The sequence below is a fragment of the Harpia harpyja genome, chromosome 2 (genome assembly GCF_026419915.1).
Source record: "Harpia harpyja isolate bHarHar1 chromosome 2, bHarHar1 primary haplotype, whole genome shotgun sequence".
Taxonomy (NCBI): domain Eukaryota; kingdom Metazoa; phylum Chordata; class Aves; order Accipitriformes; family Accipitridae; genus Harpia; species Harpia harpyja.
The window spans coordinates 57506807-58534744 of NC_068941.1; the positions used below are offsets into that span (position 1 = coordinate 57506807).

At 37.2% G+C, this 1027938-nt stretch overlaps 2 protein-coding genes across 4 annotated transcripts; both read left to right on the plus strand.

Moving 5' to 3' along the window:
• The first annotated feature begins 55311 nt into the window (after window positions 1-55311).
• SGCZ (sarcoglycan zeta) lies at window positions 55312-582907 on the plus strand. Its single transcript, XM_052779979.1, has 8 exons — window positions 55312-55405; window positions 348796-348990; window positions 454704-454805; window positions 508451-508538; window positions 532103-532225; window positions 558439-558511; window positions 571596-571719; window positions 582664-582907. Exons 1-8 carry the CDS (start codon window positions 55367-55369, stop codon window positions 582862-582864), a joined length of 945 nt encoding a protein of 314 aa, XP_052635939.1. The 5' UTR covers window positions 55312-55366; the 3' UTR covers window positions 582865-582907.
• A 212326-nt stretch (window positions 582908-795233) lies between these two features.
• DLC1 (DLC1 Rho GTPase activating protein) lies at window positions 795234-1013115 on the plus strand. 3 transcript variants are annotated; one of them, XM_052779980.1, is made up of 17 exons: window positions 795234-796400; window positions 839562-839711; window positions 842317-842457; window positions 880209-880242; window positions 986650-986721; window positions 989626-989707; window positions 996961-997024; window positions 999901-1001327; window positions 1002502-1002678; window positions 1004594-1004753; window positions 1004996-1005194; window positions 1007531-1007744; window positions 1008157-1008271; window positions 1009145-1009366; window positions 1010073-1010290; window positions 1010468-1010641; window positions 1011166-1013115. In XM_052779980.1, the coding sequence occupies exons 1-17, from the start codon at window positions 795345-795347 to the stop codon at window positions 1011284-1011286; spliced, it is 4626 nt and encodes a 1541-aa protein (XP_052635940.1). In that variant the 5' UTR covers window positions 795234-795344; the 3' UTR covers window positions 1011287-1013115. The 3 variants fall into 3 exon arrangements, with proteins under 3 accessions (XP_052635940.1, XP_052635941.1, XP_052635942.1); XM_052779981.1 differs by lacking the exons at window positions 795234-796400; window positions 839562-839711; window positions 842317-842457; window positions 880209-880242 and adding an exon at window positions 911563-911841; XM_052779982.1 differs by lacking the exons at window positions 795234-796400; window positions 839562-839711; window positions 842317-842457; window positions 880209-880242 and adding an exon at window positions 973647-973755.
• The last annotated feature ends 14823 nt before the right edge of the window (window positions 1013116-1027938 follow it).

Below are 1027938 nucleotides of genomic sequence, written 5' to 3' on the forward strand. Positions count from 1 at the left end.
TTCAGTTTCCAACTAATTCAGTTTAATAACAACTTCATTCAAAGCTTGAAAATCAAATAAAAGCAGAAAAAGGAGGGAAAGCTTTTTTTCTGTTTCAATCTGAGAATATAATAAGGTATGTAGTAGTGAGGTCTCAGAGACTTCTGAAACCTTGAAGGAACTGTCAGTGACATTTACTTTAAATTGTTTGAATCAGGGGTTTTGTGTGTGTCTGTGGTCAAAAAATAATTTGACATGGTGTTGGGAACCTATTCCTGTCAGATGTTATCTTCCTTGTGATTTTTCACTGGATGAACCGATGGTGTTTTGAGGTGCTTCAGGGCCTCTTGAACCATGCTCACCTTGTGACTGAGGGTTTGTGGGTCTGATTTTACACTTAGATGGCAACTCTTTGCCTGCATCTCTGATGAAAAAATGCATAGGAAGCAGCAGCAGCAGGGTTTCCTGGCCAAAAAAGGGCTGCCAGATTATCTCTTTCTTGGCTTCTAACCAGCACTGGCAGGCTGTTGAGTGGTATTTTATCAGGTAACAATTACTCACTGATATCACCTCAAGCCCGTGATGCCTTCTTCCATCTCATCTCTTTTACAAGTTGGAAAAGTGGAGATGAGAAGCAGTAGTTGCCTCAGGTTTAGAAAAGAAATCCATCCAGCACCACCACAGCAGCTTCTGAGAGCTCTTAGTTCATGTGAGAGATTAAAGCAGCAGGAGGATGGCTAATACTATTCTTGTGAAGTACTTAAAAGTAGCAAAAAAATGAAAGAAATCCCATCCTTCCTGAGGTCCGCTAAGTCAGAAAGATTACCAGGAAGTTTTGCAGCTGGAGTCCTGGTAGCAAAAGGAAAAGAAAGATCAGGACTGATTTTGTGTGAGGCAGTCAGTTTCTCTGATGACAAATTATAAATAGTTTTTACCATTTTGCATGGAAAAGGTGGTGATAATAAAGATGATATGGGAATGAGAGCTTCTCCATGTAGTGCAATACCATCTATTACTCTTCTAGAGCTACAACAACACTGTGTGTATGGAAGTGTGCATTCTCAGGCTGTACTCAGCTTTCTCCATACTGGAACGGGTGTTACTCTGTAACTCATGTGAGCAGTATGTGGCAAAAGATTTCCCCTAGACCAGACATGGCACAAGTGAGAAAATGAGACTGTCTCATCCTCACTGATCAACTTCGTAACTCTGTTCTGTAGGATGATCAGATTCTCCATATAACTTCCCAATATCTGCTCAGACTATTACCTGTGTGTGCCTGTGTGGACCCACTGATGTAAAATGCCTGTTATGACTGTTTGTATAGAAGACGCATCACACAAAAAATGGACTTATGCCTGATCACTACTTCCTGCTTCATTTAATTGTGAGGCTGTTTGCCCTGCAGGTTTGCAGTGCATGGGAGCTGGGATGACCAGGCATTTGTCAGCACTCCTTGTATCTCTGCAGCATGATGCTGCCTGATGAAAATTTCTTTTTATAGCATTATTTTAGAGTACTTTCTAATATCTTTAATAGTAATAGAGTGCCTAGATACCAGCCGTCTAAAAATACCTATGATGGTCTGATAGACTGATTAGGCACAAAAAGTGAAGTCATGAAGGAAGAACTGAAACACAAAGTAAAAGATTTGGAAAGTGCTAAAGCAAATCAAGTATTCCAGAAACTGCAGCTTGATATAAAAAGCTTGAGGAAAAATCCAGAAAGAACATGGAAAAATGAAGAAAACTTTTTAAAAGAACAAAATTATGTTAAATAATGAAGAGCTCAGAATGTAAGTAGGTAGATGTGGAAAAGTGGTAAAAAATTAAGCCGCTGGATATGCATTTTAAATGCAGTATGGAAAGACATGTAAAAACATAACAACTATAATTTTGTAGTTCTGTCTTCTCCAGTAATGTTTAACTATTTACTGAAATACAGGCCAGAACTGGTTGTTTTCTGGAATTTTTGCATTCCTGCATTTGACATGCTGATGCTTATGGTACTTATATTCTTCAAAGACTGAATAACATGTATTCTTTTTGCTCAGTAATAAAGTAACACCAAGAAACAGCAAAAAATTATGCATATCATTTAGATTATTTTCAGTCTTCTTTAAAGAGGAGACACTAGTAGATCAACTGGCAATTTTCATAAAATTTATGGTACCTTGCTGCTCTTTATATTAAATATAAGATTCCATTAGAACATAAAAGATACAGTTTACATACACACACACAGAGTCTTCTGATCTGTATTCAAAACAGATTTGCTAGTCTTCATGACATGATCATAACATGTGCTGTATCCACACTCTTCAGAGCTTGAAATGAATGACTTCATCATATTAATTTTTAAAATGCTCAGGAGCTTGCCAGTAAATAGACTGTCTGTGATCTCTACAGCTGGTGGAACATCCCTTCAGTCAATAGCTGACTGCTTCTTATTTGCTTGTGGTATACTTGGCAGATGCATCTCTATTAGCAGGCAAATCTCTAAAAGTTCCTTTGCTCATTTATTAGTTCTACATAGTGGTCTTTAAGACCACATTTATAACCTTTCTTTTTAACTCTGTATCTATCTGACTGAATGTCTGTTTTCATTGTACTGATGCCACCTGCAAACTCCATGTCCTAGTTTCAGCTGGGATAGAGTTAACTGTCTTCCTAGTAGCTGGTACAGTGCTATGTTTTGAGTTCAGTATGCGAAGAATGTTGATAACACACTGATGTTTTCAGTTGTTGCTCAGTAGTGTTTAGACTAATGTCAAGGATTTTTCAGCTTCTCATGCCCAGCCAGCGAGAAAGCTGGAGGGGCACAAGAAATTGGCACAGGACACAGCCAGGGCACCTGACCCAAACTGGCCAACGGGGTATTCCATACCATGTGACACCACATCTAGTATAGGAACGGGGAAGTGGGGGTGGGGAATCGCTGCTCGGGGACTGGCTGAGTGTCGGTCGGCGGGTGGTGAGCAATTGCACTGCACATCATTTGTACATTCCAATCCTTTCATTATCGCTGTTGTCATTTTATTAGTGTTATCATTATCATTATTAGTTTCTTCTTTTCTGTTCTATTAAACTGTTCTTATCTCAATCCACAGGTTTTGCTTCTTTTTCCCAATTTTCTCCCCCATCCCACTGGGTGCGGGGGGAGTGAGTGAGCGGCTGCGTGGTGTTTAGTTGCTGGCTGGGGTTAAACCACGACACTCCAGAAAAATCCCTGTCCCCTTCCACTCTTTCTTTTCCTCTGGGTTGTACAAAGTCCAAAACTTCCGCATAAAGGACACAAGCCATGATTTGACAGTCTAGCTGAGGGGAAAGAGAATGAGGAAGATAAATACATCATTTTGTCTTCTACTCAGGGTTGTTCACAGATACCAAGAAAAGAAAACAAGCAGCTCCTTGATGGAAGAAAATGTTGTGCACAATCACTGAAAATCCAGGTCATCTGCTGATGATAAGAAGCCTTTAGACAACTTTGCAGTAGTTAGCTAGAATTCCAACTTTACAGCATTTAACCAGAAATCTTTTCCTTTCTTAAAACCGTTGCAGATAAGAGACAACAAGGAGACTTCAGAATGTAATCAAATATGAGAAATATGCTTGTAGAAGATAAATAAAATAGGTAAGAGTAATTGCACCTATTTACATGAAGAAGCCTATAGGATGACTTTAAATCCCTATACATAGTGAACTTATTAGGGCTCTTGGAAGTTTCTAAAGCATTTGGGGACAGATTGTAAGGAAGTGTTTCTTTAAATCAGGATGCATTTGTTAGCTAACATGGGAAGCTCAACTCTGCTGGCAGCTGTTTAAAGAGAGACTTTGTTCACTGTACAGCTAGAGGTCTTCTAAGAAGAGTGAAAACCTGCACCTGTGATTTACCTTCTACAAGGCAGTACATGTTTCAGGATCCTCCACAGAAATTCAAGTTGGGAATGCGCTGTAAAGGTTTCTCCTAGGGGGATGCTGGTTGCCCACTGAACTTTAATGATTGCTCATGGGTTAAAACTAGAGAGGTATATGAACTGTTGGAAAAAATTGAATCGAATTATCAAGACTCCTGCAGATAAAAACCCTCCTACTTATCTCTGATAGAGATCGTGCCTTGTTGTTTCATAGCTTTAAATTTTTCCCTCTTTAATGATGAGCTAATTATCATTCCACCAACTCTGACAAAGCCACCATTTTTCAAAGTAAAATTCCATACAAGATGTGGAGGAAAGAAGAAAACATTTAAAAGAAGACTATTAATAAGATGAAATTGCACGTGAATTTTGAGAGCATGATTCTTACTCACTTTGAGTTTTAGTTTAATTTAGCATCACTACACTTCAACAGAAATTTAAGCGCATCTTAATCAGACCTGAAAAATACACAATTATTTTTTAAATACTATGTACAGGACATTATGCCTGATAAACTGGTGGACAAACTATAATGTGTGTAAGTATAAATATATGTATGTATACATGCATCTACACACAAATACGTGCATACCTGGCGGTATTTAAAAGACATGTAGATGTGGCACTTAGGGACATTGTTTAGTGGTGGACTTGGCAGTGTTAGGTTTACCATTGGATTCAATGATCTCAAAAGTCTTTTCCATTGTAAATGATTCCATGATTCTATGATTCTAAGAGATGCAGATGACACCACCCTGAGGACACCAGGTGATATGCTTATGTGCAGGACTGCCATCCAGATGGACCCAGACAGGCTGGAGCAATGAATGGGCCAACAGGACCCTTACAAAATTCAGCAAGGGCAAAGTTCTGCACCTGTAAAGAAACAAGCCCCTGCCACGATACAGCCTGGGGACTGCTGGGCTGGAGCAGCTCTGTGGAAGAGGCCGTGGGGGTGCTGGCGGGCAGTGAGCTGAACATGAGCCAGCAGCACCCGGGCAGCAGAGAGGACCACCAGCCTCCTGGGCTGCATTAGCAGGGGCATGGCCAGTCAGTCAAGAGAAGGGATTATCCCCCTCTATGCAACATTCAGATAACATCCAGAACATTGCCCCCAGCTTTGGGCCCCCCACTACAACAAAGATGCAAGTCTAGGGGAGAGCGACCAAGCTGGTAGGGACTGGATCACTAACCCTATGAGAAGAGGCTGCATGACCAGGGCTTGTTCATCCTGGAGAAGTTTTTACTCTGTGGGACTTAATAGCATCCCCCCAGGATCTTCAGGGAGTGCATCAAGAAGATGGAGCCAGGGTCTTCATGGTGGTGCGTGGATGAGAGACAATGGGTATAAACTGAGAGGTCCAGACTGGATGTAAAGAGGAATGTTTTCCCCATGAGGAAAGTCCATCAGGTCACCCAGAGAGGTTGGACAGGCTCCATTCTTGGAGGTTTTCAAGACCAGACTGGGTAAAGACCTGAGCAATCTGGACTGATCTCACAGCTACCTCTGCTTTCTTAGCAGGAGGTTGGACTTGAGACCTTCACAAGGCCCTTCCCACCTGAGTTATGCTATGATGCTATAACATACTATTTATTTATGCTATATATCTGTATGTATATTGATACTAGATATGTTAGAGAAACTAATAGACTAGACTAGATGGGCTGTACTAGTAGAATACGATAAATTATGTATAGAATTTAATTGCAGGGACAATGTAGGAAATGTTCTTAAGCTATGCTGCTTTCCCTAGATCACAGTTTCTATAGGTACTTGGGCTTGAGAGTAATTTTATATATTCAAATTGTTTACTGAAATCAATAGGACTTCTCAAAAAATGAAAATAGGCACTTGAGGGCATATTGCTAGGCTGGGATCCTTTCGTGTGCTTTGTTCCACAGAAACTATTTCTGAGAATAAGAACAGCAGGATGGAGTTCAATGTCTGCATACTGGAAAAATTGAAAAAAACCCCACCAAACTAATAAGGACTATGAAGAGTGCTTACTTCATCAAATGTTAAGATTTTAAGTATATGGAAACAGAATTTTTGTACTCTGACTGGAATGCTTATCAAGATGCACAAGACAAAGAGGGTCTTCTGGGTCACTTAATCTGTGGTGATAACTGTCTCATAATCCTTTTTTATAAACTCATAAAACACGTCTTAAGAGTATTGTATTTGAAATTTTACATGTGGAATTTTAAAATATCTCTGATAGAAAATCAAACCTGATTTGCTTTAGCTGCATAAGCAAAAGTGAATTTCCATTTTCTTCAAAGAACAATATCAATAAATAGGCAGCCAAGCAATACTTAGTAGGAAATGGCATAATTTTTTAAATATCCATGCAGATATAAATAGAATAAATTAAACATTCTCAGTTCTCATATTTCAGCAGTTCACTTAAACATTATTAACAGGTCCAATAATTTAAAAATCTACCTCAGGAAAAAAAACCCTCCAGGTGATTTTTTTGAGGCAGAATGCTGTTCTGTTCACCTCTGCATTTTACTTTTCATTGCTTTTCTATGATCTAGTTTATATTCCTTACAGTTTATGTCCAATGGCTGAGATACTGGAGCTAGCCAGAAGGTGGCTGCAAGAAGTATTTAAATTAACATATATAGCTATGTGTATAAAATCAATTACAAAATTTATTGATGGAAGGTATTTTTAAACAACAAAAAGCAGAGTACATAGTATAATCAGATTTAGCAGGGAAAAAAACCCTCTTGTCAAATATATATATAAAACTATGGATTCAGTCTTATGACAACAGGACAAAGCCTTACTCACGGGAATAGTGCTGCGTTATTTAATTGGGATTACTGACATGAGCAAGAACCTGATGGATTATGCTTTCACTTTGTGGAAAGAAAAAGGCTTCTTATACATCATATAGATTTTTGTAATGAAAATACAGAAAATATTTACTCAGAAATGCAATAAAGGTATTACAATCTAGCTTGTACCCATCTTATTGATTTAAAAATAATCTAATTTACACATTGTTACAGGCAAACAAAACTTTCTAGAAGGCATAGTCTATAATAGATGGTGCCTCATGAAGGCAATGCCGCCTTTGCTACAGAAACCTAAAATGACATTAAAGTAAATACTAAAACCATAGTTGGCCAGAAATCGATCTTAGAAGTCTGGTCCTACTCTGTGGTCTCTGTGATTCAGAAAACATGTTTAACCTTGGAAATATGAACATATAGATCACTTTCAGAAATTCTCATCTTTTTTAAAGACTTCTTCCTGCAAGCTTTTAGCTATAGCTTGGCACACTTCCCTCTTCCAAAAGAGACTATGCAATCCACTTACTTGAAACAAGAATTTAATCAAATTAAAGTTAGATTTGGAATGTCACCTAGACTTTTGTGTGTTATCCCCTTTAAAGTGTGTTAAACAGCACAAACTTTAAGGATTCTTGTGCTTGTTCTTTTTCATGTGGCTTGTCCCCTGGTATATTATACTTGGGTTATGTTCCACAAACACTTACACGTATTGTTTGTTCATTTAACTGATCTTGAACTGAAGAGTAGACCCAGTGTAGATAGTGTTTCTTCCACCCCACAGAACTTTGAAAAATCTAAACATTTTAAAAATAAAATTTAAATTAATCACTTTCTTCTTTGAGGTAAGCAAGAGGTCAGTCAGAGACTACACGTAAAAGCAGAAAAGGAAAAGCGTGAGGCAGAAAGGCAGGATCCAGCAAAGCCAGCTAAAGAAGACACCAAGGACAGGAAGAATCAATCCCCTTTACTGGGATGGCAAGCATGGATTGTCTGTCTTGGTATAATCAGTAGCTTAATTTCCCGTGACAGGAGTGAAATCTGCACTCCAAGGTTACCAAGGTGGAAGCACATCCCCTGCACTTTGAGTAAGGCACATGACAGGAGAAGAGCAGCTCCAGCTGGAGGTGCTGTGGGGGCTCCTGAGCCAGTACTTAATTAATAACACCAAGAAATTAAGTTCTATACTAAAAGCCTGTCAAAGCTGACACAAATGGGCATCCTGAACAAATAGTTTGTGATAGTTTTGCATAAGCATGTGCTTTCTGCTGGTTAATGGTAGTTAAAGATTTAAATCTGCTAAGTTACAGCACTAATCATGCTACTGGGAAAAAAAACATCCATGAGGTATGTTCACAACAGCATGAGTGTTCTTCGGAATTTTGTCACACTTATGGGGTTTTTGGCTGTCCAGCATCCTTTACTGTGATGTGCTTCTTTTATCTGTCTATAGACCATGTCAGAGAGAAATCAAGCTTGCGGTGACCACTGGCTGTGATGTGGCTACAATACATTAATGTAGCCAAATGTAATTGATAAATAAGCATCATGCCAGAACACTACTGATTTTCATCAGTGGTAGCCTTAATCTACTAATAGTCTCAGCACATCCGCTGAGCCATTGAATGTGTACAATATATCTTTTCAGTCAGAAGCAATGATGTCCCATTGATGCTCTCTATTCCTCTATTGAGAACAATGAGGAAAAGGCAATGTCAGTGTTTTAGGAGTTTCCCGTGGAGAATTTCTGTCTCAGGTTCTGCTGATGTAGAGATCCCATCCATTTCCCCATCATTCTTATTACAAAGTATTTCTTAGGTTGCCTACCTTTGAGGTTTTACTGGACACAAATGATGACCTTTCTGCCAGTGAAACCCAGCTACAAGTGGAATTTTAGAGTGTATGTAAAATAATGGATACTGGCACCTCCAAAATTCAGGTTTATTTGAAATAATATTCTTTTCCCCCAAGTCACTTAAGAGTACTACTAAGTGCTTGAAAACTGCAAGGTAATTATCTGTCACCTATCTGACATGCCATAGTATGCCGTAGAAGGCTAGAGACCACTCTCCCTCAACAGGTGTAAAACAGCTGCCTGTAGTCCAGTTGGTTAGCTAGTACTTAAGATCTGTTTCAAATCAGAGGAGAAACTGATTTGTACAGTCAGGAACACACTTTGGGTGACTACAACTTTTTTTCCTTTTTTTTCTTTTACACAATATTTCCTGTTATAGACGCTCGTGACAAATTGGAGGAGCCAATTTGTATTAAATGACAAGATCGAATTTATTAGCAAGCGATAAGAGAGCAAAACAGCGCTGGTCGGCCGGGGAGACAGTGCTCCGCCAAAGGCTCGCGCCGAAAATGGGGAAGAGTCCCTTTATTTATACAGTTTCTAGTTTCTGTCTACTGACGGCTGGTATCTTCTGCATTGTGTGTGCGTTTGTGCCGTCAGTTGCTAGGTGGTCGTAACCTGCCTTCAGGTGGCGGCTGGTATCTTCTGCATTGTGTGTGCGTTTGCGCCGTCATTTGTTTGTTAGGTGGAACGTCTTTCGTTAATCCTCGGTACTTAACTGGATACTGTGGTTTTAGATAAGCGAGGAATGTCTCTACCCCCACATGCGATTTCATGAACAAAGTTAACCAGTTCATTACATTTCCTATGCCCCTGGACAGAGATGGAATAAACAACGAAAGGCAGTTTTCATTCTTCAGAAGTTCATGCTGTTTTTCTAGCCAGATATCTGCCAAAAAGAAGCTTTTCTCATTGTTTCCTCCTTCAGCTAAACTCACTTTTTCTATCTTTTCAATCCTTTACCCTTGAGACTTTCCATAGAGCTTGGCAATTTCTTTGCCATAGCATTTGTTATCTGGTCCAGAAACAGCTTTACTTTTCCAGAGTTCTTGTTCCAGCCTCTTTATGAAGACCAGTGCCTCTATCAGTAGCTTCTGTTCTTTCAGCTATCTCCAAATAGGAAGACATTTAATTATTCCTTCATATAACCTGAAAGAGAGTGTGAGGGACTGAAAGAGTTAATGTCTCAAACACTGTGGTGGGGCAAGTTCTGCTTAACGACTAACTCTGCATAACAAGGAATTCTGCCTAGCAAGGAACCGCAGGTGAAAAGAAGCCCATCAGCACCCATCAGCAACAGAAGGGGGAAGCCAGTGCTGGAGCTCCATGTTCTGATGTGCTGTTCTGATATGCTGAACAGGGCAGCTCACCATGCAGGGAAGAGGAAGTTACTCCCCAAACAACCCCCAAGCCCAAAGGCTCACAAACTCCTCATGACTCCTAATTAGCCTAATGAGTTCGAGGGCCCACCCGAAGGAGGGGCAAGGACGATAAAAGGACACAAACTGAAGCCCCATGGGTGCAAGATCATTGGAACTGGACCTCTCGGCTGACTGAACCAATGCTGGACCCAGGACCGGTGACATCTTTCTCTTTTCCTTTTTCTCTCTATGTCTTGTTCTCTCTTTCGTTTTCCACAATCCCCACACCTTATCCCTTTAAGACATAAAACTGTTGACCAAGTCTGGGACTAGGTGATAGAGGGAACTAACACTTAAGTGTTAATAACAGAAGGATAGCAAATTGCTTAGCTTAGGCCATATATCTTCGAGAAAGCAATGGATTGCGCAAATAAGGGTTAACATTTCTAACAGATAACAAAAGGACAGGAGGTGTTACACTCCCTAGATAAGGGAAGTAAGCCTGTTACAACCGAACTTGTGGCCAATGACTCAGCTAAAGTGCTTTAGGTTAAAAGTTCACTATGAAGAAGATATACGGCCTTCATCCGTAAGACCCCAAACTATGACCACTAGGAGACACTGCGCATGTGCAACTGGGAGAAGGCAAAGGCGGAGAATATGGAGATGACTTCTCGGAACTCATTATAATAAAGACCACCTTTTCGGGGGAAAAGTCATGAATATGTATAGGCATTTTCCGAATTATGATGAATATGTAACACTTTGCTGCTTAAGAACAAGGCATCTGCCGCGGTCGGGCGCGCACGATTGTGGTGGGGCAACGCCCCGTGCTGCCCAGCGCTGAATAAACATACCTACTTTACAACTTTGCAAGTTATAGAGTTCTTATTCCGCGTGTCATAGGAGTGGATGCAGCCGCCCCTGGGCTCCTCTCTGAGAAGGAGTCTAGAAAGCGAGGGGGTCTGCTCCGAACCTCGTGACTCGATGGGAGGGATGTCATTACTGTCTTCTCTGAATTGATTCCCAAATAAGCAAGGCCTGTAGTATATGTTTGGTGATGTATGGTTAGCACATATTACACAGTTTACTGACATAATTTCATGCCAATTTTTGTTGTGAGCAAACAGAAGTTGAGTTTTGTGAGTTAAAGGATCCCTGGTGTTGTTTCACCTTAATCCTACCTGGGAATCAGCAAACCTGAGTCATCACTCTGAGAAATTGGGACAGGACAGAGAGTTGATCTAGCATGCTATCATCTTCAGTGAAGTGTGGTTGTTGATAGCTTGAATACGTTATTAGCAACCAAAAATACCACCAAATGTAGTGTGGGAACAGTACTGTCAGCTCCATTTTTTAACTAGAAAGCAGAATAAATACTTGGGGTTTTATTATTATTATTCTTTAGTCCTCATAACAGAAACTATGTAGGTAAGATACCGGCCTTTTGGTAAAATGGGTACTTATTTTATATTATAATAATGTTAATAAATAACAACATACGGTCCATACCTGAATTCTGTGATATCAGCAGCCACCTAATCACACTGGCCAAATATCACTTCAATTAAATAACTTATTTAATAACTAGGGGATTGATTACATTATCCAAGTGTGCTTTCACACCAGTAATAATTCAGCAATTTTAACAGGAAGAGAAAGGAGGAGAAGAGAGAAAAAACCATAAATAATCATTTTCTCCCAGGAAGCCTATTTTCTTTTCCTCTTGGGGTCACAGAGTAAGGTATGTCTGTTTCTGAATGAATGTTTGAGGATCTACTCTCATACGACAAGGTTATTACTGGTAGACACAGCTAGATGCGCCTTGTGTGTCAGATAGCTAGTTCACAGCAATTTCTTTGTGCTTAATAATAGGTGTCAATTCTTGAGAAATTAGTTTTCTTTCTTTCACATGAATGATGCCCACATATTTACTCTCAGCTTAATACCAATGGTTGGAAACTCAGACCGGGTGGCATCCATGGGCCACACAATACAGATTCACTCAGGAGAGCATCAGGGTTCTGGCTATCAGTGTTGGCATACAAAATATATTTCTGGGAAAAGTTTTTCAAAAAAGTTGGTGTAATTATGCATTGCAGAATAGCAGGACTTGAAGACCATGCTTATTAATATGCATAAACCTCCAGTACATACAATTCAGGCAATTTGATTGTCAGAGCCTGTGTCAACACAATGTATCGTTTACTTGGCTCTCCACAATGAGTGTGAAGTATTTAGAGCAGCTATATCTTCCATAGAATGCAACAATGGTCTTGGATTTTTCCAGCGTATGGATAATTCTCTATAGTTACTTTAAATTTTTTATCCTCATAATTTTTTCTTACAAAAATTTTTGCTTTCCTTTAAATCATTTTTTAATGTTAAGAATGTACTTTTCAGCTAAATATTTTGATATTCTATGTGAAAATTCATAACAAAATGGTACTATGAAATGTAAACACAGTGACATTTTGAAAATGTTTTATTGGAACCAATTTTTAGAAACAAAACATTTCGCTATCTTCAGTAAACTCTTTCTGGCATAATTTTTTTGGCATGTCAGCATTGTCGTATTTCAAGATAAACAAAGTCTTTCCGAAGACTAAGAGCACTTTATGGGGCATGAATCCTATTTTTCACACAGCTTTACCTTTTCTCGTTAGAGAACTTTGTGGCAATCAGTTCCTCCTGAAAGTTTTCCATCTTTTTCTTCCCTATCTCTGTGTTTCTCCATCAACCAGCAGTTTGTTACAGTTATGGCCAGAACTGTTGCTTTAGATTCTGATCATAAAACCTCTAACCTCTGTGAAAGTCTGAAAAATCAGTCTCTTACAGGGGTAAGAAGACTGAACATCCCCAAATCTACCATTTTATACATACAAGTAATTCTGTGCTTTTAGTGAGTTCCATCATAGTAGATTGGTTTACTTATCTCAGTAAAGTTGCATGTATATGTATTTCCAGGACTTCAGCTGTTGCACAGATAAAAAGTCCAAGCTTGTAACTGAGAAATGAGATGAATAGGAGATGTTTTGATGGTGTTTATAAAGTTTGTAATTTATTATTGCATTGTCTTAGTTTATATATTTTCTGCATTTTTATGTGTATAAGTTCTGTATTTTTATATTTTTGGTAATTGCATTTGCGTAGGAGTGTACTGGCAAAATGCTTAATGAAGACACAGGAAAAAATAAAAAACACCACCACCTCCACCAAAGATCTCACTAGCAAGTGAAAAAAATCTGTCCCTCTCAGGATTTACTTCCATGGGAGTTTAACAGTCTTTATCACTTAGCAAGGTGAATGAAAGGTTCTACGGTTCTATTTAGTCACTTCACAGGAAGTGAAGCTGTTATTTGAGTTAATATACTATATAATATAACTCTAACCTAGAAATGGTGAATGTTTAAGCTGTAAATTTGTCCTAGTCAGGATTTGACATTATTTGGAATAGAAGGAGGATATTATTTGAAGAACTACCAGGGCTCAATAAACACGAGGGTATATTATTTTTAAATTGATATGTAAGCCCAACCTGTTATTGAAAGCAACAGAAGTTAGAAATTTTACGATTATATTGTATGAAACTTATTATAAAACACAGTTTATCCTTTAGCTCAATCAGCAATAAGATATTGTTATTAAGCACCAAAAGAAATACACTGCTCTTATCAAAATAAGGGTTATAAAACATAAAAGATTCTTATTAGCAGAGCTTATAGGCATATTATTAGAACAGGGCATATTATCAAAGTAAAAGAGTATTTGGAAGAAAAATTGTGACAAAAGATGGTATTTACCACATATTTAGATCTCTTCAGTGTTGACTGTGCTGCTTTGGATGAATTACTGCAGAACTAATGTATTAATTTGGCTGGTCTGAATATGGTTTAAAGCCTTGTTTTTTGTCATATTTCTTTTATTATTTCTGGTATTCTAATAGACTTTATCATGTCATTCTAAGTTGTTTAAAAAAGCAAGAGCTTAGGAGCAAACCTAAGTTTTAAACTTAATCTTAATGAATTCTAGGCTGTTCATTTAAAAAACAAACAGCCAAAAAAAAAACAAAAGCGAAGTTTATTTCTGTTCCTCATCTGAAAAATATTGGGGTATTTCCTTTTCTATATAAACTGCAGGAAGTTATAGTTTCTTAGAAATATTGACTATTTACATAATGATTCACATGTTTGAACCCTTATGGTCACAAATGTCAAATAGAGGCCTCAACATCTTGAATTCCAGCCCAAACTCACCTCAATAAAACCATGCTGCCTGTTGCTCTAATTAGGGAAGGTAAGACAGAAATAAGTATTTTGCTGTTTACAATAATTTGCCTGAAAAAGTTCATTTCACTGAAGCAAGCAACAAGACAAGAGTCTTAAATTAATATACACTATTACTATGCTAAGATAAAGACTTTAGAGGCCTCCCCTAGCATTTAACACTGTAATATGTCTTTCTCAGAAAAAAAAAATAAAAAAAAAATTGAATGACAGTGAATTTTGAGCATATGCTATATGTCGAAGCCCAGGGAATTTACTTAAGTTCTCTGAAATACAGTGTTCACCTTATAGAGGAGTCACATGTGACTGTACTGATAGAACACTACTTCATCAGTATGTGCTGTCACTTGCTTCTTTTAAATCTGATGCTCCAGTCGAATGATGAGTGAAAAAAGCAAATGACCATTAAAAAAACAAAACAAAAAAATCCCCGCCCGTTACGGATGCATGACTAACCAAATCCAACAGGTGTTAAAACTCAGATTTATTCTTCAGCAAAAGTTAGTTAGAAGTCCGGTAACATTTTATAAAACCACAGGCTCAATGATGTGAAGAGAATTAATACTACACGGCCGACTTAAGAATCCCCAAGATTTAAAGTGATGGCTCAAAATGCACATATCACTCACCTAAAAGCTGAGGGCTCTCCTCCTCGAGGAGTTACCTCGGGTGGTGCCCCGACCCAAGGGGGAGTCCCCGACTGCAGACCCGCTGCTCCGAGGAGGACTGCCAATGTGTCCTCCGGCAGGACCCCGTTTATACCCCTGTCGAATCTGACCTGTGGTCATTTAATTCTATTGGCCAGGAGGGTCACCTCGGTGTACCTGGCGCATCTCGATTGGCCAGTTCAAATTTCAACCTGCAGCCTCCAGGGTTTCCTTCCCCTTCTCCCTTCCTGGAGAAGTTTTGTTTCCTGCTGGCAGGATGGCAGCGGGGGGAATGTACTGCCACCCCCCTCCAAAAAAAAAAAAATCCTGTGTGCTATTAGTGTGGAAGACAATCCCTGCCTCCAAACTTCTGCAAGTTTTCCCACCTGGGCTGAGTTAGGACTATGAGCAGATGCATCCTTCCAGAGTATCTGAGGTGATGTTGATATGAAGAGCTCTGTGAGCAAATGAAATAGATTAAAAAAGCATGCTTGTTTATTCTGTGTGTTCTCATTGTTTAAATTAATTCAACATTCTTGCAAATGAAAGAGCACTATCCTTGGATGTAAAGCAGATTCTATTTGCATTCCTTGCACTGCAATCTGGTTGACACATACTGGGTATCTGTTTCCAGAATGGGCAAAGTCAGTGACCCATACTCCTTAGTAAATGAAGTTCAAGCTTTCTATTGCATTCTTAAAAATGAATGTATTTCAGTCCTGACCTTCATCGCTTGCTCTGATCCCAGCCCTGAGCCTTTTCTAAACAGAGACTGCCAGTCGTAAATAATGTGCTACATTTTGTAATGGTTTTTCACTGTGAAAAGAATATCACATAGAAATTGAATGAGATCACTGGCTGTGTTTCTACTTGTGGTTGACAGAAACATAGCTCTCAAATCTGAAAGGTGCTTTACATGCTTTACACCCAAGACACCCAGGTCAAGCACTAACACAGCTATTACAAATACAGATTCTTCAAATAGATACAATGTTTTTTCAACTCATGTTAAGAAAGTGAGTAATGGAAAAGTTAAATAATACAACTGTTGTTAGTATAATTCGTAGAGAAAAGGTCAAAAGAAAGTACCTAGCTAAGCCCTAGATAGGATGATGCTTCTCTAGAGTAGTAAGTCTCAAAGAGACCTGTGTTATCTTTATGCCATAGTCTTAAGAAACTGGAATAGTATTCCCTGTTTCAATGACAACATAAAATGGTTTTGTAAGTTTGCGATCTTTCTCCTATTCAATCAAAGGCTTCAAAAGCTTTACTGTTGGGTTATCCCATGAATCACTTAACCTCGATCCAATAACTAGTGCAAAACAAGAATATCTGTATTCTTATACACATATGTGTAAGTGCAGGAATGTGTGCATGTTCATGTATGTATATGCATTTTATAAAGTTGAAATACTGAGTTAATGAGACACACAGCTGTTCAGCAAATGAGTTTGTATATGTTTCCCCAGTATCTAATTCTGCTTCAGATTTAGATATACACAGATACCTTTTAGAAGTTTAATAACTGTACAATTTGTTCTATTGAAGACATAGTAAGCATTTAAAATAATGAGATGAGATTCAAGACATTTGCAAATTTATTTTTATTTGATAAGGGCTCCTCTGGAAAAGACTCTGCTTTAACATCGGGCTAGTTAGAAGCTTAGGAAATACAAACACTCGTCAGATAACATTCTGACTTTTGTATCCATATTAAAAAAAAAAAGCTTCACATTTTTTGTAGCCATGGACATTATGGAATTTACGGTAACTAAGAGGTCTTATCTTAAGTGAACCAATGGTATTGGATCCACTGAATGGTGCAGAGGTATTGTGTTGAAACTGACTGGCTTCTACAAACTAACTGAATAGTTGAAATAATTAGAAAACCAGATAATTTAATTGTATGGATGATCCAGGTCAGAGCTTGCATACACTAGGACTAGAGCAGCTTTCATTACTGCTGACTTTATTGCGGCCTCAAATAGGCCTTATGTGAAACACAGGTGATACAATGGCTTTGAAATAGCTCTGTTCATGGAGCTGAGCTCTGCTCAGGAAAGAGCTGCTGTTAATCAGCAGCTTTGAAAGTACCTAAGTCATTATAAAAAGACAATAATAATTCTAAAACTTGACTAGATTCACAATATATAAAAAACATTGAAGTTTATCAACTCTTATTGATACCTGGCTCTATTTTAAGTTAGATTTATCTCCCTGGGAAATCTTACTTTCTGCCTCAATATTACTCCGAGCAAAAGCACAGAATCTTCTTTGATGTCACAAGCTCTAGTTTATGAAAACTTAAATACGTGAGAACTACAGGCATCTATGTAGTCACTTTTTTGATACTTTCTTTAAAGTGAATGTGATGGTCTTTCAAGAAACCCAAATTAACCAGAATTTGGGAGTGCAGTAACAAACCTGCTGAGTAAAGAGGAGTTTATTATTTATAACACTGAATTAAATATAAAAGAGAGCCCCAGCTGTATTGTATCAAGCTTAATCTGAGAATACAGCTGATAGGGATTCCTTAGTTTACAGCTAGTAACTAGTCCTTCAGCCTTCCACTGCAGTCTAGGTGGAATATATTAGAATGTGGAACTGTAATTTCATTATCCAAGATTCTCAAATACAGCCAAAATTGAGGGATACATGATACACAGTGAGAATTTTGATTAATCTGTGTTCAGACCTGATTAAAATTTCCCGATATTTCAGCAGTGTTGCTTCCAAACATTAGGGGCTTAAAGATTACAGGAATCAACTTGTCTAAGTAAAATAATGTCACCATAGAGTAAAAATACAAAAATAATCTCCTGCCTCTCCTTGATACTAACAACCATATTTAGAAGTCTTAAGTATTTTCAAATCCCTTTTTAAATGTTTTGTATTTTAAGACTTTTCATGACAACAACAGATTTAAATTTAGAAAATGCTTTAAAAGATATCAATTTTAAGCCTATATCAGGAAATGCATTTAATAGAAATAGCAAGTTAAAAACTTCCTAGAAGGTACTTGTGTTTAAAAGAAAATGAAACAATTCTTAAGGATAAAAAAATTCCCATTTCCACTGGTAGGTTATTCATCTTATACAACATATAAATTAAGTCAATAAAAAGTTGAAGCAGTATATGAAACTTATTTCCAAGACATGGTGCTTAATATCAACTATTAATGCAGGCTAAACACATACGGGTTGGCAAACTTGCATTTCTAATTCTCCTGTTTATAAATCACTGTCTGTCCTAGAGCTGCTGTTGTATCAGGAGACATGCTTTCTATCAAACCTATAAAATGCAATCCAGTTTTGCCTTCTCAACACTTTGTGGAGTGTGTTTCCTCCTCCTAGATTCTAAATCATCTTCCTCTGCTGCCATATTACCTTGCAAAACTTTGAGGGAAAGAAAAGATGGGTTAACTTTGTGTTTACACGATATAAATACACACACGTGTATAGTGTATTATAGCCTTAGGCACAAACAAGTGTTTATGATCGATTACACTGGACCAGACCCTTTTGTCCTCCCTTCTCTCCATTTTCCAGTTCTTGTTCTTCCCCCAAACACCTTGATTCCTCCATTTCTCTGCTTTTATCTCCATCCAGGTAAAAAGCCCAACCATAATTACTTTTTCCCCAGTGGCTTTGCCACATTTGTACCAAAATTTGGTATTTCTGTACTGTTCCCTAGGTAACATCAGCCCTGTGTAGTATGACTTACTGGTATTACTTACATAGTTATTTTGATAATACTGATTGGTATTACTGATACACTTACCTAGGTACTGCTGGCAACACCAGGTTGTACTCCCTAAAAGGTCCTCAATGCTCAACTCTAATTATCTGCAAAGACTGGCCATTTCTCACATAATTGCCCCTTAACAGTCTGTGAAAGCTGGTCATTCCTCACAGCGCTATGCATAACTTTTGTCAGCTTCTCACTTTGCTATTTGCTATGTCCAGTAACTTCTGCTTGGTAGTTTCCCATTTTCTGTTCAGTAAACCTCAGGCCAGGGTCCCCTGCCTGCATACTTTAACAATGTCCTCCCATGAAGGTGAAAAATTAGTAAGCCAAAGAACTGCCTGTGGAGCAGTCTGAGCTCCCGTAGAAATTTTCCAAACAGCAATTAAGTCTAGTATTCTGCTAAATTTAGCTTTAGGTAACAACATTCCACTTACGTAATAACATTTTGTACATGCTTTTTTTTCCTCCCTCAGAAGAAGGAAAAAAACCTCACTTCTCCCCTCAGTTCCTACCATTGTCACATCTACTGGTAGAAAGTCTGATCTCAAGAAATTCCCCAGCCCCTTCATGTTTTCAGCTGTCTGATGCACAGTCTCTCTACTAGCAAGTGAGTGGAGGGAAGTGATTGGAGGCTTCTTCACCGGAGCATATATTTTAACTTTCGCACCATACATATAGCTTTGTGTGAAAGCACTTTGTGCTAAAGCTTTCTTCAGTCATGACTCAAGATGAGGATATCTGCTTAAAAAGTGCAATAGTTCATTGTTTCCAGGGGCAGGAAGGGAGCAAGGTCAGCTCCCTAAGTTCCAGGACAGTCCCTCCTTCCACTGTCTATTTGCCACCATTAAGTAGAAGGGATCCAACTAACCTTAAATACAGCTTTAGACTCCTTCTCCCCTCATGACACAGCAGCTAATGGCAAATTGCAAGTGTACATAATTCCCCAAGATGAAGCCAAATGATAACAAGTGAGGACAGCTTCAGAGAATGATGGGGAAGATGAATATGGGAAAACAGTAAACAGGAAAAGGAGTGGAGTAAATCCAACCAGATATTAAAAATGTTTGAAACAAACAAAAACCCCAAAAGCCTAGAGTAGAGGAGGAAAAGACCAGAAACATTTCCCGGAAGAATAAGCCCATAATATGGGAAATTAAAAGAAAAATCTTGCCAAAATATGACAAAAATACAGGGTGATGGTTGATCAATGAAGAAGGAAAGATCTTGAGAGAAATTATTTTAGGTGAAAAAACAAGCAAAAAGTCCTATTTCTGTGAAGGAGAGATTATGATTTCCCTGTTAATCATAAAGATTTCAATAATGTCTGTTAAAAGCTTAATGGAAAATACAGCAGAAAATGAAGCCCTACTTGAGGTATGGAGGGCTGCTTTAATTTGCCAGGGTATATTTTTAATAAGCTTTCTTCTGAACTGAGAGGGTGCTCAGCAATTTTTAAATCCAGATTGTAAATTTAGTTGCTTGTGAAGAATTTTGAAACTGAACACTCATTACCCAATTTTTAGAAATCCTTTAAAAACTTTTAATCAACTGAATTTCAGAATCTTTTTCAGATGAGTCTACCAACCCTTTTCAAACTTTCCAGTCAAGTCTGAACTTAGGTGATATGGTGAAGAGCACAATAATAATAGTTATGCTTAAGCAATTCTGCTTCTCATAGGCAAAAGGAAAATTTGTCACACCATACAGCTCTAAAACTAAATAATAAAATATTAAGCTAGATTAAGCCTGAGGGATTTAAAATAAAATATTAATATTTGGTTTGAAGGACATGTTGGTTAATTCTATATAAAAGGTAACAGCAAAATCTATTTATCTTACTTTTATGTAAACTTTGTTTTACAAGAGAGGTTTGGTTTTTTTCTTAATGAGAAAATCAGGAATGTTTTGAATTTCTGTCTTAGGTCATATAACATCTTTTTGGCCTTGAAAGATCTCTTCTTCACTGTTACAGTTGCTGACTGTTTATGGACAAAATGCCTAAAAGCAACAGCCAGTTTGAACGGTTAGTTCTTGTAATAGGTATATCTAATGCAGCCAGAAGGAGGAAAGTCTGGTAGATGGGACTACCTGCAAGTAGCGTAGCTCCACAATAGTTTCCTTTACAAAAGGTCTTGTATACGTTAGGATGTGCATTGGAGGCAAGGATGTGTGGATGGATGAGGCTGAACAAGCTTGCGGCAGTACCTTTGGAGCCATGTTCAATGAGCGGGTGCGTGCCCCGGGCTGAAACTGCAGACCAAACCTGCTGAAGTGTGGTCATGATGGCAAAATAGTAGGCTGTAAGTGTGCATCAAAATTAATTTCCATCTCCCTTCCCATCAGGACCTTACATGTGAAGAGGGAAATAGGCCAAAGAGAGACTTTTTATGCTGTGCCATTTTAAAAGTTTATTTAAAGAGGTGTACAGGCCAAATTGTTGCACAGCTCATCTGAGCTGTCTCCCAGGGTGCTCAGCTGGAGGCATTTGCACTTTCATGTGTAATGTATTTGTTGACTAGAGAGCTAAATCATTAGCAGTATGTGTTTAAAATATTACTTGAAAACTAAGAATCTATGTGTATCTAGTCCATGATTTGAATTATAAACTGCACTTGGAACTCAGAAATATTCACTAAGTAAATATATTCTTTAAAAAATACTTTGGGTGTGTATGCACAGCTTTACACCATAGGAACAGAAACTGCATTTAATTGGCAAAATATCAGAGAAGATAGGGGGAGATTTTTTATTAGATGTGACCCACTATTATCAGTATCTGTGGCATGCTCAGGATATATTTTTTTATTGGACTCTCTGTTATCATCCTAGAAAACACTATGGACTTTTTCACAATTATTAGGTGCCCAGAGGTTTGATATTGAAATCTGAATATTCAAGAACATAAAGACACAACAGAGCTTCAGCTAAATTGCTAAAATTGCTTGAATTTGCAAATGACTAAGTAAACAGAAATACAGCACAGTTTATAAAATGTTAAAGCTTTTATGTATCTCATGAATATTATTTATAATAATAAAATAAATAGGCCCATTTTAAAACGAGGAAAGTGGAGAAATAAAGAAAGACTTCCAGCTGTGTTTGCACTACAAGATTAAAGGTAATAAAGCAATGTGGACATGGTTTACTGAGAAGAGAAGTCATATTTTATTTATATCAATTCTCCTTTAATAAACCATGATTTAAACACACACACACACACGCACACACACACACACCTTTATTTATATTTAAACCCAGCTTCCAGTCTAATTTCTCTGTCAGGGGTGCCAAATGAAATCTAAAAGCTATTCCGAAGAGTTAAAACACAACTGGAGGTAGGGACGCTCTTCTAGCTTAACTTGAACTCCTCCAGGTGGCAGTGAATCGCAGGCATCGCAGCTCCTCGGGGCATCATTGAAAACCTAGTCACAAATATATGGGTCATGTGTGAGAGTGCACAAAAACAACAGGTTTTTTGGCTTGGCAGACAGCCTGCTTGCCTGCCTCCCGAGCAAAGAAAGTTTAACATTCAAGGAGGGCGAGTCTTTAAGGCTGGGACTCTGGAAGGAAATTATGATGACCTGGCAGTGACCCCATTTTTATTGCACCAATTAACAAAATCGTCTATTGGCTTTTTGAGGCCTCTTGAACTGAAACGGAGACAAGTGCGGAAAGTCTTCCGCTGAAGAGTTAGAGGGGTATCCGAGCCTGTCGGCACGGCGGCAGCCCGCATCGGCATTGCTGCTGCATCGCAGCCCCAGCGTGCTGGCAGCACTGGCCCCGCAGCTGGCTGCTGAGCCTGCCAAGCAGCCAGCAGCTGCTGCTGCTGCTGCTGCTGGAGAAAATGTTTTCTACAGCTGAGCAGCTTGGGCCCGCGACTGCCATGCAAAGGCTTGAAATAATAGTTTGAAATGGTGAGGGATGTGGCACTGGGAATTGAGCATTAAAACTTTCTGTTACAAAACACAACGAAAATGTTTAATCAAAGACAAACGGCCTTGAAAACACTAAGTGGTGATTTGTTTGAAATAACAGAAGATAGGAAAAATGAAGCACATTAGGCGTTTTCTTTAGCTACTTGCAGCCTAAATGTTTGGGGGGCGGGGGGAGTTGCTCAGTTCAATACGTAATTTGTTTGGCTGTAATGTGCCGATAAACAAAAGGCATCTACAAATACTAAATCTTACGTAGTCTTTCGGTGATAACTTGAAGCACCTTCTATGATGCAGCGGAAGTCCCCAGAAAACATCTAAAGCAATTCACAGCTAAGCAAAGGTTTTGAGAAAGGATGCTCAGTGTTTGGTCTTGGGCCCAAATTTGGGTATCTGAAGGAATATTCCGAGTCACAAAAGTATAACACTTCCACCAACTCCAAGCTGCAGACAACCCCCACCAAATGGCTCTTTATTAGGCTCTTAAACATGGATTTAAGAACTGAACTCTAGACTTATTTTTACAGGCTTCCCGCTTTGGCTTGGAGGTGCAGCTGCACTCAGGAAATGAGGATGTAAAAATAGCATCTTCTTAGTTAAGGATTTGGCCCATGTAAGTATGTATCTCTTCCAGCTCATACCAGTGTATTTCGTTGATTAAAAAAAAAAAAGTCACACAAAAAGCTTCCCATTTATTTCTATCAATCACATGTATTTCAGGACAAATGTGCTAAAAGAACACACACTGGTTTCTATTCTGCTTGAATACATGTTAACTTAGAGCTTTCCGAGGTATTACCTCCAGACATGCTGGAGAGTACATTTTTATTTGTCTGGTTGGTTTTGGGGTTGTTGGTATTTTTTGCAACAAAGCTATGCCCTGACAGCTGCATTTCTTAGGAATGATGAAGCTGTCAATCATGAGAGTGAAGCCCATAAGAGCAGAAGACGGCTTGCTCAGCAGCAGCACCCGGGCTTGGGAACTCATTACCACAAATCTCCCTGGCTTCAGAGCAAAGTAAAAAACTCACTTCCTTGGCTTAGCTCTCCCTTTTTCACACCTCCAAATGAAGGTGAGAAAAAGGAAGAGGAGAGAAAAGAGGCAAAGGGAAAAGGAAAGCAAAGGAATAGATGGGGGGAAGGTAGAGAATAGCCCGCTGCTCTTTAAAAGTATCCTCACTTAACATGAGAAGTTAAGAACATGAAATATTACACACAAACCATTATCAGCTATGAGGTTTAAAACATGTTTTAGAACATTAGGTGTTCAGAAATCGTAATTTTAGGCAAACTAGGAAATCTAAACAGACAGATTCCTGCACTTTTCATTTTAAGTGTGACATGACAAAAGATTTGTGGGTTTCAGGACCAGAAGTGAACATTATAACCATTTAGTTCATCTGCAGTTTAAAACAGACCCATATCACCTGAGGGTCCGCCTTCACTGGGTCCATGATTTTGGTTTGCTTGGTAGTGTGACCTTTTGGAAGACCATGAGGAACGCATCTCGCACTGCAACTAGGTATGTGCAATCAGATATGCTCTCATCTTCTGAGCACTTGTTGTCTAAACCACTGTTTGTAGACTAGAGGTGTACTTTTATTTGCATGGTCTGAATTTGGGTCCCCATTGGTTTTCATTGGTTATGTGTAACTCAACGTCTCTTACATTCTAAGTAGTTCCACAGACTTAAGTCAAGCACTGCAGCTTATTAAGGGGAAGTATTTGCATTTTTTTGAAACATTCCATGTATTTCAAATTCTCCCTCACCTCAAGGGCATGGAGTAATTATCAAATTGGTGCATATGCAGAAAAACAGTACTACTAAGATTTACAAGTCAGCCTCAGTTCTATTTCTAATTAATGGATATTACACTTTACTCCATAAATGCTTTAACAGAGGATTTTTCTGGATGTAAGGTATGATATAATAATTAACTAAGTCCTGAAACTCTCCATCACTTAAAGTTCCCTGGTGTTACACAGACAAAAGTATAGTGCCTTCTGACTTCTCTTCTTTATATGCTTCAATTAACATAATGATAGAATAGCCAATGAAAATGTTACTACCTTGTTACATCATTTTTTAAACTGGCATTTAACTTAGAGGGTGTTTGGGGGGGGACAGGGAGGGTTCAGCTACAAGAAAAATTAGTACTTATAATCTACAGTACATCTGCATCTTCATTGAACTGTACAATTTCATGCAGAATCATTTGATCAATCACTTTTTTTTTGCCATGGTCTAAAATCTGGCTTTTCTTTGAAAATCCTAAATTCAATTGAAAGTCTTACATTTTCAGTTGTTTACTTCACTGGAGAAAGTGACAGTATGCCTCTCACTGACTTTTATAAAGATTAAATGTTTAATAATTTCATATACAAAACCATTAAATTAAACTCAGTTAATTTAATATTTTGTTTTAATAATGCATGTAATTTGAATATTTGCACATTCTGGAGATAAGAGGTCTTGTTTTACTGATAAGCAGATGTAGATATATATGTATAGATACCTATTTTTAAGGCTGGGACTGAAGTCTCTGATGGGATAAAAGCTTTTTCCTAAGGGATTGCAGCACTGAGAACGCTTCTACACATGTCAGACAGCAATCCCAGAAGTGACTTTTTTATTCTGTCAAGTAGACTGTAGCACAGAAGTTTACAGTATGCTGGATTGGTCAACCATGACGACTACGTACAAGTTGGATTTACATCACATCAGTCGATGTCAATTTACTTTCAGAAAGGAAAGCATCAAACAGGAACAGTGTTTCCAGAGTTCCTGCCATTTCTACTTCAGCTGGGTTACTTTTTTCAAGCCAGGCTCTGAGCTGACCCTCCTCCTTTCACAGCAGTGTCAGTAGAATGGTTTAACATGACATTTTAGTTATTAATACTCATTACTCTCTCCCGTTTACCGTATTTGTATGACTACGCAAGTAATAGTTGACCCAATGGTATGAAATGCACAGTGATTAGATGTTCCAATTACTGTATCAGAATGTCATTATTCCTATCACTGTAAAGATGCAAGAACAGTATGGACGAAATATTGATTCATCTATTAATCATTAGTTAATCCTAGGCAATAAGTCTCTGTACTGCAGAGAGTAACCATAGCAAAAGAACTTTTATACCTATAGCTGTGATTTTTCAGTCTATTTTTCACTGGTCTGACTGTAACTACATCAAAAAGCCATACTGAGTAATAGCATTTTCTTAATGTAGAAAGATGTTACAAGTCAAGTTTTTAATTTTTCCAGCAGTGAATAGATATATTTCTTGGATGCTAGGAGCTTACACAACAGCAAATAAGTTTAGCAGATTGACAATGTGTGTGTCTGTCCTACTTCTTACTCGTCACATTTTTTTTTCCAATTTGCTCTTTATGATTATCTATAACCTCTATTAAATTACTTTTTACTGCATATTTTATTTGAGTATCATTCACTGAAACAGGTCAGGGAAGATAAGTCCCATGTTGTAGACAGTGGTCTGAGAAGTTATTACCTCCTTAAAAGCCCAATATAGAGGTGATTATCCCGCTACATTCAGCGCTGGTGCGACCTTACCTTGAATACTGTGTGCAGTTCTGGGCCCCACAATTTAAGAAGGATGTGAAGGTCCTTGAATGCATCCAGAGGAAGGCAACAAAGCTGGTGAAAGGCCTGGAAGGCATGTCCTGTGAGGAACGGCTAAGGACTTTGGGCTTGTCTAGCTTGGAGAAAAGGCGGCTGAAGGGCAACCTCGTTGCTCCCTACAGCGTCCCGAGGAGGGGAAGCAGAGAGGGAGGTGCTGATCTCTTCTCCCTGGGATCCAGTGACAGGATGCGTGGGAATGGTTCAAAGCTGCACCAGGGGAGGTTTGGACTGGACATTAAGAAACATCTCTTTACCGAGAGGGTGGTCAAACACTGGAACAGCCTTCCTAGAGAGGTGGCCGAAACTTGTCAGTGTTTAAGAGGCATTTGGACAATGCCCTTAACAACATGCTTTAACTTTTTGTCAGCCCTGAACTGGTCAGGCAGTTGGACTAGATGATCACTGTAGGTCCCTTCCAACTGAAATATTCTATTCCGTTCTATTCTAAGAAATCACAAAGTCTTTTCTATTCTAAAATGAAGAACGGTCTTATTCATATTTTATATTTTGGCTGTCCTAATTATTTTTTACATTTAGAAAGGGAAACTCTGGCTTTCAAAGAAAATAAAATTTTAAGGAAATCCAAGCTATCCTTCTGGATTGGAAATTAACTACTATCTCTGCATGTTCCTGCAAATAGTCTGTAAATGCTTCTTATGATCACCCCTCACCTTATTACTGTTTTGTGCTTATCGTGGTTTAACCTCAGCCAGCAACTAAGTACCACACAGCAGCTCACTCACTTCCCCACCACCCAGTGGGATGGGTGAGAGAATCAGGAAAAAAAAAGGTAAAACTCGTGGGTTGTGATAAGAACAGTTTAATAGGACAGAAAGGAAGAAAATAATAATGATAAGAATAACAATAATAATATGGCAATAATAATAATAAAAGAAATGAAATATATAAAACAAGTGATGCACAATGCAATGGCTTACCACTCGGTGACCAATGCCCAGTTAGCTCCCAAGCAGCAATCCCCACCAGGCCAACTCGCCCCAGTTTATATACTAGGCATGACGTCACACAGTATGGAATATCCCTTTGGCCCGTTTGGGTCAGCTGCCCTGGCTGTGTCCTTTCCCAACTTCCTGTGCCCCTCCAGCCTTCCTGCTGGCTGGGCATGAGAAGCTGAAAAATCCCTGACTTAGTGTAAACACTACATAGCAACAACTGAAAACATCAGTGTGTTATCAACATTCTTCTCATATCGAATCTAAAACATAGCACTATACCTGCTACTAGGAAGAAAATTAACTCTATCCCAGTCGAAACCAGGACAGTGTTTTATCTCATGTCATAATTATATCTGACTTAAAGAGGCATGATTGGAGATACTAATTCTGCTGATGCTGTTTATCTGATGCAAAGGGAGCCCAGACAATGCAAAACAACAGTCTACATGAAAGTCCATGAGCATGGCAGTTTCCACTGGAAAAGAAAGTATTCAGAAGTTAACCTAGCAATTAAATTGACACTATAAAAATAGAGAGACAATTCTCATAGAAAGGAATGGGTACTCAGACCACAGCTTTATGTGAACTACACTAACCATTACGTTATAGTCTTGTGTGCGCACACTTGTGTGTCTCCAGTAAAATGAATTCTAAATTCTTCACAGGGACATTAAATCATGTGCAAGGAGGTGCCTGCTGACCTCTCAATCTATGGCTGCACTAAGCAGTTGTTTTGGGTTTGTGTGGCGCGGGTTTTTTTGGTAGCGGGGGAGGGGGCCACAGGGGTGGCTCCTGTGAGAAGCTGCTAGAAGCTTCCCTGGCTCCAAGTCGGACCCACATTTGGCCAAGGCCGAGACCATCAGTGACGGTGGTAGTGCCTCTGGGAGAACAGATTTGAGAAGGGGAACCTGCAGTGGGGAGGAGATTGGAATGTGAGGAGAACCCCTCTGCAGACACCGAGGTCAGTGAGGAAGGAGGAGGGGATGCCCCTGCAGCCCGTGGTGAGATGGCAGGCTGTCCCCCCCACCCCCAACAGCCCATGGAGGTGAGTGGAGGCCCCTGAAGATGGCCATGACTCCATGGGAAAGCCCACGCTGGAGCAGTGTGTGACTGAAGATCGGCCCGTGGAAAAGACGCATGCCAGGGAAGTTTGTGAGGAACTGCAGCCTGCAGAAAGGACCCATGTTGGAGAAGTTCGTGAAGGACTCTTTCCCGTGGGAGGGACCCCACGGTGGAGCAGGGGCCGAGTGAGGAGTCCTCCTGCCCCTGAGGAGGAAGGAGCGGCAGAGACAAGGTGTGGGGACCTGACCCCAACGCCCGTCCCCTGTTCCCCTGCTCCGCCGGGGGGAGGAGGGAGAGAGAACGGGGAGTGGAGCTGAGCCGGGAAGGAGGGAGGGGTGGGGGGAAGGTGTTCTAAGGTTTGGGTTTACTTCCTAATAACCCTGTTTCGATTTGATTGGTAGTAAATTAAATTGATTTTGTTTCTTCCCCAAGTTGAGCCTGTCTTTTGCCCATGACCATAAGTGGTGAGAGATCCCTCCCTGTCCTTATCTCGACCCATGAGCCTGCCTTTATATTTTCTCCTCCTCATCCCACCGGGGCTAGAGGGGGAGGAGTGAGCGAGCAGCTTTGTGGTGCTTTTTTACTGGCTGGGCTTAAACTGCAACAGCAGTACAGCCCAGTAGCAGTAGATGTGAACAGAGCAGACAGTGCTGAGGACTGACATGTACAGTACATGCTCTTCAGGATCTTATTTCAGGCTAGCTCTAGCCTGACCCTGAGGACCGAATGCTCATCAGTAATTGGAGGGCACAAGGGTGCTCCTGGAATATATTTTCTGGCTTCTCATAACTCTGGTTATGAGAAAACACGCTTCAGGACTTTCAGTGGAGACAACTGGAAAGACAGTGATAACCACAGGGCACTAAATGGAGACATGAGGAAGGGCTCTTCAGAAGTGCACCACCAATACAAAATAAAACACTAATGAAGAAGCACCTGCAGAAGAGGCATTAGGTGTGAATTTTAATCCCTCCTGACAGGTGAAGGGAATGAATTGTGGCCTTCCCAGCTTGAGTGAGTAATATAATTAGATAAAACAGTGGTAGTATCAGCAGTGCTCTGTCTGGCTGCCATTTTCTGAAAGAAAACCCACCGTGCACCTTAATGAAGTCTACTGTACAACCACTTTATGTGCTGTTTGGTGCCTGTTATGTTTGCGCTTGAGAATACCTGCCAAATCTGGCTGTTCACAGGATTTAGGCATATGTTTTGTGATCAAACCCTGAGAATTAGGCCCTGCAAATTCCCTGTGAAATTGGCTTTGGATGTTTTCCAGTTGGTGGGCAGGTTCTTTCTGTGGCCTTTAGCAAATCACCATGCCGAGCAGATGGCAGGTGCTGCGCCATCTCCTAATGTGTGGACACACAGCCATTTATATGGTGCATCTACACCCAAAACTGAACGGGAAAAGGAATTTGGTTTTTTTCTGAAAATATAATTTTCTTGAACTGTTGCAATGTGGGTTGGAATTAGGTCACTTAAACTTCATCAGGAATGCGCATTGAATCTCTCATATAGCTTCTTCAAGCGGTTCAAACCACTCCATTTCGTGACATCATCAAAATCTCCACCTAGATAGGTAGGTGTGTAAGGGGAACTTTTGGACCATTTGAGGCTAAGCGTTACTGACTGCAAATATAAAGAGACAAGCTGGAAAAAAATAAATAAAAATAGCATTGAAAGGGAAGTAAATCTTGTGTTGGCTTTAAGCCTGGAACTAATGAAGGTAAGCAGGGGTATGCTTGTGTGACCAATATTTCAAAAACCGAACATACACTTTCCTGATTTTTTTTTCATGCTAATCTGGAACCCTTTGCATCATCACTGTGTACCCAGGCAACCCAGAAATCTAATCTTTCATACTTAACATTGGAGAAATATACAATGCTGTATCAAAATACACAATGCAAATATTTTCTTACTATATCTATATTGAAACATTATAGCTTCAGCCAGCTTCTTACCTTTTGACTGCTTGCTGACATTGTAATTATAATTAATGAAAAGTTTTTTTTGTGGTTTCTTATCTTCAACAACCCATTAAGGTGTAAAGAAAATTATAATCCAATCATCATTATTATTATTAATGTTTACATTTATGTTTATATACTTATTCTGATATTGAGTGAATTTAATCTGTTGTGGAGATCCAGAACACCAAAGTCATTAGGTTCACTTTTTCAATTAATCAGGGAAGGCCTCAAAACCAGTCCTAGAAAATTCATGACACAAAGGGTCTGTCTTTAACTACTTTACTATGCTTGTAGCTTTGAAGTGCAAATATATGTTAGTAAACACTGAAGGTCTCAGAACGAGATCTTAGTTTGTTCTTAGAACTTAAAAATGTTTTAAGGAAATATATTCAACATAATGAGTAAAATATGATGAATTTCTAACCATAGAAAATGTGTAGTCGACTGATACGTTATTTATTCGGGAATTTCATTTTAATTAGTAAAAGCCATGAGAACAGAATAGTTATTGGGTAGATATAGATCAGCATACAGACCTCAGATACTGGTAGATCAACTTTTCCAAAGACCTAAAGAAAAATAACATGAGTAAGACTCGGTATCCTCTGTGGCTCCAGAGAAAGGTCTGGTAAAAATAAAGACGACTCTACTGATGCCGACTCAGCATTGCTGCCTTAGTGGGAAGCAGCAAGCAAAAATGCACATGATTCTATTTTGGTAAATAACATGTGGTAATACAAATTGGAGCTGAAGTGTTTTTACCATTTTTTCATCTCTTCATTTTCATCAAACCAAGAATGTATTTCATACAATAGCAGTTAAGCCTGTGACTGTTAACATATACTTAAAGACAGTAATGAACATATATTTTCCAGCACTACAGACAATTATCCTATGAATCCCTCTGTTGTGCATAGTATCTAGCTCTGCAGAATCAGCTCTCTTCAGAGCTTCAGCAAATAAAGTCTCAAATACACTGATCAGGTACACTTTAAGTAGCTATGATTTATGATATTCAGTTGCTAAATTCAAACACTGTACATTATATTGTCATTTTGTAGACTCAGGAGTCTACAGCGATACCAATAACTTAAAGAGTTCATTTTTTCTCACTTAACAACAATCGGAGATTTTACATCTGGAAGCTTTCATTATCCAAAGGCAATGAGGAGATGAGGCTGATTTAGAAGACTGCAGTCAAATTGGTTGAATTGCTAGTTTTGTTCTGGATAAAATTGAGATCTTTTCTGGTATGGTAAGAAAGCTGGTTTGAAGAGCAGTTGAGCTCAAGCAAAAAGCAAAATAAAGGAAACACGGCTATGTGATACTGCTGGGGTACTCACAGCATGCACTTCTGAATCAACAGCTGTCGCTGATGGGACTCCACCAGAGGAAAGTTCTCAGCAGTGTATTCACTTCATCACTACCAGTAAGTTTTAGTAATGACTGATGCTGAGAAGACTAAATGTGTAGACATGTAAGGCAGTGTAATAGCAAGACAATGAAAATTAGGAAAAATTGTGTTCATATGTTATTCAACTTATAAAGAATTCCTGACACTTCCTTTTAATAGCATAAATTTACTTTTTAAATATTCCCAGAAATATATATTTTTATATTTCAGTAATATTTTACCATTTCATAACATGATAGAAACAATCTATACAGGAAATACATATTATAAAAACAAGAGGAGATAATGTATTTTTTTAATTCTGCATAAATATCCATGTCAGTCTAACCTGTTTAGATAGGTTCTACACATATGATCTCTGTAAAAAGACAGTTCATATATAGATATATGTAAAGTATGAATTTAGCAAAAGAGAGAATTATTCCTGCCCATAAGTTGTTTCTGGCTGAGACAGCCCAATCCTGCACCATCCAGTTTCAGTAATTCTCTCCATGAAGATTAAAAAATGTGGAACTTTGTTTAACATTAAAGATGTTACTAAAATATACCATGGAATGGTTCCAACAATTGCTATACTAGTATAAAAATCTCTCTAGTTTTGAAACCCTATTTCTACATTCAAAGATTACATTGACCCTTTTGGGGAGCAGGAGCATGAATGGTTAGTTCATGTGTAAGTAATATTATTCCCCCTTCCTTCTTGCTACATCTGAAAATCTTTTGTTTCACTGCTTCCTAGGATACAGTCATTGCTCTGCAAAGAATTATTTTGCTCCTCTGTCCTTGATATGCAACCACAAGCTTGGTGGGATTAAAATACATTTTGTTTGCTTGTATCCAGCTTAACAAATGATCAAGTTGCTTTTAGCAATTTCTTGTCACTTTCAATGAAAGTTAATGTTCCCCAGTTTTTTTGCAAGACCTTTAAGTTGCATTAGTGATATTTTTATGTTTTTTTTGAAATTATTGATAATTTAAACATGGAGATACAAGAACAGATCTGATAAGAACCTCCCTTTCTTCCAGTATGCAGTTGTACATCTGTGCTTTGGAAGGCATGATCCAACTCAAAAATTCCCTGCTCATCACCAAAATAAAGCTATCTCTGGCAGTGTGTGACAGCCATTTAGTAACTCAATCTAATACAATACGAAAGGTCTGGGGAAAAAAATCATATACAAAAAATCCTTCCTCTCATTAACATAAAATTTTGCTTTATAAACACTAATAAAAATTTTTGTTAATGGATGGAATTTTTCCAGGTTAAATTGGTATTATTTCAATATGTTCTTTTTTATTTAATAAGTTCGATAGGACAAATGAAGGGTGTGCTTTTTCAGTGGGTCATTTCCCACCATATCTGAAACAAAATTCAGTGAGGAATAGCATAGGCTGCAGATAATGTGATCAGTAAATTATCTGTCAAAACAAATTCTCTTTCAGATTCTTCACAAAAGCCCTATTTAAACCAATTACAAAGCTCTCTTAAATGTTTATTTTTTAAAAAATGTGGTCCAAACTGGATGTTTGTACAGTAGGAAAACTTGCATCTCAGAGTCTTGTGACTGGTTATAGAAAAGACACTGATGATTCTTAAATTTTAAGGCAGGGAGAACCTTTGTGGTTAATTAGTACAACCCTTTTGAAAATTCCTGTCTATTGACACATCTTTAATATGATGAGTAGCATTTATTTACAGGAGGGGACTCACCAAAAAAAGAATGGTTTTGGACACAGGTCAGAAAAAGAGAATACAAATGCCAATAAGAATCTCTCTTGTATCAAACCCAGCAAACCTCTCACCAGGTCTCAGAAGTGACATGTAGTGGATAATTAAAAGAAAGGATAAAAACAGGGTGAGCATAAAAAAGTTGCACCTCTCCGGTATAGTCACTCAGTTGTTGGTAACCAGCAGTTTTAAGGACTTTTTGTTCTTGAGATTGCTTCTGGCCCTTTGCTTTTATTAATTCTTGGTAGACCTATCATACATTAATTTCTTAATTCCTCGTTTAGACATACTTTTGAGCTCTGTTGTTCCCTGGCAGTTGTGACTATATTGTATTTATTTACTATGAATAAGACCTTCTCTTTAATTTCTTTTAAGCCTGTTCCCTAACAATTTTGCTATGCAATGTAAAGGGTAAACTTTCCTTGGTTGTATTATCTGTGCTGTTTGAGATTTTACGTGATCCTATCATACACTCCTCCTATCAGTCATCTCTTTTCCAAAGTAAAGAGTATTTTTAATCTCCATATTTCTGATCTGACTTATCTTCCACCTCTGAAACTGCCCTAGTTCTGCTGCATCTTTTTAACTGGGATGATCAGAATTACACCCACAAGTCAAGACGTAGACTCACCAGATATTATATAGTGTCATAATTACAATTTCTGTTCTTTATTACTTTCCTAATATTTCCTACTGCCTCTCAACATTCAGCTGATGCTTTCAGAAATCTACTCATAATGACTACAAGATCTTTCAGAGCTCATTATTGTGCATCTATAGTAGGGTTATTGTGTTTTTCCCACCAAGCGCATTATTTTGCATTCATTGACATTGAATTTCATCTGCCATTTCATTCCCATTTACAGAGTTAATATCACAAGATATTCCTGTAGGTCTTCACAGTCAGCTGTAGATTTTAGCATACTATGCTAAACATATCTTTTACCCACACCACTGACTCCATCAAAGGACTCCAGCAGATCTGTGAAGCAAAAATTATGTTGTAAATCACATTCCCTTTGCATAAAGAACATTGACCTTTTCCAATGCAGTATAGTTACTTCACTATCTAATAAGTCTAACTTTCTCATAGTATTTATTAATAGCCTCAGTTTTGAAGTCGTGCTCCTATTTTGTCTAGAAATATCTGGATACCTCTTGCTGCCCTTCAGTGAAGCTCATTTGAGCTATAGATTGCTTACCATAGTCAGTATTTCAGCAATTTAATATCTGAATGTCCTTAGTTCTCTTAGTTGGCAAATGTATTGTATTGATGCTTTGCTACCATATATTCTATTGAATTATTCTGGCATCTGACACTTCAATATGAGACAGTTGCTCCCTCCTCCTCCTCCTCATTCTTTGTGTATTGGTGAATAGAATTCATTTAACTTTTGTACTGTGGCCTTATCTTTCTCAACATCAGTCAGCGTATTTCAGTTGTCTATTAAACTTTATTTCTGGTTGGATTCCTGCTTCTGATGCATTTGAAAAAAGTTTTTTCCTGAATAACTTTTATGCAATTAACAACTTGTTCCTTGAAATCTCTTTTGCCCTTTATTATTAGGGGTTTATATTTAGCAAAATAAATATGTATTAATGGATTAAAGTTTTTACGTTATTTCATGATTTTCTTCTCCTAGGACATGGCTTTAATTTTTTGTGAAAATTCTTTTTATTTCCAAGAGCTTCTTTTACTTTGCTGTTTTCATACAATAGGTTCCTTGCTTGATTGCTTACTTCAGTTTTTAAGAGGAATTTTGATAAGCAATGTGCAGGATAATACAGTCTTAAACAGTCTTCATTCTGTCATAAGGTTTTTACTCTTTTAGCTGTTCCTTCTCATACCTTTAGTTTCCAAATTGCCACATAGCCCAACTCTACATGTGTGGAGAAAAAAAAAACAACAAAAGAACGAGGACAACATGCAGTGATACTTCCCCTGACTCCAACAGTTTATGGATCTTGGATTTCCTGAGCAAAGGTCTTTGTATTTATCTTTTCAATGGATTTTTTCCATGTATTTGTCAGTAGATTTTTAACTCATGTGCTGCCTCCTTTTCTATGGTTCAGTTTCACGGATAACAGCTTTTACTTCCAAGCCCTTTCATTAACAAATATTCCAGATGTAAATACTGAGCAGACATACAGTTCCATTTTTTATGAACAGCAATTTTTGCAAACACCATCAGCAAGAGGAACCTTCTGAAGTTTCTACTAAGGCAATAAAGATGGATGATTTGGTAGGATTTCATTTCTATCTATTTGCATAATCCCGGGTAAATGATCAGTATTAAATGAAAGATATTTGATCTAGTGATTGTAGCATATTGGTTGAGACTGCAATTTACTCAATATGTGTAGATGAACAGAAAGCGTATGACCATGTAAAATGGGGATAGTTTAATAGGACTGCCACTGAAAGACCTATTAACATACCTTTTATTAACATCAAAATATGTGATTATTTTGAGTTTTACAATTATGGGGCCATTCAGAATGTGATAGAAAGATTACACTAATGAGGGCTGCTTTTTAAGCAGTTTGCTTCTGCCTAAGTCGGCTCATCAGATTTTGAGGCTAGAGATATTCAATCTCTTGGTCATACTAGGTACTTTATTTTGAGGAACTGAAGAAGGAAAAATGTAGGCCTGAGAATTCTGACTAATATAAGGGAGTACCTCAAAGGCAATTTAATGTATAGAAGAGTCTCTATAAACTACAGATAAATAACTTGGTTTGACAGTTACAAAATAAAATAAAAGGTACCATATTTCTATCAATTATGCTGGGCCATTTGCTAGAATTTCAAATGTACTCATAGTAAAAATTTAACTACATTAATGAAGCAACATATTTGCTCAATTTTCACAAAAACAAAGCATGTATGTAATATGGTTAAACACTTGTCATTAAATGTTTACAAGATGCTTGTAAATGAATGTATAAAGCAGGTGAAAAATTAATAAAATGTTAGATTAAGAGATAGTGCTTTGGATCTTTCTCCAAGGTTACGTTTCCTCAGGAGTGTGCCACAGCACTTCTCCTTGGACAAACTGAGTAACGCAAACAACTGCTTTCATCTACCAACCACAAAATCTACGCTGTAGTTTCCATGTCAGTATGCCTTTGACTTTTTAAAATAATTTGGGTGTGACCAGAAGCCAGAAACAAACCAAGTTAAGGATTTATGAAGTTAGGAACTGTTTAAACTCAGCCTTTCAGCTGCAATTGAGACTTACTGTCTGCTGCCTTAATATGGTGTAAGAGCACTTTTTCAAATCCAGAAGTTCATGAGCTTTGTTTTTCTCCCTGCAACGACAGATGGGTTAAAAGCGCTGGAGTTTTCAGGTTTGACACTGAGCTGTCTTAAATCTACATCCTGCCACCACCAGGCAGCCCGGGAAACAGCCGGGACTCATCTGACCCAAGAGACTTTGTGCATCCCCGTCTCTGGGAAGAAGAGGCCAGAAGGAAAAACCAGAAGCAATTCTGGAAATGTGTGTTGTTCCTGCTTCGTGTTTGGGTTGTTGGTCTTTGTTTTCACCTTGTTTTCCTCTTGGCTTGCAGTATTTGGGTTGCAAGCTGCCAAAGCAGAGTTGTTAGTAGAGCACTAGGAACTCAGACTTTCTTTTTCACCTTTGAGTTTAAAATCATGCATTCTGCTGCCGGGATTCAGCTTGCATCAGGAAAGGATGATGTAGAGTTTCACCACCAAAAGACAGTAAAAACCAGTTCTGTGGATGTTTAACAGAATACCTGAAATGTCTGAAGAGCTTTTGTGGGGATCCACAGGCAGAATTAGAGGCCCTCTGAGAGCCGGGTTTAAATATTTTATAATCAGAACTATGGTTTTCTCTAAGGATGATGTGCTCAAAAACCACACAGAGGTTGTTTTAACCGTAGCTTAAGCAAAAGGTTACCTCCATTCTGTCCATAATGAGACTGATCCCACAGCTGGGATTAATTCAGCACTTTTTCCAAGAAAAATCATCATAGCTGTTTCCTAATTGCAGCAAAGGCAGTGTGAGAACACAGGCACTGCTGCTCCCAGGCACAAGGAAGGGCCTGCCAGGGGAAGCATGGAGAGGGGACAGCCTGAGTTCCCACCTGTGAACTGAAAGTGACCAACTCCTTGCTTGAGCTTGGTTAGAATTAATCTGAAGAGGGGTGGGATATTTATTTTTTTACAAAGCTTCTGGGTTTATTCTCTTTTGTTTTGACTTTGCATCTTTACAAGACACTCTTTAGACTGTTGGGAGCTTGCTGGTTTTGTTTTGGGTTGGTTGGTTCGGGGTTTTTTTGCAGTGAAAATGCTTACTTCAAGCTATTTGACCATTGCCAAGGGCCTGTGGTTTATTTGCTCTCCAGTGTAGTGGCTTCTGTTTAGCTCGCTGGATGGCAGCCTGTTTCCTGGCAGCTACTTTAAATCTGCATTCCCAGGAAGGCTGGGAGGATGAGAGGGAGTGAACAGCCCCATGTGCTGTTCCAGAGGTAAAATCCATTCAAGTTTTAAAATGTTTTAGGCATGAATGCATTGGGAATGTGACTAATGAATCTTGTAACATATTTCTGCAACAAACCAAGAAGTGCTTATTTTCTACAAGCTACCAAAGCAGTTACTACTTGTGGTCTATTTTGCATATTAAAGAAAAAAAGTTACACTAAGAGTTTTTACAACTCTGCTTTTAACAGCTTTTAGATTTTTCTTTTCCTAGTTTAAATGAAAAAAAAGTGTTTAAATGAAAAAAAAGTGTTTAATTTTCATATAGTGTTTCATAGTTTAAATGAAGGAAAAAAGTTCTTGTTTTAAACTACAGAGCCTATACTTTGTGTTTAGATATCAATATAGGGGAAGATTAGTAAGTTGGTATGTCATTACAAAACTTAAGAAAATTGAAGTGAAGGACATTTTCTTTGGACTCTCTGTCTGAATTCTACAGGAGCTAGAAGCAGCACAGTCATTTTATTTTAAGAAACAAAATGTTTTAAAATACAATGGCATGTTGTTAACAATTGTCCTGCTCAAAATTGCCCTGCTCAAACCGAATCTCTCTCAGGGTGGCTTGGTTGTTTTACACCACGGGTGGTGTTTACAGTGTAACCAGAGAGAGAAGAAAAATGGTAGCAGGGATAGGGATATGGTGTCTTTTGTATGTGGAGCAACTAAGTCTTTCTTTTGATTTGCGTTATGATCAGAATAATAGCGAATATATATTGGTCAGGTTTTTGTTTTTAAAAGAATTTTCACAAGGTAATGTCCCTGAAGAAAATCTTCTGATAGACTGTCTTAAAATAACTGAGGTGAATGATTAGGGGGAAAGACTTTATTGTTTCAGTCCACTCAAAGAAGCTTGTGACATTTTGTGATGGAGTCACTTGCTCCTTGCATCAAGTCCTGTTGTACAAGGACCAAGTCCAGGACGCTGCACTAATTCCTAGAGCTCTGCTTTGAAAAGAAGATCCACTTCAGAGGAAGCATGGAAGAAATCCTGTGTGCTTTTGCCCAGAACAATGAATTTGAGCCCGTAATATAGGACATCCTGATGTCTGTTAGTCTGAGTCATCATGACAATTCCTCTCTTTGGCCTGGGTAAAGACCCTGATGATTTTGCTCTTTTGAACCGGGAAGCATAATAGGTGCCTAAATACCTATTAAGTACCTATTATGTCCCCATTAGGTACAATAATAGCCTATCTGAATATGGCCTTAATTGCTTCTATGTAAATGCTCCAGAAATTTGTGTGTTAACAACAATAAAGACTTCCACTGCTGGAAAAAAACTATGAACAAAGTCACAGCTTCTTGATTATGGGCCATTATCCATTAACTGTATGCACATAAAAAGACATCTCTTTCATAAAATGCCCTTACAGTGGGACTACAGCTGAGAGATATTTCCTATAACAAGTGTTGTTTAATCAAACAGAGGCAGCAATTTGCAAAGGCCGGAAGGGTGGCACAGAAAGGATTTTGAAGGGCCAAAAGGTGAGTCAGGTGCTGGGGAGATGCCTGGAAAATAAGCTAGGAAGATCTGAGGGGTTCCCTGGGCAGGGAAACCTGCAGGAGATGGCCAAGGTGGAGTAAAGGACTCATGAGAAAGTACAGTCAAAAGCCTCAAGAGGAAATTGAGAAAACAGTAGCTGTAACATAGGGGAGTGTCCATCTTCAGCCCTTTGCCTGCAATAGGGACTGCATATTGTCATTCTTCTCTGTTGTTCTCATCATTTTCCTGCTGAAGAAAAGGAAAACTGAGAGCAAAAGAAAGCCTTTTGACTGGATATGAAGGAAATCCATTTTCTTTTTATGTGGTCAACATTTTCAAGTCCAAGCCCGTCAAACTTTCTCTTTACAATATCCAAAATCATTTAGTAAAAAATTCAAATCTTTTGCATGCAGAAGTTGAACTCTGTCTTCATTACTGTAACAACAGAGCAATGAGCAGCCAGAAGATGCTGAGCAGGAGACTGAAGGTAAAGGCCAAGTTTCGCACGTATGTTCCTACACAAAGATGCTGCAGCATTTCTGTGTGTTTGACACGTACTGGAAGTAAAAGAGGTCTGGAGAGGTTTCCCTCCTCCTCATTTTTCTTCTCTCAGTGGTGTGGGGAAACAATGAAAAAGTGCTGTTACACATGAGGAACGCAGGAGTTATCACAGGCCCTGTGATACAGTATTCCAGCAAGTCTTCAGGCATTTCTATTGTTTGGAGTGAATATAAAGCCATAAGGGCATTTGAATGAGATAAAGGGTATTCTGAAACTTCCTGTGTTCAGGTGATAACCAGCTCTCTGTATCATCATACATGTATTCTCGAGCAGTTTACTTATCCTGGCAAATCCCAGTGCTGTATCTTGGCTTTGAACTATGAAATTGATTGTTTTGATCTTTCATCAAGGGACTCCAAACGACAAGAACTAATTAAACATACCTGTGATGCAAGATTGACAAGCATAACAATTTCTTTTTTGCTTTTGACCATTATCTAATGGGATTTTTTTCTCTTACTGAAAAATTAAAATAATCTTTAATTAAAAATGTCGCAATTTGAATGACTTCTGATGACAGTGAGGTTAAAGAACATTCTTTCTGGCTGCTTTAATCACAAAGTCATGAGACCAGCATGCACAAATAATACAGTCAAAATAACAGACTATATCCTAGTAATAATGATTTAATTTTGCCACTTGTTTGCTTAATTTTGTTTGTGTTTATGCAGAAAGAACTACTACATCTTTTGCTAACTGCATAAATAAATACATTGACTTCCAGCTCTTCTTCACATGGCATCTCTAGAATGTAATGGAGCCCTTAATGTATTGCAGTGCTGCTGTCCAACTCCTGGCATGCAGGTTGAATCTATCCCCCAAATGACTCATCACGTTATAAAGTTTGTTTGTTCTCTGGTCCATGAGCAACTCACTGTAATAAAATCTGGCTATAGTTGTCAAAAAAAGTTGAACAGTCCTGTTTTATATCACCCTTATGCTAGCTAAGTTACAGTGAGCTTCTGAATGAATGCGGTTACCTAGCCTTGGAGGGGTTAAGAAAAAATCCCTAAGGTACCTTAATCAGATGGTTTTCTGAGATCTTTTATTCAAGCTTTATTACATAACAATCCGAAACTGAAATTAAAAAAAAAAAATCATGTAAAGAAATACCTCCTTTTTGTTAATTTAGGGCAGCTGACTTGCACAGGAGCAGATAAGGAACCTGAACAGGAGCTTTTCTCTTGGCAGCATTCCCCTAAAAGGTGAGGAATGACCAGCCAGGGTAGGTAAAGGATGTATTATGTTGAGCCACCACCCCTGTTTTTCCTAGGGGAATAAAGTTTAGAAAAATAATAAGATATTAATGCATATCTTTTCATCATCAGGATCTCTTCTAAATTAATTTATTCCAGATGAGGAAAGTTTGCGTTACCTTTTTTTTTAAGTTTCTATTTTTATTTTAAAAATGTGACAATTGTATACATGCCTCTAATCTAGCATATCTTACTCCTGACTTTAAAAATAAAGGGGTGCAAAACTGAATTATTTTCTTTCTTCAATAGCTCATGTAATGAAGTGCCGTGCTGAAAATAAATTACATGGAATTGAATGCAGCACAGTTCTAAAATATTTTATGTATTTATACAGCTTGTCACCATAGTTTACATCTGATTGTTATCCTGTTGTCTTTCTACAAATATTCTACTGTAGTCTTAAGATAACAATTGTTATAGATCCTTTCTGATAAGATTTTGTAGCTTTTTTTTTCATAGATAACTGTTATGGCTCAGACTGAGTGAACGATGGGTGAAGCTGGTGAGTACACTAGTCATGGTGAGTTTAAGATTAATTTAAAAAACTGTTAAAGCCTCATTTCTGTTGGGTAATTCAAACCCAGTTCCTAGGTTGGATAACACAGTGAAAGGCTGGTCAGAGGCAAAGTGATGGGAGCGGCGGCTGATGGAAGATCTTGAGCGCAGCAGCAGTGCACACAGTTTGCATCGATAGGCCAAAAATACCACAAACTGAGAGGGGGGGCAGGCTTAGGAAAAGAGAGCCCTTTGGAAAGGAGACTTTGGAACTCCAAGCAGGCAAACTGCCCTAAGCTCTCTGTGTTCAGGGAAACAAAGAAATCGTATCTATCAGCTGATGCTCATGACAACAATGGGTAACAATATCTTAAACCCAAAGAAAATCAGTCATTTCTTTTCTTTGATACCAACAGATATTTTTGCATTACTTGGGAAAAAGACCTTGAGACTTTGCAATTCAGAAACAGAGGTCATCCCCCACATCCAGAGCTTTATCTGAACAAACACTTTTGAGTCCTGGAAGCCACGTAGCCTCCTAGCAAGATTGAAGTGGCCAGCACCTCCCACTTCCAAGAGCCACAGGGCTTCTGGTCACGCTGCCTGGGTGCCCCTGCTCCAGGCAGCACCGCAGGGCACTGAGGATACAGCCAGCGCACGCCTCTGCCGCTGCTGGCGCTTCCCGGGCCCATGGGGAATTTCCTTCACTGTCAACTGGTTTGGGAGCTGGAGGGGTATGAATAGGGGGCATCACCTCCCTGGCTTATCGGAGGTGATGGAAGAGGCTACGTTAATTGCACCGCGGGGGCAGTGGTAGGCGTTCGCCACGCTGCCCGGTGCTGTGCCGGTGCGGCAGGTTTGGGAGAGCGTGGCAGCTCTTGGCGCAGATCCAGCCAGCACTGGTTGTGTGAGGCAGAGACAGTGCCTGGGAGACTTGGAGATATTTTTCTTGAATAAAAGGGAAGGTTTCCATAGAAACTTCTCTTTTATTTTAAACAGATTTAAAAGAGAAATTTAGCAAACTATAAAATCAAGCTTCCAGAGCCCAATTTTAGCTATTCCTTATTGATTGCATTACAAATGAACATAAAAGCCTGCAGCCTGGAACTGACAGTGAGAGACAGGCTTCTGCCAGGTCCCTTGTTCCCGCTATCAGTGCATAACCTCTATTAGGTGATAGTGGCAGTGACACACACTTTCTAGCACCCTCCATTTTATAAGAGGAGCTTTCTTAAAGCATCGCATCTAAAGGCTCTTTGTTCGTTAATGAAAACACATCTCTTGGACTTAACATGCAATGCAGATATCACCCTTATTCTGAACATCCCTTACTTTAAATTCAGTTATTTACAAATAAGCAGAGCAGATGCAAAATGGCCACTTCACTGCTACACTACATTTCCCAGAATACCAAAATGCAGGAGTGAGGGCCCACTGCTCTCTACCAGCTGGAGGTGTGGGAGATGGTACCCCTCCCTTGCAAGGGTCTCCTGCAGGGGAGAGGGCATCCAGAGAAGGCAATTAAATCAGCATCTTGGACACAGGCAAACAGGTGGTTTACTTCAACAAAAGCATACTAAGGTATCCCTTTGACAATCATTCAATTTTGCACATGCTCATTTTAAAGCCACATCCTATTGCCCTCCCCCTCATAGTTCCTTTAGGAACTTCTTTAATATGCAACGTGTGGTGAAGTGGGGATCTTAAAAATATCCTTATTTTCTTAATACATTGTCAGGCTTTTAATCATTGTTTACTCCAATCAAAACAAAACAAGTTTGTTGATGAGGAGTAACTACAAAACCTTCCACGCTGTTTTACAGAAGCATTATACGCTGGCAGTACCCTGTGCGCTCCCCTAAGTGCATTGCTGCCATTCCGCTTCATCCCATTCAAGGCACTGTTCTCTTTACCCACTTCATATAAAGATGCTTAAATTTTCATTAAATAACAAGTATCTGTGATCCGAGATGATGGACTAATCCATTAGGCATGACAGCCGTGGTCACATAATCCTTCAGTGACACAGCATTGTTTTGCAATTGTTTTGCATTTCTTTTTTTCCAGTGGAAAATTAAACAAACACATGCTCCATAAAAGAGGGGCAGCTTTTGATGCTGGAATGCCCCAAACATTGGAGGTTAGCACGTTTGCCCATGTAGTGCTGGTTTGCATCTGCTCTGACAAAAGAGGACTCCAAATTTGAGTCCTTGCGAGCAGCACAGAACTCAATAGGCTGAAAGGGCAGATGGCACAACCTCTCAGCTGCAGAGAGGGAGTGAAGGATGGGCTCGCCTGTACAGCCAGTTCTTTGTAATTTGGCACCGCTATACTTCTGCTGCTCTCTTTCCTTCATCTTGTGAAAGGACCCTGAAAATTGGAAATATTCCCACTTTTAGCAAGAATAAAACAAGATACTGGTCTGAACATTTCTTTTTCTTCCACTTTATTTTAAAGCTGAACTTCCACCCTAAAAGTCTGCTGCCAAGTTTCTGATGTGAGAATAGCTAGAAATAACTGAAAGGTAGGGTAGCAGCAATGTAAAGGAGGTTCTGGTGGCACATGCTACCTGTGTATCCCCATTCAGGACAAATTACCTTACCTGTCTATTGTGAAAACAGCCAAATAGATTTAACATCTCAAAAGAACTGTGCAATTCAAACTGCTGTTCTTCTTGCTTTTGTCCTGTGTGAGCTTAAGTCTAGATTCCAAGTTATAAAATATAGAACAGGTTGGAAATCACATATGCTGACTCACTGTGAATTGTTATGAGTAACTTAATAGCTTAGTCACCTAACATAGAAATACATTTGCAAAAATATTGAAATCTGGGGAGAGGAATGAAATGTAACAGAACATAAATAAAATGCTCTTGTGTTTTTCTGAGATGAGTGTTTTGATTTTCATCTGATATCTGACAATTGTCAGAAAAGTATTGCCTCAAATATTGAAAAATAGTAATGATACAAAATAACCTTTTTTTTATTTCCACCTTGAAATGGAAAAAGACACTGTGAAAAAGAACCATTTTCTCACATTTCAGTTACATCTCACATAATTACAATTTAAGCTTATTGACGGAGATATCTTTTGCAAAGAGTAAAAATGAATTTTCATAATAATCAGAATCTTAATATTTTTAGCCATTTGTTTTACAGTTAAGAGTCAGTAGGAAGTGGACATAAAAAAGTTATGAGCAAATACCTCTTCATGGTCTCAGTGCCAATCAACATATATCTAAAGAAGTTGTTGGCTTCTGGTTTTGTTTCTTAAACTGCAACAATTAGCAGAATATTACTTTTTCTTGTTCCTGGTGGGCATCTATGTACTTTACTCATTTCTCACCAATTTAAGTACAAGCATGTTTTCATCCTCAGTTTGTGCCTAGGAGTCCTAGCTATGTGTGAGATCGCGTGTTCATAGGCATTGCTCCAGAAGACATATGCGTGTTATATACAAAAATAACTTCCTTCTACATTTTTGCTCCATCTGTAGTTACATGAAAAAAGAATAAGAAAATTATCTTCATATGGGTTATCTTTAGATGATTAACATTTATCTTCAACTGGACTTACTGAACAGCACGTTCTACTGGTGCAAACAGGAAAAATAAGAAGTTAGGCCACTCAGGCACTGCTGGCTGACCACCTGGTGGGATGCAGATAAAAAACAGGCTGGATGCTGCTCTTACAGCCGCCAAGAAGGCCAATGTATCAGAGAAAAACAGCTGGAACCGCTGACATCAGTAGAAATATTTAAAGTGGTTCCAGTAAGCTCCTTTAGTGTTTCAGACGGAGGAACTCCTGAAGGTGCCATGTATTTGTGTTGTATAAATATCAAAGAAGAGGATCATTTCACATTTGCTCATAACACATTTCAGTATGTAAACTTGCATAAAGTCAGAGAATATTTCAGAGCACTGATGTATTACTGCTATTATTATTATTAGTTTATTTAGTTGTTGTAAAAAATGGAAAAGTATATTCCTTGGATTTAGACCACTGAGTTTTAATATGATGCAACAAAAAGAAGTAGCAAAAAAAAGAGTGTAGAGAAGGATTTAAAAAATCTGTAAACAGGTCATTTGCATACATAGTTTAGACAAGTGCACATCTTGCATTGCAAAAGGGGTTTGTTTGGTTGTTGTTTTTCTGAAGTTTTGTCTCTTAGCACAAAACCTTCCTTTGGAAATGTCTCACAATTTTGTTTCCTGCAAATCCTAGCCCCTGCCAACATTCCTTACACAAAGAGGCAGGATTAATCCCTTGGAAAAGAAGTGAGAAAAAGTAGGCTAGGATTATGGAAAAATATTAGAAGCAGTAGAGAAGTTAGTAGCACAGTTAATATTCTGTCATTCCTGGATTTAACTTTCACTATCAAGCTTTGTACTGTTTTCTTTAAAAAATGAGCGACTACTACTATCAATCTTTGCTGTCAGAGATAACCCTATACACACACACACTATATATTAAGACCTGAATGAATGGCTCATAAAAAGCAGATAAAAGAACAGATGCTAATAATTTATTTAAACATAGCCTTCTTGAAAAGGTTAACTCATCACGTTGCATCTTCAGTCATAAACCCCCTATTTTTTTAATCAGCAATATTGACTATCAGCTTTTCCTTTTATTGGATGGGAAAGAACACACAATAAGTATTAAAAATACTTTCTCCATTTGTAGAAAGTGCTGCCTTGACAATTATGGAGAAAGTTCTTAACATGGACAAAGACATTGTAGTTTTGTTCTTTCTGCCACCTAAAATTCCTTTATTTCTGCCTCTTAGTTCAACCCATTCAAACCCTGACCCTCTAAAACTGATATGTGCTGCGAACAAATTTCAGACTGCTGTTAGAGTTGCTAATAAATTAAGTGCTCCTGAACTGTCCTGGCATCTTATTTGCCTTTAGTTTATCTTTAAGACAGATCTTTTGATCATTAAGATTTTATATCATTTGAGTACAAAAGGGGGAAAGTCTGAAAGGAACCGTGCTACTCAGTCATAACTTGTATATGTCACTTTTCTGGGAATGCATCCTCTTCTGTACAGTTAAATGTATGGTAGTAGTAGATGGTAATGCTCAGTTTTGTAGTTATGTCCTTATTAGTGCATGCCACGTACCTCTCTAAACAGTCATCAGTAGTCATTTATTAGGACTAGGTTGGATTTGAGCTAGTGGCCTGAGGAAACAGAGTCCACAGTGAACTAAAACCCTCAGAACAACCCAGTCGTTATTTGTTGCAGGTTTACTGAACATTAGTCAGAAATGGAGATGAGTATGGCAACCTTCATCTGTCTCAAGGTGTTCAAGAAATTCTCAGGGTGTGCATGAACCTGAGAGAAACCATGAAACTGCAGAGCATTTCCTTATGAAACTTGAGTAATGCCTCACAGAGATTAAATAAAATGGCTTCTTTCCAGACTTCATTTCTTAGAACAAAAAGTATATCTCCCTCCAGCACTGAGACTTGATTATGCCCTCAGATATGCACAGCACTGAAAAGAGGAATAATTTATGCATTGGAAGGGCTAGCAGCAGCATCCACGACGAACTGTTGTTCCTTAGGGATACCGTCTTCCAAAAAGTAGTGCATTGTGCCAGTTACACACAGTGCTTCTGCACTTAAATATTTCCCCAAATGCAGGGTAAGTTTGACCAGAAGTAATGTTGTGTTCCTACATTTAATCTTTTTTTAAATGCTCTCTGAGACATATGGAACGATTTTTGTTCTGTACCTTATTCTGTACATAAAGGAACAGAAAATGCCCAAGATTGCTGGATGTGATTCTGTGATTACACCATTTCAGCAAACCCAAAGTTCAAGTACTAAGTTCCAGCAGCATGCTGGAATACACATCCAGCAGTAACTTAGACCCATAACCTAATATATACAAAAATAAATGAGCTATGTGGTTTTTCTATTGTCCAAAAAGACATGTATGGGAACTCCAGGCTGTGTTTGCCATTTGACAGGACTACAGGATGTGGCCAGCTGCATTCAGTCCAGCAACAGAGATGCTTCTTTTTTTACTTTCTTTTTTTTTTTTTTTTTGGAGTAAGAAACAGAACAAGATTCATACATTCTCTGATACAATTGACATGCTATTGGTTACAAGCTGTATTGATACAAATAGGCCTGTTGAAAGTATTAAAATAGATATAATAGCATATATGTGTATATATTATATAATGGGAATTTAATATATAAATGTGGTAAGTATAGCAATGTCATATAAAAATTGTGTAGCAAGAAGTTGTCTGAGCACTGCACCTAACAAAGCCTGGTTTCCGTTAGATTCGTCTTATGGTTGATTGACATTTTAACTGAACTATACTAAGGTTGCGACATGAGCTCACCCCTAATTAGACAGCAGAGAATCCACTGAGGAGATAAACGTAACTGCAAAAAAAGGTTTTGTCAAAGGCTGTTCATTGGTAGACACGAGAGGATCAGCAAGAGGCACTAAGCTTGACTGAGGAGGGACTGCTCTTGTGTCTGATAAATACATATTTATGATTAAAGCTTTTTAAACTTACCGGTTTCCTGTAGATTTTTGCATACAAACTAGGGTACACTGACTTCACCCTGCAGTTGTCCCTTTAGTGAAGGTATTAGCGCGGTCTTTGTTGTCTCTTGTTTAAAGTTATTTACTTTCACAAATAGGTGGGGGGATCTATTTAAAACCTCTATTAATGCAGGTTGAAGTTGGTCATTAGGTTCAAAGGTTACTAATGGGGCTCAGAGACATGTCCATGCACACATATAAACACACACAATCTCAAATCACACAAATCCCATACGCTCAGAAATCTGACTTACAAATATGTACAGATTGCAAACACACAGGACTTAGGTCTTTCTTGGTATTACTTTGGAATAGCTCTAGTTACAATTGTAAGACTGTTATATTTACATTCAGAGCTGTAATCTAACATGATTTTGTGAGAAAGTATACTCCTCACTCAGAGGTATTATTAATATTTGTGTATTAAATATTAATGTATACATGTATCTTTGCATGGCACTTTCTAGATATTAAAAAGAAAAGGTCTCTGTCCTCAAGAGCTTACAGTCTAAATACCATTGTTGTAAAAAGCATTTACCTCCTGATGAAACTGAACATACCTTGAAAGTGTTTCTTTCCTATGGAAATAACCAGCTTCTCTAAGCAGTGCACCAGAAAATGAGTGGTTTTTCCTACATGAAGTGGGATTTTTTTTCCTGATTCATAACATTTATTTTAATTATAGCTAAAGTTTACAGATTATTCAACCTAATTATCTATTTGCATATTTAATCATTAAAATGCTCACATTACTTGCTAGAGATCAGTAAATAATTTTACTAGGAACCTTAGTTATTCAGGAATCCATATGCATTAAAAAGAATTATGCATATGGATTATGCATTATTAGAACACCTTAAATTGTTTGAGCTATAGAAATGTTGTACTTTATTGAGCTAGAAGTGTGAACAGTGTTTCTTTTTTGAATATCCAAACTGGTAGGCTGCAATTTGGATTACTATATGGTAATACTTTGCAGACTCTTTCATTCATAAACTTACACAGATGGGTAAGTGTAATTTCCTTCATCTTACAGTTGTGGAAACTGAAGCAATAAGGGAAGTGAGTTATTGAATTGCATGAGGTCACAGAGCAGGTCATTGGCAGAGCAAAAGTAGTTTTCCTAACTATGTCATCTCTCAGCTGGACTATTCTATGCGTAAATTCAATCTCTTGGAGCAATTTGGTAGAAAATGCATCTTTTCATGACAAATACTACCTTATTTTTGCCCTTACTAAAAAAATTAATTCCTTATTGTCATCAGCTTACATTTTCTATCTAAAATAGTTGTATTAGAAAGTTAAGAACTAATTCCCCTGTATTAGCTTTCAAAAAGGCCTTATACTGGAGTCTTCACATGTAACTTTGCAAGTAGTTAGTGGTAGACCCTTTGGAAAATGAGAAAGAAATGGCATAGACATGGAGAAAAGGGGAAGAGTTATTTGGATCGGGTTGAGTGATGAGAAAGGCAAGCCCCAAAGTTTTGGGAAGGCAGAACCTGAACTTTCCAGGTCTGATTCAAGTCGAACTACTTAATCTCTTAAGACTTTGTTATTATTAATTCAGTTTAAATGTTCCCTTTATTTCTCCAGCTTTCCTATTTGCCTTCAGATTTCATTTATACATTTCAAAGACCTGTAGCCTTTTCTAGGAGACATAGAAGGGTGGCCTAGAAAAAATTACATGACCCCCAAGTTAGAGACCAACTTACAGTATAGTGCTGCTACTATATTCATTTGTATTCATGATCATAGTAATTCCAAGTCTATGCAAACTGAGAGCATCATTCACATCATATCTTTAAATATCCCTTTTGTTGTTGTTGTTCAGTATAAAAGTACTTCTGCAGTGAATAGAAGAATGATTGGGATGAATCTTAGACATTTTCGTTGCCAACATATTTATTTGCTCGCATGATAAAGCTAAACTTAACAGCTCATGGGAAACATATTTATTTGCTCTCTGCTCTGTTTTTCTTATTATAGTGTTATGGTTCTTCCTTATTCTTAGCTCTCATAAGCCTCAGGGCACAACAAAGGTTTGTGGGCCCCTCTGCACCTTAGAAGCCTTTGCTAGGCCAAGGAAAATTATTCTTTCTGGCTTGTGATGGGTTCTGAAGCATGGAAGATGGATTGGTATTTTATTAACTTCAGCCCAAAGGTCTCCAATTTTATGTTACTCAGAATACTCTTACTAAGAGATAATTACAAGGTAACATACATATACCTACGTTAGCTTGACATCCACTATTTAGAAAAAAATAATTACACATCGTGGAGCAGTATAAAAAACATTTCCAGGTATATAGGTGTCCCTTACAAGTTGAGAAAAATGTAGCCATGCTGTTTAAGAACTATATTAGTACTCATATGTACTCATCGTCAGTGCTGAAGTCTGTATCCCTAGCCTTAAATGCTGCGTTTGTGGGGTTTTTTAGAATGGAAAATACCTATGAAATGTATCAAAAGAGCTGTGTTGGCTTTTGAATTATTCTCCCCTTCTTACTAACAGTATGTTAGGAAAATTGTCTTCTGTATTTTAAAAGGATGACAAACGAGAGAGTGTAACACCTGTGGCTTCACCATGAAAGATTCCACCATTTTCCATGGTTTCATTATGATTGACATCTTTTTTCAGATGCATATGTGTAACTTTGGCTTGAGTTCAATTGTGTCTGTATTAAGTTACTGAGCATGTGGTCCCAGATTCAGCCATCTAACTTCAGGAACTCCCTGTACAGTCAGAAGGAAACAGTCACTTCCAGAGATGATTCAGACCTTTATGAAATAACTCACCCTCTGGAAATGTTTATCTTCCAGCACGGGCTATACCAAGAGCCTAAAGCAACACAGTAAATTATCTGTGCCTAGAGAAGATAAACCCACTCAAGAAGGTCTTCTAGGCAACTCTGTCTTGGAAACTCCTCAGTCTGAGAAAAAGTCTCTTTCAAAGACGAGAGCAATGTGCTGACAAGAAGACAAAGCACTCCGAGCCACGTTGTTTGGGACGTAGGCCCATCTCTGCATCTCTGGAAAGATAAAGAAATCATGATAGCTATCTAGCACTGGAACTACTGTGCCTGTTTAAAAAGCTTGATTTGTTGCTGGAAAGCTGTACCTTCTCGCTGCTCCCAGCACAGGTTTGAACTGCACTTTCTCACTCTTTGGATGTAACACAGGGGGAGTTGGCTGCAATCCCTGCATTAGCTTGCTAATACCTTATGATTATCAAAATGTTTTTGCAGACTTTATTTAGGAAAATATGCTCCCCTGTTATTTGCCTGCAGTCTGGAATGACTGAAGAATTTAATTTTTTTTTATGACCAGGAGGCAACTTTTCCAGATTGGGTAAAATTGTGCTCTGACCTGGACGGCCATTGAAAAGTCCTGCATATGTTCTCTATCCTGCTCGTGTACTTCAGAGTCAACTCGGCTACAAAAACCTATACAAGGATCTGCAGAAAGCAAGTCTTTTTAGCCTTAATAAAAGGAAAAAAACCCCACAAACAGCGTAGAAGACTAAATACCAAAAAATAACCTAAACTTGACCTTAACCTAAGTCAAGTACTTCAAAGTTAAACACTCACTTTTTAAGGACACTTATTCTTCCAGGATTCTCCTCTCATACAGTCTTTAATTATATCCTGACAATACAATGTTTAATTATATCCTGTATATAATCCGTAATTATGCTTACCAGGAATGCTTGATATAGGAAGCCTGGGGTGCAGGAAAGACATAGGACTAGGCAGTGAATGACTTCTGCATAGTGGTTTGTTAGAGAAAAAAAAGCTGGAAGGCTTAGCAGATGAATGAAGCAGACGAACACATGAATAAAGGTGACACAGTAGCTAAGGCAGTTGTGTTTACACCACATAACAGAATTCTTTCATTGGTCTACCACATGTTGACCTGCTGAACAAAAGGCCTAAGGTCAAAGTCACTGCTTGGTGACAGCAGACTGCTGCTTGCTTCGTGTTCTTCATTTCCAGACGCTCATTTGCAAGCACTAGGCTCAGGGCTCATTTTCAGAGCTCAGACTCTGATTTGCTTAAAGATTTGCTAGTTCCTCTTTGGATCTAGCCTCTTGGCTTGGTTTCAGTTTTCCCCTGTATTAATGGTAATGATAATATTTGCCCTTATAGTAAAATTTTGTGTTGACACTTGTGCAGAATACAGTTGTTAACAGTGCTGAGTGAATCAAAAAGCCCTCTTTAAGGAAAATAATAATTCCAGACTGTATGCAACGACTAAGACATAGGGCCATACATGAATAATGAGGATGAAAATGTCAGCCCTGTCTTCTGAATTAGGGCCCTGCAATGAGAAAAGAGATGTCTTACAGATTATACACAAGATAAAAACCTAAGATATTTGAAGCCACTAGAAGTTTGGTATTAATTAACTTTGGAGTGCCTGCCTTAGCAACAAAAAACACTTTTAAAGTCACTTGTTAGGTTATATTATCTATGAAGAGTGAAACGTATTTTAAAGTATTGTTCGAGTGACTGTCAAAACCAATTAATTTTGCCTTGTTTTCTAGGGAAATTAGGCTTGTATGATTGCCCTGTCCATTTTCCTTGTCTCTTCCCTGAACTCTTGACCAATATAAACCAAATTCAGCACAGGATTCTCAAATGTGTCACATCCACACACATTTTGTGCCAATATAAAAACAAACTGAGGAGTGCCCCATCGAAGAAAGTCTGCAGTGTGGCAGCAACAAGACAGCAGAAGGTCACAGTGCTGCAGGCCCTCTGTTTTTATAAAGCTGCATTTTGTGCAGCTACTTGTTGGCCTGCTAAGCGCCATGCAAAGAGGTGTGGATGTATGGAAAGGCTCAGGGGTCTTCTGGTTATCCAGTGGCACGGGTCAGGGCACCAAGGAGCTCTCATGTTATGTCCCCTAGTTCGTGTCACACACTGGGGCAGTCCTCCTCCCAGCACTGCATAGTGACACATTTTGGGAGACTTACAAGTGCCTTCTGAGAGACGTTTTCCTTCAGCATGGTCTCTTACAGAAGTCTCTCCAGGTTTTTTATTTGGGGGGTGGGTGGGGTCGGGTGGTATTTTTCTGTCAGGGAAAAACAGTCCTTTAAATTTCTACAGGTCCTACAGCAGCTTGATTTAGTGTCCACTTTGGCAGTCTTTTATTTGGGCATAAGTCCGTTGGCTCACACGGGAACGCTTTAAGTCTTTAATCTTTACAAATTGCAGTTCTAGATTAATGATAATAATGATATTTACAGTGCATTCACAATGAACCTGGAAGTCATGTACGATTTGTGCGGAGAGGAGAAATGTCATTTGCCCATGTCTGCCTTGCATCTGTAGAATTTTCCAGAAGATGAGGGCTATATTCAGCCTTCAGAAATGGCTATCACTGGCCATCACCCAGGGCTTAAGCATATGTTAACCTTGAAGTGTTGGAAGCTGCAAACAAATCTATATTGAACTGGAAACGAGGTATGTACTTTGAGCCATTAGATCTGTCTACTTATGTCGAATTACCAGGAATACCAATTCTATTTAAAGTAGTGTAGATAGAAGGCGATAGTACTAGAAAGTGATAGTTCTGAATTTGCCATTCATGGAGTTAATAAATAAGGCCCCCAAAAGACTGATAGCAGGAAACCAAAAATCACAGCCTTGTTCTCCAAAACTGCAAGTGACAGATTTACAATAAAGTACTGTGATAAAATCAGGATCTCAGCGGGGAGGAATTTGAATTTTTAAATCTAATTTTGATTCTCTTTGGAGTGATGTGATAGCCTCAAGACGGTGAATCCTCTGGAAAAGGAGCTTAGGTAAAGTAACACCCTGAGAGAGACTCGGACTTAATCCATGTGCCATCAGAAATGCTGCTCCACCAAAGCTGCAGCACATTAATGATACACTCAACAGCTGCACAAAACCCGTGCACTTCAAGCCAAAGACTGAGAAGTTTCACATCACCTTACTAATTTAGACACACCTGCAGAGAGAGAGAGAGAGAGAGAGAGGGAGATTTATTTTTTGCAGGGAGCAACACATGAGGCGGTAATGGTTTTTAAATCGGTGAGTGCGGCTGTTATTCAAGACGCGTGGGGCTAGCGAGGGGAGCCATTTGGCGAGGGTGGCGAGGGCCGGGGTCCGTAACCGCCCCCCCCGCCCCGGGAGGGGGGGCCGCAGCGGGGCGGTGCTGGCGGCGCGGCGGCGTTAAGACCCGGGGGCTGCGCTGCTGGGAAAGGAAATGTTGGGTTTTGAGAGCCGGAGAAATCCCCCCCCTCGCCCCCCCCCCCCCCCGTGCGGGCCGTGAGGCGAGAGGAGGCAAGTCAGTCACCTGGCGGTGAAGGACAGTAAAACAGGAACGAAGGGGGAAATCTCTCCCTCTCTCCCTTCTCTCTTCTGCAAGAGATCCATCTCCTGTTTTCCTCCCAACTCTTTTAGCATAACCTTCAAAGAAGACCATCCCCTACAGACTTTCTTATCTTTTTTTTTTTTACTATTATTATTATTATTATTATTGAGAGAATACCTTTAGCTGCAAAACAATTTTTGAGTCTATGCAGGACTTGGGGGATTTTGTTATCTTGCCAGCGAAATTGTTCGTCGTTAATGTCTTGCGCTCACAGGGTGCTAAATTAGCTACCAGAGTAGGCATGACGGAGAAAGGCTTTTATCATGGACTATTCTCTTCAGTTTGAACACATTTGCTTGAAATTTGCTGCATGATGCTGTCCAGGGAAGCAGGATTTTTTCTCGGGATGCAGCGATTCGCCGGTTTCTGAGCTTATTGCAGAAGAAAAAAATAATCTTTAAACTGAGTGGATTTTTTTTATTTTATTTTTTTTGTGCCGTCTCCTCCTTTCATTGCCAGAGGACGCGAATCTCTTTCACCAGGGAAGGTTCACCTGTCGCTTTAATTCTTAAGGGAGTTCTTTTTTTTTTTAAAAAAAAAAGTGAAATATTTTATTTATTTATTTATTTATTTATTTATTTATTTTAACCGGTGGAGGCGTGATCGCGGAGAATGAGACTGAGGGGAGCTGCCAGGGTTTGGAGGACAAGGCTGAGTTTAGGCTGGAAACTGAGAGACTAGATTCCCCCCAATCCCTTTTTTCATCCATACCCCCCCCCGCCCCCCCTTTTATTATTTTTTTTTTTTTTGGCACAACTTCCCTAGTTTCCCCTCCGCTCCGCTCAGTTTCCCTCTATGGACAGATCGGCAAACCTGGACACGGAGGAGCTCAAGGTAGGCGACCCGCCGGGTGCCGTCATTACGATTTGGGTGGGATGCCGTCCTGCCCTCTCCCCGCCGCTGCCTGGCCGCGGGGGCGGGGGCTGCGCGGGGCGGCGCGCGGGGCGGCGCGCGGGGCTCCCGCAACCCCGGGCGGGGGGCGCGGGCGCGGAGCCGGGCGCAGCCGCCCCGCGGTGGGGGGGTGTGGGGGGGTGAAGCGCTGGAGGGCAGCTGCCAGAGCCGAGCGCGGCCGCGAGCATCGTCTTAATAGTGTTAATAATAATAATAACGATGATGATGGTGGTGATGGTCATGACGGTGGTGGTGATGGTGCTGCCCGTGTGCTCTCGGCGTTGCATCAGTGCTGGGGGCAGCGCCGGGCGCAGCAGGCATCTCGCCCCGGGAGGAGGCGGCAGCGGACCTGCGGGTTTCCCGGCAGAAGTTGGCTCTGAAGCCTTTCTCGCCTGGGCATCTCCTCCTCTTCTTCCTCCTCCTCCCCTCGCCGCCGGGAGCGAGGGGGAACTCCCCCCCCCCCCCCCCGCCCGCCCCCGGCGCGGCGCCCGGGTCCCCTCCCCGAGCCGAGGAAGCGGCGGCGGGATGCGGGGCAGGGGGCGCCGGGTCGGCCCCCGGCTCCGGGGCCGCTTGAACAATAAAACTTTGCATTAGGACGGTGCGAGTGCGAGGATTCCCCCCCTCCCCTCCGCCCCCCCGCCCCAGCTCTGGCTCCGTCCCCGCTGAAAGAGCATGCCTGAGAGCGCTGAGCATGCTCCTTTGCGGAGATGGCGAGCCTGCCCACACCTGCTGTTAGACCCCCCAGCCCTGAGCGGAATTTGCCTCAAATAATAATAATAATAACAACATAAATCTCTCTATCCATCTATACGGGGGTAAAGAGGGTGGGGCGGGGAAGGCAGCGGCGAAGGGGGCCAGCGCGGCGGGGCCGCCGGGCGGGAGGGGAGCGACGGCCGAGCGGGAGCCGGAGGGACCGCGGGGGGACACCACACACACACACACGCACACACACGCACACACACAGAGCTAGCCGCGGGGGTGGCGGAGGTATCGCTGCTCGGCTAAGGAAGCGATGGGAGAGGAAGGGGAAGACAGCCTTCCTCCTCCGCCGCACGCACAGCCATCCTCGGGACACCCACGCAGGGCGCCGGCTTCCCCGCGGCTGAGGAGGGCTCTCCGCTGGGGAGGTAAACTCCGGCGGGCACTGAAGTGCTGCCGTGGGCTCCTTCCCTTCTCTGGCGAGCCAGATCTGAAAGTACTTCAGCGTACTTGTCTGTAAGACGTCAAGGAATAAATAGATTCACCCCCCAGCCTGGCTCGCAACTCCCATAAATCCCCTCAGGAAAGGCACACCAGAACTGTAGCACGGCTCGGGTGTTTGACGTGACGGAAGCGCGGGACGGAGAAGGTAATAAAACAATCCCTTGCTTGAGAACCGCCGATCTTCCTGGCGCTTCAAGTACTGCCACGCCGCAAGCGCTGCCTGCCTCAGCTGGGAAGTCCTCTCCCTCCCCCCCTCCCTCCCCAGCCTTTCCAAGATTTACAGCTGGTGTGGGAAAAGACAGGAGCCGAGCCTTCCAATTGAGGGGGGAGGGGAAGTTTTATTTTAACTGTTTATTTTTAAAGGGTCTTTAAAGAAAATATGCTGATGTTAAAAGGGGACAGCACTTTGCAGGAATCGTCCTTAAAGCCCGAGAGGCACGTCTCGCTGTGAGCGGGGCAGCCGGCGCGGGGCTGGTGTAGGGGAAGGGGCTTCCATTAATCTCGTAGTTATCTGCGCTGCAGTTAAGACTAATGTTGCAGCGTGTACAGGCTGAGCGACCTTGAGCACAGCAGCATAGCTGAGAAGTGGCACTGCTCCTAAGCATCAGCATTTTCATCCCCCCCCCCCCCCCAAGAATGAGACGAGCTTCCAATGGAGGCATTTCAGTGGTTTCAGTGGATGCTCTTAGGACCTGGGCAGCTCTCTGGGACAAGCCACTCTGGCACAACGCTTTTCCTGGCTTCCCCGGGTGTTTTATTGATGCCTGGCTGCTGGGGAGTGATTTCAAACGCAAGCGGGGTGCCGCACGGAGCGGAACCGGGAGCGCTGCCCGGAGCGGGGCTGCCGGAGGGCTGCTCCCCCCCCCGCCACCGGCAGGGGGTGGTGCCGTCCCGGCCGCCAGCCCCGGCCGCTAGCCCCCCGCCGCCGGGAGGGATAGGGATGTGAGGGGGGCAAAGCTCTTGGGGACTAAAGCAGTTCCCAGCGGGTGACCTTGCTGTAGCTGGGCACAATAAAGAGCGGCTCCAAGTCGTGAAAAGCTTTCGTCAATTTCTGGCTAGTGCCGGGAGAGCTTAAGTCACGTCAGTGCTCGACGGAGTCGGGGCATACAGTTAGCGGGCAGCTGTAGGTCCTGAGGTGTCTGTCGGGTGAGCTCTATCCCACATCACGCTGCACGGAGGGCTTATATGAAGAACGTCAAATATGGTAGCAGTGAGTCATAGCGGAACTTGCCAGGAATTTTGGAAACGGGCTGGACGCTGTCTTTCGTGATACTGGGTTTCCTCTGTTATGACAAATGTATGCCAGTAAGCATCAAAAAGAATAGTGATAACGTCCCTACTACTACTACAAGTCGAATGTGCTGGCTCTAATGATCATATGTGATAATGATATTGGAAATATATACTCTGTGATAGTGAAGGCTTCTATACATCTCCGATCAGGCATTAAATAGAAATTTGAAGTCTGGGTGTTAGTTATTGCTCCGATTGTAATGAATTCTGAACTACATATATATATATATATATATATAAAATGATGTGTAATGAATATACATTTTGAAAGGTCATCTTGTGAAAAACTGAACAAGCATCATGTGTGCAACACCTGCTAATGAGGGTAGGTGTGCTTCCCCTTACTAGTCCGTGCACGAATTCCTGATGAAACAGATCAGTACTGAAAACAGAGACTACTCTTCCAGAGATTTTGAGCTGTTCTGGTTTTCCTTTGATCTGTCTCAGATGCATACAAGAACTTTCCTCTGACTTTTTAATTCACAAGCCTGTGGGGCTTTTGTTTTAAAGGAGTAGGACTGAAAACACAGACAAAATAACTCTGTCGTAGTTGCACCGTAGTCTTGGGTTTAGTGTTGTGAAGCACTTTCTGTTACCTAACAGTATGTGTGATTGTCTACACCTACATTTTGAACATACATGAAACTGTATGGCTGTGTGAGTATTATGTGTTTTATAGGGCTTTGTAATTTGTGTGTGTGTATAAAATATAATCAATTAACTTACACACTTTGCATTTAATGTATGGAAAACTTTTATGTTGAGGCATTTGTATTTAATTGCTTGAAATTGTCTGAATTTGGTTTGCAAAGAAGAGTGGAGAGGCATTTGTGTTTGCTGGACCGCTAATGACTTGTGATTTTCATTGACACTGGGTAGGTCATTACAGATTTTGCCCTTCATGTTTGTCCAGTTGTACATACAATTCCTTTAACATATATAGCAACCATTTCTCTTACATTTGTTTAGTAACCACTACTTGTGTACGGTCTTAGATAGTGGGTGATAGCATTCCTTGTAGTCTGTAAAACACTCTGATACTTTTCTGGAGGAAAGTTGTTTTGTAATCGAATGTATAACAGTGAGATTATTAGCATGATGGAATAAAAACCATCCTGGAAACCATTTCTTATTACTTGAAGATGCTGTTTCAGTAAGAATTTTTCATTACAATCCCAAGATGTTATTTTTAATAGTGTGTTTAAGTATCTTGAAATTATCACTTTTAATATGCTAAAAAAATTAAACACTGTACACTACTTGTGAATCATCTCGTAAACATTAGCTGAATTTCTTTATTCAGTTCATGAGAGACTATTTATAGTCTGTTTACAGTTTTACATTTCCTGGTGATATAAAACTACTTAACATCTGCATGAAACTGGTCACAGATGAGGTTCTGCAATAATAGTCTTCCAATGCTATTTATGTAATTTATGAAATATTTGATAAAGACATTCAAACAAGGAAACCACAAGAATTTAAACAAGAGGTTGATTCAGTAGTTTTGTGGTCTTAAACATGTAAATCACTTCACTATTTAAATTAACAGGAGAACTAATACCCAGAGGAATTCTGTAATTTTTTTTATTTATTTATTTTTTAAAAGAAGGAGCCAGAGAAACTCGTGTGCTTGGTGTGGTGTGGGAGGACTTTTGATGAGACTGGGTAGGTGGTTGTATTTCTGTTTTAAGTTAGTCATTCCATAATGAAAAGTATAGTACTCTATAACACTCAACATACTTTTATGAAAGTCCACTTCATTTATTCATGTCTCTGCTTGTGACATGGACATCTTAGTGTGGATACTAAGGGATCTGTCTTTTTAATGCAAAACCTGCTCACTCCTACCCTTCTCTACCTGTGTCCCTCCAAGAAACCGTCATGGTTTACTAGGGCCCTATCAGCAATACTCAATAAAGACAATTAACCTTTGCATTCACAGTCAGAGAATTCAGCCTGTAAACCATTCTTCATGAAAGGTCAAGCTGAAATGGTTTTAAAGTAAGTAATATACATGCAAATTCCTTTTCTCTCTGTTCCTATTGTGGGATTTCTTCTCCGTCTCCCAATATGTGTAAGGACTAGACATAGTCCAGGAGGCTGGAGAGAATTCTATGCATAAGATATAGTTGTTCAGCAGACATAGAAAAAAGGTCAAGACAACGTCTGTGCTCTCACTATACACTTTAGAAATCATTCCTGTACTATCACTACCAAGAAACAGGACTAACCTGTGGCCGAGCTTTTTGACATTGTACATTACAGCTTTGCTAAGCTCAACACTCTTTAAATGGAAAATACATCAAAATCTGAAGGCTTGATTAAAGGGAAAAAAGCACTTTATCCTCCTGTTCTCCATGGCTTTTGGGATAAATATTGCTGCGTGTTCCTCTTCCACTGTATTCTGCACTTTAAAAATATAGATGCAAGAGATTTACATAAAGGTTAGCAACACATTTCTTTCTTCCTGAAATGGAATAGGTTAGTGTGTGATGCTACTGTAAGCTGGGTTTTTTCTATAGGTCTGAATGTAAGACTTGGAGGCAACGTATAACTCATGCTAGAGCCTTTCAAAGATAGATCAGTCTAATGTGAAGACATATTTGGGAGTCCCAGTCATGCTTTCTTACTATGTCCCTTAACTATTTGGAGGTTGGTATTGCCTTCCCAGGTTCCTGATTAGGCCCTGATTGTTTGTAAGGTATGATGGCAGAAATGTCACAGGAGGCTTTTCCTGTGAAATCATTTCACCTTATGCTATTTTATATAAACTTCGTAAATCCATGTCCAACATAGTTGTTTCTACATCCTCTAAGGATCCAGGATTCCAAAGGACAAAGATAAGGATTCAAATATTTAAAAAAAAAGCACACTGAGTTACGAAAAGACTCTTTTCTCTCTTTGACATGGAAGTTGCAGGGGCCTCTCTGTAGGGAAAACACTCTAATTTTCTTCTCTCTTCCTTCAAAAGAAACCTGGAGAACACGGCTTGGAAGTTGTACCTTTGTCTTTATTTTGAAATACTCTGCACATTTAAAGAGCTTACAGAAACCTGCTTAACGCCCTGTTGTACTTTTGGCTGCAGCCATATGTAATGCCATTGTAAAGCCAAAATTACGTAACAGTCCAAGAAGGAAGATTGACACTTATCTACTAAGCCATCAGATCCTTTGCTAATTCTAAACTATTACATGTTAACTCTTTGTTCCACAACGAAACGCTTCTTTGTGAAGAAAGATGTTGTGACGTTGCTATTCCTCATCACAGGAAGGAATGCCTGTTGGCTAAGCCACAGCAGTGAGAGATGCAAAATGTGAGGCTTTATTCTTGGTTAGCAGTATTACTGCAGCTAATCACACAAGGCTGGATTTACAGAGGTACTGAGTAAGTCAAAGCAAGCTCGTGGTGTTCAACAACTTTAAGAAAAAAAAAGTGTTCTACCTGTACCACCCATCTTATACCTCTAGACAACACATTAAATAGGATTGTGTGATTTAACTCCTGTGTATTTGCACTGCTTGAAAAGTACTATAGGAGGATGGAGTATCTTTCTGCAATTTTAAATTAGCAGTACTTTGTTAAATCAGTGCAGTTACATCAGCAGAAGTACATCAGTGATGTGTTTAAAAATCAGTGCCACAGGCAGTAGAATGCCTCAGGCATAAAAATCTGGCCTTTAGCCATATTTCTCTGTTTTATCAGTCCTCTTCAGTTCATCTGGGCAGCATGGTCTGGAATTTATAGGTTCCACCTTCCTGCTCCTACAACTCTTGAACAGACAGAGTATGTTAGTGAACGGAGGCCGCCACTACTGAAAAATCACTTTCTTTCCAGTTTGTAATGAGGTAATTGTGTACATTTAATGGAAGCACATAAACTGAAAACACAGTTAATTTGAATTTGTGCTTTCTAAATGCGTTGTTCTTTGTACCATGATCAGGGTGGAAAGTGCAGATTGTTGAACCAGATCCACATAGGTATTTTTGCTATTTTCACTCTTCAAGATCAGAGTTGATGATACTTGTAATTCTCAGTTATGTAGGTCTTCTTCTACTCAAAATTATTCATAAGGTATTTTGAGTTGGATTCAAGAAAGGGGAAAAACTTGCTAACTTCATATTGAACACAAGCAATGCAATTGCCCTGGTTCAGTGGTTATATGGCACAACAGCTCTTTAAAATCAGTGTAGGTTTTAATTCAGAAACACCTTTATGGAAAATCAATTTAACTTAAAATAGCAAAATTATCCGACTGGTACATTGGTAGTTGATGTATTGTGGTATGTTGGGACCTGTAGCTGAGAAAAAATGCCATAAACTACTGAAATTACAGGTAGCATTCTTTCCAAGTGAAGTTATTCAGTAATACTAAATTATATTATTTCTAGTAAAAGCTAGTCCACATGCGCAAAGCACTCCATAAATGGCTCTGCCTTTTAACTAGTTGAAGACAAGTAAATTAATTGTGTTAGAGGAAGGTTTCACGTTTGCTTAACTGAGTTGCATTTAACAAATTGCCAACAGACATAAAACAATCAAAACTAAAAGTAAAAAATCAATAGAGCCTTTGCTGCTTTATAAACTAGTATGTTTCTGCACATAGATCAACCGAGATGACAGAAGTTGAAAGGCAATCTAGAATTTCAGGAGTTACCTGTAATAAAGAGGGAGAGAGCCAGCTGAATTGAGCCTCAGAATCTGGGTTTTACCTCGCATTCGATTTAAAGCCTTGTATTGGAAAGGGTGTTAAATCTGGACTCAGGTGCCTAGCCATCGCACATCCAGGCTGCACTCTGTGTGCTGGGAGAGGGTCAGGGCTGGGTAGCCCCCTCTCCACTCTCTGTCCCGATTGCACTTGTGGCTTGGGCATAAACATGGTTTGGCTATAAGTAACTTTGGAAGTAGTCAAGCCATTAACAGGCTCATTATGCGAGCTCAAAGTCCGGTGTTTTCCAGGAACATTCATTATTTCCTTTAGGAGCTGCTACAAGGAAGGTGCCTGCAGTGCAACAGAGGCTCAGTCCTGGAAAGCAATCTGCAAAGACCCCATGTCACCCACCAGGCACTGAGCGTCTGCAGATGCCTCAGTTTTCCCTAGTAATGCTGCTTAGGCACATCATGCTAATGAGTACACATTTGCTTGCATATTTCCCATCTGGACAGAGAGGAGTATTTTAGGATTTATGCTGCTTAAGGGCATTGAAATTCATCTACCAGATACGTCGAATTCTCCTGAGGACTGTGATCCAATGAGGGTGCTCAAACGATGAATTCTTTGCAAGCATGAGTTCAGTGCACAACAGTAGCCCCAATGGCTTTCACTTGATAAGTGGCCAAGAAGGGTAAAAATGCCCGGGTCTTCCCTTTAATGGGACTTTTTGCTATTAGCTTAAACTACATATATTTTTAACAATAAAAGGTGATTGTAACACAACTTGGAGGGGTTGTTTCTATTTTGAAGAAAACATTGAGCCAATTTTCTGTACTCAAAGTGATTGCTTGGTCATCATAGTCCAGTAAAACATATAAGAATGTGAATCTCAGTCCAGTAGAGAAACTCCTGTCAAGGTTGTAAGGCTTCAGGAGGTATGTAAGATTTCAGTGTGCATCTTTTTTTTTTCTTTTTTTTTTTGGTGGTAATTTGTCTTGGCTAATTCAGGAGTCTCCCTGCTGAGCAGACTGGCTGTTGTAAATCCTATTCACCAGGTAATATATGTGTGAGGAAGGAAGTTGAATGATCTATGCCCCAATAAATGGCAGAGAGCATTTCAGAATGCATTACAAAGAGACTGGAAGTTTTTCCAAGAAGACTACTTAACCTTAAAGCTGAAACTCATGGCATCATTTATTACTTTCAATAGTTTGAAAATTAGCTGTGAATAAGTACAGACTAGGAGCCACTCACTATAAAAATACACTCTTCCAAAATGACACAAAATCCTAATCCTCTCTGAAGTTTAGAAGAGTTCAGGCAAAAAAGAAAAAGACAAGAATTGGGACTAAGATCCATCTGTGCTTTGTTTTGCTTGAGTCATCACCAACAGATGGCAAATACTCTGTAGAAATCACTCAGCTGAGTTACTCCAGTTTGTGGCGTACCTAAGGCATCTACCCTTAGTTCTAACCTTATACTCTTTGTCAGAAACTCAGTTTCCTCTGGAGGTTCAGACAGGTACCAGCACGCAGGCTTTTGCATAATTATGCCTTCAGATGCAGTACCTGTTATGTAAATATTGGTAATAATTATCTTCCCTTTTATTTCTTCTGAAACAATAGGCTTGAGTCCTAACACAAGACTGCCTAGCTATGTCAAACTTTATAGGCAGTTGCAAAAATAGCTAGCAACAAGCTGGTATTGACTGTCACTTCCTGCAGGACTTAAGTTGACATACACTATTTCAGATATACTTCAGTTTAGAAATATTCTACATGCCATTTCCCAATGACTTCTGCAGTTGAGCAGACACGAGGTGAATGCAAAAACTGTCTGTCGTGTAGATTCATGTTCCCACTTCATCTTCATGCAGGGAAGATTATTATTCCATTTCATCAATGTTTTATTAGATTTTCCTGAAAAAGTTGGCAAAAGAATATCATTCCTCAGAGACCAACAACAAGTTAGTTAGTGTGTGCTGTTTCCCCACTACTAGCATTGACATTCTCATTTCTGTAAGTATATCTTGTTTTCAGGGGAGCGAGATACTATTTTTAGAATTGATCTCATACTTTCCTTCATTTCTCCCCCAACTTATTATGAGATGGAAGTGAGTATGTGATTGGAAAATGATCTATTTGCCCAGAAGAGACCTCTACCTAGTTAAGCTCCCTATTTTGTTCAGTATTAATTTAGATGAGGTAGATAATATTCACTGTTCATGTAAATATGTCATCTACCCAGTCTACCAAGACCACTAGTGCTATTGCTTAATAAAATTATGGGTATGTGAGTAGTGTCTCTGTGTCTCATGATAAAATTTCCATCGTAATGCTGACAGGCATAAACCAGAAGGCACCCTTTGCCAAGGTGCTGTCTGTCCTGTTGAACTTGGACTTTTGTAAGCCTTGATCAATGAATGAATGTATCTAGTAGGCAGCAAACTGCAGCATGATGAGTAGAGCAAAAAGGAAGTGCCTAGGAGAGCTGCACAGAAGCCTAGCACCTGATATGTCAAGAATTATAGATTATATTGAGTAAAATTCGTTTCAGTTTTGGGCATATGCTGCCGCATCAGACTACAATGCTATTATTTTGTAATAGACATACAGAGCTTGCCAACACAGTTTTAGAATAGCCAAGTGGAATGTAAAGATTTCAAGTCAAAAGGAAAGGCTGAGCAGTGCAATAACAAATGACAGCACAGTGATCATGTGCTGAGCTGGTGGCATGCTGAATCAAAATGGCTGTATGGCTGTCTGCGCTATTGTTTAAGCTGATGCCTCACTGACAGATCTTAATTATTCACAGATTTAGCACTATGTTTTGTAATTTTTAAAAAATAGGATAACCGAGTGTTTTGTGCTGATATTACCATTTGGTAAACAATGGTTGTATGGCATGTGCAACATTTAAATGCATGTGAAAAAAAAATTGGGTGAAATTTATTTCTCCAGGTGCTAGAAAACTCAGATGAGTACTCAGAAAATTTGTAGGAAGCACATCTCTGTGGACATGGGCTTGCACAGGAGGTGATAGAAGCAGAAAAATCCGAGAACCTATGAAAGCAGCTGATGTTGCTATTGTCAGTATGAGTTGGATGGTGTCAAGATAGATACTGTCTTACCATCCCAATGGAATGTTACCACTGAATTGGTATGCGATGTGTTTTATAGTTTTCTGATCTAAATATAGGATCAAACCTTGCACTCCTGGGCACTGCAAATTTCCCCTAAATATATCATTGGGACCCATTTCACTTAGCTTTCACTAGATATTATTTTAGGGAAAACCTGCCCCGTTGAACAGGTGTACTTTTCTGTTTCTCATAATGCCAAATATTTTTTTGCTACCTCATCCTTTAATAAAGAGCTACGGTACTAGCAGAGACTAGCAGTTACAGGTATCAATATTGTTTCCGTCTGTGGAGAAGACAGCTTAAGTCTGCTCTTAAAACTAATAAAATAAATAGACTTACATTTGTCTTATGATGCTGCTGCAATTTTTCTTTAAAACAGAAGTCTATTTAAGTTTCAATTTCTATGACTCTATCATCACATCTTTGTCTATGTGCATAAGAAGACTCATTTACATTTTAAATTATAGATTTTTTAATAATTTATCACAATGCCAAAATATTCTATAGCATTGATATGTAAATGCTTCCTGCATCTTCACATGACTCCCTGCCAGATACAGCCAGCAGCATGAACAGGAAGGGAACAGGAGAGGACGACAAGATAAAAGTCGACTGGAAGAAGCCAGTAGCACGTGAGCCAAATGAAGGTGCCTTCCACTGTCTGACCCAAGTCAGTTCAATACAGTTCTGTGCTGTTCACTCATCCTTATCTGACCTGCCAGCAAGTTGCACAGATTGAGTGTGCTTAACTTTTCTAGCAATGATAAAGTGCCATAATTTTTTATTTTAGGAGGCACGAATACTTTTAAACCAAGATCCAAAGTAAAATGCAGCTGAATCAGCGGTAGTGCAGAGGTAGTAAGCTCTGTTGGAGGGCTGGTGGTGGGCAGCTGGTGGTTGGAGCATCTTTCATTGGATCACCACTCACAAAACAGAAGTGGGCAACCACAGTGCTAAGCACCCCTTCTGCATATAACATTTTTCAGAGTGTGTATATGCCGTGAGTTGCCACTCTTCACATTATTCCAGAATTTGGCCCAAGAATCATGGCATAAGGGCAGATGTTTGGTACATATTTTACACAAATTGCCTGCTTTCTGCAGAACGTTATGACGGTGGGTTTGTTTCTTGCTTCTTTTATCATTATTGTTAGATGTCTGGTTTAAATAAAGGGGTCTAAAATTGCCTAAACATTTTTTTTTCTTCTGATCTTGTAGACAAACAAAAAAATTGTGAAGGTTTCACTATGAAAAGAATATTTTCTGCATAAGGAAGTTAAATACCTATTTCCACTTCAGATAAAAGCTCAGTTTCCCTTACCTTGCAATGATTTGGTGTTCACTCATATGTATTTTTCCCACAGTAATATAGAAAGAACTGTTCTTTACAAAAGAATTTATCTGAAACAGATTTAAATGTAACCTTAGAGCACAAAACATGAAACAAGAAAACATAGTTAAACTTTTAAAACAATCAGTTTTATTCTGCACACAGCAATTACTTCTGCTGTCAGCAGGAATAAAGTTTACTACTGTTGGAAACTTGTAAAAAGTCAAATGTGTTCCTGTAAAATGCCTTGTCAACTGCAAGTAAACAAGACCATACCTTTCAAGAACCAGGCATCTCCTTATTTTAGTATCAAGAAGGTTTGTGTCCTAAACACCTGCTCAGAAGTAGTTACAAAAATATGATTTGAACAAAGAGAAGGAAATGCTATATTCCTATGTGACAAAGAAATCCTGCTTATTGACTTTCTGAACTGCCTCAGCCAAAATACAGGACATTCAGCTGTTCACCTCATAGGGAGTTCAGAGATGCCTATATCCAAAAGTTGAACTGGGATTAATATGGATGTCTTTGTGATTGTTATTACACTTCAATAAAACTAATCCTTATATCAGTACAAGTTGTATCAAAATTAACTCTAATGACAGACACAATCCCTGTTTTTTATTATAAAAATACCTTCTGTGAACCTTTCAGGGGAAGAGGAGACAGGAGGAGGAATAATTACCTGTCTGCTCAATTTATTCTATTTTAATCTAGAGCCAATTAAAATAACTTTTTTTTTTTTTAAATATACCTTTAAAAAACCATACCTTTTAAAAGAGAGGTACAGTTGTAATGCATCACTCATATACATTCTGTATCAGGACCAGTTTGATGGGTAGCTTGCTTTTATTGGTACCTTATTCTGAAAAAACAAACAAACAGATGAAAACCTCAAAGCTGTAAATTTTCACAGGCTAGGGCTAAGAATGAGATGGCAATGCTGTTTACCGGGATAAATCAGGTGCTACTAACAGAATTTCAATACCAAAGGTTAATAATATCATCATCAGTAGCTCTTTAAAGAGACCTGACTGCCTAAAGACAACTTAATTTTAAACACTGAGACAAGTCAATCAGTATACACCTAAAAATATGCATTGAGGGATGCAGTTTGCATACATTACAGCCTTGTTTTTTCTTTCGAACTTGTGAGATCTTGAATTCTTTTGTTCACTTATCCAGGAATGTAGGCGCATGCGTATGGGTCTGCTTGTTGCTGGTCACTGGGCAGAGAAAGAGAGTTTCTAGGTGAAGGACAGGGCACAGAGAAATAGCCTTCCACTCAAAATTCTGCGCTTCCCATCCTACTCTTAAAATATCTCTCTCACCAGGCTGTTTGTCCGGTGATAGGGGAGTGTTGATGAGTTGAAAATGTAAATGTCAGCTCAGCCAATGTACATTGACTATGGCCTGAGAGGTTAGAAGGTGAGCCCATTTTCCCATTTTTACATTTTGCAGTATCAGAACTGATAGCCTGTAACATTTAAAGTGGCTAAGGGCACAGTGGAAAGCAAAATACAGAGATGCCAGTAAAGCCATCTCAGTGCTCTTGGGAGCACTATACTGGATCATGACTAAATGGATGTTTCTGACCAAGTGCCAACAATTTTGGCAAGGCTGTGTGAAGGAATAAATCTATGGAACTTTTTTTTTTTATTAAAATGCCTATTATGAGCTCCAAGTGTATTTTTATTTGTGTTTCATGGAATCCAGTGTCGATGGTGCAGGGACGAACCTGCTTTTACTTGACAGTCTTTGTTACAATTTTTGCTCTGAATATGCTATGATTAGATTTATGATGTGAGTAAATATCCAAACAGGCTGGTAGGGAAGGTATTTCTGTTCATGGTCATAAGGTAAATTAAGAGAAGTGTTATTTCCTAGACATCTACTTTGACTATCAGGCTCAGAAAGAAAATAGCTCTGGACCTGTTAAGTCACATGGAAGAATAAGATTTATGGAAGATAATATAGTTACACATTGGCTCCTGGAAAGCAGTACAGCAAACCCAATTTTAGGTGTGATTTAGAACATAATGAATTCAGGAAAGTTGTAGTTTTATCAAGGGCACTAGTCTTGAAGCATTTCTGAACAGTCATTTTGAGAGACTATCACTAACTAGGCCTAATAATTAACACTGCAGCAAAATACCAGTGAAGAACAACAGTCGGTGGCAAAATACCATATCATAGAATCATAGAATAGTTTAGGTTGGAAAGGACCTTTAAAGGTCATCTAGTCCAACCCCCCCTGCAATGAGCAGGGTCATCTTCAACTAGATCAGGTTGCTCAGAGCCCTATCCAACCTGACCTTGAACACTTCCAGGGATGGGGCATCTACCACCTCTCTGTTCCAGTGCCTCACCACCTTCATCATAAAAAATGTCCTCCTTGCATCTAGTCTAAATCTACCCTCTTTTAGTTTAAAGCCATTACTCCTTGTCCTATTGCAACAAGGCCTGCTAAAAAGTGTCTCCCCATCTTTCTTATAAGCCCCCTTTAAGTACAGAAAGGCCGCAATAAGGTCTCCCTGAGCCTTGTCTTCTCCAGGCTGAACAACCCCAACTCTCTCAGCCTTTCTTCAGAAGAGAGGTGTTCCAGCCCTCTGATCATTTTCATCGCCCTCCTCTGGACACATGCTTCTTCTGATGCAGCCCAAAGTATGGTTGGCTTTCTGGGCTGCGAGTGCATATTGCCAGCTCATATCCGCAAGGTATCTGATCTGGGTGTTCCTCCAGTTCTTCGTCTGTGGGATATACATACACCTGCCTGTACCTTTCCCTGAAGAAGCAGCATGGAAGAAGCAAACCCATCTGAAGTCATGCCCATCAGGTGGGTCATGCCTCTGTTGTGAACGAGGTTATGGTAAAGAGATGCACCTCTAAGTCAGTGGCTGCCTTGCCTGCTTTCTGCCCAAGTCTCTCCACCACTGAGGCTTCTTTGGCACAGAAATTGACATTAAAGCTAATACATTGCATCACATTTTTAGGAAATTTCAAATTTGCTTCTGGGAAAGACTTTTGTTTCCTATCTTCTCTAAAAAAGGCAAGATCTGCATGAGACATCTGCTTTATCTGCACAATTAGAAGGGAAGATCATGTGCTGTTTTACAAATACACAAGCAGAAAAAGACTTTCCTTCAATAGCTTACAGCTGATGTGGATAAAGAGAACTGAACATAATAAGGATAATACAAGATTTTTGATTCTGTTTGTTTTTGTTTTCCATTGCTTTTTTATCTTACCTCTTCTGAGTTAGCTTTGTGGCCTTTCAGTAGTTTTCTGAAAAACATCCCTAAGAAAAAGATTTTTGCTGGCCAGTTTGCTGATGTAGTGTACTATATTAGCTGAACCAAAGCCATCTTTCTCTTTGAATTCTGCTCTCCTTGAAGTATAATTCCTCAACCCTTTTCCAAGTAGTATGTGTATTAAAATGTGTATATATGGACATATAGAGCCATATGTGTGTACAGCATTTATAGGCCTGTATAATTTTTCATTTTTTCTTACTTTTAGTTTTTGAACTTCTTTTTGACAACAGTGCTTTAAAAGGTATGTTATTGTAGAATTAGTCTCTGTTGGTTTGTATTTGATTTTATAAACACTCATCAGAACAATCTCATTAATTTCAGTAAAAATTAGGAAAATTTTGATGAGATTTTTAGATAAATATTCCTGTTCAAGACTTGAAAATATGAGCCCTGTATTGCAACATGATTGCAACAGAAGAAATATTCACAGAAGCAGGTGGGAAAAATTTTCCTATGTCATGATCGGTGAGATAGGTACCAGATTTGTGCTTATTGACCTTGTTGCTGCCTAGTAGCTTTCTTTGCTACACACCTTCATTAATGGCAGCAGAAGTTCAATCAACACATAGAACCAGGGCAGCGTGTGGGTCTAATTACTGCAGCAGCGTGCGTGTGTGTGATAATGGGCATTTTGTAGCCGAGAGTGTAACAACAAAGACAACAGGTGTCAGAATTCGAGGGTCTCGACAGTAGCGGGCAAGGACACCTTAGTTTTTCATAACCGCCATAGCAATTAATCACAGTGAGGATCTTTTGATTGAATCTTTCCTCGGCCAATGTTTTCCTGAAGAGGCAGAGGGCTTGGTTTCCCACCCAACTCTACCTTGGCAGCAGTTTCAAGGGCAGACGTGCCAGGGGAGGTGTTGGAGGGCAGCTCCGGCTCGGCTGCAGCAATCTCCCCTGGCGGTGCAGCGCCCGTGTCTCTTCCGCCATCTCTGACTTGGAGACCATTCCCTTCTATGTTGTAAAAGCAGCTCTGCTGAAAAGACCACGAGGTCTCGGGCCACATTATTTTCCCTTTATGATATCTGTAAAGGCAGGCAGTCCCTGTTGCTGCCTTTCTCTGGCTCGGGTCCCTTGAAGCATCTTCCCTCTCTGCTTGGAGGTGGCTGAGTCTTCCTTAACAAGGTGATGGGGAATTGGCATACATGGAGAATGTATCCTCCCTTGCTGCTAGCTTCAAGTCAGAAGATTAAGCTTCGGCTCAGCTTCAACTCAGAAAAACAAGCATGGGCATATATTTTACAGCTCATCAGTACTTAGAGTGGATGGAAGAAAATGTAGGCTAGTCACAAAAATAAGGGGCAGTGTTACAGCTTTTGCAGCCATGTCATCAAAAATATTCTACCTTTCTTGCACTGAGCCACTTGCAATCTGTAATATGCTGAACAGAGATTTTGTGTCTCCTTTTTCCCTCAGTTTCCAGCAAGGAAAACAAGTGTTCTGCTTCAGCAAGTGAATCCACCCATGCTTGTGATACATATACAGGCTATGTGTGAGAATTATACCAACAATTACTGTTTAGGAGTGCTCTGCATGCAGATGCCACATAGAGCATTGAAAATGTATCACATAGTTATGGGAAAAACAATAGGAATCTTTTTGCAAGTGAAATAATTATATTTTAGCCACGTCGGAACCAAACAATCTAGCTAGCTCTAAGTCTTTATTCACATGTAAAAAGATCATTTATGCATTGTAATGCACCCTTGTCCAAATAATTGTGCTGGAATATTGTATGAAAGTTTTTGAACAGCTCTGTAATACCCATACTGTTGGATGACAGCAGTATCATTTGTAGCCTACATAAGTATTTCTAACCATGTGCAAATTCATCTTTTATTCCTTTGTAATTTATCACACAGTTTTCACCTTCTATATATTTCAAGAGAAATTAACTGTACTTGAAATGCTTCCCAGGCCCAATTAGCTCCATGCATAGGTTAGATAATCTCGTGTTTGGTGTAGGGTGGAAGTGACACCACGTGCTGTTCCAAGGCCCACATCTGCAGAAGGGCTGGAAGATGGGGTGGTTCAGAGGACAGCCACAACACAGGGAAGGTTGCCGTTCAGGGTCTGTATATCTGGTGAGGCGCAGTGCTGGGTAAGGCAACCAGAGGCATCTCTCAAAGATCTCTACTGTGAATCCGCCCATTTGAAATACTTTTGACGAAGTCCTTCAGCAAAGGTTCTTAAAACCTTTAAGTATAAAAATCCTCTCATGAACAGTGACTGAATAAAAGAGAGAACATATATAATCAGTGTCACTTCTCCAGGAATGGAAATTGAAGAATATATCCCTAAATACTTGTCCTGTCTTTATATGGTGTCCTCAAGCATGCTCCTATGATGACCCGTTACTTGTCTGATCTGCTGTGGCTGGTTTTGTGGTCCTAAATAACTGAACAGCATCGCTTCTAACGCCTGCACTAGATCAAATATCTTGAAACAGGAACATCTTAAAAAATACCCACAGTGAAGTCTGAATGAGCTTAGCTTGTTTAATTTAACAAACAAACAAACAAACAAAAAAAAAGAGACTTGACTTCACAGAATGCAGAGTAACTTTGGCATATTAAAGGACTTCATTGTAGTGGAGAAGGGCATAATAATATGTGCTCAGGGCATGAACGTAAACACATCCCCATCAGGCACATGAATTTATAAAAGGAAGCGTGATTAGCTGCTGGAGTAAACTTACCAGGAAAGAGATGAATTGTCAGTCCCTTGGTGTTTACAGGTTGAGACTGAATTCCTTTCAAGACGATATGCCTAAGGCAGTCATAAATTATGCTTTAGCCTAATTTATGTTACCAACTTAATATGAGTAAATAAGGTAAATGGGTGAAATAAACGCGTGACATTGAGAAGAATCCAATTGTTCCTTAAGACATTAAATATCTGGAAAAATGGAGTGATCTCAAAGTCTGTGACTGAAACATTAACAAAATGAAGCAATGTTTGCAAGTGTCATAAGCACTTTTACAAATGTAAATTTGCTGCAGATTTTTTAGTAGGTACGTGCACAGTGATTAATTTTCTCACTTTTTATTTTGGCCAAGGCTTTGTGGAAAAAATATATTGCATTTCTGAAAGTAGTGTAGCCATCCCAAAATCAGGTGAATGTATGTGCTATAGCACCTTTCACAGGTGCATGTGTATAGTATACGAATTGTATACATCAATACAATTCATGGCTTGAATTTGCTTGCATCTGTTGCGAAGCCCAACTTCTTGCTGACTTTTTCAGAAGAATTCAGTTGCACGAAGATTTAAAAAACAGATTTGTAGGACATTCCCTTCTCAAAAAGACATAGGATCATTCATTTGGAAAATCAAATCCCCTGTACTTCTAGAATCTAATAGAAAGTATTTTCAAATGGTAATAGTATTCTAGGCAGAAATCCAGAGCACTGCCTGAAAATATAATTTAGGAGTTGTAATATATTCCCTAATTAAAATTATCATGCACAGTAGTGATTTTATTATTCATTTATTATCTGGACCATTGAACTAATCTGAAGAAAAACAGCATTCTCAGGGTTACAAGTGAAGAGGTTCCCTTTCTATTTTTACAAACAAATCATTTGCTTTCCAGTAAAAGAGACAATATTTTTTTTGTTTGAAAAATAAACACTTACTATACCTTGCTATACAATTATTGTTAGACCTTAGCTAAATACAAGTTAAATTTCTTGTCTGAAGGAACATACACAATTACTTTCATCACCTTTTTGTTTCGTGGTATGTGAGTAATACTTCATAAAGGTAAATAAATGAGAGACTGAGAACCAAAATAAATGCTATGGATAAAATCTTATGATTTTTAAATGTAAGAGTAAAGCTAATTTTCAGTCATTTGAAAGAAATTAGAGTTCATAAAAATCAGAAGCAGTTGCTCTATAGTTATTTTCTGTTGCACCAAGCCTACAAGTATAAACTTTTGGTTCACGTGTATTACAAGTTTTTGTCCACGTCACTGAAGAGCAGAGTCAAGCTGTTACAGATTCAGGCTTCAGAGATTTGGCTCTGAAGCTCAGACTGTAGCAGTAGATCCACATGGGGTCTGCAGGTCCCCAGTTCAGTCCCTGTAGATGGCCCAAAGGCATAAACTGACACGTTCTTCTACATGGCAGAATATACTGGTGAATACTATATAATATAGAATATATAGTATATAAAACCTACTAAATACTTTCAAAAAATTTGTCCACTTTTTCAATTGTATTAGGCGGTTTGATGGAAGATGTCGGACTGTTCTATCCTTAAACATCTGTGCCTACAAATACTACTGCTTTTGCTCTTCTGAACATTCAGATACTACCTATATTTCATTAACACTAAATTGTAAAGGACAAGGGTTTATTTCTTCTAAATTGTATTAGACCTGCGTTACATTGTCCAGAAAAAAATAAGCCATCCAGATCATGTTTTTTGAAATTTCATTGCTTTTTCGCTACACATCTTTTAACTAAATCTTTATCATCTCTGCTCTCCAAAACCCTGAAATCAAGAACTCAGAAAGCTCTTTATGTAGTACAAACATGCAGTCCATTTTCAGTTTCTTAGTAAACTGATATAAGGTAAAAAACTGGAGATTCAGGACAAATCACTTGGAAAACTAAAGTCTGAACCCTAGAACTGAGCAATGCTGCAGTGGCACCTGAGTGTTCACCTTTCCTGTTTAGATTTCCAGATACTGAAGTTCCTTATGCTTTACTGGAATTAAAATAAAACATCACATATGTATATGTTCTCAAATCTCTTTCTTTTGGAAAATAGCATTATTTGTATTGTAAAAATTTCTGCTCAGTTCATTTTATTTTATGTTTTTGTTGTGCCATGAGTGATACTTTTTACAGTATGCTACTTCTGCCCTACACTACGAAAATAAAAATCATTATTTTTATAATATAACAAAATTTATAATGATGTTTATGCAGCTGAGTTCTAATTTTGACTCTGTCTAGCTGAAACCAATGCAAGTTCCAAACTAAGTCTTCCAGATTAATTGTTTGACTCATGGCAAGTCATTGTATTCAACAAATGCGGCATAAAATGTAAGGATTACGTAGACGAAGCTCAAAGCTAAACTCAGCATTCCACTCTGCTGACAAAACTTGCTTGTTTGTCTTAAAATTCTGAGCTGTTACACTTCAATAATTCTCTTTTACACCACAGAATGTATCTATCTGGAGTATTACACAGCATTTCTAAATTTTCTATCAATCAAACACAACACAGAAATTATATTGCCCTTTTATTTGCTGAGTGTTATCTCACAAAGAAGTAATAAGATACAGAGAGAAGATAGCCTGAAGCGCAGGATATGGTTATGGCCTATAAGCACTTTGGTTTTTCTCAACATGAGTTTGCTAATTCATATATTAATTGGTGTTAACATATCATCACTTTGTCATTAGGAGTCCAGTTACTACATTCAAGCACAATATTAGGAAGGCTATCTCATCGTATTTTCTGTTGGCACAGGGTACTTTTCCTTTCTGTAAAAAAGAAAAAAAAAGTAAGCCCATGCAATACTGGAGTGGAAACGCCAGTTATAAAAAGTTATAGATATACATGTGTACCAAAATTTTTCATAGTGTGTGTGCTAATAAAATTAAATAAGAACCTTCTGTACATATCTCTTAAAATCCATTACTAAATACAGCTTTACCTTCAGAGAAAACCAGATTAAGCCATTTAGTGTTGTCTAACACTAAGTCATAAACAGCAATTTTTTTCCTTCATGCTAAAGTAGCTTAATCCATGAATCCTTATGCAAAATGTAAATGTTTATATTAGACAATTAAAACAAGGTTTTGTTGTGCTCTTGTTCTCCTTGTCTTTCAATATACACCTCATTTATTGTTCAATAAATTTTGTCTTTCATATTTTTTCTTTCTGCACTGTAACTCTGCTTCTTGAAAATCCAGATGTATGTTCTAGATGATATTAGGTAAAACCAAGTTTTCTTCTGGCTGTGAATTTTAAGCAAGTGTTTATTACATTCAAATCTGAATTTCTATCTATTTCAGATTTTTCTAATGAAATAGCTAAATGTTATTGATTGAAGGTTTAATGTTATTCCTTACCCTAGCAGCCAAAATATGCAAAGTAATTGCAACGGTACCTGCATTAAGCCCCCCCAAAATGGAGAATTGTAGTGGAAACTAATACCTCGGTGTGGTGAAGTGACAAATTCTTGCATGATACTTATTAAACCAAAGGAAGCCAGGGAGAATCATCTCAGAATGGTGTAAGATGACGTGTTCTTTTACATAAAGTGAAAACGGATGGGGGCATATCTGCAAGTACTTTGGAGGAGAGATTTAAGATCTAAAACAATCTCATTAATTGGTGATTTGGTCTGAAAAGCAGGATGCAGTTCAAGCAAGACAAATGCAAATTACTGCACTTCAGTAAGAATAATCAGCTGAGCAATGAAAGACAGAAACTGGTTAGCTAGGCAAAAGTGGCAGAAAAAAAAAAACTTGAGAAGTTTTCTTGAAGGGAACACCAGTTGCCAAATTCATATTGTTGGGGGGGGGGGGAGAAAAAAGAAAAAAACCCAAACATCTGGTATCCTGGTTTGGTTATTGCACTTCAAACAAAATACTGGCCAGCTGAAGAGAGTGTAGAGAAAAGCATGGAGAGTGATGAGAGGTCTAGAAAACATGACCTGAGGAGGAAGGAAATAATCTGTTTCCTTCATCCAATGACAAAAAGGAATGAGCTAATGTTGCAACAAGGTATTTGTAGACATTAAGAAATATTTTCTAAGATCTGGGATAGACTGAGGAGAGCTATTGTGGAGTATTCATCACTGGAGTTTTTTTATGAATGGATTACACAAAGGTCTGTGAGGATGATTTTGGTGCAGTTGATACTGACTTAGGAGGAAGAAATAGATAAAGATCCTGTGAGATACTTCCAGTTCTATTTTGTACGGATAGTAAATATGGGTATTCCAGCATGGAATTACATAAAAGAAAGAGTAACCTTAAAAAAGAAGCAAACAAACACTACTAGTTCAAAATATTTACATGCTTTTTGTTTTAAGTATTTTTATTTTTTTTAAATTATGATCCTCCTTGAATAAATTCACTTCACCTTTCATACTATGTAATTCAGTTTATGCTTTGCCAGTCAAATCGACATCAAATGTCACCACAGGTTTTTCCTACACAGCCCCTTCTGCATGATAGGAACTGCCCAGAGAGATCTGTAAAGGCGTTACTTTATCTTCCCTTATATCTCTCCTTAAAACTTACCATGGCTCTGAGGCTTACCCAGTCTTCAGCAAGATACACCTTTGGAATACTGTAAGAAATTTTTTTTTTTTTTCATTTCCATGGGGAGAACCCTTTTTTTTCCTTTCCTCTTTCCACATTTATTACTTGCAGCACAATATGTCTTTGGATGTATGAAGAATCTGAGAAATCTCTCAAAATACTGTCTCCCAGGCCAAATGCCAATGTTGCGACAGGAATGCCCACTGCTTTTATCAATATTGCTATAAAATCCAAGTCTCAGCTCACCTGTGTTTGTTTCTGTCAGCTGATTTATGTTTCTAGTCAAAATGTATTGAAAGCAGAAAATGAAGCTGAATGGCCTTCAAAAAAAGTGGAGAACATATTGAAACTCTGAACATAGGAAAACCTTTCTAATCTTACAGTTTCCTTTGGACTGTATTACTTCAACATTTTTTTCTTCCTTGAACATGTTTTCAACCTTTGATTTTTTGCCACTTTAGAAAGAAGTCTCTGTCTTTCACAAGATTACCTTGGGAAATTACATTTTCATATACTCTACTGCAATGTACTCAAATGGTGCTTTGATCTAAGATTGCCTATAATTTACAATTGTGAAAATTCTACAGAAATGAAACAAATGAAGGGAATTTCCATTCTTCAACCTTTCAGATCCAGCACTGACATCTAAACCAACCCTTTCCAGTTCTTTATTTTACTCTGTTCTCCCAAGCTCACTGTAACTCTTCTATCCTTGTGCTGTACCCCTATACCTCTGAAACCAGAATTGCAGCCCAGTACTATGTCTGCCATTCAATGCACACCCACCTCACATTTTCCCTGTTTTCTAAATCCTCTCTGTCCTCATAGGCTCATGAAGGAGAAGAGGTCCTAGAACTAAGTCCCTGTAACTGGCTCCCACGCGTGTCAGCATCTCCCATCCTTGCTCTTCTCTTCACATATTTTGTACCAGGTACAACTTCTTCCACACAGCTGTGATAAATCCCTAGGCAGAGAAAATACACTTGTCCAGTAAGCCTATATAGAACACGAGTTTTAGAAGTGCATTTCTGAAAAAAAAAAAAAAAAAAAGTAGAGAGGAGTAACAAAAAAAGAATGGGTCACACGATTTGCTGATGCAGAGCAGGACTTCTGTGTTATATCACACTCTCTTGCTGTCTTTAGCAGGAAGCCAAATACATTTTGCTTCCTGAGGTAGTGGGAGTATAGTATCAAGGAAAGAAAGGGAGAAGAACCTTTTATAACACAGTTCCTCTTTTATGGAAGTCATGAATTAAAACACTCCACAAGACTGTATTTCTCATTCATGGCCTCTGTTCTGCACAGATGGATGAAAAGTGGGTAATTTTAAGTGAGGAAGTCAGAAGACCTGGTGTTGTAAGTACTATTGCTGTGAGCCATGAGCCTGGAGCAAATTTCTTTATGGCAACTTGGTTTATCTTACTCTGTCCATGAGGTTATTCATTCCACAGCAGTGATCAGCAGCACATTGGGTCAGTCTTGTTCCATATATATTCTCTCCTAGTACAGAAGAAGATGATGTCAGCATGGAGATACCTTTCTTTGACTTTGGAGACTGCTTTAACTGGTGATAACTATTGGACTTCCTTTTCAGACATACAGAAACTGAGAGATTGGAGAATGTCTCTGATAGAGCGTCAAGCTTGACTTACTCACCAAGAAGTTCTTTAAAGGGGAGTTGAGCAGCAGGCCCATTATCACAAGCAATCTGCCCCCTTTGGCTACTTAAGTGTAATTTGCCAGGTGGTTGAAAACTTGATCATCTGCTAGAAACTGATTTTTTTTTAATTTTTTTTTTTTATTTTTTGGAACAGACTGACAGATTTCTTTCCATAGTCACAGATATTAAACTAGAATTTTGTGGCATGTATCCAAGTTCAAAAACTACCTAATTCCTAGCCCATGAGAAATATTTTTCTCCTCTACTGGAGAAGGATTAACTGCTCTTCAGTTTGTAATTTCCTTAGATGTTTTGGGCTGTCTATAATTTTATCTCCAAGCTTGTCTGACTCAGAAGGATCACCCTGGCTTCTGGCCCCATGTATTTGGCTTGTGTGGCAAGGTTTTGGTAGTGGAGGGGGTTACAAGGGTGGCTTCTGTGACAAGCTGCTAGAAGCTTCCCCCATGTCTGACAGAGCCAATGCCAGCCAGCTCCAAGACAGACCTGCTGCTGTCCAAGGCCGAGCCCATCAGCAACAGTGCTGGCGCCTCTGAGATAACACATTTAAGAAGGAAAAGAAGTTGCAGGCCACACAGCAACGGCAGCTGGAGAGAGGAGTGAAAACATGTAAGAGAAACAACCCTGCAGACCCCAAGGTCAGTGAAGGAAGGGGAGGAGGTGCTCCTGGCGCCAGAGCAGAGATTCCCCTGCAGCCCGTGGGGAAGACCATGGTGAGGCAGGCTGTCCCCCTGCAGCCAATGGAGGTCCACGGTGGAGCAGATATCCCCTGCAGCCCATGGAGGACCCCACACCAGAGCAGGTGGGTGCCCAAAGGAGGCTGTGACCCCGTGGGAAACCCGGGCTGGAGCAGGCTCCTGGCAGGACCTGCGGATCTGTGGAAAGAGGAGCCCACGCTGGAGCAGGTTTTCTGGCAGGACTTGTGGTCCTGTGGGGGACCCACGCTGGAGCAGTCTGTGCCTGAAGGACTGCAGCCCGTGGAAGGGACCCACGCTGGAGCAGTTCATGAAGAACTGCAGCCCGTGGAAGGGACCCACGCTGGAGCAGTTCGTGAAGAACTGCAGCCCGTGGAAGGGACCCACGCTGGAGCAGTTCGTGAAGAACTGCAGCCCATGGGAGGGACCCATGCTGGAGCAGTTCATGGAGAACTGTCTCCTGTGGGAAGGACCCACGTTGGAGAAGTTCATGGAGAACTGTCTCCCATGGGAGGGACCCCACGCTGGAGCAGGGGAAGAGTGTGAGGAGTCCTCCCCCTGAGGAGGAAGGAGTGGCAGAGACAACTTGTGATGAACTAACCACAACCCTCATTTCCCCGTCCTCCTGTGCCACCGGGAGGGGAGGAGGTAGAGAAAATCGGGAGTAAAGTTAAGCCTGGGAAGAAGCGAGAGGTGGAGGTAAGGTGTTTTTAAGATTTGGTTTTATTTCTCATTACCCTACTCTGATTGGATTGGTAATAAATTGAGTTAATTTTTCCCAAGTCGACTCTTTTGCCTGTGATGGTAATTGCTGAGTGATGTCCCTGTCCTTACCTCAACCCACAAGCCTTTGTTATATTTTCTCTCCCCTGTCCAGTTGGGAAGGGGAGTGATAGAGCGGCTTTGGTGGGCACCTGGTGTCCAGCCAGGGTCAGCACACCACACCAAAACCCCATGAATTTCTTGCGTTTGATGGAAGTATCAGTGACTCTGTAGTGCTAATCAATAGAACTATTCACTTAAAGAGATAGCAAGATCCTTTCTTTCATTCTATTCAGTCTTTATAATTGAGTTGTAGATTAGAAAATAACTGAATTTTGCAAGACATAATTTTGGTATCATTTTTATTGAAACAATTAAAAAATCAGAGTATTTGATAATCTTGCCCTTTCTGGCAAGATTCTGGAACAAAATGAATCAAGAAAAAGCAAACTCTACAGTGCTAAGGTGCATTGCATTCGTCTACTGAGGATTTTTAAACCCAAGTGTAACTCCCCACATGCAACACACACATTTCTCATGATGCCCATATGTCAAAGTTTTTGAAATTATTCTCAGTTTACCATATTTTTGTGTTTCTCCTTGATTGTTTTCATGTAATTTGCTAACACTAGACATATGACAGTGACAAAGATTATTTCACAAATGGTACACCTTGCTTCTCTTGCTGTTTTCTGTTTTGCATAGTTCCCCTGCTTTTAGATTGTAGGCAGGTCATTGAGAAAGACAGAGCAAAAGAGCCACAATTTTGAAGCTCTTTTTCTCTGTATAACAATATATGCTTTTTTTTTTTTTTGCTAAGGCAGATCTTGACTGACATTCACTGTTGGCTTATTGGTATATCTGGAGCATCAGAAGCCCAACACGACCAGGCAGCTGCAGAGTAGGCACACTTGAGCAACAGTGAACAGTTTGACTTTTGTGTCAAACAGTTCATTGACTGCATAAGTCAAGAAAGCCAGTGCAACGTATGGCTGAATAACCATGGAGTCAAAACTTTGTAAAAGTGTAAAATTCACATTTATTGGGATAAATGTGAAAAGACAGCAAACTGTAGAATTAAAATAACTTCCAGAGATAAAATAATTCCTAGAGATTACTCTACACATTACAGTTGAAGAAATGTCTAACTTAAACCAACAGATTTTAGCTTTTGTTTAGTTGTGTAGTCAAATATTAATTCACCTAATGCATAATTTATAGGAAAAAGAAGAAAGAAAAGAGATAAAACTAAATAGGTTGGAATACGTTTCTCATGGAAAGAGATGAAAAAGGCTGTTTTTCCCACCATCGGTGATAGAATAAGATTATCTTAACCAGGAAGACAAATTTAGTCAATGATACTTGCACAAAAATTAGCAAAGAAAAAATTTTGCAATAAATAAAATGATTCAACCAACTTGCTCTAGTTTAGATTCTTCAATAATAAAATAAAATTAGGAAGCTGCAGAATAGCGTGAATTCCTTAGTATCCAGCTTTCCATGCTTAGATATAGTAAATGGCCAGTTAATCAAAAATTGTCTACTCTCCTATTCTTTAAAGAAGGTGTTTTTATTACATCAGCTTATTTTAAGCCAGTAAGTGTACTTGCAAAATGACTAGAAACCTTTTAGCTAGAATACTTGCATGTATTATTACATTACTTTGGATTTGGGAGTTGACTTCAATTATTATTCTTGTTACAATTTTCAGTGTAGAATATAATCTGTTAATGTTGTCTGCCTAATGTTACTGAAAGCTTGACTGTATTTTTTTTCAGTTTGTTCAGTCACTGGTGAGACATTTCATTATGGTGTCTTTTGTTAGATTCAGAACAGAAAATGAGTGACATTAAATGGCAGAAGTTTTTTATAAAAGTTGTTAAGAGTTTGCATTTCTGTTTTTGAATGTAACTGAGTCAAAAAGTCCTCAAAAAACTTGTTGGATGCTCACTTACAGCTAAAAATTCCAAGACTGCAATATGCCAAATCCTAAGAAGCTCAAAACTTCAGGCTTTAACTTGTTCTCAGTGAACTTCTTTCTATGGGAACACTGCTGATAAATTGGTTTACTCCTCTGAACTATTTTGTCTAGTGTAACTTATTTAAGTTTGCATTTTACCAAGTTGCTCGTTCTTCTGTCACAGGGAGGAAAAAATGGCATTCCTCCTCCCTGTCCCTTCTGTAGTAGATGGCCATTTGTTTTATATAATGAGTTCTTATATTTTAATCTGTAAGAGAAGCAGCAGGAAGTGTGATCAGAAGTTTGCATAAAATTGTGTCTTTTCAGATTAAAAAGGAGCTCTTCAAAAGGCGTCGATAGGAAAAGAACTTACAAATGTACTTGCTAATTGGTTGTGGTAGAAATGTGTGCCTAATTTCTAATTTTAATATGTCACTTTAGCTTCTAACCTTTGCTTCTTGTTTCATTTTCTCAGCTAGATTAAAGAGCTCTTTATTACCTAGTTTTTTCTTTTTGTGGAAATACTTTCATAGAGTAATCAAGTTGTTCCTCATACTTTTTGTTAAAAGAAACAGCTTGAGCTCTTTGAATCTTTAATTGTAAAACAGGTTCTTAGGTATTCAAATTTTATTTGTGGCTTTCTTTCAACATAGTTCGGTAAAGATGGAACCTGCAGTTCATAAAGACTGAGCCTGGAGTACTGTGTTCAGCTCTGGGGCCCCCAACATAAGAAGGACATGGACTTGTTGGAGCAAGTCCAGAGGAGGGCCACAAAGATGATCAGAGGGCTGGAGCACCTCTTCTATGAAGACAGGCTGAGAGAGTTGGGGTTGTTCAGCCTGGTGAAGGCTCTGGGGGAGACCTTAGAGCAGCCTTCCAGTAGCTAACAGGGGCCTACAAGAAAGCTAGAGAGGAACTTTTTACAAGGGCATGTAGTGATAGGACAAAGGGTAATGGCTTAAAACTGAAAGAGGGCAGATTTAGATTAGATGTAAGGAAGCAGTTCTTCACTAAGGGTGGTGAGGCACTGGAACAGGTTGCCCAAAGAAGCTGTGGGTGCCCCATCCCTGTGTTACAGAGGCACGCACAATCGAATCCAACAGGTGTTAAAAGTCAGATTTATTCTTCAGTAAAAAGTTAGTTAGAACTCCAGTAACATTAGTGAACTACAGGCTCAATGATGTAAGGGGAATTAGTACTACACAGCCGATGTAAGAATCCTTAAGATTTAAAAGTGATGACTCAAAATGCACATATCACTCACCTAAAAGCTGAGGGCTCTCTCCCTTGAGGAGTTACCTCGGGTGGTGCCCTGACCCAAGGGGGAGTCCCCGACTGCAGACCCGCTGCTCCGAGAAGGACTGATTCCAACATGTCCTCCGGCAGGACCCCGTTTATACCCTTGTGGAATCTGATCTGTGGTCATTTAATCCCTATTGGCCAAGAAGGTCGCCTCAGTGTACCTGGCACATCTCGATTGGTGTGTTCAATTTTCAACCTGCGGCCTCCAGGGTTTGGGTTTTTTTTTTCTCTTCTCGCTGCCTGGAGAAGTTTCGTCTCCTGCTGGGGGGGAGTGTACTGCCACACCCTGGAAGTGTTCCAGGCCAGGTTGGATGGAGCTTTGAGCAACCCGGTCTAGTGGAAGGTGTCCCTGCCCATGGCAGGGGGGTTGGAACTAGATGATCTTTAAGGTCCCTTCCAACCCAAACCATTCTATGATTCACAATGCTTCAGCATCTGTTTTGAGAAAGGAGCACCAGAACTATTGAGATCTTTCCGATGAACAGAAAAGTCAGATACACTGCAGGGTCTATCTCAAGTGTATATTAATATGCAAATATATTTTTATATATATTTGCATACATGAGTGGTTGTGTGTCTATGCAAAGGTTATATTAGTCCTTTTCATGATAAAATTTCATGGATGACTTGGGTTCATGAGCATCATTTCATTGCTGGCCAATGCTTTCCAGAGCACTAGTCCATTCTTTTCTCTATTTAGTCTGTATTTAATTTGTATCCTTTGTTCCCAGGTATGTATTGAATTCTGTGTTATTTAAATTCACACAGACCATAGAGGGTCTATTGTTGTAGCACCCAGCATCACAGCTCTTGAGGTGTGTCGTGGTTTAACCCCAGCCAGCAACTAAACACCACGCAGCCGCTCACTCACTCCCCCCCACTCAGTGGGATGGGGGAGAAAATCGGGAAAAGAAGCAAAACCCGTGGGTTGAGATAAGAACGGTTTAATAGAACAGAAAAGAAGAAACTAATAATGATAATGATAACACTAATAAAATGACAACAGCAATAACGAAAGGATTGGAATGTACAAATGATGCACAGTGCAATTGCTCACCACCCGCCGACCGACACCCAGCCAGTCCCCGAGCGGTGAATCCCTGCCCCCCCCCCCACTTCCCCGTTCCTAAACTGGATGGGACGTCACATGGTATGGAATACACCGTTGGCCAGTTTGGGTCAGGTGCCCTGCCTGTGTCCTGTGCCAACTTCTTGTGCCCCTCCAGCTTTCTCACTGGCTGGGCATGAGAAGCTGAAAAATCCTTGACATTAGTCTAAACACTACTGAGCAACAACTGAAAACATCAGTGTTATCAACATTCTTCACATACTGAACTCAAAACATAGCACTGTACCAGCTACTAGGAAGACAGTTAACTCTATCCCAGCTGAAACCAGGACAAGGTGGCATACTGTAGCTATGTGGTACAATGATGTGCACTGTTTTCCCCTCTGCGGGGTTTGTTTCCTTGTTCATGCAGACCAGAAGGCTGACATGGCATCCTTTAGTGTGAAACCAAGTCTTGACAACAAGGAAGATTGAAAGAAACAATGACTTGACTTCTCCAATACTTAATATAAACCTATGTTTTTTCAGTTTATAATTCCACAGTGAGCTTCTGCATAATTTCAGTAAACTGTCTCTTTGTGGATTGTTACTGGGCATCAGTGATATTCACGGTTACCCAGTGGCAGATGCTACAAAAGATCTCAGAGAATCCAAACGTTTATGGGTGCTTCAATAAAATGACAAAAGTGTGAACCTTGGCAGTAAGAAAATTGGAGTGCTACTGTCCTGCAATCTGGCCCTCAGCAAAATATAACATGAAAGCACATGAAAACACACAGTAAATATGTGTTTCAACTACTCAGTGATGCATGTATGTATCATTGATCTGATTTTTAAAGTGCCTTTATATTTTTCATAGTATTCCTAAAATGATGAATAAATTATGAAAATTGTCACTGTATATGATGTATTCACATCATGACTGTAAATGCTTGAACTGTAACACCACATTTATCATCTATCTTGTCACATTTACTGTAATATATTCAACTTGGGCTGTGATTATATGTAGGTTCTAGCTTTGGAGACCTTTTGGATTTATGAAGTGAAAATGTAGCTACTGAAATACATACAATTTTAAAGTTCAAATATTGAGGGTTCTTCGTTTTCTTGCTTTGTGCAGATTTCAGCAATAATATGACAAGTCTCATAATAGCATTTAATAACTGTACATTATGCTCCCTGCAGTACTGTGTAGCTCTTTGTGAGCCAAGAAAATATGTGAGGCATTTACTGAGTGAATCTTTCGTAGTTGAACACCATTGCTGTAAAGCTAACATGTTAAAACACATTAAACACATTGAAATTAATGAAATACTGTCTTTCCATGTCTGGTGGGTGCTGTATTAAGCTTTTGTTTAGGAAGATATAAAGGTAAATTTACAGAAACTATGAAAGAACAATCAACTTAGATTACACTGGATTCAGTACCAGATTGATAGCCACGGGCATAATTCCTGTGCTTTTTACCAGTCTTACCACTGTCAGAAGGACTCTATGTTCCTGCTAGTTTACTTTCAATATTACAGTCTGCCTCCTGATTTTTGGCATAAAGCAGATAAACAGATTTCCTTCAAAGAAATTGCTCTAACTTTGACAGTAAAATACAGGAACTGTAGAACATGTTGCGTACCCCAGTATCTGTGCTGCTAATATCGGTGGCTGAGCTGTAAGCAGTGTTTCCATTCACTCTTAAGTGTGCCGAAGAAAATAAGTATACAAACTTTATATTGAAATTTTGTGGTAATGGAACAGGTAAAAAAGATACTCAAAAGAAAGGTAGTATTTTCCTCCTTTTTTTGTGTTTGTTACTGTGTTTGTTACAGAGTATAGGGTAACTCGGGTTGGAAGGGACTTCAGGAGGTCTGCAGACCAAATTGATGAAGAGAGATCAGACGAGGTTGCTCAGGGCTTTACACAGTCGGGTTTAGCACAATCTCTCTGGGAAATGTGCTCCACTGCTGGACTGTGCTCACAGTGAAAAAGGGTTTTTTTATATCCAATTGGATGGGGTTTGGGTTTTGTGTTTTTTTTTTTTTTTCTCAGTGTGTGTTACTCAGTCCATATACTTAATACTGTATTATTTTTTTCAGGTAAGAGAAATGTTGCTTCCCAGGGAAAAGTAAGTAAATACACAGTTAGTGTCAGAATTAGGAGTCCTGGGACCTCAGTATACAGGACACTCTTCTGCAAATATTTGTGTTTAAATGACACAAGTCTGCTGAGGAATCATACTTCCCATTGCAGAAATGGCAGAAGTAAAGCCCTTCGTCTGTTGTAAATAAATTTTATTTTTGTTTAAACTTTGCCAGGATTTGGGAGTGGGTTTTGACACATATCAATACATTAAAGGAATTCTTCTTGTATGTTGCATGTAGAAAAACTTCAGGCAAAACCCCCACATCTTCTCTAAAGAGATTCTCCAAGTGCATTGGAGGTAGCATTGTGTGTTTGTTCTGAAAGGGTAATTGCATAGGTGAACTATGTTGATCATTGAACTTACAAATTATTACTGAAGCAGGGAAACACACAAAAGGAACTGGAACATGGAAATAAAATTAGTAATTACTAAGGATATACAAAGACAATTCATTACAATAAACAGCTCAGGACATTAAAAACATTAATAGGTAGCAGACAATTTGCACTAATTGGCTGTATTTTTGTAAACTTGGACTATCTATTTTATTCAAAAGGCTACTGGCCTGTTCACTGTGCTATGCTATCTTTTTGCAGTGCATTGCTACTATACTTGAAACACAGTAGGGAGTATTCTTAAGTCAGTGTAGGAGCTAATTAAGCATGGTTTCCTGCAAAGCGCCTGCACAGTATGTGTGAGCTGCAATTTGCCTATGTAGCTTTGACATCGTGTGCAAACAACTTAGTGAGTAGGTGCAGTGTCCATCTGATTTAAACATGACTGATTTAATGGTTTTGCCTGTTTCAGCTTTCATAGGCCTAATTATGGGCATTATGCATAGTTGCGTTCTTCATCCTAATTATATGTTGGCTCAATGATTTCTGATTTAATTGCTAATTGCTAACCAATGGCATAGGACTGTAGTAAACTGCGTTGTTCATTAAAGCGAGTATTCTCAAATGGCCTGGTTTTTTTCATTTTTCATTTGAAAATTTAGAAATGCCATAATCAAATAGTATAATACCTGTTTTTCTTGGTATCTCATGCTGTATGGATCTTATTTAAATCAAAATGAAGAAGCTAAAGAACATTTTCCTTAGTGTGGTATACTGGTGTGAAAGACTGCAATTTTCAGTGTTCAGCTCAGTGATAGATCCTGTTTTTCTAGAAACTTTCTGACCCAACCTAATTTCAGTTAGTACTTAACATCTGTTTTTATGTCTCTGACATAGTGCAGCTATTACATGTTAGAATTAATGATCTACAGAATTTCTCAGGATATCTGAGTGACTGAAGTAAAATCTCCTGTGTAAACACAACCAGAATTAGTGAATTTAAGGTCCCACCTTCATCTATGAATTAATGAATATTTAATGGGACTCTCTTATCGTTAATTTCATATCAAACCACAACATTTGGGCTTTGTCTTTTAGGCTTCTTGAAAGATGTAACATGAGGTGGCTTTTCTGACTTTAAAGCTCCCTCTTTGTGTATTCTGACTTGCCAAGGATCTGACTGCAAGAGGATTAGTTTCGCCATCTCTGGAGAGGCACTTGAACTTGAATAATTCTACCAGGGATCTGGACCTGAAACTTCTACCAGATTTAGTACTTAGAACTAAAAATAGTTTAATGAGTTTAAGTATGTATAGACCTGAGCAAAAGTGAATAAAACTGTTTGCAACAGAGAGCATTATATCAGCTAGCAATCTGCAGGATTGGTTGCTGACACAGAGCTTACTGTTTTCCATTTTTAACAATTTAAGGTGCAAACAGGTAAGAGAAAAGGGCATGAACAGTGGTCCTGTACTCTCTAGTTCCAGCAGTGACAAGCCAGTGGTGCTGAAGTGGTTTTGACCTAGTGTCTATAAGCAGAAATAATTTTTAAAAAATCGTATATCATATATAAGACAAAAGTTCACCATCAAATACCTAACTCTTTAGTATAGCTTTTTTTTTGTTTTTACCAGAGAGGAACCGAAAAAGAATATTGCTTGGCAAGAGGTTGGTGTTGGGAGAATTTCCATAGACCTGGGCAACAATCTGCCTTTCTGTGGTTAGAACTGCAGGGTTGCTGTTTTGTTTTAGCTAACCCTGTTCTCTACTTACACCATTTGTGTGTGGGACTTTCATACTATCACTGCAGACATAGAGCTAATGCGTGTTGAGGACTTTTCTGCAATATGCAGTGCAGAAACAATAAAGGACATATTTATGACCTGAAAAACTGGGAAATATTGTTAATCTGGACCAAATTTGATTGTTTCTGATTTTTTAGCCCAGATAAGAGGCCAGAGTTTTTATCTGAATATAATTTTTGTGTTTTGCTCTTCACTAGGCAGACGGTTGTTATCCCTTTGAAAATATTTATCTCTGAAAAAACACTGCAGTCCAATATCACAGGTATAGAGATTTAATTTCATTCTTTTAAGACAAAAACCTCACCAACTTTAGTTACTTCAGAATCCTTAATATGATGTCCCTAAAAGTCAGAAATAGCTGTGACTGATTTTTTTAAATGTATCGTCATGTCATAAACAGGTTGCACTCATTCCTACATTGCTTTCAGTTTATTCAGTGAAAAATGCTTTGGGAGATGGTGTGTTTTCTGTTAGATATCCCCTTTTTCACAGGCATAAAGCCCAATAACCCCATAAAGTGATACGCAAGGTGGAATTTAACAATTTTATGTTTTCCAAAGTCAGTGCAGAATCATGAAGTTTCATATATGGTACTTAAAGTATATAATGTTAATTAACAGTTGATAAAAAGAAGTGCCTTTGTGAAAATTGGCTTTTTCTGAAGAAATGCAAACATGATTCATATTCAAACCTAATACAATTACCTAATTTAAATGTAATATTTTTATTCCTTATAGTAAGTAAATTCTGCCATTTTGTTTCGAAGTACTATATATTACCTTAGCTGAGTTAACACACTGCCTCGTAAGCATGTGTTTGCTTTTATTAATAACTGCATTTTCATACTTGCAACAAAAGAGTAGAATTTCTCAGGGTAAAAGGTAAAGCAAATTAAGGCCTAAGAAGGCACAGCTGAGTCAGAGCAATGGGCCATCCAGCTTAGTATTCTCCAGCTGAGAGCATGGCAATGGGAAGTGCTATTTAGGGAATAGCACACTTTCTCCTCTTTTTCAGTGTCTGAGAACTGCTGTTTCAGGGGTGTTGGTAAGTAAGGTCTTGCTTGTGCCTTTTAATTTCCCTTTATGCACCCATTGACTCTGTGTGTGGGGGTTGTAGTCTATTTTTTAATTTACTAGTACTGTTTGCCTCCACAATCTGGAGGTGTAGCAACAAATTATAGACAGTACTGTTGTCTCTGTATTGGTATTTTATTTTACCTGCCTTAGAAGAGTCACTTCCTAGCTTTATCAAGTGGTTCTTAGTTTTAGTGCTATACATTTTAGTGAGTAATGGCACTCAGGATGATCTGCTCCATAACCTTCCCTGGCCCCAAGGTCAGACTGACAGGCCTGTAGTTCCCCAGATCCTGCTTCTGGCCCTTCTTGTAGATGGGTATCACATTTGCTAACTTCCAGCCAACTGAGACCTTTCCAGTTAGCCAGGACTGCTGATAAATGATTGAAAGCAGCTTGGTGAGCACTACCACCAGCTCCCTCAGTACCTTTGGGTGGATCCCATCCAGACCCATAGACTTGTGTGTGTTGAAGTGGTGTAGCAGGCTGCTAACCATTCCCCTTGGATTAGGGGAGCTTCATTCTGCTCCCCTTCCCTCTCTTCCAGCTCAAGGGGCTGGGTACCTGGAGGACAACTGGTCTTACTATTAAACATGGAGACAAAGAAGGCATTAAGTACCTCAGCCTCTTCCTCATCCTTTGTCACTATGTTTCTCCCAACATCCAGTAAAGGATGGACATTCTCCTTAGCCCTCCTTTTATTGCTAATGTATTTATAGAAACATTTTTTATTGTCTTTTACGACAGTAGCCAGATTAAGTTCTAGCTGGGCTTTGGTCCTTCTAATTTTCCCCCTGTATAACCTCACAACATTCTCGTAGTCCTCCCAAGTTGCTGAAGGGAGGTCCTGATGTCTTCCAAAGGTCATAAACTTTTTTTTTTTTTGCTGTGTTCCACCAAAGCTCTCTGTTCAGCCAGGCCAGTCTTCTTCCCCACCAGCTCGTCTTTTGGCACATGGGGACGGCCTGTTACTGTGCTCTTAAGATTTCCTTCTTGAAGAATGTCCAGCCTTCCTGGACTCCTTTGCCCTTCAGAGCTGCCTCCCAAGGGACTGCGTCAACCAGGCTCCTGAACAGGCCAAAGTCTGCCTTCTGGAGGTCTAAGATAGAAGTTCTGCTGACCCCCCCTCCTTCTCCAAGAATGGAAAACTCTATTTTTGTGATCACTATGCCCAAGACAGCCTCCATCCATCACCTTCTCTGTTTGTGAGCAACAGGTTCAGTGGGGCGCCTTCCCTAGTTGGCTCTGTCACCAGCTGTGTCAGACGGTTATCTTCCACACACTCTAGGAACCTCCCAGACTGTTTCCTCTCTGCTGTATTGTATTTCCAGCAGACATCTGGTAAGTTGAAGTCCCCCATGAGAACAAGAGCTAGTGATTGTTAGACTTCTCCCAGCTGCTTATAGAATATTTCATCTGCCTCTTCATCCTGGTTGGGTGGTCTATAACAAACTCCCACCATGATATCTGCCTTGTTGGCCTCCCCCCTGATTCTTACCCATAAACACTCAACCCTATCATCACTATCATTAAGCTCTAGAAAATTAAAATCCTCCCCAATATACAGGGCTACCCCACCACGTCTCCTTCCTTCTATATCTCTTCTGAAGCATTTATCACCATCCATTGCAGCACTCTAGTTGTGTAAGTCATCCCACCATGTTTCTGTGATGGCAACTATATTATAGTTTTCCTGCTGCACAGTGGCTTTGGGATCCTCCTGTTTGTTGCCCATGCTACGTGCATTGGTGTAGATGGACTTCAGTTGGGCTATTGATCCCACCACCTTTTTGGGAGGTGAAGCCCTAATTCCTACATGAACTTTCTCAAGTGCTTCTGTGGTTTCTAACACATCAATAAACCTTGCATCTTTGCTGCTGCATAGATCTTCCTCCCCTAGCTCCACTGAGACTGCAGAATGAAGGACCTCACTAGCACACCATCCCTCAGATGGGTGTGCTGCCCCCAGGGTTATCTCTAGAGATCCTGGTTTTATCCATCCCCCATTCCTTACTGCTAATATGAAGAGCTTAGTATCATCTGCCTACTGTGTGCTCACCCTGTAAACCACCTCCTACAAGTTATTGATGTTGAATAAAACCAGTCCCAGCAGTGATTCATGGTGGGCTGTCCTTCTGACTCATCTCCATGGTCGTGGAAAAGTGGCCATTAAGTCCTGCTGTTTGCTTCCTGCTTTTTAACTCATTTTATATCTCAAATGCTTTATTAAATCCAGTGGTAATGTTTTTCTGCTAATGTCTGATGTAAAAACTTATCAGAGGCTTCTTAAAAAAGCAAATAATTTTTTTCCCTCTTGATCCCCTTAAATATCTGCTTACTGGTACCTTATGAGATCCCCAGGAGGTTTGTAAGCAGGGGTTTTCTTTACAGTAGCTCTGCTGACTCTTTCTCAACAGACTTGGTCTTTCCATGTGTTAAGCTGAAGAGGTATGTCTTAGTCTGTTTTTCAGAAGATTTTTTTTTTGTTTTGCTAAAGATTGGTACCTGAAGAAGGCCTTGGTAAATGTTGATATTTGCATAACAGAATAGCATGAGTGTGAAACATGACCTAACATGGCAAAGGGCCGAAACTCACCCTGGGAATTTTACCGAAGTTTTGAGACTGTGGATTCTACCCTGACTGAATTGCTTCTGTTTTCACTGTCATGCCTTAAGGATGCTAGCTACTGGCACCTACTATGTTCTGCAGACAGGCTGAATTTGTGACTGGAATTTCTGTGTAAAAGATTTTTCTTTTTTTTCTTTTGAGAAAAAAATAAAAAGTCTCCATTGTAGCAATAGGCATGGATTCCTGATTCTGTGTGAGCATACCCATGGTCTTCTATTCTTGTACCTTGTTGTAGCCTTTTTAGTTTTGGGAACAATTATAAGAAATAAATGTTATATTGTTTGTGTAGCAACTTGGGCTTCTTATGCTCACATGCATGTATATTTCTATTAAACTCATGAAAAATATTCTTCTAACATAAGGAGTTTAAGGCTTTAGTGTCAAACACACAAAAAGACAGAACACTGCAATTGTAGTTGTCTGTGCCACTTCAGTTTGTAAGCAAAATAACTTTCTAATTTCATGATTACATATTCTTCTTCGCTATACTGGGCCTTTATCTAGTATTCAGGTACAACTGGTAGTAAATTATAAGATTAATAAAACTGAAAAGCTCTTCTAGTGCACTTTAAAAAAAAAAAAAAAAATTTCCTTGGGCACTGAGTCTCCAGTGTGGGTCTAAGTTTTTCTGTTTCTCTATTCAAGTACTCTATACAGTGAAGAATTATATTGCTTCACAATAATGTCTTGCACTCTGTGGCTGGTAATTCAAAAAAGTATCATTTTGGCTATTTTTTTTGGACATAGAGAGATTTCTGTCTCTTCCTAATGTTGCTTGTTATTGACTATGTTGAAAGTTTCAGGTCTTTTGATGCCGTCTCTTATTTGAAATCTTTTATCTGTGAATAAAGGTGACTGCTTTTATGTGATACTGATTTTCCTGGCCAAAACTTTATTGAGTGTGAGAAATGCTTTTAGGCTGATAATAATGCATATAATGAGGCTTCATGTCTGTGTATATGTAAAATGCACATAGGCAGCATACAGCTTGCTTTCCAGATTTTTAATACTTAAGTGTGTGCAGCCAAGACATGTTTGTCAATTTTTAAGTTAAATATTTTGGCAGCTCATTGGTGGATGTTAGTAAAGTGCTAATGTTAGATGGGTGAAGTGATTCTGAAGAGCAGATAAGAGAAAATAGCTCAGATTAAGTTATTACTCTTGTCACTATTAGTGTGTACTTTGGTAGCTTCCACAATACTCCTGGTGCTGCCTGGAAAGATAGGAATACTTGTTCCTTGCTCCAAAGAGATCACAAGAAGTGCAAGTAACAGATAACAGTTGGGGGTGAGATTATAAACAGCTTAAAATGAAAATCAGCTATTGCCAGCTGCATGTCAAATTGTGATCATAATGAAAGCAAAATTAGACACAAAGAATTTAATTAAAACGTAAGCAAAAGGAATTCAGAAATGTAAATAGATAAAATTTACATTCCATTAATCTAATGGTAGCTTCTCTACTCATGTGTAAGCTTCCCTAGAGAAAAGGTCCATTAATAAGAACTCCCATTCAAACACATAATTTCCTTTTAATAGTTTAAAATGATCACCAAATTCAAGCTAAGTTTCCAAAGCTAAACTGGGTTCAAAAGACTGGAGGAAATGTCTAGAATTAGACCAGAGGTTTAGCCAAGAGAGTTTGCACTATTTCAGTACTTTGAAGCATGTTGCCAGAGGGTAGTTTTTAGTCTACTCCTAGGCACCCTAAAACAAAACTTCTGTGGAACAATACCCTACGCTTTCTGCAAGTTTCCACACACCTTCACATTCAAAATTACATTCCAACTATTCCTGCATCTTTCTTCAAATTTGTGTTAGGTTCCTTTTCTGTTTTGCTTATATGAAGTAACATACATGGAATAAAATGACTTCCACCTATCTGTAGCCATCTAAAAGAAAGGCATCTAGTTTGAGTTCGCCCTCTACTATCTGCTTTTGATACACAAAGGTCTATTGCTGTTCTTAATGTCCTGGAGCTGCTTGTGTGGCTCCATCTATCACTCCAGGAGAGTGCAGACTTTCACATGGTCCCGTCATATGTGACAGCCTTGTACAGAGAGCTGAAATGACATGAGCTGCTTGCATTTGGGTACCTGCCATCATTGTCTCCCCCAGCCAGCTAAGAATGAATTTCTCTTGAGCAGAAAGTTAGCCAAATGACCATCTTGGACTAAACATCTAGATTTTAGGTAGTTAAAATAAAAATTACTGTTATTCACAGTATAAAAAATTATTTTGAAAATAATTCTTCTAGATTCAGGCTTTTCCTCTCTTTGGTTTTGGTGGTTTTGCTGTATATAGGAAACAAAATATGTTTGTGCTTTTTTGTCTTGTATAGTTATAACACACGGCATCAATGAATTTTCTTGTATGGACCTGCTTTAAATCCTATAGTTAGTAGCATTTTGTGAATTACTAAATGGTAACTATAGTCCATAGAAAGATCCACTGACTTAAGTTCTTTTTGACATGACATTTGCTGGATACCTGGATACATAAAAGATATACCTTTTTCCGGAGTTCTGCCTTTCAAAGGCATGCTTTCTACAGAATTGCTTGCATATTGTCTAATGGATCAGTTTTACAGTGTCAGGGACTTAATACTATTCCCCGAAAGCTCACAAATAAAAAATAGATCTAGCTGCAATTAATTTTTATTTAAGGATGTGTATGGTCTTTGCTGCACAAGAACTACTTTTTTTGCACACTGAAAAATTAATCACTGTGGCCAATTCCAAAATAACAAATAATGTCAGCTTGGTATCAAAGTATTGGTTATGTATAGTTGATATTTATTATATAGTTAAAGGAATATATTTTTCCTCAGATGTTTGATTAATGTTTCTTAAAGGATTTATAAAATAATTCTAGCCATTCAGAAACTTTTCTGAAAATGTAGTTGCTCTTTGTTTAAAAAAATGGGCCAGAAAAAAGCCTTCTCTTTAGAGTTGTGCTGCATGATTTGTGCTGCGTATCAGTGGATTTTTAAGTGATGTTTAAGCAACCATGTATAAAACCAGTAATTTTTTGTTTGTCTCCATAGAAAGGAAGGAAATGTATTACTATTGCTATTAACTGCAGCATAGAACCAGTGAAAGATAAGAAACAGAAATGAAAGGGCTTAGCGCATTCCACGATAAATAAAGGCTATTTCCAATACAGGTTTTTTTGTCTAAGGAAGGGTGTAGAAAGGAAGCAAATCAGAACTGGTAAGAAAATATTCCAGGGGGGAAAAGTACAGATTGGCTGTGCTAAGCACATGCATGCCAAGATCCAAAGGATGGTGACCACACCACCTGTAGTGATTTATGAAAAGCCATGGAGAACTGAGAAGCTGCCACTGAGGTAAGATAAATGTGCTGCTGATTGAAAGCATGATCCTGAAATTACAGCACTGTGCAAGAGTCCTAACTTTAGGTCTTAGTAATATACTGAAACAAATATTGCTTTTGCAAACACTTAAAGCTTACTGAGCAATAGAATAGGGAAAAACCAAAGATTATCAGGCACACGTTTTTAAATCATCTAATAAATAACTGACAAAAGGAATGTAGGAATACAGGAAGCTTAATGTATTTAGAATTTAACGAAGTATTTGTGATAGAAAGTTGCAATAGTGGTTTTCAAAGTCGCATTTAAAAATTAATGGAAATTGCCTTGAATTAACAGAGGGGGTGAGAACTGTCCAGAAGACTGCAAACAAAAGACAATGATAAGCAACAGCATATTGAGCTAAGATGTAAAGGGTGAGAAGTGTGTAGTGAGGTGTCACAGAGATCAATTTTATGTCTGATCTAATTTAACATTTTCATTAGTGATTAGCAAATGATGTAACCAGCATGTTAATGAGTTTCCTCAGATAAAGATGTACTAAGAAGGAATACAGACCAATAAAGTCAGTTCGGAGATCTAGAGAGGTTAAAAATATGAGCAAGCTATTTGATCTGAAAGGCTGCAAACTTGCATATGTGGTGAAAAATTATTATAGCATAGATAACTGTGGACTTCTTGTATTAAAAGAATGCCTAATGTTGGGATAACAAGAAAATCATTGTGTGCAAGTCCTGATCAGTAGATGTCAATACATGTGCAAGTAGGTTTGTGTGCTAGGCAAAGGAAGATGGCGAGTGCCTTGGTGTTCTCTCTAGTGTTCACACATGGACGCGGGCTGGCATTTCCACGTTTGCCATCATGTCCACAATGGCTAGTTCTTCTTTGCTTTCTGGCATCATCTGTACTTCGTATTTTCCACTCACCTACAGACAGCAACATAAACTGGTATTGCCAACACGAGCAGAGGAAAAGAAAAGAATGGTGTATTATTTGAGTCCATTTGCATGGAGTTTCAGGCTCAGACAGGAAATACTTCTCTAAGGAGTGAATCAGAAATTCACATTTATCAGCAAATTTTCATAGAAAAAAACTGCAGACCTGGGCCATAGACTCTGAATGCTGCTTTGAACTTTTTGCTCTAATATTTTGTTCCTTTGCAGGTCATCCAATTAATTTTGTTTAACGTTCCAAAACCAGCCTGCAACAAATAACCAGTATGTCTTTCATACCACCTCTGTTGCTACTTGTGTTTACTTTTTGCATGGCATGACTGTTTAATGCAATGTTTTGTGCTGGGGGCCAGCATTTTCTAGAACAATTTACAGTTCAAGCTGAAAGTTACCTCTCAGGTGGCTGGATCTTTCCTTTTCTCCTGACTCAGTTTCCTACCTACAAACCCATAGAGACTTGGATTAGCACTAGGTCTGAGAGCTACAAAAGCTGCTCTGTCTTCCAGAAAGTGAGAAAATAAATTCTAGGCAGAAGCACATAAAAATGTTTAAGTATAAGACTTTAAGTGTTTATCCTACTGTGCAATGGAGTTTCAAGACTTGAAATCTCAAGGCACCAAACTATGAGACAGAGCACAGTAAAGGTGGATGGCTTCCCCACATCACTTAGTAGTGATGATGGAAAAAACTTTTCTGTTTGTGTGTTGATTTCCAGACTCTCACCTTGAAGAAAGACATGCTGTTATCAACTGAGAAGAAAAATTGCAAAACACTTGAGAGTAATCACACTTCTCTGGGACACTGTCAAATTCAAAGTTTGATTTCCACCCTTTGCTTTTTGACTTTGAATGTTCCCTTCTTAAACCGAGAAGGTTAAAGTCTGCCTTTATTCTATAAATTGGAAACAGATGATGTTTTTTTCTAACAAGTGGTTCTCGGAAGGGTTGCTGCACTGCATGTGCTGGATCTGAATAATAGGTACTTAACGCTGAACAAAATAAAATGCAGAATTCCTGGGTCTTGTAACTTATTTTCCCCCCTATCATTTCATCTACTAAAAGACACAAGCTGCATGGAGTATGAGAGGTAACTTGGTCAGAGCTCACATGAACATCCTGGTTGTTCTCAGCTTATATGTCAAAACGGGAAGCTGACTGTTTCTTAGATAGCTGAAGTGGAATACGATCAATGCTTCAGGTTAAAACTTTCTCAATTTTGTTTCCATTTTGTGCATAACTTTCCATATGCCTCTGATTACAGCATAAAACCATGTCTACAATGTTCCTTCAGATAGCTGTGTAATCATTAACATGCAAATGCACAGCACTCATTTTAATCTTTAATGTATGTGAATGTATATGCCTGGATTGTCAAATGCAGATACCTAAATTTATAGTAAACATCTTAAATCCATATTTAGGCACATACTGATTTATAGATATGCTTTGACACATTTCAGAACTATGAACCCTCCCAGCACAGCTGGGAATCAGGAACCTTTATCTACCTCATTATGGATTGGTAGCTACATATAAGCTATACTAATGTTTGCGTTTTGACATTCTAATGGTTTCCTTCATGTATAGATTATCCTTATTGATATTATAAGACAAACAATTGGAAACCTCTTTTTCAGACTTTGAGGAAAAAGGAGGAGGTGTATTATAATCTGAATCCTGCTTGAAAATGATAGGATTAAAGATCAATTTTCTGTGCTCAGTTAGTTAAGAAACATATTCACAGAGAAATTATCTATAAATGACACTAAAGCTCTGCTAAATTACATGCTGGGTATTTTCTTAAATTATTTTGCTGATGCTCTTTAGTCTGTGTAGCTTGCACAAGAAAGCTTACAATTCAATAAATCTTTTCATTTTCACACAAGGGATATATAATGCAAAACACTCCAGCACAGGGTGTTTTAGACACCTAGTCACGAGTCAGTCATCTGTGCTATTCCTTGAAGAAACTGGAGTAGCATCAGATATCCAGAGGAGGGCACTTGTGGCCCTCCAGTCAGTCTGTTCAAATCAAAACACTGTAGTACAAAGTTCTTGTGACTGGGGGAAAAAGACTTCAGAGAGTCTTATCTGAATTGAGCCAAAGTACTATTAAGCAATTACAGGTTATGCGTGGCATCAGTTTGAAGATTTGCTTGCAGGTTTCTGCTATTAATTGGCATATTTATCACACAAGCTGCTATTAAAAAAGAACAACACCTTTCAAGTGCTTTCAGAACTGCACCTGGTGACTGCAGGAAGCCACCCTTGTACCATGAGGGCCAAAATCATTTTCTGCTCAAAATTCAGTCCAGCCTATTAGGCTTGATAAATATTTAGACAATGACACTGGGGTTTTGTGGGCAAGAAAAATTGGTTTTCTACATTTATTGGAGGGGAAAGAAAAGAACAAAAGGATCATGGAATGTCATACTTGATGCAATATGATTCAGTATTTGAGGTCCCATATGGAAAATAACTTAATATACAAACAATTTTATTTGACTATTAAAGTTTTTAGTCTCCAGCTAATTATGCTTGTGAAACCAAAGTAAATATTTGAGTATGATAGATGGACATGATGTTGTTTGATCACGTAGCATCAAAACCATGACACCTAAGTTCTAGTATATGAACACAGCAGTCAAACATGCTCTTCAAGAGTCTGTAGTCAAGTTAGGAAGACTAGCCTAAGACACTTTAACTTCTATGCCTAAGAGGTGAGACATAAAATGTAATAAGTTTGGGGGGGTTGTGTTAATGTGTGTGAGGGTTAGAGAAATAAAACTTGATCTCAGCTTTTTCCTCAAATAAGCAAGTTTGGTAGCAGAACAAACATTCTGTTGCAAAAAACCTTAGTATTCAGTAGACAAAATTAAATCGCTCTTACAAGTAATTTCCAGTTAAATAGATCTTTTTTTAGTAAGAAAGTCACTATGAAAAGTTACAGCTGAACTGACTGAGACCCTGTATTACTGTGCAAAAAACCCCTACCCCTAGTAAATCACTTTTCCAAGGGTCACTGAAGCTTTTTAACCATGTTTTCCTTCTCTGTTCTGTTGGAACTAACAGGAGTGACTTCTGAGATATGTTGAACTTGTATCATGTATCACATACAGCATTCTGAAGACTGGAATGTAATGCTTTCTTGGGCTAGAGAAAAACATTTTTTTAACTAATTGCAATGCCAAAAATGTGCTTTTGTTTTAAATACTTTGTTAAATTTTAGTGGAGACATTTTTAAAATTGAAAAATGCCTTATACCTACTGTATACAGGAGACTAGAAACAAATATTGATAAGGTAGAAGACAACCATTTCTACACTTATTGTTGCTGTTTAGTTTATATTAAATGAACGTCTTTTACAATTATTTCAGTTAAAATACCTCTCTTCTACTGATGGTTAAAGTGCCAGACAAGTGTGTGCACTCTCTATCTCTCTATGGGAGGATGTGGAGGGGTGTGTGGCAGTTGCTTTTTTTACTAACTACTTTCTGTGAATTAGTCTTACTGAATGAATGAATCAATTGTATATATTTTTAGCAACTCTCCCTTCAGTTGCTGCAGTGATGCTGTGGCTATCATGATGTAAGAGGAAGGGATTAGCTTTCAGGAAGAGTGCTAGACCAGCTGATGTGGTTTGGAGGAAAGGGAGAAGCTATCTGACATAGTCCTTCTGACCTGAAAGTTCGCTTGTGTATATTGAACAATGTTAGTTGAGAGATAAGTCTCTTCTCCCTATAAATCTTGCCTTGCTTAGTTTTTCCTCTGAGACTTCAACATATCAAACTAATTGAATAACACTAGATACAATTTGTAAAGTAGTATCATCAAATTCATTCCAGTTATCCCTCTATACCATATTTCTCACCACTGCCCTCTTGAGTTCTCATTAAGTGAAATTTGATGAGCTGTGGTGATAGCAGGGTGACCTTCCCTGATTCACAAAGAAGTTGCTGAGCAACAATATTCTACAAAGGATTACAGAACTAATCCCCTAATTTCTCTCCCTCCAAAGACTCTGTTGCTTATCTGTTCAGGCTAGTATGACAAAAAAGAAAAATGGCAATTTTTATTAACATAACTGTGCAGTACCTGTGGCTGAGATGATCCTAAATTTAGACTGTCATATTCTTAACACTGACTGAAAAACAGGTAATAAAAACACAATAGCTGTATGCATCCTCAGAAAATGAGAGACCTAGAAGATATTTGTCTGGTGTAAATGTCTGCTCCATTTAAGAGTGCAGAGCTGTGCTGTATTATGTCAACTGAGGTTTGTCTTTCCCAAATTCAAATTCTGTGTGTTGAAGAGTACACACCAAAGTTGCAAAAAAGGCTGTATGGAAAATCTTGAGTACACCTCTTCTATGAGATGATAGATATGAGGAATCAGTGGGATGTGAGGGGGTGGGGAGGATGTGCATGCATATTAGTAATGTGTTACAGTTGTAAAAACCCATGAAGGGCCAGTCTTGTATCTGCTCTTAAAAAAAATCCCATGCACTTAAAAGTGTCAGGCAGATGCCCATTATCATGAACTTAATTTTCTTGTGTTAAATCTAATAGGATTGTTCATGGTTAGCGTCTGTAACACCAGGGGCACTTTATGAAGAGCAGTCAAGACTATTACAATATCAATTATGCATTCTTTCTTGGTGTAGGCGGGAAGGTGTTAAATAGCTCCACTACATGGCAAATACAAAGACTACTGTTGTAATTGGTATCAATTTTTCCATTCCTTCTGTCATTAGCAGGAAGAAAACATGAAAAATAGAAACTGCTAGCAGCCCTTTCTGATAGAAAGTGTGGCTCTAAAGTGTGGCTCTAACCAAAGCTTCATTTATTTTTCTCAGTGTTTTCAGAGACATTCATTAGTGGCAGACTCATAACTAAATCTGGAATAAGTATGAGTCTGCCCTTGGTCTATAATGTATATGATGAACAGAGCTGGTACCAATTAATACATCCCACAGCAATATTTTCTTCATCTTGCTGAAGTATTTTTCTGCTGGAAAGTTGTCTGAATTTTATTCAGCACAGACATTTGTGCTGGTTGTTACTAAGGATAGAAAAATTAAGTATTTGAACTTTTTCTGACGTTCTGGAGAAGCATTTTTAAATATTAAAATAAAGACAACATAAAAAACTTTGTGGAAAGTCTAACTTGCAACACGTGACGTTAATTCAAAGTTACACATAGTGGTAAGGAACTCAGAAAACTAATTCAGGCCATAGAGGCCTGACGAGTGAGCAGATAGTTTCACTAATTAAACCCTACTATGGGTAGGAGTGAATAAGGAATGGTGAGGAAAAGGGAAGCATACCTTGTGATTATGAGGAGCCTGGACAGAGGCTGCTATAAGCTCTGATACATCTGGTTTCTGTCATCCAAAACATGCACACACAACATATTGCCTAGATCATTGCCAATTGCTCAAAAATCTAATTTATCATTTTTTGGTCTAATGACCTGCCTCATTCTCTAAAACTGTTTCCAATTCTTGTGTCAACTAATAGGCATTTCATTCTACTAGAGGGTGCTGGAAGGTATAGCTAGAAGAATTTTTGTAGCCAGTTGGGTCATTATCTATAAGGCATGCAAAAAACCCTTCAAGTGCAAAACAAGATATCAAGGTGCTCCAATATGCAATGAAACAACTTATTATACAGTTATTATAATGTACCATAACCTATTCAGTTAAGTAAATGTTTTCTTAACTGATGCAAATTGTATTCTCTCAACTAGTGGATTTTATTTATTCATTAGTATCACTTTGGCATATTGATTCAATGAATATGATCTACTTTAGCAGCAAAACTGATACGCATAAGGAGGTCTTTGGTTTAATTTCTTTTGCAGTCTGTCACTACTCACTGCCATCTCCAATAAATTTATTCTTCCATCACATATGCACCCCACACACTGACTGTATGTTTCCTTCTTCCGCCAGTTCACTATTGTGCCATACTGGTTCCTGTCTTAATTTAACTTCGGTTTCTTTCCACTAGCTTTGTTCCCGCTGCTTGTCTCTCTAATACAAAACGCATCATGATTTCATATAATCTGAGAAGAACTTTGAATCTTAACTACTCTGTATGTCTCTCCCTGTACTTCTTCCCCTTCGGTGCTTTCTGCTTTGCTTCTGTGAATTTCATTCTTTGCCTTTCAATCTCGCTTTAGACTGAATTCTACCAAGAACATAGTAGTAAATTCTCACTAGAAATACTACTGAATAAACAGCCTAATTTACTGTCTTTACTGTCAACACTTCTTATCTGGTGGTTCTGGTTCTGATAATAATTAAGCAATTACCTCTGAGCAACTAGTTCACTCCTCCTGTGCTTCTCTGCTCAGTTCTCCAATTATTTTGTCTTTCTTCTCTTAATGGAGTGATTTGGGGAAAATTACTTGCATAGAGTTAGTGGAAATAGAATCTATACAAGTGCAGAATATTTTAGGTTGCAAGGGGTCTCTGAAGCCCTTTTATTCCCACACCCTGCTCAAAGCAGGTCCAGCCATCTCAGTTTGTTCAACTGAGTTTTGAATATATCCAAGGACACAAATTGTGCAACCTCCCTGGGCAATGTGTCTCATTGTTTGACTGTTCTCTGAGATTTTTTTTTTTTTCCCTCTAAGGATTTGGTATTGTTGCTGAGAGTTTGCTCTCTCCTATTGTCCAGGGGTCTTCTACTTGGAATCTAATATGCTTCAATGTTAGAAAGAAACTAATATGTTTCAATGTTAGAAAGAAACTTTATACCTGAACTGAAGTTTGCCACTCTAGAAAATTCTGAAGGTAACTTTTCTTAGTACTACATTTGTCTGAGAAATTAAATAAAAGTTATTCTTCACTTAAAAAAAAAAAAGTTTGCATATGAAAATTTTCAACTAACCCCATAATTCCAAAATTAAAGGAAAAAGAACATAAAACTATCCTAATTGCATTGTCCAATGGATAACAACTCAATGGGGTTTTTTTTGGCAAATACAGTAGTGATATAATAGCAATAATTTCAATGTTGTTCATTTTTCTCTGTATGTGTATTGTTTGGGGAATTCAGTAATTGTTTTCATTGATACCAAAGTGAAGAACATGACAGCTGCATTTTCAAATATCGAAGAACAAATTCTCTGATTTCTAGATGCATGTTACAGGCAACTCTTGAAGTCAATATTGATTTAGGTGCCAAAGTACCTCTCAGAGTAAGAGTAAAATTGAGAACCCAGAGGAATATGGGAGACTACTGTATGATTGAATATGAGAGACTACTGTATGATTGAATATGACAGCATTTTATCATAGCTGATAAAACTGTCTGAAAATTAACCAGTCATAACTAAACATACGCAATCTACAACTGCAACCATTCACAGTGGGATATGCTCATTCCAAGTGCTTTTATAACTACTACTATGCAGCTCCCAGTTGTATAACCCTGGAAGGATAGATGGCTACTGCCTTTGCATTATTATTACTGTATGATTAAGATGCTGTTTCCTACATATGCTTGTTTAAATCCAGCCTTCAGAACTGAAAGCTAAACCCTAATCTAAGGTTTCCACAGGTTGGGTCTGTATACACATGGAGTTTAGAAATATTAAGGGGCAAAGATAACCTGCTTGGACAGACAAATGATATGGGCCAGGTTATCCCCGTATCTCCTTCCTTCAGCCTGAAATGGTGTTAGTTTATGACTCACTTTTAAACTCAGAAGACAATAAAGCTAGAAATTGCCGTTGGATTAATTGTCTTCTTTCCAGTATCTCTTAATTCTACTTATCATAGAATCATTTCGGTTGGAAAAGACCTTCAAGATCATCAAGTCCAACCATTAACCATGCCCCCTAAACCATGCCCTGGAGTACCCTGTCCACTCGCTTTTTGAATACCTCCAGGGATGGTGACTCAACCACTTCCCTGGGCAGCCTGTTCCAATGCCTGACAAGCCTCTCAGTAAAAAAATTTTTCCTAATATCTAACCTAAATCTCCCTTGCCTCAACTTGAGGCCATTTCCTCTTGTCCTATCTCCAGACACCTGACAGAAGAGACCAACACCCACCTCACTACAACCCCCTTTCAGGTAGTTGTAGAGAGCGATAAGGTCTCCCCTCAGCCTCCTCTTTTCTAGACTGAACAACCCCAGATCCCTCAGCCGCTCCTCATAAGACTTGTGCTCCAGGCCCCTCACCAACTTGGTTGCCCTTCTCTGGACACGCTCAAGCAGCTCAATGTCTTTCCTGTAGTGAGGGGCCCAAAACTGAACACAGTACTCGAGGTGCGGCCTCACCAGTGCCGAGTACAGGGGAACAACCACCTCCCTGTTCCTGCTGGCCACACTGTTCCTGATACAGGCCAGGATGCGATTGGCCTTCTTGGCCACCTGGGCACACTGCTGGCTCATATTCAGCCGGCTGTCAACCAGCACCCCCAGGTCTTTCTCTGCCGGGCAGCTTTCCAGCCACTCTTCCCCAAGCCTGTAGCGCTGCATGGGGTTGCCGTGACCGAAGTGCAGGACCCGGCACTTGGCCGTGTTAAACTTCATACAATTGGCCTCAGCCCATCGATCCAGCCTGTCCAGATCTCTTTGTAGAGCCTCCCTACCCTCAAGCAGATGGACCCTGCCTCCCAACTTGGTGTCGTCTGCAGACTTGCTGAGGGTGCACTCAATCCCCTCATCCAAATCATCAATAAAGATATTAAACAGAACAGGGCCCAACACCGAGCCCTGGGGAACACCACTTGTGACCTGCCGCCAGCTGGATTTCACCCCATTCACCACGACCCTTTGGGCTCGGCCATCCAGCCAGTTTTTCACCCAGTGAATAGTGCACTTATCCAGGCCACAAGACGCCAGCTTCTCAAGGAGTATGTTGTTCTCTCTGATCAGATTGTTTTCAAAGACTGAGTGATTAATCCTACATGTCCTGAGAATACAGCTAAGAAGTGAGACTTCATTTCTGATAGTTGCCAAGCACTTGCTAGAGTAGGCAAACCTGCATGAGAAACAAGATAATTTTGGAAGCAATTTGTGAAAAGAGAGTGGTTCTTCCCACTTCAATTTTGCTTGATTTTTATCTTGTAGCAGTTTTGAGCTTAAATAGAGTCACTTCTCTGCTTTCATTTGGCTATTCTGTGCTTCCCTTTTTGATTAGTGTGATGATCTTGGTGAATGTTCAGAGCATTCAGCTGTATTTCTGCCATCTGCTTCTTGCCAGAGAGTTGCTGGTCTGTGTCTGCCAGATAGGAAGGGCTTTTCCTCAAAATCTGTCACCTGATGCTGACATCTAGAGTTCAAAAGAAGGCTTAGCCCAATACGTTGGTCTTTCAACTTTGTCTCAGGTTTGTGTATGAACAGTTCAATGGGATTTACAAAGACTTACCCCCCCCCCAAACAAAACCCAACCAACCAAACAAAAATACCAAACCAAAAAACCCCAACAACAACCAAAACAAAACAAAAAAACACCAACCAACAAAAACCTCTATCCTTATTAGTTAGCTTTATCTCTACTCACTTTTAAAACTAGGAAAGATTAAGGTTACAACACAACAAGTTTCTAAAAAAGTAAAAAGTGCTTGATTACAGAGGTGGAAAACATGGTCACCAAAAAGAATCATAAAGCAGTATAACAATTCCAAATTATATTTAATAACAATTCATTTTCATTGTAGTGCTTCTCTTCCAAGAATCCCAAGGAAAGCTTTGGCCTTGAAGGCTAAGCAAAACCACATGCCCAATGCTCCTAGACTGTCTGACGCTGTTACCTCAAAGTAGCCTGAAGGTCTAGCGTGTTACTCCTCTGTTTCCCAGTTCTGAGTGTCTTTTTCCCTATTTGCTCCAGATAAAATGTAATCTGCCTTTTTCTTCTGAAGCCTAAGAAATGTAATTTCCTTCTTCTTATGAATGCTCTTGATTTATATACCTTTGTTAAAGTTGATGTGGTAACTGATGTTTTTGCCAGTTTTCTTTTGAGTTGCTTCCCTTGTATATAAACACCCTTTGCCTCTAGGAAATAGCCATGGAATCACTAAAATCCCCTGAGCTCTTTATAAAGAATAAGTTTGAAGATAGCACCTCAGTCAGTACTTTGGTTTTGTGTTGCCCCAGAGGAAATAATACATCTTAATAAATCATCTTCAGGCCAAACTCTAGGCTTTGGAGATCTTCCCATTTACTTTGACTGTCCCCACTTAATGTGCCAGGTCTGTTGAGATACCATGTTAGCATTGCTGCAGGCAGTTATTGCAGCAGTTGGGTAAAACTTGTCAGTAGATAAATTCTCTTGATGTGTTTACAGTAATGTTCATATTGATAAATGTATGTCAGTATGTCATACTATGGCCTGAGCTTTACTGTATGTTTCCTGTTTTGTACTTCTGTACTCCTACTCCTTTGGAAAACAAGGAAAATCATGTTGCTGATTAAATTGGTATCAAAGCTGAAAAATCTTGGCCTGTCAGTAAAGCATTTTGGTTTTAGTAGTCCATGCCTTTTTTTTCTGTATACAATATATAGGCATAAATATTCAGCATTTCTAACCTGATTGTGTCAAAGATACTTTAACCAACACATAAACAGCAAAATGATGAGATGCAAGTGAGTTAGGAGAAAACTCAACCCATAAAAAAAGCCATTAAAATGACATCTGCCTTCTGAAAATGGTCTTTTAAAATATTAACAGAAACTGTTCTACCTGCATGTCCACAGCAGATGGGATGGAAGTAAAGGTAGGTTTAACAGGGTTAGGACCCAAAATCTTGCACATTCCGTGCTCTGAACAAGTGGTGCAATAAGCAGTTGACAGTCTGGCTTATCACTGCAGAACAAAGAAGCAAAAAATAATTAATTGTTCTTATGCTTATCCTTGTGCAAGAAACAGAACTGGAAAAAAGGATCCCAAAAGAATATTCCTATAGATGTGAGCTGTGTCTATCATAAATTTGAAGTAGCATTTTTATGCCTTACCTAATTACTTACTTAAGTTATGCTTCAGTAACATTAGAACTGCTATTTAACTCTTTTCAGTTTAATTGCTGAGAGTTGCATTAAAATCTCACTCATTTCATAACCAATATTCATCATAGTCTATTTATGTAGGATTGTCATCTGTGAAAAAGCAAGAATCTTTATTACCCCACCCAGTTCCTTTAGGTACCTTGGATATCACCAATGACCTGGAGTTCCTTGGCAAACTGTTAATCTCGCAATTTTCTTAATCTATTAATTTAAAATTTAATATCTTAATTTTCATGTAAAAAGATTTTAAAACTACATAGATTTAGAAGTGGATAATTATTTCTGTGCCTTTAGTCAACTGGAAGGTATCAGTTCTGTTGTATCTGTATGGGACCACAAAGAGCAATGATGAGATAGCCACTACTATAAATCTAAAAGTTCAGCTTTCACTTTGATGTGCCTCCTTACTCTTGAGTGTGTAACCATATAACCTTTAAGTTATGCTCAAGTACTTTTCAATGGATTTGGGAAGTGGGGTTGTTTTGTTTTAAGAAATGTATGGGAAAAAGGTGGGAACAAAGGAGTGAGTGTGTGTATGTATATATGTATACGTGTGTGTGTACACACATGTATATAAAAATACAAAGTAACTGAGCAGCAGTAAAACACTCTCATTCAAAATCTTTTGGAGGTCTGAGTGATAAGTTTCACCACTGTTGAAACATAATTAGAGAAAGGTATGGATTTCGGACGCTGGTAAGCTCTCATCAAACATTCTTTTCACCTTTCTGCAGTGGTCTGTAGTGGGATAATGGGCTAAGCAATGCTTAGGTGACTGCATCTAAGTTTTTTTCCCACTTGAACTCATTTTACTTCGTTCTGGAAAATATTGTTGAAGTGATATTGACAAGTTGCCTAAGTGTCAAAATAGGACATGGATGTTTTTATCCTCTGGAAAATCCATAAATAAATGTGCTAACCTTTGCAAAATGTGCAAATAGTCTATGTTCATCATGATTTTCAATGAAAATTATCAGAATTATTAACTGAAAGTTATATGTACATGACACATAATGGAAGGGCCTCCTCTACATTATAGGTGTTGCAAGTTGGCATAAACATCTCTTCCACACTTCCAGCTTCCTGGGAATCAATATTGCAGTGTAGTGCATGATTTATTTAATTACACAGACATAAAGTAGGAAAAAAGCCACACGTGTTGGAGAAAATGAGTATTATTTTCAGATTTTCTACTTGAAAACACCATTTTGGGGTAATGTAACACAAGTATATAACCACTGAGTGTCTTAAGATATGATGGACAGATCATACAGATATGTATGTCCATCCATATATGTCTGCAGATGTGTAGTAAAGAAAATACAGCATCAATCTTATTTCACTCCTATTAGGTTTAGAAATCAAAACCTCTTGAACAATCAATACCGCTATTTAGAATATAAATAGTAAAGCCTTACAGCTATTTGAACATACCAAGCTTTAAATTATACACATATAAAATGATATATGAAAATTCTAACCCAGACTTTCTTAAGACTTTACATGTGAACCTCCCTCATGATATAGGGAGGTGAGATTTCTACTTTCTTTAGTATGTATTTTCTTAAACATAACTGTCAGAGATAACAGTGGTAACCTCCTTAATCTGTAATGTGCCTATTTTCCTTCACAATCTTTTGTTGGGGAACTTGCATAGGAAATGAAAGAGCAGGGTTGCTGTGGAGATATGAGGGCTACTAGAGAGTGAGCAAGAAGATGGAAGTAGACAGTGAGGAAAAAATGATTAAACTGAATTGAAGAGTGGGAAAAGAGGGATTTTTTTCTGATAAGGCTGGAATGGGAAAGATCTGACAGGGACACAAAAGGAGACACATTACCAATGACAGACATATCTAAGAATGAAATTGAGCTGAAATCATAAGCTAATACTGACCTACTTTTTCATGCATGTAAATATTCTATTAGAAAATAAAATGGCATTTTCCCTGTATGACACTTTAAAACCTTTACTGTTTTGTTGGGTTTTTTTTTTAAATCATTTGTCACCTTAGACGTGTTACCCACATAAAAACATAAAATAAAATCAAAGCTGGTGTTTTTCCCAGGCTGTTCTCAACTTTAGGAGTAGCAAATATCTTGCTGTGCTTTTAATAAAGCAAACAAACTAAAGGACAAATAGTAAAATGCATTTCCAAAAGATTCATCGGGACATAATTTATTTCAGTGTAACTTGCTAGTGGTGTGCTTTCTAGTCAAAAGCACATCATGGTAAAAGACTGCTTTATATTAAAGAAAACCCAAGTGAAGAGAAGATTACAGATTTCACATCAGGAAGTATATGACTTATTTGGAGTTGCATACTTGCTTCAATAGTGAAGCATAGATATAAAATGTGCATAGCGTGGACTTCAGGTCTGACTTACCCTACAGATCTCTTACTTCCTCATGTAGACATAGTCTCAGGGAGTTGAGGCAGGCAAGGGAAAAGAAAAGCCTTGTGGCACAAATTTGGATGACAGCCAAAAGGAAGAATATGATAGAACTGGAGACAGGTGAGGTGAGAGAGAGAAATGGTGGCAGTCTTGCTTAAAGGGGCTGGAGTACAGTGAGAGAGCTGTGCGGAGGTCTTGAGCACAGCCTGGGAAAAATGAGGATGAAATGGGGAGGCTGATTCTGACTGCTCTGGAGAGCACCACCAATATGCAGTATGAAAGCTAATGCTTTCTTGTGGTTTGCAGGCTATCTTTGAAGTCTATGGATGAGTGTTTCTTGTTCCACCTCCTGTGCTAGCACATGGTGATATCTTGTCATTGCTAGAGAATCCTCCCTATACTCATGCAACAGCTCTGAAATAGATTTTAATGCTTCAGTTCTGGTGCCAAGCTCTGCAGACATCTCAAAGATGCTATAGATGGAATATGATTTTAGTTTCTAAATCACAAATGGGGCAAGTTTTGCTCTGATGGTGTTGATTTATGGCATCTTTCACACCTTAAGCACCTGGTTTTGCAGCCTTACCCTTTTTCAAAGGTTTTTTGTTAGCCTATGTCAGTATACAATCAACATGTGAAAAAATTTTGCTTGGCTGGGGTGTCTGAATACCTCCAGACTCCACTGTTTAATAGAAGTTTGCTGGAATTTCATTTGGGTTCTGATGCTGCTCCAAATGTTTGGTGCCTTTTAAAAAATAAATAAATAAAAATCCAAAGTCCTTTAGGCTTCATATCCTCCCAGGAACTTACTCCAGCATTTGAGTTCATTCATTGTCATAGGCCCCACCAATATGATAAGACACAACAAGATTTTAGTCTAGTAGCTCAGTAAACAATTTTGCCACGGCACTAGGAGGAGTTAGTCATTAGGGACGCAAATATGCTACTCAATGGTTGAGACACCACATCAGCCACTAAAGGGCAGCTGCCAAGTGCTAAGGCTGCTGGTTATTGTTGGTAAAGGCTGAATGCCTTCTGTCAGGACCACGCTTTGGCCAGTGGCTGGGGAGTGGTACTGATGGAGGAGGAGGTGGGGAAAGCAATCACAAATTATATGTGGCTTGGGTTACAATGCTAGAGATAAGAGGGCTTTTCTGCTGCTGCTGAAGTCAATAGGGATTTGTCACTATCTTCCACATGAGGCCTCTGGCGCCGTAGGAACACTTCTGTGCATGGATCTGGCCAGCATGTCTCCACATTAGACATTAAACCCTCTAACTATTTAAAAGAGAAACAGAGCCACTTAATAGGGTTTTAGATGATCCCCACCTGTTACAGTGCAATAATTCTGCAATCATTGAAACTTTTTAGCCATCAGAAGGGGAAAATGTGGAATTTTCTGTTCCCTAGGGACCTCTCTATGACAGTAATTAAAGACTTTCTATTAACCACATGCTAAGTGTATCTGCTTTTCTCTCTAACTGATATTAGTGATGGATATTAGCCAGCAAGTTACACTAACAGCTCTGCAAAAATTTCAGTTTCAGGTCTCAAGTTGTTAGGTTAAACTTTCTGCAGTTCTACTTTTCAACTCCTTTTGTCTTATTTTTTGTTTGTTTCAATGAAAATGAAATCCAAATACAAAATTAATCACAAATTACCAACTTTATTTAGCTCTGGAGACTAAACAAGCAAACCTTGATTCCCACTCCCCAGGCTGCAAATCTAACCTAAGATGTTAAAAAAAAATCCAGAATTGTGAAAGCTTGTTTTGTTTAAGAATTCTTTCAGCAGTTTAGCATGGCTTTAATTGCAGACAAAATGCATCTGTATGTTGTATTTTCCATCTTAAATGTCAACTTTTTAGTTTACATTCAAATATATTCTCTCTGTGTATACATGTATGTATAGATGAATTTATAGGAATTCATCATTACAGCATCTTCTATTAAATTAAAAGAGATTTTTCTTCAGCTTTTAATTGCATAGAAGCTAGTTTTTGAGATCAATTAGGAGAGATCCACCTGGTAGCAGAAGAAACTGTATCCTCAGGTTCCTCCTGGCACCTGTCAGTTCCTATTTTCAGGTCCAAGTTTCCAATCCCAGAGACTGGAAGTTCAGTTTACTCTGGTGGCTGAAAAGCAGCCCTACTTTGTCCTGTGAGTAGAAAAGAAAGTGTGGTTCATCTTTTTGTTGGGCACTTTCATTATGGGAGAGAAGTTGTATCTTTTTAAAGAACTTTAGCAGTTATGAGGTGACTTGTTTTGTGAAGGTCATGCTCTCTCCTTTGGGTTGCAGTTGGTAGAAGCAGAGAAGGAAAAAGGAAATTTTACAGAGACTTAAGCTCTTATCAACTTCAGTAGCTCTTTATGTGGGTCCCCCCACCCATTTTTTTAGTCCTCTCAGTGTATGTGTTTGCACCATTTTTGCTGAGGGAAGAGAGATGAAACTATAAAGGTAACACTGACTTTATTTCCCACAGTTACTGCTTAAGATGAATGGCCTCCTTGTCACTTAAAGGTAACATCAATCAGGTAAAGAGGAAAACTTCATTACAGTCCTTCTTGAGAAAAGATGTTAATTTAGTCTACTTGAATACATTCATTTTTCACGCTTTCTAAGCTATATTGGTGATCTAGGCATAATCTGGACACACTAAAGACCTGAAAATATTTCTGCCACTGTCTGTCCATAATATCTTCACATTTTGACATAATTGTGTGCAGGCTTCTACATGCAGGGTGAATAAATGTGACAGTTTCTGATTCTTAAAAAAAAAAAATATCAGCTTTGTATAATTGCATTTTTCACAGCACTGTCAACTGGGAAGAGTCTTTGACAAATAAGTAGTGCTCAGATTAAACTCAAGATGCAGTACACCACTAAAACTGACAACTCTTATCTGAATAAGGAAAATAAACAGATTAAGCAAGAAGGTACTGTGGTGCTTTAATTCAATAATTAGTTATAAGTAAGCAAAGAAACACATTCTTTGCTTTTGCAGTGGCCAGCCTGACAGCATTGCAACAACTTTAGATTTTCAGCTTCTGCTTATTCCCCTGTTGTTATTGCTAAAAGACAGATACACAACTTGCATTTTGTTGGAGTAATATTTCTTTCTCTGTAAGCCTCAGAAAATGAAAATACAATTTCCATCTATAAATAGACTGTGAAAACTGGAAAAGCTCCCCTCCAATGTGTGTATGTAGGAGAGTGAAAGATTATTTTTTTGAGAAGCCAGCATTATATATGCCAAAAGAGAAATGTCTGATTAACATTTCTATATGGCTGCAACAACACATTGGGGTTTTTTTTTCTGTAATTAAACTTGCACAATAGACACTTCATGGAGGTTAAGGATGAAAATCTGTTTTTATGGGACAAATACTGATATGACTGAAGTCAGAGGCAAGTTCCCAGTAGTGTAAGGTCTGAATTTTTCTTTCCTATTTTATTTTTTTATCTTTAGGGGCATAATCCTAATGTCTTAAGGAGAGATGCCCTAGACAGTTTTAGATCACATACCAGTCTGCTTGTTGCTCTCTGAGTGACTGTTGCTATGATTTCTGGTCAAAGAGAGGCAAAATAATTGTTGGTGATGTGGCTACTGGTCACAGCCCACCTGCACAGAGGTCTGAGGAGGGGCAGCACTGGAATACCCAGATGATGTGAACATAGTAGAATCAAAGAAAATACCATGATTGCCTAAGGAAAGGTTGGCAAAGTAGACAATTATTTCAGAAGTAACAGCATTCTCTATAATAATTTCATTGAAGCTGAGCAGCCTCACATGTTGGGAAAACATGCATATCAAATCACATGTGCGTAGTCCTTTCATGTTTGACGAAATGATAGCACTACCACTGTTATCCTTGTCAGAGGTACACTTATCAAAGAGGAAAGGAGATGTGGAAGTGTGTGCTAACTGCCTCCTGTGTTAGTGACCAGCTTTAGCATGACCACAGATCATGTGATAAGGAGTTGTGCTTGCTTACAGCTGTTCTATCCTGATCGCAACTGCATCTTAGTCATGGCAAGCCCACTGCTGAACATAAATGGCAAAGGGCACTCTTCTGTAGTTGAGAGTACTCAAGATAATCCATGTGATACTTCCAGAATTAGCTACATAAAAAATAAACTTAGCTAGACTTTACTCAGAGAAAATAAAGCTCGAAAAGTTTTGATTGTGAGTAAAAAAGTACAATAGGAAGTTCAAATTCTTGTAATGTAGGTTGTAGACGAAGGACGGTTATTTATGGTAATGTGCAAATATTTTTTAACTTTAGCAAATGCTCTGAAGTGCTTGTTGAACATGTGCTCATGTCAGCTGATTTTAGGACTCGGAAGTTATTTTATGAAATCAGATCTCATGGGCTTAGAATATCATGTGCTGTAATGACTACTCCATGGACCACAAAAGCAAAAAATGCCTGGAGACTACCTTGCATGTTAAGATTTTAAGCAGACCTATGCTTTTCATCATATTAAGAAAATCATAAAACAGATTTTTTCTTTTTCAGAAATTTTTATCTTCCTAACATTTTGGCTACTTATTTCCAATATCTTGAATATGTTGGGATTTAAGTCTGTCATTTACCATAACCTGGTAGTGTGTACCTTCATCCTCAAGTAGTGCAGTAAGCCAGCAAGGGGAAGAGAGATGCTTGGACTTGTTTGAGAAAAGTAGAACATGTGTGTCTGCATACACTGGTCTCAGTTACCTAATACTCAGAAATATACCATATACTTCACAATTAAAATTATTTCATTAACTCTTTACTGAAATGCACTGGATTATGATTCTGAGAAATCTAGAAATGATGGCATGCATCATTTTGTGGGAAAGGTGGGGGAAGAAAGTTTAGTCACACAACAGGTAATGTTCATCTGTTGCTAAAAGTAATATCACATTGGATTTTGTGCTTTTACTGTAATAATGATCATGTCTTTCTCAGAGAAGCTTTATCAAAGACAGAGGAAAAGTAACGCCAAAGGTATGTATTTGTCATACATGACAGCTAGCAATTTGCAAGCCATTTCTGAAAGACATTTTACATGCTAAAGCTCTATTATGTCATTTCATTTTACTTTTGTAACAGGTACTATAACAAAAAGAGCTCCAAGCAGGTTGATTTGAAGTATTTTAGTTGTTTTATCCTTCTGTACAATTCATTTAAATACATACCATTAAAGAATCTTCTATTTAATTTCATCTAGGCAGTCTGTTGGAGTTGGTTTATTAAAATCATAGAACAATTTGGTTTGGAAGGGACCTTTAAAGATCACCTAGTCCAACTCCCCCTGCCATGGGCAGGGACATCTTCAACTAGATCAGGTTGCTCAGAGCCCCATCCAACCTGTCCTTGAATGTTTCCAGGGATGGGACACCTACCACCTCTCTGGGCAACCTGTTCCAGTATTTTACCACCCTCATCATAAAAAATTTCTTCCTTGCCTCTAGTCTGAATCTACCTTCTTCTAGTTTAAAACCATTACCCCTTGTCTTATTGCAACAGGCCCTGCTAAGAAGTCTGTCCCCATCTTATAAGTCCCCCTTACTGGAAGGCTGTTATAAGGTCTCCCCAGAGCCTTGTCTTCTCCAGGCTGAACAGCCCCAACTCTCTCAGCCCGTCTTCATAGGAGAGGTGCTCCAGCACCCTGATCATCTTTGTGGCCCTCCTCTGGACCCGCTCCAACAGGTCCATGTCCTTATGTTGGGGGCCCCAGAGCTGGACGCAGTACTGCAGATGAGGTCTCATGAGAGCAGAGTAGAGGGGGAGAATCACCTCCCTCGACCTGCTGGTCACGCTTCTTTTGATGCAGCCCAGGATACAGTTGGCTTTCTGGGCTGTGAGCACACATTGCTGGCTCATGTCCAGCTCTTCACCCACCAGTACCCCCAAGGCCTTCTCAGCAGGGCTGCTCTCAATCCCTTTGTCCCCCAGCCTTTATTGATACTCGGGGTTGCCCTGACCCGTGTTCAGGATCTTGCACTTGGCCTTGTTGAACCTCATGAGGTTCACATGGGCCCACTTCTTGAGCTTGTCCAGGTCCCTCTGAATGACATCCCGTCCCTCAGGCATGTCAACCGCACCACTTAGCTCAGAAACATCTACAGATAAAAATGGAAGTTGATTATTTTATAAACATCTTAGTGTTCAAATAGCTTCTTCTGTGGAACAGAACAGAAAACATTTCTTGCATTTATTTTCTTTGAAATGATTTTTCATTATTCCTTAATTCCACAGAGAAACTTTAAATGTAAAATGGTTATTCCACAGCTTTCCCATATACTTTATTGTAAATACTGAGATACCAGCATTAACAACACTTTAAAATGACAATTATCTTGCCATGTTAAAGTGCATAAATATTCATATCCTCTTTGTAAATATGCTTCTCTCCAGTCTTTCCAGGGTATGGAAAAATAATCCTATGTAAAATCATGCATGATTTTACATTTCTCCAAGTATTGCTTATACTGAATATAATGGATAATATGAAAATAATTAGAAAAATTATTAATAAGACTACATGTGTTTTGAACACTTGGAAACTGAAATGTGGTTGCTGTTTGAAGATGTTTACAAATTAGGATATGCTAAAGATACTGTACTTCTGACTATTTCCTGTCTAGTGGCTTTTTTCATCTATCTGCTCTATCCTCTATTGAGAGCAGAAACTGTTTTCTGTCTGATAATGCAGTACATGTACGAAAGAGATTCTAACATTTTTCAAAACTGCTGGGTATTAAAAATAAACTTAGTAACCCAAAATTTTGAGAATTTAAAAAATAATTGGTACTAGATTTTCTCAGAATTACTTTTCATTACCAAGCTGAAAGCTTCTGTTCAAAGTACAGTTTTGGGGTGGATAAAGGCACTGCTCATTTTTCTCTTTAATATTACGCAAACTGGAATGGCATACCTCTGCACTTGCAACATACTGAACATACCCTTTGAGGTGAAGTTGGTCTAAGAAAGCTTTTTCTAGAAGAGAATGTTTCTGTTTTAAACTGTACTACATAAAAATCAGGGCATATAATAAATTAATGCTAACATCAAATATATCTTGAAAATTTTTCCTACATTTTGGCAGCTAGTATTTCTACAGCATTGTTTTGTCACTGGTTTAGTCCAAAACACAACTAATAGATGTAAGTGGTGACTAAGAAGAATTTACTAGCTTTTTGTATTCATGTTTATGTTCTTTTGAATCTGCATCTGTAACAAGCAGTAAGAATGTGCACCCAAGAAAGAATAAACCCAATCTTTTGCAAGCCACAGATACTCTCTACATACTAGATATAAACAGAGATAGTGTTTTGTCATAAATTACAATTTCAATAACGCTTTCACCAGTGTGGCCACCAGAATTGCATTGCTTGACTGATTTATTTCTAAAGCACATTACTGCTTAAATAGCAGATAGATGCAACTTTTCCCTGTTAAGCTAGTGAATTTCAGCAAATCATTCCTTCAAGTGTATTTTTGCTTGGAAATGCTACAGATTCATTTGGGAAGACTGAGAAAAAAAAAATTGTTCTTTTCCTTTCAGCTCTTTCCCTGTGTGAGCTGTTTTTGCTCTCTTGCTGAGCCCAAATGATGGTTGAAAAAGGCACAGGAGCAGAGTAACTAAAAATAGTAGGAAATAATAAGGGCAGCAAGAAATAAGAGAAAAGACTGAGGGAGGAAAGAGAAAAGAAAGAAGAGCTATACTGAAAACATACATGTCAAGAGGAAAGGAGAAAGCAAACAACTAATACAGGAAAGAGTAAAATCAAAGTGATACTTGATATTAGATTTCTTCTACTTATGTTCCATTTTGTTTGAAGTATTTTCTTATAATGTTAATTCTCTTATAGCTCCTAATTTTGTGTAATACACAGTACAAACAAATGTAAAGCATTAAACAATCAGAAAATATTATTCAATGTTCATATAACATTCATGAAAAATATTGCACTTTTCAGGTAAAGTAATTTATTTCAACTTAATATCATATTGCTGGGAATGACTTAGATATGTACATTGGTTATGTATCCACAGCAAACCAAAGATTCTAATAATCTTGTTTTATCAATTGAATTATATTTCAAATCAAATGAAGGAAAAAGACCTTTTATTTTTAAAAGCAAGAGGATACATTTAATGTAGATACATGGGAGGAATAAATATGTACTTGCATTATGCATCATGTGACTGGGAGTGTCTTGTTTCCCAGACCCTGATAAATTTAGGTCTGCAAAATTAAACTGATGAGCTACTCTAGTTCTCACAAAACAGTAGGGGCTCAGGACCTTGTTCTTCTTGTTGGACTGAAAGCCACTTTCTGATTTCTGTTTCTGCTCTGTTCATCTTGTATGTTTGCTGGGAAAAACCATTTTCCACATCCGCATTTCTTTTGGCAGGCTGGCTCCCCATTACTTTCTGCTTCTGCCTTCTTATTCATTTCCTTTTCTTGGTTCCTGCTTATGGTTGCTCTCTTATTAATTCTGCAAATCTTTTCCATCATTATGAATTTTGTTATGATGTTGCCAGGGTTTAACCCTGGCCGGCAACTAAGCACCACCCAGCTGCTCTCTCACTCCCACCCAGTGGGATGGGAGAGAGAATCGGAAGGGTAAAAGTGAGAAAACTTGTGGGCTGAGCTAAAGACAGTTTGATAGGTAAAGCAAAAGCTGCACACGCAAGCAAAGCAAACCAAGCAATTCATTCACCACTTCCCAGTGACAGGCAGGTGTTCAGCCATCTCCAGGAAAGCAGGGCTCCATCACGCTTAACGGTGACTTGGGAAGAAAAACACCATCACTCTGAACGTCCCCCCTTCCTTCTCCTTCCCCCAGCGTTATATGCTGAGCATGACGTCATATGGTCTGGCATATCCCTTTGGTCAGTTGGGGTCAGCTGTCCCAGCTGTGTCCCCTCCCAACTTCTTGTGCTCCCCCAGTCTCTTCGCTGGTGAGGTGGTGGGAGAAGCAGACAAGGCCTTGGCTCTGTGTAAGCACTGCTCAGCAGTAATGAAAACATCCCTGTGTTAGCAACACTGCTTTCAGCACAAATCCAAAACATAGCCCCAAACCAGCTACTGTGAAGAAAATTAACTCTATCCCAGCTAAAACCAGCACGGATGTAGAACTTAAAATCAAGCTAGAAGAACAACATCAATTCAACAGCTTTCCCTGACTGTACTCCCTGCAATGGGCCAATGGTGTACTGAAGAGAAACAACGTGAAAGGTTATCAGCTGACATGGAAATATACAACTGTATTTTTGAAATCTTAATTTATGAAGATGAAATCTATGCTATGAATTCTGAAGTATCTAGTAACAGTGACAAGCTTATCAGTTAGAGAGGAAATCAGTCTGGTTGTCAGGTGCTTCAGTACACTTTCTTGTGAGCTGAGAGAGTTATGAGCATTTCTCCACGGATGTGAAAGGCAAGTTTACAAGTGGAAAAGTAGAGTGCTATAGTTAAACATTATGTAAAGTTGTAGATAAGTATTTAAAGGGTGAAAAGAAAGGTATCAGTCTCCTATTTCTACAACTCAAACTATTCATTTTTCCTCTGCAGAAAAAGAAAGAAACTGCTGTAGATTAAGAGCACTAGTTTCTAAAAAGCTGATTCACACAGCTTGCTTAAGGATGTGTAATCCAACACGTTTTATCTGATTTTTCTCAATCAGGTTTCCCATTTGCTAAATAAGTACATTGGGAGACAAGGATAGTCTACATACTGATCTGTTATTTTAGTTGTACTTAGATCATAAATATGTTTTAACATGCAATCTGGCTGCATCTGCCCTTTTGGAGCACGGTGCACCTAGTTGTAAGGATATAATTCAAATTCACTAGCTGTGCAATGAAGATACCAGACTTTCCATCCATACATGCTGCACCAAATGGGTAAAAGGTGAAATCTCATTCTGCATGTGAAGTTGTGAGGTGATTCCTGGGGCACAGATGAATCTGCTGCCTCTTCTTTTACAAGTCAGTTCCAAGCAATTCTGCCAACTGCCTCTGAAGGAACTGCTTTGGTCACAGGCCAACCTGACCCAAACCACCTTGCCTCCCTCTTTGATCAAATTGAAGAGGAAACAACCCAAAAGTGTTACACAATTCATCCTGCAGGTATTATTGAATTGCAAAGTTGTCTTTGTGAGAACAGGAGAAATGGAGGCTACAGAAGGAAGGGGAATTTTCAAAAAGAGTAAAAGTCCTTTTACATAGAGGTCTCATCTTTTGGGGGCATTGAGGCTCAGGAGAATTGTGGGAAGCCTGCTTGGAGGAAGGAGAAGAAAGGGAAGCAAATGTAGCCTTTTAGGCTAACAGCTGTAAGAGATGTACTGAACACAGAGCAGCACTGTGAGCTTGCTATAAACAGCTATAAGTCTTATTTAAAAACTAAAATGCTTCTCCTTTACTTCCATATTGTTGGCAGTTTTTTCTCCTCTGTTTTGTACACACCTGTTTACTGTTAAAGGGCTTCTTGCTCCTCTTCTCAGTGTTAATGGGGTGTACGTCAAGTAAGAAGCTGATGGAGAAGACTTAGCACAATGGTACACAGCATTGTGACCTTTGCAGGTATTAGAACTACTTAACACTTTGATGTGTAATTGGAAAATGCTTATACAACCACTTTGGTAGAGATGCTTAAGAGAAGCAAAGATTGCTAGAACTGCACAATTTGCAGAAAATAACTTTATGCCCTTGTTATTGCCTGAAAACATGGATTTTTCAAAGCAAAAGCTACTAGGATGAAAGAGAATAGAAAATGAAAGGAGCATGCATTCCTCTAGCAAAAATCATCTCTTAAATTTCTATAGTGATTATTTACATGCATTGGCATTTGAAAACTTGCATATTGTTTCCTTGTATAGGCCAAAAATGGATCTGTGCATTTAAACTAGGATAGATGGCAATGATCATGTTATAAGATGAAAGCAATAAAACAAAGAAAAACATAAAAAGTCAGCTATGCTTGGCATAAAATAATTGTCCCCAGTGGCAAGAGAAATAACATGTACAACTAGTAGAAGCCATAGAGACTATGGAGTATTATTGAAAAGACAGCAGGAATTACATACGAATCAGGCCATACCTTCTAAAAAGCAAAAATTACTATGCTAATGCTTAAATGCTAAGTGCATTATTTAGTGGTAGCGGTACAATTCTGTGTAACATATACAATAAATATTGTGCCTCCATGATTCCATATTTTTTGGTAGCAAAAAAGTAGGTGATTCTTAAAAAGCAGAAGGCTCAGTTTTAAAAGGAAGGTAACCTGAAGTTATATCTTGAGAGCTATGTTTATTACTTTTCAGAAAATATGATACATAGTTGTGACTGCCTTTCAAGATTTTAAACTAAGTACAATAACCTTGTCATAGCATACTTTGAAATAATTTATAGGAAAGAGTCATTGTTGGTGTATTTGAATATGAAATAAGGATTACTTCTGGTAAATTTTTGCTTGATCTCAAATTATAGAACCATAAGTGAACTGGTAGCTAGAAAAACTGTATTTTTGCAAATAAGTATTGATCAAGAAAGATTTTAGAAACACTTTTTCTTCCTATTCTTCTTTTACTTCAAGTCTTGAAACAAAGCTTATAAAACAATGAAAGAACTAAACAATTATGAGCTGAAATAATTCAACTATAATTTTATCCATTTAACTTTCTTATATTGCCAAAAGAGAGAGCTCATGGCTTTCTTAAGAAGCTTTAAGAAAATATATTTTTCAAGCGTGTTTTATAATAAAAAAATCACACAATAGAGGATCCAATTCTTCCTTAACATCTAATTTTTTCTTTTTTATCAGTCTGACTCTACTTGCTAATATTAATCTGGATTACAGCAGTGTAAATTAGGCCAAAATCTGAACCACAATGTTTTATTTTTAATTGCCTACAAATACTATGAAAAATGTGAATATATGTAGATTTTGGAGCTCACTTTATATTGCATTATATTGCAATTAAGAATGTGAATATGATAGTTTATTTTTATCATGTATTTAACTTTCATTTAATGTACATTACAATAACTTCTTTTTAGAATGTGACTTTGTTAATGTCCTGAGTAAATTTACAGTTATGACCCTCTCACATTTAATTCAGTAGCATGAGGAGTGCTTACTGCTTTATCACTTATTTGACAATATTGCAGAGACAGCAGCTGGTGCATAATTAATGTTGGCCTCAGAAATTAAAACTGTCCTTTAAAGTATGCAAGTTTCTGATCAGACCAAGCTGTAAGCAGTTGATTTAATTTTGATGAACTTGTGTTTGAAACTGTAAGCCCTAGGAATAGCGCTTATGTGCTCTTAAACTGGGTCCTTAACCCTTTTTGGCTTTTGCATCTAAGGGTTGTTTCAGTGAAGAGATAAGGAAAGAAGCAGTACTGGCTGCATTTTGCCACCTAACAAGTTACACTGAGCAAGTTTTCTGTGTGGGGTGGAGGACTGCTGATAACCAGAGAATGTTTTCTTTCCACTTTGGGGACATGCGTTTTTGATAGTTCTGCATGGTTATGTCTCCGTGCATACATGATGCACGTACCCTCTGCTCCGACCCACTGCCTGCCACGGGCACCCATTCAGAGGCTAGCAGTTTTTGTCTGAGTAGTTACAATAAACTTTCTATTCGCCTTGGCTTATGTGCTGAAACGAACACAGGCTGACTGAGTGGAGTAAACAGAGGAGTACAAACATCCTTCCATCCCTCAAGTCACTGTCCCTGCAGTAAGCCTTTAGGTGTTTGCAGAGCAGTGCCACAGCCTCTACAGGCTGTGCTCATCCCCACTCTCTCCAGAGAAACAAAGAAAAGGTACCTCATTGATGCGGAGCTTATGTTTATTCTCACTCACAGCTTCATACTACTAAAGAGTCACAGCTCTGTTTCCTAAAACCTGGGCTGGATGTTACCATCTTTTCTGCTGTGCCATATTTTCAAGACAATCCTAGGAAGACTGTTGAAAGATTAGGAAGGATCCAGGTAAGAGTCTAAGCATTTTTATAAAGAAATTGATTCCATCAAAGAATAAATAGGGTTTCAAAGTATGGCATAACATTTCTAAAAATGATGTGCTGAAATTCATTAGGTTTGTACATTAATGCACTCAAAGGATTTGAGTTATTTCAGTTGTAACAGAAGGGGGTCTAAAAGAATAGGTAAAGGTATTGTCAATATGTAATAAAGTCTTGGAGGTTATGGAGCAAATATGTTCCTCAACCACAGTGGCAGGGCAAAAGTAACAATATCTCCTATGCTTATATAGGAAATGTTCAGCAAGGGGGACCAGGTTTTGACTTCATTGCTCTTGCTGAACTCTCTGCAGTTCTCCATAGACCTTGCATGCCTCTCATGCAGAAGAGTAGGAATTCCTACCTTGGAGGACCCTGCAAATCTCTTTGCCCCTCACCTTGCATCCTCCTTATTTCCTCGCCCTTTAACAGGAATGTCCTGGTTTCAGCTGGGATAGAGTTAATTGTCTTCCTAGTAGCTGGTACACTGCTATGTTTTTGAGTTAGGTATGAGAGGAATGTTGATAGCACTGATGTTTTCAGTTGTTGCTAAGTAATGTTTAGTCTAAAGTCAAGGATTTTTCAGCTTCTCATGCCCAGCCAGCGAGAAAGCTGGAGGGGCACAAGAAGTTGGGAGAGGACATAGCTAGGGCAGCTGACCCAAACTGGCCAAAGGGGTATTCCATACCATGTGACGTCCCATCTAGTATGTAAACTGGGGGGAGTGGGGGCGGGGGGATTGCCACTCGGGGACTGACTGGGTGTTGATTGGCAGGTGGTGAGCAATTGCACTGCGCATCATTTGTACATTCCAATTCTTTCATTATTGCTGTTGTCATTTTATTAGTGTTATCACTGTCATTATTAGTTTCTTCTTTTCTGTTCTTTTAAACTGTTCTTATCTCAACCCACGAGTTTTACTTCTTTTCCTGATTTTCTTCCCCATCCCACTGGGTGGAGGGGGAGTGAGTGAGCGGCTGCGTGGTGCTTAATTGCTGGCTGGGGTTAAACCACGACAAGGAATAATGTGGTTGTTAACAGCAAACAACAGGTCTTAGCTATAGCGCATTATTTAGAAAAAAAAAAAAACCAAACTAGAAATATACTCTGGGCTGCAGAAATGTCTTAAGACCACTTCCATACTTGACTATTTTGTCATATTGAAATGAATCAGGAGTTAATTGAAAAAAGAAATTATTTTTGATACAATATTTATTCAAAAATGCCCTGTCTGTCTTTTAGGATATCCTATGAAAAGGCAGTGATGTTGATATTATTACTATGACTGGTATGTCTACTTCTGTTACAACTATTGTTGCTGTTTTCACAATAACAACAACAATAATAGCAATATAATGTGACCACCCATCATCTGTCATACCAAGTAACTGATTTCTATAGAGAAATCAATAGAGCAATGACATATATTATGATGTTATATGAGCACACTCAGCCAATTTTTTGGCTTTTGGGAAAAAAAGTGTGATTTTATTAATAATTTTTGAGCATATAATTTTTATTCTATTTTATTTGATTAATTTCAAAGGCTGTTCTCAAAGCAAAGAACTAGGCTGAGTGAGGAACAATAATGAAATATAGTTTTCAGTAATGGTTCAGTTTCCTAATAATTGTTTTTGCAACGCTCTTAAGGGATAACATTGGGCTAAATGTAATGTTATTTTTAGTTTGCCAGTTTCTGAAACTGGCCTTTGTGATAATTGTTGCTCAGATAAAGAGTAATCAAAAATAATTCAGACTGAGTAGCCAAATGAATAAAGGTGTTAGGTCCATGTTCACTTAAATTATGGGAAGGAATGCAATAGGCTTTTCATTACCGCTTCATATAAAACTGCAGAGCAGATAACTTCCTACAAATCTAATGCTCTATGGAACTTACAAGCAGAACTATATTTGTACAACACTGACAATTCTTTTTAGCAAAAAAGATATTTATTAACTCAAAATATTTAGCAAAATTGTGTCTATTTCAATAAGTTACTTGGTTTCAAATAGACTTCTCCAGAACTTCAGAAACAAAATATTTGGGCTTTTAGAGGTCTTGAAAATTTCCTTTGTTTGGAAAGACTGTTTTTCATATGAGCAGTTTTAAGGGGCAAAACGTAACCAAATATTTCAGCTTTTTAAAATATTTTTGGCTCAACTTAGTGAATCATTCCTTCAAACTTTCAGGATGGACTTAAAAATCTGTCCACCTGCGTCTCTGAACAGAACAAACTAAGAATTTTGAATAAGTAATGTTGAATGCTTTATCCAAATGGCAAGCTTTCGTCACTTTCGTTGGATTCTTTGGTTGTTCTGAGTTTTTGAAAGTTCTTGAGACACTGGAAAGCTTTTGGTCTACAGCCTCACTTACCTTGCTCAGGTCACAGACCAGCATATGTCCCCAGGCAGTGATATACTTTGGCAAGAGGGCTTCTGTACCTGAGACGTTGTCTGGATTAACAGTTTTAGGTGGGAACCTAAAGTGAACAGTTGAACTAAATCATTTGTATTTCCATGGGATATAACAGAAATGTAGACAAGTAGTTCAAATATACATCTACATGTGGACAGCCCTCACAGTCACATTTTTAGGTAAACAATTTCTCTAAAAGGTGCAGGTAGTGATTCTTTAGTTTTCCTTTCTCCTGGTGCAGATCATGATATGCCTTTCTAAGAGCACAGAATTCTTAAATCAGCACTCTGAGAGACATCACAAGATAACTGTATGTGGCTGTAGCTCTGATTTTAGAGTTGCAGGAGCACAAGCACCCAGTGACAGCTGCTTGATGTGGAAAGAGGAGTTTTACACCTGAAATTACTGATTGGGGAAAAAAATCTTCTGGTGTTTTCAAGTACACACTGAAGTCTACAAGCGGAAAAGAAATATCCAAGTATGAAAAACTAACCAAAAACATTGCTGGTGTGTGATGATTCTAGCTAGGCAATTGATTTCTCATGATTTATTTTATTTTTAAATTGAACCATTATTTCTAAATAACCTAATAACCCCCACCTCCTTTTCTTACAGCTACTTTCTATGTTTTGGGATTTTTTTTGTGGGGGGTGGGTGTTCTTTAATCTCTAATTTGCAGAGATGTCCTTGCTTGTACTCAAAGCTCTATGGGCACAATGTTTCCAACCAGGTCCAGTGAGGACAGTGACTCTTAAGTTCTATCACTTATCTATGAAAGGCTTGTTGCCACAATCTTGTGCTTAGCATAGCGGATAATATTACCTCAATATTTGCTTTCCTAGTGATAACACAGATAGTGAATACTCCAGAGCTAAGGTAAAAAGTTGTTATGTGACTGCTGGAAACTTGAGGAAAGCTGGACACAAATCCAGTGAATCCTACAAATGAAAGATTACCAATCACAGTGAAAAAATACATGTTCCAGTATTCCAGTGTGGCACTGCTTGATGTTGTTAATTATTGTCCTTTATCAAGCTAATCAGGCTGCAGACAAATATCTTATAACACAAATGATTATCACTCTCAATAGTAACAGACATTGAATAAACCTAGAGGTTCATTCAATAACCTCTAGGTTAATGTCTCCTAATATAACTTAGTGATTAATTATTAGAGAAACAGAGCACATGAGTGATGTGCAAAGGGCTACTGAGTGATTAAAAAGACTTTTAATCTTGGACTGAATATTTTCCTAATTGAATACTCTCCGTGGAGTAAAGCACAGACACATGGGTTTTGAATCACTTCATTCCATATAGGTTGCAATGAGTAGCAAGATAGTTATAACTTTTGTATGCTAATGGAGTCAGATTGAAGGAGGTCACCTATATTAGGAAAAGGTGTGAAAAACTTTATTAATCCTGTTAGCTATCAGCCTTCCAGCCTGAATTTTTCATTAATCAGTACTTAGGGTTTTTTTTTTTCTTTTAAAAGAACATTCTTTTACTTTCAGTTAACTTTTTTTTCAGTGAGTTTCAGTTAACAGTTCAATGATAGAATATTTCTTTTCCTATGATGTATCAGGATTTGTACCTTGTGCATTAAAAAAGGAAAATATCAGAGAGAGGAAAAAAAAAATTAAAACCTGCATTTTACATATGTATAGAAAATGCCTTCTAGAATTCTACAGACTAGTTTTATTTTTTTAACTTCCGAATTATGTTTTTTAAAATCTGCTTTTAATGTAGGCTTGTATGTGTAATTATTTGTAAAGCAATAGCATCATGGTCATCTGTGTTTGAGATGACAATAATATTGTCCCTCTTTGCAAGGATTTTACCTTCTAATAGCAACTCCATCTAATTTAATAAACTACATGAAACATTCAGTAACTCCCCCAAAAGGCTGCTGCTTATTCTTCATTCATTGTACTTTTGCTTTCTGTTTCTTGTATGGGCTTTACTTGATATAAATACATTCCCTAATGATACTAAGGGGAATTTTATTTTATTAGAAAAAGGGCTTAACAAAACACCTTATTTTATTGAAATGCACAAAGCCCCCCATGTGTATCACCATGGCCAATACAGCTATAATGGAAATCGGGTGTAGCTCTCTACTATTATTCTTCTGCATATTTTGAGCTGACTTAAGTTATCATATCCAGAGAGTTAAAGTGAACTCAAAACACGTTTCAACCTCTTCAACCTTAATTAATATGTGGTTAAAATTTATTTTCTGAAGTTAAACTTTTAAATCAATGCATTCATACATTGGATTTAAAAAATATATATATATATATTCAAGTGCTCTAATCACCCCACCCACACAGCAGAATTTTTTTCCAGCCATCTACACCAATGCACTCTCTAGAGAGGTGTGCTGCTTACTGGGAGCTCGTATCAAGGATGTCACCAAGAGGCTACCAAGCCTTGTAAAATTCACTGACTGTTATCTGCTGCTGCTGTTTCACATGGGCACCAGTGATACAGCTGGGAGCAATCTAAGGAGTATCAAGAAGGATTAGAGCCCTGGGACCAGCAGTAAGGGACTCGAGCGCAGGTAGTTTTTTCATCAATCCTCCTCGTCAAAGGGAAGGGATTTGAAAAGGCCAGTCAAATCTGGCAAATCAACAAACAGTTACGGAAAGGGGGCCACAGCCAGGGGTTCAGCTACTTAGACCATGGGACTCACTTCAAGAAACCTGGTCTACTGGGGGCTGATAGGATCCATCTGTCAGAGAAGGAGAACATCTTTGGTCATAGGCTTGCCAAGCTGATGAAGAGGGCTTTAAATGAGAGTTGCCATGGCAGGGAACCTCAATCCATCCCATTCCTACCAGTTCGATGCCAGTGCCAGCGACAGATGGCTGTAGTCTGGAGAGGGATCACAGGTCAGCAAAAGAGCACCTGAAGAGTAGCACAAAGGAATTCCAGCCACTCCAGCCAGTAAGTCAGCTTCACTGGGCACCCAATTTAAATGCCTCTATGTAAATGCATGTAGCATGGGGAATAAACAAGAGGAGTTAGAGATGTGCGCACACCTGTAGGGCTATGATCTTACTGGCATCACGGAGAGATGGTGGGATGGCTCCTATGACTAGAGTGTTGGAATGGAAAGATACAGGCTCTTAGGAAGGACAGGCAGGGGAGATGAGGAGGGTGTGTCACCCTCTATGTCAATGATCAGCTAGAGTGCATGGACCCCCACCTGGGGATGGATGAGGAGCCAACCAAAAGCTTATGGGTCAGGATTAAAGGGAGGGTAGGGACAGGTGATGTTGTAGTGGGGGTCTGCTACAGGCCACCCGACCAGGAAGACCAAGCAGATGAGGCTGCCTATAGACAGATAAAAGCAGCCTCACATTCACAAGTCCTTGTCCTCATGGGAGATGTCAACCACCCCGATATCTCTTGGAGGGACAACACAGCAGGGCATAAGCAATCCAGGAGGTTCCTGGAATGTGTTGATGACAACTTCCTTTTCCAAGTGATAGAGAAGCAATGAGGAGAGTGGCTATGCTGGACCTTGTTCTCACCAACAAGGAGGGGCTGGTGGGGAATGTGAAGCTCAAGGGCAGCCTAGGCTGAAGTGACCATGAAATGGTGGAGTTCAAGATCCTTAGGGCAGTGAAGAGGCACACAGCAAGCTCTCTATCCTGGACTTCAGGAGAGCAGACTTTGGCCTCTTCAGGGATCTGCTTGGTCGAGTACCATGGGACAAAGCCCTGGAGGGAAGAGGGGCCCAAGACAGCTGGTTAGTATTCAAGGGTCACCCCCTCCAAGCTCAGGAGCGATGAATCCCAACAAAGAGAAAGTCAGGCAAAAACGCCAGGAGGCCTGTGTGGATGAACAAGGAGCTTCTGGACAAACTCAAACACAAAAAGGAAGCCTACAGAGGGTGGAAACAAGGACAGGTAGCCTGGGAGGAATACAGAGAAATTGTCTGAGCAGCCAGGGGTCAGGTTAGGAAAGTTAAAGCCCTCATAGAATTAAATCTGGCCAGGGATGTCAAGGGCAACAAGAAAAGCTTCTGTAGGTATGTCAGTGATAAAAGGAAGACTAGGGAAAATGTGGGCCCTCTCTGGAAGGAAATGGGGGACCTGGTTACCTGGGACGTGGAGAAGGCTGAGGTACTCAATGACTTTTTTTGCCTCATTCTTCACTAGCAAGTGCTGCAGCCACACTGCCCAAGTCACTTAAGGCAAAGGCAGGGACTGGGAGAATGAAGAACCACCCACTCTAGGAGAAGATCAGGTTCAAGACCATCTAAGGAACCTGAAGGTGTACAGGTCCATGGTACCTGATGAGATACATCTGTGGGTCCTGAGGGAACTGCCAGATGAAGTGGCTAAGCCACTATCCATCATATTTGAGAAGTCGTAGCAGTCTGGGGAAGTTCCCACTGACTGGAAAAGGGGAAACATAACCACCATTTTTAAAAAGAGAAAAAAGGAAGACCTGGGGAACTACAGGCCAGTCAGTCTAACCTCTGCCCAGCACGATCATGGAGTGAATCCTCCTGGAAACTATGCTAAGGCACATGAAAACTAAGGAGGTGATTGGTGATAGCCAACATGGCTTCACTAAGGGCAAATTGTGCCTGACAAATTTGGTGGCCTTCTACAATGGGATTACAGCATTGGTGGATAAGGGAAGAGCAACAGATGTCATCTACCTGGACTTTAGCAAAGCATTTGACACTGTCCTGCACGACATCCTTGTCTCTAAATTGAAGAGACATGGATTTGACGGATGGACCACTCTGTGGATAAGGAATTGGATGGATGGTCGCACTCAAAGAGTTGCAGTAAACGGCTCGATGTCCAAGTGGAGACCAGTGATGAGTGGCGTTTCTCAGGGGTTGGTACTGGGACTGGTGCTGTTTAACATCTTTGTCAGTGACATGGACAGTGGGATTGAGTGCAACCTTAGCAAGTTTGCCGACAACACCAAACTGTGTGGTGCGGTCAACACGCTGGAGGGAAGGGATGCCATCCAGAGGAACGTTGACAGGCTTCAGAGATGGGCCCGTGCAAACCTCATGAAGTTCAATAAGGCCAAGTGCAAGGTCCTGCACATGGGTTGGGGCAATCCCAAGCACAAATACTGGCTGCGTGATGAGTGGATTGTGAGCAGCCCTGCAGAGAAGGACTTGAGGGTATTAGTGGATGAAAAGCTGAATATGAGTCAGCAATGTGCACTTGCAGCCCAGAAAGCCAATCACATTCTGGGCTGCATCAAAAGAAATGCGGCTAGCAGGTTGAGGGAGGTGATTCTCCCCCTCTACTCTGCTCTTGTGAGACCCCACCTGGAGTGAGTACTGCTTTAAACTCTGGGGAACCCAACATAAGAAGGACATGGACCTGTTGGAGCGAGTCCAGAGGAGGGCCACAAAGATGATCAGAGGGCTGGAGCACCTCTTCTATGAAGACAGGCTGAGAGAGTTGGGGTTGTTCAGCCTGATGAAGGCTCTGGGGGAGACCTTAGAGCAGCCTTCCAGTAGCTAACAGGGGCCTACAAGAAAGCCAGAGAGGGACTTTTTACAAGGGCATGTAGTGATAGGACAGGGGGTAATGGCTTAAAACTTGAAAAGGGTAGATTTAGATTAGATTAGTAAGAAATCCTTTACTGTGAGGGTGGTGAGGCACTGGAACAGGTTGCCCAGAGAAGCTGTGGATGCCCCATCCCTGGAAGTGTTCAAGGCCAGGTTGGATGGGGCTTTGAGCAACCTGGTCTAGTGGAAGGTGTCCCTGCCCATGGCAGGGGAGGTTGGAACTAGATGATTGTGGTAGGTTGACCCTGGCTGGTCACAAGGTGCCCACCAAAGCTGTTCTATCACTCCCCCCTCCTCAGCTGGACAGGGGAGAGAAAAATATAACAAAGGGCTTGTGGGTCGAGATAAGGACAGGAGAGATCACTCACCAATTACCATCATGGGCAAAACAGACTCAGCTTGGGGAAAATTAACTCAATTTATTACCAATCAACCAGAGTAGGGTAATGAGAAATAAAACCAAATCTCAGAACACCTTCCCTCCACCCCTCCCTTCTTCCCAGGCACAACTTCACTCCGGGATTCTCTACCTACCCCCACCAGCGGCGCAGAGGGACGGGGAATGGGGTTTTCGGTCAGTTCATCATGTTATTTCTGCCGCTTCATCCTTCTCAGGGGCAGGACTCATCACACTCTTCCCCTGCTCCAGCATGGGGTCCCTCCCACGGGAGACAGTTCTCCATGAACTTCTCCAATGTGGGTCCTTCCCATGGGTTGCAGTTCTTCACGAACTGCTCCAGCGTGGGTCCCTTCCACGGGCTGCAGTCCTTCAGGCACAGACTGCTCCAGCGTGGGTCCCCCACAGGACCACAAGTCCTGCCAGAAAACCTGCTCCAGCGTGGGCTCCTCTTTCCACAGATCCGCAGGTCCTGCCAGGAGCCTGCTCCAGCCCGGGTTTCCCACGGGGTCACAGCCTCCTTTGGACACCCACCTGCTCTGGCATGGGGTCCTCCATGGGCTGCAGGTGGATATCTGCTCCACTGTGGACCTCCCTGTGCTGCAGGGGGACAGCCTGCCTCACCATGGTCTTCCCCACGGGCTGCAGGGGAATCTCTGCTCTGGTGCCTGGAGCACCTCCTCCCCCTCCTTCTTCACTGACCTTGGTGTCTGCAGAGTTGTTTCTCTTACATGTTCTCACTCTCTCTCTGGCTGCTGTTTCTGTGTCCCAGCAACTTCTTTTCCCTTCTTAAATGTGTTATCCCAGAGGTGCTACCACTATCGCTGATGGGCTTGGCCTTGGCTGGCAGTGGGTCCGTCTTGGAGCCAGCTAGTATTGGCTCTGTCAGACACAGGGGAAGCTTCTAGCAGCTTCTCACAGAAGCCACCCCTGTAACCCCCCCCTGCTACCAAAACCTTGCCACACAAAGCCAATACAATGATCTTTAAGGTCCCTTCCAACCCAAACCACTCTATGATTATATGATCTAGCATGTAACTTTTCAGTATCTTTGGATGAAGAATCCCACCCCTCCAGCAATTTGGTATACATGAATGCTGGTTGTTCTTTGACAGAATAAAGTTACTAAAAAGACTCAAAATACTCTAAAATCCTCTTAAATAATAGTATTTAAAGAAGAAAAAATAAATCTATGATCAGGTGCTTTATACTGTAGGAGGAAAAACTGTCACATACAGCAGTTGTAATTAATTTGCCTTCCATCTGGCAGAGATTTTCATCAGCCTCAACATGTAGGTCAACACAGGACAACCTAGCTCATCAGATCAGACTAATGCATTGCTTCCTTTTATGGCAATAGTATATTAAAATTCTTGCAGTATTCTTGGACACTACAGCACAGCAGTAATTTGGTGCATGTTGTTGTGTCTAAGCATATTTTAAACTGTTCAATGGATAGGTTCCTAAATGTTATTTTCCATGTTCGCTTAAACCTCCTTCGTTACTCAGTTACTACACCCAAGTCCCTTGGAAGTTTTTCTTCCTCGTTAGCTACAAATAAGCCCATTAAACTTTGCCCAACATGGGAAAGAAAGAATCTAGGTGGTGAATGTTCAGTATATATATATACAGTGATTCTTAAACAGATTAAAACTACTGAGGCATTCAATAAATGACAATCTCATGCTAGAAGGTTAATATTTACTAGTTCATTACAGTTGTTGAAAATTATGCTAAATTAAATTGGAAATCATCTTAACATATTCCCTACCTTCAGAAGTATAACAAACATTTATCTATCTTTCTACACACAAATACTATGTTTTCAAAATACAATGACCATACTCTTGGATCTTTCAGTCAACAATTGTTTAAAATATTTTCTAAAGCCCCACCTAAGCCATAAGGTAGCATAATGCCCTCCTGCATATCTCTGTGAAATTAACTACATTTCTAATACTTTATCAGATAGTGAATAAGGGAGTATTTGGCACTTTAATTAAACAGAGATTCTTTTACATTTCAGATGCTGATGAATTGTTCAGAATGAAGGTAAATTTCATAAATTACAAGGAAACTAATAACAGCAACAACAAGAGTTCTGCAAGCTTAAATAAAATCTTTTGCCTTTTAATATTCTGAGAGTTGCCTGCATGAGCTTCAGTCTGTCGTGAGCATCTGCCAAAGATGAAACAAAGGTTGCTAAAAGGAAGAATGAAAGAAAGAGGGGGAAAAAAAGAAAGAAATTAAAACTCAGAAAATCATATCATGCCATAGTTTCACAGCATGATTTTTTAATTTTTTTTTAACAGCCTTGGAGGTATGATCCAAAGTCTTTAAACAAATATATGAACTTTGTGTGTGATGAGAATGTCTGACATTGCCATACTGAATGGACTGCTTGGTAGGACTAAGTCAGTATTATGTCTGATAAGAAGGTAATATCTGAAACCAGGTATTCTGAATTTGACTGAAACCAAATTCTTTTACAAATTGTCGGAATTCTACAGTCCTCAGAGAGTGTTACTGGACTTTCAGTATCTTTTCTGGGTGAAGGAGCCATTAGATGTGTGTACTTATTCCTAAATGCAGATTTCTATCTTCCTCATGAGCATAAAGTTTAAAAAAGTGGAGAGCTTATGCCTGCCAGTTTTCAGACAACTTGCATCCTTCCCTATCTTCTTTGTAGCTACAGAAGCTGTATGATTAGGAAGGAAACAGGAAATGTCATGGTCTTTCTCTAGACATCCTAATCTTTCTTGAAGCCATTTAGCAATAAAGAAATTAAATGAAGTAGTTTATCTAGCAGAAAAGGCATTCTTACTTTCCCTACACATATGCCTTTATACAACACTTCAGTGTTATGCTACAAGGACTGGCTTTTGATGGGTCTTCCTTAAACTGTGCAGTGTGTTTATCCACTGCGGAAATCCAAGTAGTGTGCCTGGACTGCTTTATAAGTAGATCTGCCCAATAGATCACTAGGGACTAAAGATAAGAAATTTTCATACAATGTATAGCAAGTACTAAGACTGCTTCTTTTTAGTTTATCTAGTACATCTGCATTTCTCATGTGTCCATCACCATAAGATGATTTAGTCTTTGTGGTATTTCAGCAGTCACTCAGAGCCAGAGTCTCGGACAGAAGTCTGCTTCATTTTAGAAAAACATTTCATTTAGAATGTACATTCTAAATATTTATCATTAATTTATTCAGCATTAATCTGGTCCTACTTTCTCTTAAATCTACAATTCCTCCACATCATCATTTCAGTCAAACAATGCTAACGATAATGATTAACAGTGTATGAAACCAAATGTAGACTGTAAATACCTGTAACTCATCTGCTTAAAACTGCTCAGTTCATCTCTTAGGTGTTTTGAACTGCTAAAGACATGCTGGCTCTCTATTTAAGGATCAGGAACTGCTGTTGCCAAAGAGTAAGAAATCTGCTATTTCTGGTTGTGCCTTAAAGGACCATTTGTGGACAATTCATATCACAGCATCTGCTATTTGCCATTTGAGTATGCAATCCAGTAGCTGAGTAAGAAGAAAAAAATATTTAGGGCACTTTACCATAAGGAAAAAGCTTTTTGAAAAATTGACCTCTAATTGTTTAGTGCGGGAAGCTTGTCTTAAAATTTAGCTTGGATTTTCTAACTTCAGGACGGAAGAAGTCCAAAATAAGGTAGCTGGAAAAAAAAAAAAAAAGCTTCTTCACATTCAGTTTTTGCACTAACAGATATAGTTACTATATCTATTTAATGTTAACTAATATTAATTGTATAAATACACCTGTAAGAATCCTGGCCCAGCGCTGTCCTCTACCAAGTATAAACTATGCTTACAATCATGCCAAATATAAACTGTAGTAAACACAAATAAACTATTTTCTGTTCAATTAACTGTCTCTTACTCATGTCCAGGACATCTACCCAAAGAAAATAACCAATTGTTCATTAAGTAAGTTTCACAGAACCTTAAGATAAATTAACAACTGGAATTGTAACAGGCCTCAAATTATTTTATTCTAATTAATTTTTTATATGGAACAGGAAAATTTGGAAGTAACTAACTGACCTTTAAGTGGTAAAACCATTTCTGCTATAGATGATATTGTAAATGAAATTCCATTATAATGAGGGTAATGTAGCAACTATAGTAATTCCATTACCATAAGGAAATTTTAGCCTTGAAAGATTTAAAAGCTAATTACTGAATGCCATAGTGAAACAAATGGAACTCTTTATTTCTATTGCAGTAATATCTGAATTGCTACTAAGCATTTCCTCAGTGAAGATACTTTCTAAATGATGGTAGGTCTAAATATTCCTATTTAAGCTCCAAAATAGTTTTTGCACAGCAGCCGCATTCAATCTTACTGGCACAGTTGCCTGCTGCACTCCAGTAGAAAAGCAGCCCTGAGGAAAAGGTGAAGTGTTTCTTCATCAGGTTGGGTGATGAAGAAATCATCCTGGTTTACAGCAGTGATGGGAATCAGCTGGAGTCCTGCCCTGACAGAGTGCTCTGAGTCATGCCTGCCTTGTTCAGGTACAGCTCTGGTTGTCCCTAGGGCATCAGCACAGATGTCTTGTAGGGTTCTCTCTTTGATGTGGTCATTCCTTTTTTCCCCCACTGAATACCCTTTAAAAAGCTTTCAGGAATAAAACCTTCACAGAATAACACTTTTGAAAGGCAATGGGAGAGCCCATGAGTAAATTGGGTTGTTGCTCTACAGCTACGTGAGAGGAGATTGTGATGGGGTGGGTGTCGGGCTCTTCTCCCAGGTGGCAAGTGATGGGACAGGAGGAAATGGCCTCGGCTTGCAGCAGGGAAGGTTTAGATTGGGTATTAGGAAAAAATTCTTCACCGAAAGGGCTGTCAAGCATTGGAACGGGCTGCCCAGGGAAGTGGTTGAGTCACCATCCCCGGAGGTATTTAAAAGACATGTAGATGTAGCACTTAGGGACATGGTTTAGTGGTGGACTTGGCAGTGTTAGGTTAACGGTTGGACTCGATCGTAAATGACTTTTCCAATGTAAATGATTCTATATGACACACAAAAGAACCTGCTATCCATGTGTAATTTTAAAACTTTTAGATTGGCCCTCCATACTTAAATTCTACATAAAAGAAAAATGGAAATAATTAGCATAGTCTGAATTTTGTTTATCCTTTAGTAATTTAAATTTTAAAATAACCTTAAATTATCTTTGGTGAGAGTAACTACTTTAAATTATATGTTATTCTCTCAAATCAAACAGGCAAACAGAAATGTTCCCAGTTAATGTATCTTGAGTTTATACCCTCCTTTAAAGAGTGAGTGTAAGTATTTACCAGGGTACTTTCAGAAGCTAGTATGTGCAGCCTAAATAGACACTGGCATTTCAACATAAACAATTGCTGTGAAAAGCAGTGAAAAACTCTAGAGTATGTGTGTCTGCTTCTGTTGTAAATGCCTTATAGAGGTTTAGGATGCTTGCATTGTATCAGGCTCCTGGAGTCTATGAAACTGTTGGGCCAGTGGCATTAGAAGGAAGCATTTTATCTTCCTGGATAGAAGCAAACATCAGGAATGTTAGTGGGACACAGACATGATTCACAGCTTTCCAAATGAACAAGGTGTACTGCCTCAGTAACTGTAAAACCAGGATTACAAGGAGTTGAGCCCCTGTCTGCTTTCTCACCACGCACAGCAATGTTTTGGGGGGTAGTTATGGGAGGGTAATCTACACAACATCACCGCAACAGGGTTCTTGTGCAGCGTGAATTTAATAAGAGGCCAGCATTGGAATATCTTCTCACATGGAAGTACTAATTATTTAGATATGGCTAATTTCTTTTGGAAGGGAAAGAAGACAGACATCAGACACCCCATTAAAATATTTGAATCTTGGATTATTTGCCTGTGAGGTGCCATTCTGGCAGACAGGCTTTGACTGACTTCCACAGAAAAGCAACACTGCACAACACAGGATTTCACAGAGAAATGAGCACCAAAGCGTCTCGCTGTGTGTTCTTGATACAACCTCTTTGGTCTTTTTCCACAGTGACCCACATTCCTTTATGGTAATGAATAACTCTCATCCTCAGAGACATACAGGGACTGTCCCTCCCTTCATTAAAGATAACGGGAAATTTGCCAGTAACTTCAATAGAGACAGGAATAAGTCATTTATTCTCTACCATTGAAACAGATAAAAGCTTGTCAAGTCTATGAATAGGTAGTTTCATCCTTTTCTTATTTTAGAGTCTATTTTCAAACATTCAGACTCTGGATCTTCAGTAAGAAAACTTAACTAGGCTGGGCTACTTATTTAGAGACTTGGACACTATGAATAACTCTCTCCTGAAGTAAACTAGTTATTTTTTCAGACACTAATATTCTACAGTGATAGTAATACAGGCTGCATTATTTATAGATTTCCTCAAAGACATAACTTCCTGAGATGGTTCTACTTCTTTTTTTAATGGACATCATCAAGTGAAAACCAGAATAACTTCAATCACATTCTGTAACCTTACAACTTAGCTGTAATGTTGAATGTGTTTATTTCTTCAAGTCTTTCCTGTTTGCTTAAACATGCAGCTGCCTTCTATTTTACACTCTCTGCAATTAATAGAATTGGGTTATGATACAGGAGAGATAATGGAACCCAACCACAGAAATGCCTTAAGAGAACCCTTCAGAGGAAGATTTGGGAATATTTGAATTGCAAGTTCAAATGCATTTTCGCATTGAATAATCCTTGCAGAGTTGAATTTCATGAAAGAGTGAACTTGGTTTGCAAGACTCAGGAGAGAAGATTATTAGCTGAACAGCTTTGTTTCATTATATGACTGCTAATTTAATATTCTCTTACAAGCTTAAAAATAGACATTTTCCTGTCATTTCCTTTAAAATCATGCTTGGTTGACTTCTCTATCTTAAAAGGTGCAAAAATACTTGAAAGAGCAGTTCTTTGTATGCAGAAACATTTTTTCTGGAAGCTATAGAGACTTGTTATATTTTAAATATTTCACATTTATTATATTTTTGCAGAAGGAGTTTTTTCAAAATTACCATACCACATTACACAGTTATCACAGAATGAACAAGGTTGACCAGGACATCATGAAATCATCTAATTCAACCACCCTGCTCAAAGCAGGGTCGGCTAGAGTAGATTAGGACCATGTCTAGTTAGGTTTTGAATATCTGCAAGGATCGAGACTCCACAAGCTCTCTGGGTAACCTATGCTGGTATTTGACCACCCTCACAAGAAAAATGTTTTATTACATTTAAACAGAATTTCCTGCATTTCAATTTGTGCCTACTGCCTCTTGTCCTGTCACTGTGCACCACTGAAAAGAGTCTGGCTCCATCTTCTTTACCTCTCCCCATCAGATTTTTATCTACATGATGAGATCCCCCTGAGCATTCTCTTCTCCAGGCTGAACTGTCCAAGCTCTCTCAACTTGAACCTCACGAGAGGTGCTCCGGTCCCTTAACCATCTTTGTGGCCCTTTGTTGGATTTGCTCCAGTACATCCAATTACTTCTTGTATTGGGGAGCCCAGCACTGGACCCAGCACTCCAGATGTGTCTCACCAGGGCTGACTAGAAGGGAAGGATCCCTACTTCGACCTGCTAGCAATGCTCAGCAGCCCAGGAGGCTGTTGGCCGCCTTTGCCAGAAGGGCATGTTGCTGGCTCATGGCCAACTTGTTATCTACCAGACTCTTTTCTTTCAAGCTGCTTTCCACAGTTTAGTTATATATGGCTAGAGGAAAACATTAGAGGAGTTATTGAAGAGACCAAATTTTCTTTCCAAACATGACTTCACTCTTACTTACATTCCTGTGATGACAGAAACGAGCCCAAAGTTGAAACTTAAGCATCTGATTCTAATTAACATCCTCGATTGTAATTAATCTCACCAGTTCCAAATGAAGGGGAAAGGGTAAGTTGGTGTGTTATTTAACAGCTCTTTAGGGGACAGGGGTTCCTAGAGAGCATTGGAGAGCAAAGCGAGGAGCTAATTTAGTAGGTGAGAGGAAGTTACTGTGTTTAAAGTAGCTAGGGTTTTTTTTTATGAAAGGTATGTCTAAATAGCTTGTAATTTAAGCCCTGAATTAAGGCTGGGGAGAAAGGAAGCACAAGGAAGTTCAAGGACTAACTTTGTCTGTCAATAGTTCCTCAAACTATGAAATACAAGCTTTTGGAAAGCAAGTTAAAGTACTTTTAATCTGTGGAGGAGGTCTGATTATGTTAAGTGACTAGAAGGACAGTTGAGTAACCTGTCGTCCTTAATCTAAATCTCCGCTATAGATGTGTCCCTGAAGTGAAAAGGTTCATTTTCCAATGTAACTCTGGGCTTTCTTGTATTTGAGATTTTTTTTTTTTTTTATTCAGTAATGTCTGAGAGTCTGTGTGCTCCCTTCCCCCAATCAGCTCTGTGGCGCTCAGGCACTCTGAAGCGAAAGGAGCACTTCTGAAGCAGGCTGGCTGTACAGTTCATGTGTGATTGAGCTATGGAGATGTAGCAGCTGAGTCTTAAAATCACTGCCTGTGTGATTGAGCTGAAATACTGGAGTTGTGGTGATTATGTGGATGAATTATGCTTGTTTATGCAGGACTCTCCAGCACAAGTAAGTTTGCAAGCATTCAAAAATCTCTTTACATCGCTATTGCCAGAAGCACGTCTGCTTTAGACTCCTGCCCAAAGCAGCTGCAGTGGTAGATACATCTTTCCTTCTAGTGATCTTCAGAGTATCTGACTGTGCCTTACAGCTGCCTTCAGCCTTTTATGGCTTAAACAGCTGGATAAGATATAGGCATTAGACTTCTATAGATAGCTGTGAAAGACTAATTCAGTGTTTGTAACTTCTAGTATTTTAACAGCACTTGAATGTGCTTAAAGGTAAAGCTTTAGTGTGTGCAGGGGAACATTAGGTTGCTGTTTGCTGTCAATACTAAAATGCACAAGCTTCTGTAAGAGCATCTGCTATGTACAGGCTATGTTTAGTAAACCATCAGCTACGGGTCTTCAAGCAAGTCAAAGCTCCTTACGAAGCCTTAGTTGTTGCTTTTGACTTTTCCACAGTTGTGTCAGCACTTGATGGTGAAGAAAATGCCAATTTTTACCTCTAGTGGAGGAGGTTTGGGTTTTCTCAGTTGTTTTAGTTGCTTTGTTTCTCTGAGAGTGACTTTTCTGTGTTACTCTGAATAATTTTGTGCTATTTTATGTTAGCAACATTTAGTTACTTCTGCATTTAGGCCTTAATATTTAGGGGGAAAATCAGTATATCAAAGTGCCTTGAATAACACAAGGAAATTGTACAATTCTATCTGTTGGTCTCTTTATGTAAATGCCTGTACATAAAGAAAGGCATGACCTGGCTTACCAGCGAAACTCATAAAGCCTCTCCCTGAGACCTTGTGTATCAAGATGTTGGAAAAAAAAAAATTAAAATTGTTTAATGTGATAAACTGCCTTTTTATTTTAGCTGAGGTATTGACAAAACACTGTCAGTTTTCTCTGACACTTCTTACCCACTTCTGGTTTTATTTAATGTCTTAAGAAAAAAGCAGTAGCCAGATGAAGTCATATGGTAATTACAGCAGTCAGTGGGATCTAAACTCAGCCTGTTTGGGTGGGTTTTCTTCCTGTTGTTTCTGGGTATGGTGTGGGGGGGGGGGAGGTGGGGTTGGTTTGTTTAAGATTTTACTTAAGTAGCCTTAAATGCAAGCAGCCATTCCATTAAAAGTCTCATTTTATCTTAAGGCTGTTGTAACATGTCTATGAAAAGCTGACATAACTGTCAAATCAGATTTTATTTTTATTAGGCTACTCAAGAGAAAGTATCTTCACTTATGAACTCCCTTCCATTTCACTGTGACCATGGGTGTTTTACTGTTACGTTGACTTGCTATACAACAGTGCAGATGGTTCTTAACACCATCTAGTCTTATTACTCCAGTTGTTGAAAAGTTGCCATTTATTTTTAAGTCTTGGATCTGAAAGAAAAGTATCAGCATATTTAAGGCAAGGAACAGCTTTGTTCTCACTTGAGTCATGAGGTTTTACTCATTTTCTTTGCCCACAGGTCTGCCATGGCTCTGCCTGAATGGGCTTTCTTGGAAAAGATATCAACAGAAGGGGGAAGGGGGGGAAGACGTGGAAGAAAAAGGAGTGGAAGGAAGCACCAATGGCCCCTTAGTGGTCAAGATAAAATAGCCTTAACCCTAAAGTGCTGAAGGCACTTGCCATTCATTCAGCAATGTGTGACAGAAACAAGTGGATTCTTATTTAATGTTCGTGTAAGCCTGTACCCTTTACAAAGAATTTAGTAAATTGAAACTATATGTGTGGTTTTGAAAGAAAAAAAAAGTTGGATTTTGTGTGAAGTACTAACAGGGGCTATCAAAAAAATGGAAGTGAGTATCTGTCTAACTTTCTTCCCTAGAATAGTAATTTCCAACATAAAGGGCTGTTGACATGACAGGAGGTGCTAAATGAAATCTAAGTGCTATATTTAGAGCCTGTTTTCTGAATCTAGCTAGCAGCAATACTTGACTCCTAGCCTTCTGACTTCATGCTTTTTTAGACAACCTTATCTGAAATGAAACATTAGAAACGCAGTTTGAAATACTAATCCAAGTAGTGTCTTTCTAAGGAAGGTTCTTTTTCATACTTAGTATAAGACTGCAACTTTCTGAAGTGTGGAGTACTTGGTTTTGAAATAACAAAATACTTAATTGCTTATTGCCAAGTGGTAGGGATGAGGAAGTTATCAAGAGATGGATTAGAATGGTTGGTCTGATACTTCATTTAAAATTTGTAATCTTTTGCTATAAACTTTGTGAGTTGTATGATGTTATTGATTTCAACCAAGAGGAAAAATTTGTAGAATGGCTAACCACTTTTCAAAGAGCTGTTCATGAACTGTTATATATATAAAAAAAAAAAAAGGTAGATTTTGAGAGAATGAGTTTTCACAACATGCTGGTAATTGTAACATGAACTGTTAGAGTTATTAAACTGTTCTTTCCACAATGATAACTTGATGCAAAGCTGCTAAATTCTGTGGTACTCATCGGTAAACCCAGAAGTAGATAGAAGTGACAAAATCTAGTGCACCAGGGCAAACCTACCTGTAATAGCAAGGTAACAAGGGAGTCTTAAAGGGATAGCTTTTTTGGGTACTTACCTGATATATTCCCCCCAGTTAGGCACAGGAAGAAATTTCAAGCACGCATTCGATTGATTCATGAAAATAGATAGCTACTTGTTTGCTTTGCCACAGTGATGGTATTGGACCTTGACAATAAGGGCAAACAGCTTAGCTGCTCTTTACTGAAATCTTAAAGAAAACAAAGGTTTGCAAGAAAGATTAACTTGTGGAAATCCTCTGTGCCATAGGACACTGGGATGGCAGCAGATGCTGAATGGTACTTGCAACAGGGCATGCTGCTAGCTTTGGTGCCCAGGATCATCAGCTGTTTGGAAGAAAAAAAAAAAAAAAAGACACCTGATACCACATTTGAATAGTAACAAACTATAATGACAGTGCTTTATGCCAAACACAATGAAAAGTTAAAGCAGTCTACTGAGTCTTGAATGATCAGTGTGCTGTGACATGACAAGATCATTTGGATCAAGTAGTAGCTGTCATATCCAGCCAGTAGGGAGTGTTTGACTACCAATTTGGCATACGAGCATATGGCTGGAGTCCATAATGGCTGATACAGTCAGTGGTAGACCCCTCTGCATTTGCAGCTGTACCTCATCTGATGATAAAGCAATCTGAGCATCACGAGAAAGATGTCCAAAATATTTCAAGTTGCCATGACAGACTGTGTAAGCATGTGAAAGTGATGCCTATAAGTATCTTCAATGTGTAAACTTCCAAATTGGTCTATTATAATTATTACATATATAGTTCCCACCTACATCCAGCCAACACAAGGTATGTGCTATATTTCTTTCAACTTTATAAAAAATGTCAATCCATTCAGCAAAATTAGATGGACTATGCTTGTTATTTCAGTAAGATTTGCACTCCCCTAAAATAAATCCTGGCCCATTTGAAGGCTAATTTCTGATTATCTACAAGAGAATATTTCTATACGTTACACTTATTGGTAATGGTATCAAAATATCCGTCCAGGCACCAATTCAGTAATTTATTTAATAACTTCTGGAATTTATTGGTTATTTCTTTTTTTTTTTTTTTTTAACAGAATTGCAGATAAGCTTAGTTTATTGTAGGAATAGTGCCTGAAGAGAGTGGATTAATATAGCATAAAGGCTTCTCTGTAAAAATATTCTGAACAATTTAACATGAAAACCATACCCCAGAATAAACTTTTACTGGTGGAAGATCCAGAGAAGAACCTCTGTGTGCCTAAACCTGGTGAAATTATTTGAGGGATAAAGAGGCTTTGCTGTCCATGGAAACAAGGCAATACTGACCCAGAATTTAGAGACTGACTAAACTGGACGGGTTCTACTATTTCAACTCACTCACTGTTACCAGAGGTAGAAGGAAGGGACAGATGAATGTCCAGGTGCAAAATGTCTACGTAAAGCATATATAAAGTTGCAAAATCAGACATGATTTTTGTGGTCTGGATACCGATGAAGGCCAGAAACATACCATTGTCCTACATTAAGGTGGTAGTTAGGAAAAACAATTCATTGCTGAGTTTCAAACTAAATCCTTACTGGGTAGGTCTGTTTACCAAAATGTGTAAATGGTACCTCTGTAAAGGGGAAAAAAAAATGTGATATATACACATCCTTTCACTGAAGCAATTTCTTCTTTGCTCAGTTAAATCAACAATTACCACCAATGTTAAATACAGCTGAGTGAAGATAACATGTGCAGCTTATTCTGGTGAGAATTTTACTTAAACACCTAGTATCTGGGATACTTGGTTAACTAACTCAATATCTGAGACAACAGGTATGACTCCTAAATGTTTTTGAATAATTCCTATGAAAGGCTTCATAACAAGGAACCTTGCTTTCTTTCATAAAAGTTATACCATCCAACTTTTAAAAAAAGTTAGGTCCACTGCTGAATTTGCAAAGATGCCACTTTCCTGAATTGCCTGTGTTAGTTTGAAATCACCTTGTGTCTTTCTGAGGCTAAGCCATGAAGGGCCTGCCTGGTTTAGCTCATATTTGGGATCATGTGTTGCCATTAATTCTCTTTCATTAAGCTTTGCCACCCGTTTTAGGAGTTCAGGTATCTCCATTTCAGTTGTGACAGATCTGCCTGCAGCCTGTTCATAATGCCAAATAGTTGTTTAATGGAACATATGGGAGTGCTGGGCAACCAATACTGTAATTATCCAAATAATTACCCCACTTATTGCCAGCATCCAAGATCAGATGGCCAGTGTGTGCTTGGATAATCAAGGCTCTCTTCTCATAGGGTCCTCCTTGCTGTAGTTAATTTTGTCTTCATTGGAGGGCAGGGGGTAGTGTCTATAGTTGATTTGTAGCTATTAATTTGCTGTTCTATTAATACTATTGTAAAATTTATTCTTAATCTTACATTCTTATTTAAAACCCAGCTATCTCACTGCAAGCCTCAAACATCATTATTATACATTGTTAGTTTACATTTTTTTGGCAAAAAGGCACACCTGTTCTACTTCCTTATTTTATGGATGAGGACATCTTATAACAGTAGCCTTTTTTTCATTCATTAAAATGGGATCTTTTTGCCGACAGGGCTAAACTCCTTTATCCTACAGCTACTAGTTTCATTGCCCACTTGAGCAAATAAACCATTCACTTCAGGGAAGAAACTTCTCGGCAGAATTTTAAGAAGGTACTTGAAAAATATTACCAAACCGCTCCAAAAATTGTTTCACTAGTACATAGGCAAATTGAAAATGTGAACAAAGGATCCAGGTGATCTAATCATCAAATACCTTCGTATCAGACTCATCAAGGAAAGACTGAGCCCAAAATGCTCTCGTAAATATTTTGTATCAAAGTATAAGCTTTAATGTGCTTTTATATACATATGCATACATTACACAATGTATACACAATATAAACCAAGTATTTTAAAGTAATATTGCTGTCTTAGACTCAAGTGATCTACAGTGAGGAAAATCTTCTAGCTGTCAGTATAACCTTAACTCTTCCACGAGTTGTGCATAGTACTACACATTGCATATAGAAGGGAATACTGCTGTTATGTTGCTATCTACTCTAGACCTGCTTTGTGCAGTGGTATAAATATGAAGGTTATAATGAAGCCAGATCTGTTTTGTTCCAGTGGCCTTGTTTACTTAGCTATATTCCTGGCTTTAACCCACTGCAATTCAATTTGGTCAGTGATTTCACCTGACTTTCTTCTTGGAGAAAGCATCTTATGCTACTAGTGAAAAATGACTTAATATATAGAAAGCGGTTGTTGAAGATGCTTTCTATGGGACTCTAGTAAAGTGGTGTTGAACCAATGGAGTTCTTGCCTGTGCAATGAATGAACAAGCAGCATGGACATGAGGCATAAAATGCATGTTGCAGAGTAGTTTTTGTTTTAACAAAACATAAGGTCTCCTTGTATGGCAGTGCATGCAGCTCAAAACAACAACAAGGCATCCAGCACTAGATCTCTAATGCAAACTGCTTTCAGAACCAGAAAGGAAGAATTTCATCCCAGCAACCACCTGGGAATTGCTTGTACTTATCCCTGTTATGTACTATAATCTTATAATAATATTATGAAATCTGGGAAGTTATTAACGATTGCTTTGATGCCCTAGGGCCTCATCAGAAAGAATCTCCTAATTGCATGTGTTAGAGCATCACGGTGTCATTGAAATGGACAGCTCATTGTCCCAGGTTCCTGGAACTCAAACTAAGCTAACAAAACTGAGCATATGCAGCTCAGAAAACACCTCCCATTTGGAAATACCTTATTTGGTGATGGGTATATGCACCAAAGCTGTGGACTGTATTTGATACAAGCAATTGAGGGTGACTATGTTATCAAGAAGAAATCTGTATTGGCAACCTCTGAAAAGTACTTGAACAGGCTTTCAAAACTGTAGTTTTGTTAAAAATCATGTGATAATGGATCTGTTAATGTGATCTTTGAAGCATCACTAAATTTTTCTTCTAGGAACAGAGAGAGAATAGAGAAGAAATATTTTTAGGCACTCTGGCTTAGAATACGGTTCTTTATCAAGAATCTAATTTCTTACTTGAAAGTAAACATCTTATTGAATGCACAAACCCCAGCATTTTAGACAGGAGCTATCAATATTGCAAAATAACTTGTAGGAGAGTGTTCCATTACACCTGCCAAAAAGGATTTGCCTGATTTTGTTGTCTGTTGCGGAAATAAGGAGCCAGATTCTCAGCTGGAGCATGCTAGTGAGCTTGCATTGACTCTCTGAGTGGAGGTACAAAGCATTGCTGCTATTGATTCATAGGATGGGTCATTCTTGAATGTCATCATGCAAATATTGCAGTGTAACTAAAACTAATAAGTTAGAGAATGCAAAAACTTAGAACCCTCTACAAGTGAAAGCACACTTTATCCTTTGTCAGGATACATAAATATGCATGTGTGTATATATGTAAATGTATTTATACATACATATTTATGTATATATTTATGTCTATACATATGCGCATCTGTACGGAAATATACCACTAGTGATTTAAAAAAGGAGGGGGCTATTTATGATGAAGATGCTAACCTGCTGGTTTTTCTAAGGATGTAATTTATAGCAGGTTATTGGAACAGATGCTAGTTTCTGTCAGAGACTGGAGGCTACAGTGACTTCATGGTCAAATGTATCCTCATGTTAATTGCCATAATTAACTTATGTCATAACTAACATAATTCTAAGACTTCTGCTTTTTTAGGGGTAGAGAGAGGAATAAAGGAGAATCTCATAAAGCTGACAGTCTTCTTAGCAATGACAGCTGGGGCTGATAGCACTGTGCTTCTTTCAGATGGGTGATTTATGTATTTCTATCAGTGCTTTAACATTAAAAATTCAGGCTCAGAAAACACAAAATGCCATCCCTAAACAAAGTACTGAAAATTCATATATTGTATCCAGCGCTAATGCCCTGTCCATGCTCGTTACTGATCTTCAATAACCTTCAAGCACATACTAGTAAATACAGCTAGTTATTGGGCTACCTGACTGCTCCTCTTTCTTTATATGCCTTCTACTGTCTCCTTCATTCAGAAAGAAAACACAATTTATTTTGCACTGAATTTTGAAATGTACATTTTACACATTCGTTCAAAGCCATTTAATTTTCATACATTCAAAGTAGTTTTATATTTTAAGTTAAAGCTTTGTTTTTCTTTGATCTTTGTTTCTCTGTTCTTATTTTGATTTCTTTTCCTTGTAATATTTACTATCATTATGTAGTAGCCTTATAAGGAGGATGTGAAGAAATACTCCTCTAAATGAGGTACACATTAATAATGTCTTCCCTTTAATTAGTTACTACAAAATTAGCTGTTGTTTGATACTGAACAATAATTGGCTTCACCTCTAGCTGCAGCTCTGGATCATCTCCAGGGAAGTCCTCTATCCCCTAGTCCTCCTGTTCCCCCTGCCCCCTGTGATGTCCCCCATATTCTGAGAGGTTAGTTGGTCAGGAGATTTGAATCCTTTTAGAAAGGAAGGAAATATCTGAAGCATAAAGGTTTGCCATAACATTCACACCCATTGAATATTTTGTCATTTAAGAAAGTGATTAAACCAAAGACGACTTCAAAATTATTTGAAGAAAATGTTTCAAATTTGTTTCCTCTGTGTTTTTTCCCACTAAGGGAAACTTTTGTTTTGTGTAACTTAGTAAAAGAATAGGGGAAGGTATCCTTTCAGATGAGACATCTTTTACAACAGATGTTGGTTGAAAGCAAATGCAAACCCTTCTTTTATTTGCAGTAGTGTTGCGGATGTTCTGGCTTCAGGTTTTTTTGTCTTATTAGTTAAGTACCTTTTATGCCACACCACTGACAGGACCATATGCACTCAGAAGTCATGGGTGTCATTAAATGTTCCTGTACTACTGGCTTTGCTCTGATTGATATAGTAGTCTATGGCACCACAAAATAATTAGCAAGGGAAACAAGGAAATGTTTTTTCTTTCCTAAGTTGTAAAATAGAAACGAAACCTTGTAACTCTTAAAAAGCAAGTAGTAAGGAGTTGTGTAAAGAAGGCAGCTTTAAAAATCCTTGTTTAAGACTTTATAGTACAAGCAGTGTTTCCTGAACATCTGGTTCATGAATCCTTTTTTCACGGAGGTAACACATTAGCAACCTCTGCCATGCACTGTAGATACTATTCTATCTCAAACCAGTAACTGGCTGTTAAGTCTTCTTGAATCAACTCATTTATAGGCAGTTCATCTATATGGAGTTAAGTGACATAAACAAAAGAACTTTTCTCTTTTCTGAGTAGGATCAATTTTTCAATAAAGAACAAGTAATTTTTCTTTGAAAATTTTTTTTGTGGGATAGCTTTTGCATATTCAAGTGATGTGAAGGTGAAAGAAAGGATAAGGACCAGCTTGTCTTGATATCTGTACCTTTAATCACATACTGTCATTTGGGTGAATCTTTCAGATTGAAAAACCTTTCTGCAGCAGCGGTTGAATGAAAGGGCCTGCTAAGATACATATTTATTTAAACAAATCTTTTTTTGTGGATGTCAGTAGTTTTGGATCAAACCTGAGGGTACCAAATAACGGCATATAAACATATATTGTTTTGTGGGCATTCTTGCCCTCCTCTGAGCTTCTGGAGAGCCTTACTATTGTGAGTGTACCGTTTCAGGATACCGACCCCACTGCCATTCATGCTGAAAAACCTACTATTGACCTTTCACATGCTGTCTGTACTGTCCAGAATAGGGTTGCTGTGACTGTAACTCTGTGTGATTGCCAAAACCAGCTTAAAAGCTACCTAATGGAACACAAACAATTTGAGTGTCTCAGCATGTGCAAACTGGTGGGAGCCTCAGTGGATGCCTCTGCCAAATTGCATTTAGTTAATAGCTGTGTTTTAAATCACAGGGATGTGTGCATCAGCTGTTCACCTGGTAGAAGACTGACTTTCACTCAGTCTTATAGGTACTAGCTGGTAGAGTAGCCCAAATTCAGTATTCAAGCACTTCTGCCTCCTTTGAGTATGTCTGTGTCCTGGTTTCAGCTGGGATAGAGTTAACTGTCTTCCTAGTAGCTGGTACAGTGCTATGTTTTGAGTTCAGTATGCGAAGAATGTTGATAACACTGATGTCTTCAGCTGTTGCTCAGTAGTGTTTAGACTAATGTCAAGGATTTTTCAGCTTCTCATGCCCAGCCAGTGAGAAAGCTGGAGGGGCACAAGAAGTTGGCACAGGACACAGGCAGGGCACCTGACCCAAACTGGCCAACGGGGTATTCCATACCATGTGACATCCCATCTAGTATAGGAACGGGGAAGTGGGGGACAGGGATTCGCCGCTCGGGGACTGGCTGGGTGTTGGTCGGCGGGTGGTGAGCAATTGCACTGTGCATCATTTGTACATTCCAATCCTTTCATTATTGCTGTTGTCATTTTATTAGTGTTATCATTATCATTATTAGTTTCTTCTTTTTCTGTTCTATTAAACCGTTCTTATCTCAACCCACGGGTTTTGCTTCTTTTCCTGATTTTCTCCCCCATCCCACTGGGTGGGGGGGAGTGAGTGAGCGGCTGCGTGGTGTTTAGTTGCTGGCTGGGGTTAAACCATGACAGTCTGCTTTCTACTTCTACTATAGCTGCTGCTGCTGAGTAATCTGCAAGCTAAAAATGTCTGTTTTATATCGGGCTGTTTTAATCCTCTTACCACTGCTATGGATTTGTGCCATACCCTGGGCTGTCTGGCAACTGAGAAACAGCTATGGTCTGGCCCAGGATCTTAAGTTACTGCTGTACTTCAGCATAGAGGTGACTTATTTTTCTGAATGTAGGATTTTACTTGGGTAGTAAAACATATCCAAATCACGTTTGGGGTTTTAACATAGCTTCAGATCAAAGAGGAAGTGAATTTGAACTAATCCACAATTATCATTAAAACTTGTTCTGATACATTAGTCATAAGGTACTAGCCGGAAAAACAAAAGCTGAAAATGACAGAGGAAATTAGATTCAGTCACTGAGACTTCCTTATGCCTTTCTTTTATTTTACAGAACAGAACTTGTTCAGTCTCCACTTTCCTGTTTGGAGAAAACAAAAAGAAATAGACATTCAAGGACAATTTCCTTAATATTAGCTGTGGAAAGTGAATGCTATCTAGTTGCTAAGAGATATTTGCCTCTCTAATGAGGGATCACTTTGGCTGCTTCAGGTAAAAGACCCTAGTTAGAGATCTCTGCTGTCACATTTTTACCTAAAGATAATAGGCTAGCACAAGCTTTTATACAGCAGTATAAAGTAGACTTAAGCTAAAAGCAATTCTACCAAAACAAGAACTCTGAGGAATGTTAGCTGCCCTTCAGGCTTGTGCATTGTTTTAGGAAAACAATGACTTGGAAATCTTGAAAGAAACAAAGGAGAAAGAAGGCTTCCAGTTGTTATAAACGTTAAATTTAGGTATGAACAGCCCCACATATCTGAAATTTGTGTATGCCATATGCTGTGGTGCAATTTTAGTGTCAAAAAGCAGTAAACTGTGCATGGCAAGTTCAGGAAAGGGGAACACACAGTTTTGGGGTGGGTAGAGGTGTTCATTCACTAACATTGTAGAGAGTAGTAAGTTCTTGAACAGGTAGGTATGCTGTTCGATATCTCTTCTGTTCAAAAACAACAGTTTTCTCCTGTGAGATTTCTCAGCATTGATGCTAAGAAACTGTGAGGGAGGAAGAACCTAAATTGCTTCTTTCAGTGTTCTGTCTGTGTACTGAACTCTGTATGTTCAAGGACAACACTGAATCAGCATTGATATGCTACATTAGAGTCCCAGAAAACCTACAAAATGAGTCAAAAGGAAGAAAATAAAAACTACATAAGGGCATGTCAGCAACTAAAACTCTATTTTTGGGTGCCCCTCACAACCCACTGTTAGCTCTGGTTCTTTTTCACTCTCCTTGCCTGAAAGCACAGCAAATCTAAAAGAGGACCATTTTATAGTGAATATTACACAACACAGACCTGGGTCTGGATATTATGGTCTTGGTGGAAATATAAGGTTCCTTCTTAGATTTGACTAAGTAAAAGCTGGCTGAATTGATCTTAAGCTCACAGTTATCCCATGTTATAGATGACTTAAAATTTGAAATTATTTATGTTGGTTTTGTGTAACTTAAGCCATCTTCCTTATGAGAATAGTCTCACTGACTTTAATTAGATATATTTTGGATTCTCTAACTTTACAGATACTCACTTCAGAAGATGGAGCACTAACTATTAATAAATCTGCAAAGACACTGCCATTGTCTGTGGGTCATCTGTACGTAAGCATCCCACTTGCAGTGAGTGACTGTGCACTATATGAAACTGAGCAAATGGTTACTTCTGAGAGCTCAAACAAGGTAATCAGACTAGCATGTTAGTCTAGTCCTTGCTCAGAATAATACTACCACCAGTTGGATGATAGACTTACTTCATTTTGGAAAAAAATTAAGGCATTTAAAAATTTCTATTTCCCTTCAGAGTATAGGGCTAGGAAGGATATCAAGAGGTCATTTGCTCAACTTTAGCAGAGCTGATCCTTTCAGAGTAATAGTTTTATTTCTGCAAGTTTCTGCTTCTGCAAGGTTGAGCTCCTGCATTCCAACGCATGTTAGAAGGCGATACGACTTTCCAGCTAAATGCACTCTTTGCTCTGAAGGGCTGATGCTCCCAGGCTGACAGCGTGGCTCCCAGCTGGCTCTTCTCCACTTCCCTCCCTCTAACCTTTTCAGGGTCCAGGTCTCTTCTCACCTGTCCCACTCAAATGACCACCTCATGCTTCTGCCAAATATACCAGCTGTGGGAGCCTGTTTATATGGTTATTCCCCATGTCATTTTGCTTTCTTCGATCTCAGCCTTTACGCAGGCACACCTCCTGCATTTTGCTGTGTTGCTACACAGTAGCCAGACAAATGGTGATAACTAAAGTACCTAACAAAATTGCTTCTCACCTGAGAAGTCTTAGATTTTGAATTGTCAAGTCCCCACAGCACATTGACCTTAAGTTTACCATCTTTACTAACTCTTTAGTGCCTTGTCTTGCAAACAAACAGTAGAATTATTTGTTGTCTGGGGGCTGTTTTGTTTCTGTGGAACTCTCTACCATAGCATTTCCATTCTAAGCAAGATCGTTGGTTGCCAAACTAATATTCATATGTGTGTGCATATATATGTGTGTGTATATATATGTATTAGTGTGGCAAAAAAGATTGTTTGTCAAACATAAATCCTGAATGCAACTGATGTGAGTTGCACATACTTAGTGTATCATGTTTCTGTATTGTTTTGCTGTTATGCTTTAAAAACATTGACGATCCAGAGGAAAAAAAACACAAAACAAAACAGTGGAGAGAACATCTTTCTTCATTTATTCAAATGGCATCTTCTGCTGCTGCTTACTTGACTCGAGGACTGATGTAAAAGTTAGTTTCTGTTTAAAAGAAGAAAAAAAAGTGTTCTCTTGTAACAGGCCTTTGTTTTTATTGAAGGGATGAAGGTAACAAAAAAAAAAAGTGTCTTCTTTGGAAGACAGGATGCTGAATTCATAATTCCCTCACCATTATTTTGCTCAGGAGCTAGAATATTGTTTTCAAGCAGTGTGCATCAGTTTTATGCCATGCTAATGTGTATGTTTGATGTTCTCCTGATGCTGTATATTGTACGATGGCTGCAGTTCACCTGTTTGACAAAGGACTGTATCCTGAAACCACAGTTTTAAGCTGATCTAGACAAAAACTAGAGTTGTACAGAGTACAAAAGTAAGTTTAGAAACCTCTTTTGAAAGACATTAGTATGATCATCGTTGTACCTAGTATAATACCTCTGTAGCTGAGAAAATAACATAGAGCTGATGTTGTTGACTAAACTTCCTCTATTAATGACACAAGTAATTCTAACTGGAAATCTTTCAACTGGCTTCTGTAATCTCTGTATAAATGTCTGCACTGTAGAATAGGGCCTGCATCTTAACATGCCCTTTACTTTGTCAGCAGTAGCACACTGGCTGAGATGCAGTGCTCATTTTCTATAATATGCTGCTAACATGATGAAAACAATGTTAACGGCTGTTTTAACAGTAAAATAGTTGGAGGTCAGTGCTGGAATACTTTGAGGCTATATGTTGGTGCAGGCCACAGCAATGTTCTAACTGTCTGAAGTAAATGGTTTTGTTCTTCCTTTATCTCACTTTGAATCTAAATTTTCTGAAAACAAGACTGAAAAAACTGGAATTCTGGACGATTTCATTCCATAGCACCCTCATCTAAATGACCCATCACATGCTGTCTCTTATTTAGTGGTCTCTTGTAAAACACTAATTTTAGCAGGACAACTCAGCTGTTCTTGGAGTTTAGCTGTAGATTTAGGAAACAATAATGACGGCATATGATTTCTGTTTCCTGCTACTTGGTACTTGAGAGCCATAAACAATCTTGTATTTAATATTTTTGTATTTTGTAATATCTTTTGAAGATGTTTCTGCCAGATGGTGCGTCTTATGAAATAACTGGGACACTGTACAGGTAAATGTGCTCTCTGAGTATTTGTGAGTTGTAGTTGTAATAGAAACTGCTACAGATAGAACTGCTAGCACAGTATATAGTGAGCCAACCTGTCAAACTACACCCTAAAGCTTCTTGATGTGTTAAAAATGGTGGGTTTGGAATTGGCTCTCATTTGTCTGGATGCAGGTAATCCCATTTTCTTCCATAATTTCAAGGTGGAGTTTAGCACAACCTTCTTCTAGGGACAAAATGAAAACCCTTATGCTGGCAAGAATAGGACTGTGCTGTTGAAGGAATATTTTAGGACACTTTGTTTTGTTCCTGTGATTTTTAATCCCCCCCCTCCCCCCCAAGGTTGTAAAGATGGTCAAATTGGTCATTGCAACATAGTGCTGTTTTGCTATAGTAACATGGTATTAAAGTTCTGTAGGCAGCATTTTAAAGATGGAGAGAAGCACAGATTAGAAGACAACAATGGCAAAAGAATAAGGCATACATAGAAAGGGTATGGGGAAAAAAGGTGATCACCCTATGGAAACAGTCTGAGGAAATAATGATAGTAAAAAATTATACAACTAATCTCAGACACTTTAATAATAAAACTATAAACTCTAATACTGATTTCATTTATTTGTCCCAAACTTTATTTCTGCTCCAGAATTTCTCATCTCATCTAAGTCATATTTTTAGAAAGTACTGGTAAAACATCATTGTTAAAGTTAACTTCAGGTCTCACTAAACCTCAGTAGCTAAACTTTTTGCAGAAGTTGTTGATACTTTTTTTTTAATTAGAAGCAGTATATCAGTACGTATGTAAACAGTCTTTCTGAATATAAAATGCCTATACAGTAAATGTTTGATCATACAAAGTAACTAACATGTGAAAATATTTGCAGATTGAATATTTTATAACCTTGAAATAAAAATAATTTTGTGACTCAGCAGTTTATGCTATAGTCAGATGTCATTAGAAATCTCAAATTATGATGGTACACCAACCATGAGCAACTTGCAATTGAGTACATGCTCTGAAAATTATTAGAGGTAATAGATTACTAAAATAATCTTCAATGCCCGCAGACTGGGCTTTAAAAGTGGCTTTACAGATCCTTCATTCTTAAATTCATGTACAAGATATTTATTAAGTGAAAGCTTTAATTAATGTTTGAACACAAAAATACGTTGTAGGTTTTATACCTCTGGCTATGGCAGAGAACCTGCCAACCCCCTTGCCAGAAGCGTTGTCTTTTTGGCTTCAAATCTTGCTCTAAAATAAATACCCAGATTTCCTTTTTTCTATGCAGTAGATGAAAATGAAAGGGGAAGGAATATCTTGTCTATCTACCACAATATGTGTTTTAACATTCAGTAACTACTCAGCCAGCCATTGCTGCTCTTATGTGGAATAAATATTCAAATACTGTTTCATGCATTTTTTTGTTTGTTTGGTTTTTTTTGCTATGTAGCAGGTTTGCCTGAAGGTTAGGTGGGTACTGGGACTGCTATTTTCTTAATATACATTAGAATTAGTTTTGCTGTTTGGAGCTGTACCAAGGAACCAGCACCCCTGAGGGGAAAAAAAAAACCCTAAATTTGTAGTTTTAACTGATAGCTAGTTCAATTGCAATAGTCTGCTAGATGACAAATACAGTGTTAGCCAGGCTCAGCTGTGAGTATTGTCTTTGGTACTGGAAACTTGAGTAGTAACTGGGAAAAGTAAATACTCCTTTAGTGGCCTGTACTTCAACAGATGCAGATCTCCTCTTAGCTGAGGTGGCACTTAGCTCAACCATCAATTAGAATTACGACTATTGGTATTTCTAACACCACATTAGAATACAAAGCTTTAATAAAATGGTAGGATAGTTTCTTACAGTTCTGTACTTATCAGTGTCACGGACTTCAGAGTCTTCCTAGAAGAAACCAGAGTTTCCATTGGTCATACACTTCAACAATATTGACTTCTGAGGACTTCACATTTTGTTGTCATGGCAAGGATTGATTTATGGTATATGTACATCCTCATTTTGCTCAGTAATTGTTTTTCAATACTAGGTTTGCTGATATCTCTTTTGTCTTTGCTACCTCTGTGTTTCCCCAGTCCCATCAGAGTTTGGACCTCAGAATCTGGAAGTAAGCTTCTCCTTGGGGGAGAAAAATGAAAGTAACTGCAGGCTAAAATGTCTGTCTTCAGAATACTTTCTTGCAGGATCAATCAGTGTTAGCATTTTCATCATATAATGGATTCCAGCCATTGCTGTAGTATCACAGCTTTCTCCTGATGCCGCCTGGTATGCCTGTCTTGATCCACAGAACTTGTGGCAAAATAGCATATTTATAAAATTCATTATTGAAAACACACATCAACATATTTACATTTCTGAAGTTCTGACTAATATGTGATAATGGATATAACTATAGTAACTGCAGTAATTTTTCAGTTGCACTGGCTTTATCAAGTGTAAATTGTCCTTGAGATGTAACTGATTCTTAACAAAGCACTTCTGAATACAAACATGGGAAAGTACTATAGCACTATCCATATTTTATGAAAGTGTTAATCCATGCTCTATACTTAATTTATTTTACCTGATAACTCAATCCTTTAATAGTTCATTTAATTTAATTAAACTGAGATTCTGTGCAAGTGAAGTAATTCTAATTCTCAATACGAAAATGTAATTAGGAATCAAAATTAATATTTTCTTTCATAATTATCTATGAACATAGGCTATTAAACAAAATAATCCATGGGTATTCTGGATTCATTGATATCTTCATTCACTGCAACACCTTCCCTTCATTATGTTTCACTTGGAAATTTCAATGGATAAGTACAAGAAGCTGAGGCACCAGGAGATACATTTAAGTATGCTCAAAAAGAGCACTTTAATAACGTTCATCCTTGAGAAGCCATTAAAACTATTGATATTGTACAAGCAGTTACACAGGCATACATACGACTGGGTAACCACTAGTGGGTAGCACCAGGAATTTTGTGTGTAACCAAAGGTAGAGGAAAGCTTTCAAGATCAGGGTAAATGTGGATACTATAAAACAATGTAGGGGGAGTGTTATTTATTTATATACATCTGCACACTTAGTTTTACTAATTTTGTGTTGAATTCACATCCATATAAATTTCTTTGAGGGGAGGACACTTTTTTTAGTTTCTGTGCACCACATAGAATATTAACATATAGTAACTGGACATATTTAGGTACAGAAAAATATTTAACAGATAGTAATGTTCAGTAATATATTTGATATCAAAGAAATTTCTATGAACTATTTCTCGAGTCTTAAAAAAAGCCCTAAATGATTTAAAATGTGATGTTTTTGAGATTTTTTTTTTTTTTTTTTTAGATAAGGTCTCTGATTTTGTGTTATTCTGAAGTGATCACTGCAGCAAATATTTAGATGCTTTTTGCCAGACTTGTTAACAACCTTAAGCTTAAATGATCAGCTGAGGTTAATGAAACTGCTGATTTTGTCAGTGAAGTGGCTTCTTAACTGGTATATCTTTATGGAGACATGACTGAGTTTGATTTACTAAACAAAATAAAAGGATCAGTTATACTCTTCTCCCCATATAATGAGTTTCTGTAAAATAAAGTAGTTATGCTGATTGGTACTCTTGCTGGAAAATGATTTGTTTCCTGTGGCTTTGTGTAAAAGTGTGACAAAGGGGAACTCAAGTTCTGCTAATGCTCCAAAATGTGCTAAAAATCTTCCTTTTGCTCTTTAGTCATCTTAAATTGAAAAAAGAAAAAAAAAAACGCTAATTCTTAGTCGTTAGAAGGACTTATAAAATCAGGTATGTTAGGATTGGAACTTTGGGTTTATGCATAAACTGGTGTTAAGTTAGTAATATCAGTATTCTTGTTGTATCTTTATTTGACTCTTACTTAATTTATTTCCTAAAATTGTCTCTCAGTAATCTCAAAATCAGAATGTTTTAAAGGCTTGAAAAATACTAAACTAGCTGAAGTACTTCCAACATATAATGGAAGCACTGATCAGTTTCATTAGTAGCTGTCACAATATTTCATCTGTGATTCTTTTAGACTGTGAGTTGTACACATAGAGTACTCTAATCAATGGACACATTGAATTCTATTTCAATGTTCATATGTCTTGTGCAAGTTGAGGAGTAAAAATGTTTTCAATGCTTATAATTGAAAGAGAACTAATGAGCAGAAAGGAAAGATAGCAAGTGCCACTTTTTAAAATGGGAGTGCTAGAGAATCAATTTACTACAGACAATTGTACGTACACTTTGAACTTGTTGCTTTAATTTCACAAATACAATAAATAACAAAAGCAGTTTCTACATCTCCCTGTGGAATGTAAATAGCAACTGTTGTTTACACACTTATTGCCTGGAGCCTCAACATGGAGCTACAGAAAGAAAAAATATTCCTGAATAATATCCATCCCATGGTGAGAGTTCTCCTTTCTAATGTAAGCTTTATGCAAAGAGTATTTATGTCTCCCAGGTTCAGAGTGAATGAAAAATATTACTGTTACAGAAAGGTTGAACCACTTGCTTTGAATACTTTCCAGAATAAACATTAGACAAAACAAATCTGGAAGTGTAGATCTGCTTATCAATGAAAATGGCAACATCTTTGCTGGTTTTTTTACTGCATGCCTGTTTGATCCTGGTTGCACAAACCTAAATGACTTATTTCCACCACCACCTCCACACACACACAGGCTTCCCCCTCTGATTTTCTATAGTGTTGTATTATGAATATTATGCATCCAGAGCTAAATTTGATTTATTTAACAAACATATTATCCACTAGGGTGCTATATTATCTGAGTTATCCGAGTTTGCACAACTATATTGGCATTGGTAGGTAGCCTGCAGGTAGAGAGCCTGGGGGATTCATGTCCTAAATATTGGTATGCTGGTGTTTTATTTGAGTAAAATAAGAAAAAAGGGTTGGGGTGAGGAGCAGCAGTTTGGAATTCTATTCTGGGACAAACATTGAATATGACCCTCCTGTTTTTCATCAAAAAGGCTTTCCAGTTTGGTTTTAACTGAATGAATTCCACCTGTACTGTAAAAAAAACCCCCCACCTCAAAACAACACACCCCAACCACCCAACCAAAAACCAACCCAAAACTTTAAAAAAAATAAACAAAAAACCTTTTAGTCTATCCATTAGATTAGGTATAAGTTAAGTACTCAGTGTTCTAAACTTGAAATATTGAATTGTGTATAAATTCTGTTGGTGTAAGACTTTTCTCTTGAATTGACACATGTATGTATTCGTTTTTAAACAAACACACCCCCCCCAAATAATTTTTCCAATTAATTTTCAAGGATTGTTTGTAAATATCAAGATGATGGATTTATGTGAATGAACTCATGAATATTCCAAGTATGAAGCAGTCTATCCTCTACAGCATTTGAACTTGTTTGACTTGTAGATATCTATGTAGTCTATTGGGAAGCCACTCTTCTGTGACATGTTTTTATAACTAGCTTTCATTGGAAACTCTTTTCACACTTTTCCTTGTGTGACTATTTAAATACAGTTACAGAGAGGCAGCCAATAAAGCATTCAAACAATAGTGCATAAATCTTTGTCAGCATTCATTAGCATTTTAGAGAATGCAAAATACCTAAACTGGAATTAAGTCAGATCTTTATCTAAATTCTCATTGCTATCTAGTAGTAAAGACCCACTGCGCTTTCAGTAGGCATATTAATGATGGGTGATGGACTTTTCCTTCAATGTTTGTGTCCTCCTAAGTGCATTGTATGTAATGCTTTAGCACAGGCTGGATTTTCGTTAGGCTTTCACTTCTAAACAGCTTTCTCTGTGCATACTTCTGTGATGCTCCAAAAACACCTCAATAAATACACCTTTTTTGATGTGTGCACACTAAAAATTGTATCTGCTATGAAAGATATTTCCTGCTTGTAATTAAAAAGGGACATCTCAGTTCTGGGTGTGACCGGTATAATTGAACAAGACCTTATCTTTGTATGCTCTTAACTCATAGAGGAAAATATAGCTATAGGGAGTTGTAGAAAAATACCTGTTACACCATGTCATGGCTATATATTTAGTATTCTTGCCATATGCAAGTAAAATGCATCTTTAAAAATGGATGCTTTAAGAATCAGATGGATTGGAAACAAGACAATCCTCATCAACAGACATCTCCTGCTGTGTGAGGAGATAAGTAGAAAAGAGATCAACCGCAGTTGGAAAGGCAGCCAGCTGAATCTTAGTACAAGCAAACTGTCAAGGGAAGGAGTTGATCTCTGCAACATTGTCTGAACGAGAGGCACGAACCGAAAACTGGTGAAAACCAGAAAATCTAAACTAGGCTTAGGAAAAACTTAGAAATATGAAGACCATGTTGACTTAAGATATGATCTTAGGAGCTGGTGGGCTGAGGGAACAACTGTTACTTGAAAGCTAGAGTTTGATGTACAGAATAAATAAATAAATAAATCATGTTTCTTCCATGTTGTGACCTAGTGGCTATTGGAATGGAAGAAGATCAATGCAGTGATCTAGCAATTGAAATAGCAGAGATTTTTCATTTAATTTTGACTTTGCTTTGACTCCTACCAGGATTGGGAGGCCTATTTGATTTGATTGCAATACTAGACTGCATAGTTACTGTTGTGTTAAAGTGAAAAATAATGCTGGGAGGGGATGGGAAGGGAAACTGAAGAAATAGTGAACTTATGCATTATCAATTGTGTGTTACTCGTAGCTATTTAACAAAAAACAAACAACAAAACAAAGCAGAGCAGTAGGAAGAGTGAAGGGTAGGAGGATTGTAAATGCAAAGCAAAATAGAAATGACAGATATCTGTACAATTATATTGCATGCGTCAGTGAGAACACTGGTTAGATAAAAGATCTTTCTCAGTTTTGTTGTGCTAAACATGAAATAGAATTTTTCATTGCTGATACTGTGTACTCATCAATTCTACATTCCATCTGCAGTGTACTTCACTAAAAAAGAGCTCGTTTACTGCTTGTGTGTTTACTTTTATCTCTATTTGGTGGTAAGTGGAAATCAAAGCTTTGACATGTTCCATATATAACACTGAATAGAAAGCTTCAAAATGCAAATCCAATCATAGCACATTAAAATAAAAATCAACCACAAAAAATCCTTAAAGAAATTGAAGGATGTTTGAGAGGATGAGGTGAATGGGACTGGTGAAAGCTTGTCAAAAGATGAAAGAAAGTGTATTCTGGGCACCTGAACTATAAAAATAGAAAACAGGACCTAGATGCAAATGTTTTTTCTGAATACCCATGGCCTTACGTGCACTGGTCTCCCTTGGTATGAATAGTAACTAACTTCTGCTCAGAGCAGAAGAGGTGCAGAGGGAGCCTTAACTCCCTATAGTAGATCTAGACAAGTAGCAGCTTCCCCATGCCTTAATTTTTTTGCAGCTTTGTAAAACTTTGGTTTCTTTCTGATGTGAAGCGCTTTGAATTTATTGTGTATAAGACACCTTAGATTGCATTTTGGTCCATATCTCAGTGACAGTAGACACATATCTAAGACTGAGGAGAAAAAAAGAAAAAAAATTCCTTGCTCTCTTATTGAAGTCAAGGTTTGTGACTCAGTCTCCCATATGCTCTGAAAGTTTTATAATAACAGGCAATCTTTACTGAATGTCTGCTCATGACTTTGTGGAATTTGGTCAGTATAGAAGAGCAAATATGGTGTGCTCCATATTACTTGAACATTAACAGGGGATGGAGGTGATGTGGGATGATTTAGACATGAATATGATTCTTCTAGAATTCCCACAGTCTAGACCAAGTGGCTGCAGAGGGATATGAATGTGAGCAGAAATCCACTATGAAAAGAAGCAACCTTCTCCAGTAGGATCTTCACTGGACACGGTACGTTTTCCTGGAAAAGCATTAGAATGATGAATGGCTATTCTCTAAGATTTTTCTAGAAATTTGCTAACAAACTTATGACAGAGAATGTGACACTCTTGTCCATGACTGTCTCTAAATCCACTGGAAGGCTGGCATAATGAACCAGTCTAAGACATTATCTTTCCTTGTCTCCGATCATTATTTTTTTATTTCATTTAATGTCTGGGTTTTTTATTTAATTTAATGTCTTTTGCTAGAGAGTTCAACTAGATAGTAAAGATATATGAGTAGAGTCTAAAGAACAGCCAATTAATACTTAATCAAAGGAATATTCAGTAAAAGGGGTAAAATATGTCAAATAATCAAACTACTGAAAGATAAATAGGTCTATTAGGACTCCAGTAAATTGTATGCCTGAAATTTTCTACATTCTGAACTAAGCTGATACTCATATTCTTTTCCATTTGGGGGCTTCAGAAAATTTAAGATATTTTTAATGCTACAGAAAGAGTTACTTTAGGTGAAATAATCAAGGTGACTCAATAGGCATGTGCAACAGAACTTTTTGTTTGTTGAAGATTTATTTGACCTTTGTGATCACATACGGTAATAATTGTGAGCCTGGTTTTCCTCTTGGGTACAAAAGGCAGTATGAAAAATTTGTTTAAAATTGAATGAATTTATATTCTGTCATGTTTTGACCACCATGTATCACTGTGAAAAATAATTGCTTTCTGTATCTATTATTTTATAAGTTAAGTACAATTTTACAAATCGTATATTATTTAAAAATATTATTTCTGTGCTTTCTGAACTTATTGTGATCTTGTCCAAAAATATCTGGAAAGTAACTTAGCAACTGGAGGTCACTGTGCTGGATTACTACCTTCATATTACCCTGTCTGCCTGACCATAGGAAGGAAGTTCATGAGAGCGCTGTTCATGTACTGCAAACAACTATATACTGAAGCACACACAGGTACATGATGTGAGTGTGTGGAAAATAACACTAACTGAAAAATTTATGCAATTACCATTTCGCAAGCTGCTTGGCAAAGCACAGATTTTAGTTTAACTAATGTATTTTCTTTTGGAGATAAGTGTTCTCCTGACAGTCCTTGTTTAGCACTCTTACTGCCACATTGATGAAGTATTTTGAAGCAAAGATCAGTGACCAGATTTCTGGAAATCAAGACTTTTTGTCATATGACCCAGCTGGGAGATGCTGAAATCATCAAATTGATGGCAAATAAATACAAAAACCTATTAACTTCTAAGTAAAATACCAAAAGGATAACTTTACCATTGACACCCCCCCCCAAACCTTATGCTACATTTATGTAGCATGATACGAAAAAAAGTATGCCAAATGTGTCACCCTGGGAAGACTCAACTTCTCACTGTCACTTTAGTCAGCAAGTAATGTTTCTGTCCAACTACACATAGTGGCTGTAACTGTCTTGTAGTTCATGGTTAACTTGACTGTTAGTCTAGAAATTAACTTTTGCCTTTGATAGCAGCAGAGAAGTCTGTTCACTTGTATGTCTGGCCACCAGCTGGTAAACATGGCCTATGAAAGGAATGATGGAAATATCACTGCTGTTCCCACGTGCTTTATTTTGGAATGAATCTGAACTTGAGCCTATTGACTTTCTGCATTATCTGCAATTATCCATGGGCTGTGCCAGTTGTGAGACTATCCCCCATAGGGCCCCTCATCCCTCTGCTGAGGCAGCCGTGCTAGGACAGGCTATGTCCATTTCTAGTGCTGAGAGGCTGAGGGATGACTTAGTGAAGTGCACAAGAAAATTGCTTGCTGACAGCAAGAGACCAAATTCTCCTTTTGTTGAAGTTGGGTAGATTTTTTTAACCTGTTTTCCTGTTGTGTCCTGGTCTCAGAGCACTTAAAACATTCCTCTTCCTATGACCTTGTTTTTAACAATCCAGAGAGACTTGTACAATTTCTACTTGAGGAACTCAATAACTAAGAACATTTCTAATGTAAGTCAAAGCACACAGTGACCGAGTTGTTTGATAATCACTGGTCATTGTGATGGTACAACACAAAATTGTTTAATTAGAATGTAGGACTTCATGAGGGACAATTATTTCTTGTCTCTGTGTCTCTTGCCTATAAATTCCCAAAGGATTTAATATGTTGAAGATAAATAAGACCAAGAATAAGATACTGTGGTGTACAAAGCTGATTATGAAACGATGCCACTCATTATAAAACAAATTTTCTTCCACTGAGTTCAATATCTGCTCTATGGTGTTTAAATGGTTGCTAATTGAGATAAATATGGAAGAAAAGTGCTGAGATTCTGCAAAGAGATAAGCAGCTGGTGGGCGTCCTGAAGCTTTTTTTTTTTTTTTCCCCTTGAAGTAGCATACTTTCACCTGAAGTCAGAAGATAAGACAAATCGCTCCATTTTACTTGTAATTCCACACTGAATCACTGCATGACCTTTGAGTTGATCACTCAGAGCCTCATTTCTCCTAGCCTATAAAACAAAATAGCATTCCTGTGAAGTCCTTCAGGAAAAAGTTTTAGTAACACAAGCTTTCTTCAGCTTGTCTCCATACATATGAGACAGTGGTTTGGCAGCTCAGAATATAACTTCGGAGTGGTTCTGCATATTAAGTCAAGCTTAATGCTGATGCTATAAGGAACATAAATGAGCCAATAGCTTTTGCCCCACCATGCCTAGAATGCTACAGATATTTTTCTGCCTAGCAAATAGAACTGCAAACATACTCTAGTATGCATTTCAGGACAGTTTGTTGGCTCAGTAGCATATTTTGTTTGAGTATTTCGATATCATTTGAAGTCTTCCTGTGCTGCTGGGGAACATGTCATACAAGGCAACCTAAACTGGGAGAAGCTGCCATGTAAATGCCCAGTACCACATATGACTGAATTTATAGCTGCATGTAGCTTATTCAAAACAAAGCTCCATAACCCAAGTTATTCAGAGGCAGATGTCGCTGGGCAGATACAAATAGAAATGAGTACTGCAAGTGGCTGTGACTCAGCATGTTACTCTTAAACAACTGCTCAAATTTATTATTTGAATAGTTCTAATGTACATATAGTGTCATCCAGAAATTTTGCAGGTGGATATCCTTGGATCTGAATCAGCATACCTAAGGAAAATTATTTTAACCTGGACTGTTGCTTAGCTGATCTTCCTTACTCTTTTTTTTTTTTTTTTTTTTTTTTTTTTTTACTTCTCTGGCAGAAAAATTAGAATATGTTTCTCTCTGTAAGCCTTGGTGCCTCCAAAAATTATCAGATAGTGAACATAATTACGTTAGCATATTTATAGGAGCAAAAGAAAAGCCATTCTGGTAGTATGAATGCCAACAACAAACCACTTGAGGAATTATTGATGGAACTTGCCGTAAGGAAAGCAACATATGAGTGTAATTGAATACTTTAGTGTGAGCATAGACACTATCTTTATAGTGAAGAAGTATACAGAACATCATATTTCTGTGTCAGCTTGCTGAAAATAAATGAGAAATCATCCTCTTGAGATTCATGGCTTCTTAGATGGAATAGTATGCTTTTGCACATGAGGTGCACTTAATATTGCTGAGCACCTTGGAAGATGGAGAACTCTGACCTGCCAGCATTTTTCACTGTTCTCGCCTGATCTAGTTATGGATCTGCACATCAGCCATATTAGCCAAATATCCACTGGTCTTTCTCTTAAGGTCAAAAGTCTGTGTACTCTGTTACCAAAATCAATGTTCTGGTGTGGGTAACAAAGTAAATCTTAACACCAAAACGACAACTCTTTGTGCTCCCCTCCTCTCACATGGAGAGGAACACGTGGAAGCTAACAGCAGTGTGCTCCTACATTATAGGATTGGCTTTGGAGAAGTCTCAAGAATATGCACGGCTTCTGAGCACCACTATTCTTGACACTAAGTGAAATTAGAGGTTGGTTTGCAGCCAGGGTAAACTGATGTAGCTGTGTTGACACAGCTTCAATGGAAAGCAAGGGGCAATAAAATATCTGGTGCTGTGAAAGCCCTTAAGATTTCTTTTCAAGCATTGAAGCAGGACATGTGATGTGTTGTCCTTAGACTGGAAAAATGAAAAGGACTCCTGGCTGCATTTGTATTCATCCTGTCTGAGTAGAGTCCCTCTTATTTAATTATGAGAGGAAGCAATTCTACTCAGTTTTAGAATGCTTTTGCAAGAGTTTTCTAGTATGGCTGACATCAAAGATTGCGGTCCAAAAGAACTACACTAAAAGGGGTAGGCTAAATATGAAGGTTGTGATCTTATTTGCTAAAGGATAAATCACAGTAGTGATTTGAAAGTTAATGGTTCCTTAATATTTGTACCTGAAGTACTGCATATAAACAGGCAGTAGAGGGATGGGAAACAGGAAAAGAGGGAAATCACTCAACCACTAAAGGGGAACCGTTATTTCTCAAGGCAGAACGTGCACAGGAATTCTGGTAAGAAAATAAATTCTGTAGTAAAAAGAATTTGTTAAATAGCTTATCTGCATATAAGAAAATTATTTTTAAAAATGCAGAAGTGATCATGTGCTAATTAGAGCATTTATTAATGTAATACATAAAACTATAATGTATCTCTAGCAGACAATACTGCAGGGTCCAAACATGAGGAATGTCATTATATTAAGAAGCTTCAGACAAGATCAGAAACATTTTACAGCTTGGTAACAAACTCAGTAGTTTGCTGTATGATTTGTTGAGTTTATAGGACCCATATTTGAACTGAGGCCTAACTTTTAATAAAATAAGGTACTCAAACTGTCACGTGTCTGTGATGTAGAATCACTGTTTGTAAACAGCATGGAAGTACACAATCATTTTCAACAATCATTTGAACCAATAACTGCATTGGATTTCTCCCTTTCTGTGTCCAGACTTGAAAGAGTTGGACCTCCTGTAACATGTTGGTTTTGAGAAAGGCTAATTTTGAAACTCTTTGCCAGGGCAGTTCTCTGGTGCATCTCTCTGTCTTGGGCTTGGAGACAAGTTCTGTCTTCAACAATCAGCACAGAATGAAAGACAGCACCTGGAATCAGTCAAATATCCTTAATGGTTGTCCAAACATGTTCACCTGGAGAGGTGAACTGGCGAACTACATCTCAAAGAAACCTGTGAATGTTAGCTTGGAGCAGGTTGTTTGGAGATTGATGTTAATCAATGCATGTAGCTGTTGATGGAAGCTGACCTCCAGTGGACTCCTTTGCTCTCAGGGGTAGTACAATGATCAGGATTTGCTACCGCTGATGGCTAATCTTGGGGGGGCAGGGGAAACTGGGCTGTAAATAGAGGACTTTTCTTCCACACATCTGGGGCTAGACTGACAAGGAGCCCTACTAAGAGTTTTAACTTAAATTCTAGGTTTTCTAACCATATGCTTATCTCTTGGGCCTTTAGCAGCTACTCAATAGCTATTTGTCAGAGACTTTGAGTAGTAGTTGTTTTTTTCACTTTCTTCTTCATGCTGTAATCTACCACTTATTTGTAATCTCCTAATAAGACAGTTTCACAACTTGAGCTATGTATTAATTTGCTAAACAGACAAGGAGTAGTCAAACAAATTTGTATGTGAAAAATAGTCAAGAGTCTGCTGTAGAAGAAGAAAACTTTCCAGAAGCCTGAAAACTTGCTTACAGTTCTACAGTGGGATTCTTAGAACTTGCAAGCCTGTAACTTCTGATCTTTGTAACAAATAAAAATTAAAAATATTTGCATTTGGCAACATATGAAATGAAAATAAACCAAATTAGTGACATAAGCTCTGCAACTGCCAGGCTGGGTTGTCTCACGGCTACAACTTTGTTAATCAACAGGTTGGTTATGCACAATGTTTCCTTGAAGGAATATGGGACAATTAATTGCTGCCTTGCTATGAGCTCCTTTTCTTCCTGCCCAAAACCATTATACAATGCAGTGTTGTGACAGAAGAAAACTTCAAAGTCCTGCTGCTAATGGAAGGGGGGAGAAGGGAGCAAGGGAGAATTGTGTTTTAAAGTGTTCTATGGCTGTGAAATGACAGCCTGTGTCTGGCGTGAGAATGACAAGGAGCAATGGGTGTGTACATAGTCCTTCTAATATGAGTCAGAGTGCCCTCATGGACATGTGGTTGTGAACCCTGTGATATTTCAGAAATTTTTGCATGTCTATACTTTGAAAAGTGATATCTTACACTAGCTCCAGAGATTCCTTAAAGAAGAAAGGTGTCTTGTTAAACGTTACTGCATGTGCCTAATTTTGATGCTACTGCATTTGAAGATCTGCTTTATCATTATCCAGACCTTGTGCATAAGTATTCAAAGTAATCAAAGGTGGGTGTTAAACACAACCATTCTCATTTGATCATACTTTGTTTTGCATTTCCTTTAAGTTTATATCAGAAAAATGGGGGAAATGACAAACTAGGCTTTAAATTCTTGTGTTTGCTAAAGGGAAGTGCTGGAATTATGGTTGTCCTCTATCACTCAAAATACTCTATAGCCATTTTCTCCCTTTGGAGAATAAGCACATGTATTTATTCTTACTTATTAGTAAATATTTGATAAAATGCTAATAGTGATTCCTACAGCTGTAATACAAAAAAACATACACCTCCACCCCACTCTTAAAAAAAATAATCAGATACCATCACCATTAAACCAAGGAAATAAAAATAATACCCTGTCCTAAGAAAGAGACATATAACTTCACCTTTTCCTTTTTAAAAGCTAGCTTCTTATTTCCTGGAGGAGGGAGTGAAAAACAAAGACCCTCATAGCTTGTTAACTTCTAAACTTAAAACCAGCATAACATGAATGAATAACAAATGTCTTTTGTTGTTGATCCAGAAAGGGGGGGGACGGGACTCAGAAGAAACTACAAGCCTTGTAGCTGTCCTCAGTTTAAATGTAGATAGTGCCTTTAATGAGTATTCTAATCATTAGAGGGTTTTTTTGTTTTCATGAATATGCTATTTCTTCTAGGACAAAAAGTTTGCGTTACTGTATTTGAGTTTCTACAGTCTTTATTTTTAGTGAAGACGATGAAATTGTTTATCACAGGGGAAATATTGGAAATTTTTTCTTTTTATCAAATCCTTCTCACACAGCATATACACATTCATTATTTTTTGGATGATATTTGTTTCAGTCTGGTACCATGATGTACTTAGCTGGCAACATGACTCTTGAGAAAGTCACCAACATTTGAGACAAATCAGTCCTCTGGGAATTCTAGATTGCAGTCCTGAGTCATTTGTGATTTAAGACCTGCACTTTAGATCACTCAGATCTTTTAGCTGGGATAACTCTGGAGTAGCTAACTTCTCTAGGCAGGCCTCACAGCTGCTGTATCCTCTGTGTATCCCTCAGTGCTGTAAGAACGGGGAGAGGAAATCCATTTAGCATGCTCTTTTCCTTCTGTTTATGGTCTTCCAGCAGGAAAAGGAGTGGAAGACAAGACAATGATGCAAAGTGTATTATTCATCATGTTACTCAAATTCTTCTCTGTTCTCTGTGAAGTGTATTCTTCTCACTCTAGACCTCATTGAATTCCTATATGGAAAAAAGTACCATATATTTTGTGTAAAAGGATTTCTGTCTCAAAGCCTTAATCTTAATACTCTGGACAAAGTTGATGTACCATAGGTGTCTGATGCCATTTTAGGTCCCTGCAATGTGTGCAATATCCTCGTGGAATTGCAGATATGACATATCAGATACCTATCCCCTTCCAGTGTGGGAAGTGGGCACCCAGTGATATTTAAAATGTCAGGTACCTGTTTCCCACCATTTAGGATCTTGGAACAGGGTACTCGAGCCCTTCCAAGGAAGATGAGGCCCAGTTCAAGCTACTGCCTTCCCTTCCTGGAGAAGCGTGCGCTGTGCCTCCCTGCTTGGGAAGTCCGGCTCATGACTGAAAAGGTTACTGTCCACCTCACCTGCATTTTCTTGCCATTTATGAGGAGGTGGAGTATGTTGGGACTGACAAAAGTTAGTGTGCACATTCTTTAACTCAAGTACTTCTCTAGGTTCAGTCCATATATGAAAATGAATTAACCACCATTGCTGTATTTAAGTTTTCTCTAGGCTTTTGAAAAATGACCATCTTAACTACTTGATACAGGCAAAACTGGCCACTTTTAGTATCCCATAATATTCTATGGAATTCCTACTGTATCAAGTACTGCAAAAAAGGAAAATAAAATTGCCTATCAAACTATGCAGAGTATAAAAATGATGCCTGCATATATTGAGAGAAGGAAAAGATGTTTCTAAGGAAGCTGCTGTTCTAAGCAGAAAAAAGGGACATATACAAATTGGTAATCCATCTTGCAGCTTGGCAGATTTATAAGACATTTTCCTTTTCAACTGAAAATATAGCAATAAAGCACTAAGGTTTAAATTATTCAAAATCAAGCACCAAACTGGACATTAATCTCTTAAACGTTGAAGTTTCAAATACATTTTCCATCCTAAGGAGCCATGATACATTTTTATACCTACTAAAATATATTTCTGCCAAAATGTGCAATGATTTTGACAGAAGTTGAAGAAACAGTATGTAAATTTTTTCATATAAAGTTTGTGCAGACCCTTTAACTAGATAGATTCTCATTAGAAGATGGATGCTTAAAGTTTAAGATTATTGTAATCTTCATTTCCTAACAGGAATTATATGAAATGGCATTCATGTATTTTACCTGAAATTACTTGAAGATCAAAGAGGTATGTAAAAGATTTTCCCATTAAGGACAAGCAACTCATTAAAGAGCTATAAGCAGATCTGGAATGGAATATAGTAATGGAATATAGTATCACCTTGTGAGAAGGCTAATAAATAATTCTCAAGGACATTTTACAAAATAGTCTTTTTTCTTGACATTTATCAGCTTAATATATGCTTCTAGATCAGAAGATTTCTAGATACAGAAGAATAGTGTTTACCTGATTTTTCTAAGGTTTTGAGTCTCACATGGGGATCTGACAGTAAATATATTTGGGAAAGTTAATGCAGAGTAAAATCATATACCTTTTTCTGCATCTTACTATTGCTAGCAACAGCAGCAGTGCTTGAGCAGATAAGAGGAGCTAATTAGCTGCTCAGGCAGTGTTCACTTACCAAAGTTTAGAATCTCTCTCCCTATTTTTTTACATGAAAGATGATTTTTTTATAATGTCCTCCTAGTATAATCAGTAGAAACTCCATCACTCTAAGCAGTAAATGTATACCAGAGTACCCCCAGAAAACCTTAGAGCCCTAAAAACCTACCTTTGCTTGACAGTGCCAGATGTATTCTAAGTCTGGATTCAGGAATTGCTTTGTGGGTCCTAATGTGAACTGGGGATATGTTCCCAGCGTGCAAACTCTTACTGAAGTTTTGGGGGATGATTAGCTGCCCTAGCAAGCTCTGATCTGTGTGTTTCAGTGCTGAGGGGACCAGAAACCCGGCAAACAGAACAGCCCACATCTCCAGACCACATCCCCACTATTGACTTGGGTTCAGGTTGGTGGGGTTTTTTTTGCAGAGCCACTAGTGAACCAGCCAGTGCTGTACTGTTGCACAGGCTAATCTGTCACAGGTAAAGGGCTTTCTGCCTTTGAACTCGATGAAGTTCCTGTTGGCCCATTCTCTGCCTTGTTGCTCTGTTCTCGATCGCATCAGTCATGCGCTCAATAAGTTAGATAAGGCAAAGAGATGGAGGAGGCATTACTGACAGCCCTGATGTTTTCCCCCTCTCTCTGGCAATAGTAGGAATATCAGTAATGAAAGCCGACTAAACTTAAACCCTGTCTCTGTACCTACCCTGGTAGAAGCTTTTCATTTATTTGTGCTCTCTTGTTCCTTTAAAATATACCCTACTTTCTCCTTACCCTTCTGATGAACAACACTGATCTCCTTGTGTTGCCTCCTAATCTCTACCACAAAGCACCCTGGATCTCTTCTGAGGCTGAGAGAATGACTGGTAGGTATACAACTCATTTAAGAATGGCAGTGTGGTTTAATTTCTCAGATAAATGGCTGTATTTGCAAAACCAAGTCAGTCTAGAACTTAGATTTTTCAATAATGACTGATATTTGATGGAAATTACTCTAATTCAGATTCTGACAAAAAAGTTTAAAATTCCTGAATTTGCACACCAGCTTTAATATCTGATCTCAGTTTAAGAGTATGAAATGATGCCTGATTTCTTTTAAGATATGTATTATCTTTCATACTAATCTGTTTCTGCTGGTCATATTTTTTTTCTTTTCAATTGCTATTACACAACCCTATTTTCTATTTGCTACCGTTCAGTATCTTGCACTCTTATACTGCTGAACAAGCTTCTCTCCTTTGTCCTGGTGTAGGGTTCTAAGACTTTATTCTGCTCCATTTCTCAGATAACTGTATTTTGGTAGCAAAGAAAGCAATGCAGATAGCACATGCCACAAGAATAATAAATTCAGATTCTCAGCAAACTTAGCTTCAGTCTCTGTCACATCAATGTTCTTTATGTTCCCAGCCTGAGAATTTTCCTTGATGAAAACCAGTGTGTTGATTTCTCTGGTTGGAAACATAATCAAGAAGAGGCTGTGATCTCTATACACCTTATACGTAGGTTGATTTCATATTCAGTAACAACCACTGAGTTTCTGTCACCAGCCAGTATCTCCACCTTTACTATGTAAGCATTATTTCAGTCCACAGCTGTGCAAGCAGAATTCATCAACTGTTGTTTTTCTGCTAAAGATCAAACCAAACGTCTGAAGCTGCTATCTGCTTTCCACCTTTGTCATAATCTTTGGGTGATGCCATACTGCTTCAGCTTATTGTCCCGTGTTACTTCCAAAGGTTTTTTTCTTGTTTCTAGTGATAATGCAGTTGGTTTTATTCCTCCTATATACTTAAGCATTTCTCTCCTCATGTGTTCCTTCCATGTAAGATGATGCAAACATTCAACAATTTTTCCAATCACTATACGAATCTGGTAGTTGGCTTTTCAGAGGTGTTTGCTTCTTTATGAATGTGTGTTATTTTACATCTTGTCTCTTTTCTGTAACAATCTGAGGTTGTTTCACCTTTAGTAATATCACAAAACTATTTTGTTTGGGAATGTGATCTTCCGTTAGTGATTATTCATCTCTTGCTATTTTAAAGTAAAATGTAAACTTTTGGTTTGACTTATTTTGGAGTGCATGTTAGAGAGTTTTGAAGAAAATGTAACAGTTTTTATTACCTGTCATCTTTTTATTTTCCAGTTAAGTCTCTTCCCTGTGTCACATTCAAGTATAACCTTAGATGTCATTTCTGTGATGAAGAGATCAAATTTTATATTCACTGATTCTTTTCAATTATTGTTTTCTCCCTTGTTCACATCCCTTTATTCAGTATTGTCCTTTTTAGAGTTGCAAGGAAGCTATTCTTTTGCTAATTACAATTTTTGAACACATTTGTTTTGTCAGACTTCTCAGGTCTCAGACAATATAGAAATCTAGGTGTTTGATGCCTTTCATTTGTTTTCAAATGATTGCTATTATTGTAATCAGCTGAACGACTAATCTTCATTCCATTTCAGGAGAAATCCAAACAATCCACCTAATTGCTCCAATTCTAACTTTGATTTCTAAGCAGCGTATTAACGATACATGTTTTGTGGACAAGCACTTATTGAGTAAAGTAATCCAGATCATAATACCTAAACAACTTATTAAGTTCACTAAAATATCAGAGTTGTTATTATTAACTTCTTGTATTTCCTTGTTTCTTGCTAACTAGAATGATGAGAAACAAGAATTAAAAAACCTTCACGGACCTTTTTAATTCTTCATTAGTTGTAGATTGACGGAAATAATTTAAGTTAATCACGCCTACTTAGACACCACCTACTTAGACAACATGAGTAGTTCTCATGTTATTCTTCAAAATAATGTAAAGGAATTCATAGTGGAGAGATTTTCCTGCAGATGAAACTGTATCCAAGTGATCATCTTGTATTAGTTGCAAGTGCATTGCTCCCTGTTTCTTTCATACTGCAAAACTGAGATTACTGAGCAAAATATCCATCCACAGCTCCACATATACCCTGTAACTGTAAATGTGTAAATGTATTAATTTTGGTGCAGAAGGAATTAATAAGTAATATAAGTGTTGGGTCAACTTGATAATTATCTTGTGTCTATTTTGAGATGTGTTAAATGAGCTTGAAAATTACATTAAAAAATTCAGTGAACACTGATACCTATACCAACAGGGATAAATTGAATTCCTAAGGAAACTGTCATCCCATCATCACTTCTCCCTTAATTTATGAGATATTCTTATATGGACATCACTTCTCCCTTAATTTATGAGATATTCTTATATGGAATCAGCAACTGCACACACATAATGGCAGTAACTGGTGGTTATTACAGCAGTATTACCTAAATATGAGGTGTGTTGTTTTGTGATTTAGTAAAATCCTAACTTCTCTGGAAAACGGATGTGTGCAAAGAATAAGACTATTCTGCAAATTTGTAAAATGATCACTTTGCACACCTATACTTCATGCTAGGTGTTTTCACGTACTCCAAAAATACTTTGGGGGATGACATTTCATATACTTTGTTCTACTGCAGAAGAAACAAATAAAATACAGACTTTGTGTCATTTAAAAGATGTCACCTTGAGTTAAAGGTGGAAGGAGATTTGTTGGTAGTGTAGATTATTCATTTTATTTCCCTATTTGCTAACTGATGAGAAAATTCTTCTTTTTTTTAAAGCAAGCAGTCTTTCAATAATAATTTTCATCAAATGTTTCAAAAGGATTTTAAAGTGTTGAAATGGTGCATAGTGGCAGGTCTTTTTTATGACAAATGCTGTATATTGACAGGCGCTATATATTACTGTCATAGGTAGGGCTGTGTAAATAATGCCAATTTTGATACTAATGGAAGGTGGGGGAAGGAGACTTACTATTTTTCTTGTCGGACATGAAATATTGTTACTCAGGAAAACAAACAAAAAGTCTATTCAACTTTTCTACTCCAAACAAAATGGGACAGCCTTAATTAGATGGAAAATATGTCCTCAGGTTTAGTTGTTGATATTTCACTCTTCAAAAATTGTCTGCACAACAACCTGTCACTTACAAATTATTATTATTTTCATGTATTATTATTGTTATTACTGCTACTCACAAAAACCTAAATCAGAAGTCTTGATTTTAACATTATCTTCCCTTAGTTTTGGTTGAAAAGTTTTGCCAAATTTAGTCATTCTGAAATTGCTAACCTTTTTTACTAATTTGTCTGTCCAAAAGAAATAATCATTACTAGCAGGTAGTCCAAGGAAGGGCTTCCATGCATTCATCAATTTTTTCTCCTGAGTCAGTCAGTCTTTTTTTTTTCCTGCTTTGTTTTTGGAGGGCTAATGGAAAGAATTTATCATAAGTGGTGACCAGGTCCTGGTTCTTGAAAAATCCCACAAGAGGTGCAGTTGGGTGACACTTGGGAGAAGCAAGCAGTGAACTCGGTGTGGCTGTTGCATCAGCTGGGAACAAAGCGAGGAATGTCTTTCATATATTGAGGTTTGTGCTAGGAAAAATGTGGGTGAACCTGGCTACCTCTTTCTGCAGATACTGACTGCGATCATCACCTTGTTTCCATGACTGGTCCTCAAGCACCTTCTCTCCCCACCTGACCCCTATGCAGTGCAGTTCTCCCTCTTCTTCTCTGTTTTGCTATCAGAAAAACAATTACTGTAGATCTGAGATGAGCTTGGTTTATCCTGACTCTCTTGTGGTAAAGAAATTATGGATGGTAATAAGCCCCATGGTACCTTATTTTTCTTGGAGTGCTTCATTTAATAAATGTATGGTACTTCTGTTAATGAATGCATGTCATTCTGGTGAACTAGTTATCACTCAGGAAAACACTCACAAATTTGAAGGTGTCTCTTGATTTAATGTTGTCTCCCTGCTCCTTCTTTCTTCTGGGAGGAGACAGCTCCATCTGGGGGATGCCTGGAAAGAGAGAAGCTGGAAGTGGAGGTACTGGACATTCCTGGGGACCAGCAGCCATCAAAAATGAGGGTTGCAGGTGACAGGTGTGCCCCAAACCCCACCCTGTGGCTTTTTTTCTAAATAGGAAATGTTTTATTTAGGGCAGGGGCTCAGAAAGGCTTTTTTTTTTTTTTTCTAGATTACTTTAATGAACGAAGGCCTTAAATCTTGTTCCTCTACACTCAGGTTTACTTTTTAAAAACTCCATCTCCTCCTCCAAGTGAGGTATTAGAAAATACCTCAATTTAAAATCTTTAAAAACACCTCAGTTATATATGTTTACATTTATGAATTAATTTGTATTTATTGATTGATAGCTTAGACTAATATTTATTAATCTTAGACATGTAACTGAATTTAAATATATCTTTCGGGTTAATATCAAAATGCCTTGGCACTGTACACAGATTAGTCATTAGTAGTCAACTTTTTCTTTCATGTGGAAAAACTAAATAAAAGCAAAAAACTCATCTATTTTTAGAAATAAACATTGTAAATTAATTAGAGGATGGAGGAATATAAACACTAGTTTAAAACCTCAAAGGGATGTCCTGATTTTCACTGCCATTAAAAAGTTTGGGTTTTTATGAACATGTTTGTGAGGATCTATGATGCATCTTCATACCAAGCAGTGTTATAGCTAAAATATTCTAACTGATTGTCTAATTCTGCCCTTACATTCCCTTCTACTTGAAGAGTAGGTCAACACAGTGAGGAGATTTTTATTCTTTCTTTAGCTTTTAGTGATTATGTTTGATTTTTTATCATTAACTATATTTCATGCTGATCAGATAAGAGCTGACTTGAGAAGCAAGCCCAGTGATGTGTGGAGTCCAATATGCAATTCCTGACAGTAGAAGATGTACAAAAAGAAGGTACAAGGACCTTGCAGAGATTGTTATAGAATGACTTGATGACAGGGAAAATTTCTTAATACACAATATTATGAGTTTTACTCATTCCATCTAGGTTTCTAGAGCCTCTATAACTAATATACTCAGTTATTTAGTTTTTGTGTGCTTGCTTTTTTAATCTCTGAAGGTATTGCCATCTGATAGATTTCTTCCTTGCAAGATATTGCATTTCGCAGCTTTAATATTACTATTAAGCCAGCTACTGTATACTACATATTCTACGCCATCCTAAACTTTCCTGTTGAAACCTATGCATATAGCTTTTTGCTCACTTTTGAAATCCTGGTCTGTGACATTACAGTATTTAGTTTGTGATAGCTGATATATGTGATTATTATTATTTTATTATAGATTGTACATATAATATATATTTATATAAAATGTTATAGGTATATAACATATACAATATTATATGAGTCTATAATTGTTGCCTTTTAATTAATGTTTTACATTGAATTGTAAATAGGAGGCTTGTACTATAATGCCCTATATTGCTCTCATGCAGTTTAGTATTTTTGTCAGAGTCCCAGTTTGGCAGATATGTGGAAATAGCGAAGACTAGGTTTACGTTATTACACAGACTTGGCATTTCCCTGCTCATCCCTTCCTCCCTCCTGCTTCATCTCCATCCTGGACCCCCTTCCCTAATCTTTTCTGTGCCCAGAGGAGGATTTCAGTGTGCTTACTTGGCAATTTGTAAAGCGATATTGAGATAAGTGAGTGCTAGAAGAGTACAGCTTGATGGTATGTTTGTTTGGACCTATGAAGTGGCTAAAAGCCTTCAGCCGTGACTTCCTACCTCCATTGTTGCCATTATCCAACTGTGTTGGATCCATTCACAGCCTCCCAGAGTGATGTTGTTTTCATATAATCGTACAGCTGTTGGCTGGAAGTTACCTCTGGGGATCCCTAGTCTCAAAACCTAACTACTGCAGAGAACTGGGATAGTTTTCTCTGTTTGCAACTTTTTTAAATGCCAAATGGAAAGTTAATGTGGTAAGTCCCATACCTTATTCACATGTATCCGTCTGCATTAATAAACTGGAACTGGCAAATTATCCAAACCCCAGGATCGTAGTAATGCTAGAGGTGGGCTGAAGGGTGAGAGGCAAGGTTTCCTTTTTGAGGAGAATATAACTGCGGATTAGGTGACTCCATTTTCATTTGGAGCTCTTACTGCATACAGCTTAGCTGCATGTTAGAGTGCAAAAATTACAATTAATCTAACTGGACACTAATATATTCCTAGGAACTTGCTTAAGATGTATCCAGTTGCATCTGTTATTTCTGAAAATATCATACATGATCTACAGATCCATATTAGATGTTGCTTTTGATTTATTCTGTTTTTCTTTGTTCAGGAGAGCATGGTTTAGGATAATTATATAAGTAATTTCTTACTGTTTTCTGGAAGGTTCTATTCTCCATTACCTGTATTTCAGGCTTAATAACTCTAAACTCAGGGTAAGGGACAAAGAGGAAGAACCTAAGGAGAGCAAACAACAATAGCTAATCAAGCATAGTAATGATGCAAAACTTATTTCTTGTTTATCTAATCTGTCTGTGCCAAACCATGGCCTGTTTCAACACCTCTGTAAGTTAGTGACTGGCAGTTTGATGTCAGTTTGAAGTATCCAGCTCAAAATTTTCTTACACAACCAAACTGAAGAGTTACTTAGCTTTTACTAAAAATTTGGAGACAGAATTATTAAGTGGTTCACAACTTTTTGCTCTGCTCCATTCTCATATCTGTGCTTGATTATTTTGATCCTTTTAATCAAACAGCCTCCCCTCAAATAATTAGTCCTTACCAGATCTGCCAGATAAGAATCTGCATAAATATGATAGGCAATCATGAGAAAATTATATCCTTTTCTCTTAAGTAGCATTATATGCTTGCAATAAATTCAGGCAAAATATTGCATTGTTAAGATGTAAAAATGCATGGAATGGTTATTTCTATAGCTGTAAGACATAAACATAAAAAGTATCATTAGGGAAGTAATAGAATTCCTGTCAACAGTTATAAATATTAAATTTTATCTAAGAGCTTGATAGTTTCCTCTCACAGAATATTTCTAAAAAAGAAGTTTAGTGAGAGAAGAAAGCTTTTCCCCCATCCCACTCTCCTGTGTGGGAAACAAATCCCTGCAGGGACACTCAGATTTGCAGTTTTGATGGATTTCTAGGTACTGTGTTGTGTCCCCCTCCTTCCCCACTAGTCTCTTCTGCCCCTCATCTTGATGCTTTCATTGCTCTTGCCTTATGCTAGTCTGTACCTTTCCTAATAAACTCTCTGCAAATGTCTGTGGCCTTTGGAAGTTATTCATCTGTTTTTGCATTCTGTGTCTGTTTCCCATATCCATAATCAGAATTATCTACTCTGACTGTAAACTTGTGGAGATAAGCGCTGTTTCTCCTCAGGGCACTATCACAGTCTTGGTTGGGTCCGCAGCACTACTGCAGGGCTGTGCGATAACGATGATTAATGACTCTACAAAAATCCTATTACTACAGCTGGCTTGAAATGTCCCAGTGAATGTTTCATCTGTAGATGCTGATTCAGAAAGCTCAAAATGTGTCACCTGAAACATCTTCAAACCGAACCCCTGAGCTGCTGTCTGGACTCTGCCAGTCTGCTCCATCTCTGTCCCTGACAGCTGCCTGAAGCCTTGTCCTCCTTTCCCCACTGGCGTGATACTGCCGTGCACTCAGCTGTTCAGCTCCTACGGTGGCACATGTCACCTCAGATACCTCACTGGCCAACCACTGAATCGTTGCAGTTTTTCTCAGGAGAGGTAGTGCATTTTTTATCTCTCCTTGCAGTGGCTGAGATGCGGTGCATCTTTCAGTGTAAAATACCTTCTCTGCTAAGCTTTCTGCTTCGTACTGACCTGTACACAACAAACATATAGGATCCAGGCTTCTGCCCAGGATAAATAGGCAATGCTCGTTACCAAAGTGACACTGGGTTTGTGCTGATTTCTGACATCATCCAGGATGCTATAAAATATGGTGCTGGATCAGTCATCGACACTCAGGTACCCATGTCAAGAACCAGCTTAGGAGAGACTCCAGAGCTTTCCCAGGAGCCTGGGCTGGAGGTTGAATTAATCCAGACCCAAGCTCCCAGCAATTTATTTGGGCCAGGTGGAGTGGGGAAGGTGAGGATGCAGAATTTCAGACTGTGATGCAGTGTGGTCCATCAAAAGATAGTGTATACTCCACTCTACCTATGTGCAGTGTGAACACTTTGATCCTAAGCAAAAACCAGTGGTACAGATGTAAGACATGGAAATCACAGGGCTTTTGTGTGTAAATTTGCTTTTGGACATCTTCACCATAAAACAGTGCACGTAGCCTGAGGAGCTCTAGCAGACCCTAACTGACATGCTTTGGGACCCCTGGCAGCAGCCCCAAACTGATAGGTAACAAATATATAAAAAACATGGGAAGAATTTCTGTGCCTTCCCAACTTTACTTCAGAATGAAAGTTTTGAATTCTTCCAGAAGGACTGACCTTCCTTTTTCTTGAAAGGCAATAGTCCACAAGAATTCTTTTCTGATGACACTTTATGGTGCACCTGACATCTAAATACTGAAAAATGCTCCACAGTCATTTGCCTTCAAAATTAAATTTGGGCATGAAATGTCTGCAGTGAGTAGTGAGTTGAGCAATAAGGAGTTTCTATTGGTACAAGTGTTCTGAGAGGTGAAATACACTTTTTGGTCCTACTACTTAAAATTCTCTGAGTTAGCACTAGGAATCAGATTTCAAAGTTAACTTCTGCTGTGAATACTTGTGCAAGTAAATTTTAAATGTATGTTTGCTCATGTGGATTTGCTCATTCATTCAATTACAAAGGAGAAATATTATCAAAGCTTTCAGATGAATAAAATATTCCTCTAAAATCTCCAGTAGGGAATAACTAGAAGAGAAAAACTGCCTGCTGTATCACAAATCAATCCTGAAATAGAAAAATGAATCTAACATATTGAATCATTTCAGTTTTATATGTTAAACAAAATATCTTTGAAATTTAATGAGTAGGAGAAACACTGAATATGCTAAGTTTTTCTTATTATTTTTCCATTGTAATTATGTTTTAACATAAATTCATTCAGAAATCAGTGCCTCTTTGTTCCAAAGGAAAGAATCTATATAGACAGAATTACGCCAAAAATAAAAAAGGAAATTAAGAAGTTACAAAAACTACACTAAGAACTGCAGTAACTGCACCCACAAGTTTAGCTTCTTGTTGACGTCTGGTCAGGAAGGCACGGATATATTAAGATACTTACTTTATATATACCTTGTAACATGATGTTAACTGATTAATTAAAGCTAGCTACTCTTTAGATGCTGAAGGAAACCTCTGGGAGAGTGAGAACTTTTTAGAGAGTGATCAGCCTGATGACTTGTTAGGTTCTGCTTGCTAAGAGAGTGTCCTCTCTGACGAGTAAACCTTCAGAGTAATGGAATAAGAGATTTTCAAAGAAAGTTTAGATCCACAGGAAACTTTTATCAATACTAAGATCAATGAGGCTGTGCAACACTTCTTTGGAAAACCTTGTTCAAGCTGTCCCATAAAGAACAGTAAATCAGATAAAAGAAATGATATGAAAATGTACATGAGAGGAGAAAAGATACTGCTTCAGGTAAGGCATTGTTGTGTTTAACCCAGCAGGCAGCTAAACACCACACAGCCGTTCACTCTCTCCCTGCCAGTGGGATGGGAGAGATAATAAAAAAAAAAGATAAAATTTATGGGTTGAATAAAGACAGTTTAATAGGACAGAAAAAGAAGGAAAAATAATAATAATGATAAAAGAATGTGCAAAAGAAGTGATGTACAATGCAATTGCTCACCACCTGCTGACCGATGCCCAGCCAGTCCCCAAGAAGTGGGCCCCCCCCCGGCTAACTCCCCCCATGTTTTTTATTCATGCGGTGGGTTGACCCTGGCTGGATGCCAGGTGCCCACCAAAGCTGCACTATCAGTCCCCTCCTCAGCTGGGCAGGGGAGAGAAAATATAACAAAAGGCTTGTGGGTTGAGATAGGGACAGGGAGATCACTCAGCAATTACCATCACAGGCAAAACAGACTTGACTTGGGGAAATTAATTTAATTTATTACGAATCAAAATCAGAGTAGGATAATGAAAAACCAAAATCTTAAAAACACCTTCCCCCCCCCCCCCCCCCGAACAACTCCATTCCTGATTTTCTCTCCCTCCTCCCCACCAGTGGCGCAGAGGGACTGGTGATGGGAGTTGGGGTCAGTTTATCACACGTTGTCTCTGCTGCTCCTTCCTCCTCAGGGGGAGGACTCCTCACTCATCCCCTGCTCCAGTGTGGGGTCCATCCTACAGGAGACAGTCCTTCACAAACTTCTCCAATGTAGGTCCTTCCCAGAGGCTGCAGTTCTTCACGAACTGCTCTAGCATGGGTCCCTTCCATGGGCTGCAGTCCTTCAGGCACAGACTGCTCCAGCGTGGGTCCCCCACAGGACCACAAGTCCTGCCAGAAAACCTGCTCCAGCATGGGCTCCTCTCTCCATGGGGCCACGGATCCACAGGTCCTGCCAGGAGCCTGCTCCAGCATAGGCTTTCCGCAGGGTGACAGCCTCCTTCGGGCATCCACCTGCTCTGGCGTGGGGTCCTCCACAGGCTGCAGGTGGATATCTGCTCCACCGTGGACCTCCCTGGGCTGCAGGGGGACAGCCTGCCTCACCATGGTCTTCCCCACGGGCTGCAGGGGAATCTCTGCTCTGGTGCCTGGAGCACCTCCTCCCCCTCCTGCTTCACTGACCTTGGTGTCTGCAGGGTTGTTTCCCTCACAGGTTCTCACTCCTCTCTCCAGCTGCACTTTTCTTGTTGCGCAGCAGCTTTTTCCCCTTCTGAAATCTGCTATACCAAAGGTGCTACCACCATCACTGATGGGCTTGGCCTTGGCCAGCAGCAGGTCTGTCTTGGAGTTGGTTGGCATTGGCTCTGTCAGACATAGGGGAAGCTTCTAGCAGCTTCTCACAGAAGCCACCCCTGTAGCCCCCTGTTGTGATTTAACCCCAGCTGGCAACTAAGCACCACGCAGCCACTCACTCACCTCCCTCACAGTGGGATGGGGGAGAGAATCAGAAGGGTGAAAGTGAGAAAACTCATGGGCTGAGATAAAGACAGTTTAATAGGTAAAGCAAAAGCCATGCATGCAAGCAAAGCAAAACAAGGAGTTAATTCACCACTTCCCATCGACAGGCAGGTGTTCAGCCATCTCCAGGAAAGCAGGGCTCCATCACGCTTAATGGTTACTTGGGAAGGCAAACGCCATCACTCTGAACATCCCCTCTTCCTTCTCCTTCCCCCAGCTTTATATGCTGAGCATGACGTCATATGGTCTGGCATATCCCTTTGGTCAGTTGGGGTCAGCTGTCCCAGCTGTGTCCCCTCCCAACTTCTTGTGCCGCCCCAGCTTCCTCGCTGGTGGGGTGGTGGGAGAAGCAGAAAAGGCCTTGGCTCTGTGTAAGCACTGCTCAGCAGTAATGAAAACATCCCTGTGTTACTAGCACTGTTTTCAGCAGAAATCCAAAACAGAGCCCCATACCAGCTACTATGAAGAAAATTAACTCTATCCCAGCCAAAACCAGGACAGGCATCTAAGGTTGGTTGTTCTCAGCACTTCTGAATCTAATATTTGAGGAATGAAAGTCAAAGTAATATTTTGAGTTCAGGAAAAATCCAAACTTTTTTCTAATCTGCAATGTTAGTGAATATACCATCTGTGGCAGTACATCCCGCCCCCCCCCATCCTGCCAGCAGGAAACAAAACTTCTCCAGGAAGGGAGAAGGGGAAGGAAACCCTGGAGGCTGCAGGTTGAAATTTGAACTGGCCAATCGAGATGCGCCAGGTACACCGAGGTGACCCTCCTAGCCAATAGAATTAAATGACCACAGGTCAGATTCGACAGGGGTATAAACGGGGTCCTGCCAGAGGACACATTGGCAGTCCTCCTCGGAGCAGCGGGTCTGCAGTCGGGGACTCCCCCTCGGGTCGGGGCACCGCCCGAGGTAACTCCTCGAGGGAGAGAGCCCTCAGCTTTTAGGTGAGTGATACGCGCGTTTTGAGCCATCACTTTAAATCTTGGGAATACTTAAGTCAGCCGTGTAGTATGAATTCTCTTCACATCATTGAGCCTGTGGTTTTATAAAATGTTACCGGACTTCTGACTAATTTTTGCTGAAGAATAAATCTGAGTTTTAACACCTGTTGGATTTGGTTAGTCGTGCATCCGTAACACCATCTCTTACTAGTGCTGTTCATCTGAAACTTGTATGATATATTCAGAAACGGTACCAAAACATATCAAAACTTCCTGGATAAAAGACAAGAAGCTTTTTATTGCTCTGGCTTAGGTATTTTATTTTTCAACTAATGCACAGTTTTAGTTTTACTCCTCTCATATTTTCTATAGCAAACTTTTCTTTAGTTTTTACTCTTTATAGCAATGCTGATTTAACACCAGTTTTGTTTTCTTTGATATAAATGCATTCTGCTGGAAAGCACTCTTGCTATTGAAGTACAAGAATTACAACATGACAGTTGTTCAATTAAAAAAATCTCCTTCTTAAATGATTTAAAAAATCTGGCCATACTAGGAAAAAAAAAAATAGAATGGCATTTTAAGCTAAAAATCTGTTGATTCAGGTGAGGACCTTGCCAGTTTTCTAGATCATACAGCATTAATTAATGTGAAGTGGGTCCAATTTACTGAATATTGTCACATTTCTTTAAAAAATGCTACACAAAACTCATGCACATACACGTCTCTGGACTGGAAATGTCAGTCTTTATGCAGTAGGCAGATCTTATTTTAATTCTCCAAGAGGTTATTTGTTCCTCATTTACTAATTAATGTGATATCCTCTGGCACATATAGTTTTAACGTACTAACAAAAACTAGATATATTTGTCATATAATTGCATTTTCATTTTTGTATGGATCTCTAAGACTCAGTTACCTCTTTTGGTTTGAATGCAAATGTCTTTGAGAAGGTACAACTTAATATTCAGGAAGCATCCCTAACTGTATCAAAAGAGGAAACAGATGACTACAGTATATTGCAACAAGGTGGCCTTTATTTGCAGCAGTTAGCTAGAAGCCCTTTATGAAGTGAGAATTGTGCAGCAATACTGAATAGGGAATTAAGAATCATTGGAGGCCTAAGGACTCTGTCCTCAGCAATTGGTTAATGTAGCTTAAATTGCATAATGGGAAAAAATCTATTTTGTGTTATAAAAATGAAACAAATGTTTATTTTCTTGCTAATGTTTACTGCAGTGCTAGTATGATTTTGGTGTAAAACATTTATTTAATGATTAATGTAAGCATCTGTTCAGCTGCCTGTAAGAAAAGTTATATCAGGCAATAAGAAGCTAAACAGTTTTCTTCTCTTACTTCGAATCTGTTTTCTCTGTGATGTATGCATACACAGACATGCCCAACAGAAAAAGTTGGAAGACAGATAAAGGAGAAGGGGCTTCTGGGGTTGAAAGTGAGTCTTATGGATTTGCTGCGATGTGAACTAGATTAAGTGATTGTACAATATGACATTTGGAAAAGCAAATAAATTGGGACTAATTAAGATGAAAATTTCATGAAGAAGAAGAAAAATCTCTTCCCCTGGGTTCCACTATGGCATAGAGTTAAGGACCTTGCCCTTGTCCAGAATTTTACCATGTTTAATTTAGTATTGTTTGGCATGCTCTACTTCTGGCTTCAAGACAAAGAATGTATTTTAAGCATACTTCTTAGGAATATAGAAGACAGGTCTAAAGTGAAGGCCTTATTAACCTGCTAATTAATGGACTTGACAGCTGAAAACCGCAAAGTTTATGAGATATTTGCATATAAACCATAGATGTAGTACTGGTGAAAAGTAGAGGGAGAGAGGTCTTTTCACCATCCACAGTAGTATTATGAAAATAGTTGTTCCCGTGTTTCTCTGGAATTATTAATCATGATAGAAATAAAATGTAGCTGTGAACATTTTAGTGTTAGCTATAACCAGCAAAAAGAATACTCCTGGGAAAAGGTTTGGAACAATTTACCAATTTTAAATGCTTCAAATTATGAACAAGAAGTACATTAGCTTTCAATTGTACAAATTATCATTGTATTTTCCTCTGCCTTAGGGGACAGAATATCATAGTCACGCTTGATTGTAGTAACTAGCCTCCTGCTACTTGGTCCTCTCTCTATGGAACTCTTCCTGATGTTTTTATATTGTTTCTTTGGTGGCTATGTAATTCTGTTTTTTATGAGAGTTGGCCTGAAACAGGAAATGTCTTCTCTGTGACTAAGGTTGTACGATACCAACTTTACTGTACAGTATTTGCTACATACTGAACTTTTCTTCTTTTTGCAAGACATGCAGAAAAAAGGCTGTAGTTAATGATGGTCTTGTCATTTTGCTGCCCAGCTGTGACAGCCAGGGTTAGCTGTAGGCTAAATCAGAGCCCAGAGAAACACAAGCTCTGTGGCTTTAGAAATTCTTCAATCTTGCAGTGCCTCTTACTCGTATTATGGTTGTTTCAGCAATTTCTGGGTTCTGTCAAATCCCCAGCAAGTTGTTGAAATTTTGAAGGTGTCATATTGTTGATAAAAGGCAAAAGGTCTGCTGCAGCATGTGTTGCCTGCTGGCATGTCAAACTAGCTGCTTGTCCAAGCCTGTGAGGCTTTGCTTGTTGAATCATAGTATGAAAAAGAAAAAAACCCTGGCTGCTAAAGACTTTTCCCTTTGTTTTATTCTTAGAAATGTGAAGGACTTACAAGAATTTTACATAGCTTAGATATTACTTTCCACCATGATCCCTGCCACACAGTTTTTGCAATTACTAAATTTATGTCCACATTACAACAGTAAAGTCTGCTGGAAAAAAAGGCAGCTGAATCACAGCATCAGATTCAAACTTTTTTGGGGCTGAATATATGGCTAGACTAGTTAATGGAGTGTATGAAGATCTAGCTATAACCATGGTTCCTAAGAAAGATTAAAAGATGTTAGAAAAACTGCAGACATGTTGAAATGTTTAACATCAATATGACAGAGAGTTAAAGAAAACAGGGATGAAAAAGCCTCAGGAAGTAGCCTGGTTCATCTTTCTATCTATGATTAAGCCATACTAAAGGAAACATAAAACCAGTGCTACTGTTGGACGTATCCATAGCTCAAAGAAAATGATACCATACATCCGACTCCAATTCCTCCAAGTGTTGTCCTCAATTTGAAGGGCATATGTCGGTTTCAAGAAAGGAGTCACACAACTACTGCAAACCAATCCATGGACCTCTTGGGGACAATGGTAACCAAGTAAGTGGTAACACCTTCTCTCAGGTCTAGGTTTAGAGCCTGAATGGTAATCAGTTAGTAATTATGGTATGTATATATACACCTGTTGAGGACTGAGCCATATACCCCGTATAATCTTTTTAGTAATGGATATGAATCCTAAGAATAAAAAGTCCAAATCTCACCTTTCTGGGCTTAAATGAGTAGGAAACTGTGTTCCACTGCATGAATGAAGACTAAAAAAAACCCAAAACAATGCCAAACACACTACATAATTATTTGGTTGTGAACAGATACTACTTTTTTTTTTTTTTAAATAAGTGAAAGTGTAACCAGTCAATATCAGTCTTACATTATTGTACTGGACAGCAAAAAATGTCATTTGAGAACTCCATAATAATTAACTGTATGACTAAAAGTACTCTTCTGATAAATGATATAGTAGTCTTATTTCTTTATAATACATAGGCTGAGTATTCATTCCAACAGTTTCACCTAGACAAAGATATGTGTTATAAAGGTATACAATTAAGATTTACAAGTGCTCCACAGATCTTGTCCCTTTTTGCATTTTCCATGGCAAATTTCAAATGCAGCATATCTTCTGATTTTGTAAACAGGTAATATTTGCACTTGAATAAAATAATTTAGCAAATTCATGCTAGGAAGAGAATGAGTATCTAGTGTTCAGTGTAAGCCACTGGATGGCATAGACCTGTTAGACTAGTTTCTGCTGCTGAATTTGCAAAAAGACTGGATTGCTCATGCTCTCCTGTCTGCTAATGTACTTGGTAGATCAATTCACCCACCTAAACTTCATACAGGGATCACTGCTGAAATGCCCTGTAAATTAAATCTCCAGATTTGCTAGTTCTCAGCAAGCCATCAATTTTGGCTGGCTTTTTTTTCAGTTGAGAAGGTCAATTAGGTTCGAAAGCACAATATTGCTTTCAAAGTTTAAAATATGAAAACATCCGTTTTAATGGTAACAGTAGGTGGGACCAGTGCATGTCCTATGAACTACATATACAAAATTAATACTATAAGTTCATTCTGCTAACAGGGAGTGTATCGAAGGAGCAGCAGCCTTTTAATTCCATTGGTGTTCCCTGGTGGGGATCTGCTTATCTGTAGCTCAGCCAGTTCCCAAAAGATTGAAGCTGAGCAAAGTTCTATTTGGATGAAAGCTGGAAAAAGAGAGATTAAGAGGACTGAAGTATTTTTCTTTTTAGCTTGGTTTCATGTTGCAATGACAAGCTGGCTGGTAAAAAGAGTCAGAAAATACAAGCCTATAGATAAGTACAAACAACAGTTCAGTAAATCCAAGTGTAAATGTTAGAAAGTCACACTGACTTGCAGCATCAAGCAAAATGTGTGTTTCTGGGGTGTTACTGGGTAGATTTATACACTGTAGCAAGCACACTCTGTCGGGCTGTTTATACATCTTTATAAATAGTGCTGCAAATGTCCTGGTTCAGGAGGGAATGGTCTAATTACACCTTGCAGGACATAGAGAAGGCAAATGGACAAACGTAATCTTGGAAAGGCAGACATATTTGGTGATGGGAGAGTCTACTTTACACAAGGAGTTGCGATTCTTCTGCTTTTGCCTCTGATTAATCTTCCACATCTTCTAAGACCTCTATATCCAGGATATATACAACTCTGTACCTTTCCACTGACAAAGAGTTTGTGTATCTCTGCAGATCAAGTTTTTGTACTTTGGGAGAGCACAGAAAATGGTACTTAGTAAGAAAATGAATGATTTGGAGAAAAGCTAACTTTCTGAGATACTGGCCTTTAACTCTACAATGGTTTCTCTAGAGGAAAAAAAGATAAAACCAGAGTGTACTATAAAACCAGACTATATCTTTCACACTATTTCCCTGTTGTCTAATCCTGACCATGAACTCAGAGAACCAGAATTGTGCGATATTGCTCATCAGATTTAGGAAATTAGATGGCCCTATCTTATATGTTCAAACAGATATTTCCCAATTTGCTACTAGCACCTTCTTGAAAAACTTCTTGAGATCCCAATAGTTCTAAGTACAAACATTAACTACGAAGACAAGGATGTGATTGTTTGTAGTGTAACACAGATTATTTTCAAGTGAAATTTGTTTTGGTCTGAAATGTTATTGTATCTAGGCTAGTTTTAGGCTTTATTCAACCACATCGTGGTCTATTACAAGCTACCAGATGTTGTTTTTATCTACTCTGACCTTTCTGTGCTTTCTCAAGGTGTCTGCCTGTATGCTAACCTTGCTTCTAAACTACCAAGATCTCCTGTCTCTACTTTTCACCTACTGATCATGAAGGAAACTGATAAGCTGACAGTGGCCACTTGTAAGAGGACTGACAGAGAGAAAGAAATTAACTACTAATATAAAAAAGGTGTTTGCTGTTTCCTGTTTATCTCAGTGAAGTGATATCTATCAGCAAGAATTTCTCCAGAGAATAAAACCCTCTGCCATGGCCTGGCGGCTTGTTTCTTGGCTGTTGTATTTCCTGTAATTCTAAGCTGATAGCTGGAAAATGAAACAAATTCTATTTTCTGCCTAATCTGAGAGAAAACTGATCTCCAAGATGATGCTGTGGAAAGCAGAAGAATATGGTACGTTCCTGTGAAGCCATTACCTTATTGCTAATCTGCATTTAATGTCTTTGGTCTTTTATCTGACTGTAGTATAAGCTGTTGGTTTTCTTACCAGAGGATCATGGTGTGCACCATGCTGAGGGAGCCCACGTACTGCTCATTGACCATTCCTTTCCCTTTTGATGCGCTTTGATTTCCAGAAACAAACCAAGTATCTGTCAAGCTATTCTTTGATTTTATGCTGTCTCCCAGGTTGGCTTGCTGTTCCTCAGAGTGTATTTCAAGACAGATGGGTTTGGGAAAAGCATTGGTGTGGAAAGCAGGGCATCAGACACTGCTGTATTTTAATTTATAGTGATTTTTTTAATCTAGATTTGTAAATTTAAAGAGCTTTTTTCCATCACATAATTAGATTATGGAAGCTGAAGACTCTAGTTGATTTTTGTGGTTGTTACCCAAGCTTCACAGAATTGTATAGAAAGAATTGTGTGTAGTGATGGAGGTTCCTTAAAGTCACCAACTCTTTGAGGGTCTCTCTCCTGTTTCTGTAGTGACAGCGCAGTGCTTGGCCAACACTCCAAGAACACCTAGGTAGACCTGTAGCTTACTGGCTATTATTCCTGTTGCTTAAGCCTGAGAACCTGTATGCTTATTGGTTTTGAGTATTTCTGTCTTGGAAATCAGTTGGATGCTTCTGGGTTTTTTATTTGTTTGTTTTGGTTTTTAAGTTAAAATATTGGGAGGTAAAGCTTCTTTTAAGATGAACCCAGTAAAACCAGGTATGTTTAGAAAGCAAAACAATATGTTTACATATTATAACATTCAGTTTCCTGGAGAAGCCTCCTGACAGTCCGACCAATGTCAAACTTCATATTTTAATTTCTTAATAATAGTAATCTACTCATGGACTGAGGAATAATAGATGAAAGACTACTTGTGCTCTTAACAATATATTAGTGTAAGCAGTTCAGAATGAGAAAATATTAAACAGTGGTCCTAGAGATATGTGTTAACCTCATTTTAAGCAGCTGGTATCAGCACTGAAGAAACTGAACCAGTGTCAGTTACTTGCTTTCAGACTGGAAAGGGAAAAAGACAACAGTGACTCTGTGGAGAGGGTGTTTGTACAGAAGAACTACCTTTTTATTTATTTATTTATTTCCTCTTTCCAAGATAATTTCTTCATATTGTTCTTTTAATATACTCCTTTCATTCTTCATCTCTTGCCCTGATATAATGGTTATTAGTTACAAGCAATCATATTGTCATATTTGCAACTGATTTTATTAGATCAGTTACTTCAGTGATGCTAACCATCACTATTTATGGTAAATCTGTCAACTATTAAAGGTAAAAGAATGCTTCTGGTATTCTTAGTGATAAAGGTAATGAGTTTCAGAGGAAGAAGTTATAAATATTTATTCACATGCAATGGTTAGCCCTCGAATTTTCTTCCTGAGTTAGAGAAGTTTAATTAATCCTTATCAGTTGCACATCATGTTAGTGAATACACTTTGTCTTGTGGTGATGCACAAATTCAGTCTCTGAAAAGCACCACCCTAAGTAGTCCCAGAGTTAAGTCTTGTAAATCAAAACAGGTAATATGTTTGTTGGGATGAAATCACAATGACCAAAATTCAGTTTTGGCACATGGCAACACTGCTGTTGAATCATAATTGTGGCCACATTGGTCCACAGCGTGTGGCCAGATGATGGTGACATGGTATGCAATAAAGAACTGCAAGACTGCACTACTGTCATAAGCAAAAGTTTGGTTTCAAAGCTGTATAGATTTAATGAAGGGAATGTTGAACTGCTTGCTTGATAGTGATACAAAGGCAGTCCATTAAGAAGAAAAAAAAACTGGGGGAGTGGGGTGGGGTGGCGAGCAGCAAGTTAGTGTAATTGAGACTCTAGTGACAAAAACCAACCCACAGCGTGGAAGATCAAATTGGAGACGTCAATACCTCGCATAAGTTGATGATAACCAGTACCTCCTAACAGTAACATTGCAGACAGTTTCAAACTAAATTTGTGTTCTAGTTTGCCTACACATCTTTTTATTCTTCCCATGAAGCTGATGAATGATGATTTAGAAGAAGGGAGATTTGCTTGGTAGCATTCTTGATTGGCCAAATTTTTCTGCTGTCTAAGCCAGTACATCTCTTAACTAATGGATCTGCTACAGATTCTGACAGTCCAATCAAGAAAGATCAAGTGCTGAGAAGAATCCACAATTTAACTAAATAAATACTGGTTCAAATATTAAACTTGACAGAGAATGCTTTTTATTTGAACTAAAGTAAAACTAGCTAATAACTGTGAACTTATGTATGAAATAATAATACAGAAACTTGGTAACTCACATATTTAAGTGACATGCTGTTCCTTCTTTGAACTGTCCTAACTTGTGTAACTCAAGTTACTCAACCACCAGCTTGTACTACTGTATCTGTGGATGCTCCTGCACCAATGTAATCTTGGTCAGGCCATGAAACTTCATTACACTATAAATGACAAAAAGAGTTTCTTTTCAGAATATAGGCTAATGAGCTGGTACAGGTTTGTAGCACTCCTTCCAGAGGATAGCGGCTTGGAAGAGAAGGCTTGTAGCAGTCAGGCTGCCCGTGCAGTCTTGGATACCTTCAGTGTTTCCTGTATGTTTTATCGCTCATACCTTTGTCTTTCTCATGCTTCTTTCAACAGCTGTAACTACCTTTCTCTTCTTCTCACTTTCCTTTTCAACCTGTTCATTTTTGCTGTCTGACTTGCATTGGTCTTCAGTCTGATCCTATCCGTTCCTTCTCTCCAACCCAGCTTGATACATTAGCATTACTATTTTCGAGGATAGAGACAGATATTCTCGTAAGGGTTTTAACACCTACAAGTCTGACCTTTCAAAGTCCATATTATGTTCTGGTTTTTGCCTCTGCACACTTGTGCTGCAGAATTCAAGAGTTACAACCTTTCTGTATTCTCTCTGCTGGAAATACAGCAGTGTGCAAAAATAGAACGATGGTCATGTATAGCTCTAAGTGGCTTATCTGTATTTGTGTATAAAACCAAAACTGCAATATATGTACATTATTTGAACAATATATTATTTGCCTATGTGCAAACTTTTTTTAGGCAGGTATAAGCGTTACAAGTTCACTTGATAAATATACCTTTCTATGGGATTTTCACTGGTAGAATAAAAGAGTTTAATTATGGTATAGTGTGAACTGCTTGCACAGAAATAGAGGAAATGTTTCACTGACACTGCAACAAAGATGACTAGAAAGAAGAATAGAGGAGTTGTACATACAAGTGCACACAAAGATTTTTGTTTGCATTTAAAGCTTTTGATTTTTTTTTTTTCATTTAGAAATGTGCTTTTAGTACTTTGCATTAGAAAATGCCCAAACAATACAATACCTCATTCAGTGATTGTGTCTGTAAATGCTTGTAAGGACTTGAAGACTTATTAATATATGAGCATAGATATACCTCCTATTGCAAGCATTTTGTAAAGCTTTTCCTTATCTTTGACTTTAAGTACTTCTCTTTGGACTGCTTTATAACAGAAACTTGTTAACTAGGTTTTTTATCGTTCTATTGCTAGAGATAGATGCTAGTAAGTTTTAAGAAAATACAATTTGTTTTTTTCAGGATATGAAACTGTCCATCTTTAAAGATATGTATACTTATGGTTCTTTATATTCCCTCATAAATAGTTATGGAAAAGTGCAGTGGAAAAAGTGGAGAAGTATTAAAAATGTCCTACTTTACTGAAGATAAATATCTCATTAGTGAAGAACAATGTTTTTAGCTGTCAAGCCATGTTCTCGGCTGATGCAATATGTACAATTTTAGTCTCTATCTTCAGTTTTCTCTCTAGAGTTTATTCATTTCAGTTTTAGGCCTTTACAATGTTATCTTTTTGTATTATGGCCAGGGAAATGTGTATTTCAGTCCCATGCCACTTAGACCCTCTTCTGCGGGAATTTAGATACCTCTGTGCAATAAGTTAGATAGGATGATGTTGGTTCTTGAACTCTCAGTGACATTATCAGAAGTGAACACTGTTTCTTTTGTAGTGTTTCTCTCGGCCTCTCCTCAAAATATTGCTAATAGGTTAGTAGAAACGAAGCCTAGTAGTACCAATTTAAAGACGAATGGTTTTGTTTCCTCTCTAACGTGTTCTAGTTAAGAAAAATCATGACCCTTTGTATATAGAGTTCATTTAGGACCTCCAGCCCATCTTTTCTCACAATGTATAGTATTTTTCTAGCTTTTTTTTTTTTTTTTTTAGCTTGTGTTCATTGCATAGATCTTTTCTTGTTTTCTTTTCTTTCCTACTGGAAACTTGATCTTGCAGCTGACACAGTTTATAGTGAATCAAAACACAGTGTGTGAACTTGTGAATCCTAAATTCATAGATTGGTATCACTGTATTCTAGTTTGTATAACTGTAAATTCCTGAGTAGCCAAGATATGCCACTAGGACTTGCGTAGGTTCTAACATCCCCATGGTGGGTGTTGCTGTTCAGGTTTACAGGTAGTGAAGTTGGCTTTATCTTCTTCATAGTCTGAAGTCAATGTAAATAAAATAAATAAAAAAAAAACAAACCAGAAAAAACCCACTTGAATCTGAATACTTTTGTATTTTGGGTAAGAACTGGATGCACAGCACAGGTTTTCACCTAGTTCTTATCTCAGTAATGATTGATAAGAAACAGCTTTCACATTGCAAAATATTTACAAACAGAAAAGGAACTTGAGTAAAACATATTAAAAAAAAAAAAAAAGTCTGCCATGTAATCCAAACAAGACAAAAGACAAGAAACAAACCACTTTAAATAACTTCTGCAATAATAAAATAAGCTTGTGTGGAAAGGGCCATTCTGAAATACTTGCTACTTACTGCCTTTTTTTGTGGTCACAAGATTTAAAATCAATTTTCCTTATTATCCTATTTTGAAAAGCTCATAGCAGGTAAATTTGCTTGATGAATTAAAATACAGATGTATTAGCAAGTGAACAAGTTCACTTGTTTTCACGCTAAGTGGGAGTGACAGTGTTTTGTGGTTTTTTTTTAGAGACAATATACATTGTATTTATTGATGTGTGGCTCTCCTGATTTTTTCAGTTCAGTTTCTCACAACTTAATGTGTCCAGTATTCATGGAATTAGCTAAAAAATATTAACTTTAAAACTAGGGAAACTTAAGACCATAAAGTTTATAACTGTGTATGCAAATTGGGCTAAAACACCATGATAAAAACTTCTGCAATGGTCCTAGCTTCTGAAGAGGCAAAACTAAAATGTGAGAATAGATTTTTTTTTTTTTTTTTTATGCTTGTTTGGTCTCTAGGTGAGATGAAAGAAATGAAATAACTAAAAATGGAGGAGCAAGTTAACCAGTTTTCAATGTTAGTTTGCCCTTTTATTTTAAACTTTATTCTGAAAGGCTAGGAATGGATTTTTGACTGTTTCTAAACACATTTCTACTAATTAAAGGTAATTTTACTCTTTCAAAACAGAAAGATCCACTCAGATCCCCTAAGATCCTAAATAACTTATTTCATCAAAGTAAATATGAAGTCCATGTGCAAAATTTTTACACAGTAATTATAAATATTCTTACTTCTTTTTTTCCCCAGTGCATTCACTTGGTTGTCTTGTGTGTTCAACTTTCCTTTTTATTGTTATACTGATGCTTGGTTTAATCTTGCAGACATTTCAATAAAATATAGAATTTGAAAAAAGACTTAGCATTGAAGCAAATGCCTTGCCCACTTCCATTGTCATCTCCATGGCAAATCTGCTGAACAAGTTTCAGCAAAGTATGAGTTTACTCCACAGCTAGACAGTAATGATAAGAATCTGAATAAGAAACAATAGCACTTAAAATACTGAGTTATTAAATTAATTTCCTTTATTGCAGCTGCTCCCCAACATGGTAATGGGATTTTTTTTTTTAAATATTAATTGGATTACAAAAAGAATATGCATGCTGACACTAGCTTTTTTAATTTCTTCTGGCACTCTGCATGGTCTTGGTTTCTCTTTGGAAAGATGCAGTTTGAAACTCCCTATGAAACAGAGCTGCCTATCTGAGACATCTTATATCCATTAAAATTATTCAAGCAGAGAACTGTTTTTGTTCAGCAGGATTTGAAGGGCATTGCTAGGAAAATAGAAATTTCTAAATTTATCTCATTTTATGTTGAACTGAAGCCATATGTCACAAAGATGAAAACATGCCAGTTACTGATATCAGAGCTTTTCCTTTTGCCCTGATTGAGTTAGTTTAAGTACAGAGAAATTTACTTAATGAATCTACAGAGACAATGATTCACTTGTTTTCCTTTATTTAGATTCAGAGCAGGATGGTTTCCAAAGGCACTAGATATCCACTAATCCTAATAAAGTCAACACAAGCTGCAGGTGTTTCATACTGCTGGAAATAGGGCCATAATGTTTTAGTGAAAAACATATAGCAAGCCTGTTTAAACAAATAAGCATAGGACAGTGTTTATCAGATTCTGACAGAGACACAGCTAGCCAAAAGTCTTATGCAGACTAGCACCACATTTTAATCAGTGATATTAATCTATCACAATTCTGTGAGCTTCAGAGAAATTACTACATTGATTACTTTTGTTTGCATCCTTTGCAAAAGTATAAAAATTCCAGGAGAAAAATATGTTCCACAGCTAAGAATTTAGAAATAAATGGCTTAAGAAATTCTGCTGGCTTCTTGCCAAGAAAAATCTTTGAGCCTTCCTATTCCATGTCTGTATTTAGCAGATGAGGTTCACTTCTTCACAGTTCTTATTTGAATTGTGTTTTCTGCTCTGAAGTGCTTGGCACTTCAAAAAATAGTATTTCCTCGTCTCTCGGTGTTTCTGTCCATGGCATGTGTTGAGTTGCATCTGTAGACATTCAAGCCAAAATAAGCTTTTCCTTTTCAGTTTACTTTGCTGTATTGATTTGGCAATGCTAAGAAGAGGAAGCACATTCTTTGTGTACATTAACAGTACGGTTTTCTAATTTTCTCTGGAACAGAGTGAAGGGATTTAAGTTGCATAATGGTCTCTGCGGATAAAATAAAGACCCTCAGGTCTCAGCTGTGAATCCTCTCTTGCCTGCAATTCTGATGATGCACTTCCCTCTTGCATATTGCAGTGACTGTGAAAAGTTGATGATCCCTTTTAAGGTGAAAGCACCTCTGGTTACACACAAAGTAAGTAAATACTTTTGCTGGGCATGGGCAAAAGCAAAGTTATATTACATTTATCTTCTATCTCTGTATTCAACTGAAGGCAGGAATTCTTTTCTTTGTAAGATTTGGCAGAAAGAAGCAAACAGAGCTTCATCTTGGGCCCTCTTTCAAAGAGATAATACCATTTCATAGAGTTGCATGATACCATACGTGTCCAGAGAAATAATCAATACCGTTAAACACTGACAAATATTTTTACAGTACTTTTTACAGTTAGAATTTTTAGTTCAAAAAATGTAATGAAGCATTTCTAAGCTTTCATTATAAGCTTGCTCTCTTGCTGTTACTATACATTTTAAAAATTCAGTATTGACATAGTAACTGCATATGTGGATTGAGATGTATGTTCAACACTTGAAAATAAGACCATAAGGAATTTAATAATATTTTCTAGTTGAATACCCGTCCAAGTAAGGATGAGCTTTGTATTTCCTGAGATAGCTACCCTTTATTTAAAACAAAACAAAACATACCAACAACCAAAACAAAACCACCAAAAAACCCAATGAAAACCAAACTGTGCAATGATAGTGATTCCACAATCAGTCTGTGCAATCTATTCTCTTACTTCATTGTTCTCTCTTTTAGAAATATTTTCCTAATGCCTAACCTAAGCTCAAGTATGATCCCTTTCTTTTGCTGTCTAATGCAAGCATTGACAAGAGTTTAATTCGGTTTCTTCTTGTAGCTTTCTCTGTATTTGAAGACTCTTGTGAGGTCCCTTGTCAGACTTCTCTTCAACTCTAACCTGTCCAGATAGGGACTTTCATCTTAGTGCCTGTCAGCATAGCACAGTCAGTTCTTGATTCCTGTGAGCTATAACAGTATACAAAAGAAACTATCAATATACCATTTTTTCAGCATCCTATTGTACTATTCCTACCGCCCTACTAGGTAGCATCTGAGTTAAATATATTAGTTCTGCTCTTAGTTTAAAGAGCAATGGAGTGAAAAATGAAGATAAGAGTCTTGCTTTCTCTCCTAAATATCAACAACTTCTTTTATTCCATGTATTTATTGAACCAAAAAGTTTGCACAGAAGTTCTGAGTTAGTTACAACCTGATGGCAAGCTGTTATGGTGCATTTCTTCTACAGCCTGATTCTCAGATTGTTACCTAGAGACATTTTGAAAATCCGTTGTGGTCCTGCCTTAAGACGGTACAAAAATATCTTCAGGTTCCTGGCATAATTCAATCTGATGGGAACGTTATCACAAATAACCATATCATAACAGAACATGTGTTGATGTTTCTATGGAACTTGTAGCTTTCCATCAAGCACAACCTCCTTAGTCTTTTGCAAGATAAAAATGATATTAACATCCTTATGTATGCTGGTCTGAGTCCGGTAATAGTAATATTTGTGAATTTGCCCCAGGAGGGAATTTACTAATTTCATGGAAATATATTGTTCTTATCATGGTGGAAAGACTTGCTTTTAGTGGAGGAGGGGCTGAAGGGAAAAAGGAAAAAAGGAAAAATATCATAGAATTTTCTGTCCTGTCATACTAATAGGCTTTTCTCTAATTTTTATTTGTAGTTAGTGTTTTGCAGAACTTGAATAGAAATTTAAGGCTCCTTTTTCTTCTTAAATGGGTAGAAACTTCTTAAATTGGTAGCACTTCTCTGGAAATCTAATTCTGTGTGCATTTTTAATTTGACTTAATACTGTTCACTTATTTGAAAAGGCCACAGCTCCAGAACATCGGTTGGATTTCAGTGCATGGTTAACAAAAACCCAACCAACCAACCAAAAAAACCCAAGTGACAAAGATGAGCTTGTGTTTGACCAGGTTATTCTGTTCCTTGCTAACTATTTAAAAGCATATTGATAATTGCTGTGCAACTCTCTAGCAAATGCAACCACTATTTGGTTTATCAGTTGAAAGCAAATAAAGAAGGAAAACTGATATTTGCCATTTTTCAGAATGGACAATATATCTCTTCCTAAATATGTCTGACTTCTTAGCAACAGTTCTCAACATGCTTGTTTGTAGGAAAAACAAGGTGTGTGCCTCATGAGGATACAACTTCCCCAGTGGCTTCAGCCTTCTCCTGGGAGGCTTTTGTTGTGCTCTTTAGTATCCCATTAATCTTAAACATTCTGGTCGCTTCTATCTTCTGATTTACTTATTTTTAAATAAAAATTGCACTTCTACCTCAGTAGTTGAAAGTAAAAAAGATACCCCAGGCAAGTGGCAGTCACAGCAGCACTTGCAGTTTACTGCTTCCAGTGACCTGACTACTGTTTGGTATGAAAAGGAAATACTGTTTGCTCTGTCTCATTTTCTGTTTCCTAAACTGCATTTTCTATGTTGTATCCTCTCTGCTCTGCCATGATAATCTGTTGGGCTGCTGAGGAGAGCCATATATTAAGCAAACAATGATCTGAAGGGGGGAAAAAAAAAAAAAGGGAAAAAGAGGCAAGTGCTGCTTTGATGTTCTTTTCCACCAGGTTTGCTGAGATAGCTGCTTCCACAGCACAGTGCTCACAGAAGTACTCTTTGCTTATCATGGTGAAAGTAGATGTGTGCCCTGGTTATCCTGTGCCTGGGCTCTCTGTGGCCCCTGCAGCTGTGAGACTGGAGGAGGGTAAGCTAGCTGCCTGGGGTGGCAGCTGTGCTAATGCCAAAATAGAACCAAATGCTATTATCTCCTTCTGTGTTGTTACTGGGGGCATTGGTAGAGTCCCTAAGCTTTTTGAAATGAAATTGAGTAGAGGCTTCTTGTTTAGGAGCTATGGCATTTCTTCCATCTCCATGCAACAAATTTCCCTTTTGACTGGAACAAATTATGTAGCTCTCACCGGAAAGAGAAATGAAAGAAATGTCAGGCCTATCATCCAAGGTGGAATTCAATTCTTACTTTTTCTATTATGTAAATGTGAAACAGAGCTATTATCTTTTTGATGGAGGCAGTACTTACAGAACATAAAGTAATACAGTTCAAGTGAAATGGCTAATGATTTTATATAGAATTACTGGTAGGGAAAATAACCTTTTTGGGAAAATATGACTTACTAAAAGATGATTCTCACCTTTAGACAGAAGTATAGTGACTCTTAGTACATACTGAAATAAATAGCTTTATATCCATTTTGCTGAGAGTATTCAGTTTTAAACCAAATTGTTCACATTATCTAGCAGGTATCTTCTTATTTTTCCAGCATCTTTGCCTTTCCACTTCACGTCATGATTATTTGGATTTGCTGTGCTCCTAACTACAGCAATGTAAGTATGTCATATACTTGAAAACATTCACTATATGCATTTAGATACTATCAAGCAGAAAAAAACAGACTAAATCTGTACCAGGGAGTATCTACCCATTCATATTTGTCAGGCATTCTATGCAATTTTCCAAAACTTCTGATAAAATAAGTATAAGTCAGTTGGACAAATTTTGAATGCTCTCACCATTTTCATTCTTGGGGGCGGGGTGGGGTGGGGTGTGTGTGGAGATATTATCTAATAATAAACTATTTTCCAATACTTTCTCTGTATTTTGGCATAATCCTTGCATTGACCCAGCAGGATTATTCTGTTCTGAACTTGACTAGCAGTTTATTCTGTTTAATCAACTGTCACAAGTTAGGCATCTCATTTTCTATAAACCTGAGTCATTTTCAGATTTGTCAATAAGCTCTTGTCATCTTTTTCATATATATATTTTTATATCTTGCTCTAAGAAGGTTAAAAAACACACTAATACAAAAGAAGGTGATGGGCCTCAACTAATCCTGGAAGGGGAAGGAATTAGTTTAGTTTGGGGCAGATCCTTGACATGGAAAGCACTTAAGAGAAGAAATTTATGCACTCTTCCTGAAACTACCTATTCTGCTAAGTACATTACTTTCAAAATACTGGATTATCATTAATCTTCCTGTACACATAAATAATCAAGAAACTATGCACTTCATCCACAACCTAAACCACATTAACAGTAAATATATCAGGGCACAACCAGCACTGAAGATTAGATAACACTGAAGTACCTCAGATCTTCTGCTTTATCCTTCTCCAAATCTGCTCATCCATTCATCCCCTTCCAGCCATGGTCCTCCAGTCTAACCTGAAGCCAAGGCTCTGGGTGAATATACCTTCACACATCACTGCCCATTTCTTTCTGAAGCTAACTAGAGGGACAAGATTTTTTTTTTTTTTTTTTTAATCTGTAATGAAAAATGAGAATCTGATTCCTCCTTTAAGGCTATAGCATTGTCAGTCAATTATCTTTTCAAGAATAGGAATTAATTTTCAGAAAATGAATGCGTATACTTAAAAGCGTGCTTCAAAAGATGTCTAAGGAAAGTGATGAGAGGAATTGACTTCATTGTAGTGGCCAATACTTTTTTAATAAATATACTTCACTTTCAAAGGGAAATAACTGCAGGAGTTTATCTGAACTTTTTGAGGAGCAGCAGAAGGTTGAAACAAAATCATGTGTATATGATGAACAGTGTGAATTTCTCACATCTCCTTTTTGTAAGCATGAATGGCTCCTTTCTTCTAATAACTTTGATTCTATTCATTTAGGAAATGTACAGTACCTCAAAGCAAACTTTGTTCCTTTCCAAAATACTACTTTTTTTTTTTTTTTTTAAAGCTGATATCTCCCTAATTTTATTCGTTTCCCCACTCAACCCTGGTTGCAAAGATTTATTTTTCTAAAATACCATATACATAATAAAAAACAAACTCCTGTCGTCTCTACCTCATGCACAGAGGTCCACACTTGTCCCAAGCCTGCTATGGCTCCCTGTTTTTGATGAAGCCATGCATGATGTTACAGTTTTCGCAAGTACAGCACCTTAGAGATATAACAGTGTTATAGACTGAAAGGTGGGTGGGGGCACAAAATCAAATACCAATGTCTGACCACCAACATAAAAACACAGCCTGCCATCATGGACAGATATATAAGCTAGTCATTTTTTATGATTACTCAGAAGAAATCCAGTATTGCAAGTCTGGATGGTTTATCATATTTTTCTTGTATGAAACGCTTTTGCTAAACATGCTAGGGGTGAAAACAGATCTCTAGTTGTATATAATGTGACCAAATACATTCCTAACCATGGTAGGTACTTTTTTTTCTTTAGAAAGAATTATTTTCCATCCTCATAATTTGTTATATGCTAGCTGCCAGCATTTTTTTTTCCAAATCATGGGTAAAGACAGTATTGGTGAGCCAAATCCCCAACAAGGGCAGTCAAAAAAGGCTGTGTAACAATATCCTTATGCTGTAGTATTGCACAGGACCAATTTAAATCTGTATGCACTGAAGTATGTGATTGTTTATTAGGTATTGTTGGAGAGAGTATAGCTTATCCTCCACTTTAAAGTTGAGCGGCAAAACTATGTGCTTCCATTTGCCCACAGCAGAGTGTAAAATTTTAGTGTTGTTCCATATCTCTGTGATGCACGTAACAGAAAAACAACTAAACTGCATCTGGCTTTAGGTTGTCACACAGACTACAGCTTACAAAGGAGGCCTGGCGTTTCAGCTTAGTTAATGTCTCTAAGCACGGATTTCTTCCTTACTTTGGTGGATACAAGGTAACATGCCTTTCAGAGTCACCTAGCATGACTGAAAAATGCATGATCCTGTGCATATCCTATTTCATATCCTATGCATAATAATTAATGTCAGTTCATGTTAAGTAGGTAGGCCATTTATGAAGTATGTGCATCAGATAATTGCAGTTTGAGTAATTAGATCAGGTTTGGAATTTCTGCGCTCTGTTTGCAGTGTAAGGATTAATTCAAGTACATGACATACTGTACTGTCAAGTACTGTCATAGGAATTAACACCTTATGTGATTCTGTAAAAACAGTTGAGAGAGTTGTAAATCTAATCAGCATACCTGCTGCAAGAATATTATCTTATTAGCCCTCTGTAACATCTTTCTGTCTGTATGTCCATACAGGAGATTGGACGTGCTGTAAAGAAATATCCATTTATGCTCACGTGTATGATCAGAAATTCTGGTAGTGTTGGTATAATGGTAAAGTTCTGGATTTATCCTTGTTTTATATTTTTGAAAATATAATATTTAAACATGAAATGGAAATCAATGATGGCATTATTCAGTGTCTTTCTAACGAAAAAGCAGGACCTGCAAACAAATCACGGAATATATTTTATGATTTTGTTTAGTTCCTATAACTTCATGTTGCACTGATTTCTTATGTAGGATTCTGCTTTAGGAAAAGTATTCTAGAAAAAAAAAGCATATTTTGGCAGGCTGGTTTAACTTTTTTTTTTATGGAAAAGCCAGTTTTTGTAAATGAGCTATTGCTGGGTTTGTGAATAGTCACACAGTTTTCTCTCTTGTGTAGATAGAATGGGGATTGCAGTCTGACAACCACATCCTAGGGGAACTCCTTATGACTTGATTGTGGTTTTCCTCTAAGTAAACCTAGACAGATATGATCTCTTGATTCCTTTGTACGCTTCATCTAAGTGAGCAAGCAGAAGCTTGCTATCGTATGTTTTACATGCATCAGAAGATTTGCTTAGGTTGTTCACATCACTTCTTTTACTTCAGACTTTGAAATTTCCTATGTTTTCTGCCATCATTTAATTTCAAGTGACATTAAATTTAATTCCATCTCTGAATTAAAAGGGCATACTGAAAATATCTTCTACTATATTAGATGTACAAGAGAGCAAGAAGTCTAAAAAGTATTTTCTTTTTAGCACCAAGATCATAGAAAGACTAGAGGAACACCAAACGTAAAAAGAACAGCGTATTTTTTCCAGAGATCGTTTTCTTTTTAAAGCATCTATGTATGGCTGTCCATATAAATAGGAGTTCACGTCTGTGATGAGATCACAGAAATGATCTCATTTCAAAATTTTAGTAACTCTCAAGCAAGTATTTTCAATCTATTTCCACCTAGTTTTCAAAAATGTGCCCTTGGTAGCTCAGGTAACGAGGTGTCCTACAGTTTGACAGGCACTACTCCTTTACAGCCCGCCAGGCCAGCCAGCAAAGAGATCCCAGAGGCCTTGCACATAAATGTTTTAAGAATTGAGGAAGCCATGGGCATTGGCATTGCATGCACAATGAATTTGACTCTCTATGTGATATAGAATATATATTTTTTCTGCATATGCAGTACACAGACATTGTGCATATGTACATTGGCAGCTACCTAAGGGGACTATGGCAAAATAGCAAAGCAAATGAAGATTTGTTTTGATTATGTGACAAGTTTCAATAAAATATTTCATTTCCAATTTGCGTATCTCTAACCAAAACCATAAAATGAAATGCTAAACTTAGATACTTCTGTAAAAAATGTGATTTATAATGAAATTCTTAGCAGATATTCCACTGATCACAGAAAAATCTAGTAAGAGGTTGGATGAGACCAGGATTTATTTCCTCCTTGTCTTTGGGATGAGCTTGCTTCTCTCAACTCCTAACAGTGTGTTTTAACCAGCTAGGAATATTGGGTACCTGCATGGGCACATGATTTAAAAAAAAAAAAAAAAAAAAAAAAAAAAAAAAAAAAAAAAAAAAGGCAACAAAACCCTCTTATTTTGACGGGTTTCAAGGACTGGTAGCCAGATACCTAATTCTGAATGATCAGCTACCAGCCTCCTATGTCCCTCTTAATTTTTTCAAATTTGTTTTTGTTTTTCCCTTTCAAATGGATCAGCAATGATAGGATGAAAGAGATATTCTCTGCAATATCCACTAGAGTCCTTGCCAAAATGTCTGTGGGAGAACTGGAAGACCTAAGCTCAAGTCCTCTTTCTTTCTGGTTCAGAGCAAGGATGTCAGTTAGGTTTTCTCATCATAAAGGGTTAACTGTTGGGTAAAGGTCAGTGAGAACATTGGCTTTATCCATCCAGCTAGCCTTTCAGAAACTTACTCCAAGTTAATAAATAGAAATCAAATCCATAAATAGTTTTAGTATAAGAAGGAAATACAGATTTCCTTTTTTTTTTTCATGAATGAAGCTAATATAGTTAGAATTATAGGCTGTCATAATATTTTTATAGACCCTTCACAAGAGTAAAACAACATTTTGAAATTTCACTAAATTTGCTCTTGATGCCTTTTGTTAATTTTGACCATTTTCTTTTAATCATAAGAGGTATCCATGTTGTAATTGACCTTTTAGTCTTGTCGTGGTTTGACTCCAGCCGGCAACCAAGCACCATGCAGCTGCTCACTCACCTCCCTCACAGTGGGATGGGGGAGAGAATCAGAAGGGTAAAAGTGAGAAAACTTGTGGGCTGAGATAAAGACAGTTTAATAGGTAAAGCAAAAGCCAAGCGTGCAAGCAAAGCAAACCAAACCAAGGAATTCATTCACCACTTCCCATCAGCAGGCAGGAGTTCAGCCATCTCCAGGAAAGCAGGGCTCCATCATGCGTAACCATTACTTGGGAAGACAAACGTCATCACTCTGGATGTCCCCCATGCTTCCTTCTTCTTCCCCCAGCTTTATATGCCGAGCATGACGTCACATGGTCTGGAATATCCCTTTGGTCAGTTGGGGTCAGCTGTCCCAGCTGTGTCCCCTCCCAGCTTCTTGTGCCCCCCCAGCCTACTCGCTGGTGGGGTGGTAGGAGAAGCAGAAAAGGCCTTAGCTCGTGTAAGCAGTAACGAAAACATCCCTGTGTTACCAATGCTGTTTTCAGCACAAATCCAAAACAGAGCCCCATACTAGCTAGTATGAAGAAAATTAACTCTATCCCAGCCAAAACCAGCACAAATCTGAAATGGACAGTAAGTAAGAAAATTCAGGAAAAAAACCCAATCTGGAGCAAAAGATAATGTCAGAATTGGTTAAAAATAAGTGACCAGTATCAGGAAAAAAAACCAACTGTGAAGGGAGGTGATCATCATGGGTTCCATGTTTCCATATGCACACTTTTGGGTCTAAGAACAAAAATACTGGATTGTACAGTAAAGACAAAAAAAAAGTTTGACATATTCTATCCTTAAAATTGCCATGGCTTTTCAAGAACCTTTTAATTCAAACTCTTCAGTGATCCTCAATACCTTTAGTTTAAGTGAATCAGACTGCTCTATATAGGCTACACAAGAATATGAAACACTAAATTGTTCATGCCTTAAAGGTAATGCCTTGCCCTTCATTTCTTAGTGTTATAAAAGTCATGCTACATCAGTTCCATACCCTTCTGCAACAAGGACATGCAGTGAGAAAATTCTGCTAATAAATTGCCATGCAGAGAGCTAGAATTAATTTGAATATCCAAATTTGAAAGAATTTTTGTTTGCTTTTTAAGGTTCTTGTATACTATATTTATTCATAAGTTAAATACATCACACCTTAAGCTTACCATTAAAGGATATCCCATGTTTACCTCTATAAATTTAATGTGATTTTTTAAGAGTCCAATTTTCTATTCAAAATCATAATCTAACATATATAAAATGAACTATAATATACACACCCACACATATAGATAATATAGAGGTATCCAGTACCAGTTGTATGAAATGATCTCTCTTTCATAGACAGATTTGCAGGTGTTTTCATAATCTACTTCTCAAATAGTCAACTACTGTTGTGCCTATATATTGACTCTTACTAAAGGAAAAAAGATTTTTTGTTACTGGGTTTTTTTTTCATATTATTGTTGTGTGATGCGAATGAAATTGTTCTGGATGAAGTGAAATAAGCCATTTAGTTTGGGTTTGTGTACTTTTTGTTTTTACTCTACTTAAATGTAGAAATTCTAACTTTATAATGAAAAATTGGGTTAGTCTAGAAAATGTGTGCTAATAAAACTTTCAAGCTCTATTATTATCATCTGTTATTTTGTTTTGATTGGTACAAAGCACATTTTCAGCAAGGAATTACTTGAAAATGGTATTATATTTGTAAACATTAAAGCTAAAACTTTTGCGACTTAGCTAATTAACACACCACACTTCAGTGGTGAGCTAGTTAAATAGCAAAAGGGCTTAATATTGGCTTCGGTGTTCACTCTTTCTGTATCAAATTGCACCTAGAACTGATGTGGGCATAGCTTGTGTTCTCTTCCTGATCTTCAACTTTTCATTGAACATTGGTGGTTTTAATCTTGGGGGTTTTGGTTTAGTTTGGTTATAAGGGAGATTATTGCAGTCATGATCTATGAGGTTGTTCTAAAACCACTTCTTTAATATTAATAACTTAGCTTATACTGTGCTAAGTATGCTATATTGCTGAGCAGAGACTCTGAATCTCTTTCATCAGAATTGCGTTAATCTCTTTCCCTGAATTTCACTCTCTTGCAGACTGTTTCCTTTCTTGCTGAATGCATACAATCATAATTTCATTATTGATCTGTCCTTTGGAGAAATAAATTCTAATAAGTGGAAGAGAAAGATAGTGGGGATAGAAAATGAAGAATATGAACATGAACACTTGTTTTTGCTAACCGTTTAATGCAACTTTTGTCTATAAGTTAAATGAGCTTACTTCATTGAAATTGTAATAAGCGCCCCAACTCATACAAAAATGTGAAAAAGGCCACAGGCACTTTTATGACACCTTTCTGTTATAAGGCAAAATATATGTAGTGCAGTAGCTTCTGGACTTACAGGACCAAGTAAATCTTGGTATTCAGTTAAACAATAAGATATGGCAACAGGGTTACTGCTTCAAGACTGTCTTCACAGCTAGGGGTGCAGAGCTATGCATGTAAGCATTTCTATAGCAACTGACTAAAAATTCTATGGAAATCTCTGATTTCGGTAACTAAAGAAAATTAACTTGTAAGTTTGAAGCGCCAGATTACATATTTCAAATAAACTTTATAGTTTTCACGCTAAATAACCTACCGATCACCTTTCAGAAAGCTTAGTCAGATTACTGCCTCCTCATTTTTACCAAGTTGTTCTCCACAGCAATTTTGTTGGAACATGGTCATGCAGTTGTCTGATGTATCTACGTCCAAGCACAGAAATTTGAAGCTCTCTTGTCTCTCTACTAGAGGTCTTTTTCCTTGCCATGGATTTATAGAGAATTAAACAATTGATATTTCTGACCTTTTCATGACCTGCAGCCTTCAAAGAGTCAGAGGTGTTAGGGAGAGGGGCTATTCCGGAGAGCAGGGAAAAGAACCAGAACCTGGTTTCCCTGTTCCCCAAAACAGTGAGCTAATGGCTAGGCTGCAATCACTTTTCTCTCTTGTTTAGAGAGAGGCTAGCTTCTCTTTTTCCTCAAAGTAGCCTACAGCCCTATGATTAGGGTTGTTTGAGGTAAAGGAAAGGTAGACTGGAGTTCCTTCTGAAGAGCAGGGAGAACTGGTCTCCCACTTACTGAATAATTTAAACCATTTGGTTTCAGTGCAAAAGGTAGCTTTTCATTCACCCTGTGTCTTCAAAAGTAACAGTTGGTTGTGCTGGAATTAAGATACAGTTAGAAATATAGATGATTAATTCATTTTATCATAGGTGTCTAACTTACTCTTGAGTTAGGTGCTTAAGCTTGGGTGAATTTCAGAAATGGCGGTGGTTATTCCCAAACAGTAGGTGCACGCACTGCTTGTGAGAGGCTTCCCCTGAAAGGCTTGTATTTTGCTGTTCAGTAACAGTGTTATCAAGGGCCTGACTTTGCATTTAGTTAACTCCAGCAGCTAACTTCTAGGCACTGCAATGCTGTTTGTGTCAGCAACCATGTACTTTTTTGAAACAGCAGCATGTTACTACCAGTCAAATACTTAACATTTTATAACTCAGCAGAAATGTAAGTTATATGCTACAAAAGTGATCATGGTGTAAATTCAAAGTGCCCAGTTCTGTATTCATTATCAGCTTGTATTTGAAAAAATTACTGCTGAGTAAATGGGCATTTTTGCCTTGACAAAGGTGCCTCTAATTGTAGTAGCACAGTAACAGTGGTGCTAAAATACTTTCATCAGATTTCTATTCAAGTTATTTTCTTTTTTGCTGATGCAGGTTTTATTTATTTATTTAGATAGTAATATATAAATTAATGGTGGATTACTTCTTGACACAGATGGTCATTTGTGCCTCTTTCCTTGCCCCAGCCCCAGTGAAGACATAGTGTGATATCATGCACTGAATCTTATTCATTTGAATTGTTGCATTATGAGTAACGTAGCAAAAGTTTGCATTAAAGTTCATAATTCAACCTAAAAAAAAATTGCTAGATTTTAAAGGAAAATTTAAAAATCTGCTTAACAAAAGGTAAAAAAAGTCCTAATAACTATAAAAAAAAAATAGAATGACATATTTTGGATTTTTAGTATTTTTTTAAGCTTTTCTGCATCTTTCTTTGTTTTGATGGCTTGCTGCTACTTCAAGTTGTTCTTTATGTAAAATCTGAATACTTTTTAGCAGTTTTTTTTCAGTAGACTTTGAGGACTCTTAATAGTACCTTAGAAACACTTTTTTTTTTTTTTTTTTTCCCCACAAATCCTCTGTTACAGTGATTATTTTCTCATTTGGTAATTGTCCAGCACATTAAATTGATATGGAGAGATGTATTGCAATCATACTTTTAACCTGATTGCATGCATTTCCGCATTTCTAATTGCTACCCCTGAGAAACTGGCCTCCTTGTAATGTATATCAAGAACTTCTTTAATTTTGCAGTGACTCTCACAGCCTCTTTATCTGATTATTTAATTTCTTATTTGGTGTTATATTACTGGGTATATATATACTGCTTTTCAGAGCCCAAAAGGCTGAGAAAAGTTCCTGAGCTGATGCCTCAGGAGCTCCTGTGAGAATGCCACTACAACCTCAGCCATGCATTTCCTTTTAGTATTTTTGATAACTTTTCAGCATCAGGTAGTTTGTCTGCAGTGATAAAAAAGACTCTTAGTTACCAGGGTTATCTTGAGACTGAGAGGCCAGGAGATAACTTTCCTGTGAGGGTTTATTTTAATCTGAGTCATGAGTATAAAATGTTTGTACTCCTAGGAGGAAAGTAACCAAAGAAAAGAACAAAACAAAACAAAACCCAACCAAACAAAAAAAGGAACTAACTGTATAGTGATTATTAAGTCTCAGAAGAAGCTGGTTATTCTCTAGTTTGATCATATCTGGAATATGATCTTACAGTGTAGACTCTTATCAAAAATCAAATCAATTTATTCTGTATTTTCTTCAAGATTTTTACAGCAGATGTTTAACAGAGTATGGTACTTGCTCTCTAATGATATTTATTCTTTTTTTTTTTAAAGAATGTGTAAGCCAGTGTCTTGTGTCTTAGATTGGAAACATTATTGAAATGCTTTGCTATTTTAGTCTAATGTTATTAGAAACATCCTAACTTTATGGTTCAGTTTAATCATTATGTCATAATGTATTGGCTATTGTAAAACAAAAAAGTTGTTTTAATAAAAATATGCAAATGTAAGATTGTACATTATTAATTTATAAACATACACTGAAATGACTGACCAAATCATGGATTTTGGTCTGTTAACTTTATTATAGCAGCACGCAATGGCTATATATTTGAAACAGAAACTTGCACAATATCTCTTTGTTGATCTGTTCTTGGTAACTAAGAAAGGTTGCTCCATACTCTGAGCCACAGGATTAATTTGAATTGTTGGACTTTAAGGCTTGGATGCCTATTGGGAAAGGAAACCAGCCCTTTACCGCTGACTAGAATTACTCTGAGCTCTTCAGATTTATCTTTCTCATTTAGCACTGGAGCATAGATAACCTTAAGGATCCAGCCCTGTCATATTATAAGCCTTTTATGATAGATGATGATGCATTGGACCAATTCTCAAAAGGGCAAAGTAAACTGTCTGGGTGACTAGAATACTACTTAATCTTTTATACTCTACCTTTTCATGACTGTCTGTGCATAGCAATCAGAATGGAAGAGAATTGCCAAGTCACCTGCTCCTCAGATCAGAAGGTGATTGTGGCTTTGAGCAGATATTAAGCAGCCACAGCACTGCCTGGTCAGAAAGAGCAAGTGTACTAGCCTTTTACTTCTTGAAGATCTTGGTCCTCATCAAGTGCTAAAGGTTTGAAACCTGCAAGAGAATACTGTCACTTTCCTGCGGACACCACATCACAAACTGCCTTGCCACATAGTCTGGTATCATTCATCATCACATCTCTTCAGAAGAATCCGGGAGTGGAATATCTAGACAATACAGGTGAGTGATAGAGTGCCAGCCTCAGTGACAAAAAGCATTTCTTGTACTCTGCCCTAGGAAAGGAAATTAATTTCTTCATTTTCTTCAAGTTATACCTGTAATCACTTTTGCAATTAAAACCAAAGACATGCTCAGTCAGGAATACTGTAATGTAAAGTTTCTCCCTAAATGTGAAAAAATGCAAACTTTTATGGAGCTGTTAACTATTTAATTTCTCTTACAAAAATAAAGAATTATGTGGGTGCTTTGAAATGCTAAGAATGAACATAGAGCTTTGGAAGAGCAATACTGTAGTTTCTGTGGAATAAAAACACATACCGTGTTCGCTTCAGACTGTAATTGTATCCTAAAGATTATGGCTACTTCAGTGTGATTGTCTTGCATAAATAGACTCTCTTCTTCAAGAGTATCTGAGGGCAGCAAGACCAGAAGATGAACTGACTAAAAAAATTATGAAATTCTTATGGCCTAGGCAGGCCATATACTTTTGCCTGGATCATCAGCCAACAACTGTTCAGAAAAGGTAGTCTTAATGAAATCTCTCACCAAATTCTGGGACTGCCTAGTCCATTGACTCACTTTCTTTTGTGAAGCAGATTTGTCACTCAAATATTTGAGTGGCAGTAAAGCAGAATACTTTTTATAAAGGAAGCAAGTAATCAAATGTTCTGTAATTCTTTGAATTATATAGTGGATTTCTGGACATTTCACAATGTGTTCATTGCCCAGTTAGAAACTTTGCCCTACTATAAATTCTAAAATCTATTAGTTTGGGGTTTATTGCAAGTGAAGTTTATAAATGACATGCACTAGCACTAAACAGGAAAGATGACAGCAAGTATTAGGCCTTGGAGCTGCTGTCTATGCTACAAAACAGCCATAATCCAGAACCTGGACTGGATCTAATTCTGTTTCTTTAGTGTTAAATACTTTGCCACACTCGCCATCCAAACTCTCCTCAGATCTACACAGTTAAACTCTTTAATACTTGTATAATGTCTTTTGATACTTAAGTGTTTTTTGCCAAAATAGCTATCTTACCAAGGTATCTTCCCCAAATTAATTCTTCATGAGTATAGCATAATCCAGCTAAATTTTATTCACTAACAGATTTCCAGATTCAAGCATAGCTCATATTTAATACCATGAACGATACTACGACCTCCTTCCTCTTTCTTTCTAGTGATTAAACACGAGTGATTTTGAAGCCTGGCACGTTCAGGCTTTTTCTATTCCCCAACTTCAACCCATGCCCCCCCCCCCCCCCCATCTTCTATCTCCTTGAGTGAGCTCAAGAGACCAAGAACTGAGTGAGAAATTTTCTAATCTGAATGGGACAGCCTGCTTGGCAAACTTGATTTCTTTGGGAATGGGGTGCACATTGTGAAATAAGAGTTTATTATGTGAAATACTGTTATAGGCTTTCAAGTAGGCTTCAGTGGTTGCTCTCTTCCAGGCAATAAAAATGTTTATCTTATGTTTACAATTTCCTGAGTTGTTTAAGGGGTAATAAAAAAATGAATGGAAAATCTTAAAATAAGGTGTCTCATCTCACCTACTTAACAAGCTTTCTAAAGAAAGATACAGATCAGAAGTTATACATGTCATAAAACAATAAAATCTATTTTATATCTAAAATGAAGGGCATTCAACAAATCCTATTTCTGCAATATAAATTATATGATCAATTAGTTACCTTGGCAAGTATGTGATTTGAACTAATATGTTTATTGACTTATTGAATTAAAAGGAAATTCTGAAGGTGAGTTTGGACCTTGCAAAATGCCAAGATTTCAGTACATCAGTAACACTGTAGATGTTCTGAGCTGTTCAAATGCTTAACTATCTTACTTGATGAAACTACATTTCTCAACATTGTGAAGCTCAGACATTCTGGAGAAAACGGAGCTCCCTCTGAAAAAGTAAACTGAAAAAAGAGGTGTTGGAGACCCTATTGCAGTTAACATATTGGCTCTTGTCTTCGTGAATGATCTGGTGTCCAGGAACTGTTCTCTATGCTTTAGCTGTTCCTTCAGTGGGGGCAATAAGAGGGTTTCTCTAATCTTTGTGTCTAGAGCTTCTTACCAATGTCAAATTTGGTTGAAGCTGGACAATGACTTTAAAAATTGTAGGGTTGTTTTGGTTGGTTGTTTGGGTTTTGTTTTGGTTTTTTTTTTTTTTTGAAAGCAGCTAGAGTACAGCTAGAGAAAGGACTTGGCACATCGTTTACTATCACTTCCTTAGGAAACCAAGCTAAGAAACATCCTTGTACATTCTAAATATAAGCAGTAGCAAGCTACAGGAAAAGGTGAAGACAGCTTTTTCATCAGTATTTCCTCACTAGTATTTCTTGGAGAAAATACAGCATACGTGTGCAGCAATAGCCATGTCAGAGAGAATTATTTTCAATTAACTAATAAAAGGGCTTCAGAAGTCTGAATTAATAAAATGCAGCCCTAAGTATGTATGTATTGTGTCTGGTCACTTTGATTATGCACCTATGCTTTATTTTTTTAACACTGGCAAATTAGTCTTATGCACTAATTCCAAACGTAGCAAATAGCTGAATTCTTAAATACTTTATTTCTTTTTAGATAAGCATTTTGGAAGAGTTGTTCATTACGATGCATGGTATGAATGCTGTGAAGCATTTTGTTTAACTGAAAATACTATAACTGTTTGAGTGTGCCTCAAAACACAATGCAAGTGAAGAAGAGTTCTATTGTTTCTACATTCTATTGCATCCATTTTCACTTGCTAATTAATATTGATTTGTATTTATGTTTGCATTTTCTACAGTAGCAGTGCATAATTTATACTAGCTTTCTGTATGTATGATAGCAATGTAGAGATAATCTTACAAGTTTGACTTGTTTTACAGTACTAACTTCAATATGCATACTTTTAAGTCAAAGATTGTTTTGCATGAAGCTGCATGTGGAAATGAGAGTAAAAGCAATATATGACAAAAACCTGATTTCAAAGTCTGTAAGTGGACAACACAGGTTTAAAAGAAAAACCTATGGTTTTGATTTTGAACAATTTTCTAATTATTACATGCTACATTTATAACTTTGGGGATTTCTATGGGTCTTATGAAGTCTTAGAACTCCCATAAAAATAATTATAAATAGTAGGTAAGGTAATATTGAAAAGATGAGGAGTATCTTGTTAACATAACAATTCAAAATTTTGGATAATGTGCATGGGGAATTTAGCTCATATGGCTATCAAGATACTTAAAATGTATTTTAATATTTGATTAAAAGTATTTTGTTTAGTTGCTTAGAATTATGTTTTAAGTACCCTTTTCACTAATATAAACAGATGACCTAGATGCATCTGTACCTGTGACAATTACCTTCTGCTTGGTCATATAAATATTTAAAAGAAACTTAAGAGAAATTTAAAAGAATAGAGAAATAGGAAAGTCACAAAAATATTTCCCAAACATGCACTTTATTATTTGAAAGTACTTTATATGTATCTAGAAAGATGGGTAGGTGTGTTACTTTCATAGAAATAAAGCAAGCTAAAAAGTAGATACCGATCTGTACAAAATTGTTCATGCAGTGTTTTCAGCTTGTAAATGTTAGAACTGAAAAACTGGGAACTATTCATCACAGCATATAATTTTGCTTTAGTTTCCATCAATATTGCTTTCACCCAAGGAAGCTATGACAGAACTTTAACCTCAGACTTCTAGTCCCCCAAAAGCTTTTTATTAAAACTGAGAGTAATCTCAAACTTCTGAAGCTGCATTTGTTATAATTTGTCCAGATAATTTCCTGGTAAGATTTGTTCCAATGTGACTCAAACTGACTTGTGCTCACATCTAATTTCTCTTCCAAAGTCAAGTAGGAATTTGCAATGCTTTACACAGATTACAAAATATGTATTGTGATTAACAGAAATCTCTACTTCAATCTTCATTTGGAAATGCATTTGCATTCAAGACATTACTCATGCATGCTTATTTGAGTAACTAAAACTGGTCTTGAAGTGGCAATGATGCTTCTACTTCTTTGTAATTTTATTCTGAAGAATGTGGGTATGTCGCTGTACTTCTGCAGACCTACCTTACTTAGCTTAGATTCCACCAATCTGAAGTAATGCTAATGTCACAGAGCTCTGTGCGTGCTGAGAACTACCTTAAGTTTTACAACCCATGTTAGAATTACTGTTGTTGCTACAAGGTTCCGAGTCAGGTAGTTAGAGCTAGCCTGAATATGTCTGTAGGATTCACCCCATTAATTTATCTTTTCTTTGTCATAGGATAGCCTTGGTATCCAAGATGATTAATTTTTATTGGTTGTATGTTTTTGATATCAGAAGTCTTCAGTATAGATATCATCCTTGCTAATGACAGACTTTGCTTCTGCTCTTTTCCTATTGTTTACCGTAAATGCACTCCTCTTGTCTTATCTAGAATGATCAAACATATATATTTGATTTCTGAACAAGGAAAGGGAAAGAATAGTTCTGATGCCAATCAGTGTTTTTAAAGAAAAATAATGCTTTGGAAAAAAGCTTAACTTCCTTTATGTTCTTATGCTTCAATTTAAGTAACTTGTTTTTCATTGTTTCTTACAGTTTCTTACTCACTTTTCAAAGTACACTTTTCTATTATGCTCTATATAAAATATTAGCATATTTTCTCATTTGTAGGGCTTTCAAATACTTTTGTATGTCATGTTACTAGTTCTCAGCATTTGCCAGTGCCAAGAATGAATTCTCTGAGACATAATATCATACAGATTTAAGGAGGTCCAGAATGTATGTATTCAGTGACCATCTGTCACTATGTGCACAGCAAGCTTGACTTCTGCCCAGTTGAGGTTCTTCCCAGGAGGACTGGGAATTGTGGCCTGGCAGTAAAATTAAACTGTCTGGCTGGTGCAGAAGACGAGAAAGGGAATGGGCACCAAACCGTTCAAAGCTCAGGGACTTTGATGACTTGTGGTGGAGCTAGTAGGTGTTTTGTGCATGACTGACAAAATAAAAGTGGGGTTTGTTTGTCTTCTCTTTTTTCTCTGACCTGTTGATATGACAGGCTATATGAAATGAAGGAAGTCTCCGATCATTTCTACAGTTCTCTTCCACTAACCTTTTCATGGTTCTGTGTCCAACCTGTAAGCTTCTTCATTAGTAGAACTGTAACAGGGTACATATACCAATTGAGACTATTATAAGATTCAAATATAAACTTCATCTCAAATTAAAATCAAATGCATGAATGTTCCATGTGTGGTTTATATGAAAAAAAGCTAAAGCACCCGAATACCATTTTCATGAAAATTAGTAATTTCCAGCCAACAGGTGAAAAAAAAAAAAAAAAAGCAAGTCTGACACCTTTTTTTCTTTAAAAAAAACACCAAACACCTGCCCAATTATCCAAAATTTAAATTAAAGGTTGCTGGAATGTGTATTCATTATATTGCTAGTATGTTTTAAGCAGCATAGTAAGGACAATTTGAGGTAAGCTTGTTTATGGTGTGCAACATTTAACTCTTCTTGAGCATTCCATGCTGAGGAAATAATTAAAAAAAAAAAAAAGACAATACTATAAGTTCAGTCATTAGGACAAGTAAGGGAACTGTTCTTATTTTACTCAGGTCAGCTCTTCATAATAAATAATTCACCGCATATACTTGCCAGTTATTTGATTTCATAGTTCAGTTACTAGAGTTTTATGAAAACATCAGTCTTTCTCAGTTTGTGTGAAATGAGAACTTCAGTATAGGATGTTAAAGCAGAATTTCATCTTTATTCAGTCCAAACAACAATTTGGAAATAAGGAACATTTCCTGTATTGTCTGAGACAGAGAGAGATACAGAAACCAATGTCACTAATATCGTGATGGATGCATGTAGCCCTGGAGATTTTATGTTGGTAACCTTCTTCCTAGCTGGTCATAACAGTAATACTGTAAGACTAGTGATGTGGCAAACTATGGGGTGCATATGAAAAAATATGTAAAAAGTTGTGCATCAGCTCTTGGAACACAAGAGTTTGCATGTATTGTTCATAGCTGTGATTGTAAGAGATTGTGCAAATTGTGCGCTCATTTACAGTCTTAGCCATTTGCATTCAGCTGAACTGCACTTGAACAGAGTTTAAAACCAAGAATGGAACTGAAAGTTTAGGAAGCAAGTATGAGTCAAATAAAGGATCCTCTTTATTCCCTTCCACTCGTCTGTTAGAACTGGCTATATATATTTCATTGCACAGGGGTCAACTGTTGTATATGATGTTATTTCAGCAGTGAAAACAATCATACTAATGGCAGCACTACTCTCCAGGGTCATTAGTCTGCTGCTATCATGTCTGTCTGAAGACCTCTGCTATCAAGTTAAAAAGCACAATTTTTAAATTTTTTTTTTCTTCTTATTAGCTAGTAGGTGTATTGTTTTAAATATTGCTGCCTTGTTTCCAGTTCTCTGCACACACAGTAATTGCAGGTGCAAGGGAAACACAGAAGGACACTACTGAATGTTTTAAAAAAAACCAACAAGTTTAGCTTGATTTCATTTTGTTCTGATTTTCTAGATAGCTGGGTCCCAAGTTTAAATTTAACACTGCTCAATAGATTGTTCCTTAGGCTTAAAAAATATTCTCTATTGCAGAGCTGAAGAACATACTTTCCAAGTATTAGGAGTGTATTTTCCCCTATAATCAGCAAAAAATATATATAGAAAATGAGAGCTTACCAGTGGTGATAAATGAAATGGAGAAAAAAACATGACTGTTATGTCTTTCCAAGCTTCAGAATTGTTTCACCAAAAGTTTAGAAGAATATGTACTTCAGAGCATGACATACTGACTAAAAGGTAGCTAAAAGGACCATCTTTTGTATGCCAGGGCCATTTTTCCCTGATGACTACAGACTACTCACAGGCTATTACACAGAGGTAAACAGACAGTTGAAATGAATAAATCTAAGCCATACACTGCCTGAATTGGGAAACTGGGGAGAAAACCCAATGCCTTGAATTCCCACAGTACATACCAGTGTAGATCACAGGATTAATTCTAACATTAAAGGTAATATTTCAGTGGGTTTCTTAGAAGAAAATAGAAAGTCTGTACATAATTGAACTGTGCATTTTTGGAAATGGAAACACTTAGCCACATCCAAGCATCTGGCATCAGCATCTCCTTGAAGAGAGAAGAAGCTGAATATGTCTATTAAATGTGAGAACAAAATATCTTTTTTGCCAAAAGCAGTACAAATCATCAGCGCCAAGGCAAAGTGCTTTCAAAAGTTTGGCAGGCGTACACTAAGACTCATTTTAACCAGCTATAAGGAGAAAGGAAAAATGTCAACCTGTTATTTCATGTTAATATTTGCTCACACTAGCTAAAAAGACCCCACCAAACAAAACCCCCACATGCTTAAAAAAAGTTTAGTTGATTAAACTGTGTTGTAATTTGTCACAAAGCTGTTTCCTTTTATTCTAATTTTGATAGCAATTCTTGGAAAGCAATGTTGATATTGGCTACCAACAGATAATGCTTTGCACTCCTATCACTCCTAGTACCTGATGAAGTCCTTCACCTCTAACTCCATTTACAGTGGTTTGTAAGGTAAGCATCTTCAGGAACTAACTGTTCTAAGAGCTACTAAAGTTTATTATGGCTGAAATGCACAGCACATTATCCATGCCTCAACAAATACACTAAGATATAGATAAGTGCATATGTTTCTAACTGGAATGGGACATTTTAATACTCTTTCTGTATGTTTGAACTTACAAAGATAAACAGCTGCTACAGAATAGACCAAAAGAACCAAGTTGTGGGACACAGTGACATTTCTATGTGAGAGTCTGAGGCTCAGTGGCTCATCAGAGTATTGGTAAGAAAGGGGGAGAGGGAATAGGTCAGTGCTCACAAAATAAAATATTACTATACCAGGAAAAAGTATCTGAATCTTGTCTCCTGTTTCTAAACAAGCTGAGAAAGACATGCTCAGGAAAACAACTATTGCACCCCACTGAAAATCATAAATTATTGTATGCACGTGACACGTTCAGCTTTCCAGTGCCTTCCTCTGACAAAAACCCAACATTGATAATGAAATTTTCTTCATTTTTACACTTAACTGTTTACTCTGATGATATATGAATATTCAATTATATCACTTCACTAACAGGTTTAATATAGCCTAAACACCCAATATAACTTCACAATTTATATTGTTTCTGACAAAGTTTCATTTCTCACATTCCAAAACAGTTCTAGAAATATCACTGGGTCTGCACTGAAGTAGTTCAATTACTCCCAGGTAAGGACTGAGGAAACCTATTTAAAAAAAAACCACAAAAAAACAAAAAAACCAAAAAACCAAAAAAACCCCCCCAAAAAACCACAACAACCAAAAAACCAAAACCAAAAAAACCCCAGCCCACTCCCCTGCACCACCACCCCCCCCCCCCCCAACAGTTGTGTTACTTCACAGCTTCAGTATAAAAATTCTAAGGAGCTATTTAGGTAAAGAGATAGTAATGTCTTCATCCCACAGCTTGAAAAGTAAAACAGATGAAATTATTTTTTTGCTGTACTGCTTTGGAGAACTGAAAAAAATGTATCTGAATTTCAGTAATGCACTCAGGCTTTTAACCACTAATTCTCATGATATCTGACTATTTTATTCTTTTCATATATCTTCTCTTTTACTAAGTCTAGAATACTTCTAATTTGCTCTAGAATTTCACATTATTTTAAAGACAGTCTTGAATATTTTGCTAATCTGTGCACTCCTATGGGATACACTGATGCTTCAGAATGAATAATATTTTACTATTAAAAGAAAGGGGAAATATGTTTCATAAGAAAAATTAATTCCAGCTGTAAATGAAATTTGCATGTTTGTTGGTCTTATTCGTCCTAATTTAGAAATTGTAGATTTTTATTTTGGGCTATTTATTTTTGGTTAGCATGTTTTCACTTTATCATTGTTTTCACCGATTCCTTTATTAACTGTTTTTATCATTTGTTTTCATTGCTTAGATTGTACGCAACTGTATGCCATGAAAGGTCTCATGTCATCTTCCCATTTATACAACAGTCTCCACACTATCTTTGATGAATAATATAGTTCGTGTCTGAAGCTACCGAGGATAATGGGAATATTTATCTTGCACTCCTTTAATTAAAGTATGAAGTAGTAGCCTTATGGAAAGTATTCATAGTAGTTCCAGTATTTAAGGTGAGGCTATTTTCCAGTTTTAGTGAATAGGCCTAATCATTGTGGGACTTCAATATGCTAAATACTGCTGACTTGTTTTTTAGTTTAATGGTAAAAGCTACTGCATAGTTAAATCATTGAATTCATGAATCCTGAGAAGTCCTAGTCTGCTGCAGAGGTTCACTGTTTCTGTCTTTTTGATTTTAATCACTCATACTAATGCTTATTAATTGCATGTTACTTTCTCAAGCCTTTACTTACGTCTTAAACAACAGTTACCATACATGTTTCACAAACCTGAATTTTATAACTTTAAAACTTGATGCTTCATACATTGATAAAACCAGAATTCTGAAATGGCTGCAAGCCTGGAAGTAAAATAGAAATATGAGAGAATTGTCTCATTTCATTTGCAGTTCAGATTTGGTGAGGCTTTTATTTGAATAAACTCTAGTGTGTTTAACCAGACAACATGGGATCAGCTTGTATATTACACTTGATTGCACGTAAAAGCCTCTAAAATATCAGATGGAAATATATTATGTTACTATCAATCACTGCCTGTTCTTTCTGTTAACAATACAGTATTAAATGGGACAAGACGTGAGCCTATTGTGTACATTGGATTAACTGATAAAAGCATGTTTGAGGACTGCTACTGCATAAGTTAACAATGCTTTGTGATGAAAAATGTTGAGGCTGCTCCTTCCATTTGCACTCCCACTGCCAAATTTCAAACTATTTTTACCATATATTAACAAACTATTTCTTCACAAAATTCTCCCTTTGAATTATTTTTCTTTTCATTTCAAGGTGGTCTTCCGCTCACTTAATAGGATTTTCTTTCTCTGTCCCATCCCTGTAGGAAAATACAGTTTTATTTTGGCCTGTCTCTCTCAACCCTTCTTGGCCTTAAATGATGTTGGTAGTTCCACAGGCCATATCTCTCTTGTGGTGCTTCCCTACTATCAATTTGCTTTTTGTTTTGTCTAGTAGAACATGGTGGCTTTGCTGTCTTTTTCATTATAAAAGTCATCTCATCCATGAAGTATCTTTTTCTTTAAAGAATCATCTTTATTGCTTTGTCTATGATCCATTTCTGTTCAGTCTTTGTTAATGTATCTATAGCCTCTGAAAGTATTCTAGCCTCTCTCTGATGGTATTCTCTCATCCCCTTCTCCTTTCAGGCATGCTAAAAGGAATAAAGGATGCAATCAGAATTAGTGGGACTTGAACAAAATGTTGAGATTTCTGTGACGATGAGAAGCCTGGGGCTATTCTCCAAAGGCTCATCTTGCTCTCCTCTGGGTGTTTTACATTCGCATACAGAGACACCAGTACTCCTCATCGGAGTTGTCAAAAAACCCACCTGCTCCTTAATGTAGCTCTAGGAGGAAAGAGCCATTAGAGCTGAGACTGCTAGCAGGCAGCATATCGGGCTTCTGCAAGCAGCACCACTGCATCCCACTTAGTCAAGTGTCTGACTCATTGGGTAGTCTGAAGGCTTTGCAGCATGCATTCAATGGTATGACTGATGGCGTGGTTTGCATGTTTTTTTGTTCCATCCTTTGCCTAAAAAGAGAACCATGTGCATAGCAAGGTGCTTTCCCCTGCAATGTATTTTTCTAACATTTTATTTTGCCGCTGCCTTCTTCTCTCCTCCACTCCACAAAATCACTTCTACATCAAATTGGGAGATTTGCGACACTCCTTAATCGCTGCGAACATTCATACTATTGTATCAAACTGAGTAGTTTAGAGATTACATTAGAAATCTTTCATTATATTACTGATTGCCTTGAAAGTAAGAACAGATATGCTGAACTAGGCTTAATATGTTAAGAAACCCAGCGTTATATTAAATTGCATTTCAGTTTTACCCTGACCATTGTACACAATTTGAAGGCTTACTACAACATACAGAGTAATATGCTTAGTCCATGGTTCTAAAGTGCAGATCACAATGATTTCTGTTCACCATCATGAAAGGATGCAAAATATCCAAAGGTGCCAAAGATGGCAATCTGATGGGATTATGACACATCTCAGATAGGGACACATGCCTGGCCTTGCACCGCTGCAGTTACATGATGTAGTAAACCTTTCACTGTCATCAGCTAACAGCTGCCTTGCAGCATGGGAAAAATGGCAGAATAGTCCTCCTATCTTTGTACGTTCACCAGGGAGAGTGAGGAGATTTTCTGTTCATGTAACCAGCCCTATGCATACATAACAAATTTTCTCCTGAGTCCTCCAAAGCTGCAGAGAAGTCGAGGTGCTGCTGAGCAGCCAGAAGTGTAGCTTCTCTTTACTTCTTCCCATTTCAGCTCCAGAGGATAGATTTTTCCCCCAGACTTGACATTATCTGGGGAGTATGATGCAGTGCAGGACTCGGGAGAAAAAGGCTCATGCCCTACCATTCAAACCGAGTTTGTATTCATGCTGGGTGGTCTCTGTAAAGTAAGGCGACAGCCTATAGCAATAAACAGCGGACTTTCTAATCCACCAGTTCCAAACACTTTCAACTGAACCATCTGCTACAAAAACAATAGTGTTTGCTACAAATATTTGCACATATTTGATACTGCAAAATTACACATGGTTGAAAGACTATTGATTTTCTTTTTTCTATGCTTGTTTTGATTCCCTAGAACAATACACTGTACATAATGTTTTGGGGTTGGTCTCTTCTGGGAGTCCACGCTTCTTCAGATCAGACTGAGTAATTTTGAAAGTTGCTGCTGCTTTATTGATTTTCTGCCCAAATCCATTTTGCTAAGTAAACTGATATAGGAAGTAGGGCTTGAGATCATCTCGCAGGCACAATAACCAAGCCCTACCCCTTTCCAAAACACCAAAGCTTTATAATCTTTAAAACTGATTTTTATTAGACCTAGGTGACCTGTAAAATAAAAAAACCTCAGATCTGCTGGGTAAGATGGAATAAAAAAATAAACAAGTTCACAAACCCATTTTCCCTTGCTTGCTGTGTCCTTGCAGGGGCGAGTCCTTTTCTGTGGGCTTACTCTCAGTCACCTCAGACACTCACCAAACACAAAATTCCTTCAGTCCCCTCACGGTTGCTGAGGAAAGGCCTTCCTCTCCATTCCCAGAGAGACCCGGCCTGCCCACACCTCTTCCCACAGTGAGCAAGCCAGGCCTCCGTCCCCTCCTTGGGCAGGGCCTGCTGCCTCTCCAGCGCTAGAAGGTTCCGCTAGGCCAGGGCCCCCGTGCTCCCTCCTGGTTGGGGCACAGATGCTGCTGCCCGCCCTCCTCTCCCCTGCCACCCCTGTCTGCTTCAGTAAAACCCTTCCTATGGCTCTGGCTGCTCTCCCTCGCTCTCTAAGGATGGAGCCTTTCTGTGGCAGGATGGTGAGTCAGGGAAATGAAGCGGGGGAGCTATACTTTTCCCAGGCAGTGAATTAGGGTGGTCTGGCAACTGGCTGCCAGAATGGCTGCCAGGGCTGCAAAATGGCTGCCAGGGCATGTGAGGCACCTGCTCTCCTAGGCCTGTTCATACTCCTGTAATGCCTTCTCTATTTTTTCCTGCTCCTACGCTTCCTGCCATGTTTGCTGGCAGTGGTGGAGCTGGTAGCGCTTCAGTGCATAGGTGGAAAGGGGCACTAGGCTGCACAGCCCTCTGTGGACACCAAGCAAGGCATCAGTGTAAGCAGGGCAGCTACTGAGCCCAAGACTCAGTAAGTGGCAGGCTTTAGACTCTTTTTGTTTTTTTTTTTTTTCCCTTTAATAAGAGTGAGAGAAAGAGCAATTACCATTCAATTGGCAGTAACTAAGGTCACATTGTTCTTTAGACTGGACTTCCCTGACTTCTGTGCCTTTCAGGAGAGAAGTAGCTCGCAGAGTTAAATTAACTTCTTTCAGGTTTGCTTTTCTAGGGGGTGCCCCATTGCAGCACCTTTACAGACAAGTAATACTCTGTTACCAAGTTATTGTGTAGTGTTGATTGAGTCTCTTTTCGTTCTCACGTGGAACAGTTCAGAAAGAAATAAACCATTCATAGAGTCTGGGGGATAAATACACCCCCTCCCAAGTGGCGTTAGCTCAGATGAGATTGTATGGTTTATTCGCTTAGGTTTACAAGGATATGCTATATTGCATTTTTGTTCATACGAAGCCAGATGCAAGTTCAATACTTTAAATGCACTGGCTCATTTTAATGATAAACTTTGTAAAACTTTTGTGTGAAAGTTTCATAATAATGCTGGGTATTGATTTCTACATTTTACATGGTCAGTATAAACACCTGTCTATGTTGCAATGCCACCCCCCACCCCGTTGATGAATAGTGTTTTGCATAGTTATGGTATTTTCCTGGCATATTTCTGTGGGTAATCTTTCTAACTACTGAAAAGATGTTTGTTTGCATTCTGTGAATAGTAGGTTAGGATCTTCATGGCATTTAATTCATTTTTGTTTTACCTACAAGAAGGTTGAATTAGTTTTGTGAGCCTTCACTCATTTCAGATCTCCTGGATTTGGGGACAATACTGCTGTTTTAAAATTCAAGTCATATTGGGACCATATTCACCCTTGCTTTGATGAAAGTCTACTTTATAAAAACTGGTTTTAGGGAGAAGGAAGGTGGACTTGAGGTGGCCAAGGTCCAGCATCAGGTAGGGTTTTCCTTAGTGGTTAGGAAAGAGAAACTTACTGTGAAGCAGGTGACTAGCTGGGACCTACTGCTTGACCACAAGACTGTGACATTTATTTTGACAGTCCATAGTATGATTTATGAGTAGTAGGTGAACTGTGGTCATTTTAATATTTAAACATTTTGATTTGTGGATTTCATAAGCCATTCACTCTTCTAATTATTAAAAAAATGTTTGGCCCCTAACTTCTTTTAATATGATTAATTAACAGGAGGTATAATGCCATGACATATTTAAGTACTTGCGCTGCTTTTAAGTGTAATTCTTTATGTGAAAAATGCAAACTTTTGATTTTTCTATGAATAAAACAACTTTTTGTCATTTCATTTGCTTATGTATAGGACACAGATTTTTATTAGTCAGCTTCATACTTCTTTGTGCCCTGGCTGCCTAGCAAACATAACATTTCTATCTTCCTCTTCCTCGTCTCTCATCTTACATGCAGTGACAAAACTATTCCTCCAAACACAGGAGTTATGTAGAATAACCATCTGCCCATCCAGAACAGCTTTCTTTTCTATTGATTGACAACTGCATTCTTTTATAGCACGAAGCACACAGTAGCATTTCCTTTTCCAGACTGAAATTACATCATTATTTACGTTTTGTAATTTTTCTATTTTCTCAAAAAGTAATGAGTACAAAGTTGTGTTGTACATTGTAATACTGTTGGTAGAACTGACTTAGGCAACCCATTTGCATTACTGAAAGAAAAAACCCATGTTTTTGTATTCATTATTACTTAATTTTCATAGAGAATATCCCAGAGAGCTAATTTTCTGGTAGTTCAGAACTGTTCATTGGAACTTACCACTGCAGCTTCACAGGAATTAACAAAGGTTGGACCTCAAAACCAGAGTGAGTAGTATACATAATATTCTGCTGTGCTGCAGTGAACTGCAAACAATATCGTATGTGTTGACTTTTAATAAGAATTAGTGTGTTTGCCTGGAGCTTTTTGAGGATTGTCAGTATAGTATGTTAAAAGGGGGAAGTTATAATATAAAAGGCACTTTATGTCACTTCTACATTTGTTTTGGCAACAGAAACTGTAAAAGAAGTCTGAAAATTATGTAACAGCCTTTAATGAGAACTACCATTAACAGCTGAATTTCCCCACTTCTTAGTGACTTCTTGTCTGTATTCTGTTGCAACTCTGTGTAAAGGAGAAACTAGTTGGTATCTTAATCTCAGGGCACCAGGTTGTGCCAGTGCAGCCCCTGTGAATGAAATGCTTGTCTCTAGGCCAGGAGCACAAAACCAAGCCAGGGTTAGGTATAACCAGCTGGTTTGGCCTGGTACAGGTTCAGGTAGAAGCTTTAAAATTCTGTCATGACCATTGTCTGCCCCTATTGCCAACACCATGCCTTAGCACTGATGGTATTTTTGTGCTGCAGCTCCCCTGAAACCCAAACGCTGCTAGTGCTCTGGGAGTCAGAGAATAGTGGAGAAGGCAGTAAGCTGGTGCTGTGAGATGCTCTAGTGTGTCAGCTAAACCTGTGGTCAGCATGTCTGTTGTCAGGCAATGCCTGAGAAACAAACACCACTTGGCCATGAAGTTGACATAAAAATATTAAACATCATAAAAAGAAAAATCCTGTTTCTTTTATCTAAAAAGCAGAGTATATATTTAGGAAAAGTTGAAGTCCCTTGGTATACTTTTAATTAACATTTTTATAGAGGCAATGGATAAACTCAGGAATCCTTAAATATACAAACTGGTTTTTAATTACCAGTTCAGATTTTCTGAGAAATATCTTTATGAAAGTTGCAAATCAAAACAATCTTGCCACCTGGGAGCTGAATTCTAGTAGTTTATATGTAACAACCAAGCTGTACCAAGGCAGCGTTTGGCCAGATAGCTTTTATGCTTCTTAAAGATTATTTGAAATTATTTCTCATAGAAATCACAAAAGCCTTAAATAAAATTATATTATTAAATAAATGTTGAATAGCTTGCTAACATTTGTGTTTGAACATTGTTAGCTTGCTTTGGGAATAGCATGGCCAGAGCATTCTTTGTGTTTTGGACACTTGTGGCCACCACAACTATGTTTAGGAGATAACTTGTACGGTTTTATATTAAAGCAGGTGTTCTTCTGGTGTTTATTCTCAGTTGCTCAAACTTACGTGTGACAGTGGAAATGGCTGCTAATCACCAGGACTGAGGAAACATAAAAAGCAGCATAAAACTATGATTTCAATTGAATGGATCCATCAAATATCACTTTGAATTTGCAGTGAGTGGGAGGATTTGTACGTTCCTGCATAAGCTTCAGGAATAAGTTTTGTGCAGGAAATCTAATTATGGATATTTATATCAAGAGTTGCCATTCTGAAAATTCCACTGCTTTTTTACAAATTCTTTTTTTTACAGGAACGCAGTCTAATCCTTACATACCAGTATAAAATTGCACTATTAAGGAGAAGAAAACTAAAAAAAAAATCCATAAACCACCAGCAAATCAAAGTTCTAGGATTATGTTAATGAATTAAACATTAAGCACAACACTGTGTTTTTAAATGCCTATGATTAGACTGAGATTAATTGGGAAGAGAAAATAGCATAACAATGTTGATCTCTTGAGAAAACAAGGCTGACATTTAATATATCTTTTAAGTAAGACAAATCAGTTTTACTGTATCTCATGCATGTTTTATAACCATTAATACACTTGAAAAATGGAAAATCCTTGTGGCTGTAAGAATTTTAAGCTTCTTTTTACATTTACCTGTATTCAGTTATAAGACCTGTCTTTTCTTCTTTTGTCCACACCATCTCTCTCCTTCCATCCTCAGCAGTTTTATCAATTCCTTGTTCTATTCATCTTCACCATACCTTTTCTAGTCCAGGAAGAATGTTATTTTTGCTTGTGAATTGAGATTAAGAAAAAGTAGATGATGAATTCTGTGGGTAGCTCTAGCCAACAAACAAAGGTATGTGATACATTTTAGCAGTTAGTAGTAATAGTGAGATAAAGTGGTATGTAATTAAAAACATGCTAACAATTCAAACATGGCACAACATACTATTGGACACTTTTTAGCCAGCTAGCAAGCTCAAGACCATATCACCACGGTATCCTTCCCACTGTTATTTCTGTTAATAATATTACTCATGCTATAGATGAACGTTATGTTATAGATGTATGTTTTGAAAAGCTATAATCAGTCTCTGGATTTCTTGCACCTAAGTCTGGGGCCTTGATCATTGGACAATATTCCTTTCTTACTAACACATAGTCTATGCTGTTTTATTTCTAAAATGCAATATCCTTCATTATCTTGTGTTACTTGCAACAGCTTTTGCCAAAGACTTATTTCTCCCTAGCTGATGAAGTCACTATGAAATTGCAAATGATTAAAAAAAAAAAAAAAAAAAAGAAAGGGAGTCCAGAATAAATGGGGTAGGGAAAAAAACACCCCTGCAACCCATCTAGTGTATTCAGTTCTTAAATTTAGGATCTCGTAACACTAGACTGTGGTCTCTGCTTTAGTTTGAATTCTTTCTATGACTTATTTGTATACTTCTTGATTAGAATTTAGTTCACCAAAAATTGTAATTTATGTCCAGAATGAATTTTATGTAAATGATTTTTGTATTGTTTATCAACTTTTAATATTGAACTGAATATTTCAGTAATTTAATATCATTATGAGTCATTATTGTCTAAGGAACATAATTGAAATATATCCTAAGGCTGAGCAACTGTGAATAATAGAGATCAAAAAAAAATAGAAACTTAGTGGCATTTTGCACAGGCATCTTTTGCCACAGATGTTGAAGTATCTATGCATCTTGTGTAAGTCTTATCTGGATCAATGTTCTCTGCTTCATAAAAGAAACTTTAAGCATTTCTGTGTAAGCCTTCATGAGTCTGCTCTTTTTTTACTCTGTACCTTCCTTTGCTGCAGAGGCTATGCGTGGCACTGTTACAGATGAATGTACATCAGACTTGCACGCAAACTTTGTTTTGTTTTTTCATGTTTCTTCTTTCATAGTTCTACTAGAAAAGTGAACATGTATACCTAATACTACTCCTCAAAGAATTTTTTCTAGCTTTCTTTCAATGTCCATAGGAACTGAGTCAACTCAACTATTCATGCTTTATCAGTTTTCTACTAACGTGCAAATTTACGTATTTATTGGGGAAAACCAAGAAATCCAGCTGTGTGTGTGCATGCTTATGCACACATCTCTAGTTTACAATGACATACACATTTGTGTGTACTATAATAATTATATATGGATATACATATTTGTATGTATTTATGTATGCAGTCATAACCTTCACCACCACCTTTTCGTCTGTACTGCTCCACTCTGTAAAATCATGCTAAATTTCTATACTCTTTGATCATATTTTACCTCATGGCTCTAATAATAGTTCGTAGTTCAGCAGGTACATATGCCTTTTTATTGATTAAAAACTTAAAGTGCACATAAGGCAGGATCTTTGTCCTAACCTGTATTGAATAGAATGGAGCATAATAATAATGCGATGGTCTTGCTCAGAACTTTACAGTGTGGTCACATAAACATAACAAAATGCATGCGGCTTTACAAATTTGTTTGGATTTTTTTTCTACTAAGTGTATTTCAAATATTTATGAATTATTTCATATTTGTGCAGATTATAACTGCATTTTGCTATTACTTTCACATAACAGTGAAAAGAATTTCAGTTAATTTCATCAAGTAAAGCCATCAATTTCCAACAAATGTCAAAATTTAGGCATTTCAGATTCAGGTAGTCTTGATTCTTTGTCTCTGAATATGTGTATGTATGTGTATATATACACACACATAAAAAGACCAAACCTGTTTAATGACAACATTGAAGGCAATTGGTAGAGTGTTTAATTTCATTTGGATGTGAATAGCTTGAGTCTAAAAAAATGAAACAAAGTTAATGGTATTAGATATGATATTAGTTGTGGTATGATGATATTAGAGTAGTGAACAACTCTCCAATCTGCAGAATACCGTCTCACCTTACAACATGCAGTATGCCGATATTGTTATTCCTGGAAAAGGAATTAAATGCAAACATTTTGCTTAGGTATTGACTGTCTGTTACCATCACTTTTATCTTGTTAGACTATAAACTCTGAGATGGTTTGTTTATTGTTGTATACATATAGTAAGCCCAACTGTGATATGGCTTTCTGGGCATAACTATCTGTAAGCAGTAAAGTTTTTCAGTTTGTTAAGTTAAGAATAGTCCAGTATACACTCTTCTGGCTGCTGACTGACTTTTTCACTTTGCAGGGTTTTTTAAATCTTTTAAAATATATAGTTTGCGGTATATACATATTTATTACAGATCAGAAACAGTTTTCTATGCCAAAAATATTGTCAATTTACAATTCATTTTGACTAACGTGTTCTGTTTAAAACAGACATTAAGAACGTAGTAGTAGAACCTCAAAAATGCTAGAAAACAATTTGACAACATTAATGAAAAAACATCATTAAATTAAAGAAATATACTCTGCGGCTTAGAATGTGTTTTATTGTATCCAAGTGCAAAGCCTACATGGGAAGGTAGGTGTCCTGGTTTCAGCTGGGATAGAGTTAACTGTCTTCCTAGTAGCTGGTACAGTGCTATGTTTTGAGTTCAGTATGCGAAGAATGTTGATAACACTGATGTCTTCAGTTGTTGCTCAGTAGTGTTTAGACTAATGTCAAGGATTTTTCAGCTTCTCATGCCCAGCCAGCGAGAAAGCTGGAGGGGCACAAGAAGTTGGCACAGGACACAGGCAGGGCACCTGACCCAAACTGGCCAACGGTGTATTCCATACCATGTGACGTCCCATCTAGTATAGGAACGGGGAAGTGGGGGGCAGGGATTCGCCGCTCAGGGGACTGGCTGGGTGTTGGTCGGCGGGTGGTGAGCAATTGCACTGCGCATCATTTGTACATTCCAATCCTTTCATTATTGCTGTTGTCATTTTATTAGTGTTATCATTATCATTATTAGTTTCTTCTTTTCTGTTCTATTAAACCGTTCTTATCTCAACCCATGGGTTTTGCTTCTTTTTCCCGATTTTCTCCCCCATCCCACTGGGTGCGGGGGGAGTGAGTGAGCGGCTGCGTGGTGTTTAGTTGCTGGCTGGGGTTAAACCACGACAGTAGGGAAGGACATAATCATGTTTCTACTAAAGGACTCAGTGATACTGAAACATGCAGATAGCCCTTGAAATGAGGTAAGAATTTCAATTATGATGCTGTAGCTCAGATGGTATTTTAGAGTACAGTATTTAAAGAGAAGCGTAAGAACGAGTTCAGAGGTTGTGCAATTTTTTTCATGATATCAGTGAAGTAACTTCTAACAACTACTTTCTATTCACTTATCTGCAAGTTGAAAAGATGTTGGAATACTGGTAACAGCTCAGGAAACACAAACAATTATATGAGCTCACAAAAGTATGTGTAATACAGAGATTTTGAAAGTTGTTGTCCTGGTTTCAGCTGGGATAGTTAATTGTCTTCCTAGTAGCTGGTACACTGCTATGGTTTGAGTTCAGTATGAGAAGAATGTTGATAACACACTGATGTTTTCAGTGGTTGCTAAGTAACGTTTAGTCTAAAGTCAAGGATTTTTCAGCTTCTGATGCCCAGCCAACAAGAAGGTTGGAGGGGCACGAGAAGTTGGGAGGGGACACAGCCAGGACAGCTGACCCAAAGTGGCCAACAGGGTATTCCATACCATGGGATGTCACGTCTAGTATATAAACTGAGGGGGGGGGGGGGGGGGGGGGGAGGCGGGGGGTCGCCACTCAGGGTCTAATGGGGCATCAGTCAGCGGGTGGTGAGCAATTGCATTGTGCATCATTTGTATATTCCAATCCTTTTAGTATTACTATTGTCATTTTATTAGTGTTATCATTATCATTGTTAGTTTCTTCTTTTCTGTTCTATTAAACTGTTCTTATCTCAACCCATGAGTTTTACTTCTTTTCCTGATTCTCTCCCCCATCCCAGTGGGGGTGGGGGGGAAGTGAGTGAGCAGCTGTGTGGTGCTTAGTTGCTGGCTGGGGTTAAACCATGACAGTTGTCTTGATTTATGAAACAAGATTAAATTTCTAGGGAGAAAGGTATATGGCAGAAGATGGTTCTTGAATCTAGGATAAAAAGTTGGAAAGAGATTTAAGGTTCAAAAGCTTAGGATAAACTGATCTAAATCAGAAATAAGTTGATTATTTTAAATTGAAAATAGCGTGCCTGCAAGTATGAGGGAAATTCCATTACTTTTCAAATCACAGTGAATTTTGCAAAAAGATATTGTATATGGGACACAGAAATTAAGGCAAATGATTTTCTATGGCATACGTTTTCCAGAAGGTCAGACCAAGTGATCTTGGCACAGCCTTTTAATGTAAAATATAACCTATCTAATGAGATGCTTGTTGTGATACTACATATTCATTTAGGATGTACCTCTCCTGCATCTTAGAAAAAGAAATTATAAAGTATGTTTCTCTTGATTATTCTATGCTTGACACAGATAATAAATTATTGTAATTTGTATTTTGGTGTTTCTTACTCATAGATAATTTAGCCAACAGATAATTCAGGAGGGCAGATTGATGTTGGTAATATATGCAGAGCTGATGCAGATATCTTAAGGAAATAACTGTGAAAAAACAAATGGAAAATAAAAAATTCTGTATACTTTTTATTGTTGGTTTTCATTAAAAATCAACTATCTCCAAAATATTGAGTGGAGAGTCATTTGGTAGAAAGGAAGGCATATTAATTGGATCATATCAAAACTTATATAATCTTAGAGGTATAAAAACTATTGTGTGTGTATGTTTTTGATAAAATCAATTAATATGCCCTGAGTCAGATATTTAGTAAATATGACTCTTTTTCTCTTTCTCTGGTTGGTTTATTAAGAACTGGAATTCCTTTTCATCAGCTGATCTACCTTCCCACCTATGTTCAGAGAATTAGAAGGGTAGATAAAGTTTATATACATGGTAGAATTATTGATACAAGTTACAGATTAATGGTGGACTCAGTAAACAGCACTAGTTCTCTTCATAGAGAAAATGAAAATGTTTGTTCAGCAATGAATACCTACATACTGTATGCAGTTCAACTCTCCAAGAAAATTAGAGTAGTTTTGTGGTTGTCAAGTATATTGACAACAACTTCAAATTCAATATCTTGGTCTAAGGATGCTGCTAAATGATACAGCGAACACTTTAATGCTGTATTGAAGATCTGATTAAGGTCATGCATTGACCTGTATTCTAGGACTGAAAGCAGTTTCTTTTGAGCTGTATTTGAAGGTGAGATAGATTGACCCTATAATGCTGATACTTGGCCTACTATTATGGCTATTGGATTACTGTATATTTCATGGACAGCAGTGAACAGAATGCTTTAAGTTAGGGCACAATTTCATTTTTATGTGGACTTCTTAATTTTTTAAATATTTGGTGTCAATGGTGGAACAAGCATACCTGGTATTAAATTGTTTCCAGCCTGTGAAGAGAGAGCAAATCAACGGGAGTACATTTAATGTTGTCAGCAATAGGTAAAGGTTGGTTTGTAGTAGACCTTTTCTAAAAAGTGGCAAAAATCTACCCCAATTGCAAACTTCATATAGTAATTTTATATTGGTTAATATATAATAATTACATGATTTATATAGTAATTTCATAATAACTGTTCATGTCTGAAACAAAACCCTGCAAATATATATAATCATGTAACATGTTGGCAGTGTCAGCTGATTCCAAATGTCTGCGGCTCTTTAGATACTTTCTTACATGGTAGGACAATATTAGTTTGTGAAAAAGTCTAAGATTGCAGTGGTATACTATGAAATCTAGAGACATCATAGAAAGAAAGTTGCTTCAAATGGCAGTAAATCAAGTGAAAGAAGGAAGCTGGTAACATGGATGCTTTGAATCACCTGCTGGAATAGCATGTTTGGTTTTTTTTAAATGAAGATATAGAAGTAATTTACATGCTTGAATTAGGCTTGTAAAATTGCCAGCTAAGGTTAAAAGACAGAATAGAAATGTGTTTAAAACAAACAAAATCCAAAGCAACTGCAGTATCTAGTGACATCAATAAACATAAGGAAAAATCAGGATGAGAAATTTTGGGAGATGAAGTAGTGTTTGGAAAGTGAATGAATACCTGGAAAAATGGAAACACTGTGGGAGCTAGATATGAGTATAAAAGAAGCTGGATACATTTTTGAGTTATAGGGAAATTAAGGAGGAGTAGAATGTATCAAAAACTATTAAAAAAAATCACATTGAAATATCATGTGAAGTTGTATGACAGTGCTGAGTATTTCCAGAAGTTCTAGAGAAATGGGAGAGGTTCAGGGGTGCATTATCAGGTTTAACATGAATTATAAGCAGCTTTTTTTTCAGAGGGGAGTTGGGGAGAGAGGAACCAGGAGGCATGACAATTTGGAGTGAATTAAGTCAGTCTTGGCTGTGTTTGGATAGGAACACCCATTCCTTCACTGAAACATCATTTCTAGTTAGACATGTTAATGATGGGATGGAGCTTTTCTGAGGAGGAACAATGAGCCCAGTCTCAGCAAGACAGAGACATTCCGTGGCACTGTATAAAGAAAACATGGTAGGCAGAAGAAAAGAGAGGGATCAGATGCTAAGCAAAACAAATTGTCAAGTGATAGAGTGAGAGTGGTGAGCAGGTGGGGTCCTAATCCTACCCAATCATTTGGTCTACAGTACTGGGAAGTTCTGCTCTAGTCTGTAGGAAAGTAAGTAGAGATGTGAATTTGAAGTAAAGATAAGGCCAGGAAGTAACAGACAGCTTTTGCAAGGCAGGACATCACAGAAAAGGCAATGTCCAACTGTTTTTGTAGGAGTTATAAAAAGCAGCAAAAGCTGTATTTGTGACTTTTTTTAAAAACTTTTTTTCCTCAAGGTTTTTCAGAGAATCTCCAATTGCTTACTGTGTGTAATACTGTGATAGTTTTTCATAATCTGATATTTTAATGTTTTATTAAACTCCTGAGCTGAGACATTTTTCAGGTTTTTGACTGTGGTGTTAACAATAACCAGAAAAATGTATTGTCAAGAGCTTTTTGTTGAACTGAACTGAATAAATTAATAACAAATTATTTGGTATAAGGGACCTAAATTTAGGTATAGTCAATTTCTGCTTAAATTAAGAAGAAAACTTGGTTTCTCTATAATACTGACTGTTCATTTATTCCTGAGAACATGCAGTTTTATATGTCAATTCTTTCTTCAAATTCAAGCTGACAATGTATAATCTTGTCATGAAGAGTTTGAAAGAGTGGAATATGACTATATCGTGTTACTGAAGTAAAACTACTCAGTATTAATCTAAATGTGGGGAAACTGTACTGTTCATCCCAATATTACCTTCTAGTTTTTTTCTTTCAGAATTATTGAACTGTAGGTAACTGTACATACAACTAAACTTAAATGGTACAATGGAAGGAGAATTAGTTCTTTGGTTCTTCTGGAGAAGAATGGATTATACAAAACCATTAGGAAACAGTGAAGTTGTTTGCCTCCAGGTCATTATTGTGAATTCATCTTGATTTAGGACTGACTGAAAAGTATTATAATTTGATGGCTGATATTTGACACAGTCACAAAATCAAGAACAGGGAAAGGGATTGAGTGGAGTTGTAAACAGTGTAAGCAGAAGAAAAATAATATTGAGTTATAGGTAAAAGTTTAAAAAGAAAAAAATGTGATTGATTTTAAGTCTAGCAAGCAAAGTAGTTAGCTATGTAATTGTTTTGAAATCTTTTCAAAGCTTTTTTCCTGATTATATACATAAATTGGATAGAAATGTAATGGAGTAATACCTCAAAGTATGTTAGCTGTGGTTGCATGTGAATAAAAGTAAGTTTGATAACACCTTTTTAAAATATAAAATGTATCTTAGTTTATCTGGAACTCTTCTGCTCAGAGGTTACAAGCCTAAGATTTTTGACCTTTAATTCTCAGTTTCAATAAATTGCTAGATTATTATTGGAAAGAATTTTGCATTTGCTATCTTGTATTATCAAAGGAAAAAATCCCCAAAGTATTTTAAGTATTATATGCTTTTAGAAGGTAGGCTATTCTAATCATCATAAAAGGCTTGTTTCGTAACGTGGAAAGAAAAATCCATGGCACTGCATACCATACTTAGTCAGTCAACCTTACATGAGCTAATCTTAAATCAGAGAAATTTGTGTCATGATAAGTAACAGCAACAAAATATATGTATGTGAAATCTGATCTTCCACTGATTTATTTTTATCTTTTAGAAGGGCTCTACATAACAGAAATGAAGCACTGTGACTTAATGTTCAGAAATATGACTTGATTCTTCAGAAATGTTTAAGACTGAGTCTATAGGGATTGCTGCACTCAAATTTCTCTTGAGATTCAAAACCCACAGTGAATAACATGTGCCTACAGATTACTGTTCTTCAGTTCTTACTTTATACTTTAACAGATGAAAACACAACTTCTCAAACTATCCAGATATTATGTTCTCATGTAGAAGAGCTCTATGGCAATTTTTAATCAGATATATATTTTAAAATATTTTTAGAAGGTATAAAAATTCATGCTTCTTTTTTAATTCCACAGCTGTGACTGAGCATGAAAAACTGAAGTGGACAGGAAACTGTTTTTGGAAGAGTGGAGAGGAACAGATGTTATGAAGGAGCAATGATAAAGTTTATAATGGAATATGCCTTAGACATACGGGGTTCTTGTTCCTCATTCAATTTATTTAGGATTTTATAGAGCTATTAAAAAAAAAAACAAACCTGTGTAGGTATTCTATTTCACAGAAGTCTATAAAGACAGTGGAGAGAAAGATGTCCATATCTTCTGCCTTGTACATCTTCGTAACTTTCTTCTAGTTCTATTGCAGAAATCCAGTTCCTTTCTACATCTTCACTACTGCACTACTACTTCACTACTACCCTATTTTCAGACTTCCTAGTTTCAGAAAAAGCATGTTGTCAGATGTGTTGCTGAAGCTGTTTCTCATCTAGAGTCTGTCATGCTTTGCAGCTAAATAAATCATAGGTAATTAAATATTCTCATTTAGTTGCTACTTGAATTCACACTGATTATGTAATTAGATGTAATGACACAAACCATTGTGCAAAAATGGTCAATAATCTAAGGATGAGGAAAAAAACACAACAATTTACAAGACATAAGACTGTGGGATGAACGGTTCCTGATTGCTCTATTTTGCACTTTCTTGGCATTGTGTACTTCAGTTTGAACACTTAACCTTCTGTTTAAAAACCTGCATGTAAGATGTCATAGAAATATTCAGAAAGGCATAAATGCTCTTGAGAAAGATATATAAGATTGTCCCAGTGATATTCCCCATTAGGAAAAACGGCAGGAAAATTGCTCTTATGGTTTCTAATTGCAAGTTTGAATCTTGACCATATAATAGACTTGTGAACTCTGGCTCCTGGGTCACTCTTTCTCAAATTGCAGGTTAAATGACCACACTTGATCTCGTGCAAAGAGCTATAGAGGATCAAAATGCCCCCATATTCATAGCCTCTTCCATATATTCTTGCATGTAATTGTTACAGTTTTGGCTTCAATAACAGCTTCTTATTTCATCTTCAATCTACAAATTCGGTCTTTTACAACTGAGTGTAAATGAGGGATGATGATCTGTTATGTGCTGGTTTCATTTGCTAAAACAAAATTTAATTTAAAAATTTATGAAATGTAAACCTCTATAGTCAACAAGCATTATTCATAACTTATTCTATCAACTGTATTTACTGAAGGATTAAAACATTTGTGGAGTCCTTTGGTAACTTTGCATTGAAGTTGTAATGTTTTCCAATGTGTGCTGTATGTATAATGTCTGTCACTGTGTGTGCAGTCTGTCCTGCATAAAAGATTTTGTGCGTGATGATATTTTACAGAGTTTTTTAAACGATCAAATGTTTGAAAGATAGCTAGTAGAAGATGCTGCTTTAGCTGGAAGAATAACCATAAAAGATAATGTTTTTTTCCCTTTGCTCAAGAAGGAGAGCCTTTTATTGTTGCTAGCAATAATGTCTAGAAGAATGGATATTTAAACGCCGTGTATCTCTTTCAGACACCCATCCTTGTGTTATCACACTGTTTACTGACAATAGGTCATGAATTATTTACTATATAGTGCCATCTAATGTTTTCCTGTTTTATCTACTTTCACTGTATTAGGTGAATTTGTTCCCAATTCAATTCTTCTTGCACTGCTCTGGCTTTTGAATGAAGCCTAGAAAACAAATTTTGCAGGTGTTTTTATTTAAAAGGTCCTGTATGTTGCTGACAATTACTTCTGCATGGCAAGATGAAGTGATTTGTTTCTCTTACATAGTATGTTAAATCTATACTATAGGTTATACCCAGAGTTAACTTTAGTCAGTCTCCCAGTTTAAAATAAATGGTAGCCTTCAACATTCAGATTAGCCGAATAACAAGAGTTCAAGAGTCCAGAGCTCCTTCAGGAGCTTCAAACTCACAAACTGTATCTTATGCTGATCTGCTTCTCAGGATCAGTGTTTTCCAGGGCACCTGCCATAGTGTCCTTTTATTTTAAGCATGTCCCTACTATCATGACAGGAATGTTGGAGAGTAGAATCAAAGACTGTGCTAGTAGCAAGATCCTTAGGGCACTCAGTTCATCCGCTTTTGAGTAGCTTTAAAGATGTTTGAAACACAGTGTTCATAAATGCAAGTTCATTATATCAAGGAACCTCATCCCTATAAAAGATGAGTTTATTTTGTATGGTGTTAGGAATTTCCAATTAATTTGGAATTACTAACTTTTTTATTAATGAAGTAATGATGAGGTCAAGAATATGAACAGGTTATTAAAAAGGAGAAAGGTGTCATCATAGGAAGAACATAAGAAGGGCTGTTGGGCATGAGATGTAGATTTATTCTCCAGTTGGGGTATTTCTTATTAGCACAAATTACTGAAGTTGAGAAGAATTTACTGGTGAGAGTACTGCTCTGTATTTTCCCTGTTCTTATGCCCTTTTTCTGCTCATTGTCATCTGGATGTTAACAGAGACACAGGACAGTAGGTTAGATGGACTTTCCTTCTGATACAGTATTGGTAGAATCATAGAATTGTAGAATCTTTTAAGTTGGAATAGACCTTTAAGGCCATTGAGTCCAACCATTAATTTAACACTGCCAAGTCTGCCACTAAACTGTCTCCCTAAGTGCCGCATCTACACGTCTTTTAAATACCTCCAGGGATGGTGACTGAACCACATCCCTGGGCAGCCTGTTCCAGTGCTTGATAACCCTTTCAGTGGGTATTCTAACATAATTTTATATTTTGCCTGAATTACAGATCACTCCTTGAAAGGATCTTGCAGTGGCACACTAATATGATGTCATTTGCTACCATTTTTTGGGGGGGGGGGGGGGCTTTATTCTTTCATACCAGAAAAGGAAAAAAGAGAGATTCTGGTTTCCCAGGAGAAATACTATGACACTCTTTATGTAAATAAGAGCACATTGCAATAGAATAGATTACCTCTGCTGGAAGTTTTAAAATGCCACTGAGAAATTAACTATTTTGAGACAGTGTTCACAGTCTTAACTTGCACTTAAACCAGTTTATATTCCGATGTCACTTTGTGTACACAGCAATGTGTTTTACACCAGTGTAATGGGTCTATTCAAGACAGATTGACACATTTCGATGACCTGTCTTGATCTGCTAATGCCAATCTGATTCATAGAATCATAGAATCATTTATGTTGGAAAAGACCCTTAAGATAATTGGGTCCAACTATTAACCTAACACGGCCAAGTCCACCCCTAAACCATGTCCCTAAGTGCCACATCTACACGTCTTTCAAATACCTCCAGGGATGGTGACTCAACCACTTCCCTGGGCAGCCTGTTCCAATGCTTGACAACCCTTCTAGTGAAGAAGTTTTTCCTAATGTCCAGTCTAAACTTCCCCTGGTGCAACTTGAGGCCATAAGGGGATAGTTAGTGCTCACTGCTTGTGAGCTGTAGTACTGTAGTATAGTGGCCATAAATACATCACTCTGATACCCAAGGTAATCAAGTTCTGCAAAAGACTCCCCAGAAAAATTAACAACCTGGTAATTTTAAACAAATAAAACAAATTTTCCCCCTCAAGTGTATTGCTGAATAATGGGGGTCAGAGCTTTTAGAAATACCACAGAAATACCATAGCAAGTCTGTACGTATTTTAGAAACTTGCCTTTAATACCCTATTGTTCATGTCTTTCACACTGGAGAGTAAGAGAGGAATGAATTTAGGATACTCATGCCTAAATATAGGTATTCTGTTGTGAGTTTGATTCAGGCCTCGTATACTTTAAAAAAAAAAAATTAAAAGGACATTTATATTTGAAAATTTAAAGAAGAAATTCACTGCATCTTTATTTTACAGTTGCTGCTAATTGGCAGAAATGTTAGTCAAAAACTATACATTCAGGCTCCAAAATAATTCTGGATCAAAATCAGCTGTGTTGAGGTGTATATCAGATGCAGACTCAAATTTCTAGATAACTCCTTATTAGGAGTAAAAATAATGTTCCATTTCTACTTCTTTTTTGTAAAATTTCACACCTCTACTATGATTAAATGAAAGAAATATAGGTCTGTGGTTCTTCTGTTGTGACTTCATGTGGAAATCATTTTACATGTGAAGGAAAAAATGTTATTGAGGATTTGAATGGGAAGAAAATAGATTCAAGTACTCAGACTTATTTGTATGACGTCTTCTGATCCAAATTTGCATAATTCTTAAATTATTAAAGCACTGTTCCAAGTATGCTTTTATATTGCAAACTCAACCCTGACTTACCTATCTACCTATCTGAAGAATCTACTAGTTAATAAAATCTTTTCCATAATACTGCATGCCAATGTATTATCTATATTTTAATATAGCTGTAGTTCTATTAAAATCAGTATAGAAAAAAATTAGGCTTAACAATTCCAAGGTTATGACTTTGACAGTGGTTCTAATAGTACATGGATGATCCATACTTACCATATGGGCATGTATATTTTTGGTTAATTGGATGATGAGGAAATAAACCTTGTGTGTTGAGTTCTTAGGATTTACAAGACTTTACGCTAAATAGTAAGTTTGCTTGCATGCTTAGCTCTGTTGTGAAAATACAGTTCCCTACCATAATGGGGATTTAACAGGATGACTATAACAAACTAACAAACTTTCTTACTTAGAAGTTAAAGAACTACAACGTTATTCATGCTGTGATGCACTAAACTCACCAGATTTCTGTGGAGAATATTTACCCAGCAGGTTGTTTTCCCATCCCACTTTCGTACCTTTTATTATTTTAAGGACCTAAACAAATCCCTCATGGAAGTGTAAATAATTGTGGCAGAAATCTTGATGGCTGACCTTGAGCTTGTGGCCAGATCAGTTTTAAGTTACACAGGTAAAGGGAAAGTATTATTTTGGAAAAAAATAAGTGGAATGTATAGAATTGGCTTCTTAAAAGTTAATAGACCAAGTCCAGTAGTATGGGTGGCTAAGTGTAATAGTATAGAATAGTATTATTTTTGCAAAGAAAGCTTTTGTTAATCAGTTAGTGAAGAGTACAAGTGCCAAGGGATTTTGATGTAAAACCCACAGACAATATGAAAAAAAGTGTTTTGAGCTCTCCTAGTTAGCAGCAACGGTATTTGAAAATGATCCAAAGCTATATTATAAATAAAAGCATACTGAAGATCTGAACATTTCCTTGAGAAAATGCTTTCAAAAATGTAATGAGATGTATCCGTCTTTTATTCAGACATGAAGTTCTTTTCTAGATCTTAGCAACCAGATAAGTTACTCTTCCTTTGCAATGGTCTAAATAAAGGAGTTGACAAATAACAAAAACAATTAGCACAGATACTTAATTGTCCATTTGGATTAATTTCTCTGTAGCTCAATTTGTTTGCTGCTGGTTTCATTAGCAACAAATAGTAACTGTGGTTTTATGGAGAAGTCAATACTGAACACAGCTGAAAACAAACAGCAGGATAAAAAAGACATTGAAGAGATAAGTAATTGTTTTGAAAAAAATCACATTAGACAGAATGCTTGGAAACAAGGAGGTGATGTACTAAACTCAGGTGTCAGTTTTCCTTTAAGATTTTGCAGCAATTTTAAGGTCATATCATTTCCATATATATAGAATTATGTGAAATTGAGAACTTAACCTTGTAGCTTGCAAGGCTATAAATAGGTATTCTTAACATAGAAAATTAATTTAAATTGTGGTTTTTACTCTTAAAACCTGTAGGGAAATAGCTTCAGAAGTAGCCACAAAAGACTTACAGAAAGAAGAGACTCTTGAGGACATCTGAGTATCAGCATAGTGAGAACTGTGAATTGTAGTATCTCCATTTTAAAGGTTAATGTAGAGTGGACGTCAGTACCTTAACATGATAAGGTTCAATGTGGTCATGTATGTAGCTTTTAATTATAACTTGTTTTACAGTAATTATATAATGGAAGTCTAGTCTAAATTAAAAAATTAGTCATTCCATTACTGTGCATAATCACCTTGATAGAAACGTTACACAATAACTTTGATTTTCTTTTGTCTGAGGACATAGACTAAAATGCTATTTTTATCAAAAATGCCATTCTTTCTGTAGAAAAATTCCCCATTAATTTAGACAAAGTATATCCAGTAGTTTTTGCATGTGGCCTCTGTAATTCAGCCACTTTTTTCCAGCCTGATATTCTTTCATCATTAGGATGGTGGTTTCTTAAAGCATTCACTGTTTTTCTCTTGGGGGATTAAGGGGGAAAAGAGAGAGCACAAGGCAGTCCTGGCCCAGAATCCAAAGTCTGAAGAAGGACGAAGAAAACAGTATCTGATGGCAGTCTTGTAACAGGCTATAACAGGAGAAGAGTGAAAACAGTTAAATAACTTTTTTAGAACTGCTATGATTTCTTGGCACTTATTTCTAAAATTGTCTGTTTTTTTTTTACTTTAACCCTTGTAAATGATAAAATGGATGATATATCAATATGATACAACTTTAGTCCAATGTCCTGTTTTATCTGCAGTGAGGCCTGGAGAGTACCAGTGATAATAAGGTGGCCACTAAAAGCCATGTTTGAAATATTGCTCTTCCACAAATGCTTTTAATGACTAATATTTTCTTTTCTCTCCATGGTAGGGTTCAAAGCCCTGTGTTTGGTTTGTAAGTATTTAAGTATAGAGAACTTGAACCTCTCCACAGCAGCCTCAGAGAGTGAGAGGACACATTTTGATGCTTGGAGTGTCAGGCGCTAGAAATAAAACAGCACTGATGATAATGATGAAACTGTGGAGCTTTTTACTGGGGTATACCAAATTGAACGTAACAACAGAACATTCAGACTTAGTTAAAACAATTATATAGTTAAATTTCTAGCTTAAACAATTTTACGTAGGAAAAAAATAAATACACTTTTGGAGCCAATTTTTTTTGCATATAATATTTCAGGATTCTTTCTTGGTTTTATGTAGAATTTAGTCAGAATTTAATGTAATGAAATATGATGCTGAAATCCTTTGTTTTGGATTTAAGTGCTGGGGTGGTAGGAAATTCTGAAAACTTGCAATATATGTGACAGAATATTGTCACATAATATTTTAGATGTGTATCTCATCCTGAGATGTTTGCTTGTCCTAAATATGGCAAATAGTAATATCTCTATTTCAGCTTGTTTTCATCTTTGACTAATATGAAATGAACACTGAGTGTAATTTTTATTTTTGTGGGAAAGTGAGCTTTTTACATGATGCTTGTACAAAGAAGCTTAGGCTCAATGATCTAACCTTAAAATCAATACAAACTCACTCATTAAAATGGTTGCTATCAGCTGCCCCTCAATGAAGATACACTTCCAGAGAGTAGAGAAACCCCATTTAGTACTGTTTTGTCTCAGGTTTGTATTCATGATTTAATGAGGGAAATAAAAGGTATAACAATAATAGATCTGAAATGTATGCATTGATGTGATATCTATGTGCCCAGATGCATGCAAAAAACCACATACAAGCTGAGTTTTATCTCTTTTTCTTAAACCAAATTGAGAAACAGCTCACATGGAGTAACAATGGCAGATTTCATATTTAAGAAAAATGCAATTGCAATTTAGTCTATAATGATGCTTTAGGAGAAGCTCCTGTTATTAACCATGTCAGTCTGATTGCTTTTCTGACTGCAGTTTTCAGTTAGGCATAATGTGTTCTATTCATGTGTGAAAGAAGAGGTAGGAGAAGATTTTTTTGTTAGCAAATCATGAATTTGAGTAAGCACTTATAAGAAAACAGTATATTGTAGCTGTATGCAAGTTATTTTCTAGATTGAAATAAATGTAGCTACCTTGATTAAAGGTGCACTTCCTGAAATGCCATCTATCGCAAAAAGTTGAGAGTTCTGTTTTTGTTAGATAGTTTGAAGGTGATCGTATGATAAGCCAGTAAAAAACTAAGAAGTGTTTGACTTCAGTAAAGAACTTGTACATTTTATACAGAATAACCTGTCTATACACATTGAGTCTTATTTTTCAGAAGGATGTTTTCCTACTTTTGAATGTTTTGGTTTATTTGATGGGTTATAAAATAAAAATTCATTCTAATATTAAAAAGTTAAGTTGCACTGTATCTGTCACAGCATCTGTCCCTTTCCCATACCTCTCCTGTGCCTTGATAGATAGATAGAAATATTGTAATGTGGAGAAGTAAGGAACATACCGTGTTTAAATTTCCATTATAAAACCTAACCAGTAAGCTGTGAATACTCCCTAAGTTCTTATAACTGAGAACTGAAATGATTACTCAGTAATGCATTGCTGCTGAATGAGGAGTAGTAGGATTCCTTTGAATAAGAGTGGAGGCCTGGGAAGAAAAAAAAACCGCACATAATTTGTAAAAGAGCCTTTGGAAAATAAAGTTAAACTAGCCTAATTAGTAGAAAAGTACTTAAAATTCCATAATATGTGGTCTTACCCCTTTTTAGAAATTGTTTTTTTTATGATGGATCTTCTATTTCCTTCCTACGAAGAAGTGTTTCATGGCCTTGCATCAGGTAGATGCACTCTGCCTGTCTCTCCAACCATCACGATATTCTGCTCAAACCTCCTTCACAAACTGCAGTGACCCATTGTTCACTGTATGGCTTCCTGCTCCTGGGAGGAGTAGGTTAGAGATGATCACACAAGAATGTTCTGCTAAAGTGTTAACATTGATTTAGATAATTGCAATTTATTGCTTTTAAGAGTACAGTTCTGTCTTTTTTGCATCCTACTAGATCAGAAATAACTACAGTGGGAGAGGCTGTACATTTTCTTCTGACTGTAGTGCACAAAAGCTGTTGCTCTTCAGTTTTTGTGGAGAAGTCCTGTGACCTTCCAGAGGGGCTTTGCTACAACAGTGGGTAAAACTTGAAGGGGTCCATTACACAGAGCAGAACCTCCATTGTCTTTATTGTAGTCCAGTTCAAGTGAAACATGCTAGCTAAAATAGAAGGAAGGACAAATTGGTAAGACTAGGGACCATTTACAAAAAATCATAATATCTGGAGATGGGACTTTCAGTTCAACAAAACCCCATCCATTTAATTACTGGCTGGTAGTTAACTAAATGTTCCTTTTTATTAAGCACCTTTCCTTGTCTGCGTCTGCTTTGGGAACTTCTTGCATCATGACAAGTAACTTAAGTTAGTATTACTTGCAGGCTTCAGCTTCATTTCTTGTTGGTGTTTCAGATTCATGCTTCTTGCTTTCACTTATGTTTCCTGATCCATATAGCCTTATGTCATACTCCTAACCTTTGTCAGCCATGAGTAACATTGTAGTTATATTTTGACATGAACTGCACTCATCCTGTTACTTTGGAGTGTCAGTTAAGACTTTCTTTTCTGGTCTGAGATCTAGTTATTACTTTCTGGGACAGGGAACAACAGACACAGAACCTATCTTAGTGCACCTGTCTGCTAAAGGCTGATAGAGTAACTAAAGCCCATCTCTGCTTCAGGCTCCTGGCAGAGACCATATGCAGAGCAGCTGATGTTAGTTTGCCTTGAGCTTTCAACATTGCTCCAGTGTCGTGAAATGGAGCAATTTTCTAGTTTGTCCTCCCAATTTGTATTTGGTCTTTAATCTGTCCTTACTCATAGATGACTTTTTAATATACAAACTCTGTATTTTGCTATAGGATTAGGATTAACGTGTACAATAGATAATTGATTTTTCAGCTCTGTGATAACTGACAAATAGGGCCACTTGAAAGTGAAGGCACAATCTTAAACTGAGCATTCAATTTTGATTCCTTAGGTCAATTTTAGGAAAATGAGCAATTCAAGTGAAAAAGTGTTTTATTTATATTGTTAACATTAATCATTTTTAACTCAAGTACTTTGAATGGAACCTGTGCATGTTGGAAGATTTCTGTTTTCCCGTTTATACTTAGAAACTTGCAAGGGAGCTGCAAGTTACTGTCCTGTGATTTCCATTTGGCCTTCAGTGACAGAAGATTAGAGCTGTCCTCTATTGAAAGAAACACATTAGAGGTGGAACGATCCTACAGCTGAACTCTGGAACAGCTTAGATTTTCGACAAAATTAATTCCAAAACCTCTTTGAGTTTGAGTAACTTTTTGTAGTAAAGCTTCTGTCTTTAATGCTTGCAACACCCTTCTACGGAACACTGATACCGCATTAAAAAAAAAGTCTAGGTCAGTATTTTACTTTATGAAGGATGGCCATCTGGTATGGTATACTATTTATTCAGAATTTGTTTTATCTGAGAAAGAGGTATACCTATCATGGTACTGTCGTTGCAGGAGCAGGAATTAAAGAATTGATCTCTGGTTTTAGCCTTTCTGTAACTTTCCATGGATGACAGGCATTCTTAAAAAGACACTTTTTGTTTTGTTTTGTTTTGTTTTGTTTTCTGAAGAACGGTAATCCTTATGTCTTACTGTCAATGTGCTGATGGCCAAAGCACTTATTTTCACAACCAAAAATACTAGTAATTAGACATTTCTTTAATGGATGGTCACTGCTGTTGGCCTAAGAATTTGAAGCGGCCTGTCAGTCTTTTCTTCAAGGTAAAGAACTTTTTGTTACTGGACACATTTTTTGAAGGGGTTTAAAAAACAAACAAAAAACCCAAACAACCCAGACAGTTTTAAGTGGGAGACCACTGCAAAATTAATTGAACATGTTGCATGTTAACATGTTCAGATGGCAGCAACAAGTTTCACTGTACAAGTATTCCTTTTTAGATAATAAATGTCACAGAAACTGTTGTTGGCTCATATCTATATGAGCTTCTTGCAATCCTAAGTCATATTCTCCAGACATAGACATCACTGAATTATTTCAGCATTGCCCTGAAAGTCACATGTATGAACTTGGAGTCAGAAGATTTGAGCAGTGCTGAAAAAGAAATAAATCTACATCCTATTTTTTTTTCAACGTTTGGTTTACAAACTAATTCTGAAAGATAAAAGCAGTACAGGAACAGACTGCAGAGATTTATCTTCCTCAACTACCTCATTACAGTTCTATTTGGCTGACTTGAAAATATTATTTAGCAAATACTTTCTTGGTCAGGAAATCTTAAAAATTAATCAAAAGTTGTTTTATAAAAACATTTTAAAAATACTGGGTTCATTTTGTGTCCATTTTTCCTGAACTGATATACTCAGAAATTATGACTGTATCTTCCCACTATATATGTAAAAATTGGAACCTGTTTCATGAATGAATTTAAGAAATGTTATTATGCTTCAGTGGATAGAATAGTTAAAGGTGGTTTTTTTACATTCATAAATAGGAATTATAAGAATAAGCTGTACATTTTTTATTTGTTTACAAGTAGAATCTATTTTAAGGATTTTCTATTTGATCTAAAAGTAAGTTGTCATGAATAGCAAACACCACATGCTTTATCATGTGCAGGAACTGGAATCCAGCTAGTTCATTATTTTTTGACAAGATTTTCTTTTAATTTTGAAGCTCTGTGATAGCCTCTTTCTCCAGAGAAAGCATGCTAAATATTACTCTGCAAGATTTATGTAAATAGCAGAAAATCTTGTTAAGGCACCTGAAATGATAGGTTTCATTCAGTGGTTAATAAATTAACTAATAAACTAATTGTCTTTGGTTTTATAGAATTCTGTGTATTTTTGGCAAAACAAATGATCTTTTAGGAAGAATTTAGTTAACTTACTAAAGGTTTTAGATCCTTTTAAAGAAAACACACTTCTGAGGAGAGGGTGTCTAAAAATTTGAATAAGGCTAAATTCTAAAATCTGTACCTTGCCTGTGAAATGTAATTTTCATTCCCCACTCAGCTCTGGGCAAAAAGGCTGTCTTTTTGGAACCTTAATATTGGAAACTAAAGTGATTGTTTGGAATAGCTGTGCAAATTCTAGAATTAATTATTTTAGATGATCATAAGTGAACTAAATGTAATTCTTGAAAAATTGCTGTGAATTTGTAACTTCTAAATGTACTCTTCAGACAAATGTTTTATGTGTGTAGTCCCTGTCTAATATTCCCACATGGGGATCACATATTAGAATTCAGATAGCTTATTACATCAGTGTACACATTACTAGTTATCATGCATGATCTTTTGTTTCATGCTCCACAACCTCTGAAATATCAATAAAGAGGCAGCATTTTCCAGCCAGCCCCTCATAGCACTTTGGATATTATTTAATATTTTGTTGAATAAACAGATATTTTAAACTATATTTATTTTCCACATGATATTGTATGAACTGCAAGAGAATTTTCAGCTTCAGAATCTAAAATGGTGATTTGCAAACTTTACTGGGTTTGACTACCACTTGTTTCAGGTTTGCAACTACAAGTTCAGGCCATTTATTTTTCTGTAAAGGTATATTCCCTTTCTCTCTCCACCTTCTTTTCCCCTTCTCCCCGCACCGCTGACCCCAGAGTTTTGGAACTGAGATTTGAGTGGTAGAAGTACAGTTTCACATTAAACAATTCCAGATCCTTTTTGCTAGAACTTGGAAAGATTAATTAAAATTTGAAAAGGAAAAACTCTGAAAATAATTGGGATTACATAAAATAACCTTTGGTGTTTTGGTAATTGTACTGTTAATCTGAAGCTTACATTCGTGAGTGAATATTCGTGGTTTTGCATATGCTTGAAATATTAACTGTATGAGAAGAAAAGATGGGTTGATATGGTATTAGCATTATAGGATAAAGAGGTTTTAGAGAGATGTCAAGATAAGTATTAAAGAAAATTAAATGTTATGATTAAATATGACATTTGAATATATGTAGATGAAGGCATCACTAAGACAGTCAAATAACCTTAATTCTGGTCTTTTTTAGTACTATTCATTAACACTATAATTACGGTTGTGGTATTTCAGTATTTCTGCAGATTAGATTAAAACAATTTAAAAAAATATATCTTTGTTTCCTTTTCTACCTCCTCCCTATTTTGGCAGATATTTCCTGTAAGATATTTTATTACTTTTCTATATCTACTGTAGAGATGCTTTTGAAGCTCACAGCCTTGTTTTGCTCAGTCAAGCTCCTGTTGTTTCTAAATGTTTAGAAAAAAAAATTATATGCCAGGTCTACAATATGCTTTAAAAGAATTAGATTTTTTTCATTAATTAAGTTGTCCATAATAAAGAATTTATTTTAAGTTATAACTGTCTGTCGTAAATATATAGATTAGGAGGATCATTCGTTAAAGTATTATTGAAGGATATATTTTCTTATATAAACAGTTTGTATTCTAATGCAGGTTATGGCTTTTAGTTTAGAGAAAATAGTTTAGAATTAGAAATATATTCTAGAATTAGTTTACAGAAATAATTTCCTTTGAATCTAAAGTTATTTTAAAGAAAATATAAATATCTTGATTAATTGAAAAGTTTTAACAAGTTCAGTTAGAAAGTAAAGCCATCTTTTAAAGACATCAGCATTTAAATCAAATTTTAAATGCTTAATTGAATGCCCTCTAGATTATTCCTCAAATAATTTAATTTATAAGAAAACAATATAGGAAATAGTAAAGGAGACAGTCTACTGCTTGTAGGATTGTAGAAGATATTGCAGAGAAGTACTGAAATTTTAATCTGTGAGATTTCAAAGCATTTGATCTGAGTCCTTAAATAATGGTGAATAAAGCATGTGCCAGTTTTTAATTAGTATTACTTTAAACTGTGAAGATTTAAAAGCAGTAGGATAGTATTAGTCAGCAATTGTAAAAAAATGAGAGTCAGTATTAATGTACGTTCTGCCCACTGTCTGCATCTTAATTATTTTGGGGTTCTCACAATAAAAACAGGTCCCAGGTAGTAGAGAATCGGTGCTAAAAGTTAAGCAAAGTAGCTGTTGTTGAAGTGTTATGTTATGGAAGGTATTTTGCTAGATAAATGGTATTAGTGAAATAAAATAGTATAATAGAACATTCTTAACCACCCTGATAACAAAATGATATAATTATGGATTTCAGAGTTAAGAAATATCAGAAATAAGACTAACTGTGCTCCCTTATATCACATCTCATCCCCTTGTATTTACGTATAATCTGTAATTCTGTATGTATACAGTGTTTCCATGGAAACTTTTTTCATTCATTTTATAAGATGGACAAAGTTCAAAGAGTAAGTGCTAATTAATTTTATTTTTCTTTTCATCAGTCTGTGCATGACCCTATTCCTCATTCATTAGTAAGTATTAAGTCGTGCTCTAAAGACAGAATTCTTATTTTACCCTACCTTTTTTCTATAACAGTTATCTTTATGGTACCCAAAAGCTTCAAAATCCTTAATTAATTTATTTTTTATAGTACCATGGAAAGTAATATCCCCGTTTTCATCCTTACTTTCATAGTAAGTGACAAAGTATGAGTGGTGGGATTTTAAGTCTGAAGTATCCACTAATGTTAAATATTCCATCTGGAACAGTGAATATTTACAAATGGGTATCAGTATGTAGGCTCAGTATGTTCAAGCACAGCTCCTTTGGCTTCAGTTGCACGCAGAAGCTCCGAGCATTTCTGCACATTAGATCCCACAGTCTAATTCAAACCTCCCTTGTTTTGTTTGTGGAAAGATACCAGTGTTAGTGCCTGACATCCCAAATATTTTTATTTGTAGATTCATTAAGGTACTTTGGACTGTTTCTTCTGTTGCATTGCAGAAGTAAAAGAAAGTATAGTAACAAAAAATTAAATACTTACTGCAGTACAGAAACTGTTTTAAACTGCTTGTGTGGTAACTAAGGTAACCAGTTCTTCCAAGAAATTGAATTTATGTTTATCAGTTTTCAGTATGTGGTTTTATGTGTGTATATTTTTTAATGGAATCTTTCAAATTATCTCAAAGTAGGCTAATGAAGAGACTTGAGCTTTTTCAGTGCTTGATGTAGGTGATATGATATACATATATCAGTCATAGATGAGTCATTTGACTTGGAAGAAATTAACCCGACACTGGAAAAGAAACAGTCACTGAACTGCTTAGTACTCCTTGATCTTTGTTTTGAAGATTTGCTTTGATGTCTATTCAGGCCTGTGAGAAACGTTGCCAGCTTATGTTTGTACTAACTTTTCCTGTAATTTGCGTCACACATTGGATCATAGACTTACTTAGGGTGGGAGGGAGGTCCTCTTGTCCAACTTCTTGCTCATAGCAGGTGCGGTTAGATCAAACTCTGCAGGTCGTGCCCCATCAAGTTTCAAGTATTTCTAAGGACTGAAATTCTGCAATCTTCCCATATTTGACCACTCTCATGGTATTTTTTCTTCCTTATACCTGGTCAGAATTTCCTGTGTTGCATTTTAGATCTGTAGTCCCTTGTCTTAACTCTGTGAACCTCTGAGAAAAGTCTGTCAGTGTCTTCTGTATCTCCTGCCATTAAAGAGGGCAGTAAGGTCTTTCCAAGTCTTCTGTTCTTAAGGGTGGGGGAAACAGTTCCCATTCTTTCCTCGAGCATCATGCACTCGGGGCACCTAACCATACTGTACTTGGCCCAGTATATCAATGTTTTCCTTGTACTGAGGAGGCCAATGCTGCACCCAGTACTCAAGGCGTGATCTCACATGTGCTGAGCAGAGGGGAATAATCACGTCCTTCCATCTCCTGGCTGCAGTCTTGCTACAACAGTACATTGTGTGGCTGAACATCTTTGCCACAAGGGTGCACTGCTAATTCAACTTGTTATCCACTAAGACCTGGTTTTGGGCCTGCTGGTGCAAGAAAGAGACTCTGACATGCTGGAGAAGCAATTGAAAGGCTTCCAAGATGGTTAGGGATAGGAGTGCATGCTGGAAGAGGAGAGGTCGAGGGATCAGGGTTTTGTTCAGACTGGAGAAAGGAGGGCTGGGCATCTAGTTGCTGTATTTCCATTTAAAGGTATTTAGAGAGAAGACAGAGCCACACTTCCTTAAAGATGCACAATGAAAGAGCAAGTGGAAACAGTCACTAGCTATAACAGGGAAAGCCTTAATTGGACATAAGGAGGAGATTCTTCGCCATGATAGTGTTAGCAATTGGAACAAGCTACCTGGAGACTGACAGGACTGGGCCAGACATAGCTCTGAGGAGCCTGGTCCAAGGTGGGAGGTAATCCTGCTTTAAGCAGCCTTTGACTAGATGACTTCTAAGAGTCCCTACCAACTTCAATCTATTTATGATTCATTATTATGACATTTCTCAGGCTAAAAGTCCCCTAGTTATGGTAGCTCATTATCTTTACGACATCTGTCCTCTCCTTCAATATACCTCTGGTGGAGAAGTCTATGAAAATTATCTGACATACCTTTTTATATGATGAAAAATACTGCTGTCCCTTTATGACAACAGCAAGGTACTGTAGGGGTTTTTTTTATTTTTTTATTGCTTCTTTGTGCTTTTTATTAGCTGTTCTTTCTTTTTTCTTTCTGGCAAATGCGATGTACTTAGAAAGGTACAAAATAATCATTTGGTGGTAGGAAAGGTCATTGGAAAGGTGAGAGTAGTACAGTTCATTGCTAAATCCATAGCCCAGGATAGTTCAACTTGTAACTAATTTAAGTTGTATTACTGGAATACTGGTCCAGCAAGCTCAGGCATTTTTGTGTGTGTGTGTGTCTGTGTTTTGAGAGACAAGTAGTAGCAGAATACTACTACTAGCTTGAGAGTGACTGCTTTAGGAATATTATAACTTTTGGGTAAAGTAGGAGAATCTTATGATAGGGAACAGCATCATAAGAAAAGAAAATGTATGAATAAAGTATGCCCAATACTAGTAGGCAGCTGAAAGGAAATGTAGTATTTAAGATCATCTGATTTTTAGGAAGTTTGCTTTAAAAGATTTTACATCCTCTGTATATTTCTAAAATAAAAGCTGAAATGTGTATGTTTACCATTTTCATATTAAGGTAATTAAATACTTAGCATTGTATTTAATGTTCAAATAAGTTTGCGTTTTGTATGTATGGTATTTAGAGTTGCTATTTGAGGATGAAGTTGCTTGTGCACACTAAATGCTTGGTTTGCCATTAAAATCAGTCAAGTCTTTGGACATATCTGATTTGGATTTGGGATAACTGTGCCATTCCAGAAATTTTCTTTCTCACATATACTCATGAGATTTCTCATGCTTAAACATGGTTCCCTCATCACCCCTTCATGCAAATTTTTTTTAACTCTAGATTAGTTTTTTAGATCATGGATGGTTTTTAGATCATTGATGGTAGTATTTATTCTTTATTTCCAACAATGTATTGTTTTTATTCTTTGTAGCATGCTCTTATAACTATTTTAGTAGTTTACTATGTATACGTGAATGCAGTGAGAATCTCGTTCACAAAGTCTGTGCAATCATTTATCTGATACAAGTGGTTTGGACATTGTCTGAGATGGCTGAAACATTACAAGATTTTTACCATTTAGTGCCTGAGATTTTTTTTAGGAGAGTTTAATGACTAGATATCAAAATCCTACAGACCTTGTTGGAGAAAGCAGTGCATGGATTTAGCAAACTTGGAAGATAAGCAATCAGGCTTTACCTGCAATTATGAAAGAAAATAGAAATTCTAAGTTAGTGATTTTTCAGTGTATGGACAGTATTTCTACTTAATTGTTATTTGTGGAATTTTTAAGGTATATAATAAATCAAGAACTCTATGCATTTGAATGTCAAACACAAATAGTAATCTAAATAGTGATATACTAGTCTAAATCCAAATTTATACCAGTCTGACTTGGTCTAAGTTGCATCAGGTCTCAAAATACCTGTCTAGTTTGTGCTCTTTTAGATTAAAAAAAAAAAAAAAAAGTTATTTCCTGAGCGTAGCATCTCAGTTCATGAATATGTCATCTTGGACAATTAATGGAACAGCAATAATAGTCTAATTTATTCAGAATTCTGTTTTGTTGTGAACCTTATGCTTTCATTTACTAAGGTAACACCTTCCACAAATTCATTACTGATTCCTGATATTTGTTCCTTCTCTTGTGTAAAGAACTATTTTGGTTTTGCTGATGTTATTTTTACTCTTTTTTTAAATTTAGGCTTAAGGAAGTAAGTTGGTTTTGTCACAGTATTTTCTGCCTGGTTTTGAAATTCATAATGCATTTTAGTTGCTTTCCTACTATAGATTTCTCCACATCTTACAGTACTTTGGTCTGAGTTCTTGGTGTTTTATTCATATGATTGCAGCCTTATTCATTATATATTCATCATATTTCATGCTTCGTAACTGCTGAGCATTGTGTCCACTGTCCATCCTGTGTCTGGCATCTGTCGAAGGTGGGGATTTGTGGGATTTTTTGCTGGGATTTTTTGTGTGGATTTTTTTTTTTTAATTACTGTGATCTTTAGCTTGATTAGAACTTCAGATCAGTCCCTGAGGGAGAAGGAATGCTTTATATTGATTAATTACAAAAGTATTGCTTGCTTACAGCTTTCATCATCTCTTTTGGTGTTTTTGTTGTCCATGTGTACAAGAATGCTGCAGTTACAACACTCTTTTTTTTTTTTTTTTTTTTGTCTAAGTGTAGGTCTTCCTGTTAGTAAGAGGCAGAAAAAAATTAATAAAATAATAGAAAAGCACAATATACAAATTCTAATTTACGTCCAGTTATAATACTGCCCGTGGATTTTTTCATATTCCAAAGTTTTAAATTATGTTTCATTTTACACTAATCTTTACAGCAATTTATATATATATATATTTAATAATTTGCAGTTATATAGAATTGCTACAGGTAATACTATTGAAGGAATTTTGCTTCTGATTCATGAGACAGATCTTCTAAGATCTCATATGTGGAACTAATGAAAAATGCTACATTAGTGTAAAGGAATGAAAAAAGGAGTCATGCTTGAACTGGAAGGTTTTTCTGCCTGTCTAAATACCTGAGAAAACTTACCTAAAAAGTGAAGATAGTTTACTGTAATCTTGAAAAGAAAAAAGTACAATTTAAATGCAAAACATACAGGGAAAAACCCCAGTGTTTAGCAATATTACTGAGACATGGCAATACTGCTTCCCAGTTAATTAGAGTGACAAGACAAAATATTAATGTAGGTAGCTTTCTACAAAAAAAAGTAAGTTATTTGAAGCTAAGTTCACTTTTCTTGAAGAATCAGTATTAGCTGAGAAATAACTGAGTTAAAAAAGACTTTTATGGCTAAGTTGTTGATATCTAGATAAAATATATGTGGAATGTAATTATATATTAGTATCTATATAGCACATAAAATACAGGTAACAGTATGAAATAGGTAATCATTGGTTAGAAATTGTCAAAACTATGGGCAATTTTTTTTCTTTGTGAAAGAATATAAACTCTGGGATTCTGAATACTGTAATAGAGCAGTTAGCTTAACACAAAGCCTGTGACCTGTTCTCATAAGAGCAGCCTTTTTTTTTTTTTTTTACTGGGATATAAGACTACAGTTGCTACTACACTATTTTCTACTAATGTTTTGAATGCTGAGAAAAATAGTCCTACTCCTATATATTTTCTCTGTGTCTTCCCTTATCAAGAAATAGTTATGTTTTCAGTTAAGGGCTGAATATTTCTGTCCATTTCTATCTCTGTTGGTTGAGACATTTTAAACCTGTATTATTTTTCTGTAAACTTCTGATGAAGAGACAGAGCTTTGGTGACAGAAATAACACTGTGTCTTACTTATCAATGCCAAGAGTTAAAGCAGGAACAGACTGTGAACTAGAAAACCATTTCTAATTAGATAGTTAGAAAGTCCAAAATACAGTACAGAGAATCAAAAGTGAAGGAGGTTTGGGATGATCATAGAATCATAGAATCATTTAGGTTGGAAAAGACCTTCAAGACCATCGAGTCCAACCATCATCCATGATATTCTTAACTGGACTTTACGTCAAACATTGTGTTTGTCTGGAAGAGGGTTATTGAACAGATTTTATAGGAGCTTTGAGCAACTAATATTTATAATTATGAAAGGGATTAGAGCAGCACTTTTCTAAGTCTTTTTTTATGTTTGGAATATCACTGAAACTTGTAGGTATTTTTCTTTCAGGTTTGTTGTTGCATTTCAGGTGAATCCTAACAGCTTATCTTCTGAAATTTTACTTACAAATCCTACTGTGTAATGGACACACTTGCTGCTCCCTATTAGTTATTACTTGCATTTCTGTTACTCTTGGTTTTAAAGCCTTTTAAATACATGTCTAGGCATTAGCAATCTTTTAACAAAACACCCTGAAGAAAAATATGTTAACATATCTTTAACATTTTCTTTCATATTTTAACAGACAAACCCCAAGATATCACTCTCCTATTTTATAAAATTGAACTCATTTTTACAAGCATTCACAATATCAATTGTTATGCCAGTGAGACAAATGTTTGGGGCAATAGGTAAAGTATTTCAGAAATGGAGATGTTTCCTGAAGGACACTATTATATGCTTTTTTTTTGAGGAAGACAAAAATTTTCAAAGAATGTTAAATTAATTCTGTCTTTGTCCTTTTTAACATAGAACTTTTCTCTCTTAAAGTAGTAAGATGAGACAGGTTGACACTTGATATATTTCAAAGGAGGTTTTAGATAAATAAAATAAGACTAAATCAGATAAATAAAAGACAGACAGACACTCGCAACAGAGTGTGTGTGTCTCTATAAATACACACATATATATAAAACTTCTGAAAATTGTAAATTAATTAATTAACTAAATAATTAATTGAATGCAGGATGAGGATTAGGAATGTCACTTTCTCACAAATTGGTTCCCACATCGCTATTTAGGAAGGTCCAGGGGAAATAATTGATTTGGAGCATGAATGGCAAAACATGGGGGTTAGAGGATCTCTAAACCACTGATTATTGTGCAGTTGCTGCTCTGCACTTCACACAGTGGTCACACCTTATGTCTGACTTTGATATGTTTCAGCTTGCCTTTAAAATTCCTCTTAAGTGACTGACATTTTTTATCTGTATGTCCAAATTAAACAACAAATGAAGTAAGAATGCCTACTAAAAATCAGATGTAATGTAAAGGATCATAGATGTTGTAGGTATGTACATAAAGAAGGAATCTGTAATATTCTTTGAAACACAGACCTGATAGGTAGAATTTATTTAGTTAACTTTAAATGTCTAAAATGCAGACATGTAGAATTGAGCCAGTGAGCTCCAGACTTACTTGAATTCCGTAAAGGGACACAGGAAATTCTAGAATCATAGGATCATTTAGGTTGGAAAAGACCCTTAAGATCATCGAGTCCAACCGTAAACCTAACACTGCCAAATCCACCACTAAACCATGTCCCTAAATGCCACGTCTACATGGTTGATCTGAACTGTTTCATGTAGCTACTATAGATGAGGTGAACTCTACATCCTCTTTAGCAACTTGACTTTCTTTTGCTTACTGTAAGGTTAGCTTAGAGTAGCTCAGATGTACATGTTCATACTGTAGGTCACGTTTCATCAGACTAAGTTTAAATATATCTCTCGCTCCAAGGAAGATGACTTCAAGCAGTAATAACAAGTTAAAATCCATGGTGAAAGTGTCATTATAGAGAAAAACAGATCAGTTCAACAAGATTGGTTCATATTATCATCATGTGAGTGATAGCTAAAAGATAGCCAGCTTAAGGTGGATAAAACTTAGGTCAAAAACAATTAACAGTTCAGAGGGCTGGAACACCTCTCCTGTGAGGCTGAGAGAGTTGTAGTTTTTCAGCCTGTAGAAGAGAAGGCTCCAGGGAGACCTAATTGCAGCTTTTCAATACTAAAGGAGGCTTATAAGAAAGATGGAGAGAGACTTTTTACCAGACCCTGTAGTGATAAGACAAGGGGTAATGGTTTTGAACTAAAGGAGGGTAGATTTAGATTGGACATAAGGAAGAAATTTTTGACAGTAAGGGTGGTGAGACACTGGAACAGGTTGCCCAGAGAAGTTGTGGATGCCGCATCATTGGAAATGTTCAAGGTCAGGTTGAATGGGTCTTTGAGCAACCTCGTCTAGTAAAAGATGTCCCAGACTATGGCAGGGGAAGTTGGACTAGGTGATCATTAAAGGTCCCTTCCAACCAAAACCATTCTATGATTCTATGTTGCACTTTGTAGTGGTCTTTCTATTGGAGGCACCTGGTAGTGCCTAAGGGTTTCTTATTTGGATTGAAAGCTGGAAGACCTCTTTTTGGCACAGGATATAATTCATCACTTCAGTATCACTCCAGTCAGAAGAGAATCTTAAGATCAGAGCTTATCTGCTATCCTCGGAAAAAAAAGATGGAAGTATAATTCTTATGAAATACCATGTACTGGATTATTTTCAATTATAACCAGATAAATGAAATGGAAACCATTCTAAAGGACATGGACAGACTTTGTCAGTTTTATATAATACAAATATGTAATTTTTTTATGCTTGTACTTGAAATCTTAAGTTTATTGTTGAAATAGTAGCCAGTCATTGGCATAGATCAGTGAGAAGATGCTATTGGTTCACTGTTGCTGCAGTTATGTTTTTTTGTTTTGGTTTGGTTTTGTTTAAAAAAGTGGAGTGGGAAGGGAGAGAGAGGTTCTATTTTCTACTTTATTTTGACTGGAATACTAGTTGGTCCCCAAAAATGAGCTTATGCTGGATTTTTTTTTTTTCCTCCTTTAGGCATCCCCTGTACCGTTTCCTCTAAAGTGACTATTGCTGAGGTTGAAAAAGTTACCCATATCAGTCATAAAATACCTCCCAAGCGATAACAGAATGAGGAAAGATTAAGCACAACCTTGACTCCATTGCTCAAGACTTCATCTTTCTGCATAGTGAAACAAGAACTGAATAGAAGAGCAAAGATGATACCACAGTAATTTAGAAGTAGAGCATTGGTTGAATTCTTTGCCAAATATGCCAAACCCTTAGCTTTTATATAATTCCCTGTGATTGATATTAGATCCTTTTGTGCATTATCTGCCAGCTGGAATGAAGTCTGGCATCCAAAAAGTGGCGGTTTTGACATTAATGCAGCTTCAGAGAAATTAGATTTTCTGTAAAGCTTTAGCAGCACTGAAGATAAATACAAAGGGTAATAAGCAGTGTAATGATCTTTGAATCTGCAGCTTCATCCTATCCAGTATCCCAGAAGGCTAATGTAATTTCACAGGAAAAGGTACTAAGATATATCACTTATCTTTCTTTTCCATGCCTATGCTACCAACTCAGATGTAATACATTAACATTTGAATGAAAAAAATTTGTCAGTCAAGAAACAGATAGAGGCATACGTTTGCAGGCAGAAAGGAAGGAAGAGAAGGGGAAGTACAAGCATGTTGATGCAGAGTTTTGTTACAAATTCTGACACATTTAATGTATTAAGATCTGCTTTGAAGTATAAATAAAAAGCACATATTCTCTCACTGATGTTATCATACTGATTTTGATAGACTTTTATTTATGTGGGAGTAACGTGAAGACTGTTCTGTAAAGTAATTGTGGAATTCTGAGTTAATCAAGGTATTTCAATACAAAATATAAAAGGAAAAAAGCTTCAATGGTTTTAGAAGCTATGAATAGATTACAACACAGGTATGAATTAATTGAAATGTAAATTTTTACTATGACAGAAATGAGGTCAAAGTAGCATCAATTCTTCTCATTCTCTATTCTACCAACTTTACTGGCTGTGTTTAGGTTTTTTAAGGAAATTCGTAGAGATTCTAACTGGCTAAAATATCATAATTAACAAAAATTTTCTCATTATTTTATATTTTCAGGTAACATGCATTTGGAACAGGAATGAATACAGTTCAGGAAAAAAAATCTTTAATACCCCATCTAGGCAGTCTTATGTAACTGAAAGTCTAATATCAATATGCAGAAATTCCTATTTTCTCAACCACATCTCTGATCCAGAATCTGTTTCTTTAGTTTCACAGTTACTGTTATTCATATTCAGTGTTTCTTTCACTCTTTAGTCACTTTATGATTTTTTTTTTTTACCCAAGTGGCCAAGGAAAGCAAAATCCTTATTTTTAGCCCTAATAGTAGAAGTCAGAAGAGCATGATCTTACAACTTTTTTTCTTGAGTATTGTTTATGGATTCCTGTCTCTAATTGTATTCTGGATTGTTTGAACTTTTAGTCTTCCAGTGAGCACTGGCTGAGTGAAACCCAGAAAGTACTGCTTATTCTGAGGTTGCAAAAATCATAAAACCATTAAGGTTTCTTTGGTATAACTTCTACCTTAAATCCATAATTTCATATGAGCTCTCAGAAACAGGTAAATTCTAGGAAAATGTTAGCTTGAATTTGGGCTATGCAAGTTCTGCCCTGCATCACCTGCATCCTAAAACTTGTTTTCTCTATAGAACTAATTTTGAGAAAGCACTGAGAATCTGTAGCTTCTTGGTGAGCGTTAGAAATATTCAGTGTCTCAGAGTTATTTGCTTCTGATCTACTGAAAATACACTGATAAAAGAAGTCTTTAAAATTGTGAAAAAAATTTATACAGTATCATCACTTGGAAGAAAGTAACTGAATGAATTCAGTTCTGCTTGTTAGGTAGATTTTTAGTTCCATTTTAATGTGAAGCTAGGATAAAAAAGATAAACCAGTTTGATTTACAAACTTAAAAGGAAAAGAAGTATTTTAAGTAGTAAATTTGTTTTTACATAATGGTAGTATAAGCGTTCGTATCATGCTTTGATACTAGCCACTTTGATGGCCTCTGTGTATTCCAGTTATTTTTCTGCTGCTGAAATGGGAGTTCTGCCATAAGCATTTTTCTTTCATTTATGGAATTATGTATACTGAAGCCTAATTTAACTGTGAGAATTTATTATTATTATTATTATTATTATTATTATTAATTACTTGGAGACTCTTTGGAAGCTAAAGAAAGACCAAAGAGTTCTATGATGTCAGTATTTAGAGTAAGAAAGCATTTAATTAAGTCTAGTTGCTTTGATGTATGTAAAATACAGTCAGTGCTTATAGACTGTGACGTTTAAGTCAGACTGTATTTTCAGAATAAGAAATATTCAGAATCTTTCAGAATAAGATCTGTGAGTTGTAGGATATGAGATCAATGAGAAACTGCAATGATTTTTGTTGCCCTTGGGTCAGGCCACCTAACTTCTGGAAATCAATGGATCTACTCCAAATGCATTTCTGAATAGTTGAAAGCTGTATCTGGACCTAGATCTACATAAACTTTGCATAAACATAAACCTTTAACTTTGGAATTTTCCAGTTACGATGATTAATGAATTGCAAAAATGCCTTCAGGGGAATGTTGTCCTACATTATTGGAGAGAGAGTCAGACAAGACATCTATTTAGCTTAAAGCGCTACCTGGCTTGAAAGGCAAGACTTACTTTTCAAGTACTATTCTATGTGTCTAAGACCTTTGAACTCATTGTCTAGTAACTAACTGTAACAGAGTGAGGCTCTTAATTGGTTTCTGAAGTTATAGTTTAAGTAAAATTCCATTGAATTGTGTACATGGAAATCTGTGAAACTTCAACTTTTTGAAGTGATAACTGATTCTTATTTCTGATAATTAATTATAGGGGCTTTTTTCCATCAGTCTATGAACATGGTGTTCATAATTTTCTTTGATTCATTTTCATACAGGTACAGTTCTATAAATAATAGAAAATATATAACAAAAATAATCCTCTACAGAAGATGCTTGCCACTTACCATATTTTTGTTGTGTTTCTAGATTGATAGGCCTGTATTTACTTATCCTTGAAATTACACAAATAACTTTGTGTGTTATTTATAAATTATTTGGATTAAAGTGTTTGTTTAGCATGTATTACAGAATGGCTGAGGCCCATTGGACTGCTTGGGAATGTGTCAATATAAATAAATATCTTTTAAGTAAAACCTCTATAAGTTAATGAGATGAACTGCCCTCCCTTAAGAAATATTCTTCGTCCTGAATTCAGTAATATCTTTCACAGGTCCCAGTTTCAAGGCAATGAATTTTGGAAATGCTACAGGTTATTTTATTTAATAAAACATAGTGTTGAACCTAAGAGAATAATTTTTGTCTTAGATATGCTTCTTAAATACCAACTAGTCATCTCTAGCTTAAATATTTTGGAAAGCAGAGCATTCTATCTGGTGTGGAAACTGTCTAAGTGTTTAGTTCATGAACTGGTAGATTTTAACTAATCCATTGTTTTAAAATACAGCTTTCATTTCAAATTCATATCCTAATAAATGTATTTGCAAATTAATCCCAATGTGGAAATAAAGATACTCATTACATAAGCCTTATACTAGGTTTATTGTTTTAAATAAGTTTGCTCCTAGCAATTATTTTTCCAATTCGGTGTTCTCAGAAGCATTTAACCATTTGTTTCCTAACACAGGAGAGTATTTCTGTACTATTCATTAGATGGATTATACCTTTAGTTTTGCAAGTACAGAATGTTTAAGAATGCAGAAGAAATGAGATTTAATGCTGTATTTGTTGATATCATTATCCAAAGAGCTGTTGTGCGAGATTCTCCTACCTATTTTTGTAGGTGCACTAAAAGATAAACTATTTTTTTATCTGTTGATAACTGAGCAAATGAGAAGTATTTCAGCATAACCTATACATTATAGAAGGCTGACCAAGTAAATTGACTTTAACCAATATCATAATTCAGACAAAGACACAATCATCATAATTGCCATGCAAACATTAATGATTATCTAGACAATATTTCTTTTACTGGGTTGTTGACCATATGATTATAATGTGAAATGAAAGATTTGGTATCTATCTTACTGCTTTTTCACTGGACAGTGATGGTTTTCATTGGGCAGTGATCATGTCCAAGCACTGTTTTTAACTGTGTGTTCTGTGAAGTTAGATTTTGCAATTGTTCATTTTAGCTACTTGGGACATTTTAAAGGGTGTGGGTTTGTTAATAGTAATGTAACTTATTGATAGCTAGGAATCCTTGATTATCCTTGTAGAGCCTTTGTGTCCTAGTTTCAGCTGGGATAGAGTTAATTGTCTTCCTAGTAGCAGTTATAGTGCTATGTTTTTGAGTTAGGTATGAGAAGAATTTTGATAACACACTGATGTTTTAAGTTGTTGCTAAGTAATTGCTATTAATTAAGTTGCTAAACATTGCTAAGTAATGTTTAGTCTAAAGTCAAGGATTTTTCAGCTTCTGATGCCCAGCCAACAAGAAGGCTGGAGGGGCACGAGAAGTTGGGAAGGGACACAGCCAGGACAGCTAGCCCAAAGTGGCCAACGGAGTATTCCATACCATGGGACGTCACGTCTAGTATATAAACTGGGGGAAGTGGGGGGGGGGGCCACTTGGGGACTAACGGGGCATCAGTCAGCGGGTGGTGAGCAATTGCATTGTGCATCATTTGTATATTCCAATCCTTTTAGTATTACTATTGTCATTTTATTAGTGTTGTCATTATCATTATTAGTTTCTTCTTTTCCGTTCTGTTAAACCATTCTTAACCCATGAGTTTTACTTCTTTTCCCGATTCTCTCCCCCATCCCAGTGGGGGTGGGGGGGAAGTGAGTGAGTGGCCGTGTGGTGCTTAGTTGCTGGCTGGGGTTAAACCACAATACTTTGTTTGTATGTTTTCATGTTGGTGTTCTGAAAATAAAAATGGTACTGTGACTCTTCTAATATTTGAGGACCATAAATGAAAATAGTCTTCCTGCTGTTTAGTTAGACTGATTCATTGGCTACAACATTAACCACAGCTCTTGAGCAAGACCTTCTGCATGAACTGCCGTAATATTGTTTGTTGGTCCTTTCTTAATTCATTGTAGTTGAAACCAAACAAGCAACTACAAAATTACCAAAATAAATTATTTTGTTCTTAGAACTTCAGCGATTAGGAATTACCATGTTTCCTTTAACTACCAGCATTATTGTCACATCTCTGCATATGAAAACAGTGACTTAATATTGCTGCTTTGAAATTTTTGCTTTTGGGACTATGAAACCCTTAGAGCTTTCTACAGACTGTTAAACTATAGTGGTTCTCTGAAAATGTTTTACATCATTTCATGGAATATAAAATGTGTATTTAGTCCATGTTGTCTAGAGTAGTTACCTCTCTGTTTTGGCATAGGATACTGTTTTCTGTCACTGATGAATGACAGTTTATGTAGGATCTCCTTTTTACAGCGGTTGTAAAATATAACGTCTGTCCCTGAATTTATATAGGTGAAAATTTTCAGGGAAAAGGGGAGTGAATGTCAGCTCATGTAACAAAGAAATGATTGCAAAATGTGAAGATTTTTTTCTTTCTGTTAATTCTCTTTTGCTAAATTATGTATGCTAGCAAGTACTGAAAGGATAAGATTTCATTAGACTGGATCCCTTTCCTTCTGAAAGAGACTTAGAAACTATATGAATTAGGTGATCTATTGGTAATTGATTTGCAGGTACTCAGTACACCTTGGTTTTATGTGCAGCTACTTGGACTCTGTTTGTTTTTAATTGTCTATTTTATTATGGCGTTTTTTTTGTCAACTAAAGAGCATTGTGGAATTAGGAGCATGAGGTCAATGACGTATTTCTCCTCAACCTTGGGTGCAATTGTAATTATTTTCCTACATTTTCTTGAAACACTTTGCTTTCTTTTCATTGCTTCCCAGCTGAAGTTTGAAAGATGCCCCTCAGTATCCTCCAGCCTGTTACCCCAGGGGGTTGTTGTTTGTTGTACAGTTCTTCCCTGGGGCTGTCAAGCCTTACCACATTAGTTTCCCATTGATTAGGGGCTATCAGATTGCTTAAGATATCAGCTGAAGTTTTAGTAACCTCTAACATAAGTATGGGTGAACAGATTGCTGGGCTTTGCATGCCACAGTTCTTTTTTTCTCATTTTGCTCACAGTATGTATTTGCTCCCTCTCTTCTACAACTACTTCCACAGGCAAACTTAAAAGTTTCTCCTATTGCTTTGAAAGGATTGTATTGCAATTTGGAAATCTAATTTTGTGATTAAATCATTGAGGAACCAAAATATAAGCTTCAGTTGAAGAAACTTAAGTGCATCTGGGAGTCTTTAAAGATGCTGTTTAATTCTCCTTTTTCATTGTATGCTTTTCTCATGTTTTTGGTTTGCCTATAATATTTATATCAAAATCACTATTAATCTTAAGATAATCTAATTAAGCCTTTTTTAGTACTGACTGGTATCCTGGAGAGGATTGATAATTACAGATTAGACTTTGTATACTCTTTAAAAATGCTGCATAAAAAAAGACTTGTGGGGATTTGAACCAGCTATCACTTAGTGAGTAGATGGAACCATTGAGTAAGAATGTAAAAGAATTTAAGTGAAGAAAAAAAGCCATCCTAATGTTCCTGAACTCTTGGCATTTATTTTCAAGTGTCCATTTATATTTTTTTTTTCTTAAAGGCATTTATTGATTTTTTTTTTCTTCCTCCTGCTACTTTTCTTAATCATGTGATAACTACTGAGCAAATTCTGAAATAATCTTTGTAAATACAAGAGGCACTCTGACCAGAAGACACTGATGATTCTATAGAGAACCTATACAATTGTGCTGCAGAAATTATTTTCATAATATATGAAAAAACACAGAATAAAATTTCTTGGCTCTATTCGCTTCTAACCCCTCTTCTCCAACTTACATCTTTCTTGGTCTTGAAGCTACAGAAAGACAATCCTCCTTTATTAACGTTATGGTCCCTCTTAATGTTTTTAAACCTAGTCTGTCCAGGGTCCTCCTCTAGTCAGTGAAAAACAGATCCTTCATAATGGTCAAGGTAAACATCTATTTTGAATCACCTAGTATTTGTGATCCATGAAGGGTTCCACCCAGTGGATGCCAAAGACTGATTGGGGTAAGCAGCCACCTTGCCTCACTGCAACAGCACCTTCTTCAACTTTTCCTATTATATTTTACACCTGAAAACATGCTGTGGTATTCTGGCAAATTAAAATGGTCCTTTTTAGTGCTAAAAATCGTATGTGAGGAACATGATGGGGTGGATAAAATCTGTTGACAACATCTGACTCTGCATAAAATAATGAAGTGAAATTTCTTATAAGCAAAATAGTTTTCAAAATATTCAGCATAGGTATGCTGATCCTCAATGTATTCAGTGGTCTGAAACCTTTTGCGACAAAGGTAATTGAGGACCTTGCCTGTTTGTAATATAACAAAGCAGTGACTCCTTGATATATTTAAATAGCCTTTCCAGTGGGGGAGGCTTTCTCATTTGGGAGAGACTGTAGATGAGAATGCTAACAGGAAGACTGTTTTAGTAATGTTTAAAACAGTACCAGAAGGTAAGTGGTCTTTCCAGAAGGGAAAAAATAGTGAACTTAGGCTTACAACCATTTCCTAAGAGTTGACTGTGCTAATCATTCAATGGATGTACTCAGCTGAGGTAATAACACACATGGCCCTGAATAGCAGTAGCGATAATGAAGGGAGCATAAATGGTAAGAAAGTGATAGGATTCAGTCATAAGATGAGCAGTATCTACTCAGGAAATATAATAACAGTGAAACTTGTCCAAAACTGAAATTTGTCTTCAAATTTTCTCAGGCTAAATCTGGGGCCTGAATGGTTAATAAGCCATCAATAATGCAATCTTTATGGATTGCTGGATTTACCTGGAAAGAGGTGAATTCCGGGAAGAGGCTACAGACTATCTGAGGCAGCACTTATTGTACTTCTGTTGTTTGAACATCTGAGCAGGAGAAAGAATTGTGGATATTTGGTAAGAAAAGAAGGAACTGTGAAATGAGAAAAAGAAGAGGAAGAGAAAAAAGGAGAAAGAATAAAGGGCAGAAAATGATAAAAACTAAGAAGAAAGCCCCAGTACATAAGACAAACAAAACAGAAGGAAGGAAGGTAAGGAATTAAGAACTGCAGAATTAAAGAAAAGGCTTTATGTGCTTATGTGCCTGTATTTCGTTACTACTACAATAAATAGTAACTGCAGTCATGAAGAGGTTTGTTATTTTTCTAGGAGCTCTAGAATCTTTTAAGAGATGGTCTTGGCATTTTGTGCTCTCTTTTGAGACAGGGATAGAATAAGGAGTTTTTATTTTAAACATTACCTTCATTTTGTTGACTTGCTCTTTTGTCTTTTTGGTGATGTTCTCTTTGTCTAAAATTCTGATCGTTTTCTGGTTTGTTTTTTTTTTTGCTTAATGCAATCAAAGTTTGTAATTCATTTCCACATTTGTTGTATATAAAGTTAGTACTGAACCCCTTAGAAGTGTTACAAAAATCTGTTGACTTAACGTTCCAGCCTCTGTAGGGGAGTCTAAGTTAACTACTACTTTCTTAAATCTATTTTCCTCTTTCCTTTTCTCCAATAATTAATATTGCAATCCTTCTTGTCTCTTTATTTTGTACTTTGTTTTGATTTTTTGTTACTCATGTTCTAATACTATGTGAGAACAATGGAATGTAAGAGGAGAAAAACATTGAACTTTCTTTTAGAACTTGATTTTGAGTGCTCGCATATAAAGGATGTTTTGAATGTATTCTGATACTGTAGTAAATAGGAGTCACAGGCAATAGAATAATTTCTGCAATTGAACCCAACACTTTTAGCGATCTCATTAGGTCTAATTATAACTAATTTATTTAAATTCCCATGAAAATAACTTAATAGGCTGGAAACCATTCTATTGTACTTAGTTAATTACTTTTTTAGTAGAAATGAGCAACCGGAGGCCTGCAAAGAAGAATAGCAAACGAATACATCAGTCATTGAGGCTTTCTAAAATCATTAGTTTAAATCTTGGCTTGACTTGTCCAGTTATGAATTAGTTCTTTTAGCATGTTTTGGACCTGTATCTGTGCTATTTCCCCTCAGAAAGTGAGCTCATATACCAATCAAGGTTATCTGTGTTTAGCAAAGCCATACTGATGGTGTTCTGGGAAGAGGTGGGATCAGATTTTTCATTCTCATATTAGCAAAGTCAGTGAAGCTGCTCAACTTGAAAACTGCCAAGGTTATCCTTACTATTTCCACAACAGCCATGCATATGACTTTTGTGGCAAAAAATTTGTAAAACATTTCTTTTTCAACAGCATTGCTGTGCTAGAGAAAGGCTAATAGACCTATTGGTGTAACAGTTCCTTGTTCACAGGGAGGAGTTGTTTCATATTTGTTTAATGACACCCCTGCCTGTCCCACCTCCCATGCCCTCTGAAAATAACAACCAAAAAAAAAAAAAAAAAGGAAAAGGAATTGGAGTGACTTTTTCATACAGTGAAAGATAGCTTTCTAGAGAGTCTTGAATGTATTACTTAAGAGGTCTTTCAACCTTTCCATACTCTAAAGAACAGTTAGCTATTTTTATGTGGTCGTTTTAACTATGTCGAAGAACACCGCATTTAACTTTTTTTTTTTGCTTTAATTTGCTTGAGAAAAAGGCTAGAATGAATTGTTCTCCCTGATTCTATGTACTTGCCACATAGATGAGTCGATAAGACTGAGAAAAGATTATTTACAGGATGCTATACAGACTTGATCAGGAAAAATACAAATAAAAGATAACTTGTAGTCCACTCCACATTTCTTCCTTGTGCAGTCTCTTTTCAGAACAAAACTCAAAACTATTATGAATCTGTTCAAACTTTTGGATGTAGTGAGACTTTGTCAGCTGCACTTAGTCAAAAGCAAGGGTCTTAATCTACAAAGTACTAACTCTATAAATACCTTCTTGGTGTTTCCTTTTGTCCAGATGACCTGTGACCCTAATGAAGAATATTTTTCACAAAGCATCTGGGCAGTATTCCTAAGAACACATCTCTGTTTCTGCTTTCTTTTTACAAAAATGAGGAGGAAAAAAACCTTGAAAATATCCCCAAGAAAGATGCAAATATGCCTGAGGTTTTTTAAGAACTAAAAAAAGAAAGAAAAAGGGCTGAAGTTCCTCACACTTCACACTTAGGAGGATGCTTCATATCTTTAGGGTACAGAAACTTGACATACAGTGTTTAACTGCTTTCAGATTGAGAGAATGATGTTATATGAAGACAAGGAAAATTCAAACTGGCAAATTTGGAGTTAAACTACCTGATAAGGCAGCTAAAATTACAATACAGTTTCTTTTGAGCAAAGAGATTGAATAGATGGTGAGAACTAGAACTCTAATTTATGCTGTGCATTCAAATTCAAGACCAATTTTATTAAGTATAGTACAGTTGTGCAGATGAGAAAAGGAAGATGGAAATTGCATCTAAATTACTATGGTCAGATTCTATTGAATTCTGCCTGTCTGTCTCTGAATAGGAAATAATATTTTTCAGCTTATGAAATGGGAAACCGTGTTAGTTACTTTAGTTCACTTTACACTCCTTTAAAAAGAAATATGGGAATTGCCCTTGTCCTGGTTTCAGCTGGGATAGAGTTAACTGTCTTCCTAGTAGCTGGTACAGTGCTATGTTTTGAGTTCAGAGCGAAGAATGTTGATAACACTGATGTTTTCAGTTGTTGCTCAGTAGTGTTTAGACTAATGTCAAGGATTTTTCAGCTTCTCATGCCCAGCCAGTGAGAAAGCTGGAGGGGCACAAGAAGTTGGCACAGGACACAGGCAGGGCACCTGACCCAAACTGGCCAACGGGGTATTCCATACCATGTGACGTCCCATCCAGTATAGGAACGGGGAAGTGGGGGGCAGGGATTTGCCGCTCGGGGACTGGCTGGGTGTTGGTCGGCGGGTGGTGAGCAATTGCACTGCGCATCATTTGTACATTCCAATCCTTTCATTATTGCTGTTGTCATTTTATTAGTGTTATCATTATCATTATTAGTTTCTTCTTTTCTGTTCTATTAAACCGTTCTTATCTCAACCCACGGGTTTTGCTTCTTTTCCCGATTTTCTCCCCCATCCCACTGGGTGGGGGGGAGTGAGTGAGCGGCTGCGTGGTGTTTAGTTGCTGGCTGGGGTTAAACCACGACAGCCCTATATCAGGACAGCAGTAGAACACCATGACTTTTTTTTTAATGTCAAATGCTGTATCAGGGGCCGAACACTTCAAAAATGGCTGCAATATCCAGTAGTAGATTGTTCAGACAGGCATTTCTTTTATCCTTTTTGCTTCATAATATTCGAGAGTAAGAAAGTTAACAGTGAGATATCTAGGATTCCTTTCCTTCTCCACTTTATTCAGCTGATAGAGGTGGATGTGTTTGCTGCCTCTAAAGCTGTCAATTTTGTCTCTGTGTGTGTACATGTGTGTGATTTCTAGCTTCCTGAAGAGAAGTTAGGAATGCCTTTTTTCCAGGCCAGTTGTGGTCTGAGCTTAGGGCTATTTCTTGAAAGGTTTGGATCCTGCTTTAGCATAGGAAGGAACCACACCCATCATTCTGGAATGAGTGCTTTAGCCATAGTTCTCCTAAAACAAAGGACTTGGCCCTTGTTTTGTTTTTGTACATCACAGGAAAAGGCTCTTAACTCTTGAGAAGTGTTTTAAAAGGCAGATCCAGGGCAGAGCAAGGGCTCTTCCAGCAGCCTAGCAAGAGACAATGTTTAAGAGGGGTGGGGGATCGCTTTAATATTTTCTATCAGCTACTTAGATTTCTTAGCAGGAGCAAAGCATCTTTTTTATTTTAAAGTCAAATATATAAAAGCATTTCAGTGTTGATCATATGCCCATAATATAGATTTTTGGAGACCTAACAGCATGAGACATCCATCCCATGTGCTCTTTAAATGGTCCTGTTATTTAATGAAGGCTTATGTGTCCATTACATTGTGCCCTCATGCATATTGGAAGCATGATAGGAAGGACCTGTGGTACCTTGTAATACTCTGAATGTGTCTTCTAATAGCACATTTTCTCAGCAACACATTCCATAGTGATACTTCTATGCCAAGGACAACAGTTAAATTTATTGACCAGCTATGGCTATTCTGTAGGACTACACCAGGCAAAGAGAGGCAGATGCCCTGAAGAAGTATCAGATGTCATTGCAGGGATTCTGGGGTCAAAGGAAAGGGAAGTAAAATAGCAACTGCTATCTTAGATGTAATAAATACCCTGTATGAATCGAAGTCCTAAGAGTGGCTGCTCTTTGGGTGGTTTTGGTTTGATTTTGGTTTGTTTGGTTGTTTGGTTGGTTTTTTTGTCACGTTAGCAATTCCAACAGTTCAGATGTCATATCATACTACTTGCAATGCTGTTCTGTCTGCATTCTATTTTTGCTGATATGAGAACTAAAAATAAACCCACTGACAGTTATTTGCTTTTCCTACTTTTATGATTTGTATATCATAGGCTGGTGGTAGATGTTCTTTTGGGGTGACAGACATACTTTCTTCATGCTTCCGAGTTGTGCTATCATTCCTCTTTGTGTTGTTTTCAGTTGCAGAGGCAGAGCATCATTTTCATGAAGTAATAGCACTTCCCCAAGTCTCAGATTGATTTCATCTCATCTGTCTTGTCATATTTCTGAAAGTCCCCAGTGTCACTGGTGTCAGCTTTTAACATCACAGGCATTTTTTTCAGGTTTTATGTTGAAGAAAATGTCAGTAGGTGAAAACCAGGTGCTTCACTGATGCTATTCCATGTGAACTGCTGAATACAATTCAGAGCATTGCTCTGCCATCTCCTTTCAAGAGACATTATTTGACAAAATTTTATAATGTGAGTTCAACTGTGGCTAAGTGATCAGTTGAAACATGTACCAACATGAATGTCTGTATACAATAATAGCTGATTCTAGCTAATTTGTGATAAGACTTCTTAAGGGTATGTATAACTACTGTGGAGCAGCTAACCACTGAAGGACCTCCTTTCCTAGGTGGTCAACATTTTTACATAGTTGCAGTTTCATCCCTTATGGAAAATGTGTTGATCCTAGTATACAACTGGTCTGTCACACAAGTATTTATGGAAGATTATGAATTAAGCATTACTCTGTTTTAGACAAAATGAATCTGAACTGTAGGGTGACTGAGACCACTTTTAGAAGTAGCTACATCTGTCCATGAAACTGAAGTTACAGAGACCAGAAAAACAGTTTGCAGCATCCAGTCCCATGCCCTAACTACGTTCAGGTAGTCCTCACCATTCTACCTCCACAGGACATGGGTGGGGTTCAAAAAAAGCTGGAGGTAGGGACTTATAATGATAAAGGCATAAAAATCTCTTTGATGTTTTCAGCTAGCTTGCCTCTCCAGAATCCGCTGCATTTTGGGACTGATAGTCAGGATACAAGAAAAGGATGATTTTAGGTTCCCGTCATCTTGGGATTGTTTATGCCATTTAGTTCAAGAGTTTTCAGATAAAATAAGGAAGCAGCACAGATTTCAAGCTGGGATTTAGACAAAGAAAAAGTAGCTATGATGATAGTGGTGTTTGTTTTGGTTTGGTTTTATTATGTTTTTAATTTGAGCGGTTAACAGAGTTCCAGTAATCTAAGTATGTGGGCTTCTTTAATGTTTCAATCAGTAGAATAAATCTTTAGTGTGTCAAATGGTAGATCACTCAGGAGTCTTAGAATGTCCCTTGGGGGAATCAAGACCTCTATCCCTGTTACAGAGTTCAGAATACAAGTAAATAATAATCTATCTTTAACCGCATTTCAAAGAGTGGTCACTTCGATAGAAAATTAATTCTTCAAAGGGTGTTTATGGTCAAGTAGATTGTGACGTTTGTTTCCTCATAGTTAATATAAAATATTCTCCTAATAGAGATTTTTGCTTAATTAAATAGGTGGGATTTTTACATAATCTGAGAGATTCTTAAGTTTCTGTTTAGTGTCAGGGGAGGTTCAGGCTTGACATTAGAAAACATTTCTTTACAGAGAGGGTGGTCAAACACTGGAACAGGCTTCCTAGGGATGTGGTCAATGCCCCAAGCCTGTCAGTGTTTAAAAGGCATTTGAACAATGCCCTTAATAACGTTCTTTAACTTTTGGATACCCCTGAAGTGTCAGGCAGTTGGACTAGATAATTGTTGCAGGTCCCTTCCAACTGAGATTCTCTATTCCTATTCCTATTTCTATTCCTATTCTATTCATGCAGTACTTGGGCGATTCTCACTTTCAAAAGGAGATTACAGTTAGATTTTTAGATCTAGCCTTCTTTTCATTATCAACCATTGCCTTTTTCAGCTTTCGTACTCAAAAATCCACCACCAGGTATATTCATGAAACACTGTCATATATGGTAGGAGTTTCAGGAGTATAAGTATTGACTAGAACCACTGTTTTAGGCTTTAAAGATTCTTATGATCTTAGTGGATCTAATTTATGCTATGTGCTTTACTTCTCATTTGGTCTGGTCATGATGCTTTTGATTCCATCCTTGGAAGTTTCATTCTGATGCATTCTTAAGGCATTGTTCATTCCTAGTTGGTCTGTTTATTCTGAAAAAAAGCACTAGGAAAGAGCACCTGGCTCTGTAAATTATGATGCAAGCCATAAATTTATAGCAAGTGAAAAGAAAAAAAAAACCAAAACAAAACAAAGCCCAAGCCTTTCATTTATCATGCATGATCCAGTAAGTGCATCAAAGAAAAATGAGGAGGTTTTGTGTTCCTTTTCTTCAAATAGGTGACTCACGGAAACCCAGGGACTCAGTTTGGATGAGGTTTGTTTATGGGGTAGCACAAACATAATTTTGGAGAAAACCTTGTACCAGTAGGTATTTATGAGAGAATAAATGTGTTTTGCCACTTAACAGGTTACTATCTTGTAACGATAGGAGGAAATAAAAGGGACAGTTGCTGCAAGAGACATGGGTTACCTTCTCTTTTCTTCTAGCTGCTTACTCTCAAGGGATGCTAATGAGCCGGAAGCTGAGGTGTGTCCCCCCACTGCCACACTGCAGTTTGCTGGCAGTGCAGGTGGAAGGGCAGGGGCTTGTTTAACCCACATTCTTATTCATGAGGGCAAATTCTGGTAGTAGGATACATGTATGGTATAAGTATTGGGGTGGCAGGTAAGTAATAATAATGCTTATTTCCTTTAGGGGAGTGTATACAACCAAAAATATCCTGTTTGTCACAAAATGAAGGGAATTGTCTTGTTACCTTCATCTGTGTAAACTGTCAGTCTCCCTGAAATAGGGTCTTGTAGTGCCAACTGTGCATATATAACCATTCGTAACATTTATCAGAGATATCATAGTGGTTATAAGAGATGTTGTAAGACTTTATTTCTAGGTCTTTGTTTTAGGGGTTTTTTTGTTTATTCTTTGGAGAGACTGATTTTTATCCATGGAGCAGATTTCCTATGCCTGCAAAAAGAAAGCAGAATGTGCTAAGAAAGCTGTCAGCACTTCTGTCTTCATTGGGTTCCATGGCAAATTGTAATATTTTTAGTATTTGTAATGAAAATATGGACTGTTGATGTGCTTGGAAGTGAACTCTGAAGGTCAAAATTCATCCTCTATTCTGATAAGTTACAAGTGGAGGTGCTGGAGTGTTGCCTCTTACATTAGAGATGAAATTTGGCCCACAACATGATGGAAGATAATTTTAAATATCATTTACCCAACAGCTGGGACTCAGCATTTTCTGATTAAAATATAAAAACATAGGTTTGATTTTCACCAAAGCCTACTGCAGTATATTTCACTCCTGATCAATTCAGAATGGCAAGTAAGAATGCCAAATGAAAATAGCCACAAAATATCTGTCAAGAAGAGTGACTAATGAAGAATATAGAATCTGTTTGTTCTTCAAAATGGCAAAAGTTTATTGACTATGGATATGGTATCTGAATAAAAGCATATAAATGCTTATTTGGGAGCTCATTTCGCCAAGGTTCTGTCTTACATCCTTTGCATGATGTGTGCTTGCACAGAGAAACTGTATTTAAGCCTGTGTTTATTTTGCTCCTTCTGCACCTACTGCAGCCAACCCTTGTATTCTGACTAGGATTTCTAAGTGCTATGACAGTAGAATAGGTAACAGTGTTCAGGCAATACCTGAAATTCTAAAAATAAATTTTAGTTATCCAAAACCAAAGCTCTACCTAAATATTTTATATAAACCACATGTATTTTCCCTAATGCCACATTGAAAAGCAAAGAAGCAACAGTTAAAAACTCAACTGAGTAGGGATCTGTAAATAAAGCCAAAGAACGCTTAGTCTTGGTAGTGTGTAATTCTACGTAGGTAGATGAGAACTCACACAGTTACAATTTGGCAAGTGGTCAGGAGACAAGAAAGACTAACACAAGAGCAAATACCATTGCTCCTGTTTCAGTCATAGGGTATTAAGCTCCAGATGTAAGCAAATGTGCATCAATTATTGAATCAGGTCAAAATGAGTATGTTCCTAGCACTCTTTCCCTTTCCTGTCTGATGTTGTTTCTAATTTTTCTAGTTTTACTTTTGTTACTTTAAACATGGTAAAGGGACTATTTCTTATTCACTATGATCTAAAATATTTAAAGACTATTACTTTATTCATGCATATGTCTGCATTTTAAGTATGCTTTCCTGTACACATTTGGCCTCAGAAGACATTACTGTCTCATAGTGATTATTTTGTGTGTCATTTGTGTAGACATTTTATATAGGTCCTGCTTAATACACACTACCGAGGAAATTACATACAGTGATCCAAAAGAAATTTGTATTTTTATATTTTTTTATAGATAAACAGAAATGAATTGGTCATTAAACCATATACCTTTGTCCTTATAAAATGCCAGGTTAGAAGTTGCTCCGTAAACCTCACTTTATGGAATACAGGTACTTACTACCTCATTTTAGATGACAGGTCTAGGTTATTTGAGAAGCTTGTCTCTAGTGCTTAGCATATGAGCACTGAATTTATGAGTAATTGAGGAAACAGAGAAAGAAATGTCTTTAAATGCAAAAATTAGAAAATACTCTGATTATCATATTGAATACAACCAAATAAAAGCAGTAGTGAAAAAAAACCAGTCACGTTTTCAGAGAGGCATATTGGTGATACCACATGCAATGCATTGCACACTGCAAATGCAAGGCAGGCTTTCATTTGTATCCTCATTTAAGGTGTGAATAACGTACATTTTCATTTTCTTGGGTTGAGGGCAGTAATGTGCATCTTGTTATCAAGCAGTATTCGTTTTGCCTTAACTCGGTATTCCCAGTCCCTTCAACCAGCTGAGAATCTTTTTATTATTAATAAAGCAATCTTTCTGTGCATCTTTGAAGTTCCCAGCTTTGCTATTTAATTATCTTCTAATTAAAATACCAATTTAAAAAGTTTATTAGATTAAGCAGAGACAGTTAGTAAAAGGCGTATGTTGTAGATTAAAAAAGTGAGTCAGCTGTAAGTAGAGTTTAACCTGATCTTTTTTGGAAGTCACTAATCAAAAGGAGAGACTGTGAAGTGTGGCATAACTTCAATAATGACAACCCAAATATGTATCAGACTTACAATGCAATCGATATATTGAAGGCTTCCCTCTAAGATTGCTTCAGGAATAGGAAAACTTAATTAGCAGTCCATAGTCCTTCAAAATTCCAGTGATGGACTGTCACTAGGGAATACAGGCTTATTTTTCATCAAAAGGTATATGAACACATTTTCCGGTTGGTTGTGCCCCCAACGCCTGTGCCCCCCTATTCATCCTGTTGCAACTGAACTTCTGTCAGGACCTGGGGATACAAGAAGATATGTTTCTATAATTTTTTTTTTTTTTAATCTGTGCCGCTTCTTGTTGAATCCATGAATCAGTAGAAAGACACATGTCAAAATACACCCTTTAGCTCAGAGAATGCTGCAGCTGCATTACTAGTGAGATTAATCTTTTCCATAATAATTAAAGATTGGTACTTCCTAGTACATTTGGTATAGAAAATAAATAAAATGCAATGTTGGATCTTTTCAGTACAGATTTGGTTTATCTTTTTTATTGTGGAGGCACCCTCCCTTCCTTGCTGTCTATGTCTATGTTGAGGAGCTGATCTACATCTGGGTACTTATCAGGGAGCATTCATTATTTGTGAACATGATGGAGTTGATTGCCAGGTTTTACCAGATACTATTACAATCTTTCACATCCTGATGAGCCCAAAAGACTAATAAATAAGGCAGGAAAGAAGCTAAAATAAAATTCAAATTTTAATCTAGTCGATGTCGTTAATGTGCAAAACAGTTTTTATTCAGTAATGGGGAGTAAGTAGGGTGCCTGTGTCCTGGTAGAGTAACTGCAATAATCTAAGAATGCATATTGAAAACTCTTGAAACATAAAAGACTTGACTGTGACATGAGATCAAGTGACAAGTAATCCTGCTTGCGCTTGTGGGTGGAATTGATAGTATGGATAGTGCTCTTTACCAGCACTAAAGAGAGTAAAATGAATCTTCATTTGTGACTTCAGTGATACACAAAGAGGGCTGATCTCTGAAGAGGAGGCATATAAAGTTTAGTAGTGTTTTATGAAGACATCTTTTTCCCAACTGATACACTGGCAGATGGCATGAAACCTCTTTTATCTGAAAGCATCATTTTTTTAATCTGGCATGACTATCAATGGATGTAATAATACTTTCTATTGAATAAAAGGCACATTTCATTTAGATAGAATGTAAGTTGGAGGTCTCTTTCTGTGTAATGGTGATATACCACAAAAATAAGATACTGTTTTCTCTGCAGAATAGCACATCTTGAAGAAACGTAGCCCATCTATGCACGGAAAAAACAGAACTGAAAAAGATCAATGAGATGAACTTATTTTAAGACGTATATTAGAGCTGGAAGTAAGGAGAAAATCTGGCTGTGTAACAGCACACTGCTACAATGTGTGCATAAGGCTTTTTTTAGTCAGTTCATTAATAAGAAGCAGCCTAGTTATCGAAGCCCAAAATATAAGTTTACCCAAGAAGCAGGCCTAAAATAGTTGTGCAGTTTGTATTGATCTGAGCTATTTGGTGGCATAGAGAGAATGCTAGCAGCTATTTGAGATTTATCTATAGTCTAGTCCAGTCACAATGTGATGATGACAGGCACATGCTATCTTAGATTACTACCTATTAACAGGGTGCAAATGAAGAAATAGATATCCATAACAGATTGTTTCATCTTTAACTTACCAAAAGATAAAATCTCTTCTACTAGGATTTTGGATCTCTGTACTGGGGTTGGACTGAATTAAAAGGAAACAAATAAGTAAAATGAAAGCCTTTTATGTGCTTTTTTTTCTTTTTCATTTTTCCCTCTTCTTTCTTTCAAAAGTGCTTTTTCTCAGTGCTTTTTTGATCTGCCTCTACTTGCATCCTAGTGAAAATTTCTGTTGTGTTTTAGTCATCTATGTGTTTACTTTTCTTTCAGTCTGAAATTGTAAATTGCCAATAAAATTATTGTAAGCCAATTTTAAATAGGATTAATGTGGCAATTGGTAGTTGGAGATGCCAAATAAAATTGAGCTGTAATCTTAGAGGAGACAGTGGAACGTGAAGAGAATTATGTTTACCTGGATCACAAGGGGAGGGCTGACTGTGGTAATTGCAGCAGAGGTATAGTATGTCTACTCAGGTCTGCTGGAAAGAGTGCGAGAACCAAATCTAAGGTACTTCCCTCCAAATAAACTAGAAAAACAAATACATTTTCGTGATGTGGCACTCCTATGAATTACCTGCAGATTAGAATAGTTACCAGTAGGCTTTGAAATACCATATTTTATGAAATGATAGCACAGAAGACTTGTGAGCACAGTTTCTTGGAGGAAGACTTCCCAAAGGAAATTCTGGCTGCACTGAAATGGAAAAAGTGCCTCATTTGGGACTGATTTCTGGAAAACTAATGTCTTTTAAAAATATTTATTACTGGCGATACTGTTGGAGGAGTAGAAACTCAGGGAAACGTGAGTTAATTTCTATATAGACATTTTCTTTCTCAGTCTGGTATAGTTTCTGATCTCCTGTTATACAAGACTATTTGTTTCATTGTTCCCAATAATTTATTTTCATTTTGTTTGCTTTGGTTCTCTCCTAAATAATCTTCTAACAATGTATTGTCCCCAACTTTGGCATTGATCCAACCTGCTACTGCATAACAGGTAATGATAACAATGTTACTCTTAATAAATTACAAAGCCTTTTTTTGTATTTACATTTGCATTTTCCATGGGGTTACAATAACAGGCCATTCTACAACACGGCAGTCAGCTTCAGTGTCACGTTTGGTACCCTTAATAGAATTTGGTGAAGTGATTGTAAAACACACTCAAATACTTTGCAGTATGCAGGCTATTCAAAGAAATACTGATTTTTGATCTACATGAAATCTTAGTAAAGGAGTGGAAACATCATTAATAAGCATGATAGGAAGATTTCCTAAGTAGTGCAAAACATGCCAATTAGCAACTCCTGTTATCCAAGAAAACTAGGAATTTTGGAATGCACTGCTTCTAATTAGAAATTAGCCTAATCTTCCAGGCTAAATTAATTATTTTTCCTATGGAAAAGCTGTGGCATTCCTTATTTTGACTTTTTTGCTCAGGAGTCTTTAATTCAGCTGAAATCTTGAGTTTAATGGTTGGTTTAAATAATTCAAGTATGAGACATTTGCTATGTGTAATTTCAATCAAACTCATGAATCTCATGTTGCATTGTGGTTTCAGTGTCTAAAGTCTCTGAATCAAAACTGTCAAAATTTTTCTTATAGGGTCTGGAAAACCAAATTCCAATTTATTTTTGTACTTTATATTTGAATTTTTAAGTAAATGAAGTAAAGACATTATCATAATATAATTGAGTTTTACAAGAAATATTCAGAGAACTTTGTCCACTAAAAATTGCACCAATCTTTAGTCAGTCCTTCTTCAGAGAAAATCAACAATTGATTTGGCAGCTTTTCTGAAGGCTAATGGGATCATATGTTAGAAGACGAAAGAAAGAAGGGAATTTAAAAGTGAACAGAAAGTTTACAAATGGATTGCTTCCAGGAAAAGTGGATTACTGCTTAATATCTTGTATGCATTTGTGTTTTGTGTATATGTTTATGCGCACTTATGCTTGCAGTGTTGTCTTAAACTTGTGATCACTTGCAGATTCCTATTTTGCTAAATCTTCTTTCTCTTGTTTTGCTTCAGTTTTTTCTCTGGTTGGAGGGAGTATTTTTCCATGACTAGACAATATTACCTGAGTGCTCCTCTGATGAAATGTACATTCTTAAACCATTTTGAAATTTTAGCTTCATCTTAGACCATAGGTGCTAGAGGGAAAGCAGAAAGATGTACTTGTCAGTGTAAGTTAGGATCATTCCTGCTTAGGATAGGCAAAATAATTTCAAGAGAAGGGAAATTAGAATAGTCAGATATGATTCAGAAATGACACACAATTAAAAAATACTATTTTTATCTGATAACTTCTGATACATTGCCCTGTATAATGTGACTTGCTTTCAATGCCTTTTCTTTCAGCTATCTCCCAACATTTTTACATGTCATCTGTTTCCACAGGGAGATGAGATGGACAAAGAATTTTTTTAAATCTCTAGCTTTTTTTTTTTTAATAAAAAGTAATTGCTGATATGTGTTTTGAAGTATTGCAGTCTAGGAAAATCTACGGTTAAGCCTGTATCATCTACTCCTTGTTTGTGACCTTTTGAAGAGCAGCAAAGTGGCCTCACACAACCTGCCTGCCTTCTCATTTCATCACCTTCTGTCTTGGCATTCATCCTAATGTCATTAATCTTAAAAACTTTGTAAGTTTCTATTTCTAGAGAAGTGTAAATCATTGTGACTTAATATGAATCTTATTTAAGGTATTGGAGGATCAGGAAACTTCTAAGAGGTAGTGCATAGATTGGACTAATTCAAGGCAATTTATAAACAAAATGCCACTCTGAAATTACAAGCATGATTTGAATGAAATGACCACTCTAATGCATGAAATTCAGAGCAGGAACGTAAATTATTTAAATTATTAATTGTCTTTGAGAGACATGAATTTTCTTACTTTTTTTGTTCTAAATTAGTAACTTAAATTTTAGTAGGAAACTTGTCATGGAAGACCAGGGAAAGAGTATTGGAAATGTAAATTAGGATGGCCATAAGATATTAATAAGTAGTATTGAATGTCAAAAGATGTGGCTCTAATAATACATTTGATTTGCCTTTCCTAGGTTCATGCCACTGCTTTGAATATGACACCCAGGGTACTGGCAACTGAAAGTGATTTTATAAATACATTTATAAACTTAAAATGGCTTGCAGGTATCAGCCAACCTCAGATGTCAGTGGACATGGATAAAACATCCATCAGTTAGGAAGCAACCTAGATTAAATGTAACATATTTTGACAATTTTTGTGATTCTTAAGTTATCAAACTTGCACAGATAAATGAACTGTGAAACACCTTAAATCTTCGCTGTATACATAGAAGCCCTTTCTATCAAAAAAAAGTTGCATATGCTTTGAACACAAATGTTATCTGAGATGCCTATGACTGAAAGTTGAGAAGAAATTAGAACTGTTCTCTTTTCCAAGTCACTTGTCTCTTTCGTTTGACAACTCTTTGTGTATAATGTTTTACTTTTTTTTTGTATACTCATTATTAGCATTTTTTCTCATTGAAAATTGCCTTCTTTTATTCATGTAATGCATACATGATCACCATTATCCTAGTATCTTAGAATCGTAGTCTGTATTTATCTTTGTTAGAGTCCTCTTCTGTAAGAAAATACTATAATTTCCATTAGCAGTACGTCTGGATTTTTAATACAATCTATATATTTTCCACATTTGTGTTTCTTTAAATATTTATATAACTTATAGAGAGAATTCCCTATATATAGGGAAATGAAAAGGCTGAAATGAAACCTCAAAATCTGGTCTTAACAGTGTCCTTGGTTTCTTTTTTCTCCCCTCTCATAAATATATAAAATACTATAAATATGTCTTGATGTGCTGATCTAAAGTAATGTTAGAACATACAGAAAACAGGTGTTCTTTCAGACAAGTGTGTATTTATCATCAGCCACTTCAGACATATCTTGTAAGTTACCTGACACTGGATTTGAAATAGTCTGTACCCTTCAATCTTTTCAGGTGACATGCTCATTAAAAGAAGCAAGTGATGCATCTTTCCTTGGGTCCTGTTTGTCCAAACATCCCAATTCTTTTGTTGACCATGAAGCACAAATAGTTTATACAATAGGTGAAATGTGCTATTCATCTGCTATGACTATAAATATGATAAAAAAAGAAGGAAATTTTAAATAATTAGTACTGTTAATGTATTTATCTCAAGTAGCTTTCTTAATTGGGAAGAAAAATGGTAACTAAAGCAAGGGGAATAGATATATGACGAACATAAATACCAATCAAATGTAGTATTTGCAATTTTGCAAAATAAATTAAATAAATAGAATCAATCAACTGAGTCCTCCTGCTTCTTGGCCCATGAATTAAGTGCTAATTTGTTTCTTGTATTTTCTTAGGATCCATATGTGAGGTCATCTTCTGTTATGTTGGTTCTATAATCATGTAGACAAACTTCCTTTGGAATTGCTGTGGCCAGGATAAAGTAGATCTTGTCTGAACTGAAAACTATACTATTTACAATTACTTTTAAGTGACATTATTGTAGTTCAAGGCTCACTACATTAACATTCTCTCTGCAGTTAAAGAATTCATTAAATATGGCTTATGAAACAGCACGTATCCTAAGGATCACTGCACTTTTATACTTCCATGCTGAGCTCTAGAGTGGAGAGCTAAGTAATGTAAACATCAAATTGAATCAAAGCTTCTTGGATTAGATTAAAACTGAAAAGATAATTTCAAAACAGGTATACTGACTGCTAGGTTGTATTTTGAGTTTGAGTCTAAACCTGTGCTCCAATCCAAACTCCCATCTGAACTCCCAGTCTCCCATCAAACATTTTGGTCATAAATTCGTGTCGTGACTAGGTCAGGAGTCTTAATAGCTTGTTTGAAGTAAAATAAAACTATGTAGTAGATTAAACATTAAGTTCAAAATCCATAAATTTTAAAGCCTCTAAGTTGTTGGGCATAAGTGTTGGGTTTGTTTAGCTTTGTGGGTTTCTAAATGTTTGGGAATAAATTATCAGATTTCTGATTTCTAAACAGCAGTAAAAAATCAAATATTTGCTTTAACTTAGAAATGCGTTCTTAGAAGCTCTTTATATAAAAATTTATTGGTTCATTATTTTACAAAGAATATCAGCTAGGAAAGATGTAACAAGATTATTTTATTTTATGAAATTTTTTAAAATTTTATGTTGAATTATCTGATAAGCTGTGATAGTGAAATAATATTGAGATGCCCTATTTTTAGGGTCATATTTGTAATCTTCATAGAAAGAGCTTGTCTTACATGTGAACATGTATATTTCAAATAAATAACTAATCAGGGAGATGTCTGGACCCAGCCTGAGTTGTGTAGTGAAAATACAAAGTAATAACTGGTAAGAAAGAAAGGTGTAGAAACTGATGATGCAATACCATTGGTACTGGTTTCTGGAAGTGGGTGAGGTCTGTATCAAATTGTTTTTTGAAAATGGATCTTTGATAGCAAAACATCAACCCTGCTCAGATGGCTGTTGTTTGGCATACTGTAGTTAAAAATCTGTATAGCAGCAGAACAAGAAGCTTATTGAAATCATGGGAGCATTGAAGTCAATAAGGAGTGTGCCACTGACTGTATGATATAATTGGATTTAGCATTTCTAGATCATAGAATCATAGAATCACTTAGTTTGGAAAAGTCCCTTAAGATCATCGAGTCAAACTGTAAATTTAGAGATCTCTCTTTATTTGTTTCTATTCTTTTTTTTTTTTTTTTAATATCCCCAAAATGGTCACAGAGAAATGAATAATTCCACATAAATGTGTTGATTATAGAGGAAACACCAGATTTATTCTGTGCTGGTACGCTCAGAAGCTGTAAGATAAAATCACTACTATTTTACTTTCCCAAATACAACTGCCTTCTCACCCAAAACTAGAATTTTGACAGCCTATGAAAAGTGACTGAAGACAGGGAGAGAGGAGCTGATACTACAGGACAAAAGGCAGGTTTTTTTCTTCCTCTTGTATTGTAAAATCTCTTTCAGTGATCTGTTCTAGTTTGTGAGAGCTTTACTAAGTTGTTTTTTTTTTTTAATGAAATACGCTTATATTTGCACATTTCAATACATTTAAGATTTCAACTAAGTCACTATTACTTCTTCTTTCCTAAAAATGTTCTTTCTTAGTTTTCTGCATTTATGCAGAAAACACCTGAGTCAGGAAAAAGTGTCAGTGATTACACAGTTTAATGCTACAGATAATAGCAGGTGCAGCTGTAAATAGTCCCTCATTAACAATTTATTTAAATATTATAACAAATTTCTGTAGGGCAAACTAGTGCAACTGGAAAGGAGAAGATATTTGGAAAAAAAAAAATCAATACACCTGGAATTTAATTTTATCAGCAATATCAAAGACCCTTACTGTACCAGAAAAAATAGAATATATTGGCCTTTTCTGTAAGAATAACTACAATGAGACAAATTAATTGCTATTAGAAATGTTTTGATGGATCATAAACATAAAATATATGTTTCAACAATATTCCCTTTGTCATGAAGAAATTAAATAGGGAGAGTTACAATGATGGACCAAAGATCATTTTTAAATATAAACACACAGACTAAAACCATGCAAGTCTAAATGTGAAAGAATGCTTCTTACTAGGAAATGGGTATGTAATAAAAAAGATGCAGTTATTTTGGAAAACTCTTCTGAAGGACTCTGGGTTTTCTTAGTATTAGAAAATGAAGGTGGTTGTGGGTTTTCTACTGTTTGTTAGAAAGTATTGTAATTTAATGCTTGGAATTAGAGATGACTAGGTATGCAGAAAAAGGAAATATTTCCTTATTTTTTTAGTAAGGTTCATTTTATATGATTTCCTTTTGCAGATATTAAAAAACTAGGCAGGTACTGGAATGTCCTCTTGTTGAGGAATAATAGTAGGTAAGTCTTTAGAATCTTACTACTGAAAATAAAGCTCAGTGCAGATGAGTGATATAGTTACCAAAGCAGAGTTTTGTTTTGTTTTTTCAAAAGATGACTAAGGAAAGTTGTGAAGAATGAAAACCATTGGAAGGACTGATTAGAGAACTGGTGCAGGTAAAAATAAGAGGTAGAAGAGAAATAAAGTTGAAGAAGATCCTGTGAAGATTGAAACCCTACTTTCTTTTTACTTTCAAAATCAAAATGAAATCTTCAGGGCCTCAAAAGGAAAAAAAAACCAAAACTTTTGCAGGTTCTGTGAAGATGAAATTGAGGCAAGGACAGCTTTTAAATAAAGGGACAAGTAATTGTAAAAATGGAAGCTTTATCTTTAAATGGAAGCGGTTAGTTTAACTGAATTGATTTTGAATAACTCTAAATTTAGAGGCACTGAAGTTCTTAGTATGACCAACCTTCAATTGCTCATGTTAATGAGTGTTAGTAAAGGTGATCCTTGCAACTAAAGTTTCTTAAACCTCTTTGGAAAAAATCTACTTGGATATAGTAACTGGCTGCTGCAGCTTTCGGTAGGATATTAATGTCTTGTTCAGGTGAAATTTTGGGAAAGTCATCTGTCCCAGCAATAGATGCTGTGTAAGTAAGAGATCTTTTTTTTAAGTGTAGGAGTCATATAAGTAGTGTGGAGAGCAACAAGAAACTACATTAATAAAGCTATACAAAATGTCACCATGTGTCTCTGCCCTGCAGACAAAACACTTATAAATCCGGCTACATTTAATGTTCTTTCTCCCATCTCTTCTCCCCCAAAATGTTTAACAAAAATTCCATCTTGTATTTTATTGCTTTAGTAGCCTCATTAACAGCCATGATTTTCACCTGTGTGTTATGTTGTCCCTTCCACTCTGTAGCAACAGGCTGCTACCTTTCTCTTCAAAGTAAATAATTAATTTTTAATCATTCCACAGATTTCCCTACCCTCCACCCTTTTCTGCTGTGTCTCATTTAATCATGCAATACATGCATTCAAGGTGAAATATTGTTTAGTTTCATCTAATCATCAATCTGTATACTTGTTCTTACTGTTAAGATTGTCTTCCACCTTCACATTCCACTAATACCAGTTGGGTGCCTCAAATTTAGTTTTCAAGGGTTTTGTTTCGGTTGTTGGCTTTTTTATTTTTCTGCCATACAGAATGCTCTTTTGGTTCATTCCAATCCTAGTTCTAGATTCAAAAGTTCATTTATTTCATTTTTCTGAAATTGGTGAAATTACAGGTAATTAAATACCTTGTGTGTTCCAGTACTTTGTCTCTTTTTTAGTGTTGTCCGTTTGCAAGTTCTTCAGAATATACAGATTTTGTTTTACAATGCTTTAAGTGTACTTTCAGTCAGTTGTAGTGAAGACAATAATGGACATCAATTTTCTACCACTAAGATTAGAATAGAAATAGTTTCATCTTCTAAAGAGCAGGGAGAAGTAGTAGATGGTTGGCAACACATGTAAGATAGAGTTCTGTGACAGTGAAAGCCATGTCCTTCTTTGAAAATCTAGTAATTGCCTTAATGGGTAGATGGGAAATTAAGGCTGACTCAGTGGGGAAGAAAAGGTACTCCAGTGGGTAAGAAGATATAAATAATGTAGTAGAACAGATATGGAATTGCTTTTTGATGGGAAAAGATCAGAAATTCTGTGGAAATGTTTCTATATGTGTTTTTTTTTTTTCTTCTTTACTCCAAGATATAACCCTTTTGCATATAAAACTACTTTTTACAATGCTGTAATGGGTGGATACATTGCCATCCAGTGCAAGTGCTTTGTCAGTGCTAGTCACAAGTTTGTGACTGGTAAAATATAGTGCTGCTTCACCCTATTGCTATTTCTACTGGTTTTGTGGAACAAGGAACTAAACTCTTGTTGCACTATGAATCCCCTTCAGGTGGCTGAAAATAGCTGAATTTGATAGAAGTGTGTTCCTGCTCACAGCAAAAGAAGAAAATACAATATTTCTGTCATTGACTAAGACCATGTTTCCCAACATTGAAATTACAGTAGGTGCAAAGTGGCTAAGATGTAGAAAATATGAATAAAAATGGCTTCGTCTTTAAACAATGCACTGAGTGAAATATATTGTTGGAATCTGTACATATTATGAAATACCAAACATAGAAACTGAAACTAGCTTCATAAATTTGAAATAGAATTTAAGTCTCCTAAGCAATATGTATCGCTTCATATAAGCGATGGAGGTTGTCATGGTTTAACCCCAGCCAGCAACTAAGCATCATGCAGCCACTCACTCACTTCCCCTCCACCCAGTGGGATGAGGGAGAGAATCAGGGCAAAAAGTAAAACTCGTGGGTTGAGATAAGAACAGTTTAATAGAACAGAAAAGAAGAAACTAATAATGATAATGATAACACTAATAAAATGACAATAGTAATACTAAAAGGATTGGAACATACAAATGATGCACAATGCAATTGCTCACCATCTGCTGACTGATGCCCAGTTAGTTCCCGAGCAGTGAACCCCCACCCTCACTCCCTCCAGTTTATATACTGGGCATGACATCACATGGTATGGAATACCCTGTTGGCCACTTTGGGTCAGCTGTCCTGGCTGTGTCCCCTCCCAACTTCTCGTGCCCCTCCAGCCTGCTTGCTGGCTGGGCATGAGAAGCTGAAAAATCCTTGACTTCGTCTAAACACGACTTAGCAACCACTGAAAACATCAGTGTGTTATCAACATTCTTCTCACACCTAACTCAAAAACATAGCACTGTACCAGCTACTAGGAACACAATTAACTCCATCCCAGCTGAAACCAGAACAGAGGTGTATGTGTGGGAGACATACCTTGAGCATCAGTCAGTGTGTTATTCCAGGTCTGTACTAAATGGAAACATTATTTAATATGTACTTTAAGGTTTTAGTTGTTCATTGTGGGAATGGAATAAACTTTAAATTTTATAGTTAGGACAGAAGACAAATACCAAACAGACAATGAGAGGTCCTGATAATCTTGGGTTGGGGGTGTACGGGGAGGTTGGAGGGGTATGTGGGGGTGTTGTGCCCCTCCCCATGCTGGTTTTGGCTGGGACAGAGTTAATTTTCTTCACAGTAGCTAATATGGGGCTATGTTTTGGATTTGTGCTGAAAACAGTGCTGGTAGCACAGGGATGTTTTCATTACTGCTGAGCAGTGCTTACACAGAGCCAAGGCCTTTTCTGCTTCTCCCACCACCCCACCAGCGAGGAGGCTGGGGCGGCACAAGAAGCTGGGAGGGGACACAGCTGGGACAGCTGACCCCAACTGACCAAAGGGATATGCCAGACCATATGACATCATGCTCAGCATATAAAGCTGGGGGAAGAAGAAGGAAGGGGGGACATTCAGACTGATGGTGTTTGTCTTCCCATGTAACTGTTATGTGTGATGGAGCCCTGCTTTCCTGGAGATGGCTGAACACCTGCCTGTCAATGGGAAGTGGTAAATTAACTCCTTGGTTTGCTTTGCTTGCATGCATGGCTTTTGCTTTACCTATTAAACTGGCTTTATCTCAACCCACGAGTTTTCTCACTTTTATCCTTCTGATTCTCTCCCCCATCCCACTGTGAGGGAGGTGAGTGAGTGGCTGCGTGGTGCTTAGTTGCCAGCTGGGTTTAAAGCACGACACCCCCCCACATTGGCATACTAGTAATATGGTGACATAAACACACATATTTTTGCTAAATTTCACAGAATGAGAATTTCTAAGGAAATAAAAAATCAGCTTTTCACTTATTCGATTTAATAGGCATATTTACTGTTTTCACACCCAATAGTTTCACTGAATGCAGTTTGCTTTTCTGAATACTTTTTGTAGGCAGACTGCAAGTCAATTGGTGAAAGTAAATGCTGTAAGTTTTGTCTCTATTCCTAAATTTGCATCAAATAGTAGCTTCCTTATGGAAATCTATGAAAAGACTATGAAAATGCCAAATAATCTTTAATTACTTTGTAATTTGAGATTTGCAGGCTGCCATATACATTATTTATCTATGTTTAGATGCCATTCATTTTATGCCGTTCATTGAAAATCAGCATAAAAGTTTTCTATGGTTTATATAATTTTAAGTTGTCATACATTTATGCAATATTGTTATTCCAGTTTCTGTTGGAAACAGATATGGGATCACTATAAAATGGTATCTTTTATCCAGATGAAAGCACATTTCAGTCTATGAATAACACTGCAGATCCTAGCTAGCAGTTCTCAGTAGATTTTCTGGCATTTTATGAAGGAGGTAAATATTTTCTAGATGGAAAAATTGAAAGATTGAAGTGAAGGTATGTTTAAGATTTTTCAGCTAACCACTGCATTTTTAATTGTGTAAATATATGCCTGATTCTTAAAATATTTTGCAATTAGATGTTATTTATTGTTACGGACTTTGCTGGAAGAATTTTTAATAATATTAAAAGTAATAACTTCAGTGCTATGATCTAAAATTTCTAAAAAGTACTTAAGCAATTAACTTGCATTAATATTCAGCTCAGCAGCAGAAAGGGTGAGGTTTTCAGAATGCCAGTAAATTTGAAGAAAGCTGATGTTTTTCAGGTGCTTCAAGTGCTGTTTTGTTGAAATAGATTAGTGATACAATGAAACACAGAAAAAGGAATATATTTGACACTGTTAGTCCTGTCAGAATAAAGACCCATCTCTCCAACTGTGCAAGTCTTTGCATGAGCGGTGCTGAAGCTATGAACGGGAAGGATATCCAAAAAAAGCGCTTTCCAAAAGGAAAAAAGAAAACAGGTGCAAGCATGTTTTATGTCCTCAAGCTCATTTATATAACCTTACCTTATTACCTTTTTGCTCATTAGCACCAATCTGGCAGATTCTGATAGCCTTTTCATTTAAACAATCACAGATTTTATAGCTCAAATAAAGCCAGCAGTAGGTGATGATACCTAACTGTTACTGTTGCTAAATTTAAAATGTTCACTTAACTACACTGGCAAGGATTTCTTTTTTAAATCTGCTATCTCCAAAATACATCTTATTGTATTTTTTTTTTTTTCACCTTAGTAACTTGGAGTCTCCAAGGAAATGTTGTCAAACTTTTTTCTTTTTCTTTTTTTCAGGAAGTAGAATTAATAGATCTTTTTAAGCAAAGGTTTTATTTTATTTAGCTATCACTTTGTAACTAGATTGTTGAAAAAAGGCTCTTGAAAATTGTGAGCAAAACTTCCTGACCCGTACTCTGTCACCAAAACCAGTTTATTTAAGTCATATAACTTACTTCTACAAATCTGGAATAAATTTGGAGTTTCTTCTATTTCATATTTAGAAAGAAAGTTTGAATTTTTTTTTTTTTTACTTCCTCAGTTTCTCCTTTTTTGTCACTTATGCAATACAGTACTTTTTTCAGGGTTTTTTTTATAGTTCATTGTGATACTCTAAGGATTCTGAAACTTTTGTGTTTGGAAGTGTTGTTGACAAAATATATTTCTATAAATGAACTATTAATAATAAAAGAAAAAATTCAAAATATATTGAAGAATTAATGCATGAGAGAAATAATACCAGGAATTGGACATTCCAGCATGGAGCTTTTTTGTTGTTTGGTTTTTTGGTTTTTTTTTTCTTTTTTTAGCAAATAGAAAAAAACTTAAAGATTTGTGGAATCGAAAAGAAAATTTCAGAATTTACAATGAAAATGTCATGCACTTCATTCAAGAACAGTATCTGGGCTTTTCAGAGAAGTCTTATGATTGTGAAATTGCAGGTGATAAGAAGGAAAAATATGGACCCAAAGTCTGGAAAAGTTGTTGAAGAAATAATGTGTTTGTTATGTCATACTTCTACCTTATCTCTCTGAAGGAGCCTTCCAAAAATCAGCAGGGAAGCAGGAAAAACTTCATGCATAAGATTAAGGTTTTTCTCATGATTTTGGGTTGTGGTTTGGTTTTGGTTTTTTTTTTTTTTTCTTTTCTTGTAAACCTTTGGAGGAAAATTATAGCTGAGTGCCTGGAGGATTGTTTTCTTGTTATGGTTCATATTTGTTCTGGTTTCAGCTGGGATAGAGTGAATTTTCTTTCTAGTAGCTGGTACAGTGCTATGTTTTTGAGTTAGGTGTGAGAAGAATGTTGATAACACACTGATGTTTTCAGTGGTTGCTAAGTCGTGTTTAGACAAAGTCAAGGATTTTTCAGCTTCTCATGCCCAGCCAGCAAGCAGGCTGGAGGGGCACAAGAAGTTGGGAGGGGACACAGCCAGGACAGCTGACCCAAAGTGGCCAACGGGGTATTCCATACTATGTGACGTCATGCCCAGTATATAAACTGGGGGGGGTGGCTGGGGGGGTGTGGATCGCTGCTGGGGAACTAACTGGGCATCAGTCAGTGAGTGGTGAGCAATTACATTCTGCATCACTTGTTTTGCATATTCCAATTCTTTTATTATTACTGTAATTTTATTGCTATGATTATTATTTATTTTTGTTTTCTTCCTTTCTGTTCTATTAAACTTTCTGTTCTTATCTCAATGCACGAGTTTTACTTTTCCCCCTGATTCTCTCCCCCGTCCCACTGGGTGTTGGGGGTATGAGCGAATGAACGTCTGCGTGGTGCTTAGTTGCTGCCTGGGGTTAAACCATGACAATATTTTTACCATTTCTTAAGAGCACGTAGGAAGGCAAATCCCAGCTATTTCAAGGACTTCGGGTATAACTAAACATAAATAAATATGTATAAAATGTATATGAAGTTAATAGCTGTGAATGATTTCTGTTTGGCTAACATTAATCTACAACACAATAGTATCACCTGCTAAATCCTTCACTTGTTTTATAATGGGGTAAAAATGCATTATTTAAAAAAATACTTGGAGGAAGAGACTTAATTTTCCCAATCAGTTAGGCTAGTAAATACATTACAGTGTAATATATAGATTATCATTAGAAGCCTTACGTGTTAATGCCCTGTTGAAATATGTGGAATGATTTATTCAAAAATTAGGGGTAGTAATGAGGCTAAATTCTTGATTATATCACTGCCTAATTTTCTGTAGCTTAGGCATGTTTAATTCATTTTGTGTATTTATATAATTTCAGGTGTATGGTACTACTGCCATTTATCCTAAGTCACATCAAGTATTTTAGCATCCTTAGAGCATTTGTAACCTACTGGGTAGGAGCATGCGCTTTTTTTTTTTTTTTTTTTTTTTAAAAAAGCTCGCATAGATGTGTTTTATAGTAGATTAGTTGAAATCAATTGTTTTATAAAATAGTGGCAGGAATATTGCGATTGTAACTGAGTATGTTAGGCAATGCAAACTGGAACAAGGATATAGAACGTCACATTTGTAAGCAAAACACCATATGATGTTTACAGAATTTAATGTCAGAATAAATGTAAAAATCCCTCTACTTGAAAACAGTCAATGTCATCATTCACTTCATTTATGTACTAACATGAATATTTACTCAGGATAATTTCCAGTTGGTGTTTACTATTTAGTTGTATGCCAAGTGATCAGCAAAAATGTTTAATCTAATATTCTTAGGTATGTTTTATAATATTTGCACAATTACTTGTATAGATTCAATAGACACACAGCAACTTGGAGAAATTAAGACTTTGTTTACCTCCTGGAGAGTGATCTTCATCATAAGAAGGAATGGATGATACATCCTTAAAAGTCAAAAGCCTGAACAATTCTGTTGTGCTTAACATATGAATGGCCATTCACAACCTTTCAAGACAGTGCAACTGCTCTCCCTTCATGTGGCTGCCAAAAATTAGCATGCAAGACAATTATATTTTGTCGATACATGCTTCTCTATTATGTTGAAAAAGACAGTGCAAGAGTTGATTTTACTGTAAAATAAGGGAATACAGAAATGTGATAGTGAGTGGATGAGAAGGTGAATCCTTCAGCACTTGTGCTCTTCTGAGATTCTTTTTTTGTTGGATTTTTTACTTGAGAGTTGCCCAACCCAGGATGCCAAGCTAAGTATTTCTGGCTGGTTTGCCACAGAATCTATGAATTCATAGTTTTCTGGTTTTGCAGAAATTACTTATTGGTACAGAGCTTTCTTTGATTTGCTTATTGTTGCAAGAGAATTTAGTGTGGTCCCAGAACATCTAAGTGTTTATAACAATGTATAGTACTAGAATTTTAACAAGAATGATAATTTATTTACCTTTGTAGGTTTGTTCTTGCACATAATATAACTGCAATCCTAGTCTTTCTGGCAGTGTTGTAGAATTAGTAGGCAGGTAGTGGCTAAGAAAATGCTCATAATGGAAACATTGAATTTTCTTTTAGTCTTACAAACTGTCAGTCCTGTTTGTTTTCTTATGTAAAACAATTGTGGAGAATATATGTTTCATTTAAAACCAACCAACCTTTGAACTTTACAATGGCTGTAGAAATCTGTGGAGATCTTCAACACCTGAAAAGCAGAAAGCAAATAGAATACCTGGCTGTCTTGGAAAATGTTCACCAGGACAGTATTTTACCATGGATTTCTATATGGAATTTGGGAGTTTTCCATTTTTCCTACTTAATATGATATTCTAGGAACCTACAAATTCTTCTGACAGCAGAAATTTAGTAAAGGAAATACAGGCCTAACCTTTGTTTTGTGCACTGAAAGAAATTCATTCAGTTTCTACACTGTGGCATACCCTTTTTGTTGCTGTGTGACCTGAGCCTGAACATAAGCCTGACACTGAAACTAATTTCCACGATGTCTTCTTGAATCTTTTTTTATTTTTTTAAAGATCCAGTCAATGAATATCAATTTATTTTTAGGAAAATATAATTTTTGTGATTTTGCTAGTTATTTCCTAAATTTGAGATTGGCAATACAATGAAAAGTTTGAAATTGTTAGGATCCAGTAGATTTTTTTTTTTCCACTTCTAAACCATTCACAATAGAAAATTATTCTAATGTTTATTTGTGCCAGCTGCTGTGTGAATAGCTGTTTTCTGACATAAGTGATAACAGTTGAAAACAGTAGCCATATAAATTAGACTAAGAACTAATCTCTTTTATGCTAATGTATTTTAAATGAGAAATAATTATACAATTTAAGTCTCAAAATAGTAATGCTTCTGAAGGCCTGGGTATCATTATCAACAGTACTAAAATCCCTAATTTATTAGAATAGTAAGGGGGGGTATACTTATGGCACACATACATAGGTGAGCGGGGAAAAATAATTTGTCTTTTGCTGTCTTAGAGTTGTGTAAAAGTTTTATTTACTGAAACCAAACAGTGGAAGTAAAAGTTCTTTGTTCTCTGCTGAATTAAAAAGTTTATTTCATGTGTCTAATTCTGGGTAAAATGGAATCGAAAACAACATTTATATTCTTTCCACACACTGTCTTTTTGAACCAGTTATTGCACCTCTCTCTAACTGCTGGATTAAAAAAATATACTCTGCATTAAAATAAAACTGATTCTATATTTTTGGATGGCACTTTCTTTAACTGTCATTGTGGTGGGGTTTTTTACCTGTTGTGGTATAGGTTGAGGTTACCTTTTTTGTTGCCTGTTCTAGATTTACACAGGGCTTTTGGAAAAGGTGTGAATTGCAATTGAATAAGAAAGGACATTTTTAAATATCAATGAAACAAAATACATGTTAACTTTTCCAAATTATTTAAATGGTAGTTTGGGTACATGGCTTTGATTAATTGTAAATGAAATATTTCTCTGCTCTTAGTAAATTCTATATAATTTATCTAGGTTTTTTATTATTCTTATTTTTATATATTGGATTTCAGAACAGTAGAGCTTGACAGAGAATGTCACTTCAGTTTCAAAAGTAGGAGAGCATTTAATTTTCACATTAGAATTAAGATCTTTAAAAGGTAAGCACTCTCACCTTAGAACTGTTGTTAAGAATTTTGAAGTATACTGTAGTAAAGACGCAAAGCTTGTGTTACCGGAACAAAACAGAGAACTAATGTCACTGGAAACCTTATAGTATTACCGAGATGGTGCTTGATTTCAGCCAATTTGTGTGTAATGAAAAATTAAACATTGTCCTTTTTTAGCTTTAAAGTAGAAGTTGATACCATTCAGGTCTGTCAGCAGAGAGCTTTGAAAGTAACAGTTACGACCCTCAGCAATGATTGTTTTTCATTTTTGTTTCTCTAGAATGCATACTGTTAAGTGTCTTTTGATATATGTAACAAACAAAAATTCAACAGGCAAGCAAAATAGTTGTGCTTTGTTGTTTGTGACGATGGAAAGGATTTGAGGCAAGATAACTGGTTCATTTGTGATCTGTAATTCTGCCTCAACATGGGAGAATGTATATGGAAATGATTGATGGGCAATTCTGTCTTCTGGATTCCTGCATAAACAGTCACAAGTAATTCTTGCTGTATATCATGACAAAAACCATAAATTGTGGTGTGTTGACCCTGGCTGGATGCCAGGTGCCCACTAAAGCTGCTCTATCACTCCCCTCCTCAGCTGGACACGATAGAGATAACGACAGGGAGAGATCACTCAACCAATTACTGTCACAGGCAAAGCAGACTCGACTTAGGGAGTATTAACTTAATTTATCACCAATCAACCAGAGTAGGGTAATGAGAAATAAAATCAAATCTTAAAACACCTTCCCCCCCACCCCTCCCTTCTTCCCAGGCACAGCTTCACTCCTGATTTTCTCTACCTGCTCCCCACCTGGTGGCACAGGGGGATGGGCAATGGGGTTTGCGGTCAGTTCATCACAAGTTGTCTCTGCTGCTCCTTCCTCCTCAGGGAGAGGACTCCTCACATTCTTCCCCTGCTCCAATGTGGGGTCCCTCCCACAGGAGACAGTTCTGCATGAACTTCTCCAACACAAGCCCTTCCCATGGGCTGCAGTTCTTCACAAACTGCTCCACCGTGGGCCCTTTCCGTAGGGTGCAGTTCTTCAGAAGCACACTGCTCCAGCGTAGATCCCCCACGGGGTCACAAGTCCTGCCAGAAAACCTGCTCCAGCGTGGGCTCCTCTCTTCACGGATCCGCAGGTCCTGCCAGGAGCCTGCTCCAGCGCTGGCTTCTCACGGGGTCACAGCCTCCTTCGGGCATCCACCTGCTCCGGCATGGGGTCCTCCACGGGCCGCAGGTAGATATCTGCTCCACTGTGGACCTCCCTGGGCTGCAGGGGGACAGCCTGCCTCACCATGGTCTTCCCCACGGGCTGCAGGGGAATCTCTGCTCTGGTGCCTGGAGCAACTCCTCCCCTTCCTTCTTCACTGACCTTGGAGTCTGCAGGGTAGTTTCTCCCACAGGTTCTCACTCCTCTCTCTGACTGCAGTTTCTGTGCTGCAACAACTTTTTTCCCTTCTTAAATATGTTATCCCAGAGGCACTACCACCGTCGCTGATGGGCTCGGCCTTGGCCAGCGGCAGGTCTGTCTTGGAGCTGGCTGGCATTGGCTCTGTTGGACACAAGGGAAGCTTCTAGCAGCTTCTTTCAGAAGCCACCCCTGTAACCCCCCTCCACTACCAAAACCTTGCCACACAAACCCAATACAAATGTATTTCCTGAAGAAATGTCCTCTCTAGCTACACAAACTCAACTTTGGAGTTGCATTTATTATGTATTGTGTTTTAAAGTGATCAAAGCCTTTTTGCCTCTGTAAATTCTGCATAAAGATTAGGAGCTACAGATTGTGGTTGTACAAAAACAGCTGGAAGGACTAGCATACTGCGATAGACCTGTGCTACTGCTGTCGAGGTATGAACCTCTATTGACCAGCTCAGTGTCATGAAGAGAGGCTTAGGAAAGTTGCTATGTATGTAACTTAGACTTGGTTTTTGTTATAGGTGTTTCTTTTTGTAACGGTTTTGGTCTGTGTTTTTGATATGGTGTGCCTGACAGCCAGAGAATTATCCTTGCCAGTGCCCACAGTGGGGATCTAGTATGTCAAATGGTGGTTTTGCCTGTAACGTGAATTTTTCAGTATAGTTTACTCATCTGGATTAAGAGATGTCAACAAGAGAAGGCAAACTATATTTAGTTTAAAACCTGTTTTCTAGTTTAGTACATCAGTATGGCTCTGGCTTGTGTCAGGTCTCTGTAAAACAGGTAAATGAGTGGATGTAGTTGTCACAACCTGGGCTTGACACACCAAGGTGGGGCGGGGGGGGGGGGGGTTGTGGTGAATTCGGAATTCCGTCGGGCTAAATTAAGGTGAAACAACACCAAATGATCAGTTAAACATTTTATTCATGACAGAAGCAAACTGAACTTGGGAGGCGTTAACAATAGGTGGCAGGGTTTCTCACAACAGGAGTTGGCATGAAACTACCCCAGTAAACCATGTAACCTGTGGTAACCATATACATCAATTCAGGGAAGACAAAAAGGACATCCCTCCCATTGGGTCACAAGGTTCAGAGCAGACCCACTTGCTTTCTAGACTCCTCCTCAGAGAAGGTCCTAGGGGTGGCTGGATCCACTCCTAGTCCAAGACTTGGTCAACAGTTTATGTTTAAAGGGATGAGGTGTAGGGATTATGAACAAAGAGGGAGAAAGAGAGAGCAAGACAGGAAGAGGAAAAGAAAAGAAAAAGATTTCACCGGTCCTGGGTCCAGTGTTGATCCAGTCAGCTGAGGGGTCCAGTTCCGGTGGGCATGCACGTGTCGGGCTTCCATTTGTGTCCTTTTATCATCCTTGCCCCTCCTTGGGGCGGGCACTTGAATTCATTAGGCTAATTAGGTGTCATGCGCGGTTTGTGCTTTCGGAACCTTCGGGAAATGGGTCAGTGGGCTTGGGGGTCATTTGGTGAGTAACTTTTCCTTCCCTGCAGACATGACCACTGTCTGATCTTTAGCCATGCATGGTGAGCTGCCCTGCTCAGCATATCAGAACACAGAACACGGAGCTGCGCACCCTCCGGCACACCCTCCCTGTCCTGTTGCTGATGTCCTGTGCTGATCTGTGCTGATTGGCTTCTTTTCACCTGTGGTTCCTTGCTATGCAGTATTCATAGTTATGTAGAACTTGCCCCACTACAATGTTTGAGACATTAACTCTTTGAGTCTCTCACAGTAGTTTCAGGCAATATAAATATTCACTTACCCAGTTCAGGCGGGTGGGTTACTATTACACAAATACAAATGTTTTATATTTTCAGTGCACATATTCATTGTATAGCTGAAGTTCTAGCAGATACTGCGAACAGTGGGAGGTAGGTGGCAGCTGAAAGCTGGTAACAGCCCAGTTTCCACATAAACCATGATCAGAGTGGTGGAAGAAGTGTATGTAAACAGAGGTCACGCCTTAGATCCACGTAATCTGTGCAGAGGACTTCTGAAAATCTCTTGGCTCTCAGTTGTATTGTTGATTGTTTCTGTGATTGTTTCTTGTTCTGCCGATATAATACCTGGTTTGGCTCTTTCAAGTGAAACGTGTAGTTGACATTCATTTTGGCCTGTGACTTACGGTTCTTTTTTCTGAGGTTTTAGTATGAATTAGAAAACATGCCCTGTCTGATGATGGCTGTAACGATGCATTCAGAAAAAAAATACAGAAGAGATATGAGAAATGCTGGTTTTTTTGTGCAGTCAGGATATGAGTTCTGATTCATTTTGCCACTCTAAGGCAAACCAGAACTGAGTAGCAGGCTTGAAAAGTGTATCACAAGAAAAATGTATTGCTTTAGAAAACTTTTCAGGGGGAATATTTGCTACATACTGCTATTGACAATAGCAGTTTAATAAAAAAATTATTTGATTCATTATTGATAAATGGCATATATTGCAGTTTCAAGCCAGTGGAAGAAATTTATCTCTTAGTAGCATCTGCATGAGTCAGATACACAGGTATCACAGGGTAGCTTACATACACAGGCTATTTCTCCAGAAGGTGCTAGCAACACTGAACAACATATAAAATTCCATGATTAAAGACAAAGATGATGAATTCTCTAATGAGGAATACTTGCATAGGGTAAGGAATAAATACTGATTATAGGAAGTGTTCTACTTTTCCAGTTGATTGCATGTTGAAAGCTACCTCCAACAAAAGATACATCCTCCACCAAGTTGTGGAAAGCTGTTGGACTTGCTTTCTTCACAATTTTCGGCAATTGCATTAGTGTTGTCTTAAATGGAATTTATTACAGACACAAAACCAAAGCAATTTTGTTTGAATGATTTTGAAAACGTTATTAAAAGTTGAGCGTACAGTACACCCATTCACAGAGAATTGTACACTATACCTGGCTTCTTTCCTGTAATACCAGCATTTGTCTGGAGGTTTTTCCTGTCAGAGTGGGTTTTTGAGTTGGTTGGGTTTTTTTGTTTGTTTGGGTTTTTTTTAGCTACACTGGCTTATCATAGGCTTCAGAAGCTTTTTTACTAGAAGTGTTGCCATATACTTATTGCAGAGGTTAAGTTGAAGCTCTTTGCTGTACTGGACCCTGCACAAGTAGTGAAGTCTTCTGGTAGAAAGTTCTTCTATGGTCAAGGACTAGTGCTATTAACTGTGAGGTTTAAGCCAGGCTATAATGAAATCTGAGAGGAGATGGAACTGAGCATTTTAAAAAGCCTAACACTCTAACATAGAGGCACTTGTAGAAGTCTGGGAGAAGCTATAACATTGAGCAGTTTCTTAAACAGCTGATGGCTTCATGTTATGCTACAAAACCAGATGTGAGGCAGGAGAAGTGTGGCCGGCTTCAATCTTTCATCATAAGATGATATTTCCTGGCTGGAAGCTCTAGGAAGTGTTACTGAGGCTGCAGTGGAAGAGCTTCAAATCAATGAAGAGTTCATGAAGAAACTGAACTGAACTTTAATAGCAAACTCTCACCATGAAGGTCCCAAAGTACTGAAGTTCAAATTAATGGTACTGAGGTTCAAGTCACTGAGTTCAAGTTAAATCTGGGAGACAGAACTCAACTATGATATGGGAAATTAGTCAGAGAAGGAGTTAGACGGAATTGCTTGGAAGAGCCCAAGTGGGGAAATTAATGATCAGTGAAAGCATGCACATTCCTGAGAATAAATTCAGTATGATGCACAAATGTGCATAGAAAAAGCAAAAAATCAAGACCTGAAATTATACAGTGAATATTAACATATCTGAACTGTTTTGTTTTTTTTTTTGTAATTCTGATTTACCTGGTGTTATGGGTTTGTGTGGCGTGGGGGTTTTTTTTGGTAGCGGGGGAGGGGCTGCAGGGGTGGCTCCTGTAAGAAGCTGCTAGAAACTCCCCTGGCTACAAGTTGGACCTGCCTCTGGCCCAGGCTGAGCCCATCAGTGACGGTGGTAGCGCCTCTGGGAGAACAGATTTGAGAAGGGGAACCTGCAGTGGGTGGGGAGAGTGGAATGTGAGAGGAACACCTGTGCAAATACCGAGATCGGTGAGGAAGGAGGGGGAGGAGGTGTGCCAGAGGAGGTGGATGCCCCTGCAGCCCGTGGCGAGATAGCAGGCTGTCCCCCCCCAGCCCACGGAGGGGAGCAGAGGCCCCTGAAGATGGCCATGACTCCATGGGAAAGCCCATGCTGGAGCAGTTTGTGACTGAAGGACTGCAGCCCATGGGAAGGACTCACGTTGCAGAAGTTCGTGAAGCACTGTCTCCTGTGGGAGGGACCCCACGGTGGAGCAGGGGAGAAGTGAGGAGTCCTCCCCCTGAGGAGGAAGGAGCTGCAGAGACAAGGTGTGGGGAGCTGACCCCAACCCCCACCCCCTGTTCCCCTGCGCCGCCGGGGGGAGGAGGGAGAGCGAACGGGGAGTGGAGCTGAGCCGGGAAGGAGGGAGGGGTGGGGGGAAGGTGTTCTAAGGTTTGGGTTTACTTCCTAATATCCCTGTTTTGATTTGATTGGTAGTAAACTAAATTGATTTTTTTTCTTCTCCAAGTTGAGCCTGTCTTTTGCCCGTGACCATAACTGGTGAGTGATCCCTCCCTGTCCTTGTCTTGACCCATGAGCCTGCCTTCATATTTTCTCCTCATCCCACTGTGGCCGGGGTTGGGGGAGTGAGCAAGTGGCTGTGTGGTGCTTTGTTACTGGCTGGGCTTAAACCATGACACCTGCTGAATGTCTTCCACAGATTTTTCCATTGAATAATGAATTATTAGCCATACTGTGAATGTCATGTTATTCTTATTCAAAACACAGGAGCTAACAGCAAGCAATTTCTGACACAATTGCTATCATATGGTCAATTTTAAGTTCGGGCAGCATTGTCGTGGTTTAACCCCAGCCAGCAACTGAGCACCACACAGCCGCTCATTCACTTCCACCCCACCCAGTGGGATGGGGGAGAAAATCGGGAAAAGAAGCAAAACCCGTGGGTTGAGATAAGAACAGTTTAAAAGAACAGAAAAGAAGAAACTAATAATGATAATGATAACACTAATAAAATGACAACAGCAATAATGAAGGGATTGGAATGTACAAATGATGCGCAGTGCAATTGCTCACCACCTGCTGACCAACACCCAGCTAGTCCCCGAGTGGCGATTCCCCGCCCCCACTTCCCCCAGTTCCTATACTAGATGGGACGTCCCATGGTATGGAATACCCCGTTGGCCAGTTTGGGTCAGGTGCCCTGGCTGTGTCCTGTGCCAACTTCTTGTGCCCCTCCAGCTTTCTCGCTGGCTGGGCATGAGAAGCTGAAAAATCCTTGACATTAGTCTAAACACTACTTAGCAAAAACTGAAAACATCAGTGTTATCAACTTTCTTCACATACTGAACTCAAACCATAGCAGTGTACCAGCTACTAGGAAGACAATTAACTCTATCCAAGCTGAAACCAGGAGAAGCATGTATGCCGAAGTTTGAAGAATGTTCCTAGTTTATATCCTGTATACCAATTTTAAAATTACTTAGGCTGCTGAAACTTACTACTGATTAGTTCCGGTTTTATGATTAACCATCTCAGTTGTGAAAATTTTAAAACCTTCATTCTCATGATTTACTATTTAATTCTACTCGTGAACTTTCACACTGATGTAACTCATTTGAGTGAAGAAAAAATTAGTCCAGGATTTGACTTCTAATCCTCTGTATAGGATTTAATGTGTTACAAAGAGTTTTTAGAGGTTAATTACTGGTCAGCTCTTTGCAAGTGTGACTCGTAGTAATATCTAGAGCTGGATTCTGTAATCAAAAAAACCTAAGACTTGGGGAGCTAGGTAAGGACAAAGAGAAGTAGGGGCATTGTGGTCAAAAAATGGCAGTCATCTTCTGCCTTAATTACGGTTTTGTAGTTTTACTTTTTTATGATTAAATTTCAGAGGTAGCCTATGTTATTCATTATTTAAGTTTAAAAGTGTTTTTGTTAGGGAGGAAGAATATGCAAACACTCATATGCATGGGTATGATTAATAGAGGCTGCTGTGTTTTGCATGGAAGTAAATCTCTGGTAATTGTATTCTTAATTATACTTTATACTTGCCCCAGTAACTAATGATTAATGTTAAATAATCTATTGTAATACAATTTCATGAATCTTAAGCTTTCCTTTCAGTTGCGTCAGCTGTGACACCTATTTCTGTCTGTATATTTATATTTTTTCTTCAAAGTTTTAAATGAGGCTTCAGAGCAAATAGTTTTGTGCAATTCAGTGTTTTGTTAGTCTAGTCCAAAGACTAGTGTCTGCCACTTTTATTTCCTAACATCCAATATAGTTTATAACGTGGTTTTTCAGTGTTCCCTATCTGTACTTTATATGAACTTCCATTTAATAAAGGAGTGTAGCCTAATCAGACTGAATAAAACAGATAAAATTATGTTGCTGAGTGCCACTTCAGTAATTCAGTGTTCTTGATGGATGGCTATGTATAATAAACAGAAAAAGCGGGTCAATGCGATTGCTAATGCACTCTTACATTAGTTTGAATAGAGAATTTTATCATCAAAACATTGGAAATAAAAGGAATAAGTCTTACACAGAAAGAGGATACTTCATATCCTCTCTGCATTACCCATAGAAATTCTTTACTGATAAGTCAGAGAAATATATTTAAATTATAACACTTATTTGGTAATTTTTTTCTGTGGTTCTCAATTTATTTCTGGGGTTGCTAGAATAGCCTGTCTGTAAACATAGCTGAAAGGAGTTTTGCTCATCAGAGTATAAATTCAGACCAGTGTTTGCTCATTCTTTAGCAAATGAACATGAAAACCAGAAGGGAAACTTGTGCTCAACTAGAGGTGCTGTAAGTCTGATAAGTACTAGTTTTGAAATCATGGATCAACTACTGGAATCTACTGGCTTTTCTTTTAATTACAATGTCATAAGTGACACAATTGCCCTGCAGTTAGGTGCTGTAATACTAATAGTTTTGCCATTGACATTGGAAATCAAAGCCAGGGTTTACCTGCTATGTCCCCTGTAGTGAGAAGGAGAGGAAAGCACCTTGGGCTGGAACCCAAACATACACAATGGGTGATCTGGGGCTGTCCACTGCCAGGCACTGAAAATGACATGGGATGGTTGTACAAGCTACGTTTGTAAGTTTTTTCTGGGAGGGCAGGGTTTCCTTTCAACCTGCTGCTTAATATGTAGCTGTAGGAGAGCCTAAATATATTTAATGTTAGTTCAATTTATATATGATGAATTAAATCTCATCAGAATAAAGTATCAGCTGTTTGTTGTAAGAAATTATGTGTTTATGTTTTATTACAATTTAATGATTTCATTACTCTGATAGCTGCTTTCCCACAATTTTGTCTCGTTAATGTCAATGTAATCTGTTCATCTCATTTGCCCTTTTAATTTTGCAAACTTTAGGCTTTTTTGCCCCTCTTCTTTCAGAATTCCTGTCTTTCACATCTGCATTATATCATGTCTGCATCATATCTTCAGAATGTGTATTAATGTTTTGAAGTGTTTCTTTACAGAGTTTTCTTAGCAGCATGAATACCCAGTAAACTTTTAAATTTCACTTAACAGTGAAGTGTTAAACACTTTTGCAATAACTCCTGAGATTCATATCCTTTTACCATTTTAATAGTTATGTCATGCTGCTATTTCTTAAATACTTTGTCCTTCTATATCATAATTAATGATTTTATGGTTCCAGTCTAGTTTCAGACAAGTTATGATTTTTTGAGTTGTGTTCATAAAGATTTTAAGTTACATAATTGAGGTTTTTTAATTGAGTGGGTGTGTAGTTCTGTCTATGTTAACATATATAAAAATGTTAATTTCCTGGACTACAAAAAATATCTGTTTGCTTGTGCTTAAGCAAGAGATATAGGACATGATTCCTTGCACCTAGAAAGCAGGTTGCAGTTTATATTTCATGGATCAGATCACCTTTATCCGATTGGGGAAATTATAAAATAGTTACAAACTTTGTAAAATATATCATATTCTGAATTCAGTTCTGGGTCATGAAATCATCTACAGGAGGGCAGAATCATGAAACGCCTGTATAAAAAGGTTATAGAAAATGTAGTAGATATTATAACAACATTCAGTCTGACTCCTATGAATCATATTTCTTTTTATGATTCTCATTCTTTTATTTGAACAGTATATATGTAGCTTACAATGAAGGGTATGTGGTTTTGATTTAGTTTTCTATTTAGTTTTCTTAGGTTGAGACATTATTCTTCAGTTCTACAAAGATGAGACAGGAAGACTCCACAACAGCAGAGTAACAAATTACAGCTCACCCCTGCTTTTTTCAACTGTGGTAATATAATTCTGTTCTTATTGCTCAAAGTCAAGAACCAAGTATTTATCACCTTATCAGGAAAAGCTCAGCGGTTTAGCTTCTATTCAGATGTCTAATGAAAATCTTGTGGAAGTTAATAGTAAGTCTTTTGGATAAGCCTCTTTTTTTAATAGCTTCATCTGCTGATGCAGTTTCAGATGCTTTTACTAGTAAAAAGCTACAGCTAGAATTGCTTTCTTTTTTTGCCTTTTTTTTTTTTTCCCCTTTAAGCTGCAACAGGTGACACATTTCTGTTGGTGAATTGCAGGGCTGCATTTCTGTGGGCTTTCACCTGGTTTTGGAAAGTAAAATTCCTGACCTGCTAAAGGAATCTCAGTTCCCACTAAATACATGTTTGCTAGAACTTGGCAAGACTTACTGGTTTTAATCATGCTGCCATTGTTAAGAACTCAGTAAGGTCGTGGCACTTGAAGCAGGAAAACTGATCATGTACTCTGGATGCCAAAAGCTGCCTCAGTCAAGCCTGTGCTGGTTTGCTTTCCTTCTGCATTCCTGTTTGTCAGTGTAGTTAGACAGCTTTTATGCAGATATGCAACCACTCTGCTAGTATATCTGTAGCCTATATCTGTGCCCTATCTATAACCCAGTGACTGAGACATTGATCCTAGAAGCATGAATTTAAACACAAGCTCTGAATTAGACAACAAAAAGTTTTAAACCAGTTTCCTATATTCCTAATGTCTGTTACTGAGTGAAAGCTAATAGATGAAAACCAGGGTGTTCAAAGGTGTAGTGGGTTGACCCTGGCTGGATGCCAGGTGCCCACCAAAGCCGCTCTATCGCTCCCCCTTCTCAGCTGGACAGGGGGTAGAAAATATAACAAAAGGCTCGTGGGTCAAGATAAGGACAGTTTAATAAACTGAAAGCCAAGGTCGCGTGCGAAAGCAAAGAAAAACAAATGATATTATTCTCTACTTCCCATCAGCAGGCGATGTCTAGCCACTTCCTGGGAAGCAGGGCTTCAGTACGTGTAGTGGTTGCTCCGGAAGACAAAAATGCCCCCCTTCCGTCTCCCTTTACTTAGCTTTTATATCTGAGCTGACGTCATATGGTATGGAATATCTGTTTGGTTAGTTTAGGTCAGCTGTCCTGGTTATGTCCCCTCCCGAGATCTCGCCCTGCCCCAGCCTGCCGTTGGGGGGGGGGCAAAAATGTTGGAGAGACAGCCTTGATGCTGTGCCAGCACTGCTCAGCAGTAGCCAAAACACTGGTGTGTTATCAACACCTTTCTAGCTACTGATGCAGAGCACAGTGCTATGAGGGCTGCTATGGGGAGTATTAACTCCATCTCAGCCAGACCCAATACAAAAGGCTATTCCAGTAAGCCGTGTAATCCATACTCGTGGGTCCAGCTACGGTCTTTTTAGCATATTCTATTCTAGCTGCATCATTCCTTATTTCTTCTGTTTCTCAGTTCAGCAAAGCAGCATTAGCTGGTGAAATTGTCCTCAGGTCCTTCCTTCCTCAAAATGGAGCTGGAGGGGGGTGAGGAGAAGGAAGTCTCAAGTTGCATTCACACAAACTTAGGAGATTCATGGAACAATTTGTATTGTGAAGACCTAAACAGAATTTGCATTGTAACATATCAGGTAATAAAAATATGTATTTCTGCATTGCATCTTGCAATGCAGTTTCAGTGTTGAATTATTACTGGCTTGATTGACAGGTGATTCAAAATGAGTGTGTTGTCAAAAAATGTTTGAATAAGGAGTAACTGCAAGACAACTTCAGTCAGTGAGAGTTGCAAATAATAAAAATGGAAGCTTAAAGCAGGAGTTGAAAAGTTTGTGTGGAGTAGAGAAAATGAAATGTACAGAAAGAGGACTATTCAGAATACAATACAGTTGAAGGGAAAGCAAAAGATAATCCTGGTAGAAAAGTATCAGTTACAAAGATCTGAGAAAGACTGTTTGATAAAGTCTTAAAGAATCATGACAGCCTGTACTTTAGAGATTCCCAGCAAAGTGCGAAAATAAATCGGTTTGGATAGATCTAGAAAAAAATCAAGAAAATACCCAAACTTGTAAGATCATATGGGAACCTGTTCTGGTGTTGCTGTCACTCAGCCTGCATTATAATGTCTGCAAAGAAGTGGGACAGTCGTGAGAAAGCTACCCTCCTTTTTCACTTGACCTTAAGTTATTTTATCCACCTATAAAAGGTCTGTAAACGATGGGAATGTGAAGATCTCAGATATGATTAAAATGAAAAGCAGCTGGTAAATTTCTAAATGAGAATTCAAAGTTATAGCCAAACTGCAGTGTTTCATATTAATTTATTCCTATATTCTATATGCTGTTCCTATACATTTACTATGTACCGTATATTGTGCATACAGTATATATGTAAATATATGTTTTTATGTAAACTATATTTTTATGTGTTTTCAGTACTCAGGAAACTTTCATTTACTAAACATATTTTGAGGTATATTAGGGCTAATAATGTCTTTTTCTGCTGTTTTGGTTTATTCGAGTGTTCAGATTCATTAGTATAATTTCAGGCATTTGCCACAGGATGCTGGTGCTGAGAGAAGCTTAGTTTCTCTGGATGGTTCATATTTTGTTGCTGGACAGTGAATGATACTTCCAGAGGGCAGTTCATCCGAACTTAGAGCTGATTTACCATGTCAAGGTGCTTGTCATTTGCTACTATAATAGAGAAAGCTTTAGATAATAGGCTACCAATCTGAGAACTCATTTAAATGACTGAATAGCACTGCTGAGTTAGATGTGAGTACAGTTGGTGTGTGTGTATGTGTGGGTCAGGGGTGGTTTTTGTTTGTTTGTGGAGTTGGTTTTTTTTTCCCCCAGGAGATATACTGAAAAGTTCTGGGTAATCATGTGGTTACCTGCTTATTGTATATTGTACATATTGTTTAGTATACTTACATGGCTTGTTGATTAGCACAAATCAGGAGCAGAACAGCATTGCACTTGTGTCTTGGATAACAGGAAAAAATACACGCTTCACCTCTTAAATTCCCCTGAGAACTAAGCTTGGCTCTTCTGTATTGATGGGGATGCAGCTAACTGCAATACAAAGCAACAGAAAATTCAGTAGTAATTGATATATTTTAAAATAGGTAGTTGGTGATTAGTATTATTTATTTATAAGTTGTAAATTTGCCTTTTACTTATGTACGCTGAGAAAACTGAATAATATTACAAGTAGGTAAAGGAAATGAACACTGAATGAAGAGTTGCCAGCTTTTAATTATGCAAATGAGCACCACTGCAGAAGAATTATTTAGTAATCTTTTTGTGCTTAGAATTGCAAATCTGTCTTCACGATTGTGTTTAGAACAAACAAAACTGGATTTGTGTAACCTCTTTTCTCTAGATCTTTGCAGTTAATGAGATTGAGCAGAAGTATCAGTAGTCTTAAGGGACTGTATGTAATGTGCAGTGGGTCAGGGTAGTAGAACTAAAATATTACTGCCAATATTCTTCTTGTACAGGATCTTGTTATATTGTACTACGTTACTCCAGAAACAATAATTACCTATTTTTCCTCATTTGTTTATATTATGTTTTTATTAAATGTTTTATTAACTTTTTAGAGCTGTATGTTTTTATGTTCTCTTTCTGCTGTGGAGCCCAGTTGGATATCTAAGCTATGGCTTTTCCCAAGTGGCCTACTTTGTCATAGTCTCTCCCACTCTTGCAATACCCTAGATTTTCAAAATTCATTGGGAAAAAAAGAAGTAATTAAAAGCCCTGCAAAGCAGTATTATGACTGAGGGATACATGATGAGTAAAGTGCATTTAGGAGATTGTACACTAAACAGTGGATATCCTTTCCTAACCAGAGAAAGAGCTGAAAGTTAGATGAGAGAGCATTGTCCGTCACTGTCCAGCTTGACTGAGCTTTCCTCTTCTAAGTGAGAGAGAATTCTTGACTTTCCAAGTATAAAAGTCATACTATGCTATACAAAACACTACACAGGGGCACATGTCTTCCCCAACACTGAAGAACAGGCATACATAGATGAGTAATGGAGATAATCTGCCAGCTACCTATACTCAGAAATATTATTTCTTATGTTTCAGTGATTTATCTATGCTACACAAAAAGGACTGATATGAGACATTGCATAACATTTTATAGTATTAACATTTTGTAAATCTTTTTTTCCCTTTTTTTTCTTCTTTTTTTCTTCGTGCGGGACTGGGACTGTGGCATGGAAAAGAAAAAAATATATTTTTACAGGTGGGAAACCTGAAATTCAGAATGTGACCAGAACTGATGCTTGCCCACAGGCATTTTGGATGAGATCTCCCAAAATCTAGAAATACCACCTCTGAAAGCCAGTGTTCTCCAGAATGTCATTAAAATACCACCCTTTGATGTCTTTTGCTTTTGCAGTATTTTTTTGGCAATGCCACTTTATGAACAGTGACAGAAAGCACCACATGACAAGCCAGCCTCAGAAGGTCTTATTTTTACGTCTTGAGCATCCAAGAAGTCTAGTTACTTAGTTTAAGGAAATAAATGAACCTAGATATGAATAAGATTCTAAAAGCATAGCTGGTAGTATTTTGTTTCATGTCTTTTTTTTTTTTATATAAGATTATGGCTAAACAAGGATTCCAAAGTTAATACTCTCTTAAATTTTAAGGAATTGTATATCATTTCCTATGGAGTTCAGCTGTAAAGTTTAGCTGATACTTAATTTATGTTAATGATTTATATTCAATTAACATGGATATGAAATTTGAAATTCTAGTGAGAGGACAAGTAGTTAAAAGGGGGAAATTATTTTTATAGAAAAATAAAAATTCCAAGAAATGAACAAGTCTGATATCCAAACAAGCCCTTTCTCAAGATAGGAAGGAGAATTTGCTGTAAAAATTATGTGGAAGTCTGCATCCAACATACACTGTGAGTGAAACACAACAAAAGGAACCTTATACTTTGATTCACCAGATGAACTCTCGTAATGAAGTGTGGCTCAGTCTATGTTCTTTGCTCTGAATAGGGAAGTTGTGGTATGAAAATGTTCCAAATTTTACAACTTTTAGAAAGTCTTGCAATTCTCAGGTAGTTTGTTTAATTTTTAGTTAAATATTCTACTCAATACAAAATCATAAGACAGATTTCATTATGTCAGTTATTCATGAGCACTGCTCATTTGTTTGATAAACATGAACAAGACAGTACAAACGACCAAAATGTTTGTCTAAATGGAAAAAAACATAGAAGCATTTGTTTGTATTTGATTGCATGTTCTTCTCAGGCCTTTGAGGCACTCATTTGGTTTGGAGAACAATAAGATTCTCTACATTATGTTTATTATCTTAATAAATCTCTCCTGTTCAGAATAATGTTTTGGTCTTGTTTCCCTGTCCTTTATTTCTCCTATCATCTCCTCCATACATAAAATTTATCCTTTTAGAACTTTATCCCTTTAATTATTAGTCTTTCAATCTGATATATTTATTTATACAGTCAAGTATGTTTACTACCTTTCTCTTACTAGTGGGTTTTGCTGCATGTTTTTTGCTATTATCAAAGTAGTCTGAAAGTATTGCAAGCTTCTTTTCTACACAAGTCAAAAGTTTAAATAAAGAAGAAAGATCGTGATGACTCCACTGAATTCTGGAAGTTTTGCAGGGATCAGCTTCATTTTACAGTTGCGCTACATACAGAAACTGTTCTTCCAAATGACCACTGTAACCTTGGTCTTCCTTTCTTTTTTTTTTTGCCATAAACTACTATGGCTATTTTAAGTCTGCCATATAGGAATGGCTAGTATAAATCTGAGGTCCTGGCACCACAAACACTCACCAAAAAAACCCTCACCCCAAGCATGTTAAAATTCATATATATATTTCTAGTTGGTGCATACATAATACAAAATTGTTCCTTATAGGAATTATTAAACATTATAATGTTTGGGAGAAGTAAAAGATAGGGAAACAGACCAAAACATTATTCTGAACAGGAAAGATTTATTGTGATAGCAAACATAATATAGAAAAGTTTATTGTTGTCCACCATTAATTTGGCATAGTTCTGCTGAGATTATTATTAGCATAGAAATAAACATTGCCACTCAGTCATTCAGGAAATTGTCTATGAACAGGTTCTATTTGCTGAACAAGTTCATTGTAATGTCTTACAGGAGATTGTAACTGCTTGGTATTTTGTTCACCTTTTTGACAAGTCCAAAAACATAAATTGCAGGTTTGTGTTTGCTTTTCCTGTAAGGGCTCTAAAACCTGTCCCTATTTATTTACATATGTAGCCATCAACATAATGCAATAGCCAAAGTCATGCTTGCATGTAGCTCTGGACAGGGAAATTGAGTCTAGTGATTGGAAAAAGGAATTTACCATGCTGCTAGCTCTTGCATCCATGAAGAAATAAACATTCTTCTTCACTGTCCCAAATACTGATAAATTTTCAGCTTCAGCGTTGATTGTCATTACCATTTATTCTCATGAATTCCAAGAAATGAAATGTTCAAGGCTGGAAAAATCTCATTGTAATATTAGTGCTGCTATATTCCGATTTAAAAAACAGTAAGGGCATTTTCACAGCAACTATTGTGAGATTTTACTTCATTCTTGCTATAAGATTAGTCAGCAGTAGCATGCTTTTTTCTCCTTATGCTTTTGCAACACAGGCATTGCTGTTACTTAGAGGAAGGCTGGCATAGCATTGATATATTCTGCTCATTAAGTGTTGATGTATAGGATAAAGAAACTTATATGGAAAAAGGGTGAAAAAGTAATGGTTATTTGCTCTACTGAATTGAGAAAATAATTCAGTCATTAGAAATTTAGGCCTATGGGTGAGTATCATTCTGTCTCTTTGTTTCATTCACTTCTAGTTGGAGATGTACTAATTTGGACTCTGGGCAATGAGTGACTGTCATGGTTTAACCCCAGGCAGCAACTAAGCACCACGCAGCCACTCGCTTACACCCCCAACACCCAGTGGGATGGGGGAGAGAATCAAAAAAAAGTAAAAGTCATGGGTTGAGATAAATACAGTTTAATAGGACAGAAAGGAAGAAAATAATAATAATGATTAATTATTAATAATAATAATCATAGAAAGAGAATGACAGTAACAATAATAATAAAAGAATTGGAATATGCAAAACAAGTGATGCACAATGTAATTGCTCACCACTCGCTGACTGATGCCCAGTTAGATCCCCAGCAGTGATCCGCACCCTGCAGCCAACTCCCCCCAGTTTATATACTGGGCATGACATCACATGGTATGGAATACCCCGTTGGTCGCTTTGGGTCAGCTGTCCTGGCTGTGTCCCCTCCCAACTTCTTGTGCCCCTCCAGCCTGCTTGCTGGCTGGGCATGAGAAGCTGAAAAATCCTTGACTTTGTCTAAACACGACTTAGCAACCACTGAAAACATCAGTGTGTTATCAACATTCTTCTCACACCTAACTCAAAAACATAGCACTGTACCAGCTACTAGAAAGAAAATTCACTCTATCCCAGCTGAAACCAGGACAGTGACTTTGGTCATTCCTTGCAATTTAGAAAGGCTTTGGGACGATGGAAAATGCTTCTTCTAGAAGTTGTGTGTTTTATAACGGAGAAGTTAAAATACGAAACTAGGATAGTTAGTGGTATTAGTGCTAATAATGCTAGGGAAAAAGAAAGAGTTTCTAGGTTCAAAGGGATAGCTCATCTTTTTTTATGTACAATATAAGAAATATATGTAATTATTTTCCAGTTGATGAAGGGTATTATTACAGGATACTTGGTGTGCTGCCTGTCAAAGCTGTGGGTGGTTCAAGATAGTTTAAAGAGTTTGTTTGCCTTTCTTCATTTAGGATTCATGAATTTCTCATCTAAGCAGAAATGTATGCTTTTTATGAAAAGGAAGAGAAATATTTCATTTTTAGAAGCTCCTTAGCTCGAAGACCAAAACCCAAATTAAAAGTATCAGTGAATGAGATAAAAAAAAAAGTAAACATAGAATACAGTGGAAAAACACGTTTCCCACAGGACTTTCAATTATACATAATCTTATCATCACAACTTTAGTGTTTCTGTCAATGCCTATGCAGCTTGGCTTTAGGGAATATTTTTCAAATATGCAAAATAAGTCACAACTGCCTCTTATTGAATTTTTTTTTTTTTTTTACAAAATTAATTTAAGTAGCATTCCAAAAGGGATGTTGTTTACGTAAGGTTAACTGTTCCTTTAAAAGACTTATGGTGGTGAAATATAACAACTCTAGAAAATTCTAAATAAATGCTAGCTGTTGTAGTTGGTTGGTGAAAAGATTGAAAAAACAGAATAGATCCCTTTTCTCCTCTGTCAGATTTCTATGCCTAATTTTTATTAATTATTTGTCAGTATGGTAAAATCTCATGTTAATTACCAGCTCCAGATATAAATACGTGAGCATAAAAATAAGTGAGCAGAATTCCTTAATTTAAAAAGTTAAGTAGCTTGTATAAGTTTTGCTGTGTTTGGGTTGGGGTTTTTTGGTGTGTGTTTTGTTGGGTTTTTTGCTTGTATGTTTGTTTGGTTGGGTTTTTTTGTAGTTCCTGAAACTAGTCTGAAGTGTCTTGATATTTCAATAAGACCTAGACCCCAGAATTCAAGCAATCCTCCTATTTAATTGATGTTTCTCCTGGAAAAATCCAAGGTTACAAATAATGCTCAGAAGTATGACTATAGGATCAGAACTGAATACATGGTTCATTAATATGTCCCGGCATGCTGCTGAATTTCTCTTGAATTTCTCTTGAATTTCTCTTGAATTTCTCTCGAATTTCTCTCAAATTCATTGTCGGAGTAGAGCTTTATTTCATGGCTGTAGATGAGTTATTTGTCACTGTTTTATAGCTAATGTATTTCTGAAATTTCCCAGCATCCCATTTTATAGTTTCATATTCAACTCTTCACCAGGTATTTGAAGACCTTTACATGAATCGTAATTTGAATAAAACTTGAATTTTCTAGAAAATGTTACTATTTCTGAGATTGTAATAAACTAGTCACTGACTCAGTTGAGTAAAAATATTTACATACTGCATATGTGAACTTTTTATTGTAAAAAATAAACATGAACATTTGTATTTGTTATAAGCACTTATGCTTGTATAACTACGTGGTCACCTCAAAAAATTAGTACTGTCATAGCTGAATCCTGTGTTCTTTATTTAGTCAGACAAGATTGATTCATGACTATAAAGACCTTCTTAAAGTGGTTGTGCTGTGTTGAAAAATTCAGAAATATATGTATTATATTGTATATTGTCTTCTGAAATGGCTAAACAACTTATATGGGGAAACAAAATGCATGCAGGTTTCCTTTCTTGAATTTCATGTAAATTGTTGGTTTCTTTTTTCTGTATTATTTGCTTTTTGTTCTTATTATTGCAGCAGTACTTATGTAATGAAATGTCATGTAAGATTATTTTTGTTCATTTCATGTTTGAATTTTGAAGGGTTAATAACTCCAGATATAGTGTGCATTGAGGCCAAACTTGACACTGAAGAACCTTCTGCAAGCATTTTTTTTTTTATTTCTTGTGATTTGTAGGGTTGTGAGTATTCTTAATTAACAAAACAAATATCTATATTTTAGAATTTTTTTTCTCCTGCAAAGCAAACGTGTCTGAAAGATATTAACAGATTAACAGATACTTTCTTTGTTACCTGTCTACATTGTGTCCAAGAAAGGGGGGGAATAAAAATATAAAAAATAAATAAATAAAAATGTTTGATACAGAATATAATGTCTGCTGGTGCAGGAGAGAAGCCCAGGATCAGCCTATGCATCAATTTAATCCTATAAAAGTTTAAAAAGATTGCTGCACAGGCCATTTCATCTCAGGCAGATGTGAAAAGTTGCGTTGAAGCTGGGAGATATATTGCTATTCCACTATAAGTATCTACATAGTGATGTGTTATTTCAAAAATAGACATTTATTAGGGTAGGATTCTACCTACATCTTGAGGTTTGCATTTTATTATTTGGAGTATCATAAGCCTGCAAGAAAAATGCTCTGGAGGTCCTACTGATAATAATAAATGAATAATACAAAAGTTCTTTTTGTAAAGGAAACAGACCTAAAGGTTAATTCTGGAATCTAAGGTGTTCCCAAATTATGTTAATTCTGGGGAGACTTTACTAACCTCTTGAGAAGATATGTTTTTTCAAGGTGTTTAATTTGTCATTATATTTTATGGTGTTATTTTAGTATACGTTGACTTTACAAATGTATTGTACATATTATACTAGGTTAAAATATTAATTTTATTGCTAATCTAAACTGTAATACTTTTATAGCATTTATTTTGGTCATTTTGACTTTGCTAAACAGTTCAGAGAAATATCGCTACATGTGGAATGGGATGCAACTGTTTACGCTGTGTATGTGGCAGGCTTCATGAGATTTCTTAAGAGGTAACCTGTTACAAAATGATGTGGAGTATCAAAGGGCCCTGTATTGTCTGGACACAGGAAAGGATGAAGAGCAGTTCTAGAGGAATAATTTGGACAGGAGGTAGGCAGCTGAAGACAGACTTTGGTGGTGGTTGTCTGTTTGTAATACTGGATGGAGGGACAAAGTCTTAGTGCATGGCTGGCAGGATAGTGCAGGACAAAGTATTTCACATCCAGTGGGCACTGTCGTAATTTCTGAGGCTGTGGGAGCTCCTGAAGTGTTAAGAAGCATCATCAAAAGCCAAAGGAAGGTGGTTTAATACTTAGGTAAATTGAACTAAATTACATTCAAGTTAATTTAAATAGTTATTTATAGGGCTTTTTAACGAAAGCAGTAGGAAATAATATATGTGAAACAGCAAGAGGTTGAGTATATCATGTTTTAGAAATGAACTCCTATGAGTTCTGTTTCTTCAACAAAACGATAAGTAGTGGCAAAATTAAAGTGTGAAATGGCAAGGAACAGCCAAGAGAGTGAGAGTCCCAAACAGGCTGGTGACAGAGAGAACAGAAAAAGACAAAACTCTTTCGGGTGCAAGTGTTGACAAAATCTATGAGGGAAGAGGAATAGTGTCTTTTTGTGAGGATAATGACCTAACTGGCACAAATTTGGTGGAATAAAAATAGATGGGGAGAACTGTAATGCAAAAGTACAGGGTATATAGGAAGGTTTAGGGAAGGGAGATTGGTGGTGATGATACATATTTTAAAATGAGAAATTATAAAAGCTAATTATAAATCCTGTTGTTTTTCTGATGGTATCAGAAAATCTTTCAGACACTGTAGGAGCAACGCATGATCAAGAAGGCAAAGTGTCTGAAAGATAAGGCTATGGAAGAAAGATTAAGTTATATTTTTTCATCCAGCTTCTCTGGATCCACCTTTACTCACAGCATGCTAGAAAATCTGTTTCAAATCAAACTGTCGATAGAAGACAAAACTGACAAAATCAACTATAGCAATCTAGTTACTCTTCCCTTAAGAATTCTTCAGCAACACAGCAATGGGATAGAGGAGCTACTAACCATGACGCATAGCCTCTTGTTTGAAGATGCCTTTGTATCAGGGGATGAGAAAGTGGCAAATATGCTGCAGATTTTTAAAAAGGGCCATAGAGTGCTGACCCCCACCAAGAACTGAGGTAGGAAACAACAAAGCTTAGGGAATCTGCTTACAGAAATCAATGACTATTAGAGTAACAGATTTTAAATCATTTTCTTTAGAACGTTAAATACATTAGTAGAAATTATAATAAAGAATAGAATTAGTGGCATAATGAAAAACAAAATCAGGAAAGTATAGTATTTGTAAAAGGAGCTGATGGATACAATCCATTATAATTTTTGAAGAATTTGCTGAGTATGTGAATAGGGAGAATTTCTTGGTAGTTTTTAGTCAACCTGGATTGCCAAAAGTCATGCAGCAGTAACTCTTGCCAGATGAAGAAACTGAAGTAAATTATTACCCATAGGTTGAAAAAACAGAATTTACCTATCCTATTTAGAAAACAGAAAACAAAGGGATGTAATAGATTAATGATAAAGTTTAAAATTGAGTTAATTCTGCTGATTTGTGCCCTGGTTCTCTACACATGTATTGATATTAAAGTAGAGAAAATTAATGCAATTTAAGCATGTATACAGATCTTTTCAGGAGTCTGTATATCTAGATGCTGTTGTGTTCTTTAACTAGTGTGGGACTGTTACATAAGTGATGTGCCAGAATACAATAAAAGTAATGTCAGTGTCAGGTTGAGGTTATATTAAATGATGTAAGCAATTTTTAGTTTTGTGGGGAAGGGGTCTTCACTTCTGTATACCAATCTAAAACAATTTTCCCATAAAATATTTCAGTATTAATGTGATATATGTGTGTGTATATATATCTTGCACCTTTTTCCTCTTCAAATTTGTCTCCCCATCATCAATTTTGTACAATATCTTTAACACTGATCTCTAGAGATCTCTGTAAAACTAAACAGTAACAAGATGACTCTAAAGAAAATTAATTAATATTAATGATTCTTATATTGATTGTTAGTGAAAGTACCTTTTTCACTTGTTTCATCTGGCAATAACTTTTCCACTATTTTAGATGGTTTTATTCCACGTGCACAGGGTTTTATCTCTTTCATTGGTTACTGTCCTTGTAATATTACCACTCATGTCACTTATCACAGTAGTTCTGTTCCTCTAAATGTCATCTTAGGTATTTCAGAAAACTGGATAGCAGTTATGATATTTGACTTCATCTTTTTACTAATGAAAATTATTTCTTTCGGCATGTTAAATCATGTCACAGTTTTTTTCCTGTGAAGGCATCTGACACTGTAACTCTTGCAATTTTATATTAGCTAAATTATCCATTACCAAATATTGGACAATTTGCCTTTTTTTGGTAAAAAAGTAAAATTGAATAGTATTAATAACAAGAAGAAAGTTACTTTAAGGAAGCGGTAGATATATTCTTCAGACTAGCTAAATGTTTGAAAGTTGACATTTGTTTTACTGCTGTGATGAATATGGTTTTTTGAACATACTGTTCCATCTGTGGAGTATACTTCCATACTTCATGTGGAAGTATCTCATGATTTACTTTAAAACAGCCATTGTTTTATATTTACATAGCAAATCCTAGGCAAACAGCAAGCTGTGGAGAAACATTAATGAAGGTTTTCTACAGTGTCAAAATGACACTGCATTCTCAATATCCTTCCTAAAGCATTCCCAGCATTTTATGGGATTATTTTGGCTGCTGTTGTACATTGAGCTGATAATTTCAGAGAAACATTGCTAATGAACCCTAGATCCCTTTCCTTCATTTTAGCTTAGATCTGAGTTCACGGTTATGTAGGTATGGCTTAGATTAATTTCCCTAGGTACATTACCTTACAATTATCAACTCCAAAGATCATCTGCCAACATGTTGCCCACTCTCTTAATTTGGCAAAGTCTTCAGGAGTTGCACCACTACTCAGAAGATCTTAAAATCATCTGCAAATCCAGACTGCACAGCTTACTGCCTTCTGCAAAGCCCTAATGAAGTCACTGAATGAAAAAAGTACCAGTCTTAACCAAAAGCTTTGCTTCCATCCAACAGCTGCTTAGCTTTTCTAACTCACTTTGCAGAGGAAGCTTGTTAGCGCCTTTCTGAAATTCTAAATAATTTTTGCCCACTGGCTCCCCTTGGCCATGTGCTTACTGATACCTTCCTAGCCATTCAGCAGGTTTCTGAGCCAGGATTTACCTCACAGAAATTGTGCTGGCCCTTTCCAACAGACCATGTTTGTCAAGGTACCCAGTGACATTATTCTGTATTACAGAGTCTGAAGTGATTGCCAGGAATGGAAGTCAGGCTTGGTGGTCTGTAGTTCCTTGAACTGCTTCTTTGGAAAGAAATTAGCCTCCTTTACAGATGGAGGTTGCACTGACAACCTGACACTGGCCTGCTGCCTCGGCTTTTTGCGGTGACATTGCAGAGCTTTGCTGGCTCTTCTGCAGCTTCCAGTTGGTACTCTGGGGTGCATGCTACTCAGTCCAGGTGACTTACACCTAACTTACCTATTGATCTAATAGTCTGCATGGACACTTAAACCATTAAACACATTTTTTGGGGGGGTGAGGTGATAGGAAACTGACTGTTTCACTGTTCTCCCTATTTATTTTTTTTATTTGTCCAGTTATTTATTGTTTTTGTCAAAATGCCAATTGCACCCTTAGATGTTTTCACAAAGAGTAATTAAGAAAAATCAAATAAAATTGAAGACATAACCTTATCCTAAGGCTATTGGTATTACCAAAATACAGGGATATCAGTGTGTGTACATATGTATAATAGGTGGAATAGTTAAAGGAAAAATAGTAGCAATAGTTAGATGCAAGACCCAATCTTAAATATATAAAATATAAGATCCGGAAAATAGAAAAAGCTGAACTGGGAAGACTTTCATAAGAGTGTGTCCTTTGAATCTCTGATAGTCTCCTTTTTTTTTTTTTTTTTTTTTTCCCCCTCCTCCACCAAAATTTGCCTCAATGTTTGGACTATTGTCCTGGTTTCAGCTGGGATAGAGTTAACTGTCTTCCTAGTAGCTGGTACAGTGCTATGTTTTGAGTTCAGTATGCGAAGAATGTTGATAACACTGATGTCTTCAGTTGTTGCTCAGTAGTGTTTAGACTAATGTCAAGGATTTTTCAGCTTCTCATGCCCAGCCAGCGAGAAAGCTGGAGGGGCACAAGAACTTGGCACAGGACACAGCCAGGGCAGCTGACCCAAAGTGGCCAACAGGGTATTCCATACCATGGGACGTCCCATCCAGGAAGTGGGGGGAGTGGGGGCAGGGGGATCGCCGCTTGGGGGACTGGCTGGGTGTCGGTCGGCGGGTGGTGAGCAATTGCACTGCGCATCATTTGTACATTCCAATCCTTTCATTATTACTGTTGTCATTTTATTAGTGTTATCATTATCATTATTAGTTTCTTCTTTTCTGTTCTATTAAACTGTTCTTATCTCAACCCACGGGTTTTGCTTCTTTTCCCGATTTTCTCCCCCATCCCACTGGGGGGGGGGGGAGTGAGTGAGCGGCTGCGTGGTGTTTAGTTGCTGGCTGGGGTTAAACCACGACAACTATATGTACTGCTTGGTTATCTTCCAGGCCATTGATTAAGCAGCATTAATCTGAAAACAACTCCATATGAGGTATGTTAGGATAAAAGATGTGTGATTCTGCACAAATACTAACCATCTTTGAACGTGCTGGAGGTGGATTTTCTATCTACAATTTTTATGATAAGCGAAGAATTTTCCTTTAGTTAATGATGCTCCTACCTTATTAGTCTTTTCAGCATTTGTTAGATATGACGATTATCTGTAATCTCTATAATTTGTGAAAGCATCAGATGGCATCTAGTCACGGTGATCATCAAAACCAGTCTTGTTTCTCAAATCATATAATGCTTATCAGGATAAAGTTCCTCCATGTATATAGGTTTAAATATGTTTTAAAACAGTTAAAAGCTATTTTTCTCTTGTATCCCAGTTGATAAAAGATGTGAATCTCCAGAATTTTTTTTTAATATCAAGTTCATAGGTGTAGTTGTGAATATAGTTAGCATAGCTAGGATTCTTAATTAAGCAATTCTTTGCTGCCAGGTATTTCATCATGAGTAAGAAAATGCTGTGCACATCAATTTTCTTTTGGGGGGGTGTGTATAAATGTCATAATAGATTGTGTCTGGGTTTCAGACTCACATATTCATGGTTCAGTATCAAGTTTTTCACTTCACAGTGGATGTAATGTTTTTGCATTTTTTAGCTTTCTTGATGAATGTTTGATAATCAGAGGAATCTAGATTTGAAAACAATCCTGCTGTACCTTTATAACTCCTGGATTGGTCATCGTAAAAATAAGTTGACTGGCGTGTGCTGGCCAGTTTTGATCTCTCTAGACTGGTTCTACTTTGCACGTACCTTAACAGGTGATACTCTGAAGTATAGATATAGAAATACCTTTTGTTTTGTTTTGTTTTCCAGTGATGTTAATGATCTTGAACTCCATTTCTGGGTACGCATGGGCTTAGCTGGCTTCCAAACACACATGGCCATTCAGAACTTCTGTTAAGACACAAATCACATTATAGGGCACTGCCAGATATTTTTCTATCTATTGCATGTGGCCACATTTGTGAGAGAGAGTCTAGAAGGATAATTTTAATAGAAAACAAGTTCTGTCATTGGGGAATAAGCTCAAATATACAGTTCCAAGAGTTCTTTTTGAAGGGTTAAACTCACTCTTGTCAGATGGACAATTTAGGTTAGATTGGTGAAGCTGGTTATTTTGAGTGGCACTCCAGTACTGATTAGCTTCAAATTGAACTACTGCTGAGGGAAATTTTTTTTGTCATATTGCACATTTTAAAGTTGGAGATACAGCTGTGTTATGTACTTTCCTTTTGCCTGAATGTGTCAGTCTACACATAGCTTCCTGCTTGCCTTTATTTCATAGGTAAAAGGTTTGTATGTTAACCCATTTCACTCAGTTTTTTTCTGTTGTCATTCTAATTCATCCAGTGAATTTCAGTGAGTATTGGTAATTTTGGAAAGTTTAAGGAAATGACTGATTTGTTAATAGAAAGTGCCAAGCAACTTCGGTGATTTTAGGTGGAAGTTGAACTGCAGATGTTAAATTTCAAACTTTTTTTTTCTTAAAGTAGTCATTTAATGAAGGAAAAAAATGCAGAGAACATGGTTTTTCCTTGTAGTGATTAATTCATTGTAATTCTATATTGCATTTAAGTTTCAAAGCTTTTTAAGATTAGTGATTAGTAATTAAATAATGGTAATTCTCAAATTAATAATGGCAAAATTAATAGGTGTTTAATAAAGATGATTTTAATCTTTGATAGGTTTCAGAAGCTCTTTGGATAAATGCTGTTCTTTCAGATATTTTAAAACATCTCATGTAAGCTTAATCTTCAAGGGGATATGAGCTGTGGTTCTGCCCATGGCAAGCTTTTGATGTTGCAAGGAGGAGTAATATGTCCCTGTTTAAAACTTTAGTATGTTGATATATGTGCTAACTAGCTAGATACTTCCATTGACAAATTTTGTAGGACAGTAGAGAGCTGTTAAGTGGAAAACCAGAGCCATGTGCTGGTTATTTTTTTTTTTTTTTTTAAATTGTGATCATATTAGGGAGAAAGTAAGTACAGGGCATAGTGGGGTAAAATGCTTGTAAATACCATTTCATATTTCTATTTAAAGCTACAAATTGTACAAAAGATGAGGTGGAAGAAATAATAAATTATTCCATTTTCCTTTATGCAGCACCTAGTTTATAGCTTCATAAAATCTTGTATATCTGTCTGATATATTAGCAGAATGAAAATACAGCATAAATTAAAGGAGTTTGTCATAACTAATGACAAGAGGTAATTTGGCTGTCAAATACAATGCAACACAATAATTCAAGCAAACAAATACTAATTTGGCTAGAAAGAAATGCATTACCTTTCAAGTGTCTTTTTGAATTTAACTTGAGAAGACTTAGATGGGAAGAAGAAACATTTGGAATGCGTTGAGTACTGCATAACAGGAAAATGGATACAGCCCTTCCTAAAAATACTGCTTGAAATTCTGAAGTCACTTAATCAGACCATCACATGACAAACAACATCATTCTGAATAAAGTTTCATTTGAAAATAAGGACCTATTTCCCAGTCAACTTTATTAGGTTTCCTAGTAATTATTAAAAAAACCCCACCAACAACAACAAAAAAACCCCATGGCATCAGCAATCTGTATAGCTAAGAGTAACTCTGCATTCTTTTATGACTTCAGGCACTAGGTCCCTGTTCACACATTTATCTAAGAAAATTACTTCACAATGCAGTTTAATTTAGAAATAAACAAAGCTCCCACTTTAGAATCTTCCTGCAAGAAATAAAAAGGGACAGACATTAACATCAGCTTCCAAAAGAGCTAGAACCTTAGTTCATAAAGAAAATAATGAAATCAAGATGTGGTTAAAAATAAACATAAGAATAAATTAGCTCCAGAAAAAAAATCATTCTACTGATTGAAAAGAGAGGAATATTTTCAAAAAAGATGGATTTTAACATGCTTACAAAACAAACAGAAAACAAAACAAACCAAAACCATTCATCTTAAAGCCTTGAAGAAAATGCCATCACACAGTGATTCTGGATGTCCCTATAAGGAACTCCAAACTGAAATTTTGAAGTCCTGTTCATGTTCAGTTTTGCCAAATTGTGTGCTAGAAACTGATTATTGTCTTTGTTTTTTAAGAAGCAGTGCTTTGAGTTTCTGGTAAAATGGGACATTATTAATTTCTTCCAGTGATGTCTCTGTGGGTAACCTCTTATACAAGAGTAAATCTTTACCTTCAAATACAAATATTTGAAAGCCTTGTATCAGGATTGAAGAAAATGAGTGCAGTAACGCTGCATCACATCTCATCACTGTCTTTTTTGGACAAATTCTACATACTTCATTTAGCAAGCGTATTTTTGATGTGGTGTTTCCGGATGTTCCAGAAGGAAAAAAACTTTTAAAACATGGGACACTCTCTTGCACTGAACTTTATAGGGAAGGTTGTGCTGCTGTTGAAGGGTTTACCCAAAGAATGAAAAGCTGTCTGCAGTTTCCTCCTTTGAAATAAGGAGCAGAGGCTACTATTGCAAAAGCGTGTACAGAATTAGGGTCAAATTCCTTTTGTTCCCCCCCCACACACACACCTTATTTTAGACAGTATCGAGCACTTTTGTTCCTTTGTCAGGAAGGCGATACCAAAGTCCCTGTAGACTAAAATACTATGTGAACAAAGATCAGTTTAATGAATTGCTTTTTAAAAACTTCATCGACTGCTGTTCAAGTTTCTATCCATTTTTTCTCCAATGGATTGGTGTTGTATCTTTTAATATGGAAGAGCAGATAATTTAAAGTGAAGATTAACATAACGTTATTGTGCTATTTTTTAAATGACAAATTTATATTCAGAATAATTCTGACATACTGCGTATTTCAGAAAAAATCAATTAATAAGGGAACTTTTTAGTATATATTACAGCTGGTAGTTTCAAAATTAATTGTTAATAAAATTCTACCATTTCCTCAATTCAGTTTGGCTTAGTAGAGATTTTATCAGGTTTTCTTTCCCCATAGGAAGGTAAATGTATTCTCTGGTGAGTACAGTCCTTTATGACAAAAGAAAAAAATAGTTTTATTTCACTACTTGTACTTATTTCTGAAACAATATTTTTGTGGTTTTGTGTTTGGTTTTTTTTTTAATAAATAGTATTTGTTAAAACATGTACATGTACTTTGGAGAAGCCTGATCACCAAATTTGGAAGTTTTCATGCAAAATCTGATTTTTTGAAAAAACAGAGATTCTGATGTCTCTGAAATAGGGCTACAGTTGGAGATTGGATTTTCACTTCCAGACCGTTTTAAACTATATTCGTGCTTGGCAGACCTTATTAGGGTTAGATGTATCCTAAATAAGATGTGACAACTAATTAATTAATTTGGGACACATTGTTCTCTCCTATTCTTCTCCTTGCCTCCTTGTTTTTACTGCTTCCTTGTTTTTTCTGGAAATAAGTAGGAAATTTTTGTCCAAATGACAACAGTGATCAGAATAATTATATGACAGAGAAGGGATGGAGTGTCCTCCTGCCAGTAATATGTATTGAGCCTGATCTTGTGCTTGCCCAACTTAATTATCTAAATATCCCTGGATCAGAAGGACATTTTTAGTCTTACCTGGCAGTTGTTGCATCAAAATTGGACGGTGTGGAGACTTGCAGTTTTTATAAATGTAAGCTATACTTTCTGATGGAGTATTTAAAAACTTTTTAAATTCTATTTTAAGATCATATGTATTAAAAGACAAAAATAAATACTTCTTGCAACTGTGATAATATTTTAAGGTGTTATAACAATTATTGTATAAAAATATTTATAATGTATCTACTTTTCAAACAGCAACAACTCATCAGTTATAAGCTCAGAAGAAATGCCTACAAGGAGCAGTTTTTAAATAGCGTAAGATGGTGACTTATCCGCAGTAATACCATTATAGTCATGCTTTTGAGAGATACTTGTGTCAATTCAGAATTTATATGAAGAAGATAGGAATGCATAGGTTGTTAGCTAATTAACCTCAGAAATTTTGATTTGGATGTGCTTTTTGTTTAAAACAACTAATCAAATATGAAAACTGAGTTTTATGCTAATTAATACTATGATAGGTCTTAATAGCTCCCTTGTGAATCCATCTATTCATATTATCCCCCTGAATCATGAACACACTATGAATATCTACAAAAGCTTTATTTTTTAGTGAAGCATTGCTATTAGAGGCTTCTGAATTTACACCATAATTGTGCTTCCTACATGTTTTATACAGACATGTATATGTAATTATATTTTACTAAAACATACTGTCTAACACAGAAACTTCAACAGCACACAAACAGGTCAAAAATCAATTGCCAGTGTGTTGTAAGTACACTATTGACTGTAGAGAATGATACCAAAACACTACTGAATATTGATTTTAAGTTCAGGCATCTCTTCAACAGTCAGTAGAGATATGTTCTTTCAGTCTTGCAGTAGAAACAGCTTGCTTCTTTTCTTACCTATGACGTTTCCTAATTGTCATAAATAAGCTCCTAGATATGCTGCTTTTATGTACACCCCCCCCCCTTTTTGTTCAGTGTTGTTACTTTTATAGCATACATAACTTGTTTTATGGCACAGTAATTGAAGTACAGCTAAAATATATTTTACTTTTTTTACATTGTGGAGTGTAGAAAATACACAGTGGAGGGTTTCCCTGTGTGAGATGCTATAGGTAGAATTAGGCAGGCTAAGCAAGTTGTGGTTTCTTTCTTTTCTACACAGAAGCATGTACTTTTTTTTGTCTCTCTCTCTCATTTGGACTGGCAAGGCGCACATAAGTAGCATACAAGGATTGCATCCATAGCAATGTCTGGCCATTTTATTTCAGTCTCTTGATCGTCCTTTCTGCTGCATGTTGCTGGAACTCGCAACTTGGATGACTAATTGAAATATGCCATTTGTGTAGGACTCTACAATGGCTTGTTGCTTTCAGTATTAACTGAGTATGTGTGTTTATTTAGGCATATATCCTCAATACCTGTTGGCATGTACATTTTTTTCCCACTGGTTTTGAAATAACAGTGTTTTAGAAAAGGGTGGAGACAGGACACACAGATCTTTGTTTAGCTGAAATAGTGGTACAATAGGGGACTTGATTCCTCTGTTTATTCCAAATTGTCATAAGCTGTAGATGCCTTAATTTGCCTTTCAGTTCTTTTCTATTGTGAGGATCTATCACCACTCGAGTGGATAATATGATAAATGATTCAAATGAACAAACAGCACAGTGAATAAAGTTGCAGCAGGAAATCTTTACCGACAAATTTAAGGCAAATATACGTATATTTTTGCAGATAGTAATTCTTACACCTTGAAGAATCTGCTTCATCACGAAAAAAGTAGAAAGGAAATTTCCTGTTCAAAAAAAAAAAAAGTCTTAGATAACAATATGTTATCTTATCTTTACACAGAACTAGGCTTCCAAGGAGTCAGATAATCAGAGTATGCTGATATACCTGACCTAGAAATTTAAACTGCAATATTAAATTCATTCCCTCTCTAGGACAGAGGCCCCACTTTTAGTTGTATGCATGCCAGATTGCCTTGAAAACATTTCCCACAGATGTCATGAGATGATGTCTCAGAAATGTGACTTTTAAGGCAAGAATGACTCACTGTCTATAGACTGAATGCATAACAGACAAAGTAGGGGTAAAAGTTAATTTTGTCAGTGTTTCAGAGACTGGAGTATTTCAGTGGTATTTTCTAATATGGTAAAGTAGAACTTAATTTCGTTTTCTTTTGGCAATAGATGCTTTGTAATTGAAGCTAATTGTAGTTGAAGGATGCAATAAATGTCTCCTTGAAGCATAAATATTTTTAAACTTTTTTTCTTTTTAACTTGTATCCATATTAAATCAGGCCATTTAGCCTTTCTCAGGAACAGTGCTGCTCATCATTAAATGGATATAAGCTTAAATTGCACTACTTCACATTCTCCTATACTAAGTGTAATACAGACAATGAAGAAAAATTTTTGTATTCACTAGGTGAAATATCTTCCTGTACAGAGGACTCAGGGAAAAGCTTAGCAGTTTCATTTTTTTGGTCTGTCTGAAATTTAAGAGACTGTATGATAAAATGAGATGCTTCTTACATAAACAAGAAGATCAGTCTAAGCTCTCTGAGGGAAACGTATTATGAATGATAGTGGTTACTCTGCTTTTTTTGGTCTGCTACATTGATTTATGCACTATAAATGTTTGATTTCAGTCTAGATCTGTGAAAATGGGACTACTGTAACATAGTACATATACATTTTATTTAATTTAGCAGGCCATAACATCACTAAAATTTTGGGTTGAAATATTTACTGACTGCAAAAGCCAGGCATATTGTTCTGAAACAAAGCAGTAAGCCTATCTCTGGAGTTAAAAAAAAACCCAAAACCTTGTAAGCAAATTAATTGCCTTTTAGGCCTTATAATTCCAAAAGGGGTTGATTACTGACTCTATTCCATTGTTTCAAATAAATAAATAAAAACTTGTATCCAGTCATAAAGTCCTGAAGGAGGTGGGCATTACTTTTCCAGCCTAGTTGTACATATTATTAGTTTACACATGAACAGCACGATATTGCCTTTCTGATAATGAATGGCATTGTAGGCTCAGGGAAAAACAGTGCTTTGGATCTGACATTTCTCTTTGTCACACGTGCATTTGTAGTACTTATTGTCAATATTTTATTATGTTTTCCTAAGATGGCTTAGTGAAAAAAAATGAAGTCACTGAGAGTTGAACGTGTGCTTGGTGTATGAATGTGAAGAGGTTGGAGTTAACTGAAGACCTTGTACCTGGTTACAGGGGTAGAGGCTTCAGATGGGAAGAAGTCTACACTATTTTGGCAAAGCTCAAAGCAAGCTTTACATACACTAAGAAGGTTTGAGAAGGACTTGTGCTTCATCAGACAGCCCAACAAGTAGCTGTGCAATGCTTCACTACTCCAGTAGCAGTTTCCAGTGATGAGCATGTAAGGTGAAGCCCTTCTAGAGAATTTAGAAACAGAGTATGGTAATCACTGTACTTCCACTAGTTATAATCTGTGTGCAGAAATTGAGTGATTGACTCTTAATACTCACTTTAGAAGCCAAAGATAATTCACAACTCTCTTTTTTTTGTCAGTCCAGTCATTTTTCTTCTTTTTTCCTTTTCTTTGTGAAGTATCAGAAATGCAGTATTTGAAGTTTTGTTTTCTCTGAGGTGTAGAAATAGTGTTATTACCCTCCTCTATGATAGGATACTTTTGACTATGAATTCTGAAAGTGATTTCTATTCTTGTCTGCGCCAAACCGTCTTGGCTCCAATTACCTTTTTCCTGTTCACCACCAGCCTCCCTTTTCCCAGTTCCTTTGATTTCTAAAATTGTTTTTCCCAATTAATAACTGACTTTTTATTCTCAGTTTATTTCTGAGAACCAGCTTGTATTTTGAAACAGAAAATTGCTGTATGATTATTTTAGCATTCGTAATAGTAGGATTTTTAAAGTTCTGTGAACACAATTTCTTTACCTTCACTGGCATTTGTGTGAATAAGTGATGCTGTGTACCCATTCTCTGAAGTTTTTAATGTTTCCCAATTGCTGCATCCAATCAGGTAGTTCATTAATCAGTTCAGCAAAATATCCTTACATGATGTCATAGCTAATCTACTGGAAATTAGTTTTGCAAAACATTTATGAGCACTAGTGTAAATGTTTCATGAAACCATGTTTGCATATTGTTCTTAGTTCTATTGTTAATTTTTAGGTTGTTATTTTCCATTTTGCATTTCATTAGAAAGTGTATTATTCTTTGAAACAGAGTTGAAACAGGTATGTGAAGTGTTTACGTTTTAACTCTTTTTCCTCAGTTAATAAATACTTTCTGAAAGGATCATGATTTGTAGACCAACATTTCTGCTAAACAACCCCCCCTAAATTAATCATGTATGTAGTAGTTTACTTTTGTAGGCCTACTCCACTGTTCTTCATGGAAAGCTCAGTATATATGTTAATATATAATTAATTCCCATAATTCCCTGAGATGTATATTTCCTATGCTTGATTTGTATTTCTTCAGCCTCTCTTAACTATTCTTTTACCTGACTTCATAGGAACCATTTTTCATAATCTCTCATGAGTTATAAATTGAAAAAAACACAAGCAAAACCAGGAATTCAGAATCATAGTGGTACTGTGCTGATTATTCATTTGGAGGCTTACTGTTGTGTAAGATTGCACAATAGGTTGATGTTCACCAAATAGATTCCTGTCGCCAATGATGTATTTATATCATACATCAAAAAAATCCCAACCAAATAAAATCAAAGCTTCAAGAAAATATTATCTCATTGATTAGTCAGTGAGATTTTGCTAGGCTACTTCTTTTCTGTATATATATAGTACTAACCTTTAAAATGATCTGTTCTAATTTTTAAAAACACAATCTACCTGCTTATTCACTCTGATTCTAAAACTGTAGCACCATTTTAAGTATTTGTTCAGGTAATATGAGTTTCCTGATGTAACTGCTATATAAAAGCTATGTCTATTAATTATTAGTAGTTAACTATTGTACAAAGGACAGCAATTTTCCCAGCATCAGCAGAGTGATAAGATTAGAGTGATGCTTCTGCATATTCCAGATTCCTCTTTGTGTTAACTACTGTCTCAGTTCAGGAAATTAAATTAGTTTATTAAGAACTTTGATACATATAGAATACTATAGTGCGTATTTAAAAGTTTTGGACTGTATTTTTCAGTTATCAGTATACCTTCCAGTAATGCATTTTTAGGCTAATGTTTTTTATTTCTATCTTGCTACAAAGAGGATGATGAAATGTCATGGAGTTTGTTATTAAATACTACATTTTTGTTATTTAATTGTGCTAGAAAAGCCAAGATTGAAGAGATGTGACTTTTAAGTTTTGCAGTATGGTATGGTTTGTGATAGCCTCCAGTAGTTTTTGCAATTAGATAGTGAGGATGCTGATTCTTTAGTTGTGTGTAATCCTGCTTGACAAAATGCTGATTATGTCTCCAGCAAATTAGTCTTTTTAAATCTGAATGCTAAATAAAGACCAAAATGGCTTTTAAGCCTGATCATGGGTTACTTGAAGAGATGGGAAGCTGAAAAAAGGAAGCAATTTCAGTAGCCATTTTAGAAATAAAGCAGAAGGAGATTGTTTTTGGAAACAGTGTTGCTTTAAGTCATGTTGCATGGGACTCAGACCCAGGCCATGAATTAGAAATGGTGGTCATAATCCAACAGCAAATTATAGGGTCACCAAATATTATAATGAGATTTCTCACATTAACGGTTAAATCCCTAATATTTTACAGAACTATAAAGAAGACAGATTTTTGTACTTCTTCAGCTCCAAAGTACCATTGCAGGTGTCCAAGAAAGCAGTTCTCTTAACAACATAGATATACATGGGCTGGATGCATGGCATTTGTCAAACATCCTATTCAGTTAATCTGAACAAATGTACAGTGGAGAATCAGTCTGTTTTATTAAGTCTCTGTGTTGTGAATGTCACATAGTATGTCATGTAGTCTGTCATATGGTACATAGAGATTTAGGAAGACACAGAGATTCATTTTGTCACACTGTAAAATACTTACCCAGTGCTTGTTCCAGTAGAAAAATATTGTTTCTGTGTGACTCACTTGCCTGAGGAATTCTGTGTCTGCAACTGGTGTTGCCTATAAAATCCTTAAATCCATACCAAAGAAAAAGATGCCTTGCTCTGAAGGGGAAGACACAGTTTGGAGAGGAGGGACAAGAAGTGGCATATTTAATTTCTAAGAGAACTCTGATCAGAATCCCTAAAATATTTCAGATAACTAAGGAAGCTGAGTCAAGAAAATTATAACCATTTAGTGTTTTCAGTGTGTTTATTTATTATGTTGTTGCAAAGAATGGAAAGCTTTGGAACCCTAAAAATGCTACGTTCCTTGTTGCTTTAGTAGATAGTGGAGAGCTTGGGAGAGGAAGGAATGGCTAGTGTTAGGGCAATGATGAGCTCCTTTTCTATAAAGGGATAACTGCCTCAATAATATGCTGACGTTAGCAGGGATTTAGCTTTCCATAGCGCTGGGGTTTACTGTGGAATGGCCCTAGCACCTTAAATCAAGATCCTAAGTCCATTAATGTCTGGAAGCAGGAAGTCTTCAAAGGCTGCATCACCACAAGTTTGCATAAAGAGGAGATAATAGACGAAGAAATAGGATGCGTCCACCAAAAATGAGTGTTGCTGAGGAAAAATGCATCAATGCAGTAGGAATTTTCTTAAGTGTTAGAGCTCTATTTTCAGACTTTAATATCAACTATCAGTAAGTGTGTTGATCAGAAATATAAAATCTAGGAATTCATTGTAGAGAATATTCTTTATCAGAAATACAATATAGAGAAAGAATTTCAGTATGCTGAATCGGATTTTTGCAAACTCTGCTTTTATACATCGTTAATCTCTACAAATAAGAGAGGAACTATTATGAATGTCTCTGATCAGAAGGCTTGATTCATTGATACAAACATCGGTGAAATATAGGAATTTGATCAAATGGAAGATTCTTTTCTGGTTCCACTGTGCTTCCAGCATCTTGTCTCTGCCACGCTTACAAAGTTTATCATTCATGTTGAGATGCTGGTGAAAGTGTTCATGAATGACTCTTAATTACTAGTGAGCTTACACTAGCCAAATTAACTCTGAAGAATAGCATATGTTGTTTATTAATCTGACAGACTGTTAGATAAAGCAAACTGCAGAGGCTTTTGCTTATTGATAAGACGTGTGATAGAGTGGTAAAGGCAAACTGTTGAAGAAATATCTCTTCCCTTTTTGTTGTTGTTGTGTTGCTGAGGATTTTTGCTGACTGGAAGTTTCATGAATTTCCTAGATTGTGCTCAGTAAGAGTTTATTCTTGCTTCTTGACAGTCACAGCCAATTTCTAGGGTATGCAAAGGTGTTTTCTGCTGATGCGCTAGCTGCCTTCCCAAAATACACAGAGAATTAGCTTACTTTTGTCAATTTTAACAGTGAATGTTTGGCTTCTCTCCCAGTTCTTTTTTTTTATGGCAAAATTTGTTGCTTTTTGAACCACAATTCTGTCCCTTCTCCTTTTTTTTGGTGTTTTTCTTCTTTTCTTCCCATACATTCTTCCTTTGCATAGCTGTACTGATTGGGTCATGCCAATCTTTCTCACAGCTCATTAAGTAGGCTTTTCCCCTTTGTCCATGGATATCTAATTAGTTATAAATTTCAGTCTGAATCATTTGTAGGGCTAAAATGGACTTCTGGAGGACATCTGCTCATTGTTCTGTCTTTTTATAGTTGTCTCCACACTAGCATCTTCAAAAATCTTTGTTTTCCATTCTTTTTCTTCTTCCAGATCATTAAGGAGTTTGTCTCTCTTTGCTGTACCTAATCTCCCTTGAATATCCAGTTCACAAGAATCATATTGAGTAATGACATCCGAGTACACAGTCTCCAACAAACCAAGTGTTTCATGTTTGTCAATTTTCCATTTTGCTGACCCTAGCTTCTTGCAGGGACAGGCAGCTGCACACTGGCTATTCATAAACCTGGCTCAGTATAGTTCCAGAGAAGAACAGTTATTATTAATTCCATTCTTCCAACAGTGCTTACAAGTATCTTAGAAGACAAAATGGCATAGGCACTGGATCCTCCTTCAGTCTCTTCTTCCTATAAAAAGAAGGCTTTGTTCAATTCCAATCAGTTATCTCTTCATCAAGCTATACTGATTCTTTTTTTCTTTTCATAGCAAGGAGAACACATTATGTGTATGGTGAGTCTCATTTAATTTGCATTACTCATTTCAGGAAAGTGGGGAAAAACCTTCACCTGCATTAGACTGTCAAAGGATTTAGCCCAATTTCCTTCAGTAAAGAACTAAAGGTAGTTGAATGCAGTAAAGATGAGATATAGATGACCACCTAAATCTCTCTAGATTTCCCACAGTGATTTGAAAGGATTTGAGATTTTCCCCCAGAAATTTTTTGAGTTCAGTTCTATCATTTAACCCATGATGTTGGCACCATCCTTGTGACTGCTTAAAAAAAAAAAAAAAAAAGAAAAAAAGAAAAGGCAAAAGATTGGCTCAGTACTGCCAACTTAGCTAGTTAATGTGTAAATGTGCCTGGCAGAAATGTGACATTTAATCATTACATATTAACTGTCTTCATTATTAGCAAGTTCTTGGAACCCCTGTTCAATAAAGAAACAACTCTTGTGTGGCTGAGCTTCCATCATCAGTGCATTGTATCCTGCTAAATATGAACAGGTTGACTGTTAGGGAATGAATGTACATCTGCATGCATTTTCTGGAAGAAGAAAATGCAAACAGAAATAGCATGGAGAAAGTGAAAATGTGGAGATAATTATAAGAATAAAATAAAGCATGTGCTTCCATTTTTGATGAAAAAAATTTCCAGGGTGAAAATTTTGCCACAGTGATTTAGGAGTTTAGATCTTTTTTTCCAAAGGAATATTATGCCTTTAACACTGTCAACCACATTTAAAATAAGTTTTGAAAATATTGTGAAAATGTTTTTAACCTTGGGATCTTAAGTCATTTAGGAGCTTTCAAATATACCTGTTATGTTTCTTTCCAAAATATCAACCAAAATCTGAAAAGAAAATCAAAGTTCTTTCACTTCTCTAAAACATAGAACTGAATTGTTTAGTTATTAAAGAAAGTTTTAAAAGTGCAGCAAACCATAATTCCAAATTTCATGTAATAAAAAAGCTGATGTTACTCCACTGTTGTATTTGTAATGCTATTTTCAGATCATTGAGGAAGGTGATTCTGAAGGTTACTCTTACTTGAAAGTTTTACAAATTGCAGTTCACATTCAGCATCTGTTGGTATGGGATTTTTTGTGTGAGATGTAGTAGGAGATGACTTGTAACTCCTTGAAGCAAAGATTGAGAGAAGCAGCCTGAGGGAAGCATGAAAAATGGCTAGAGGTGAAACCTCATAAAGATAAGGGGGGAGGAGGGGGAAGGTCCTCAGAGGGAATCTAATAAACGTTTGTATACGGACCTTGAGAGTTGTCTCACCTTAGTCCACACCCCTGGGGATTTGCAAATCTGAGTCACTCACCCTCCTCTTCTGAGTGGGTCATGACAGATGTCATTGGTCATGTGGGTGTTGGAAAAATGAGACGACTTTTTTTACAATATTAAAATGTCATGCGGGTTGTTTATAAAGAGGCAGGCACAGGTACAGGCCATCACTGTGAAACCACATTTATAAATTATGAGACTACTAATCACAGGGAACAGTTACATCCATTAGTAACAAGGAAGGTGAAGGACCTTAATGTAAGGGAGGAAATGCTGAAAACAAAAAAGGAAACAAATTAGGGACTTGGTCCAATATATCATATTAAATTAAAAACATGTAAACTTAAGCAATGGAGCTGTAATTTCATCTGAGATTCCTGGTGTCTGCACAAACAGCTTGGGTGTTCTCCATTGTTTTACGGTATCATCTGAAATACATGGTCAAATTACAGATTAATAACTGAAATCTGTATTTATTTTGTTTGTTTCTCCATCCATTTCAATCAGTGCAATTTCATTAAAATACTGTCAGAGTATTTTAAGTATTAGGTTCGTGAGTGTTATCTCAGCACAATGGTGGTAATGAAAATGTAAATATTTGTCCCATGGTAAAACGCACCTGCTGTTATAATTTTTAAATTTTGTTCTTTTAGACTGGAGCAGGACCCCATGTTGGTAGGTGCTATAAAATGAGAGATTTTTATATATATATATATATATATATATATAAAAGTATGTATTTTTTAAATCTAATTCTGGCAGTATGATCTATCTTCTTCTATTAAGATAAATTCTGCTATTTTCTGACTGTACTCTATCAGGCAGACAGGATAAATATGGTTTATATTTTTAGAGCTGTGGATAGCAGTAAGATTTGATCCATGCTTATGTTCTTGTAAGACCAAGACTTTGTTTGCATATTGATATCATTATAATTATTATCGATTAAGAAATCTTATGAAAGGATGGGGAATCTGATTCATATTCAATATGAGGTCATCAGAGTCACGTTAAGATTAAACTGGGGAAGTAAAATCTCAATGTCACTTTGGGACATGGTCTTGTTGCCTACTTAAATCACAGAAGCAGCTCAACAAGTACAAGTCAAACCCAAAATGTAATCATTGTCTTTTTAAGGCATACTCCTGTCCTTCATATCATAGCACTTACCCAGTGCGGCTCGTTCTGTACTCTTTAATATCTGGTCCATGTATTTTTAATTTGAATTAACAGAGATGTACTTGTTAGGCCAGAAAAGACATGCTTGTGACTTTAGATCTACAAGCATTTGTTTCCTTGCCATACAGCAGAGTTGCACTACATATGTATGCAAATAAGGAGAAAAGGAACAGTACTTAGAAGCTTGTTCTTCATCTTTCTAGCAATCCATTATTTGGTTCACATTTCCCATCTCTTTCCTGTTCTTTGATGGTGGACTACACGATTACCCCAACAGATGAATTTTAGACTTCAACCTACAGGTAGGAAAGAGGACATTTCCTCTCATAATTCAGGTGTTCATTCCACCTGTTTCTTTCAGTCCAGCTGAGTTTGTTTCCCTTGGTGAATCTGCCACTCTTAAAACTTCTTTCCTGGCTCTTGAAGATTACACTTTTCTATGCCATCATCTGCTAGAACCAATTTAACAAAACATATCACTTACAGAGGAAGCTAGTGCCAGTTTGTGTGAAGCTACTGAAATATTGTTCCTGCCATCTTCCATTGATGTGGTTGCCAGGTTTTCTCCTCATGGAATATTTTTAACAAAGACGTTGTCCATCTTATCTTCTCAGAGGCCTTAAGAGAGGGAGCTGAGCAGATGATGTAATGTGCTGGTCACAGTGCTCGTGGACATGCCCTGCCTTGAGATATGTAAAGCGACAGGGATGGAGACCCACCAGGATTAAAAGAAAAGTGCTGGTTTTTAAACTGAAATCTAATTATTTACTGTGTTTTTCCTGATTTTGTTGCTATTTTAATAGACTTTTAGAATCTCTTCAGTAAGACAAATTTAATTGGTTTATCTAGTAGTAGGAATATTTAAGATAAAGTCTAGAGATCTATAACAAGTGCTAGGGCTGTATGCTGCTGTATCTTTCAGCAGTCTACTCATCATCTGCTTGTCTCCTCAGGTATCTGTTTTTCTCTAAGGCAACTCAGCTATGAGCTGCTATAAGCTAATCTTATGTTGCTACTACTATACTGCTTCCGCGATCCCACCTAGTTTAATTAAGGTTAACCTTGTAATATACTATGTTGGCAGTGTAGCTAGACAGAACACCTCAAAAGTTATTCTAAAACACAACATGCAAGTTTAGATGATTATAAAGCTGACTAAAGTGAAGTAATGAGTAAGCTTTTGAAACTAAAGCTTCTTTTAAAAAAATACACTGAAAGTATACTGGAATTGTTCTGGTTATTGAAAATGTAACTTAAAAAGCATGTTACTAGGAAACATCATAGCCTGAGATGTATTTGAATCCAGCTTCCTGAAGAATTCAGTGTAGAACATTACAATTTAAAAACATTTCAAGTCACAGAATAGTGGGAAAAATATGATTCTATTCATTACCTGATTGATTATTCTTGTTAACGTGCTGTGAACTTCATTGTGCCATGAACATTACAATTAAATACATTAAACACAGAAGAGCCATAAATGTTCTCACTAAGTAATAATGGTAATAGTATCAGCTCACTGGTATCCATTTTTATGAAGTGATAATTTTATTGGAGAACAGTATTCAAGATGCAAACATTTATTGTCCTTTTATAGACAATTGTTTCAATAACTGTCTAGTGAGTACTGGCATCATAGGGAGAAAATTGTGTACCTCAGCTGCTGTCCTGCCTGTGGCTGTAATGAAGTCTCTGTAGTAATCTAATTGTATTGATTTAGCAAAAAAATGGAATTCTAATTGACAACGTAAAGCCAAGCAAATTGTCAGTAAAGACATGCTGACTTAAGCCTTGTTGACACTGATGTCAAAACTGTTCTTTGTGGCCAAGAAGGAAAAACAGATTCTTCTGAATTACTAAACTTCAAAACACGTAAATTATGTAATCAACTGACTTTACGTACAGCTTGATGGTGAAGTTATTTGCACATTCTTTCCTTTAGATTGTCAGGGATGCAAAGGTGTTTCAAAATGTGTTGCTTAAGAAACATGATTTTGGAGTTTTGAGTACAGTTGCACCTCTGTTTCTGAAAGTGGCCAGGGAAAAAATCCATGGCTGAACCAAAACGACATCAGACTCTCAGATTAGAATCTTGAAGTCCCTCGGATCTGGCACCTCTTCCAGGCAAAAGTAGTTGGGTCACCCTATGTAGTCAGTCTGGAAGTAAGTTTTTCAAGTTGGAGACGGAAGACTGAACGAGTAAAGCCTCCCCTGAACGAGCTTTCACTGTAATGTGGTACTGACTAGGTTGTTGCCTAGCCATAACCAGTATAAAATATGAAGCATAAAGTTTTTCCAAAATCTTAGTGGACCCTAGAGCTTGACTGAGGGCCTACTTAATGTAAGTACTTTCTACTCAGTAATCAGTACCTGAAGAGATTAATTTTAGGATTAAGTGCTTTTTAAAAAGAAGTGGTCTGTGTCTGTAGCCTAACTAGGAGTATTTTTCAGTAGAAGATAGGACATAAGCCAGCAATGTACCCTTGCCAAAAAGAAGACTAACAGTATCCTGGGCTGCATCAGGAGTATTGTTTCCAGCAGGTTGAGAAAGGTGATCCTTCCCCTCTATTCAGCACCAGTGAGGCCACAACTGGAGTACTGTGTCCAGTTCTGGGATCCCCAGTACAAGAGAGACATGCACATACTGGAGAGTCCAGTGAAGGGCCATGAAAATTATTAAGGGACTGAAGCATCTCTCCTATGAGGAAAGACTGAGAAAGCTGGGACTGTTTAACCTGGAGAAAAGAAGATTCAAGGGGGGGATCTTATCTATGCATACAGATACCTGAAGGGAAGCTGCAAAGAGGATGGAGGCAGACTCTTTTCAGTGGTGCCTGATGACAGGACAAGAGTCAGTAAGCACAAACTGAAACACAGGAGGTTCTGTCTGAACATCAGAAAACACTTTTTTACTGCGAGTGGGACTGAGCACTAGCACAGGTTGCCCAGAGAGGTTGTGGAGTCTCTATTATTGGAGATATTAAAAAGCTGTCTGGACATGGTCCTGAGCAACCTACTCTAGGTGGCCCTGCTTGAGTAGGGGGTTGGACTAGATGACCTCTAGAGATGCTTTCCAACCTCAAGCATTCTGTGATTCTGTGACATACCCTAGTGCAGGTCTCAGAAGGACTACACTCTTCAAATGCTTTTGAGTTACTGTAGCAGTTTTAATAGTGATTGATCCTAATTGTACTAAACAGAAAAAAAAAAAAATCTGACAAATGTAAAATTGTCCATCAGGGCAATAAGGATTTACACTGATTTCTGTTGCCAGTAAAGTACAATAAAGTGATGTGCTTTTATCATATCTGGCCAACAATTTGTGGCCCAATGACCATTTATACCAAGGTCAGTTGCTGACATGCTTTTGGCTGCCTTTAGAAAGGCTTGAATGGCTAATACTGTGAAGAGAAGACTTTGCAGGTGGCAGGTGTATCCCAGATAAAGATGTTTTCAGAGGAAGCTGCTCTCTTCCTCCAATATTTAATTCTCTAAGAATGTAGCTGTACTACCTTGTCAGTCTATTCACAGTAGTTAATATGATCCCCACTAACTCAGGATGATAACATCTTTTTCTATTGTTTTTGGAAATCAATTGTAGAGTACCAAACCCTTGCAGAAGAGAAGAAACAATTTAGCTCTCAACACATGCAGGAAGTGACAGCAAGAGCTTTGTATATAGCTTTCCAAGAAAATCCATCCTTTTATTCATAAGGCCTTTTCAAGAGATACAAGCCACTTGCGTGCCATCTTCGTATTTATTTTTGTAATGAACTCATTGATTTCATCCCAACTCTTGATTTTAGCATTGGGGTTGGGGTGTAATGTACTAAGTATTTGTGTATTTGCTGTATAAGAAATCTTACGGTTCTTATAGCACTTCCTGCTTTGTGTGATAACATTTTTCACTATGTATGGTGAACTTCCAGCTAAAATCTATAAAGAAAACAGTAAAATAATATTTCAACCGTAAGCTTAATTAATGCCACATACTGCGTAGAGTGGAAGCAAAATGAATGACTTGCTGTAGTGTTATATAAAAAGAGAGCTGTCCACAGCATGAGCTGCTGGCCAGAGGCCATGTTACTGTCAGGGTGAGTGGAGAGAGCCAGCTGGTTCTGGTAAATCATCTATATGATGACCTGAGCTATGGCTAGTTATGAGCAGATTGCTTTTTTTTTTTTTCCCCTCTAAATGCTGATATGAAGAATTTTCCCTGCTAGCTATAGTTTTGTTGCTATCTCTTTACCTCTACAGCTCATCTGATTGTTAATATGTTCCTTACCAACCCAAACCATTATTGGTCTAGATGCTGTCATACTGTATTTTTATATTTTAAAATTCCTTTGTTTTTCATTCTGTCTATGAATTAAGAAAATAATGCACAGAGAATCAATCAGTAATAATAACGTCTAGAAGCAGTGTCATGTGCCGGGCTACAGTTACAATACATGAGGTGACAAAAATCATATTGGTTTTTGGCTTATCTGTTTCATGATGTGAGTAGTAAACAGTTTCAGATTTGTATCTGTCAAATTAGATGTTGATTTCTTAGTTTTTGTGAATATAGCTAAGTATTTGCTGTGGTAATGTCTTGTCAGACTTGAAAATTGCTTGTATCTTTAAATAAAAATTTTCCATTTATAATATAACACTTATCAAATCATTCCCAGAGATATATTTCTACAACCATTAAGGTTATTTTCTTACTTAAGTCCTGATATACGTATGTCGTAATTCTTTTTTATTAAGAAATATCACAAAAAAAATTGAAGTCTCAAAAGAATAGTCATGGAAAGAAGTAATGCCTTTATTTTTGTTTCATATATAAATATAGCAAATAAAATAATTGTGTTGCAGTTCTAAATGTTGAATGTTCTAAAAGATGCTGGAAGTTCCTAAAAAAAAAAATAAAAATTAGTTTTTCTGCCACCCCAAGTTATGGGTGAATGTCTGATGGCATCCATCTCCATTTTATTGGGAGTTTGTTCAAATGGATAAACTTCAATGAATTGACATGCTCACAATAACAGCACTCTTCATTGAAAATTTCAAATCACTTTTAATCATTGTGTTGATGTTTCATACATACTCAGTCTGGTTTTTCTCTTCTACACCCTTGGGAATGCAGGCAGGCTTTATTAAACACTTTAAAAAAAATGTTAATAATATTTTTCTCAAAGGTAGGAGTATGAAAGCTTGGTTAATAGCAAGGACTGTCGAGTGAAATCTATTAACTGAAGCTAGCAGAAAATCTGGGTAAGATTAGAGACCGCTGTGGGTCTCTGAGCAATCTGAGTTATAGCATTTGCTGCAGGGATTGTGGAACTCTTGAGACCTTCAACTTGATCTTCTTAGAAAGCTAAAATGAAATTGGGAGAGAACATGAACTAGAAAAACTAACTTTTGACCAGTGCTTATTGTAATTCCCCCAAACTTGAATTGCCTCTAAAACAGTAAAAAACCCTGAAAGCAATGCCAAATGGAAGGCAGTGGAATGAGACTCAAGCGGTTCAGTTCTTCAGTTTTTCACTAGCTTGCTCGTTGTCTGTGGAGAAGTTTCTTTCTTTCCCTCCCTGAGCTTCCATTCTTTGTATATACAAAGCTGACACAAATGTTGTTTGTTGTAAAGAGCTTTGCTTGCTTGAGACATAGATTTGGGATAGGAAAACCACTGGAGTCCCAGCCTTAATTATGAGAAGAATGCTTGGTTTAGATCTGAAGAAAATTGTAGTTATCCTGGCAAATCATTTATAAAGTTTCTTTCTTCTGTCCTACCTTCCCTCATCCCCACTGAGATACCAGTTTTTTATTAGACCACCTGATTTTCAAACATGTAGAAGCCATAGCAACCTCTGTAAAAGACCTCTGATAACTTCTGCTGTTTCTGTTAAGTATAATCATACTTTTCTGTAGTCATCTTCATTTCTTAAAGCATCTTGTGCTTTGATCAAAGGTATTGTGCCCAGTTTAGCCTTCCACCTGTTTTAGCAGCTGGATGCACATGCAAGAGAGGTGATCTTCCTAAGAGCTCCTCAGTGTGTCATGGAGAAGCTACTGCATTAATCTTGGTTTGTATTCAGTCAACCATACAGAATTTTTGAATTGCCTTACTGGGATGGCAATACTGCATGGCACCCCACCCCTACCATTTAAGATTATTGCATGTAAATGTGTCTTCCACCACTTTTTTTTTTTTTTTTTTTGGTGCAGAATGGTAAAAACACTACCCTTTAACACATTTACTTGTGTTTCTGGGTGACTTTTTAAAAAATTTAAGATGGATGGAATCAGTATAAGTTTAGAGCATATGTAGAGCTGATCCAGAACTAAAAATCCTATTTTGTCTTCAAAATACACAAAATAATATAATTTTGTTTCAGAAAAATCAGTAAGCTGGAAGTCACATTGCCTGCCCAGATGTTAACAGCAAATATTGGATTGTTTCTTCTGTTTGACTAACCATTTTTAATTAAGAACAATGATCCTTTTATTTCATTCCTTAGTTTTGAATCTGATTCTTCTTTTGTGGCACTTAGAAAAGAGCCATTAGCCATTAAGACAATTTTATATTTGTCTAGAGAATGATATGCAAAGCATAATCATGTTCTAAACAGTTTTTGTTAACACTTGTTTAAGTAGATTTTTACCCTAACTTCAGGAATTATACCAAAAATCTCACCCTCTAGATTTAGTTCATTTGCTCTTTCATTTTTCCATTTTGAAAATTTACCTCTGTAAGAGATTTTCCTGAAGCCTAAATTAAACTTTGAAAATGTAAAATGTCTCTGCTCCATTCTTGAATTACTTTAATAAGTCTAAGATACCTGTTCCAATTGTACATTATAGCCCTAAAATATCAATAGTTTAAAGGTCATTGGCTTGATTGTGATCTAGATTTCATGCTGTGTGCTTACTAGGATTCCCCTATCCCTAGTGAATATGCATAATCATATTTTTTATGGTACAGAAAAAAATCAAAAAGTATAGAAGTAACCAAAAATGAAAATTAAAAATTGCAAAATATTTTCACGTACAGTTGTGACACGACTAAATAGTTTGCAGTGCTATGATAGTTTCCATTATCTTGTTTATGATACTTGTTCAGTGCAGTGTAAGAACTGATTTAATGTCTTTGTAGTTACTGAATAGTGTATCCCATATTACTTTGGTTTTGAATTAGAAATGTCATTAATTATCAGAACACAGGAGTTATTTTTAATTTCTTTAGCACGTGTCTCTGGATTGCTTATGACTTTTTGTATATATGCATATGTGCACCATGGAGTTTACCAGTTTAAGATGCTAACATTGAAACCCTTGAATTATTTAACAGAGCACTTCAGTAATTTAATTATTTTTGGTTTGAGACCTTCAAGCATCCTAACGTCAGAAACCCAGGTAAACTTTCAAACCATAGCTCTTGTCTCACCTTGAAATGTTGTCACCAGTCATTTCATATTTACAAGACCTGAATAACGGAATAGCATTAAGCTTATACCGCAGTCAGATTTTTTTAAATGTCCATTTAATAATTCCTCATCAATAAGATCTGTCAGTCACTTAGTTTAGAATGTGTATTTTTATAATGGATTTTGAAAGTTCAGTAGGATGAAATAGCAATTCAGTCATCAAAAGTTTGTGTGTATATTTGTATGAATTTCTGACCTACGTGTATATATATATTTATTCATAAATACCTGTCTGTATGTATTTTTATATATAAAGTATATGTGCACTTTATCAGTCAGAATTCTTGGCAAAAACTTTTTTTTAGGTGTGACCTTTTTTTGAAAGAAGTTGTGTTATATTGCACAGTTTAGCAAAGCTCATGCAAGTCACTTTAAAAAAATATTTTAATAACTTGTCCTTCTAGTGTTCTGAAATTTATTTGCCTTTTCATGATTTACAAAAATACAGAGCTCACAGCAGTTCCTACTCAGTTAAAAATACTTATCTGAAGTAGATATAGTCTAGTAACTTTTCAGTTACTGGTGATAAAAACATAATACTAAATGGAGATATTTATCAAACATTTCTGTGGTTTTTGTCTTAATAGTTTTAACATCTCCAGGTACTAATTACCAGACCAACTAGGTTTTGTTTTGGTTTTCAATAGTTTAAAAATCAGTTGATATATTTTTTTTTACATGTCTATACAAATCAGTAGTGAGAGTGCTGCCAATAACTGTAACTGGCCAGATTAATAACTCTAAAAAATAAAGCCAAAATCATCATAATATTTTTATATTCATAGCAAATAGCAAATTCTTTGGGCTTCCTTATTATGTATATATATGCAGTTCTTAGAAAACTGAGGCCTTGATCCTTGTGGGTGGTTGGGAAGAATTGATGTTATGTGACTTGGGTCTGACCAACTTGCCTGAGGTCCAAAGGCAGCTGGTGTTGTTTGGTTTTATATTGAACAGTTTCAGAATTAAAATGTTTATTTTGGTTTTTGATTGGAAAAATATTCAACAGATTTAAGAAAAAAATTGCTTGTAGATGATTGTGCTGGGTTGACCTTGGCTAGCCACTAGATGCCCACCAAGCTGTTCTATCACTCCCCTCCTCAACTGGACAGGGGGAGAGAAAGTATGACAAAAGGCTCATGGGTTGAGATAAGGACAGGGAGATCACTCAGCACTTACCATCATGGGCAAAATAGACTCGACTTGGGGAAATAAATTTAACTTATTGCCAGTTAATAAAAGAGTATCATATAATAGAATCATAGAATAGGAGGTTGGAAGGGACCTCTAAGATCAACCTTTCTTGGCAAAAGCACAGTCTAGACAAGATGGCCCAGCACCCTGTCCAACTGAATCTTGAAAGTGTCCAGTGTTGGGGAATACACCATTTCCCTGGGGAGATTATTCCAATGGCTGATTGTTCTCATTGTGAAAAATTTTCCTCTTGTGTGCAATCAGAATGTCTCCAGAAGTAACCTGTACCCATTACCCCTTGTCTTTTCCATGTCACTCCTTGTAAAAAGGGAGTATCCATCTTCTTTGTAGCCACCCTTTAAGTACTGGAACATGGTGGTAAGGTCTCCCCTAAGCCTTCTTTTCTCAAGGCTGAACAAACCCAGTTCTCTCAGCCTTTCCTCATATGGCAGGCTTCCCAGGCCTTTGATCATCTTTGTGGCCCTTCTCTGGACCCTCTCCAGCCTGTCCACATCTTTCTTGTATAGCAGGGACCAAAACCGAACACAGTATTCTAGGTGTGGCCTGACCAGCACTGAGTGGGATAATGACTTCTTTATCTCTGCTGGTGATGCTTTTGTTGATGCAACCCAGCATCCTGTTGGCTTTCTTTACTGAAGCAGCACACTGTTCAGTCATATGGAGCTTGTTGTCGTCCAGGATGCCCAGACCCCTTTCCACAGAGCTGGTCCCCAGCTGGGTAGATGCCAGCCTGTGCTGCACTCCTGGATTATGTTTTCCCAGGTGCAAGACCTTACATTTGTCTTTGTTGAACTTCATAAGGTTCTTGTTAGCCCACTCTTCCAGTCTACCCAGGTCTTCCTGCAGGGTGGCTCTCTCTTCCAAAGTGTCCACTTCCCCACTCAGTTTGGTATCATTTGCAAACTTCATCAGGGTACACTCGATCCCATCATCCAGATCACTTATGAAGATATTAAACAGTGCTGGGCCCAATAACGATCCCTGGGGGACCCAGGGATAGGATGAGGGTAGGAAAATGAGAAATAAGAACAAATCTAAGAACACCTTCCCCCCACCCCTCCCTTCTTCCCTATTTTCTCTACCTCCTCCTCCTGAGTAGTGCAGGGGGATGGGGAATGGGGGTTGTGGTCAGTTCATCATACGTTGTCTCTGCTACTCCTTTCTCCTCATGCTCTTCCCCTGCTCCAGCGTGGGGTCCCACCCACGGGAGACAGTCCTTCACAAACTTTTCCAATGTGGGTCCTTTCCACGGGCTGCAGTCCTTTAGGAACAGACTGTTCCAACTTGGGTCCCCTGTGGGGCCACAAGTCCTGCCAGAAAACCTGCTCCTCCAGTGTGGCCTCCTCTCCACAGGGTCACAGGTCCTGCCAGGAACCTACTCCAGCATGGGCTTCCCACAGGGTCACAGACTCTGGCACATCCACCTGCTCCAGTGTGGGGTCCTCCATGGGCTGCAGGGTGGATATCTGCTCCACTGTGGACCTCCATGGGCTGCAGGGGGAGAACTTGCATCACCAGGCCTCACTCTGTTGAACAGTATACACTGAGGGAACTGACTAACGCCTGCCTGTGGTGATGGAATAAAATATCATTGTATTTAATGATTGTGTTGTAAAGGGTGTATTTCATGGGGCCACATTAATAGTTTCAGGGGCAGTGCTACTTCTGGCATTCTCACAATCTAGAAGTTGACTTTTCAACTATTTTTAATAGTAATAATTGTTTCATAAGTAATATATAAACTAAGGTCACAAGACAATGGAAATGGTTGAAAAAATACTAATTACCTTAAATCTCAAAATGTAATCATGCATTACATTTTTGTTACAATAGCTAGCTAAATAAATATGTAGAAACTCATTATAAGGAGCAAAATGATTAACCCTTTCGTGAATTCAGTTTCTGAATTCTTAAGGAATTCAGACAAAGCTAGGATGAATACTGCCAGAATATGATAAGGGGGTGATCTAAGGTCTTGAAGCCTACTGACACTTTGCTCTGGGAGGACTGAGAGACATCTGTGAGGAAAGTTCTGTTTGTAAAGGTTTACTACATAAATAACCTGCTAAATGTTACATTTAATTGAAATTATGGGCAAAGAGAAGCAATTCTGATTGAAAAGAATAAAAATGACAAAATGCCTGTTTACTAGCTTATTTAAAACCTGCTTTATAAATTCATTATTTCTGTTTTGACTTATTTCAGTGATATATGTATTGTTGTAATATGGATGTGTATTCTATGACTTATAGCTGTAATTATTCACAGTGAGTTAATTTATGCCATTAATGTCACATTCACTAACAAGTGCATGGTAAAACCTCAAGAGTTTTGATTTGGATAAATATCTAGTAATACAGATGTTTACCTAAACATGTTTGAGCTTTACATTTTAAAAATGTTATAAAATCAACATTTGTTTGATCCTTCAAATTGATTTAATCTGGTTTTTATTTATAATTGAATCAACTGGCCCATTTTTGCACATTTTTTACTTTCTTTTAGTGACAATAAAGGCAGTTTTCAAGCATAAGACTGATCATTCTATCTGGTTTACAAGTTTGTTTATTTGTTTTGGGTATTTCTTTGTTTTGTGTTTTGGGTTTTTTTCCTCCTCCTGAGCACAAAGCCTATTAAACCAATCTTTTTAATGGGTATGTTTCAGGAAGTAGTTTTACATAAACAGAATGAGATTGCTTTAATTAATTTTTAAGTCATGGAGAAAAGTTAACAGCTTCCAGTCTAAAGGCAATGTGACAGCTGAATATGAATGTAAATATCTGTAAAAGAAAGTTAAGGATATAAAAATTGTTAAATGGTTTCTTATTAGATGACAAATATTTTTGCTCTAAAGGAGAATTAATGATAACTTCTTTAAGCAGTTTGCAAACAGTTACTGCTTGCTTGCGTGCTAGAACTTAAACTGGTTCAGGAAAACAACAGATGATGGCAGTATCCATATCTCCTAAAGGGCAAAATTAAAGCTTTGAAGGGTTTTAATGTTTCTTTTTGTGTAAAATATGGTATAAACAATGGCATACTTTTGTGTAAAATATGGGTGTATGTATAATGGCATAAATTATTAATTTAATTTACTAAGTGCAATAAAAGAGTGATAACTTCATTTATGACATGCATTTTTAGAAAGAATAGATTTTTCTTCTATTTGTATGAAAGAGTGTACTGGTTTTGGCTACGAGCTATTATGAAGAAAATTACCTTTAGCTCAGCCAAAACCAGTACAAAAAAAAGTTACACGACTTTTTTCTCCAAAACCAAATTTTCCTCATAAAAGACAATAAAACAGTCTTCAGAAATAGAATATAAGATACATACATGGATTACATTAATATTTTTTACAGTTTCTTGCTGATAAATTTGAATTGCAAATCCAATTTGAAATATCAAACCAAAGGTTTTCTTTAAATTAATAAAAACCACCAAATTCTTACTAAATGCCTAGTAAAAATAACATTGATATGGTTTATGCTGAATGAATGCATCCCTTCTGTACCCATAGAAACTGATTATCTATACGTTCTCAGATAATCTTCATGGAATAAAATCTATGAAAAACAGACCTCTCATTTGCTTACTTGTACTTACATCTTTCTTTTCCAGATGACTCGAGAGCAGTATATATTAGCAACACAACACAACAGCCTTCCAAGGACTGAACATCCTCAGTTTTACCCAGTAGGGATTTATGGATGGCGAAAGAGGTGCTTATACTTCTTTGTCCTTCTGCTGTTGGTTACCATGATTGTTAACTTAGCAATGACAGTATGGATTTTGAAGGTTATGAATTTCACAGTGGTAAGTATCACAGTAACTCTATGTAACCTGTTTCTTCAATTAATAACTTGTAGTTTTAGTTCTCTTTCCTTTACCATGTTATATACAAATCTTGTAATTTTAAATTAAACATCATATATACTTCGAGTGTTACTTCAGATATTTATACCTTTTGTGTATATACTGCAGTGAGTGGACCTGTGCCCTATCTATTCAGATATTTTTGGTTAATCATATCTGCTGAAAATATATTGGGATCTTAGATTTTTTTTTTTGTTTGCCCAACCAAAAGCATCATGGTGACTGCCCCAATTATCTCTTTGTTGCTTGTCATCACTGACAGCAATCAGTAGGAGTTTATTATGCCTGTTCTGTGTGGTATCTCTCTTATAAGGAAACTGGGTTAGTTAGGTCAACTTAGGGTGGCTTTTTAAGTTTATGTTGTTCTTAGTATTTTTTTAGAGTTTACTGACCATTTGGACTGTGTTTCACCTAGAACTTAGAGTAGCTGTTTTGATGTTGATAAGAGGGGGTAGGTGGGTGTAAGAGCCATGGGCTTCTATGAGACAGCCTCCATCTGGAATCTTTAATAGCAGCAAAGTGTTACCGAGCCTGTATTTCAGATTTACACCTGAAAGAACATCTGCATTCAGTGAAAACTGTTATCTGCCCAGCTGTTCCCAAAGCTTTGTTTGGATAAAGGTGGTGGAAGTGCTCACTAGTTGACAGTGGAGTAGTGTCTTTCTGTATATAAAAAGAAAAGATAGAACACTCCACAGTTTAAAACAGCAGTGCTGCTGCTAGGATCAGTGTAGTCTCTCTCTCTGGATTTTGATCTTCATAAGCCATATTTTGATGTAGCTAGTAATACATTTCTAATTCCTAGGGTCATAGCACATTTCTATTCTCCATGAGTTCCTCAGAAATAAAAAAAAAACACAAAACCCCAGCATTAAACATACAGCTGAGTTTGTTCTATATCTGCTAATGCTCTGTAATGCATAGGGTTATCTGAGATTTTCCTGGTGAGACGTATTGTGCAAATATATTGCTACTTTTGAGTTGCCACTAGTGGATGAGTATGTTGGATTCATAAATTGACAACTGTATGACTTTAATATTCATGTACTGAAAAGTTTGTTAGAATTTTGGGGAGGGAGGGTTGCTTGGTTTTTGGGGGGGGGGGGGGGTTGGCTTGTTTTGTTGTTTTTTTTTGTTGTTGTTTTTTTTAGCATAATGTGCTTGCAGAACAGGACATCCACATATGTTTTTGTTATTTGTAGTAGAAGCACATTTAGCCGTACCTGTTGACTTCAGTAAAATGGTCTGCTCTTATTCCGGAGGAGAATTAAGCATGGAAATTTAAAGAGGTTAAGAAGATGTTTTAAAAAGCACGGAATTTTTCTCTGTGCAGGAGGTAGCATTCCAATACAATATTTGAAACTACTGCTTCCATATCTAGGCAATGTTTGACCATCCACACTACAAGCTACTATAGCACTATCCAGTTTAGAACTCTTACAGTTTGAACATACAATCTTTTTAAAACAAAACCAAAAAAGATATTCTGAAATATTTTTCTTTCCTGTATGTCAAAGCTTTGTTAGAAAGTTAAAGGTTTATGATGAATCACTAAATCAGTGCAGGAATCTAGTGCAGGAAACAACTGGATTGTTTCAGCAGTTCTGTCTACTAGTTAGTGGATTGAAGACCTTGCTTCAATAGCTTGAGAGATGTATGTATCTCAAATAATTATGCAAACACTGGCTTAATAATTGCACGACAATAGTGTTTGAAATGTTATGCTCTTGATTTATAAACTCGTTATTTCATTATTACAATTCAGAAATCACAAAGCTCATGTGCATCTTTAATAATCCTGAATTTGTTATAAATTCAGATAAATGGTATGCCACTGACTAGGGTGAGTTACTCTTTAATGCTTCTGTTACAGAATTAAAACTAATTTTGTATATTCACATTTACCATAGTCATATATACCAGTAAGCGATTTGGAAAACAAAAGTGGAACATATCACTCCTCTTTCATATGAAAAGCCCCCAAAAATATTTCATATGCTTGGGAACACTATTCATTTTGGAATATCATATACCCCTTAACTACCTCAGAAATGAAAGTTCCTACTTAGAGTTTGTTATGAACAATCTGCAAAAATTACTGTTTCCAAAGGATTTTGTACTTAAAAAGAATAACAGAAGCATTTTATGATCATACCACCACCAGATCATTCTTACTCAAATTTATATGTAGTATATCCCTGCTGACATAAAATTATTAACCATTATTCTTTTAATGGCAAAATATTTCTTGCTTTTTTTTAATGAAATCTACTGCTTCAGGACTGATTTGCTTTTGTCTTCCAGCTTTTATATAAATTTATGGAATGATCTTTGGTTAAACTGTTGCAGAAAACAGAATCAATAGGCATAAAACTTTGGTTTATGACCTGAAATTGTATATCTTAAAGTGCACGCATTTGTTTTACAAAGAGACTGTTAAAACATGTAGTAATTAAATGACAGTACAATAGCTTATATTATAAAGCTACATGTAATAGCTGTAGGCGTATCATATAACTTAAAGCTGAAAGAACGAAAAAAGTCTGTCAGTAGTTGCTTCTGCTTTTATAAGCACAGTTACTTTGGATCATGTTCGAATCCATTTTGTTAATTATACACTGAAGAACACAAGTTTTCTTCTGGAGATTCATGGAATGGTAGTCTTCTCCTTGTACTAGTTAGTATTCACATTAGAGTCTCTGTATAGGTTCAAAAAGTGGTTGCTAGATGGTTGTCTTTTAAAAGGTTCAGTAAAATCTTCACACTTATGTCCATACATGCACATTTGAGCACCAGTGGAAAATTTATATCAAGTCTGAAGGAGTCACATTCTTAGCAACAGAAATCTGAGAGTAAAATAATTTAGTTTATAAAGCTAAACTTCATGTATTTAAAGAATGCAGTAGCTTTGAAATATACATATATTTCTTCCATGCACACACATATATGTATAGATAGATAGAAACTAAGAAATTGTATTTGTATATCTGGTAGTGATCGAAAATCAGAACTGCAGTTCGAAAACTTTTGAAAAGGAAAATACGTGTGCTAAACTGGTTTAAAGAGTATTTGCACAAAAGAGGAATCTAGTCATGATAAAATAATTGTTGATATAGAACTGCTTTGACATTTTGACATTATTGCTGTTTTAGCATAAACCAATGTCGAGCTTTTTATAAAAACAATAGTAATTGCACCACTTCAAGGGGTCGTGAAGAGCCAGGGCATGGGTTTGTCATTGCTGGGTGACAATTGCATCATTGTTAATTTGTATTAGCTGTTGACTTTCTATTTTTAACTGTACAGCTGCAGCCACTGGTCACTTGGCACAATAAAAGCCTTTCTGAGTTAAATTTATAGATTCTTCAGTTGAATAGGTTTTCTGTACATACTGGCCTTGCATGTAAAAGTTGCATTCTGAACCTGAGCTAGTTATCCCATGCTCTTTTTATACACAGAGAAGAGAAATAGGGTCTACTGTAAGGCCATTCATCTCATAGTAAGACAGGTAACTGAAGTGAATTGTCCTTAGGGATTGATTTTTAATAACTCATCAAAATTAAAAAGGAAATACGGTTTATTTGCAATTGTGTAAAAACAGTACAGGCAAATTGTGTAATTCTCCTTTTATCAGATGAAGTAGTATAGCTGGGAAAGGTAGAGAAACTTTAGGGTATGCAATCTCTTCTTCCAGTGTACAATGTAAGAAAGAAACTTGAAAGGTAAAAACAAGCTACAAATAATTGCCCCCATATAAAATGTATCACATGAACAAAACTGAAGGTAATTAGTATCTGTGTAGCAGAAGGAATATTAATTAGATAGAGGAATCAGAGATGTAGTCATTTTTTGAAAGATATTCCACCACCGATAGCTTAGTGTTACTGTCATTTAATGTCTAGTCGAGATCTGTTACCTCACTGTTTGATCATCTGTTTAGAAAGATACATGTGAAAGCATGTAAGAACTTCAGGACAAAGTCCCTAAACAATTCCACTGATAGATGCATGTAGCTGTAACACACCATACCATCCTGGGTTTACGTGGAAAGTAATCATTCAGGATTCGGTTACATTAGAAGAAGATCTGACCTTGAACAAACGGTCTGCCAATAACTTAGCCCTGAAATAATCCCCAGGCTAAACTCGTCACTAGAATAAAGCTCTTTGTTGTCTTATGTGCATCAAGTGGATCTACTCTATGCTGAGTGGTAAGGATAAAATAATTTGACAGCCTCTACAATATATTGTCCCCTAATGGAACCATCAAAATCTCTGTATCACATGCTTGAACTTCAGAGTTCATCTATTGTATTAAATGCTTTCCTGAAAAGTAAACAACTGTTGTCTTCAAGAATGAACTCAACTTTCCTCATCTCTCTTAAGCCTGATCTTCAAAGGAGATGTGCCTCTTTCCAAAGGATATTGGAAAAATCAAGCCGGGAACTAAAATCCATAGCTTTTGTCAAAATCAAAATAATACTTAGGAGACTTGAGTTTTATGAAACATTTATAATTTCCTTTACTTGTACTGGCCTTGCCACAGTCCACAGGCTCCCCCATGGAAACATCTGTCTTTCACTTTCCCTGAGGATGTAATTGTGTCTCACTTAGTCTAGGTTATATGTGTCTAATCAAGCTCAAAGCTGTTAGTTACTTTTTTGTGTCTGTACAATTAGCATACTAGTTATTTCAAGAAGGGTGGGACACTCACGTCATAACTTGGTGACATAACCACGCGGTAAAGTATGGATATGTTGTGTATTTATAATATCCTGGTTATTTCACTTATGTAATACATATGAATTTTAAAGGATAGCAAGGAAGGAAATATTTTTTACTGTGCCTGCATTCTTGTTGTCATGTATTTGTATGGTCCATAGCATAGGTAATTAGCTTACTTTTTTCTTTAAAGATTTAATCACTTGAACATTATTCTCTGATATAATTTTTATCTTGTATCATCTTTAAGTTATTCTAACCTCAATAGAACTATAATTTTATATAATTTATTTTTCATATAGCTGTTAACAAATAAAGTATATTGACAATCTGTTAATCTGATTACTTCTCTGTAAAAGAGATTTATCTTACATTTTTATCACTAAACAAATACCAGTGTAGAAATATGCAACTGAAAGTTTTCTGCAGGTATTTCAAATTACAGTTTTAAAAAAGAAATTGAAAGTATTCCTCTTCCTGCTGTGAAGTGACATAGAGCAATCAGCATAGAAACCTAAGTCCCCCTCTTGGTGGGGGAGGTGTTTAATATCAGTGCCTTTACACATTTTCTAATACGTACACAACTGGCACTGATACTGGCATTTACTTGATATTACATTATTCTGTTGTTTATTACATTACATTGAAGTTCAGAATTTACTAAAGCTGAAAAAATTGTAATGGTAAGAAAAATACAAATGTGAACCCCTTTAGTTCTTAGGATCTCTTTTGGGTTAGCCTGTGACTCAGCCATGCATCCTAGGAAGCATCAGCACTAAATTATAGAATCATAGAATCATTTAGGTTGGAAAAGACCTTCAAGATCATCCAGTCTGACCATCAACGATGCCCACTAAACCATGTTCTGAAGTGCCTTGTCTATGCACTTTTTGAATACCTTCAGGGATGCTGACTCCACCACTTCCCTGGGCAGCCTGTTCTGACGCCTGACAACCCTCTCAGTAAAAACATTTTTCCTAATATCCAACCTAAACCTCCCCTGCCGCAACTTGAAGCTGTTTCCTCTCGTCCTATCTCCAGCCACCTGACAGAAGAGACCAGCACCCATCTCACTACAGCCTCCTGTCAGGTGGTTGTAGAGAGCAATAAGGTCTCCCCTCAGCCTCCTCTTCTCCAGACTAAACAACCCCAGTTCCCCCAGCCACTCTTCATAAGACTTGTACCCCAGGCCCCTCATCAACTTGGTTTGTCCTTCTCTGAACACGCTCCAGCAACTCAATGTCTTTCCTGTAGTGAGGGACCCAAAACTGAACACAGTACTTGAGGTGCAGCCTCACCAATGCTGAGTACAGGGGAACAATCACTTCCCTGCTCCTGCTGGCCACACTATTTCTGATACAGGCCAGGATGCGATTGGCCTTCTTGGCCACCTGGGCACACTGCTGGCTCATGTTCAGGCAGCTGTCAACCAGCACGCCCAGGTCTTTCTCTGCCGGGCAGCTTTCCAGCCACTCTTCCCCAAGCCTGTAGTGCTACATGGGGTTGCTGTGACCGAAGTGCAGGACCCGGCACTTGGCCTTGTTGAACCTCATACAGTTGGCCTCAGCCCATCGATCCAGCCTGTCCAGATCCCTCTGTAGAGCCTTCCTTCCCTCGAGCAGATCAACCCACCCTCCCAACTTGGTGTCACCTGCAAACTTGCTGAGGGTGCACTCGATCGCCTCATCTAGATCATTGATAAAGATATTAAACAGAACTGACCCCAATACTGAGCCCTGGGGAACACCACTTGTGATCCGCCACCAACTGGATTTCACCCCATTCACCACAACCCTCTGGGCTCAGCCATCCAGCCAGTTTTTCACCCAGCGAAGAGTACACTTGTCCAAGCCATGAGACGCCAGCTTCTCAAGGAGTATGCCGTGAGAGACAGTGTCAAAGGCCTTGCTGAAGTCGAGGTAGATAACATCCACAACCTTTCCTTCATCCACTAGGCGGGTCATAGAAGGAGATCAGGTTGGTCAAGCAGGACCTGCTTTTCATGAACCCATGCTGGCTGGGCCTGATCCCCTGCTTGTCCTGCATATGCCATGTGAGTGCACTCAAGATGAACCGTTCCATAATCTTCCCTGGTACCGAGGTCAGGCTGACAGGCCTGTAGTTCCCCGAATCCTCCCTCTGACCCTTCTTGTAAATGGGCATCACGTTGGTAAGCCTCCAGTCCTCTGGGACCTCTCCTGTTGACCAGGACTGCTGGTAAATGGTGGAGAGTGGCTTGGCAAGCTCCTCTGCCAGCTCCCTGAGTACTCTTGGATGGATCCCATCTGGTCCCATAGATTTGTGAGTGTCCAGATGGCGTATCAGGTCATTAACTATTTCCTCCTGGATTATGGGAGGTATATTCTGCTCTCCATCCCTGTCTTCCAGCTCGGGGGGCTGAGTACCCTGAGGATAATTGTTTTACTGGTTTTGGTAGTACCTCTGGTTTTGTCTTCTCCATATTTTGCTTTCCCCATAGGAATCAATGCATGAAAAGACTTTGTTACCTCTCTAAGAATGCAGTCACCCAATTCAGATATTTGTTCTTGCTGTAGTTACTGGCAGTGTTGTAGTCGCTTTTCACTGCTGTCATGGCATGATGTTTTCTGTATTGATACATGTTAAACTCCTCTTGCCTGTAGTACCATGGGAATTACTTTTAAGATCAGGAATGAGATAACTTATCATCTGGGATGAGACAGTTATTTCTCAAGGGAACTTGAACTTCAATTTAGCTTTAAACATAAGCAGAGCATAAACAGCACTTTGAATTTCCTGGCTAGAATTCATGCACTTCATGCTCACAATTGAACATACTCTGGTTGCTGGCTGCCTAGCTCCAACTTCATGTTGTTTGGACAGCAGGTAGTTTGCAAAATAGTTGAATGTCTGCTGGAAGATACACGTGCCAGCTAAGCATGATTTCTTTTTATGTGATAGCATATGTAACAACGCAGATATATGCAACTGTTAACTCCTTTCTTTTTCCATCTTTATGGATTGTCCCTATATTCCTTTAGGAGTTTGACTTTTAGAGTTAGAATTTTTCAGATCTGCAAAAATCTAAATCTGAATGATAATATTTTATTAACATTACTTATAGAGACCAGTAAACACAAATATTTTTTCCTGGGTTTTGATTGTCATGCAAGAATGAGGAAATCTTTCAAATTTTTAACATTCTGTGGTGATGGGACACACACACGCATGCATGCACACGCTTCTGATCTTAATAACCAATATGGAAAAAACACTTATGATTTCTTTAAAAGTACAATTTGTCCATTAAAGCTATAATTTGATACTTAAGGTTTTAGTGGTACAGAACTAAAGCAGCTGTGTTCAATGCTTTTATCTAGACTTATAGCAAACTGTCCTGGCACACTCTAGAATAAGAAAATAATTTATTTGCGAAATTATACTGTAACACTTATTATCAGTTTCTCAACAAGCATGACAGTGATACGAGCTGTCAGCTTTCTAAGATTCTTTGACCACCTAGATCGCTTTATTTGATGTTTAAAACAGTATTTGTTCTGTTCTGCCGTTGGTTCTGCTGATCTATGCAATGAAGATAGTATTTGCCCATGGCAGCTACACAATTTCAAGTAGAACTAAAACCAAACTTTTTTTTTATTTCTTAGCTAATTTTTGTGGAGGCATGTCCAATTTGTAGCAGATTGGCATTTGAAATTTATGAAGTTGTGTAACAGCTGTACTTATCTCTACTCAAAAATATTTTGGTTGTTTGGCAAACAGACAACTTCTTTCATTTTACAAAGGCAGCAGTTTGTTATTAGGTTTTGAATAAATATTATTATGATTTAATAGCAGTTGCTGGATATTTAAAAAATATGTTCTGTCACATCTGCAGATTTCATTTATTTCAATGGCAATAATTTATTGTCAATATTTTATTTTAAACTGTAAATGATCTCATTTTCAAAACTTGTTATCTCTTAACTAGATAGAAAACTATTTCTCTACATCCCTCAATATTTTAAAGAACCTTATGTCCCATTTTGGGATGAATGCAAGAAAGCTTTTGTTTCCTTTTTGTTTGTTTTTTGTAGTGAGAAAGAGCCAGTCCAGAGCAGGCAATATCATTAATTATTAACGATTAAAAGACTTAGACAAGATATCGGAGACCAAGGTTCAAATTCATGCAGTCTCCAATATAGACCATGTCCCAGGTAAGTGTCCTACTCATAGGCTATTAGTCCTGACTTCTGATGTTCCTTTTTAATAGATACATGACCTCTATCTTACTATCTTTTAGTCTCAAACATTAGATATCATCCTTATAACAAATTTTATTGAAAATTCCTGTGAAATAGCTGCATATTCCTCAAGAATATTTTCTGCTCAGATTTATAATTCCTTTGGAAAAAAGTTTAGAAAATCGTCAGCCAGCTAAAATGAATATTAGAAAACCATACACATGGGTGCACGTGCACATGCCTACACATACACGCTCAGGGTCTTATTTATATAATTGGCTATGTTCTCATCTCCTTTTTATGTTGCACTGGAAAACAGAAACTTAAGCTTCTTGAATGAACCTGTCAGCTCCATGCATGATTCAAACACTTGCTCATAGCATGTCAGCTAAAGAATCTTGCTATGAGTTAATTTTACTTGTACTTTTTTATCCCATTTGTTAACATTCATGTGAAAACACAGCTTTATGGAGCTGGAAGGTATTTTGTAAAACTTATGTCCCCTTTCTTTTGGAGTGCATTGGGTAGGAATTAACTGATTTATTCTTGCTCTCTTTTGAGCGCTTCACATAGTTGCTGTCCTGAGTACAAAGAAGAACTCATTTTAAGTATTTCTAATACCATTTTTGTAAATCAATTTTTATCTCATTTTGTATATGTACCTCCTGTATTGTATACCTCCTTTCCTAGCACTTATGGGGAAAAAAATCCAAATCAATCTGTCAGTGCAAGTATGGTGTAGGTTTACTTGACTGTATAGTAAATAATGTGCACAATCCTAATTAACTTCTGTAAATGTCTGTTATCTCCTTTTTTTTTTTTTTTTCCCCAATGAAAGGGAAAAAGTTAAAATCTGTCGTGTCATAGTGGAAAGGCAACTAACCTGGAATCAAATTTGCCATCTCCTATTTGTTTCGTATATGCATGGCAACAGTTTGCATGAAAAGTCAAGCCACTCTTTCACATATTTGGTTAGCTATTTTATAGTACTAAGCATCTCATGCAAACGCAGCTTCCTGTAAAAAGTAGGAAGGTATTGTTTAAAACAGTGCTATTCAATAGCACTTTTTAGCAAATATGAATTGCCTTGATTTGATGTGCAGTTTGAGTTCTTTATTCTCGGTGGCTGAATGCAGATTTTAAATACTTTATTTTATTCCTGAGATATAAATCTGTACATTTTGATGTTTATTGTTACAAATTATCTCTGATGAAGAAAAATGCAATAAAATTAATTTCTCATTTTTATATTTGTTTTGTCATGCAGACTTAATGGCAGAATACTAGTAAAGTTCCTGACAGAAAAAGGGAATAAATACTTTGCACCCTACTTAACCTTGAAAAGATGTGATTTAATGCACTGTAGAAAAAAAAAAAATCTATTTATATGATAGTTTAAGCAATTTCAACCTGACCTTGCAGTGCCATTGGAAAATTGTACTGGAGTATCCAGAACCTGAATGCTTAGGGAAAACTGCCTATAAACAATGTTACTTTATAGAGATGCATTGAGAACATAGAGGTATTTGCCTGTACAAGGTCACTGTTTGCTCATTTGTCTCATTGCTTCAGATTTGTTTCATGAAGTGTCAGGACTGATTTAGAATCAGCTTAAGGGACACAGATTCATAACTTGTACTTTTATCCCATGTCAGCAGTCCAGCATGCCACAGGTAGCTTGCCCCATGTTTCAGAAAAAGTGTGGATGGCTATATCTTCTTCCACCATTCACTGCAGTGATTCTGATGTGCATTAAAGTATGACTCGTGCAACCTCTTGTAAGAGTTTTAATATTCAAAAGAATGCTGAGTGTGGCTATAGAAAGTATAGAAGAGGACAACAACTTCAATTCATGCAATAAGTTAGATGACAATGAATATATATATTTTCTTTCAGTTTTTGGACGTTTACCTTCTATTAAATAATAATAATGTGTTTGAGCTGAGTGAACAATGTTTACTAGACAGCTTATTCTTAATCATTCACTGTGTAAATAGGCTGGAACAAGTATCTCAGAAAAATTTTTCAAATATTTGCTTTCATAAAAATTGAATTAACTTAATTTCCATTATTGGTTTTTAGCTGTGTTCCCTTTCCATGCGTATTCTAGCATGACATTAGTGTTTGTGGAAAGTGAGATTTTCAAGAGAATATTATACAAAGATAATTTTGAATTTTTAAAGGTTTATCCAATAAGCCAGTACTGACACTTAGATTTGTCCAATTGCATAGCTTGAATAGCAGATGTTTGAAGACAGCTGTTGATGTGCAATCATTTTTAATGGGGGGGAAACTTAATTTTGTATATTAGGGTTCAAGAAAATAATCAACAGAAAGTGATTACATGAAAAGAAAAGGCTAATGCATCAGCATGTTTGTCTCCAATAGGGACAACTAAAGAAGACCAAGTTAATTTTATAGTTCAGGCCAAGCAGTAACATTTTGTAATGTCATTTAGCAGTAATTAGAAAGATCTCAAACCACTTGAACAACCTTTAGTTAAAGGCACCAACAATCTGTATGAATAACAAAATGTGTCATGGTTTCTTCCTTCCCTCCTATTATTCAGATGATCTTTGTGGGTATAGAGTACAATAAAAAATTACAGTCTGTGCTTGGAATCCTGCTTTTATTTGTACAAATCTTCCATCTTGAAATCAATACAAGTCTGTGTACAGGACCACAATGCACTCATGCAATCTAGCCTAAATTAGACCTAGTACATCTAGAAATTATAATAAAAAAGAAATAGGAAGATGAGATAGAATATGTAGTGATAGGTATCTTATGTGGCAGAGTATTTCCCTTTCTTTCTTATAAGTCAGGTTATTAGATGTGTCTTTGGAATCCCAGGCAGGATTAAATGATGAAATCAAATGTTTTAAGAAGGAATAATAGAGCAGCAAGAACTTTTTGAAATAAAAAATGTGAATAAGATATTTGTGTGGCCTGCAGGGGATAAGGAGAAAAAATTTTAAGACCTTTCCCCAAAAGTTGCAACACTGATGGTATATCTTGTTTACATCTGACAGTCATATTTTACTATACTGCTAGATACAATCAAGGAATAAAAATCAAGAAATCCAATAAAGGCACAATATAAATGATATTGCCAGAGGCAACGTAGAAATAGTGGAACCACCACACAACAGAAGTCAATGTTATTACACAATCCTAAAGTTCTTGATTGTAATATAAATTTGGCTGCCTTTTCTGGAAAAGCCTGGTCCAATGGAGCTTGTCTAATGATTTGTTATTGCAGGCAACACAGTGCATACCCTTTCTGTCACATCAGTGTCCCTCATGCCAATAACGTATTCAGTCGAGCGTCAACCCTCAGAGACTCAGTGCAAATTTTTTTATTGTGCCATTCAGTTAAATAAAACAATTTGTGGAGGGCCTCCTGTAAAATCTTGAGAGTTTCAAGTCTATTTATTGCATCTTACAAAAAAAAGGAAAAAAAATTAGATACATATTTTAACATCTCTAATAATGAAATGTGCATTTTTATGGTGCACGGAATTGGTTTTAATTACACATCTTCCTTTCCTCTGACCCCCTTGAAATCTGTCTACACTGTAGAACAATACCAAGAAATGGTTTCCCAAGCAAAATTTTCTAGTTACTGTGTTTGCTTTTCATATTATCTTTAAAGCTCAGGTTTGTAAAAGCAAGGATGTGCAAGAGGGTAACAAATTTCTGTCTACTTCAAAAAAGCCTAACTGAAATAAGTATAATAAAAATACAGTATGAATTAATATATATGAATTTTGATTGACTAATCCAACTTTTAAGCAGTCATTTTGTTTCTGTATATTCTGATGGCACAAGTCAAAAAAGGAAAAGTTCTTTTCATAGAATGAAAATCAGAATTACTATCCTGCTCTGCTCTGCTCAGTACAGATGATATTTTAATACTGAAGGTAGATGCACATGGATGTATAGATAGAGAGAAATTAAAAAAAAAGATATACTTGGTCATCTTCAAATCATCCTTTTATGACATTTTTTATAGAGATGGAGGCCCTTCTCATTTCCTTCATTGTCTTCAGGAATATACAACTCATTTAAGCCATCTTTCTGCGTCTGGGCATGCTACCTAGAAGTGGTAGAGGAGATAAAAATCTCTGTTAACTCTATTGGATGAACATGCAACCCAAAAGATACTTTTCTTTGAAATAATAATTTTTGTCATGTTATATGTTAAGGCACATGCTTCTAACTTTTTAATTTGTTTACCAAACGATGATAATAACTATTAAAGAACTTGTTCATTTTTACAGTAGTTAATTTAAAAGAAAAATGTATGATGCAATCAGTTAATAATAAAAAGAAATTGGCCTGTGGATTTGTTTTCAGGGCTCATTGATATAAGCTTATGTGTATATATAAATATAAAACTTATTTTTTCTCAAGAGGGATGTAAACTGTTTACATTTTAATTTCCTGATGGTTTCATGTTGGTTTTGGCTCTTCCATAATTAAAATGCTAATTATAAAGGGAGAGGGTTGATTTTTATGCTTACTTCTACATTATCTTGCTCTCAGCTTTAAACTTCATAAATGATTTGCAAAGTGATTTAAATCACTTTATGACTTAAGAACTAGTTTTAGAATTATTTTATTGATTATTATCATTATCTAGAGTGTAGTTTTTAATATGGATACATTGGAGTCTTTAAGGAGAAACAAATTTATTAATCAGAGGCATAAAATTTTTAAATTAAAATATAGTATAGAATTACTCAAGCTAGAATATAGTGTGACTTAACAACCACATCTTTATGGCATTTCTGAAGTTTTAATGGAAAGAACCTAAAAGATACATAACCCTTGCTTTGCTGTTTTCCATTTCAATCACTGGGCTCAGAGATCATGTTACTGTTATGTGTTTTGGAAAGATTACTTACGTAAAAATATATTTTAGTGGGTATTGTCATTATTTCAGTTATGAAGACTATATTGCTACTCCATAAAATTTTAAATTAATTGTTTCCATTTCTGCCATTTTGTAAAACAGTTCTGTTGAAGTGATTAACAGGGGCTAGAGATGTTTAGAATTAAAGCCTAAAAGAAAAGACTGGGGCAGAGATCAAGCTTGCATCCTGAGCCTTTCTTACTGCATTTGGATATGAAGACAATAATACCATGGAAACATACGGACAATAAAACCTGACAGTATCTTTTCCTTTTTCCTGGCTGTACTGAAAAATCCTAATAAGAGGAAATAGAATGATTCTGTAGAGTGTCTTAAAAAGGATGCAGTTGGGTCTTTTTGTAGGTGTAGATCTGTTTTCCTTCTTGAGAAATAAGTTATAATACTCTTCATTTTGTTTTTTTTATTGGGCCCATCAGGGAAGACCCTTGCAGGAAAGATCTGAATGGGAGAACTATCCATGTCCAAGTAATCTCTGATCAGGATTTTGGGGTTTTGTTTGGTTTTGGGTTTTGTTTTTTTTTTGGGGGGGGGGGGGGGCAGCAGTGGGACTTGCATTAATGATGTAAGTAAGCAAATTTGGTATTTAAGTCAAACAGATGAAGTAGGTAAACTATTATAAATTAGGTAAATAAAGTTTAGCTCTTTCTATAATTGCCCTCAACTTAAACCATTGCCACAGCTCTTTAAAGTGAAGAGTCTCCCCTTTCTCTAAAAGTTCGATAGCTTTCTCTAAAGAAACCATATCTACAGGATGCTACTGGGGAAATCCCTTTGTCATGGTTACAAAAGGATCACGCTGTTTTGTGGTACCTAAACAGGATCAGTTGGACAGCAAAAAAGGACAAAGAGTATGGCAACATGGAGTCTGTGGCAGATATGAAAGTTTTGGAGAATATGCTTTCTATAAACTCTTAGCTCCCTTCTGATTTTTAACAGGAGTGTTCTGATCTAAAGTTCTTAATATGAGCTGTGGAAAAATAAATATCCTGTTATGAATTGTTATCTGAGCTTTGGCCTAACTGTCAAAGGACTGTTATACTCCTCTTTTAAGATTTAATAAAGCTGTAATCTATAGCTCACTGAAGGTTAACAAAGCATTTACCTTCAAGAAAATAAAATTCAATGGCAGATGAAGGTTTTTATTACTGTACAAATTAAAAAATAATTTTTGTAGTCTGAAAGGTATTATTTATGGATTTTGGATTCATGGTGCGTGTGAATAAAATTACTTCAGATACCCTAAGGTTCAGGTGAAACCTGAGTCACTTACTTATGTAAAGCAAGAGTACAACAAAACACTTGATAAGAACTTTTGATTGAATAAGCTTGTAAAGGGGAAGCTGTTTTAAGAATTTAAAACATTCTTAAACCATTGCTTCAATGCAAATGAAAATAAGTATAGATTATACAATAAGATACAGATTCTCAAAGGTACAAGCTCAGCTGAAATATTCTGGCAGGCTACTAGTATTCATTGACAGAAGATCCAAGGAGTCCATCCAAGTAATCCAGTCATATAAATATTTCACAATACTCTGTCCTACTTAACTGAAATTATTAGAGTATTGCTCAACATTTAACAAGCTCATGATGTACAAATCATTTATTGACACAAAAAAGACATCCCTAAATAATAACTTTACATCAAGTAATCTGTCTGTATTACAAAGAAATTTTCCAAAATTCTTGTTTGATAGCTTTGTAGCTTACCAGGTGTTAAAACCTCTCACTACCTGTAGCGCACTTTGTTGAAAGTAATTAGAATTATTTCTAGAAACTTTTTCACACTTCTTTGTGGTATTTTGTATGGTATAGCACTTGGTGTTTTTCTTATACACACAATCTAAAAAAGTCAAGTTTCAGGTTAGCAGTTAATGGCTTGGTTTTCAAAAGTAGTTGTAAGTCAATCTTGATGATATGTATGTTGTTTTAAAAACACCATCCTGCACAGCTTTTTGCCTGTTGCTCTTGTAAAAACACTCTTCTGGAGTCATTATATGTGAAATATTTCCTTTTTGAGCATTAGGATCCTCACAGTATTTTTTGTGTGTAATTTGCACAGTATGCTGGGTGGACTCTGGAAAATAACAGATGTAGGATAAACAAATACTATGTTATAAAGGACAACAAAGAACAGTATGTGATGACTTGTGCAGGCTCTGAAGCCTCAAAGCGTGATGCTGAAAGTACTGATTCTTGTGGAGGAATTTCTGTGCCTGGGCAGGATAGTGAAGATCAGTAACTGTACATTAAAGGTGTACATGAGTGACACAAATCTTCCAGCTTCCTTTTCACTTAGAGACAATGCAACAATTATAGGTACTAATTCCAGGCAGAGTCCAGGGAACTAAGGCAGTTAGGAGAAGGTGGAGAAGCAGGCTGAACATCAGCTACAGAGAAGAGACAGCCATTTAGCCCGCACAAGGAGCATGCTGTGGTGGTTAGTTACTTGGCTGGAGAGAAGTTGTGAATAATTGGGGAAAAGAAAAATGTTACTCTGGCAGCATCACCTGTAGTTAATCTGTGGAGCACTTCACCACATGATGTAGATGCTAAAAATTTATAGATGTTTAAGAATTGATTGGGCAAATACATAGAAGAAAAAATGTACCAAAGGCTATCAAAATTGCTTAAGGGCAAGAGATTTACCAAAAAACTGCCTTTATCTGAATATCCTATTCCTATGTTTGGATGCCTTCTGTTTGCTGCTGCTGGAAACGAGATATTGGACTAGGTTGACTTTTTATCTCACCCAGAATGGCCATCCTTATGTTTTTATGAAAACAGTGCTGAGGATGTGGTTCTCAGTTTATACATTATATTGATAAACCCACTGTTTGTATTGTGTATTACAGTACATCACAGTGTGCAGTAAAATTAAGAATTTAAAGATCACATTTTGGCAAGAGAAATAAGTGTTTTAGTCTCAATCCCTGGTTCCAGATGAAATATTACAAACTATTTAGGATCTTTACTTTCTTCCATAAATAGGAAAGAAAATTAAGTGGTATGCTGAGTAGCAGTGTTGTAGCACAGCAGAACAAAACTAAACTGAGGTATCTTGGTAAAATAAATACTGGATTTAGATCCCTAAATTAATGCTCTCTGCCATAAAAGTGTGACTTAATAAACTGAATTATTTCCAGGCAATGCCTGCCTTCATATAATTTTACAAACAGATGAAGATAAACTCTGAAGAGATGTTAAAAAGAACAATGCAAGTTATTGAATAACAGTATATGAATCTGTTTAGGGTATTTCCTTAGTTAGAATTTTGAAGAGGTTTAGTTTTTCCTGCACATTTACAAATGTAATTATGTTTGTATTGGTTGTATAACTTCTGAAAAAAACTTCAAAATCTCTAATGTACTGTCTCAACTAGAAAACATCGGTCAGTTGATTCACAGTTTCTGCCCTTGGCTTCAGATAATACCATAGGCGACACATATTTACACTTGTGTAAATTTGTCAAGCAAAATTTTATAGATGTTCTTTTATAAATAATTTGTTTTCAGTTTACTAAAATGGATTAAACCCACTTCAAATTACTAAAAAACCCCAAACATATATCTAGATTAATTTCTGTGCTTATTCTCAGCTCACTCTCTCCATCCCTCTGTAAAATCTACAAGGAAGAGGCCACTGTATGGGCAGCTCAGATCACTTTGATTTACTTTTTTTCTTTCTTAATTGCTGCTTATTACAAGTTAGAGACACAAAAGTGTGATTCAGCTATCTCTATCTTTTTAGAATTCATTATGGGTCTATTACATTCTGGTGTATAACTTGTGTGTGTGTGCATGCATGCCCTTTGCGTTTTCATATGTGTATATGAAACATACATATGTGTACTTACACAGGTACCCATGTGAATCATAGGCAGTCTTTCTTGTTCCAGCTGCATTTTAATATGAATCTGTTGTTTGCCCTGTGATCTTGATTGAGTCAACATACAAGCCAGGATTTCCAGAAGCTTGTCCATACATTCAGTTTTGAGTATACTTTAAAATTTAGCTGTAGAAACATGATATCATGAGAATTTTAATTGACTTTGCCTATGTGGTTGGAGTTGATTAATCTCTTTGAAATAAAGCATCATCACATAATACTAGAATATTTTCCATAGTTCATTTTGAAACTACCAATACTTGAAAAAAAATCCTCTGTTAATTTTTTTTTTTTTTAGAATGGCAGTTTTTATTCAGCTATCAACCAAAGGAAATGACAAATGCAATCACTTTTGATCCAGATACAGCAGGTTGAAGGTATGGTGTCAGTATTACTGAGATATGAGGTGGTCATTTTCCAAAACTACCTAGAAACTATATACTCAGTATAAGAGGCAAAACGAGCTTTCCAATCTAAAATTGATGTAAAGTGAAAGCAGAAAAGATTTGCATATTTTCAATATGTTTGGTTTTTTTTTTTTATTTGACAAAAAAGCTCTTTATATAAAGTGCTTCAACTTTCTTCTGTTATTTATTAGATTAATTTCCTTGGAAAGCAAAACAAATCTATATGCCAGTGCAGCAGCAGCCTTCTAAGGTCTATCAAATTCTTAAAAGTACACAAGTCAGCAAAACTTCTTGAATCTTCAAGTAATGACATAATAATATTAACTATTTTTCCTTTTTTTCCACTTTTATAAGTATTGACTGTTTTTATATTTTTCCCCAATCCATGGTCTTAAACAATATGACCCATTGCCATGTGGTTATCAGCATGAAGGACATGTGCTGATATTATTTTTCATGTTACTTGAATGTGTACTCATAAGGTAGTGATGAGCACGAGGACAGAAACTTGAAGGAATAAAATAGTTTAACTACTCTGATTTTATGTGAGTGGATCTATTCATATAGCTAAACTTCAGAATCAGTTGTATACATTTGTGTTCCTACATGCTACAAAATGAAAGTAAAAGGGTATGTAGGAAAAGCATGTATTGTAGAGGGAAGAAGAAACGCAAGATAAAAGAAAGGACTAACATAATGTGGTAAAAATTATGAGATTGAAAAAGAATTGAGAGATTGAAAAAAAAGTCATTTATGTTTCATATAAAAAGGTTACTTAGCTAATAGATGTAATAGCTTCAGGCAGCAGTATGTTTCAAAATGAAAAACAAGACATACTTTTTAGAGCACTAAAATTAAAAGGGTGACAACCCTAGCAGATATGATATACTGCACAGAAGTATACTAGTCTTCTAAGTAGATCATTGGACAAGGACTATGAAAATCGGAGTTTGATTTTTAGCACTCTTAGCAGTTGCCTAGCTGTGAATATTAATGATTTATTACTTCAAAACTGAAGTTATTGGAAAACCCACTTGAATATTTAAAAACTACATAATGAAATCAACATGATTATATAAGTCACTAGAATTTTACAACTGAAGGAATATATGACCCAATGGATCAATTAAAGTACCTGTGGTTTCTGGCAGCTAGTATATTCCTCTCAGTATTAGAGGGAATAAATGTAAGATGGCTTGATTACAGTGTAGTGACGGAGTATGTTTTGATCTGGGGGGGTGTTAATTTAATTCTTATGTATGTTATGTCTTTGTCTGCTCTTTCATGCTGTTTGAGTAAAAAGAGAATGTCCTTTGGTGAGGTAGATAAGCATTTTTGTTTATTAAGAAGGTTGATTTTTGAATGATTAAGTGCTTAACTTGAATATTGGTAAGAAGCAGCCTTGGTGGCTTTCAAAAAGTACTTGATTCTTGATTTTATTTCATGGATTTTGTCATGCTCTTTAGTTATACACTGTCTTTAAATAAATGAACATTGTAATTAAAAAAGCTTTTCTGATAGTAATCAAATTAATTATGGAAACAAGCTTTTTTAATATATAGTTTTGGAAAGGAAAGAAAAAGGAAATGAGAGTCAAGACAAAAATTATGGGAGAGAAAAAGCAATAGAAAAGTTAAAAAAAAAGAGAAAAGAAGACATTAAAAGCAGGACAAAACCAATAACTGTACTCCTTATTCTTTCAAAGCGTTTAATGTAGGACTATGCCAAGTTTTACTAGCACAGAGAGGTACTCTGAAATATACCTAAAACTGGGTTCTTGAAATGGTTCTGGCATTATTCACACAGAACTATACTGAGTATGCTTTATTATCTTTCATTGGAAATAGGCACTTGGTTCAACTTTCTCTGAAAATCTCTGCTAGAGGAAATACAAGTCTATTCTTATCAGTTATGATTACCTTTCATGTCACTGTAAGACAAATTCTAGCATACTTAGCAATACCAGTAATGTGTTATTTATGTAGGTGTGAGTTTTCACAGTGCTACTATAGATGCCTGCATGTGTGTGTTAGCAGAGAAGCATGAAGTTCGTGGCACATTCATTTTTATATGATTTATAGGTTTAAATGTATCTTGAAATATTTAAGTATGCTAAAAGTACTTGAAATATCTAGAAGCTATTAATTAGTTGTTCCTTTATTACTTTGCCCAATTAATGAAGGGTTATAAATTTTATATTAATTTAGAAATGCATTTGGCCTCTAACCATTATAATCTTTCATGATGTGATGGTGACATAAAATAAACACAATTGCTGGATGCCTGAATGATTTTAGAAATATTTATTACTTACGATAAAACTGTCTCTAAACTCTATAATGATACTGTAAAAATTACAGTATCAGGAGAGAAAGGTCTTTAGTGAGAAGTGGTTTCAGGCTGATGGTAAGGGAGAACAAAAAGGAGGAGAATACAGGCTGAGTCTTGAAAATGAGAGAAGATTTTAAAAGAAGAAAAGGAAGAAAAAGGAGGAAAAGAGAAAAAAAGAAAAGACCATCTCTCAATACAAATTAAGTTGACAGTTTCGAGGTGTTGATCTGAGGTTCATTAGCCACATACAGATAGCTAAACAAGCTCTAAGGAGAATAATTGATGAAACAAAACAAAGGTAAAGGTTGATGGATTAGCATAGAATTATCGATGCTGACAGCCCCATGTTTTCTGGGGAAACATTGTGTGAAGTTAGGAACAGATGCTGAACAATATGGCACATCTGATTTCATGCTGCTCATGCAAGCTGACCCCTGGCATTCTGTGTGAGGTCAAAAGATTTCTGAAATTTCAGTCAGCAGGAACAGTAGATGTGTAGGTTGATGGCTCAGATCGGGTGTGTGTCTTGCCTTTCAGCAAGTATCTGATGATTGTGGGTTTAAAATAAAATCTAAGGCTCAGTAGAGAACACCTGAAATGTTAGTTGTTGTATAATTTTGCTGCTTTTAAGATGTTTTATATAATCTGTAGTAATTTATTCCTCTCTTCGTTTGATTATTCAGGGTAGAAACTATTATTGCAAGTTATCCTTAACATTGAGAATTAATTTCAACAAAACAACTTGTAATGCATGGTTTAGGAAAGGATATACAGAAATAAACTGGTAGAGATAGCTAGAATTGCATTTATTACCTGAAGCACTATACATCTTTTTTTTAATTGCACAGGAGAAATAATGATTCATCCAAATAATAATCCAAATAATAAAATAAATAATTTTCATTTAAAACTTAAATAAGTGTTCTCTGTATCCCAATAATTTACATGCTGATTTTTAATATTTAAATACTGTTACTTAACCAAACCTAGTGTGTTTTAAGATCTAGCAGTTAAGAGACATTTGTCTCTAGCTGCTTTCTTACGTGCACTTTTGCTACAGATCTGGAGAAAGGCTTTTAAGATAGTCAGCAAAAAAATGTTCAAAACCTGTGTTCCTCTATGGTCTTCACTTAAACTAACATTTTTGGGATAAATTACTTGATGTCATATTTATCACATATCAGACCCAAGTTTGTATCTTATCTCTGACAATAGCAAATACTGCATGCATAGGAAAGAATGTAGACCAGAGCAAGTGTATAGCAGTGCTTCCTCAGTGCTCTCCCATGTTACAGATACAAGGTTTGGAGATTTTGAGTGCTAGGTTATAGTGTTGTGTTAAGTGGCAGTAGATGGAGGTGGGGAAGAAGGACAAAGGTTTAACACCATCATCCGTAGTGGAATAGAAGGCAGACAAAATTGGCTCTAACCCCTTTCTTCACAAAATTTAGCTTTCTTGCATCCTGAAATGTCAGGAAAAATACATGAGGAAAAGGGAAAAATAATATGCCTTGAAAAGTGGTGTAATTTGTGTACTGGCAGACAAATAATACCAAGAGGGTAAACCATCCTTCAGTGTTTCTCGATCACCCCCACTCCTCCTTCCAGATAATGCTACAAGTCATTTATAAATAGGATATGAATACCAAAGTTCATGCTTCAGTGAACCAAAGTTCAGCTGGCTCATAAATATGACTGTGGCTTTCTTCTGTAAAGCGCCGTGCTGCTTTTTGTGATAAGGTACAATATTACAAACAATATCAAAATGAAAATTTGGGTTTTCAAAGAGTCAAATCAAATAATCCAAATCATCAAAGTCCAAATTCTATCTGCATTTATAAAATTACAAATTATGAGATTAAGGCTTTATCCATCTCTGTAGGAATTAGAACTCAACTCAGAATCTGGATCAGAAAACTACTTTTGATATTGAGAATTTAAAGAAAAGAGGAAACAATTGCCTAAGTTGCTGTGTTTCATTTCTATTTTTCTCAAACTGTGACTGAGATCTTCAAGGTAGTGTTGGTCATCCCAGACTACCATACTCATAAAAGGAGACAAAGTGTTCATGGGAAAGATCTGTTGTTTTGGACCACCTTCTTAATATGAACAACATGATTATATTTCATGGCAGTATTCTAGAATAGCATTTTTGCTTTCTAATAGCAATGGAATGCAACAGGTTTTTAATACTCAGGTACATATTATGAATCCTGTTATTGTTTGATTCTTTTGGCATAAATTCTAGAACGTATTCACCTTCAATTGATTTAAACAGCTTGCTTTTATTTTTTGAAGTGGTAATCTTTTACATATAGATGCCATTATAATGCCATAGAAATATTCACTGCCTGAAAAAGCTAGATAGAAAATGTTATTAATTTTCTAACAAGATCAGAAAAACCTAATAAAGATATAATCTGGAACAACATATCAAATAGCACAGGATATAATAAAAAACATAAGCAAATAAAACAATTTTTCTGAACAGTTATTGGCAAAAACAAACCAATGTAACGAACACCTAGTGCTGGACAATTTTATAGAAAATTTCATTATTTATTATTTTTAAAAAGTCTTTCAGAATATTCTTAGTACTGTCATGGGAAAAACCTGTGTGTGATGGTAGATGATGATAAAACTGGGGAAGGCATTAGCAGTGTTGTAGAATGACTGCTTTGATCCTAGCCTTTCCTTACAAAAGTGATTTATTCATACAGTTCTCTATGGCACTCAAGGACATACAGTATTTATTACACTATAAAGCAGCACAGAGAGGAAACAGCAGGAGTTGCCTACCAAACAGATTGTTGTTAATATTGTGATATTACAGTTAACCCCATGAGCTAGGTGAAAAGACCTCTTGGGTTGTCAATCCAGTTATCCAGAGCAACAACCTAGGATGGAAGACAAGAGCCAGAAAGCAGGCCACCAGGGGAATGGAAACTCTTGAGAAGCAAAGAAGGTAGTAGATGAAGAGTTAGACCAGTGGGTGTTAGCTTTCAATTTTTTTATTTTCCAATTTTAATAACATTTTTTGTTGTTGTTTGTAAATAGACTAAAACAACATTATTGCTGTGGGCAATGTTTTGTTCAGACTTTCTGAGCTAATCATTAAGCAAGCAAGAAAAGCCTGTCAAATAGTAAAAGTCTTTAACCTGTAAAGTGAATGAAATATCTGATGTTTTTCCACATTCAGTGTGTGCTCATTAAGTCCATATTTGCAGTACTGATTCCTAGGAAACAAAGATACTGATAATATATTATAGGGAATATATTTCTGTGTTTATAACTGTGGAACTGGTTGGCCAATTCCAAGGAATATTGACAAAAACCTGTAAGTTCATAAAGATTGTGTGAAAATAAGGAGCTTTACAGATAAAAGAGACCCTATAAATATCTCAAGTAAAGGGAAGGCTTTTCCTGACAGACCTTACTTTAAGAGATGAGAAAGAATTCACTTTGGAGAGAGTCCTTCTACATGTTCGAACAACGTCGTAGAACTCCAGTCACAGCTCGTGCCTCCCTTAATACCAAAATCAATCATTGGTGAGACACAGGCTTCAGGATACCTGGAATTACTACGCCAATACTTAAAGAATTATTTGGTTTTATGTCTTCTTCATTAACGTTGCTCCATCATCACTGTGTATATCAGATTTCTGGACTTCCCCTTTCTCGCAGAACCCCTTGTCATTTCTCTGAAGCAGTAATACAGCTGGGACTCATGGGTAAACTCTTTCAAGAACAGAAAAAAAAAAGGGGGGGGGCACTGATCCTGCTAGTGTCAGTGAATTCAAATAAATGGGGATACGCTGCAGGTTTCCAGAGAGGAGGGGAAGAAAATCAAAATAGCCCCCTTCCCCATTGTTAACAGCTTCAGAGAAGGAGTTACTTACCTTAATGAACATTCGTTCTAAAAATCTGTAGCTTGACTGCCCTTCAAATATAATTTGTTTGTGTACATAGAACTCATACAAATGAGGAGACTTCTGACACTTCCATTTCTGAGGTGAAAGATAGAGAAAGGTTCAGTGCCACAGGTCACCAAAATAAAATTTGTAGTCAGATAGGGATTAATTGATCAACTGTCTCCCATAGTTCTTGGTAGACTTTCAGTGGGTTACCCATCTTCTGAAAATTAGGTTCAGGTTCAAATATATGTAGCCTTTCTCATTTTTATTTTAAGTAATCCTCAAGCTAAGATTTTAAGTAGAAAAATACTTTAAATTATTTCCCATTTCTTAAGACTTTATTTATTGGGATGTTTGTAGATATTTGAGAATCTCTCTCCCAACCCCTAAATGCAATGCAAGTTAACGAGTTAAACTCTGGGCAAGCCTGAAAAGGAAATCTAAGAATTCGTACCTATTTGGGATGGGGTGTTGGTTTTGGGGTTTTTTTGTTTGTTTGTTTGTTTGTTTTCATTTCTATCTTGAAATACTATTATGATGCAGTCTTTATTAAGTAGGGAGAAATGAAGGGTTGCAATATCATAAAGATACTGAGATACTGCAGATTGGCCAAATTAAATTTGCATTGATCGTTAAACATATGTTGACAGGAGGATATGTCTGAGAATGAGAGAAAAAGAGACATGCTCAGATATAGGTCCTCCAGACATTTTCCCTAGGAGAGTGATGGAACTGAAAGTAACCGTAGTTATCTGCCCCAGAATCGGAAGGTTAGGTTGGAAAGGTGAGCTGGAATCATGGTTCTGTGCCTTGGCCAGGAAGAGATCTGTGGCAGTGCTGCTGGAATTGGGAGAGATTGTTATTGCTTGATTTGATTTTTCTGAAAAGCAGATTGACAGAATTTCAACATGTTTGAGGAAGAAAATTCAGGGAGTGATTTATCAGATGAGGATTTTGTTTGTTTGTTTACAACAATACTTCGTATGCTTCTCCTTTCTCCCATAGCTTTTTTGGCTTTTTGCACTGTCTTACTAAGTATTTTCTTCAAGATAATAGACCCAAATATTTATGAATCTTAAATTGAAATGTAAGAGTGGGAAGTAAAACTCTGTTATCTTTCCTGAAGTTGAAAGTTAATTTTCACTGAGGTAGTCTGAGAGAAATTGTTAGTCAATACTCACTGAAGTGTTACTACTCTGCATGTTCTATGTTAACTATATTGAACAGTAATCAGTGAGTAGATTATGGTTTCAGTTTCATGTCAGTAAGAACTAAAGGGGATTATGAGAAACCGCAGGTGAATTAAACACACTAGAGTGTGGAATATCACAACTGTAGATATAATTTCATGTGGATAAATGTGTAACAAGCATGTACTGACAGAGCTGCTCAGACTCAGTAATAGGGTTTTTCTTGATTCTTTGAGAAAGAATCTGTTGAACATATATTACAGTTGAGTCAGTAAATATGTCTGCTGAATGTATTTTCAGTATAAGTAAAATGTACTAAATAATAAAGATAAATAGATTATACAATAGTTTAATGTAATCTGAATAGATCTGACAGATTATTTGATCACTTTTCTTGAAACAAGCTATAGGATTGACTGACATGACAGGAGCAAAAACGTTTGTTCTGGACTAGGAAAGCTTGTATTTAGAAAGTGACTGTTACCTTTTGCAAAGGATTCAGTCAGCTTCTCTGTCTCAAGAAGGGTAAAAAACTCAGATGTGGTGACAAACATTAATTTTTAAACATCTTTATACAGAGATTTATAAATGAAAAAGCTAATTAGGTAATAAAAAAGGACATGCATAAGACAACAAAAATTTTTGTATTTTGTATAAAATCCAAGGTGGTAAATATAATGGAATGACACAAAAAGCTAACTCCTATTTAGTATTAATTTTTTATCATAAATGTCTGATTTTATGCCTGTTGATTTAATTTATGATAATAATTTTTAAAAGTGTGATGCAGTATTATTGTTTTGGATGTACAGTGAATATTTGCTGGAAAGGGTAAAACTATTTTCTCTCCTTAGCTCTTGAGCTACTGTAGTGTATAGTTTCTATTGAAGTCTTTATTTTGCCAAGTAAAGATTACCATGACATTGCTCTGGTACCTAATTGTGCCAAAATTATAATTTTATTGCAAACACAAGGAAAAAGAATCATGAGTAAGGCTTATGTATTTGTAACAACAATATAGCCAGGGGGGATTTTAGGTGTTAGGTACCATTTTGCCATTCTAGATTAACCTTGGTGGCCTTTTGTAACTTGGATGTTGCTTACCATTCTAGGTTATTGTTGACGACTTTTTATTTTTTGAAGGTGACACATATCTTGCATATCATGTATCAGTGATGATGTCTTGTATATTCCTGGGCATTTTACACGGTGATGAATGCCTACCCACAGCACCTTAGGTTTTTTAATTAGTTTTCTGTTTTATGTGTCTTAATATAAGTGGTTTCAAGATCTTTTCTGTAACATTTTTGTATTTTACTGAAAACTGGAGGAATCAAGTAATTCCAGGTGTTGAGGCACTTGGAAGAAAAAGTCCTCATGTAGTAGGATTTTATAGTCATAGGAGCTGGCAGGCCTTGGTTGCTGACAAAAGATGTATCTGATATATAAACCTGTTATATTACTACTATCAACATGATGAAGGCAAATTCATTTACATCTTTTATAAAATTGAGCAGAAGAGCTGCACACTAAGTCATGGATTCACACAGTCTCATAGCTTTGGAATAATTTAGATTGGAAGGGACCTCGAGGTGTTATTTGATCTGACTCCAGTTCAAAACTGGGCCAAGTTTTAGAGACTTCTGCAGTCTGGCTGGTGTGTTGCGTTCCTCAGGGGGAGATGCATTGCTGCAGCCCTACGGGAGGCAGCGCATCTCTCCTTTTTGAAACTCACTAATCCTTTTAGCCTGCGATACATCCACAGAACATGACCTGATTGATCCCTTCTGCCCTTTATAGACTCTTTCTGCATGTGAGAAGGTAATTGCTGCCTTCAAGGAAACATTGAAATTACTACTAAGTAGTTACAGCCTGGTCTCTTCCTAACCCTGTTCTGCTGTACTTGCCCCTGGGAAGCAGCTGGGCAAAACTGACTCTAAATGTATAGACAGATTCCTACCTGCAAGAACAAAGTCTGCAATACTCATTTCAACAGACTTCGCAATGAACTTAATAGTATGCATCCTCAAGGAAGGACAATAGCCTTTCTCTTTGTGAAGTTTCTAATAGCTTAGGTGAGCTTTTCATTAACAGAAGTAGTTTGGCACTTTTGACCGTGTACTTTAATAACACATCATGGGGATGGATGAGCATGGCGATGAAAAAATCCTTTCTAGTAATGGGAAAACTGATGCATATTAAGCATGTTACACAGGCTATTTTTCTTATTTTTTGCCTAAATATTTATACCTGGGATTTGAAGACATTGAAAATCAGGTGATTTGAGGCACTCTGTTCTCATAGTGCCCTTTAACACTGTGATCAAATAAATTCTCACCCACTAGAGGAGCGCAAGTATTCTTCTTAGTACAAAAAAATTAGGTGTACTCAGGTGATTTTAAAATTTACTAGACCGTGCTCTTGTGGAATAGTCGTTCTTAGCAATAAAAAAGTGTTAAGATGAAGAAAAGTTATCAATCAGGCAAAACTGTTCTATTCTTAATTCAAATCACTCAGTATTTGCTGTTTATATGCTCCACTTTCTATAAGTTGAAGTGAGGCAATGACAGGTACTTTTGGTGGCTCAATCTCAAATTCATTTTTTAGACTATGGATTCTGACATACCTTGTCCTTAAACTGTCAGTTGGCTAAAGATACATTGCAAAATATTTGTTAATTTTCCTAATGGAAGAAAGGAAAATTTTCAATAAGGAAAATATATTTTCCCATTGTACAGGGAGAATATGGTATAATTAACGCCATTCTTACACATGCACTATAGAATGTAAAATACATTGTACAGTTATCACAAGAAAGGTTTATCAAATCAGATCAGATAATCTCCATGTTTCAAAATAAATTCATATAGACAATAAAGAACAGAAAATCTCAGTGAGCAGTGGGAAAACATTTGTCCCAGAATAGTTGTTTCATTTCTGACCTGATTTCTGATCCCTATTTCTAAAGGGAAACTTGCAAAACATCTTCAACAAATTAATCTGGGAACTAAAACTAGCAGCACCAGAAGATACAGCAAGAATGAACTCAGTGGAAATACTGGGTTTATGACACATTGTAATTTTCCTCACACCTCTCTCTCAGATCACCCTTAATTTTCCATAGGTAATAACTACCTTTCTCTGTCTTGCTGTTCCTCCAAAGCTAATGACTTACTCCCTTGCTAATATCTCTTCCGCTCCATGGATGCTAACCATACTTGTCTCTCACATTATCTAGCTGATTAACATAATTAAGTTAGAGTCAAAGCAATTGTACTCAATTTGTATTTGTTTCTGTTTCAGTGTGAGTTCAGTTCAGTGTGTGAGTTTATCCCTTTAACTATACTAGTTGGGCTAATAAGTGATACTACTTTTTCCTGTATCTTTGCCTTCTGCTTTCCAGTAAGTTACTTCTGATATTTTTTACATGTCATGGGGGAAAGGTGGTAAGAAGATGATCTACACTTGCACATGATCTACATACATCTTCATTGATCGTGCCAAATTATTGGAGTGTAAACACAGGAGTGTGACAAGACAAGAGATTTGGTAGCAATATTGGCTTGTGAAATTCCTGTCCAAACTTTGTAGTCATCACCTTTTTAGCCATTGCAGTTGAATTTTTGTATCACTAGATGACTGAAATAACCCATTAAAAAAAAAAAGAAAAAGCATCCTAGCCAGTGATACAGTTTACAGGAGAGCATGGCTGATGGAAGTGAACTGTGGCTGGGGAGTGCAGATGAACAGCCAGGAAAGTTACCTCTTCAGGATGCCTGTATTACTTTGAACCTGGTTCTTGCTGAACTGCAACCAACCAGTTGTCCTCTGAGGGTTACTTACAGTAAGACCAGATTTGTAAAAAGCAGCATCACTTTTATAAGAACAGATTTATGCTTTGGTTTTCACATCAAGTTGGTCATCGAAGTCCCTCTCTGTCATTACTACTTTGTCTCACTAGATGAAAAAAATCAGTCTTATGTTCCAGCACATAAACAAATGGTATTTAATTCACAGCCTTCTTATAGTAACAATATAGTTAAATGAATAAGTTTGGGTTTATATTTTTCTAGGTTTGTGTATTGTTTTTCACACTATACCGTAACTTGACATGCTCTTTTCTGATTTTGTTGTGAACAAGACTATCCAACTTTATTTACCCCAAGATTAATGAGATTACAGTAAAAGAATGGAAAGTTGAGGCTGTCAGAAGCCCAGAAGAGCATTTAGAAGGTGTCAGCAAGGAATGCAGGAATGAAGATCTATTACATAATCATATTAAACAGAAACCTCACCAAGTTGTGGGCTCATCTCTGCTGCTATGGAAACTGTTTTCTGGGTAGTCATAGAATCAGTGCACTGAAGTGATTACAAGCAGGGAAGCACGTGAAATACAATGTGAAACTTCTTTTTGAAATACTGATAGATGTCTAGACAGATAAAAATGGGTTTCAATAAATGAGGAATACATAGTAAAATGTTTTGAGATTTTTATAAACTTTTCTTGTTCCTCAATGAAATGAAAATAAACTTTTCATTATTTTTAAGAACTATCCAGTAGTCTGGCACTGACAATGCAATTATGGGATGTAGGAGACAAAGTTCAAAGGAGGTAATATAACAGCTTGAATGTGTTTGATCATACATTCCAGTATGTCTGAAGAAATCTTTCTAAATTAGAAGTCAGCACAGCTGATACATTTTCTGGTAATCATGGGGAGGTATCTTGTGAATTAGTATTTTCATTGGAAAGGTTTACTACTTGAAAATTTTGCAGTTACCTGAATAATGACAAATAATGTATCTGAGTTAATGGGATGCACTTCTTGGAATTACATCAATGGAACATGTAATTCAATTTCACAATTTTCTTTGTGAGAATTTGTCATTGTTTTCTTTAGTTTCAACCACAGAAAAACACCCCATAGTGAATCCTCAGCTTTGAAATGATCTCTGATTTATTTCATTTTGTTTTTTTTTAAATGAGATATCCTGCATGTAAAATTGCTTACAATCTTTAGTTGCTGCTTTGTGAATTACTGATATGTAGTCTATTCTGGTAGTGGCAATGACTCTCAGTTCATGACCTGGTAATGGCTGTATGCACTCAAACAAAAAGACAGTCCCCAAATATATCTTAAAAAATGAACCAACCTACCTTTTCTTTCACCATAGCAAACTACAGGCAAGGTTAAAATACTTAGTCTGTTCACTGGGAAGTCATATGCCCAAAATTAAACATTTTTAAACTGGCATATAGGTGAAGAGAGTGCCTTGATCAAAATTATTTACCCATCAAGTGTTCACTTAGATATGTGAACAGAGTCCCACAAAAATGACCACTCCAGCTCTTCTTTCATGTTCTCTTACCAGCGTAATGAATTTGGGCTTGTCACGGCATCTGAGGAGCACTGGTGGTTGGGATGGGGGAGGCAGTGTCAGAACTCCTTTTCAGCTGTCATGGGTTATTATATCAGGTCACTTTTCTCTCAGGACTGGAGCCTGAGGCTGGATGGAGTCATATCTTCTTAGGCGCTTGTAAACCTCTGTCATTCTCTTGATTTTAAAACAAGGAATAACGTAGTGTCTGCATTGTACCCCAGTGCCAGGACAGGAAATTTTCAGCAGCAATACCATTTTCACATATTCTCTCCTCTCTCCCTACACATTTCTGTCCCTTCAACATAATAGATTAGCTGTGCAGTTCTTCTGATGTCAGTATTTTGGGGTTATTTTTTGCATTGGGGCACAAAATCAGGAACTATAAGGAACTGTAAGGAAAATTAAATATTTTAATTTTTGTATGTGTATAATGTTATGTATATATTTTGGTTTTTTTTTCTTCTGCCAGTTCATTTTCCCTATGGTAAAGGGCTGGGAGAGAAAAATAGAAGGAACTGGAACAGCAGGTGCTGCTGCTGCAGATTTCATGTTGTGAGACCACATCTTGGGCAGTGTAAGTCAGTGCTGTATGCAGCTATGGTTGCCCAGGCTGTCTGCTACTACGGGTGTCTCCCAGCTCTCATGAATTCCTCTTCCACTCTCTTTCATTTGATGTTGTAGAGTCTGACAGAGACTTTGATGGGTGATTTTTGTGCTCCCTTGATTCAAGTAATGATACGGAATTGTGGATAGATGACAGGGTTTTTCTGAGGCTGTCACACCTACATGAAAAGATCTCATGATTACAATCAGTGCTTGTATGGTAGGCAATTTATGCCTTTGTTCAGAGTACATATATTTTAAAAGTTGGGGGTAAAATAAGCTATTACAAACTTAATAGAAGCTTTACAGAAAGGCCTCAGCCTCAGCTTTTATTCATGCCTTCTGTCAGTTTTACAAAACCGAGAACCTTCATTTTGGCAAGATTGAATAGCCAGTTCACATCTCCTATAATTGGTATTAAGTAAGTTATATCATTTGCAAGTTAATAAGGATAGAGTGCACATTTAGGACAGAATTTAGCACCATGTATTTCATTAGGCATCTTGCCTTCTGTACAGTGTGTTAAGATGTTCTCATTTATATGAAATTCCCACAAGAGTCTACCACAGGAACCTATTGGCAACACAGTTGTGAACTCAGGAACACTTGCCAAAGAAGCAATAACTTTACTGTAGACAAATAAGGGAAAAATCAAATGCACCAACTCTCCAATTATGTCACTTCTGGGTATGAGAAGACATTAATAAAATAGTGGGTTTATTACCTGCTTTAGAACTGCAGTGGTAGAGATTGCAACAAATCTTGAGATAACTGCATAGCAGTTGGAACTAGACAGGACAGGCCTATTGCAATGAATTCTAAGATATTTTGAAAAACAATGATATATTATTAGATCTATTTGGTACTAGCATATGAGAAGATAATTACAAATGATGAAAAATACCAGTAACATAAACTATTACTTAGATACAGTATGGTTGTTTGAGTGGTGGATAGATAAAAAAAATTTCTGAAACAAAGTCAGTTCTAATTGTGCCAAAACCTTCAGCAGTTAAATAGGTATCATATAGGTAGTGTATAACTTAGTTTTGCCAAATACTATTTCTGTAAAAGCACATATGAATTATGCTGCTTGAAAAAGAAATGCGTTTAATGTATGGACTGAACATTCATGTCACTTAACACACAGGTTCTAAAAATGAAATAGAGTAGTTTCTGATGTGTTGAATTCTTAGCTACTTGTGCCACAGCTACTTGGTAGGTAAAAAACCACTGGGAAAAACAAATAGCTTGTTCTCTGCTAGCAGTAAGGTTTCAAAGCCACCATGTTACTACACTGTAGTTTCCTTTTTTCAGTCTATTGTGTGAAATTAAACTGCTCGTTTGCAACTCTGAAAACTGTTTTGGGACACTAATTCTGCTTTAGAAGAAGCAATATTCTCTTTTATGGGATTTAGTATGAAGAATCCTCTTCAAAAGATTCTGCTCTATCTGCATACTTCTATCTACCCAGGCCTGCTCATTCACTTGAAATTAACCCTTTATGAAAAGATAAAGGGTGCTCTGTTTCCCTACAAACAGCAAAGGCTTTTGTGTCTGCAAAGGGAGTAAGTGGGGTGGGTCTGTGTGTCTCTTCAAATGTCTTCAGAGCAAAGGGAGTGGGGTGGGTATGGGTCTCTCCTCAGAGACCTGCCTTCAGTTTGGCACTACCCTGAAATGGAATCTCTGAAGTGGGATCAGTAACTTCATATAAAAGAACATGCTTGTATTCAAAAGTCTGTATAGGTTCAGTAGAATAAGGAATAGGAATCTGTGCAAAGCAATGGAACACTTGTTTTTCAGTCAATAATTGATAGAGACAGAACACAATCAGGAAATTGCTTCAGAAGCTAAAAACAATTCAATGATATAGCATGGGTTGAAAATTATTTACTTCAGATTTTTTGATATAATATTGCATTTCCATACACCAAAAGAAATGTTTCCCTACAGACATTTGTAATGTTATCTTGAATAACAGATTAGTGACTTTTTTATACATGGTGGTAATAGGATCTATTTCTTTGAGTGCTGCAATGTTACCTTCATGTAGATTTATGGAACTGTGCTTTTGTGCCTTCTGGAAGCTCTGCAAAAATCTATACTGAATTAAAGAATGTATTCTGAAACTTTCTGTGGTATTTGTAATTTACTCCAATGTCTTTCATGGAATTTTTTAGCTTTTGTAATATTAGAATTCAGTACTGTAACTAAGCTCTAAATGTAAGTGAAGCTGTAATATCAAAAGGAAGGGACTTTAGCCTAAATGTTTTAGTTGAAATTCTTTTATTAAGTCCAGTGGGAACTTTGTTTCCTTCAGTAAACAGTAAAAAGGATGTTAAGATCTGATCCTACATTTTTTGAATACCTGGATATAAGGAAATAGGATATATCTGAGGATACCCTAAGATTCAAGAGTTTCATTTTTTTTAATGATTTTGCTGTAACAGCGTATGCAATTTATGCAGCAATTATCTAATAATGTTGGAGAATTAACTCCTAATTAAACAATCATAAATAGCGATGCAAGACATGGTAAAATAATAAGTGTCTTACAGAGAAGTAATACCATCCTTTCTTTCACAATGCTGTGTGGTTACTTCTTTTGATGCAGAAATATCTGACACTTTCAGTGCTTCTTGACAGTTTGACAAGCTGTGTCCATGTCCACCTAGAAGTGTTTATTGTGATTCATTGAAAACTCTACACCTAAAATCCCTAAAACTTAACAGCTTATATGAATGAAAAGAATTTGTAATTTGAGTCGTATGATGTGCCTAAAAAGCAAGTGATTCAAAAATGTTAGATATCATTTGCTCAGTGACTATATGCTGTGTATTTGAGTATTACTCAATTGAGGATCATTTTTCTTTACTCTGGTTGAACCTTTCTCTGCTTACATTTAAACCATAACATGAAAGTAAGGATTAAATTTAAGAAGTAGGAAGTGTTTGCTGTAACTTACAGGCCATTGCAATTTTTCAAGTGTATTAACCTCTGTGTGAGCTCTTTGCAAACTTCCTTTGTCAACATCCTTGATGACCTATTGATTAATTTTTCTGAACATTCACAAAATGCTCAAGAATATTAATCAAAATTTAGCAGGATGTAAAATCCAACTGGATAAGATGGGCTTTTTTATCCCATTAAAATCCAACTATTATTTTTATTTTTCTGTACGTTTGAAAAAGTTCTTGTTTGTCAATGACAATTTTCATTTGTATTTTCATTTCAGAAGGATTAAATTTCCACTAAATAGATTAAAAATTATGTACAGGTCATAAATTGCACATACTAACAAGCATATGACAATTTATGAATCTCTTTGTATATGCCACTACTTTATATACTCTCAAACACTTATTTACATATATCTAAACTAATAAAGTAGAAGGCTTGATTATGCTGTCCAAATTAATAGTCACCCTGAACAACTCCAAAGGTACATTAGCACAGTCTAGACCTAAGGAAAGAGCAAGTACAGAACCTCCTCACATGTCTGTTCAGGCAGTGTTTATTATGGGAATCTGATACATCATTCTGTTTATGTGAATAACAGAAGAATATTAGATTTTCAGTGTAATGGCTACTAGACAAAAAGTTTGGGATTGGTTGATTTTAATGAAGTGTGAAGCAATGTGCAACTTAGTCATATGGTGTTGCTTATCAGTGTTGCTCTGTTGCTCCTCCTAAGTTTTCCCATTGACTGTTCCTGTGCTACTGATGGTTTGGCCAATTTTCCGCCAATTTTACAATTCACTCATCCAGTCCACATGTCCTTTGTTTGGCTACCAGGATACAAGGGGAGGCTGTATCCAAAAGCTTTGCTAAGATCAAGATAAATTACATCATCTGCTCTCCCTTCCATCTACAGAACCAGTCATTTGATTATAGAAACAGTTACTTTAATCAGGTGAGATTTGCTAAAAATCACCTTTTTGTCCTCTTTGTCCTTTAGTTGGAATATTAAATACTGTCAGCTACAAATGAGTTTAACACAATATATTTAGAATATTCTGACACAAATTTAATATTAAAACTTTCAACAGAGAAAACATTGTTTGCTTTGCAATGGAATAAATTGTGCTTACTCTTAGCTTTTGTCAGTTTAATGAGCTACATTTAAATTTCCCCTCCACAGGAGCTAGAATTGGAGGAATAGATTACAAATAAATGAGAAGTAAAGTAATATGTTAATTATTAATGCCTCTATGCTGCTTAGTAATTATTCGATTAATAAAGTAGCCTCATGGAAGCCCCTGGTTATTAAGATTTAAACTCAGTTTGGGGAGAATAACTGATTGGACCATGGAATATCTGCACTTGAATTGAAATTAATTACCAGAAATACAGCAGATGAACAGACACATTTTCCTATATTTTTTCTAATTATTTTTTAGGCAATAAGTACAACAAAACTTCAGATCAATTGATATATTACATGTTATAGTCCATATACTAGGAAAGTATATAGGAAGTCAAAGCATTCATATCTTGTATTCAAAATAAAAAAATGAAGAAACAACAGGAACAGGAAGAATCAATTACAGTCTAAAAATGTTCTAACTCTGGAAACACTTCAGCAATAATTTTTACAGCACTTTGGATTTCTCTGGAATCATTGTACTTTGGATACATTAAAGGTTAGTCAACCATTCACAAAAAACCTCAAACAAATGACTGGTCATTGTCTTTTTACTTTGGAAGTATCAGCATTAATGGTTACACTGAGAGACAGAAGTCTACCAAGAGGTCATTCTAGTAAAAAACAAAAGGGATCCTTATCTGCTTGCTTTTTTTTTTTTTTTTGCAATAGCCATGTATTTGATGTTAACGGCAAAGGAAAATTCTTTTCAACTCTGGTCATAAAGATTTCCACCACCAATACGAAAAAATATGTATTTTCTTTAAATTTAATTGAATACATTTAGATGCAAAAAGAACATAAAACTTACATAAAACAAATTTGGGAGAAGAACTGTTTTATGGTCAGAAGGTGAAAAAAAGGACAGTAAATGCAACTGATATACTGTTCGTATTTATTATGAGTTGAAATTGAAGCCTGTGGTCACTGATTTTGATAATATCTTAGTGTGAAATTTAGCCCTAAAAGATACAGGACATTAGTTATGATTAGATCATAGAAGAAAGCATACCACATGAAATAACTTTATATCTTAAGAATATTAGTCTCTGTAACTGCCTTACCTATCTAAGAGTCCTGCAGTGGGCAACATAAATAACTGTCTGTGCCTTGTTTCTGTAACTATTTCTTTGCAGATGATTTTAATTTCAGACAAAGGTTTGTTTCCATGCAATATTAACTGTGTTGGTTTATTGCTAGTGTTTTAATAAGGTACATCATAAAACCAAAATTAGAAAAGGTCTTTCTTGTTTTAAAAGGAGTCACCTATACTTAACTGCTTGTGCAGCACAAAAGCTTGATGATATAAGCCAAACTTGTCGCATATGAAGCTGCAAACTTATTTTAAAATTTGATCATTATCTGCTAAGATATTAACACACTTTAAAAATAATGTAGCAGATGATAACAATCCTGTTTCAGGATACTCTTACAGTGATGCAGAACTCTTACTGGAGATGCAGTGACCTGGTAAGATATAGTGTCACATTCAATAACACTTCTAGAGATATCAATTTGTATTTCATGGGCCAAATTTCAAAAACTCATAGCATAAACTTTGTGTTATTTAAGTGTCATATTAGCTGTATAGCTTTATGGTTTATGTAGCAATCGTTATCTTTACAGAATACGGAGTATGGGATAGTAGTAACACAGAGGTAAATTCACTGGGAGAAGGGATAACTAAAGCTCTAATAACATTGCCAGATGCAGTGCACACTTTCAGAGTTACATGACTGGGAGCTCTGCCATGCTGCTGCATGCTGCTTCTCCACTCTCATTCCCAATGGCAGCTGTGTCTGCCACAGATTATTTTCAGACTAGTCTACACTTGTGCATGTCTTGTGTTGTTCATTAGAAGCATCTCAAAAATAGAATGTAAGTGGTGATAGAATAATTTAGAACAGTTTGGGGGGAGGGAGGAAATAGCAGAATGGATTCATCCCTAGGAGAGATGAGGAAAGTTCACAGAAAGATTTGGAATAGATTCTGGTGATGCTCCAAACTGTAAATCTTACCCTTATGGAAAATCATTATGGTGGTGTTTTCTTATAAATAGAAAAAATTTTGTTAATCAGCATGGTGTCTTTGTCATCAGAGTAAATCATCTCTTTCCTCCACTTTCTCTTACCTCTCCTGCTGCTGGGGTGTGGAAGGGATGCTTGAGTGTCTGTATCTGTGTCTTTGTGGGAGATCTAACTTTGCTGTAACCTCTTTCACCTGGTGGCAGCAAGAGCAACTTGTCCTAGATCTTCAGTCAGTCTTAGGGACAACCTACCTGTCTCCTTGTCTCTCCAGGACTTTGTCCTTCTTGGAATGAATAACTTACCTCTTTCCCCTCCATATTTGAGGGAAACAGTCTGAGAGGAGCAAGACAGACTACAAGGAGAGAGAACAAAGTGTAACTGCTAAGCAGGAGAGCAAAGGCATCTTTGGAGACTTCTCTCGTCACCCCGCAAAATCCCCACTAGACCTCACAGTTCCCGTGTTCCCACAGACTCTATTTCTTCTCCATTGGTCTCACCACCCTGGAGTAACTCATATATCCTCTTTTCTCTGATAACAACTGCATTTCAAAGCCATGAAACTGATACTGCTTTAGTCCTTACTATATTTTCTAACAGGAGTTGTTATTGAGGTTTATTATAAGTATTTTAAAGGTTATTAAAATGTTAAAATAATTCTTCCTATTATATTTTATGCCACAGAAGTTTATTAGAATGGAACAGTCTTTTCCCCTGTTTTCAGAGCAATAAGTTCATTATTTTCTGACTTTAAAGAAAAATACCTCATATTTGGTAACGTGTACAAAGCCACCAAGACCACAAATATCTATAAGTATTTGGACCTTGAAAAGAGAAGCGACCATAGTCTTTGTCAGTGAGTTGTGGAAAATATCACTGACTGTTTTAATCATGACCAAAATAAATAAATAAATAATATGCCATGTTAGTGAGATTGAAACTTAATCGTACCAAAAAGTAAAAATGATAGACTGTGATCTGAGAATGCTAAGTATATTATAATCAATTATATCAGTAAAATTCTAGTATGTATCTTCCTTTTCCAGCTAGAATTGGAAAAGGAAGTAGCATTTCCAGCTAGTATTGTTAAAAGAAAAAACATGAGTCTGTAAAGGTATATTAAAAGAAAAAAAAAAATTGAAGGCTAGAAATGAATGATATTTCCAGGCTTGATTGTTCCTTATTGTTATAGAAATATAAAAAAGCCATCCTGTCCCTTCTTTACCGTGGCAAATGCTACACTGGCACACAATTCTAGTGCAAATGCTAGGTGAAAAAAAAAACAAAAAACAGACACTTGCGGACTGTCTGGAAGTATCAAATCCTGCCCTAATAAGAACCTTTTCTCTTCCTTAGGTTTCTCTGTTGCTAATCCCAACAGTGAAACTCATTAGTTTAAACTGCAGTGCTATTTTAATGCCAAGTCAATCGTGCAGTAAGTCCTAGTCACCCTGAGCAGAAGACAGAAAGTGTGATCCACCACTAGAAACCAACTTAACATTTAATCTATCTATTATAGAAGTTTTTTGATAGTTACTCAGATGACATCAGTACAAACAGGTTAAATGGGAATTGCAGGGTTATAAACCAGTGGTTTAGCTGTAGCGTGTAGGTTATTGTCATCCAGATTACCAGTCAAAGAACTGAGTAAAGATTGTGCAATAAGTCCATGAGCAATAAGAAAATGTTCATATTGTTAAAGTTGCTTTAGCATGAAACAGATGGCCCAGGTTTTTATCAGCTCTGCAATTTCGATCATTAGTTTAACTGCAGTAATACCATGCTGTCTTTGCAATGTCAGTGCAATTCACCTCATTACTCCTGGGTAAGCCACTCTTGTTAAAATCATGAAAAAACTAATGTTTGTGTGTGGTTTTTTATATGGCAGACTATATTTGTGGCTAATGCAATTACCACATCAAGCACCTGAGAGAAATATTAAAAACAAATTGCAGGAAAAGATCTGGTTTGGATTTTAGGCAGAACAAAAGCACCTTTTGCTCAGACCAGAGGAGAACAAATGAACAGAAAAAATACTCAGTCTTGAATGAATGACCCTAACTTAATTTTTTTTTGCCACCAAACAAATGTTGAATACAGTAAACAATTTGCAGTATCCCCCTACAGAGATTCATGTGGCTACTAAAGGATCATAAAAGATAAGACAAAGTATTTGGTACCTGTATAATATTAGTCGTTGAACTGAACAAATCCAGCAAGATAACAGCACATACAAGTTATGACACAAACTAGGTTCTGTGGTGTTTTATAGAAATGAATGGAAGCAATATAAATATTTCAGTCTCTACGTGTACTTGCACTGCACAAGATTGATGTAGGAGGAATGTTTGCTATATCATTACAAAAGAAATACATCTTAAATTAGATAGTTTTAGATATTAAAGTCATGCAAATGTATCAATTAGAAATTCTCTTTAAATGCTGACTATTCAGTATTCTTAAGGGAGAATATACATTGTAGTGTTGCTTTAAGCAGAAATTTTCTATAATATTTCAAGGCAACACTGGTGTTATTTGACTGGTTGAAAAATTCTAAATGAGACCTTCTTAGAATATTAATTTTCTCTATCATCTAGACGTCTTAAAATTTTTTTATGTGTGTGTGAAAAATGTTTTTGAAGAAACGCATGAATTCTGACAATTTCATCATGTTAAGGGTTGAATTTCTAAATTCTAAATTTCCAAACTAGATGGAATCAAATGGTCCTAAGTGCCCATTAGAGAGGCTACCAGAGAACTCACCTGGGATGTGCTAGACAATAGTTCTAATGCTTTCTTATGTAGGATGCGGGGCGTGGATCTATGCGGCCCACCACTAGCCTTGGTACCATGGTATACAGCTAAAAAGCAGTGTGCAGAGATTCCTAACTATGTTGGTGGCATACAGATGGTGCAGCTCAATAGTTTTTACTGAACGCCTGGAAAAACTATGTATCTTTGACCTATATTTCACCTGAGTCTGTAACAAATTTGGTTGTTGCTTGTGAATCACTATTTTCAATGTTGAATAGAAAAGGTTTCTAAAAGTTAGGTTTCCATTTAGGCTGATTCACAACACCTGTAGATAATTCAATTTTATTCTCACATAGAAAGTTTACACAACCTGTTTTCTGGTAGTTTATTACATACTGAGCTGGAAATAAAATTAATTTGGTGGAAGTCTTTCATATTTGGTCATTTTAATATTGTGAATTGGAAATGTGCTGCATGCTGGAATTATTTATGACTAGTATTATATTTCTCATCAAAACTGATGCCATAGAACCATAAAAATTCTAGGAAGAAAGATGTATTTAACCTAGTCTATAAATTGCAAGGATAAGATTACACTGGAAGAATTAATACAAAATTGTTCTTTTATTTGTCATTAACATTTTCTTTACACTCTACAGTCAGATTTGGTATTCTAAATAAGTGAATAAAAATCTTACCTCATTAAGCCCTGGCTATTATCTTTAAAGGGGACATACTTTCAAGGTAACTTGAAATTATTTCAGGTAATGTCTGGGGAGGGGAAGGTAATAGAAAAAAACCCTCAAAGACAGTTTCCTACACCTATAACTAGATCCTCTGTTTAGCAGATTTCATTGCTTGGATTTTTTTTTCTTTTTTTTTTTTTTTTTCATTTCTGGCACTAATCAGTTCACAGTATAACTGACTAATTTTAATTATAGTTTAGTTGCTTTCCTTTTATGTAGCTGTTGAAGAATTTGGATGCTTACTGGACTTAGTATTTTAAATTAATTTTTGAATTCCTGATGTTTGCAGTGACATTATTAAAATAGAGGAACACAAGAAAAAAAAGGAAAAATATGGCCAATTCCTTTCAAATAATTTTGTATGACCTGTGCATTTCTGAGACTTCCACTTCCTTTTATGGGAGTTCCCTCACTGCAGGAAAAGTTCCTTTGCTTTGAACTTCATTGTGTGAGAGAGAGAAATCTATTAAGAGTTTATGAAATGTGACATAGGATGGAGTTCCAATCAAAAGAATAAGTTGCACAGAGCTACCACTGGCAGGGAAATTGCATTTTCATACTTTAGAGCTTCCTTTGGCTGTCAGATTATGTTTTACTCTATTGGTAAATCCCAACAGTAAAACAATGCTGAACCAATGAAAAATGTGGATCTTGAATTATATTCCTGAAAAAGATACAGGTAAGAGATTAGTAACAAAATAAACAGTGGACAAAATAAAATGGGCCAGCATATTTATAAATATTGTTTTTCTAGATGTCTCAAAGATATCATTGTCAACTGTAACACAGCAGAACTCTAGATCTGACTGATCAATCGTTTCATCTCCGAGTGTAGCAGAGAAGGAAAAAGGAGACTGTCTCCTTTTCTGTCTTTCTCCTAATCTGTCTCCCTAGAGACTGATAATCTGTCTCCCTAGAGACTCTATCTTCGTATGATAGGTAGAAATATCCATCAATCATGGCAAAAGGAAGGACTGACTGAAAGAGCTAAGGTTGGGTTTTTTTTTGGTTTTAAATGCAAAGGCATCACACTTTAATTAAGTGCAAAGAAGTTTTCAAAGCTGCAATTTTTCTTCCATTTCCAAAAATTGCTTGAGTTTTCAAAAAATTGAATTTTTGAAACAAAGTCAGAATATTTCAGAGGGGAAATGTAAAGTTCATTTCTACTGACCTTGATGACACTTCTGTTCTCTGTTTCTATAAAATATCACAGCAGTAGTAGCTGGGAGAAGAATTTGGGGTGTGACAAAATTTGAGGGACTTTAAGCAGAGATTTCATGACTTGTTTTAAGTTTACAACATGAAGGAATTGTGTTTTCTCAGATTTTGCGTGTATGTCTTGGACTAGAAAGAAAAATTGCTGCACATATATAATGGAATCATGCAGAGCAATTAACCAAGTTTAGAGATAGATTTGTTGTGTTCAGTTTAGAATCTAAAATATGTTTATTCCTGAACAATGCCTTACCTGCTTTACTAAGCGGATACATAGGTCCACGGAAACCAAAATCCTGTAGTCGTGCTTCAGTCGGTTACATTAAGATCATCTTATTTCAAACAGTTCAATCTTACCTTGCTTTTCTTCCTTATATGGAAATGAAGACCAAGAAAGCCAGCTCTGACAGTGCTAAAAGAATACACCACTATCTCCTCAAATCAGAGAGTACAGAGCAAGAAAATATGAAGTATGACTCAGTAACCCATAGGTGGGATTTGAATCCCAAATGTTTAAGCTCAGTGCTGCTCTCCATGTTGTTTCCTGCCACACCGCTGTCATGCAAGCATGGAGAGCACTCAGCACAGGTTAGATAAACATTTCTTCTGTGAAATCCTCCCTTGTATTTCTTAGATCATCTCCCTATTCATTTTGGTATTATCTATGGTCTAAGTATTTTCCAGAATATTTTTCAGGAATGTGTCATGAGATTACTTTAGGATTAATTTTCCTGATGTTGATAGTACTAACACATATCAACAGGAATTCATTTGATATTCCTCTGATCAACACTGTTCTCAAAGGGATGGCATTTTAATTCAGCAGCAGGAAGTAGATGTTACACATTAGTATGTTTTCTGATATCTGGTACCTTTACAGTTCCTTCCTAATTCTTGATCATTGTGAATAGCTTTGAAATTCCATGGGTTTACAGAAGAATTAGATGTAATTCAGACATGTAACTAAAGCAAATATGTTTATTTATAACTATCATCTTATTTGTTTTGCTTTTGCTTTAATTAATCCTTTGTTGTTGTTTTCCCAATATCTCATTTCTTTTTCTCCAGCCCCTGATATTGAATGGTTAGAAACTGTGTGTTTTGTTACTTTTAAAAATATAGATAACTTAAGGTATACATGTGTGAGTGGTTTCTGTACTTGCTGTGATTATGGAAATTGTTTGCATATGTATTTGCTGAACTTAGAATTAAAAAATATATGAATACAGACGGGTAGGAAAGAAAGATGATTATAATTTTAAAATAGTTTGTTTTTTTTAAAAAGCAAAAGTCTTGGCATTTACTCCAGTAAAGGATATAATAAATTATAAGTTAATATAATTTTATTTCATGAATATTTTCCTGGATCATGTTAACATATATTTGAAACAATAAAAAACTCACATATCTTGCAGAGTGATTATTGAAGAAAACTAGAGAAAGCATGCAGTGTATGAGGGATTTTCATTAACATTCCTAGTTCATTCTGTTCTATTTAACTCTAACTAGGTTCTTGATCCTGCTGATTAGCACTGAAGATGTACAGTGTAAAACTGTTATGATAATGCACTTGTTAATGTCAGTATTTCTGCCTCATATTTCTCAGTTTGGTCACCTAAGATCTTTGCATGCCATGGTGTACTGTGTCCATGGGAATAGGAAGAGTATGACTAAAAGAAATATAATCAAATCTTCCAAGGGTTATTTAAGTAACAGTGTTCTTGTTCACTTCCCAATTGGACCTTAATTTAACTTCTTTTCAGCCTTCCATTTTGTAGAAGAAAATGAAATCTAAGAAATTTAGTCACGTGGACCTAATTTATATTTGTGCCTGAGGTATTCATGAAGGAATTTAGCGTAGGTTTAAGAAAATCAGCTGGACTGTTTCCATACTTGGATTGCTGATATTAGAGAAAAGTTCTGTAACTTAAAGTCTCAATAACCATCAACAAATTTATCTGAGTCAGGAAGTCCCAATCTGGGAAGTTCAGTAATCACCTCTCAACAAGGGAATGATTAAGTTGGGACATAGTATTTTGAAAATGTGATAAAACCTATTAGTGCCATGCCTTCTGTGACATAGCAAGGACTTCATGAATAGATGCACAGTATCTTAATACAAATGATTGCAGAAGTCTATCATAAAAGCCATCTCTGAAACATTTCAATATCAAAGGCAACAAATACCTTTATGTATCTCAAAATAACTTCGATCAGGATTTGCTGCCACACAGTTCCTTGCTGAAACAAAATCTCAAACATAATGTATTGCCGAATGATGCAGTCTGCATGTGGAAGTGAGGTTGCCTCATATACTCTTGGTCCCACAGCTGCTTGGTCATGGCCCTGTTCTTACACTTCCCAGTATGAAAGCTCCTGAAACATCTGGATTTACTAATATTCCCCTAAGAGAAGTCTGAACACCATACTTCCAAGCTGTTGTCTTGAGCCATTATCTGTCCATTGCGGTTTTTTTGTCTGCAAGACTTTTCTTTATTTGTCCTGAATGGTCTGGCAGTGTCTTGATGAATTTATAGCTTATGATATACACTTCAAGCTGTTTCATAGGGACAGAATTATGCTGCGTTCTATCTCACTTTCCTCCATAAGGGAATCCCAGAAGTCCACCTGAGTCAGCCAATGCATCTACTGTCTTTCAAATTATACATGACAGGATACATATGAAGAATGGATACGATCAGTCCTATTCTGTTACTATAATGAAATGGAAGTTGAACAGGTTCTATGGCTGGGCTTAATATAATGATCTCAGGGGTCCCAAAATACTTATATTAGCTGAATGTGAATCTTTAATGTGAACTCACCTCAATACACCATGGCATAGATCCTGCTCCCTACTCCTACCAGGCCATTCCTTAATTTTATCAAAAGAAGAAAGCCAAATCTAGTGTGTGTGCCTGCCTATGGCCATATGTGGCCCTTTGGAAAAGGGCCTATTTAATAACAAAGAATCTATAATTAACTGAGCAGTCTATTTGTTTTAAATGTCTATTACTTGCCCCTAAATTTCTAAGCTTATTGCAACAGAATGCAGGCAACATCTTCTGCCCCTTTTAATAACAGGCTGATAACTCAGTCTGCAAGGTAGCAGTGTGTCCAATAATATGTCTTGGCTCTGTGGTTAAATTAGATCTTTCCATCTGACTACTGATTTGAAACCTGCCTCCCACCAAGAATATTTCTCAGCTGTCACCTAAATGGGAATTAACAATGACATATCAGGAAAAAAAGTAGATATCCTGCAAGACATAATTTCTGAGTATCTTAGAGTAAAGCTTATGACTCATTTTCTGAATTCTTCCTCTTCCAAATCCTCACCATCAATGTGCTTATAACTATGAAGCCATGAAGGCTAAAAAACTTTTTATGCCTTCTTGTAGGGTGCTCACACAACCCCAGCAAATTCTGGTATTCAGTGACTCAGAGCATGGATTCACAAATACAGCTAGGCTTTCCTATATTTTCTTTCTAAAAGTCACATCAGTAGAAAACAGCCTAAACAATGACCTATCAAAAAATAATTTTTTCCCCAACTTGCAGCATACAGATGTGTTGTGATGAGCTCTGTAGTGTTCATTAGAAGATCTTTTCATGAAGGGATACAATGAAGTTTCCTACAGCTAGGTAGAAATCTGTTTGGATGAAGTAAAGCTCTCATTTTTACATTCTTTGAAATGAATAATGATGCTTATTTTAAGAGGTCTGGAAAATGGCAGAAAAATTTCTCAGGTTCTAGTCTAATAACCTTAGTACAATGCTGTGTTCTTTCTTTCCTGAATGGCACTGGTGATTGACACAGTCATACAAGAAAGAAAACTAAGCTCCATCCTTCCTAGCACAGTCAAACTGTATCAAGGAGTTTAATGAGCTTTAACTTCATAGCTTTATTTGCAACAAAGCAATGACAACCCCCAGCTCTATTGTTATTGAGATAAAGCAGCATGTTCAAATCATTGGAGGTTAATCTAGTGTAAAGCTATCTTTGACAAAAAGGTAGCGCATGTGAATATTCTAAGTCTATTTTGAAAATGATGTTATGATAGTAGAGTATGAAATACACATTTTCATTTAATGTGGGAGTACAGAAAGCCTTAGAAAATGTTGATTATGTTTTCTAAATTCACTATGGCAAGTTTTGCATAATATATTAATTCTCTAGTAGGTTACGCCAGTAACAATATCTTACCAAGTTTTTCTCAGTTGAACCATGCTCTAGGGTCACTGCTGATGGTGCTGACCTCTCCTCCTCTGACGATACATCAAAGCATAAATAACATTCTGAATTATGTGTAGAGTGATGATAAATATACACACTGAATTCAGAAAAAAAAATCCTAACCTGAAATAAAAAGCTTTGCTCAGATTCAAAATACAAGAAATAGAGGTTGATGTTATTTTTCATTAATGTATAGCTGATGAATTTCTTTGGTCTATAAGAATTTTTGGAAACTTTTCAAACCTATCCCCTGCCTTCCTCTCCTTCAAGCATCTAAAGTTAAAAAGACAGTTATTTGGGTTTTTTTTAGACAGAAGTTTCTTTCCATTTCTTTTTCTTTAAATTCTGGAGGTTTATACTTCTTTGCTGGATAAGATTAATACTGCTACAACTTAGAGGGAAATATTTTCTTAAAAACATTCTACAACCTACTATGCTATACCACTAATGATTTACAGACAAAATATGCCGAGAAGGTTCAGTGAAGCACTGTAACTGGGACCTACTTAAAGGATAAACCTCATCAGTTATTCAGATCAGGTATATATATATATATTAGAAAGGGGGAGAGGGGAAGCTGCAGAGCTTTAGCTGAAGGATGATCTCAACCTTCAAGAAATCTTAGAAACCACATTCAAATATCAGAATGAAGGAAATGTGATGAACTTCTTATCAATGAAAACCACCATTATTTTTAGAATGGCAAAATAATATTGGTAGCCAGAACCATGGATTATCATTCTGGAAGTTATACTTCAGAAATTATTCCAGTATTACATGAAATAACACACCAAAAATATTTGAAGTGACTTAGTAGTGGTAATACTAATATATTGAATTAAGATTTAAATACAGACTTTCCAGTGCCTTATATTCAGATCATTATTTTCATCAGTGAAATAAATGGTTTTGAATTACTTGTGAAATGAATACAGCCCAGATTATATATTCAAGTACTGTGGAACTCAAAATTATGTATGTAGAAATAAAAGACTACTGGCAGTATCAAAAGGAGAGGAAACTTGGAAACCTAGCAAGAAGTTGCCATGCATAAGCTCCTTTTGCTGTGCTTTTGTAGATAAAGCCAGTACATTGTGACATGCCATGTAAAAATATTGTATAAGTTCTGGGCTGTGGTCTTTGCTATGCAAGCTATCAGAACTAGATGTGATCATGTAAATCTGATACAGGTTTAGTATATATAAAATGCAGGAAATGTGTTTTGACCCTATTAGTGGCACATTTCCCAACTACCACCACCACCACCTTAATTTTCAGAACTTGTACTGAAGAACGAATCATATCTGAAAAAGAAAAGTTAAAGAGAACATTGCTATTTTGGGGGTAGTTGGTGTTGTGATGAATTAAAAGGTTCTATAGTCTAGCAAGTAAAAAGCAATTTGAAATCCAAATAACTTTTGGTGATAGAGATGTAGTTAATTTATATCACTGTTTCAGTGTGTATTCTGGACTGCTACATTTTTTTGTGGACATATTTAACTGCATTCACACTTTGAAATCCACTACAGAAAAAACCTATTTAAATGCATTAGCCATATCACACCAATGCACAGACCTGCACTGTTTGAAAGACTTCGATGTTTAGCTAGGGCTTAACTACAAATCATCTTACATGACGAGGTAATACAGCAATCTGAGGCTGGAGACTCATAAGATTACCTGTATCTGTTTCTTTCATGTCATCAGACAGGAATGAGGGAAGAGGGTGAGTGGAGTCTTGGCATTCACCCACTGATATTGTAACACAAGGCATGGTGATGCAACCGGGAAGCATCCAGGACCAGCAGAACATGGACCAACTGCAGTGTATGAATAGGTTGTGCCTATTCCATCCCATAACCTGTGCATTGCAGTCTAAGATTACACTGGAGAAGTAATCTTGATTCTTAATAGAAACTAACAATCAATTAGTGTCTAAATCAAAGTCCGTCTGCCCTTGGAAGGAGTAAACACACACTGCCCCTTATGACAAGGGTGTAGTCATTTACAATTTAGAAAAATAATAACTCTTTTCTGCTGCCAAGAACACTAGTTATTTATTTATTTACTTACTTACTTGCTAACTGCACTCTAGTGTAGATATGATTTTCCACATTGCCTTTCCATCAATATACCCACAGCATGTGTGTGAATATTCATGATGTTACACTTTTCTGGCTGTTCTCCGATAAACCAGTGTCTGGCATTGGAAGGACGATAAAATCAGAGCCCTTATTGAGTGAATAATGATACTGCTCAGTGAAAGTCAAGGGATTGGACTTTATGAGTAGGGATATCTCTTCTAGTCATATAACCCTGTTTTAAGTCACAGCTCGTGTTCATGTCTCAGCAAGTTAAAAAGTATTCAGTTTAAGAAGAATAAAATAGGATTGAAACAGAATCCTACTGTTTGCACATGTCTCTCCTCAGATAATGTTTTAAGGGTTAAAAATCAGGCTTTTACAGTCCTGTCTGATTGTGGCATCTAATTTATTTTCATAATGATTATGCGTGAGAAATTTAAGATTTTTATGAATATGATCTTTAGCTTAGTAGAATTACGACTAATGGAATAGTCTGATGACTGCATGAGTTATATTTTAGTTGCTTTTGATGATTGACTCAATTCGTACAGATTAGTGCTCATGTAAACTAGAAATAGAGCAGCAAAAGAGAACAGAATATAGACACTGTGGTATAATTTGCCTGTTTTTCTGTTTGCATCCCTTTATAGCCTAAAACATTAGCATCTGGTATGTGACCACATACCAAAGCTGTGAATTGATAAGGTAAATAGGTCATACTTGAAAAGAAAACAAAAAATACAAAGCAACACCAATAAAAATATTCCATCATTCACCCAAGTATTATTGTTGCATTTTTTAAAAACGTAGCCCAAACTTTAAAGCATAGGCTGCACTTTTGTATATGGAAAGGTCTTTTCTAACTGACTTCTCCAGATTGGATTGACACCTGATAATTTCAGTTAGTCTTTCTTGCTGGTACTAGAGAAGTGGCTTTGTATAATCCTTTGCCATCTTAGGTAATGTGCCTCAGCAATGGATTCAGTACCATTGACTACTCGAGATGTGCTTGGCAGCAGTAGACTCCAGATGGTGAACTAAAAAATCTGCTTTTCTGCAGCAGCAGTAGCATCTGGGTATGTGGCTGCCTTTCTTGTTGATTTCTGCTCAACGTACTGGGCTCATTTTCTTGTTTTATATCATCATAGATATACTGCTCATGAGAAAGGCTCCTTTTAGGATGCATTTTCTTATTAATGAAAAGTGATTAACTCTTTTGATGTGCTTCATAAAGTTAAAAGTTTTGGGCTGGAAGTGGTAAAATATGAAGCATGCTTTTATTGCCATGAATTATATTTCCCATGGACTGAATACCCATTAGTGGTTAGAGCACATTAGTAGTTTCACTAGAAAAGACTCTGGTTTTCGTGTGCTTTGAGAATTAAGCAGCATAAGTAGGAATGATCTGGAGATAATCTTCAGCAGATTCACACCTGAACAAAAACTATAAATTTAAATTCATCCCTAGAGTTGTTCCCAAGGCTTATGCAGGCCTGCAAGAAGTTCAGAAAATTAGTATCAAGCTAGGTAAGGAATATAAAGCACAACTGTTTTTCAGTGAAATTTGAGGTGCAGGAATTTAAGATGAAGAACACTTACCAAATATGTCCTGCTGTATCAAGAGCTTGATCTAGATGAAAACAAATCATCTTTTTCTGTGATAATAAAATGAAGCTGTGCAACTAGTCATCTTTCCACATCAGAGTGAAAACTAGATCTGTCATTACTTTTCTTTTTGTAGGGAAAAAACACAGACTCTATTTGTTGGTGTTTGACAGTGTAAAAAATTATGGAAAACCAATATTGGTCAGTACTTGAACTTTGGTAAAGACACTTCAAGGATGCTAAGGGAATCTACACTAGCAATCCAAGCAGAGGCTGCCTACAGTTGTCTGTATGCACCACATCAGATCTCTTTGAAGATAAATCATGTAACTGATGCTGTTTAGATATAACTGTAGGGTGAGAACAGGCGGGATAAAGCCTGATGGGTGGGTCATACAGCATGTAGATGTGTATACAAACCTGTGGAAAGAGGCAATGAAGATCCGTATCTTCCATTTCTGAACACTTTCATTGGTAGGTTAGATTCGTTCACACTTTAAGAAAACACTGTCACAGGCAAAAGAGATTATGTGCATTCAGGAAATTCAAACTTCTTTATTTATTAAAGCAAACTTGATACCTTATTATCAAGTTAAGCAATAATCTACTCTTGAGGTTTGGGGATGAAATTCTTAAATCATAGATTCATACAATGAGATGAGAGTCTTGCTGTTAGCCTTACTGGAACCACAGTTTTACTTATGATTTTTTCTGACTATTAAAAATCCCCAAAGGATCTTGACAAATCAAGGTACTTGGATCCCAATTTTAGAAATCTCAAGTTAAAGCCAAAATTCAACTTCAAAGTAGGATTTCTCATGCCTCCGTTTCACAGAAAGGACTGTTTGGTTTAAATAGGTAGTTGATGTGCTGCTCTATAATAACTCATGGAAAAAGTCCAAGCATAAATGTCATTATTTGTAATACTTACAAAGTGATAGCAACTTTTACAGATTCATTTTTCAGGTAAAATCTTATACTTATTATGTGTGACTGGTTTGAAAATCCTGTCTTTGATAATGGCTCTCTGAAAAACTGCAAACCTCTTCTATTAATAAACATGCTAGATTGCCTTGGTCTTATCCAAATGTTTGCTTATTGTACGTTTATGTAATTGTACATCTCAGAAGCAATACAAAAATAATTCATGTAGGTATTTGACTTCACAGTACATTTCTCTGTCTCTCATTTATGCAGCGTGTGGCACTGGCTCAAATGTTTCTTTTTTCAAAAAAGTTTGGTTTTTTATTTTTCTGTGAGTTTATATGTTACACTCTAATATAGAGGACCAGGAGTTTCCCAAATGTATTGAAAATTAATACATACAGCTTACATAAATTGATACTGAAATAATACTAAATGTTTCATAGGCTCTGAAACCCAGAATATAATTAGTTATTTAAAACTAAACAAGATTGTGCTTTATGGCTACTAGTAATTTAAAATACTCACTTGCATTAAAGAACTGTTTATATAGTAATAACTTCATGGTTTTGAATAATGAAGGCAAGATTATTTAAGATATTGTTCTCCTCCATGTGAACACGTTTATACTAACATATTTGCACCATGTAACATGGATGGCACTCTCTCTATGCTGTCTTTATGTTTTTTCTTAATGTTTTTCAATTGTTTTCTTAAATTCTTCATTGTTTCTTTATTTAATTGTTTCTTAATTTAATTCTTAAATTCTTAAATGTTTTCTTAATGTTTTTTCAATACTTAGTGGGGGCATGTAAGAAAGCTGGCGAGAGGCTTTTTACCAGTGCCTGTAGTGATAGGACAAGGGGCAATGGTTTTAAAATAAAAGAGGGTAGATTTAGATTGGGTATGAGGAAGAAATTCTTTGCTATGAGGGTGGTGAGACAGTGGAAGAGGTAGCCCAGAGAAGTTGTGGATGCCCCATCATTGGAAGTGTTCAAAGTCAGGTTGGACGGGGCATTGAGCAATCTGATCTAGTGAAATATGTCCCTGCCCATGGCAGGAGGTTGGACTTAGATGATTTTTAAAGGTTCCTTCCAACCCAAACCATTCTATGTTTCTGTGATTATTCTTCAGCATTTCTTCAGTGTAAAAGGGAATAATGCACAATTTGCATACTTGTTCTATTGGATAATGCTGCTAGAAACTACAAAAAAGGTAAAATAGAAAATGAATAGTGTTGCACTATTCTGTTTATAGTGGGACATGACCTTCAAGAAATTTAAGTATCTCCCATATGTACTGATATAAAGGGGATAAGTCCTGCTATTCTAATCAGACAAAACAAATTGGCAACAATAAAATAGCCCAATTTAGGACTGGAAAATGGGAGTCTAATAAAGAAACAGAAGTGATGTGTATGCATTTCAAGCTTTTTTATGGATTTCCATACTGGGGCTGCAGAGAAGATAGGAAAGACTGGGGCGCTAAGAGGAGAGTATGTGTCTCTATCTGTATACCTTCATTTGTTTTGCCCTTACAGGATTTTTCAGTGTAGCACAGATGAACATACTTATTGTAAATAAACATTAACATGTTTAGCACAAAAATACTGTGTAGAAATGCCTCACTTTTTATCCCTTCAACAAAAAAAAAAAAAAAAAAAGCTGGGGTGATTACAAACAAGGACAGGATGACTTTTGGTATAATATGTATAATGAAATACAAGCTGTGTGTTTTCAGTTGCTGTTACTGTTGTGTAGAGAAGGCCCCCACATCTCTCCGGCGAGCTAGACTTCTTTCTCAAAAACACTATCTGGTTCATAACAAAAAAAAAGATGATGGGAGAAATACAAAAAGATTATCCTCATTTTACATATGAAATGAGGCACAAGATCTTGATCTACTCAATCTCACAGTGGCAGCCTGAGGCATAGCTGGGAAAAGCAGTTTGAGACTTTGTCCTATGTTACTCATTTGCCTCATCAGCTAAAGCATCAGGGTTCCCCAAAGGGAACCTGAAATTATCAGTAGCACCATGAAACCTCTGTGAATAATTCTGAGATACATGCAAGCCAATTGGCAGCATTAACTCAGTTAAAGTCATTTTCTACTTGATAATTTTCCCCGATATAATATACAAGCTATCTGTGTGTACTTGATTGCACCAATTAATGCTAGTGCATACTTTTTTATTGCACGGCTGAAACCTATCAAACTATGTAATATGTACAGACCTCTTGAAACTCCTAGCTCAGTGGTCACACAGAAAGAATGTTTTACATTCAACCAGAATAGTTCTCAAGTCTAGCTAAAAGCAGCACAATCTGTGAAAGTGCTAATGTTGGCACAGCGAAGAGGCCAGGTACACTTGGCCAACAGCAAGGTTGAACAGGTGCCCCAGAACTAGCACCAGCCTACACTTAAATTGGCTTAAACTGGTTTTATTTCAACTCAATTTCCCAAAAAGAGAAAGAAATAGCAACAACAAGTAAAATATCAAGAATGGAAATAAAATGCTCATTTTAACCCTCCATCCAAAGGAAGCAGGGGCCTCTTGTATCACTCATAAGAAAAAGGAGATAGACTTTCACTTCAGCTCTGATACCATTCATATCCCATTCCTTTAATGCAGCAGGTACTCGTCATTGTTCTGGCCTTGAAGGAATTGGGGTTAAACTGAGGAGATCAGAACTGCACCCAAATATGCTCACTTACTCAGAGGATTTGACAAGCAATAAGGAGCAGACAAACTCTATCGGCTGTAGAAGAATGCAAGAACTAACAGTCTATGACTCTGCACTCCTTGACCTTCTACCCCTACTTTAGGAAGGCTCTTCTTCACAAATAAAGTTGTTTTCTCTCATTTCATCCATATTGATTTGCTTTGCTTAATGCTTCCTTGTACAGCTTTTGTAAACTGATCATTCAATTTGCATTCCAATTGTCCAGTTTAACTGTGGTAAGGGGAGATTTGGCAAAAAGCACCGAGTAGTGCAACAACTCAATTAGTCATGAGGTTGGTCTTAGTGCTTCATTTTTCTGGATAATGAGTAGATTATCATAAGTACCATGTTACTATTGATTTTGTTTTTCAATTGATGTTTGTAGTTTTTTTTTTTTAATTAATTTTTTTGGATAGTTGAATAGTGCATATCTAAACAGAACTCCACTGTTCAAAATTCTTGGATGTTCACTGAATCAATTTAAAAGGAGTAGCCACATCCACTGGTACTTAAAAATCCCTTCCAATGGACTCGTCTTTGTTAACTATAATAGGATTCATCTAGTACTGCTTAAATTAAATTCAAGTACAATAAGCTGTCATACTGGTTTCTGAAAACATAGACTTTTCTCTTAGGAACATCAGCTGCCTTTTTTGTGGGGGGATACTGTATTTGCAAGTATAGGATCAGAGTATCTCATGTTTTATACAATATCAGCGATTTGCAAAAGTGTCACATGTAAAATAACGAGAACATATTAGCATATGTATATTGGATGGATATTTTGAACTTCTATTTTATGAGCTTAGGTGCTGCTTGTTAAAGAGGCCCTGAACTTAGGGGAAAGTAATTCTACCTATTTCCTAAAGCTACACTGAAGCTTTCATTCTGAGATACTGTTTGCATCTCTAATAAATGTTCTCAGAGAACCTTTTTTATTGTCTGGGGAAAATAATGGAAAAAGAACTGCTGTCATAACTTCATATTGTCCATGATTGTTCATGGTTGGGGTTTGGGTTTTTTTTTTTGTTTTTTTTTTTGTTTGGTGGTTTGGGTTCTTTTGGGGGGTGGTGGGGTGGTGGTTTTTTTTTAATGACAGAGACCACCAGAAAACTATGTTAATTGAACCTGATTTTGTGTATTGAAAGGGAGTCAAACTCCTGTGACTATGCCTTGGCAGAAATAATCATAAAAAAAGGTGGTGGTTGCTTTGAGACACTTTTCCCAGAGCATCATTACTAAAGTAATGATGTTCATTGAATAAATGTGCAGATCAAGGAGGTTCAGCTTAAGCTGTAAGTGTACGGAAGGAGTTACATGTATTCTTCTTTATAAGTGACAGAATGAAGTTATATTTTGCCATTGTTTCAAGGCATTAGTGATGGGTTGGTGTCTTAAAATTATACAAATAATAAAACATTATTTTTTTGCCTGAACATCTTACTATTACAACATCGTATAGTAATAAGTGTTACTACTATTCTGTCATTGTTGGCTATGTGTTTATTGCTAAACTGAAGAGGATTGAAGAATGACCACTGTCCTAAAGGCCAAGTAGCATAGATTAGTATACTACCTAGCATTTGGCTTGTCTCCCCAGGTGGTGCTTTCTTGTTCAAAAAGACAATTACTATTTTTAGGTTTCAGTTTATGTTGTCTAAAATAATGTACGTACTTTTTGTGTAGTATGAAAGTGAGGCAGTTGCATACACTAAAACACAATGCAGTCATTTTGAGTTTGAGGGTGCAGAGTTTCCTTGACTGCTGAAGCTGAGTGCATAACAGGAGGATGCAAATCTGATTCAGGCTTGTACATGCTACCTGCAGCAGTGGTCCACGGGTTGGATGTGTGCTCTCCCCAGTCACCCTGCTTGTGTGCTTGAGTGGAAAACTTGGACAAAAACTGTGCCAGGAGGTGTGCTAACAGTCACTCAATGTGGAGAATTGGTGGTCCAGCTCTTCAGCTAACTCCCTAGCCCTATTTAGCACTATAGATGTAGACATTTCCCCATTTTTTTTCTTTTATAGTATATCTGTCTTTACATTTCACAGTTTTACTGCAATTACCAGGAGCACCTGAGATACTCATTAAAGACCTTTTGGTTCAAGATTTTAGTTCAAGATACAGTTAAAAGTTTTTAAATGCTACTTTTTCATATACAAAATATGTATATGGGTGGGGTCCATCTAATTTGGAATCTAAGCTTTGCTTATGAGTTACATAGATTTGTTGGTTTTAATTAGAAATCTGTATTTTATAGTACAAACATCTTATTTTCCTCCTATTTCTTCCTTTATGTATTGTGATCAATCTCTAAACCCAACAAGTGATTAAAGAATTATTCAGTAATTCTTTAAGGTAAGGTAGGCAGTGAGCATTCTGGATTGATTTTAGTTAAGCAGTTTGTAGGCTATTCATTGGTTTAGCATCATATAGATCAGAAAGTAGTGGCAAACAATGTATTTAATATGCATGTATTTTTTATGTACAGAGCAGATGTAGGTCCTGTTTGTCAAATTGCACCCAGTCAATAATATTCTTTGCAATTTGTTGCCAGGAAACCACACTTTTGTTCTCACTGTATTTCTTTTACAATGTCTTATCTGTGTTCTGCATGCTAAATTCTGACCACATACAGCTTCCATTTTGGTCAGCAAGATCCAATCAACAGTGCCTCTTTTGTTGACCTACTCTTCAACATATCCTTCAGAGAGGTTTAATTATACACAATATTCTGTGAATTTGGCTATTTTATAACAGTCTCTCCATAAATGAACCTACACAAAAATGGGGTTATTGTGTAGAAATGTATGGTTGTTCTCAGCTCCCTGAAGTGGCCATCAGCCAAGATATCTCTGTTTGACTGGTCAGTAAAGAGGTTTTTCACTGCTACCTCTTTGTACTCTTTTTTTCCTGTTGCGTTAATTTGCAAACATCAAAAATAGTGTTGTTTTGTATGTATGTGTAGCAGCTATCATAATCACTGTAATGTGATTAGCTTCTCTAAGAAGTAGTGTAATTTTTAAAAAAAAAAAGAAGAAAGGAGGAGGGGGAATTAATTCTTCACACAGCTGGTAAAACATCTACTGTGGTTATTTAGTCTAACTTCCTAAGTAATACATAGCAAGAAAGTACATCCATTGTATCTGTATTGTACCTTGCTTTTATATTTAGTTCCTAGATACCGGAACAACATCATTACAGAATTTTTCTTCCACATAATAAGTGTTTTCTTTCAGATTGTACCCCCTTAACTTTGACTCCTATCTGTAACTTTAAAGACGGAGCTCCTTGAATCTTTCAAAATAACGTATAAGGTTTTGCAGTATTTTTCCTAGGCCTTTAATAGTTTGTCACTTCTCTAAACTTTCTCTTCAATTTATCAATGTATTTCTTCTTGAGTTTCTGTTGACCTTTACACTTGAGTTTCATATAAAGAAGAGTGAGCCAATATTTTATCTCCCAAAACTGGGCAGGTGCCTATCTCTCTGTTCCACCATAAAGATTCAGAAGACAGTTTTCACTTTTGACATGAATATTTTGCAGAAACTAGTTTCCCATCTTAAAGTGTTTTTACTTCTGTATTGCTTTTGTGTGGCAAGGTTTTGGTAGTGGGGGGGGTTACAGGGGTGGCTTCTGTAGGAAGCTGCTAGAAATTTCCCCTATGTCCAACAGAGCCAATACCAGCCAGCTCCAAGATGGACCTGTGGCTAGCCAAGGCCGAGACAATTGGCAACAGTGGTAGCACCCCTGGGATAACAGATTTAAGAAGGGAAAAACGTTGCAGTGGGCACAGAAACTGCAGCTGCAGAGAAGAGTGAGAACCTGTGAGGGAAACAACCCTGCAGACCCCAAGGTCAGTGAAGAAGGAGGGGGAGGAGGTGCTCCAGGTGCCGGAGCAGAGATTCCCCTGCAGCCTGTGGGGAAGACCATGGTGAGGCAGGCTGTCCCCCTGCAGCCCAGGAAGGTCCACGGTGGAGCAGATATCCACCTGCAGCCCGTGGTGGACCCCACGCCGGAGCAGGTGGATGCCCGAAGGAGGCCGTGACCCCATGAGAAGCTGGCGCTGGAGCAGGCTCCTGGCAGGACCTGTGGCCCCATGGAGAGAGGAGCCCACGCTGGAGCAGGTTTTCTGGCAGGACTTGTGACCCTGCGGGGGACCCACACTGGAGCAGTGTGCTCCTGAAGGACTGTATCTTGTGGAAAGGACCCACGCTGGAGCAGTTCATAACAAACTGCAGCCCGCAGGAAGGACCCACATTGGAGAAGATCATGGAGGACTGTCTCCCTTGGGAGGGACCCCATGCTGGAGCAGGGGAAGAGTGTGAGGAGTTCTCCCCCTGAGGAGGATGGAGCGGCAGAGACTTGTGATGAACTGACTGCAATCCCCATTCCCCATCCCCCTGTGCCACCAGGTGGGGAGCAGGTAGAGAAAATCAGGAGTAAAGTTAAGCCTGGGAAGAAGGGAGGGGTGGGGTGAAGGTGTTTTTAAGATTTGGTTTTATTTCTCATTACCCTACTCTGGTTGATTTGTAATAAATTAAGTTAATTTTTCCCAAGTCGAGTCTGTTTTGCCTGTGATAGTAATTGTTGAGTGATCTCCCTGTCCTTATCTTGACCCATGAACCTTTTGTTATATTTTCTCTCCCCTGTCCAGTTGAGGAGGGGAGTGATAGAGTGGTTTTGGTGGGCACCTGGCATCCAGAGTCAACCCACCACTGCTTCACTATAAAGACATATTTTGTTGGCAGCAATACCAATTATGAATAATTCTCTAATTTCATTTCTTTCCCTAACAATGCCTCAGTAGTGAAATACTATCAATTTGAAACCTGTGGTGAAATATTTGAGTCTAAAAAGTGCTTTGTGTAATCAAAATAGTGAAAGCCTAACATGCAGTGACTTATTCTGAGAAATTAATTTTTTCACTTCTAATGAAACAAGAAATGGTAGATTTGTTATCAGCTGTGTTACCAAACTTTACAAAAGTCATAAACTAAATGGTCTAAGATCATACCTACTCTTCTTGTGGTTGCATTTGGTGTCACAGAAAAATAAAAACTTAAAAATAAAGTAGTTTAGTTAGGTTATTTCTTCACCTGCTGCTGTAGGGAAATAATTTTGTCAAACAGCTTCTGGGTAAGGGCTTACAAAAATTATGTCTGTCATTGATTTATTTATTTACTTCTTGGCCTCTTATTTCATGCAGGAGAATAATGTGCCTAATTCACCCGCGCTTTTTAAAGGGTAATGGTTGTAATTAAAGGTGGACACAGAGCATAGGTGGCCATCTGATAGTGTACATATTTTGTATAAAGTATACATATTTTTACAAAGTGAAGCTAGGAGAATTATTTCCAGAAAAACACTTTATAATCTTAACTCTTTTTTATTTCACTATTTATGAATGGATAAATTTTCAGAAGTATTTTAATTCTGTATCATTCATCTTGTATTATGCTTATTTAACGTTCAAGGTGTTGTAATGACTATAGAAATTTATACCTAGTATACAGATGTAGCTGTTCAAAATAATGCATTCTGTGGTTAAGGATGTGAACAAGTAAGATTCCTTTTATATTTCCTGTGTTTATAAGCTACTAATTGAAATATTTACATTTTACATTAAAACTTAATTTATTAGTACTGACCAACCAGAAAAGCCACATAAGACATTTCTGTTCACTAAGTGAATGGTTCCTGCAGTTAATGTAGGTAGAGCTTGGAGGAGTAGAATAGAGTATGATTCATAACAACAAAAATGGAAAGGAAGAGTACTATACAGCAATGTTCATATATGACCTGTAGAAGTGTACAAGAACTTCTATACAAAAAACTTCAATAAATACCTTTTAATGATTTTAATCCTTTTTTGTAACAACAAAGTGTAATATTCCACAGTTTTATGGGTTTTTTTAAGAGTTATATAGAAGGAAAAAGAACTTTGTTAATTTTTCAGCTCCTCAGTAGGAGGCTTAGAAGTCTAATGTTGTTTCATCATAGCTGAATTCAACATGATTAAACTTTTCATTGGGTAATTTGTTCTTGGGGTAGCTACTGTAAGAGAACACATGAAAGACATTAATTTGAAATAATTAGTGTTCTAGGTGAGTATGTACACATAAAGGCACACACATATATATCCACATACAAATTATAGACACAGAATTTCAGAACTTGTCCAGTTTTAAGACCGGATCAGATTAATTTTATCTTAGTAAAATGTCTTGAAAGCCCATCTTTATTGCTACTTCCAAGTCATTGATAAAGATACTAAACACAAGAGGCCCCTGTGGTATTCGACTTGTCACCAGTCTCCAGAGAGGGGATGACAATTAACCACTACCCTGTGAATCTAATTATCCAGCCCACTTTTACTCATGTCTCTTCTGTCAGGTGTCTGGAGATAGGACAAGAGGAAATGGCCTCAAGTTGAGGCAAGGGAGATTTAGGTCAGATATTAGGAAAAATTTTTTTACTGAGAGGGTTGTCAAACATTGGAATGGGCTGCCCAGGGAAGTGGTTGAGTCGCCATCCCTGGAGGTATTCAAAAAGCGAGTGGACAGGGTACTCCAGGGCATGGTTTAGGGGGCATGGTTAATGGTTGGACTTGATGATCTTGAAGGTCTTTTCCAACCAAAATGATTCTATGATTCTATGATTCTATGTAGTTATCCACCCATCCACAACATTGGATTGTCCTTTTGGCCTCTTTTGAAGATGGGTGCAACATTTGTCTTTCTCCAGTTGTTGGGGACCTTCCCCGATCTACATGACTTTTCAAAGATGATAGACGGGTGCCTTGCAGGTACATCAGCCAGTTTCCTCAGCACCCTCAGATTCAGCCCATGGGGTCCCATTGACTTGTATGAGTTGAGTTCTCTCAATTAGTCCTTGATCAGTCCTCATCCACTGCTGGTAGCTCTCCTCTTTGAACTGTTTCTCTAAGCAGAGAGGCCTGGGACAGCTAGCTGGTGAGGATCAGGTCCCCACTTTGTATAACAGTTACTTGATGTTTACAAGGACTATGCAACATCACAATATATGTAGCAATTATTATCTCATATGTAACATTTAATATATCTTTATGTTTTCAGGTAAAATGAATTGTCTCCTGTGATTTTTTTTTCCTGTTTTTTTTTTCTCTGTCTCTGTATTATCAGTATTTGTAAAACAACATAAATCTGTTGTTTAAAATTTAACATTTACTGTTAAAATTCAGCATTTTGCAGCTATGAGAAATCCGTTTTGATGGCTGGGTTCTTTGAATTTTTCATGTAACTGACTGATAGAATAACTTGCCTAGTAGGACCTAAGCTAAATTGGAATTCATTACCATTGTTTGTAGGATTAGGCTTAGAGAAATAAAAGAAGAAAACAGATTTCTGGTTTTGGTTTGTTGGGTTTTTTTGGTTTTTTTTTTCCTGCTTTAAAAAAGTAAATCCTCATCAGAACCCTGCTGTTAGTGATTGCCAATTACCTGCAACTGCAGAACTAGTAAAGCATTGCCTTAATTAGGGAGGCCTAAAAATGCCCTTGGGAACTCAGCAAGCATAAATGTAGTTGAAAGGTTTTGTTTCTCCTTGACAGGCATCAAATTTTGTGCAGAGACCACTGATAGGCATTCTTGGAAACATCTTCACTGAGCTGCTATGAATGTACTGTTATTCAAATTAGGTAAATTCACCATCTTGATATTAAGATTTTTTTTTTATGGTACTTTCTTAAAATACTGTTTTTGTAATCATAGGCATATATGCAATGCTCCTTCATTCAGAATTATTTGCTATAATGTGTTTGCTAACTTTCATAAATGAGCAAAGGCTATTTCACCTGATACATAGTTTCATTCTTTTGAACTTGAAGTTGAGTGTTCTTGCTTTTCTCTTTTACTACTTTGGGCAGTATACAAAACTGAAACTACTAGCATTGTAGATATAGCTGGTTTTAATGTCCACATTTCACTGTGTTATAAATCTTGTAATGACTCTGATGTTTCTTTTTGCTTTTTACTTCTTCTTTATACAATGGTTGAGCTTTGAGTGTGAAGTTACCATTACATATGACTTCCAATCAAGTCTTTTTTAATGTTATGTTTGCAATATTATAATTGTGTTGCAAAATTAGCATTAAGGAAGGTTTTAGCGTAGTTGCATTTATAGACAGGAAACGTAGTTTGTTCTAGTTTATACAGGGATTAAATTATGAAACTTGTTTGTTTCCCAAATTGAAAACAGCTTTCAAATGCACCTTTTATTGTACTGTAAGATATACACTGAAGGCCCATTTAATAGTGTTGATAAAAGATACTGTCTGATGCTTTGATGGGCATTTACAATAGTAATTCATTTAGCTGTTCCTCAGTTATTCTCTAAACTTACTTATTTTCTGGCTGATAGAACATTTATACTAGGATGTTTCTTGCAATCAAGATGTAAAATGTATCCTCCTATACTCTCCATTATATTATACAGCTCTGCTTGCTGTTCTTCCCTTGGTAGAACAGTGGTTAAGGCATAGATGGCTTAAAAGCAACAAGAGTATGGGATTTTTTTTTTTTTTTCCCACTTGGTTTGGTTTTGATTTCTTGTTTGTTTGGAGGGATTTTTTGCTTATTTTTCTTAACTTTCAAGACTTTATTTTCATTCAAAACTTGATCAAGTGTTCACAAAGTACAAAAGATTATCTTTTCAATATACAGTTATCTGGATACCGTGCAGTGTTCAGGCATTAATTTTTAATTTGTGACAACAAAATTATTTTGGAAATGATGTTTGTTTCTACATGTGTAAGCATCCTGCAGCTCTAGGAGGAGTGGAGTGACTTGGATTTGGAGGAAGGGTGGTGAAGGTGGAGGATGCCAGCCTGATTCTAGAGAAAGCAATGCCCTACTTGCTAGGTCCTAAAATATAAGTGTCTTTGACTCTAAAGCCAGAACCTAAAAAAGGTGTCCAAGAAAAAAATCATCAGACAAGAAATATCTGCACAAATTCCATTTCATTAAAACAGCACATATTGTCATAATCTCATTGGTTTAGAATTAACTCTAACAAAAAAAGCTACCTGGGTCCTTTTCTCAATACTTCTGTGGCTTTTCTGTACGAGCTGTGATAAATAACTACAGACTAGATTACTCCTGCTGCTTTTCAAGGAGGAAGGAAGAATTACATGCTTTTTGTTCTGTCACACAGTATAATATAGGTTAATTTTGTATTGGTAAGTCATCTGAGCAACCAGGGTTTAACTCTTGTACTAGTCATATCTGAAAAAAGAAATACAGATAAGAACAGCAGTGTCTGGATGCCTTTTCTTTGTTTCCAGTGGAGACAAGGAGTATTTTCCTTGTGAGCATTTCTTAATTCATAGTTCTGGATTTTTTTTCTTTTGAAATTAATTTGTAAGTAGACATTCCTTATTGAAATAATGAATTTTTTTTTTTTTTTTAATGTCAGCTGAATGACGGAAAAGCAATTTTATTTAGAAGTGAGGATACCAGGGACTATTTCCACAATAAAAATTTTGAACTGGCTGTTTTGATGACGTTTCACATTTAAACAAACCTTTTAATATCAGTAATAGTTGTATATTTTTACTGTTTGTAGACTGTATGACTTTTTTTTTTCTTTTTTAACCCTTATAGTTGGTCTTGCTTACCTTGTATGAATCTAAAACTTTCTTGAAGTTGAGCACTATGATAAAAAAATAATAGACCCAAGGGCTTTCTAGTCTTTATTTTTCTTCTTGTTTTAGGTCTTTTTTTCTCTACAGTATCCTTTCATTTTTCAAAGCATCTTAACTGCGGATTTGACGTGGACATTGTTGTGAAAAATTCACTAGGGCAGTATCCCTGAATTTCAAATGTTCTTGCTTTCTGAAGAAGAAATCTGATTTTACTACGCTTTTTGGAAAAAGAAGAGGAAAACTAAATTCTTGAATTCTGGATTTAGTGGTAATTTTATGGCTTCATGGCCACTGTGAGCAGCGATGCTGTGAAGGGATAGAAAAATCAGTGTGGGGGTTGTTTGGGTTCTTTTCCTTTATATGAATTAAATTGCGTGGAGTATTGATTTATGCACTAATCTGTGCTTTGCAATTAGCTGAGGAGTGACAGAGTGGTGACCCTCTGAATAAGAGGGAAATTTGCTAGTGATCCTCCTAAGGCTCACTGATTTTGGAGGAGGGTGTGTTCTCATGTGCAGCCATTGTTCTCCCTTATTTGTTATTTTATTCCACAAAAGGATTGCATTTGAATATTTAAAGTATCAGAATTATGAAAAATAGTAAACTCTTTATAATAACAAACTTTGGAAAGTGAAGCTAGGATGAAACAAAGCTATAAAAGAGAGGACTGCAGGTACAAATTGCTCAAGTGAAGAATAGGTGTATGGGCTTGGCATTAGTTTTGCATAATGCAGTTGAATGTAATCAGGAAATGTTCACACTGAGTATTCAATTAGAGTCTAGGAGATCAATCTTGGTAGGGACTTCGCTAATTATCAAGTGGCTGAGTCACTGAGAAAGTCAAAGTAATGTTTCAGAGAACTGTACTTCGCTGAGGAGTTTGGATATGTGAGAAGTGTTTGAGATGATAAATGTTAAAGAAGGTGGATAGAATAGGAAAAGGTTTAATAAATTGTTTAAAGTTAATAATGATCCCTTCCCTGGTAGCAGGAATAATGGATGGAGGTACAGATGTATGAGAGACTGGAGCTGTAGCCTACAGTAATCTGTATAAACTATAATTGATCATCTAACTGTGAGGGCAAGTATGCAGAGGTTAAAAATAAATATACAACTTAATACAAGAGGGTCTTGCAGTGATCAGAAGTAGTTAGGAGAAAAGCCCTACCTCTCCTGAAGAGGCTATGTTAGCTCTGAATAACAATGGTAGAAATAATTCTGTTTTTCTCCTACTCTTCCTTCCTTTCTTCTCCTCCTGTGCACATCTCCCTGATACATTAAGCCTGAATTTTATAGACCTACATATACTCATGCAGAGCAAGCAAAGTGCGTGTAGACTTTCTCACAAAAAGAAATAACAGTTCCACTGACTGCAAGAAGGGGCGGAAGAGAGGCTGCAAAATCAGCACCCCTGTGTGTCATCCCTCTCTATCCAAAGATTTGTGGCATTCCTTTAAATTATGCTCTATTTCTATATGGCTTCTGTTAATGCCTTGCATTTCCCCACCATTCCAGCATTTTCTGGAATTCATTATTTATAGCATCTAAAACACGTGTAAAATGCTGAATCGGGCCACATCTCATTTCTCAAACATTGGAGCCACATGTGTGACTCTACCAAAATACTTCATATCCATTGAAATTGGATCCATCTTGTAAAGGGGTATCAGGTTATCACCTTGCTTCCAGTTACTGTGCCTGGCTGTGAACCTAGAAATAGTGGTAACTTGATTTCAGTAGCAGTGACATTAGCTTTAAGGTAATGAATTATGAGTTTATTTGGCACATAATCACATTTTAAATGAAGTTGTGTATGAATAACTGCCAGTTTTTCAGCAGCTAACAACAGTCTATGTGTTTTCTGCCCCCTCTGTGGGATTCTCTTCCTGCAAGTACACTGTCCTGTGGTTCAGTAGTAAAGCCCTTACCCTGCAGTAGGGCCTGCTTTCTGCTACAGTGCATAGAAAACAACTGGCTGATGCTGAATAATGTAGAAACTTCAGGGACTGGTGTTAAAGTATGCTTAGTAATTAGGTTTGTTTATTTGAATATATCTAAATTAATGTACTTAAAACATCTATGTGTGAATAATTCTTCTGTATACGTAAATTCAAGTTCTTACTAATGCTTCTGTATTTTTCTATTACTTGTTTCTTGCCATCACATTCATTATTCAATGCCTATGATTTATTAGATTATGAGCTTTATGTTATAGATAGCAGTTGTTTTTATTTTCTCTTTGTACAACACTAAGCACAGTTGGATTTTTACCAGGTAAACTGTTAGACACTGTTGCAACACAAGTAATAAATCAAATGTTGTATATTAATGCAGTCATGGAAGAAATAAAATTAATTTTGAAGCATTTATGCAGTTAACTTGTTTTTAACTGTCCGTGTTTAGACATACATTCTTCTACCCTCAGAATACTATTATTCAAAGTATTTTAATAGGTATTTAAAGACATATATATGTATTTATTTTTAAAGGCACAAATACTAAACATTTGCTTGAGAAATAAAGACAACAATTTCATCAAGAACAGCAAAAACTAATGCAATGATAGTTTATGTGGAATGTGTAGTTTAACTTCAGTGGCTCCTTTCAGAAGATGGGGTTCACACTTCTACGTCTACTCAGAATAAACAGTTAGGTACTCTGCAGAGCGAAAATAAATCAGGGTGTTCATAATCCATAGGCATGATGAACCTATACTGTCTACTTTGTGTTTGAAATAAAAATATTTTCGTAAAGCCACAAGTGGGATGCTAGTTTTTAAAAAGTTTTTCTTTCTTTGAATGATTTCTGCATGATTTAATCTCCTTACTGTCTTGCCTCATCAGTTATTATTTTACAAGGATTAGTCTAATCCTTAGTTGCGTTAGTAGTCACAGTGCAATAGAGAAAACACCCCCAGGAATGTTTTACTGAGATTTATAAAGTTCTGGTGGGGATGGACTTCACAATTCCCAAGCCAAGAACTGCCTATGAGTGGAGTGTGGTGCATTTTAGCCAACAACATAGACAGATAGCTTGTGTGGCTTTGGTTTTGTGGTCAGGATTTTTGGGGGTTAATTTGGTTTTTTGGTATTTGTTTGGGTTTGGTGTTTTTGGTTTTGTTTTTTTTTTTTTTTTTTTTTTTACTTTATAATAGCTCAGGTATGTCAGACAGATTTGAAAAAACTACAAGAAATTCATAGGAGAAAACTCTGTCAAGGGTCATTTAACAGAACAATAACTTCTGTAGCTCAGAAAGTACCATTATCCAGTTTTCTGCTGTTTCACTTTCTGCCATCCTAACCACTCTAGTGGTCAGCCAAATTATTCTCCTGTTTGGGTATATTTTTTTTTGTTTTCTGTGAAGGTAATGTGAAATAGTTGCTAAGAGTCATTTGGTCAAAGCTCCAATCGTGTTTTCTGGTGTTGTGTTGGATAATGAGAAAGAAATGGATAATGAGGCAAAGGTAGCAGCCACTATGTCCAACTGACTTGTCTCTATCTGTGACATCCAGGGGTTCAAGGATATTAGGTGGTAGTCAGCTATTTTGGGGGGATAATTTCCTCTCTCTATTGAAAATTAAAAGTAGTAATAGATCAGCTAAACAACATAACTCAATTTTAAATAATGAGAAAGCAGAGGTAACTTATTTTAAGTGTTACCATCACTCAATAGTATACAACCACCTGTCAAAGTCATACTTTATTTCATTTTTTTTTTTAGATACATACATATACAACCCACAGTTCTCCTGAAAAAAGGAATTTGTGCATTTCCTCTGATCAGACCCTTACCCTGAACATTTAATTAACCTCAACTTCTGTCTTGGACACAGGGCTTAGGGGTTGTTTGCAGAGTGTAAGTGCCTCCTCTTGGATGAGTAGCAGTACAGGCACACAGAATATTTGCTTCTCAAACATTTTGCTTGTCACTAATATTTAATGTTCCAGCAGTCTGGATCACTCTTCTCTCCCAGTAATGTTTAAGGTTTGGGAGGGGAAAAAACACCCAAACAAACAGAAAGCAGATGGTAAGTTCTCAGTTAAATATGTGTAAAGTTGCTTGTTCTGTGGCAATACTTTTCAAGCTTTCACTGGTCTTCCCAGCCCAGGAGTTGGTGCTCACTGGAAACAGGTGAGTGTGTTACACAGAGGGAGTGTGAAGCTTGTTGCAGTGGGAGACAGAACTTAAAAGTCCCAGCAAAGGAGTGCATATATAGCAGAAATTTTCTAACTGTTGCAGAAAAACAGAATCTGTGGGGCAAAGTAGTTTGAAATGTAACCAATATAAAACAAACTAATAATTAAAATGATTTCCCACATCAAAATCATTATGAGACTGTAGTGATGAAAACTTATTTACATGCAAAGCAAAATGCTTCCAATAACTTTTGTGGTGTGCAACTTACATATTTTCTGCGAGAACTTGATTTTCCCAGGCCTTGAAGGATTGTGTTAGGAAATCTTGTGCAGAACTGTGACCTTGTCTGTCCTTGAGGGTTCTGTGTGTTGGGTAATACTGGATCTGTTTGGGCTGGAATAGGCATTGCAGATGGTCCATGAAAACTAATAGGGGGCTGCTTTTCTAAAGGAATATAGGTAACTTTAGCAATGTTTTGGTTTGTTTTGTTTTCTGAAAATGTGCACATGCTTGCAACAAGGTATATTCCATAATCATCCTTCATTTAGATCTAGAATGTTAAAACAAAATATGCCATGCTTTTTTTAAATGAATGCAGTAGGTTTTAATTTAGTTGTCTACAAGCTTCTTCAGACTTAATGTAGCATTATATATGGCTACTGTAAAAAGAAATAGTTCAGTACTAACATGCATTTGCTTCTCAGTGTCTCTTTTTCCTTCTTCCCTTCTTGATGTCCTGGGTAATTCATTCCCTCTGAATTTTGGAATGGCTGCAAAATCTAATTTTATAAAGTTTTAATTATGAAAAAGCTAAGCATTGAGATTATTTTCCTAGCTCTTTCAGTTTCACAGTGACTAATATTTTCCTGAAAATTGTCAGGTGGACTCAGGAATAGAAAATATTTTCCCTTTGAAGTATTTTACTACATAGGAGTATCATTCTTTGTCACTGTCTGCAAAAACAATTCAGCTGTAGTCTGCAGATATCTGTCCCCTGCTAAGGACAGTGTAGTTTTTAATTATATTTAATAAGTTATTTAATGAGAAATTTAAACAGAGTAGGATGAATTTGTTTTGTAATTGTAAGCACACTTATTGAGGTGACATTTATTTTAATTCCTTGACTAATTTAACTTTTTTCCTGTTTTTATGAAGTGTCCCCGATGTCATGAACTCATATTTGAAAGCTAAATGCAGTATTCATGGGATGAGAATGTTTATTTACAGGACAGAGGATATTATATAGGTACACTTAAAGCTTCAAACCTGTATATGCCCCTTCATTGTGTGAGGGGCAAGTTACCTTGCTGAACTCTTCAACATCAGATAAAGGAAAAAACATTCCCAAGCTCCACACATGCGGAAAAACAAGGAAGGTATTTGAGTCCTTCAGAGCTTTAAATGTTTCTGTACTATATGAAGGAAGTGGAAAAGATCCAAAGGCGTCTTTACATGTCCTAAAGTTTTGCATTACCTAACTGCGAAAATTAACAGTAATTCATAAAATAATGCTCCAGACACTACTTCCATTATCTGAGTAAAGTTATTCCTGTTAAGAAAAACAAGCCGTTTTCTCCTATGATGGAAGGTCTTTAGTTTTCCACTCACTGTTATTTTGGTGAAGGTAGTATTCTTCAAGTATACTATCCATATTTATAACAAGTTACATGTTTAGAACCTCTGAACACTTGAGGCCAGTGCTTAGTCAGACAAGAAACGATGGTTTTGCAATTTGTCAGGGAAGTCCTGAAAACCTGGAGACTGCTATTATCCTACTCCATCTGTCTGTACCCAAATTCCTACTGCAAATATGCCATGAAGCTCTTCTCATTGCATCTTAAGAATGAAATACTGGAGAAATGGATCACAGCATGGAATAACTTCCTTATGAAGAATGCCTCTCAAATGTGGAAGAGATAAGGAGCTATAAAATTAGGAGTGAAAATATTAAATGCATTACTTTGAATTATTTTTAATCACATTTGAACTGTGAAGATCGCAGCTGGGCAAATGTATAAATAGATTAAAGAACATCTAGACCAACTAATAAAAGATATATCCGTCAGAGATCATTAAACACAGTGATCAAGGTCTCATCTCAGAATCTTTAGAGCTGGGAAAGTGTCATTCTGTACTGGTCCTATTTTACTCTTTTCCTAATCAAATACTACTGACAGCTGGCAGGACAGGGTATGCTTCTGGACAGACCTTGGGTCTGACTCAGTACAGCAGTTCTTGAGTTCTTGAAACTTCTTCGAAGAATATTATAATGTTAATCCTATCATTCTGGATTGGGTTTTTCAGAACAGTTTCAGAACTTTTAGAGGGTTTTTTTTTTACTTTGTTTTGATAACTCTGTATTTTTAAACAAAACCCTTTTCCACCCATAACTGAATGTGTCGGGTTTGATGTTATTATTCAGAAATGTTTCAGGCTTTTGGGTTGTGTGTACATTTGTTTTACTTTTTCTGATTGAAGCTTTTTGACTCTATGACATACTAAGAGTTGATCAGAGCAATACATCCAGCTTGCAATGCTTGCTAGTGACCACCTTCTTCATGGGCATTTCAGAAGGAAGTGGTGAGCTGAACAAATTACTCTGGTCACATTACTCCACTCATAACATACACATTTTCTGGGGATTGCCAGAAAACAGTGTCTAAGCAATTTCTACAACTTGCACCTCTCTGTGTCTCTAAGGGAAGGATTGGATCTCCTGTTCATTTTGAATCTACTGTACTGTGTATGTACAGTAGTCCTATGATGTGAGCAGAGGAGTCCTTGTGTTCAGCCCTTTTCTGTACTTGTAACAAGCTGTATGGGCTATTCAGGTGGAAGTATTGGAGATCACTGGGCCACACAGAGATTGCATCTTTAGCTTAGCTGTTATAACACATTATTTTTATCTATTGGGGTGTGAGATAATGTCAGAACAGGATTCTACCCTCCAGGGTATCTCACATCACACATTACTGACAAGCCCTTCACCTACAGAAATATCAGCTACCTGAGAGTGATGTGATCTTCCACTTTAGTCCCTGGTATGAGAAAGTAAAACTAACATTTATAATAAGTGCCAAAAGTGTTGACAGGGACATTTAAAAGCTCCTAAATTTTTTTTCATAAAAGGGAACATTCCGAAATGTCACCTTTCCATTAGGTATGGATGCCTAGTTTCCATCCATCTTTTTATATATATATTAATTTATGTGTTTATATATATATCATACTGTTGTTTGGAGGTATTGCTTCTTCATTTTGTCATGAATTAACATAGACATTTAACATAAAAAAGAAAACATTGGAAACTAGTAAGTGATCAGTGCTCATGTTTTCCATGCTTCAGGCAAGTTACAGTGTTATAATACAAACAGAACATAATGTAACTGCTTTCCAGCTCAAAAATAATTCATCTACCGTTTTACAGTATAAAATTTTCCTCAAAGTACTGGAAGAACACTGCAAAATTTTTATCTGAAAATTTCCTGTAATGAAAATTTTACAAAATATTATTGAACCTTTTTTTTTCCTTCTTTTGAGAAGACAGAATAAAAGTAGAAATGCTGTTAGTCTCTTAAAGTAGCTTCGGTACAGAAAGAGAGACTTTTATTTCGATTTTACATGAGAGTTATGCTATGCGCATACTCAGATATGTGTTAGAAAGTTGATGCTCTCTTCTCTCTTGTTTGGGTCACCCTAATTATCCCTGCACTCAGTCAAGCACAGGATCTTCTCCTTCTCCATGTTCATGGTGGGTCTGGTGCTGTAAGGAAAACCCAAAAGAGGCTTGACAAAAGCATTACTGCAGTTATTCTCTGGCCAGGCATTTAGCATTCATAACAGAGACTATGTAAATGCTAGGGCTCTACCTCTGCCTGCCTGAACACTTACATTCTGCAAAAGAATACTCTTTAAAGCTTTATGTTGCATCTTTGCTGCATCCACAGACCTAAGGTACCTTCTGCCCATAGGTTCTAAGAATATTGTCTCTCTATTGGAATTAGTATTTAAGACAAAATTTTACCTACACGTGGATGCGTTTTACAGCATTTATCAATTAGATTACATACTCTTTGATAAAGTAGTAGTGATGATCAATGTATTTTAAGGCTTTTGACATATTTTTATATTACCCTTTCTTATTCAATATAAAATGAAATAGTAAGAGATGCATTTACAAGTTTAAAAACCGGCTTGTCAGTCTAGAAGCATAAATGGATGTCATAATCTCTCAGGTTATTTCACAATCAGTATTTTGCTAGTGACCTGGAGTTGATGCAGGAGATTATTATTGAAAGGCTATAGCCACACGTAGGGCATAACATAAACATTGGATGTATGAAAATTATTGAGGATGACAAATTGCTAACAGTACATTATAACTCTATATAGATCAAACATTCATATAAATGCCATGTTAAACAAACAAAATCCCAAAACCAAACCAACCTTAAATGAAAGTTATTTTACTAGGGACAAAAGCCATTGACCGTGCAAAAGGTTGAGGGATGTTATCTTGAAGGAAAGTCTTTAGAAAAGAGTTGAAAGTCATAATGAATAACCTGATGTAGCAGGTCAAGAGACTTGGTGCTACCATGTAACATACTTAAAAGCAAGCAAACAAACAAAAAAACAAAACAAACCACAGAAAAACCCGAACACCCCAACTCTCCAAAACCCAACAGCAAAAAAAAAAACCAACAAAACAAACAAAAAATCTTACCCCTCATACACACACAACTGACTTTGAGTTTAATTTGGGGTTGATGCCCCAAGAGGAATACTGGGGCATTTCTTGTATTTTTGCTCCCAAAAGAAGGAAAATAAACTGAAAAGGACTTCAAGGCACAACTATGTACATGTGCAGTGGTTTGAAAATGAGTTTTAAAATTAAATACTTAAGGAGCTCAATTTATTCCTCATATTAAGGGGGACACTTATTTGTTCTTTAGATGTACTGTGTCACTTATTGAAGGCTCTGAGATAACTCTTCATCTCATCAAGAAAGTGAATGCCATTAGAGATCTTTATGCAAGTGTGGTGAGTTCTTTTGGCAAGGAAAAAACCTACCTATACTTCTGTAAATATACTGACTATGCCATCCCTGAAATTTTTACTTTTTCATTGAGAAATTAACAATTTGAATTCCCTGAGCTCTCAATACTGTGTTGAAATCCTTTACAGTGAAAACTTTTATTGTCTTTAATTGTTTTTTTATTGCCTCAATATTTTCATAACCATGGCCCCATTAAAAAAATCTGTAGTGCCAGTTTGGGAAAATTTTATCCCTTCCTTCAGGTAGAAAGGAGTAAATTTCTCCAAATCCCAACTGCTGATGCCACTCTTCAGCTGAAATCATAGCTACAAACTCCTTACATTGCTGTTGTCATCTGCTTTGCATAACATGACTCCTTAAAATGCCTAATACTGAAGAATCAGACATGTCACGTGAAGAGAACGTGCAGCCATCATGTTGTAATGACTGTACGATTGGAGTCCCACACTACTCTTTCTGCCTCCAACTAAATCTCTGAAATAACATTCTTTTCCTATGAAGATAGTTCATGATCAACTTGTTTGCTGATTTCTTTCCCCCTTCCTGTGAAACCTGCTGGGTTATATTATGCAGTACTACCATTAGATTTTATAGGATGCTTGGGTGTATTTATTCACCCCTGATTCAGAATCTGTTTGCATATTTTTGGCTCCATAGTTATTTCCAACCAGGAAATAAAAGGGCATTTAGAAGCTAATTTTAGAAAAAAGATGAACATGTATGCTTACAGAAGTATAATGTAATAATATATGTTATATTTATATAAGATAATAATGTAATAATTTTAATAGTCTTTGAATAAATTTGGGTTCCTTTTTTTCCCTAGGATTTCTTGTTTTAAAAAGATGATATTCTAGATTATAATTGATGCTAAAGATAAATGTTAATTACTAGATAGAATTTTTTTGCTTGATTATACTTCTGCTTATTTAAAGAGAAGAACATCCTCTAGAATTATTTAAACTTTAACCTGACACCTGGCCTAATGTACCAGCCAGACTGATTTTCATTTTTTGCAGTCTCTATCTATCATGGTTTGGAATGTCAAATAGTTTATGAAACCAATCATTTTTAATTAAAGCAATGTCATTCTTATATCTATGAAAAGAATTTTGATGCCTTGTCATCTTGCTAGAAAACACTTTTTTTTTTTTCCTTGACTATACTTGCAAGCGTAGTGTGCTGTTCACTGCAAAAGCTTCCACCACAGTTGGTGGTTATTCTTATTAGCTGCAAAGTGAACGCCAAAACTAGGTTTATAATGTTGCTTATAGAAGATGCTCTCTGTAAATTGCAAATATCTAATCTTGATGCAAAACACGTTGAATTACCTAGTGAACGGCTTACTTAAACTGAACAGCACAAAGCATTTCTGATAAGTTCATATAATTTGATGGGTTTAAACTGGAAAGATACTCAACTGGAAGATTTATGACACTTTTAAATTTCAAAGGATATCCATCAAAGGAGACTTTGTATCCTTATTTTACATTTTAAGAGTTGAGTTGGCTTTGCCCTATAAATAATTAATACCACTAAGAATTTAACATCCGAAATGATAAATAGTACTTGGCAGTAATAATGTATTGTTTTGGAGCTAAGCGCATAATTCTAACAGCTGGATTTCAAAAGGCATAGCAGAATAAATTGTATCGCCACTTGATTTATTATTATGGAAAAAATGAAAGCTCAATCTCCAGGGTATCGTTACATAGGTACTTCAGTGCTGTCAACCTTTTAAAAGGTAGAAGCTGCTTCAAACCTATCTTTTGTGTGTGTGAGCATTTCTACCGTTCAAAGCCTTCTCCAGGTACACCAGTGAACTGTCTTGACCTACATACCGGCAGTGGCCAGTACTGGTCACAGTAAGCATTTCATAAAGTCTGTTAGTGAATGCTCAGTTACTGAAATCCTAACTGTTTTTTTTTCCCCCTGCAAATTTCTATTACTTAATGATGGATTTATATTTTGAATCACAGGGATTTAATGTTGAATTGTGGCATGGAGTTATATAATTTAGTTGTGTGGATAGACTTTATTTTTTTTCCCAAGTTTTAATTTTACTTTTGCTGCTCTCTTTCATTTTCATACAAGACAGCACTCACTTTTTTTTCTGCTCTACTTCTAGCTGTGTTTTATCTTTCTGCCATGTTCCACCTTATTCATACCATCCCTAAATTAAATAATTTACTTTTTTCAACCTTGTTTTTATATGTAAGGCTTTCATTTCCTTAGTCGGTTTTTGTTCCATTTCTACATTATTTTATCTTACAGGAAGCAACACTTTTCAAAAGCTTATACCTCTTCTGTAGTAGTAAAAATGTACAGATACTTCCAATGGAATTTTTTTAGTTAAGACGACTCACAGGAATATTGGTAGAAGGGACCTCTGGAGGTCCTCTATCCCAGCCTCCTCTGTGGAGTGTCACAAATATCAGAGCAGGTTCAGCTGGCATCCTGACATCTTCCAAGGATGGAGCTTCTACAGTGTTTCTCAGCATCATGCTCACACACTGTCCTCCTCTCCTAGGAAAACATATTTTCCTAATGTTCAGCCTGAGGCTCACAGGCTGCAATTTGTGGTGATGAATCTTTGTTATATTGCCATTACTGAGGCTCCACATCTTTGTAACTGCTTCCCACATAGTTAAAATCCGTGTTATATCTCCCCTCAGCCACCTCTTCACCAGACTAAACAGCTCTAGCTCCCTCGATATCATCTTGTAAATTCTGTGCTCTGGGATCCTGACCATCTTAGCAGCCTTGCACAGGACTTTCTTTGGTTTTAAACATCACTCTCAAGCTGGGGTGGGGCTGGATGCAGAACTGGCCATGTATTCCAGATGTGGCTTCATCAGGACCAAGTAGAGGGAGCTAGAAATTTCCTTGAGTCTGGTGGTGCACCTCTGCCTATTACTGCACCATGTGCAATTTACTTTAGTCTCACTGAGAGCATGCTGTTGTCTTGTATTCAAGTGGCATCTGCTGTAACCCGCAGATGCTTTTCAGCAGGGTTGATACTCAGCTAGTTGTTTACCAGCCTGTACACATGCATGATGTTATTCTCCCCAAATGCATAACTATGCATGTCTCAGTGTAAACTGAGATTTTTGTTGCCCCTGTCCTCACATTTCCTAATGTCCTTCAGGATTGAAGCTCTGCTGTTCAGCATTGTCAGCACCTCACTTATTCTTCCCACTTAGCATCATCTGCACATTTGCAGATTTCTGGGTGTGTTCTGTCTCCTCATCCAGGTCTTGAAAAAAATTTTAAATACTGTAGGACTTGATATAGAATCATAGTACGGTTTGGGTTGGAATGGACCTTTAAAGGTCATCTAGTCCAACCCCCTGCAATGAGCAGGGACATCTTCAACTAGATAAGGTTGCTCAAAACCCCATCCAGCCTGACCTTGAATGTTTCCAGGCATGGGGTATCTACCACTTCTCTGGGCAACCTGTTCTGGTGCCTCACCACCCTCATCAAAAAATTTCTTCCTTATGTCTAACCATTACCCCTTGTCCTATCGCTACAGGCCCTACTAAAAAGTCTCTCCCCATCTTTCTTATAAGCCCCCTTTAAGTACTGAAAGGCCACAATAAGGTCTCCCTGGAGCCTTCTCTTCTCCAGGCTGAACAATTCCAACTCTCAGCCTGTCTTCATAGGAGAGGTGTTCCAGCCCTCTGATCATCTTAGTGACCCTCCTCTGGACTCAATTCAACATGTCCATGTCCTTCTTATGTTGGGGACCCCAGAGCTGAATGCAGTACTCCAGGTGGGTTCTCATGAGAGAGGAGGAGAGAGAGAGAATCACCTCCCTTGTATGTTCAAGTTCCTTGGGTGGTCACAAACCTGATCTTCTCTTACAGTGGGAGGGACTTTGCTCCCCCAGTCCCTGTCTTGCAGTTTATCCCTTCAAGAGGTGTGGGAAGAGAGGTTGCCAGTGAAGACTGAGGCAAAAAAGTCGTTGAGTACCTCAGACTTCTCCTTGTCTGTTGTTACCAATTTGTCAGTTGTGTTCATCGGGGGCTATGCTTTTTGACCTTCCTTTTCTGTCTGACATACCTATAGAAGCCCTTATTACTCTTTGCGTCCCTTGCCAAGTTCATCTTCAGCTGTGCCTTGGCCTTCCTGGCCCCATCTCTACACAACCAGGCAGTGTTCCTATATTCTTCCCAGGATACCTGTCCCTGCTTCCACTGCCTGTCCATTTCCTTCTTGCCCTTTAGTTTGACCAGCAGGTCTGCTCCCTCGTTTTGCTCCCTTGTCCCTGAGGGCAGTTTCCCAGGGGGTCCTATTGACTAACTTATTGATGCCTGGGGCACTCTGCTTGGAACTGGCTACCATCTGTATAGCCTTTGACTACTGCCCTATGTATCTAGTGGCCCAGCCTTTTTCTACCCATCTAGCAGTTTGTTCTTACAGTTCACGCTTGCTCAGGTTCCATGGGAGAAAGTAGCAGGAGGTAGCGTCAAAAGCCTTTTCTAAAGTAATGTTTGTTGTTGTCTGCATACATACGCATTTCCATACAGAAGTCTCTTGCTGACTACGTAGAGTGTAGGGACTTTTTACATGCAGGCTGTTGAATGTACTGAGCCATTTCTTCCAGCACATATGACTCAGAAGTATTATTAGGCATGCTGAAATTATTTTCTGCTCTTATTGTCTGCATAAAGTGACTTAAGTGTTTTCCTAAGGACATTGGAAATTGAATATAGCTCAGTGATCATGTTAATTGTTATAGAATGCTCTATGAGTTATATAATTGTTATACAATGCTCTATATTTTAAGCTGCTATTAAACATCAATCAAAAATAATATACCTCTAACAGGATTTTCAAAACATGCAATAATATAGAAGAAAACATTATGATGGAGTTAATAGAGAACTACTGTGGAATGTGTAGGGGGGTTAATTGTTGTTTTTGAAGGGAACATAGCATGACTCTCATTTCTGGTACAGGTAGAAATAAAGGCTATTTCACAACAAAAAAACCCACCCATTGCTTATCTCCAAACATAGTAAGGAGAAGCATGAGTACAAAGCTTTACTGAGACCCTTACATGTAAGAGGCCTCGAATATAGCCAGAGTCAATCCACTCGGAGTTTCTGAAACCACTGTTTAATTTATATCAAGGTCATTGTTAAATAAGAACGAAGAATGACAAGCAGGTCAGCTATGCAGTGACAAGTAACAAACAATGGGTCTCCTAAGTTACAAATCAATGCAAAGAGAGTTACAGGAATGAAATGACAGGATTGAGCGGGCATGCACTAGCAGCAGAGGATCATGCAGAGGTAAATAAGGGTGAGAAATGGAGGCTTAATGCATCAAAATCCATCTTTTATAGTAGTTTTTCAGATCTAAGGAGTTCTGTGGTTTTTTTGGGGGGGTTGGTTTTGGTTTGTTTGGGTGGTTTTTTTTTTTGTATCAGCCATTTCGTAATCACATCTATTATAGGGCTGTGGAAAAATATTTTATTTCAGTTGATGAAACTAAGTATCATGACTACATGACATTAAATATTTGTATATAAGTAAAATATATATTACTCATTTTAGGCATTGGCAGAGGTTTGGGAAAACTCCTTTTAATCCCATTGCTCTAAGTATCTTTAAGAATACCATCATTTTTTCCCCTAAATGGTTTTATCTCGATACATTTTCAATCAAATTAGTTTTTTTTAACTTCTGATGCAAATGGCTTAGGGATTTTCCCTTTTTAATGCAGTATTTTAAAAACAAAATATAAGAAAATATTTTTATCATTTTTTAAAAATTCTTTTTAACTCATATTCTTTGGTTTTTTGAAATTGGGGTCAGTGCAGGGGAATGTAATGTGCTTCTGTCCTGCTTTTCAGCTAGAATTTAGCAAAGAGTGTCCCAAGTTAAAAAACTTGGATTGGGATGAAAATTGTTTTGTGTGTGTTTTATGTTTGTAGATATAATACCGTAGTGATGTGGTATTCACTTTTTTTTTTAAGCTTTTGGCTCATTTTCAGCGAAATATATTTTGAGAACAATGGGGTTATGCAGAGTACTTACAGAGTTGACAAAATATAAGCAAATATTATTTCTGCACTTTACTGTTCTCCTTTTATTCCCAGGATGGAAGCAAGGGGGAGACAAAGCTAGTTTCATTCTTTTTTTTTTTTTTTTGTGTGTGTGTGTGTGTCAGTTTTGTGTATAGTAATATTTAAAAACTTGTCATATTAATAATTTCGAAGGCCATGCCTTCACCCTTTCTCAGTACTTCTAGTTAATCATTAGCGTGTACTGTCATTAAAAACCCATTAAATTTGACGTATACTGATGCCAATAGACTATATGTTGTTTTATTAGATTAATTTAATTGTGTATTTCAGACCTATGTGATAAATTTAACCTGTGCCAGGGCGAATAATAAAACAGATGGACCTGCCAACAATTTTTAGTTAGTTAAAGCTGGAAGCTGTATGATATACCAATGTAGAAGAAAAAAATGTTTGACCTATAATATATACCTATTAAAATTCTTTTTTATTACTGTTGCTTTGATCTAATTTCTTACACATGTAAACATAGACTCTAACCTCAGAATGGTAATGCATATGTTTTGTCTCAGAATCTGTAGACATAAGACAACATCAGACTTTTTTTGAGAAATGTGGTAAAACAGAGTGCATTTTAGAGATTAAAAGGCAAAAGAGCAGTCAGGATTCTGGTAGTTTGTTCCTTGTTTTAATGTAGTCTTCTTTACTACGTGTTAATATTTGTTTTATTGGCTAGTTTGGATTTTTTTTTTTTCTCCTTCTACTATGGTTCAGTGGCAGCATTAATTCATCACATAATTCTTAAATACATTCTTGAAATACACTGTGCATTCTTAGATAACAAGAAAACTTTCTGTAATGTACAACACTCCAGCTGATGCAGTCTGTCTTCCTAGAGTGGGTGCTGTATTATACTGCAGATACTTGGCATTCTGTGCCTGTATCTGTCAGAGTTATGCTAATGAGACTAGCTAATGAAAAATGCAATTAAAATCTGAAAATACATTCTGGAAATCGTGAATTGGATTTGCCTTTTTAAAACTGTTGAAGTTTTTGATATAACAGAGTTCTTTAAGCTCTTTATGGCATTGAAAATCAGGAGCTTGGAGATAGAGTACTTTGGTTGTTAGATTTGGGGTTAACATATTTTTCTTCCTCCTCTCATTATTACATAAGTTGTTTATGCTGAAGATAGGGACTAACACGGTTCTGAATTTTTGCAAACTTTGGATTTATAAAGATAGGGTTAGGAATGTAGGGTTAGGATGCTTTTAAGTCTGCATATAGTATTTATCAGACCAGTTAAGAAATACTGTGTACCGACTTTGCATAGATATTTTTAGAAAAGAAGAGTGCATGATGCAGTGGAAGATATTACCAACAGAAATGATGACTTATCTATTTCTTGGTGTCATGGCATCAACAGTCAATACCTATCTGGAAGAAAAACTTCAAACAAAGTTTCAGACAAACTCAGTGTAAGGATAGCTAAATAAAATTGAATTGCTGAAGGAATCAGATCAGGTGCTTTATGGTCTCCATTTCTATGTGAGAATTATAACTGCTGGGCTTCTATTATATCAATATGAAATTTGAAACTTATTTCAAATTTGACCAGGTTGTCATTATATGGTTAATATTCACCGGGGGGGCAGGGAGGGGGGAAGGCAAAGCACTAGATCTCATCCTTTGCCACGTTTATTCACCTGTATTGTAAAACAACGACTTTATTAGGATATTAAAACTCAGATATTGAAAATTATATTGCATATGTATGCTGAAATACTGACTAGAGTAAAATTGGTGGCAGAAATCTCAGTGCCTTCACCTGACCCAAGATTTCCCTCACTGTAGGTACTAGGAGCCTTTCCACTTCTCTGTATGTGCTTCATGTTAGTTCTGTATATTCCAGGTTTGAGTCTGAGTCCTTGACAATATGTTCTGTTCTCTTACTGTTTTTCGAACATAAAAAATTGAGACAAACACCTTAGCTTTTAAACTTATGTAAAGCACACCTAAAAAACCTGTTTTTCCTCTAAGATTGATCAGGCACAGAAAGACGTTGCGAAGGAGGTTGTGGAGTCCCCATCCTTGGAGGCAGTCAAAGCCTGACTGGACAGTGTCCCAAGTAAACTGCTCTAGCTGATGCTCCTCTTAGCCCCTGGGTGACTGGACTAGGCAAAGCCCAGAGGTGCCATCCAGCTGCAATAATTCTGTGTTTCTATTGATTTCTTAGAAGAAATGTATGCATCACTACTGATACTGCATGAAAATGTGTTCTGTAATCCAAGATATACTTCTAAGTTTCCATGTTCTCTAGACCTAATTTTCAAGTGTATATGAGATTAGTTGATATGTATGCATACCAGGCAGATCAAATGCTATACACTATGTCTTTGAAAGCTTGGTGCCCTTTCCTGCATTTGAGTAATTCTTGTTGTTACTTGACAGCTGCATTATGTCTGACTATGGCATAATCTTAATACAATTTTATCACACTTTTATTTCCACCTGACATCGGGTAAAGTCAGCTTATAAAGAGGTTGAGCTGGAGACCCAGCTGGCAAACTAAAGAAATGCTGTTCTTCCAGGGGTTTAAAAAAACTGTTGCTCAGGTTTGTCTAGATACAGTCTTTTGCCTGCTCAAGATAATTTTATAAGCCTAAGCATGAAGTGTGTACTGAGTACGGTTTTCCTCAGCTAATAGAGGGATCTAGATTGGAGCATTGCACTATGATTAATGGGATGAAATTTAACAAGTCCCAATGCCAGATCCTGCACCTAGGATGGAGTAATGCCAGGCACAAGTATGAGCTGGGAGAAGAGTGGCTGGACAGCAGCCCTGCAGAAAGGGATCTGGGGTGCTGGTCGACAGCAGGCTCAACAGGAGTCAGTAGTGTGCCCTGGCAGCCAAGGGGGCAACCTGTATCCTGAGTGCATCAAATGCAGCATAACCAGCTGGTCAAAAGAGGTGATTATCCCTCTGTGTTCAGTGTTGGTGAGGCCTCACCTTGAGTACTGTGTGCAGTTCTGGACCCCACAATTTAAGAAGGTTGTGGAGGTCCTTCAATGCATCCAGAGGAAGGCAACAAAGCTGGTGAAAGGCCTGGAAGGCATGTCCTGTGAGGAGCGGCTAAGGACTTTGGGCTTGTCTAGCTTGGAGAAAAGGCAGCTGAGGGGCAACCTCGTTGCTCTCTACAGCATCCCGAGGAGCGGAAGTGGAGAGGGAGGTGCTGATCTCTTCTCCCTGGGATCCAGCAACAGGATCTGTGGGAACGGTTCAAAGCTGCGCCAGGGGAGGTTTGGACTGGACATTAAGAAACATCTCTTTACCGAGAGGGTGGTCAAACACTGGAACAGGCTTCCTAGAGAGGTCATTGATGCCCCAAGCCTGTCAGTGTTTAAGAGGCATTTGGGCAATGCCCTTAGCTACATGCTTTAACTTTTGGTCAGCCCTGAGTTGGTCAGGCAGTTGGACTAGATGATCATTGTATGTCCCTTCCAACTGAAATAGTCTATTCTATTCTACTTAGAAAGAATGGAATGAATGAGGGAACTACAAAGAAAAGTGTCAGCTAATATACACTTTTAGACTACATCTGTAGACTGTACTTAAAAATGTAAGTTAATTTTCTTCTTTAGAAGAGTGTATGTTTCTTAGGACTGCCTGAATGACCAGTGCTATCTGAGATTTGTCTGGAGTAAAAATTCTGGCTAGCTGATCCATTGCTAGAAATTAAGAAAGTCTGAATCAGTGAAGAATATAATCTTTTCTGTCAAATTGACCAACTAAATCATGAAGTTTTGTCTTACATATGAACAAAGCAATAGGTATAAGACGATGTTGCTCAGTTAAATTACACTGACCAAACTTAGAGCAGAAATGCAGTTTTCCAGTTCTTCAGAGGTAACCTTTGTGTAACCCGATTCTGCTCTCCAGATAACATGGATGAGTCTTCTGCTGATGTACGAAAGCATTAGCCATAATCCCACCCATCTCACTTTGTCAGCTGTGAAACAGTGCAATCATATAAACTGCCACAAATTATAAAAATGGTCAGCTTTATAAGAAGGAGTATTGTTTTTAATGAGACAAATACCTGGAAAAACAGAAGAACTTTCAGAAATTGAAGTTCTTCACACCTAAAACAGAAACAACAAATTTCAAAAAAACACAGCTGTAATATCACTGCTGTAAATTATAAAATCAGTTTAAAGACTGATTTAAAAATGCTGCCTGAAGTATAGTAGAAGTATACTGATGTTTAGGCAGTTAACATGCTCTATCAAGACAATGATGTTTTGGGGTTTTTCTATCAATTTTATGTAAATAAAATTTGAGGAAACAACTGGAAAAACGCTTAGCCTCAAGGAAAACACCGTTTATATATACTATAAATGCCATATTAGCATTTAATTAAGTTCTGCCTTGTAGGTATAAATTAGTCATTTTTTTTAGATGTTAATGGATTGACTGGTAATTGTGCAATTTTATGTGTGTTTTTCCACCAGTATTTTGAAGGATTAGCAGTAAACATGTTTTGAAAACATTTGAAGGCAGAAGAGACAGCTTAGACTGAGTACCGCATTTGAAAGTGATTGTAGTACACAAGATGTCCAGCATTCTGCAGAAGTATTTTTGTCCATGACAAGGCCATTTATTTGAACATCTGGGCTGTTAGCTGAAGTGTTGTAATGTCACCAACAGCACTTTTTTTGTTATGAACATCTTGGTTCTGATTTATATGGAATCATATTTGTTATGTGGCTTAAGTTCCCAGATTGGCCTACTTGGATACAATTTTCAAGGTGGACTTCAAACAAATACGATAGAGGTAGATTAGAAATAAAATTTAATATTTAGAGCTTAAATAAAAGTGATGCTTTAAAAAAAAATTTGATCTCTTTTGATCTAAATTGGACCTCAGTTAAAAGATCGTAACTTCTAGTTTAGGTTAGACTTGTTCTACAGGAATATTTTTACTATTTTAATAATGAATCTCACGGTATTCACTGTGTCACAATAGTGCACGGGAGAGTTATTTTATCACTGGTGAAGATTCAAACCACTGGCGCTGTTTTTCAAAACACCAGGTAGGGAAAATAAGAAAGCAGAGGGAAGTAGAAATACCCAGTAGATTGTCTATACTGCTTACAAGACAGCAGTAGAGATCCTAAATTTCTGTACTTGCACTATGCTCTTTTTTACTTTTGGAAAAAAAGTGAATTATTTGCTGTAGTCAAACATGCAATTTTTGATACAAAGCACATAACATGCAGTTAGGGCAGAATGGTGTTTGCATGCAGATGACTCACATAACACCCCCCCCCCTTTCTACTGACTCTTAATTTTGAGAAAGTGTTTATTACTCATTATTTAATGTTCCTGGAAAATTAATTCTCTCTCAATGAACTTAATTTGGAAGTAATGCTACCAAAAGAGAAAGCCTGTATTGAAATTTACTTTTTTTTTTTTTGCCTCCCTTTTCTTCCTTTTTCCTTTTCCATCATCATGTTGCTGATGACCTATTATGCAAGTGTACTTTCATATGCATTGCAAATGCATCAGTCCAAAAACTTGCATGTCCCAACAGATGGATTGTTTCATCTTCACTGAAAACTGAAATTTTTGATCCTCTGCGTACTTGCAAATAGCTTCTGAACTATAAATATAATCAAAAGAATGATTCCAATTGACTTCATAAGACATCAGATACAATTCCTGCTTCTGATGTGTGTTTGGGGATAATTTATGATTTGTTCTGTTCTTAAACACATGATGAAGTTAAGAACCTTTTCTTTTAGTATTTTTAATCTACTATTTTATTTGTTTTTCTCATACTGCATCTTCCTTAGTTTTGGGTTCCTCACTACAGGAAAGACATTGAGGTGCTAGAGCATGTCCAGAGAAGGGCAACAAAGCTGGTGAAGGGCCTGGAGCAAAAGGCTTATGAGGCGCAGCTGAGGGAACTGGAGTTATTTAGTCCAGAGAAAAGGAGGCTGAGGGGAGACCTTATTGCTCTCTACAACTACCTGAAAGGAGGTTGTAGCGAGGTGGGTACTGGTTTCTTCTACCAAGTAACTAGTGATAGGATGAGAGGAAATGGCCTCAAGTTGTGGCAGGGGAGATTTAGATTGGATATTAGAAGAAATTTCTTTGCTGAAAGGGTTGTCAGACATTGGAACAGGCTGCCTAAGGAAGTGGTTGAGTCACCATCCCTGGAGGTGTTCAAAAAAACCGCGTAGACATGGCACTTCAGGACATGGTTTATTGGGCATGGTGGTGTTGGGTTGATGGTTGGACTCAATGATCTTAGAGGTCTTTTCCAAACTTAATGAACTGATTTTATTTGATTCCTTCACTACCAAAAATACAGTCAAAATTACATTACCAAAACGAGGCTATTAAAGCTCAGATGAGTCTCTCTTACTGGTGGTCATAAAGAATGCTACTAGTAGTGAACTTCAGCAATTTCATGACACTTGTAAGTGAAAGGAAACAACCCAATGAATGATTTTTTTTTTTTTAACATTTCAAAGCTGTAAAGTTTGTAGGCTCTTAAGGATCTTTTCTTTCTAGTTAAGTCTGTGCACATTATACTGAAGAAGTATAATGTCCACCCCAGACTTCTTTCTTTGTTCCTAAGCCTCTCTCAGTGTATGGAATAAGATACCTGTCTCTTAAGGTGAAGAGAGAAATACCTCTGCTATTTTCCTTCTTCAGATGCTATAGCATGTCCTGTCTGCTAGCAGGAGTGGTCTACCTGTAAAATCTCCTCCTTTAAATCTCTCCTGTTTTCTTTGATCTCTCTAAGGGTCTGTGCTCGTAGACATATTTCTGTACCTTTCTTTTTATCATTATAGAAGCCAATTTTCTTGCTAAAACTGACACTTATCCTGAATCCACATTCTCTGGATAGGCTGTGCTGTATCTGCTGAACTGAATTAATCAGTCAAAGCATGTCACTACTGTCTGGACAGTCGCCACGTCCCAACTCATCTTTATTGTGTTCAGTCTGTTGTCAGCCCAGTTTTCAGGACCTTCTTTCATAGAATCATTTTGGTTGGAAAAGACCTTCAAGATCATCAAGTCCAACCATTAACCATGCCCCCTAAACCATGCCCTGGAGTACCCTGTCCACTCGCTTTTTGAATACCTCCAGGGATGGTGACTCAACCACTTCCCTGGGCAGCCCATTCCAATGTTTGACAACCCTCTCAGTAAAAAAATTTTTCCTAATATCTGACCTAAATCTCCCTTGCCTCAACTTGAGGCCATTTCCTCTTGTCCTATCTCCAGACACCTGACAGAAGAGACCAACACCCACCTCACTACAACCCCCTTTCAGGTAGTTGTAGAGAGCGATAAGGTCTCCCCTCAGCCTCCTCTTTTCTAGACTGAACAACCCCAGATCCCTCAGCCGCTCCTCATAAGACTTGTGCTCCAGGCCCCTCACCAACTTGGTTGCCCTTCTCTGGACATGCTCAAGCACCTCAATGTCTTTCCTGTAGTGAGGGACCCAAAACTGAACACAGTACTTGAGGTGCGGCCTCACCAGTGCCGAGTACAGGGGAACAACCACCTCCCTGTTCCTGCTGGCCACACTGTTCCTGATACAGGCCAGGATGCGATTGGCCTTCTTGGCCACCTGGGCACACTGCTGGCTCATATTCAGCCGGCTGTCAACCAGCACCCCCAGGTCTTTCTCTGCCGGGCAGCTTTCCAGCCACTCTTCCCCAAGCCTGTAGCGCTGCATGGGGTTGCCGTGACCCAAGTGCAGGACCCGGCACTTGCCCGTGTTAAACCTCATACAATTGGCCTCAGCCCATTGATCCAGCCTGTCCAGATCTCTTTGTAGAGCCTTCCTCTACAAGGTCCACAAGCAGATCGACCCTGCCTCCCAACTTGGTGTCGTCTGCAGACTTGCTGAGGGTGCACTCAATCCCCTCATCCAAATCATCAATAAAGATATTAAACAGAACAGGGCCCAACACCGAGCCCTGGGGAACACCACTTGTGACTTGCCGCCAGCTGGATTTCACCCCATTCACCACGACCCTTTGGGCTCGGCCATCCAGCCAGTTTTTCACCCAGTGAATAGTGCACTTATCCAGGCCACAAGACGCCAGCTTCTCAAGGAGTATACCATGAGAGACAGTGTCAAAGGCCTTGCTGAAGTTTAGGAAAATAACATCGACAGCCTTTCCCTCATCCACTAGGCGGGTCACCTGGTCATAGAAGGAGATCAGGTTGGTCAAGCAGGACCTGCCTTTTGTAAACCCATGCTGACTGGGCCTGATCCCCCTCTTATCCTGGAGCTGCCGTGTGAGTGTTCTCAAGACAAACCGTTCCATAATCTTTCCCGGTACCGAGGTCAGGCTGACAGGCCTGTAGTTCCCCGGATCCTCCCTCCGACCCTTCTTATAAATGGGAGTCACATTGGCAAGCCTCCAGTAGTCTGAGACCTCCCCTGTTGACCAGGAACGCTGATAGATGATAGAGAGTGGCTTGGCAAGGACCTCAGCCAGTTCCCTCAGTACTCTTGGATGGATCCCATCAGGTCCCATAGATTTGTGAGTGTCCAGATGGCGTAACAGGTCCCTAACTAATTCCTCCTGGATTAAGGGTGGTATGTTATGCTCTTCATCCTTACCTTCCAGCTCATGAGGTGGAGTACCCTGAGGATGATTGGACTCACTATTAAAGACTGAGGCAAAGAAGGCATTAAGTACCTTGGCCTTTTCCTCATCACTGGTTGCTACGTTCCCTTCTGTATCCATTAAAGGATAGATATTCTCCTTGGGATTCTTTTTACTGTTAACATATTTGTAAAAACATTTTTTGTTGTCCCTTACGGTAGTGGCCAGATTTAGTTCTAGCTGAGCTTTTGCCTTTCTAATTTTCTCTCTGTATGATCTAACAAGATCCCTGTACTCCTCCCAAGTTGCCCGCCCTTTCCTCCAGAGATTATAAACTCTCCTTTTTTTCTTAAGTCCTAGCAAAAGCTCCCCATTCAGCCAGGCCGGTCGTTTTCCTCGGAGGTTTGACTTGCGGCACATGGGAATAGCCTGGTCCTGAGCCATTAAGATTTCCTTTTTAAAGAATGTCCATCCCTCCTGGACCCCTTTGCCCTTCAGGACCGTCTCCCAAGGGACTCTCTCAACCAGTGCCTTGAAGAGGCCAAAGTTAGCCCTCCGGAAGTCCACAGTGGTGGTTTTGCTGACCACCTTCTTTGCCTCACCAAGAATTGAAAATTCTACCATTTCATGGTCACTAAGCCCAAGACAGCCTCCAACCATCACACCTCCCACCAGTCCTTCCCTGTTCGTAAACAACAGGTCTAGCAAGGCTCCTCCCCTGGTTGGCTCACCCACCAGCTGTGTCAAGAAGTTATCTTCCACACACTCCAGGAACCTCCTAGATTGTTTACTCACTGCTGTGTTGTATTTCCAGCAGATGTCTGGAAAGTTAAAGTCCCCCACAAGGACAAGGGTACACGATTCTGAGACTACTGCCAGCCGCTTGTAGAATGATTCATCCGTCTCTTCAACCTGGTCAGGCGGTCTATAACAGACTCCCAGCACAATATCTGTCTTATTGGCTTTCCCTCTCACCCTCACCCATAAGCACTCCACCTTGTCATCAGAATCGTGTAGCTCTGAACAGTCAAAACATTCCCTAACATAAAGAGCCACCCCACCACCTCTTCTACCTTGCCTATCCCTTCTGAAGAGCTTGTAGCCATCCATTGCAACACTCCAGTCATGGGAGTCATCCCACCATGTTTCCGTGATGGCGATTAAGTCATATCTATCCTGCTGCACAATGGCTTCCAGCTCCTCCTTTATCTTCCATCCTGTATCGAAACAAGGACCCTGCTCACCCTCCTCCTGTGACTGATAAGGAATATGAGTACATGAATGTATGAAAGTGTTGATGTGAATAATTTACTGCATGCTTAATTGTACTACAGAACACCTTACGTAGGTATTCTCAAAACTGCCTTAGTGTCTTCACAATAAGAAATTATGCTTGTTCCATTACTCTAGTACTTCTGCCACAAAAAGGCCCCCCCCCCCCCCCCAATATAGATTATGTTAGTTAAGACTGTTTTCTTGGAATCCAATAAAACTTTGTCAGTATTTACTGCTGATCAAGACAGTAGTTTCCTCATAACCCTGAAACAGTCAAGGCAAAACACTTGCATAGGTCATAAACCAACTAAGGGTACATACATTTTGCTGATTAATGCAATCAGCAATAAGCGTTGAAATTGAGATCATATGTTAAATATAATGATTTTGTTTGGATTCAAGGGCAATGTTAGGACAAATTATGATGCTTACAACAGCTAAAAGGGCAATCACTGAAAATTTAAGTTATACTTCATTCTTCATCCCTTAAAATCTTTCTTCCTTCATATTACTTTTAATTTTATCTTATATTTTTGATTAAAAGCTCTCTGGGAAAATGGGCAGATATGCCGCACTTGCACTTCTGTAAGATATTTGAAAACAGCATTCTTATTTCCATTTGTCTAGAAATATATTCAGTAAAATACAGTAAATACTGTAAACATGGGAAAAAATGTATTCTGTAAAAAATAATAAGAGTATAAATTCCAATGTATTCTACTGTGTCTTTTGATTTTTTTCTTTAATTGTGTGGCTTAGATGTTTGCAGTGTTATAAAGTAGGCTTAAAAGAGCTTTAAATGTTTTTTGTACAAGGACTTCTTCAACAAAGGCGAGGCAAAAATCCAATTCTGCACCTTGTGAAGACACATACTGTGTTTAATAGTCTCTGCATGGAACACTAAAAATAATTATAGGCAGAATGACAGGAAGAGATTTCCAAAAGCCACCTCTTCCACCCTCTGCCAAAACATAGCTTAAACTGTGCATCATTCTTGAGACATGTGTGTCCAAAAAGTTCTTAAAAATCTTTACAGATGGATATTGCACAACCATGTAAAGTCTTTCTGGTCCAGTTCTTAGAGTCAAAATGTTCTACTAATACCCACTTGATTATCAGTTTCTTCATTTTAGGTTCACTGTATATTGTTTAATTATCAGTGGGCACGAAGACAGTGTTTTCATACTCTAAGATGATTATTGTGTGCCTCCTTAATTTTTCTTCTCTAGTCTGAACAATGTCATCAAGTTTAGCCCTTCCTTGTAGGTGTCTTTTTAAAAAATTATTATTTAATGCTTATTTGCATTGCCCATTGTTTCATTCTTATGCTGTTATTGGCTTTTTCATTGCTTTACATCTCATTGATCTCGTGGGCATCTTCCAGCTTCCTTCAAACAGCTTGTTTGATTATCTATTCTGGTATAGATCTCATGGTATTTTTGAAAGAGTTCAAGGTAAGTTGATCTTTACTGCCACTGTTTTGCCTTTTAAAAGATAAATACCAATTCTGCCTCTCTAGTCTTCATCTTTACAGTTTGCCCTCATCCATCCATTATGGGCTTTTACAGACTTTGTGCTCATAGGCTGTGTAATTGTGAGCCACACAGCAAAAACTAATGTGCTGCAATATGAATGGATCACTAGACAAAAGCAATTTGTACCAAGAACCCAAAAGTTAGACTATAGGCATGCATATTTATTTGCTTTATGATTAATCTGGTCCCCTGGACTGAACATCCCTGTTACACATGTTGCTCAAAGATAGCCAAAAGAAAACTATCCTACAAAATCTTGCTTTCAGGTGTGTAGGCTTCTCAACGTTGCTTCGGCAAGTGGCAGAGCATCCTTTCATCCATTTAGTGGAGATGACAGAAGCACACGGGTGTTCTCATGCCCTTTTTCATGGAAGCAAGTCTTATTTTTATTCTTGTGCACTTAGATGTAACACACAGTGCCTGCTGCTTCCTGACTCTGAATTTGGGTATTGGCCGGACAGCGGCTCAGAATGGAAGAAACGGTGTCTTAAATCTTGTGGCAGGAGCAAATGGTCAAGTGGACACCATGACAGTAATGACTTCCACCCTCTCAGTTGTTCATTTGTATGAGGAAAGGCAGGGTAAATGATAGAGTATATGCAGAGGTCAGAGTTTGGACAGATGGAAGTGCAAAGTCCTGGGGATGACTGGCAGTAGATGCAGAACTTAGAGATGCAAGGGGGCATAGCTGAGACCCTTGACCATGACCTCGCACTATGACTGCAATATACTGAATCTTCTATGAGACCAAAGAAGTTGATTGGGAAAGAAAGATGGAAAAGGGGAATCATTAGTAATTAAAAAAAAAAAAAAAAAAAAAAGGCAGGTGAGACAAGCAATTCAAAAAAGCACTGAAAAGGGATACAGCAGCTGAAGGAAGAAAAAGTATATTGAACCATAGGAGGTCTTGGTGTAATATAAAGGAATGCCCTTGGCTAGGATCTGAGGGTATCTGTATGAGCTGGTTACTGACCTTGAGACCTGTAGCCTTTTAAGTGGCACAAGAAGCAGAAGAACACAGGAGGTCTCTGTGGTTTGAGAGCATTCTGTTGGTGCATGTGCACTTGCTGTGGGACGTGCTTGTGCTGCAGATCACACATTGATTGAGACCTTTCTGTTCCTTTTAGAGACTGTTGCTGCACTTTGAACAGATCTTCTGATTTAATTTCATCCAAAAGGAATCCCCTTCACATGCAGAAAAACTGCCCCACAGTCTGAGCCAACATGGAGTAAGTGGGGAAATGAGGGATTGCTGCACTCTACTGCTCTGAGCTATGTCACTGCTGTAGACACATTTTAGTTAATAATTTATGGCTTGCAGATTTTGGGTACCTCAGAATGAAGTTCATTTTACTCAGCTGGCTTGAAAATACCTAGCTTATACAAGTATTCATAAATGTATTCATCCTTTCCCTGTAGGATCTTAATCCTTTATCACTGATGCACCAATTAAAACAGAGAACCAATTTATGTTGACCTTTTAACTAAAGGAGACATTTAAAAAGGAAAAAAAGCATAAAAAATGCCAATATTCTTCAGTATCTATCAGAAGCCTTTCTTCTCCTTTGGGTAAATTGGTTCATTAAGGAGCTACCATTTCACTATAATTCCTTTTTCACCTTAGGCAGGTCTCCCAGGAAATCTTCTCTAAGAGTCAATTTACTGAAGTTTGCCTTCTTGAAATACATTGCTTTTAGTTTGAGTTATTTTCCTTCTAATCTAACTTTTGAGAATTCTGACTACATTACCAGGTAATCTTCGCATTCTTAGCTGTTTCTTCTCTGTTAATTAGAGGTAAATGTGAAGCAACCCCTACCCTCATTACTCCTTTCATGAAAGCATTTCAGGAGCTTCCTTTTCAGCCTGTCTCCTGCCGCATTCACAAAGGATGTTAGTCAGTAACCTATGTTATCACTGAGGTCTGTGCTCTGGTTTACTCTTCACAAATACATCATCTACTTGATCCTTCTGGTCTGGGAGGGAAATCCCAAAGTGGCAATGTTTGGGGGTTTTTGTTTGTTTGTTTGTTTTTTATATTTATAAGCTTCCTTTGCAGTCACTTAGCAGTTCTTTCTCCTCAGAACAAATGTATTCATCCATGCTCCCTTACTGCTCTTTCTCAGCAAGATGTACTATGTGAATTTGAATTCTTCTATCTCCTTCTCTGCCTAGTTTGTTATATTATTACTGTAATTACAAATGAGTGGAATGAAGTAATAACCAGATGGCTGGTGAGTCTCAAATCTACTCAGACTCACAATTCTTAGTGTTAAGGATGTACAGCTTCTTTTTTGCTAGCACTGGGATGGGTTCTTCATTTGCTATTGGGGACTGGACCATTAGCTGCTTGCCTAATCAGCTGCTTCTCTGGAGAGTGTCCAATTCATCCTCCATGTTTGGTACTCCTGCATTCCTTTCCAACTACTTTTTCACTGGAGGTCCTCAGGCCTAGCATGTTATTGATATCCTTTTGGACCATATGGCCTTCTCTGCTTCACTACTTTTCTTATGGGTCTTCTACCAGTTTCCTAAAGAATATTTGCAGGGATTCTTTAATTCCTGGTTTCTGCTTTTAGAAGTGTGTAGGTCTGTGTTCTCTGGTTTGAGCACAGAACCTGGATTGAAGAATTCCCCTCCAGGATTCCTGTGTGGACACAATTGCAGGTAGCCACCCTGTATCCACCCTGCATCCTCAGAGCTGTAGACTGAGAAAGATTTGATGACAGAGATAATCCTGATGCTGTGCTTTTAAAGGGCTGAATTGTGATACTAAACTGTGCTTTCTAAAACTCCCTTCTCCAATCAGTCTCTTAAATTGCCCTGTTACAAAAGTCAGTGAGATACTGAACTGTTGATTCACAAATACACAGCTTTCACTGTCCTTCAGTGATCAGGATTTTAGCCATACCACAGGAAGTTTGTGATATGTGGGAGCACACCATCATCCCTCAAAATGATGCAGTAAATTTGTTTTTAAGATTTCTCTTGAAATTATTCCCTTTACAAGACTTCTCCCATTTACCAACATAATGGATAACTTCTCAAAATCTTTTGCTATGCTGAGCTATCTGCAAGGAGATTAGGTAGGTCCCTTGATCATTGTCATTATAACACTCCTCAAAAAAGTGAAAGTTATGATTTTTCATCCCTTTGGACTCCAGAGAAGGAACTCAAAGCTATCAGTTAGGAGATGAGTGTTCTATTGAGCAGACTGTTAGATAAAAGAGGAGTTATTTTCAAGCAACTTTGTGGCATTTCTTACACTTTCATTTCCTTTGCCCTGATAGCAAGAGATGGATCTCTGCAGCAAGTTACTTCGCTCTTAGTCCTATTTATTTTGAGTGTATCAATAGAGCAAGGTGTTGCTTATTGAGAGATGTGTGGTAGCTGTTTTGAGAAACATGCAGTGTTTGTACTGGAATCCTAAGTAACGTGTATAAACTTAGATACTATAAAGACTGAAATGTTAGATAGTCACACGTCTTGAAAAGTAAAATTCTGCAACTACCAAGTTTGATGCAACAATTTTTCCTCACATTAAAATAATCACTTTTAGTTTTGACAGTAGTAGGTTCCTTTAGACTGTCTTGAAATTGATTTCTTTAATGCTTTTTGCTACAGTGTGATCAAGGAAGCAGTGTAATAGCTCCCACTTAATGATATTTGTTTTGTTATATGAAAAGCGCACTTTACTGAATATAAGTGCCAATCCAGGGAGTTACTGAAGAACGTGCTTGACTGTAGGTACTTCAGTACCTCTGTGGTATGGCTCATGAGGTTATTGTAAGTTAAGCCTTCCTCTGTAACAAATACAGAGTCATGCTATGAGAAAACATTTAGGAAGTTACATGTGCCTTAATACACAAGTGTAAAACATTAAGAAAACACAGGGTAAGAAAGGACCTTCTGGGTCATTTTGCCTAGTTGTTATCATAAGCAACCCTGAGATGAACGAATCCTCACAAAATTGATAAATTGTATCTTAAAACTTTTTAGGTGGCTTCCCTAGCTATTCACCTGCTGTTCCAGAATCCTATTTCTTTGGATTCTGCAATCTAAATCAGGGAATATTTTAAATCCAGGACTCAAATCTGCAGATGAGAGTCCTAACTTGCAAGCATTATCTTAAAATGGTCCTCAGTCTTTTCTGATGGAGCAGCATGGATTTTCTGGTAATATTAAAAGATCTCTTGAGACTAAGAATCTTGGTGTTAAGGGTACTGGTGGGGAATGACTTTACTTTTTTTTTTTCAATAAAATTTTAATTATTTATACAAACTGGATTGTTACTGAGAAGAGAGCAATCATTAGAGCAATGTGGTTATAACAGTCATCAATAGATTCTAGTTGTCTCAGGCCAAGGAGGAAAAAAAAAAGTTGGTCCTATCAGATACAGGGTAAGTCCCCTAATGAGTACATAAAGGAGGAGCTATTTTCCAGCCAGTTTGTGGAATCCAATCTTTAAATTCATTTGTTCTGATAAAAGTATCTGATCGTAAGCATATCATAAATCAGTAACAGAACAATATTGCAAAAAACAGATCTGCTGGAATAAACAAGTGAGATAATTTTTCTCTGCTTTGCTACGGTAAGTGTTCACAAGCTGTGCTCGTTCTGTTGTTTTTTGGTTTTGTTTTTTTTTTTTTTATTCTATTTCTTAGTGAGATGTGGATGAACTAAAGGCAGACTAGGAGCAACGGGAAGCATTAAGATGAAAAGTGACATACAAGGAAAGACAATGAACTGTGATAATTTAGTCTAAGCAATAATATATCTGAAGGATAAACAGAAGTAAAACAGTTGCATTATAGCCTTGGAGGTTCAGGTTATGTATGAAGAAAATATTTCTAACCATAAAGATAGTTTAGGCAATAGAGTAAATTGCCTAAAGAAGATATGGAATCTGCCTTTAAGGAAAAGAACAAGGGAAAACCAAACCATTATGTCAGGAGTAGCTAAGGTATAGCTGATTTTGCTGTGCAAGACAATAGTAGTCTTTTGCAGAACCTCTCAACTAAGCCCACCACTCAATTCAAGACATGCTTTATCATTTTTTAATTGGAATAAATGCTGCTGGAAAGGTTACTAATGTTTGTTTAGCACTTTCTTTCTTTGCTGCCCTGAGTTTTCCAGTCTTGTAATGCCCAGTCCTGAATTGCTTAGAAACCATAGTAGAAATGTGAGATGAAACTTGAGTTAAATATGTACTAGGGATGGATGAATATTTTATTGCAGCTTTTTTCATGGAGAATAGGGTTGAAATACTTAGTAAAAATCTTATTTTCTGTAATAAACTTCATTGTTTACTTATAAATGAAAATATATGGATTTTGAGGAACCGCCTCATTGTGTAAGTTTAGTTATCTAACATGATTATTCTCTCCTTCTGATTAGCTAGTTTCTTTTGAAATGGTTTTGAAGTATTTGTAAGCAGAAATTGGCATGAACATATATTAGAGTTTAGCACCACAAGAGTTGAAATTTGGTTATGTCAAGCTCATTGAAAGGGCAAGGTGCAAAACACGACAAGGACCAAACACATAATTGCACCAACACAACCTGTTTTGTGAATGTCACTGAATGAATTACAAGGGTTCTCCACCCAAATAATCTTTTTACTTCTCAAAATCTAGGTAATCTAGCATTAGTTCAGTGTAAGGACTGGAATACATGAGAAGAGTAGGTCCTAAAAATTGTAGAGATTCCTAGAGAGACAGCAGAGCCTCTGCTCTAACATTTTGATTACACTTTATGCATACACAACAAACAGTGGGACTGTACAAATTTCTTATTGTTTCTCATAAGTAAATATTTCTTACAGATACATCAACAGAGGTGACTGCTTTTGTATGTAACATATTTGCTTATTGTCCTCCAATATCAGTGTGCTAGCAATCTGCAGTATTTCATCGTTCTTTCTGAAGTCAGGCAACCACTTATTTGAAAAATACAATACAAGGATAATGTGTGATTAAAATTTCAGCATGACTAAATTATCTTCAAGATGTTGTGTCAAAATTACAACCAAGCCTCAAAGGCAGGGAAGTAGATGAAATAACCTGTGCAATTTATGTAGAATAAACAAACACACCCACACCCAATAATTTATTATTAGTCTAATTAAAAAATTAGCAGTCTTACCAAAATAGTGTTGTTAGTCCAGTTACAGTGATACTAACACCATCCAGAACATGCAATTATTACATTCTTTCTCCCAATAATGATAGAATTAAAAGCAATACACACAAACTTCTGCTATCCAGTCCTTTCTCTGGTGTTATGTTCATCCTTTCTCTGGCGTTAGGTTTGCCCTTTCTGTATATAACATGAGTCATTATCATGCTTTGCCAGGAGCAGTATGGAGTTGGTGGGGGATTCTTCCACCTTGCTCTTGGGTCCCCCTTCAGTTATTTTTACACTTGCTGACATAATTGGATTCCTTGATTTTTATTTTTTTATTTTTTCAGTGTTTAATAAACTCCATGTTATAGCCAAGTGGCGAAATACTCAGCTTATACTGAATTAGTTACTTTTAAAATTTGTTTTCCAGACTGACAACCTATTGAAAAAATGATTTGATCACCTTCTGTAATCAGTTTGATTTCATATATGGAAAGAAAGGGGGGAAAGATGATGAGTAAAGGAATAACACTTCTGGATTTACCACTTCTCAGTGTTTACCTTCGGATGAGGGTCAGACCTTCTTTGCCTCATCTCTCTGTGTTTTCTCTTTCCAGCCTGTTTGCCTACCTTTACCTAGTTCCTAGTGTCCTGTAACTGACTGTACATGGACCAGAAACCCTTCACTAACTCTTACTTAATAATTTTGTTGGCAATTACAGAGAAGAAAATTTACCATTCCCTGACTGTTTTATACTTCCATTCCACCTGCATGAAGTATGGAGTTGTAAGGAGTTTTCTGCATTTTCTGACTGACTCATTAAATATTGATTTTAAGAGGCTGTATTGGGATAGAAATTATTTTTGTTATTTTTGACATTAACTAAGTCACATAATTTTAATTTAAACAGAATATTGAATAAAATGGTAGAGCAGAGAACATGCATCCAAATAAAGAAAAGAATATTTCCTGTCCAAAAGTTTGAGATGTTGGGTATAAGGTTGTTCATTTCTATACTATTTGGTCTAGAGTTCATATCCTTCTCACCACATAGTTTCTGTAGGAATTGCAGGTGTTCAATGGGTCTGAAAATCTTGTCTTTATTGTTTAAATTCCTGAATGTCAGATATTTAGAGGGAGATGAATTGCATAGTTAGGTTCTATATTTTTCCTATTTTATTAATTATGTTTGTTTTAAGAACATACAAATAAATTTATTGTAAAAAACCCCAACAACAACAGCAACAACAAAAAAAAAACCAAGAAAAAAAACCAAAAAAACCCCAGTAATACTAAACATAAGAGTTCGAGGAAGATTGTACCTTAATCTGGAATAGTTTATGAGTAGAGATCACATAGAATTCTGCCTTTTTCACTTGACATTAAAGGACACATTTATGTATGAATGGAAAATAACATAACTAGCCAGACCTGGGAATAAAATCAAACTTTAAAGTGTGTATGATGCATTTGATCTTATTGTCTGTTCTGGATAAGTATATATTTTCTATTAATATATGCACATATAGACTCTTATTTTCATTTCAAGATTACTTTTATGATTGAAGAAGCCAGGCCATGCTCCACACATTCAAAAATCATTCTAAAGGACAGAATATGTTCAGGGTATTCTAATTCCACTTAGTTTGGGTAGTAGTCTGACTTTTCTTTCTTTATAACAGCTTTTCTGCTTAAAATCTCATTGTTGGTACTGAATTTCCACAGATTGTATTTTTCCTTAGAGTGTATCCCTTTAAACATTGCTGCACTGTACTATAGTAACTTCTTCCCCAGCTTTTCCCTGATATCTACACAGTGTCAGCTATTATTTTCAGCAGATGGATGAAGGCAGATGTTTCCATCAATCCAGATTTTTGCCATTCCAATGTGTTTTTCTGGATATCTTTCTATCATTTTACCTTTATTTTTGGCTACTGAAATTCTTTCCTGGTAATCCAGGAAAATACATTCTGTTTTCATTGCTGATACCACTACCATTTTTGTTTATGCAGGACTGTAGCTACCTACAGTTTTTCTTTCGATTGTACATCAATAACCATGTCCAAGCACCATTTTTCTCCAGCTGGAATTATGCTCCAACTCTGTTTATGAAATCTAGCTTTTTGTGTGTGTGAACACAATACAAATAATTTCCCCTGTCATATTCCTCCCAACCTTTTGTGTATTTCTTTCATTTTATCAATAATGTAGCTGCTAATGTCTTTCATCTTCCTAATCATCCCCATCACTGTCCCTCTACATTATCTGCTTTTTGTGCCATCATATCAAATTCAGTATTCTTTTGCCATCTTCAGTATAATTCAACACTGCTTCATTGCTTCAACCACCTTTCTTCTGATGTCTTACCCTCTTTTTTATTTTCCTTTTACATAGCATCTTTGTACACCTACAGAGGTACCATCTGTGCTCTTTCATAGCACTGCAATCACATCATCTGGCTTCCTTTTCATGTTTAGCCTCTGCTATGATGCCTACAAGGCAACAGGCAGTAAATGCTTATTAATTTATAGAACACTGTGTTTAGGCACTTTGTTTAAATGCTACTTTCCCCCCCCCCCCCCCCCCCCGCCTCCATGTTTTGTGCAGTGCTTCCCTCTTCGGACTGTGAGCTTTTGGAGACAGGATCTCGGTTTAAGTATATACTCAGAAAACAAGCGGAATATCACATCTAACAACAAAACTTTTGAAAAACTTGAATATTATTGATAATAATGGATTTCCTGGCCCACCAACTACTTTGTTGTTCCTGCTTTAAAGTACTGAAACAGATATTTGGTGTATTTTATTATTGAGGAAAACAGGAAAAACACCATGCAAAACTGAAATACAAAATGCTATTTGTTCTTGTTTTAGCCAATTCAGATTAACCAACACTTCAGTTTACTTTTTGCTCTGCTCGTGGATGTAAGTTCAAGTATTTGATCCTAACGAAAAAGCTTGCATTTTAGTTAGCAGTGTCCTTTGCTGACTTATAACTGCCCACTTCGTGAGATGCATGACTAATTATTGGAGGACCTAGCAGAACTCTGTTCTCAACTCACTCAATGAGATTTTTAATTCCTGAACTGCAGTATCACACTCTCCTACTTCGTCTCTCCAGACAAAGGAATTTTGAATTCTGTGATCTTAAGTAGGAATTGTAGGTGTGTTCTCCATTTTCACGTCTTTCACATAGCAGTACTACCCATAGATTTGCAGGCTTTTGTAATAGTAAAGGTATGGATTTGATCCAAGTCTCATGCAAAGAGGTTTTATTTCATCTAGGCTGAGTGAGTTGTAAGATTTAGTTACTGTCCTCCAGATGAAATGTTATTTCCAATTGAAATAGTCCACGGCTTAGCTTCAAACCTGCTCTTTCTGTAGCTTAAAGATCTTCCAAACCAGTATTGTGGATCCTGTCCTAAGTCCTCAGTTCTTGTTGTTTATGGCACAGAGATCTGGCTATCATGCAGATTGCTAACCTTGTTCTTGCACGCTTCTTGTTTATCAGCAATTTGTATAGAATTTCTTATCTACTTGTTCCTTAGAATGCCTTAGTGTTTAAATAATTAAAAAAAAAAAAAGAGAGAGAGAAAGGAAAGCACAACGCAGCATGTTTCATTATATAGCAATATGTGTGGTCCAGGATTAGTTAGGATAGACTGTAGTTTTAGACAACCTCCTGGCTTGCTGAGAAGTAGTCTTAGTTCTGTCATATGCTTTTCTGCTTGTAGTTATCATAAAACATGCTGCTTTAATAGTTTATTGGGCAGAAATAGAACATACGAAGTAGTACACCCTTGTAGAATTTTCAGCACATTGTGTGAATTAACTTCGGACTTTCTTATACACCATTTACAGGACCATCTGAGAACATTAATCTCTGCCTATCTATACACAGGTCAAAGCTTGAAAAAGTTGTGAACATCAGTATTGGTTGCTTGACTCACAGAACTTTTTTTTTTTTTTTAAAATATACTCTGATTCAAGGTTATAATCTCTTTATCAGAGATTTATTATAAGTATAGCTTGAGTCTTCATCAACTTTAATGTAGTGTTCAAATTCAATAAAACTATTCCTAGATTGCTGCAGTTATAAGACAAGCAACACCACAAAATAAATGTTTAATTTTCCTATTTTACGGTTTTAATAGCTGTTTGTTTGAATTTCTAGTGTTCATAAATGAAATGTAATGTAATCTAAAAATGCCATAAAATATTGATAGTGATGATTTTATTATTATTTTTTAATAATATCTGTACAGTAGGCATATTTATGGGTGTAAACATGAGGGGGTTGGTTTTTCTTAATGTCATAGGTAGGGAAAAGAATAAAATAAGTGAGGCAGGGTCGCTGTTAGTTTGTTTCATCTTCTTACATGGGAAAAAGGGAAAGTTATACATGGAATAACAATCTGAAAATAATCATAAATTTTAAATAATAATGAAAAGGAAATAAAGGGATGCAAAGACAATCACTCACCACCTACCACAAACAGACTGATGCCCAGTCAGTCTCCAAGCAGTGGCCACCTTGAAAGACAATCCCATTCTCCCCCTGACTTCTTCCTCTACCACCACTTTTTATTGCTGAGCATAATGTTACAGGTATGGAATATCCCTTTGGCCAGGTTGAGTCAGTTGTCTTGGCTGTGTCCTCTCCCAACTCCTTGCCCATCCCCACTCTACTTACTGTGGGGCAGAGAGGGGAAAAGAGAGAACGGCTTGACACTGTGCAAGCACAGTTCAGCAATAGCGAAATCATTGGTGTGTTATGAGCACTGTTTTAGCCAAAACTCCAAAGCACAGCACCATATAGGCTGCGATGAAGAGAGCTAACTCTGTCCCAGACAGACCTAGTAGGTGAACTTAGCATTTACTTACTGTAAGAAAGTACTGGTATAGTTCATTGAAGTGTATTTTTGCACTTGAATAAAATCAAATCACACCAAAATGATAATCTGTGTATTTATTGCCTGGAAAGCCTAACGTAATCTAGGCAGTTTATTTGGAAGATTAGCAGAAGGAATGCCTAAAATGAATTATGCTAACAATATTACATCAAAATCATATCTGCAGGAAGATGCAAGTATGTTTTAAGACAGAATTCTTCTGTGGTTCTGTTTTAAGTTCTTTTATATTAATTTTCATCTTTCTGGCAGAGCTCCAAAGTTGAAGTGATCTTCATGGTCATAAGTGCATTAGATGAGCCAAGAAGACTGGACCTTCCTCTGATTAACTTTTTCAATCCTAATAACTTTTTAACCATGTTATGTTACTTCTGAAAACCCTTGAATTTTTCTCTACAACAGCATAGTTCTAACTCAATGAAACAGGAAACTCTTCTTATTCCCACCCCTCTTTAAACTGAATGGCAAGTTATTGATGAAGAAAATGTTCTGGGCAGTGATTCTTTGAATAAAGAGAGCCTCATTAAGCACGTCGTAGTACATGTCTGACTATTTTCTTTATTTTACAATTCAGTCTTATTTCATGTCAGTCATTACACACTTCAGGAAATTACTTTCTGGGAGATTATTGCATTTATCAAACAATTAAGGTCACAGTCACCCTATTTCAGTTTTATATCTTATAACACCATTTGTGGCTTATGCGCCAGAATGTAGTGTCTGTCTTCTTGTATTGAATATGTAATTTTACTGAAACTAGAGTGCTCTTGTCTGTCCAGAGTCTGTCTGCATTCAAACTGTTGGACACTGGTAGGTGGGTAGCTCACTATTGAAAAACTAAAGAATGAAGTCTTAGAAACATCACTCAGAAAAGGGGAAGCCCTTATGGATGCAGTAGGCTCTATCGTTAGTTTGTTTCTGAGAGGCAGCTTAAACTTGCTATACAAATTAACTTCCCAGTGCTGAAAATAAACAGAAAAAATATGGTAAGTACCAAAAATTAGTGAACAAATTAATTTCTGTGCTTCAGTTCCCTTTCAGTAACATAAGAACAGTATCACTTCATATAAAGCCACTGAAAGTATTTTGAAAATTAATTAGCAGTTGTGAAGAACTGTGTAACTTCAGTAATAAACACTTATGAGAACAGAAGCCAAGAGGGAAACTGACAGTACTGTCTTCAAAGCAGGGGTTTAACAGAGTATAATGAATGCAAAGCAAAGAAAATAATGAGGCAAAAACAAAATAGTGAGTAGCTGCTGATGAAGAGTAGTGCCAACCTTGTATGGAATTAGCTGGGATTCAGGAGGGTAAATATTATGTACAATTATAGACTTTATCATACACATACATGCAAGATGGAACAGATGCAATTTTCCTAGGCAACCTTAATTTCAGCATTTCCAGTTTTCTGGAAGTTTGACTTTGTGTTTTTTCACTGTGGTGTTTTTTGTTTTGGTTTTTTTTTCAGTTTTATTGTGAATATTATTTTGTGCCTGTCAGTGAAAAACATTACACAGAAGCAGGTAAATTAACATATTGAATTTGCCTTTTCAGTTAGAAAATGTGTTTATATCCAAATCAATAAATTGGTACCCAGTTCTTGTTGAGTATTTATTCACTGCCAAAAATATAGCATGGTTGTTGTCTTTGCTCAGGTTATTCTTTCCTATTATGATTTTATATGCTATTACTACAGCTTATATAGAAAAATAAGATTGCTGAAATTCAGAATTAATGGGTATTAATGCAGATTGCACATTCAAAAGCACAGTGTAATTTCTTTTACTTCCTTTTCAAAAATAGGCACTACTGTCTCATACTGCACTCTGTTAGAAAGCCTATAAATGCCTGAGATTTTATATGTGAAATGATTTGTATAGAAAACTCATCTTGATTTAAAAAAATATTTTAAAATAAAACATCACCTCTTTAAGAACATTATTTGATAATTCAGCTGTCATAGTATGCTGGTTTTGGCTGGGATACAGTTAATTTTCTTCATAGTAGCTAGTATGGGGCTCTGTTTTGGATTTGTGCTGAAAACAGTGTTGGTAACACAGGGATGTTTTTGTAATTGCTGAGCAGCACTTACACAGAGCCAAGGCCTTTTCTGCTTCTCCCACCACCCCACCAGCGAGGAGGCTGGGGGGGCACAAGAAGTTGGGAGGGGACACAGCTGGGACAGCTGACCCCAACTGACCAAAGGGATATTCCAGACCATATGATGTCATGCTCAGTATATAAAGCTGGGGGAAGGAGAAGGAAGGGGGGACGTTCGGAGTGATGGCGTTTGTCTTCCCAAGTCACCGTTAGGTGTGATGGAGCCCTGCTTTCTTGGAGATGGCTGAACACCTGCCTACCGATGGGAAGCAGTGAATGAATTCCCTGGTTTGCTTTGGTTGCATGTGTGGCTTTTGCTTTACCTATCAAACTGTCTTTATCTCAGCCCATGAGTTTTCTCACTTTTACCCTTCTGATTCTCTCCTGCATCCCACTGTGAGGGAGTGACCGGGTGGCTGCGTGGTGCTTAGTTGCCAGCTGCGGTTAAACCACGACACATAGTTTGAATACAAATAGCACTTTTTCTAGCAAAAAGGTGGTTCTTGGCTTTATGTAATCAGTTACAACTTTTGCTAAACATTATATGGACTATTACAGAGTCTGTAAATTTCTCTTGGTGACATATTACTTTAACAAGTATATTCTATATTATAGATAGCCTTAGCAGTAGCTTTTGTTATTCCATATTTTCTCTGCTTTAGAAAGGAGTTATATTTATTTTCTGACTCTGGTAGTTTCTGGTTTTGTAGTCATAGGAATCTAGGCTTCTAGTCCTATAACTGACATTTGATGGCATGATTCCCAACAGTATGTTCTTTGCCAATCTGTCATAGTGTGGAAAGCCATCTATCACTATATCCTTGTTGTGTTTGGGAAATGATACCAGCTGAATTGCATTGTATAAAATGTAATTCTTTTTGTTGTCGTAAAGAATTAACATTTTCACAGTCTTGCCTCAGATGTGGATGTAGTTTTGTCAATCAAATATCTGTCGTATTGGTATCATTGTTTGCTTTAGAAAGGGAATAACTATAGTTATATAGCGGCTACAGAATCCGTAGATAAGTATAGTGTTGTTTAATTCAGTGTGCTCTTCCAGCTTCAGCTATAGCAGTTGGGGACACTGTTCTCCAGCTGTTTACGACTGCCCAGCAAGTGGAAGTTACTTGTTTCACAATTCAGCCAAGAGTGCAGAAATGCAAGTTCTCACTGTTCTGCTACACTAGAGTCAGCAATGGCTTCAAAACTTTTAATCAGCAATTAGGTTAAATTTGCCAGTTTTGCACTTAAGTGGATCAAGTTGAATTCCACTGGCTGTACAGTGAAGAATTATCTTCTGTCAGGAATATAGTAATAAACATCCAGGGATAAAATGTCTTGAATTTCTATCAGTGTGCAAAAATGACCTTGTCTCTTACGTATCAAGAGGTTTCATTGTTTTTCCTGTAAGAATACAGCTGAAGCCTTATTATACCACTTTTCTATGCTTATATTTTATTTAACATTGAATCATTTTGTTTGCTTGTTTCATCCACACTTTCCTATTTCTATTCAGATAAATTAAAACAAACAAAAAAACCCTCAGCATTTTTTAAGTTCTTCTTTTCACCATCAACATGCTTTTAGGAGTGATGAGCAACTATTAATAAAAACCCCTTTTTCTTTCTTCCTAGAGGATATTTTCCTATCTTAATTGCTGGAAAAAGCAAAAACAGTTGAGTCAAGACATAACAATGACATAACGTTTTTTCTAATATTTCACTACATAAAAGTAATAGATTGCTTTACCAAATGTTATATGTATTTTTAGAGATAATTAACTAATTGTTTTACTTAGCAGTTGTAATTCAAGATCTAGCTTCACCTCTACAGTAAAGGAAAACTTATGATCTACATTTGGACCCTTGCATTAGGTGCATCCAAGGAATAACGTATGCAGTTCGCCATCAGGCTGAACAGTTAAATACCTCAATCCTAGGTGAAGCTTTGCCTATAAAGCCCCCCATCTAGCTCATCAGGAGAGCTGGGGACAGTGGGACAGCACTCATTATTTTTAGGTATTAGGTCAGCCACTGTGTTCTTTTTAGCTTATTCTGGATAAGGTTATTTCCTAAAGTGAATATATATATATGTATTATTGATTGTAGGATGGAATGGGGAATTTGAGAGTCACTAAAAAAGGAATACGACTTGAAGGAATATCTGAATTTCTACTTCCACTATATGTGAAAGAAATCCATTCCCGAAAGGTAGGTGGTTTTTGTCATTTTTTTTTAATTTACAGCTAATATAAATTAATCTCTTCAGTCTCAAACTACAAAGTTTAATTCTTACACCTTCTAAATTAGCAATCAGTAGAGGTTTGCTTTGAGAATACCTTAACAGTGAAAGCTTCCTTCATGTCAAAAATGATTTCTTTTTTTTTCTGAAACCTTATTTGTCTCTTAAAAGAAATGTCTTATCCTAAAGAAAGGAGATTCAAAGCATGTATGTTTTATACTTCAAATGACCTCAGCACTGGGAATGGAACATTTGACTCTTCATTTGATGTGAACTCCAGAAAAACAAGATTGGTGATATGCGCAAAATGCAGTGAAATAAGGAATGGTTTTGTATATGCTTCAGTTCTTTCTGGTATTAGCTAGTGTGATTTCTTTTTTTCTTCCTTCCTTTCTTTTTTTTTTTTTTCTCATTATGCTAAACTGTATAATGTCTCTAGGATTTAATTTTTCAAAGCAAACCATTTTTAATGTTGCTTAAATGTAATTGTTTTATCATATAGCAGCCGGTTGTTGCAAAGGAAGAAAGAAAATCAAGATATTATGTAGTCAGAAATTCAGTGTAGCTCATTTTAACTCATTCATTTTGATTCACTCATGCTATTTGTATTAACATTGTCAATTAATTAAAAAAAAAAAACCCAAATGCTGGAAATCTCTTAAGTTCTTTTTACCATGCCAGTGATAACCTGTGATCAGAGAGGACTGTTACAATGGTTTTCAGTCTATCATCTGCAAAGAATTTTAATATGCATACTGCAAAAGTTGACAGGAGTGAAAAGTGTGTTTACCCTAAATGCCTTTGTGGAAAATTCTTTCTGTTGAAGTCTTCTATGTATATAGAAAAAAGTCTCAAGCACATTCATAAATGAGATCACAACAGTTTCCTGTTTCTCTTAATTAGTTTACTCGTGTTAATAAATGTGTGAGGTAGTCTCTTTGTCCTCTTTTTTCTGTAAAAATAAGATCTTTCCATGTTTAACAGAGTAGCAATATTGTCCTAGGTAATGAAAAATTCTATAATATTTAAGTAACCGTATATTCCCCAACAATGTTGAATTTTGATCGCTTTATTGAACAAGTATTCTTTTACTTTTCAACTCGCCATACATACAATTTGTTACAAAATCTTGTTCATAATGTTTCTTTTATAATAGTAGCTAAAAAATATTAATACCTAACTAAGATAAATCTATAATCAAACATTTGGTAATGACTTATTTCTAAATAAATGCAAATATCATAGCTTTGATATTGATCAGAATTTTGAGGGGGGGGAACACACAATGGAACAGTCAATGCATAAGTACACAAATGACCATTTAAGTACTAAACACTGCTACCAAGAGTAAATCAATAGGGCCAGATTCTGCCTTCTAAAATTGGAAAAGCATCCACAAAAGGGCATTTTGGCTGTGGGTTTATTTTTTCCTATATCACCTTGCCATGGAAAGTTGTGAGAACCTCTAAAGTAGTTTCTGTAATCTTCTATTTTCTTTACAATTTTGAAACTCTAACATTCATTAAATTAACTAGAACACTTTGTCTTTTATCTATATCTAAATATTTTAAGGGTTCTGTTAGACCTTAATATCTAGTACAACAAATCCATTTAAAATCATGCCTAAAGCATGAACCTCTTTAGTATGAATATTCCAATATGTAAACTTTAAGAAATTGGTGTAAAATTTCCAGGCTGTATAACCTTTCAGGGAGCATACTTCTTCTTAGAAGTTGCAGAACATTAGTCATGGTCTGTGCATTTTTCCCAGTTCCTTTATGATTTGGGATATTTTTCTTGCATGGGGCTTCATATTGCAGAACATTGGTTCTATTGAAGTAAACGTGGAAACCTTTGTTTCAAGTGAGAGTAATGAGACACTAAAGTAGGGTCTTAATTTCACTCAGCTGCTAACAAATTTCAGAAAAAAATGCTCACAAATCTAACTACTGTAAAGGAACAGGATGCAAAGTCTACTAGTAGCCTAACACAAGGTCTCATTAGTCCTGTGAGGCTCATGAAAAACAGATAGGCCTGTCCATAAGTGCCCTCAAACCAGCAGAACAAAAGAGATAGAGTTGATAATTAACTGGACAAAGTATTTCAACTGAAATATTTCTGGTGTTTCAGGTCTACTTATATCTATTAACATTAAAACACTTGTTACCTAGATTAAAAAAGTGGTATGTATATAGACTTGGTTCTCATCTTGCAGCGCTTGTGAACTAGGTTCACGTTCCAGTCTTTTGCCAACTTGCTCAGTAGTTGTTGTCTAAAGTTTCAGTAAGTTGTGGTGTATGCAAATGTGAAAGTCATGAGGGAATGATGAAAAAACCCTCTGGAGCTATATTAAGCTTTACGGTAGGGATTGGTGATGTCTCTGCATGGTGTTTCCCCAGGTGTGTGGCATCTGCACGTGCCATTAGCTGTTTTGTTACTTACAGAATTGACCTCAGTGCTGTAGAAATCCAAGAGTAAGCCAGATTTTCTGAGCTCTCATTATAGTCAGTAGAGACCTAGTCAATACGGACAGTGGATTCTGAAGAGCTATCCTGCTCACCAGCCATTAGTGTTTACTTTGGGTGATAGAGAGGGGAAAGCTTTTCTCAGCCTTTTCCATGGAAGCAGTAATGATTTAAGTTTGATGTATACGGGAGTTAAAATGTACTGTGGAATCAAAAACTCATTTGAAGCTGATGTCTTTGCAGTTTTTTACATGCATATGTTGCTTATTTATTTTCTAAAAAGACAGTTTGCTCTTTAAGCAAATTTACTCATTCCCCTCTAAAAGAACACAGACATTAAAGTGACATCGTTCGATTAACTCTTGAGGTGACTTGTAACATATTCGATAATAACTTTGTGGAACAGGTGTATTTCCTCTGCACTGGCAACATGGTTTGTAGAATGGCCCCTGGGGGACCTCCATGTAGGGTGCTCAGCCCTGCAGGTCAGGGCATCACTGCTTTCCCATTACTCCGCACAAAGCGGAGTTAGGTGGGAAGACCAATGCTATTAGCAGCAGGGTACAGCAGCAGGTGTGCTATATTATGGCTAAGAGGCATGAGTGGAATTCTTGCACATATGCTGGAGCTATGTCTTAGCTAGATGTGGAGCTGATAAAATGTGCTTATTGATAGCGCAGGGTTCACCTCTGATTCTGATAGTGAACTACTTCTGATAAGAGTCCCGAGCAGTCTGTTGAGTAGCTAGGCTGAACTGAGCTCTCCGCTGCTGGAATTTAAATGTGAAGAGTGGCTAGGTTTGCTAGTGTAAATTTCACATATGCTTACAGATGCTGAAATCACTACTTTTGCCTGCAGCATACCTGGATCCCCAAATCAGATCATTTATGCAGGGTTAAATGCAGACCTTAAACTGCCTTTATCAGAAGGGATGTACTGAATTTGGTATATAGGTTGAAAAATTGCTTTTTATCTTGTGATTGCTTTATTAAAACCCTGAATATTAAAAGTAAATGCTGAAATACTTTGCATTAAGTCAGTTGGAGAACAAATATGCATGAATTCTTAAAAACAAAACAAAACTTCCAGTGATATTTTCTCCTGCCAGTATACAATTTTCTATTAAAAAGTAGTAATTAAAAATCCAGGTCTTGGGTAAAATAAATATTCATTCCCGTTTTGTCTGTAGAAGCTGTGTAAATGAGAAGGCTGCTCAGAGGGTGCTGTTTCCCTAACCTTGCTCCCCTTGCTTTGCTCTTTCTACTCTATTCAGTTAGTGGTGTCCACAGAACTGTAGGTTCCTACCCAAAATCTCATGTTTACATGAAAAAGATACTTCTGTGTTTTCATCAATGACCTAACTGCATATCAGAACTTGAACTGATACATCAGAACCCAAGTAGATGAAGGCTTATTTGATCCTGAATTGATATCTTTATATCCCTAAAACAAGGGTATATATACTCAATGAGCTGAATTCTACTGAGATATTAATTTCACTATGGCTGGTCTAGTTGTATACTTTTTATAAAATTACTAACCTGAAACCAGTAAGTTTAATCTAAATAATGTCATGTTTTCCATGTTTATATCATTTGCATTGATATGATGCAAAGAAACAGTGCAAACTACTTTTTGTAGTGTGTCATTAATGAGATGTGTGAAATCAAATAACACATAATGCAATAACCTGAATTATTACAATTATTTCAGTTCTTCTGAGTTAAATTTCTTTATCATCCTACTACTGCATCCATACTACTGCATTTGTGAATGGAAACAATCAAGGTACAGTTTTATTAGTTTGTTATATAACAATAAAAGCATTTCATGGTGTTTTCTTGAGAATGTATTCTTGACTTTATTGATCTTTTTCATTTGCACATACAGTACTTAAGGGCTGAAGAAAATCAAATTTTCTCTTTGTTAAATTGTTTCCATTGTAGATAAAATAAGTAACTCATTGTCCCTTAAACTAGGGGGGATTGCTTTGGTTTTTTCTGTACAATTAACAAGATTAAAAATGTATTCTCTGAGCTTAGAGAGAATGTGTTTTCCAGAGATATCCTTAGAGAACACAGAATTTAATGATTTAGTTAAAAGTCATTAGAAAAAGGTCTAGAAAACAAGAAACACTGAATACATATAAACTTCTAACTGAACATAGGAAACTCTGAAAACTCTCTGTATATCTTGTATTTTTAAAGGTGTGATTGTATGAGAACTAAGAAATTGTAGGTAGGTTTCAAAGCAGAACTTCTTTCAGGTATTTGATCTCACCAGACTCACTCTGGAGACTGAATATCCTTATAAATATTTAGGGAGCTTTATTTTACTTTGTTTTATTTCCAAACATGAATCAGTCTTGGCAAAAGCAATTCTACAGTATATTTCTTTCTTCACTGTCTCTCTAAGTGTATATAATCATCAACAGAGAATTAATCTTTGTCAATTCCAGCCAGAACATTGCACATATTTAGGTTTGTGTTTGGGTCTTAGATGCCTTTGTGAGAAGCCCAAATACTTTTTCTGAGAGAATGCTTTTGTTGAGCTTCTCTCTCCAGTACGGTTATAAAGCAGCAGCATAGGAGATCACATCAAAAACCTTTCTGAAGTTGAGGAAGGACATCCGCTGCTCTTGTCCATTGAGCCAGTCTTCTCATTATACAAGACCACCAAGTCAGGTGCTGTTTGCCCTTACTAAACCCATGCTCGTTTTTCCCAGTTGCCTTCTTTTTCTTTGTCTACTTTGCAGTGATTTTCAGGGGGATCTCTTTCATAATCTTGCTAGGAACTGAAGTGAGACTGACTGGGCTGTAGTTTCCAAAGTCCTCCCTTCTAGGAAGACGTTCATAATCTCTTGTAAGGTCCTGCAAGTATGTTGTATTTATTGATTTTGGGGTTGGGGAGGAGGAACATGTTCCACCACCCTCCCCTGAAACATATTATTCTAAAAATTCAAGGCCAGGTTCTTTGCTATATCCATTCTCTTTTCTGCTCTGTAAGATACCCCATTGCTATGCAGTAAAACTAGTTTGAGTCCTGCAGTCCTACCACTACTGAGGTACAGAGGTATCACAGAAACTTCAATTAGGAGATGTCATTGCTCACCATTTTTGTACTATCAAAAAAATCACAAAGGCACCTAAGAATCTGCCATCTTTATTGCTCTAGTGTGAAGTGCAATGGTTGTTTCTGCAGCTACATGTCACAGTCCTCTCAGATAAAATCTGAAATGCTCCCCAGTTCATTTTTCTGGTACCTACTCTTCAGCCTTGCCCTTGGGATCACTCACCTGTCACTGAGAATAAAGTCATTATTATGGCATAAAGGACTCCTTAAGTCATTTTGGCTTTCAACATGATGTAGTTCCAATGTACTGAAAACCCAGTGTCACTTTATTGGCTATGAACAAGATATAAGGTTTTCTTAATCGCAAGCTTTGCCAAGGGACAAGTCACTCTTATATTTGTTGGTGGTCTCTGAAGGGACTGCCACTCTGAAATTGAGTTGGCTGTGCTTGCTCTTCACTGACAGCTGATAAGAACTTTCATGATTCATGATTTTGTCCTTGATTTGCTATACTTCACTGAAACCTGTCTGGGGGTCATCCAATTGAACAACTCTATCTTTTGAACACATCATTTTTTCATGTCAGCCTGTACTCCTCTTATTATTACTGTGACTTTTTGTTCAGTCAAGGAGGATCTCTGCTTTTTATACTGAAAATTCTGAGTTAATATTACCCAAGCCTTTTGCTTTGGTTGATTACAGCTCATGAATAAAGTCATGAGTGGCCTATATCCACCCAATTTTATACCAGCCTGAGGAACTGAATTTGATTTGGGAACACTTCTTCAGAAGGATGCGGGAAAGTTAATGAAGTAGCAACTGTTTTTCTGGTGTTTGTTGTTGTTGTTTTCGGTAGCAATTGCATTTTCAGTTTTCCAAGTACTTCCTTCATGTAATAAATCTGTGTTCCACTGGGGCAAATTTCAATGAAACCATGTGATATTTCAGTTTGATGTTCATCATGTCTTGTGTCTGATCATAATACTCATTCAAAATGAATTTGGTTTGACTGTTTTAACTGTATGGGCATCTTAAGCTGAGGAATCACATTTTTGTCCCTGAACAACTTTAAAATAATTTAGTTGCAATTTACAGAGGCTAAGCAATTACTTAAAGAAATCCTGTATATTTAAAATGAAGAAAAATTGTTATTAGTATTTCCCTAGAAAAGCTGATCCAAAGCAGGAATGTAAAGGCAGATGACAGGCAGGAGACTTGAAAAGAAGAAAAATCTATGTCTTCCTTTATCTCTTCATGCAGGAACTTACTTATGTTTTTTTATGGAGAACAACATTTATCTTTTGCATCCCATTTTATAAACTTATGGTAGACCTTAATTTTTGCTCTTCTGTAGAAAACTTAGAACTGTGGATGCACAGAAAAAAACGGGGTGGAAAAATGGGAGTCATTGAGGGGGGAGGAAATATCCATGTAAGCCATTAAGCACAAAGTACATAAAATACTTTTATCTTTCCCAAATACTGATAGTCTGTATAGCTCTGGCTTGAGGGCTGCTGAGATAATTTGAAATGTATTTCTTACAAGTTGGGCTGTGCAATGCCCTTACTTGTAGGACTTTGGTAGGCAAAGACAAATTTTCCCCAAAAACATTGTAAACAGTGTGTTTGTTAAGTTAGGAGGAGATCTACTTCATATCCAAAGACTCAGTGTATTAACAGCAGAGAATATTCATGTAATAAAATTATACATCTAATGCTGTTGGAACTGAGTTTTCTCAACCTGCTGCACGTGAGCAGCATCGATTTCTGAAGGAGAGATCATGCCTGACCAAACTGACAGCCTTCTACAACAAAGTGTCTAGCTTGGTGCATGAGGACAGCTAATATTGTTAATCTTGCCTTTATCAAGGCTTTTAACCTCCACATACTCTTAGACAAACTGATGATATGCACTCTAAAAGGACAGTGAAGTGGGCTGAAAACCAGCTAAACTGCTGGGCTTACAGGGTTGTGACCAGTGGCATGAAGCTCAGCTGGAGGATAGTCACTGCTGTTCTACTCATGGGGTCAGCACTGAGGCCAACATTGTTTAATTTCTTCATTAATGACCTGGACCTGCGCAGTGCACTCTCAGCAAGTTTGCGTATAATGCAAAACTAGGAGGAGGAATGTACGAACAATTAATTTCTAGAAGCAAAAGAGAACAAAAAAAAATAATGAAATCATCAGTTTTAAGTGTTCAGAGCTTTAATTATTTCCAACTCATTAATAATAATGCACTTTTTTCTTTTCCTGTTTCATATCAGACAAATCTCAAAAGTATCAGGGGTAATGATCAAATCAGAAGTTCAGATAACACTTTGAAAATGAATATAAGAAAGATTCTCAAGGAATTCATTCTGAAACAGAAATTTGTGTCCTAAAGTTTGAATGTATAATTTCCAGAAGTGTAAGTTGACTTACAAAATTAGTTTTACCCATTAAATATAGAAAAAATTATTTCTTATCTTGAAATGAAATGGAATTATTACAGTCCTCTTTTACTTGGTCAGCTTTGCTTTCAGTATACTTTGTGTCTTGTATGATATTTCTCACTTTATATAATTTAATTACAAATGTTTTTTAAAGTAGATAAACCATTCATAATTTGCAAAAATAAATACCAATAAAATACAAACCCAAAATCTATTTGTTACTCTAAAGGAGATGTGAGAGGTCAACTAGAAGTTCTGAAGCAATTTTTCTTTTAATGACATCATCAGTAAAGTTATAGAAGCTTACTTCCAGAATTTGATGAGACAGTTTAGAAAAAATAATTCTTATATTTATGCAATGTATCAGACCTATATTGTATTAGACTGAGGATTGTGGGTTTTTTTCTTCCTCTCTATTATTATTCTCAGCATTTCTGTATTCTATCAGGAAGAAAAAAATTCTAAGCAAGGAAAGAAAATTGCATTGTAACTGTTGAGAAATGCCATGGGTTTTGGGACACGGCACACAATTTGGTGTCTTACATGATAATATAGAAAACTAATGAATATTCTGAAGTTTAAAATGAAAAAAATAAGAATGAATCTTACCTTAACTATCTGGAGTGAAATTCACAGGATAAGATATAATGTAAACATCACATCTGTTTTGACAGTCCCTGATTAGGACACCATTGCTTTCTTAAAGGGACAAATTGCTTGTTCCTTCGCAGCTTCTGATAGCTGATTACCACAAGCAAATATCATAAGGATTGCATTTATAATACTGTCCATTTCCTGTTTGAAATGAGCTTTTTATTTTCTTGCTATTCAGTAAGAACCAAATTGGATTTTACTGCTGCATAATCAACAACATTTGTTTTTCATTTTTTTTGCATATGAACACACATATATAACTTGCATATTGATGCACAACACTTTAAAATTACTGGTCAGTGTTAAGAATTGGAGCCTTTTATTCCAGATAGCAAGCATGCTTTTTGAGTTTATACTATACAGCCTTTGTTGTCGTAAGAAATATATCATGCTATAAGAAACAACTTGTCACCAGCAATGAAATTTTCTGCTTTGCAAATGCTTTTACAGAGTATTTTTTGTGTATTTTTTTTACTATTCCCTGAAGGAATTTCCCATCCATCTAGTACTGTGACTTAAACTTCAATCTCCTTTGTATAGTTTTGAAATCCCTCCCTCAATGACTTTAAAATTTCTTTTTTTTTGTGCTGTGAGATCAATTTCTCAGGAAACCTGCTGAACTTCCATCAGTTTTAGGAAGCAATGTGGCTGCAACATTACCTGTAATGAGGAATTATCAAGTTAAAATAAGGTAGAGAAGGTAGATAGATACAAGAAGCGCTACAAGCATTTTAATAAAGTAGTACAAATTACTAAAATGTTTGTAGGCACAACAAGTAATGTATTTTAGAATAAAAACTATCCTTTTTCCTTTTTTAGGCAGTGCAAGAAACACATCAGTTGTATTTTTTGCTTATAGCTCTTCAATATGTGGTTAATTCAATCCCTTTTTAAAAACAGGTGGAGTAATAATTCTCTTTAGATGCAAAATAAATAAGGACCACATTTCATTCTCTTATGGATTATGCTCTTGAATCTTTGCTAACATTGTTACTCCAAAGCAGTTTCAAATTTATTATTTGAAGAAATAAAATGGAAGCATTGATTGTTCCATAACAAGGACCATGTTTTGACACTGGCCTGCATCCAAGAGTGATAAATAATACTAACATTAGTTGAAAGCCTTGCTGACTTGAAGAGCATCCTCATGAAAGAGTTGCACAAAGCCAAGTGTATGATTGGTGACTTCCTTTGAACTCATTTTATTAAAAGATATTAAAATTTCAAATAAAAAAGTTACCTGAAAATTGTAACTTCTCATCTTTAACAAGTAACCTGAAAAAACGTGCATTCTACAGCAAAAATAAAAAAATAGATCAGAGTTCAACCAAATTCATGTATTCTATACTTTCTTCCTGTTTCTAACTTTGGATCTAATTATGCTGTCCTTTCTCAAGTGTAATTTCCTGTGGATTTTGTAGATAAACATGAAAATTTTCCATGTTCCAATTTTCCATGGAACATTTCTATGAAATGTGAAACATTATTTTCCCATTAAGAATCTTCTCCCTTTATGTGAAGCTGAGGAAATGAGAAACTGACAGAAGACAGTAAAAGTTTATTTTTCAAATCTCTAGGGTTTTTTATATCAACATACTCTGCAGATTTGCAGGTGACCAAAAAAGTTCAATCGTAGCTATTTGTTACATCATAAGATATTATCAAAAGCTCTTTCAAAAAAGCTTTATGGTCTGCTTGAAAGTTTCCAGAACTTCCTCTATGTAAGGATCTATCCAACTAAATTCTAGTTAATATCTTTATGGGTTACCTCCTCTTGTCAAATAAATACATAATGTAAATTAGTTTGAGTGAATCAAAGAGCCAGTGTCTCTTGTCTTCTTGAAAAAAATAGTTCCTAAATTTTTTAAGTGGTGACGAAGTTGATTTATCTTTTTTTCTGTTGTTGTTTTTGTATCTCTTCTTTGTTATAGCTATGCAATGCCACTTACTTAACATCTTGGGTAAACAGCATTCTATGCAATCCTTTTGGTATTAACCTTGGGCCTACTTCTGCTCTAGAAATGTGAGCATAGTGTTGTCTATGTTACATTTTAAAACTCAGCTATAGCAGCAATATGTACTCTAGCCTGTAGAAATGTGAACTGTTTCTATTAAGTTAGACTTTAAAAGCTCAGTGTTGATCAGACTGCTAATTTGTTATGAGATTTTTTTTTTTTTTAAAAAAAAGCTTAGAATTAAACTTCAAGAAAAATTTTAAGGTGGTAACTAAGGGTGTAAGTTTTTCAAGGATAAATCTCCAAGCTATATAAGATCTCAAATTAAAAAAGAAAACCTTAAAACAGTAAACTAGTGCATTGCTGAGCGATGTATTATTTGTGTCTCATAGACGCAAATTAAGGGTAAGATTTTTTTTTTTTTTTTTTTTTTAAATTCAGTTAGAAATAAACACTGGCCAGAACTTCAGACTCTAGAAGTTGGAATTCATGGGTGGGATTGGGATAAAGAAAACTCACAAGGAAAGCAGAAGTCTTATAAAGGAAGTAGCTGAACAAGTTAGCATCCTGTACTGGAACTGGTAATTATGGTTTCAGCATTATGATTTTACAACAACAGCTGGGGATTTACAGTGAAGTTGGTTCTTGAGCTTCAGCCAGAGGCTCATTTGTATCTTTAGCTGTATTCAAATCAGTTCTGCAAAGAAAGTAACTACAGTTCACAACGTTTGTTAATTTAGGGTGCCAATCTGTCATGCACAATTCTCCAACAGCTACTACAGTATATACTTTTGCTAAAGTCTTTGCAAATATAAGTGGTAGTTGCCATAACATGGGTGTAGGTTGGTGGTGGTGAATTTTCTTTTGGTTTGGAGCCTAAATAATTTTTAAAAATACAAAGTTATTGTATGCAATTCTTATTAGTGGAAGTGAAATCTGTGTTGATACTAAGCTTGGCACTCCAGTGGTGATTTACATGAAAGATGCCACAATCATTATTAGTAGAAAGGAAAATTGAAGTTTACACTAAGAGTATAGAATGACTAGAAAGATAATTTTTTTTCTCTTGCTAGACCAATGTATAAATACAAGATTTGGGCAAAGTTTATTGTTGTCTCTGAGTTTCTTCATTGGTATCCCCCAGATCAGAATCTTCCTATAAATCTGTGGTCTCTCTTTCTGAGTAAACTAAGTAACTGCAAAATCCCAGAAGGAAAATGCTTCATACTTGTGTTGTTATTTTAATAAAGTGTAGGCATTTTGGAATGTCAATCAACTCTCCTGACAAGCTGAGCCAAAACGCTGGCACAGAAAATGCAGAAAGTGGATCAGCTTTTTACAGGAGCAACTATTGTACATTCTACAAGCAGAAAATCTGTGTTTAAAAATATTTTAGTAAAAATATCATTATGACTATTGAGATCTGTGGTACTACAGTGTGTTAAGATGCAGGTGCTACTTCTCTTACAAGATATACTCTACTAGCATGCAGTAGATTTTTGAAACACTGTGGTTCATATTTAATAGTATATTAAATTTTTGGAGTAGCTTTGCAGATCGTTTAGCATGAATAAGGGCAATATAATTTTGTTCTTACAAAAGTGAGGAAAATTATATGTTAGCATATGAATTGGTAAAACTCCTATACTGCAGAGATAAGGTGCTGGGATTACCTGAAAGCAGGTGATGCAAGAATGAAGTGGTGCTTCTTTATCTTATATTAAATGGTGGTGATTGAATACTAGGGAAAAAATCAGATAAGTATATGGAAAAGACAAGTATGTTGGGGCGCAGGGGGGTGTGGAAATAGTGTTTATACTTATGTGCGGCACTTACTGTTCCTTTTTATTTCATCAAAGTTTTTCTCCCATTAGTTGAAAAAGAATAGCTTGAAATGCTTCAGAAGTTTCCACACACAAAACACAGAAAATTGATATGGATATCTGAAATATTGTCAGTAGAGTTTGCAAGAGGCTGTGTTTATATTCTCCCAATTGAAGACTACATTTTTTCTTAACTTCATACTTTGGTCTTAGCATTTTAAGGCATTTATCAATTTCTCTTCACAGAGTCAGAGGAGCATTAAGAAAAATGTTCTTACCTACAAATACAGTTGGTGTTAGGATTTGTGTATTTCTGGCTATTTGTTCTGTACCTTTCTAAGGATTGCAGTTGTTTATTGGTCTGGGGTTTTATCTGTGGATTTCAGCAGTTTGGTGTAATTGCCAATCAAAATATTGGAAAAGGCACCTGGTGAGCATGGCACAGATGCTTTATGTGTGAATTCAAATAGTATAAATCAGTATCTAATGAGGCATTCTACAAAGAACATTTTGCATGTGTGTATTTCTGTAACAGTAACAGGCATAAATCTGTTGTTGACCTTGAGTTTAGCACTCAGAATATGGTGTCTGTGTACATCCATGCTACTTAATATCTCCACCCAGTTTTCACTTCAGGGACTGTGTATTTTGCATATGTCCCTGTCTCTTAGTGCAATGAAAACCAGGTGGGTACCAACCACCTCCTTATCTCCCATGTAGCTCAGTTTCTACATAGGAACCGTGTAAGGACATACAGACTACAGATATCTGGTATGCATGGCAGTTGGGCCAGGATCACAAGGTGTGCCACATAATTGAAAAGGAGTTGCAGATGCATCCAACATCATATAGCCTTGCTGCTAAATTCCCTTCCATTGAATAAACCAAGTTCAAACTTGGAACACAGCAAGTAGAGTAAATAAACATAAACCAAGCCTTAACTGTGGATGAGTCCAAGCTAGAATCTAACACATGCTTCAGCTTTAGACTGAAAAGAACCTCCTGCCCAGGCAAAAGAGTCCAAAGCCCTTCAGTTGTCCTAACACAGTAATGAAATTATCCTTTATGAGGTACTTAGAGACACTTGCTTCAGACTGTCTGAGATTTCACACAGAAATCCACATAGAAGAAATTGGTAGTGATGAGACACATTTAATTGTACACTTGGGTCAAATTCCACTTCATGTACAAGAAGTTTGCTGTTGCATCACTTATCCCTTAAAGCAAACGACTCTTAACATCAAATAGCTAAAAATATTAAGCATATGAATGTTTCCCTTAATTGTATGAAGGTCAATAGGCACTTTTACCATTATTTTGATGTTCTGCAGATTTGTGATTTTTAATAGTTTTGCTATAATAATTTAATAATAATTTTAAAATTAAACCAAACATTTGAATGACTTTTTCATATATTTCTTTTTAATAGACCAATTTAACATTTGTTCTTGAAGATAAATTGCAGATGAATGACTCACTTCCCAGTAGCTAGGCATAGTCTCTCAGAATTTCATCTTTATCTTGCAGTCCTTTTCAAATGTGATTCTAGCTCTTTAAAACAGAATCTCCTCTGATCCATATCATCACATTTAGCATTTCAGTTTCCATGTAGAGTGTGCTTTTGAAGTGCCTCTCCTGATCCTCTCCAAATACTATCCTTTGGTACACATTATAACATGGTCTTGCAGCATGCAAACCAGATTCCTTTTCTGCAAAACTAAGCTGAAACATGCTGAAGTGTAACCTCAAAAAACACAAATAGTATTAATGTTAGGTCCTCAGCACCACAAGTTTCATTGTAAAGGTCTGTTCTAATTGGATCATGTTGTAGGTATAACCAATTTCTCACTTCTGCTAATCAAGCTATTCCACTTCATTTGCTTCCCTTTCTTTAAAAAGAAGCCCAAGGCCCTAGTAGTTTGTCAGCCCACCTGGAGGTTTAAGCAGAAGGCTTAATTAATGTCTTCAGCTGTGATCTGGAAAATGCACTCTCTCACAGACACTTTGGATAGATCTCTATGATTAAAATAAAGTAAAACTGATAAATCTCTAAAGACTGAAATTTTCAAACCAGAAATGTAACTGAGAAATTATCCTGAGAATAAACAAGAAGCCTTTTTTTACTGTTGTTTTGACCTCTAAAAGTTCATTAGTTTCTTAAAGCTCTTAACAATATCAGACTTCGAATATCTCTTCTTCTTGCTTATAATCTTATTTTGCTTTCCTGTACAGGTAAGAAACTATTTTAAGTAAGTTTCAGTGGGCAGGGAATCTCTATAGAATTAGAATCCATAGTTCTCTGTGTCCTGGTTTCAGCTGGGATAGAGTTAACTGTCTTCCTAGTAGCTGGTACAGTGCTATGTTTTGAGTTCAGTATGAGAAGAATGTTGATAACACACTGATGTTTTCAGTTGTTGCTAAGTAATGTTTAGTCTAAAGTCAAGGATTTTTCAGCTTCTCATGCCCAGCCAGCAAGAAGGCTGGAGGGGCACAAGAAGCTGGCACAGGACACAGCCAGGGCAGCTGACCCAAACTGGCCAACAGGGTATTCCATACCGTGGGACGTCACATCTGGTATATAAACTGTGGGGAATAGGGGTGGGGGGATTGCCACTCGGGGACTAATGGGGCATCAGTCAGCAGGTGGTGAACAATTGCATTGTACATCACTTGCATATTCCAATCCTTTTATTATTATTAGTGTTACCATTATCATTATTAGTTTTTTTATTTTCTGTTCTATTAAACTGTTCTTATCTCAACCCACAAGTTTTACTTTTTTTTCCCAATTTCTTCCCCCATCCCACTGGGTGAGGGGGGAAGTGAGTGAGTGGCTGCATGGTGCTCAGTTGCTGGCTGGGGTTAAACCATGACACTCCGTATGCATATAGTTTTTGACAATTTTTCACAGATACCTTTCCTTTGCAGTTCAGCTCTTCCCAGCTAAAGGATTTCACCCTTTTTTGTTTGGTTTCTTTTTTATTCAGCCTCTTTTGTATCCTCAGGTATCTAGTGTGTGTTTAAGAAACACATTTTAGAAATTATTTTACAAATCACTTGAATGTCTCAGGATCATAATGTTTTGAGAAATAAATATATTTTTTTTATTTTCATTGTCCTCGTGAGATAACCCTTTTGATTCATTTAATTTTTGGTGGGAAATCTGCTTTTTTGATGGACATAGTGGTTTTATTAGAGCATTTTTTTTTTTTACATGGCTACTCCTAAACAGTAGACCTTACATATGCTATATGTGCTGACTTACATGTGCTAGACCTCTAGCTTAGCAAGCTTTTATCAGTCTTCTTTCAGTATCTTAGAAGAATCTTTGCTAATTCAGTGGTTTACTTCTTTTGGTTTTTTAACAAACAGAAATGCCATTCTAAACTGTGTGTGATTTTGTCATAAATTGTGAATAAAAAAGTGTGAATAAAAATAAATTATTATTGTACAAAGCTGGGAAACTCAACAAGTATCTGCCTAACCTTTTGTATGTTTTGGTCTTCCGCCTTAAGGCAAGAATGAAGGGTAAAGTTGGTAAGACACTTTGACAGTAAACAAATCTGCCTTATTTAGACTGAGATAAGCCTTTAAAGGTAGAAGATTGCTCTGAAGAATATCTTGCCCACCCCCAGTGCCTTCATGTTTCATACTGCTTTTGAGACCAGAAGGTACCATTTCTAGGAATTATGTGAAAGCTTAGAATTTAGACTTATATTATCTTTATGCCATTTGCTTTTGTACTACGATGTGTACAAAGGTTAGGAGAAGCAGAACTAGGATCATTCTTTATTTCTAAAGGTCAATAGTTTTTTCCAGTATTTCAGACAAGATGGCCTCTGCGCCACAATTTCTGATCTGCAAAACAGGGCTAATAGCACTTTCCTACCTCACAGAAGGTTATACAGCTAGATACCTTAAAAGACTGTGTGTGCTGTTAGACAATGTAAACAAATAAGAACATTAGGGCATGGTGGTATTAATACAAAGTACAGAAGTATTGTATTTGTATGGAGTATTCTATATCAAGCATACTGAGATCATCCATTAATGTTCAGTGCCCTCAGTTACTATTATGGTTATTGTTTCCTGTCTTGAAAAATCAAGTTTATAGGCATTATTCTAAGCTCATCCTTCTCTTATAATTTATTTCCTGTGTGTTTTGAGACTGATAAGCTATAAATTGCTCATGAGATGTGATGCTTTTTCTAATCAGAAGCTATAAAGAATAGAACCTGGCATTATTTTATTGCTTTACTAAACAGTTTTGCTAATGAGGCTACCAATACAATGTCCCCATTAAAAGATGAAACTGATAATGGTGTTACTCCTGATTGGGAAAGAAGGATAAGCAGTTTTATTATGAATTGTTTCTAGCAAATGTCTTCATCCTTTGAGATGCTTTGGGGGCAGGAGCACTAACACTAGAAATAGAACATATGAAAGTAAGCAGCAGCTCTGTCAAAGTAAGATAGAAAAATAAGAAGATTCAGTTCATCCTGCTTGTCTCAAATGTTTCCTTCCGCAATAGTGCAAGTAAGCTCTGTCTCTCAGCAAATGTATTTATAGCATCATAATACCATATTTCTTACAAAAATGCATTAGAAATACAACATCACATCCTATAACATTTTCACAGGCCTGATGTCTCCTACAGCTTCTTTTGCTTGCTCCCTTTCAAAAGTGAATAAAGTTTGATCATAAAAACAGTATGCAAAGTGTACCATGTTCTGAGCAACCAAAGGTGTCATTGACTTACTGGAGCCAGACAACTTACGAATTGCCTTCCCCTCTCTATGAAATGTTATTTTTTCTCTATCCTCCATGAGAATTAATCTTTATCCTCTGCAAGAATTAATCTAAAACTTTCTCACTCTCTGTGTGCATGTACTTCTGTGCGTAAGAGGGAGAAAGTGATCCTCATCCCAGACATAGAGCTGTGGGAGATTAATGTTCAAGTCTCTGATCTTAGTCAGGATGATTTGAGTCAAGAGGACTGTGGTCAGTAAGCTGATGTGTTTTTTTTCTGGAAAGGATTTTTTTTTTCTGATTTTGATTTTAAAAATTCTTTCTCTTTCAAATTTTCATCTGATTTTATGTAACAGGTCCTAACTAGTTTGTTTCCAGGCACCTCTTGGATTTCCACAATAAGTGAGGAGGCCCTACCTGGTTCTCATGTTTTTACAGCATGACAAGAAATGAAAGGCACTTTCTAACTCTCTTAGAGTTGGACAACTTGGAAATGCTGATTACAGAAAATGTTAGAACTTTGACCAGTTTGCCTAGCAGTAAATGCACAGTGGCAGGCTCAGGAAGAACTTCTATACAGTGAAAAAGTATTTGTTCTTTTGAGTCTTATTTTGCATTTTGGAATTGTAGAAGTTGGCAAATAGTGCTTTCTGATGTAGGTGCAAGTTTTGGTTTGAAAGATAAAGGACTGTGTTAGATGAGTTAGTCTCTGTTCCTCTCACCCTTTACTGGAGGAAGCTACAGCTGTTTCTTGTCTGGCCTTTGGATCCACACTTACCTTGAGGCTGGCCATGTTCTCCTGACTCTAAGAACCTGTGTCTGCAATTTTAGATGTGGCTTTATGTTTAATGTGGACCACCAGCATTGCAATTTTTTTTAATTGCTGGAAAATTTTCATGTTTTTTGAAAATGATCCAATTTGTACTGCAGGTATACATATTATTCCTTAGCTGGAGGAGGATGCAGGGTCTGGGAAATTTTCCCTTCCCATTATTGTGCTCAACAAAAAGCATAACGTATTAGCATACAGGCCAATGTGACAGTGAAAAAACACCCATGCCATTTCAAGCAGATACAATGTTGGACACAAAGCATCCAATAGAATTTGTATTTTAAAATGTGAAGGCTCATTCAGAGCCAGAAGCTTCTTAAGTGTGATTCCCCAGTATGCATACAGTGTAAGTGAAACAAAATGATCAATCTAAATTTATTTATATATCTGTGAGTGACTTCTGTGGTTCAGGTTAGGAAAGTAAGTGGTTACTTGGCAGGAATCTGTAAAGATGAATTTTCCATAAAGGTTCATATGATCAGTTGAGATATTTAATTACAATACCAGCATGTTGTTTTTTTCATGAAAAATTAATTATTTGTGCCCCATGTCTTGTCTCTTGCAAGAGCCACAGTACTGAGTGGTCACCTCTCAAACTTCAGGTATCTCTCACTCCTACTCTCCTCTTGTATAAATTTTACATTATTCTAAGAAGCTCCTGCCTTTCAGTCTTACAGGAAATTCTAGTCATCAGTCGTAGTGATTTCCTCCCTTACCCACCCCATTAGGACACACTGAAAAGGCAATTTAAAAAAAAAAAAGGAAATCATGTGCCAACCTTGAGCTATTAGTTTTACACCAGCTGAAAGCCATTAATTGAATTGAAATAGCCCAGCAAATGGACCAAATATAAATAGTGTGATTTAGAAAAAGCATACCAAACCTGAAGGGTTACTATCAGTGGGACAGATAAATATGTTGAAAACCTTGTCAAATAAAGACCTTGCTTTTTTCTGTATCAACTACATAAAATAGCTAATCATACTTTTGTTAAAACTCTGGGAGCTTGATTTTACTTGAACAAAGTAAGGATTCAGTTTGAAATATTTTCAGTTTATGTATTTAATGTTGTTCAGTCCCAATACAAATCCTGACAGATCTAAATACTTTTAGATTAATAATTATCAGAGAAATACATTTATTGCTTGTAAATGTATCATGTTGCTAGTAAGATCGGCTAGATTATAACTTGTAAAGACTTGCAGAAGTTAACTATGCTTATGTTTGCATGCCCAGGTAGGAAGGAATTGGAAAAGATTCTTATTTAGTGTTTATCTTCTAAGAATTTGATATTTATTGAGTCATATCTGGTTTTCAGTTTGCAACTAAAACCAGCGAAATATTGAAAAAAAAACCCAAACCAAACAACCCCTGGTATTAGGGGAGGAATCTGGGCGGGGGGGGGGGATTGTTTGTTTGTGGGAGTTTTTTTTGCTTTTGGTAAGTAATAGTATATACCTACACCATTCTTTTTCAGTAGATTTGCTAACTCTGTAGTTTATTATGGATTTTAGAATAAGGAGGCCTCTGTGGAGAAAGCAAGAAATAATGGATAAGGCTTAGATTTTCATTGAAATACAACTGCTGTTAAGTACTAAGGTTTCGAGCTAACTCCATAATATATTAGGTTTGCTTCCTCCTTTGTAAATGAAAATTAATAATTTTCCATAGATGTAAGGTAGATGTAAGTCTAGGGTAAATTAATTTTTTTAGACTGAACTTAAAATACCAAATGGAAGATGCCAAAAAAAGTTAATTATTGTAATATTCACTGGCAATGCCTTTGAGCACAATAGTTACCATTGTAGTTAATGCTAATAACTAATTTGCTGTTCTAGTTTTCTTTCTTCAGAATTGTCCAATACAGAAACCTTGAGAGTGAATCACAGAAGTTTGTATGATGTTTAATTATTATGCTTCTTCAGTCTTCCCAATTTCTGACACTTAACGACTGATTCAGAACCTGCAATATGAAGATTTAGATAGCTTGTTTTCTTTTTTTTATATCTATTATCTATTGTAGCAGTAGGTGTTCTGTTTCCTTGTGATAATCTCTAATCCTTTCTTAAACTATGTAGACTGCTGTGTATCCCTAGTAATTCTCTTAGGTCAATTATTTGTTTTGTAAAAAAACCCCAAACACTCCCCTTACTCAACCCCCCAAAAAATCTTAATATTTTAAATTTGTTGACATTGTGCTTTATTACCTATCTCTTGTTAATGTATTAGAACAGAAGGGAAAGAGAGGCCCTAAGTTTCTTTCAATGTATTCTGCATTATAGTCTTGATTCTGTTTCCACTTAAACCAACAACAAAACTCTCAACGGTCTATCTAATTTAGCTCCTGTCAGAAGTAGGCACTTTCAAATCACTAGTTTAATTTTAAAATGTTTTTAGTTAATATCATTATTTTAAAATCTTTAAAATGAGATTCCTATATAAGCTGGGTTTTTATCAGAGCTTTGAAACAGTGCAACTAAAACAGAAGCCAAAGTATTAACTCTAAACTCTACAGACAGTAATACCAACACTTTAAATTGTTAGTTATTTTTTTCTGTTGATGGCTTATTTTGAATAAATGCTTCTCTTGAAGCATTTCATCTCCATCAGTGGAAATGAAAAAGTCAGCTATCAGTTAGCCAACAGCTCCAATCTCCAGCTTTTTGACAACTTCTATAATGTAACTGAATTATTGAAAAAAACTTTATAAATTGAAAAGCTGGAAGTCCACTGATACCCTAAAATACTTTGTATTCATCAGCCTAATAATTCAAAAGAGCAGTTGTTCTGATTTTAATTTATCTTTTCATATTTAATTCAACAAAGGTCATTCTTAATTATAAAATATGCTGCAGTGAGATTTCACCTGCTGCACCAAAGTGCAATTGTAACCAGGAGCCTTTACCTAATAATATAGGTTTATCTGATTGTGCTGGGCTCTATCAAGTCCTTAGTAATTTAATGTTGAATGTTATCTGAAACAATATCAATAGCAGCTAGCAGCTTTTAAATATTTATTGAACTATAGAAGCAGTGCACTTTAAACATGCTAGCCTTGTTGGAACACCATTTGTTCATCCTCTGCTTAAATCATAGACCAACTTTGATCTCAAGTACATTTAAGCTGATATTTTGAGAATGGTTGAAATATGTGTTCAAACCTGTCTCTGATTTGCATCACTTAAACCCACTGCCCCTGTTACTTTATTCAATTACTCTGCGTTTATGCAAATATACTTTATTATAGCATGAGCAAATTTCAGAGACTCGCTGTTTCCACAGCAGAGTGTGCACATTGCATACCTAGACTTTAGAGCTGCTTCTTGCATTATTTTTTAATTTATATTTATGAAGGATGGGGGAGGCAATCAAAACAGCAGTGAAAATAAATTAGTCTTTTGTTGATATAGAAGCAATGCTCTGAAATATTTTGTCATGTTTCATAGCCGGCACAAATAGTGTTTTTAGTAGATAACTAGCTGATCATCAACATCTTATCTCTGGTTGGCTTAAATGCAATCAGAAAACACCACATTCTGTTTTAAAAACTGTAGTCAATTAACATTAACCTGTAGGTAACTAAAGGCATATGTCTTTGGTTCCCTTCCCGGAGTTTGTAAAAGTTTTTATAGAATTTTATTAATATGACTGACATTAGTGGAGTCTGGATTTTTGTATTCTAAGAGCATATTTTTGTCAGGGAAAGTTTCCCTGACATTTTAGCTTCAATTTATGTTTTTAGGTATTTTCAGCTTTTAGTATCTGTAAACAACATACAGTACTGTACAACATGAGAACTTCTGTTTTCTTACCCATCTGCTAATGCTACTGTCTTACTTGTCCAATAACTAATAATGATTTGAGTCTACATAATTTATGCTTTATGCAATAACTTTTTTCTTAGCTAGTTTTTATATATAATAACTAGTGTGGAACACATAGTAGTCTTGTAGAACCGCTGTGACTTTGTAGTGTTTTTCTGATATATCTCAGCTTGTCCTTTTGAGTTCAGTCCTACCCCATAAATCTTGCTCTTTTTAGGTTCTCCTATGTATTTATTTTAAGGAATGAAAAGAAATGAAAGAAAATGAAACTTTGATGGTTAAGATATTACACAGCATTAGTGAGAGTGACAGAATTAGTTGCTTGTTGACTTTCTGCATCTCATCTTTGAGTTGTTCACTTGTTTTGAAGTTCCTCTAAAACTTATAGTTGAAACACATTTTTCTTCACGTTGGATCCCAATTTCTCTTTGGTTAAAATACCCTTGCTCTGAAGAGCAGATGAAACCTTGCTTGCATTTTCAATCTTTCTGATTGGGAAGGTGACTGTGAAATCAGAATAACAAGATATTTAATTAGTTATGAGGCATTTTGCAGTGGCTTTCTGTTGCACTTCCCCTCTCCCTCTTCCACTTTTTATCACACTCTCTCCCCCCCGCCCCTCTTTCTCTCTTATTTGCTCCTTTCCCCCTCTCTCTTATTCCGTGTTTCTCTCTTTTTCTTTTTTTTTAAATTTTTCTTGCTGAGTCTGTTTCATTTTGCATAAATAATTAAATATTCCTGAGGATTAGGAGGAATCATGATTAAGAGCTCATTAATGTGATACTATGACCAGGTGAGTGTTTGGAGCATTCACCTGGAGAAGTAGCACCTCAGTTCCAATTCATGATCCAAGTAAAGTTTTGGAGATTTAACATGAACTTTGAAACGTTTTCAGCCACCTCTAAAATTTCCTAAGATGAGTTTGCTCAACTCATTAGTGTAAATGCCTTTCTATAAATTTCATTCATCAAAATTCGATTCTTAATCCCTAGAATATGAAGGGTGTATAGGGCTGACTCAACTTCGCTCCAAACACAGTTCCCAGATGATTAAAAGTGCTTCCTCGCACCATTGAAAAGTATTTCCATTTTCTCATCTGCATGGTGTACTCTCTTTGTATAACACATGTCCCACAGTGATGCTAATCCTTTCCTGTCTCAGAAATTCCTACTAACCATAAACTGCTTCTGTGTTTTGGACTGGAGGGATTTAGTTTATGTTTGCTCTTCCTGACTACAGAAAGCAGTATTTTATCTAGCTGAGTTAGATGGTATCTCTCCATTTTTCCCAAATATGTGGTGGGAAGAGGGGGTGAATATAGAGTGGGAAAAGGCTTAAAGGAATAATTGTCCTTTTTCTCTAACAGTTCATACAAACCCTTCCATTGCTATTGGACTTATCAAGTACAGTTTCCAGTCTTTGATAAAAAGTAAGCAAGTACGTCTAATCATGATCCTAAACTAACATGATAGAAGCCCCCAAATGGGATATTCTTACCACAGGAAAATGTTGCCTCCTTTTGATATCCTGCAAAGAGAGTCAGTCTGTCTCAAGCAGAATAGCACTGTAATGGTGTCCTGTGAGGTAAAGGAATTACACTGAGAAATTTTCAACAGACTTTAAATAATCAACACATTATCTTTAGGACTAGAATTTTGCAGAGCAGTCACAGATATCAACGCATGTAAGGAAAAGCACAATTTTTTCACCTGACATTAACTAAACAAGAAAATCAAGACTAGGTATAAACAGAAATATAACTGGCAGGTTTTATTTGAGGGAGTGGGAACAGAAAGAAGGATATAGATACTTGGATACAAAAAACTTTACTATATATGACCTTCTTATTCTTTTGGCAAATATATTTAGAATCCAGGCAGACTTTTCTGGTACATCAATTTAAGTGTGTCCAAAACACATTGTTTAACACCAAAATGTAAACAGAAAACTCTGGCAGATGCATGTAGTGAATCTGGAGTTCTAAGGGTATTTTATCCTCATCTGGTCACCACTACTATTCTTTGTACCTTCCAACAATTACAAGAAATTAAGCATGGTCCCTAAGTGTAGCAGTCTTCTAGTGCACGGTTTTCATATATTATAGATAGACTTCATAAGAATGACACCTGTAGGAGAAAACGCGTGAAATCATGTAATGAATGATTGTTGTAGTAGAGTGCAAAAATAAAAAAGATGATGGTTTAGACTTGCACAAGCCATGATAATTTGGCAATTTCATGATTTTTTGACTTTGCTGTGTTAACACTATTTCACTTCTTTAGTTTGATTTCCAAGTTAAAAAAAGCAAAATGAAAAAAGAGTTCTGTACATTTTATTACACAAAATCATACCTACTTTAGCAAGGTCATTGTCAGGGATAGAGCTCAGATTCTCCATTCAATTTCTGCCACTTGAGCAAAAGGATTAAATGATACATATAATAAGCTTTTGACCTTTGTATAGACCTGCCAGTAGACACAGATAGCAAGAGCTGTATGTCAGTGTGTTTTTTGGTAATTTCATGACAGCAGTAGCACCACTGCTATATAGATTCTAGAATATTGGGTTCTATTTCACATTTCAAAGTGAATGTGTTTTAGAGGTCCTCTGTCTTCTGTCATCTCACGTCTTCTAGTACCGTACATCCTTATGCCAGAATTCATCCCCAGCCAGCGCAAACTGTCAATGATAGTTTTGGATTCTAATTCTGTCTTTCTATATCTAGTTCTTACTGATTTTAGAAGAAACTGTATGTCTTAAGCTTCAGATACTTTCTCTCATTAAACAACTAAATAAGAATGCTATTTTTGTAATCTCGATTCTAGCAGCTGCTTCTTCCTTTCCATTGGACAATTTTTACAAAGCCAAACATGTTCAGAGTGCTCCCTCTGTTTTTTCTCAACATTTTCAAAAGATGAAAGACTGAAGTTGCCTATCCTTTCCCGACTGCCTGCTAATACCACTAAAATATATGCTTAACTCGCAGGTGATTTGCACACCTTGTGTTCACATCCTTCATGGAAGAACATCTGCTAATGGGAGTGCTTCCCAGGGATTTTAGAGTATTATCTAGTCAACACTGGCTAGATGTCTTGATGTTTTGAGCTCACAATAAAGATAGTACACGTTTAACAAACATTGCTAAGCTCATAAGCTTATTTGGATGCGTGTGCACACCCTCCTTCCCCCTGAACTGGAAATGCATGCGTGTTTTGCTGCAATTTTAATTATGACTCTTTCATCTGTCTGCTTCTCAAAAAGAGAGGATATGGTATGATGACCAAGAACAGTAGGGATGATACTGTTATGTCACTTATATGTTGATCAAAGTTTTAAATATTGTCTGGGTAAAACATACAGTAAACTGTGATTCTCAGACACCTGTGGACATTTACAGCGAGTCACTATAGTTTGGAACATGCGCACTGATTCAGATAGAAATCTGCTGAGAACTGAAATATGCTTTCCTAGATACAGTAACTAAGAAGAAATGATTATGTAGATTAAGGCTGCAGCCTATAAATAAATATAATTCTTTTATAAAAAGAGAAAAACTATGATGTTAATCATTTGAAGCTTGACCTAGGGGGAGATAATGATGCAATGTCCATAGCAGTCTTCATTTCAGTTCCTCTTCTTTCTCCTCAGTTTTCTTTTTCCCACTCTCCTCTGTGCTTGCAAAGTATAGACTTAGAAGTCTACTAAACTGACTTCTTCTGGGGAGTTGCAGTGACCTCTGTGAGGCAAGCTTTTGTACCCTGTGGTGCTCCATCATCATTCACCACTTCAGCAGCTTTCAAGAGATCTGCTTTATTCTATAGACATGTTCCATCAGGCTGCACATAAAAAAAATCTTCAGGGGAGTCCTCCAAGGTAATTTTTCTGAGTATCCCAGCCCTTAAAGGATTGGACTCATCAGTATTTCAATCTATGTTATTCCTAATCCATATTTTAAGCACTGTCACAGTGGTTATTTGAGCTTGTCTTGGAAGTAAAGATAAAGACTGAACAGGCATCACAATAACATATTTTGCAAAACACTGTCCCTCCAGGTCAATGCACACATCCACTGGATCAGATCCCAAGCCATAGAGCAAACCCACAAATGCCCTCAATGGGACATTAATTCTTTTTGAATAGATGGTAAGAAAGAATAACATGAAAGCAACACATCTGTGCTTTCCCCATTTTTAGCCATTTATTTGATTAAATAAATAGAAAGGGTAATTTGCCTCTACTGGACTGATCACCACAGTATCCGAAGATTATTGGATACTTGCAGCGTAAGCACATTTACTTTGTCTTATATATCCATGCCAGCACATATTTAGAACTGCAGTGCTTCTACTAAAGGAGGCAGTTCATTCAGTCCATGGCCATGAAAGTCCTTCCTGGTTTCTTCCTAAGAGCATTCACTCATGATCGCTCTGATTTTGCAATGCAGCAAGGCAGTAAACTTATAGTGGACCATACTGCTTCATTTCCAGGGCCTTTGCCAAGTAATACTTCTCAGTTTTCTCCAACAGAAGGTTAGTGAGTACAACTGATAACTGGATTCATTATTTCTCCAAAATATTAGAAATGTGGAATTGAATAAATAAATAATAGTAATAAATAAATAAATTATTAATAAAGATAATAAACCTTGAACAAAATAAATGCGTTTTTTTCCAGTTTTGTGTTGCAAAGGTATTGAAATGGATGAGAACGTACTTCTGCATTCCTAGAATTTCCTGCGTTTCAGATTAATAAATTCAATTGCTGGTTTTGCAGTCCACTATTCTGAAAATTATAAAATTGTAGTTGAGATTTCTGGGTTTGCTAGTTTGTACTAATGTAATCATGTTTTTTCCATTGGCTTTTGTTTTGTTAACTTTTTCTTTACTCAAATCAGATTTTTTTTAAAGGTGTTTATCCATTAACATTACCAGGCAAAGTAATAGGAGCAGAAATCCAAATGCTCTGAATCTGCATTATATATTATTTTATAATCTGAGCTCCAATTTTTTTCTTTCCTGAAGAGCAGAACTTGAAGTGGTAGTTCACTATTGATGTTTGTAGTAACAGCCTTTAAATCGTACAGCTACTATGCAAACCGAGTTTATGGTTGGTGACAACATGTGGCCGTGACTTTCAAAGAGACTTTTCAGTCTTTGCTGTTGTCAAATCAGTATTAGCATTGCAGTTAATAGGCATACTAATTGATATTTAAGGCTGGGAGAGTTGAGGTTGTTCAGCCTGGAGAAGAGAAGGCACAGGGGAGACCTTATTGTGGCTTTTCACTACTTAAAGGGGGATTATAAGAAAGACTGGGACAGACTTTTTAGTAGGGCCTGTAGCAATAGGACAAGGGGTAATGGTTTTAAACTAAAAAAGGGTAGATTCAGACTAGATATAAGGAAAAAAATTTTTATGATGAGGGTGGTGAGGCACCAGAACAGGTTGCCCGGAGAGGTGGTAGATACCCCATCCCTGGAAATATTCAAGGTCAGGCTGGATGAGATTTTGAGCAACCTTATCTAGTTGAAGATGTCCCTGCTCGTTGCAGGGAGTTGGACTAGATGACCTTTAAAGGTCCCTTCCAACCCAAACCATTCTATGACATTACCAATTATAAGTCTAATTTTGTAGGCATGCATTAGAACATCTAAATTAAATAACAGAGTGGTTAGGTATAAACAGCAACAAAAAAAAGGACTCCTCTGAATGTTAGGCCTTAAATAGTTATTGTTAGGTATATATCAATTAACTAAAGAATTGACTGGTAAAAATGTAAACATTCATTCATTCTTTGTGATTATTTAAGATGAAATAAGAAAATCTTTAAATAAATTAGTGAACCTTTTAAAATCTTGCTTCAGGTTTTTTTTCAGGCTAGAAGACCAGTCTTAACCATATGCAGCAACCATGTCTCTAATGCAAGTCAAAAGTCATCAGTACTGCACAGCAGGGTTGGGTTTGGAAGGAGAAAGGAGTTTGGTGTTTTCTGAAGTGTCTAGTGTTTAAATATGGTTTGTCTGCATAGTATCTTTATGAGATTGCGTTGGACTTATCATAGATGTTTCCAGCTGGAGGCTTGAGGACATGGCACAATGGAACTTAGAAATCACTCTAATTATTAGGTTATAAAATTACAATTCCTATCCTTCCACAATGAAGCATTATTTTATTTTATTTTACAGTGGCACACACAGCACCATCATTATCTTCTTGCTCATAGTCTGGTTGGCACAGTTGATGGGAAATTGAGAAAGAGAGATGTTTGAATTCCTTCAGGCTAAAAAGGGAATTATACCATATCTCCTACTTCTTGGGCAAATGCTGTAGATATTAAACAACTATAAAAAAACTGGGTGACAGTACTGGCAAAATGAACACATCTAGTCTCAATGCTGCATTTGTGGGTTGGTGTTAAGAGTCACCACAAGTAGTTAACAAATCCCGAATTGTTTTTGTCAGGACACAGGCACCTAGATAATTCAGTTCAAACAAGACAGTGTTACTTTTGTATATGGACAGGACCAAAAATTTTAACACCTAAGTAATTTTAAAAAAAGGAAAACACTGAAGGTACCTGAGGTACCAGAGTGGATTAAATAGATTTTTATGGGATAGGTTTGATTTCAAATTAGCCTTCATATAAGACATTTGGTGCTTTTTTTGCACCTCACCTTTAAATCCTTAGATGAATTTGAACACAGATTGTCAAGGATTGTATGACTTTTTTTTTTTTAATGTGTTTGGTACCAGTTTAAGAACAGAACTGTATCTTATTCCCTAAACATTCCTATAGAAACCACACTTGGCTCCGTTAGAACAAGTGATTTTTCCTCATTTTCTTTTATTTCTTGCTTTCATGGTAATTCTTGGTGGTTTATCACTGCTTATAAATCAGCAGCATATGAATAAATTAATTAAAAACAAACAATTTCCTTGCCAGATGTAGGATAGTTGATTTGCCTTTAAAAAAAAAAAAAAAATCAAAAAATCTGAACATAGCTAATCTTTCAGACCCTGTCATCTTTCCTAACTCTCCATGATGTCAGTTTTGGTTCCAGTCTTTCTGCCTCCGTTCCGTTTCTCTTCTCTAAAAATTGTAGAGATTTCTCAGGAAGAGCCCATATAAATCTCTGTTGCTGATTCCCTGCTGGAAACATAGTAACATCAAATCCCTGTATAAGCTTTTTTGCAATAATGACTCACAGTTTATATGATATAGCTTGGGTTTCATATGTTGTAATAATATGTTTAAATAAGAACAGTGCATTTTTTATATTTTAATCAATGCTTTGAAAAAGATATATAAACCAAAACTGTGCTATGTATCTGCACTGAAAATATATGGTAGGTACAAATATGTCCTGGAGGTACCTTAGTACCCCAGTGATTCTGGTAACAGCCTGTAGAGATCTGGTCTCTTAGTACTGACTTAAAGATGCTCTTATTTATGCAATTTGCTGTAGGTGACGCTGGTTCAGATTTGGTATCAGGACTAATTTGGCATGGATTTATCCATGGATTTTTACTTCAAAAATAGCTCTCTTTTTATGCCATATTGAAAGCAAGAAATTACTTTGTAGTTGGCCTCAGTGTGTAAAAGTTTCCATGCCAATGGATGACTGTTCATTGAAGTGTTCCTTTGCTCCTTGGTGACACACCTAGTGAGTGCAGTAAGGCACCTCCTTAGTCTGTCAGTCTGCAGAGCTAAAGCATATCTGATTTGAAGCAAGACTGGGAAAGTTTCATGTAGCCTGCAGAATGAAAGGAACTAAGAGACAAAGGTATTTTGAAAATCAAATAATTGATTTCCACTTCAGGTTAGTCTCACTTTTTCCCTGTCCTTCAATGGGGAATACCTTTTGAATATTTGCTACTGGTGCCAAGATATGAATATTAGTTATTTCAGAGGAGTCTTTGGTAAATAAATCTACTTAAACTTCTTCAGGAAGAGCCAGATATAGCATTAAGGTACTGGTATTTAAAACCAGAAAATTTAGAACAAATGGATAAGTTGCACTAAATTAATATATTTAATATTAGTTAATTTATTAGTATTGATAAATAATGTACTCTTGTCAATTGATTTAGATGACAGCATGACGATATAGGTGATACAATTCTAAATTACCAGGCTGTTGTATTCTTCAGAAAAGGAGAGATAAGTTTTGTCAAAGTACTTTTTTACCCTACAACTTTTATAAGTAAAATATCTGTGTAACTAGACCAAATAAGATACTGCCTGATTCTGTGAAGGTTATCAAGTTTAAGAACACCCTGAATGTTCTTTTTGGGTGCAGTTGTAAATGTCAGTCTAATCCATGGGGTTTTTTGCACTGATGAATACTGTCTGAGAGTCTCTAATGCAGTTCTGGAGGAAAACTTATCTCCATGTTTGCCACTTGAAGATCACATAAAGTTCTAAGGGATGTGCTTTTGAAGAGCTTCTCACTGAGGTACGGTGACATAGCAGGTTTCAAGTAAAGATAGGTCTTTATGCATGAACAAATACATGAATTCTTCTTGATCCAGATTGATTTTTATCGTAATACTTATTAATTTACTTCTGAGGAAAGAAAATGCTGTCAGCTTTATTGAGGGTCATGTGAGGACCTAAGGAATAAAACTTACTATCACTCTGTATTTGGTTACGTTCATAGAATCATATAATCGCTGCAGTTGGATTGCACTTCTGGTGGTCATCTGGTCCAACTCCCCTGCTCAAAACAGGGTCAGCTAGAGCAGGCTGTCCAGGATTGAGTCCAGTCAGGTTTTGAATTTCCAAGGATGGAAACTCCAAAAGCTCTTTGGGCAACCTGTTGCAGTGCTTCATCACATTCAGACTATATTTTTTTTTCTTATATCTAAATGGTATTTGTTCTATCTCAGTTTGCACCAGTTGTCTCTTTTCCTGTCACTAGGCACCACCAAGAAGACTGACTCAGTCTTCTTACTCCTTCTCATCAGTTATTTATAGACATTACTAAGATCCTCTGCCCCAAGCCTTCTCTTCTCCAGGATGAACAGTCCCAGCTCTCTCAGCATCCTTTCTTATGACAGATGGTGTAATTCTTTCGTCATCTTTGTGGCTCTTTGCTGGACTTGCTCTAGTATGTTGATGTCTTTCTTGTACTGAGGAGTCCAGAACCGGTCCTAGCACTCTGGATGGTTCTTACAAGGGCTAGGTAGAAAGGAAAGCTCCCTCCTTTGACCTGCTGGTGATGCTGTTCCTAATGGAGCACAGGAGGCTATTGACCTCCTTTGCCTGTTGAGGTGCCTCTGAATGGCAGCACGACCATTAACCACTCCTCCCAGTTTTGTGCCATATGCAAAGTTTCTGAGGATGTACTCTGTGATGTTGTCCAGGTCATTCATGAAGGGATTAAACACTCTTAGCACCAGTATACATCCCTGAGGTATACCCCTAGTGGACTGGCCTGCAGCTGGGCTTTGTGCCACTGATCACAACTTTTTGAACCCAGCTGTTTAGCTAGTTTTTAGTCCGCCTAATTGTCACTTTATATAGGCCATCAGTTTGTTTATGACGATGATGTCATGGGAGACAGGGCCAAAAGCCTTAGGATAAACAACATCCATTGCTCTTTCCTCATCCATCAAGTTAGTCATTTCATTGTAGAGGGCTGTCAGATTGGTCAGACGTTGCTTCTTCATAAATCCATGCTGACTACTCCCGATCACCTTCATCAACTTGGGGTTGCTAAAACTGTTTTGAGAGTGCAGTCCTTCAATACCATCTAAGTATTTTGCGGGGGTGGGTGGTGGTGGTGGTGTTTATTCTAAGTGAACTAAATCGAAGAAAATAGATTAAGAAATGTTGATAAAAGTACTGTTCCTCTGAAGTTTTTACTTTGGTAGATTGTTGCATACTTTGTTTTCCCTGCAGAAAGATCGAGAAATGCAGAACATTCTTTATCAATCAAATAAGATTACATTGAACACTGATATAAAACATATTAATGAACTTTACCACATTAGATAATATTTCAAAATAAATAAGGCAAAAATATGACTCAAGAGATGTTGACAGAATTTTCCTCCAAGCACATTTCTAATGTAACATCAGCAGGAAAGAAGGCCATCTGTCCATGTGTTTTTCTGTAAGGATATTCAGGCTTGTTTGGAAAACAACCAGACCCTGTCCTTGTAGAAGTTGGCAAATCTGTGATATAAAATGAAGTAATTTAACAGATTGAAAGGTTTTATGTAATTCAAGAGACTAGAATAACAGGGAAGACAACTGCACTAGCAGTAAAATTGACTCTATACCCTGTCCTCATCAAATAATAATGATGGTAATATTTAGTGCTTGATAGCTCTTTAAATGTTAATATGTACAGTAAACCCTAAGATAAGGCAATATCAGCTGCTGCACCTACTTTTAAAGTTCTTAATAAGTATATTCTGAAATGCCAGAGAAGGATACAGATTGGTTTTCTTCTCTGCATTACTTTGGTATGTTCAGTCCTTCTATATTTCCTGAAATGTGTTCTCTTCCTAAAGATATTGAAAATGATGTGCATATGTGGTACCTGTAGTTAGTATACTGAAAGTTGAAGTTACATCAAGAAATAATTAGAACTGTAAAACTAATCTAGAGATCTTACACAGTTTTTCTGAATACAGGGATCTTGTTAAATGCAAGGGGAAGTTTTCCTCATTTGAGAATTTTACATCAAGCTATTTATGTTAGAGGTATTCAACTTAACAGCTGTAGATTCTCTCACCTGATAGCCTCTTAGATTTTATCGCTAACTTACAAATCCTTGAAGGCGTACAAAAATGTTACATGTTGTTACTCATATAACTAAGGTTGCTCTTCATAAAGAAAACTTCCGGATTTCAACTCTGCCTATATTTTGTTTTCTTATATTTGAAATTAGTTCTTTCAGAAGTCTTGGCCTGTATTGATATTTTAATACGTAAAGCATGTATACATGCTTTAATACAGTAAAGCATGGTGGTTTGCCTAAGGGATGCAAGAGAGAAACCAATGCAGAAGTTACTGGCTTAAGGCTCTGTCATCTACATTATACTGAAAGCCAGATTAATTAATTGTTCTGATTTGAAAATCTATGTATATAGCAATTTAACCTTTTTGCCTCTTGCCAAAGAGGCAAGACATTAATTTCATAAATATCATTGGACTCAGGCATGCCTCAGACTGTTGAAAGAAATTACTTTCCCTCCTTAATACCTTTTGGCTTATAGATGCACTGTTCTTCTTGGATATCCTTGGTGATACATGCTGTTGTTGTGACATACAGGAAGAGAGACTACACTATGTAACATTTAATTTCGGTCTCAAGATTATATAGAACTTCATAGTTTTACAACAATACCACGTATTGTGCTCAGAAGATGAGAGTAAACCAATTTAAAATTAATGCAATATGTTCCTTGAGGATAAAAGGAAGGGAAGCTGCAATCTGTTGTTGTGGTTTCAGCTTCAGGACCCTATAGAACAAATTTAATTCAGCAATGATATCATAAATGCCAAAATTGTTTTGGAAAGGTCTGGGCCTAACAGGAGATCTTACAAATAATGTTAGGAGCAAATGAAAAATCTACCTTTAGCTAGTTATTCTTTAGAGGTTTGAGCACCAAGCACAAGTCCAAGAATACCTCTTAAAAAGGAACAATCCTAGATGAAAAATGAACAAGATTTTTCAGGGACTGAAATTTTAAGAAAAGGAGATTTTTCAGATTTTCTTTTTTTTCTTTTTATATCTCTCTGGAACAGTCTCACATCTGAATTAAAAAAAAATAAAAAAATGTCTGTGAACTACAAATTAGGAATTCTTAACATTTCAGTTTATATATTTATTGCATAACCCAGAGAGAATCCAAAGAACTATTCACATTATGATATATACAAGATACACGAGCATTAAACCCCCTTGAAATGTTTTTGACATATTAGGCAATAATAACTCATAAGCTCAGTCGAAAATTAAATAACAGGACAGCCAGTGTGGATTCAATGTACTTGTTAGTGCAACAGAAAATAACAGTTTGTTTACTTTAGGGGTTTTATGGTCTTTTTTTAAGGGAAGAGAAGTGAGGCCGGAGGATCAGGAGACAGCATTTAAAATAAATTTCTGAACAGATCAGCCATAGAGAAAATTACTTCCATTCTTTAGCTGATAAAAAGAAATTGAATTGCCACATAATCTGTTGTTTCTGGTAATACTTCATGATGTAAAAATATCAATTTTGAGTCCCAAATTAGACAGTCCTGTGTGTTACAGATGTGAAATATATGTATTGTTTCATTTCAGTAGGTATAGAATGAAACAAGTTCTTGAAAGTGAAAACAGATATGAATCATAGGAGTTGAAGCATTCAGTATTATTATTGTGTTTCCTTTGTTGGACAGATCAACTCATCTTACTCTTCTAAAAGACTCTTACAGTGACAATGACATTTGGGTTTTTATATATCCAAAGTTTGTAACTTTAAAGAACAAACAATCCCTGACAGCTGGCCTTGTGATAGAGCCTGGCTTTGTCTTGAGAAAGAATGGTTGAAAGTGATTTATTGGCGAAAGTAATTTTCTACTAAATTGTGGCAATTAGAATAAATATGAATTGTCGTTATGCCATACAGTTTTGTCTTAACCTTTTGAAATCTGTGTACAAGTGGGCATACAGAACAGCTGGATCAATGGCAGCTCAGGGACACTGCTCTGAAATATGATTCTTTATTATCTCATTCTCAGTAGTGAAATTATTTTAATAATTCAGAGACATTTCTGCAAGCCCTGACACTTAGCAAAATGAAAACAATTTTCAGTACTCCAGGAGTGAGGCAGAGTTCCTTATACTTGACTGTTATGTTTTAGATGTATCCTACATTAGTCAGTGGCTGGACAAAGGGAAGATGATCTTGCTTCAGAATGGTCCAAAGGGTTCCTATGCACTGTGCTGCCTAGGGGAACTGTAAGAGCCTCAAGCACTGCCAGAATAGATGGACACTTTTATGTGTCCTTGTTGGAATGATTCTTAAAGGCAGCATAGATCTGGCCAAAAAGGCTATGGGAGAAGTTGCCAGAAATTGTGGGATTTGTCTTGATTTCCTTTAAGTCCATGTATCTGTGTCTACAGCCTTATCCACCCTGCCCTTTTTCTGAAATGCAAGAGGCCTGTGCTTTTAAACACAAATATGTGTTCTCTCCATATTGTTGCCAGAAAATTCTAAATGACCTAAAATATGGTCATTTGTTAATTTGCTAAAGTATCCGTCATTCACTGAGTTAATATTTGGCTGCAGTTTTAATTCTTTAGTTGTTTAAAATGGGTATGAATCCAGGTTTCTGCCCCCAAATCAGTGTTTCACAGATTGGTTCCTAATGCTACACCGGTATTCCCTGCTGATTTTTATTTATTATTATTTAAAACAAACTTGTTTTTTTTAATCTCAGTAATGAACTAAAAATGAAACTGCCACTTTTCTGAATTAGTGAATGAAGAAATTTAAGCTAATTTAATGTTTTCAGGCAACAATAAGCATAAAACACATATTTGTGTTGAAAATCCCAGCCTTTTCCAAAAATCAGCTAGTGGTACAGAAGATGAGCCACACAGGACCAGCACCCAGCTCAACTAGACAAGTTCATTATCAGCAGCATCAGAGCAGTAGGCTTCGGTTCTTTGATGCCACAGTGACAAAATGGAAAAGATTGCTTCTGAAAATACTGGGTTTTTTCTGTTCTGCTTTACTTTGTTCCTGAAAGTTCAGAAGATTCAGATTTTCCCATCTACCTTGCAATTACAGTTTTATATCCGAAATATGTCCTCATGTTAGATGTCAGTGAAGTGTAGATAGTACAGATAGATCTTTGCTGCATACAGATACTGAAAGGCCGGTTTGTAGTAAGCAGAGACCATCAGAAATATCTTGCATAGTGATCCCTGCGTACACACAAGACCACTGTACCTGAATCGGTATAAAGAAATCTATGTCAGCTCTAGCACCAGTCTTTCTACAATGGTTATTAGCTATTTACACCTATCAGAATTGCTGTGTGATACTTGAGCACAAAATAATCTCTGGTTAGTAAAGCATCTTTATGAGATTTTTCTAAGTCAGTTAGTGACAGACTAATGTGTGTTTCTTTATCCCTAACATCAGCAAAGCAAAGCCAGTGCTTTTTCTTCCACTTTCAGAGGTGATAAAATATACCGTGATCTAATCTATGTCAAGGGACTGAATGAAAGACTTAAGAAAACATTTTAAGTTATTAGCAGTCTATCACTTGGTGAATGGACTTCTCATTCAAGCAATCTAAAATTGAAAATTAATTTAACTTTTAGTAATCCATTGTAATTAACACTATGAAACTGATTACTTAATTTTCTGAAGGGGAACCTCAAAATTCATCTCATTGTGCAGAACTTGATTTTACTTTTAAATTCTGTGAAATTTCCATCGTATTTATCATTCTACTACAACACTTGAAGAAAGTTTACCCCTAATTCAATCAGTCCTCTGAGTTATGGCTTTAGAAGAGCCTCCAGATATCAGGAATCACTAGTAATATGGTAGAACTGAATGACTCCAAATAAATCTATATTAATAAAAGAGTACTGGTAGACATATTATACAATCCATTAGGGAAAAGAGGATATGAGACAGTAAAAGACAGAGATATTTCAACCTTAAAAGGAGGCTGGCATTTATGGCATCTTCTTACAAAGTTAAAGCAAAGGCTGAAACTCTTGATTCAAGACAGTTCTGCAGAAGAAGGTAAACTGCCTACATGGGTTAGATTTCAATCCTCTTCTCCCATGGAAATCTGTTTTAAAATCATCTCAGATTAAGCCTCTTGCATTAATATCTAATAAAATCTGTGTTAGGTCCTGGAAAAAATGGGAGTGAATTCTTTAGAGTGTAGCACCTGAGTTAGTGAAAAAACCATGAAAGCAATGTCTGAAGTGGGTAAGGCACGGGGAAGCAAAAACCTTCAATCTTCTGCGTAACCAAAAACAAAAAAAAAAGTTACAACCTTGTGTTGTGGATAGCATCTGAGATTCGGTACTCTGTTCTGTCTCTCTTCCAGCAAACTTCATCTGGAGCATGAATTTGGTTTTTGCTTCTTTACTCTTACTTTACGATAACATTTCCTAAGTGTTGATACTGACCTGGCAGTAGAGAACATTGATTTAAATGCTGAATGAACTAGAGAAAATCACCTGAGATAATGCATTTTTGGCTAAGGAGAAGGGGACTTCCGTGACCATGAAGAACTTCACCCTTGGCAAGATGTCCATCCACCTTGTGGGAATTGGTAGCTTAGTCACCTGAAAGGGTGATTAAGAGGGTAAGGATGGACAGAGTATTTGACGTATTTAGCCTTTTTTAGAAGGCCTGTGCAAAAGGTGCCTAGTTGAATAAAACATATACTTCCTTTAGAGTCAAACTGGGAAGAAATTCCATGGGAGCCTGGAAGAAATTTGGGAACCTGCTTTTGAAACGTGCAGTGGAACTTCGCTGCTCAGCTTGTCAGGAGAAAAAGCTGACAGAGAAATATGTTGTGGAACTCTGAGTACTTCCCAGGTCTTGAGTTTTGGTCTTCGCTATTCTTGACTTCAGATTGGCATGAAAGCCAGATGAACTACATCTGTCCCTCTTTTCTCACCTTTCAGAAGTAGGAAATCCAGATGTGTGGGCCAGGGAAGAAGTGGCTGCTTTTGATGATTCCTTGGAAAGGCAGCTAGGGCTATGAGGCTTGCCATGTAGAGCACCTGCCTTATTATGTACACATGACATAAAAAGGGTTTGTACTCCCAAAGGGATGCTGAGAGATGGTAAGATTAAAAGCTGTAACTCTGTCCCTAATTCTTTGTTCAGGAATTACATGGGGCATTTAAAAGGGCCATATCAAAGCAACTGGAGAGAGAATTGTGTGGGAGAGTGTTTAATTTGTTTTTAGTTTGACTGCTGGGAATTTTGTATTTGGGCAGCCTTTTGTTGGCAGGATGCTGGTTTGAAAATACAGCCTTCCTGGTTTTGAAATGAGATATTATCTTCTATCAATATAGCATATAAAAAGAAATCTAGATAAAGATAATGAAACTGAATGTCTCCTTCCTGATATTGTGTCAAAATGAAACCAGTATGGAACTCTGTCTCATATGACACAATGGGAATATCGTAGGTTTTTACAATCTCCATTTCCCTCTACATAAACTTTGACTAGTGTTCTTGTACTTCTACTGCTAGAATTCATTTTGTATAATTTATGAGACATGAAAATATGGATAATGTAGGTTATGGTTACATTTTTTCCTTGCCTTTTGCATTCTCTTTTAAAAATTTTGCCTGAGCTTTTTTCACAATAAGCTACATGAACACTGACTCAAGGTAGAATTGTTCCCAACTAGAAATCTTTCTTTCCCCTCAGTATGTTTGACACTTCCGAAGTGCTGACCTAGAAGGAGGACACTGTTAAAATACAATTTTATGATAGACACTCAAAAAAGAAACTGATAGATGACTAGCATTCAAAGCCTTTGGCTGAGGGAGGAGTATTTGCTGATGGCTGTGCAGGAAACAAACTAGATGAAATTCAAGCTCAGGAAATTGGCTTTTGTAATTGTATTGGTTGAGAAAAACAATCCACTAGCTAAGATTAGCAAGATGAAGCAAAACTAATTCTGGTGTGGTTTTCCCACTTCTGATGCATAGTTCTACCTTTTTTTAATTAATTTTTTATTATATATAGATCAAAGCATTGCATTTCATAACTGTTAGCACAGTTACTGAAGGTATCAAATAAGAGGTATGAAGAGAACATAATTTTCTCAAGGTATCAAGATCATATTGGACTATATCGTGTAGATTTGTTGCCAGGCTATTAGAGGAACCAAAATAATTTTCAAGATATATGCATGATTACATATGTTTTCATTCAAAGTTCTCCTGGTGCAAGCTGATCCATCCATTATATCATCTCTATATAGAAGGATATCTTCTATCATTCACTGAAATGTTACCACCCTGGGTAAAAGATTAATAAATTCAAAATATAATATAAATATAACATTTCCAGAGGATGAAAATTGAACAATTCAGATTTTCTTATGGTAAAGGTTATAAGTTAGCAGAAATACAGATAAAATCAGCTGAAATTTATTTTTAGATTGAGATTTAAGCAGAGAACTTTTTCTTGTATTCTTGAAATAATGCACTTAACCTTTCTCCCCCACCCCCACAGCATTGACACAATATGACAGCAAGGATGATTAAAAGAAAAAATTGAAATACTATATATGTGTCAGCTAGGATTCTCTTTAAAAGAGTTAAGCTTTGCCAGTGATGGGAAACCAGTTGTTCCAAAGAGATGTTTCATAATTTTTTTACAAGAAAGAATATTTAACTGTAGAGTGTGAATCAGTTACAAAACTTGACTTTAAATGGCTTTTCATTTTATTGCCTGCCAATCTCGTACTCAGGGCGCTAACCATCTGCATAATCCCCCATGGCAAAATGGATAAAGTAAAAACAAAAGAAATGTGCTCTTCAGGGGAGGAATTATCACACAGCCGGTTACCAATTAAGAGGCAGTTACAAACATATTAGAGTCCAACAGGCCTGAGTTTGACTGACAGGACAATTTGCCTTGTAAAGAATGTGCTGCAGTTTAGACAGCCCAAAAGTCTTTGCAGTTCACTAGTTAAAATTTATTTTTGCACAAAATTGTATTTTATAGGGTCTAAAAGGACTTAACTATAAATGTCAACCTGATATAAAACCACAGAATTATCGCTGGTTTAAATTGACATTGTACGTTGCTATCTGAAGGAAAACTGGAAAGCTGTAAACCAATTCTTGTCAGTCTCTGCTACTTTGAATACTTACTACCTGAAGTTGTTTTAAATCCTTAATGAATGTGACGAATGCACAGTCACGTTCTGAACAAAGAAAAGTTCTGATCTAGTTTCCCCCACTTTGTCATAAATAATTTGGAGAGAAATGATGAAAATATTGGAAGACTTACAGTGAGGTTTCATGTTGGATCCTTTGGCAGAGAAATATTTCTCTGTTCTCAAACATAGTTTAAGAAGTGTCTGCACTTTGCTACTCCTAGTTGGTCAACCCTATCCTCTACTGCATGACTTCCCTCTTACTTCTATCGGTTCAATGGTTTTAGTCAAGCTGTATTTTAGAAAACAATGAAATTATCTAAGTAAACAATTTAAACTATTTTTTTGTTATTGTCAGGGTTTTTTTCCCTTTGGTAAGGTGGATCATTTGAGTGATGGGATGAAGGCTACAGGTAGAACCAATGTAAGCTTTTTCTTTGCTGAGAAGGAAAAGATAATGCAAAACTGCATCCTGAAAGAAGATAAACCACTATTTCTTTCATTGTTGTTATTCAGGCTTGGAGAAGCTGAAAATGCAGTCTTATGTCATTGAAACCAATGTCAGGAGATGTTCAGTATATGGCTCTTCTTTCAGTTCTGAGGTCATGTCTTTCTGGTTTTGTTTCCTTTATTATTTTTATTTTTGCATCTGAATAAACAAAAAACGTGAAACATTTTCAGTACATTTTTTAATGTTTTTAATTATCTTTAAGCTTCTGAGGACTACTTCAATCTTTATTATTATCTCTATAGCACCTTCCTTTGAGCATGTCTTGTCCTTAAAATTCTTGAGACTTGTCATTCCCATCAGTAATTGTTGTTAAAAAGAGTCACTAAGCCCCTTCCCTACACCAAATATTCTATGAAAATCTGTTACTGGGAGGAAAGATTTTTGTCTGAGGAGGCTTGATGTAATTAGCTCTGAGAATGTAGATCAGCTGATAGAGTTTTTGTTTCTTTTAGTGTTAAAAGCAGCTTAACAAGACTAAAACTGAATATATGACAAACTAGTAAATTCTTTTCATTGCCTTTTAGAATCAAATAGGAAGATACATTGATTGAATTACAATACCAAGAGTAGGAATTTTATTAATTTTAATGTTTATTAAAATGGGAATTACTAGACTGAACAATATCTTTCCTTAGTTCAATATCAGGTAAATTCTCATGACAAATTTTCTTGATTTTATTTCACTTGTAGGATTAAGTTTAAGAATAAAATGTTTAAAGTCACATTGGTTTTTAATGAGCATAAAGCTCCAGAATTCTGGAAGGGCTGACAAGATTCAAGGAAGAAAGAAGTTATTAGACAGGCTTCTTAGGGTCCTGAAGAACTTTGTGAAAAAGTTCACTGTTAAATATTTTAATTTATTATAAAGTTGCAAATACAACTTTTAGAGTATATTTGGACAACTTTGGCATAATTTTCATATATTCAAACACTTTGACAGTTCTAAACCAAAGACTTTATTCTTTAGAGGAAGCATTCTGTGAGAAGCACAAACCAAGTCTAAATTTTTTTAATTACCTTTGCTCAAAAGTCAGAGCTCAAAACACAAACCAGAACTTTTTTTCACTGCCCTTTAGGATAAACGTGACAAAAAATAATAATTAAAAAAAAAAAAATAGAGTCTAAAGTTCCACTGAAAACAACTAAGGTGCACTGGAAATATTCTACAGAGATTTGAATAAGGTTATAGAAGAATACTAATAAGATTAGAATGGAAACTTAAGTATAATGGTTTGTACTGAGAATTACTGTAATATTCCAACACAGAATTATCTGGAAGTGTTTGATCATCCCTTTACATTTAGGAGAGCTTGACTAGTTGCCAGAAACACAACATAAAATATTAAAACCACTACCGTGCCAGTAATGAAGAAAAAAATGCAGAAAGAATTCTTAATTTTTTGGTGTGCCATATGTATTGTTTACCTTATGCAGAAGTACAAGTAGTACTCAAACACTAATGCAAGCCTGAATGAGATCTTTTTGGCAGTTTAACACTGTTGTTAAGGAAGTACAACTATTTTTAATTTCCTATATTGCTCTATAATCTTGAATTTAAAATAAATTCAGTCTTTAGAACATTACTGGTTAATTCTGCAGGTTGCACAAATGATCCAGGTCTATGGCATTTCTTGTGCTGTTTTAATCTAAATGTCATCTGTGAAAAACTGCAAAGTCACAGAACTATATTTGTTGTAGTCTCTGTCAGTGGAGGCAAGTTTTCTTCAATATTTTAATATCTGCAGTGGAAAATTGTTTGGTATGGAAAAGTTAGCCAGTTACTGAAACAGAAATAAATTCTGAATAGCTAGAGAGTAGAAAAGAAAGACAAATTGTTAATTATCCTTTAGAAAAGATCTGTGTTATTGAAAGATGGCAATTATCTATAACTGCAAAGTTGACACTAGCGCAGTTCCCACTGGAAAATAATATGCTTCCCTGAAGGGTCATGTGTTGTCTCTCCCTGAACCATAATCCTCTCTACAGAATTCTATTTCCTCAATTTTGACCTTCAGAACAGGGCTGGTGATTTGTTTTAGTCTGTGATTGGCAAGTCTCAAAGCAAATTTTCTAACAGAAGGGCAATTTATTGAACCACCAAGTCATGTCCTACAATAAAGGTGGGGATGAATATCTCCTTTCCAGAGATGACAAGTTTTAGAGGAGACATGAAACAAATTCTGAGCTCAGATATTGGCCAAGTTTGTGTCATACTAATGGCAAAGCTTCTTATTAAATGTTTTGCAAGGTTAAAGAACGTACAACAGCAAAACCTGAGATAATACTTTTCAACGTCACTTTCTAGCTGTTGGTATGTCAAAATTAAAGGTGAATGCATGATGTGTAGAGGATGTTTGTTTTTCCAGTCTTGAAATACTGTCTTCTACCTGTTGTGTTCAAGATAATGTAGGGGTTTTTAATTGATTCTTCATAACTTATGGTGATTAAAGGTACATACTTTATTGAAAAATAATAATTCAGATGAAGATCTTGTAGTGGATCTGCCTGGAGAACTGGAAAGCAAAGACTGTTCTGTCTTACTTATTAGCTGTTTGCATACCTATTAAAAAATTAAGGAGACTGTGCCAACCAAATAGGTATGAGGCATCTTAATTCCTTTTTATGTGACCAGTCTTTGTTAATAGAGGATTTTATTGTTGTCTCAATATGAGATAGCCACACTCCCTTCCCTTGGGTGGGAAGAAAAGTTGCCAGCAGATGTCATTTCCTCTGCAGTCCTAATCATAGAATCAGGAATGGTGTGTAGTAGAGAAAGGAGGAGAAAGAGGTTTTAGAGGTGCAATATCACCTGGGGAAGCTTAATGACCAAGAAGAGAAAAGGGTAAGAAATATTGAGACTGATCCTTTCTTACAAGAAGATAGGAGACTTCTTGGACCCAAATAGTTTTGGTCCTGAAAAGAAGACTGGGACTGACTGCGAGGAGTATGGAAAGGTGTAAGTCATGGTTCCATAATTAAAACAGAAGAGTTAAAAATTAGCTTCTCGTGGTCTCTTAAAGCCAGACTATGTGGAAAGTTATCTGACTTTTCTAGCTAGATAGCCAAAAGTGAATTTTCTCAATAACACAAGAGATGTTACTTTCATGAAAGAAATGCTGCAAAGACATTTTTTGACTGAATTCCTGTGCTTAGCAGCTGATAACATACATGCTGAGACCTTTGCCATAAATGTTGAAGTCCTCAGCCCTGGGCTATCATGATCAAGATGTTTTCTGAAAATTTAAAGCATACTTTTCATGACAGGCATTACTGTCCACTAATCAGTGGATTATCTATAATTCCTGTAATTGCCATTCTTATTCTCATTCTTTTTGATATCTTAATCAAAGCCTCATTATACCTCATGCTAAACATCCATGGAATTGATAGTGCTTGCATCAAGCAAGTGCAGTAACGAAGCCTGAAAGCATCTAACAATTGATATAATAAGCAGTGGGTACATGCAGGGGAAGGCTCAGTAAAGTAACAATAATAATATCCCTTCTTTTCGGTAGGGTTTTTCAGAGTTCATTTGAGATGTGGGTTTCTGCTTATTTAATACAGGAACAGTGGAGAGAACTAGCAATGAGGAAAGCATTGCCAAGGTAATTAGGATCCAGCAGTGAGTGATTCTGCTTGAAGGAAGGCTTATCAGGAAAAATCAGCATTGTAGAAACTAAGATAGCTACGTAAAGAAACAAAAAATACACATAACCATTTCTGACTTTTGCTGTTGAAGCTACAGCTAATACTAGTGGCATCATTTATACATATAGGTTGCCGCCACCTTAACTTTCTATAAAAGAATATGTTTAATATTCACCTAAAATAAACCTTCTAACTAAATGTTTAAAATTAATCACTAGTCTTGCCTTACTTTTGTGTCTTATATATTTCTTCAACATATTCATTTTAATATGCACTAAACTTTTAAATATTTTTATTAATATTATTATTAAAGATAATAATTATTATTAATATTAATTATTCTTTGCTGCTTTGTCTGAGCTATACAATTCATTCCAGATTTCTGCTGCAATTTATGTATTTCTGAAATGGTTTTGTACCTTAACCTTCCTTCAGAATTTGTTCATCCTTCACCCTTAGAATTTGAAAAGTTGTCATAGAAATCATAGTGAAATAAAAACTGGTGGTGGAAATATTATTTCCATATAGTCCTTTGCTGGATGTCTGCAAGGCACCATAAAAGTGGAACCCAGAACCTATTGACACACTGGAGAGTGCACATTTTTCAGAACTTTTATGTCAGAGTTTCCTTAGGGTTAGGTAGATATAATGGAATAAGTTTATTTTGGCTATTTTTTCATTTTATCATTTTTTCATTTATCAACATGTAAAACGGATGTATATTTCCTTATATGCATCAACTGAACAGGGGTTGACACACTTTTCTCTGTCATAGGCATCTCAGGAACTAGGAATCTGGTCAAAGATTTACATATATGCACATTTTCAGATCACTGACTACAGCATGTTGGTTTGTGTTTGGGTTTTTTTTTTTCTATCAGCGAGTGAGTCTGAAATAAATGCAATTCAAATTCTGTAGAGAAATGCTCCCTCAAAAGGGAATGGTGGGAGATTACTTTTAAATGTGTGAATATACTTTGATTTGTATAAATTTTCCTGTAATGTCTTCAACTTCTTCCTGGAGTTAATTGCTGCTATATTTCAAGTTTTAACACTTTAAGTTAGAAAGGCACAAGAAACACAGTCTTGTTTCACTCTAATGGTATATCATGGTTGACACCTGCACACAAACAGGGACTGAAAGACTGCTTTCCAAGATTTAAAATAGCATAATGGACTGTTAGATTACTGTTGGGCTTAATCTTAATGGCAAAAATCCATTTGATAACTGATATACCCACACAGCAAGAAATGACAGTTTGAAAGAAACAAAGTACAGTGATTCCACCCTTAATGTTTTGGCTTCAGATTTTAAGACTTGCATTGGTTTTCTACATTTGTCCTAATTAAAGTTTTCTAGGGTCTTTGCAGCTCAGTAACATACAATTTTACTTGCTGTGTCACAAGCTTAATGACCAAGGAGTGAGCTTTGGGCGTTTAACAAGCTTTCTCCAAGTACATTTGTAGTCTTGTTTTATTTTTAGTTGGGATGTTTATATCTAAAGTCCATTTGAAATTTTGTTTGATTTTTAAATCAATTCCAGAAAAGTCACATCTTTTGTCTGCTATTTAAATATCTGTTTCTGCTTTATCACTAAGTTTTTCTATGCATGACTGAATTCTGCCATAATAAAAATTTCATGGTGCGTTATATGAGGAAGTAAAACAAGGAGGTTGTTTCTATCTGGGGGTTATAGCCATGATCACTATGCAGCTTTACCAGTTCATGCGGCTCTCCAGAGTGCAGTGTATGATTGTCGTTGGCTACACCTGTATTACTTTGGTAAGTATAACCATGTTTGTGTTCAGATTTGCTGTGTTGTGAAGCTGGGTGATATCTGTGATTGCCTTTAACATATAAGGTGGCTAACATGGAAACAGAGCAGAGATTGGGAACTGAGATAACATTCTTTGATGAATAAGAATTATCTAGAAAGTATGCTGCTTGGAACCTTGTCAATACCCTCAAATATGATATTTCATTCAGTATCGACTAGGGCGTATTTTTTTTCAAACTGTTTGCTTGTGCTTTGTTTACCTGTCTTCTACAGCTTTTCATTTTTTTGGTGAGTCAATTAAGTGAGGTATATTTCCCTTCTTGATTTGTAAAAACAGAGTTTGTATCTCACTGAAAATGTGGCTCTACATAAACATTTGGGGTATTTTTACCAAATCACTTTTGACATAAAGTCAATTCTGCTACTCATTTTACCAGTGTGTTATATAAGAAAGTTGATTAATTTTTTTTTTCTGCTTGCATTTGATGATAATTATATGTAAGTCAGTCAGTCTTGCCATGGATGAATGAAATGCATTGACTTAATAGGTTACTTGAATACTTTTCCAAACCTCCCTAATGTGCAAAACTAGTGTGAAAAAAAAAAATACTGATTTTCAATAACATTTGGTCAAACTTTTAAGATATCTGGAATGTTTCCTTAAAGCAAAAGTCTGAAGATGTTTATTGTGATTTTGCAATCATCTTCCTGATTCTGAGTGTAATTATTAGGGATTAAATTGTGACTCTCAGGTTAGAAAGGACAATTGGGCAGGAACAAAGAACACTAAAATCTAATGTGAAACTTTATTTTGGCAATGCAGGAATGTAGAAAATAGGTAAAGCACCTCATTTAATTGGATCAATACTTATAATAACTCTTCTCATCTCAGAATTGTCCAGGAATAACTTGGACAATAAATTATTTGCTTCTCCCTATTTGAAGTACCCCTATGTTGGGGATCCTACTGTCCTGACACCTTGGGAAGATTTTTGGGAATATTCTTGAGAATATTCTTGGAAATACTGAATATTGGAAAATATTGATAAATAAGAACATTAGAAATATTCTTGGAAAGAGTATATTGGGAATATTCTGATGAAGAATATTTTTCTTTAATTTCTATTTTGACTGTCCCAAGCTCTTACAAGCTTCCAATAGTTTTAACAGAGACTTCAGTCTTTTTAAGTACTCAAAAGCTCAGCAACTGCTGGCATTTGTAGGTCTGTTTTTTCCAAATCTTTCCTTATTCAAGTTCCTTCATGTTTGTTTAGTGCTAATCATAAAGTTAATGATAGAAAGTTTGGCTCTGAAACTCCTAGCCTTACAGATGTGTGGGGTTTTTTAGTCCCTGGAGCTTTTTCTTCTATGTCCATTATTACCTCCCTATTTGCAAGGAAGGTTGCTAAGAAACATGCTGATGTTCTGGTTCTGAACAATGGGTAAACAGCTAAGGAATGCTCTCTCTATCCCCTCACAGCCTCTTTGCTCTGCTTTCTACCCTTCTTGACTGTGTCCTTCATATTCTCCTTCCAAACTTCTTGCACTTAATTCCTCCAAGGCAGTCTTCACGCTTGTTATCCCTCATTTGCCTGAGCTGCAGTCATCCATGTAGTTATTGCAAAATTACTCAGTCGCTCTTTGACTCCCTTGGGCTGCTGGACGGACCAGAGGACTGAGTATTTTCTATTTCTTTCAGTTCCCATTTTGTTGCTATGATGTGGTCAAATAGCTCATGCACTGTTGGTGCTTCTGTCTGGGTCATTGACCAGACACAGTTGATCAACTTGTTCACTGTCACCCACAGTATGAGCCTCTAAAGCAGTAGACAGACTGTGGTGCTATGCAGCAGTGGGGAAACATGTTCCCTGTCTTTGTTAAAGTCTTGCAATACACAGCCACTGTGTGGTTGGATATGGGGAATGCCGTGGTGAGTTTCTCAGCAAATGGAAGTTTAATACAGATTTTTTTTTTTACTTTTTAAATATTTTTTTTTAATGCAAAAGTATCGTGGTCATTCTGAGTCACTAGTTTATCAGGGTAAGTTGGTTAAAAGAGCCCTGTAAGGAAATGTCCTGCTGTAACTAAGTTAGCTGCCCATGCTGGGGATGGGCTCAAATAACAGAGAAGTATATAACCTTACATCCTCTCACAAATGGCCAACAGATGGAGTTGGCAGATCTAGAATACTGCCTGCTTCTTGCATTACTTTTTACATCTATATGACACTGTGTAGAGGTCCAGAAACCTGAAGTGGTGTGCTTGCCCAAGCACAGGAATCAAATCATTAAAGAGCTAGTGCTTGCGCTATAAGCTATGGTATACATATTGCTACTATTCCTAAGAGTGTCAAAGTGGGTGGTGTTATCATAATTAACTGTGTTCTGAGCATAAGTCTGGGATTATATTTAATTATACAGTGTACTATCTTACCTAGAGTAAACTAATGTCATATTAAACTAACTGGAATTAAATTGCTCCATTTAAACTCTTTCTAATTTAAAGGGTGCATTTTGGAAATACTCGTCAAAACTGAGCTAATTAGCTGGGATTGCCTATTTGAATGGTGTACAAAAGGCATGATATTTGTCCAAAATATGTTAAAAATAATTGAACCATCTGTAAAAAATGAAAGTTTTGCTATGATTGCTCATGCAGAATGTTTTTTTAGTAAAATGACTTTATAAAGCAATCTATTGGTCTTTCATAAACTTACAGTAATCTGCTCATCTAATTCTAAAAATAAAAGTTGGTATTTATTAGTACTGCATTGTGATCCTCACTCAAAAAAAAAAAACCCTGACCTTTTTTCCCCCAAAAATTTCCATTGTATTTATAACTGTATTCAGATTCAAGAAAGCCTTTTGAAAATGTCCCCTAAATTCATTTGTTTATTTTTCTCTTTATGAATCCCAGCTACAAGCCTGTTTCAGATAACAAGTGACTATAGTAACATCATGTTCATCTGGTTTGCCTTTAATACAACTCTGAAAATCTGAAGATGTAACATTTCAGGGCTTCAAACAGGAGTCTTCTCATACAGTATCATAAACATCAGCTAGTTCTTGAGGTCCTCATATTGGTGGTGGAGCAGCGAGGGCTGACTGTTCCCTAGGGGCAGGACAACCCTGCCAGGAGGGATTCAAATGGGACTGGACTGAAATGGGCTCCCCCAGGGGTGGGGAAGGCCCTGGGGAGTTTGGGCAGGGCCAGTAAGGGCTGGTGGTGCCCTCACGGCCCTGAGAGCATCCCTCTACAATATTTTAGTTATTAGCATATTGTTATTATTAAAAGTTCTATGTAACTGTAAGAATGTTGTTACTGTGTTGCTTTTAGTTATCTACAGTATAATTTTTGAAATGGCATCACAAATAATTTACTACGTCTTTTCTGAAGACCAAGTTTACATAGCAGTGCAGAAATAGAAAGTTCAAGTGTTCTGTTAGTAAGGTGGTGTATATATAGCCTACTATGTTTCATATAAAGTTATATCTTTTTTTAAGAAATTATTAAGGAACTAGTAAAATCAAAGACATTTCTTTGTCAATGTCTCATGCATCAGATATAAAGGATTATACTTCAGCACAGAATTTAAATCAGGAGAAATTGTATTTGAGGTGAAAAGTTCTTACTCTGATATATTTGATTCATTAAGGATGGGGGAAAACCACAGAAAGTTGTGTTCCCCAAATAAAATCTTTTGCCTCAGATGTTTTCTTTTAAAAAGTTTACCTTAGAAAAAATAGACCTTTTCAAGACATGAGATTCAGTACTTTATGTTGCACAGCTGAAAAATGTTCCCTACTAAGATAAATGAGTTCAGAAATCATTTCCAGAAAAAATAAAACTGACATAATCTCACTATCTGAAATTCTTTCTTCTTTTTGTTTTTTCACATGTTTGCAAAGCAAGCTTTTCATTGTCCTGTAAATGGGCAGTACAGCTGAAGGAAAGCAGCTTTCCACTAAGGAACTGGCTGCCATTGGTGCATGAAGAATACTTAAAAAATCATCACATGAACAGTATGAATTGTTCCACTTAAAGATTTTTCACTGGCTTTGCACCATATGTGAAACTATTCCTCTAAATGCTTAAAAAATACAGGTAATCTCACAGTAAATTCATATAGAACACTAACTGTTATGCTAAATTCGTCACACATTCTTGCAGTTCAAGTTAGAATTATAAGGAGTGGGAAAGAGGCCACGGTTGTATATATGTTATGCAAAAAGAAGAAACAGGAGAGCAAGATCTAAATTTCCATGAGAAAAAGGGGGAGGAGAAAGGTCAACTCTCCACTTACAATTTTTTTGCATGTGCTTTTTATGGAGGAAGATTTCATAATTTAGATTTCATATTGTAGTATCAGATTTTAGGGACTACTTTGCTCCAAGACCAAATAATACTGGTAATCCAGAAGTGGTCTAAGTTTCCTGTACCTTAGGAAACTCCCTGTTCAAGCGTCCCGTACTGCAAGTTCAGACAGCAAGAACAGCTTCTGAACTCAGGGGTCTGGGGCTGCAAGTCTTGGCATGGCCTTTTCCAGGGGTAGAAAGTTTGCGATGGGCAAGAGACACCTGCTTTTTTATTTCTTTTTCTCATGCATTCAAATTAACTCAGTGTCGAGAAATATGAGGTGATTAAGAACTTCTTCAAGGATGTTCCTTGGAGTTGCTCGTGACAACTTTTACACTGCATGTATATGATTATATTCTAAATATGGAGCATATCTGTTCCTGATATTCATAACACTGAGCTACAGAAATACATGGAGCTGATTTTATAGCACTACATTACTTTATTACATGTAAGGGAAAATGTTCTTTATGTTCACCTGTTGATGGAAAATCTGATATACAGCTGTATAACATCAGCAACAGAAGTAATAGATCTTTGCCCCTTTTTTCATGTGTGGATTTTTGTCAGGTATAACCTAAAGCCTTTTTCATTATGTAAATGAACAAAAATTATTTACTAATTACCAATCTGGGTTTTTTCCCTGCTTTATCAGCTGTTGGGTGACATCAGCCTAGAAAATGATATCAAGAAAGTAACCATGCCTATTCCTAGGCTTATCTGACTTCAGAACAAATCTTTACTTCCAAATAGTTCTGCAGTATTTGGAGAGCTTAATCAGCCAGTTTATTTTTTTTTTCTATTCTTTGTGTTTATATATTCATCAAAATATTTTTTAAACTTCCAATTTCCAGGAAAACAATGTGATGACATATTTCTATCTCCCTTCTGACATCTGAATGTAAAGTATTTTATTATCAAGTCTATTAAATTGGAAGCTGAAGTTCACATCAAAAGAGTAGCAGATCTGGTGATCCAGGGAGAAAATCATCCAACATTTTTGTGCTGTAGATATATTTGTATTCATATGACTGACACTCATCTCACTTCATACTTGTCTTACAGATCTGTAATTCCACTGATTTCAGCTAAGTCTTCTCTGAGTTGCTAGCTCCTCTGAGTAGACTCCCTTTGAATACCTTGAACCTCTGTCTTTAGGCACTTCCTGTGGAAAACAGAAGTGCAGGTAAACAGTGCAGATAAAATGCTGGACTACTTAAATTGTCAGGAGTTTTGCTGCTCGGTTTTCTTTGGTCTGGAATTTAAGCTTGCAGCTCTATATTTGACATCCAGGAACTAAGGAATACAGATTTAAGTTCTTAACTTCTTCATTCCTCTTTTTATCTTTTAAATAAGACAAGGAAAGGAGAAGAAAGAAGGCTTGGCTCACCTAACCTTTTATCATCCTGTACTTGAGAATTTGATACCCAAGGTCTTCATTTACAAGTAGAGCCTGAGCACAAGAAACCTGAGAGGCAGATTTTAGCCTGAGAATCTTGTTAACTATAAGTATTTTCCTAAGGTGAAAGAAACCTTCAGATCAGACTATGAACAGTTTGGAACTGTAAGTTACCAAACCCTTAGCTGAGCAGCAAAAATAGGCATGGCAGTACCCTCCCTTGCTAAGGGTGAGATTATTCTAACTTGGAAGACTGTTCTCCAAATATTGACTAAGCAAAAGTGAAAAGGGCTCCTTAAAAATATACTTTGGCCATGCAGCTGTCTATCAGGACAACCTCCTCTCCCAGAGCAGCAGTTGCCTGGACTAATGATCTTCAAAGGACCATAAGGAAAGTGGAAATCAAATCAAGTGTTGAGAAAAAGGTCCTTAGCAGCTGCTTTTGTTGCCAGAAGCTCCCTTGATTGCATCACATGTTTAGCTCAAACCAGTCACATTGAACACAGTGTCTCACTGATAATTATGGCTTTTTATATAGAAAGATGGACAAGCCAAACGGTGACTTTCATCTGCCAGATTCCGTGATGCAGAGCTAATTGGCAGGATGTTAGAGAGGTCATAGCATGGTCCAGTGAGAGATGAAACACACCTGAACTATTAAATATTAGCTCAGAATAATTTCAGACTTTCCAGGGAACTGAGTATCATTTCAAGTTAATAATCATGGTGAAAACAACCGGGAAGAGTGTTTCTTGCAGAGGAAAGCCCTGGATTCAAAGGAAAGGATTGTAAGGTATAGAAAATTTATGTGCAAACCTAGTGCATCCTTCAGGTAAAAATAAATCTTTATATATGGCTCCTTAACTCCTTTCTTTCTCTTCTTAAAAAACTTTCAAGAACAGGAAGAACCAATATATTAAGTGACACACACATACACAAGAAGTCTATCTAACCTAATATGGTCAATCCAGGAATGACCAATAATGGATGCCCAGGGAAGAATCTAAGAATAAAACTGGTATATAATAATTCTCAGAAATATTTTCCTAGCCCTTAGTCATTCCTACCTAAAGCACTTCCCCAGCTGTTTCTGTCAGGTGTTTTACTGGTGTTGGATAAACTTACCTAAGCATAGGTAAGTGCTGGCAGACTGCCGGAAACAGCAATGTACCCATGGTCTCACTGCAAGCTTCAGGGGAATAACAGTGTGGTATCAGGTGATTCCAGGGAGGAATGTGCCTCTCTGCAACAACAGCCACCATCCTAATTTTCCCTCCTCTCATGCACTCACCCCCTGCCAATGAGATCAGGATCAGTAAGCTCTTTTTTTTTTTTTTTTTTTTTTTTTTTTTGTGGTGGGTTTCTCTTGGCTCTCTGTTGAAGCTCTTCCCCTTTCCTGTGCATCTGTCCTTCTCCTGGAGGAGTGGGCCTGGCTCCTCATTCTTCAAGAAGCAAAATTCAATTCTGTCTTGATTTCTGAGATTCCTTAAGCTGGCTTTGGACACAGGATATGCCTACACATATATATGTAAACATTTTTGAAAAGCTTAAACGTAGTAGGATGCTGACAGCAATGTAGTCATGCTGCAGACTGACTCCAAAAATGTTAAGATCATACTTAATATCATACAGCGTTTGTCTTTGTGCTCCATCAGCTTGATCACTAATACTACCTGTCAGGTACTATTGGTGGTGGGGCAGGGTTGTCTGTTATATGACCTCACTATCCAGTGCTCTCTTTCTTTGCTTTTTGAGAATAATGATATCATTTACCCTCAAAGAAATGCATGGCTGTGTTTGTAAGGTTTTAGTAAGTGCAATCCAAATACTATAGGTTGTACAGGCTAATAGAATAATGTATAGTGTTGGTTAGGTAGCTCAAAAAGTATATGTTAGCAATACATGGAAAAGGCTAACAGAACAGGTTTGTGTTAAGGCTTTTTGGATTTGTAACTTTGTAATATCCTCAGGAAATAAGGCCCAATTTATATAAATTAAGTTCAACTGATTTCTAAAGCAGGGATTCTATGCACAAAGGTTTTAAGCTTAAAATATTATTCTTACTGTCTTCTTATATAAAAATTTGACTTGTAAAATACTTTATGAAATTATTAAAAAGGCTATTATGTTTGACACAACTCCCCTCTCAGCATGCATGTTTATATTTAGTTCTAACTTAATTCTACCTCAACTTTTTGTTCTCTCATTTATTGTCTTATACATGTTTCCCAGGATAGCCCACTGGTCTTACAGTCTGACAGAAATGTAACAGTGAATGCAAGAAATTACATGGGACAGTTAACTGGACAACTGACAGTAGGTGAGTGTTCTTTATTGACTGTTATGTATATCAGTTTAGCTTTATGAATAGGTTTCATTAATTAACATCGAAGATAAAATATTGCTGAATAGTCAGGAAAAAAATCTCATCACCATACTCAAACAAAAACCAATGCATATAAGGGATCACAAGGGCATGATGCAGCATTAACTGAAGGCAGAGAAAGTAGAAATGCCTCAAAATAGTAAAAACAGCTTAATGGAAAATGATTATTGTTAGACAGCTGTAACAAAACAAACTAAAAAAAAATCCTCAGCAAAACATGTTTCAATAACAATTTCTGTTGGAGAATAACCATCATTTTCTTACAAGTTCTGTCAGTCTTCCATTACTTCAGTGGGAAATGGCTTGTCCCCATTACTCTTGCAATGTATTTTTAACAGCATATATTGAAAACAGTTGGAGTAACAGAATGAAAAAAAAAAAAGCAGAACAAAGCGAAAATCCAAATGCTTTCCTAGTCACTACAAAATTTAAATGGAAAGTGATCATACTGCTAGTCATTCATTAAAATGGCATTTGATATTTTGCAAAGTATAAAATATAGCACATCGAAGTTTCAAATGAAATGGAAGTAAAAATCCTCTACTTATCTGTTCCACTTTTCATGTATTTTTCTTTGCTTTTATTAATGTTACCATGTTATACTGTGTTTTTAGCACAAATCATACTTGCTGTGCTAGTAAATATGAAGTAATATTTTTTATATTTTCAGTACTAGAACAGTACTGAAGATATTCATTGCTTTTTAAGAATATTGGTCAAAAAATTCAGTACAAAGTAATGTTCTAGATCTGTTAGAAAACAATATATATTGACTGGGAATGGCGTGAAAAATATACAAATATAGATGTATAAGATACCCCTTAGACTCCGTGACTTTTCATTTTTTTTTACTTTACTTCTGGATTAAGCTGTGTTTTGTCCACTCTTTTTCCTCATGTGCTGAGGATATGCTCACAAATAATTTTAAATTAAACTCTGGTTGTAATCCACACTGAGCTTTCATACTGGTTGGAGACAGTGGCTTCAAGCTGTAAAAAATCTTTGGCAAGTGCATACAGTGACACACAATCTGCACTGATTTCCCTGAATGACCACATCAAATGAGTGTGCAAAGGTAACCAGACTTGCTAGCAGATACAGATGAGGAAAATTAAGCCAACACCTGTTCTAGCCATATTGTACTTGCCCAGTGTGTTTATGGAAAGCAGTTCCGTTTCATCTAGTAGCCGTATTATTAAAACCTTCTACTTCAGCTGGTAATTGCTAAAAGGTGAGTTGCCCATGGCAAACATTCCCATTGGCTGAAATAGATATGATATTTTGACTGCCAACACCATTCTTGCTAAGTGAATCCAGCACTGAAAATGTATGAGTGTATTGAGATAGACCTACTTAAAGGCATCACACTAGAGGTTAAAATTGTAAAAACATAAAGGCCTGAAGAAAACATGTGTTCTTACCTTACCATCATTAGAGTGAACACCTGTAAGCTCCTTGGTGTGCAGCTGGGGCAGAGTGTCTGCAGAGTGTCTATTGTATTTACATTATTTCTTATTCTTTATCTTCCTCTTCTTTTTCATGGCTACATGGCCTTCATTCTTTCTTATTCTTTCTTACATTATTCTATTAATATATAAATCTGTTTATTTTTTTATTAATTCCTCATATGGTATTGAATGCATATTCCTTATTGTTTATTTATTATTTAATATTTCTTACTTAGTACAGGTACTCATAACTACCAGTACAATCAGTAAAAGCCTGAAGATTCTACTATTGGAAATCAAAGAAATTAACAGGCACCTAAAATTCAGGAGGTATTATTCCTGCCTTCTCTTCTAAAAATGTTTGTTGTGTAAGATAGAGCAGAGAAAGACAATTTTTGTATTTTTGCCTTGGAATAAAAAGGAATAAAAAGCATGGAAACATCTGCTGAGAGCAGGGGAGGGGACTTTTCTATACCAGGTTTGCTGACATCAGAAAATATTTTTTTCTATTAGCTGTAAATATGCTCCGGAAGGTCCCTGACTTCTTCAAAAATGTTCTTTGTACCTTCACTGGTGCTGCATGCTGAAGCAGCTGTGAGTGTGGCTGCCCAGTGAAAGGGATGAAAATAAACAGTGGAGGAAGCAGTGAGGAGAAATATTTTTAAACTACAAAAAAAGTAAATTATTATGCTTCAGGGAAAAAAATTATTTAGTTTACAACTTTGAAATGTTCTTATCTGTTAACTTCCTAAAAAAGTTAAATTATAATAATTAAAAAAAAAAAAGACTACAAATTTATATGCACGGCAGGAACATTCTGAAAAGAAAGAAGGATGCCTGTGCATTCAGGTGTATGATAATGCACTTCTTAGACATGTGATATTATTGGCGTTTCATCTGTATTTCACAGGACATAAGTGATGTTACAAGGCAATAAATAGGCTGGTGTCTTGTCTTTGACTTTCAAATTACTGGTCATGTCAAATTTTAGGACAACTAAAAATTCTTTCTGTGGTATTTGGAATTGTGCCATGCAAAACTAAGACAGCCTTAAGAGCATCTAATTAAAACTGTAAGTGGAAGATAGATTAATGTGAAGAAGTAAGGGTGGGGCTGGGAGGAATAAGGCTATATGATCACCCAGGAAGATGGAAAAACTCCAGGGAAACTCTTGCTAACAGGTATTCAATTCTTTGAGTGACTATGGAAGACAAAATATTTCCATAAAGTGCATCATTAAGACATCTTGGAACACATTCTAATCTAGGAGGAGAAAAGAAAAAGTATATTAAAAAAAAAAAAAAAGATAGCTAAGAGTGCTGGATGATTCAGTGGTTACATGTTTAAATGGTGTAAAGTCAAGTCATGGCTCCAGGTCTTACAATACCAAGGGCGCATCCATTATTACAGTAGAATGTATTTACACTGACACTGAAAACTGTACAGAGAGAAAGTCACAGGTGTAGCAATGCTTTCTGTTGGGATCCATACCAACTGAGCTAAAAATGTTGGTTTGTGCTCTGGTCTTTTCATGACATATGGTCAGGAAACTGCGAAGTTTGTATCTGAATCTCCAAAAGGACTTCACAGCCTTCAGTTTTTAGACATGCCATTTAAGACCAACAAGAACAGATGAGCAGAGACATGAAGTATATCTACAGAATAAAGGTGTGAAGATGACCATCCATTGATTTTTGTATCTAAGCTGGATAAAGACAAGTAATCACACCTCTGCCCTCCCAACCCTTACTTAGAAATACCCTTTACATTATGCATTCTACTGAATTACCTTGACACAACCTTTTCTCTCTGCTTAGCCAATGTTTGTATACTTTAAAGCTATATAGAAAAAAGATTTACTTCTTTTCTGCCAATCTTAGAAATGCACAATAGTTGCTCACCTCAAACCAGAAGTCTTTTGTCTCTGTGCTGTCTGCACAGATCATATATACCTCTGCCTGGTTTTGAGTGGAGGACATTAGGGTGACAAGTGCTAAAGGGATCAAAATTAAATATGGCTGAAGGGAGACATTTAAAACCCACATGTATACTTACCATAACTTCATCTTCAGATCTGATTATTACTTCACCAACTTTCTCATTTTTTCATAAGGTTTTTTTTTTTCTTTTTTTTTCTTGCTGCAATAATTTCTTCTGACAGGTATTTCTGCTATTGCTTGACCCTTTTCTATTCATAAAGATCCCTGGGGATATCTGAAATGTGCAAAAATGTGCACTTCATTTTTGCTAAGCTTTGGGCTCTTTAAGACAGAATCATAACTCTCATAAAAGTCCGGAGCTGTATAAGTCACAGCTTTAGAGAGCTCCTGAACCTGTAGCTCTACTCACTGAGATCTCTAGAGCCATGCAAATTGAGAAAAATTACTCGAATAGCAATGAAAGTTATATCACACTTTTGCAATTACTTTTTGAAAACAGCAGGCAGATGTATAATTTTCAATTACAGCACTGGTAAAGACTGATAACAGTACTAAAAAATATAGCTAGTCAAATAACTTGTCAAACTTGATGACACTTTCCATCCATTTACCACAAAATTTGTGTTGTGTATTTGAGATTTTTTTTCTTAGAAATGTGCTTGCTTACTTGCTGTGTTCCACCAAGAGTGCATGGGGTATTGTGCAGAAACTATTGGACATTATGTAACCTTGTGGGAGTGGAAATAGTCCCCTTCATCGTTCTTACCTATATTACATATGCCAGTTGCTTGTGCCTATATCTACCGACACCTTACCAGGTAACACAGCTTACTACCCCTTCAATTTGGAGGTGATCAAAGTAACTCATTACCTAAATACTGCCTGTGGTGTTCCCTTTGCAACATCTAGACATCAAAGAAGATCTGAAGCAAGAGAAAGCATTTCAAGCATTCTTGCTTTCGGACTTACCTGTGGTAGAACTTGTAATAATATGTGTGCACATATTGCTCTAAATCTTTGATATCTATTGTCAAACATTGACTTATTTAGGATTATTATGAACTTGAACTAAGTATCCATTAAGGCAATGGCAGTAATAACATGCGTAAGTAACAATGGATGAGAAACATTTCTGTATTTTTTAATCTTGTTTGCATACATAGTAGTTCCAAACGTAAGGTCTTTTCTCCTAAGTGTCACAGGACAAGGGTAGTTTCAGAGTGCTCATACACATATAGCCTTTCCTCACAGTAGGAAAAAGGAATCAAAGGGCTCAACTCCTCTCTCTCTTATCTGTATGGTTGTTCTGGTATTGTCAGTAGGGTGCTGGGGAAAGAAAGGATGATGATGTTTTACAATCCCTCATCAGCTGCTTCTACCCTTCAACTGGGCAAATATGGATCAGAACTTAGTTGTCAGGAACACATAAAATAAAGCCTTTCTTCTTTCCCTTAGAGGGAGGTTTGCCTACCTGTAGTCCCAAACTACAGTGAAATTTCAAAAATCTAAAATATATTAAATATTCTGCTAGTCTAATTTTCATATTAAAGTAATTGCACTTATAACCGCTGTGGTGCAATAGGATTATGAATATCATTAAGAAGACATGTTGCAAAACCCAAGTCAAAAAATGAGTTATCCGTTTCTCAGCATTCTCTGAATTTGTATTACTTAACTAAAATACAGACTGAAAAAAAAACCTATTTGGGTCCTTAAAACCACTTTAATGTGTGGAAATCAGAAATGCAGGCAATTCACTTCTACCATACCTAGGTGAGTTAGTAGCCCAGCTTTTGCGGTGATGTGCAAACAGGAGTACTTCATATTGAACTTCAGACTGAATATATAATAGCTTAAAATATTCTTTTGAGGCATTTTATCATTAATCAGGCTCTTCTTATTGTAGCAAAGGTTTTTAACGTAAAGTTAATTCACTCCCTCTTCCTTTTCTAATCCAAAATAAATGAACACAGAATCTGTAATTTCTGTGCTAAGTTACTTGCATCACTTACATTCTTTCAGATGTTTTTGCATCTTAAATGGAATTTTCTGTTGAAAATTACTCTGTTGTCTAATGTTTTCCCTTGGTTTAAGTCAGTTACTTGTCAATTCAGAGAATATTTAGATAACTTACACAGCAAAATATTATACACTCTGAGTATACAAATTTGATAGTATGTTTCTTACTGAAGTTTTATAGCCAGCTAAACACTCTTTCCAAGTATAGGAATATAAACAATTTATCGGGAGGTGAAAATACAGCTCATCTGCTAGCCTGCGGTACAAATCCATTGTCAGATCTTTTAAACGGAGGTAAATGTGAGATGACTTGCCCTTTTTTAGTACAGGTTAGCTACCTTGTACTTAAATGCAGAGTTAAAGGTTCTCTTTCAGCTTCAGGAATCACTGCAGAAGGTATGACGGAGCGGTGCCTGAGAAGCCATATGGCTTTATGTCTCCGCCTGGCAAAGCATGCAAGATGAGCCAAGAGGCAGTCAGAAAGCGAGCCATGTTGCTTATAACAGTTGAAATGTCCAGCTGGAATATGAGTCTCATCCCTTCTCATAATTTACAGTGCAATCTGACGTCGCCTCTGTTTCTGTCTGTCTAGTCCCTGGAAAAGTCTTTTTACAAACCGTCTGCGCTGTAACAGGTTTGTAATAGGAGCTCATATAAAATATATTCAGATATACTCTTAATGACTTTGGCTAAGCTATCAAGAGAACCTACCCCCATTAATTAATTATCTTGAAGTGCAGTATTAGGAAAATTGTGAAAACTGGTCAAGACTTCAACCTCTTTGCCAGCACTTCAATGGGTCTGCCAAAGTAGCCTTTTAAAAATTAACATGTTATTTATTTGAAATTCATCCATATTTCTCCTGCAATTCTCTGTTTAAGTCACCTTCCAATAATAGAAAGCCTCTCGACTTGTTTGTTTTGATTCAGCATCAAGAGGCAGTAATAGTTAATGGACTAGTAAAAACAGTTGCAAACAACTCTTCTAGTTTTTACTTCTGTTTCACTTGTAAATTAGTTGTATCATTCTCTGTGTTAATCTACATATATACATTTGACATTCAGCAGTGGTGAAATTAGGGTCTTGTGACTAGCCCTTGCATTAACTGGATTGAAAAATAATACTTTTTTATACATCCATTACATAATCAACTCATAAAACTATTAAATATACTTGGTATCACCAACCATTTGCAATCCACTTTGTGCCTGGGTAACAAGAACTCTTTGAAAGAGAGAAATACTTCACACAGTACTTCAGATTGCTTTTATTCATTTAGGTACATTTTCAATTTTTAAGCAATATTTTTCATATCTTTATGATACTCTTATTATATGTTATGTGCAGACGTAACACTACATTGCTGTTTAATATTTGAAATACCCTATGGTGTAAAACATATCTTACATCTCCCTTATGAATTGCCACATGAAAACTGTGCTATAAAAATAAAGAGTGACAGAGCTATTCTCTGTCACTTATTAGGACCAAGTGGTAATTCTTTCTGGTCGGTATGGCCCATTATTTAAGCTGAAACCTCCTTTCTGAAATACAAGAGCTTATTGTGTCAGTTGATATGTCAAAATTTAAAATTCCCCTGTGAATAAACACAAATGCATGCAGCAGTAGGACAACAATTAAATGCTGTGCAATTTCTGCGTGGTTATTTCAGGGATGAGAGTGCTTGGGCATTGCTGGTTCTAAACAGCATAGCAAGGAAGGTGTATGCTGTGGATATAAGATTCCTTGCTTTAAGTTTTATCATCCTACTAGCGTGTTATACATAATCGCCTTTGAATCTTAAAAAGAATCAATTTTTATTAAATTATTTAATACTACATCAGTACTTCCAGAGCTGGGGTCTTGAGACCTTCCTCTTCCTCTTATTTCTGCATTCAGGATATTTTTTTTCTTCTTTCTACCTACTTCAGACTCTAAAAGTTTTCGACATTTACTTTTTGATCCAACTTTTCTTCTTTTCTTTTTCTTTCCCTCAGTCTGAGCTCAGGAAGACTATTTCTACCTTGGATACAAGGTACAGCTCATGTTAGTTCATATATGAAGTTGTACTGATCTGACATGGAGAGCACCTTTTGCTGTCTTTAACGGACAGAGAAAAAGAAAAACATACTTTGTACTTTTATAACTAGTCTGATACTTCTCTCTATAATATTTGTAGCATAGACAAAATACATGCAGGTTATTTTCTCTATGTCTATTCATCATCTATGTTTGGAAGGAGTTTTGAGGTCCAGTACCTGGTTTTCAATGTGTTTTTCTTTCCATAATCTTGAGCTGGTTTGGAAAGGACAAAAACATGGAGGAAAGGATACCTTTTCAAAGTCAGAATATGCAATCTTAAGTTTGGACTTCAGAAATCCTCCAAGACATATGCAGCTACCAGGCAGCGTGCTTTCTTTTTTCTTCTGCAGCTGCTCCAATTTTCTTGTATATATTCACTATAAATCTTAATTTTCATTGAGCTACTGCTATGAAATTGGACATTTTTTCTATTACACATGGAAAAGGTATGAAGCCATGTCAGAGGAAGTTCAGATTGGACTTTAGGAAAAGGTTCTTCACTGAGGGAGTTGTTGGTCCCTGGAACATGCTTCCCCAGGAAGTGTTCACAGCACCAAGCCTCTGAGAGTTCAAGGAGTGTCTGGACAATGCTCTCAGTCATATGGTTTAGTCTTAGGCAGTCCTGTGAGGAGCAGGGAGTTGGGCTCAGTGATCCTTATGGGTCCCTTCCAACTTGAGATATTCTATGATTCTTTCGAAGGGGTACAGAAAAAATTGGCGGGGGGGATGAAGAGGGACAAGTAGCAGGCCTTCCTCAGGCCCCAGATGCTGACAGGTGGTGCTGGCAGAGCAGAGAACTGGCTGTGTGCTGGCTTCCTGCAGGACAACCTTGGGAAAAGTGGTAGCCACAGGCCTCTTTTCTCATGAGAGGGCAATAGTTAGTGTTCTATACCCACTGTCACTTTAGATATGATGGGAAAAGAATGAAAGGGAACACTAAATCAGTGTTTTCCAGGCAGCGATTGTGGAGGAGGAGAAAGAGCGCAGCAGTGACCCTATGCAGAGGGATGTCCGATACACTAGGTGTGAGCCTCAGCTCGATGCCTTGGTGTTTCATCTCAATGCTAGTTTTGACTCCAGAACACCTGTAGTGAGACTGGACATATGCTGAAGTAGATTTCAATTATCAACAGCTATTTTGCCAGTGGTACAGCAGCCCTCCACTTACTCTTCTGCTTTATAGACTTTTTATTTTACCTCATTGTATTTTAAATGCAAGTTTGGACATTCCCACTTTTTCTAGAAAATTGGCACTGAAAACTAGGAAGAAGGATATTCTCTTTCAGTTCTCCAATATTTTATCCTCAATATTATTTTTTTTTCCCTGTATCATACCAGAGGACATGGATCTGCAAGCAGTGGTTGGATTTAATTGTAGAAGTAGGGTCTGAGTGGGAAGAGGTCATTAGTGGTTTGCATGGTGGTACAGAAGTGTTAGTGTTCAAACATTAATCCATTGCCATCTGTCCTGCTGTTGTTAGCCACACGCTGTTGGCCAATACAGACAGCATAACTACTACCCAAATGTTCAGAGCAGGGAAGGAGGAGTGATTTCCTTTCGTGGGAGAGAGATCCCAAAAGTCAAAGAAAGAGATATTATTCGGAGGTATTTAAGTAGGTTTTGAAGGATACAGCACACATCTTCAAAAGATGGTTCTAATTCTTTCTCTCTAGGTTTATCAACAACTAATACTTCATTTCACTGCAAAAACAGGTGCTGTGCATGCATTGTGACATTCACAAGGCTGCTGCTGGGTGCTAAGCATTATTAAATTACTCTACAGCATCTGGACCTTTAGCAAGTCCCTGACAGGACATTAAGATTCCATTTTTACTCCTTTTTTTTTTTCCTGATGTTCAGACAGCTCATTAATATTGGTAAGAATATGTTATTCTAATAGGAGTGGCTTAGGTGAAGGACAAAATAAGGACAAATAAATGAGAAGCCATTTTTTAACTTAATTACAAAAACATAATTTAAAAAAAAATAATGAGAAAAAGAAGAGCAGTGAGATTGTTCTGATGTTCTCCTTTACTTCAGAGCCACAGAGAACACTTGGAAGGAGAAACTCAACAGCATGCTGCTGCTGTTAAAGTTGTTGAAGTGACAGCAAAGAGATTTATCAAAAATACGGATGAGAAGTAATTTGATTGTAGACTTAAAGTCTTTATTCAGCTAAGTTATCTTTAAAAAGTCTGAGTTCTATCAGTTATCTTACTGAGCGAGCTATGGGAAATTAGCCTGTTCCTATATGTGAAAGAGATTTTTGCAAGTGGATAGTCTGGCTTGGAAACATTTGTCTGTTTGTCCATGAAAATTATTTGTCCATACAAGATCATGAGCCTCTTAGATCACAAGTTCTAGTTCATATCTATTAGATGAGTAGTATTAAAAAATAAATAAAAACCCTTCTGTTTTCTAGAATTTCCTCTTACGTCTTTAGACTATCAGAATTACATCTGACTCCTATCTTGCAATTATTGTGTGGTTTTTAAAAACACTAATGTCGAAGTTTACTTTCCATTTATTGCACTGCTTTGTCTGAGTCCTATAAAAATATGCAGTTCCAAAACCAACTTCAATCTATAACACTGAAACTTTAATAACACATCGGAAAAGACCAGTTAATATCCATAACTAGAACATAGCTGGTTTGTTGTGCCTATTTATCAAGATAATTATGTTTATTTGCCTTTTAATTATTCTGCCTCCATTCAGAACAATATGGAGTTTCAAATTCCATATTATGCCAATACCAGAGATGTTTAATTGTGCCATTTGTAGATGGGCAGGTCTGTCTTGATGTAATTTGTCTCAAGCATGTACAGGGCATTTAAAGGCATATTTAATATGGATTTTTTAAATTTCTATAATATATAAATATATCTCTGAAAATACCTTCTTTTTCCTTAGATTATTCTTAGGGTGATAAATATTGCAGTTGCAGCTGAATTATGAACAGATGGCACTAAATTAATGATTAGCTGAATATTTTAAAATTTCAACTAGATTTCTTCCTGTGAAGAAAAGCATTCCATAAATCTGAAAATACTTAGTCACTGAGAATAGTTATCACTCACTGAATCTCTAACATCAGTTATAGATCAAAATAATACAGAATAAGCATTTTTTCTAAATCAAAATTAAGGACTACATTGCCTTTAAAATGAGTTATTCCAATATTAGAGTCCCAAAACTTCTGAGTTTCATTTTGTGATGCTTTGGACAGATGTTTTGTATAGAGAAGCTATTTTGTTGCTCTTCTTTCACATGTATTACCGAGGCACCTGGACTCTTTACCAGCATAAAGTTGTCAGACACTAAAAGCTTTCTACCCATTTTGCTTCTGAAATGGAGAAAGTGGTTTTCTGTTATGGAAGAGGATGATGGAATGGTTCTGACACTTACCTGTCTTTTAAGAAGGAAAGGGAACTTTGCTAATCTTCTGTCTCTAGTTTCATCTTTTCTGGGTCTTCATTAGCTTGTTTTGTTTTGGTTGGGTTTTTTTGGTCTTTTTGGTTTGTGGGGTTTTTTTGTTGTTGTTGGTTTTAACTGCTTTTCTCTTTGGAACTTATCTATGAAACCAAATGCTAATTTACCACATCTATTTTTTCTGTGGTGGAGCAATTCTAGTTGGCTTGCCATATTGCCAAAGCAAAAGCTTTCAACAAGTCCAGACAAAAATTCCACCTATGCTGCAGGTCTTGCATCTGAATTTATACATCCGTCTGCCTCTAGGTTAGATTTCTTTCCAGATACAAAATCATACGTTCCTTTGAGGACACTTCAGACTTCCCCATGATACTAAACTTGCTCTGTTACCATAAGATCCTACTCCCAAAGGTATCAATATAACCTTTCCAAGTGGTGTATTTGAAAGGCTTACAATCTGGAGTGATTCAGATAAAGATGCAGAATTTAAGTGTCAGCAGGGTAGGAATCTGAGGTAGATGTCTTCATCTGTGAATTGAATTGCATCTTCTATGTTACAAGTCAACAATGAACTCCATTGAGAACCTTAATCAGAAGAGACACTTACAGAAGCTGAGACCAAATCTGCTTTTATCCTGCTTCTGCAGCTTTCCTGGCCCTTGTCCCACTGTCAAGGGCAAGGAGACAAGTCATTCCCTAAATGGATAATACAAAAATCCTGAGAGCTGGGCTAAGCCATCATCATCTTGTGCTATCATCATAGTGGATGCTAGTTGTTCGGAAATCTGCAAATGCAGTTCACTGATCTACCAGGTAGCAGAAGGGTTTAAAATTATCATTTTCTGGACATCAGGTTATAATTTTTTACTCTTGTTTTACTACCCAGTAGTGCCCAGCGGTAGCCTTTTTGTAGATGAATCCTGTGTATCTTTTAATATTTTGTACATTCTTTCATTAACACTTTCTCAGATAAAGTGTGATTATATGAAATGCTAATACTTTTTGCATAGATAATTTCGGCATATTTGTACTCTCTAGTTAAAGCAGACAATCCGAGAAACAGTCACTTTGGAAAAAATAGATTTTCCAGTCCTCCCTATGCTATAGCTATCAGTGTTGAATTCATTTTATAAAAATGTAAACCAGGGGTTTTAACACTCCTTTTCCAAGAAAGCTGCTAAGTACTCTGGTAGCTTGTATCCTTTGTTTCAGTTTTCTCTCAAAATGTGATGAATTCAATTATTTATCTCAAAAAGTTTAATTTGCATTCAGAAGCCTTTTAATAGTCTAATTCAGTACATTGTGAATAATGTTATGCAATACTTTCTAGTCAGAACAGGTTATATTTGAAGTCCATGGAAAACTGCCAAAAGCATCTGGAAAAACAGCTTGTACCTTTCTCATAAAATTGGGGGGGTTGTGAAGAAGAAAAAAAATGATTGAAAACTAACCTCTGAATAATAGGTGTATATAGAGAACACAAGTAGAAATATTTAAGTTAGCTTTTAATTTATATTAATAATCCACAAAAAATGTTCAAAATACCTACAGAGTAGAAACAAATTTCAGAATGACTGTGTCTAATGCCTACAGAGAATACTACTACTAAGAAAGACAAAGCTGAAACGCTTTTCTTTTTAGATCTTCACAAAGCAAGATACATAACAGTTAGTAAAAAAGGTCACAGGGTAAAATCAGGAAGAGAAAAGGTAAGGAACCATTAAGTGACATGAATGTATTTCACTTTATTCAGTTTCAGTTCCAGTCCAGTTCACCTCAGAATGATAAAGCAGGCAGCAGATAGGTGCTTACACTATTAACAATTATTTTAGCAAGTACACGGATGAGAGATAAGGTCTTAAATGATGCAGACAGGTCAAACACCAGATCTGGTTTTAAGAAAAGAAAAAAGCAAGGTTGTAAAGATGTACAGATAAGTGATTTTCAGTAGAATTTCTAGTAAATTTTTAGAAGATTCAATAGAAAAAATCAGATTAAAAGTCTGACCTAAAGGAAATATATAATGATAAATAGAAACAGTTTTAGAGAGGAATGAATGACCTTATGATCTGCAAGTTGATATATTTCCCAAGGAGAAATGCAACACTCTTGGTTTGTCTTTGAGTTTCATCTATGTAATGAAGAAATTTCATACTCCCCTTACTGTCTTGTGCATGCTCTTGCTATTTAATTTGAATGTGCTGTTCATTAAGCACAGCATGTAGTCAGGTATCTCATACTATGTATTGTTCTTTTTTTAACTCTTGTTTCTTTTCAGTGGAATACACTGTAAATAATATACTTCAGTTACTTAGTAGGCAACTTTGAATTTTCATAAAACATGTAGTGGCCAAACAACGTAACAGTAATGTTATAACCTAACTCACCTAACAAAGACAGTGGAAACTTTCCCACTGATTTTGTATGGGAATGTAATGAACAGACTGCTTCAGTAAGCCTCAGCTTCTGAAAGGTATATGATCATCTTTGTAAATTATTTCAGTTATAAAAACCAATTGCATCACAGAAAGCTAAAAATTCCAGGGTTGAGGATAATGCTGAAAACTTGGAAAACTCTCTTAGGATTCAGTGCTATTCAGGTTGCATTCATCATGAGGAAGAAAAATTGATAAACTTTGTATTCCCATTCACAGTCTGGAGTACTCAAAAATACATTAGTTATAATTAATTCATTTGCATGAGCTGGACATTTGAACTTGTCAGTGAAAGCTAAGTTGATAAAGGCAGCTATAAGAAGAATTTAACACAGTGTAGCTATTTACTGATGTCACAAAGAAAGATTCCTGGACAATACAGGAAAACATCTGTAAGAAAGATAATGCAATAAGGCTGGTAATAAAAAATAATATATATTTATTTATAATTTACTCTCTTTATTATTTACTTTATATTTAAATATATTTCATTTAATAATTTAATTTTAAATGTAGCCATTTCTCTATATTGTTATTTATATATTTATATTATATATTATTTATATATGTTTATATTTATAGTATTATGAGAAAAATCAGTCAGCTGAAGCCACAAGCTTCAGTTCAACTATCTAGCTCATGTTTTGAATAAACTAGACTTAATGAGATTATAAATAGAGCAAAACATACAGTCTGAAGGCTTACACACACAATTGGGTGCCTGGCATATCTTCCTTTGGCTTGCTTAGCTCTCTTATCTAAGGACCCATATAAGTGATTAAGATACTATAGCTAAAGCTACAACCTGTCAGCTGAGCCACAGGAGCAGACAATGCACATGCTTTTAGCCGTTACAGAAGCAAAATAAATGTGTTAACTTAAAGCCCAAGCAACCTTCAAGAAGCACATTTTACTTTCATTCATCCATGTGTATTGCTCATAGCTGATGAAACCTATGGACAGCTCTATCAGATCAGACTAAAGGTCTCTTTAGCCATGTAATTTCTAGAAGTCTCCAACAGAAAATACCACGTGATAGGGATAGTAGGAGGAAAAGCACAGGTTTGCTCTTGTGCAGTTGTGGCCTTGTATAGAAGTACCATGGAGACTGTTGTCTGCTGCAACTTTTTTACAACTTTCATACATATTTTCATACTTGGGTTCCACCATCAAGATGCACCAGGAAGGCAGACTGAGGGAAAAATGTATTCTATCCATTGCAAAGATGACAGACAATATTTTAGGTGTGTCTTTTCATGAAGTTCCTGGAAGTAAAATCTGTCTGGGATGGCAGAATTTTCCTGTGAGCTTCCATTTGACAAAAGTCCTAAACCTGTAATATCACTAATCTTTTATGGATACCAGTGGGTCTGTAGATCATGAAGAAAGAAGAGACATACTACCACCATACCTGTTGTCTGATTCAGATGGTTCTACTTCATTTTTTTTTTTTATATATGTATTTCTCTTATATAAATGTGTGGCTTATCCCTATGCTAATAATTTATGTTGACAGTTGGCATTATTCACTGTAGTCTGATGCTACAAAAGGTAACAAAAATGTGCACTGCTTCTTCTGGCCCAGCACTTGCTCCAGTTTCCCTTGTCTGAATATGTAATCATTCAGACCAGGAAACCTCGAAGCTGACCCTCCCCTAAAAGTAGTACCTTTCTGAGATCTCTATAGCATGGCCATCAACTACTGACAGACCCACCTGGGGGGGGTGTTAACTGCTACTTTCACCCTTTTTTGGCATAACAAAGACGGTCCCTTCCCCTCCTCAGCAAACAGAACACAGAATATGTTCTGATTGCTGTGAATGTTTGCTTGTGTAGATGTCTTGCTCTCAGCTGAAAGCTCTCTTTATTCAAATTCCTCAATGCTTCTATTCAGCTGGTGTGAGTCCTTCATTTGCATTATTGCATTTGCATTCACTGAAAAATTTGAGACCTCTGGTGGCCAAAATAATATCTAACATTCCTATGAATATTAACAAAATTTTATCTAGGTGTATATTTCACAAATATTGATTATAGACCCAGCTGGGGGTTGAAAGTTTATTAAAAATGCTTTATCTCTTTTATCTCCAATCTCAGAAGCATCAACACATTCTCATAAAAGTAACTTTCTTTGTCATCCAAAAATACCCTGCATTTAATGAATGTTTAAATAACCCATTTTTCATTGAAGAATCAGAAGACAGTACATTGAATTTCACTGTGTTTTGCATTTACAAAGATCACAAATTCATGGTAATTCTCTTTGAATTCTAGGCCCTATATTTAATTTAAAGTGGTTGATTTCTTATCTATCTGTGTCTGAATTTGTTGTCTGCCAGGTGGACATGGAAGGTGATTTAGAAACCAGACGCAAGTGCTAGTGTTCATCTACATCTGATATAAGCACACAAAAGAGAAAAAATATAACTACTTGTGTCTTCAGTATTGTTGATAGTTACTATTCCTTCTGCATTGTAGTTTCAACATATGTTTCAGTAAGTTGAGAATGAATGGAAATGCATTGTAGATGGCTGGAAACAGACCAGAAGACAAATCAAAGCAAATGTTAGCTTCACCCTGGTTTTAATGTTTGTGTTACTTTCATTGTTGTTGATAGGAGTGGGAGCAGAGCGCTTTACTGCCAAGAGAGAAAGAACATATGATCTTCTTAATACACAGGGTTAAAGTCCCACACATATTTTGAGTGCTAAATGAGTAATGAGCAGTATTAGATATTCTTAAAAATCTAAAAACTAAGTCTAAAGTAATGTTTGGGTGGAAACTGTTGCAGTTAGGGAAATTATGACTTCTAGTTTGTCTATCTGGTCTCCACAGTAATGACTTTCTACATCACTTCTTATGTTCACAAGTATCATACAAGCATTATTAACTATTATATCGTTTTATGGAAAATTGGAAGGGAGAAGAACATTGTGGAAAATACTCAGGAAAAAAAAAGGACCTCAAACCTGAATATCCTTTCCCACAGCAAAAACCATGACACAGTGTATTATAAAGTGAAATATGCATAACCACAGAATTAGTTGAGAAGAGGTTCAATCTGCTGGTAGGGTAAACCTGAACTGGCCAGCAAGCTGTAATGACTGTACATGTTCTCCAAACAGTGAAAAAACCCACTATACGCTACCCAGGATGAGCAGCAATTTCCACAGCAATAAGCTTTGTAGTAAGGCCAAAAAAACCCCCACCCAAACTACCTGTGCACTCTTATCACATACAGAAAATTTGATCTCATCTCTTAATAACAACCATCAACAGTTTATCATCAACACTTGTATCATGTGATTACGGTATCAAGATTTTTACCTGATCAGCATTAAATTGTATTTGGTAAATGGAGCGTTTACCCTTCCATCCTTAAAATTGTATCTTTATAATCATATCTAAACCTTGGAAGACTGGTGAGTTCTTGGTGGTATTTATTTTAATTCCAAGTAGTGGTTATAGTTTGTTTTCCTGAATAATGTCGTGGTTTAACCCCAGCCAGCAACTAAACACCACGCAGCCGCTCACTCACTCCCCCCCACCCAGTGGGATGGGGGAGAAAATCGGGAAAAGAAGCAAAACCCGTGGGTTGAGATAAGAACGGTTTAATAGAACAGAAAAGAAGAAACTAATAATGATAATGATAACACTAATAAAATGACAACAGCAATAATGAAAGGATTGGAATGTACAAATGATACGCAGTGCAATTGCTCACCACCCGCCGACCGACACCCAGCCAGTCCCCCGAGCGGCGAATCCCTGCCCCCCACTCCCCGTTTCTGTACTGGATGGGACGTCACATGGTATGGAATACCCCGTTGGCCAGTTTGGGTCAGGTGCCCTGCCTGTGTCCTGTGCCAACTTCTTGTGCCCCTCCAGCTTTCTCACTGGCTGGGCATGAGAAGCTGAAAAATCCTTGACATTAGTCTAAACACTACTGAGCAACAACTGAAAACATCAGTGTTATCAACATTCTTCGCTCTGAACTCAAAACATAGCACTGTACCAGCTACTAGGAAGACAGTTAACTCTATCCCAGCTGAAACCAGGACAAATAATAATAAAGTAATATAAGGCATCATTGACTTTAAAAAGTAAAATGTTAAAAGCATACATTTTTCATGGTTGTTATTTTGGTATTAATAAGTAAGTCAAGCTAGACACTGTACAAATTCAAAATAGACACAGTTCTTGTCTTGAAATTTAATCTCTGTTAGTATTAATCTGGGTTACAGTACTATAATTTTCTGTATCCATATTGTATGTACTGCCCAACATTTTCATTTAACACATATTCACTATAGATAAAATGAATAATTTTATGCTTTGTACCATTTTTAAAATAGCTGGTTTAATGATAGTTTTGATTATGCAACTGCTGTGCAACAAGCATGCGTTATAAACCATCATGTACGAGGTATGGGTGAATATGAATTGTACATTTTTCATCTATATACTTTAAATTAATGGAATTTCAAAGAAACTTAGTAATTTAATTCAGTATTATACAACTGAATTTATAAGTAAATAATTTTCCTGGACACAAGATGACAAGAGAGTTTGCCGTGGACATCCCTTGATCCTGATTAAAGCTATTAAGAAGCTGACTGCATCTCTAGGATGAAGTAGGTTAGGAGTATAGGATAAAGTAGCACAGCTAGAAAGCTTTTCAGATAGCCATGTGTTTGGTAGAAATTACCTTTCCAAACAGAATTTGGAAGATAGATTTTCTTGCATGTTTCTCTGGACTGAAGGACGCAGTATTCAAGTGGATATGATTTGCTGAAAATAAGCATAGTGGATAGTGTGATTGCTCTACAACTTTGAGCTAAAAATTTCCAAAGATTTGCTTTGTTCATGCATGATATTCTAAAAGGTGATTCTGTCATCATTTTTGTTAGTAGTACTATTAAAGATTCAGACATTTTATGAGACATGTATGTTTGTAGAGTGTTTTTGGAACACAGCAATTTGCATTACACTAAGAAGATAATTCACTAATACATTGCACATGCAACTGCTTACTCTTATTTCAACTGGGAAATGAAAATGTAATGAAACAGAATTCCATTTTGATAGCGTTGATTACTCTGTAGGCAGTTTAACTTTTCAAAACCATTTTCATAACATTCACATCTGATTCTATGTCAAAGAGACAAACTTAACATGTATTATGTTTTGTGAGTAATCTCTCAAGTGGCTTGAATACACTAACCACTGTTTCAGCAATAAGTGAGTAATACCAAGTGATGCAGTGTTAAGTACCAAGTGCAACAGAAAGTAAAAGCCCATTTCTTTTAGCAGAAAAAAGTAGTGTTGTATTCTGTAATGATATTTTGGACTAGGTGAATTCTAGGTGTATTTTATACAATGCAATGCTGAAGAAGCACAAATGCTGAGCATCTAAAATATATGCATTTCTTTGTAGAAGCTCCAGATCATTGTTCTGTAAGTCATTCTTCATGAAAAGCTAAAAGGCAGTTATTGAAACATGGGCTGTCACTTGCAGTGATAGATAATGAGTAAGAATGTGGCAGGTCTTTTTTCTCTTTGATTTCTCTCACTTTTTCTGTTAATCCCTTTTCTTTACAGAACTAACAACTTTCATGTGTGTAAATTAACAGCATCACAGTACTTATAAAGCCACGTACTTTTAGGTAGCTAAGCAATCACAAGCTCTTAAAAAAAGATGAAACTAGTTAGTATTAAGTTATTAAGTTTCCTGACCTGTAACTATGGTTGCAGGACAAGGACAGGTCCAACTTTCCATCCTTTTTCAGCTTTGCTTTCCTGTCCCTCTCGGATGCTGCTGCTGTTGTCAGGCAGGGAGCACACTGTGGTGGACTCCTTGCTTTGCAACCCATCAATGTTAAAAAGCAAGTCTCCTGGACCATGACAATAAATGCTGGTTGTATTGTATTATTTTTTTTTTCTAATCAGTTGAGTGGAGTGTTTTGTTTTTCATAGAATCATAGAATAATTTGGGTTGGAAGGGACCTTTAAGGGTCATCTAGTCCACACACACACACACACACACCTGCCATAAGCAGGGACATCTTCAAGTAGATCAGGTTGCTCAGAGCCCTGTCCAACCTGACCTTGAAGGCTTCCAGGGATGGGGCATCTACCACCTCTCTGGGAAACCTGTTCCAGTGTTTCACTACCATCATCATAAAAAATTTCTTCCTTATATCTAGTCTAAATCTACCTTCTATTAGTTTAAAACTATTACCCCTTGTCCTATCACAACAAGCCCGTTGTTATGTTCTCATTACCTGTCTCCATAAATGAGTACGGTATTTTTACAAACAGCTCTTCAGACAGTGCTTCACATAAAGCAGAATGTGCTAAGTCTACCTGGGTTTATTACCTGTTATAGCACAAATATCCTGACTGACCTTTTTCTAGATGTTGTAGGAGGGATTTTCAGCTTTTTGTCCTCAGATTGTTTCCCCAAAACTTGGCAGAAGTAGCTCTCTGACTGTTGAAGTGAGACTCAAGGGCTCTCCCTCCTCCTCCTTGCTGCGATTTCCCTCCAAAGGAAATGCAGGCACTCAGGCAGGGTGCCTGACAGGCACACCAGTCCAGGTGATGCCACACCAGTCCAGCATGTGCAGGAGGACCAGATGCTAAGCACCACGAATGCACTTACTGGTAGGAACTGTTGTCATTTTAGGGACTGGTGGTACCCTTGACTTGTGCAACATCTTTTCCTTCTGCAAAATCAGGGAAATAAGAATACCGTGCTTTGTATATAGTGGTGTTTAAAGACTTTAAACTGTGTGATCTTCTTGATTAATGTGATAGTCTATCAAGTGCTATATTTGATAATATGTTCTGGTATGCAAGAGTTTCACATAGAATATTATGGTAGTTTTTAAGCAACCTGAAACCATGAGCTGATTGTTTTAAAATACAATTCGTATTTCTTGTTAACTGAAATTTACTTCTGCAACAGAATTCTTACCTATGCTTTCCAATAATGATTCCAAATGTAGCCCTCATGAAGTGTAATATATTCTATTCTAAGAGCTATCTTAGAAAAGAATGAAATTTACAAAATGATTGAAAACTAAACCTGTGCAGAAAAATTAATATACAATTCCAGAAGGGCTTTGAGATTTTGAAATCAAACTTGTGACTAAAACAGGAAAAATGCTTCCAATTTTTGCTCAAAGGAATATATTTTAGGTCAATTTTAATATGGTTTTCATAAATTTAGCATTAAATTAATGCCTTTTAATTGTATGCCTTTAAGTATTTCAAAATTAAGAACAAACATTTCCAAGCCAAAAGTAAACACTATTCCAAAAGTGTATCAAAATGGAATGTTTTGATAGCATCAGAAGTTTTTTCAATTCTCAAAAAAAATTTCAACACAAGCAGTAAGAAAATATATGTCAATGAATAAAAGATAGACATTATAAAAAGCTTATGTCAAATGTAAATGGTTTCTCTGTTTAGCATAGTAAGGCTATTTGATTTTGAACCTTTCGGTGTACAATCTTAGTAGGGCAACCCAAACACCTGTTTTTTTTCCCCTCCAGAGAACACAGTGGCAAAATATCAATGGCATGATTGTTCTTCCAACTATAATGAAATGGTTAAATAGCAGCATGCATCCTTATTTCAAATATGAAGCTACCACTTATTTTGTCATCAATAATTTTACCAATGACTTTGATGTTATCTCTGACATCTTCCTTCAAACCACAAAGTTTCTGGAAGCACTCATATTCAACAAGCAAACGTTGATCTCTTTAGCCTCTACAGGTCTTCCTATTCGGAACCATGAGAAGCAGGATTACACCTTGGTTTTGCTATTGTGAACAGTGTTTGCTCATGACTATCATATATCATTTTGAGCATTGAATCATGGCTGTGTGTAAATTATCAGTGGGTCATATAATCTTCAAAAGTAATCTATAAAAGGTCATCTATAATTTCTGCAAGTATTTTAAACTAGTCTACAATTTATTATATTTTCTCCCTCTTCCAAATGAATTAAATAGTAATATTATCTGGTTTATTACAGTTCTTACAATAATCTGAGTTATGTGGTCATCCCAATTTCATAGAGTAACTGGATATAGTCAACAACAGTATGATTTATTTTGCAATGGAACTGTTTTGCAAAACAACATAGAAGCTTAACATATTTGCAAACTAAGAAGTAAAATTGAAAAACAATGATAAATTGACCTTCTAATTTCCTTTTATGTTTCTGCCTCTGGACAGATACACAACAGTCTGTTGAACTCACCAGAGGCCTGATAATGCCTAGATCTCACTGGGTTTCGTAAAACAAGCATTCATATAACAAATAAATATAAATAAGTATTTAACAGCTTTTAAAAAAGATATCTTTACCTATGGTGGTGCAAAAGAATGGAGTATCCTTCCCAACTGTATTCCTAGCATGCATTGCTAGCTAAATGCGAGCATTTTAAACAAATAATTCAGATGTGCCTGGGGCAACACTGTCAGGGACACCACCACTGACCTTTAGAGAGTATTTAAGAGTAATGGATAAATTCAGTAAGACAGTATGTGTGAATATATATTGTGATTACATCTATCCTGATGGACAATTAGACTTTGTTGTACTTTTTATTAGTGCATCCTGGAATGTTTTTGAGATGTAGCATTTATCCCATGGCTAACATTAGGTTATCTGAAATCTGTCCTGTCTGTCTTTACAAAAATTTAGTATTTTTCAAAACAAAGCCAACAACCTGATTATCACCTTTAAAATAAAGTTCAATTTTACAGAGAGAGGGAGAAAATACCATTTTACACTTTTACAACAGAATAAACATGTCTAACTTCAAGAAAATGAGGCATCACAAGTATTTTTATAATTCCTTTTCATTTTCTTTTTACATTAATGAATTAAAAATAACCAGAAATTTTTCACGGTACAATTGTAAATTCATCTGAAAGTAAGAGGAACTGTTGTTTTGATTTTATAGCTGCTTCTGCAAATTAAGGCCTGCTATGGCAATTCCTCATCCAAAATTAGTTATCACAGCTTTTATATTTCTTCTTATATATTTTCATAATGTGCATTTGCATATTAAACTGAAAACTTCCACATTATGGAAGCAGGTGTTTTTTTACAAACATGTGAGCCAGATTGATAAACTGAAACGTCATACATGGATTTCTTTGCCTATAAAGCCTTCCCCATAATTTTTATCCATACAGAATTATGTGTCATTCCAGGTGTATATTAGAAATCTAATTAGAGATCAATGATAAAATTGTGAGATAATTATTCCCTGAAATCTTGTAATTTGCCTTCCAGCTGGTTGTGCTATATGCATTTCATTGTTTTTCAACAGCATTTTCAGAACTAAAGTTTTGCTTTCATTTATTAATAAAATAAAATAAACATTTTCAGAAACAATTTAGCAGACAAAAAACTGAAGAATAAAGATAAGACCTGTAAATTGAAAAGCATAGTAAATTTAACAGAGTTTTGGTATCTGCAAACTTTTTTTATTGCACTGTTAGATGCAATTCCATAGGTCTGTTTGATTTCAGAATTATTTTAGGGTTTTGGAGCTTTGAGACATTTGGGAGCTTTGTTTCACAGAATATAAGATAAATTGTGATAGCTCAGCTCATCTCTTTTGTTTGTTTTGTTAGGTGGGGTTTTTTTGTTATTCCACTGTTCAGGTTTGCAGTAGAACTGAATGAAAAATACCTTCTTCTGCTGTGTTGATTTGTTGGTCTTTATGGAATAGGCTCATATGTTATCTTTTTTCCCATTGGCAAGAAACTGCAATTTAAGCTGAGCAAACCCGAGAAAGCTCTGTCTGAACTGGCGTTGCAAGATCGCAGTTTAAGTACATTATAAATTCTTGTGTTGACTTCCACACATGGCACTGAAATAGATGTTTTTCATAGTTACTTTAAATTCTGTCCTGATAAGCAATAGTGAACTAGTTACTCTGTAAATTAATTTGACAATATTTTATAATACAAATTACCTACCAGGCTTACCAAAAGCCAAGTATTTTATAAAATCCTCATGTATTCAATATGTTTTGGATATTCCACATATGCTGATGACTACTTTTATTCTTACAAAATATCTTAGCTGAAACATTCACTACCTTGATTTCAGGAGCTGATGCTGTGGAGGCCCTGTGTAAGAGATTTGAAGTGAGGGCAAGTGAAGGTGGAAAAGTATTGTTTTCTGCAGATGAAGATGAGATTGTCATTGGAGCCGACAGACTGAAAGTAACAGGTAAGGTAATAATAAGGTTTCGAAATGCATGTAAACTTTTGGAGGTTTTGGTTGGTTGGTTGGTTTGTTTGTTTGTTTGTTTGTTTGTTTTTTAATACCTGTAGTAATAATTAATCTGTCAGTCTTCTACAAAATTTTCATCCACTGGAGAGGAATAAGTCTTATCATCATCAGTGATTGCTTGACCAACCAAAAGACATTGCACACAATTCCTCTAAAGGCAGATTTGACTTTAAACTCTGCAGGACCAACTATGGTACAAATCACCCTTACCACAGTGATTTGGCTTTTATATGTTACCATTAAGCATTGTTTTGTGGTACCTATGTCATTTGTTTAGGTAATGCCTCTTCACAATGATAAAAACTATTGTTATATGCTATGACCTCTGTTTTTTCTGTATCCAAAGTACCAAGTCTAACTTCCATGTGAGTTAAGGGTATGTACGCTGCTTTACTTTAGGAGGCTCAGCTGAAGTGTAGTAAGTAGAAACTTTGTCTTGAACATTTGTTCAATAAAATAAGAAAAATAATTTTAACTGGCATTTACTATCATAATTAGATATTTGTATATATTAGTAACTCATTTAATATTAGAAATGTGTGAGCTTATTAAAAAAAAAAAAAAACAAAACCAAAAAAACGGATACCTAAGTTTGTTTTAGATGAATGCTTTAACTTGGACTGCTTAATAAAATCTTACCTGAACTTAGGTTGCACTTGAGCTATCCACTCATAATCGAGAATAAGATACAAAACTTGAATTGCTTCACCAGTCAGGGGTGTTTAGCTTTAGATCAGTCTATATCTGGGGACGCGTGCTTTACAGAGTTTGAAATCAACCTACTAGTTTGAAAGTTCAATTGTGTAGAAAGTATAAGATGGTTCTGGTTTATGATTATTGTGATAAGATATCCCTTTCTGGTCTGTAAAATGTAAGAAATGCATTATCAGCAACTTTAAACCTTTTAAAAAGAAATATTATGTGGTTCTATTTCTGTGTAATGCCAGATATAACATTAACATAGATCCAGGAAGTCCAGAGTCAACCTATGACTGAACTTTCTTCATAAGCCTCAAGATGGTTGCTTGGCAGTATATGTGGGATAACTTTTCTTCCTCTTTCATTCCTATCTGACCTCTGTCTATCTTCTCTAGGCAAGCAATCTTTTTTAATACTGCTAAGCCAAAAGAAAAGGCTTTTACAAGCAGGCAGTTTAGTGATGTTGAGGTATCCAATATAATCCACTAAATTGTATTGGTTTACCACATGTGGGGTTAGGAGAGGGAGACATCAGTGTTTTGTTGAGTCAGCAGCAAATCTTCATAGATAGTAGTTGTACAAGAGTTTTACCATAGTAAAACCTAAGACGATAACTGGAATAACACATGAAGAAAAAAGACAATGATACTGAATCCTGCTAAGGTTCAAACTTGTTCAGAATATTAAATACTGAGAAAGTTAATCTTAAACATACAATCCACACAGGAGATTTCAAAGTATCTATCATAAGCTAAAAAATAAACCATCTTACAAATGGCACTGAGGATTATATTTCCTGTCATTAAGAAATGCAATCATAAGTTGTAGTTGTCATGGTAATTTTTTTTAATCAGACTTCAAAAACAAAGCACTGCTCAACTGTCTTCAGCTTCAAAGTGGCTTGAGTTCCCACAGCACCTGTTGACATCAGTGGCATAGAAAGTAGAACAACTAATGAAAAATTTATTCAGTGATGCTTAGCATGGGATATGAGATTGTTCCTTGTGAAAAGAACAGGTTTTCCTCCTTAATTCGAGAAATACACTTGACTGCGTGTGTATTTATATTAAGTTCCCCTGCCCAAATTAAAAAAAAAGAATAAAAAAAAAAAAGAATAAAGGCTGGGAAAACCTAAGTTAATGCTGAGTTTCAGGGATTACTGTATACCTGTTGAGTCCTACCAGAGAATCTTACTACCAGAGTTGTTTGTACAGGTATCTGATTTTCCTTCTGTGGCTAAAGTGAAAAATAAACAAGAGTTAGGTTTGAATTTTCAAAGAAATTCTTTTACTGAACTAGCAAAATAATTTTAGGGTTAAAACAATAAAAACATTGACTTTACTTGCGCACACACACACAAAAAGAAAGCTCTAAGCAGCATTTAAATATCATAAAAGAGAAAATATGCATATTGGAAGATTTATCAGGTTCTAAGTGTTGCCATTTACATCATGAAGTTAAATACAAATTGTGTTCCATTAAACAGCCTAATGTCCAACATTTGGGGCAATTTCTTCAGAAAAATTTTTTAAGGTGTTTTGTAATTGTAAGTTGAAAAAATAATTTACTTTTAAAAAACACTTGAAAAATATTTTCTTCTTTTGTGTTTATTCAAAAGTAATTTAATGAATTTGGGATCATTCTTTCTAATCTCTGGATAATCATCTTGTCTTGAAATCAGGTTTCATTAGTAAACTATCTTATAACGAGGCTATAAAAGGCTAGTTTCAAAATTTTATGCTTTAAATCCCTAGGGCCCACTTTAGATTAACCCTTCCGTCATCTTGTTAGAGAAGAAAAATATTATCCCACAGAATTAAGAGAAGGGTATTATATTTCTAAATGAATGAGCATTTCTGAAAGGCTTAGACAGAATAACCTCATATACTAATTTCTGTATCCCTAAAAGGCTTTTTGCAGCTAAGTACTAATCTGCAGCCAAATAATAAAGCTATAATGAAACATCTCTGCTTTACTGTTGACTTCAGTCTAAAGCTGAAATTATTTAGCATAGATTTCCCAATGGAGACTAAAAGTTGTATGATCCATGCAAACTCAAGAAAAGTATTTAAAAAAAAAATCTCCAGAAGGGCAAGAAAAAAAAAATTCTATCTTCATGGAAAAATAAAATAACAAAATCTTTCTTTCATATAGTAGCTCTTTGAATTCTGTCCAAAGATTGTGTGATACCTTTAAATTCTTCAGCAAACACATGAAAAGTGATGAGTCCCTGTGAGTTGCATCAATCAGATTGCATTACTCTATATGGCATGATATGACTGATGAAACTTGGCAAGGCATCATAATGTCAAACTTCAACCAGAAATTTTTTTTAGTGTATTTTCTCAAGCCTGTGTTTTGATAATCATGGTGCCTTGGGGTGAATAGAGGAAAGGAGTTACGGAAAAACAGAGAAAACAAAAAATGAATATCAAAAAGCAAAAATAAACTGCGCTTATTTGGAGATGAAACTCTCACATGTAGTTATTTAAGTGGGGTACTACAATGAAAACCTGATTTTATTTTCTTGCTTAGCTGTCAACAGTCTCTCTTTGGAAACACTTCACTGTGAGTGGGTCCAATAAATGATGCATTTTGGTAATTAATTTTCTAAAGCATGCCCATTTCATGGGCAGTTATAAACCACTATGACAATGTGGGATTTATTTTATATGATTTTTTCTCAGTTCAGAAGAATGCTTTTGTAATGCACAGCTTTAAAAAGCAATCTATCATAAGGCAGTATAAGAAATTCTTGATTAATAAAAACTTGAAAGATTAAGTTTCCAGCTTCTCATTGATTATTTTTGTAGCATTTTCATTTGTAAATTTTTATATAGGCAGCCTATTCCCGGGAGAAAGGTATAGTAGAAACATGCTAGTAATCCAGATATCAATATATTTTGCAGATAAGAAAATATGGAGGCAGAAGTAGTACTTTTTCTTTTAGAGATATTGCAGCTATATTTCCCTTTTAAGGGTCTCTCACTTTAAAATTAGGCAGTTGGCTGATTTAATTTAGACTTCTTACTCTTTCTTCCATCGTTACGTTTGCTTTTTCTTTTAACTGTGTTAGCTCTTTTCTACTGTATCATTCAAGGAAAGAATAAAAAAGATTCAACCTTTGCTTTATGCCCCTTTGCACAGGGATGTCTCTTACCACCAAGTTTAACATGTATCATAGAGCTTTGTAGGGAGGGAAGAGAAAGGCATGATGAAGTAAACACATTGCTGAAGAGCTGGGAAAGAAGCAGGAATAAGGAGCTGAGCTTCTGGTGGGCTCACAGGTTCCTTTCTGCACATGGTTAAACCTTTCTCCATCCCTTATATTCACCCTGTCCCAATGAATGGACCACATCTATAGCATCGTGGAGTCTTCTTCACTCCTCCTGCAGTTACAGAGCAAGAGTATCTGTTTGACTTTTACTTCTGTTATTTAAACCTTAATACAAAGTTTTCTGCCCTATGCTTTTACTTCATATCTCTTTTAATTGCAATACCATGTCTCTAAGATATTCTTGTAGCAGAACTTGAAAACACTGTATTGGTCACACTTGGTGAGAGTACAGGCATATATCGTGACTCTGCTTTATCCTGCCAGAGTACTTTTGAGAAAACAGATTAAGAAGGCCTAGCTTAATATACATTTTTCTGAGAGACAGCTACGAAAGATGGTTGTAATTCTTTCTATAAAACTTGCTCTTTTTTCTTAATCCAAACTTGTAGTTAGCAGCTGTATAAGAAGTACTAAGCAAAGTGGAGGCCGTCTAGTTATATTCAAAGGAAAACTACTTTTTTTGGACAATGTAACAGGTTTTTTTCTCCTCTGACTTTTGAGGTGGTTTGCTCAGTTAAGGGTAAAAACACATTATCAGAAACTTCTCTTTTCCATTAAACTTACAATGTTTTACTCAAATTATACAAACATTTTGCTTTTTTGAAAAGTATTTCTTTCTCTCTGATTTTTGAAGGAGAAGAGACTGCAATTTAATTCTTGTATTGTCTCCTACATGTTCTTCTGATCTATATAATTCTTTCAGACTTAGCTATAGTGTTCTTTATTTAACCATGGTTTTGTCTCTAACCCTTCTTCCAGGACCCACAAAAACAATAGCATAACTTGATTTGTTACAGGTTTAGGTACCACCTTCTAAAGCAGTTGTACTTGCACATGTGAGTTTTTTATTAATCATGTTTATAAAAGGCAAGGCAAAAATGGATTTGCAAATTAAACCACATAGGCCTTCCATCAGAAGCCATTGCTGTTCTGCAGTCAAATCCAATTATGTTTTCTAGATGCAGCAAATAAGCTGAATCACTCTTTCTAAAAAACCCAGTCTAGATTGTTTGGAAAATATTACTCACCTTTATGGAGAACTAATTTATTTTGTTTCCTATTACTTTCTTAACTGCTGGCTTATTTTCTTTCATCCCTTATTGCTGCATGTCTGAGTGGTATCTGTTTTAGCACAGGACCTGAACTCCTTTCTGGATAAAACAGAATTTTGTTATAATGATAAATAATATGTTAACAGTAATATTTTTGCTCTAAAAATAAGTAAGAAGCTAATTAAAAGCTTGTCAGTTAATGTTTTACCAAGATTTTAGTAATAGCTCTATAGAGTTCGACTGCTTGCATAATTTATTGAAACACTAAACTTTTCAGATATATGGAGCTCCATGTCTGTATTGTGTGAGCTGATATAATTAGTTGAAGATCACTTTGTTTCCATATTTCAAACTTAATAATAGATATCATCGTGGGAATTGCAATTGTAATAAGGCTTGCATATAGTTGCTAGCAGTAGTAGGAGAAAAAAAAAAAGAAGAGACATAAAAACTTTGCAGACCGTTACGACTTGCGATGAGCCTTCTTCCTTGTCGAACAGCAAAGTTATGTAGAAAGACAGACGTCGGAGAAGGACAGGAGTTAGCATACTTCAGTTTTAACGGAAACTTTCTCACGTTAGTAGCAGGACATGTGTACGTCAAATCTACTTTGACACCAGAACAGTGTTAGGGAAAAATCTGTGAAGGGCTGCAAGTATCTTTTTCGTTACACTAAAGTATATGCTTATAGTGGGTTCAGTATAGGTTTGATCAGAGCCATTTACTTCACTAGATGAAAGATGAGAGCCTTGATGTATCAAGGAAACTTCAGAAGATACCTACATACTTATTTCTAATTATATTCTAACAATATCCAGAATTAACATGCAGAGGAGTGCATCAGTACCTAGGTTTGATTTTAAGATTAATCTGTAGGACTGTGAGTCTGCAGGTCATTGAAATATAGAAAGGTCTTCCAGAGTAGTTAAAAGGAAATGATAAAGTACAAATATGGCTTATGGCTATAAAAAGAAAATATGACAGAAATATGAGGAAATATATGTGAATTGCAAATTAGGTTGGAAAAGTAGAAATAAAATATTTATAACAAGTACTGAAGTGTAGAAAAATAAATGATTATTTGATGTATGTTTTTATTACAGTAGGCGTATATCTAGTGCCTTCAGAAGCTGAATAGGAATTACAGTATGAATGGGAAAGAAGATCTTGGATTTGCCACATTCAGTTGGTGGATTGTCATTCAGGACAGATGGAGTTTGGAGACTGGAGTGGCACAAGATGAAGGGAAGCACTTAATCACTCTAAGCTGGCTTACGCAGCCAAATTATGTGACCACAGTAAAACTACTGTATCTGATGTTATAATAAAAAGATAAACCTTTAAGTAGATAATGCCAGACTCTCAGTACTCTGAACACTGAATGAACCAGAATTCTTTTATCATCATCTGTCAGTAACAAAAATGCATTATATATATAGAATTTCTGTGTTTCCTCAGTAACGACTACATTAATATGTACCCTAAAATGTACTGGAATAATAAGGTTTCTGATAAGCTTATTTAGATCTCAAGGAAACACTTAATGTCCAGATTTGTCCATATGAGAACTCTGATTGAAAGATAATATTATTGCAGAAGTCTAACCTCTTGGCAACAGAGCAACCTGTCAGAGCATTACTCTTGAGGTACAACTATAGAGCTGATTACAAGCAGATATACGTGAGCTCCAAGCTGTCTATGAACTGGAAGTTTTATAGGCAGGCTAAAAGTGGTGAGACTAAATAAATAAATTTCTTATCCAGGAGATTGCACAAATAGATTTATATCTTCTAGTTAAGGCTAGAATGCATCCAGCTAGCTCAGATTACAACTGTATATACTTACATCAGCCTGCAGGTGACTATGTAGATTGTTGGGGGATGACATTGACCTAAGGATAATAACAGTTTGTTTGCAAAAGAAAGATTTTGATTTTTGGCACTTAAACAAAAACATGCCAAGGAACAGAATGATTGGTCTCAGGAATGTATGTAAAGAGAAAGAAGCTTGATAAAAGAAGTTTCTCTGAAAAAGCAGACAAACATGCAAGCAGTTCTGCCAGCCTGGGAAAATATGTTCAATTTCTTACAGCCTTTCCACTGAAAAATACTCAACAAGGCTGTTTATAGACAGAGACATAGAAGTAGTGAGCATATAGTCAGGCAGGAGAAAGGAAAAGGAAGGAAAAAAAACCCCAGCAAAATGACACTCTTTTGATGTTTAGGTAGAGGAAAATCATCCTCTACCTACAGGGTCAACCTTTCTGTAATCCATGCTTTCTGAATGCCTCTCCTTCCATATTCAGCTTTTTATTTCTTCTTTTTTCAGTTATAAGAGCAGACGGATTTCAATCCTTTCCTCTCCTTCTGGGCTGTAATCTATTTAATTCTATTAAATAGGGCTTATGTTTTTGAGCTGATTCTGTACTTGTCTGAGCTCTTCCTTTGCAGAACACAACCAGTAGCTTCCAAAGTTAGTGAAAAGACTATTCGCTCTGTTCTGGTACAGGGTAGTATTGATCCAGAGACTGATTCTAACTTCCAGATTGAATCTGTTTTTTGGGTTAAACCTTTGACACCAAGATTAAGATATTGGATATTTGTGACCATTGTTAGAATGAATATTTTGGGGGAAAACTGCCAATATCTACATCATATTCCCAACCATATTCCACATTCCCTGTTGAAGGACTGTGCAGAGTCCAGAGATGCAATTTAAAGTAGTTCTAGTTTTGAAGAGTCTGAATTGCGTGATACCAGGCAAATCCACATGGCCTTTGTAAGGGTCAAAGCCCGGTGGAAAATTGCCCCATTATTAGTAAGCTGAGATAACTCTTAAATCAAACCAAACCAGCTTGTTTGGAAAACACACACTAAACATTCAGAAGGTTTTGATGCAGGAAGTGGATATGAATTGGGTTCAGATTTTGTAGTAAAATTCTAATTCTTAAAACCTGAGCTAAGCCTGTGACTCACATGCCCTCAGGCTTTGGTAGTTTCGAAAATGCACATTTAAATTACAGTAGTCAGACCCATCTCTATTTTTAAGATATAGCTACTCACAGGAGGGAAAGGTGAATCATAAAGGCATTCCCATTTTCTTTTTTTTGCCTTAAAGTACTTGCTTGTGAGTTATTTCTGCCTGGAAACAAAATTCTGTTGTTGGAGATAAGGGTCAGGCTGCAAAGCACGGTAGGATTTAGGTTCAATGAAAAGCGTATTTGGCTCCAAATACTCATCCTATAATGATGACACTACAGGCCAAAAATATCTTGCTTTGTCCTGGAAGAGTATTCTCATTAGATGCTAGAAAATGAGATCATTTGGATTTGAATTTGTAAAGCCTTCAGAATAGGAGGAATACTATTAAATTTATAGGAACTATTGCAGGCATCTGACTTTTCCCAAACAATATACAGACGTACCTCTTAGTGTGAGCCATGTAATACATGTCAGAACTGCACTTTGTTTTCTCTGAATCCTATCTGAAACCACTACAAAGTGGCTTTTTTATTTTTATCCAATCTTAAGGCAAATTTTTCACCCAAATTTCAGTACAAGCTAATGTATTTAGTAGCCGTAAACTGCATGGTGAAATTATACAAGAGTACGTCATGACATACATCATACTTTCAGAACTTATGTGAATGAATGGGAAGATATTGACTCTAAATTTAGGTAGGAATCAGCAGAAAGAATAAATACAGATATCTTCACAGGGAGGTACTGTTTGAGTCCATGGCAGTCACAGTTTGAAACAAAGCTTTACTCAGAGGAAAAGTTAGCAGATTTCTACCAGTAACATCTCGGACTTCACTGTTATCTGTAGATCTGTTTGTAAAGCAGGTATGCAGTCAAAGCTGTGAAGAACTTCCTATTCAAATAATTTCTGCTCTGCAATACATCTCAAAGCTTATTCACAGCAGACTCCTATAAGCTAGGAATAATTTCACCCACAGGAAGCAACCCTAGAAAAAAAATTGTATCACCCATGAAAATATGGCCTTTGGCCTTCAATCTACGTTGTGAATTTAAATTCCTATCCTCATTGTGGCTAATGACGAGTTTACATTTCACAGTGTCTGACAGCATTAAATTCACCACACCGAGACACAAACATAATAAGTCATCATTTGGCTCCAGAAAAATATCATCAATGTATATAGGCCTTTGTATTTGAATTAAAAGTATATAACAATGCGGCTTTGCTCAAGGTTCAGAAAGTACAGAAGTGTGTACATGTGTATGAAGATTAAGAAGTGTAGATAGAAATCTATAACAATTCAGAATGGGTAATGTAAATTCCAGAAGGAAGAGTGGCAAAAATCAACATATATTCTATAAAAGAAATTAATTATATGTGGTAAGAATCATCTCATAAAAAGAGAAGGAAGTAAAAAACCTCAACATCCAGGCAGAAATGGATGCATCTGAAGAATGTACAACTGCTCTGAGATTCAAAATGTAAATGGATTTATACTTCATGGGTACTGATGAAAGGGCAAAGAACCTGTGTGGTAATGTTGACCACCAAACCAAAAAGATTATACAGATGAAGCTTTTTATAAACAAAAAGAATCATCTAATGCACAGGGCCTGGTGACAGCATTTTGGAATGTTTGGGGGCTTCTTGTTTCCTTTAACTACAGAAACAGACTTCTGTTAGGAAAAAAAGTGATCAAGACACAGATTGTACAAAAGATTTATAGATTATAAGGATGGCACAGTGTTGAAAAAGTAATATAAGGAGTGTTGCTGATCAGTGGGGAGGAATTGAGAATGTGAAGGTGGAATGAAATCTGAGAGAGGGCAACCACCATGTAATGATAACATACCCTGTTTGAAAGTTACAGGGAAAGACAACAGCAAAACAAAAAATCAAATTGACTTCCAGAGGTCAATTTTAAAACCTCTGGGGATTCCTAAGGTGCACCGGAGTCCTCAGAAAAAGAGTTAGGAAACATTTTGGATCAGAAGCTGAAGAGCATTATGTGATGCAAGAAAGTCAAATATGAAGCTAGAATGTGTAAACAGGAGTAGAGCCTGCAGATCTTCTAGCCTGTTCAACATTGCAAGGTCCTCTCCAAAGTGCTTAGTCCAGCTTGGTGTACCATTGTTCAGTAAACAACCCGATAGAATCCAGAGCCATAGAATCCATAGCTGTCTAGAAGCATGATCTCAGGGAAGAGAGAAAGAGATAGTGCTGTTCAGCTTGAAGAAAAAATTATCAAAGGGAATATGATATCAGTCTTGAGGCCTTGAGAAACAGCCTGTTGAAAAACAAGGGATGCTCTCTGTAAGTTAAAAAAGAAAACCAAGACTTTTTAAATGGAAAGAATAGTGAAACACTGGAATAGTTTGGCTGTAGAGCATGTAGAATCACCTTTTCTTCTGCAGAACAAATTATACCAACATCTGTTGAAGATGAGCTAGTTGATCCTGATTTGGTTTTGAACTTAATGATCACAGCAAGGAATGAGCCTTAGAGGAGATCAGATATTTTTTCTTTTTATCTCTAGTCACAAGCAAAATAATATAAATTCAATAAAATTTGTTCTTTCTAACCTTAGGAGTAATGTCCTACTCTTTGAAGCTGTCACTATTATAGGCAGGCACACTCCTTATAAGTTTGTGCTTGTTTAAAAGAAGACTTCTCTATATTACTTTTATTTTAAAGGTTGCAGGTAGCTGTATTATTCACATATAATTGTTTATTATGTTAAATAATTTTAAGTGTTTCATATTTTTTATTATTGCATTTTAATACTTTATGACTAACTAATATTTGGGGCTTTTTTGAGCTTTTATTTATCAGAACAATCAGTCACTACAGGAACCATGCCTCACACTTGAACTTATACCAAAAATTATAAAAAGATTCTTTACATAAAACCCAAAAATATTTTTGTGGGAGAATCATTTAAAGTTGATAAATGTAATTAATGTGCATATTATTTACTAAGACCTTATAGAAAATGTGAAATTAGAAGATTATATGAGGTTTTTCTGTAAAACACTTAGCAAGATTAGATGGAGACTGCAGACAATTTAACAAGGTCAATTATGTTTCAGTAATGTCTAGAAGGTTCCAGTATAACAATACGCTGTTGTTGTTCTACATGCAACACTGATAGAAGAATCAGAATTCTGGCAGAAATTTACAGCAGAAGATTCTTACTAACGTGTTAGATACAGTCCTCTTCATTGTAGTTTTATTTATATTCTTTAAGGGTTTTTTTAGCTATAATACAGTGTTTAGTATTAAAAAAAAACAGTTGGGTAGCATGACCAAAAAAGACATCAGCATATGCATTTGCACCTAGCTCTCCACTTGTATCTCTAACTAACCACTCACGAAACCTACCAATTACAAAACTCTCATTTTGACTTTTGCATAAAAGTGTTTCTGTTCAAGCTAAGTGTAAACTTCTTTTTTTCTCTTTTACAAAGTAAAACAACAGCAAATAATTGTATTCATTTCTTAAGATTTTCCTTTTCATTAAACCGAGAAACACTGAAGTCTCTCTGTGAATCCCTAGCAAGTCCTAGCACAATGGGGCATTACAAGAGAGGTGGAATATCCTTCTGCTATAGAAGGAAGGGCATGCATCCCCAGTCAAGGTCCAGCAAGTAGTGTTTGTACTGCCATAGAACCAGCACCTATTTTCTTGGCTTTCTCTGCTGCCTTTCAGCATGTGCTTTCAGAGACAGGCAAGCTATTTACCAGCTCTACTGTCTGCACTTCATGTAAGCTTAACACCTTTGCTCTGACTTGTTCCAGGGAAGTCCTTCACAGTTCTCATCCCTTCTACATGGCTGTTGGCCTGTCACAGGTTGACCATTTCTGTCAACCCGTGACTGGTCAACAGCTTTATTTCTTTACCCCATGAATAGTTTTGTTTCTTGGGAGACCTGTCACTAAGATGAGCACAAGTCTTTCGGATAGAGCAGAACTTCATTGTGTACTACCACTCCTATTCAAAATTCTTCCATCTACCAGCCAAATCAGTTTTTCCCAGCAGGCACTTCTCCAAGGGGAAGCCTCCTTTTTCTGAGACCCGATCATCAGACAAGAATCTCAAGGTAAGTCTAAATAGTGTATGGGGATGCAAACAAGTTTTCCCCTTACTTGAAATCTAACTAAACACAATCTAGCCTGAATGGTCTTGAAACTGCTAATTGCATTGGTGTAGACCCGAGTCTGACTGAATTTCCCTTTATTCTCAGCAGCTATGTGATACTGTCTTTATGCCTAGTCAGGTATTCCTGGTGTAGAAACACATCCTCCATAGACCTTCTTCTCCTACTTTGTCCTCTCTTGTAATCAATCCTTGAAGCTTTTCAAATGGGCTTCCCAGATCACAACGAGCATCCTTCTTTGTGAGCCCCTCTCAATTTCTTCAGACCTCAGCTAGTCTCTTTCTTTAAGGAATTAATTTCTTTCTTCCTCTTACCTCTTTCTTAGACTTTAATTCCTAAATTTGGGTGTCACCTGGTCATTTAGGTCCAGATAAATTGAACGCAACAGGGACAGTAATATTATAGTCATAGGACTGATCTAAGGGCCCCTGATAGCCTAGCCTCTCCAAATGCACAAATATCACCAGACTCAGACAAGCTTCTAAGAATAGAACTAATACATTTTTTAAAAAATTGTGTTAAGCAGTTCCACTGTAGAAATGGGTGACTTTCCAGCTGTGAAACATCTGTGAACAAATTGCATTTCTCTTGTATTTAATTGTTTGAATTTCAGTAAATAATTTGTGATGATGATTTGATCATGATTACTTTTTTGTGACTTGTTAGGATTTGAAATCCAAGCTCTTTTGACATAAGAACTATGTTTGTTTCATTATTGGATAAACTTAATCCTTGGAATTTAGTTGCCTGTGCAAAACTTGTAATTAAAATGCCAAGATTTATTTTGCCATTCTCATTTTCAAAGCATTATGATAGCAAACATACTTGTCAGTAAATACATTCTATAGAAAATTTACTGAAAGCAAATATAAAGCAGATCATGATGCTTCTCCATCCTTGCCAGCCCCCATCAACTGGAACTAGTACCCTGGAGCTTGAAATCAGTGTAAGGTTTGCCTTTTAATTGTGCAGGAGCAAGAATGAGCCCTGAATGAATAAACTAAATTGTTGCTTAAGTTCTCCAAAGTTTTTTAAAAGCAGCTATGAATTATATAGATTGTTATAATATACATATTTCTCACCTATGGTTTGTCATTTTAGTTGCCTCATTGGTTTGAGCACTTTTACATTTTTCAGAGCTACATTGCCCATCCTTTGGGTTTGAATTTGCAAGACCAATAGCTAAGCTATCTGACAGTAGTCTTACATTTAAATGTGTGCTTGAATTTTGGTCCTCTGAGTTGTACCACTGAAGCTAAAGCATACAATGAGGAACTTTGCAAGACTGGAGTAATAAATAGTTCTGAGGATCTTGGACAATGGCTGAGATTTTATTGAATCACTTTGTTTTCCTTCTGCACTAATTAGTATCCCCATTTATTAATTTATAAATAATTTAGCAAGGACCTCTTCCTATTTCGTGTTTAAATTCCTCAGGGAAAAATTATCTTTTCACTTTGCTTCTCTGCTTTTCAATTAATCTACTTTCACTAGCGTATACTTTATGCTTGATACATTTCTAAAAGTCATTCTCATTAGTTTCATTGACTGTCATTTCTAATTTTTATTATTTTTTCCAAAAGTGTTAAATCTTTACTCTTTTTTTACATTATTATTTCATACTTTGCATTTGTGCATAGGACAGTGTGCAATTACTATTATATATTTTTTTCTTTGAGTGATCTCCTGTCAGGTCTTATTAACTATTTTCGGTTTACTTGAACTGAGGTACAGAGTTTTGGGATATTCCATTCCAAACCTAGGAGATCAGAACTAATCTAGGAATGCAGACTTTTTGGTTCCTGTTTGAATAAATGCTGTTACAGTCAAGTACACTGGTCCAAACTGTATGCTTTGATGAGGTGGGCGTTCCTAGGTATGATACTGAGCAAAGTTAGTGCCAAACTGCAGTGTTTTGAAACAAAGAGCAACACTACAAAACACTGTCGTTTCACAGGATTAATTCACAAAATGGCATTAGAACTGTATGAATGGAAGAACACACAACAAATGTGGCTGGTTTTGATCATATCTTAGCAAAGTAAAGCATCCATGATTAACCACGCTGACATTCTAAAGTAACACTATACAGCTACCTTTTCATCTTACTGGAGAGAAAATGAAAATAATTTGGTTTGGGCCATAAAAAGGGACCATTCTGTTGTCCTTTATTTCCTTCTGTGTACAGTTCCTCTTTGCATAGGGGATTTTCCCATACTTCTATTTTAGAAGTTAGTTACTTTTGGTGTGTATTTTCAACTTCACTTTTGAGTAAGATTCTGTACAGTGAGGGGAAGATGAGAAAGCTACATGAATAAGTACACTTCACTACAAGAAGGGATAGGATGAATGAGCTTAGCAAGGCAAAGCAATTAGAGACCTCTCCTTTCAGAAATCATCATACTGTAGTTGGTAGCCCACACTAAAACCTCCATGTCAATGTTTCCTGATGGTGTATGTCACATTCATAGATAAACTGAAGTGCACATGCGTACCATAAATTTTACTGTTTTGATATATGAAGAACACTTGTATTGATCCTGTCAATGGTAATATCAGTAATAGGTATAGTGGGGTATGTTTTTCTAGCTGTTCTTAGAAAGCATTAGAATTCAGCATTATGGTAACTGTACTTTAGCAAATATCCTGGTTTTCATTGAAGTTATTAGATAGCAGGTTTGTAAAACATTTGAAACATATTTTGCGAGCATGCTAGAAAAAGACTGTTAGAGCATAGATCTAAGCCCACACGTATACACACACACAAAATCATGCACACACAAATGCCTTTCAGTTCTTCCTGGCAGCCTTATTCCTTTACAAATGCCAAAATGTCATTTAGCTCAAGTGGAGACTTTGCCCTTAAGTCATCATCACTCTAAACCAATCTGATACATAAAGTGTGATAGAAGTGACAGCAAGTACTATAGGTTACACCACTTACAGTGTCACTTGGAATAGTGCTTTTTCATGTCCTTTTTCTGCATCATTTTCTGCAAAGCAAGTATGTTATGGTGGTCAAAGGTCTAGGTATAGCAGCACGTAAAGCTTTCAAAGTACCTAGATATCACACTAAGACACAAGATCAACAAAGCAAAACATTGGCGGTATCCGAATGCTAAGTTCGTTTGAAAAAGTCCTTTCCCAATTTATGGTCGAATGCAGGAGGTGGGATTGGTAGTTACATCTGAAAGTCTTTTCTCATTACACATCCAAGGGAAATACCTTTTTTAAAAATACTCATTTTCATATCAAGCAAACCAGTTGTATTATTTCTGCTATTTTTATCTTAGCAGCATTACCAAATGATGGACTACTTTTTTAATCTGTTTTTACACTCTCAGTGTGGAGCAGAGAAAACGCAATAGATAAAGCATACTGTGCAGAAAGAGTATTTATCAACAAGTTTGTTTCATGTTTTAGCTGTCAGGACTGTTTTCAGGCTTTTTATAGTTGCAATTTGTTTTCTTCTCACTGTCATTCTTGACCTTGCCTCCCTGGTTTATATTTAGATTTAGGATGAAAGCAAAAGACCAATTAGAGTTTCTGAATTTGAAGTTTTAATGAAAATGCTCTTTTTTTTCTTCATGAAAGCAAAACTAACAGTAGTAAACCAATTTCATTTTGGCAAAGCATTAATGTGAAAAACTAGTATAGATATTAAAAGGAACCTTTAATGCAAAGCAAGGAAAGGAGCAGAGGGAGTATCCTGCTGAAAAAAGCAGAACATATTACTTACAGTGCTAAGAGGCCAGAGGGAGACTAAAGGACAAGGAAGATTGAATCTAGAAGAAATAAATTCCTTTGGAAAGTTTAAGAATATAAGAATAGAGATCTTTCCAAGTAAGGTTCTCTTCAGTGAAAGCTGAAAGGCTGGACTGGTAAGCATCATAACAGTTTGTTAACTAGATAATATAGGGAAATACTTCTTAGAGTTGATCTGAAGATAATGCAAAGTAAGGTTGGTTTTCCTTTTTGTCTCTCAACCTATCTCTGAACCTGGTAAGGTCTTTTGTTGATAGCTGGATGTATGAAACATATTCTTTCTGTAATTTTAACTTAAAAATGGTAAAGCAAAAGAATTGGTTTCACGATGACTGTCAAATTGTAGGACATTCTGTTCCCTAGACATGACAATCCTGGTACCCAGTGTTCAGTATTCTGTTCTGAAACTGCCTGAACATAATGTAGTTTAATGTCTAAGAGGATGTGAACAACAGGTTTCTCTGGCAGCTGACCCCACCGAATTTTCATGCAGAAGTAAAGCCTGCTTTGCTAATTTTAGCTAGACATGCCTTGGTATGTAGTAAGGCAATGAAAAGTGCTTAAAACTTAAAAGTCTTATGGTGAATTTATGTTAGGTGTATTGCAACAGTGACGAGAGTCTGATTTTTGAGTCTCTCCTGACTCACAAACAGTAAAAGAGCAAAAACTAGACTAGGGCTATGCCACAAGACTCACAGCAGAGCTGGGCTGTTACGAGGTTTGCCAGGTAATCTGAATTGTGGTTGTAATCTGAGTCCTGATACTGCTCCTTGGTGACACAGAAGGGAGTACTGAGACCAGCACTGATAAATTACTCTGTGACCAGCTCAGTCCCATCTTGAAAATGGAGTGGTAGGTCTAGCAGTAAATTACTGCCATAAACCCTCTTCCCACAGCCTCTGCAAGGTATGTGGCAACTCTCTTGTGGTTCTTGCCTGCAAAAACATCCGAGTCTTTGGCAAAAGATGTGTATTTCGGCCAACTTTAGCATATTGCAGTATGCTTTAGTATCTTGTCCTTTCCTGCAGAAAATATGGTGTCTTTCCTGTGATTAATACAGATCACACATAGGCACGCGTTTGCTAACATGACCATTGGTGCTTTACAATCATTGCAGTTTATTGATTTGAAATACACCTGCTTCCATTTTGTTGCTAAATTAAAAGGCTTGCTTCACTGCTATGCTGACTTGAAGGTGAGAATATTAAGTGACAAAATTACTGTTGCACATTCACCCTCTCTCTCACAGCTGCAGAGTTTCCATTTAAAACTGCAGTAAAGACTTACCGAAGTTAAGTCATTTGCCCTTTTGCATTGCAGTAATGCCAGGTTTGAATGTGCTGTATTCATCTGTGTAATTTACTTCTAGAGAGAAACCAGAATATTAATAAAGAGCAGGAATAAAAAGACAGTCATAATAGGTGATAATCAAGATAACTAGTGGTAATATCAAATAGAAAGTTTTTAACAACCTTGTGAGGGACTGATATAGCTTCATTTTTTTTCTCTTATCTGCAAAAAAATTTATGACTTTCAATAATTGGAGATACTAATATTTTTGTTTCATTTTAGTCTAATAGGCACCAAAATGTATTCTATCAACATATCTCCATTTCAGTGTTGTAGAAATACATGTGAGGATTCTTCTCATATTTTCACTTTTTCATGAATTCAAACATATTTGAAGGCATTTTTACAGTGACTTTTTAAATACGTACTATATACTTTCATATGATGGACTTTTTATATGTGTATTAGTGCCCTCTACAGGGTGCACAAATGCACTTATCTAAATATTTGTTTATAATTCATCCATGGCATGCTAATTCCTATACAGTAAAAATGCTATAGTAGAACTATTTCAGAAATCTGGATAATAGTCCTGCTGCTTTGTGGCTTCCTTTTGCGTAAATAAAACAATTTACTAAATTGTAAGAATGCAGCAGTATTTATAACATAATCATAACAACTTTTCAGTATGCTACAGTAATGGCAAAGTACAGAACAGAAATAAATGCACATTTACATATGGCATAAAGAACTGGCCACTAAAACCTATATAAGGCACCCTATGAATCAGTTTTAATGCTAAGGGTAACTTAGATGACTTCTGATATAGTTAAAGTGAGATTTCTAAACAAGCTTTCCCAATTTAGATAAAATTCAGATATGTCAACTGCTGACCAGATGTTGAATGCAAAAGTTTCAAAGTGGTTAGGTTGCGTGCATTGTTGCTGTAGTCTCAGTCCAGTATCGGTAGTTAACTAACCTCTAGAGATGCTAATTTCTCTTTTTTTGGCTATAGATAAAATATAAATAATCTGTACTCCTAATTTAGGCAACTAATGAGATGTCTAGACTTAATGGAGAAGATCCTGATAAATTCCTCTGAGCTTTTGACTTTTCAAAATGAAACCATTTATTTATGGATTATCTTAACTGAAGGGCAAATGTCTTTTCTTTTATCAAAAGCTAATCATTAGTTCTTTTGTTTTAGAGCTTTTTGAAGCAAATTGGATAGATATTCCTGACTAGGTTTTGTAGGTAGGCAGCAGTACATTCTAGAATTTTCAGAAAGCTTCAAAATGGGAAATTATCGTTGATTGTTCTTGGAACTAGGTGAGAAACAATTTTCTCATTCTCACATTTTTCGCCCTTAAGATTCTAATATTTTTCCATAGTGTTTTGTACAAATACATGACACTTTGCTTTTAGTAAAAATCAAGATAAAATTATAAGGTAATTTAATTAGCCTTGAAGTTAAAGGCTTCATTTTGTACTCGGGATATCCAAGTTCATGTCCCATTCTTTTACATCCCAGGTGAGACTCCTGATTATGAAGCTATTGACTGTTGTTTGATAGTCCTCTCATTCATTGATTCATTCATTTTTCATCAAGGAAACATCAATTCTGTTTGTAACTGATTAATTATTCAATAGAGCATAAGCCTGAGTGTTCCAAATCCTAGGGTTATCTTCTACAAAAAGTGAAAATACAGTCCTTTTGATCTATTAAATACAAAAATAATCCCATTAAAATTCAATTTTTTGAATGTAGACAAGGACATTTTTTGTTCTGTGTTCCATTATTGTGAACCCAGAATCATTTACAACATTTTAAGAAAAATGCAAATCCAGACTATCATATACATCTAGGAAAAGAAACTGATTTTTTGGTTTTTAGGAATTATTTACTGTGAAATCTAAATGTAACCTTTAAATCTATTCATATATCTAGCTATTGTAACTTTTCAAGGAGATGGTATCAATCCAAGCAGAAAGTGGTTGTAGTTAATAATTTTTATTGTCATGTGTATCTCCGTATGTCATGCATCACAGGGGAAAAAGGTAAAAGACGTTATGAAAATTATTATTTAAAACTTGTTCTTTGTAAATCCCTTAGATATTTTTCAATTTCTTTCATGTTTTGAAAAAATATTCGATTTTAATATGATTTCTCAGAAGTTTCATTTAAATCTATAGACTTCTTTCATCCCAGAATTAGCATTTAGAATAGCTATTTCCAATTATTAATTGAATTAGGTTACTACTATGCTCAGTCCAAATTTTATTCAAATAGATTCACTTTTTCAGCAGAGCAAACCAAGTGGCCAAACAGAGATTTTGGATGTGAACTTTCAAACAAGTATGTGGGTGAGCAGCTGAACACATAGGCATAATCCAGTTTCATTTGCATTGCAAGACAAGAGGTGTCTTAACTGCCCACCATTAGGAAGCAATGTTTCAAATGTTTGTACTCAACAGAAGTTAAGGTGATATTTAAGAAAATAAATACTGACTGTTGCAATTTTGCAAGTATTTCCTGGAGTTGCATTTTGCTTTGATCAAAATTTATCACACTGAAGATGCTGAATTTTAATTTATTGGGGAACTCATCCTTCTTATCTAAATGAAAGGCTTAGTAGAAGTCTTGCTTTAGAAAGGTTGCCATACAGAAAATATGCATCAAACGTTAGTCATGTTCAAGGGCCTGGAGTAATGAATCCAAATAATTCATTTTAGAATTTACTTTTATTAGCAGCTTACCTCTGAAGACTTCAATGCTCATGCTTTAGTTTAGAAGAGAAGAGCTGCATCTAGTCAGGCCATACTACAGCTTCGTACCTATAATATACCTCCAGTATGGTCACGTCAGTATCAAACCTTCATTATTTAACATTATTCAGTTTTGCTGCTGAGGGACTCTGCAAGATTGAAATCCCAGCGATCATGCCAATCCTACTTACTTTCATTTTAGTTACGTGCACCTCCATAGCAAAAATCCAGTTGCATTGTCCTCTTTTAATACAAGTACTTAGCTAAACTACATTTCAAGCCATTTATTAAAATTGAAAGTCTTGAAGAGCTGCGCAATCAACATGTGGTCCAGAAGCTGCATTCTCATGCCTTTGGGTTTCTAATGAGCCCGAGATAAATTATAATAACTGGGCTTTTAAAAAAGAAGCAACAAGCATTTTCTGTAGTCTTTTTATGATCATTGATCTGCCTAGTTGAATATTTCTGTTTTTTTCAGTCTGGCAGTGATCAGCTCTTCAAAGGTCTTAGTGTTGAACAACAGCTAGCTAATCTCACAAAGGCACTTTTAAATTTTAGCTATGTACACATGGTAAAAGAATTAAGAATTGATATTTTTTATTGCAATTAAACTTTTAGAACATAAAATCTATGTTTTAAAGGTCTCTTCAATGGTAAAGCAATCTTGATTAATTACTCATATTTCTCTGTGAAACCTGTGGATGCTTTAACTTAATAATGAGTTTGCAACGAGTAAAATTGCAAGCTTCAAAAATGATAAATATTTTACAAACTCTTCTTTAAACTCTCTAACTCAGAGGACAAATTGACATTAAAGTCTAATACTTGCATAATCTTAGTACTTCATCATATCGCTACTTGATGTTTCTGAAAAACCTAGAGAAAGATCAAGGCAGTAAGATTCAGCTGTGCCTGTGATGCTGCAATGCCATGTAATTTGTCCACATCAAAATGCTAGACAATTGCATTATCAGTACAGTTGAGGTGATTTGCTTACAAGAATGGATGTGAAAGGTGAGATAATGCTAATATATGGTTCATTTTTCACAACAAAATAATTTATTGGTTTTTGATTCTTGGCTCATCAACTCTTTAGCTGGCATTCTTTTCACAAAAAAAATTAGCTCTGCTAATCAGTATGCTCAGGTGCTGGTCTTTTCATGCTAGTCGGTTATTAAGTCACTGAAAGGTGTCAGTGTTGTTGTGTGAGCTAAGTCATAAATTATGAAAAGATTATTTGCTGGTTAAATAAATGACAAAATTTCCTCAGCATGCACATACATAAGCAAATATAATCCAGCACCAAATACCAACATTGCACTTCCATTGTTTTTATGAAACTTGCCATTTCCCAAAGGCTGAATTTCAGGAACCATTAAATTGAGTAGAAATTAGTAGTTTACAGTGGTGTCTCTGAATTCTCAATATTCAGTTTCATCAGGAACGTGTGACTAGTTTTGCCTGTAGCGAAAGGGGTTTGATTTGCTCTGTGTCAAAAAAGTGTGTTTTAAAGGTCTGGCGTTTATAAAACTGCTATTCATAAAGAGGTTTCTCTATAAATACAGAATTGGACTTTTGGCTTTTTTGCCTGACTCATGCTATTTACTGAGTTTTCTCCAGCAACTTCTATAGCAAATGGTATTCTTTGACCAGTAGTTTGCCTTCACAGATGCTTCTTTCTTAGTGAAGTCTTTACTTAACTCATTCTCTTCCACTGGAAGCTAGAGGTGGGAGTAATTTTATTCAGTTACACTTAGAGTTTTGATTTTACATCCTTTGCACATACTCCGTGCCCTTGCTATTTTATTTCCTCTGAAAGGTTCACTTTTTATAGCTATCCATTCTGACTCATGTTCCTTTGAATACAGTTCCCTAACTACTTCCTTTTGAGTTGTATTTGAAAGGGCTTGAAGGTTCAAGTCTTTTCTTTCTATTCTTTTTTTGTATTCATTCATCTCTCTTTAGAATTTCACTCATCTCAAAGTAGGTCTTGGTTATGAATCTGTAAGTGAGGGATTACAATCAATAGATCCTTCTTATTTCTGTAAAAAATAAGTGTTTTAACATTGTTGATTATTGAATACCTAAAGTATATTTCTTTCATTAAAAAAAAAACATGCTATTCACTTTAAATCCTGATTTATACTGTTATATTTATTATTCATCGAAAGGTATGTTTGTAGCACCATTTCCTAAGCAGTACTGAACTACATGATCTAACTTCCCATCAAAGCACTACAGATTTACATATAGTAAATTAAAAAATAAAGAATACCTTCCTATAGTTTTTCTTCTATTCTGTATTTTTAAGTAATGCTGATCTATGTATTTTATTTGCTGTACAATCCCTTTCCATTTTTCTTGATCCTGCTGTTTAACTGCTGGAAACACATCAGTAAATTCTGGCAGGCTGATCATTTTCACCTTTCTTACTAAACCCAAGATAATTATAAGTGCCTGCTTTCCTTCCAGTATAAAATAAAAGAAATCTGAGATATTCTTAAACTTGTTGATAGCATATTTTTTGAGGATAAAGCATTTACCACAAGAACTGTTATACTTTCACTTTTGCGGCTGAAAGAGAAGGAAAAAAAGCATGTGGGATTGTATCTTGAAATAGCAAAAGGAGCACATTTGGTTTGTTTTGAGTTTTAATTATATTTTAATTATATCAGTTTATCCTTAATTCTACCTGCCTGGATTTTCAGTCTGCTTGGACAAACTTGGTCTTTCTTTCCAAATTTGTATTTTGTAAGGGGAGAGATGCCTTCTCATCTTTTATACAAATGCTGCTGAAAGTGAGGAAATACTAATGCTGGCTTAGTACCAGCTGTCATTTATCTTTTGTTATCAGTCTTTGCCTAATATTATCTTTGGCACTTCTGATTGATTTCGTGTCTGACCCACACCACAGTGACGTTTTATAGATCTTTGCATTAATTCTGCTCTTTCAAACATTACAGCTGTGGTCTTCTCATAAGTAAAGACTGGCAATTCTGCATCCTGCTCATTTATTTACATCTTCATATCCCATTGCCACCTTCAAAAATACAAAAAGCCCTTGTCCTTGAAAATATTTAATATTGCTGATTAAAAAGGTGAATGGGATCCAGAAGCACACTCTTTGATTTCTGATATTCTGCTCCCATAGAATTTCCTGTGTGCCATTATAGATGGGGGTGAGATTTATTTTGAGTGACAGAAAGCCTGGCTATACAGACATGTTATTCCTGTCACTTAACGGTAGCTGAATTGCAAGGCAACATCAGGTTTAAAAAACAGATTCTGCACAGCACCTCTGTGAATACCTTTAGGTAAAAAGATATGCTGTTTTTTCCCTCCTGTGGTTCTTCATAACACGCAGCAAAGTTTGGTTGTAGAAAGTGGATTTGGTTGTTTTCTTGAGAGATCTTCAAAGCAGCAGTCATAATGAAATTGTCTTCAGTATGCTTTGCCAAGATATTTGTAAAGCTTTTACATTGCTGGAGATAAAAACCTAGGACTTTACCTCATGGATACTCCATACTAATAGAGTATTTTACAATGAAGGGGGTGGTTTTTTCTGTTGTGGTTTGTTTGGGGGTTTTGGGTTTTGTTTTTTTTTTTTTAAGAAAGTGGTGCTTAGAAGATGACTAACAATGATGATTTTCTGACAATAATTTAGTTTAATATTTAATTAGATTTTTTTTGGCTTGTTGCTCAGGACTTTTTAACACTGTAAAATGGTATCAATTAAACATTCTATAGCCTCATTCTGCTTTCAGATCCTGGTAAGATCTGTTTACTAAATGTTATTGGTTAACTGTCCTGGTTTCAGCTGGGATAGAGTTAACTGTCTTCCTAGTAGCTGGTACAGTGCTATGTTTTGAGTTCAGAGCGAAGAATGTTGATAACACTGATGTTTTCAGTTGTTGCTCAGTAGTGTTTAGACTAATGTCAAGGATTTTTCAGCTTCTCATGCCCAGCCAGTGAGAAAGCTGGAGGGGCACAAGAAGTTGGCACAGGACACAGGCAGGGCACCTGACCCAAACTGGCCAACGGGGTATTCCATACCATGTGACGTCCCATCCAGTATAGGAACGGGGAAGTGGGGGGCAGGGATTTGCGGCTCGGGGACTGGCGGGGTGTCGGTCAGTGGGTGGTGAGCAATTGCACTGCGCATCATTTGTACATTCCAATCCTTTCATTATTGCTGTTGTCATTTTATTAGTGTTATCATTATCATTATTAGTTTCTTCTTTTCTGTTCTATTAAACCGTTCTTATCTCAACCCACGTGTTTTGCTTCTTTTCCCAATTTTCTCCCCCATCCCACTGGGTGGGGGGGAGTGAGTGAGCGGCTGCGTCGTGTTTAGTTGCTGGCTGGGGTTAAACCACGACATTAACTGTAAAAATATCTAAATATCTATCTCCATTAACAGCCAAAATTTCTGAAAATACTTGTGCAATATTTAAATAAAATATTTAAATAATTGAAAATACTTTATTGTATTTAAAATATTGTAACAATTATAGTGGTGCCTCTGTTGCGTTTAGCACCTCTTATACAGCTACTGTGAGATACTGTTGGTATGTTTTTAAGTTTAGTTAGAAATCAAGGCTCAGAACACAAGCAAACTTCTGTCGTTGAAATATGGCAATTAATCTCAGAATATTTAGTAATCAACTATAATTATGCCAGGCAGTTTCCTTGATCTTATTTCTAGTGACAGAAGGTAAATACATTACCTGTTTTACATGTGCTTTTATTCAGTTCTTTCATCTTTACTGGACGTTCTCTGTTGGAAAGTCTTTCACACAGTAGTTCTAGGCTATTTTCATTGCACAGTGCCCAGTAGACCATCTTCAGACAAGAAAAATAAAAGCTTATAGCCACATGGATATTATTTAAAAAAAAAAAACAAAAAACAAAAACAACTAAAGTTTATATAAGTGGAAGACAAAAATAATGGCATTGGACAAATCAGTAAACAAAAATAGACATGATGATAGCGTGCAGGGAAAAAAAAAAGATATAAACTTCTGAATGCCTAAGAACATAGATAGGCTATTGCTATCTATTAAATGTAAATTGAGTCGTATAAATGACTGTTACGTGTGCAATCCTTGTGTCTTAAAGTTAAGAGAAATACTTATTTTATAGTGCTGTTCAATACGTGTCAGTTTCTTGAGTTTTCTATTATTTTAACAAAGAACTTACTGTAATCAGATCTTTATTAATTTTTTTGTCCTTTTTCATTCTCCTTAAAAAATAATTTCATTTAAAATAATGGATTGTGTTAATATTTGTCTTTTTTTCAAATAACTTCAGTGAACATTTATCAGAACCCTAATTTTTTCATTGAAAAGGAGTTTTTCAATGAAAAATCTTGGTCATGTAATTCAAAATGTGGAACTATCATATGCAACTTGGACCTAGTTATAGAAATTAAAATTCAATAGAGAACCAATTCAGTTTTAGGAAATAGTTACCCATTTTCTTTGCCTTGATTTTGAGTGCCCAGTAGGAGATACATGAGCATCCACTACCAACACTAAAACCAAAGGGCATTCCAGATAAGTCTCTTTAATTTCTTTGAGAACAAAAGTTTTCAATGAGGAAGGTCTGATGGAAGGAAACTCTGAAGCTGTCAGATATTGAGATTCAGGCTAGCAAGTTCAGGTGGTAGACTGTTATTTCAAAACTTTTGAAAGCTTAGCATCTCAAGTTAAGTAATCAAAATGAGCATCATTAGTAGACACTTCTAAAATGTGTTTTTGTCAAACAAATCTATTATATTCTTCTCCTTATCTGTAAAACAATCAGTTCCCGAAGTGTTGAGATGAGCATTCAGGCAAGTCAGTGCTGAAAAGTTTGGATCTATAAATGTTTTCAGATTTGTATATGAAATTCATCTATCGATAAGCAGAAGTCTATAGTTTTACATGATGTCAGTCCAGATTTTGATACAGAAATGCAAACATAAATATGAAGAAACATTGATAGTCATTAATAAAGGATTCAGTTAAATATTTTGTCCTAAAAATGTCAATTTGTGGTCATACATTTCAATGTGTATTGTTTTCCAAAGTAATTGTACTGTATTTTATTTATGTATTTTAGGCACGGAAGGGGCAGTGTTTGGGCACTCTGTGGAGACACCCCATATCAGAGCAGAACCTTCCCAAGACCTCAAGTAGGTGGTGTTCAAAAAGTTGTTTTAAAATCAAGTATTCTCAAAAATAATTAAGTCTTGATTAAAAGCAAATATCTGTCTAGTAATATATACTGCCTACGTAATGATTCATACATATCCAAAACACTGGTAGACTCCAATTTATTCTAACTAGCCAAAAAACCCACAAACTTTTACCACACAAAATGTGAAATACATTACTTTTTATAAATTACTTGCCTCCCGTAGTAGAATCATTGACAAGTATATTTTCCCTAGAGATTGGAATAGTCAGGTGTTTTTAAGGTCAAATGAGTACACTACTGTTTAATAGCCTCAGACCCAGATTTTGATTTTTTTATGAGCTGTTACAGAATATGTAAGTCAAGTTAAAGTAAACAGTCCCAGATTTTTTCTTCAAGTGCTGTTTCTGGACTGTTGGGTTTTTTGAATACTACAAACACACACACTTCAAAAATTCATTACCAAGTGAGGCTACATTTGTAAATGTAAAAAATCCAAAGTTTTCTGTACATAGTCACAGAAGTGGAGAAATCGGTAAATAGTAAAAGATCAAGTCTAAAACTTGCTAAAGCATCTATAGACAAAGAGAAAATTTAGAAAGGTTCATAGTGAAAGCTTTTTCTTGAAGTGAACATATGCGCACCGCTAAATATTAATATGTAATTTATATGGATAACTAATGAGAATATATGACAATCACAGAAAATCAAAGGTCTTTCCTTGTGTTTCTCTCAGCAGAACTGTTGAGAAACAGTATAGAATTTGATTCAATTCTACTATGATTCCTAAACATTATATATCTATCCCTTTACCTGCCCAGCAGAGTTTACAATGAATTGCTACAGAAAAGCATTGTTAAATGCCCTTCCCTATACTTGCAAAGGCATTTAGGATCACCGACCAGTAATGATGTTGCAGATATCATGTGCAGAAAGCTGCCCGTGTGGACAATTTTAACCACTGTGTGGGGTGTAAGAAGTAAATGGTTGTGTTTGATTATTTACGCTAAAAGTTTTAAGGTAATGTAATGGTTTGGGGTCTTCCAGAGGACCCTACTCATCAGATTTTTACCTTGTAAATCCCTATCCCCTACCAAGAGTCCTGTCAGTCCTTTGTTGAGAGTAGTTGTAAAGACATTTATTAGTGATGACCACCAAAGTAGTATGGTCTCTAATCAAAGGGAGTTCAGCAGAAATCAAAGTGGAAACATAACAAGGTTTTCTTTTATCAGGGGCCCAAAAATTTGAGTAAAAGGGTGGAACTTGTCCCACTCGAAAGAATGTGGAGACACTGCTTTGTCTACTTCTTTCTAATAATTAAATAATAAAAACAGAGTGCAAATGTATGGTAACCCTGTGTCTTCAGGATTAATTTCACTAGGGTTAAAATCACCTCATGTTGCTTGTGAAACATACATATCGGGCATTCACCTCTCCTGTCTTTTGGCTTTATTCATTGCCATGATGCCCGTTGTTGCTTACTGTTTTCCAACTCCACTGTTCCTTCAGCTCATTTTTCCAAGGTAGACTGAAATTAGTGAGAATGTTCCATTCAACTTTCTGCCCTCTCATTAATAATGAACTTAACTCAAAGTTTTTATTAAAAAAAATGGTGAAATGGAAACCCTTGCTATTTGGTCAAGCAGCATTAGCTTATGTGTAAGTGATTTTATTCTTAATAAATACTGTATTGTGTTCTGGAAGTTTTTGTACACAAGTGCTACTATATATCAGTCAGGATTCAGTGATATTCCTTTTTTAAAACTCTCAAGTAATTTTAATCTTTTAAAAATTATCACAACTACTATTAGGATAGAGATTTCTTGGCTATTGGTATGAAACTTTCTAGAAGGTAACCTGCAGACCCTTTTTAACCTTGTAACTTGAAAGTACTATAAATAATTGTGGGTTTGTGTGGTATTTTCTGACAGCAAAATACAGTTAGACCTTCAGATCATATATATCCCTTTGAAAATTGAAATTACCATATGCCTTTTAATCTTATTTCAAATGATTTTTTAAAAAAAAAGCAACCAAAAACTGGGGGGGGGGATAAGTTCAAGCCCTGCATTCATTTTCCCAAGAAATAAATTGGCTTTTTTTTTTTTTGCTAATTTAAAAAATATTGTCAGAAAGCAGTCATTTATCGTTTAGATTATTATTTGCCAAATACGCCCAAACAAATAGGTCACCAACCCTGATATGACATTTCCCCATGGCCTCAGAAGCTACCTCTGTCACAGAAATGAAAAAATACCAGAACACATTTTCTGGCCTCAGGCCCAACTGATACAACTACATTGATATTGTAAAATCATTTTATCCTCTAAAACGGAATAGTTGCATCCTAAATGTTGAGTGGAAATGGTCTTTGAATCATGTTCCCCTCCAACTAGTGCCTGCAAATTGTTTGGGAGAGTCGTAACTGACTTTCACTTGACTCTCAAATATGCCAGCAACTATTTAGCTGCATAGATGGTTGAGTTCCAGTGATCTGGCCTGGGTCCTAGCACTTTTTAATGTTTTAGTATAAACTTAGCCAAAGTCTCCAGTAGACCATAATGGCAGTCCTAAAACAATGTATTTTTCCAAATGCGGCATCCCTGCACCTTGGGACTTTTGAAATTAACAGTAACATGGGAGAGTAGAAAGTTTTCTGAGTTGACGTTAAAGTTCATTTTTTCAGTGGACGCAGGTGATTGCAGTTTGACAGCAAGTTGCAATGCATCAAGGCAAATATATTAGGCTATGAGAATACTTGTATACAGGTCTGAAAGATAAAAGCATTTACAATAGATTGTTAATTAAAATATAAATGATCCCATATTTTTCATGTTGGAACATGTATTTGTGGTCAAGTAATAAATGTCAGACATCAAGATATGAGTATATTTAAATAATACCCCTTTTTTTTTCCCCTCAAAAAAAGATGCAGGAAAACTATTCATAACCTTGGATATGCAAAAAAATTCACTACTGAATTTAAAAAGTGGAATTCTGACCACCTTGATTACTGGGAATAAAACTAAACTATAAAATTTGGACTAAGGTTTTGATACCCACAAGGCTCACAGTGTTTACCCCAAAATTCCTGGGATTTTGGCTCAATCTATTCTGGGAAGGGAGGCAAAAAGAAAAAGCCAGATTCATAATAGCTTCACATATCTAAACTTTGCCTCAGCCACTCTTTTTTCTATATCCAGATTATGAGGTCTTCAGGCAGAGAAACATCTGTAATATTTGCTATTAAAAATGTGTTTTGTAAAAATAAAATTCAGTTGAAATTTAAAGTAATTCCTTCCTATTTGCCCAACCACTTTGGTCACATCTTTCTCCTGTCTTACATTTTCAAATAATAGCTAGCGAGGGTTTGCTTTCAGAAAACGTTTTTCTACAATCCTTTGTGGAAGCTGGTAAGCCCTTTTGTGTCAAATCCCAAAACCTAATTAAATCTGACTTTCATTAGCTGGGATAAGCAGCATAAAAGAATCATGCCTTAGAATCAGGAAAATGAATTATATCTTAATAATTTAATCTTCATATTTCACTACTTTTTATCACAGGAACACAGTTAGGAAAACCAAATTGCCAATATAATAGGTCCCCAAATATTGGGTTTAGGCTAATAGTGCATTAAAACATGGTGCACTAATAGGTAATATCCATGCACAAAAGAGGCAGACAGTAGTTAAATGCAGATAGCTTTGCCCTCAATAACCTCCTTAATAAGGGGGTAAATTAATTTGTTGTTGTTCTCTGGGGATCAAATTTAATAGTTTTTTTTCTCTTCTATGTCAAACCTCACATACCACTATCAGCTAATCCTGCAAGCTAATGCTGGGCATAATGAGATGAAAATTGATCAAGCAGCAAGGAACCACCCAAGCTAGTAGGATCCCACTTTACCTCTGATAAGAATTAAAAATACCCAGATCTTGCACAAGGGGTCTGTTTCACTCAGAGTTGCCTGATAGTTTGTAGGAGCCATCTTTTGCGGCATTTAAGGCGTGGTTTACTAGTAGGGCAAAGTATCTATTCTATAAAAGCCTGGAGCCAGAGAAAGCATCAGAAAGGAATTTTGACATTAATTTGTTAGTTGTCTGAGCAGGCTGAGAGTAACAAAAGCACCGGGATTCTGTTCATCTGTTTTACCCAGAAATTAAATAATAAACCAAACCTCACCAAAAGGGAGAAGATGCAGTAGAGTAAGAAAACCCAGCTTCCTTCCTATGCTGTTTTAATGATGTCAGGTTCTTAGTTACTTTCTCAGTATTCTTTTTTAGTACAGTGGAAATACTTACTATTTATGTTTTCAGAATTTGTGTTTGGTGTTTAAATAGTTATTTCAGTGTTTGGGCATGTGTATTGACAGAACCTTGTTTGCTTAGTCTTATCCCTAGCTGTTGAAAATATGATTTATTTTTTTTAACATACATGTTCATACAAAAATAGAGATGGGTGTAGTAAAAATTTGAAAAATTGCCAAAGTCAAGCTACTTTTTTTACATATATATATATGCTTTTATATATATATAATTAAAAAAAAATTAAAAAGACATTGAAATAAATAGCGAAGAAAGCCAGTAATAAAAGTTATAATTACTATGCAGATAGAACACAGCAGGATCAAAAGTTAACTAGGTATGGCTCTTAAACTGAAAGAATAATTTGCCTTAGTGTTCAGTGACAATGATTATATTTGACGTTGGAGAAGGGCAAAGGCTCTAATAGGAACTGAGATATGAAGGAAAAAAGTATTGCTATCAGAATTGGTAGCAAAATTCATTGAGTTTCATGTGGTTAATTTAGGGTACTGGATAATCTTTATCCCTGCTCTGTGACTGAACTAAATGTGAAAATAAGGTCAAATAGCAAAATTTATAATAAAGCTTTCAAACTGGAAAACAGACACTGTGGGATTGATGGTTTGGTAAAGGTAGCACTTCTAGTGAAATGGATGGAAAAAATGGTCATCTAGTATGTTATACGCTTTAGTCTGAACTCATTAGTATGCAATGCTTTACAATATTATTTTAAAAGATTCATTAACAAAAAGAATTATTAAGGGCTTGAAAATAAGTAAAAATTAGGATGAAATAGAAGGTGGATAGATTGTGGCAATCCAAAGAAATATTTTCCCTTTGTAAGATACCTGATCTTCTAGAAAACAGAAAAGAGGTAGATCTCCCATGTGGGGTTTAAGTAAAGTATTTGATATAGTGTTATATCTAATGAGAAATAAAAAGGCAAGACAGAGAAGAGTGTATTTAAATAAATTTTAAGTGGTTTATAATAAGCATGTATTGTTCAGCCTGGAGGGAGATTGCAAGGAGAGTTTCTTCAGGATTGATCTTATTTCCAGTTTTGATAACTCTCTTTGTGCTAGAAGGAGGTACACAGGTTTGGAAGCACTGGCAATCAAAGATCTTGAGCACTGGAATAAGAATATTGTGAAACTCAAAAGTATGATGGTGAATATTGGATGAAATATTAGATAGAAATTAGCATTCTGCCTCTCAGATGCGAGAAGTTCTGGAATAGCCTTTCAAAAGGAACAACAAGGACAAGTAAAATTCTTTATTATCAGTGACTGGTTTATGCTTGCTTTATGATTATTCCATGCCATGGTTTCAGGAACACATGGATGGGCTCCAAGCATAGCTGTCTCAGGCTCACAGGATTCTGAATGTAAAAATAATGCCCTAAGCCTGGAGCAATAGAAAGCATTTGCACTGTGCTGAGTTAATGAAAGACAAGGCAACTTTCTGCTCTGCAGATCACTGTGAAGGCAGCTGAGGATCTTTCTTTACCTGAAGCCCGCTCAGGTCTAACAGCAGCTGTGAAGAGCAGAGGTGCTCGGAGTCCCAGGGGGAGATGCTCAGGGTCTCAATAGCACCCTGCTGCGTGCTCCCACCTCCAGCAAGGCTTGTTGCATCTGAGGTTGCTGCAGGGCTGTTACACTGCTTCCAGACCCAAGCTCCTCTCTGCTATGCTTAATCTGCAGACCTGTCAAAGGAATTTCAGCAGAATAATTTTCCACATGAGATGAAGTTTCCTCAAGATGTGGATCAAAACCATGTCGCAGTTTCTCTCAGCTAAACTAGATCCGTTTATATCATCTTAAGGCCTTTTAGGGAAACAATATTGCAAATATCATTAGAAGATTACAGATCAACTGGACTGTCACTTCCTAATCACAGGAAGCTAATGGTTTTCAAAGCTGAGAAGATTTTGTGTCAACCAGTTCTCATGTGTTTCCCTCCAGTTGTTCAAAGAGCCCCATTTGGCTTTTCAGCTGCCCCCAGGCACTTTATGTTCCGATCTTACTGGACAGCCACTTGAGCATTATCTGTGGGCACGTTGCTTCAATCTCTTTCTGACAAGATAGATTTCTATTTTAAGAAAATAAATTCTGAAAGATAGCTCAGGTAATGGAGCTATTTCTGGAAAGAAAATAAACTTTAAGTAAGGACTTTTAGCAGAGAGGCAGGGCATGTGTAGAAGGCATTTCAGGTCAGAACAAAAGTAAGGGAGATTATGGGAAGGAGAATGTTTCATAGCTCTAAAACGTCAGGGTTATGAGGAATCCTTTTCCCATACCTCTCCTTAAGGGACTATTTTGGATTGTCTCGTATGCAGATCTTTGTCTCACAGCCTGAAAGTTTAGACTTTTGTAGTGGGTTGACCCTGGCTGGATGCCAGGTGCCCACCAAAGCTGCTCTATCACTCCCCCTTCTTGGCTGGACAGGGGGGAGAAAATATAACAAAAGGCTCGTGGCTCAAGATAAGGACAGTTTAATAAAGTGAAAGCCAATGTCGCGAGCGAAAGCAAAGAAAAACAAATTATATTATTCTCTACTTCCCATGAGCAGGCGATGTCTGGCCACTTCCTGGGAAGCAGGGCTCCAGTACGTGTAGTGGTTGCTCCGGAAGACAAAAATGCCCCCACTCCGTCTCCCTTTACTTAGCTTTTATATCTGAGCTGACGTCATATGGTATGAAATATCTGTTTGGTTAGTTTAGGTCAGCTGTCCTGGTTATGTCCCCTCCCAAGATCTTGCCCTGCCCCAGCCTGCCATTGAGGGGGGGGCAAAAATGTTGGAGAGACAGCCTTGATGCTGTGCCAGCACTGCTCAGCAGTAGCCAAAACACTGGTGTGTTATCAACACCTTTCTAGCTACTGATGCAGAGCACAGTGCTATGAGGGCTGCTATGGGGAGTATTAACTCCATCTCAGCCAGACCCAATACAACTTTCAAGCATGTTGTGATATTTCTCTAAGAAATGAAAGCTCCCATTCTAAACCTTACATTTCTTCTAATTGTCTTGATTTTCAAAGGTTTGAGTTTTAGTGGACTTGACATTCTAGAATGCATGGGTTTTTATCACCTGAGATTCCAGTTAGGTTTTTGGTTTGTTACGTTCTTAATATTATTTCTAATTTTGATAGTTTCCCTGTCTTTAACTATCCTGGCTATGCCCTCACCCACTCTAAGAAATGACCATGCATTAAGTTCTCTTTAACCTTCCTCACATCACCTGCTTATTTTGTCAAGCTCTTGCTTTAAACTTTTTCTCTTTCCAGGACTCCTTACCTTTCCTTGATGCTTCTTCACTGTTTCTGAAAAACTCTTCAATGACATTTTATTCCTTACTTTTCCTCCTCGGTAACTAATATTTTTTATATTCTCGGAAGAGATCCTTTATTTCCCTATGTGGGAAAATTGTTTCTCTGATTTATCATCTATGTCAAATAACATTAAAATATTCAGTTGTTTCAAGTGTCGCTATGATAATGCAGACCCACTGAACTGAAACCAGTGGCATGTACAGGGCAATTAGAACTCAGATTTGAGCCTGATGAGGTGATTTCTGGGTTAATGAGAATTTCAGGAGTTATAATAAGGGCATGCTGATACATGCCAAAGTCAGTGACATACCGAGCATGGACATAACATGAAATGCTATATTGAATGCCATTCTACTGTTCTGATTTAAGTCAAGAAAGTTTCCTCCTTATTTAAGTTCATTGTCCATCAGTTGCAAAATTGGATATTGGAAAAAAAAAGTCACGTTAATGTTTACTTGTTTAGGCTATTACCTATTCCATAAAACATTTATTTCTTTTTCTCTTACTTAAGACTCGTGTTGTGAAGTCACTAAATAGAGAAACAAATTGTGCCCTTAAAGGTTAGGTTCCCACATAAATCAAAGATAGCTTCACGTGAACTTATGAGAATTTTGCTTTCTGATAAAGGATAGCTGATGATCAGTGAACAGTATTAGGGATTCATGAGGCCTGCACATTTACCCTTGAATTTCAGTTAGAAAAATTATTTCATCCTGAAAATATAAGTATTTGGTTAAAAACATGAGAATACAACAAACTTCAGGAAAAATAACTATTCTGGCAATAAGTCATATGCATCTTGCAGAGGTGCACATTTTGATACATGTAAATGTATCAAAAAGATTTTTTTGTCACTTTTATATATATGTTAAAAGGTGCATGTATAATCTTGTAAATAGTATAAGTAATGAAACTGAAATGAGTGAATAGTAATTTTATTTTCATAGCGTTCCCACTACAATGTCAAAGGTAGATAATCAAGAATCCTCTGTTTGAATAGTCAACAATATCTTAAAAAAAGGCTTCCAGGTTTTTTGTCACCATGATCATAAAAGTCCCTGGTTACTCTTTATGGATACTACTGGAGTTTTCAGCCTGACTTCCAGGAAATGGAATAGAACTGGAAAACTGAATGGAAACCCTAATTTTATCTAGCACCATCAGTGTTCAGTGGACTCCTTTAAGGACTCTTGGTCTCACTGGAGGACTCTTGAAATCAGTTTCTGTGAGCGTCAGGGCAGCCAGCTGTTCTTTTCATAATAAGAGAATTTGAAATAATATATATTTAAAATTGAGGTTTCTGGAAAACAACATTTTCAAAATTATTTTTTAAGAAAATTCTTAATTCTAATTTGGAACAAAATGGTTTCACTGGTGGAAGAGAAGGCCCTGTGTCCTATGGGTTTTGGCGGTTGGGAGTGCTTGTTTACAAGCAAGAAGTAGGAAGAGGGATAGAGAGAGGCTTGGCACATCCATTTGCCTTCCCTTCTCCTCTTTGTGTATCTTACCTCTCTGCAGCCCCAGTCCACCACAACTCTACCTACAGGCAGCAAGATCGATGTCACAATTATTTTAATCTATAGAAATCTACAAAAAGGTTACCAAGTCAATGTGTAGATTTTCCATTGGTTTTATATTTGCAAAACATTTGGTTTTTGTTTTTTTTTAATAACAGGATTCCTATGCTAACTGAAAAAAGCCACAAAAACCTAAGTTGGCAACACCATCATATATAAAAGTTAAATTCTTAGAAGTATTGAAGTCTTTCTGACCCCCAGGTGTAAAGGTGCCAATAAAGGGGAAACAAGTACCTTCTTTACATGTGAAATCTGTAGCTGACAGCATGGTTTTTAATCCCCTGTTTTGAATACAAATTCCAAATTGGTAGAGGTTCATATCAGTTGTTTTACTAAGTAGCATGGGTTGGATCCACTGCTTAAATAGACACAAAGCAACTAAATTATTCACATCTGCACAGGGGAATCTTCTATTTCCTTCTATTTTAAGAAATACCTTCTGCTAGCCAACAGAGCAAAATTAACATAGACAAATTATATCCCATGTGAGTATGAGGGTTATGCAAGAGGTAAATCTAAACTATTTCTTAAAACCCAAAATGAAACCTTTTGGTTCATTTTAAAAATTATTTTTCTCTAATACAATCTAGGTCAGCTTGTAAACAGAAAATACCAAATGAAAAATAAATGTTTCTGCATTTCTAATGAGAAATATTTTAGTACCTTCAAAGGAACATATTCAAGATATTTGAAAAGTTTCCTTTTTTAGCAATAATTCTTTAATGAATTCAACTCAAATTCATATAGCTTTGATCCTCTGAAATTTATCTTTCTTCACAAATTAAGCATTGATAATTAAAAAGAAAAAAGCCTTTCTCTGCTCTGGATAGCTCATCTGTCTGCATCACATATAACGAATTGACAGATTACATTATTTAAAAACCTCTTTTTAAAAGCCTCTTTGTCTTTCCTATAGAGTTGTAGTTTCTGTCTAATAATAGCAGTAGTTAACCTTCTCCATCATAGCTGTTTGTTGTTTGGGAAAGAAAAATTAAATTATATGAATAGGATTCACTCATAGGTGTAAATATCAGTGTGGCAGGCCATCACTAAATCTGAAAGGAAAGCAAATTCTTGATATTCTATTGTAATAATGCACTTTTGCTTGGAGGGATGAGTATTACAATGTGGAGTGTTACAATAAGTTTATAGTAGCGATTAAAGCTTTCAGAAATATGACAAAGAAAAATATTATAGAGCAGCTGCATATCAAACATAATTTATCTCAAAACATTGAGGAAATAATTTATGTGTATAGACTTTTGTGTTCCTGGTAGCATGCTGCAGATTGTGCAGCTAAATCACTTTTTAGATGTAGATCATCTGAAGAATAATAATAAGAAAAGTAAATTAGTAACTGTAAAACAGATTTAGGCATTCAATTTTACTAATAGATGGGTGGTGTTTTAAAAACTACGCTGCTGATCATCAGCCATTCATTGACATTTCTACCACATTATTTGATTTCCGGAAACTGCTAAAAAAAAAATCTATTGTCTGAAAAAGAAATTTCTTCTCTTCTTCACAGTGTGTAGAAGGCTGATATTAACAACTTCTTTTCACGTTCAGAAATTAATTGCCCAAATGTCTTCATTTTAGACAAACTGGAAGTCATTTATGTTAATGTAGTTCATGAAAAACCATGATGAAACTAGACAAAACAACTCTGAGATATACACTGTCGTGTGTTTTGGGGGAAAAAAAAGTTTATTCTTCAAACAAAATCATAATGTCTCAAAAGATATTCCTAAATAGATTTTTATTGTCCACCTGCTGAAAAATTTCAGTCAGGTCTGAGAGTGGTTTTGATGTTATGAAGCTAGAAATATTTGTGACTTTGCTAATACCCATCAATTCAATGCAATAAATGTAGTTAAGAGCACTTTTGTCTTCATGATTACGAAACGGCAGCTGAAACCACTGAGAAATGTTAATATTCCTGAAAAGTAGGTTATAAATCACAAAAATATGCTGCTGAAAAATGTGGAATGGAAGTATCCAATCATTTAACTTTTATAGAGTTCAGTTTCCTTTTAAATTCAAGGTAAAACCTCATTAAGGCAACAGAGTACTTTCAAAAACCTAATTTCTAAACTTTATAGTTTATATGGTTGCTAAAAGGTTTTTGTAGCTCTTTTTTTGTAGCCATCAGAAGTTCACAAACCCCCACCTGAAAAACACTGATGTACGTGATTAAATAATTCATTATATTTAGATTCTTCCCTGGTATGAAGAACTGCAGAACCTTCTATTAACTTCTCCTTACAGAGTGTCAAGAAAATGAAAGAAAATGGCTTAGCACTAACAGAAATATAGATTTTTCTACTGCTCCTACCTATATGTAACCCATGTATGGTTTTTTTTTATATAGGTAGCTACAAATAGTGTTTTCCTCTATCTGGACACCTGCTTTTAATACTTTCATTTTTTGTTGCCAAATAATTGCTTTCCTTTTTTTTTTATTTTTCCTTTCCCTATTGAGTGTCAGTGACATGTTACAAACAGAAATATTTCACAGACATCATCTCAGTGACTTACTTTGCATGCAAATGTGACATTTTGGTTTCAAAATTATAATCCATCACTATTCTGTACATTTAAAAAATTCAATAGGTGAAATACAATGAAATTCTCTTGTTCCATTTCTTGATAGATTTTTAATTTGGCTTTTCTGTACCAAATTCTTTGTCATACTATTCTTTCCTTTATACATCTAGTACCTCATTATATTTTTGGATGGATGTGACCTAACACTCAAAATACAATTTGTCGAAGAGGGAAATACAATGTTTTCTTCAAGCTACTCATTCTAGACCTTTCTATCATTAATATATTTCATCTTACAAAAAGCCTTTGTTCAGGTAAAGTGGAACTGTGTTCTGTCATTATGTTATTGGGATATAAATAGATTAAAAGTTTTGTCTCCCTCTTAATGGGGCTATGCAATAAGTCTACAGCTGAACACAACTGGAATCCAAATGTTTATTTCCTAGTTCAATACAGTTTTCATCCCATCATCTTTCCTATTCAGTGTGTGAGCACAACTTTTCTGAAATCCTTGAATTAGTATTTCCCTTTCAAGAGAAACCTGTACAATACTGTGAGGTAACATAGCGAAGTATCACGGTTCTGCATTAAGGTTGACAGAGGATCTTGAATATAGGGTAGAGAGAAATGGAAAGACCGACAGTAGGACAACAATAGTTGCTTTGAGGAAAGATACCAAAACCCAGTGATATGTGTCTTAGCTATATTATAACAGGGTTAAAGAGCATAATGAGTATTTTGCAGAACAGAAAAAGCATGCAAAAAACCCACAATAATAGAGACATAACAGATTTTCTTTTCCTCTCTTCTTCATACAAAATGCTGCTACACCTACCCAAAATATGAATGAGCCTGTGAAGGCAAAGTCATTCTAATCAGTTTTACATCATTATTACAAACTTTTTAAGTGTTCTGTTTTCTTTTTATGTAGTTGAGCATTTGTCATTGGTCACTAAGCAGACTTTTGTTATTAACTTGTCATTACAGAAGCACTTACAGAGACATGTGGATTCTTAAGTACCTATATTTCGGTATTACTACAGTCAAGTAAATTAGGTACTGATGCCAGAAAGCATCACTAAGCAGACAAGCTTATATCAGTATATGCTTAAATGCTGTCTTAAATAGGAATAGACTTAAACACATACTTAATTTTTTTCTTTCTCCGGGCCATAAAGAGTGGTGAGAGAATCACACATATAACTCATTTTTACTTCTTTACCTTTCAAAATACATTTATGTCTACATGCATTGTGGGTTTTGGGCTGGGTGCTTTTTGGTGGTTTGATTCAGTGCATTTTTTCTCAGTGATTGTTTTTGTCTTTCAGACTTGAATCTCCTACTAGATCTTTGGTGATGGAAGCACCCAGGGGAGTGCAAGTCAATGCAGCTGCAGGAGACTTAAAGGCTACCTGTAGGAAAGAACTGCACTTACAGTCCACAGAAGGGGAGGTAAGTTCAGATGGTAGAGAAATGTTCTACAGGTCTGCCCACTGTAACGCAATGTGAGGATAGTTTATTCAGCAGCAAGGTAAATATCACAAGAAGTGTTCTGCATTTGCCTACATTAAAGTAATTTTGGTTTAGCTTGCTCAATTATTAATACTTATTTGCTTTTTGCAAATATTTGAATCACTAAGTTTCATTCACACTGAAAAAAAGTTAGTTAAATGAATATAAATAAGAATTATTTTTAATCTAAGAGTCAAGGAAAAAGCTACCAAGTCCTTCAGCATATCTTGGAACAGAGACAGCTAAGTGATAGTGGTAAAAAATTACTTTGGATGAATCTGACAAACAAAGAGAGAGAAGTTTGGGTTAATTTGGGTTAATACTTCATTAAACCATGATGAAGAGGTTTAACAAATTTTCTCTACATGTGGTTTATCTCCTTGAACTGTTACTATCTCGGTAAGAGAGGCAGAGTACTTCAATAGTACGTTCACTATACTGTTTCGTCAGTGTCTTGTTTCAGTGATCAGCTTGACACAAAAAAAATTTGGTTTAGATTCTTCATGTGTAAACCTTTGCAAACTCATGAAAACGATTTTAAATTAGGTCACTGGTCTGGTTGGCAATCCATGTATTGCAGAAAAGCATGAAAGATTACTGGTATGAAAGTCCTTTCATCTTCAATCCTTAAAATGATATAACATTAAAAAAACTTGTGCAAGGGTATCAAAGGCTCTCGGATTTCTATTAGGCACTTTGGAGAAATGGATAGATTTTCAAATTGTTCTCAGTAGGACTTGCCAGGTTACAGCATTTTTGGAAAAAACGGTTGCTTAATATAAATATCTAATTGGGAATGGAGCTCTTTAGAAATTTTTTGCCTTTTGGGTTTGTATTTTGTATTTTCTACCAAATGTTCCCAGATACTTTACAAACTATTCAAATAAGCAACAACAAACAAAACCAGCATTCACATCTGTGACAGATAATCCCCTGCAATGCACACTCTTTGCATTACAATGCAGACAGGAACATTTTTGGCCAATATACTGCATCAAAGGCTTAATTTGACAACATTTTTCTGTCGATGCAAGTATCTATCCAACATAATTAAAGCACAATGTTTTCCTAATTCAGAGCCTCAAATACTTATATACCACATGCCCCATTTATTTCTGAGTTTTTCTGAAAGCCAGCTCTTCCCACAATCTTTCATCTTCACTTACCACCTCTCTAAATATGAAGTCTTTGTTACTGTTTCCTAAAGCTGTTGAGATAGCAGTAAGGACAATCTAATCCTCTTTTAATAGTAAATATCATCCTCCCTCACCCTTGTCCTTTCTACAGGTATTTTCATTGCAAGGGGCTACAGCTTCCTGTAACCTTTCCTGTTTCCCCTCCCTAAATCCCTACCTGGCCCAATCTAGTATGTTTCCTATATTTATTAACATAAATTTTTCATCTGGAATGTATTTGTTCTTTCCCTTCATGACATTGCCAGAGGGAAAATATAATACTCAAATGAAAATGAAAAAGAAAAGAAAAAAAACCAACCAAACCAACAGACAAACTGTTACCTTTCATCAATCCCTCATGACCCCTGAAGCAATGGTTGTATCTATAATGTCTTTGTTTAGTATCGTGCATCTCTGTGCTGCTTTGTACAAGTATTTAATCTGTAGATTCATCAGGCAGTTTTGTCTATACCAACACTGTGAGTTTATTGCGTGACTTCTTAAGTATTTACTACAACTTATTGAAAAGGTAGTTTTGGAAATAATGTCCTATGACCTCAGTTGGATTTTGAGAATGGGAACCCAACAAAAGTTAGGATGACTATATTAGGTATTATTCAGAATTGGAATTCAATTCAGTATTAAATGCTTTGTAGGAAAAAAATGCCAGTGTAAAGCAGACTTTGCTGAACTTCATATTAAAAATCATTATATTCCTCTATGTGGTAAGTAAGACTTTGCACATCTGTGATTTCCCACATAAATTTTAGATTGGTGGTTATCAGAAAACAAGCTACCAACTTTTCCCCACTGTTTCCCAAGGAGCTGTTCTGTAAACATACATCTGACAAAGTTCAAAGTGTCTAATTATCTCTCGAATACTTGTAATTCCAGTAAAATCTGTAAAGAACTGTACCCTAAATCCACAGAGGAATTCCATCCTGAGGTCTGACCAATGCCTTTATAGTCTGCTATTTTATCTCTCACACTGGAGAGGATCAGAGGAAAATGCAAAAACACTTTGGAAGGCATACGATGAGCTTCCACAGCATCATCAGTTGTGCAAAGTTACCGTGGCCACATTAGGGAATTGCTGGACTAATTACAGCCTGGTGTGAGAAACCAGGGTAAACATCTGATAGATAAAATGTCTACATAACAAACTATTGATTGGTGTCCTTTCTTACAGCCCAACAGATACACCAGAGATTAGCAGACAGTATGGAAAAAAGTGTAAAGGATTTGTCATTACTTATTTTTAACAAAACACATTCTAAACCAAAACAAAGTGTCTATGTAAAAAATAATCTTCATTTTAGCGTAAAAATGTTTGCTTTATCAGTCAGGTTTCTTTCATGAATAAAAGAATGTTGTCTTTGTGAATTGGATCTCTGAACCATTTTTGTGATACAACATTTTTTGTACTAGAAAAAATACAAGATTTTTGTATTATTCTTACACTGGTTAACTAAATTTAACATTTTAATGTTTGTAAGCTTATTCAAAAAATCATCAAAGATATGTGAATTAATATTTTCCTTCTATAGCATAATTATTGCCTTATTATGCCAGAAAATAGCTATGTGGCATCTGGAATCAACCAGTTATAACCATGTAGCAGAACATTATGAAGTTACTGTGGATTAAACTATGAAACATATATTTTCCTTTTATTTAAGAATAACTTCAGAATATTTTTTTAAGAACATAAACGTGTTTATGAAATACTTTTCCTTTAGCCTTATTTCTCATGCAGTATAATCTCTAGCCTCCCACATCATAAACTGAAAGCCTCTGCAAGCATTCAGAATTCTGCTGTTTGATACATTTTCTTTTTATTTATTGGAGTATTATAATAATCCTTTTAGCCCTATTACGCATTATAATGCATGATCCCAGACTGAATACTGGGGGCTGTAATTTAGACTCAGATTCTGCTGTTCTTTATAAAGCTCTTGAGCTGCACCCTTGTGAGTCGAGGCATCAGCAGAATCCTTTGATTCAATTATAGCTTGGCATTTAATTGTGAACTATGTATTATTCTATAAATAAACCATAACCAATGGTTTAAAGCAGCAATCATTTACAAGGAAAATGAAATGTGAAGCTCCAGGCTCCAGCTGAATCTGTTGGTTGACATAAGAAGAAAAAGAACATCTCTTGTCTTGAAATTGAGCACAATGACTGCTAGTTGACTTCTGCTTCTTTCAAAAGTACAGATCACTTTTGAATTCTGTAGATACTGGATTTTGCTAGGCGTAAAAATATGTTAGAATTGAACCTGAAACACATTATCATATAATGATAACAAGCTTAAAGGATTATTTGATGTTGTCCACTCATTGGTCTAACAACTAATTTTAATGGTTCTGACAATATATCACCCTTTGAAGGAGAAGGCTGCTAACTAGCTTCAGCCCTGAGTCGTGCAGCTGCTATGTATTTTTGCAAGCAGCTTCTAAGTTAGGCTCTGCACTTTCATTGCGTCCCATTGACTATAAAAGACCATGTGAATAAAAGGAGAAAGACACACAGAGGCTTCTCATTTTTACAAACATATTCATACTAGTCACCCTGTCTGTGACCTTTTTCCTGTTTACTTCTTTATGCCCTTGTATTTCCTTGTCAAATTACACTCCTTCATAGCATCGCTTGTAGACTATATTTGGTTGTTTCTGGCATAATGAGGCTGATCCCTTGGTGAGGCTTATAGCTGTCACATAAAAATAAGCAATACTCTTTAACAAACAAGTTTACTCAAAATCAGTGTAGCAGACAAGAGGCCAAGTTTATATTTACCATTTTAGCACAATACAGTTTATGAAGCATACACCCAAGATTGTTTTGTAGAGACTAACAAATGCATATAGTACTAACATTTGATCTATAATCCTAGCTGGTTTTCCCTCTACATCTAGGAGATGTATTTAACATAGAGATTGATACTTAATAAAACTGGAGAAATCTTCACTTGTAAACCCAAGCAATGGTACCATTTTAAAACTTTGGTTTTGATGGGGTTTTTGTGGATGGTTTTTACATTCTGAAACAGTGGGGAAAAAAAGGATTTTTAAAATTATCTAAATACACTGAAATGGAAATACCTTGTTCTGCAAGATGCTTGCCATGACTACAGAGGAATGGCTGATCAAAGGCAACAACATTTCCCAGCTTAGTTCAATTCAGCCAAGTTATGTTTGTCTGAGATGAAATGTTTGGGGGGAAAAAAAAAAAAAGTTTGATATGGATGAAGTGAGTTCAATAAAAAATAAACAATGGCAGTCCCTACACCTCAAAGATCCACTGTTTAATCACCAAAAATTGTCTAACAAATGTGTGGTGCATTTTGTTTTCACAGCCTTTTTTCATGGTATTAAGCAGTTGACTTGTCACTGTTGTCTGGGAGGAAAGAGATTAGTGGAAATAAAGGGAAATTTTTCTGTATTTTTTTAATTACTGGTTTTAAGAATTCTATTAAGATGTTTTAACAGATGTTTAAAATTATTAAAATGCCATGTTACTTTTAAACAAAACCTTTCATATTCAACTTAAAACAATTATCAATGTGTAAGTTAATTTGTAATAAAGAACACTTTTATGTAGAAGTCTACAACTAAAATACAGTGTTCCCAAACCACAAAAGCAAAGTGTTTTAACTGACATCACCCATTTTTGAATTGTTTATTCATGGGCTGAAGACCAACACCATAAGCCATTTTATTAGAAAGAGAAAAAGAAGTGACAATGAATAATTTGTTATATAAATAAAATATTTTTCCATTAATATCACATTTTAATCTAGTTCTGATATGAATGGTAATTGATTAATTAGTTTTTGTACTCGGTAGACTAAGCACAAATATTCCAAATACATTTCTCTTTCTGGGTTGGGTACATAAATCACAAAGAAGTCACATCTGTCCCCTGATTGAATTAATTTGCAGAGACTTTTAATATCACGTGGCATTTGATTCTGGGAATTCTTATGTACGAGACTACCATTGGCATTCCATAAACATTGAAGCTTGAAAACTTCTACTGGTCAACATTCACAGCAACCCCATTTGATCATCCCTGAAAATTACTTCCTTAATAGAAAGAATAAATACGCCAGAAAGTTTTTGCTTCAGTAGTCACCCATATAAACTGCACTGGGGTTATAAATCAGCAGTTACGATATATGCTTGTGTTTGTTTAACATAAATTTACAAAAATGTGTACTTAAAATGAAACATGACTCTCATAAACACTTCAGTCCTGAAGAGTCAAAACATAAATTCTTCCATTCGAGCAGGAACTGTACATGTCACTAAGGTACAATGTTATATTTAACATATATCTATATATATGTTAGTTTTCAAATCTCTTTCAGCTGTCAGTAGTTCCAGACATAACATAGAGGTGGTAATGGGAGCAATGTTAACAAAAGAAGAAACTTGCCAGGGTGACTCTGTCCAGGTATATCAGGTATAATCTTTAGAAAGAGAACATTCACCACACCAGACCACGCTTTGGCCTAAAGGTCAATTAATCCTGCTCCTATAGAGAATACATTTTCAATACACAGGTTGTACTAGATCTTTTAGTCTTCTCTGAATATTTATTCTGTTCAGTTTCAACCTAGTCATCACATTCATTTCACTGTTTAACTGTTCCTCAATACTATTAATCATTATGACAGATATGGTTCCAGATATTGTGCCAGCATATGTTTAGATTTTACAGTATATATGCTATCAAGTTAATATTTTAATTTTCCATTATTATTTTTTTCTTTTTTCAGAACTCTCTTTCAGATTTAATGCAAGCTACTTTAGGTGAAAGGTTTTAAAATAAATGTCAAAACCACAGATAAGTGTTAGAACAAATGGCCCACGTGAACTAAAGCACTGCAGTTTATCTTATAGTTCATCTTCACTTTGAATGTTAAAGTATACCAGCATATGAAAATTATGTAGTTGAGTCTAGTGACCCAATCTATATAATCGTCTTTGTATGTATGCTTCTGACAGCATATACAGAAGAGCAAAAAACTAGACCAAATCTTGCATTGTTATAATTCAGATTAATTCTGAAGAGCCTAGGGGAATCCAAAAGGTTTATTTAGTGAGACGTCATTGCACTGTCTCCTCATACTGGTTGATGAACACCAGCCTTTCAGCTTTCCTTCTTTTCTTCCACATTTCCTTCCTCCAGTTTCCTGCAATTTCTTATTTACTTTAGCCCTGAAATATGCCTTTGCAGCTCTGTAGAATTATGTGTCTAATCAAGCCGCACATGAATACAGAAAATTCTTCAATGTTTATAAATCCTAATTCATTCATTTGGCTTTATCAGCTTAACCTATCATCTCCTCTCTTGAGAGAACTTAGTCAAGGACCCAGTGGAGAACTTTTATGAATGGCAGGTTCATATCTCTATATGAAATGGCTTGTAGGAATATTTGATTTTTTTACCTCATGCCTACATCTTGCCCACTAAAAGTTCTCTACTTCAATTTAGTTCTTTGGTTTGTAGATAATCTGTATTTTCTGGCTTGCCTTCCTCTCCCTTTCCCTCTCACTGTTCAGATTAACGACACAGTCGGATGAGCAGATGACTTGCAGATCTCATCAGCAAAAAATGTATTTAAAAAGAGTGCAATTTTTCCATTCCTATCACATGCCCTACAGGCTGATTCAGTTTGCTACTTTAATTAGTCAGAAATCAGGTCTACTTTTAAATATTATATGGCTAATGTATTTTTCTCAGCACTAAGATGCACAAGACAAAGCAGTGATCTAGGATTTCTAAACCTTAAGTATTTAGAGGGAACGATGCTGCTCAGTGCTCTGCTCTCTGTGAAATAGCATTTCTTTGAGTAGCTGCTGCTTTTTCCATTTTGTAATCTCTCAATCAGTCTCCTACAGTGTTTCAAGAATGGTTAAAAGTTTTGGTTTTATCCTTGCCTTTTTATCTGCTGAGGTGTGAGACTCTCAGAAAGAGCATGACTGGCTTGCATGGCCTTGATGCATATGAAGTATTAAATGGCTTATATTGTGCCTCTCACAACACAAAAGATTAGAGAAAGACCGTGTATACAAGCACTTCCATTAACTACTATCATTTAGCAACAGTGTTCCCTGGGAACATAATAGTGTTCAGTTTTTTGTCTTGCCACTTCTTCCCTTCTCTTTAAACACCTCATAACATCAGGCATAAAACGGTAAGTAGTTTAAGTTTTACTGATGTTGGAGGACTTTTTGGCCATGAATTTCAGTTTTTAGCAGATGATAGGTGGGGAGAGGGTATATCCTCAAACATGGACTGCGTTCCTCTGAAATTCCTTACATATTGGACTACTGTGATGATATATTTGGACTGCAGCTTAACTAATAGATAGCAATGTTGCATCTGTAAATTTAGCCTTTTATTTATAACCTTGACAGCATATGTACAGAGTAGATTTTAACACTGGCTTTAAGCCATCTTTATTAATCCTCTTCATCTCGGGCTTCCCCCGGGATTAGCTATAGGAGTCTGTTTTAATTGCACAGCCTTCCCAGCTTTCTGCAAACGCATAGAGCTTGTTAGACTCATCGCAGCAGATACACGCTCACGAGAAGCCACTTCTTTTTTTCTCAGACACTGTTCCCGGGTATCCACATTGCTCACCAGATGTTCTGGCATGCATGCTTGGACAGGATCTGATAGCTACGGCTCAAGATTATGACACCAGCAAAACCTGGATTGATCTACATCACAGTGTGAAATTTGTAAGCACCAGTGGAAAAACATGCACAGCTATGCTTAAAAAGATCATTTAATTTAATGAGCAAGACAACTGAGCTACATTGTATTGTAATGCACACTGGAGTAAGGTCCACTGGAGTAAAGTCTTAGAGCAGTACACTGCAGAAGCATAGCTGTGCTGATGTAAACAAACAAATAAAAATATTGAGCTCCCAGAAGAAAAGATAATAAAGTTCAAGAGATTTTAATCTAGCCTGGTCTCTGACACATATGCCTCTGATTTTTTCTGAGTTAATTCTTGTTTGAATCAAGACATGTCTTTTAGAACCCATTTAACTTGGATGGACAGATTACTCATGATCCTTCCCCATCACCAAATTGCTAAAATGGCTGGTCACATGCTCTGTCAAAAGTACAAATAGCTAATCTTGTATTGTTGTTGGATTTTCTTACATGTATGTCTTCTACACTGAAATGCCTTTTATTATCACATATATAATATTCTAATATCTTCTGCTTCCATTTTTTTTAAACAAAAGCATAGAAATAGTCTTTTTCTTTTCTTCTTTCATATTCCAAGTATATCAGGGCTTACCGAAAATCAGTATTAAAAGTCCAAAAGGCTACTCAGATTTGTTTTGAGATGTATTTGTTAAAAGTTATCAATAGCTGCTGATTAAAAGTATATGACATCACTAGCTCCTGTTTAATATCCGGCTGAGTTACTGTTGAAATTGAAAGTATTTTATCACAGTCATGTTCTGACATCGATACTTGACTGCTTTCCAAGTACAGAACTATGCTGAGCACTATTCAGTATAAAAGATACACTTATACTTACATAGAGCTTACACTGCTGAATGCTACTGGATTTTTATGCAATACAGTTGATAACTCCACCACTGCTACCATTTGCTAACTTTCCTTGCTAACTTGCTAACATTTCTTTTATTCTTGATATGAGAAGTGAAAGAGTACTTTTTATTACCTGTCACTCCACTGACTGATGATTATGTCCTTTGTTTCCTTCCTATATTTTACCAATTCCTAGCTTCTAGTTTGCTATCAAATCCTTTTTTTCCCCATCTGTTATTTTGTTTTCTTACTATGCTTGCTATAGTTAATTTCACATTTACTCCTAGCTGAGCTGAACGTTTTACATTTGTAATCTTTTTTTTTTTCAGTTGTAATTCTAGCAGAACATTATTAAATTGTTCCCAACACCATCCACATTTCTTCCATCTAAATTATTTCTGCAGGTGTTTTGACTCCTAATTATTTCAGGTCTATGATACTGGACTTTTAAAGGAGCAATGCATGTATGTGTGTGTAAATACATCATTCCTTTGTCATATAAATTACAGAACAAAGATAATAATTTGCTGCATTTTAGTTTTGTAATCAATTTCTCTGGCAGTCAGGATGTGAATTAAAACATGCATCATGTCGTGCAGTTGTCACTTGTGCCTCTGAGATTGGCCCTTTACGTCCCTCCTGGTGTAAATTCCCACCGATGACAGCATCTTACTCTAGGAGCTAGAGAACTCTCAGTGATGGGGGGTTATATTGTTTGGGGCTACTTTCAGCCTGTATTTCCTTTGATGACCCCGGTCATTTACAATGCTTCTGCTGTGAATGGTAACATGACTGTGCATCAGTCCTTGTATGGGATTTTATCCAGCCTTCTTAATTTTTTTCCCAGCCTGCGCTCCTTCACTTCTCTCCAGCCGGGGCTTAGCAGTGCTTCTGCGCTGCTTTTTTGCCATATGCCGCTGATTTTATCATAAAATAATACTTGTCTCCTGTAGAAAAAAACAATACAGGCCATATTTCCCCAGGTTCTTCACAGGTACTGCCAACATTGTGATATAATGGTGTTAAGATGGCTTAGTTGATTTTCAATACCTTATAAAACACACTAGCCAGTATTTAAGGAGCTCACCTTTTCCTAAGCTTCATACTGTTACCTGCAGGGCTTAAAGCCATTTTGATTTGTTACCTGTTTTCTAGAAGTTCCTAGTCTGCACGTGAGGTGATGACTGATCTCACTTTGGCTCTCATTTACTCCTTCCGTAAATAAAAAAGAAATTCTAAGCAGCTGGAGATTCATCTGTTTGTGCCAGTGGAAGTCATGGGTTTTTCCTGCTTTAGTTACCTAATTTCATGACATTGTTTATTCAACACCCTGAAAATGTAGCATAAGTGCAAATATTGCAGAACTCGATACAGATTCATGAACATTACTGGTATCTACAGTTTCATACTGACTCGTATTATTTCCAATGGAAGGAGATTAAAAAAAAACAGTATTTTTTTAATCATATTCGATGTTCAGAAACAAATGGGAATAGCTTGATGACCTTCTTAATAAGACTTTAACCTGAAATCTTTTCTCCTCTTAATTTAGGTCAAATAAGCTCTTTATTTTGTTCATATGACTCTGTACCCTTATTTAATTATTCTCTGGATGTAGCTATTGTTAAGCCCCTACAGTTTAGCAGAGTTCAGCACATATTTCCAGCTGCTTACAGGAACACACTGGGGAATGTGCTTTAATATCACTTCACACTTATTAAAATACAAATTCTCCCAGAGCAAGGATATGCTACTGCCATGAATGAATAAATTTTAATCATAAAATGTATAAGTGAAAATTCATCCAATTCAAGAATATTGTTAAAATGTTTTTGTATGACACTGCTTGTATCTGAATAAACATGTTGGGTGAAGTATTTGCATATACTGTAGTAATTAGTATTAATGGGTATACAACTACAGAGAGTTGAAAACCAAGAAATGTTGAGGGTTTTTATTTCTAAAAATAATTATTTCTAATATATATTTCTAACAATCCATCTAATACTTCTCATAAAATATTTCTAAATTTTTTTATATTTCTGAAGAAATTAATGACTTCTTTAAAATATGTTACAATGCTGAAAGATATTTACTTACGCCTTTCCCCCCCCTCTTGTAGATATTTTTAAATGCAGATACAATCCGCCTGGGAAATCTACCAGTGGGTTCCTTTTCCTCCTCCTCCTCCTCACCCAGCTCTTCAGCTCCTCGCCAGACTATCTATGAGCTCTGCGTCTGTCCCAATGGTAAACTTTACCTGTCCCCAGCAGGAGCAGGCTCCACATGTCAATCCAGTAGCAACATCTGCTTGTGGAGCTAGAATGACTCCAATTTATCCTCACACCAGAATAGCCTTTTGTTACTATCCCTCTGCTTCACAGTTCTGCTCGGTTTCCCTTGTGACAAGTTCGACGCTTCAAACGGCCTGCAGAGCAACTTCTTCCAGTGTAAGCAGGAATACAGCGCTGCCTTCTCTTGTGGTTTGTGTTGCCACTCAACATAGAGATGGGAGTGAGATATTCAGAAATCAATGTATTCTTCATCAGGAAACCTGGAACAAAATACCACCTTTTGTCCAAAAGGGAGAATAACACAGGTGCCTTTGCTACATGAAGTGAAGCACATAGTTTTAGATTTTTGCAGGACCTGGATATGAACTGCACATATATATATATATACACACAGTACATAAACAAATTTGCCCAGAATCTGATGGTGAGATGAATTGGTTCCCCCTGTATGATAAATAACTTCACTGTCTGAAAGCACAATTTTCCATTCATCTTTTTGGATGTAAACTTTTATCCCTGAATTTTAAAATTTCGAAGCATTGTGTGATGCTTGCTTTACTAAACAATTAAATTCAGTAAATGGTTTTTAACACAAAAAGAGACAGAATCCCTCCCTGAGTTTGGTTTCTTTAAAAGTGTGTTGTTACTCTTTGTCTACTAAGTCTAGGGTTTTGTACACTAGGTAAATTTTGGAAGTGCTCAGCAATATTACTTTTCAAAGTTAAAAAGATGTCTGCTCTTGTTTGTCACATCTGAATGGCCTTATATAGTATTTTTATGGCTACTGCATGTGAAGCAATTGCTTTAAGTAGAACACACAGTTTCTGGAAAAGAACAGGGTAAAGAGGGAACTACTGATGATATGTTTGTTGATCAGTGTATTGCTCTTCACAAGGTATTTATGATTGGCAAATGCAAAAACAAGAGAAAATCTTCAAAGGTACATCTTGTCCATTTTCTAGCTACGTCTAACTGCTGCCATTTGAACACAGTACAAACGTTAGTACTAACGTAATGTGTAACGCTGAGAAGCAATGCACTAACAACTGGTATGACATTCACATTTATTATTCTCTTTTGTTTACCATCTGCTGCTAAGGTTTTCAAAGTAATAGTATTATATATAAAAACACAAATTACATTCAATATTAAAAAGTACATTGATATTACATCGACTTTATCAGGTCTATGTTTAAATTATGCAGCCCCATTTGCACCCAGATCTCACTAACCGACTTCCTTTTTTGATGAGTTTGATGTGGGATTTCTTTCTTGTATCAATGTTCTTACTTGTTTGGCTTGGTTGGTAATTGAAATCTTGCAAAAAAATGCTTTGGTATGCTGCTAGTAAATTTATCGCAACTTTGATTAACAAGAATATCTTGAAACTTGCAGAACCCAGGAATGTAAAACAGTATAAAAATGTTTCCTATTGTGGAAGATGGCTTGATTACATGAGGTAAGTGTGTTTTTTAATTCTATCCTTTAAATTACATCACCTAGCATGTAGCTTTAGAGGCTTCTGAATGTAACATCACCAAGACAATGACGGCTTTTGCAAGGTAACTTTAAAGTCAGGGCAGACAGTGCAAGGTGGGTATTTCTACGCAATGTTTTTCTTTCTCAGAGAAAAAAAATGAAAATGAGCAAACTAATACTGTGATTACCTTTGTATTTTATTACCACCTTTTAAGGCTGATTTTGTTTTTACTTCAGGTGAAATTCACTCCTATGCAGAAGACCAGCACAAGACGTGTCCACGGCTTGACTGGTGCTTGCCTTTCCATTGGCCCTCTTCAGAGGTGTGAATTTCACCCCATAGCAAGAATTCTATATTTCTACCAGTTAAATGAAGATTTTAAATTGATTATTTTCTCTCTTCAAAAGAAGGCTGTTAACAGCTGATTTGTTATTTCTTTGAGAATTTTATTCTTTCACTTAGAAAGAAAGTATATTAGAAAATATTGCAAGAAAATGTATTAGAAGCTTGAGGATTTTTGGTAGGAGGGACAGAAAGAGAAAAAAATGACAAAGAAGGTGATAATAAAACATTAGCAAGTGTAGCCGTACAATATACCCTTAAAACTGTAGGGAAATAGATGTCTTTTTCTTATGCACACAAGTAATTGAATGGTAGTGTGAAAGTCATGTGGATAAATAGTATTTCAGGAGGAAAAGTATATAGATCTGTATGAGGACACATCTATACATATTCATTATCTGTGCACACCTACATACACTTGTTGCTTAAAAGATGAACAAATAGATTATAGTGACTAATCTATTTGGTGAATTAAATTGTGGCTTCTTACAAATTCCACACAAGTAGACTAAGATCTTTTTTTTCTCTTCAAATAAACCCACAGGATGGCTTGTAGATACTTTGTCATGAATCTTCCATTGAGAATTTCTTATTTGTTTGCTCTTCACCTTATGTGATTACTTACCTGTAATACATACGAAAAATGTTTCTGCCCACTGGATGGAAGGACCCAACCTTTATGAATTTTACACAAACTTGGGTGGGAATGGGCAGGTAGAAAAAAAAAAAAATCTTTCGTTACTAGCTTCATTTTAAAGGCAAGGCTGGAATAATTTATCACTTTGTATGAAGAAAACTCAGGGCAGAGGTGTGGATGGCACATTGGACTCAAAAAAACCAAGCCAGTTAGTCCACATATCTCTGCACTGTCAGGATTTTCTTGCTTGGAGTCCCTTCAGTCTGAAGTAGAGTGTATTTGAGAGCAACCTATGCTCTCTATAGGTTCTCTTCAGCAACCTATGAGATAGCATAACGAGTTCTCATAATGTCTTAATATTCTGGTGAGTTTCATAATACTGATGTTTTACTTTAAATCCATTGAAAACTGAAAGAAGGGGAAAATCTCAGTTTCCATTTTAAAGAACGTTTCTAGCCCACATGATTTCAGAGAGTATTAGAAAAGTGATTTCAACGCATTTAGAAAGCTAAAAAATTAAAACACCAATAACCTGTAAGCAGAGTCATTATTACTGAGTGGAAGGAGAAAGAGACCCAGTGGTTTTGAAAGTTTGGAGCTGGCATTATCAAAAACCTCAATAGTGGAGTGCTTCCGCTTATAGTACACCCCAAAAATACCAGAAAAATGGCATAATCCCACAATGTCATTTCAGTTGGAAGGAAAATAGAATATCTCAGCACAAATATCATATTAAAACATGGAGCTATAGCTGTGCTATTGCAGTGCTGGTTTATAATGCTGAGGTCATTGTGTGCAAAGCCATAGGAAACTTCCAGATTCTTTTTGTCACCTTCCTCATAGATTCCTGGCTCTGTCTCCAAGTCATTTCAGTCTTTGTTGGCCATTTATAATACCTAACATTCAGGTTATCATTAAGCCCCAGCTAATGTTTCTCTAGGTAGAATGCTTATCTGACTGAATATTTTGATTGTGTATTTTAGAAATGAGAGGTCACTTCTTATTCTGGTTAAGGCAAGAGCTTCCCATTAACAAATCACTCTGTTGTGACAATTGTAGGGAAAGATTGAAGACCTTAGGATATTTTTAAGCGTTAATATTAGTGCAATTTATAAAAAAACCCAACAGTGGCTAAAATGTTCATCGGAGGTTTTTTACAGTATATGAATACATGTATCAAATAAAGCTTCTTTTTGTACTAGAATGTTTGTATGGGAGCCACTAAGATGGTATTGCAGCTGTTTGACTTCTTCAGGGCTATCCTTATGACAGCAATGAAATATATGAAAAGACCTTATTAGCTACATGTATTTAATATATATGATAGATTTATCTTCTGTAAAAATATCTGTGTCATGATATCATAGGATACTGTCTCTTTCTTGTTTAAAAAAAGAAAAATAAAAGCATCAGCCAACCTCTCTGAGCACTGTTAGCTGTATGGTTTTGTACTGCAGTTCATTCATTGGTTAAGTGATAAGACCAAAGACTGACACTTCTATTATATCTAACACTATGACACTGCTGCTTCTACTAATTCTGTTGGAATGAAGAGATGACAAGTTGTAATTACAACATGAAATTGTAACATAGTTTAGAATTGTGCAGCATTTTGAGCTGTAGATTGTTCACTTTTTTCCAGGGTTTAAATATTTTGTCAGTGTGGTGCAATTACATTACTGTTCACGCATACGAGGATTTTTCGGTGTTCATAAGAAAATGAAAGAGTATGTATTCCACCATGTGCCAAGACATTTCTTGTTTCAACTGAAGTTATACTGTTTTGCTTGCAAAACAGTGGCTTGACTGGATAACAGAATTGACTTCAAACCATTTTAGATGCAGAGGACTAAGTCTGGATTGAAGATACAGCCATAAATGTCTAGAAGGATTTAATGAAGGATGTTTAAGATATTCAGTTGTTAACACTATGGTTTGTTTAATGTTTGGGGTTTTTTTTAAGATTCTAAATCATTGTCTAAATAAAAAAAAAAATCAAAAAAACCCAAACATTAGACTATGGAATTGTTATCAGCTGATTCACTGTAATGCATATGTAAGTTGGATTGAAGTTTGAGTGTCATATTGTTTCAGTCAGTACTCAGTAAAGGTCTGCCTACCATTTTTGTTTTGTAACAACCTTCATGTTAAAGATTTTCTTGTGTATGTAAATATATAAACAAGATGGGAACTATTTTCTTACACATACTATGCAATATGTTTGTAAAACTGCAATATTACCAAAATTACAAAAGCTGTGCTTTTGTACTCTCTTGCTTTATGTAAAACAAATCTTTTTTCTATTTAATGGACTGTCTTATAATTGTAGATAACATTAGTCAAAATCAGTACACTGAAACTTTAAGCTTTTTTTATTTTATTTTCCTTGGATTTTTTGTTTTATGAAAATAATAGCAAGGTTTTGGAAGTTGGAAATTGCTTTTTCTTGGAAAGCTAGATCTTTTACAGCATGTAATTAACACAGTCAGTTTGAAATCTCTCCTGTACTTCTTTCATTTGGTCTCAGCCTTTTCATCTGGTGTTACTATATAACCACAAATAAATGTGATACATAAAATAGGAAACATATCAGAACTTATTTCAAGAATAATCAAGTGGGAAACTTTCTAAGGGTGAGAGGAAGATGTAAGATAACTGATGAGAAATTTTTAGTTTTTCTGTATATTTTTATTTGATAGATTTTTTGTTAGTATGCATTTCCTTACTTCTGTCTACGTTAGCAGCGTGGTAATAGCTTTAATTTGTTTTTCAATTTTTTGTCCTCATACACAGTATACCAGAGTTTTATTTCAAAAATGTTTTTGAAAACAACAGACGCTGCATTTAAATGCAGTACTTAAGAAAATCCAATTTTAAAGAAGTATAGGTTTTATTTCTACATCAGCATTAGTAAAGTTAAAATTACAGTGCTGCATCTCATCTACTGTAAAAGCATATTACACAACTCAAGTTCCTTTGTACCTTGCCAGAATAAGCATAAACTGTATGTTTATGTTTAAACTGCACCAGTTTACAAGCCACCTGACAATTACACAGTCGTGTAAAAGGTCTTGTGGTGATGTCATCAATGCAAACAAATCCTCTCTACGTTTAAATTGGGTAGCATCAGTTCTGCTGACAGCACAGGCTTGCAGAGAGCTCTGGCAAAAAGCAGGGTGAGCATTTGGGTGGTTTGTTTGCACTGAGCTCCTTGACGCCATGCTACGATTTCAGCAATATCCACAGTAGCCAGAGAGCAACTAGCTGCATAATGCCTAAAAAAATCAAAATTTCTGTACAAGAGCAACAGTTGTATAGGACTACCAGGAATGTAGGTCCTGCTGAGTCTCAAGTGACTAAAACATGATAGCTGATACAGCAAGAAAAATTACTTGTAGCCATTTTATTGAGGCTTGGACTAGTCCCGTCTGGGGAAACCTAATGACACCAAGAGATAAAGAGAAGTTATAGTGCAGACAAATCCACCATAAACATTGTGTTGATTCAACACAGTCCATACTGAGACTAAAATTTAATACAAGCTCTCTGCATAAAACAGGGTCTCCTCTGAAACTTTGAACTGACCTTCAGATTAAGTTGTTTGAATTTGAAGGTGTTATTTGATCTTTAACCAATACATCTCTTATATAGGCCAGGACCAGGAAAGGTTTCAGAATAGCCAAGGTAAAAGTATATATTGTTTGTCTGGTCTGATCAGAGTCAATTAACCACAATTAAGCCTAGCCTACTTACCTAAGAAAAAAATAAATAAATTGAAATTAGAAAGTTCCCCTCAATTTGGGGAAAATTTAAATCTTTAAGGGCAGTTGACCTTTTTAAGGAGTGTCCAGCTCTTCCAGTGTCTCGAATTCTGACATGTTTAAGCACTGAGAGTAATTTATGTTAAAAAACTTGGCCTTTGGCTTAATCAAGTTCATTTAATGCATGACTTGACCTGAGAAATAAAGGTGCCTTTTAATCACATGTATACCTCCTTGTTTGTGAGACCTGTGAGGGAGAAGTTCAGCTTCCAGCATCATCTAGAGCACAGTGAAGAATAGGACTTAGGCATTAGAGGAGCATTCTTGAAGGCAAGACATTTTGTTTTCTGTGCTTTATGGTGTTTTGCAAGCTTGCGTACAGTCATTCTTCACCACTGAGAGATCTGCGTTCTAGCACAATAACCTATTTCTAACTATATTTTTCAGAACTATTCTGAAAAAAAAGCATCATTGTTTTTTTTCTAGATGATTTTCACTCAGTTTTCTTGTCCCAAACACTACAGCAGTTAGTGAAATAAAATCCCCCCCCTTAACTCCCACCCACTCTTACCTCTTCAGCTGAGCTTCAGTTGTCCCCCTTAGCCTCCTCCTTTCTTCCCAAATAACAAAAGAATAGACAATGGAAAGGATTTAGCTGTCTCTTTATCAGACTCCTTCCTGTGTAACTTACTGGAACTGTATCAAAGGGGAAGTTTCTACCAAAGAGGAAGATTATTTGCTTTGTGAAAACAGAAGTTATGTAAGAAGGAAAACACACACAGGTAAATATCAATTTTAGTGTGACTTACTAGAACGAGCAGTGAAAGGTTTTGAACTATAAACTTCTTAGTAACTTTTAATTTCTCCTAAGTTTTATCATTCAATGGATGTATTTAAAATACCGTAAAATGAATATGCAAACTATCCTATCCTGTTACATTTTTCATATTTTGAAAATAGAAAAGTAATTACCGAGCTCATTATTTGTCCCTCTCTACTAATGTATTTATTCACATTTACAAATTTGAAAGAAAGAAAAAGAACTAAAATGTTAAATATTATAAATCTAACTATCAGAAAACCCTACAAATAACAGAATATTGTTCCTATAGCTCATGGGTGACATTCTCATTCATCCTAGGTTAATTAAGAATCTGATATATTTTACAATGGCATGCCTTTCTGTTGTTTTGTGTGATCTTTGGGAAATTGGGAGCCCCTGGTGATACGGGAAATAAAATACCTATATCGTAGTAGAAGAAGAAACTGCGATAGTATCTCCCACGCTACAGTGGAACTGAACAAGATGTGGGGGCATGTACTCATGTGAGCAAAGAGGGTCTCCTACAGCAGTTTGATGTTGTGAAGACAACAGTCAGGATGCTTTCCAGCTCCATGCTCCCCGGGGTGAATAAGACACGACATTACAATAACCTTGGACAGACAGACAGAAAGGCAGTGGGTTTTTTGATCTGCATGAGAATGGGTAGGACAGTGGTGCATAGGCAGTAAATCCAAATCAGCCATCTTGCAACAGTACACAGTAGAAATATAGTTGAAAGATGATTTTTTTTTTTTTTTAAGTGAAAAACAGTCACTAGAACTTCTCCCTAGGCCTAATAGTAACTCAGAGAAATGGACAGAAAGTCAGGTGGAGAGGAATCATTTTTATGTCTTTATATCCATGGAACTTTCTTTTTCCCTTCTTTTCCTGACTCTTAACACCATTGGAAAGGAGAAAGGCGGTAACCTAGGTATAAAATTTGTGCTTCTCAAATAGAAGGTGACAGTGAACTCTCTGCACGTGTACCTCTGTTTATGGCAGAAAGAGCTGAAAACAGGCCAGCACACTAAGGTGGATTCAAATACTGGTAAAGACAATAGGAAACACTGACAAATTCCATGTCTTTGGATTAGGCTTTAAACGTTCATTAAAAGTTTGTACAAAAATCATGTCATGGTCTGTAACTTTTTACACTGTATTTCTAAAATGCATCATTAACATTAGTATAATTTTCCCTCTCAAAATTGTTCCTAGTTCTAACTACAGGTTCTACTTTGACTCCCACACAAGGAGAGCTCTAAATGATCATGCAGTCTTCACTTACTTGTCAAAACCGAATTAACAAATTGTGAGATGTCCAAAATGAGTCATAAAAGGAAATGGTAAAAAAGTCTACTGCCACTGCCTTTTCATATTTCAGCCCAGTGTTCTCCTCGCAGTGGAGGAGTTGCACTGTTTCTGGAAGCAATAGATTTGATATTCCTGATCTTCCCAGTCACTTCTAAAGAGACTCTGCAGACCATGCTGCTTCCCTTCCCTCCTCCACAGGGGAGTTAAATTAGGGAAATGAATCCTTGCCATTGGGGTTTGGGCTTGATTTTTGTTGCATGGTCTATCTTTAGACTTACTGTAATCCCTATTTTTAAGTGTAAAGGGGAGAGAAAAATCTGATGGCAGCTACTAAAGCTGAGGTTATTCATTGCTGCAGGGAGTGAGTTATTGCTCAAGATAATCGTTACTGCTATGGTAGAGCAAGATGCAGGGGGAGAAAGGGAGCATACAACCAAAACATTAAACAGAGAAAGAGCATGGAAAGAGAATAAAGACATGGGAAAAAGAGACAGAGAGTGGTATTAGAAGAGGTTTACAGTTTAAAGGGGAAGACAATAATTTTGTGTTCAAATTTCTCTTTACCTCTCTGGCCTTGTCAAATATATCATGCCAAAAGTGCAGGAAGCAGAGGAAAAGCTTCAGGATACCATTGATTCAGAAATCATTTCCAAGACCAGAAATGTACTATGCATAAGCAAGAGACAGTACAGACAATATCAGAAAACCTCTGTTGCTACTCTGGCCATGATGAGAGGCACAGCTGTGGAACCTATAAGCTATGGAAGCTATATAAGACAGAATATTTTATGTACAAAAGGACAGTCCTGGAAGAAAAAGGGAGTCAGTGAGGCTTACATTGGCCTACAGCAGTGTAAATGGAAAATAGCAGGAACAAGAGTTAGGAAAAGGAGAGTAGTCTATAGGTTGGTGGGTTTTTTTGTTTTGAGGGGAGGGGTTTTGAGGTAAGAGTCTGGACTGTAAGGTATTTTCTTATTTCTCTCTTTTTTTTGTTTTTTTTTCCTTCAAACAGCATCTGGGAGCAAGCATTGACTTCTACTGTGATTTGTTTCACAGCACTCAAGAAACGTATATACATACATAAAAATACATAAGAAAACAGGCCTACTTACAAGCATTTCAGAAACAACAGCAGCTTTCTTGTGTTATGAAGGGTAGATCCACCAGCTAAAGAACTGGACTGGTGAAAACTTCTGTTTGTGTTGAGTTTTTTTAAGCATATAATACATTTATGTCTACCCAGATCACATTTCAGTTTTAGAGCCCAGATGAGTCCTGTTCTTATATCACCTTGTAAAGAAATAGTTTATATCTCTACTTATGAATTACATCATATGCAGTGCAAATTTTACATAAGGGTATTTATTCTCTATGATGATTATTGCCACTTCATCTTCAAGTTTCCTAGCATAAACTGCTGGACTACAGTAGACCTACTAAAATTCTGATACTAAACTATTGATACTTCTGTTTTTCTTTGGAACAGTCTAGGACACCATACCAGTCCTTTCTACAGTGCTGTGATAATAAATGTCTCTTCTCATGCATGTTAGCATACATTTGTGAGCAAGTCACCACATGATTAACCAGATTCCTGGAGCTTCTTCCTAAAACGAGTTGTTTATTTACCTCCAGTTTCCAAAATCTTGCATGGCTTTACTACAATGTGGGTTTTATCTTTTTGTTTAACTATAGTACATTATGTACTTTTAAAGAGATTTAAATTATATATTTAAACCACAAAGCTTTATTAATGGCCATATATTTCTGAGAACTGAAAGGGAAAAATACATTGAAATCACATTGTCTCACATTTTACAGAACAGTATAATTTCAGTTGATTTAGGCAATTTTCCTATCTATTTTTAGGAAACCTAACAATCAAACATTTAATTAAATTTGACGCTGTACAGTTTGCCTAACAAATATCACTACAGTTAGACTATTGTAATGTCAAAAAATCTACATTCCAAAGAAAAATTTCTAAATGGTGTATTATTCCCTTTTAGAAGTAAATAATGTATTATCATGTTGTGAAGTATAAGTTAAGTTATATCAATTTTTAAATAAATGTAAATAAAATTCTTTAGTAAAATGTAAATAAAATTCTTTAGTATAAACTTCTGTGAAATGTGCACCTTCAATTTCTTGAACTTTTCTGTTAACATAATTAATCTCAAAAATAAGTTAAGCTACATGCTAATCCTTTTCATATTTTGTGTTGTTTTCCATTGTCTCGCATATCCTTTGTATGAGTGGGATATACTTTTTAATGTTTGGAACATTTTTTTTGTGCAGAGTTCATATATTTTTGCTCTATTATTTAATGTGTATCAGCTTATCCTTTGGATTTATTTATCTTGAACACAGTTTTGTCACTATACTTAACATTTAGATTAAGCTCCTTCAAAGCTCTGAATATGTGTTTAACTACAAGTATGTGAGTCATTCCAGTAAAGTTAATGGAACTTCTGAAGTTTGAAGTTAAGAGCATGGTAAATATTTTGCTGGATGGGTCTTCATAAATCAAGCAAAGTAAGTTAATACACTGCAGGTCTAAAAATTACTTACTGTAAAATAATGAAGGTGAAAGACTATTTTGAGTATTCCATAGTTCTTCACTTTTGCTTAGTTTAGTTGAGTAAAGCTACTCTTGAGAAGATACATTAATCAATATTTCCCTTTTCAGATCTGTGTGTGACTTCTATGCACCACTGTCTGTCTGCATCATACTCATTTTTACTTCTGATTTGAATTATATCAGCATCTATTATGTTGAAAGTGTTTTGTGCAAGTCCAAAAAAGCCCTTCTGATTTTGTATAAGCATAGTCTGTTGTGTCTTCAAGGATAAGTGCCGTCAATCAGCAAAACGAATCGGTGGCGTTGGGCTATTTCACATATACAGCTCTAGAAATGATCTGTATTTGAAGCCTTGAAACACTGATAAAACCTTTACCCCGCGCATAAGGGGCAAAAGCAGCTTGATGCCACAGTTCATCTGCCACATTGCAGTTTGTTTATCCTCCTGGTCTCGTACTAAAATTGTCTTCCCAGATACATAGGATGGTGTGAATGCACATCATCAGGCAATGAGCACCCCTTAACTCCACATGCTAGGCTGAAGAAAATCAGTTTGAATTCTCTAAAGATGAAGGTAGTGCAGATGGCCACTGCATCTTGCCAGCTGTTCCACAACACTGGAGTCTTGGAGAGGGATTTAAAAAACAAACAAGAAATTAGTTTGTAAATTGTAACAAGCTACTGAGCTGCATGACTGCCCTATTTATTATCATGGGACACAGAAGATCTCCGACAAATGGAGGACGGTGTTTTCTTCACACCTGCAATAATCAGTAATCATGGTATGGTAGAAGGGAGAAGAGGTAGTAAATAACAGGTTTCACAGTCTTGCCCCCATGAAAATGTCAGCTCTGTAATATAAGATTTTGTACGGGAAGATCTGGCTATCAGCTGTGTAAGAATTGACTACTCTATCTGTCAGCTGTACTCTGGGGAGAATAATTTTCTGAAAAAAATTTTTAGTTGTGTGTTTTCAATCATGATCATTACTCTGCTCATGCCTTCTCTTCTTCTGCCCATTAGTCTTAAAACTCCTTAGGACTCTTTCTGTAACAGTCTGTGGCAGATACTAATATTGTGAAAGTTGTCCAGGTTAATGGCTTTGTCTTCTCAAGTTTAATAAAATAACACGTGGAAGTAATGCTTCATTTTATCAGCCAAGTTTAAAAATCTTGTCATAATTCCAAATCAAATTATCCTAATCACCCTCTGAATAAAACACCTTAGATATCACTCTGCATAGTTTTCCTGTTAGCATTCCCATTGGACTTCTGTGGACTCTGGAGAAAACATCCAATCAATGTACTTAGCCCAGCCAATGTCCAAGTCTAGGTCAGACCAATTTCTAGCAGTGGCAGAAGGGAATGGTATTTAGGGACAGCATGGGAGTCTGGTCAATTTACAGAGCCCCTTCGCCACAGACTCCCCTAGTACCCACAGTTGTATTCCCCACCTTGTACCTTTGGTATCCGTTTATGGATCTGTTGTTCCTGAGTTTCTGTAATCCCTTTTCAAAGCTGCTGACACAGCTGTTTCTTGTGGCAGCAAGTTCCAAATGGTCATCACCTGCTGCTCAAATAAGAGCTTTCTTTCATCTGTGTTAAACTGATCTTCAAATAATTTCACCGAGTGCCCCTAGTTCTGACATTGTGGGATTTAGAATAGAATAGACTAGCCTATTTCAGTTGGAAGGGAACTACAACAATCATCTAGTCCGACTGCCTGACCACTTCAGAGTTGACCAAAAGTTAAAACATGTTATTAAGGGCATTGTCCAAATGCCTCTTAAACACTGACAGACTTGGGGCATCGACCACCTCTCTAGGAAGTCCCTTCTAGTGTTTGATTAACCTCTCAGTAAAGAAATGTTTCCTAATGTCAAGCCTGAACTTCTCCTGATGCAACTATTTGATGAATAATAGCTTTGCAACCACTTATCCACCACTGTAAATGTTAAACACACCCCCTTCAGCCTTTTCCAATGGCTCTTCAAACTGAAAAGTCCCAGTCTTCTCTTCAGTTTCTTCTTACAAAGCTCCAGAACTCTAAGATAAATCCCATCCAGTCCTGGTCGCTTACTAACACCTTATTTATTTGGTCTAGTACTTCTTCTACATGTATTCTCCAGTGATCTAGCCCCTTCAACCTATCTGCTACAGAGAATGCATTGAGTGTGGAAATATCCCCAATGCCATCAGCGTCCTCTGCATTAGGCTTGTAGTCCTGGCACAGAAGCACTTGTAAATTTTGCCCTAGCTCCACTGTTTGACATTGCACATGTCAGTCAGCTGGCCTGGCTAGCAGTCTGGTTTGTCTAGTCTATTTGTTGTGATTGTGATGTTTATTCCCTCCTGGCCTTTCAGAGACACATTGAACATTAACCACATCCTCTCAGGGGTCACATCAGTCTGAACCAGGTGCTCTTATGTTCCTGTTGGCTTTCACCCAGCTCCTAGCATAAATACTCCTCTACAACCTTTTTAATTTTCAGTGCCAGCAAACTGGCTCCATTTCGATTAAAGTGCAGTCTTAATAGGACTGCTGAGGGTTTTTTAAATCTATTACTCTCAAAGTGTTGCTGCAAAGGGTACACTTGTTCCTCTGGCATTGTTCATCTCTCCTGACAACAAGGGTCACACACGCTCCGAGGTCCCAGAGGTTCTACAGATGCATGTAACCACCCTTCCCAAGGAATACGAATCAAGTTTTGCTAGAAAGCTAGACAAATGGTCTTAGACCATTGTTTAGACCTTTTGCTCTCCTTTTTCAAACCTGTATTAAAAACGCACTGCTGAAGCATTTTTAGTTTTGTTTGACTATTTTATTGTTCAGCAAAATCTGGCTCTAAGTAACTTCTGGTCATAGTTCCTCCTTTCCTAGTAATTATTTTTATACTTTTAGTTTGCTTATCCTCATATTCCTAAAGTGTTTATTGCAATAAGAGTTGTCACATGTATTCAGCTGACATATAAATTATATTGCTCTTTGAACATTCAGTAAGTTAAGGCACAAAAGATTTTTTTTGTTGTAAGGGAAATGGGAGTTTAAAAAAAAAATTACATTTGGAGAATATTGAGGGACACTTAGGAAATATTAGAGGAAATTTTGTATTTTGGGCAGCTCGCTGAATTTTTCACTTTCCAAGTGCCTGACAAAATATTCATATTCTGGTTGATGCAGCATGGTTTCCAGCCCTATCAATCTTGTGGAAGGTTTCTCTCCCTGACTAACCCAGCATCTCACCAACAAAGGTTTCCAACTCTTATCAGTCCAGCCTATCTTCTTCTCCAACCAATCCTATAAAGGTCAAAAGGTACTTAAAGGGCTATATAAGACCCTAGGAGGTCTTGCTGGCTGCTTGTTTGGTAATCAGTGCTTGGAGTTGCAGCAGCTGGTGACTTCTTCCTCCTGCTAGGCTTCTGCCTTCCTGACTAGATTTGGCTCTAGTTCCTGATCAAATCCCCAGTCCTAGCTCTGTGCTGGCTTTTACTGCTGACTTCTGAGGCTGTTGTCGTGCTCTGCATCATAGCATGCTTCATGCCATCCGTGTTGCTTGTGGAGCAGTGTGGTAAGTATCATTAGAGGGAAGGGAATTGTCTAACAGCAGGTGCCTTGTGACTGGTGCTCTCTCAAGATGAGAGCTCTCCAGAGAGCTGAATAATACCTGTGTGCAGCAGTCTACAGTGTTACATATTCTAGTTGAGGAAAAAAAAAACTCTGCCCATTTTTCTTCAAAAAATGTATTTTTTTGTAAAGTTGAATTTCTGTTGGAAGTCTAGTCTTCGTAAATCATTGCAATATATTGTTTAGTGTTTTCTGCATGGAAAAAACTAAGCTATTTTCAAAAGTTTGTTTTTCCATTACTGGGGACCATCATAAGTACTTTGCCCTCTCTTAGCATTTTTTTAAGGTTCAAGTCTTATGAACAAATACGTAAGCCTTTAACTGCTGGTAGGTGACAATCTTCAGTAAGTCTTATGAGACTGCTTACAAGGTTAACAGATAAGTGACCAATATAAACACCAGTAAATGACTTTGTACTACCTATACTATGAGCTTTACCCGATTTCAGAGAACTAAAATAACATGCAGTGCTTAAGACCAGCTTTCTTTTTAATGCCTTAGATTCAGTTTTAAGAGCTATTCTGCATTATCTTTTAAAAAACTCAAGAAAACTAGATGAAGCTAAAAAAAAACTCTTCAGAAGTATCACAAGCTTTAAAGGGAAGAACATTGTTTTTCTAGGGGTGTCAACTAATACCTCACATTGTGCTTGAAAAATAGAAAAACAAGGGATAGTGAATTTTCAATTAGCAAATTAACAGCTCTTACAGTTAAGTAAGGCATTACATGTTTATAGTACCTTGGGAGCCATGTTTTTAATATCCTATGTGACTAGATTTTATGCAAAAGATCTTCTTTCTTTTTCATGCTTGGCAAGAATAGTTGTCAAAAAGAGGGGGGGCGGGAGGGAGGGACTGGTCAGAAATTTTTTGTCATGATTTTTAAGAGTACTTATGTTCTTTATCCATGTCTTCCTTATCACTTTATATGAGAACTAATGTCATTGTTTTCAGTCAATGATGAACAAACCTCAAGAGTTTAAGAATTTGAGTATGATATGCAAGGCCCTAGCATTCAGATATGCTTTCATAATTTATCCTGACTTGTTTTGGCATGTTATTTTTCTAGATTGAGGAAGACTTTATTAAGGAAGACTTTTTTAATAACTTCTTGTTATTGGTGTTTTTAAAGGACATCTGCAGTAGTCCATTTTTCTTTTATATATATATAAAAATAATTTGATAAACCCCTAGGTTATTTCCTCACTACTTGTTGCTCAGAGAAAATCAGGAGGGTAGTAATCCAATCAAAACTATCACCAGATCTAGTGATATGAAGCAAAATCCAGAGCCAGTCAAATAAAGCAAAATCCAATAATAAACTCACTGCATGCATAAGTATTTATGCCAAAGGCAAAGATTTATGCTCAATTTCTTTGTAACCTTACACGCAGGTTTTTTTCTCTGATTCTCTGTTCACATAGTTGATATTTCTTCTCCACAAAATGTATGTGCCCTTATTTGCAATATTACTGATTCCTACTTCAGTAATTAGATATAAAAATTTACACTGTAGCACATAGTTCATTACATGTAAATACATTTGGTACTTGGCATTTATGACTTTGGTAAGAGGCTTATAATTTTATTTAGCCTGACTGTGAACTAGTTAAAGAGCTTCTCCTAAAATGAAGTTCAGAAATACATGTGGTATTGCTGTTATGCTCACCATTATTTCTGAAATCTCATGTCTTTAGATATCTTAAGTTGTATTTTCAATAATTATGATGGGCAGGTATCAAAAATATAGGGATTACAGCTTAACAGGTGTCAGCTAATACCATGCTTGATTGAGTGCTGCAAATAGCCCAAGGAGTATATTCATGTCTAATTGTCTACACTCCAGAGCACAACAGCTGCCACTTGTAGCAGATGCATCATCTGACTGACAATATTCTCCAATGTGTCGACAAGCTTTTCTGGTGCAGCTGATTATATATGATTGTATTTGGCATAGCTGCATACCCTTAATAGACACTTTTATCATTGTTCACTGAACATTGGAATACTTTAGTCAGCTGTTTATTATGCCAGCTATAATGGACTATCAGCCAAAAATTTTCATTAAGATGGCTGTTTACTGAACTATGTAAAATGAATCATTGACCTTAATGAACTAGTGTCCACATGTCAAAAATACACTACAGTGGGTGGAAATAGCAGCCTTGTCAAGAAGTCTTTATACAGAGAATGGAGTCTCTTCTAATCTTTATGGGTAATTCCACTAGTATTGGGCTGGCACATAATTAGGTGATTGTTCTAGGAAACTGCACTGCTGCTACCTGTGTGGGTTTGTATATAAAGGTCTTATTCCTACAAAGTTCTTTGCAGCATGACCATGTTTGACAGGCACTCATTTCCCAGGTCCTTTGTATGGCATTATTCAGAGAGAGGGAGAGAAGAAGAAAACAAGAAAATAAAAAAAGAAAAAACTATATTTTTAGTATCAAGTCTAACTTCGTTATTTCTTAAAGTGTATCTTGTGCTCAAGGAAACAAAGACCCCATGAAGGTATATGAAGCATTGACTGATTTAATGCATAAAGAGCACTAGAATGCAAAGTTTTCCAGAGGATGAGTCTGAATGAGGCTTGAGAACAGCGGGGGGGGGAATTGCCAACAGCTTTGAGATTTGTAAGAATGAATATTCTTGTGAAGTTCATATCTTTTTCTCATATGGCTTGGCCCATATTCTTGATTTTCCTGAAAAGTTAATCACCCATCACATCCTGGAGGAATGATTAGAAAACATAATGACTTACCTAACATTAGTCTGACTTCCCCCTTACTTGTCTATTTTTCTTTCAAAGCAGAGGTTTCACTTTTATTAACTACTGTAAATAGTTCATACAGCTACTCAGACTAGGTTTTCTTGATTTCTTCTTGTTTTCATGCCAGAACTCCATCTTTAAAAGCAATCTAAAAGAAAGGGTCTATAATATTAACCCCTAGTAGCCTAATAAGGAAGGAGTTCCATTCATGGAAGCTGCTACAAAACAAAATCCCAGTAGTGGACTGGGAAGCTAGATGAACCACTCTCACTATCCAATACCTCTCTTACAGTTTTCAGCATCCAGGAAGGAGATTTCAGGGATTAATATTCTTCACCAGGTGTGAACCGTATGGGTTGGTTTAGTTCTATTGACTTAATGAGTGGAAGAAAAAAAATAAAATAGATCCAGGACAATTTTTTTTGTCTCTAAAATACTGCAGTGAAATTTTTAGAAGGAAAAAGATCAAATCACTTTGAATTAACAAGGTCAAAACAGTCTGAATTAAGAAATAATTGAATGATTATATTTGATACAAGAGTAATTTGGGAAAAATTGATTTTGGAACCCATGGTAGATAAAAGTAAGGTAATTGTTTGCAGCTGTTTCTGATAGCTGTCCAGGATAGATCTCATGCTATGTAGAGTCTGGTTTCCTGATTCCCAGAGACAGATTAAGGCATTCCCTTAAATAAAAAATATGGGACAGAGATGGGACTTGTAATATCAGCTACTTAAGAGATAACAAAGCAGTGGTGTTTTGGAAGTAACCTACTGAAGACTGATAAAGGTCTTCCAAATGGAGAGAGTGATTAGTTATAGGATCATGGCCTGCACTGTGTGAATTCTCAGATGATTTAAGTTAATAAAGTTGAAGTCTTATTAAGTCACAGGTCTTTACATCTTGTTCATAATAAAGGGCAGAGAGTCCTCTGTAGAACAGATGTAATAGCAAAGCATCAAGATTATGTGGGCATCTGGAGCACACAGTAGTTATGTTAGACCACGGTGATTTATTAGAATTAGTTAGGGAAAGCTACCTTCTACACAAATAAGTTTGATTAGTGAAAGCAAGATCTCATAAAAAAGGACACCTTTTGCATTTTTTGAGGTTAGTGTTGTGATCTGAGTATGTGCAGTACTTCAGATTTCAGTAGTCCAGCCTTGTGGCGGTATGAAAAAACTTTCAAAATACTGCAAGATGCATTTCTTTTTTTTTTTACAAGGAATGTCAATTTTTTAATAGGGCTAGGAGGAAGGCCTTGGAGGCGTCATTGAGAAAGCCTTTATTCTGTATGAGTTTTGCTTAGATTCTGAATAGAAGACAAGTTTAGGTGTGGAAGATGAGTTTCTCATCCTGGAATGACTGGCTAGTAATTTAAGGGGAATTCCACATTTTAGGTGGAACAACGCAAACCAAAATTTTGTCTGTAAGGATGAATTAAATTATGTTGCCTTTTTAAAATTTTCCCATATTATAATAAGCATCATAATACTGAATTAATACTGGGGGAAAAGGAGTGCTAAACACGCATGTTTATATTACAATGCATAGATACTGCACCAACACATGAAATATATGTGTGTGTGTATATATATGTATTTGTGTGTCTGTACATATATATACATGAAATGCAAAGAATCTGTCAGTGGGATATCAGATTCTAAGTAGTCAAAAAGGTGAATTGTCAGTTCCTTGTCTTAAACCTGTTGTTACCATTGTTTCCAACTCAGGTGAAATTTTGCAGATTGTTCTTTATGCTTAATATAAGTTTCCTAAGTGTACAGGAAGTCTTCAGTTGGGACTGCATTGTTCTCAGTCACTCAGTTTTCTTTGCTCTCATTGTGTTTTATCTTAACAATGACAAGCATGTGAAGTATTCAGATTCTACATACTAATTATTATGTCATAGAAAATCTCAAAACTTCAGTTTTAACTCTCTTTATTCAGTTCTGTTAAGATATCAGCTATGTACAGAGTTGGTTGCAACTTGTCATTCTTACCTGTAATGGGAATTCAAGCCATATCAGTCAAATAAAGCTGTCACTCAGGGCGTTAGGCAAAAGAGTGTCTGATACCTGACATGACTGAGTATCTTCAATTCCCATATCTAGGGACTGTATACTCATAAAACTCTATTACTTTGCAAAAGCCTTAGTGTCCTGTTGTGGCAGAAATACTATTGTACTAAGCTTTTAATATTATGGAGAGACAAAAAAATATGCTTACTGCTGTGTTCTGTACATCAGGCAACCTGTCTCCTTGTAAAAATGTCTACCCTTTACTTCTGAAATGGCTTACATCTAGGCCTGAACTGATAACTCTGAACAGGATCATCCGTTTAATAGATTAGTTGTTTGTTGATGTCAGACTCAACTACTGTCAAAATATGTTAGATACAATGCCAATCACAGTCAAAGTTTGTCTGCCTTATGCAATGTCATTTGCACTGGCAGGAAGGCATCACAATGGTGCGTCTAAAACTGTAGAGACACACAGCGGATAGTACAGAGTCTGAGCAGTATTTGATCTTGCCCTTTATGACTATGTATTTGACTTTCCTTCACAGTCAATACCGTGTAAATAATCTGTGCAAATAAGAATTAGCTCTGCATCCAAATGTGTGGGTTTTAAGCTCTGCATCAATATACACATTTTGATGTTATAAATCTATCATGGGCATTGCCTGATGATGAGTAGCACTGAAACTCTCTCTATATTTTTTTTTTCATGGGCCAGTGGTTTTTCCCTACTGTTTGCACTATCTTCTGTAAAAGCTTTGATTATAACCTCTGTACTAGTGACTTCTCAAACTCCAGCTTTGCCTCAGGCCTTTCCTAACTCTTTATAGAGTTAAAGCATATATCTATCCATCTCTTTGCTAATGTATAGTTGGTAACTCAAATTGGTTATTACCAATTATATCAACTTATATAGAGATAATGCGACCTTTAGATTTTTCAGTTGACGAAGATAAATTTAACATTTGTCACTTACATAGGCAGAAGAAATAGTCATTGTCTACAGAATGGTGTCAGACTAGGTTTTGCCCAAGTTGATTTCTATTCCAGTAGGCCGTATCTTTTTGGGGGGAAAAACCACCCTGATTTCAAATCTCCATTGCCATCGCAGTGCCTAGCAAATTTTACCAGTGCTTAATGACTGTTTTACTCAATGTAGCTTATTTCTAGTCTGAATTTTAGTTCTACAAATTTTGTTTAAATCTTGACTGTTAGTAAAAAGCATTCTTTTAATCAATTTTCATTTTCAATATGTTGTTACATTATCGTTAGTCATTGTTCCACCTTCTCTTTTGGTCCAAACAACCTAAGTTCATTGAGACTTTTCTGTTTTGTCCACCAGTCCTGTATTCATTCCTGTTTTTCTTTAAAGATTCTTCTGTCATACTTTTAATTTTGGAAAGTTGATGTTCTGTCACCAACTAAAAAGGTGATGTAAGATTTCAGGTTTTTACTCGGCATGGGCAAGATATTTCTAGAAGGTCTAGGATGGCTTTAGGTCTGACTTCAGGAGATTCTTGACACAACAGCACACCAGTGTCTTGGCTGTATTTGGCACTTACTCTCTGATTTTTACAGTTAAGGATATTCACCATTCAGGATTATAAATCCTAATCTCCTTGTCCTGTTCAGATTCACTACTTTTTTTCCCCCTTTTTGGCCTTAAAGGTATTACTTTGCAGTTTCTGTATAAAACATATATAGTGTTTGCCTGTCTCCAAGTTACCAAATGATTCAGATAGCAGTGTAATTGACTCCTGAGGTCTGAGAGAAAGCTTTGGATGGAAGAGCTGTGCCGTCATATGTTCAGAGAACAATTTGTTCTTCTGCTCTTAGGCATGTCCCCATAAGGGAGAATTTTAGAATCACTTGCACAGAATAGCTGTTGAAGACAAATGATTCCACCTCATTCCTTTGTGGGTCGTCTTATTTTGTACTGCAAATACCTTTGCTTTATTTACTTTACAGTAGAAGGAAAGATTTAAAACTGTATTATAGCAAAGAAAAAATATGGTCTATACTCTACAAAAATACTTATTGTCTCTTTTATTTGTTGCCTCTGCACACCACATTCCACGCTCATGCTTGGCTTCTCACAAAACTTTCTCTCGATGTAGGAACAAGAATTCTTTCAAGCCTGTTTTGTATAGTTGTGATTGTTCTGGTTTCTGGCTTATACTCATTCTGGGCCTGTATAATGAAAAGGCTCAGCCATATTTCTCTCAGCCAATGGTTCTGACTTTGTCCTTTAATAGTTGATAAATTATTTTTTTTGCATCCCACCTGTTTCACAGACAGCTGAGGTATCTTAATTTATTTACACTGTAAACATCCTAAAGTATTTGCCAATGTGCAGTATTCATAACTCAATTCAGAACAGCTCAGATCTGTCACAGCATGATAGATAAACCTTTTGTCTGAGGGAGATGCACTTACCAGCATGATATCCTTTTGAGATAAGCAGGTCAGGCTACAGGCATGCTTGTGAAGAACCATCATTATTAATTTACTTTTTACTCTTAGTCCATTTCTTATGTTAGCTTCCAGTCTTCATACCCAGCCTTCATAGTTGGATTTCTATATTTATAAAAAATAATGTCCAATTTGAATGTATGCTTTCAAAGACAAGAGATTATCTTTTAATTTATGTTTAAAGCCTCATGCCTGCCTCTAATATTGTATAAATAATAAAGGGGTGTAAGACTTGCCTGAAATTATTAGTTCACAGGGTAATGTTTTCCTCTTTGCTTGAGATATGCCAAGCTGTAAGGGCAAATATAGAGGAAATAAAGGCTTTTCTATGGCAGCAGGCAAGTTTCATTTTATGGAAGCTTTTTAGCTAAACTGCCAATCCCCTCTAACATGGAGAGCAAAACAAGGAAAATGTCTCCTGAAAATTATTAGGGGAGAATTCCCTGGGGCATTCAAAAGGTCTATTTTCAGTGAACTGGGACACTGGGAAGAAAATAATCAGTCTCTATTACCCCATGTTTGCCTTTCACAGCATGGTGACAATGAGAGAGAGAGCAGCCTGGGGGACAGAGCAATTGATAGAACTGCTTAAGTATCAGCAAAGGTGGAAAACTTCTGGTTCTAGCAAACTTTGTGAAGAGTGCATACATTGAATAAACTTTTGAAGGAAACCAAAATAAATGAGACCGTTCACAGAAGGATTTTTGATGAGGACAGATTGTTTGAAATATGAAGAGGGCTGCATGCAGCTCTTTGTGGGAATGCTGAAGTCCAAGAGCTACAACATGCACTGACAGAATGTGCCAAGTAGGTCATTTGAATAGTTTGGATATTTTTTTAAGGGAAAGCACAGTAATGTAAGACAACCTTTGGCATTTGAGGCAGGCATTTTTTTTAGATGGAAGTCTTTGAGATTCTCAGCATTCTACGCACAAAACAAAAATCCACAGTAAGCAGTGCTTATGGATATTTTTATTCTACACTTCTGCACTTCAGCTTTTTGGAAAACATAGTCTGTTGTTCTTGTGTGCATGTGATAATCTCTCTACTTTCAATACCAACTCCACATGCAACCATCCCTGCAGCGCTTTGTGAATACTTTGGTCAAGTATGCGGGAGCTCAGGGATCACTAGAATTGGAAATCAATCTGGTTTAAAATTCTGTTTTCACCTGTACAGGCAAGACTTAAGCAAGATAAAGATAGTCCTGAAGCTGTGGTATTATTCAGGGAGAAAGTTCTAGTTTTCCTTGAAATAGCCTATTATGTGTGGAGGATGGAGAAGTCTCTGAAGATGTGCATCATGCTTCCAAAGATCAGGAAAGATCCAAGGTTGACAAGACTAGCACTTGTGTGAAGCAGAAGGGGTTGCAGCAGGCTTAGCAGAAGAGGAAATAGAGCAAACTCTAACCCCAAGTCTCTTGCTAGGTTTAACTCTAAGCCATGGTGAATTAGGTTCCCATCACTGTCTGGAAAGCAACAGAGGACACTTCTTAAAAACAAGGACTGGTCATCACTGATTATAGAGATCCTGGTATTAGTGAACCATGAAAAAGCAAAGGCGGGACAGACCTACATAGTTAGAGTATCAGTGGACAAAGGAATGCTGTAATTAAATGGATGCTATAAAAAGGGGAAGAGCTTTTAATATACTTCCTTTGAACCATCTTCTGTCACGTGCATAAAAAGAGTACAGTTTGTGGGCTCAGCTATTGCAGAGTAGAGGCCAAAAAGAAAGATACTGGTGTAATATGTTTATGTATTTATAGAAGCCTATTTAAGTGTTATAAAGAAAAATGTTAGACTTATGCAGAAGTCCAAGATTAATTGATGTGAAAGCTTGTGCATGTGATTTCAGATCTTAGACTAGAATAAGTGACTAAGCATTTTGTTGGAAGTCAGAAAAACTGAATAGTGATCAGGGACTGTTTTGGCTATCTGAAATAATAGACCAAGAAATTATGGATTGAAGCACCACATAAAAAAACAATTCTTCTGCCTGGAAATACTCAATATAATTCTAAATGATATGTACCATGGGCTCATATATTTGCATCAAAGAATTTCTTTACTATTCTTAATTATGCTTGGCAATCTGCACTTAAAAACAAGTGTATTCATCATATGGCAAAACAACAGTGCAGATCCCCAGAGCAGTAGCACCTCTTCACAGAAGTTATTAACTGGAGATGGCTTGCTGCTTAATGGTGACTTTTAAAATTTTCATTAGTGCTGTGCTGCCTGCACTAGTTTTGTGCAGGATATTCAAAAACACCCCATCCATCTTATCCAGGCAACAGCATATCCCTTTCAGCAGAGTTTTCATTGTGCAATCTGTTGCCTGTAGTAGCATCCACAAAAATATTTCCCCTGCTGAGATCATTCACTACACTCTGTTCAACCAACCAATTCTCTGCTGTTGGACCAGCTTACATCTCAGGGGGTACCTGCTGAGGAACTAAAGGGAGTATGTCATGCAACTCCAGGAAAATGCTTTTTTTTTTTTTTCTTTAAGGTTCTGAAGTGATGGCTGCATGTCACAGATTGACATCACAGATCTGTGCACATAAGGCAATAAGCTGCTGGCTCACTCTGACGAGTTTCCTGGAAATCATTTACAGGACTGTTGATCTTCACACACTGTCATCCTGTTCCTTGCTGTCCCCAGTTATTTGTCTTGCTATTAGAGTGGGCCTTCAAAACTCAAAGTATTTTGTCTGAGCATGCTGAGGAGCACTGAAGCCATATTTTTCCAGAGTCCAGGGTTTCAAAAGCAAACTCAGGACACCAAAAAAAAAACCCACAAGAGATTGGGGTAGAGGAAAAGGAATATGACACCCCATTTCTGCTGTCAAAGAGATGTCACACATATGGTGAGACAGTCACTTTACACTGACTGGTACAGATGGACCACAGGGCCTTCACTGAGCCCAAGACCCCCGTACCTCACATTGCATTGAAATTGTCAGGAGAGCTGTTCAGGAACAGGCAGACCGATGTGGATGTAGACTGCTTGGCAATGTGCCCTCAGGGCACTTTGCTGGCAGGGTATTTCCCTGTAGAGCTTTATGGTTCATGTAAGGTTTTAAACTTGTGCCTTCCAGTCTCATATTCCTTGCCTTGGTTTATCCACACTTTGTGGATGGTTTTAGCTGTGTAGAATTCCAATAATATTTGCAGGTCAGGGACCTCCTTTTTTGACGTTGCCAAACAATTTGCAAAAAGATCAGTTTTCCTCTGTTGACCACTGATGTGAGGGAGTTCCTACCCATCTCCCTGCCAAAGTGGACACTGGTGGTGTCATCAGCCTGAATGAGTGTCTCTGGGCTGCCTGGCTTCTCAGCCAGTAGGATGGTTGAATAGTCAGCTCTTTGGACCACTGAAAGAACCTGGTCCCTGTGTGGCCTACCTGATGGGCCACAGGTCGGGCTGCTTACTTCTCAGCTCTCTCTGGTGTTGCCTATTGCAAGTTCCCCATTGCCTCGGGTAGCTGGCTCTGCCGCTGGCTGGCTCCCTCAGTTGTGTGAAGAAGGTTGGGGTGGTTTCTCAGCTCGCAGATCTGCCTGCTGGGAGGTTATTGATGCCCTGCATTTGCTGGCTCCATCAGTGGCAACTTCCTTGGGGCTACCCAGGAAGCCAGGCAGCCCAGCTGGTGGCCACCCAGCTGGTGGGCTTGATGCCCAAACTGCCGATTGCCAAGGACCTGGCTGAAGAGCTTGAGTTTAAATAATGAACGTGGTGTATGCTTAGTGCACAAGCCCTCTGGGCATGCCACTTTCTGGTTTCAAAGATGCTTTTCTGGGCTTATTCTCTTGCATGTCATAAGTAAAGATTCAAATGACTTCTGCTCTCTGTTGATCTGATAAAATGGTAATTGTTTTGCTGAGGTACCTCATTAAGTTCTGTATGTTTTGTATTTCAACGGTTGTACAAATAACGTTGGAAGTGACGCTGAAAGCTGTATTTTAACTTTGACCTTCCATGCTGGTTGCAAATGAAGGAAAGGACCACAGTGCAGGTGGAAAACAGGTCTTTTCGTGTTGTGCTTATGGCAAGACTACGTGAGCTGACCATACTGCTCCAGATAAAAGGAGCATTTTTTTTTTCTAGTAGGCAAATGATACAAAGGCTTATTATTTTACTTGTTTTGCTCTTTCATGATGCAGGTTTTTTTGAATATTATTATTCCTCTGTGTTTATGATGACCAAGTAAAAAAGTGATTATAAAAATGTGCACACTTGATAGATATTAGTGATGGATCCAAAAATATTTGAAGAAAATGCACTTTCTATTCATCTATAGTTTCAGCCGTAAAGTTACTTTGTCTCTAATGTCATATTCAGAAAAAAAATTAAGAAGTTGTTATAATTTTGAGTTCCTAAGTATCTCGATATAGATAATATGGAGGTATACAAATGTAAAGGTACACAAATAATCAGGCTTTCAGCTGTTACAAATCATATAGCATATGATGTTTAAAATTGAAAAGATGTCTAGTGTACATGGAGATATATATTAACTAAGTAGAATAGAAAGTCATGTTTTTCTTTTTTTCTAATATTTTCTTCATTATTTTCTAACCTGATATTTTAATCTACAATATATTGAATAACATAAGCTTAAAGGAGAAAACTATGAACACATGGCTACCAAATATTCTCATGCTATGACTGTAGGTGCAGTAAATAGTAGATGATGGCATTTTGTTTCTAATTATTAGCTTTTAACTTGTTTTGTTTTTCTTTTTCTCTAACTGTATGTAAAATTACAAAATTCGAGAATATTCACAACCATAATGTTGTGAATAGAAAGCATGCTGATGCACACTAAAAGATCACAGTTGTAATATACTCTGGATGGAAATTAAAAAAAAAAAAAGACTGATGACATGTCTCACCAATATTTTGTAGCCGCTTCTGTTCAGAGTTAGGCAGCAGGAATGTGGAGGCTCAAAAGCCCTAAAAAGCAGATTTGTGCAGCACTGACACAGAAGTGTTTTAGTGCTTCAGTACCAGCAGTTTTGTTTTAACTGTTTGTCTTTTAAACTATTGCCTTGTATCTTCCTTTTCCCAGTTTTACAATTCATTTAAGAGGGTCGGAGGCTGCTCAGTGACTGCCTATAGTTAGGACTAAAAGATTTCTTTTTTTTTATGGATTCTCATGCTTCTCCATTCATTCTTAACTGAACAATACATTACAATATGACTTACTTTCACTTTTTATTAATTACTTGCAGGGTTAGCTAAGAATCTTGATTGTGACTGGAACCTCTTTTATTGTCAAAATAACGAGCTGTTATGAGAGAGATGGGTCAACAACTGCAGAGCTCCTAAATCATGGGCTCTGAGACTTGCTTATGTCCCACTAATAGCGATGTGTGATGTTTCTTGTTTCTATGACTGAGGTGGAAATTAATGAAATAGGTAGAGCAAAAATGTAACTAACTAATAACAGCAATATTTCTTCAAAGGACCTAATTTTCTGCTTTCCACATTTGCCAAATAACTTTTCTGCCCTGAATAAGGGAAATGCATCTAAACACCTGACCTTAAACTTACTTTTACCTTTAAGATTCATCTGACTGCCAAACAAATGCTTTACCCACAAAGTCATTCCTTTCCCATGCTAAATATTTACAATATATGTAAACTTGCAAATTACTTTTAAATCTCTTGCACTGAGATTTGTTTTTAATCAGGACATGTAGATTTTTGCATTTTGCGTATTCCTGAGAGATTTTCTTGAAGTTATGGAGGAGATTCTTTACTGAAGGTAAACCAGTTAATAAAACCAAAATATTTTAAACATTCAGTGAATTTTTGGTTAGATGTTTCAGTTTAAATATATTTGCCTTTGTAAAAGCACATAATAAAAGATACTAGATCTTAATTTCATTCATACCAACCTATATCTGAGAATTCAATTTCAGCAGAATCATTTCAGATATGCTTGGACACATCTGAGTTTAGTATGCAGCCTGTAATGCATAGTCCTTAAACTATATGTTTCACAAAGGAGAAACAAGCAAGTTAAACTATCAAAATACTACCATAATACAGAATTTGACAATACTCCATGATTATCAAATACTTTAATTACATACTACATCTACCCATGAGGTGGTTGCTTCATTTACCCTCAGAATCAACTAACTGTATTGCATGTTTGTAAATGGTAACTGTTCAGGTCACATGCAAATCAAACTAAGTGATTTATTAAATACTTTAAATTAAATTACAAATGCTCAAATTTTTTCAATACTTTCTTGCCTCTTATTTGTTGGGCTGTTTTTATACATATGCCCAGCACTGACAAAACATCCGTTGTAATTCTGTATTCAGTTTTGGGTGCTGCATTTAACAAAAAAAATATCCATTTGGAATGAGTCAACAAGAGTGTAACAAAAATGGGTGATCTACAATATAGCACTTATGAGGAAATTATGGGAACTCTTAAGTGTGTGACCTGAGCAGGTTATGGAATCTTCATAGCTGGTGGTGTTTCAAAACAACTTAATGACCAGGGGTTAGACTAGATAACTTCTTTTGTTCTCCTTCAGCTCAATGATCCTTTATAAAGTGTTAGAAAATTAAAATGTCATTGCTCTCATAGCTACCAATAAAAAAATATGCAATAAACCAGGCAATTTTAAGTCCTATAAATAGTATTATTGAAAGATTCCTCAGAGACACAAGTGATTCTTTGGAATTGCTCCTCGACAAGCTCTCACCTGTGAATTTTCCCTTATCTGGTTAGAACACTTCGGCATACTTTGCCATTAAGCATCCAATTTATGAGTATTTGTCTAGAGAGCTATTACCAGTGTTGGTGATTTGTTTCCTAGAGGAAAATGGCACTACACTATCTAATCATTTTGAAGAATGTTCCGGTTTTGAGGCAGGAATGGGGGAGACTCACAGGCATGAAGCCATCTGAGCAGCTCCTGTGAAGGGCTTGCCTTCCTGCTGCTAGCTGAAGGAACGCAATACAAAGTATTGTGATAGGATGTTAGATGTGGCACTTCACACACTCGGTATGGAGCTGTCAGGAGATTGGGCATTGAGATGCTGAGGATGAAGGAAAAGAAAAGTAACATTTACACACACCTTCCGAGTTGTCTCATTCTCCTCAGCCACAGCTGAGAATCTGAGATGGCAGTTAAAGTACAATGGAAGCGGATAAATGCTTTTGGCTCGCTGCCTGGACTCCCCAGGCTCTGGGATATAAAGCCTTGGTCTTGGCCTCGCTGGTACGTGCAAGCATAATGGCTCCAAATTTCCTAAGCAAAGAATGTAACATGGAAGTACATGTATGCAAACTATGTGGGGGCTAGCTTTGGTGTGTATCTTGCAGAATGATTAGGGATCAGTGACACTAACAAAAATCCCTACAACCTTTCCTTTATGGGTGTGTTCAGATCAGTGTCTTTGATTGTTGTGTTAATACATACGTAAACATGTTCTGCACCTCATGCTGTATCCAGTCCTTTTTCTATAGATCTTCTATATTGTAATATCTTCAGAGAGAATCTTGAGGGTTAATCCTAGCACAGGTGAGCAGTTATTTACTCCTGACAAATAATAATAAAGAGGTGGTGTTAACAGAATTCTGTATGGAGCCTAGAGAAACTAAAAGTGAGGGGAAAATTGTACAAAATAACTCTGGAAAACTGTAAAGCATTCAGGGAATGTTAGCTATCCTCAGGGAAGTAGATTTTTGTGTGCAAATCTTGCTTTACTAGGCTTTTTCAAATTAGACAGCTTAGCTCTGTGCAGTGAACCTAGCACAGTAATATAAGACAGTTCATCTTTTCAGGTACATTAGCCCTTTAGAAGCCTACCATAATACTTCTGGTCCCTTTGGATTAATGAAGAAATATTCAGAATAAGAGACCTCTATCTTTTTATTTGCACTGTCCTTTTGCAAACTAAAGTTGTTAAAACTTTGGAAAAAAAAAAAATAGGTTAGGGTTGGTTCAGCATTTCCAATTAATTCACTGTTTCATCAACTGCTTAATAATTAAAGGTGACACAGAAATAGCTTCAGCTGTTCTTAAATACTTGCTTTCCTACTTTTTCTGCAGGGTCCAAAAGACTATGCTTGAAACGGGTAAATCTTCTGTATTGGGTTTGTGTGGCAAGGTTTTGGTAGTGTGGGGAGCTACAGGGGTGGCTTCCGTGAGAAGCTGTTAGAAGATTCCCCCATGTTGGACAGAGCCAATGCCAGCCGGCTCCAAGACGGACTTGCCGCTGGCCAAGGCTGAGCCCATCAATGACAGTGGTAGCACCTCTGGGAAAATGTATTTAGGAAGGGGGGGAAAAACCCCTTTACAACAGCAATTGCAGCGGGGAGAGAGGAGTGAGAACCTGAGAGCAACAACCCTGCAGACCCCAAGGTCAGTGAAGCAGGAGGGGGAAGAGGTGCTCCAGGGGCCGGAGCAGAGATTTCCCTGCAGCCCATGGTGAAGACCATGGTGAGGCAGGCTGTCCCTCTGCAGCCCAGGGAGGTCCACGGTGGAGCAGATATCCACCTGCAGCCCGTGGAGGACCCCACGCCAGAGCAGGTGGATGCCTGAAGGAGGCTGTGACCCCGTGGGAAGCCCACACTGGAGCAGGCTCCTGGCAGGACCTGTGGCCCTGTCATGGAGAGAGGAGCCCATGCTGGAGCAGGTTTGCTGGCAGGACTTGTGACCCCGTGGGGGATCCACACTGGAGCAGTCTGTGCCTGAAGGACTGCAGCCCATGGAAGGGCCCCATGCTGGAGCAGTTCGTGAAGAACTACAGCCTGTGGCCAGGACTCATGTTGGAGAAGTTTGTGGAGGACTGTCTCCTGTGGGAGGGACCCCATGCTGGAGCAGGGGAAGAGTGTGAGGAGTCCTGCCCCTGAGGAGGAAGGAGCGGCAGAGACAATGTGTGATGAACTGACCAAAACCCTCATTCCCTGTCCCCCTGCACTGTTGGTGCGGAGGAGATAGAGAAAAATGAGAGTGAAGTTAATCCTGGGAAGAAGAGAGGGGTAGGGGGAAAGTGTTTTAAGATTTGGTTTTATTTCTCATTACCCTACTTTGATTTGATTGGTAATAAATTAATTTTTTTCCCCAAGTTGAGTCTGTTTTGGCCATGATGGTAATTGCTGAGTAATGTCCCTGTCCTTATCTTGACCCATGAGCCTTTTATTTTTTCTCTCCCCTGTCCAGTTGAGGAGGGGAGTGATAGAGCAGCTTTGGTGGGCACCTGGCATCCAGCCAGGGTCAGCACACCACAGTCTTCATTAATTTCTTACATTGAATAATAAGTTCACATATCTTGAACTTTCCTGCTACATTTTGAAATCATTTTTTCATTAAGAATATAATAGTAATCACACCTTCATTAGATGTGTTTTGCTACACAGATTAAAATGGATGCTCAAGTCCTTTGTATCTAATTTAAATGAATTTTGTCATTGAGATTGAGTCACTTGCAGCTATCTTTTGGGCATTTGTTGGATAACCCCAAAAAGGTGGCTATACTGTGGAGGTAAAAAAAAAAAAAAAAAAAGCCACCCAACCTGATGGTTCTAAAAGCAACTGGTGCAGTTTGTTACTGGTTGCTTACAAGAGCCGGGGTGCTTTTACATGGCTGTTTCTGTTACTACTGCAAAGACAAATATACTGTGATACTACTTATTTTAAATGTGCATTATTTCTTAGTTTTATAGGTACTAACCTGTAAGTAAAGCACAAACACAGGTAGTACCTCTAAGCATCTTTTTTTTTTTCCTTCAGCTGCCTACAGGCTCTCTACTTTGAAAATGTAAAATGTTTCTGATACAGGCCTTCTCTACAAAAAGAGCCAATATGGAAATTCATATATTAGACAACAAGCATTGTGGAAAATCTTTGGCAAGAAGAGGTATTGATCTTAACCTTAAGGGTTAATTTTAATATATTGGGATGAAATCCAACCAAAATTAATATTTATTTCATTTGACTTACATTATACCTTCACAAATTATACTTATGGTTAAATTTATTTAAATGGAATTTTGTTTATAACCCTTTTACTTAAGGGATAAGGGGGAAAAAAAGTCACCTGAGAAGGAAGACTGTATGTCCTCCAATGTCCTAAAATGCCCTTCAATTCAGCGGGTCTCCAGAGATTATAAACTGAATCAGCAAAATCTGAGTTTTAGTCAGAGTATCTCCAATATTTCTCTTCCATTCTTTTCTTTGTTCTCACAGATAAAATGACAGAATGAAAACAATATATATTATATTATCTTCAGTGTTTGCCTTTCATCAATGCACCTGTAATTGGTGAATGCAGTCAGTTTATAAACTCCTGGAAGAAAGTCGGGGGGCTTAAAAGAACTTGAACTCTTGTACGAAGCTTAATATTGCTCTGCCTTTAACATTGCCAAGGGAAATGTCATGTCTTTATCCATGCTTACACAAGTAGACAGTTAAAAGGCTCCTTAACAATAGAATTGCTCTTATTTACGGCATCTTTTACACTCTATTGTAGTTGGTAATATCTGATTCATATCTCGGTGGGATTTTTTTTTCTTCCTTTTCACCATTCAGAAGGAATATATTCGGAAATTTTTTATAGAAAATGAGGATGTATTCTGGAAATATTTCAAAGTTAATTCATTCTATTTTTCTATTCTCATCAGAAGGAACAGGATCCCTGGGAATAGTTTTTCTGAGTGTTCAGAATGTGGCAATAATTTTCTGTCTCGTGTGTGTGTATACACCATTAAAGTAGTTTATATAAAATACAATATTTATTTGAGTACAAAAGCTAGGTCATATATGGGTGTCTAGCATAGGTGATATTTGACACGTCAACTGTGTTGACCATATATGATTGAAAACATGTTGTATTTCATGTGCTGTGATATCTCAGTTGCTTAGGAGGGACAAATGAGTGGCTGGGCGAGAACACAACTTTCCCTACACTGTTCTACCCTCTACATCATCTTCCATGTGACAAAGGCAATCTTAGTTTCCATCTTTCAGTAAGACTATGAAGCTGGTAGTATTAATCACCTTAGCAGAAGTAAAGGAAAAAGGTTATATCCTCAACTATTCAGTATTGGCCACATATCAAGAGTATTATATTGCAACTTTTTTAATGGTCAGAGCTGCAGTGAGGGTTTTTTCCTGGATAAGAATTCAGTAGGCAATACCTGTAAAAGGCTGACTGAGGTTTCCTTGCCTCCACCTTCAACCCGAGGTGGTATCTTTAATAAGGATTGTCTCTACCTATCTCGGTAGACTCATTAATCTACCTGTGTAGAGCCAGCTATGCTCCATCACTGCACAGCGCCTTGGCCTTTCTCCAGCTTTTCGTCCTCCTCAGCTGTTCAGCTGTCAAAACACGGGTGGGTAGTGCTGCCTGATAAACCAGGGCTCAGATTGATTGCGAATGCAAACAAGAAACAAATGAGCAAAGTCCTTGGCCTTTGAAACAAGTGCATATTGTCTGCCAAGAGGATCAGGTTCCCATTATACTGTCCTGCCTTCTGTCCATTTCCACTTGGCTCCACAGAAGTAACTAGGTCTGGACTAAGGCTTGCTTACAATTTTGGATGGCAATAAATTCTCTACGTGTGCCCTATTTTTTGAGGTGCTACTATATAAACACACAAGTTCCCAGTACGTGACAGCTTTTTGTCTCTGCAGTGTGACTAAGGAGTATTCTTCTATGGCCTTGACACTATTTAGAGCAGGGGTACTTTCACAGTAGACTGTTGTCAGATGGTAAATTTTATTTGAACCAAATGTGATATCGCATGCTTTCCTTTAATGATTTTATATTTTTGTATGTCTGCCACAGCTCATAGAAATGAAGGGAGCATGTAACATCTGGTAGGCCCAGGACCACTGAAGCTAAATACTGCTTCTGGGTTATTCAATTTTGGTCAAAATTGTCTGACTTCAAAAAAATTTACCAGATGAAGTAGTTGAGTAACCTTATTTTGAAGGCTATAATCCATGAGAGTGAATAAGGTACTTAGAAACATATAGTGAAAAGAAATTCTTGGCTCTGGTTATTTTATTCAAGCAGAGCTGAACTCCTTTAATCTAACTTAAGAAAAAAAAAAAAAAGAAAATTAAGCAAGCTTTAGTAAGGTCTTTTGCTAAAAAAAGGAAGAAGAAAGCCAAACCTCTTTTCTCTGTAACAGTAAAGAGAGAGACAGGAACAGAAGGCATCGCTAGTCATTTCACACTCTTGTGTAGAATTATACTGAAGGGAAAATATCACTGAACAGTAGGGAAAATATAGAATTAATAAGCAAAGGAATATTAGTTATAATCTTTTCTTCCTAGTGAAATTTTCAAAGCAGAAATCATGAGTGCTGCATTATGATTGTAGAGACTTCTACTAGAAAATATCTGAAGTGCATTAACACTTTCTAGTCTCCTCCATTTCATTTCAATTCCTATACAAGCATCAGTTCTTTCTCTGACAGAGAACTAGCCCTTTTCTGACACTGCAGCATCTCATGGGATTGCAATGGAAAGTCAAAACTGGTTTAAGGTGGCCCTGCTGTTGTTCAGGTATGTTTTCCTTATACCTACAGGTATCCAAGTTACATGCTTCTGAAAATTAACTTCTTGCATGGAATCAGTATGGCTTGTTAGAGAGTCGCTGCTAAATCACCTCGTATATAGTAATATTAGCTCTGGCCTGACAGGAATTATTGTGATTACAAATTAAACGAGCTCCCTGGAAATAGTTTCTTCAGGCTTCCCTTAGCCCATATACTGCTTCTTATTTTGCTGGTTAATGAAAACCTTTCTTCACCTCTCTTTATTTTGTTCAAGAAGCAAAGACAGGGAGCGTTCTGTACCTCTTCCCACTGCCCCACAGTGCAGTCCCTTCCTGAGCAGTCCTGCTTCACTTCTACAAAAGTGAACGTGAATTCTACAAAGGGCTGTTGATCTGACTTTGATTTTCAAATTATTCATTATTTTACAAAGCTAGATCATTGTTCTCTACGTGAACAATGGTAGACTTTTTTTTTTGTACCATTGTATGTCATGTGCTGGATCAGCAGAGCAGAGCTACAATTTTTCCCACTTTACAGAACTCAAGTCCATGGTTTTTATTAATGATCACCTTTTGAATGAGAAATTATACTGTTCTTTAAGTGTTTTTTTCATTAACTAGTTATCTTTAACTTCTTGCTGAGCAGAGGGTTTTTTGTTTTGCAAAATAAGTTTTATTCATCTGTGGCACTGTACTGGAAAATATGGGCTTCCTACATTTAAAGCTTGTCTCGGATGCCTTCTTGTGTGCATAAAACACTTAACGGTATTTCCTAAAGTTTGGTCATACCCGTGCAGTTTTAAAATACACATGCATATATATAGTATACGTCAGAGCTTTTTGTATGTGAGAATAGATACTGGATTTCCCCTTCCCTTCAGTGTCTAAACTCTTGAAGGCAAATGTTAGCCTAGCAAAAAAAGATGGAAAAATCCTTTGCAGAAACTCATGCATCTATCTTCAAGAATAAGATCATCAGGTGACCTAAATTCTCCAGCCTACATGGCCTGAACTCTAAAATTATTCTGAACCTGAGAAGTCCATAGGACAGATATTCCTATAATACAAAAAGAAAGACTGTTCTGTAAGTACTAGTGTTTATAGGGAGGAAAAAAGTAGGGCATGCTGATGTGGCTGTTTTGCACACTCTCATTTCACAGGAAATAGCTATGAAAAATAACAGCCACATTAGGGAGTTAGGGTGATAATAGATGGCAGGAAGATGAGACTCCAGTGGGAGATAAACAACCATAACAAAAATGTGTGCAAATGGGAAATAACAAAGTCTGTTGCCATTGATGCAGAGTAGATAGCTTGAGATGATCTTAATTCTATGCTGCCTATGAAATACACACAGCATGCCAACCTGCTCAGGTTTATTCCCTATTCAATATTGTAGATTTCAAAGAGATTGCATGTGGTGTAATGCTGTGCCAAATATGGCTAATACACTCTATTTTTTCAAGTGTATAAGTCAATATTCAGTGCTGTTCAGGTAATGTGTATCTACATAGTTGTGAAAATGCTTAGGGACAGGAACTGTCCTTCTAGATTTTCCTTGCCTGTAATTAGAGTGAAGTAGAGCTCTGATCAACATTGGAACTGAAAAACATAAGCAAATCAAATAAAATTCAGAATAATTTGGGGATATGTGGTGAAGAAGGCAGAGGGTAAAAAATAGTTGATCATTCTTGGTAACATTGTATTGTAAACAAGCATTATGTGACATGACCTTGAAGCATTACAGGAATCTCTTCTTATCTTTACTAATATGTCAACTATATGCACCATAAACAGTTTCCATGGTTTGACCTAATCTACAGAAGTTTGATCTGTTCTTATTAAGGGGAAAAAAAAAAAATATATATATAAAAGAACTCAGTTTAATTTCATGGCAATAGAGGTGTAAGCACCGGCTGAACATGTTTTTTTTCTGTACTGCTTTTTTTTATAGTGTTTTCCTTTGTTTTATTTATGTAAGAATGATCATGGTGTGGAAATTACTATAAATAATGCATTGCCTTTCTGTGTATAGACAGGAGCAGACCGAATCTGCCAGGTGAGGTGTTTGAAGCAGTATATTTACTAAGTTGTTCTGGCTGCTTGTATTTCATCTCATTTTATCTCCCTTGCCACTCAACAATGTGGATGGATAAACAGAGTCTGACACACAAAAAAAGGGAACTAAAAAGAGAAATAAAGTGTCAAGAATAATCAGTAAGAATATTGGACTAATGTGTTGTCAGCTGAGAAACTGAGAAGGTTATATCACTACTTCTAGTGTTATTATTAATAGTATATGTGACAAATTCATCTGACTCGGATAAGATTAACTTGATCAGCAGGTGATTTTAAAAAAGTACTGTAATTCATTACTCATTTCATAAAAAGTTGTCTTGATCCAGTACAGTGGAAAATAGTATAAAAGCCAGTGCATATAAGTAATCTATCACTCCAGAGTATCACTTTTTGCTACTGATAAGATTATTCTGAAGAAGTATGACTGACATAAACTAAAAAGCTACAAAGTAGGTAACTCTTAACAGAAAACTATTGCCATGGTTAAATTTAGTATTCTTTTGGGACAGAAACTCTTCTAGGGTGCTAGTCATGCTAGTATAAAACATAAGGGAAACACTTCTTTAATTAGGCACATGTACTAAAAAAGGGAAACACAGAGATCTCGTATAATTGAGCCATTGAGCAGCTCTGCCTTTCAATCAGAAATGTATATTCATTCTAGCACAGGTCAGCAATTGCCTGTCAAACCTTTTAACACTTCTCTGCAGGAATGGTCTGTGTCTTTCTAATTCTGGGAAGATTCAATTTGGTCATTGGCAGAAGTTTCCAGTATTACTTAAAATTCATCCAATTAAATGAATTCCACATTTCTGAGTGTGAATGCAGACAACCAAGAGCAGTGCCAACATTAATTTATCCTTATACATAAGCACAATGTCATGGAAGGCCAATTTACCCAGTCTGTCTCCCAGACAGCACACAATTGTTACCATATTTCTGGCGGGATCTCTTCCTAGTCTAGTTTAAGAGATTATATTGTACTTTATCATTGAGTATGTGATAGGAAGGGATGGCTGGTGCATATCTAAGACTTTCCTTAATTTGCTTTATTTTACATCAGCAGCCACAAGACAGGTAATTGCTGCCTTATTTGCATAGAACTCCTCTATTACTACTGAAGAAACTGAATGTAAATCCCAGATCTGAAAAGAAACTTGGCTAAAACTGTACCCTCTAAATCATCCAGAAGAAACTGACTGTAAACTAAAAATCCTTGTTTGCCATCACTGTTTCTGTGCTCTTGAGGTCTTATCAACATCCTTTCAAAGAGAATAGAAAAAGAAGATTTAAGAGTTCTAAAGTAAAACAAACTCAAAGTTATTCAACTGAGTCCAGCATGTAGGAGCATTAAATGGATTCCCCCTCTGCCACATCCCACCCCCACCTCCCCTCTGCCCCCCCACAAATTTTCATTCCTCTTTTAGTCAGAACTCTACTATGTTGCCTGGAAAACACCCAAATCCCACTATTTGGAATTTTGCCTCTCAATGAATTGGGTTTTTATATTTAGCCAATTTTTCACTCCCTGTATTATCTTAGTCAGACTGCACGTACCCATTTTTTTTAAATGAATTTGCTGTGTAGTTGAATATGCAGTAACATAGTCTTAGAAATACAATTACCATAGCAATAGCAAGAGTTGCTATATAAGTAGCCTTAAAAGGGCCAAGCACCAGTAATTTCAGGCAGGGAAACACATTCTTAAAATGTATTGCTGTGTATCTACATCTACTGCTGATTGTACTTTCATCAGTAAAGAATTTAAATTACTATAACAAGTCACCTACTCCCAATAAATACCTCAATGAGAAATTATGTCTTCGCCCTAGTTATCCTTTTTACAGAAGTGGATAGGGAGGGAGATGTGCCATATTTAAAAAAAAAAAAATGCAAACAATGTCATTTACATGTTAAAATAACCTCTTATGAAAAAAGGACTTGGTGTTTTTATATGGAATCATGTTAGAAAGATTTTGTTGTTAAAATTAGATTTTTAAAGATAATTTTGGTGTTGTGATGTAAGAATTTAATTATATTGTTGTAGCACTCTGTGTGGATATTTCTATCTGGAGAATACTCAAACTGAGATTAGGAACATCCTGGTGAAGTTTACAGGCCTCAGTAGAGAACACCTCAGATAAAAGATGACCTGTATCTACTTTGTCAGTGTAAAGAGTGCCAATAAGATGACATAGCTGAACATTAAATATTATTCTATATGATATTAAGAAAGCTACACAAGTTGCCAAAAGCAAAATGTGACAAAAACATATTAGATCAACATAAACCCTAGTGTGTTCCTGTTACCAAAGGGCAGGAAATGATACCATGATAATGTAGTGGTTGTAAGCGCTGGTTGATATTGAACACACTGGGTGTCAGTATTGTCACCAGGGACCTTATGTCTGGCTTTCTCTTGCTCTCCTGTGCTGCCCAGGCTCATGTGCCTTTGTTCCTTCCCTGCCTATGTCCTCTGCCGGTCCTCTGCCCTCCTCCAGTGCTCACTTTTGTAGAACTGGGGTGGTGCTCTTCCATGGCTTCTCACCTCAGGAGTGAAGACAGACTGAGCACCCCTTTCTTTCTGCCTACACTTTGCCTTCCTCACCTTAGTCTGCAAAGTGCAGAATAGGCTGCCTCACATATTAAGTCAGTAGGGGTGGGATTCAGCTCCTAATTAAAGCACTTAAACTTCTGTGTCTACAGATCAGGATCTAGATGGTTCCCACTACTCTCAGTAGCAACCTACAGTCAATGGAGGTTGGAGTGCTTGCGGCTTAGCTTTCCCTAAAGCATGTGCCTTTGCTGCCGAGGAAAATTGACCAATATTGAATTCTGGACTCAATTGACTGCACTGTCTATATCGCCATTGCCTATGCTGACTACAGTTTCCTTGACTATTACAGGAGTTTAGATATGCTCAAATGTGGATACTCTATAATCTCAAACTAAATCTTGCTCTAGGAGTCTTTGATCCCAGAACAATGGTTAAGGAACAAGATTGTGGAACAAGGAGGTAGAGAGCAAGGGGTTTGATATCAAAAGACTGAGAAACACAGCGGGGATGCCAGTGCTGTCTTGAGCTGCTGCCTCTGCCATGGAATAAGTTTCCCAAAGAAAGATCTCATCCAAGCAGCTGCATTAGATTGGGTGAGAATCTGGGAGACTCTTCCCCTGTTATGCATGAAATCCTAATGACTCAAATAAGCCTAACAGCAGTAAAGCATGTAATGATATCACAACTTAGCCACAATGACATTGTGAGACATGGAACATGGTAGATTCAAAGAACACGTCTTGCAAATAACTGTCCAGTGCTTCCATGGGTTCCATTGCATTGTTGGATTAGAACATAGGGGATTTTGTTTATTTTAAACCAGTGCTTCATAGGTTTGCTCTGTGATCATTTAGGCTGGAAAAGATGTCTGGAGGTCCAACCTCTCAGAGCAAAACCAACTTCAAAGACCACAGTGATCTGTAAACCATATCAACAGTAAAATCAGGTTTGCAGGGTTGTATTTACTGTATTTGGCCCAAGCTAACCCAAATTGTACTGCTAGCAGGCAGCTAAAAGGAAAGTCAGGAAGAGAGGAGTACTAACTGGGAGTCTGGGATGACTTCTTGCTGAGTTCCTTTCAGAAATCCCACAAGGAAGCAAAGCTCTGCTATTAGACAAATTCCTGCTCTGCTTTGCACCTGCATCCTGGGGCTATGAGATTCAGTTTATGAAACAAGTGTAATCTGAACCATTTCTTGAAAATTAAGGAAAGAACGAACACCTGTTTCTTTATGACTAAATACTGTGTAGCTTTTTCCAACAATTACTGACAGAGTTTTCTTTGAAGGAATGGCAGACTTAGCTCAAAACATTTAGGATATTTATATCTACATTGAACTGAAATTGGTATAGATACAGTTATTGGGTAATATAGATTGCTGGTACCAGCGACCCCAGCTACTAATTTAGGCTTTATCTTTGTCAAATCCTCCTTGTAATACACACTATATTTTATTTCTTTTTTTTTTTTACAGGATCTCTTTTATATAAATTGTCTTGTTTCCAGAGGAAAAAATCTAAGTGCTCAAAACAATGATGATGAATATATATGTGGTGTATATACATACCATAGACATGTGGTATAAATAAAAGACCTGAGTATTTATCATAGTAGCTATTACAATTTTTCACAGAATCCTTGGATAAATACATTTTAAAGGAAATAATGTTTCAAAGTCATAAATGAGAAACTTGATTGAACTTTTTTCCTTTTATTTATGCTTTGATGTATTTTGGCGTTCTAGTACAGAAAGTTTGATGTCCTGTTTCCTGTCTTTCCTCCAGCGCTCTCATTCATGACCTACTTCCATGCCATTTTAGACACTAAATGGTAATAATCTGAAAAATACTTATATATAAGCATAAGACTATCAAAAATCTCAAAAGAATAAAAGTTAATCTGAGGGCAAGAATGGTGATATAGTTTTGGTCCATGTCATAATAAATATAGAGAAGCAATACCAATTTTGGCCATATTGTTCTAACACAATCCACATTAGATAGCTTTAATTTTTTTAGAAGAAATTTATACTTCTTAATTCCTGTAGTAGAAGAATCAAAGTCTTTCTTTATAGCTAACGAAAAACTATTCACCTTTGCTGTGCAATTAGTCTAATTCATTTAAATTTGGCAATTTTGATAAGCATTATTTGGCATGACAAAATATTGTCTGTGTTGCTCCATTCTTACAGTTCCCTATCACTTTGCTATATGATCTTAGTTTTTTAAATTGTTGTCAGTTCTGATTAGTTTCAGCAGACCATTTTGAGTGGTTTTCTAAGAAGTAAATGTTGACTGCTTTATAATATCACTTACATATCACCTCTCAATTAAGTGTCACTCCACTGCATCTTTTCTTTCATATTGCACATAAAGGTTTTATATGGTCTATAATGCAGTATATGCTGTTTTAGCAGGCTGTAGTATTGTTCAAAGCTGTGTGCCTTTTTTGTTGTTAATTTGTTGACCTTTTTAATTTGTTTAAAAATATGCTCAGTTTTTTGTTCTATTATTCTCTCAGTAGGAATAGAATCATTTTATTACAGGCCTTTGACCTAAAACAGTTAAGAGGAAGCTAGTATTGCAATCCTGTCCATAAATGTTTAGAGCTATCATTATAATATTTTGAGAACTCTCCTTTCTTTCTAAATGGAGTGCCAGCACATTATATACTGCCACATTATTGACACGTGCAACCTGCTATTGTTATCCACCACCGCTGTATCTGGAATCTGTGCTTTTGAACAGCTTTGTTAATCTATTTTCCCATAGAAAGTATTAGTGTGAACTTGTAGAAAATACATAAATTCCATCCTGGGCCTGAGAAATGACTGTTAATAAAAAAAGGTATATTATAAAGGAACATGTGTTCAGAAAAGATTTTTTTATTATTATTTTTATTTTTAAGCAATCCAATCTTTTGTTTCCTTTTCCTCCTGCCCGCTCCTTCCCTTCCTTTAGAAATGGCACAGCAAACAGTGCTGCCCACAGTAAACAAAACCAGACAAACAAAACAAAAAAGAAAAAAAGGTTGAATTAATTCTGGCTTGAAACAGATTTTGATGCAAATTGTGGCCCAGTTAACTGATCATGTACAAGTTTCAGTCTGCTCTAATATTTTTTTCCTTGGTAGATTTGTCATGAGTATATTCAACTGTCAGCTATATATATTTTCGGATCCCGGCAAAGGCAAAGCTACTTCATTACTGATGGACAAATTACTTTCTTGGTTATGAACAGGGAGGAAACAGTTTGCTAAGCAGAGTCTGCATTTCTTCTGTTGGTCATGAAGCTGTTGCTAAGAAACAATGGTGATTTTACTTTCATGAATATATTTTTCATGAAGTCTGAGCAAGAAGCCTAATCACTTTGGATCTAGCTAATGTTTTGAAACTGAATTTAAAATGTTGTTCCTTCATGGTGGTATTCTGCTCATTTCAGAATCATGATGGATTAAAAAATAAAGATTATTTTAGTGAAATGGTATTCCTATGTCCCATAGTTAGGGGGTGATGGGATAAAATGAATGCCTCAATATGCTGGAAAAAACAACAGGAGGTATGCTTAAAGCATGCACATGACTCTTATTAAATGGTATTGTATCTTTTATTCCCATCAGACTCAATTAGAAACCAACTGATAAGTCCTTTCAGTTATTCTTGTTGTATGGGAGACCTCTGACATAGCTGATTTGTCCTTTCTTTTATTGCTTTTGAAAGCCTAATTTCCCCTGATAACAATCGGTTTTGTCAAGTGACAGAAAAATTAAAGATGTTCATAACTAACTCCTCTCTCTGCCAACAAACTAAATAGCTAAACAACTGTTTAAGAATGACAACAATAACTAGACTTTATGAATAATGGAAAATTGGTCTCATATTATTTGTCCCAGTAGACGTGGTGGTGGTGGTATTGATTTCCATGCCACCAAACTGCAATGATTCAGAATTATAGCTATTGCCCTATTGCATACTGATGAAAGCATAAATAGTCATCTGCATTACAAGACAACACCATGTTCCTCAAACTGCACTGGTTTGCGGCACTGAAAGTAAAAAATTCAGACAATCATGAGGTATGTTAACATGAAAAACCTACCTTATTTTTTTTTTCTTTTAAGTAATTGAGTACTGATTTCTTTCTTGTGAAAAGAAGAGCTGGATATTGTGACCTTTTAAAGAACACTGAGTAATTGGTCTATACATTTTTCTTCATTCTTCTAGATGGATGTACAAGGCTAAGAAAACTGACTTCTTGGTCTCAAAGCTTAATCATTGAACCAACCTCTGTTTTTAATATCTTCATTACTGTGTTTCAGAGATGATACTTAGCAAAAATTATTATGAGAAAATTTTAGCTGTGTTTTTTAATATCATTAGGGAATGCAGTACAGACTAAGCCAAAAACCTTAGTCATCCTCAAGACTGGTGGAGAAGAGGTACATTAAAGAAACAATGATTCTTTACATTGTAGACAATATCAGTAGAAATATTTTAGATTTGCAACGATCATACCAAACAGAACTGTTGGGTGTCTTACTGAGACAAATACATATCTTATATACGTGTTATGCAAACAAATGGTAAGTGTACTGCTTAAAATCTTAACATGTACCAATGTGATTGCACTTACCATGTTACCTGAAATTGGAGCTTGCATCAACTACTTTTCCCAGAACTCTCAAAATACTTGCAGTTGCAGTTGGCAACCCTATTTTTTTCTACCATGCTATGAGAATTTATGTCTGTACAACACTAAACAATATACCTTCAATTTGTTGGTTTCTAAAAAAAGTCAGAAATGTATCAGTAAGCACCTGTTATTCTGTCTCAAAATTGAGCTGCTTGTCCTCACAAAATGTTTATTTGATTTTTGGTTTGTCTACAGCTTCAGATTATTTTCTTAGGACTCGTAGTTTCTGCCTGAACTCACTGATGTTACCTACATATGTACTTATAGATATATATATTCATGCTGGTTATATATATATGCTGGAAATGCTTATGGCCACTGGGGTGGAATAGATATACTATGCACTTGTTAAGCAAGTCAAGTAAAAGGTTCTCTAACCCCAAAATCTGAAGGAAATGACATAATCTAGCCAAAAAAAAAAAAAAGAGGCGTGTGAAAAAAATAAGTTATTTTCTTAGTAACTGCTATACCTACTACAAACCAGCTTTTATTCTGCCTGAAGACAGGAACTTGAGGAAAGCTGATTAGTCACAGAGAGATGTTAATTTTTTAATTTTACTTTATGAGTTTCCAAAGCCATATATTTTTTGAAAGCCTTCCATGCAATCGGTTTTTCAAGTATGTGTTGAAAACTTCTATAATAATAAATAAAAAAAATATTAAAAGAGAAAACCTCTGCAAGAGCACCATACTTTGTAGGAGATTAGACGAGGGCCAAAGCTTAGTGCCTTCTGTGTGAAGACAGGTTGTTTGTAACAACACAGGAAGAAGCAGCCAGGGAAATTTGGAAAGAGCGAGCTGTAGTAAGAAAAAACGTCATTGTAAATAAATTTTTCTTCTAATTTCCCCTTTCTTCTCTCCCCCACCTCTTGAATTTCAAACTTCACTCAGCACAGACTATTTTTGTTAGCTAGTAGCACATGTCCCATCAGTCAATTTTACTTTTGACCGTTTCCATCCTGGTTTGTAGATATCTTAATCTTTGCAGATACTGTACCTATTTAAATTAGCACTACTGAAGGATTAGCATTTAGAGGCTTTCTCAAGTCAAAGCTCTGGACTACAGCAGGGGTTAGATAGAAGTTCTTTACATTTCCTGGATGCTCTGTTGCTAAAGACTATAGAAGGTGCATATAAAAGAATAGAAACACTGAAAAAGGTAAAGGTACAGGGTGTTAAACTGAAGATCTGCCTTGAATGGAGAAGTTCATTATACCAGATTGTCTGTAAATAAAAAAAAATTTAAACAACAACAAAACCCTCAGCAGAATTTGTGTGCGATTGTAATTGTCCTAATTGTTCTAATTCTCAAATAGCCACTCTTGTTTTGGTTCCAGGTTTTACTTCCCCATCTCTGGATAGTCAGTGCTATGGCTGGCAAACCCCAGGAGCTCTGAACTTCCTCACTCCTCCTTCTGATGGTTTCAGCCACTGGATGAGAGGCACCTGCATGTGGGAGCCATTCACCCTTTTCTAGTGCATTTTGATGATACACTTGAGCAGCTTTAGTAAATGTAACTGCAACACTTTAAGTGAGTAAATCTTGGTCCACCTACATCAGGAAAATCGCACCCAAGCCACAAATACCAATTTGCAGTCCTTATCACTGTAAGGGAAAAGACATGCTCTTCTTCATGTTAGGAAGATTTCTGGAAGACTTTGTTTTCCATTGAAAGAATTGTAGTGAATTCCACAACAAAGCAGCAGGTCACAGATGAAGCTTTTTATACCAGGAAATTGTGTGACAGAACAGCTTGTGTGGGGAAAGAAGCAGATCTCACTGAGGGAAATCTCTAGCCAGGAATCAAATTTTTTTTTTTTTTTTTAAATGATAAATCTGATGTATCTGTTGGGACAGGTTTCAGGAGTTCTAATAATTAAAAAAAAAAATGAAAGGGAGAAATTTCATAAAAGTTGAACAGGCAGTGGTGGGAATAGGAGGGTGGCAAAAGGAGCCAGACACCAGAGTCCTATCCAAGTAACTCCCTGCTCCCATAAATTGCCAAGTAAGTCCTTGTTTGCCACACAATTAAGTGCATCTCCATAGAGGAAATCAGGGTTTGTAATAAATAATGTATTTTTAGCATGTTAAATAGTAGACAAGGGTGTAAGTTATCCCATATCATCTTTTCCATGTTTTCTAAAGCCTTATTAATATTTCTAAATATTTCATAGCCTCTGGTATCATCTGGAGTCCCACTTAATAACATTTTACTGCAACAACACTGAAAGAAGCTGTCTCCCTATTTCTTTGGCAATGTTATAAGCTAGAGGTGCTATTAATGTAATACAACAAATGTAGGCATCAGTTTCTGTTAACACTAAGAATATTACCTCCTTTACCAGGTGCTGGGCAGCACACTCTGCTTTGCAGATTTCTCAGACTGCTCTGAATTTCTTCTTGAAAGTAGTGTTGATCAAGTCTTGTCTCACAGTATTGTGCTGTGTAACATTTCTTCTGCTTCATTCCCCCCCTGCAAATTTGTGGTAAGACAAGGATCAGCAAAGTGCTGGGATTCTAATGGAAGAAGGGCACAAAAAAAAAAAGCTCCAGTATTATTATTCAATATTTGACAAGAGAAAGAGAAGTTACAGGGCACATCAAGCAGGATAAGGCTAAAAGCACAGAAGAGGACAGAACTAGAACTGAAAATAATTGAGTTGTAAAAAAAATGGACATCACTTCAACAATGGGGAGTGCAATTCACATAGGACTATGGCAATTAGATTTCTAGAACACAACCTGTAAGAAAAGACTTAAAGAAATAAGGTTGTTTGGTCTAGAGGTCTTTGTCTAGGAATGAGGGGAGAGAAGATAATGGTGTCCATGAAAAACATCTTAAAAAAAAAAAAAAAAAGGATAAATATTCTCTGTGCCCTTTGTGGAAAAATTCAGCAAGGATAGGTTAGACATTATGACAATCCAGTTAGAAAGGTTGCTAAGTCTGAAAATAGATTGAGTGGCTATATTGTCAACCTAGTTACTGGAACTGCTTAAAAAGAAGTTAGGCAAACGAATTAGAAGACAAAGTAATCTATGCATGCAATTGTTTATATGTGACAGATTTCCTTTAAAAAACACATGGTGAGGAGGATAAATTTACTCTGTGGAGCAGGCTGCAACCAATTTTCTTTGTGTGTTTGACCCTTCTTATTGTTGTCAGTCCGAGTTTGCCTGCTGTTAATGTTGAAGTATTGTGATACAAATAAAACAGATGCTCTGACCTTCCAGTGTGCTACACAATGTTCAAACAAGGTGGGTTTTTTACTGCTATGTAAGTAGAAAAGAAACTATGCTACAGTCAGTAAAGCAGACTGAAAATCAGTTTTGTGTAGTGCCCAAAGGGCTTAGCCTTTGACAGTATAGTATATTAAAGCCACCTGAAAAAATTTTGTCTAGTTCTTTTCTGTTATTTCATAACATAGAGAGAAATTATTTCTTTTTCAGTGGAGCACAAGTAAAATAATATCAGCTGGCAATATCCAACTTTTTCACCTTTCTTGCTCTACATAATGTTGAACTTTGAGGAAAAAAAAAAAAAACCAAACAAACAAAACCGGCAAAGCTCCTGAAATTTTATTTCTTTAGTCTATTTAAAGAGCATGTTAGTCACAGCAGCAGGTCAAATGATATAAGAGCTTGAATGTTGCAGCTAGAGAACAGGTTGTGCTGTAGTCACCCACTGTTGTGCTATTTATGAATAGTTTGTAATTTAAACATAGCAGGAAAAGTTCACTGGAACAAAACGTGCACAAAACCAATAATGAACAATTTTTACAGTTCTTTTTCTTTAAGAACATAAAATACTGTCTCCCTACCACTAGTCCAACTGGTCCTTATCTGCTGATAACTTTATAAGGAGAAGGACAGGAACTTCCCTACAGGAAGTATCTGTATCCAAATAATTAGCCCTTCATGCTGTTACATAAACTAACGTACAACCTTTTAAGAAATAGCCTAGAAATCATTCTTCTCTCCCTTTGCACTCCACCCAAACTGCCCTTACACCATGAATCCACCTTGGTGTAGCACTGGGAAATGGTCTCTGTTGGTTCTTTAAATTCTCCTTGCTCTTGGTATGCAACACTTCATTGGCATGTAGCAAAGATTTTTATGATCTAAAGGAATAAATGATTCTGCATGATGCTCAAAAATGTGGAGAAAAGATCTTTTCTGTTTTTTCAAGCAGAATTATTGAGATTTCACAGAGGGCACCATGGAGATTTTCAATTTCATAGAGCTTATGAATAATTTATGAACAAACAGTGGAAGGAGTTGACTATGTTTTAAGACAAACCTTAATCATTGAGTTTTATTTAAGTTTTGCCTGATTTATCTTTCAGAAAATGGAATTTTCGAAATAGCATACTGGCACGTGCATCTTTTTTATATTAATCTGCAGATACAAAAAAAATAAAAGCCTTAGCGATATTACTTATAAGTAATGTGTGTCGTCCCCCTTTTTTTTTTTTTTTTTTTCAAATAATTCTGACTCCTTCAGGGTTTTTTCAGTATACATTGAAAAATATAGCTTTATTCAGATTTTATTGCACACACATTACTTAATCATCCAGTGGACTCCTCATCTTTGTAATCATAGAGAGAGGTAACTTCTACATTTTAGAATCATAGAATGGCTTGGGTTGGAAAGGACCATAACAATCATCTAGTTCCAACACCCCTGCCATGGGCAGGGACACCTTCCACTAGACCAGGTTGCTCAAAGCCCTGTCCAACCTGGCCTTGAATAATTCCAGGGATGGGGCATCCACAACCTCTCTAGGCAACCTGTTCCAGTTCCTCACCACCCTCACAGTAAAGAATTTCTTCCTTACATCTATTCTAAACCTATTCTCTCTCAGTTTAAAACTGTTACCCATTGTCCTATCATTGTACTCCCTGTTAAAGAGTCCCCCCCATCTTTCCTGTAGGCCCCCTTTAAGTACTGGAAGGCTGCTATAAGGTCTTCCTGGAGCTTTCTCTTCTCCAGGCTAAACAACCCCAACTCTTTCAGCCTGTCCTCATAGGGGAGGTGTTCCAGCCCTATGATCATCTTTTTGGCCCTCCTCTGGACCCACTCAAGCAGGTCCATGTCTGTCTTATACTGGGGGCCCCAGAGCTGAACACAGTACTCCAGGTGGGGTCTCAAAAGAGTGGAGAGGAGGGGGAGAATCACCTCCCTCAACCTGCTAGACATAATTCTTTTGATACAGCCTGGAATGTGATTGGCTTTCTGGGCTGCAAGTCCATATTGCTGGCTCATATTCAGCTTTTCATCCACTAATACTCCCATGTCCTTCTCTGCAGGGCTGCTCATAATCCGCTCATCGCCCAGTGTGTATTTGTGCTTGGGATTGCCCCAACCCATGTGCAGGACCTTGCACTTGGCCTCGTTGAACTTCATGAGGTTCACATGGGCCCGCCTGTCAAGGTCCCTCTGGATGGCATCCCTTCTCTCCAGAGTGTCGACCGCACCACGCAGCTTGGTGTCATTGGCAAACTTGCTGAGGTTGCACTCAATCCCACTGCCCATGTCGTCAACAAAAGCGTTAAAAAGCGCCAGTCCCAATACCAACCCCTGAGGAACACCGTTGTCACTGGTCTCCACTTGGACATCAAACTGTTTACCACAACAATTTGAGTGTGACCATCCAGCCAATTCCTTATCCACCAGGTGGTCCATCTGTCAAATCCATGTGTCTCCAATTTAGGACAAGGATGTTGTGTGGGACAGTGTTAAATGCTTCGCACAAGTCCAGGTGGATGACGTCTGTTGCTCTTCCCTTATCCGCCAATGTTGCAACCCTGTTGAGGAAGGCCACCAAATTTGTCAGGCATGATTTTCCCTTATTGAAGCCATGTTGGCTGTCACCAATCACCTCCTTAGTTTCCATGTGCCTTAGCATAGTTTCCAGGAGGATCCACTCCATGACCTTGCTGGGCACAGAGGTGGGACTGACTGGCCTGTAGTTCCCTAAGTCTTCCTTTTTTCTCTTTTTAAAAATGGTGGTTATGTTTCCCCTTTTCCAGTCAGTGGGAACTGCCCAACTTTCACAACTTCTCAAATATGATGGATAGTGGCTTAGCCACTTCATCTGCCATTTCCCTCGGGAACTGCAGATGCATTTCATCAGGTCCCATGGACTTGTGCACCTTCAGGTTCCTTAGATGGTCTCAAACCTGATTTTCTCCTACGGTAGGTGGTTCTTCATTGTCCCAGTCCTTGCCTTTGCCTTCTGCGACTTGGGCAGTGTGGCTCAAGCAGACGGTTGCCTGTGAAGACTGAGGCAAAAAAGTAATTGAGTAGCTCAGCTTTCCCTATGTCCCACGTAACCAGGTCTCCTGTTTCCTTCTGGAGAGGGCTCACGTTTTCCCTAGTCTTCCTTTTATCACTGACATACCTACAGAAGCTTGTTGCCCTTGACAACCCTGGCCAGATTTAATTTTATGAGGGCTTTAGCTTCCCTAACCTGATCCCTGGCTGCTCGGACAATTTCTCTGTATTCCTCCCAGGCTACCTGTCCTTGTTTCCACCCTCTGTTGGCTTCCTTTTTGTGTTTGAGTTTGTCCAGAAGCTCCTTGTTCATCCAAACAGGTCTCCTGGCGCTTTTGCCTGACTTCGTCTTTGTTGAGATGCATCGCTCCTGAGCTTGGAGGAGGTGATCCATGAATATTAACCAGCTTTCTTGGTCCCTTCTTCCCTCCATGGCTTCATCCCGTGGTACTCTAACATTTTCTTTTAAAGTCAATCCATACATGATCCGTAACTGTGACTGACTCAGTCAATTCATTAGTTGTGTTGGACTAGCTTTGGAGACTAGAAAATTAGCCAGTCTATCATACACCTGATATGGTTGTGAACAGAAAGTAAATTTTCTCTCAGTAAGTATTGATATTAGGCTTTGTGAAATCTGCTTTGAGAACCCAAATATATATCCTGGCTTCCTTGGATCCACACTGTTCAAGATTGATCAGATTAACGAGTTGTGCGAATCACAAAATATGCTGTGTACATTATAAGATAATGAGTTTTATCATTCCCTTTATCTCAACTAATCCTTGTTCTACTCTGTTCCTGGTGGGAGCAGCTTCCTCTGCTTCCTATGTCAGAGGAAACTTCCGTGGACAGTAGGGGAGAGGTTTTTACAAATCCTACCGAGAGCTGAGCTGTGCAGCATGGGTGTCCCTGAAACTTGTGTGAGAAATCTTCTTTGTGTTTTGGCTTGATTCAGGATTAATTTGGGATACATAATTGTTAAAAGCCTCCCAGAGGCAGACAGCATCAGGTCTTTAATTAAGAGGTATTGTGAAGATTCAGAAATCTGAATAGGGAATAACTAATAGCTTGCATTCTGTAAAAATATTGCTTGAAGAGGATATTATAATCTCCTTCTATTAACAGATCACATTGTCTTATGTTTGAAAGAGAACCTGTTCAGAAGGAGAAATATTTTGTGTCTCCTGCCTGTGAATGAGTCCTGTGTTCAAGGCCAGAGGAGACTGAAGAGCATTCTTACGAAGTCTAAAATTGCAGCCTCATTCTCAAGTTAAGCTATATATACATATATATAAAAAAAATGTTTTGGTAGGTTGTCATAAGGGTGGGACTGCAAAATTCAGTTATCTGCATTTTTTTGATTTTTCAATCCTCTCATAGTCTAGGTTACTGCTTTGTTGCAGTTCAACTACAGTAACTTCAGTCTTTCTCTAAATGAAAGGAGCATTTTTAGGATCTGAGAAAGGAGGGGGCCTATAAGTTTATTAATTAATTAAACTATTTGTGGGAGTGTTGACCAAGCCCTTTTTTATTTGGTCTTTGTGGAACGGGCTCAGCTTTTCCTCTTTCCCAAGGCAGTCTTGCTGTTTGCTTTCTGGTTCGTTGTGGTTTTGAGGTGTGTTATTTTTTTTGTCTGTACTGATGTGCAATGACTTTTTTTGGTGGACAGCACTTATTCATGAGGGAAAGGGCTGAGAGGTAGCACTCTCAAAATATTTGTCCTTCACTCCTTCCCTGGAAATGGCTTTTGGATGAGCTTATCAGGTGTACCTGGCAGGGCCTGGGCAGCAGGGCCGCAGGGTGCCCGGTGTGAGAAGAGGCCATGGCTTGCCTAGTGCTGGTCATGGACAGCTCTGAAATGGAGGCTGCGTGTGATGTGCCAGGGCAGGGACACCCTTGGGGACTGCAGGTGACCCCAGCCAGGGCAAGGACACTGAGAATCATGGAGTGGAAAAGCTGCAAGAAACACAGTGGAGTGGCAGAAAGTGCCAGGCAGTGCATACACGACCCCAACCTCCTGCGTGCCTCAACCTCCCTCCTCACCACACTGGAGGGATTGGGACGGGCTGAGTGTCACCGAGGCAAAAACAGGGCAAGCTGAGACTAGGAAAGGGGGAGGTGACACTAGGAATGTGCTTGAGCCCGGAGAAGGGGGAGGAAGAAGGCTTATTTATATGTTTGTTTAATTATTTATGTTCGCTTTTTGCCAATACCTGATTCAGCGATTAAATGCTTTGGGGTTTCTTTTTGCTTTTTAATGGGCGATAAATGAAGTAAATCTATTCCAAGTCAATATCGTATTGCCTGTGACGATGGGTGAAGAACTTTTTGTTTCACTTCAGTGTACATTGCTGAGGGCATCCATGTCACTTTTTTGCTTATCATGTTTCCTTCTGCCAATCCTCACTTGAATCCATATGGATCTAAGCTTTCCCTTGGTTTGCTTTCAGAAGATGTTTCTCCTTTTTTAGATGATGTGCTGTATATAAAAACACTCAGTGTGCACTTTGATTTGCTGCTGCTTATGTGAGGATCAATCATCAGACCAGTATTTTTATGATTAAAGTTATAATACAAAAATATATATAAATGTAATAACTTATAAATTTGAAAACATGTTATCTAAAATTATTATATAGAACAAGACACTGTTCATAAGTTAGAGATTTTAAGCATAACTTACTTAAGTAGCAAATCTGACAGTAGTTTTCTAAATTCTGTTACATTTTCTTCTGAGCCAGTTCTAATAGCTTTATGGATTATGTTACTGTAATGCAAAAATTCCAGTTAAGCCAGAAATCTCACAAGCATTTGGACTATCCTGTCTTATAATGTTATACTACAGCAGCTAAAGGAAGTTTGAGTTGCCTGAATATTGAAAAATTCTATATTTTTAATCAAGAAATCCCCACATTTGGGAAACCTACAGAAAAAAAATGCTTATGTTATTGCCATTAGTAGTAGCAGCATTCTGATAATGTCTATTTGCTCAGGTTTGTTTCCTTCTTAACGCTTTTTCTATTTCAGCAAAAGAGGCACACACTCACAGCATAGTTTCACAGGATCCCACCTTGGGGATTTGCATTTAATTATTATTTTAGCAGGTTTTGTTCTTGAAAATAATAGATCTGTTTGAGCTTTCTAGCTGCACAGTGCTTCTCAGAACTTTATTTGCCATTTGTTTCAAAGGACTTTTTTTTTTCTAGCTGATAAGCTTTATTTGTGGTTGACTTTTAACACTTGATTATACAGTGAGCAAAGTCTGAACACTTCTTACCTAATGAAGTAGTCAGGCTGGCATCCATCTCATGAGGAGCATAAGAAGTGCATCTGATTTGCATGAAATAGCTGATTGTTTCTGCCCTAATATTTAATACTCAGGTGCTATTCATATAAATTACAAGTGGAAACACACACCATGCTGTTTTGATGTCAGTGCCAATGCTATTTAGAACAATCAATCAGAAGCCTCTTTTCGCTAGAACTGCTTATTTTAAAAGAAAGCTTTACAGATTAAGTAGGGCATGCAGTGAATGATAGACATAAGGGAGGACTGAGCTGGGAGGATGCAACTTCATTGGTTTCACGGTGATAAAAGGCCTCTGTTTACTTAACGCTTCCCACATACAAGAGTGAAGAAGTCTCCATGTTGATTTACAGCCTCCCACTATATAGCCAGTACCTTGGGCGAGCTTCCCTTCAGCCTAATCCTCAGAGCTTTGTCTGGGGAAGTTCTTGTGAGCTTGCTCCCCTTCCCCACTGTCTGCAAGGCAGCATGCTGCCAGTAGGCAAGCTGAGCAAGGCAGAATGTTACCAGCCCCATTACCAAGGCAGGTAATTACCTCTCAGGGATGGTGCACTTATCTCTACTGTGCTTCAGCTGAAAGCTGCCAAAAGTTTGCAACTTCTTGCTAGCACTGAAATTCCTGATTTTATTTTTTTTATCTATGCATCAGCAGTAAAGTCAGGAAGATGAACACCCATCCTTACTCCAAAATGCACTCTAAGTATCTGAAATCATTTGACAGTGAGTTGCAGTGCTGCTATTTCTGGAGTAGATCGTCTTCATGTGATATTTACCATATGAAACATTTAAACATCCTGAACTTGTAATTGTTACATTAGCAGGATGAATTTGGTTAAAAATGGAATGTGTTAGAGCAAGTAGTGAAACCTAGGAATGACAGAGAAATGACATAGTCCCTTAGATTACAGCACAGACATATGAGTTGGAATGTGTCTGAGCATTGCTAAACGAACCATGCCTGTCAAAGCACCTAATGCTGATTGAGGATATGAGTAAATAATAGCTTGAATAAGAATCTTTACCCTAATATTAGCACAAGGGACATGGAAGAATGCCCTGGTGCTGTTCCAGTCAGTGGCGGAGTTGATGACATCTGCTTAGGAAGAACCCATTTATTCCCTCCTCTTCTCCAACTCTCTGATTCCCAATGTTTGCATGATCTGACAAGCTGAGCTAAGTCCTGTCCCTCTGATCCTCAGACACAGCCATGCATCCCAGCTCATGTGACAGTAACTTTACTTTTTCAGGAGTTAAATTCCAACCCACAATCAACAAAATATATATTGTTCTTTCATGGTTGTTCATAATGTTACCATTTTTCTTCACATTCTCTGTTATATCAATTAAAACCTAGAGTACCCTGTGTACTGGGACACTGTACTGCATGATTGTTCCTCACAGGCTGTCATTTCTGGCACTAGGATCCTTCCAGTTAGCTATTACACATAGTATGGATTAATTTTTCTTGGCCTGGGGAGGGAGACCTTACTGTATGTTGCCTTACTAGAGAAGAGGTAACATGTGCTCATCATCATACGTCAGGTATGTGTCAGATTTTCTGCCTTAAAATATAGAAATAAATTTAAAGTCTGCTCAAAAGGAAATTGGAATTTTCCAGGCCATACAGCCTGCTTCTTTGACTGGCCTGACCGCTGACAGAGCTTTTATAGTCTTCAGGGGATGGTAATCTCCAGCCAGGAAATGTTCATTTGCAGGTATTAAAATCCAGTTCATTTTAATTACAGGAGATTTCTGTCCATCTTCAGTGCTTTTTTTTTTTTTTTTTAAAGATCTCCTTGCCCTGTTATCCTTCACCAGCTAGATATTTCTTTTTATCCCACAAGTTTTGTTACGTAGAAAGCTCTGTGAAAGTCCCTCTTGCTATGCACATGCCAAAGCCTGACAAAAAAATAAGCCAGTAAAATATTAAATGGGCATAAAAGGTACTTTTATCTTAATCCCAATTATTTTGCACCAATAACAAACCTCAAATTTAATTCTTCCCCTGGAGAAGTAAGCCTGCACCATCCCTTGTAATCAAGTCCAAATTCATTAGACTTTTTCAATAAATGTTTTCCATGGGATCCCTTGCATACCAATGGTTGCTCTGGCAACCATAGTTTGCCCATTCAGGTTATTTTCCCAAAGCACATAACAAAATTATCTCTTTTGCCTCCAAAATTCCACAATATGTTCAGCTCTGAAACATGGTATATCTCCTTAATCTTAGCCTTTTTTCTTTCTTTTTGCTCTGCTTTGCCTCTGATGTCCTATAACCCTGCCAGACGTGCCAGGTTTTACACATACCTAATCCAGTTCTACAGCTCTCTTTGATAGTCAATTCACTACAGGTAGTGCGCTTTGCTAAAAATTTTCCTTTCCTAACTTTGGATGTGATTAATTTCACCAGTTCCAGGAGAGCAGAAGCACCCAGACTACCTGGAAACCATGCTTGTTTCTTTGTCCCATTATTCCTTTAGAAAGTAGTAGAATTTAATTTGGCCCATTTAATTTCTCCCTCTATAATTCAAAAAATATTTCAGGATCAGATGAATTGTCTCCCATTAGGTCTGTTGTTTGACATCAGAATTGATTTGATAGTTTTCATTTGAACATGAAAATAGCACTACATTATCATAATAGACGGTTTTCCAGAAAAGTGTAAATTTTGGCATATTTCTCTGCCTTAATTGTTTTTCACATTTCAAACATGCTTAAGTAAGATATGTCAGCAATTTCTAGGCTAAAATAAATGTATTCCATACTATTTTGCTTTTAAATACAGGGTACATAGCCTTCATAAACAAAGCTTCTAATAAAATTTGAAATTTCGATATCCTTCATGTAAAAAGTTTTCTGCTGTGCTGAGTGTACAAACATTGTCAGTTTAGGTAATTTACATTTTTGAGCCTCTGACTTTTTTTCCTCCAAAAATTAACACTGAAATTCAAAACCTCAGGTTTGTATAGGTTTCCTGTCCAGATGAACTTAATACAAATCACCTATCCCCACTTGTCTTTCACTATTAGGGAATACAAGCTGCATTCTGTGGTGGTAACAGCATTTTCCCGTGCTGTCTGAGGGGGTCAAGTACATCTTTTGCTTTTGACCACCCAGTCAATGTACTTGTTGTTTCAAATTCTATCAAATAGATTTCTTTCCTAATCGTTCTTGCCACTACATGCGAGTCTATATTCTCTCAACATCCTCTAGCGGTGCCCATTAATCTTCCTACCATTCAAGGGGTAAGGACTCTTTCCTGTCCAGGATTCCCCACAGCTCTTGGGACGGAGCTGGCGGGAGATGACAACTCTCTCTATTTGCTTGTCACTTCCAATTGCACATCCCTGCATGCTGCCTTTCTCTGCACCTCCTCCAGCTTGCTCCCCCCACAGCTCTCCTTCTCTTTGATCTACATGCGTAGTATACCTGTGGCAGCTGTTTGGTGTAATCTGCCACGCACGGGTTTAGTTCAGCGCTGTCCCATAAGTCTAGCTCAAGAGTACCATTATTAGCAGGGGGTTGGATGAGTCAGCTGAGAGAGAAATAAACTAACAGATGTTACTGAAAGCAGGACCTTTTCAAATGAACTGCCCATCCCTACACAGTTGTACAAAGAAAGCCTTGCATAAAACACTTCTACTTCCCACATTGTTTTTACTCTTGCCTTTGAGCAAACCAAAGACATGCCATGCAGAAGCTAATTTCTTTTTTTTTTTCTTGTTGCATGGTGAATAACATAACTTGGATATTTTCAGGTTGATGATTTTGGATTTTTTTTTTAATTATTTTGAAATGCCTGCTTTATAAAATAACATCAAATGATTATGGAACCTTCTGTTCATGTTCTGTATATAGATTGCAATAGGAAAAAAAAATCTTTTAAATATTTTACCACCTTTGTGTATACGTAATCATCCCTTCTTGTTGGCATGGAAATAATTTTTTTTTCCTCTGAATGTGACTTAGAGCTTTTTCTGTGAGCCCTCTCTTCTATTCATCTATATATGTTTCTACGTTTTAGAAATGCAGCTTTCTTATTTGGGGTTGGGCTAGATGACCTTTAAAGACCCCTTCCAACCCAAACTATTCTATGATTTATTCTTATTACTTTATTTGTTTTCACATTAGCTAAGCTGCTAAGAGTTTCTGTTAGCTTTTAATATCAGCTTTATATCCTGGAACATCTTTATCATAATTAGAAAGTTATTTTGCATTCTTTCCTCACCTAGTACCTCACAATAGCATAATCTTCCATTTTCTTTCTGGTTAGTAAAAGCTGGCCATTAACTAGGACAGCATGCCTCTGACTTCCCTGCTCTAATACCTAGAAAACCTCTCATCTGAGATGTAACCTTTTTCCTATCTATTTTTTATTCTGTCAAGTTCATTTTTATCTTTATAAATTGCAACATTTAACACATTTTTCTCACCGAATCAGAGTTATTACACTGTAGAGCTCCCAATGTGACAACCATTATAGATTTTGCATCAAATCCTACTGCAGTTACTATGGCTGTAATACTACTGTTGTGTATCTCTTGCTGTTAGCAGGTATTTTGAGAAAAACTGTGCAAGGTTTTTCAGCATTTGTTAATAAATAAATAAAAAGTATTTTTCAAACATGCAAGTATATACAGATACATGTGTGGTGTGGTACACATTACAGATTGTATTCTTTATTATCTAATCCTGATCCATGTTGTATATTGCAAATCATACTCACAGGGAGCTGCAGTTTAAGCTGTGCTGTACCACATAGGAGAAAAAGATTGAAAAATCAGCTAACAAACAGCTATTTACTAATTTCTGTATAGTTAAACTACAAAGAGCTGGAGTCCCTTGCTGAAGCTCTTTTAAAAAGTGAGCATTCTGCTAGTTTGAATCCAGTTAACTATCCTCTAATGAACAATCACAGGCAGATGAGTTCTTCCTCAACTGGATTCCCAGATAATCAGAGTTAATTGTGTTTTCCTGTCCCAGACTTCTACTTTCCGTTTCTTTCTTCTCACTGCTATTGGCAAAGAAGTTGGAAAGACTCCCAGAATATTTTCATCTTTTAGATTTTCAGGTTAGTAAAGTTTGCCATTCATTTTTAAATTATAATGTATCACTCACCTTTTTGCTTACTTGTGTCTGGCATGCTTCTCCACAAACCGGACACTTTGCAAAGAGAACAGATGAAACAACTCTTTCTTCAAGAAGCTGAGGTCTTGAAATGAGATATTAAAAAAAAAAACCCAAACCCAAACATGTACGTGTATTCTAAATGTATATTGTAATACACAGTGTAGTTAATTACCTTGATGCATTGTCTGTATTCTCATGCAATAGTGTGCTGAACTTTTATTGATTGCAGGCTATCTCCTCACTTCAAAATCCAAGACAAAATGAAGAGTTTAGTAGACAAGTTAGAGTACATGCACGTAGTATGGGAAGTCTACTCTGGAATCTCAAACTTAAGTCCTAAAGAAAGAAGTGGCTGAACCCATCAAATCTGTTACTTTTGAAACCCAGAGGACCCTCTGAAGTCAGCATGGGTAAGTAAATTTAACCTTGAATTTATTTGTGCTGCAGTGTGCTTGATTGGACTAGCTTAAGGTTAGACTCTTTCAAATATCCTACCTATCAAATTATTTTCTTCTAATTTTCTGCTGCTGCACACTTCCATTAAGATGACTGATCAGCCTCCTTAGTACTCAGCTGTCAGTTCACAAAATATAACATAATCATTAAAAAAAATAGTTTCTTTACAGAATTATATTATATAGTTTTTAAGTATTTGAAAATTAGCCTACTTGTAGCTGTACAAATACTACAAACTACTTATTGGTAAAATAGATTTGCAACATTATACAGAAAATTGTCAATAGTAACAATTTTTTTTAAATAAATAAAATGTATTTTATAAATATCATTAGCATTCTTTGAATATGGAGACCCTGAGCTTCTAGTTCTATTTTAGATCAAATTACCATACCCACAGACTCTAGTTCTGACCCTGATCAAACAAGTTATATGATAGTATTCTAAATAGTGAAGCTATTGGTGTACCTGAATATGTGCATTAATAGAACTGTTTAAAGTTGATCCCAGAATGTTTTTTGGTTGCTATTTAGGCTAATGTATGTAGATGTCATCCGAAGGGATTGTGATGTTCCTTAGGAATTTCCAATTTCTTGGCCTTTCTGTGTTTGTAGACAGAATACTCTCATTCCTATTACTTCATTTCCAAATCATTGTTTTTGCTATACATTTTGAAATTCGTTCCATACAGTCTGGTAATTATTTATTTATTTATAGGGCTGATTGAATTTTTCCTCCAAAGCAAAATCTTAATGAAAAGTACCAGCTTTCTAGAGAAACTTTAAACATGTATCTTCTTTTTCAGTCAAAAAGCAAAATCTTGAAATACTAGGAAATACTGCCATGTTATCCTACAAAAATTATAGTCCCACTAATCTGAGAAAAATGAACGCATTTATTTATTTTTTTCAAAAGATGTGCAACCCATTCCTTTTTCTAACGTAAGGAAATAAATAAAAATACAGTATCACATTTTTAAGAAGATCTATTGAAGTATCTTCAGTATAAAAATGAGGATGTAGGTTGCACAAATTTACAGGTTTTTATATGCTTTTGTGCTTTACAAAACAAAAAAAACCCCAACCAAACAAAAGTTATGTGGTTGACCAGTTACCATGTCTGGGTTCAGGACGCAAGTATCTGTTGATTCACAGAGTATGCGTGCAAAACCCCAACCCTATCCTGACTAAAGTCCAGAGTGAGTTTCCATTAATGTCAGGGGTTTCATGTCTCAAATATGGGAGACTAATTTCTTTGCACAGAAATACATGTCATTACAAGTGGTGAGACTGAGTTGTTTAATCAAATGCACCTGATGTAGAACTACAGTGCCAGTTTTGACTAATTATGAAGTCACTTGATCATATTTTGTAGTAAGCTCAAAAGGCAATAACTTGACCAATGTTACTGTATTTGCAAAATTGTTTGTAGTTCTGACCAACATCTGAGATGCAAAAAAGAGCTAGTGCATAAGACAATTGCACTGATCAAGGGTGGATTTTTTACATATAGTCTTACTTTATTTTATACTAAACAGGTGGATGAAGGAACTGTGTACACTGGGCGGGAAGTTACGCAAGGCTTGGGACACAGTAATTCTGGAGAGGAACAGTATTTGGTGACAGGATAGCTACAGTCATCTGTCCCTGACCATCAGACTCACCCAGGCACCAGTTAGAAACCTGAAATAGAGTGCTGTGTCTTGTCTGGGGTGGTCAAGGCTAGTTTGTATATGGTAGCATGAGAGATTTCATTGGAGTAATAGTAGATCAACAAGAGGAACTTCCCCACTGATTTTAGGAGTCACGGGATCAAGAACAGCACCTGTATTTTTCTGATGAAAGTCTGCCAGATTTACTCATGACTTCTCAACTTCTTTCCACTAATTTATTCTTAAAATCTAGTATTGAAATATTCTTGTTTATTGTATCAACAATCTGACTGACCATGATCACATGAAGTTCACATTTTTAACCTCTTTTTGTAGTATTTAAATATTTAATTGTCTAAACCACTTTGAATTACAGGAGATACTCCACTGACCACATTGATGAAGAACTAGAAGTGTAGCATGAAATATCACACTTCGTTGGCTACTGTTGACTCTGCAATGTAATTTGACAGGAAAGGCAGGTGAATGATCTCCTCTGAAATTTGTGCCACTACATAAGGCAGCCTCACTGAAAAGAAATGTGAAAAGAAAAAAAAAACAAAAAGGCTTGCTTTAAGAATGTTAAAGCTGTGTGAAATGTGGTGGGTTGGTTTGAAAGTCATTAAACAGAAACCTTTTGTTTCAGTTTATATCATCTTACTCTATTACTATTCATTTTCATTTTCAATTTTAATGTAGACAAAAAAACCTTCACCCCAAACAAGTATTTGCAATGTTTTCAGAGTGAAATCTTGCATCTATGAATAGAACTAGAGGTTAAAAGTGGCCATTATGACTATCTTTGTGCTTTCTGCTAATAATTTCAATTTTTGGATTATATTTAATCTTGATTTAAAGAGTTCTAATGATTAAAAAAGTTACTATAAGCTTAGGTATTTTTCTTTTAAGTATTACCTCACTTTAAAAAATTTTTATTTATTTATTTTAAACTAGTTTGACTTTGGCTTGCAATGTTCACTCTTGCCATAGTTCTAAGCTAAAATTCTGACTAATCTCTATTGTATTGCCTATAAATTACCTGTAAGTAAGAAGTAAATTACTTTTTTGCTTTCCTCTCAGTAGACTAAGTTGGTTTAGTCCTTCATTTTTACTTTGACTTTTTTCCCACTATTTTAGATTGTGAGTAGTTTTAATGACTTATTTCTGAGTTCTGTTCACTACCACAAAGAAAGTGATTATGAAAACCTGACTTCGGAACTAGTGTTTCTTCACTAACTGTAGAGTAAACATGGGGTCCTAAAGTATGTGTTTAAAATGTTTTAAGCTGATGCTGTCAGTGTTCCTTACATCCTTCCACCTGCAATCTGAAATGTAGTCTGAAATGACCTCTTTATGGAAACTTGGAACAAAAGCAAGCATTATAGACAAGATTTCTTGGAGTATTATCAAAACGAACAGGATCCTGGAAGCTTTCAGGGTAGGAAAGCACAGTGATGTTGGGTAAGCCTCTGGGATCTACCAAGTTTTGTGAAAACCACATATTTAAGGGACTAATGCAGTCTTCACAGAATCACCTGGAACATTTAAAAAACAAACCAAACAAACAAAAACCAGTGATCTCCAGAAACATATAAGAGGGCAAAAGGATTACATTAAGACTTTTCAGCTAGTGTATAGCAGTGAAATTACAGGAGCAAGAGAACCTGAGGGAGTTTGGATAGTTTCCATTCTTCCTAGAGGATTTTGCAGCAGTGAAGTTGCTGTAAATAATGATCTGTGCTTTATGGGAGCTTGATCTTTATGGGAGGCTGCTCAGGGAATTCATTAAATATTTGATTCTTTTTCCTGCTGCTCAGGTTCCCTTCCTTCCTGGCCAAATAAGTTAACCTTTGCTATGGCATTGAACCTCTTGTGAGGAGTTTGCTAAGAAAGGGATTGTAGCTGCTTTTGCTTGCCAATTAGAGGGCATATATGAGTACACATGGAACCTGGCAAAGGTCCAGAACCAAATTTGATCCACTGATTTAGCTTCCTTTCCCAGTAAAAAATAAAATATAGTTTATTGGCTTGAAAGTTGGGAAGAATATCTATTGATGATAGGTTACTGAATTGTTTTCCCAGTGTATTTTTTCAGACTTTAAATGCCTAGATATGAAGGTGAAAATCAGTTAAAGAAATTATCTCCCATTAAGAAATGTTTATTTTTGATAGTGTAAAAAAAGGCAGAATGGCAAGTTCAAATGCTACAAACTGCACAAATATATGGTATCTTCAAATTTTTGAAAGATACAAATTTTTAAAAAAACTTGCATTTGTATGCATTCGTTAATATGGCTTTGTCTATGGATATTTTATACTTGTTTTGAAAAAAAGATATTTTAAATAAAAATGTTAGAAACTATTGAAAACTAATGGCTGCGACTCACTTGGAAAGGTTCAGTGATAAGGGAGGTTTATCTGAAAAAAACTTTTAACATTTAAAAAAAGCTATGTGTGTGTATGTTGAGTGGGGTTTTTCCTGCCTATCTACCTATCTATCTATATTGTCAGACTTTCATCCTTCTAAGCCACTAATAAGATGACAATTCTTTATTTATAACAATGATTTCCATGTAGAGATAGTTGACTAAAAGGAAGCTTTCAGTTATTGGAGATAACTGGATATATAGAAGACCAGATGTGGATTTAAAATTAAAAACCCCAAACATTTCCTGCAGCATTGTCTACCTGCTGAACCAAGTTCAAAAGTAACTTCAGTTTTGGAATAATTCATAAAAACTCCCTATTCTTACAGCAACACTCAATATCTGATTCTGCTTGCAGTTGGAATTAGGTTAGGATAGTGTTTCTGTGATGAAACAAGCTCTACTTTGGGGGCAGATTTCAAGACATGGGTATTTTTCAGGCCTTGGGATTCAAAATTTGAGATGAGAAGAAGTAAACCTGATTTCACAAATTATTTCTTTGTAGCTTATGAGGTCAAAGAAATTGAAAAGCTTAAAAAAAAAGAAAGGATTACAGTGGGACTTCAAACCACAGCTCTTGTATTTCAGAGCACAAGTGACTCCTGTCCCAATCTCACTGCTTCCTTCAGAGTTGACTTTTGCCTCAGGGGGGAAAAATAAAAAAAAGAACAATATGCAGTACATGAGCTATGACCATCTCACAGACCTCTTCACGGCAAAGTTACCTGCACAGTATAGTCATATAAGGAGCTGGGATTTTTAGCTGCAGATTCTTGGAACTTTTCAATTTATGACAGGGAGGGGAAAAAACCTCTGCTACTCAACTCTATATGTGTCACCTGGGAATAACCTCAATACATAGCTATATTACCTTCTGCCTCAAAGGCAAAATCCATTTTGGCTTCATTTGCATTTTTATCTAAAGCCAGACCAAAAAAAATCCCAGGCTCATCTCTACTAATGTATATTTATTAAAAAAAAAAAAAAAAGAAAAAAAGAAAAGTCACAATACTTATCTAGGAATAGAAAAATATTTATACATACAACCAATATCAAAATCAGAATAGCACTAGTTTACCTTTTCAGAAAATCTTCCCCTCTTTCTTTTTCTCTCTCCCAAGTATGACCTGGCAATATAATTTCTGCAAGCGTTTCCATAAAATGTGTAATTCATACACAGATTTCCAGGCAAGCTCTTCTTGTCCTATGTATTGTTAGAGAAGAATTTCTTTTTTCTTCGAAAAGAAATAAGAGATAAATGGTACCACATGGGGAGAAAAGGAAAGCACAAAATAGATCTACAGCGATAGCTTCTGTCTGGTATCAAACTGCACACGAACAATCTGCTAACAAGCTGGAAAAAGAAGAAGAGACCTAGAGGTCACATCCAAGTTCAGCTTTTTACTCATCAGTGAATGGTCCTGTGGGAACCCACTGGATCTCGAAAGGTTCAAGGTGTCAGGTTAAAAATGAGTACAAATATGAAAGCTGGATAAAAGCTCTAAGATTCTGCAGGAGATGTTGCAGTTGCACAGACAAGATAGAGGAAAAAAGACAAGTCTTTGAGATTCTAAATAAAAAGGAAATCTTAGACCACACACAACTGCAGAAATTCAAGGTATTCACTAATTGTACCTGTAACAATGACATTTTTCATCCAGAAGTAATATTATTTATACTATGGTACTGCATTTTGTACAGTAAAGTCTCCAGTGTGAGACTGTATACTCCATGGTATAAATTATACAGATTTATAGATATTTTGTGATGAGTGAATTGAGGCAGGCATTTCTAAGACTGAGTGGGGTGGGGAAGGAAGATGTGTTTCAAATAGAGATTTTAAAAACTGTCTATTTTACAGAACAAAGAGATTCTAAAAAGCTGTGCCAGGAGGCAGCATCTTCTTGGGAAAAAGCTTTGCACTTCACTTTCCAGCCCTCTCTCTTCTCTGTGAAAAATGGAGGATGGGTTGCAGAAGTTGGTGAAAACTGTGATAATGTTTTTGAAAGGATTTTTAACTTGATTAGTTAATGAAATTTGAATGCATCTGACAAACAGCAGAAGGTGATGCAGCTGTGACCAAAGCAAGGACTATATTGTGCAAGGTGTACCACAAGGGCCAAAAGCACTGTATTATGGGGCTAGAGCTGCATCAGTTATAACGTGCATTGCATCTTGGCTAAGTCTTGAAGAAAGCTGGTACACACCCTAGTAGCACTGAAATTCTATAATCCTTTATTTTGGTGAGTCAGTAGTGATGCAGTTTTCTGTTCTGGGAAAACTAGTTGCAAATAGTATGTTTAGCCTTTCAAAGACAGGCGTGGTACTCATTCTGAACAAAGGCTGGAATGCAGTTTATGGCTTTACAATTTCTTGCCCATGCTAATGATATTGCTTTTCAGGAAAAGGATCTGAAACAACCAATCTGAGTAAGAAATAAAGAGGTAGAACCTAGCCTTCTTAGAAACGTTCCAGAAATGTGTGATGATCAAAATCAGTTGGGAGAATGAAATACTACTTTCAAGGCTGTAAGGTTTTCAGTAGTTCAGAGGTACTGCACTACAAACAGCAGCATGACCACAGAGCTGTTTGCTGCAGAGTGAAAGAATTTTGACTATATATTTGCATAAAATATTTTCAGTATCCCATATGGATTCTGCATATTACTTTTGAATTGCAGTGATTTTCTCCCTTCTGAAGTTTTTTTTTTCTTTTTCCTCCACAACATACAAATACAGAAAAATACTGATATTTACATTAAAATATTATTTAAGTATATGTATGCTCTATACATTTAGAAACCAGATCTTTTTTGTATTCCTGGCATTCATGTATCATTCTCTGGTCCACAGTAAAATAAATGTTGGTATTCTGGTTTGTTCTGTTATACCTGATTTCTCTTTCCAACAGATGACCAAGTAGCTGGTGCCTCAGCTACCTCAGGTGTGCTACAGTTACATCTCATGTAGGTAACAAGGTCAGACACCAGCCCTGCAAGAAAGAATCCATATTGCCTAAAGAAGTCATACTGCTGATTTACTAGATATAGTTCAGCCTGTCAGGAGAGCTCCACTACATTAACGTGAATGTGGCAAGACACAGGTTTTACTGCGATTGTTTTTAAGATGGGACATAAATGTATAGTTTTTTGCTGAAGTAAAGTGTAAGGTCACCTGTCTTGGTCATATTTTAACTTAAAATTTCTCTGGTGAGCTTCAGTTACTTATTTTTCGTTCTTTCTGTGTGGCCCTGTTTTAGCACTACATAGTCCTCTTTTCTGTGCCACTCATCACTATATCATAAAGATGGGTAGAAATATTATTGTATTTGGCCTGAAGGTCTTCAAAATTCCCTCTGAAGAAATCCAGTACATAAGCATAACAACAAAGAGTGGCCTTGACCACTGTCCTCACAACTGCTGGTTTTTGGAGGTGCGCTGCTTCCCTACTACTTCCTCAGTCTAGCTATAAATTTAAGCTTCATTGTTGATGCAAGAGTACAGATACACCTTAATAACTTATATGTGTTCAATTATAGTCATCTTTGCTGTAACCTGCCTGATTAGGCTAGTTAACTGTCACAGAAATGAGAAAAAGTTTCCTTCCCTCCTCAACCTGTGAGATTAGCAGTGTTTAAAAAAAAAAAAAAAAAAAAAGATCTGAGAAGGAAAAATGGAGAAAGTGTCATCAGTTTCTTTGAATTTTTTTTGCCTTTCCAGAGCAATGCTCAGAGTGTCTCTTCCTCCCAAAGGTACCAGGAGTTGGCAAGCGAGGAGAGAAAACACTAGGAGCAATCCCAGCAACAACAGTACTAGGTCTGAAAGATCTTCCCATCATTGACTGGAACAAGACACTTCTCAGCTTCTCATCGTAACTAGAGAGAGATGAGGAGCCCAGGCTTGGTCTGCCCTGTGGCTGCAGTTCTGGAGAAGGCAAGCAGAGCCGTACAAACTTTACTGATCTCTAATTAAAATAGGTAGATAAGGAAATAAAAATACTAAATGCTTTGTTCTGTAGGGAGATGGTGTCTAAACAAGCATGCAGGTGTATTTAGGTTTTCAAGAGTTTTTTTGTTGTTGTTGTTTGGTTGCTTTGGGATCTTTTAATTTTTTTTTAATTCCCCCTTGCCAGGTGACTGACATTGCCTCCAAATATACTCTCCAGTGAATCAAAATGTTGTGCTGGTTTTAGATATCATGGAAAGTTATGCACGTGGCCTATTCAACAAAGCCCAGTAAAACAAATTATGAGCCTTTCTTTTGGTGTCTGCAGTGTTCAAAAATCCTGCTTAGATAAATGAAATTATGGTTCCATGTTCTTTGGAAACAGTTACTTTGAAGATTTTATTTAGTCTAAATGATAAAAATCTCTGTTTGGTGATTTTGGGGTTTTTTTTAAGGATATTGGCCTTTGACCCTCACAGAGTAGACTTTAATCAGATTGAGATAAGGTAGCTGTAATGGACAGAGTTATTTATTTAGTGCCAGGTTTGGAAAGCATAGTGATCTCTGCTCAGCATTTTAGACTGCTGCGGGACAGAGCTCTCACACGGTTGGGATGAGCAGCACAGCCGTTCCGGAGAACAGCTACAACCTGTATCGCGGACTGACTTTTATTAAACTTCCATTTAGTGTCCTAATCAAAATACTTATTCCTTGACATTTTAATATGATAACACTATCTTTTTCTTTTAGTTTTTAGAATGAATCTGTTACTTTTTAAGACAACTAGACTTGGTAGCATTATAAAGCAAGCAGTTACTGTAAAGCCAGGGCAGGCATGGCAACTACAGCAATACCAATAGCACTAGTTTTCCTACAATTGTCCGGTTTTTGACAGCTGAGAATTAATCTCAACTTAAGCTACAGTAACTGAACAGAGATTCAGGACATCTCTTTCTCTATGAAGTGATTACAAGGTTAGTGGCTTCTTGATATCCATCAAACGGGAGAAACATATCATCTCAAAGTCATTTGCAGCAAAGAAAAACAGATTGAACCTACTGATGCTGTTCAAATGAAAATTTTAATTAACATTCTTTCTAGAGGTCACTAAGAGCATCTAACTCAGTTTTAGACACTGGTTTGATTTTTAATCTTTGTTGCCTGTCTGACAAACCCTTATGTTGGTTAGAGCTTTGAAGAGGCTGCACCATGTTCTTAAAAGTGAGTACACCAAAGACTCCAGTTTTTCAAGCTAGGCTTTACTAAAAAAAAACCAAACAAAAATGAAGCAGAAAGCAGAGAAGAAAAAACAGATCTGCTAAAAGACAATGCAATTCTAGATGCTTTGTAAACAAATTTTCTCTCTGTCCAGTGTGCCCTGGATGTTTCAGTGTGTTCCTGGAACCGATCTCCTGTTTCATTCCCTCTGGGTCCTCAGGAAATTTTCCTCACTGCTGTGGCTGGGTTAGGGATCTGTTCTCTGCTACAGGGAAGCTGCCTGCTCACTCGCAGTCACTCTCCACCTTGCACTCATCCCTCCACCTCTGACCAGTTTTTAAAAAGAAGTTTTCTCCAACCTCCAGGCATGGACTCTCCCTCTTTTCCTGCCTTGTTGCAGTCAAGCCTGCAAGCAGGAAACTTTCTCCTCCACTGCTCAGAAACATCCTTTTTAAACAGAACACAACTTTCACCAATATATAATAAACCATGAACAAACCAAGCAATTATAGCATATCTCAGACCCTGGAAAGTACTAATGCAGGATGTCAGCTTACTGAACTCTATCACTGTTGTTTGTGGATGCCTGTCTGCATTTTTCTTTTGGATGCACTGAGTATCCTTGCTAAACTGTGACAATTACAGTGAACAAACCATTTTGGGGTAAGTCCCACATACAAATATTGGTGTCACTTTAAATGGTGTTCTGTATCTCGGCTTCATCTGATTATCACATTCCCAAACTTAAGATTCTTACAGATTTTTTATAGGGTCAACAGAATTAGAGGTTTGTAGTTTAGTTACAAAATAGAACTAAAATAGCTCTTTTGTCACAATTAAGAACTACATAAAGATTGCATAAAAAGGTATCTACAGAAGTTCTCCTATAGGATTTTGATATTACCACTTCCAGCTGATTACAGCAGAGTATTTTGTAGGATTCTTTTTTTTCCGTTTGTCCTGGTTTCAGCTGGGATAGAGTTAATTGTCTTCCTAGTAGCTGGTACACTGCTATGGTTTGAGTTCAGTATGCGAAGAATGTTGATAACACTGATGTCTTCAGTTGTTGCTCAGTAGTGTTTAGTCTAAAGTCAAGGATTTTTCAGCTTCTCATGCCCAGCCAGTGAGAAAGCTGGAGGGGCACAAGAAGTTGGCACAGGACACAGCCAGGGCACCTGACCCAAACTGGCCAACGGGGTATTCCATACCATGGGACGCCATATCTAGTGTACAAACTGGGGGGAGTGGGGGCGGGGGATCGCCGCTCGGGGACTAGCTGGGTGTCGATCGGCGGGTGGTGAGCAATTGCACTGCACATTATTTGTACATTCCAATCCTTTCATTATTACTGTTGTCATTTTATTAGTGTTATCATTATCATTATTAGTTTCTTCTTTTCTGTTCTATTAAACCATTCTTATCTCAACCCACGGGTTTTGCTTCTTTTCCCGTTTTTCTCCCCCATCCCACTGGGTGGGGGGGGAGTGAGTGAGCGGCTGCGTGGTGCTTAGTTGCTGGCTGGGGTTAAACCACGACATGTTCTAAAAATAGAATCAACTTTGTACTTACTCCTTGCTTTTCTTACTAAGCTGACCCTGTATAACTTCCCTGATATTGATTAGGAGATTAGATAAGTGCAGGTCCTTTCTGTTGAGATTTAACTACAAAGGAACGTGAGAGATAATACTACATTATCTCAGTTTAAGAGTCCCCTGTAGAATGCCAATTATGTGCACATTGAAATCCTTTAGATTTATAAGACCTTAAATTGCTACGACTATATTACCATGACCTGTGAGCTCATGAGCACACAGGAATGAAATAATAGTCAACCATTTTAGGTATTTAAATGGGACACATCCATGGAAAAAACATGTTGAAGTATTAGAGTGTGTCTCAACAGAATGCTGAGTTACATGATTTTATTGGGATGAAGGCGGCAGCAGGTAAATTTAGATCATACAGTTATGAATGCTGTTTCCTATGGAAGAAATTTCGTTTTCTTAAAACAACTATCAAAGCAGTTGAACAACTCTAACTGATGAACACAAAGCAGCCTTTAGCCCCACTTTGACATTGGAAAAGTCTATACTTCTCATATGCTACAGAGCTGAGGAACAGGCTCAATGAAATCACATGGTTATTATATACGTTAACCCTGAGGATGCATACAAGATCTCAGCTCATCTCAGACAGCTTTTGTAACTTGTATGAATAGATGCAGTCTCTGGATGCCTCATGGTACCAGCTATGCACAGGGTTATATTTATAGCCAATACCTTAATGTGCATGTAGAAGCCAGCTAGAAGAGCCATATGCTCCAAAGCATTTGTGCTATATATTTCTATTAATGTAAATGGAAAATGGTGACAAGAAAATGGCTATTGCACTGGATGCAGTAACTGCATCTACATGAGCTAGTGCATGCCAGGAACATTTTAGTAGACCAGAGACAAGCTGGCAATATTTTGTCACATCCATCCTACCCAAGTCTCTCACCTTCCAAAACTGTTTGTTGAGAAGGATCACCCTGGTCCATGCTAATTCCTAAATTGTGATCAGGAATTGTCTGAGAAAGCAGTAGTTGGCCTAGGAAAAAAAATGTTTCCTCAGTCCTGTGCATCTAATTAACAGAAGATGCTGTCTTAATAGAAGTTATGGGTTGGTTTTAATTTTTTTATAATAATTTTCCTTATTTTTTAATTAATTTCAACCTCTCACCCAGGTATTACCCAATTTGTGACTTAGGGTTCGCAGTGATCAAGATGGAAAAATTGTTTCATAGAGTGTGATACTTATTTAATGGCTTGCACTCTGGTCTGTTATAGAAATAAATTCAAATATGGATAATATTATGAATAAGCTATAAGACAACAAAAAATATGCAGTTTTCTTTTACATGACAGCTCAAGATTTTTTTCTGAAAATTGTTGAATATATTTTCTCCAGACATATGATTTGAGAAATGCATGAATCAAACATGTAAATGTAAAATAGCATATGTTCACCCATCAATGCATCTTAGTAATTATGTGAAGGATTTTTGTATTGAATCATGTTTTTCAGGCAAGCTTCCAAAAAACAGAACATTGATAATAATGTCATGTGAAGTCAGGGTTACCTTTGTGGATCCCAGTGATATGCATTTTTCAGTAGCTAATAATTCATCACTGCCATTTCATGACTAAAATTCAGAATGGTATCTGACCTTCTGCTCTATGACTTAGTGTCATTACAGGCACACTAGCTTTATTTGGCCAGGGCATAGTTGTATACATTTAGCAGCTTGTCAGTGGAAACCAGGCAATGAAAGAATTAAATGTCAGACTTCTGAGAACAACAAGAAAGGCTTTCTTGCTGCAGGTCAGAGACTAGAATAAGGTGTCATTCAGACTGAAAGCTTCTTACAAGGTAAAAAAAAAAAAAAAATCCATTTAATCCATTTTATACTGAGGGTTGTAAGGAAAGAAAGGGTTCACACAGCTTAGATGTGATTTTACAATGAGTCTGAACAAACTTTACAAAGGAATGAGAATATTTGTCAGGAAACCCTTTTTATAAATCACAGGTTATTTAAAAAATGCAGAAGCTGAAGAATTTGGGGTGAGGTCAGCCTGATCAATGCAAGGTGAAAAAGAAAAAGGTAGTCTCGTATTTTCAAAGACAAACTTCGTATATTTGACTTGCAAACACTGGGAAGAAATAAGAAAAGCCTACCCATATGTTACATTCTGCTAAAGTTTGATATTGAAGCACAGCACAAAGTTGAATTGCTTATATAGCATAAGTTGCAATTGAGTTGGAAAGCTCATCTGTTATTATGCGACAAGGCTGTTGGGAAATTGTCTTGCTTATAACACGTCACCAACCAACTGAGGTAGGCATGCAAAATGGTGAGTCAGGATGTAAGGAGGTAGGAGGTGTAAACAGCAATTTATCAACGTATGCAAAGAAATAAACATGGTTTATGGTTTCGCAAAGCTCAGATGCACTGAGGCAGTCTGGGACAAATTCGTTAATGAAGGAAGCAAAAATAGTTCTGAAATCAGTGAAGGTGCACACGCTTACACAGCAAAATCCCATAGGCCTGTGACTTCAGTGCCTGAAACTTGAATCCCATGTGTCCACCATTTACAGCAGCAGTTCCTGCTTTTGTGCACTCATGACTCCTTAAATTAGCTACAGCTGGCCTAGCTTGGGGCCCAATAGCTTCCAATTTTCAGGAAATAGCTGACACATTTAGTCCCTTTTTCTAAATCAAGCTGTTTAAGGGGACAATTGATTGTCCTTTTCCTCTATCAGATGTGAGGGTCCTTACCAGCAAAAGCTGGCAAAAAGGGAGGGGAAAAATTAAGCAGAGGTTTTCTCGTGTTTAGGAGATACTAGCCCTTTCTTGCTGTGTTCATCCTTAATTTTGCTGAGCTATGACCTTACAGCAACTATCCACTTCTGTCTTGAAAAAGGTAAGTGAAGCATAAAAGTTAATTTTTTTTTTTTTTTTTTTGTACTATGAAGGAAGCTTTACAGAAAATGGAGCTTTACAGAGGTCATACAGCAAACAAACACTTTTGCATATATGATGGTATGGTTTAAAGCCTGCCACTGAAATCAGGTATGATTTGCAAGGCCAGTTTGAACAAAAATTTGAAACGTTGTGAGGAAAGATTGTATGGTTTGGTGAAAGCAAACTGAATTTAACCTAGGTACGTTGAATTCCAATTTAAAGCTGTATCTACTAGTCTACACAACTTTTCAATTAACATTTATATCACTTGCTTAGCAAGTAAGTGAACTGAAAGGCTTATTGTACGGGAAAGCTCTGGTAATTTAATTTGTTGACTGGGCTGGAAAGCAAAGATACAGTACTTCTGTTGAATAAGTCTCTCTGATTAGTAAATCACATACAAAGTTAATGTTGCAATAGTAACATAGTTGTGGTAATACGATAAGTGCTCGTGTACATTTGATAAAACTGTAAGCAAGTGATCGTGTACCTGGTAAGATAATGTATTACTCTGAGATTTTGAGGAATATTTAAAGTGTGCTTTAAACTTTAAAATACATTAGCAGAGATTAGGTTTTGGAGCTTTCTCTTAATTATGTTTTGCTGATACCAGGCCATCCTACTAGCCAGTTTTTGTGGACAAAATTGCAAGTGTGAAGTCCCATAACAAATACCTGGCAGGAAGAGTAATTTATGTTCATCTAAAATCAGTCAAATATGAGATTAAATAATTTTAATCTGTGTCTGACATGGAATAGCAGTAAGAAACTGTGAAACTGTTGGTTTTCTTGGGAGCTTGAAATATTCCATATCACTAGTTTACTACTGGCTTTCATTTGGGTAAAAGCCAGCCATTGTGTTGTTTTGGCTGTAACTGATCTCTAAGTGTTTCTCTTCCTTCCAGGTTCTGGCAGATAGAGTCATAGATTTATAGAAAAATAGTAAAGAAATATTGTTTTCAAATGTATTAGTTGGGTCCTACTGGATGAGGATAAGTGACCTAACCACAGGAGAGCTCAACCCTAGCAGTCTAGACCCCTAATTTCACGCTGGGCTCCATAACCCACAACTCTACTGGGGTAGAATTGATTCAATTTTCTTGGGTTTTGTTAACATCATGTTGAGCCGTAGATACAAATATGGGAAATAAATACAAATATTCTGCTTATCATTTTAAATATCACAGAACTTATCTTAATATCAGAATATTGCAGGTTTGTTTGCAGCTTGATTCTTCAATGGTAAAGTCATTACTGACACAAGAAGTATGACACTGTCTACTTAGGTATGAAAAAAAGCTGATTTCTTTATTGAGCTGTTCAAGCTTCTCTATTGGAACGAAAATATGCTATTTAAATGTGTAAAATTTTTTTAAAGGTAACAGGAGAAAAAGTAAACAAATTAACATCCTCCAAAAATTTTAAATTCCAGAAAGTAACATGATTATGCTTACCTACTCCAATTTTAATAGTTATGGTAAATGAACCAGGCAGTATTCAAAATTGTCACGCAGCAGCTGAAGAAAAGCAAGAGACCTTGTAGCTTTCCATTTGTCACCAAACTTCATTGGCTCTTCCCTGAAGAAGGATCGTTTGAAGAAAGAGATGCGTGCTATAAGAAGCAGCATAAACCTTTCTTTTAAACTAGTACCGTCTCAGAGGGAGTTACCAAAAAACAGAAATTAGTTTTGTTCTCTGCTAAAATTCACAGAAAACTATTGCTTTTTAAAGTAAATCTTCATTACCTCTGATTTCCCATTTTCTTTCTAAACAAGTTCATTTTGGTATTATTAGGGTTATTTTTTCATTAGAGGCTCTTATCTGAAAAGTAAACTATTGCATATATTCAAAGCTAAAGTGTATCTTGTGGATCTATTGGTTTTCTATGAAAAACCTCCCTGTAATACCTTTTCCAGTTAGAACTGGTAAAACACAAATTACTGCTAATCTTATTTCTACTTAATGATTTTTTTTGTCTAAATACCAACTATTTCACATGAATACACCTGTTTTAATAAAATATAGGCCAGGAAGGTTCATAACATCGAGGCAGACATTTCTCTGTCAGTGAGTTTTCCTTGGGCTTCATTATCATCTTGCATTGGGATAAAAGGATTCTGCAAACTTGAAAATTATTGTATTTTTTCACTGGCCAAAACTTACTATCTACTGGAAGAAACTTGTCAGGAAAAGCTTGGTTTCTGGAGAAAAGAAGCAGAAAAGACAGGTGCATAGAAATAGCATACCTTAACTGGAAATAGTCTCATATCTCTTCTTAAAATGTGTCTCAAATATATTTATTTTTTGTAGTATGTGGCAAGAGAAAGGCACCGAAAGTCCATTATGTTTGTCTATAATTCAAGTGCATGATTCCTCAAAGATATGAAGATTTGCATAAGTCATTATAAATGAACATTTTATGTGAGGTCGTGTTATAAGATCATCCTGTCCATATTTGAAAAGTACATATTAGAGAAGATTGTGGGTATACTAGCAGTGGATTGGCAGAAACACTTCATAAGCAATGCACTTTTGCACTCAGATGCCCAGAAGATTAATGGGGAAAGAAGGACAAATATAGTAACTTATACAAGCCCTCTTAAGATGTGAATTTCAGTAACTGTTAATGTCTTCTTAAGCTTGGAGTATCCCCATGTCAAAATGAGTTCAGTTTCTGAAACACTTACCATTAAACATCTTGGCTAAACAGAAGTTCCATGAATTGCTCATAAAATGCTTTACTTATTTAATTCAGATTAGTACATTAAATCTTTATCTACAGTATCATAATGACTTTCACTCCTGATAAAGCTACATAATCTCTGTAGTATGATGTTAAAAACTCGGTAGTTGTTCCATCAAATAAAAAAAGTAACAAGATCATATCTTTAAAATTACTAAAATGATTGCTGTTTCTAAAATATGCATTAAAATCTACATTGTGAGCACCAGTAATTTTCAGAGTAATGCAATTCAATTTAAATTGTAGGACTCAGCCATACTTTATAGGATGTTTTTTATAGTTCTTGCAGAACATCCTAATATCTGGTTGACCAGGCTGTAGAGCATAAAATTCACTTTTAACTTTACGCGTTCCATGAACTTAACTGGTTTCTGTCACAAAAAGATTAAAAAGACAAAGCAAAATACACACATGTATACCACATCTTACTATATTATTTTTTTGCTTAGAAACGTGATCAAGCTATAGTAATTTAAAAATGAGATGAATACATGGTAAGGTAATTTATAATTAATGCTTCTTAGTAAATTAGTGCTTCCTTTTTTTACCTTCTCTTTTAATGATATTCTAGCTCTGTTGTTAATGGCCTGGTTAATCATTAACTGCATCTGAAAGAATACTCTAAAGTGAGTTATAACCCTATAAAGCCTTATAGCCTATAGCATATTCAGTAAAATCATGCTAGAGGCTACAACCTGATTCCTTACCATCATTGCCAATATTTCTGATAAAAGGTGTTCAAAAGAAGTGTCCAGAAATTGAGCTTTTTAATTTAAAGTGTAAAAGAATTATAAGTTCTACCGTGAAATGTTCTCTGTCTTGATTGTTTGACATCTAAATGTTACTGCAGAACATCCATTCCCGTACTGCACTTAATTGGAAGCTGGAAAATATCAGTTCCAACACCAAGATGCACAGAGGTAAACAAACATGTTGAATTATTTTTCCTCCACTCTTAGAATCCATTTTCAATAAAGGCAAAGATGGCAAGTGATAATAAGTCTCCTTTTGTCTCAGCAGGGCACCATATAACAGTTGAGCATGACTCGTCAGGGTTGCCCAAAACATAAAGCTTACTCAGCAATTAGTAATATGACTGTTTACCTCCCTAAAGAAAAATATTGTTACCTATTTATTTTCAAAAGCACATTCCTTGAAAGCTGAAAATATTCCAGAGGGAAAAAAAAAAAAAATCCAGTCAAACATGTTTGGTAAGTACTTTCACACAAAAATTAAAAAGTGGACTCGTCTTAACAGATATTGAAACAAGTGTTTGTGAAGCCAGCAAAACAGACACACATGGTGCTCTAATGGGGCCAGGATCATTCAGTCTGAATTTACCCTTCTTTAATTCCTAGCAATATTCCCTAGCTGTTCTATAATGGGAACTGTCTTGCTGTTGTGCATTAATTAAATAAAATTTGGCGAGGAAAAAGAACTTTTGAGTCAACAAAATATTATGAGATCTAGTTGTCTCTTATTTCTTTGCAGTATTTTTTAGTCTTGTGTGTCAAAGTCCCTCAAGGCTGTCAAAGTTCAGACATGCTTCTGACTGCCCTATGCATGTCAGAGTTTTCCTAACTATCCCAAATCACCAAAACAAAATTTTTCTCTCTGCAAATCCTTGTGATCCAAGCTCACAAACTAGCAATGCACAGCTTCCACGGAGGCTGCTGGAACTCCTGGGTGCTTTAACAAGGTTCATAGATCTGCCTTACCTTTGGGTAAGGGAAATCTCACTGCTAATCACTCTGAAATTGTGCTTACGTCAAGTCATGTTAAGAGTATATATTATCTTCGATTTTTGCAGTAGCAGAGTGAGATGGCCCAGTTCCAAATCTTCAAAGAAGTTAAAAAAGAAAGAAAACTGTGCTTACCTACTTTTCCCCAAGATCAGATCCAAAAGGTGTCTTGCGCTACATTCATCTGACTTGTTGTAGACATTTGGATCATTCACTTCATCAGACCTCCTGATGTCTGAATGTATCTCATCTCAGGTTGTAGTCATAAGGCAGACTCCACTCCTGCTAAAACACACTAGCATTTGTAGCAAAACCATTTCCTTGAGTCCTGCAGGGTTTCCACTTAAACTGATTTTTTTTTTTCATGCAGTCCTAGCTTATCAACACCTTACCTAACAAATTCTTCTGTTCTCCTGTCAAAAATTGCTGACTTCTAGAGCTGCAGGTTTTATCAGCACTAACATCCAATAGCAGACAAAACCTGCCTAATATTTGACTAGCCTAGAAACAGCTCCTCCACTCAGGCAACACCACTACTTCTATCTCTTACCCATGCCTCAGTGAGTAGCATGTTCATACCAGTGTAAAGTGAAATTCAGTCTCATCTTTTACACCATGCCTTATTTTGACAAATATATTTGATACAATCATCTAAATGGAATTAATGCATTTATCTCTTTATCCAGTCAAGACTGATTTAAAAATCACACACACTTTTTGGACAGATAACAAGTATGTAGGCCAATAGACACTTGCTATCCATTTCTCTTATGGCATTTCTGTACCCTTGCCAGTCTCCAGGATCCAGTGAGCTGTTTGATCCCTGTAAGATATTTATGGTAACGGATATTTTACTTGTCCCTCCAAATCTATGTGGATGTCCCATATTTGTCCCCCAGCCCAAATTGTATTCACACTCTTGAATAACTCCCACTTTAATAGTCAGAACTGCAGATGGATAATCATCTTCCCTTGTGTATTCTCTTTCCATGTCATTAAGGAATAAGCCAAAATACACATTACTGTTCCATTACAGCTTTATAAAATAAAGGTTGGGACTGAGATAAGTTTGAATGAAATATTAGGCAAGGTTGGGGGTTTTTTTTAATTTTTTTTTCAACTTATTAAAATAGTTTCCCTTTTTCATAGACATCTAAGGCAGTAATAAAAAATTGGTTTTCTTTTAAGCAATTAAATCCAATAATGTTAGATTCAAAAGTGCTTATTTCACCTATGTTCCCTAGAATTTAATTACCCTTATGAAGACTGCTTGTCAGTAGTATAGATTTAGAAGTCCAATTAATCTAAAATCTTGCAAAACAATTCATACCAGAAATGGTCATTGCTATAAAATTAAAAGACAAACAAAAACATTATGGGGAGCATAATATGAAGGGTTTTCTAACAGATTTCCAATTATCCTGTCTGAAAGCCTTAAAAATGTCACCTCTTAAGATGTTGTAAAATTGTACTCCCAACAAAAAGAATTAGATCTCAGCATAACAATTGCTGTAGTTATCATCAACATGAGTAGAAATTCATTAACTTTAACAGAGCTGTTTCTACTTAGAGCAGGACTGAACTTGTGCCTAGAACATTAAAAGTGGATCACCGACACTGAAGCTTGACTTTGTTACTGCTCAACTTAGCCATAAGGGACTGAGAAAGTGTTGAAAATTGAAAAGGTTTCATATGGCTTTCAGAGAATGGAGTTTTAGATTTCACTTAAATCTAAATCCTGAAAGTTCACTTTGTGAGCTACCTTGAATAATTGCTTAAATGATAACCTGCCACAATATGTAGTGTGATTTATCATAAAACTCTACATCACACTTGAAGAAAAACTTCAGAATAAACTATGCCTTCAGGAAGGGAAGGTCTACTGAAAATACAATTTTTATAATGAACATCAGGAAAAGCCACATTAGAGAAGTAAGTGTATAATTATCTTGTTAAAGAGAACTCAAGCATTACCATCACTTTTTATTTGTGGAAACAGAATGCACATTTTGGTAACAAATGGAAAATTTTAGTAACAAAATTTTATTTTATAGAAAAACCTACGTTCATACTTAGAAGTAAAGACAGATGAGAGGAAGACAAGTATTAGAAGCTGAGAAACCAAGACCATCTGTACTATGCTAATGTATAATGTGGAAAAATAGTAAGAATTCTTTATTTGCTGGCATTATTCATAGCCAGATTTTTTTCTGACACCCTGTCTCTTGATCACTGGAAACAAAATTTCAGTTATAAACATTTTATAACATCTAGCAGCTACGTAAACCTATATAATTTATTAAAGCAGTAATACTTTTTTTTTTTTTTTTTGCCTGGCTCTTTAGTGTTGAACTGGCAGTAAAATACATGGATAACCAACATGAAAGATTATCTCGATCAAAGATGCCCTGAACTTGATTTATTTTTTTCAATAACTGGAAAGTTCATAATGGACACTTAAGGGTAATTTCACAATAGAAGCAAAGTAAAATGATGTTCTACAAAGAAGTGTTTGAAGTTAGATACATGACAGCCTGACAAGGTTTGTTGTGAGAAGTATAACTCCGTAAATTGTTTTATTTCTTTTATCAGCATGATGCTCTAGCTGTCGACAGTCTTGATTTATTTGTAGTCGTGACCTTTCAGACTGAGGAAAGTTGCTCTACAGGGATCTGAGAAATAGCTCTAAAACATGAGAAATATTATTTTCAAATCTATTTTTTTAAATTCACACTTCATTATTTGTTTCAAATATTGCAGCAAATGTTGCAAAAATTGTTTCTTCTAAAAATTAAAGAAATTATTGTCATTTTTAAATATCATCTCTGTATTTAAAACTTTATGAAAGAAAGTGAAGTAGTTACAGGTGCATCTACGATGACATTACTAGAGACAGAAAAGAACATTCTCCTTTCGGTACATAAGTTGGTCCCATCACAGTAATATATAGGCACTAGAAATTTACATTGTTCTTCCAGATCCTGTGATTTACCTAGACCTTATCATTAAGTTTCTTATTATGTTTCATTTCTTTGTGGTTGGCATGACTAGTTTAGACAGTGAGGTAGCATTAATTCCTATAATTCTGAAGTTAACTGACTGAAATCCCTAATTGCTGCTCTTTTGATGAGAAGAACGTCCCTTCCTTTCTTTGTCAGTAAGAATGTCATTTTAGTTTAGGTTTTGGGGGGATTGGGGTTTTTTATTTTGTTGTTGTGGGTTTTGGGGGTTTTTGACAGTTAGTAAACCTGTGTGGTAAGTCTTTTACTAGCTTGGCAGATAATACTTTCCTTAGCAAACATTTTGTCTAATAGTGATTTTTCTACTGTTTTCTCTTTATTTTTAGATATTTTTTTTTTAACCTTACAAGAAAATTTCAATTATCTGAATTCGATTCTATTCCTTACCTATTTATGGACACTGCTGAACTGTACATACCATGATAGACAGCTGAGATTATCAAATAAATGCCAACCCTTAACATATAATGTTAAATATAATGGGATAGGTTTCTGCCATTTTTGCAAAGGGAAATCACTGCTATATGTGTTCTACAGATTGCTCTTTGTGTTTAACATTTTCATTGAAATATCAAGTACTGTATGCTGCTCAGTATGCGGTCTGCCATGCTACCATCCTTGTAACGGATTTTAAAAATCTGTGATGAACAGAACAACGCTGTGATGTATAATTGTAGCGTATCATTTATTTATTCTTAGTAGGTAATTTTGAAGTACATTGGTTACTTCTATCTTACTTAGCTAAGTGGCTCGAGTTCTTTCCTGTTCCTCATGAACACTGAAAATGTTGCCTGTTTTTTTGACTTTGTTATTAAATACATAGGCAGTCATTTTTAAGAGAGGATGGGACAGGGGAGGAAAGTAGTGGAAGCACAGCATCCTTCCTACACTTTACACAGGTTTACCATATGCTCCTTGCCTACAAGGTACTGAGCATCTTCCAGTGTTGACAGAACATACTCAGCAGCTCCTGCAAGGTGCTTGGTCTCTCACAGGAATGTACCCTCTGCTGTTTGAAATAGGCAGCTTTCTTTTGTGTTTTAGTGAAAGAATAGGAAACAGTGCTACAGATTGTGTCTGTTTTTCTCTCTTCGTTATGTTTACAATTTGGTATAAGCTGGTGAAAAGAAAAGTAATGCTGTTACTCTAGCCCCACAGTAATAAGGTGTTGTGGTTTAACCCCAGCCAGGTACTAAGCACCATGCAGCCACTCACTCACTTCCCCCCCCAGTGGGATGGAAGAAGGAATTGGGGGTGTGGGGGAGTAAAACTCATGGATTTAGATAAGAACAGTTTAATAGGACAGAAAAGAAGAAAATAATAATGATAATAATAATGATAGTAATAAAATACTAAAATGACAATAATAAGAGGATTGGAATATACAAAACAAGTGATGCACAGTGCAATTGCTCATCACTTGCCAACTGACACCCAGTTAGTTCCCAAGCAGCAATCCACCCCCCAGGCCAACTCCCCTCAGTTTATATACTGGGCATGATGTCACATGGTATGGAATATCCCTTTGGCCAGTTTGGGTCAGCTGTCCTGGCTGTGTCCCCTCCCAACATCTTGTGCCCCTCCAGCCTTCTTGCTGGTTGGGCATCAGAAGCTGAAAAATCCTTGTCTTAGTCTAAACATGACTTAGCAAAAACTGAAAACATCAGTGTGTTATCAACATTCTTCTCATACTGAACCCAAAACATAACGCTATACCAGCTACTAGGAAGAAAATTAACTCTATCCCAGCTGAAATCAGAACATAAGGAATTGTCAAGCAGCTAAACTGGCTCCACCACATTGAGCTGTGAGTGAATTTAGGCTACTGGCTCTTTTGATGACTTCTTAATGTGATGGTGCCACTAATGCTTCATATTCCGTTATTCTCAGTTTTGAGGTATTAATTTCATCATACCTTACTTTCTCCCCTGTCTTCTTCCCCAAGGGAGACCTAGGTTACTCACAGAGATTAGCTAGGTTGTTTCTTCTGTAGCTTGTTACTCTTGATTGCCTGTTTTACCTGTCAAATCACTTAACAGAGGCCAATAGTTATTTAGTTGGAACAGAGACTGACGTGTTGGGTATAGTGGTAGAAGGATTATTTTTGTTGAACAGAGATTAAAAAGTAATCTTTGAAAGTCTGAAACATTGTACAGTCTTCAGGAGAAAATTTAAAAGGTTTATTTAAGGAGATTATCCAAAAACTTCCAGGCAATTACATAGAACTTTTCCATAAATCTTCAAGTTTTGAAGTAGATTTTGGTGTTAACCAATTTTCATGTTACTACTGTGAAACTTCAAAACATAAATGCTGCATTTTTCATCTACCTTTCCAAGACAAATTAACCTTTGGCTGTATTAGCATTTATTAATACACAGCACAGGCAGTGAGTGAGTGAACGTGAATGTGGGATAAATTCCATGCAAATTAAATTCTCTGACTTCCATGTTAATACAAAGGCTGGCTGATGGGTGTTTTAGTATTGTAAAATCATAGTACAGTGAAAGTAAAATATTTTGATTTCTTGAATTAGAACTGTTTATGTCTTCATTTCTTGCTACAGGGGAACTTGTAGCACAGATTGACCTGTAAACCATGTATACAAGAAATTTCACACGTTCTGGATGTTCTCAATCACTGCTACATTTTTGCTCACCTTAGTAACATCTGTTTAAAATTGAAAAAGATCTTTTGTGTGTAATTTATGTTCTTATGTCATTACTTTCTTAAAAGAAAGTTAGAATTGCTTTGTTGGTTATGATTCAAGTTCTGAAAATTTTTCCAAGTTTTTTTGAGTCAGAAATACTGTAAAATATGTCAGGCTATCACTGAAGCTCAATTATAAGATACATCAACAATTAAATGATATCGCAATGAAGTTTGACAAGATACAGTCAAGCTATTAACCATGTACAACTGAGATCTGTTAACTGCAATATAATGATTTTTATTCACATAAAATTTCTATATACAGTTCAGATGAATTTTTAATATGTTATAGAAAAGAAAAGTATGAAATATTCATGAAATTTGTGCTCACACAGATTTTGAGAATGGATGAAAGAAACGTTGCTTACAGAAGAGGTGGCTGGCTACAGAATCATTACTCTAGATAGATAGAGATAATAGATAGAGGATAGAGATATTCATTACCTGTCTTCACTGGCATTAGAATTCAGGCTTTTACCTGGTGTGAGACAGTCTTTTTCATGTATTCCTATTAAAAAGCAAACACAACAACAACAACAACAAAACCCAAAACAACCAAACCAAACAAAATCTAACTGGTTTTTAGTGATACCTTGTCCACCTGAAGGATGGGCTGGATCAATACAACTCTTCCCTTTAGAGTTTTGGTTAGGTCATTGGGTGCTCTGTTTCTGAATCAGAGAGTTGTGTTTGGGAGAAGCTCTTTGTACACTAGGGGAAAACACAGGAAGAATTAGAAATCCCAGGGATCATAAAACCCCATAGCTACGAACAGCTATGGGATATGGGGCGTTTCCCCAAACACACATCAGTGTTCTGGAAACATGGTGAGAGGGTTCATCTGAAGGATGGCAGTAAATTTTGGTACTCATGCAGGTACAGGTTATCCCAACCAATGGGCCAGTCAGTGATAATTTGTGAAAGCTGAAAAAGAAAAGCATACGTTCAGAGCTCATGGAGGTTTAAAAATGTTAGAATTCCTTTTTTTTATTCCATTTCTGTTTTCCAAAAATAATCCAACTCAGTAATGTAACACATCACAGTGTTTAGGAGTACTATTTGCTTTAGAGGGTGTTCAGATTTTTTGAAAAGAAAATCATGAGGCCTGGATGGAGTCACCTTTAAGGACTGAGCAATTGGACAGCCTCAAGTTCTTATCAAAGATTAGTAGGGGCTAAGCAAAGTTATCATAAACTGGAAGTACATACAGACACTCAAACTTTATACACATCACCTAACAATGTAAGTACTTCAATGAGTTGGATTGTTGTTCTTGGGAATGAAAAAAATGTACCTATGTGAGTTTAGTTGATAATATTTGTATGGCAGTGTTGCTTTTTCATAAAACTTTTTTTTGTTTAGTAGATTTCTAAGTGTTTTGGAAAAATATACATGCTTCAATTAACTTAATATCTCAGATGGCAAGACTGAGGCAGTGACAGTTTCAGTGACCAGCAAAGGGATTTTTTTCATGCTGAAAGCAGACATTCAGGACACATTTTGCCTACAGTTGAATTTAATTCTAAAATACTGTAAAGGTCTTAAAACACCTGATGATTTCGGAGGAAAAAAAAATTAAACCTCCATTTTGATGGCTTTGAGATCCCACATTAACTGTTCTTTGACACAGCAACAATGCCAACATCATGGGAATGCAGTAACTTCCATATCAGTACAATTTCCTGCTGTCTTTTTTTTTCATACTTTTCTTTTTTTCTTTCAGTTCCCAAGGCACCTTTCTTCAACAAACCATTACTTTTCAAAGTATCTTGCAAGGCTTTGCTGTTGGCTTGCTTCTGCCTCTTATAATTTGCAGAAACAATAAACTGAATCTGAAAGAATCTTTGTGTGCTACCCTTCATAAAAGAGCAAAGCTGTATTTATATTCAAAAAGAAAATATTGAAAATGTAGGTCAAAAGACATATTGTCAAAGGAGACATTGTTCTTTTTCCTCTTTCCCAATAGTGTCAACACTTTGAGCTTAGCTCTTGCCAATATGGTAAATTAACTGCTGTCAACTATATCACCAAAATGACTGAAGACAACATGGCGTGATACACGAGCTTTACAAGAATAAGGAACTTTGCAGAACTTCACATAATATCAGCTAGACTTCATAATATCTATCCATAATTTTTGTTGCTTTGTGTATATCCGTAACAAGTCTTTAATTAATTTTAAAATATAATTGGATTTGATTCTGACTAAGTAGGCATAGCAGAGTAAAAAGAGACTCTGTTTTTAGTACCATTAAATTGAAGGGATAGAATAGATCCTTCCACAGTTGAGGGATAGAATTCAGCTTTGTGTTTCTCTGGAAAACTTATTGCCATGGTTTAAGCCCAGCCAGCACCAAAGTACCATGAAGCTGCTCGCTCACTCCTCCCCCTCTAGCCCCGGTGGGATGAGGAGGAGAAAATATAAAGGCAGGCTCGTGGGTCGAGATAAGGACAGGGAGGGATCACTCACAACTTATGGTCATGGGCAAAAGACAGGCTCAACTTGGGGAAGAAACAAAATCAATTTAATTTACTACCAATCAAATCGAAACAGGGATATTAGGAAGTAAACCCAAACCTTAGAACACCTTCCCCCCACCCCTCCCTCCTTCCCGGCTCAGCTCCACTCCCCGTTCTCTCTCCCTCCTCCCCCCGGCAGCGCAGGGGAACAGGGGACGGGGGTTGGGGTCAGCTCCCCACACCTTGTCTCTGCCGCTCCTTCCTCCTCAGGGTGAGGAGGACTCCTCACTCGGCCCCTGCTCCATCGTGGGGTCCCTCCCACGGGAGGCAGTCCTTCACGAACTTCTCCAACATGGGTCCTTTCTGCAGGCTGCAGTTCCTCACAAGCTTCCCTGGCATGGGTCCTTTCCGCAGGCTTCAGTTCTTCCTGAACTTCTCTGGCGTGGGTCCTTTCCAACGGGCTGATCTTCAGTCACAAACTGCTCCAGCACAGGCTTTCCCATGGAGTTACGGCCATCTTCCGGGGCCTCTGCTCCCCCGCTCCCCTCCATGGACTGGTGGGGGACAGCCTGCCGTCTCACCACGGGCCGCAGGGGCATCCCCTCCTCCGGCGCACCTCCTCCCCCTTCTTCACTGACCTCGGTGTCTGCAGAGGGGTTCCTCTCACATTCCAATATTCCCACTCACTACCGGTTCCCTTTCTTAAATCTGTTCTCCCAGAGGTGCTACCATTGTTGCTGATGGGCTTGGCCTTGGTCAGAGGCGGGTCTGGCTTGGAGCCAGGGAAGCTTCTAGCAGCTTCTCACAGGAGCCACCCCTGCGGCCCCCTTCCCTGCTACCAAAACCCCGTCACACAAACCCAAAACACTTATTTTTAAAGAAAGAAAAAAAGAAAACAAATAAACAAAGACCAATAGAAAATTAGCTTCCAATACTTGTTTGGTTTGGGTTTGTTTTATTTTTCCTGCAATAAAATGCCATTTTTGCAGAGTTTGGTTTGGTAAAATTTGATTCAGTAATTTGGTTTGAAAGAGAATGGATTGGATTAGGTTGGATTTTATGACCTTTTTTTGAGTTTGTCTCCAAATCCATATTAAGACTAGGTAAGGTAATAGAAGATTGAATGAAGTTATATATGAAGAAGAAAAAAAAAAAAAAAACAAACAAAAAAACCAAAACCACAACAACAAAAAGCCCTGCAATCAGTGTACTGGGATAGAATAGATAAAGTAGATCAGAGCTATTGCAAGCTATATCAAATAATCCTTTCTGTTCCCTTACCACTTGTGAGGCTTCTGCTAGCATACTCTGTCCAGGGCAGTGCACTTCCAGTAGAGAAATGAACCAGCTGGAGAATTTCTAGGAGAAAGAATAATCAAATTTCTTGCATTTTAGACTATCTGAGAAAAGACTGAAAGAAATGGAAATCCTAAAAATCTATATAAAATAAAAATGAAGGCAAAGTATGTAAGTCTCAAAATACATCAAAAGAATGTTAGCAGTTCTGAACTTGGTGTCTATGCTCTGTATGGATGTTTTGTGTCAATATGCTTTAGTAAAAAAATAGAAATAGAAGCAAAGAAGTAGGATTTCTTATGTTATAGAAATTATGTTTAAATCTATGGAAAAAAGTGGATAAAAACTGGCCCATTCACGTGGAAGGGGAAGGGGACAGGTTTCTTTGTGGGTTCTGTTTTTGCAGTAATGTGGATTTATTGTGAGCAGTAACTGTTGCGTTATATATTTCTGATATGCCAGAGCTATGCTGCACATCTGCACTGTGCACAGCCCTTTTGAGTTTATTCCGTCACTTGGCCATATATGTTATTAGAACTTGTGTCCATAAACTCTCTCATAACTGGATCTCTATAGGATACCATTATTTTCCTCCATCCTATCTGTGATCTGCTCCCTTTAACTATCCTGCATTTTAACTTTGATCCTTTGTTAGATGTACAGTCCTACTCAAAAAAAAAAAGCTTTATTCAAAATAGGACCATTAATAATTGTATTGCTGACCAGTATCAAATTTGTGAATCAGAAGATTGAGTTAATCTAGCAGAATAATTTAGCTTTCTCTTTTACTTCTGACAGACCAGGCTCTCTGAGGAGGTATGCCCTTAGTTTATACCTCTTACCTTCAAGTTCTGTTCTCAGTAAAGCGTGTAAAAACCTATTAATTTTCAGAGTTTGCTTCATCATTCCCTCCATCCAATTTAAATTAATGCTGTGTTCAGATCATCAGTCCTTCATCAAGCTCATAAAGGGGAGAGAATAGACATTTAAAATTATTATGAGCCAGACTTTTCATAGTTCTAACATCTTTTTAAGTCCTCTTGTATAATTACATGGGAAGTATGGACACTTAGGAGAAGCCAGATCACTTAATGTGACATAGGCTACTCATTGCATGTTGGTTTTATAGGAAACCCATTACCTAGAAATTTGCTTTACATCACTGGTTTTAATGTCTATTTCAGTAAATAAGTTTTTAAAATACTGGTATTTTGATGCATAACATGATACATTAAAAATTTCTGTCCATCAGTATTTTTGAATCAAATACTATCAAAATCTCATCTGCCAGAGTGCTTCTATGAGTCTTGTGATGAAAAATGGAAAAAAATCCTCACTTGCATTCTTTTTATCTGTATATAAGACACTTTTAATTTAATTTCACTGCAGAAATTCACAAATATAACTGATTGACAGCACTAATATTAAATCCAGATTATTACAATGTGTTTACTGTATTTGCTGAAGTACATGCTGTCGGGAAAAATACTTGAGCAGTGATCAGTAGGTGGATATAAATGGGATGATAACAGACAAAAGTTAATGGGCCAGTGTGAAGAAAATAATGTTTTTGCCAGCAAATTGTTGTATTGTAATTTAAACTACATTGTGATTAGGAAGTAATAAAAAAATACAGTATAACTTGTAAACTATGATTTTCCCCAAATAAATGTCTTCAAAGCAGGCTAGACAAGAACAGTGGTATTCCACATAAGAATTTGAGTCAGTTTAACTCATCCATGCATTAGTCTACTAAAACTTTCAAAACAGCAGTGAATAACACTTGAGTATCTCTGGTGTCCATGTGCTAGCCTTACCAACATTTCAGATTCACTAGCAGCCAAGCCTTTGGTCAAGTTCTAAGATGTTATTTATTTCAACGCAGTTGGTCAATCAAGTCAATGTCATCCATCGCCATACTTACCGACAGGGAGAAACAAAGCAAAAGGAGTTGTCATTAATTTCTCTCTTGAGGATAAATCTCTTCCCCTGGCAAATTGTGCATATCAACAGAACCTCCTCAGGTGAAGGGAATTTATGAAGGGGAAATCATATGTGACCAACATGATAGCCATTTACATTGAGGTCTGGTGAATGTGGTGAAAAGTTTTTGGAAACCAATAAATACTCTGATTTAAGATTACAAATTGATATGAAAAATACTTTGCTGATTAGGAAGTTAGAACATTAAAAAGTCCATGAACATTTTCTTTGTGACAATTCAATGCTCTGAAGCTCTCTAAGCATCTGCAGTGCCTGATAGAGCTGTGCTATGGCTGGGGGTATCAACCCCAGAGGAGAGTGGGATTGCAGAACTTCAGTGTTTCTTTCCCAGAATCTATCAAATTCTCTTATGTAGTTGTTGCCATTGAATTTACCTTGGGGAAAAAAAAAAAAGAAAGAAAAAAATATTTAAATTTAATTAAAGTAAACTAAAATAATTCCAACCAGATTGCTATGAAGTATAATTAAACCAATTGTTTATATTTTCCTGAAAGAAGTTTTATAAATTGCTGCAAAATTGTCAAGTCCCTCTGAAATTTACAGGCACTGCAAATCCCCTGGGGAGAAAACTACTTGAAGAGACACTTGGCTTACAATAAAAACTTACATAAATCTACAACTTGTTGAACTCCTGCATTCTGCTGAATTGATTTCAAATAATTAAAAATAAGATACTAAAAAAATAATTTATAACCATCTAAAAAAGAGAATAGAAGGTTACAGTGATGCAGCTAGAGGTCTGACAAGTGGTCTAACTAGCAGCTCATGAATTTTGTGTAGATTTCTGCTAAAACGTAAACTGAAATAAAGTCATAGGAAGCTGTGTTTACCTGCAAAAGCAAAAGGGTACGATGCCAGTCACTTTTGTGGGCTGTGACCACCACTTTAGCATTACTTTCTCTTGAGGTATAAATATTTGTCATACTCCTCCTTGTGAGGCATGAATATTCCAGTTCTGAATGTCATAGTAGTCATTGTTACCAAGTTGTAGATCTTGCCAACTAGATTTATTCCTGTTTTGTCATTGTTTCACAGAGATATTAGAATATGTCACCTATCATCAAATGTAAATTATTATTTGGATATATAAACTTATTTTCCCGTAGGTATACAAATTCCTTTGAAAAGTTAGATGTAGCTGGAAAATAGTATTCATTTATGGACCAAACTATAGCTATTAGGTAGACACATACACTGCTGGTGCTGTGTCAGCAGACAAAATGCATCCTAGAAAAGAAATGAAACTATTATGCTGTCAGAGCAAGGACTGCTGACAGAGCACATGCTCTTCCGTTCTTTGGGCTTCTGGCAAAGAAGCCATAACTTTTCTGTTCTCTTGCGCTCCTTCTAAAGAAGCCACGGTGATGTGTGAGGAGATCATTAGGGCCCATAGAGCTTGGAAGGAAAGTTAAGGAGACTTAAGTATTTTTATCCTTTCACATCAGAGCAAAGACCAAGACTTTTGCATTGATTCTGTGGATAACAGAAAACAAATAGCTCCATTGAATATAATTACTACCACTAAGCTATGGTATTCATCTGGAATATAGCTGACCTCAAATGAAGTTCTTTTTCTGTCTGGTTTAGACAAGAGTCTGTAATTTATGTCTCCATTTCCCAGATGAGCATTTGCATTCCTAGGTTAGCAGCTGAAGGACTGCAGATAACTTTTGAAGCTTCTACTTTGACTGTATTTAAATAAATGACTGATCATATTGACACTGCTGGAAAGAAGCTTTCTACAGACCAGAAAATTATCAGTCTGAAAAACAGAATTTCACTGAAATCAATGTTGTTCTGTGGAAAACTTTGGTGTGAAGATGTTTCTTGAAGAAAGAGCTGGTACAAAAAAAAGTTGTAATAGACTCTAATGTGTAAGCCATACATTAAAAGTAGAAAATTCAGACAAAGCTTTCAAAGCAGCTAGATATATGTGTGTGTATATATATATATACACACACACACGTAAGTATATATACATCAAGCTAAACGGTGTAGTGTACAAGCTTGTTGGGAGGGGAAGATAAAATGGATAAGCAAGATGAACCATATATAAACAATAAAATGATGCTCATTTCTACTCTTTTGACCTTATTCTAATTGCTAATTCCTTCTTTCTCTTTATCTGTGATAGTCTGTATCTATTTTTTTATTCATACTGATAGGATCCTGATTTTGTACTCGCACAATTTATTACTGAAATTGTTATAGAGTAAGTCTCCCTCAGTAGCAGATAATGTATGTGAGTAGGTGAAAGACTGAATGTCTTCATTTTATAAGTGTAAATTACTCTGTCTGGAAGCTAGGTAATCCACCTTTATTCTTGGGTCTGATTAGAGCTGTCACTCAAGTGCTTTGCCATTTGAAATCAAACATCTTGGAAAGGAAGAAACTGAATTGTGTCATAATCCCGGTCTAAGAGAATTAAAACTCACATATCAACATCAAAGGGAAGAAGGAAGGAGTAACAGGAACTAGAATTGCTAAGGGATTAGCTAAAGTGTCTGTCCATATAACCACTTGTGTTTGTATTCCTGAGTTCCAGAATACAAAAGTATTCAATTAAATGTAGAGAATTTCAGACACATCTACAAAACTCATCTAAGATATGTTTACACCTCTCCTTCCTTCCAATAGATTTAGGGTTTAGAAACTCTTGTTCTTCCGTATTATTGACTTCTTGAATGCTGTTCTCTGTTAGAAAGAAGGTTATGTTTCTATTGAAGGGTGTTTCAAAAAAGAGGTTGACATGATGTAAGTGTACCTTGTGACTCTGGATTATACTGAAGGTGGTTTTGTTATGCTCTAGTTCTCCAAGTTTGAGCCATGTGTGGTGTTGAAGCAAACAAAAACATATAATGTATATTTGCTATCCCAAAGTGAAGCACAGCAGTTCATTAAAAAAAAAGCTTTTAGACTTCAAATAAAAGCATACGCAAGCACAGGCTTAATCATTTATAGTGAAATGTTTCCCTTTCCTACACCTACAAGAGCAAATATATGACACTGTTTGCAATATTTTATTCAATATATTACCAAACAATTCTTTCCCAAACATCAGGTGTACACTTACCACACTATATACAGAAAAAAAAAAGTCAATCTAACAACATAGTAAATCCTTGTGATTGCTTCAATAGTGGTGATGAAGCACTTTCTACAACATCTTGAGGTAGATGCGTAAAAAAATATTTGTTTCAGAGTATGTAATTTTAATTCTCTTGTTAATTTCAAAAAATGTACAAGTCTTCCAGGAAAATACTTTTTCAGAAAAACATAGGCATACTAGTTTACAAATATAAAGATTTCTTTTCAAAAATCTGCTCTTAGAATTTTTCAGAAATTGAAATAACTTCAGGAGTAGCAAACTGAAAAAATATCTTGACAATCTTTTAAACTCCAAAAGTATTATAATGCGTGTGGTCACCGGGTAAACACTTTTCTTTCCACCCTGGAAATAGAGAAATTACTGTATTCTTAAATATGGAAGTTTCTGTAATTACAGGAATTGGACAGTTATCACTAACTGACGTAGTCTGTGTTTTTGATTATAACGCAGCTCATATGCCTTTGTAGTAGTTGATAAAGACAGGGTATGAATCAGCAAAAGATCCCAGGAGATCCATGTTTAAGTCCCAAGCCATGATGTCTGCAATATAATCAACATGAACTGACTCCTTCCTGAAGATTTGCCTATGTGGATGTCAGCAGCATAACCTTGAACTAAATCTAAACCCAGTGATTGTACAAGTGGTTCTGCATGTTTCTGCTGGCTTTATTCCCAATTTCAACACAGATCTTCATAAACACATGAACTGAGTTATATCATGTTCTTGTCAAATAGAAGGGGTAAACTTAGTGGTCCAAGAGTTTCTTAAGACTTGAAAGGGACCCCTTGAATAGTCAGATTTAGTTTTTTATGCCTTTAGACTGTATAATGCTAGTACTTCATGAAAATAATGACTTAGCTCAGTCCAGTTCAGGTGTTTGACAATATTTATAATATTTAAAGCTGTCTTAGAAATTTCCTGACTGCTTTGTGGCAGCTAATATCTTCTTTCCGTATATACTCTTTGCCAAAATATAATCATTTTTTCTATGTTAAGATTATCTCTGAATTTAAATAATACTTCCCCTACTCTAGTGCTTAACACTGTATTTTTAAAGACGACATATCTTTAGATTGTCATCTTCTCCCTTGGTCTTAATTTTGCCGATATGACCAAAATAAGTGTATTTTAGTCTTCTGTTCTGAGACAGAGGACCTATTCCAAATATGTTTTTTATCTTTTTCCAAATCCCCATCACATAGTTCTGCTATCTGAAACTGTATGCTTTATTGTATGCATCTATTTTGCCTTATCCAATCATATCTTTCTCATCTGACTCCTGTAAGTGTCTCAAAGATGCTCTTTGATTGACTAAGATATACATACCTTAATCTTTCTGTTAGAGTAGCTCCATTCATAGCAGAAATTCTAGTTGTTCTTGAGTGCTTGACTTGCGCACTTTTGACTTCATGTTAATACTTATTTCCTTAGATAAGTAATACACAATGAAAATTCACCATTCTTGCTCTCACAGCTAGCAGTCCTGACCTGCAATACCCATGTTTCACTATGGTTACTGTTCCAAGTTTTCTACTATTCTTGACTTGAAACCAGACTAATCCAACTCCCACACTTTGAAACCGTGACTTCAATTAGTATACAAACTTTGCAGCTAATTCTTTCTTATTTCAGTAGTACTCTAGATGGTTTGGGTCAAATCCTTTCATTAATCAGACCATGTTATATGAATTCTTTTGCTACCAGTTTTGGAATATATTTTCCTCTTGCAAGGGGATAAAATACCACTAAAGTAAATTTTACTTCCCAGTGTCAGTAAGCTCCATAAGGTGAAGTCTTACTATGTTCATAGCTCATGTTATGTGTCTTTGCCATCAGAGAAACAATGCCTTTGCCACACTGATAACATATCACTAAAAAAAAAAAAAAACCCCAAACAAAAAAAAACCCAACAAAACCCTTTAAGGCTGCAAATATTGCCAAGTGAAAAGAGGAAGATAAATATTTCAAGCAAAAAGACACTAAAGATGAAAGGTTATTAACATCCTAACAGTAAAAAGCTCAGACAACTCAATATTTCACTTGTTTACGACTTTCATCTTGCACCTTGATTTACATTAGGAGCTGTCATAGTCTTGGAGGCATTTATTGCTGAGACTTATTTGTATTTGAAAATATGTAAGTATAGCAAAGAGCAGTCTACATCTATAATTGCCAAATTCTGAAATGGATCTTTCTTTAACTTAAATCAACATAACAGAGTATGTGTCTATCCACAAAAAAATAATGAGGGGATATATATGGCAATAGATATATATGTTTCAAGAAAAATAATGCAAGATTATTAATTTTTAACATATCCTAGAACTCGTAGTTAGCTGATTTATGCAACATATGAGAAGCTTGTTATAATCATTTTACATACAGCAACGAAATTTTTCATTCTTCAAGACAGCTGCTAGAGTTTTTAGAATGTAATAAAAAATAATATGAGGTAGGACCTGTATTTTACCTACCCTCTTCTCCTCCTACATCAAAGCTCTATATGCATAAACACCTTGTTTTGTGGGTCCCGAGATGAACAATTTCGTTCTGTCTTCCACAATTTGCATATTAAACTAGAGTTTGGGATATAAAAGTCTACTTACAGCCAAGACTATATATTTTAAAAATTAAGATCTCTCCACATGTCTCCTTTTTCCCCACCCCCCCCAAAAAATCAAGTTTCCTTATTCCTGATAAGAAAGAGACAGATTAATTCTAGCAGTTAGGGGTTTTACTCAAGAGAGAAGAGTCCTGGATGCTTTTTATCTGCATGTTCCGGAATATTTGTAAATTTATCCCAAAATGACTTAATCTAAAACAAAAATGGAACATCACACTGACAACAATAATGTTTTCATTTTCGGGGGGCTCGGGGTGGGTGTGTCTGTTTTTTTAATGAATCTGCTGCTGCTGAGGTGTCCCATTATTTCAGTTCTTTAAATATATTCAGAGTGCATCTACTAGAATGAGACATGGGGCATCCTAAATGGCAGCTAGTTGAAGAGTGTAAGTACTTCAATCCTATAGACAGTTGTTGCATCATCTTCCCGGGCAACAATACATCTACATGAAGATTCTGTTGTTTTCATTACTGAAAAGGTAAAAGACTAGTCTGGGCTGACTATCTTAGGTAGTTAAGTCCTACCATAATTCTAATTTTTTTTTTTTTTAATACCTAAACCTTAACAGTTTTCTCTAAGATGTTTTATATTTAGTTTTAGAATTTTAATGAAATCATGTTTTCATAAACATTCAGAAAGCTGAAGAACTGTGTAGTCAAAAGGCACAAAGTTATTCAAAAAACCTTCTGTTAATGAAAACATGACATGCAAATACACTATGATGATGTTGAAAACTTCTGCTTGATAGACATCATATGATGTGTCTCACACATGCACCAAAGTATTGTCTTAGGACATGGTGCTTTGGTGTATTAATTTTCATCTCTGCATTCCAGAAGATATCTTAACTCTAGCAGTCATGAGAATACTCTATAGGCACTGCAAAACAAGACAAAAGATAACAGGCACTACACAGTAAATTGATACATTACTGTGAAATCATGAAAACTTACTCATGAAGTGGCATTACTTGTCTGAATCCTTGCCCAGATACTCAATTTTGCAAAGTTGCCCACATATGTTCAACAATAATGCTAGAAAATGTTGGTCTTCACTTTGGGCTTAAATCTTAAGCCAGCCATGAGAATAAACAAAATTTTTTACTACTTTTTTATTTTTTTTTAGTCTTGACAATATCTGTCTGCTCAAGACGGTATAAAATAGGTTGGAAACAGAACATTTGTAACCATCACAGCAGAGAAATTGATTAACCAGCCCTGAATATGATTAACATCACCAAAGATATTAAACAATTTTTAAATGGAACTTGAACACTTTTTGTATCATATTAAAAATGCTATGCTAATGAGCTGGGAATTACCTTCCAACCCTATGTTTCTAATCACACTACTATCCACCCAAAATATATTTTATGTATTTACATGAAATTTGAGAAAAATTACTAGAAAATACAGATAGAAAAATTCTCTGAAAAAGGAAGAAGCATTAATAACTTCTTAGAGGAAAACCAAGTATGAAGTCTCTCAGTGGTATTAAATTTAATGCATAACCAGATACATTTTTCTTGATGAACATTCACAAGAAATTTGAAAGCTGCAAATCATAATCTCAGACTTGACAGAGTATAGAAGACTGACACAGCAGTCTTCAATTAGTACTACAGAAAAATTACGGAGCTGTATCCCCTCTGAAACAACACTAATAATCAAAACCTTTCTGTAGGTAACAAATGTTCCTTTGTACTTTACTGTCACAACATTGAAACTGTCTGTTCTTTGCCTGTACACAGTTGCTTTGTAGTGAAACCAAAGCCAAAGACCAAATAAATGTCACAGCTCAAATTAACTCACAGAAATAATATACGTATCTCTTTCTCCTTTGCCGTTTTCAGCTGATGAAACAGTGTCTGCTGGCAGAATTCCTTTGCATATTATTTCTTAAACACATTATTTCAAAGTTACTGAATTTTATCTTATTTCTATTTCTTTGTTATTCAAAGCAATCCAGTGTTCTCTGCATATTTTATTCGTTCCCTGTGATCATAAAGACTCCCAAATATTACGCTATCACCAATAGCACAGTATCACTGTGGTGTGTTGACCTTGGCTGGACACCAGGTGCCCAGCAAAGCTGGTCTATTACTCCCCTCCTCAGCTGAACAGGGGAGAGAAAATATAACAAAAGGCTCATGGGTTGAGATAAGGACAGGGAGATCACTACCATCATGGGCAAAACAGACTCGACTTGGGGAAATTAATTTATTTTATGACCAGTCAAATCAGAGTAGGGTAATGAGAAATAAAAACTAAATCTTAAAACACCTTCTCCCCACCACTCCCTTCTTCCTGGGCTTAACTTTACTCCTGAATTTTCTACCTTCTCCCCACCAGTGGCACAGGGGTACAGGGAATGGCAGTTGCGGTCAGTTCATCACACGTTGTCGCTGCTGTTCCTTCCTCCTCAGGGGGAGGACTCCTCACACTCTTCCCCTGCTCCAGCATGGGTCCCTTCCACGGCATGCAGTCCTTCAGGCACACGCTGCTCCAGCATGGGTCCCCCGCAGGGTCACAAGTCCTGCCAGAAAACCTGCTCCAGCGTGGGCTCCTCTCTCCACGGGTCCACAGGTCCTGCCAGGAGACTGCTGCAGCGTGGGCTTCCCACGGGGTCACAGCCTCCTTCAGGCATCCACCTGCTCTGGCGTGGGGTCCTCCGCGGGCTGCAGGTGGATATCCGCTCCACCGTGGACCTCCCTGGGCTGCAGGGGGACAGCCTGCCTCACCATGGTCTTCCCCACGGGCTGCAGGGGAATCTCTGCTCCGGTGCCTGGAGCATCTCTGGAGCACCTCCTCCCCCTCCTGCTTCACTGACCTTGGTGTCTGCAGGGTTGTTTCTCTCACATGTTCTCACTCCTCTCTCCTGGCTGCAATTGCTGTTGTGCAGGGGTTTTTTTTTTCTCACTTTTTAAATCTGTTATCCCAGAGGCGCTACTACTGTCTCTGATGGGCTCGGCCTTGGCCAGCAGAGGGTCCATCTTGGAGCCGGCTGGCATTGGCTCTGTTGGGCACAGGGAATCTTCTAGCAGCTTCTTACTGAAGCCACCCCTGTAGCTTACCCCCCTGCTACCAAAACCTTGCCACACAAACCAAATACAATCACTGATTTGGTGTTCAAAATTTTTTTGTTAGAAGTCATCAATCAAATTATGTCTTGTTCCCTATTTAGGCCCTTGGGTATGCCTCCTAATAAACTGCCTCCAGTCTTGTATTTCCTCTTTCAACACTAATGCCTTGGTTTTTACTAGTTTTTCTCACCTTACAAACTTTGTGCTGATACTCTTAAGTTTTAGGCAAAACTGGAGTAGCTAGACAGTAGCAACAATGATGATAATAATAATAACTGAATTTTATATCTTTTGTGATGGAACCAAGAGATAGTAGCCATGAGAACCATCTATTAAAAGTCTGCAGAAAGAACCTGAGAAAATTTATGTGAAAACTAAAGTAAAAGTGGAAAGAAAATATCTTGTCAGTGTTGTTCAAGATTCATGAGAGCAATCTTTGATGTCCAAGGGTTAGGTACCTTTCCCATCTGAAAAATTCATATGGCATATGCTTTTCTTTACATCTTAAAATTGGCTCTAGAAATTAGTTTAATCTTCTGTGTGCCTGGAAAAATAATTTATGAATTTAAAAATATTTGCTGCTTAGGAGAGATTAAGATCCTAAGTTTTAGAGGAAGTCCATGGATTTGCATAGTGATCTATGCAGGCCTAAAATAAATTTCCTGGTTTTAACCTCAATTTATTATCCTGAAAATTAGAAGATATGTATTATTCATATATTTAAAGCCATTTAATAGGTAGATGTTAAATAAGTAGATAGACATTTGTAAAGTAAATCCATACCTGAGCATCTAAATAAGAAGCCTTATTTTTCAGAACGCCACTCAAAATTGTCATTTCAGTCAAAACCGACAACTGTTCAGGACACCTGGATATAATCAACTAAAAATAGCTTTGAAATTCAGCTTTTTGCAGCTCTAGATAATCTGGATTTTGCCAAAGCAGACTTGTATGGGGTAAAAAAATGTCAAAACACTGTCTTCATGTATATCTTCCACTTCCAATGTACAGTTTGTACATTGAATTAAAAAAAAAAAAAAGCTAAAATGGTACTTGGTGAGCTTTAAACAGATGTTAGTATTTTCTGTATGTTGGCATATCAATATACTTAGTGAATTGAGCAGCTAATATTTATGTCCAAATGTCAAAGTGCTACCTACAACACAATAAGTTTTTAATTGATATTTAGGACACTTTTGTTTATATATTTCCTTTGAATTTGCATCTGAGTTGCATTATGCTTAAACTTAATTGCATCACAATGCAGGTAAATAATCAATGATCAAAAAACATATCATTATGTTCTGCAGCAGAGGTTCTCCTGTGTTCATACATGCAGAGAGCTAGTTGCTTATCACCGCACTGCTTTCAGATTGTATGAATATGCACCAAGTACTTCTTTTTTTTCCCCCCAGTAATTGCCCCAGTTGCCACAAAACAACCTAGTATCACAGACAGTGGACAAGATAACTCATGTGACTGAAAACAATGGGTGCTTTTACTCCTCATCAAGGAATTTATTCAGGACAAGGTGTTTCATCTGAAAGTATCTGGAGATTCAGCATACACTTTTATAACCAGAAAAAGTGAATCTCTCTACTACATCAAGATAGATTTTGGCTAAATGTTACTGTCCTTTACCAGATGTAAAATTCACAAATAAATTTGCAAATACAAAATTGAAGTTCAGATTATAGGAACAGAACAGGAAACGACAACTTGGTGACAGAATCCAATCTCCTGGGTATACAGGTAGCCATGTTACATTATCCTTCTCACTAAAAAAGCAAGGTTAGCTTAAAACCTTTGTTTAAAAATGCCATTATTTTGGGTTGGTGTTCTCATTACCTCTGTTGAGTAGCTGTACCAGAAACCAACTCACTTTTCTATTTTCCAGTGTCTTTTATTCATTTTTATTTTACTTCCATTTTCTATTGTGTTCATGCTGTTGGCTAAGCATGAGTATTTCTTCTGACTTGCTTCTTTAATTCCCCTCATTTTGCATTCTACTAGGTTAAACAAGACACTGTTATAGGCCCTGCTTTTAGTTAATTTCCAATATTGTATAACAAACCCTTCTCCATATAGCTCTAGTGTAAATTCATGTTTCTCACAGATGGACGTCAGGTATTATACATGATTATACATATATACGCATTTTTTAAATTGAGTGTTAACATACTTTATGCATTGGTAGTCCCAGCTGAACTGAATTTCATACGTCAATTGCTGCAACTGCACTCAGGCAAATTCATAGTTGAATCAACTGTAGGTTTGAGTTTTTTTCTTAAGGAGAGTAAATTCAGCTCCAAAGCTATAAAATTTTTGTTAGTGAAGTTTATTTTCTCAGAGTTATTGTGTTAAGGTAGCAAAAGTAATACTTTATCACCTTCAAACACTGAGTTATACTAAAGCTGATAACATGGTGTATAAAGCATCAAGCAACTGCAGTTTCTAAAATGTAGCACTTTTTCTCTCTGGAAATGACAGAGTGCAGTAACGGCAATCTTTTTTTTTTTTTTTTTTATCAGTAGGAAGCACTGAGTGTTGCTCCATATTCTTACAAGAATGAGAGCGCCAACTTATTTTGTTAGTTATAGCACAATAATTGCATGTCAAGAATATAATGCTTCACATGTAGATTGTCTTGAGATTTGAAGGGTAATAATATGAAACACTGCCAAAAAGCAGGATAGTGAAAATGAAGCTGTGTTCTGGTTTTCAAAGTAGGTAATGTTAAATTAGACACTTGCATACAGTACCTAACACACCTACAAGTGCTATATGTGAGAATTTTATCCTCTTGAGCAGCTGGTTTTATACCTGTTGCTTCATTGCTTATGTACTGGATAACCCGTCAGAGTTTTCCAGATCTTCTTTGCAGTGAAGTAGGTAAGTAATGTTTATTTTTAAGGTTACTGAAGCATTGTGGTATCTACAAGGGCAAACAGAAATGGAAAAACAGCTCAATTTCAGTAATTTACTGCCTCTTTCTAAAAATGATTTAGTCCATTTTTAAAATACAGTTGGATTTAAATTCTTTATAAAAAGAAAATAATAAAAATTCCACAAACAGAAAAGCGCTTGCTTTCTGTAATGGTACTTGCATTCTTTTCCTTGAACACAAAAACCCGTTTCATATGTTCCAAATATGTAAAATGTCTGAAACCTTTATGTACTTATACTAAATATAAAGCTCCCCTGTGCCTTTTATAAAAGCACTGTAAATCCCACAGGTAATTGTATCTCTCTAACGATCGATGCATGGCTGGTGTTTCCAGTTGCCCAATAGATATATCAACAATATGCTGTTGCTGCAACCTCCTAGTACGGGGTAAGAGCGATTGGTCCTGTATTCAGGGTGGGAAATGCCTTCATGCCACCCACTTCAGGTGCTCAGCTCTTGGAGTAACAAAAATTTATGGAGCTGGCAGGTTCAGTGTTTTCTCAGTAAGTTGCCATTTAACTTGTTCATTTCTGCCCCAGGCTGACATACCGGCTGACATCCCTTTGTGCCATGTGGGGAGGCTACTCAACTAAGAGACCTCTTTTCCAGAGGACAGATGCCAAAGTTTCTTTACCTTATATCTCATTTTCTAAGTGGTTTTCTTCCTGCAGTTTCTTTCTCCTGAGTACTTTATCCAGCGTGGTGGTGCAGCTGTCTCAGAAATAAGCTTAATTACCTTTTTAAACATGAAATGTGTAATTAGAGTAAGACCAAAGTTAAACAAAGTATCAGTAAGTTGAATGTTCCAGTTTTCCTTTTGTTTCCAACCTTCTAAAGTGCCACTTTGTTAAACAAAACAAGGACAGCTTGAAGTAAAAAAAAAAACCCGTAAACTGTTTTTCCAGCGTGCAACATACAATTTCTTTTTAAGGGGCAAATAAACATTTGATGACTAAAAGCCTTAGATTGTTTTGCTACATGTTAAAACTGACCTTGGTTATAGATTATTTAAATGATCAGTGCTGAGATGTAAATAATTACAGGAGGATCATTTATGGATGCTGTAAATTATAGTGCAGCTTTTTTTTAAAAGGAAAGGAAAAGAAAAAAATAAAACAATTTTGCTTATTTATTTTCCTCTTTGTCTATTCCCCTTGCTTCCACTAGCTTTTCACTTTATTTTATTTTTTGCCATTTGACTGCATCCAAGGTCAGGCTGAATGAGAGATAGTCTTAAAACAGATAAGAGATGACAGAGAATGCATTCAAAACCAAATAATGCAATAATCTGATAGTGGCAGTAAAGGAGATGTTACCAAACCAGAAATTATGCTGTAAGTAATCGTTTTTCTCTGTAATTTCAACCTCTACTAAATACCTAATAAATATTAAGAGGATATGAATTGGAAGAAAAGACAAAAAATAAAATAATTCTAGGGTTTGACAAATTGTTTAAATTGAAATGATGTGCCAATCCATCAGTTAGGTCCCTGATTTAATTCACTGGCTAAACTGCTCCATTATAAGACATATCACTAAATTGAGTATTACTTTCATGGCCATATGTGCTTACTTTTAATGAAGAAATTGTACAAACCAATATGTGATCCTAAGTCAAAAAATAATGATGTCTTCAGAAATTTTGACTGGGAAAAAAACCCACTTTTCTTGATACAACTCCCATTTCTCCCCCCGAAAAAAATTTAAAAGTAATTTAAAAAAAACACTAATGGAGTTGCATAACAGTTTGACAGACTGTAAGGGGTTGCTAGAAAGTTATTTGTGAGTTAGCATTGTTTCAACATGGTTTCATTTACATGATCTATTTTATTCCAGTGCACAGAACAGTCATGCAATAAGGCAGAATTGTGTTGCATATGGGTATCATAATACTGATGTTTTCTAACTTATCAATATTTGCCTTTGCTGCCTAATGTTTCTCTTTATTTAGAGTGAGTAGCAAATAATTTAGTGTAAGCAAGGCATAAATAGAGGCTGAGCATAAAGTCTCTCTGACAGTGTAAAGCCTTTTTAAAACTGAACATAGATGGAACAAGGTGACCCAACAGGTATTACTTCCCAGGAGATCCACACTACTGTGGCCTCAGAGAGAACCGCACTGGCTTACTTTGGAGGTAAAAGAACAGGGACTAATTAGCCGTGCTGGAAAAACTTTGAAAAGCAAAGCTAATTAGTAGGTAAAGCATGGAGCTAATGTATCTATATTGCTTCAAGTTTTGCAGACTACCTTGTTCACAGCTAGCTTGGTAGTAGTGGACTGTACTATGCAGTCGTTATGCTAAGGAACAGTGAAAGTAGGTTCTGTGGAGCCATTTCTTTTTTTACTTTCAATTGTCTGTTACAAATGTCACACAATACACTCGTACTGTCAGAGACACTGACTTTACTATCAGTAATACCACAAGTCATCTTTTTAAAGATAGGGGTTTAACTTAATGAGCTTCAAATGGACAAGGGGGAGGACAGAACATACATGCCCTCTAGTTTTGTTTAAATGGGAGTTAGATTGGCTTTTTACAGTTGCAGATGCTAATAATTCATAAAATTATGATTAGTTTCCACTTCAAGCATAAGCACATGTAAGAGTCATATGTACATCTGTATCTGAAACTGATGGAGGGAGCAAACCATTTTAACAGATAACCATTACATCCATTCAGCATTTGTGTTCCAGCAAATATGCCACACCATAAACTGATCATAAAGTCTTTCTTTTATTTCAGTCTATTGTGGAACAGATTTGAATGTGGCTTTCTTTTTTCATTTTAGTATGTTTTTGCGGTTTTTTCTTCGTCTTAATGACTATTATAAAATAAAGAAAGCAGATCTTTTTTTAACACGAGACACAACTATATGTGTAATTTTATTAAAGATACTCATTTTGGCAAGGAAATACTATGCATTCACTATTATTTGTTTTAATTATTCAGTCATAACTGACAACAGAATACACCAGTCTATGTGTTGAGTGAAGGTTAAGGTCTGTCCTGCGTGAATACTGTGGGTTAGATTTCACTTCTGTCTTTCTTGGATTTTACACAGTTATAACTTGATTGAAAATAAAAGCAGTGGTGTTACATGGGTGTAATACAAATATAATAAAATAGCAAAATAGTCTTGTAAGTATTAGATATTCCCAGAAAGCTTTTTAACAGATGCTGTGGCGTTGCTTTTAAAGAGGTTCTTGATGACATCTACTAAACACTATTATTTATAACACTTCTTAAGTACAGTTTGGTGGTCCCCTCAGGGATGCATCTTTACTAGTGAAGTGCAACGATATAGGTTGCAGCAGGTACTTCTAAACATCATGCCTGACAGCTTGACAATAAAACTAGCACAATATTTAAGTGTTTCATATTCCAGAGGAACAGGATGAGCTGCTTTCAAAACTCAATGTTCATGTTCCATTGCCAAGTATGTACATGCATCCATGCATAAGCAAAGGCAGACAATAGGTACTCAGTCTCAACTGAGCACTGTTATCCTCAGAATTTTTCTCTTTCAATTTTCTCTTTCTCTTCCAGACTGAGAGTATGGTCCTTTGCAGAGGCTTACATCTTCCTGCAGCTTAGAGTGTATCTGCATGGTCTTTGGAGACTGACCTACGTTTGATCCTCCTGGACTTTACGGTAAGTGGATGAATGCCAGCACTGATCTGAAGGCAGTATGCCTGAGCTATACCATAATCTCTGCTGGGAGCACAGTGGGTTTGGACTGGAGCTGGTGGGCGCCCAGCCAGCTGGAAGGAAAGATGTAGCAAGGGCAGGTCTGTCTGCCAAAGACAGCAATGGCAAACCTGTAGGCTAAAAATTGGTTGGTCCACATAGACACCTCAGGATTTAAAAATATCTGAGTGTATTTGGAGCCCAAAATTAGGACTGCAGCCCTTGTTCAAGCAATATTTAAGCGCAAGCTTTAGGTCTGGCATTAGTCAGGAGCATGTAAATTTTACAGACTGATGTTAGGCAAGAAGACTTGCTAATTTAATCAGTGTTATTTGGGGAAGTTTACATTTTCAAATCTAAGTTGGTATGATTTATTTATATATCCCCAAGAAGAGAAAACAGCTTTACTCTGGCTTGTCCATTGTCCAAAATGAGAAGCAATTTATTATATCCCCTTTGCAGTAGGCTTGATGACTACATAGGGGGCAAACCAAAGTGAAATTATGATGCTTTATTTTATAATCTGATTTTTGAAAAAAGAATAAAAGGAATCCTTTAAGATCAAGTCAAGGTTACCCAGGAAACTGAATCTTACTAACACAGGTGTTGTTTTCAGTGGGGTTATTTAAACAAAACAAAACAAAAAAGTGAGAAGATATCAGCGGAGGTAAGAAACTGGAATATTGTCTTGACCTAGGAACATGACTAGGGATGGGTAAATTGAGAGACTCAGTCTCTTTTTAAAGCAGATAAACAACTGTTGTCCAACACAATAAAAAATTAAATACCTCTTTTTTCTGTTTAATTAGCTATGATAACTTGAACCATCCCTTGTTAGCTTATAAAGACAATTTAATACACTTATTTGCATTAAATGGTCAAGTGAAAAATGTGTGTAAAAACATTTTAAGGATTCTAACAGTTAGTCTTGATTAGGCTGCTGCAAATTAAGAGTATTCACATAAAATCAACAGTACTATATTTTTGTTTTTTCTTTGTTGAAACAAGTTACTGTACTGTCATGGTTTAAACCAGCAGGCAACTAAACAGCACACACAGCTGTTTCCTCACTCCCCCCCACACAGTGGGATGGGGAAGGGTTGAGATAAAGACAGATTAATAGGACAAAAAAGGAAGGGAAAATAATAATAATAATAATAATACAAGAACTACAATATACAAAACAAGTGATGCACAATGCAATCGCTCACCACCCACCGACCGATGCCCAGCTAGTTCCCGAGCAGCGGCCCCCAGCCAGCTTTCCCCCTAGTTTATATACCGAGCATGACGTCATATGGTGCAGAATATCCCTTTGGGCAGTTTGGGTCAGCTGTCCTGGCTGTGTCCCCTCCCAACTTCTTGTGCCCCTCTCCCCCAACTTCTTGCCGGTAGGGCATTATGAGAAGCTGAAAAGTCCTTGGCTTAGTGTAAGCACTGCTCTGCAACAACTAAAACATTAGTGTGTTATCAACATTATTCTCATCCTAAATCCAAAACACAGCACTATACCAGCTACTAGGAAGAAAATTAGCTCTATCATCCCAGCCAAAACCAGGACATGTATTTTAATAAAACTGTCTGGAAGTTAGATCAGATCAAACCTAGCATTACACATCATCTGAGTTTGCAACAGTCAAACTATCTATTCAATATAATAGCTGCAACTCCAAGGAAAATACTGAATATTTTTAGATGTGCAGTACATTTTAACATTTTATCTGAAAGATTTTTCTTAAAATTACACTGCCTTTAACGTAAGCTTTAGTTTATGCATAAAAGAGCCTCCTACATGTTCACGTGCACGTACATACATGCTTGCGCACAATTGTATTTCTTCAAAAACTTTTCTCCCGAGTAAGTCAATGACAGCATGCAGAATACTGACAGATAATGACAGAGGATACGGTATATCGACTTCTCTGTCAGTACAATGAAGAGCTGTGCTATAGACCGATTGCAGTAATGTAACTAATTAGTTTGTGGTGTGTAGTGGTGTAGGTTTGCAGTGGAAAGAAGTATTCGGTAGAAGTGAATAATATATGCATCGAATGCAAGAGGTATATATGGAAGCAAAAGCATAGTAAAATTCCCCCCATAAAAGATTAAAATAATTTCAAAAAAACTCAGAAAGCAAGTGCAATAAGCTTTCAAAGAACTCGGGGTACAGGGGTAAATGCTGGTTTTGGATAAATCAGACTGAAATATTCTGAAGTTTTTCTAGCTTGGGTGCATCTTTAATGTCTCTGTTGCCAAGATCTTGGTTTTAAGGGGGAAGGAATATTTTACAGAAGGAATGTGACACCAAAAATTTAAATAAGGATGGGAAACCTGTTTTCTTACAATCAAAAATAGATCAAAAATCAAGAACAGATTTTTAATGGAGGTCATCTTACCTTTTAGTATTCAGACTAATGACAGTGTAATGACAGTGGTATATCTCATGGGTACCTTTAAAAGACATACTACTGTTAAGGCTTTAGAACATAACTTTGAGTCATCTGCATATAAATCAGAAAAACGTGTTCAAGTCACTACAATTTCAGTCACAGAATACTGAACTAAACTGCATGTTTTATACAAAAAGGATTTCCTAATTCCTTTTTTCACTTCATACCTATGTAAAATTAAAGCTTTAGATAGCTTTTCTGCCTTGCCCTAAAAAGAGATACAGGGCTGAAAGCCACATTCTGATTTTGACATTATAAGAGTAATTATATCAACAAATAAAAAGTTATAAAGATCTGATATTTTTAAATATAAAGCTTAGCTTTTGTTCTGGATCAAGGATGGATACTGTGCCCATTTTTAGAGGTATGTAGTTTCAAATGGTTGGACTTCATTAAGGACAAATACCAGTGTACATAGTTATGATGAGGTGTAAATCTTGTAGAGCATTTTTACTGCTACTTTTAGCTTAAATCTTACTTAACTTGTTCCTTAATGATCTGGGAAAAAAAGCAGAAATAATCATGATATTTCATTCTTGGATCTTAAAAAACAAACAAACAAACAAACAAAAACAACAAAAAACCATGGTATACAGAAATGCCAAATTAACATGTAAGTTTGGGAGAGATTCTTTTTTATTTGCAAATTGTGACTATTATTTTACTACTCTGGGAGCACCCTTAAATAAATAATAATAATGTCTCCGTCTTTAGGCAATAAAATAAAATAAAAGGAATGTAGCGCATTTAAAGCTCATACATAATTTAAACATTGGAGAGTGGTCCCCATGAATGGGGGCTAAAATGGGGCACAATAACATTTGGCACCCATTTGTTGTGAGAAATAGCCTATGAAAGAATAACTTAAAGTAAAGGCAATGCTCAAATAAGGAGATGTGAGCTTGTGATAGGACATAAAATGTGATCTAGGGACAAAGCATGCCTGGGTGAGTAAAATGTCTTGGGGGAGAACAGCCCTTCTCTAACTGGTCCCACACAGATATGGCACACAGTTTTGGACATATTTACTATCTTAAAAATGCTGACATACATTTGAAACAGCAGAAGTTCACACAGGGCTAAAATTGTGGTTCTATCAAGAAAAATCTGCAGATCTGAATATTCCCTAGTCAGATAGATCAGCAGCATTTAACACTTCTGCAAGTATTGTACTTACAGTGCTGGAGTCCCAAAGGAAATGCAACAGAAATTTATCAGCAGATCTCACAAGGTGAGTCTACAAAAAAAATTACAGTGATTTAAAGTTGTATTTCACAATGGTGGTATCCACTTGTTTAAAGGCAAGCAAATGCTGGAAGCTTCTTATTTTGAGATTTTGAAAACTAGGAGTTCAGTCTTCTGAAGAGATGAGAAGTCATCACTGTCTGCATCATCTGTGGGGCTCTTTTTAGTCAGTCCAAAATTGAAAAACATATCCAGAAATTGTGTGGAAGTGAAATCAAGTCAAATTACAATTTGATTCACATGCTGTTGAATCAAACCTTAAATGTCAAAATAAAATTAAGAGGCAACCTGACAATGGTCTCATGTATCTGAAAAGACTAATAAGAGGGAACAAGAGTCTTTAAGCATTGATCAGCACTCACTGCCTTTTTGAAGATCTGTATCAGCCAACAGTTTATTACTGATGCTACTTCAGCCCACTGCCAGACTCAGGTGAAGTGCTATATGACCATTGATATGAAATAAGACAGGTAAGAGCGTTCCCCTTTCTTTCAAGTAATGTTAATCATTCAAATAGATGACATATCTGTTGACAATTAAATCAGATGTTTTGAATATGGTGAACACCTATGACCAAGATACCCACATTGTAACACCCATAGAAACATACACAACTTGAGTATAAGTACCCATACCCATCTGCAAACCAAACCGAAAATTTGGAAGCAGACTACATTTGTACATAGAGCAGTGAAATCCATTTGATGATTTGTTCTCTACAGTGGATTCTCTGTATTGTAGAAATACGTTAGTCTGTAGAATTATTTCCCCTTTATAAGACTGTAAATGCTGCATGGCAGTATTCAGAACAGAATATTAAAAGTGCAGTTACATATTTCTGTGTACCAAAGAGTAGTCATGTAACCTTGCAATCATGCAATCACATCATAACAGGCTTTTGTATTCCCACAGAACATCTGTGATAACTTCTGTGCTATATTTGGGAGTGCCTTCCAAGAAGAAGTTTTACGAAGATTTCTATGGAAGCTTTGCATCCTTCTGCTGTCCTGCACTATGAGACAGGTCTCATTTGTAGTGAGAGATGGAATTTTGTGTAACACACAAAAGGACTGAGGTCAGAGCAACCTCATTATGTGGTATCTTCCTCATCCTTTTATTTCCATACCGTTCTTTCTTTTCATGTATGTATAAGACAGTCTGATTTTAATTCAAAGAGAAACTCTTCAGTAAACTTGGGGCATACTGGGCATAGTCCAAGATAAAATAATATTTGATATTGTAACCATTGAGAAATATAGGCATTTCAAAAATTATAGATAACAAGGAGTTACAGACTGTCTAACCTCAGGTGCAGGCAGCAAACAATTTCCTGGGGGGGGGGGGGGGGGGGGGATTAAATGATCAATATGGAAATAGATTTTATGGTATATAAAAATGGTATGCAAAAAGGATCAAAGAATTTCTTTGAAATTCTGTTATGCAGAGAGATTTGAAGAAGGGGATGGACTAGGGAAAAAACCTAACTCTAAAAGCTACGCTACACTAAATATTTGGTAAAATCAATGTATGAACAAAAGGAATACATTTTAAACTAAAAACTATTATGATTCACCTAGTCATATGAAAAACAAACCTCATGTCTAAAATGACAATAAAGGGATTACAATTTTTATGCTTGCTAAATTTCTTCTGGAATTTCTGGCAATGGCTTTTGAATGTTACTACAAAGAGGCTTTCTGTATGATACAGGAGATGATAGCAAAACTACGAATCGGTTCAAAAGGTTTTTAGTAATAGCAAAAGTGGTTCAAGGTGATAAAACAGGATAGAAAGAAGGAGTCATGACTCAAACTCTGAGTTGATGCTATCAGAGAACCTTCTCTCACATATTAGAGAGGTGGACTCGGAATGCTATTTTTCTATTTTTGCTTCAAATGCACTCAGCGTGAGAGGCTGTTACCCTAGTTTGTATTAGAGCACTTACTTTAGATTTTGTAGAATATAGCTAGGTTAATATGCTTTTCGATTTCTGCTGTGAATGGAGTAGCTCCTGAGAGTTACTTTTGTGCTGATAGGCAATTTTAAGTTCACATTTGTAAGTTTTATTATGTAAAGTAGTAGTGCTGGTTCCCACATAATACCTGGGAGACTTAAACTAAAGTACTTATTTCTACTGCAACCAGATGAGTGTCTGGGTGGTTGCAGTTTTGACATGCTCTGTGTCATGTGTCACACAACTCAGTGCCAAAATTGGTTTAATCCCACATGTAGGAAGAGGAGGGAAGAAAAGGGAGAGAAACTGATCTGCTGGGAAGGAGAGGAAGGAAAGCTTGTTTTATCTCATTTGTCTCATCAAGCAGGGCTGACTTGGCAAAGGAAGGACAGTGCAGTACAAGGTCGTTAAGGAAACCTTGCTTGAAGCGTAAGCAGTTCTAAAATTCATCAGGGAAACAAAGCAATTACACTAGAAAGCAGAATGTCAGCTCCAAAACTGGGAATCCAATGCCAGGAGGTGGGAAGCAGATCAGGTGCTGTGTAACTGAGAGGGGAAGAGTGGGCAAGACTTTCCATAACCTCCCCTGTGCCAAATCATTTCTCTTTCATGGTGTGCCCACGACAACCACACCCTGAATACATTCTTACATGAGTCCAGGGAGCCAGCAGGATTTTCCCCATGGTTAAGCTTCAAGGCCAGCTAAGTAGGAAGGCAGGCTTGTTTTACATTTTCCCTCTTTCCTGCCATATTCTAGTTCCAATATTACAATCACAGGTGCAGAGATATTAAGACTGGAAGTGTTCATTATATCAACCGGTCTGGATTTGTGTATCTTAGACTGTTTAAATTTCACAAGGTATTTTAGAGCCCAAGAATTTGTTTGTACTTGACTGAAATGATCTTTCAGAAGAGCAGCCAAGCTGAAGAGATGAAGAAACCAAATTTATTGGAAGCTTGTTCTAATAGTAGAAGCTTTCCTACTTTTTCCTGAAAAAAAGTCCCTGAATTTCTCCAGCTTCAGATTTCAACAATTTGTTCTTGTTGTTCCTTAGAAACAGAAGCCAGACAGTACTTAATTTAGGCTGTTCTTTCTTCCTCTGAAGTGCTACACTGTAAGTAGATCTCCTTTCAGTCTTCTCTTCAGAAGTTAAATGCATTTCTCCCTTTAAATATTTGTCTTTGAGCCATGGACCTTAATTGGAGAGCCAATCCTCTGTACTTCATAACTCCTATATTCTATATCTTGCTGCCTATTAAAACTGTTTCCTTCATTTTTTCTGAATTCTAAATGACATGTACCTTTACTGTACTAGGTTAGGTCTTGAGGTCAAAGTATTCCCCTCTACTGAATATGAAAACTTCAGTTTGGGCAGGTAAAATCATTCTTAAAATATTGCTGATTTTCAGTTTTCATTTCTGTCTAGTCCTTTCACTTGACTGATTGCAGATAGAAAGGTAAAAAGTAACAAAACAATCAAAATACAAAGCAGACACACCCCTCCCTTTTCAAATAAAAGGAAGCAGTCATAGTAAAGTTAAATCAAAGAATCAGGCTATATAAATACATGTAGCATTAAACAGAGAAAAAAGAACAGAATGTTAAGAAGTACACAGTTTGAACATGGATTGTAAATTTTCTCCCAGCAGGTTTGCTTAGGTTCTCATGTCTTCCATAGAAAAGATAATTATGTTCTAGGTTTTAAGTCAGGTTAAAAATGGATAAAAATAAAAAATTGATAACAATTAAAAATTGATTACAAAATGGTTACAATATGAGAAAAAGAATTCTGATAGGAAAAAGATGTAAAAGTTGATATACTGAGTCTCATGGTACTCCAACAAGTGCTAATATTTTCACTTAATTTCCAAGTCATTAACACAAGCCTCAGTCCCAGCACATCCCACAGCCTTTTCCTGCTTCTACTTGAATTACAACATAACAGTTCTCCTATGTGTGGAAAACAACCTCATGGCCTAAGAGCAGAGGCTGTAGCTGAGGTGGGATCTCAGTCAAAGGCAGACATGAGAAGGAAGCCCCAGAGATGTTACCAGCTGTCACCGTTAGGAGGCACGAGAGGGCTGTGGGCACAAGGACGGGCAGAAAATGGGAGATTTCCCTGAACAGAAACCTTTGGGTTCAAAGATTTTCATCAAGAGAAACAAGTCATGAAGAAAGGGTTGACCATAGCCTGACCTCATCAAAGAGGGAGTTATTGTCTTTCCAACCGGAAAAGTGGGAAGGGAGGAATAAGACACTGAATCAAAAAGAAGACAGCACAGACAGAGCAGAGCTAGAAGTTATTCTGAACGACTTTGAAAGAAATGCCATGTCCTAAGAAACATGCTAGGTTTTTTTTCTTTAAAGAAATTGAAAATAGAGCTGACGAGAGAGAATTTATAATACCTAGGTTCTGAAAGTGTTTGAAATACATCACAACATCAAAGATGAATCCACAGGGTCAGCAGTAAGTTGTCATCCAAGGGAGTTCAACCAAAGACAAATGGCACTTCTGAAAGAAAACATTTTGAGATTGAGAGGACAAGCACTATGCAACAAGCCTCAGTATTATGACCAGCTTGTTCACTGAAGTAGAGACATAGAGTAAAATAAAGACAACTGCATGTTGTTGTAAAACTTGCATATAAAGTTGAAATAAGATTGGAAAAAGAAGTAGAAAATAAATTATGATAGTAAAATATTTGGCTAAAGAGTTGAAATTTACTCCCTGATGGAAGTTCTCAAAAAATACTTTTACATTCCAGAATAAAAAGGGCACACTCTGATTTTTTCCATGAAAGAAAACCCCATATATTTAAGATTTAAGTCAAGATGATAACCAAATACAGAAAAAAACGCACCGAAAATATTTTCTTTTGCAAATGTTTCAATTTTATTGCCCTCAGGAGCCAGGGACCACTGAACCTTGGCTTAAGCTGATGAATTTTACTTTACATTATGAGCACAGCTTCATTTGATCTGCATTTTCATGTGATAACTACATAGTGACCTTCTCAAATGGATGAAAGTAAATTATGTGATAACATCCCTTCTGACTGTTTAAATTTCTCTTATCCTCTACATTTGTAATTTGCTCACAGTAGCAAAAAACTAGGAAAATTCCAATGCTGAAACTTATTTTTTTGAGGGACTTATTGAAGGATTTATCTGAAATTAAAGCAAATGTAGAACAGGTTATGTAACTTATTGACAAAATGAACAATTAGAAATAACCAGGAACATATGGAATTCATACAGTAAATTAACTGAGGGATGAAATAGCAAAGTTGCTATATGAGGTTTGTAACATCTCTTTTGAAAGTCTTTTTGTTAACTAAAAATTGAAAGATGGTATGAAAGGCACAAATATAAGAGTTTCAAGGGGGACCTGGAGACCTGCAAAACTTAAGACCTTACCATCCCTGCCAGGCTAAAGAGTAAAAATCATCTTTAAAAATAGGCTTTTGAGATGGTCTCTTTCCCATGACTTCTGAGAAATTAAGCAGTCATAGTATAAAAGAAAAGGACGTTGTTAGTATGCTAGTCCTACTTTTATTCATTTTTAGCCATTTACAGCTAGCTACTGTTGGTGACATGATCCTGGGCTACATGTAGAAATGACAGTGTCTTTATTCTCATGTGTTTTTCTGCCACTACTTGCTTTGTTAACTTCATCATGTCTCTTAACCTCCCTATGCCTGCCCTGCTAAGTTGCACAACATAAATAAATGATTTAGGTTTTTTTTCTATTGATTTCAAAGAAACAGCAAGTGCTTAAGTGAGGTGAATGTATAATATCTGGGCCATATTAAGCTTTCCTCCCACGCTATCCCAATTTAAATTTACAAATCTGAACATGGATGCCTGAAGACTAAAACTTGCAAAATCTTTTTTTTAGTTGGAAGTGTATATAACTTCTCACTAAAACTGGAGGTGGTACAGGGAAGTTGTTTAAAAAAATTAGGCTATTCTTGGGGAAATTCTTCTGAAAAGTTCTGCAGTTATGTGATTTTCAAGGTAGAGACAAACTTCTAAATTATCATTACAACTTGTAGATAAGAAAGATTAGTTTTGCCCTCCAGTCACCCATTCATATTCATCCAATGTGCATAATACTGAATGAGCTCCAGAAGACTAGAAAAAAAATTCTTAATTAGCATCACATACTAACTAAGAATCAGATTTTGGTTCAGTATTAGTAAATTAAATTACATGGGATTTTTTGTTGTTGTACTTACTTTTATACACTTTAAGGAATGTGCTTTTTCTATTCATCATAGCTCCTTGTACCCCATTATTTTGCCTTCTAGTATATTTTCCTGTCCACATCAGATGTCTTAAGAGTTTCCTATTCTCTGTCACACACTTTTTTTTACCTCCTTTTCTTGCCTCTGTTTCCTGTCCCATCAGTCTTCCAGATGGACCCTACCTCACCTGCACTCCCAGTGAAGTCTTTGCATGGGAAGAGCTACCGACGGCTGCCAGGAAAGTTCAGGGAGCCGGATACTGACCTCAACTTGAGGATCTCACACCCATTTAGAGAAGTAGCTGTTGGCTGTTTGGAGATTCCTTCACACTCTTCCCACAAACCTGAGCAGTTCAGCATTTCAGTCCAAGCAAAAGGAGAACAAATGGCAAAGTATCTTTCTCCCCTCAACCCCAAACAAAAATTTCTGTTTCCAGCTGGTCGTCGTATGAACAAATCTGCCGCTGCAGCATCTGGAGGCATCCATGGTTATTACTCTTGAATGGGAAAGAGATTCTAAAAGCTTGGGTGCTCTGGGGTATGTACATGTGGAAAGTGCAGGTGCTCCATAAATGATGTTATGAACATGAAAACCCCTCACAGACAGTAATACCCAGCTGGGTGCACATGGCCAGGTTTCTGTTGGTAAATGGTTAAAAGGTGTTAAATTACTCTACAGCCAGGAACCTCTTCATGAACTTTAAATGAATAATTTAGCGCCAATAGTAGATGTACTGTAAACAACATATAAATAGAAATTGGAAAAACATCGTAACCTTCCTAAGGTTCCTTTTTCTGACAATGCAAAAGGCTTGTAGAATCAGCTGTTAAAGCTACAGTAAATACTAATTCACCATACTTAAATAAATATATTTTCATATATTTATGATTTGCATATATTTATACTTCTTACTTTATATATTTAATGCAAATTAATAAATTTGCACATTAATATATTTTATATTAGTATATTTTATATATAAATAATATTGTATGAAATATATTTTTATATTTATCTATATACTTAATCTGCTGTTGAACGTTAATGTCAAGTCAAATGATTTTCTAGATACTTTGAGTAGAATATAAAAATTCAGCTGTTTCCCCAGCATTCCTTCCTCCTATTTTTGGCCCTCATTCCCTATTTCTGCCATTCACCACTACAACTTTACTGTCTCACACATCCAAAGTTCTCCAGTTTTCCATCTCTTTCTTTGCTTGCTTTTCCCTGTCACCTTGTTTGCAGGGTTCTCATCTTCAAAGTTCCTTCGTTCAGTTCAGTCTCTCAAAATTTGCTACATTGCTCTCTCCTTTTATAAGTGTAAACTCATTCTTCTCCATACCACAGCCAGGTTCTTCATTAAGCTCATCATGAGGGAACCAAGAAGTATCAATCTCTTTTCTTTCAATCTGCTTCTTGATCAGTTTGTTTATTTTGAATTATATTTTTTGAAGTGTCTTAATTTTTTGTGTAAATGTGTTCATATTTTCCTTTTTCTTACACTTTGTTTTCCATTCTTAAAACCTTGTTTTACCCTTCTTTTCCTTTTCCTTTAAAATTTTCTCTCTATTTTTGTTTTCTTTATTTTAAATCTGTAAATCTTCAAATCATTTGTAAGGACATCCAACAGAGAGGGACACAGCTTCCCAGCCCAGCCCTACAAGTATCATTTCCTTCGTATTTCTTCTGCCAAGAGTATATATAGTGTGTGTATATATACACAGACACCCCTAAATATACACTATATATATATATAAAAAAATATTTAAGCATTAAAATAAATTAGCATAAACATTTCTATAGTTATATAGTGCACATATACATATAGTATATACTATAAATACTATTTATAAATAAAATATTAAGGGTATATATAAATAAATAATATCTAGATACAAAAAACAAATATCAAAAGTGGGATAACAGACTTTCTTTTGGGGGTTTTTTTTTGCATTCAATATGGTAGAGTTCAGTGAAGACTTAATAGCTAGGGAATAGAATGCAGTTCTTAATGGACTCAGTAACAATAACTCCATCCATTTTTTTATTCAACAAATAAAATAAAAAAACCTCTAGCTGCAAGTCACCACTGTGATAACTTCTTATCACTAATACGGTATTTGTGAGATCCCACCATTAACTTGACTAGTCTGTGATATCCAACTATGGATGATAGCTACTGTATACAGAATCTGACATTTTAATTCCCAATGTTTTTTAATTCCTTGTTGTATACAGAAATCAACCATTCCTATCTATTTATTAAAATCTGTTTTGCACACACTTAGTCAACAATATCCTTAATCTTTTCATTTAATTGTTTAAATTTCCCAGGATAGGCAGGGGATCAGACAAGGCAAACATAAAACTTGCCATCCTCTTTTGCTAAGACTTTTTCAGATTTGAAGGCAGACATGCCTGCTGCTGAGTATCACTCTTTCATATTTCCTATTTCATAAGTTTGAAATACGATTTGGTCTGTCGCAGCTTTTGCTTTACATAACCTTTTATTTGAAACTCCTATTTGCTGTGCCTTTAAGGACTCTCTTGCTCTCTCAAGTTCTTAAAATAATTTTGTGGTTTTTCCAAAATCATTCTTTTCGAGGAGATAAAGAAGTCTCGGTAACTTTAACATTAATTGTAGTACTAATTCTAACAATTACATTAACGCTTTTGACCAGAGATAGTTAATAATATTACAAAGAGCTGTAAAGAAGGTACCTTATGCTACTCTTAAATATTGCATTTTTATTAACACATTCATATACTCGAAATGTGTCATAAATCAGCTCCCTCTAATGGCTACAGTTAGTATGTCTATTACAGATCCCTCTTCAAAGCTCCCCAACAAAACTCCCAATAAAATGAAGGTCTTTGTCAGAGATTTCAATAGTGCATTCACAAGCATAGCTAGTTGGCTTTGCCAGCTTAGATGAGTAGTGTATCCGTAGAAGCCTAGGGAATTTTGTCTTTATCAGCTACAGATTAGATAGAAACGTATGTCCTTTGAATGTCCTATAATTCTACAAAATGCACTGACTGTGTAACAATGATTGAGAAGACAATTTTCCCTTAGCATTAATCATGTGGTTTACTGAAATGCTCTCATGTCTGGTAAGACTAGATCAGTACTTTAAGACAGCCTGTCAAAAGCTGGCTGCTTAATGTTCTTTACAATCCACTGCTAGACTCCAAGGCTGCCTATGAGTATTAAGTTCACAGTTCTCCTTTGCATTTCCTTCACTTTTTCTTAGATTAACTTCGTATATCTGTTCTTCTGGTTTAATCATTCAGACAAGTAAATATCCCTACCTGATTTCAAAATCAGAAAAAAGCTGATAAAGTCTGATATAGTTAGGGCACTGGTAGGAAATAACCACTAACATAAAATACAAAGCATACATTGCTTGTTGCAGGTAGTTAATAATATGTTGTCAGATCAATATGATTGTCTATTCCTTTTGCCATGCCCCTGAGAAAGACAAAATCTTATGACTTAATATTTTCAGACCTCATACAGGGATTCTGATTTGTCTAAGGCAGTAGTGCTCTTTGTCAGAATATTTTGATGCTAACTTTTTTTTGGAGCCTTGTTTTGCATGGATTTTAAATATCCGGTATTTTTAGGACTATCAGGTCTGGCATGCCTTCTCAAATGCCAGTAAAATCTAGCAAAGGGTTATTTTCGTACTATTATTCCAGTCAACATTATCTGCATCTACCTTATCATTTTACTTCAGAGAAGTAGTCCAGGTTTGGCATCCTCAGTTACTGTGCACTGGCTGTATTGACAGAATGGTTTTGGTACGAACTAGTTAGGCTCCTTTCTGAGGAAACTAGATCTTAGCTCCACAACAGGCACACACCAAATGTGATCCCCAAGAGACTGCATGAAGTGTTGAACTGCTGACTAGTCAGCTTCACACCATGTGTATGGGGAGGATATTTGGCTCAGAGGACCCAACTAAAGCTAATCCCAAGTCCTGAAACTACATACAGATTGGCTGCAAGTCTTCCAACCCCAGCTGCTCCAATCTAGTTATCTTCTCCAGCTGTGCTAAATTACATGCTGGTATGGATGTAGACATACATATTCTTTCAACAATACTAGGTTGTTCTCCATTTTGTCTTGGCCTGCTGAAGAGTGAAAGTATTATAGAAAAAGGATACTGAAGAAAGTGTTCTGCTTTAAGATCCCTAAAAAACTCATAGGAGTTATGAGTGATTTCCACACTTCATAAAGATGTAATAATGCTCCTATTAAAATAGCATACAAAAGTTCCTCAATAGCTTCAAATAGAGATCATCTATATATTTCAATGAATATTTTAGTTCTTTAAATAAAGTGAAGATTGGTGTCTCCAAAATAATGTCTGGAAAGAGATGAGTGACTGATACTTTATGTTTCAATAACTGAGCTTGGAAGCCTCAGGACAAAATCCAGGCTTCAGTCTTCACAAAAGCAGAGTTGTAAGATGCTGTCACTTTATTGTTTCTTTGAATTACTTTAGGCAGTTCTTTGTTCGTTATTAAGACCATTCTGATGCCTTGAACCTCTTTAGATATTGCATAACAGAGCTGTGATATTTCAACCTAGGCTGTGGAGACTACTATGACAAAAGGACATCTTAGGTTCCACACTGCTGCACTGAAGTTCTTTTCTGGAGGTGCTTTTTCAGAAAATTGCAACTCCAGTCATGATGCGGTGTGGCTAATCTTTGTTAGGGAAGCAGCCACCAAAGAGACTACATGAAAAGTGAGATGAACGTGGGGATAGGGAAAAAAAAACAGTTAATGGAGTGAGCAGGAGCCCATGGAGTCCATGCCATACACCTTTTAGTTGTCAACACCAAATGTAGAAATAGGAGGGAAAGAAGTGTAAATTGTCCACCTATGACTCCACAAACTAGAAGTTACGGACTACCCAGTACACGCTGCATGTCAAATTCATACTCCTCTCTAACAAGGTGCATAGGAGAGCTTTTCAGTGACTATTCTCTGAAGGTGCTATTAAGTCTGTACTCCAGCATGGTTAACAACTCTCAGAGAGGAAAACTTTTGTGGGGATTATTACAACCACACAGCTGTAACTTGGCAGATAGATAAAGGTCACTCAGAAAACATAAATAATCCCCCTGCTCCAGTGTAGAACTAAATCACAGAAGTATCATGCTGGTTTCTGATGTAAAAACATGGGTTTTATTAGGTATAGTACCATGGGACCACTTTAAAAATCCCTTCTGGAAATCACAGGCAAAGCACGTGCACATATTTTATAAACTAAATTTGAAGACTGGAGTAGTATTGCCCAAAATATTTTTTTGTTGTTGTTCTTTTCTGTGGGTTTTTTTCCCCACTTCCAAATTTCTTAGTCTTCTTAAAAATGATAATAAAATAGAGGCATAATTATTTGGTGCAAGTAATTTTGGCATTCCAAAAAGACTAAGAAATCTGTAATGTAGTAATTATGTCCATCATTATAATCAAAATGTAATAAACCAAAATACCATAATATCTGTAGCTTGATTTACATATTCATAATCACATGGTTTAAAAAGAACAACCCAGATCTCTTGTTTTAAGTCTCTTACCTGGATTTTTTTTTTCCTTCCTCCCTCTGCTTTTTATAGAGATTGGCATTTTCTTTTGAATCTTCCCTGCTTTATTGTGTCTGACTTTAACTCCTTGCTGTATCATTTTGCTGTATCATCTAGCCTCTTCACAAAGCCTAGAAGAAGCAAGGTATAATCCTTTATAAACTTTTCCTATGAGCAATGTGGCTGCATTAGTAACATCTACATTCTGATTCAATATTTTTTTTTTTTTTAATATAAATCCATGCACATTGTGCAATTAAAGTCTGGACTGGAATTTGTGGGAAGGAATAAGTGGAAGAAAATTCCATTGTGTCTATGAAAGAATAAAAGAGAAAAGGATAACATGGTAGGGATTTACTGTAGGCCTCCTGCTATAAAGAGAATGTAGATGAGGAATTTAGCAACTAAAACTTCCAGAGGGTTTCACATGGTAATAATAGTTATTTGTTCTGAAAGTTATACAGAGTGATAGAACAGAGCAGTCCAAAACTTCTTGAAATATTCCTGGCACATTGGAAAGGAATCAGAAATTTTATTTTAAAAAATATTAAAGAGGAAGGTAACAATTTGAAGTTAGTAAGCAGTCTGTGCGAATTATTAAGAAATAAGTTTTACAAAAAGAGAAGCATTATGAAAAAAACAGACTTCAAAAACCAGTTCATCAGACTCAGGAACCTGCTGGCTTCTAAAGGAGACACTACATATGAAATGCCAAAATGCACAACATGCAGGAAAAGTTCAGAAATAGACAAACACATCTATATTATAAGGCCTTTAATGACCTCCAAGTAGGGAACCCAACAACAGGAATAGCACAAAAAATACAGAGAGAAAAGTCAGAAAGGTGAGGATGCAAGATGACTTACCATTAGCAAAGAACATAGAAAGAAATGAGAAATCTTACCTGTGTTTCCACACACAAATGTAGATAACTACATTGGAAGAGAAAGAAAAGAAATGCATCAATCCTGTACTTAGGCAGATAGAAGTGTAAATGATAGATTTAAGAAATAGAGAAGAGTGAAACAGTCAATATCTTTTCCTCTTTTCATGAAAATTATTAATCATTAAAATGACAGATTTTCAAAATGGAGTTTTAAAACAGAATGTTTCAAAACAGAAGTGTGGTTCAAAAAAAGAAAACAGGAGTGTGGAGAATATTTAGATGAATTAGGGATGCTTCACTTCAGAAGGCCTGATGGATTCATTTGATATTACCAAGGAAACTAGTTACAACTGTTTAGCTGTGCTGTGCTTAGAGATATTTACTATTAGCAGTACAGGAAGAAAGGGAAGAGGGCAGGTAAATACAGCAGTGCTCTCTAAAGAACAGCAAGGGTAAGAGGAGGACATTCTGCACAAATCTGTTCCAGCCAGCCTAGCTTCATTTTTGGAAGAACGCTACACAGGATCATAAAATAGCCCATTTGTAAGTATCTAGCAAACAGTGAGACAACATTAAAAAAGTGGTGTGGATCTGTCAAGAACAAATCATGTCAAACTACTCTAATTTCTTTCTTTGACAAGAAAACTGACCTAGCGGATAAAAGGGACTCTGAGGTTATGTTATACCTTGACATCAATAAAGCTTTTGACACTGTTCCACATGACATGTTCATAAGATTAGTGTTAACAACCTGGATCACAGAATGGAGAGTCCACTTATAAAATTTAATGATGATATCAAGCTAGGAATATTTGCAAGCTCTTTGGAGGACAGAATAAGAAATCAAAATGATCTTGACAAAATGAACAAGTTTTGTAAAAATTGCAAAGATCATAGTCAGTACCAGGAAGAGCAATTCTCTCAATCGACTGTTTTTAGTAGAAAATAGAATCCTAAGAAAGGACATGGAGTATCTAGACTCCAATATGTAAAATGACTGCAATGACTTCCAATACTGTAAAATGATACGAACAATTGTTCTCCTTGGTCCTAAGTGGTAATTACAAGGGGGGAAAAAAGGCCTATTTTGAAGTAAGGAAAACATATACTAAATAATAATTTAGATTTTTAAGGAAAGCTTTCCAACTGCAACAGTCCTCTTCCTCTGATGTGAGATTCCCTTCAGTGGTGCTTTTAGGAAGTACAGTAGATAAATATCTAGCGGTGATGATGTAGGTACATTTTATCATGCACCAAAGAATGATCATGGACTGGATATTCTTGAGAGATCCTTCCCTGTTGTTCTATCATTTCTACTGTAAAACATGAATTTAAGTATCTTGCTAGATGAGAGAACTGCTGAAAAGAGCCTGAGTGGAATCAAAACCTCTTAATCTCTATCACATTTTGTTCTTCAGGTAGAAATACCATGACAGCATCTTTGCTTGCAATTTTTTTCATATTTGCCCTTCAGACCAGAACCAGTGAATGCAGAAAAGAGGTTTAAAACACTTTTTTTTTAAATATGCCTTTGAATGTTTTAAAACTTGCAAAGTTTCCCTCCTATTTCAGTTTTGCGTTATTTACGTTTTAGCAGCATTGCTTCCTCCTAGTGATAACTTCTCATTTAAATAGGTTCTCTGATGTTCTCCCTAATTTACTGCAACAGAGAAGAGATTATTTCACTGAAAAACTAAGACTGCAAGATTTGTATCTGGAAACGCATCCAGGTATTTTGGGGAGGATTTTCCAGCACATTATTAAGCTGTCTGTATGTTTCCATTCTACTCTTCCTTTTGTTGTGAATAGGAATGGGAGAGATGGGGAGAATTAAGGTAGAATTTGGAACAAAATGATTCAGATGTGTTTAATAAAATTTTCCTGTGGTCACTCTAGTCATAGGAATATAGAACAAACGCAACTAGAAAAGCACAGGAAATTCATTTCCTTTGGGAATTTTTGAACGAGCAGACTTCTTTCTGATTTCATCCCAATAGTTTTGTAAAACCAAGCAACTCCTCCAAACAGGAAAGCTAGGATTAAAATTAATAAGAGTAACATAATTTTCTAAAGCAAAAAGTGCAAGCATTTGTTTGGGGAAATAAGAGATTTGTTATGAACCAAATCTATATGTTACCTAGATAAGTAACACTTTAATTAAACATAATAAAAATAGCAATCTGCTTATGCATATAAATGATAAATGGAATTTAGCACTTCTATCATAGTTATTACAATAACAGTTTCCAAGAATTCTGCAGTTGAAGTCCTTTTCCATTTAAAAACAAGGAAATGCATTTTAAAAGATTGTAATAAAAATCATGAATTTTCAAAAATGCCAGCATGCAAATGCACTTTCGAAATTCAATAAACAGATGTAAATAATATTAATAACTTACTTGTCACTGACAGTTGTGGACCTTTGCCAAATATATATCTCTGGCTATGCTACAAAATGAAACCAAGTGCCCCACAGGTTATAGCAAGCACCTCACTACTAGACCCCGAAGTTTTTGTTTGGGGCCAGGTGAGAAGGTTAACCGACGGTCCTGTGCTAACACAGTCATTGTGGTTTTGAAATCTAGGCTAGTGTTTTATTCATTGCACAACATACAGAGAGGGCTGTGGATACATACAAGTTTTATCAGCACTAGTTCACTATTCTCTGTACTGGACTGTGCTGGGTGATTTAGATGTGTCCTTAAAAGATACCGGGTAATTAGTGATTGTCACCATAGCAAAACTGGGAACTGAAGGAACTATTTTGGGCCTTGCCACAAATGAGAAGGAAATTCAGAGATGATGGTTACCTGATATCAGTTAGGAATCAGTTTGTCTGTGATTAAATTCAGTACATATAACTGATTCAGGATGATCTCTTAACAAAGTGGAAAAACTCTGAAGTGAATGCAATATTTTATAAAAACTTTGCTAGCTCTTGTAGAGATGAGAAGTTGCACCAGCCAAGCAGGTTTAGCTGCAGAGACTGCAACTCTGCAGGTAGGTTTCTTGGGGCATAGTTCTCTTCTGGCTGATTTTTTAACATCTATACTCTGAAATGCAAGGTCTGAATTACAGAGAAACTCCTCACAGCCACCTAAGCCTGCACTGCCACCCAAAAAAGTAGCCAGGCCACTTGCTACTCCCAGACTGATATTCCCACTTCTGTATGGCCTTTTCCAGGTCTATGTGTCTTAATTTGGAAATACCAATACTGTGACCAATATTTTAAGGAATGTGTCCATTGGTATCAATTACATATTTTTCAAAAAATCTGAATGCACGCTGTGACCTAACATTGAACTAGAAAATTTCCTATTAGTTTTAGAGTGTGATACTGTATTTTACCCACAGAAAGATAAACATTTTAATGAGGTATTTATTCCTTATATTTATATATTTTGAAATATTTTATTCAAGCAGAAGCACTAATCCTTGGAGTTATATTCTTCTGCCTTCAGTTTCATAACTTTTTGTAGTTTTTCACCTGAATATCATTTCACTTTTTAATTTCTTTTGACATTGATAAAGTTTTTCTTTGCCTATGTCAATGGCATAATAGGGAAATAGGATCAGCTCCAAAGGATGAATGATTTTGGATGCACTTAAATTTGAGAACTGGGAGTCACACAGAGGCTTTTGGGGGGGGAGGAGGCAAAAAAACCAAAATCAGACTAAATGACACAATGCACATACATGATTGAAACGAATAAATTAATTTATATTGTTACAGTCTGTTCAACATTATAGTGTTTGCACTATCTATGTACTGAAGCAGATATATCACACATAGCTATGCATGTGCGAGTTTGTGAAAAGCAAACTAAATGAAAGATAAATTAGTTTCTTCAAAATTTTAAAGATTTTCTCCCAATGTCTTTGCAACAACAGGACAATGTAGTTCCTAATTCAGGTCTGTCTAGAGGAATCCTATTTATATATAGTCATATATTTGAAAAAAAAATATTGTCTTCAATGCAAGTGTCTACTCACAGACGTCAGAAGCTCTGATTGACTTCACATGTGGTGGCCTAACTGTTAATTTTAAGAAAAACTTAAATCACATGAATGATTCAATATTGAATTAATCAAAAGACACAGGCAAAGAAACTCCACTGAAATGCATTCCTCATTTGCCATTTCTCTTAGATGAGTGCAGCTTTTAGGGGTTTTTTTTAAGTACATGAGAAAACCTTCTATGTTTCTGTAATGATTTTTTAAAAGCAGATAATTAAATATTTACTTTACAACTCAGTTTGTAGTTTCAACAATCACACAGTCTTTCCTTACTAAATTCCTTGGAAGTTCTGACATTTTAGTTAGATGGTCTTGCTGTCATACTAATACTTCTGTCACGTCCCTCTATTTCCCATGCACACTTTTGCCTCGCACTCTTTATTTGTCATCTCTCATGTGATTAATATTCAAATATAACCGTACTAGTTGCTGTGAATCTGTTTCTCACCAAAGACATAGAGTTCAATTGACTTCCTGGGGCTTGTGATCTCTCAGCAATTTGGAAAATTAGTTCATGTATTTTCAGTGACCATTGTTTCCAAAGTCAATAGTTACCAAAAAGTAGTATCTGCAATAGTGAGGATATTTTTTCTTATAGAAAAAAACCCCAAACCAACAAGATAACATTTGAAAAATCAACATCTAAATGTAATGTGATGCTTTATATGTCAAAATGCTTCCTAGTCCCTTTTATATAATTTCATACAGCGTTTCCAAAGGAGGAAACTGATTTGGAGAGTTTGAGTGCCCTAAATCATAGAAAAATAACTAGTTTGTTATTCAAAGGGAAAAAAACCTGATTCAACTATATTACAGAAAAGCTGCACACCATGAAGCTTCACAGGTACAGAAAGGCAAGCTCATTAATAAACCTCATGGGACTTTGAATTATTTCAATTAGTTGAAGAGCACCAAAATATTTTGATACTTCTCAGTTTTAAAGGTGAGCTGTAATGCTGAGAAGTGATAGGATCCCAAATCATTTAAAGAACATGAGAAAATTTTTAAATTATGCTTGTTTTAAAGGTGCAGCTAGCGTGTTCCATTTTCACAACTACCTAGGTGCAGCAGTCTGCACAGGAACTATTGTTTTATGCTGTAGTGTTGTCAACTACTACCAAATTTAAAAAAGGGGGGGAGGGGAGGATTTTTAAGTAGTTCTTGGCAAATAAGCCAAAGAGTAACATTAACAATATTGCATATTAAATTTAATTGCTAACAAAACCCTCACATTTATTTTTTCAGATTTTAAATTTTTTAAGTAATTTGAGTCACCTTTGAGCATTCATGTAAGAAAGCCATGTGCCTTATCAGGAGTTCACAGCTTCCTTCTCCTTTGCTCTTATGTGGTTGCTCTTACTGTGTTGCCTTAAGATCTTGTGACATTTTAAGTAGGAGTATGTAAAAGCAGGGCAAAATGAGCGAAGCAGATTGTAATTGCTGTGGCATACATTCTTATCTCAGATCAGGTAAACCACCCCCATCTCCAAAAGCATCTTCTGAAAAGGTTAGACTTGTATGTCCTAAGAACTGCCAGAAAATATGGAAAGATGTTCAGTTCGGTTGTCTTTCTAAAGCAAACTGAAAAGGTTTGGTGCAGAATATGTAAGATAACTCACTCACTGGTGCAAGCACAAAGATTCAGCAAAACTGCAGTGACCAAAAAGTTTTTAAGTCTTGGTAAAATCAATGCATTCTAAAAGATAAAAATCTAAAACAACTTTTCCTTCGAAACAGAAATTCTGATTGTTCATGTGCACAGCCTGAGTTGCCCTTCTTCTTTATAAGATACATAGGTTGTAAAGCCCCAAAACTGGTAGTCGTTAGCACTAACCAAACAGGAGACCCACAACCATAACAGTCTTTCAGCTCTTTCCTTTGGTCCACTTTCAGATTTAATTCTGGATTAAATTAAATTTATTAGATTAAATCTAGCATCTAGTTTTAGTTCTGCTTGCAAACCTGAGATTAGCATGCTCCCCTCTTTAAACTCCCCCTTGTGAAGAACGAGAAGTGATTCAATTTTATATAATAATATTTTTGAAGATCTAGAACGGGAATAAAGCCCAAAGATCTGGGTATGAATATGCACTGGGGAATCTTTGAACTCTGGAGTTAAGCACTGCAGGGAGTCTGGTAACAGGCACTACGTACAATGCACTTTACTAGCTAAGCAGTGGCATTCACACCCTGATATACCAACAGCACTCTAGCTGGAGGACAAACAGTGAGTCTCCTAAAGAAATCAATTAGAATTTTGCAATCAAAGCCTGCTCAAGCATATGGTTTTTCACTCATCAAGTATACCCAAATCATGCTTTTGCATAACTGGTTCTTATTAAATGCTATCTTTTGACTCAGTCTATCTCTGAGTGCCCTGCCTAGCAGGCTGATGTTGGAATACAGACAAGGATAAGAAGTAGTGAAGGTTGAAAGCCACTTTTTGACCAGACCCAAAAGAAGTCTTTCCAGAGTAGGCTGGAAAATATGCTCCTCCCCAGCCACCAGGAATCTCTTCTCTTGCCCATGACAACAGCCCTATAGGGGGTAAACTTAACTGGGCAATCAGCATCATATATGAGGGCAAATTGCTGCCCTTCTGATGACAGAGTGGTTATATCTTGGCCACCAAAATAGAATTTTTTGCTAGCTTTCAATAATGGATTTACCAAATGGATATATTTTGACATGGATTGTCTTTTTATGTAATATAATGCTTGTGATTTGTAGTACTAACTACAGAACTGAACAATTAGTTTATTTTTGTTCTATGATAATGCCACTGAAAAACAGCAAAATAGACATTAGTCATTGTACTATAGGTTGCACAGCAAAAAGCATCTTCCCTTAGACTGGACCTGCTACTAGTGCTCATTCTGTATCTGTATAAGGATACTTGTTCATGCTTTAAAATATTTTTTTTCAAAAGTACTTATATACAGATTGCTTTCAGAGATATATGTAAAATAATGTTTGTTAATTATTTCAGTGCCGTTTTGGAAAAGTAAGCAGTTTTTATGTTTGTGTCTGATCTACATATTCAATAATAAGTTGAGAAATATTAATTTGAACTTATAACATTAGCATTTTTCAGGGGAAATACCAGTTATCAGAGATGATAGGTCTTCTGGTAATACAAAAATATTAAACTGTCATAGGTTAAAGAAGAGCAATTTTCTCACCAAAACCCAAGGCAATTTTCCATCTTTTATGAAGAAATTCTAAAGGTTATAAGATTTAGAACCTAAAGGTAGGACAATAAGCGTGTGAAATTGCCTCTTTAAGGACTGCTTGCTTATTTCTGCATCATCTGTGCTGTAGATCTTTTTATTCATACACTGAAGTGGGCTAATTTCGACTTATTTTAGAGTTGGCTGCCACCTGCTGGGGGTCTGGCCTTGTTTCTTTTTTAAGACGGTTTGGAGGAGCTAAGGGAGGTTGGGTTTGTGTTTTAACTTTATAAAGGTGGTAATATAAACTGTGGATGCCTAAATGTATGAATTTAGGCATAACTGACTTGAAAACAGAAAGTACGTGTCCCTGCCTGGTGAAATACTTTTAAGGGGAAATAAAAGGCATCCTCTCTGTTGCTTGTCACATGTAGGGCTATTATTCCTTAAATCAGCAAAAAAATAAAAATTAAAACAAAGCTGAATCTACTGAATAACGTCCCCCTAAGGCAATGCAAAACAGCCCAAACCTTTCCTTTTACCAGCATGAAGAAACTATATATAAAATCATCTATTATTCAATACAATTTACTTTAACATCTACAAAAGCTCTGCATTATAATGACAATGCAAGAACTTTACCCAAGAGAATCTACCAGCAGTTAATGAAGACAGGATACACTATGTATTATAAAGAGCTACCATTTTGTGGACAGTGGTACCCAAAGAATCAGGGAAACTGTCACATGCTTGGCCCCTTACAGAATCATGGCTGTAATTACTGAGAAGTAATATGAAGCCAATTGCCTAATATCCCTGCAGTTTGCAATGCCAGTGTGAGATCCAACATGCCCTACTCCTGTGGGACCTTTTTTGCAGTCTGCTGTACAGTAGGAGGAGCAGAAATCTTAAACCATTTCCAAACCTATGTAATTATTATTGGCTTTTAATGCTAAGCCCAGCTATCCCAGCCAACCAACCCTATCTCACCATTGGCTGTTTCCATTCTTCAGTATATAATAGACACACTGTCCCTGTCACTGCCAGGAAAGCTACACTTTGTGTATTAAAGTTGATTGCAGCCAACTGTTTTAGTCAGCCTGTTTTGAGTAACCCTTCACAGGATGACAGAACGCCATCCTCAACAAAGAGGCAAGAATCAAGCTCTCAAACTCTAGGCTTGGATTAACCCCAGGTGCCCTTCACACACTTTTAGTGTGTGAAGATAGGCCTTAAAAAATGAAATAAATCTCAGATCAATTAATTAATGATCTGCTCAATGAAGAGAAAGGCAGGACTTGAGAATTTCCAATACATGATTTTGCAATAGGCATTTTCAGGGATCTGCTTGGTCGAGTACCATGGGATAGAGCCCTGGAGTGAAGAGGGGCCCAAGAGAGCTGGTTAGTATTCAAGGATCACCCCCTCCAAGCTCTGAAGGGGTGCCTCCCAACAAAGTGGAAGTCAGGCAAAAACGCCAGGAGGCCTGCATGGATGAACAAGGAGCTTCTGGACAAACTCAAACACAAAAAGGAACCCTACAGAGGGTAGAAAAAAGGACAAGTAACCTGGGAGGAATACAGAGAAATTGTCCAAGCAGCCAGGGATCAGGTTAGCGAAGCCAAAGCCCTCATAGAATTAAATCTGGCCAGGGATGTCAAGGGCAACATGAAAAGGTTCTATAGGTACGTTAGTGATAAAAGGAAGACTCGGGGAAAATGTGGGTCCTCTCCAGAAGGAAATAGGAGACCTGGTTACCCGGGACGTGGAGAAAAAAAATGGTTTCCAGGTGCCTAGATTACCTGAGCTAAGCTTCCAAGTGTAGGACTTCACTCCAGCAGCAGCCTGGCTCCACTGTAGGGTAAGACCCTTCTATGTAGGAGCTTTGCCTAATCCTCCTTTTCCACAGCGTGGTGGGTTGACCCTGGCTGGACACCGGGTGCCCAGCAAAGCCACTCTATTACTCCGCTCCTCAGCTGAACAAGGGAGAGAAAATATAACAAAAGCCTCGTGGGTCGAGATAAGGACAGGGACATCACTCAGCAATTACCATCACAGGCAAAACAGACGACTTAGGGGAATTAATTTAATTACCAGTCAAATCAGAGTAGAGTAATGAGAAATAAAAACTAAATCTTAAAACAACTTCTCCCCACCACTCCTTTCTTCCCGGGCTTAACTTTACTCCTGAATTCTCTACCTACTCCCCACCAGTGGCGCAGGGGTACAGGGAATGGGGGTTGCGGTCAGTTCATCACACATTGTCTCTGCCGCTCCTTCCTCCTCAGGGGGAGGACTCCTCACACGCTTCCCCTGCTCCAGCATGGGTCCCTTCCACGGCGTGCAGTCCTTCAGGCACACACTGCTTCAGCATGGGTCCCCCGCAGGGTCACAAGTCCTGCCAGAAAACCTGCTCCAGCGTGGGCTCCTCTCTCCACGGGTCCACAGGTCCTGCCAGGAGACTGCTGCAGCGTGGGCTTCCCACGGGGTCACAGCTTCCTTCGGGCACCCACCTGCTCCGGCGTGGGGTCCTTCATGGGCTGCAGGTGGATATCTGCTCCATCGTGGACCTCCATTGCCTGCAGTGGGACAGCCTGCCTCACCATGGTCTTCCCCATGGGCCGCAGGGGAATCTCTGCTCCAGCCCCTGGAGCATCTCCTCCCCTCCTGCTTCACTGACCTTGGTGTCTGCAGGGTTGTTTCTCTCACAGGTTCTCAGTCCTCTCTCTGGCTGCAGTTGTGCAGGTTTGGGGTTTTTTTCCCCCTTTTTAAATCTGTTATACCAGAGGTGCTACCACCATCACTGACAGGCTTGGCCTTGACCAACAGAGGGTCTGTCTTGGAGCCGGCTGGCATTGGCTCTATCGGACATAGGAGAATCTTCTAGCAGCTTCTTCACAAAAGCCACCCCTTTAGCCCCCCTACTACCAAAACCCTGCCGCACAAATCCAATACATACAGTCTGCCTGGTAATCGCAACAAGTCCGGAAGATATGTTTGGGTTCAATTTAGAACTGCTTTTTATTAGATTTAGTAAACACAGTTCTTCTCAAGTAATGCTGATAGTTAAGCTGTAACTAGTGATTAACATGCAACTGTTACATACCTCCTTTAACTAGATTTACACAAAGAGTGAGAAGAGATTTTTGCAGTTCCTTAGGAGCAGGAGTTATCTGAGTGTGTTTGGCTCAAAAGACAGATGAGACTTGATGCTATCAAGCATTATTTTGGCATACAGCTGACAAGGTCCTGTAAAATTCTGATGACTTGTATTAGCAGGAACGTGAAACAATTTAGTAGAATCATGAACAGATGATCCCTGTATTTGTGTCAGTGAAAGTTAGGTAATAATTTTACCTAGTGGTTGTGTGTTTAAGCTCCGTATCTCCAGTACAGACCACCACTGCAGAATGTTTTCTGAGTACTAAAACAAATGTTATGAATCTGTTGAAATTAGTTAGTCTTACTGACATTAAAAAAAAAAAAAGAAAGAAAGAAAGAAAGAAAGAAAGAAAGAAAATATTTCCTTACACTACTGCTAGAAGATAACAGTTCAGTTCAGAATTAAGGACAGTGAACATTAGACAGCTCATGTTGGAGCAAAACCTAGAGTTGAACACACTAATTGCCCCTCCTACTGTTTGGTTCAAATCTAACAAGCCTCAAGCTGTTAGTACATACTTTGTGAACAGATGAACACATCAGTCTGTGTCCTACCCTATAAGCAGACAGAGTGTATTATCATATGTAACTGAGGAAGTATGTTGAGACTGTCACCAGCACGTCTTGCAACTCATACTGCAGGTAGTGACCCACCAGGCAGAAATCTCCTCGTTGGCACTGCACAGCCACAGTCTGGACAGAAAGCAGGATAGTTGTCTTGTCAAGGTGTGGGCTATTAAGTAAAGCTGTCCTGAAGAAACCAAACTTGTACTCCTGCCCTGTGCAGTGCAGATGTACCAGGTTACTGAGAGCCAGCTCCTTCTCCATCTTGCCAAGGGCAGTGGGCCATGCAGAAGTGCAGGTTTTTTACTCTGTAGTTCCAGTTCTTCCTGTCCTTATTTTCACTTTTGTCCTCTCCCTCCATCTATCTTCTTTCCTAACATTCACTTCAGAAACAGTAGTCCTGGGACCAAAGTGAATATTCATGACTTCAGCCATCAGTCTTTGCAGCATGTTACTAGGACTCCCCTTCCAAGGTTACTGTAACACCGTATCAGCTCCCTTCAGCAGCCTTCCTCTATAGTCTTTGTCATGTATCCTAAGATACATTTTTATCTGCTAGGCAAGGATGATATACATTAACTACATCTCCGTAGTGCAATGTCACATAACAGGGTTGTATTATGGTGCCAAGTAATTCTTACCAAAAAAAAAAAAGAAAAAGAAAAAAAGGTAGCAGTAAGAGTTGTCAGCTTAGTGAGAAGTTTTTATTACTTCTTTTTGCACTCAGAAGGTACAGATGCAGCTTTAGTCCAGAGACAGATGATGTATCATCCCATTTTGTCTTATCATTGAATTTATAATTGTAATAATATTTAAGTAAATGTCCTCTATCGCATCCCTGCTTTGTTGGGGGTTTTTTTTGTTAAATATGCCTGTATTAAAATTTAAAGTTTACTCATCTATAAAACTGCTGATATTTTTAAAAAAGATTGGTTACAGGGAAAATGCTTATATGTAAAATAGCACCAGCAATATCATTAGAACTGCCATTAATAATCTATGTTCTTCACTTAGTGGGTCATTTATGTGTTAAATTTGTATTAAAAAGACTTTTTTTTCTTTGACATTCTTTGCAAATAGTATTTTCTGTACTAAAGGCATGTCCACACTGCAGTTTCAAGCAGAAACTCCCACACTAGTTTCAGACAACCTAGCAGAAGTAACACAGAGTAACTCCTAAGATAATCTACCTTTCAGGCTATTATTAAAATAGCCTGATATTCTAACTGCATTTAAAAGCCTGCTACAGAGAGACATGCCTTGTGAGTTGTGATGGTAGTCACATTCAGGGACATAGCTGTGCTTGCTACAAATTAAAGCAGCTAGCAATCTAGGAGTGTAAACAAACATTAATTCTATGAATTTCTTACTTTATGAGCTCTTTTTTATATTTGAGGAAACATTATCTGAAATTACCATAGACCTCCTCTTCCAGTGTGAGTTTGTGGTTCTTCTCTGCCTACCCATTGTGTGCACAGTAAATTATCTTGTAGTCAGTCAGCTAACCCGTCTGAGAAATGAGGATATTTTTAGTAGAAGTAGGCAGAAAGTAATTGATTATTTTCACCTCTGCAGTCTTTGATTAAAGACAATGTGTTTAAGGGGGAAAGTCAACAATCATTCCTAAACATATACAAGCATTTAATTGTAGTAATTAATTTATCTATACAACTCAGTGTACTTTTAAAAAGCTTCTTGACTGAGAATGAATGCCTCATCAGTCTTAAATATAACAGCCTGAAAGAACGAGTGAAGTCGGTAGAATAACAAACAGTACTGCAGAAACCTCAGGCACTTGGAGGAAACAAAAAGACATTTCCAGCTCTGTGCAGAGCAAAATTATGAAGAATTTGACAAATAAAGGCAGCGGAAGGAACACTAACTGATAGAGCTACAAAATTGAAGTACATCATTGTATACATTGCCATGTAAAAGAAATGAAAAAGCAGAGAAGCCTTGAGTTGTAATTATGGAAACAATTTTGTAGGAGAGGTTGAAGAATGCAGTAGTTATGGATCCCATTTTTATAAATGTCATGTTCCCCATCAGTTTATCTGTTTGCTACAAATGAATATGGCTGTCAGAATGTGAGTCAAAGGTGGCAGCTAATGGAAAACAAACATCCAGAGAAAGGCAGTAAAGACAGATAAGCAGCAAAGACAGATAAACAGCTTCAAAAGAATCAATGTTACAGTGGCTGTGCCATTAGTTGGGAAGGGTAGACAAGCCTTTGCTCTCTCCAAGCTTGCAAGGTTCACCCTTCCCAAAGATGACAGTCTAAATACTGGAGGGAAGAAAACTTAAAGTGTACTAGTCTCAGGAAAGAGGAAGAGTGATCAGGTTATGGGTTATCGCTAGGTGACCCCAAACTGGAAATGTCACATAGAGAAGGCACTCTACCAGCAAGAGGGTTTATTTTTTTACAAGACAATGTGGAAAGAAAACAAGGTATTGAACAGACAGAGGTCTTGGACAGACTCTTTGGGAGAGGCTGAGAGAACAAACTTGTACAGAAAGGACTGTCTTGAGTAGAAACAGGTTTCTGCCCATTTAAAAGAGGTCTCTTTTGAGTGATTTTAATCAACAGCCTTATCACAGCCTTCTTAACACATTTGGCAGATGGGTACAAATATCCTGTGAATGTGGATCAGCACAGAAAGGGGCTACATTTCTGATGTCTCACATTCCAGTTGTTGAACTACAGAGTTTCACCTAGAAACTAATGTAACCGCCTATGAAGTACACCCACGAGAGACCAAAAAGGTCTAAGACATAGCTCAGTGGTAAAGGTACTCTCTCACAAACAACTCTATTTCAGCAGGATTTACTGCACAGCTTACAACTTTTCTTTTTCCTCACAGGAAGAAAAGAGAATTATGGGGAACAAAAGACAATGGAAATGAGCTAAAAAATATAAAATGAGTGCTTTATTACCTAGTTGTGTGCTTTGTCTCACTCCTCAATGCCACCAAACTCCTTGATATTCACTTTTAGTCAAGAGTGACAGGTAACGCCTGTGACATTACTCAGATAACTGTATCAAATTTCCTCACATAATCAGAAATGCAATGATATAGAGACAATATATCAAGGACCATAACTTAGATGTCAATCACTTATGTGGTGTGGCCATTTTTATCTTTTACAGTTGTATGAAGTAGTATGCATTTCTGAGAGAGCCAGTAGCATTCAAGTTCATGTAGAAGAGAATTCCAGGTTTCTTCAAGGTTTTTTTCAAAAATTAAATCTAAAACATTTAGGAACATCTAAATAAGACCTTACAACTTTGTTTGTTTGTTTCTTTCCATAAATAAGAATTTCAGAAAAGTGAATTGTAGGATATTTTCTTAAAGTTTTTCTATGAAAGAAAATGCTTGAGCGATTTTAGTTTGCAGTACTTTAGGTACTTGTGTATATTTGTAGGTTTTTTTCTTTCTGTTGATATGAGAGTTGTTAATATTTATAACATCTGTTGTAAATACCTAGGGAAATTCTTAGGATTCCCTGAGAAGAAAGAGAAAAAGGGAAATAAATTTTCTCCTGCAAGAGGCAGAACTGCTGCTGCAAACAGCTGGCTGAAACTATTCCCAACAGTCTTCTGAAGAACAGCCAGTCCCAAGATGAATCCCATCACCTGATCCACACATGACATAGTTCCAGATTGAGTGGATTGTTTCAGATTTCCTTAAAACAATGCAGAAATTCTGGATTCCTGAGTGTGAAGTCTAGACTTCATTGATAATAAGTCAGCCCTTTTTTTATTTTTTGATCCTATAGTCTTTCCCAGTACAGTGAAAAGATTAATATGTTGAGGTTTTCATTCTTTTATGTCATCAAAGTTTAAGTGCAGACGTAATGATCCCTGTCATTGCAGGCTACATTTGCTGGAACAGTATGCCAGAAGGTAATAAATGTGCTTGACAAGAACAAAGAAGGTCTCCCTAGTGCACAAACTCACCTTCATGTGAAGCTGCAGAGCTAACACAGTTGAAGGAGGAGCTCAGTATAATAGTGCTGATGTGGATGTAGCACATTTACCTAAGCGAAGAGAAGCATTACAGAGGTCTGAACATACCTTTGAAGAGGATTGAGAACTACTAGGCTTATATAAATCAGACCAGGTTTAGCAGGACTTTTATCTGCTTTTGGTATACATAGCAGGAGGAAAGATGTGGCAGTTAGTTAAAAAAAAAAAAATCAATGCAAGAAGCAGTAGCCTTGTTTGTTATATTTCAGGCAGGTTGGTGGATGATGACGAATGACAGAATAGATTAAATGTTTTCAGTTATTTCACTGTGCCTAAGGGCAGGTATCTAGAGCTTTCATTTTATTTGTTCTACTGGACCTAGGTTGTACATAAGCCATAATACTAAAGCTGATACTGAGGCAATTAACCATTAATGAAACTGTTAGCCAAAGGAAAAAAAAAAAATACAATAAGGGCACACAATTTAGCTTGGCCTGCTACCAAAACTTCATATAAGTATTGCATTAATAATGGAGTACTGAAATTCAGTGATGAATAGAGAAAATATACAAAAGAAAAGTAAGCAGAAAAGAATAACCACTCCCTTTCTTATATCAGGAAAGATGCAGATATAGCACTTCTTATTAAATTGCCAATGAGGAAACCAATCACCAAACAGTTGTTTTTCTTTTTTATGAGTAAGAATAGATGTCTGATCTAATGGGCTGAGAACTAGAAAACAGGAAAAGACGTGTAAAACTGAGTGAAAGAAAAGAGCATGATTCTGCTTACATTTAGAATAGGGCAAAACAAAATAGCTCTTCCGAAACCTATAAAATTATGCAGTATGACACAGGTTGTAAAGAAGATGTTACCCAGTAGCCAAAGCAAAGCAAAACAAATATTAACACAGCAACATATTTCATGTAATTAACCTGCAATTATTAATTTTATGGTATCTTTAAAAATGTGACCTTACTTTCTGAAAAAATTTCCATAATTTGAAATACTTTCCATATATATTATTTATATATTGTTTCATAAAGTTTTTTTATTATTTGCTTCTTTTGGATTTTAAACCATGCTTGAATTTCTGGAACACATTGATATAGATTATGAACTAGTCTTTCAACACAGTTAATATTACAACATTGGGGACTTCCCCCCCTCCCCCACTTATATTCTGCAAAATAGTTGGTCCTTAATACTTTCTGGTTTAAGTTTCTGTAATTATACTGTGAAATTGTTGCAAATATATTCTCTGCACAGAAATTTTTGTCTATCCAGGCTGAAAGCAACACAAGAGAATTTGCTATAAAGCCTTGGGAGAAGAGGATGCAAGCAACCCTGACCTTGGAAGAGTTAACCAGACCCCAAAACAATTAAACAATTAGTGAGCTCCTTGCACCTGGAGAGCTGCCAGGTCCAATTAAAGATGGGTGCCAGCTGTGAGTAGTCACTAATAAAGGGTTCTGGGAGTAAGCAAAGCTCTGAGTCCCCTTAGAAGATGAAAGTGTTGAGGAAAGATGAGAGGGTTTGTTATTTATTTATCTTTATTGTTGTTATTAACAAAAATGTTACAGTAGGTTGCAGGAATGGTAAGAATGTTTGTTGTACTGGTAAGATTGTATAAAGAGGTGTTTCTGGGAAGGTGTATTTCCTGGATGCAGTTCAGACAAACTAAGGCCCATGGGAGGATACACCTTGCCTGTGAGAGCACCTCTGAGTTTGAACACAAATGTGGATTTTCCCTGTATTAAATACTGGGAAAATTGCCTAAAAGTCTTTTGGAGGGCTCTGAGAGGAGTAAACTGAAGTTATTAAACTCCAAATCTAAGGTTGAAGACCTGGTGTCAAACTTCAGACTTTCTACGTGTGAAAAACCACAGTGTCAGAATTCAGCTATGGCTCAACCAGCTTCAAGGGGAAGAAGAGTAGCTGCTAAGGAAAATGCTTGGCTTTGTGGTGTCCAGCTATCACGAGATGTACCTTACGGTGAGCTGTCTTTCCACAATTCTAGATGCACTAGCTGTGAAAATTACTGCAGTTTATATGCTGGGTTTTTTTAATATTACAATAATTATAATGAAGGTTGCCAAGACACTTATTCACTCCAGGATGGTGAAATAACGAACCCAAATTATGATCTTGAGCCTTCAGAGAAGCATGTTTGTTTAAATACATTGCCCCATACTTTCAGCAATAAGACTAGAAGTTCTGCTCTGTGGATGCTTCCTTTCATGGCACCCGTTAATTATCAATCTTCTGGGCAATGCTAAGACAAGATTAAACTACAGCTGAACTGTTACCTTTACGGGCAAGGCGGCATCCACCTGATTCCATTGCCTGCCAAATACTAGGGAATACCAATTTTTATTCCTGAAGACTAGTGAAATTATCGACCTGTAAGAAATTTGAGGGACTGTAAATACCCTACATGGGGGAGGCAGGGGGGGAACACAAATTCAAGTTTCCTTCTCTTTCACTCTCAAACTGCTGCTCAGCTAGGTAGTAAGCAGTAAGTACTTGGCTGAAGCAGCACCCAATTTTTGGCAGCTGTAAAGGAGATGAAGCCAGAAGAGAAAGGCTGCTCTTGAGGTGAGAAGCAGCAGCTGATAATATAAGTTCCTGGCATGATATTGGGATATGAGTAATCTGAGTAGACAGAAGCAACTCCTGTTGGAGAGCTCTAATCCTAGAAAGAAGGAAGCAATCCACCAAAAATTTGTGATGAGTGCCTGAAAGACTAGAAATAAGCTCATGTTATACAATCCTTATACTCCATATTCTGTACATGTTTTTCATATAGCAAAAGGATAAAACAAAACGAAAAGCTAACTACTTATTGGAGATGTTTGTGAGGGTTTTTTAATTTGCAAGATCAGTCTTCCTAGTTTTTGAGAACAACATATTGCTCTTAATGTAAATAAATGAAATTCAAGATAATATTGCTGTACTATGAGAGGTAAATTAACGTATTCCATGTGTGAAATGCACTTCTTTTCATGCAACACTTTACTAAAAAGGAGTTGTGTTCATAAAAATCGAATTTTAATGCCTGTAGTTTGGGGCTGAATTCTGCTTGAGCTTTGGATTTTGCCATACTAAAAAACTGCCACGCTCCTGAACTACATCTAGTCCCTTTTGACCTCTCTATACTACTTCTGACTGTTGTAAGAAATAAGGGAAGTTACTTGATAAATGATATTGTAAAAGCAGATGCCAGTATTTTTTAAGTATTTTAGCTGCTATTGGAGGTTTTAAAGGTATCTGATTGTAAGAGGTTATCCGTTCCCAAAAGGAAGATATTGAATATGTTTCTATCAGCTCTTTATTATTGACTATCTGTGATCCATATTCCAGTGCTGTATTGTTGACAGTTGTCCAAAAGTGATGCTGGTTTGTGTAAAGGAAGAAAATTTTAGTATAGCAGAAAAGTCATGGGAAATCTGTAAGGGGCTGGGAGGTCAAACTTAATTCTGGCCGCTTCCAGCTGGCTTCCCACTGTGTATCCTGCTGTGAGAAAAGTTCCAAGAAGGATGTAGTTTGGGACAAAATAGAACACTATGCGTAGTACACACAAGTCTTGCCATGCATATACAATGCTTCAGATTGGAATACAGATAGGAAACAGCTGGCCCATATGGCACAACTAACATTTGGTATCTGCTTTGCAAAAACTAATGGACCAAAAAAGTCAGTGTAAAATGACTGTCCTATCCTGTACACAGACCTGATTTCTTAATAACAAAATACTCAAAGTTTTTATGGTATGGATTTTGGAGGTGAGTGAATTGTACCTTTAGGGACTGAAGCCCCTAAGAAGAAATAGAAAAAAATAAAACGGTTTAGTTTTGTGAAGAACAGTTACCCTGGAAGCTTTAACCTTGTTATTTGGAAAAGCTTCTATAAAAAAAAGGTTAAGAAAGTCTCCAGTGTTTTTTCATTTCTTTTTTGAAGATATAATTTGCTTTATGTACACAAGACTGCTTAAATTTCTTGCATACAGAGCATGTCTAGCTCATTTTAGATTGTTAACTAGTTAGAATTGCTAGCTTCTTTGAATATTTTATCAGAAATACTATGCAAACCAATCTGTTTAACCGCTGTCTTGAAAAGACTATTGCTAACACAAGCATCTAATGTTAATTTTCAAGTAGGCACTAATTTGAAAGCCAAAGGATTTATGTGCAAAGTGTATTACATGTGTAAAAGACAAATAACTCTGGAGTGGAGAAGCAGTAAATATTCCTTTACCAAGTTCATTTTAGCAACAAGTTGTTAAAATACACTTTATTCTCAGAGACTTTCTTCATTTCTGAACAAGAGTATTGTCCCTTCTGTGTGTGGTATCTGCCCTGGCATCTCCCTAGCATGACAAGATGATATAACAAGAGAAAATGAAATACAGGATGTTTTGCATGAATTGGTTTAGTTTTTTCTTCTGCAGGTTTCTTGGGCTACAGAAACCTAGGAGGAGAAGGATGAAGTAAGATTCTTTTATTTGTCTATCTTCTGATTAATTTGACAGAATAATTTGGAACTTAAATGAAGCTTCTTGTTGTCTCAGACCTAGGAGCCCTCATTGCTCAGCAGCAAGCTAGGGGAAGGAAGTACTAACTAGCACTTCCATGGAAAATTGTAGGGGTGTGAGATACACAGGCAACTATGCAATAAATGGCTTTCTGATTCTTAGGAGGAAATAGCACTGTAGAGAAGAAATAACTCTATATTATATATACACATACAGTATAGCTGGTTGGGATGCAGGAATATTCTATTTGTTTCATGCTGTATGTGAATTCTCTAAAGGTAATTCTTTGTCTTGGATTATACTGACAAATAGCAAAGGCATGACATGCCATAATGCAATGAATGAAATAAGCTTTCTAGCATGAAGCCAAAGACATGTCATGTGTCTCTTAATGTCACATTCTCATTAATCTATTACACTTTTCTCTCCTGTCCCCATTGCTGTTCAGAAAGGTATTAGTGAAGTACTCCTTTATTTTATTTTTTAAAGTCCCCTTTTTTTTTTCCTTTCCTTAAAATGGTTTGTGTACATGCCCTCCAGAAAGCACAGGTTAAATTTTAAAGTTTGCAGCTAGTAAGTGTGGTGATACTGGGGAGAGCAAAGACGATTCCTCACTAGCAAATATGGTTTTCTCAGCACTCAAAATCCAGCTGTGTGCATGCTGTGAACTACCCAGAAAACATCTTACCCAGGACCTGTGAACTTAATGAATAAACTGCTTTCATCTCCTGTGCTGTCAAATAATGGAAGTCCCTTATGCATTACCATTCCTTGGGCACAGTATGATGCTGCAGTCCTAGGAAGTATAAGCCATCTTTCTTCTGTCACTAACTACCCACTTGGGTATTAACTGAATATTATGATGTCCTAGGAGATTTCAAGCCATAAATATGGCTCTTGTCAAACTGGCTACGTATCTGACAGAAGACTAGAAGCTGTTAACTCTATGGAATATTTCCTAGAAAAAAAACCAGACCGAAAATAGTAAACCTGTATCTTATTTTATAGACAAAACTGTTTAAAGAACAGCAAAGTCTTTGTAAAATAGTTCAGTGCATGCATGTGTTTTAAGACCAAGCTTACAGCAGTGCTAAACATCATTCACAAACTTGAGAGTTCTATTAATAGTGATATGTGTCACTCAAAGATGACTCTTCTCCAGGACTGAAAGACACTTAAATAGAATAATTAAACTCTCCTGAACTTCAACTCATTGTTAGCTTCCTAAGAGGGAAGAAGGATTTGGTAGATTATACAAGTGGCTTACATGTACTTTTTTACCATTGCACATGAGTTTTCTACAACTTCAGAGGTGTTATGATGTGTTCAGAAGAGAAGGCTTTATAAATGCTTCAAAAACTGGCTAGGTTCTGGTCTTGGTCTTTTTTAAGTTGTTAGTTAAGCCTGTTCCTAGTCTGAACTGTGGTTATGTGGTTTTTTTTGGTTTTTTTCTTCTTTTTTTTGGTCTTAACTTCATTTAAGAATACTTTCTAATGAAACATTGAAGGTGCAAACACAAATAAGACAAAGTAGTGTTTCCACTTTATGCATTCTGCTTTAAACATTAATAGGTTAGAGTTAAGAATTAAAAGTTTCACAGGCCTTAAAAATGGGTTGCTGAAGTTTCTAAAAGGGACTTGCAGAAGTGTATTGCAGGAATCTTGCCACTCGATGTCAGTGTTCTACTTTCTTGTTCGAGGCTCTTAACGCTATTGTCAACTCCGCTCTTGAAATGCTTCCATGCCAGTAACAATACACGGGTTACTTCAAAGTGGTCTGCAAAATATAAGAAAGGTGGGGACAGGTAAATCTGTTTGGGAGGGGAGAAAAGGGGTTTCCTTTTCGTTCCTCCCCCCCTGCCTGCCATGTGAAGAGTCAGGAGCTGTTTACTCATTCACCCTGTGGTATGAAACAATTCTGTCCCTGCTCCTAGCTGAAGCAAAAGTATAGGCGTCCCTTCTGAAATTCATAACTTCTCTTTTCTTTTTGCCTGTGACTGACTGACTGCTGCCAGCTAGAGAAAGTGAGACTGGCACACATGTTCTGCTGTTTCTTAGGTTTTAAATATAGTTTAAGTGACTTGTCTTCAGAGTACTGTTAGAGCAAATGCTTAAGCTTTAAAACAAACATGAATTTGTAACTAAAACATGTCTACTTCTGTAGAAATTTAAGCATCTATTTCTTAAATAGTAGTGCTTGTAAACGAACATGCTCTTAGCGTTTGGCCTATTTAATCCAATCTCATCTAGAAGGGAGAGCTATGCAGAGAAACGGGGGGGGGGGGGGGGGGCATGATGACAAAGGAATAAGAGCTCCCAGCTGGGTTGGGTTTTTTTAAGCTTTCATACTTCAATGCTGTATCTAGTAATTCAATACAAACCTTGAGCCTTCATTAAGGAATCATAACCCAGAGCTTCATAACTCTCTATGTTGATATTTTCTTTATAGCTGATACAAATTTATTTCTTTCTGGCCACGTCTGTATTTTATGAATGACTATACTCTTGTCAGTCAAGAAATATTGACTCTTTGGATGTTTCATTTTCCAGCATCTTAGTGGAATATAATGTACATAATATCATTTGATCAGAGTAATGTCTGATGTAAGTTGGTGTGATTTGCCAAACTAAATGGAGTTATGTTATTTTGCTTCTGAAGCTTTTTAAGTTAGTGACCAAAATGCTGTTTTGCAAGAAAATGGTTTTTAAGGCCCTTCTACAATGAATCTCAACAGCAAGTTCCATGAGCCCCAATATGCAGGAGCATCTTGGAAGTATTTTATTTCCTTCTAATACATTCAAGTCATATGTTTGTACCTGTATCTGCTGGAAGAGCTGTTGAAACAGACTTCAGTAGAAATGATCCTTTTTATTGATCTCTTGTATGCATCAAACTTACCAGCTGCTTTGTTCTAGGCATTTAGTTACATGTGAAATTTCCTGAGGGTAAGGTTTGTAGTAATAAATGCAAATATTTCTTATTTGTAAAAAGACCTACATACCTGGTGGACAATATGAAAAATATAAATTGAAAGAGTCACTGTCATAAAGAACTATGTTCTTTCTGACAGCTTGGATATGGTCATACAGTCTTACAGAAGTGCATTAATGCAGCTTAGTAAGTGCCTACCAGCTGAGCTGTGGTAACTCACTCTGGATGCTCCTAGACCACCCAGCCTGCAAAATGTGACACATTAGCTTAGTGTCCTACTACTGTATTTAAGAGTAGGAGGTGGCAAAAAGCATGCCTGTAACTAGTTACTGGAGCTTAGAAGGTTACCTCCTCACTATCACAATTTGTGCAGCTTGAACTGAAAGGCTTTCAGTTCTGTGTTCATGTCTGAATCACAGAGAATTTTCTGCATTATTTGATGGTTAAATCTGAGCCTTGAGACTTTTGGTAACTTCAAAAACTGATTTATTTTGACTGAGGAAAGATTATGAAGTTAGAAGTTTAACTTGAGGACAAGAGGACAAGAAGAATGTTGATTTCTCATATTGTCAGCATGATAAGATGGCAATGATGACAGATGATTCCCAGACATCATCTGGTACAGCTTCACAAGAATACCTTTTCAACACAATTATCTCTTTTTAACTAGAGCTGGGGGAATACATGTACAAACATCACTTAAAATTCAGCTGAACCTTAACTGACAGAGCTGCTCTGCAAAAGCTTTGGTGTGGGACCATCAGTGTTTTGCCCCTTTGACAAAGAATTGCTGTGCTAGAATTCTTTGAGGAAGAAGGAATACCAGCATTTGGTAGATCATTTAACACCACTCATCTCAACATTATAGAGTCAATCTCAGGATGATTTTAAGAATTTAAGATTTTAATAATCAGGTAGTACTGGGAGAAACAGTCGTGAGCACTGTTGCTCACAGATTATTGCACTCGGGATAGAAATCTTGACTCTGAGAGCAATGGACACTTCTTATAGGCATGGCTTGACTGGGAACACAAATTTCCCTTTGGATATTTAATTTCTGCTCAAACTACTTTCTTCCTTTTTCCTGATCAAGAGCACTTAGTTTCCAATTTACGAGTTAGACAAAAATATTTCTCATGTTTTTGTTTTGTTTTGTTTTTTTCTAATCCAGTACCTCATATGAGTGGGAATACCTCAGGCTGCCACTGTGTAATGGACAGTGTATAACAGGCATGTGCTCTGACACTGAAGGGGAGTGAGCCTAGAAAGATTTGAAAGATGATAGTTAACCTTTTAACCACAACAGATGAGAAAATATACTCCAGTTTAGTTATAACTTTTATTTCCAGGGTGACTTACTGAAAGAGTAGGAAGAAGGTCAGCAAGGAAAGAAATGCAATAAAAACCGGGTTTCCAGCTACCTGCCCACCTATGTAGGTATGTAATGATCAGAGCTCTAGGAGAGAAGGAGAAATGCAGTTCCAGTTTAAGATTAATATATCTTGAATCACAAAACTGTGTCACCATAACAGCCAACCTGGTTTTACACAGAGGAACTAATCTTTACCTGCTGCTCTAGCAGGGACATCTGTCATCTCCATATTATGAGATGATTAATCACTACAGGAACAGTGTCTTGTATCATGAAAACATTAGGGCTAACCAAACTGTAAGTTCGTACTGGTAAGTTATGAGCAACTTTGCATGTTACATAATGTCTTACTTTAAAAAGGAAAAGTATGTTTAGTTCAACAGCAAAAATTTTGAATTCAAGCAGTAAACAAACATGATTTTGTTACACCCTTTGGCAGCTGAGACAAAGTGATATAGTCAGTTCTGCCTTACATGCCCCAAGTCACGTGTTGTTGGTGACTCATTTAATTTCTACAACTGGCTCTATTGTTCTGCAGAGCACAACAGTATGAAGGGATGTCAATTGAAAGGCAAGAAACAAGTATTACATTGTTAGAAGGAAAAAAATCCATTTTTAAGTCATTCATGACTTTGTCTTTTATCATCTTTCTCTAAAGACTATGAAACTGTTATTGGTAAGAGCTACTTCACTTGTTTCTGGTGTAGATGGAAAATAAAAACCTATATTTTGACTTTGGTTATAACCATTCCCATTTTAACTTGATCTTCAGGTAATGGCAACTGCAGGTGGAGCAGTTCTTAATGGAAGGGAGGTGGGCTGTGATGACATCGGTGTGATTAGCAGCTTCTGTCTTCCCATGAAAGCACTACTAATGGAATGAAATAATAAAGTCACTATATGAAAGAGGACTTTCTTGCCTAGTAGTTACGGTATGTCAGTGTGGTGCTGGAGAGGAAGAATCACATCTCTGCTTTGACTGTTACTGTGTTCTACAGTGTTGGCCAGAAAGAAGAAGCTTGCAGGGGTGGGGCAGATGCTGAGGACAACTTGGTTTAGATATTCCTTCAGAATTTATCAAATATGTATTTTTTTAAAGAATTTGCCAGAACAGTAGTAGTTGCTTACTTACCTGTTACTTATCACTTGCAGAATTGCAGATTTTGGTTGAATGTAACTGGTGGTAGTTGGCTGGCAAAGGATGGTTAGGTTGGTGTTCAAATAACAAACCTGCCTACCCAATATCAAAAGGTTAACAGGATCAGAGCATGTTGTGTGTTGTTATTGTATGAGAGATGCTAAGCTGCCATAGCTTTTGCAATGGTGATTGTTTTCAATAGCCATAGGTAAATGTTTTAAAAAGGGAAGTTGTAAAAATGACCACTGTGTGATTAAAAGTAACGCTATTCATACAAGAGTTACAGCAGTCAGGATCTATATCTGGGAGCTGGAGTGTCAGGTACTGTCTAACATTTACTGCAGTTATTGTTATCTGTCAGGTGTCAGTGGGTGTCTTGGAAATGCTCTTTGTGTCCTGACACAACAAACAGTGATTGCAGAGTGCTGGCTAAGCACTGGGTATCACTTTTGTTTTCCATTACACACAGGACTGGAGGATTTAAGCTGTTCTATGGAAATGCAGATAAGGAACCACAGTAGGGCTGGGCATAAGGATAAAGGCATCTTGGTTTGATTCTTAAACCTTGTCTTAACATTGTAAGAGGGCATTTTAATGTCTCAGCATAATTTCTTTTTTTTTTTTTTTTTATGCTGCTGGAGCTTTTCCCAGTGTGTTTGCTTGTTGTTAAGGCTTGTATAGATGACTTTTTTTTATCCAATTTTCTTGTGTGACTTTCCAAGGTGTTTAATAACTTTATCTTAAAGTGGTTAAAGTTTTGATTGCCTTCTCATAACATACTGGTAGATATACTTAAAACTCCACTGGAACATAGCGCTATCCAACTGGAATTTAACAGATATGAGTAAAACAACAGGCTACTTCTTGTATCTTGCATGACTGACACTTGAGAAGGAAGCTGATTGGATGAAAGAAGTGCTAACATCAAGACAAAGTATAAACATATTTTATGTTGGAATATTCTGTTTTACTAAGACCTGAAGATCTGGGCCCTATTAAATTGCACTCCAATATGCATGTTTTTAATATCCAATGTAGCTATAAATTTATATCCTTGAATTGCTACATGAAAGTAATGCAAGATAGATATTTGGCAGGATATGTATAACAAGGTTTAAGACTAATAAAAAACAAATAAATACCAACAGCTGGATCTTCTCAAAAATTATTGCTGAAAATGCTTTTTGCATTTTTCTTCTGAACAAGTTCCTCTCCTTCTCTAGGGTTACACTTTTGTTGCAGTTGTATACTTGGAAGGACTCAGAATAGCTATCTTAAAAATATTTACCTTAAATCTTGCTGGCAAGGAACCTAAACTTTAAGACCTGTTAACAGCACTAATTAGTATTCTTCAAATCTGTTGTGACTTTTCTAAAGCTTTAGAAAAATACAGATTCTTTCAGGCTTGTGGCAAGGTGTTTAGTCTCAAAAGAAACATCATATGCTTGATGACCTCTTTAGTCTTGGGATCACAGCAGGTATATTCTGATTAGACTGCAAGATCTTTTCTAGCAAGAAGAGATAGAATACAATGTCCTGGGATAGAAGCTAAAAACACCTGAAAGTGTCATCACAAGGGACATATGAAACATCAGAAAATTTCTCTCCACTCCAGCATGTAATCACAGTGCATTTTTCTTATTTGAAAACTGTAGTAACTTTGCTTTTCCCCTTCTACTTCAGAATCCTGTAATGTGAATGTAACTGTGTGTGGTGGTATATTTAAACTTTGTTTCTGACACTTGAAAATAGAGTTGTGGAGAAACTACTGAAATCTAGGCATGAGGTGGACATGTAAATACCATCTGTTAGGAACAAATCCCTTGGGAAGAGGAAGCACTCTACAGAGCTATGTGAAAATAAATTTGGAATAAACAGCAGAGCAAGTAACAATGCAGCTGAATGGACAAAGTCCAGATGTGGATTTCCAACACAAATCCCTGAGTAAATTATGATTAGAATATGCAAACCAAATACATGCAGAATAAAACTTATTACAGTCCTTGTCACTAAATAAAAAATGTCTTCTCTTCTTTCTATACATCCACTTATGTTCTTTATCTTGCTTGCTTCATCTATTATCTTGGTCTTGCAAGCTCTGAAGTTACAAGATGTCACATTACCATGGAGTTCAGCATAGGACACCTGAAATTGTACCTTTTAAAAATTAAATAGATAATAATGCTTCTGTGCACTGTTGTGAAATGACTGAATTCTGGGGTCAATAAATAATTAGGGAGGGTAGACGGAGGGGGAGAGGTAGAAAACACCAGACCTGCTATTTCTAGTCCCAAGCCTGGTTTCTTAGCATATGAAAGAAATCTAAACTTTGGTTTGGTGTTCTTTTTTTATTTAAATCCTTACTTAACTATTTAAACAACAATGAGAATAATATGGATAACATCTGAGTCCTATGTGGGTATCTACTTGTGATAAGCTGTAGCTAATGTGGGATCATGGCCTTGTACTTTGGCACCCCATTATAACCCTGATTATTTCCTCCCATTGATAAAGTTGGCTGTGAATATCAAAGGAAGAAACCCTGTGATGTTTCCTTTCTGCGAGGTGCTACTCGCACGTGTTCTGCCTGATGTGCACTTTGCAGCTCTGGCACTGGAGCAATCTGCCGGGATCTTTCATATCCCTCCACGCAGAGGCACAGAGCCTCTCTTCGGCCTCTCGCCACAGCTTCCCTAGCAGTGGGTTTATGTAGATTAATGGTTTGAACTTCAGGGTTTGATAATTTCCCCTTAGTGCTGTGCTCCCATAATTGTGAGACTTCAGGACTTCCCTGCTTAAAAACAGACAAACAAAAAACCACCTACCCAAGCTCAAAACCTCAACACAAGCAGCTACTTTGATACTTTGTTGAAAAAAGATAGGAAGTATAAGAGCAAAAGACCTGATCCCAAATGTAAGCCTAGTGGTTAATTTTTTTTCTTCATTGTTTGTGTATTTTGGTATTAAAAAAAAAAAAGTAATATTGATTTCAGATCAACTCTATTACAAAAAATAGGTCAAGGAGATAATTTTGAAACAATAAATAACAAAATAAAATTCCCATGCCTGCGAGGAAGTGGGTGTAGAGGGGAGAGTAGGGGAAAATAAAAACAATAAATGAATGTTCCGTTTAACGTAGTTCTTGTTGTTTGAAATGCAAACTTTCATCATGTAACTTTTCTCTTTGTGAGTGTATTCCCCACCCTCTGCATTTTTTTTTTTTCTCAGAAAGGCCAAGTTGATATTTTAGTTCAAAAATAAATAGAAATTTTTGCTGAGATTGGACCTAAATGTATTATAAACTTCTCCCATTTTTCCCTCCCCCAAAATCAGAGAGAGAGAGAGAGGTGATAGCTTGTCACATGTCTTTATCACAGTAATATGGTCTCTCGCTACTTATTGAGGTAACTGCCTTCTGGAATATTTGTTTGTTTTAACTTTAAAAGAAAATGAGATGAAAACCCATTGACATGTTCTGTCTTGACTTGTGAGAGTCTGTGTTGTGTGAAGAAATTTTAAGGCTTGATCTTCAGTCTTATAATCTATGTAGTGAATAAATTAGGTCCCAGTCTTTTATTTTTTTTCTTGTAAGGGTAAATTGTAAATTCTACCAACCGCATGTTAATTTCAGAATAGTTATACCAATGCTAGCCTTGAACCCCTATATAGCTTTGATGTCAATACCTTAAAAGGAAAACTTGGTGTTGTGATAGCTTAACAAAGTAGTATTTTGCATCTTCAAAACTTCTGTACAGTGTCTATTTCAATCATTTTTCAATCATCCCTCCCTTCTGGAGAAGGGAGTGTTATTCCATTTTTACCACAGAAGCTGCTGGGAGTGATCTGCCCATGTCAACCAATACCATGTTGTTTCCTAAACCTCACCTTTATTTTTAAGTAATTACTGGAATTTTTTTGTTCTACCACACCCACTTCAAAATAGATATGAAACTTACATCTTAAGGATACTTTTCTCTGCTCACTGGTTCTATCAACAGGATAGGGTTTTTTCCAGTCTTGCATCAGGTGCCATTAAGAACACTATCTTGGCATGCTTCTAAGAAATAATGAATGTTCTGCAGAAGCAATTGTCGAGTGACCTATAACTCTCCTTAATCTACGCTAAATTTTTTTTAAAGGTAGTTAGTCTTCCTGAAAAACTTCAACCTACTAACTCCTGTTATTTTGGCATACGTTCTACCCCTTAACATAGTAGATGGGAAAGTATGTAGTGAAAACCTATTTTGCAAAAACTGTAAGACAGCTTTTGAACATGTGGTGGAAGTTATGGAGACAGGCCTCCTTAATGTAGGTTATATACCTAGAAGCAGTGTTCATTGGCACAGCCACAGTATTTAGGTTGCACTTTGGGTCTAACACAGATAATGTCTGCTAATAAATGGTAAACCTGACACAATTTTTTTTGTGAATCTTCTATAGTTATATTAGCAACATGGAGCAGGGGGGAAACTTGTCCACTTCAGTGAAACCCTAAGTGTCCTCTGTGCTGTGGTGGTAAAGCAGTTCTGAAGTATGGTCTTGGAATCTTAGGAAAAGTTACTTTGGAAATTACTTCTGGAGATATCAGCTACAAGCTCCTTCTCAAAGAAAGGCTAATTCTAAAGGTAGATGAGGTTTTTCCACTTGTCTTGCAAATCTTCAGGGATGGAGCATCCACAGGTTCCCTGGACCCTTGCTTTCATGCTTAACTGCTTTCATTATTTAGATGTTTTTTCTCTATATCCAACATAATTTCTCTTGCTGCTACTCATGACTCTCACCTCAACCTTTTGCTCTACTTGTCTGAGCAGAGTCTTGCAATATCCTCTGTCCTCTTAGGTAGACCGTAACCAGTTTCTCCTTAGCCATCTCTTTTCTAGTCTAAACAAGCTCAGTTCCCTCAGCCTCTCTTCATACATCGTGTGCTCCAATCCCCACCTTGGTGACCCATCACAGGACTCTCCTGTTTGCCAGTATTTCTACTGAGAAACTATTTCTCCTATGGGCAGGCCAAAAACCATCAGTGTGCATTTCAGATGCAGCCTCACCAGTGCCACGTGGAGAGGAATGACCCATTCCCTTAGTCCATTGCAGTGCTCGCTCTTTGCAGCCCAGTAAGCACACAGTCCTCGTTGCAGCAAAACCTCGCTACTGATTCTTGTTCAGCTTGCTTTCTGCCAGGACTCTTGGGTTCTCTTTGAATACCAAATCAGTCTGTGCCTGGCCTTTACTTTGCAATGCATGGGGTTGCTCTTTGGCAGGGGCCAGGCTCCTCATTTGTCTATCTCGTGATGTTGCTGTTGGTCTGGTATTCCACTGTGCTTTTGTCCCTCTAAGCAGCATCTCTGCTCTCCTCCCGTGTATCAACAACCTCCCCACACTGAACTTGATGAGAGTGCACCTTCTGCCTTGTCTAGTTTTATGACAAAAACACTTCTAAGCCCAGTACCATCTCCAGTGAGTGCCACTTGTAAGCAGCTAGTAATCCAAACTGCTGGCTGCTTGTGCAAGTCATTCAAGCTATTTCCAAGAGGCAGATAAAATCTAAAGGTGAGTTTGTTTCTGCAGAGTGTCATGCCAGCAAGTCATACTTCTGAAAAGTCTGCTTTCACTATAGTCATTATACTGAACAACCCCATTCAGTTACTCTGTGATCCCTGGTTCTTTTTCCAGTCTACTTCTTTACATGTTGCCTCTTAGATAAGGTCCACACATGTGTATTTAAAAATAAATAAATAAATAAAAATTTAAAAAAATAAAACAAAAAACCCAAAACACACCATCATCTGTTACAACTTTGTTAGTCTTTGCATTGTCTGCATATTGTGTAAATTTGTTTATTTTCTCCTTATTTTACTGCTGTTTGGAAGATTGATATAGCATACTAGAAAAATATTGGTTTACTAATTAAAATAAGTTTTAATCTATCATTTAACTTATTTTAAGGATTTAATGTTCTGTATTAACCTTCTGTGGCTTAATTCAGTTGGTTCCACCAGGCCTCAAAATAACCGGAATGAATGTTTTCAAGATATTATATGTATTTAAAAAAAAAAAAAATGCACTCAAAACAAAACTTATCATCATAATGGATGAAGAGATGACAACTTAAAAGCAAATAAACTGGGTCATAATAATTTACAAGTATTTGAAGACCTTTATACAAAGATGGTAAAACCTGGACTTCTAAACAAGGCAAAAAAGTGCATCAGAATATGAATGAAAGAAGAAAGATAATTCCCAAATAAGCATGGGAAGAAAAGAAAAAAAATATTGGAAGAACAACAAAATAGTCTCTAAATATTGGTCTTAATTCTGGTTTTGGCTACATTCATTTTCACAGAAACTAGGAGAGAAAAAAAATCCCCTTCTCAAAGTTCACTAAGAAAGATTTCAGATGGAAGTCATGGGAAACAGGAAACTCGGAATGTTATAGTATTTTGGTATCAGTCTATGAATATCAAAGTGAAAGTATTTATAATCTGTTTAGTTATTCATGAGAAATGCAATAACTTCTGCACTATCAAGAGTTACGAGGAACACTTCCCAGTGTTTTTGAAACAAGAGAGCAAAACTCTAGTCCATTCTTACTTCTGCCATGTGGACATGGGTTTAGATTTATTCCATGAGATAATTATTCAATTTACCTGTGTCTCAGGGTTGTTTTATTTGTTAGAGTTCGGGGGGGGGGGGGGGGGGTCGGGTGCAGGTGGATGGGGATTGCTTGTGGGCTTTGGTGGGTTTCTTTAAGAACAAGTACTCTAACACAGCATGATGGCTGAAATCCTGGACCTGTTCAAATTGGTGATAAAGCCCTCCTCAATATCATGGGGTCATGATTTTATCCAATAATTACAGAGTTCTTCATCCTTAGTTATACTGCCTATAGGCATATGAAAACCAGAGCTTGATTTCAGGATGATGGGTTCTCCTGACTTTAATCTCAGGCTGTCTGTCTCTCCATAAAATGTCAGAAGTCTCTTTCTTTCTACTCCTGTGTGAGGTTTCACCTCAACAGATGACCTGGACTTCAATCTGTATTCTGCGACATGATGTATGTCTAAAAACTTTGCCAGTCTAGCTAGGTTTCCAGTGCTCATCACCTAGGAAATGTAAACTGGGAAAACAATAGCCTGAGGACAATCATTTTTTTCCTCCACAAAAGTGCTCTAACAGCTGGACAAACTCAATAGCTCTGTCTGGGCAGGAATAATCTTTAAAATGTACATCTTAAACCCATTTGAGTTAGGAGCTTCTCTCACCTTCTTAGTAAAGAATGATCAGACAGCAAAAGCATAAAAAAAAAATTTTGAACATGCTGCTTGAAATTCAGCTCTTTTTTCCAGCAGTCTTGAACACTTCAAGAACGGACACTGTGCAGTGTTCTTGGGTAATTTGCTCCAGTGTTTCATCACCCTCTTGAATGACCAAGTTGTTTCTAAATTCCAGCTTGAACCTCCCAAGCCTCAATTTTTGGCTGTGACAAGATTGTTCTTACTACATTGTGTCTCTTGCCTGCAAAAATTCTTAATGCCTGTGCTGGTCAGCACTGATGAGGGAAAAACAAGAAACCTAGCTTCTGATACCTATCCAAACTAGATCTTTTGAGCTGGGGTCTCCACTACTAAATGTTTTAATATCCAGACTTGTAAACATTCTGAAATAAGTTTGTTCTTTCTAATAACATTGAGGAGTTTGTGTAAAATAATTACATAATAATGTAATATGTAGAAATTATTTCTTCTTATGTGAACCTGGCAGTTTTCAGCTGGGTTCTGGTTCATGTCCAAATGAAGAAATAACTTAAAGAAAAAAATCAATACAAGAGATTTAGAATTCCCCTGTATTTTTTCCTTTACTACCTTATTCACCAGCATATACTGCGTAGGACAGGGTAGTGAGGATGCTTTAGCAGCATTTTGGGCATGATGGTTGTCCTCCTTAGTGCCATAAGAAGTGAAGCAGTTCTCTGTGTTAAAATGTTAAGTTACATAATCAGAGGAAACACATCTGGTATAACTAAATGTCACTTTTGTGCAAATAACATAGGTAACTTAGCCAGCTGGATTCAGAGTTCTGAATGAATAAGTGAAGACATTTTCACTTTTCAATATTTGATCTAATTCATTATTGCTTAGTGGCACTTAAGATATAGCAGTGTTTCCCTTATTTCTCTACCGGTCTGAAACCTAACATGCTTTCCTTTTGGTTCGTAAGAAAGGAAAATTTCCAAGGCAATTGATGCTTAAAAGAAGAAAAGCTGTCCTCTTCATTTTAATAACTGCTAAACCGTATTACACCTTTTAATTGAACATAGGGAAAGCTGTTTTGAATTTCCTGTAATGACACAGAAGGCTAAACTCCTTTGTAAAAAGAAATCTCATTAAAGTGTATTGGGTTGCTTCCATTTCAGTGCCTAGTTTTCAGAAGAGACAAGACATAATTATTTTTGCTTGCAGTATAAATAGGACGCCAGTGCAAAGCTCTTGGCACTGGCAAGAACTGATGCTGCCATTGAAGTACCACACATGATCCGAGGAGAGGAAGCACTGCCCACGCATAAAGGGCAAGGAGGTTAGATGTAACTATTTAGTCAATTTAAAAACAGGGGATCCTCAGAAAAATGTATGAGAATTACTTCCTCCGCAAGCTGTAAACAAACTTATCCTAGCAACAGGAATGTATTAAGAATTGTATTTACATAAACACTGTAACACTTGGGTTTAAAAATCGTATGCTTAGTAAAAGTTTGGAAAGCAGTTTGTTCAATGTGCGAAGTTGTACTCTAGTGCAGTGATGCATCTCCAGAAAAACTGTAGAAAGCAAAACAGGTCTTCTCCTTGAAGTTTCTAAGAACCTTAGGCTGGTATTAACTAATAATCACTAATAATCAGAAAGTCAGTTATGTAAGTCAACTGGAAAATGCATAAGCTTTTGCTAGCCTTCTCTGTAGTAGCTTATAGAACTTTTTCTCACTGCAGCCTTTTATTTTGTAAGTTAAGCTCATCACAGCAGCAGAGAGCCATATAGTTTAAAAAAATAAATTTTCAAAAGATTGCAACCCCTTAATGGAGCAAATACACATAGGGGTATTTATTAACTGTTTCCCAGTATAATACCATTTGATGTGTTCCAGTCTACTTGTAGAATATAGATCCATCTTGTACTTTTTTCATTATCTTCTTCCCTACAATTATATGACTTTTGAAATTATTGTTTTTGTGGAAAGTATGTTTATGATAAATGTCTTAATCTAGCCTCTCCAGACTTTATTAGTTAGGCTAGGCATCCTGTATAGCCAAACCTCTGCAATGAAAGTATTTTTTCAAGGTATTTATGCGATGGTACAGGATGCATTTTTTTTATAGGCTTTCTCAAAAATACCTTTAAGTACAGTTCTCTTTAGTTAGATACACCAAGATGGCTCTGCAGAGGGCTGTCCCCAATTCTCTTTTACAGCCCTTGTTACAAGAAAATCTGAAGTAGGTTTCTGACAAATACTAGTGGTGGTACTTCTTACCCTGGAGAGGTGGTGAGAGCTTTGCTCTTTTCCTACTGATCAGAACTGACTCCACACAGAAGCCTATACATCACCAGAGCAGAAGGTGACAGACACCACATATCATCAATATTTTATCAAAATGCAGAATCCATGGGAGTTCCATGCACGTTGTCCACATGATCTGCACTTCAGCATGGAAAAGTACGGAAAATTATCAGAGACCTTGTACGTTTTCTAGAGATGCATATTGAACTTTTCTGACTGGAAGGGGAAAAGAATAGAAAACACTGATGTGAGATTTATATGTTAAATGCCACTGAACTATGATTCTGCTCAGATTTGTTTCTGACAGCTGAATTCTCTGTTTACAGCCTGTAGATGAAATGCACTTTCTAATAACCAAAGTGCTTTGTGTCTTTCACTGAAGCATTAATCGGTTTGATGATGTGCAGGTATTGCTAAACACTGGTTACAGTTCTCCAGCACAATACCAGTAAATCAAATCAGTGTTTGCAGAAAGATGGCATTTTACGGAATTTAATTTCCTTTATCAAAGGACACTTTCCACTTACAAAACACTACGGTTTAATTTGATTGAAGAATAGCTGTATAGAGGACTTGTAGCCATTACTGACTGGTAACAGCTATCAAATACCAGAAGTGTAATTGCAAGTTTGGGTATCTAACAGTGGCAAAGGGGGCTGCATGTAATTTATTTACTTAAAAGACCACACCTTTGCTGGCTGGCATCACTTTTCCACAAAGTAATCTTTAAAGTAGATGAAAACTAGTTAGACAGTAATTTAATACAAGCAACGCACAAGCCAGAAGGTGAAATAGCATTTCAACTGTATATTAGATCAATGAAAGAAGGTCTTAAGTAAAATTATTCTGTTAGGTCAGAATAATTAAGTTCTAAGGCCTACGAGGGTGCAATTACTTCCTACAAAGGGCAGAACCAAAGTACTTGTGAAGTCTAGTACACCTGACACATAGGTTCTGTTCCTACAGCTATGAAAAGCAGTCTTAAATGCTCCAAATTTCTGTATCAAATTGAGAAAGGAACAAAGTTAATTTAGAAAAATAGCCTGTATTCTTTTAGTTGTTCTAAAGAGAAGGTAAAGGTTTTTGAATGAATGAAGCAAGCATGTATTTAAAATTAAATTGAAATGATAAATTAGTGTTATATTGCTTTTAAGCTTCTCATTAGCAGGATGGCATTTGTACTTCTATTGGTATAAATAATTCCTATCAAAATAATTCTTTTGAACTTTTTTACAAGTTAAAAAAAATGTATACTTGTGCTTTGGATAAAAGTATTTCTGACAGCAACATGCTTCACTTCTGCATGCTCAATATGCAGAACTTGCACTGAAAACCTTGTGTAGACATGTACAGATCACCTCACTCAGCCAATACAAAATCAACTTTCCTTAGATTATTTATGATACTTTTCTTTAACCTGTTCTTAAGGCCTCCCAGGCAAGCTGCAAGACTGCAGAGTCTCCCTCTTTACTAGTAGATCCATGTTATGCATTGGAAAACCTTTCTTCCTACAATTTAAACTCATTGCTTATTATACTATCTGCTATAAAGATGGGGAACATATCTGGTTTTGCTTTTGACACAGTTAAACATTATCATTCTCTTCACTCTCTGCTCTTCCTTCACCTTCTGCCCTTTGCGTTAAGCAACTGTAAATTCTTTTCATTTCTCTTGACATAAAATCCTCAAAATTCTACTCTAGATAAGGTCGTTACCTGCTATTCAGGTTATGCTCACGTTTGAACTTTCTAGGATGATGTTTATTCTTTTGGTTTGTCTTTTAAGTAACTCAGATTGAGTGTTGTATCCCTGTTGGGACAGTTTCAAAAGAAGGTGTGGTAAGCACACAGACCACTTCATGACTTGCTGGTTCGGGCACTTGCAAGGGGTTGGGAAATGCAGGTTACATTTGAAGGGAAGTGAGTTGAATTTGTCTTCCACACCCTGGATGAATGCTGGAATTTATAGAGAAGAAAGGTATGATTGTTTGTACCTGTTGTGAGGTAGCTAACAAGAAAGCTGTAAGAGTGCCAGACAAATGGACTCACTTGAAGGATTTAGGGAGAGGAACCTCTACTTTTTGGCCTATTTTCACATTTTGAAAGTACTAGCTGGCAAAATTCTCAACCGTGCCATAAACTGAACACCCATGAATATGTACAGAAGCAAATCTAGAGGTATGTAGGGCAATTTATTTTTGTTTTGTTGATTCCTTTACAGGTTTTCCTAATTTAGACATTAGCTAAGGCTTGGGAGAAGTGCTTTTAATCTGGGTATCTAAAATGTGTCAAAGTCCTATTTTTAACTTGCTGCTTTTGTATTGTTTTTAGATCTAGACATAAATTTTGCTTTGTTTTGCTTTTCATCTGTAAATGAGATAAGGGAAGTGCTGGATGATTTAATAAAGGTTGATATGCTCACTTAGTCTTGTAATGGGGTTGTATGACTATCCTTCTTACAGCTCCACTAAAGTGGTTGGTTGAATACTGGGACACTTCTTCACCCTTTGTCACATTCACTGCCATAAACTTGCCAGATATGTCTCTTTTTCAGCTGATGCATCAATTTGCTCTTATATTTGTTGTCTATTATTTTAAGTGACCACGCATACTCTCCAAGGTTTTTTTGCTCATAAATCTTAATAATAATCACTATAAACATCACCGCTCTTTGTCAGAGAGCTTGTAGGAAGCTATTTTTGACATTATTGGGTTAACATATTACAGAGCTTCTTCATTAGGTCTGTGCTGCCACCGTACAGGGGAAATTAGTGATTGCCAGTGGGGTAGATGTGCATCTGCTTTTTATGCAGCTTATTGTGTAGGATTAAGAAACACTTAAATAATTTTTTTTTTTTTTTTTTTAGGTAAGGATTGCCATGCTTGACTTTGAGTTTCTGCTTCTCAGATTAAATGGTTAGAATCACTAATAGACCCAGCCATGCTATTTTGCCACACCCTTATAGACTGAATAAGCAATTTTCTCATATTTACCTTTTGTGACTCTTCTTTTTGATATATGTAAAGTGTATATATGTACACATACATGCACACACTTTCCCTGTAAATCATACTGCAGCTTTCATCCTATTTGTTAAAGCTTTAGCATATAGGAAATATTTGAATCCACATCACTGTATGTATGTACACATACTTACTCCTTGTGTCTTAACCTAATCATCCAAAAGCTTGTGACAGTAAATGTAGAGTGGTTTCCTTGTCTGCAGCAGCATTCTTTGAAAGGGAAGATTCCCTGGTGAATTCATTATTACACAGAAGTCCCACCCCCATGAAACTGCTGTAGACACATAACAGGATTACTGCTCAAGAGTTTACTAGGATGCAAGTAAAATTGTTCCAGTCAGTCAGAAGCAAGCATCTTTGGCTAAGGTAGGAGAATGCTCTCTTTTATACAACTCATGACAAAATAAGGAAGCATTTCCAATTTATTTTTTGTAAATAAAAATCCTTTAGATATTGCATTATCAGTTCAATTTATATGAAAAAAAAAAATAGTGATCTTTTAAATACTCTAAACCTGGCTCTGTAAAAATATCTTGTTAGGGTTAGTGTATTTCCATTCCACCAGCCAGTAGATGTGAAGATTGCTTTACTGTTTGGAGAGGAAGTATAGTTCAAAAACATTTAAAAATAGTGAAGGGAGGGGTTTTGTATTTAATAGATTAAATTACTTATGGTTTTGAGAGATTATATTTAGGATTTCTTTGTTGCTGAACATTGTTTTCTTGTATCTTGTAACTTCATAGCAGCAAGGAAATGACAATTTTAGTTTCAAAATATTGTTGTATGTTATATCTTGAAAAAGGATACATATTTTGTCTCATTCAGTGTTTTGGTAATAGTAATCTGTTACAGAAAGGGTTTGATACAAATCTTGTAACTTCCTTAATTAGCTACTGTGTCAAATGTCTTCATGTAATTCTAGGAAAACAAATTAGCTGGATCTAATAAACTAATGGCATAGAAGTGCTCTCAAAATGTAGAACTGCCTAATCGATGTGCTGACAAATGAAATGATCTGTGGCCCTCAAGGTTAGGAGTTAATTGAATGAATGGACAGTATTTTATTTTTTTTTTTTAAACAGCTGCTCATATATTCCTAATGGAGAGCTTGGTTTTATTCTTCCTTAAAGTAATTGCACATTCATCCATAATTGAAATTCCCTGGTTTTACCCAGCAAGTTGCTTTTAGGCAGGGCAAGGGTCTTTGACATTTATGCTTTGGAGATTTAAGTTGTCAATATGATGTATAGAGCACCTACTTGTAACTATAAGTGACTAAAAATCATTTTAACCTACACTTAAAATGTTCCTCTACTCTCAGATTGTAAAAGCTTGCTTGAGTGAGTGCTGGGAAATATCTCAATTTATGAAATATATTCCATGTTTCAGATACTGTTTGCTCTCCATATTACCGTATGAGGAAATATAACACAGTTTAATTTTGTTGGAGAAGTAGATTTTTATTTATTTGTATAACCAGCTACATACAGCATAAATTACTTCATTGATAGCTAGGTCAAGAAGATTATATAATGAGATCTAGAATCTTATTAGAGTCCTAGTCTGAATCCTAGTAAGTTCTCTTAGTAAGATTCAGACATCAGAAATGTCTTAACAGTTATTAATGTTCAAGTGATAATTCATGTCTCCAAAAAGTTAGGATAGCCAGCTGCTTTTCCTGCCCTTCCTCCAACTGCTCCATCTCTGGGGGACGCAGTAATCAGAATTAACTTCATTTTTGACTGTTAACCCTGCACACCCACTTGTGCTTGGTGGGAGCCCGTATCTTTCAGACAGTTCTGGCTCTGAGCAACCCGATCTAGTTGAAGATGACCCTGCTCATTGCAGGGAGGTTGGACTAGATGATCTTTAAAGGTGCCTTCCAACCCAAACTGTTCTATGATTCTATGTTTTCTCATTGCTCTTTAAAACAGCAGCCATCCTGAAAGTCTGGATTTAACATATTCTAACACTGGGGAAAGGAGGAAAACAAAGATTCAGAAAAAATACTGTTCATCTGCAGAAGCATAAATGGAGTCACTAACTCATGTTCAAATGGGGTCACAATCAGGACCCAGTAAAACGCAAAATTAAACCAACAAGAGATAGCAAGGAACTGACTGCTGCCAGTGGCCCATCCACCTGTCTGTTATAACAAGCTGGATAGGAGTTTGGTGTGAGGGAATGGCATCATCCTGTGCTTTACCTCGGGGGCGGTTGATGAACTGTAGTGGTAGATGATGTCATGGTCAGTGATACGTGTGAAGCTATGCCCAAAATGTGGGATACGATTTTAATACAGAGATATCCGAATGAGTCTTCAAAGTTGGGGAGGAAGGTGGGGTGTCTCAATGGCAACCATGTACCGCCAAAATTACTGCCACTGGACAGCTGAGCAGCCCTAGTTTCACCCTTCAAACTTAGGACCTTTTCTGGATTGACCTAAACACGTTGTGGTTCAGTGTGTGCAGTGGCATAAGAACGTGTGCCAAATAGCCTGACAGGCAGATTGGCTTTGCTGCCTGTGGTTTTGGGGGCTCAATTATGTTAAATCCAGAAAACAATAGTTCATCCATATCACTGCACTTACTGATAGTTTGGTATACTATAGCTATTTGATAAAATAAACAATTTGCTTTATAATTTGAAACTTTAAACAGGAAATAAAGTGTTGATAAGGAACTAGAAACTCTTTCAACACTCAAGTTCATTTCAGAACGTCACTAGTAGCACATGAATTTTGGGGGTGTACAAATTTTAGACAAACAACTTGATTCTACTATTGCAGGATCAAGCTCTTGCCTCCCGTGCTCTCGAGCAGGGGCTTATTACATTTCAGCTACTTGGTTTCAGGGAGGTACCGGGCAATGCAGCAGTATGAACAGTGTTCTCCACTGGTACCTGATACTAACAAAGCTGTCCCTGAGAATATGCAAGCAAGTAGTTCTTTTGTTTCTTGATTATATAGAGTTTGGACATATTCAACACTGATAGGACTGCCTGCTAGCCTTAGCAGGCTTTATTCCACAATCATGCTTTGTCTGTTGCTGAAATAATTTTATTTTTCCTATAGGCTTCAGACCTCTGTTTTCCCCCACAGATCCTGTAACTCATTTCACTGTACTCCAGTGGTTAACACATCTATGAATTGAGCAGGTTCACTCCATTCCCATTCCTGTAGCTTGGAAAAAAGCTTTGGGAATGGTATCTCAGAACTGTGCAGTGAAATAAAGTCTGTTTCCTTGGAAACTTGACGATGAACAATAACCTGTCCTTTGGTTTTCACACGTGAATGTCATCCATATATAAAATGTGTGAAAAGTTTCCACATTATTTGCTTTATTCTCTTCTTTTTTTGCACTATTGCCCCTCTGAAACAAAGCAGAAAACACACAATTGTCTTGCATGCTTTGGACTAGAGGTGGCTTTCCAGAGTAAGGAACAAAAGGAGGAAGAAAGGAGGGGGAAAAAAAAAAGCCAAAGAGCCTTCCTCTGCCTAAAACTTGTATGCATAAATAGTTATCCCACATACATATTATTCTTTTTTTTTTTTTTGTAAGAAAAGGAGCTTCTACAACTTTCTGTATCCTTCACTCTGACCAAAGGCAATCTCACTGTATAGTGAAAAGAAAACTTCCATACCTTAGAAATTCATGGAGGTATGCAAAATACAACATATTGTGTAGGGAGAGAGGGAGGGAGAAATCATTCCACCCTTCCCATGCCTGGCAAGGAAAGAACCTGTGTTACCACTTTTATTTACTCAAGTGAAATATTATCCTGCCCCTACTACACAAGTTTTACAGTGGGGTAAAGTATAAGTTTGTTAAAAGTGATGTCTCCATGAAGAAATCACCTTCAGCAATCCATTCTATTGCACTTTTAATACTAAATAATAATAATAAAAAACCAGTGTGCTACAGAGTGAAGTTTGGAGGGGAGAATGGAGAGAGTTGGTTTCTTTTTCGGGTTTTTTGGTTTGGTTTTTTTTTTTTAAATCCACAGTCCAGTAAAAAGCTGCTTCAGCTATGTTTTCAGAAGGTAAGATGAGAATTAATAGCAGAATAGCTATTAACAGAATAGCAGAAATGTTGACACACTGTTAGTAACATTATCTTCCTAAGCACCTCATCTACTTTTTCATCAGACAAGCAGGTTTCAGCTCTTAAAATTCCTGCATGCTGGGTTTCTCAAACAAGTCCATGCTGATTGTGGTAAAATTGCCACACAGGCAAGGCCTGGAGCATGATGGAGTGATTTTTTTTCTCCAGTTCTGTCTCTACTTAGATCTGGTGAAAAGCGGAAAAAATGTTTACAGGAATAGAGATTTTACTGATAATCTAGTATAACTTGTGTGCAGAGCCTTGAGGGCAAGCAGTCTTCATAGAATATACTGGCAGTATCTTCTTAATAATTCACCTATTACCTGTCATACCAAACCAGCTAGTAGATGATGGCTAATAAGGCTGTTCACTTGCTGGCTTTGATAAAGGCACCTCCAAATAAATAGGGGAATTCTCATGCTGATACTTGGCTTTATAAATGCTTACTGCAGACCACCAGAAAAAAAAAACAAACCTTTGTTATGCTGAATATTCTGAGTTCAGTTTATATTTCCAAAATTACTACATGATCCTTTCCCAGGAGTGAATCATACAGAAATTAAGATGCCTACTAGAAAGAAACCTTTTTGGAGCATCTTCTTGCTCCATCTTGTTGGTTTCCGTCTTATTTCTGTCCTTCACTTGATTTATCTTTAGTGAGAAAATAATGCAATTGCAAATGTTAAAGCTAAAATTATTTGTTAATGCAGTGATTGGTCTGGAAATCTCCAGTCATCCAGTAGCTAATGGGAAGTAGATGTGCACAAGCTGCATTTACTGTTATTTGTTTCAGTGTGGGGCATTTTTTTTCCCATGCCTGATTGTCTCTTAAGCATTTGAAACAGGTGACCTTTGAAATGCAATGGTTGTTCTCACAGAGGAAACCACCCCGTAATGCCAAAAGATTAGTAGCTGTGTAGAAGAAAGAGCATGGAATAGTAGTATAGCATAGAGCTAAAGCGTATTTGGGGGAATCCTCCTCTTTTGACAGTAGAAATTTGCACTAGAAATAGAAGTGAGATGTTCCTGTAGTTGAATACTGCACATAGAGGCATAGCAGGGAAGGAGGCAGCAGAAGAAAGAAAACAAATGGCTCTTGTCCAGATTTCCTCCTTCATACTTACTGTCTATACAGCAGGCACCTCCTTCCACTCTACTAGCTTTGTTCTGGCATAAGCTAATTTCATATTGATTAGTTTGAAGTTATAATAATGAAGTATTTATCTTTTAAGTAAATCTTCTTGTGTGGTGAAACCATTGATATAGTATAAATATGCACATATGTATCAAGAGACTGTACATGCTACTCGAGGTCTAACAATTACAATCAAAGAAAATCTGTTCTTGGCTAGAGATGGAAAGACTTAGTTTTCTGTTATATGTGGATATATATTCACCAAAAATCAAATGAATGGGCAAGTTTACAAGATTTCAGATTTGTTTTCTTAATAATCACCTGTAAGCTAACGAACTACGTGCATGCCAAACTTTATGTATGGTTTTGTATTATATAGATGTATAAATCAGTGTGCTTTGTCAGATGTAGAACAAATTGTGTGCTGTTTAAAGCACACATAAATATACAAACATATTTAGATTTCTAGTTTGTTTTCACAATGCAAACATTAGCATAGCAAAGTATGAAACTATGAATTCAGGAATCAATACATATATTTCCATAGAAAATTCTGGGATTAACTTCTATTACGTATAAGACAATTCTGATGCATGTGTTTATACAAGGTGAGACTCATTCTTTAGTCTTTTGAAATGCAATACTGTTCATGTACCACTTAAGTAAGATGTGCTTTTGAAAGGTTGGTTAGACAATGTATCACAATCTGTATCAATGCATGCAAGAACAATGAGGTAGCTATTCATTATCTATGCAATAATGCATTTAACGTACAGGTTTTATTTACTTTAGACAGGACTTTACCACAGGGAAGCTACATGTAAAGACTTCTATTCTAACAGTTTTAGCAATCAGTTTTACAGAACTGGTCTGGATAATACATCTGCAGTGTTAATTCTATTTAGACTCCCCTAATGCTACTGAAAGTTATCCAGCTTTATTTGACCTTATATTCACTTAATTGAGAACTCTATTGATATCAGCAGGTCACACAAATGTAATTATGTATATCTTGCTAGAAAGTGGTGTAAGCTAGGGTAATATTTTTAGCCAGCTCTCTGATACTCTGAGTTTGTACCTTGACTTTATACCAGTGAAACAGCTTGATCTCAGGCATATACTGGGAGTTACCAAGGGTATCCTGCCTGACCAGAAGGACTGCTGCTCCAGAAGGGACAAAAGTAATCTTGTGGAGAGTTTCAGAAACCTTTTGGCATCTAGAAGAGTATTAGAAGCCTAGGTGTAAGTAACTGAATCTCAAGCTCCTTTATCCAGAGATTTTCAGTAAATGAACACACTTACCAGCACAGCTGCTTTGTTGATAAATCTGGTCTGAAGTGGCTCTGTGCCTCAACCTTGCTTTCCTATTTTACCTTGGGCTTTTAAAAGGGAAGCCTTCACAAGTACCAGTAATGTAAACGTGACTTACTCTCAATTCCCTCTATAACAGCTGTTGACAACAGAACAGCCTTGAATGCTATAGAGGTTATAGCTATGTATAAGATTAAGAGTTGGTGGTTTTAAGCTATTGAATATAATACTATAATTTGCTGGATTTCATGCAGTTGACAGTCATGTTAGTTATGAGTTCTACTGAAGATACAATTAATGGATTTTGACAGAGCTGTAGTGCACTATGAGCTTGCTGCTGGCACTTCCTTATGATGACATTTCATTACTCAAGTCTTCCATCAAAGTTTTTCTGCTCACTCACCTTGGTTCTGGACTTTGATCAGGCTGAGCAGGTGATCCTTTGGACAGGTTGCTGTCAAATGTGATGAAGGCATTTCCAGCCTTTGATTAGAAAATACTCTGGGTAGACTGTCAGCTCTTGCTGCTTTTATTTTCTCTCTGTCTCACTGGGTGGGATTTGAATGCTCTACCCAGGTTACCACTCACAGGCAAGAGAGGCACTCAGACTGTGATAAGTATTTGTAAACTGGACTACTAACTAGCACTGATCTACACTTCTATAGTGCCTTGGGCTGAGAAAGACATATGGCTATCAACTTCTTAAAAAAAAAAAATTAATAAAAATAAAAGTCAAAAACATAAAGTCAAAAGCTGATTCCAGCCTTTGTGAGTAGGAGGGCAGCTATAGTGTTCTTGAACTAGGACATCTAGAGCATGTGCAGACATTGATCAAGATACTGTAAAGCAAAATAGTTGGGAGAAACTTCTATAGTTATTTTCTTAAATGCTATCTTATTCTGACAATCTGAGTTGTCTTTGTCAAGGATGGGAAAAGGATTGTGAGGAGAGTAAGAAGAATTATTTTGATTCTTGAAATAAATGAGGAAGAAAAATAATATACCATTAAGGTACTAGGTGCATCTTTTTTTTTTCTTTTTTTTAATTCTCCTTGATGTCAAGACACAGATCTGTTACTTTGACACAAGAGAGAAGCATTTTCTTTCTTTCTCATGCCAAGAGTCATCAAGTAAATCCCTGTCAGGTGAATCTAATGTTTGCAGAAAAGCAGTTCCTGTAAGAAGCATCCAATTAACCTACTTATGTCACTTTAGTACTCTGTGCTTTAGTGTTCTCTGACTATAGATTAGTTTCTGTGCTCTAATTCCTGCTATTAATATTCACCCACCATAAGCTTGCTTTGCTATGCATTATTTATCAAGTTTAAAAAGTGTTATAGCAAGTTTTAAACAGGAAAGGAAAACAGGCAAAAATGTTGTCCAAAAAGTGCTTTTAACCTAAACAGCTCACACACTGAAGAAGAAATATGAAAAATGCTATTAAAAATAAGGCAACTTGACAGATACTAATGTCATGTTGCTTGCTTGCTTTTTTTGCCTGTCTGTATAGCCAGCTGTTTCTTTAAATGTTAAGAATGGAACTAAGTTTCTATAGACTTGAATTTGGAAAATTGGAAAAAAACCCTCAGAGTATACCAAAGAGATTCTTTGCTATCAGAAGGGGAATCAAGCAACTAAGTTAAAGGGACTCTTATGGATACTTCTAGAGTTTGTTGGGCAGAATACAATTGGATCCTCTAACTGTTGAATGTAAATCACTAATGCAAATTTATTAGATAGTCTATGCCATTATTTGCTAAATAGTATTCATAGTTTTGATAATATACCTGAAATTCTTTTTATAACAAAAAGAAATTTTAGAAACTTTTATTTTTATGAAGGGCATTTGGATTCAGTAAAGGAACAGAATCCTTTTGGGGAATACAAGCTTTTACAAGGGCATTGGATCATGCTAGTCACTAATTTTGGAAAGAACCCATGAAAAATGTGTTCAGTGTGTTCTGGAGCTTGTTTAAACTCAGAACTCAATACAATAATCATGAAAACACAAGGAAACAAGCATGGGACTTACACTCTTATGAATATAGTGTGACTGCTGTGGGAAAGGCGACAGCCACCTTCTGAAAAAAGGATAGAAGCCTGGGGACAGTCAGTTAAGTGAAAGTTTAAGATAAATAAATTGCTGCCTTCATGAATGTGATTTGAAAGTTATCTATTTCTTTGAGTATTCAACTGAAAGTGAACAGGAATACCACTGGATTTGTTGCATCAAGTGCCCATTATATATCAAGTTAAGAGCAAGCTAGCTGTGTGAATGTGTGAAAGCAGTTCTTCAGAAGAATAGTTTGAATAAATTCTTATTCATATTTAGATGAGTGATATGGCTATACATATGAATACATACATACAAGTAGAGACACAAAAAGATGTAACCTGCAGGTATCTGGATAGAATTCAAGATCTTATGTTAACTATCTAGAGAAAGGGATATTTAAACATTTGAGAAAGTAATTCATTCAGGAGGAGCTGCCAAAGCTGTGTTTAAGCTATAACTGGTGATTGTATAAAGTTATCCTTCTTAAAGAATAGCCTAATGATTATAGCACTAAAGTAAGGAATTGGATATTTGTGTTACGTTTGGTTCTCTGTCTCATTTCAGGCAGAAGAATCTTAAATATCAACAACAGTTATAGTTCTTAGTACCCCTCAGTACTTACATTTTTTTCATGAGTTACATGGCTATTCATTCTATTGATCAGAGACCCTATTGAACGTTTAACCTCAACCTGTATATTCTTCATGTTCAAATCTCCATCAAAAAGGAAGGGTTTTGAGCTGAAGGTACTGTGGGAAGCTGAACCCACAGTAGCTCCAATTTTAATATGTTCGCTTTGATTGAAAAATATTTTTGTCATTCAGAATATCTGGCATTTGGGATTTGAGGGAAAATATGTGATTTGGAGAAAGTGAATAAAGCTTTCTGCTCATTAGTTAAACATTAAACTCATATAGGAATATCTTAGAGCTGATGTAATGCATGAGTTGAGGGAAATTATAAATTGCTGGAGGATGTTGTCATAGACTTATGCACACTTGTGGTTTAGAATACATCTAATGTTGACTTTGTAAAGCCAGTTGGTTTCTGAGTCACTTTTAAGCCACTTCATAATCATATGCAAGTGAATTTGAATTGTATTGATTGATTTCTCTGCTTTCTTTAGCAAATAAGTTATTTACTATTACAGATTATGACATATGTAGCCCCCAAACATCTAATTTCAAATTTATAAAATTAGAAAGGTTGGATTTCTATGTATTTGATAGCCAAATACCCTCCAAATGAAGTAAGATGTAATGATGATATACAGTCACACTTTTAAACCAATCAAGGAATTTAAAAGTTCATGTTATTTCATTTACAAGGATGAAAGTTTTGTGCAAAAACCCACTTTATTCTACTTCTACCATGAAACATCTGCTTTAAAGGCACGTGAAGCTTCTCTCAATACAGTATTTAATGCTTCAGGTGTTCAAAATCCAAAGTTTTTAAAGATCTAGATATGTAATCATGGAGCACAAATGAAAGCAAACTGCTGATGCCTGGAATGAAAGGCTTTCTGCTTCCCCTGTGTCCTGCAGTGCACCATGTGAATCATTCACTTTCCAAGCTTTAACCTAATATGGTTTTGGTAAAATATATCCTCTTACTATGTTTTTATTTATTTTAAACTAAAATGGCAAAAACACACTTTGTTTTCCCTGCAACACTGCCATAACTAATGCTAATGCTAGAATTAAAATGGGCGGAGGGACTCTGTGCCTGGACTGGGCTCTGTGAGTCCTACTGGCTGAACCTATTTTATTTCCAAGGTATATCTATAATTCTTCCCACAACCCCCAAACCTATTACAGTAGGTGGCTGTGATACATATGGGGGGTATAAGGGACCAAATTCTGCTTTCTTGTCAGCTCCATAAGACCTCATACAGCAGGATGTTTCTGTCTCTGTTCATAAGTGGCAGCCTCAAAATTCTGAAATTCTAAGCTTGTTTTCTCCATGAGACATCTAAATAACCTTGTAGCCCCAATGGTGAGGAGGGCTTGCTGGTTTAGCACTGGAGAGAAAATCCTTTGCTTTTCAAGGATTGCCCCCTCATGTTCAATGTTCAACACTGTTCTGGATGCAGAAGGGTTAAGCAGCATGCCTGGGAAGATGGTAAGTGTTGGTTTCAATGCTGTTTCCAATTAGGTTTGATAAAGAATTGTATACAAGAGCAACAGTCAAGGGCAATGGGGAGCTGCTTTAGAGGAAAGAACAGATGGTGAAGACAGATTTATGCTCCAGGTGATTGGTATAATAAGCTAAAGGAAATAATGCAGGAGAAAGAAAAGGGTTTTAAACAATGTTCCATGCATATTTTTGCTGTGCTTTTTATGCACGGGCTGCATTATTCTGTGGAACATCTGACATGCTGCAGTTCTGAATGTACCTGCACCCATGCTGGGAGAGAAGCTGTGGCTGACCTGAGTTACTTAAGCATTAGCACATGTTATATACCGAAATAAGGAATGAATTTCTTACCCTTTTAGTGCTTTTCTGTTTGTATAGAACCTAGAAACCAACATGAAAATTCAAAGAAATTTTTTTAAAGATATTTTGCATCTTCTATTATTAATTTCTTGCCTTCTAAGGTTCCCCAAAAAGCATGGAACCAATTATATCAAAAGTATTTTAAACTTATTTCCCAAAGCTGGTAAGAATTACTTACCTGGTTGAGAGCCTACTTTTCCCTGCCTTTGGATTTGAGGATTCCCACCTTTTGTTCCTGGTGTGCTGAAAGGTATTCCTGCCATCTACCTCTGCTATGCTAAAACCCATCCAATAGAGCAGGACTGGATAGATACAAGAGGACAGTGGGGATGGTCTAATTAGCAATGAGCTAAAGGCTGTGGGTTAGACATTGTCCACACAGTTACATCTTTTTACTATGTACTTACAGTTGTGTCCTCATGACATGTCCTCCATATTAAGTGTACAGCATCATCTGAGCAATCTTGTGCTTCTTTATCTTATTGCAGGATTAGGGCTCTGGTGCTGCTGCACTTGGGGATATATCATAAAAGGTGGTCAGACCTGACTGCAGCCTCCAGCCTCTACAGTGACACTGAAACTCCCATGGTTCCTCTCTCACCATCCCATTAGTCACCTCTTTTGTGAAAGCCTACACACCATTTTCAATGGGATAAAGAAATAATATGCATTTGGTGACTGTAAATATACTGCTTGAGAAGATGCATTTGACAGCACACTAGTCTCTGGCATCAGCTCTGCAAACTAAAGTCCTGCTAGGGAATTCCACATCAGTTTTGGCAGTATTGTGGGCAATTAATCTACCACTGGAGAAGGGACAAATGATATAGACCACTTGCTTTGAAGGGATTTTTTTTTTTTTTTTTAATGCTTTAGAGTCCTCTTTTTCTGAGTTCGCGTGACAAACAGATGGGTGGAAGTTGCTATGCCACATTGCTGAGGTGACCAGCAGCAGCTGCAAAAATTCAGAATAACAATATGTCATTTGCTGAAGATCTGCATGGAGCTCACCTCAGAATTGGAGAGCAACGTGAAATCTTCCCAAGCAATTCAGAAGCACGCATCTCAGTGTATGGAGGGTCACTCGATCTGATGGCAAACAGTGTCAAAACTTGTAGTGCAGACATCTCCTGAGGCAGTAGATATGTAACTTAAAGACAGTACTGCCATCACGTGACTTATCAGTCCTCAATCCAGTTTTAGTAACCTGTGCTACTTTTAACAGAGGAAAGAACAAGACATTAAAACTTCTGAAACATGAATAGTACTGTGATTCCTCCTTGTTTAGGATGGCAGCAGGCAGTCTTCCAGGACAGCACACTAAAGAAAAATAAGGAATTTATTAACTACTTCCCATCAGCAGGCAGATGTTTAGCCAGTCCCTGTAAAGCAGGGCTTCAGCATGCATAACAGTTACTTTGGAAGACAAATGCCATAACCATGAATGTCCCCCTTTCCCCCTCCTTTCTCTGAGTTTTTATTTCTGAGCATGATGTCATATGGTATGGAGTATCCCTTTGGCCAGTTTGAGTCAGCTGTCCCCTCCCAACTTCTTGCAAACCTCCAGCCTATTCACTGGTGGGGGGGAAGAGAAAACCTCGAGTCTGTGCAAGCACTTGCTCAGCAACAGCCACAACATTGGTGTGTTATCAACATAGTTTTAATTACAAATCAAAAACACAGCATCATATGGGATACTATGAAGAAACTCCATCCCAGTGAGATGCAGTACAGGGGTTTTATTTGGGTTTTTGTCTGTCTGGTTTGTTTGGGTTTTTTTTCCCCCTCTTGTTTTTTCACTTTGGGAATACAAGTAGTTGGGATACCATGGAGTAATGCTGTTGGGCAGAAAGGCTCACAGAACCTACTGAGTTTCCTAATGTCAAATGGACAGGGAATTCTCTGCTTCTTTATATGTGGGAGACAGTAGTGACTATGATGGATGGCTACCCCTTGATAGCATAATTCTCTAACATTTGGCTATGTGAAGCTGCTGTACTATACTAAATAAAGATATAAACCGTGCCAGAGAGTGAACTAAGGTGTGGATTCTAGGTAAGGTGCGAAAATAACCACCATTAATTACTCTCAGTTTAACAGTTTTCTCTTCATCCTTAGGAAGTCACATACCCATTTCCCAGTGGTGCAAGAGACTAAAAGCAATATGTTGCTGTCTATGTGCTTTTTGATCTTTGATGTAGTAAATTATGTACATAACCCCTAGAAGGCTGAGTTCTGCGTGTCTCTTGTGGGTTATCGTTATAGTGCAGGTCAGTTTGTCTGCAACTCCTAATAGCTCCTTGGCAAGAATTTTGAGGAAGGGAGAACAGGGACTGGATTTTGAACACTCATAGGCAAACTCAGGTTAAAAGAATATCACTAGTTCAACATGACTTGAAGACAGAGGTCTTCAAGAGTTGATAACAAGATACTTGAAAATTTGTTAAGACATATGGAAGGCTGATGAGAGTTTATCGATGTTTCCTAGGTCTTACTAATGGTTTCTAGGTTTTAGGGAGGATGTCATACTCTGTTTTGGAATAATTTAAAGAAAACTTCATCCCATAACATGCTCATTACACTTTATGCACCTACACATCTAAATTTATATCCCTTATGAAATGTGTGAGGTTACAACAGTGAAATCAGAGAGCATTAGCCGAACTGTATTATTTGGGCCATTTGGAGTTCAGTGCAATCAGACCTTACCATTGTAAGCAGGTTTCTTAAACAGAGTTTTATTAGTAATGTAATGCAAGCTCTATACTTGGGGAGAATATCTTACAGCTGAAATGTTGCAATTAAAACATGCAGAGAAAATACTATTTGGAGAGATTCTATGCCATGCCTTTCATGTATTATAAGACATTAATCCCCAACCCCGCTTCATAAAATTAGTTTGTGCTCTACTCAAAGAGGACCTTGTCATTTTAAGTTTGAGTAGATGCAGCAAAAAGATAGTGCCAACAGTGATCTGCTTGATGATAAAGAGAAAAGGATGGATAAGATGTACAATGTGGTAGTAAATTATCACTGTGAAGCTGGTCAGTTTGAGAATGTAGGAGAGCAGCAGTGAGTTGCATAGAAGGAATGACAGGAAAACAGGTAAGGAGAGATGAGAGCGCTTTATGAAGCTATTGCTTAGTTTCGGGCAGAGAACTTCTTAGTGTGCACAGGGAGAACATGATTCTATATAAATCCTACAATCTAGCTGCTATTTTTACCACTTTTACCATGTGGAATCTGCTGTGGTAGTTTTCAGAGTATAATCTGGAAAAATAAATGAGAGGTATTCACTTAGCAGAAGACCACTTACTTATAATAAAGTCTATTAAATCAAAAGATAAATAGCTACCAGCTGACACGTCCAGGGAAGTGGGTAGCCATGTCCACTTTGGGCTCTATGGTACAGCCTGTTGCATAGCAGGGAAGTCTTGGCCCTTAGACAATTTTTCCTTTTCACAGTCAGCAGAAGCTGTCTTCATCTTTTCTTCCTTTGCCTAAATTGGTCATATCTGCCCAAACCTCAACCTGCAGTGTGTCTTGCAGCAAAATCTTCTTAATGTGGGTGGACTGTGCAAACATTTTTAAAGCTAGATTCTCATCCTTATTCAAATCATTGCTTTTGATTTTGCAATAAATTATATCCTGGTTATGACCCCATCCTTTTAGCAGTTCTCTCAAATCTATTCTGGTGGTTCTATTTCATTTCAGAAGCTTAGTAAATCTAACCGTTCTTAGACTGTGTGGAAATTTATCTGCAGTTAAGGTTACCAAGTCCAGTTGCAGAGTAATCTGAAGCCTAATATTTGCTTTTAGAGCAGGTACCCCTCATAGTCTAGTCTTGGCTGTCGACCAACATGTAAAGAGGCAGGTGGCATCCGATTATTATGATTCCCAAAGAGCAGAGACTACATTGGTACATAGATTAATCCACTCTACAGGGATGTAAAGAACTATTGGGTGACAGCTGCAGGATGCACAAACATCAGTACCTACCAATTTCATGTGCTATGAGCTTCCTCCACTTTCAGACACAAAGTAGACCTGTTAATCAATATTAGAACAGTGTGATATCTGAGAGCAATCCGAGTTGCACACACCTGACTATTTACATCTTCATGTAAATTTAAAATAACTAAAATATATTTACATTGGTTTCCCTGAGTGATTTCACATATGCCTGAGGGATGTAGTGGCAAAGCAGCTGAAGCGTTATGCAGTACACATGGAGAATCAGTTTGAGCTTTCTGCCGATCTCAAGATAGCTCAGCTTCAAATGCCAGCTGCATCATTACACCACTGCTGAGTGTAACATCATACTGATGGGCTATCTAGGTTCAGGATGGTTCTTTAATATTTTGGTTGGGTTTTGTTGTGGTTTTTTTTAACTATATATTGTAGATGTCTCCCTTTCTATTCCTGGATTCTGTCTTTCTTGAGTTCTTCATCTTCCTTAATAAACTAATGATGCCTTATCAATACCTAAATCACTTTGGAATAGCCCCCTTATGTTATGCTTTCTTAGCTTTTTGTAGCTAATATTTTTAGAACACTATATTATTCAGGCATTTGTCAGATAACTGACACATGCTTAGCTCTAACTTTCTCTTAACATTTCCGATCTCTTTTGCAACTTTTTCCTTTTTTTCTCTGAATTCCCTGCAATTTGCTAACAATCTTGTGACAACAATGCACTAAAATAGTTTCACTCTCCACTATTTTGGCTTGTATTACTTTGAGAAGAAGGGTTATCAAGAGTATGCTATGCAAGAACATGCTTAAAATCCAATGGTTGAGGGCGGGGGTTGGTGGTTTGCACTTTTTCCATACTGACCACATGGGACTCTGACCAGCCAGACTGAAGTCTATTTGAAGCAGCTAGAAAGTGGCTGTATCTTAGTCATACTGACTGGCCACCCACAAATTCTCAACAAAATTCTTTAAACTTCATCCACTGTTTTTATTGTCTTGGGTCCAACAAATGGAATGATCTGGATATTAGTCACAGATGTATGTGCTACTTCATAGTGAGTGTGGGCACTGCCCACACGTTGCTTGTATATGAGATTTTTGGACTTCTGTAGTCCAAATGGAGAGGGGGAGAAAGGGGATAGATATATAAAGATATATGTTCACTTGTGAGTGAGCTCATCATCCAGTATTTTTTGATGATGAGCTTTGGAAAGATTTACTGAAGCATTTATATTTAGGTATGTTTAACTTTTTGTGGGCATACAGACAAATATTTGCTATAGCTCTATTTCACCTTTCACATACTATAGTATATTAAACCACAAAACCACACTGGCATAGTTAAAGGGTGGATATTTAACATAATGGTCTTCTTGGAATAGATGTGTTTGGGGAGGGATAGGGGGGTGGTTCTGTGTGTGGTTTTTTGTTTTGTATATTTTGGGGTTTTTTTTCCCTGCAACTGTGCATGCCCGGTAGTAACTACTTTTCATCATTAAAATCTTATCACTGGTCGTACGCCACAACTCAAATGTTCAATTACAATGGACAAAATTACAAAATGACATCCTAATATTATGACGGCTTTAAATGTGGCAATGCATCAACACATTTTCTCATTCAACATAGGAGCTTAATGCAAAAAATTTAAAATACACCATTCTGTGATTATTTGCAAAAATATTGGATGTGAATATTATTCATATTAAATTCTTATGAACAATCTGAAGAAATAGGATTCAGTACCAGTAACCTACATTACTGGTACTCACTCAGTACTGATTGGTACCAATCTTAGTAACCTGTATTTGGAGTTGCCCCAGAGGTTGCTTCAGTTAGGAAACAAGGATGGAATAAAGTATTTAGATTAGATTAGATGTAAGGAAGTTCTTTACTGTGAGGGTGGTGAGGCACTGGAACAGGCTACCCAGAGAATTTGTGGATGCCCCATCCCTGGAAGTGTTCCAGGCCAAGTTGGATGGGGCTTTGAGCAACCTGGTCTAGTGGAAGGTGTCCCTGTCCATGGCAGGGGGGTTGGAACTAGGTGATCTCTTTAAGGTCCCTTCCAACCCAAACCATTCTATGGTTCTGTGATTTCTTTGTTACGTTGCTGTTGCTTTGAAATTTGTGTCTTTGGATTCCACTTCTTGAGTCAAGTGTCATTGATTAACAGGGAAATCCAAGAGAGAAGACAAGCTTATATTTAGTGAAAGAGACCTCTTTTAGCCAGCAGTCTTTCCTGGAAAAACTCTTGCTTTCATCTCAGGAACAAAAACTGCTAGCAACAGTTCACTCGGTTTTGCTTTTGCGTCATTCACAACTTTCATTCTTGTGACGGCTTGTATTGTTGCTGCTGCTTTCTGCTGGCACCCTTACTCTCATCAAATAGTTTCCTCATCAGACTCTCGTGCCCCCTTAAAATGCAGCAGTATCTATTGACACTGTCCAAATGTTCACTTAGGATCAGAGTCACAGACTGCTGCTGTCACAGATCTTAGTCAGCAAAACTTACTTTCTTTGCCAGGAAACTCATACAATACTAAACTCTAACTCAAGAGGCAGAGATACATAAACTTATTCCATGTATTGTGCCCATTTGCTATATATATATTTTTTGTGTGTGTAATAAAAACAATAGGTCATGGAGGTAAGTTTGTAAAGACACATAAATCTGGAGTTAATTTGACTGTGCATGCCCTTTTATATTTCCACTAATAACTAATTTGTAAATATTAAATAATCCCTGAGTGGCACAGGAATATATTGTCCACAGACAGTTTCAGTTAAATAAGGAAATGCATGAAACTTTTGTAGTGTATCTTCAATGTCATTAAAATTTATAATAGGAAAATGTTTCCTTTGAAATTACTTTATTAGGATGGAATCATTGCTAATAGCATAGGAGGCTACAAGGTTACTGTTCTTACCTCTCTAAAAGCTCCACTAATACAATAAACTACAATGCTAGACATGACACTGAATATTGTTCTGTCACTGAACCCTGTAGATTTTGTTTATCTCCCAAACTGTTAACAGTATCTTACCCTCTAAACTAATTTACATTCCTAACCTTAAATTTTAAACAATACTGAAGGCTTTGTGCAAATGTTATGAAAGTACATTTTAAGATATGACATGTGCAAGCCGTGTGTTAAAGTGCATAATATGTACTACACTTCCATTGTTGCTTTGTATTCTTTTGACTAAACACCTTTTGAAAATTCTGTAGTTTCATTCATATTGAATGTTACTCAGTCACATCATTGCTGCATATATGTGCTGAACTGGCAAATGATTACCAGAAAAATTCATAAACCTCTGTCTATGTATGGTTGATGTCATTGAATGACTCTAAATTAGAGCATCTTTTGCCATGCACAAGAGATCTTGTGAGAAGGGTATTTATGAATTAAAAGTGTAAAGAAATGATTTTTTTTTTCTTCCGCCAATACAATAATAGCAGGTAGTAGGTGCTAAGGGGGTATGCGTTAGTGTGTGGTGGTGATGCTCCTGATGAGAAGCCTCATGATTCTCTGCATAGCTCTTACATACTTTCTTGCACCTGAAGAGTAATTTCTTCAGTAAAACTGAGCTGGCTGTACTACACCAAACTATGCTTGAATCACAGCTGAAAGCCTAGGCCCAAGTTTATACTTCATATGATTAATAATAATAGTTAAAAAAAAAAAAAAAGCCCTGGGAATCTGAATTAATTATTGGGTTTAATCCAACATAGCTCAACATACTCTATGGGCTTCTGTTAAGTTTGTTGGGTGGTTACAGCACCCAGCCTTTAGGATGTGTGAATGTTGCACACTGTGTACCAATATGCATTTTGGAGCTTGGAATAAATCAGTAATTCCAAAGCATGGCTGTACTGGATTGGTAAAAAGTTATGGTGAGGTGAAGTAGGTCTGATATCTATTGCTGCTAATTATGGTCTGACATGTTTAGACTTTTCTTCCTCTCTCTTTCCCCCATCTAAGTTTGCAGAATAAAGGAAATGGCAGAAAATAATGACTAGAAGAACTATAATCTCAGACTCACCTGATAGGTGATTGACCCCTTGCCCTATACTCTACAATATGCTTCATTAATCCTTGGAGAGTCTGCAAAAAGCAAAGCTTCTGTATCTGCCACTTCATTGCTAATTAATCCTGAAGATTTGAGAAGCTTCCTTACTGTTCCCATACTGTTCCCTTGTTCTGCTTAATCTTTACACTGACTCATCTTCTCCCTTTTAGTCAGGCTGCAAAAGTCAAGTTGGTGATGGAGAATGAAGATCTCCATCTATTCTGAACTCACATGGCCTGTGTATGCAAGTTGGACAGCAAGAAGAGATAACACAGCATCCTTTAACAATCTGCTGTGAACATTCTGATAGGTAGAAGAGCTTAAGGGGTTCTTTGAACTGGATAAAGGAAGCAAGTTGTGAGGTATTTAATTAATAAACTAATTCTTTGAAGAAGCAGAGACTAAATCATCTGAATTGTGAATAGTGGTACCTGGAACCTACAAAAAAAAAGAGAGATCAAGGTGGGAAAGAAACCTTTCAGGGTGGAAGCTCTCAAAAAAAAATGCCATTTTTCAAAGGAAAGTATGGGGAGTTCATTTAGTTCATTATATCTGTCAGGATGAATCTCCAAATCTTCCAGAAGCTTCCCATTATAAATAGGCTTTATACATGCTGAATTCCTCTTTGAATTCTGCTGAAATGGGAAAATTCTACTGCAGTGTGAGTAAAATCTCATGAGCTGAGAAACTGAGCTTGTAACAAATCTGATGTTCTCAAGATTTTTCATCCTGCAGACCAGCTCATTTTTTCTAGTTGTCTCAGACCACATATGATGTATGATTGCTTCCATCTGTTTATGAGGTTAAATTTCTGAACTGTAAGTAAGTGTGGAAGGAGAAATGCAGTTATGCATGTTGCTAACTGAATAGGTCTACTTAACAGAGAAAAAAGTTTTTGTAACTTTTATTTTCTTGAGTTGTAGTCACTGCAACTCACTTACTGCATTAATTTATTACTGTGACATAAATCAATTACAGTATAAAACTGCATTCCTCTTTCTAGTTTTTAATAATATCTGTCGTGTCCTCAGAAATGACAATGGAATTACACCCGTCAGAGGGGAGTCATTCAGGCATCACAGTCCTTGATGACAGCTGCTAAACTGACTCTTATGAGGGTTTCTCTCTTACTCAGGAGCATAGCTTAAAGTCCTGAGATGCACAGATCTTAGGATTTGTGTTACTTGGAATGCTTACCTCTCCAAAACTAAGTGTTACAGATTTGTCAGTTTTCTCTGAATTACTCAACCTAAAAATATAACACCCCCCCCCCCCATTTATTCCAGTGATTTAAGGAGTTGAGCTTCTGATTATAAAATTGGAGTCAGTGACAAAGGGAAATGTAAAACATTAAATACAGGTTGCATTTAACAAGGCTGTTACTGAGACACTGCAATATTTCAAATGGTACAGTTCTAGTTCAGTTGGAATGGACCTTATTTTGGATCACTATACTTTCTTTTCAGAAGGAACTGTCTTTCCTCCATATGTCATTCTTAAGTACTTTTTCTAGTTGCTCACCATTAGGAAACCTGCTTCAGTAACAGAGCTCTGTGTCAGACTTGGCTATAATGATTAGCAGATCTTCCCTTCAGTCCTTTGGAATTAAGATTTTCTTCCCTTGTTCCTTGAAGTTCAGCTAGGAAGCATGGGAATATAGGGAGTATTCCCAAGAAGGTGGTGCTGACTAAAGTGAACCGTTCTTTATTATCACCGTTTCAGGTTGATTCAATGTGTATGTCATTTGCAAGACCAATTACTTTATAAATCCCATCAAGAATTATATCAATTGTATACAAACATATATTTAGCATTTCTAGCTCATCACACTGACTGCAGTTAATCCCATCATACAGACAATATATTCAGCGTTTTTGTTTTCCTGGTTTTCCTTTTTCCTCTTCCTTTCTTTAATTTTGACGGTTTTGTGGTGTAATATACAGCTAGCACAACGATGAAGAATTTGTCTTCATAAGTTTTCTCCAACCATTAATCACAAGGGTCACTGTGTGTCAAGAACACCTCTCCAAAACATGAAGTTTTGTGAGAAGGCTAGTAATAACTGTATGTTCCTTCTAACTGCAAGATGGGAAAAGGATTTAGAAAAACCCTTTGATCTTTGTAAATTGTACCTAATGGACTCTGTGGGTTACCTAGATATGCAGAAAAGCATAGTTCAGTGTTTCCATTCACGCTCTGCTTTGAACCTCCCTTAGATTAGCACTAACTTTGCACTACCCCTGTTAAGTGCTTTATTTTTGCTTCTAGGTATCTTCTAGGTAATTGTGGCAGATGGTGCTGAATCATTGCTTACTATCTTGAATGGTAAGGAAGGGAAAGAAATAGCATCTCTCCTTAACACACAAAGGAAACTGAGTCACTGAGAATTTACCGTACATCTTCTTTAAAACCATGCTGATAAGTATAGAAAGGGTGAGTTCACTGAGAACAGGGTGCCTATCTGTCTAGCCAAGACAAATAATTCAGCCATTGATCTTGGTTAGACAGACAAGAGTTCATGTCCAGTATACAAATACTGGCCTTTCCTAATACAAAATTTGATTTATTAAAGACAATAGCAACAACAGAAGAAGCATTGTGGAATTCAGTGGATATGAAAGCATCTGATATACCTTACCTTGATATATATTTTTATGTGTATGTGACTAAAAATGTGAACAGAGGAAACAACTTGCATAAAAGCTTCATGCAAAAGCATAAAATACATGCCTTTGCCATATTTATCACTTTGAGCAAATAGAAGTTTTGTTTGAAAAATTTGTATAATGTCCAGAAAACATTCCAGATATCTGCCTCTCTCTCAGAAAAGCTGTTTTTAATGTCTCCTTTCTCTAGCTTATAAACTAATCTTAAAAATCTAGTATAGGGTGAAGGGCATGGAAGCTGGGCTCCTATCAAACATTGGTAATCTTGCATTTTTCTTCTTTAACTACTCAGATGACAAAAAACTACTATCTAAAATTCTCCTTTTGGTTAACTTTAACTTCTTGGTAAAGCATATCTCATTTCTCTTACGTTTCCTTTAAACCTCAGTTTGTCATGGGAGGCAGAGCAAAAACAGTTCCTTTCCTTTACTTTGAATATGTCATCAGCTGAATCTTCAGGTCTGATTCAGACCAGTTTTAGGTGAGCACAACTCCTGCTGGAGTCTTCAGATTTTATCATATACTCTTTTCCTTCCTTTCCATTTTATCAATTTCTAGCTTCTTTTTAAAAACATATAACTTGTATCTTTTTCCCTTATGTGTTACTATTTTTTGATCTTCCCCCAAAATATTTGCTGTGTATAGTTTATCACCATTTCTCAGGTATCTTTTCATTAGCTTCTCCTCTCAAGTCACTTGTTAAAATATCCTTTTTCTACTTTTTCCCCACTTTCATGCCATAATGCATTTTCCTTTTCGAGAGTCTCCTTGATCCTTTGTCCTTTAGAGAAATCTAATTAGTAGATCAGGTAATGATAAGCTATATAAAATAAAATAGGATTTTACAAGCAATGCCTAGTTACACTCTGTGTCCATGTTCATTTCATTCTGAATCTGGATTGTTTTATCAGTATAAACTTCTGTTCAAAACACCAAATTCTGCAGTTATCTAATTAGCTCAGCAGGGAGGTTCCTTGCAACTTAAAAAATCTATGTTTATATAGAAACACTAATTGGAGTTGCTTTTATAAATGATGGAGTATGGGAGCAGAGTTTGTTTCTATTTACCTTAAGTTTTTATTGCCTTCAAGTTTTTGAATAGTCTCACTCTTATACTGAGAAACAACTTGGATACAATGCTACTATTTACTCCAGTATGTTTTATTTATTTTGTCCCTTGTACTTTGAGATCAGTCCTCTCTGAGGAACAATCATTGTTTCTCAAATATTACATAAACTCAAAGCCTACTGTCGTGCTTATCCTGGTTTTGCTCAAGTTAAACATATGGTCTTGAAAAAAAGCTGTGAAAACAGTCTTTATCATTGTCAGTTTTGCCATTTCTAGAAGGTCTAGCAGCTGGGAAGCTCTGAACAGTCATGGTAGTCAGACTAAGAAAAGTAGGAAATCTGAGAGAGGAAAAAAAAAAAGTCTTACTAAGCTAAATTTGGAGAAATGTACTCTATTTTAAAATACCATGGAAGAATCAAATACTGCCAATGAAAATATCAAGAATGGAAAGAGGAAGAAAGCATCAGCAAGGGATGAATAGAATATTTATTCTGCAGAAAGGGAAGTGGAAACCCTTCAAGATGAAAGCTGTATGTGATTCTATTTTCTACTCAAAATCAGTAATGTATTTTTAGTGAAAAAATATCATAATGGTAATTATAATTAATTCAATGAATTGCATCTTTAAAGACAGATTAGCAAATCACCCCAACGTCTAATCAAGATCAATAACAGCTAAGCTCCTTCCTCCCCCCAACAAAACCAACAAAACTTCCCTTGAGACATGTTTCAGAATGTCCCTTCCTGAGGTTTCTTCTTTTTTCCAGGCTTCTAATACATCTACACAAGCAGGTTAGTGCAAATCAGGAGCATATTTTCAGGCAAATCTCTCAGTCATCCCTTTTTACTATGTTTTGCGTTGCATTACAGAGCAGGCTCAAGGATCATCCCCCCTTGAGGATGAAACTAAAGTGCGTCACATAGAGCACACCTAATACATCCCGCCCAGGGCACCCAACTAGCACTAGTTCAAAGAAACAAAACCTCTGAAATGCATATAATGTAGATCTCACTTCCTCAGCTATTTTCCTCTACAGGTTTACTTTTATTGGTCAACACTGCTTACCAATGCAGGCATAACCACTGTGGTCCACAACCAGACTACATAGACCACAAGATCATGTAGACACTGATACAGTAAGCAGTGAGTGAAAAGCTCTGTGAATAGCTGATAGTCTTGGCTCACTGGCATTTTTGAGAAAATGGAAGAAGACTTGTCTGGACATAGAACTTTATATGAATGGAATCAAAACATGTCTCTAGTTTTTCACAGTATTAGCTGTTAAAGACAAGTAATAAGGAAGGACGTTTTAAAAATAAAGCTATTTGGAGTAAAGAAACATAAAATTTCCATTTTTAGAAGAGTGTGGATGAAATTTTGTCTTTCAGTTGTTTTTTCCTAGTTGTTTGTTGGGGTTTTTTCCTAACAGTCTCCATGCATTTTGGTTGTTTAATCTTCTCTCTTTTTCAAAAACAAATTGTTTAGGCCCAGCTCTTTCTTCAAACTCCTTTCTTTTTAAGGTTGGTTTCTCAAATAGATGAGATGTATGCAACTCTGAGTATATCTGTCTTGTCTTTAACTTTTGAACCTATTGGCTAGTTGCTGCCAGTTCAGGAATACTAGGCTCAAAGAGCTTTGGAGGAGAGTGAAAGCTACTGAGAGTGAGTATTCTGTGAGAGTTCAAATCCTTTTGGGCATTGAGAATCTAAGTGTAAGAGACAATACCATAAGAAATCAGACTTGATTATCCCTGCTTTTCATGAAGCAACTTGACATTTGTGTGAAATAGTGAACTAGTTAAATGCTATGCAGAAATAATAGATTTAACTCTTAATCATCAACATCTTTTTCTTCGACAGTTACGTATCAGATATTTAATTTAATTTCATGGAGACATTATTTGCATTTTATTTTCCTTATGGGTTCTGGGACAGATTAATATGGAAACCACCAAATCCTCAGGTTTTAACTTAAATGTTGAGGGGTTTTGTGTTTTCTGTTTTGTTTTATGGGGGGTTTTTTTGTTTGTTGGTTTGTTTAAACCAAAAGCTTTTCTAAGAAATATTGTATCTCAGCATAAGCTGAGATGTATGCAATGTGGTTGAGCTGGTATGTAATGCATGGCTGTGATCTCCCATCCCACTTAATGTTCATGTTGCAGATATGTCTTTGCTCACATTTATAAAAAAGTGAGCATATACCCTGATTCACTAACAAAATCTGCATTAAGTGATTGCACTGTCCCCATAGAGTCCTATCCCACTCCTGGGTGGAAGCCACATTCAAAAAACGTGCTACAGCTATTGATGGCCTCCTTGTTTTCATCACAGTATTCTTCTAATTGCCATCTGGCAACTAGAAGGACTAGAATAAAAATATTTTCACATTTGCGTCATTGCTTTCTGTACTTTTGGCTTAATACGTGCACACTTGTGTTTTGAAATTGCTCTTAGCTGTCTTTATAACAGCTAGCTATCTCAAACTGTGTTGTAGGGAGGTAGTGGGGTCTAGAGAACAAATGGGGTTTGATGCCTGTTTTTCTGAGGTTTCAGTATTAGCAGCCAATTGCGATGAATGGGGAGGTATTTCTGTAGTTAGTTGCAATTTTAATACTTGCTGGAATTAGGAGAAGGAGGGGGCAATCCAGATATTTTTCTCCCAGCATCATCTAGCTCTGTGTTCTGTGGATCAGATGCTGCCCTTCATACAGGAGAAGAGACTGGAGGAAGTCTTCCCCTGGAAAGTACCATGAATTCCTTGGAGGGGCTGAACTATTTCATTCCCCCTGCTGAAAGAGGCAGGAGGGGCTACCTTCACCACGCATCTGTGGTGAGTTCCACCTCATCTGGGACACAGCAACAAGCAGACTTCTCAACACCAGCCTGGATGCTGGAGTGGCTAAACACATTCCTGCCACTGAAACCTCATCCAGAGCTCATGACACAGTGTGTGCATTTGCCTGGTCATCTCTTCTTCAAGTTCCAGCAGACGCATTCTTTGCTGTATTCAAGTTTTCAGAAAGACCAATTAGAAAAAAATCTTGTTCATAAAAAGAAGTTAAGTCTTCTCAGTTTTTAATAGGTACTAAGTGGACAAAATAGACACTCAACTAAAATGTTAACAAATAGTGTAAGTTTCAGCCTTTTCTTTTATATCTCCAAGGGGGAAATAAAAACAGGCAAAGGGTTGTCAGAAATGTTAGATTTTCTCGAATTTGTAATTGGATATTCTATACAAGGAGAAGGTAGTCATAAGAAAACATGACATAAGGATGGTGGTACTGTATAGCAAGACTAGGTCAGACCAAAAGTTGATCTGGCTCAATATTCTGTCTCTCACAGTGGCCAGGAGCAGATTCCTACTAGTGGCAAGTCATGAAAGAATATAAAAACAGGACCACCTCACAAGGAGGATTTACCTGGTAGTTCTTTTCTTTAGCCCTCCAGTTTCCTCAAAAGTCTTCAATTTAGCTCAGAAACTCAAGCCAGACTTTGTGTCTTTGTTTAATAGCCCTTGATACATCTAATTACAAATGGAGGAAAGGTTGTCCTCAGTGTGCTGCCTTAGGTAATGTGAATCATGAATTGGGACCTTCCTTAATCCATCAGAATTCTGAATAAAATTACAGTAAATTTAAAGAACAACAACATGCAATTTCATATATACTTTTGTATGAACATTTATATTATGCTTAAATGCCTATCTTTGCACCCTGGAGGCTTTTTATGTCTGCAATATTAGTAAAGTGTTATACTAAAGTGGTTCTCTTCCACAAAATCTCATTTATGTTTATGGTTACTATTTCCTATGTATTTTTAAAATCTGCACCCATAGAATTCCTAATAAAAAATCAAAAACATGCATCTACACCACACTTAGTTTTTCAGTAATTCTTTCTTTGCAGACACATCCCAGATCCCATCTCCTATCTGAAATCTAGCCAATGTCTTGTAGCATGTCAATCTTTCTCCATCTTTTGTAATTGGTATGATCTCAACACTAAGTATGGTACTAACAGGAATTTTAAACACAGCTGGGAACCTCTAGTCTATAAATAAAAACGATTCTTGGAACCAAACCTGTGCTGATTTATATGGTTGTTGATTTGGGTTTTCTTTTTTTGGAGAACATAAGTAGTAATTTCTGGAATACTGCAAAAATATTCATAAAAACAAATACACGAGTTATCAATAGGGAATTAAATGGCATTTCTGAGACTATTGTATGTGTCATCTGGAATTTCTATATTTATGTTTTTACCAGAGTTTCATGTTAAAGCAAATTCTAAAACCAAATTCTTCTTCTGCCTCTCTTTATGTAAGTAAAAACTGTACATTAAAAACTTCAAAAATCAGTGTTAGAAGGGAAGGGATGGTCTGTAATCAGAGAGTCATAGTTAAGAGTAGCTTAAAGATTAGAAAACATGCTTTGTAGAGTATAAAATACTATTCAGATTGATGTCTGAAACATCTAAATTATTTTTGTTTGCTGCTGTTAGCAGACTAAGCTCACTGACTAGATTCCTTTATATTCTCATCTAGACTGAATTTTCAAAAACAAGTCAAGTTGCAGGAGGACTTAAAGCTGTTTTCTCAGAGGTCTCTAGGAAGCTGTGGGCCACAGGGGCCAGGACAGGGTGAGATGATGAGCCTTTGCTTAGGCACATGGATGGGGGGTTGTGCCCCCATACAGTGTGGAGATGCAGACAGTCAGCAAATAATTCCTTCTGGTTTCCATAACTAAAACCCAGTCTGAGGCAATGCTCAACACTGCATGCATCTGCAGTAACACAATGACAACTTTGGTCTTAACTCCAGAATTAACTTACATGTCTTGCAACTCCGTGGGTTGGCATGCACTGAGACTGTACTGATATACATGGCCAAATTTCATCCACATCCCACATACCCCATCATTTCAATTTTAAAGGCAGATTCTGGTCCATGACTTAGTGTCAATATGCTCTTGGTACTAAAAGGATATTTAATTTATTTATGAATTATTTATAGCCATTCTATTTCTCAATTGATAATTTAGTAATTATTTCTTTAATTAGTAGAGATTTTTGAGTTGCTTTTTTAAATTGAGATAGCTAATAACCTTATGTCTAAATGCATTATTCTGTGAAGTGATTTGCATACTGGATGTGCATCTGCTTTAGTTGCTGTCATATTACTAATTTTTAATTTTTCTGAGAAACTTCCATTTTAGCTAAAATATCTAAAAAGCATTTTATATAAACATTTTTTCCTCCAGGACTAAGGACCAGCACAATTCTATATATGTCTCTGAAAGTGTTTGAGATTGGGTGGATGTGGGACCTTTTCATTCTTACCAGTTTTCAGAACCTATATGGCTACTGACAAAACCACTAGAAACAGACCACAATTCCTTCTGTTGTGTAAAATCCTGATAACATGTATAGTCATTCACAGACTGCAGTTTTCTTGTATCAAACTCATATTAAATTTCAGTAACATTGATATAACAGAGATTTTCATATTGTGGTGTTTTGTTGAGGGGCTGCTGCCTTTGATTAATGAATAATATGTTTCATAAAACCAAGGAAGTTAAGAAAGCATCTTTTGTAATACCTTTCTGTTAGGGAAGTGTGGCATCTTAGCTTTTTTCAAAGCTTTTTTTGTTGGCATAAAGAATTAGACTGTCCACATGATACCAGAAAAATAAAGTACTGATATGAGCTTGTAGTTCACAGAAATGAGAATGACTACCTCTTTGTCAAAGAAAACTCCTTTTGTTTGTAGAGACACAACTTTCTTTATAAATTTTAAGCTTAGTACTGTAGGTACATAATTGTGCTGAAGATTCTTCTACTTTGTACTGTTCTCTTCAATGGAAAGAAAAATGCTAGCTTAGACTTTCTTACTTTATCTAATTAGGATTTGTCAGTTGCCACCCATAAATGTAGTGTTCAGTACATGCTTCAGTATCCAAATATTTCTAAATACATTTAGCTGCTATGAATAAATGATTATCCTATAAGAAATGTAATTTATAGTTATTTGTGTACCAATATTACCTGTACTCTGAAGTTATAAGCCTAGTCTCATTTTCTACTTAAATAGAATGTTTCTGGTGCTTAAATTTTTTTGTTAAAATACCCCTTCCGTTCCTTTTGTTGAAAGATCCCTGCTACATAAAAACACAAATTATAGCAGGATTTTTCTCTGCCCAAAAATATATTTAATTGTCTTCCCCCCCACTCTTTCTCTAAAAAACACAGAAATCTTCATCTTTGAGGCAGTAACTCTGAAATTTGATTCCATAAGTACAGCATTAAAAGGTATAAATATATTAAAACTATAAATGTATTTGGCCCAAATTAGATGTATTTCTGGAATGTAAGTTTATCCTTTTGGAAGCCTGGATCTCTCACTGGATGTACCTATGCAGTTCTCTCTGTATTCAAAACTTAAAATTTTGAGCTGAATGAATCCCGTGTTTTGTATAGATTGAATTTTTAGTCATCATATATGATGATTTATATTGTCATGTAAATGACCACTTATCAAATAATGTATTTCTTCTAATGATTGTGCAAACTGTTTTAAGGCAGCACAGCACAGCAAAGGTTAATGACACTAAATAAAATGACACCAGGAAGGAATCTGTCTGAAGTAATCCAATAATTCCCTATTGTTTGGGAAGGCTGAATTTATTTTGAGTAATCGGTGGTTTCTACAAGAAAACAGTGGTAATTATATTTATGTCTCCCAAGTATTTTCTCAGGAAACAGACTAACAGCCTTGCTTGGTTTGTTTTAAGAACAAACACAGTACACTATAAGTATTTTCTTGTTGACTCTGTAGATGAAACAGATTACTAATGGAATGAAATGTGATACTGAAAGAGCAAATTTTTAGGGTATTTTGCAAAAGAGAAAATAAAGGCAGAGTTTGCACAAACTTTATGGATTCTGTAGAAATGTTGAACAGTGTGTACATATCCAAATGCAAAACAAACAGGGCCTTGTCATTTTATGCAGTATAGGATGAAAACTGACAATAGTACCACATATTCAGCTAGGTGTGCATCTTAAAATCATGAGCTTCAGCAGATTGACACCTAACCTGGAAAGTAGATTAACATTATTGAAGCCACAGATAAGTTAGTACAACACATTTTTGGTTTTTTAATGGGATATTTGGCACAACTTTAACAAGTGAAAAGTACTCCCTAGACATTCAAATAAAATGTATGTTTCCCTGGACATATATGGGGTTATATAATGTTCTCCCTAACAGCAGTATTGAAGTAATAAATATTTTAAGATTTTGCAAGATGCAGCCCACTGGCCATTCTCCACATAACCTAACCTAACTGGACATCCCTTGAATTAAGATATAGACAGAAGTGATCTTAACTTAATTTGCATGGTTCTCCTCGGCTCTCTGTCCCTCAGTCTGTCAAGTGATTTGGAATGGCTGCAGCATATAAAGTCAATAGATGGTTGCAGATGGATCATTATAAGCAGGAGACTTGACATACAGAATTTAAACCAATTTCTTATCACTTTTTGGTTTTAATTTTCTGTTTTTAAGCTCTGATACAAAATTAATAATGGACTATAATGACTAGTTTGTCATAGCCTCTTGCTAATAATGATCACCAAGATGTTTGTTTCATTGTTAAAAGTGTAGTTAGTTATCATTTATGTTCTATAGAGGTTTACGAATAAATTTTTTCATAGATAAGCATGCAGTAACTGAATAATCTAGAAATGCCTTTGTTGTACATTACAATTATAATCTTGTTTCTCAGTGTTTGGTATTTCATCCAGAGTCACATGTGAAGCTGAAAACAGCTAGAAAAATATTCAGTATTTTCAGCAATTATTCATTGACAATGATGAGGTTAAGGGATACAGTCATGCATAAAGACGATGGTCTGTAAATTCCTAATTCTTTCTGGAAATAGCTGTGTGGTTTTAGTAGACTGATAAAGCATGTAGAAAGCTTTGCATAAAATATGGTTAACATCATCAGAAGACAATACTGCAAACAGTGGCAGCATAAGAATTTTATGCCTTTGTACTAAGAAAAACAAAACCAGCAACAATAACATACACAGTGTTTTTACTTTTGTGTTCATCATCTATTCTTTTGCAAATAGTCTACAGGTTGATGAAGAGTTCAGTTTTCTTATCCATTCCCTTCAGACATAGCCATGATAATAATTTTACTAATGTAGATTTTTGTCTCCTCTAACTGAATAGCACTGTTGAAATATACCTGTCCGAACTGGATTTGACCTAATGGTTCATAAGACTTTCTGCTGAGCTTTTTCTGTATTTGTTAAATTCTTTTGGTGCTCTGGTAATTTTTTTAGATTAATTCCTAGGAAGAAGTCCACTGCCATAGTTTCTTACTGCAAGCACTCCCAGAAGCTGGGAAGAGGACTCTGTCTTCCTCCATTCACCCACTGCAAACTTACATGTTATTACAGTGAGAGAGAATGATAAGCTCCTGGATGTTATTGAGTGCTCTTATGCGTCTAACCACAGAAAAAGGGTTTAGGAAGTGGATCAACAGCTTTTATGTTTTTAGATTCCATTTTAATAGGTGGACACAAAAAAAAATACTTAACGGTAAATACAAATACAGAGACACAACAACAACAACAACAAATCGGTAGAGGATGAGAGGAAATGGCCTCAAGTTGTGCAAAGGGAGGTTTAGATTGGATATTAGGAAAAATTTCTTCACTGAAAGTGTTGTCAAGCACTGGAACAGGCTGCCCAGGGAAGTGGTTGAGTCACCATCCCTGGAGGTATTTAAAAGACATGTAGATGTGGTGCTTAGGGACGTGGCTTAGTGGTGGACTTGGACTTGGCAGTGTTAGGTTAACGGTTCGATGCGATGATTTTAAAGGTCTTTTCCAACCTAAATGTTTCTATGATTCTAGGTCTAAAAGGTCTCATGTAGGTTATGCTGAACAGACACAACCATTGAGAGACTGTCTTTCCACAGGTCTGAAAGCAATTAGGAAGGATGAATCCAAATAGCGTGCAAAAGTCTGGAACAAATAGACCACATCCTCAACTGCTGTAAATTGAAGCATCTCCCCTGAGTTTAGTGCAGCTATTTTGATCCTATCACAAGAACAATAACAGCAACAAAACGTGACTTTTCATGTAAATGTACTTCAATGTCCTTCCAAGAACATTCATACAAATGAGATTTAAGGAAAGAATTGTCTTTGCTGAGCACTGAAGACTGTTGAAGAACCTGACTGCATATCATCTACTCATACTCAATATTTAATGGCACTATCCTTAATATTTACCATATGTAAGCATGTATTCTGCTTTATCAGTGCCTGTCAGCTCTACGGAAAGAAAATGTACCACCTGCACCCATGTGATCATTTTTAACTCAGCTTGTAACCACAATACCTTTGCACGGTGCTTGAAAACAGAGGGCAGTTATTTACATCTTCATGCTTTACTTTTCCTTGAAATTTGTGATCTTTAAAACAAAAATTGTCTTCACAGGGGCTTGATTTAAAAATTAATAATTGCTTGAAAGACATCCCCAGAACAGAAGATACAGAGCCTTCACAACAGGAAACATAAGATACAGTTCAGCAATACACAGCTTTCTGAGTTTTTGCCAAGTTATGACAGATATGCTGATCGATTACTAAAAGGTAGAAGCAAGGCCAAAATCTGGATAGCATATTCCAGTGAGACTGGAGCCACTTAGTCTTCAATTAGCTCTTGAAACTGCGGTTTAACTTCAGTTTACATCATTGTGTAACAGTATCAACCAAATAGCTTTGCAATGTCTTGCTGAACTTTGGCGTTACTTATCTAGAAACCTGAAGTTGTAGATTGTGACAGTTTTTATTTCCATGGGGACTGCAGTAATTGTACTCTTACAGGATTTGTCATCAGTTTGCCAACACAAGAAAAGGTGTATTCATCAACCAGCATGTCCACTAACAGGTACACTTGAGAGCTAATTTGAGCAAAGTTTCATTGCCCTTAGGATGTTTAATTGCATCCACCCTTGGTGTTTCTAAAATGCTTCCCCCTACTAAAATGGAGTAGATTGAAAGGATTTCATGTGAAAATTAATGAAGAAAAGTTTTTAAAATACTAACACATAAATTCCTACCAATATTTGAAGCATGAAAAGGAGTGAGATTTGTTTGGAGCAATGGCTAACAATTCACGTCAAGGAAAATGTAAGCAACTCTGACAAACACACTTTAAATAGCCTAATATATTATAAACAAAATCCTTCTTTTGATCATTCAAACCTGAATTTGAATGGTCAAAAAATCCTAAACAGGAAACAGAACAAACAGTACTAAAAATAGGTAATCCATGTAAGGTTTATCATCTACCCATTTTGGATGACATTTCATTCTTTTAATCAATATTCATCCTCATTTGGCATATTATTTTGGTGCTTGTGCCTGCCTCAGGAGCAGCTTTGGATTTCAGAGTTTATCTCCTGTGGAAAAATTAGGATCTTTGAATAAAAAACAAAATGGCCTTAACTTTCTTCTTTCCCTTTGATGGCTTAATGATACTCTTTGTTAACATGTCACTCAGAACAGGAAGGTATATATAAGCATGTGCAAGACTACAGGCATTTAAACAAAGATCTAAATGTTTCTGTCTAAATTATTGAGAAATTTAGGTTTTTTGACAATTAGAATTCAAAATTCCAAATTGCAGGAATGTAATTAGCAAATTCCAAATGAACAGTTTATTTAGAATTGTTTGGGGTTTTTTTAAATGATACATTAGTGATACATAGTGATACATACAGATATTGTTGCTTCTCCTAGTGAGTTTGAGTCCTGAAAAGTGTCTCTCTAAAGGTTGATGAGGACATTTCTCAAGTAGTTCCAATTATATCCTGTTCATAAAGTCTTGGCAGTGAAGAGTTTTGCATATAGATGTAGCCCTAACATATTCAAATGTATGTTATTTTGCTGAAATACCCATTTATGAATTTATTGGAACTGGGAAATTGTAAAGAGCCTTTTTTAAACTTCTTCACGCAATGCATTTATACTGTAGTCCAGTGCACTGGGACCTAGCAAGGATATGGGAGACATGCTCGTGACCCTGAACAGAACAAGTACACAAAATCTGTGTTTCATACCTGGCTACTGCCCCCAGCCTCTCTCTTATGCCAGTCTGTGTATGCCTGACGAGTGCTTCTCTTTCCTTTTCTATCCCTTGCTCCCTCTTGTGTTTTATCCATAATGATTTCATCAGATCCAAAACTTCATGAGATGTCTTGGCATGAACAAAATAATATATTTGATACAGTATGAAAAGCGAAAGTATGAAATACTTTACGAAATCAGGTAATTCTACTGTGAAGCAAAAGCAAATATTGAAACTTTGAAAATGGTTAAAAAAAAAAGAGAGCTGCCTGTCTCTGTTTTGCTGTACTTTCAGCAGTTTCCAGGTGTATTTAAACAAAATAGGTTAGTTTTTTTTTTCTTATACTTCAGTCATTAGGGGAAATATCTCAGGTTTAACTTATACTACTTAGGAAAAAAAAGGAAGATGTCAGCAAAAGCTTTCATGTTTTTCTACGAGGCATATGGCAACTTGTACTGCTCAAGACAAATAAGAGTAAGACTTCAAGTGTTCTTTTCCTTTTTTTTTTTTTTCCCTTAGGAGGATTGCTTTTTAAGCATGAAAACAGATTAGGTCAGTCCACAAACCCTGGTGATTCTGTTTCACTGAAGAATTTTGAATTTTGCATGCAATAAACCATAGCTATATTGTGTGTTAATGGTTTTCTATAAACCAGCTTTGTAATTTGGATAAATTCTCATCAATTTGTTTAAGGAGTTGACCTAGCAAGAACTGAGTTATGAAGAGCCCTACCACCATGTGTAGTTCTAGGTCCAGAAAGAACAGTCACATCTTCAGACAAATAAGGAGCAGCTGAAAATATCCATATCTGCATTATACTAATATCTGTGTACAGCTACAACCGAAATTACTTGAATACTTTGAATTTTTCCCAGTTTTTTTAATTGTTTTGGTAGTTCATTTTACATAGGATCATGTAAGTAGCATATTTTTAGTTTCTCTCTGCATAATATGTCATGGAGTGTGCTCAGCTTATATTAGTATGACAGAAAATATTTTATATCTGTGGATAAATAACATTATATAGATAATTTTTACTACATTATTCTCATTTTATAATTATTTCAGAAATAAAATATAGTTATTATAATGATAGAATATTATAATTCTTCATCTAACATTACCTAAACAGAAATTAGAGTTTTCTGAATACCTGATTTATATGGCCTAGCTTTGAGCCATATGGTTTTCTGAGCTGCAGAGGTACCAACAAAACAGACCATCTTTGTGTTTAAGCTCAGAAATAACAAGGAGCTTAATTCTAACATTTTAGTATAGTCAGTCTGACTGCAACTGAAGTGCATTCTATCACTGCATACAAAGTACAGCAGTGCTATTAACTTGTCTCATTAGTGAATTACCTTGTTTCTCGTTACTCCTCCATTCCCCTATTTTTTTTTTTCAGTTCTATTGATTGTCCAAGATCCAACAGAATTCTTAAGATTTTCAGACTTGGACCTTCTGATTCCATGTGTTCTTTTTCACCATAAAATGTTGCTATAAGCTTTTTTTATTGTTATCATTATAAAGCTTTATTAAAGCAGCTTAGAACAAGTATCCAAACTCTGGTTATTCTCCTCCTTTCTGTAGATGCGATAGCAGGAAAAGATATATGAGAGACAGTCTGTCCCCAGTTTTCTTAGACAGGAAATGGACAGACATTGTCTATGATGTCCTTCTTTTCTCTTTTTTAGCTATTCATCAAGCATTAGAATATTTGAAAGCAAGTTGTCTTTGTGAAACTGTTTCACAGAACAGACCATATCCTAATAATTTTGTAACTTTTAAATATATCCTCACGTATTTTTTTTAATCTGTCTTATTCCTGTGACCAGCTTCTGCAAAAAAAAAAGCCTATTTTATTGAAATCAAAGCTTCCAGGTGGAACATTAAGTGAAGTTTAGCTGAAGAAAAATAATTAGAAGAAAAAATGTCTTAATTAAAATTCTGTCTTGAAATATCTGGGGGGTTTTTTTGGAACCATGTGTTTCAATTTTTCATCACTTTTTCAGTATTATAAAAACCAATATTCTTAGTAAATTTTAACTGTAAGGAAACTAAAGGTTTTTTGCTTTATTTTGTTTCCCATAAAAAATAAATTTCAAAATTGTGCAATTTATGCAATTGCATAATTGCAAATAAAATGTGTGACTTCGCAGAGTGTAATGTATTCACTGAATTCCAAACTGGAAATCTTTCAGGAAAATAGTATAAATCACACTTTACAGTAGAGTAAAAGTTATGCATTCAGATCTCGGGCTAGCCAAATATAGTTAAAAATAATTCCGGAAAGTTATTTACCTCTGGGGCTGCACTTCTGACTGTTCAGAGTTTACCACCACATATGCTATTTCCTTTTATGGGCTTCAAAGATCTCCCTCTTTGAAGATGCAGAGGTTAGGCTGGTAAGTCATTTCACTTAAGGTTGTCTACCTCTACTCTCCATGTACATGAAAGCTACTGGGAAAAATTTCAAACCCACTTCCATTTGGGCCTGCTTAATTTTGCAACTAACTTTTAAAGTTAATACTGTAATTTTAAGGCTGAAAAATGCCTATATAAAATTACATGTACGACAATGAAGACCACATTCGGCAAATTTAGCAGACTTTAGCACAAAGTTCCACATGCTGAGGAACTAAAGCTTGACAAATTAGCTCCAGATATGACCATATTAGTGGGAGCTGGAGACAGCCCTACAGGGCTGGCTTTTCTTTGACTGAAGAAATGCCCTCGAGAAGACTCATTTGAGCTAATGAAGGCATTACATAAACAGTTAAAAGGCAGTTGTTGGAGGTTGGTAGAAAGCTCATGTATCAGCAGTTAATAATTATGAAGGTTTCCTATCTCCTTTCAGAATAAATATCCTGTCCCAGTTGTGGCAGGCCTGCGGAACGTAGACTTTCTGGTCACTAAATGTCCAGATGCTATTTTGTGTAGCATAGCGCATGCGGTGTCTTACCTCTGCATCTCTATAGCTCCCTCTGAAGGCCAGCCAAAGGCCAAAGATTCCAATCAATAACCTGATCAGTAATGGTAAAATCATTTACTCGGAGCAATAATTAATAAAGAAGGTTTACACTGGCTGAAGGGGTCATCAGAATGTAAATTATGTATGACCGACCCACCTGGGAAGACAGTTAAACTTGGCAACAACACTTCTTTCTTTCTTTAAAGAAAAGGAAAAAAAAGAGTTGCCTTCACCCTGTAGTTTGGAAATCACACATGGTCATTGCCATTATGATTCACATTGAATTAAACAAAATAAAAACTGAGTAAGTTATTTCACCTAAATATGAGACCAGTGACCAAAGATGTTTTTTGCATGTGTTTATTAGTAGAATTTGTTGTATGGATAGCTAATATTTATTATTAATAGATACACTAATTAAAGCCATACAAGTCATTTCCATTAGCTTACCCTCAAACTTCTACAGAGCTGTCCGTCTGGTTTTAATCAAAACCAAATGGTAATCTAAGTTCTCAGGCTGAAACAGCTAAGAGGAAGTCATTCAGAGGAGGCAGAAGAAAGCAGAAAAGATAAACAGATGATATTCGCTACATTTGTATAGAGCAAAGGATGTAGATGCTGTGGGTTACTCTGGAGACGTGATTCAGGCACCCTGTCAAACTGGAACGAAGTAGTTACAAGTGTTTTATGTCAGCAAAATACTAATATGATCAAGATGGAGTCTGTCCTTTTGCTTTTGCAGAGCTGGATTTGTGTGACTCTGGAGGATTCTCAGAAGAGGTAAAGCAACATATACCACTGCCTGCAATATGACTGCATTTAAACTGTAGCGTTCATTTTCTCAGATCCAGCTTATTCTCTTGAGTAGGAATACAACTTTAGCATACGCGTGTAAATGGTATCTCTCTAACTGTGTATATATGCTCGTCAGAATAGCACTAGACCCTTTGTCAATGCGATGTGTTAATTGAGTTTAGACCATGTTGTTCTCTGCCTGTTTCTCACTACCTGGTGCCAAAGACCAGGCGTTTCAGAGCCTTTCTTCTGTTGCTCTGGACAACTGCTATCTTTGCATGAACATTAGAGATACATAAAATAATTTTCAAAGGAAAAAAAAAAAACAGAGGGAGGAGTTTGAAAACACTTTTACGTTATGTAACTGTGGCACATATCTTCCCGTTTGACAGAAATAGCCCGGCAGCATATTAAGCTGAATATCTTGAAATGCTCGATCTTGTCGTCTTTTTTCTTTCCCCCCATCTCTGTGCGCTCTCTCCCTTTCCCTCTCCCTGGCGCAGGCAGGCAGGCAGGCTCGCTGTCTCTCTCTCCCTCTCTCTCAAAGGCAGGAAATACTTTTCAGGCAATCTGGGCCTGGTTGTTGAGGCCCCTTTCACAAAACATCAGTCTGAATTTAGTAGACAGAAGTCACTGGGAAAAGCTTGACAGACTTGTGCTTAGTTAAGGCTCCCTCCAGCTGCAGAGGGTGTTTTTGTTAGAATCACACATTGAGCAAAACTGCTTAGAATAGAGCAATGATCTCAGTAGCGAAATCTGAACTTTTATGCTAGCAGGAGCTAACTGGGACTGGGCTCTTTTGTTTGTTTGTTTGCTCCTTCATTTTGTTTTTTGTTGTTTGTTTTTTTTTTTCTTTTATTGACCAAAGATTTGAGGGAGGTCATGTCTGAAATCCAGATTCTCTTCATCTAGGTAAGGCTGTCTTGGAATCTTTCTGTACTTTAAACTATCAAAAAATTAAAAAAAAATAAGGAAAGAAAAGAAAAATCAGAAAAGAAACAAGCAGTATCCAGCACTGGAGCTTTCTGCGTTCAGGATCTCAGCACTAAAACTGGAGGTAAAAAAATGATAATCATTAAAAATGTACATTTAGTTGTAGACTGTGCCAATTCTGTTTATCAAAATGCACCAGATCTATAAAAAATTCTTCATGTGCATTTTTCTTCATTTTTAAAAAATATTCTTGATATGCTTAATTTTATTTGCATTCATATATAAATAGAGCTGCATGGTCTTTCTTGCATATTTTTTAATGGACATTAAATAGGAAACCTAGACGTGTGAATGATTTCTTTTTTCACCTCATTTGCCAACAGGGAGGGCATTTGGGGCTATGTTTTTTTCTCTCCCCCCACCTTCCCTTCCCTCCAGCAATAATGATGATGAGGAATGCTTTAGGTAGATGTATCAGTTATACCTCTGCTGGGCTTGGTCTCCAGCCTTTTCTCAGTCCTAGATGAAATTTGTGGTATAACTGACAATACAGTCTTAAATGTCTACACTCTAAATCTGAAATTCCAAGATTTATTTCTTAGCATTATCTAAATTAGGTTATTTTTAGTAACCTATGATTAGATACGCAGTTTGGTGTGTGCTGTGCTAGCATTTAGAAGAGAGAAAGCAAGTTTCAGTAAATGTCAGCTGACTATAATTTTCAGTGAAGATATATGAATTTACTCAGTCTTTTTCTTAACCTAGTAAACATTTAACTATTAAAAATAACAAGAAACTGCTGCTAAGGAGTTTAGGGGGAAATTTGGGATATTATCTTTAACTGATGTGTGAATGGAGCTGCTGCTATTTTACGTAAAGGCGTGATTTAATTATTAAATTGTTATGGACATCAGAAGCATTTTTCATGGCAATCTATATAGTATCCTTTGTCTTCCTGAAAATCTGAAAGGACAGTTGTTGCTCATAAGTCATACTAGAGATCCTTTCTTTCTTATGTGCATCATTAAGGCACCATATAGTTATTGGCCAGATGGGTAACTAAACAGGAGCGATCTGTTCACATATTTCAAGAAGTTTTTAACTGTGTTTTTACTGAATATTTTTTCAAAATGATTGGTGAGTAATGAAATGACTTTGTGGCATGAAAGGACGTGAAGGACTAGTAAATACTCCAGAATGGAGTCAAATACCTCCTCTGCAATAGATTGAGAACTGTACACTTTACTGCCATTCGGGTGGAAGAAAGTTGTTCCTGGTGGTCAGAAGAGGCTCTGGGTTGTGAAGGACATGGGTCTGAAGGGGACGGGGAACTGCTGGTAGGCAGCAAGTTGTTCCTGGGTATATCCTGGGGTGAATTTTAAAGTTGCAATCACTCGTTTGTTTATGGACAAGCCTTCTCCAGTTCAGCGCCCTGAGCTGGGAGAGCTGTGGTACCTGGGTGGTGGGACTGAGAAGTTGAGAGGAATCTGGATGGCTTAGTCTCTGTGTTACTCCTGTGAAATTTGTGCTGGAACTTTGATGTCTCAAGGGATTTAGCGTTAGTGGCTTTTACTGCACTGTATTCCCATACCTGCTCCTGCAAGTATGCGTGTACGTACTTAGTGAGTACTCTAGTTAAACAGAAGAGAAAATACCAAGTAATAAAAATAATCATTCCATATCAGGGGGTGCCTTCTTCTGCAGCACTGTCTTCTGGGTTTTAAAGGATATAATGACCTCATCTGACCTCACTTGCAGATGAAAATACTTGACATCTGAGACAGTTGAACTATAGAGTAAATAACAGAATAGAACCCAGAAAGTATTTTCTCATTTAACTGTGAAGTTTCTTATAGACTATAAGAAAATGTAACACAGATAGCTGCCCACCTTTTTGATTTAGAAGGTTCATTTAAAAGTCCTGAAGACAAATCACTGTTCAACTCCTGTTTCTACTTAGGCTAACTTCTCTGTTATGCTAACCTGGTTTTGTTTTTTAAGAAATTGTTGTTCAAGAAAAAGAATTCACAGAAAGCTTACTGTCTAAAAAAACCCCTGAAAATTATTTTACAAATATATAGCAATAATGAACATGGAAAATGAACATCTAAAGTTTTTGACCTTGCTCTGTTCCTTCAGAAAAGTTAATGTTCTTAATCTGAAACAAGAAAATAGCCCAAGTAGTTATATCAGATGACTCTTTTGAACAGTTAAGCACGTGAATTTATGTCTGAAGCCTTGAGAAAAATTAATGCAAGTGGTTGCATTCATGTAGTAGAAATTATTCAAATACATTTCCTTCACCATAAATATATGTGCCTGCAAACTTATTTTCTTTTGAACCTTGTACCTGTTGACCTACCATGTTAAATTCCATAATCAAAGCCCTTGAACAAAATAAGTTTGTACATTTGGACCTAACTCATGAAGATCTCTGTAACATAAATCAAAATGTATTCCCTCCTAAAAGAAAATTAAAAGCAAAGATAACAGCTTGGGTAGGCAGTTTTTGAATAGTCAAGGTTTATAGTAATTCTTCTAAATTGCTGAACTTAAAATCAATTTTTAAGTTATTCTTTAGGTGGTGGAACAATAGAAGGATGCTCATTTTGGCTTTTTCATAAGTCTCAAAAGTTAATTAATTTTTATTTTTTTTAATTGTCAGAAGCATTAAGCTAAATTTTGTATTATATTTTTCTGTGGTTCTTAACATGAATTTTGTTGCTGAAATGTATCTTCTTTCATATAAAGCTTCCCTGAGGAGGGCAGTAGCAGAAGGAGGAAGAGAACTTATGAACAGTTTTCTTTTTTCTCAGAAAGGAGATATATTTTAGAGTATTCTCCTTTTTTCTTTCAGTCATCTGGTTCCATTTTCTGTTGTTTGTTTGTCTGGAGAAAAAATTAAAAGATGTTTTTTATGTTGGCGTTCTGTTCCTTTTACAAAAGAAAAAGGAAAAAGACAAAAATTGAGTAATATAGTGGTAAAAGCAATTGAAATAGTATATCCAGAAGGGCTAGATCTTGATTTCCCTCCCAATAGGAAAGAGCCTCTGGAGGTCTCTAGTCCAACCTCTCACTAAAAGTGTGGTCAACTAGAGCAGGTTGCTCAGGGGCTTGTCCACCTGGGTTTAAAATATCTCCAAAGATGGTGATCACTGTGAATACTTGGTAAGGACTTTAAGCCTGGCTGCATACACAGTGTATTTTTTATATATATGTGTGTGTGTATATATATATATGTATATGTACATGTATACATACGTATGTGTGTGTGTGTATATATATAAAAATTATACCGCAAACCAAATTTATATAGGATTTTCACATGCAAATCCTGTGTATAGTAAGATTGTGAATATTATTTTTGTGGAAATAATTACTGATTTTGAATTTGAATATGTTTTGGGGCTGCTCACTGCAGCCCATATTTCACCATTGATATTTGTTGATTTTTTTAGAAACTACTTATTTTAAGAACAGTCTGTTGGTAGAGAATTTCAAATCCACTATTAAAATAATAACTTCTTTCTCTTGAATAAGAAAAATTGCTCATGTTGAAACTAGAAATGCCTGGAGTTTTATCTGGCACATCTCTGGCACATTGTACATCAGCCACTGAACACAAATGCAGAGGTTTGCCTTAGGTTGTATGTATCTACATTAAAACTAATTTAACTCATACAGTGTACTCTTTACTTCTAGCCTTCACTTCCCTCTAGGCTCTTCTTTTTCTTACTCTGATTCATGATATTTCCTGTTAGCTATTTTATTATATTTTGTGTCAAAATCCGGTAGGTTTAGATTAAATGCCCTTGAACTTTAGGAAAGTTTGTAAATGACTTCTGTTACCTCTGAATCTCTAGTGGTTCTCCTACCCTCTAGCTCACTCTTCATCAACTCTAGGCTTTCCAGGGTAGGCAGGTCTTATCAGTGAGAGTTTCATACAGTCTGTTGCATTAGATCTCAACCATGACAAGTACTCTTTAATGGTAGAATAAATAAATGTTCCAACTTGAACATCACCACACTTGTGGGAAGTTTGCCTCATGATTCAAAATTTCACTTTGTATAAGAGGGAGTCAGTGGTGAGATTCAAAAAGAAAATTTCATTAGACTGAGAAGTAAGGAAAATCTAGAGTAGTATGGAGGATTGTTACAAGATGTTGTTCTGGTAAGGGAGCTAAGAGAAAATGGAAGAGGCAAGATGAACCAGTGAGAAATTTGCCTAGCCAAAGCAGTTGGGGTTAAATTATTACAGCTGTATAACTGCAACTTATTAAAGAGCATCCAACAACCTTAATTTTGTATTATTAGATTCTTTGCTAAGACCATCACAAAATATGAACCTGTTTTCTTCTCGTGAATTTTCTCCTGCAAGACACAGACATGTAATAGGCAAGGAAGACTTGCTTTGGATTCACTGATTCAGCCTGGAGCCTGAGCAGCCCTGAGAGGCTCAACACACTGGAAGTTGTACTGTTAGATTCATTACGCACTTTTTTGTACACAGCTGAATGGCAGATAACCCTTTTCATTTCGCTTGAACTGTTTATCTTCAGATAATGCTGTTTTATCAGAGAGAGGTGGTAGCTCTCAATAATAATGCACTAAGATAAGAAGTTTTTTCTGAAAGTACGGTCTCAAAGAGTTGTACTCTCCACAGCAGAAACTGGTCTTGGAGGATTCCATGAGCAGAGACAAATCTACACTTTAGTTCTATTAAACACCTGTGTGTAGGAGATGTCAATGCCTTCCAGGCAACTTCCAAACCTTGAGTCACTGTCAGCTTAATTGGATATATAGCCAAAGATTTTAGAAAAGCTTTTGCACGTCAAGTGAGAATTGGTAGCTGGAAATAGACCTGAATTAGTTTTCAAATCAAAGGAAGATATCTGCATGAGCTCAAGTAATCTATTTTATTTTTCCTGCACTCATGTACTCAGAAACAGTAATTTGCAGGGTTGGGTATGTCTTTCCAGGCAGGCTACAGGTGCTGAATAGGAGAGTATCATCATAAAATCGGGAGACCAGCTGATGACTTTGGCATTGAGGTATCTCTGGAAAATACTGTAGAGAAGGTCTATTGACTACAACAGTCATATTCACGTTATGACTATTATAGAGGTAGAAAGAAAGAAGATAAAGAGGCAAGATACAAACACACTGTACCCAAGTTCTTTGAAAGGTAAGTTTCCTGAATTCTAAAATAAGAATATTATAATGAAAAATGGTCAATTGCAAGGTTTTGTTCTGATGCAGACTTTTTTCCTCTCAATTTCACGAACCTGGGAAATAAATTAAATTTTTACATTCCTTTCCTTGAAGGAAGTGTACTTAATTAGGTCCTCCAGTGCATTTACAAAACACTCAGTGTGCATTAGATGTTAATTCTCTCTCTAGTTTCAAAGAAATACCTGGTACAGCAACCATTGTGATTAATTTTTCTTTTCACATCTTCAGTTACATTCCAGAAATACTTTCTCAGTTTGCTCACAGTACTTTTTTACAGGTGCATCAAAATGGGATTCCAAATGATACTGAAAATGGTTCATTCCCACCAAAAAGCACAGCCATCTCAGTAGTCATTCTCTCTAGACTCTTGATGATAAAGTATTTGTCTTTATCGATGGGACAAAATAATTTCCCACTCGTTATGTACAAAATATATGCATAATAATGTCAACAATACTTTTTAGTCCTGTCTACACCAGGAGTGAAAACATGCCCCCTACAATTCAGTAAGCAGACTGGTTGCCAAAAGTCATTGTCCATAGTGCCTCAGATTTCATGGCTATAACGAACACCAGCAACTTTTCTTTAAATGGAAGCACTATATTAGAACCTTAAATCTGAAAGGCATCAGGAATACAATCTGGTTAATTTATATTGTTTTCAAAAGGACCTTCTGTAGCTAGAAAATTAGCTTTTCACAAGAGTTGGCTAGAAAATGGAATTTCTTCTATCCTGAAAAAAAATTAGGGTTTGGAAAAAATTATCCTAATTCCGGACCAAAAATAATAACCACAGTTTGCTGGGTTGCCATGTCCTATGAGATGGCTTTTTCTCATTTCATGTCTTCTTTTCAAGATGCTTCCAGTTAAGGGAGGTGGGGAAAGGACATGTAAGGAATCTGCCAACTATGTTATTTTTTCTGTTCTCTGGGGCTGGAGAGCAGAAACAATTTGGGGGGAGGATTGGAAGGGCAATGAAATTTCCACACAGAAGACCTCCATTTTGGAAAAGGAAAAAAAAATCCATTAGGGAAAGAAAAACCTATGCAAAAAGAAGACTCCAAACATTTACACCTCAGATTACTTTTCTTCATTCCAAAGAAATAAGCAATTTATATTATGTTGAAATCAAGATTGTATAATATCTTTCAGACTACTAAATTTTGAAAACCAGCAGACTTGCAGATCAGAATTGCTAAATATCTTGGCTCTGATTTTCTTCTAAAAAAAATCTATGCTAGAAATGCTTTTTGGCTTAAAACCTCTTCTCTTTCTAGTGGGCAGTTATAAATTCAATGGCTGTTGTCACTCTGGAATGATGCTGTGGTGAAGGTGATGGATTATCATAACAGCTAATAAGAATTTAATGCTGATCATTAATATATTAAAATGCCTTTAACAAAATTATAGTAAAGTAGTATAATTATACAATAAATACTTGAAAAAATAGTATTTCTCTGTTTTATTGACTATTCATCAATGCAAAATAGTACAAAAATATAAAGTTGGGTATTTAAAATTGTCTTTTAAATTGGTATTGATTTGATAATTAAATTGGGTGTAAATAATATAGATCTTCACTAAGCCCGGATAACTGTGGATCAGTTTGGATCCTGTCATTTCCCCTTTCTCATCCTTGAGGAAAAGGCTCAGCTGATCTGAGGCTCAGCACTGGAAATGAACCAAATACAAATGCAACCAAGATAAAACCCACTGTAATCACTTGTTGGCTAAAAGTAAAAGCCCTTCTTTGTATGATGATGAGCACTGGTAATGCAGCTACTTGTTGAGGAGGAATAGAAAATAAAGCAACTCAATGCTGTTTTATGTTTTCTAACAATAAATTAAGGCATATTGACAAATTTAGGCTCATATCTTAGGAACCAATAATATTTTCACTAAACAAGCAAGACTTTGGATGTCTGAATGAACAACTTGCCAACTTAACTTCATTGTTTGGGGCATCTAATGTGTTGAGATCTTATAATACTGCTGGACAGTTTCATAATTTTTGTAACATGTTAAATGTCTTTTAAAGAAAGGATGTTAACAACCTTAACAGTATTACACGCTTTCACTGACAGTAAACTATAATGAGCATAGCTGACATATGTCAAAATCTATAAAGGAGAAAAGAAAATAGCTTGCTAAAGGGATAATGAGAGATCCCCACAGGACAGAGGAAATCCTTATGAAGTCATAAGAATGACTTTAGGTACTTGGCTTGATTAACTTCTTGCGTGGTTTTTCTTCTATCAGAAATCACAGACTTTTTGCAGTGTATCATTTATATTTACTATACATTATGGCTTCTATTTCTTTACATGCATAAGAAAAAAAAATCGTATTTCTGTTTTAATATTTCTGCTTTCTATTTCTACTTTGGTCCTCTGCAAGTTGCTGTAGTATGAGGCACAATGAATAGATGTTCTCCTTCATGATACTGTTGATTTTTATATGGCTCTAAATCCTCTCTTTTTCAGGCAGGAAACCTTAGCCTATTTCATGGCTCCTCAGACAGAAGCTATGCCAGACTTCTTATTCTCTTCATTGTTTTTTGCTATACCTTTTCCTGCTCCATTTCTCTTTCTGAGATGAAATTACCATAACTGCATACAGTTTTCAGTTCATGGCATAATGAGAACTTAGAAAACATTATTATGCTGCTGTATGCCCAATCTCTCTTTTGCCTACTGTGCTACATACTTTCTAATTTTCACTGAGCTTGAAATTCAGTTCCATATTACCAGCCACAGTGATTCTTAGTTTTGGGGTGGGGGGGTCCTGATTGGTAGCAGATATCATAGAGGCTTTTATTACACATAATAAGAATTTTTTTTTTATAACTGCATGCCATTATGTTTATTAACAGGGAATTTCATATGCAGTTTTATCTCCTAGCTCTTCACTGCAATTGGGTCCCTCTGCATCATTAACAAACTAAAAAGCACAGGTTCTAATAGCGGCCTTTGCAAATCTATTAATAATCTCCCTTTTCATAAAAACAAAAAATTCATATATTCTCACTTTTGTTTTTCTGGTTGGTTTTTTTGTTTGTTTTGTTTTTTCATTCTTTATTAGATTTTCAGCCAATTTACTGCATATGGAGATCAGACTTGCAAGTACATAGCTCAAGACGAAGTGGTCTTTATTTGATTTGATTTTAAAACCAGCTTTTGGTGCATCCCACCATTGCTCGCAGCACCCCAAGGCTGACTGTGCAGAGCAATTCCGCCTGTTCCTTCAGCCTTCTCATTGTGTGGAGATACCACCCGTGAGGCCTAGTAAAGAGATGGGGATTTGTGGGGCAAAAATCCCTCTGCTTCCTCTTCCTTTTCATGATCAGAGAGAAAAAGATTGGGAAAAGAGTCTCTTTCTTACCCTAGAAAGGCTATACTTCCCACACCTACTCCAAGCCCTGGTCAGGATCTGTGCATCTCCTTTCTCCAGTAAAACCTGTCTCTGACTCCAAAGGCATTTGCTTGGAAGAACATCCCTCTTGCAGCTCCCCAGATTTCCCCCCTCTGCCTTGCAGGCATCATAATTGTCCCCTTTTGCTCCTGTGTACAGCTTTGGGTACCTTTCAGAGTTACAAGTTCAATAATTTCTCATTAGAGTATTGCTATTCAATTCTACTAGTTGGTTCCTGATCACTTTATTTTCTTGTCCTGAAACCTCTTCTAATTGACATTCCATTATGAGTCAGTTCCTCAAACTTATCTGAGGTTGTTATCTGTTGCCTTTTTTTTTATGTTTGTTTGAGCTACAGCTGGCCAGCAATTGGTGGTGCATTGAAACAGTCTATTTTTAAAATCATAGAATCAGAATGGTTTGGGTTGAAGCGACCTTAAAGATCACCTACTTCTAACTCCCGTGCCATGGGCAGGAACACCTTTCACTATATTATAGGGTATGTGCTGGTAGAAATGTTTGTATGTTGCACTTAGTTCATACCTCTAATAAATGCTGATACCAAAGCCACACTGCCCAACACAGTGCATCTTTCTGGTGTGTGTTGAAGGCACAATGCAATATTATTCCAATACTAGTGTTTGAGTGTGTTTCGTAAGGTTTTTTTAATATTGCCTATTATTTTGAAGTATTTTACCAGAAAATGAGGACCAAGAATAATTCCAGAAAGCACTTTTTATTATGGTTCATATGGTAGCATGTCACACTCTCATGTTGCATAGAAATATTTCAATTAAAAAAATGTAATTTTCTGTAAAATAAAAAGGTGATATTTTGTCCATAGCTGTTATTCATTCACCTTCTTTTAGAAAACTCTTGGGATTGGCACTTGTTGTATTAGTGTCACCAAAAACTGAGCCTACGGCTTTTAGTAATCCTAAATAACATAATGTATCATTCAGTTCTTATCCACCTAAGACTGTATTATAAATACATTCAGAAACTCTCCGTATGTGTCTGGCTTTGTATGACCCGAGTATTAAGTCTCTGAATACTTTCCATTTGGATAGTTATAGCTGAGTAGAACTGTTAGCAAAATTTTTATTAATTATCTCACAGGTGACAGCAACTTCTATTAAGAGACAAGCTATAATCCTAAATGTTATGTATCCAACATTGCTGCTGGTATTACTTTCTCAGAATAAAAATCCATTAACAAAGTGTAAGGGAAGAGAGGGGTTAGGATTTTTATTTTTTGTCATTCACTTCACTTTTAATACTTTTTGTCTTGAAAGGCCTGCAGAATGAAGCAGAAGAGAAAAATTTTAGGTGAGCAGTGTCTAGTAAACTATACTGTCTCTATAGTTACATAGATTGCATTGATTTGAGCCCTTTAAAAAAACAATTTTTAAAGCAGAAACACATATACAATGTACCTGAGTCAGTTTTAATATACCTGTTTGTCTTAGTGTAGGCAGGACTTCCTTAGCTTTTCTTGAAAAATTAGGTTATCAAGTATGCATTGCATACTGTCACAGAAGCCCCAACTCTTCTGTTGGAGCCAATGGGACTTAGGCTATGGATTTCAGTCAAGTATTAATTACTTACCACCTTTCACTGCTACACAAGGACTCTACTTCTGTCCACTAATTTATGGCAGAAAACAAATAGTAAGAGATCTGTACAAAAATCAGCAACAGCTATATTACTGGCTTGTGTTCACATCTATAACATATAAGTGCATCACATGCATACACATGCAAACCTTACCATTAAAAATGATATGAAAGATTTCAACTGTTTTATGATTTTGTTCTGAAGACATACTTGTCTTAAAAGTACTATGCCTTTTCTGATTTTTAGCATAAAGTTGTAAATATTTTCAAAATAGTTATTAGTTCAAACAGGTTTTAGTATTTGATCCTATATGATTATCTTTTATATATAAAAGAAATAAGGGAAAATGCATCTGGTATTCACTAGATTAATACCCTACAACAAATAATTCTTATATTTCTATTCTAGGACATCAGGGTTTAGCATGGTCTATATCTATGCATTACAAAGGCTGTTTATATAGAAACTGCAGACAAGGTGAATCTCCATTTCAGTAGAATCCAAAGGGTGGTATATGTCCAGGAAATAAGAGAAGGAAGGATGGTAAATTCTAAAACAGGAGATAATTTAAAATAACTAGCTGAGTGAAGACCTAGAGGCTTATGTTTTATCTCAAATTATTTGTAAACAACATTCTGTCTCAGAGCTTGGTATGGAGTGAAAGAGCTGAATGTAAGCCAGACCAGGAAGATGTGAGATGAGTTTATAGGAAACAGACCCTGTTCACTCAGACTTCCTTAAACAAAGTTTGCCGACTGGGGTCACAGACCAACAAAGATAAAATAATGATAACAAAATAAATATTTCTGCTTGATCTCAGTTGCTTACATACGCCTGCTATGTAAAAAATGTAATGACACAGTCTTTCGTCTCTGTGTAAGTTCATAAGCTAACGCTTTGCCTTATTTTTTCACAGAAAAGTTTTGCATCTCGTGTAAAGCATTAGCAAAAACTGAATTCCACTGGCAGGATGGTAGGGGCTGTACTGCCTGGCTTTGCGACTTTCTCCCAGGGCTTTTCTATTTATTGCAATGTGGAGGTCTTGCACGGTGCAATGAATTGTCAGTATGGTGGCTCTGGTGGGGGTGGCAGGGATGTCACACCTGGGTCAGTGGCTGTCCTCAACTTGGCCAGCTGGGGATGCAACTGAGGTGTCCTCTTGCATGGTGGTGTCTTATTTATGCCTGCTTTTGCCATAGCCCTTCCGTCCTAATGGTGTGGGGTTCAATGCCCCATCTCGTGTGGTGCCTGCTGCAGCTGAATGGCTCTGCGTTTCTCGCCTTACCGCTTTCTTCAACTCTGGGAAAACCAGACCGGACTCCGCTCCTACGTCCTAGAAGGCTGAGGGGGGAGGAGATGGAGGAGCAGAGAGCCCTGGTTGTGTGCCTCTGCCTCCCTGCTCCTGTAACTGGCAGGTTTTCTTGTCCAATCCTGTGCCCCAAAAAGGGACCTGGGTCTCTGACAGGCCTGGGTAGTCACAGATACAGACATTCAAGTAAGTCCCCTTCCTCCCCTTTCCGTTCTCACTCTAGCTCCAACTCCTGCTCCAGCTTGCGCAGGTTTTGTGCGGTGTAGTTGTAGGTATCAGGGCCGTTTTGTTTAAAGATAATTCTTGTAGGCCATCACGTTTCCTGAGGGAAGCGAGAGAAGGTAAAAGGCATCTTGAAAAATGCGTGGCACAGCCAAACCTGAACGGAATTTCCTGAGATAAAGAAAGGACGCTTCTCTGAATTTTGAAAGCCTGCTGGAAACAGTTTAATCTGAGCTTCTCAGAAAAAAATCACAGGAATCCTCCTTGAAGGAAAATGTTAGACAATCGAATCATAGGAGTGCCTACCAGTTCATCTTATACATCACATCACTCTGCACTTTATCAGTTGCAAATTAACTATCTGTTCCGTGAGACTTGATACAAAACTTCCACAAATAAACAAGCATAAAAGCTTGCCCTATTTTTCATTCCCATTCTATTTTACAGTTTCTCTCCTCACCCCTTTCTTCCACTCTGGGAAAGGAGGCAGGGAGTAAGCTATTATAAAACCCATCTAAAATGGCATCTTGTTTTGTAAACACTGTGAAGCATCACAGAGGGTGCTTGAAGAGGATTCTGCTGCAGCGTGATCACCCACTGCTGACTTCCATTTCCTCTGGTCAAGAATTGCCTACTGGATCAATATTGCCTATATGCCTTAACTCACACCCAGGATCAAGAAATTTTGTCCAGGAGAAGTCTTTCTCATTTGTATTTTGTTTCAAACCATTATTCCTCAGAAAGTTAATATTACTAAGCAGTACTAAATTTAGTGCTATTGAAAAGTAAAAGCAAAATATGAATCTGAATTATGGGAGTAGCTGAGTGGACTGTATCATACTGACAGACGTTTTGATCAGAAAAAAAGGTCTTTTCACTCTACAAAACATTTCAACAGACTGCTAAGAGTTCATCTGCCTGTCTTAAAAATCTGGAAAAATCGGATATAAAGGTTTCTAGTTGTGGGGTGGTAATGATGGAAAGAGAGAAAGGGAGATACTTCTTCCCTTGGTGAAGAGTACAAGTGGACTTGAGTGGGACATTTCTCGGAGGACAAAAGATGCTGCACATCAAGAAAAAAGTGAGCAGACACAGCAGAAAAGCAGTGATCCAGGCAGGAATGCTTTCTTCTGCAAAGTGGTAGTGCACTTTGTTCTCTGGCAGAGAAAGGAGTACAGTTACGAATCTCAGAGGTTTGGAGTGGTGAACCTTCAAAGCACAGTTTATACACCTCCAAGTGAGTGCAAAGGAAATAATTTATCCTGAATACAGAGGCAGAAGAGAGAAAAAAAGTTCCTTGTCAGCCCATAACTGTCAAGCAATTATAGCAGGAAAAGAATTTCTAAGCTGAATTGTGGCAGATAATGCAGACTTTGAGGAGTGGAGGGGGAGTGGAAGAAAAGGAAGCTTCCACCAAACTGTGGGCTCCTCCACATGCCAGGGGAATGAGGGGATTTCAGGGATTGGTAGCTGAAGCTGCCTGGAGAGGGGGCGTATGTAAGGTAAATTTTTCATACTCAGTGCTAACAAGCTCATATTTTAGAGAACAATGAAAGTGCCCTTGTCATATATTTATTTGTCTTGCATTTCAAGCAAAGTATTTGATATTCTCCTGTTTAATCATTTTTTCTGCAGTCTGTGAGGCAGCCAAAACTAGTGATAGCACAAGTAAAACAGAAGGGTTCCTAAAGTAAAATTTATTTGTTTTTCATCCCCCATGAAATATAACTCTCCACATCCAAAAAATGAAAAACAGTAAGGGATCTGTTCTCCCCTTTCTGCACACGTGTAACTCCATTCAGCAGCAGCAAGATTAACACACACCCGTTAACTCATTGAATGCCTGCCTTCTGCACATTAAGAGCAGCCTAAATCTTAGGTAGATGGATGCATGTATGTCATTAGGAAGTTGCATTTTTAAGCTTTTTACACTTAATGTTACCGGTGTCTTTCCTTGATTTTTTTCAGAAATTCCCCTATATGGCTGTAGCAACTGTGTTTAATTTTCTGTAAAGTAGATGGAGCTACTGTTGCAGTAGGGGAAGAAAGAGGGAAGTTGCACCCAGGTGCAACTCCAAGCAGTGCTAATGGAGGGCGGTAGAAATCATTGAGCCCGTTTTAGTAAACCTGCTCCTTTTCAGAGGTCAAAACAAAACACAGTGGTGTTGTAAAACTAATTTAAATGCTTCTGAAGAGCTTTAGGTTCCATCAGGGAAAGGTGCAGCAGAAGTTAAAAGTGTTATCATTATTAATTTGCACCCTGTGGTGATTTTGGACCACACACACTTAGAAATAGTAGAATATAAATACAAAATGAAGTCAGAATAAGAATGCAAATGCACTGCAAATTTATACAATAATTTGACTTTACATTTTAATATTTAGGCCTTCTCTCATATTTGACCAGGAAAGAAAAGTGAATCTTAAAGTTGTATTAACTTCTTACTACAAAATTTTGCCTCCGAAAGCAGATAATTGTTTTTGGCCTGGCTCTGTGTGTTATTTTCCGTTTTCCTCAGCCTCCCACACGCTAATGACTTGTGCATGGAATTCTCTTACACTATGAATATATTTTCTTTTTAAGCACAGTCTCCACAGAGGTGGAAAATGTGAATGTGAAATGAAGCTTGCCATCCTCAAAGAAGGTTAAAGATCTAGGAGCGTGTACAACTCTATCCTGAAAGTCAGTTTGTCAAGATATAATTTACAGAGGTTCAGTTGCACAGGCATAATAATTCTACATTTCTTTCAAGACGAATACTTTTATACCTTGAGGCATGTGATTTGTCAAGGCAGCTTTGTGGCCTGGTGGGCAATCAGAATTTGCCTTAGTGGACTGAAATGACCCAGAACAAACTCAGTACTTAATCTTCTTTATTGCTGAAATCAATAAGCAGATCCATGCTAAGTGCTGACAGCTCTTATGTAGGGAGTGACAAGTAGAAGCGTCTGCTCCTTGAACTTCTAATGTTTTACGGGCCAGAAGTTTTCTTTTGTTATTTGACGAAGAACTTGTTAATTTTGTTTTATAATGTATAACTTAATATGAGGTATTTTTGTTGTGCTAATTTGTACATGCAATATCACAAGATTAATGTATCTCAAATGCCGTCGTCCAGAAGGCCCAATACAGCAGTCAGTGAAAAATACCCACCTAGATAATCGAGTGGGGAGAGTGGGCTCTGGCAGAGTCCGACAGTCCAGGTGAGCGGCAGAGTTACAGCTGACCACTCTGGCTCACAAGCTATCCTTCTGGAGAGCCCCATCTTAAGTAAGGGTTTCTTCCTTTCCTTACATTAGTAGATCCCAAGTATATTCACCAAGGGGGGGGGGGTGGGGTGTGACAGGTTTTATAGTGCATTTGAGGTAAGGAATATGCCAAAATCTTAAATTAGTTTTCCTAGTGTTGTATTTTTTATTACTACACAACAGCTGATTTCCCCTTCAGTTTCATGTAACACTTGTAATTACAACTTGTGCTGAAGAGAGTGAAACAATAGCAATAAAAATAGGAGCCCCCAAATGGGCCAAAGCTACTCATAAGATAAGTGGTTTGCAACTTTGGTAAATTCAGAATAACTCTCAAGTTCTGCTCTACCTCTTTGGGAAACAGCCAGAATTCTGCACTCCACGGGTATCTCTGGATGGGGAAGAAATACAAAATAACTTTGTGTGCAAAACAACCATAAGACATAATGCCATTTATACCCATGGAAATTAATATCTTATGACAGACATAGTGAAAAGAGACTTGTCAAATTTTGGCTCTGGAGCTACTCGCCTGTCCATGCGCCCGTTTATACCATTTTTGTTTACTTGATATTGGAGAGTAATCAGAAAAAAAGTTACACTGAATTATGAGTGCTGTCAAGTTTTGTATGAAAAGTATTAAAACTTTAACCAAAACAGTCCTCTAAATTCCTGTCCTTCTGGTCCCGCAGTCTTATCTTGCTTTTACACTTTTGTTTAAACTGTTCCTTCCCTTTCTGTTTTTTTTATTTGGAGTTGATTCAATAATCCAGTCTTTTTTTATTTCTCGCAGATGTTAAAATGATGAAACCCTCTCTCCCTCTGGAGCAGAGCACAGCAGCCATGACATCTCCTCTGGTCCTCCGTGGAAGGTACGTTGCAGCCTGCTGCTGAACTGTTATGACATGTCTCTAGCAATCAGAAAGAAAAGCTGGGAAGAGCATGTGACCCAGTGGATGGGATTGGCTTTGGAGTCTGTGGAGTATAATACAGCATGTCGTCACGGACTTGTAGCTGATAACTTGCAGACAAGTATGGAAAAAGATGAGGTTTTGAGCGTGGACCGGAAAGAAAAATGCGCTTCGTTTCCAGAGTGCTGTTATAGTGGAGAGCTGATTGGCTTCCCTGCAAAGCAGCTGGGAAATGTTTCAAAGGACGTGGATGAAAACGACAACCATGAGGATGAGGAGCATTTTCTGGAGGCCAGCACAGAAACTCTAGTCCATGTGTCTGATGACAATGATGACTATTCAGCACTCAACCTGGATAGTGTTAATTACCACATCACTGCTATAGGGGGGGAACCAAAAGGTGACGAAAAGAGTTTAAATGGAGCAGGCTCCTTAACACAGATGGTACCAATAACAGAGGGTAACAAGGCAGCTGAAGCATCTGGAGTAATTGGAGATACAAGTAAGGAACCTGGCTGTGACACAGTTCCTAAAGAGGAGATGGAAGAAGACAATGTTTGTGGCAGCATTGGCCAAAGCCTGGAGCTTTGTAATTATGAAGGCTTAAATGAAGTAGTAGATGTAGAGAAAGAAAATCATTCTAATTCTCCAAATGTGAAAGAAATTATTATGCCTGGGAAGCAGCTGCTTCATACTGCTGTAATTGCACAACAGCGCCGGAAATCTGATGCTTTTAAAGACGGGCTTGGAAAGTCTGAGTGTAATGTGGTAGAGAGTGGGATTTCTTCTGAATCATGCACCAGCAGTGATAGACAGCTATGCTCAGCAGTGGAATCCAGCGACTGCCTTATGCAATCTTCTCCCTGTTCTCACATCCCGGCAGTGGAAAATGGTCTGGATGAAAGTGGTTTCACAGAACCTCAAGTGGCCCCTGAAAACAAATGCCTTTCAAATGTCAGTTCAACAGAAGACATTCCGTGTTTACATGTAGGGAATCATTTGACCACACAAGAATATTCAGACAGTCAAGTGAAACTGCGCAAAAGAAAGGTAGGATGCTCATAAACTGCAGACATTTTTTCTAATGTTTTCCCCCAATTTCTTATGAAAGTGGTGCTGTGACTAATTGATTGGAGGATAAAATGTGTTTTTCAGCTTTGTTTCATTAATTTGTCAGAATTTTTCTTCAAACGGTTTTGAAAAAAATGTGTCTAGATAGCAACTGAGTTTCAGGAGCTCTTTTTAAGGTCTGAAAATGGCTGAGCAGTGAATTTGGAAGTTATCTCATATTTACTTTATATATATATTATTTTTTATATGTTGTTCAAGGCTAAATGAATAAGTATCTTCTATGGGTTTCATTTTATTTTTGTTTTTCTGTTGCTATCAGGTATCATTATCTGTTTCTCTTAGGAAACAGATTGTGTCTAGGGGTTTGGAAGCCTTACTGAAAAAAAGAGAAAAGGCAAAAAGTGCAACAAAACTTTAAAAGGGAAAAAACGAGTGGAAACATTTTTCAGTAGTTCTTTGGTTTTCAGCTCAGCCCCATGAGCATATGTTCTTGCAAAAAGAAGTATTGCTGAGTTTGGAACAATGTTTTGTAATTTCAAAGCAACCAGAGAAATTTCACTGTCTACACAGAGTAAGGAAGAGTATCATCACAAAATTTTAATGGACAGATTCCATGGCAATAAAACTCCCAGTGGCTTTAATGGAAGGAGATGCGCTGACTGTGGCACTGCAGAATTCAACTTAAAGTTTGGCTTTCCCAGCTATCCTGCTTATTCTTGCTAGTAACCAATTTGTAATTGTTTATTTCTCCTGCCTTTTTTCACTTGACATCATCCACCTTCTTTTGTCTGTTTTTTTTATAAATCTGGTTTCTATTAATTGTGTGCGGTTTTTTTCTATCAGCTGTAGTGCCTCAGTAGCTGTTCCATTAAAGCTCAAATTCATGTATCTAAAGTACTGTATGCCAACACAGCACCCTGAGCTGCTGGCCACTGCTTCCTTGTATAGACCCTTTGGTAATATTAACACTCAATTGATATGGTTAGAAGCTGTAAGTAACATTTGCAAAAGGTTTCAGAAGCCCTCAAAGCCAGTCTTCCTTTGGTAGTTCATGCAATCACAGTGAATGTGGTAACTGTTCAACTGATCTTGCAGTAAGTATGGCTCTGAGTTACAATTAAGAAGTAGAAACCCGACTAGCAGTACTAGAAATGCTAAACTTACCCATCTGTAGAAAACAGTTCAAGTTTAAAAAAAAATAGTAAAAAAAAAAGCTGAATTAACATCATGTTTGAGAACTAATTAGCTACTATAACCGTATTCTCAGCTCCTCTATTTTAGCATCTCATTTCCTTTTTTCTAAGCATAGTTGCTAATTTTGATGCATATTTTTTCATATTGTTAGCAAGACGTACCATGTTATATTTTTTAATAGCTTTGATCCTGCTAGTTTCCATGTATCTCGTTGCATCTTGTTTTGAGGTCACATACTCGTCTTTTAAATGTACACTCACAAGACTTATATTTGAGAATATATTTGTGACTTGTGTTTGTGCCATTAAATATTTAGAAAGACATAATATAAAAATTCCAGTGAGGCTAATGGTGGGAAAAACTAAGACAGGATGTGAACATAGAAAGGAGCGAAACAAGGAGGTGCTTCAAAGAAGGTTGAGAGTTGCATGTCTGCAGCAACTGTGAAGGTTTGAGCATTGTAAAAGGGGATGGAGTCTGTAAATCTGAAGGAGTGGCCTTGTACCACTTTGCTTAAAGAAGTCTTTACCAAAAACTGTAAAATATTTGGCAAAAGCAGAAAGGTATGATCTGTTGTTGCTTGTGGTATTATTTATCTCTAAGTTCACAGGATACTTCTACAAACAGTGTTCCTGCGTGCAGGATTTCATCACATATCTAATCATGCACTATTTTACAAAAGCCCGTCTGTGTTCGTAATAATCTGTAATGAAAAATGTGCCTATGTTTACAAACTTGCCCTGAAAGCCACTTTTGTAATTTTAACAAAACATTAGAAAAACAACAGACTTGAAACTGAATCCATCCATAAAAGCCAAGTATTTGCTTTGCAGTGACAGGAAGACTTAAGGGATTGGGAATGGTATATAAAACCTTTTCTCTCAAGGTCAGCAGTTCAAACAGCGCAGTTAAGGCCTAAAACACACCACTGTCTGATTAATGCTCAGTGTCAATTATAGTTGCACATAAATATGTGCTCATAAAGGTCAGAATATGGGAAAAGGCACACAGAGATGAATTGCTAAAGGTATTTGGGCACCCAAACCTTGAGGTGGCACCTTGGGGGATCATAGAAAGGTGCTGAACTTCAGATACTTCCATGACATCTAAGATCTTAGTACCTTTGAGTAGACATCATTCTGCTCTTGCTGGTACTAAATTCTTCTGAAAACCTGTTCCTCATTAACATATTTTAAACTGCTTTTAATTGTGGCAATAGAGCATGACCTCCCAACTTATCTTTAGATCTACCCTCTTCAAACCGAAGCTGAGGTGAGACTGTGAATCTGTTGTGCTTGCTCTGCAGATGAATGCAGGTTTGAGGGCTTAAGGGCTTAAAGTTTAGCATCTTGGACCAGCACTAGCTCCATTTCGGCAAATTGCTTTAGTCATGATGGATGTACTGACACTGAAGATGCTTTTTGCAAACAGGTCCAGCTGTTACAGCATTCTTTGTTCCCTGGAGTCACTCGGGTTCAGATGGTTGATACACAGCAGCCTCTTTTCCTTTGCTTTCCCAGGAAGGCTTCCTAAGGCTCAGAACTAGGAAGCGCCTGAATTTAATTGTGAGAAGCTAATGATGTTAGGTCTAATTGAAAGATCCCCCGGTAATCAAGCTTTCCTGGTTTTGTGTTGACTGAAAATCAATTCAGTTTATCCACAACATGAAATTGATGGTTATTAATGGTTCAGAGTAGCAGAAGCATACATGGATTAACTATATGTGGCTACGCCAACTAGACTCTCCTGTATGCTTTCCTGGGTTAAATAAATTTTGGATTTTAAAATAGTCACTTCACTTGAGAACTGTACATTCTGAATTTCCGAAGATTGGAATAATCTTTGGAACTAATGAGCAAGCTGTAATGCTTGGGACATCCCAACAGCTCGCATGTATGTTCACATGTGTAATGCAATAGAGCTTTTGGAGAACAGTATCATACAAAACCAGAAGAGTATCGATTATTAAGAGAATACCAACAAAAGGAGAATATTTAATTATTAAACACTGATTTTAAAATGGGAAAAAACAGCCGTTATCTTGTAAAGGATCTTGCCAATTTTTGCATGTGCCCTGTTTTATGCTTTCTCCAAGCTGCTCGTCTCATCAAGCTTAGGGATAGCCAGAAAAATCCTTGCTGAGGGATATTACATAGGTGCACAAATGCACTGGAACTCTAACACATTAATTTAAATTATTTTTCAACATGAAAAAACTACTTCGTTCAACATCAGCATAAAAAGGTGGGTTGAGGCGTATAGTATCATGATAACTTCTCACCGCTTGCTTCCCAAACACAATCACAGCTGTGGTGTCACAATATATATTAATCAGTATTTTGTAAATGCAATTTTTAAAACAAGGCTAAGACAGCTCTTTTACATGATGAATCAGTAAAGGAGTAGAAAATGATCATTGTGGAGTTTAACTCCCAATAGTTTGAGTAAAAATCCAGGAAATTTAAAACAAAAATGAAAGGGCAATGAACTCCCCTTACAAAAGAAATTTTCATTGTTCTCACTCCAACCTTAGATTTTATGGCTAGAGATTGTTCCCTATAAACGGGAAGAAAACAGCTAGAGAACCAACTGCGATGGTTCATTTCTCTCTCCTGTAGGAATGTTATATCGCCTATTATTTTTAATAAAATGCAAAGTGACTCATGACTGTGGGGAAAAAAAGAAACCACAAAAACACCATATACAACAGCAAGTAGCATTGGGCTCAATTCATGGGGGATTGTAATATCCCTACATTTAAGGAAAGGAGGAGATGAAGTACTGAAAAGCATTCTGCGTGCAAAAAGATAGAATTACTATTAATATGCTTTTTAATAAGGCTCAGGAAGTTGTAGTTAATATTTAAAACCAAAATTCAATCCTCAAACTAGCTTAGCAAGATAGTACCAGAAGATTGAGGGGAAAGAAAATCTGTGAAAAGATAAACAGATTTTTCACTGAATATACACAAACATATAAGAAGTATATTCTGATTTGATCCAGGAATGCAGGAAACATTCCTCACATATATTTGGGCTGCTTTGATACAATGTAGTTTAATATCTGAATGTCAGAAGAAAAAGAATTAACATACACAAATGAACAACTACATGTCAAAATTGTTAGTTACCTGTTCAGTTGTTTTCTTAGTTTGGATAAGGTATATAAATTTGCATGCCTTTACACTTGCAGTTAAACATGGTTTACTGAAAACCTGTCATTCATTGGAGTAATGAAATAGTTTTCCATCTTTTATGTTTTATATTCCAGATTGTAACGATATAAGAAAACAAAAATTTGCTACTCTGAAAGCAGCCTTTTTCTCAGGCATCTTAAAGCAATGTTCCTTTGCAATGCTTAATATTGTTGTTGTTTTCATTAACCTGTGGAAGGAACAGGTTCTAGAACTGCTCAGTCACTGGAGAGAGGCTATTGTCACAGTAATTTTCTGAGAAGTCCATAGAAAGAGCTTGGAGTAAATCTTCCAAAAATTAACTCTCTTGGACTCAGAAATCAAGTTCAAAATAGTTCAGACAAACTTTGGATCAGCATTTGAAGTTCCAGTTGCTTATCTAAATTAAGTATTAATTCTAAAACTTTTGGGGTTCTTTTCTAACGTGAAACTTCTGGTTTGCTATGGAGAATTTTGATTAAAATTATTAATAAATTCTGTAAGATTAGAGATTATAAAGTACTGGCAAATTCACTGCACACAGTGCAATGAAATAAGATATCGATACATAATGATTGGTTTCAGGAAATGCAATTGATGTATTGTGCCTGGTGACTTGAAGTTTGTTAGGTCACCTGTATTCCTTCCAAGAAAAGGTATAGCTTAGAATACTGCTTTAGGAAGGGCTAATTGGGGTATCAAGCTAATTGGAGTATGTGTGATGAATTTGCATCAGTTTGCCTTCACAGGTAATCTCAGACTGCATTTCAGTCTCATTAAAACATTTTGCTTATGTGTCACTGAAAAAGGAATGAAGTAAACATTTCGGTGTACAAATTCCTCTTCTCTCTTTTATGAGACTTTTGCTTTTAATATTTACTACTTGCAATTCATCATGGTAGCCTGCTTAGAAGCTTTCCAGTTTCAAACAGTTGATGTTATCTCAAAGTCATTCCTACAAGACTAAAGAGTATAATAGTCAGGGCTATTTCCTAATGCTCGCTATTATTGCTGCTATTTTAATCCAGATTTCTAGATTAAATGCTGTGTGGTTTGCAAAGGATACTTAAGAACACAGCTAATGTCAGCATGACAGCAGCAGCCAGTGTCAGTGAGATGCAAATTGATTTAAGAAAAAGATTAGCAGAACGATGGCAGTAAATGTAAAAAGAAGCCTAGGTAGAAGGTTGTCACCTGGGGTGACACAGGTCTTTGTAGGCAGGCCCTTTCCTCCTTACAAAAGCTGTGAGGTTTTAAAGCATGGGTTTGCATTTTCTGTACTGTTGCAATAAAGTTTGTTTCATTATTTCATCAATTATAATTATACTAATGTGAGGGAAAAAAAAAAAAAAATTGCTTCGTTGAATTCGGGCCTTTCCATCCGTATTTGCTACCTGAGTATTATGCTTGCCCGTGAGATGTGAAGGCTGACTCACTTCCATTACAATCTGCAATAAATTCTCTTTTACAAGGCTAAAACTATGCTTTTTATGGCAAGTTAGAAAGTTAGGTTCTTCCAGGAGCTTCTGCTCATATCACCCTGTAAATTGACTCCACAGGAAGCATATGGAGCCTTGCCTGCTGGCTTAGTCCTCCCACTAAGGTACCTGGGAGAAGTAGTGGGAAAGCTTCCAAAAAAAATCATAAGAGCTACCTATTTTACTGAAATGGTTTCCTCACAATTTTTTCCCTGCCATCTCTACTATTCACTTTGCATAACCCTTTTCAACTGAGCACTCAATTGTCAGCATTAGATTCTTTTTTAAAAAGTAATGTGAGCTTGTTGTGAACAATAGTATCCAACATTTTAGATCTTTTTCTTAGTTTATTGCTGTTAAAATACCAGCGACCAAGTTTCCAGACCTGTTACAAGTATGTCTTTCTGAAGTTTTAATCTCCCTTTACCTCAATTCTGTCTTTGTTGAATGGGGATAATTTCATGATTAATTCTTTTTTCATAGCAATTTTTAATTTAGCTTTTAAGACTCTTACAGGGTGTTTTGGTTTGGTTTTTTTTATAGAACCTGGTTTAGTAGGGATCCAGTCTAAACTATTACTGCATAAGTAGTAATATGTAGGCGAGTTGTAACATGTAGGCGTATGTAGGCTTGTTAGTGATGCACACTTGTTAGGACTGCATTGTAACAACTCAGGTCAGCATGGGAAAGAAAAGCATAGAAGATAAAAGTATGAATAAAAACAACAGGAATGTACAGGAAATCTTAATTAAAAATGGAATTGTGCATTTTACTGTATCCTGCTTTTTTCATAGGGAATTGAATTTACCTTTTTCTGAGATTCAGTCTGCAAATGTGTGTCAACCAGAGGAAGACGACAGCCCTAAAAGTTGGTGGTTTTCAAAGCCAATTACCTTTCATTGCACTTTTGCAAAATATGATGTATAAAGGCATTCATTTCCCACAGTTTGTTTGCCCATTGAGTATTTTTTAAAGATAATAGTCTTGTGAATATTCTAGTGGAGCAATCAAAAAAACAGGAGAAAAAATCTGCATTCTCAGATTACAATGATCATCAGAAATTCTGAAAATGTGGACAACAATGAATGTTTTTTGGATGGTTGTAGGAGACCAAGGCTTCACTTCTTAAATCCAGACATTAAAAAAGCATTAATGGATGTCAGTGGAACTACTGTGGTGTTAGAGTATGTTTAAGTGCCTTGCTCAACTTGGGTGTTATAATAATTTGTAACTTCAGAGACTACAGAAGCTAGTTACTGTAGAAGCACTATCACAGCAAAATTACTTTCAAATCATATGGTTCTTTAACTATATTTCCTGTACAATTCAGACCTGCTCTTATGCCAGAACAGCTTTTTTTTTCATATACAGAAATTAATAATATAATCTTAGCATCTACGGAATGGTTTTTCTTAGTTTTGTGAAGGACAATGACAAATGCAAATATTGGAAATCTGATAATCTCTTTTTAAAGATGATCATTCAAACAACAGAAATCTATTTTATCATGTATGGAATTTGGATTTGCTTTTGTTCCATTTCTGCATTTCTTGTCATTTTCACACTTTCTACAGGTTTTTCAAAGTTTTTTCAGACTTTCTAAAGGTTTTAGGAAAGACCACGGATCTGTTTTTCCAAACTCATAATGTGAATACGAACACCATCAAAAATTGATGAGAGATCTTAAGCCACAACAGCTTTTTGAAAGGTTAGTTGCTACCCACATCTCAGAGCTACAGTCTGTAGTATTAGTACAGTGGGCAACTATTACTGAGATCCACAGTTGCTTCACCACAAAGAATTTGCTGCATTTGCACATTGCTATTAAATGGTCATAATTTTGAAGGCATTGGGAAGAATCTGGCAAGAGCTGCAAGTAAAGCAAAACAAATAGTATAATTTCTTTAAAAAAAAACCTGAAACTTTCTTGGCTGTCATGAATATTTGTTTCTCTTTTCTGCATTGAAAACTTGCTTCCTAAATTTACCATTTAATAATGAAGATGTGGTTCAAAAATATAAATGGACTAAAACACTTGGATCTAAGTTTTTTAAATTATACATATTATCTATGGCAATTAGTAGAAAGTTGGGGTCATAAAGCACTCCTATTATTGTGGTTACGTGACCATGAATTTTCTCTGTTGCTTTCAAAAATATGTATCATAAATATTATCTCCATCTGGGAAGCTAAAGAATGCTTTCCCACAGACTTCCTTTGTGTTTGGACTGAAGTATGATGTATTTCAAACAATCTGAAAAGTATTTAAAACAAGCTTAGAACAGGATGGGATGATTGCCAGGCCATTACAGTATAACCTTTATGCAAATTTTACTTTGACACATTTTTGTGACAGTGTTCAGCAATAAATTTTAAAGGCTGCCAGCGTTGTCTAGACTGCAACAAGAGACTGTTGCACATCAAGCTATGCATTAGTTGGAGCTGAGCTACCTAAAATGGTCATGAAAGTATTTGTATTTATACATGGTTCATAGTCACGCACTATCGCTTCACCAAAGTGATATTACACGCTTCCAGGAACCAACATAGAGAGCTTTAGTTTCATACAGTTTATACTCAGAAATTTCTAATTTTGTCCAGGTTTGCAATAATTGGCTGGAAGAAAACTTTTAAAACATTTTGTTTGTTTGTTCTTAAAATGAATCTTTGAAAAGTTCTGACTGGTAAGGGCCAACTATTTGCTCTTTGTAGTCTATAAAGTCTTGTTTGTAGGTCATGTTAAATGGACCAATGACCACTTCCTAAAATGACACCAGATTTGTAATTAACACCACATTTTTGAGGGAAGCTGTCTTGGAAGCAATGAATGGGCATACTACACAAAAACCAAATTTAACAGTTTAGGAAATAGGAAGTGGAATTAAAACACTTGGGCAAAACCTTCTGGATTACATGACATCACTATCCACAATACACTTTTCCATTGGTTAAAGAGAAATTTTTAAAAAGAACTTTGCTTCCTACAACTGTTCATCTGGTGCTTTCACGAGCATAAAGTTCACTTTGAATTAACAATCAAGTGAAAATGGAGAGATCTGAGAGGCACGCAGAGCTACAGCTTCCATCAAAAAACAGTAAATACAGCAGTAACCTGGAAAGTCAGTTATTAGAGCACCCCTGCCTATATTAAAGAGCCTTTGAAGCCATAGCTATGGCAGAGCAGCTTTTTCAGCATAAACCTCTACTGCAGCCATGACCTGTGTGAAAAGCAAAAGCTTTTCTGTTAGCGGTGCTGTGTCGGAGGAGGAGGCATGGAAGAGCAGCCCACCCTGGCCAGCTCTGGGGGCTGAGGCTTTACAGCAGTGAGGTGTTTGCCACTGCTATCAAGGAGTATTTGGCCATAGTAGTATGGTGGTGAGTAAGTCCACACATATCTGACCAATTCCCACGCAGTAGTTAAAGGCAAACAGGCAATGAGGACCCTCCCATGGGCTGAACTGCAGCGGGGTGGGAGCAATCTGCAAAGTGTTTTCCATGGACTTTTTTTTGTTTGTGGTGTTTTGGTTTGTTTGGTTTTTTTCCTTGCTTCTTGTCATGGTAGTACATACAATTGAAACACCTAAAAATGTGTTGCTCATGCTTATGTCCTTTTATTGCTCTCTTAATGGCAACATAGGAGGTTTGTAAAGACAAGGGGGTCTATGCCGCAGATAGGGTGTATTGAATATGGCTTTACAAAATGAAACAATTCTGTTCCTGCTGCCAAAAACTATTCCAAGATATGGCCTAAAATGGTTATGAATTCAAATTTAGAGGGATATTCCTCCTCCTATGAAAAAAATCCAGGCAGGAATACAGCTTCTCTCTATATGTATGCATGAGTGTCTGTGTGCACTGGGGTAAATGTAAACCAGATCCTTGCTCTTCTTCATAACTGTCACAGCTGATGTCTAATGCTTTTACAACAGTGGAACATAAGGAACTTGGCTTATGCACACTGCGTTAATGAAAAATTGGCTCACTGTAACATAAGGATGTCCTTCAATAATGTGCCATATTACACCAATAACTTTCATATCCTAAGTTTCACATTGGTTTTGCAATGTCACTGTACATAAGAGATAGAATAGCAAATGCAATATGTAAAATATTTATGTTAAATGGAAGTTTATTTATCCTTTCCTGTAAGATGACTCCTTCCCAAACATTTTTGCACACACCAGATTCAATTAAACAAAGGTTTCTATTTGGATATCCTGAGTGGCTTATTCATTTGGACAGTTTTGCTTTAACATAAAATGTATCATCTAATATACCCATTCAAAAAAAAAATCATTAAGGAGCTGATTTTGTTCTTGTACTGCATGTTTTAATCTCTTGGGTGGTATCCACAACCTTCTTAAAAAAGATGGTTTGCATGCACTAATAATCATTGCTATGTGATTCATGGCTGTTTGATATGAAGGCATGAAATACATGAAAAAATTCAGTGGTGTTAAAGCTCGTGGCTTGTGCTGCATGTAATTTTAGCTTCAAAATATATTAAAAGCTGACATCTTTACTGCATTGAAAATGAAAAAGCATGGCCACAAGCAAAAATTTGGGAATGTAAACTAAACTACTTTCCTACATCCAGATTCTCTGAAACACTACACTTTTCTTCTGATAAATGCCAAACTGTATTTATCTCACACAAAGTTAGTAGTGAATGTATGTGTACATCACACCCACTACATCTGTTGAATTTATTCCAGCATGGTAAACTCCTCTGTTTACAAATAATTTCTACTGCTTGATAGATGATGACAAGATGATGTGGCAGATGAGCACTGTCCTGGTTAGGGCTTTACACTTATATAGGAAGTAAAATAGCCAGAGAGTGAACAACAGAAGAAATAGGACAAAAAAGACAGGGATAGAGAGAGACCATCTTATAGGTGGGATAAGACTGGAAAATAAATAGCTGAAAATTAATTGATTTTCCATGTAAAGTGATCATTCAGCTCTTAATTGCACAAAGCTTTCTCAACTCACAAAAACAACTTCCAGTTGATCAGTTTGTCTGTTTCCAGGCCTTCCTCAATACTGTTAGTAACAGAGCCAAAGATAATTTGAGGAGAAGTTCTTCCATTCCTGTACCTTGATTAATATTCTGTGGGTAAACATTCTGCAGGACTTGTAATTTAGCACATTTCACAAACATTTTATTAAACTTTTAGAAGTCATATTGTAATTCTTACTGTAGGTTCTTTTGCAATGTAAGTTTTAAATGAATTGTGTTTTTGCAGACTGAAGCCTATGAATAGTTATGACTGTGGGGAAATCAGCTTTAATCAGATTCAGAAGAAATACATATGTTCCTGAATTTTGCTCTCTTGGGAATAGTAACAGAAGCCTTAGATTAGAATGTCAGTTGATTTTTTTTCTAGGTCATCTACATTCTCTGACAGGCAAAAAAAATCCTTCTTCATCCCACCCATACTCTCCTACTCAGCGTGTTAAGATCACTAATTCTTCCCACTCACTCCTGCCTTTTCAGAAATGCTTTGATTTTTTTTTTTTCCTTATTTCATGTACTAAGCTAAGTGTGGCAGTACTAAATTTTTTAGCCTTTTGGAGTTTATGCTTATATAAGGGAAAGCTCACTCAGTGACATGAGACTACTGTGTATTTTTCTCTTTGCAAGCATCATCATTTCACAGGGTTTGATTTTGGGCTCAAGGCAGCAACCAAGCAGAGCCATGCAGTCACGTGAACTAGGAAGGGAATATGAAGTTGCTGGAGAAAAGGGTGAGCAACTTCCATGACTCTGACTCCACTTCAGTATGAGGGGGAGAGACATCCCAAACACCCTCAAGAACTAGTTTTGCAGTGGTGATAATAGTTTGCAGTCCCCTTGCTCAGCATTCATGTCTAAAATATCTACTCACATCCATTTATGAGACTGACAAAAACCTAACTATTCTGTGTCTTTTTCAGAGCTTCCTTAGCAGATATAGTCTGCAGTGACTTGGTCCCTGATTCTGGGCTCCCTCTCTCAGTCCTTTCCATTACACTTAGTTCATGGAGGACAAGCTCTCTTGTTGTCAACAGCATTGCCTCATGAAGCATAATAATGACAGTTTAAATGTCAGCACTGTTAGTCACTGCTGATTGTCTTAGGGTTTAAATAGAAATTTCTTATTTTCTAGCCACTGTGTTCCGAGGGAGTGTTTACCAGCAGCAAAGTATAATTGTGGAGCTTTGATCTTCTCTTTGAAATATCTTTTAAAGTGTAAAGAAAACTCGTCTATGCTGAGAACGACATTAGAGGCTATTTCTGGAGTTAAACCAGGATTCTGAAGGTGAAAGGACACTTCTCCAGCTCTCTCAACAAGTCCCTGGGAAAGTTAAAAATAAGTCTTGCTGAAAAAAAAAATTGGCACTTGTTATTTGAGAAAATTTCTTTATTCCAGGAACTGTCTCATGTAGCAGAAATTTATTTACCATCTGTGTAGACTTGAAAAATTTTCCATCTTACCAGATACACAACTGAAATAGCAACAGATTTTCCGTCCCTATGCTTTCCACCAACCTCTGTTTTAAGAGAGTGCTGTTGTAAAAACTTAGGAAACTTTTGTGTTCTCCAAAGGGGGGGTAGCTCAATTATAGCCCATTTGTCAAACTCTGAAGTTCTGGGTTTGACCTCTAATGATGTCACCTTACCATTGCTAAAGCATGTCACTTGGGGGAGGGAAAGGAGGAGTTCACAGGCCTACTAGCTGAAAATATATGCTTGTTTTAATTACTGTTACAGTACTGACTTTAATCAAAAAATAGTCACTTGAGAAATTAATTTGTTTTTCTTTGAGTACAGATGGATTGCAGGGGGAAGAAAAAAGATTAAAAAAACCCAACAAACCACCCCACTGAATTTTGAAGTAGCTGGCCCTTTAAAATACAAAGCAATCTGTCTGTAACTCTGAATATCACTTCTGAGTATTTGTATGAATACACAGGGCAGAAACCAACACAAGCAGTTCCTGGGAGACAGAAAAAGAGAAAGCAGTTCAGGAACAAATGTCAGGGTACACAAACTTAACTTTTGTTTGCAGTTCCTGGGGGGGGGGGGGGTGTCTTTCATACATTCTGTGGATACATCTTACTTTTGCTTTTATGCACACCAAGGATGCTCAAGAACCATGGGGGCTGATTCTTATTTGATGCTTAGATGTCTTTTGATCACATCTACCAAAATAATATTTGTGCTAGTAACAAGCTTGGTGTAAAAGGCAGGTGTCAAAAGCTTTCTCTTTGAAATCCAGCAGTCTGATTTACTCAAAGAATAAAAAAACCTATCTGCCACTCTTACCATAATTGTATTTTTTTCTGCCTTATCTATTTTTACCTACCTCAGTGTTCATTATGTTTGGCTGAAGGGGCTTATCCTATACAGGCCTATCGCAGATGCTTATGCTTTCGTAATTCTGAGTCTTTGAACTAGTAAAATTATATAGGATGTGATATTGTTTTAACTACAAGTATTACTGAACCCTTTAATCTGGCAATTTTGATCTGTATTTTAAACTACATTCTGTCTATTTTGGGACTTTTGTATAACTTTTCTATTTGACTGCATATGGTAAGGTAAGCTATTTTATGTTTGAGCAAAATCATATAATTGTGAAAATGAACAGGTGTAAATTTTAAGTCATTCTATATTCTTTCTTGTTGCTGCTAAATCATCTACAATCCCAAAATGAGGATATTAGAATTTGTATTCCCAGCACACAACTGCATGTTATTCAACAACCAAAATTTTAAAATGTGAGTTGCAGTTCCCAGAGAAGCAGAAGTTTTTAGTTAGGTTTGTGCTACTGGGTTAAGGCACATATGTGCTGTAGTGTTTTAGTTTGGGCCAGGAGCATGCTTTTGAAGTGAGTTTGCTGATTGTGATATGAAGCATAATAAGTGACATTGTGAGTGATATGAACTAGCGAGATTCATTGTGGATTGCCTGATTTGATAGCTGCATGGCTGATTTGGTAGATGCTAATGCAGTCCTTCACAAAGAAAAACTGTATTTTAGGATTGTAAATAACCCAGGGGACATTTTTCACAGATTGGGAAGACAGAGAATATCTCAGAAGGCAGCAGATTCATATCTGCATGGTGCAAGAGGTATGAATTGAAAGACTAGTTATCAGATGCAGTCACAGTATTGTACACTCCCATCACTTGCAATGTGAAGATGTCTGACCTGTCCTCTACCCTGACCAAACTGGTTGCAAGATACATAATTGTTTTGACTGGATAATATTAACTACCAATAAATCTTCTGAAGACAGATTTTTTAAAAGGGATCAGTACATTACAGTTTCCTTTTAGGTGAATTTGATAAATGTTCCCTGGTAGAAGAATACGGGTTTCTAACAAGGTTAAAATTTAGCCCCTAAACAGACGAGGCAGTCTCTTGAGATTTTTACAGTTTTTGTTTCAGCTGTCTGAAATATATCAGATCCAATGTAAAACTAGTGAAGAATATTTTTCTCCCTGTACTTGTGCTTTCTAGTTCTCTCACTAATTCCCAGTAGTCTTGTGGTAATGCGTTCATTCTGTTGGCCAGCTGTTCAGCTCTCCATGAATGCTCCTCCTGATGTGCATTTCCCAGCATTTTACAAGTCAGTGTCCTATTCCAACGTAAGACTTTTTTGAAAACAAAACTAGATACCACTGGGGATCTAGACAGGGAACGTAATGCAAGCATAATCAAACTCAGTCTGAATAAGTGATGAGTGAAGAAATAACAAATATTACGCAGTATAAGCACTAAACTGCTCTTAATGTGTGTTTGAAATAGAAGTAGAGAGAAGCTATGCCTTGTATACTAGGGATTTTTTGTCTCTGACACAATTAGCTTTCTTTTGCTTTTCTTAATTACTGCCTGTAGTGGAAGGGAACTCTGGATCTCTTCTGTAGGCCCTTGATAGTAGGACCCTATAGTAAAGCAAATAATATCCCCCACCATTGCCATTAGTATTAGCTTCAGCCTTTGGTAAGGACAGAATTGTAAGCCTCAAAGGTAAGGTTTGTCTGTACAGGGGGAATAGAAAGTGTATGAGTAGACTAAAACAAAAATAGCTGATTTGTTCCCTCTTGCAACACATTTTTCAACAAAAATAGCTTGTGGGATTATTAAATACCAAGTGTTAAGGGAGCTGAAAATAGGGATGGTTTTACCCCTAGTATTAGTCCAGATTTTTCAAGACAAAAGAGAAATTCAGAAGCTAGAAATCATTGCGCTCTCCTGGTCATCCCAAGGCAGTTGGGGGGGGGGGGGGGTTTAATCAAAAATGCAAAGGAAATGTTTGTCTGCAGTTTATTTTAAGATTCTTTCTTTGTTTATGGTGAAGCCTAACATTTGATTCAGTGGTATACAGTGCTTGGATTCAATTTGAAATGTAATTCTGTACAGACAGGGGAAAAACTCTGTTACGCATAGGATTGTGTAATAGTTAGTATAGTTTATAGTGGGTATTTTGGATTTTGGCCATCTACCTAATTTGGATGCTCTCTCTTATTTAGCACTGACTGAGATTTACACCCAGGCCACAATTCCAGCAGGTGCAGCAAATGTGGATTGTGACTTAACCCAGAAATGCATGAGGAGGTTCTGTGTCAAGAGGAATCTATGGCATCTACTTGATTACATTGTTGGTCATTCCCTGCCTGAGTGGTTCCCATTACTCCATGACAAATAGTGAGATTTGTCTTCTCTACCATGACCAAAGCATAAAATCTTCTACCTTTCTCTGGGAGTCCCCATGTTGTATGCATATGTATTATGTGGCAGTGGTTTTGATCATTTTTGGCAGTGTGTGGAACAGTTGCTTTGTCATTATATCACTTCTCATGTTCTGTAGGGAAATAAGATAAGCATTCATTTGTTCTAGTTCAGTCTGTCCTGTAGAAATTATCTCCATCTGTGTATTATTTGTGTTTTAAAAGACAGTATGAGAATTTCTAGAAATAATCATTGTAGAAGCTTTTTGTTAAAAACAGTATAGAATATTTATCCTATAATCTCCAGTAAACACCCTACCTTTTTGAGTGGTTGTTTAGAGAATCTAACCAAAACTTAGCAGATTGGGAGAGGAGTTACTGACAATAACATCAGTGCAAGCATGAATAAATCAAAACACACAGAAGTCAACTTATTTATTCTCAAAGGCAGAGCTGGTGTTAGGAATTGGGAGTTCCTTGAATTCTAATACTTCATTAAATCTTGAGGGTATAGCATGCAGGCAAAATAAGCATTTTATTATTATGCGTATTTTCAATAGCCAGTAGAATCATCTTAAATATGTAACTTATAAAAGGAATATCCCAGTTGAAATAATATAATGCACAGAAACTAAAAGACAGACAGACAGAAGAAAAAGAGTTTGGCTGTGTTCTGGAAATTTTTGTGAGCTTAAGCCTATTGACTGACCTTTGGTAGCCAGAAATTTTGAGCTATCAATGAAATCTGTTAATAAATAACCATTTAATTATGCTTTTCAATTAAAGGTTTCCTGTGGAATAAAATAGGAGTAGATCAGTTCAGATTGGGACATGTGAACTTTTAGGAGTGCTCAGATTACTTCTACTTCTGCCAGATGTTTAAAGAGAGTTGTCTTGGTAGTCTCTGGAGCTTTCCACATTTCCTTGGTTTCACTGAGTGTCAGAAAAGATGCTTTCTAACTAGTGATGGAGATATTTCTGTTGGGTTGTACCTAATGTAAAATGAACCACCTCACCTCGGACAGGATGTGGCCAGTTGCATGGGGAGGCAATAGCAGCAAAAAGGCAAGGAGGATACAGACAGAAGAATGACAAATCTGGAACAGTGCCCACTTATCACTTACTGCTGTGCCCTCACTATCCATATCCACATAAGCCATACTCTTTGTCACTTGGTGGATTCATTGGACATGACAATTGCTCTATAATCTTTTTATAAACAGTAAAAGGGCTTCGTGACTCTGAGAAAATATACTGATAGAAGGACAGAGAAAAAATTATAAAGAAGGAACAGGTCTCCAGTGTTAACATTTTACTTAAATGAACTGCTTCATGTGAGCCAGAGCTCCTACAATTAGACAGTCTTTGTTAAATTACACTGCAGTGGAATTTACTAACCGGAAAGATAACGCTTGTTCCTTGAAAGAAAAACTCAAAAGATTTGATAATTAGCTCTCAGAGGAGTCCATTGGTTATTTTACAGCTGTGGAAAAAACAGTAGAGACCTTATTTACTGACCTAGCTATCTGATAAATCAGGAAGAGATCAGTGTCATGGAATCTTTTTGAACAGACCACCTCCTGACACTGGGAAAGATCCAGATGAGGTCAAAACCCTCAGCTTCCTGTCTTAGAGAGGAAAAGGAGAAAAAAATCTGATAAACATAAAGCCACACAGAGCTGCTTTGGAAATCTCTAGAGATGAAGGGAGCAGTGGAAGAACATTAAAAAAAAAAAAAAACTTTTTGTTAAATGTAGCAAGACAGTACATGCATTCAATAAATATCAAGAAAACTGATTTACATTTTTTCCAGTTTGATTACGCTGTCAGAACTGAGCCTGAAACATGAGAACCAGTAATGAAACATCCCCTAACAGACACAATCATAGCAAACACAGTCATTACCCCACTAATCAGAGCGTTAAATACATTTCCAAATGTTACCACTCCAGGGATGGATCAGAGAAGTAGGGTTAAAAAACGGAGGGGAACTTAGCCCAGTGGCCAGCACTGTTGCTTAGGTCAAGTCCTGCTTTAGCCTTGGGAAAAACGCTTATCCTGCCTATCATTTTCACATCCTTAAAATGGAGTTAATATCATTTTTCCTTGTCACGTGTAACGTGAGGTTAACTGTATTACAGATGCACTGAAATATTGTATTAATAGGATCTATGCAATTGCCTGAGATACATAGGTGGTAGTTCTTTCAGAGCTGCAATATTGCTCCTGCTTGTTACACTCCCTTCCATTCCATATTAAAACTCAGAGTTTGTTCCCAGTGAGGACATGTCTCCCATTTTTGCAGCATCCATGCTTTAAAATCAGATTTAGATTAAATTAAACAGTCCCACGTGAAATAACTTGTAGGTGTGCCCTTGCTCATTTGCATGTGCTTTCTGTCTCTGAGGTCTCCATACAGTAGTTTGAGGAAACTATGTGACACTTTTCTCAATGCCCTTTTCTGTCACTCTTCACTGTAAGCAAGTGTTCCTTTCAGCATTCTGTTTGTCTCTCTTCTGTTCAGGAGTAGCATAAAAGCTCAGCCTTTTCCAAGGGTATATAAGTATCAATATGACTATTGAACTTAATTGCATATTTAGAGATATTTATCTTCCCAAGCATAAACATGTGCTGAGTAGCTGAGCCCTGGACAAGAGAAAAATAAACTCTCAGAATGAAAAGGCTTCTCCTGGGCATGATTGCCCTGGATGATACACATAGCAGAAGGATGCAAATCAGTTTGGTGAAATCCCAATTTTGTGGCTAGCAAACTCTCAGTTACTTCAAAGGGCCTCAGATTTTACCTGTGGTCTTCTAGTTACCTGGGCCTGATAATAAGCTCTATTGTCTCATTTTTTAAATGAAGAGGAGCCAAATGGTATTTTGCTCATGTTAATAAACACACTGACTTAGTAAAACAGACGTATTGGCATTTATGTGTCACGTTGATATGAGTCAGAGGAAGCGGGATTTAACTCAAATAACGATGGAACTGCAGTTTATAAATATTTTATTGGAAATTCTAGAATGATTATGCATTTATCTTTCACACATAGAAGGACATGTTTGATAATAGTAACATTTATTTTAATATTAAGTTTCTATACTGTAAGAAATACTTTTAGATTCCAAATGTCCTATCCTTCAAATTCACCGGTCCAGCACCACTCGCTGTAAGGTGCCTTGAATGCACTTGAAGTCTAATGTGTTCTTGGTGCTGTTCTTCCCTGGGGACGCCAGCTGGTGGTGACTATAAATTCACTACAGCTTGCCTTGGCGCTGGCTATAGACTGAGTCAGATTCTTTCCCCAGGCGTGTATTTCTGTGTATTTCTGCTATGCATTTCTGAGACTGTAGTTTCACTCTTTTGGCCTCATGTGTGAATCGGTAGCCAGAGTGTTCATGCGGTGTTTCTTTCTTCCCCTGAGCTGATTTTGTCATGGTATGTCTTGTGTTAAACCAATAAAAGTTGGCATACACCACAGATAAAAATCAAGCCCAATAACCTGATATTATATACACATATATATAATAGTGTAGGGTTGGTAATTCTTCAATTCTACTGGGATAATGCAGTCATATCTCATGAGATAATGCTTGGTTAAATTGGGAAAAAAAAAATACTGGAGTACACTTAAATGGTCTCAAGCTAGTTATCTCAAGTTCTCTAACAGAAACATTTTGATTGTATGAGGACATAGGCTAATCTGTGCCAGCTGCTCTGTAGTTAACTATTCCAAAAGTCTCATTCTCCCTTCTCAAGCATTTTTTTTCCTCTGCAGACATATTTCATGCAAAAGCTATGTCGACCTTTAAAGATATTTTACGTTTTTGTCACAAGATGTGGTGACAGTGTTTATTTCTTTTAATATCAGGAAACTCTACATCTAAAAGGTTTTTTTAAAAGTGTAGCTAAACATCTTGTTAACCATACAGCTGTATGGTTATTATAGGAATATAAGGAAAGTTTTAAGACAGACTAATGTTACTGTTTCATAATACAGAAGAGGAACTATTATTTTTAAAGAAGTTAGTAAAGTTTCAATCAGGAATGTATGCATTCCTTTAATGCCTCACCACATTTACTCATTAACTGGAGATGATGGCTATTCTTTATCTTATGGACGTACCTAGAAATAATAGGTATAGAAACAGTATTGCCCTACTGTCTTATACAACTTTCAAAGATACAACCAATAGACATTCTTTTCCCAAAGATTATATAGTCCAAAATGTACGGTGCTATTTTTGCTTAGTTTGTTTACTCAACATGCATTTGCAAGGGTAAATAAGCTAGGCTTTAGCAATTTTGTAGTTGCATTTCCAACTAACAGGTCATACTGCTCAAACTGTATTTGCATGAAAGCAAGGCAAGACTTTTAAATATGGGGTATGGGTTATACATACATATGTGTTTGAAAAAAAGATCTGTTCAAGAAATATCCCATTACCAAAAGTCACTGTGTTGCACTGGGAAAGTCTTCTAAGATTCACATTTCTCAAGTGTGAATCATAGTAAAGCCAGTCAGATTCTAATCCTGAAAAGCAAAGGATCAAGTCTAAAATGAAGAGTGGCATTTCAGCTTGTTATCAACAAAACCTTATTTTATGACAATGGAAAATAAGGTAAAAAAATATATAAATGCTTCCATTTAGGGCAGATTTTGAAACAAGTGTTTCTATTCCATTCTGTGGTGGTTTTATACCTTTTGCTTGAGGACATGCTATTGTTACTGCAGCACGGCTTCATGATTCATTAAACTTCTTTTCTGTATATGTAAGCAGACATACCATAGGCTGCCTATTGCATGGTCGCAAAGGGGAATGAGTCACCTGGAAAAGAAGCCAGCCCAGCTGAAATAGAAGTGTGCAAACTTCATTTTTATTTTGCTTTAACCAAAAGCTTAATAATTAAAATGGCATGTGCTTGTACATCTTAAGAGACTGAAAAACTTAGAATGACGACATTTCCATACAAACATAAGTGCAAAAGGTTATCCACAATTTGAGATTTATGGATTTATATGAGCATAACATTTTGCTTAAAAGATTTAACATTTAAAATGTACTTTACTGCAATCCAGCTAAGCTGGAATATGCAGATAGGTGGATGGGAAACAATAATGCATACTGCCTGCTTCCTACCCAATGGTAATTCTTGATTATTCATTGGTAATTCAGTCTACTAACATTGACTGAATCTTAACATTTTCCTTTTTGTTTCAGTTCTACAAATAGTTGTTATATATGTCTGATCCTGACATTGTCCCCATTGTTAATAGCTAGATTCCACCAATCTGAATTTCATTCACTAAATCATATTCAGAGACTAGTCTCATTGATTTCAGTAACAGCAATTGTGAAGAAATGGCAAGTAAATTATTTTATTCTGTTAACTTGAAGGGTGGAGCTACTGAAAATGCAGTTCAAACAGAACCTGAGGATTTGTGAAAATCAGGTCAAGTTAATTTCTGGGCTTTCAAATCTAACTTCACAGTTACAGGAAAAAATTGATCATTCTTATGTTCTGCAATTTCTTACACTTTAATCTTATAAGGTCAATTCGGGTGTCATACTCTTGACTTAAATAATTAAGGGTCCAGGAGGCACAATCCCTAATATTATTGGGAAACCCAAGAATTACAGTAGTTTCACCACTTTCACTTAGCACCAGTCTCTAAATGCGTTGAATTTCTATAGCACCATCATTGTTATTTAATGGTAACACCACATAGGCCCACTAGTGTACTCTAACTGATTAAAAAATATAACATTATGAATTCTTGGAGCTTATATCTGGATTTCAAAGACCTGGCAGGGGCCTTCCCATGATGCTTATTAACAGTAGAGAAAATATTTTTACATCTGTTAATTGCATCAGTTCTAGCATCTACTATAAACTGTCCTATCTTTTTGTAGTCCTAGATTACAGTATCTTTTGCATTATTGGAACTTAAGTGATACTGCAGCAGTCTATGAGTCTCTCACTAAATATCCCAGTCACTGGCCTAACTGTACCATACTCCTTCCTATTGCTTTACTCACTGATATTCCACTCAGTCTTTACTCAGCTGAGGCTTAAATCAGAAACTAGCTTTCAAACCACAAGAGCGATGACTCATTCAGTAGGTCTATCTTGCACATTGGACCTGGTAAGAATTTTCCTCCTATGCCCACAATGCCCACGTTTATACCCCTGAAAAGTCCAGTTGACTCATCTGTGCACAGTGCTGACCAGCCTGTCCTGCTCACAGTCTCCATGTTTCCCTGAGTCCTGCAATTGCCTTCACAGACTGGCAGCTCTTCTCAGAACATCCCAAATGTTTCTTTCTCCTTGGATCTTGAGACTGCAAGGCCACCTTTGATCTTACGCTCCATCTTATTAGACAATTATTGTCATTGCCTAAATTATGATCTGAATGTGACTTATTCATCTCATTGTTTTAGTTTGCCTCTACTGTTTCATTATAACTTCTTTACACCTCCTCCTCATCCTTGAATTAATGTGCAATTGAACAGGAAGACACTGTTTATTAGCCTGAGACATTAATCAGATACTTTCTCCAGGTTGTCCTACTAGCCTTCACCCAATAGTACTGAGCATGGATTACACATTATCCTATTTGCAGAACTTGATAAGCTAGCCTCTGAGGACTGTTCAAGCAAAATTCAAGTGTTTCCTATTATCCAGAGACTATATTACCCCTTGTCCTCTCTGACCTGGAAATCTTGGGATGTTTGGGTTAGTTTTGTTTTCTTCTTTCACAGAAATTCTGCCTCAAAGTAGGGTGACGACATTGAAAAAGATGGATTTATCTAGTTTAAGTAATCGTTTCTGATTATTTCACAAACTGCGTTCCATCTGCAGCCACAGATGTGTCATAGCAGACATTGACTTCGTTCTTGCTGTGGCTTAGTGGTTATAACCAGGTGCCTGATACAACTTCGTTATTGAAGTTTTTGCAGCTTTAATAGTCATTGTTGTTTCCTTGAGTCTGATTATGCTCTTTTTTGGATCAAAGATGCAAAGCCAGACTTAACGTGCCCCACAGCTGCTCTCTGATTCCCTTGCTTTGTCAATATATGCTCATTGATCATTGCATCTGATTTTGCTACTGATTTTTTCTCTTAGCTCAAACATTAATAAACTGCAAATGTCGGACTTATATTTTCTATGACACAGTACAGACTAACACACCATATAACTCAATGAGTCAGGGAGGCAAAGTCAAAAAAGACTTAGAAACAAGATTTTCCTCCAGCACTCTTGAAAACTGTGCTCTCCAGATTTTGAGAGATAACGATGTGCTTCATGAGAAACGTTTATTTTGCAGAAACTCGCTTTAATTTTTCAAGCTGAGGAACTGAAAGGAAACTTTATTGTGCAATTCTCAGTCCTTACATCTGTGATCCCTTTCTTAAAAAGGAGAACACTGTAATGGAATTCACTTGAGGGTAGGAAGGTTGAATAGAGAGCCATGATTTGTGATCATTGCCTCTTAATCCTAGAACTTCTTGAAATCTATATTACTCCTAGCCCAATTGGCCCTTCAGCAAGATCATGTGGATCATTAATTATCCATTTAGTCATCCAAGGCCAATAGAATTAACAGAAGTGGTTTATGTCAGGTAGGCCCATTTCAATAGCGGTTGGTTAAGGTTTTTCCACTGGCCTTGAAGCAGGATGAATTAGGCAATGGGTAAGCTATCATTTCTGAAAATGCTTGAATAATTTATGTAATTTATTTATTTCTCTTGAACCTGAACTGTTGATATGGCTTTCATGCCATTAAGAAATGGCAATCACACCATGCTGAGTTTCCCAAACAGATACAATTAAATCCGGATGAATAAATTTAATACTTTCTCAAAATGGTAATGTTCAATATTTTTACAATATCCCTCACTATTTGCTGTTCATATCTGAACTTTTTTTACAGTTCACTGATCATACGAATCTTCAGGCTACTTGTGAAGGATAACAGCAAACCCAAAATACTGATTTTCTTTTTTTTTTTTTTTTTTTTTTTCTTCTGTCCTGAATGCTACATTCTCCAAGGCCCTTTGCATCCTATCTTCCTGGCATGCATGAGTTTTATTCCATCTGTTTTTTTACATGCAGCTTGTTCATTGTTAGTAACATCCTGCTTCAGTGTTTATAGTTGCCTGTTTGTCCAGTTAAAATCCACCAGAAGTGCAGTGCTAAGATCATAGCAAGGTGCTGACTGACAATACTGTTGTTTTGTTCATGCTGGAGCAACTTCAAGTTTCTTATTCCTTCCTTTCATATCTTTCTCTTTTCTTACTCATAATGAGTTTTCTTTTCCTGTGTTTTTTTCAATTCTCATTCTATGGCCAGAGTTTATTTTTACATTTTCATTCAAAATTAGTCTTTTCAAAATAAAATCTTACTACAAATTTAGTACATTTCCAAATGTTATATTTCTTTTCTTTTTTTTTTTTTTTTTTGCAGCATGTTCTGAGATTTTTTTAAATATTTCTGGCCATAATTACTGGAATTCTCTAGTTACTGAAATATTGACTTCCAGCAAGAAATACAAATTCAGGTGGGGAAAAAAAATTGAAAATAATTAAAACCATATTAAAATTAAATCATTAAAATATTTTCAAATTGTTTTGCAAGAATGAAATTGTGTTCACCCCAATATACTGTTTTGGGGAAGAGTTTGGAATGGAATACAAGTTTGTTGAACATTAGTTAAAATATCTGTTTTAATCCTGCCCTTGACATCTTTGTCTTTTTTATTCTATCTCCACTTTGAGATAGCTCTTGAACTCAAACCTCCTATTTGGTAAAGCCACACTTGGAAGTAACATTAACTTTTGTATCTGTTTTTCCCTCTTTTATACATATATAAATTATATTTATATGTATATGTATCTTCTGCATCACTGTGGTCATATTTACAACATAGATATGTTGGGTATAAGTCAATACTAGGACTTGTAACCAACCCCACCTCCCATTCAAATTGACAAGCTCCTAATTGTAGGCTACAGGGTTCTTTGTGGACAGACGCACTGACACAGACTGTCTGACTGAATTCAATTTGAGCAGCATGTTGTTTCTGAGAGACAAGCACTCCTCCCCTTCTGTTCCTGGGAGGCAGCAGCTGTGAAGGGAAGCTGTCAGTCATCAGCTCCCTGAAATGGAGGAGAGATGTGCAGGCACATGGACATGCTGCAGACTGAGCTGGGAGGCAGGAGCTCACCTCCCAGCTGGGACCAGAACAGAGCACAACGCTTTTCCTTCCTCCCGATCCTGACCATCAGAGCTGAGAGCTAATGCTGTTACCTGCTGCAGCCTAGCTGAAACTCTCAGAAACAAAAAGGAAAATGCTGTGGCCACAATCCAGTCTCAGCTGGACTCAAGTCCAGCTAGCACATTGCTAGTTAGCTTCTCTCTGGTGGTACGGGCTCAGGTTTCAGCTCGGGCTGTCATTTACTGCTTATTTACTCCTTATTACTATTACTATCTTGACTGACAGTGTAAACTTAGCCTGTGTTCTTTATCTAAATGTGTTAAGAATTCAGGTATGATACACGATAATCTGTCACATCAATATTTCTAATGTGTTTTGTTTCCTTTAATATTTTTTCTGACCTTGGTATATTCATATGAGATGTTTTCAGACTTTATAGTAAAAAAGACTTAGGGGGTTTTGAGCAGCTTATTGCTTCAATGTCTGAGACTTTTACAATTCTTTCATTGTAAAAGAAAATCTGGAAGTAGAAAAATAAGCAGTTAGGAAGAATAAAATCTAAACCTGGTTTTCCATCTAATACCTGTGCATTCAATTTGGAATAATATATTTTTGCTGTTGCTGATAGAGGAAGTGAAAATCCTCAGATAGTCCTGGTATAGGTCACACAATATTCATCATGGCTGAGTTATGAAATTATGTGAAAGAAAATAATATAGTGATATCCCCAGGGAATGCTACTGGTGCTGAATTTTCTCTTACTTGCAATAAATTATGGGTGCTTTGAAAAAGAATATAGAGTACTATTCAGTTTTGAAGCTATTTCCTAGTAGAGGATTAGTTATCATATAATGCAGTGTAATTTGTTTGCTGGTGGGCATGGCTCCGGGGTATGACTGGCAAGCATACCCTGTATGTGTAAGGCTGCATACGAAAGCACCACTACCTATCCAACAGCAGTACAAACACTAAGTGGTATACAGTAAAGAGGTAAATTACCAAGCAAAATGCATAGCTGCATTCAGTAATATTTCTACCCAATCTGACTTTAACTATTATCTACAAAAATTACTGGTAGTTTCGAACCAGCAATGGAAAAATTAAGGACAGCCTTAGTAATTGGTTGGAAGGGACCTCAGGAGGTGTCTACCGAAGCAGGGTGTCGTGGTTTAACCCCAGCCGGCAACTAAGCACCGCCCAGCCCCTGCTCACTCCCACCCAGTGGGATGGGGGAGAGAATCAGAAGACTAAGAGAAAAACTCATGGGCTGAGATAAAGACAGTTTAACTGGTAAAGCAAAAGCCATGCACACAAGCAAAGAAAACAAGGAATTTGTTCACTACTTCCCATCAGCAGGCAGGTGTTCAGCCATCTCCAGGAAAGCAGGGCTCCATCATGCACAACGGCTACATGGGAAGACAAGTGCCATCACTCTGAATGTCCCCCTCTTCCATCTTCTTCCCTGTCATGGTTTAAGCCCAGCCAGTAACAAAGCACCACACAGCTGCTTGCTCACTCCCCCCACCCCCCAGCCATGGTGGGATGAGGAGAAAATATGAAGGCAGGCTCATGGGTCAAGATAAGGACTGAGAGGGATCATTCACCAGTTATGGTCACAGGCAAAAGACAGGCTCAACTTGGGGAAGAAAAAAATCAATTTAATTTACTACCAATCAAATCAAAACAAGGATATTAGGAAGTAAAACCAAACCTTAGAACACCTTCCCCCCATCCCTCCCTCCTTCCCACCTCAGCCCCACTCCCGGTTCTCTCCACTTCCTCCCCCCGGCGGCGCAGGGGAACAGGGGACGGGGGCTGGGGTCGGTTCCTCACACGCTGTCTCTGCTGCTCCTTCCTCCTCAGGGGCAGGAGGACTCCTCACTTGTCCCCTGCTCCACCGTGGGGTCCCTCCCACAGGAGACAGTACTTCACAAACTGCTCCAGTGTGGGTCCTTTCCACCGGCCGATCTTCAGTCACAAAATGCTCCAGCATGGGCTTTCCCATGGAGTTACGGCCATCTTCCGGGGCCTCTGCTTCCCCGCTCCCCTCCCTGGGCTGGGGGGGACAGCCTGCCCTCTCACCACGGGCTGCAGGGGCATCCCCTCCTCCGGCGCACCTCCTCCCCCGCCTTCCTCACTGACCTCGGTGTCTGCAGAGGGGTTCCTCTCACATTCCCATCCCCCTACTCACTGCCGGTTCCCTTTCTTAAATCTGTTCTCCCAGAGGCGCTACCACTGTCACTGATGGGCTCGGCCTGGGCCAGAGGCGGGTCCGGCTTGGAGCCAGGGAAGCTTCTAGCAGCTTCTCACAGGAGCCACCCCTGCGGTCCCTCCCCCGCTACCAAAAAAAAAAAACCAACACCAAAATGTGCCACACAAACCCATAACATTCCCCCAGCTTTATATGCTGAGCATGATGTCATATGGTCTGGGATTTCCCTTTGGTCAGTTGGGGTCAGCTGTCCCGGCTGTGTCCCCTCCCAACTTCTTGTGCCCCCCCCAGCCTAGTCACTGGTGGGGTGGTGGGAGAAGCCCAAAAAGCCTTGGCTCTGTGTAAGCACTGCTCAGCAGGAATGAAAACATCTTGGCATTATCAACACCGTTTCCAGCACAAATCCAAAACATAGCCCCACACTAGCTACTATGAAAAGAATTAACTCTATCCCAGCTAAAACCAGCATGCAGGGCCAGATCTGAGGTCAGACCAGGTTGCTCAGGTCTTTATCCAGTTGGGTCTTGAAAACCTCCAAGGATGGAGCCTGTAGAACTTCTCTGGGTGACCTGCTCCACTGCTGGACTGTCATGGGGGAAAAAAAATTTCCTGATCCTTTCTTGTTTCAACTTATTTGCCTCTGTTCTTACCCCTGCGCACCTTTGAGAAAGTGCTGGCTCCATCCTCATCTGTTCTGGGGGCTGAGGCCTTGCAGCATGAGGTGTGGGCTCCTGCCCACCTGCACCCATGGAGGGCAGGGAGCATTGGTGCGGGAGAGGGCTGTGGAGCGATTGCTGCCTGACAGTCCCACAACCTGCAAGAAAAGATTAGCTGTACATGACCTGTTCCTGACAATCATTCATCTCACCTGCTTGTTGTTACCTTGCTAACTGATGGTTGCTTACTGCCTGCGGGTCTCAGTCAGCTGCCAGCGGTTTTCACCTTGCACATGCTGGGAGGTGAAGTGGCTTCAACTGACATTTATTTGCTGTCACAACAGAAAAATGTCATAGAATCATAGAATGGTTTGGGTTGGAAGGAACCTTAAAGATCATGTAGTTCCAATCCCTCTGCCATGGGAAGGGACACCTTCCACTAGACCAGGTCGCTCAAAGCCCCATCCAACCTGGCCTTGAACACTTCCAGGGATGGGACATCCACACCGTCTGGGCAACCTGTTCCACTGCCTCACCACCCTCGCAGTGAAGAATTTCTTCCTTACATCTAATCTAAATCTATCCTATTCCAGTTTAAAGCCATTACTCCTTGTCCTATTACTACATGCCCTTGTAAAAAGTCCCTCTCTGGATTTCTCGTAGGCCCCCTTTAGGTACTTGAACACACTGTGCTTTTCCATTCCTAGAGATGCACTTTTTATATTAGTTCCACCTGATGGTGAGGGTTTTGCAAGTTGCTCTTCAAGAAGAGAGTTCAGGAGAGACTCGAATAGATGTGAGAATGACTGGAGATGGAGGAAACGAATCCCTGTCATTGGAGTGTGGAGAAGGAATGAGCTTGAACAAGAGACCGGGGGGAACATAACACCATCTCCAAGGACAAGAAAAGTCTGCCATGCAGACTAAAAATTGGCAAAAATAACAATTAATGAGTTCAAGCTAGAGAAAGATTGTGATTCCACATTAGAATTAGGGGTTTAGTGCTAAAGAAAGTAGCACTGGAATAAAACCTTCTTTGCTTGGGGCAGTTTTGGAGGTTTGTAAGAGAAGCTGGAGAACCATCCATCAAGTATGACAGCCCTGTCATTGAGAGGGAGACAGATTTTGAGACTTCTTCCAGTTGTATTTTTTATAATTCTATGACTTTCTATTGTTAGCTCATTACTAGTGCGTATAAATGTGTGATATTTAATATTGTGTAATATTTAAAGCAGTTAGTGTTGATGGTTTCAGATGAAAATAGTCACTAGGCTTGAGAAGCTGAACTTACTGTTGAAAAAGCAGTGAATGCTTAAAAACAAGTATACAAATTGTATTCATTTAAATGTTTATGGAAAATTACTAACAGCTATGTGGTGCAACTTTGGGCCTGCTAAGGATTTAGGACAGAAATGCTAAAGGAAAATGAGTATGTAAAGTGAATGACAGAAAAATCTAAGCAGCAAACTTTTTGGGGGAGAATGAATTCAAGGACTCAAAAAGGTAGTTGCAGAAAAATGAGGCTTTCACAGTAACTTTGTCTTTTGGTTGTGTGTTACATGGGTTATGTCCTTTGATATGAATGGATAGTCAACCCTAAAGGCTAATTTACAGGCCAGCGTGTGTCTGAGCAGGCCTTCAATGCTGTGCACTGTGCACAGATCAATCCCACTAAGTAACATTTAATAGCTAGAATAATTCCAGTGCACATAAACATATTTCAAAGGCATACATGAAATAGCTGAATATATTATAAAGAAAAGCGGAATTCCTTGTCTGAACCACAGACTTTTACAAAATTCCAGTCAACCACTTACCACATGGTCAGACACTTAACTTTGATGAATTTCAGACAACAATATACAGAAGACAGCTGGTATTAAGGGGAGTCTGAGGTAAACAAGGTTTTTTTGGTAGTTTTTACTCAATTTGGGCCATTATCAGCTCTGCAGAAGTCATCTCGTAATTGGTGCAGAATTTTAGAGATGACATGACTGCAGCATCTTGGCTATTTAATCCAGGAAATATCTTAGTTATAAAATATGATGTGTGCCATATAAAGGGTGATCCAGCTTCCTTTGATTCTGTAATTTCTCAAAACCTCTGATTGCCATTTATTACAGCTTGCTAAGAATTCAAAGTGAAAGAGAGAGCGTCCTCTATGAAGACTTTTCAAACCATCTAGAATCTTTCTTCATGTGGCTGAAAAAGAATAACTGTTCCCTTGATCAATATTTCCACTCCCCACATATTTGACCCCAATCCCAGATTGGGGGGCTTAATTTGCCTGTGACTAGGCTTCCATATATTTAAGCTAAGAAGTCTGATGATAACATCTAATTTTGTAACCCTGTTGTTGAAACACTTTTGCTGAGACAAGTTCTGAAAATTCAAGGGTGTTAGATCTTAACCCAAACCTGAACTCTAAGTTTGGTTCAGTCTTATTCACACATACAAATTTTATCCTCATTCAAGATCAAGATTTTTATCACCATCTCCTCAGTCACCAATAACAGTTCTCATAAATATCAATGTGCTGTGGATTGTGATACAAAACTACCCTTAGTTTAAATTTTACCGTGCAGAAGTAATTTAATAAGAAAGTAATTGTCACTGGGACAATCCAATTTTCACATGGGAAAGAATGAGCTCTTTTCCAAGAAAACAAGGTATTTAAACTCCTTTCACTGAATATAAAAAATTAGCAATGGATTTTCTCATGCTATCATGTTCTCCTACAAAATTGTAACATAAAAAAAAAAATATCCCTGGCATTTCATTAGCTGCATAGATTGGCAATGCTAAAGAAGGATACATGGGTGAATTGAGGGGCAGGGGACAGCAGCTGACTGCTCTTTTTTGACAGTATGCCTCTCTTTCAGACCCTCACCAACTAAGTTGCATAAATCCAGGCTCTTGCAAAAAAAAAAAAAAAAAAAGAAAAATCGGTACAGGTTTTTGTACTGCCTTTGTTAGGCTCTCCTTGGCCAGTACTGACTTTTGCATGGCTGCACAGAGAAGCAGACTAGGGAACTGACCCTGCTCAGCACTACCCCTTTCCCAGGGACCATGTTCCGCTGGATCCCCACTGGCTCACTACTGGAAACTAGTGCTGGCTCAAGGGGAGGTGGAGGGTGACCTGGGAGAGTAGGTGAGGGAACAGCAATTTGTAGCAGAGCTGTGAATTTGGGGAAAATTAAAGTAACCATGAAACCATGACCTGTATCAGATCATGAATTAGATACCTCTTTTTTAGAACTAAGTTTTGAGTACAACTAAAAACAAAACAAAGTACAAAGTTACTAAACAATTGAGTTCTGATCACACTTGAATCTTGAAATACTAAACTGTTATTAATATCATATACAGCGAAAGTATATTTTAAATCATTGACTACTGTAAGGTTTAGTAGTGGATTTACTATACAGTAGTGAACATCCATTAGAGTTTGTCTTGGTATTAAAAGGAATCTTTGCAAGAAAGAAATGAGCAGTCTACACAATCTATGGAGAGGTATAGCCAAAAAGCTCAGCTTATTGCTAGAGGCAAAATCAAGTGAATTTATATAGCTAATAATCAGTGTTCAGATAGTAAACGTAGAGAAGCTATGCAGAATACTTGGATTTACAGTAAAGCACCAGTCTTGCAGCAGTGTGGTGGGCAAAACTGGGAGGCAAGCAAGTAGATCTCTGAGCTTTGGGACTTTCAAATAATGTTTAACCACAACTTTTTCTGAACATTGTCCTTAATCGTAGGAAGAGACACTGGTCCCCTTATTCAAGGTCTTGCTCTTAGAGAGGCATGTGCTATAAATACTATCGCTGTTACAATGATTTGGGGTGGGGGTTACGTTGATTAAGCCCTGCAGTAAAAAGGTTATTCAGTTTTACAAATGTTTTTCTCTATATACTGACAACTAAATCAATTGTGTCATGCAAGTCACACGCAAACATAAGTAGCGTTCTGAGAATCTGTTCCAGTGTTTTTGTTGCATTCTGCCTCTGAAAGAAGTAGTGCTATTTTGAAGTTCACTGTTTCTAAACAAATTCAGTCTTTTTAGAGAAGAGTTTAAATTCTCAGCTTCCCTGTATTTGTCACGAAACATCTGTACAAGAAAAACATGACACTGCTATAACTTCTGGAAGTTTGCAATGGCCTTCATCATCCATTGCTACATCTGCCACAACAGTAAGCCTAAGAAAATCTTTAAACAATTCTCTCAGGTCACTTGCATGACTTTAAAAATCTTCAGTTAGTGCATTTTTTTCTGATGAAATGAACCAGAAGTAACACCAAAATATTTAAAAGAGATTTCCAAACAGCTTTGCATGGAAGGGTGGTCTATGCAGGGACAGAATACTATCAGTGCAGGAAAGTTTTGTATATTGCCAAACTTCTGTGAAGTTTGCTCTTCTACATTTGCAGAAAATAACTCCGCTTTTGCATTTTTGTTGTTTTCTGTACCACAAAAGTGTCCTATTTGGATTAACACTAATATTTCCCACTCTGCTAGCCATTGCCTTACCTTTTTAATACCAGTTTCACCCTAGTGGTACTTATTTGTTCCTTTATTTTTCTACAAGCCTTATTATCTGATCTGCAGTGCTGCACTTTAGTGCTGCTGAATAGCACAACAAAGGAAAAAAAACCAAACACAACCCCAAATTATGTCTTCCATTTTGCCCATCTTGACAATAGGACTGTAACCAGGTCTTGTTAGATCACATGTAGAGCACCCCACCTCCCATCACATCGCCTCACCTCTTTCAATCTGTGTTCTTAATTTAACTCTTAATTTAATAGGTTAGCATTTTAACCACCTCAGATAGTCATTTCTATTTCTCACCTGGAAGAAGTTGGAGAGTGGTTTATGGGTTTTGATTCTCATGTGATGCTGTGATACTTTCCTCACTGCACAAATGATGCAGGTCCATTCTGCAGCAGAGGAGATTAACTGGTGACTCATTTAAAGTAGGTTTTATGCATCTGGTTTCACACTTTTTGTGCCTTGATCCTGGGTGTCCCTTCAGACATGAGGTTGCTTGGACTCCCTGAGATTCAGTATGGTTGGTATATACCTGTCTATATCATATAGCTTTCCACACAAGAACTTGAGCTCTTCTCTCCACATTGAATCCTCACCTCATTCTTTCCACCGTCAGCTCTGAAGTTCCATATTTTCTTTGTTGCCTTTTTACAGAGGTGTCCATAATCTGATCATGCTCCAGGGGACAGAGGAAGAAAATACTCTTTGCTGAATGTACCCTATCTCAGATTTCCTCAATTCTCTCTCTCTTCTAATGGCCTCCTCCAGACATAAGAGGGATTGGAAACTGTTTGTGTTTGGCAGAAAAGCCTAGTGAATCTCTCATGTAAACTGCTAACTTGAGCAAGATTACCAAAAACAGAATGATAAATGCAGATTCTTCTGTCTCTAGCTAGATATCTAAATAAATGACCAGTTTCTCAGAAGCTGTAAGAACTGGGCTGATTTCAGTGAGTTGCAGGCTATTAAAAAATGTTCCTACATTTTGTCATTCAATATATAAAAATTCTCAGGCAACTCTTGGTAATGAGCCAACCCAATCTACTTTTTTAATTAGTCTCTCCAGATAAACTTGTAATATTTACTTCTGCATTTAGAAAATGCCAAATTTAAACCTATCATCAATGTACAAAGCCTCTTCGCTGCACAAATCAGAGTGCATGCATGCATGTGTGTGTGTTTATGTGACTTGTAAATACATAGAAATATAAATAACCCCACAGGACTCAAAAGAGTAATATAAAACTAAAGTAAAAGGCAGAAGCAGTTAAATATTTATATATTTTACCAAAAAACCACAGACGAATGAAAACTTGAATGTCTTCAAGCGAAGACCTCATGGCAAGATTTACAAGGTTAGGTAACCGGCTAAACCTACTCCCCTCGTATGAGGATTTGTTATAATTTTTGTATAACAGCACATTTCTTCCATAATGCCTCTTAGCTTTGCACAAACATTTTGCTTTCAAAGAAAAGCAAATATAGGAAATATTCTGCAACCTGTTAACTGGACTTGAAACATTCAGTGGAGAATCTCCCCTCAACGCACACAAATAATAGGCAAATTGATTAAGGTATTATTAGCAATAGGATTGTGTTGTGTTTTTTTTAATAGGCTGTTTTTTCATTTATTAACATCACAGTCATATTAATGAACAGATACCTTATCTAAAAAGATTGAGTTGACAGTGCAACTTGTATTCTTAAAATGCTTCATTTACTAGGGTGGCATGATAACCATTTAAGACAAGCACCTCTATTTCTCACCTGGGAGAAGTTAGCGTGTACAGTGGCTTGTGGGTTTTAATTCTCATGTCTGTCTTAGGCCTGATTCAAAGACCATTGCAATCAGGGGAAGAGTCCTATTAATTTCAGAAGGCTGCTCAGTACTACTATTGCAGTATCTTCAGGTATTGTGGGGTAGAATGTCACTAACTGACTTCATAAAGGTAGTAGCCATTACCTGGTTTCTGTGTTTTCATTGGTAAACTGGAGGACAAACTAGGTTTTATATTCATTCCTCTTCCCCTATCCTCTTTGCAGCATCTTCAGTGCAGTGTAAAACTGAAAGTATTGGGTTTACTTACCATTTGTAAACAATTCCTTATTTCCAAGTTTGAAATCCATTAGATGATCTCTTCAGAGAAAAGCTTTTTTTTCCATGAGGACAGTCAAGGATGAGAGCAGGCTGCCCAGAGAGGGTGTGCATCCTCTGTCCTTGGGTGTTTCCATAAGCCGACTGAATCAAGTCCTGAACAGCTTGGTTTGATCACACAGCTGGCCTGACTTGAGGAGAAGTATGGTCTAGAGACCTCTGAAGTCCTATCCAACCAATTAACCTATGATAAGCCTTATTTTGTTCTGTCCATGTACATATTCTTTGTCTCTTTCAAGCCTTAAGACTGACAAAGGGTGAGGAAAGTGAGGCAAGGAGATCACAGGTGGAGAGAATGGTTTAAGCAAAGTGTCCTAAATGCCACACTGGTTCTCACTATGATATCATTTGTGTCCTCTTTAAAAAGTGTATTGCAAGAAGTGTTAAAAACTATCACAGAATCACAGAATGGTTGAGGTTGGAAGACACTTCTTGAGATTATCTGCTCCAAGCAGAGTCGGAGCAGGTTGTCCAGGACCGTGTCCAGTCAGATTTTTAATATCTCCGTGATGGAGACTCCATCTCTGGGAAACCTATTCCTTTGCTCAGTCACCCTCACAATAAAGTTTTTTTTTCCTCGGGTCTAAATGGAATTTCTTGTATCTTGATTTGTTCCCTTTGCCTCTTGTACTGTCTCTGGGCACCACTAAGAAGGGCCTGGCTCTATCTTCTTACTCATCAGATAGATCCCTCCTGAGCCTTCTCTTTTCCAGGCTTTCTCAGCCTCTCCTCATATGAAAGATGCTCCAAATCCTTAATCATCTTCACTGGACTTGCTCCAGTATGTCCATGTCTCTCTTGTAGTGGCAAGGCCAGGACTGAATCCAGATGTGTCTCACCAGGGCTGAATAGAGGGGAAGGATCCCCCCCCTTGACCTTCTGGAAATGTTCTTCCTAGTGCAGCCCAGATACTGTCAGTCTTTTTTTGCCATGAAGTTGCATTTCTGGCTCATAATTATCCTCACCTTTGTGTTTCCAGGAGAGTCTCATGTCTTAAGGCAGAACAAATCACAAGTAAGTTATGAAGTATACTAATGGGCCAAATATGTGAAATCTTTTGTGTCTGTCATATATTTAGTTATATTTCCCTAAATCTGAATTTTCTTTTAAGAATGGGGTGTCCTAAGTGTTTGTGCAGCATCAGGCATCCAGACACCTGTAACTCTCATTCTCAGGCACTTCCAAATTGGATGAATGTGAACAGCTGGAGTCCAAAAAACTTGTCACAGTTCAAATATTGATTTCTAAGTGATCAGTTTTATTGCCCAGAGAAATTAATTTCTAATATTATGGAAAGTGAAGTCCTCAGAAAGTCTTTGCATTATTAACTGTGTTATACAGATAATAAAATTGTGATATAACATTTTTAAATGTTATAAAATACAAAGGATAATAATAGATAAATTCAAAGAGACTCAATGATTCGTGATCAATTTACTTATGTTTTCTCACATGCTGTTCCTTTAAAATGATAGAATTTGGATTTTGGACTTTCCACAGTCTCACAGAAATTATTCTTAATTCATTTGATTTCAATAGATATGAGGACCCCTGTGAGTGATCATTGACATCAATTCTTCTCTCTTGATTTACTTTAAATATTTGGTTTGATAAATCAAAAAGCCTGAAAATTAGGCTTAAACAAAATCATAAAGACCAGATTGGATCTCCTGAAGGGCAAACCCTCCCTCTGATGTAATGGCAAAACTAAAACAAAACAAAACAAAACAGCTTCCTTTCCATCAATCTCTAAAATAGGCATATAAAATATAAGTACACAAATAGATTCACTTATTTTTAAAACACATGCCAACAGGCACGTATCCAAGTTGAATTTCATAATGTCGCTGGTGCTGATTTCATTTCTGATGATTAATATAGAGTCACTGTTTTACCTGGTTTGACTCTTTGATTTATAGCATAATAGGAAAGCAATGAGAAGTTCACTGAAGTATTTTCTTGTTGATTTTGCACAAAATTACTAGAACTGAGGTAGTTTTCCAATAATATAAAAAATGTAGCATCAGTCATCTATCACTCACATTCTATTTGATCACAATTCTATTTAATCACAGTATTTTTCCAGTCGGATAATTAGTGCTCAGATTACTGTCATAATATTCTCCACAAAGCAGAAGTCTTTACCCTCATAGCAAACAGAAATGGGGTCCAGTAAAGGTAAAAACTTGCTTTTTGCTTACTTTGTAAGTCATAGCCATAGAAGTGTAGTCATAAAAGGTGACTTTTAGAATAAGTATAATGTTAATTTACAAAATATGAAGAAGAAGGAAATTGGAAAGTAATTGAATATTGTTCATGCTGGAAAAAGCATGATTAATGATTTTATGTTTAACTATATTTTTTTCCACCCAATGGAGACAGATTATGTTCATGTTGTGCTCTGTGCCTCTATGGCATTTGATTTTGGTGAATTTTCATAGTCATAATCCTGACGTGATCCTAAATCAGGAATGATTACTGGGAGTTGGGTGTCATCAGACCGGCTACTGTAAACAAGTGTGACTCCAAAGACAGAGAGCTGGATTTCACTCAACATCTGTAGTTTATGAAATTGTATTGTAAGGATAAGAGAATTATCTTCTATATTGGACAAGAGATACCATTTAGAGTTGTTAATTTTACTTTTGGTTTTGTTTCTGTTGGTTATCTGAATTAGTGCCACCGATTATTATTTGCATTAATATTGCAGGAGAATTGGTATAATGTTAATGCAGTAATGACAGCCTGCGAAGCCTTATGTTTCCCATTAGTATCTACCTATGGTAATACGACATCCTGATCGGCTTAGTTTCTTACTACAGAATTGTTGTGTCTCAAGAGTAACTACTTCATGAGTAACTACTGCCTGGCATCCCTGCTGAGTTAACACAGCCATGTAATAATGATTCCTCAGATTATTTGCCTCAACATTTTTGAGTGATTTTCCATTTTATCAACAGTGAATTGCTAAATTTCATTATTAAAATAACATCTCTGCTAGATAGTTTACTTGGCTGATATGAAATATGGAAAACTACAGTCAAAACTACCTGATCTAAAATAGAGTACAGCCTACAGGTTGAGTATGTGTTTAGGCAAAAACAGCTATAGAAAGGAAGTTACTAAAGAGGAATGCTTTTATTTAGATTAAATTAGCTTTGAACGTGAAAGATGGCAAGTTTCTGCAGTGGAAATCAGGTTAAATTCAGGAGACTGTCTGTGAATAGCACATGAGTTTGAAAGGTCTTGTGAAAAGTTAGGGAAATGGAGAAGTTTCACCTCACTTCTAGTCCCGAAATCTTCCAGTTCCTGGAACTTACCAGCTTGGGTATATTTGGATTTTATGCTCTCTGTCATTTTCCAATGCGTTTTCCTCTTTTTCCCAGAGTGCAGCACTATCCCTGCAAGCACCATGCTCCACAGAAGGAGCCGTATTTTTTGTCTGGAAGTATAAAAAGCACGTGTTTTGTTAGGAGAATATGTTATTCAGAGGTTGACTTTCTGATGTAATTGTACTTATTACATTTCTCTTAAGGATACTTTAGTGAAAATCACAATTACAACATTATATAGCAATCAAGTGCCCCTGAAGACTTAGTTTTTGCAAACGTAACTTATTTGTGGGTTTAACAGGAATTAAAAAGCATACATAAACCAGTACTAAGGAATACTTTATATTTGGAAAAATTGAGTCAGCTATCTAAAGTTCTTGTAAGAAAAATTAGAGGAAAAGCTACTTTCCCAAAAACTTGCATGAATGTGTAGGGATAGCTGCGTGCATGAGCACGTGTCCTCACTTGTGCGTGTGTTCACCAGTGTGTGCTTATGTTATTTGTTCCATTTTCAGTCTATTCTAAATATTAGTTCAAATTTGATTAGTTCAAATCAATACTATGATTTATAATAGTAATCTTACTGTGATTTTTGCTGTTGTCTAGGCCTTGTGTCTTATGTCAAAAAGGAATGGAGTGCTTAACTTTTTCATTTTGTTTTTATGTTCTGTGCCTGCAATCCCTCCAATATAATGAAGAATAGGACTCTAATATGGTACTGTAGAGTGTAAAATTTAGAGAAAGATAAAATTCTTAGGTATTTTTCGAAGCTTGTGAACTGTACACTGCAATGTAGAAGGATGAAAATTACACATCTGATTTATACACCTGCTAGTAAAAATCAATAGAATAATTCCAAAATAGCATATTTTGCATTATTCTTTGTTTGTTTTCAGTTCAGATGAAAACCTTCACAGTATAAAATCAGTGATTTAATAACTTTCTATTTTTCAAAAAGGATACTTTTTAGCAAGGAAAGACACGAATGAGTAATTTAATGCCATCTGCAATGCATAGCATTAATACAAGATTTTAAGCCAGTCCAGCTGGCTGCAGATCAAGAATACCAGACAAAACTCAGCCAACTCTTTCCATAAAAGATCCCTTTCTTTTGTGGGTAATCGAGCTCGCCTTGTCGGTTGTGCAATGGGCTTGCCTCTAAAAACCAAGGTCTCCTTTTCAAAGAAATCATGAGCATCTTGACCCAGGAGTGCCAGGGAGGAGGGAGGCTGGTGGTGCCCTGATGGCCCTAACAGGGGGCTGCTCGGAGCAGGACGTCCTCTCCCCTCCTTAACCACAGGGGAGCCCACTGGCAATGGTGAGGGTCTGCTCTGGTCTGGAAACCAGCAGATGCTTTGAAAGGGAGCACTTACAGGGAAAGTGGGAGTGATTCAATCCCCCTGAGGGTATTAAGAGAGAGCACAAAGTTAGTTTTGTGTACTAACTGCTCTGCACAAAATTTTTGCTGCGAAAATTAAAATAGGTTTTACTCTTAACAGTACATACTTCTTTTCAGAAGGTATCCTTTGCTTCAGCTCTACTCAGCTGAAAGAGGTATGTGGGAAAAGGGACTACAGTAGAAAGAAACGTGTGTGTGTTGTAAAACAGTGGCTACGGGAGAAGGGGAAAAATACACTTAGAGAAATACAGGGTTGAAGAGAAGTGAAGGGATGTGCTTCAATTGTTTTGCCATGCCCTGATAAGACAAAATAGGTGTATTAAAACCAAACTTAACTAGTGTTGTACTCCTTAACTGATTTCTTTTGTTTGAGTAGGTTAAGATTATTATAATATACTGATAAGATGGATATAAAAGTGTTGCAACCTTAAAAAAAAGGGGGGGGGGGAAGGTGTCTACTTTTTAGAAATACTCTGATTAATGCTGCCTTTGTACAATGTTTGTTGTTTATCCATCAAATGTTCAAAATAAAAAATATAACATTACACGCAAAGAACATTATATTCAGAAATTGCCAGGTGTTCTCCATGCAGAATGTTATAGGGACATTATGTTAATAAACAGCCTCAGTTTGTAAATGCAAGCACAAAGCAGCTTGGTAGTAAAAAGGCAAACAAACACTTGAAGACATAGGAGTACACAGGAAAAAAAATAGTGTTATTCTTTTCAATAACAATATAAGCTCAAAAATTACAAAAGTGTCTAAAAAAGTGGCTGAACCTCATCTGCAACCATGTTCTCAAAAATGTTTTCATTTTATTAACATTGTTTGCTGATGATAGCAACAAAGCTTGTGAACTGTTTTCCTTGCAAAAACGTTTGGATTTCTTTTAATATGACCTTAACTTTGGGGGTTTAATACTTAATTTAAGAGTAATTCAAGCATCCTTCATTCTGGAAACAGTTACAATGCTTTCTGTTCTAAACATATGAATATATTAAATTTTAACTAGCTCCTTTATCACACCAGTGAGGATACAAATGAAAAGAAATATTATTTTTTCCAGTTCATGACCTAAAGTATTTCCTTTTTGTGTGGAGACATGTTAAAAATAAAATCTCCAGACAAATAACATCTCAAGTTTGACGTACTGTATATGTTTGTGATACATTCCTGAATTGCCCAATGCAAATGCCTGAAGGCAGAAATTAAGTTTGTAAGGGCAATCTTTGACCAGGTACCTTCTAATGCCTGAGTTTTGACTTCATAATGGTAAAGGTAGGATTTCTGTATAATTCTATAAATGTAATTTATATTTTTGCATTATAATTTGGAAGGTAACTAGCTATCAGTGGGGAAAAATGTGAAAGATTGGATGCAAAGGAAATACTGTGTTTTCAAAAGAAAACAAATGAATTGCTAGTATCTTGCTGGCTTTAGATCATATCACACTTCAGTAATAAAATCTCAGTATATACACACAAGGGAGATACAAAAAAGACAAATCAGCTATAAAGCCCTTGGAAATTTATTAGATAATATCAAGGCTAAAACTATCTAAACATAAATTAACCTTATAATAATATTTATTTAGTGTGTTGTATTGAATTTCCAATTTAAGATTAACCTTTTTTATTTGTATGTGTTAAATTTTTGGTATAATGCTTAGGTTTTCACGTATACAACTTAATAGTGCCCTGGCCAAACAGAAGGTGATTATTGTGTTATTCAGTAAATTGTAAAAATAGAAACTATAGTTAAAATGTTAAAACTTCTCATGACAAGTTTGATGTCAACAGCAGTCAGAGCCACAAACCATTGCTAGGACTTCTGAACAGAATAGCCAAATTCCATACAAATAATATTATTGCCTTCTGAAAGCAGTGTTTGCCTGCAAAGCCAGCCCCTTGTGTCAAGCCTGAATATCACTTTGAGCAATATTTTGCCACCTCTTCATTTCAGCAGATTCTTCTCCAGCATTCTCAATCTGCTACATGCAGAGCAAGCTTATACTTTTTTGGCAGGCTAAGTCAAACAATTTGCTTGGGGAGAATTCCAGATTTTTTGTCTTCATATAAAATGCCTGTTACCTCTCTAGTCTGAAAAAAACCCACAAAACAAACTAACATACACACACACCCATCACCACCACTCATTTTGTTGTGCTGTGGCAATTAACTTTGGGGTTTTAAGTCAACTGTACATTTTAGGTTGATTAGCTTTTCCAGTGGTATATTTTCAAGCAAAACTAATAGAGATAAATATACAGTTAGAGGACTGGGTAGGAGGCTAGTTTTGGTAGCAGCACTGGCCCTCTCTGCACGTGTAAACTGGCTACAATCTCACCCACCATGGCAAACGTAGCCCGATGCCACAAAGGAGGTCATGTCTCCTTTGTTAGCAGATCCTTATTTCCTCAGTGGGGCCTTCTGCACCCATGCAGATTAGATGAAATAACTGTTCTGACATCTGCAAACTTCAGACATCAATTTAACATCAGTTAAAATGAAGATGCATGGAGTTTCAATGAATCATTTGGGACATCATATTTTCAGTCTGAAAGAAAGTGAAACTTAACCCATTTCACTGATTGCTACTTTGTTTTGAGGTAACACTCTCTCAGGGTCATTCTAAACCCAGTTCAGGTTCATCAGGAGGTCCTGCAAATTCATCAGCTTTTTCAGCAACCCAATCCAAAATATCATGTTGTGATAAAAAATGAAATACACAGTTTTCCTGGGTTTGGCCTTTGCTATGAACTTTGTTCATAGCTCTGCTACGGACTGACAGATTTGTATGTCTGCTTTTCTGACATTTAGTTAACTAACCTTCGTGACCTCTGTCTTCATATAAAGACCATGTAGCCCATGTTTTATATGAGTGTTTTATCTATACAGTTCCTTTAATTCTAGCAGGAGTCATTTCATTCATGTTTTGCAACATCTTTGAAGCAGTCTACAAAAAAACAGGCAATAAATCCTAACTAGAGAAGTTGCTGCATAGCCTGAAAAACAGTTTAATGATTATCAAAAAGGTTGATTTGGGTATTTATATTACCTAATTCTTGGACACAATGAAGTAATTATAACATCTTTGTTTCCTTTTTTGGGGAAGGATTTATAAAAATATTATTTTAAGTGAGTTAATGGAACTTCCTATTTTCTAACTTCCTATTGTGAAAATCCATACAGGAGCCAGTGGAGGTTTTCATATACTTGAATTTTGAGGCAGGCTAGTTGGCTAACATTTGTGTTAACTCTCTATATAAAGGGGAAAGAGAGGGAGGAACTTCCTGAGAGCATTATTTAGTCCATCTAACTGAAGACTTTGCTTCAAGTTGCTCTTTTGAGGAACTTCTCTGTCTCCATTTGCTACAAATGGAGAATAGGGAAATAAGCTGCATAAATTAGGTGTTTAAGGCTGTGATGTGAATATCCCTCATTCTTCTTTCTTTCCAGTCAGAGGATCTACAATGCTGTGTTTACTATAATGTTAACATATCTCATGTATATTAAGAATTTCAAACCAAGACAGAAATGTCTGCCAAGAATTGACAAAACGTAGTTACGCTGATGAGTTCCACAAGGAAAAGTAGTTGTGGTTATCCTCAGCTGGAAAATGGGTTCTGTGAACTTTCTTCTCTCCCATTTCAATCATACATTACCCTTCATAATTTGTATTTGCACAATCAAATTAATTAACTTGGGGTGAATATTGGGAGGAGTTTTTAGACTTAGTAGCTCTTTAAGGAGTATGTGTATCAAGAAAATGGTAATGATGCATTTGGACCAAACAATTGTGCTTTTTTTAAAATTTAATTGCTATAATGGATGTATATTAAATATTAACATAAAATGTTTTCCCAGCAGTAAGTCAATGCTCAGTGAATTGATTACACAAAAAAGTATTTTTCCCAAAAAAGAGAATTTTCTGCTTATTATTCAATGTACTTTCATGCCAAATTAAGAAACAGAGCTTTCTTAATTTAAGCTTATTCTTTCCAAGTAATGCCATTTCAGATTTAGCAACTGTATGTCCTGTTCCTTAGGAAATAACAGAAGATCGAGATCGATCACGACTGGATTCAATGGTGCTGTTAATTATGAAACTGGACCAGCTTGACCAGGATATTGAAAATGCTCTTAGTGCAGGCTCTTCCCCATCCAGCACCCCAACATACAAACGGAGACATATACCTGTAAGCCAGTTTGCTTAATCTTTCTTTTTAATCTAAGTAGAATCTGGTTTTACTTCACCTTTTTTTTCTTTCAGTCCTCACATTTATCAGCTCCTTGGTTTCTGAACTAAAGCTCTTTTTGTAAAGAATTTGTCTTGTATTGTTGTTTGTATGTATGTTTTGAAGGAGTGATATTGTCTTCCATTATTTCCTTTTGACATCATTTCATAAATGAGAGCTTCAGAGCTCCCAGATGAAAGAAAGGGAGATCAACAAGATTTAGAAAATGTCTGCCACTCTAATTATCCCTTACTATAAATGCAGAGTCAGCACAGAGTCAGGATCACACCAGTCTCAAAGCATATGTGTATGTGTCATTTGACATTAAATAGAACTGAAAGTAAGTCTGAGCTACAGGTCTTGGTTTTCTGCTAGTGGGAGGGTCCATGAAATATTTGGCAGAAACACACTTAGGAAATCCTCTGTCATTCAAAATAAGATTCTGGCCAGAACTGTGCACTCTATTTAAATTTCTTTAATTATTTTATTAATTTAAATGCAAGAATTCCTTGCTGAGAGTAGTCCAAAGGGAGACTGGACAGCTTGCAAACATGATTGGTGTGCTCTTTTTTTCCAAAAAATGTTTACACATGTAACTATGAAGAACATGAAATGGCTGACCCAAGGTGTTCTCATGCAGGCTTCCTACTAATTTCACCCACATGTGCTGCAGCTGGTTTTCTATTTAAGAAACCTGAGAAATACTGCCCCAAGATCTCTAGACTAACATTCAGGTCATTTGGTGGTATTTTCTTTTAAATAATGAGGGGGTTTTCCTATTAAAGGCAGACTTCATTATTGCTATATAGTCAAGTGAGTGGTCTGTAGGTGAGAAAAGCTGTATTTAAATTTCAGTGGGTTTGGTCAGCTGAAGATTATATAACATATCATTTTTAAAGGACATAACATAATTACCCTTTTAATAGTTAAACATTTTCCCCCTGGATATCAATGTTCTCGCAGTATCTCCTTGAGCACTGATGCCACAGGAAAGCTGAAATACAATGTTAACATCTGTTCTTTATATCTCAGCAAACTGTGCTAGCATTTTGCCTAATTTCTTACAGCAATAAAGGGAGTTGAGGCAGTCTGTATAAGTAAGTCTGCATGATAATCAGAGGTGGTACCTGTTTCCATGCTGCAAAGCAGCCGTCTAGAAAGACAGACAGCTTGCATCAAAGATGGTATATATGCTATTTATATACACTAATTTTCTAGGAATTTTTGAGCCTTTAAGTATTATGAATCAGAGGATCAAAAGATTTGGTTTTCAGGACATTTATGCATTGTGTTCAGTCTTGTATTGATTTTATAGTAACAAAGCATTTGAATGTAATGCAGAACCATGGGTAATAGGGTGTGGAGCATGGTTCTGCACTGTGGCAGCATGGCTCTGTGAAGCAGACCCTTCTAAGAGCAGCTGTACCTAAGCTGACTTCTACAAAGCATTTGCACGGCTCTGCTGCATTTCCCAATGCTTCACATTGCAGAGGACTCACTGGCAGGAAATATCTGAGTCAAATGCATGGTGCTACCTACAGTGCAGCTTTGTCTCTAATTTCTAACCCTTTTCAGAGAACAGCATGCTTGCGTAGTTGGTGTAGAGGCACCTAATTGGCAGCTTCAGTTTGGAGATGAGAGACTTAGCAGGAATTAATGAATCAAAGGGTTGCCATTTCTTTCCAGTTCAGGAGCAGAACCAGAGATGTCTCTGCCCCATATTTCACCTACTCTAGAAACTTGGTATTAGGAAACTGAGGCTTTGCCTGTACAGAGCTGACTGGGGTTAATAGTTCAGGCTTTTTTCTGTGTACTGTGTAGCTGTATTCACACAGGCTGCGCCTTGGCTAATAATCCTGACAGTATATGGCTGGTTCTACACATAGCCAGCTCTTTGCCAGACATGTGTCACAATTTATCTGCAAGCAGTATAATCCCTGCCCTCGCTCTATGCAGTAAATCAAGCATGCACTATATTTTTACTTCCTCAACAATAAAACATACTATATTTCTTCTTCTTTTTATTCTCAAAAAAGGAATGTAATCAGTGTCATTAAAAGTAAGGGCATTTTAACCAGAAATAGCATTTGGCTGATAAGTGTCTGCTGATTCCAAAAAGCTAGGGAGCTGTACCTCTGAATTGTATAAACTGCTGGATAGTGATGTCATTTCAGCTGTGTAATGGCTTACAGATGTTCACTGAGCTTGCGATGCTGCCAGAGACAGAAGGTGGGAGCACACAGGAAATACTGAACATCAGAGAAAAATGTCAGACTTCTGCAGCCCCAAACTGATTTTTCTTACCTTGCATTCTAACATTTAGGGGAATTACGGCTTTGATGTTAGTGGTGATTTATAATTTCAGAACAGCAGCTAATGCAAACCACCACATTGAAAAGGGCAGCAAGTGAATATGTAGGTAATGGAAAAGAATAAGGGGAATTACTCTTACACAGAGAATTAAGCATGTATATTTGAGCCTGTTTAATACTACCATTATTTAGAAGAACTAGATTTTTATTTCATATTCACATTTACTAAGGAGACTTGCAACATTTTTTTACAGGATGTTGAATCTGGTTCTGAAAGTGGAGTGGATGTTGCTTCAGTAAGTCACTCACAAACAAACTTGTCTCCTAACATCCATGCTCCTGACCCAGCATCTGCCTGTTCAGTAGCCAGCTCTGGAGCTAAACCAAAGGCTGGGGTGAGTACAAAGATTATATTTTCTTAACTTCATTCATGATATCAGATCAGAAGTGAAATAAAGATATTTTATACTATTCATTACATGAATTGTACAAACAGTATGTGTGTGACGCTGAAAAAAGGGACTAATAACACAGGTTGTCTCAAGATGCCATTTGAGTGGCAAACAATCCTAGAATTTTCACATTTAGAAACACTATTATCAGCTGATGATTACAATAAGCTTAGTTTTTACATGAGAAAATAAATTAAAGGAGTTATTCCATACTACTTAGGAAGATAAGGTTTCCTGAAGTGGTATCACTTGGAACATTTCCTAAATCTCATGGAGGGTGCAACCAGCGAAAAAGATAGTTGAATCATGTAGCCTGATTTATGATGCCCAAACCAGTCACCTAGTCCTCTTGAGAGGCTAAACTGTTGACTACTGCGAGCAGAGGTATTACCCTACTGAAGGGAGAATGTCATTCTAAGGCCGAATTTGGCAAGTGGTTTCACACGCTGAGGATGGCAGGGAAGCCACTGAGCAGACAGACCCTTTTCTGCAGGTGCCAGTGCATGCTCGGTGGTGAGGCAGGACAGGTCTGAGAGTTCAGATATGGCAAGGAGCCTCCTTCTGTATCCATTCGTAGATGCATATAGCTATCAGGAGCATGGTCCTTCCTTTTACCATTGTCCATCTACTGAAGAATCCTTCTTCATAATGCTTCAGCCATCAGCATGCGCAGAAAAGCTTGGATGTCCTAGAAACTCCTGACATACTTTCTGTTCCCTCTTGCACTTGCTATTTCCACTCCCTCAAGAAGCACAGAAATCTAGACTCTTGTAAACTTTGCCTAGGCTGAAAAGTCTTAGCATAACTCCTGCTCCATCTGTTCACAAATTTAATTGCTGCTGGTAACCAGACCAGCAGAAAATCTGGGATAAAATATTAAAATATAAAGTGTGGTTAGCATAAATATATATGTTTACAAAAAGTAAAATAGATGCCAACTGTCATTTACTGCACTGCAATAATAGCAAGTTAACTAATGCCTTCGATTGAGGCAGTAACAAAAGTTCTAATAAACATTTACATTTAAGATTGTTCACTTGTACAAAAATAAATTCACTTGTAATTCATCATCAGTGCATAGCTATAGCAAATAGAGAGCTCTGCACTCTGTCATTGCGTACAATGCAGCACAAATTCTCATATAAGTACATATGTTATGCTAGAAGGTGATATCCCATTTTGCAAGATCCTGAGAAGAGCACAGACACTCTCTAAGGTATTAAACAACCCTCTTAAATTTAGGTTTCTCTACTAATATTTGGGGAACTCTTAACACCTGGCTTTGTAGAAGTGTGGGTCACTTCCTTTGGAGTTAGATATTATGTGTTAATTCACCTTTAATAAGTATTTATTTGACTTTTGCTGTGATGGATATATCACGCTGAACATACCTGTGAATATTGCTTTATTATATAATTTTTAATGTATATGATTTTGCAGAGACCTTTTTTTTTTTTACTTTGTAGACTAACTGTGAATATCCAAAAAATCTCTGCTGATGTGTGGGTTGTAGGGGTACAATACAGAGTCCCGTTTTTTTAAATTTTTTTATAAGTGAAGACAAATTTTCTCCAAACTCAACTCTCTTTCCTAAAGTTTTGCAGGCTGCAACTCACCGCAGTCTATAGTGGGATTTGCAGATGGGCTTTTTTTGTAAGTATGTTCAGACAAAGACCATATTTTCATTTTTATCATAGTAGGTTTGATAAGTACAAAAATGTGGATCATTTTTGGTTGAGTGTAGATCTCCTTCAATTTGGGAAAAACAAAATCCTCTCGGATATTTTTTTTATTCCTTTTGGCGTTGGGCTTTCAGATTGTTTTGACTGTGTACCCTTCTGATCCACAAACCGAGTGCTAACGTGTGCTGTGGTTTTAACTGTTCAAAACTTCAGCTGCCTCCCTACCTGCAGTCAAACTTTATTTGAAACCATTGGTTTTCTTGGAACACACTAGGAGAAAATAACCCTTCATTCTTACCTTTCTGTATCTCTACCCCTGTTGTTCATCTGGCCTGCATGGCTAAATAGTCTGCTGCTAGGTGCTTGACTGCAATACCATACTAGTAGAAAAGAAGTTCCCATATTCTTCTTGTCGTGTTTAGCTCTGGGCTCTACTCAGGATGAATTTTTAAAAATGGTATATTGAATGGCATGCCCAGAACAGACATCAGGGATGTCTCTGTACAGATGATTTCCATGTAGAGATCTCCTGTGAAAATACGCCAAGTATGGTGTTCGATCCGTAAGGGAGACTGTTCTCATAGTTTCTTTTTTTTTGTCAGACTAGCTGGTGTAGCAGTTAATTTATTCTGTACTGGAAACTCAGCAAGCTACATTTTAATGGTAATGGACTGTTTCAAAGATTTTACTTCCTTTTTGGTGTTTGCAACTGCAGATCTTCAAGGATTGTAGATGCTTAGTCTCCAAGGACAACTTATTTTGTTGTGTTTATTAATAATATGTAAACAGGAGTACAACTGCAATTAGTTACATTATGGAATGATATGTGGTATTTTTAAACAAACTGTAGCAAACTGTTGACTGCATCAAAATCGGACTGTACAATTAAAACACGGCATCATGTGCAGACTGGGGGGGTGGCAATAATAAGGCAAGGAGATATGGGTTCAAATCTAGTCCCTGATAAAGAACTTGTAAAAGATATTAACTACACAAGTTCTTATCTTACAGATAGGAAATTTGTGTATGGACAAACTATGTCCATTCATGTTAATTCAGCTTTATATGGATTTAAAACAAAAAATTTCTAACAATGTCACAATGTGCAGGAATACCCATAAGCAGAATTTGGTTTGATAATCCTAGGGGAAATGATTCATTCATTGGTTTATGGAAAAGCAGGACATTTTAAATTTTCATCAGTAGATTTTATGAAATGTTAGACAAGGTTTCCAGTAGCAGAGGTATTCAGAATTGTATTTAAAATTCAGTATCAATTATAATTTTCTTTGCAAATTAATAGTAGATATTCTTTTAAAGAAAATTGGAGGGGGCTGTATTTACGTACACAAGTTATTTAACATTTCATAAAAATTCACTTATGGGTAGTCAAATCCATTCTTGTCAATATGAATGCCTGTGTACAGTACACATATATATAATCATACACATGCATGCACGCACACACGGAGTACTCCTTACTGAATACAGGCATGACAAGGAAGACCAGGATTCTCCCCAGAGCACTATAGAAAGGTATTTCTATAGAAAGGTTTTTTCAATTATCTTGCAGGGTGCAGCATGAAAGCCTTTGATATGCAGATGTAAATGGTATTTTGGGCTTATGAGAAGTGCACAGCTGAATAACCTCCAGCCTAAATTTAGGGTGCCACCATTATATTTCATGGTCAGGGTAAAATAGCATAATATGATCAATAGAGTGTTTGGTCCACAGTCTAACAACTAATTCAAAATGTACGTGTTTGGCAAGGTGCACAAATGGATAATCCTTGTGAAATAAGGATTCACGTGATTGAACAAGTACATTTCCCACATAATTTAGGATTGGACAGTAAGAAATGTTTTTGGCATCTTTATGTTACTTATGTTTACAGAATAAAGGATGTTCATGCTTCTATAATTAGCACATCTCTACGTTCTGGGTTTTTATTCACCAGTCTCCAAAATAGACAATGATTTTTTAATATTAACACTTGAGGATATACACTTGGCAAGCATTAATCACATGAGAGTTGAAATCAGCTTAAAAAACATGAAATCAACAGGCTTTTGCCCCAATGGTCATGAGAAACATTGGAAAATGGGAGTGTCTGGTCTGGATTTGGAGAGCAAGGAATGTAAATATCCTACATGTTATTCCCTTCTACAAACTAATGCCACACATCTGGACACTTATAACATTGTTCGACAATAAAGACCAGAAATGATTTATTTCTAAATTTGCCTTGATTTTTATAAAAACAATATGTGGCTACAGAATTTAAAATGGATTTTAATAACAAAAGGTAAGTTACAATAGCCTTCTCCAGTGCCCAGTTAGCTAGCTAGTTAAGGGAAGCTTGAATCAATTATCAGTCTTTTTTTTTTTTTTTTCCCCCTAAATATAAAAAAATTGGCTAAAGGACAATAGCAGCTAAGGCCTAAAGGTTGTGGCCAAATTTTTGTCCTTGAACATCTGCTCTGCAAAGCCTATCTATTTTCTGTTCAGGTGAAAAAAAACCAGCCATGATTATTTTCTACTGCTTTTCTTGGCAGTCCTATCCCTTTTGCTTCAACAGTGTCCAACTTAGCCCTAATCACACTGTGCAAAGGTAATCAGAAATCTATTATCACCAGAATAGCTGGTATCTAGGAGAAGATTGTTTTTCAGGTTAGCTATAAGGACTTATTTAAAATGTATTCATTTCTCAAAGTGATTTTAGGCACCAGTTATGCCTGCAAGTACAAAATGACCTAGTCTGGCTGCGCACTGGAATGGGATTCAGGTGCAGCTACTGATTTCAGTGAAGCCCTGGATGAGCTCAGGAGCCCACTTTCACAAATCTTGTTACTGCATTGGGACAAAAGGCTGTATTATTTAGATGACAGTTTTCAAACTGTTCATTTGTATCTATTAAAACAATTTAGCCTTTTACATATGCTTTTGATTCCTATTATATTTTAAATATTCAGCTATTTAGAGAAAGCCAAATCATTTTGTGAAGAATAATTTATAGTTTGCAGATTAAGAAATAGAGTTCAAGTTTCTTGCTACTTTACTACACTGTTTTTTAACTTATGAAAGAAGCTAAAATTTATGGTAAGTACAAGTAAACCTTGATTTCAGAATTAAATACTTGTAAAGAAGAATTATCAGCAACTGTTTGAAATGTTTACGTTTCCCACTGCATTATGTTTTATAGTAAATTCAGTGGATTATGAGGTGTTCAAACACACACAGAATATGTCAATGAATTTGTGCAGACAAATTTTTCACAGTGGGTCATGCCACCTGAAAGGTAATAGATTTGGTTGCTGAATCATACCTGTATTTTATATTTACTTATTTATTTATTAAAGTCCTCATATCACTTTTCTAAATTTTGCTGATATTATGGTGTTTCTTGAATTCTTATTTTACTCATTCAGGCAAAACTGGAAGTTATTCTGTTAAGCATTAGGGAAAAAGACTCTTATTATGCAACATTAATAAAATATTGTTTCTTTAAAACTTGAGAATTTTTACAAATAGATGAGAAAAGACTTCTCAGGATCTGATGACGTTGATTAAGTTAGTATTGCCTTTCATATCTGTGTTTAAAAAAAAAAGTGGTTTAGAAGACAGGGTGAGACAATTAATTATGAAAGTAAATTTTAACACAATCACATTTTCATTTGAATTCTAACAGCCTGTTATTTCACCCTACAAAAAAGTTTTTTTTCAACACGTAAATTACCATGAAGCTACATTTGCCAATCATGTAGTATATAACAGCAGAATTATGCTGTGTTTCTTACATGAACCTCTCAAAATTTTTCTTTGACTCTGGCTTGCTCCCCAAACGAATCTGTACTCTGTTTTGAGTATAACTGCCTATGTTAACCCAAATGTATTTTATTTTTTCTTGAATGAAAGAAGCAGAAAAGTGTAAATGGCAGAGGTGCTTTTTGTTCTATGAAGTCTTTTAAGCACCATAAATCTTACAGGTGAGCACTTTTTTTGCAACAAGAGTAAGCTACTCCTAGAACGTGAAGCAAAACCATTGAATCCAATTATGACATCTTTGACAGTGCTGCTGTGGTCAGAGACAGTTTCTCTCTCTCTTTTTCCGTCCCTCAGTATTGATTCCTGAGTGACCAAAGTGTATGGAAATTAACAGTGCAGTAAAAGGTTTGCCATTTTATATAGCTGCAGTGTGACCCAGGAAATACATGTATTAGGCTGTCCACTTTTTTGTCCAAGTTCGATGCCAACACAATATTGGGAATCTAAATAAATACCCAGCTTGTGAAGTGCTAAGCGTGGAGACTTCTGAGTCTTTCCAATATGTCAAGTTGTACATTTACATTTCTGTCTTTTCTTTCAACTCATTTATAGCAGCTATGCTTATATACAGGTTTTTTTCTCATGTTTTCCTCCTTTCTGTAGAGTTGCTGACACTGTCTTCAACACTGTATCAGTCCGGTTATGTACAATAACCAGTTTTTATAAGCAGAAGCAAAAGTTTATGACTTCTTCAGCAGTAACATTGCTAATTGTACTATTTCTAATGTTAAGTACATTTTTTCACTGCATGCTGCCATCTGCTGCCTCGCTCTTGTAAATGAAGGGCACTGGGCAGGGGACATCAGGCACTTACACCACGTCAGGCAGTCGTGCCAATTAGAACATTTCTAATTGAACATACATACTTTTCGTCTTTAAAAAAAAAAAACAACAAAAAAAAAACAACCAACGGAAAAAGCTTTTCATCCTGTACAGATGTATTCTAAATATTTATAAGATAGACTAAAGGTTGACATTTTTTTGTGGGAATGAAGTTTTAATGGAAATAATAGTGGATGGGGATACTTTCAGAAATGTTAAAAAATTTCCACTTAGTTCTAAAAAGAATGGATTTTACAATAGCAGAGGAAAAATTCAGCTCTTAATGGATTTAAGATGTTTGGAAAATTTTTAGATTAATCCCTTGAACTGTAAGTTTCACATTAGGAATTCCTCATTTTATATTCACACATGCAATAATTTATTTGTACATTAAGTGTTGGTATTCATAAAAATTATATCCCATTTTCAGCCAGCTACATAATTACTGATACAACATAACATCACAACTGCATGTGTACCACCATAGGAGACATATGGGTTCGACACAATTAAGTCTGTTATACTGGAGTGCTGTGGTTCCTCTTGGCATGTTGCTTATTGCTTCAAGCGGACCCAACTGGGACAAAAAATTACTGAACATTGCACAGTCTCTCTGGAAGATAGTTTCTGTTTTGCAAAATCCAGAGTGGTTTTCATTTTTCTCATTTTATTCAAGCCTCTTGTGTTTGAGAATAGGAAACTACTTCTTCTCTGTAAGAAAAATTCACAATAAGCTAATAATCATACCTGAAGTTGCCAATATTCAAGTAGTTCAGTAGAAAAGTATGAGCAAGGGTGTATTTATATTTAAAGGTATTGTGCTTAAATGTGTTACAGTCTAATGTATTATGGTTATGTCTGCCTATAATCTAACAGGCTAAGAGGTCAAAATTCTTCAAGATCATCTCAGACCTGTGAACACATCTTGCATCTTTTCTGCATGAGCAAAAAAAGCTGAGGGAATTATCATTTCTGGCCACTTACAGGAATGTTACTGTGGTAGGGTATCTAAAAATTGCAGTCCGGATTCTCTGACATCCTGTTTGCATTTGGGCCTGGGCAAGGCGGTTCCCAAACCCCTCAGAAGGGAGGAGTAACCCATGCTTCGCACTACTGTTTCTTCACTGCAGGTCAGACTTACTGATACTTGGATTCAAATCTGTTATCTCTTGCACACCAGCATTGCATTTATAAGTACTGCCATATCTAAGTTTGAGAAATGGAGACTTAAATCTATGACTGGAGGAATTTTATTGTGTTGCTCTGAGGACCAATATCCTTCTATGTAGCTTAAATTTAAATACTCAAGGCTTAATAGCAGGAGATCATCTATGTTGTTAAATGATCACAAGCAGATGCAGAGAAACAGAGCGTTCCAGGTTCTCTAAGAACCAATCATATGAATGTCAATCATATGAATCATATGAAGTCATACAATTTAAAATTTCAGCTTCAGTTTAGTTTGTTTCTTTAAACCTCGTTCTACAATCAGTTAAATGCATTTTCTCACAGGAGTAAATCTGTTTAAATCAACAAGACTGTGCATGTCAGAAGTGTCACATGCATGAGTAGGTGGATATGTTTTTTGCAGAATTAAGGCTTTGTGTCACAGCTAAAAGGTATAATGATCAGAATTAATTACCACAAGGACACAGGATACTCCTCCCAATGCATGTGCCTGGTATCTTAAAAAATTACATATAGAAAAATCATAAGTGACTTTTCCCAAGCATCAGGAAGCTTCCCTCATGCCTACTATGACTATGTTGAAAAAGTTGACTCATGCTCCGTTGCTTAGTAAGTAATGGTTTTGAGAAACTCACCACATGGCAGCCTGAATTTGCATTCAGGCTCATCAAATAAATGAGAGTCATACATCCTCCAGTTACGAACAAAAGTGTGATGCCTAGAAGAATTGCTAGTGCCCCATCTTACAAAAGTCAAGAGAGTCAGTTCTATGTGTCAGTTATTTAACTGCCACAATGTACCAGTAAGATAATATTGTGACTTAAGTCCTACCAAGTACCATGGTCTAAAAATTGTGTCAGGCTTCTGCATAAAAATGGTGATAGGCTGAATTTCAGTGAAGAAGGTGTCTGGAATACAGGAATACCATAAGAGCTGGAATGTGAAATACAAGAGTCCAGGCCGATACTCTAAATTACTGTGAAACTGGAAGAAAAAAAGATATTTTCTATTTAGCTTATGAATAGAGAAGTTCTGGGAAAAAAAGTAATAAATAATTATCCAGAACATTTCTTTGGGTTTCAGTACTTTTTCAAAACTAATGATTATGATAGCCAAAGAACCCCACTTCACCAACTCATGATCCTCCCCCTGACTTACTGCTATGCATCCCAGGATTTTCTAGGGAACAGCTAAGGCTTGTTCTAGGAACAAGCTAGATATTAGCAAAAACTTTTAGGAAAAATTGTGAAGTTTGAATATTACTTTTAGGTAAATTTACCACTATTTTTAATACAAAATGTACCTTTTGATGCAAAATTAAATAAATAGTATGGCTTAAGTATTGCAAAAAGCATTTGTTACCATAGGTCCTTATTCTGAATAACATAGTTCTGTCCTTGCTATTTGAAAACTGGTATGAATGAAGATTCATGTGACAGTTTACTAACTTGGGTTTTGAGGGAATGACTCTATAATATCTAACAAAAAGATTGCTGTGTATAAATAAATCAGTTTTAATTAGTTGTTAGTCTATTTTTCAGTTTATATTTAGAAATGACACATTGTGACTTTGATAACCAGATGCTTTGACCGGAAAAAAAAGTGTAAGTGAACATTTATAAGTCACCTATTGACTAGCATGTTGCTCCCAAAGCATTGTTTATATTGTAAAAGGAAAGAAATATGCAGACATCAATTTGCAAGTGAAAAAAAAGTTGGTTTATCTACTATCCATGGATAAAATAACCTGTTTAGTTATTTGCACCCCTTTCAATCAAATAGAGACCTCTCATGTTTACACACTTAGTGCCAGGTGCCTTGTCTTCCTTCCTCCAGGGGTTTGTGGATATGCAAATACTGTCTCATTTGCTAGCACCTTCCAGGTGAAAATTATAAATAAGTTACTACTTCTAAAAGCTATTTGTAACCACTAGGTTAGTTTAAATATTACAGTGATGGAAACAGTGGGTGAACATTGACATTCCCCTGGTTTAAGATAAAGAGCCTAAAGAACTTTCAGAACATAGCAAATAGTAAATTTTAGATGGGCTTGCGTCAATGCTAAGTTGAATATTCTGTTTTATCAACCATAGGCTGATTTTGCAGATTAGCAGTGTTGAGGACAGGGATTCAGCCTTTATTAGATATAAACCTGTGAAGGAAGCAAGCAAAATCACACTTTATGTAAACTTCAGTGTATTTACACTTAAAAAAAAAAAAAAGTTAAAGCTTATCTAAAAATGTTGTTCTTCATAACTAAATCTTTCTCCCATATGAAATCAGGAGGAGAAGGCTCAGTTTCTCCAGCCATTCAGAAATAGTAGGTTTGATAGAATGACAGAATATCAATGTCTTTTTTAACTTAAGTCTGGTAAGAAGCTGGTTGAGTCTGAATTTTTGAGAGTTTGCTGGGTTTTGCTTTCCGTGCCAATATGTTCTGAATGTCAGACAATATGTGAAATGTTCCCTTTTTTTGCCTGATAAGTTTAGTGCAAGTCTCCCTTCTGTGCTTTTCATATTGACTGAGTTGAATCCTTATCAAGTTTCCCCTTTTTTTCTTGAAGTTACTTAAATATGTTTAACTGTATGTCAGTATGACATTTTAACTTTTTCAGTGCCTGCCAAGAAAATCTTACATGACATTTACATGATTGTGTTTTTTCTAAAAAAAACTTTGTAAATTTTCTTTGTCAGCATGTAATCCGTATAGTGCATCCCTGCATTGAAGAACTTGAATCCCATAATCCAGCTCATAATTGTCGCTGCATGCATGAGCAAAGATGGACAAAAATTTTAAATCTCTGTCAGTTAGAAGCCTGTGAGTGGAAAATTGCTGAAAAAGATGTAAATTCATTCTTAATGTCAGTGGCATAAAGAATTTATTTTCCCTGAAGAAAAACAAAATCCGCTAAGCACTAAGCAGTTTTATTAATCGAATTTTTTATTATTGTTGTTTAAATTGCTGTAATGCAGAGGTGTATACATCTGAATGGAGCTGCATTAATTTGGGTATGAGCCAACACTTGCAAAAGAGATCATTGAAGGAGATGGTGATTGGTATAGGTGAGGTAGGTAGGAAGTAGTCACTACTTCTTAAAAACAAAGGACGATTTTTTTTTGAAGGTTAAATCTGTGGAACTTACTGATATTTTGGAAGGTAAAAGTAAATTGGTCTCTAAAAGTGCTTAGACATTTTGGGGGGCAAAAGTTTATAACTCATCAAATCAGCGGATAGAAGCTTCCGCTCATTATCATTACAGTCTTACTGTCAGTCATATGATGAAATCCTAATGCAGGAGTTGGATTTGACTCAAAAGCCACAGTTTGCCAATCTCTTCTGTTGGGCCTGTTGTTTGCAGTACATGCATGCCCTATAGCTGCCATTGGGATTGCCATATTTTTATACACATCCTCTAATCTACTGCAGGTCTTGGGGAGAGGAAAATAGTCTAGATTGATCCGATACAACCATAGGCATGCTCTGAACCACAGACAGCTGGACATGGAGCCCTTACATGGGCTATTCTCTTACATGGAAGCTATTTCTTTTGCATAGAGCTTTATCTCAGTATAACTCGTCCTACTTACACATGCCTTCTCTGTTTCATGCTTGATAGAGCATTTCAGAGCAACTAATAAATGCCAAACATTACTGGGAAACTCTGTTGAAAAGAAGGAATCTGAAATCTCCTGTTAAAATTCTAGTGAGATATATTGCATCAGTTATTAGAGCTGTATATCTCACCATTTTTAGAATTTTGTCTCCTTGAAAGGAAATAATTGGAAGACATGGTGGGGGATAAATTTCACCACATGCAGAAGGCTAGCATAAGGATTTTTAATGATCTAAGTCCTTAAAATAGTGTTGAAGAACATTTTGCTGTGTTGAAATGAGCGGAATATATTCTGCATAAAAGCCTTTAATAAAAACCATGGAAATAGAAGTATTCATAGATTTGTGACTGTTCCCATCCTGTTCAGTAATAACAAGATATCTCAAAATCTCCAGAACAAAGGAAAGAGGGTTCCAGAAAAGGTCAGTAGGTCCCCTTGCTGGACAGTATGAAGGAGTGGAAAGGGAGAGGGCTACTTGGAGACTGGCTGCAGAAAGCTAGATTGCAGATTTTCTGGGAAGTGGGGCTAAGGGGCTTTAAAGCTGTGAAAAAACTTGAACTTTTTGCCAGTAGACCAATAGGTGACAAAAAGCTGCAACTTTATTCAGTCCAACAATGTTGCACAAGACTTTCAGCTAGGATGAACTGTTGTTGGATGCTGAATTGTTGGCTAACTTGTCATTTGCCAAGGGCAACTTCAGTTTTTGTTTTGGATAGCTCTATGAAGAATTCCTTTGTTTCTCTATCGGACTCTGTCAGTGCTTATTACATCTTGCTAGGAATTAGATCACTGGGAGAGCAACAGTCAAACTAAATAGCACAGATTGAAAATCATTTTGTGACTGAGAGCCATAAGACCCTTACCTTATCCCTCAGCAATTCAAGAGAAGGGAAAGCTCAGAGTGGTTTGAAGATGGAGAAAACAGTGTCATTGCAGAAATTCATTTCTAAGGTAATGCTGGTTTAGAGGTGCAGTTCTGTCCCAGGCAGTACTGTTTTCTTTCTCCTCCTTTGCATGACATTCATACAAGGAGGGGATTCAAATCAGCCAGCTGTCCCATGCTAGTACTGTCATGCAGAGCAGGTGAGATGCACTATGATTGCAAGTATAACAATCACATTTGAGCTGCTTAAAAACAACCAAGACACCTACTGCTCTGAGCATCCACTGTGCTAATATCCAAAGTGATAATAACTATTAGTGACTATTTAAACTGATATTAAAAATATTGCCCTGACAAGATTGGAATTGTTCTATTTATTATAAAGTAGTGTTGCTGTAAAACTTTTTGCAACTCATCTCCTAATATACTTATCCAAAAGTTTGGTGCTTGATGGGACTTTGGCCCATGTTGAGACGTTATGAAATTTGAATGCCTTTTGGCAGAATTGTATATATAAAAATAGGAAAGAAAAGAATGATTTTAAAATGATGCTTTACTTTAGCTTAGCTATGCTCCCGAGTCCTTAAAGTGCTCTTTTTTCTGTTTCTTCTTCTTTGTTTCTTTTTTCCTGTTTTTTGTCATTTTTGTTTCTTCTTTCTATGTTCTCTTTCTCCTTTTTTTTTTTTTTTTTAATTTTCTCCTTTTTTTCTTCTGTTTTGTTTGACTTTTCAACCTTCCTGTATTTTTATTCTGGATTTGCATCTTGCATTAAAGTCAGGACAGTTATTAACACTAAACTGTACCCATCCTGCTCCAAAGTACACTTTGTCCTCCCCATGGTCCATGGCTAACTTTCACCAGATCAGTCCCAGCAAGATCACTGGCATGGTTGTGCAGCCACAGCTTTGCCTACTCATATAAGCATTTGAATTACTTCTCTTCTTATATGCAGCTGGATAACATGTCTACCTGTGACTTGAATAAGGTAGAAGAAATACTAACATTTATAGCAAACATAGGTATTAGAAGTTTTCCAGGCCATGGCCTGAAGACCAGTACCTTTGGGGGACAAGTACATCACTAATAATTTTTTATGCTGTCAGTCTTGTTAGTACTGAATTCAGCCCCCATGAATCCATGTCTCCACTTTTGCAGCTGTGGTTATTTTAAGTGTGCTATCAGCTAAGTGATTTTTCTGGGATTTGTGATGTCTGAAATAATGTACATTTAGCTGAAGAGGGAATATGCAAAACCTCAAGAAAGAAAACCTGTATTAAAGTAGAAAGAAACAATGTAATATGTAGATATGGCTTTTGGTGAGAATTTCCTGTGTTTCATCTAAAAATTTCAGGCTTGAGTCCAAGACAAGTAAGGGAGCGCAGAACAGGGGGACGAAGACACAGAATTTGAGTTAGAAAAGCAGCGACAACAGTTTAATCTCTCTACCAGTAGATGGAGAGCACAGGAAAGTAGAGGCAGGCACATGAAGAAGGAAGAAAAGAAGCTTGCATCAAGCTTCTTGAAGGGGGTGAGAGATGAAAGAAGAAAAAAGCAAGAAGGGGCAGGAGAGGGGAACAGGTTGCAAAGTAGGAAGAAATTGGAAAAAATGAATTCTAAAGGGTAAAGAGGAAATGACAAGACAAATTATCAGCTTGGTCAAATCATCTTGTTGGTAGTGAATAAATATCTAGATTGTCTTCTTTCATGCTTTGTACATGGTACCCTTTACTCCTGGAACATGGTTTGAAAACGTGGCATGAATAGTTTGCATTACTGGAATGGAAGAAATCCATGTCTGCCTTTTCAAGCACTTTTCCAGACACAGACATGCTGTGAGTGACATCATGGAAAACCATTTCTTCTTGTCCTTTACATACGTCTCTCTCGTAAGGAATTCTCTTGCTCCTGCACTCTCTTTCTCCCTGTCTCACCCTCTCTGTCTCTCACTTTCTGCTATGTCTCACTTTGTGCTTTCTTTCTCTTCTTTTTTCCTTTTCTTTTCTTTCCCTTTTTTTTTTTTTTTTTTTGGTCTTCAAAGCCAGGGTGGGAGCAAGGGATCTGGTTAGCTCTCTGTTTAATAGTTGAAAGAGCTTGGTTTGGGGTTTTTTAATGCACAAAATTCCTCTCAGTGAGACATGCCACACATTCTGATCTCTCCCCTTCAGGCAGTTACACACTATTAAATATGGGGTTGGAAATGACACGCGTCTGGAAATACAGAAATGAAACAGCCTTCCACTTTCTGCACTGCACTATACAATGAAGGTGTTGTAAATTGTTAATTGAATGGCATGGACTTCTAGTTTGTTGGGATTTCTATAAATAGAAACTGTACATTCCAGTGTGTTGCCACTTTTTATTTTCTTCAGATTAACTACCATACTTTGAACCTTTCTGTGTTCTAAAATAGAGATTAGCAAAGTTTTTAGTTTGTCTTGTTTTATTCCCTATGTTTCAGAGCGCTCTGAAATTTTGTTCTATTTACCTTCTCTTACTAAACCATCTTTATTGTATTTTTGTACTACCCCTATTTTAAAAGAGAAGTAAAATCCAAACAACCTACAATGGTACTTGAGGTATTCCCTGTATTCTACAACCCAATAAACAGTCAAATATGTTTATTTTATATTAAATAACACTGCACACATTACATAGAGATTAATAGTTAATGTATTGCCATGCAGAATACAGAAAGGCAAACAGGGTACTGCTCTAGATGGAAAGTGGAGAGATCCTTTGATCTTCCAAAGTCATTTTGAAGTTTTGGTTTCCCACTCTGAGGAGACAACTTTGTCTGTATGTGAATGGCACTAGACTGGGAAGTTTATTCTTCCATAGTAGTTTGTTAGGTGAACAAAAGCCCTACATGAGAGGCAGCTGGTGAGGAGTTATTATAGGCCATTGAGACTGCAGAATGCAATGTGAAAAAAAGTAGGGTTTCATTTCAGAGAAGGGAGAGGAATAGATGATGGAATTAATCTCTCAATAGTCCATGATCCTGCAGAATGCTAGCACTCTCTTTCCAAAGCTGTAACTCTCAGTCCAGTATATTTTATATTGCATTAGTATAGCCTTAAGAGTGTTCAACACAGCTTATGAGTATTGATGAGTAAATGTGAGATAAGATAAACGTGGAATTAAATATACTGTTTCTTTAAAACGTGATGAGTGTCAAAGTACCTGAAATGATTGGCCAAGATACAACTCCTTGAAAGCCTGAAGGAACTTTAAGATAAAAATATTTAAAATTCAGCATTTGCTGTAATGGGCAGGTTTATCTAGAAAAAAATGAAATTAAATATAGACCTTTCAGCTGAACAGGAGCAATGAGTTTATTTCCACAATAAACTCACATGGTTGTATGTTGAATGAACAAAAAGTTCAGCAATTCATTGGAGAACTAGTGGGGTGATAGGCATAAGGCAGATAGCAAAAACGTGACAGAGAATAATACAGCCAATTTTACATCCAGCTTCCAAACCATTAAAACTGAATTATGTTGGCTCATTGTGGAGCTTTGCTACACAGTCACATGCAATTTTTCTAATTCTTCTGTTGCAGCTTTGCCAATACAAAAGCAATTCAAGAAAGATCCAGTTTTGCTGTTGCCAACGCTGGGTGATGTTTCGAAATGCTTAGGGATTTCAGAGTGTTTTGAGAACTCTGTATTCTTAGGAGAGGAAAAAAATCTTTAATGGGTTTCTCACATTGTTTAGAACATCCTGTGGATAATCTCTTGGAAATACAGAAATTGTAAGAGAGGAAAATCAGAGCACATAGTTTCTATATTAAGAAAAGAGAGAGATTTAAGATTTATTTTTAAAAATTCAGAGAATCTGGGTACGGAGAAGCCATTCTGCACTTTTGGAAAATTGTGTAATTTTCCAAAATTGTTTTCTTAATTGAGCCACTAATTAATAATTTCTGAAAATTACTAGGACAGATTTTAAAAAAACTATTTAGATGTTTAAAGACAGAAGCAGACAGCTGCTAAGCTGCACAAATACAAAGGACCTACCTGCCACCAAAGTCTGTGAATTACATCTTATGTGACCTCCAGGACTAAGATGATTTCCAGGAAGGGAAACTCTGTTGCTGTATCTACTTGTGCCACCTCTGTAGCTGAACAGTTTTCACTAAGTTTTATGCTTCTGAGTTACATTTGAAAATGTCTTGATAATGTCTTGCGTATGTATTCAGTAATCTGACTGTAGACACTGAAAACCTTAACCTGAGTCCTCTTCCAAAGCAGCTTGCTAGAATGAGAAATTCTCTAGGAATTACCCCAGCTAAGGAAGCAGGAAGGCAGAATAACAAAATTCTTCCTGTGGTTGTTTTATTACTTGGTCCTGATTACTCAGAAGAAGGGTAGGGAGAGAAGGAAGGGAGGATGGATGTTAAAATACACACTGTACGTAGGAACTACCTTCTTGCAGGTAAAGATCAGGAGAGAAGCACTAGGAGTATTTAGTTGAATCTGATTAAGTTTACATCTCAAAATATGCTGAAAGATGTCGCAGGTCTCATTAAATATTTGAATATAGATAGCTTTTCTCATCTGAAGTGAGTTGCCTCTTTCCAAGAAATGTAGACAAGCTGAATATTTTATTTTATGACTTTTGCACCCTTTTATATTTATGTATCTACCTATGATTACCCATCACTGAAGATCTTTATTTCATTAAGTATTCCATATATGGCACTGAGGCCACCTCAATGGCAGAAAAAACATGGCCAAGAAAAAAGTAGTCCAGGGAGTTGTATGTTCTCCTCCTTGTCCTTGTAGGGAGGAAGAACTTATAATTTCTGCCAAAGGTCTAAGTTCTGCCTTGAAAGCAAAATTCATAGCAAAATTTTCAGAAGTCTAATTGACTTTATATTAGAAGTCTTCTTTTGTAGGAAACTTGGATATTTGGGAGTCAATGAGGTTAAACTTATAAGTACTTTTGAAAGTGGGTACCCCTTTTCTTCTTTTTCTTTTCATGTTCGAAAGATATTTGCACTTCACTGAAGTAGTTCTTCCCTTCATCCATCTGAAAATGACACACAGTCCTAGACTCAAAGCAGAGTTTTCTCAATTACGGGCTGAAGTTTGCGCACACATAGAATGCAGGTAGTTTTTCCAAAGTGCTACCACAGAGAATCTCTGATAATGTTTCCCTGCCCTACATGATGCTTATACAAATATTTTCTTTTTTTTGTTTTTTTTTTTTTTTTTGGTGGGTCCTTTGACACACCTATTGGAAAATGTTTAGCTGATAGATGAGATTATTTGCCAAAGGAATTTTGAAGACCGAGAACATTTGAAGAGGGAGACCTTGAGTCACTGAGACAGAACTGATCTGTCTTGTAACTTTATTCAGAATTTCACAATCCTTGCTAAACTGCAAGATAAGGGCCAAAGGCAACAAACCAGCAGGAGCCAACTCAGAATGTGCCAAAGTTCATAGAACGGTTGCTTCAGGCTGAAGTTTGTTGACCCTTAATCACTCGGGGTCATCAGTGGCTCTGCTGCAGGGCCCTGCAGAACGTGAGTCCGATCAGATCTCCTGCTGCTGCTGTCCAGGCTACCGGTAGGGCAGAGTGAAAGCTGGGATACATGAATTCCAAGGCAGCATTTCATGAGTGTCTGCCTGTCAGCGTGCTCTTTTAGACTACCATCCTTGTGTAACGCATGTGTTTTCTAATTCTAAACTTCCTTAATCTTTTGCAAATGGTGTAGTGGAGTTAATCACAGCACAGGCAAAAGATTCCTTCCAGTTAGCATACCTTGTACGCTTTCAGTACTGTGTTTTGTCATTGACTGATATTAGTGTAAGCACGTACTAACACAGTTTAAGTTTTAAATCATTTTTTGTTAAGTCACAGTGATAACATTGTTGAGAAATGCCCTTTTCCTGTTAAGTCTCCTTTGACTATTCGTACTACCTTTAATGACCACGTTGCAATGAGTATGGTAGACTGCTGTAAAGTAATAGCGTGAAAGATTGTAGGGAATTAAATGGCATTTCAGACACTAATCTTGCAACAAATTCAGCGTGTAAGCATGCACTGACAAAAACATACTTCAGTCTTGCAGTCTGTGATGTACAGAGTAGTAGCTACTAAGGAATATCAACTAATTTAACAATGATGCCATTCATGATATAATAAAACCTTTAATGCATGTTTTTATGGGCTCTATCATACATTTGGGCAGCTCACAAATTTTTACAAAAATAATCTTTATGACAATGATAGAACTTTAGAAAATATCTAATTCCTACAAGCTAGAGGCATTTGAGTATAGTCCATCCAGCACATAACATACATAAAAATGTTTTGAAAATTCTTCCACTGTCTTCAAAAGCTCCTGAATTGTCAGTGTTTCTCGTAATCCTCTTGTATATGAAAGAGGCAAAAGAGAGAGGAGGCATAAGGGCATATTGGTCTCTGGAGCAGTGTATGCCGCAGGGGCTGAGTGCTTGGGAATCTTCAGAACTGGATGATCCTCTTTGAGAGGAAACAGTTCATGTTTCACTACAAATGAAAAGATGAAACAGTTAATGAAGAAAATACTCTGCTCATTGCTATGACTTTTAGCAATATCAAAAAAGGAAATGAACATACCTTTGGAAAGAATCTGTAAGCACTACTGTACTTTTTAAAGAGAAAATATTCTAGATCAAAAATATTCTAAATTCTGTATATGTTTAGGATTATGAGATCCTAGATGCTTCAGAAAAATACTCATAAGGTAACATTCACAATTGCAGGTAAAGCTGGAATACGGGAGACTGAATTCCTTCAGGCTTTTCCTCATAAGGACCCTCCTCACATACATCAGCAAAGCTATCTCATTGGCTGTTCCAAGTGCTTTCTGTAGTGTACTCTTTTGCTGGGGTATCTGAAAAAGTTTGATATCAGTCAAGATCCCAGTGTTCCCAGGCTACTTAAAATATTATTTATATGACACAAATGATCATTTTCCTTGTACTCCCACATCAGTCTGCATGAGGATCCTTGCTTTATACTGGTTGCATTCCTTCTGGTGTATGGGTAATTCTTCTGCCCTATTCGTACAGGATCTTGCACAATGAGGTTGTGGTCCAAGTCTGTGGCTTTTGAGTGCTTCAGCAATACAAATAATGTTGTCACCACTTAAAAATAGGTTTGTGAAGTGTAAGCATGTCTGATCTTGATGAGAATGAAAGCAAAAATACAAGCAGGCTACCAATATCACCATTATTTTTTAAATTGCTGCAAGTATGCTGTTTAATTTCAGTAACAGTCCTATTTCAAGAAGTTTTCAATCTAAAGACCAAGGCAAGACAGTTCACGTTAGGAGACAGACAAAAAAATTACAGAATTATTAGTGAATAAAACATTTTTTAAAACATTTTCTCATTATCTTCTCTTCAAATAACAATGGGCTAGGGACAGCATTTGATGCTTATAAGTCTTTGGGAAAATAATAGTTCAAAGGAATCTGAATGATTGACTGTAGTTGGTAAACTGGGATTGAAAATTCATTCTATACCTATAGAGAAAGACATGAATAAGCCAGTGGACAAGGCATCTATGAGCATGTTTGTCATCCAGGAAAGAAGGCATACAGGAGAAACAAACAAATCAGTGGGGTAAAAATCTGTCAGAGTAAAGATCAGAAGCAGGGAATGAAAGAATAGCAATGAAGATACTAATCTGGACTGTGTTAGGTAAAATATGGAGATGATGACTGATAATTTCCATCTGAAATTGGGGGGTCTTGACTATCTTGACAAATGAAGATGAAAAGTTTCAGACAATAAATAAAAAATAATTTGTATTTTGAAATATGGAAATTGTAGGAACACATGCAATACATAAGTATGATAGGAAAGTGTAAACAAAGAATTAAGTAGGATGTTTAAATACAAGACTATTTTTATTGATACAAAATGGACTGAAGAATTTAAAAAAAAAAAAAAAAGCCTGCACGTATTTTTGTCTAGTTTGACTTTTTCCTTTTAAAGATTTTCTCTCTCCTAGCTATTAAAGAGTGGCTTTTTATCATTAATCTGTGCGAATAAATTATATTTTTATCTTCTTCAAAAACCACACATCATTGTCATCTACTAGCAGATAATCATTAAGATTTGCTGGAAAAAAACTGGCACGTTATTGCATTCCCTGCTGTCTTGTAGTCTGACAGTATTATTAGCCAATTCTACCCAAAAAACACCATCAGTATCACCTTCCAAAACGAGAAAGGGACTCAGTTCTTCCAACCAGTAAATCACCATCCTGTGTGAATCCACGTGGAATATGCAACTTGTTCCATAAAACTCATGGGAAATTCTTTCCTGTTTCCTGTTGAGTTCTGTGTGGTTATCTGACGATCCCACAGAAGCCATATGAGCTATTAAATCTCTCCTTATTGTTTTCACTGAAGTTCTAGTAGCTTAGCTCCTCAAACTAGTAATTACGCTGTTACTATGTATTTGTCTCATGGGCTGTGTATGTACATGTAGGAAGTTCCCACTGTTGCAAGCATTGGTGCAGGTCAGCTATAAAGTTCAGCAGTGCGAGCTCTGGTGTTTAGCAAGCATTTCTATTTCCACAACTGCATCAAACTGATCTGCTCTGACTGTCAGATTCTGGATACCCTGGAACTGACTCTCACTCAGCTGAGCAAGTGTTTTCCCAAAGAGTGCAGTTGTCCTTCCGTTAAAAGGCAGTACATGAGGAAAATTATACCAGTTCCGCCTGTGACTCTTCCAAGTCTTGGCCCAATCAGCTGTTCATTAAAACTGCACTGATCCCACTGTGTTAAAGAGCTGTGTTCTTCACCTACAGGATGAATTCATCTAAATGAGAGAGACTAGCAGAGTATTTCATTCTAGTATTCCCACTCTACTGCCTATTTTATTTTGGACTAAAGTAATTTTAAAAGATTTTGGTAATTTCATTTACAGGTAATAGGTAAGTTGTTCACCACAAAGTCTGTATAATACATACAAAACAATTCCACGTAATAAGGTCTTAAATTACTTCAAGAAAATTATTTTCAAGCATTGCCGTACTGAGTCAAATAAGAAATAAATTGGTTATCATAAGCTGCATCACGTTAGAAGGCATTTTAAACAGAGGTTGAAGATTCTTTTTAACATAGCTCCTCTAACTAAACACTACAGGATACATCAAAAGTCTTATCCCCTTCTAATCTACTCTTGTTACTGGGGGAGGAGTGGATGATAATTGTTTTCTGACTCTTTTCTATAGCTGGCAGCAGGACGTGGGCTTTGTCTTATCGTTGGATTTGTGAGTTAGGTGACAGAAGGTTTTCTGAGCATGCGGCAGCTCAACAGTTTACCTCCTTCCCCCATGACATACAACGTGACACAGGCATGACATGACCCTTATTTGAAGGGGTACATTCAGTTGATTTCCAGGTACCAAGTCTCTCAAACTTTATTTCAGTAGCTTGTAAAACTGACTGGGCGAGTAAAGCATCTAGTGAAGGTGAGGTGAGTTGAGTTTGAATTGACCAAAGAAACATCGATTGCCTTAGCATTTGCAGTCAGAAAACATCAGGGAAAAAGATAGTCTTTAGTGATCTAGGACCCAGTTCAGTTCTTGCCAAAGTTGAGGAAAGCTTCCCATTGATTTCTCTTAAGTTTAATTACCAAAATTCCTGTGGTAGAGCTGTAATAGTGTTCAGGGTTTTACATGGGATCATGCTCGGTGATTACTCCTGGAAAAGTTCATTTATCCACAGGTAATTCAAATTAAATAAGTACTCACACATGGAATTGGGGTTAATTTTATCACTTCAGGAGAAGTGAATACTTTTATAGCATATCATATCTTCCGTTCCTGGTAAGGACTTAGGAATCAGCCCAAAGGATAAAGAGTGGTTTGATAACTGTATTTAGGAATGTAGAAAAGATATCTAAGAGTGGACAGCTTTTAAGTCTTGCCAGCAAAGACATAAGAAGATTCAGTTGCTACAGAACGCAGTTAAAGTTCAACCTTGCAATAACATTCACTTTCATAGCAAAATAGTTAATTGTTATATGGCTTACTAGAAAAGGTCGCAGAAGGGAATCATTTTAAATCTTTAAAATAAATCAGGTTAATACCTAGATAACAAGGGGATCCATCCTTCCTGCTTGTCTTTGGAAAGGTGTGACATGGTTGCAGAGGTCTCTCTTGTTCCAATAGTTCCCATGCACAATCATTTCTTTCCTAGATTATTGGAAGATCAAGATTTTTCCTGAATCAGTGCGCCTGCAACTTTCTTGCTCCTGAATCAGTGTGCCTGCAACTTTCTTGCTTTAGTTTTTCAGCAAAATAAGAACTAAAATAGAACCTCACTCTTGATTTCATCACCTCTAGGCATCAAAACAGAATGATTATCCTTGGCTGGTATACTTTTCTCTGAAGGATTCATCACAAGTGGAGATAGTATACAGAGCAGAGAGGACCGGTGATGTTATGGAGACTCTCTTCTCTCCTGTTTAGCATATACTCTCAGTACTAAAGCAATCTTTAAGAGGACTCTCCAGACAAAACTGGCAGAAATACTGATTTTTTTTTTTTCCCTTCATCATAATGTCCTAAACAATTTTTTTTTCTATCTGGTTTATTTAAATTAATCTACTAACTTAATTTACTGCCAAACACTTATGACCTACAGCCTGAATCTATCCTGAACATTTTAGTCTCCTGAAGATTACTTATTTGAACTGGATGATAGATAATTGCCTATAAGACACAGAGATCAGACTAGCTGTTCTGTTCTACTTTGTAACATGGAATTTCTGTGATATTGGATCCAGGCTCATGAAAGCTGAAAATACTGAGGTGGAAATTTTGAGCTGTCTTATTAAAAAAAAAAGAACAAGACCAAAAAAAGAAAACCTTGGAGAAAAGATAACTACATTATTGAAATTCTTGAACTTCTAGAATACTTAAGTATGATAAACAACTTGCAAAAGAAATAGGAATAACAGCGAGTAACAATTTTCAGTACTTTGTAATTAGTGATGGTCTTAACAGAATTTAACTGCTATCAGAACACTGAGATTTTCAACAGCAGCCAGAAATCTGTAGCTGCAGCAGCTTTTGTATAGCTTCATATGAGAGAACAGAGTTCTTGAAGATAGAAGCTGTCTGTAAGTGCACTTTATAGTAATGAAGTACTAAAGCAATCTCTTGTGACATATTTTCCTTAGCCTCACCTTCCTAATAACTTATTTGTGGAATTTTTAGCAAAAATCAGGAAACTTGCTGCAGCGTATTTGTTCGTATGCCAAGCTTGTTCCTACATATACACAAACAAGTTCTAATTTTCTCTAGAACTAGATAAATGGATGCTTCTAGTGCCAGTATTTCAGGACTGCACAGGGTTAGTGTGAGTCAGTTAGGAATATTCAGGTTTCATAAGACACATACCAATCAGGAGAGCGAGTGCCGAAATATATGGTATTTTGTGTAGAGTTTATTAAGTCGAGAGTTTGCATTATTTAGCCCTGTTCAAATGTAGCTTTGAAAGTATGTGCACTTGTAAATGCTGTCATATTCTCACAAACATAGATTGAGTTTGCTCAGACCACTTGGAAACCCATGAAAATTTCTTATTACTACTTATGGCAACACCATCTCCTCCTGCTGCTCTTATTTGGTTTCTTGATGTCTGTGGAAAGTACTTCAAGACAATCTGTCATATATCTGCAGCATCTGTAAAGGTATGCTTTAAGCCAGCATCTTTTTCCTGCTTGGATTTCAAGTTTGAATTTATGCCTTTCTTTGATGCCTTCTCAAGACATTCTTACAATTTGTAGTTCTATAAACCAAGATCAGTACACATAGCAGGAGCTATTTCAGCTTCCCTAAGTTCCCTGTGTGTCAGCATCCCAATCCTTTGTTATTTTGGGGGCTCCCTGAAATCTCACTGATTCTAGTTTTCACAGAATTTCATCTTTTCCTCAGACTGCGTGCAGAGCTGCTTTTCTGTGTTCAGCAATGTTTGGCATTATCTTCTCAACCATTTTGTCATGCATCTAGAAGATGCATCCAGATGCCATTAGGAGCTCAGAACAAATGAGTTCTCTTCTCATTCTAAAAACTCTAAGAGATAAGCTGGTTTTGAACTAGATACCCTAGCTGAAGATGCCAGTCTGCTCTTCCAGCTCATAATTTCTCAGCTTCTAAATGAGACTGCTTTGGGAGACAGTGTATAAAGTCTTACTAAAGTTAAGGTATATTAGAGTCACTGCTCTCTTCTTGTCCACGTAGCCAGTGATGAAGGCAAATCAGGTTGGTCGAGGGTGATTTGCTCTTAGTAAATTGATGTTGATTGCTCTCCTGTCACTCATGGCTTTGGAAATGGATTCTAAGGTGTGTTCCATGATCTTTTCCTGGACTGAGGTGAGCTGACAAGCTTAGAGATCACTGTGTCTTTGCCTCTTTTGAAGACGGGTATAAGTCTTTCTCCAGCCATCAGGGACACCCCACAGATGTCATGATTTTTCACCGATGTCAGTGGCCCTGCAATCACATCAGCCATCTCTTTCAGCATGCTTGGGTAGACTTCATTTAGCCTCCCAAGTTGGAATACATCCAGCTTCTCTAAAGAGTCCCTAGCCTGTTGGGTCCTCATTTCTGGGTGTTCCTCTCTTTCTAAATCATGCTAAGCCCAGATGTTAGGGCGCAGGATTTGCCTGTGAAAAGTGAATCAGAACGGTCTAGATTTTGACTAGACTAAAGGTACAAAATAAGGGAAAAATGAGCATAAAAAAGGCAGACTGAAAAATCTTGATCCTGTTTATCTGTACGTTGGCTTATTTCTTTCTCTCACTCTGGTACTACCAAAGGTTTTTTTCTTTCAGCAGCTGCAAGGTGATGAGTACCCTCCACTGCTATCAACACGTTTATTCTTAAATCGAAACACAGGCAAATATAAAATAGAACTTTCATCCTATACTTCTGTCTTGAGAGACATAGCAAGGTTTTGCAACTTGCTTCACACACAGAGTATTCCTTCCTTGTCAAGTTCAGCGTGCACACATTGAGTTTGGAAGGTCTCAAGTACATGGGTGGTCAAGGGTACTGCATTCTTCTATTCTTTCCAATGAAAAACAGGAACTGGTAGAAGGATTGGTACAGTGTTGTTGTTTTGTTTGTTGGTTGGGTGTTTTATTTTCACTAAGCCATATTTCTTCTTACTTTGCTGCCAAGACACAAGAAAGAAATTGTTTTTTTAAGAAAGCCATCTACCCTTCCTGTGACAACAATGTATTTTAAATTTACATACGAAATTAAGGACTAATGTGGGTGGAATTAAAATTTTATATTTATCCTACTCGTGTAATTCTTTTCACAAAATCTTTTTCACATGAAATACAGCTATTTTGTCAGAAATCTGCTCTGCCAGTCTGCAGACTATCTGCTTTCAAAAAAACAACTACTCTTTTCATATGGTGAAATTGGATTTGTGGCTTTCTACAGTTCTTTGCACTATCATTAATGGTCAGGAATATTTTTAAATGCTTGTGAAATATTGGTTCTAGGAGAGTTGAGTGTGAACATAAGATATCAGTCAAAAGTGTTTCTGCAGAAAATGTTTCATACTTGTAATAGTCCCTCTTAACTAGAATATGGAATAATTCAAACTCTCCTCAGGGGACTGGTATTGGTATGAAAGCCAAGAGTGTACTTGGACTCTTGTGTGCTGTTTCCCTCTGGAAAGTTTTGAAAGCTTAGAAACTGTGAACTACATTTTTGTAATATGCCACACAAAGTTTGGGAAAGTTGGAACAATTCAGAAAGAAACTGTGCTATTAGGGCATGATCCTGGGGAAATACAGAAAATGACCAGCACTTCACAGAATTGGACCCACTTACTACTCCAAGGATCTGCAGTGCATCTGTCTGCAAGCTTGAGTGAGATTTTCATGGGAATAGCGTGGGAACACAGACATTGATGAGATACTTCTTTGCTTAGTGCCTGCAGAAACCAAAAATAAAATTCAGAACAAAATAAATAAATAAAGTGATCCTGAAAGAAGAACAATTTTAGAACTTCTGGAAAAGGATGGAGCTTAAAAGGGCTGTCTTCATAGCAAATGTAACAATTAGTAAAAAAATTTTATATAAAGCCTGGCTTTTAATAGTAGATTTTATTATCTTTTATGCATATCCATATATGCACACACAGAACTGCACCTTTTAAAAAGGAAATGGACACAGCATGGACAGGAAGATTATGAGTCAGGCAGCATCAACTTGAGCCTTCGCTTACTGGAGTAATTGGCAAAGCTCCTACTGACTTTAGCAGAATTGTGCTCTGTATCAGTAACAATTTTTTTTTCCATGAACTAGAAATATGTCATCTATAGAAAATAATAATGTTTGGAACTTATGTTAGATAAATGAATGGCAATATTGAATATCTCCGACTTTTAAGTGTCCCATAAAAGGAGTATATTAAAAAAAGGTTTTTCAGACAGAGCGTATCCTTCATCAGCTATGCTTAGCCATTGTTTGAATAGAAAATTATTATACCTGTTAATTAAGATTAAAAATGCAGTGTCATTTTTATGATGTAAGGAGCTGTGTCTACTTTAACACCCACTGATTCTAACAATCAAAATCTTAGAAACAAGTGGGCTAAAATACAGAACTTCTTACTGGAAAATATTTTTATATCAGAATGCAAGCTACAGAAATACATAGCATGCTAGATGATTTACAGTTAAAAAACTTAGCAATTTTAAGAAAAAAGTGTGTATATGTTCAAAAGTTAAGATTGTTCGATTTGTTATGTGTTGATCTTGTAACATACTACGCTTTTATACATAATGCATAGAAAACTTTATCACAGAACAATCAGAAATCATTGTAGAATTTTTTTCTAGGTGCTCGAAAGCCTCCAAACATACCATTTAATGGTAAAGCAATATTATTTACATTTTAAAGACAACAAAAATTAGGTGTTTGTAATATTTGTAACTAGCACAAAGATTGTCCAACTAGTATTCTTGTTCTAATACCAGACCATAACTATCCCCAGTGGTCTTATTCTAAGAAAAGTAATAGCTAGCCTGTCATCTTAACCATGCAGTAAGCTCATCCTAACTTTAACCTGCAGCATATATGGCTGAGCCTTAAGGTGGTGAATGGAACGCAGAATCCCCTGCAGTCAATTGCAAAACACCCCTCCTTCCTCCCAGGCTTTTGAAATATGTCTGCAGCATGAGCAAAACTTCACAGTTGTAAGAGTACTTCTATTGGTTTCTGGATTTTTATGACATCAAAGATCCTAGCTTGACAGATAGTACCTGGGAATAAAATGGGATTACTGCACAGAGATGGAAGATGTGTAGCGTCTGTCTTGTCTGTGCCGGTGTCTGTCCATGTGAGTACGTACTATGAAATGTTAGCTCAGGCATTACTGAGTTAAGCAAGGTGTTGCAAGACCCTAAAGAAATGTAATAGGAAATAGTCCTATCACAGACCTGGAGTAGTGCTCTTACTGGTAATACTTCCAGCTGAGGAAAGTATATGGCAGATGAAATTTGTATTTCTCTGGTTTAACTGTACCAGAGGAACCAAGCTTTTGGTTATATGAGCAAAGGAAATTTGATACTCAGTTTGACCAGAGTTTAGATATTAAAGTAGAAATGGTTATAGTTGGGGTTTTTTTCTCAAACAAAAAAGGGGGATTTAGTTACAAGCATTTTAGCATAAAACAGCTGTGCAGATTAATGTTTTGTTTTCCAGAGAGGTTTTTCAAGGGCTTGGGGTATTTTTTAGAACTTTCATTGTTGTATTTGGATTAAAAAAACTACTTTGCGTCATTTCCTTAGGCCCTTTTAGGAGTCAAACTCCTGTTTTGTTTCCCAGTGATAAAGGAACTCATCTTTACTTGTTACATATTTTCATTTCTTTTTTCTGTCTTCTGGAAAAAAAAGGGAGTTGTTTTCATATAAGCAATATCTTTCCAACTTTTTTTTTTAAATCAATTATCTTGAAAGAAACAGAAGTTCTTGAATGAACTAAAAAGCAAGTTTTCTTACTTTTTCACCCAAAAGATATCTTTTTGGTTTACTGCCTCTATCTGTTACCCACAACCTTGACAAGTGCTTAAAGGTTAGCACATTACATATGCAGAGAGCGCTCAGAAGAACTCATTTCATTTCAGCTCTCTTTCTCTTGGATGACCTAGAGAAATATTGACTTAGTAAGGTCACAGTAATGGTGTTTGGTGATTTTTAAGCTCACACTTGCTACACATGTATGTTGGAGCAGGAACAAACAGATTCCAAGAATATGGTCAATTAAGCAAATGAGATCCAGGTAGCATATTTTAGTGTTTATTCCCTTCCTTTCTACCTCCTCCTGCTACCCAAGACAAAGCCACTGTCTTTTTGCGTGCTTCTACTCCTTGCCATTTGTCTTCTCATAAAAGCAAATAGGGTGGTTTATGTTAATCTGTATTGCTCTACGTTTTAGTAAACCAAGAAGAAACATGATAACGATCACATCTAGCAGACTTGGTGATAACCTACTGAAATGTATTAATTTGGCACTTACTCTCTTATGCTCACCTCTGCTACCTTCCAAAGTCAGATGCACTCTTTTCCACAAAAAAACACCCCACTGACTCTCCCAAACCTGTCACTGTTTCTGTCTGGCATGCTATCCCCCTCCTCTCTCCATCATCTCATGATTAGCACCACTATTATGTGACTCTTCAGCTTCCTGAGTAAAGAACTACAATGTTCTGAAAAAGGTAAAGGTTTCATCATCATAGAAGAGATGTAGCTTTTGTAGTAATTTATTCTTTTATGCCTGGAATAAAGCCCAAGATCAAGAGCCTCCCTGAGGATCTGCTTTTGATCCTTTCCCACCTGTTCCAACAAATGTAATATCACAGTGACTGAATTCACATGAGACTGTGAGCATAAAGATTTGTGCCAAAACATACATACCATGTTTTAAAAACTAGTTTCTTGGGTTTTGTTTTTTTATTTAGCAAGAGAACTCTAAACACTTGTAGCAGCCTGCTGCAGCTAACAATGGGAAGAGTAGCCAGCTGGGGTTAGCTGCAGAGATTCAAAAGAGCAAACTCACACAGGATCAGAGTGTTAGTAGGTGTCAATAGTTGCCGCCCTCCCAGTAGGTGTCAATAAGTTGATACAATGCTCTATGCCTGATAATCTTTTTCAGAACGTAAAGCTGAACACAGTGAGGTCTTCCTTGACCAACATAAATACCAATCCTTCATATATAATATTCAAGAAACTCAAATATTCTTTTATTGCTGCTAACCTCAATGAGATATGAATCCAGGAGACTAACATTAATGGAATTCAAAAGTGTAGATGGCAATCAACCATTGGATTTGGACTGACCTCACAGAAAGATTATTACAATCAGATTGCTCATTTACATATCCGGTCATTTGTATTGCTAACCTTTTCTCAGTTAGTTCATAAACGCGCAGCTTCTGCATTATGACCAACTCTGGCACTTCCAACAATGAGATGACCTTCCTGATTTTCATGTCTGCACCCTTCAAAATTGGTAAGAGTGGCTTGCTTTTCTTGGGATGAAGGGTAAAGGGCTCCTTTGTTTTCTTTGAGGTAGCTAAGGAAAGACAGGAATGGTATGATTTTGTTGGTTTTAATTTCCCCTTTTATGCTGTGAGTAGGTGCTCAAAGGTATTTGGTAACTTAAAGTCATCATGTAAAAAATTTTACTTTCTATTATCACATAATTGAAATAATTTTTTATTTACATGAAACATGGACTTATTCTAAGGTTGTAAGTATTATATATAAGGAGATGATAAAAGACTGAAATCACCTGGGATTGCTGTCAGCCATGTAGAAGCATTCCCCAGATGTAAGGGTTTTAAGGCAAAATCACATTTGTAGACATTACATGATGTTGAAACAAATGGGAAACATGAGACTTTAATTATCTTTTACTGCTGCCTTATAGAGCTGGGTGCCCTCTGGTTCCCAAGTAGTTCAGCTTTGCCAATGTTTCAGGGTTTATTGATGTGTTTGTTATTGTAAAAGGTTTTATAAGATAAACATTAGCTAAACAAATGACTTCTGAGCTTGGGAAAAAGCTCTTTATGTGTAAATGAATCCTAATAGAACCTCTGGTGATTGATGAAAAGCATGACCACTCTTGGGGCTGCTCCAGTTCTAGAGGTAGTGTGTCACATCTCAGCTTTGGTGTTAACATTCAAGTTATGTATCTCTTCCCTAAAGAAAACATATGTTTGGTGGAACTGGAGGAAGCACAGGTTTTGTTATTACCAAAATCTATACAAACGTTCCTTAACATTGAACTAAAATTTAACTAACCCCCCTTACAAGTACTGTATGACCACCCTAGTAATTCAAAAGCAGCTCAAGTGGGAATAGAGTTCCTTATCTGGTGAACTCCTAGGAAGTATCAAAAGTAAGTTTATTTTATGCATTTTTTTTTATTCCAAGTTAAGCCCTGATATGCAAATAAACTGAGGTCTAACAATAGTTAATTTAAAAAAAAAAAAAAATTATGTTTCACAAAATGCATGATGGTAATTCTCAGGATATTCAGGAACTTGCAGCTGCTGCTCTGAAGACTTCAGCATCCCTAAAGAGAAGGGTCTTAATTCTATATTATGGCGAAATTCTACTTAATGGTCTGGACAAGCTGCAGACAGGCTGTTGTCTTATCTATCGTATAAACCAGCTGTATGTGGTCCTGACAGATTTCAGAGCATTGGGAGCTTACCCTGATCTATGGAAAGTCTATAATAACACCAAATAGAGCACAAGACAATTATCCTGCATCTTTGTTTTGCGTTTCCAATCCAACAAGAGTCATACTCTGCCAGCTGAATGACGACGCAGGAAGTTACTAGACCACCCCAAGTGCAGGCTCTTGGCAAGTGCCTCGTGGAAGGAGAACTGCCAACCATCCAGCACTAACTAGAAGGGGTCTCTGTGCGTGACCTCAGTGGCATAAAGAGGCTCAAGCAAACAGAAATATCTAGTCAGAAAACAAAGTAGTTGAGGAGAGGCATACAACTGGCTGGAGGAGAACATATGCAGGCAAGCATACAGCTTTGTACTTTCACTAGAACTAAATTCATAGTGTTGTCATAAACTTAGACCTCTGAATGTGACATTAATTTCTTTTTAAAATTGAGTTAATTGATGCAGCTTTGTTGTTGTGGGGATTTTAATTGCCTTCTGCTCTACTTTTAGTAATTGCAATCTTTAGTAAAATGAAAGACCTCAAAGAAGAAAGACCTTGCTAAATTCCCCTTCTAAAGCTGGTCTGTTGTGAAAGTTGATGGTTTTGATTTTTCTCTTTCCTTATCCAGATGAAAAAAAAAAATCAAAATTGTAAAAATTGTGGAGAACTGAAAACTTACTTTAAAACCTGACAAGTTTAATAAATTAATGTTTTGTAAATAATTCTGAATTATAAACTAATCATTTTTGGTTTTTCTTTTACGTTATTGCTATGATTTCAGATCAATGCTAATACCAAAAGATTACTTTACTTTAAATTGTATAGTATTTCCAAAAGGGTTTTCTACATGTTTACTCTCTTAATCTGATTCATTAACAGGAAAGGCTTTGGTTTCAAAGAACAAAAATTTCTGGTAGAGATATTTATTCAATATCTTGTTGTAATGGGGATATAACTGAGGAAATTTCTCGTTATGGACTGCAATATTTCCCTAATTTCAAACCATCTGAATGATTGTGGATTTTTTTCTTCTGTAAAATAACCCGGTTAAAATTAACTACTACTTATCCAAATTAAGAAAACTGGAGCATACCTTCTACATAAAATAAAATGTCTATTTAAAGACTCCCGATGATACAGAACGTGCACTGTTTGATGAGAAATTACATAATGCTTAAAACTTGTTTTCTGTCTGAGCGTTGTGGACCTCAGTTTTCAGGTACAAGATTGCTCTTATTTACTGGAATAGAGAGTTCTCTGTCATTCGATTCATTAGTCCTTCCCTGGTAATTGTATATTGTGTTGATATTACCTCCTTTCTTTCTTGTCAGAAGTTCAGTAGATAGCTCTTCTTTAGAGGATTTTAGATTTTTGCGTGTTTTGATGGTTTGAGTAGAAAGAAGACAACAGAGATATATTTCGATCTACATAGTGGTTTCTGGTCTTAAAATCAATGTCCCTAATTAAAAACTAAATATAACATTCATTTTTATGTTTGCAAGCTTTGGAGGTTGGTCTCTTCCGCTCCTAATGCGATATAAAGCTTCCATTTTTTTAGAATAGAAAGATGGATTTGGTCCTGAAGCAAATCATTTCAGTGAAAAACACAATTCTTACTAACCCTGGTTTACATCAAAAAAGCATCCACGAAGGTGAGAATTTAGGCCATGATTTTAATTGCAGGAATAAAAGGTGATTACCATAAAAGCACTTCCAAAAATAAGGTAGGGGATTTATAACAGCTTGAGGTCAGCAATTGTGAGTCACCTGGTCACAATTATTATGAAGGCTGGATTTTCCCTTTCCAGTCAAATCCCAGTATGCTAACGTTTACCCTGGAGTTTTCCCTTCACCCTGGACAGTAGAAGATATTATCTCCACAGGCAAAATTGTAGAGAAATGCTTGCAAATCAAGATGTATCAGATCATTAGCAAGGAAATTTCCCCCGCATGTCTATTCAAATGCATATCTGAAAAAAGACCAAAGAGCTGACAGCCTTCTATGATGGAAGAGTTTTGTAGAATATCTATCATGGTTGGACGGCAGTATTGAAAATGTGATTCACATAATGCCAAATGCACTTTATCTTCTGTAATCCAAAAAAAAGAAAGCAGAACCATTATTCTGGGGAAAAAATGTGCATTTAATGGCTTTAAAATAAAGACTCTATATCTTGTTTGCAAAATTGAAATATAGACTCACTCCAACTGGTTTATGAGATACTACAAAAATAAATAGATGTCATTAGATCCTTATTTCAGAAATTGTATGTTACATGCTCCTCTACAGTAACTTGCCAGTTACCGTAGTTACAAACCTTTGCCATCTAGTGTGGCCCTTTGCAGACAAGTCAGTCATGAAGAGCTGTTCGTGTTATGTGAGTGCAAGGAAACAAAAAGATAGCTAGTTTAATTTTATTCATAATGGTTTTGTCTGCAGGTTTGGAATCAGTATTTAAAAAAAAATATAGCTTTGTACTACAGTTAAGGGAGAGCCAATGTTCAGGTCAGACTGGATGCTTCAGCTTTTTACAATGGCAGTCTTGCAGCTCAGCGTACCCTCATCGCTGCTCTGTCTTCTTTCCAACTTTAAAGAAAAATGTCCAATATAGCATTTTACATGCACTTTACAGTCATATTTGCAGGTATAATGTATTTACAGGGAATCGGTTGCAACACAGTAAGGATGCATAAAAAAATTTTCAATATGACACCTCACGTAAGATTTTTATAGGTTAAAAATCACATTCTCTAATTTAAAAGTAAATCCTGAGTATATTTCAGCAATGGTCTGATAGGGATTTCCCCTCTTTTTTTTTTTTTCCCCTCTTTTATTTCTTGGCGCTGCTAAAAGCGCATATCATTAAAAATATAGAGAGGAGCCTGACTTTGGGGAGTGTTTGTGAAATCTGTGAAGAGGGTGTAAGGAGGGCGTGTGCCTGCTTTTTATAAAAACACATGTGACCCGATCATGTGGAAATTGTTAGTCCAGTTCTTCAGTTCTGTGAGGAGAGTGAGAAATAATGTGAAGTTACAGTGAACCCATCTGGCCAAGCAGGAAAATCCGGTTTAATTTCTCCATTGCCAGAAATGTTAAATCACTTCCTGGGAATGCAATTCATTTGGAACATATGGAACTTGTTGGAAGAAGGTCTCCAGTGAATTCAAAACTGTACTGGAGATGAGAGCATTTCTCATAAGTAACAATCATGTTTTCCCACTAGGCAGCATGTAAGCAGTATGGGTAGCTGTATTAATGAAAAACTAAACCAATAGTAGGACCGTCTGAGATCTTGTTGAACAAGATTTGCTCGTGGTTTACTTTATTGTAAATTTTCAAGAAATACTATGTTCATTTAGGATCTTTTTTCTCAGCTTTTAAGCAGCAATAGAACATTCTGACAGAATTTTTAGCTCATTTTACATCTTGATTCAGCAAAATTACACTCTGCTTAGGAAACGGACATATTTCAAAGTATTGTCCAAGATGTCTTTGTACTTTGTGGCTAAAGAGGGTAGTTTTGGGGAGTGTTTTTTTGTTTGGCTTGGGTTTTTTTAATCAGGGACTTTATTATATATTTTAATAAAATAGTAAGATTTTTAATTTTTCTGTAAACTAAGCAAATCTAAACCTTTGACTAAAAACATGTATGAGTTCTCTTTAAAATGTAAAGAATTAATGAGTAAGACTTACTTGTTTATATACATTATTTTAAGGAAAACCTCTTTCATAACTGTTATAATGGATTCAGAATTTATAAGTATGCTACAGTACCATGTTCTGAGTCAAGCATTCATGTTATTTATGGTTTTTACAGTGAGAAGAATATTGATATTCTTTGGAAATATATGCTTCCTATTCTGTTCTAAAGAAAAGATTTTATTTTAATTAATTCAATGCTACTATAAGCAGGGATTTAGAGATAATTTCTTTTTTCATTTTTTACTTGGAGTCACATGAATTTAAGACAATATTTGGTTCTTGGAAAATGCTATACTTTTTTCTTGTGCATTTAATCATTAAGACCAAATTAGGAAAAATTAGTTGTTCTAATTTTAAAAGCACATGAAGGAAATGGAATGATGATTTGCTGAAAAAAGTGGGCTAAGTCTGATATCAAGAAAAGTGAGGCAATAAACAGAAATCTCTGTATTTACATAATGCACTATGGGGGACCTAGAGTAGTGAAAAATGGTGGCGACAGGTAGTCACCACCATATAAGTTCCTTCTAATTATTCTAGGAAAACTTTGTGATGCTATCATTTTGAATGTATTTCTTTATCTCAGTGCTCTAGTATTATTCTTTTTTTTTCCCATGCACCTGACTTGATTTTAAAATTCTTACTTTTGGTAGTTTGTGTAATCCACATTGGTCTCTCTAGCATCAGTCTTAATGAATTGCTGCAAGATTACTACAGGAACGTAGGAAGTACTTTTATCTCCGAACCTCATTCTACCTTTAAATTTTCTGGAACTTATAGTGCTTCTTCATCCTACTTAAGAGAAGTACTAATTTTGTGACTTGCACATCTGCCCTGAGGCATTATGGTTCTATGTATTTCCAGCTACAGTTTTTTACCTGGGCTAAACCCCCCAAACAACTCTAACAACCTTTAAGACTACCATCTAACAAATTTAACTAAAGTTTATGTTTGGTTGTAAATCTACATATTTTAGTGATCATCAGTTAGAAATATTGTATATTTCCAGGAAATAACTTGAAGTGACAAATAGCAAGATTAACAATGTTTTAAAATTTGATATGCTAATATGAAAAAAAATCTGCAAGCTGATGTGAATGATGACAGGAGCTGATTCAGAAGCATTCATTCAGGCCAAAGGCACTACCAGTGACACGCATTGCAGTTACTGACAACATGATTAAAGTCCATTTAAATCTGTCATAAAGCCACAGAAAAATTATCTTCCCTGATTGTCACTGTCATATCCCCATTGAGTCCTGTAACTGCTTCCCTCCCCGTTCACTGAATCACTGCTGTTCATCTTGGCCTTGCATTTTAGACCTTACAAAGGCTGTCCCCATCAAAACATTGTCTCTTTTCCATGACACAGCTTATGGTTTCAATGCTGACACTGTTTGTTGCCACAATTCCAGTCATCTCAATCTTGTCTTCTAAGCTTTTCTTAAAGGAAGCCATCATACCTTCTTTGGGGTTTTTATGGCTAACAAAACTCAACATTAAAATGTGATAATAACCTGTCCCCATCTTTCCTTCTTTTGTCCTGACCCTTCCTTTCAATTTACACTAATGTTCCCTCATTCCTTTTTCTTCTTCTGTTTGGTTTTCTTTTCCTGTTTGTTTGTTTGTTTGTTTGTTTCTCACCTTCTCCTCTTTACAATGTTCTCTCTTTACAAAGTTCCATCTCTCACAAATTATAATAGTGAATCTGGCGGGGGGGGTTCTTATTTTCTTATTTTTCTTAGCCAGTGTAACCACTTAGGTCTGGGAAAGAGAAGAAAATTATATACTGGTTTTCAAAATTCCATCACTTATTTTTTTAAAAATCTATGTATGATACACTTTTTCTTTCTTTGCAACTGATACTTTGATTCATTCTGTGATTTTATTGTTTCTTTGGCATGTTAACTTTCTTCAGACTATAGAAGTTAATGCCTTTGTTGCATTACTGGAGCAAAATGGTGCTTCTGAGCAAATATGTGTTTGTAAAAAGCAAGGGAAACGCTTTTCAAGCAAGGGGCTGCTGTTGTTTTAATGTTAGTCTGATGGTACGACATTTTTGAATGTCAAACTCAAGCAACATATTTAACTAGTCAGAGTACAGGTGAAACAGAAAGAATCACAAAAGTATTCTTATGGCTATTACCAATCTGTAAGGTATTTATTAATATATATTGTCTAAGACATGTTCTATTTGAAATTTTATACAAAATATGATCCAGGAAATGCTATAAAATACTATTTTATATAGCAGGACAAATCAAATCCTGAAATGAAATTTTCAAAGCCTATTTCAGGAACTCTATAGAAAGTCTGAAACTGGTTGGTTTGTGATTTCTGTCCATCACTCTCCTCTTTCTGTGAAGTCTGCAGCAGGAAAATGTGCTGAACAAAGGCTAGACTGACATGAGTGAAAGGGATGTAAAATTGATACCTTAACTCACATGGCAACTCTGCATACATTGCATACACAATCTGATTTCTCATCCAGCCTTTCTTACCTTTATTGTATCTGCGCATTCTTTAATTCTGCTTATGTGTATGCCATCTAAATTCCATTTTGCTATTCATCCAACCTAGAACCTACTTATTTTAGGAAAAATACACTCAGAAAGTTCATCTGCATTAGTCTGAAAGAAAAGCATTATATGAAAAATTTTTACATCCATTGTAAAAAAAAAAAAACAACAATTTTCCAACTCCAAAAACAATTACAGCCAATATGAAAACAATTCTATTACTTGTCTCTGAAAAACTGTATAAAAAGTAAGAAATTGGTATGTTACAGAACAACATACTTGTGAGCCCGAGTCCTAACTATATGGAGTCAATGGCAGAACCCTACCTGAGTTCTGTAGAAGAAAGATTTGGCATTTTAGTCTCATTTTCAGCCACACAGTTTTTGTCTTCAGTCCTTCAGAATTATTTAGCAATTTCCAGGGGAATTTTGTGGGCAGTTATTCCAGGATGATTATTTCAAAATGCAATCATTGGAATGTCTTATTAACTCCATCTCTTCCCTTCTTTCCTAGTCCTCTTTTTTTTTTTTTTTAACAGTAATTAGTTTCATAATCGATTATAAGATACTCAAACAGGAACTTTATGTTTCTCTCCAGAGTGCTTAACACACTGACACCTCAGTTCTTTCTAGACCTTCTGGACACTCATAAAATCTACGTTAAGATTTTATAATGTTTTCTAATAGTCTTTTTTTTTAATAGTGGTATCATTTATTTTTTCTTTCAGGCTATGCCTGTTATTTCAGAGAAGGAGAAGGCTGGTGAGTAAATATCTACTTGTTTTCTCATTTCCTTGTATTTGTTTTGTGGAATACAGTGTTACTTAACTAAGTGATAAAAGACGGGCTTCAGCTGTGGGGTTTCGAATGTGTAGGATTACAGACCTGACAAATGTCTGTGTAAAGGTTATTCTTTGTTACCTGAAAAGGATATTTTCTCTTTCTGAAAAGCAGTCCAGCTTTCTGTGTGATACTAATAAAGATGTTTGAAACTATCCTACAAAGTAATGGGTTGAATTGCAGCTGCCCCCTGTATGTCAGTCATCTTCTAGATACTAACTTGTTACTTGGTGTTAAAATCTATTTTGATTTATTTGATGTCTCGATCAACAAATGCCAATGGGTTTGTCCAAGTCAGTGGAATTTCATGACTTGGTGTGAACTTTACTGTCTGTCTAAGTATGGCAGGAAATTTTGGTTATCTGGAGTATTTCACTGGAGATGATAATTTTTATTTTGGCTAAGTACTTTCAGAATATTGAAAGGTTGTTTTTCTATTTTTTTCTGTTATATACGTTCTCTGAACACTATATACACTTTGGTGTTGCCATGTGAAATCTATTAGTGATTGTCTGCTAGACACTGTCAAAAGGGTGTATTGTGACAAATACTAGGGAATGCTCCACTCTTAGCATTATGGATCTCTAGAATCTCTGTTGGTTTCTTCATCATTTATTGTACTTGATAGTTTGCTACTGTACTTCAAATATAGTTTGAAAAATACCTCAAAATATTCAAATGCTACCTGGCATTCTGATTTATATCTGATTTTTGTTGGTGACATTTTCTTGCATTATCTTGGTTCAGATTACTTCTTTCCTTTTGCCTATTAAGGGAAAGGAATAGGTTGAAAAAAAAATTTTTGAGAGAAAAACCCCAGTGCTAATCAGTACTGTAAAAGCTATGGAGCTGTCTTGTCCATATGTTGTCATATGCTGTCAGGATGTTGCTATTTTAGCTGTTGACATTCATAAATAATTCCCAAACTGTGACTCATATTTAATAAGCATTTTCTTTATAGATTTTGCAGGTGGTATTATTTGGTATTTCTTTTTCTGAGGCAGTTTGTATTTGGCCACATCCTTTAAATTATGTCAAAACATGTAAACTGATTACAACTGGCCCTACTATTTGCAGCTGATTTCAAACACTTTGTCAAGCAGCTATGCAACGTTATAGGGTTTTGTACATCTTTAGCAATTATGTACCATACAAGATTAAAAGCTCTCTGAAAGTCATTAAAAATCTTCAGGGCATAGCGATGTAATGACCCCAGTTTTATGCTAGAGGAATAGTGCTGCAACAAGTGTTTGCCATAGCTAATGGCTTGTAAAATCAGAAATAAAACCCAAAGCTCTAACCTTACTTCTTCAGTTTCAGAACTACTTATCATGTCAGTGTTGATGATAGTATGAAATACATTTATTTTTGACATACATTTTATAACCCATACATATGCATATGAATCTCTCTCTCTTTTTCCTTCTTCCTGCCCAGATTTCACTGTTTTGTTGGGGGGTTTTTTTGTGGACAGCATTATATTTAATATTACAAATATTAGGTAGAACTTCATGCTATGTGGAGTCAGTTTGCTGACATTATCATGTACATGAGCACAAGCTACACTGTGAATGGAAATGTGGTTGCCTTTTAATCAGTTTTGGCTTTTGTTTAACTCTTTACAGCTCAGGAGCTCACAAGGTTATGATGCTTTTTGGAAATATTAAGCATGCGTTCGGGAGATGATTATTTAAATCAGGCCTATTGACTGAAGTCACTTGGTTCTAGGGGTAGTTAGTGCCATTTCTCTCAAATGCAATTGGATCTTGATTCAGACATCCAGGTCTCATGTTTTGCAATTTAACTAGCCTTTGTTTGATCATTGCTGCTTACACTTCACCAGATAAATGACATTGCATAAGACTCGTGAATGACAAAGCCATAAGCAAGGTGTGAAAGCCCTCAAAAAAAAACTTATAGCATGTTTACATGTCTGCTGTAAGAGAACAAAACAAATACTAATTTTGATATTTATTAGGAAATACCAACAATCTAACTCTTTCTAGTTTATATTCTTACAGACTAAAATATGTTACAAAATACAAAAAGGACTTTTTTATTTTACTACTGACAATGTTAATAACACAGTAGGTAAAAAGAATGGATAGCATTGTATTAAATTAAAATTAGATTAAAAAGGAACTCAAAATGTCTAGTCAAACATCTTTTCTCATTTTGAGAATCTGAATAATTTCTTGTACTTCCCTCTTTCCTACTTAATACTATTTCGTTTCATCTGGGACTGGAGTGAGAAATACAAGAAAGTAAAAAGGCTGTTATTTCAAAGTTTCTGGTTCAGAAATTCTACATACAGAAATAAAAACCTGTTTTTACAAGACTTTCTATTCTGTAGATTCCAGATACTTTGATACTTTCAAATGCTTTTCCTATAGGCAACGAAACTTTTAGATCCTTAAATGGACCAAGCTGCTTAAGCAGCTTAGAAGTTCACACATTACTGATTATGTTTATAGCAGTTGTTACTCCTTGAAATGAAATATTTTCTCAATTTTATATATTTTCCAACATGCAGTAAATTTTGACTACATCAAATACAAACTTTCAGATGGAGTACCTAAAAAAAAAAAAAAAAAACAACACCACACACTATTTTTAGGTTTAGAGCAAAGCCAAACATAATCTGAAAACATTGCTGCTTTTGTCAATTAATAACTCAGGAGTTGCATAACCAGTTATTTTTTTTTTTTTTTTTACAGTGGAAAGTGCAGTAAAACCTGCAATTGCAGAGTGCCTTTGGCAAAAATCTATAAACGATCAGTGTATTGAGCAGAACATCAGTCATGCCTAACTGTGTACACTATTGCTTAAAGTTGTGTGAATTGGGGCTTTGCAAATGATGTACTGTGGCATCAGCTATTTCTGAGAAATGCATTTTTAAGAAGTCTCAATATTGTTGACATTTCTGGCAATGGTGAAAAAAAAATTTTTTCAAAAGGGCTTTTTTAAGGTAGAAGTTAAGATCAAGCAACATGCACAGTCAGGGAAAATAATGGCTCAAGCCAAGAGATGACTCAGGGCTGGAACTATTGGCACCTAAATCAGGAATGCAGGCCAGCAACCAGCTTCAAAAGACTGTTTTTTCAGATGTATCCATCTTTCTTTTGAGTAATTTATGTAGTTCCATGCCTTTACTTACCTTGCTGACTGTTGTGACTTTTATTCTCAAATTCTGTCCGTGAGCTATGAAGAAATTTGAGGGATGGAGGGTTCATCTCACCTCTCAATAATGAAGGTGTCTGTCTCGGACTTACTGGTGTTGGCTTCATTTATAGTCTAAAAAATAATCAGCATATGAACTTTTGGTTCACCTGGCTATATGTCAGCATTTCGTTTACTGATGTGAATCACACACGAGACTTCATAAATGGTATTGGTTGACTCTCCACTAACTGTAGAGTCAGGATGGCTTCTAACAGAGACACCAATATTCAGTACAATGAATTCACAGTGAGGTTCCTAATTCAGGGCTAACATCAGTTTCTGGAGCAGTGTTCCCAAAACAAAGGTGAAATGTAATCGTATTCAAGTACTGCCTAAATCTCTTTGTGGACCTACTTCATGATTTCCCAATTTATCCTCAAATATTTGTAGGTAATATTGAACTCTGTTTGTGACTTAGAAACATTGCTACAACAGAGCCAGTGGGAAAGGTAGAGTGAATATCCACATCTGGTCAGGGACTAGCACAGCTTATTTCTCTTGAGGTGATGAAACTATGTGCTATCACATAAACAGGGCTGAAGGTTTAGTCTAGCCCTAAATAAATATTAAATAAATATTAACACCATTGGTCCATAATTTCCAGCATTATAATAAATAAATTTTTCCTGTGCATAAAACTGCCCTGTGGTATTTTGGTTGAATACACATTTAGAAGAGTTGCTGCTCTAAAAATAAAATAAGCAGTTTTTAAGCCATTGAGTATTACATTTAGTTTTTAAGTACAAACTTGGATCAATTACAAAGCACAGAACACATGACTTGAAATAAAAAAGCAAGTGGCACTACTCATCTGTAGCAGTAAAAATTCCCAAGCAGAATAGCAAGTGAACATGCTTTTGAGAGCTTTCATGATTCTACCAAAATATTACCTCTTGCTTTAAAGTTATGCTATGGGAAAAGTGCACAACCTCTTTGGATAAATATCAGTACTCTCTTTTTAGAGAGGTCTACTTCAGCACAAATAAAAGTGTCAGTCTTTGACATGGAGTAGAACAGATTTGATAGCCCATTTCTCATCTGTGTTTTGGTGATCAGCAAGCAAACGAGGACAAAGTATTAAGCACAGTCAAAGACAGCAGCCTTATTGGATCTCTGGCCAATGTAAAGTGTTTGAAAACTCCCCAGTGTTAGTATTACAGTATGGGCCTAGCAGTGAACAAGTCTCATTTTTTCTGCATCTCCTCTAGATTTCTGGTAAAGATACTATTTAATAAAGTACAGGCTCAATGTCCTTTGGTGTTAATTACCCTGGTTGCCTTTGATTCACAAGGAAGACAAATACACAGACGATTAAAGGGACCTTGACGGCAGGGTATTTCCTCTCACAGACTCTAATTGTTGGTGTCAGGCAGCAGAGGACACTTGGTGCTCTGCCCCATGGTGAGATGAGCTGCAGAACAGGAGGTGATGGAGTGATGACAAGGGGGGTCAGGCCCGTCTGTGAGAACTCGCAGCAGGAGGACCTTGAAAATCCAGTAGCGACAGGTTCACTGTCATTAAACAAGGCACATAAAAGACCAACTGCTTGGTGCACTAGGTAGAGCTCTTTTAATTTCATTTGATTTAACCACAGCTCTAATCAAAAAGGAAAAAAAAATCTTCACTAGACTTTACAAACATGTTCTAGATCCAGAGAAATCAATTCTTTCTATGAGCGTTATCCACTGGATGCTCTGTTTTCATGGAGTCATTAAAGGTTCATCCATACATGACTTATTTTGAACCTAGAGCAAACATTAAAAACTTTAATCTGACTGGCTACAGGATATCAGTTTCCACATAAACTGGAGAGAAATGCAAGTTAATTGGCACAGTTACTAGTTTTCTGTCTGCTTTACAATATCTCTAGAGAGCATTCTAGAATAAATTGGGCAAAATGAATTATTAATTGTTCCTTTTTGTAAGTATTGTATCTGGATTTAGTAGAATAGTCTTATTAGTGTTTTTGTGAGACCGTAGTATAAAGAACCAGTTCCTAGCTAGGTAATCTTTCTTTTACTGTTGATGTTGCAACAGTTATAAAATTTGTTTTAGCTGAGTGTTTGCTTTCTAAATAAAAATGTCAGGTGAGCACTCACACTTCAGTCTGTCATACTAAAAAACAGTTACAGAAACTCTGCCAGAATATGCATGGATGTCTGCCAAACACTAACAGATGCTAATAGATATATTTTTATTCCACTGTCATTTATTTCATTACTAGAAAAACGGTTTGTGATGCCAATAGATACCGAAAGCTGACATTTCATGCTAAGATTCCTGATGATGTTTAGTCATTGGGTTCTTTTTATTTTTTCTAAATGTAGTAAAATAGCTGATGTCATTATTTTTGGTATTCGATTTTTAGTGGCTTATTAACCACACACTACCGTAGTTGTTCTTCTGAATATATTACTTCACTTTTAAAAGTCACACCATATTCACTGAATGCATGTGGATATAAACACATAAACTTTAAAATGCACGTAGCACTGTGCAAAGCCAAAGTCTTATTAATCTTAAGGTGCCGTGGCCATTTTCTTTAGGTTTTGGACAAAACAGTAGGTCCTGGGACTGCAGCTTTTCTCTGAAAGTCCACTTAAAACCTTGCTAAATGCACTGGAAGCAGGATGGCCCCTAAAACTCTTCATGATTGTCTGTTGTATGTTACTTTCGTGAGTCTTAAAAAGTGAAGGGTAGGGCCAGGTAGCATGAATGTTCTCTGAGGGGGAGCCAGCAGTCAAGAAGGCTGTACACCACTGAAGAAGGACACAAACGTTAGGTCCCGTGCCTGAACAGGAAAACAGGTGTTTTCTGGAAGGCTAGAACAAATTCCATTAAATCGTTGCATAATAATAAAGTACATCTGAAGTATCTGAGAACTAACAGAACCTCTTGTGCATTGAATTCTTAAATATTTAGCCAGCTTGTTTTCTTATTCCACCTGCATTAGTATGGGCCATCAGTATGGACTTCCTTTTATACTTTTTTGGAAGAGTTTCTTAAATCAAAATATGCTGCTGTTATCTTCAAAGGCATTTAATTTTTTTCATTTCTTCAATACAGTCTCATCTATTTTGATCTTTAAAATACTTAGAAAAGCTTAACTGAATTATTTTAGGCCAATAGCAAGGATAGGCCATTATTTTTACATGGCATTGGTCCATGTCATGCACTTCAATGCTTTTGCAGCTATGATGTTTTTCTAGATTCTTTCATGTTTGTGTTAATTGTGGAAACAACTTTAAATTTTTCCTCAACAAATATTCAAATGTCGGTATTCACTTTAGAGAAAACAAGCAGTGCCTCGGTGCCTTATATTCCTGTGATGAGCAATTGAATTTTGATTTCTTTGCTGGTTTGCTGTCTTCTTTTAATTTCTGTTATAGAATTACCTTATTCTAATCAAGATACTTCCCTGATAGGAATAAAGATATATATAGTGCCAGCTGCCGGCCATCATGCTAAACCTTTCAGCTGTCCCTTTTCTGTCCAATCTAATGTGTTTTTAAGGCAATATATACTTTCTTTGTTAAGGCAAGTTATTTTATCCTAGGAACTATGTGATTAGAAAAAAATCAAGCATTAGCATTGAAGTCTTTTAAACATATTTTGACACTAATATTATAAGTTTCATCACAGATTGATAAGTTCTGTCTCTCATAACAGACTTCATCACCTATTAGTGAAACACAGTTAAACAAAGGATAACTCAAGATAACTCTCTTGAAAGGGACCTTTGGAGATCCTTCTTCCAACCTCCTGCTCAAGCAGGACCAGCCCTGAGGTCTGACAAGGTTGCTTAGGGCTTCATCCAGTCCGGTCTTGAAAACCTCCAAGGACAGAGCCTGTGCAACCTCTGTAGGCTACCTGCTCCACTGCTGTACAGTCTCCATGGAGGAGACAGTTTTCCTTATATCCAGCCTGATCCTTTCTGGTTTCAGTTTATGCCTGTTGTTTCTTGTCATCCTCACATGCACAATGTGAAGAGCCCAGCTCCATCTTCTTGTTGGCCCCCCATGAGGTCCTGGGGAGCTGCTGGTAGGACCCCAAAAGCCATCTCTTCAGGCTGAACAACTCCCGCAGCCTCAGCTTACAGGCCAAGTGATCCAGACCCTGACCAACTTGGTGGCCCTCCCCTGGACTTGTTCCATTTTATCGATGACTCTCTTGTATTGGGAGAATCCTGAAACTAGACTCAGTATTGCAGATGTGGTCTAACAAGCACTGAATAGAGGGGGATAATCCCTTCCCTCCTTCTACAGGCCATGCTTTTATTGATACATCCCAGAATGCTGCCAGCTCTCTTTGCTGCCAGGGCACGCTGCTGGCTCATGTGCAGCTCACTGTCTGCCAAGACCCCAGGGCCTTTTCCATAGAGCTGCTCTCCAGCCAGTTTTTTATCATTTATTTATCCACCCTTCCAGACTGTAAAATCCCAACTTGCAAACAAAAATATTGTGGCAAACAATGTTTCATGATTGAGCTCTTTATTGTCAAAGCAGAATATGCAGCAGAAGGCTTATGAATTTGTTACTTTCAGTAAATTCAGTTTAGTATTACATTATAACTAATTATAATGTGCTCACATTTTAGAACACCACCATACAGACTGTAAACTGGTACTCAGTATATTCTGGCTAGTATCGTATATTTAATCTTAATCAAGTTGCTTTTCAGTATAAAGCTAGTTATCAGTTACACAGTGGTTTGGTAGCATTTATGTTACCCAGCCCAAATTGTGGTCTCTTATTGTATCGGACCCCAGAAACATTCTAAAAGAAGTAGTCTCTGACCCAAAATAGCTTTTAAATCAAAGCAAACATGAACAAGTTGTTCTTCCTTTCCTTTTTTGGCTATAACAAGAATAACAGAGAATGGTGATAACCAATTAATCAAGTTATTTCTAGCCTAATTTTGTTCACAATGAGTTCATGGTAAAGACTTGTGTTGGTTCAGATGAAATATAAACAAGTTCACTTGGTCCTAATTGATACTGACACGTAATCATTAGGCTATGGTTTCCAAAGTAGTGATGTGACTGTTGATTTGGAAATCAGGTGATGAGCTTTCTTTTTCAGTGTCCAGAAATAGAGTCAGCTTCTGAAAAGCTGAGGTGCCCAGAGCCAAACTTTAAAAATAACTTTTGGCTACATTTTCACAGTTATGTAGGTACCTGAAGATGAAAAACAAATCTCTCTGTTGTGATACCTGCTTATCGTACACCAATTCCCAGTAAAGGTTACGTTTGGGCAGTAAAATCTGCACATGACCCAGAATTATGAAGGTACCTAGTCATTTCTGAAAAATTTAATAAGCTCTTCTTTACTTCTTTGGGTTCCTAGACAACATTCAAAACATCTGTAAGATCATATTACGCTTCTGTGTTCATATTTGAAAATAGGACTCATACTGCTAAGTTGTTTCAGAGTTGCCGAAGATAAACCTGAGAGCTGAACAATTTTAAGTCATTTTTAATACGAAGAGCTTAGAGCACTTAAGAAAGTGTGGCTAGATAACATTTCTCTTTTTGCATCTGTTAAAACAGAAGGGTAAGAAATGGGTTCAGTCCCAGATTACCTGGGACATGGGCTTTACTCCACAAAGCCAGCACAGGGTTTTGCTGTTTATATATTTTAGGTACTTACACTCACACTTTAAAGTCCTGTCTTTTTAGAATAAAAAGCTCCTTTTCACAAATCCTTAGGGAAAAGAGAGAGGTCTTTGATGTTTGATGAGAAGTCATGCTTATTTACATTCCTCTAAGGACATGCTGAAAACTCAGGTGAGAGACACCCAAAAACACATTTTGGATTAGGCACACCTGGAGGCAAAAGTGTCTTCCTGATGTAGAACCATCCCTGGCAGCACAGTGATAGGGCTGTATGTAACTGCAGTGTCACAGGTTGCTCAGACTGGTTTTTTTTCCTTGTTAGATTCTCTAGTGTATGGTAGATGCCATTGGTCTTTAAAATGCACCAGTGTATGATTCTTATACACAAAGTCAGTCAGTTGCCTCATGCAATTGTTTTATTGCTATCTTCAATCTACCTTTGTGTTGATTTTGGCTATTAGTGAATCTCCCCTTCGTGACATTTTAGGAAAGAATCAGATAACTGCACGGAATTGTTGCTTAATTCATAAGTATTACAAACAATGAAAGAACTGAAAACCAAGTTTATTGAATTTGTTATCTATCAATTGACTTACATAGAGCACTGTTTACAGAACAAAGCCCATGCCTATACTAGAAAGATTTTGCTTTTGTAGTTACCATGGAAGGCTCTCAAAGCAAGGATGAAACTCCAGAATGTTCAGAGAGTGCCAAGGACTTATTTTCATGGTATAGCTTTTGCTAACACTTTGAGTGGAATAGCATTTTTTGTGTCAGCACAAGTGTGTCTTCAGCAGGGCTCTATTTCACATTCATAACTGATATACCCTCTCCTGCAAAATTTTAGTGTATTATCAGGTTAATCGATTTTATCAGGTATCATTTCATCATTATCAGGGCATTTGTGGCAGAAAAATGTTTGGAAAGTTGGAAGACACTCATGGGATAATCTCTAGTTTTCCTAAAATTTCTTTCACCCTTTTAGAGGAAGATCTCAGACTTGTACTTTTTATACAGATCACCCTTACAACTTAAGCGTGGCTCTGTTTCGAAGCATGGATCCAGAGTAGTATTTGTAGGAAAAATGCCTTTTAGCAGCCATTCAATTAGCTATTGCAGCATCAGACAATAACAATGGGTCAAGTGGAAGACAGTGTTTCTGGCACACAAGTTAGAGTAGGATTCACTGCTAGCTTGGAAGCAGTACTGGCTTCTTCAGTCGGGGATTTTAATACCTGCCATTCCTTCCAACAGTAAAAGTTTTTGCACCTCATCTCTTTTTTTGTCTCCCAGTACAATAGTTGTCCATATTTGATTACTCTGAGTTGATAACCATTTGACGTTTATGTGCAATTGTTTGTCTGTTCCTGTAAAAGAATGACAGGACATCAAATAAAGGTGGCAGATTCAAAACAGACAGGGGGAGGCACTTCTCCATGCAATCTAGAACTGAACTATGGGGCTCCTTGCCTCAGTATTGGGCAGATCCTAAAGTTTTACACAGGTTTAGAAAAAGTCTAGACAAACTAACAACAGAGAAATTGATTAGCATAACCGTATCCTCAATGAAATAAATGACAGTCTTACTACTGATTTTCGTCAGATTTACCCAAATCATAACCCTCTATGTACCAATTCAAAACTTGCCCAGGATCTTGAAGTACTATTGCAATATTTCCAGTGGATAAGTCACTATCCAAATATTGAAGTAGTTTTTAATGTGTCAGAAATGGTATTTTGTAGTAAAAATGTATTGAATATTCAGCCCTAATATGCACACTGAATATATTTTTATTACATGATTGTTTCTTACGTTTTGTAAGAGGCATGTATTTCCTCCAGGAAAGAGTACCAACTACCCATCATCAAATTAAGAATACTGTATAAGTTATACAGCAACAGCAAAAGTCCTCCACGTGTTAGGAAACTTTCTAGCAGTAGCTAGAGGGATCTTAGAATTTGTGGAAATCAATCAATAATCAGAATACAGTAAGTCAAGGCAATTTTTCAGCTGAATATAGAGCAAAGAAAAAAAAGTACGAGCATATCTCATAAGAATATAGAAACACAAACATAACCAAAGACCATACTAGAAACTGTGGAGATATATAGATATAGAGAGATATGTTACAGTTGTAACCAAAACTGGGCATTATTTTGTTTTTAATGAGGAACTGGACATTGAAAAACTAACCAAGAAAGGTTCCAATCTAAGAAGTTGCTACATATATTAACTTTTGCAGTACATTTCAAAGGCATTTCCGGAGAGGCAATGTATGCCACATTAGACAAACTAAGAGGAATAAGAAACAGACATCTTTTCATAAAGCAAACCTAGATAAAAATCTTCAGCAAAGTAAATTGCATTTAGTTATATTAAAAGACTGAGAGATAAGAAATGAGCCATACTTTTTTTTTTTCCCCTAGAATAATCATTACAGCTTAAGTAAGTTAAGCTAACTCTACTGATCCATAGAAAGAATTCCACATCTGGAAAATCTTTGCTACATCTGTGTTGGGGTTTCATGCTTTTTGGTGCTTTGTTCACTGGTTCCCATGACTCTAACTTAAACCTCTCTCTTATTTTCTTAAGTGCATTCCAGTTCAACTAAAGATGTAGTGATCATTTCATTTCCTGAGACCTGTTATTTAAGCTTCCTTACCTGTTTTCCTTAAACCAAGCAAAATAAACCCTTAAAAATAAAGCAGCGTAAAAAAAAAGACAAAGTGTCTTTGTAATATTCAGCAGTATGGACAGTCATTTTAATAGACTGAAGTGAGATGGAGAATTGTAATTGTCAAAGATAACAGGCAAGTAAATGTGTTGTTATTGTAGACTTCCAGCTGTGTTTAGCAAGTAGCAGCAAGCACAACGCTACTAGGTGAGACAAACTCCAGCACCAAAACTCCCTGTCTGCCAGGTACCATGCAGTCGCAGCACTGCTTAAAATCTGAATTGTATTGGCCAAACTAATACAGAGCAGACAACGAGAAGAGAGTTGGCTCCTATATTCCCTTATAGTTGTTTCCTATATAGTGCTATACAATTTCTTGCAAGTGCTCTTTCCCTCTCTATTTAGAAATCCAGAAGATAGATTTAGAAATGCAATGATGACAAAAACAAAGTACCACAACCGAAGTACTTCCCCAAACTCAGAATTTCCACTCTTAAAAGAGCTCTGGGCTGAGCCACATAGGTTTGTTTCATTTGTACTGTCAAAGGAAAGTATAGGCTAAATAACAAACTTGGAGTGCACATATCCAGCAGTCAGTCACCAAGGATAAAAGGGCACCTGTTTGAAGAACTCAGTCACACAGCATCATCTGAACAAGTAAACTAAACGGGACAGGTGCTCAAGTACTGGCATAAAGTTATCCAACTTGTTTATTTATTATCATGCTTCCTGCTGTAGTTTTGGCCCATGCCATCTGGCACTTTTCTAGACAAGACCCATGAACACCTTGGGAGATAGCATGGACCAGGGACTGCTTGAAACCAGCAGTGGTAGGAGATTCACCCTTACTCTTCTTGCATGGTCTTGATCAAAAACATCAGTCAGATGAATTCATTCTGACATCTTTTGTCTACCACTGACTTCTCCAGGTTTAGTCCTTGCTTAGAGGATTCAAATATGAATTTATGAGCAAATGACTTTCTCAGTGGAAAGACCTTTAGTCTTTTGCTTCCCAGATAAGGATTGGGAAGGGCAATACCTCTTGTAATGCATAGAAAATATGTTCCAGTGAGATTCTAGCATAAGGATTTAAACCATTGCTTTCACGTAACTCTTCTCTCCATGTTCACTCCTTCTGACAAACTATCTTCAAGGTTTTATATTTGAAGTTTTACTGAAAAGGAGATTCTGGAAATTAATTCTTTTGGTTACAGATAAATAGACCTGGTGATTCTGCACTTTTGCCTTTTAATTGTTTAGGTATCATGCAACCATAATTAGTTCAGGAGAGTAAAAAGGAAAAAAGAGTGAGCCAGAAAAGTAGCTGTCCTGCTGCTCTGTTACGCATACCTGGTAAGTGGGACACAAATGACTTTCAGCTGCCTTTATGCTTCCTTAACTGGCAGGCAATCCCTCGGGTAACTGTAGAGAAGAGGTGTGGCAGACAGTGCCCTGGCAAGCAACAGTGGCCGTCCCAGTTTACGTTCCCTGTACAGCAACTCTTTGTACCAGAGGTTGCTCCTCCAGTGCTCCCCCTCCTCTGGGACAAGCCTATGGAATGGGCAGAGTTATGCCGATCCGCGCTTAGCACTTGCTGCTCACGTATCGGTACCAAACATATTTTGGATAGCATGCTGAGTTATTAGTAGGGGGAAGTGGAAGTCACTGTAGCCATAATTGTAGCCTGAGCACCAAATTATTATCTGCACGAGTGCTCACTCTATCAGCAACCTAACTACAAATTGATGAAATCAGAGAAAACCTCACATCTGTGTGGCAGAGAATAAAGAGGCCCGGGGGCAGGGCTCCACATTAATTTGGGAAAAAAACAGCCCTGTTTAACATCCCAGCCCTATCGGCACAGAGCAGGCATTGCCTTACCAATGTCCTCACACAGCAGGAGTCAGGATTTGCTTTTATTCCTAATGGACCTTTGAACAGCAGATCTCACTGATAAGAACCAGCAGCTTTCATTGATTTCAGTCAAGTGAGCTCAAAGGCATAATACTTTCCTGAGCCTGTAGCAATTAGACACTTAGCCATTCATAAAACAGTCCTTAAAGAAACAAGAAGTGTGCTGTATTCTGAGCAACTCTGGTTTATGCTGTAAATTGCACAAATTTGGGGGTCCACTTTTATCATAGAATTAGGATATGCTCTTTCTTCACAGCCTGTAGCAAGACATGTTCTGGTCGTTGTGCTAAACAACCTGTTTTGTTAAATATTGGTGTCTACTACTGAATCTTTTTAATTATTGAAGCAAACAACAGTTGTAAATCATAGTAGGAATTTAGGTGCATTGTAGTTTAATTCATGAAGTGTTAATGGCCTTCATATTTTTTCAATTGAAAGATGAAGTTCGTTGAGCAAGAAAAAGCTAATTCATATTCCCAGACACAAAAAAAATCCCTACAATAAAGTGGAGAACATGTGTCAACTGACCCTACATATCCGCAACTGAGGGACAAAATGCATGTCAGAGGAGCAGTTATCTCCAAACCAAAATTTACAAGCTGCCAAAATTTAAATTAAGGGTTATTCTTAAAGAGCATCCAAATAGATTAAGGTAAGAAAACCAAAGGGGCATAATTCTGCTCTCCAGTGATGTTACAAAATAGATGTACCATTATGATTAAACTATCATCATATCTGTAATATCTGATTATAGTTAACTGATTTTGAAGGTGCAATACAATTTTTTTTTTCTTTTCTTCATTGCCTGCTCTGGATCTCTTGAGAGAAACACAGTGCCTAACTTGCAGACCAAAGTCAGTAAATGGCTTCACACTAACCCTGAAAGGACACACACTACTCTGTAGCTTAGACTGCAGTGCTTCATGTTGAGAGCAGCATAAACTCATGAAGCAATGTGCCAAACCTTATTGGTGACCAATTCATTTTTAATGAGACTCAGTTAAGTTTCCTATGCACCCTTCTAATTTATACTGGAAATTTTGGAGCTTTCTGGATTTAATACCCATATGAGTTTCATTAAAAATAGGGACTCCATTCCCAATTCCAACAGCATTTATGAGGACTGAGCTGCATTCCACCATGCCTTTTAACTCTGTGCTTCACTTCAAGCCCTTCTGCCTTCACTGCCCTACCTACATCTCCTGAGTGTGTTAACTGGGCTTTCCCAAGGAAGACCTGTATAGCTTCAAGCCTCCAGGACCAGAGCTGACCCCAACTACCTTGCCAGACCCCTGGCCATGAACTCATGTCTTCATTCTAAGAGACAGCTTAATTCTTCTAAAGCACCTAAAGTTTTCAAGTAAGCCAACCTGTTTTGCATAGTATGTGGGGGAGTTTTAATAATGTACTCTTTTGCTTAATTACACAGTAAATAATAGAAAAATAACAAATCCAGCATTCTTTTTCCTGCACCAGTTTCCTCACGTTTCCGTTATATACTTCTGGCTGAAGTCTGGTCTTCTCGGATAGCTTAGGATCTTACTGTAGGTCATGTTATGTCACTTGAATGAGGGAGTCTTTCCAGCCCATTTTCCAGAGCATTTTCCTATTCACTAGTGCAAAGGACAAAAAGTGATGACTTAGTCCATGACAAACTGTCAAACTAAGTTCATCTCTACCATCTACTGTTAAAGCTTTCTTGACGCCTGTTCAACAATTAATTTCCTTCATTGTTCCTCTTTGATAAGTTTCCATTCCTTCAAGCCTTTTCCTCATGAATAGGAAGGAAATCTAGTTCTCCCAGTGCTATTTGTCACAAACTATCTACACCACAAGAGCTTACCAAAAAGCAAAGTTAGAGTCTGAACCAGAGCCTGGAATGAAACTTCCTTATTCAGTAGTGCCTACAAGGACTCACAAGCCATGTGCACATTCCTCTGTTAGCATATATAGCAGCCAATACAGTATACTGTTTCTTGTAAAGCGTATGTCTTAGTATGATTGTCTCCCATTTTCCTTTCTTGTATGCTTTTAAGGCATTGTTTCAGTGTTCTTTTAAATTGTTCATTCAACATGTAACCAGGTGAGCATGATTAATTATCTCATATTTCATAAGGAAGAGCTACCCAACTGCAAAACAAAGCAGACCTTCAATGGGAATTGAATACTTTCACCACATTCTTACTGTGTCTATACTTCATTTTTCATCTCTTGGCATGACAGCAGTCAGCTGTAGTATGCTCAGCCACCTGTATGAAATCTACCTACCTGAAATGTTGAGAGAGGGATATGAATCCCTAGAAGTTGTAGTAATTGTTTAGTTGTGGATCTCGATGTGGATTTGTGTTCAAATGCATGCTGTCAATTTTTAAACAGGATTTATAGCCTGGCTTATGGTTCAGGCAATAATTCCTGGTTTTCATTATGCATGAATCTGCTATTCTTGCAAAATATATAATATATATCCTTCTTCATGTATTCTGTGGGCCAGCTTGTGATTCACCTTTGCACAGATAGATTGAAAGTTGTAATTGCCTGAAAGAGAGCTTTGTGTTGAAGGTGAGTCACAGTGTTGCTGCCCCAACTGTATTTCACTGCCTTCTAAGTTCAGGAATTCAAGCATTTGCTGTAAATGGGATCACAGAAATGATTCACATTAAGTATATCTATTTTTTAACCTATGTTGTTTTAGTGAGCTGGCTTTCAGCAAGCCGTGCAAACAGTTGCCCCAGTACTGAATGAGAGAACAGTTTGGTGCAATAAGGGACACAGACAAAAAGACTATGAAGAAAGAAATGAGCTATTTCCTGTGGCAGCCTTCTGCTGCTAGTGTCTTAGGAAATAAATGCCTTAAAGAGGCTACACAAGATGTAGACGGTCATAGAGAATTTGGCATAGAAAATGTACTTAAATACTAAGAAGATGCAATTCTAACTGACCTAGAATTAGGACTTAAAGTAGCCACACAGCCATTCAAAAGCTACTACAACAGTCTGGTATTTAACAGCAACTATGGAGTCCCTTCAGAGATTTGAGACTGTTACAGACTGTCTGTTTGCAGACTAAACATCCCCCATTCTACCCTTGTGTTTGTTCTGCTGGCGTGGTCATGAGGTACATATATGAGCTGCATAGCCATCCTCATCTGGACTACCCTGGTACAAGACATGTGACTTGCCTCAGTTCTACTGCCTTTTGGGACTCTCCCACCTGTACAGTGTCTATTGCATTAGTCCCTTAATCTGTTCCTGCTGAACTGAATTTTCTGTGGATCCTTTAGCATTTCCAAAATTATGTCACACTTTCACAATACAAACCATGTCTTTACATAGCTTGTTGATACATTGCCATGCTCTAGTCCTTCCTCTTCTTGCTAAGGGCTACCGTTCCTAACAGAGGTCCCCACCATTAACATCTTTTATTTCCTGCCAGGAGTATAAAGATCATGTAACCTCTGTGCAGAGAGCGCTCTGCTGGAAACTGTAAAAGCAGTGTGTGTTTACAGTAACACTAGACACCGTTTCAGAACAAGTCAGCATTTTTTGCCCAACAGGAATCCAGCACGTTGGTTCTCAGGCAAGGAGAAGCAGAATGGACCTAAGGTCAGCATGTGCTTGCTGCTAATGCACAGTTCAGTTCTTTGTTTCAAGCTTCAGCCTCACACTTATCTAGCCTTTTTTGAGATTCCTTTCTTGGTATATGTTAGGAGTCAGCAGCTGGTCTCCCATTATTTTTCTGAGAGAGCTCCCTTCATGATAAACTAAACATAGTAATTGCAAAAGTTTGCATGACCTTCTCTGTGTTCCACACATTCATTCTTGTCTTTACACACCATGCACAACGATGTGAAAGTCACAAGGAGAAAAAGTCCCTTCTTCCATACAATGGTGCAGAAACATCTGAATATGAAATTTTGCAATGAGCATGAAGTTAGATGTGACAAGTGAGCAGGGCATTTGTGGAAGAACTTCAAGAAATGACAATATTCAAAAAAAATGGATATAACCTAGACTTCCTTGGTAAAATAGGAATTATTTCATTTGGGATATATTTACATTTACTCTGTATTGCCTCTTAGAGAGAAAAAATATAACTACTGAAGATCAAAATATACAGGGGGTTTTGGTGAGATATATGTTTAATACCTCATAGGTAGGTATGAGAACTATATACAGACCACGCTTTGGTTGGCAGTCAGTAGTACTTTGTAGCAAGGGCATGTGCATAGATGTGTAAATTGCGTATAAAGGTCTTAATCTGAAATCAGAGTGAAAACACTTTTTCTGCAGTCTTCTCACCTCCAAGGCATGGTAAGCTTTAAGAAGGGCATGATTCCCCTAGATGAAGACTAATAAAAGATCTTTAATCTTGCAAGCCCAAAATCCAAGATCTAACTAATGTATCTTTGATCTAAATTAATTTTCAATATCTGCCAAAGACATATCTGAAAGCTTTTTTGAAAGCTTATTTTAAATGCTACATCGTTCTTAATCCTACCTGCCAGAATGTATTGTTTAATACTTCGATTGTCCAGATGCTGAAATCCTACAGTTCTTATGTAGGGGAGGAGGTTTTCAACAGCAAATAACTAGGTTATTCAGGTTGAAATCAGGTTAATGAGTAACTGAATCTAATCCTATTAATTACAACTCAGAGCTGTCATGAGTTTGTAGGGACAGAGCCTTTCAAAGCTTGTTTAATATTGAAGGACTTACATTAAAACCTGTTTTTTAATTGCCCCTTTGTTTTTCCTTATGTATTTTCATATACAGTATACATTTAAGTTTTGACCTTTTGAAATATATTTCTGTTTTATTTCTGACTTTTATGAGCAGTTAGCCAAGCTCAAATTTGTTATCAGTACACTGACAGCTGCTCATTCCACTGTCAACTCCAAATTTCAAACAAGCAGTCTAGAATCAGTCTTTTAAGAAGAGCACCCCAAGAGTAGGAGAGTATACTTGCTTATCGTAAAAGAGTACACCATTTTCTCCTGTAACTTATGGTGGAAGTTTTCATTGAACATAAAGAAGTATTTTATTTTGGCCCACATATGAAACATTTTCTAGCACTTGACTAAAGGGTAGTATGTTTGGATTGAAAAAAAACTAACCAACATCCTTGTAAAAATGCCATCCTTTCATATACTTTTCTAAAGAACTTTAATGTTTCTCTTTAATTTGTTTCCTTATGCATAAAGTGTTAAAGAGCGTCACTGACATGAAAAAAATCTCCTGGTTTTCCTTCAAATGTCACCTAAAGACTCATTCTTTAGTAGTGTCTTTAGAAAGCTGCCAATACGAGCAAACAGGGCTGAGATGATTTAGCCCATGAAAAACCATCCAATGGGTGTCTGCTGTTTCAGTTAACCTTTCAGTTACAAGGCTGAAGTTTTAATAGGACAAATATTATGTCTGAATAGCAGGTCCTTTTTCACAGGGAAGGGGTAGCAGGTTATCAAGGGGTTGCAAAACTTTCTGAGCAAAGCAAACCTACTTTCAGGGTCAATTCTTTCTAAAGAGGGTATGAACTATGATACTGATATATGCTTCCTCTAGTATTACATTGTGCTCATTTGTCCTATTAAATCTTGCTATTTCAATTTTGATCTTGCTAACTCCTATGTTTAAATAGATACTATATTGAGGACTTGTGCCATAGCTGATACATGCATCTTTCTGTTTTACATTTGCACAAGTTTTTTTTCCTTGATTTTGTACTCACATATTTTATTTTGTCTTTACATGAGCTCCACAGATTAATTAGTCCTAGTTTGGAGGAAAACATACACAAACACACAAACACGACACTCTCTTCAATGTCAGGTCTGTGTTTTGAAACCTCATACCACCTTAAACACTTCCACTCTCTTCTTGGTGTGCTCACGCTTTAAATACTTGTAGGCTGTTATCATTACTCTCCTCTTGCATTATTAGCTGTCATATGGCTAAGCAGAACATGTTTTAATCTTTCCTCGTAAATCAAACTCTCCAGCCCCTTAATCATTTATGTTGCTGTTATCTGAATTCCTTCAAAACTTGTTGACATCTTCATGGTACTGGAGAGGCTAAAACTACATGCTGCATTCGAGAAGGGATTCATTTGTGCCAAATAGAGTATATCTGGTTGTTCTTTATGGAAATACTGAGAATGTAAATACTAGTTGGTTTTTTCTGTTATATATAGGTAAGCAAAATAGTTAATATTATGATTAAAACATCAGGAATAGTAAAGAAGAAATGCCATACATTTTACCACACTTCTCAGTCAACCATTTGAGATATATATCCTTTCACCATTACTGCAATACTTGATCTTTAATAAATATACCTTTAAAATATTACTTTAACCTATCAATCTCCAATGTGAGCTTTGTCTTCTTGTCTGTTTGCTTCCTCAGCTTCTTTGGGGAGTGTTTTATTCCCGTCTTCTAATTGCCGTATTTTTCCTAGGAATTTCTACATCATCTACTCATAAATGTGAAATAAGTTCTCCATTATTTCACCAGCTCTTTAATTGTTTCCCTCACCCCTTCTTTTATGAAGTACTTAAAAGAAACGCTTGTACTTACTTGCTTCTAGTGTACATAAAGATTTGTAAGTAGTTTTTCCATGTATGTGTTGCTGCTGCTATTCTAGATATTCACGTTTTTTCAAGGCCTAATTTTGATTATTCCAGAGCCATTAACATCCTGCATTGAACCTGAGTGCAAGTGTCGTATTTCCTATTTTCTTTAAGAATGGTATAAATTCAGTATTGTAATGTTGTGTCTGAAAACTTTAAGTTCACAGAAAATAAATAGAATTTTAGGTTCTCCTTGTAACCCACCTCGTCATCTAGATATTGTTTTAACAACAAATGACCACAGTATTTTCAGACTGAAGAAGACCAGAGCAGATAATCTTAATTTCAGACCCGGTTCATATGGGAATACCACTGTCTATCTCTTACTTTTCAAAATATTTACTTGAGAGTAAAACAATGTTAGGTCAGATACAGAGCTACAGCAAAACACAGGTCAGGGTGTCAGCCCTACAAACACAACACAAGGTTCACATTTTCACCTTGCTTTTGAGTCTGTGAAGTGCACAGTTAGCTAAACACGTAATAATGAAATGCCCTCCTAAAATAATTGAGGGGAACTTGCCAGCCAATAGCTAGTCTCAGGACCTAAAAGTTAGGCTAAGTACTGCTGTATCCTGTCAGCCTCCTGGTCCCAAAACCACCTAGTCCAAGCTTGCTATTCTTCCCCAGCCAGCCCTCAATACCAGTGTAGTAACCTTGACTCTAAGTGAAGCTTTTCCACGCACTGTAGCAATGCTCCAAAGGGCAGATAGGCCATGTCTGAAATCAGATGCCAGCAGGAACAGCAGAATGCATGCAGAAGCAATTTTGGCTGATTAGCTGTGAAGTAAATTAAGTAAAGATATGAAGAAATCCAATTCCTAGAAGAGCAAACCAGAGTGTCTCATTAAAACCTCATTTAATAGTGTTGCTAACTTCATGGAGTAAATATGAAACATTAGCATCTAATAATAACTTTAGCTGGAGTTTTAGATTTCCTTTGTGTTTAAGGTATGCTCTGTGCATTCATTATTCACAAAGGCTTTTCTATGGATAACAGAATGTATCTTTCAGCTGATATGATGACTGCTTTAATCTTCAGGATAATTATATTTGACACTCCCCATAAAGCTTTAACTTGCGTCTGTGATGCATTAAGCTTACAAAAGGTGAAGTGAAACATTAGATTCTTTATCTCTTAAAGATTAGGCATTAGAGCTTGTAATGAGGAGTTACTGCAAGACTTCAGTCAAAATAACGAACCCCAGAAGAAAGACATCCTACAAAATAGCATGCAACACTTAATGGAGTATCACGGTTTTTCTTTTTTATTTAAAAAAAAAAAAAGTAATATAATTGTAGCCAATACCCCGAAAAAAACTCTGCTCAGTGCAAAGACGACAATTGTTTAAAATTATGTTTATTCCATTCCAACGTTTATTCCATTTCATCAGAGCAGGACATAAGGAAAGTTCTCACTAGATATGTAATAGCTGAATTTTTAATTGCCAAATGGAGGCATGCAATTAAAACTACAGTAGGTGGCAGATACACTTGCTCTCTCCTCCCCTTGCATCTCTCCCTCTGTTCCTGCCTCTGTTTCACAAAGCTGTGTATACCAATCTCCCTCCCAACCCCAGCACAACTTTCTTGTTCTGTATTACATTTGAGGAGGGACTGACCATCTTCTAGCCTTTTGTGAGATGAAGCAATGGAGTCGGTAAAATCCGAGGTGAGACGGGTTCTCTCGTTCATGCAACCTGTCGCAGGGCTGACAGCAGCCCAGAGCTGTGTTTGCAAAGCCTTCCCGGGCTGTACGTATCCCAGGTGAGAAAATACCTTCTGAGTTGCAGGTCTCTAACATCTACCGCTGCAGAACTGCTGTGAAATAGTTTCTCAGAGGCTTGCCAATGGCTACAACAAATGGACTTTCAGAAAGATGAAAAAAGGAATATGTCTACAAAAGAGCAAATTCCTGTACCAAATCATTATCAAGTATTTAAGGAAAACTTGCTAGAATTTTTCAACGTCAGGAAAATATCATATCCTTTCACTCATTTTCCCCAAAGAACTGGATTTAAAATGAACACATAAATAAAGCACCTCAAAAAAGTTATGTCACAGACAACTCCAGGACAAATGGTTAAAGCATGGCAGATAGAGAAACTGAAACCCAGAGCCTGAGGAAGTTAGGCAGTGTTAAAAATAAATCCCCAATCTAACTATGCAAATAAACATTTGCACAAAAATGCAGCAAGGAAAAGTTACCATTCACAAACTGTCCAGCAGTGCTTTAATTAGTGAAATCTTGAAAGCTACTGAGGATCCGTTCTAACACCTATCCAAAAGTTTAGATTCAGTTTGGCTTCTACTTCCTATGTCATATCTTCCTACAAAAATTACAGTTTTTCTGCTGTTTTCTCTGCCACTGAGGCCACAAACCAGCAATTCAGGGGGAGTTACATCCTGCTTGTCTTCACCATGACAAACAAACCTGTAGAGATTGTGTTTCACAATGCTGCAATGGCAGCAGCAGGGATGAGAAGGGAGGAGGACAGCTCAGCCTCTTTACATCACTTAATAAAACACACATTATACAGGGCAGTACTAATGAAGACGACTTACATGAGCTCACTAAATCTTCTCAGGAATGAGCTTTTTCCATCTTAGCCTGCAATCACTGGGACTTTTTCTTTGGTTTAAAATTTCTTGCTGCTCTTTGATCTCTCTGTTCAGAATCATCTCGGTCTGTGCTCTGAATTATCTCCCTGCTCACCCTCTGACTTAGATGAGTCCGGCTCACATAACACTCCCCACTCCCATTCTGCTCACTGCTCTGTACACAGACACCAGCCAGCCACCACTAGATTATTTTAAACTCATTGAAATATGTTTTACAAGAAAATTGGTTTTATTCACAATCAACGTTCATGTTGGTCATTGCAGACAAGCTCAAAGACTTTGTTGCTTTAAGAACTTATTAATATTGTGCCATTTAGTCCAAGGGATGTCTAAAGAGGAAGACCTCTAATCCAAGGAACTCACCATCTTAGTATGACCAGGTAAACATGATCAGGAGAGAGGGAAAGAGAGATTGGGAGAGAGAAAAAGCAGAAGACAAGGAAGGAAAATTGCTAATTATGAAGGGAGATTATAGAGACAGAATTTGAATAGGGAGTAACAATAGGGAGTTGTTTGTTTGGGAAGTGTTGGGCTGTTTGGGTCCTTTTCTGTTGGTGGGATCTGCAATTTGCTATTATTACAATTTCACATATATCCACATTTGCTTTTCCACTGGAAAGAAAGAAGTACCTTAGGCCATGTATCTCATTCTATGAAATTTTATTCATCCTGCCCTCATCCCACTGATGGGACCACTCAAGCTGTAACGTATTACTCAACTGACATATCTCAGTATGGACCATTTGCATGTCAGGTCACTGTGAATGAAGGAAGAAGAAACAATGCTGTTTAATATTATTTTGCTATACTAAAGCATAACAGATGGCTAATGCTGAAAACAAATCTCAGTTCACAGCCTATTGCCATCAACTATTCTGTATGAAAGAGATATAACTGAGAAAGTTCTACATCTCAAGTTAGGTATTTGGGAGTGTCTGGACACCCCTATAGATTAATAGTTCCATAACTTCTCTAAGCAGGTGCCTCACATATGGCTAAACAGAATGAAGCTTTAACACTTCCTTTCTCATTTGAATTTTAAACTATGGCACCACTGTTCACTAATGTCCCATTTTTTCTTATTAACATGCAGTATTTCAGAAAACAGTTGGCAGCAGGGGCAAGGCTGGATTTTCCAATAATGTAAGGATAGTTTATAACCAGTTACATTAAAAAACAGGTTAATATGGAACAATGTGCAACCGAAACTGGAAGTATATCTTCTTTCATATTATTTAGTTACTTCTTACTATTTTGTATTTACAGCTGTGATTAGAAATGTTTTCTGCTTTCCTGTTTTGGTTTATTTGTTATTTTTGGAGCACACAGTGATCGTGAGACAGCAGTTCAGAAACAGCCATATAAGCTTACACTTTGAAGTGCACAGAACTCCACTTAAGCTATGGGGCTATTTGCAAAGCAGGGCCATAATCACACCATGAAGTTTGCTAAATATTGTTAGTGTTTATTTGGGATCATGTTTAATCTGAAACTCATAAATGTATAATAGAAGGCCACTCAGTTTACATAAACACATCAGCATGTATTTATCAGACAATAAAAGGCAATTAAGGTAGATATTTTAACAAGATCTTCTCAGTGTTTCATCAGAAGAAGTCTTCAATGTTTAGACATTGAAAAGTCCACAAAAGCAACAACAGTGGTGGTCTGCATTGGACTGCTGCTAGGGAAGGTGTATTTTGTGCATTTTCTTTCCAACTACTTAAACACGCTTGTTCAAAAATACAGGTGTGGGCCACGGCATAAGGGTATAAAGCCTGCACAGCTTACAAAAGCAGAGTGCACAGAGGCAATGACTGTCACCGCGAGAGGGGAAGATTATTCTTGGGGCTTCCTCACACCTCTGCTACCATGGGGAAGCAGACAGGGCAGCGACAGCAGGCAGTGCATTCTTCCCATCCATGGAGGAAGCTCAGGAAAATTTCTCTATCTGTTACATGGTCTACTATCTCTTCTCTAGACTGCATCCATTTAGCTCCTAGGCTGTTCAGAGGTTAACTACAGCGTGTTGACATGTATCACAGGGTACTTTTCTGAGAGCAAAATATGGTGGGACACATAGTAACATAGGGTTGAGTTGTGCACTCACGTCGTCAGCACCTTTGCAGCAAACACCACCCAAACTTTTGTTCCTATCTTACGTACAGCTCCTGCTGAGATCAGGATGCAGAGCAGCTCCGGTCTATTTTAACCAGTGCAACAATACTCCCACTGGCACAAAATATTTGCAAGCCCTTGCCCACCCCAGCAAGGAAGAGTGAAAGGAGAAACACGGAGAAGAGCAGCCAGCCATAGGAACCAGAGGTCAGATGATGGAGAAGGACGTAGTTGGGACAGGGATGAAGAGGAAACTGTACAAAGCATGATGGAGCAGTCTTTAGAAGGTAGCAGAGAAAAAGAGCAGCAAGGAATAACGTAAGGGAGTTTGGAAAGGGCTAAAAGAAATGGAGAGGCTGAAGAGGAGAGGGCATCATACACAGATCAGCAGACAAATCCAGTCTATGAGCTGGGAAGACTCCCAACCTGTTCTACACTTTTTTCCATCAATGACTAATCTTCATTTTTACTTTATTTTATCTATATCATGCAGTGACACTTGACACAAGAAAGAATCCTAATGTTCTCCCTCAGTACCATGTAAGTGGGAGGCCAAAACATGGGAAGAGAGAATAGTCTTCTTCATTATAACCCCTACCCTTCCTGCCTTCCAAGTCTGGAGGTCTGGGCTTCTATAACGTGCCGATTTTCACTCCTAGTGCAAGAAATGAGAAAAACAATGTCCTTCTGAGATTTTTATTCTTGATTTGGAACAAAAAAGTAAAACTTGTCACGGAAGGATTTTTTCATTGAAGTGTCTCTTTGGAAATACCACAGTGTTACATACCCATTCCCCTTCCTTGCATGATGGGAAGGAGGAAATGATGATGACAGAGTGTGGCTGCCAACGTAAGGTCAAGTCCTTCCACCTGCAGCCTGCTCCCAGGGCTGCTCCCTAAAGAGGCTTGGGGAAAGCTGAGCACTGGAAAATGGTCCATAGGACAGACAAATTGCCCAGCTGTTTGCACCCTTACAAAAGGACAACCTATGCGCTAAATGAAACTTCTGAATATTTTTACCTTATCTGATTGAAGAACAGAGACTTTTTTTTAAAAACCAAACCAAATCAAATTGAAGAAAGATGTGACTGTCGTATCAAGCATTTTGTTGAGATTTGTCAAGCTTCTATTGAAACTTTTCTGTTTCAACAAAGTACATTTTATTTTCCTGTCTTTCCATAGGAATTTCTCCAAATCTTTACAGTCTGCTCTGATTGGTGGCTGCTGCTTGTCTAAAGATCTGATATGTATCAGATTTCTCAGATACTGCAGATGTTGCAGTACCAGATTTTCTTTTGGAAAGCAACACATGTCAAAGTCAAAATTCAAAGGGCTCCTTTCCCAGTCTGGTCTCCTAGATAGCATTTGGAGACATCTGCTGAGAGATGAAACAATGACACATGCTATGTGCCCAGCAGGCATTTTTAATTAGACCTAAAATTTTGATTCCGAATCATTCTTTTGTTCTGTGATACTTTTGGAGAGCTATGGCATTACCTTTCTGTTTCTGTAACAAGGGGAAAGATGGTTGCATGCATCAGATCGGGCAAGCTGCACAGACCACCCAGTGAAGGTGGTCTGAATTTGCCATACCATTTGTCGCAGCCCATACGGATGTCACAGCAAAGCTCAAACTGGCAGCACGTTTAAAAAATTATGTGTCTCTGACTGGCTATGCATATTTTGGATGCATACATCCTTCCAGACTCAAGGGGCCAGAATCACATAGATGAACCAGAGATAAATATAAGAATTTGCACATTTGTAAACACTCAGAAGGGAAGTTGATGCATTTTGATCAAGCCTGAAGAGAGTGAGGCTTGCATAACTGTTTACTTCCTAGGAGCCGGATGTTGCCAGAACTAAAAATGAGATCATCATTCCCATCCATCCTAGTACCTGATACATTCTGTCTGCTCTTTGCCTTAAAGAGGAAAAATGATCTTTAATGTTATCTTTGCAGACCGAAGTATGGACAGAACCACTAAAGGACAGAAAACAGATATGTTTGGCAAGCTTAGATCCTTCAGCTTGAACTGCTGAGGAGTGGTAAGGTTATAAGAAATTAGCCTCTGCCTTCTGCCCTCAGCTGGTTTAAGAACAATGTGTTTAAGAACGATGAGCAGCACTTCACAAGTAAGTAGATCCATCCTTGAGAGGAAGATTGGAGAGGCACAGCTTTGCTTATATTAACAAGACATTTCTAAAAATATTTCTGAAGAGAAAAGTGGGAGAAGTCAGTGGCTGCAGCCCAGAGGCAGGCTAGGCCTGGGTAACAGGAAAGACGCTGTCCTGGGAGCAGGGGTGGTGGGGCCAATCTTGGCTGGTGGAAGCGCTGGGAGGGCAGGGCTCAGCCAGGCTCCAAGCCGGCTGGGCGGGCGGGCGGACAGGTAGGGATCTGGCCCCGATAAATATTTGCCTCTGGAATTCCACAAAGACTCTTCCCTGGGCGTGCGTGCTGCCCTGCACGTGTGCACAGCCACCTCTTTCCTGAGGGTGTACTGTCACCTTTCTCCCCGAACACTGGCTGCTGCATTTCCCTCTTGTCAGCAACAGACCCCTCTCCTTCAGATTCCCATCATACTATTTTTAGTCCAGCACACATCTTTGCTGACCCATCCAGTTTACCTTTTGAGCATAAGAATTTCTTTAAGTTTTTTTCATCTCAGCCATCGAACAGAAAATACTGAATAAAGTAAAATAATTCTGGAAGATAGCTGGAGTATTGACTGCACTATGACTGTGATCACCATGAGTATTATTCAAATACAAAACCTGTGCCTGCTCACGGTCTTCCTTAAGTTTCCAGACGCAGTGAAGCCAAGAGATAGAGCTGCATCATAAAATTTACCAAGATGCTGGTTGGGGGGTTAGGACATAGCTTATTTTTGCATGCATTTTGCTGTAGTACCTGTATACAGCTAATTGAATCGTAGATGTAACATATGGAAGGGTGCGTAGGCCATTTCCCAGCTAAAGGAAGATATTAGTTTTCAGGAGATTTTCCAGTACATTTTCAAATAGAGCAGCAAAACATTTTGCCATTTTCTTTGAAAACATTTTCTTTGCCAGTCCATAAATCTCACCATTAAAACTTTTTTCCTTTAATGTCATTCCCAGCGCTCCAGTTTAACTGTTTGGTTTAACACCTTTCCTCATAAAATAATCTAATACATTCATGTTGACCAACATCAGAGATTCACCAGCTGAGGTCTGTACATGTGTACTTGGCACCAGTGGCATCCTCTCACAGTTCAGACTGTGAGCATGAGTTTACCAGAAAAATGGAGAAATCTTTTCCATACAAATAATCCGGAGGTAACTGCAGGCATGTGGTTCGGCTAGATAAGATGTCTGCTTGCAAACAGCTATACCTGCAAAGGGAGAGGGAATATGTCTGAGCTGAAAGGGAAAGTATCTCTACATAAGCAGGTAGCATTTGGGCAGTAACATTTCTCCAAACACAGAGCCGTGCCTGGGAACACGGGAGGAGCTTGCCTGACATGCGGTGTGTGGGTCTCAACATGAGTATCAGATAATGGCACAGCAGCCGTGGCAGCTCGGCAGCTTTGCCCTGAACACACGGGTGTTTCCCAGCACAGAACTAAGACGGCTGCCACCATGGCCCTGCTGCCACCAGCTGCCAGTATCCCAGCACACTGGGTTTTGTCATGCCTTTTCAGCATCTTTTGGGTATTGAGAGGTCCAGACCAAAACTGAGTGCATTGTTCCACAAGGGGTGTTATTTAAATATCGGAAGAATAGAGACTGATGCACAGCTGTGCTCTAATGCCTCCTTTAAACATGATTTAAAAATCATTTTATACTTTCATGTTGCATGGCAAACTCTTATCTCATTTTATGACCATAGTGAATGTCATGCATCTCAAATTTCCTTATTTGATTGTATATATTGGCTTTTAACTGTCTTCCCCATCAGATATCTCAGTCTACGCTTTTCCTATCCATATTTCTAGCCTACCTATACCTCATTATTTTCCTGTCCATGGTCCATTAAGAATTTTCTGACGTTTAATTAAATTCTTTACACAGTCTTACTTAGATTATCCATTTATGTGTTGCAACATCAGACAAGCAGACTCCCTTAGCCATCTTCTTCTGCTTTGTAACAGTTTATCTTTACTCCTTCTTTGCCCTTTGTTGGGTCATTCTGACATTTTCCAGCCCATTTCATTGAACAGGTTGCACTGACTCTTTTAAATATTTTGAGCTCTAACAAGCCTACATGTGTAACAGAACTCACAATAACTCTCAAAGAATTAAACTCTGATTAGCTCTTTTTATTTTTAAATTTTAAAAAGTTGGTTTAGCTGCTAAAATGAATAATGGTGGGTGTGTTTTTATCAACATTTTAGCCTGGGCAAGGCATATGTTTTTGAAAAGGATCTCCCAACAACGCCCTTTAGTTCATATCCAAGCAGTCTTGGAGCATGTGAACTGGATGGCTTTCAGATGAAACTAGGCCAGAAGATGCACCCTGGTAGTGCGCCAGTGACCTCCAGCCCCTGGTGAGGATTCATTCAGTTCATGAGACCCAGGTAGACCTATTTCAAAGTAAACTCACCTTGAGATGTGTCAGAACCTTGGTACCATTTACTTTGCTGTATAAATCCACTTTTTCTGGGCCACGTTGTTGGTAACATAGACATAGCCACTGGTAAGTAAAAATCTGCTAAGACTGCCTTCTCCTTTGTTGCCTTCTGTTCTCCTCTGACAGTGGTACTCAGCTGAAATACAGAGGTATACACATTCAGCTCCAGATTTAGACACTGCTTACTGCATCCTCATCTAAAAATGAACTAGTGCTCTTCTGAGCTGATCACTAATAGAAACAAGGGCAGATGTCACCTGAACAGGGTGTACATGTCTCAAAGTAGGTAGATAGATAGATTACACTCTGGTCATCATGTCAGCATTTGCCTATGTAAGCATTGCCACTTGCTCTACAAGGAAGTTTTGCCAGAATAGTAATAATAATAATAAAAAAAAAAAAGAAAGCACTTCAAGAGTGTGTAATTATATTGAATTTCTCTAGAGAGTTGGCTGCTTCTTTCTCCATCCGGCCTCAAAAAGTAGGAGGAATGTAACGAGGAAAGCAACTGCAAACTATAGAGATCCCTTGCTGCTGCTTGTTTGTTCAAAGATGTACACAGGACATTAGTGTTTGCAGATGCTCTATAAAGATAAAAGACAAAGGCTTAGATGGGAAGAAATTATGATCTGCATTAAAGAGATGGTGAGCCAATTCTTCCCTCTGTTACACTACTGCAAATCCAGTAAATTTATTTTAATTGTTGGAATGAGATCATGATTTGTCTTAAAGGAAATGAGGACTAGTGAAAATGAAGAGAACCGAGAAGGCACTAGGAAAAAAGTTACAACAAATAAGAAAGTGCAAAATAAGTTATCTAGTATAGAATGAAAAGAAAAACTGTTTTGTTCTTGGGAAGGAATTCAGAAGGAGTGCAAATCCACAGGCTGAAACGTGCAATTCTGTAATTTGATATGTGTGCCAACTTTGAGAGAAGTTAATCAATCAATTTTAATGATAACATAATACCTCTCAAGAACATAATGGTATCTGACTTTAACAGCTGTAGTTGCTGAAAAAATTAAGGACTCCACCTTGAATTAACATGAAGACAACTTTATTCAACAGTTCTTGCTGTCCCTGATAACAAAGGGGATTAAGTTTTTAGGCTGGGATCTCTCACCTCCTTACACATTACCATACATAATATTAGGAAGAGAAAGAGAGTCTCAGCTACCCTTTATTGCTCCCTCCCTCCCTCAGGGAAGCCACAGGACACAGTAATCAATTAAAAAGGTCAAAATAAGCAAGGTCAAATGGCTTCATTTACTGTGACTATTAATCTCAGTTACATTGCATAAACTTTTTACTTATGGGAGCTTATCTTTCCACTCAGCAAAGATGTGGAGGCCTAGTTCCCTCTCCTATTTTTGAATTTCCCCTTTTCCTCTCATTTTGTATTTCCATCCCTTCATTACTGCACTGGCATGAAGTACTACATACAGGGAACTCAGAATCAGGCCCTATTCTGTGCCACAGATAGGGTGATATGCAAGAAATATATGGTAACGAAATAAAATATGCGAACTGCAGATACTTAAAATGACTTTATCTCTTTTCTATTTCTTACCTTTTTCATGTCAAAACATGAAAGATTACCTGAAATATCAGTTAAGCAGGGAAATATTATCCTAATAAATGAGCATGCAAGTATGTGCCTGGTAAGTTATTTGATTAAACAGGAAGCTAGAATCCTATAGATATCCACAAATAAAGCCCCAAATCTAAATGACTGTATCGTTAGCTCATTTGTAAACTGTTCCAGATGTAAGATTTTGGCAGCTTTCCAGTAGGCTGGCTGCAGTCTGAGCTTTCTGCATCCGCAGTGAGAACTGCAATGCCTGACTCTTCAAGGAAAAGCTCCACAAGGCTGATGACAAATTATATAAAGTAACAACCTGCCTGCCTGGCGAAGAGAAATTCAGACAGATCCCTGGGCAAAGAATGCCCTTTTTCCTGGGGCCACGCTACAGCATTTGACTCTGGATGTGTGATCGATCTGCATTATGCATCACCCAGTGAAAGCCCCTCTGAGAAGATCATTTAGTGATCATATCAGGGACTCCACTGCCAGAGCCTTGGATGTTATCTGGAAAAACACGAGAGACAGACGACTGGCAGGTGAGAACAACATTACATAAGCATATTTTAAGATTCATAAGGGACCATAATCAATAATGATAATTAGTGGTATCATTTGCATAATGTCGCCTCTAAGTATTTCTCCAGCCTTTTGTTTCTGTGTCATGTTACTTCAGTGCTATGCCTATGGTGGGACTGTATGTGCTCCTCTAAGTAGATGAGATAAACATCAGTTAAAATAAAAGGAGAAGTGAATTTTGGTCTGATGTTATGGTGCAAACTCGTCAGACTGAAGTGTGCTGAAGCATTTTATTTTGCTGTTAGGTCAGACCCTGTGCTTTACTGCTGTGATGTGCTTCAGTGACTTGCGTTACGGAGCGTTTTGCAGCCAAGGAGTGTGTCAGTTGGAATATCTGGGCTGTGCACTGAGCGATTACTGGTATTTCCTCTGGCAAGGATTTCAGTGCTGTGAGCTCCAAGTGAGTGTCAGGTATGCCAGAGCTAGGCTTCTGAGATATAAATTACCAGCCAACTATATGGTTACAGTTCACATTTTTATTTTGACTTGCAAATACTTGAAAACTTGAGGCAAACCATAATAGAGGGCTGGAGGAGAAGATAATTTAACTGGCTTTATTTTCTTCTTCTGTTATTGTCTGTTAGATTGAATGCTTCTCATTCTCCCTACCGGGGTTGTTACTTTTATTATTGCAGCATTTAGAGGTTTCAGAAAAGGCAGCAAAAATGCACAATGGGTGTGACATGCCAGAGGGATCACTTTGGTTTGTTTGTATACTTACAGTGGGGATGGCTTATGTGGGGGAGGGGGGTGGGAGGAGAAATGTGAATAATGATAAGATCGAGGATGAGATGACCAAGAGGTAGACCGTATGGCTCACTAATGTAAACTGAACTTTTACATCATTTTCCTGCACTTATGTTTTAGAGAAATAAGAGCATCTAAGTGCGTAACAGATATTTGTGATGGCGTGCCAATTCCAAAACTGATTACATCAGGTAATCAGGCAGTGAGTGACCACGGCCTATAAAGAAAGACAGGGGCAAAAACCTGCTTTAAATTAGAGCAACTCATAAAAACCTTGTTCTGTCCACTGTGTTAGTGGCTGGATAAATTCTGTGCCTGTTCCATAGATGGCAAAGGACAGTGAGTTTCCTGGGCAGAGGACCTCAGCTTTACCACTGGTTTACAGTAAAGCCTCATGGTCGCAGGTGATGGGGACATTACATTTACTTTAGCACTCGGTAGTTAGTCACAAACATGGCAGTGTTGTGAAAGTGCTGGACATTAACCTCTCTTCCATGGCAAACTGAACTGGGCAGATAGTCCATTTCATCTCTCAAAGCTATGTTAGAAAACTGGACTTCTTTGGTAGCTTAAAGACTGCAGGACATGGAGCAGCAGTCACAACGCAGGTCTTGATGTTTGGGACATTGCTGAAACTCCACTGGAAGGAGCACCAAAGGGAAAGAAATTCTGAGTAAAAAGGCATGGACGTTACACAAATCTATAAAAGGGAAGCTGGTGGGGCCAAGTCAGCCTTTGTTTAATCTGCATGTTGCCTGGTCAGCTGGACGCTTGTTTACCCTGGCATTTGTTTCCATTCCACCTGCTAGAGATGTTTATGTGAGTGCTTTGAAGTAAGCTGTTTAATTTATAGTTAAGTTCAGAATGGCATTTGCATCAACAGACTCCCAAGTACCTCTGGCCTGTGTCCACATAAGACAACTACTACCAACTGCCTTCTATAAAATTGTTTTCCTCTCGTCAGTTCACATAGGAAAGCATATAATGACATGTAATTTGTACCTTGTGTATGTGACCTACATATGAAAATATGCAGGCTTTATCAGGATACAAAAAGGCCTTGATAAATGTATATATTTAACCTTGCATATGATTGTCAAATATTTGGGGGATAGACAACTGCTAATTATATTTCTTGAGACTCTGTCGCATTCCTAGAAACGAGGAGTGAACGTGAACCCTTTAGTCTCTTTAGCTGCTCTGATAAGGGTCGGCATGTTTTTATTCCACTTGGCAGGTGGTTATGAGCCGTCACAGTTTTTATCAATACAGGGCTTAGACGTTAGAGGACCCTTAAAAGCAGTGACAGTTCCATTTTCCAGGCTGTGCTGGTGATGTAGGCTTGTCAGTCCGCTAGTATATTTGGGCTGCTGTCAGTCAGAAAGTCAGAAAATCATCAGGCTAAACCCACAATAAGCAGTGCAGTGTGTAACTGGAGTAGACATCAGGGTGTATTCCTGAAAACACTTCATGAATAACAGACATTCAGGAAGAGAAACAAAACAGCAACAGTTGTGTTGCTGCTCTGTTTGTTCTTTGGAATATCAGCAGTTTAAACTGCTGACTACCTAAAAATGGTAAAGAAGGGTCATGACACTGAAATAAGAAAATCCACTTAGATCAGCAATTTGTGTTATCAGGACACACCTTTAAAACAGCACACAATATTTGCAAAAGAAAGAAGAAAATGTGAAATATGCATTCTTCGTGACATATTCAAGAAAAAGTAATCAAAAAAATATTTTGCCTTTAAAAAAACCTGCTAGCCTGCACACAGAAATAGCAAATCATGCAGTACAAGCTGATATAATCATTGAACAGGCAGTACTATCTACCTCCTAGGTAGGGAAAATATTGTGGAAAATGTCTTTTCCATTAGATCATGTAGTCTTAATGACACAAAAGAAACGTAGCATTAGTCTTAGACAAGAAGTATCAAAAGAATTTAATATGCTGTTAAAATTGCATTAAACTAAAAGACTGTAGCTAAAGATGCTTTGATTTTGAGTGGGTGCAACAAAGGGATGCAAATGAATATGGACTGTCCTCTCAGATCACCTCTGTGTGCCATCCTGCCCTGGCCACGACAGAGTACCACAGAACAGCATCCTCACATTGCTTTTGAACCCTAACACCAGGGCCGAGCTACTCCGTGTGCCATCTCATCACGTGGCAGAGCGGCCTGTGGTTCAGCCAGCTGGGGCTAAGCACACTTGTATAAATATAGTATATTATTATACCATGTTATGGTACATTATTACTATTGTATAAATATGGTATATATTTATAAAATACCTGTCCTGAGGAGCAGTGAATTGCAGCTTGGCATAGTCACGTGATGGTCAGACTACTTTTGATGGCAGCACAGCTCATGGTTTTCCACTCGGTGTCTTTTCTCCTCTTTCTTAGTTTATGCAGACAAAGAAAATCTAGACACATGTTTATAGTCATGGTGATCTTAAAATGTGGAAAATGAATCACTAAATAAATCACTAAACACAATGGAAGCATTTTCAATTGCTGAGACATCAAAAATGCCCAGTAGAGATGGGATACATTTTAGGGCAATGGAATGAACAGCAAAGAATAAGGGGACAGAATGAGACCCAAGTTGCCAGATTCCCTAAATTGGCAATGTGAAATTTGTAACTTTTCCTGTTACTACATTCACGAGAAATAGAAACATTTCCTTGGGAATTCCCGGTTTATTCCCCTTACTGATGTCAGGCCACAACCTCAGCGGGGAAGGGAAGCATATTCTGGCTTCTTCAGTGGACAGACCTCTCAATAGAGACCAGGATTTTATGCACAAGAAGGGTAGCAGCGCAGAGTGAGCTTCCCCAGAGCGTGCAAGCATCATTCTCAGCTCTGAAATGTACATATCCTCAAAATATTGTAGACAGATTTCTCCTAGTGCCTCCACTGCTGGCTGAATTATCTGCATGATAGACTGTAGATGACACAACGTAGCATTTGTCTGCATTGTACTAAGACCCATTATGTGCGCCATACGACATGACTAAAAGATACTGGCTTTTTAGTTTTCACCAGCATTTTTAGAAAACATGGTCAGACACTGAGTACAACTGACTACTCATATGCCTCTCTTTTAAAATATTTTTTTTTTATGATGAAAAAGCTGAATTGTCTACTGAAATATCTGGCATTATAGACCAAAAAAAGAATGTGTAGGTAGTCTGGGTTTGGTGAATTACTGCTGGTTTTGCCGCAGTGGCTTAGTCATTGAAAGTCTGGGGGAAAACATTACTTATTTGGTATTTTAAAAATAAACCTTCAACTTTTCTATTTGAAATTATATTATTTATTTACCTACTTACCATTTATCATTTTTAATTATGTCATATTTTTCTTAATTAAAGTTCACTAAAACTTCACTATATTTCATTTACCCCAGAATTAAATTAATTTTGTACCTTTTGGCCTGCTAAAAATAAAGTGGGCTTTTGCCACCCTTGTTTTTCTTGGTTTTGTTTTCTGTTAACTGTCAAAGAAATGAAAAATGACTCATTTGCAAAGATCTGTTACAGACCACTTCTCATTATGCCTACTTTGCTAGTGTTTGAATTGTCTAGAAAGATTATATATGTCCTTGTAAGTTACTGCTAAAGATGTAGCCACAGAAAGAACTCTGGAACTGCAGAAAAAATAATTCCATCAAACAATTCTTTTCCATTGAGATTCCTTTCAGAAGACTATCAGTCAGCTTTTATCTACTTTTCTTGTTTTTAATAAAGGCTGGGTCAATTTTGATTCTACTTATGAAGAGTTTCTTTGCAGACCCCTTTAAGCAGACCTTTTATTTTTTAATCTATGATTATTAGCTAGAATTATATCATTATTTAAGTTTTTCTTACTACTGGCCATATTGATCTTTGCATGACTTGTCTAGGATCACTGGGAGCATCTGCGACACACTATCTACTTTTGCGCATGGCTAATCTATTCTCCATTATCAGCATCCCTATATTTCCATTGGGTTTATAATTACTGCTTTCTCTTATACTTTCTCCTTAACTCTGATGCCTTAAAACATGCCTTTTTTTGAACTGCAAAATCTGTGAGTATAGGACTTACTTGTTCTTAACAATCCCCAGCTATTGCTTATACTTCCAGGCATATATATAGCTATCTATAGGAAGAAAAGGAAGTAAAGAAAGGAATTTTCATCCTTGGGAAATTTTTAAAGCCCCAGGTTAAAGTAAAGTGGTTTGCATTACATTTTACCTGTCCCTAAAATTTATACTCGTGCAGATGAGATATTACTGCTTTAAGTATTTGCTTTGTGCTGAGCTTGGAGAAAGATTTACAGTGTGTGTAGGTGAAATAAGGTTTTAGAAAATGGATATGTTGTAGAACCTGAGATCACCTGATATATAGCTTCAGATATATCACTCTTTGGCTATATCAGCATTTTTAGGAAATTACTGACCCCCGATCTGGAGACAACCTCCTATAGGTTTGGTGCTTTACTCAGGCTATTATAAAAATATTAAAAATAGCCACTTGCCATGAGGTAGAGAATGATCAGGTATTGATTTGATACATACTTGTAAATAGACTGTAATTTATGGAAAAGAAACAGGAAAACAGTAAACAACAATTGCCTGGCAACAAAAGAAGCTATTTGTATAATAAAGCAGGTATAGCACAGCCAGTGCAGACAATAATTTATTTTGGTTGAATAGTTAAATATCTTTATTATGTTAAAGTTTTCTCCATTTGAGAGTGCTCAAGAGCTTTTTGTTATCCATGTAATTACTAAACAAGCCTGTGGTGTAAGCAATTTTTGGAGAAAATATCAGTTTCATTCATGTGATTTATAATTTTTTGCATCTTTCAGACATCAAATGCAATGAGAAATAATACATTTCATACACATCATATGCTTGTCTATTTTTTGAAAATATTGCCACCCTAAATTTTGAATGAGATATATAGAGTATTATATGCCTGTCTTAGCACTGGTGTTTTTATTATGGAATGACTGGAATTCATTTAAGGCAAAATCCTTCAATCAAAATCCTCATTTGAAATGGCATTTGGAATTAAATGCATCGTTAGGTTCTTATTCCATGTTCTTTTTTTAATTTCTCACTTTCCATATGACAATGTAGAAAAGTGCCAGAAAGATTGGAGCTGCCTGTAGCATGATTCTGGTGTTGTTTATTTTCAGCTGCTGGAATGTCTTGTTTCCAACACCCTCGTGCTTCTGATTTGAAGTCTGATACCAATAGAGGTTGGAGCACTCACAGGGAAAAGAAAGTGCGCATACCCTGTCACCCTGAGCATTTGTAAAGGATATTCTCATACGGTAGAGCTAAATTACACTGTTGGGGGACTGGACAGTTAGGAAGTTTTATTTATGACTTTCACATTTTCCTTCATTAGTGAAATTTAAAACATTTATTTCATGGAGCTCCACCATCATTTCTGTAATCAGGCTACAACAATGGCACAATTTTGTCCAAGTTTACAATAAGAAGTACACAGTACACTCAGCATATTATAAAAGTGGTTGCTACAAAATCCTCATGCATTCAAGTTACAACAGCTGGAGGGGATTATGGAAATACACCCTTTTTTTCAGCATTCTGTTTTTCCACAGTCATCGTAGCCAATTCTAGGACTGCAGCAATCAGCCAGCAACCCCATGTCCTGTCCTGTGCCTGGGATTTTGGGGATGTGCATAAGAGAGATTCAGTCCCAGGACACTTCAGAAATTAGGAATTTTTAGAAATAACTTTGCTGCTTTCTTGGGGACTCCAAAATAATTCTTTAGAAGCATGGGCCAAGGAGGGAGGGAGCACACCCAGAGCAGTCTGCAAAACATGTCTGAGAAGAACTGAGCAGTTGTGTCACTCCACAAATGGAGAGGGAGGACCCAAACATGAAAAACATCACCATTCCAACAGGCAGTTTGGACATGAGAGGAAGGAAAAGAACAATACACCTGGCAACCACCTGTTAGGAAACCAGCCTCATCATTTATACTTTTCAGCATGCAAGGCTTGTATGTGGTACACGTTGTCAGACAGGGATTAAAAATGAGTGAGAAAGATGAAAATTATGGTCTGCTCTCTCCGGGCCCAGCTTCATAATTCATCATTGTGGATATTGTTAAACTCCAGTCTTAAACGCTGGATACCACAAGATAAGCAGCATTGTGTCTCTGCTAGAAGTCTCCCCTTCTGACAGACAACCAGGAGGCCTCATCTTCTCCTTCTCTTTGAACATTTGTATGTACTTCCCAAAAGCGGGGGGTCCCGATTCCCAGACCTGGCTCCCCAGACTGCATATTCTTTCAGCACCAAGCAGACATTTCGCACATCTGAAAGACCATTATATATTTGAAACATTCCTAAAAACTGCTGAAGGTGCTGAACTGCTTTGCGTCTGATTGTTTGGAAGGAGCCTTGCTCACAAAATATTTCAACTGCTACAGTTCTGCTAACATCTGGACATCTTCCTTACGTCAGAGGTGGATGATGAGATCCAGATGCTATGACTTACTGATGTTTTCATTAACTTCTTAGCAGTTTTGTCTTTGTTTTGTTTACCAACTGCAACTTCTTAACTCCAACTCACATGAGTCTTACTGGGGAGAGAGGGGAGAAGAGCTGGAAAAGAGGGGGGCAGCCAGAGAAATGAAATTAGTGTTTGGCCTAGATCCAAAACAACTGATTTCTCTTATTACAATGTGCTGTTCCAGGATATGCAGCCTGTGGGAAGGTCAGCCCCAGATGATAGGAAACATTTCGACGAGCTGCTATTTTCAGTAAAAATGAGCTATATGATTTGCTAATTATGTTATAATTTAAGAGTAAACATGCTAAGTTACAAAGACAACAGGAAATAAGGATGTAAGATAATATTAATGGCAGCCTCCTGAACTTTGCATTTACAATCATGCCTAAACCTAATTGCCATATAGAGAATATTTATTACTCTTAGGGAACGCCACTATTGCAGCAGACACAGAAGGGAGCCCAGTTATATTGTAGGCTACACGTTAGGAACTAGCTGAATACTTTTTTTAAGGAAGATGTTGGCAATAAACAGAGTATGAAAAAAAAATACAGATCCAAGCAGCTGTATAGTATCTCTGTGGCAATAAATGTTTTATATGTTCGCTAATTTTATGTGATAGAATTCTGCTTACAAGAATTTCAACCATTTCCAAAGGCTAGTTCCTTCAGCTTTTTCCCACTGAAAGTAGAATTAGTGCTGGCAGAACAGCTTCCCTTGCAATGCACATCCCATTAAGAGGCTGAAATGGGTTTTCAAAAACTGACTAAACTTGCATTTTACATTTTATGTAGCTATGCAGTTAAATTTGGGGATGGGGGTGAAAGAGAGAGAAATATCAGAGCACATTGATTGATTGATACTATTATTCACTTAATGTTGCAGCATCCTTAGCACTGTGTAAGAAACTGAGATCAAAAAAGTCCTGTTTTGAAGAGATTATAACCTGTAAAACAATCACTGTCAGTGCTCAGTGGGAGGAGATAAATTCAGAAGCCATATGAATATATTTATTAAATACCCCAAAAAATGCAGCAGTCGGTCAGACGAGCACAGGCAGAGAATTTATCAGTCCACTGAGCTTCCTCCTGTAGCGCCATGTTTACCAGCTTGCAGGGGCACAAGGGGGGCTGGGGCTCTGTGGAGGAATAGGGGAGAGAAAAAATGGGCCAAATTCTCCCAGCTCGGGAAGTACCTCACTGCACTAGACATTGCTCGTTGGTATCAGTATTTCCAGACTGTGAGAAGGTCAATTAGCAGTATAGTTTATTTTTGGAGTTATGGATGTGTTTGTTTGAGGGTGCTCAATGTGCACATATCCGTGTTAATCTTATACAGAGGCAGCTAATAAAAATAATAGGAGAGGAATGTTTAGGCAGATTCTACTTCCAAGGGGTAAGTCAAACATACAAAAAAGAATGAACAAAATAAGAAATGGATAGCAGTGAGCCAGTCAGTTACTTGGACAGCAGAAAAAAGTATAAGTGTAGTATAAGTGGGTAGTATGATCTGAGAAGGAATTTTCAATGTAATATATTGAAAAGTTGTGACCAGATGTGCATAGAGGTTGCAAGGTATGATTGTGTGACTTCATCCTACTTCTTCACTCCTCATCTCTCATATGATTTGACTTTAGTTGCATCTTTAATTTCTCATGTTCTCTTATGTGATAATAGAATAGAGCCCATCCATGACTGTAGCTTTTGGATTACACTTTAATATACATTAGAGTCGTTTGCGTTTTGCAGTTTCTGGCAAATAGGGGTAAGAGTTTTGCACATTTCTCTGAGGGAACTTGCCCAATAGCCAATTGCTGAAAAGGCATAGGGAGAAAGGAAAATCTGCATTCTGCTTTTCTCTTGTGCTTTTGCTTTTTCAGGTCTCTGTTGTGTACCAGTACAACTTCATTTGGCAGAGACATAAGACAGAACCAACACAAGACTGTTCAGCTTTAGATTAATTGTCTCTTTCTCTCTGTTGATGCTCCAAAAGGCTTTTAGCCTCTATCAGTATTCTGCGAAGCTCACGTTCAAATTTTGCAGCATCCTTTCAGAGTTTCTGCCATGTTACTCTCGCCACTTGGTGATGAAGCTCTGTTTTGGCAGCCGTCCTACAGTAGCAAAGTATCTGCCACCCGACCTGAAGTAACAACTGGCCTGCCCGGGTGAGCCACAGACAAGAAGGGTTTGGCACGTGCCTTTGCCTGTCGCTGCCAGTCACGGCAGAAAATCTCAAGGCATTAAACTGAGGAAAATGGAAATTTGTGTTGTCTGGTGTATACTTTATATAACATTAAATGTACGAGATGTTCTTGTTTGCTTTTACTTGATTTATTAATCTGATATTCTTCAAGGCAGCTGAATTGTTGAAATAGATAAAAGAAAGTTTCACTTTGAAAGGCTAGGCAGTAAGCGGTTTTCTTCCAGCCGTGATTTTTGTATAACATGTCTTCTTATCTGCACTTGTGCTTTGCAATGTCATTTGCACATCTTTGCAGTCAGTATTCAGAGTTGAGGGGACAGAGACACAGCTGTGAAGTGTTCCCAGAAGGTTGGTGCAAAAGACGCCCGGCCTCAATATTTTGTTTTCTCTCCATATCTGTCACTTGTCAAACATCTATCTTTATTTTGCCCTCAGACAGGTACATAGCTTCCTGGTGTGTTGTGTTTGCCTTGATATATTAGCTCTCACCGTGCCTACTTCTGTTCATCCTGAACACTTTACTTTAAAGGTGGCATATTAAAGCTTCAAGCGTGGGAGATTCATCTGCCATGATGTTTCTGCTGATCAGTAGTTCAGCAAATATTTCTGGGGTTTGTTGAACCCTACACAGAAATGAACTCCAGGGAGCACTGCCGTACACAACCATGTACCAAAGTAATGAGAAAGCAGAAAGTTTTTCAATGCAAATGAAAACAACTTTCCTGAGCAGCCTGGTAAAGAGAGGTTTGCTTTACTCTCAATTAGACTGTTAAGTAGTAATCAGTAATTTGGGGGAGAAAAAAAAAAAAATTTTTTTTGAGTGATCTTGCTGGAAGAAAGAGTGTTCAGATTAAAACAAAAGTTTGGTAGGTTTCAAAAGGCAAAGAAACCTTGGATAGAAATTTTGAGGACAGTTGCATGTCAAGTAGAACACTGATTTTGTCTCCCACTGCTTTTAACTGATGATGAAGTGACAGAGATTCATGTAGTGGATCTGAAGAAGAAAAACTCTAATCTTGCTCCTAACATGAGAAGGTGGTGCCTAAAAATCTCTCATTGTGCAGAACCAGGAGAAACTGGATTGTGATCAGACATTTATGTTGATGAATTTGGTTGGTTTTCTGCTGTAAGTATTTGCTGAATGGACATATTCACAATTCCATCTCTTTAATACAAAAGTGCTGACCATATTCTTCTGCACACCACATATTTTAGAAACGTAAGAACCTAATGAGACTTACACTGTTGATAAAATCCTGACATTCAATCTTATAGCCAGAATTAGAGGTTTTTTCACAGTTGTATCAATGAAGAAAAGGAAGATAATGTTTCCATGTGATTTTTTCAGTCTAGTATATATTAGTACATACAGTGCAGACATACATAGATATATGTATGACTCGCTACATTGATTGGCCTTTTGGATTTCTGTAATAGGGTGAAGTGAATGAGATAAGAAGCATTCTCAAGCAAAAATAACCCTGTAGTCAGAATTTTTAAGGTTCTCTACTAATGATTCTTCCTTACCTCTAGACCTAATTTGGGGGTCAGTCCAGAGTCCCTTGAGAGCTCTTTGTTGGTGGATTGTGAGTTCATCTTTTTGCTTCTCAGATCATATGGAATAGCCACGGTTCCTTTTCTAAGGCCAAAAAGACTATTATGATCAACAGCTCTAACCTTCTACATTATGAAGGCCATAAAATCTCATACAGTAACTTGCACATTATTTCAGAAAGCTATGTATTTTATCTTAATTTAAAGAGTTCAGACAGCTATTTTCTGAATTTTCATGCTCTAGTAATAGCTTCTATAATTTCATTTTGAATCTTTTGTTCATTGGAAGATAAAATTATCTGGTCTGTTAGGACCCTCAAGAAAGCACTCAGATACTTCAAGCAGGAGGGAAAATGACTGCACAAATATTTATCACTGGCATCAGCACAAGTATTATAGAAACACAGACTCCTTGGCTTATTTCCCAGCCATGGCAGCTTTTAAGAGAACTTGAAGCCACTTTTCAATTTGCGTCTCTTCTTTGAAAGTACTTGATAAAATCTGTTCCATTTCATATGGGCATATGTTGTCATCTATAGGCTTTAAGGGTTTGGCCTGCAACCTATCATAGTAAAATATTACATATGTTTGCTTTGTATCATTTCAAAAGAAACCTCCTTCTGTACCTGTTAGAAATGTAGAAGTGCAGTGAAGTATATGCACAGTTATGTTCCATGGTTTTTTAACCTTACTGAAGCTGACCAGTGTATATCTATTGTATAATCCTCCGGAGATTTTTTCTTCAACTGGATAGATATGCAGAACAGTTGAAAGAATGGACACTCAGTGAAAATGAAAAAAATGAGAGATTAGATTAGAAATGAAACATCCCAGTTTGTTGATTGAATAGTAGATATTGCTAACTTGAATTTAGCTTGGGAAGTTTTGTAAGTATCTTGTAATAGGCTATTGGAGGTGAAGCAATAAAGTTAGATGATCTCAAATGGAAATACTTTTTCATTGCAGAGAATTTAAACAGCTTATGTCTTACTAGGAGCAAGAAATTTTGCTGATGTGAAAGCAACAATAACTTCACTAAGAATGTAGTCCAACAGAAGAACATGAACAATTTGAAGATAGGTATTTTGATGAGATTTCAAAGATCAGTAAAAAGATAGTCCACATTTCTCAATCTTTCCAACTACTATGAGAAGTAGAAATAATTCAGCAAGCCTACATAGAAAAGCTTGTAACTTGTACCTTTGCACTTAACTGTCATTGAAGCATTTATGGGCGACCATAAAACCTAATTCTTTTCCCGGTATCCCACTATCTGAAGTCCTATATTGTTCTATCATCCCATCAGAATTATGTGTTTAAGAACAGAAATAACAACAATCTCCTCTCTTTAATTTTTTTTCTCAGACTGCAAAAAGCAAAAATGATTGCCAAGAAACTTGTTTTACTTCTTTCACAAGTCCATATTCTTCTTCCATACTTTAATTAGTAGTATTTATAATACTTCTTTTGCTCATAAGACATCTTATATTGTAATGTCACTGGGGTTAGAGTCCTCCGACAGCCCATTTGAAAGTTGAAACCAGTAGTTTCTGATCCCTGAGCCCACCACTGCTTTTAATAAGATCTACTGAAGCTGTTAGGAATTAAAGGTCATTACAGCTTTGTGTATATTTGGGCTATTTGGCAAAATTAGCTTGCCATGGTGGCCTGATGGGTAATGATGAGCACATCTGGTTCCATTTCTTTGGAGCTACCACAGCAAGATGTAATTTCAAACATGAGGTTTCAGTATCCACCACCTGGGGAAATCTCCACAGGGATTTAACTCTTCTCTGCCCCCTTTATTTAAGATCATTCTCTCCAGCTCTTCCTTTGTCTTCAGTGCATCATACCATTTCATCCCCATTATTTCAGTTTTCTGCCAAGGCCCAGTTCACAATATTAGGGACAAAATTGTTCGACACAAGGATAGACAACAACCATGTGTTCACGCAATGCCTGGAACAGGTGCTGAGCACTCCCTAACTAATACATCTCTCCATAGAGTCACAGTGCTGTAGATGAAGTTTTTCTTGAGGACAGAGTTCATAGCAATGAGCAAAACTAACTTTTTATTCTGAATGGGAGAAATCTTTTATACTCTATAATGTGTTGCAAGAAAGAGATCAGAATTAGACCAGCAGGAACATTTATCTTAAAAAAATAAGAGTAGTTAAACAAATTAGCTAAATAAAAATGTTAGAAACTACAATTTTTATGTATTTTATTGCTATAAGACTGTATTTTAAAGCCAGTACAGTTAACATGTCAACTCCAGTACCACAATAGGCATAGCAAAAAAACCCCCACAGGTTACTACAAGCATATTTTGATGAAATAGTTTCTTAGTGCTTAAAAATACATGTAATTACTTCTAGTATGAAAACAGTGTCAAATTTAAAATATTACTAAATCTACTGTTCTGTACATCTTATGCTTCTCTTATTTTGTTATTTGCCCACCTGCCTGTTTTACCATTGACGCTTACTAGAAAGCATGAGAAATAAAATAAATTATTATTCAGAATTATAGGAGGAAAATATAAAAAACAGGAATAGTTTCATGGGGCCAAAACTAATTTATACCAGTTCTCAAAAACCAGACTCCATTTTATACCCAGCAAGTGGGGGCTTTTTACCTTTTGTTTCAATTCTTTCTATGTTTCTAAATCACCATGAGAGCTGGGGAATGGGAACACGTTCTCCTGTACATTAAGCAACAGAACTGAAGTCTCCACATGGATTTGTTCTCTGTCTCTTCTTCCTATTTGTGTGAATACTGGCATATAATTAAATTAAAGGCAAGATCAAGACAGGCACTTGGGTGCACTTGCTCTTGAAGCAGAAAGCGAGAAGGGTCATCATCAGTCTTACAGGAAATCCCATAAAACTGGATTTGCAAATTTCAGCTTGTTGATTGCCATCATCCATCTCTTATCATACATAAAAAGCCATCTGACTCCTCCTGGGGTTGTGGCAAAAACATGGTGCTCTTAGCAGAAAGGTGCCTGAGCACAGCTTTTTGAAGAAAGCCAGAACAAAAGACGACTGATAACTCTTAGAAAAAGAGGAAATGGAAATAAAAATAAAATTCTTATACTGAGACTGAATCTCATCTGCCTGACTGAGGCATACTCTCCCATTTGCTTAAAACTTTTCAACAAATTTCTCATAAAGCATTTGCAACCTTTCCGAAAAACTACAACCTCAGAGGAATTTGTTTCTGTCATCCTGAAAACACTCCTTCTAACCAATACAAATAAAGCAGTATACTGGAACTAACTTATAACCAGAAAAGATTCACACTTCCCCCCCCCGCCACTTCAATGTTAAATTTATTTACTAGATGAATCTGTTCTACCTAAAGCCTGAAACATTTTATAGAAGTACTTATTTTATGGATACAGGATAATTAATGCTTGGAACTGGTGAATGGGGTAAGCAGGAAATAAGCTTAAAACAGCCTTGTCATTAGCAAGACACCAATTTCAATCATATTTGAATTTTCTTCAGCATTAAGGAATTATTAGTGTAATTCACAGTTTAGCTGAGATTGGGAACACCAAGTGTTCCAATATATCATATTGGATATTGCAGAGAAGTCCTAGTCCAAAATATTTTTTCCTTTTCTCACAGACTCAGTCTGGAGCATGCTATACACCATACTGTGGCTGAACTGGATTTCTCATCAAAGAGAGCATCATTAATTTTAATGGAGTTGCACCAAATATTCATTAGCAAAGTGATAATAACACTAGAAAAGGCCCACAATACACAAGCAAGTTTTCCTTGTCTCTTGTTCAGAATTGACACAGAAAGTCCTTTCATGTTTGAAGCCCCATGTGTACTCCTGCTGCCGTTCCAGTACTCTACACGTGTACACAGAAATAACAATTCCAACTTTGAAATGCAGCTGTCCAAGGAAAGGCAAAGAAGAAAAATCTGCACATCCAGCAGTTTTGACCTTCAAAAGCTAACATAAGACTGCCCTTTCCAGAAAAGTGTTACTTGCAAACGCCATGCTGTTCACGTAGGACAGCAGGATCTCCTTTCTTAATGCTTTCCCTGCAACATGCATATGCAGTAACATCATCCCATAAAAATTCCCCTGGCTCAATCAGCTCCCGGTGGAGGTGTGCAGGGTATGAGTACAGCCTCTGCTCCAGAGAGCTCACTGTCTCAGATGAGGGTAGAGGAAATTTTCTTAATGCTTATTTATAACTCCATCCTTTAGTTCCTGGCAGTTACACGAATTAATTCCAAAACATTTTTGATGTAATGTACGTATTTGAGTGCATGATAGTAGAAGGCTTCAAACGTTATTCTCACTCACACTTGAGCCCTTTTAACAGTGCCTTGGTAATACTCTGCTCCTTTGAAGTGCCTTTAAATTCAATGTGATGGTACAAATAGCAATGAAACTCCATGCAGCTTTAGAAACCATCCTTCTCTTTGCCCAAGGTGAGGATGAGTGCTGTACCATAGCAGTGGCATGGCTGGAGGCATGCTGCTAACCACAGCATTTTGGGCAGAGTTGCTTCTTTTAAGAAGAGGATATAACTGCTGAACCCCTGCAGCCAGTCACGGATGCGCTCAGCTGGCAGCGAGTATGCTTCAGCCTTACCTTACTCTCCCTGTGGGGCCAGGCAAATGAAAATCTGATCTCTTGGCCTACAAGCAGGCGAGTGTGAAGGTGGAGTTTCTGGTTTTTCCCCACGACCTCAGCGTGAGCAGATGGGTTTACCACTGAATTTCTCAGATGCAAGTGAGTACACCCACACTCCACTGGGTGTGAGAAATTAAAGGCGGGAAATAGTTTTGCATAAAAAAAAATAGAGCAGGGCTCAAAATCAAGTTTTATAGTCAAAATGTAATTCCATTATGTGGCAACACAATAAACTTCCAGGAGAATCAGGATCTGGTTTCTGAGTCATATAACCCCTTTACCAGTTGTAGCTTAATTTGAACTGGAGGCATGTTTTAAATATTACTGTAGTGTTAAATAAATTGTAGTAAATTGAAATGTCACTATAGGTAAAAAAAGAAAAGAATAAACTGTGCTGAGACATACCTATTAAGCAGAGAGGTTTGTAAGTTAAGGGTAAAAAGAGAAATTAAAGAGAGAAGCTCAAAATGGCATGCTCAAGAACACAAGACACTTGAACAAAAATCATGCAGCATTGACATTCCCTGGAGGAGAACAAAAGGAGCTCACCATTTAACATTACTTTCTGTAAAATCTTGTGAAACAGCAATAAAACCAAGAATCTAAATAATCCAGTTATTTCAGCAACAGCTAGTAAAGTAGGCAAACAATAATGTGGATGAATCTTATTTTACCTGTCTTTGGCATGACTGTTCACAGATTCTTAGCAGCTGCTACAGTAAATAGCACTCCTGGGAGAATGACCTTTAAAGCTCTGCAAGGCTCTTTAAAATTCTGAACTTTAAAATTAGCAGGTTTTAGGCACTCTGCCTTCAAAAAGCATTTTGTATGTATGTCAGGACTGTCACGAATGTGAGACACTGTGTGTGGTCAGTATAGGTCTCATTAAATCGTGTAACTAGGTGAGCTAACTACATGCAATATACTATACTGATAAGTGTAATAGGAGTAAATAGGACCCCCTAGACTTGTGCAAGTAAGTCAACATTAGTTTATTCAGCCATCTGTTCTGATTTGTTTAAGTATTTCTCAGTGTGCCAGAAATTACATTTGCTTTGGTAGACTTAAGTTTAGTTTTCTATAAAAATGATTCTGAAGAATTCTGACTCATTCTGAAGAATGATTTCTTTCTTCTCTCACCTGAGTTCATTCCTTACAGATAAGCAAATATCAGCTCATCTAACAGTGCATTACCTCTGTCCTTCTCACCATTCACACTCTTTAAATATCATCAAGCAACTGTTTACAAAGATATCCCACTTATGGCCATAAGTGACATGAGTGCTTTATAGCTCTGTATTTACAAGATATCAAAGTGGTTTCTTAGAGAGTAGTGCAATTTCCCTCCTGCTCTGGGCACATGAAATCAGTGAACCTAACAAACTAGAAAAGCCCCATTAATGGAAGCAACTGTCCTTTGTGAGCGAGCAGCAGAAGCCAGCAGATCAAAGGTGCCCCACTTCCTTCAGCAGTGTCTGCACATCTGTTTTCGTTATATCAAATGTGTGGTTAAGCTTGCTGGTTGACAACAAAGCTTTTTGCTATCACTGTTTTTCTAATATATGCTGACTTCAGTTTCCAACCCATCTTTTTCTAAAAATATTTAAGCATTTTAACATGGAGTTATTTGTCTGATTGATAGAAGCTGTGCCTAAGTTTAACTAGGGTGTTGAGAGATGGGATGCTCTCATCTGGCTATACTAGATGCAAATAAAAAGATTAAGACAGCACTGTGCTGGAGTTAACTTTCCTTCAAAATAACACCAAAAGCTAGCATTTTTTGCAACTATATCCAGCTGCAAACAAGCCCAGGACTGGATCTGCCACTCTAACATAAGGTGTGCTCTCACTTTTGAAAAAGAGATAGAAATCCTATAACCTTTGTGTAGTACAAGAAAACCTAAATAAAATCCTCATTTCATAAGATCTTATTTATCTGGGACCAAATTTGAAGAGCTAAGTATTACTTGGTAAAAATCTCACCGATTTCCTTTTTTTGGAATCTGAGAGAACCAATTTAAATAACTAAATGTTTTCAAAACAATGTTCTTTAACAGTAATCTCTACTTTTTATCAAATAGGAAAAACTTTACACCATCAAATTAAAGCATTGCCTACCTAACACCATTCTTACTCTTTTCTGTATATTTTTCCACAAAAGAATTTGCAGTAGGTCATTCTTATGGGATATTACCCATATTTCATAAGCACAGACTGTCACGTGGTAGTAGACTGGTAATTAGAAAATGTACTAGAAGCTATTTTGTGGACGAATGTCTTAGTGCTGAAATTGGACATATACATGTGGCTGAGCAGCCCATCAAAACTGTAAGACACTAATCTGATTGTGATGAACAGTGACAAAAAATGAGAGAAAGGTTAATCCAGTAATGTACTTAGCAAAATGTTGTCTGAGAGGACAATAACAGGAGTCCTTTAAATTGTTCCCTCTCTTTCCATCTGGCAGGCAGAACTGAGGAAGTTTATCAAATAAAATGAAAAATGCCACATATTTTTGCATAGTACTTCACGTGTGTGAATAAAGACAGTGCTCAGTGCCTGTTGGTGGTATGACCCAACATCCATTTGTGTCCAGTTGACTCCTTCCTCCTGCTTTGGCAGATAAGGTGGAACAGTACTTACAGAATGATGAAATACTTCAAATCCCTGAGTGAAGTCCACTCCAGGACCTCATGATCAAGCTCTGCAGTGTATTTATTTCTGAGTGATTGCAGTACTTGCAAAAAAAGACTCCTATTTACTTGTGAGAATGGAGGAGAAATCTGAACAGTTTGAGAAAAATAAATCTCTCATGTAAAACATGTCAAGAAACCCTTCTCTCTACTCAGGAAGGAAAACAGATAATTTTAATTCCAGTGTTTCTATTTGTAACCTAACATATTTCTTCAGCTAAAGAGGACAAGCAGTGACTTTAAATAGGTCTCCTTGTTTCCTCTTGTCCATATCACTCCCTGAAGTGCTCTCCACCCTATCCTTGTTTGAGTGATATCCTTATTCATTCTTATTTATGAAGGTTAGGTCATCCAATTCACTTACAAAGTCAACAAGACAAGTTAACCGGGGCTTTAGACCAGTAGCAAATGTTACATATCGTATGCTCTAAGTACAAAGTAGAAATAGCATAAACATTTATAAAAATGTTCAATGAAAATGGATGCATGAAAAATGTTTATTTGTTTGTTTAGCTTTCCTTTGTTCACATGTTCACTTGTTATTTGTTTAAAAGAGAAAAGTATACAGTTGTTTGATTAATTCTCACTTTAGATAGCAGAGAGAATGTGTATATATAAAGCTGAATTTTCCTCCCAAAGCTGGAAATGAAAGCCAAAGACCATCCTAATGGAAAACTGTAGCTCTTGCAGGAGTTATTCTTCATAGTAGGAACCAAGTATTGAAGGTAACAAGCATGTAAACTTAAATTATGCAAGTAGTGATTCTAACTGCACGTCATTTTACATGCTTGTCTCTTAACGACTCCAGAAGGGTCTGGGCTGTGTGAATTTGAATATAGAACTTAGGTTAGTGTCTTACAAGCACAAAGCTTATCCTACAAATAAATTTCAGCATACCCTACACATATAAGGCTGCTCACAAACAGTGCATTTAAATTTGTCAGCAGAATTAAGCCAGAACCTGAAACTATAAGAGGCAGTAAACTAGTCATCTATGTCTTGAAAGCACACATTTAACAATCTGTATAACCCAATAAAATGAGTCATTTCTTTTCAGCTATATCGTGAGTAATACTTTAAATCCATAATATTTCTGTAATCGGCTTTTTCTTTTCAGAACTGATCATTCTTATTTAAACCTAAATGATGGTGCTAATGGATATTTTGTCCTTAGAGCAGACTGACAAATAGCAAGATATTATTTTCATGAGGCTTTTAATGTCATTTGTTTTCACCCAATTTAGGCTACTAATCCCCATGATAGATTAGCAGTCTGTCTTGGATAGCAACGTAATCATACATGAGAAAGAAAATGTGAAGTCTGGCTGACCTTTGGCAACTCGTGACACCTCCATTAGATGCAGTCTGTAATATCTAAATATTACCTTACATCTCTTGCTATTCCAAATAAAAAGAGGTCTCCATGTTCATGGTAGAGTAAGACTTCCCGAAGGCTAATGCCATTGAGCTGGCTTTGGTAAAGTTCCTAGACCCACACTGCTGAGCCGCATGTGCAAAAAGAGGTTTGCAGCTGTTTGGGGTAGCATTGGGGTATTGCTATAAAGTAGCTTGCGTTCCAGTAGTGGTACTTAGGCCACAGCTTGGACACTTGTCTTGGAGATTTCCTTTTTTTCTTATGATCTTAAAAGAATTGAAAAACAAGAACAGAATCTGAGGGGGATCCCAAGTCATGTACTTATAAGTTCGGTGATTCTGTCAATGTTTTGAGAAGGCATCATGAAATAGTGTCAATTTTCTAGTGTATTACCTGTGGTCCTCTCTCCCCTTGATCTGGTGAACCTCTGAGTATCTATCACTTAAGATCAACTCCTACAGGCTCTTGTGGAGGACATAAGCCAAGTGGTGGTTATGGAAAAGAAGGATTCGATTATATTTCATTTAATACCCTTTCAGATATTAAAGGCACTTACTCTCCACTCTGCCACACTGATGCCCAGAATCTTAATACTTGCATTGAATGGATGTGAACAGCCAGAATTTTTAAAGTGTCTCTTTAACCACAGTTACTTTTCTCAGTTAGAGAAAATTATTGCCAATATCTATGACAGAGTGGATATGTATAACTGACAAATCATTTGTTGGTGTGCACCTTTGTATTTATTTGTAAAATAGGCATGACCAAATAATGACTTTCTGAAACATAACTGTTTCTTGAAGGTCTTTGACAGAAGTATTCACCAAGTTTGTTTGTCTCATATCTTGAGAAAAAGGGTTTTTTTCTACCAAAACATGAGTGATCAGCCACTGTGTTGGCATTCCTGACAGAGTATTTGGTAGTGGGATATGGATGCTCCACTCTCCCAATCCTCTCTCAGCCTTCTCTGTGAAATATTATTCCAAGATAGTTTAGTTCAGGATTTATTTTTTGTCTATCAGTGTGATTTAGCTACTATCCATTCTCAGCAAGGGAATCTCCATATACCATCTTCTACTTCCGCACATGTGCCAGCCTAGATACTGCCTGACAATGCTGATGTATGATGCCAAAAATTTCTGCCCTTTCTCTAATGAAACATTTCATTTGAAACCCTGTTGCACTGAAGGAAGTAGTAATTTTGCCAGGACTTCATCCTATCTGCTTTCTGAGACTACCCATGAAAATGTGCTATGTCACGTGACGTTCCCAGCACAGTGTTGGGTAGGGTATATCCTGCAGAAAGACATCTCTTGTAAACAAGATTTAGCAATCTTGGAGGGAATTTCCTGCTGTTGGTCAGATTGTTTTGAACACCATTGACCTTGCTGCAGATTTCTATTCTAAGAGCAGCTATTCATCTGTGTCCCATCCAGTTGCTTTGATGACAGTAACTGCTGGGGAGGTGGATAAGGAAATCTAGAGACACTCGTTCCAGTTGTGAGGCCTGCTGATAACCAGCCCAGACTATGCTCTGGCTAGTCTATACCGATTTAAACACTGTTTGGAAGGAAATAGCTTCACTGAGGAAGGAAGCAAGGGAATGCGGAAAACAAACCAAAAAAATTCCAAGTATAGCATTAACCTAGACCACGTCATGTTGCCATCTCACTACCAATATTGCACAGGAAAACGCAGGGCGAGCACGCCTCAGATTGCACCAAAAATATATTTCTAAAATGCACTGGCATTCGAGGCATTCTCAGACACTCTTCAGATTGCCAGTCCTTATTAAGCAGATGAATCTGCACCATTTGTTCCTACTTTGCAAAGAATGTCACATTCCTCAACAAGAAAAAATATTTCATACACTTGGGATTGTAATGACTGATTCATGGACAGTTTTTTCTGAACACAAGGAGGAGATCTAAGCACAAAAGCCAAACCATAGGGAGCAAAACAGACTGATTTATTTAGTTAGCCTCATGTCTTCTAACTCAAAAACTCTTCTAGCTTTTTAATCTCTCCTCTATAAAAATATATTTATATAAGAATTATGTTTTAGTGGACTTAATTTCTGGAGAGTAATTTTTTCTTTGGTCTCTTTGGATGGTCTGGCTTCATAATCCCCAAGATATTTGTAACATAAAGTAGTTTTCATGTGTCAAATAATTCATAGCTCTCACAGGTTGAAGTCTCTCCAAAAAAAGTACCTAATCAGATCATGGAAATTTAAGGTAACACAGAGACAATCAAAAATTGCATCTTGATCATACTGCATGAAGGGCATCTTCTTAGTAGGACTGATTTCTCCAGACAGTCTCAACATTTCATAGGAAATCTTTCCATTTTCTGTCTGTTTTACTATGTAATAAAGAACAGACTATGACTACATAATAAAGAACAGATGTAGTCTGAAATAGTCTGAAATTATTAGAAATGTTAAAAGATTTGCAAAGTCTGCATAATGAGGATCAAATGTTTAGTAAACATTCGTCATTTGATACTGAAACTATCAAGTGTATTACATCATTTTCAATACTTTAGATTCTTATGTAAAGAATAAAGCCAGATTTTTATATAATGACTTACTAAACACTTTCAAACAGCTCTAAAAGAACAGAATGGATGCTCAAGGTATCAGGTTATGTAGGTGTTTGGAACTGGAGTTCTGAGTCATATAAGCTAAACTTTAATTTAGTACCTTTTCTTTTATTATGTTTAACAAATCACTGAATGTAAATGTTTTAATACTTCCTCAGTGGAGGTTCTTGATTTCAACAAAAGTGTATTTCTTATTATGTCTTCAACTGGTTGTGGTTTTTTAGTGGTAAAACTTGCGATATCTTCAGAAGCCCTTCACCAACAGTTATGCAACGACATCCCAGCTTTATTTTCGTATCATGTAAGGTCTAGTTCAAAAGCTTACTAAAATCATTGAGCATCTTTCCACTGACCCACAATCTTAAGCTAGTGGCAAAGCTATGTCCTAAGTCTGCACACCTATGCAACTTTGGCTGAAACTGAACAAGAATTTCTCACAGAACTGTGTATAGTCCCAACTGATGCTTATATCTGAAATGAAAAGTAAATGATACAAACAAAACAGCTTAGACATATCTTGAAACTGACAGGGTACGGCATGCAAAAGATAGGGAAAGAGAAATTACATTTGATATTCTTCCTGAAAAGTTGTATGTTAAAGATAAGTACAAAAGGATAAGTATAAAATATTATCTGAAAGATGAAGGAGAATATTCCTTTATTCAAAAGCAAGTATGTTGAATTTATAATCTGGACTTCTTATTCTTCTCTCACACATAAGAATATTAGAGAAAATATAAAACATAAATTCAAGATCCAAATGAGAACATGATTCAGAGGACAGTGAGGGCGAAGCTGTGATAAAGGATAGCACGAAAGCAAACTTAGCTTATTCCATTGTCCTCTTAATATTTCAGCTAAGAGTCAAGCATTCAGGCTGTAAAATGTTCTTCAGTTTTGATCAAGAGGGTAAGAACGAAGTTTAAACCTGTATCATGGATTTCCCAGTTGTTAAACAAACAAATTCAAGAAAAGATGAGTCTGAAGAACTCCTTTTGGATGCAATACAGATTTTCATCTTGGGTCTGCAGAATACCTGGTGACTAATGTGACCAAGCTTTCTACATCCATGGACCACCTGTTTTAAGAAGAGTGCATAACTTCTGTCTAAACAAGTTAGTGGAAGCTAGACCTGATATAAAAATTATTGGGCAGGATTTTGGTCTGCATTCTATAAAAGGTCTGACTCCATAGTCTGGTGGGTCCCTTTATAATCCCTGACTAGTAATTCTTTTTTTTTCTCTCACAGACAACTGCATTGTCCTATTGTAGATACACAAGGTGGTTAGTGTATGATTTTCCTGAAATTAGTGTTTAGAAAATCTGATTATTTTCCAGCATTTTTCATACATTTCTCTGAACACAAGCTGAGCCTGATCATAGCATATACTGGTCATGTGTTTAGCTGTCATTATATTGCTTTCCGTAGCTTAGGTTAAGGTTAATTTAATCCAAAAGAAGTGACAGTACACTCCTTGGATGTAACTGCATGAAGCGGGTCCCCTTCCCAACACACTTGTATTTTGATCACATCTGACCCTTGCTGCATCGTCAAAGCATTTATGAAACAGGGAATTTTCTATTTCACAAACACTTATACTAAAAATAAATGGCTTTCCAGACATATTTGGTTTAAGGGACCTTCTTTATGTCCCCCAAAGTCAGGCTGCTGAACATTTAACCTGTTTTGAAATATCTTCTACTGTTAGTATGCTGCATGAGCGGGACAGAAAAAAACAAAAGACACTCTGCACTTTTTTCTGTGGCATTTTCACTCTGATATAAAGCTCTCTGTTGGGCTTACATAGCAATCAGCTATCACCTTTGCTTGTGTTTCTGCATTTCATCACTCAGTTTCCCTCTGGTCTTGCTGACACTCCCCGGCACACCTTCCTTGCAGTCACTTGCATGTCAGTCAGCAGCTGCCTTCTCACACGTCCCAGCCCCATTGACCAGCTTGTGAAGTACTAGCAGATAGTGCTGTCTTTTTTTTTTTTTTTTTAAGGCTTTCTGCATTTTAGAAAGAAATTTAATAATACAATCAATAAAAGGTTAATCAGACATTCATACGTGCATGCAATGTTCATATTGAATTGCACATAGATTAATGCCCTGTTTAAAGAATGCAAGATGTCATTCCTGTACCAACATTATGGGGAGAAAAAGGTGAAAAATATGAAACCTCAAAAAATTCTTTGTGATAGTACTGAGAGACATTGTTTCTGATTTTGGAGGTACCTAAAAATTACTAAGGCATAACTGTACATCTGTACGTTGACTGAGTTTAATTATTTTAATACAAACAGAAGGAATAGGAGGTCACAAGTTTCAGTCTAATATTTCTTTAGTCCTGGTAACACCTCTGAGTTACCAAATGCATGTTCTCAGGCCTACCTACTCTTCCCACTTTCACTTTCAAGAACTTTTCATATCAAAACTATAGCTGTCTTGCTTAAATATTTTCCTCAGCGCTGCATAATTTCTGGTCTCAAGAAAAGAACTCTTTTCTTAATATCTCCTTTTATATTCTACCATCATGCTATTATTGTCAGTTGAATTGTATCTCATAATTCTAGGAAGAATGAGAATATTTCACCCCAGAATTTACTAAAATATTCCATCGGGTTGTCAAATGTGCGCTCAGATGTAATCCAGCAGAGTCAGTCTCTCACGGAGCATTTTACCCTACCTATTTATTATTTCTGCTCCTTTTGTTTTGTTTAACATCACCAGATTCTGACTTTTCCTTTAATACATTTCCTTTAATAAATACCAACTGTTTCAGCCCACTAGTCAGAATGACCGGTCTTGCCTAATGTTTCCTCAGTCTTCTCTTTCTAAAAGCTGGTCAGGGTATCTGTATACCTTCCTACAGATTAGAAATTGTTATTTCCGCTGAACGAACTGTTATGATGAGGCCAGAACTGGCAGCTGAACATGGCACACAGGTGAACATATGTTTTTGCAAAGAAAAGTCACCATCTGGCTGAAATGCAGCCAAGATCCTTCCTGGCCCCATCTGCAGGTGAGAGTAGATACCAGTGGAAGCAGCTGGTATGAAATCAGAATACTTAATCTTGCAAGATGTTGACCTAAAATGAAGAGGCATATGTTTATGTATTACATAACACTGGCTTTCACCTTACCAGCAGACATTTATTTTATTAGACCTACAATAGTTGCTATAAATGCCATAATGGTGGGCATCCTTATAACATCTAAGATGTTTTATTCCGTGCTATATTTGAGTATGGCTCTTTTGACAAACATAGTAGATTACAAGATTACAGGTTTTTGAGATAACAATGATGCAGTTTAATGACGACTTCTATGGGAGGGTGTAAAAGAAACTAGGGAGTCAGAAACATACACAAATGAATTAAAAATATTACTCAAGAATGTTTAAGGAAGCAAAAAGGGAGCAGAATGACATAATCTCTTGAATTGCATCCTAATATATCCTAATGCCCAGTTGCAGAAGATATGGGGACAGTTTTTGCAATAGAAAGAGAAGAGATGCTAGCTGTTCTCAGCTTGGGGAAGGAGAGGACAGGAAGGAGGATCTTACACCTCTGTGTCCATCAAGGAAACTTTAATGATGGAATGAGGAAAGATATATTTCTGAAACAGCCTAAAATCCAGTCATGGAAGGATATGTAGACCACCTTGCCAGCTAACATATATGCTGAAGTGGTTAAAGAAGATTTGAAATCATAAATATAGTCCAGGGTGGTTTTACTGTCAGTGTTGCAAATTCACATGGTTTCTTGGCTAGTGTTAGAGGAGCAGGAAAGTGAAGAAATGGCCTATGACTGACCCTAGACTTGACATGCTGTGCTTCTTTAGAGCCAATTGACTTGGAAGATTAGTTAGTAACAGTGGTAAAACAAGTGCTGCATCCTTCCCATCCCGCCTTTGTGCTGCTCTAAGTGTTCGTGTTGTCAGGTGCTGAGCTGGAGCAGGAAACTGAGTTAGCTGAAAATCAGTGAGGGTTTTTGGAGGCGGGGTTGATTTTTGTTTGTTTGTTTGCTGTCAGGTTAGTTTTCATCCACGGTGATTCCTGATCCAAGCCATTGTGTGGCCTTGTGAACTTTTGTGGCAGAACAAAGGCAGGAATGGGAGTGCATAAGTGGGGATGGAAAGCAGAGGAAGAAGGCAACATTTTGGTCCCAGCTCTCATTTATATCAGCTTTAAATGACCATGAAACCACATCCGCCTTTACACAGGTAAAAAAAAGTCCAGGATGTGAGCACTGCTGAGATGTTACAACATATGGTCAGAAGTGCAGATGAAGTATCCCCTCCTATCCCTGACCTCACCACTACCAAGAGACCTGCAGTAGCATTTGTACAATGAAGGATCAGGATCTCCTGTACCCCATGTCATCCTCTTCATTCCTCATGTTGTCCATATATATGCATTACTTAGCACATCCATTACACAGGATAAAATCTGTGCTACAAGGCGATCCGCAGTTACCCTGCCTTGCAGTTAAAACATTCAAAGTAGATGTTGGTAGTTCTGTTGCAAAGATCGTCACAATGGATTTTGCGATAAAATGCAATATATGTGACCTGCTGTCAGGCAGCTATGAGCCCTGTCATATGAGCCTAGGGGTTTTTTTATAAGATCCACAGTTTAAAATGTTCTTAATCAAATACACAAATCAAATAATTCCTTTCCCTTTGAGACTCCTCATAAGCCATTTTTAAGATAATTTGCCAGGCAAAAAACATGAAGTAAGTAGATACAAAATAAGATACTCATCATTGAGATCCCCACCCCCCAAAAGTGGCCATTAATCCGTTGTGTGCTACACACAAGCATGCTGTGCTTACATTAGAGAAAATATTGCCAAAGTTCTTCCAGTGTGCACCAAATAGTACAAGGCTCTTCAATTTTAATAAACACGCACACACAAGCATGCTTGATATGCCAAGACAGGAGGCCTGGAGTATTTGAGACACGGTGGCAGCACCACGCAACAATAGTGCAGTTTGTATGGCTGGCAGTACTGGCATACTACTGGCCAGAACTTCAAAAGTGTCCAAAAGACCAAAGGAATGGCTGCAAACAGAGAGCAACTTTAAATGCCCATAGAGTACTTTGAAGTGATTATTAACAATGCATCCCATAGCCCGAGGCATGCACAAAGTATGTCTGCACACCAAGCTGCTGAATGGAACAGGATTTGTTTATCAGCCCCTCCACCGAGACCACAGAGGCTCCCTCTGAAACAATTTATTCTTCTCTGCTCCTGCAGCTGTATGTGCCACAGGCATTTTCTGTGGGACGGATTCAGCTAATAAACAATCGGTTCACTGGAAGCGGTAGTAAGTCCTGTCTGGAGAAAGCTGTGAGCTATCTTCCATGCCAGGGAAAAAAAGGCCCAAAGACAATCTCCTGTGTTTGTGTTCCCCTCTTGACAACACTGGTTTGAGTTTTGGTGGCCAAGTGCAATTTCTGTATAACTGCTGACTCCCTGGATGTTGTAGGTGGGCACAGAAGAACTGGGAGAGATCATCTGTACCATCACAAAGGGAATAGGAAGGGGCTTCCCCTAATTACTGTTAAGACTGGTGCAAACCATTTCCCTTCTGCAGGCTTCTGTTTTCCTGCTAAACTTTGACTGGTTTACTGCTGTCATGGAAGTCCAAATCATGCCTCCATCATTTGTCTGTATGGTCTGTCTGTCTTTTCCTGGGACCCGGACAAAAGGCTTTCTGGGACATGAATGACTGCTTTGTTTCCCTGCTCTGAAGAGATCTTAGGCAAATGTAGCCAAGCTCCAAGTTTGGGGGGGGAAAAAAAAATCTGGCCAGGTTTGTAGCCTTCAAAACCGTAGCTGAACACTTTGAAGTTGGGATAGAATTTGTCCCCAGAGATCTGTTCTCTGTGAAGAAATTACTTCAGCTGTGTGGCTAGGAAGTGATAGTCAGGCATGAAATAAGAAAATGACTATAAAGAGAATGACTTAGGATCTCGCTCAAAGTGAATATATCCCACTTTAAAGCTCAGTGAAGAAAAGAATGAATCTAAAAAACAGGATTTATTCCAGAGGCTGAAGTATGAAAGACTCGTTAATGACAGTCTCTGGGTTTGTATGCCTTTTGAACATGTATTCATAACCCTGTTGCCCTATGGACAGATACTGTATCAAGATATTTTTGGCTAGAACAGAGTTGCACTGCAGATTTCAGGAGAAAGGGGACCGGTTGCATTTAGTTTGCAGTGTCGCTTTATTCTTTAAGACTTACTTAGTTGGATAGAAACAGAACCAAGTCTTATTAGCAAACTCTAACTTCAGCTGTTGCCTATCTATTTCCATGTATTTCAAAGAGAAGTGAATAACAAATGTTTAAGATCTTTTTTTTTAATAGAAGTTTAATTAAACAAATATCCTGTTTTAATCTGTGCTGCTACACTGAGTTCTGAACTACCTGAGAAGATTAGCTAAAATAAAATGTCAGCATTTGGTTTTGCTCACTGGTTACTAGCTAATATTTAGGACTATAAATTGATTTCAGATGGGAATGTCAGCTGCATACTCTGGCTAGAAATGCAGCTCTGACTCAGAGGGGTAGAAAAGATATGATAATCAAAATTTTCTCAAATTAATTTCTTCCAAGTAGGGGAGTGACACTAAGGTGGAATTCATCCTGTATCCATTGCAGTATTTTGTTCTACCCCCAAACAACTGCTAAGTCTTCCTAAACAGTGGCATACACCTTTGTGAAGCCTTTCTCCCCACACTGCTCTTCTCATGCCTGGCCTAAAATCATCCCACACCACGTTTTTCAGGGTTTCCCACAACCTTGCAGACTAGTATGATTTTTAACTATCAAAGGAAAGCAGCAGGAGGATGCATTTTGAACGAAACAACATAACAATTTGGGGAGAAATGTCTGGTTTATGCTAAACCAGAAAGACTTTCTTCACTTTGAATCAGGAAACTGTTTCTGCTGTAGACATTTCTAACCATGCTAGTAAAAGCTTCATTTTACACATCAATCACAAGAATGAAACAAAAGAGAGGGCAGCGGTGGCATTACTCCCGAGTGCTTTCAGTCAGTAGCCCAGCAGTTATGTTATTAATCCAAGATAATTAAGACACCCATACAGCTTCTTGCACTGTACCACGTGGATATAGCGGCTCAGGACAGCATTGCTCACATCTCTGCACTGCTTCTCAGCTGCAGTTTTTTGAACTCCTAACCCACTGAGTAGAGCACAGATAGGTGACAATATTTCGGAGCCAACAAACTCTTACATGTTTTGTGCAAGTTTCATCTTCACATGAGTCATGCAGTCTCCAGTGGGAATACCCAAGCTCACTGGTGTTGAGCCTGAAAGCTATGGGTCCTAGCCCCTTCAGGTGCTAGAGAGAGAACGCACAAGTAAACAGACACAATCAGGCCATCTTCATTTTAGTGGTGGAGATGGGTGCAGACGAGGACTGCTGGGTTGCATTCCCATTATGCACCTCAGTACAAAATTGATTAAATATCTCTCCTAAGATGTGGAGGACTAAAACACAGCTAGCTATTCTCTTTCTCAAATCAGTAAGATCAGAGGGGCTATGACTTCGGTTTACAGGGAATCTGCAGCAGCTACAGCCACTGATTTTATTTGGCTATTTGGGACTATATGTAAAGAGCATGTACTTCCTCTGGCCTCTGACTGATTATTTGCCTTTTTTTTTTTTTTCTCCAATGCCCGGAACAGTGTGCTATAGTATGGTTGTCATCCTGGCATGCTAATATTAGTACCATTCACTAACCAGTAAAATTCCATGTGGGACTGACATGGCTTTCCTATTTTATGTTGAGACTGATTATTTTTCCTTTGAAAATGCATATCAGACAGGTAGCAACCTCTAGGCTTGATTTGTAGCTTGAAAACAGGCAAATCTAATATCTAGCTCTAAGCAGAGATTGATCATCTACTCACTTGTTTATTCCCCTTCTCCCAATCTGTTTAAAGCAAGTCTCATCCCAAACTTAGCTCCTTAAAAAGCCTCTGTTCCTTTGAGTGGCACTACTTTTATTCTTGGCTTAAGAGTGGCTCTAACTCTACTAAATTATATTAATCAGCATAGGGTTTACCCATATGAACATAGTGTGTGGATCCCTTCAAAGGACTTCCAAGTCTCCTTCATTCTCCGGACAAACCCTCAAGGGCCAAGTCACCAAAAGCTGGTTTTGTCTTTCCTTCCCCACCCTTTGCCTTTTTTGCCAGTTCTAAGCAACCATAAAATATCTGCTACACACTTCTGTGATGCAGGGATAATAATAATCAGCCCCGGGCCAAGTCACGTTCAGAAGCAATAGAAGAGTATTTTAACTGAGCAGGAATGTTATTTATCTCTAAACTACTTGCATTTAACTGCACTTTAAAAAAATCCTCTTCTTTTGACCAAAACAAACCTCCAAACACAGATGTTCACTAAGTATCCAAACATGAATAAAAGATATTCAGAGAAATCTGGGGGAAAACACTCAGAACCTAAATCCCAAAATCCTTACACAGATTTTATTCAGTCAGAACTCTCTCTTAATTAATCGAGGCTAAGCAATGAGTAAAGCTTTCAGAATTTAACCATCTCCTTACATAACTGCATTTTTTTTAAAATTAGGCTTTGTAATCTTATACTTTCATACAGCATTGCACCAGCAAACTCACAAACTATAAATGATCTCCTAAAAGCAGTGAAATTGAAGCCAAGAGCTTTTGACTTGAAATTTGCTGCTGCAAGGGATAAATGTGCCAGATCCTAGTATGTGGGTCACTAGTTTTGCCAGACCATCCAGTGTATGAACAGACTTGTATCTCTTATCCTGAGGAGGGCAGAGAATAAATATTTTTACTGTTTTCAGCTTGGGCAAATGTGCGATAATGAAAAACTGGAATATGGAATTAATTATATTTAAATCATAGCTGTGAATTTGCTCTTTCTTAATATCCATGCTGTCAAATCCCATCCTAACAGTTTGGCATGTACATTACAACATCTACCTACTGCTAGAACAGGCACTAACTGGCTGAAGGGTATGGATCGGTAAATTGAATTACTGCCAAAGCCCATCAAAATAAGGTAAAAGACTGTTTGGAGGGCATTTTGAACAAACATGCATAGCCACTGCCCCTGCTTTTCCTCTCCTGTCAACAAATACAGAAATTCAATTACCAAAGCTCTCAATAAATTTCACAACTGATAAGAAAAACAAAATAAATGCGTTTTTAGCTACTGTCCTTTCTGTGCACCACAGTAGCCCCCCAAAAATTTCCTTAGATCACAAATCAAAGATATAATTTCTTACTCATGTGATACAGGAGTTTATCACATAATTATATGCTCTGGAAAGTGTATTCTGTGAATCTGAATCAAATAATGACTAGGCTAAAATTCTATATAGCCCAATTACAATAGATAATTTTGCTTTTTATTTCCTGTTTTCTTTAACTAATTAATTCTGAAGTTGAGCATTAAAAGTGCACCGTATTAAACTCTTCCTACAGTCAGACCTTAAGAAAGCAAGAGAGGAAAAGTTGCAGAAGAATCTGTTTACTGTGATTAAAGAACAATATATGCTGTGCAAAAAAATGGATTAAATTCTATTTAGTTAAGCATATTCATGTAGCAGGTTTTCTTTTTTATGCTTTGTTTGCGTGAACTTGTCCTTTATTGCCTATCATGCACAGGACAGCTGTTCAGATTAAAAGTTTTTAGGCTGTGTTATTCAGATATGCAAGGGTTTTGTTTTTAACTGCAATGTTTCTGTGCTTTGGCTTTCCAATATGCAACATGTGATCTTTGTTAAAACCCTGCTGTGGAATGCTGACTTACACACAGGATTATTTTCCCTGCCAGGAGTTCATATAGATTTATATGAAGTTTTAAAAAATGCAGACTCAACTTTTATTTTCCATTCAGAAAGAAACACAGCTGTCATGTTGGTGACAAATAGCCTTTAATTTTAAACTTTTGGATGAGAGAAATAGGCATCTTTCCTAACCACACCATGGCGGGATAGAACTACATCCTATGAGTTGAGAACCACATACAGTATCTATCTGTAGGTAACTAAGCACAACATTTTACCAGCTGCTTCAGAAAAGAGCTATTCCTAAATTCAGCTTTCCTAAAAACAGACCATGGAGTTTGCTTCCTTCTACAGTGGGGATTAACTGTTGTTCTGAACCTATCTGGCATTTCCATCTATGACCACAAAGCAAAAAGAAAGATACCCTTTCCCAGAAGGCTGGAGGTACAGTAAGGAAGAAAATAGAAGATTTATGCAAAGGTTGGAAGTAAGATATAACTGTCTTAGTCGGAAGCTAGTAGCAATCAAATGCTTTCTTCACAAAGAAACTCCAGGCTGAGATACTGTCAGTAGGAACATTTCACTGGATAAATGTTCAAGGGAAGGAATCACTTTCTCAAACCATGGATTTATTGCAGGACCAGTCAAGAAGCCTTGCAGAAAATGGTCTCTATGGCAGTGTATACCCTGCCTGAACTAACTGACACTGTTTCTGTAGTAATCCCCTCAAATCTTGCCCTTGCTGTAGGGTTTGCACCTGTAGAGTGCCAAATTTCCTTCTTTGTTTCTTCTTTTAAACCCCTACCCATTTAATTTGCTGAGACAATGCAGTGGCGAGACAGCCACAATACGGCACCGGGGCATGGAAGTGAACACCATGTGTGAGCCATTTGTAGGGCACTGGGCTCCCTGACATCTGCTACCCGCATTCCTAGGTTATACGGCCAGATTATCTCCTGAGGTCCACGAGCAAGCCATGCCTTGCAGAAAGAAGGGAGTGCTGCTGCTGCTGCTGCTGCTGCTGCTGCTGCTGCTGCTGCTGCTGCTGCTGCTGCTGCTGCTGCTGGGCTTCCTCTAGTGGGGAGACTGGATGAGATATTTCTACCCTTCCCACCACAGGGAAACACTGTCTTTGTAGCTTGTGTTGTTCTCCTTTTTGCAGTGTAAACCCCACTTTGATGTGGTTTTAGGGTAACTGTGCCAGGAGTATCCCTGGCTGGGTGGCTCTCGGGGGCCCACAGCAAGAGGAGGCAGCTGGGCATCCACCCCAGGACTCTGCATGGAAGAAGCCCTTGCTGGGCTCCTCTGCCCCCAGCAAATCTCTCAGTATTGCTGCAAGGAAAATTTGTCTGTTTGCCCACCTAAGCTGTCCACCCTCACCTATACTTCAGTCTCTCTTGCCAGTGAAGGAAATCAAAGAGATTTCCTGGCTCAGAAAGTCAATCATCATAAAATAAATGCGTTTTCTTTCACAATGCTGGCACTTTGCCAGTTCACAGCAGCTGAGACCTGTGTCTACTACTCACGACAGATAGAAATGTTTACACTGTCTATTCCCAGGCTGAGGTTTTAAAATATAAAATGAGTCTGAATATGTTAAAAATCAGGCCTGCGAGAGGAATTGTAAGGAGTTTTTCCCATGTTGGCTGGAAGAGATCACTCTGTAAAAGTTGTAAATACTACTTTAGCTATGTGGTGTTATAGATTTTTCCTGCCCAACAGATAACTGTAATGTTATTAATGAAAATGAAATCTAATTCCATTGCCACCACACCCACATTAGGGGGACCAACCAAGCACAAGACTTGGTGAAGTGAAAATGGTTTTCTTCGGTCTCTGTAGAAATGGTCTTTGCCCCTACCCCAATTTCATGTTCCAAATCAAAGCTAAAAAAACTGACTTTCCATATTATAATGCAAATCATCATAGTAGTTTGCCTACTTCAGAATAAAAGTACACTAGGCAAATTATCTACCAGAAGTCAATTAAACTATCCCATTCTTCCATGAGACTAATGAATGAGTTAATAATCTGAATGATTGGATGTGGTAAACAAAGCGTTATCTATCTAATAGCATTTTTAAAGGTTTCCAATTGTCTAAAATGCCATTTGCCAGAAATTTTATTTTACTTGTAAAGTATTCTATCCGTAATGGAATAGGAGCTTCAAATCATTGTACCCTTCATGTAATAAAATTTTTTATTAGTTCTAAGAACTAAGTAGAATATCGGTAATGAGAGGAAAATATTGCTCTGCACTTACTGCATCTCTGGCTGTATATTTCTAGGTAAAAAGTCAAAGGAAAAGAGTTTGAGCTTTACCCTGTCTAAACTTATCTGCAAAATATACTCAGATGTAGTTTGAAAGACAGAGACAAATAGTGTGTTTAACCTTAGGAGGTGCTTGGGTTTTCCCTAATCTCGACCTGCCACATAGCTGAAAGTGGAAGCCTTTGAAATGTTTTTACAAAAATATTTGCTTTTTATTAAAATTAGGAATGGAGAAGATTAACAAGGCTTTTCCTCTCCCTTTCTTTTTAACCTTGCAAACAGTTTAGTCATGAACCTCTCCAGGTCGGCATGTTCTGTTGTGTTTATCTGATAGTGACAGAACAAACTTCAAATATCTCAAGGGCTCAGTTTAATCTGTTGAGCATAGAACAGCCTTTTTTCTAAAGATGTCTAATTAATAGACCACTCATTCAGCAATGAGCTCTGCATCATGTTAGTTTCTGTGGGAATTTTTTCATGACAATCATGCATTAAAAAAACAGAGGGGAAGCGTGCAAAATGAGTCAAGGCTGCAGAATTTGGATGTCCTGGAATCAAGTGCTGCTTAAAGTCTGAATCTTAGATACACTGTCCATCTGCTTCTCTTGCTGATTTATTGACTAGCCCTGTGAGCTTCTGACATTGAATATTGGGGTACAGATACTGGGAAAAGAAGTCAGCAGCCAATCTGGCAGTCTTGACCATGTAAAACTCTCCTCAGTCCCAGCCTTGCTGTTCATGATACCCAGTGCAGATTTGCTACCAAGTCCAGTAAGGACTGGAAGAGTGAAGCCCTCAGGAGTGAAGAGGGCAGTTACCTTGGTAAAGAGTAAACTGGAGTTAGTATGCAGGCATTGTGCAACTGGATGAGGGAGTAAGGGTTTCAGTATTGGGCCACAAGTTAGTAAGGACTGTAAGACTGCTTCTTTACATGAGAAATACATACAGCTTACTGATTCTTTGTTGTGAGCATTCTTCTAGCAAAAGCTCAGCTCCTATGTAGTATACTCAACTGTTAGTGAAATCTAAAAGACCCAGAACTAAAAAAGAAAAAGCAGACTGAGAAAGGGAGGAAAACATTCCTTTTTCTTTAAAAGAAGCAAAATCTTTTGAAAGCAAAATAAAACAGAAATTTGGCATCAGTCTCTATTCATCTTTGTATGCAATAAAGACACTGCTAATTAATGACACATTGAATGTTTTTGGCTATTTCAGTTCTTTTTCACAGCCCCACTGACATTTCCATAAGCCTCTTGGCAGCAGAGTCAACTTTTCTGTGCTCCAGTTTGCCCCAATTTAAGAGTACATTTTCCTGTTTCTAACCATCTGTAATCTCCTATAACCCTCACTCATTATAGCAATCTCCCAGCTAGCATGAGCTGCCGATGACAGTGCGCAATGCATGACATCTCCATGCTACTCCTAGATGCAAAAGTCATGTTGTATCTTAGCCAGGACAGCAAGTATTAAAACGACTGATTGAAAAACAACTGAGGAAAGGGAGGGTTTGATACCTGAGTAGGTGATTGAATTTTGAAGGTGTGGAGGAAAGGCTGAAATTTCTAAACAACCCCACTCAGTTTATTTTGTTTAACATTTTTTTCTTTCTGATTTAACTCCTGTTCATACATGATGATACAATTCATTGTGAAACAAGAAAACAATTGTATGTGAGGCTTGCTTTCTCACAGAAAAACTTGATTTTCTCTTCAGTGATGAACACGCAGGTGGCTTGTGAAATGATTCACTTGGAAGTGCTGTTAAGTTGGCCCACATTTCTCCTAGGACCCTTGACCTGAGGACTCTCTGCTCCAGCAGTTTGAGAGGAATGCATTTTCTAATGCTGTTTTGCTAGCGTTCGTTTTGTTGATGCGGCTGTTGAATTATGGAAGACAACTTGCACTGCAAGTCAGCCGTGGAAATGCTTGTCTTAAACATGTTAACTTATTCCCACAGTCTTGACAAAAGCCCAAACCAGCTGCTAATCTGTATTAAATAAAGAAAAGACAGGTGGTTGGGATTTATGTTCAATTTATTTATTAGTTTATTATGTGGCTTAAAAGTCTGAGATGAAATTTTTAAAGGTTTTGTCTCAATTACATGGATTTTAATACTAAATACATTCCTTTCAACCAATAATAGCAATCATGAAATGTTTTCAAGCTTTTTCTACATGCTACTTATACAAAATACACTCAAATGAAACTAGTTAGTCTGGCCAAATACAGAAATGAGTATAAATTCTCCAGTATGTCATAGCAGCAACAGCAGCATTAAGATTTAATCAACCTGTCATTTGGACAGCAGGCTGTGGTTGCCAATGGAAATATTAAGAGTATACTTTTTCAACACAATTTTGTGAAGAAATGTGGCTTATGAAAAAACACTGGCCCTTCATCTGCCCGTCTGTATCCATTCCTCCAACTGTAACCGAATTTGATTTGGAGGCAGATATTTCTGAGATACTAGAGGAGGCTCTTGAGCCTTGTGAAGAACAGTTTTTGGATGGAGGAGACTCAGACTAGTACCCACAAATGAAAACACTGTTGCGTGAGCAGAGCAGTAACCTGTCCTGTTGGCTTAGTGTCTGGCCAGTCAGCACACAGAAGGCTCAGAAGGTACCAGAATAGGTGCTGTCTGTTGCCTAGATGGTTTTGAGGAGATCTGGGAGAGAACTGAGGTAAATGGAAGAGGAGAGGAAGCAGCAGATGTCATGGGGATGTGGCAGCAGACATGAAATACATAGTTCTCTGAAAATGCCTATTGCCATTTACTAACAATTAAGGTAGTCCAATTGCATTTGTTAAAGCAAGGACAAGTCTTCCTTGTGCCGATATGGAGGTACCTCAGCATTGGTGTCAAGTTTGGCCAGATAGGATTGACTAAACAAGAAAAGAAAATAGCCCTTTGAAAATTAAGTTGCTGAAGCTGGTCCTGCTTTTTATGCTATCCCTTCCTTCCCTCTTTCTGTATTGTAGTGTATGTGCGTACAATTTCTTCACAGGTCTCTCCCTAGAGGGTTAGAAGGGCTAAAGCAGGAATTTGGCTACATAAGCATTCTGAGCTGAATAAGGAATCCTGGACCTCTTCCTTGGCCAGTTTGGGTGCAGCATTGATGAAGATTTTCCACTCTGAGGTTCACATGATAACTTTGAGTTGCCTGTTTGTTTATACAACATACATTCATTCAGAGATATCCTTAGATTTAGGGTCAGCACTTGCATGAAAGGCTTCTTGGCAGTATGTGAACTACTCTGCAAGGACTAATGTGGGTTTCCTGCATAGTAATGAACCAATGACAGGGCAAGGTCTTGGAGAAACTTTACTGTTAGGAAAACAAGGTTTTAAGCAAGACACAATGACAAAATCTTGACACAATCATTAGAAGGGTTACAACTTTGTTTTAACTGGTAGGATATTAAGCTCGCAGCTTACATTCATTTTGTATATTTATTATTTTCTGTATTTAAGAAGACAATGTTTGACTCATACTCTCAGACATACCTCCTCTCTCTACGTTAGCCTCCTACTCCTTGTTGTGGCCCCCAATGAAAATGATAGCCCATTGTGGCAGGTTATTTACAAACATTAAGAAACGGTTCCTGTTCCAAAGAGTTAACAGTGGGCATGACAATGGAAAAGAGGAATAATGTGATGATGTTACTCTTTCAGAGTCATGCATTATTCCAAGGGTGAGATGGAAATAAAAGCCAAGCCTCCTGGTGCTCTGTACGCTGGTCTCTCTCTCTCTCTCCCCCTCCCCCCTCCAATTTCTACCTTTTTTCAGTCTCCTATCTAGATTTTTCTCCCTTCCTCACTTTCCCTTTCCCTTATGCTGTGTCCACGAAGTAAGGAAGCAAAATATCTTTGGCCTCCCTCTGAACAGCACTTCTCTTCAAAGACTTTTCAACTCTCCTTGGGTGCTGAATTACTACCTAGATCATAATGCCTGAGCTCGCCAGATTAAAGCTTGCCAAAGACAGCCTGCATGAGTTACAGCTACTATAGTGACTAAAATTTCAACATATCCAGAGACAGCCATTTATGCTGACGTGTTATATATTTAAATACTATTCTAGCTAGAATCATCCCTAGAGTCCCAGGGACTCGATATTGCTCCCAGTATATCGAACTCAAGCCTAACTAATAATACACTTCAGGTCTTTCACAGTGCAATTTTCTGCTTTTTGTATGCTAACAAGTCAGATGGATAGTAGTCCTAGAGAATTAAATGTTTTTACCACTTTGGCTGAAATGTTTCTTGGGAAATAACATGGCCAATACTGCATCTGAGGAAACTCTGTAGAAGCTGTGGTTTGTTTGTCTAGAAATCTAAAGCAAAGTTGGACTTTTATTTGTAAAGGAGCAGCATTGTATTATTTTGGATAAGTAGGGGATTTCTTTCTGCACTTGTGATATCAATTTGCTCTGTTTTTTAATTAATTCTGTTTTGCAACATTAGATAATAGGTAACATTCATGAAGAGCTCCAAACTCTCTGTTGGCTTTGAAACATGGAGAGCTCCATCAGCATATTGGTCTAGTTCCCAGTGTGACCAATTAAGTGGGAGGATACAACAGTGGGAAGATACAGAGGTTACTTGAGCAGTTTCCTTCAGGCATTGGGCAGAGTTTATTTGGCAACCCCTCTTAATGCACGAGGAGAAAGTTGGAAAAGCTTGGCAACCGTGTGCCAATAAACAAAGAAAAGTTTAGTGGCTGCTTCTGTTCATGGTTGGCTGTGGAGGAACAGGGAACTCAGCATTTTCAAACTACTCTGCAAATGAAACTATCTGCTGGTAATAGCTAGATCTGAGCTGTGGAATGGGCTGTGCTTGTTTGCACATACATAACACTGCCCATTCCTACACACCCCAACAAAAATGTTCTCAGTGGGGTTTACATTACCTGTATGCTAACTTTGCTGGTGTTACTGCACCATACTCTGCACCAGTATCCTTCTGTAGAGATTGGAAGCCATTTTATTTTAAGGTCAGAAAACCGACATGATTTGGTGGACATTTTGATTCTTCTTTGCTGTGGAGTTAAAATAAATTCCTCAGTTAAAATTCTCTTTCTGCTTTGTGTATATTAAGAAATTATGCAAAAAAAAAGCAAGGGCCTAGCCCTGCAAGCCACAGTTAAGTTACTTCCTTAACTTTATTGAATTACTTATAGGAATACATGTTTGCAGAATGCGGTCCTACGATTGATGAGAAAATGCTGCTAATTAAAAAAAAAATTAAAAGACTGTTTCTTGCCAAAAAAACTGAAGAGTTTATTTGTATTTTAAAAGTAACATTTATTATAGTTTTCACAAGGAAGATTAAAGTTTTAGCTAAAGCAAGCAGTGGTTTTACTTTCTTATTGCACATCTTTTGGGAAAAGAAAAACTTAAGGTCATGAAAAATTCCAATACTGTCTTGTATTAAAAGCGTTAAAACCCGAATTAAAGAACATAATTCAGATGGAGTTCTGGCAACTGTGCCAAAGATGACATCGTTGGCTGCTGACTGCATCCAGATTTTTAGAGCAGGTGTGTTGACTCATTCTCTGAGAAGCATGAGGAGAAACTCTGGCCTCGCTCCAACCCCATAACACGGGGCTAACCCAGCTCCATCGCCACTTTGGGACTAACCACCCCTGTCAGACAGAGCAATCTGCATGGAAATGCAAAGTATTGCTTTAACATGATATTCCGGAGAGATTAGCAATGCTCTGTCCGGAGGCTAGGGGATGAGTCTCAGCCATACATTCCCATCCCGAGTTTAGTCGCTCCACTGCTAACGCAGCTTGTGTGTTGGGAGGTTTATTGTGATTGCAAAAGCAGCAGTCCCTCGGATGGCCATTTTTCCTGAGAAAGTTGCTGGATGCTTGGCCTGCAACTCCTAACTGGTTTTGGAAAACACATGTCTTTTCCAACACATTTTGAACATTGTTGCAGTTTTTATTGGAGGCTTTAGTCAATGCTTGCTTTAGTATTTAACACAGCCTCATTTAGGCAGTGTATCGTAAACATCATGGTATCTGTCATCTTGCCGTAGCTTCCTGGTTACCTTTTTTTTCCCAAAATGATGTGTATTGTAGGACATTTATAGGAGTATATTCTAAAAGAACTCGCCGTATCAAGGATGAGAGATTAAGGATTTTACTTTACAATTTATTTCTGTTTAATAAATATATACCTTTTTAGAAATCTGAGAAGCGGATTGGTACACATGAGAGTGAGTTCAGAGAATATGTCTGCCTCCTGTCTCCTTCCCCCTTTCTTTCAATCTCTCACAAAAAGTTTGGAAGAACCCATAGGCCTTGCAGAGATACCTCAAAGTGAATAGTGAGCAAGGAAAAGACGCCTTTACGGAAAGCTCTTTTCCTACAGCTCCCACATGATTAAATGCAATGGCTATTAGTGTTGCTGCCCGAATTATTTTAGGAAGTAACAGCTGCATCTAACAGGAGTGCTAGTGTTTGGGATATCCAGTGTGACCTCAATTAAAACCTCAAGTGTTCAATGAGCATGTCCAGTTGCCCAGAGAAGTACAGTAGAAACCAGAGAGCTGCTTTCTGGATTAGTTGAAGTTCATGGAGTATCTTTCTGCCCATTTGCAAAACACAGTCAGGAAGTAATGAAACCCCATGTCACAATGTTGTTTACTTTTCTCTATAGGCAACAAATGCATTTATTTGTGTAGTCTGTTGGCAAGTGGCAGAATAAAACTGGGAACTTAATTGACAGATCTCTCACGTTCACTGGTAGCAGTAGCTGGCATTTTTGTTGCTAGTATCAGAATGCTCGAGGGAGGCCGGGTCAGCTCTATGGTTTCAGTGCAAATATGGAGCATCTCTGTGAAGTCAGGTGAATGATGGCAGCCTGAAAACTAAATTTGCTTTAAATAGGAGAAGCTGTTCTAGCAGCCTTATGATAGCGACTGATTAGGATTGGGTTTTCTGGGAAGGCTTAGGCAGCCATACCACACCTGTCAGGTGAGAAAACAGGACTTCCTGCAGAGCTTGCAAGCACTCACCTTTCACAGACCCTTAATCTTGATTATAAAAAATAAAAGTATCTGGAAATATGTCACTGTAATCTCCAGTCATTCATTTTGAGAGGTTTGAATTTTATAGTGGAAACTGTCTTTTGAAATATATTTTTAACTGCTGAATACCTGTGATTATTTTATTCAAGGCACCTATTCACTTAAGCAATGCTTTCCTACAACATTTTGTATTATTTGTGAAGCTAAATAAATGAAAAAAAGATGTATTTATTTAACAGGCTGATTCTACTTCAGGTTCACCTTAAATGCTGGTTCTGAGTTTCCTCTCCTTTGCACTCTTCTGCTTCCACAACTCATTTTCTAAACTCGACGGGGATATTTGAAATAGGAAATCAAGATGTGAAGGAAGATGCTTGGTGTGGTTACTGCATGGCAACCCACATTCCCACTCACAGCTAATTACAGGCAATGCTGACATTTGAGACCTGGGAACAAACTGGGATGTTAAATCTGCTTATTTGTACAGTAAAATCTTTCCACAAAGTATTATTTTACTTCACAGAGCCAAGGGCAGTCTGCAACATCAATGTTAGTAGAAATTTAATGTTGTGTTAATAAGGGATAGTAAAAGACAATGTAGCTTTATTAACTTAGCATAGAGATAGACCATGGACCAAAACATTAATCATAAGCATTCCTCTATTGACCTCCCGAAGGGCCAGACTCCTCCAGCTAGGCTTATTAATCACCATGGGAATAATAATATCCCATTTCAACAGTGAGAACCAAACACTTGTCTTGGTTTTAGTTGATGGATGGCCTAACTATTTTTATTTTTTATTTCTTTAAGAGAAATAACATCCCTCTCCTTTTTTGAAATCAGACAGCATGGTAACAGGCAGAGTCTGAGAATCTCTGCTGGATGGGATCATCAGTGATGTACTGAGTACTCCCTCTCATAAATACCAAGTTTTCTTTCTCTGGGCAGTTTCTTTTCATGACGCTATTTCCAACATATGGAAAGCTCATTGCTTAATATAATATGGCCAATACTTCCCTCTCCTGTATGTTGTATCCAAAAGTGACCTAAACATGGTGAAATAATAACCCCACATTTAATAATATTGTAAGACTATCAGCCAGCTGCAGCAGATTTTCCACAGGGTATATTGACAACTTGCATATGTGTTTGCAAATATACTGTTTTCAGCTTCTCTAAATTATATGCGTTCATGGCTAAAGCTCGTCAGAGAAAATACTCATGGCCTACTTATTTTTGCCAATGTATAAAAGGAGTGACTTCTTGGCTTTTCTGGAATAATTTGGATGTAAAACTGGGAGAATCAGGCTCTACTTCCTCTAGAGCACTCACTGATATATCAGCAAGGAATGGGCTGGCACAAGTCTCCAGTAAGTCATTTTCAGTTCACTTTTTCCAGCACCTGTCTGTTTCATAAGATAAGAGAACAGAGCTGTGGAAAAAGGATACGTGCTGAAGCATTTCCCATCTCAGGTTTTCATTAAAACAGTTTCCTTGTTCGCTTTTATGGGATCTTTATTCCAGAGAAATAATTTGTTTGTTTGTTTGTCTGCTCCTGCTAAACATTTCTGTTTGCTCTTACAAAAATAGTAAAATGGAGCATAAGCTACAGAATAGTATTAAGGTCAAGCTTTTCTATTAGCAAGTGTATTCAGTTCTTTCTTTCTGAGGTGAGTAAAACAATATGAGCTAGATCTTCTCCCAAGCCAGTGGGACATAATAGGTACTATAACTAAATCCCCTACTTCTGGACTTTGTTAGGATAAATTACAATTATTAGTAAGCCCATGTGCATTTTGCTGTAGCCCTCAGAAGTCCACATCACTGTGATTCAGCGACAAAAATGGCTACAGGAGATTTCTTCTCTTTCCCTGACCTGTTACCATGCAGTTTCTAAGTTGTGGCCATCTCTTGGCCTGTGACAAGGGTTTGATGACCTTTCCCTGCACTTAAAAAAATCTCCCTTTTAATGTTAATCGTATTTGGGCCTTGAGTGGAATAGACAGTTCAGGTGTTGAACCCAGCATGTTGCCCTGAACAGCAGAATAATAACTGCATGTATTTTATTCACTCTGCCTTTTCCCACTCATTTATGTATATGCCCTGTGCTGCTACATCCAGTTGGAGAACAGACATACTTGCATCGATTTTCATGCATGAGCTGCCACACAAACCCGGCTGTGCACCAGTCCCAACAGAGTCCTTAATTTTGTTCTCTCCTTACACACGAGGCAACATTTTTAAAAGTATTTCGCTAGGTGCCATGAAATGACTTCATGGAAGTTGTACAGCTTCAAATATAACCCTGAGCACATATGCAGTAAGGGAGAAAGGCATTCCTCCTACAATCCAAGTTTCGGGAGGGTGGAGAGTAAAGGCTGGAGGTACAAATCCAAGGTCCAGGATCAGTAAATCAGTCTGCTGTGCAATCTCTCTCCCTCCTTTCTACGCAAGTCTTCTGGCTGAAGTATTACCCAGAGCTCTCAGCCAGTTGCGTGGGTCACAGGACCCCGTGCAACGTTACAGGCTCCTGCAAGGGCTCTAGGGGAATTGCAGGCTGTCAACAAAATCTGCTTGGAAAACAAAGCAGAGTATGATTAAGCCACTTTCCCTCTGACAAAGGACAAGGCCAGAAATAGAGAAGCTTTTTCCAGCAATTGGGCTGCAAGAAGACTCGATAGAGACAGCAAACATGGCTGGAGGGCAGCGCCTGGAGGGGAGGGCACTTGGGTCTGGAGCAAATTAAAAGCCAGGATCTGAAGTCCATGGTAGATCACGGATATGAAGGAGACAGAGCTTGTTGTTCTCTACTTAATTTGAAGGTAAAGGGTGAAAGGCTTAGCAAAAAAGCTCTGGTTTGTCTGAACTTCCTTTATGGTTTGTTTCATTGGTGTTTACAGGACACATAGCAATGACACAGAAAACACACAACCCTTGTAACCTCCCCACTGGCCTTTTCTTCTGGGTGTCTCCTACGTGTGCTCAGTGCAGGTGTCTGTCCCAAGAAAGTGTTGTGCACGCAACGTGCGTGACTGCTGTCAGGGATGACCCTGATACAGAGTCTCTACAGGCAATGCAAGTGTGATTGACAGAAAGCCCTTTCCTCTGCTCGTGCTACAGGAAATGCTTTCAGCGCGCTTCCTTGTGTCCTTTAAACTGTCATCTAAAATGCCCTCTGTCGTTTCCATTATTTCTTTACCCTTTCTTGCACCCTACAGAGTTTCTGCAGTATTAGCTCTGATTGCTGTATTTATATTTTGGTACTGCATTAAACGGCTAGTTTCATTTGTTACCCCACAGCGCCTGATGCTTTTGAGCACAAGTTCAGGTCTGAGAAAAATTAATTATTGGCATTTTCACTAAAATATATGCGATTTCTTCACTCGTTTATTCACATGAGATTGGCCCTATCAAATACTGTAACATGAAAGGAAGTAAAAGTGGTTCTGCTTGGAAATCTTACAGAAAAGTCAAGTCATACACTGACTCCTTGAACAAAATAACAGCTGCAAAAAGCAAATGACACAGGCTTTAAAATGTTACCATTGCAAAATCATGAGGAAATCGTAATTTAATTATGTGTAATTATTTTCCATTAGAAGAAAAAAAATCTGCTACACAGCATTTCAAATGTAATTGCCTCAGTAAGGTAATTTTTTCTGTGAGTGTCAAAACGCCAATTATACATTCATACACCTGTGCTGAAGAACGGATTTATCTATGCTTAATCATTCAATAAAATGTACTATACTGTGTGTGCAAAGGAGATAAAATCAGTCAAAACACATGAAATTGTTTTACTGTCCCACTCTTGCAAAATGGAACAATTCCCATTTTCCTAATATTTGATACCACTGAAGTTGTAACTAAAAAACCTACTTTTGCAGCCTGTGCTCTTCGCAGTTGACATGGGTGATTAGTATTTAACAGGAAGGTTTCTCACACTTTAAAGACTTCTTCAGCCAGGCCTCAAATGAAGTCTTTTCTGTTCAATTGCCTTCCTGAGAAATATTATGATCAAGGTAAATTTGAACTCTGTATGTCTCAGACAATCCTTATTATATTTCCAAACAAGTCCTTCACACCGGAGTACGCATATAGGTACCATTACCCCCACTAGATAACCAGTCTGGTTTTGTAGTCTGAGAAAACTGAGCTCTAGGAATCTGAGCTCTGGATATTTAGTTTAATCTAAATGGACCTACAAACCATTTGGAGATTTACCCATCACTGAATGCCAGAAAATATGAAAGTGATCTATCTTAGAGTACTTTGTGTTCCTGACAGGGAGTTCTGGGGACTCACTGTCTTATTGCATAATGTTCAACACTAGTAACAAAACATCTGTTAGCAGAGAATGCAAGCTGCAGATAACTGTTGTATTAAAATGACCGAGAAATACATATCCTTGAATACTTAAAATTACTTCGGTAAAATGGTACAGAATGGTATAGCTACACTGGCAAGATTATGTCTTGCATCAAGGATTTCAAGTAACATAACATAACCACAAAGGTTATTCCTAGCCAAGTGGACTATGAATGTTAGTGATAAGGGAAAAGTAACCTACATGGGATGTATACCTGAATACATACCATACACCAAATACAAGCCCATACCTCAAATGCAATCTGTATTTTCTCCTCCTTCTCTAAAACACAGAACTTAATTTCTTTCATGGCATCCTAGATACAACCATTATATTTAATGACACCCTCAAGACACTGACTTATGTTAGGAGCAATGTGCTGCCACCCAGGTGAGCTCTCCTCTCTGAGATAAAGCAGATGCTCCCTTTTCTAGGCCCTGGTAGCCCTGGAAGTGTGGTAGAAGTAGTCAGATGCACGCAGAGGACAGAAACTTCCAGCAATTTGGGGTCTTGTGCCAGGACTAGTTGAGCTTTTTCCTCTTGCTACAATGGTGCAAAAGTGAGGCACAAGCCAGCTGGGTCCTGGGGGGTTATGGGATGCTGTGAGTGGTGCCTAAGGGTAAAGCCCAGGAAAGGGGAAAAGACTTGCAGGGTTTGTTCACAATTTTCTCAGCCAGTTCAGAATGTAGCTGTGGAAAATGCCCATAGCCTTTCATGTGCTTCAGTCTCTCTAAGTATAAAATGAGAGCTTATGCATTAAAATTACTTTGAGACTAAATGCATTGTTTGCAGCATGCTTTGCGAACTTCAGCTGAAAGTATCACAGTAATGCAAACAAGTGTGTTTCTTCATACAGTATTGTAGGTTCCCTAGTCCAGTAATAGCACGGACAGACATGGTCTTTTTCATCATCTTTTGCCTTGAAGTTCCTAATGTACAGTCAAACACAGAACTGCTCCATTTTCTGAACTCAAACTATAACTATAAACCAAAAAAAGCTATTTGGTTTTTGGTTTTCTTTTCCCTAGGAAATACTTCGGTAGGCTATAGCAGTTCGGCTGTTAATGATCTCTAAGAAATTACTGGCAGTAATTAAAAATGAATGTTTTCCTGGATCATATAATCAGTAATCGGAAACTGCTAGGAAAAACAGTGGTGATGTGAAATCAGCCACCATAATGTGTTTTGACAAGTCTCCTCATTAAGAAAATAATTACCCAAACCACTAAATATGTAGGAAAAATATATCTTGCAAGTCTGGCAAATGATGAGCATGTTCCTTCTAATTTTCATCAATTTTTTCTATGAAATGGAAGAATCTTCTGAAACATATCTGTGATTGCAGCTAACCCTCCAAAGGGAGGTATCCAAGACTGTTATTTCTAGTGCCAAAACAAAACAGAGAGTTGGCAGTCGAAGCACACCCGCCCATAAAGTACATTTTGGTCAAAAGTAGGCAATTCCATTTTGAACTCCAAGGCTCACATCCCATCCTTAGCTCATCACAGATGGGTGCCTCATCACTCACAGCTGTCTGAAACACCCAGATATCTCAGGCACAACAGGGAGTGAGGAGATTGCATTGTTTTCTGATCAGTATGAACTTTTTTTTTTTTATATCTATTTTCCACCTTCACAAAACACTGACCTGATTTCCAGCATTATTCAGGATTATCCCTTTTTAAATCTCTAGTGGAAGATAATCTCTAACTTTCACTATGGAATCAGTCTCCAAGCAAGGGAAGGAGGTCCACGTGGTTTAACATTCCTTTGTGCCACTCCTTCACCTCTTCCTTCTTCCTCTTCTCATGGGTTTTTATCTGTAGAAGGGATTCCTCACATTATTCTTCACTTCTTGGCATCAAAAAAAATCAAAGTGGTTATAATAGACCTGGTTAATCCTGTCCTTGAATTGCCCAAGCGATCAGGAATGAATAAAATAGAGGTCAGTGTTAGCAACTTGGAGCTGCTCCTCTTCCAACTGCAGATGCGATCAGTCATCCATATCCACCCTTAGCGTGTTTCAGAAGATCTTTCACATGCACAGATGTCATGTATCACCAGGTCTGCCTCTTCTTGTTTTTTTCTGGCAGCACTCATCTCAGTCATAGAAGCACACAGCAGCCCTATCACATGAAGTCTCTCTCTGATCTCCCATTCTGAGCAACTTCATATGCTAGTAAGGAAGAGCTGAAAAACCTGCAACCCCACAAGCAAAATAAAAGAAAGTAACAAATTGGAAGGCAATAAGAACTGGTAACAAACAAACAAACAAACCAACCAACCAAAAACCTGGGATCAAACCCTGATCAGGGAAAAAAATGCCAACAACCGTGCCAAGGTTCTGCCTAAGAGAACAGAAAGACTCCCATCCACCAGCTTGCCGTTAAACAGAGCTCCATCCTGGAAGAGTTTAGAAACTGAAAATTATTGCACTGCTGCAAAAAAAAGCTATTTCTAAGGAGATGAGATGTTCATGCCCAAGTGTGAAATAAACACCTTCCACCCAAGGCAAGGATTGATCATGGGTGGAGCAAATGCAAGACCTCAGGAAATGCATAGCATGGTCCTCTGAGATGGATAGCCTCTGGCAGTCCCATGGGTATCCTGCTTGTTGTTGCTATGAGGGTCATGGTAGTACACACACATTTTTTACACTTTTTCCTGCTGTTTTGGTAGGGGAAAAGAAGAAAGTTGTAATCACAGCTTGTCACTTGCCTGACTTGCATTTTAGACACTTTTCACATTGGCTATATTTAAAAGTGCTGACGGGGGACAGATTTGCAGAAGTTAGACGGAGAAGGCCTACAACATTGTCATTTCCATTCTCCCAGCAGTGAAGGACCATCTCTCTTGCTCATTTCCTAGCGACTTACCAGGTATCTTGTCCAAAAAGTGTTCCTTCCACTTTCTTTGTGAGTTTATTCCACACTTCAGTGACTACCATTGTCAGGAAGTCAAAGTGAACTCAAACTGAACCTACCAAAACCTTTTCTTAGGGCTCAAAATAGTTCACTTGTTTTGGTTTTCTTTAATTTCCATGCATCTCTGACTTGCTGATATCTTCCAGAAGCAGAAGTTCCAAATTTACTTCTGAGAAGACTTTTCCTGGCCCACCAAAAGCAGAAGATACAGGAAATTATATGAGAAATGTCCACGTAGCTGTCACCATGATTTCCAGGCTGGAAAATAAGAAGAAACTTTCAGGAAATGGAGTTGTTTCTCTGAAGAGATTCTTCTCAGTCTCATGCATGAAAATGATACTCTAAGTAGTTTTGTATGTGAGTTTTGCAGTTAAATGTTACAAAGGGGTACTTTGACATTTTTATGGTCTGTTTTAATTAACTGAAGAAAATCTGCTCTTCTGAGTGATTAATTTATCCTATCAACCTTTCTATTTTTGTAAGATTAAATCAGGAAGTTCGCATTAAGCTTCCTTTCCTGGAATTCCAGTTGAACATTATTACCCTTTGTTTAGACTGTATCACTTATTCAGCTGATAAGAGTAGACTATATTCCACTGGAGATACAAAGATTCAGCAATTTAGATCTTTTAAGGAGCATTCTGTATTTTCCAGTAAATGACTATACCTCTACATGCTTCAGGAAGCTACTAAAAATGATTACATTTTTAAAATCTGCAGACATGAAACTGTATACTATTACAATGATATGTCTCAGCAAAGCACACATAATTTTTATTTTTGTCCTTGACAGTAGGAGGCATGTTATAGCTTTGCATCATGTAGTTCTCATTGCAATCCCACAGCTTGATCATGATCTTCAGGACACTAAAAAAGAACCTGGGTGAAAGGCTAGATACTGATTCTAAGAGAATAAAAATTTGGAATAAAAATTTGTTCTTGAGCTAACACCTGAATTTCTTGTTACATTTGCACCAGAAGCAGGTAACGCTCCAGTTATGCTTCTAACATAGCCCAGCTGAATCCCAAATTCTTATTTCCCAGGATTTCCTTTGGTGACTGGATCCAATTTGTCTTTCAGCATGAATTAGAGCAACAACTCTGCTTCTCTCTGCAGCCAAAGATATCTGACATCATATTTACCTATACTCATAACTGAGGGCACTAATCTATAGCCTTATGCAGGGTGCAGATTTTGCAAACCATCTGAAGTATACGGGTGCACAATGTGATAAGTTTTCCTAAATTGCCCCCCCGCCCCCCAAAAAATGATAGATATATAATTCTCTATATATTTATACAATAGAGACAGGCAGAAAATAGATCTTTATATCTTTTAATGTATTTTTATGTTCTCACATATTTGTAAAATATGAAGTGAAATTAAATCTGCAGAAAAAATACTTTTCATCTTCCCCAAATCTATCAATATCTAGTTCACTTGTGTATTAGGCGAAATCTCCACAAACAAAAGTAAATCATAAAAAGTTAATTAAGGTGGTTGTTTGCAAAGGACAAATAACTCATATTCATATTAACTTAGAGGGGGCTAAACCTAAAAGGGTTCATAAAATAACTTAGTGTCTAACCCTAATTATTGCAAACAAAGATCAAAAGAAGAGCTTATCAAAAGTGGAGACAGTTTATTTCCATCTTGGAACAAAGGACAAAAGACACAGTGTCTTGTCCTTTCCTTTGAGGTTTCTCTGTCTGCCTCTTTCCACTCCCTTTCCTGATAGGCTGCAATGTCTTGATGGCTGATCTGTTGACTAAAACACAATAATCAATTCTGTGGAACATGTCAGCTACTTATTTTTATAACAGGAACAATGGAAATAGCATCACATTGTTAATAGAGGTAAAAGTGATTAAAAATACCCTCTTGAGTTTTCCTTTCTAGCTCCCATTGTCACAATGCACTGGAATTGATCCAGAACAAACTATGACTGTAGAGACACACATTTTTACAGGAATCGGAGAACTTTGATTCATCTTTAGCCTATGAAGGAATGCTTCTCTTTTAAAACTGCTCTTATATGAACCAAGAATAACTAATTACCCTTTTAATGCATACATTTATTTTTTCAGATTACTATTTCAAATCTAAAGCAAAATAGAGGTATTAATTTCTAAATCAGTCTTAGAGAGTATATTTGTTTCTTTACAGTATATGCATATGCAGTCTATGTCGAACTGCTGCAAAGAAATCTAAGAGCCTTTATTTGCTAACACTGCAAATTGCAGAGCCACGTTCACAAGTTTGTGGCATCGCATAGAGTTTGCATAGTAGTATGTTCTGAAAATGATACTGAGTAAGTAAGTATAGAATGAAAAGGACATCACACTCACAGGTAACATCTTTAAAAGATATATTAAACTCATGCATAGAGAAAGTTGCATAATATTTGCCTGGCTTTAAAAAGTAGCATAAAGTTCTCTAGAATTTTAAACAGGCACAGAAAATTTTATTCCTGTCCAACGGAGAAACACTATTGAGCACACCAATGCAAATATCCCCTAGTGTGTCTTTATTTCCTTATTAAAAAAAAAAACCCTGTGTTGATTTTGAGGATATCATATCCAGTATAAGCTTCTTGATACAATGATGGCTAAGACAAAGATCATTCAAATAGGTGAAACCTATTTCAGTGTTACAAAGATCAGATAAACAGTGCTTCGTGCACTCCTTTGAGACAAGCCACTCATTCAGTGCCAAGTATTATTAGAAATTCATTTTCTTAGCTGACACATGGACTTTTCATGCAGAGAGACCATTATGAAAAGCCTTGCTGTTCTGAGAATCTGTACTTTGATTTCTGGCAGAATCAGCCAGATCAGAAATAGTAGGTACAAGTGGCCAGAGGATAAAGCATCAGCTTTTCATTCTTGAGAAGCTATTCTTAATGGAATGAGTATAAGAGTTTCAAATGAAGTGTGGTTGAGATCACAAAAATGGTTTGTGAAAGAGCCTGAAAATCCATCACCTAAAAACTAAGGCCATGATCCTCCAAGCATTTATGCACTCAAATTTCAACATACCCTTCAAACCAAATAGAGTTGCATACATGAATTTGTAGGAACGAGGTTTAAATTCCTTTTTACCCTGAAATAAACAAAGCCCTTTCTAATCTAGCAAGGACATCATGCAAGATGACAAATATTATTTCCAAGACAAGCAGACCAACCCATTGTAACCATCTGATCTTTCCATTATGCTCTGCACTATGCTATAGAGTAGCTATAAAACAGTAGGTAGCTCTCAGATTTTTTTTTACATTATACTCTGTGTGCTCTGATGATTTGTGCCCTAACATAACTAATTGCTATATAAAGCAATTCTAGCAGAAATTCAGCAGGATACTTGTAGACCATTCTCTCTCTTGTCTCATTTACTATGCTTGTTCATGTCCAAGGGTTCTGAGCACTGGGTATCACTTGTCTCCATGGAAGCATTAAATTAATTGCTAGATTTGCATTAGCTGTACAACTGCAGATACAGTTTGCTCGGTCACAGTTCACTCAGACTAGCAGTGATCTTGTCTCTGTCTTCCTATATTTTTCTTTTGAGTTCTAGATTCCTAGTTCCTCCTAGAAACTAGATATATTTTTCTTTTGATTTGTATGCTTTTCCCTTTTCCCTTGTTGGGGAACACTGTTCAATAGCTCTGGATCTAATGTTCCACCTGCTCTTCACTTGCATTGACCAAAGGAAGAGGAGATGAGGAAAAGAACTAAGGAGGGCACTTCTACCCCTCGCAGTCGCTATTGGTAGTGGCTAGCTACGAAGAGCGAAAAGAAGAGGAAGAGAGAAATAGAAGGAAAGGAAATGGAAGAAAAGAGGTGAAGAAACTGGCAGCATGTGAAAGAAATACCCAGCATAGGTGGTACAGATGTGAAGATGAGAAACTCTAATTCCAGGCACAGAGCTCTTTACATGGCTTAGGGGGGAAAAGGTGTTATCAGAAGATAATGCAGGAAGCTGTTCTGCCCTTTAGAAACAGATGGAGCACCCAAGAATCTGAGGTTGGCTAAAAGCTTGCCTTGGTGGGCTATAGCTCACTATCTCAGAAGCAAAGCTAAGGATGAATTGTCCCTGTTCTCATTCTGTACGCTAGCCAGGAAGTTTCCCACGTGGCCCAAATCTCATGACGAAGTCAGCTAACTTTCTGAAATGCAACAGAAATAGCAAAGGAGATAAGCTACCGAACTCTTCAGATACCTGTCTAACATAGAGGTGAACACCAGTTTTGGGGTTTAATTCAGTTTTTACATATTGGCAATCACATAAAATTCTTGTCTTTGATATAAAAACAGAAAGTTTCTAAAATGTATGTTTAAAACTTATTACTTTCAAGACAGTCTATGATTTTGGGGTATCTGGCTCATAATTTTTTGACATGTGGGATTCTTGCACCCTAGGCCAAGTGGGATGTGGCTTTTACTTCCAAATATTTTCCAAAGAATTAATTCACTTAATCAGCTGAGAAATTCTGTGTTCTGACCTGTTAGAATCAAAGTTTTCAGGATGTTTCAGGATGTTTTTTTGTTAGTGCTTTTTCTTAGGGCTGTCACTGATTTACATCAAGGAGCTGAGAGGCAAGCATGTGGTTTCTTAGAGCTTAGGTAATTGAGTTTGTAAGGTCAATATGACATGCATGACAGATTCTAAAGAGCTACTGGTAAATCAGATGGAAAGTTCTGCATATACACCTTTCAAGTCATTGTTTACACTTCCTGACTAAAAATCAGATGCCAAGAGCACTGTTAATCTTGAGGTTTAATAGACCTTCTGTATCTGGAAAAAATAAAGATTCCTCAGCAAAGAAAATTGAGACTATTTCTGTACCCTAATGCTGCTCATGAGAAATGTAATTCTACTGAGTGATGTAAAGGCTCTTGTTTCAAAGGAGAGAAAGTTTTGGTTTGAGCATGAAAGGTGCAGGATGTCCTATCAGTGTTAATCACTTGCCCCATTGATCCTAGCACAGGTATGTCCCTGGCTGCCTTGAACTGTCTGAAGTTGTGATCAAACAAAAAGCAGGTTAGCTGAATCAGACTTTTTTCTGCTGTGTTACTTTTCTTAAAACAGATCCTCCTCATTTTAGAAGTACAAGACCAGAAATGATCCATACCCTTCTTGGCACCACATCCTATAAATAATGTTGTTCATACATTTAACTGGGGTCCATGAAGAAATAACTAGGTTCCATATCTATTTAAGGCTTATTGTTTTGTACCACCCATCACATACGTTAATGAATCTTCAGTAAAACCATCAGAAACAAAGACCCAAACAATCCAATGGCAAAAAGATTTTAAAAACATCAGAGCTATATCTGTTCCATGTACGCAATTTGTCAGATCCCCACAGGGCACATCACATTACCAGGGCAGCTGGACACGGAGGAAGAAAGAGGTTCTTCAGGATGCATTTGCTGCTATACTAAAGGTGTTGTACAAAAATGTGCATCATTTGCTATAGAATAAGTCTGTTATGTTGAAGCCAAAGCTGCATTACATGGGTTACACGGGTAGCTCCTTAGCTCTTGCATATTACTGTGCAACTACAGGCTTCAAAAATGACCATCTACAACAGTAGAGAATCCGCTTCATTGCATTTTTTATTTAAATAATAGAAAGCGATTGAAGGGTTTGCTCTGTTGCTTTAGTGACAGAACGGTTGTAAATAATATAACAGCCAGGTAAACTCAGTTTGTCAGGTGTACTGGACAAAGAGATTTAGGTAAAAGCATTCTCCAATCACTGCTACCTGTCTTTGCATTTTGAAGTCTGATGAAGAAAAAGGCATTTCAGAATATGAAAGGACCCTGATTTTTTTTTTTTGCTTTAGTAAAAATAATGCTCTTTCATATATTCCCAATAATAAGGAATAGTAAAAGAATCTTTTTTTTTTTTTTTTTTACATTCAGAATTTAGATATTTAAAACCTGCTCTGGGCTAAGGTTAGATATAAGATATTTGCTCTCTCAAGAACAAACTCATTTACCATTTCTCTTTGTAAAATGATATAAAGGCAAAAGTAGAACCTCAGAAACAAGCAGAGTAAAAAAGGTAGCCCTTCATAATGTGACAGTGTTGAAATATGAAAGCAAACTAACCGCTTTCCATGTTTCTTTTTCTTGTGGTCATGTAACGGAATATGTGTCTTTGTTTTTAAAACATGCAAGCTCCTATTAACCTGTCAGTCACTTCTGTGTATTGTATCATGTTCACAAATAATATCATATAGTACTCTCTGTAATGTGCTGGCATAAAAAGAGAAATGTAGCATGGAGGAGGAGGAAGCATTTTTCAGCTAAACTGGCCATCCATTTAGAATTCATAATCCTAAATTTTAGAGTGACGAATGAACACTCCAACAATTCTGTTACTCCTCCTAATCCCCGTCAGGTCTCGAATCTGTTGATGAAGGCCAAACAGCCACTTCTTTCTGCCTGACCCTCTCCCCTTGCTATTGCTGGCTCTCATTCAAGTCAGGATCACATTTATCTGGGTAATATACACCTAATAAATCTTCTCCAATTCAGTTTGTTCTTGCTGGCAAGACAGCTAGCTTCCCCCTCCACTTCTCTCGTCTTTCCTCAGACATCATTATGGGTGTTGACACTCCAGCAAGTTACTTAAGGTGCCCTTAAGTAACTGTCTGCATGTACGCCATCTCCCAGTAAAACACAAGGTAATTGCTGCTGTGTGCTGTTTTTCAGTTACAATAAGCAAGAGCATGGGCATGGACAATGAAAGAAGCAAACTGGCAATCTGCAAGAGAATTTTTATTAGACCCAGTATCAGCATAATAATCTCATACAGCACTTCCCACAGTACATCTCAAGGGCTTTGCAAAAGAGGCATGTATCATTCTCCCTATTTTATCTAGGGAAAAATGAAGTATGAGAAAGGGAATGGATAGACCAAGGCTGCCCAGTAAGCTAAAACAGGACAAGACTGCAGATAGGTATTTTGAGTCTCAGTCTAGTGTGCTGTCAAGAACAGGACCAAGCAGGATTATGAATCTATCCTGACTTATACCAGGCCTGACTTTGTTCTCTGGGCTTATTAACATGTGGTTTCCTTCTTCCCTGTCTCCGTAGCTTCACATTACATTAACAATAGCTAGTCTCCACACTATAGTATCAAGCTAGTACCTCCCCTGATGAATGCTGAGGTGAAATTAGCCATCACAGTGTATGTGTTCCAGTTGCCATAGTTATTGTGCTTTATTGAGTCATGGGTTTAAAATGATTTCCTGAGTCCTGGAGATTCCCCAAGGCTAAAACAGCAGCAGTCTTTCACATAATGGGTCAACTGGTCCAGGTGGATGCATGTACCTATTTCCTCCAGAGGAAATAAGTTTAATGAATATAGTGTTCATTTAACTAAAAAGACTTGGACCACACAAGATGGAATTAAGAAAAACTTTGTTCTTGAAAGGAAATTTTTCATTGTTCATAATTTTTTTACTTACCATAATAAAAAAAAAAAAAAAACCAACCACCTTTCTTTTAACCCCAGCTGGGCACTGCATGGCTGACATGGTCTGTCCCAGGGTATCATGCTGAAAAGCCTAGCATCTCATATGTGTTAAAACAACACAGCTGCTTCATAAACCAATTTTTAACCACTATTTTGACATGTTTAAGGCACCAGTCTTTCAGTTTTCATCTACTTTAGTGGGCAACTTGCATCTTACATCTTGTTTTAATGAAGGTTACTGTTGTCTCTCTGTGAAAGCTGACCTTTTTTCTTCATCAGACTGGAGGTCATGAGTGAACACAGAATGAGGTTTAAAAAACCCCGCATCTTACCATTGGAATGCCCTGGAAACTGGTGGTTTTAAAGGCGGAAGGTAAAATCTATTTGCCTAAATATGGAGAGGGATGAGCTGGTTGATTTAGTATTGATATAGCTGCTGTCACAAGAATAGAGAGTGAAAACAAGAGTATTGGTCCGAAAAAAACCTCTTCTTTCCCAAGCAACACAAAGCTGAGATATATATCCTGCCTCCATTCTACACCATCATCAGGTTGCTCATCTTTTGATCATTCTGTAATATATATTTTGAGTAAAAGCACCCTTTGTACTGTCTTCCTCTCCCACTTCATTGCACACCGTGACTTGTAAGCACAGAGGAAAAGAAGCAGGGGTGCGAATCCGGGCACGGCCGCTGCTGTTCAAATGACGCACAAAGAGAAGAGGGGGGCCAGGGATGACTCCTGGTGCCATGGGGCTCTGCTGCCACACAGCCATCAAGGCAGTCACCACACCTAAACCTAGGGATGGTGCCTTGGCAGAGCCAAACCTTTGTTACGGCTTCCTCTAATGGAGTGTGTTAGTCGGTCCCTTGTGACCCGCATATCCATTAGGTCTCGCTGACACAACCACTTCCACCACATACATGCAGAGGTTTTAGTCCTGATAATTTCAGGTTCAGATTCCTTATGGTGAAGCAGTGATCGATTATGCATGCTGCCTTTATCAGTAAAAGAACAGTTATTCTGAGTTTTTTAAGTATAAGGAAGAAGGACTTCTTCTATGTGCCACAAGCTATATATTTACTCTGGATCATCTCTGAGCCTTCATCACAGGTTAGAAATTCTAACTACCCTCCTATAGCACTTCTTCTTAATAAGGTTTAGTTTACCCAAATCTGCTTTCCCTACTTTCTTGAAAGTTAAATTCAGTTGGTTGTTTTTCCGAACGTGAATCTCTTTTTTTAATGTAAAAATATAGCTTTTAATTGAAGGGAAGGCAGACCCATTAACAGCAGAAAATTCTGCAGCCTTCAAAAAGTAAATCACCACCAGTGACAGCATCTTAAACACAGTATGGAAAAGACGTCCTACACCTCCACCTATTTCTACAGACCAATGGTATTCCATGTAAGCTAAGGAGCTTACCCTCTGTGTTTAAAAAGGAATGAAAATACTTATTTTCTCTCCTCCTCCTATTTCAGTTTATTTGTATTTATATTTTACCAAATTATATCTTTGTCAAACTATACAATCAATTTTTATTTCTCATCCTTTTGTGCATCCATATAATAGAGCCTTTCTTAAGTACAGTGTGGATCTGGTAATTTCATTTTCAGTCTGAACTGTTGAACTTATGGTGTTTGAGGACATTCAAAAGCAGACAAAAACATAGAGCTCACTGATCCCTTCTTTTAAAATAGTCACTTATATGCACCACAAAGAATAAGGCAAGGTTAATTTTCTTTACTGTTTACTGTTAAAAAACAAACAAACAAACAAACCAACCAGAAAAAAAAAGTTGCCTGGGATCAAACACAAGCAAGAGACTCCTATACATGATGAGCTGGTAATTTTTCTAACTGTTTATTTCAAAAGGAAGATTTCTAGAGCAGAGAGCCCATCAATTACAAGCAGTAGAGCAGCACCTATGTTAGTGCAATATAATGACTTTACTATGTATTTTGTTAAAAAGTACTTTGGAAAGATGCTTTCTTTCATTTTGTGATTCTCTAGTAGGTGAAACAATAGCTTTCCTTCTCTGAAAGCAAGGCACTCTTAATACCGCTTATCTCTGAGAAGTGATAGTGCAAACACTCTTTGTCAAGAGGCCTGAACAATTACAGACTCCTTTAAATAATTACTTTTCAGTAAAGTCAAGTGCTAGAAAATGCAAACTTAATTATTTCACTGACAATGGTTGGAACACGAAGGTCCTTTGGACTGTGGAAATACTACACACAAATACCCCAGTCCACAAGAAATCCAAGCCTAGAGCCAGAGGCCTGGAAACTCGGGCTGAAACTGCTCTATAATCTATCATGCTGTTGCTAAGAGGATATTAATACTAGCGTTTAGAATTGCAATCATGTGTCTGACAATCCTGTGTTTGTACCAGCAGGTCAGTTGACTAATTACGAATTGGGACTTCTCTGTGTACTGCACTATTTAGAAGAAAAGGGATGACAAGGGTACAGTTAACCATTAAGGCATTTGGGCCTGGGAGGGAAAACGGAGGACAATCAAGTCCTTATTATTAGATGCCGTCCTGCGAATCACTCCCTTATGCAGTTACAACAGAAGGAGAATTCACCTTTTAAAGTGAATAATTGTGCCTGTCGGGCAATCCTTTACAATGACTTTACCATCCAGCAAGAGCTCATTGATTGCATTAAGGATAACAGTACTCCACTGAAACAATCCTCTTAGGCAGGCTACTTCTAAAATCCTGTGTCTCTGTCAGGCAGCTGCCTGCTCTTTGAATAGCCAGAGAGATAAAGAAATAAAAATATTAAAGGCCAAAGCTCTACTGATTTCACAATGCTCTTTAAAGCCAGATGAGTGATTAGGGTGGTTGTAGCCTGCTGAACACCCATGCCTCAGGTGGAATGCTCCTCTGAGCACGTTTTACAGCAAATGAGAGACTGGTGCCTTGCTTTTCAGCTCCAAAAATACGCCTGCTTAAGCAGCCCTATAGAATTCCAAGTTAAAATGCAAGCCAGAGAGACTGCATGTCTTCAAGGGTTGATAACAAACTAGAATCAAAGCCTTTCTCTTTCAGATTACCAGCAAGAATCTAATCCAGGTCAGTGATAATCCTCCAGCATCTATTTAGCAATGATCCCAACAGACAGACTGCTCCATCACAAAAGTCACTGGTTCTGACATTGCTGAGGGAATACACAAAGACTGAATGAGGATGAAGATTCCTCCTTTACTGTGGGAGCCGATTAGCTTTGCAAGCAGAACAGGAGAGCTGAACTAAAGCACAAACATAGTGTTTTATCATCAGCATCATCATTCATTTGCTGTTTGACAAAGTGGTAGAGGTGAGAATGACAACCCTTGGATTAACTACCGAGAGCTTCCCATCTTCTGTGTCTGGGCCACATTTGTTAGGTATTCACCGATCTCGTCACTCACCCCTTTCAGAATCCTCAAACAAAACTCTCTGACTTCAAATTCTTGTTTTGCACCTATCACACAACCCTCTCGCTTTGGATTTTACTTCACTGTCACACACATCTTCTCCTCTCATGCTCAGCTTTTTGCAGTTCCCTTTCACACTGCTGAGTCCTCCAAACCCTTCCCCCCTTTTTTTTTCTACAGAGTAAAAGTCCATTCTCTCCTTCTTCAAAAGCTTCCTGTGGGTCCTATACAAAAGCTTCCTATACAGAGATGCAGGCTTGGTCCAGGAAGCAGCCTAGGCAGTCCGTGTTTACAAGAATAAACCCTGCCATTTACCGAGGGTATTAACTTGACCCACGGTGGTCTTCTGGTTCCAGCATTATTGTTGTGATAGAAACGCCTTAGTAGCAGCATGCTTTCCTACATGTACTGGATACATTTTTTTTTTTCTTTTTTTTCCCTTCGTTTTGAGGATGCTTCGTGGAGAAACGATTTCTTTTTCAGACTCTGAAAATCACACACAATGCGCAACCAGCATTTTCCATCTCGACGTGACTATTCTGTCATTTCCGAGTCTACCAACTGCATAAAACTATAGACAATACAGACAGAAAGCCAATTAGACTGGGATTACCTTGTCTGTTCAACAGCTGGGGCATAGTGTGTGTCTGTCTTCCTTGTGTTAGAGACGAGAATTCACATTTTACGGGCCTGACCTACCTTGTAAACATATGTCCTGTTGCCTTACAAGAAGCATTCAAAAATGCAGGTAGATGTGGCTGTGCCAAAAAGAGCTGGAGCGAGTTTAGATATGAAGAGGTAATTGATTAAGTGGGTAACATATGTAAAGTCAAGCTTGAAGATACAGTGCAGTTCCATCCTCTTCTGGGCTATTAAAGTAAATTAATGACCTGGAGCTGTGTAGGGGTTTCCAGAAACAACACTATAATAGCCAACTGGCCACAGTTTGCAGCCTAAAGAAGGGGGAGATGTTTATTCTTCAGCAAATTGCCTGCTCAGGCACCACACTATACATACTCTGTATCTGACAGATCACAGTGCAGAAACGACAACCGAATCTTAGAATAACACCAGTGGTATAACATACGATGTTGGCTTGGAAGAAAATGAACCAATCATAATCTTTGATGGGACCCAGATATTTTCAAAATTTCACAGTACTCTTTTGCATGCTGATAGTTTGGCAGCTGCTCAAAAGTAGCTATTTTGTGCCATTTTAAAGCCCTGAATGTGAGCGTCGACCAAGAAACAAGCATTCAAACAATCTCTGCAAAATATACAGGGGAATAAATGGTGTAGGGAGTGACTCCCAGGTCCAGAGCTATGAAGCCAGGCTTTGCTTCCCTATCTGCAAGCCATGCCTATGGCCGTGCTGTGGTCCCCACAGGGAGAACACTTCTTGGTTTCCATCCAGGGCCAGACAGAGATTTTGATGGTGTGCTGGCATTTTCAACATTTCGCAGCACTCTTCGACACGCTGCCCAGGGAGGGAGGCACCAGCATCCCTTGGCCACCCTGCACGGCTTGTTTCGGGCTGAAGGCTCAGCATCCCCTGTCCCTAGGGCTGCTCAGGCCTTCCCAACCCTCGCCAATTTATAACACCAAGGAGCCACGCTGCCTTCTCTATGAGTGCTCTTCTGCACGTTTCCTGGTAAAAGTATTTAGAGCTTTGCTGACTGCTTTTTATAAACATCCCTATTGCCTGAAAGGCCACGGCAATAGCTGACAGCCGTTACAAATCACAAAGGAGCAAAGGGGACAGACACCATTAGATCGTCTTTGACCGCGTTACCTTTGGGTTGCGAAGTTCCCCTTGAGCCCCCAGGCGTGCAACGGGGCGGGGGGGGGGATGAATCGCTTTCTGCTTGTCTTTATGGGTCATGACCAGGTAAGCGCTTCCGCGGGCTGCGCCTGGCTGCGCGCAAGTGTCCTTCCCTGCGCGGCGCGGGGGCGCGGAGCGGGGCGCGGAGCGGGCCGGGCGGCGGGGCGGGCCCTGGGGGCGGGGGCGCCTGAAGGGGCCGGGCGGCCGCGCCGCTCCTCCGCGCCGGGTGTCAGTTGCGAGCCGCCGCCGCGCAGGCAGGGAGGCAGGCAGGCAGCCCGGCAGGCAGCCCCGCGGAGGCACGGCGGCAGACCATGATCCTCACACGTAAGCTCGGGGCTCGCCCGCCCTGCCCGTTGGGCGCAGGCTCCGCGCATCGCGGCCGGCGTTGGCGGGGAGGCGCTTCGGGGGCAGCGCGGTGGGGTTTGGGGAGGGACGGGGGGGCGGAGGTCCCTCTCCTGTTACATCCCGCAGCGCCCTGAAAGGCAGCGCTGGCAGGAGCGCGGGCGGGCTTCCCGCGGGGGGGGCGGCGGCGGCGGCGGCGGCTGCGCTGCCCCGTCCCGTCCCGTCCCGCGGTGCGGTGCGGTGCGGTGCGGTGCGCGGTGCGTCCCCAGCCGCGGGTCTGGGCCCCGCCGGCCCGTCTGTGTTTGCGGGGGTGATAAGCGCCCGTCGGGGCGGGAGCAGCCCCAGGTGAGGCGGGAGGGCCGCGGGAGCCCGGAATGACTTTTGTGGCTGGGAAGCGGCGGTCCGTTGCGGCTCTGGTCGGGAAGCGCGGGCCGAAAGGGTTAACGTCCCTAGGGCCGAAGGCGCGGAGCAGCGCGCAGGATGCGGTCTCTCTCTGTGGAGGGCACACCGTGGCCCATCTCTTCTCGCTCTTTTTTGGTGGGTTTTCCTTTTTTGTTTTTCTTTTTTTTCTTCCCCCCCTTTTTTTTTTTTCCGGGAGTCCTTCCGAGACGGGAACCGTCGAGTTTCTTTTGAAGTTCTTCGTAATTAGCCCGGTGGCCTCCGGGAGCCGCGTGGCTCCCCCCGTGCGGCGGTGGCCAGCCCTGCTGTCACCCCCGGAGGCTTTGATCCCCGTGGAGGAGCAGCACCTCCTGCCAGTCGCGATCACCCCCCGCCGCCCCCTGCTCGAGGCAGACAGAAAACCGATGCTGTTGCCCAGCCGGGCAGTTTCACCTTCTGCATCGCCCTCCCCTTTTCTGCAAACAACCACCAGTCACTTACTTCCACCGTAACTGTGAAGTTGTTGAGCGATGTGTTGCCATTAGCCTAATGAGCTCTAGTGCCAGTCAAAGGCACTTACTGTTGGTACAACGGTCTTTTTTTTTTTTTTTTTAATTCCCTTGTTCTCTTTGGGAAAATTAGAGTATTGAAGAAATAGCTACATTTAAACAATGTATTTAACTAGGTCAGAAGGTTCTGCCTGATGTGTCATAGTACTTAACACATGTGAATTGAAAGACTGGAATGGGGAATGTAATTTTATCTTAGTCATCAATTATAGATGCTTTTATTTTTTTACAGGAGTTAAGTGTGATCTGTTTGAATTGCCCTGCCCTGATCAAGAAATTCCCAGCAGCAAGTCAGTAACAATGCTCTGAGTCAGGTTATGTTTTAAGGCTGTTTGTAGTGAACTTAAGGAAGATAATAAGCAAGCAGATTTCATACGAGCCTCTGAGTATGAATCTATCAACAGCTCAGTGCCAGACTGATTCAGCATCCATCTGGCAGCCAGGCTATTGCTGGCTGACGGCACACGGAGTTGGTATTAGGCACATCTGTTGATTGCCCAGCTGTAGCCTGCTATCTTGTCTTCCAGGTATCCTTGCTGATGTCCTGTAGGCAACCTGATCTGCGTCCAGCAGAAGCAACACAAAAGGGAAAGGCTGGGGTAGTCAGGAAGTGGGATGGATCTCCCTCTAGCAAATGGTTTTGGATTACTACTTCAGTTTGCCTGTGGGATCCTGATCAGGGCTGAGATTCTTTGACTATGGAATATAGTATATGCAAAAGAAGATGTAGATATTGTTTTGAGAAGATTCCTTTCATCTACAAGTTCATAGAAATCAAAGGAGTTGGGGCTACCATTTGTCATCTCTAGGACTTCCTGATCTCTTTATCTTCTTTTAAAATAACTTGGGGTTGTTAATTGATTTTTTTTTATCAAAAGGAAGTGCAGATACATTGTTTTAAACACCATGGAGCTATTGTTAAATTTCACTTCTAAGTGCTAGTTAAAAGCAAGAATGCATCTTGTCACGTTTTGATTTGGGTTTTAAATCTCAGTTGTACAGATTCAGTCTAGGATTTTTAATTCTTGAGTCAGGGTCTTCCCAGCCAGTTCTGCAGCTGCCCTTGCTGGGCCAGAGAGAAAAGCTGATGCTAGTCATGGAAACTCGCAAGTACCCTGTGTATTTTGCCTCTGGTGGGAGCAGGGAAAAGGTACTGCAGTTGTCCTTATGCACTAATCTCGAATGTTTATATTAGGATTCCTAGAAGAGGATGAGAGGTGACTTGGTTTTACTTCTCTGGTTCTTCTAATTCATTACATTCTAGGCAATGGTTTGTTTGAGGCATGTGAATTTATGAGTTCTGCAAATATTTAGAGTTGCAGTTTGCACGATAAAGTTTTTTTCTGGTCAGAATACCACAGTATGTTATGTTTGGGCTTCTTGAGAGATACAGACTTCTCTTCCAATTCCCCTCTGATTGGAGTTGTGCTATTGGCTTCAGCCTAAACACAACTGCACCCTTGGCTGGTTAAAAGGAGATGGAGGAAGAGAACTCATGTGCTTAACAGGATGGTCCTGTACTGTAAACAAGCGCTTTTCATGCTTAACTATCCTTCCTAGCAACAGGAAGAAGGAAATGAGGCTATGCAAAAGGACCCTGACACATTTCAGACAATGCCAGACCCACCCTAGCATTCATACAGTATAGCCAGAAGACTTGGGGAAATAAAAATAACTTCAGATGTTTCCCCTTCCTTCTTGTGCATATTATAGAAATACAGCAATCAAATGATCTGAAGTTCACAGAAAACTTGCTGGTTTGATTGTCACTAAGTAAAGAGATGATGCCCCTATATAATTTATATATCTTCATTGGGTGTCATATTGTTCTGCTTACAGCCTGAGCCTCGGTGTTTCAGGGCGAATGAATTACAGAACACTGTATCCTCTCCAATGATGTAGTGAGTGTAGCTATCCAGTAATTTTGGTAATTTCAGCAGTTCCAGGCATATTTCTTGCTTGTACCTATGCTATTCTGGCTGGTGCGGGGTATCAAGATTGTCTTGTGTATTTTTTGGTTTCCAAAGGTTTTTTCCAAGTTTTTTTCTTTTTTCTTCTTTATTTTTTCTTCTATTTTTCCCCCTTCTGTTTTGAGAAAGAAACAAAGTCCAGCAGTGATGAGCAAGTCTCATGAAAGGGTCAGAGGACTGGGCTGTGATTGGAGCTTTCTGGTTCTTTTCACTGGACACTTACTCTGCCATACTTGCTGACACTGAGTGCTACCCTATCCCGCACAGCATACCTTTGAAATCAGTAGGTCTGTTAGTACAGTGTACCATTGACCATAACTGGTAGAAGTAAAATAAAGTCAGGAATGACCTAACCGGCTAGCTTTAATTCACTGAGTTTCATTACCTGAAAGTTACAGGTAGTGCTGCATACCTTTCTGAAGTACTTTGGTGTCTTTAGGAGAGCATGATAAGCATTGTTATTTGTTAGGATTAATATTCTTTCACATATTGTCTAGTATTTGTTTCCCTTGGGAAGGACTGTGCTAGATCAGACTGGGTCAGGAAAAAATATTACCTGGTCTCCCTTCTAATGAAGATACAATATGATGGCTCTCTTATTGCTGGTGGTGACATTTTTTTAAATGGTGGAGAATTCCTTAGACTTGGTTTTAAACATATTTATTTTATATTTGTCTAAATCTCTCTATTCAAATGCTCATCTCAGTCTGTGCAAAGAACGCTTCCTGAGGAGAGGCATGAAAGACATTTGCTGAAGCCAGCGGTGGACACAGTTTGACCTTCCCAGACCTATTCTTGTCATTTACCGAAGATTCAGGATTAAGAAAAATATACCCCCCTGCATTTTTGCATTTTGGGGATGTTCTTTCTGTGACCCTGTGGACCCACAGAACTGGATGCTTTGCTGGCCACCTTTCCCTCTGTTCTCCATATGCGTCTCTGAGACCAGATTTCCTGTGCGTTATAAGATACAAGAAACTTTCTAGTGTAAAGCTTCATGATGTGTTTTAACTTCCCATCTTCTTTCCATACGTAGTCTCTCTGGTTTCCTTTGCAGTGCTGCACAGGCTTTGCAGTGCTACCTTGGCTTTGCTGTGTCTAGACCATTCACTCAAGGTGTGACCATTAGATCAAGTACTGAGAAAAGCATTTTCAAGCAGGCAGTGCACAGACAGAATAATTTAACTATCTGTAATATCTGGAAATCGGAACTTCATAGTAATATTTCCTTTGGGAAAACCCAGGTTTGCGTCTTTAATTCTGACGTAGAGAAAGAGGCATTCAGCTGGGATGCTACCAGCTTTGTGCTGGGCTGTTTCGCTGCCACTGGTATTTTGTATCTAGTGTTGTATCATCCACACAGGGTGCAGCCTGGGGACTGCGTCATCAGTGAGGTAAGCACTAAATGGTTATGATGCAAAGGTAATCCTTCTTGCATGCAGTTCTTCCTACGTGTGTGGATGGTTTTGAGGTTGAGGCGTAACAAGCTAGAATAAGTAACTGACTGTATAAAATCTACTTTCTTCGTATGAACCACTGAGACAGCTCAGATCAGCTCTTATACCATTATTATTTCCTAGATCTGAACAGGTAACCCAGACTTGGGGCATTTTTAGAGGAAGTATCTGTCATGCAGGACCTACTCACTTTTGCCTCCCTCTGGAACTTAACAAGCCTTCGATATGAGCTTTGCATACAGTGTGCAAGTTTACTAGCTTGCAGACAGGGTGCAATGGGAGAATATTAATGCTGGACTTGGGACTAGCAACGGTTAACGTTTGCCCTTCAGTATGTTCTCAAAGGTCATTCTAACCAAGTCATTTCTGAGGGAAGAGAAGGTTAAAGTCATCTTCTGTTTCCCAGTCTTTGGAGGAGGATTCATTTCTCACTCTGGAATCTGTCAACATGACCTCCTTCAGAGGATTTGACTAACTGCTTTCTCTGCCCCAAATAATCCTCCTCCAAGACCACCCTGTGTTAATCAGGCCAGATAAATAACCCACGTGCCCAATTATTTCTTAAGGTTTTTTTAAGTCACTTGACATCTTGTTCCTCTTCATCTATGAACCTTCTTAAAAATGAACGGGAGAAGAGCATCTTTAATCTTTAAAAAGAATCATTCTTTGGCAGGAAAACTGCCACATGAGGCTTTAGTTTTCTGTTTAAACAAAGTTAGTTTTTAACTTTAGATTGCGTTCTTCTTTAAATTTCTTTCTTAATCCTCCTGTATATGCTCAAAATGCAAAAAAACTATTTAGGAATAAATTATGATCCTGATTTACAGTGTAAACCAGGAGTTGTGGTGGTTCTTTTGTGTCCTAGAACATGCTTTCCCAAAGTCTTCAACAAATTAGGAAGTAATGCAGCTAACTTTGGGCAGTTAGAAGCATCTTTAATAGTGTGAAAATAAGCAGTAATTGCAATCTGTTACAGAGTGTACAGGGAAGGTGCTCGACAGAGACATGGGGAATATCCTTTATTCCAGTAGCCCTGTATTAAATCCTGAAATGGTGGTGATTTGATGCTTTTCAGAGCATAACAGTTGCTCCAGGTCCTCTCACAGAGACAGAGGGGAGGACCTCTCGCTAGCCAGGGCATGCCCTGGGGGTGGTGGTTGTGCCCCCCCCCCCCCCCCCCCCCCCCCCCCCGCCCTCCTGCCATCAGGCACTGTCTTTCCTTGGGCTCTGATGAAAACCTGGGCTGCTCGCCATGCTTGGGATGGGGCTTGCAGCACAACTGGACTTAGAGAAAGCAGAAGTCCCATTTACAATATTTTGGGGGTAAAAATAATGAGGAGAACTGTTAAACTGCCCCCCTTTATTCCTGAAAAAGAGTGCTGTTGGGTTTGAGAGACCTATAGATCCATGTTGGGAAGGGCTTAATTCCGCTGAAGTTGATGGAGGCTCCCATTGATTTTGGCCACTGTTGGCTCAATCCCTAAACATTTTAAATATTTTCAACAAATGCTGTTTCTCTTGTTAAGTTTTGAGCTGAAAGACTTTTGAAGTGATTTCGATATGCTGAAGACTATGAAAAGGAGATTCAAGTTAATTAGGTTTTGGTTCACAAAAGCGGTATTTTGTTTCCTGTGCTAGCCAAGAGGATTGGTAAGCAATTAAAACTACTATATTGTGTAACCTGTTACAGTTGGTAGGGAGGGAAATTGCATACAGCCAGCATACACCTATGTGGATATTTTGGAAACCGGTCACTTTTTTTTTTTTTTCAATTTATTTAGCTTTCATCATTAAGGGAATAAACAAACTTAAAACCCCATCAGTGGAAGTAAGCCATTTGCTCTTTCCAAAAGCTCTGCTGACAAAAAAACGGTGTTCAAGCTTCCTGATTTTTTTCAGAGAAAATATCAATATATGATCTTAAACATCTGTTTCCTTACTTCTTCTTCATCTGTTCCCACACAAATTCCAAACATACTCTGTTTCTTCTCCCAGTGTCCTGTGGTTTATACATAACATCAGCAGCATAGTTACTGTCTTGCTGCAAGGCTCCGTAACTTGAAAGAGCCAGTCCCATGTTTAACCCAAAGCCAGCAGGAACATGAGAGTGTTTCTTCAGTCATCATCATATAGTTGAGAAATATTTGAGTACCATTCCCCACCATCACCTCTTTCTAGGGTTTTTGTGATTAGAAAGCAGTATATATATTTGATGTCATATATGATTTCTTTCAAGAACTTGCGGTTTTTTTCCCCCAGAAAGTTTTTGCTAAGAAGTATTTTCTTAAAAATTATGTGTACATCCATATCAGCAGCGTTAAGTGGAGATCACAGCATATATCATTTGACTGTGGAAGGTAAATTGAAGCACAGTGAAATACAGGAGCACATCAAAAAAAGGCAGCTGCTATTGCAAAATATAAGTTGCGCTTTAAAGGTGAAGGGAGAAAAGGGACACTCTCAGGAAGGTTGTTAGCTTTCACTTCAAAACCTGCCAGCTCGTTCTCAGTTCAAAAGTCATATTTCTTATTCTCTTGGACTCACTGGTTCTTCCAGAAATAAATCCTTCATGGGCTGAATGTGTCAGACTAATATTTTAGGACACTTCTATAAGATTAGATAGTTCTCTTAGAATAAGAAGAGATTCCAAATGTGTTAGAAATTTGGCAAGAGCTTTTAATGGGATTTTCAGAATTCTCTAGCTTTTAGTGGTTGAGTGTTTATTGACAAACTTACCAAGTTTCAGTGTTTGAGGGCATTATCCTTATAAAATGCTGTTCTTCATTAATTACATTTTTGCTTTCTTTAGTCCTTGCTACATGCTGCTTTCTTGAAAGGTGTGGAGCACTAAGGTAATGATACTCCCTAAGGACTATTTAACTATATAGGTTTGAGAAAAAACAGATTTATGAAAAGGAATTTAATTATTTTCAAGCTACAGTCGCGTATCTTGAAAGGGAAAACCATCTGAGGCCATGGACACATAGCAGGCTAACTCTTACGAAGTCATAGTGTCCCAACTTTAAAGAGCTGCAAGCATATGACGTTACACAGAACTGATTTATCATTTTCAGTGCCTGGCCTGCTCATTCATAGACAGCTGCAGTGCAGTTTATCTCAGATTTCACATGCGTGTTCCTGTATCTGTGGACTGAGTGGTTGGATAGTGTGATCAAGTCTAGTGTTGGGACCACAATTCACACGTCAGGGATGTAATTCAAGCACTTGGAAAAATGATTGCTTGTATTTGGGCAGTGGAGTTTATTCAGAGAAGAATATTTCTCATATATAGCACAGCTGGTCTTAAAAAATATTATCCTGAATGATTTCAAGCTTCTTAATAGCTCAGGACAGTGTTTTGGAGTTCAACACAAACTTTGCAAAGCACCAGAAATTTCAGAGGGACACAATATGTCAGGACAGGTAATTTCTGATACAGACAGAAAAAGAGGATGCGCTTCTGAGCATGCAAGCCCCTTTGCAGCCATTAAACTGGAGCGTCAGTCTTGCATGGGAAAGAATCCTCTTTGTGCTCTGTCTGTGCCTTAGAAAACGTGCAAGTAGTTTATAGAGTTTTATGCATTAGACTAAGGAGCAAGCAGGTTCATCTCTAGCGTTGATGGTGAGAAATCACATTCTCTGCATTGCATGGGAGAGGCTTTCCTGCAAGCTAATTCAGGAAGATGATTTTGTATTCAATTTTGACAATTTTTCTTCTTTTCTGAAAAAGTCAAATAGTGAATTTCAACTGGAATGACCTGGTCAAAATTAAGACCAAAACCAAACCAGGTTTTGGTATGGTATTGGAGTGAACCTTCAGCAATGAAGCCCATTTTTTGCTGAAATTTTATTTTAGTAGCATTGCTTTGACAAGTCTCACCACAGATTTTTACAATCTGATCTCTTAACAGAGCCAAAAGGTGAAATGAGTTGAACTGATGTACGGAGGTGCTAATATGGCTATAAAGGTGTCTGAGTTGAGGCAAGAGGAAACCATCTGCTTGGAAGAACTGTTCATATGATGTTTAGCACTTAGGTGAAAATGGAGTCAATGCACGACTGTAGAAAGATACATCTGCTTTGCACCTTGTCCTGAAGACCCCGAAAGAGCTGGTGCTTAACTTGCATGTTATTTCATGGAAGCAAAGAGAAAGGAAGAATAAAAGCAAATTATCTTGCTGCTCCTAGCTAGACTGCTATGATTATTTTTTTCTGGAAGGACATTATTGCAGCATCACACTGTGTGGGTTTTATTTTCTATAGGAAGGAAGGTATCATCCAACAAAAGACTATAGACATGTTGGAGTTCTGCCTTCTGCAATTGCGGTATGAAACAAGGTGTGAATTGAGGTATTTTTGCTATAAAGTTTTAAACTTGCAGGGCCATGAACCAAGATTAACCAAAGTTAAACAAAAAGGAAGCTAGACATTTCCATTTTCACTTACCAGTTTGGGGAAGAATTGGGTCCTCCTAACCCCCCAGGAAGTGGGTAAATAAGGACTAATGGTTCCCAACCATACACAAAAGGAACTCCTACCCTTGATTTGAGCATGGAGGCCTGCTTTGTGAAACGGACTAACAAATAAAGCTGTTTCCAATAAAAATTTCCTGTTTCCTCTTTAACACATTTGCCTGCTGTTTGCTTACACGACACCAAGAATAAAGACTTCATTGTATTCCTTTTTGGTGGGTTGGGTTTTTTGGGGGGGGGGGGAGGTGGATTTTTTTTGTTTTGGTTTACTTTCTAAGAGATTTTCTTCTGTATCAGGACATTTAGAAATAATAGTGCAATTTCTTTCTTGCCAGCAGTTCTTTCGTACAAGAACCTCCTGCTGCTGGGGGAGGGCACAGGACGCACATCTGAAAAGCTGCGCATACATTTCTTGCCTGGAATGTATACTGAATTGTAGTTTATTGTAAAGGTTTTAACTGGCAAGGATGTTTGATTCAGAAAGGAAATGGCACCGCAGGGATGGAGCCCCGGGGAGAAGGGAGTGAGACCAGTCTCTTACCCACAGCAACTTGTACCAGCTCAGCTGCCAGGTCTTCATCAGAAGGATGCTCACAGTGGGAAATTGCTTTGCATATCATGGCAGATTAATTGGGGCTGAAGTGGAGCTTCCCTAAAATGGGTTGGAAAGCAGCATAGAGTTCCTCTGCGAGCTCCCTCTCCTTCCTCCCTGTGGCTCTCAGCTGGCCCCAACCAAGCGGGTGCTGTGCTCGGCAGTGAGTTCATAGCTCAGGTGATGATCTGTAACCTAGGTCCCCTGGGAGACCGAAGGCTTCTGGGTGCACTGTCCCTTCTAAAACTTTTTAGAAGTAGTGGAAAAATCTGATTTTGGAAGCTGTGGTGTTCTCTCTTTATCCCTCATTATCCTGGTTGCCATTGATCCAGATGACAAGGACTTGCACATATTCCAGTGTCCACCTGGATATGAAACTGTGGCAGCTGGCAAAGCAACAGTCCCAGAGCTGATGCTGCTGAGCTGGATGAAAAGCTGGTATTTGGAAAGTGTGGGAATGAGCTTTCTCCTCTAGCGTAGTTTAAATGATTTGGCCAGAACCTCAGGTTTAACTAATGTATTTTATTCTCAAAGGCAGATTCCAGTTAAGTTGTGGTAATGAACTTTTTACCTATACAAGCTTTCAGCTGTTTAAGTTTGTATCTCTTATGTGAGGAAGCTTGTTCTGTGTACTCAGCTTTCTGTGAAGCCTATTCAGCACACCCTGGGCTGGATTCTCCCTCCGGCTATATTTTGATCTGCCTGAATTTCACATACATACACAGTTTTGTTCATACTCTGGCTCCTTAGTAACCAGCAGGGTTGAGATGGGGGAAGCTGGGTTGGAAATGACCTTTCCATTCATCTGGTCACAGCGCATCGGTACAGTCTAGGAGCAATCCTGGGTTTGGCCAACTGGACTTGAACAAAAGGAGCTGCTTTTTTAGGTCCTGCCTCCGCTTTGTCGCCCATACCCCTGCCATGTCCCTCTCTGACACACACTTTGAGTGGATGGAGGTGACACAGAGAGAGCCCTGGCCACCGGGGACTCCCTGGCCCCTTCTTCAAGACAGCTCTGCAAGCCCCTCGCCCTTCCAAGGACTTGTAACAGGAGCCAGAGGCTAGAGCCTTGGCTTTCCCAAAATGTTTGAGATGGAAATGGGGCAAATATTGCTTTTAAACCCTTGGTGCTGTTCCTGTACCCAGCCCTAGGCATTTGCCTAGCCTAATTGATGAACAGGTGCACTGGTGTTTTATTATTCTCTGCAATTCTTGTGGCCAACCAGGAATAACTCAGGTGTTTCGTTGACTAGGTAGACTTCTTGGGGGATTCTCAAAGGTATTATTTTGAAAGCAAATATGCTCTGAAAATCCCAAAGGCACCTGACACCTGGGTGCCCATAAAATATGACTTCCACATAACTTGCATATATATTTGCAGAAAAGATACACAAAGCTTCTATAGAGAACCTTTTCAAAAGTCTAATAAATGCATATTCATAATTTTCTAGCTCTAGAAATATTTTACAGGTCATACACCTGAGGTGCTCAGTAAAGGACCTGTGAACAAATATTTAAACACATTTAAGAGCCACTGTAGTAGTAAGGAATCTGACACTTTTTTCAATTGCTCTACAAGCATCTACCTGCATTTTTAGGTAAATACTGGTTATCAAGGAATCTTTTTTTTTTCAGTTTTAAATCAAGTAAAATTCTCATTCAATCCAGACACTTCTGCAGGATGTGACCTATAAGATAGTGCATTTTATTTTAAGTACACTTAAAAATTAATTGCAGGGTTTTTTACTTTAATTTAATTTTCACTGCTTCTGAGATAGCAATATCCTGTTGTTTGTTCTCACTTTAGCAGTACAAGTTTTAAATATATTTTAGATTCTTTGTTTTCCTTCTTTATTAACTTTCCCATGTATTTCCTTAGGATACTGAAATTAAAATACTACTTTAAGCAAAACTTTACAATCGCTTGCGATTGGAATTGAAGAATGCTTTTTCTTAATGAGTAGCTAAGTGAATATGTCTGTACGTGCTTGTTCTCATGTGGTCCCATAACCCAAAGGTGAAGCAAACACAAGTTACACAAATGCCTGCTTGTCCTGACTTCAGCAAGAGTGGATTTTTAGCTGTTTATTTATCTGGAATGTTGTGCTTTGGCTCACCTTAACCCTTTGGTTTGGGTATGTATCTTAGCAAAGTAGTCTGGCAAAGTACAAATATTTTAACCCTCTTGGAGCAATTTGGAAAATTAGAGGGGGATTGCTGTCGTTTTGGAGATGCTAAAAGGTGCTTGCCGTTTCATCCGATTTTAATTGTCTACCTATATTGCACTGGGAATATTTCATAGCTTGCCAAAATCTTGAGATATTTTACTTATGTTATGTTTGGCTCTTCACTGCCCTATATGCAGTAACTTGTATTCTGAGCAATTCTGAGCAAAACCCTTTGTGCAACGTTACTGCAGCAGGTAGCTATAGTATCCTCTCCAAGTAGGTGGCAAGATTGTTTACTGAGTTGTACATAATGAAGCTTTTCTTTTCTGGTCCATCAAGAACAGTGAATATAATCAAAGCCAGATGAACTTTAAGAGTTTCTGATTGCTCACTGTCTGTTTGAGCAGTTCTAAGCAGGGAGCTAAATTCCCAGTAGCACTTTCTTGAATTTTTAGAACAGAATTAACCCAATCTGTTTCCTGAACACTTGGAGAATACCCTAAATACCTTTTATATTTTCCTAGTTTGAGCTAAGATAACATATTCTTTATTTCTGCTTGTATTAGGTAGCAAATGAATTTATGTATAATTTATTCATAGACTAATATAACCCATGTTCAGAGTGTTTCTTTTGGTGTCATGTATATGTATATGTATGTGAATAATTTCATTTTGCGGCATGCTGGTTTGGGCAGTGTGAGGGAAAGTTAGCTGAATTTCCTGTAATATACCAAGTAACTCATAAATGCCTTGAAGACCTCCAGTGAAACTAGGTTCTTGTTGGGTAGTAAATAACGCACTTGAGTGAGCTGCAATACAGTGTGTTGGTTGTTCTTGGGCTTGGGTCTGTCAGTACTATCTACAAGATGTTAAAGTGCACAGTATTACGAGCTCCTTTGTGCCAAGAGTATCATAAGATTGTTGAACAAATGCTGCTCATGTTGATTGTGGTGCTGGTTTCTCTAGTGTTAACAAAACCTGTATGGAATAATCCATAACACCTGCAGTTTTCATTTGTGCCTGTTTCTCTAACTATTAAAATGATGAGCTGTTGATAAATCACGGGTGAACGCTAGTGACTTTCCAGAATCTAAGATATGTTGGATCATGAGAAGAAAAGCAAACTGGGAGAAGCAAACCTGCGTCTCAGTTCAAAGTTGCTGAATACCTTCATGCTTATTTTGTAACGGGAATAGTAGAAGTGGTGGAGAGGAACTTTTTGCTTTGCAGATCACTAATCAGAGGGTGTCTTGTTTCTCTCCTCTTCCAGAAATCGAGGCTAAGGAAGCTTGTGACTGGCTGCGGGCTGCCGGGTTCCCGCAGTACGCGCAGCTTTATGAAGGTAGGCACCTGAGCTTGCAAGTCGATCATCCCCTGGCGATTTTTGGACAGTAAGGTGTAATATTCACCAATAAATGAGGTTCGGGGGCACAACTGGAGTGCCAGTACATAAAATGACTTTCAGGCACTGGGCTGCTCTCTGCTACCCACCGCACACATAGATGTACCCAACCCAATGAGACTCTGAAGCACTCATGGAGTTTTAAATTTGTTCCAGGTTTCTGTTTTAGTCTGAATCTTCCAAATGTCCTCACAGCACAAATGTTATGTTAGCACCATAGTACATCCCTGTAGTTAAAACACAAATGAACTATATTTTCATGACTGTAGTCTTCTACTGCTACAAGCCCAGCCTTAGAGAAACACAGAAGCTGTGTCCAGCTCCACCGGCCAGCTCTCCTAATGAAGCAGAGGTAGGAAATTCTGTGTGTGCGTGGATGTTATCTCTACACCTCATGATTCCCAAGTCCTGTCAGAACAGTCTGGGTTGGTGTTAGACGCAGGCTTACTATGAAGGGAAAAAAGAACATACAAGCCATTGTTGCGCAGGTATGCAGCAGTTCCTCGAAGAGACTGCTGCCTCCTGCGCTCACTTGTCCTTCTGTGGGATGGATTCACTTTGCCAGTCTGCTTTTACAAAGGTGTTGTTCAGTTAAAACTGTTGTCTTCATTGCCTCTCTGACCTACTAGGACCTTCCAGTTTTGGCATATAGTTCTTACACTCTGATGCACAGTAACCTACAGAAGTTTGTTTTAAAGTGTGACATCCTTTTTATATATGTATAATATTGTTCAGAATTTCCCCACCACCACCACTTAAAATTACTTGCATTGTAGTGAAATTATTATGCACTCTTATCTACCTCTTCTTTTTTATAAAACAAACTCCAGCTGCTGCTTGTAAGAATGAGCATAGAAAGTCCATTATTTACAGTGAATAACTGTTGGAAATTACAGCAAATGCTGAGCTGACCTTCTTGAAAAACGATCTCGTTGAGCTTTGATTTGCAGCTGCATTGGCAATATGAGATGATAATAGCACTTTGAAAAGCAGCACTTGGCGAAACTTTTCTTTGACTGTTCAGAAATTAAATTTCCTTTTATTATTTCTCTTCCTTTTTTTTTTTTTTTTTGTGCTAATGGAGGTGCCAGGATTTTCTTGGGATGCAGAGCTGGGACTGTACTTCCAGTCTTTGTTAAAACTGGGGACGAGACTCTCGGCTGAATTTGTGGGCTTGTGGCTTTCATGTTATGCTGATCTGTAAATCCCCTCATAAATTACTTGCATTCAGAAAACATGTCCCACCTGTAGTTATCATTGCCCTACCTAGAGACTCTAAATTTATATAAAGTTTCTAACATAGGACCATGTCCTGCCTAACATCAAAAGGACCGCAGAGGTGAGAGCAAGAGGTGAGAACAAGGCCAGCCATACCCATTGAAAAGACAGCTGTCCTTATATGAAAACAATGTACCGTTGTCCTTTGCAAGCCCCCCTGGCAGCAGCAATAACAACAAAAACAGCAGCAGCGTAAATTAAGCATAAAAAAAAATTGGACTCGTGCAGTTATCAACTTCTTCCAAGTCACTTCTCTCACTTAAGTTCTCCCATATGTTTTCTTGTGGGCATTCTAAGGTACTAACTTTCTCAGTGGAAAAACTTAGATCAGCACTGGTGAAAAATACCGGTTGAATGTGCTCACCCTCTTTACTTGCACCTTGGACTTAAAATACTGAAGGGGAGACCTATGAATCAATTGGGTATATTACAAGAGTTCTGAGAAGTCACCTATATGGAGTGGCCCTGCGCAGTACACATTTAAAACGGAGATTAATCAGTGAGCCTTTGTCAGTTGCTTTGCTAAAACTGCAGTTTTCTGTAGAAAAGACAGAATTTCTTGTGTTTTGCAGAATACATAATAATTTGTTTATTCCTGAGGCAAAATCAAGACAAATAGTTCATTTGAGAGATTAACTTTTGGTATAGAAAACCCAGAATTTTAACTACCTTTCCACAAATTAACAGTCCTACTCTTTTCATTATTTCAGATCATTCTTTCCTAGTCTCTGGAAATTAAAATACTTTATAGACAATCACTTGGACCAGGGAATGTATGCAACTGCAGCAGTATATTTGTAGTTTGCCCCTGTATTGCTGTGTGCCCTGAACACCCAGTGGCTTTGGTGGGAGTTTTGGCTGTGCAAGGAATGCCGGATCAGGACCTGTATGACAGTCAGGAATCTGTGGAGGACAGTAAATAATATATATATGGTTGCTGCTTCAGAGCTGTAGTAAATTTTCAGCTCTTTGCCAACATTGTTTCCTCCCCCTCGCTCTCCCAGTTGTTTACCTAAATAATCTCCTAAGGAAAGGAGGCAGTATGGGCTGCGTGCAGCTTGGCTTGCTTTCATTTCAGTCCATATCTCATTAATGTTGTAACAGTGTCAAACTTTTAAGCAGCTTGATTAACAGCCAAGGAGATTTGGGTTTTCATTCTTTTCCAGAGATTTGGGGTTTACTGACCTTTTTTCTTTAATGTGAGATATTAGTACTTCAATGGAAATTGTATATTTATTTTAAACAAAGCTAGCCTGAGTCAGTTTATGCTTCTGATGTCGGGTAGGGAGCTCGCGTTTGCCTCTCTCCCTCTCCTGTTGTTTCATCTCTGCTTTGCTCATTTTTCCTCCATTTTGCGTATGAACTTTCAGTTATCAAAGCTGCACGTCAAAAACTTGTACATGAAAAGGAAGCATCTCTGGCATTTGAGGTGATAGCGTGTGTTTACCTGAGACATGCCAATCACTGGCATCTTGGAGAGCTCAGCTGGAGGCAGCTGGTTGTTCTGAAGTAACTCACCACTGGGAATAAGAGTTATTTTGATTCCATCTGTCTCTATTCCTGCAGATCTCCTTTTTCCAATTGACATCGCTCTAGTCAAGCGAGAGCATGACTTTCTGGACAGAGACGCTATTGAGGCCTTATGCAGGTAGGTGAAAAAAAATCACACTGCATCTCAAAACAAAACCCTTCCTGTGTAATAGAAAGTATAACCTGGGAAAAGCATAACCTCAACTGAATTATGTACCATTAAATAACCATTTGCTTGAGATCTTTTTATTGTCCGCTATCAGTATGCAGTTTTCCTTAGCATGATATATTGGTCTGAGTAATGGTTGGGGATCTTATTTAAAACAAAGTTGGGAGGAAAGCGGCCTGAGTCTTTGTGACAGGTATTTCATAGGCATATTTTTTATTATTCTTAATTTGCTTTCATTACTAATTCCCAAATTAGTTACGCATGTGAAAGCAGAACTGTGCTGGCTAAAGCCATCTGCATGTACAACTGTAGCATCAGTTCCCACACAGGAATTGTTTTTTGGGAGCAGTATTAGCAAAGCGATGCTGCTGCACTCCATTACTCTCCTTTCTTATGTTGGTTAGCAGCTATGTATACAAACAAAACAAAAAGCTATGTATACAAACCCTCCTGCTGACCTCAGTGCATCACCCTGTGTGCACAATGATCACCAAAGTGAATGCAGGTATGGCTGAAATGGATAATGTGAGTGAATCTAAGAGTTTATCACCACTGCAAAGATTGGCCTGCCCTCAGCCACGTGCTCCCATTACTTGTCTTTGTTGTTTATGGGCTCCTTCCGCAAACCAGTTCAACTCACCCTGCAAAAAGAGTCTGGATAGTCCCTTTGCTGGGTTAGTAAATTAAATCAGCCTGTGGAAAGGCATAATGAAGTTCAGAGTAGGTGCAAAGGATGGGGCAGGACCCCGCAGCCAGCTGCAGGGGCAGGAGAAGGGATGGGTAGAGTAAAAGAGAGCGCAAGACTTGCTGGTGTGTGGCAGCATGTTTTCACAGAACTACAGCCTCAGCATTACCGATTTTATCATAAAAGCAATTGCAGTGGCCCCATCTGACACTTACCTATCCATCAGTTACCTCCTCTAGTGTGAGTCCACAATCTTAAATGGCAAAAAAAGTGCCTTAACTTTTCATATCTCCTATTACTTAGAAATAAGTGCAGTTTTCTGCCGCTGTCCTTCAATATGGCAGCTTTCCAAATTGTCTGCAAAATGAATGCTTTTGGATACTGCATGCATGGTCTGCAACTCTAAATGTCAGTAATTCTAATGAATTACAAAACCCTTTTAAGAAAGGCTTTGAGTTTATAGTGTTCTCATGCCATCACTGCCGTACTTGGAAGGGAAAGTGCGGGACGGGAATTTAAAGTTCTTCAGAAATATTTACAAGATTTTCAAACTAAGAAAACAGATTTGTTATCCCGTTATTAGGAGGGGAAAATCTCATTAATGTTATATTCACACTCAAGATGTGCCCTACTCAAGTGTAGAGCACCTATTCCATTGATAGTAAAATGTAATACATTGGTCTGCTTATTTGTGTGCTCTGGAACTTGTGAAGTCATTGAACAGAAAGTACAGCAATGTGAATAAATGCTGGTTCCCAGAAGCGTGGTCTTCCCTTGCCAGGAAAACAAAATACAGTCAAGCCAGCATATTTTGGACCTAGTGCTTGCCTGCAAGAATACTTTTAAACTTGGGATTATTTATTTATATGGGGAAAAAAAGGTAGCAGATTGTTTCTGACTGGTGAAAGTAAGAATTTGCTGTCCATATCTCTTTGAGATTTGCTGCTAGTGTGATTGATAAAAACAGTTAGCACTGTCTGAACATAGAGGACAGTAAAAAGATCTGTATCCTAAGAATGGAAGCCTATATTGTAAGCCTTCTAATAAAGGTGAGCAAACCAAAATGATATGGGTATATAGATATTTTGTGAAACTAGGAAGTCTTTAATAAGTCTGCTGATTGTAAAATAACCTCTTCACTTGCATCTTCAAATTGTTTTCTGTGTAATATGCGTAAGAATCCACCAGTCTTACTGTAGCTTGAGACAAGATTTTAAAGGCTGAACTATATCATTCTGAAGCCTGTGGCTTAGATGTCCGAGTTAGCTTTTATGAAGATAACTTTAAAACTGAAGCTAAAGTTCCTCCAGAAGCGTTCAGATCCCACCTCAAAATAAAACTGAAGTAAATGAGTTAATCATCTCAGATGCCTGAGTTTGTCCCTTTACCATTCGTGTTAGACAAAAGCAGTACATTGTCACAACATTTCCACCTTTAGAATTTTTTTTCACATCTCCTTGTTTAATTTTGTAAACCTCATTAAAAAACATGGAGAAGGCCCATCATTTGGAATGCTGCATTTCTGCCTGAAGCCTGGGTTTATTTTGACTCATGCCATGGTCAGTGTGTAAACAGTAAAGGGGTTTATTCAGTAAAAGACTTAGAGCTGTTTCACAACCATAAGTCTATCACTATTTCTTGACTGAAAATCAGAATAGTTTTGGAGTTATTTGCATTTTCAGCACAGAGCTAAATGGACACTGTATGCAGTGGATGGTAACAAAATAGTAAGTCATCTGTGCTGAGAATCTGCTTTTCTGTATTAACAACCACTGTTCTGCCAGCAGTTCTAATTAACTTGTTCTAATTACTGCATATGAAGAAATTGTTTTAAAAAAGACTGTCAAAATCACAGTGACAGGGATTTTTTTAAGTTTGAAGCACTTTAAATGATAGTTGACATCTGAACAGTTTTGTAAATTATTGTTTAATAATCTTATTAATGTAAGCAGGAAAACTAATGTAACTTTAAAAACAGCTTATTAGTAAATGTTTTGCCAAATTCCTTTCTAAATGGAAAAGGTATCAATAGCCACCCCATTAAGGTTTTTCTGGAAAAATTTTAAGTGCAAAGTGGGTTGAGACTTGAATTACAGAGATAGCATATGGCACTTGGTAACAGTAGAAGATAGGTGGTTAAGAAATGTCATTTAGTGATCTTATCATGAAATGTAGGGTTAAAAATGTAAAAACAATGACTCTAATTTGCTAGGATGTAGTGACTGTCCAAAGCGCTGCTGGCCTTGGTTTCATAAGACTTTATGTAGATTAACGACTGGGAATTTATCTCCAGAGGATAACTGGCCTGCACTATGCGCTGATGAAACTAAGTACTGAAACATGCTTATCCTAAAGGTTGTTGCTAAGTACAAAATACATAGCAAGTCATGATGGAAATCCTATTTAATCTCCTTATGCATAGCTAGAAAACTGCCACACTATATACGCAAGAGATTTCTTAAATCTTTTGCCGTCAGGACTTCTCATCCAAGAAATTGATTGTAATGGATTTGGATGAGCAGCATTCACTGCTCATATCATTTGGTTTGTAGAGAGCTGGCCTCCTTTGCAGGTTAGAATGTGCAGATGAACCCCGGGAGCCAGCGTAGAGGCTGTCCACTGCAGTGAGACAAGAAAGCCCTTGTATGATCAATTAGTAACAGGTATAATGGGGTTGGAATTTGCCCTATAAGAAGGAATTAAGAATTTAAGTCCATCAAGAAAATATTTTAAACTTTAAAGCTAGATCATACAGTTACATCAGATTGAAAATTGTCATTTAAAATGCATAAATCTAATATTCTGCATTGCTACCACTTTTCTTGGGTGCATGGGGTAAGAATTTCTCCTGTTGAGGGATTTCTCCTGATGAGAGCAGAATTAATTACCTGGGGTTATAGCCAAAGTAGAACTGACTGGTATCTGTAACAAAGACTTCACATTATAAGCCCATATTTTAATTTATAAATTAGCTGAAGTTAGCTGTTCACACTGCAATTTTTTTGATAGTGAATGTCTTGTTCAGGCTAAACTAGTTTGGCCATTTCTGAGGAGAGGACTAGGAAAAATGCATCGTTTGCTCATTTCTGAGCGAAGCTCCAGTGCCTCATGTTTTGGGTGCCGCAGGTCCAGGCTTCCAGGACTGAGAGACAGGTCCTGTTGCATTGGTCACCCTCGGGAAGAAGGGTTTTGCAGAGCCAGGGTGAAGGAGGGTGAGAGCCTGGGTAGGAGTACATGGAGGGTGAGGAAAAGTGACGTCTTGGAGTTAGAACGCTCCACAGGAGTAAGATACCATCTGGATGTGAAGACGTATAGAGAGAGGGCTGACTCAAAGGCATTTATCTAAATGATGGGAAAGAATATTATCTTGTCATCCAGACAGTCATCCAGAAAGCGGCTGGGGTAAGAGGCATTGTAGAAATTGCAACTGACATAGCCAGGCAGTGAAAGCGGCTGTAACTGCTGTCTGCAGCAGTCCCGCCCCGTCCCTCCATCTCCCATCTTGTCCTTGCGAAGGTGTCGCCAAGACAGGTTTGGGCAGAATAAGACGGAGCTAAAGAATGAGGGAGACCTGCTGACTGTCAGTAGGGAAACGATAAGTTGAATTTATACCTGGGAATGGAATTACCAAAGGAGAAGGTCCAGAGCCAGAAGAGAAAATTGCGTTTCATTAACAAGCATCGATTCGATGAGATCTGTAGAAAATGAATGTGTGCTTATATGCTTAAAAAGTGTTGCAAACCGTACGTAAAGGTTAATGACAGTTGTATAGGTAACTCTCATCCTGGCAAAGCCTAAACTTTGTAAGCTTAGCTTTGCAGACTCAGTAATGTGTTTGGAAGGCAGTTGTGCACATTGTACTGTGTTTTCAGTGTCCTATAGCTCAAGGAACTGGGCGCTGCTGAACTTGAGCAGACGTTAAAGCAGGATGTGTGATATATATAATGAAAGTTGCAGACCTGAGGCAATTGCTGCAGAGCATTTAGGTTTTAAAAGGGAAACTGGTTTTGTGATGAAATCATGTCAAATGTGTAACAGAGCCTTTATTTGCCTCGCTGCTATTGTATTTAACCTCGCTCATTGGGGGTTACCTTATCTTGCCTTCATACTCATTTTTGTGAGGTGTGCGCCGGGAGATCTTTTTTTCTTAAACACCCTCTGTGGAAACAGAGGTCTTTGCTCTACCCTTTTCCACCTATTTCAGGGTTTTAATTTGAGTAGGAGAAAAGTCTGGGGATGTAATCTTTGTGAAATCAGAGATCGTCTTTATTAGCAGTCAGACAGGCTGGAGCTAGATAAAGCCTGATACAGGGATTCGGTGATAACTTCTCTCTGCTTAAGTCAAAGGTTGCAACACTGTGAAATTTGTAAATTATTACACAATATAGAACTGAAGCCAGCTTAATATTCCCTGGTCTTGAGGTCCAGGAGTTTGAGAGGAGAATGGTTTTTATAGCAGAGAGAGGGAGGCGGCTTTCTGCTGCTGTGTGGCCTCTCAAAAACCAAAATACCAGTTTTGTTGTGTAGTGCGTAGATGGGACATTCACCCTTCGCCCACGCCATAAATACAGTCCCTCTGAAATTCACTGGACTTGTGCATGTACCCACCAGCTGCAGCTGACAGGACCGAGCCTTCTGCCTTTTAAAGTCAGAGCAAAGATGAAAATAGAGAGATCTGGATAACTTTCCTAACCTGCCACTGCCCTACTATTTGACCCATGGCAATTCTTCCTGTTTCTCTTCTTTTCTGCTGTGTTGTGGCTGGGTCTAATTATAGATCAAACTGCCTTTTTTTTACTTCACGACTGCAGCAAAAGCACCAGTAGGAGCTTTTCCATCTTCTTTGATGGCCTCAGGATCAAGCCCTGTGTAAATACCATCTGCAACCAATCCTGTGCATAAAAGGCGAGGGGAAAGAGAGGAAACTAGTAATTCTTCCTGTGCACACATTTTCTAGATTCAAGTTACAAGTTTCATGAATCTGAAAAGACTCATCTGAAGCAACAGGACAAGGCAGCATTTCTTTTTTTTTTTTTTTTTTTAGTTTTTCAAAGCTGCTGATACAGGCTGTTCTTTACACTTTGCTCAAACGAATTATGTGAAAATTATACAACTTCCTTCAGAATGAATTAGGCTTTTTAAAGCTCAGTTTTGCTTCTGTTGAATTTGGGCTGCGGTCCGGCTGAAGGAAGGAGGCAGCTCTGCTCCTCTGCCTCCCCCTGCACACACTGCCCTTCACACAGCTCGGGGAACAGACTTGGGAGAAATTCAACCCAACAAAGTATTGAAAGAGTAGTTTTCAGCTCGTTTAGTTTCCTCATCCAACCCACAATACAGCCTCATGCGTTCAAGTATTAAGACAAGGGACCAAACCGTCGCTTCCATGAAGCTGCTGCTTCAGCTTTTCTGCCTTCTGCATCACGCCCAGCCTGTTCCTGCCCTTTTCCTTGCCATAGCACCAGCATTTCTTTAACCACACTTTACCAGTGTAGATTTTAGCTGAGCCATGTCCCTGGAGCCGTTTCTGGGGAGGCAAGGCCTGGGAGAAGGGCAGGAGACCACAGCAGCCTGCACTTAGCCCTACCTAAACTGCCATAGAGCTGTGTGTTTAACAGTGCCAAATTTTGCTCTAGTTTAAGCTGTTTGTGCTCAGCTCTGCACACTGAGCTTCTGGGGAAGTCAGGGGAAGACAGGTAATTTTTTTTGGTTTAGGGATACCTACCAGATCATTAGCTCACCAGGGAATAGAGGGATGCTTATATACATTCATACAGTACTTCAAGATATGCATCCAGCCTGCTATCACATTTCACAGGGAGGTTGGTTAACTGCTGGTGCTGCAGCATTTTATTTTTGTTTAAATTTTAGTCTTTCAGGACAACATTTTTATGTATAAAAGAAACTTTCGGTTTAGGAAGGAAAAATCAGGTCTGTATTTTGTTTTGGTTTTTTTTAACTGGTGAGTTGTCTTGTCCCAGGACTGTATTGAAAATAATCATTGTTCGCAAACAAAACAGACACCTAATAAGTGGAAAATAAGTTTTCCTCTGGGAGGTTTTAGCTTATAAAGTACAATTTTAAAGCAGCATGCTTTTTTCACACAGGCATATGTACACAGTGTCAAATAAGAAGTCTTTTCCGGTATTTTCTCCCGTTATTTTCTCCCTGTCGAGATTGATTGTTTCAGGTTTGCTATTTAAACAAATGTAATTATTACAATTCATTGGATATAATGCACTCCTCAACTTAGTCTAGGTTTCCCTTCACTTCTTTTTACTTTGATTCAGGTAATTGTGACAAATAGTCATCCATCCTCCATCCCTCCCTCTGAAGTTAGAATACAGCCAAATGTAATGGGTTAATGGTTAAGTATAATTAGGGCTCTAATTGAAACTCTGCTTGTTGCTATTTGTATGCAAAGCAGTTTGGGGACAGCCTTTGCAAAAGCTTTTGAACTGGAGTAGCCTGTGTCAAAACACTGGAGTGTTCTCTTAATATGGTTTCCTTTGCTTTGCAGGCGCTTAAATACTTTAAACAAATGTGCAGTGATGAAGCTAGAAATTAGTCCCCACAGGAAAAGGGTAAGTTCCTTTAACATCTTCTGTTACAGCATTGTACATTAATAAAACTGAAAAAACCCCACCTAGCAGATTGCTTAGCTGCAGTCTAGGATAACACCTGAGTAGAACCTGGCAAGGACACACAGTCAAAATTCTGCTTACGTTTCATTCTGTGTTCTCACTGAGTGAAAACTGCAGGGCTTGGCTGCAAGTAAAGGTTATTCGTCTACCAAACTCTTCCCCGAGCTGCTGCTCCCAGTCTGAAATCAGGCACTGGGCTTCTCTGCCTGTCAGTGAGGTTGTCCATGTTGTAGCGTATTACCTGCACTCAGGCAGGATTATAAAGAGTAGGCTTGATGGAGGAGATCCTGACCAGCCACGATGAGCTGACCTGAATGTTAGAACATCGTCTTTGGCGTCACCTTCACAGTTTTGGTTCTTTGCCATCACGTTAGAATTGTATTATTTTATTGTGATGTAGACAGGATCAGCTAGACTGTGCTTAGCCTGCAGAGGAAAGAGCCAGTCCTTTGTAGGATTGGGTACATTGTTCCCTTGTTTTTTAATTACATAGCTCAAAATTAAAGCAATATATTTACAGAATACATCAGCTACCTTTTTAGAAAGTTTTCATGTTTCTGCAAGTTCAGCAGAAAGTTTGCAGCGGGACTTAAAAGTGTTTCCTGAATTTTCAGGATCCCTGTGGAGCGTGGTGAGAAATAAGAGAGCACCTACTGTAATTTCAGTAAGGTAGTACCGGCAGAAAGCTGAGTTGCTGGAGTTTGCTAGTAAGGTGCCACTCAATAGCTGTCTTAAAACTGTGTGTGTCCTGGGAGGGATCAGCAGTTGATACTGTCCCCTGGGATATGACAACTGTAGATAAAGATGACTGAGCTGAGGCAGTACAATGCTGCCCTACCCTTAACAAGAATGCATACAAATGCTCTGAGGTTGTTTACCAGGAATTAATCCCCTCTTTCCCTATCTGTTTGTGGTATGTTGGAAACAGCATCCAAGCTCCAGAAGATAACACTCTGAGGCAGCATATGTAGGAACTCTTTAAAAGTAGGGGTAGACAGCTGGATTGCCATTTATGACCACCAGAAGATTCCTCCTCCTTGTTCCTGAACCCTGTTAACACTGGAATGATCAGTATTGCTGTTAGAGTTCAGGCCAGACCCGACTTCAGGTCCAAACCCCAGATCTTCCGGAGTCTGGACATTACCTTTTGTTTCAGTCCTTCCTTATTTTCATTCACCATCCACATTCTGGCAGATGGACTTAGATCCTATTCCCTTTTGTTGTTAACTTTATTAAAATCAATACTTAGCCTTTAAAGCTTTTTAACACCAGGGAAAAATTGTGCTGACAGAAACATATGTTTCCTTATGTTTACATTGACCTCTTTGCAAATTAAGATCACTTTACTGCTCCCTTTTTTTTCCAGTCAAACCACATTCACCACCGAACCATTACTATTATCCATTGGCAGTTTCAAGCGACTCTTTTCCTCCACAAAACGTTAAATAGGTCTTCATCTGAGTCATGGACAGAAGTAGTTTGTAGTAGTTGGGAAACAAAGAAAATGACACTTGCTCTGTCTCATGTGTATTTGGTTATAAAAAATAAATATGGTGTTTCACTTATTTTCCTGAGCTGGTGAAATGTGCTATAAAAAAAACCACACCAGAAAACTAGGAGAGTATCAGGAACTAAAGTATGCATAAATAAAATTTCTGAAATATGAATAATTTACTTGTTTTTCAGAGAATATATGTTTGTGTTCCTGGCACACAAATAGTTACAGTTTGGGTCATGCATGTGTGTTTGTTTTTAAATTAAAGCAATCTAAACAAATGAAGTGAAACTCGTGGAGCTGGGTGGCAATTTGTGTTCCTGCTCTGAACACCAAGGTTATTTTGTGGTTTCATGGTGTCATATTAAAATATCTTCATTGGTTTTATTCTTCCAACATGAAATTTTCCAGATATTTGGACGACCAAATATGTCAGTCCCGGGATCATTCCCTTTCAGTATTTAGATGAAAAGATTGTAGGCGTAAGTGATGTACGCACAATTGTGCCCTCAGGCATTACTCATACATCAAATATCATCAGTGGAGATATTATTTACAATTTACTTACGTGCTATACTGTCAGTGAGCTCTTGCTGCTCACTATCTCTGAGTGTTAAAGTTTGCCTGAAGGGAGACTGAAGTAGAAGCTTCACAGGACATTCTTAACATGTTAGCTGCTAGCCTGTGGGAGGAAGAGTGGACCAGGTAAGAGCCTGGAGGCATCGCACTCTTGCCGTGCAAGAGCTTCTTTTGCTCTCATTAGTCACAGTGAGGAGACCCTTCAGACTTCCCGAATGGGTAAGGAATTAAGCTGCTACAATTCAGAACGTATGAGAAACATCTCGTAATTGCAAAGAGGAGTATAAACATGCAGCCACTATCAACAGAGTGTAACTTTGGAGAGAGTCCAGAGGGACCCCAACCCCTGACTGACTCCAGTTTAAAATTTTATGCATGCCAGGAATTTCCATTGATCTGAGGGCTATCCACTGTGACCAATTAATTAAACATCTGTGGATACTAGGGTTTTTAGAAAAGAGCAATTTAAAACAGATTGCATTGTTTGTTTCTTTTTATGGAGCATATCTCTTTTGTATTTAAAAACTGTTAAAATAGATTGCCTGTCCCATGTTATCTTTTCCTGTGATGGGCTTTATGGCCTAATCTTCCTCTCCCTGAAGTAAAAGACTGTTTTCACTTTAAATTCAGTGAGAACAAGGTCATGCTTAAAGCAGTTTAGTGGGCATTGTATTTAAATGCAACCAACTTTGCCATTTGGGCAGTTCGCAAGCAGTACTTTCAGGTTTCTTCCTCTTTGCAGAGCGAAGATTCGGATGAAGATGAACCTTGTGCAATAAGTGGCAAATGGACTTTTCAGAGGGACAGCAAGAGGTGGTCAAGGCTTGAAGAGTTTGATGTGTTTCCTCCAAAACCGGACTTGAATACCCCCTCCCCGGAAGCTCCTCACCTTACTAACGCAGCAAGCCATGAGAGTGTGCTAACAGACCTCAGCGAACGCCAGGAGGTGGCTTCTATTCTGAGCATCAGCAGCACCAGCAGCCACCAACCAACCCTGCAGAGCGAAGCATCTACCACCAGGACAAACTCGGTTGTGAGCGTTTGTTCATCAAACAATTTCATAGCAAATGATGACTCATTCAGCAGCCTGCCCTCGCCCAGGGAGCTGAATAGCTTCAGCTTCAACACGAAAGCCAATGAGAAGAACGCCAAGTCCAAAACAAAGAGCCTGCTCAAGAGAATGGAGAGCCTGAAAATCAAGAGCTCTCACCATGGCAAGAGCAAAGCTCCTTCAAAGCTTGGCCTTATTATTAGTGGGCCCATCCTGCAGGAGGGCATGGATGAAGATAAACTGAAACAACTTAACTGCGTGGAGATTTCTGCCCTCAATGGCAATCACATCAGCCTCCCCATGGTACGAAAGAGGAGCATCTCCAATTCCACCCAGACCAGCAGCAGCAGTAGTCAGTCTGAGACGAGCAGTGCCGTCAGCACACCCAGTCCTGTCACGCGAACACGCAGCCTCAGTGCGTACAATAAAAGGGTGGGCATGTACCTGGAAGGCTTCGACCCCTTCAACCAGTCAACATTCAGCGACGTGATGGAGCAGAACTTCAAGAACCGGGGAAGCTTTGCAGAAGACACTGTGTTTTTTATCCCTGAAGATCATAAGCCCGGCACTTTTCCCAAAGCACTCTCCAACGGCAACTTCTCCCCAACAGAAAGCAGCGCCTCTGTGAACTGGAGGACAGGGAGTTTCCACGGACATGGCCATCTCACCCTCCGGAGGGAAAACAGTGGCGACAGCTCCAAAGAGCTGGGCATGGGGAAAAGGCGCAACTCCTCCAGCTCGGTCAGCAGCCGCCTGAGTATTTACGACAACGTGCCAGGCTCAATCCTGTATTCCAGTACGAGCGACCTGGCCGACCTCGAAAATGAAGACATATTCCCAGAACTAGACGACATCCTATACCACGTCAAAGGGATGCAGAGGATAGTAAACCAGTGGTCAGAGAAGTTCTCGGACGAAGGGGACTCCGACTCGGCACTCGACTCCATCTCCCCGTGTCCTTCCTCTCCGAAGCAGATCCACCTCGACGTAGATAACGATCGAACAACACCGAGTGACCTTGACAGTACGGGGAATTCACTGAATGAAACGGAAGAGCCCGTGGGGATGCAGGACAGGAGGGACTCTGGGGTGGGCGCATCGCTGACACGGTCCAGCAGGTGAGGCTGTGAGCGCTGGGACTTGGGGTGGCCCCGGGGAGGTCCCATCAAGCCCGAGTGGCTCTATAGTAGCTGCACCACACTCAGTTAAGGTGCAAGAGAAGTTGTGGCCATTCAGGCACACGCGCGCTGTTCCCATTGCTTCCCAAAACAATTATAGGCAAGGGAAGTATTTGCACAAGACTTCTAGACAAGTGATTCCCACACTTTGTAGCTGTGTGTTTGTATGTTCAGCCTGAGTGGTCATTGAAAAACAGCCCGCTCAGCAAGTCAGCATTAGGAGCAATGTGAAGGCAGTTTTGGGGAATGATAATTCTTCAAACTGAAATGGTGTGTGGGAGGGAGAGGGACCTCAAGTAGGATTATTCACTTTTTAAGTTGGCTAGGAGAGCCAGTGTAAGTATGGTCTGGTTTGTGTCAGTGTGTAGTAAAAGCCTTGACTTTTAGACTGTTTCAAAAAGTTGCACTTTTCAGTAGCAGGCTGCTGCTTAATAGCATGCTAGGGCATTAAATCTGCAGGGAAAATGAGGTTTGTTTACTTTCCCTTGATCGCTGTAGCACAGCAGAGGACTGGGGGAGTTCCAGTGGCCTCCCAGTTTCTGCTGGGAGTTTTACCATGGGATGGATGGATGACCATATTTTGTATTGTGAATAGAGCAAGGAGCTGAATTCTTTCTAGCTTTGTTTCCAGTTTTCCTTTAAAACTGGTGCAAATCATTGAGGGCCTGCTTTCTGCTGTCATTTAGTTGCCTACAGCTGCTCATTTAAACTTAATGGGACTTTTAGAAGTGTGTAGTTCCCATTTGATGTGTATTTAAAAATTTGGGTCGTTTTTTCTTAATGGAGTTTTTTGATTCCCACTGCCTTAATACTGCAAGGGCTTTTTCTCAAAAAGGGTGTTGGAGCCCTCGGAGGATATCTGATAGGGCCAGACTGTGTAGTTAACGCTGAGCTGTGGGTCAGCTCAGAGTGCCCGTTCCCGTCTGAAGCACGTGCAGGTGCTGCATTGCATCGGGTGAGGCGGAGACGCTGCCGGCTGATGCCTACGAAATCTCAGAAGACAGCGGCTGCCAAGGGCAGGGAGCTCAGCAGTACGTTTGCGCTAATTCCTGCACGTGTCTTGCAGAGACATTTCAGTGACCGGTCCTTGCTCTGTCCCCCATCTTCTCCGCAGGCACAGGCTGAGGTGGCACAGCTTTCAGAGCTCCCACCGGCCCAGCCTCAGCTCGGCGTCGCTGCAGATCAACTGCCAGTCCGTGGCGCAGATGAACCTGCTGCAGAAGTACTCTCTCCTGAAGCTGACTGCTCTCCTGGAGAAGTACACGCCTTCCAACAAGCATGGTTTCAGCTGGTAAGGGCACAGTGCCACGTGTAGACGGGCCAACTATACGAGCACAACAGTTGCGCTCGTCCTAAGCATCTTTTGGAAAGATGCAATGAATCCCTCCGTCCCTCTTTTTCCATATTTGCACTTCTTCCTCCAGCCTGTGCTGACAGTGATTTGTGGTTGCCTAAGATGGGGCTAAAATCACTAACCCTTTACGTAAGCATAATCTTATTAGGCTTGAGAAGTATGTTTATAGGGGGCATGTGAGGGAACAAAAGCAATGAAGTACAGGCCAGCTTTCTGAGCGGGAAGATGTCCGCTATCCACAGCAAAAGGACTAGTCGTTTATTGAGGCAGTTAGCGAGGAGTGGCACAAACCTCAGTAGATCTTAATAGGCTTGCTTTTCTTCAGTTATTCTTAAATATTTGCATTAGTTTCTCTATATAAGTATTTAATTAAATAATTTAAATTTCCTTTAGTTCTAGTGTCTCATTAGCCAAAATCTGTCTCCTCTCTTTAAAGCACTATAAATCCAATTAGCTTGCACAAAAGGTGGCGGAGGGGAAGAAAGATTGTGAGAACCACAGAGTTTTTTGTAGGCAGCAATTTCTGCTGTGGCCAGGTGTTTGTAACCCAGTTGAATGTTTCTTGTTGGAAGAATGAAATAGAAAGTTCTTTTATTATTGTATCTGCAGTACAGCCTGTGTAACCTTCAGGATGCAAAAGACGCAATAAAATTTTTCTTCTCCCTACCACAGGCCAGCCTCCTCCCTTCCCCAGGAGTCATAGAGAGTATTTAGCTTCAGCATCAAAGTACCTCCTGTTCAAAGGCTGTTATTATGTCAGCCTTTCTAAATACAGAAGTTGTTTGTTCTGAAAGACAGAAATAAGTATTGACCAGTTATCCCTGCATGCTTCAGATTCTCGGTGGAGATCGCAATGTGTTTTTTCACATTCCATTGGCATGTTTTTTGACAAAGCAAGTATTATTCATACATATATCAATAATATGTACGGCAATACAAATTGGTTCTGTTTTACTAAGTAACAGATTAGTCAGCTGTAAATCTAATGCACTGTTTGTATAGCTGTACTGTATATTGAAATGTTAAATAGGTCTCCCTGTTTTCCAGTGCTGCTGTGTCCTATTAGTTGTTGCACTGGACATTAGCTTTTCTCCCTGTTTAGGAAAATGATCTCAATATTTTCACATTTTAATGGCTTTTTTTTTTTTTTTTTCCCTTTATGAAACCAATACTCTTGGGGACCTGGGAGTAAATCATTCTTTTGTATTTAGTAACTTTTTCCTTGGAGTCATAAGCAGATGGAAAGGCCTCTCATTGAAACTGGAGTGGGAGGTGGGGGTAACAACAGTCACTGGCTGACAAGGAGGGGGGTCCCTCAAAGGGGTTGTTTATAGAGCTGAAGTTTTTAGCTGACAAACTCAAATGTATTACATCAGTTTCCTGCTGTTATGCACACTGGTGGGTGGTGGACCCAGTTTGAGGACTTTGCAGAACAAGTAGTTGACATACAAAAGCTCATTGTTCAAATGCCCATCTTTCCTGAAACCTAAAGAAGCAGTGTTACAAGGGGTCACTGACCGCAGGATTTATTTTGACTCTTTTGCAATTCAGTCTGGCCCCTGCAGTTTTACCCTGTAGCTTTTGTCCTACTAATATTGATGGAGTAGCACCACATCAACACTTACAGGCAGCATACTGCCCCGAATGTCAAGCCTTTCTCTTAGAGAAACTCTGTTTTCCGTCCTCTCCCCCTTCCCAGCCCTGAGTGGATTAGCTGATTTATACTGTCACTGCTTTTCATATTACTAAACTGTTTCACTTATTTTCACTGACTTTCTGAATTACTGGAAATACAGAAGATAATGGTCGACAGAGGTTTAATTTGATTTTGTCATTCCCTTTGCTTAAATAGGGCAGTACCAAAATTTATGAAAAGGATAAAGGTGCCGGATTATAAAGACCGAAATGTGTTTGGAGTACCGCTGCAAGTCAATGTCCAGCGCACAGGGCAGCCTCTTCCACAGAGCATTCAGCAAGCCATGCGGTACCTCCGCAACCACTGCCTGGATCAGGTGGGTTTTGCTGTAGTCTCATCCCACACGCATGCAGCACCCAAAGCCCAGCCTTCCATTAATTGTTATTGTTCCTGAGTCAGACTGAAAAAAGTAGACTCAAAACAGGACAAAATAGATAATTAATGCAAGGAAAGCTTTCCATGAAATTAGAACCCATAAGTAAGAAGCTGAAGAGCATACTTACATTTCAGATTTGCTGGACTCATTGTAAATGTATTTACCTTTCCATATATATTTAGGTTGGACTGTTTAGGAAATCTGGAGTCAAATCAAGAATTCAGGCTTTGCGTCAGATGAATGAGAATTCAACAGACAGCGTCAACTATGAAGGCCAGTCTGCTTACGATGTAGCAGACATGTTAAAGCAATTCTTCCGTGATCTCCCTGAGCCTCTCATGACCAACAAACTCTCCGAGACCTTCTTACAGATATACCAATGTAAGTAGTGAGATATCTACGGCAGATGGCAAATGGTCATTTGTGTAGCAAGGGTGGAACTTTCTAATACCGCTCCTCTGGGCACTATGTGTGTTGCATATGTTGGTCTTTGCCTTTCTCCAGCAGCAGTTGTTTAATGATTTATAGTACAAGTTCTTTTCATTTCACCTTTCTCTGTAGTCTGGGAACACATATAAATCCTCCATCACTTGCTATAAAATTTCCTCTCTTCTTTGAGCATACTTCATATTATGGTTTGAAAATAAGCCACATCTGATGTGGCTAAGTAGAGGAGCTGTGCAAACACTACATGAAGAGAGTTTGGGGCTTTTGAGGGGATTGAAATCCACTAAATTACTGGGATTTTTTTGTAAGAGCAAGGCTGCCAAAAATTTTCTATTTTCTTGTAATTCATATTCTTCTATCCTTCACCACAACTTTTGAAAACAACCTTTAAGTTGAAAGCTTTTCTGTTACTGATGTGTAGCTACTTTACTGATATGTACCATAAACAGAAAGTGCTAAAAATAAACCACATCAAAAATGGAGTTTATCAATGCATGTGAAAAGAAATAGTTAATCTTTCTGAGATGGTAGGTTCAACTCCAGCAAGGGAGACATTCTTTTTTGTGAACTAGATAATTTGAGTTCTGTATAGATCGTAATTGTGTGCTGGATCTTTCCAGACAGCCCCTTGTCTTTCAGAAGTTTTCTTCAACATTGTTTCATTGGGAATACTCTCACTTTATAAAATGGCCAAAGATGAATTAATATTTGGTGACCAGAACTCCAAAGCCTTTTGAAATATTCATGGCGGTCCAGACTGATTGATGTACTATGGGCACATTGCTGATCCTGTGGTTTCTCTCCCTAACACCACCCCAGCTCTCTCCCAGTGTATTCTTCCCATGGCAGCACAGCTACAACGGAACTTACTGCAAAAACACCTTCTTTGAGCTCTTGCTGTATTTTATACCTTCCTTATGGTGGTTACAAAAAGGTTACAGGAACTTCCTTCAGAGCTCCGTAGGTGGAGGTGATGGCTTAAAATAAAAACATACATACCGTTATTTCAGTGTACACGGGTTTTTTGTGTGTTTGGATTCCCAAGAAGGTTTATGGAGAAAATTAATCAGACTCTCCACTTCTGTGGATATTAAACAGCAACTCTTTGTGGGTTTAGTGCCAGAAGAAGTTTGACAGAGCATTGCAGAAGTATCTGTTCCTTTCCTTTTGCAGGCGGTAGGTCTGAGGAATCCCCAGAGGTGGTCAGGAAGTATTATCTCTGTGTTAAGCAAAGAGCCTTAAAGCAGCTGTAATTTTTGCTTCCCTGCAAAGGACAATATTTCCCTTTGCTTTGGTGTTGTGCACCAGGCTGTGCACTGGAATTGTCCGCACGTGGCTTAAATGTGCTTTGAGCTGATTGAGGGGAGCGTGTGGAAAACAGTGGATTTTTATTTAAAATTGCTTTCTAAACTCACCTGCTAGCCTTACAGAGTTGCTGAAGCCCAAAGCAAATACCAATTAAATATCTGGTTAGCACCACCTGTATTATGAGACATGCAGTGAGGGCAGTGTAGTGCTAATGATGATATAAATGCTCCAGGACTCAGACTATGATGTTGTCTTCAGAGATGGCTTATTGGAAATCCCTTTATGAGAAGCAGATCTGGTCTGGGTTATTTCATTTTTTGTTCCCTTCAAGTTTGGAGGAGAGGGCCTTATATAAAGACACACGTCAAATTTTTCCAATGGCTGTTTGTTGTTAGTAACCAAGGAGCTGTTTAATGGTATGGGGCTTCACAGCATTGACTTTCTTTTTCCACTGCATGACTTTGAATGATCTGCTCAATAAAGCAACCCTCTATGTTTGGTAAAGCACTTTCTGGATATTTTATGACATCATTGTTGAAAAGGTTTGCTAGCCAATTTATTTAATTAATTCACCTATTCTAAAATGCATTCATGTTTTGAATTTCTTTGAAAGCCAAAGAATTTCTAAATTGGCTGGACTGTGTTTGCTTGTTCGGTGCCTGACTCCAGGCTTCTGTCATTTTAGTGCATCTGCGGGAGCATGTAGCTGTTGAAATTAAATCTAAAATTAACTCTGGCCTAGGCACAACTTCTTCTTGCTTGCATTTCTTGTGAGGCAGGAAATAGCTGAGGGTAGTTAAACTAGTGGGTTAAAAAAAAATTCCTTCATGTTTCCTACGAATGGTATGCATCCTGAAGGAAATCACTTCAAATATTTGAAGCTGGAGTTTGCTTTGGGATGTATTCATGCTGTGCGTGTGGAAAATCAATGGGCTGATGAGAGAATTACTAATATTATGCAGATGTGCCAAAGGATCAGCGTCTCCAGGCTATCAAGGCTGCCATTATGCTTTTACCTGATGAGAACAGGGAGGTCCTCCAGATTCTTCTCTATTTCCTGAGTGATGTCACAGCTGCAGTGAAGGAAAACCAGATGACACCAACCAACCTGGCCGTCTGCTTAGCACCTTCCCTCTTCCACTTAAACACTCTCAAAAGAGAGAATTCTTCCCCAAGGTATGTCTCTGGGGAGCAGGGCTCATTGCTGCTGGTCCCGCACCGCAGCTAGCGGCGATGCGCAACAGGCACGGTCTAGCATTGACCCTACTGGTTATGATCACCTCGGACATCTCAGAGGGCACCGCGTGTAGAATGGTTATGGGATCCTACCTTTTGTTAGAGATTTGTTAAGATATGAGCAAGTTCGTAAGAAGGAAGAAACGTCAGGGATTCCAAAGAAAAAGTTTGGAGAGAGTAGCGAGAGAAGGCGGTAACACCATGCCAAGATTTGGTCCTGGGCAGCACTGCTCTAAATCACCAGCAGATTTGGGAATCCTACTGTTTCCTTACCAAGCATCTCTCTTGCTCTGCATTAAATAACTGGATTTGTGTGTGTGTGTGTGTGTGTGTGCTCTTTTCCCCTGTGAAGGGTGATGCAACGAAAACCAAGCCTGGGAAAACCTGACCAGAAAGACCTAAATGAAAATCTGGCTGCAACCCAAGGGCTAGCTCATATGATTGCTGAATGCAAGAAGCTCTTTCAGGTAAAACACCTATTTGCAAAACTGATGGGTGGAATATTGGCCAACATGGCTTAGATCTGCCGTATAATGGAAAGCTAGGAAAGTCTCTTTATTTTAATGAAGTTTAATACATGATAAATAGCTTTTTAAAAAACTTTGCATCCTGATCTGGGTGCATACATGAATTAGAAGTGGTGCTAGAAGAAAAGAGAGTTGTTTTGTTGGCACTGGCGCTCAAAAGTCATGAGGCACTTGTGGGGTTTGGGACATTTTTGTTACATCCAAGCTGCATTTGAAATATGTTTTCAAGCTTTTATTGTGCAGCCATGAGGGTCTGTGAACTTCAGCTGTAATTACAAAGCAAGAAGCTCTTTCCAGGAATTTCAGTGCTTGTTTTATACTTAAATTCCCAAGAGTTAGCAAGACTAGGCCACAAAAGCATCCTGGAACGTGACACTGTCAAACCGTAGGTTGAACGATCTGTAGGAACTAAAGCATGCTCTCTCTAGGGCCCGGGATGGAGAACCAGACAAGCCCTGAGTCCTGGTTTTCCTCACTGTCATTGAATCTTTTCAGAGCCCTCAACTGAAGACATGCCTGTCTCTTTTCTTGCGGCTGACAACTGATCCCTCCTTCTGCAGGATGAACTGTGCTGTGGGAATGGATCAGAGTTGTGTAGCTCCACAGAAAAAAATAAAGACACTTTGAGTTAAATCAAAGTCACAAACTTAATTTTGGCATTTCTTCACATTGAGTGCTCAACCTGATACCTACACATCCCACCACTTACAAAACTAGTGTACGCATCTTTCTGTGGCTATCAAGCTGCTAGACTAACTCTGTGATTTGGGGAGAGAGCTGCAAGAGGATGATTTCACCCTTGTCGTCCCTCAGATACCTGAAGAAATGAGCAGGGGCCGGAACTCATACACGGAGCAGGACCTGCGTCCCCTTAGCCTGGAGGAGCTCCGGGGCGGCAGCAGCACAGCCGAGCCCTCCGACTACCACTGCTACCTCCAGGACTGCGTGGATGACTTGCTCAAAGAGATGAAGGAGAAGTTTAAAGGCTGGGTCAGCTGCTCCACCTCAGAGCAAGCAGAGCTGGCCTACAAGAAGGTATGCGCTCTGTCACTCACGCCACAGCTCTGGCTTTTAGCTCATCTTCTCTCATATACGCAGGCTTTTGACATAGGATATTACAGAAGGTTCAGTGCACACCTTTACTTTGCAGATAGATTTAAGGAAAAAACCCTTGATCTTTTGACATAGTTGCACAATGTCTAGAAACAACATGTCTTTCAGCAGTAGTCAGCTAACACGCACTGATTTGTGTTCTTCTGTTTATCCAGCCCAGGAATGTTTGCTGTGTTGCATTTACACACCTTCACTCACGTGTGCAAAGCTTTGACAGGTTGAGTGAAGCCTCCAAGCACTGTCACTATGCAGGCAATAGGAAAGAAGTTTCTCAGCTGCAATCTTGCACGGCTCAGAGCTAGCACAGGGAGCACTGTTTCAATGAGGCTTAAGATATTTGAAAATTAAACTTGGAAAACTAGGATATCTTTCTGTAGCATCACGATCTAATAGTGGCCCATACTGGAGAAGATAACTGTAACTTAAAAATAATTTGGAAGTCAGCGTGCAGATGCCTTTGGCTGTTTGTTAGGAAAAGAACCTTAGTCTGAGCTTATGACAAGCTTAGTACAATATATGCATACATGTGTGTGTATTTAATTTGCTGTATGTAGCCAACACTAAAATAGAAAGGAAAAGAAAGTGTAAGGAAGAGTAAAACTGAGGACTCTGTACTGATTTTTCCCAGGTATGTGAAGGTCCCCCACTCCGGTTATGGAAAACTACCATTGAAATCCCAGCTATACCAGAGGACGTTTTAAATCGTTTACTTAAAGAGCAGCATCTTTGGGATGAAGATCTTATAGATTCAAAAGTAATTGAACCTTTGGATAGCCAGACAGATATATACCAGTATGTCCAGAACAGCATGGCACCTCACCCAGCCAGGGACTTCGTAGTCTTAAGGTAATACTTTTATATGTGATGATGTTTATATCCTACACATACAGCAACCTTGCCTACGATTTCTGTATAATATAAGTTATTTAGGTAAATATCTATTTGTGCATAATTTGAAGTCTTATTAGATGTTTGAATTACTGTTTGTCAAAGATAAGACTTTTTTTTCTTCTTTTTTCTTAGAACATGGAGGACAAACTTCCCCAAAGGAGCTTGTGTGCTTCTTGCAACTTCAGTGGACCATGACCGTGCTCCAGTGGCAGGTGTTAGAGTCAATGTGCTCCTGTCTAGGTATCTGATTGAGCCCTGCGGGTCGGGAAAATCTAAACTTACCTACATGTGCAGAATTGATTTAAGGTATGAATTTCCACTTTGTCCTTTTGTGGTGGGTAACTTTTCTTGTATAGTTTCCGCAAAATGTAGACGGTTCAACAGGATTTAGTTTGGCCAGTAGTAGGTACTTCTGAAAGGCATAAGCACAGGTCTCTGAGATGTCACAGAAAATTGGCTTCAGTGCACATCTAACAGCAGGTGTGGTTTGTTGCATTAGAAGCCTCCAGGATGTGCTCCACCACAGCTATTGGTATATAAACCCATGCCTTCCTCTGACAGATGTATTTGGATGCAAGGACAGGTTAATATTAAAATTAGGTTAGTAAAGAGGACCAAGTTCTCACAAAACTTCTCATAACTTTTCCTCACTGCAGCAAACTTGGTTTTGAGCAAGTCTATACATTAGTAAGGCTGAGCTGAGCAATAAGCAGTAATAAGATTTCCTAGTCTGGCATTTAACCACCTAGATATGTATTTGATTCTGTCTAAGAAAACGCATGCAAAGTTACTGGTACCTGCTTCATCATTACTTTCTCTCCATGCATCAGGGGCCACATGCCAGACTGGTACACCAAGTCTTTTGGACACTTGTGTGCATCTGAAGTCGTTAAGATACGAGACTCTTTCAGTCATCAGAGTCTTGAGAGCAAGGAAGTAAAATCCAGGTGACTACTGAAGAGGAACAGCCATGCACTCCACACCTCAGCAACGTAGACATTACACAAAACTGAGGCTTGTCCGCTGCAGACTGGACTATTGCACCATCTGCAAGTCACGTCATGAAGGGATGACAGCATGAGAACTTGACTGTGAGCATTACTATAGGACTGTGGCCATACCATACACTTTAAAGCTGCTTCCTGTCTGTGTAAGGTCTATAGTGTAGGCCTTGACTGGAATACATAGGAGGACTGTGCAAAGAAAAAAAAGTATTGTACTATTAGATGGTTTGAATTGCTTCTGAGAAGCAAAATTCTTTAAATGCAAAATATATTATGAAATATGGTGAAGGCTCATCATTCCCATGTGAAATACTTAGCTTTATGTACATACCCATGTCATTTTATTTGTAGTGCGTTGAGGGACTGGTGTATCCACTGGAATAGTTGGTACTCTTCAATGTGTTCTCACTGAGATAAGCAGAGAAAGGTTTGCACAGAGATTAAAGTGTGAATGAGTGTGTTGATGGTTGAAAGGATAGCAGAAGAAGTCGAACTTGACATGTGTCTGGTACACTGGTAGGCAACCAGAATGGATTTTAGTATGCTGGATACAGTTCAACCTAGAATAGGACTCCCCTGTGGACCAGGAGTAGCCATCCCTCCCATGTGCCAGTTCTGCATTTTCCTCAGCCCTAACCTTGTTAAAAATCCTAAACAGATGTTACAAGAGGCTTGCTCTGATTACTGTCCACTCCTTGTCCAGATGATCTTTTAGGAGGGATTAGCAGTTCTATAGCAATTTTAAGTAAATATACTTCCGAGCAACATAGCAGCTTAGAAATGAAATGTCTGTGCAACAGTGAAAAGAGCCAGTAGTGTCAGTTGTTAATTTGCCAAAAAATGTTCGTTGCTTTTACTCCTACCTGCATTAACTATAAGTGTTTTAATGAGCTTTTATATATTTTACTGTATTCTAACGGCTCAAGAGGAAAAAGTCAACACTGGAGTTGCGGTGCCGGAAGGTGGCAGGACTCCTGCAGCAGCAGGTGGGGTGACATGGGTAGGAAGAGTCGCACGAGCTCTCTCCCTTTCTCTCCCTCCTTTGCCCATTTTCCGAAAAGCTGCATGTTAACACGAACAGAACCTGGATGTGAGCAATTTGGAGGGTTATATTTGGGGGCAGAGAGGAGGGTGGGGTTTTGTGTTGGGGTTTAAACCCTTTGGGATATTCCCCCCTCCTTGAGAATCAACTTGTATGAACTGAAGGAAGTCGTGAGGTCCTCTGGAAAGGTGTCTTTCTGTAGGTTTTACTGTAAAGGTAAAGATTTGCTTTCGAGGTGCAGTATTAAGTGATAAATGTATTTTGTGGCGAGGGTATGAATGAGTTGCAAGACGGAATTTTGACTGAGACTTTGTTACCATTGTCAGTATTATTTTAAGCTTTTTGATGAAGATTTTTTTATTATGGCAAATAATGTAGTACTTCCAGTAACAATGTTCCTCATGAGTAGGAAAACCTTGTATATTCTTCTACATCAAACACTTTTGAATTTGTAAAATTGTATGTTGTACATACCATTCTATTGTAAACATGTATACTTGCCCACAGTGTACTGTCAAACATAGATAAAGCATGATAAAGATTATTTAAAATATACCTGTATTTATACCTCAGATATTCTTTTTGGGTTTTTGTACCTCAAGTATGTTTTCTATTGTAAATGTGCTTTACATGACTATGATCTACGTGAGAGAAAGGAAAATGTTTAACTTGCTATAGATGTCTGTACAGAATATACTCAATAAGTGCACTATTAAATGTTTAAAATTGGAGAAGCATAATCGTTTTTATTTTATTCTGCATCCTTCCTTCCACTTTCATGCCCAGAGGAGGCAGCATTTTTCTTACCACTGGTTCTTTACATACTACTACCAACTGCCTAGCCACCCTTGCCCTCTCCCAGGCCAGTATTTCTAGCATTGTTAAAGGCAAGTACCAAAGCAATTTCAAAATTTTTGGAAGACAAGCCTTCATGATGGCAGACAGCTGGACAGAAATACTCCCCAGTCGATAGCTTCATACATTTAAAAGTAAAAAGAAACTTCTGGTTTGCTGCTGTCCTGTGGAAAGCTGCTCTTGAATTTAACCGGGAGCAAAGCAAACTCCTACTTGATAGGCAGCTGTATGCAATGCTGAAAAAAAATTCACTGCTTTCCTATTTTCTGTGGGGAAAATGAGGGCATGATGAGTTGTGGAATCACAGGTTCGCTTTAAAAAATGCAAGTGGGAAAGTAATTGGAGAAAGTTAAAGCACAGGCAGCAGTGAAATGAAGCTGAAGAGAAGGCCAGGAGGATATACAAACAACTGACTAAGGTGAAAAATGAAGCCAAAGACAGCTGTTAATTCAAGCAACTTTAAAAAGTTTTTAAAGTCTTAGCCAACAGAAATATAATTTGGGCATCTGAAAGAGGATTTTGATTTGTGAGACTTGTCTGACAGAGTAGCTGGAAGGAGGCCTGCTGCTTTTCAGTTACCAACATCGTCGTATTCTTTCTCCGCCTGAGCATCCCAAAGTCCTGATCACTATCGCTTCCCACCATGTTCCCCAGGGAGCAGTGAGGGATGCTGCTTCACAGCCTGGCAAAAGCAAACCTCTTGCTGTCATGGTACTAGTTCTCACACACCAAAGAGCCTTCTAGAGAACCTTTCTGATAAGGGACTGTCTTGTTTAGCTCTTATAGGATCTTTTTTCTTCCTAAGTCAATACTAAAAATAAAACAACTACACAATTTTAAAAAAACACAACAGGTTTGTTCACAGTTTTGGGCCCTTGGAATAAGCAGAGTTAGAGCTAATTTATTTTTCTCTGTAGCGATGGTTTTGTTTGTATTTTTAAGCACACTAATGCACAACAGATTCCTCAGGCTCTTCAAGTATTTACTCTGCATTTTGTTTAAAGTGCATTTAGGTTACTTTCAGATCAGCATTTTCCTAAATATTTCTAAAACATGAGTTAATTTTGACTCTTCAAAATAGCCTCAAGCTCCTGAATGTTTCTTTTCTCAGCACCTTCATTTGCAGGCATCCATGTTGTAGCTGGACAATAGAATTCAAGTTTCCACGTCTGTTTCTTGTCAGGTGTCACTCAGGGCAGCACTGGCTCTTGCTTGGACACTGTCTTGCTTTAAGGAGCGGTTGCTGCAGAGGGAGTGCAGGCTAGGCCCCTGTTCAATTCTGGCAGGGTGCTGGTATGGCTAACTGCATACATGGCATCCCTGGCGCAGCATGGATCCAGCCAGCTGTGTGCTTCAGTAATGCTGAATTTCAGTACTCCTTTCTAACAAATGGAAAAAGTCACGTTTTACTGTCATTCCTCAAGTAATGCACTCCACAATTAGATATTTATGAAGCTGTAAATAATCAGTGACCTTCATCTTAAAGGCCAGAAGGCAATGTCACTAACAAACACACATGGACAGTCTGGGGAAGCGAGACTGAAACAATACAAAACAGTAGCTCTGCAGTCTGGTACAAGGCCTTGAAAAGAGCAGGACCTAGTATATATCCACAGTAGTCTGTGCCAGGAGAAAGTTGGTGTGAAAACAGTATCCATGACTTGGGCTACATAATAAAAGGTAGATATTTCCACTTAAGACATAGGAAGATGAAATGTTATATGCAGCTCGTGCTAAGTGTTGGAAGCAGTGTCCTACAATCATAAGGAATGAAATCAAGATACTGTTTTAATAGAGCAATGCATTCAATTTACAAAGACAAAATGCTAATTCCTTTGCCTATGTTATACCATAACTTGTCAGTACAGCCATTGACTGCATCCACTATACAAGGAAATACTAAACATTTCTGAAAAATTACTTTCAGCTATTTCTCATCTGTCAACCCAGAGCTATTTTATTTCTCTAGCAAGGAAAGGTATCAATGTCTAAAATGATGACTAGCATAGCACCGGAGGTGAAGTACTGTTCCTATTAATGATGCTAATATGCAATGTTTGCATCCGTGCTTCTTTTGCATTGAGCACTATCCCAGACACTTGAGGCTTGCTCACTTTCCCCTCCCCTCTGCACCATCCTACTATATTCTCCTGTATTGCCCTAGGCATCCAGAATGCTCGCAAGGAATGAACTTCCAAGCCGAGTCCAGGGACAGTAAAGAGCAGTGAAGGATGGGAAAGAATTCAAAGAAGAAAAAATTCCATCAAAAGAGATTACGGCACTGAAGGGGTATATTTATATAGAAAGATTCAATACACATAATCTGGCCACTAGACAAGAAGGATGTAGTAAATGTCTGCTAGCACTGGAAGGTCATAAAAACACAGAAGAGTTCAAACTAGCTGAGTGGGTGTACAAGTTGGGATAAAAATTCGTTAATGGAAAATGTGAGGCAGAAGGAAACGAAAAGGCGTTTTCCACACAGGAAGAGGTCTTTGAGGCTGTGGGACAATCTCTCTGTGAGAAGCAGCAAGAACGTAAGTCATTTGAAACTGCGCAGGCTCAAGCCCTGGAATCATTCCTGCGCTAGCTTCTATAAAGCATCATGAAGACCTAAGAAAGGTCGTCTCTTCACTATTTGGCACGATTACAGGACTTACAGGCCACCAATTTTCACCTGTAAGTGTCAGGTAGCGCTGCCTTGCTGAGTAAGAAACAATATGGTGTAAAAAATAAAGTTACAATTAAGTAACAACTCAATTATTTTGGAAGTTGCTAATAAGCAAGTCTTTCTCTAAAAACTACCTTGGAGGTCGTGGAGTGCAGTTTGCTTATGTTTTATAGAAGTGGACATTCATTTAAATGAGAAAATGCAGTGCCTCCCTGCTATGGTCCAAGAGCATGAAGATCAGTGTGGGGAGGTTACCAGACAACTGGGAGAGTCTTTTGCTTTTCTACCACTTACTCAAAACTCAGAAAGATCTATAATGGATAAGCACCATTTCCCTATCATAGCAGGAATCAAATCCATTATTCCTTAGGCTTAATATTTTTTTTTGTTACTAGAAGGAGAAGAAAAAGCCCTACAGCAAGTGTGTTGTGTGTGCTTCTCCAGGTACCAGTCTTCTACTAGTCACTTCATTAGCTCAAGTAATAAGAGGGTGATCTGGTGGGTCTGAACATCACTGTTGCTCCTGACCCACATAGATATTTCTTAAGGCTGTATAGCACTAAAAATGGAAAAGCCCCTTAGGAACAGAATTCTCAGTGAATGAAAGAATATTACTATTCCAAAAATCAAATATTCAAAAGGTAGAGTGTTAAAAGTGCCAGGGCAGTTATGTATGTATTCCAGGGAGCAAAATTAAATAGCATTTTCCATGATACGACAAGATAAGCCCGTTATAAGCATAAAGACAGGATGGTATAGCTGAGAAGGCTCTGGTTTGAGACGGCTTGTGCCTCATTTATTAGAGAGGTTGGGAAACTGTTAGCAAATGAAATAGGAATTTCAAGAAAGGGTGGCCTCAACTAAATCACTTGAGTGTCACTTTAGAGATCTGTCATTTTTTTAAATAAGGCAGCTGGTTGCAGTAGATCATGTTCATAACACAGCCCAGACTAAGATGGTGTGCAAGGTGTGGGTAATAGAGGAAGGGTTCTTCTAAAAGGCAGAAGAGGACCCAGTTGACCGAACACTCCTGACATGTTTAGTGACATAGCAGTCTGAGATATCTATTCAAAACAAACATGTCATCCGGTAAGAATTCTCCTTCATTTCAAAAACAGTTAAAAGAAAATAAATTTTGGTCAAGGCATTGTTGTGAGCTGGCTAAACATGTAATCTTCAGCTAGGCTATAATTCAAGTTTATAGAAACACTGACGATATGGTTAGCAAAGTTCCTATAGGCCACTTTACCCCTGGGGAAAGTTGTACAATAGAGCATATTTTAAGTAGTCCATTTAAACATTTGAAAAGGAATGCAAAGATACCAAAATATTTGTTTTAACTCAATCATTTAGTCTCCAGCAGTCTGTACTCTTTTAATTTCTCTAAATACCTGCCAGCACCACAGCAGCACAACAGAATGTCTGAAAAGTACACATGGGGTTTTTCACTGACCTATATATAGGAATGCATTTTTTTTTTTTTTTGTTGGAACATAAAAAGGGGTTAGGGAATTTTGCAATCTTTGCCCTTAACTTTTCTAAAATGTACAGTCCTTACTACCGCTGCCCACAGGATAAAAATTCTTATTGAAGCCTTTGTCACCTACATCATTTATCAACTAGGGCTTCTAAAGCATACAAGTAATAAAGCGTTCAGTAGTGATAATACAAGTAACAAGCCAAATTGATTTTGAATATCCCACCTCAGTGACATGCCTACAAAGCTAGAACTACATTAAAATCAGTACTCAAGTAAAAGGAACAAAATGGTAAAACTTTACTATCCATGAACAATTTCATTCACCAGAAGATGACAATGAAAATTGCTTTGCGATGCATAGAAAAGCAGCTTTGAAAGCCTTGCTAGACCTTCTTAAAAAGAAAGGGAGGTCCATTAAGGTATTGTGTCTGGGAAACAGCACCTGCCCTCCCACTACATAGACACTATACTCCATTATCTAAGACTGGGAGAAGCACATACAGAGTACTGAAACTGTGAAATACTGGTGCTGCTTCCTATAAATCCTCGGCAACGGTGACGCATCCACCTCCCAGTGAGGGGAAAAGCAGATGAAATCAGAGGATGGTCAGTCTTGCATGGTGAGAACTAACAGTGATTCTCTTCCCCCAAGGGCATTCCATCTCTGTGCCACACTCCACATTGGATCAAATGGTACATGCAGCGTAGAAACACATACTCCTAATAATGTGGGCCAAGTATTCAACTGAAGTGGAAACAAACCACCTTTAGAAGGGATCATAACTACTTGTGAATTCCAGGACCGTAACGGTACACTCAGCAGCACTAACACTACCCAGCGCTTGGTCTGCAAGCTCCCTGATCTGGCTTGGGAGGCCTCTGAAAACACATTAAATTGTGTTTGGAGGCCTTTTAAGAATGACCTCGAGCAAGTAGAAAAGTAGAGATTTTCTAGCTAATTCCTGAACCAAAGTCTAAAAAAAAAAAAAAAATACATTCACATTTGCTTTCTTCCCCTTTCTAGCCTATGACAAGAATAAATGTTTGTGTATAAAAATAGCATATAACCTTCTAGGTAAAACACTCGCCTAGTGGCATTAGTTGCAAACAAGATCAGGCAGAATAGTTATCGAACTAGATTCAATTCATCAGACTTATTGGACTGGGGAAGGAGGAAAGGCTGTGCCCCGAGCATCCTACCAGCTAAGGCAAGATCGATGAGGGAACGAATGACCCGTCAAGAGCAGTGATGGAGTTCAGAGGCCCTGCTGCTGAGGAGCACAGAGGTTTTAGCAGGCCAGTCATAGCTAACAGACTGTTAGGCATATATTTGATAAAAACATAAGCAACTGGCAGACCTTGGGGAGTTTTAAGTGTCTAAAGTTTTAGGCTTGGATAGAACCATATTGCCAACTTACTGCTAGAAACAGAGCCCAGAAGCACCGATTCAAAAATTGCACAAAATTGTCTGAGGAAAGAAGGCAAAACAAGCTGATTTCTGGCACCATCAGCTCTGTTACAGGAGTCATTATTTTCAGAATATCATTAATATTTGGAATTCACTACTAGTCTTCAGAGGTGGATTTTTTTGCACAGCTTGGAGACAAATATTTTTACAGAAGTTGCTGTTATTTTTCTCATGCTTCAATTTCTGCACTAGCCACTTGGGCTTACCTTTGGACATATTTTTCGCAAGAGCCTGCAGGAAGTTTCTTGTGCTGTTTTCTGAACAGTCTTGCAACAGTCACTGTCAGAGAGCATTTGTTTAAATTGATCAGCAGCACAATCTGGGACATGACATGATACTTACTGTGCTCCTGTTTATAATGCACCATGCAGAAAGGCAAGCCTAACACGCTTTTCTTTTTTAATTCCTTGAAAACTGCTACATATTTTTTACTGTTTAAACACACTATCTTACTGATTTAGGGATTTTCTATGAGGCTTTATACAACTTTTTCTTTTTTTAAAGCTTCTTTCCTGTGCCTCCTCTTCCTCTCTTGTTAAATTGCTAAAACAGTTTCCAGGGCCAGCTGCTCTGTGCAGTGGTTTGCTGCTTTCTGATGAAAGAGCTGCTGCCAAATTTTATAAAGAATGTTCCCTGGGGCACAGAGGGGAGGGAAGTATTCTTCATGGCCTCTGTTTTCTTCCCATATTGTTTAACAAACAAGCAAACTGCCCTGCAGTCACTCTGACCCCTATTTAGACATATCCCTTTCAGGCAGCCACACAAATGAACTAGGAAGGAAGTGCCGTCACAGCCCTTAGAAAAGATAGAGGGAAATAAAGGCAAATATTGTGTGTCTAAACAAACAAGCTCACTCTGCTCTGCCCTTGTCTTTTGCCTAATTCTTACAGGAACTGGTTGCAGAAGTAGTAGTTGGGACGAGAGTGTTTCCCAGGTTGTGCAGGACTGGGTTCCCCACCCGCTCTGTTCCCACCGCCCTGCCAGGTTTTGCCCCAGCCTCAGAGATCAATGAATGATCCAAAAACCTTTGGCATGAATGGGAACTCAGCCCAAGCTCTCTGAAGGGCTTACACGTGTCCCTCAGTCTGGTTTCCCACGTGGACCTTGTGCCCTCAGTGCCTCAGTTTCCCTAGTTAGACTTCCCCAGAACTTCAAGGGAAAAAAAAACACATTTTTTTTGTGCTTCAGTAATCATAAATTGAAAGTGCAAGTTTTGCAAGAAGCTGAAACAAAAATACCTAGAGGCCAAGCTTTCTTTTGAGCTGCTTCTTGCCTATACACAACTCCAAAGGCTTTCTAAATCAAATTACTTTTGATAGACAAGAGGTGAAACAGATGTGCTATTAATTAACCCCATTTTGTGATGCGGAGCTAGAGCATAAAGAATTTTGGAACTAGAGATGCGACTAGAATATTGGAAAAACAACCTCAATGTTGCATGCTAATCACAGGAACAAGTTTTAACATATCAGAACTGCTAAACCTGGTTTAAAGAATGCTTAGATAAACTGGGAAAAAAAGAAAACACATTAATTGAAAAGATTATGAAGATGATTTTTAAAGTATTTCCACATTTCTCTGGTAACATTCACTCATAGTAGTCCCAGCTTGCTGGAACCACAGATGGATATTTACCCTAAAGCGGTTACTGAATCTGAAGTCAGCACTGGCTGATAAAGACGTGGCATTGCCGTAGGACCATGACCCAGCACAAGCACCACATCACCCGCACACCCCTTGGGCTGCTGCAGGTGCCCTCAGCTCGCCAGGGTTCTTCTCAATGCAGCAAACCTTGGGGCCTCTTTTGCCCAGCCATCAGCTTTAGCCTGACCGAAAGACAAGAAATCCAATTTCAAACAAAATGCTGGACTGATTGTAAGAGCGAAGACTTATTTGCAGTCCATGCTCGTGCTCTGTGGCTGACACGGATTTCTAGACTTTGTTTAAAATTTGCCAGAGGAATGCATAGGAGAGCAACCCAAACATTTGTGAAGGATTTGTCAAGAGTGTTGCTTTGCCCTTGCTTGTAGCTCTTTGTCGATAGGGCCATGCAGAACAGACAGAAAACAGAGCTGGATCTGGTCGTCATCATACACGGACTGCGATATGTGCGTATTTGCGCCTGAGGAACTACCTATCACCGTGATGAATGGCATCACATTTAGCTATCTCCTTAAAGAGATAAGATGCTGTAAGTTTTTTTCTCAGTTGTGCCCAGATTTGTACCATTAAACAAAAAAATTGGATTAATATTTTTAAACAAATCAGATTAATGTTTTATACCCATTATCATGCTCCAGGGGGTCATAAACTGGGATAAAAAATATACATATAGTTTCCAGTTGTTTCAAGCCATGAAGTGGAGAATAGCCTACAAGATGCCCTTTGCAAGGAAATGTTTCCTAGGGTGCTGCTCCCTAGGTCTCACCACTCTTTCCCTTGATTAGTAATCAAGCATACTGTATGTGATTCAAAGATGCACACTTCATCTCACAAAAGCACCAATAATCCCCCAAAATGCTTCCCAATCACAGATAAGATGTTCCAGTTCCTCTCAGGCAGCCGAGGCTGAGCAGCAATAGCTTCTGAAATCATTCGCTGTTGTTGCAGCCCTTCTGTTTTCTGTATTGCCACTTTCTGTTCTGCAAACCTCCTGTGAGAGCCTGCAAGCTCTCTTTTTCGAGCAGTTCTCCGCTGCTTGTGTGTTTTGTCTGGTTGCGATGGTTGCTCCATCCTGCCAGAGCCAGCACTGCAGCCAGGTCAGGCTCAGCCCTTGGTATATCATTTCCTTCTCCCTTTGCCCACCCTGATCTGATGCAAAACCTTTCACAGGCATATGCACAGCTTAGGCTAGGTCGCCTGTTTTGCTTATAGAGTGCATCATGTTTAGCAGCACTTGGAGGTAAGGGGCCTGTCATCACCCTCTTGGAGAGCTTGAGTTCTGAACAACCAGCCTTTCCCCTAAAATGCATGAGTTTATGCAAGAGGAGGGATTGTCCAGAAGTTTTCCTGGCTGGGACAAGAGGAGAACTTGATCAGAACTTGATCAGAAATGATAAATAAGCCTTTCTAGTTATTTTCAAGTGTGGAGATTAAGTTACTAAACAAGGCACCCACAAGTTCATGATCATCAAAAGGTATTTGTCTGTTCTAAGATATTTGACTATTTTTGTCTGAGTGCAAGAAACCTTCAGCTTCTGATGTGCCCTATACCACGACTCAGCTGCTCCTGGTAAACTGAGACCCACTCTGGCAATGAACTGGCCCAGCATACCCTTCTGTCAGCCTGGAAAAGCATCCATTACAACTTGTGTCTAAATCTGGTGTCTTCAGCGAAGACACAGTGTATTGCTGCTGGTGGCAAGTATTGCACCCAGTCACTTTTAATCAGGAGGGAGACCAAACTACAACAACACAGCCTCTCTCTGGAGCCGCTTTCTACTGATACTGCTTGCCCAAGCGTTTGAGAATCACACATGAACACTTACCTGCTGAGGCATCAGTCACTGTTGAACATGGTATTTCTGGACCTAGTAAAAATGAATTTGGCTTTCAGTCATCTTTTTGGCTGTCACTTTTCCCATGACATAGCTATGATGGGGGGGGGGGGAAGTACCTACTTTCTTTCTCGGTAAGCACAAATAAACCTAGGCCTACTACTCCATGGATGGAGATCTCTCTCGTGGGATCTCTTTCCGAATTGACTCATCCTGTGCTTTCAGTAGTCACCTATCAATTTCCTCAAGGTCATGCAGTGACCTCAGAACATGACAATACTGATCCCCTCATCAGGCTTTTTCAACAGCTAAATTTAACACTCTTCCGTGCATGTTCTAATACTGCAGCATCTTAGGATTCAATCCTGTTGCCTTTAAAATGAGAGGGAAAACATGGGAGAGGACATTCAGTGCCAGCAGCTCTCCTCTGGGGAAATACTCCGCAAGAGCCAACCTTACATTAAGTTTAACTTGTTTCCTGCCAAAGCCTCACTCACAGCAGTATTTCTAACTTTCTTTAATCGGACTGATATCTACACACCCCAATTCCAAATTTTTCCCCACTGCCCTGCTCTCTTCTGACATAGGAAACATACCTGCAAGTTGGGCAGATGCCTGGCTCCAGCTAAAAGCAGATCTACGACTAACAGGTCCCTCCTCCCTCTTTGCGATGGCACAGGCGGTGGGGGTGGTGATCATGGGCAGCTTGACAGATTTAACTTCTAAAAAGATTTGCTATTTAAAACCAGCCACATACAATGACAAAGGAATGTAGCTATTATTTCATCTTCTGCTTCCCTGCAGACAAACACTTTGCCTCAAGAGGCCAACTGTCCTCTGGCCATTAGCTCTGGGACAGCTGGGAGGCTCGCCGGGGTATACAGAATAGCAATGGAGGAAGCTGTTCATTAAAAGATATCTCAGCCTCTGCTTTGGTCGTTTTTACTCATCACTGCTCTACAGAGAATAAGAAATATGCCCCCTGTGAGAGTCAAATGCAACACCTCTAAATTCATCCCAGTCCAGATAAACTAGCTGAGCTAGCTCAGAGGGTATTTTTAGCTGAGACACAGCTTCCTCAGGGAATTAGTCTCCAAATCAGTCCAGTTGTTCCAAAAAAAATCTGAGAAAAGCTGCTTCTTTCTCCTTCTCCTCAAGTATAGTGAGTTCCTTTCACCACAGAATTGCAAGTATGAAATTCACTTTCAAATGCAGCTGGCTGGCTGAAATAATTTCTTGTTTGTGTGGCTGCAATGCCATGTCCAGAAACCCTGACCATCACTAACTACAGTCATATTCACATGATAAAAATATGGTGGCATTAATAACTTCTGCTGGCATGCCTTCCCAATTGTCAGGGCTTTACATAAATATAGAAATTGGTGTGTAGATCTGTTTCAGAGCCTTTTTATTATCTGATTATGGCTCCAGGCAGATCATAGTCTGTACAGACATGGTAATTAAAGATCGGTAATTCTGTCCAGCAGCCAATATTTCCTACAGTAAGAGGCATATGATGGGTTTTCAGCTGCTCAGCATTTCAGAGGCTCAGTGGAAGTCAGCTATTAGAAAGCTGTGCTGTACAAGGATAGAGCACCAGCCTCAAAGGAAAACAGCCAGCAAGCGTTTCCATTTCAGCATCTCAGCAGGAGAAAGCGGTTGCCCTGAAGACCTCTATAGGAAACAGTTTTACTTACACAGCTCCACAGATGCACATGGAAAGCTGTAGTTCCCATGTGTTAAACTGGGGACAGACGCTGGGAGTCAGCACTTCCCTCACGCCTCCATCTCAAACAAGTATGCAGCCACACCGTTTCTTGGGAACGAGCTGGATACACACAGAAAAACAAAGGAGGGTTCTTAAATTTCTGGAGTACGTGTCATAGAAATAGCAAATAAATAAAACATTATAAATAAAAACATTTTTCTGGAATGATTTCACAGAGGTGAGAATCTCAACAGCAAAACAAAACTTGACTGCAGCAGATCCTAAGTTTTATTCCCACACTTCACAGCCAAGGTTTCTGTCAACTGGGAAGAAAACACAGCTGAGCTAGAAATTGTGGATGTTTACAAAGAGCAGGAAGAGAGCACAGTGTAATACCAGCACCAATTCCAGCACCAAAGACATCAGTCTTGACTAGAACTGCAATTTTAACACAGTCAGCTAATTTTATTGGGGTTTGTTTCCTTGGGGTTTGGGTTAGGCCAAGTCACACACGGCAAGGCAGGTGTGAAGTCCCCCATGGGCACTCCTGAGACCATTGGCTTCTTCCTCCAGCCCTGCACTGTCGCAAACCAATAGCCCTATATAAATAAGTGCTAAGAACCTTTTGGCTGAAACATTTGTATGAGCTTGATTTGAAACACATCAGACTAAAGGAAGAAAAGTGTAAGACTTGAAGAAGTATGCAAGAGCTAAACAACTTAGCTAAATAACTGGGGGATAGAGGGAAAAGTAGGACTGAACTAGATCCTCCAGCTCATACAGAAGAGCCTTCCCTAAGACACATGTGACATTCAGGTCCCAAACCTCCCACATTTACCATGCCAGGAAAAACAACCTCCTATCAGCTTGCAGCCAAGCTATTCAAAGACTCAGAGCTTAGCGGAAGGATGGCAGAAGCCAGTTCCTGGTGGCCTCCAAAGTATAGTCTGTATTGGATACATGACTTTTTAAAAATCGTTAGCATAGCTCTGCTATTAATAACAGTACCTGAATACATTTTTTGGCAATCAATGAAAAACACCTTCAAAATCAGCATGTTTCTGGGAAGAGTCTCCCCATGTCTGGTGGGAGAAATGGGGAAGTTTACTACAGTATCACAGGTGATATGAGACAATTTTAACATTCTTTATCAAGTCCCTGAAGTTACCCAGTGAGGCTCCTGGTGTTGGGGCTTGAAAGCACACTTTGAAGGTACGAGCTGATTTTATTCTCATCTTCCAAGCAGGGAAGCTGAGCTGAATGAAGATGGGTGAAGAGAGCTGCTGAAGGACAGCACAGAGACGTTGAACTCCTGGCTCCCCGTTCCTCCTGCAAAGCCCTGCTGCTGCTTCCAGGAGGTGGCCCAGGTACCTCCCGGGTTCCCGGTCTGCACCGCCCTGACCCCTCTGCCAGCCCCACCGCTGACAGGCAAGAGCATGGAGTGGTGGGGTTTTTTTCTTCTAACTACCCCTCCTCTGGCACAACTGATTCAGTCCGTCTTTTGTTACGTAAAATGAGATACAGCTCTGCTATTTCAGAGGGAAGAAGAGCAAACTAAGAAGCCTGCAGGATTTTTGTAGCTGCCATCGAGTCTGCCTGTTCTTTGTGTCTTGTAAAATTGCACAAACAGACACACAAAAAGATCCTTTCTCCATTGTACATAGCCAGGCCCAAAACCAATACTTAAACAACAAAGAAGAGCAATGCAATAACTTATATCATAACCTAGTTTTTAGATTTTGGGGGGGATCTATGTTAAAAGACATCTTAATTCCTCTACCAGATTATTTTAATAATATTCCCATCACTGTAACAGCCAGTGGGAGAAACTTAACGGCTAGGTGAATGAGATGATAGCTGCACAGCGGTGAAAGGAGGCAGCCCAGCACACGAGAGTAGCAACTTGGAAAATACCACACAGATAATGTGAAGAGCAGAAGTGAAGAGCATGTGAAAGGAGGGGTTTTTCTGCTACCTGGATTCTGCTGGCATAAGAGACCTCTGTGGATTACAGAAAAAGTTGTTAGCAGCAGGCAAAAAAAACCTCTCTATCTGAGGAGTAGAGCCAGGGACCACAAAGACAAGACTGATGCAGATGCCAGTGTCGAAAACACAGGCTGGACAATGAAATACCACACTGGTAGTTCCTTTTGGGTCTCTGCTTTGCCAGATCACACAGCTCAGGAACCACAGACCCAAAGCAAAACAGAGACCCAACCAACTGGCTCTCTGGGTAGCCTGGGGAGCCAGTCCCTCTCCCCTGCCACCTTTATGGACATTGCTCACCAGTTCCTCCAGTGAGGGTTTCATCTTGCCTAAGCACAATTAGTCTCCTTTCAAGTAACCCTTTCCTTGGCGAACACGGGATATAAACCAAATTGGTATCACAAAGCTGCTGCTCTCTTTTAACAGGTACCTCTGACTTTTGCATCACGGGCTTTTGATCAGATTTTCTCAGATCACTGTTCCCATAGGTACCCTGCCAGTCTTTACCTGGCTGGGGTGGAGAAGGACCCTGCAGCTCTCAGAGTAATGGTTTTACAGGGCCTCGGGGATTAACAGTCCTGATTTACACACGCTAATGCATCTACCCAGGAAGCTGTAGCCCACGTGAGTGTAACCTGTTCAGAGCAGCTGCATATGTGAAACATTACTGTAAACAGTATACCTGGGACGCAGACTCACACAAGAGATGGGGTCTTTGGTTTTTTTGAAGACAGACTGAAAATGCTCTATTTGCTTGCCGCCTTCTTGTGCTTTCTGTAGCAACCTCTGGCTCACTTTGTCCAGTCGGCAAGCCTTGCTCTGCACCAACATATTTATTTCCTTTCCTGTATGCCCTTCAGGTGCTGCCTTCCCCACAGCAGCTCCGGCCTGGTCAAGGCTGGCACAAGAAGTTGTCGGTCATCTTCAATTGCCATTATGGCCAGCGGCACGGGGCCAAGGCTACCATTAGGGAGAGTCATGTCTGGCTTCCCTTTTCAAATCCCTGTTGACACACTCCTCTCTCTGCATCTATCTTTTCTTCTCTCCTCCCTTTGACAATCATTTCCCAGTTTAAGTTTCTGCACTCTTCCTGCACTCTCAAGATCTTTCCCAAGGACCCAGAACTAGATGGGTTTCCCAAGGATTAGAACTAGATGGGTTTCCCAAGGATTAGAACTAGATGATCTTTAAGGTCCCTTCTAACCCAAACCATTCTGATTCTATGACCTTACCATGCCTTGCACTGTGAGAGGTGCTGTCTTTTTTAGTGCAACGGCAGTTCAAAGGCTTGATGCTTTGGAGCTTCCTTGAAAGGTGTTGGGATTCTGCTTTCCATTGCAGAGAGGTATCTGAGGCACCCTCCTCTCAAAAGGGTCAAACCCTGCTGCTGCTAGCTCAGGACTGACATGAAATAACCAAGTGGTGTCTCCATAGGCAAGGCCAGCCTGTGCCTTCTCTTGCTTCCTGCTTTCCACTTTCCCCGGAATTTCTTGCTCATGAATCAGCTGTATCAGGCTTGGAGTTTGTGGGGGTTTTCTTGACTGCAGTTAAATGGAAAATGTAAAGCAAACAAGAAAACAGAAAATACAAAAGTCATCCACTTGGTCTCATTCTTTCAAAATACTTCTGGTTGGTACTTACAAAAAAATATAACCATTTTTAGAGCAGCTCTGCATCTGCATTTTGCTCTCAATTCTCTTCTGCAGATAGATCCTATTTAACCAAAGGAATAGATTGACTGACACCTAGTGGAAAATTGAAGCTTTTCTGTCTCTTATTCTGCCTAGTGAAACATTTTAGGCAGTATTTAAATCGACTTTGTACATATTATCATTATTATAGAAAACAATAATATTACCAGATTGCGTGCATTTTATCTCTATTTTATTAGT

Excerpts from the sequence above, each read along its gene's own strand:
- DLC1 (XM_052779980.1), top strand. The coding sequence starts at position 795,345 with ATGTCTCTAGCAATCAGAAAGAAAAGCTGGGAAGAGCATGTGACCCAG. Across the intron at positions 1,002,679-1,004,593 it reads AACAAGCATGGTTTCAGCTG|GGCAGTACCAAAATTTATGA; the intron begins GTAAGGGCACAG and ends TTGCTTAAATAG. Across the intron at positions 1,008,272-1,009,144 it reads AATGCAAGAAGCTCTTTCAG|ATACCTGAAGAAATGAGCAG; the intron begins GTAAAACACCTA and ends GTCGTCCCTCAG.
- SGCZ (XM_052779979.1), top strand. The coding sequence starts at position 55,367 with ATGGACAGATCGGCAAACCTGGACACGGAGGAGCTCAAG. Across the intron at positions 55,406-348,795 it reads TGGACACGGAGGAGCTCAAG|ATGACTCGAGAGCAGTATAT; the intron begins GTAGGCGACCCG and ends TTTCTTTTCCAG. Across the intron at positions 348,991-454,703 it reads AGGTTATGAATTTCACAGTG|GATGGAATGGGGAATTTGAG; the intron begins GTAAGTATCACA and ends TATTGATTGTAG.